Genomic DNA, 1,153,433 nt, shown 5'->3' on the forward strand with positions numbered 1-1,153,433 from the left:
GGTCCGTAGGGTACGCTGTCCGCGCAATGCGTGGGGAATCAATGCCTGGCCTCATTCGAACCACAAACCCCAGAATGCCCAGGGTGAAGTTGCGCGAGATGTTAGTCGCGCAAGAAACAGGAAACAAAAACCAAACCGGCAGTAGAGACGGAGCCGATAATTTTGGTGAGCCGGAGAGTCGAGAGGTCGTGCATTCTTGGAGTACAGTGAGTAGGCGTTACTGGGTGGTTTCGGGCTGGGAACGCTCGGATTTGGAGAACGGTCGAAACCGTACCTGTGTTTGTGTCTTATCCAGGGATAGACTGACACGGCTGTGTTAGTCCGTTTTCCCCTTTCCTTCCGATACCTACAAAAGTCTTGGAGCTGGGTCTCCCGAGTGGCTGTGAAACGCAGATGCGTTTCAAACTTGGGACAGTCCCTGGGAAAAAACAATATAAACTTTGAAAGGAAGGATTTCGGAACTTTCAGTGATTGTGGTCCTGGTGGGATCATCAACACTTAGTCACATAGAAGTGAGAAATAAGTGACTTTGACTTGCGAACCAGTGCAAGTCAGACAACAAAGAATATTACATTTTCATTTGTCAGCGGGAAGAAACATAAAGAAGGTGCAGTTAACCTTCAGCTCTTTGGTTATTTTATGTACTTTTGCGACAACTTGTTTGTGCTTTGTTTCACACTGCAGGAGAGGAATCAGGGGGGTACCTAGTTCTAAGGAAAAGTGGAACAAGGCAATATCGCGGCAAGCTGAGGTATGTGAGGGGTGAAAAGAAGCTTAAGTGTACATGGTAAAACTGTTGTGTATTGATGTACATATTTGTGTTCCTTCCTTACCAGATTTCTACCACTGATAGGACCTTCCTTCCCTCTCCTGCATATAAAGATTTAGAATTTTCCTTTTCAGGTAGGCTGGGAAAGTAGTGTGAGGGAAGAGTCTACTTTATCAATAGGGTGTCTCTGTATTCTTGAGTAGATAGGGAGGGGTGTGAAGCTAAATCCCTTGTCTTTTATCGTTTCAGATCTCCCTCCCCGCTGTCCCCTTCCTTTCCCGCGATCGCGGAACCTTCCTACTGGTCTGTGCTTAATACCGGGTCACGGGTTGGTTGCGTGAAAGCGGGTTTAGGTCTTTCAACACAGCCCCGAGGAGAAGCTTGTCGGATCGTGACAGAATTATCGGCCCAAGGAGGTGAACCTCCTCTTGGCTGTGTTGAAAGAAAATGGCCACTATGGATGACGTTTTGGCGGCACTAGCTTTGGTCCAAACGGAACTAGCTGCCTCCAATAGGGAGGTTGCAGCTTCCAGAGCAGAGAACGCCCAGATCAAAACCCGTTTAGACAGTATACAAGTAAATCCATTTAGTGCAGGGGCTAGCACCTCTACTCCCTCGTCCCTAGTGGTAGAAGTACCCACTCAAATTCCGCTAGCTCCCCCTGAGAGGTTTTATGGGGATAACAAAAAGGTCCAGGTGTTTATGACGCAAGTCCGTCTACATTTCATGTGTAAGCCCAAGATGTTTGCGACTAATCAAGCCCGAGTGGCCTTTTTGATTTCATACCTGGGTGGGGAAGCAGCTCAGTGGGCGGTTCCCATAGTTAGGAGAGACGATCCCCTTCTACACGACTGGGAAGAATTCCGGTTGGAGTTTGAAAAGACATTTGACTGCAGAGCTGAAACGTTTTCGGCAGACCGGGAGTTGTTGGTTCTTAAGCAAGGCACATCAGATCTGGTTTCCTATCTAAACAATTTCCGTCGCCTAGTGGCTGAAACTGACTGGCCGGAGGCCAAACAGTCCGCTCTGTTCTACCAAGGACTAAACGATGAAATGAAAGATGTGTTGGCACACATAGACCCTCAACCCCGTACTTGTACCGCGCTCATAGAACTCGCACTTCGTCTAGACCACCGCATAAGGGAGCGCAAAGGCGAATTACGTAAGAAGGAGCCGGTGGTGATGGTGCATGAGAGAGGTGGAGGAAACAGTGAAAAGCCTACATCCGCTCAAGAAGCTATGGAGATGGGGGCTGTTAGAGCTTCATTGTCTTTTAGCGAGAAAGAACATCGCAGGAAGAACGGACTCTGCTTATACTGCGGAAAGAAGGGGCATTACCTACGGGAATGTCCGGTGAAACCAAAATCTGGAAGGTTTAGGACTGGTCAAACCACAGCTGGCACCTCGGCAGAGAAGTCGGAAAACTTCAAAGCTTGAGCGTGAATGGAGGGGAACCCTCAAGCCGAATCACCATCCCTTCCATAATGGCCTGTTGTGAACAAGAGAAGAATCATGTCTTCCTTTCAATGTTACTGGTGATGGAAACTGGAGAACACGGCGTAAAGGCTATGGTGGATTCCGGAGCCACTGGGTGTTTTATGGATTATGCCGAGGCCGAAAGACTTGGGATCCCTCTCATTGAAAAGAAACAACCTGAACCAGTATTCGCTGTGGATGGGAGTGAACTAATTGCAGGACCCATAAAATACCACACGCCAGAATATTGATGCATCAGTAATGACACGCACCAAGAGACAATTTCCTTTAATATCATCCAAGCTCCGCAGTACGGCATCATTTTGGGACTTCCGTGGCTGCAAAAACATAAACCCTACATCCATTGGGCTTCGAGGACGATCGCTTTCGTCTCTGAGTTTTGTAAGGAACAGTGTATGGTGTCCACTACAAGTCCTTCTCAGACCTTGGCAAGGGTTTACAACATCGCCACAGCGGCCGAGAAGGAAGTACAACTCCCGTCCTGTTATGCCGAGTATGCCAGTGTTTTCAGTGAAGAGCAAGCGGAGGCACTCCCGCCTCATAGAACTTTCGATTGTCGCATTGATCTGGTTCCAGGAGCAGCAATACCGAACGGCAGGCTCTACGCCCTTACGGTACCCGAAAATGAATACCAGAGAAAATACTTGGACACATATTTGGCTTTAGGATACATACGTCCCTCTAGGTCGCCTGCTTCTTCGCCCTTGTTCTTCATACCTAAAGCCAATGGAGACAAGAGGTGTTGCATAGATTATCGCGCCTTGAACACCATCACGGTAAAAAACCAGTATCCCTTACCTCTGATTCCTGTTTTACTAGAGCAAGTCAGAACGGCCACCATTTACACGAAGTTAGATCTGCGAGGAGCCTACCATCTGGTCCGCATAAGAAAGGGCGATGAATGGAAGACGGCCTTCAAAACGTGGTATGGGCTCTTCGAGTACCTAGTGATGCCCTTTGGATTGTGTAACGCCCCTGCCGCGTTTCAATTCTTCTTAAATGAGGTATTGAGGGAATTCTTAGACCTCTTTGTAGTCGTATACATTGAGGACATCCTGGTTTACTCCACCAAGACGAGTGAACATCAAGAACATGTGAAACAGGTGTTGGGCGCCCTGATGAAACATCATCTTTATTGTAAGATCACGAAATGTGAATTTCACGTAACCACCGTCGAGTTCTTGGGAGTGATGCTTACGCCTTCAGGACAGATCATGGCAGAAAGAAAAGTACAAGCCATAAAAGAATGGCCTCGTCCCTGCACTGTAAAAGATGTACAATGTCTATTGGGGTTTGCGAACTTCTACCGGAGGTTCATTTGTGGGTTTTCTGCCTTGGTGACCCCCTTGACCCGTTTAACAAGGAAGAATGTTCCATTTCATTGGAACACTGAAGCACAACTAGCGTTTGATGGACTGAAAGACGCATTCATCAAGGCTCCTGTCTTAAGACATGCCAATCCCTCCATTCCCTTTATCGTCGAAGCTGATGCATCTGAAGTCGCATTGGGGGCGGTTCTGTCACAACGACAGGAAGACACCGGTTTGTTGCATCCTATCGCCTATATGTCCAGAAAACTCAACCCGGCTGAAATAAATTACACGATAGCCGAAAAGGAGTTATTGGCTATAAAAGACGCCTTTGTGGAATGGAGGCACTGGCTCTTGGGAGCGGTTCATCAGGTGACGGTTTATACTGACCATCGCAACCTGCAATTCATAAGAGCTGCACACCATCTGACGCCCAGGCAGTTACGCTGGATGCTCTTCTTTGAGGAATATCGATTCATAGTCACGTTTAGACCCGGAGTGATGAACAAAAAAGCAGACGCTTTAACCCGGCAGGAACATCCAGTATTACACACGCAAATCCTAAAAAGAGCAATCATAGACCCGTCAAAAGTGGTGTGTGTGACTCAAACCAACGATTTTGTGCAATCCTTGTGGTCTGGGATACAATCATGTGTGTGGAGAACCTGGCTTCGGCATCATCCAGAATGGAGGTTGAAACAAGGGGTGGCCATGAAAGGGAAGCAAGTGCTAGTGCCCACAGTGGCCTTAAGGCGTACAGTGTTTAAATGGTGTCATGACATACCGAGCGCAGGACATATGGGCTATGTAAAAACATTGGAAAAGGCATTGAGACAGTTTTGGTGGCCCTCCATTCGACTGGATTTGAAAAAATGGGGAAACCAGTGTATGCAATGCGCCAGAATGAAAGCTGACCGACAACAACCTCAACGACTTCTGCTACCTCTGCCAACCCCCGAAATGCCTTGGGAAAGCATTTCTGTAGATTTCATAGTGGGTTTGGCAAAAGATCAAGGGAAGACGGCCATCATAGTAGTAGTGGACTTCCTAACTAAGATGGGCCATTTTATCGCTTGTGACAAAGTGCCTACTGCAGGTCGTTTAGCTCATCTCCTGTTAACTCACGTAGTCAGGTTACATGGGCTTCCAAAAGTGATAGTGTCGGACAGGGGGGCCCAATACACTGCAGGGTTCTGGAAGGCGTGGTGTGCTGAATTGCGAATCTCAACTTCTTTGTCTACCAGCTTCCATCCGCAGTCGGATGGCCAAACCGAGAGACTGAACCAGTCTTTAAAACAGTACCTCCGCTGCTATGTTCAGACAGACACTGATTCCTGGGTAGATTGGTTGTGGGTGGCGGAACTAGCGTACAATAGCACACAACACTCTTCGACTGGTCATTCTCCTTTCTCTAGCAATTATGGTCATCACCCTAGGGTTACTCCTCTCATCCTCCCTAGACCCACGGTTAGGTTACCAGACGTTAAGACACGATTGTTGCGCATTCGCAGGATTCTCCTGTCAACGCGCAAGAATCTAGTTCAGGCCAAGGGAAGATACAAGGCTCAGGCTGACAAGCATCGTAGGCCGAGTCCTGAGTACAAACATGGGGATCTGGTGTGGTTGTCTACTAAACACATCAGATTCCGTAGGTATAGCGTGTTCAACCCTAAGTTCATCGGGCCTTATCGGGTGGTGAAGATGGTGAATCCCGTGGCGGTGAAATTACGGTTGCCTGCCCATTTACACATACACCCAGTGTTTCACGTATCTCTTCTGAAGCCTTCACGAAGCCCTGTCCACCGTCCTCCAGTGCCAGTGTGGGTGCAGAATGAGTCTGAATACGAGGTGTTGCGTGTGTTGGACTCCAGATGGGTGCGGGGGAGGTTGCAGTACCTGCTTTCATGGAAGGGTTACGGGCCTGAGGAGAATTCATGGGAACCTGCGGGGTCCGTGCATGCTCCTAGGTTGGTGTCTCGTTTTCACAAACGGTATCCGGATAAACCTGCGCCTGGACAGCGCCCCTCGTAAAGGGGGATGTACTGTCAGAATCGGTCCGTAGGGTACGCTGTCCGCGCAATGCGTGGGGAATCAATGCCTGGCCTCATTCGAACCACAAACCCCAGAATGCCCAGGGTGAAGTCGCGCGAGATGTTAGTCGCGCAAGAAACAGGAAACAAAAACCAAACCGGCAGTAGAGACGAAGCCGATAATTTTGGTGAGCCGGAGAGTTGAGAGGTCGTGCATTCTTGGAGTACAGTGAGTAGGCGTTACTGGGTGGTTTCCGGCTGGGAACGCTCGGATTTGGAGAACGGTCGAAACCGTACCTGTGTTTGTGTCTTATCCGGGGATAGACTGACACAGCTGTGTTAGTCCGTTTTCCCCTTTCCTTCCGATACCTACAAAAGTCTTGGAGCTGGGTCTCCCGAGTGGCTGTGAAACGCGGATGCGTTTCAAACTTGGGACAGTCCCTGGGAAAAAACAATATAAACTTTGAAAGGAAGGATTTCGGAACTTTCAGTGATTGTGGTCCTGGTGGGATCATCAACACTTAGTCACATAGAAGTGAGAAATAAGTGACTTTGACTTGCGAACCAGTGCAAGTCAGACAACAAAGAATATTACATTTTCATTTGTCAGCGGGAAGAAACATAAAGAAGGTGCAGTTAACCTTCAGCTCTTTGGTTATTTTATGTACTTTTGCGACAACTTGTTTGTGCTTTGTTTCACACTGCAGGAGAGGAATCAGGGGGGTACCTAGTTCTAAGGAAAAGTGGAACAAGGCAATATCGCGGCAAGCTGTGGTATGTGAGGGGTGAAAAGAAGCTTAAGTGTACATGGTAAAACTGTTGTGTATTGATGTACATATTTGTGTTCCTTCCTTACCAGATTTCTACCACTGATAGGACCTTCCTTCCCTCTCCTGCATATAAAGATTTAGAATTTTCCTTTTCAGGTAGGCTGGGAAAGTAGTGTGAGGGAAGAGTCTACTTTATCAATAGGGTGTCTCTGTATTCTTGAGTAGATAGGGAGGGTTGTGAAGCTAAATCCCTTGTCTTTTATCGTTTCAGATCTCCCTCCCCGCTGTCCCCTTCCTTTCCCGCGATCGCGGAACCTTCCTACTGGTCTGTGCTTAATACCGGGTCACGGGTTGGTTGCATGAAAGCGGGTTTAGGTCTTTCAACACAGCCCCGAGGAGAAGCTTGTCGGATCGTGACATTACTTAATCAAATGCCCATGTGATCAAGCATATGTAGGCCAGACTCAACAAAAAGTTAAGGCCCGTATCTTACAGCACGGTAGTCGGATTAGATGCAGCGTACATGGGGCTCCCTTGGTAGACCACTGTGCTAGACATGGCCACACTCCAGACACTTTACAATGGCTAGTTCTAGAGAAGATTATCCTGGGTCCTAGAGGAGGTGATATTACACATATTCTCACCCTGAGAGAATCCAAATGGATGACCACTTTAGATACTATCCGTAATGGATTAAATGAGGCTGAAAGTAGCTATGCACAGTTGGCCAGATTTGGTAGTTGAATATACAATATAAGATTTTCACCCTCATATTTGAGAGGTGCATCTTTCATATTTGGGTATATAGACAAATCGCATTGTCTGTATGGGTTTGACTAACATTGATTTTATAACTGCTGAGAATATAAATTTAAGCAATGCATTCTTCGCTTTACTAAATAGATCACCTTCTCTTTAAACATGGATAAAAATCGTCAATATTGTAGATATTTTGATACATCTGCTTAACTATTTAATGATTACATGTGCATATGCTGCTTCACCCTCCTGCGCGAGAGGTGCGTGGCAATCTGTTTTCTCCAACAATTTTACATGATGCTGAACTAATGGCCTATAATATCGGGAATGCCATCCAGAATCATTATGACCACTGTCTGTGGGATATGACTTGCTAAATCATTAACATCTCTCGTTATCGTGAGCGCCTTTGAAATGCCATACAGTCATCCTTATCACAGGGTTAATAATTATGTTTCCACTAGATCATGAATTATTCTATTATAAGAATGGCGTATATAATATATAACTGATAATGTTTCCTATATGTGGCCACCATACTTTAGAATTCAAGGTCCATACGAGTACCTTCTTTATTGTCGAAACCGGCCTTACCGTTGCCCCTAGAAACGACCCGGTACTACCTTAGCGGTAGTCCTTTGTTTATATCTTTGGCGTTTACACTCGGATACAGCGCGAGTACGTAGAGTCCTCTCCTTCCGCTACTGAGAGCGATCTGGAAATACGAGACGCCGTTACTAGGTAAGAAACGGTTACTAAAGCGGCATGTTTCAAAGCGGGCCCGTATTTATGTTTGACTAATGGTAACTTTCCCGGATATAGGAAACCATCCGATGCAAGTGAATTGATCCAATACGACGCGGCTACCCGCCCTGATTAGGTATGTGTTTTTCAACACTGGGTGCTGTGCGTCAGTGATGGTAATTGTATTGGACGTAGTGTAGACGATTAATACCCCCGTTTTTCCGTTTCCTTAGGTCTTGGTTTTCGGATTACATTACGGTTCCTACCCACCATTGTATTAGATGCCTTTACGATCTACCCTCAGGTATGATTTGTAAATATTATGATGCCAACCTCTGATAAACAACACCGGAGAGGGGTAACATTTTTAAACACATCGTAATATGTTGTTGTGACTATAATTTATAGTGGGTATGAGTACCTTGAGATTACTTCATCATACTTGCCTCTGACTGACTAGTATATCCAAAGAATGACATTACCTGTCATTATAACTGGTTTGGGTAGACTTTGGTTCATTTTGGTCTGGTTTAGGAGTGTGTTTTTACGACCCTTTGAGAGAAGACTAGCAACCTTGTATAATTAACTGATAAAGAGTTGCAACAAATCGAAGTTCATTTCATTATCAAGTGCCATGATATAGCCGTTCTATTTTTTCAGACTTTGATGAATTGAAAAAAGTGGATTCCCTCAACTGATCATCGTATGAAACTAAATCAATATCTCCACGTACCATGATAATTTTCCTAATTTTTCTGCGGTGTGGATGATACCATCTCAATTCCTCTCAATTTGTATGGGGAATTGTTACTTATGTCGCATTATTTATTTATATTCTTACAGAAATTGTAGTGCACCCTTGTTTACACCCTTGTCCTGATGAAGACCCCGATGTAAGGCCTCAAGTACGCCTACTGCTGTAGCGTGGGGTCGAAACGTCAACGGCTACCTCCCCTCTTTCTCAGTTGACACCGCCCTCATTTCTTTGGATACAATATACCAGCATCAAATAGAGGTTTTTTTGAGAAATATTTGGATAATTCATGATTCCTTTCTTTGGCTCAGGGATCTGAAGCCGATTTAGTGTGTAAATAATTTAAGAATTTGATATATCTGTTTTTCACGAATATTATCATTCTTTATCTATTCCTTTTTCTTCTTCACAGCATCACGCTGAAGTAGTGTGGCTCACTGGTTAGAGGCGGCAGACCCGAGAGCAGAGGACGGCCCGGGACCAGGGTTCTAATCCCGGCGCGGCAGGTTTCTGGACCAGGGTCAGCGGACTCGATAATTCTCTCGCCTCGGTGCCCACTCTGATCAGCGATCACACTCGGCAACTCTGGGCATTAGCTTGCCTCATCTTCACTAACGGCCCCACCAGACTGCCGGGGATGCCTGGTCTCACCCTGGAGATACCCATTAAGGGACCATCTCTCAGGGAAGCCAGGAAGGGTTTTGCAGCGGTCGAAGCGCCTTGGGACCCTCCGGGTAAGTAGTGCGCTATATAAAATGCCTATACATACATACACGCTACCTCACTCTTTCCTTTTGGGGCACTGTTATTATAACTTTTAAATTGCAGTGTTTACTCATTGTGATTAATTTACAGTGTGTTTACCTTAATTCTTTTGCTATTGTTGCTTTAAATAAATGTTAATAATGTCTACTCAGTTCACGGGGACCCTCATTTCATATACCAAAGAATGTAACAGGCACGTCATCAGGGCTATGGTGGGCAGGTCAGAGGTCAATGCAAGACACTCCATCGAAGGAATTTCCCGTGCCTACGAGAGATTAATTGCCCAGCAGGTGTTAATGTGACCCGGCAAACACTGAAGTCAGGAAGAGGGGCATGGCAGCCAACCCTTGTCTGGAGCATAGATTGCCGAACAACTCTTGGAATCAGAGAATCCAATTTGGTTGTATTTTTCCGCTTCTATTTATAAATACAAAATATTTTTCTGTCTGTATTTATAAGTAAAAATCCGTTTAAACGGAAAACCGGGAGCCTTCATAATAATCTAGAGTTGGTAACTATTCCTCCAGAACTGATAGATTTAAATACCTATGAGTCTATTCTGATTCGATGTGTGTACTAATTTCAGGCTATTGTTTGTATGGAGCCTAAAACAGGAAAATTGCCTCCTTCAGATTTACAGAGAGGATTAAAAGGAAGAGTTGTATATTTACCTCTAGATTTAAAGAAAAATGTTGACACTATTGGTGTAGATTGTGTAGAAAATGACCCACTAGTTATTCTAGTTAATGGCGTGCTTACTAAGAGTAAAAAATCTGGAAAAAATTAGTGAATGTTAGGTAAGTACAAAAGTCAACACTGTATCTCATAAAAAACAATGAGTACTATAAAAATGTGTATATATTGGAGAAGAAGAAATACTTTTAGCAGAAGATACTGAATCGTCAAGTGGACAAATTGAAAAAGTGGACATGTCCAGAAGTGAAGAAATCTATGAACATTACAGTGTACATCCACTTCATTCGAAAGAAGTGATGGGGGATACTATTGAATTATTTCAAATGAAAAAAGCAAAGGGAAGTCCCATGAGTGTATGTGAAGAAAGCTTGGAAGCTTGTTGTTTTCCGCAGTTGTTCCCAACAGGAAAAGGCGGACGATATGATGAACGACCTGTGCAGATTCCTGCATCTGAATATCGGACAACAATCATGTATGCAGAAGATTCAAGATTTTGACAATGTATCCCATATATATTTCATCTTTTGTTTGAGAGTGACTTGTCTGGACTTTCATATGCAGTCAATCACATATTGAAAACAGGAGTACATCTGCAAAATGTTTCTGCACAGGAATTCATGGATAAAGTACACCAGAGAGATAATCATTTAGAATCTCAGCTGACTAATCTGATGGCATGTCAGCTTGGCACTAATCAAGTCAAGTCAAAAAGTGCTTTATTCGAGTATTACTCATAAAAGCATGATAAACACAGAATTATATTAAAAACAAATTAAAATTTTCTGTCAAACACAATGACACAGCACTTTAAAATACATACAGAAATACATTGAATTAAAAAGATTTTTCCATTATAAAAAATTGATAAATGGTTTAGAAGAGAATTAATACAGTACAAAAACTTTTCAAGATATAGAACGCTGGTAAGCTAAAATCAATGATACAAATACAGAAAGCACACTTTGTAGTAAACAGAGAATAGTTATCCAACTAGCAGTCTCTGTATTGATGCAAGATCATTTGTAATAAAAAAAGAAGCAGTAATTACAGCTACAGGGGGACCATTTTTTAAGACAGAGAATAGTTATCTACTAGCAGTCTCTGCCTGATTGCCCAAGCCCAACCGAGATATTTTGCCGTAGCTATCATAATCCAGGTAACTTGGCTCGTACATATAATTCGCATGGCTACCAAGCTACAAGTTGTCCCAAGGTTCCTGCACATCGGTGCTAGCCAGACACGTCTTGGCACAGCATAGGCCCTACAAGAGAATAATAAATGGCCCAGTGACTCCTTCCCCGTCCCACAGACTGGGCAGATGTTATTACTTCCATGACCCCATTTTGCAGTCAATGATCTTATTGGAAGTGCACCAGCTCTCAATTGAAATAGAAGCTTTCTATCACCTGGCTTCGAGATGGTGTCCCAGTAGGTTTCCAAGTTTGGATACATTTTAGCCTCAAGATAGTACATAGACATGGACCCGATACTGTGAGTACATAAGGCTTTGTTAGCAGCATTTTCCCAAAAAATGTTTTTTAAGACAAGCTTTGAGGGGAATAATGCGCCAACAGGGTCCAACCATAAAGAACTCAACCCAAGCTCAAATAATATGGCTTTCAACGAATTAAGCCAACTTATTTTATGGAAGCCATCAGCCTTGATGATGTCCAAAAAACCCGTGGCGTAATGTGAAAGCTCGGGAGTAGTCCAGAGTCTACGCCAATACAAGATCGGACGTAGTCTGGCTAAATCCTTAATCTGTTTCCTTCCGAGGTCATATCTCAAGGGTAGCAGCGGAGTGCTTTTAGGTGTACCAGTCAATGCACGTGAAAATTTATTTTCTGAAGCTTGTAAAGCATTAAGATTTTCGAATCCCCACATTTCTGCACCGTACAATGCAGACCCAATAGCCTTTGCTTCGTAGACCAATAGGGCTGGTTTAACAGGTTTAGTTAGGGATTTCCTGTGCTCTGAATTAATGGCACCGGATAATTGCTTATGCCGCAATGTAGCGATATTTAAGTGCTGGCTCCACCTGTTGGTATTAGAGATTTGAATACCCAGATATGTGAATGAGTTGACTACCTCTAGTGGCCGGCCGCTCATCATAAGTTTAGATTTGAAACTGCGATGCGGCTTAAAAACCATGAGTTTAGTTTTGGTGGTATTCACCTCAAGTCCATGTTCCCCACAGAAATTTTCAAAAATCAATAGAGCACGCTGCAAACCACTAGGGGTTTTTGATAAAATTAGCGTGTCATCCGCAAACATTAGTATGGGGATTTTTAGGCCTGAGAGGGAAGGAGCATCAACAGTTGCGGGTACCAATCGGGAGACGACACCATTTATAAACAATGTAAACAAAGTAGGGGCCATTGAGCACCCTTGTCTGACTCCTCGTTCGACACTGAAATCAGCTGTAACCATCCCGTGGCCACCCCATTGGATTTTAGCAAAATTAGATTCATGGAGACGCAATATCATTGTTAGTAGTTCTTTTGGGACCCCCAGACTATGCAAGACTTGCCACAGTTTGGCCCATGGGACCAGGTTGAAGGCAGCCCGCAGATCGACAAATGCCGCATACAGGCTGCCCCCCCCCCCTAGCACCACGGTCTTCCACTGTAGCAGCTGGAAGCGGAACACTTGGTCAACCGTACTGGTTGCCCTTCTAAATCCTGCTTGGAAAGGAGATAGAATGTTATTATCTTCTGCCCAATCAAGGAGCCTATTAACCACTACACGCCCAACAATTTTTTGGACAGTGTCAATAAGGCTAATAGGCCTATAATTACAGGGCTGGGAACGGTCCCCCTTTTTGTATACAGGGATGATCACTGCGCCTCTCCATGAATCAGGAACATCCGCTCCCTGTGCTATAAAGTTGATAAGCAAATAGATATATTTGCACCAGCGATCTTTATCGTTTAAAAAGATGTCAGCAGGTACACCATCTGAGCCAGGGGCACGCCCTCGCTTTACTACGCTTATAGCAGACTCTATCTCTTTAAGAGTAAAGATAAAGTCTTCTGAAAACGTTCTGATAAGACAATCCTCATCCACGCCTAATGTGTTAAGGGTATATTGTGAGCTAAAGAATTCTACCCATGCCTCTTGTGATACATTATTGTTTGGAGACTCTTCAGCTTTCTCAGAACCCCATTTTACGATGTTCCAAAATGCTCTGGAGTCCTTCACGTCGCTGGCCTTCTTCAATTTGCACCAGTGCTGCTCATCCCACTCCCTCTTAGCTTTAGCTATACATGCTTTATATTCCTTTCTGGCAAGACTAATGAGTACACAATCTCTCCTCTTAATTGCCTGCCCAAGGGCGAGCCTTGCCTTCCTGCAGTTAGTATTGTACCATCTTGCATCCTTACAGGTCTTAACCCCCTTTCTCTTATCAGGTCTAAGAAAGTGCTCCTTGATCTTAGCGAAAAGTATTTCATGAATTTTAACCACATCCCCCAAACCAGAAGAAGAGGCACTAATCAATTCCATGGCCAGTATGGCTTGGTCAGTGTCTTTGTTGATAGTATCTATAGCCTGCTGATTATTAGCTACAGTATCCCATCTTAGCCTACGCATATTATTCTCAGGAATGATCATCGGTGGAACGAGGTCATTCGTGCAAGTAGAATTTGTCTCTGCAGACCACCATTTATGAGTCACACATAGGGGGTTGTGGTCACTCTCAGGTCTCCTGGTAACCACCATATCACTGAGGGTAGGCCACAAAGGCAGACTACAGATTACATAATCGATTCTACTTTTATGCCTCCCGTTGTCAAAAGTTACAGAGCCATTTTTATCCTTTCTTGTTCTTCCATTCATGGCTCTCAAACCCTTTTCAAGGCACATTGCATTAATAGCTATTATATCCTCAGTCCAGCGAGAAACTGGTTTCAGTTGTAGTTCTGGAATACCCCAAAGAGAGTCCTCTTCAGCTCCAGTATAGGCCTCACCCACGACCAAGGGCTCAAACATCCTGTTAAGGTCACCTGCTATGACAATATTGTTCTCATGGGAGTGCTCATCGAGGAAGTTTTCCAAGGCTATTAGAACTTCGGATCTACCACCTTTGGCACTCCTAACATATAAGTTGTAAATATCAAGTGACCCGAGAGTGGCCGTGGTTAGCCTAATCAACTGTATATCGCTGTGACTGATATCTATGTTTTTGACTGAGAGGTTTAGTGACTGTCGAACCCAAATAGTAAGCCCCCCCATAGGTCTACCTTTCACACCCTTTATAGCTGGCACTGAAAAATTCAAGTAACCTAGTATAAAGACAGGTTCGCATGCCCAAGTCTCCTGAAATATGCAGATATCAAATTGAGTGACAAAACCAAGCCAGTCCCCACAGTCTAGCTTAGAGCTCAAACCAGCTAAATTCCAGGAGATTAAGTTAGCAGACCCTGATGGAAAAATCTTTATACAGTTCTCACCTACTACTGGGACATCTAGGTTGTTCAACAAGTCGCTATTATGGCAGCTATCATCCTGGGGAGGCAAGCTAGATATGGTTTGTTCCACACTAATCGGGGGTGCAACAATATTACCCTTGGGGAGTCAATCACAATCGTTTAGATTGGAAAGAGCTGAGTACCTATTTTCTAGATTGAAACCCCACTCTGTCTGCTGCACTTCCCTCCGCCCTTTTGATGAGACTACATTCCACTTTGTCTTTAGCATAGTTTTATTAGAAACCATCCCACTTTGCGGATAGAAGAAATCTAGGGTCAATGGAATACTTTCGGTAGATCTTCGCTGTGGGGGTAAGAGGTTGGGCAAGATGTTAGTCAAAACCTCTGGGTCAGAGAAATGTAAAATAACACAATCCCCCCGAAACCTCTTAACAACACTATTTCCTATCCACTTCACTCTCCTGGCCTTTACTAGTTCTTCGGCCAGCTGATGTTTACCCCAGGGAGTGATTAACATATTATTGGTCAACCAATAGAGGGCTTTGGACAACAGGGATGAGGTAGACTCTTCCTGCCCAGGCGCCAGGAGAGGGACATTAGCTAGAACCAAAACCAAGGGGGAGGCCTCAACTATCAACTCCACCGAGTCGTTAGCAGGTTCCGGAGCAGGGGGTACAGTAGGAGGAACATCATTCGCCTGCACACCTTGTGATGCGGATACCTGGCGAGCCACCAAATGATCAATAGAAGGGGGAGCCCCACCACCTACCGGAATGTGAGAGGCCCTCTTTAGCTCAATACTGCTGGTAATTGCTTCAGGTAATTTTCCAACTTCAGATAGGGTGTGGTTCAATAAGTCCCCTAAACGGTTGACCTCTTTAGTTAGTTTCTCTATTCTACCAATCAACGGCTTGACAATTCCCTGTACCTTAATGTCTATCATATCCAGCAATGTCATAAGTTGTCCCCTAGATATAGACTTACTAGCGTCGTCTATAGATCCCTCTTCCTCCACCAAGGTTTTATTAGGGGGGGATGTGACCTTTTTCCGACTTGATCTTAGCCCACCACGCTTAGGCTGGGTCCTTCTAGCTCCTCTAATAGTGCGAGGTGCAGGCACTGGAGTAGGTGCTTTGTCCTGAGCTAAGTGTTGGTCGACCTCCTCCTCATTTTCACTGTCTGATTCAACATAGACTGATTGAGTGATTGTAGAATTGTCAGCGTGGTCAGAAACAACAGCAAAAGCACTACCGGAGCCATGTGGATCTGAGGATTGGACCAGGGCTGGTATCGGCGATGTTGGAGTAATTGGGTTAGGGGATGTGCACAAGCCAAGCGAGGATCTCCTATCGTTGTTAATTTTTGCAACTACCTGAAGGAGATAGTTGTCCATAGTGTTCTTAGCAGGAGATGATTTTTTCCCCGACATGACACAACGTAGAGCGGAAAACCAAACCCTCAGAGAAGCGGAGAGTATGAAGCAATGTTCTTAAAGCCGCAAACCAAATCGTCTACACCCGGTCGAGAGCAATATCACGGTGCAGCACTAATTAGCCCCAAGCTATAACAGTTGCTCTCCCACTGAGTTGCTGAAATCAGGCAGAGTGCCTGGCCCAGCCCAGTCTCTGCCTGTCTCGGACTGTCGTAGACTGTCCGCCCTTAGTCCGGGCTTCGTCCCGGGCCTCGTCCCGCAAGCGTTCCGCTACGCGTAGGATCCTAGGTTGAACTTGTAGACCTTGGTGGTTGAGGGGGCGTGGCCGCTGCGGGAAGAGGCTACAGCTGTTCCCAAGCCTCGCAGTCCCGCAGCGGTAGATCAGCAATCAGCGCCCTGATGCACTCTGGAACAGTGAGTGCAGCGCTAGTAATGCCTCTCAAAAAGCCCCGGTCTCAGCAATTTAGACAAGCTCCAGCTCGCCTACAGCTCACAAGCAGGTAACAGCACAGCGTGGACGATGAGTAGCACCCGCGAAGCGGGTGCTGCGAAAGGTTATGGCCTCGGAGGTTGAGGGGGCGTGGCCGCTGGGGGAAGAGGCTACAGCTGTTCCCAAGCCTCGCAGTCCCGCAGCGGTAGATCAGCAATCAGCGCCCTGATGCACTCTGGAACAGTGAGTGCAGCGCTAGTAATGCCTCTCAAAAAGCCCCGGTCTCAGCAATTTAGACAAGCTCCAGCTCGCCTACAGCTCACAAGCAGGTAACAGCACAGCGTGGACGATGAGTAGCACCCGCGAAGCGGGTGCTGCGAAAGGTTATGGCCTCGGAGGTTGAGGGGGCGTGGCCGCTGCGGGAAGAGGCTACAGCTGTTCCCAAGCCTCGCAGTCCCGCAGCGGAAGATCAGCAATCAGCGCCCTGATGCACTCTGGAACAGTGAGTGCAGCACTAGTAATGCCTCTCAAAAAGCCCCGGTCTCAGCAATTTAGACAAGCTCCAGCTCGCCTACAGCTCACAAGCAGGTAACAGCACAGCGTGGACGATGAAAAGCACCCGCGAAGCGGGTGCTGCGAAAGGTTATGGCCTCGGAGGTTGAGGGGGCGTGGCCGCTGCGGGAAGAGGCTACAGCTGTTCCCAAGCCTCGCAGTCCCGCAGCGGTAGATCAGCAATCAGCGCCCTGATGCACTCTGGAACAGTGAGTGCAGCGCTAGTAATGCCTGTCAAAAAGCCCCGGTCTCAGCAATTTAGACAAGCTCCAGCTCGCCTACAGCTCACAAGCAGGTAACAGCACAGCGTGGACGATGAGTAGCACCCGCGAAGCGGGTGCTGCGAAAGGTTATGGCCTCGGAGGTTGAGGGGGCGTGGCCGCTGCGGGAAGAGGCTACAGCTGTTCCCAAGCCTCGCAGTCCCGCAGCGGAAGATCAGCAATCAGCGCCCTGATGCACTCTGGAACAGTGAGTGCAGCGCTAGTAATGCCTCTCAAAAAGCCCCGGTCTCAGCAATTTAGACAAGCTCCAGCTCGCCTACAGCTCACAAGCAGGTAACAGCACAGCGTGGACGATGAGTAGCACCCGCGAAGCGGGTGCTGCGAAAGGTTATGGCCTCGGAGGTTGAGGGGGCGTGGCCGCTGCGGGAAGAGGCTACAGCTGTTCCCAAGCCTCGCAGTCCCGCAGCGGTAGATCAGCAATCAGCGCCCTGATGCACTCTCGAACAGTGAGTGCAGCGCTAGTAATGCCTCTCAAAAAGCCCCGGTCTCAGCAATTTAGACAAGCTCCAGCTCGCCTACAGCTCACAAGCAGGTAACAGCTAATAAGTATTGGTACCGTCGTCATGGAGAACTTAAATGTATGCTAAGGAACTTAGGAACTCCTACATGGTTCCTTACACTAAGCTGTGCTGAATACGCTTGGGATGATTTACTTGAATTTCTTCGGGGGGCCAAATTCGAATGTAAAAACTATTGAATACAAGACAACTGGAGAATTGTGCTCTTTGGATCCTGTTAATGTATACAGGAATTTCAATCATAGATTTTAAGCTATGATGCTTTTATCTGCAATAGAAAAAATCCTCCTCTTGGAGAAGTTGTGGATTTCTTTTGGAGAAAGGAGTATCAAGCAAGAGGTACATATGCTGATATGGATCAAGGATGCCCCCAAATTCTGAACAGATTTGGATGATACTGTTTTGTCTTTAATTGAAGAATATGCCACATGTGTTATACTCCAAAGCACAGAAGAAAACAACTTAAGACAACAAGTCTTACGATTCCAAAGCCATCGATGTGGAAAATACTGTTGACGAAAGTACAAGTCTAAAGAAAAGTTTTATACCAAATGTCGTTTTGCATTTCCACGTCCTTTAATATCCAAAGGAAGAGTGAACAGTTTTATGTCAGCTATGCGACATACCATCACAAGAAAGTCTCCAAAAAATACGTACAATTTGAGACGTAGCGAAGAATCAAAACATATAAATAATTACAATTTGGTTATTCTGTCAATGTGGAATGCTAACATGGATATTCAGTACGTTGCGGACAATTCCATTGCTGTTGCCCAGTATGTAACGTCATACATTACAAAATCAGAAAAGACGGAATTGAAAGAAATGTGGGAAAAGATTTCTCACGAGAAGAGTCTAGGTAAGAAATTATATCGTTTCAGTTTGAAGATGTTATCCCATCGAGAAATCGGAGTGTATGAATGCTCAGAACAGTTATTATCTGCAAGTCTATACTCTAAAATAATCATTTGGGTGAGTCTACGTCTTGCTGCAACGCCAAATCGAGTACTTAAATCTGTACAAGAAATCAAATATTTAGCAGAAAAAGATCCAGAAAGTACAAATATTGTGAAAACAAATATGTTGGACACATATTATCCAAATAGAAGTCATCATCTTGAGAACATATGTCTCTATGAAGGGCTGCAAAACTACACTTTTAAACGGAATACTACAGAAAACATCAATGTTGGAAAATATGCAGTGATTGGTTCTGAAGGATGTTTGGTGAAACAAAGAAAAGGAAATTTAATTAATCACAGGAAACTGAGTTGTGACACTGCTGATGAAAGGGAATTTTACTATTTAGCACTTTTGCAACTGTTCAAACCTTGGCGTTCAGAATTGGAATTACTTGGAGATTTTCACAGCTATGAAAATTCGTTCAATGTTTGTAAAGATACCATAGAATGTACTGTTTTTGCAAATTATGTGAAAATGTTCAACGATGAAATTGATCAAGAAGCTACTATTGCAGCTGAGATTGCTAGAGACAATTCTCAAGACAGCCAAAGTTATGCTCCACTGAGTCAAGAATCACTAGGACAACCAATTGCTGAAAATGAAGCAGCAATCGCCATGAATGAGGTGGAAACAACAATGTATCAAGCTCAAGAAGATATTATGGACTTAGCAAACTTGGAAGAACAACTAAATGTTGAACAGAACGAAATATATCAGCAAGTGAGATAACAGATTGATCATGGATTTCTTCATGAAAAGAAAGAATGCACATCATTTCAACCTATCCGAATGTATGCGAGTGGACAAGCTGGAACAGGAAAAAGTTTCTTAATAAAAGTAATCACCAGTTATCTACAGAAAACAACTGACTCACATTTGTCTTGTGTTGTAACTGCTCCAACTGGGTTGGCAGCACACAACATTAAAGGAATTACATTGCATCGTTTACTTATGCTACCTGTGGAGCATGAAAACAAATTGGAATATCACAAGCTATCTGGAGAAGCTTGTTATGAAGTTTCAAGAGTGCTAAAGAAAATTAAACTTCTAATTATTGATGAGGTAAGCATAGTCTCAAACGTAATGCTTGCTTTTGTGCATTTAAGAATGCAGCAAATTCTTAAAACAGAGTACGATGTCTTATTTGGAGGAAAACATGTCATAGTTTTTGGAGATCTACTGCTACTTACTCACGTAAAAGGAAAACCAGTATTTATAACACTTGCGCATGAAGACACCAGAAAGTCTTTGGGTAGCGTTGGAAACGTTATTATTTGATCATATTTTGAATACAAAGAACTCATTACAAATATGCGACAGGCAAATGATGTTGATTATGGAACTATTCTTCAAGATATAAGAATTGGAAAACTGACAGAACATGGCAAACAAGCTTTGCAGAGTTGATTACTTTCAAATTTGTTTCCAAATGAAAATGTAGTTCCTGAGAAAATATATATGAAAATTGCAGAAAACAAATCTATAATCTGCTTAATGCCAACCCTGTGTGAGTGTTCTATATTCAAAGAACAACTTTTGAAGCTGGAAAATGAAGAAATAATAAAAATGTTAGCCATTGATAAAATAGAGCATGAAGGAATCACTATTATTTTGACGGAAAATTGAAAATAAAATTGTATTCTTTAGAAAAATCGATATCTAAAACTGCTGGTTTAGGAAAGAATCTATATGCATGTATAAACTGTCAGGTAATTTTAAGGCGTAATTTGGATGTTGAAAAAGGTTTAGTTAATGGAGCAATGGGTAAAGTTGTGGATTTTGTTAATTATCAGAATAAAGATGGAATTGAATTTTTGTAAATTAAATTTGATCAGATTGAAGAAGTAAAACAAATTGGTGGTTGTTCAGTTTGTTTTTTGTTTTGCTTGTTAAAGATTTATATGTCCATAGAAAACAGTTTCCACTTTCTCTGGCATATGCAGTAACTATTCATAAATCTCAAGGTTAAAGTGTAGACAGTGCTTTGGTGATTATTGGAAGTACTGTGTTTAAAGAGGGTATGACATATGTTGCTTTGTCCCGAATCAGAACTTTATCTGATTTGTTTTTTATTGATTTTGATGACACAAAGGTTACTGTAGATGCAAACTGTTTAAAAGAGTATAATAGGTTAAAAAGAGTGTATGCTTCCTATTTAGGTCAATGTCCTGCATTTGAAAAGCGTGTGGTTGTTCGAAAAAGAAGGTATGAGAATATCTGTAGTGAAGGTATAGAGAAGGAAAAAAAACAAGATAATGTGATTGCAAGCAAAAAGAACAAGCATTTGCAATGCAATAGGTCTTGCATTAGGAAAGTGTGAGCTATTGTAATTGTAAATAACACATTTTTTTAATATGTGTTGGCTTTGAAAATATATAAAATAATAGCATCGTTATTCACAAAGCCAATAGCTTACACTTTCCTAATGAGAGTCCTATTGGCTATGGCAATGCTTGTTGGTAGCAAGCAAGGACAGTGCTGTTGTGGTGCTGAGTGATGATGTGGTTGGGCTGAGTGATGTGATGGTGTCCCCGACTGATGTGGTGGGGTCCCCGAGTGATGTGGTGGTGTCCCCGAGTAATGTGGTGGTGTCCCCGAGTGATGTGGTGGTGTCCTCGAGTGATGTGGTGGTGTTGGAGGGTGGGTGGAGTTGGAGGGTGGGTGGAGTTGGAGGGTGGAGGTGGAGTTGGAGGGTGGAGGTGGAGTTGGAGGGTGGAGGTGGAGTTGGAGGGTGGAGGTGGAGTTGGAGGGTGGAGGTGGAGTTGGAGGGTGGAGGTGGAGGGTGGAGTTGGAGGGTGGAGTGGGAGGGTGGAGTTGGAGGGTGGAGTGGGAGGGTGGAGTGGGAGGGTGGAGTTGGAGGATGGGTGGAGTTGGAGGATGGGTGGAGTTGGAGGGTGGGTGGAGTTGGAGGGTGGAGTTGGAGTTGAAGGGTGGAGGTGGAGTTGGAGGGTGGAGTTGGAGGGTGGAGTTGGAGGGTGGAGTTGGAGGGTGGAGTTGGAGGGTGGAGTTGGAGGGTGGAGTTGGAGGGTGGAGTTGGAGGGTGGAGTTGGAGGGTGGAGTTGGAGGGTGGAGTTGGAGGTTGGAGTTGGAGAGTGGAGTTGGAGTTGGAGGGTGGAGTTGGAGTTGGAGGGTGGAGTTGGAGTTGGAGGGTGGAGGTGAAGTTGGAGGGTGGAGGTGAAGTTGGAGGGTGGAGGTGAAGTTGGAGGGTGGAGGTGGAGTTGAAGTTAGAGGGTGGAGGTGGAGGTGGAGGTGGAGTTGGAGGGTGGATTTGGAGTTGGAGGGTGGATTTGGAGTTGGAGGGTGGAGTTGGAGGGTGGAGTCGGAGGTGGAGGGTGGAGGGTGGAGTTAGAGGGTGGAGTTGGAGGGTGGAGTTGGAAGGTGGAGTTGGAGGGCGGAGGGTGGAGTTGGAGGGCGGGGGGTGGAGTTGGAGTTGGAGGGTGGAGGGTGGAGTTGGAGGGTGGATTCGGAGGGCAGAGGGTGGAGTTGGAGTTGGAGGGTGGAGGGTGGAGTTGGAGGGTGGATTCGGAGGGTGGAGGGTGGAGTTGGAGGGTGGAGTTGGAGGGTGGAGTTGGAGTTGGAGGGTGGAGTTGGAGGGCGGAGGGTGGAGTTGGAGGGCGGAGGGTGGAGTTGGAGTTGGAGGGTGGAGGGTGGAGTTGGAGGGTGGATTTGGAGGGCAGAGGGTGGAGTTGGAGTTGGAGTTGGAGGGTGGAGGGTGGAGTTGGAGGGTGGATTCGGAGGTTGGAGGGTGGAGTTGGAGGGTGGGGTGAGGGTGTGAGGGTGAGTGAGGGTGAGGGGGTGTGAGGGTGAGGGGTGTGAGTGTGAGGATGAGAGAGGGTGTGTGAGGATGAGGGTGTGATGGTGAGTGATGGTGTGAGGGTGAGGGTGTGTGGGTGTAAGGGTGTGTATAGCAGAGAATATAAGTTAAAATATATATGTTCCATTCACTTGGTTGGTATAAGAAATCTTATAAATCGGCTGCCTTTTTCCCTTTGACTTTAAAGGCTACAAATATCTGGCAGTGTATCGCATCTTTTATTTAAAAAGTAAATAGTACATGTATGGCTGAGATACCCGCCACCCCCTCTCAACACAATCCCCAAAGGAGGGAAACCGGAAACAGTTCTTGAAGTTTTTTGGAAGTGGGAGGGAGTGACCCTCCCGGCCGTATTTATTAAAACAAAAAATTAAAACATTTAAACATTAATGTACAATTTCATACCACATTGCGATGTTTGGCTAACCTTAACAGATTCTCTAATACAGAGGTTCTCCTAGCCGAACTAACATCCTACAAAAACATTTACTTGAAATATTGAAATTGTACATCCTAACGTTTAAGGGCCAACGGCAAGGTCGTAACCGGTGTCAAGATCCCTAACCAGACATACCCCCCCCACTTGGGAGGGGCGACAGCACTGAGGCGTACTCAAGTGCAACTACTACCAATTTCCCTTGACTTGACGGGGGCACTTATCAACTCGACGCCAGTTAAAGGTCGTTCGAAGACTCGTGTGAGGTATCTAGAAGGTATCGTAGACCTCCCCCCAACCCCACACAACTTACCGCATCTGCCGTCGCAGATGTCACTGGCCCCGGGAAATTCCCCAGGAGGGGGCTGTAACCCCTCCTACACAGGAAGGGGCCTTGACCGCCTTTCCTCTTCTTTCGGCGACCCATCCTTAGAAGGGACCGCCTCCCCGTTGAGGGGCCAAAGGCCACCTCCCCCGAGCGCTCCCATCCGTGTTGGGTGACGCCCACTCATAGGGATCTTCCAATTAGTGCTCACCGATCATGACCTTACCGCCCGACCAAAATAAATACGACGAATGCTAACCAAACGAAACTACATCGGCCACTATGACCGAAAAAACCTGTTTATAAATGGACCTTAAATCCGAAGTTCTTTAATCACAACTTGTAAAATTAGACCAATCTTTATTACACATTCAATATCAATATAACACTAAAACAACCTGTAAACGAAATAGAAAAATTGATCAACTTTATTAAAACAACTGGCTGTCCTCAGGGGCTGGTGGGTGGGTCAAAATTGGCTCTTCGTTCCGTCTCGAGCTCACGTGCAGCGAGGAGGTGCAGCTTCAGAGCACAGGAACAAGAGGATGTCTTCTGGTCTTGCGTCCCTTTTTATCCATCTTCAGGGCGGGCGTAAACCCGCCCCTGCCTGCCCCGAGGGCGTGGCCGGCCGCGTCAGTGTCTAGGCCAGCCCACTCTAGGGCGGGAAAAAAGCGCGCCCCGGCTACGCCGCTTCGGGCATACCAGCCGAGACGCGCCTCCCGCCCAAAATGGCTTCCCGGGGGGATCGAGGCACTCTGCCATACGTTCGGGGGGACCGAGTGGTCGCCCCTTTCCATATGGCTGAGATACCCGCCACCCCCTCTCAACACAATCCCCAAAGGAGGGAAACCGGAAACAGTTCTTGAAGTTTTTTGGAAGTGGGAGGGAGTGACCCTCCCGGCCGTATTTATTAAAACAAAAAATTAAAACATTTAAACATTAATGTACAATTTCATACCACATTGCGATGTTTGGCTAACCTTAACAGATTCTCTAATACAGAGGTTCTCCTAGCCGAACTAACATCCTACAAAAACATTTACTTGAAATATTGAAATTGTACATCCTAACGTTTAAGGGCCAACGGCAAGGTCGTAACCGGTGTCAAGATCCCTAACCAGACATACCCCCCCCACTTGGGAGGGGCGACAGCACTGAGGCGTACTCAAGTGCAACTACTACCAATTTCCCTTGACTTGACGGGGGCACTTATCAACTCGACGCCAGTTAAAGGTCGTTCGAAGACTCGTGTGAGGTATCTAGAAGGTATCGTAGACCTCCCCCCAACCCCACACAACTTACCGCATCTGCCGTCGCAGATGTCACTGGCCCCGGGAAATTCCCCAGGAGGGGGCTGTAACCCCTCCTACACAGGAAGGGGCCTTGACCGCCTTTCCTCTTCTTTCGGCGACCCATCCTTAGAAGGGACCGCCTCCCCGTTGAGGGGCCAAAGGCCACCTCCCCCGAGCGCTCCCATCCGTGTTGGGTGACGCCCACTCATAGGGATCTTCCAATTAGTGCTCACCGATCATGACCTTACCGCCACAGGCCGGATAGTTGACCGGCTATCCGGACCCCCCACAAAACTCCTACCTAAAGGTCATGTTTCAACGATTTTAACCATGCTAAGAAATCTCCTAAGAGTAACTCATTCCCCACCCAAGACAAATGCACACCATCCCCCAAATACATACTGTCATCATTAATACAGCTATGAGAAATAGAATGCAATGTCCTGGAACGGAACAACCTACTCACTTTATTGTTAAGCTTTCTAACAGAATGGTTCAAAGCAGGAATAGAGATAGCCCCCCGCCACACCTTTCGTGGAATCAAATGGGACCATGCAATCGTGCACCCCGGAACTCTCCTCGCCAACCAACTTACAGTGGAAAGCATTGCCTCCAGGAGTAGTCGTCTACCGATGGTGACCAAATCATTGCCCCCAACATGCACTATAACTATAGACGGCGGTGACCTTGTCCGCCCTAACAAACCCTCGAAAAATGTTTGAAACTGGTCAATACAGAGACCGCCCCTTCCGTAGAAGGACATCCTGTACCCGTATTCCCCAGCTACGTGAATCATGTCACCTGCTTTGAATACGTCTGCGGCACGCCTCACGTATGAGTGGCCCACGACCCACACCTCCTTTTTCACAGCCGGTGATGTCTGACCGCTGGCCCGGTGTAGGGTCGACTGCATAGTCCGCCCCGCCTCGTAGGCTTGCGAAACTGAAAACCAAACAAAAACAAGAAGCGTGAGTACATTATTACAGCTTCACAACATGTGCAACCGCACGTATCTTTTATAACAATTGGAGGACCAACGCCCCACTCGTTTTACTTGCTCAACATTAAGACCCCTGGCTGTAGCTTCCGTAGCAGCCCCTATCCGAAAGGAATGGGTCCCAAATTCGCCCGGGTTCAAGCCCGCAGCGGCAATTGACATCGCAAGCACCCGCTGAAACTGAAATTTCGTCAGTGGGGTGGCGTCAGCGTGTCTTAACAAAGTCCCCCCCCATGATGCCACCCTTCGTGCTAGGTAATCCTCTAAACACTTTACCGGACATATGGAGGACCCAGGAATCCTGCGTATGATGACGCAGTCACCCATCCCATCTTGGTCAGTCTTGGACTTTACAAAGGAGACAGTCATTGTTTCTCCCCTGATCTGAACGTGTTCTTGGCACAAACCCCCCGCCACATCCAGTTTGTTCCTTGCAACCAGTTCGCTTACCCGCATCGCTCCGTGAAATGCTAGCGTAAAAGCGGCTCGGAACAGCACCGCCTCAAACTGAGATGAACATGTGGCCGGGAGTGTGGCCAACAACTGGGACAATCTATCCAAACCTATCGGGCGCCTTTCATCTACTCTGCGACCCTCAAGGCGTTGCCACCCACGCAGCGCTTTCTGTACAACGAAAGACGCTGTTGGGTCCTGAATAGCGTGTGCTCTGGCAACAAAGGAAATGGCAGCACGATGCCTCTGGGCCGTAGCCACCGATTTCCCAGCCCTACGTAAGGACAGCAGGGAATTCACTACCCATTCCTCGTGACCCCAAAGTCGCTCTCTATCACTCCCCAAAAAGGCTAAATAGGCCCGAAACGCCCCTTCGTATGCCTTCCTCGTCCTTGGTGCTAGACTCTCTCCCACGAGGTGACGAAGTTCGGGGCACCGAGAGACCAGAGAGCTTCGGGAAAGGGTGCCGGCTCTGGGTCCGCTGAGGGGAGGAAACCCGAAAAAGCCTGCATCTGAAAACGAGACAGTGCGTCAGCCGCCTGATTCATCACCCCTGGAACATGTCTTGCTCTGAATAGCACGTTCAATTGCATACACAGTAAAACAATTTCCTTAAGCAGCCTTAAAATCAGTTTACAACGTGCTGCCTGACTATTGATGCACTCGACCACGGTCATATTGTCAGACCAAAATACGACAGAGTGATCTTTGAACCCATCGGGCCATGTTCTCAAGGCCACCAAGATGGGAAACAGTTCCAGGAAAGCAATATTACTCGTCAGACCATTCTCATGCCACCATGTCGGCCATCTTTGTGCCGACCATTTCGTGCCGAAGATGGCGCCAAAACCTATGCTTCCTGCCGAATCTGTCCATAGCCCCAGCTCTTCAGAAGACACGGCTGGTTCATTCCAGACGATTCTACCATTGAAATCCGCCAAAAATGCTAACCAAATACGCATGTCCTGGCGGATCTCGGCCGAAAGTCTCGTGCGATGATGGCCCTCTTTAAGGCCGACCATCGCTTGGGCAATTGAACGGGAAAAGGGGCGGGCCATTGGTATTACCCTCAAGGCAAAATTCAACTGTCCCACCACCTGCTGTAATTGTTGCAGCGTAACTTTTGATGCATTTATACACATTTGCAGCGCAGCCCTGAACTTCAACACTTTCTCAGCTGGCAAACGGAAACACCCCTCAATGGAGTCCAACTCGATCCCCAGAAACTCGAGGCAAGTCGTAGGACCCACTGTTTTTCCCGGCGCCAATGGCACACCAAACTGTTTCATCAACACACGAAATTCGGCCAAGGCCCGGCCACATTCAAGACCCCCGGCTGCCCCAAGAAACAGAAAATCATCAAGGTAGTGCATTACATCTTGGAAACCCGTTTTCTTTGTAAAGACCCATTGTAGAAAACTACTGAATTTCTCGAAATAAGCACAGGATATAGAGCAACCCATTGGCATACACCTATCCATGTAATAACAACCCTGAAACATGAATCCTAGGAGACGCTGGTCGTCTGGGTGTACCGGGAGCAATCGGAACGCTGACTCGATATCTGACTTCGCCATCAGCGCCCCGGGCCCCAGGCGATTCAAAATGGCCACGGCCTCATCGAAGGATGCGTACCGCACCGAACACACTTCTGGATCGATTGCCTCATTTACGGAAAGACCTCGTGGAGCTGATAAATTATGAATCAGTCGGAACTCACCGGGGTCTTTCTTGGGGACTACCCCTAAGGGAGAACAAACAAAATTCTGGACCGGGGGTACACTAAACGGGCCGGCGACCCGACCTCGAGTCACCTCTTTCCGGATCTTATCCTGTACTATGGTCGTATGCTGCAGGACGGAAAGTTGGTTTTTACACTTATCCACACCCTGAAAGTCCCCTACCGGGATGCGGAAACCATACGAAAAACCGTTCCGCAGCACCCCAGCAGAAGTACGATCCGGGTAGTCACTGAGCCAAGGAATCATCGCCAGGGTATCAATCGGAGTGGGTAAAGGCGCCCCTCGGACTATATTAGACCTGTTTGGCACCTCCTCTCCCCCCGTTATCACCCGTTCTGGCTCTGCACGAGGCCTCAGGATGGGACGACCCACAACCACTACATTCATGTTTGAATTTACACGATCCCTGGGGTCTCGTACATTTACCTCTGTTGTAATTAAAGCAGAAACCCCTTTTTCCGGTATTGCCGGTAGGTTTCGAGTGATCGTCGGCACCCGTAACTGATCGAAAGGGCGTCCCCGCATATTGCCGGGAGGATTCGCCAACATTACTTCCTACCAACGGCATTTTCAACATTCCTGACTCCCTCATTTTATCCCAAGTCAAGGCATCATAACAATCCCAGGTTAAACTTTTATTATGCTCCTTTTCCTTTCTGAACAGATTATCGTAACAGAACCAATGATTACCCTGGTGCGATGTCGAGTACCCCATGATTCGTGATTGATAGATTGGGAACTCGGAAAGCAACTCAGGTCTACGTTCCCCCAAGATTGATGTAAAGATTCCCCACGCATTGCCCCAATTGCCGATATTCTCATTCACTTTAAAGGCGGCCATTTTTGCGCGCCAAACACTCGGATGCATGAGATCCTTCTGACTCTTTACATGCTCTACCTCATAATGATCGACAAGCAATGAAAAAATGTTCACATACTCCCCCGCCCAAATCTTTTCCTTAATTGCCAAAGGAACATGTTGCCCCAACTTTTCTCTCCGAGAGGGTGTTGACTCATCCCTCGCGATCGGCAATGGCCGCTTACCTGCACCTGACGCTGCCTCTGTGGTCGCAATCGTCCCTGGTGTCTTGTCCCCTACTGCAGCCGGCACGGGCACCTTGGCTGCTTCCCGTTTCTCACGCAATTGCTTTATCAGCGCCTGCGCATCGACAGCCGTGGCGCCCTCATTACCTTTACCCAACCACGCTGTCAACTGTGCTGCCAGCTCGGGCGGCATATCATCCTCGGACACGGGGGTGACCACAACGGGAATCGGATTCCCCTCCTCCGGCACGGGAGTTGGAGCCTCGAGCGGGGCACTGGGACCCGGGATGTCTCCACCCGCTGCCCCTCTCCTGGGCCTCTTGTTTTTTCCTCCCGGGGCTGCTCCCGCCAAAGGACGTTTTGGACCCCTTTCCTCATTCTTGTCCACCCTCTTCTTTAGCTCGGACATCTCCTTCATGAGAACACGCAGCATCTGGTCGGTAGTCATGCGCTTTCCCACCTTCTTCGGCATTCTCCAACAAAGTAACTGAAAAACAAACAAGAACGATTAAAACGCTCAAAATTGGCTCTTCGTTCCGTCTCGAGCTCACGTGCAGCGAGGAGGTGCAGCTTCAGAGCACAGGAACAAGAGGATGTCTTCTGGTCTTGCGTCCCTTTTTATCCATCTTCAGGGCGGGCGTAAACCCGCCCCTGCCTGCCCCAAGGGCGTGGCCGGCCGCGTCAGTGTCTAGGCCAGCCCACTCTAGGGCGGGAAAAAAGCGCGCCCCGGCTACGCCGCTTCGGGCATACCAGCCGAGACGCGCCTCCCGCCCAAAATGGCTTCCCGGGGGGATCGAGGCACTCTGCCATACGTTCGGGGGGACCGAGTGGTCGCCCCTTTCCATTCTAAGTGCAAGCGGGACATATAAATGTAAAAGGGCTTGAGAATAGTGAAGGCCCAAACAAGATGCTTTACTCAGAAATATGGCCTGTGGCATCCCCCAGTCCATGACGGGGGAGGAGGGTAAAACTATTCCAGCCCAATGAGAGTTGCACGCCTTTCTTGGCTCTCCTGTTAGAAAAAATCTCCAATCAGAAAATCGTTTGCTAAGGGCTGGATGGGATAATCTGCTTCACAGTCGCAGGGCAGCGTTTTGTACAGCATAGGTGAGAAGGGCGTAGTGAGGTGGGGTCAAAGGTCCATGGTGCAAATTCTGACAAGTTCATCAAAAGTGGCACAAAAGACAGGCTGAAACAGGGGTGGTTATTTGTTTGAAGCAGGAATGAAATGGGAGTAAAGGATAGTGTCCAAGCATGTCAAGCTTGATGGGGAGGATACAAGATTTTTTTATTTTGGTCAGTAAAGCCACAGAGGCCCTTGCAGTGTCGCTGTATGTTGAGTCTATGAAAACCAAAAAAGTAAAATACATGAAAAGCTGATACAACAGGAAGTCAAGATCTCACCAAGAGAGGCGAAAGAGGAAGTTAAGTGATTGTAGACCAGAAAACAGGGCATATAACATCGACAAATTATTTATACACCGGAAGTGTTGATTAGCACCATGAAACCCTTCAAGCTTATGAGCAATTACATAATCGCATACATAGTAGCCTGCCGAGAAGAGCCGCCATCTTCAGGTGGCACGATTCCATCCATTTCAGAAAGTAAACATTGTGTAGCTAAAGAAATGCGAGCTGCTTCCGTTAAGATCAAGCATGGCATGCCGCTGCATAACAAAGTATAATTAAAAAAAATTATTTGTTGAGCCAGACTATAAGAAAGGCACGCAGCAGGCACTGTTCCAGCTGAAACGCAGCATGTCAGTGTGGTTGAAAAAGTTTAGCAAGGCGCACATAACAAAACTAAACAAGATGTGTCCATACCTGGGTGCACAGGCAACTTATTAATGCGGGCTGAAGTGCCTGAAGAAGTAAAGTATGCCCAACTCATGAGGATGCAGCCCGACATACTAACAAAATCTAGTGGGAGAGTCCCTTCTTGAATGTGTAACTTTCTGAAGTTGCCCACGCGGCACTTGGGAGCGGAGTGGAGATGTGCAGTCAGCTCCTGCAAGCTGGCGCAGGTCCCACTAGAAACAAACCCTCCACTGCTGTACCATCAGCACAGAAAAAGATGAACGTCATACAGGGGGCTGTCATGACCTGCATTTGCCCTGCCTTCTGACTCTGAGACAGCTGGTGGAATTAAAACGGCCCAGTTGCTGGTCTCGTGCCCTTTCTAAGCCGCCCATACCACAGCTAGATCTCTGTCCTGCTAACCTTCGTCGTAGTTGTAGTTGCGCACATTCCGGTGCCGTGCCATGGCTGCGGGGAGGGCCGCGCGCCACGCTCAGGTGCCCTCCGGCCAGCACGTGCCCCTAGATATAGGTAACTTCTCTCCCCAGCATGGACGGCCGGCGCCTGAGGAGCACGTTGCACACATGCGCCATTCCCTACAACCCCACCCTGTACGCTTCAGTCGCACACTTCGGCATCACTGATTACAGATAATCAAGGACTACAGCGTGAAAACTAAAGTGATTGCAATAACGTCCAGATTGTTAGCTCTTGTTAGCTCGAGCAATGCGCGATGGCGTCACATGCAAATGACGACAACGGAAATAATGGTATAACCTTTCTAAACAACAGGTAGAAATGATCATATTTAGCAGCCAATACCAAACAAGGAAGTCAGGCATCCTTGCCCGTGACATGGGCGGAGCCTGTGACGCGGCCGGAAGAGGCCGGTGTTGCGCGTTGATTCAGGGCTCCCATGAGGAAGGGAGAGCCCTGCGGTACCGGTGGAAACGCAGAGAAGTTCCGGGTCCCAGGAAGGGGCCCGGGTGAAGTGGAGAGGCAGGGTGTGTTTCGGCATCGCATAGAAGCCCGGTGAGTGGGGCCCGCTAGTGCGCTTAGGCATGGAAAGTGGGAGGTGAGGGGGGGATGTGTGCGTGCGTGTGTGTGTGTGTGTGTGTATGTGTGTCTGTGTGTGCGCGCGTGTGTGTGTCTGTTGCGTGTGTGTGTACATACGTGAGTGTGGCTGTGTGGGTGGGTGTTTGCGCACAGGGAATCTGAGGCAGGGGATGTGCACGGCGCCGGCCTGGACGTGCGTGCCCACGAGGTGCAATCGGCGCGTGCCCGACCCCTGTCTCAGATTCCCAGGAGACTGACAACAATAGTTGTCGAGCTAGATGCATGCTTCGCATGCGCACTCTAGCTCGACCTAAAAAGGACACTGTTGTAGAGATTGTTGGTTATCAGTTTGAAAATAGTTCAGGTATCAACTGCTATGCTAATGTAGTGGTCAATGTTGTTGTTTTTTTTCTTGAAAGTTTGCAACAGCAAATTATGGAGAATCTGGAAAAAAGATGTTGTTCCTTGTTGCAGTCTGGTAATGAAAAATTGAGAACTGATAAAAAGTAAAATACAAAGCATTTCTGATATTCGTAATCTATTGGATATATGTTCTGGCTCTGCACAATTTACGCAGAATATTCAACAAGATGCTCAGGAATTTCTAATGTGTATGCTTACTGTATTAGAAAATGAAGACATAGAAATTGAAAATCTTTTTGGCCTTTGTTATAAATGAGAATATCAATGTGAAAATTGTATGTTTACATGTAGCACTAACATAGACACTGAAAGATTTATATATTTGACATTACCAGACTGTAAATCAGTGTCTTTCAAAAAACTAGTTAAAGCAGCAAATCAAAACATGGAGTGTAGCCAATGCAAATCAGAAATGTTATCAACATTATTTATAGAAAGATATGGACAATATATAATTTTAATGATGCAACGTTGTACAGCTGATGGAAGAAAATTGGAAACTTTAATTAAACATTTTATAGCAAGTCAAGTATCAATATCAGGAAGAACTTTTGTAGCAGTAGCATTTATTTTCCATGATGGTCCTTCTACAGCATCTGGACATTACACTGCCTGTTTAAAATGTGATAAAGGATGGGCATATTGTGATGATGCTCAATCGGTTTTTAAACAACGTTTGCCTAAAAATTACCAAATTCCTACCTAATAGTTTTAAAGCCAAAGTCTGAGGAATTTATTAATATGTATTAAAACGATTACTATTGGACAATTTCAATATAAAGGATTTCAAAAATACTATTTGGCCTAGAGGAAAAGTATCTATTTGAATTAAGGACTTTTTCTTGCACATTCTGTCAGCATATATTTTTAAAGAACATTATTTACAGCGTATGAAAATGATAAATAATTGTTCATCATATTATTAAGTTCTTTCATATTCAAGGAAGAAATTTCTCTTGAAGAAAGCGTTTTACTTATGTGTGATTTGTATTATATAGCTTGTTATTGAGGATGTAGTTTTTATGGAATGTTCAGAAATAGTTGGGTATATGATAAATATGTTAGAAGTAGTTTTTTTTTAAAAACAATCTTATTGATTGTTTTTTTTGCTCGCTGTTGTGTGATGAGTACGATTGAACTCACTGTTTCCAGTGAAATTCAATATATTCTGAGAACAACAAAAAAAGGCAAAGAAAATAATTTGTAAAATGTTAAAATTATGTTGTGCTGAAATAAATATAATATTATATAACTTTATTCGGTTATAATTCATAGATAACCATAAAAGTACAATAAAATCACAACAAGATACAAAAGGAGGTACAAAATCACTCATTTCCAATCTAGTATCATAAGCTCTCAGTTTCATACAAGTATTGATTTCCGTGAAATAAAAACATTTTTAAGAAAAGCCGAGACAGATACAAAAGGAGGTACAAAATCACTCATTTCCAATCTAGTATCATAAGCTCTAGATATCATAAGCTCTCAGTTTCATACAAGTATTGATTTCCGTGAAATAAAAACATTTTTAAGAAAAGCCGAGACAGATGCAACAGTAAAAATATTATCTAACTTCTGGATAGCTAAAAAGGCAGGTCAACACTGTCTAAAATCCATATACTTTAAAATAGGTACAATCCATCTTTTCCTAGGAATTGTATACAATTTACAAAAGAACAAAATATGAATATCAGATTGGTTGGACAAATCATCGCATGGGCATTTATTCAGTTGCTTTGACCAGTCATTCATTGTAGGAAAACTTAAAAGCCTAAAAAGGATATTAAATCTAAAACATATTAAAAGGAACCTGTCAAAGTCTCGCATCTGTGAAGTAATATATGGTTGGATATCATTCCTAATCAGAGTTAACTGATGGGAAACCACCGATGCTTTGGTATATTCCACCTTGTTTCTAACATCCTCTAGGTAGGTCATACATAATTTTTTCAGTACTTTCCTAGAAATCTCGTGCAACAGGGAACGTTCTTCATAATAGTCTAAGTGACCTATTTTTTTTTATAACAATTTTTATTATTTTCTAGTGTAACAAACATACACGTTGACATTCAATATGACAATAGTACTGTAAGAATGTAAATAAGCAGGCACTTACACTTGAAGTTTCACATTACAGTATAATTTGCGAAATATCACTAGCCATGTTTAGCAGGTCCCTACCTCTTAATGCTCGCCCTATTCCCCCCCTCCTCCTCATTCGAGCTGGAAACATTGTCTTCTGGCAATGGGTCACATATGTCTCCCCTGTATACATTCCACTGAGTCCACACCTTATTCCATTTGCGAGGGCTAGCCCTGGCCACATATACTGCACGTTCAGTGATCTTAAGCATGTCCATGTTCCTACACCACAGCGCCAAGGTAGGTAGTTCTGATGCGCCCCACTTCTGTGCTATAACTCTCTTTACCACCATGATGCCCAATGTGCCCCATATTTGACCATATCTGGATAAGTCATTCGGCTCCCAAATGTTCAAAACACATCTGCGTGGCCCTGGTGTCAGAGAAACCTTGAGTGTTTGTGAAATAGTGCGCATTACTTGTCTCGAGTAGTCGGTTACTAATGGACATTCCCAGAGGGTATGGATTAGTGTCCCTGCCTCTCCGCATCCACGAAGACAATAGGGATGTGGCGCCCATTGCAACTTGTGGAGAGTGGTCCTAGTGTAATATATCCTGTGTAAGATTTTGAGTTGTACCAGTCTGAATTTGGCTGAAATTCCCACCTCCCTTGGGGGCGCCAGTGCCTCATTCCATTCCGTATCATCCATATCACCCACCTCCTCCACCCATCTCTCTCGTAATTTCAGTGTAGGGTCTGATATGTTATTAGTCAATTTTCGGTAGATAAGGGAGATAGCCCCATGTTGCATGTAATCAGTGAGTAACCTGTCCTCTAGCGGAGAAGATTCCGGAACGTCGGTGTCTGGCGGTATGGCCTGTAGCAATGCATGTCTGATCTGCACGTACCTGTAAGTTTTGTTCGGTCCTAAGTTGTATTGTTGCTGGAGTATTGAGAATGGGATCACTGTTCCCTTGTCCCACAAGTCTCCTACCGTGGATATTCCAATGCTGTCCTACTGTAAAAAAACCCTTGCTACGCCTCAGTTGTCCCAGTGCCTTGGTGTCCCAGAGCGGGGTGAGTTTAGTCATTATTCCCATCCAACCTAGTTTCGCCTGTGCTGCATGCCATATCGTGGTTGTGTGCTTCATGGGTCCTATCAGTTTTGCTGCTTGGCCTTTGTTATAGAGTACCGCTAACATGCTGTCTGTGCCTAATTGTGTCCTGTCAGCCCTATAGGCTGGATCCTCCTGAGGTGCATGAAGCCATTGGTTAATAGTCTTAAGTTGTGCTGCCCAATAATACATTTGCAGGTTTAGCAGTGCAATCCCTCCCTCATACCAACTTCTGTTTAGTTTAACGTGTGCAATGCGTGCCAGGCGGTTGCTCCACAATAGGTTGGACACCAAAGCCGTTACTTGCTGAAAGTATCGTAGCGAGACCGGATATGGGGTGTTCTCCAGCACGTATAGAAATCTCGGAAGAGCCATCATTTTGTAGAGTGCTGCTCTGCCAAGGAGTGGTAGGGGCAGTAATGCCCAGTGTTTCACGTCGCTCCGCAGACTTTCCAGGGGTGGTTTCAGGTTTTTTTCAAAGAAGTCCGTTGGACTGTCTGTGATGTATATGCCTAGATACTTAAATGAGCCCGTGGCGCGTACAAGTGGACAGTCTGCCACGAGGGAGGGCTCTGGTCCCCCCAGGATATAGAGTACAGATTTTGACCAATTCAAGGTGTAGCCCGACATTCTTCTGTGGGCATCGCAGAGTGCGAGGAGTGCCGGTATGCTCCTGTCTAGATCCATCAAGTATACCAACATATCGTCGGCGTAGAGTGATACACGATCTTTCCAACCCTCTTTCTAGCTAATCCCCCTCAGTAAGGGAGTCAACCTAATTAGCGTCGCCAGCACTTCAAGACAAGAGCAAACAGCAAGGGCGACAGGGGACAGCCCAGACGGGTGCCCCTCGCCAGCTGAATTGTGTGGGAAATGTGGCCATTAGCACTGATCTGAGCTACCAGTTTGGCGTACAGGAGGCGTATCCAGGCGATGTATTTAGGGCCAAAGCCCATATGTGACAGGACTGCGAAGAGGTGTCCCCACTCTACCATGTCGAACGCCATCTTAGCGTCTAGTGAAAGGATCACTGCCGGCTCTGATAGTAATGGGGCCCGAGCCAGGATGCCATGTACCCGCCTGATATTGAGAGCAGTGTTCCTGTTGGGCATGAAACCCGATTGGTCTGGGTGTATCAGCAGCGGAAGATGGGCCATCAATCTACTAGCTAGAAGTTTTGCAAGGATTTTTGCTTCAGCGTTAAGAAGAGAGATCTGGCGGTAAGATGAGCAGTCCGTCGATGGCCTACCAGGTTTTGGGATTGCTACTATCATCGCGGCTCTTTGGTCCAATGGGAGTTCCGCGTTTGATAGGCTCTCTGTGTACATTGTACGTAGTGGAGGGCTATGCGTGTCGGACATGAGCTTATACCATTCTATGGGGATCCCGTTCGGGCCCAGGGCTTTTCTGGATTGTATTGCATGTATAGCTAGCTGTATTTCTTCAACCATGAGGTCTGAGTCCAGGTCCTTGACCGCATCTGGCGGAAGTGTTCGAGTTACTATGTGTCTGAGGGAGTCCAGTGCAGCACTCTCCATGACCGCCCTATCTGGGGTGTAAACTGCTTCGAAGTGCTCCGCCAATGCGCGCACAATCTCCTCAGGGCTCGTGTGAACTGTTCTCTCCCTTGGGTGCAATTGCTGTATGCCTGTAGTGCCCCCCCTTTTTTGTCCAACCATGCTAGCATCTTTCCGACCTTTTCACCCACATCATATACTCTATGTGCCGTGGCCGAGATAGTGTCTACTACTTGTAGCCTAAGATGTTCCTTATATTGCTGCTGGCGCAATTGCAGAGTGTGCTCTGAGTTCTCTGTGGGATCAGCCATATGGGCCATGTTCGCTGTGTGCAATGATAGTTCTAGTTCAGAGAGTTCCTGCTGTTGTGACTTTTTGTATCCAGCTATGGAGGCTATTGCTTGTCCCCGGAGGACCGTTTTGTAAGCTTCCCAAAGAATTGAGGGAGATGTCAGCGATGCCTCGGTCTCGTCAAAGTAATATTTAGTCGTTGTTTTGAGGTCCTTCTTAATTTTGGGAATCTTCAGATAATTAGGGTAGATGGGGTAGATTCTTTTACGAGTCTTCACCCTACTGGAGAGAGTCAATACTATCGGAGAGTGGTCAGATATGCCCCATGGCAATATATCTATGGTGTCTACGTTGTGCATACTGTCCCCGAGCATCAAGAAATAGTCGATTCGGGACAAACTATTGTGAACTGTCGAATGATAGGTGTACTCTTTCGTGGTGGGGTGCTTGTGCCTCCAGATATCCGCCAGACCCATTGCTTCTAAGAAACCCTGGAAGCCGGAAGGACCGGATGCATGGGTCCGTATCGGGGAATTTGTCTAGTGCTGTATCTACTATTGAGTTAAAGTCACCCCCAACGATAGTGTCTCCTGCTGGGAGATTCAACAGGAACTCTCCCAGTGCTGGCTGGGCAACTGAGTGTAGCGCTGGCGGTACATAAACCGACACAACGTTCAGGAGTCGGCCTTCCCATTGTCCATGAACCGCCACGAAACGTCCCTGGTCGTCCACCCTGGTCTGTAAGAGAATGAAAGGGGAGGACTTCTTCAGCAGGATACCTTTCCCTCTAGAGCCTGAGGTAAATTCTGAGTGTGCTGCCATTCGGTAGCCTCGTCTATCCAGTGCATGGTGCGCTCGGCCAATGAGATGTGTCTCCTGTAACATGACCAATGCTGGGCCTTGTCGCTTGATAGCCTGCATTACCAGTCCTCGTTTGATTTTGTCTCCCAACCCCCTTACGTTCCAGGTTAGTATTGGTAGAGGTTGAACTGTGGTTTGTTGCATTGTACCACTATGTGCAGTGGAATGTAAGTGTTGTATCATAATGAGGTGTTCTGAGTGTGACCTGCCATTTCATTCCCATCAGTATGATAAATCCGCTTCCCTGTGGAGTGGTGCATACGTACGCTCTATCGTAGCCTGCCGAAACGTGTGTAACTTGAACAACAACAAGTAAGTCTCCCTCCCCAACCCCCCTCCCTGCCTCCCTGCTCCACGGACATAGAACCTCCCGCCTCCCCAACGTAGCAGAGTGCTCATCCCTGCCCCAAACCAGTGTACTTGCTTGCTGGGGTAGGAGTTCCGTCAAGGCAGCGACCCCTCCTGCCCTCCTTAGCTTCTCCCTGTCCAGAACTCAAGGACATCACGCCCGTCTTGTCAAAAGGACAACTGTTATTGTTGCGAGAACCGGGTCCTCAGGATTCTGGTCTCTGATTGCCGTCCACCGATCCTGCCACTAACGGGTTTTCCAGAGTGTTCTGCTCCGATGTCTGCGTGTCTGCGCCCTGCTGATTCCGCTGACTCCTACTTGTTGCTACCCCTCCAACCAGTCTTGCGCAGCTTCAGGTGTGTCAAAAAACCATGTCTTGTTGTTGGCGACTACTCTTAATCTTGCCGGGAACAGCATCGAATAGGGTAGCTCTTTCGCTCTCAACGCTTTCTTCACATCCAAGAAAGTTTTCCGGCGACAGCACACTTCAACAGTGTAGTCCGGAAAGAAGGTAATCGTTGAGTTTTGTATCTTGATTGGCGGTGAGGTCCTTGCCGTTTGAAGGATTGCATCCCTGTCTCTGAAATTAAATAGCCTGGCCAGCACCGGCCTCGGTGCCGCCCCGGGTTTTGGTGCGCCGCCTGGTACTCTGTGTGCTCTTTCCACTGAAAAGAAATGCAACAGTCCTTTGGGCTGTAGCTTGGTCTTGATCAGTTGTTTGACGTGTAAATCCATCGCTCGCTTACCCTCGGACTCCGGCACTCCAAGAATACGAACGTTGTTGCATCTCGAGCGCCCCTCCTGATCATCCAGCTTCTCTTGAAGATGTTTATTTACGGCCTCCATCGCCAACTGTAGCTCCGAGGTGTCTTCCACCAGGGACTTGGTGACCACCTCCACCTGCGCCACCCTCTCTGCCATTTTACGAAAGTCTGCACGCAGTAGGTTAAAATCCGTGGAGATTGACCCCACTGTCGTCTGCACGTTGGATAGGGTTTTCATTATGTCCTCCAGTGTGACTTTTTTGCCCCCCTCTCCGTCTGGGCCTGTCACCGTGGAGGTGCGACCTTCTGTCTGGTGCAGAGTATGCTTATCATAGGCGTACCTGTCCAATTTAGCCTGCGTCGTGGTGTTTCTCGACCCCTTGCCGCCATGGCGCCCGCCTTCCTGGCTTTGCAGGAAACAGTTGACAGGTCCCCGGCACAGGTACCGTTCTCGGTATCCTGGGTTGTGACTCAGCGAGTATCCCAGCATGAATGAGCCCTTCAAGTAAGTACTGCTGTGGTCTTGAACTGCGCGTCTCTCCCGGCAAATCGTACCTTCAGAGATGTTGAAGCCTTGCCTTCGCCAGGGGCCGTGGTTACGGGCTCCTTATAGGGAGGTACTGCCCGAGCTGTGTCTCTCCCCTTGACAGTAGTGTTGCACCCGCTTCTGTTGCCACAGACAGGCCACGTTGCATGTAGGGCCCAAGCCCACAAATCACGTTATTCCTCTCTAGGCTCCCAGGCCTCCGCCGCTGTTCACGAGTCCGCCTGCTGCTCCTCACTGGCTGTACTTCCTACTCGCCTCCCCAACGGCCGTTGCGGCTTGTTTGTGGGGTTCGGGTGTAGTCTGGTCAACCCGTTGAGGCCGTCCTTCACCATTCTCCCAGTCTCACGCACCCCCTGACTCACCGGTGCTTATCCTGGGAACGGTGGCGTGCTTTCCGAGTTTCTGTGACTGCCAATGGAGGGGGGGGGAAGTATGTGTATGGCAGTAAATCCACAGGGCGGGAGCTGGTACTGTCTCTATTCCCTGCCGCCCAGTCCGTCTGCCCAGGCCACAATGCCAGAGCGCCTTCGACGTCACGATCGTCCACCGGGGCTCTGGCACCACGCAGGTGTCCCGGCCTCACTCCGGCAGGTCCGCACTGGTGTCGCGCCTCGGCTGCTGCTATCGGTCGGGTCGCATCACAGTGAAGGTGTTCCCAGCCATAGACGCCAGGGCCCACTTCCGGCCGACGGCCCCTTCTCGCCCTCGCTTCCGGTTGGACAAGCGGGTACCCCAGGCCGGTGCTGCCAGTTCTCGTGCAGGCCGCAGTAGGTGATGTCCTACTTTCTCGGTTCCCGGTGTCGGATTTTGTCCGGAGTTGCACCGGACGGTGCCGCTTGGTCCTCGACTTCGGGATCTGCTCTCAGAGGTATTATGATAACGGATTACTGTACGGATTTATGGGACGGGCCGCCCTTCTCAAGGAGCTCCTCTACTACACAGCCACCATGCTTGGCTGCTAGCCACGCCCCCCAAGTGACCTATTTTTAAAAGGAAAGATTTTAAATATTGTAACCATTTCATCTTATAAGCGTTATCTAGGTTTTTAGCATCCCTTAAAATGAAGCGGTTAAAAGAACACTCCTCTGTGGTCCACACCCTATGCCAAAGGAGAATTGGTTGTACCTTATTGACATCCTCTAAATATGGCAATCCAAGTTCTGCATGGCAATTATGGGTGGACACACTGTCTGGCACAGATAAAAGATGTCTCAAGAAACTGTTTTCAGTTATCTGCAGCGATTTCACATTGGCATGTCCCCAGATACCCGCGCCATATATAATATATATATTATAACTGTATATTTTCTTCTCTTTCACAGATCCTAATTCTAAAATATGAAATTTATAGAAACTTCAATTATAAAAAAGAACTGAAAAAAAATGTGTATCGTTTTTTATGTCTATTACTGTGAAGGTAAGTTTAATTAGGTATTAAAATGCACAATGGCCTGTGTTTGCACACAGGTGAAGAAAGGGGAGATGGACGGAGTAGATATGTGTGGAAAGATGCTCAGTGTGCATTTTAAGTTACAGGATAAAGTTAACATGAATAGTCCCTGGGGGCCAACTAACCCACCAAATATGTGCAGAAAGTGCCAGAGAGTTACATTGCAGAGAGGTATAAAATGGGACATGGCTTCAGATCACTTCTCTGGAACGCAGTTGTATGGTTTTCACTAGAAAGACATGGTGGGCTAGTAGTGCCCAGGGACTTTCAGGATTAAAAGAGACTAAATTCCTTAACTTAAAACATGTCACTGAGTGTGTTTGCACAGGTCACATCAGTCCCCATCCCTTCCCTTCACTACTCTATAAACATGTCCTATTACTTTGCCAAAACCTAAGTACTTATAAATGTATCTTGTTCTCTCTTTCCAGTACTGAAATTACTCTACTTATTACTCATATAGTTAAGGATTGGCCTAGCCATTAATGCTAGTACAAGTTCATTTCATTATATACTATGCAAGCAGATCTGCAAGAAGCTACCCAGTTTTTTACCCTGTCATAGGATATCGTGTGGCCTGAAAAAAATAAAGATTTGATTGGTTCATAATATTTCCCATTGTACCTATTGAAGGGCCACAATCATTTCAATGATTCTTCTTTGAGCATTTTTGGAGACATAGATCTGTGCTTACCTCATGTCACTCTCATGCAATTTTTTATACAATTAACTAGCAATATGCTCTTATTGTAACAGTCTGCTAATACCTAAGCGCTTATGATGCAAATTTAGAAGCATCCTGTGCCAACAATATGTCACTTTTTGTAACATAGTTATAGCGCAAGACACTCTTTCATATTTACAAAGAGAGGAAAAGGCACTCTGTATACCTTTTCTTCTCCATGTAAATACGACCTCATCATACACACCACTTTGTGTTGAAAGGGCGTTCTATAGGTGTTGATGGGCGTGTTTGCACAGAACATTCATAGAACAAGACACATCTCCAGATTTATCAGAAATTATAAATCTAGACGTGTGTGAATGCTGCACCATCCTCCAATTGGTGTAGCAAGGCACAACAAGGAGAATTGTTTTCATTTCTCCTAATTTTTTTTCTTTCAATATATGCTACAATACATAGCATACATTGAAGGAGAAAAATGCCTTCACTGATTGTTTTTGTACAGGAAGGTGTGTCTTCCTGCACAAAAACAAACTCCATACGGCACAGATATTGTTGCACCATGGTGCAAGGGTGCCTGTGTCACCTCATGGCTGCAGTTTAACCAACACTGCAGAGGAAAGCATAGACTTGCAACATATTTATGTATATATGTTGCATCCCTGTGCTTTGGAAGTACCACAGCACACTGCTGCAAAAGTTCTTACAGTGTCATGCTGCTGCACTTCCTTATAGTTCTGCACGTATACATTCACCATACACTACTAATGCTTTCTTTCAGTCAATTATGCACAACACGTACATTCATCTGAACGTTCACACACTATCATACAAATATAGCTCTTTTTTTAACCAGAGAAGTTAAAGTTAGTTCTGAAAATAACTTTTTTTTGTTTCTTTTTGTAGTTTTCTGAACAATTTTTTGATTTGTTTTTTTTTTTCTCAAAAGGAAAAAAAACAACTGGAGGAACAAAACAATGAACTTCAGGGATAAAAACGATGGTTCTCCTGTGCTCCGAAAACCAAGTCCACAGACTGCTCCCCATAACAGAGCAATCTGTTGCAGTTAATACAGTGTATATTAATGTGCGCAAACTGTCAATGTATGTCCAGATGTTGAGTGGACGAAGCAGTTGCAGAGGTGCTTGGAACAACAGCTGGAGGATTTTCTCTGAGTCTTCTGCATTCCTCCCTCGCCAAGTTCACAGGGTGCTGTGTCTTAAGATGTTTCAGCATACCTGCGGTCCAGCAAGAGTATTTTTTGTGGGGTCACCTCTTGACAGCACCCTTTGCAGATCTTGCAAGTGACTTTGACTGCATTCACTTTCTTTTGTCCTTCCGGTATTGAAAAAAACTTTCACACCACTGAGGTGTATCGTTCGGGTTGTGGAGGTTCTTGAGCAAATTCTTCATCTGAAGAGTGCTCATATTGAGATGGTGGCTGCTGTCCTGAAGCCATTGTTTTTAAATGCAAAAAAAAGCAGCTGTGCAATTTCCCCAAAAGGTTTCTTCTTAGTAGAGAGTTGTTCCTCCAAAGAAGGTCTAAGAAGAATGATTGAAATGGGTGGGGTCCTTCAATAGTTAGAATAGGAAGTGTTAGTAAAATAATATTATTTTTATGATTAGCTCAGAGAATGGCTTGCCTTAATATTATATTAAATACATATATATATATCTTTTTAGACATTAAAAAAAATGTGCAGGAGTCACGCACCCACTGCGTCGAACACATATATGACGTCACGCGGAAGTGCACGAGCATCTCGTAACATAATATGTATATGTCGCGTATGCGCTTGGAGTCGGGTACCGGTCGCGTAGCAATCACGCAGAAAAATATGCACCCACCGCACACCCTACGCGGATCCTACAGAACAATCTTAAAATGGCGGCTAGGTTCCGCGCAGTGATCGAGAAAGGTGCGCTTTGGGTGCGCGACTCCCCAAAAAATTTTGGAACAAAGAAAATATTATAAATATATTACAAAAAAATATAAAATAAAAAAATATATATTTGTAAAAAACTTTTTTGCAATGTATATTAAAAATATATATATCATTTAAAAAATTAAATATGTTGATAAAATTCTGTAGAAAATCAGTATCAAAAAACTAAATATTAAAATTAATAGATTTAATAATTGCCTTTACAAACCTTTGAAATTCATTAAAAAAAACATAGGTTTCAGACATGTTATAGTTAGGATTTAGCATTTAAAAAACCTTAGAAATTCACTGAAAAAACCATAGGTTTCAGGGGTGTTCTAGTTAGCTGGACATTTCACTTGTACAAAACCATTGAAATTACTCTGTTATAGTTAGTTGTACTAACTATAACTCGCACCCCCGCAATCCACTGCTGATGATGTCACATATTACATCATTCATGACATGGTCAGTGATATCACTGATGACATCTCAAATGACATCACTGATTACATCACTGATGACATCATCCATGTGACAATCTGATACACCTCATCATACACTAGTATAACCTTTCATCATTCACTATAAAGTATGAAGTGCCATATTTAAACCATTGATACACCAATAAAAATGTCTAAAACATCACTAAGTGATTTGTAGATCTACACACACATCTAAACACTTACCAATAGATTCACTCATACATGTTGAGAAAGATCAAAAGAACACTATTAAATATACTTATACACCTATATCGACATTACCCACCAGCACACGTTTTATTGACTTATACAGTCATCCTACTCACTTATGCAAACAATTGATTATACTTAAATTTACTCAGCTACACACTTATACAAACACCACTTTATTTATTCATATAGATAGTAACTCATAATTAGTGTCTTATAAAATCACTATTACAAGGATACATTTATCCATACAGTGACTCACACAATCACTGAGTCTTATGTATTCTTATTCATATACAACAACTGTCACATACACTGTGTTTTATATTTCTACTTTTTGGACATATATCATTGAGAAATATATTTACTCATCAACACACCCATAAAGAGATTCACTCACCCAAACAACTGTTTTGACATGCAATCTTAATCTCATATACCTACTAAATCAACTATTTACACATCTTTGGACAGTCACACACCTCCCACCCAACTACACACACATTCACTCTCTTATACAAATACTCACTTAACTATTTAAAAACTAATATAGAGTTTCACATAGCTAATAACCCACTTATGCAGTAGTTTACACAACAAGAGACGGAGTGATACAGATATTCACACTAAGCATGGGCGGAAAATCCGTTTCGCTCGCGGATTTTGCGGATTTTCGGTAAATTTGCAATCCGCGAGATTCGCGAATCTCCCACAAAATCCGCAAATCCGCGAGCAGCGGATTTTATGGCTTGCTCGCACTGTTCGCGTGAGTTCGCGGCTTCCCAGTACAACTTCGCGCCCCGCGAATAAGCGCAAAATTGCAGAAATACGATCTTAGCAAAACTGAAACTACTTACCAGGTTCAAAAGTTCAGGCTCATCATTAGTAGCCATTTCCTGTAGTGCTTCCTGAGGGGCCCCTCCAGAGTTCAGTTGCCAGTTGCAACTATTATGTGACCCTGCTCTGAACCTCAGAATAGTTACACATATGCCACAAAGGTCCTGAATTACAGCTAAGGGAGACAAGCAGGAGCCAGGCTGGAAGTTCAAATCCATTAATCAGCCCCTAATTCATTATTGTCAGTTGGGGCAGGGCAGGTGTTGTAACTAATTTTGCAACAATGAAAGCACTTAGCAAGTGCAAAAGATCACTAATCAGGAAGCACTAAGGAAGCAGGTGCCAGCTAAAAAAATATTCTGTGACACATTAATCAGCCCCAAATTAATTCAGGTCACTTGAGGCAGGGAAGGTGTGCTTGCTTTGCCACAACAATGTACACTGACTGGACAACCAGAGGGTGCTGTGATGAAACAGAGGGTGGCATGGGTGGGCCAGAGGGTGGCATGAGTGGTCAGAGAGTGGCAGTGGTGACAGAGAGTGGCAGTGATGAAGAAGAGTGTCCCAAACAGGCTGGACACGTAGAAACAACAAGTTCGCGAAACTTGCGACCCGACAGGTAAGTTCGCGTTTGCGAAATTGTACAAAACCCTCGCGAACTGGCAGAAACCCGCGCAAACACACAAAAAAAAATCCACAAATTCGCGAGAATTCGCGGATTTTGCGAATTGCGAGTTCGCAAATCCGCAAAATTCGCGAACGCGAGATTCGCAAAATTCGCCCATGCTTAATTCACACAGTTAAATCACTATCCCATATATTTAGTGAGACACTTTAAATTAGTCACTTAGACAGTCAATCACAGTGCTACTAAATCCTATATCCAGACACTTATACATCCACTCTTTCTTCAATGCAGATTCTTATATATATATAATACTTATTTAAATATGGAAGCAAACCAAATTCACTGGATGATGTCATCAGTGATGTCATTTGAGATGTCATCAGTGATGTCACTGACCATGTCATGAATGATGTAATATGTGACATCATCAGCAGTGAATTGCGGACACTCGAGTTATAGTTAGTACAACTAACTATAACGGAGGAATTTCAATGGTTTTGAACGAGTGAAATGTCCAGCTAACTATAACACCCCTGAAACCTATGGTTTTATCAGTGAATATATATATATATTGAACATTTGGCAGAAAAACTGTGTTATTGAAACAACCTCACAGAGGAGGAAGAATTGGGACTACTTCTCCCGGCGTGCCGCTTACTAGAAAGCGAGTGCCAGAAGGGTATAAAATGTGGTAGTCTGTTACAGTTTCACTGACACGCCAACCCTATGATTACGGTGCGAGATACACTGAAACGCATCAGGGAGAATTACAAACTGGGTCTTGTTACGCTGTCTCATGAATAAAAGGTTGTTATGACTACCTTTGTTGAGTGCATCTTCGAAAGCTTGGAGCTTTTTTGGGGAATTTAAATGCACGGCACCTCCGGCCGTGGAAGCGTGCACCGCCATTCAAATCGGACTGAGTCTGCGGGCTGTAAAACTTCTTCGCATCCCCCCTGCAGCACGAAGGTATCATGGATTGGAGGCCTTTAACTTGACCTGGGGCCCACCGGAGGGCTGATTAACATTGAACATTGAACATTTGGCAGAAAAACTGTGTTATCGAAACAACCTCGCCAAGGAGGAAGAATTGGGACTACTTCTCCCGCCGTGCCCCTACTAGAAAGCGAGTGCCAGAAGGGTATAAAATGTGGTAGTCTGTTACAGTTTCACTGACACGCCAACCGTATGATTAAGATGCGAGATGCACCGAAACGCGTCAGGGAGAATTACAAACTGGGTTTTGTTACGCTGCCTCATGAATAAAAGGTTGTTACAACTTACCTTTGTGGAGTTCATCTTCGAAAGCTTGGAGCTTTTTGGGGGAATTTAAATGCACGGCGCCTCCGGTCGTGGAAGCGTGCACCGCCATTCAAATCGGACTGAGTCTGCGGGGCTTTAAAACTTCTTTGCAGCCCCCCTGCAGCACGAAGTTGTCATGGATTGGTGGCGGGTAACTTGACCTGAGGCCCACCGGAGGGCTGATTAACATTGAACATTTGGCTGAAAAACTGTGTTATTGAAACTACCTCATCGAGGAGGAAGAATTGGGACTACTTCTCCTGGCATGCCGCTTACTAGAAAGCGATTGCCAGAAGGGTATAAAATGTGGTAGTCTGTTACAGTTTCACTGACACGCCAACCCTATGATTAAGGTGCGAGATGCACCGAAACGCATCAGTGAGAATTACAAACTGGGTCTTGTTATGCTGCCTCATGAATAAAAGGTTGTTACAACTTACCTTTGTGGAATGCATCTTCGAAAGTTTGGAGCTTTTTTGGGGAATATATATATATTTAAAGAGTTTTCTATAGCGCGAACGTGACCCTTGGATATCAGAGTGCTTCACATTACATGAGGTAGGTTAGAGACAAGTCTTGTATAGTATAACGCGTTCACAGTGATATGACGTAGGTACGTATACAGCCATAGCAGGATAACAACAATAAAGGGTTATACAAAAAATATATACAGTGACATGAGGTAGATTTAGTATACAACTAAATATAAGGTGTACTGGTATGCGATAGATCTTAAGTGTCTCTTTCCTGTGCATTCTACAATCAACAATCCTAGGTCAGGAATAGTGTAGTCCCAACCGGGGATATCCCCAGTAAAGTTGGAGATTTTCTCTTGTTGTTCTGTCTTGGTTACATCTATGCCATTGTACTAGTGATGACTGTCTTGCCTATGGAAGGAACTTACTCATTTGGAGGAAGTGAGTTCCAGATTCTGGGGGCTGCTCCTGAAAAAGATCTATCAAATGTTTTCCTCTTCCAGAAGATAGGTGGCCTCAGCACCAGCTCCTTGGCGCTCTTGGCCGGTCTGTTCCCTCCAGATAATTCAATTTTCTGAGCAACGTATCTTTGTGTATTGTAGTGGAGCGCTTTGTGGGTAATGCATGCCATTTTTAGCTGAATTATGGCTTCAAAAGGTAGCCAGTTTAATGCTTTCAGGTGTGGGGAGATATGATCGTATTTCCTCGATCCGGTGATAAGTCTTGCAGCTGCATTGAAGCATGCTTTTAGTGGTGTTGTTGACATTTTTGGTAGACCCGCTAAAGTTGTACATCCATAGTCAATCCTCGAGATAATTAGTGATTGGACTGCCAGTTTGAGATCCGCTTTAGAGATGAATGGTTTCACTTTTCTAACGTACTTCAAATGATAATGGGCGCTTTTTGCCATTGATTCGATGTGGGCTTTCATATCTAGGTTCTCATCTAGCGTGATTCCTAGTGATTTCTCTGAGACAACTAGGGTAGGGTGCAATTTAACGCTGTGATCGTTTTGGACCATTCCTTCACTTCTGTGTGGTTCTTTGGTGGTGAGATTAGTAAGAATTCAGTTTTTTGCGCGTTTAGTTTCAATTGATTGTTAGTTAACTATTGTAATTACATTTTTAAGACCTCATTCATTATCTTGATGTCTTCCAGGGACGCGATCTTGATATATACCTGGGTGTCATATATATATATATATATATATATATATATATATATATATATATATATATATATATATATATATATATATATATATATATATATATATATATATCTTGAATTGCATCCCACAGCCAGTGAACCATGTACAACAAGCTGGCTGATGATGAATCAGTTCCATTCTCCTGCCAGTGATGTTTTAAATTTCTTTTGAGGGGGCCTCTGTTTATATGACTGCTGCTTTTTCACCCCATACCAGCAGCTCACATGACTTTGAATATAAGCTCATGACGGTGCTCTATCTTTGCAACCCTGTCTCTCATTTCTTCCTTCTTACTTTCGTTCTTCCTTTTTCTTTCTTTCTTTCTTTTCTTCTTTCTTTACTGTTTCTCTTTTTTGTCCTCCTTTCTTTCTTTCTTTCCTTTCTTCTTTCTTGCCTTCCTCTTTCTTTCTTCCCTTGCTCTTTCTGCTCGCTTTTTTCTCTTTACTTTCTTTGGTTTTGTTCTTTCTTGCGTTCTTCTTTCAATCTTACCTTTCTTTTATGCCTTCCTTTCTTTTTTTCTTGCCTTTTTCTTTCCTTTTTTTTTCTTCAGACTGACTTTATCCATTAGTCTGTGGTTGTGTCATTCATATTTTTCTTCTACCTACTGTAGCATGCATCAAGGGCCAGTGTGCTTGCCCACTTAAGTCACTGGCTGACTTCATTATGAATTATGGCTTCATGCCCTTTCACACGGAGAGCACATCCATAAAGTAGTTCCCATCAATGTCATGGTGACCCCTGTGCCCTCGCAGGCGGCCGCTCCCTCCACGCTGCTCTGCCGCTCGCCTGCCTGCTCACTTAGCTGCTGCCTGGCCCTGATTGCTGCAGACCTCCGCTCACCTCCTCCACGCCGCTGCCCTCCGCATCTCCTCAGGTCCGCCTTCTGCCCGCAGCCTGCCGCCTCTGCCCCCGCTCCTCACCGGCCCCGCTGCCCCAGTCACCTCGGTGCTTCCCGGCGCTTTCCCGCCGCCGCTGACCCGTAGCTCCGCCTCCCCTCCTCTCTCATTGGTCCTCCCACCTCCCGGCTGACCCTCCCTCCCGGCTCCTACTTATGACGCCCCCTCAGCGACCGCGCAGCGGGAGCGCCGACTGAGCGCCGAAGGTGCGCCAAAGGTAAGCCCGTCTGGGCCCGTCCGCGCCTGGACCGCGCCCAGTGCCAGGACCCCTGGTCCCCGCCGTCACCAGCCCACCCGCCGGACCTACGACGCGACCGAACTCAACGCCCTCAACGCCGGCCGACTCCCGGGCTGCTACCGAGCCAACCCGAGACGCACCCACGGACCCTTCTGCTGCAACGACTGCAAGTTCACCTGCATCCGGACCTGCACCACTCCAGCAGTGCTCAAGACCTCGACGAGCAACAGCAGCATCCACCTGAAGTGCATCCTGCTCAACACCCGCTCCGTCCACAGACAGGCCGTCGAGATCTGGAACCTGCTCGACACAATGTCACCAGACGTCGCCTTCCTCACGGAAACCTGGATGAACGCCTCTTCAGCGCCCGACATAGCCATCGCCATCCCAGACGGCTACAAGATCATCCGAAGGGACCGCATCAACCACACTGGAGGAGGCATCGCCATCCTCCACAGGAACACCATCCGCATCACGACCAACACTGACGACACCCTCGCAGCCGCCGAGCACCTGCACTTTCAGGTCCACATCAACCCCAAGACCACCCTCAGAGGCACCCTCATCTACAGACCCCCGGGACAACACACACAATTCAGCGAAGACATCGCCGACTTCATCAGCCCGCACGCCCTCTGCTCCGCTGACTACATCCTCCTCGGGGACCTCAACTTCCACGTGGAGAACAACAACGACCGCAACACCACCGCTGGACAACCTCGCCAACCTGGGACTCAAGCAGCTGGTGACCACCCCCACCCACTACGCCGGACACACACTCGACCCCGTCTTCTCATCCAGCAAGGACATCGCCTTCAGCCACGCCACCCGACTCCACTGGACGGACCACAGCTGCGTCCACTTCAGCTTCGCAAGGACCACGATCCACCACCACCAGCAACAGGCTGCACGCAGGAGCTGGAACAAGATCACAGCCGACCAGCTCGCGTCCTCCCTGAGCATGAACCCTCCCACCAGCACAATGAACCCTAGCCAGGCGGCCACCAACCTCACAAAGTGGATCAGCGACTGCGCAGACGAGCTCGCCCCCCTGAAGACCCCACCCAGCAGACCCGGTAGCAAGAAAGCCCCATGGTTCACCGACGAACTCAAGAGCTCCAAGAAGAACTGCCGAGCCCTCGAGAGAACCTGGCGCAGAGACCCAACACCGGACAACATGACTGCCCTCAAGCTCGCCACCCGAAAACACCACCAACTCATCCGCGCCACCAAGAAAACTGCATTCAAGGAACGACTGGACAACAACGCACACAACAGCAAAGAACTCTTCAACATCGTCAAAGAGCTCTCCAACCCCAACGCCGGAAACAACGACATCACCCCTTCGCATGACCTCTGCAACTCCCTCGCCTCCTACTTCCACAACAAGATCGCGGACATACACAACAGCTTCAGCACTCAACCGACGAACACCACGACCGAACCACCGCCCCCCACCACCACCCTCCGCGCCTGGACTCCGATCAGCACCGAAGACACCGTCCGCACGATGAACTCCATCCACTCCGGATCTCCGACCGACCCCTGCCCTCACCACGTCTTCAACAAGGCCGACGCTTTCATCGCACCCCACCTGAGGGACATCATCAACACCTCCTTCGACACCGCTACCTTCCCGGAGAGCTGGAAGCACGCCGAACTCAGCGCTCTACTCAAGAAGCCATCGGCTGACCCCACCGACCTCAAAAACTACCGCCCCATCTCGCTGCTCCCGTTTCCTGCAAAAGTCATCGAGAAGACCGTCAACAAGCAGCTGGCCGCCTTCCTCGAGACGAACGGATCCCTTGACCCCTCGCAGTCTGGCTTCCGGGCCAACCACAGCACCGAGACCGCCCTGATCGTAGTCACCGATGACATCCGAGCGCTGCTCGACAACGGAGAAACAGCGGCCCTCATCCTCCTCGACCTCTCCGCGGCCTTTGACACTGTCTGCCATCGTACCCTAGTACAACGCCTCAGCAACGTCGGAGTCCAGGAGAAGGCACTGGAGTGGATCATCTCCTTCCTCGCCTGAGAGTCCGCCTCCCTCCGTTCAGATCTGAAGCCACCGAAGTCATCTGCGGCGTCCCTCAAGGCTCCTCGCTCAGTCCAACCCTCTTCAACATCTACATGAGCCCCCTCGCAGACATCGCACGCCAGCACAACCTCAACATCATCTCCTACGCCGACGACACCCAGCTGATCCTCTCCCTTACCAACGACCCCGCCACCGCCAGAGCCAACCTTCACGAAGGGATGAAAGAGGTAGCCGAATGGATGAAGAACAGCCGCCTGAAACTGAACTCAGATAAGACGGAAGTCCTCATCCTGGGATCCTCACCCGCCGCTTGGGATGACTCCTGGTGGCCCCCCGCCCTAGGCAGCGCACCCAAACCAACAGACCACGCACGCAACCTGGGCTTCATCCTGGACTCCTCCCTCTCCATGATCAGACAAGTCAACGCCGTCTCCTCGTCGTGCTTCAACATCCTGCGCATGCTACGTAAGATCTTCCGGTGGATCCCCACAGAGACCAGGAAGACGGTCACCCAGGCCCTCGTCACTAGCTGTCTGGACTACGGCAACACCCTCTACGCCGGAACCACCGCCAAACTCCAGAAGAGACTCCAGCGGATCCAGAACGCCTCAGCACGACTCATCCTGGACATCCCCCGTCGCAGCCACATCTCCGGACACCTGAGAGAGCTGCACTGGCTCCCGGTCAACAAGAGAATCACCTTCCGTCTCCTCACCCACGCACACAAAGCTCTACACAGCCAAGGCCCAGGATACCTCAACAGCCGCCTCAACTTCTACGCTCCCAAACGCCAGCTTCGATCGACCAGCCACGCCCTCGCCGCCGTCCCCCGCATCAGAAGAGCCACCACAGGGGGACGGTCCTTCTCCTACCTCGCCGCCAAGACATGGAACTCCCTCCCCACCCACCTCCGCCTGACCCAGGACCACCTCGCCTTCAGGAAGCAACTCAAGACCTGGTTGTTCGAGCAGTAGCAGATCCCCCTCCCCCAGCGCCTTGAGACCCTCTGGGTTAGTAGTGCGCTATATAAATGTGATGATTGATTGATTGATTGATTGATGGAGTCCTGGGGTAGTGTGTGGTTTTATGAGACCAAAATAACATTTTGCCTTTAGCCAATGGTTTTTAGATTGATGAGGGCCCGAACAATAAAGTTATGCAATATCTGATAGAGACATCTAACCGCATATTCCTTCTCTTAGAATTATCCCCAGGCACTAGACTGGATCCCAAAATGTTTGTACAGCAGTTCCTCTGCGTGTTAGTAGAGGGCATTGAGTAACTCTGTAGCGACGACGTCCTCCAGATGTGGTGTAGACTGAGTCCATATAAGCCCTCCCTGATGCGCTGACATCCATTTCTTCTTTTACGTGCTTACATGCATATTCTAAATATATTTCTATAGTGGCTCCGGATTCTTGGCTTGAAAAGTAGTCACTGAAGAAACTGTCGTCAGCGCATCAAGGGAGGGCTTGTATGGACTTTGTCAACGTCACATCCGGAAACCGACGTCGGTACAGAGTCGCTCGACACCCTCTACCAATGCGCAGCAGTACTGCTGTACAAAAATGTCAGGATCAAGTCTGGTACCTGGGGATACTTGAAGATAAGAAATCTGCGGCTAGATCCTGTCTCTACCAGATAAGGCATTACCAAAGGTAAGTATCTTATTAATCCATGACAACAAAAAAAGACTCGACAAAAGGCTAGCAGACAATGCCAGACCTATTTTGTTTATCAATGCTTTCTGTGTTTGAATTTGCTTTTCCAAAGCTTCTTGGGCATTTCAATTTGTTTTTGCTATCAGTTTTGATTTCCACATCTGTGCCACTCACCTTAGAATCAGTTTTCCATCATGCCAAGGGATAGACACATTTTGCCACTCATTGTTTGAGTTCCACGAGAACTCTGCATCTTACCGTATGAGCCAAGTATTTTTCCATCCCTGATCCCAGACATTATGGGCATAATCGGCTGCAGGGAAGGGAATGTGTGTGACTTAACAGGAGGCTGCTATTGTGTGCCCTATTGTCAGTCACGGCTGACAGCCCTATGTATCAATGAAGGGAACAAATCCCTGCTGCCAGATGTCCCACTGGACTAATGACGGCATCAAATAAGATGGGGATAATGCTAAACTATGCAGGCAAAATGTAAAATTTGTGCACACCGCTCTATGATGTCAATGTGTGTTTTGTATGGGATGATAATCAACCATGAGCTACAGTGCTTGGCAAATGTAACCAGAACTCTGTAGCAGAATACATATTATGCAGTTTTTTTTCATTTTGTGCGTTTTGCAACAGAAAAATGCACATTGAATTAAGTAGTCAGTAGCGGCCGGTGTGTTTACAGAGTGGCGGGTTGGGATGGGGGGGTGGGTGGACGAGACAAGAATAAAATAAATAAATAAAACTCTTACCTGCCACATCGCTCCCATCTCTTCTGTAGGCACAGGGCCCCAGAGTTCACTGCCACAAATCCTGACGCTACTTTCATGCTGCTGTAAGCAGCGTCAGGATTGGCCTGAGCTCTGATGATTTGTGCTCCAAGTTAGACTGCGAGCATGTGATTTGCAAAAGGGTCAGAGATATCCTGCTGCACATATTAATCTGATTGGGAAAACGGAGTCATGCTTTGGTGCAAAGGATCAAAGGGAACTCAACCTTTAAATTCCCCTAAACAATGATAGAAACTATCATTAAAAACATAAGCACATGAGATTTTGATCAGCACACAAGAGAAGAATATGTACAATGTACAATCAAAACAGATTCTTCTTGTTATTCAAATTCCTTTATTGATTTCTCTGTTTAAATTTCATTTCTTCCAAAGCACCATAGTAGCCAACGCGTTTCGTCCCCCTTTGAGGACTTCTTCAGGGCTTAAATTTCAGACTTTAGCTTCTGTAAAACGAACCACTTCTGATCTCATTACAGTGAGCCTTCCAGTGTTAATCCCAAGTCCTGTATTTATTTATCAGTGGCCAGTGTTGGAATTCAATTTTTTTCTTCCTTTCTTAAGCCTGGCACAAATTGCAGCATGTGATGTCTTCGTCCGTTATATTAGGCCATGGTAGGCATCATATCCTTTTGAAGCCGGTACCGGGTTGCGCGTTCCCTTCGTGTTCGTGTTGTCAGACAACTGATCAACTGTGCTGATCAAAATCTCACAGACTGCGAGCATGTGCCTTCTCTCTCCAACCCTGCAATGCTGCTGGGGTTGGAGAGAGCTCAGTGTGCATGACGGGTTAGCCGGCCAGACATTCATGCACACTTAATAGCTGTGCCCAACACTCCCCCTTCCATTCTATGATCAGCCTGACCCTCCTCTCCCCCCACCCACCGCCTCGGCTCAAGAGAAAAAAAAATACTATATTAAACACGGGCTTATTATCGTTTTATTTTTTATTTTTTCGGTTGCTGGCAGGTGGGGCGATGCTCCTCCGCTTTTGCTCCTCCACCACACCGGAGAAGCCGCCGCTGTCTTAGGACAGAAAGTAGTATGGAACATTGACTGCTGTATGCAGCAGTCTTATTTGGTTGAAATGTGTAGTTCATAAGTCTAATGCAATTCCCAAGATTTATTGAAAGTGAAAAAAAAAATCATAGTTCTGTCATTCCAATGAAACTTGCGTGTTTAAAATACTGCTGCTAAGACGTAATTATGATACAAAAACACAATTGTCTCCATGTAAGGTTAGTTCTGATACTGTACAACCTCGGAATTAACAGCGCGTCCACGTCAGCTGTGATTTACAGCCAAAACGTCCATGCTTGCCGTAATCTCTAGCATGTCTAGATATAGCGGGAACGGGGTGGCCTGCTCTCAGGCCCTGTGCCCAGTAGCCTGCTTCAAGTGCCCATTGCGCATGGCCTGCAGCTGCTACCAGTGGGCGCGAGGCATAGTGCATACTGTTGTACATTGATTCTTCCATCCTATTTACAACACATACACCCACGTGCAGTGGTCACTAGCCCTGCTCACATCGCACCTTAACCATTGGACACAGGGCATGCTCAATAATCATGTTAATTAGTTCGCGTATTACTAAAGAAAGGTAATTTTAACTTCCTACGTGTGTCAGTAGATCCCCGGCGGCAGATTAGCCCCGAGTCACGCAATAGCTTGCTTAATCTTCCCGATGGCCACCAGCGCCTAGAGAGCCTTACGGTGATTGTGCGCTTTACAAATGTGGATTATTATTTTCTGTTCAGTATTCCCAGTTTCTGAAGCGTTAGGTCTCTGGAAAAAAAGTTTGAGTTTTAGCCGATCCGGAAGCATCTTTGTAGCCCACCAGTGTGTCGTCACCTCAGACCTAGACTCCTGTTAGGAGAGTGGTCTGTTTAGTCTACATAGTTATTTTCGGTTGGCTCCCGAGTCTGGCATGTTTTGTTGTTTCGTTTAATTTATGTTCTGTTATCTCCTAGCGTCGCGCATTACACGCCAAAGTAGTCTAAAGATGTCTCTTCGAACGTGCCTCGCGCACTAAACATATGTAGTCGGAGATATGTGTCTGTTAGAAAGCTATTCCGCTCATGGCCACTGTGTGTCACCACTGCTTCTCGCTACCTCTTGTCGCTTCCTGCAGTTTTGGACGAATATTTAGTCGTGAAGCGTTTGATTTAAGAGTCGGCCAAAATTAATTCAAAGACTACTGGTAGCCAGGGCTTTAAATGCGCCGGTACTGAGTCCCGGCACTTTTCTATTTTGAGAGGGAGAGTACCTGCACTTCTCAAACAAGCAAGTACTCTGGTACAGAGTGTCAGCACTTATTTTTTTCCAGTTCAGGCACTGCTGGTAAGTGTCTGTGCAGTACTTGTCATGTTTTACACAGAAAATGACCCGCACAGGGGTGCAGAGAGAGGGCGGGAAGACCAGCAGTTTTCCTCCATAAAGGTAAAAGCGCAGCACCTGTCTCACTGACTGCTTTGCTATATCCGCTCTCACTCTCTCTCCCCCCCCCCGTCTCCGATATATATATATATGACTTACACTAGAAAACACCTTTCATTGTAACGTTGCAGAAATCACGCTGGGCAATGTTACAATGAAAGGTGTTTTCTAGTGTAAGTCATGAATTGGATATGACACCAAAAGGACGAATAAGTAGATAAACACTTGGCCCACTGGGGCTGAATCCTTGAGTACCATTTGGTGCAATTGTATGAAAGCAAGAATCACTCAGGACAATGTAAAACAGGCTGCCCTTCTATTAAGGATGCAATCATTCCAAAATACGCAGGGGATCCCCTTGATTTGGTTACAGAAGAGCTGTTAAGCAGGAGGCAGCGGTATAGCTCTACCCAATGGACGATCAGTGCGAATGCGCATGAACGGTATAATTGAGAGTTCGTAGCCTCTAGCGGACCGCATTTTCAAGCAGAGCACAATTTATTTATTTAAATTTTGTTATTCTAAAATGGAATGCCGGTAATTCTTTTCCGTGATTTATTTAGTCAGGAAACAACACTGAGTGTGAAAAATGTCTTCCCTATGTGATTTTGTGGGAAGTCATGGATAATGTTGAAGAGTTGAAACGACCCCGCCATAAGAATGAACACCTTTTGTACATGATGAATTTACAATGTATAATTTCCTTGTCCAAAGCTTAAATAATGTGCAACCGATCAGATAACTCTTGATTTACTTTATGCCACACATTGCTGAAAAATGAATGTATTACATAGCTCCAGACGTATGATGGTGTGGTAGTCTGTTAGCTATGTCTATTTTTTCAACGCGGTCACGTGATTTACTTTAAATAATGGATGCAAACAGACTATGGTACTCGTGAGAAAGGGAAGGCAATTCCCGAAACGCGTCGAGTAGGGACGTCGTTCTTGAGGATTGTGAACGAGTTGGTTGGTATATATATATATATATATATATATATATATATATATATATATATATATATATATATTTTAAAACTCCGATCTCCTTGCTCTGCTCGTTTCCTCAGATGCCAGGTAAGAAAGGACACGGACCACCAAATTCAGATGCTGGTTTCTTTATTTCAGTGCTGCCACCATAACGTTTCTGCCTCGAAAGGCCTTGATCACACATATATATATATATATGTATATATATATATATATATATATATATATATATATATATATATATATTTTTTTTTTTTTTACAGGACCATGTCAATAAACTTTTATTCTTGATACTGGTGACTTGCTTCAGAAACTAGAGGGAATAACCTGGCAACATAATTACTTACTGATATCTCTGGATGTATCCTCCCTGTATACCAGTATCCACCACAGGGATGGATTGAAAGCGATTGAATATTATTTGAACACGAGACCCATCTGTTTTTACGAACATAACAGAATGTTGTTGTCTATGATTAACCTGTGCCTTGAAAAAAGTTTCTTTCTATTTTCCAACCAAGTATTCCAGCAGGTGAGAGGCGTGGCTATGGGGGCCTGTTTCTCCCCTAGATATGCCTCTTTGCATATGGGGTACTGGGAGAAACAGATCCTCATGCCCACCTACCCAGAAATCATGTCTGAAAATGTTGTGAAATGGTTTAGGTACATTGATGTAATGTAATGTAATGTGATGATGATACTTGTAAAGCGCACTGTTACCCCATCTCAGGGTGTCCTGGCGCTGAAGACCGCTGGGGAACCTGTCCTGGCTTTCCCTGTGAGATGGTCCCTTCTGGGTATGTCCAAGGTGAAACCAGGCATACCCGGCGTCTGTGGGGGGCCGTTGTAGAGATGAGGCAAGCTAAATGCCCAGAGTTGCCGAGTGTGATCCCTGGTTAGATTAGGCACCGAGGCGAGAATTATCGAGTCCATTGACCCTGGTCCACAACCCTGCCGCGTCGGGAATTGAACCCTGGTCCCGGGCTGTTCTCTGCTTCCGGGTCTGCCGCCTCTAACCAGTGAGCCACACCACTCCATGCAGAAAGCGGCAGGCACTGCGCGGTGCCTGCCGATTTCTGCATACAAATGCAGGGGGGTACCAGAGGTACCCCCCATGTGCACCCCCCACCCCCCCCCCCCCCCTTCACTCAGGAGGCCCGCTACGGGCCCCCGAGGTGAAGATCCGTATGCTTTTCCACGGCGGAGAACCTGCTGCGGAAAAGCATTTTTTGGCTGCCATCCTATGTCTGGCGGTGTCTGAGAGACATCGCCACCATATTAGGGCTTTTCCGCCGCGGTTGTAAGCCAACCGCGGCGGAAAAGCGGCGGACTGAGACTAAGACCCACCAGCCATCCTAATGTGGCAGTGGGTCTTTGGTGGGTCCGCAGAGGATTTTCCGCATCCTCCGGGCCGGCGGTGGCTTCCGCCGGCCCGGAGGATGCGGAAAATCCTCCATCATAATCGGCCCCTTAATTAGGAGTATTCCCTACGGGGAAATGCTCTGATTAACAAGAATTTGTAGCACTGACCAAGAGTGTATGGCAGCACAGAGAGATTGCAGGGACATGTTTTTAAGAAGAGGCTATCTCCTAGAAGTAATTGACAAGACCATATGTAAAGCTAAAGAACCTAGTAGGCCTCAGGCATTAGCAGGAAAAATAAATTTGGTACAGACTGAGCACAGACTGATTCTAACCTACAATAATCAACACCAAACAATTCGCAAAATTGCTCTTGGCTTAACAGCAGCAAGGGCTTCATCAAATGCTCTGTCTGTAAAGCCTGCATAAATGGGGTTAGTAAGACTGAATATATGACTCCCTTAACAACAGACCTGTCCGCATCCAGAAAAATCTCACTTGCAAGACAGAATTTTCAGTCTATGTGCTGGAGTGTCCCTGTGACCTGCGCTATGTGGGCAGCACTAAGCTGCAGGTCCACAAGAGGATACTCCAGCACATACGTGCCATTAACAACGGCGATGCTGCTTATCCTGTCGCAAGACACTTTGATGAATTTCATGCCAAGAATTCTGTCGATCTGAAGTACTTTGTGATGGACATGGTCCCACCACTGAGAAGAATTGGGGATCGTGAATCTTTGTTACGTAAACTATAGACGAGGTACATCATAGAAATGGACTGTAAGGCACCGAATGGATAGAACGCTAGTGAAGATTTTTTCACTTATCTTTAAATAATCATTATGAGAAGACTATACACTTATGCTACTGCCTATCTATCTGAGAAGAATGTTTTTAATAATTCAAATTTGAGAATTACATTTTTTGTATTATTCATTGCTTACACTTTTGCACATGGTTTGCACTTTTTGATAGTGACATGTTTTTGCGCATTTTTGCACTGACTTAAATTATAGACATGGATGATTTGTTAATTGCCCTCTTGGGCTCTATTTTCTAAACATCTTAACCTCATGGGTATATTCTAGGTGCTATTTTAGACTTATATGAATTTTGAATAATGCTGCTAATTCATGAAATAAAAAGTTTTACATTGTTTTAACTTGTTTTAGCTTCATTTGTTATTCATCAATATAAGTATGGTTTTACCAACCTGTGTTATTTTCAGAGCTGAACAGTAATATATTGAGTATTTATTGATATATTTATATATTTATTCACTTTGCTGCTATTCTCATGATACTTTATCATGTATGCTCTATTTTGCACTGTGTAAATGTATTTACATTTCTGGTGACCCTTTACCAATCTACAATTAGGTGGTATTGATGTAGTATTTTTTCCATGTCTGTTACTCAGTAACACAGCTGATGCACAGGAAAACGTCACACTCTTGCACTTTAAATGTTGAATCCGCCCCCTCAACTGTGTCATGTGATCAAGGCCCCACGCCGGCTGAAACGAATTATGGCAGCGGTGGTGTAAAAATACTGCACCACCAATTGGGTTCGCTTCGTCTGTGTTCTACGGATTCCTACCTTGGTAGAGAGACGATTGTAATATATATATATATATATATATATATATATATATATATATATATATATATATATATATATATATATATTTATGTATATGTATTTTCTAGAGACAAAGTGTTTTTTGCTTTCCTACTAACTTTGGCGCTGTTTGATGAATCTTGACAACATTTTTAAACTAGTATGCCAGCGACTTCAGTAGCTGTTTGGAAAATTTCTGGGTGATCTGTAAAGCTGGGGCTGAGAAAAAGAGGGTCCCAAAAAGCGTTTTCCTCATGCAATTTCCTTTTTTTTTTTTTAACAATTCTTTATTGATAATTTTTGATCATTCTTTCCCACCCATCCCACCCAATTATAAAAACAACCCCACACAAACAGGCAATGAATATAAACAGAAATATTTTAAATTAGGCGTTATGCAAATATTAAGCGAGACACACAACAGATAAGTGCAAAACCATATGAAGAAAATCCTTTCCTATACACGCAATTAATCAGCATTACGAGTCTGATCTCTCGATCCATTGTGTAACGGGATACCATATTTCCAACCCTTTTTTTTTCTTTTTAAGGCCCTTATGTTTGTATATGGCTATTTCCAGGCTGTAGGTAGCAAGGAATCGTGCCCGCCATTGCTGGAATGTAGGCGGGTACAGGTCCAACCATGCAGATGTTAAGCAGATTCGAAGTACCGCCATTGAGATAAACAGTAATCCCTGCATGTTGGCGGATCTAACGTTCCTATCCACCCCCAGTATAATTTCCGCAGTGGTGATCTCAATATTACTCTCAAATATTCCTGACAGAAACGTTGATATATCTTGTCTGATAGTATTTAGGGTTTGACATGTAGCTAACATGTGTACCAAATCTGCTTCGGGCTGAGCACATCGAGGACATAATGTGCCTTTACCGGTACTCCATTTGGATATTCTAGCTGGTGTATAATAAAGTTGAAAAAACGTCTTGTAAAATTGGGCTTGAAGTTTGGTTGACATTAATAAGCAATTTGAGATTTCTAGAGCATTTCGCGTAAGGGGTTCTGTTAATTCTAATTTGTTTTGCCAATAATGGATATGCTTGTCTAAATCATCTGGGAGACTTACAACTAAATCTTTATAAATTTCACCAATTTTAACACTATTAGTGCGCACCACTGTTTCGATTGCTGGAATTTTATTCATGGCCCTACAGCCACCCCCTTTTTTAGTAATAAAATCCCTAACTTGCAAATATTTAAAAAAGTCACGCGATTCTAGCCCAAATTTAGTTTTTAGGGATTCGAATGAGCAGAAGCCCGTACTGTCATATAACGAGCCAATCTGTGTGATTCCCGATCTTACCCATCGTGTCATACAATAATCTGTAAAGATCTCAGGGAGATTGGAATTTCTAACTAGGGTGGTATAGTGGGAGAACCTACCGAGTCCCAAGAGTTTTCGCACATGGTTCCAAACAATATAAATACCTTTAAGTGTTTTAAAGCGGACCTTTTTGAAATGGCAGTCATATGTTAACCTCCACAAATGATCACTTGTCTCTCTGCCTAGAATGAGTTCCTGTGGGGTTGGGACTAACATATCTATATTGGGCTCTTGCCTGGGGGTTAAGAGAGCTCCACTGTATTTAAGGATGGTTGCCCACCAATAGATTTTAAGGTTGGGAAGCGCCAGACCTCCTCTTTCCCTTGGTAGGATAATATATTTTTGAGCTCTACGTGTTCTTCCATATCCCCAGATAAAACGAGAGAATATATTATCCATATCTTTAAATATTGATGGGTCGAAATTTAAACAGATGGTCCGAAAAAAGTATAGAAATTTCGGAAGGAATAGCATTTTAATAAGATTACATCTTCCTATGATAGATAAATATAAGTTATGCAGGCTATTTAAACTTTTCTCAGTCTTTTTAAGAAGTGGGTTCAAATTGAGACTTACTAAATTGTTTAGATTGGAGGTGATATTGACACCAAGATACAATGCATTCTCTACCACCCTGTCGTCAGAAAAATTGATTTGACTATTGATTACAATCTGGGTTTTGGTTTCGTTCAATTTATACCCTGATATATCGCCAAACTTTTTCGCTTCTTCTTCCATTTGTTTTAGTGTTTCCTCTGGATCGGCAGTGACTATTGCAATGTCATCTGCAAAAGCCAAGGTCTTTGTTTCACCATTGGCTGTTTTCCTGGGTTGTATTAAGTGGTTTGATTCTAGCCTTGAAATAAATGGATCAATAAAGATGGCAAATAATAATGGGGAGCAGGGACAGCCCTGCCTCGTACCTCTAGTCACATTGATGGCATCTGATAAATCCCCATTAACCATTACCACTGCCTCTGGAGTTGTATACATCGCCTGAACAGCTTTAATAAACTGGTCTCCAATCCCACTTTTCGACATGGCTGTCCATAGATACTGCCAGGAGACCCTATCGAATGCTTTTTCGGCATCTAGCAATATCAAGGCCATAGGGTCTCCTGCCACTTCAGCCATGTCGAAAAGCGTGATCACCCTCTGAATATGGTCTGTGGTTGATCTCCCTGGTACAAATCCGTGTTGTCTAACGGATACAATTTTATGGATTAAAGGTGACAATCTACAGGCTAATAATTTAGAATATATTTTGGAATCGTTGTTGATTAATGTGATTGGTCGATATGCACCAAGTTCCGTAGGATCCTTATTTTTTTTGGCAAAGACAATAATTTTCGCCCTGGCCCAGGATGCCGGAGGGCGTCCACCTTGAAAGATATGAATCATTAAGTTAGTAAGAATATCTTTCAGTTTGTTGCTAAATCTGACATAGAATTCGGTAGGGATTCCATCAAGGCCTGTTGCTTTACCCGACGGAAGACTATTCATTGAGAGTAGAATTTCTATCCAATCCGGAATGACTGAGAGAATATCTTGATCCGATTGAGATAAACGGGGGCGTGTAGTCAATTGCAGATATTCATCAATACTGACCTGGCTATTACCTATCTCAGTATAGAGATCCGAGTAATAACGCTTAAAAGCTTCTCTGATTTCTTTAGGGTCATGAGTTAATCCATGGACAGGATCTCTAATTGCTTTAATCATATTTTCTGAATTCTGTTGTCTAATACGAATAGCTAATTGATGACCCACCCGCTCACTCAGTTCGTAGGTTTTTTCCCTGTTCACTACTGCTTTACTGATTGCTTTGGTGATATATATTTCAGATATTAGATTCCTTCCAATCGCTACCTCTCGTACTGCCCTTTCTACATTGACTCCACATTGCACCGCTCTAGCAAGGGCTTCTTCCCTTCTTATTAAGTCTTCCTGTAAGTTTAACAGCTTTAGTTTTTCTTCTTTATTATTGTTGATGGAAAATCTAAGAGTTTCGCCCCTTATACCTGCTTTCAATGCGTCCCAGACCACATCCAACGGGGCACTACCCACATTAAACTTTAAAAATTCTGAGATCCAATTCTCCATATGTATACAGTATTTTTCGTTGTGCAATAAAGATCTTTCAAAGGTCCACAAGCTACGATCTGATTGTATTGTCTCCATATTCATGCACATAAGTAAAGGATTGTGGTCAGAAAGAACCCTTGGTAACCGATCTATTGAGCAGCTAGATACAATGGTGTGTGAAACAAAAAAGTAATCCAGTCTGGCTAGTTTTTGATGAGGATGAGAAAAGAAAGTATAGCCTGGGTTATAAGGATGTTTTATCTCCCAGCAATCTGCTAACCCATGAGTATTACAAAGTAATTCCAAGGCTTTGAAAGTTTTAGGTTTCCTTCCTTGATAGTTGAAGTTATGGCCAGAAGACAAATTTGTTGGGAGGTTAATATTAAAATCACCACAAATAACCATGGGTACCGGCCAATGAGCTAGTTCATTTGATAAAAACAGTAATAATTCGGGGTCATCAAAAACACAGCCATAAACTGAGCAAATTGTGATCTTTTTCCCTTCAGCACATATACCCTCAGTAATTGCCCATCTGCCACAAGAATCTGCAGCAGATCTTGTAAAGCGTATTATACTACCCCGTGCCAGAATAGCCACCCCCCGTGTTTTATTTGCCTGAGTTGTAGCAACAACTAGTCTATACCCCAAATTTTTTAATATGTGTCTTTGGGACCCCTCAATATGAGTCTCCTGCAAACAAACAATATCTGCCTTGATTGATTGGAGGCCAATTGCTATTTTTTGTCGCTTCCTAAGATCATTAAGCCCACATATATTGATACTCAAGATTTTTAGTTTAGCCATTTATAAGTATTAGACAATTTTTTTGTATATATTGGTATTTGCACTTTTTAGTAGTGAACAATGCCCGTTTTTTCAATTTTCTCGCAAGTATGTAAATCATAGATTCTGAGCTGATTAGATGCCTGTTTGGTTGCCCCCATCCCCCCCCTCCCCTTACCTCCCCTTGAGGCATCCTGGGTCCTGCCGGATCCAGGTGTGGGCGCCCGTTGATCAGTACGCCTCAGTGCACTCCCCCCCTAGCCCTGCGTCACTGTAATATTTCCTTACAGAAAAAAGTCTTTGGGATCAAGGTTTTGTTTTTTTTTCTTTTTCCCCCCTCTTCCCTTTTTTTTTTTTTTAAATTTTTACTTCTCCTGTTAAAGTGTTCATGTATTATTTCATGTGTGAGTAGCGATTAATATATATATTTCCCCCCCGTTATTTTTCACGGGCGAAATATTCTTAATATGACACTTATTGTTTAAACCACAAAAAAGAAGAGAAATTAGTTCTTGTTCATATTCCAGTTCTATTTTTTTGAAGTCTCAGAGATTTCTTTAAGGTAATTTTCTGCTTGTATTTCATTGGTGAAGCTCCGGGTCGATCCTCTGAATATTATTTTCAGTCTTGCTGGGTTTTGTAAATATACTTTAGCACCAATCTGTTCAAAAGGATTGAATAGCTGCCTCAGCCTCCATCTCCTTTCCACGGTTGCGTGGGCAAAATCGGGTCTAACAAAATATGTACTACCATTATATTCTTTCTTGCTTGTAGGACGAGCTAGATCATATATAGAGTCCCGAAGTAAGAAATTTCCAAAAAATACCAACATTGCCCTTGGATATTTAGATTGGTTCTGCGTTTTCTTAGACTGAGTTAGGGGAAAACGATGAGCTCTTTGAACTTCTCTTTCTAGTTCCCAGGTTTGCAATTTGGGGATAGATGATTTAAGAAGTTTAATTATATACCCCCTTGGGTCGTTGTCTTCAACGCCTTCTGGGAGCCCCAGGAATCGTAGGTTATTCCGCCTTGTTCTGTTTTCCTGTTCCTCAGCCTTTATCATTAGGTCCTGTATAATTCCTTCTTGCTTTTTTTCTTGTTTTTGCAAATTAGTGACATCCTTTTCTAGATGGTCAGTTCGTTTCTCAACTGATACCATCCTTTCAGAAATTGCCAGACAAGTGCTGCCCACCTTATTTACTGCCCCTTGTAGCTTTTGGATAGCTAGGTGATGCTTTTGAGTGTCTGTTTTGACATCTTTATGTAGTTTCCTTATTGAGGTCAATATTTCTTTCAGAGACGGCTCATTTATTTCTCCTGCCTCATCATATTCAGAGATGTCCGCTGTAGATTCCTCCCCGCTTTCCTGAAACATCAATGTTTCCTTTAATTTTTTAGGTTTTACATTTTTCCGGGAGTTGGTCGGTTCTGGGTTGCTTCCCTGATCGGTGGTTTCCTCATAAGTAGATCTATTTAGTCTTTTATTCCTTATTCTTCTTTTCTCCAATTTTTTCCTCGGTGTGCTTCCTTGTCCGGGATCACTCTCTTTCCTTATACCAGAACGACCTGATATTTCCTGGGTTGATGCATCTTGGTCTTGACCTTTGTTAAGGCTGCTTGGCTCACTAGAAGTCGAGATCCCAGTTTCATATATATCTGCATCAGATTCATCTGAGTGTGTGTCAGTTCCTAGCAAAGGTAGTTTATTAGGTGGGGGATTCAGGGTTACTTGTCCATTAACCATCGGGTTAAGTCTTTCATTTGCCCCGTCCAGTTTTGTTGGCTCCTGAGTTATTACCGCCTGATTTAGCCCCTTATTTGCTCCCATTTTGGACACTGGACTAAAGATACTTAGTATACTAGGCTGCGATGCAGTTGGATCTCCTGTCGCCTTAGCATTTGCTTTGAATTCTTTGATGGTTTGCAGACGTTTTGCTTTTTTTAACATTAATTCCATCTCTTCAGTATCCTCATAGTCTTTCTCTTTCTCCTTATGTTTCTCTTTAGTTTTTTCTTTCCTTTTATCTGATTCTATGCCATTGCCTTTAGCAGCCTGTCTGTCAGTTTTCTTTTCCTTTTTAAATTTTTCATTGTCCCCATGTTGCTCTCTGTAATTCATGATTTTAGCTTTGTCCTTGTCTTTATCTCTCTCTAGGCCCCTTCTGTTGCCTTTGTCATCCTCCTTCCCCTTCTCTTTCTCCTTAGCCTTTACTCTTTCTTTCCCTCCATCTTTCCCTCCATCTATCCCTCCATCCTGTTCTTGTTCTTGTTCCTTATTTTTTGCATCTTTGGCTTTGGTGCCTCTAGTTTCACGTCTTTGCGGCATTGGTTTCAGTGCATGGTCATTATCCACCTCTTGTACTGTCTTATTAAGTTCGTTAGGTTCAGGCTCCGCATTCCGTTGTGCTCCCAGGGTGTTTGGACGAAGCATAGATAGATCAGCGACTGAGCTTTGGTCATGTAATTCACATGGCTCCTTTTGAACGCTCTCTGAAAGATTCTCCATCCTTTCTGTGTCTGTTTCGATCATCTTCCCTATCGCTTTTTGTCTTGTAGTCTGTTCGTTGTTCCTGCTTTCGTCACTTTGCCTAGTTGGTTTTACCTGGGTTGCATATGGAAAGGTTGATTCCTGCCCAGAGTTTGTCAGTTTTACCAGTTTTGGTACGTTTGTAATATTCCAAATATTCAGAATTATATGTCGATCAAGCCCTTTTACTTGGCGATTAAGCTGACGCAGAGGGCGCAGTGGACCCAGAAAATCAGATCCGCTTGTACCACCTTCAGGATCTTTTTTATTTCGTTTTGTTTGTGGTTGCTGCCTACCTCCTTGTAGATCCTTGACAGCTCCCTGGGTCGCTATGACTGTTACTGTTACCTCTATGGTCCTTTTAGCGCGTGGTAGAGCGAATTTAATCTTCTTCCCACCCAGCCGCTTTTGGACAGCAATGTTTAGATGCCTATAAAGGTGTTTTGGGAATTTCCATCGAGGCTCTTCTCTCATTATAGAGTGAGTGAGAGAAAAAATTATGTGGATGTGGGGCTTTAAGAGTAAAGTCCGTTTTTTTTTTTAGTTTCCTGAGAAAAAAAAAATGTGGATATGGGGCTTTAAGAACAAAGTCCGTTTTTTTAAAGTTTCCTAAGCACAAATAGCCACTGTCAGCCTCCAACCAAGTGATTGGCAGACGAGACCGTGACAGAGATCAGACCCCTTCCGGGCTCCCAGCTGACCTCAACAGAGCAGTAGAGCAGAGCAGAGGTAAATGTCTTTTTATTTTTAGCGTTTTCACACGTTTTCACACGTCTTTGCTGAGTTTATTATTTGTAGCTCTGTGTTTACTCAAATGGTTTAATTCTGCCTGACACGTCGCTGAGCTCAAAGCCCCAGGTCTCCCCCTCTCGAGCACCCAGCTGCCAGTACTAATGCCTTGATGAGAGGCCGGGTAAATCAGCGCTATTGCAGCCGTCAGAGATCCATCATAGAAATCCACAAAAATTTTGCCACCACCCTACGCCCGCTCCTCACCTTTCAACTTCAGTCGTGCAGACCCATAAGACAGTGTACTTGCAGTTGCTGAACATTAATTAACAAGAGGAAGCAGCAAATAACTTTGAAGGAGCGAGGCAGTCGATGATGTCTACAAGTCTTTAGCTTTCCCTCCTCAATAGGATGCCGATAATTGCGTTGGTCCAATTACCTCCACACAGCATCACACAGCTTCACACAGTAGCTGCGGCTGAATCATAATGGATGAGCTTCCTTTTTTGGAAATGTTTTTGGCAATGTTCCCCTTCGTTAGTTCTCCAAGCAAGTCATCTGCTACTCCGTGCTCGAGGAAAAAGCTATTCCAGTCTGCTCCGAATTATTTCACTTATTTCACTTTATTTCTCCCTTGATTCTCCTATGCTCTCACGCAGAGCTTCCAGGGGTAGGGGAGAGCTCAGTCAGCGACCGCTCCTACTGACGCCATCTTGCCTCCAACGCCATATATTCCTCATGCAATTTCCAATAGGGATATAGACGACTACAGCCTAAGCCACTGAACTGAATTACACCAAATTTCGCAGAAAGCTAGATCGTAGTCCACAAACAGGGCTTTTTGTGATTTGGTGTAAATTCGTTCAGTAATTTTTGAGTTCTTAGAGAAAAAAGATTTATAGATATCCAGGGACGCTGCCCTTCTGTGGATCTAACAGATCTCATGGTGAGATCCGATTGGCTGCTACTTCTTCAACCAGGAAGTGGTGGCAGACAACTTTGGAATTGAGCCAGAGCCCAATTCCCCAGAAAAACACACAAAAAAGGAGGAGACAGGTAGGATTACCCTTACCCACTAGGCTGGTGGAAGGGAGCCCAGCAAGGGCCCCAACATTTTGAAAAAAATGTTTCCTTTGAGGAAATAAACAGAAAAAAGTGGCTGATATTAACAGGGAGAGGGGGACTGTGCGCTCCCCCCTACCCTGTCTGATTTCAACACCGAGGACCCCATCCCCCGGTGCCCAGCCTTTTATAATATAGGAGGGGCCCCCCCCCCCTCCCCTCCGGGCCTTTTTCAGCTTAGGGACCCAGCAAGGGCCCCAACATTTTGGAAAAAATGTTTCTGATGTATTCAAAAAGATGCTGGAACTTCCATGTAGATTAAGCAAGTTACTTTATTTAAGTTAAGATGTTAAGTTAAAAGATAGAAAAGATAACCCCATCAGGAGCAGCTGTCCTGCTGCTCAGCCCTCACCCAACTGACATTCACAAACCACTAGCATTCCACCCATCCAACATTCCACAACACAGACATTCTAGCTGAGCAGGAAGACTCAAGATACAACATATCTCCCTTCGTTAGGGGGAACAACTGCATTGTGCAATAAAATGGATGAAACCATCAAGATATATTTTATCTCATCTCGCGCACTACAGTCTATAAATTTTATCTCATCTTGCGCACTACAGTCAGAACAGAACATCACATTACTTCCTGAAATAAACAACTATCCTACCACCTACATCCAAATGCCACAAATCATACCAGTTGGCCAGACCAGTACAACAAGCAAGACACACCGGAACAACCTTAACACCCTATAAATCAGGAAACAATGTGCACATCTAAGACAAAATACAAGCACTCACATAACCCCTTCATTTGTCAATCAACACTACACAATACCTAATAAAGAGTGACCACATACAGCATAGCCATCTCATACACACACGAGCTAATGAGTGGCCTAACAACTCGACACCAACTCACACACAACACTTGTTGTGGGGCAGCTCTTGGCGACTTATTCACCTACAATCAAACATCACAACCAAGGGGTGACCACATACAACAAAGCCCCCACATACATAAGCTAATGAGTTACCTAACAACCTGACCAACTCACACACAACACTTGTTGTGGGGCAGCTCTTGGCGACCTATTCACCCACAACCAAACATCACAACCAAGGGGTGACCACATACAACATAGCCCCCAGATACATAAGCTAATGAGTTGCCTAACAACTTGACCAACTCACACACAACACTTGTTGTGGGACAGCTCTTGGTGACTTATTCACCCGCTACCACACTACACCAATACTGAGAGACTATACCGCAGTCACCTCATACATAACACAAACAAGAGAGGACTAACAACATTACTCCACTCCAAAACAACACTTAGGGATGCTACACCCTGCTGTGCTCAAATTGTGGGACCTATATTGCTGACGATGGCTCTTCCACCCCGGCTTCATGCTTCCATAGCAATTCTTGACCCTGGACATTGCCCCCAACATGGTCTCATTCAACCGCTGCGTCCTTTTTGACTTCTTAAGGGCTCCCCGACCAGCTTCCATTACAGGGACCTTTGTCCTTTTCGACTTCTTCTGGGTTCTCCGACCAGCTTCCATTACCGGGACCTTTGTCCTTTTCGACTGCTTCTGCGTTCTCCGACCAGCTTCCATTACAGGGACCTTTGTCCTTTTCGATTTCTTCTGGGCTCTCCGACCAGCTTCCATTACCCTTCGTCATGTTACAGCATTACTTTGCTCACAAACCAGCTTTCCAATACCAAAAACATTGTTCTATTTAATCTCGTTCCAGGCTCTTAGTCGTTGTTTATAAACTTTATATGAACGCTGTTGCTATACTGGTTACTGGGACTCTAAACCCACCATCAATACTCTCTGAGTAATATGCCATGCAATTGTAAGTGTTGCGGTGAAAATCCGTGGCAAAACATCACGAAATATGTATACACATCTCAGATACTCCTGTAAGCAAAACTCACTATAAAACGAAGCACTGTCAGTACCTTTTCCTTCACACAGAGCATCAACACTCACGGTAAACTTCTTCTTGACAGCAGCGATGGCAATATTTGCAGATGTATGCCTCGATTTACCATTTGCAAAATGGAGGCACGTACATCGACGTAGGGTCGGCTGGTTCACGGCACGAACTTGCACCAAGTAATGCCGCACCAGAGTAAGGCGTGATTAGAGAGAATGCTTTGTCACAGAGGATGACGCTGAAGGCCACTGAGATCGTCTCCTGCAGATTATTTTTAAATGGAAACAGAAATCATTACTGGCCTTGCTTGAGGTAACGTTCAAAACCACTGAAATACAACAGACTTGTTTTTATAACGATGACTCCGAATAAAGTGTACATCAAATTTCTTTTTTTTAACTTTCTTTAACTTTCACAGTATCTTGCACGGACACCACATCGCTGTTGCCTCTTCCTATGCCCACAACATAGGTGCACGCCTCTTCACTCTTTAATTTCAATTTAGTTTAGTTCATATAAGATTGTCTGATTTTTCTCAACCATCACTAGGCAGCACATATACTCAATCATCGTTTTTTGTACAATCCAATGTTTGTACCATGTGCCAGCTCATCCTTGCTTAAGCTCCCAACAAACACTGGATAACTGCCATAACGCAAATTACACCGAGGCTCGATCTTTTGCCCCCGAATAATAAACAAATTACACACTGCTGGATCTGGCAAACCTGGGTTTCAGGGCGACCGATGTCCGGGTCACTGATGGGGTCAATTGCCAGCTAGCGCTCATTCTCAAGTACAAAAGCAATCATTTACCTCCATACTTCTTTTTTTTTTTTTGTAACTTCTCTGCTTCAAGTCTCACCGCTTGGACTTCTTTACTCAGTTTCAGTCTATTTCTCTTTGGCTGATCAGCTTCTTTATAGTTGCACGCATGGATTCTTCAATACATCGCCAAATGATGTATTCAAAAAGATGCTGGAACTTCCATGTAGATTAAGCAAGTTACTTTATTTAAGTTAAGATGTTAAGTTAAAAGATAGAAACGATAACCCCATCAGGAGCAGCTGTCCTGCTGCTCAGCCCTCACCCAACTGACATTCACAAACCACAAGCATTCCACCCATCCAACATTCCACAACACAGACATTCTAGCTGAGCAGCAGAAAGACTCAAGATACAACATATTCCTTTGAGGAAATAAACAGAAAAAAAGTGGCTGATATTAACAGGGAGAGGGGGGCTGTGCGTTCCTCCTCCCCTGGCCGATTTCAGCACTGAGGACCCCATCCCCCGGTGCCCAGCATTTTATAATATAGGAGGGGGGCAAGTGCCCCCCAGCCCCGGCCTTTTTCAGCTTAGAGACCGCCACTCCCTGGGGTCAGGCCATGAAAAAAATGGTAACGGGGGCCGCTTGCTCCCCCTTCCTCAGGCTGTTTTCGGCCCCAGGGACCCCAACACCCAGGGCATAGCAGTTTCCCCGGCCAGGTTATTGTATAGGTACCAGGGAATGGGGTCCCTGGAGCCCAAAACCAGCCCAGGGAGGGGGACTGCATGACCACCTCCCCCATATATTAAGCAGTGGGTCCTGGGAATAGGGTCCCTGGGCCCAAATGCCCCTACAGAGGGGAATATGTACCCCCTTGCCCTGCAAAAGTGTGGCGAGCGCTGAGGGAGGGGCTACGTGCCCTCTACGGGGTTTGCTGCATGCAGGGGATTTGATGTAGAGCCAGGCTACGCCCTGCGGCCAACCCCTCTCGGCTGCGGTTGGATTAGCGTGTGGTAGTTAAATATTACTTCATGTTAAACAAAAGCATAGAAGTTTACTGAAAGAAACAAAGGTTACAAAGACTTTATAGTTAAATCAATCAATCATAGTATTTGTAAAGCGCACTATATACGTGTGAGTTTCTCAAGGCGCTAGGGCGGGAACGCTGCTACTGTTCGAAGAGCCAGGTCTTGAGGAGTCTCCTGAAAGTTAGGAGGTCTTCGGTCTGCCTTAGGCTGATGGGTAGGGTGTTCCACGTCTTAGCGACGAGGTGGGAGAATGATCTGCCGCCGGAGGTAACTCTTCTGATGCGGGGGACGGTGGTGACGGCGCGGTCTGCGGAGCGGAGCTGGCGGGCGGGTAGGGGTGTAGAGGCTGAGTTGACTATTGAAGTACGCAGGTCCGGTGTCGTGGAGTGCCTTGTGTGCGTGGGTGAGGAGCTTGAAGGTTATCCTCTTGTTGATGGGGAGCCAGTGCAGGTCTCCCAGGTGGGGTGTGATGTGGCTGCGGCAGGGGATGTCGAGGACCAGGCGTGCGGAGGCGTTCTGGATGCATTGGAGCCATTTCAGGAGTTTGGCTGGGGCTCCTGCGTAGAGTGTGTTGCGTAGTCCAGTCTACTGCTGATGAGGGCCTGAGTGACCATCCTTCTTGTTTCGGTGGGGATCCACTTGAAGATCCTGCGGAGCATGCAGAGGGTGTTGAAGCAGGAGGAGCAGACAGCGTTGACCTGCTTCGTCATGAAGAGTGTCGAGTCGAGGATGACCCCTAGGTTTTGTGCGTGGTCAGTGGCCGTCAGCCACCAGGAGTTGTCCCAGGCTGAGGGGGTGGAACCGAGGATGTGGACCCCCGTCTTGTCCGAGTTCAGCTTCAATCGGCTGTTCCTCATCCAGTCGGCGACGGCCTTCATTCCTTCGTGGAGGTTGGTTTTGGCGGTGTGGGGGTCCTTGGTGAGCGAGAGGATCAGCTGGGTGTCGTTGGCGTAGGAGATGATGTTTAGGTCGTGTTGTTGGGCGACGTGGGCGAGTCGTGCCATGTAGACGTTGAACAGCGTTGGGATGAGGGATGAGCCTTTGGGTACGCCGCAGATGATCTCGGTGGCTTCGGAGCAGAAGTGGGGAGGCGGACGCTCTGGGTTCTCCCGCAGAGGAAGGAGGTGGCCCAGTCCAGGGCCTTCTCTTGGATTCCGGCATTGTGGAGGCGTGCTCTTAGTGTGCGGTGGAAGACTGTGTCGAAAGCGGCTGACAGGTCCAGGAGGATGAGGGCCGCGGTTTCTCCGTTGTCAAGCAGGAACCTGATGTCATCGGCGGCGATGAGGGCAGTGTCGTCCTGTGGTTGCTGCGGAACCCGGACTGGGATGGGTCCAGGATGTTGTTATCTTCGAGGAAGCTGGTCAGTTGTTTGTTGATGGCCTTTTCGATGACCTTTGCCGGGGAAGGGAGCAGGGAGATGGGTCGGAGGTTCTTGAGGTCCTTGGGGTCTGCCTTGGGTTTCTTTAGTAAGGCGTTGATCTCTGCGTGCTTCCAGCTCTCCGGGAAGGTCGGCTGTCTCAAAGGAGATGTTGATGGTTTTCCGGAGGTGGGGTGCGATGGTGCTGCTGGCTTTGTTGAAGATGTGGTGTGGGCAAGAGTCTTCCGGGGATCATGATCTTGATGGTGTCGTCGTTGTTGATGTTGGTCCAGGCGTGCAGGTGGTGGTCGTGGGAGCGGGGGTGTCGGCGGTTGCCGGGGTGGTGACGCCGTCAAAGCTGTCATGGATGTCTGCGATCTTGCGATGGAAGAAGGTGGCCAGCGAGGAGCAAAGGTCTTGTGACGGTGGGATGTCGTTGGTGTTGGACCTGGGGTTGGAGAGTTCTTTCACAATGCTGAAGAGCTCTTTGCTGTTGTGTGCGTCGTTGTTCATGTGGTCTCTGAAGGTGGTCCTTTTGGCGGATCTGATGAGTTGGTGGTGTAGGCGGGTGGCGTTCCTGTAGGCTGTGTGGCTTTCCAGTGTTCTTTCGCGGGTCCAGTTATTTTCTAGTTTTTGGCAGGTTCACTTGGAGTCTGGAGGTCTTCGGTGAACCAGCTGACTCTCTTGCTGGTGCGGGTGTTGGGGGATTTCTTGAGTGGGGCAAGGGTGTTGGCACAGTCGTTAATCTATTGTCTGAGGCTGCGGTGTTGGGTTGGTCGGGTCTGCGGGTGGGCTCTGGACGAGGGCGGTGGTTAGCTGGTCCTCGGTGATCTTGCCCCAGCTGCAGCGAGGCGTCTGCTAGGTGCGGTGGTGGGTTTCCGGAAGGAGAAGTGGATGCAGCAGTGGTCGGTCCAGTGGAGTTCGATGGTGCGGTCGAAGAAGACATGGGTGCTTGCTGAGAAAATGGGGTCAAGCGTGTGGCCGGCGGAGTGCGTGGGTGTTGTGACAAGTTGTCTTAGTCTGAGGCTGCCGAGGTTGTCGATCAGGGTGGAGGAGTTGGCATTGTTGTTGTTCTCGAGGTGGAAGTTCAGATCCCCGAGGAGGATGTAGTCTGTGGAGGCGAGGGCGTGTGTGCTGATGAAGTCGGCGATGGAGTCACTGAACTGCGGTCAGGATCCGGGGGGTCTGTAGATGAGGGTGCATCTGAGGGTAGTGTTGGGGTCAGTGTGGATCTGGAAGTGCAGGTGTTCGGCGGTGCTGAGGGTATCATCGGTGTCTGTCGATATTTTGAGAGTGTTTCTGTGGACGATGGCAATTCCTCCTCGTCCCACTATCTGTTGCCATCAGTAGGCTGAGCTCCGAACGTACGAAGTGGGGTTTGAGTCTGTTGGCGTGGAGGACTCGCAGGGGGTTCCGGGAGGACTCCATGTCTATTAGGTAGGTGACAGGGCCCTTGCGCTCTATCACCTTGAAGGGTCCTGTCCATTTGTCCTGCAGGGCACAGGGTTCGACTGGAGACATCACCCAGACTTGCTGGCCTTGTTCGAACTCGATGGAGGAGGCATGCTGATCGTACCATTTCTTCATGTCCTCCTGACTGGCCTCAAGGTTGGCTTTGGCGAGTTCCCTGAATCGCCGGGTCTGGTTGCGGAGGGTCAGGAGATACTTATAGACGTCTGGAGGGGTCTTCTGGGGGGCCATCTCCCATCCTTCCTTGACCAGGCTGAGGGGGCCCCGGACGGGGTGTCCGTACAGGAGCTCAAAGGGACTGAAGCCGAGGGATTTCTGGGGAACTTCTCGCTAGGCGAAGAGGAGGCACGGGAGCAGCACGTCCCTTTGGCGACGTAGGGGTTCTTCCAGGCCCATGATCATTCCCTTGAGAGTGCGGTTAATCCGCTCGACCAGTCCATTTCCTTGCGGGTGATAAGGGGTCGTGAACCGGTAGGTGACCCCGCACTGTTGCCAGAGAGACCTCATGTACTTTGAGATAAAGTTCTGCCCCTGTCGCTGACGACTTCCCGGGGGAAGCCCACTCGAGAGAAGATCCCCATCAGAGCTCGGCCTACCACGGGTGCTGTCATGGTCCGAAGAGGAATGGCCTCGGGATAGCGGGTGGCGTGGTCCACCAGGACTAGGATGAACCAGTGCCCCTGGGCCGTTCGGGGGTCTAGGGGCCCCACAATGTCTATTCCCACCCGTTCGAACGGGGTGGTGACGACGGGAAAGGGTTGCAAGGGTGCTTTGATCTTTCGGCCGCTCTTCCCGCTGGCCTGGCAGGTGGGGCAGGCCCAGCAGTGGTTGGAGACATCATTACGCATTTTGGGCCAGTAGAAGTGAGTTACCAGGCGGTTGTATGTTTTGTCTTGCCCCAGGTGCCCAGCAAGGGGGACATCGTGTGCCAAGTTCAAAAGGAAGTCTCTGAAGCGGAGGGGCACCACCAGCACCTGACTGGCCCCCAGCTCAGCAATTCTTTGCTCACTGTAGAGCAGGTCATTGTCCCAATAAATCCAGTGGGCCCCTGCGGTGTCTCCTGCGCTCTGGGTGAAGGCTTGCTGTCGGAGTCCCTCGAGGGAGGGACAGGTCCTCTGCTCTTGTCGGAATTGCTCCTGGGTGGGACCACCCTCTTGACGCCACTGGGCCAGTTCGGGAAGGTCCTGGAGTTGAACGGGCCCTTCTTCGTTTTGCTCTGGGGGATTGGCGCTTAGGGCGGCTCCCTACGGGACGATCGGGGGAGGAGGTTCTGGCCATTCGGGTTCTTCGGGACTGGAGATGGCGCGGGCGGCCATGGACCGGGTCGTTATGCAGGCCCATTCAGGGTGGCCCAACATCCCCAGGTGTTCTCTTCTTTCGACGGCTGCCCAGGGGGTACTTTGGAGGTCGTTCCCCAGGAGGCAGTCCACTGGGGCATCATCGCGGACAGTCACCTTCAGCATTCCGGACACTCCTCCCCACTCGAAGGGGACGCAGGCCATCCGACACAGGCTTTCTGAGTTGTCGGCTGACCGAACGGGGCAAAGGACGTTCGGCAAGATCTGCTCCGGGGTCACCAGATGACAGCGGACTGCCGTCACACTGGCCCCGGTGTCGCGTAGGGCTTCAGCCTGGCACCCATTAATGTTGACCCACTGGCTGTATTTCCGCGTATTGGCGGGTAGGGGAGCCTGCGGAATCATGTCTCTTTCCCCTAGGCAGACCAGGGACATGGCGGCTTGTTCCCACTCGGGCTGGTCGGCCTCGTACTCTTCAGAATCTTCTGGGGTTTGCTCTTCTCCCAGGGCGGCGGCAGCGACCTGGCGGGGCATAGGGTTCTGGTTCTTCGGGCAATTAGGGTCGTTGGCGTAGTGGCCGGGTCGCTGGCATCGGTGGCAAGTAACGTTGGCTCGGAACCCTGGACGCATCGGGGGGTTTCCCCTGCCGGCCGGGGGCAGGGCGCTGCTGGCGGGAGCCACCGGGACGGCGTCTCTGCCCCGACCCTGGCCTCCTCCTCCCCCTCGGGGGCGATGGGGTCCTTGGTTGGTTCTGTTTGGTTCGCTGGGCCTGTTTCGGGCAACTCGGGGGCTTTCCCATCGGTCAGCTTCGGCGGCGAGTTGCCGAGGTTCAGTTAGTTTACTGTCGAGGAGGTGCTGCCTGAGCTCGACGAAGCAATTGTTAGAGAGGTGCTCCCACACAATAAGGTCAAAGAGTTGCTCGTAAGTGGTCACCTTGCTGCCCTTGATCCACCCCTCGAATGCTCTGCTGAAAAAGTTCACATACTCCACCCAAGATGTACCCAGGATCCGTTTGCAGTCGCGGAACCGCTGGCGGTACATCTCGGGCGTGAGTCCGTATCGAGTGAGGAGGGCGGCTTTCATGTGGTCGTAGGAGGTCATCTGATGGTCCGGGAGTTGCAGCAGGGCGTCTCGCCCTTCGTTGACGAACCTCCCCCATAACCCGGCTCCCCAGTCGCTCCGGGGAATCCGGTGGAAGGTCATGGCTACCTCGTAGGCTTTGAACCATTGCTGGATATTGTCGTTCCGGTAATATTCTCTGACGACATCCTTGGGGATGTGGACTTTAGGGTCTGTAGTGGCAGGAGTGTTCGGGCGCTCGGGCACCCCGAGATCTTTATTCTGTTTCCGAAGCTCTATTTCTTTTAGGTTGCGCTCATGTTCGTAGGCTAGCTTTTTCTCTTCTAACTCTCTCTGTCTTTGTTTTTCTTCCCGCTCCTCTCGGAGCCGCAAGTGTTCCAATGTTATTTTTTGTTCCGCCAACTTCAGTTCTCCGTCCAACCGAAGTCGAGCCAGCTCCAATTCATGGAGCCTGCTTTTTTCCCGTTCCCGGATCTCCTCTGGGGAGAGACCTGATCTTCTTTCTTCCGTCGGAGTGGTGTTCGTTTCCGGTGCCTTGAGGCTTTGGTTTTGGGGTACGGCCGTACCCGTCTCTGCCCAAGATTCCAGGGCCTTTTTGAAGTCTTCTTTCGTGCTCAGTCCTGTGGTAGCAATGCCTAGTTCTATGCAGAACTGCTTTAGTTCTCTGTGGTTATACTCTTCTAGTTTCTCCATCTGGAATTTTTCTGTGGTTCCGCTCTCTTTTGTTGTCATTGTGGTTGTGTCATGGGGTGAGTTACTCTCTGTACGATTACGCGTTGGTTCGGATCGCGCCGCTGGCCACCTATGTTAGACGGGGACCCGAAGGGTCAGCCGAGTACAGGGGGAGAGGCCTCCGGTGAGGACCGTCTCCAGCGATCGTACAGACAAGTAACTTCCCCCCCACAAATGGACACCACACAAGGATGCGATCTGCACACTTTATATAGGATTCTTGAGGCAAGGTTATCAACGATACAGTGGGGGCAGGACACGAGGATCCTCCCAATTCTAGTCTCTGTAGGGTAAGGGGTAGCGGGACAGTCTTGGTACCGGTCCGGTACAAGGGCGGCCAGAAGGAGCTCACAATCCTCGAGCTCGGAGGTCTGAAAGGTCGGGCCGCGGCAACGCCAGCAGGCTAGGATGAAAATACTCGGCAAGGAGGGCCGCGGCAGCGCCAGCAGGCTAGGACGATGGTTCTCGGTACGGAGGGCCGCGGCAGCGCCAGCAGGCTATGATGATGACTTCTTTGCAGAGGGGCCGCGGCAGCGCCAGCAGGCAAGAGCGATGGTTCACAAGGATGGGCCGCGGCAGCGCCAGCAGGTCCAGACGAAGATGCACGTTGCAGAGGGCCGCGGCAGCGCCAGCAGGCTTCGGAGGTGGTTCACAAGGCAAGGCTGCGGCAGCGCCAGCAGTCTGTCAGGGATGAGTTCTTCAAGGTGTCTCTCGACTCCAGGATACAACTGCCTTCCTGCTCTGGAGCTGCCCCAGTTATAGGTCTGGCCTCCTTTGATGTCCGGACCCTCGCGCTTGGAGGTCGGGGAGGTCCGGGATGAGGGAGTCCAGACACCCAGCAGGGGGGTGGAGCCAGCGCCCGGGGAGACCGGGGGCGATCGGCACCTGGCGGGGGAGAGCCATCGACACTCCTCTCTCCCATTGACCTGCCAAGTGGTCTCTTCACCTCCTGGGTGGATGGTGGTGCCTCGATGCCGGGGCCTGGCCAGGCCCAGGGTTGGGGTCGAGCTGAGGCCACGCGGCCTCGTGGTGCAGTGTCCAAGATGGCGGCTGGGCCGGGGCAAGGGTGCTGACGGGGGCCCGGGACAGCCGATGCTGGGATGTTCAGGAGCAGGCGTCCCGTTGGAGACGGGTTGCGGGTTGCTTCGGTGGGTTGCCGGGGTGGTTCTTCGGGGGACACCGGGAGAGCCGGCGTTCGGGCCTTATCATGCGGGGAGGGAGCAGCCCTTTCACGAGGCCTGTCCAACAGAGTGTTTGCGGGCAGAGCAGGTGTTGAGCAGGATGCATCTCAGGAAGTTGGGATTCTTGTTGGGCCGACTGGCAGGCCGGATGCTGGTGAAGCTGCAATTCCGGCAGGCGAAGGGTCCTTGGGTACACTTCGGGGCGGCCAGGCAGCAGGTGCGTGATCGTCCGGTGTTGAGTGTGTGGAGGATGCTGGAGTCGTAGTGGAGGTGGGCATCATGGTGTGTGCAGGGCCAGAGGTCCTGGCGCTGGGCGCGGTCCATGCGCGGACGGGTGCAGATGGGCTTGCCTTAGGCGCGCCCGCTGTGCGGCCTCCATATGAGGTGATATGTGAGGGAGGAGCAGCCGGGAGGCGGGAGCTGGGTGGCAAATGGGAATACAGGGGGGCGTGGCCGCAGATGACGCAGCAGCAGGAAACACGGAGGGGAGGGCGGGACGGGCGGGGTTCACAGAAGGCACAAGGGGACACAGTCAAAACGGGGGCACAAGGGAGACACAGGCAAAATGGGTGCAAGACAGCAAAAACAGCAGAGAATACACAGAAATAGCAGCGGAGGAAAAGCAGGCACAAATCAATTATGAGGCACACACCAATTACGAGTGGCAGCGCGGCACAGGGCACACAGGGGTGCTGTGTGGTGGTGAGGGGAGCGACCTGCCTGGTGACAGGGTGAAGGGTCGTTCTCTCTACCGCTGCGCGGCCTCCATATCAGGGGATGTGGAAGGGTGGAACAGCTGGGTGGCGGCAGTGGGGTGGCGAAGGGGAATACAGGGGGGCGGGGCCGCAGGGGACGCAGCGGCGGGAAACACGGAAGGGAGAGCGGGCGGGCGGGGGTCACAGAAGGCACAAGGGGCCACAGTCAAAACGGAGGCACAAGGGAGACACAGGCAAAATGGGGGTAGGACAGCGAAAACAGCAGAGAATACACAGGAATAGCAGTGGTGCAAAAGCAGGCACAAACCAATTACGAGGCACACATCAATTACGAGGGGCAGCAGCCGCGGGGCACAGGACACACAGGGGGGCTGTGTGGTGGTGAGGGGAGCGATCTGCCTGGTGACAGGGTCAAGGAAATAGCATTAAGAAAACTTAGAAATTCACTGAAAAAAACAAAGGTTACAGGGATGTTATAGTCAGGTTCAGATTTTACACACACAAAACCATAGTCATTGAGCGGTTATAGTTAGTTATCTCAAATAACTCTAACTTGTACCTAAGGTAATTGACTATATCTTGCACTCTTAGCATACACTGCTAATTACCCTACATATAACATCACTCATGACATCTTCTATGACATCATTAATAATGTTACTGCAACATGTGCTGTAAAATTATTGATGAGAAAACTGTGCATGGGGGCGCAAGCTTAATGTTAACCTTAGGGCACGAGTTATAGTTTATTGAGATAACTCCATAACTACTGAATTTCTATGGTTTTGTATTTGTAAAATCTGAACCTAACAATAAAGTCCCTGTAACCTTTGGTTTTTTTTCATTGAATTTCTACATTTTTTAAATGCTATTTCCTAACTATAATACCCTGTAACCTTTGGGTTCTTCATGAATAAAGATATATATATATATATACACATATATATGGCTGCAACAGACTCGTCGTTCCCAATGCTGTTGAACTTGTAAAAGACGAAAGCAGACCCGGTTTTAAGTGCATGGAAGTTTATTGTCGACCCTGCACCTCCGCCATGACGCGTTTCTGACCTCCCCGGCCCTTGATCATATATATATATATATATATATATATACACATATATATATATATATATATATATATATATATATATATATATATATATATATATATATATATATATATATATATATATATATATCCTGAAGGTATTTTTTAGGCATAATTTGGATATATATTTTTTTGTTTTATTGTATTTGAACTCGTCAGTAAAACATTTTATAAGCTGACCTCATTTCCATTACGTTTTTGAGTAATTCAAAATCTGTGGCTCGCCCACAAGCGCTGAGAGTTTCTGCTTCTCTCTCTGATTATTATCAGTAACGTTAAAGTAGGTCAAAGAATTTCCAGATTTGTTGCAATGCTGTGATGTAGGTTTAAGATGTCACAGGGCTAACTTGCTGGTGTAGGGGCTGAAATGACATGGGAAAATAAAAGATTTGATTCTGAGTATTTTTTTAGGGGGTGGGGGTGAACAGGCACATACATGCCTTGTCTACCTGTCTCAAGAAATACGATGCACTCAGAGTGGGATGTTTGTAGCTTGATGTGGTAGACTCTGTGGTTGCCTTTTCGACAACCTATTTGAGTTTGGTACTATATGGAAGAAAGTACCCCCTGAACTCCATTATAAGGATATTGCCACTGAAGAGTTCTGTGGCCATATAGAGGAACAAGACCTAAGGGAAAGTGTTCCTATCAAAAGGTCATGGTACTTTGAGAAAACATGCAATATCTTTTCTTATGTACAGCAGTGGGTTCTTTATTCCTTATAATACATAGTAACTGTATCACTCTACCCACAAACCACTTAAATCCTTGATGTGGTGTTCTTTCATATGAAAGAAATAGGATGTTTCGAAACATGAAGAATAAACAAGCATTGGAAATGCAATAGGTCTCGCATTAGGAAAGTTTGAGCAATTGGTATTGTAAAGGACACTTTTTTTATTTATGTGTTGGTTTTGAAAATAGCAAAAGTAATAGCTTTGTCAGTTACAATGTCAATAGTTTTAACTTTCGCAAATGTGACACCTATAGCATTTGTAATGCAATGTGTGTTGTCTTTACGCGACTTAGATGTATTGATATTGCAAATAACAATGGCTTTTAATTTTGTAAATAATTAATACTTAAATAAAATTTATTGTAATTTATAATGGCAATAGCTTAAACGTTTGTAAATTAATTTTGTGAAGATTATGTTCAGTGTATTTTATTGTGACGAAAATCCAAGAACATTGCATTTCCACCTGGTGGTGGATGTGGTGGTGGTGGGTGTGGTGGATGTGGTGGTGGATGTGGTGGTGGATGCGGTGGTGGTGCATGTGGTGGATGTGGTGGTGGTGGATGTGGTGGTGGATGTGGTGGTGGATGTGGTGGATGTGGGTGTGGTGGATGTGGGTGTGGTGGATGTGGGTGTGGTGGATGTGGGTGTGGTGGATGTGGTGGTGGATGTGGTGGTGGATGTGGTGGTGGTGGGTGTGGTGGTGGATGTGGTGGTGGATGTGGTGGTGGATGCGTTGGACATAGGGGGTGAGGTGAAACCCAGGGATAGGGCAGGGATGAAAGAAACATCAGTATGCACATGTGTGCACGGTCCACTCGCACGAGCCATCTCTGTGTGCACGGAGGTGACGTGCGCATGAACACGCCTCAGAGAAATAGGAGGCCTCTCGGCTCCTGTACTTTGACGTCATTTATCGCATCCTTGCATATTTAGAGTGGAGGTAAGAAACCCCCTGCAGCGGCGCAGAAAGCTATTATTTCGCATATAAATGTGATCTGAAACAGGCCACACGGCGACCTGAATCAAATACGCAGTGGTTCCCACCAGGGAAGAAACCAAAGAGGGCTCCAGCTGGAAAATGTTTATTAAATGATGAGTTAACTCAGAGGGTTGAGTGTCTGCAGCAGAGAACTGTGTGCAATAGTAAACACTATGGGAGTTTGGGGAAGCATCGAGCCAGCTCGTAGCTACCGCGGCAATAAAATACAGCAGCCGAAAGGGCAACAACTTTTAGTGTCATGCCAAGCATGTCAATTTTACATATGACTGAACACATTAAGGTCTAAGCTGGGCATATACCCTCAACAGAGGGCAGGAAAAGGTGCAGAATCGAGTAAATGGCGCATGGGGACACAGCACACAAACCTTACAACGAGCACTAACACACCACATCCATCTGCAGAGCCGAATGGGCGCGTTGTGATTTTATGCATATGTGTGTGAAGGAAGTACATAGTTGTCAAAATATTGACAAGGCGAAAGTAAAATAAAATGCAGTTTTTACACATGAGTGAGTGTGTTGTGTGAGGGTGGGGGTGAAGGGAAGGAGATGCCAGAAGGTGTATTCAGGATAGAATGAAAAGAGGGGGCTGAAGAGGAAAGAGATGAGTTGTAAGATATGCAAACGGAGGAGATATGGAGAGGAAAAGGGCATACATGTAACAGAGTGAACATAACCAGAGTGAGTGAGACACTCTGAAGTCCACACCCCCTTCCACTGGCCTCAGTAATATTGAACTCTCAATCTCACTATTTCAGAATTGAAACATTTTTGATATTAATTACTGCCAACTAAATTATTGCTGTTACTCAACAGCAAACAACCATTGAGAAAGCCAAACTCCCCACCTGGCACATACCCCCTCATTTCAGGTCATGACCCCGATTGTTACATGACACTCAGGAGAGCTACTAGGACCCTCTGTCTCAATTTTATAAATATATATTATGTAGCTATGCAGCCTTGATCGCTCCAATTTTACTTAATATGTAATCTTGAGTGAATATGTAATTTGTTAATCTGTAACTCACGTCACGAGTAACTGCTGTACATATAAGTAGTGTTGTCTACTACCATGTCACTTTTTCCTTATGTAATTTACTTCGCTCTAGTCTAAAGCGCTCTGACAACTCTGGGTAAAGTACGCGCTATGTTAAAAACACATAAATAAATAAATTGCAATAGTCCTGTTAGGTTTTTGGTGCACGTCAATTTTTGTGTTCTATAACTGGATGCAATAAAGGAAAGCTGGGAGAGGAACCAAAAGTCAGGTTGGGTGGCACATACTATGGAAATCACAGAAAATGAGTTTACATATTTAAGCCACACCCTTAATTAAATAGGCCAAACACCTTTTGGAGACCCCCTCCCCCAAACACCTTTGCATCCCACTTATAGCCCAGTGACAAACAGTATTGGGAGGGGTGATCTGTTGGAATTGGAAAGGAGGGGGAATTTGTGAGGGAGAGCGAAAAAGAGCTGTAAAGGGAAGTGATGGGAAATTAGGGGGAGAGTAATTGAGCTGGGAGAAGTTCAAAGGGAGGCGAAAGAAGTGTGCGAGAAAGAGAGGGGGGGGAGGAGGGAGGGGGCCGTCTGAGGCGAGGTGACGTCGGTGCGGTGAGAGGCGGATGTGGGGCGACACAACAACAAAGAAGCAGCGAAAACAAAGCAACATATGGCTGGGGAGTTGCAAAGACCGTAAATTAATTATAAAGGGAGGTGAGATAATGAGAGCACGTGCTCAGTCCCCTTGAAGGGGAGGGGGCGATGGCGGGCGCGAGGCAGAGACTGCAGAGTGATGCGAGGCTCCGGCGGGGTGGAGTGTGCGCGAGAGAGGTGCTCTGAAGCTGTGGTTGGCCGTCATCTTGGCACTATAAACACGTAAACAGGCGATACTGCGTGGACATAGGACATAGGTTAAACAAGTAGTATGGCTTCAATGGAAATAGCAATTTTCAAAGCCTTTCCATTTTAAAACAATCTTCATTCATTAAATAAAAGAAGGGCTTTGGCTTGCCAGCACTTTGTTTTTCCACAGGCACATACACCAACAAGTCGTTTGAGGATTGGAGCTCCTGGGGGTGCGAGGCAGAGACTGCAGAGTGATGCAAGGCTCCGGTGGGGTGGGGGCGGAGCGGGGAGAGGGGAGAGGTGCGACACGGCAGGCAGGGGAGGAGAGTAGGAGGAGGAGGGGGGAGGAGAGTAGGGGAGGCACGGCCTAGCGGCCGTGCAATCAAGAAGTGAGGGGGCGGAGCTGGGAGAGGCTGTGAGAGAGAAAGAGTGGGCAAGGCAGGCGGCTGGGGGCATGTGCACGCGCTTTTAAGCTCAATGCGCATGCGCATTGAGCTTAAATTTCTCGTGCACTGCAAGGAATCGCCACGATTCCTTGCAAGTTGGTTAAAGAGTGTTTAAGCCCCCATAGTCTCGCAAGCTCGATGCGCATGCGCATCGACAGGCGAGACCTAAAAAGGAATCTCTGTTTCAAAGTTAAACACATCAAAAAACTGTTAAATATTTGTTGCAAAAAGATTCAGTTTAATAACTCGGATTTTTTAAAAACACTTTAGCTCACAATATGAAACAACTAGAGACATTTTATAATTCCTATAATTCAAAACGTGGAAAAATTTACATTTTGCCATAGATATCGCCTTTCTGCTTATCACTGTTCATCTAGAATAGCACAATAAAATAAAGGCAAAGGCACAGCCTGTTTTCATTTTTTTTAAAGTGCAGCTTTAATTGTGCTGTGTTTCCTGCCTTTAATCTGCACGTAGGCTCACGTGCTACTTTTAAATAACAGCCAAGTTATCAAAAGCCAGGCACTGCCGTTTTCCTTTAAGAGCCTATCGGGGCTTTAAGCGGGCCGGGTCCTGCCAGTGCTCTAAAAAACAGGATCTGCAACGGTTCCCTATAGGGCTCTTCATTTTTGCCCTCACCTTGGACATGAAAAATAATCTTCACTCTGGAGCACTAGCAGCTATCAGCAGCCTTTGATGGAACCCTGGAGAGACCCCTTTGGTATGCATGCTTCCACGAAGGAGCTAATAATCAGGTGGTACGATCACCTGCTAGTGATCTCAAAGTGCACGCCATGGGGATCCACAGCGGGGTAGGAAAGGTGATGGACAGAGCACAAACTAGGGCTCTAAATGTAACAGGTCTGCAGTGATAAAGCTGCTGCGTGGGCAGCTGCTGCCAAGTATTACACAGCTTCTAGAAATGGTTTCAAGTCTACAATAAACAAGAGTAAGTATTTTGCAAAGAGTTTTATTTGGCGTTTTTAATGGAGCCATATTGTTGTTTCACAGCATCATAATTATAGAATTGAAGCATTTTCACTATTATTTACCAGAAAGTCATTGTTGTTACTCATTCATCTTCTGCAGCTAACAACCATTGATGAAGTCAATAGTCTGGGCTTGTTTAAGTGCGTGCCAGCTGTTCTATTATGTATCTGCATGCACTAACAGAACAAAGCAGCAAAATACCAGTCAGGCAGCAGAGATTTGTATCTTAAGCCACGCCCTTTATTACATAGGTTATGCCCCTTTGACAGAGCCCTCAGTTTTTTCAACCTACTTAAAGCCTGGAGCATGTTCTGGGATTTTCACAGGAGAGGCACATGCCGGACCATGGTTTAAATGCAGAGAAGAGACGCAAGGGGTAGTGTGGAGTAAGGGCACGTGCAGCGCTCGGGGGTAGTGTGGAGTAAGGGCACGTGCAGAGCTAGGTAGTGTGGAGTAAGGGCACGTGCAGCGCTAGGGGTAGTGTGGAGTAAGACACGTGCAGCGCTAGGGGGTAGTATGGAGTAAGGGCACGTGCAGCACTAGGGGGTAGTGTGGAGTAAGGGCACGTGCAGCGCTAGGGGGTAGTGTGGCGCTAGGGGGTAGTGTGGAGTAAGGGCATGTGCAGCGCTAGGGGGTAGTGTGGAGTAAGGGCACGTGCAGCGCTTGGGGGTAGTGTGGAGTAAGGGCACGTGCATGGCTAGGGGGTAGTGTGGAGTAAGGGCACGTGCAGCGCTAGGTAGTGTGGAGTAAGGGCACGTGCAGCGCTAGGGGGTAGTGTTGAGTAAGGGCACGTGCAGCGCTAGGGGGTAGTGTGGCGCTAGGGGGTAGTGTGGAGTAAGGGCACGTGCAGCGCTAGGGGGTAGTGTGGAGTAAGGGCACGTGCAGCGCTAGGGGGTAGTATGGCGCTAGGGGGTAGTGTGGAGTAAGGGCACGTGCAGCGCTAGGGGGTAGTGTGGAGTAAGGGCACGTGCAGCGCTAGGGGGTAGTGTGGATTAGTCGCACGTCCAGTGCCATGGTGGTCGCGTGAAGGAGTGGAACATGTTGGACTATGGTGTGGAAGAAAGGGTCATGTGAGATGCTAGGATAATGTTGAGGAGTGACATGTTAAGTGCCAGGAAGCTGTGTGATGGAGAGGCACATGCAGTGCCAGGGAGAAGTGCTGTGAAGAGATATGCAGGGCCATGGGGTAGTGTGTACAAGGGAAACCTGCAGTGCCAAGGGATACTGTGGAGAAGAGGCACGCTGTCCTGTGGAGCATTGTGGATGAAGGACCCATGCAGGGGCATGAGGTAGTGTGCACAAAGAGCACAAGCAGGGTCAGGGAGTAGTATGGACGAAGGACACACGCAGGGGCATAAGGTAGTGTGCACAAAGAGCACAAGCAGCGTCAGGGAGTAGTATGGACGAAAGACCCAGGCAGGGGCATGGGGTAGTGTGCACAAAGAGCACAAGCAGGGTCAGGGAGTAGTGTGGACGAAGGACACACGCAGGGGCATGAGGTAGTGTGCACAAAGAGCACAAGCAGGGTCAGGGAGTAGTATGGACGAAAGACCCACGCAGGGGCATGGGGTAGTGTGCACAAAGAGCACAAGCAGGGTCAGGGAGTAGTGTGGACGAAGGACACACGCAGGGGCATAAGGTAGTGTGCACAAAGAGCACAAGCAGGGTCAGGGAGTAGTATGGACGAAAGACCCACGCAGGGGCATATGGTAGTGTGCACAAAGAGCACAAGCAGGGTCAGGGAGTAGTATGGACGAAAGACCCACGCTGGGGCATATGGTAGTGTGCACAAAGAGCACAAGCAGGGTCAGGGAGTAGTATGGACGAAGGACACACGCAGGGGCATAAGGTAGTGTGCACAAAGAGCACAAGCAGGGTCAGGGAGTAGTATGGATGAAGGACACACGCAGGGGCATGAGGTAGTGTGCACAAAGAGCACAAGCAGGGTCAAGGAGTAGTATGGACGAAAGACCCATGCAGGGGCATGAGGTAGTGTGCACAAAGAGCACAAGCAGGGTCAGGGAGTAGTGTGGACGAAGGACACACGCAGGGGCATGAGGTAGTGTGCACAAAGAGCACAAGCAGGGTCAGGGAGTAGTATGGACGAAAGACCCATGCAGGGGCATGAGGTAGTGTGCACAAAGAGCACAAGCAGGGTCAAGGAGTAGTATGGACGAAAGACCCATGCAGGGGCATGAGGTAGTGTGCACAAAGAGCACAAGCAGGGTCAGGGAGTAGTATGGATGAAGGATCCACGCAGGGGCATGAGGTAGTGTGCACAAAGAGCACAAGCAGGGTCAGGGAGTAGTATGGACGAAGGATCCACGCAGGGGCATGAGGTAGTGTGCACAAAGAGCACAAGCAGGGTCAGGGAGTAGTATGGACGAAGGACACATGCAGGGGCATAAGGTAGTGTGCACAAAGAGCACAAGCAGGGTCAGGGAGTAGTATGGACGAAAGACCCATGCAGGGGCATGAGGTAGTGTGCACAAAGAGCACAAGCAGGGTCAGGGAGTAGTATGGATGAAGGATACATGCAGGGGCATAAGGTAGTGTGCACAAAGAGCACAAGCAGGGTCAGGGAGTAGTATGGACGAAGGACACACGCAGGGGCATGGGGTAGTGTGCACAACCAGCACAAGCAGGGTCAGGGAGTAGTATGGACGAAGGACACACGCAGGGACATGGGGTAGTGTGCACAAAGAGCACAAGCAGGGTCAGGGAGTAGTATGGACGAAGGACACTCGCAGGGGCATGAGGTAGTGTGCACAAAGAGCACAAGCAGGGTCAGGGAGTAGTATGGACGAAGGACCCACGCAGGGGCATGAGGTAGTGTGCACAAAGAGCACAAGCAGGGTCAGGGAGTAGTATGGACGAAAGACCCATGCAGGGGCATGGGGTAGTGTGCACAAAGAGCACAAGCAGGGTCAGGGAGTAGTATGGACGAAGGACACACGCAGGGGCATGGGGTAGTGTGCACAACCAGCACAAGCAGGGTCAGGGAGTAGTATGGACGAAGGACACACGCAGGGGCATGGGGTAGTGTGCACAAAGAGCACAAGCAGGGTCAGGGAGTAGTATGGACGAAGGACACATGCAGGGGCATGAGGTAGTCTGCACAACCAGCACAAGCAGGGTCAGGGAGTAGCATTGCCGAAGGACACATGCAGGGGCATGGGGTAGTGTGCACAAAGAGCACAAGCAGGGTCAGGGAGTAGTATGGACGAAGGACCCACGCAGGGGCATGGGGTAGTGTGCACAAAGAGCACAAGCAGGTTCAAGGAGTAGTATGGACGAAGGACCCACGCAGGGGCATGAGGTAGTGTGCACAAAGAGCACAAGCAGGGTCAGGGAGTAGTATGGACGAAAGACCCATGCAGGGGCATGGGGTAGTGTGCACAAAGAGCACAAGCAGGGTCAGGGAGTAGTATGGACGAAGGACACACGCAGGGGCATATGGTAGTGTGCACAAAGAGCATAAGCAGGGTCAGGGAGTAGTATGGACGTAGGACACACGCAGGGGCATAAGGTAGTGTGCACAAAGAGCACAAGCAGGGTCAGGGACTCGTATGGACGAAGGACCCACGCAGGGGCATGAGGTAGTGTGCACAAAGAGCACAAGCAGGGTCAGGGAGTAGTATGGACGAAAGACCCATGCAGGGGCATGGGGTAGTGTGCACAAAGAGCACAAGCAGGGTCAGTGAGTAGTATGGACGAAGGACCCATGCAGGGGCATTGGATAGTGTGCACAAAGAGCACAAGCAGGGTCAGGGAGTAGTATGGACGAAGGACCCCTGCAGGGGCATGAGGTAGTGTGCACAAAGAGCACAAGCAGGGTCAGGGAGTAGTATGGACGAAGCACCCACGCAGGGGCATTGGATAGTGTGCACAAAGAGCACAAGCAGGGTCAGGGAATAGTATGGACGAAGGACACACGCAGGGGCATGGGGTAGTGTGCACAAAGAGCACAAGCAGGGTCAGGGAGTAGTATGGACGAAAGTCCCATGCAGGGGCATGAGGTAGTGTGCACAAAGAGCACAAGCAGGGTCAGGGAGTAGCATGGACGAAGGACACACGCAGGGGCATAAGGTAGTGTGCACAAAGAGCACAAGCAGGGTCAGGGAGTAGTATGGACGAAAGACCCACGCAGGGGCAGTGTGCACAAAGAGCACAAGCAGGGTCAGGGAGTAGTATGGACGAAGGACCCATGCAGGGGCATGGGGTAGTGTGCACAAAGAGGACAAGCAGGGCCAGGGAGTAGTATGGACGAAGGGCCCAAGCAGGGGCATGAGGTAGTGTGCACAAAGAGGACAAGCAGGGCCAGGGAGTAGTATGGACGAAGGGCCCAAGCAGGGGCATGAGGTAGTGTGCACAAAGAGCACAAGCAGGGTCAGGGAGTAGTATGGACGAAAGACCCATGCAGGGGCATGGGGTAGTGTGCACAAAGAGCACAAGCAGGGTCAGGGAGTAGTATGGACGAAGGACACATGCAGGGGCATAAGGTAGTGTGCACAAAGAGCACAAGCAGGGTCAGGGAGTAGTACAGACGAAAGACCCACGCAGGGGCATATGGTAGTGTGCACAAAGAGCACAAGCAGGGTCAGGGAGTAGTATGGACGAAGGACACACGCAGGGGCATAAGGTAGTGTGCACAAAGAGCACAAGCAGGGTCAGGGAGTAGTATGGACGAAAGACCCATGCAGGGGCATGAGGTAGTGTGCACAAAGAGCACAAGCAGGGTCAGGGAGTAGTATGGACGAAGGACACACGCAGGGGCATGGGGTAGTGTGCACAACCAGCACAAGCAGGGTCAGGGAGTAGTATGGACGAAGGACACACGCAGGGGCATAAGGTAGTGTGCACAAAGAGCACAAGCAGGGTCAGGGAGTAGTATGGACGAATGACCCACGCAGGGGCATGAGGTAGTGTGCACAAAGAGCACAAGCAGGGTCAGGGAGTAGTATGGACGAAGGGCCCAAGCAGGGGCATGAGGTAGTGTGCACAAAGAGGACAAGCAGGGCCAGGGAGTAGTATGGACGAAGGACACATGCAGGGGCATGAGGTAGTGTGCACAAAGAGCACAAGCAGGGTCAGGGAGTAGTATGGACGAAGGACCCAAGCAGGGGCATGAGGTAGTGTGCACAAAGAGCACAAGCAGGGTCAGGGAGTAGTATGGACGAAGGACACATGCAGGGGCATGAGGTAGTGTGCACAAAGAGCACAAGCAGGGTCAAGGAGTAGTATGGACGAAAGACCCATGCAGGGGCATTGGGTAGTGTGCACAAAGAGCACAAGCAGGGTCAGGGAGTAGTATGGACGAAGGACACACGCAGGGGCAGTGTGCACAAAGAGCACAAGCAGGGTCAGGGAGTAGTATGGACGAAAGACCCATGCAGGGGAATGGGGTAGTGTGCACAAAGAGCACAAGCAGGGTCAGGGAGTAGTATGGACGAAGGACCCATGCAGGGGCATTGGATAGTGTGCACAAAGAGCACAAGCAGGGTCAGGGAGTAGTATGGACGAAGGACACATGCAGGGGCATTGGGTAGTGTGCACAAAGAGCACAAGCAGGGTCAGGGAGTAGTATGGACGAAGGACACACGCAGGGGCATAAGGTAGTGTGCACAAAGAGCACAAGCAGGGTCAGGGACTCGTATGGACAAAGGACACACGCAGGGGCATGGGGTAGTGTACACAACAAGCACAAGCAGGGTCAGGGAGTAGTATGGACGAAAGACCCACGCAGGGGCAGTGTGCACAAAGAGCACAAGCAGCGTCAGGGAGTAGTATGGACGAAGGACCCATGCAGGGGCATTGGATAGTGTGCACAAAGAGCACAAGCAGGGTCAGGGAGTAGTATGAACGAAGGACACATGCAGGGGCATTGGGTAGTGTGCACAAAGAGCACAAGCAGGGTCAGGGAGTAGTATGGACGAAGGACACACGCAGGGGCATAAGGTAGTGTGCACAAAGAGCACAAGCAGGGTCAGGGAGTAGTATGGACGAAGGACCCATGCAGGGGCATTGGATAGTGTGCACAAAGAGCACAAGCAGGGTCAGGGAGTAGTATGAACGAAGGACACATGCAGGGGCATTGGGTAGTGTGCACAAAGAGCGCAAGCAGGGTCAGGGAGTAGTATGGACGAAGGACACACGCAGGGGCATAAGGTAGTGTGCACAAAGAGCACAAGCAGGGTCAGGGAGTAGTATGGACGAAGGACACATGCAGGGGCATGAGGTAGTGTGCAAAAAGAGCACAAGCAGGGTCAGGGAGTAGTATGGACGAAGGACACATGCAGGGGCATGGGGTAGTGTGCACAAAGAGCACAAGCAGGGTCAGGGAGTAGTATGGACGAAGGATCCACGCAGGGGCATGGGGGAGTGTACACAACGAGCACAAGCAGGGTCAGGGAGTAGTATGGACGAAAGACCCACGCAGGGGCAGTGTGCACAAAGAGCACAAGCAGGGTCAGGGAGTAGTATGGACGAAGGACCCACGCAGGGGCATATGGTAGTGTGCACAAAGAGCATAAGCAGGGTCAGGGAGTAGTATGGACGAAGGACACACGCAGGGGCATAAGGTAGTGTGCACAAAGAGCACAAGCAGGGTCAGGGACTCGTATGGACGAAGGACCCACGCAGGGGCATGAGGTAGTGTGCACAAAGAGCACAAGCAGGGTCAGGGAGTAGTAACGACGAAGGACACACGCAGGGGCATGGGGTAGTCTGCACAAAGAGCACAAGCAGGGTCAGGGAGTAGTATGGACGAAGGACCCAAGCAGGGGCATGGGGTAGTGTGCACAAAGAGCACAAGCAGGGTCAGGGGGTAGTATGGACGAAGGACACACGCAGGGGCATGAGGTAGTGTGCACAAAGAGCACAAGCAGGGTCAGGGAGTAGTATGGACGAAGGACACACGCAGGGGCATGGGGTAGTGTGCACAAAGAGCACAAGCAGGGTCAGGGGGTAGTATGGACGAAGGACCCACGCAGGGGCATGAGGTAGTGTGCACAAAGAGCACAAGCAGGGTCAGGGAGTAGTATGGACGAAGGGCCCAAGCAGGGGCATGGGGTAGTGTGCACAACGAGCACAAGCAGGGTCAGGGAGTAGTATGGATGACGGACACATGCAGGGGCATAAGGTAGTGTGCACAAAGAGCACAAGCAGGGTCAGGGAGTAGTATGGACGAAGGACCCAAGCAGGGGCATGGGGTAGTGTGCACAAAGAGCACAAGCAGGGTCAGGGAGTAGTATGGACGAAGGACCCACGCAGGGGCCTGAGGTAGTGTGCACAAAGAGCACAAGCAGGGCCAGGGAGTAGTATGGACGAAGGACACACGCAGGGGCATGAGGTAGTGTGCACAAAGAGCACAAGCAGGGTCAGGGAGTAGTATGGACGAAGGACACATGCAGGGGCATGAGGTAGTGTGCACAACCAGCACAAGCAGGGTCAGGGAGTAGTATGGACGAAGGACACATGCAGGGGCATGGGGTAGTCTGCACAAAGAGCACAAGCAGGGTCAGGGAGTAGTATGGACGAAAGACCCATGCAGGGGCATGGGGTAGTGTGCACAAAGAGCACAAGCAGGGTCAGGGAGTAGTATGGACGAAGGACACATGCAGGGGCATGAGGTAGTCTGCACAACCAGCACAAGCAGGGTCAGGGAGTAGCATTGCCGAAGGACACATGCAGGGGCATTGGGTAGTGTGCACAAAGAGCACAAGCAGGTTCAGGGAGTAGTATGGACGAAGGACACACGCAGGGGCATAAGGTAGTGTGCACAAAGAGCACAAGCAGGGTCAGGGAGTAGTATGGACGAAAGACCCATGCAGGGGCATGGGGTAGTGTGCACAAAGAGCACAAGCAGGTTCAGGGAGTAGTATGGACGAAGGACACACGCACGGGCATAAGGTAGTGTGCACAAAGAGCACAAGCAGGGTCAGGGAGTAGTATGGACGAAAGACCCATGCAGGGGCATGGGGTAGTGTGCACAAAGAGCACAAGCAGGGTCAGGGAGTAGTATGGACGAAGGACACATGCAGGGGCATGAGGTAGTGTGCACAAAGAGCACAAGCAGGGTCAGGGACTCATATGGACGAAAGACCCATGCAGGGGCATGAGGTAGTCTGCACAACCAGCACAAGCAGGGTCAGGGACTCATATGGAAGAAGGACACACGCAGGGGCATGAGGTAGTGTGCACAAAGAGCACAAGCAGGGTCAGGGAGTAGTATGGAGGAAGGACACATGCAGGGGCATTGGGTAGTGTTAGACGAGGACCTGGAGGGTTGGACGAGGACAAGAGGAGAGGCCTCCTGTGAGGGCCGTCTCCAGCGATCGTACAGACAAGTAACCTCCCCCCCACAGATGGACACCACACAAGGATAAGGTCAACACTCTTTATAATGATTCTTGAAGCAAGAATATCACGATACAGGGAGATCGGGACACGAGGGTCCTCTCAATTCTAGTCTCTGGAAGGGAAAGGGGGTAGCGGGACAGTCTTGGTACCGGTCTGGTACTGAGGTGGTACGATGAATAGCTCACAATCCTCGAGCTCGGAGTTCTGGAAGGTCGGGCCGCGGCAGCGCCAGCAGGCTGGGATGATAAGTAATGTAATGTAAAGTAATGTAATGTAATTTGACTTATATAGCGCACAAATCACCCGAAGGTCTCCGGGCGCTTGCTTAGGGAACCCGTCCTGGTATTCCCCTGTGAGATACCCCCGGCAGGGTATCCACAAGGTGAAAGCCAGGCATCCCGCCGCGAGGGGCCGTAGTGGAGATTAAGCAAGCTATTGCCCAGAGTCGCAGAGTGTGACCCCGTGAGTTGAGTAGGCACCGGCGCGAGAATTAACGAGTCCGTGGAATTTTGAGCCCGAGACCCTGCCGCGTCGGGAATCGAACCCTGGTCCACGGCTGCTCTCAGCCTCCGGGTCTGCCGCCTCTAACCACTGAGCCACACTTCTCCACTACTAGCTAGCAGGCGTCGGCTGATGAAGGCCACTGGCTGGTCAATTCCTTCGGCGTTGAGTTGGGAGAGGACTGCCCCAATGCCATGATCTGAGGCGTCCATCTGGACGATGAATTCCCGGCTGTAGTCGGGGGCCTGGAGCACAGGGGCGGTGCACATGGCGGCCTTCAGCTTCTCGAAGGCCGCTTGACAGTCCGGGGTCCAGTTGACCATTTTGGGGTTTTTCTTGGATGTGAGTTCTGTGAGGGGCCCCACAATGCTGCCATAGTTTTCACAAACCGCCGGTAGTATCCGGTGAGCCCCAAGAAGGCTCGGACCTCGGTTTGGGTGACGGGTGGTTGCCAGGCCTGGATGGCAGCGACCTTGAGCTGGAGGGGGGCTACCAGACCGCTCCCCACTTGGTGTCCGAGGTAGGTCACGGACCCCTGGCCAATCTGGCATTTGCTGGCCTTGATGGTAAGGCCGGCCTGTTGGAGGGCGTGCAGGACTTCTCGGAGGTGGTGAAGGTGGTCTGCCCAGTGATGGCTGTATACAGCAATATCGTCCAGGTAGGCGGCGCTGAACTCTTCGAGGCCCGCCAATACCTGGTTCACTAGTCGTTGAAAAGTGGCTGGAGCGTTTTTCATGCCGAATGGCATCACCTTGAAATGGTAGTGGCCATCCGGGGTAGAGAAGGCGGATCGTTCTTGGGCTCTGGGGGTGAGGCCGATCTGCCAGTAGCCCGCTGTCAGATCGAAGATGCTCAGGTAGCGGGCAGCCCCCATACGGTCAACCAGTTCATCTGCCCGGGGAATGGGGTGAGCGTCGGTTCGGGTGACAGCGTTCAGGCCCCAATAGTCTACACAGAATCGGAGCTCGGGGGTGGTGCCCGGGGCGGCAGCTTTGGGGACCAGCACGACTGGGCTGGCCCAGGGGCTGTCGGAGGGCTCGATGACTCAGAGTGCGAGCATTTTAGAGACTTCGTCCTGGATGCAGGCGCGCACCCGATCCGGTACTCGGTACGCCTTGTGTCGAATAGGTGGACTATCCCCAGTGTCCACGTCGTGAAGGCACCAAGGGGTGACCCCCGGGGTGAGTGAGAACAGGCTCGCAAATTGCAGCAGGAGAGTCCGACAGTCTTGGCGTTGTTCCGGGGTCAAGGCATCGGAGAGTCGGACCCCGTCCACCGAGCCATCTTTCTCACGGGTCCTCATTAGGTCAGGGAGGGGCTCGGAGTCTTCTTCCGCCCCACTATCTGTTGCCATCAGTAGGCTGAGTTCCGAACGTACAAAGTGTGGTTTGAGTCTGTTGGCGTGGAGGACCGGGAGGGGGTCCCGGGGGGACTCCATGTCTATTAGGTAGGTGACAGGGCCCTTGCGCTCAATCACCTTGAAGGGCCCCGTCCATTTGTCCTGCAAGGCACAAGGTTCGACTGGAGACATCACCCATACTTGCTGACCGGGCTCGAACTCAATGGAGGAGGCATGTTGATCGTACCATTTCTTCATGTCCTCCTGACTGGCCTCCAGATTGGCTTTGGCGAGGTCCCTGAATCGCCGGGTCTGGTTGCGGAGGGTCAGGAGGTACTTATACACGTCCGGGGGGGCTTCTGGGGGGTCATCTCCCATTCCTCTTTAACCAGGCTGAGGGGCCCCCGGACAGGGTGTCCGTACAGGAGCTCGAAGGGGCTAAAACCGAGGGATTTCTGGGGAACCTCTCGGTAGGTGAAGAGGAGGCACGGGAGCAGCACGTCCCATTGGCGGCGTAGGGGTTCCTCCAGGCCCATGATCATCCCCTTGAGAGTGCGGTTAAACCGTTCGACCAGTCCGTTTCCTTGCGGGTGATAGGGGGTCGTGAACCGGTAGGTAACCCCGCACTGCTGCCAGAGAGATTTCATGTATCTGGAGATAAAGTTCGTGCCCCGGTCGCTGACGACTTCCCGGGGGAAGCCCACTCGAGAGAAGATCCCCATTAAGGCTCGGCCTACCACTGGTGCCGTTATGGTCCGAAGAGGAATGGCCTCGGGATAGCGGGTGGCGTGGTCCACCAGGACCAGGATGAACCGGTGCCCCTGTGCTGTTCGGGGGTCCAGGGGCCCCACAATGTCTATTCCCACCCATTCGAACGGGGTGGTGACGACGGGGAATGGTTGCAAGGGTGCTTTGATTTTCCGGCCGCTCTTCCCGCTGGCCTGGCAGGTGGGGCATGCCCGGCAGTGGTTGGAGACATCATTTCGCATCTTGGGCCAGTAGAAGTGTGTTACCAGGCGGTTGTAAGTTTTGTCTTGTCCCAAGTGCCCGGCAAGGGGGACATCGTGCGCTAAGTTCAGAAGGAAGTCTCTGAAGCGGAGGGGCACCATCAGCACCCGGCTGGCACCCAACTCAGCAATTCTTTGCTCGCTGTACAGGAGGTCATTGTCCCAAAAGATCCAGTGTGCCCCGGCGGTGTCTCCTGTGCTCTGGGCGAGGGCTTGCTGTCGGAGTCCCTCGAGGGAGGGACAGGTCTTCTGTTCTTGCCGGAATTGTTCCTGGGTGGGTCCACCCTCTTGACGCCACTGGGCCAGTTCTGGAAGGTCCTGGAGCTGAGCGGGCCCTTCTGAGTTTTGCTCTGGGGGGTCGGTACTGAGGGCGTCTCCCTCTGGGATGATCTGAGGAGGAGGTGCTGGCCATTCGGGTTCTTCGGGACTGGGGATGGTGCGGGCGACCATGGACCGGGTTGTTACGCAGGCCCAGTCCGGGAGGCCCAACATCCCCAGGTGCTCTCTTCTCTCAACGGCTGCCCAGGGGGAACTTTCGAGGTCGTTTCCCAGGAGGCAGTCCACCGGGGCATCATCGCGGACAGTCACCTTTAGCATACCGGACACTCCTCCCCATTCGAAGGGGACGCAGGCCATCCGACACAGGCTCTCCAAATTGTCAGCCGATCGGACGGGGCAAAGAACGTTTGGCAAGATTTGTTCTGGGGTTACCAGATGACAGCGGACTGCCGTCACACTGGCCCTGGTGTCACGCAGGGCTTCGGCCTTGCACCCATTAATGTTCACCCACTGGCTGTATTTTCTCGTGTTGGCGGGTAGGGGAGCCCGCGGAATCATGTCTCTTTCCCCTAGGCAAGCCAGGATCATGGCGGCGGGTTCCCACTCGGGCTGTTCCTGTTCGTACTCTTCATAATCTTCGGGAGCTTGCTCCTCTCCCAGGGCGGCGGCAGCGACCTGGCGGGGTATGGGACTCTGGTTTTTCGGGCAGCTAGGGTCGCTGGCGTAGTGGCCGGTCCGCTGGCACCGGTGGCAAGTAACGTTGGCTCAGAACCCCGGACGCATCGGGGGGTTTCCCCTACCGGCCGGGGGCAGGGTGTTGCTGGTGGGAGTTGCCGGGACGGCGTCTCTGCCCCGGCCCTGGCCTCCTCCTCCTCGGGGGCGATGGGGACCTTGGTTGGTTCTGTTTGATTCACTTGGCCCACGTCGGGCAACTCGAGTGCTTTCCCATCGGTCAGCTTCGGCGGCGAGCTGCCGAGGTTCAGTCAATTTACTGTCGAGGAGGTGCTGCCTGAGCTCGACAAAGCAATTGTTGGAGAGGTGCTCCCACACAATGAGGTTAAAGAGTTGCTCGTAGGTGGTTACGTGGCTGCCCTTGATCCACCCCTCGAAGGCTCGGCTGAATTAGTTCACATACTCCACCCAAGTTGTACCCGGGATCCGTTTGCAGTCGCGGAACCGCTGGCGGTACATCTCGGGCGTGAGTCCGTATCGAGTGAGGAGGGCGGCCTTTATGTGGTCATAGGATGCCATCTGATGGTCCGGGAGCTGCAGCAGGGCGTCGCGCCCTTCATTGACGAACCTCCCCCATAGCCCGGCTCCCCAGTCACTTCGATCAATCCGGTGGGAGGCCATGGCGATCTCGTAGGCTTTAAACCACTGCTGGATATCGTCGTTCCGATAATATTCTCTGACGACATCCTTGGGGATGTGGACTTTGGGTTCGGCAGTGCCCGGGGTGTGCGGCCGCTCGGGCACCCCGAAATCTTTGTTCTGTTTCCGCATCTCTATCTCTGCTAGCTTGCGCTCATGTTCGTATGCCAGTTTTTTCTCTTAGAGTTCTCTCTGCCTTTGTTTCTCTTCCCGCTCCTCTTGGAGCCGCAAGTGTTCTAATATTATCTTTTGTTCCGCCAATTTCAGCTCTCTGTCCAACCGGAGCCGTGCCAACTCTAATTCATGGAGTCTGCTTTTCTCTCGTTCTTGGATCTTTTCCATGGAGAGACCCCCCTCTCCTTCCTTCCGTCGGAGTGGTGTTCGTTTCTGGTGCCTCGAGGTTTTGGTTCCGGGGTACGGCCGTACCCGTTTCTGCCCAAGATTCTAGGGCGTGTTTGAAGTCCTCTTTCGTGCTCAGCCCGGTGGTAGCAATGCCTAGTTCTATGCAAAATTGTTTTAGCTCTCGGTGGTTGTACTCTTCTAGTTTCTCCATCTGGAATTTCTCTGCGGATCCGCTCTCTTTTGTCGTCATTGTGGTTGAGTCGTGGGGTGAGTTACTCTCTGTACGATTACGCGTTGGTTCGGATCGTGCCGCTGGCCACCAATGTTAGACGGGGACCTGGAGGGTCGGCCGAGGACAAGAGGAGAGGCCTCCGATGAGGGCCGTCTCCAGCGATCGTACAGACAAGTAACTTCCCCCCCACAGATGGACACCACACAAGGATAAGGTCAACACTCTTTATAATGATTCTTGAAGCAAGGATATCACGATACAGGGAGATCGGGACACAAGGGTCCTCTCAATTCTAGTCTCTGGAAGGGAAAGGGGGTAGCGGGACAGTCTTGGTACCGGTCTGGTACTGAGGTGGTACGATGAATAGCTCACAATCCTCGAGCTCGGAGTTCTGGAAGGTCGGGCCGCGGCAGCGCCAGCAGGCTCGGATGATAAGTCTCACTTGAGAAGGGCAGCGGCAGCGCCAGCAGGTCCCGACGAGGATGTAGGTTGCAGAGGGCCGCGGCAGCACCAGCAGGTCCCGACGAGGATGTAGGTTGCAGAGGGCCGCGGCAGCGCCAGCAGGCTCGGATGATAAGTCTCACTTGAGAAGGGCCGCGGCAGCGCCAGCAGGTCCCGACGAGGATGTAGGTTGCAGAGGGCCGCGGCAGCGCCAGCAGGTCCCGACGAGGATGTAGGTTGCAGAGGGCCGCGGCAGCGCCAGCAGGCAGGACGATGATTCACAAGGCAGGGCTGCGGCAGCGCCAGCAGTCCGTCAAGGATGAGTTCTTCTAGGTGTCTCTCGACTCCAGGATACAACTGCCATCCTGCTCTGGACCTGCCCCAGTTATAGGTCTGGCCTCCTTTGATGTCCGGACCCTCGCTCTTGGAGGTCGGGAGGTCCGGGATGAGGGAGTCCAGACACCCAGCAGGGGGGTGGAGCCAGCGCCCGGGGAGGCTGGGGGCGATCGGCACCTGGCGGGGGAGAGCCATCGACACTCCTCTCTCCCATTGACCTGCCAAGTGGTCTCTTCACCTCCTGGGTGGATGGTGGTGCCTCGATGTCGGGGCCTGGCCAGGCCCAGGGTTGGGGTCGAGCTGAGGCCACGCGGCCTCGTGGTGCATTGTCCAAGATGGCGGCTGGGCCCGGGCAATGGTGCTGACTGTGGCCCGGGTCAGCCGATGCTGGGATGTTCGGGGGCAGGCGTCCCGTGGGGGACGGGTTGTGGGTTGCTTCTGTGGGTCGCCGGGGTAGTTCTTCTGGTGACACCGGGAGAGCCGGTGTCCGGGCCTTGTCCTGCGGGGAGGGAGCGCGCCCTTCACGAGGCCTGTCCAACAGGTAGTGTGCACAAAGAGCACAAGCAGGGTCAGGGAGTAGTATGGACGAAGGACCCACGCAGGGGCATGAGGTAGTGTGCACAAAGCGCACAAGCACGGTCAGGGAGTAGTATGGACGAAGGACACATGCAGGGGCATTGGGTAGTGTGCACAAAGAGCACAAGCAGGGTCAGGGAGTAGTATGGACGAAGGACACACGCAGGGGCATAAGGTAGTGTGCACAAAGAGCACAAGCAGGGTCAGGGAGTAGTATGGACGAAGGACACATGCAGGGGCATGAGGTAGTGTGCACAAAGAGCACAAGCAGGGTCAGGGAGTAGTATGGACGAAGGACACACGCAGGGGCATAAGGTAGTGTGCACAAAGAGCACAAGCAGGGTCAGGGAGTAGTACAGACGAAAGACCCACGCAGGGGCATATGGTAGTGTGCACAAAGAACACAAGCAGCGTCAGGGAGTAGTATGGACGAAAGACCCATGCAGGGGCATGGGGTAGTGTGCACAAAGAACACAATCAGGGTCAGGGAGTAGTATGGACGAAAGACCCATGCAGGGGCATGGGGTAGTGTGCACAAAGAGCACAAGCAGGGTCAGCATGGGCGAATTTGGCGAATTCGCGATCCGCGAATTTGCGGATTTGCGAATTCGCGATCCGCAAAATTCGCGAATTTGTGCGAATTTGCGGATTTTTGTTTTTTTGCGTGTTTGCGGGGTTTTTTGCGTGTTCGCGGGGTTTTTTGCATGTTCGCGGGAATTTTTGCGTCTTCGCGAGCCGCTTGCATAGCGAAGTTACCCATGCAGTCGTTTATGGGAGAGGGAGAGAGATAGATAGATAGATAGATAGATAGATAGATAGATAGATAGATAGATAGATAGATAGATAGATAGATAGATAGATAGATAGAGAAAGAGAGGGGGAGAGAGAGAACGAGAGAAAGAAAGAGAGGCCGGATCTCTGAAGGGCCAGATTCCTGAGTTGCCCCTACAGAACATACAGCTTTTTATTTTTAGCAAAATGCATATGAAAATTGTGCTGTAAAGGTCTCTTTTAGTTTAACCCCTCCTGACAACTCAAAATGGGTGTATTTGCCATCCTCTCCCTTCTTCCTGTTTTTTATATCTGTAAGTGCTTCCTGAGGAGGTTTAATTCCTTGGACAGGTGCCTCGTTGCCTACTTGTAACTATTCTCTGACCCTGCTTCAAGGGTCAGAGCAGGGTCAGAGAATAGTTGCAAGTAGGCAACGTGGCGCCAGGAAGCAATTAGCAGCAGGTGTCCAAGTTGAAGTTAATTTTTTTGTAACCCTTTTGTAAAAGGTTACAAAGAAATTAGGTTCAACTTTTGCACCTGCTGCTGTAACCCTTGCTTGGCTGAAAATTCGTCCCTGCTGATTCGCGGATTTTACCGCGATTTTGCAAGATTCGCGGATCGCGAAATCGCGGAAAATCCGCAAATTCGCCCGAGAAACGGATTTTACGCCCACCCTTATCAGGGAGTAGTATGGATGAAGACTTGGGATGATGGATTACAGATGCAGTGTGAGGTGACATGTGGAAAGAAGAATAGTGCAGTGCCAGTTGTGCATTTGGAAGAGGGCTGGTAGAGTGGCATTCCCAAATGACATGATGAGGTTGGATGCAGGGGCATTGCCTGACGAACTTCTAGATCACCAGAAGCATGCCCCAGCTTCTGCAGCGCCATCCCAGAACTCATCGCCCGCTCACATTTGATTCAGAGCATTACATCTTCCGAGGGAAACTCAACTTCTACCTCGGCGACCCCAATGACGCCAAATCCACCGAGCTCCTGGAAAAGCATGCACAACATTCTCCTCACACAGCTTGTCACTGACCCTACCCACATCGCAGGACACGCGCTCGACCCCCTCTTCACCTCCAGCAACAGATAGGTACATCCACTTCGCACCACTCACCTGGTCCAACCACCTCAGCATACACTGCGCCATGTCAGCACCGACCTACCTCAGCACCGTGCCTAACAGAACCACACGAAGAGACTGGAAAGAGGTATCAGAAAGCCAAGAAGAAGGCCAGTGGAATGGCACTCTGCTTCCACCTCCCAGGCTCTACACACAACCTTGAACAAGCAGCTAAGAGTTTCTCCCTGTGGGTCACAGACTGTGCATACACCATCTCCCCCGCCAAGACAGCCAGCACCAAAGAAGAAAGCAAAAGAGCAAGCTGGTTCACAGAGGACCTTCACTCCACCAAATGCAACTGCCAGCGACTCGGATAGGAAGTGGCGCATCAGCGAAAAGACAGAAGACAGCACCGCCTTCAGGTCAGCTCTGAACCAGTACCACCACCTGAAAGAAACCAAGAAGAACGCCCAAGCAGACCACATAAAAACCAGTGCAAACCACAGTAAATAACTCATCTCCATCGTGAAGGGGATCACCAATCCTGCAACCACCGAGAATGACATCACTCCCTCCCAGGAACTGTGCGACAACCTTGCAGAATTCTTCCACTGCAAGATCTCGGCCAGCTATGAAAACTTTGAACACCAACTTTCCACCGTAGACAGCCTAAACCAGCTCACACCCACAAACACAAACCCTGAACACCTTACCCACTGGAAACTCACTACGAAGGACACTATTTCCATCATGAACTCTTTGCACACGGGAGCACCCATAGACCCATTCAACCTCGGAAGCAAGACAATCAGTGATGAGCTAAGGAAGGTCCTGAACGCTGCCATCACCGCAGCCTCATTCCCTGAGGACTGGAGACATGCTGAAATGAGGCCCCTCCTGTAAAAACCATCCACTGACCCAGCTGAGCTGAAGAACTACCGGTCAATCTCTCTGCTCCCCTATCCAGCGAAAGTCCTTAAGAAAGTGATCAACCAGCAGCTCACCCAAAACCTAGAAAACCACAACCTCCTGGACTCCTCCCAATCCAAATTTCGAGCTAATCACAGCACTGAGACAGCCCTGATCTTAACCACAGATGACACCAGAGCCCTCCTGGATGGCGGGGACACAGCAGCCCTCATCCTCCTGGACGTTTCTGCCACAGTCTCCTACCACATCCTGATTAACAGACTCCACCATGTTGGGATTCAAGGAAACACCCTGAAATGGATTGCCTTGTACCTCACCTGCAGAACCCAAAGGACCCGCCTGCCACCGTTCACCTCAGAACCCAAGAAGATCATCTGCGGTATCCCCAAGAATCGTCCATCAGCCTGACCCTCTTCAACACCTACATGAGCCCCCCCTCAACATCCTGTCTGCCGCCGTCAGATCACACGGACTCAACATCATCTCCTAAGCCAAACAACACACAACTCATCCTCTCACTGAAGATCCCTCCACCACTAAAGTTATCATCCATAGATGCATGATGAATGTCAGGGACTGGATAAAAGACAACCCTCTCAATCTCAGCACTGAAAAAAAGGAAGTCCTCATCTTTTGGGAACAACACCTCGCCATGGACTGGCGCATGTTGACCTGTGGAGCTTGGTACCACCCCCCCCCCCCCCACCTTACCCCCCACTCCAACAGATTACTCCTGCAACCTCAGCATCAACCTGGATAGCAAGCTATTCATGGTGAAGCAAGTCAATGCAGTTGCATTCACCCGCTTCCACACCCTTCGGTTGCTCCATAAGATCTTCAGGTGGCTCCCAGCAGACACCAGAGGATTGTCACGCAGGCCCTCATCACTAGCAGACTGGACTGTAGAAACACGCTCTACGTAGGAATCGCTGCACGCCTCCTGAAGAGACTCCAGACAATACAGAACTCAGCGGCAAGACTCATACTCGACCTCCCCAGAAGGACCTACAGCTCAAGAAATTACACTGGCTCCCGAGTCAGGAGAGATAACAGTTCAAGATGCTGACCCCCCCTACAAGGCACTGCAGAACGAAGGACCAGCATATATCAACAATGGCCTGACCCTCCATCAACCGACTAGACTCCTTCGATCAGCTTCCCTTTTCCTCTCAGACACCCACAGATCTGTCAATCCAACGGCAGAGGATGCTCCTTCTCGCACCTGCCAGCCAAGGCTTGGAACAACCTCCCCCTGCACCTCAACACCCCACCATTGCTGCAGCAATTCAGAAGAGAACTAAAGACCTAGATGTTTGAATGATCAAACCTCCAGGAACCAGCTCCAGCGCCTCGAGACCGTCCTGGGTGATTTGACACGCTCTAGAAATGTTTGATTGATGGAGAAATAAAGTGAGTCTCAGTGCTAAGGGCACATCTTCAGGAAGGGTAATTGTTGTGGCATGGGCAGAAGATGGAAGACCTCCTGGAAGGTGCTGCATTCATTACCAGAGGCCAGATGTGAATAACGCACTGCCAGAGGCTATTGAGGAGACAGCAAAGCTGCAGTGTCTGGGGCATCGAGAAGAAGGGGCAAGTGCAGGTTCAGGGGGCATTGTAGAAGGAAGGACATTTGAAAAGTGTGGGTCGCGCTGGGTGCATCTGGAAGAAAAGGCATGCGCGGTGTCAGGAGGACACCCAAAATGAAGGACGTGCAATGCCTGGGGGCATCGAGACGAAAGGGCAAGTGCAGGGTCAGGGGGCTTCTGGAAGGAAGTGCATGTGCAGTGCCTGGGGGAATTTTTTTTTATCTGGGGCCGGCATCTGGAAGAAAGACCAAGGTGTCAGGAGGACATCCAGATGTAAGGACAGGGGGCTTATGCAAGGAGGGACGTGTGTAATGTTTTGGGCAGACATCTGGAACGGCGGACGTGCAGTGCCAGGGGGACTTTCAGAAGCAAGCGCAGGTACAATGCATGGGGGGCATATGGAAGAAAGCGAAAGTGCAGAGCCAAGGGGACTTCTGGGAGGAAGGGCAAGAGCAGTGCAGGGGCCAGTCAGAAGCAAGGACGTGGAATGCCGGGGCGGGGACATTGAGAAGAAAGGTCATGCACAATACAAGGGGGGACCCGGGAGCAAGGACAGGTGCAGTGCAAAGGGACATCCGGTAGCAAGAACCGGTGTAGAGCAAGAGGCGACCCGGGAGCAAGGACCGGTGTAGAGCAAGGGTACGTCTGGGAGCAAGGACAGGTGCAGAGCAAGGGGCGACCCGGGAGCAAGGACAGGTGCAGTGCAAGGGGACATCCGGTAGCAAGGACCGGTGTAGATCAAGGAGCGACCCGGGAACAAGGACAGGTGCAGTGCAAAGGGACAACCGGTAGCAAGGACCGGTGTAGAGCAAGGGGCGACCCGGGAACAAGGACAGGTGCAGTGCAAGGATACGTCCGGGAGCAAGGACCGGTGTAGAGCAAGGGGCGACCCGGGAGCAAGGACAGGTGCAGTGCAAAGGGACATCCGGTAGCAAGGACCGGTGTAGAGCAAGGGTACGTCCAGGAGCAAGGACCGGTGTAGAGCAAGGGGCGACCCAGGAACAAGGACAGGTGCAGTGCAAAGGGACATCCGGGAGCAAGGACCGGTTAGAGCAAGGGGGCATCGGGGAGCAAGGAAACGTGTAGTGCAAGGGGACCCCGGGAGCAAGGACAGGTGCAGTGCAAGGGGACCACGGGAGCAAGGACTTGCAACGGCAAGGGGACATCAGGGAGCAAGGACGGGTGCAGTGCCAAAAAGGCATCGAAAGGAAGGACCGGTGCGGTGGGGTATCCCGGAAAATTGACAGGTGCAATACCAAGAAAACATCCGGAAGGAAGGGCAGCGCAGCGCCAGAGGAACGCCAGGAAGGAAGGCAAGAGGCAGTGCTGAGAAGCATTGTAATAATTGAGGATCGCGTAAATAATAGACATATACTAAATAGTATATATGACCTCTGTCCAGACGGACGGGTTTTTATTTTACAATTATTGTATTGATTTTATATATATAACATTTATACAAAAGTGGGCACAGCCTGTGACCCACAGACAACAAGACAGAACAAGTGACAAAAACAATTATGTGAAAATGCACAAAAGCGGTCTGTACTTATTATTTAGTTTTGCAGACTGAGATTCAATCATAGCAACCCATTGTTGATCAAAATTCATAAGGTTAAACCAACATATGGTGCAGTTTAGGTCGACGACGTTTCGATGCAACTGAAAATTACATGCATCATCATCAGGACAAGAAGATAATATGTCATGTTTGTCTACAGAGCCTGTTTCAATCACAGTGCCTCTCGTTAAAAACTTATTTGTTGCTCTTTGACATATTTAAGAAATCCAACGTAGCCAAGCATGATAACTCCGTAGTAGAGAGGAAGAAATTATTTTTGTTGCTCGAGGCGTGTGCTCGTGGCGGTCCGAAATTACATCCTAGTATTTTAGTAGTACAGCATGATAGCCCGACGATGGGGTTCTGGCGGTGATCCTCAATTACTAGGGTCCCCTGTTCTGTACAATAGATTACTGCCCAAGGACCCTAGTGTTATTCCTTTTGGGTTTCCCTTGTCTTGTTAAACAGAGGGAAGCATTGTAAGGCATGGTAAGTGCGGTGACTTTGAGTGCCACAGGGTCATCAAAGTTTGAATAATGCAGCGCCAGAGAGGCATCTGGGAGCACTGATAGGGGCAGTAATGGGGGCGTGGAGGCATTCAAAGAGGGCAAGTGCAGAATCTGACGTGGACGGAAGGCGGACTCGTGTGGTGGAAGGATGGCAGGCGCAGCGCCATAGGGACAGCTGGAAGCGAGTGGCACAAAGGGAGTGCCAGGGGCACAGGGTGTGATAGTGCAGGCGCGGCGGGAGGGGTTGGTGGAGCTCAGAGGGACGGCTGGAAGCGAGGGACACCGGAGGGCCAGGACACAGAGTGAAGATGGGCAGTTGCAATAAAAGGGGTTATTGAGAAGGAGGGGACTCCTGAAAGTGACGGGCAGAGCGGGGGTGCCAGGCGCGCAGAGTGAAGAAGAGCAGGTGCAGTGGCACCGCCGCAGAGCGGAACAGGGCAGGTGCAGCTCCAGGCACAGGCATGGAGAGCAGGCACCGCAACAGGCACGCTTCACCTTCATGTGCACAATGTCATGGAGGTATCGTAACGTGTAAATATGTAAAATTCTCTTCATGTAACGTACTTGATTCTATTGAGAAGCGCTCTGACCCCTTTGGGTAAAGTCCGTTCTATATAAAAATGCATGAAATAAATAAACATAAAAAGTAGACAGGTTCCCGGCGCACTCTCTGGCTCTAGTCCCGGGAACATAGGGTGGAGAGGGCGTGGCCGCAGTGACAGCGCACCTGCATCGGGAGTCAAACAATCCAGGCGTGCCCTCTGCCGGCTCGTGTGCTCCTGCACCCACGTGAGCCGCTGCAGCCGGAGAGCGTCGATTACAATGCAATGCAATAGTTCAAGAAGCTCAGGGCGGCCACAAACACGTCTCCAGAAACCCTCGCATCTACAACCCCCTCGGCACTGACTCGTCTTTGCGAGATAGCGCTTTGATACCCCTCCCCCAAATAGCCTCTTGGTGGCCTCTCCCCTGAGATAGCCCTTGTCCTCCTCCACACCTCGCCCTGCACACGTCCCTCGCCCCCTCCCCGCGGCTTCCTTTCCCCCTCACACTTTTAGCTCGCACAGCTGACGGCGCCTATTTTAACAGCCTCAGATTTTCTAATTTTAGCTGTGCCCTCCCGGAAGGGGTGGGGGGCGGGGGCTGAAGAGAAGTCCGGGCGCGCGCTGTGATCGTGCCCCGACCCCCACCCACCCTAGGTTCGTCCTACCTATATCCTTCCCGCCCCTCCTCGAGGTCCCTGCCCTGGCGCTGTCCCCCTCTCCCGTGCGTGCTGCAGACCTAGCGCGGCCGGTCCCCGGATCTTCTGGGGCAGCAGGAGGCACCGGTCGGAACTACTCTCCCCCCTCCATGTGAAGGGCCGGAAGACACTTGTAGGGAACCCCCTCCTTTGAGACCACTGTACAGAAAGGGCGACCCTTGTGCAGAGCCGAGGGCCATTTCAGGGCAGAAAACCCCCGTGGAGACCAGAGACCTCTGTGCTGACCGGGCTGACACAACTTCCAGGGCTGGGGCCACAGTGCAGCTCTGAGACCCCTATGCAGAGCTGAGACCCCTGTGCCGCGCTCGGACTACTGTGCAGATCTGAGACCCCTGTGCAGAACTGAAACACCTGTGCAGCGCCCGGACTAGTGTGCAGCTGTGAAACCCCTGTGCAGCTCTCGTTCTACTGTGAATCTATGCAGCTCTGAGACCCCTAGGCAGAGCTGAGACACCTGTGCAGCACTCGGACTACTGTGCAGCTCTGAGACCCCTATGCAGAGCTGAAACCCCTGTGCAGCGCTCGAATTACTGTGCAGAGCGGAGGCTTCTAAGCAGCTGAGACCCCTGTGCAGAGCTGATACCCCTGAACAGCTCTCGGAGCCCTGTGCAGAGCTGAACCTTCGTGTGCACGAAGGAGACTCCTGATAAAGGGCATCACCCCTGCACTGCCTGACACCCCGGATTGGCTGGCACGGCCGTGCTGCACCTGCCGCCTCCACCCCCGGACTCCCTCGCGTCGCTGGAGTTTCCTGTCGATCTGCTGAGCCCCAGGTCTGAGACTGCTGCGGCTCCGGCTCCTCTCGATGGGGCTCTCTTGCACCCCCTGCCTGGACTAGGAGCTCCTGCACCCGCTCCCGGCGCGACTGTCCCTCCCCGGACCATGGCTCTGGAGCTGACCAGCATCCCCGGGCACCTGCTCTGCTTCCTCATAGGTACGTGAGAAACGAATGTTATTCTAATGTCTGTCGCGGGACGGCGCTTAGAAGCGGCTGTGCGCGCTATGGAAACTAGCGACCAACTCGGGGGAAGGATGCTGGCCGCCTCAGGGCGCTGCTCAGAGTGGCGGTTCATAGGAGAGGTCTCCTAGTGACGGCTACCGGAGCCGATATTACTCGGGAGAGCACGTCTGCGAGGGGAAGGACCAAGCGGTAGCGTAGGGGGGTCCGGGAGACACTGGGATTGACACCCCGCGCCGCTTCACCTTGCAAGTGTGTTTCCTTGGGCATCCTTCCTACAGATGCCAGCTTCCCATGCCACTCTAAGAGAAGCGCTGCGTTTAGTAAACCCGGCTGCCTCGTGCACCAGGCACAAGTGACCCTTCTGTATTCTTTATACTGGTGAATGAGCCGGACCGACAGTGTTGCAATGTTTCTGAACACTCTACGAATCAGCATACACGTCTAGCAAGTGTGACTACTGCTCAGAGCAAGGGTACAATGTATACTTTATATATTGTGATCATCAAGCGTGTGATCGTCTAAGCGCTCTACAAGAAGGCATTATAGAATGATATGAGAAGTGGGAATTTGAAGCACTCTTACTTCAACTGTTTGCACCACCATGGCTTCTTACTGAGGTTGAAAGGCTGAGCCGTACTTTCGGAGCGAGAGTGAAATGGGTGTACCATATTTTGGAAGTAAACTTGAAAACCAATTACATGACGTTACAGAGAGGGGTACTAGTGAAGCGAGCGTTAAAGGTATCACGTTAACGGAGAAATGAGAGAGAGTGGCTGTACGTACCCCGGTGTCCAAGTGAGAGTCACATTGTGTCTTGTAACTGGAGAATGTGAAAGGCATCGCTGAAGTGTACCCTAGTAATACATGGGCGAAGTCTCGTTGCACATGCAACATTAACAGAGATGCGTATTCGTTGTTGTTGTTTGGGGTAAGAGTAAAAGGGGCTTTTCAAAGTATTGCAGTCAGTGCGTAAACATTAAACACGTGTCTGTGGAGTGAATTGGCAGCTAAATTGTCACTGAGAGTAAAAAAGGTGTTTTATGGCGCTGGCGTGGGGGTAAAAGCCCGCCTCGTTGAGTAGGGAGCGCGTGAAAGGGTTTTCCATGAGACGCGAGGGAAAGTACACGGCAGCTCAGTAGCACCGTGTGAGAGCGAAAGGCTGCCCCGTGAAGCCGAGGGGAAGAGAGTGAAAGGCTCATCTACGGGGTGGAGGAGAGTGTGAGAGACTGCCCCATAGAGCCGGAGTGAGAGGCTGTTCCGCGGAGCGAGTGAGAGTGCAAGGTACGCCGCAGGATCGGAGTGAGCGAGTGAAAGGCTGTCCCGCGAAGCCGAGGGGAAGAGAGTGAAAGGCTCATCTCTGGGGTGGAGGAGAGTGTGAGAGACTGCCCCATAGAGCCGGAGTGAAAGGCTGTTCCGCGGAGCGAGTGAGAGTGCAAGGTACGCCGCAGCATCGGAGTGAGAGAGTGAAAGGCTTCCCCGTAGTGCCGGAAGGGAAAGCTTTTTTTACGGATTGCGAGTGAAAGTGCAAGGCTGCTCCACAGCAGAGCAGTGAGAGGGGTTTCGCGGAATGGGAGAATGTGAAAGGCTGTTCCACGAAGAGTGAAAGAGAGTGGACATCTTTTCCATGGGGCGGGAAGAGAGTAAAAGGCTGCCGCACAGAGTTGAAGAGAAAGGATTGATGCATAGGGCGCGAGCAAGAAAACAAGGCTGCAACATAGCATCAGAGTGAGAGTGAAAGGTGGTCCCACCTGAGAGTGGGAGAGAGAGTGAAAGGCTGGTAGAAGGATTGGGGGATACCGTGAAAGGCTGAGCCATGGAGTGTGAGTGAATACAGTCTGCGCGGAAGTGAGAGTGAAAGGCTGTCCTGTGGAGTGAGGGAATGTGTGACAGACTTTCATGGGGCGAAGAAGAGTAAAAGGCTGTCCCATGGGGCCAGAGTAAAAGGCTGGTTCACGGGGTGCGAGTGAGAGTACACGGCTGCTCCATGGCATCGGAGTGAGAGCGAAAGGCTGGCTCATGCAGTGTGAGAGGGAAAGGCAGCTACATGTGGTGAGTTCAAGGCTGCTCCATAGCATCGGAGTGAGAGCGAAAGCCTGGCTCATGCAGTGTGAGAGGGAAAGGCAGCTACATGTGGTGAGTTCAAGGCTGCTCCATGGCATCGGAGTGAGAGCGAAAGGCTGGCTCATGCAGTGTGCGAGAGGGAAAGTGAAAGGCAGCTACATGTGGTGAGTTCAAGGCTGCTCCATGGCATCGGAGTGAGAGCGAAAGGCTGGCTCATGCAGTGTGCGAGAGGGAAAGTGAAAGGCAGCTACATGTGGTGAGTTCAAGGCTGCTCCATGGCATCGGAGTGAGAGCGAAAGGCTGGCTCATGCAGTGTGAGAGGGAAAGGCAGCTACATGTGGTGAGTTCAAGGCTGCTCCATGGCATCGGAGTGAGAGTGAAAGGCTGGCTCATGCAGTGTGAGAGGGAAAGTGAAAGGCAGCTACATGTGGTGAGTTCAAGGCTGCTCCATGGCATCGGAGTGAGAGCGAAAGGCTGGCTCATGCAGTGTGAGAGGGAAAGGCAGCTACATGTGGTGAGTTCAAGGCTGCTCCATGGCATCGGAGTGAGAGCGAAAGGCTGGCTCATGCAGTGTGCGAGAGGGAAAGTGAAAGGCAGCTACATGTGGTGAGTTCAAGGCTGCTCCATGGCATCGGAGTGAGAGCGAAAGGCTGGCTCATGCAGTGTGCGAGAGGGAAAGTGAAAGGCAGCTACATGTGGTGAGTTCAAGGCTGCTCCATGGCATCGGAGTGAGAGCGAAAGGCTGGCTCATGCAGTGTGAGAGGGAAAGGCAGCTACATGTGGTGAGTTCAAGGCTGCTCCATGGCATCGGAGTGAGAGCGAAAGGCTGGCTCATGCAGTGTGCGAGAGGGAAAGTGAAAGGCAGCTACATGTGGTGAGTTCAAGGCTGCTCCATGGCATCGGAGTGAGAGCGAAAGGCTGGCTCATGCAGTGTGCGAGAGGGAAAGTGAAAGGCAGCTACATGTGGTGAGTTCAAGGCTGCTCCATGGCATCGGAGTGAGAGCGAAAGGCTGGCTCATGCAGTGTGAGAGGGAAAGGCAGCTACATGTGGTGAGTTCAAGGCTGCTCCATGGCATCGGAGTGAGAGTGAAAGGCTGGCTCATGCAGTGTGAGAGGGAAAGTGAAAGGCAGCTACATGTGGTGAGTTCAAGGCTGCTCCATGGCATCGGAGTGAGAGTGAAAGGCTGGCTCATGCAGTGTGAGAGGGAAAGTGAAAGGCAGCTACATGTGGTGAGTTCAAGGCTGCTCCATTTAATCGGAGTGAGCGTGAAATGCTTGTCCCATGGAGAGGAGGGGAGAGTGAAAGGTTGTTATAAGGAGTAGAGAAGAGGGTGAAAGTCTGTCCTATGGGAGGGGATAGAGATTTAAAGTCTGTTCCGAGGGGGAGAGAGTGAAGGGCTGCCCGGTAGTGCCGGCATGAGAGGCTGTTGCACGGTGTGTGAGTCAGAGCACTCGGCTGCTGAGTGGCATGAGAGTGAGAGGGAAAACCAGGGGCATAGCTTAGATTCCTGGTTGGGAGATCTCAAATGTCTCAACTAAAAGCATAAAGGGCTGCAGGGTGGAAAGGAGACACGTCCAATGTTTGGGATTATCTGTCACACGAGGAACAGAGAGAGTGAGTACTGAATTGCATTAGGCAGGCCTCTGTCTAGAGTGGCACAGGGGGTGAAGAATGATGGGTTGGAATGCCACCTACCCCGAGCGATTGCCACTGGTTAGACTATTTGCAAGCCTTCGTCCCATCACCTTTTGGGTGTTTGACAGTGCCATGTCCGGAGAGGTGAGATCGGCACAGATTTCTGACTCGACTCGACTTCTGCCTCTTTTTAAGAAATCAGAAATGTTGTACATTTTCACCCATTCGAGAAGTACTTCTGTAAGGGCAGATTTACTACTTTCTTTTGGAACACTGGTTACTGTATATATTTAACTTCTTGATCCAAAAAGTGAACATGTTAAAACCATTTAGTGAAATGAGAACAATGAGAAACGAGCATTGGCAAAGCTGATAGGTCTCTCCTATGCGAGAGCTATTGGCGTTGGCAATGTGTTTTAGCCATTATGAACACCAGTGTGGCTGCTGTTCAGCACGGCTAGAAGATAGTGACATGGGGTGGGGTAGAGGGGTAGGGGGAAGGTAGAGTGGGGTAAATTGTGGTGGGGTAGATTAGAGTAGGATAGATTTGGGTATTGGACAAGAGTGGGGAAGATTGGAGTGGAGCGGGGTATATTGAAGTGGGATGGATTGTAATATGGTAGATTTGAATGAAGTTGGAATTGATTAGGTTTGAGTGGGGTAGACTGGATTTGTGTGTTGTAGAGTGTCTTAGAGTGGAGTGTCATAGAATGGAATGGAGTGGCGTGGCATAGAGTGGATGAGCATGTTATAGAGTGGAGTTGAGTGGAGTGGCATGGAATGGGTGGCATAGAGTGGAGGAGCATGTTATAGAGTGGAGTGGAGTGGCGTGGAATGGAGTGGCATAGAGTGGAGGAACATGTTATAGAGTGGAGTGGAGTGGCGTGGAATGGAGTGGCGTGGCATAGAGTGGAGGAGCATGTTATAGAGTGGAGTTGAGTGGAGTGGCATGGAATGGGTGGCATAGAGTGGATGAGCATGTTATGGAGTGGAGTGTTGTTGAATGGAGTGGTGCGGCATGGAGTAGAAGGACGTGGTGTGGGGTAGAGTTGTGCATGTATTGTGTGGTAGTGCACTGCCATTAAAGAGAAGACATTTTAATTTGAAATTACCCTTACATGTGCAATGAAGAATAAGTTACTTGCCTTCAGTAACAATATATCTGTAAGAGACATATATTAGTAATGAACTCCTTACCTTAGAATTACCCCCAGGCGTCCGACTGGATCCGGAGAATTTTTTCTTCAGCAGTACCCCTGTGCGTCAGTAGGTGGCATCGGTCGACCCCGCGTTCATCGTTGGCGTCGGGATCACCAGAATGACGTTGCGCTTTCTACTTAGGCGCCACCCTTGCCAGGGTGCCTGCTGTCTCAGAGAAATGTAAATGTGTGCAATGGATAATCTGTAAAAGTAAAGGCTGCTTGGAAGCTAGGTTGTCTTTAAGTGATGGAGTTCATTTGAAGCTTTGTGATGATAAATTTGTCTTCTTTTTTGAGAGGTATTGTGAGGGTGTTTACAGCTGAACTGTAGAGTGCATGCTTTTAATAAACTCATAAAAATGTTTGCACTAGGAATAGTTTGTATAATCTGTTTCGGAAGCACTTTTTATCTTCAAACCCATGTACTGCCAGTTAAAAATAACATCTTACATATTTACAATGCTTTCTGTCACACGCTGGGACCTCAAAGCCCTAAGAAAATACATGTCATCAATCCCCAGTCGAACCAACTAGGAATCTGTGGCCTTCTAGTTAAACACACACAGATATTACAGTGACACATCAATCTGCAGAGGTTTCAAACCGTAAAATAGTGCATTTCCCACTGATTAGTTAAACTTGCTTTTAATTTTTAATGTAAAGTGTGACTCATTTTATGTGCAGTTATCTGAAGGTAAAAGGCCAACAAAATAATCACCAAATATTCAGTTCTTTGTAGCCACACCTTTGACCCCGCCCCCTCAGTGAAACACTCCTATTGCACCCAGGCTCACAGTTCCCACACTTTTTCTTATTGAACTGCGACCACAGGTGAAAAGCTGCTGAATGAGGTCACTGACCAGAGAAGGCTCTTGGTTTCCAAGTGGGAGCAAATGATGTTCTGTTGAGACCGAAGGAAAGTCTATTCCAGTGGGTAGGAGCGAGAGAAAAGGCCATTCCATAGCAGCGGAGAGAAAGGTTGGTCCCTGGGATGGGAGTGAAAGGCTGCTGCACAGTGTCCAAGGATGCTCAGTGTGGGGCGATGGTATGGGTGTGCGGTGGTAGCGAGTCTTTCCCTACAGATAGTAGTGAGGCACCATTCTCCTTTATTGTCACTTTATGATTAGATGGTGGCTTCAGGGGCGGCTCTAGGCTCATGGTGGCCCTGGGCAGGGAGCGTTGGTAGGGGGCCCCGAAGAGGGGGTCTGGTCGGCGCGGAGCCCCCCTGGAGCTTGGGGGGGGGGGGGGGGGGGGTCAGGGTGTTTGGAAGTGGAACAGAGCCGGAGGCCGCCAAATCCCTGCCAGGGGCCGCCACGCAAATATGTATCCATCCTCAGAGGATTATTATATTAAAGATATATATTGGCGTGGGGGCCCCTGGGGTTTGGTGGAATGTGCAGGTGCACAGCTTGCACATGCCTAAGGCCGCCCCTGGTGGCTTTGCCTGCGCAGCTCCGCTCACTGCACTGCTCACGTAGACACCTCCATTGTACGATCATGTCAGGTGTAGGGTTTCAAGAAGGCCAGGTCCCTCCGGGTTTCAGACCCGGGAGTAATTAAAAATGGACAATGAAACGGGTCCATATCGGGCCCTACATTCATGTCCTGAGCTTTAATGCCATAAACACTGGTGACTTTCTGAACAATGAATGTAAAACACGTTTAGGTAACCCAGGTCAGCGGTTTACTTCCTGATCATATTTTATGTTTTTACTTAATCTTGTATTCCCTAAGAGTATTTGGGAATTCCAGGATGTTTTGTTTCTGTATCTATTTCTTTGTAGTGTATTACTCTTGTATGGTGCATACTTTTAACTGAGTCGCCTCCGGGTCTTCATAAAGGGCCACAACTAAATGCTCTTGAGTTGAGCCTGAAGGCATTTCGAGTTTCTCACAGTGCCTTTCGACGGATCTAAAAGGTCTTTAGAATACATGGCCATCCAATTCTTGGCCTCTCTTCAGGGCACACAGAGCAACGGCTATGTATTCCAATTGTAATTCTGTGCAAATGTTTGTGAAGGAGGTACACAGTTATCAAAATGTTGACCAGATGAAAGTAAAAGAAAATGCAGTGCTTATATGTTAGTGGGTGCGTTGTGTGTTTGAGGACCAGTGAAGTGAAGGAGATGTGATGAAGTGCATTGAGAAGAGAGTGAAAAAGGGTGCTAGGGAGAAAAGATGAGGTGTAGGATAAGCAGATGGTGGTAATGTGAAGAGGAAAAGGGTGTACGTGTCTAACAGAGTGAACATAAGGGTAGTGGCTGAGACACTCTGAAGACCACTACAACTTCCAAAGGCCTCAGTAATGTTTATTTCAGTCAAATAAGTTCAAAATGAAAATATTTTCAATATGAAAATCGTTGTTACTCACTTATCTTAACCAGCTAACAACCTTTGACAAATCCAATAGTCCTGGCTGGTCTTATATGTATGTACATTGTATTTCATATCTGGATGCAATAATAGAAAGTTCAGTGAGGCACCAAACTACCGGTTGGATGCACATTATTGTAAATCTCAGAAATTAAATGTATGTGTTTAAGTCACACCCTTAATTACTTAGACCATGCCCCGCCTTAGGCATGGAAGAACTGGGCTCATGCCCAGGGCGCCAAATATTCCAAGGAGCATAGCAGGCATCTGCCTGACTTATGCCATAACTCATGCCTTATAACAGCAGCTCATCCATCCCACTTGGTCTCAATCAGGCCGTTAAAGACCGTTATCAGCCCTTAATGCACCTCAGCGTAATTGTTAGCACCCCATCAACCCCCTGTCCTACTCCCACCTTCCTCACACCTCCTGCCTGAATAGCACAACGACACCCCCTCTTGGCCCCCCATCCCCCACACACACAAACACCACATTTTCTTTCGGTTTAGGGCACAGTCCTGGTCAATCCGATTTAGGGCCAGTCTTGACCACCCCTCACATTTTCCATCGTCCCTAAAGCCCTGGTCTGGGGTGTTAACCAACTTCGGTAGAGATGGGAGCAAACCATGGCACATGGCAGCAGCCGGAAGAAAGCGGTGTCTGTTGCAAAAGTAACAGGAAAAGGTGCATTTGTAAGCACGATAAACCACTACTTTTGTCAAGTTTTATCGGATTTAAAGGCCACTTTGAGGCCAAGTTTGGTGCACACTGCCAGAGACGTTAGGGAGAAATTACTTTCACACTCTTTACATTAATAAACACTTGGGGCTCAACCTCGTAGAATTCAATAACTACTTCACCGAATCCAGGAGGTAGTCGGCAGCGAGGCCCCAGTGCGACGGTAACAACCAAAGACAAATCGATTGTAGAAGACATCTCGATTTATTTGTATTACTGCACACAGTTTATTTAACAGTAAAAACACGTCATTGAAAAATCACGTGACAATAAAATGAGTTGACCTACATTTAAAACATGTCTTTGCATTCATAGTTAGCACCGTTGTTTACAGCCCACTCACTGAAATCCTTTTCCTTTGAGAGACCCAAACCACTGTCTTTTAGGTCTTCACAGTTTGACCCCCTGCTGCCCCTAAAAAGGAGGGCATACATTTGAGGTTAATCAGTGCCTGAGTTCTCTACCCTCCCCAACACCTGTTCGGAGGAAGTTCCTGGACTCCTGCCACAGAGCCACCCCCACTTCCTGTGGGCTGTAGGTGGTGTACGTCGTGGAGAATGACCCCTACACACCCACACACACACACACCCCTGGTGAAACATTCAGATGACATATTATCAGATCTCTTCTGGGATGCAATGGCAATAGGCTTGCACTATCCTAGCCATGAGTCTAATGCTAACCCGTGGTCCAGCAAGAGACCATCATAACATTACACGCTAGATTAAAACACGACAAAAGGAAAGACAAATCCCAAATCAAATCCAACCGCAGTCTCCAAAAGAAGGGGAATGGTGGGTGGAAAAAGCGATGCCAAGGGTGCTTGGCCGTGTGGCAGCTGGATTTAGCGCAGAGCACCTGGACCACAGCTGGCCTTTGCTCGGTCAGAGCACCGGGCGAACGCCAATTTGGCGCCTCCCCTCCACCCACCTTCGATTGAATACTTTTCCTCCCAGCCTTTGCTCGTTTTGAGGGTGAGCCTGTCAGGCAACTTGTTTACTCTCCAAGCCTTCGGTGCACAGCTGTGTGATGAACATGGCACTGGCAGCCTGCAGAAGCAGTGTCTGAACACAAGTGGAGGGAGTCTGAGGATGCCCTGTCCGCAGTCAGCTCCATGCGCCCCTCTGCAGGCAGCGCCCTGGGCCTCGGCCCAGCTGCCCATACTAAAGACCAGCCCATACTCGTACACAGAGGTGAAGAAAAGAGGCACACTTCCTTTTATCTAAGGCTTTTAAATCTCTCTCTCAGATGCGTACCCCAAAGCTGGGATCCAGCGAAAAGATTCCATCCCCGAAAGTAGTATTCCTAACCAGCTTGAGCCTTGCATTGGGCCTAGCCGTGCAGCTCCCGGTGGTGGGGATGTATTCAGTGCTGGGGCAGAGGATCTTTCTACGTTCCCACAAAATTGTTAATTTTGGTCAAAGCCATGAAAACAATTGTCACCTATTTAACGCGGAAGCATCTCCTATTCTGCCCCCGTGGTGTATTGCTTCAGTAACTGCCACGCTTTTGAATTTTACATGCTGTTGGACCCCTGCCCCCCACCTCCAGTCAGTTAATACATATATATATATATATATATATATATATATATATATATATATATATATATATATATAAAGCGATACATATTACGGGGCAGATTTATGTTAACTGGCGCATCCCCAGGGATGCGCCAGTTAACATGCGCCACAGTGCGCCACAGCTCCGACAGCCATGGTGCGCCGCATTTATAATGCGGCGCACCATGGTGCAAAAACGGCACAGATGCGTAACGAATCTGTGCCGGAAATGTTGCGCATTGCTGGAGTTGCGTCGCAAGCGCGACGCAGCTCCAGCAAGGCTCGGGGGTGCCCCATTTTAACAATGCTGCGTCAAGACCTACGCCTGCTTCAAGCAGGCGCAGGCTTTTGACGCAGCATTGGCATAAAAGTGTCTGAGTGAAATCTCATAGATTTCACTCAGCCACTTTTGCGATGCGCACCTGCCCCGGAACGCCCACCCTGCGCCGGAACGCCCACAAGCGGCGCAGGGCGTTACAACGTGACGCATCTGCCTAGATGCGTCACGTTGTAAATCGTTCGTAGGGATGCGCCACGTTTATGCCGCCTTGCGTGACGCAACAGCGGCGTAAACGTGGCGCAAGGGCCTCATAAATCTGCCCCTACCTTTCTATGATTTGAGAACGTTAGAAGAAATAAACAAGTACAGATTGAAAGAATGAAGGGAAGTTCGTGTCCAGACAGAAAGCGTGGGTGCTCCTGTCTGATAGAGTTGGATCAAGACCTCTTATGCACATAATTGATTTAGTTCAATTTTTAGGAGATACCTGACTCACTTGTGGTGTGACTTTGACAGGGGGTTCCAAAATCCATGTAATAAGATGTAGTTCTATACTCAAACCAAAGAAAGACACAAAGCAATTTATTTATTTATTTTTGCAGTTTTATATATCGCGGACATGGAGGTTACATGGGTTAACAGCAAATTCCAGTTCCATTAATTAACTACCACATTATACAATCATAGCAGTAGGTCAAAGGTCATTTACAGTTAAAGCATCAGTTTAGATAGTGGGGTCACATTACGAAGAAAGTTCATATCCTGGTGAGAGAGTACTTATGTATGGCCGAGATTGTTTCCGTTTGGGTCTGGGAAGACGGCTGTCTCTTGGTATGCTGGAAGGTTGGGGGGTGTCTTCAGGGAGGATGACGCGGAGAGCAGCAACAAGAGGACAGAGAGTCACTTAGATTGAATAGACATGAAAGGATTTCCATTCTTCGAGAGAGGTGTAAGAATGAGGAAAAGAGCTTGTTGCACACAGGTCAGTCATGTTCATTAATTATTGGGGGATTGGGGTGATCTGTCAGGAATAGACTGAGGGGCTGCAGTGCAGGTTGGGGGCATGGGTTCTTGGTATCTGGTGTTGGGAGATTCTAGGGTAGGGGGCGATAAAGGTATGGGGCGGACGAGGCTTATCGACTGACTGTGGGGGTGAAGAGAAGGATGCAGGAGGCAACCAGAGGGGGACATAATGGCGTGTGGGCGTTTGAAGAGTAATGGTACAGAGATGGCCTTTGGAGGGATTTTTCCGGTCCAGGGAAGACATGGCTTGGCAGTTCTTGCTGGACTGTTCCATGAGGCACAGGGTCAGACTGATTTGCATATGGCCATGTCCGAATGGGGTGGCTGAGTGAGCTAAAGAATGGTGATGGATTAAACCCAGATCAGTTGACTGGAGGTGAGTGTTTGATCATCCCCTTTTGTATCGCTTTGAAACATTATGTTCCAGTTTTTGTAGATGGAGATAGAAAGGTTGCCCGAAAGGCCAAAGGTGGAAAAGCATTTGAGTTTGCGTCGAAAGGGGATGTTAGAGAGTGATGAGGATGATAGAAAATTGTGTAAGGATCTGATTCATTGGTCAGTGTTATGTGTGAAAAGGAGGAGGCCGGTTTTGAGGGCAGCTTTGAGTTGGCAATGCTATTGGTCTGCAGAGAGAGTTTCCATTAAGTCTCTCAATGTCGTGTGTTTCAGGTTTTTCATTGTTTATTTGGAAAGATTTGTTGGGTATTCTGTCTTGAAAGTGTGGCGATAGATCAGGAAAGTTACAATGGGGGGTAGCTAGGGGCCCCAGACGTCGCCATCATGTTGGAGGATGATACCGGTTGAGAAGTTATAGGTATGACCTAGACAACCAGTGTTATGGTAGAGATGGGTGTTGCGTAGTCATCTGCTGCCTTGCAAAGTGCACAGGGTTCTTTGGGCTGGAAGGAGACCTAATTTATTAGAGATAAAGAAGGGGCTGGGTTAGGATACCAGTGTCATCGATATGTTGAGCTGGTGGGATAGGGCAGTTTTCTAGAGTTGGTTGGGCTTGGTTTGTTGAGTCCGTGGGTTGGACACTAAGGGCCAGGAATATCAGAATGGCCCCTGCAATTTAGAATTCTCCAGAGGATAATATCATAACCATTTAAATATGGCCACCATTTTGGGGGGAATTAAAGGCCTCTTTCCATTGCCGTGATTTTAAGAGGGGAGTTACTGGTATAAAATGGACATTGGTAGAGGATGACTTTGCCCCATAAAAGATGACTACCACTTTGTGAAGATCATAGTCCTCTTTCTGTTTCTGAGAGGATGGAAAGGCTGTAATTCTAGTATTGAGATTGAGTGCCATCATTTTGAAGTCAGGCACATGTGGAGGAGCAAATAGCATTTGTGCTCAGAAAATTAAGTTTACCATCTTCTGTTTAAAATTTCCCTAAGTCTAGCACTCTTTTTTTATTTTCTTTAGTTGGGTCTGAGCACCGGAGCCTTTGGGGAGTAAGATTTCAAAGCAGTTCAGGAGGATCTAAGCCCATGCAAGCCCTCCTATTAGGAGTTCAGCTTCAGTGTGGCGGGGTGTGGTGGAGAAGGGTGGTTGGGCCGCAGTATAGGAGCCAACCAGAGTTGCAAGGGGCCCCCTGAGGGAAACCAGGCCGCCCTTCGGTAATGCAACGGGGAGACGGTTATTGGCATGCAGCTGTCCTCACCTCTCTGGTGGCTGGGTGTTCTGTCAGGGCCCAGAGTTGCAGTGAGTCAAAGTTCGTTGTCTGCTGGGTCACACTGCAGCGCCACTGGCAGAGATTCTCTGGACTTCCGTCCTTGCAGTTGCCATGTCCATGGTCTCGCGGAGTTAGCAAGCAGCCAGGCAGGCAGCGGGCCCTGGCTCCATGAGGTTGGACATGTACTCGACCAGAGGCAGAGTGGCGTAGAGTGCCAGAAGTCCAATGAGAATCAGTATTAGCATGTCACTGGGGGAAGCAGCTCCCTGACTGCACAATGGAGTGCTGTCATGCAGCCCCAGCCCAGGAAAGAGTCAAAGCTGCTGCTTCCCCTGGCAGCACGAAGAGGCCATTTAGGAAGGCAACCTTTTGATTGTATAGCAAGTGGTTGCATCAGTCAGGACCCCAAACTCTGTGTGAGATTGCCTTTGGTCGCAACTGTGGCATTTGTCGAGCCACAGGGTCTTCGGCTACCTTTGAGGTCAACAACCCTGGAGGTATGAGTTGGCAGTCTGGTACAAATCCCAGAGATTTTGCTTAGCTTACAATCACTGGCCTCTCATCGTTAGGCACCAGGGAGGCCTGAGGCCTGACTTCCTGCTTCATCCTTCTGTGACCAGAAAGCAGACGTGGCTGTGGCGGGAAAAGTAGGCCATGGTTTGTGAGCTCAGGTGAAGTCTCTGTAGCATGACTGAGAGTCGTATCTTCACCCACCTCATCCCATAGATGCCACGGGTCTCACCCTCCACAGCTCACTCTGAGACCTCAGAGAATGTAGGCTTTCAAGAAAATCTGTCATTAATCACTCAATCAGGGGCTTGTAAAGCGCGTCTACTCACCCGTAAGGGTCTCAAGGCGCAGGGGGTGGGGTGTATATTTGGCTCCATAGTGTGCTGGGGTCATCTGAAGAGCCAGGTCTTGAGATCCTTCCTGTATTGGAGCAGTGTAGTGCTTTGCAAAATACAGCAATGGATTAGCTAGGTTTGCTTGTATAATTTAGGGCTTATTTCACTTCTGAATAATTTAGACAGGTAGAACTCCTTGTGTACGTAGGAGTTCTGAATATATGAATTCTCTATGTGTGAATTATGAATTTTATTCTCTATAAAATTATGGATCAGATAGCTGGTGCGCCCCGGTTACTTTACCCATTATACTTCAACTATTAATTGACATTTATTCTCAAAAGACTCCAGCGCTCAAGCTAGTGGGAATTTGTGTTTGAATAGTAATATAAAGAGGTCGATCTATAGGTAAGCCGACATAAAAGACGAGGCGCAGTAGTGTAGTCCTGGGGAGGGTGGGCGAAGTAATGACTGACTAATTACCTTTAAAAGTTATCTGGAGCTACTTAAATTTAGTATCATGTGAATTTAGCGTGTTCAAGGCTGTTGACTTGGCGTGCGATTGATATAACAGTTGCTTTGGTCTCAAAGCCAGTTTCAGAAAAAAATTGCAGGCCCATTTAAAGATGATCTGGCCCACATTGTTGGATATACTCTATTGTTGTCCCATTGGTAAATGCACTTTGCTTCTATTTTTGTCCAAAAATGTCCTGCTTCCTTTATACTGGTACTACTTCAATGTCTTCGGTAACCAAATCTACTCCATGAACATAGATTTATGGTTTGTCACATTTTACCTACGAGTCACACAGTATATCAGGAAAAATATGGAATGTGAAATTGATATCAGTCTATCAATCAGGGTATTGTGAAGAACGCTACTCACCCGTGAGGGTCTCACGGTGCCGGGGGTGGCGCCTTTGAGTCAGCCGAAGAGCCAGGTCTTGAGGCTCTTTATGAAGGTGTGCAGAGTGGGGGAGCATCTGATGTTGATCTGGAGCTCGTTCCAGGTCTTTGCTGTGATGTAGGAGAAGGCTATTCCACCCGCTCTTGCTCTGTGGATGCGCAGTGTTTCTGCAAGTGCGCGGTCGATGGAGCAGAGGTTTCCCTTTGGTACATGGAAGGAGACTCTGTTGTTGAGGTATTTGGGTCCGGTGTTGTGGAGGGATTTCTAGATGTGGTTGAGTAGCTTGAAAGTTACATTCTTCTCGATGGGGAGCCAGTGGAGGTCTCACAGGTTTTGGGTGATGTGTTCATGTCGCGGGATGCCGAGGACGAGTCTGGCCGCGGTGTTCTGGATGCTCCAGAGTTTTCATAGCAGGGATTTGTTGATTCAGGTGCAGAGGGCATTTCCGTAGTCCAGTCTGCTAGTTATGAGTACCTGGGTGACAGTATATCTGAATTCGGGGGGAGGGGTGGGGGTCCATTTGGCGGTCTTGCGAAGCATGCGGAGGGTGTTGAAGCAAGTGGAGGCGAGGGAGTTGATCTGGCGGTTCATGGTGAGGGAGGAGTCGGATATGATGCTGAGGTTCCAGGCATGGTCCATGGGGGTAAAGGGGTAGCCGAAGGCGGTGGGCCACAAGGTGTTGTCCCAAGCTGAGGGGTTGTGCCCGAGGATGAGGACTTTTGACTTCTCAGAGTTGAGCTTCAGACAGCTGCTGCTCATCCAGGATGCAACGTCTTTCATTTCTTCCTGGAAGCTGAGTCTGGTGGCGTCCGGTTCCTTCGTGAGAGAGAGGATGAGCTGGGTGTCATCGACGTAGGATACTATGCTGAATCCATGCTGTCGGTCGATGGCTGTGAGTGTTGTATTTCTATCTAGGACCCTAATTCGATATTCCCGATTCATGCCCTTATGTGGTTATAATTAATAATATCCTTATAAAGGCATAAGAATCATATCCATATTTAGTAATAGCCCATGCAGTCCAAAGCACGGCAAGGCTACTCCCATAGACTCCTAGAGAGCACAACGCGTTCTTTAAACAAACCAAGCCTCCAGGAAAACCCCCTGCTCTTGTTTTGATTTGCACAAGAACTCCTAGAGTCCAGAAAGAACTGTTAGTTCTTAGTGACGTCTTATGTCCAACCTTACGTCAAACCCGGCACCTTTCAGGTATAAATATATCAACGTTGCTTTAAGATAACACACGGTGGTTGGGAGCAGAGCGACGTTCTACTTGCCCTGGAGCCCAGCTGTTATGAGAGCTGACGGAAACCCTCCCTCCCCTTGAAGCACTGAGAGAGACGCTGTCTTTTTCTCCAGCCGAGAAAATCCAGCTCCGGTATTCCCAAGTCACCCTCGCGGGTTGCTGGGAGATCGAGTCCTGAGAAGCGAGATACAAGACCTCCTTCATTCTACACCCAAGGTACGGAGCTGATTACAACCTCAGAGAGAATTCTTGATTCCGATACTTGGCAAAACTTAACTTAACTTAAAACTGCAACTTACTTACTCCTTCCCACGTATTAGGCTTAGGTCAGGTACACTGGGGCAGGCGTATCTTAGAAGCACCAGTTGAGTTCGTTAGTCAATGCTTTTATGTATGTATATATTTTATCCATTTTAAAGTATCATATAGCGAAGAAACCATATCATTGCTTTTACAGTATTATTTCATAATACTACTTTTACTGTACGCACTTTACTTTACAATAAGTATTGCAATTGTGGCAATTCATTTCTCTTGCATGAGAAAGAAGACTGCTCAATAAAATAACACCTTTTATTGAAAATGCCCGTCTCTCTATTTCTCTGCAATCTGGTGGAACTAAGCATGCACGTCTGACTGAGTGAAATAGCTGTCTATTGTTTCACACGACTCTGGAGATACACTCTTTATTCTGGGGGAGCAAAGTTGTCATGTTATATGGTTGTCAGAAGCTAATCCCTTCTTGTCTAAATCAGGACGGTTAACCCTTTCCTGAACATTCGAGAAAGTTTCTAGTGACCTCTGAGCTAGCTGGCAAAACTAATTAAGTCTAACATAGTCAGTGGAGACCTAGATGACCTCAGTCCTACGTCTACACTGCTGTTTATGTTATTCCAATGCGCAGAGCCTATTGCGAATATAGGAACCTCACTACATGAGAGGGGCCATGTAGATGTTGAAGTGCGTGGGACTGAGCGATGATCTTTGGGGTACTCCGCAGTTGATCTCTGTGGGTTCGGAGAGAAAGGGCGGGAGTCTGATTCTTTGGGTTCTGCCGATGAGGAAGGAGCAAAGCCAGTCGAGGGCGGTTCCCTGAATGCTGGCATCGTGGAGTCTGGCTGTGAGGGTGCGGTTGTAGACGGTGTCGAGGGCTGCTGAGAGGTCTGGAAGGATGAGGGCCGCATTGCGGCCTTGGTCGAGGAGCATGTGGATGTCGTCTGTGGCGGCGAGGAGGGCAGCCTCGGTGCTGTGGTTGCTGCGGAATCCGGATTGGGAAGGGTCGAGGATGGCGTTCTCCTCGATGAAGTTGGTCAGCTGGGCATTGACAATCTTCTCAGTGATGTTGGCAGCGAAAGGAAGGAGAGAGATGGGTCTGTAGTTTTTCAGTTCCATCGGGTCGGCAGATAGTTTCTTGAGGAGGGGCTTGACTTCTGCACGTTTTCAGCCGTCGGGGAAGGTGCCGGATTCGAAGTTGATGTTGATGGTGCGTCATAGCTCAGGGTCTATGGCGGCAGCTGCTCTGTGGAAGATGTGTGGCGTGCAGGTGTCCGTGAGGGCTCCTGAGTGGGTGCTCTTCATGGTTGTGGTGGTATCTTCATTGGTGACCGGGGTCCAGATGGCGATGGTAGGCTGGCTGTCGTTGCTGGAGGAAGGAGTGGTTTGTGGAGTCTGCTCGCGGGAGTTGTCGCAGAGAGCCTTGATTTTCAGATGGAAGTAGGAGCCGAGCTTGTTGCAGAGGTCCTAGGAGGGTGTGACGTCCATGCGCTGGAGGGTTTGGTGAATTCCTGGATGATTCTTGAGAGTTCCATTGAGTAGCTGGAGTTAGCGAGGATTTTGATCCAGATGAAGGTCCTTTTGGTGGATCTGATGAGTTTGTGATATTTTGTCATGGTGTTCTTATAGGTGGTCTGGTTTTCAGGGCTTTCACTGTTCCTCCATTGCTTCTCGAGACATCGGCAGCTGCGTCTGGATTCTCGGAGGTCGTGGTGAACCAGGTGGCATTCATGGGGCCCTGTCTGTCTGGGTTGCGGAGGGGGGCAAGCTTATCTGCACAATTCGTGATCCACCTGTGTAGTTCTTTGGCTGCAGAGTTGGTGTTGGTCGAGGCGGGAGGGGGTTTGTGGTCAGAGTGGAGTTGAGGGGCTCCTCTGTGACCTTGCTTCAGTTCCTTCACGGTGGGTGTGATGTAGGTTTGTGAGCGGTGGTTTTGTCAAAAGAGAAGTGTTCATACTTGTGGTCCGTCCAGGGGGTTGAGTGATGTGGCTAAAGTGGATGTTGTTCTCTCCTGCGAAGATGGGGTCGAGGGTGTGTCCTGCCTTGTGGGTGGGGGTGTTTCAGTCCCTGGTTGGCAAGGTTGTCCAGGAGGGTGGCGGAGTTGGGTTCGCTGAGGTTGTCAAGGTGGAAGTTGAGGTCCCCGATGAGTATGTAGTCCATGGAGGCGATGATGGTGGTGAACGAAGTTCAAGGACCGGGGGGTCTGTAGGCGAGGGTTACCGCGTAGGGTCGTTTTGGGGCTGGTCCGGATCTGGAAATAGAGGTGTTCCGTGGTGGAAGGCAAGTCACTTGTGCTGGAGGTGGAGAGTCGGAGGGAGCTTTTGTGTGCGATAGCGAGTGCTCCTCCTGGGCGGTTGGAGAGGCCCTTCCTCTGGATCTTGCATCCGTCGGGAATGGCGATGTCAGAGGCGGAGGTGGTGTTGGTCCTGGTTTCCGTGAAGAAGGCGATGTCTGGCAAGAGGGTGTCGAGGAAGTTCCAGATCTCTGTAGCAAGTCTGTGCAGGGAGCGCACGTTGAGGATGATACATCTCAGGGATTCGGGGGTGCTGGTGTCCGGTTTGGGTGCGGCGGCCATGGGGGTGCGGAGGATAGTGAAGGATTGTCGGCAGTGTCAGCAGGAGAACTGGCCGTGGGTGGTGTTTGGCGTCGCCAGCTGGCAGTTGTTTCTTTCGGGGTTGAGTACATGGAGGTCAGCTGAGTCATAGCGGTGGGTGGTCAGAGAGCCATGGTGCCTGGCGCTGGTCACAGTCGGGTTGCGGACGGGCACAGACGGGCTTGCCTTCGGGCCAGCGGCGCGGTCGCGCAGTGGCCAACATTAAATAGGGACGGGGAGGGAAGCGCAGCTGGCAGGCAAGGGTGGGAACTGTCCGTGGGAGGGGCCGCGGGGGCAGCAGTGGCGGGAAAGGAAACCGGCATGGAGAACGCAACAATAAACAGGAAGACAGCACATAACAAATACAAGGCACAATAGCAATTAATACACAATAAATAATAAATACAAGGCACAATAACAAAAAAGACAGATGAAGACAGAAAACAGACAGAAATACAAGACACAGTAACAAAAAAGACAGGAAAACAGGCACGAACAAAAAGACAGACCACAGCAGACCAGCAGAAGAGCAAGGCTCTCTGACTGGCCCACCAGGGATGAGGCGCAGGCAGGAGCCTGCGGGTGGAGGAGGTCCTCGAACACCTACCTACCTTCGCAGAGCAGTGTATGGGGCAGCGGCATAACAGCGGAGCTGCTGGGGCAGAGAGCAGAGTCCCTGACCAGGTGGTCAAAGGTCTACAGAGGACACATTCAATGTTTTATTTCCTAAAAGATAGATTTCAAATACAGTTATACTAAAAACTACATGTTGCTCCTGAATATAACATTAATAAGCAGCAGATGGTAGATGTCCATGCAGAACGCATGGTCCAGTGTTGGTAGTGTGGATGACAACAATGAGCTATTGCATGTTAATGGAAGTGAAACACCTCTGGTAAATTACACAACAAGCGGTACAACGAATGTAGACCCCACCTAGGGCCTCTGTTTCTCTGAGGAGTGCCCAATGTAACAGTAGTTGGCGCACAGCTATGGTCATTGATTTAGTATGTTGCCTCTACCCTCGGATAGGATGCGAAGAGGTATTTGTCAGCATGTTCTGTTGAACACTTTTCGTATTGCTCAGAATGAGCCGCCTTCACAACAGTTATGCATTGTGCAGGATACAGGCTAACAAATAAGGGCTGGCCTGCCTGCCATAAACTGGGGGTGAACATATGGAGCTTCACTGCAGCATTTGGAGGCGCCACACTGAACTAACTCTACGTGGATTTATTTATTTATTTAATAAAACACTTATATAGCGCGAACGAAGGCCCTAGGGCATCTCGGCGCTGAAGTTTCTGCAGTGTTTAACCAACAAGGGGAGCTAGGGTTTATTGATTAAAAAGCCAGGTCTTAAGTTGCTTGCGAAAAGACCAGAGGGAGGTACTCGTTTTAATCGAGTGTGGCAGGGTGTTCCAGAGTTTCGGTGCGGCTACAAGGAATCTTCTGTCTCCCCACGCAACAGATTTGGTGCGTGGTACCAACAGTTCATGTGAGCTGGATGAACGTAACGTTCTGGAGGGACAGTAGGGAATGAGGTTTTGGATGAAGAATGCAGGTCCGATATTATGTAGGGCTTTATATACTAAGCAGAGGGACTTGAATTTAATTCTCTTTCTACCGGCAACCAGTGCAGCTGTCTTATAGTTGCTGACACTGATTGGTGTTTTGGAATGCACCCAAGTAGCCTGGCGGCTGCATTCTGAATAATTTGCATTTTTTGTAGCACTTTCTCTTGGGCACCCAAAAACAGAGCATTACAATAGTCTAATGTAGACAAGACCAGGGAACTAACCAAGGTTTTGCCGGCATTCTCGGGTAGGAAAGGCAAGATTTTTTTTATGAGCCGTAATTTGTAAAAGGCTGAAGAGGAGATCTGATTTGCGTGAGGTAGGAAGTTCAGGCGATTATCAAACATGACTCCTAAATTCCTCACCTTGCTAATCGGATCTGGGGGCTGGTCCATAGATGACGGCCACCAGCGGGAGGACCATTCCGGGGATAAGTTGCCAAAAATGACAACTTCCGATTTGTCGGAGTTCAATTTCAGGCAATTGGAAGCCATCCAGCTCCCAATTGCCAGCATGCCTTGATTGAAATTGCTGGCAATTTTAGGCCCATCATTCTTGACAGCGAGGACCAGCTGAGTGTCATCTGCGTAGGATGTAAGACTCATCCCATGTGCCTTGATGACTTTGGCAAGGTCCGACACATAAATGTTAAATAGTGTCGGACTCAGGGATGAGCCTTGAGGAACTCCGCATGGCAGTGACAAGGGGGATGATTCAAAAGGTCCGATAGTGACGACCTGGGATCTATTCGCAAGAAAAGAGGCCAGAAGTTTCTTGGCGTTGCGTAGGATGCCCATGCTTTCGACACGATCGACCAGGGTGACATGGTCGACCATGTCGAAGGCCGCCGATAGGTCCAGCAGGATCAGGACTGCTGTTCCTCCTGCATCCCGGATAGATCTAATGTCGTCCGCCGCTTTAACCAGGGCAGTCTCTGTTCCATGGAATTGGCGAAAGCCGAACTGCGATTCATCCAGTAGCTTATGTTCCTCGAGAAAGGATGCTAGTTGAAGATTCATGATTTTTTCAACTATTTTTGCCAGGAGTGGAAGACTAGCAATTGGACAGTAACTTTTAAGTTCTTCCTTATCGAGGTTGGGTTTTTTAAGGAGAGGTTTTATGAGGGTCTTTTTTTAAATCTCTGGGTAGACGCCTGTGCAGAACATGGAGTTGCAGATAGCAGTCATGGCCGGGAGAACCGCTTCAATAATCGGGCGCAGAACTTTCAAAGGACATGGGTCTAGGGCAGAGCCCGATTTAATAGAAGATTTGATGTTCCGTACCTGAGGGTAGGCTACTTCTGTGAACTGCAGGAAGGTAGGACCATGGTGGGAAGTAGGAGGTTTCGGAGAGTTGATTGCATTGTTTGCGAAGACCCGATAGATGTCCTCAACTTTACTAAAGAAAAAGTTAGACAGATCGTCGCAAAGAGATTGGGAGGGGGGAGGAGTCAAGTCGGTTAAAAAGCCAGCTAGCTGTTTGGTGGTTTCGTATAATAATTTGTTAGAATTTTTAGCTAATTCTATTCTTTCACAATAAAAAATTTTCTTTGCCTCACAGATTAATGTTTTATATTTAGCCACTGCTTCTTTAACCTCATAGCTGCTATGGAACGTCCAGCTCCAGTGCTGGACGTTCCATTGCGCAGGTGAGGTTCGAACGTTCAACGGCCGACGGCAGCACTACGGAGGTAGTGGTGCCGTCGGCCACCGAACGTGCGCAGCACCTAAGGGGTTATACTTGGATTTGGCTTCATCTGTATAATCTTTCCGCCAATGCCTCTCTTTGTTCCTACACTGTTGCTTATGGGTACGTAGCTCCTCTGAGTACCATGGGGCCGACGGGGCAGATCTATTGCGGGACCGTTGTTTGACCTGGACCAGTTCTGTGGCCGCGGAACTCACCCAGTCGTAAAGTTGGGAAGTAGCGATATTGGGATCGGTTGATAGCAAAGGGGTGGAGTCGGTAAGAAGTGTTTCCAGCCTAGAAGTATCTATATCATCCCATGCCAAGTAGGGTTGGCGGGGATTGGGTCATGATTTGCCAGCAAGAGAATCCTGCACTGACAGAGATGCCAGGATAAGATGATGATCAGACCAGGTAAGGGGAAGTATTTGGGATCACCCGTTGTTTATTCCTGGACAGTTGAATCTTGGTGGCGTCTGACCCTACAAGGTTGGCACCGAGTCTGAAGTTTGCCCATCACCCTGCTACTTGCCAAAATGCAGGCTCTGCAGACACTGTCCGACTTACATAATATTACATAAGACCGGTATCAAGTGATAGAGTGCATATACAACGTGACAGTGCAGAGGGTTTGGGACCTTGTATGCAGATTAGCAAAGTGACAACAATCAGAAGTTCATTTCTTCAATACCTCGGAAGTGACGTACTCTCAATATACATCGTAGTTGCAATTGCACTAAAGAGCCGGATTGCACAATTTTCTCTCCATCATTACAGTTATAGGGTCTTTCCTTCCCGGCAGTCTTAATGTTATTAAAAGACCCGCCCCAGTAACTGCAGCTGGTGGTGTAAGGCGCTTTGGGCACCAGGGCAGGCCCCGTGAAGAATTCTGGGTGCACAGGAAGGTATTGCTAACGATAAGTGGTAAGCAGGGACTGAGTAGCAGACAGTGTGACGCACTCGGGACGGTATAGCAACGGACACTATCTCTTTTATTCTTTTTGAGGTTTTCTGCGTCACCCATGCAGACAGATGGCCCTCTGGGACTGCCTGCGAGGAGCTTGTGCAGAGGCAGGCAGTGTAAGCAGCTGGCACCGACACTGAATCTATGGCTCCTCTTGCCCTCGGTGCTTCTCCTTTCATGGGCACCAGGCGCAGGTGCCTCGGCGTGACTCATCACGCACGGTGCTCCGTATGCAAAGGATGCTCGACTTATCTGTTGCCCCCTTCCATGCTGGGCACGGCTGGGAAGCTTCTTTTACTTTTGCAGAGAGCTGCAGCATTGTCTGGCAGCCACTTTAGATTTCTAGCTCTGCAGGTGGACGATACATACAATATATATATATTTTGTCGTGGGGTCCCGCTACGTAAATAATTATATTGTCGGAAGTGGCAGTTTGCATTCTGTAGTTAGTCGATTTAAATTTGCATCATCTTCATGCGACTTCACGTGGACATGAGGTGTAACATGGCGGAGCTAAGTAGAACTTTTAACAAATATATGATTATGGTCACTGGCGAATGCAAACAATATAATATTTTTGGGTTTCCATTTGGAAAGTTGACAAAAACGAAAGTGCATTATATAGGTGGTCACCCAGTGGTCAAGTTTCAAGAAGGCGGGTGTTTTCCACAGAGGGGCTCCACTGAAGGCTCGAGCCAGAGGCCTGGCTCAGCCCGATGTCCACTAGCACGCTCGAGCCAAAAACGAGCCGAGCCAAGCTTCTGATGTTGGTCGCCCAGCTGTGTGCCCACGCGCCATCATTCTCCCCCCTCCCCCGTGTGCAGAATGAGATAGGGTTGGGAAAAGGGAGGCTTTGCTATTTTGATTTACTCCTCGCTAGTCCACAGGGCCTCACTGGGGCTGGAGGGTTTGAATAAAGGTGCTGATGACCTGGTACTTCTCACTGGTTTCCAGAGTGAGGCCTGCAGCAGCGCACTGAAGGCGTGCAATGGAAGCTTTGTACAAAGTGCACACACAGCCTGACAGATCACGAGCACTGCGAGCAGTGCTTCAGTAGCCTAGCCCAGCCAGGAGCCCTCAGTGGAAGATACGACCTTATTGATTCCTACACACGTGTAACTCAATATAGCTGATGAATCCCCTCTGCATCCTTTATCCACCCTCCGGACTGCTGTCATAGGTTGTTCACTGTTGTAATGTTTTGCCAGAATTTTGTGTTTGGTTTAATGGTCGACTAAGTGTCAGTCACTCCTGCTCTCTGGTGTCTAAACCCACCTGCGGCCTGTTCTCTGATTTCTGGTCCCACCACACTTCTGTGGTCTAATACTACATCCCGTCTTCCTCTCCTTCCATGATCTCCATCCAGACTTTCTGACTCCTTGTTCCTTTCTATCCTCATCAGTGCTTAGTTTAAAAAAAAGTGCCAGGGCTCTCATCAGGAGGCCACTGCAGCTTGCACAACACATTGCCCCTGCTATGTTGCCAATGATAGTAACAACACGACTAACATCACACTCTTATAAGTGTAACGATTCAGACTATTTGAGGTCCCCAAAGCTATAGGAATGGCTTGGGTGGCAGGTAATAATCGTTTTCGTGTATATTGAATTAATAATTAACTATTGTTGTGGTCATCTCTAAATTAGCCAGACAGCGCCACCTTGTGGCAGATTGTCAAAAGTGCCAGTGTTGACAATTAACTGCCAGTACTGGGGAATGGAAATCACTGGCTCAAATTAAGCACTGATCCTCATGCCATCTGTATTTTTTCACCAAGTTCAAGTTTCTCTCCCTTTTTCTCCGTTTGCTGGTTTCAGCTCCATGTACCAAAGAAATCATTCCTAATTGTGGATCTTACTTTATACATTTGATTCCTCCCTACTCAGTCCCTGTGGTGAGGAACTCTTCTAGTTTGTCTGTTAGTGGTGATTGCGTGTCAGAGTGATGGTTAACAAAAACATTATCTGACAGAAAAACTATGGACCTGATTTAGCTCTTGGCAGATGGGTTACTCGTTCACAACGATGACGGATAGTCCTGTCTGCCAAAATATAAATTCCATAGGATATAATGTGATTTATATTTCGGTGGATGGGATATCCGTCACTGTTGTGACAGAGTAACCTGTCCACCAAGATCTAAATCAGGCTCAATGTCGTAAATGTAGATTCTCCTGCATTAATTCTATGTTGGTGATATTTTTCTAAATAGTACTCAGGACACACTATTTCTGTCATGAGATAGTTTGCTCATGATATTTTGGCCCTTTGCCACACTGATGCCTCATACTTTCCTTGGTCTCCCCCTTGAACATCTTGGTGACAGTTGACGAAGATGCCCTTCTCTTGAAAGTCTCCTCCGCTGCTGACCTCACACTTCTACCCCTGAAACTAGGCAGTATTCAAGCCTAGGGGACTTATCAATGCTAGTTTTTATTTGATAACGGAGAGCGCTCCTAGAAATGATGGTAGGTATCGACATGTGCAAATCGAGTCTATCGCACTCTTCATGCTTACGCACAGCAACCTACAATGCGCTACGTTTAGAGCACATCTCTGAATCTCGTGCACCTCAGCCAACAAATCCCATATAGATCACACTGCAACCAACATATTTCCACCATGTACCCTGAGTTGGTACCCAGGAAGCCGGAGTTGGATGGCTTCGTCAGTACACCGTGATCCACTTGATACCTTTGCACAGGCCTTAAACACGCGCTGATATCCAGATTCTAAGTTGTGGAGATGGCATGGCATGGCAGAGTCACAGTCCTTCAACTGCTCTGGGGGTTTTGAAATGGCCAATGATGTTCCTGGCGTCACAGCACAGGCTTGTTGCGGCAATGGAGAATAACAAGGTAGTAACCTGTTTTCAGACCACACCGCCTGTTGTTCCCTCACATTTCCCCTTTCGTCTGCCGCAGAAATATAAGATACCTTGTTGTGGCTGTGTTTCTTATGCACTCCTGAGTGACGTTTAAATTGCTCATTTAAGCACCCAGAATTGACAAACAGCACCCCAAGCCTCTCAGTACTTGCATGGGTGCAGAACATTAGCCATACTGTAAAAAACACAACTGTGATTGCAATAAAATGATTTTACATGTTATTCAAAATGGTTCAGCTGAGATGGCGAGAGTGAAGTACAGAACATTCCTGATGGTACCCTGGGGGAGCAACAGGGGATTGGACCAGCTTTTTGCTTCCCGGGACACTATGGTTTTGCAGAAGAGGCCACAGGCCCTTGTGTGGCTCTCGATTGTGTTTAGTGGGGATGAGATGCACTCCTTGTAATCCAAAAGTTAATCATTTGTAAACCACATTCCTCTTTTCAAACTTTGTTGGCGTGCAAAGCTTGCTTCGCGCTTCGTCTCATTGCGCTGCAACATTACTAAACAACGAAGGACCCATCCTAGGTTCCACCAAGCTGCACAGCCTCATCACTGCCTGAATCCAATGAACTAAATTAATCTCTTTTAAGCTTCGTTTTCCATTTTTTATCACTAATTTTTATCCTTCTTTCTTTTATTCAATTCATTCTATTCAATCCATGTTTGAACGTTGGTGTTCAAAAAAACTCAGAAGCATAAGGTGGGTTCCATGTCATAATTTATTTTGTTGTTACAGACCCAATGCATTTCGGGAATTAATTCCCTTCATCAGGGGAATCTAAAAATATAAACAAATATGTACTTGTAACTGATTGTAACAACCAAGCATTTCACTAAACTTCGAACAATACATGAATAAAACCCATGAAAATGTTCACAATAAACCTCTCCATAAAGTGCTGCGCATTGATCGGACATGTGTAGGTTAAGTAAAATGGGTGATCAAAAAGTGATAACGGACGGCGCAGAAGCAGGGCTCACGGTCAAAAAGAGAATTATGAACAAGCAAAGTCTATAAGCATTTCATGGAGAGTGCAACACTGAAAATGCACGCAACGAATAAACTGTTTAAAAGGAATTGCGAGGACAATATTAATTCAGACATAAGCTGTTTCAGAAGGGAGTGGCTCTACTTTCATAAACATTTATTAACTGGGAAAGTCGGGTAAACAGTGGGATAAATGTAACATACCAGGGGCCTCATTTATGAGGCTGTGCGTCACTTTTACGCCGCCGGTGCGTCACTTTTTGTGACGCACCAGTGGCGTAAAAAAAGCGCCTTGTTGCGCCATATTTACAAAGTGACGCATCTAGGTAGATGCGTCACTTTGTAAACCCCTGCGCTACATTATACCTGCTTGCCCCATGTGAAAGGACGCATTGCTGGAGTTGCGTCACTTTTGTGACACACTCCAGCAATGCGTCACTTTTGCGCTTATAGATACGTCAGAAATACTGACGTATCTATAACTCCTTGCGACATGATGCGTCATACATTAAATATGACGCATCAGGAACGTCGCAAGGAGTGCGCACTGAGAAGTGACGCATCGCTGCTTTCACGCAGCGATGCGTCATTTCTCATAAACGAGGCCCCTTGTGTAAGGGGACGCGATATATTGCATTCTGGGATCGGTAGTAATACTGGCTTAAATACTGTGTAAGGAGCATTAGAGTGAACACATTGAATCACCTGTAGAGTGTTGAGAAGGGCGGAAACAGAGAAAAACAGCTTCTGAAAGCAGTAGATTCAGTTTTCCTTTAAACAAGACACTCGCGCCTCGGCACGCTGGAGAAGAGGAAAGAGAGGTTACAGATTTTAAATAAGATAAACCTATTTTTGGCATCCTTTATGGAGGTTCATAGATCGTTCAGCATGTCAGGTAAGCGTTTAAAAGCTCATAGAAGTTTCCGGTTCTTTAAGCAAGTAGCACAGTTTTAACTACGATAAGGGGTGGACTTACTCAAACCCTTGGTGTGTTCAGAATATGAGATATATGCATAAATAAACGTGGGTATAGAAATGATGGTATACAGTTTGGAAGAGGCACTTTATGTGTACACATGTCCGATCAATTCGCAGCACTTTATGGAAAGGTTTATTGGAAACATTTTCATGGGTTTTATTTATGTATTGCTCGAAGTTTAGTGAAATGCTTGGTTGTTACAATCAGTTACAAGTACATATTTGTTTATATTTTTAGATTCCCCTGATGAAGGGAATTCATTCCCGAAATGCATTGGGTCTGTAACAACAAAATAAATTATGACATGGAACCCACCTTATGCTTCTGAGCCTTTCTGAACACCAATGTTGAAACATGGATTGGATAAAATGAATTGAATCAAAGAAAGAAGGATGAAAATTAGTGATAAAAAAATGGAAAACGAAGCTTAAAAGAGATGAATTTAGTTCATTGGATTCAGGCAGTGATGAGGCTGTGCAGCTTGGTGGAACCTAGGATGGGTCCTTCGTTGTTTAGCTCTCTGATTGTGTACCACATACGAGGTCAGTGCACTTCCTAAGGGCACCGTTCAGGAGCAGGGTTTGGGGGTCACACGGACACCCCCAGGCATCACCAATGGTCGAGTGCAGTCAGTACCTGCACCTGCCTGTTGGGGTTTCCTTCCTCCTTCTTGAAGCAGAGGCTGGGTCCTCAACTCCCAATGGAAGGCACACCAGCAGTTTCAAACAACTGGTTCTTTGTCTATACTGGGACTGCATAGTTCTGAATGCAAAGTTGGTCGCGATGTTCCTATGGATAGAGGAAGGTGTTGGTACAGACTGTAGTGCAGGTGGATTAGAACAGGGTAGCCTGGTGGTCACCCTGGGAATCCATTTTGTTGGATTTAATGCCCTCACACACCCTTTCAGGTGTCATGCTTCATCATTTGGGCCTGCTCCTCGTTGGGTCGGCGGTGTAATACCCAACGGGCAACACCTCAAAGAGGGGCTCTTTGGCGGAGATCTTTTTCCAACTGCCGTATAGATGAAGTGCGGGTGTGGGGCCAGGATTCAAGGTAGACGTAGTAGAGTGAGATAAAATAAAGCTAGTGGTACCAGAGACGCTTTATTCAGGAGGGCCACTGCTTTAGTTTAAAACCAATTTCCTAGAGGAGGGTAGTGGAAAGTGATGTTTCCTACTCTCTTCTGGAGTGTGCTAGAGTCCGGTCGACATGTTTCTCGCTACTCTAAAATTTACTGAGCGATTCTTCAGGACCAGGGGGACTGATTTAGCAAATGTCTAAATGTCAATGTAACTGTCTACACTACTGTCACAAGGTATGGTGTGTGTAAGCTAGTGTGACTACCATCCAAGTGAGTGGAAAAAGGGGGAACTATATTACCCTTCTTCACGTTGCGATTGTTAATACCTAAAGTTAAAAACAATCAAACAACAACAGTGTCCAGCGGGTAAAGCTTCAGGAGATCTTCCACCACAATGTTGATGAATGCCTGAGCTTCGTGTCAAGCACCTACCCATCGCCGCTGGAACCGGGTGGAGCATAGTTCTGTCACCTGGTGTCCATTTCCGGTCTGCGCCAGGCACGCCCAAAGAAGGCCCTTGTCCCTAATTGGCTGTGGCTTTATTTCCAAGGCCTATGCCCCGACTCATTTTAACTGGCATTTGTTCCCGCACCTGAAATTCGGGCGGTGTGTTACTGGGCTCCATTTTGCTGGGTGTCTTTATGCACCTGTTAAAACCACCCGTGGGTTTGGGGCGTTTTTCTCCCTCACAAAGTACATGGAATATCCACTGAAAAAGCCCCCACAATCGTGTTTCTGCATGCAGTAAAGATGCCACATCTGCACGTTATTCCCCATTCCTGGAGTTGTAGCGTATGAAGCCTGGAATTTGTGGTGAAGATCCAACTAGATTGGGCTTCCCCGGTCCCCTGTCGATTAATTCCAGGTGTCCATACATGAAGCCTGAGGGTGCGTCTCATCACAGATCGGAAATGTGCACCCCATAGGCCGGGTTTCATTTCTTGTAGGGTTGGATAGTGACAGGTGAGTTAGAAACCACCTACAGGACACGGCAGGGCATGAGATTATATGAGTTTTGTCAGCTTTCATTACAATTTGGAGAAACAGCACACAAAATATCGATTGGGGTCATTAACTGGTTGGAGCTTGGAACCATCACCAAGCGATGCCGTGACGTACAACCACCTTTAAAGTAACAGTGCTTCAGCTAAACGTCAACAGTGTTAGCCCATGACACCCTCAGCACGAGCTGCCCTTGAAATTCCAGTATGTGCAGTAATGGAGAGAGAAGATCCCTTCTTGTTCCTGGGTGGAGGGCTGTACCCTGCTATGGGTGTTTGCAATCAGGATAGCTATTTTATTATAGTGGAAACTCCATTTGTGCACTTATGGCTTTGAAAAGCCTTCATTTTTGTCTAAAAAAATATTAATTTATTTTGAAGGCATATTGAGAGACCTACGCCGATCTCCATTTAGGAATAGCTTGTGCCCTGTGGGAATCCCCTACTCTGTTTATACTTAATAGCTGCTTGGACACGTAGTGGCCCCTTGCAGAAGCCATGTTTTAGGCCACCAATAGAGGTGTTTTTGCATGGGGGTATCCCGCTATGCCTTATATGCAAACAATACTACTTCAACTATTTTTTTGTTATGTTTGACTGATGTTTTCCAACCGAACTTTGAAACTGGCTCCCTTGATATGCTGACCGTCTTTTAGAGTACTAATGGATCCTTTAGGACCAGGGGGCATCATACATGATTTCATTAAGGCCCATTGTTCTATGATTTTTACCACTTTTTATTGTATTTTCATTCTTTTATATTTTTTATCATGAACTTATTTTATTAATTTTATGCTTTTATGGTGCTTGTAATCAGATGTGCTATGATGTTCTTTTATGGATGTTCTGAGTCAAAATAGAGTTATTTGATAATGGTTGATGATGATTAAGTGAATTGCTCAGAATCGCAGGATAGTGAGGCGATGCTGAGACTCAAACCTGGATCACTAGCTCCAAAGTCGGCAGCTCTGGCTGTTACGCCACACTGAACAAAAAATGAACAGCAAACAAGCCTAGAGCCTGATTAAGTCTAACTGATGGGTACTGTCACAGACATGTCGGACATCACTTTCGACTTAATGCAATGCAATAGCATTAGGATATCATACACTTGTAATGAGGAATAAAGAGATATCTTTCACGTGGATGATGGAGTACCCGCGCTCCAAACTCTAAATCAAGCTCGGTCTGTTGTCGCTCACAAACATTTACACAAATAGTTTTGTTGGCTTTGGCTGGGTGAGTGCAGGCCATTCTGCTGTTTTTTCTCAAAGAACATGCCCAGCTAGGACATGAAAACATTTGCCAAGACTGCAGGCCGTGTCTGCAAGGAGTTTATTGCAGATCCCGAAAACTTTGACTGTATAAGGTAATTATTTGTGCCAGTGATTGAGCCTCCTTCCCTCCAGCTCCAGTGAGTGCCCTCGAGGTCTCTGTTCTGTGACTGACCATGCCCACTGCCAAGTCTGATAGGACCCATTTATGTACTTACACAAGCTAATCTGCTTTCCTCGAAAAAAAACAAAACCAATTGGGTTATCCCCCTCATGATTTGTCTTCCGTCCCTTTAATTAATTTGATGCTTGTCATTGTGCTTTTGCTTATTTCCAATGTTGTGTATCTTGTTTACTATATGGTTTATCTACTGAGGTTTCCAAAACTGGATTGTACAGTGGTAAATCACATCTCTAGGCCCACTTTATGTGCCAATTTAAAACAGGATTCATCTCTCTCTGCATAGTTAGTAAGTTCACAGCAAGGTCTAATGGAGTTCAACTGTATCACTTCAATGCTGGAATGAGAACACTGGCCCCTCCTCCAAACCTTCATCATCTTCACGATAAGCTGCATCACATACAAGCCAAGGGCAACAGAACTGATACCCTTCCGTACCTTGCATTGCAATTAAATATCTCAAATTTGAGTAGAAAAACTTGTAAAAGAGAAAGCCTTCTCCGTCTATACTCAAGGATCTGGAACAAAGTCCCCATCAGTGTCAGAACTACCATAACCCTTCTGCAATTTAGAAAGGGGGTCAAGACCCTCCTCTGCGGAGACCACAACAACTCCACACCATAGTGGTCACTACCTACTACCCTCCACTGGCTCATGGTGAATGATCCTGAATCATAACTCGTCTCCCGAACTTGTCCTGCACGTCATTGCTTTTTAGCTAGATTTGTACTTCGCTGAAACTTTGAAATGCATACATCGACTCATACATACACATATACATACATGTAGTAGCATAATGTAAATTGATGGAGACCTCCTAAATAATTTGGTGAGTGGTCGAAGGCCTTATACCATGCACAGAGCCACCAAGAGATATATGCTACACTCAATGGCATACGTTACTCATGATTACCTTCTTGTTTTCAAAAATCCTAAATTATTTCTTTTCTCATGTTATCCAAATCAACCCATGTAGAATATGGGGACAGTGTAACCAAATGCACAGGAGGGAAGGTTACGTTATGCTGGAGTTGCCAAATATCGAGCCTAGCTGGTCTTACTTCTACATCGTAAGTCTTTCTTCCACCACCCTATAGTTCCTGCCTATTTGTATCCCCCTTTTTCTTTCTCTGTAGGTTTGCCTATGGACAGCTTTGAGCTGTCTGTGGTGAAAGATCCATTGCGGGCAATGCTTACTATGAGTAATTCTTTGGGTCAGCCCTCGGATTTCTTCTCAGTCTCATTTGCTTACATCTGTTCAATCGCTTTCCTTCCTCTACTTGTATTTGCCCTTTCCCTGGAGCATGGCTTCTTTGCATCCTTTTGAGTGGTTGACTTGCACGTTTCCACGTTCCAGGGAACTACTTTTTAGGTTTCGCTGGGGAAAGGAGCCGTTAGGCTCCTCCTCCAGAGAAATCTATTGAGTACAGTAAGCACTATGGAACACGCCCCCCGTCCCATTGGCTAGCTCCATAAATGGAGCCTAGCCATTGGACGAGGGGCCTGTCCATCAATGCCGGACCAGACACAGGGGCGTTCCCGAGATTCTTTGGCTTTTGCCGACGTCACGCGACGCCGGGAACGCCCCCGAGTCTCCTCCGGCCGGGCCGTGCTTGCTGCTGTCCTGGGCATCGTGAGTGTTTTTCCCCGGCACGTTCTCCCGCCGTTCGTGTTCTCTCCCGCCCCCCTCACGCCCCCTGTGTCCTCTGTGTTTTTCCCCGGCACGTTCTCCCGCCGTTCGTGTTCTCTCCCGCCCCCCTCACGCCCCTTGTGTCCTCTCCCGCCCCCTCCCGCCGTCCGCCACTGCTTTAAATCAGCCCCCGCCTGCCTGCCTAAGGAGAAGGGCCGCTGCGCTGCCCGCAGCGACCCGCTTCGGTGCCCACCCAGGCATTTGCCCGATAAAATCAGCCCCCGCCTGCCTGCCTAAGGAGAAGGGCCGCTGCGCTGCCCGCAGCGACCCGGAAGTGGTTGGCCGGAAGTGCCCGCCCCCGCAGCCCGGGGGGAAAAAAGAAGAAGCCTGGCAGCCGGTTTGCAGGGCTCCCCTGCCGCGCCCACACACCATCCCTCTGGAGGCAGGCCCCGGGCAGGGTGTCATGGAGCGGCTTGCTCCTGAGAACGCCTGCTTCACTGTTTGCACCCCACCCCAGCCTCGCCTTCCGTTTGTACCTGTCGTGCCAACACTCCGCACCATGGCACCCGACAACAGTCCCGGCCTCCTGATGGAATGCCTCTTGGCGCAGGGCTGCGCCTGTCCCTGACGCCCAGCGTGTCCCTGGAGCCAGGGCGTCGGGAGCCTGTCAGCTGCCTGGCACCAACCAGTGGAGGCCGAGACAGGTAAGAGCCGATACCTCCAGCGCCGACAGAGCGGGCATCGCTCCGGATATATTCATATTTTAAATGGCGCCCACCGCAGGCTGAATGTTGATATGCTGCTCCCTTTATCGTGGGTGCTACTATCAAGGAAATAAGATCCGCTATTGGTTGAAACGTGACTGACAGATCTCTGCACCCTGCACTGTACCCACCAGGCTATCTCTCTGCGTTGATTTTGGCCGAGAGATATGCTTGTTTCTGATTCATTAAGTCATGCAGTGTTGCTCATAAAATGCTTCTGGTGAGCGATATCTGGAAATGTCTGTCGAAGTTGCACCGTGACGCAGGTATTTTAAGTACTTTGGTCTCGGAGGAATGTTGGTTTGCCCTCAGGGGGCAATTTCGTAAAACCTCAAAGTACTAATGGCTCGGATCTCGAGCTCATATCGGTGCTATTAAGCATGCTTCTGGTGAGCGATATCTGGAAATGTCTGTCGAAGTTGCACCGTGACGCAGGTATTTTAAGTACTTTGGTCTCGGAGGAATGTTGGTTTGCCCTCAGGGGGCAATTTCGTAAAACCTCAAAGTACTAATGGCTCGAATCTCGAGCTCATATCAGTGCTATTAAGCATCGCATCCTTTCACCTGACAACAGAGAGGCCGGTTGGCTTTTTGTGTAAATAGCGAAGCTGCATAATGGATCATGGCTAGAAAGTTGTGTTAATTTTGCCTTGAAAGATGGACACTGAAACACGACTTCGTCCACACCAGCGACGCACACCGAACCGGCCTTGAGGTGGAGTCAGACTCCGCGCTCTTTCAATCGTTGCCCTCTCTGCTGAGACTGCAGCAAGGGTGCCACTGTGGAACAGTTGCCATTGTTTTTTTTTTGTAAAAATAGGACACCGTTCTGTATTGTACTGTGGCATCTGTCCAGTGCTCGCCACACTCCTAAATCAGGCCAAGGGACTGTCTGAGACAGAAACTTGCTGTACATTGTACAGTGTTATTTACAACAAGGGGTGGTGAGGGACAGAGTCTCTGAATTAAACAGAATACTCTCACCCCGTCAAGAGATCAGGGCTAGATCCAACACCGTTTTTTAGCTCACTGCACCATCCCAGTTTCAGAACCTGGCTGTATGCAAATTAGTCTGTTCCTGTCCCAGTGCATGATGGGAACAGGGCAAACCAAACTACAAAAGCCAATTCTTACACTGGGAAGGAAACAAGCTACCGGGGACCGGTTTCTGGCATTTCAGCCTCTTCGGCCCGGCTTGCTTGAATCCTGATGGTGCAATGAGCAAGGGACTCACATCTGAGTATACCCTTCCACGCTTAGGGTGGACAAAAATATTTACAACAAGGGGTGGTGAGGGACAGAGTCTCTGAATTAAACAGAATACTCTCACCCCGTCAAGAGATCAGGGCTAGATCCAACACCGTTTTTTAGCTCACTGCACCATCCCAGTTTCAGAACCTGGCTGTATGCAAATTAGTCTGTTCCTGTCCCAGTGCATGATGGGAACAGGGCAAACCAAACTACAAAAGCCAATTCTTACACTGGGAAGGAAACAAGCTACCGGGGACCGGTTTCTGGCATTTCAGCCTCTTCGGCCCGGCTTGCTTGAATCCTGATGGTGCAATGAGCAAGGGACTCACATCTGAGTATACCCTTCCACGCTTAGGGTGGACAAAAATATTTACAACAAGGGGTGGTGAGGGACAGAGTCTCTGAATTAAACAGAATACTCTCACCCCGTCAAGAGATCAGGGCTAGATCCAACACCGTTTTTTAGCTCACTGCACCATCCCAGTTTCAGAACCTGGCTGTATGCAAATTAGTCTGTTCCTGTCCCAGTGCATGATGGGAACAGGGCAAACCAAACTACAAAAGCCAATTCTTACACTGGGAAGGAAACAAGCTACCGGGGACCGGTTTCTGGCATTTCAGCCTCTTCGGCCCGGCTTGCTTGAATCCTGATGGTGCAATGAGCAAGGGACTCACATCTGAGTATACCCTTCCACGCTTAGGGTGGACAAAAATATTTACAACAAGGGGTGGTGAGGGACAGAGTCTCTGAATTAAACAGAATACTCTCACCCCGTCAAGAGATCAGGGCTAGATCCAACACCGTTTTTTAGCTCACTGCACCATCCCAGTTTCAGAACCTGGCTGTATGCAAATTAGTCTGTTCCTGTCCCAGTGCATGATGGGAACAGGGCAAACCAAACTACAAAAGCCAATTCTTACACTGGGAAGGAAACAAGCTACCGGGGACCGGTTTCTGGCATTTCAGCCTCTTCGGCCCGGCTTGCTTGAATCCTGATGGTGCAATGAGCAAGGGACTCACATCTGAGTATACCCTTCCACGCTTAGGGTGGACAAAAATATTTACAACAAGGGGTGGTGAGGGACAGAGTCTCTGAATTAAACAGAATACTCTCACCCCGTCAAGAGATCAGGGCTAGATCCAACACCGTTTTTTAGCTCACTGCACCATCCCAGTTTCAGAACCTGGCTGTATGCAAATTAGTCTGTTCCTGTCCCAGTGCATGATGGGAACAGGGCAAACCAAACTACAAAAGCCAATTCTTACACTGGGAAGGAAACAAGCTACCGGGGACCGGTTTCTGGCATTTCAGCCTCTTCGGCCCGGCTTGCTTGAATCCTGATGGTGCAATGAGCAAGGGACTCACATCTGAGTATACCCTTCCACGCTTAGGGTGGACAAAAATATTTACAACAAGGGGTGGTGAGGGACAGAGTCTCTGAATTAAACAGAATACTCTCACCCCGTCAAGAGATCAGGGCTAGATCCAACACCGTTTTTTAGCTCACTGCACCATCCCAGTTTCAGAACCTGGCTGTATGCAAATTAGTCTGTTCCTGTCCCAGTGCATGATGGGAACAGGGCAAACCAAACTACAAAAGCCAATTCTTACACTGGGAAGGAAACAAGCTACCGGGGACCGGTTTCTGGCATTTCAGCCTCTTCGGCCCGGCTTGCTTGAATCCTGATGGTGCAATGAGCAAGGGACTCACATCTGAGTATACCCTTCCACGCTTAGGGTGGACAAAAATATTTACAACAAGGGGTGGTGAGGGACAGAGTCTCTGAATTAAACAGAATACTCTCACCCCGTCAAGAGATCAGGGCTAGATCCAACACCGTTTTTTAGCTCACTGCACCATCCCAGTTTCAGAACCTGGCTGTATGCAAATTAGTCTGTTCCTGTCCCAGTGCATGATGGGAACAGGGCAAACCAAACTACAAAAGCCAATTCTTACACTGGGAAGGAAACAAGCTACCGGGGACCGGTTTCTGGCATTTCAGCCTCTTCGGCCCGGCTTGCTTGAATCCTGATGGTGCAATGAGCAAGGGACTCACATCTGAGTATACCCTTCCACGCTTAGGGTGGACAAAAATATTTACAACAAGGGGTGGTGAGGGACAGAGTCTCTGAATTAAACAGAATACTCTCACCCCGTCAAGAGATCAGGGCTAGATCCAACACCGTTTTTTAGCTCACTGCACCATCCCAGTTTCAGAACCTGGCTGTATGCAAATTAGTCTGTTCCTGTCCCAGTGCATGATGGGAACAGGGCAAACCAAACTACAAAAGCCAATTCTTACACTGGGAAGGAAACAAGCTACCGGGGACCGGTTTCTGGCATTTCAGCCTCTTCGGCCCGGCTTGCTTGAATCCTGATGGTGCAGTGAGCAAGGGACTCACATCTGAGTATACCCTTCCACGCTTAGGGTGGACAAAAATATTTACAACAAGGGGTGGTGAGGGACAGAGTCTCTGAATTAAACAGAATACTCTCACCCCGTCAAGAGATCAGGGCTAGATCCAACACCGTTTTTTAGCTCACTGCACCATCCCAGTTTCAGAACCTGGCTGTATGCAAATTAGTCTGTTCCTGTCCCAGTGCATGATGGGAACAGGGCAAACCAAACTACAAAAGCCAATTCTTACACTGGGAAGGAAACAAGCTACCGGGGACCGGTTTCTGGCATTTCAGCCTCTTCGGCCCGGCTTGCTTGAATCCTGATGGTGCAATGAGCAAGGGACTCACATCTGAGTATACCCTTCCACGCTTAGGGTGGACAAAAATATTTACAACAAGGGGTGGTGAGGGACAGAGTCTCTGAATTAAACAGAATACTCTCACCCCGTCAAGAGATCAGGGCTAGATCCAACACCGTTTTTTAGCTCACTGCACCATCCCAGTTTCAGAACCTGGCTGTATGCAAATTAGTCTGTTCCTGTCCCAGTGCATGATGGGAACAGGGCAAACCAAACTACAAAAGCCAATTCTTACACTGGGAAGGAAACAAGCTACCGGGGACCGGTTTCTGGCATTTCAGCCTCTTCGGCCCGGCTTGCTTGAATCCTGATGGTGCAATGAGCAAGGGACTCACATCTGAGTATACCCTTCCACGCTTAGGGTGGACAAAAATATTTACAACAAGGGGTGGTGAGGGACAGAGTCTCTGAATTAAACAGAATACTCTCACCCCGTCAAGAGATCAGGGCTAGATCCAACACCGTTTTTTAGCTCACTGCACCATCCCAGTTTCAGAACCTGGCTGTATGCAAATTAGTCTGTTCCTGTCCCAGTGCATGATGGGAACAGGGCAAACCAAACTACAAAAGCCAATTCTTACACTGGGAAGGAAACAAGCTACCGGGGACCGGTTTCTGGCATTTCAGCCTCTTCGGCCCGGCTTGCTTGAATCCTGATGGTGCAATGAGCAAGGGACTCACATCTGAGTATACCCTTCCACGCTTAGGGTGGACAAAAATATTTACAACAAGGGGTGGTGAGGGACAGAGTCTCTGAATTAAACAGAATACTCTCACCCCGTCAAGAGATCAGGGCTAGATCCAACACCGTTTTTTAGCTCACTGCACCATCCCAGTTTCAGAACCTGGCTGTATGCAAATTAGTCTGTTCCTGTCCCAGTGCATGATGGGAACAGGGCAAACCAAACTACAAAAGCCAATTCTTACACTGGGAAGGAAACAAGCTACCGGGGACCGGTTTCTGGCATTTCAGCCTCTTCGGCCCGGCTTGCTTGAATCCTGATGGTGCAATGAGCAAGGGACTCACATCTGAGTATACCCTTCCACGCTTAGGGTGGACAAAAATATTTACAACAAGGGGTGGTGAGGGACAGAGTCTCTGAATTAAACAGAATACTCTCACCCCGTCAAGAGATCAGGGCTAGATCCAACACCGTTTTTTAGCTCACTGCACCATCCCAGTTTCAGAACCTGGCTGTATGCAAATTAGTCTGTTCCTGTCCCAGTGCATGATGGGAACAGGGCAAACCAAACTACAAAAGCCAATTCTTACACTGGGAAGGAAACAAGCTACCGGGGACCGGTAACAACAGATGCCAGAAACCGGTCCCTGGTAGCTTGTCTCCTTTCTGGTGAAGAATTGGCTTGGTAGTTTAGTCTGCCCTGTTCCCATGATGCACTGGGCCAGGGACAGACTGATTTGCATATAGCCAGGTTCTGAACTGGGATGGGGCAGTGAGATAAATAACGGTGATGGATCAATCCCTGATCTTTGGACTGGGTAAGAGTGGTCTGTTTAACTCGGACACTCTGTTCATCACCACCCCCTTTTTGTAAATCGTTTTTGGCCACTATAGGTGTGGCAGGGTATACTCAGACATGAGTCCCTTTCTCACTTCTCCATCAGGATTCAAGCAAGCCGGGCCGAAGAAGGCTGAAATGCCAGAAACCGGTCCCTGGTAGCTTGTCTCCTTTCTGGTGAAGAATTGGCTTGGTAGTTTAGTCTGCCCTGTTCCCATGATGCACTGGGCCAGGGACAGACTGATTTGCATATAGCCAGGTTCTGAACTGGGATGGGGCAGTGAGATAAATAACGGTGATGGATCAAGCCCTGATCTTTGGACTGGGTAAGAGTGGTCTGTTTAACTCGGACACTCTGTTCATCACCACCCCCTTTTTGTAAATCGTACATTGTACAGTGAGCATATGTTGGCAGGCGCACTACGTTCAACCCCCCCCCCCCCCTCGTGTGCGCCAGCCCCGGCTGACTCAGCTTCCCGGGCACACACACAGCTGCACTGCACCCGAGTACTTCACAGGTCTTTAAAAGACCATTTGCTTGTTCATTAGGCTGTGTTGTTTTTTCACCCCTTCTTAGAGCCCCTGTATCTCTTCTCTACCTACTGCTGGAAGAATTACACCCTCCCCCCGATTATTTTCTTACCCCCCGACCCCCCCCCCCCAAATTTGGCTCTAGTTGCGCCTCTGGATGTTGGCAACGTGAGGTGAAAAGTGCAATGTTCTCCGCTAGTCAGCCACCCACTTGCCCTCCCCACATCCGCCGTTCAATAGCAGCCGCCACTATCAGTACCCTATACACATATCAGGCTACGAGTAAAGAATCATTATGTTCGTTTTGTATTTAGAGCATCCTTCAAAGACAGCGGACTTTAAAAATCTTGTGCAGTATCAGAACACATGTTGAATCAGTGCAGACAGGTAACTAGTCCCGCGTGGGAAGATGGGTTCCTTGACTTAAACGTATTCCTCTGTGATGCAACCACAGGAACATGCTCTTTAATTGGGTGAAATAATACAGAGTTTGAGCCCCTGCTGCACCCTGTGTGTTTGGGACTGACAGATGTATGGACCCATCAAGGGGAAGAAGAGATATTCACAATAAACCAGTCCACATTCTACCCTGTCCTGCTGACGTGCATAGCTAACCACGGCGACTGCCATTGATTGCGACACAGATGTGCACGTCTAAGTAAACTGTGGTGTCTCACTGGCCCTTGGCATTGTCTGCTTTCTCAACACTAGAATGCACAGGTGTGCATGTAACAAAAGGTACATTTGACACGTGCTGGATGTATCCAGTGAGCGCATAGACTTATTTTGTTTCTTTCTGTTTATTGCGCATTTTCTAGTATTTTTCTTGCATTTGTTTTACGAAGCCTTGGAGTTGTCACTGGTGTACTGTGGACGATGTTAAATGATATCATTTTTGTTTCAATTTCACTGTTGGTTAAATTTCTTTTTGTGTAATTAATGTTTGTAAGCGAAGGAGGCAAAAGACCATGCAGAATATTGTACCTCTACCTTTAAAAAAAATGTTTCATGCTGCCTGGTGAAGAGATACAGTGGAAGATATGGAAGAATGTATTTGTGCACTATGCGCCTGTGTGTGGTACTGCTCTTTCTGTTGAACAGAAGAATTCCCTTCTTTTACATTGGCTAGGCCCAGAAGGGCAAGAGATCTTTTAATACTTGCCTACCCTGACAGCGGATCAAGCAGGGGAGTTGAATGATTTTTAGATATGTTTTAAAAAACATGATCTGCATTCTTTGCCCAAGACTTCAACGTTTCTCGAAAGATATTATTTTGGCGGGAGCATGCAGAGAAAAAGGGGAGAATGTTGAAGAGTAGATAACTGTTTTGAGAAAACTTGCTTCTATGTGTAATTTGGAGTGGAATTGAGATGAGCATTTGAGGGACCAATTTATGTTGGGATGCAGCATTGAAAAAGCAAAAGAGGTTTGCTGGCAGAAGGGCAATCCTTCTTTGTCAGAGGCTCTAACAATTGCTAAAACATGCAAATATAGTCGGAGGAACTTAACAAGCATTAGAAATGCAATAGGTCTCGCAGCATTAGAGTTAGTGCTTTTAGAATTGTTAATAGGTTTTTTTTGTAAATCTTTTGCATTTTAATTTTTTTTAGGCAATGCAAAAGAATTACAAATCAAAAAAGCAATAAGCAAATGTAAAAGCTTTAACTAAAAATCCTGCGAGACCTATAGCACTGTGTGAGGGTGAGGGGTTGAGGGTGAGTGAGGGTGGGGGTGAGTGAGGAGTTGAGTGTGAGTGAGGTGTTGAGGGTGAGTGAGGTGTTGAGGGTGAGTGTGAGTGAGAGTGAGTGAGGGTGAGGATGAGAGAGTGTTATTGTGATTTAGGGTGAGGGGTTGAGGGTGGATGAGGGTCAGGGTGAGGTGTTGAGGATGAGTGAGGATGAGTGAGGGTGAGTGTGGGGTCGAGGGTGAGTGAGGGTGAGTGAGGGTGACTGAGTGTGAGTTATTGTGAGTGAGGGTGAGTGAGGGTGAGGGTGAGTCATAGTGAGTGAGGGTGAGGTGTTGTGGGTGAGGTGTTGAGGGTGAGGTGTTGATGGTGAGGTGTTGAGGGTGAGGTGTTGAGGGTGAGGTCTTGCGGGTTATTGAGTGTGAGTGAGTGAGGGTGAGGTGTTGAGGGTGAGTGAGTGACGGTGAGGTGTTGAGAGTGAGTGAGGTTGAGGTGTTGAGGGTGAGGATTTGAGGGTGAGGGTGTGAGGTGTTGAGGGTGAGTGTTTGAGGGTGAGGGCGAGTGATGTTGAGGGGGTGAGGTGTTGAGGGGGTGAGGGTGAGGTGTTGAGGGTGTGTCATTGAGCGTGAGGCTGAGGTGTAGAGTGTGAGTGAGAGTAAGAGTGAGGGTGATTGAGTGTTTTAGTGTTAGTGAGGGTGAGGTATTGAGGGTGAGTGAGGGGAAGGGTGATTGTGGTATTGAGAGTTAGTGAGGGTGAGGTGTTGAGTGTTATTGATGGTGAGGTGTTGAGGGTGAGTGAGGGTGAGGGTGAGTGAGGGGGACGGTGAGGCGTTGAGGATGAGTGAGGTGTTTAGGGTGAAGTGTTGAGGGTGTGGGTGAGGAATTGAGGGTGAGGGAGGGTGATTGTGGGTGAATGTTTGAGGGTGAGTGATTGAGGGTGAGGTGTTGCGGCTGATGTTTTGTGGGTGAGTGAGGGTGAGATGTTGATGGTCATTGAAGGTGAGGTGTTGGGTGAGGCGTTGAGGGTGAGTGAAGTTGAGGGTTGTTGAGTGAGGATGAGTGAGAGTGAGGGTGAGTGAGTAGTTGCGGGTGAGGTGTTGAGGGTAACTGAGGGTGAGGGTGGATGAGGTGTTGAGGGTGAGGTGTTGAGTGTGAGTGAGGGGTTGAGGGTGACTGAGGGTGAGTGAGGGTGTGCAGTTGAAGGGGAGGCGTTGAAGGTGAGTGAGGGTGAGGGGTTGAGGGTGACGGATTGCGTGTGAGGGGTTGAGGGTGAGGTGTTGAGGGTGAGGGGTTGAGGATGAGGTGTTGAGGGTGAGTGAGGTTGAGGGTGGTTGAGTGAGGATGAGTGAGAGTGAGGGTGAGTGAGGTGTTGAGGGTGAGGTGTTGAGGGTGAGTGAGTGAGGGTGAGGTGTTGAGGTTGAGTGAGGGTGAGTGAGTGTGACGTGTTGAGGGTGAGTGAGGATGAGTGAGAGTGAGGGTGAGTGAGGTGTTGAGGGTGAGGCGTTGAGGGTGAGGCGTTGAGGGTGATTGAGGGTGAGGGTGAGTGAGGGTGAGTGAGGGTGAGTGAGAGTGAGGGTGAGTGAGGGTGAGTGAGGGGTTGAGGGTGAGTGAGGGTGAGTGAGGGTGAGTGAGGGTGAGTGAGAGTGAGTGAGTGTGGGTGAAGGGTTGAGTGAGTGAGGGTGAGGTGTTGAGGGTGAGTGAGGGTGAGGGGTTGAGGGTGAGTGAGGGTGAGGTGTTGAGGGTGAGTGAGGGTGACGGGTTGAGGGTGAGTGAGGATGAGTGAGAGTGAGGGTGAGAGACGTTGAAGATTACATGGCAGATGTTGGATTATGTGGCAAACACGGCAAATCAATAATTATGCAAAAAACGCAGCAGCCGCACAATTCCATCATTATAAAGAGTACATAAAAAAGGAGGGTGTTGGGCACAAGTTAATTTCATGGCCTTAAGATACCGCAAGCAGGCCTGGCTATCTTATCACCCCAAGGGAGTTTAGAAAATTTTTACATTATGATTAGACTGATTGAAACTTGTTTACACACGGATACTTAAATTAATTTTACGATCACCGACTGTGGTTTCTTCAAAGTGCTCAAGTCCTGTATAATTTGGCAGGGAATTCATGAGCCAATCTCTGTCTTCAGATTGGCGCCTGGTGTATACAGCTCTTGTTAAAGCATAAATATTGTATCAGGTTTTCTTTTCCACAAATCTCCCCTAAGCGGTCCTTTCCATTCACCAATGTGCGGACCACCACAAAGTCAGAAAACTGCCCAATGCGACGCAAATTGCATCCAATGTTGTTAGAGCCGGTTTAACCAGCGCTGCGTCCATGCAATAGAAAATGCAAAACCATGACCCGGCAGTGCGGCGAGTTTAAGAGTAGATTCTCCACCTGAAATACAAACACACAAAGCAAGTTTACAGGCAGCCAAAAGCAGGGTTTAATTAACACCCCAAAAGATGAAACCGAAACGAGGCGAACTTAACGTATTCAGCAGTGGCACACATTTCACTCTTAGGCAAATAGCGGAGAGATACAATGTTGAGGCACTTGAGGGCAGCAGTTGTTTGATGCTATGAAAGCCGAGGTCCCTGAGCAACTGCAAAAGCCAAACGAACATGTCCGTCCGATGACATGGACAGCCGCAGCCATCCATCCATCTCTGTCCAGAACAGCCTTCGAGTCGCTCAGACTGGGCTCGATACATTATTTATAGTTTGAAAGAAGCCAAGCTCCGCAGAGCAAGTTAATGCTCGTCTGATATAATAACTGCTTCTTACAGAAAACGAACGGCTTTAAAAGACCAAAACTATCAAAGATCTTCTCTAATTGTGGCAGAAGACACCCTACGAAGCTTAACACAACTGTTGAGCTTGAAGAAGAAACAAGTACTTAAGACAAGCCGGAGGGAAGAGAGGGGAGGGGGGAGGAGAAATGCGACACGGCGGGAAGGGGAGGGGGCGGAACGGGGGAGGGGGCGGAGAGGGGAGAGGGGAGAGGTGCGACACGGCAGGCAGGCAGGGGAGGAGAGGAGGAGGGGGGAGGAGAGTAGAATAAATAATGAGTGGTGTTATACCCATCTCAGTGGCACTCATTTTATCAAACCTACAATGAAGAGAAGCTGTGTTAACCTCAAGAAGTTTCCAATCGTGACCTACTTTTTTTCAGAGCAGGGGCTGTACTCCATGATGCTCTCTCAATGGTCATATCTGCAGAGCAAGGACATCTCCTGGCGATAGAGCTCAGTGAGTCATTCAAGAGATGTGCATTCAGCAAGTGTCGGCTTCTAAGGACAGCAGCTCGGGTGGTCAATGCATTGGCCGAAGGGCACTATGAATCCAAGAGGCAGCTCGGTGGGTTGCTGTGGAGCTCCAGGTGTATGTTGCAGGCCACACGTTCCATTGCTGGTAACATAGCTCAGACCCGCATGTAACACTGACGGCACACGTTTGAGACCCCATAGAAGTAACACGGCGGGAAGGGGAGGGGGCGGAACGGGGGCGGAGAGGGGAGAGGTGCGAGTAAAATAAACAAAAAAAAAAGAAGCCGGAGGGAAGAGAGGGGAGGGGGGAGGAGAAATGCGACACGGCGGGAAGGGGAGGGGGCGGAACGGGGGCGGAGAGGGGAGAGTAAGCAAGATCTGCAGAGCAAGGACATCTCCTGGCGATAGAGCTCAGTGAGTCATTCAAGAGATGTGTATTCAGCAAGTGTCGGCTTCTAAGGACAGCAGCTCGGGTGGTCAATGCATTGGCCGAAGGGCACTATGAATCCAAGAGGCAGCTCGGTGGGTTGCTGTGGAGCTCCAGGTGTATGTTGCAGGCCACACGTTCCATTGCTGGTAACATAGCTCAGACCCGCATGTAACACTGACGGCACACGTTTGAGACCCCATAGAAGTAACACGGCGGGAAGGGGAGGGGGCGGAACGGGGGCGGAGAGGGGAGAGGTGCGAGTAAAATAAACAAAAAAAAAGAAGCCGGAGGGAAGAGAGGGGAGGGGGGAGGAGAAATGCGACACGGCGGGAAGGGGAGGGGGCGGAACGGGGGCGGAGAGGGGAGAGTAAGCAAGATCTGCAGAGCAAGGACATCTCCTGGCGATAGAGCTCAGTGAGTCATTCAAGAGATGTGCATTCAGCAAGTGTCGGCTTCTAAGGACAGCAGCTCGGGTGGTCAATGCATTGGCCGAAGGGCACTATGAATCCAAGAGGCAGCTCGGTGGGTTGCTGTGGAGCTCCAGGTGTATGTTGCAGGCCACACGTTCCATTGCTGGTAACATAGCTCAGACCCGCATGTAACACTGACGGCACACGTTTGAGACCCCATAGAAGTAACACGGCGGGAAGGGGAGGGGGCGGAACGGGGGCGGAGAGGGGAGAGGTGCGAGTAAAATAAACAAAAAAAAAAGAAGCCGGAGGGAAGAGAGGGGAGGGGGGAGGAGAAATGCGACACGGCGGGAAGGGGAGGGGGCGGAACGGGGGCGGAGAGGGGAGAGTAAGCAAGATCTGCAGAGCAAGGACATCTCCTGGCGATAGAGCTCAGTGAGTCATTTAAGAGATGTGCATTCAGCAAGTGTCGGCTTCTAAGGACAGCAGCTCGGGTGGTCAATGCATTGGCCGAAGGGCACTATGAATCCAAGAGGCAGCTCGGTGGGTTGCTGTGGAGCTCCAGGTGTATGTTGCAGGCCACACGTTCCATTGCTGGTAACATAGCTCAGACCCGCATGTAACACTGACGGCACACGTTTGAGACCCCATAGAAGTAACACGGCGGGAAGGGGAGGGGGCGGAACGGGGGCGGAGAGGGGAGAGGTGCGAGTAAAATAAACAAAAAAAAAGAAGCCGGAGGGAAGAGAGGGGAGGGGGGAGGAGAAATGCGACACGGCGGGAAGGGGAGGGGGCGGAACGGGGGCGGAGAGGGGAGAGTAGGCAAGGCGACACGGCGGGAGGGGGCGGAGCGGGTAAACAAACACGGACGTGCACGCGCCCGTGACTTTTAAGGTCAATGCGCATGCGCATAAGCTTAATGCGCATGCGCATTGACCTTAAAAGTCACGGGCACTGCAAGGAATCGCCACGATTCCTTGCAAGTTAGATAAAGAGTCGATGAGCCCCTATAGTCTCGCTTGCTCGATGCGCATGCGCATCGACAGGCGAGACCTAAAAAGGGAGATGTTTGAAGTAGCAAAGATGAGGAGGTACATGTTGGGCAAACCTATAAGAAAGGGAAGGAAAGTGACTTACAACAGAGCAAAGGCTAATAAGCTTAAGGGTGATTAGAAATTCTAGGGAACATATAGATGCGGCGAGTATGGTCATGTGGCCATTAACAAAGATTGTATTGGGTGGAAGGCCAAGTGCAAAAAGTGTGGACAGAAGGGTCATGTATCGAAATGTTGTAGAAGTGGCAATATTAAAAAATAGGTCTAGGAAGCTCTGTACAATGCAGAGAGTGATGATGGCAAAGAGGACAACATTGTTTTACAAGGTATGGATGTTGAGGATGATGGTCCTTTCGAGTCAGTTTGTATAGATTGAGCAGTCATTTGCAGTCTCTGTGACACAGGAGCCAAGATTACCCTTATCCCGACTGAAGTATTTCTTAGGAGTTTGAAAGATCAGGTGGTGCTACACAAACCTGACATTTGCCAAATAGGTTATGGGGCTGTGAGAGCTGTGTGGGCAGTGTGGGCTGTGTGGGCTGTGTGAGCTGTGTGGGCTGTGTGGGCTGTGTGGGCTGTGAGAGCTGTGAGAGCTGTGTGGGCTGTGAGAGCTGTGTGGGCTGTGAGAGCTGTGTGGGCTGTGAGAGCTGTGTGGGCTGTGAGAGCTGTGTGGGCTGTGTGGGCTGTGTGGGCTGTGAGAGCTGTGTGGGCTGTGAGAGCTGTGTGGGCTGTGAGAGCTGTGTGGGCTGTGAGAGCTGTGTGGGCTGTGTGGGCTGTGTGGGCTGTGTGGGCTGTGAGAGCTGTGTGGGCTGTGAGAGCTGTGAGAGCTGTGTGGGCTGTGAGAGCTGTGTGGGCTGTGAGGGCTGTGAGAGCTGTGTGGGCTGTGAGAGCTGTGTGGGCTGTGAGAGCTGTGTGGGCTGTGAGAGCTGTGTGGGCTGTGAGAGCTGTGTGGGCTGTGAGAGCTGTGTGGGCTGTGAGAGCTGTGTGGGCTGTGAGAGCTGTGTGGGCTGTGTGGGCTGTGTGGCCTGTGAGAGCTGTGTGGGCTGTGAGGGCTGTGTGGGCTGAGAGAGCTGTGTGGGCTGAGAGAGCTGTGTGGGCTGAGAGAGCTGTGTGGGCTGAGAGAGCTGTGTGGGCTGAGAGAGCTGTGTGGGCTGTGAGAGCTGTTGGCAATGTAAATAACAATGCCATTTATTTATAAGTAAAAAAAAAAAAAAAAAATGTCATGAGCAATGCCAATAACTCTAACTTTTCCAAAGGCGAAACCATTGCATTGTAAATGCTTGTTCCATTTCCTTTCAGCACTCCTTAGGACTGCATTTACTTTCTTGCCCACTCCCCCAAGTGCTGCTTCCCACACTCATCACTACCCCACACTGTCAGGGTTGCTCCCTCCAAGCTTGCCCTTTGCTTATGCCCCGTCCCCCCACCCAGCTCCTTCTGTAGTCGCCCCAGCTCCCGGTTGCTCCCGCCGCTCTCATTTTTCTTCTTCAGCGGCAACCACCAACACAAATTAATGCACATGTGCGTTGTTGCATTATACCTAATCATACTGAATTATTTATATTTATAAATCATAATCTGATCTGCCATTTGAGTGCACTTTTTAATATTTCCTTATCTATTATTGATATTTGTATATTGTCATCTAGTAAAACATGATGCTGTACTAGATTCTGAAAAGATTATTACGAGGCGCCCCCTCAGCTACCCACCAATTAGTACTCTGCTTACATGGTTCCCTCTGCAGATGGTATGGGGACTCGTATTGGTTGGCAGGAGGTCCACATAGACAACCAGCTCAGACACCACCGAGTTTAATTAGCAAAACCCTCCTCCTTGCCATTACCTGTAGGCCTTGAGAAGCAGAGACACCACTCTCATAGATTGTCCACACTTCAGGGTCCACTGACATTTGAACTTCATTACACCTCAGTGAAATTCATGTCTTTGTTCTTTTTCTTCTGTTTTCAGATAAATGTCTTCCTACTGGCCCTCGTGTAGTGGTGGGATCACGGCTCATCCACATGTATCTGACCCTCTTTTGGGCGGTCAAGAGATATGACACTCTTCTCGGTGTCACCACTTGCCTCGCACCACTCAGAAACTGTGACATTAATTACTACCCTCCAGGGTCACTTCCTTTTTATTGTCCTATACAGCTGCCCATTTGATTTTGAATTTCCACGTGAAGTAATTTTAAAACTGCCCTTGTATTCTGCTCTGTAGCCAGTCTTTGTGAAGTCCTAATACACAACACCCACATTTGTCCTAGGCACATACTGCCCCCCCTGCCCCATAATGTTTTCCATGAAGACATGCTAATTAGGGACCACTCCCAAGGGTTATGTTATGTTATGTTAATTTTGATTTATATAGCGCCAAATCACCCACAGGTCTCTTAGCGCTTGCTTTGGGAACCCGTCCTGGCTCTCCCTGCGAGATAACCCCTACTGGGCATCCCCAAGGTGAAGACCAGGCATCCCATCGCGGTGGGGCCATAGTGGAGATAAAGCAAGCTATTGCCCAGAGTTGCAGAGTGTGAATCCATGATTCGAGTAGGCACCGAGGCGAGAATTAACAAGTCCGTGGACATTTTTGAGCTCAAGACCCTGCCGCGTCGGGAATTGAACCCTGGACCCGGGTCTGACCTCTGCATCAGGATCTGCCTCCTCTAACCATTGAGCCACACTTCTCCACTAAACCCCAAATTACTGCGGGCACAGGCACCCATAAAAATGAAACTCGAAGCACAGTTATCAGGTATTGGACAAAGGAGTCCAAAGTAGTCCAGCAGGTCTGTGTCAACTTTCAGGATTAGCACTGAGTATATACAGGAGTTAACTTCAGATACATTGTGAGAAAAAGGTATCTCCTGGCATGGGGCAGCCCTCATGGACCTACAGTGGACACCTTTGGGGTTGAGGAACGTTGCAAGACCCCTTCCCACAGACCCCAAACCTAGGAAAAGCCTCCGAGTGTAGTCGGTGTACTGAAACTTTATCACCAATAAAAGGATATAAACACAGCAGGCATTGCGGAGGCAGGAAATGCACAATATAAGCCCCATTCAAGTCACTCTTCAAAACGTACGTTTTCTAACTTGTACTTTTAAGAAGTCTAAACCTTATGTCCTACTTATATTATATAATAAAATTAATTACTAAAAATGCTATTTATAATTACTTTTGACGTCCCCTTTGTATACGCACTCTTAGATATTGAAAGTCGGCCATTTCTAAATTCTGAGGGGAAAAACCTTTAAGAATGTTTGCTTGTCCCTTTTTATTAGCCATGCTTCCAATTCCCAATGGTGGAAGGGTCCAACAGATTCCCTCGCTGTTATCTTGTTTTGTTTTGTATATCCTTAACTTACCCTTATGGGACCTCTATGGCCCGCTCATCGATCTACCTCAGGGTTCCCATGACACGTGCTCTTCTTCAGGAGTTGCAGTCTGTTGTGGGGTTTGTCCGCGCTGGTGTACTGACTGATTCTCCCACCATCAGGCTTTTTTTTTGCAGATGTAAATATATCTTTTTTTCTACCTCTTACTATATGAATCAATACTCAAAAGCGCTGTGAGGCCACCATAAGTTGAAATTTACCACATTACAAAATCTCCAACTGAACTACTTGAACAAATTATTATAATTTGCTTTTCCAGATTCATCTTCCTGCTCTTGCTTCCTGCATCATGTTGCTTATTTTGTCTCTCTAGGTAACTTATTTACAAATCCTACCCTAGATAGAGTATTTAGTTGAGCTTACAGGGTGCATACTCACCGGAGTGAATTCTTTATTCCAGATCTACTGTTTCCTTTTACATAATATTGTAATCGATTCGTTTAGACCAATTGCTTTCTTTGATGTGACTCAAAATTACAACTGGTATGCTACAGTAACGCCGCAGGCCTTGCATCAGGAGTAATGCCAATTACTTTAAGAGAATATATTCAGCTTTGTGTATAAATGATGCCTCAGGTTTACCTTGAAGGAGTCAAATGTATCTTAAAAATGGGCGCTCCTGAGGCTAACGCAAATTTTTTAATCGGACCAGGGCCAATGGTTGACAGCAGAAAGTGGGCGGAGTCGCAAAGTCTGAATTCATACATAACATTTTTAAATCTCTGCCTTAAAAATGACAAAAAGACATTTGATAAAAACGATCTCCTGTCTTACTTAATCAGTCAGAGCCAGCTGCATTTTAAAATATCTTATGGGGTTAAGGCACCTACTACAGAGATCTTTGTGCTCCCAGCAACTTCCAGAGTACGTATCGGTGACGGGTTTAGATTAATTGCAGGAAGTGATGGCGCTCTAGCATGTACGTATGAAAGTCTATATTGTAGCCAATGAGTGTACGGTGCAAGCATGTCAGGGGAGAACCAACCCGAACAAAACAACCCCTGCCAGAGTATGGGTCAAGACCCACACGTACAATATGAAAAAAAGTCCTGTGCACACGTCTGTGTATGGTAGGTTTTAGTGTCAAAACCAAATTTCCTTAAACAAAGATCTTGAAGAAATAATGAGGGATGATATCTCGGGTTTCAAGCAAATAGATTTATAAGGTAATCTTGATGAGTACAGAAAGAGAAACAAACCAGCCGACACGTGTTTTGTCACAATGTGGTGAGTTGTGACTCTTCAGGGCTGGCAGATTGAATAGAGGGTCTGTGGAAGTGGCGAACCGGTGATAATTCTGACCCAGTTACATCCAAAACGGATGACGAAACTATGTTGGAGCTGACTGTAACGTTGTTCCAGTAATAGCCAACACCAGAACAACGTTACAGTCAGCTCCACACCGTGAAGCAGGAACTCAGATCTCCAGAACGCTTAGGATACACCCGTCCAGCGCCAACGTGTCTCTATATCCAGAGTCATGAAGAGATGTTGATTTCCCAACCCTTCCTATCACTCAACATAGTTTTGTCACCTGATTTGGACGTAACCGGGTCGGAATTATCACCGGTTCGCCGCTTCCACAGACCCTCTATTCAAACTGACAGCCCTGAAGAGTCACAACTCACCACGTTGTGACGAAACACGTGTCGGCTGGTTTGTTTCTCTTTCTGTACTGATCGAGATTACCTTGTAAATCTATTTGCTTGAAAACTGAGATATCATCCCTCATTATTTCTTCAAGAACTTTGTTTAAGGAAATTTGGTTTTGACACTAAAACCTACCATACACAGACGTGTGCACCGGACTTATTTTCAACTTCCAGAGTACATTGACGCTTTGACGTGGTTGATTACCGAGCTGGAGAGGTCTGTGTGCAGTCCAGTCACAGGTTCAACTCATCATATAATAGAATTGAGGGTCAGCGCCAAAAAGCACAGTATGCAGATCACAGACTTGTATTTTGTATGTAGAGAAATCAGTTGGTAACTACTATTGTTGCAGCGATTACGTGTGATACCTGCAGGTCACATGTTAAAATCTTGTCATATACAGAATTAAGTAATACATAGGGCTCCTGGTTTTATATTCATTTTTTTAACATTTCCATCTGTATTTATCCTTATTTATTTTGTGTTTTGAGAATAAATGAAGTTGTAAAATGGTATATTTCCACATATAATAATGACATGTTTGTTTAACTGATAATGCACTTATACTTTGATGCCTGTTGCATTTTAGGAAATTAAGCCGCCATATACAACTAAACACTACACTCGCAAGTAAAAATTTACATTAAATAGAGATATACGTCAATAAATGCAGGTATTTAATGATATCTCATCCTGCTTTTTATCTACCCATGCTGTCTATCTGCTCAGCTGTTGGACTGGAATTCATGAAGAACAGCTGCGGACAGTCACTCACAAGAAGCACAATTGTCTGTACTTTTCCACTTTTAAAAATAGATGCAGACAGGAAACAGGTTGTGCTCTGTCTGTATTTATCTGTAAAAATCAGTAAAAACAGAAAACTGAGAGCCTCAGTTATAACCCTGCTTCAAGGAGTCGAATGCAAACCACAAGCATAAGTTTAGAACCATACTATTTTTCCTCAATCTTTTGTTATTAAGTTTGCTAAACAGGGTTACTTTGGACAGAAATAAGCACATATTAGAAAGTGCTATACACATGGTTATTAGTGTGATAACTCATAGGCAAATACTTTGACAGTTTTACAATGCATGCACATTTCTTGCATACAAAGCTTGGAAACGTTTAAAACATAGCCCTGTGCCACAGCTGTAAGTGGGCAACTCTAGGTCTCAGACCTGGCAGTAATTGCTTTTATTACGATGTTGTTTTTCTGTAGCTTTTTTAATGTATTATATAAATATTTTATTAGACTTACTGAGACCTCGGTCGCCCGTAGGTGTCTATGTGAGTTCAGCTTGTGGGTGGCTGTTTATAAAGGGCCACGATTGAGAAGTCTGGAGTTGAGACTGAAGGCACTGCGAGGTTCTCACAGTGGCTGTCAGTAGGTCATAAAGGTGTTCAGAATACATGTTCAGCCAGTCTTTGGCTCCTTCAGTGCTCACAGAGCAATAGTGTCATGTCAAATGTAATTGTGATTATACGAGAAAGTAGATTAAAAGCTGTTGAAACATGGACAAGGCAAAAGAAAATGTAGTGCTTACGGGTAAATCAGTGCCTTGTGTTTGTGGGTGGAGGGGGAATGGTTAAGTGAATGAGATGCAAGAAAGAAGGTGCAGAAGGAGAAATTAAAAAGTGGGCGGGGAAGAGGAAAGAGATGAGGTGTGGAATATGCAGATGGGGGATATCGGAAAACTGTGGGGAGAAAAAGGATGTAAGTGTCTCACAGAGACTGCAGAGGAAAGTGGTGTGAAGGGAAGTTTGTGACACTCTGAAGACCACTTCAGAACTTTTTAATTCAGTCTCAAGGTTTCAGAATTGAAACATCTTCAATTCTAATTATTTACTACAATTTGATTTGTGTAACTCATTTATCTTTTACTGCTGTCTTGGAATGGCAAAGCCAATGGGTCTGCATTGTTTTAGAAGCATGCGGGTTATTTGCGTGTTCTTTTGGATGCAATAACAGACAGTTCACAGAGAGGCACTCAAACGCTAATCAGTTGACATGCTGTCCAAAGCACAGGATTTTAATTGATATATTTTAAGTCACACCCGTACTTACATAGGTCACAGCTCTTGGAAAGGGTACATACTTATACTTCTTTGACCACGCCCTTTTTAGACATCCCCCACCTATTTCATCTCACTGAAAACCTCTAACTGGCCTACATAAGAGGTGGTTCTTGTATGAATTGTGCTTGCTCTAAAAACCATATGAACGCAATACGTGACGCAGAGGTCAAAAGACAAAGGATAAAAGGGTGAGAGAGGCCTAAGAGCTCTGGAAATATTCTGTAACGGCTGGTAGTAAGGGCATGGTTTGTACCAAACAGTGGTTAATTTGTAAAAAAAAAAAAAGAATAAGTGCCAGGGCTCTCCTCAAGAGGCAGCTTGCTCCAGCTCATTTCTCCTGTTAGCGCCGCCTAAAACAGAACCAACTACCAGCCATGAAAGCTGGGAGAGGATGTGATGTAATGGCCAGAGTTGCCTTCTTCAGAGCTGGGGAGCCAGGTTTGAGTCTCTGTGTCAGCTCAATATACTGTGATTCTGGGCAAATCACTTAATCTTCCTGTAAATGCATGTGTCTTTAACTGGTGCTCACGAAAAGCGCTGATGTTGATTAAGTGCTGGTGCTAAGCACCGGAAACCACTGGCTCAAATTAAGCATGGTTCCCAAAAAAATCCAGCAGCTTGAAGCATAGGGTGAGGCAGGTCTCACATACTCCCAAGCACATGCTCTGCATATACTGTTTATTACCATTGTTGAGTATGGGGAGTGGCCATGACTCATCAGAGACAAAGCCTCTTTTGATGCCTCCCCCACCCTCGTCAATGGAAATAAATACTATATCACATTCTGCGTGATTATTGTTAGAATTTTGGGAGAACACTGCAAGTCATTGCTATAATATGTCTTTGCATGTAGATTTCCAAGACATTGCAAAGAAAGCTCTAATTCGGTTATACATTCCAGCAAGTGTTACCAAAGCTCTTAAGCGTTTAATTTTCTTCTACTGCAGAATTAGAAGCTACCTATTGAAAACAGCCATTGAATCCGATAGAGCTCCAGAGACTTCAAACGCTCAGTAGCTATCACTGACATTGGCCTACTTGAGCGTCAGCTCAAATCGAGGCAAATTGGCCGAAGCTGCATGGAGCACCTCCCTCCCTAGGCTTGCCTCCTCAGGGGGCCTGCAGTAGAATCAAGGTTCATCAGCAGGTAAGGAAGCCCCAATGGAGTACCATAAGGTAACGCTGCTACTACCTTTGCATCATATATGGTAATTACCAGAATTGTTGACTAAACTCAATGACGCTTGTCGATCCTGGTAATAGCACCCATCAATTGTCTTGATTAGGTTGGAGTTAGTGAGCAACCTTAAGATATTATGAAGTCTAACATAAATATTGATACTCAGCCACAGAGAGTAATTTGGCATCCCCAGTGCACCACTGTGTGATATGCTGCGTAGGACCAAGGATTCGCACTTGAGTCATCAACCAGTTTCTGATACACTCCGCATGTGATCACAGGTTTGATATGCTCTGTATCGGTCATTACAGTGATGGAGGTTTAACCATTCTAGGAGTATTCAAATTACAGACTGTTAGCTTTTCAGCAGTGTCATTGACATCCAGTTAAAAAATCATGAAGCTGGCATGTATTCCTGTGGTACCCCCTGGAGAACGAGGAGCTCCGTCCGTACTCACATCACCGGGACCCAAGATCACCCTGGTCGCCCAGGTGCCAGGATGTAATGTACTGATGGAAACCACAATGTGCCAAGAGCCTTAACCTTCAGCGGTCATGTCTGGAAGTCCTTTGTAATGGTGGCTTGTCATAACAAGAAGTCAAAACCACAACTGCCAGATGGATTGTATCCTGTTTCTTGCATTGCTTATCCTTTTCGATCCGTCCTCGCTAATGCGCATGCAGGCCTAGCGACGGTAACATCTGTGGCATAGTCCAGGCATTTTCGTATTTGAGAATTATGCAGAGCAGCTACTTGTGCATCCCTTGTGTTTTAGATGCTTTGGTGTGGTCTGGTGTAGGAAATTTGTAAGGGCTGATTAAAGACAAACCTGACAATGACCACTAGGTCTGAAAACTCCGCTCTTCTTCCTCCTCATTTTCTTTTCGCTAGCTGTGGAATCTTCCCACAGGTAAGAGCACAAAAGAGACAGTTTGGCTCCCTGTGAGGGACAGGGTGAAGTTCAAGTCACTCTGTATCGCTCATAAAGTCCTGCAGGGGGCAGGCCCACCCATTCTGGGGAAGATGGTTCAGCCCTACAAGGCCCTCCGTTCTCTCCGGTCTGACCACCAACATCTTTTGCAGGTTGGGAGGGTGAAGAAGGTAAGAACTGGTGGCAGAAGGTTCTCTATAAACGTAGCCACTTTGTGGAACTCCCTTCCCCTACAACTTCGCTCGGAAGCTAGTTTGCTTCGGTTCCGTAAGCTTTTAAAAACTTTTCTGTTTTCTGCCTAACCCCCGTTTACTCTGTAGTTTCATTCCCTGGTGAGCGCTGGGATGCCTTTTTGGTAACCAGGCGCTATATAAAACTCATAATAATAATAATAATAATAATAATAATCTAACCTCAGCCCAACGTAGTTTTGCTTCTCCTGCTTCTCCCGCCTTTGCCGCTACTCAAATCCGGAACACTAACAGCTAGATTCATCAAAGAAAAATGGGCTCGCAAAAGGGCCAGATTCTGAGAATCTGGCCCTTAGCGAGCGCAATTTTTGCATTTGGGATTCATCATCCCAAATGCAGAAATCGCTAATCGCGAAATCGCTAAATTGCGAGGAATTGCATTTAAGGAATCTCTATTTGAGATTCCTTAAATGCAATTCATTAACCATTTTTAAATTGCGAATTCGCTATTTTTGGCCACTATTTACCGAGAAGTCAGACTTCGTGGTAAATAGCAAAAACTTAGAAAAATGCACTTTAGTGCATTTTTCTAAGTTGGATGTTACACACACACATGTCCTTTGGACATGTGTGTGCGCAACATCAGTCTACATTGACATTTCAGGGGTGCTACAGGGTGTCCTTTGGACACCCCTGGCACCCTTGAAATCGCATCCTTATTTGAGATTAGCAATTTGCTAATCGCAAATAAGGAGGCTGTAGGAATCGCAATTTATTTCTTACATGAATCCCGATTTGCAAGTCCTTAATAGCGATTCCTTAATAATCGCTATTGAGGACTCGCAAATCGGGACATTGATGAATCTGGCCGTCAGTTCTTTTTTCAAGAAGACACTGATAGTGGTGTAAACCTGCACAGGGAAACTAACACATTCATATACGTACATATATAGGATCAGCTGCCCAAATATAAACAGGTATGAACACTTTCTGGTCCAACCACTAGGAGGCAGCGAATCAATAGATCCGATCCTTTAATTCTTGCATTATAGCACCTTCTTGTAGCCATTTGTGGTGGTTCTTTAAGGCAGCTGTCATCGGTTGCTTTAATGTAGAATTAGTCCTAGCTTCAAATAAGCTGCAGCACTAATTACCTTCCCATAGTGGTCTAAAAGTCACATTGATGACTGTGCAGAGGTGGGTGAGTTACGGAAAGCGAGAGCCAGATGCCTGGCTGTGGCTCAGCAAGAGGTCCTCTTGGACCCTGGAGCCCAAAACAGGCAGAGCTTTCATTGGCTTCTGCCTGCCACAGCTTCAACCTTGTGCTCTAAAAAGTAAAGACAACACAGTTAACATCTGTTGTTAAAAACATGAGAAAGCAAGAGATACAGATTTAGGTGGTGAATTTAACAAACTGAAACCAGAAACACTCAGATCAGTCCCGGCTTCCCTGCTTAACCAAATTGTCTGCTCCCAAACAAATATATTATTTCACTGAGCTTCCTTTTTCTTAAGTGTCACATTTGAGAACACCTTCAAATACGTGATTTCAGGATGTGCACTTTACAAAAGGCTGTTGTGTTTGAATTACTATATTGTTGCTCCATTTATAATAATAATCTAGCCTGAGTGTAGGGTGCCTGGTACCCAAAGCTCTGCTCAGAAGCCCGCACCAGAGCTATTAAATGTCCCAGCTCCGAGTAATCCACTACCAGAAACTCCGTGTCCCTTTATCTCACTCTTACCGGTCGCTGCTTTCTCCCTATGTGATATTTTTTCTGTCATTCTCTTCCTTCGTCTTTCCCCCTCTTGCTCTACCTAAATGTCTAATGAGGAAAAATAAGTGGCAGCCCCCCAGAATTTGTGCCGGTGGCCGCCACAGCAACCACCAGCTCAAATTAAGCACAGAGGATACACACAAATGATTTGCCTCGTAGTTCATTAATGGCTGCCACGGCGAGATGTAGGATTAGAAATCACATAGATGGGGACTAGGAGCAAGATAAAGGTCCAGAACCCGTGCTCCTTAATTAAGATAATATGTATAATCAATAGGGGTACTTGTTCCTTTGTGACAAAAAAGCAAGAAGAAGAAATGGGAAAATGAATGGTTGGAATGTATGGTTCTGGGGAGATCTTCCTTATTTGAAAGTGTTGCCCTCACACGCCAATATGGGTCTCAGGCTTCATCATCGGGCTATTTGCTCCTCGTGGGACCAGCACTGCAATTTCCCATGGGCCTCCCGAGAGGGCTCTTTACCAGAGATCTTTTTGTATCAGCCATGATGGTGTGTGCGGAACTATATATCTTAGGTGGAAAGGGTGATCTAAAATTTCCAGAGGGAAATCAAATTACATTTGATTCAAAGTTCCTTTCGGTAAGGTTAAAACGAAGTTACTGTAGTGTGCACACAGTTAAGAAGTGCCACTACTTAGTGTATGTGATGCAATGAACTGTCAGAGTTTCATAATTCAGGTCGACATGTTTTTATTCCATATTCGTCCATCATGGATCCTCTGCATTTCTTCAGGACCAAGAAATGAGTTCAGGGTGTGTGTTTAGAGTATCGTTTTATGTAATCCCTGGTTATGACGCATCAGATCTATAGTATCTATAATATGCTCACCCCAAAAGGTGTCCATAAACCCACCTGGAAAGAAAAAAGTGCAGAGAAGGAGAGACCTGAAACATCCATAAATTATTGCTTCTTTTTTTTATGAAGTCTAGTGGACAACAGTTCATGCGAACCTGGTTTCTGCATATTGTCATATCATACAGTGCCATGCTGTGTTGTCAGAGCTGGTTCTAGCTCTTCTGTCGGTGATTGCCACCAGTGCATGAATTACTTGTGTTGTTACAGTCTATACATATGATATACATCAATAAATAAGGACTAAACATATAAAGACACAACACAAACATTGCCATATTTACAGAATAAAACCATCATCGCTAATGTGACCTCCACTCAATATTGATGTTTCTTACCCCTAATATTGGGCCACCGTGTGCCTTAGGTCAAGTCGGAGGATCGCAAGAATATTGCAGTTCCTGGAAAACAAAACTGAAGAGTGGTGGTGCTTAATGCGTCTAATCATCTACAAAGTACACACGTACAGCTCTTGTCTAGGAGGGAGCTGCTGTAATTAGTCTTTTGCACAGTGTCTTTTAGCAGATGTACAGGGCAGGAGCAGGGTAAAAGATCTAGGTCCTTGTACATGTGATCATTTTTCTTTGCAGGACACCATGCACTTTACAATGTTTTGTGAACATTTTAGCTCCATGAGGAGAACGTTTTTAAGACTCATTTTAAAGGGGAAGGGGTTTGTGCAAGTCAGACCACCCCTACTATATCTGCAGTTGTTAAATAACCCCTGGGAGATTTTTAATGTTGCCAATTTTTTGGTGGCAGCAGTCAGATATAAGAAGAAAGGGTGTTAGATATTTTGAAGGGTTGATTGAGCTCATATATAGATATAATAGCTTTTATCGCATGATTAATGAACTACAATTCAATTGTTCTTATCAGTATAATTTTATTGTTTGTATGTGGTATATTTTAATGAATTTAAAATGTATTAATGTTTTTTATTCAGTTGTTTATGTAAATTGTTCACTGTGGTGTACTTTTATGTCTTTGGTTGGCCGAATAAAGTGGTTTGATTGATTGATCGTGCACAGTGTGACGCCCGTAACCTACCCTTGCCCTGCCTTCCTATAGATAAAGTGCTTGTCATGTGGAAGGCAGTTTTATGCAGTGTGTCATCGCAGGTGTAGAGAGTCTGACTTGGACCGTGACCCGTAAGTTGGTTCAGTGTCAAAGTGTGGTGCCAGTATGTGTGTGATCCCAGTGGGTGAGGCACATTGTGGCGGCCATGTTGGAGTGGTTTTACTGAGTTTAAAATGATAAGTCTGCATCAGCTGGAGAAGTAACCCTTGGCTCAGCCATCCTTGTTAAATTGTTGCTGTTTCACCTCTACTGTGAAGCCAGAAGGCCAGCGTTCTTATCGTAGCTTCCTCGGGTCACTAATTGTATTTAAAATGTGTATACATCAATTTATGTCACCATGGCCACTTTACCTAACTGCCCAAATTGAGACTGAAAACAAACAATGTCAAAGCCAATAGGCACAGCTTTTTATACAGTGAAAAAATGTGGCTGTTTGTATGGTACTTGCATTTATCTATCACTTAATATCCCTGATTAGGCGTGAAATGCGTTTGCGGAGGGGTAGCACACTACCCCGTGGGACTACTATAGATGAAAGAATGTCATTTGGCTTTTGGGTGTGTTTTGTTGTTGTGCACAGTACAAGCCACAGCGAACATTTGTTTAAGCCACAGGCTGTGTATGGGAAGATGGACATTGCACTCTGTATGACTGGGATATTTATTAACGTGGCAGCTGATTGGTAGTCACTGCTTCCACTTTAAAGGGCTTATCTAGTCAAGTGACTTTTTCTGTTTGCTGGTATTGACATCTAGTGTGTTTCTAAGCGCGTCCAATTCTGACAAATAACGAAGCAGAATAAATACACTGAAAGACAGCAACTTGACCAAGGTCCAAAAATTAGGGTTGAAATATGTGGCCTTCCGAAGAAGCGCAGATTCCTGCAAGAGGCGCAGTAACACAGTGCGCCTTGTCACTGGTCTCTGTGGCCAGTTACTGCTGACACATGTGTGCAGCAGCTGGAGTAACCTGCTCAGGTATGTATGTCTCTGTGGTTGGGCTCAGTGACCTGCAGAAGGGCTAGATCCATTGAGCTGTCTCAATAGTGTTGTGCTCTTTGACCGGCAAATAAACACACTCTGAGCAGCAGGTGCAGTAGCCTCCTGAGTAGTCTTACTGGAGCTGGCCTACATGTTATGTTATGTTATGTTTTTGTGAAGCGCACTGCCACCTGCGAGGGTTTCCTGGTGCTGATGATCTGATGGTACCCACAGATTACTCTGTCAAGCCCTGTGCCCGGCTGAACTGCATTGCCAGGCCTGGCATGTTGACTGCATGCCACTCAAGTGCCTGCAGTAGGAATAACAGCCAGCTTAGCAGGTTAACTGGATAAGGGCAGGACTCTGTGACCAGCTGATGTACCAAGCCTTGTCAGGTGAGGCCTCCTGCTGGGGGTGCTCAAACATGGGGCGCCTTGGAGAAAGGTTCTTCCTTGAACTATAAATTGGACTGTGGAGATTTAATTATTTATTGTACGTTTTTATAGCGGTGCATGTCACCTCTTGGGTACTTCAGAACGCTAGACGTATAAACAATAAGAAAGGAAATTAGAGTCCAAAGTGATGTGCCTGCCCCAGCCTGACGTTCTTCCATTGCGACCCCTGATGATTGAGGGGTTCAAAGAGAAACCCCGAATAGTTCATTCAGTACACTGACACTTGGAGAAACAATGTGGCTGAAAATATCGCAACGGTCATTTTTTAAGGCAGGGCTGAACATGACGTTGACTCTGCCCCAGCCCCCTCTCCCTTCTGTAGGTACCAGGCTGTTGTGAAATACATACCGGCCGTTTGGCCTCTAACCTTGGTTTTTCATTCTAAAAGTACTTGTCGGTTCAAGGGACTAATGCATACCTCTCGTACCACAGTGAAGCGGTCACTGGAGCACGCAACTCTTTATGTAAATATAATAAAACTAAAATAACCCAAATATTAGACGGATAGTTAAATTATATTCGTCACTGTGCTGAGCAGAGTTTGAAAGAACGGAAAACTAGCAAAAGTATGCAACAAGGGAAAACTTCTAATCTCTACAAGGTATTGATTTCGTAAGCCTCATATTTTTTTCTTTTGTCTTGAAAAATATCATAACAATATACTGGAGTGAGAAAGATGATTGGAGCGAGGATATGATGATATATGGGTGAGCGAAATGAGGGATGGGAGAAGAAATTGGACTGAAAGTGGGGTTATAGCAAGAGGGAGAAGACTGAGCGAAAGAGGAAGAAAATGTGCCATGGGAGCTGAGAGAAGTGAATGAGAAGGAGAAAGGATTAACAGATTAAGAGTTTTGGTAATTCAAATGAACAGACTGAAATTTAATGCATCAAAAGTTAGCACTTGCTTGTTTCTATTTTGTCATCAATAGAATGGTTTGATTTGTTTGCCTGAGGTTGAGGGGCCTATTCACAAAGGTCATTTTACACATAGTAAATTTGCACGTGTAGATTTACTCTTACACCGTGTAATAAGTTTTCTACTTTTGGCTAGTCTCAATTTTCGATTTGTAAATGTACAACAAAGGCTTATTCGCAAAGATTAATCTACACATGTAGATTTACTACTAGTAAATTTACTCATACTTTTTACCAACTTTACTATTTTGGGATATCCATAAAATCTAAGTGTAAAGTTACTCAAAAGTCTCCTTAAAAATGGGTGGTGGAGCAATTTACGAGTGTGCAGTCAAAAAGGAATTGTAGTAAATCCAGCACCACACTTAGCTAGTAACTAATACCACTGATACTACAACAACCTGTCATTGAGAATAATGAAAGTAGGGACATAAAATAAAAGAACATAGGAAATTGCATTACATTTTTTAAAACAGTTACAAATATAAATATGTTAAACTATGTTAATATAGAAAAGGTTTTCGTCTTATTTATTTTTAGCATTAAATTAAATGTATTTATATATTTTTAACTATTTTAAACATTTTCATTTAGCATTATTTCCTACAGGGTTTTTATTTTAAGCCCTACTACCATTATTTCCAATGGGAGGGAGTTGCTGTACTGGTGGTTGTTCATGGGAGGGGCTGGACTTACTCCACTTCCGAGTTGAATACATTTAATACTGTTCTGAGTCTTTTTGAGCTGCAGTAATGTTAAAGGTGCAGCTTGTGAATAGCAATGGGCTTACTCTTTTGTTGTGGTTGTCTGTCCCTACCTAAACCCCTCCCATTTAGTAGTAAGTATTGCCCTTTTTCCAGCCACTGTCCCGTCTCTCCCACATTTACTGCCCAGTAGTAAACTTACAAGTGTGAGGATCTCACCATGGAAGAGATAGGAGAAGGGGAGATCTATACTCGTGGGACTGTGAATTGCATTTTGTAGTAAGTAGTACTACTTTATGTACTACAAAATTAGAGGTGAGCTAGCCGCTGAGAGCTGGGGCTAGGCTTGAGCCTGAAGTCTGTAGCTCAGCCAGAGGTCCCGTTGGGACCTCGAGCCAATAACGAGCCAAGCTTTCATATGGCTTCTGCTACCACCCTTGCTCTACCTTCATGCCCACCCTTGCTCTACCTTCATGCAAAATGAGGTTAAAACAAAGCATTAACATTTGAGGTAAAAAAGAAAGACAAATATATACCCCTTTAGTGGCTGATTGTACAAAGTGAAACCAGACAATCTGGATTTATTGCGTTTACCCTTTACCAAAATTGTGATCTTAGGCAAATACTTTATTTTACCAATCCTTGTTTTTCTTCACTATTGTAAATGTAAATTGTAATGTAAATTGATACTTGTATAGCGCACTACTCACCCGCAAGGGTCTCAAGGCGCTTGTACGAATACCGCTGTGGAACCCATCCTGGCTTTCCCTGTGAGGCGTCCACTCCTGGGCACCCCCAAGGTGGAGGCCAGGCATCCTTAGCGTTGTGGGGGCCGTTGTGGAGATTAAGCAAGCTATTGCCCAGAGTTGTAGAGTGGGACTCCACGATTAATTTTGAGCCCAAGACCCGCCGAGGCGGGGAATTGAACCCTCGTCCCGGGCTAGACCTCTGCATCAGGGTCTGCCGCTCTAACCATTGAGCCACACTTCTCCACTATTGCATATGAAAGCTCCTGCCGATGAGTGAGTTCAGCTTACAAACTATCATGTTGCTCTAGCTATAACAATCTGGGCAAAATCAAAGTCCAAAAGGAAACTGTCTTGCCTCTTAGTTCACTAATTGCACTCATGCTAGAGTCGGGACGGGGCAAAATGGTTCTAAGTTCATGTTTAAAAATGTTTACTCTTAATGAGTACTTTTCAGTGCTATAATGTGACATATTAAAGTTAAAGCTTCCACATGTTAGATACACTTTTTTGAATTTCGAAGAGACCGTATCACATTTGTATGCAATGTTTGTTCTCTGATTTAAAACGTAAACATTTTGGGGACTCTACTAATGCATGGTCTCTAAAAGCCAGGCCATTGGCTCTGCTTTGCCTCGGTTTGCCCTGTTAATTTCTTGGCTCACCTGCCTATACAAAAAAATGCAGTTTGTGAATCAGACCCTTAGTTTTTAATTTCCATTTGTCTGAAATAAGTGGGACCTAAAAATAATCGATGAGCGTCTACAGTGCGTGGCTTGAGAGCCATTTATTCCTTTGGCAAAAAGCCTGTCTGGAACTCTGCTCGGAGGTTTAACCAAGTAAGTGAACCTTGGCGGGACTGGACCATTAAGAAAGTGCTGTAGAAATTTTGTTGCAGATGTCTTAATTGTCCAGCTGTTAATGCTTTGACAACAGAAAAAAACGTTAATTGCTACCATTCGGAGTCTAAACTTTGCAACATATTTTTTCGAATTTAACTTTTTGCATCAAATAATCAAGGCAGATGAAACTATTCTAACAAATGCTGTTTTTGAAAAAAGGGTTCTCTGTGTGATTTTTAAGGTCTTGTCAACCAGACATCGCAAGCTCTCTGGTTACAAAAGACCTGTTGTGAACCTACAGTGGGCTTAGAGTCCACCCATTGCTTACCAATAGTTCTCTTTATTGTCGCTCTCATTAGCCTGTATCGCGTGCTGTTTTTCACCTCGCCTACACACTCCCCATTGCGGACCCCTCCAAATCACCACTCTGTTATTTTCTTTTGGTAGCTTTTTGCCATGCTGCACAGCATCTTCCTTATGTACATCATGTATAAAAGGCAGTGGCAAAGCTAATAGGTCCCAAAGGCAAGACCTTTTGAACTTACCAATGCTTGTTTTACTTTTTAAGTAGACTTTTACTCGTCTAGAGCATACTCGGCCACCCTTCTATTATGCTGTTTCCCTCATAGTTCATTGCTGGTTTCTGTCGTGTAGTTATGGGCACAATCATCACAGACTCACAGGACACCAACGGAGGTTAGATGCTTTCTTTATTTGCTTCTCTGTCCCTGCGTGTCTCAGCACGTCTGTCCTCGTCCTCCGTCTGCCGTCCTCTGTCCACTTCCTGTCCCCTACAGGATGTCATGTCCAGTGACCTGGTCACTGCCCTGTGACCCACAGGGTCCTAGTGCCCTACGTCAGTGGTCACTACATCTCCCCCCTTGTCACAAACAAAACGTCTTTGTCACATGCACAAATTCTTGGTACATTATCTACATGGTGATGGGGAAAGAAAAGAAGAGAAAAAGATAGAGAGAAAGAGAGAGAGAGAGAGAGAGAGAGAGAGAGAGAGAGAGAGAGAGAGAGAGAAAGATATATTCTCTACATTTCTTCTACTAGTCTTCTTGGCTTCTTGCACACTCTTCTTGGTCTTTGTTCTCTGTTCAGTTCTTGTCCTTGTGTGTCCTGGTGTCCGTGAATTTTCCCATGTTTGTTACTGGATTTTGTGCACCCCAGGTAAACACTCTTATATTTGATGGTTGTAGCGGTGGTTTCCTCTTCATTTTATCATATTCGGTGGCACACATAATGTTACACGTGGCCCCACTGTCCAGCACAAATTCTGTTTGGTAAGGTCCTACGTCGATGGTCACCCAGTCTGTCTTCTTTATTGATTTCCTATCCACTAATCTGATGTGCTCTTCCTCATACCCTTCGTCCGTGGACATGAGGTACAGGCGTTCCACCTTCCCTGCTGTTTCTTCTTCTTCTTCGTCTTCTGACTCCACCGACGAGCTCCTGGTAGTCGCTTCCATGTGCCGTACGTGTCTGTTTGTTGTTGTTCTTGGTCTCCCTGGTCTTCCTCGTTCATTTTTGAATTGCATTCCTTGGCACATGGTGGCAAAATGGTTGCTTCTGTTGCATTTTCTGCATGTTTGACCGAATGCTGGGCATGTTCCTCGGTGTGGAAACTCCAGACCGCATCTGTAACATTGGGACCCTTGTTTCTTTGTCGCTTGTTCCTTTGATCCTCTCTTCCAATTCCCAGTTCTGCTTGTGTCCGTCATTCTGTGGACTTGCTCTTCTCTTCGGTCCATCTGTCTTGCGTGTACCATTGCCCTTGCTTCTGCTCTTGCTAGATCTAGAATCTTTTCTAGAGTGATAGGTTCTTTTAGTAGTCTTGTGCGAAATTCTGTGTCGCGACAGCCTTCTATCAGTCTTAGGCGAATGGCCTGTTCATTGTCATACTTTTCGAATTCGCAGTGGGCCACTAGCTTCCTCAGCCTTGCTGCAAAATCGTCCATTGACTCTTCCGGCTGTTGAAATGCTATGTTGAAGCTATATCTTTCAAAGTCGACGTTTCTTTGGGGGTCGAACTTGGTTGTTAGACATTTTATTAGCTTTTCGTATGTTTCTGTTTCGCTCTTTGGCAGTGTTATCAGGAGGTCATCCACCTCATCCCCCACTAGATTTAGAAATAGTCCTAGTTTCTTTCCTTCTACTACATCTGTCGCCTCCATGTATCGCTCAAACTTCACAATCCATTTTTCCCATCTTATTCCCACTTGCGGCTCTGATGTACTGAAAAGCATTGGTCTGCGATATTGTGCACTTTGCTTTGTTTCAGGCATTTTGCTTTCTTTTCTTTTGTTGCCTTTGTATTTATTTTATTTCTGATCTTTTTGTTACTTTCTTCTTGTTTCTTCTTACTTTATCTTTTATTGCTAATTATTTCTTGTTGTAGGGGTATTTCTCCTTGTTTTCTGCCCCTTTATTCTTCTCTTTTCTTTCTTTCCTGTTTCCTTTCGTTTTGCCTGCCCTTCTAATGGCTGCCCTGTGTCTTCTCTTGTTGTTTTCTATTTTTGTCCCAGTTAAGATGGCCGCCCGTGTTCCCGCGAGATTTCGCGATCGAAATCTCGCTTTTCCTGACTTTAAGATGGCTGCCGCGCTGTTCCTTGGTTCTTATTGGCTGTCCTGCCTGTTCTTGCAATGGCCGCCGATGTTTTGCTATCTCTCGCGAGACTTCGCGCTTGCATTTCCGAGCGCGATAGCTTCGCGCTTCTGCCTCGGGCACTCGCGCTGCTCCTGTGCTCCTGGGCGCTTCTTACCGCTTTTGTGTTCTTTCTCGTTGGACGCTTATCGGGGTGGGCTCCCGTGTAGCTCAGTGCGTCTACCTTTACCGCTGATCTCGATCACGCCGGCTGATGTGTCTTGCACACGTGTCAATCGTCTCCACCTTCGTCGCCAGATGTCGTGTAGTTATGGACACAATCATCACAGACTCACAGGACACCAACGGAGGTTAGATGCTTTCTTTATTTGCTTCTCTGTCCCTGCGTGTCTCAGCACGTCTGTCCTCGTCCCCTGTCTGCGATCCTCTGTCCACTTCCTGTCCCCTACAGGATGTTGTGTCCAGTGACCTTGTCACTGCCCTGTGACCCACAGGGTCCTAGTGCCCTACGTCAGTGGTCACTAAAGTTTCATCTTACACCTTTACTCCTGTCTCCTTCCATCTGTGCATCCCTACTCGCAATGACAGGAGGGCCATTTTGAGCTTTTTGCCATGCTGCACAGCATCTTCCCGATGCTTTGCAACATGGATAATAGGCATTGGCAAAGTCAGTAAGTCCCAAGGCGAGACCTATTGACTTTGCCATTGTTTGTATTACTTTAAAAGTAGGGGTGTACAGGTCTATAGCATATGCTGCAACTGATTTATTATGTTGTTCCCCTTCCATCCTTCATCAATGGCTTAATGTTACACTTTTACTCCCTTCTCCTTCCATCTGTGCATCTCCTAGTCTTAATGACAGGAGCACCCATTGTAAAACATCCACTGCTGCTTTGAATTTCTTCTCTCATCCTGCTTTTCCTAGCTTGTGATCCCTGTCGTGTTCTTTTTACAGCTTTCTTAGAAATTGGTACTCAATTTCTCTCATTTCAGGAATTATTAGCTCCTTTCATGATGTTTTAGGTCCGCTCCTGGGATTCAATACTTCGTCTACAGTGTTTTTACCTCACATTGGTCAGTTTCGTCAACAGGACTTGACCAGTTTTCTTTTCGTCATCTTGATCTTGACTTAAACTGGAGAACTGGCACCGTGACTTTGTATTAATGGGACAGTTTCCGCTTGGTTATTGTTCAAGTAGCATAGTATTGTGCCCAGATAGCAGCTGAACTTGCACATCTCTCTACATCCCAGATCTTTTCTGATGACAGTACAGTCAGAGAAAGGAACACAATGGATTATTACTAGCTGCTGGCTCAACACAGCCCCTCTCTCCTATCGGAATCGATAATCTGGACAAAAAAAAGAGTATATTGGATAATATATTAGCTATTACCAGTGCAACACACAGAGACACTAGAGAGCCTACAACCTTCTGTGGCACTCAGTTTATTAAATTGGCCATGATATTTACTGAAACCTCAATCACACTACCAAAATAATCCATAGTGCCTGAAAAGCCTCCACCTACAAGATGATGTTACCTTGACTCACCACAGGCTAAAGTTAATAACTTCACCAAGGGTAAATTTATACCTCTTTGTTTCACTGCTTAGACCAGTTTTTATGATCCTGTCCAGTACCACCATAAGATGTTATAAATTGTAAAGTCACCGAAAGATGCCACAGAAGATGGTCCCAATCCATTCAGCATATGAACCATGAGGGACTGGTCTTTATGTTTGTATTCTTTATGCAAAAAGGTATGGCCAGATCTTTGAATGTCTTGCTTTGAGTCGCTCTTCATCATGAATTTAGTCAAGTTCAGGTTACTTTTTTCACTGTGGTGCTTGTTCCAAGTTTTCTGAGATGTATCCTTCTGCATTATGATCAACTGTAAGACCTCCTGTGTTTTGGTACTGAGACATGTATTGACATTTTTAATTGCCTTCTTATCTTGACAACATAAGCACAATGGGTAGAGTACTTTCATTAAACCTTCCTACCCAACCAGTTCAAATGCGTTGAAGGGTGTCTTTTTTACTTGTTAAGTGTTAGGGATTTCAAATGTACAACATGTTATCATCTAAGGCTCTTCATGCGAGAAAGCACTAATATGGTAGGTTTTCCCATGCAAGCTCCCGCTGAACTCTGAGCATGCTCTCGGGGGAGAGAAACTCGTTATCTGAGGGAGGTAAATTGTGCTCTTGTGATAGTTAAGCGCACTGAGGTCCCACGTATTGGCCATGGCACTACTCATTAATTGTATGTAACATTGTGCGAATGTATTCATTGGCATTTAGGTAGAACATTCCTGCTTTATGAAATAATAGAGTCCTGTTCATATGATCATACAATAATTCAGGATTGTGTGGCATTGATCTAGAGGAGTTATACCTTGTAGTGATGTCCATGAACGGAAACTGTTTCATCTTTGAAGCCTACTCAGGCGACCAGCTACATTAAGGCATCAAACAGGTCATTGGTACTATTGAACCACAGGGCTGAAGTGTCTCTTGATATATAGGCCATCATTACAAGTGCATTTCATAGGCCATCATTACAAGAACATTAGAGTCCTAATACAGTGATGTTGCACATCGAGCTAGTAATACTGTAGGCATAGGTATCAATCGGGGGGTTTATAAAGTGCACTACTCACCCGTGAGGGTCTCAAGGCGCAAGGTATTTCTTGCATTTAGAATTACAGGGCCATAACAAGCTTGACACAGAGAAATGGGAAACAACCTAAGAAATTCCTTTTGCTACATTTATTTTCACAGGTTATTTCACATTAATGGTCAGTTTTCCAACCCAGTAGTTGTCTGCTTTTTTTGCTGCTGAAATGCCCTTAGGGGTTGGTAGTATTCTGGGCATGATGTGTTTTTGCCTCACTTGTAATTCAGATTTGGATAATAGTTACTGCACCTGGTAAAGGGGAGATGTTTTTATCCAACACATTATGATGGCCTTAGTGAGGTCAACGTGCCCATTAGATTTTATGACTTACCACTTCTGCTTGCACAGCTTCAAAGATGACCCTGAATGCTTGTGTAGTGGCCAGTAGTAGGTTTGATTCGTTCTATTTCCTCCCGGGTGTTTATGCAGCCATTGAGGGATCTCAACTAAAAGTATTTTGTGTGTTTGTGGACCGAAAGTTTGTTGAGAGATCAAATGCCGACTTTAGCCTCTTTTGAGAGACCATCTGGAGAATCTGGCACCTAGCTCAGGGGTGCGCTCCATGTTCTTTAGGAAACCACAAGATAGTCCGGCGGATGGCACGGTCAATTCATTGTTTGCCAATGATGTTTGCAATGATCTGAATATCTTACGGTAGCAATCCTGGCAAGTCAGACTCCTCCTTCCAAGGTTGGTAAATTGAGTACCATACATTAGATGATTGAAACACCTAGGGCTAGGGGCATATTTAATAATCTTTACCACAACGCAGGGCAGCGAGAAAACCTGCATTGTTGCATGACAGGGTGAGAGCTGAAATGCTCCATATCTAAAAAGATATGGAGCATTCTTCTCTCTCCTGATGCTGGCGCACTTTTGTGCTGCCTAGCGCTACTGTAGGCACCCCATGCACTATATTGAAATGATGCATGTGTTACAATCAGGATTGTAATTGTGCAGGAAGGTGCCCCTTCCTGCACACAAATTACCCTTAGAAGCATTTTCCTCTTTCTACTTGTGCTGCAGAATACAGCCCACATGGAAAGAGGAAATAACAAGAAGAAATAAAAATATTTCTCCTTGATCTGTCTCACTGTGGAAGACTCCTTGTTATGCCTCACTGGGGAAGACGTAGCATGTTGAGGCATTCCCAGATTTACTAGCATTAGTAAATCTTTGAATGCACTACAATACATGAATGGATGCAGGGGGCCAATGCTCCACCCATGAAAAGCCCCCCAAGTGGAAATCTAGCACAAGCAGCTGCGTTGCATTACATTTCTTTACAAAGCCAGGCAAAGTGACACAAAGCAAGCCTTGCGTGGCTTTGTAAAGTCCAAATAAGCCATTGTGTTACCCTGCATCCAGCCACGGCCCGTGGAGGGAGTTTCGGTGGGGCTGAGAGGCGGGGCGGGGGAGGGTCAGAGTGGGGAGTGCTAAAAACTGGAGTATGGATAATTAAAGGTAAGTAAACAATTTAATAAATAAAACGAATTTCGTAGCGCACCCTGCATCACATTTTGCGATGTAGGGCGCGCTACGAAATTCGTTTTAACATAATAAACATCTCAGGTCGTGGGATAGGGCCAAATGTCTGCTAGATCTTCATATTGTTGTGTTCGTCATCACGTCTTTAGTTTTTCTGTTGGCCTGTAGTGAGTATTTGAGTCCCATAGTGCAAGGATGTCTCTGCTGTTCAACTGTTCTGGTACTAGTCAATCTCTTATACCGCGATGGAGACCAAATGCTGAAAAAACAAGCATTCCCCTAAGGCTGGAGTTTGTCACCTTGATTGCAAACTCCCACACCTGCCCAATGAGTTCAGAAGGAACCCTGTCTTTTCAAGTGGGGTGAGCTCCCCCAGTTGGAGCTTGCACAAACATTCTTATTCTAGGGGAGGATCATACCCAGTGCTTAATTTGTGCCAGTGGTTTCTGGTGCTGGGCACTGGCACTTAATTGTCAGGCACCGGCTCAAGTGATAGCCACAACATGGTGGAGGTGTCTTTTTAATTTGGAGATGTCTTTTTAATTTGGAGATGAACACAACAACCGTGTTTATTAATTGAATATACATTTAGTAATAACAGCCTCTCGTTCCATTATTAAAGCTTTGTGTTGCCTGAAATAGTCTGAACTGTCACACTTGTAAGAGTGTGATGATTAGGTGTTCTGTTGCTACTGCTATTGTCAGCACTGGCAGGGTATGGGTGGAGCAGGCTGCATTGGCCTTCCAAGAAGAGCCCTGGCACTTAATTGTTTACAAATTAGGCACTGATTACCCTCACTTCTCCTGTGTGGTACAGTCCCCCCAGGGCATGATTTTCAGTTGCCCATTTGTCCTTGCCCCACAGACAAACCTATTTTTTTTATACAAAGATCAATTTTGGCTGAGATGTGCTTCGTGTTCTATTAGTGCCAGTGTAGGAGCAAGGTCTAGGTCACCTTAATACAAGCCAATGAAATGGGCCTGCCTGGGTACCATTGAGGTCTGAAAAGACCGCCTGAATCCAGTGCAGTGGCACCCTGGGCCAAGGTGCACCTGCTGAATCCATAATAGCCAGGGCCTGAAGGACGCCAGTGCCCTTCATCAGCAACTTGATATCATTCTCCAATATTCTCAGCTCAGTGAGCATTAGCCGGTGCAGTCCCGCAGAGGTATTGATTATTGGCACAGTTAAGTGCTTTTGAAAGAGGTCCACTCCAGAGCAAGACAAAGGTAAAAAGGCAAGAGGGATATTTTGAGCGGATGCGTCCCGAGGTCATGGTTTCTATGATGGGTGAGAGGTGAGACCAATCAGACACGTGAGCCAGGAGTAAAATGGGTACAATACATTCATACAAGAGAGGGAATGGGTTGCAAAGCAGCCTTGAATGCAGGGAGAGACAAGCAATTGCAATGCAATAGGTCTCGCATTTACGCAAGTTTAAGCTATTGGCATTGTAAATGACTTCCTTTTATTTATGTTTTAAAAACTAAAACAAAAATAAAAGGCATTGTTATTTGCAATGTCAATAGCTCAACGTGCGTAAATGCGAAACCTATTGCATTCAAAACGCTTGTTAGATTAGGGAGTAGAAACGCTCCCTTTGGCAAATTAATTAAATAAACAATCCCGGCCACTAAAGTGAGAGCAGACCGCCCTGCAACAAACAAAAAAAATAGTGCTTACTGACTTATGAAGGAGACCGTGTAACGCCCCAAGTAAAAGATCCAGTCCTCATGGGAGGTAACAAATGGCGACAGGGCGGTAACAAGGAGGGACTAAAAAGCCTCATTATCAATCGGAAGCCAGCATTTACCAAGGACAATGACACCAGCCAATCAAAAATATGGGCGGAGAGAAGGCAAGGATTCCACAGCATACTTGACTACTGTATGCCTCGCAGAATGAGCCGTGGATGCGTGCTGCTGCTAGGTTCGACCTAAAAAGTGGCTCTCAGTTCCTTTGCAGTGAGTTCCAGAGGAAAGTACCAATTGGACAGAAGGCTCTAACTTGGAAGGGGGGGGGGTGGATTGAGAGTTGCCCCGGGAGAGGAAAAACGAGGCGTGAAGTGAGTAGAAATCGTGGATACCAGAGAAAGGAATATATAAAAAAACACTTTAGTTTACAGGCAGCCAAGGGAGATGACGTCGATGGAAAGATGAGGAAATATAATTGGTCAGACTGAAGATAGTTTGTGTGCAAAGTTGATTACTTGGTCCAAGGGAGATTAGGAAACAACGTTGCAGGGGAGGCTGAGTACAATGTTGGCGGGTTCCATCAATTTTGTTTATCTGGAAGGAAACTCGGCTTTTCCGTAGCTAGCCACAGTCTGAAATATGTCCTGTCATTTACAAATATTCACATCCAAGTTGTGCCTGGTGACCTCCGTGAACTTTAATCCAAATGTTTCTGCAGTACTAACGAGAATTTTTTTCAGATAGACGTAATCACCGAGCATTTCCTCCCTAGCCTGGAGTAGCCCCTCAGTGGCCTTCCTGTCGAGGACTCAAATGAATGGCTGCGCCTGCTCTCTGGTAGAGGATGATGGGAGGTCTAACGACAACATTTAGGATGGAGGAGGGCTTTGCATACTGGTGTGGAGGGCCTAATCCTGCTGCTGGTTGTGTTCCTCTCCGTGTTCAGGCTCACATCTGTTAGGGATCAGCATTAGCAGTGGCCTTTACTCCAGTGGTGATGTACATTTGCAGCTGTCAGTGTGTACCGTGATGATACAAGTCACTGCACAAGAATCTCTCATATGCAGGGTTCGAGTCAGGGTACCACGCGGGTGTACAGCCTACCCCCACTTATTTTACCGGGTGGACGCCGTCCCCCCTGGCAAACAGCTGGACTTCACTCTTTGGCCTCTCTGGGACGAGGAGTTCAGAGCTCACAGCACGCTGCTCACGCGCTGACTACTCAGATGCAATCGCATCTAAGAGGTGAGCGAGGGGAGGCAATGAGCCCGATGGTGCAAGCCACCTTTCGTGACATCACTTCCTGTCGTGACGTCACTTCCGGTGACAGCGTCCCCTCACTTCTTTTTTTAGGACTTGTGCCCTGCTCACATGTGTCTGACGCCACCCTTTACTACAGCTGAAGCACACTCCCAGTGGCGCTTTAATTTGGCGCCTTGCACCATGAGTAGTTCACTGAGGGGCACCACAGCCTGCCTACCATCTGCTGATGGATGAGGCTGTTGCCTTTAAGAGGGCGCATTGCACACTTTAGCCGTTAGCACTCACCCGATCACTGGTCGGGACGAGGGAAGATGTACATGTGTGGGGAAGCGCTACAAGGCCTACCTCCTGGAGCCCTGTTGTGCCGCACATCACTGCAGCCAGTACTAGCATGCGCCTCTCCGTCCCCGAGTCCATGGTTGAGTCTCTGTCATAACTAATCTCAGAACTCTTTGCTTTCCTCCCAGAGGTTGCTCCTACATCACTTTCCTGTGAGGAGGTTTACAATGTTTTTGTTAGATTTGGGGGTCTCTAGTTGGCATAGGTAGGTACCTGAGATAAATAGCGACCCTTGCATCTAGTCAGGTTAAGGGGGTACACTCCTAAAATAACCCCTGCTTACCCCCTTGGTAGTTTGGCATGAGCAGCCAGGCTCATCCCAGAGGCAGTGTGTAAAGCATTTGTGAACACATACAGTAACCCAGTGACAACAATACCGATGGACACCACATCGGTAATAAGTAATCTTTATTGTAGATTTAACACAAGACCACAAGCGACAAAAATCCACAATACTGTACTTAAAATGGGACTGGCAAGTGGCTGCACTTCCCCAGTCAGCATGGCAGTACCAGACTGCACACAGGCTCTGCAATGGCAGGCCTTAGGCACACTTTTACAGGCTGCTTCTGTGGGTGGCACAACCAGTGCTGCAAGCCCACCAGCAGCATTTGGATTACGAGCCCTTGGTACTCCTGGTGCACTGTACTAGTGTCTGACAAGTAAACCAAACCAGCCAATCATGGAATCACTAATCCAAATATCAGCTTACAACAGGGAGAGCATATGCACTTTAGCACTGATCAGCAGTGGTAAAGTGCCCAGAGTCATAAAACTAACAAAACCATGTCAGACAAAATACAGGAGGGAGGTAAAAAGTTCAGGGATGACCCTGCAAAAAGGGCCAAGTCCAACAGTTTTCAAATCCCATCCTCTCACTGATGAAGCATATGATCAATATTAAAGCAACTACAACTTTCATTGCATAGTTTAGGCCAGCATTGCATCTTGACTTTGAGAGGTGTAGTCTGACAACAACCAGGAGAGACCATACATACTTTCCACATGCACCGTAGGCAACCTGATGGTACTGTGCATGCTGCGGGACCTGGATGAAGCAGTAAGGGAACTGATTCCTGAGGCTGGCACCTCTTAAAGTTGAGGAGGCAGATTCTTAGTGAGACAGATATGGTGCTTCATTGATCCTTCCTGCTGGTTGGGAAAACGAGCTCGTCAGCATAAGGGCGGCCGTGATGAAGGTGCTCCTTTCCAATGAACTCTATGCACAGGAAGCTGTTGTAGCCAGTTGTAACTGACATGGCTCTCTCTTCCAGGGAAACAAGTGCATGGAGACAGCCGTGACCATGACAAGTCTTGTAGGAAGTCTGCTGGCCCCTTCCACTGGTATATGATTACCTGGTGGAAGGCATCTGATGACTGAGTCGAACACAACTGAAGCACTTCACTTGCTTGTGCTCATCCCAAAAAGGCAGAAATAACTCCATACACCCTGTGAGACAACCTTGGTTTGACAAGAGTTTCGAGGGACCTCCTAGTGACCGAACTGATGATGTATACTCTACTTCAACAAGGTAGTTGGGCGTCCAAAGATTCTACATGTAAAGCATTAATTGCAGACATTTGACGCTGGCACCTCTGTGAATATCACGGCAAGGTCGTATTATGATTGGTTGAAAATATTAACTGCGTTAGCAGTCACAGCAATCAACATCTTTTGTGTCAAACCCATTCCACTATTGAACGTTTTCAATAACCCCTCACAACATCTGGATTTGATTCATACCTGGAGAGTGAGCTGTTTGTCACACCAGTAGACACGGGCACTTTACACATCTGTTATACTATAGAGTATAGAATCATTTTGGTTTAGTCCATTTCACACATCGCTACCTCTCTGAGACAGCAGCGTTCTGATACCTTTGAACTGTGAATGCCTTTTTCAGGAGAAAGTTTGTCTGACGGGTTAGCATAAGAAGCTGCATATTGACTCCACGACACATCTCCAGCCTTGTGCCGTAGATGCATTTCCAATTGAACTGAAAGGTGGAAAGGAAAGAAACAACAACATCTATCAGAAGCCAGCTTTATAAAACAGGTATCCCTTCCAAGCCTGCCAGTATTCTTCATCTTTGCTCCAAAACGTTCAAACAAATGGAATGTGCATAGGTTTTGACCTATGATCGCTCAACAAAGCTGTGAAGCTTGAGAAACCCCTCCCTCCAACACATCCACAAATAGGGACACCGTTGATCTGACTGGTTCAAGTCTTGCAAAAAATGCAACCTAAAAGCAGGAAAGAGCTTCATCCAACGTCGAATTATCTCAGCAAATTTTCTCTGCATGTGCATCTTTGACAGTCTGCATAAGTGCTTGGGTTTTGACCTCAGCTGTGGACCTCCTTTAAAAAGTGCTGCCAGACCGCACAGAAGTCTTCAACATAAGTGATGATATCATGACACTTAATAGGAACATTCAAGATAAGCAGACATGCCGGAAGGTAGTATTCAAAGGGTTGAAAGGTCTTGGTCCTTCACTGAAGAAATCTGAGTGCCAAACATGAAGACAATTCTCGAGTTCTTCTGCTAAGTATTCAACAAGGAGTGTGTCTCTGTAGATGTCAAACAGTTGTGCATACAATGGGTGCAAGCTCTTTAATTTTGGTACAAGAACTGCTGAGCTTTTTACACATGGCCATTTTCTGAGGTCAGTAGATCATGAGTGTAACAAAGCTGTCCCTGCTTCTGCATTGACACCAAAAGTCTCTTTGACATGGAAGTGGGGTTCGCAGTGAACATAATGTCTTCACTCTTGTAAAAAAAAAAAAAAGTGCCTACATATCAGTTAGCCAAATGGCATATTTTGACTAGGGCAAAGACATTGAAGATGTTCAGTTTGAGACCATCTGTATTGGCACCTGTTTTGGTAGAAAGATCCCTGGGAGTACAAACAGCATGACATACGCCAGCCGAGCCTTAAAACCCACTGAATACCTCTCTTGCGAGACCAAAATGAAAGTGAAAGTGATTACTGTTCTCATACAATTCATCCAAACTCTGGAACACTCTTCCCCCTAACATCAGAGCCCAACCCAACCTGCTCTCATTCCGTAGAGCGCTCAAAACATGGCTATTCCCGTAAGGCCCCTCTACAGTAGGTTCTTGTCACTTAGCGCTGGGACGCTCACGGGCAGCCATGCGCTCTAGAAATCTGTTAAATAAAATAAATAAATTCTTTGAGGCTATTGCTACTTTTATCTATGTCTATTAGGACATCTGTTGACTGTCATGACTAGTCTAGGTCTCATCTTCCAATCTCCAGTGGTTCCTTATCACATTTGCCTGACGTGATTAAGAAGTCCGAGCATCAATTCCAAGACTTTGAAGTAGTTTTCGGTGCAGATAATATGGCAGATATCCTCTCGCAACGCCTGTGCACCACTCTACCCTTTGAAAAATGAGAGCCCGACTGAACAAAACTGGACATCTGTTTTTATAGTTAGCATGAGCGTTGGAAGTGGACAACATCTAAGAGATTGTCTTTGGACTGTCGGAAACAGACTATGGTCTGCCCTTGTGAGACTCATGATTCATCATCCCTAGTGCCCTCACCCAGCAAGTAGTAGCTCTGGTGCTTGAAAGTCCTGAAAGCATAACCAAGACACTGGCCCTAGTAAAAGACAAGACCGGATTCCCAGGGATGGATTACATGGTTGATAAACGATCACGTCTTGCATTCTATATTGAACCACTATCTTCTTGTAGTGATGGTTGCCAGAACGAGTTCACAACGCTGAGACTGTTATCCTCAAATTAGAGAAGCTAGGTACAATTACATAGCCCACAGTTTCATCCCACCCTTTAAAGGGACGACCTTTCCAAAATATCTTGCACAATCAACCTTGTTAGTCATAACTAATAGGGAAGTTGAATGGTTCAAGCAAACTCCGAATGAAGTACTAAGAATTGTACAAGACCAATAGGCTTTTAAGACCAATTGGCTGTTAAATAGTTCCTTTCCACTTCCTCTGAGGGGATCTATCACACTAAGCCACAATCATCCATTCATGCTTTCCTGGTAAAGAATATAAGCCATCCTGTCCCACCAGTCCTGGACTTTTGAACCTATGACCTCAAGACACTTGGAACACAGGAGAAAGACAAACTCTAAAAATGTAGAAGAAGTGAGGAGCTTGATCTTCAAAAGTCTAATTAGGAGACCTACTACAAGTGGCGATGAGATACCTTAATGGAAAGTTAAGTCTTAACTTTGATCTGCAGCCTTTTGCCAAGACTGACACCAAGGGCACTATGGTCACAGCCACTCACGGTGAGCTAACAGTGCCCAAGAACTTCTCTCATTTTGAAAGATCACTTCAGCAGGTGACCTTCATGCAGGAACATCTGGGGCAATGGATGCGTGAAAGACCAGGTCTCTCCACATCCAGTGCTCAGTAGCCCTTTTTGGAGTTTGCCACCAGCACAAGCAGCAACCAGTCCAATGACAGATCACCCAGCTCAGTTCAATAGCCTTCTACCTCCAGCATCACGATGGAGCCACCTCTCAGGTACCCTCTCAATGTGTCCCACTCTGAAGCGCCTTCTCAAGCATCACATGGTAAAAAAATGCTCTCACGTTTGGAAGTCTTCAAGCCTGATTGAAAATGCATAGCTCGTTTTCTCTGTCAGCCGTTTGCTTGAGTGTGTGCTTTGAACCGTGGCTTCCAGTGAGACTAGCTGAAACAAAGCTTTCTGTGTTGTTTTTAGAGGTTTGTAAACCTGTAGCCTTTTTCTTTCTTTTACCAGCCTACAACTCTGCGTGCCATATTCTTGCCCGCTTGCGCAGTAATAATGATGGTCACCACCCAGGATAAATCAGTATTGTGCTGCTGTTACTTCTATCACGCTACATATACACCAAGTGTGGAGGTACACCAAACAAGCTTTTGCAAATCCAATAGGTCGCGCCTGTGCAAGAGCTATGGGCTTTGCCAATGTGTTTTAGCCATGTTATGCACCAGCGTGGATACTGTTCAGCATGGCTAAAAGTTAATGACATAAAGGAGAGAGTGTCATGGAGTAGAATGGAGTGTCGTGAAGTGGCGTTGAGTGTTATGATGTTATGTAGAGTAGAGTGGATTTGTCGTGATGTGTGGTGTCATGGAGTGGAGTGGAGTAGAGTGGAGAGCCGTAGAGAGTTATCGAGTGTTGTGGAGGGAGTGGCTGGAGCCAGTTTTGGGAAGGGGGGTTTAGGGTTCGGGCGTGGTGGTTGGGGTACATTTTGGAAGGGAGGCAGGGTTTTGGAATGGGTCAGGGTTTTAGGGCTCAGGACGGAGGGAGGGTTGGGGTGGTTTTATAGGCTTGGTTGGGTTTGAAGGGTGGTTTTTAGGGGTGGGATCAGTTCTAGGGTTCAGGGCAGGGGTTGGGCAGGGTTTTTAAAGGGGAGCTGGGTTTTAGGGCTCAGGGCATGGGGAGGGAGTTGGGTCGGGGTAGTTTTAAGGACTGGGGTTGGGGAGTTTTTAGGGATTGTGGTCGGATTTTGGGCTCCGTGTGGAGAGGGTTGGGGTCGTTTTTTAAAGGGAGGTAGGGTTTTTGGCCTAAGGGCGGGGGAAGGGGTAGTGGTAGTTTTAAGGGCAGCGCGGGGTAAGTTTTAGGCTGGGTGGAGCTGGGGTAATTTTTGGTTGGGGGGAGGATTTTAGGCCTCAGAGCAGGGGAAGGGGTAGTTTTAAGGGCAGGACGTGGTAGGTTTTAGGCCTCTTGGTGGGAAGTGCGAGGTAGAGGAATAGGATCTTAGGGCAAGGAGGGGAGTCGGGGTATTGGTGATCTTTACCTCGCATATCCCTTTACCAATCATGCCTTTGCAACTAAATTGTGTGGTAAAAGCATGCTTGGTAAAGTATGTAAGGTAAATGAATTCGTGGTTAAGACTTATTTGCGGTTTGGGAACGCATTGTAGAGGCATGCATGGTTCATCCATGGGTACCTCTGTCATACAACCTATGTAGAGCATTGTAGTGGAGTAGAGTGTTTTACAGTGGCGTATAGTGGAGTAAATGGTTGTGGAGTGGAGAGGAATGGAGTGACGTAAAGTGCCATAGATTAGAGTAAAGTGTTGGACTGGAGTAGAGTGGAGTGGAGTGGAGTAGCGTGGTGTAGAGTAGAATGGCCTAGAGTAAAGTGTCAAGAGTGGCGTGACGTAGAGTGGACTTGAGGAGCGTAGAGTGGAGAGCAGAGCAGAACAGAGTGGAGTGGAGTAGAATGTCATAGAGTGGAGTAGAGTTTAATGGATTAAAGTGTGAGAGTAGAGTGTCATAGAGTGGCCTAGAGTGAGGTGGAATGGAGTGCAGTGGCGTAGAGTGTTGCAGAGTAGAGTATAGTGGCATAGAGTATAGTTATGCAGAGTATACTGGCGTAGAGTGCAATGTCGTAGAGTGCAGTGGTGCAGAGTAGATTAAAGTGGTGTAGAGTGCAGTGATGAAGAGTGGCGTTGAGTGTATTGGTGTAGAGTGCAGTTGCCTGGCTTAGAGTAGAGTGCAGTCGCATACAGTGCAGCAGCATAGAGAGCAGTGGTGCAGAGTAGAGTGGCATAGAGTTCAGTCGCGGGGAATGCAGTGTTGGAGAGTAGTGTCGTAGAGTGCAGTGGTGTAGGGTAGAGTGGTGAAGAGTGCATTGGCGTAGAGTGTGATGGCATGGAGTGGTGTCGTGTATAGTGGTGTAAAGTGCAGTGGTTCAAAATAGATTGGTGTAGAGGGCATTGGTTTTGAGTAAAGTGGTGTAGAGTGCATTGGCATAGAGTACATTGGCGTAGAGTAGAGTGGTGCAAAGTAGAGGGGCGTAGAGTGGAGTGGCCTACAGTGGAGTAGTGCAGAGTGAAGTATGGTGGCATAGAGTGCAGTGACATAGAGTAGATTGTTTCAGAGTACAGTGAAGTGGTGTGGAGTGGAGTGATGCAGGGTAGAGTTCCGTGGTGTAGAGTGGAGTGGCTTAGAGTGCAGTGTTGTAGAATACAGTGGTGCAGAGTAGATTATATAGTGTAGTGGTGTACAGTGCAGTGGCGTAGAGTGGATTGATGCAGAGTACAGTGGTGTAGAGTGTAGTGGTGAAGAGCACATTGGCGTAGAGTGGTGCAGAGTAGAGTGCAGTGGTGTACAATGCAGTGGCATAGGGTGTAGTGGTGCAGCGTAGATTAGCGTAGTGTGCAGTGGCATAGGGTGCATTGATTTTGAGTAAGGTGGTGTAGAGTGCAGTGGCATAGAGCACAGTATTAGAGTAGAGTGCAGTGGTGTAGAGTGAATGATGCACCTTAGGAAGATGTGTAGAGTGAAGTACAGTAGCGAAGTGCAGTGGCGTACAGTAGATTGTTTCAGGGTAGAGTGAATTTGATAGAGTGGAGTGATTCAGGATAGAGTGCATTGAAGTACTGTGGCATAGAGTGCAGTGCATAGTAGATTATAGTGCTGTAGAGTGGATTGTCATAGAGTGCATTGAGATAGAGTGCAGTATTGCAGAGTAGAGTGGCGTAGAATGGAGTTGTGCGGATTAAGTGGATGGCCTAGACTGGAGTTGTGTAGAGTGCAGTGGAGTAGAGTAGAGCGGCATAGACTGAATTGCCATAGAGTTGACTGGTGTTTGAGTAGAGAGGCGTAGAGTGCAGTGCCATAGAGTAAAGTGATGCAGAGTAGAAGGCAGTGATGCAGAGTGGAGTGGAGTGGGGTAAAATGGAGTATGCATGGTGGGGTAGCGCACTGCCATTACAGTCAACACATTTTCAATTGAAGACCGAGCCTAACATCGGATCTTTGTACTTATAGTTAGACATTGGGATTCGGCTTTATAAATTGCTGCTATTGACTTAAATTATACTGATATATTGCTGGATGGGATATCTTCTTTCAATTGTATGCACCACTCTATATTGTTTGTTGCACAGATATGTAACTTCCATCGATATATTGCTTGCATTTGGCACCGTTACACTTTTCGTGTATAATTAATTGCATTAGCTGGTCGGTTTCATCGGATCTGCCTGTTTAATAGTCTTTTTATATCTATCTATTTATGAAGCATTTGATAGTATTATATTTTACCTATACAACTCTGGCACTACACGCAGCTCTTTACTTTGTCTTTAAAAGATTTGTAAGTAACTCTACCCCTGCTGAGCTATATTTTGAACTATAATTACTGCCTGTCTTTTTGCACGATTGCACTTTTGTGTATAATTCGTAGTATTAGCTGTTTGGTCTCCCTGTATTACTCTACGTTATAGCTCTTGTGACTATTTATTTAGGAAGTACTTGTTATTAGTGTAATTTATCTAGATTGTGTTACATGTAGCACTTTATGTTGCCTCAAAAGACTTTCTAATAACTTTACACCTGTTGAGCTAAATCTTGAGAACATTTTATTCTCAAGCTGCCAGGTTGATAGTTTTAGTTGTCCTTTGGCAACTGTATCCAGCACTTTTTCCAGATTTATACAATTTAACTGGCTTATGAAAGCATATAATAGTATTGATTGTCTTTAGTTTTATGATTGTGCCTGTGGGTGCTTTTACTTACAGTTCTCTATATTATTGGGGAAATGCACTAAATTGACTTCATATACTTTTTATTGAATGTAATATTGTACGTTTTTATTGCATGGCTTTCTTGTAAAGCTCATCCAATAAACTTTATTTGACTTCACCTCTGTCTTGGAGTGCACAGCAAATGTGACAAGATAAAATCAAGAGTTAAAGGTCTGTTTATGAAAGGAGAGCTGGTGGGAGAATACAAGGGGCCCTTGTAAACAAGCTATGCCCCACGGAAGGGACAAACTCAAGCTGGGGAGCCTATAACAAAGCCAGCAAATATAAAGCAAGCACATATGAGTTACCAAAAACAAAACAAATGGAAGCAATGGGTGAAATGCATTCCCAGGAAAGCTTTGCGAATGTCCCCAGGATGTCTTTAGCAAAGCAGACAGCTGTGCTGCCTGGTAGCCTTCAACCTAAAAAGAAAGGTGCTCATAGGCTGTTTCATGCAGCCACCTGGGAACCGTGTGCTACAGCAACCATGGCCTTTTTTCAATTTATTTTAGAGGGACCACCCCATGTAATTCTTTTGACCAATGTGTAAAGTTAAGTAAATTCTAGCGATGGCTGAAGGCAAACTGGAAAAGAGCATGAGGGGGAAATGTTTCTGAAAGTTACAGTCACATAGTCTGAAAAACAATACTTTGTTCTCAGTAACTGGTGTAAAAATAACATTTTAGTGTAGTTAACCCTAAAGGGTCAAAATACCTCTACGGTTTAGAAGTAGCCCTGTGATTTAAAAAGAGCCCTCAGTGTAAAAGAACATTGACAATTTTAAAATACCCCTGCTGTAAAAAACAACTCACCCACAGGGCGGCTCCTCCATGTGGGCGGAGGAGCGTCGTCCCACTGCTTTCTCGCAGTGCAAGAAGCAGAAACATAAAATGGTATTATAAAAACCATTTTATGTTTCTACTCGCACTGCGAGAAAGCAGAGGGGTTGGTTGGGGGCGGGCGGGCGGTCCTGCTCTCAGGTAAGGGAGGAGTGGCTTGCCCACTCTGAGGGCGCTGACTGTTTGGTCAGCCCCAGGGCAGACCAAACCAGTCATACGCCCTCTGCATTTTCTCCATGTAGGCTGCATGCAGCCTGCATAAAGAAAATGGCCTTCCCATAGACGCCTGTGTGGCCGGCGTCCCAGCCAATCACAACACTGCCATTGCAGCATTGTGATTGACTTAGGGTAGTTGAGGGCTGCTATCTGCTTCCTGTTCCGCGGGACCCGGGCAGGAACTGAGACTGTGCGGTACCCAGGAAGGTACGTTTATTTTATATTTTCTAAATTAACCCCCCCCACCTCCTGCACGACCTCCCCACTCGCCCACCCCCACCTGCGAGTCATGCCAGCAGCGACTACTCTCCTAGGTACACATACATACGCCTGCAGTATTAAATTTGCCCTCTGGTGCAAGAGTAAAAACAGCCGTCCAGTTTGAAAGTTCACGTGGAGCATAGAAGAGTCCTGGCAAATTTAAAACAGCCCTTTCAGAATAAAAGCAGCGTGGTAGGCATAGCGTTCCAAAGGATGAGAGACATGCATGTGTACGTTAATTCTTTTACTAGTAGTCCATCCATCTGCCTTAATCCAGACTCCATTTGTAACAAACCCCCAATTCTAATCCTAAAATTCTCCTGATCCCAGTACAAGAACACTGGGCACAGAATACCCCACGCCAGTGCTCTTTAGAGATAATAGATAATATGCTTCAGTGTTACCAACACCGCAGTAGTCTAAATGCCAAAGACACTTTTGCGTGTGTGTATGTTTCCGTGTGTGTTACCCTAGTGTTCGTACCTGGCCTATACAGCATCTGGCTAACCTCTAAGGTATTAAGCTGCGCTCTACAAATCAACTGATTGATTGACATGCAGTCCTTCACAGTGCACAAGTCCTATAAAAAGAAGTGTGGGACTGACAATATGCAAATGACCCCATGGCGTCACATGCTCAACATGTCTCAGTGTCTGAAAATTACACCGGGACATGTTCAGCTTATTTCTGTTGGGGGACGCCGTCCACCCGCGTGTACCCCCGACTCGAGCCCGGGTACTTCCTTGTGAGAACAATTCTTGTGTGGTGTGATGTATGTTTCTGTGTGCAGGGGTGGCTCCTCCTCAGGAGTGGAGGAGGGTCACCCCACCTGCTGTGAGCTTAGCAGGCAAACAAAAATAAAAAGGCATCTCAATGCCATTTTATTTATTTGGCTCTGCACCACCTCGCTCTGTGTACAGCGTGAGGGTGGGGGCGGGGCTGAACCCGGCAAATGCAGGGTGACAGCACTGGTTATTAGTGCGCATGTCAGATTGGCCGGCCGTTTTGTGACGGACAGCCCAACATGCACACTGTAGCCCCAGCAATCAAAAGGCTGTGAAACAGCCTGGAAATTGGTGGCACAGACCCCCCCCCCCCCCCCCCCCAGCATCAACAAGAGTGCTGCGTGAGCCTGCTACCACCAATCTTGGAGCTGCTTTCACAGCTTGAGAGCAGCTCTAGGATAGGTTGGAGTTGCGATCCATGAGCAGGAAGGAAGTTCTTTCTTTTCATGCTCGTGGACAGCAAACAGAAGTGCTGCACCGGTTGTGCTCCAGAATTTGTAATGATTTGTGTGCCTTCGAGCCTCACCATTTTTCATTTAAGCCAGCCGCCACTGTGTATGTAACCATGACCTGGATATGCTGCCCTACAGTGTAATAATGACCCTAGTGTGTGTGTGTGTGTGTGTGTGTGTGCAACCCTGGCCTAGACAGCAGCCCTACAGTGTAAGAATAACCCTAGTGTGTGTAACCCTGGCCTGGACAGCAGCCCTGCAGTGTAAGAATAACGTGTGTGTGTGTGTGTGTGCGTGTGTGTGCGTGTGTGTGTGCGTGTGTGTGTGTGTAACCCTGGCCTGGACTGATGCCCTACAGTGTAGGAATAACCCTATCGTGTGTAACCCTGGCCTGTACAGCAGCCCTGCAGTGTAAGGATAACCCTAGTGTGTATGTGTATGTTTCCCTGGCCTGGACAGCAGCCCTGCAGTGTAAGGATAACCCTAGTGTGTGTTTGTGTGTGTAACCCTGGCCTGTACAGCAGCCCTACAGTGTAGGAATAACCCTAGTGCGTGTGTGTGGGTGTGTGTGTGTGTGTGCGTGTGTGTGTGTGTGTGTGTGTGTGTGTAACCCCGGCCTGGACTGTTGCCCTGCAGTGTAAGAATAACTCCAGCGTGATTGTGTGTGTGTACCCCTGGCCTGGACAGCAGCCCTGCAGTGTAAGAATAACCCTAGTGCGTGTGTGTGTGTGTAACCCTGGCCTGGTCAGCAGCCCTGCAGTGTAAGAATAACCCTAGTGCGTGTGTGTGTGTGTAACCCTGGCCTGGTCAGCAGCCCTGCAGTGTAAGAATAACCCTAGTGCGTGTGTGTGTATGTGTGTGTGTGTGTGTAACCCTGGCCTGGACAGCAGCCCTGCACTGTAAGAATAACCCTAGCGTGTGTGTGTGTGTAACCCTGGCCTGGTCAGCAGCCCTGCAGTGTAAGAATAACCCTAGTGCGTGTGTGTGTGTGTGTGTGTGTGTGTGTGTGTGTGGGTTTGTGTTACTATCCTTGTGGGGACTTGGGTGTGATAACACACTCACGCTGTGGGGACTTGAGTGCACTGTGGGGACTTGAACCCAAGTCCCCACAAGGCAATGTCTTCTAAATGATAAAAAATGGCTTAAGGAACATCTGTGTCAATTTTTACAACTTTAAAAAAAATTGCCTTGTGGGGACCTGTGTTACATCAAGTGTGTTTATATTTGTGCTCAGCTCTGCCCCCGTAGACCGGTGATGGTACTGCAGTCTTAAACACACTTTGCATTTTAAACACACTTTGCTCACCAGAATCTCATGCTAGCAGCACAAGGGACAGACATTTCAAAGGGAAAGCTGCACAGTCCTGTAATTATTCAAATATTTTCATGAAAATTAACCTTTCTATTTATTAAAATTATTTTTTTATTTGCATGAAGCTATTTTAATTTAGACTTTTTGTGTCTGAAAATAGTTTGTGGTATTATAAATATAGCTAAAAGCAATTAGGGTCAATTTCTAATCCCAAAATACTTCACAATTGCCTTTTGATCTGTAGCTGCAATTAAAGAATGATGGTGCAGTGCACTGAAATAGGATATAAACTGATCTGATCATTTTTTGCAAATAACCTTGCGGCATCAATGCCTGTATCAGGAATTCAGAGATTTTGTGATGCGTTGCCTTTGTTCACATACTAAAATGCACTATGGAATATGTTCTTTTAGATAATGGCTGGAGGTCTGTGAGTGACTGGAGCTATATTGCGCTATGGGCTACGTTCTTGCATACAGTGAACGGAAGCAATGTTATGCCTGCAGCATGGGGAAGTATATTTTTAACAGACAAGGGATGTCTTATATAATTAGTGAATTATTAAAAGATATATTTGAATATCATAATAATATTTATTTTGAGTGATTTAATGAGCAGAACATTATGCAGAGAATATAGCAAGCACCAGGTATTTGTGACATGGGACAGTGTGGGATGCGCAAATTGCCATTGTGCCAAGTTGTTTGATACCTTTGCAGTAGGTCAGAGTTCCCGAGCATCTTTGTTTAGGACTACAGGGTTAAACAGAGTTTTTGAATATCTGCCTTTACAAGTATTATGTTAGAATTGTGACAATTATGGAATTCTTTTGTAGGAACTGATTTGATTACGTGCACTTAAACAAAATTTGACTACATGATGTTGATTGGCTGAGTATGCCACATGTATGTTCTGCCAGACTTAAAAATGCACTGCTTTGTCATGATGACATTCATACAAAGATGCCAAGCCATAGTCCTAGCCACACTTTGCATTTAAATACACTTTGCTCAACAGAAACACATATTAGCAGCATGAAAACAGACTTTTCAAAGTAAAAGCTGCATAGCACTATATTTATCAAAGTATTTTTCATTCAAATGAACCGTTTCTCTATTTAATAAAATAAACCTTTATTGACATGAAGCTTTTGAATTTTGACATTTTGGGTCTATATGTTGTTAGTGGTTTTAGAACATTGCTAAAGGCAATTGTGGTCAGTTATGAAACCCAGAATGCTTCACTGTTGCCATTGTATCCTTATTTGCAAATAAAGAATGATGGTGCCATAGACTGGGTCCAAAGAGAGTCGGCGTTCTGTTAGCTGAATCTCATGGGTAAGCATTGATTCAGCCCTGGTGAGAAAGGCGTCCAAAGTACCCGCTACTCCCTTGCGCTTGTTCATTCCAGAATCAAATGACCGTGAAGTAAATGCCATGGAAGGAACAGATTGAATATAAAAGCGGTAGGGCTTGTTCAATGGGATAACATAACATGAGACTACAGTACCTGGAAAGCTAGAACATGCCCCTTCCAATCTGTAGAATCAGTGTCCGAGGGGTGGCCCAGCCCAGCCTACTCCAGGCGAGAACGGGCCCGCCCTTGGCCAGGGCTTCGCCCCGGTAAGCCCGTGCACGTCCTACGTAGGTGCCTCCTGGCGCAAAGATTGCTGGTGACTGGTCCCGTTGAAGGACAAAGTGCTCAGTGCTCCGCTCCGCTCCACTACAAACAAGGGCTCCCACCCTGCGGGAGCTCGCAACCGCTCTTAAGCGCCACCTGGCGCAGCAGATATGCATAGGGACCTCCTGGTGCAAAGATTGCCGGTGACTGTGGTCCCGTTGAAGGACAAAGTGCTCAGTGCTCCGCTCCGCTCCACTACTAACAAGGGCTCGAATTGGAGCTATAATTATTCTAAAAATTCGGATTGCTCCGTACTCTTCCTCTACAATTCAGGATGGTACATTAAGCGCATTGTCAGGGGACAGGAATATCATTTAGTTACTCAAATTTACAAACCCCATGCATGATCAGATTAATCCTTAAGTGCCCAGGTACTGCCATTACATCTCAGTGATATCCAGCACAATGACAAGGATGCTCAAAATATAGCACTGTGCAATAATGCAGTGGCTGGCCAAGAAGACACAAAATGTGCTGATTGTAGCCATTATGATGCCGGGGACAACCACAATGCCAGGGTTGGCCACCATTTGGGAGGCACCAACTGAATTCTGATTTCCATTTCAGATAATGTGAAGACCTCTTTGGACAGGACCAGAGTTGCTGAATTCTCACTGCTGGTTCGAACTGCTTCTTTTGACAGAGTTCACCACCACTCCCTTATAGTAAGCCCAGACGAACTTAGCCTCTGACTGATTCTCATCCTACCTTTCCATTAAACCCAGCATAATCTTGCTGCTCAATTCACATCACCATATGTCAACATTAATGATGCTGTTGCTAAAATCTCATTCATCACATTATTGCCTTTTAATGCCTACCTGAGACTACTACCTAAATTCCTCAATATCCTCAACCTAATGTGCTAAAAGTGCACTGACCCCATGTAGGTCATCTTAAAGTTGAAACAACAGGGGGACCTGGAAACATCAGGACTAGACCACTGACTTAAGTCAATACCAATACGGAGTATTCACCTTAAACTAAACTGGTCCAAAACAGAGATTCTATCTTAACATGAAGCAATTGGTAGAGCTACTGGTCTACAAGCATTTGAAATCAGGAATTTAGTGCAGCACCACCCATATTGACAAAAGTGAGAAACCTTGGAGTGACTATCAATTGCAGCCTTTCCCATGTTCCCTAAATGAACTAAGTCCCAATAAATGCTTTATACACCATACATACTCTATTATGAAGTTTTCTGCATTCCACATTTACCTCACATGCACCTGGCTTCTATTTCACTCGCCCTTTCTCTTCTTGATGATGCAAAGACACTAGTCCAGGCCTTGTTCCGACTGCTCTGAAGACTGAAATGAATCCATTTACATGACCACATCTACCCTGTCCTCCAGCGCTCTGTTGACTTCCAATTGCCAGATGCTCTGCCTTTAAGACTTAACTTCATTACCTACAGAGCCATCTATACGAAAAGCCACTCAGAAATTAGAGCGACCAGGGGAATCAAAAACACATCATCCAATTGCTCGTAATGCCTCATGCCACAGAGTTTCAGGGGGACTACCCCTGCTTTCAGCAGGCAAAGTCGCTGGGGGGGGGGGGAATTCAGGTCTTTGGAGGTATTGCAGAACCCATATTTCCGATGCTGAACGGTAACTTCAATTGTAGATCCCATCGGAATTAATTAGGCTAGTCATAGTGAGTGTTTCATTTTATTTCACTGCCCTTTCTCTCCTTTTGCTTCAGTACATGCCAATGCACAGCAACAGTAAAAAGATAAAAACACAACTATGGTTCTCATGCATGACATTGAAACACTATTCAACTAAGCCACTTGACACCACACTTCCATGAATTAGTATGCTACCCCTCCTAAAATGCACCTTGGTGCCTCATAAGTGAGTAAGTTATATATTATTGTAGTTAATTGGTGCCTCATAAGTGGATTGAAATACTTTATAAATGCAACTGCAACACATTACCAAAAACAGCCAAAACACACTAAGTAGCTAACAAAATTCTTATGCAGCCCAAAAATATGCCATATACTCAACTATCACAGTGCTTCTTTTAATAGCACTCACCTTTTTCAAGTCCCTCAGCACTTCCTCTATTGATTCTGTTGGCTTTCAACAAGGTGAGCATGGAGTGAGGCTTGAAGTGGATCTCCTGTGTGTGGGTCCGCAAGTGTCAGGCACTGCCTCACTTTAATTTGATAGGATTGTCAGAATGGTGTTGGATGGTAGAGGAGGGCGACTGTGGTGAACTGTCATTCATTGATGATTCACCAAAGAGCTGGAAATGCTGGGACAAGCAACCTTCAGGCCAGGCAGCTACTGACTGAGTAACATAGCTACCAGCAATTGTGGGTCACCATTCACCTTTACTGAGGAGGAGCAGGGCCTCCGGCATGATTCCGGGACCTAACATAGCAGAACCCCTCTGGGTGTTTCCCACAGCCTGTGGAAGGAGGCAAAACTGAGGAGGTCCAATGTAGGGAGACCCTTCACCTTAATATGGTGTTAATTCCTAGTGATAAGTGCTAATGGCCCTCGGTGGAAAAGGCAGAACTGAAGACTTGGAGGCAACTCAGGTCCCATAAATGAGAACCTATGGGTATCTATGGGTTACGGTTGCTCTCATCTTTGGAGTCTTTGCCATCCTGAGGGAGGCAGATAGGATGCCAACAGGCACACATAAGAAATCTGCTGATTGGGACAGGCAGCCCTTAAACACTGACACAGCATGGAAGATAGTGATGAGGAAGGAGGCAGTCAAGTCTTGATTGGTGTCCATATACAGGTAGCATAAGACTGTCATGAAGCAAGCTATGACGAAGGTACATCCTCTCACAAGAAGATAAGAGGGAACTTTCCTGTTGCTTATAGTGACAGAGAGTATAGGGCCCATAGGTGACTGGTCATCAACAACTGTGTTAGCCAAGGGTTGGCTGGGGAGAGTGAGGCAGGAGGGTGGGTGCTTAAAAGGTCATGCAAGAGTCCTTTAAGGATTTGACTGGGGTTGACATGTAAATCCTGGGTTTTGCCGAGTAGGACAAAGTTGGGAAAGTACATTTTGTGCATGCTACAAAAGTTACATGAAGAGGTAAGCTTGCAATTAGGGAGGAGTTTGTGTTAGACATTCATGTGGCTAGAATCATTTCCACAAGTACACAATTTGAGATAGAAGAGAGAAGTACTGCAACTTAGATAGTAGAAAGAGCTCAAATCAGCACGGGACTGCTGGATTACGAAATTAGTGTAATCTCTTTTAAACTTTATAAATAAATAAATGTACAAGTGTTTTAATGCCCTCAGAGCCTAATGACACTTTAAATGTAAGAAAATATGTAGGAGCTATGAGTCAAACAGTAAAATATATATTTTTTGTAACTGATTTGTTTTGTTTCGTATCTCTAATGGCCTGCGAGTGAAAAAAAAATTGTCATAGATACTTGCTTTTGCATCTAATGAACATTAGTTTCAGACATAGGAGACAGTGACCCCGGCCTACTCTTTCCTTGAATGGGATACTTTGAGAGTTTAATGTAACAAAAATACATTGGGGCAGATTTACAGGTCCCTTGCGACATTTTTGCGCTGGCGTAGCGTCACTTTTGTGAAGCAGTGGCGGTGTAAAAAATGCGGCCAATTTACAATTTGACGCATCTACGGAGATTTGTCATGATGGAAAGCCCTGCATCACCTCATACCTGCATCAGGTTTAATGTATGCAGGGTGGGCGTTCCCACGCATGAAAGCCTTGTACAAGATTTCACAGCATCACTTCTAGGACGCTACTGCGTCAAAACCTTACACCTGCTAGTGGGAATAGCCCTCAAAATGCTTTGCTGGAGTTGCGTCATGCTTGCGACACGACTCCAGCATTGCGTGAATTTTGACCCAAAAGATGCGTCAGAATTTTTTACACATTTGTCAATCCTTGCGCCATGGTGTGCTGTATTGTAAATACGGCACATCCATGGTGGCGCAAGGGTTTCTCAGGGTTGCACCGGGAAAGTAACGCATCTGTACAGATGTGTCACTTTCTTGTAAATCTGCCCCTGTATTTTTGGTGATTTTACTGCTTTACGTATTTTTGTGTTAAATTTGACTAAGCATTTATTGATTGATTGAGAGTTTAATGGTGTGATCTGCCAACCTGTGCTCATTCCTAGCTAAAATGGGTTAATTTAACCAAATACAGCATCTTTTTGGTATTCTAGAGTGAGAAGCATGTGGATTATGAGCGACCAAGTTATCCATTAGCAGACTTTCCTTGTGTTATATTTCATTTGTTGCATTCTGAGGCTTGTAGTTCAAAATCTGAAAAGCTAAACTACAAGCTAGAAAATATAAAGAGTAAAACGAAAATGCTTGATATTCCAGCTTCTAAGGGCTAATCTTCCAAATCAAAAAGCAAAGCCTTTCTATAAACCTACATCCAGAAACCAGTCCTACAATGCGTAACGGAAAACGTTTATATACAGACATTTTACAGATACAATTCAAATCATGGAAATATCACGACTAAAGCAAAAGCAGTACATATTTTTCAGAAACATCATCTTTTTAATAAAGGAGTATAGATTGTATCATTTAATAAAATAGTTACAGATTTTAAACGCGTGTGCTTTTTCTAGGTGTAGACTGTGTTTATTTTCCTAAAAATGGCTTACTTTCGATTTTTGCAATGGATTTCGAAGTGAGCTTGTAGCGTGCTCAAATGCCACTTCTCCCAGTTCTAAAAACTAAAGCAGCCTCTCGCCGTCGGTCCCTGCAAAAGAATGAACTTCACCTGGGTCCCATCCTGTGCCGCACCCCTCCCCCTCCTGACGATCTGCAGGGGAATGCGTCTTTTGTCAGTCTGAGGCTGAGGAGCAGCAGGTGTGAATGGGTCACTGCCAGGGGCGCTCTACATGACAAAGTGCCTGGGTCTCGACACTCCCAGCTACAGCCGAGCCCCTTCCTCCCTCTCGCCCAAGTTAATGTTTGCAGCTTTATATAGCGTGACCCGAAGGTACACGGGCGCTTTACATTTTTTAGGCAAATGTCTGTAGGTGAATTGCAGACTTCTGGACCAAAGCACAGCCCACCAGCATGACATCAAGGAGGCTTCTACAGTTATGTCACCTTATTTTTGACTTACATTAAAAAACACAAACTTGCTACGGAAGCAGATGTCCTACAAAATTAATGTATCTCATTTCAAAGTGGAGCCGGTTTTTCTAGCAGCAGTGACAATGTCAGTAACTCTGGCTTAAATAAATGAGTGTTTCACGAGTTTATGCACAAATGATGACAGCATGCCAAATGTGTTTTTTTGGAGTGGGGCCTTTTCAGTAATTAAATGTTGCCATCTGTCATAAACTGACCCCTTTACATGAACACTCCACGAGCAGCATTTCTTTTAGTAAAACATATTTCTGTTTACTGGTCTTTCCACGTCAAATATTGTTCTGTCAAAAGTACATCACCTATAATGCACTGAAAAGGATCTGTGCGCTGCCCACTAGGCAACTTCAACCATGGGCAACTGCATCGATGGATGGCTATGGACCTAAACACATGCTGTACGTGTAACTGGACACTGTTTTCAATAAGCTTTCAAATCAAGTTTTGGAATTCTAAAAGGCATAAAAAAAGCAAATGCGATGTATCAACGTGACAGTCATTTAATTTGTGCTGTTCTCAAACTTCTAAAGAATTCTGCACTTTTACAAGTATGGTGTTTAGGATGGCCAACTTTACATTTTACGTTGCAGGACACTTTGTATGTGTAGAGAGACACGGTCTGAGCTGATACATCAGCAAATGTTTACTGGGCAGCACGGATACTATGAGTCACATGGTACTATGGTGCATTTTGAGGTTTTTATTCTAAATCCCCTCCTCTAAATCAGGTCATGTTAAAAAATATAATGCAGTCCGAGACTGAGTTTGCGTGTGATTATAATTCATAGTGTTTTTAACTTCTAATTTCTTGAAAATCTTCTGAAGTAAGCATTGACTACTCGCTCCTGCAACCTTTTAGACAAGTTTAGAAAATGAGCAACTAGTCTCCAAATTTATTGAAATAGTTGCAAGTTTTAAAAAAGTGGTGGTAAATTTCAGTATCTATCATGAATACTTCCCAGTAGTCACCCACTACCACGGGACCTGATCCATTTGGTGTATTCTAATCATGGAACTAGGATTTTTGGCATCTATTTTCAGCTTTACTGTAAGAGATCGCTGGTACCGAGTTTTTGCGATATTGCATAACATGGGTTCATGAGTTAAACGTCAATAAGAATCGGGGGCTTATTTACAAACCATGTGGGCCACTGGAGTGTCATTTATTTTGATGCTCCAGTAGCGCAGAGTGCAAACCAATATATACAAGGTTAGCAATGCTACCCTGCATGGCTTTTAATGGCCTCTTAGATATGGTATAAGGCAGCGCAGGTTGTTGCGTTGCCTCAGCCTGTATCAGGGAGGGGTGCCTTGGGCGTTTTGGTGGCCATTTTGACACATTCCAAAATTTACAACATAGCGTAAATCTGAGAATGCGTCAAACCATATGCCTCCCCAGGGGTGGCATACAGAACAGGCCACATAGAAAGAGCAAAACACTTCCATTGATTGTTTTTGTGCAGGGAGGTATATCTTCTTGCACAAAAATATTAATTCTTACAATGCACAAACCCCTGCATCATGGTGTAAGGGTGCATGCATCGGCACAAGGCAGCCATTTGTGTGCAAGTGCAGTGAAAGAGTACAGGAATGCACCATAACTCCTACATACTGCACATTCATGCCCTTTTCTTTTGATGCAGGCAGCACAGCCACAAGCCTTGCAGCACTGCCTTGCACCAAAAAGTTGTCACTGAGGCCCCTGGTATTTAATGTATGGCATACAGATATGTGAAGCTGTTTATTTAGGATATTATCCCTGGTTACACCATACATTTTATGGTTTGTATGCATTATCTGAATTTTAATAGTTTGAGTTATTTTATTTAGTATATCAGATTTGTTATTTTCATAATGTTATATCCTCGTGTAAATGTATATGAAAATAGATGTTTCTAACAACATAATATCCAGAAAATGCTTGTATCGCACATAATATTGTAAAATGTAAATGTAAATGTAATGGGCTTTTATAGAGCGCTGCTACCACTCCAAGGAGTATCTTGGCGCTTACACAACCCAGGTGGGAGGGTTGGATAGGGAAAGAAGTCCAGTTTCTTAAACACAGCCACTACACTAGAGTTCTACACATTGAGTCAGACATGGAGAAAATCCAGGTTTTCAGTGCCTTCCTAAAAGGGGCTTCTTGGGAGAAAGAACGCAAGGAAAGGGGGAGTTTATTCCAGGCCTTGGTTCCCAGTACAAAGATGGATTTGCCACCCTTTGTAGCCAGTTTAAAACGGGGAATGGTGAGTAAATTCTGACTAGCAGATCTTAGGCAGCGTGCTGGGTAGTATCTTTTAAACCCACTTCGTAAATAGGTCGGGCCACGTTGATGGAAGGCTCTAAAAGTAATCAAGAGAAGTTTAAACAAAATTCTCTTTCCTATTGGTAGCCAGTGTAAGGTATTTAGAGCTGCAGAGGCAGATGATCTACGGGGCAGACGCAGTACGAGGCGGGCAGCCGCGTTTTGGATCATCTGCAATTTGTGGAGCACGATTTTGTTTGCTCCAGCATAGAGTCCATTGCAGTAATCTAGCCTAGAATTTATTAAGGCCACTGCGACTGTTTTCCTCGCCGAAAGGGGAAGGAGGTCAAAGAATTTCCTAAGTGCTTTGATAATTTGAAAGCACATACCTGCCACTGCTACAGCCTGAGGTTTGAAGGATAGGCAGTTGTCAAACTTTATGCCTAGGTTACGGGCGGATGCAATTGTGTTAGGTGGAGCTTCTGCATCCGATGGCCAGCATGCTGAGGGGGAAAAAAGATTATTGATCCCTATAGGTAAAATTTCAGTTTTTCCGGCGTTGCACTTTAGATGGTTGTTATTCATCCACTTAAATGTCGCTGCAAGACAGTTCCTAAGGTCTTCCTCGGCACCTGGTTGTTCCTTATCCAGCACCAAAATCAGTTGGGTGTCGTCAGCGTATGAAATAGAACTGATCTTGAATGACTCGATCAAGTTCATCAGGGGTGTCATATATAGATTGAAAAGGACAGGGCTCAAGCTAGAGCCCTGTGGCACCCCTGAGCTGACGTTTTTAGCCTCAGACTGATATGGGCCAAGCACTGTTATTTGGCGTCTGTTTGTGAGGAAGTTCCTACACCAGGTCAACACCTGTCCTCCCACACCTGCGGCAGCCAACCGGTCCAGTAAGATGTTGTGGGACACGGTATCGAAGGCTGCCGACAGGTCAAGAAGGATAAGGACAGCCTGTTTTCCCCGATCCATTGCTGCTCTTAAAGTTTCAGCAGAATATAGTAAAGCTGATTCGGTAGAATGTTCTGACCGAAAGCCAGACTGATTCGGATGGAGAACGTTATTCTTCTCTAAAAAGTTTGTCAGTTGACTATTGACAAACTTTTCAGTCAGCTTAGATAAGATGGGTAGCAAAGAGATCGGGCGCAGGTTGGACAGGGTAGTAGGATCGGCCAGGGCCTTTTTTTGGAGTGGCTTGACAGCTGCAAGTTTCCAGTCCTCTGGGATACTTGCTGTTGCTAAAGAAGAATTGATGATACTGTTAATCATAGGATTAACTATCTCTATTAGATGGTGCAACACCGGAGGAGGACAGGGGTCAAAAGGGGAACCTGATTTGCTGGCTAAAATAGCTTTGGCAGTTTCCTCCAGGGGGACTGGGCCAAACTCGTCAAAGCGGAGGGGGGAAGTCATCTTCGCTATCTGTTCACCATCCGTTGTGATGGTAGTATCTGATGGGAAGGTATTAGTGATAGTTAGGATTTTATTATCAAAATAATCAGATATCGTGTTACAGAGATCTTTTGATGGAGGGATCTCTTGCGATAGAGCTGAGGGCTTGATAAAATCCTTAACAATCCTAAAGATAGCTTTTTGTTCTTGGCCTGCAGAAGAAATGGCCTGTAGGTAATGGGCTTTTTTTGCGAATTTTAATCCTACATGATACTTCCGTCTAGCTACTATATAGGTGTTACGTGCGGCTGTGTCGTAATTACGACGCCACCTCCGTTCTAGAGTTTTCACTTCGCCTAGCTCAGCCTTAAGGGCTGATGAAAACCACGGGGCATTTTTTTTCTTATTCCTAGGTTTCATGTTCTCATTATTAGCTGGTATGAGCATCTTGCCCGCTCCAGCAATCCAGTCACAAAAGCTTTGATAGTCTGGACAAGTACAATCGGCGAAAGTTGGTAATTCATTTTTAAGATTTTCAACAATATCGGCTCTTCTGGCTAGTGTCTTCCAATTCGGAGTGGGTTTTATATAGGGGTTTTATATAGGGGGTACCTTTTAAGGAGTTAGAAAAGGATTTCCGGGTTTCAGCTATCAGGAAAGGAATTAAAAAATGATCAGTCCATACCTGAGGGCTTGGAGGTTTAACTATCAGGCTGGAAAAATTAGAGCAGATACCATCTAATAGATGTCCTGCTTGATGTGTTGGTTCGCGATTCAACAAAGTGAGTCCCAACACTTCAATTGTGTCTAGGAAGCAACTGACTCCAGGATCAGTTGGTGCCTCGAGATGGAGGTTGAGGTCCCCCAACACCGTGAAATTAGAGAACCTGAGAGTTAAATCACTCAACACGTCGCCAACAGAGTCTAGAAATGTGGAGGGTGGGCATGGGGGGCGATATATAAGGACTCCAGAAAAAACAAGAGAGTCATGAATTGCTAGAGAGAAAGCTAATGCTTCTGACTCTTTTAGCTCCGTCAATGCTTCAATAGTGCATTTGAGATTATTCCGATAGATAATTGCAAGACCCCCTCCTCGTTGTTCCTGCCTATCCAACCGTAGGATATGATAGTCATGTGGTAGGGCTATGGCAAGGGCAGGATTAGACCATGGCTTCAGCCATGTTTCCGTGATGAAAAGACAATCCAGATGGGATTCAGTGATAAGATCAAAGATGTTCTGAGCGTTTTTTACTAAGGAGCGGGCGTTAATTAGCCCACCTCGAAGCAGAATAGAATCGCTGGGTGTCCCTGACGGCAAGTCAGAATTTAAAGTTACTCGACAGTGAGCACAACAAGCCGGGCCATACCAGGTGTGGGGAACTAAAGAGCAATGACAGGGAGCATGCGGACCCCGAAGTGATAGTAAATAATCCCGTGACATACTTGAATCAGGGGGCATCCTGGGGCGATAAGAATGACGATCAGAGTCTCCCGCCTCTCGCGCCTCCTTAGCGCTGACGGGCAGACTATGGCTCAACTCAGGCGAGAGTCAGGCGCTTCCGCTGCGCGTCACCGCTGCGCGGGAGAATGCGAGCTTTAAATACAGCCTCACCTGTTGTCCACGCAGAGCACTAGAGCGCTCTGACCAGTGGCACACTTAATCCACAGCAGTCCCAAGATGGCGGCCGGGCGCCTCGAGCTACACTAACAAAGCACAGTGGGGACACAATTTAAGTGCAGGTATGTGGGCGAACTAGTAGAAATTAAAATACAATTAATACAATTAATGTTAGAGGCTTTGTGCAAAACGATAAATTCTTTTAAAAAAATTACAGCGCTGCGCGCCTAAACACACGCTAGCACCCTGTTAACAACATAAAGTTGAATTTTTCTCTTGAACTTTTGTGGAGTTTTCAAAGCCTGGCATGCAGGTATGTGTTTACCCTATTCATTTGGGGGATGGGGGAATGTCCAACAGTAATGTAAAAGCTCCTTTTAGATATTCTGCTCTGACGTTTTATCATATTGGAGCAGCAGAATATGAAATCTCCGTTAACACATATTTGCTCAGTTGGTCATTTCAAAGAGTTTGCAGGTGGCACAATAATTTGGGTTATGGGGCCTAATGTGTACTTTTGTTATTAACTGACAGCCGACTACTGGGCCACCCTGCACATCAGAAAAGGACTGCTGTCCCAGTGTCCTGTGAACGAGGTGCAATGTTCCCTTGGCAAAAATAATAATCTCTGGCTGTCATTGAAACACTGGGTAGTCTTGAATCAAAAGCTATACCATGGTGAATGTTTTAAAACAAAAAAGGTGTTTTTTTAGAATACTTTAATACACTCATTATGAGTGGCCCAATAAATTCCAGAATGAGAAGTAACTCTTGCTGCATCCACTATTGGAATAATGGGGTTTATGGATAGCACCACACCAAAAACATATTTTTTTAAACTCTTTATTACAGTGCTCATTTCATTTGACATGTCAATCCATTGGTCGCATTGCATCAAACAAATAAGGAGTGTTCAATGCATGGGATAGTCACTTTCGATCATTAACAGAACGCCCAGTGTAAGAACCATTACCCCAGACCACCCCCATTCCCCTGTATCTTCTCCAGGGCCCCCAAATCTTCTTCCACTTTTTCGGGCACCCCCTACTTTTGTAAATGGTTTCCTCTGCCCTCTGACACCAATCCAGGTCCCGCTCCCATTGGTCCAACTGTGGAGGGGCCGACACCCCGCATGCCCTGGCAATGTTCTGCTTTGCAACTCCTACTGCCAGCCAGAGTTCCTCATACCTGGCCCAATCAGTGGGCCCTTTAATCATTCAGAGTAACCATCTGGGCTCCTTCGGAACCGGGGAGCCCACCACCTCTGCCATTATATCAGTGACTTTGGTCCAATAAGGGACAATCTCCGGGCAATCCCACAGTATGTGGTAGAAGGATCCTTCCCCCCCACACCCGCGCGCGCACAAGACATACTCACACCCACCCCAGGAATGCAGTAGGGTGCGAGGGTAGTACACCCGGTGAAGAATTTTGAGCTGTATCAGCCGTAACCTAACACGGATCGCAATCTCCTGGGGACTCTGCAGGGCGTCCTGCCAATTGTCGTCATCCAGGGGGGCCTCGATCTCGCTCCCAGGTCGCCCTTAATGACACTAATGGATCGGGCATGTTATTTATAAACTTCCGGTATATCGTGGATATGGGCTTTTCAAGAATGGGATCCAGGAGTAAACGATCCTCCATGGGGAATACTCCGGAATGGATGCGCCCCCACGAACATGAGAACGCATGGCATGGACAAGGCATAGATAGTGATAACGCTGCGAATCCCGGAGATAATATTCTTTCTGTAGATATTCAAAGGAGAGGGGGGCATCCCCCCTCCACACGTCTCCCAAGTAGTCTATTCCAATGAGCTGCTAGCCCCTAAAGCCCTTCAATTGAGTCACTTCACTCAATTGCTCCCCAATCCGCAGGGGAATCCTACCCGTCAGGGATCCCGTCCACCCCAAGAATCTATTCGCCTTTCCCCAACATTGGACCACCACACCAGTGTGTAAGGGCCAATCCGCACCTGTCCTCTAGGTGTATAACAGAGATTCACCCCAACATTTTTAGTTACAATACCTATGGCAACCCTGATTATGAGTCACGTAGACATGGAATTCCAGCATGGAATTTTACCCCGTTTGATCATGAGTGGGCTGATGTTCCTACATCAAACCCGATTTTAATGGGTGGTAATTCCACAAGAACATGGGGAAAAGCACTTTTTTTACCTCTGCCTTTTTCTATTCCCCCGAAATTTTACATGCACAGCTGGAATCACCAGCACACTTTTTTGGAACATTTTGTGAAGATTCGTTAACCGGCGCAAAAGAAATAGACAAGTCAAAAAACACTAAAAATTATGTTGCCATCCAATAACCCATACGCATCCTAACTCCTAGAAATTCCCTTGCCAATAAAAACACCCACCCTAAACTATAAAAATTCCCTTGCACCCAAAAACCCATACCCACACTAAACCCTTAAATTCCTTTGCCACCCTAACCCGAAACAAATCTCTTACCACCCAAGACCCATACCCACCCTAAATTTAAAGAAATCCCTTGCCACCCAAATACCAATACCCACGGTAAACACTAAAAATTCACATGCCACCCAAAAACCCATACCCACCCTATACCCTAAAAAATACCTTATCACCCAAACACTCATAACCACCAAAAACCTGAAAAACTCAATTTCCACCCAAAATCCATACCCAACCTAAACCCGAAAAATATCTCACCATTCAAAAACACACATCGACCCTAAACCCTGAAAACTCCCTTATCATCTAAAACCGATACTTACCCAAAAAAATAAAATTTCCCTTGAGCCCCAATAAATCAGCACGCACCCTAAACCTTAAAATAGTTTCCTGTACTGCTGCATTAGAGAGGAAGTGTTTTTGAACAGCACAGACTGCAAAACGCTTTGTATTTGTTTAGCTTTTTCACAATCAATCATCAGAGTACTTGTAAAGCGCGCTACTCACCCGTGAGGGTCTCAAGGCGCTGAGGGGAGGGGGGTGCCGCTACTGCTCGAAGAGCCAGGTCTTGAGGAGTCTTCTGAAGGCGAGTAGGTCTTGGGTCTGCCGTAGGTGGGTAGGGAGGGTGTTCCAGGTCTTGGTGGCGAGGTAGGAGAAGGATCTGCCATCGGAGGTCGTTCGTTGGATGCGGGGGACAGCGGTGAGGGCGAGGCTGGCGGAGCGGAGCTGGCGGTGGGGGTGTAGAAGCTGAGTCTGCTATTCAGGTAGGCTGGTCCTGTGTTGTGGAGTGCTTTGTGTGCGTGGGTGAGGAGCTTGAAGGTGATCCTCTTGTCGACGGGGTGCCAGTGTAGGTCTCTCAGGTAGGGGGTGATGTGGCTGCGGAGGGGGATGTTGACGATCAGTCGGGCGGAGGCGTTTTGGATGCGTTGTAGTCATCGTTTTTGTTTGGCTGGGATTCCTGCGTAGAGTGTGTTGCTGTAGTCCAGTCTGCTGCTGACGAGGGCCCACAGTTGAATTTATAGGTAAAATGTCTGAGTTTGTTTACAAATTTGCCATTATGTGCTGGGCGGACTGACATGTTGGGTCAACACCCCAGGCTGCTGTGCTCAACTGGGCGCAGCCGGCGCACATCTCAGGCTCTGGTCAGTAGCTACAGGTCTCTGCTCCTCGATCAGGCTGTGGGCTGCCACCAGGCCCCAGTCCTCTATTGGAGGGGAGTCATCTCAGAATAAGACTCCGGTAAGAATCCTCCACCGCCGCGGAAGTATGGATAGTGCGCGGAACAGGCTTCCGGATGGACTATGGCAGAATTTAATTCGTCCGGCGAGAAGTTCAGGTTCACACATCTACCATTTTGGCCATCTCAGCCACGCCCCTTCAAATATCCCTTTTTTGCAAATGTTCGTGCATGCACAAAGAAAGCCTTGTCACTGCACACATGCCACGGATATTGTCTTTGTCAATACTTGTCTACTTTAAAAAATCAGTATATATAGGTCCTTTTACATAATGGGTGTGGAGAGTGCTAAAGAAACACTGGGGCAACCGAGCACTGTGTCTGTCTCCTACCTTGCTATTGAACCAGATCACTGTTCTAATTAACTTACATCGATATTTCATCACACATACCTTTTGGGCTGCTTAGGGGTGTGAAAGGTTCCCATTACTATTTCAGTTTATGGTGACTTGAAAATAAAGCTGAGAGTGACAGTGATGTAAAGTAAAATTATGCCCTCCCCCCCTCCCCATCCCACAGAATATTAGGGACGCCCCCTAAGTCTTCCAAATTCATTGATACTCTTGACCTTGGTCAGAATAAGCACCCTAAAAAGTTTGATGGGGTCCTAAAAGAGGTGGGAGCTCCCCTGTGATGTAGTGAATGCTGGGACTTGTGTAATGCCTTGTAGAGTGATGTTAATCTACTTGATTTATTCCTCAACAGCTCTTCCTGGTATTAAACGCTATATATATCCACTTACGATTTAAAAGGATCAATACAAAGCTGAAAATGACAAATTACTCAGTTGTAATTAATCTTGTCCAATAGACAAACACGTTATTAATTCAGGGAACCTCACTTGTTAAAAATAACTTATTTTGTCTGATCTGACCTTTCCCTGAATATACACAATCGGAATAAAATACAAACCATTTTTCTTTTGTTTTTTTTGTACTATGACTTATAATAGAGAGTAAAACGGCAAGAGTCGTAAGCATTTTTACCAAGTGCTTAGATTATAATTTTGAAATATGTTGCTTAAATAAACATGTGTGTATTGTTATACTTAAGGGGCCTCATTTATGAGGCCGTGCGTCACTTTTACGCCGACGGTGCGTCACTTTTTGTGACGCACCAGCAGCGTAAAAAATGTGCCTTGTTGCACCATATTTACAAAGTGACGCATCTAGGTAGATGCGTCACTTTGTAAACCCCTGCACCACATTATACCTGCGCCAGGTATAATGTATACAAGGGGGCGTTTTGATGCAAGAAATGGTCATGGAAGTGAAGCAGTGAAATCTATAAGATTTCACTGCGCCACTTCTAGGACACAAATGCGTCATGGGCTGGCCCCATGTGAAAGGACCCATTGCTGGAGTTGCTTCACTTTTGTGACACGCTCCAGCAATGCGTCACTTTTGCGCCTACAGATACGTCAGAAATACTGACGTATCTGTAACTCCTTGCGCAATGATGCGTCATACTGTAAATATGACGCATCATTATTATTATTATTATTATTATTATTAACGAATTTTGTACCGCGCACGGTTACCCAGAGGCATCCCAGCGCTTATAGAGAATCAGAGCAAGCTGCCTATGTGAAGCAGAACAGATTTAGAATTATTCTGGAAATAGATAAGTTTTCAAATGTTTCCTGAACCTGAGCAGGTTTGGTTCAGAGCGTAGTGAGAGTGGGAGGGATTTCCAGGCGTGTGCAGTATGGATAGAAAAGCTCCTGCCACCTGAACGGGCTCTCCTAATTCTCTTTATCTGAAGGAGGTGTTTATTATCGGAGCGTAAGGCTCTGGTGGGCTTATAGGGCCGAATCATGTCCTTCAGAATAGCAGGTCCTTTTCCCTGAATGCTCTTGTGAGCAATACAGACGGCCTTAAAGGTCACTCTCTCTTTGACCGGGAGCCAATGGAGTGCCTTTAGAGCGGGCCTGGCTGATTGCCTGGCCGGAACGTTCCGCAGCAGCCTGGCTGCCGCGTTCTGCACTTGTTGCAGGATTTTGAACGTTGATTCCGGTGCTCCGAGAAAGAGTGCATTACTGTAGTCCTGGCGTGAGATGATTAGACCTTGGACTAACAGCTTCCGGGAGAGTTCAGGTAAGAGGGGGAGAACCTTACGGGCCGAACGGAGCAGTCCATAACACACGCCAGCGATCTTCTTGGCGTGTGTCCTAAAGGACAGATCAGGCTCCATCCAGACCCCCAGGCTCTTAATCTCCTTCTTTGGGTCAGGCGGAGTGCCCATACAGTTGGGCCAGCTGCTCGGCGAGAGGGCAAAGCTTGAGTGGCCCAAGATCATCAGCTCAGTTTTTGAGCCGTTCAATTTGAGCGATGACCTGGTCATCCAGTCAAACACCTCTCTTAGGCATGAATGGAGCGTTTCAGGCTGTTTCTCCAGCTGTGTCAGACCCACCAATAGCTGAGTGTCATCCGCATAGCTTATGGTCTTAAAGCCAAACGGAGACACCACACCCTCCAGGGGTGCCATATACACGTTAAATAACGTGGGGCTCAGGGATGAGCCCTGAGGCACCCCACAGTGAAGTGGAAGGGGAGGAGATTTTGCGTTGCCTTCCCAAACCTCGAAGGTACGCCCCTCCAGAAAAGAGGCCAGCCATTCCAGGGCCGCTCCTGTGACACCTGTCTCTGCTAGGCGTTGTGTCAACACTCCATGGTTGACAGTATCGAAGGCCGCACTTAGTTCCAGGAGGATCACTGCCACTGACCCCCCTGTATCCAAAGTGCTTCTGGCCTCCTCTACAACTGCTAGCAGAGCCGTGTCGGTTCCATGACCCGGTCGGAATCCCGTCTGGGAGTCTCTCAACCGACCATTCTCCTCGAGAAAGTTGGACAGTTGGCGGTTAACCAGTTTCTCGGCAACCTTACTAATCCCTGGTAGCAAGGAGATGGGCCTGAAATTGGCTAAGTTCTGTGGATCTAAGCCAGGCTTCTTCAGAAGCGCTTTAACGACTGTGCTCTTCCAGTCTGGCGGTACCGTGCCATGAGCGAAGGAGAGATTGACCAAATCGGTCAAAGGCTCTCCTATCGATGGGGCAGCCTGCTTTAAATACCGCATTGGGACTGGGTCTCGAGGCGAGCCACTCTTCAAGCTCCCGAGGACCTTCAGTACTTCGCCTGAGGTTACGGGGCCAAAAGACGTCAATAAATTTTCCGACATGCTTAAGTCCTCATTGGTGTCGCAAGGAGGGTACAATGAAAAGTGACGCATCGCTGTTTTCACGTAGCGATGCATCACTTTTCATAAATGAGGCCCATCGCAGGAGTAAGCACTGGTCCATAACAAAGCTAAGGTCGGAACTGGTAACCTGGCAGTGACTGCTTTAGGGGGAGCCTTTCTCCTGCAAGGGGGTGCACACACACCTAGACAAAGGGTGGCATTAGCAAATCTATAGTGATCGGGCAGACGTCCCATCCCCCAGGGCAGTCCTGCGAATCCTGCTTTCTCCCAAACGAAAGGGTTTAAAATGCAGTGATCACTCAGAATTCTCAATCCTGGGAAGTGAATGGTGGTAACACAGAGGGGTCTCCCAGGTGTGTATTCATTCACAGGGACGTAACCACCAACAAGCCTTTACACTGTTTAGAATTAAAAACTTATTTATAAAAGAGGTACACAGTTAAGTTGAACTCCAACCTTAATCATCTCTGCACTATGTAAACAGTTGAGACCCTTTGCCTCAGTATAGTGTATAGCTGAAAGTGTATAGCTGAAAGGAAGAGCTCGTCAAAGCAGAGAAAGTGTCTTTCGTAATTTCGTTTCCTATTTACTATTTTCTTTTAAATGGACAGAAATATTGGGGTGAAATTATAATAGTTTGCTTGGCAAAATAATTCACCCGACTGCACTTTAAAATAGCAAACTGTGCACATACTGATTCAAAGATGACACTGAGTGTTATCAGTAACCTCGTAACAATACAGCCGTAAATATCAACCTTTAGTTGGAAGAGCATGGTGGCACAGATACATTTCAAGGAAATATCTCCTAAGTGACCCTTATTCTAAAGATCTAGCCAGCATTTCACACTAATTCTATCATTAAGGACTTATTTTATATTTTTTACTACTATTGACTCTGGGTGAGCTGTATTTTGTTCTTTTTTGTATTTCTCAGAATGATAGACAACATACATGATCCATTGCCCTGCAGTGTTTTTATTCTGTGTAACCGCATCATATATCTGAGAATTGCAGCAACAAAGATGCCTACACTGCCTATGTGCCCTGCATGGCTATTTTATCTGAAGTTAAGCCATACTGTCCTAGGAAAAGGCTGGGTCAGTATGTTTTGAGTGGGGAATGCATTGCAAGCCTGGAATCCAAGAGCTGTACCTGAAGGGATAGCTTTACTATAATGCATCTGAATTAACCATCTCTGGGATCGTTCATCTGCAACGCGCTAATATCAAGACGTGTATTTGTAAAGCGCACATGCATGCAGATGGCGTCTTGGCGGTGAATAACAAATGTTTATTGTTACCTATTGAATGATATTCACTTTATCAACCTCAGAAGGATAAAAGGCTGAGTAGACCAACTGGGATTTGAACCTGTGAACATGAGGTCAAACACAGGCTCCTACAGTGGGCACATTAGTCCACTAAGCCACCAGACCTAGCAACAATAATGTAAGTAGTTCATTCGTCTGATGCAGCAGAAACATAACTCAAAGAAAGCACAGAGCTGCACGTACACCACCTAAGTTTCTTCATTGATATTATTAAGTGAGCAAAACTAAATTTAAACTCTGAACTGCCACAACTGAAATCCTGTGCCAAATAAGTTCAAAGTACTAATTCTCCTTCAAGAGCCACCTTCTTTGTTCATCTGAAATCAAGGCATTCAAATCTATTGAGTCTAGGGCAAAACAATACTAGTCCCTCCTTGTGAAGGGCTATTCCATATACTTTGCTTAATACGCTACCCAATCAGAGTTGAGTAAGAGCAAGGTTAGTGGACTCTTCTACAGTGACAGATATCATGTGATGTGAGCAAGTGAATGTTAAACAACAAATCTTAAAGTTAACTCTTTCCTGTAACGGTAATATATGCAGGCTTTTAAGCAAGGGGATAATGTAATTGTCATAAGACTTTTTAGCACAGACATTATAGCTTTTCACCTATTGAAAACCCTTCAGCTGGTAAGCTGATGTGTTCCCTATATCTGCATCAAAGTACGTATTATAGTTTGGGACGTGTAGACAAGACAAAAGTGAGTGTTGAGACATTCATAAAGGATGACTGCGTATGGCTTTGTGGATTGGCAGAATATCTGCCTGGTCTTCATTCCTTCAAACTAACCTCCTTGCTCTCTGCCCAAGGGGCTGCAGGCCTAGAGGGAGCACTCTGTGTTTCAGAGACCTTTAATGGATGGGCTAAAGACTCACTGCCCAGAACCTTCTCCTTCCAGGGGCACTGTGGTATGTGATTAGGACAGTCACACAGCAGCAGTTTTCTATGTAATGGTTGTGTAATGTCAAACGTTGTGATTTAATAAGAAAGCAATTAAAACAAAATACTGTCACTGAGCCTCACAGTCTGAGGTATGCTTTGTTGCAAGGGTTAACAGAGTTGGAATGGGCAGACACACTCTGCTTCTCTTAGGTGAGAAAGACACATGCCACTGCATTTCAGTCAGGAACTACAGGACAGGGACAGAAGATAAATGTGCATGTGGAGGGACTGCAGCGGCATAAATAATGCGCCATGTTGCACCATATCTACAGTGATGCGACAGGTATAATGTATGTAGGGTGGATGTTTCCCCACAAAAAGCCTCGTAGAAGTGGCACAGTGAAATCTATCAGATTTCACTGTGCCACTTCTAGGACGGTACTGCGTCACAAGCTTCCTTTTAAGATTTATTTTCTCACAAAAACAGCTAGTGAATGACTATCAAATTATCCTTCTGTATTCCTGAACAAAGGATTCACCAGCTTCTTTTAGGAAGCCTCGTTTTATACCCTACACACACCGAAGTACAACATTTGCACTCAATCCGCAAAAAAAAAAAAAAATTAACATTATGAAAGGTTCCTATTATTAAATTAGGCACATTCTGAGGTTTTTATTACCATAAAAAGACAGCTGTATGTCAGGCAAAGTGACTTTCTCTACTCTTACATTATGAGCATACCAGCTCAATTCAGGAATACAATTTGTAAGACTCTTGTATATGATTTGCCCTTCAATAACGAGACCATCCATGCTGAGAAAGTCATTTGTAGCTGACATGGTCACTTTTGAAAATGTTTAAGCCTTGTGTAAGAATTTCTATTCTACACTCTAAATAAAAGGCTGAACAAATAGATGTTTCAACTTTGTGAAAGTTTCCCAGGTTTCACCTGGGCATATTTTGAGAATGTGTCTTCCTATAAAAATGCGGATGTACCACTGCCAACTTGATTTTTTTCTAGTCTTGCACAAAGGACTGCTATCTCCATTCTGGAAATCCACTTACAGAATGTGTTCTCCCAAACACAGTAAATGTTTATAGTATGTTAAACAAGGTTTATGTGCATATTTATATTGCAACCTGGGTTTTATGGATTCCAGAGTGCTTCCTAATCGCCAGTGGTGCTGGTTTGAGGCAATGCCACATTATGCCTCTAACAATAGAAAAATTCCACTTCTCACATGAAGAATGGACTAGCTTATATAAAAACTAATGTATGTGTGTCTGTCTGTTTGTCCTTTATGCATTACTACACCATTCATCCGATCGCCATGAAACTTTGGGAAGTTGTTGAGTACACTTCCGCGAAGGTTTCTGGAATAACATCTTTTTAAATATCGGCCCCCCAGGCCCCTCATAATCTTTTGAATACTGATGTACGCACCAGACAGAAAAACAACAAATCGTGTATCCACAAGCACTCGAATAAATAAATAGAATTAAAACACCATTCATTCGATCGCCATGAAACTTTGGGAAGTTTTTGAGTACACTCCCGTGAAGCTTTCTGGCATAAATACTTTTTAAATATCGGCCCCCCAGGGCCCTCATAATCTTTTGAATACTGATGTACGCACCAGACGGAAAAACTAAATATTGTGTATCCACAAGCACTCAAATAAATAAATAGAATTAAAACAGCATTCATCCAATCGCCAGGAAACTTTGGGAAATCGTTGAGTACACTCCCGCGAAGGTTTCTGGCATAATTTTTTTTTAAATATCGCCCCCCTAGGGCCCTCATAATCTTTCGAATACTGATGTACACACAAGACGGAAAAACAAAAAATCGTGTATCCACAAGCACTCGAATAAATAAATAGAATTAAAACAGCAGTCATCCAATCGCCAGGAAACTTTGGGAAGTTGTTGAGTACACTCCCCCGAAGGTTTCTGGCATACATTATTTTTAAATATCGGCCCCCCAGGGCCCTCATAATCTTTTGAATACTGATGTACGCACCAGACGGAAAAACAAAAAATCGTGTATCCACAAGCACTCAAATAAATAAATAGAATTAAAACAGCACTTTGAAATGTTTTCCATATTAAAAGGAATACGTTTCAATAAAAATTACACAATATAAATTGAATATTATTATAACGAGTTTCCTTGAATTTCCTTTCTTCGGAGATCGCAGGTACGCACGGCGGGAAAGCTAGTATATATATATATATTAATTGTGAGCCTGGTTAGCTAGAAAGAGCCCAGAGAGCAGGTATAAGGAATACTCTGAGAGATAGAAGAGCTTTGTAAGAAGAGGACCATTTAATTCTTGAATGATAGAAACCAAAATTATAAGGATGTGCCAGTTCTTAATTCAATTTCTCTTTTGTAATAATCCTAAAGTGTCAGAGTGAATCAGTATGGGGACTTTATTGCAATCAGAAATACAGTTTTATCTTCCTAATGGAGACTAGAGTTGATAAATGGGGGCTAGAAAAGAAAATGAGAACTGTGATACTTGGATTTTTAAGGAAGTGTTAACCTTCCTGGATTAACACAGTTTAAATCAGTTAATGCTACATATGAAGTGGGATTCATAGATATGGGATAAGTCCAGTCTATCTCTAGTGGTGGCTTGAGTACCACTAATATCACATCATATCATCTCATGTACATACATAAAGTGCATATTCACCCCTGAGAATATCGTGTTGCTGAATACCATATGTTTTTTTGCTATCCAAGTAAATAATACTTATTTTATAGACCTTGGAAGGAATAAAGGCTGAGTGGGAGCACCAGTATTCAACACATGTGAGAAAGTGGTCAAACACATATCCCTCAAGTGCATTAATTCATTTAATAAGACAACAGACTAATACGATCTGTATGGGTTCTTCAACATACCTACCATTACACACATCACTGTGGAGACTTGAATATGACTATAATCACACATTATCACTGTGGGCACTTAAACATCACTATAATGGCACAATATCTCTGTGAGGACTTGTACACGACTATAATCACACACTATAAATGTGTGCTATCCCTGTGCATCCCATTAATCACACACTATCTATGTGGGAACCTGGGCATGTCTATAAACACACACTATCTCTGTGAGGACCTGGGCATGTCTTTAATCACACACTATCTCTGTGAGGACCTTGGCATGTCTTTAATCATACACTATCTCTGTGGGGACCTGGGCATGTCTGTAATGACACACATTCTCTTTGTCATTCGTGGTAATACTATAGTCACACACCATCTCTGTGGGGACCATGACATCTCTATAATCACACACTATCTCTGTGGGGACCTCACCATCTCTATAGTCACACACTATCTCTGTGGGGACCTCGGAATGTCTATGATCACACACTATCTCTGTGGGGACCTGGGCATGTCTATAATCTTTTACTATCTCTGTGTGGACCTGGGCATGAATCACACACAATTTCTTTGGCAACAGTGGTAATACTATAGTCACACACCATCTCTGTGGGTACTTGAGCATTCCAGTAACTACACACAATCTCTGTTTTGGTTTGAACATCATCAGCTTTACATTCTCTGTATAAGGTTTGCCTTAGTGTGTGGGGTAGATATGATTTTTTGGGTGACAAGGGAATTTTTAGGGTTTAGGGTAGGTATGGGTTTTTGGCTGGCAAGGTATTTTTTAGGTTTTAGCGTGAGTATAGCTTTTTAGGAAAAAAGTGCTTTTTTAAGGCTTACTGTGGGTGTGGATTTTTGGGGGCAAGGGAAATGTTATGGTTTCAGATAGGTATGGGTGTTCAGGGAATTTTTAGCATTTAGGGTGGGTATCGATTTTTAGGTGGTAAGGGATGTTTTAAGGTTTAGGCTGGGTATGGGTTTTTGGGTGGCAAGGGAATTTTTTTTATAGTTTAGAGTGGGTGTAAGATTTTTGGTGCAAAGGATTTTGTAGATTTTACTGGGTGTATGGGTTTTTGGGTCGCAAGGGAATTTTTAAGGTTTAGGTTTGGTGTCAGTTTTTGGGTGCAAAGGGATTTTTTAGGGTTTAGGGTGGGCATGGGTGGCAAGGGAACATATAGAGTTTAGGGCTGATATGGGTTTTTTGGGTGGTAAAACATAATTTATGGTTTAGTGTTTGCATGGGTTTTGGGGGCAAGGGATTTTTGATGGTGGGTATGGGGTTTTGGGTGGCAAGCTACATTTTTGGGTTTAAGGTAGGGGTAGGTTTTTGAGAGGAAAGGGATTTTTAGAGTTTCGGGTAGGTATGGGTTTTATGGGTTTGATGGGAATTTTTAAGGTTTAGGGTGGCTGTGGGTTTATGGGGGCAAGGGAAATGTTATGGTTTAGGATGGGTATGAGTTTTTGGGTGATAATGAATCTTTAGGGTTTAGGGTGGGTATGAGTTTTTGGGAGATAATGAATCTTTAGGGTTGAGGGTGGTTATGGGTTTTTGGGTGCCAAGAGAATATTGAGGGTTTAGGGTGGGCGTGGGATTTTGGTTGGCAAGATATTTTATATGGTTCACGGTGAGTATATGTTTTTAGGAGGTAAGGGCTTTTTTAGTGTTTAGGGTGGGTATGGGTTTTTGGGCTGCAAGGGAATTTTTAGGGTTTAGGATGGGTATGGGCTTTTGGGTGGCAAAGGCATTTTTAGGGTTAGGGTGGGTATGGGTTTTTGGGTTGTAAGGGATTTCTTAGGGTTCAGGGTGGGAATGGGTTTTTTGGGTGGCAAGGGCATTTTTAGGGTTTTGGGCAGGAAAGGGTTTTAGGTGGCAATGGAATTTTGCAGAGTTTAGGGTGGGTATAGATTTTTGGGTGGCAAATTCATTTTTGGGGTTTTGGATGGGTATGGATTTTTGGGTGGTTGGGGATTTTTTAAGGTTTAGAGTGGGTATGGGTTTAGTTGGTAATGAATCATCTAGGGTTTAGTGTTTGTATGGGTTTTTGGGTGGCAAGGGATTTGCTAGTGTTTAGGGTGGGTGTGGGATTTTTGGTGGCAAGGGATTTTCTAGGGCTCAGGGTGGGTGTGTTCTTGTGGGTTCTTGGTTGGTAGGGGATTTTTTAGTTTTTAGGGTGGGTAGGGGTTTTGGGTAGCAAGGGAACCTTTAGACTTTAGTGTGTGTTTTTTATGGGTTGTAATGATTTTTTTTAGGGTTTATAGTTTGTATGGGTTTTTCGGTGGCAAGGGAATTTTTAGGGTTTAGGGTGGTTGTGGGTATATTTGTGTGGTAAGGTTTTTTTAGGGTAGTTATGGGTTTTTAGGTGGCAAGGGAACATTTTGTGTTTAGGGTGAGTATGGGGTTGTTGGGTGGCAAGGGAATTTTTAGGGATTACATTCAGTGTAGGTTTTCGGTTGGTAAGGGATTTATTTAGGGTTTAAGGTGGGTATGGGTTTTTGGGTGGCAATGGAATTTTTAGCATTTAGGATGGGTGTGGGTTTTTGAGTGGTAAGGGAATTTTTAAGGTTAGGGTGGGCATGAGTTTTTGGGTGATAAGGAATTTTTAGAGTGATTATGGGTTTTTTGGTTGTAAGGTTTGCCTTAGGGTAGATATGGGTTTTTGGGTGATATGAGCTGTTTTAAGGTTTAGGGTGGGCTGAATTTTTGGGGGGCAAGGGAAATGTTATGGTTTCTGGTGGGTATGGGTGTTTGGGTGATAGGGGAATTTTTAGCGTTTAGGGTGGGTATGGATTTTTGAGTGGTAAGGCTTTTTTAGGGTTTACGCTTGGCTTGGGTTTTGGGTGGCAAGGGAACATCTTGGGTTTAGGGCTGAAATGTTTTTTTTTTGGTGTTAATGAATAATTTAGGTTTTAGTGTTTGGATGGGTTTTTGGGACTCAAGGGATTTTTTATGGTGGGTATGGGTTTTTGGGTGGCAAGTGAATTATTGGTGGTTAGGGTGGGTGTAGTTTTTGAGTGGTAAGGGATTGTAAGCGTTATGGGTGGGTATGGGTTTTGTGGGTTTGATGGGGATTTTTAGCGTTTAGGATGGGTTTAAGATTTTGGTGGCAAGGGATTTTGTAGGGTTTAAGTTAAGTATGGGTTTTTGTGTCACAAGGGAATTTTTAAGGTTTATTGTGGGTGTGGGATTTTGGGGGCAAGGGACATTTTATGGTTTAGGGTGGGTATGAGTTTTTGGGTGATAATGGATTTTTGGGGTTTAGGGCGGTTATGGGTTTTTGGATTCTAAGTTGTGCCTTAGGGTTGATGATGGGTTTGGGGTTTTTTGGTGCCAAGGGAATATTGGGGGTTTAGGATGGGTATGGGATTTTAGGTGGCAAGGTATATTTTTATGGTTTAGGGTGAGTATAGGTTTTTGGGTAGCAAGGTATATTTTATGGTTTATAGTGAATATAGGTTTTTGCGTGACAAAGGATTTTTAAGGGTTAGGGTGGGTATGAGTTTTTGGATCGTAAGGGATTTCTTAGGGCTTAGGGTGGGTATTGGTTTTTTGCGTGGCAAGGGAATATTAAGGGGCTCATTATGATAACGGGCGGATCGCCACTGACCGTATGGCGGTGGCGATCCACCCGCAAAAAAACACTGCCCGCCTCTAACTTCCCCCGCCACATTACCATGGCTGGGGGGACCTCAGCGAACGGGAATACTGTCCGCCGGTTTTCCACAGGTAGGCAATCTGGTCTGGTAGACACCGTCATCCATATTTGTATGCAGGCTGGGATGTGCCTTTCCGTGGCGGCAACGCCACCACGGAAAGGCAGGCAGTTTTTAACATTGGGGGCCCGTAGCGGGCAGGCATGCTAGTGATAAATCCTGCTTATTGGTGAAAACAGAGTTAGAAAAAACACTTTTAGAAGTGGGTATTTATGTGTGCTTATGAGTTTTTGCGCCTGCCTGATGTGTATTGACCGTTTGGTGTTGACTGACAGAGAAGGGATGTGCATTCACTCTAGTCCCTGGGGTAGTTGAGGTGTGTCCTGCCCTGAGTGGGTGACTCAGTGCTAGGCTGAATAGACCTTTGCTGAATTTAGAGTGGCAGGGGGAGTTTTCCTTGCACCTGAATAGGCCTGGTATTCATTTGGTGTGGTGGGAGGAGTTGCACATGCACCTGAATAGGTCTGTGCCTACCTTCCACAATAATGGCTCCACCCCCTGTGGTGTGTCTGGGGCCAAGGCTTTCAATATGAACGGCAGTGTTGTGCACTTCTAATATGTGGTTGAAGTTCCCTCAGAACAAAGACTGTGGCACTATAAATACAGGGGCTATAACCCCATGAAAATAAAAAGACACTATGTGGGGCACTTACCCAATGACTGCTGTGTGCCAGGAGGAACCGCCGTTTGTGAATAACTTCTTGTGAAACTAACCTGCTGCCTGCTGGGTGGCTGAAGTGACTGCCTCTCTGCTAAGGGACCTTCGTGCTAGCCAGCCTGTGCCCTGTTCTCTGCCCCAGTGTCTCCAGGGACGAGGTAGTGCTTGCCTCCCTATTTGCTAATAGCGCGTGATAAGCGTTTTCAATTCTGTTGCCCAAGGAGTTGGCTCAATTTGTGCTAACCCCATACAGGAGCGCTTTTACCCTGCAGCATGGGCAGCACAGCTCCCTCATCTAGGGCCTGAACATTGAGAAGGAGGAGGTGAACGGAACAAAACGCTCTCCATCTCGTATTGCTTGCCTTTGTTTATGTGGGCCAGCAGCCGGGGCTCTGCTACATGGCTGCGAGGCCATGCCCAAGCAGCAAGGAATATCGGCCCGGGAATTCCCTTGGATGTCAGAAGATGTGGCCCAGCCGCACCCGCAAGTGACCAGAGTCTCACGTGTCCATTCAGATGCTTCCACACGCAGCCGATGTGAGACCCTAGGTGGCCGACGTGAGCCCCTGGGTGCGGGCATTGCTAAGGAAGGCAAGAGCCTCCCAGCTGCACCAGGCCGCTTGCAGCGAAACATGAAGAGATCCGTACCCATGCCACACTACGGAGCTGTACCGGAGGCATTTGGCTCCCCTTGGCTTCTGGCCCGTTGTTGTGAATAGTGGGGGCAGGTGGACCCATCACGCTAGATAGTGCGAGCACCCAGGGATAGTGTGCTCGCACCAACAAACAGACATCCCACTGGGCTGATCTCCAGGAGTAAGATCCTTTGGTGTTTCCTTACCCCGCAGATCACCCCTGTACTTCCATCGTTCCCCTGCTTCCATGGAAACCGGTAGTGTTTCCTTGCAGAGAGTGCAGGCCAGTGGCCCTATCACGCTGGTGAGCACAAGCACCCATAGACTGTGTTCTTTCCCCGTCGTGCAGGCAGGAGATCTTTTGGCGTTTTCTTGCCCCGTAGGGCGTCTCTGTCATTCCTGGCATTTTCTCAGTTTCTACGGGAACCAGTGGAGCATTTTCATGTAGAAGGAGGCAGGGGGATGTAGAGGGGATGTAGTTGGATGTTAACAAAGCTGGAAGCAACTATCTTAAAAGATTGACCTGTCAGACTGGTGACACCGGCTCAAGCGGAAACATGTTCAACTAATCGTTATTGTCTTGATTGTACTAACTGTAATGTTAGGCCTTATGTTTTCAGTGTGCTGTTCACTTATAAGTATTTACTAAAGTTGGCAAAAGTGGTGTATGACTTTATGTGATGTCATGACAAAGTGCCTAGTGGCACAGTGATTTATGTGATTGTGGTCTAACTTTTTAAAAATACAAAAGATATTTTTATGTAACCTTGTGTGGAGTCGCTTTTTATGGTGTGCCTAAAAGTGTCACTGTTGTGTTAGTGCGTTGTGCAAACGCTTTAGACATTGCCTCTGGGATAAGCCTGACTGCTCTGCCAGGGGTTGTCTTTGATGTGTTACTATCTTACCCTTACTAGACTGATGGGTTCTGCCCTACCATACCTGCATACCCTAGCCAACCAGAAACACCATGTCAAACAACTAAAAATAAAATGATAATACGGTCCATTATTTATGCTTTAAAGCAGTGAGGCGACGCTCTTCCACCTTAGTGGAGCAGCTGCCACTGTTGAAGTGGCTACATTAGTTTGCTAAACCACTAGATTATGACTATCTGTTTAAGTCTTCATAAAACCTATAATCACAGACATCACTGTGGAGACATACTATCTCTGTGGGGACTTGAACAAGTCTATAATCACACACTATCTCAGTGGGGTCATGGATATCGATATAATCAATCAAACACTACCTTTGTGGGGAATTGAACAAGACTGTCATCACACACTATTTCTGCAGGGACTGTGGTAACGCTATAATCACACACCAACTCTGTGAGGACCTGGATATTTCTATAATTACACACTATCACTGTGGGGAGCTTGACATCTCTATAATTATAGACTATCTCTGTGGGGACCTAGCACCCTATAATCACACACTATCTCTGTGGGGACCTGCCATCCCCATAAACACACACTATCTCTGTGGAGACCTGGGCATCAATATGACCAATCAAACGCTATCTTTGAGTAATTGAACATAACTATCATCACACATATCTTTATGGGGATCTGCCATCCCTATAAACACACAGTATTTCTATGGGGACCTGCCATCGCCATAAACAGACACTATCTCTGTGGGGACCTGCCATCCATATAAACACACACTATCTCTGTGGGGACCCGGTTTCCCTGTAGTCACACACTATCTCTGGGAGGACCTGGGCATCCCTATAATCACACACTATCTATGTGGGGACCTGGGCATCCTTATAATCACACACTATCTCTGTGGGGACCTGGACATCACTATAATCGCACAATATATCTGTGGGGACCTGGGCATCAATATAATCAATCAAGCGCTATCTTTTAGTAATTGAACATGAATTTCATCACACATATCTCTATGGGGACCTGGCATATCTATAATTACACTATCTCTGTGGGGACGTGGGTTCAATATACTTTAACTTTGTGGGACTTGAATATGACTGTCATCACTTACTATCTCTTCAGGGACATCAACATGTATATCATAACAGACTGTCTTTAGAGGGACTGGAAGTTACATGTATCAAACACTTTCTCTATAGGTCAATAATCACCATCTTAGTGGGCCTCCCTAATCATGCACTATCGCTTTGGGGACCTAAGATTCAGTATAATCACAACATATCTCAACATCACTTGAACATGACTGTAACTACACACTACCTGAGCAGGCACCTAGGCATCATTATAATCACATACTACCTCTGCAGGAGCCTCGGCATGACTGTTATAACAGCAAGCACCTCAGCATCATTGTTATAACACTCTCTATGTGGGGCCCTGAACATGACTGTAATCACATACTATCTCTGCAGAGATGTAACATAACAATAATCACACACTATCTCTGAGGGGACTTGAACATGAATATAATCACACATTTTGTCAACGGGGTCTTGAGAGTGACTATAAGCGCTATAAGAATTCTGAATGAATGTCAGAATGACTCATCCTACACTTTCTCTACAACACTTGAACAACACTATCATAATACTCTCTATGTGGGACTTTAATATGGTTATAATCACACACTATCTCTGTGGGGGTCCGGGCATTCCTATAGTAACACACTATCTCAGTGGGGACTGGAGCATGACTATTATCACACACTATCTCTGTGGGGACTTGAACATTACTATGACCACATACTATCTCTGTGGGGACTTGAACATTACTATGATCACACACTATCTCTGTGGGGACCTGAACATTACTATGATCACACACTATCTCTGTGGGGACTTGAACATTACTATGATCACACACTATCTCTGTGGAGACTTGAACATTACTATGATCACACACTATCTCTGTGGGGACTTGAACGTGAATATGATCACACTATCTCTGTGGGGACTTGAACATTACTATGATCACACACTATCTCTGTGGGGACTTGAACGTGAATATGATCACACACTATCTCTGTGGGGACTTGAACATGGCTATAATACCACACTATCTCTGTGGAGACGTGGGCATTCCTATAATCACAAACTATCTCTGTGGGACCTGTGCATTACTGTAATAGTGTTATTTCTGCATGAACTGCAGCATGACTCATCGTACACCAAAACCACAATATCTGTAGGGACTTGGGCATCAATCTAATCATGCAATATCTCTGTGGGGGCTTGAAAATTATCATCATCATACACTTACTCTGTCAGCTCTAGAATATTATTATAATAACATGCCATCTCTTTGGGGACTATTAATGCACAGCCATACGTATATGGTGCCAATTGGTGAGGCTGATGAAAAACAACTAGGTGGTCAGATGGCAACTTGGTTTTAGCATCTGACCCCATTGCAGGATCTTAAGCCTCTAAATTAATTTAACTATGTGTTGTTTTCATATTCCTTAATGTTTGTGTGCACTCAGTAATAGGCTAAACATCCGTGAATCCCTGTCCATGCACTTTATATATATGATCATTTTCTACTGTAAAATGCATTATTAGACAAATCTCTGTTCTAGGTGCACCTAGGACATAGTGACCTATTCAAATTTGACTAAAGTATCATGTTATGTATGTATGGCACTGAAAAATAGCATTTATCTATTAGATAATGAGTGTATTCAATCAGAAATGAGAATTATTGAGTAGGTCCCCACAAGGATGGTAACACATGTCCAAGTCCCCACAATGATGGTTCTGTGCGCGTGACTAAATAACAACATATTTGTAAAATTGAAGCAGGATCCTGTATTATGAATTTTTTCTTAACATTTTTCTGTTATTGGTATATTTTTAAAACATTGGGAAGGGTTAGTCCCCACAAGGCTGGTAAAAACATATAGTCCCCACAAGGATGGTAACACGTGTATGCGTGTGTGTGTGTGTGTGTAACCCTGGCCTGGTCAGCAGCCCTGCAGTGTAAGAATAACCCTAGTGCGTGTGTGTGTGTGTGTGTGGGTGTGTGTGTGTGTGTGTGTGTGTGTGTGTGTAACCCTGGCCTGGTCAGCAGCCCTGCAGTGTAAGAATAACCCTAGAACCAGGCCTGCCTAGAACCCTAGAGTGTGTATGTGTGTGTGTGTAACCCTGGCCTGGCAGCAGCCCTACAGTGTAAGAATAACCCTAGTGTGTGTGTGTGTAACCCTGGCCTGGACAGCTGCCCTGCAGTGTAGGGGTAAGGACGGTGTAAACGCAGACAGCCTGCAGCGTAGAGGTAAGGACGGTGTAAACGCAGACAGCCTGCAGCGTAGAGGTAAGGACGGTGTAAACGCAGACAGCCCTGCGGTGTAGCGGTAAGGACAGTGTAAACGCAGACAGCCTGCGGTGTAGTGGTAAGGACGGTGTAAACGCAGACAGCCCTGCGGTGTAGCGGTGAGGACGGTGTAAACGCAGACAGCCCTGCGGTGTAGCGGTAAGGACGGTGTAAACGCAGACAGCCCTGCGGTGTAGCGGTAAGGACGGTGTAAACGCAGACAGCCTGTGGTGTAACAGTAGCCCTGCAGTTTCAGAGCCTCCTGCTGTGTGAGTAGCAGTGCTGCGGGCTGAACGCCGCTCTCTGCCAAAGCTCCGTGTTTTCTGCTGGCTGCGGGCCGGGCCTCCAGTCTGGGCTCATTCCCAACTCCTCATTAAGGGAATCTCTCCTGGTCCTTGGGCTCGGGCCAAACAGGAAGATGTCCCCGGGTGATGCTGCCTTCACAATGGGTCTGGCACTCTCTCTACATGCCGCAACAAAATAGACTTTTAAAATTAGAAGTCACTGATTGACTAATAATAAAAATTTTGACCAGCCAGATGTCTCACAGCACAAACGAAATAATCCCTTGGTGCTCATAAAATGGGTCATTAACCCAAAATTAAATAATGTTAAACATATCGATACCGTAAAGTGTTTTGGCCCCACCGGCGGTCATACATGTGATCAGCAGGAGAGGCACTTACCTCCGCATCATGCTCTAAACCCACTGAACTGTGAAACTTTTATCTTACCTGAAGCCAGGTTCACCCTCCACGGCTCTCACCCACGAGGGGCTTGGTAATTGTCCAATAAATGACAATGTCAGGCCAGGCTAGGGCGACCAGGAGCCCCCGCTTTGCCAGGACAGGCCCAGTTTTTAACCAGCTGTCCCAGAAAATTTCAAGAAATGTAGCTCATGTCCCTGTTTTTAAAGAGGGTCGACGGAAAACGGTGGGAGGTGTTTTTTATGTTTTACAAAGCAGGGATAGGTAGCAGTTGTTTCAAGAAAGCAATTTAACTAACAGGCAAGCTACTGGGTCCTAGGCCAGGCTCGAGCATGCACTAAGTTAGATCTCCACACAGATGCACACAGATGGGCCAACTGCTCCTAAAGGGGACCGCACACTGTGGGTTGTTCCTCGCCGAGGACAAAAAGCTCTATAAAGGTGACTGACAAGCACAATATAAGTAAAAAAAAAAGACAATCTAAAGCAATAAAGAAACAAGAAGCAATTTCAAGACACCTTGACTCATAAAGAAAAAATACGGACATATAAAATACGTAATAGAAACCCTTGGACATCCCCCATCTTTGGAATTTAACCTAACTCTCTTAAAATACATACAGTGATGCTTTTTAACGGAAAGGATGTAGTATGGAACAAACATTTAGGTAAAAGTCATTGGCCGACTCCAAAGTAAGTGAGAGACAGTGACAGGAGGCAAGGGACACTACCTGATACTGATGTATGGAGCGCATGCCCCTGGTGAATAATCCTGTACTCTGATTGGTACGCCTGGAAGACCTTGGTAACTGTTTGGATAAACACAAACAGCATTTGTAAGGCGCAACACAGTCACCACTAAGGGTATCTGGGTGATGCGGCCTTGTCGAAGAGCAGGGTCTTGAGTCTCTTTCTGAAGTCTGCCAGCGAGGGAGCTGTGCCGAGCCATAGGGGAAGGTTGTTCTAAATCTTGGATAGCGATGTAGGAGCAGGCTTGGCCACCACTGCGGATGCGGGGGGCTGTACAAGGGCGAGGGAAGAGGAGAGAAGGTGTGTGTGTAAGTTCAACTTGAACTGGCATCTTTTCTGGACAGGGAGTCAGTGGCGGTTTCTTAGGTGGGGGGGGGGATGTGGGTTCATTTGGGGAGTTCCAGGATCAGTCTGGCTGCAGCATTCTGTATGGTCTCTAGTCTTCTGAGGAGTTGGGTGGAGATGCTGGCGGAGCGAGTGTTGCCGTAGTCGAAGCAGCTGGTTACAAGGGCCTGAGTGATGGCCTTTCTGATATTGGTTGGGATCCATCTAAAGACTCTGCAGATCATGGAAAGTGTGTGGAAGCAGGAGGAGGCAACTGTGGTAACTTGTTGTTTCATGGTCAGTTGGCTGTCGAGGATGATGCCAAGGTTGCGTGCGGGGTTGGTTGGTGTGGATCCAAGTTCCGCAAGCCACCAGCTGTGGTCCCATGCAGAGGTGTTCTTCCCAAAGATCAGTACTTCAGTTTTGTCGGAGTTGAGTTGGAGGCAGTTGTGTCTCATCCATTCGGCTACGTTGGTCATGGCTTTGCAGAAGTTGGTTTTGGCTTTGGAAGGGTCCTCAGGGAGCAAGAGGATTAATAGAGTATCATCTGCATAGGACATTAAGTTGAGACCTTCGGATCTGACAACATCTGCGATTGTGTCATGTAGATGATGAACAGGGTGGGGCTGAGGGATGATCCTTGTGGTATACCGCATATGATGCTTGGGGTACAGAGGTGAAGAGAGGCAGTCAGATACTGTGTGTGCCCTGTAAGGAAGGAGGCGATCCACTTGAGGGTGTCTTGCTTCATGCCTATGTTTTGGAGTCTGTTGATGAGGGTGTTGTGGGAGATTGTGTCGAACGCTGCGGAGAGGTCGAGGAGGATCAGGGCCACAGTTTCTCCACAATTGAGGGGTTTTATGATGACATCTGTGGTGGCAATCAGTACACTCTCAGTGCTGTGGCTCGCACAGGATCCTGATTGAGAGGCATCCAGTTAGTGGTTTTGTTTCAAGAATTCGGTCAGCTGCTGGCTTTCTTGAGAACTTTAGCCAGGTAGGGGAGCTGGGAGATCGGACAATAACTTTTGAGTGGAGGCTTTCTTTAGGAGGGGTCTGACGTCCGTGTGTTTTCATTTGTTAGGGAAGGCTGCTGTGGAGATGAAGATGCTGAGGATGCTAGTATGTTGCGTGCTGATTGGGTTCATTGCAAGGCTGTAGAGGTGGTGGGGCAGGAGTTGGTGGGTGCCGCGCCGTGGATTGAAGACATTATGGTTGAGGTGGGCAGGGAGCGGTGACCAGTTGGTGATGGTTTGGCTGGTGTCCTCTGGTTGGTTGAGGTCCAGGGGGTTGAGGGGGGCCACTGGTTGGAGGTTGAAATTGGTATAGATGTTGGTAATCTTGCTGTGGAAGTTCTCTGAGAGGGTGTCGCAGAGTTCTTGGGAGGGGTGGATTGTCTTCTGTGTGGCTGTCAGGTTGGAGAATTCTTTGACTATTTTGAAGAGTTCCTTTGTGTGGTTAGCTGTGGATTCGATTTGGGTGGTGATGTCTGCTTTTTTTTAACTTCTTTGATGTGCTGGTGATAGTTGCTGAGGCCTGTTTTGTGGTTTGCTCTGTTGGTGGGGTTCATGGTGGCGTGCCATCATTTCTCCAGTTGGTGGCAGTTGAGCTTGGTGGTCCGGAGTTCTGGGGTATACCAGCAGGCAAGTTTGGGGATCTTTTTTGGATTTTGTAAGTTTCAGTGGGGCGACTCTGTTACAGCTGATGGTGATGCAGGCAACCAAGTTCTGGACAGCCTGGTTAAGGCCTGTTGAGGCCTCTGGTTGGGAGTTGGTGAAGGCCTGTGGCCACTGACATGCGTTGACCTTGCTGCAGCTGTTGTGGGAGGAGATGACAGCTGGGTATCGTGTGCTGGGCATCGGTGATGGTGAAGTGTATGATTGTGTGGTCATTCCAGTTGAGTTCTGTGGTATGGCTGAATTTGATTCTGTCGCTAGAGGTGAAAATTGGGTGTCCGGCTTTGTGCGTGGGTTTGGTGACCAGTTGAGTGTGGCCGATGTTGTTGATGTTCTCCAGGAGAGCAATGGAGTTGACGTTGCTGGGGTTGTCGATGTGGAAGTTGAAGTCGCTGAGTAGGACATAGTGGTGAGGAGTCGGTTGCTAGGGTGGGCGATGAGGTTGGGGAATAAGATTAAGGGTGGGAGGCAAACTCTGCTACACCGGCGGAGCTCTCTGAGTTTTTGCTACTCTGTGCTCTGCTTCCAGCTCGTAATTTGGCAGAAAATTCTGTCTACGCTTTGGCGGTGGAGAGTTTTTTTTACTTTACTGGTGCGCTCGTACTCACTAGCCTGTTCTGATATGACCCTCCGCTAGCCGCTTCCGCTCTGAGCCCTTCAGGTCAGCCTCGCTGTCTCCCAACATGAGATCTGACTCTGCGGCAGTAGAACGCATGCACACTCACCATTTTGCTCTCCCCCAATGAATGGCTGCCTGACCGGGCACACTAACATAGCTCCAGAGGGGCCATAATTTTATTTCACCAATGGCGTCTGAGGCACCCGAGGACGGGCTGATGAGTTAGGAGGACCCGCTGGCTGTGAAGTGCCAACTGCAGTTTGGAGGTATCGCTGATCTTGTGGACAGTGGAGGAGCAAGGGCACCAGCGGCCCCTGGGCATGGACTGTAAGGGAGAGGGCTGCTCGCAGGCTTACTGTACAGCATAGTCTTCAAAGAGGAGATGAAGCGCTGGGGACAATGGAAGGACAGCACGTAGTATGGGGAGACTGTGACTGCCCTGATGTAGGGCAGTGTTTCAAAACTTGCTGATGTCTAGCTGCTGTGGGGAGGCTCAGTGAGGGCATTTCAGTGGGCGGGCACAGAGTGGGTGTGGGGCTGAGTTATAAATACAATGCATTTTTTGAATCTGTATTCCTGATTGTGCTATTGTAACTGGGTCTGGGGATCATTCCGCCGCACACAGAACTCCGCAGAATTTTACTGGCTTATTAGTTCACTCTGCGGAATTCCGTGTAGTAAAACCCCCGAGCTCTTCCCACCCTTAGATAAGACTAGATACTCATACATTAAAGGCTGTCAGACTCTCGCTGTTTGCTCCCCAACAATAGTGCACAGTGATGTCAAGGAGAGTAAATTTTGTAAAAACCTGTCAGTCGTTATTTTGTGGTATATAAATTGTTCAATATCCTTATAACAAGAGTCAGTGGAATTATTCAACAGAAGAGGACCAAATTATGAGACAGGGTTGACTAAATTATGTGGCTAGAAAAGGCAAATTATGCAGCATAATACTACACATTGTGAGGAAGTATTACTGCATTATTTTGTATTTTTATGCATGGTAACACTGTCTGGGCAAAGATTCCCCTTGATCAATAATAGTTTTACTCTCAAATACAGCAATAAGCAATTGAAAAGTGACCCATCGACTTCAGAGACCGGCCTTTCTGGGTGTAGCAACACCTGTTGCTGCACTGTTAGTAACTTTTGATCTGTTGGAGCTAGAAACACATTTTTGGGTAAAACCTACAAAGTATGCAGCAGATGATGGATTACATGACACATTAAGCAAATCTATAATCATGCAGAAAAAGCTGCAAACGCAGAATCGCATAATTCCACTGGCCCTGATAATAGCCATCCAGAATAGAGCAATTTTTCCTATCTCCCTTGACACCCTTCGTGTGTTCCTCTTTTGTGTTCAAATGTTGATAACACGCCCAATCACTGGGTTTAGGAGGGAGCGCCCTCTCTTTCACAGGCATGTTGCTCATCTGGTGTGCTTATTTTCTTTTGGAATATGACTCCCTTCAGTGTAAGTGAACAGGCTCCACCAGGGTCAAACTGGCTTAAAAGACAATCTTGCAGTCCGCACAGGGCTGGTCAGCGCGTGGGCTGTTTATGTTGGCTGTTCATAGGCTTGTTATATGGTCTGGTGGCTGTTATTTTTTTCTACAGGTATTACCACAAACATTGCCTGCAGCAAGCACAAATGCGTGCAGTCGAGTGCCCATATCTTGCAAAACCCTATGCAACGTCTTTACAAGTTCACAACTGCACTGATCTGCAAATCTGGCCACCTTTTCGTCTATCTGCTTCGCTAATGACGGAATATTTTATTTTGGTGCCCAGTCCCGTCCTATTTTCTGTCTCGGCGGAACCTGGGCTCCGCCCACACATCGCTTCTCTTTTATTGCCCTAAACATAAATACATAAAAAAAACGTTATATAACTCGCAAGCAACACGTGTTTTGATCTTGATGGATGCAGTGTTGCAGTTTACGAGGTTGTAGCTCCCTCATCACCAATTAGTCGCAAGCAAAATGTATGAACGTGACGAGACAAGAAACTAAGTGTTTAGCAGAGTATGCCGAGCATTTTGCACCTCGAGATAAGGCAGGGCTTACAGAAGGAAAGCCAGCACACACCCTGCGCGCGGAGAGGCAGCGCTTCGAACACACGTGGTCCTGGCACCTGCACAGGTGCGTCCAATAACAGACCACACCCCGAACGGTAAATGTTGGCTTCTTAAAAGGGCATGCAAAAAAGAAAAAAAAAGTATAGCTCTTAACTGGAGTGTACCTCTTTACCGATATTCTTTTCTTATAACTACACTATAGCCTTATAGCCCGCCGTAGAGGGCTATACCAGCTATTAAAGGCCCTCTCCAGCGTTAAAGGCCCCGAGCCGAAGGCGAGGGCCTTTAACAAGGGAGAGGGACTTTAATAGCTGTATAGCCCATCTACGAAGGGCTATAACGTTATTAGAACATTCTGTCACTAGAGGACAGAATGTTCTAACAAAAAAACAAAGCCTTTTGGGAGCGTGAGGGGATTGGAATCCCCTCAGGTTCCCTGAAGCCTTTTTTCACAGCGAGAGCTGTGAACAAACAAAAATTTGGAATGTTGGAGCTCCAGGCTTATACCAGACATTATAAGCCAGGAGCACTCCATTGTTTTCAATGGAGCTTCCAACGTTCCAATGTTCTAATAATGTTTAAGTGCCTCAATTTTTTTTGGGGGGGGGAGGGGCGGGGCGAGAGGGAGGGCGGAATTGGAGTGAAGAGTTTGCATAGTCCCCCCTCCCCCCCCCCACATACACACACCATGTTTTGGTTACCTGCTACTGACCATTTCCAAGTGGTCACTGGGGCACGGGTCTTAAAGGTCACCACAGCGAGCGGCTGCTCCTCAGCTTTACTGGTGGGACCTGTTTCTCATAATTGTGTGCTTCCTTCTGTACACGGATTGTGGTGTACATTCAATTCGTTTGGTAAAAATTGTTTGAAAAAAAAAATACCCCAAAAAATGTAGTCGAAAGATAGTTTGGTGGTAATATTTTTTTTAAAGAACGCCTGTGAAACTACCAAATTGTAACTTTCTTAATATTAATAACTAAAATAATATCTTTAAATATTATGTATGTACTTAGGTACACGTTATTTCTATAGCACGAACCTAAAGTCAGCGAAGCGCTATTGATGGTAGAAGACATTATGGCATGAAGCAGATTGAGCGTGGGATCTGTGACAATCACCTTGCCGCAAATATTCTAGGGCTGCATTGAGAATAGTGATTTATCTAGTACCAGAAAGTTGTTGGACACATTGTAGTTATGTTTCAAAGTATCATATTACAAATAAAGAAAGTTCCATCAAAAAGTACTCAGTGCTGTGGTGGTAAGACAAGTAAGACACGCTCAGCGGGTGGGAAGTGGGATACAAATCACAAATAGTGACAGAGCAGGAATCATTTGATCTTGGTGTAAAAGATAAAGACCGAAATGTTAGAAAATCCAACATTATCTCCTTAAGTAGGGGCCAGATGATAAGAATGAGGCAGAAACATCAGTAGGCCTAGCTTCTGATGAAAAACATATCTGACAAAAACAATCAAAAACCCATTGGTACATATTAGTTACAATAAAACTTAAAATATGAATTGTCACACAAAGTGATCAAGTAATCGCAGTCATCATCAAATAATTAAAAATGGAAACAAGCCATGCAGAGTATGCTCTCATCAGAACAAAAAAGAAGTCTCATTAGAGAGGACATGATGAGATCTACAGTGGGATATACCTTATCTTGAGCTCAAAATGGTGCTCCATTTTAGGCAATTTTCAGTTGAATTACATTGGACCGTCCAGCCACGCTCGAGTCTGTTTAGAGTCTGGGATGCTTCACCACCTCTGTGGCTCATTTCTTTTATATAAATTACTTGCCATCTAATGTCGTGTTCATTGTGGTTGGCTTGATTACATTGGGCAACAAGAGGAGCATTCATGGGCTGGCATTTAACCATAGTTCTGTGTTGGCGGCCAGTTTCCATTACTTTCTGAGTGTTTTGGCCAATGATTGTATTGCAAGGGCATCAGATGGTGTAAACCACATTGGATGAGTTACGGGTAGAGAAATGTTTGAGTTCATGTTTAATGTCCAGTTGTCCAAGTTCTTTTGTGTTGAATGCAAAATTACATGCAAGCCAATATGCACATTATTAGCAGTGACGGCTGGCACAGATGGGGGGTGGTATGGTAGGGGGTGGGGAGGAAAAGAAAAAAAAAGTACCTTCTCGCTGCGTCCATCCCGCCTCGTCCCTCCTCCACATCGGGACGAACAGGTAGCACCCAGGCTTACAGGCTGCCATGAGCCGATCACAATGCTACAATGTAGCATTGTGATTGGTTTGAGCACCTTGGTTCAGCGCTCAGCCAGGGACTGGTAGCCTGAGCATGTTCACCATCCAGGCTGTAATGCAGCCAGGGTGGAGTACATGCAAAGTGTGCATGACTGTGCCCACCACTCCTACCTCTGCTCTGTGAGCAGAGGAGACCGCCCGCCCCGTAAAGCTGCCACAGCAGGAAAAAGTAAAATGATAACAACTTCAAGTTATTATCCTTTTAATTTTCCTTAATTTCACTGCTGCAAGGCAGTGAGGCGATGCTCCTCCATCTTAGCGGAGAAGCCGCCACTGCTTATTAGTGTCAAGGACTGTGGGCACACTCCGACAACCCATGATAGATTCATTGGGGTGTTCAACATTGCAGGCATGTACAATGAGATCGGTAATGTTCTCCCCGAGTTTTAACACAAAAAATTGTAAATTGAAAAATTATGTTATTTATCTTAAAACCCACCCAGTCATTCTTTATGGTTTTACCCACTTTCTTCTTTGCTGGGCAAAATGTTGTGTATGAACAGGCAAACTGCTAGTATTACATATTATTTGACATGCCTTTATCAATCAATCAATCAATCAATCAGAGTTTGTAAAACGCGCCTACTCACCCATGAAGGTCTCAAGGTGCTTTGGAGGTGAGGGGGGGACTGATCCGTCTGAGCGCTGAGGTTCAGTCGAAGATCCAGGTCTTGAGGTCCTTCCTGAACTGGGTTAGCAACAGGGATTATCTGAGGTGGAGAGGCAGGGTGTTCCAGGTCTTGGCGGGGAGGTCAGAGAAGGATCTTCCCTGGTTCTAGTCTTGTGGACTTGAGGGACGGTGGCAAGGGCCAGCTGGATGAAGCAAAGGTGTCTGGTAGGTACGTGGAATGAGAATCGGTGGATCAGCTATGAAAGTCAAGCATCGTGGAGGGCTTTGTAGGTGTGCGTTAGGAGCTTGAAGGTGATTCTTTTGTGAACTGGGAGCCTGTGGAGTTCTCAAAGGTGTTTGGTGATATGACTGCGGCGGAGAATGTCTAGGACCAGTCTGGCTGCGGCATTTTGGTTGTTCTGTAGTTTCCTGAGGAGTTTCTGGGTGACTCCGGCAGAGAATATGTCACTGTAGTCGAGTCTGCTGCTAATGAGTGTGTGGGTGACTGTTTTTCTGGATTCGATGTGGATCCATCTGAATGTCTTTCGAAGGAGGGGAAGTGTGTAGAAGCATGATGAGAAGACAGCATTGATCTGGTGGTTCATTGTGATTGAAGAGTTCAGTATGATGCCAAGGTTTCGTGCGTGGTCCATGGGGGTGGGCAGGGTTCCCAATGCGGAGGACCACCAGGAGTCGTCCGAAGCTGAGGAGGTGGATCCCAGGATGAAGACTTCGGTCTTGTCCAAGTTGAGGTTGAAGCAACTGGTTTTTATCCAAGTGGCAACGGCCTTCATCCCACTGTGGTAGTTGTTTTTGGCCTGTATATTACTATAGGATTGAGGATTAGGGGTCATATTTTCACAGATTTTGCATCAGATCCTAAATCCTTAGTGGTATTTACAAAGCAATGCAAATGGTTATTTGTGGTACTTTGTTAAAATAAAATGTAACGCAACACTTCCTTGTGTTACTTTGCATTGGGTAGGCATTTCATGGGTGGTGTATGGGGACTCTCGTGCATTCAGCCATGGATTTTGATGTAAACTCATAATTTCAAAAATTTGTAGACATGGGGTTTCGCCTAAATGGTGCACCATCCTGGCTTAGCAAGGAGAAATATCTTTCTTTCTCCTCCATATTTCTTCATTTCATGAGTGATGCATTTTGCAGTACACATGTAAAGAGGAAAATAGCCCCAAAGGATAGATTTTGTGCAGTAGGTATCCATTCCTGCACAAAAACGATCTTAACCTTAACCCAGACACCCTTGCACTATGGCACAAGGGTTCCTGCATTGGTGCTAGGCAACCACAAGTGAGACAGCAGAATGTTGCCATTTATTTGCTGATACAACGCAGATCTGCTCTCTAAACTTCAGGAAATGCAACACAGCAACTTCACTTGCTGCTCTGCATTGCATGAACTCTTTCAAAATATACCCTTAAATTTTGGCTCGGACCCCTTGAACCTACATTGAAGATGTACTTTGGAAAAGCCAGATACAGAAAAATCATTTATCTTAAATGTTTTGTACGATGTGTATCAAACTGTGCATGAAATGAAGCATGTTGCAAGAAAGTCATGACCCTCTTTATCCCAAAATAATAGACACGAATAGTGCAGGCCCAGCACCAGTTGTTCACCCTTGTTCACACGCTAGAGCATAGGTCTTTTAGGTAGTGGTGAGGAGAGTGTGACCCTACCTAAATTATGCCTCTTCAATCTTATGTCCTATGATGGTACTGAAGCATAGGGCAGCGAATTGGCAGAACTTTAACTGATTTATTTAGTCGATCTGTAATCCCTTTTCATAGTAGATCACAACATAAAGAAACAAAAATGAAGATCCAGAGATACATCTTCTTGATGACTTCCTTCCTCAGGGCTGGGAAGTCTTCAAGGATCTCAGGAATTATTATCTAGTTTGGAACAATCGAGAACCAGCCCCGGTCAGGCCTTGTGTTGTGATGGTGCCGGCTCCATGTGGCGACTGAGTCTGATGGCTTCCTCAACAATAGCTACTAGTGTAATGGTAGATGAATCTTTTGCTGCAGAATTTAGACTTGACTCTGAGTCTGTAACTTCTCCCGCTTTACTCTCCTTACGCCTGTCTTGTTGGGTTTTGTACTTTGGATACCCGGCTGCAAAATCTTCCTCTCTTTCTTTTCAGGTGTTGTCCACAGCATCCTGCTCCTGCTGTGAATGGTCCACCATCACTTGAAAGAGTAATTTAATTAGTCTACTCGCCCTTGCAGAACCCCTCCTTCTGTGTAGATGGGATGTTGTCTCTAGGTGGATAACCATAGACCCTTTTTGTTTGACCTTTTTATTTTGACATTTTTCCTTTATCCGATCACTGGTATCATTGGGAAAGAACATAGTTGGAAAGAGTAACAGGCCTAAAACTCCGAAACATGCATCTAAGTAACCCTACACCACAACATGAAAAGGAGTGCAGCATTGATGCAACAGCAGAATTCACTTTAAGTTGACATTTATCAGGGGGCTAAATTGCTAATCATGTTTCATCCTGGTACTGGTGCTCTATCCTTCTTCCCCTCGTCCTCTGTAATTATGGTGCATTGGAGAGACATTTGCCTTTACGAGGTAGGGGTATAGAAGGGGGGTGGAAAATATAGTGAATGTTAGAGAAAAATTGCGAACTTCACCGACACAAGAATCGGAGGGTACAATTATAGAGAAAGGGAGATTGCCGAAAAATGGGGGACTGGGGGAATAAGATGGGAACAAAAGAGGGATGATTAGATGAATAAGAGGGACTTGTGTACAATGAGCAAGAAAAAGTGAAAGAATGACAATCAAAAAAAGAAAGAAATGAGGGAGAGTGATGAAGTGCCTAGGAGGATGAGAGAAAATTGGTGTAAGGCTGTGTTTGAGAAGGAGAAAAAACGGGTAGAGCCCAAAGGAAAGCTAGAGAAAGTTAGATTGACAGTGTAGCCAGTATTAGGGAAGCGGTCCCACCTGTCCCTGCTTAGAAGGGACAGAAATGATTAGCACACTGAAAAAATAATTTTAATGTATTAGTTATCTCTTATAAATAGTCCTTTTTCTACCCTCCATCAAATACCTGGCAACTTTTTCCACAACAATGAGTCCCTCCTCTGTTCACTTTTGTGGAATGCAACCCAGCCACGGATTGCCCTCTCCAAGTTTATGCATGGGGTGTACGATGGAGGCATCGGTCTCCTTGACATTAAAAGATACTATTGGGCATCGCATTTAGCAATTGCAGATGATTGGGCATTTGCTCCTTGGGCGAATCCCGCCTTCGGCTTGGGAGATTCTCAATGGGAACTGAAGGTTACCAGGGTACACTCTACAATTAGTTCAAGGCCAAAAATCTATTTCTTCAGACACACAAGGTGGCTCAGATCTGGAGATCACCCACAACGTTTTTGAGTTGGAGGATTAACTGAATCATCCAGCCAGCTTTTTTTTTACCATAGGCGCTGGTTTTCGCCCCCAGTGTATGGACACCCTGCGCTTGGCAAGCACAAGAAGCATGGCGGTGAGTTTACGGCTAGCGTCGGACACCTGTTTTACGTACCCTAGGAGGCATACCAGGGGATCGGGAGTGATGTGTTCCAGTGTAATGTCGTTTATGACTGCGCATACCTCTTGCCAGAATACTGAGACCCTGGGGCATAACCAGACCAAGTGGGCGAAGTCCGCACCGGGAGCAGAAGAACGTGCACACCTGTCACTTTCGAGTAGTCCCAAGCTTCCACCCTTACTCCATCTTATGTTGTGATGCAGGAGAGCGATAGAGTCTGTGCAAATATTTAAAATGTATAAGCCGCAGGCAGTAGTTGGGGGACAGGCATTTGGTCTGATCACAGCAGTAAAGCCAAAGCTCCTGGGGAAGATCCCTGCCTAAGTCTACACTCCACGCGGCGCGGGCCCGCTCAGTGTTAGTGAAGGAGGCGACTAACGTGGGAGCATAGAGTCTAGTGACCAGCTTGTGCGGGGAGCTACAGGAGTGGGCTAGTTCAAGGCCAGCATTGGCCTGGGGGGCCTGTGGAAACGCGGGATTAACTTCTCTGCAAGTCGCTCTGATCTGATAGTACAGCAACCTATCCATTGGTGCAGCGTTTTCAGGAATAGCGAAAAACTTGCTGTCAGGGTAGATGTCCGCTATGGTGTTGAGTCCTAGGAGGGCTGCGCGGCTTGCCATGCCTGCAGTCTGCAACTGGGGGAATTCTGGATTGCTGGCTAGGTTCATGGAGGGAGCATAAAGCGTTTTAGCGCCAGTGTATTTACGCAGTCCATCCCAGGCCGAGCGCAAGCATTCAACCGTACTGATCTCGCCGCGTGGGGGTTTTTTGTGGGATAAGGAGCGCGGTCTGGAGCAGCCATGGGGTAGCGAGATCCGCCTCTACTGCCACATGGGGTTGAAAAGGTGTGGGATGCAACCTAAAGGAAACTGGCCTGGGCGCACAGCACGTAGAGCTTAAACTCTGGGGCACCCATCCCGCCTCAGATCAAAGGGAGCGTAAGTATGTCATAGGCAATTCCAGGTTGTCGCCATGCCCAGACCAAAGTTATGATGTTAGAGCGTAGTTTGCGGAAGAAATGTGATGTGAGAGGGAACGGGATGTTCATGAAGAGGTACAGGAATTTTGGGAGTACCACCATTTTAGTAATGGCAATACATCCGGCCAATGATAAGGGGAGTTTTTGCCACAATCGGATCTTGGTCCACAGCCAGTCCATCGCTCAGCCGAAGTTAGACTTCCAAAGTTCATCCACGTCCCTACTTAGCCAAATATCAAGATACCTGGTGGGGCCCAACACCCAAATGAAGGGGTACTATGGGGTGAAGGGCTTTGTAGCGTCTGTGAGGGGGATGAGGACCGACTTACTCCAATATACTTAGACTCCGGACAAGCACCCGAACCGCACCACCTCCCTCGTCATGGGCGTGAGGTTTTCCTGAGGGTCTCAAACGTAGACCGTGACATTGTCTACGTACATGGAGGTGACAAGAGCCCTGGCCGTGAAGCCGATGCCCCTCTGGGTGTGGTGTTGGTGCAGACGGCCCGCAAGGGTTCCATGGAAATGGCACAGAGCATAGTGGAGAGGGGGCACCCCTGCCTGGTGCCTATCGTGATGGGAATAGGATCGGTGATCTGCCTATTTAGCCTGATGTGGGCTATGGGCAGTTTATATAGAAGTCGTACCTTACGCATGAAATCCGGGCTGAAGCCCAAGCGCAAATCGTGAAACCTTATAGGAATATCCTCATTGGGAGATGTATGGAGGGAGGGCAACATGTTCACTTTGGCGGAGTTACAGGCCCAATAAGAACTAGCAACCATCGAGGTTTTCAGATACCTCCAGCCTCCAACATGCCTTGAGACTCACATTCCTTTTGAGACTTTCATCTCAGATTGTTCTCCTTTAGAAGATAGAGTCCTAAAAGAATCACTTCCCAAAAAAAGGTCTCCCTGATTTACAGAAAAATAATGAATAATCGCCCTAGACTCTCAAAGGCTTTAGGAATAAATGGGAGGGAGATTTTGGCGACTGCATCGCTCTTACTTTTCACGCACGGCTCTCTGAGCCAAGGGCCACGCTTCAAAAGATCTTTGTCTCCTGGGCTGTGGCAATAGAGGCACCTTCTTCCACATTATATGGTCCTTCCCAATAATTCAGACCTTTTGGACAGATTTACAAAGAATCATTGGGGAGGTTACGATCAGGCCCCCCCTAGAAACAGCGAAAAGATGTATCTTACATATTTGGGGAGAAGACCCACCTCCAAAATACGCCAAGATATGGCTGTCATTAGGCCTTATATTAGCCAAACAAAATATTGCATGACTTTGGGGCGTGGTGGGGACCCCAACAGTAGGGGAGTAGGAGCGGGACATGGATTGGTGCATGACAAATGAGAAATCAATATATCAGGGGAGAGGTTACCTGTGCAAGTGGGAAAAGGTTTCGGTGGGCTGGTGCTCATATAGAGGCTGGGATATGGAACCCACCCCAGTGCATGCATATCGGGAGCTGGGTCCCCCCTGAAATCCGAGAGTCGAGACCATGGTGTCGATCCATACTGCAACACAAATGGCCATCCTAGTCTACCTGGGTTGCACTGATATGATTTCCTTTTCTTCCTAAAGTGGCACACACATTTGTAAAAGGATTTCTCCTTGCTGCTTAATGTTTATTTTTATTTCATGGTTCTTTTTTGGGAAACAATAAAAAGATCGTTAAAAATAAATATAAAAAGTCCTTTTTCATGCATATCAACAGGGAATTTAATCCTACTTTTACTAAACAAAGATGCGTCTTCAAACTTTATATCTTATTCGATATGATGAAAAGAGAGCAATTGAGAGGGTAAGTTTCCAGAGGATGAGGCGATAGTCACGGATGCAGGGACTTCCTGCGCATGGGAAGCAACAGACTATGAGGTACTTTTTAGGTCAAACACTACCAGACAGTGCAGCTTCCTAGTTTGCTAAAAACATCTTGGGGGCATTCAGAAAGCTTCCCTGGGAATGCAGTCCGCCCTTTGCTTACTATTGAGTGGTTTTTAGCTCACATTTGCTTGCTTTCTATTTAGTGGCTTTGTTTGTTTGAGGCTGTCCAGCTTGAGTTCGTCCCTCGCATGGAACCTACTTACATTTGCTGTGCATTCAAAGAGAGAATTCATTGTCAGGCTCTATCTTCCGAGGGAGCTTGGTGTTTCCTTTTCTTTCTCTGACTTCAAAGTGAGAGGATTTATGTGACAATCGTGCTGTGAAAGAAATACTTTTTTGCTAGCACATTACAAAGTGTAAATGTCTGCAATGAACTGTGCAGATATTTCAGAATGTAGGACAAATAAAGTACATTTATTTTGTAATTCTGAAATGTAGTGGAAGCAATTTTTTTGAATAGGATCAAAACAAATTAATACCCGAGGTGATGACCTTTCCACACAATTGTTTGTGTACTATATACTTTTATCAGTAAAACTGTTTGTCTGTTTAAAAGTAATGGTAATTTAAACTGAAAATGTGTTCTCTGTAATCGCACTGCGCTACCACACCATGCATATTTCCCTTTTCTACTCCACTCTCACGGGGACCACTCCATGCCACTGCACTCTACTCTGCACAGCTCCACTGAACACCACTTGACTCTACGCCACTGCACTCCACTCTACTGTACACCACCCTACTCTACACCACGCCACTCTACTCTGCAATGCTGCACTTTGCCAATACACTCAACACCACTCTGCATCACTGCACTCTTCAACACTGCACTCTACATCACTGCACTCTACACCACTCTAGTCTAAGCTACTCTACCAAACTCTTCATTACTACACTCTACACCAATGTACTCTACTTTGCCCCATTCTACTCTACGCCGCACCATGCCACTCTGCTCTACTATACTGAATTCTGCGTCAATACACTCTGTGCTAATACACTCCACTTTGTACCACTCCACACCAGTCTACTCTACTCCACTGCACTCTACGCCACACTCCTTTATGCCACTGCACTCTGACCCTGCACCACTCTCCTCTACAGTTCACCTCTCCACTCTACGCCACTTTACTCTGCTCTGAAACAATCCACCCTACACCACTGCACTCTAGATCCCTCTACTCACTCTAGGCCACTCCACTGTAAAGTGTGCCACTCCACTGTACATCACTACTCTCTATGCCACTCTGCTCTTAATCATTGAACTATATGCCACTGCACAGTACACCACTCTAGTCAAAACTAATGCACTCTATGCCACTGCACTCTACAGCAATCTACTCTGCACCACTGCACTCTACCCCACTATAGTCTACTCTGCAACACTCTACTATACGCCATTACACACTACATCACTTTACTCTACACCATTGCATTCTTATACGCCATTACACACTACATCACTTTACTCTACACCATTGTATTCTATGTCACTCTATTCTACTCTACTCTAAACCACTGAACTCTGACACTTTACTCTCCAACACTGCACTCTCCGCCACCAAACTCTCCGCCACTGCATTCTACTCTAAGACTAATCTATTCTATTGCACTCTATGCCAAGGAACTCTATGCCACTACACTCTACTCTGCATAACTCCTCTCTGTACCAATGCACCCTACACCACTCTACATTGTAGCACTCTGCTCTATGCCAGTGCACTCTCCTCTACTCTGCACCAGTCTACACCACTCTATTCTGCACCACTGCATTCTATACCACTGTACTCTGCTTCAATGCACTCTCTGCCACTGAGCTCTCTGCCAATTTACTGTGCACCATTGCACTCTTTGCCACTGCACTCTACTCTAAGCTACTCTATTCTACTGCAATCTATGCCACTACACTCTACTCTACATCACTCCTATCTACGCCACTGCACTCAACACCACTCTACATTGCAACACTCTGCTCTATGCCACTGCACTCTCCTCTACTCTGCACCACTCTACTTTACGCCACTATTCTCTAATCTGCGTCACTGCACTTTACACTGCTGCATTCTACGCCACTCTACTCTACTTCACTGCACTCTATGCCACTCTACTCTTCTCTGCACCACTGCACTCTACACCCCTGCACTCCATATCACTGCATTCTAGGCCACTCAAGTCTTCTCTGAACTACTATAATCTACCACACTGCATTCTACGACACTACAGCACTCCACTCTGACACTCCACTCTATGCCACGCTATGATACTCAATGCTCTTCTCCTCTATGTCACAAATCTTTGGACATGCTGGTCTACAACATGGCTGAAACATATTGCTAAAGCCAATAGCTCTTGCTTAGGAGAGACATATTGGCAAAGCCAATGCTTATTTAGAAATGCTAGCTCCGGAGTTGTCTTAGGCAAATCAAACATGTGCCTAGCAGATACTAGGAATAACTCAGCATAGTCAAAGCCTTTCCAGTTGGTTTCTGAGGCAAGGAGCAGCAAGTATGTAAGAAAGCGTACACTGGAGAATGGAAAACATCTTATTTTGCTCCACGTTAGCTGCACACAGAGGAACAGGTCAATATTGCTTTTTGTTCTCCTTCTCTTAACCAAATACCATGGTCCCAAACTGGCATACAGATCTCTCTTGCCATATACCAAGAGGACTGCAGACTACACTGCAGCTAATGTTGCTTTCAGGCAGAATCAGACGTCAGTCACTCCTGTCATAAGAGAGATCTTATGACTTCTCAAATTAGAGAACTTTTGGGCTGTGGTTCATTCTCCCTTTCTGCAAAGAAGCCCAGAGAACCAGCGTCCAAATGAAGATGCTCTCATGAATGTATCTTGACTCTCCTAAAAAAACACCCAAAGCCTCTTCTCAGGTGCAGGTCCTCCTGAGACTTCACTCACCTCCACTCCAAGGGCAGGGCCTCTGGGGATCCTTTAACAGAACATAGGAGCTGAGCCCTGTAGCTTCCTTCTCATCTTCAGCCACTCATTCTGAAAGAACTCCAAAGAGAAAGGGAGCTCCCATGGGACTAGCTGCTGATGCCAATCAGCAACATGGCCACACTTACCCGAGTTTGGTGGAGACAAGAGGTGAATGCTACTAGCCTTGCATTCTCTTTGTCTCCGCCACAGTGCAAATAACATCCATTGTCCCTTTGAAATCTGATTATTTTTGTCTCTGAAGGTACATTAAAGGGCTTCTCCATGGACAACAGGGGCTTACTTCGTCCTTTGAAATCCATGCTTGACTCCCCAAAGTGCCCCAGTGCAAGGCTCCTTTTGAAGCTATGTGGACATCTGTCTAGAATTTACAGCCCTTGATTTAGCTTTTGGGGAAAACACATGGGAAACAGTGTTTCTGCAATGATCCCCACATGGTTCAGTTCTCTGAACATGACAAACAATTACATTCCTTGCAATTCTTCTATGTAGGGGAGGTGTGCTTTCAATGGTGGCACATGCGGAATATTTAGCACTAAACTGGGGGTAAGCAGAGTTCACCCAGATAGGACTGACATCCACCATTTGAACCGATAATCAATCAACCCGTCATTGGAAGTCCACAGACCCCAAGGTTGTACTTCACCACACAGGTCTCCCTTGCATCCTGGCACATTCATATATCTAGATATAAACCCATGTAAAAGGGAAGGATCGAAGCACATGATAGGCTGAAATGAAGAGAACCTTTAATAACGGGGTCCCAAATAACTATCAGGTTTTTCGGCTCTCAAGTAGAACCACACTTCTACCCAGCCCTGGCACCAAACTAAAAACCTATGAACTGTACGTGTAAGGCTCTGTTCTGAATTTCTTCTGGTTGGCCTCGTAGAGGACCTCTAGAGAAGTTCTTCAAAACTCACCACCCCTATAGTTGCAGGGAACATGAATTCACTTTCAGTCTAGAAATTGGCTTACAAAGAACAGATCTAGCATTCTACAAGTTGCTCCAATAGAGAGCCAGTGGAGGAGTATTACCCCCCATATTACATCACTCATGACATGTTCTATGAGTTCATTGATAACATCAGTGCAGCATCTGCAGTCACATAGCTGATGACTACACTGTACATGGAGGGGGGCTTGAGTAATAGTTACTTCAGTTAACTATAACTGGTAAACTCCAGTGTTTTTTTCAGTTTAAAATTTTAGCTGATATTTTCACCTAACTATAACTTCACTTTAACCTTTGGTTTTTTTTCAGTGAATCTCCTCCGTTTGGAAAAAAATGTAAAGTACAATTTTGTTCCAGCATACCTATCTGTAAACTTTGTTTGTTTCAATTGATTTCTAGGTTTTTTATTACGTAAAGAAATATTTTATTATCATACCTAGCTAGGCTCACCCTGGCCGTTCATGGCGTGGGGTAGGGTTGGCCGTAGGGCCTGGCCTGTGTTCAGGCCCTGGGTCGAAACCTCCACTGGAAGCCACCCCCCAACAGCGCACAGCCTTTGGTTGTGCGCAGTGCGGGGTAAGCCACAAGGCCTGTTCTGTGACCAACTCCTGCGTTCAACCCTGCTGACAGCCAACTATTAAAAAAAAAATGATTTTGCAGTACCACTGCAAAATTACATGGGGGTCAACGCTGTGGCTGATCTGCAACATCACCCACAAAACAATTATTATCCATTTGAAACTCAGGGGTTCCCAATGCAACCCTCCACATTCCACCCAGGGGGTCAGCGCACTCTTACCCTGCCCCCTTATGTTTTTGTTTTTTACGTAATATATTGGGACACAGAGATTGAGTCCCTAAGTCCTAACATGCCAGCTGCAACATTTTCTTCAAATTGTGGTCAGCCAATCAGATAGTCTGGTTTTAGCTTACAGCGCTTTGGTGTGATATATAAATACATTTTTTAGCCTTAATTTCTCAAAAACAACTGAATAGACACCAAATCTCATAAACCACACTTTCTGTGTAAAGATCAAGCTTACTTCCAAATTTGGTGTAATTCTGTTTTCCCTTTTTTCTGAACCGCTATTCATGTATGTATACATGTGGGTGTATATCCCAGGGCTGGTTGCCACTGGGTATTATAGTTAGGATCAGTTTTTCGTGTAAATGGATTTGATTTCCTAATAACTTTTAAAATTTCCCAAAGAAAGCTCCATCTTGGAACGTTTCGGGATGATCCATCAAGTGGAGGCTGAGAAAAACTAGGGTTCCCAAACCTGTTTTCCGCATGCAATTTTCCATAGGAAAATGTAACAGCGGTTCAGAAAAAAATTATGTATATATATATTATTTCACTGGAAAAAGCATGTTAAAGTAACAATATAGGTAGGTGAGAATTTCAGTGATAACATAACATTTTAACCAAACAAAACCACTAAAAATTCCCCAGTTATACTTAGTTCTGGTAACTATAACTCATGCCCTAAGGTAACTATAGCTCATGCCACCACCATGCACAGTTTATCCATCAATAATTTCAGTGCAAAAGTTGCAGTGATATTATCAATGATGTCATAGAAGATGTCATGGGTGATGTAATATGTGTGGTAATTAGCAGTGCATGGGGAGGGCACAAGTTATAGTTACCTTAGTACACAAGATATCATTACCAGAGCTAACTATAACTTAAATTTCCGTGGTTTTGTACATTTAAAACGTTATGTTGTCACTGAAATTCTAACCTAACTATAACATTACTTTAACCTTTATTGTTTTCAGTGAATTTCTAGTTTTTTTTAAATGTAAAGTGCTCAGTGAGGGGTTGGCCGAAGGGCCTGGCCGATCAGAGGCAGCCAACCCCATGCTGCACAAGGCCTTTGCCAGTGTTCAGTGGGGGTTTGGCTAGAGCCAGCACTCCAGCGGGCAGCCAGCCCCACACAGCACACAGCCTTTGGCCGTACGCAACAGGGATTGGCCACAGGGCCTTGCCAGGCACGACCTTTGACTTGCAGCCAGGCCCTGCGTCCAACCCCTGCAGGCATCCAACCTCAAGTGTTGCACAGTCCTAAGAGTCCTAAGATGACTGGTGCAACATCGTTGTTGACGTGGTAGCAGCCAATCAGATCTCTCCAAGAGATCTGTTGTGTCTGCAGATCTTCCCCGGCATGAAATATACAGTTTTTTTGAGCATTAATTGCTCAAAAACTACTGACGGATTTACACCAAATCACAAAAATCACTCTTTCTGGACCAAGATCTAGCTTCCTGCCAAGTTCGGTTTAAATCCATTTAGCAGTTTGCAAAAAATGCTTTCCTATGAGAACATGAACCTAACTTTACTCAGTGGCGACTGCCACTGGAAAGAATATATATATATACATATACATATATATATATATATATGTATGTGTATATATATATATATATCAATCCACACGTTTTCAGGTTCCTCTTGGAAAACATTCCATGTCGGTTGGTGCATACAAACAGCTAGAACCACTTGCCGATTTAATATTGTTCGGTTTCTTTTCCTCAAAAAATGCACACTCAGAGGTTAGGTAAAGTCTGCCAAAACTTTAATACCGCAACACTGCTACGCGTTTCGACACCGGGGTGTCTTGATCACGCCATAGCGATCGCCATTCCATCACAGGCACAAATATGGTGACAATCACATAGAGATGCTGCAACATGCACCTCCAGACAACAAATGGCATCAGATTTCACGCGAAACATACAGACCAGGTCAGCCTTGGAGTGTCTTGATCACGCCATAGCGTGATCAAGACACCACGGTGTCGAAACGCGTATCAGTGTTGCGGTATTAAAGTTTTGGCAGACTTTACCTAACCTCTGAGTGTGCATTTTTTGAGGAAAAGAAACCGAACAATATATATATATATATATATATATATATAGCTCCAAACTCGCCTTTTACTTCAAATCCAAAACTCGAACAGACAAGCGTAGACCCAGGTTTTTCTTAGTGCATTATTTTATTTTGCCAATGCCGCCATGACGCGTTTCGGGAGATCCCTCCCTTGATCACATGACATCTCATTGATTTTTTGCATCGCTTTTAAAGTGCCAGTGCCGTGCAACCTCTTATAGACATAGTAGAAATACTTTTCACATATATGTCTTTCTAATATTTTATAACAGCTCAAATGCTTAATTCTTTATCCATTTTTCCAGCCCTTTCATGGAATAAATATTATATTTACGAACTTATAGCAGCATAAATGCTTAAAAAGACCATTCATTTTCAACTATGTCAATAAACACCAAATCTCATTAGTGAAATATATATAAATAAATATGCATATCTGTATTAGTGCATCTAAAATCATCTATTCTTACATTAGTCTAAATACGACTATTCCTAATAAAGTGACTAAAGTGCTAGACTCTTTTAAAGTGCAAGAAAGCAGGGCAAAAGGACATCAAATATACTACTATTAATTCATCAAGGGTTGATTCAGTTAAAAACCATTTCTAACATCAAGAAGTATTTACTAATATATATACTTTCTATTTAATAATCTTTAAAATCAATCCCTAATTTAATAAATATATAAATAGTATTATCCTAAAATCCATTTTTCAAGTTAAAAGAATCTAAACAGTGGAAAAAGTGAAAAAACATTTCATAGTCAGTTCTATAAATCGTTCATATTTTCAGGCATGGTACTCATATATATTCAAACTGATCATATACACATGTCAATATAAATAAATGTAAAAATGCTATATATACACGTTGGATACAGTCAAATGGTATTTTTATAGGAAGGTATATAGATCCTCAGTATTGTTCAACCCATTTGGGTGTTTGGAGTCGAATCTCAGAATATATGATGTTTCTAGACTCCTCAATCTAGCCTCCCTATCCCCGCCTTTCTTAGTAGGAAGTATGGCATCTATCACAAAATATTTGAGATATTTGGGATCGCTATTGTGACTTAGCTTGAAGTCCCTAGCAACCGGATAACTTTCATCATTGTTACAAATTGCACGGATGTGCTGTAAAATTCTCTTATGAGCTGGCAATTTCGTACTCCCTATATATTTCAAGTTACTGTTACAGGTGAGCACATATATTGTGTAATACGATTTGCACGTCAAGTGCAAATTGATTTTGCCAACTCCCGGATCAAATGCTGTTTTGTAGCAGGTGGTATTTATTCCATACGGACATGCTTTACAGACAGAGCATTTAAAAAAGCCTTTTCTAGCTTTTAACCCATGCTATTTATTTTTCTGAAGGAAACCGAAGGATTAGTAGGTAAAATACCTCTTATTACTGGGTCACACTTTATGATAGGCCATATATATATATATCTCCATGAACACTTCTCAGCCTCCCGCGTCTGTTAATGTGTCTCCATTTTACACTCCGCAGGAAAGAAAGTAAGCAGCACGGCTCCGTAGTTCACCAGCAATCTTTCAATTTGTTTATTTCTTGTAAGGTGCAAGAAATATTGGCGTAAGCGTTTCAGCTGTAGCCTTTGACGGTCATAGAGTTTTTTTGTGCAGAGTGTAGATTTACAGGTACAAACCCCTTTACCCACCACTAATCAATCCATTAAGAAACTGGAATGCTGACCTAATACATATATTCTTTTCAATATGGCACATAATGGTCACCATTTTCTCCAACAGAAGTGTGTATAATTTTCAACATATAGTTTGTATTTAAAAAAGAGAATCTAAGTGAACAAGAGTATGCTGTCCTGCACTTACGCATTTACTGGATCCACATTTTGGGGACAAAAAGCCAAATATCATATCATGCAATTACACCAACACTGGATGAATGTTGTGATTTCACATTAACCAAACACAAATGAGGGCTAGATGAGGTTTAGAGACCTGGAGGGAGTGGCTCCCCAACTCGGAAACTAACAACACAAAAGAAACTCATGGGTCTGCAGAGTATGGAAGAGTGCTAAGTGGATGTCTCTTTTAAAGGGCGGGTTCCCTCACCCACCCAAAGGTGGCTTGCTTCATCATTGGAGTTTCTTTTGTGTTGATGAGTCCATGTTATCCAACTTTTCAAAAAGGCATCATATATCTTATAGCCCAGTAAGGGACTATTTATAGTTAAAATTCCCAAGGTGCCAATTCATAGGTGGTTTCCTTTAATTTCAGGGCTAAAAGCTCCATTAGAGCACATTCTGTTACCTAATTCTGTTTGCAATTCTTAAAGTGCAAAAACAATAAATAATATCATTGTCCATGTTTTCACAGTGACATCATATGTTTTATAACCCGGTCAAGTACCATCTATAAGTAAGATCTTAAAGTTCAGATGCATTCAAGTTATATGCCAGTATATGTTTGTATTTCCATTAATATAAAGTGCTAATACTTCAGTATTCCCTGAGTTTTCTATGATGAATGGCATGTACATTTAGCAATAATCTCTTCACATACCAGGAAATGTCATGTCAAATATCCACGAATATGCGAATATTCGTGCCTTTTGTAGTGTAAATTCAATCCGTACCAGAAATCAATATGCTTGATTCAATAATGTTAACAATTCAAATGCTGGAGGGGCGTGGCCTGGATCATGACCATTTTAAGAGGTGCTTCCAGCGAGCTCCCGTCGGAGCTCTCAATCCGTTATCAATTCTGCCATCCTAAGAGTGACCCGACAGTGCCCAGAGGGCCCCTCCAACTAGACATGTGGCACTGACTACAACTGAGTGCCCCAAAGTTGCAAAACTAGTGGAACCACAAAAGCACAACCGTGGAAAGCGGCCTACCATGATAAATGAGGGAAACATTCCTGGGGCTGAAAGGAGTGACTGTCAGAACTCTGGTAAACCCCCGCATTCTTCCATTTGCTTTTCTCGATGACCTGGGGTAGAGGGATGGGTGTGAAGGGGGGGTACTGATCGGAGAGTAGCAGGAGTGAAGCCCCGCCACAGAGCTGCACCACTGGACTGATATTGGGTCCTGGTGGGAAAGGGGCGGCCCTGGTCACTGGTTACCTGTTGAGTAGACGTTTTTGGCCAAATTAATGACTCTTCTTGGAAAAAATGAGGTTTGATTCTGGCCCTGGTGCTCATTTCACAGGCATTAAACCTCACAGGGAAGCACTTACAAATATAAACATAGCAGATGCCCCAGTTTAAGCTCCACTTCAGTAAAGCACAAACAATCCTATCTTCTTGGGCTTGGAGAAGGTAAAGCAAGTGTGTTTCCTTTCGCATTCAACGTTGAAAACTATATGAAATATTTGATGGAGGTGAATTCATCGTTGATCTATTGGAGTATTGGAGTATAATCACTCACTTACCCATCACACATCCATTAACTAATCCAGTTAAACTTGTATATACCTATTCACATACCCAAGCAAGCAGTCTCACATGGACTCACTCACCAATACAGCCAGTCACACAGACACTTTCTGTGCAAAACAGCCACTCTCACACACACACACACACGCACACACTCACTTACCCATACATCAATTCAAACAGCAGCTAAATTACCCATATAGCCTCTAACACACCCACAGAGCTACTCAAACAGCCACTCAGTGACCAGAGCAGCCACTTGCACACTCCCCCACCCATATACCCACTAAGGCTGCCCCTCACTCACCCATAGAGCCAATCATACTTATTCACCAATACTGCCTCTCACACAGTCACTCACACACCCATACAGGTACTTACACACTCCCTTATTCACCTATACCTCCACTCACCCACTTACTCATATACCACACTCAGACAACAACTCCCAAAACAACGCAGTCACACAGCCACTCAGATGACATATATTAGAACTAGTATCACTCGTTAGTAGTAGAAAAAGAATAGTAATTTAACTTGTGCACTAGCTTAGTATTTTTTTTATTTGAAAGGTTTTATATAGCTCAAACATGACCCGTAAGGGTATGAGAGCGCTGTAAAAAAGAAAGAGGATAAGATTGGTCAGTAAAAAGCAAACATAATAAACATTTGTTATTAACCAGCACAGTTACAGAAAGAACAAACCAAACATGAGTAACATGTAGCGTGAACAAAAATTGCACCAAAGTTGCCTCAATGAATGATATACCCCTGTTGTCTGTAAGAAATTAAAGTTATTTATGTTGTCTTCAGGTCGAATGTTGCTGCTGGTTATTCAGGAGTAGCTCTTTGACTTGTTTGAATGAAGAGGTTGAAGGGTTAGAACGGATATCGGGGTGAAAGAGCATTCCAAATTTTTAGCGCAAGACCAGAGAAAGCGCGGTTTAGGTTCTTTCCTTTTGAAATTGTGAGGTTTCAGCAGGAGGTGCTGGAGCTTCTTACGGCCCGATTCATACAGAAAGTTCAATCTTTTTTGTATATATCTGTAAGTCTCAGAAACGTTTGCAAAACACTTACACTCACTGGATAATGTCATCAGTAATGTCATTTGAGGTGTCATCACTGATGTCACTGACCATGTCATGAGTGATGTAATATGTGAGGTTATAAGCAGTGCATTGCTAGGCATAAGTTATAGTTAGCTAAGGTTACTATAGCTGCTGAATTTTTATTGTTTTGAACAAGTTAAATCGGAGCTTAACTATAACGTCCCTGTAACCTTTGTGTTTTTCCAATAAAAAATTAAATATATATATATTCACTGAAAAAAACAAAGGTTACAGGGATGTTATAGTTAAGCTCAGATTATTTATATGTATATATATATTGATTGTGATCTTGTAATAGAAGAGGCAGCAATAGAGAGAAAGCTCTACGCAAATCGGAAACCAGATATATTCTGGAACTGGATTCCAAGAGCCCCAATGGTCTTAACGTAACTGAAGACCTGTACACATGTCTGTAATATTACTCTAGCTATTTTCAAGTCTGTTTTTGTTTACATTACGTTTTGACTTCTTAATTTAAAAATTTTAAATTTAAAATGTTAGATTTATTTTTTAAATTCTAAATGTTGCAAATAAAATCGTATTAAGAACTGTAAATGATGGGGCTACGAATTTTTGACAATGAAGCACATCTTTACCTCACGGTTGAAAGAAGTCCACAACAAGATAAAGGCTTTTATCTTGATTTTAATACCCTTTTTTTCACTTTACTCCACGCTACGTTCGACAAAGGCTTTTGCCGATCAAGCAGGGGTTATTGCACCAGCACTTTTCATCCAGATTGTGTACCAGTTTGGATTCACACAGTGTTAACCGGGCAAGGACAAGATGGACAGTTACACAATAACATTCAGTCAGTAACACACACCCAGATCTAGCAGTGTAACACTAAATACAACAGATGGGACAGAGCAGTACCAATATTTATGTAATAGAATTTAAAAAAATGATTTTAGACTGTATTTTTATGATAAAAATCAGTGCCTAATAATTATTTATTCATGCAATTTTTCATTTATTTATTGAGTACAATACAATTCTGCAAGATGTAATCAATGATATGACAAAAGTGGTTTCTGTCAAATGGATGTATATTGGTATTTAAACCCTGATTGTAGATATCGCATCCGCCCATATAGATTTTATCGGATTTAAAAAATCTATTTTACCATCAAACATTGTATTTATGTAAATTGCACAGGATTTGCACATGTAAATAAACTGAGAGCCAACATTGTCAAATGAATATATTGGTATTTAAACCTTGAATGCAGACCTCGCATCCTCCCGCATAGATTTTATTGGATTTTAAAATCTATTTTTCCATCAAACATTGTATTTATGTAAATTGCACTGGATTTGCACATGTAAACAGACTGGGAGCCAAGGTTGATATCAATAACTGACAAGTCATCCAGTCAATGGCTAAACGTGTATTTAAACCACAATACATTCTGAATTCTGATTGATACATTACCATGTACACTGTGTACACTGTGTACAGCTCATATTGAATGGATACAACTAGACTGGTTTTTAATACTTTGTATTTAAACCCATATTTACTCAAATTGCACTGTCACTTTAACCCAGCTTGAAAAAAATTGTGAAAAAAATTGTACAAAAACAGTCAGATGACTTACTTACGTGTCATGTGATCAAGGCTCCCCGGAGCCGAAACGCGTAATGGCCGGCAGAGCTTTTGGAAAATAAACCAGATTCTGTGCATTGCAGCCACTGTCCAAGGCGGGACCGAAACGCGTTGTGACGCTTAAGCACCGAAAATAAAGAGAAGCACTGAATTGAGGTCCGTGTCCGTATCTTTCTTGACTACTGGGATTGTAGTTTTGCGTCTGCTGATACGGAAACTGCGTGATATATATATATATATATATATATATATATATATATATATATATATATACTCACTGAAAAAACCATAGGTTTCACCCATGCAGCCACTTATACACAAAGTGAAACACTGATACATATATTACAATATCTAAAAGTTACTCGCTAATATATGTATTCACTACGATACACTTAATAAGGCAGTTAACCAATCAATTCTTTTAAAAAAAAACATCCATTTACACACTTATTTAACCATTTATTCTTCCATCGTCCTTTACAAATACATATATAAAACATATTTATTTTTCAGAAAGACACACATTCACTGGATGGTGTCATCAGTGATGTCATGAGTGATGTCACTGACCATGTCATGAGTGATGTAATATGTGACGTCATCAGCAGTGCATTGCAGGCGCGCAATTTATAGTGAGTCCAACTAACTATAACGTGGGAATTTCAATGGTTTTATGTCAGTAAAATTTCCAGGTAACTATAACTGGTGTGAAACCTATGGTTTTTTCAGTGAATTTAATAGGTTTTTTAAATGCTAATTCCTAACTATAACTGGTGTGAAACCTATGTTTTTTCAGTGAATTTCTTAGGTTTTTTAAATGCTAATTCCTAACTATAACTGGTGTAAAACCTATGGTTTTTTCAGTGAATTTCAAAGGATTTTAAATGCTAATTCCTAACTATAAGTCTCACTTTATAAGTAAGACTGTTAGCGCTCTAGTTGTTCTTTAGAACACTCTGGGACATTCTGTCATTGGGCTATAGTTGGGCTACATCTGGCTGATATTTGGGCTACATTTGTTTTTTTTTGTCTCTGGTGGCCATCTTTGGGCTACATTGGGCTACATTGGGCTACATTTGGGCTCTAACATATATATAGCCCAATGTAGCCCAATATATATTTTTTCTAAGTTAATTTTCGTAAAAACCACTGGAGCATATATCTTGAGACACAGCAAAGGCACATCGGGCTACCAGTCCCTACAATTTTGCCAAGTTTGGTGGAAATCCATTCAGCCGTTCGGGCTAAAAGTGAGTTCGACCGCCCTATGGAAATTAACATGGAGAAAACACGTTTTGGGACCCCCCTTTTATCTCGGCCCCTGCTTGACGAATCCCCCCCACATTTTCAGGCAAGGAGCGGAGCGGGCCACCTACTTTGAGAAATTCGCGAAGATTCGTCCACCGGCGCCAAAGTTATTCCCAATAGAATGTTGCGGATTTCCTATGGAAAGTAGATCCTAACTATAACTACCTACTGGCGGCCGCCAGTAGGTAATTAATTACCTACTGGCGATAGCCAGTAGGTATATATAGTTAGGACCTAGTTACCATAGGAAATTCTGAACATTCTATTGGGAATAACTTTGGCGCCGATTGAGGGATCTGTGTGTAATTTTCCTTAAATTAGCCTCGCTGCGCTCCGCTCCTTCCCTGAAAGTTTCGGGGGGATTCGTTAAACGGGGGCCTAGAAAATAGGGGGGTCCCAAAACGTGTTTTCCCCATGTTAATTTCCATAGGGACATTCTGACAAGGCTGCAGCTCGAACGGCTGAACGGAATTACACCAGATTTGAAAAATGGTAGGGACTGGTATGCAGCAGTGCCTTTTGTATGTTTTGTGTAAATCCCTCCAGTAGTTCTTGAGAAAATTGAATTTAAAAATGTTCAAATGGAATTTTCTATGGGACCTTTAGACACGGCTACAGCCCGAACGGCTGAATGGAATTACACCAAACTTGGCAAAATGGTAGGGACAGGTATGCAGTAGTGCCTTTTCTATATTTGGTGAAAATCCCTCCAGTAGTTGTTGAGAAAATTGATTTGAGCAAATTATATATCTATATGCGCTCAACATTCTATTGGGAATAATTTTGGCGCCGATTGAGGAATCTGTGTGTAATTTTCCAGAATTTTGGTCAGCTCCGCTCGGCTCCTTCCCTGAAAGTTTGGGGGGGATTCGTCAAGCGGAGGCCGAAAGGTGGGTGCCAAAACGTGTTTTCCCCATGTTAATTTCCATAGGGACCTTTAGACACGGCTACAGCCCGAACGGCTGAATGGAATTACACCAAACTTGGCAAAATGGTAGGGCCTGGTATGCAGATTTGCCTTTGCTATGTTTGGTGAAAATCCCTCCAGTAGTTCTTGAGAAAATTAAATTTGAAATTTTCAAATGGCATTTTGTATGGGACCTTTAGACAAGGCTACAGCCCGAACGGCTGAACGGAATTACACCAAACTTGGCAAAATGGTAGGGACAGGTATGCAGTAGTACCTTTTCTATATTTGGTGAAAATCCCTCCAGTAGTTGTTGAGAAAATGGAATTTGAGCAAATTATATATCTATATGCGCTCACCGTACGCGCACGGTACGCGTACCGTACGTGTACGTGCGCGTACCCTTACGTGCGCGAGCGAGTTTCTGATTGGCTTGCAGTCGACTGTCAACATTCCAAACTGTCCAAACCAGGAAGTGTTGGCCACCATGTTGTTTTTCAGGAGAACTGAGGCACAAGAGAGCCCAAAACAAGAGTGGAAAACACGAAAAGGGGGCAGGGTAGAGACCCCCCAACCATCTAGCCCTTCTCAGGGGGTCCCAAAAGGACCCCCAAGTGTGAAAAAATGCAAACCATCTTCCTATCGATGCCCAGGCTGCTGGCGCAAACCGCCTTGGTTCCCATGTTGAGTAATTACCAAAATAAAGAGACGGGCGCTGGAAGCAGGAATCAAGAGCAGAGTTTATTACTCATGAGGAGAGCCAGTCATTTCGGACACGAAACACAGTGTCTTTCGGGAGGTGCTCTAACAAGTGAGCTGAGACTCTGGCTTTTTATACTCTACAGAACACATGATAACACAATCAGAACGGTGTGACGCAAAAGGAAAGACATCCCCATAATCCTCGTGGTGATCCTACCCATATACATTCACAATGGGGCCCTTGACCTGCTGATAAGAGGGGAGGTCAATCACGCAACTGAGTGTTTTGCAGGATGTGTACGCCTGATCATAGCCCAAGGGGTGGGGGTGGCTAAGACCAATAGAGGATCCTTTGAAGAGGAGTGACTTCATACAATAAGGGCAGTAAATGGTATCTCCTGGCTCAGGCGATGGCCTCGGACATGTGTGGTCAGTCGGACACGGGGTGAGGGGTCATAAATGGAGTGGTATTCATGCCGCATGAACAATCCAGCGCAGAGGGGAGGTTTATCAACAGAGGGGCATTCATGGGAGGAAAGGAGGTGTTGGTCAGGCGCTGGCGTGACTTCCCAAGGACAGGGTCATGCAGAAGGGTCATGCTCATAAAGAGGAGGGAGGGGGAGCCAGGGTGCGCGGAGGATGCTTGCTGGGTCACAGGGGCGCGCTGGTGATCGATCGTGGGCAGGGAGGCCATGATATCTAAGATGGCTGCCGTGCACGTAATGCATAAGTGACAAGCTGTATGACTTGTTCATGTGAGGAGAAGGGAGGGGTAGCCAGGGTGCGCGCAGGGTCAGAGTCGCACAGAGAGAGAGAGAGAGGTCTTATGACCCGTACATGAGAGAACAGGGGCAGTCAGATACAGCTGGGGGGCTATGTCAGCTGAGGCGAAGGATGCTTCTTCAAGAGGGAAATGGGGGGGGGTGCCTGGGTCAAGCAGGAGGGTTGCCTTTCATAGCAGGGTCGCGCAGAGTGCTGGGTTTCATGGTCTATGCATGTGAGAGTGGGAGGGGGGTGCTCAAATGCACGCAGGAGGAAAGCCGGGGATTTTATAAAAACGGACAGAGAGGCCATGGCCCAAAAATGGCTGTCATGTACATATGGGCACGGGCTTTCATTGGTAGAATGATGCGGTCAACATTTCAGGGTATACGTGGTGCCTACAGGGAGGGGGACGGGAGAGGGCAAATGAACGCCGCTTAGGTACATTAATTTTGCTAATTTCCACAGTCGCCGCTTTTAACACAAGCGAGTTCATTTTCCTATCCTTCCTAGTTACGGGGCGTACATATAAACATGTGGTTGATGAAATAGCATTTGTCAATACTAACATATTGCAAAAAAAAATCATGAACAGTTGATGTGATGGGCAGAATGCAGCACGTAGGAAATTGCATTTGTCGAGTTCCTATCATTTCAAAAGCACTACATAGCATAAATGTTTCTGACTTAAGAAATGTGACCAATGAACGTCTTGACCAAGTAGTTGAGGGCGGAATTTAGTTCAATATACAAGATTTCTTCGTCCCAGTGTCTTTTTGTCAGTGAGCCATCACTGGTAGGCTCTAGTCCGAGTACTTTCGTTGGCGCTGTTGAGCACCGGCGGTGGAGCTACAGGTCCAGCTCGGGTCTTATCCTTACGTGTTGCAGGGTGCGGTCAGTCCTCTGCTATTAGACCACAGTCCTGTTCCCTAAACAATCCGGTTGGCGGCGCCTTATGCTCGGCACCCACAGTTCTATGGCAGCACCCTATTCCCAGTGAAATGCAGTTCGTTCCTTTGGCAAAAAGTCACGTGGAGAAGAGGGTGAGTGAAGTTCAAAATAGTCGATAGGGGAGAGGGTGGAGTTGGGTCAGAGTTCCTGGGACACGCAAAAGGGACCAAGGGAGCAAAGGATAACAAGCAGGCAGGCCCATCCATCGGGCTCAAGGAAGGGGGACGGAGACTCCAGGCACACGTGGGTTTTAGCAGGCGAGTGGCTTCGAGGTGGCTCGCCGTTTTTCATTTTCCACGCTGAAGTTGCGGTCTCGTCCCGTATCCTCCTGTTGCTCTGCGGCTCCACCTTCGGTCGAGGTCACACAAGTCCCAAGATCCGCAGCCAGGCTGTACGCCACTTCTGACCCATCTCCTTCGGTGATCGCGAATCTTTGAATAGGTACAAGACAAAGTTTCAGTGAAATGGCAAAAGAAGATATCTATGCATGTGAATTCCTCCCTCAATTCTACGCATTTGGGAGATACGCTCATTGGTCACAGTCAGATGTTCATTGCCAAGTAGTGCACGTGTCAGCATTCCTACTGAGTTTATGGCAGGTATATTCATCGGCCCATTTATGATTCGAGTGATTACAAGATAATATTTCCATCAATTGTTCATTACATCATTTTCAACATTAGCGCAGCATTTCCCTTCAGAACTTGTTAACATTTTCAGACAGGGCGGGGGCGCTATAGTCGAGAGTCGGGCAAAACAAGATTTCCTCAAGGGTCAGCAGTTACCCATGGTCATTATGTTTATACCTGGGACAACAGGAGTGGTTCTATCAAAAAAAATGGGGCGAGGATGCTTCGGGCGCTTGCGCTTGGGTGCAAAGGGGGTGGGGCAATCTTGGTATTGGATGTCAGTCTAGACGTTGGCGTTCGTCTCTGAAGAACAGACATTGGATGCCATTGACATACAGTTCCCCTATAAATGGCCAGATTTGGGGAACTTTAGTCGTCTTACCTGTCCTTTCCTTCTCAGCCAATTCAAGTTCATTCATTTTACAGAAAGGAGAGGCAGTAACATGGCGAGATACAGTCATTTTAGTTTCGGTCAATTTTCGCTGAACACCTTCGCGTTCAAACGCGTATCAAATCAGACTGGTGCCGTTGGGGCACAATTTTACCAAAAAGAGGGAGGAAAAATAGGGAGACTCTCATAGAGAGTGAGAGTCGCCGCAATCTAAACGAGCCATTCGGTACACGTATGACATGTAAGGAGAGAGAGAGAGAGAGAGAGAGAGAGAGAGAGAGAGACGTGTACAAAAATAGGTCATTTAGTGCGCTCACAACACGGAACAGCAAAGGTTAGGTAACATGCAGATACAGACAGAGGGAAGACATAAATTCGTACATTTACACACACAAACTCAGACAGGGAAGACGGCGCATATATTATACGTATACAAGACATTCACGTCAAGACAGGAAACAATTGTTAGTTTACAAGATCTATTTTTACATACATGTCCTACGTATCTTTACTATCCTATTTATCTACGTGCTTAGCTCTTCCTACCCTTCCCCCCTTTTCCTTCTTGCTTGTCACGCCTGCGAGCGTTCCCAATTACCAATACTCACACCTCGGCTGGTCGATCAGTGATTAACCTGGTCGTGCTAGTTACCCAAGGTTGGATGTTAAGCCATTTTTCTGTTCCCTCCTGTGGTGGGAAGTTCTCCAGGCTGAGGCAACGGCAAGCATTGATCGGGAGAACAGTCGGGCAGCTTGGCTATATCTATGAGAGTGTGAGAAAGGGGGTAGTGCATTTTGAACATCAGCAATATTTCTAACTTCCTAGACGGGAGGTGCCGTGGCAACCCTTACCTGTATAATTTTTCTTTGTCCTTTCCCTACCTAGTCAAACGTCCAGTTACATTATTTAGCACGTCATTTCTAGTCAATTTTTCGCCATTCAGTACTTGTCCAGTTTCTATGTCAGTCCATCCTCTCAGTCGCTATGTCCTAAGGAGGAACAGTCATGTTAAGCCTACGTCTTTAAAAAGTTTATCTGTTATAACGACTAAACACAGATTTCCCCTTTTCCCTTTTTCGTCGGTGGTCCGACCGTCGCTCTTTCATACTTCAGTCGATGTTCTGACGTGACCTGCAGAAGGGAGGAAAAGAAGGGGTAGGGGGGGGGGGCAGTATTCAAAGCACATCATCATGCAGTAGTTCGAAAATGTTTTACCTACCATATACTCGCCCTATCTCCTCGTACCGCATTCCCTTGCCCCTTCGGCATTTCAGCCCAGAGGGACCAGTGGTGTCATATAGATAATCATTGACGATCTGAGTATCTACATGAGCTACCCGGTCGTAACCGTCTTTATCGGGTGCAAGGATGGCGGTCAGAAGGCATTTTCTGTGGTGTCATTTTTAAGGGTATCTGAAAACACTTTTCCGGTTGCTTGTGGCACATAAGGTAGCTGCCAAATATCTGATCTCTTTTGATCTACATCCATCATCATACTCAATCTTCGCTCGCAGTAGTAAGGCATTACAAAACTTATTAATGCAACTGCAACGACCATGCTTTCTCCTTCAAAATACTTTTAATAAACGGAATTGGTAGCAGTTCATTTCATAAAGTGCAGCAGTGCAAATAAAATCGTATTGAAATTACCTTACAGAGCAGACATGATGCATGTAAAAAAATTCATTATTAATCAATTCATAATTCATTATCCAATACTCATTCTCTATCTAAATTACACCAATTCATTTTCCAACTCCTAATCAGTATCCACCCTAAGTCAATTCATTGTCCAAGCACATGCTCAATATCCTTCATATCTACTTTCATTATCCAAAACGTTATATATATATATATATCTCGGGGTTAAAAAGTTGCAAGGTCATGGTACAATAAAGTTCATTCAAAAACTCTCATTTTGTGTCGGCGCCATTTTTGGGTGGGGTCAGGCGAGTTCTAGCACAGTCAGGATGTCTCTAGTCTTGCATGGCTGGCCCTGAGCCTTCCGTTGGGACTTTCAAAAAATTTTGTGCTATAAGGTTAACAGTCTAACAATATGGACCATGAGTCAAAAAGTGGGAAGGGCGGCAACAATTTTCCTACCGGGTCATCCTGGTGTTCCTCCGGAACTGAACAAGTCTGTGCCGTGGCTGCATTTTAGCCATTTCTAATCCGAGGCTGGTGCCGGCAGGAGTTGCACCGATGTCGTGGTTCCCGGTGAAGGGGGCGGGGGCACCCATGCAGGGGGTCGGGGGCCCCCCGGCTCTTATAGAATCTTCAAGGTCGAGGAGAGGCGATATGGAGCGAGTGCCCGTCCTGGGCAGAAGACCGCTTTATGATGTTGACCCTCTTTAAGTAAGAGTATTGGGGTGTCGCTGGAAGCCTCCACCTGGAGGGAGGTGGGGGAGGGTCGTTCGCGCCGCCTCCCCCTTCCAGCGACCCCGCGCCGTTCCCCGGCTCCGTCGTCTTCGATATCGGCCATGCCAGCCATTGATGATGGGGGGGGGGTGGTCGGCGGCTGAGGCAAGACAGCCCCCCCCCCCCTTTTCCTTGACATGTGGCAGGACTACCTGTGCCTATGCAGGCGGCGGCATGCGGTGAATTTGGCATGTGGCAGGACTACTTGATTTGCTGCCGTTTTCGCCTTGGCTTCGGCCTTTGACAAACAGGCGATGGCATGCGGCGAATTCGAAATGTGGCGGGACTACTTGATTCGCCGCCGTTCTCGCCTTCGGCTTCTGCCTTCTTCGTGGGTCCGACCAGGCGAGAGACAGAAGGGGGGGGTGGTCGGTGGCTGAGGCAAGACAGCCCCCCCCCCGTGGCCTGCAGGGCAGCGGAAGAGGAGAGAAGGAGAGGACTCTGCCATTCTTTGGACCGCCTGCCCAACATCATCTCCTCCCAATCGTGGTCAGGCGGGACCCTCGTACCTCGAGGCCTCGCCTTCCGGATGGGCGTAACTGCGGACCTGTTGCACTTCGGGAGTTTTCCGGAATGGGGGTAGGTATCTATTTGATTGTTTCTATTTCATGTGACCGTTATTTGGGCGTGGCGGGCAATGAGGCAGGCATGTTGGGAGCAGGAACAGGCAGTGAAGCCTAGCTGCCTCGTGGCTATTTTTGCTGTCAAACTTTTCGCCATTTTATATTTCTTGTTACGAACTATCTCTAATGTTTCTTATTTTTAGTGAAGTCAAAAGCTCATCAGGGGGTTACTGACTTAGCCTGATTTCCTTTTTCTTTTTCTTTCTCTTCCTTAGCGTGTTTCGAGCTAAAGCTTTCTGTTAGTAGGGAACGGTGATCACTTCATATTTTTATGTGTCCTTTTCACTGGGGGGGGGGGGGGTGGTACATCTGGACGGACCAGACGAGTCCCCTCCAATAAATGGTCCGGGGTGGAACGAGATTATCGATCAAAAGGGGAACATATATTCCTTCATTAGGGTATCATCCTGGACGGACCGAGCGATGTACTTCCATTTACCAGGGTAGCCTCCTGGACGGACCAGTCGGTCTATTTCTACTAAATGGCCCATGAGTAGAGAGCATATGTCCTCCATAAGAGTAGTCTCCTGGGCGGACCATGCGAGCTACCCCACAATAACCAACCAGTGGGGAGTGGGTAGGACTGACGAATTCACAAAGGGGCATAACCTACCCTTTTCTGCTTGCAAAGACTAGATAGAATATCTCTATTCCACGTTGTTTGCAGGCGGAAAATACCTCAAACGAAACAATGCCTGGAACAACAATGTCCAGGTTTTCAATCAATCAGTGGGGAGAAAAACAGGCATGACGGATTACAACGGGGACAAAAGTCTGCATTACCTGCCCTTCGCTATCCAAAAAGGAAGACAGAATATTTCTACTCGTCTCAGTTTGTAGACAGGGAAGATCTCAAAAGAACAACAATCGATTATTAATCGACTTCAAACAATCCAGTGGGGAGAAAGGTAGGCATGACGGCTTAATACCGGGGACAAAAGTCTACATTACCTACCCTTCTCTATCTGCAAAGAGGGACGACGTTCCTATTCGCCGCTGTTTGCAAACAGAGAATGTCTCGTTCTCAAAAGAGAACCAATATGTCAAGTAGCCCTCAGAGCTAATGAACCAATACCAACAATGCCAGTATACAAATACTGGTTTTCAATACAAACAATCATCAATCAGGTGGACAGAGCCACCCTACCAATCAGGCGTAAAAACACCCTACTTAATCTTACCCGGACCGGACCATACGGATAGTTCTTCGACTTCCTCCTCCAGCGCCCGATCGTTCTCTTACTCCATGTAGCATTCCTGTGGGATTCCAGTCAGGACAATAGGTCACTTGAAGAGAGGTCCGTTCAGAATTGGTGAAGTTCTATCGATCGGCCGCCGGGCGAGGGCCCTCTCAAGGCAGGCATGCCCCGATCATTTAGACGTTCACTTCTTCGTCTGGATCTCTCTTACCGAACCCTATGTCACTGATGGGCCCCGCGTTGGGACGCCAATTGTGAAAAAATGCAAACCATCTTCCTATCGATGCCCAGGCTGCTGGCGCAAACCGCCTTGGTTCCCATGTTGAGTAATTACCAAAATAAAGAGACGGGCGCTGGAAGCAGGAATCAAGAGCAGAGTTTATTACTCATGAGGAGAGCCAGTCATTTCGGACACGAAACACAGTGTCTTTCGGGAGGTGCTCTAACAAGTGAGCTGAGACTCTGGCTTTTTATACTCTACAGAACACATGATAACACAATCAGAACGGTGTGACGCAAAAGGAAAGACATCCCCATAATCCTCGTGGTGATCCTACCCATATACATTCACAATGGGGCCCTTGACCTGCTGATAAGAGGGGAGGTCAATCACGCAACTGAGTGTTTTGCAGGATGTGTACGCCTGATCATAGCCCAAGGGGTGGGGGTGGCTAAGACCAATAGAGGATCCTTTGAAGAGGAGTGACTTCATACAATAAGGGCAGTAAATGGTATCTCCTGGCTCAGGCGATGGCCTCGGACATGTGTGGTCAGTCGACACGGGGTGAGGGGTCATAAATGGAGTGGTATTCATGCCGCATGAACAATCCAGCGCAGAGGGGAGGTTTATCAACAGAGGGGCATTCATGGGAGGAAAGGAGGTGTTGGTCAGGCGCTGGCGTGACTTCCCAAGGACAGGGTCATGCAGAAGGGTCATGCTCATAAAGAGGAGGGAGGGGGAGCCAGGGTGCGCGGAGGATGTTTGCTGGGTCACAGGGGCGCGCTGGTGATCGATCGTGGGCAGGGAGGCCATGATATCTAAGATGGCTGCCGTGCACGTAATGCATAAGTGACAAGCTGTATGACTTGTTCATGTGAGGAGAAGGGAGGGGTAGCCAGGGTGCGCGCAGGGTCAGAGTCGCACAGAGAGAGAGAGAGAGGTCTTATGACCCGTACATGAGAGAACAGGGGCAGTCAGATACAGCTGGGGGGCTATGTCAGCTGAGGCGAAGGATGCTTCTTCAAGAGGGAAATGGGGGGGGGTGCCTGGGTCAAGCAGGAGGGTTGCCTTTCATAGCAGGGTCGCGCAGAGTGCTGGGTTTCATGGTCTATGCATGTGAGAGTGGGAGGGGGGTGCTCAAATGCACGCAGGAGGAAAGCCGGGGATTTTATAAAAACGGACAGAGAGGCCATGGCCCAAAAATGGCTGTCATGTACATATGGGCACGGGCTTTCATTGGTAGAATGATGCGGTCAACATTTCAGGGTATACATGGTGCCTACAGGGAGGGGGACGGGAGAGGGCAAATGAACGCCGCTTAGGTACATTAATTTTGCTAATTTCCACACAAGGGCACAAAAAAAAAATGAAAAAAAATCACGGGGTACGCGCACCGTACGCGTACGGTACGCATACCGTGCGCATACCCCGCGATTTTAAAAAAAACAAAACTTTTTTTTTTGCACTTGGTGGTCCTTCTGGGACCCCCTGAGATGGGCTAGGGAGTCAGGGGGTCTCAACCCTGCTACCTTTTTGCATTTTCCACTCTTGTTTTGTGCTCTCTTGTGCTTCACTTCTCCTGAGAAACAAGATGCCTGCTCAGGTGGTCCCAGAAGGATAATAACATATATAAACATTATCCGCTAATAGAATTAGCATTTACAAAACCTTTGAAATTTATTGAAAAAAAATATAGGTTTCACGCCTGATATAGTTAGGAATTAGCATTTAAAAAACCTTGCAAATTCACTGAAGAAACCATAGGTTTCAAACCTTATATAGTTAGGAATTAGCATTTAAAAAACCTTGCAAATTCACTTAAAAAACCATAGGTTTCAGGCCTTATATAGTTAGGAATTAGCATTTAAAAAACCTTGCAAATTCACTTAAAAAACCATAGGTTTGAGGCCTTATATAGTTAGGAATTAGCATTTTAAAAACCTTGCAAATTCACTTAAAAACCATAGGTTTCAGGCCTTATATAGTTAGGAATTATCATTTAAAAAACCATTGAAATTGCTCCTATATAGTTAATTAATTAATTAATTGTGTGCTTATATTAATTAATTGTGTGCTTATATAGCGCTGGAATCACTCCCGAAGGGGTACCTCCGCGCTTCGACCGCTGCGAAACCCTTCCTGGCTTCCCTGAGAGATGGTCCCTTAATGGGTATCTCCAGGGTGAGACCAGGCATCCCCGGCGGTCTGGTGGGGCCGTTAGTGAAGATGAGGCAAGCTAGTGCCCAGAGTTGCCGAGTGTGATCGCTGATCAGAGTGGGCACCGAGGCGAGAGAATTATCGAGTCCGCTGACCCTGGTCCAGAAACCTGCCGCGTCGGGAATCGAACCCTGGTCCCGGGCCGTCCTCTGCTCTCGGGTCTGCCGCCTCTAACCAGTGAGCCACACTACTTCACTGTACTTTAGTACAACTAACTATAGTTAGTTGTACTAACTATATTTCGCGCACCCGCAATCCACTGCTGATGATGTCACATATTACATCATTCATGACATGGTCAGTGACATCACTGATGACATCACATATATATATACACTCAAACTGCTGTCCTGCAGCTCCTTTGATTACATCCACCTATTGGGGTAGGTGCTTGGCAACAGGACCCACTTAACATTCAAGAAATGTTGTGTTGCAACCAACACAAAAAAGGCTTGCACTCCAAGATGTTAGTTCCGCAATGATTTATTCATCTGGCTGACGTGTTTCTAGCTGGCGGTCTTTCTCAAAGCCACACATAACCGTGTACGTGTAGCTTTGACAAAGACCACTGGATCAAAATGTGTAAGCCAGCTGAATAAATCATTGCATAACTAACGTCTTGGAGTACGAACTTTTTTGCATTGGTTGCAGAACACAGTTTCTTAAATATACATACACACATAAACACACACACACACATACATACATACTTACCTTTTGTTGTAAAGATATGTTTGGTAAAAGCATTGCATGGTAAAAGCATATTGTTGTAAAGACATCATTGTAAAGGATGTCTCCCCATGAGGTGGTTGAGTGGGCCTGGTTTCTAATCACCCTCACTATCCTTAGGTTTTCTGCCTAGGGTTGCCACTTTTCCAAATAACATATCTGCCATTTGTGCAGGTCTTAAAAGCCTGCAAAAGACCAGATGTCATACTTAAATAGAATTTCATATAAAATGAGTATTCATTAGCAATATGACTTTTCTGTTTTCTGTTTTTTGTTTACTTTGCTTTTCAGACAGGAGTTAAGGCATCTCTAGAGTATGTTTTAAACTGCTTTCTTCTTATATTTGCAGTTTGACCTAATTACTGATAAAGGGGAAAATACCTGCATTAGGCGATTTTCCTAATATTTCTACCAGCTGAGACAATAAAATACCAGTCATTCCTTTAGAAAACCAGCAGGGTGCCAACCCTATTACCGCCTTAGTGCTCCTTTGACACCGCCTCCAGCTCGACATACAGTTTTGACAGGTGGATCTACAGAGCATGCGAAAGCAGACTATCTCTGGTTTGATTCGTCTGCATATTTGTACTCTAAGTACCCTCACTTCTTGTCTTCACAGCTTCCGTTTAGTTGAGTTTCCTATTTTGCTTGTCAACGGTTGTTTAGGCTCTCAGGGCGGAGACGACCAGAAGACTAGTTAAATTTAGGAGGTCTACCGACGTCCATTCACTGTAGGTCTCACTTTAAAAAAGTTTTAGAGCGTTAGTACATTTTCTGATATGTGTTATCAATGCCTCAATTACTTACCGGTAATTGCAGTACTCTGAGTCCTACTCCCTCGCTTTCCTTACTTACGCAATGAGGCAGGGATGCCTTATTGCGTAAGAAAGGGAAGCGAGGGAGGGACGATGAGGTAATGCTCCCAAGTGGTAAAGGTTAATGCTTCGAAAAAAAGATTGTGCTGTTTGGTGTCCCTCCAATGACTGTGATTCGATGGTGCTGTTGTTGGATGTGCCCAGGCGGCCACTGACAAGCAGCTCGCATTGTTGGTCAGTAAAAGGATCCGCCACTGCTCCTAGTATGATTGTGTTTAGTAGAAATACATCCCCCTCGCTTTCTATATCCGTGTTCTCAAGGCTAATATGAGGCATCTTCTTTGCTGTGAATTTGTATGTTTCTGTGAAACATATGGTGTCCACTAGTTGGTTTTTTACTGGCATGACCGGTATTTTTATGTTCCCAACTGTAAAACAATTGAGAAAATCACCTAAATCCTTTATTTTTTCACTTATCAGTGCAAACTTTAAACATTTTACTAAATCCCTTCAAAATGTGTTCTGCTGCTGCTTAATGATTCCTTACTTATAAGTATACAACAACAGAAAGCCATGTTCAATCAATCAATCATAATACTTTATCCGGTCGGGTATACGACCATAAAAGCTCCTAAAAGGCGAAAAATGCATATACAACAGAGTATAAAAACATAAAAGTACTAATAAATTTCGGGTAAAATCGTAAAACCTCACATTGTCACTTTAAATTCATAATTCCTACACATTTCTCCGGCTCAGCAGTATCTAAAAGGGACAGAAAAAGTACAATTAAGTATCTAGTCAGAACAAATCCTGTAACCTCACGTCACCAGTTTAGCTTCATGATGGATACCTTTTTTTAGGCTCGAGGCCTGAATGATAACATTTAAAACGGCGAAACAAATCAACGAGGACCCTAAACGCTGCAAGAAAGTCAGACCTTCAAGATGTGAGGTAAAGGACCTCTCTTTAAGGATTGGCCATAAGAATCAAAATCTACAGACTGCACAGAGTGGGCAGAATAATACAAAGTGCTTGGTAGATTGGCAGAAAGTCCCGTCACAATGGCAAGGAGGCAAGCCAAGAACCTGTGGTCGGGAATACACCTAGATAATGAATCATATTCGGACGAAAGCGTGAAAGATAAAATCTATGTTGGGGAGTTATAATCCACAAAAGATATGGCTTCTTGCCAATGCACATAGAAAAATCTATATACTGTTGGACTGTTGTCATGTCAATAGCTTTCTCCATACTTAGCTTTTCCTTGCAGTATAAGAATTTTAACTTAATCTGCACCTTAGTAAGAATGCTAATGTTTCCTGTATCTGCCCACAGATCTGCCCACCCCTATTCTTGTAAAGATAACTTAACATAGTTTAACCATGGATGGCCTGTGCATTACTGTTTTAAACAATAGTCATCAGTGTCACGTTTACATTTCAGATCTGGAGGCAGTCATATTTTGACCTATAGCATATTAGGAGCTAGCCTCACCGAGTCTTCCAGGAAACCCAGCCCCGGTTTCACTATGCAAATTTAGGCTTGTAATGGATCTCAGGATCCTAGAAGTTTGGACAGAAATGTGTTCTCAACGGGCTGTGAGGAATGGATGACAGTGGGGCATAGCCCCATACGTCCCGCTCCATACGTGGCCACTGGCCAGCGATAGACACTTACTTTTATGTAGCATCACTAATTCTTTCAGGCGTTTAAGTCCCAATTTTTTGGCACATCTATAGAGAGCCATGTTAAAAAAGGATACAAAGGATTTTATATGGAGTTCAATTAAAGAATGATGTCCAGGCCTTTGTAAAATCTGAAAACATGAACAAATGGCCTGTTTTTTTCTCTGGGAATGCTGTCAATTTAATTGAAGTGCTTTTTTCCTTAAAAGTGTACAGCAGGGGCATAACACAGGCCCCCCGAGGCCCCCACGGAGCAGAGAAGCCCCTTCAGCACAGCACTCTGGCTGCAGACCTCCTGATTGAGCCCAGACGGGACCCCTCCAGGTGCCTTGCAGGGAGGCCCCCTCGAGTTTCGTTATGCCAGTGTTGTACAGGCTTTTGCTGTTTGTTTCAAACACTTTTCTTAGGGTTTATCTTTCAAGGGCAGAGAGAGGCTGTCACCTTATGTATGATTCTAAGGTCACTGCAAATTACCTTTCTAGACGTCAGTGTTTTTACCAGGTCAGTGTCTGCCATCTCGCTTTCTGTCAGTGCATGTGCCTCCATTTATTCAGCCTGTTGATGTCTGTGGTCACGGAGAGGTACATATTGTGCTTTCTCTGTTTGCGCCCCTTGTCAGGGGAGGTAGCTCTCTTGCTGTCAATATCCACGTTTGCATGGACAATGTCAGCCACAGCTCTCAGTTTCTGTATTTGTTTCTGTGGTCAGTGTGCACCACAACTCTATCTGTTTATAGGTTTGCATGATCAATACTAGGCTCGTCTTCATGCCATATATATCTTTGAGGAGTCACTGGGAGACACACATCATCCTTTTTAGGGCTCACCTGCTGATGCGCTTGCGAATAGCTGGCGAGCTATATTGTGGCTTAAACAGAGCTTAACCATCTTGGCGATTTGTTGCAGTGCCCGAGGAAAAAAAGCTCAATGCGCAAGCGCATTGGCAAAAAGCGCGTGCACATCAAAGCCACCAGCCTCCTCAGGCATCTCAAGCTTCCCCTAGCCGGCATTTCTCCTCCCCTAATTATTCACTGCACATCAAAGGCTGCTGCTGTCGTGACTCGCATTTCTCCTCCCTCCTCCCCTTTCACTGCCCAGGCCGGCCATACTTTCACTTTAAATTGCCGTGCTTAGTTGTCCCTTTCGTTTGTCTTGCCTTTAAGTTTCCTTCGGCGTTGTTTTTTTTCTGTCAGTACTTCATTTTGCCTTTCAGTTTCTCTTACTCCTACTCTTTTCCTCTCTTAAACATTATTTCTGCTTTTTATCTACTGTTTTTTTGCATTCTGTAGGTCTTTCTCACCTTTTCCTTTGTCTCTTCCAAGTCTGCAGCCTCGTTTCTGAAAACAATTAAATCTGCTGTGTTCCCTGAAATTAACGCATTACCTCAGACCACCCCCGTTGTCAGACAGGACCGCCGCAGCCTGCTGCACCCCCTTTCCTCTGAACTTTGTCCCAAGTGGATGCTTTTTCCCCTGTTAAAGTCATACAATCTCCGCCGCTTTTTCCGAGTTCCTCCTGGCTCCAGAGAGAAACTCGCATTTTCTTCCCTTTCACGTGCCATCTGCAGACAAGCCTCACTGTGCCCAGAGGTGCAGGCGCAGCACTAGAGTGGAGCTCGGGGGAGAGGCAGCGGCAGCACAAGAAAACAGAGACTGCACCAGGAACCGCTCAATTCAGCCCGTCAGCTCAGCCAGCCTCCCTCACGGTCCCGGTAATGAGAACGATAACGTGTTTTATGTAGCGCTTCTATGCAATTGTCTGGTTTCTAACCGCGGTAAAAAATAGCACATTCCAGAGAACCCTCCTTCCGGTGCCCACGCGTCAACCATACAGGAGCCCTCTGCAATATTAACCTCTTTTATATAGCGCTTCAACCCCAGTGGTGTGGTTTCTAAGTGCTGTACAACAATAGGGCATCACAGCACAGCATCCCATCACTGGCTACACACCTTGTCTAGACCCCCAAACATATTAATATAAACGGTATTTCTAAATAGTGTTTGAAGTGGCTTTGCTGCAGTTTCTTACCTCGGTAAACAGCGCGACTGTCACCTTACTACGCATCACCTTCCTCCTGCCCATCCCTTGCTGTGACCACCCCCCAAAAAAAATCGAAAACGTGTTTTCGTTAAATAGCGCCTCACTGACAGTTTGCTGTTTTTCACCGCCATAAATACGAGTTGCGCCATGTTTTTAGTCATCGGTGTTTTTTTAAACCAAATAATTAGTTTATAAACAGAAAGTGAAGAACTCTTATTTTTTTATTTTGGGATGCCGCCTGTCACCTTCAACGGTGTGAGTGTCTGCTAAAGGCCAGTGTCTCTCAAGGACGTTCGGCAATCAAAGATACATTTTGCTCTGTTTGCGGCTCACCAGTCTGATGGAGGCACCCGGCGATGCAGGTATCATTTTATGATCTGCATTTGCATCCACCCTCGTTGTTTCTGTATTTTGTACTGCACACAGTGTGCTCGCACATGGCTCTCTGTGCTCTGCCTTCACCAGCGTAAACCGCTCTGGCCACGTGTCCCGCGCTATATAACATCAAAAATAAATAAGCCACGGAGAGCAGTGCTTGGGTGTGGGGGAGGGGCTGTTTCCTACAGGACAGGTTTTTAGGGCTCGACCTCACCAAACAATAGTGAGTAAAGATACTCCACTGCCCACAACAGAAGAACTTAAATGAGGGATGCGCTCTTATCTCTCCACTCTCCTTACTCTCACCACTCTCCCCTCCCTCTCTCACCTCCCTCTCACCTCAATCTCCCCTCTCCTCACTATCCTCATTCTCCCCTCTCACCACTCTCCTCTCACCACTATCCCCTCTCACCACTCTCCCCTCTCTCCCCCTCAATCCCCCCTTCCCTCCCTCTCCCCTCTCCTCACTCTCCCCTCTCCTCACTCTCCAATCCCTCTCTCCCCTCCCTCTCTTTCCCCTCTCTCCCCACTCCCCTCTCTCCTCACTACCCTCTCTCTTCACTCCCCTCTCTCCTCACTCCCCTCTCTCCTCTCCATCTCCCCTCTCCTCACTCAACCCTCTCCTCACTCTCCCCTCTCCTTACTCTCCTCTTCCACCTCTCTTCTATCTACTCTCTAGTCTACCCTCTTACCTCTTACCTCTCTCCTCTCGTCCCGCTCCCCTCAGCACCACCACAGCATCACTCAGGGGCACCACAACATCACTATGTGGCACTACAACATCACTGAACGCCACAGCATTACTCATCGCCACCACAGCATCACTCAGCACCACTCCAGCATCACTCAGCACCACTCACCATCACAACATCATCACTCAGCATCACCCCAGCATCACTCAGCACCACCACAGCATCACTCATCATCACCACAGCATCACTCATCATCACCACATCATCACTTAGCGCTACCCCAGCATCACTCAGCAACACCACATTATCACTCAGCACCACCACATTATCACTCAGTGCCACCCCAACATCACTCAGCGCCACCCCAGCATCACTCAGCACCACCCCAGCATCACTCAGCACCACCCCAGCATCACTCAGCGCAACCACAGCATCACTCAGCACAACCACAGCATCACTCAGCGCAACCACAGCATCACTCAGCGCAACCACAGCATCACTCAGCGCAACCACAGCATCACTCAATGCAACCACAACCTCACTCAGCGCAACCACATCATCACTCAGCGCAACTACAGCATCACTCAGCGCAACCCCAGCATCACTCAGCGCTACCACAGCATCACTCAGTGCAACCACAGCATCACTCAGCGTAACTACAGCATCACTCAGCGCAACCACAGCATCTCTCAGCGCAACCACAGCATCACTCAGCACCACCACAGCACCACTCAGCACCACCCCAGCATCACTCAGCACCACCCCAGCATCACTCAGCACCACCCCAGTACCACTCAGCACCACCACAGCGTCACTCAGCAACACCACAGCATCACTCAGCACCACCCCAGCAACACTCAGCACCACTCCCCATCATCACTCCGCATCACCCCAGCATCACTCAGCACCACCACAGCACCACTCAGCATCAACACATCATCACTCAGCATCAACACATCATCACTCAGCGCTACCCCAGCATCACTCAGCACCACCACATTATCACTCAGCGCCACCCCAGCATCACTCAGCGTAACCACAGCATCACCCAGCGCAACCACAGCATCACCCAGCGCAACCACAGCATCACTCAGTGCAACAACAGCATCACTCAGCACCACCACAGCATCACTGGTTCAAATAAGTTCTTTCAATGTTTCAAGCTGTTTTCAAGCTTTCACGCTTTATTACAAATCACAAAAAGATATTAATATTTAACTTCTGTTCTTGGATTTTCGTCACAATAAAAAACACTGAACATAATCTTCACAAAAGTAATTTACAAAAATGTAAGCTATTGCCATTACAAATTAAATAAATTAGGTATTAATTATTTAATAAAATTAAAAGCATTGTTATTTGTAGTATCAATACATCTAAGTCACGTAAGTACAAAACATGTTGCATTACAAATGCTATAGGTGTCACATTTGCGAAAGTTATAACTATTGGCATTGAAAATGACAAAGCTATTAATTTAACTATTTGAAAAAATAACACATAAATAAAAAACAAATCATTTATAAGTCAAATAGCTCAAACTTTCCTAATGCGAGCCCTATTGTATTTCCAATGCTTGTTTGTATTTATGATTCTGCAGTCGCTATCAGACACTTGTCTAGATGTCAGTGTTTGTGGTCAGTGTGAGGCATCTCTCTTGGGCCCTCATTATGAGTTCCCCATATTTTGGTGCAAAGGTACCTGAGACGGTATCACTGATGATCCCAGCCAGTATCCAAATACCAAAATATGGAATCACAAGTTATTTTCCATGGAATGGGAATTAACATGTGGACCTGGGAATGCCGGGTCCAATTCTGTTTATCTTTTCTTCATTTCCAGACAGGTGATACAGGAATGCATGTGCTTTATTTATTTTCACCTCTAGTTCTAGTGGAAGGAGTGTGGCAGTGAGGGAGGGCAGAGTAGGTGATGAACGATCTGTGGGAGGAGTGCAAGAGTAGGGTGGGAGTGGGCTGGCAGCAGCAAACTTCCAGCAGCCTGTGTTGCACAGCACATTGACCCGAGTCCAGGGTTTCTGGGCTCAAGTTTACCAGAACTGGTATTTTCAGACCAGGTAATCCCAGGCCCAGAAACACCACTACGTCTCATAATGAGGGCATTGATCTTGTATGCATGTTACGTGATCAATACTCAACACCTTTCTTGCTGTCTTTATATATCATAACATGGCCAGTGTTAACCTCCTCTTTTGCTGCCAAAGTTTTTTTCTGTGGTCAGTTGCGCTCCTTTTATTTAAATGGTCCCTCTTTTCGTCTGTGTCTCCATGCTCACAATGAGGGCCTTGGTCTGGTATGTATGTTTATCTGATCAATACTCTGCACCTTTCTGGATGTCTTTATATATGTTGGTGTCAACCATCGCTCTTGTCAATAAATATGAAATGGTCAGTGTCAGTCACACCTCTTATTTTTTTTATTTGGGTCTTTTCCTGTCATTGGCACTAGGCCCACTCACATTTGAGGTACCATTTTTTATCGGGAGACATGAGGGGAATGCAGGATGGTAGGAAATTTGTGTATTCCTGCGTATTCCAGACCTTTCCCTCACAGAACTGTTTAGGCACAGTCTCAGGTTTGCAAGGGCTTCTAGGTAAAAACCTTGTTAGAACTACAGGTCACAGTTCCCTGGACACCCCCACGTGTCTAGTTTTCAGAAATGTATGGGTATGGTAGTTGTTTTGGGTGGTGGCTGAGCTAGGGCTCAAACTCAACAGCTGCCAATGTTGTAAATAAGACATGGATTCTACTGGGAAAAATATGATGTCTCCAGTTTGTGCTTGGGTTGTACTTGTCACAGGTGCTATACCCAGTCCCACAAGTGGGGTACCATTTTTATCAGGAGATGTGTGGCAACATAAAATAGTAGAACATTTGTTATTACTAATTGGATTTCTCTGCATTTGGGCCCCCAAATGCAAGCCGGTGTGTCATAAAGAAGACATTTTAGAAAATGGCTTTGAATCATATACTAATATGGATGCCCATCAACTCCAAGATGTACAAAAAAGCACTGCTCCTGAACTCAATAGCTGATGTACATTTTAGAAATACATAGGTTTTCTTCATAACCATTTTCACTTTTTATATTTTACCATACAAATTGTTCTGTAAATAATGAAAATCCATTGCGAGTTGCTGCTCAGTTGTTGGTTCTGGGTACCTTGGGTTCTTGGAGAACCTACAAACCTTCCATATCCCCGTGACCACAAGGGTCTAGAGGACGTAATGGTATACTGCTTTTGTAAATCAGCCATTGTGACAAGGATTTACAATTTAAAAGATTGTCACAAATGTTTGTTTTTTCCTACCTATTTTCAGTGTTGTTTTTATTTGAACAGTCAGTTTCTTTGAGAAAACCTTAAAGGCTCTACAGATATGACTCCTTGTTCAATTCAGAATTATGTGTACTTTACAAAAACGAAATTACCCATGGGTTTCACACCTGCTTCCAAAAGCACAAATATGTTTGAAAAATTAACTGACTCTTAGAAAAATGGCAAAATTGTGGTAAAAAAGTATTTGCTGGAGAGAGCTTTGCATTTTCCTGAAAGCTGGAAAGATGTCTTTTTTCCCATAAAACCTTTTATTCATGCCATTTTTAGGAAAAATAAGACACTTTTTTGCAGAGCACTTTTTTTCCATTTTCCCCAAACACCCAAAATGTAGCTATATTTTGACTATTTTCTTGGTCCCTTCCAGGTATCCTTCAAATTCCCATGATGTTGGGGGAAAAGGATGCAAATTTGGCATGGATACCTTATGTGCAAAGAAAGTTATGGCGGCATAAGTGCGAAGTACCTCAAATAGCTAAAAAATGGTGGAGCTCTGGGGTGGAAAAGCTTCAGCAGTTAAGGGGTTAAAAGGCGAAATGACTATGTGCTGTTGCCGTTGATTGTCTGATAAGCGCCATTTCCTTTTTTATTGACATAGCGGCAGAAACCTGGAGTTAATCATCTTTAATATACACACCTTCCAAAAATAATCCCCAGTATTTACAGGCTCAGCTTCGCTGTCTGTAAATGCGCTCAGGACTAATCAGATCATGAACTTCTGCGGAGGGATAAGGACCATCTCCCACGGTAGAACAGGAAATTACTTCTGTGCGTAACAAGGGAAAACCTGAGCAGACCAACAGAACAAATCACTGCTCCCAGCAACTCACTGAACAGCATGTGTTCATAAGGCCGGTTAGTGTATGAATAGCTCTCTGCTGTGCAAGGAGTTACCAAGCAAGAACAGAAGCTTGGATTAAATAATTAACTCCATGCAGAAACTTGGATTAAATAATTAACTCCATGCTTAATTACTTTTTGTAATAGAAGCAGACTGGCCAGTAGGGAAATTAGAAGTTTCCCTGATGGGCCTGCGCCATGGCCTTTAAAATGCAAGTAGGCCTGTGGGAGAGTTAGTCAGGGGTCAGTCACAGCGAACATATGACAAGTGCTTAATGCAAAGCTGCCTATTTTTGATTCCACCTCACACTTCTTACTTCTGCCACTTTACGCTGTTTTGCAGGTCTCTTTTATTGCTTCCTCCAGTGTCAAGTTTTTCTTAATGTTATCTTCTTTTTCCCTTTTCTGTTTCTCTCTCTCTCTTCCTCTGGGTCAAAGTCACACGATGAAAAATACGTATTAATCCCCAAAACTCAGTGCAGGTGCTCACCACATGCAACCACTGGCACAAATTAAGCACTGTATATGACTGACTGTGCCCTAGCCCAGCTGTATTTTCCAAGGAGTAGAGGTCTATCTGCAGTGGCGGCTGGTGACTTGAAAAACCAATGGGGTGCAAAAAACATTAAAATAAACATACATACGCACATACATTATAACATTACTTTACATTAAAAATTGCAAGAAAGAAAAATAAAAGTTTCACTTACCTTCTCCAGCAGCAGGTCCTCGATTCTCTCCAGTCCCTGACTCCAGCCTCCTCCAAGCTTGAGGTGATGTCAGACAGGCAACTTCCTTATCCAATCCAGACGCTGCTCTCATGTTACATGAGTGAAGCGTCTGGATTGGCTGGAGCAGGCTACCTCAGCGCTCTGAAGAGCACTGGAGGCCTGTGCCTGTTCTCCCTACTTGCCCAGACTACGAAGGATGCACTCTAATGTGGTCGTGCTCCCTCGATTTCTTTGCGATTCATACCCCTACCTGAGCTCTCTCCTAGATATGTTAACATTTTGAATCAATGATTTTGATTCCTAGTCCTCACCCAATATTGACCGCTAAATAATTACGGGATGTTCCCCTGTTTAATAATTCTCGTAAACTTTATGTATCACCATCCATTCGGGTTACCTTGGCAACTAATGACTCTTCTAGTCTTTTCTCCCTTACCATCACCCACGTGACCTCCTGTTGCTATGTCAACCACCGCATCAGGAAGTTCGGCGTTCTCCTCGAGGTTGCCGAGAGAGACGCTTGATCTCCATTGAACCGTAATTGACCGGTAAGCCCGACGCACATCGGCTCCCGAAACCAGCGTCAACTAATGTGCTTCTAATCCAATTATCCTTTAATAATGATGCCCTCCTCCTGCTTCCCTTTTCCCAGGATACGTATCCCGATTCACACGGACGTATTCCTTTCCAACATTGGGGACATAAGAAAAACTCTACACTAATCGGTAAGCCTTACCGACCATGGTTTTCTCTAATTTCCATCTTGAGTAAATCTACTTTGGTCGAACCTGCCTGAACAATGTTCCCTTTATTCAGATACGTAGAGTGGTTCCTCCTTGTCCAGTGCCCGGATCGTTTGCCTTATCCCCTTGGGATATCGGACTTTACTTCTCAAGTAAGTCTGAAATTTCTCTTTCTCCAGCCCTCGACAATAGCACGCACAGTGTTTGACTATAGTTCTAATGGGCATACTATTGATTTTTCTCAGGATTGAATGTTTACTATCGATTTTCGAAATGAATATTACTCACCAATACTGATTTATTCAGGTATGTCTATCAAAAAAATATGTCTACCCTCATACAATTTGTGAATTGGACAGTGTTTAGAACGTTATTAAACCGACTCAATATATCTATTTAAATTCAGGTTGTTTGCCCCACTACCCCTTTCTCGTCCTGATGAAGACCCACATGCAAGGATTTTACTGACTCCTGCTCCGCTTTGGTCGAAACGTCGACACACTCCTTCACCTTGAAACACAGCCTCCTCCTACCCATGATTCCTGTATAGTATGGACATTGGGGCATGTGTATTTTGAATCTTTAATATTGATTTATGATCATTCTACTGTTTATCCGACATTGAACTTTTTACGAATGTTTGATAGATACGTGTTTTTATTATCACTATCCCTTCCTACACTACCCTCACGACTGCACGTCCCCCTTACCCCCAGGGGCACTAATACAACTGCAATATGTGAATTTGTCTTTGATTGCCTTTCCTATAATGTGAATTAAACATTATAGATGTATTCATTTTTTCATTTGATTTATTTAAATTGTTTCTAATAATACGCTCTTCTTCCTTACTGGGACCCCCCTACTCTTAACGCTAGATACCCAGGTCCCAGTGACTTTATTGGGTTAACCCTCTCCTTTGATACTGTTCTCCAACTAAGGCAGCTGGGTTGGAGAGTCTAATTTGCACATGTCGGTTTGGCCGTAGCAAGGTAAGTGGCCAAACCTACATGTGCAATTTACACTGAAGGGGCCACTCCTCATTGCTGTCAATTACTTGGCAGCAATGACGCAGTTGCCACCCCCACACTCTATTCAACAGAGAGTTAAAAATAAAACGGTAATAAAATCGTTTATTACCATTTTAATTTTACACTCTTTCTGCAGGAGTGTGGAGGGGGGCGACGCTCCTTTGGAGGAACCGCCGCAGAAAATCTTCTAAACCTGATGAAAGCTCAGACATTTGAACTAAGTGACTGGCTTACCTTTCTTGACACAAAGGACTGACCCTTGTGCTGAAGTCCCGAGCAAGCCCTTAAACCCATTCTAGCAAAAACATATAACTCAGTAGCAATCAAGCTTTCTCGCCTCCTGGAAAATACACCGACCCCCCCATCTTATCGGCCATGACCTTAGCAGAGCTCCTGCATGTGCCCTGATGGAATCGGGGGGCTATTATTCCCAAACGACTGTGAAGTCTCTGCCTCTCAAAAATCTGGTGTAACAAAAGTGTGTGCCCTCTCAATCCCCTCTTTCACTCTAGCCTTCTTATACTACTCATTTCCATGTGGATCAACTCCTATGTATCAAAGACACTACTACAAGACTTTAATTCCTGCTTTGACTCTGGTAGGAGACGGCCACTCTTGCTTCAGCCGCAGACCTTACATTACTCAGGTTTCTACAACACATCACAGTATTAACACGTGTTGAGGTACTCCCTCAAAGGTATAATCCACTGCTACATCTTAAAACTGTAGAGACACCCCAGGCTGTCCTCTGGTTCTGCCATGGCTGAAGCCAAATTCTGTTGCAAGCCCCCACCTTTAGTCTACTCACAAAATCTACTCTCTTACACTGTTTAGCTGCCAATCACCCAACCAAACCCTCAGTGCCAGGACTGTCATCCCAGATGTGGGTAATTCTGAATAGCTTCTTCTCCACTGACAACTTCCCACAACTGTGTAAGTAAGACCACTTGCTCGTGGTGCTCAGCAATCTCCCCCTAACCCATCTTATTAAAGATCCACTCAGGAGCAAATTGTAAGGAAATTGATTACCAGCACCTTACAGTAAATTCTAGTTAGAGCCCCCAGATGACACGGCTGAAACCATGTCCCCATATTTCCTCAGTCATTAAGGTAAATTGGCAGCCTTTTCCTCCTCGCCTTCACTGATGCATTTATTAACGGTGCCATCCTCTTACAAAACCCCAAAAGATTGGCATGTTAAAAAACATCATTCACTAGGTCGAATCTTTTCTTGAAGGGAGAACTCGCACATGAGCACACCTTTTCAAAGTCTCTGTGGTCTTTTGGAGTGACCTAGGTAGACCCACCAGAGAATTTAAGGGATGGTGGCAAAGGGGTCATTATTCGCCAAACTTTTCAGGGCTCCTAGCACAAGCTGCAACATTTACTAGATTTTAAAATAAGTTTGCCCCATTTATTTAACACTACTAGGTGACATCATATCGTAGAACTGGTGTGTTTTCTCTTTCTTTACAAGGCATTTGTTTAATCTTTCAAACAGGTCCTTGTCGTAGGAGGGGCGGGCACTACTTGAGTTTATTGTTCCTAGTCAATAAAAAGTCTGACTTTCTTTGGTCCTGAGGTTACATTCTTTCTCTTCTGCTGCTCAGTGGCCTTACACCCGAACTAATTTTGGCTAAGTCTTTCTTCCACCTGCATGAAATCCTCACCCACTATAGGAAATTAGCTGACAATTTATATCCTTGGCTTGTTATTTCAATCCCAAATCTCACTGTTCTCGCACATGGTAAATATTGGCCACCTCAAATAGTTACCCCCCACCTCTCCCAAAAAAGACCAAAAAAAACACCGAGCATTCACCCAGGCCCTCAAGCTTGACCTGTACAACTGATATTTGTAGGCACCCAGGATTCTGACCCCAGTGCCGGGCGGGTACCTGAAAAGACATCCACCAGACTGAAGGCTCTTCTAAGATGCAGGGACTACATCAGATTGATCGTTAAAATCAGATACACAAAATAAACCTACTTAGCATCGAATTACAGTATGTGTAACGCAATATGTGAAAACCCCCAACCTGAGCCTCGGCCTCCGACCCATCCGCAATAGCTAGCCACAAAAGGACCCACACACACAGGTCAGCTCTTGTGATCCAAAAATAGCTTCTCCAAGCATCTCTTTTGTTTCTAATAAAGCTCTTGGGCAGCACTATTTAACCTAGAGAATGAAGAGGACAAGCAACCTTTAATGAGTTAAAGGCTTGAAGGGGTTGCAGCACTCTGACACAGAGGGGAGCTGAGTTTCCATCTGCAGTGCACACGTTTACCTCCCTCCCTTGGAGGGGAGGAACTGCTGTCCGTCTGATCCAGTTGGTTCTTTGACCATCCCTAGCATCATGCAACTTTGTCTGCAGAGTTGTCCACAGGGGCTAAAATCATAACAAGCATTTACAATGCAACGGTTTCGCCTTTGGAAAAGTTTGAGCTATTGGCATTATGAATGACAAACTTTTTATTTATGTGTTAGTTTTGAAAACAGAAAAATAAATGGCATTGTCATTTACAATGGCAATAGCTTAATCTCTCGCAAATGCGATTTGTATTGCAACTATTTCACTTATCATTTTGCACTACAATGAAAACTGGCTTGTGCATTTACTCCTGCAGAAGAGTATCAAGAGGAGAGGCCCTGTTGCAGACCCGTGGAGTTTCAAGTATCTGTTGTGCATCACCTCATAACAAACAGCATAATTGTACACGGGACTGAGAAAACTTTTTTTTTTAAGAGGAGTGCCCTCTAAAAGAAAGGCCCCGGTCTCTACTGCTTTCTTTTACAAGGACGCACTTGGTTGTTGTGAGGCGCAGGTTGAAAAGAGAAATTGCGTTGTCAGTCCTCGCCCTGGTCCAGTCAGCAGGGCCACATTGGTGCTGCCATACCCAACCTAGCGCTGCCAACTGCATGCCCAATGAACTCAGTGCAGCAACGTGTGCCCACCCTCATGCTAAAGCAAGCCACCCTGTCCTGAAGGCAGCAGCCCTGGTTCCGCCGCGGTGTCGCCGCCCTGGTCTCCCTGGTCCAGCGGGTGTCTTCCTGCTGCGCCCGCTCTCTTATCGACCAGTCAGTCACTTTCCCTCATCCAAAGCCCTGCTCCGTGCTGCACGTGTTCCTACCCCGCTGCAGGTGCCCCTCACCCGGGGCAGCTGCCCTTCACTCCTTCTGCGGGTGCCCCATTTCTGTCTCCTCGTGCAGCTGCCCTTCACAGCCCCCCCTTGCAGGAGCCCCTTTCCCTGCTGCAGGTGCCAGTGTCTATCTCCCTTGTGCAACTGAACACCCCCACCCTGCTCCCCACGGTGGTACACCTCTCACCCTGGCGAAGGAGCCTCGCTGCCTGACGGGCTAACTTTAAGGAACTCTCCAAAAATATTAATTTGGTCAACACAACACCTTCTTTGTTTATCTCTATTATGTTTCTCTTCCTTTAGCCCAAATCCATCCTATATTTCCATTGTAGACATTTGTAATTTGGATTCGTGCAAAGACAGCCCCCTGATATACATATTTGCATAAATAAAAATTCAGAGGCCACCAGATCTAAGGTGTACAGTAGTCACTTTTACAAGAGACCCCCACATTCATGAGAGAATAGCAACGGAGACAACAGAACGTGGGAACGCTTGCTTGTGGCATGTCGGTTCCTTCTGCTGCAGGGCCAACAAAAAGGAGATTGTTTTCCCTTCTATTAAACACTGCCAGTATGATAAATTTAAGAGGTTGCGTATTATTGAACCCTGGCATAGATGTTCATTGTCCACTGCGAGCTAGAGTGTGTGTATAGCATTTATCAAAACTTTCTGTGACTCCCCCCACACCTCATTAGCATCTCAATTTCTGTTCACTGCCTAATATGCGTTACAGCTCAACCGCATAGTTCTTGTTTTCAGAAAGGCAGTTGTAAAATGTCAGACTGTCACAATACAAAACCCCCCAAAACGATGGTATTTGTAAAAATGTTATCACCTCATAAAAACAAATTGTAAAGACCCGAAAGTAGTCTGGTAGGCTGTGCGTTCAGGAGCCAGTGAGTGCAGCTGCTTCAAGTACCAGTTGCCCTGATTCCCACACTCTCCCACCAATGGAGGGTCAGACACAGGCATAATTTAAGATACAATTACGCCAATTAACATCTCATTTGCATAACTTGGTGAAGTCAGAACAACAAAGAGTGTCTTAAAAGACTTCACCCTGTTTGCCCAAAATAGATTTTCTTTTTTTTTTTTTTTTGCTCGTCCGCAAAAATGTAGCCAATTTATTGTCGCTAGTGAAAAGGGCTCACACTGTTTCTACTTGACAAAATCTAAAAGAAGGTTTTAACTATTAGACGCTGCTCACCTCCAAGTATCTGGTCTCTCCCTGCAGGGCCGAGAGGCAGATGAGCATCAAGTGCACCTGAAGCCTGGAAGCTGGGGCCATGGCAGCGCCCGCAGAGATGGCCACACCGCACCGGACCGCTTCTGCTGTTTTCCGCCGCCTGCCCGCCGCCACCTCAAACACCGTCGTGGAGTGTGGTATGTGCACTGCGGGCTGTAGATCGCGGGTCATAGAGCTCCTGCCGAGCCGCCGCTGCTGCCTGCTCTCCCGCGCCTGACACCCCCGCAGTTCTCTGCGCAGATGAGGGGGGGCCACAGAAGGAATGCGACGCTGCTCACCTCCAAGTATCTGGTCTCTCCCTGCAGGGCCGAGAGGCAGATGAGCATCAAGTGCACCTGAAGCCTGGAAGCTGGGGCCATGGCAGCGCCCGCAGAGATGGCCACACCGCACCGGACCGCTTCTGCTGTTTTCCGCCGCCTGCCCGCCGCCACCTCAAACACCGTCGTGGAGTGTGGTATGTGCGCTGCGGGCTGTAGATCGCGGGTCATAGAGCTCCTGCCGAGCCGCCACTGCTGCCTGCTCTCCCGCGCCTGACACCCCCGCAGTTCTCTGCGCAGATGAAGGGGGGCCACAGAAGGAATGCGACGCTGCTCACCTCCAAGTATCTGGTCTCTCCCTGCAGGGCCGAGAGGCAGATGAGCATCAAGTGCACCTGAAGCCTGGAAGCTGGGGCCATGGCAGCGCCCGCAGAGATGGCCACACCGCACCGGACCGCTTCTGCTGTTTTCCGCCGCCTTCCCGCCGCCACCTCAAACACCGTCGTGGAGTGTGGTATGTGCGCTGCGGGCTGTAGATCGCGGGTCATAGAGCTCCTGCCGAGCCGCCACTGCTGCCTACTCTCCCGCGCCTGACACCCCCGCAGTTCTCTGCGCAGATGAGGGGGGGCCACAGAAGGAATGCGGTTGCAAAAGCTGCCGCGGGACCAAACAAGTACAAGGGAAAATGAACTATTTGCCACGCACCTGGGGCTCCACTCCGATGTAGGACAGTTCAGGCTCCGGGCCTCAGGCTCGGGTCTCTCTTCACTTCTGCAGATCTGAGGCAATGCGGCCTACAGTTCGCCGTGCTGCCCAGTCGGTGCGCTCTGCAAGCGGCGGTCCCCGAACACCTAGTTCACCATCCGGGGCCACCCGCCTCTGCTGCCACCGCTCTGGCTCCTCGGGATGATGGGACACTGCCACAGGGCTCCCCCGGCCCGTCCGAGTCACTCTCCTCACCAGCGCAGCTGTCCGCCTCCACCCGGCAGCTGAGTCGAGACCGGGGAGGCCGCGAGTCTCCGCTGATCCTAGACTCCACAGGGGGCGGCACCAGGCCCTAGTCTCTACCGGCCACAGAAATTGCCGCGCTCCTCGTCCACATGACACCGCTCAGCTATCACGCCCAGCTGCCCTGCCTCTCGTGCCTCCCAGCAGCGCTGTCTCAGGATTCGCAGGACGTCTGGTCTCAGAGCAACGGCCGACGCCCCGCAGCGGTGCTCCTCCACTCCAATGGCTGCCAGGCACTTTTCGAGCCCTCCATCTCGGGCCTCGGTGCCTCCGCCTGCCGGCAGTCTCCACGGTTTCATCCGCGGCCCCAAGTCGAGATCCGCTTTGCTCCGCAGGCTCCCCGCTGTATCCCCGCACAACTCCTTACCGCACAGGCTTTAGAAACACCTCTGCAGGGTAAATTGCAGGATAATTAGGGGTCAAACTCTGGAGCCCTACACGGACATGTCTGCCATGTTGGCTGGCTAGCCACGCCCCCTGCCCATTTGCACAGTGACGTATACGGAGGAAAAAGATACTCAGCAACACGGGAGGGGGCGGAGATGTTCCTAATGCCGTGGTTGAACCCGGGAGGGGCGGGAGAGTACACGAACGGCGGGAGGGGGGCGGGAGAGAACGAGGGGGGCGGGAGAGTACACGAACGGCGGGAGGGGGGCGGGAGAGGACGAGGGGGGCAGGCGGGAGAGGACGAGGGGGGCGGGAAAGGACACGGACGTCGGGAGGGAGGCGGGAAACGTGGGGACGGCGGGAGGAGGGACACAAGGCAGGACAGCAGCAAGCACGGCTCGGCCGGAGGAGACTCGGGGGCGTTCCCGGCGTCGCGTGACGTCGGCAAAAGCCAAAGCATCTCGGGAACGCCCCCGTGTCTGGTCCGGCCATGACGGACGCCTCTCTGTTCCAATGGCTAGGCTCCATTTATGGAGCTAGCCAATGGGACGGGGGGGCGTGTTCAAGAGTGCTTACTGTACTCAATAGATTTCTCTGGAGGAGGAGCCTAACGGCTCCGTCCCCCAGCGAAACCTAAAAATGGGGATGTTTAGAGGCGGGTAAACAGCCTAATTTAATAAAGGTTTTCTAATCATAAATTACTTTTGAAAAAATGTAATGTACATGTACACCAATAAGCAACTATATCAGATAGTAGTCTCAGGAGATCAACCAGGGAGAGGAATACACAAAACTCACTGGTAATCTGAAGGGGCTGAAGTCATCCCAACATGACATAAATCGTCTTTCTTACAACAGGAGCATCAGGGCAAAATGAGGACACACGAGCAGGGCCCAAAAAATCTGACCGTTTTTGTTTACAGAAACAAGCAAAAATGAATCCGAAGACCGACCTTGTTTACTCTCACAAAACTGTTTGGATTGTTTTTTGCTTCCTGCTATGTGTTACTTTGTATATTTCTTTGTGAATTTCCAGGAAGTATGCATGGTGTGGAAAAAACAATTATCCCGTGGTTCTCTGCTAGACACTGCTGGTACTTGAACCAGTAAATTGAAAAAAACACTAACTGGTTTCTCAGTGTATATCTTTTGCGACCTGAAAAGAAATTGTACGATTTCCTATACAAATACTAATCAATTCAAAGACCCTTCTCGGCTGCAGGTGCACAGCCTGCCTATTCTTTGCAGGAGAGAGTTGCAGAAGAGCTGATTTGCTTTTCACAACCTCACAGGGGTCGCCGGTACTAAGGGAAGAAGTACTGGTGGTGACAGCCACCTTCCTAGGAGGCCCCCAGAGGAGATAAGGGAGGAGGTTCTGTGGGCAGGGCCCCCCCTCCAGCGAATCATCCTAGACTTGGTGCAGTTGTGATGCGGGAATGGTGAGATATGTTTTCAGCCGGTTCTCCATTGAACCCCTAGGCCAGAGTTTACCAAACCAGTTTAAGGGAGGCCAGCCTTGTTATCCCCTTGGAGCGAATCAATGTAAATGAAGTAAAAAGGGAAGGCCAGTTTTTGAAAGCAGCTAGTGTGGCCATATGAAACTTGGATTTGACCACTTACTTAGCAAGTTCTTGCCATAAAGGAGAGAGTGCAGGTGATTCTGGGGGATTAGAATAATCCCCCACAAGGAGCAGAGGGAGGGAGGTGTCTACTCCCTCTTCTGCCAGAGAGAAGCAGTGAGTTTGACATAGTCATACATCTCCTGCCTACACGTTTGCAGATCTGGGACACAGACCCTGCCCAGAGGAAGTATTCTGGTATGTCGCTATTGAAGCGCAGACTTGTAAGGTCCTGAGCGGCATAACACAATGGACGTCTGACCGCAGAGGGAGGGTCAGCAGGCCCTTTACCTTGCATGGCAAAGGACTTGGATGCGGACGGAGTTGTTCAGGCGATCAGACTAGTTGTAACTGGTCTGGCACTGGGCTTGGTGAATAATCGTTTTTAGACCTGGTGAGTCACAAAGCCAACTTACACTCGCTGTGAACTGGTATCCAGAAAGAGGACGCCTCAGAAAAAGACGAGGACTTTGCAGCCAACACCAACGACTAGAGTGTCGCTAAGGAGTTCGGTGGGGCTGGGAGAGTGGGGGGTTTGGTACCATCATCTGGGTTAATCTGATTCAGAAAGACCCTATGTCTGTCTTGGTGACGTAAGTCAGAGACAACCCAACAGAACTCTAAAGTTTGGTTGCTGTGAACGGTGCCTGTCTGCAAAATGAGACTTACTTCCATCCAGCCCCTGCGGCCTGACTATAGGCGGCCTAGAGCTGGGAATCGTGCTGTGTGATTGGAAAGAGAGGAATCCCTAATAGCCACTTGTAAGGACTGCCAGGAACTTTCATTGACTGTCCAAGCAGAACGTAGATGCAATGTTTATGCAACTGTCCCTTAAAAAGCTACAACTTTCCAATGACTGATCAAACGTTTGTCATTTTATCCTTATGATATTCATAAAATACGTTTTGACTCCACCAAAGGGGTGTGGGTGCTTTACTGGGGGGGTTGTTGACACAGGGGATGTACTTGTGCTATTAAACCTTAACACACATTCTCTGAAGTTGCCTTCCGTCTCAGTCCCCTGCTGCGAGACTGACTTAGAGAAATAGCATTTGCCTTACTAGGAACTAGTTTTGCATGGTGGTGGGAGAATTTGCCCCACTGGGTAACCCGATCTCCTACACATGGGGTTCTTTGCTCACTGTTGATGTCCACAAGAGAAGTTTCTTTTCTGCTGTATATTACGTTAGATGGTGTTCCCCCTTTCTACTCGCCATGCCATCAGAACTGACCTTATGTTGTTAGTTAACATAATCTTCTAGAATTCGTGACATGAACAAAAACAACTCCTTTGCTGAGTGTGCCAGTCATTAAAATGACTTGGAATTAATCACGGTTCTTTGAGGTGGAAGCCAGATCTCTCCACTGGTCTAATTTTATGGGGAAATGTGTACGGGTTTATAGGGGGACAACTGAACTCCCCCCGCCCCCTCTGACCCTGAAAATGTGTAACATATGTATGAGAGTTTCCAAATCGTTGGGTAAGGTTCATAAAGACAGACATCTCTTATGACACTAATTGAGGGTAAGTGTCACACTGTAGTTTGCAGTTTCACTCAATGGCCAGTACTAAAGTTTTATAGACTTTAATGAATCATTGCACCAAAAATGTTGGATAAATCATTTTGTGAAAGTCTCGTATTCCATACTTGCGCGCCGTGGAACATGGATCGACATGGAACCTGAAATGTCTTCAGACTGCTGTGCTAACTCGGGCTTCTATCATCTAGTTCAGTGCTATTCATTGTATTAAACTTGAAAGGATGAAAGGATGTGCTTGCTGTGATTTCTGAGTTGTCCCAGCTGGAATCTGAACCTGTGACCTGCACTGTGATTTTCTCAGGTGCATTACCGTAGTGAAGTGCCAAGCCAGGCCTCCGTACTTAAGCTGGAAATTGCTTTCAGCCCTTTTAATTCAAGTAGGGAATGGGGATAAGGGAATTTTGTGTGTGGAGTGGCAAAAAAGGCGCGTGTATGTTCGGGAGCTGGACTGAACTACCTGATTTGCTTATCTGGTGCATTTTTACTTCAAAATACGCCATCCTCAGACGCCATAGGAGCCTTCAGAGCTGTGGGGCAGGTTGCTGGTCGACCAACAATCGTCGCTCCATCATTGGGACGCAGGCCATGGTTACAGGACACGGGGCTGGCCATGGTTGCTGCGATCAATTTCCCCATGGTAGCCGACTCGCTAGCCACTTGACGGATTGGTAAGCAGTATTATCTTTTCAGACCGCCACGAGGCAGCTGGCGAGAGACTGTGAGGGCAATGCTGGGAGCACAGGTGAGGCTCAGAACAGTGGGGCCTGAGTTTGGGTAAGGCAGCAGCCGGCATTAGGCCGGTGCGGCTTGCTCCCACGGCGGGGGGAGGGAGGGGGGGAAACACACACCACACTCACCTCCCTCAAATTTGACTGTTTGGGACCTTCTGTGCCTATATGATTGCACCATAGTGCATCTTAGTGCTTTTGGCTTTGGCTTTTGGCACTATTTGTTGGATTTTCTTACCCCTTCAAGTCCTCACTTTGTTAGACAAGCTGGTCATTTTGATGGCCTTCTCGTGCTATGTGAAATGTGAAATATAATACATAGCTGAAAGGAAAGGATATTGCATTAAAGATTGGAGTGATCATAGACCGTTCTCCATTGGGGCTGCCTGAGAAATGGACATAGTGTGGTTATCGTTCCTAAATCTACTAAACTGAGCCTACTAATTGAGCCTATACATTTATCTTATTTTCGACACCTATCTATGAGAGTGGCCTGGATGTTGGCAGTTGGATTGTATGTCCCCAAAGGTTAGGTGGTATTACTGGGAAAGTACAGGTAAGCTAGAAGTACAGCTTGACTCCTCTTGACTTCTCTTCCCCGGCGGTGGCACTTCTCCCCTGCCATAGGTTATTGGCTAAGTCCAGGTACGGACTGTGAGTTGGGTGTTTGCTCCCCCGCCTACCTTGCAGGTAGCACCTCAAGCAGTCAGCACACCAGGACTCCGAGCATTTCAAACACCTCCAGCTCACCAAGCTCACTAAGCAAGTCACCAAACAAGTCGGTTTATTGTTGATTATAGTTGAACTGGTGAATTCAATCAACTGATCTCAATGAGCCTCTAGTTGGTCTTTCGTAGTTGGCCTACATTATTTCAGCTCATTCTCATAAGATGCCATCAAGGTGATTTTGCTCTGCCCTTTTAATATCTACCTCTGGCTTAACTGCTACTTCTTTTAGTCTGCCCAAACTTTTAAAATTTAAAAAACTGCCCGGCATAAGAAGCCACAGTCTCATCTGTCTCGCCTGAAGTCTCACCCTTCCATTCTGTCTCGGTTTTCAAAGAGGGGAAAAGGAGTGGGGAATAAGAAATAGGAGATCGCTTCGGGCAAATATACAGAAGATAGCGCTAATTCAGATATGGCCTTTTCTCCGTGTGTCTCCTCATGCCAGGTTAGTCAAATTGGCCATAGTTCAGCTTCCCTAAGCCCATCCAATATATTACAATGTACACTGGAAGCAGTGGAGGGAATTAACTAATGCCGAATAATGCAGTCTCTTCATTAAATGTATTCGACCTCAATTGAGAAGTGACTGTACTATCTCTGACAGTTCCCATTTGAAGCACTGGAACAAACACGCAGAACTCTGTGTGAGCAAATGCATCAATAACTTATTACACAGAATTAGCCTTTTTAGACCTGAGGCTGCACAGCCTGCTCCTGTCCGGTGTAAGGTGACCAGACCTTCCGAATCAAAAACTGGGACGGCTACAAACAAAGAAATTGGACTACATGGTACCATCAACCATTGCTGCTGATGGGCCTCTTTTCAACTCGGTTTGTGTTCCTATATATAATTTTTTTAACCGCAATGCATCCTGATTTTATTAAAATCTAGTTGTGAAAACAAATACACATGAAAAGCATGCCAGGGTGTACACCATATATGATGCACATGGTATAATATGCTATTTCTTACCATTGTTGAGGGAAGAGGGGGCATCGTGATTCCACTGTATAGTTACAATTAGGGCCTAGTTTCCACAGAAAATAGATTTTTTGTTTGTAATAAATTTGGCGCTGTTTCATGAAACTGAACAAAACTTTCCAAAGAAAATGTTATCCACCTTAGCCCCTTCCTGAAAAGTTTTGTTTTGATACAATAAGCAAGGTCCGAAAAAAGGGGGCCCCAAAACATATTTTCCCCAATCAATTTCGATGAGGATTTTTGAACAGCTCTAGAGCCATCTTTTCAGAGAAATCAGCCTTTTTGGGATTTGGTGTAAATCAGTTTAGTAATTTTTGTGAAATTAAGGTTAAAAATGTATAGGTATCTTGACGCTTTTTCCCATGAGCCACTTCATTACCGCAGAAGCGAGTAGCTCCATCGAGTCCAGTGGAAGCTTGCGCTCTGATTGGCTGACTGCAACATAAAGAGAAATGTTGTGGCCACCATTACAGGGCATGGGGACTCTGTCCCTGTGTCCTGAAAATTAAAAAAGAATTAAGATTAACGGGGCAGGGTAGGACATTGGGGTCTCTCTGGACCTTGCTGGGGGAGTCCCAGAGAGACTTTCCCTGAAAGGAAATAAACTTTTATATTTGGGTTGCCACAGCCTCATAGAAGTCCTTCAGGAGCCACCTCGACCCCCCCCTTTTACTCTTTCGAAAGTCCTGCAAGATCAAAAAATAATAATAAAAAAAAATAAGTGCAATTCATGTTCCTTTATAAAGGCCTGACTCTGTGGGCAAACACGCCACACACAGGGGAGGATTGGTCATCCACAGGAGGTTGGATACAGGACCTGGCTGCTGGCCAGGCCCTGCTGCCAACGCCAAATCGCGCACGGTCAAAGGCTGTGTGCAGCTGGAGGTTGTTGTGTGCAAGATGGTGAGGTGGGAATGATAATAACATATTACGTCACGTTAGCCCTAGAAATTCACTGAAACAAACACTACGTTTAACGTGAAGTTATAGTTAGATACGTTAAACAATTTCTAACTTTACATTAAAAAAAACTCAGAAATTTAATGAAAATGACCAAAATGTAAAGTGACGTTATCATTAGTCGAAAACGTAAGTTGAAATGTTTTATATTTAAAAAAAACACTGAAATACACCAGGAAAAGGGAAATCAAGTACTATAACTTGTGCACTTAACATGCACTGCTTCTAACCTTAAATATGACCTCACTTTTTACATCACTCATTAAACGTTCTTTGATATCATTGATAACCTCACTGATGGTACCTAAAATAACAGCATTAATGACATCATTGTGCATTTGCGAATTATGTGGTTGTACTTAACTAGAACCGAAAAAAATGCTATATATAAACTACTGGGAAGATTTGTGGTTTATTGAGACAAGAATCCCCTACCCATCAACTGTAAACAAACAAAGATCATGTCATTTAAGTCGTCCCCAGTCTCAAGAGGAAATTAATAGTGTATGGAGAATATATAAAGGGTGTAACGCACTATGATTACTTGGGCATATGTTTCACGGAGCAGCCCAGCTTGAAGAATCAGATGTCTAAGGCCAGTACTGTCCAGCTACAAACATTGAGAACTGTACTTAAAATGAAACAAATGGTGGACTGCCAGCGAATTTGCCCCATCCGCCAAATCTACAAACAGAAAGTAGTAATTGCTACTCTGCATGGGACTGAGTTGTGAGGATGTGGCAACCTACATGCACTGCAAGTGGTCGAAAAAGTGTTTTAAGACCCTTTTTTATTAAAATTGTGACTAGGGACTCCTTCACTGCCACTATATTCGGGACTCTGTCTCACTATAATCTTAGTTCTGGCTGAAATAAAAGCAATGCTGTATTGGAATAGGCTTGTTTAAATCTCAAAAGCTACAATCGGATGTGGAAGTAGAAAGTAGGCCTGGTTCTGAAAATCCCGCTCTGTTCAGCGAGTTTGCAGTTTTTCCCACTCCGCGTAGAGTGCGGAGTTCGGAAAAACTCACAGAGCGGAGTTGTTTCCTTGCCCGCCAGCGTTAAGTTGGAGAGAAAGGAAAATCTTACTCCAGACCACTGTCAGGCGAGATTTCTCAACACAGTTAGTCTCAGATTGCCACTACCGCTCGTGTTGAGTAACCTTCTGTTCACATTGAGGAAGCTGCCGCTCGAGTAGAACATCTACTTGAGCGGCAGACAGAAGCAGTGCCCTCTTGTGCTGCGCATGGTGCTGTTTGCGCTAATCTCCCAGCGCGGGACAATCACCTGGCACAAAAAATCATTGCGTATGGTGTGACCTAACGCACTCCACCGCTTGCGAAACTCCGCATAGCATGGTACACTATTTTGGTCACTTCGTGGAATAACGCGTAGCAGAACTCTGCGAACTCCACTCAGGCTTGGTAGAAATGTATTGCCGATTGGGGGGGAAGCGACTGTTTGGCACATGTAAGGAGACTATTAACTGCCATGCAATTGTGATTTCTCAAAACTGATCTAAACAAGGTCAGCCCCGACACGGAAATCGTGACAAATGGACACTAAAGTGGGAATGAAAGCTTGCCGCGATTAGACTAGGCAGCATTACAGCAGAATATTTTGAGAATAAGATCTAGTTAATGTAATACTAAGGTATAGGTATTACATGGACTAGATCCAACATGAACAGAAGCATACCGTATATATCCAGTTTAAAATGTGGACCTTCCGTACCTGACAATATCTTGTGAGATATACAAGGCTCGCCAGCAGACGTGAATTCTGCAATTGTATTTATGGCGGGAAAGACAAAATCATAAATTTTTTGCTACTCTGCACTAAATTTGCAAGAGCATGTAAACGATGGCTTTTGCCCTTGTTTAGGTCATATAGGATAAGATCAACCACAAGTGCTTTCATTTCCTGCCACAGGACAGACGATGAAGCAATTTTGTATTCCATTTCTTCTTGTGGATAGACAGCATGGCTATTAGTTAAACACACACTGGAAACTTCTAATAATCGCTGTAGTATTATCACTGTAGTATTATAGCTGCACATTGATTGTTGACTGAGTTTATACCCACAGGGATAGTAGATCTGAACAACAGCTGCTGTATTCTACTGAAAATTGTATTGGACACAATGTGAAATCATGGACTCTGCCAATTTGCACAAATATTTGCTCTTTACTTAGCATTATTGGACCAGTTTTGGTCAGTGCTCTGTTATTATTATTACTGCTAATTGAGTTTATATTGCTAGGCGCATTAGATTAGAAGAATACCGGCTATATACTAATGAAACTTGTTTTATGCATGATTAAAAATCATGGACCTTTGCTAATTTGAACAAACACCAGTACTTTAATGAGTTATTTGCACTTAGCGGACATGATTTTCCCTAATATTATAAATATAGGCTAAACCCTAGAAACCCCATACTATCCCATAGTCTTACCCAACCCCGAACCCTCAAAAGGCATCCTATACACTTCTTCATTGCTGTACCCCTAACAACTCTTGCCAACTAGTGCCTTTATCCACCCCTCTACTCTAAAAACCTAGTAAAAGCCTTACCACCCTATACTCTTTCTCACCCCTAAGCCATAGAAACTCCTTACTACCCGTACCCTTACCCAATCCTGAAGCCCAAAATCCTGCTACCATCCCCTACTCTTACCCATCCCTGAACCCTAAAAAACCCTTACAACCCTCTCTACTTATTTTCCAACCCTTAGGCCTAAAAAACCCTTAAAACCCTTACTAGTTCGTACCCATCTCTGAATCATAAACAATCCTTATAACTGGGCCAATAGAATTATGTGCCTGGGGAGTACCCACTTATGAGTCAGAACAAGACAAATTATAGAGCTTAATGCAGCACATTTTGGCCTAGTATTACTTCATTATTTTTGCAATTTTACTCATTGTAAAACTGCCTTGGCAAAGATGCCAGCCCATTAGTACCTGTTTAACAACCAAATGCAGCAATAAGCAACTGAAAAATCCAATCCCCAAACCCTTAAGACAATTTACACACCTTTGTTTCCCTTGCTTATCTTAATAAATAACAACGTTAAAAACGTACCTGTGTTGTAAAATCCTGTATTAAGTACTGAAAAAGGCCCCTCTCTGTCCTTACCTGTGTGGTAACGCTCTTCGAAGTAAAGCTTTTCTTTAAGCGTAACATATCGTATTTTTTTATATGACATGATTTATCAAATGATTTTAGGGCTCTGTAGGAAGATTTGAGCATTGCCTGTTTAGTTTTCAATGTTTGCCTAAGATTGCAGACATTTTCCTCAATGTTTAAAGAAATGTGTCGTTTTTCTGGGAATAATGTACTAATATTAAAAATGTGTTTTATGAAACAGTGTGTACTGAGTCAAATTCTAAATACAAAGTGTGTTCTACGGAAACTAAAGAAGTGCGTTTTAATATTTACTTTTACTTTGTCTTACATTGACACTATAGTCTGGGTTTAACAAGACATGTCTAAATAAAGAGAGATAGAAAACAATGTGGGACAGAGTAGCATATTGCCGACAGGCTTCTGTATTTACAATATTTATTTCCACACACTGGGAGAATTGATTGGTAGATGCCAGTTTCAAGGAAGGGCTTGCTGGGGTGAGCTTGTCAACTCGGCAGAATGATGTTCTAAAAGCAGCACTGTCATTGTGAACGTTATTTCTTTTTTTTTAGCAGCACTGAAAGAAAGAAAAAATGCTGTGTTAACCATCCATTTACCTTTTTTTATGTGTTTAGGAAAGCTAAATCGGCTGCTAATGAGCACAGCCCTGCGAATTACTGGGAAATAATTCACAGTTTAAGTTATTTCCTTTGAAAAATAAGCTTTGAACCCCCTGCTAAACATTCACTAGGAAGGCTGCAAAGCACAGCAGGCAACTATTTAAACAAGTGAACTTCTGCCCCTGGTGTGTTAAGAGGACTGGTAGAGATGTGAACCTGCACAACACTCTGAGTAATGTGTGTGGTCACCAGACCCGCTCTCAAAAACTGGTATATATGTATTTATTTTAGCTAAAAGTGTCACCAGCAGCCCTTGATAAACACGGGACTCTTCAGTCTTATCCAGAACATCTTTTTACCCTGCTCAAGTGGAAGGTTGGCAACCACCTTGCCCTTCACTACAATAAAACCTTTCTGCGTCGACACGTCACTTGCGTCTACATATTCTGCGTACTGTTAGGCACGCAAGTTTTTCCTGCCTCTTATTGGCCCGATGTGCTCTCCTTCCTAAGCTCCATTGGTGCTAGCATTCTGTTGCAACGCTACCTGTTCCTCTCTTAGATATATGATCAGCCACAAGACCCCTGGCCTAGAACATCAGGTAACTGTCGCAACACATAGGCAAGGCCAGACCCACTGTAATAAAGCAATTGTGAGGCTGCAGTTTTTTCTGTGCCGATACGAATTAGCCACATTTGCCACATAATCCATCACCTGCTATAAAGTTTGATTTTTTTTTTGATCTCACAAAAAATGTTTTTGGGTGCAAAAAGAACAAAAAACTTCAGGGAATATCAGCACGCAGGGTGCAATACTGTGTCAGACACTTAGAAATGTTACTGGGCGCCTTCGGCTGTTGATCCCGGTGCTCAGCCATTGAAAGAGATGCCTATGTTGCTCGGATGAAATACTCATTGTTATACGATAGACTAATGGAAGGGCTTTTGTCTGCAGGAGGAAACAAAAACTCTTTAAGTACTTAAAAGTGATGTAATCATGGTGGATTTATGGATTTAACGTTTTGTTTATCAACAGAAATTCATGTTCGCAGACTATTCTAAGAGCTGCAATTATTTCTACAGGACGCGCAAACTTTAGAACAATCACATATATGATGCATTTCTTTTTAAAGTCTCATGCCTTGAATTGTAAAGTACCTCCTAAGGAAAAAGGTACACAATAAATATGAAATGTGCTGCAATGTTTTGCAGAGCTGTTTTTAATGGTAATATCTGGAGTACAATTTGCGTTTCATTAAGCTAATTTAACGTAAATTAGCCCGACTATGCCGCATATTTTGCCCATACAATGCTGTATAATTCCACTGCCCCTGCAAATCGGCCAAGTGCAACTGAGGACCCTCATTCAATGAAATCCATATGTGTCGGTACTGGAGAGGATGTTATCCATGAGACCATAAAAATTCTCACCCCATGAAATTCAAATCGGTCAGGCGAAACACTTGTATTAACAGATTTCTATACGCCCGGTGCAACAGAGGATATTCGTGCCCTGAGAATCATATATGGCAGGTGAAACAGCAGACACTCGCACCATGAGATTCTTGAGTGTCAAGAACAGTGGAGCACATTCATATCAGGAGATCCCTATTTTTCAGGAGACACAGAAAACACTAATACCATTAGATTCAGATATGGCATATAAAAAAGAGTTGTTTTTGCCATGCGGGTAGGTGACTACTTGGTGGCAGTTGTACTGCGGTTGTGCAGCACAGCCAAGCCTGTCTGCACCCGTCCGTGCTAAGTCGATGTGGTCCAGTGGAGAATGCTTCCAGTTTACCTATGAAGCCTTCATACAGCACTATGTAAGGTATGCCTGTTGTCTTCCTTCACCCCAGAGTTCTCGCTACCTTTTACATCATGTCTGGGTCCAGATCAAGGAGTTAGGACTAGGCAAACAGGACAAGCTTCCATTAGCAGTAGGGACTCAGTCACAGCTGTGCCGGGGATCTCCACTGAAGTTAGCATTTTTTGAAGTTAGGTCACTTCTTAAGCGTAAGGATGACACCTATCTCCTTCTACAAGATACCCAAAAAGACAGATTGTGCATGATGGAGACATGGCTGCAGGAGGTATCTGGGCCACATATTGTTGAAGAACCTTCTTTGGGTTTTAATCTAATACATTATGAAAGAAGGGAGTGTTCGTGAGCTGGAGTCGCAGTGGTCTTTAAATCTAATTTGAATGTGATGACGTATCCCACTTCGAGCCAGGAGCTGGAGGAATTTCTGGCGTGTTAGCTCTAACTATGAGCCTCTTCCCCTATCTGTATTTTGTTGGTCCACTATCTCCCCATTGCCCTAGCAGTGTTATCTCCAACCTAACCTAGTTCTGAACTGATTCATCTTTTTCATCGTGCCTCTGGTCTCAAATTAAGATTGATGAGGTAATCTCGAAATTCTAATAGCCATGGGGTTTGGTTCTGCCAACTAATAGTCCCTCAGAGCATCCCTCATCACTTATTAACCATCTGTCGGCAGTTTGTGAATCAACAATACTTTATATTAACAGAAGTTCATCTTCTAGACTGGTCAACCTGTGGTACACTGATGGAACTCTAACAAGTTAAAGAGGAGTGGCGTCAGTCCTACCATCCTAAGGCACTTTAAGCCAATAAAATACAGCTCCAACACTATAATGATTGCCTTCATCAGGCTATGATCTCCTACACATAGGAATGTATTTGAACATCTGCCAGCTCAACTTATGCAATGTTTGGGTTTGTCAGAGAGCTTGCAAACGCTTTCAGTGGAAAGAGGTGTGACGCAACGGCCAGGGCAACTGACACCGGAACACAGGGGCTCACGGTTCGATCCCCAGAGCCGGGTCAGCCTAGCATCATGTGACTCTGGGTAATAGCTCGCTTAATCTTCCCGACGGTCCCCAGGGGCTTGACGCCTTCGGGTAATTGTTCGCGCTGTACAAATACTGGATTTACAAATACTGGAATGTGACCGTTGCCTCCCGCCCTCATGAGCGTTGGGTGGCAAACTTGCCTCCTATTTCATCAACAATATATTTCTTCTGTGTCACACTATTAGACACTGATTGTTTCACCATGATCAGGAAGAGAAACAATCTGCCCTGAGCAGGAGACCTTAGTGGAGGGTGACCCTCTTATCCAAGGCTATCATGATCCCCTGATGATATTTATCCTGTCAGGGTCTTCATTGCCCTCTGCCCTGTGACCATACCGACCTACTCTCGATCCTTAATAATTCCTTCTCCTCAGGCAATGTCCTTGCCTTTTGGAAGACGAGCATTATTCAACCATTATTAAAGAAGCCTGGTCTGGATCGCAGGATAGAGAGAAACTACCTATTTCATTGACCTCAGCCATTGCTAAACAGGAGGAGTAATACCTACCTGGCTCAGTGGTTCTCCAAGTACTTAGAAAGGCACAAACCACTAGATATAGCCCAGGTGGAGTTCTTCTCAGGCACGGACACTGAAATGGCTGTTGTTTCTGTGCTAGATGATGAAAGGATGAGCGCAGATGGCGGATTTCCCACAGGACCTATTTTGTTGGATCTCTCTGTCGCTTTCGACATAGTTGATTATCCATCCCACTTGACCTGTTGGCCAGGATTGGACTTGGTGCCTCTGCCTTGACTCAGTTCTCACCTTTTGTATCAGGTCATAACCAATCCTTGCTGCTTTCCACTGTACAGTAAGTCCCTGCCAGTACTGTACTAAGTTCTTCAGAGGCCATCATTGTCCGTGAGTCTGTTTAATATTTGCATGAGGCCACTGATTGATATTATCAGATCCTTTGGGCTGGACTTTGCCTTATGGTAATGCTACCCAACTTATTTTCAGGATTGATCAATCTCCTGGAGAGATCTGGCATGCACTTCAATTGCGTTTCTTATCATTTAAACCTGGATGGGCAGCACTTTGTTAAAAGTCATGTGAACAAACTGAGTTGTGTGATTTTGGCTTCTGATATAGTCGTCTGGAAGTTCTACCCACCCTGGAAGCATGGTTAAGAACCCAAGCTTTTTCTTGACAAGAACTTCTTTTGGAAAATCAAGTCAACTCAGTAACTACTGCCTGTTTTTCCAAATAAGAATGATCCTTCATTGTATTCCTCATTGAGGGCTCTTTGGTAGGCACAGCCCTTCTGTCTAGAATTGACTATACCACTGCCTGCTATAGGACCTCCCTTCCAGTGGCGTAGCTAAGGAGGGCAGCACTGTTTTCTGGGGCGGCGGGAGTCGTGTCCATCGACTACCATAGTCCCCTGTACCCCAAGAACAAGTCGTCCGCAACCCCCTCCATAACAAGTCGTCTATCAGCCGCATCGCCCCACCCGCTCTTACCAGCACCCGGGCTGCAAATCTAGGGGCCACCCCGGGTGGCCCTACTGTAGCTTTTTCCAAATATAGCTGTCAGATTGGTCCTTGAGGTGCAAAGGTTTCACCATGTTACAGCAGCCCTCCATAATCTGCATCAGCTCTTACTAGCACAGAGAATTGAGTTTAAATCACTATATCTGGTTCATCGAGCTCAGCCTGGTCCTTGTAGTATTTGTTCTCCTACTTACCTTACTTTGCAAGGTCTCCTAGAGGATACTCACACCAGGAAATTGATATTTGTCAGGCAAAAGAGGGGCACTGGTACCAAAAGAATCATTTAGATCCGGCAAAACAGTGGACACTAATACCAAAAGATACAAAAATGTTAGGTGAAGCAAAGGGAACTAATTCCATAAGATTTATATATCTATTGCCAGTAGGTAGTTATAGTTAGGTCCACAACATTCTATTTGGAATAACTTTGGCGCTGGTGGACGAATCTTTGCAAAATTCTCCAAGAAAATGGCCTGCTCCGCTCCGCTCCTTCCCTGAAAGTTTGGGGGTGATTCATCAAGTGGGGGCCGAGAAAAGAGGAGTCCCAAAACGTGTTTTCCCCATGCAATTTTCCATAGGACCTTTAGCCAGGGCTACAGCCCGAACGGCTGAACGGAATTACACCAAATTTGGCAAAAAGGTAGAGTTCGGTTCGCAGATTGTGCTTTTTGTTAAATGGTGTAAATTCGTTCAGTAGTTCCTGAGAAAATCAAAAGTAAAATCATAGTGATATCTAGAGACGAAGTACCGTACTCTGTACTGTATTCTGTACTGTACTCTGTACCTTCCCGAGCACGAGCTGCATGGTCATTGGCTGTCAACTGTCTGTCAACACTCCAAACCATGAAGTGTTGGCAGCCATCTTGTGCCTCGGTAGAACCGAGGCACAAGAAAGCAGTGAAACAAACGTGCAAAACACGCAATGGGGGCAGGGTAGAAACACCCTGAGCCCCTAGGCCTGCTCAGGGGATCCCACAAGGACCCCCAAGGCCAAAAAAAAATATATATTTTTTTTTAAATCACGGAGTACAAAGTACGGTACTCTGTACTGTACTCTGTACCTTCCTGAGCTCATACTGGAGGTGCCTGGTGGGCTAGTTGGCCCCCATGGACCTCCAGTATGCAAGGGGAATTAGTTCCCCCTCTGTAAACGCGCCAGGGGGCTGCGTTGCAGAGAGGTGGGAAAAGGGGCGTGGCCTCATTACACTTCTCTGCAAGCAGCCCCCTGGCGCATACTGGAGGTTCCTGGTGGGCTAGTTGGCCCCCAGGGACCCACAGTATGCAAGGGGAATTAGTTCCTACTCTGCAAATGCGCCGGGGCTGCTTGCAGAGAGGTGTAAAAAGGGGAGTGGCCTCATTACACCTCTCTGCAATGAAGCCCCCTGGCGCATACTGGAGGCTCCTGGTGGGCTAGTTGGCCCCCAGGGACCCCCAGTGTTTCAAGGGGAATAGTTCCCCCTCTGCAAACGTGCCAGGGGGCTGCGTTGCAGAGAGGTGTAAAAAAGGGCGTGGCCTCATTACACCTCTCTGCAAGGCCGCCCCCGGCGCATACTGGAGGTTCCTGGTGGGCTAGTTGGCCCCCAGGGACCTCCAGTATGCAAGGGGAATTAGTTCCCCCTCTGCAAACACGCCAGGGGGCTGCGCTGCAGAGAGGTGTAATGAGGCCACGCCCCTTTCTACACCTCTCTGCAACGCAGCCCCCAGGCGCATACTGGAGGTTCCTGGTGGGCTAGTTGGCCTCCAGGGACCCCCAGTATGCAAGGGGACTTAATCCCCCAACTTAGAACACGCTACAGGGTGCGTTGCATAGTGGTGAAAGTAGGGGGTGGGGCTTGAGGTGATGTGAGTGCAAACATGCCCTGTGGCGCGTTTTAAGTTGGGGAATTAATTCCTCTTCAATCTAGAGGTCCCCTAGGGGGCAACTAGTCCAACAGGTATATCCAGTAAGCGCCATGGAGCTGTGTTGCAGAGTGTTGTAAAAAGCAGGCGTGCCCTCTGAACACCTCTCTGCAACACAGCTGCCTGGCGCATACTGGAGGTACCTGGTGGGCTTGTTGGCTCACAGGGGACCTCAGGATTGAAAAGGAATTAATTCCCCAATCTAAAACACGCCAGAGGGCGTGTTTGCACTCATGTTACCTCAGGCCCCGCCCCCTTCCTTCACTATTGAGCAAAATATTCCTGTAAAATCAGCCGAACTACGAATTCCGATTTACTCACCTGTTATCACAAGGAACGTCAGTGCTGTATCGTTGAGCGCACTACTGATCCTGAAAAGTAATTCTAACCATTCTTACAGTAACTTGAATTTCCTTCCATAGGCTAACATTGACTGGTTTTACTTGGAAATTTTTTTAAGTGTGGAGTTTTGGAACTTAAAAAAATTCCTCTAAAATCAGCCGAACTACGAATTCCAATTTACTCACCTGTTATCAGGGGAGACCTCAGTGCTGCATCTTTCAGCCCACTACTGATCCTGAAAAATAATTCTAATCATAGTTACAGTAACTTGAATTTCCTTCCATAGGCTAACATTGGCTGGTTTCACTTGGAAATTTTTCTAAGTGTGGAGTTTTGGAACTTAAAAAAATTCCTCAAAAATCAGTCGTACTACGAATTTCAATTTACTCACCTGTTATCAGGAGATTCCTCAGTGCTGCATCTTTCAGCTCACTACTATTCCTGAAAAGTAAATTTAACTGTACTTACCAGTAACTTTAATTTCCTTCCATAGGATATCATTGCATGCTATATAAAATACATATAAATTAAAAAAAATATTAAATAAATAAAAAAAATTCAATTTCAATATTTTTTTTAAAAAAAATTCAATGTATATTAAAAATATGTAATGTAATTTAAAAATAAAATCTCTAAAAATAAATACTTTAAAACAATGTAGTAAATTAGTATAAAAAAATAACAATTAATACATTTAACCTCTTCGATGCTCATGACGGAACGGTTCCGTCATGAGCATCGGTCGAGCTGTGCTCATGACGGAACCGTTCCGTCATGACCACACCCATTTTCATTAGGGCCCAGCACCGGCGGTAAATCTGCACCGCACGGATGAGGTTAAAAATTATCATTTACAAAACTTTTGAAATTCACTGAAAAAAACCATAGGTTTCAGCCATGTTATAGTTAGGAATTAGCATTTAAAAAACCTTTGAAATTCACTGAAAAAACCAAACGTCATCAGCAGTGCATTGCGGGCTGAACTAACTATAATGGGGGAATTTCAATGGTTTTGTATGAGTGAAATGTCCAGCTAACTATAACATGTGTGAAACCTATGGTTTTTTCAGTGAATTTGCAAGGTTTTTTAAATGCTAATTCTTAACTATAACGTGGCTGAAACCTAGGGTTTTTTCAGTGAATATATATATATATATATATATATATATATATATATATATATATATATATATATATATATATATATATATATATATATATTTATCAAGCGAAAAAGAGAAATAGAGGACACTTGTACAGTGAGATTCATGTATGTCAGATGAAACAGAGCACACTCATACTATGCAATTGATATGACAATCAAAGCAGAGGACACTTACACCAAAAGGTTTATATATGACAGGCGAAACAGAGGACACTCGTACCATGCACATAGGGCGAAACAGAGGATACTTGCAGCATAAGATTCATATATGACTGTCCTGTCTTTCGCCTGACATAAGTGAATCTCTTGGTACAAGTGTTCTCTGCATTCATATATGTTAGGTGAAGCAGGAGAAACTTGCTCATAAATGTCAAACGTAACAGAGAACACTTTTACCTAAAGATTCATATATTCCAGGAAAAACAGAGGACAATCATACCATGAGATTCATATATCAGGTGCAACAGAGGACACTCAGACCATGTGAATCTTATACGTCAGGTGAAAAAGAGGACACTCATACCATATGAATCCTATATGTCGGGTGCAGCAGAGAACACTGGTACCAAGAAATTTGCAAGGGTCAGGTGAAACAGTGGGCACTCATGCCATGATATTCATATATGTCGGGTGCATAAGAGAACACTCATACCAAGAGATTACCATATGGCAGGCGAAAGACAGAACAGTCATACCATGAGATTCATATATGTCAGGTGCAGCAGAGAACACTCGTACCAAGAGATTCACATATGTCAGGCGAAAGACAGGATAGTCATACCATGAGATTCATATATGTCAGGTGCAGCAGAGAACACTCGTACCAAAAGTTTCACATAGTCAAATTGAACAGATGACACTTGTATCATGCGATTCGTATATGTAGGGAGAAAGACAGGACAGTCATACCATGAGATTCATATATGTCAGGTGCAACAGAGAACACTTGTACCAAGACATTCACATATGTCAAATGAAACAGAGAACACTCATACTATGCGATTCATATATGTCGGGAGAAAGACCGGACAGTCATACCATGCGATTCATGTATGTCAGGTGCAGCAGAGAACACTCGTACCAAGAGATTCACATACGTCAAATGAAACAGAGGACACTGGTACCATGAGATTCATATATGTAGGGAGAAAGACAGGACAGTCATACCATGAGATTCATATATGTGAGGTGCAGCAGAGAACACTCATACCATGCGATTCATATATGTAGGGAGAAAGACAGGACAGTCATATCATGAGATTCATATATGTCAGGAGAAAGAGAGGACAATCATACCATGAGATTCATATATGTGAGGTGCAGCAGAGAACACTCATACCATGCGATTCATATATGTAGGGAGAAAGACAGGACAGTCATATCATGAGATTCATATATGTCAGGAGAAAGAGAGGACAATCATACCATGAGATTCATATATGTAGAGCTAAAGAGACAACAATCATATATGTATGGCAGAAGTGAGGACAGCCATACCGTCAGATTCATAAACTTAAGTCACAACGTTTAGCGCTCATACCCTGAGACTAACCTCCGGAAGAGACAACGCGGGCTAGGAAGAGATGTTTAGAATCGTGTTGAGAAGAGAGATGTCAGATAACATGGGAAAGGCGATTGGGTGCTGTGGATTAGTGCTCTTATCAGCACTACTTTTATCAAGGGTATGAGGCTGAGTTGGTTACGAAGTGTTCATAAGATTCAACTAACTTCATTTCTAAGCAAACAAAAATCTTACCTTGGTTCAAATGTACCTCCCCCTGGATTTCTCACCCTCAAGTCCACAATATATAATGAATTGCCTTCCTGTAACAAACATATTGATTTATCAATGAGTTAGCAATTTTCAGAACGGCCCTTCTCCGGTCCCCGAGCTCATTCGAAATACAAAGCCTTTCACACAAAATAACAGCTGCTGACTAGCGATTTAAATGTATGGCGAGTAGAGGAAATACCGCAGCTCGTTCAAGTTTCAGCCCGGTGACAATGGAGTAGCTCTGGGCTGATAATGGGTGGTATAAGCCTGGAGCGCCAATATTCCAATGTTTGTCTTCATGTTTCTCCATTTTTAATTTACAACATTTTAACCTTATTGGGTCGAATGTTCTAATAGCCTTGTAGTCCTTCTGCCTCATGCTTAACTGGCAGTTAAACGATTCAGAAAAGGGGCAGTTAAAGGCTCTCTTCCTCGTTATACGCCCTTGCCTGTGGCTTGGACCTATAATTTGGGCTCAGGGCTTTTAACAACTGGTATAGCCCTTGGCACAGCTTTCCAGGCATACTTGTGGGAATGTTTGTGAACAGAACAAAAGGACGTTCTTTGTAAATCTCCAGCCGTATTATGAAATCTCATTTTGTTCTTAAATTGGTCCTTATAGATGCACGTAAAGTGCACACGGACACCAGAAACCTCCAAAAGAACAATTGTTAAATTTAAAAGCGGACTACTATGATATTACGTTGAAACCATCTCCCCTGAACATTGTACGATCTATCCCCGGCCTATGGCTGAGAGGAATATTCAGGATGTTCTCAGAGCAATTTACCTCAAAGTCCATCTGAGCATAATGTTTGAATGAGCCTTGTATGAGTATGATTGGTTGCGATGTATGAATTTGTTGAAGTTTGAATGTTGGAAGGATGACGGGTGGTGTATATTTATAGATGTTTTTATCTTATAATTTTTCAAAAAAATGAGTTTGTACAATTATGTTATGTATAAAAATATATGAATCAATCAAGAATAAAAATGATATATTTTCTATAAAAGTGCTTCTGCTTAAATTGTATACGGTCTTGAGTAATTGGTGAGCGCTAAAATGGGTGACTTTTGAAGACTCTGGACTCTTACTGAGCCTATACCTGATCAAATACGGGGCAGATCTACCTTCTTCTTTAAGCAACTATGATGTTACCCTTGCCTTGTTTTGAATTTGATTTTATTTTGTAGAAAAGGTCTTGAGCATGCAACTTCTAGGCTCAGCCAAGCACAATACACCAGCAAATAAAACAGATGGGAAACTGCGCAGTAAAAATATTGCCTACTTGCTCAGCAGAAAGAAATAATGAAACTGACATTGATTGGCCTTTCATTGTCCTAAAAGCACGTTTTCAATGTCCTTTTAATGTGAGTAATTGGCCATGTAGATAGTTCCTCCTTGCATTTATCCTTTCCCTAATTCAGAAAAGTTTGGGCACTGTACAACTTGTTCTCGAAATGGTACCTGCAGTGTGATCAGGTTTGACCAACAACTACGTAATAGATGAGAAAGGTTTTTGCAGGTTATACACATAACTCCCACTTGAATTTGATTTCAATGTCCAACGAAATCAAACCAGTTTAAAATGGAAAGGGGCGACCACTCGGTCCCCCCGAACGTATGGTAGGGGGCCCGGATCCCCCCGGGAAACCATTTTGGGCGGGAGGCGTGTCTCGGCTGGTATGCCCGAAGTGGCGTAGCCGGGGCGCGCCTTTTTCCCGCCCAAGAGGGGTTGTCCTAGACACCTACACCGTTGGCCACGCCCTGTAGGCGGACCGGAGGAGGGTACATGCTTTCCCGAAGAAGAATAAAAGGAGCAACAATCCAAAGAAGCATCCTCTTGTTCATGTGCTTGGAAGCTGCACCTCCTCGTTGCACGTGAGCCCTCGACGGAACAAGGAGCCAATTTTGAGAACTTGTAATTTTTGTGCTTCTCTTTCAGCGACTCCGAATCTTTGGATCCAGGACCTCGTCGAGCAGCAAGGTTCGAATATCCGACAACGATGCCTGGCAAGAAGGTCGGAAAGAAGGCTGGAACTGAACAGATGCTTCGCATGCTGATGAAGGATATGGCGAGCATGAAAAAACAGATGGCGGCAATGAACAATACGGGCAGACCGAAGAAAGTCATCGGACCTGCATTACCGGGAGTAGTCCCCGCTGGGAGAGGTAAAAGGGCCAGGAATAGGGCGGCAGGGGGGGAGGCCCCAGTTCCCGAGTCACCCCCGGCAAGCCCGGTTAGTCCAGTGGAGGCCCCGGTTCCGATCCCGGACGCGGACAACCGATCCCTGTTGTAGTTACGCCCATTAACGAGGGGGATATGCCTCCGGAGTTGGCCGCCCAGTTAGCCGCATGGCTCGGCAAAAATACCGAGGGTGCTACGGCGCCAGGAGACACGGCCGAAGAGGCCAGGTTACTAATGAAGCAGTTGCGGCAATCGAGAGATGCTGCGAAGGCGAATCTCCCTCTTGTTTCCCCTCAGGTTCCCTCGGAACGACCGGCGTCTGGCGTTGGAACAACAGCAGGACCAGCTACCGATTCGGGTAAGCAGCCGTTGCCAATGGCAAGGGAGGGATCGTTACCCTCAAGAAGGGAAAGGGTGGTCCAACATATCCCGCTGGCCACGAAAGAATTGATTTGGGCTGATAAATATGTGAATATGTTTTCTCTCTTGACTGACCACCACGAGGTAGAGCATGTTAAAAGTCAGAAGGATTTGTTGCACCCGAGCGTATGGCGTGCAAAAATGGTGGGATTCAGGGTGGATGAGACGATCTCTAATTGGGCCAAGGCATTTGCAATGTTCACTGCGATCATGGGGGAACGTAGGCCCAAGGTGTTGACTGAATTGGCTTGCTACCAGACACGTATAATGGATTTCTATGAAACATATGAAGGCAATCAATGGTTGGGTTATGATAGTAAGTTTCGTAAGGCCAAGGAGCACGACTCATCTCTGACGTGGGATTGTTTCGACTCCATCTCTTGGCAGAAGCAGCTCCTGCCGGGCACGACGAAGTCGTCTTCGCTTGGCGGGAATGGGTCGGAGCCCTCCCGCCATTATTCGGCGGCGCCCTTTCGAGCAGGCACCAATAGTGACCACCAACCAAGGAGTAGTGGGAACGGGGGTAAAAAAAAGGGGTCTGTTGAAGCTTTAACAGAGGCAAGTGCACGAGGCCACAAGGGACATGTAAGTTCATGCATGAGTGTGCGGGGTGCGGACACTTTTCACACCCAGAGAGTTCGTGCAGAGCCAAGAATGGTGATACAGGGGGTAGAGGAGGGGCCAAACAGGTCTAATGTCGACCAAGGGGCACTGCTACCTACCCCCGTAGACATCATGGCAATGATCCCCTGGCTGAATGAATACCCTGATCATGTCGCCGCTGGGGTGTTGCGAGACGGCTTCTCGTATGGTTTCCACATCCCGGCGGGGGCTTTTCGGGGGGAATCACGGTGTAAAAACCAACTGTCGGTTCAGCAGCATACGGCGGTGGTGGAGAGTAAGATTGCAAAAGAGGTTGCCCGTGGCCGGGTTGCTGGCCCATATAGGCACCCGCCAGTCAATAATTTTGTTTGTTCACCACTGGGTGTAGTTCCCAAGAAGGACCCAGGTGAGTTTAGGTTAATTCATAACTTGTCGGCTCCTAGGGGTCTTTCGGTAAACGATGCGATTGATCCAGGAATCTGTACGGTGCGGTACGCATCATTCGATGAGGCCGTCGCCATGTTGAATCGCCTGGGGCCTGGAGCGCTGATGGCTAAATCGGATATTGAGTCAGCGTTCCGGTTGCTCCCGGTACACCCACAGGATCAGCGTCTGTTAGGTTTGGTTTTCAAGGACGCTATTACATGGATAGATGTATGCCAATGGGTTGCTCCATCTCCTGTGCTTATTTTGAGAAATTCAGTTGTTTTTTGCAATGGGCCTTCACCAGGGCCACGGGCTATGCCCAGGTTATGCACTACCTAGACGATTTTTTGTTCTTAGGGGCAGCCGGTGACACGGAATGTGCACAGGCTTTACGTGAATTTTGCACGCTCATGAAGCAGTTTGGTGTGCCATTTGCACCAGGGAAGACAGTGGGGCCATCGACTTCACTCGAGTTTCTTGGAATTGAGCTCGATTCTGTGAAGGGATGCTTCCGTCTGCCCAAGGAAAAAGCGGTGAAGTTCAGGGCCTCTCTAGAACTATGCATTAGCAAAGTGAAAGTAACTCTCCATCAGTTACAGCAAACTGTGGGACAGCTTAACTTTGCCCTTAGAGTGATACCAATGGCTCGCCCCTTTTCCCGCTCTATTGCACAAGCCATGGTCGGTCTCAAGGAAGGGCACCACCGCACAAGACTGTCTGCAGAGGTTCGCCAGGATATGCGCATATGGTTGGCATTTCTGGCGGACTTCAACGGTCGAGTTGTGTGGAGCAAGCCACCAGTTTCCTCGGAGGAGCTGGGTTTATGGACCGACTCGGCGGGGAGTGTGGGATTTGGCGCCATCTTCGGTAATCGATGGTCGGCACAAACATGGCCGACGTGGTGGCACGACAGTGGGCTCACAGGTAACATTGGGTTTCTTGAGCTGTTCCCCATTTTTGTGGCCTTGAATGCATGGCCAGATGGGTTTCGTGATCGCGCAGTGGTGTTTTGTTCCGACAACATGACCGTGGTCGAATGTATAAATAATCAGGCAGCACGCTGCAAGTGGATATTGAGATTACTGAAGGAAATTGTACTGCTGAGTATCAGACTGAACGTCCAGTTTAGGGCAAGACACGTGCCGGGTGTACTGAACCAGGCGGCTGATGCACTCTCTCGTTCCCACATGCAGGCCTTCAGGGGTTACCTACCTTCCGCGGACTTGGTGGCGGCACCATTTCCCGAAGCTCTCTGGTTACTCAGTGCCCCGGATTACAGGACCTCGTGGGAGCAAGTCTAGCCCCCAGGACAAGGAAGGCATACGAAGGGGCGTTTCGTTCCTATTGGTCATTTTTGGGTCCAGCAAGAGGGGATCATTGGGGGCAGGAGGAGTATGTCCTGAAGTTTCTTGTGTCACTCCACCAGGCAGGCCGATCAGCGGCAACGGCCAATAGGCACCGGGCCGCCATTGCATTCATGGCGCAGGCGCATGGCATCAAGGACCCCACGTTGTCCTTTCTGGTAAAGAAGGCACTGCGTGGGTGGCAACGCCTCGAGGGTCATAGAATGGACGAGAGGCGCCCGATTGGGCTAGAAAGGTTGTCCCTGTTAATGTCCGTACTCCCTGCAACATGTTCATCCCAGTCAGAGGCAGTGCTGTTCCGGGCCGCTTTCGCATTAGCGTTCCATGGGGCTATGCGGGTGAGCGAGCTGGTGGCAAAGAATAAGCAGGATACGGGGGGAGGTCTGTGTCGAGAACACATTCTGATCAAGGGTGATTCAATGGTAGTCACAATAGCCAGGTCCAAAACCGATCAGGGAGCTATCGGGGACAGTATTGTTGTCCAGCGCATTCGAGGGTCCCCCATGTGCCCAGTGAAATGCGTTGAGGAATATTTAGCGCAAAGGGGGGTATTATGGGGGGGAAGCTTGCTGAGACACACCGACGCCACCCCACTGACTAGGTTTCAGTTTCAGCGGGTGCTAACAATGGCAATCGCTGCAGCGGGCCTGGACCCGAGCGATTTTGGGACCCATTCCTTTCGGATAGGGGCTGCTACAGAGGCTACAGCCAGGGGTCTGAGTGTTAAAAAGGTGAAACAATTGGGACGTTGGTCCTCGAACCGTTATAAAAGGTATGTGCGGTTGCACATGTTGTGAAGCCAATGTCATGCACTCACGCTTCTTGTTTTCTGTTTGGTTTACAGTTTCGCGAGCAGGCTATGCGGGGCGGACTGTGCAGTTGACCCGACACCTGGGGACCAGCGGTCAAAGATCACCGGCTGAGGGAAGAGTGGTGTGGGTCGTTGGCCACTCATACGTGAGGCGTGCCGGGGACGTATTCAAAGCAGGTGACATGATTCACGTGGCTGGGGAATACGGGTACAGGGTGACCTTCCACGGAAGGTGCGGGCTCTGTATTGACCAATTTCAATGTTTTATTGAGGGACTGTTAGGGCGGACAAGGTCACCGCCGTCTGTAATCATAGTACACCTGGGAGGCAATGATTTGGGGACCGTTGGTCGACGAGTACTACTCGAGCAAATTCTATCCACTGTTAGTTGGTTGGCGAGAAGGGTCCCAGGGTGCACGATAGCATGGTCACACATGATTCCCAGGAAGGTGTGGCGGGGGGCCCTCTCTGTGACAGCTTTGAATCATTCAGTAAAGAAAGTCAATAACAAACTTAGTAGGTTGTTTCGCTCAGGACAGTTGCATTGTATTCCACATGGATGTATTCGGGGGGATCACATGTATCTCGAAGATGGGGTCCATTTGTCCCGGGAGGGGAATGTCTTACTCATAGGAGACTTCATAGCATGGTTAAGGGGTTTGTGAATCCATGACCTTTAGTAGGAGTTTGTGGGGGGTCCGGATAGCCGGTCAACGATCCGGCCTGTGGCGGTAAGGTCATGATCGGTGAGCAGTAATTTCAAGATCCCTAGAGGGGGGGCGCCACCCATTATGGATGGGAGCGCCCGGGGGGAGGCGGCCATTGGCCCCTCACACGGGGAGGCGGCACCCTCTAAGTTTGGGGTCGCCTAAAGGGAAGGCGGTCATAGGCCCCTCCCAGGGGAGGAGGTGGCTACGTGCCCCTCCTACGAATTTCCCGGGGCCAGGACATCCGCGACGGTGGATGTGGTAAGCAGTGTGGGGTGGGAGGGGGTCTACGCTACCTTCTAGACACCTCACACGAGTCCTCGGACGACCACTAAGATGGCATCGAGTTAAATAAGGGGCCCCCGCTAAGACAAGGGAAATTGGAAGTTGGCACAGAGGTACAGTCCTCTGTGCGCCCGCCCCTCACAAGTGAGGGGGGAGTTCTGGTATTAGGGATCTGACACCGGTTACGACCTTGCCGTTGGCCCGTAATGTTAGGATGTACAATTTTTATTTAGAAAGTATGCATTTGCAGGATGTCTAGACTCGGCTAGGAGAACCTTTGTATTAGAGATTTGTTAAGGTTAGCCAATACGCGTGTCTGCATCGTAATGTCATAAATGAAAATTGTACATGATATGAAACTGTTATTTTAATGTTTTAATTTTGTTTCATATTTTAATAAATACGGCCGGGAGGGTAACTCCCTCCCGCCTTCCAAAAGTTCAAGAACTGTGTCCGTCTTCCCATCCTTGGGGATTGTGTTGGGAGGGGGTGACAGGCATCCCGGCCATATCAACGTAGCTGATAGATGTAGTCACTTTCTCAAGACATTTAAACTACCAGTGGTGAGATTTTGAATGCTCTATGACTTTACGAAAGGCTTTCTGGGTAAACCAGAAGCAGGGCTTGGTGTATTCTGTTATTGACACAACTGTAGCTTGAAACAAAAAATTTTAGGTCAAGAAGGTTTCAACTTTTGAATTGGTGTACAGTACTTTAGCCAGTTTTTGTGACTGTCGTCTGCTTTGGCTCATGAAGGGAGCTGACTGTCCATGATTACTCCCAGTTTTCTAACGTTTTCAACAGGGTGGTGGTAGATCCAGTTGGCAAAGTCAATGAGATTGCATAGACCCTAGTTTACCAGAGGCCTGCAGCACAAGCTTTGTTTTGTTTTCCTAACGGCTATTAGATGTGGTGTTAAAGTTTTCGTTGAAAACATTTGTGAGGCGAACAGTATTGTATTTGTTTGCCATCATTTTCCCATGGAAGCTTTAAAAACTCATTGAAAGGCCAATTTATGATAGTTCCCAAGTCTAATCTGCATTTGCTTTTGACAACTTTAATCATGATTTTCAAAATTGTTGTTACAGGGGTAAACAATTCAAAATTTAGTGAGCAAGTGATCACATATAATGCCTCCTTTTTCACTAAACACTTCCCCCCACTCCTTTAATGTACAGCTACGAATTGGAAGCACCAGGAAATTGATATACCCCTTCCCCCTATACCAAACCTTCATACCACAGGTTACCTTGTTTACCCTGTTACCATAACCCATGTCCTTCGTTATATCACATCTTCCGCGACTATACTATGCCCTCATCAGTATACAATGGGTCCTTTAATTTATCCCACCTTCACTGTAGCACATCCTTCTCTACACCTCCATTGCAATAGTACTCATCTTTCACAATATCACACCCCCTTAAACATGCCTTATCCCATTTTTCATATCACACGTTTCGTACTATATCATGTATGTATGTATGTATGTGGCATTTGTATAGTATGAAGCTAGCCAATAGACAGGGATGTGCTGTACAGGGTTAAAGGTAATAATACCGTCGCGAGGGATCGCCAGCACACACAACCCGGCTCTTACCTGCAGCCGTCGTGGGTCTGCAAACACAGGGGCCGCCATGGGTGGCCAAAGGTCTAGCTAAGCCACTGATTTGCATTCTACAACACCTTTTCTCAGGTAATTTTTATTTTCCTCTTCTTCCGTGAAAGCACAATACATTTTCATTCCATTACTCAGAATTATTGGCTTAAAAATTACCTCAAATTGACATCCCAATTCTCGAAAATCCTAGCTGTTAGATAATTCCAGGCTAACTTGACTCCATTCTGTGTGAAAGCTATAAAGCCTTGTTTGATCCTTGATCATAGGACTAGAAGAGCACTAACAGTATGGAGTAATCTACTACAGAGGGATGGGTGATATCGGGTCGGCTATGCTAGCCTTCGCAGAGGAGTGTGTTTTTGAGTGACTTCTTTCCCTGCCTTTGTATCGACAGTGATCATATTGCTCTTAAAATCGTTCTCTACACCTAACTCAGTGAGCCATCCTACACAGTGACATTGACACAGATACTAAAAGGGCATGGTTTCATGTCTGATCTGGATATATGACTCAAAGACAAGGAATAGAATAAAAGTGGTTCTTTTTTATCCCTGTGGCTTCAGTTTGCCAAATGTCATTCCACCTAAATTGACTCTTACTGCTTCTCTTTAATTGTTACAAGTTGCTTCTGGCCACCATTATTAATGTGTGTCATTTATAAGCAATGACGCACAAATCCATTTAGTTCCTTACCTACTGATTGCATGTCTTACCTAATTGGCTGTCTGAGGAGTATTGAACGCTAAATGCGCAAAGACCAGTTTCAGCTCAATGCTTTAATGACTGAAGTAATCGTGGTTCCAGGCAGTAGATATAAAACCACCCATGTTTTGTCCAATTCATCCCCACTCCTATTCATCCATACATCGATCATGCCTCAATCCAAGGAACGGAACGTAGGAGTCTTAATAGCTGCTCTAGTTTGCTCATAAGGTAAAGTATTATTTTTGGCAGGTATGTTTTCTCAAAAAGAAGCGTCCTTCTTTCTGAAATGGATCAAGGCATCCTGCTTGGGGTTGTCCTCCGTTTCAGGTTTGCTAATGAGAACGCTCTGGGCCATTTCTTCCAATTTAACTCTGGTTAATAGACCTTTGTATTGTCCTGAGAGGATACGGGGTTAACAACAATTCAAATCTTAACATAAAGTATGATCATTAGGACTGCACAATAAAAGTCTACGCCAGTGACTTGAAGTTAAAAGGTTTATTGCAAACTCACCGTCAAACTAATTTAAATCATTCTCAAGAACATACTGTTAAAATACAAAATTATTAAAGGAAGTCCAAAGCGGCATACAATATTGGTCCTCAACAGCAAAGAGCATATAAGAATTTCAGCGGTAGCAATAGAAAAAATAAGGAAAAGGATTTGATGACTAAAGAAATGGTTTTGATCCTTCTCCCATACACAGAAAAGATTTGCAACATCTACTACAGCCTACACTAAACTAAGGATAGGGGAACCCCTCTTGAATCAAGGGAGCAACAAATGTGTCAGCATCTGAACCTCTGTAGAAGTTCTGTAAGTTAGGAGTTGTGTAGCATAAAGCCACACAATCGTAGATGACAAGAGAGGTCTGTCCCTCTCCAAGTCTAAAGGTAATCTGAATAACCCCAATGTGGGTTCACTAATTAAAATGCACAAAGAACATTTTAGAAATATGACCTCATAATCATCACAGTAATTGTCAAGTTCCCAAGAAAGATCTTGGTGCCTTGAACACTACTTCCATATTCCAATCTCCTCTTCCAAAGCTTCTTTGGATTCCTCCCTTTGTCTGATTGTACTAACTGGTAACACTCCCTTTGTTCTTCGTTAAAATTGATATACCTGTCCAGTTCTTCCTCGCCTTACTATCTCTGCAATACAGTGTGCTTTTAATAACTAATGAATGCCTTTGGTCTGCACCTGATAAGTAGAAAACATGCAGAAAAACAATTTTCACATTAGTATTAAATGTCTCGACTGTAAGCTTAAGGCACACAATCGTGCTTACTTAACAGTTTTCTTAAAATCATTCTCGCTAATCCCTGGTGAATGCACTGCATTGAATGTATTTTAGCACACCACTTTATGATCTAACCCTTTAGAAGATTAATATCAGCAATCCAGCTGTCCCTAAAAAGTCAAAAACTTTAATATGCACGCAGGTATATGTCAAAACACACAATATACCTCAATATTTTTTCATTTTGCACATATATTTGTGATTCTTTAAGTACCACATGCTGCATGTAGCCTGCTTCGAGGTACCAATATAGGACTGTGAGATGAAGAAAGGATGGGGGAATACAACTGTTATAAGAGGACAATACTATCAAATAACAGACTTTCAGCTTCTTAGGATTCGCATTTAGAGGCTTTCTTGGTCAGATTTACTGCTTTGGAGGAGTGTAGTTGGAGGAGGAGCATGATTGTCAAAGTCTTTCGGTAGCTCGAACGAAGCATGTTTAGATTTTTACAGACATTATCTGAATAGATTTGGTGTCTTCTTTGGGTTCTTCTGGAGAATTTAAGCACTGCTTGCCTGCCATATGCTTAAATGGAAGCTTTGACCCCATGTTTTTGCAGAAATGGATATTATAATCATGCATAGAACTTGAAGCACAGTAGTGACAATCTGGAGCCTCATGGGTCCCTGCAAGCCACCAGGGCAGGGTATGAAGTATTCTCATTGAGTATTCCACTGGCCATCAATTTTCAACGAGTATTACTTCTGGTCATTGATCGCTTAGAATCAATTGTAGGAAGGCTTTGGCCTTCTATGTTACCCCTATCTGCTCCCCCGTTCAAAATTAGGTGTGTGTTGTCTTGTGTGTCTGTAGCACCAGACAGATCCAGTAATACCAACATTGCTGCAGAGCATTACTCTGCAAAGCTCAGAATAGATGGTGAAACATCCTGTAATGCTGTCTCCATAACCTTCTTGAGCTAGAAATCTGTTAGCCAATCAACGAGGATCCTATGGGACTCATGAAATAACTACAACTAAATAATAGCATATTTTTCCAGTTTTTTAAAAAGCAAGAGAACAATTGAGATAGGACGTTAGTTACTATATACTAGGTAGGATCCACAGTTCTATTTAGCAGCGTTATCCAAGCTTTTTTTTTTTACGGTGTCGAGATGAGATAGCGGCTTTTCAGAACAGTATATTACATTGGGTATTCTATGCAAAAACGAGTCTAGGAAATCCTTTATGGGCAATAAGGGATTTCCTTCATAGTCTTGTAAGTTCATGAATTTTTCATAATCATTGGGGGAACCGAGTTTGAGGGTAAGCTGTGCACGACTTGTCCTCCAAGTCGATTCCCCCATTGATAATAGAAGCGGACAGTAGACTATTTACGCCAGGGTCAGTATTGTTATTGATACCTTACTTAATGGCTTCTAAATGTTCTACAAAGAAACTTCTACCGTTTATTGCCCCTTTTAATTGGCTGGTTGGAATACAGTGAACTTAAATTATAATTGGGATCCAGTGTTTTCAAATGATTAAAAATCTCTTTGAGGAGTCCTCTGCTAGATAAAGCAGACTGGCTGTAAAAAGCACGTTTTTGCTTGAAGACTGGACGTTTTGTAGCTTTTTCTCTCTCGATCTTTAATTGAAATGTTTTCGTGTTCTCAGTGGGAGCAGATGCAACAGTCTAAAGATGTGCTCTTCAAACTGCAGGCGTGACAAGAAGGGACAGCCAGTGGGGACGAAACTGTGGCAAGAAAGACGGCCACTACCTTAGCCAATTAGCAGGCGTCTTGGACACCAACAGTGTTTAACTGGTATCATTGGCCAGGTGTACTTTGAAGTGGGATAACTCATCATAGGTCTTACTCAGTATTTTAACGTTATAAGTGTTATTAAATAAATGGAAACATTGAACATCATTCTGATAATCATGTCTTATGCAGAATTCCTCTAAACCCCTTTGGAAAGGTTAAAGTTGTATGTTCCCTCTCAATTCCTTAAATGTCTCATATTTATTGTGGGACCAAAAAAGGAACTCGTAGCTTAGTCATTAGTGGACATTTGCTGGAGGAAATCAAAAGAAAACCCTCCTTCCTTCTTCGAATTATAGTTATTTTTGACTCACATGCAATGTTTTACGTTTTTTATATTTATTCTGTGAAAATGAAGATTTCATTGATCAGAAGGTTTAGCCTCCATTTCCTGGAAATTGACTCCTGCCTTGCTGTGCCCACTCAAATGTTGTGAAAAAGCAGCAATACCTTAATGATTCAGTTAAACAGACAACGGATATCTTGTTTAGATCAAGGAATGGCCAGTGTGTGGAGAGGTTGAAAACCATTGGCATGTGGCGTCGCGTGGAGAGTGGTGATGACTGCATACGTCATCCTACCTCCAAAGGTTGTCATAAACGTAAAATATCTCTGCTAATGTGTGGAATTTCTGCGTGGCTTGTGCCAAAGAGAAATGTGTCTTTCTTAAAATATATTAAAACAAATGCTTATTCAAAGGCAACATTTCCAGTTTTATTCTACATTAATTCCCATAAGAATAAAAAAGAAACGTAATAAGCGCGTAGGCTGAAACTCCTTTTTTTTAATTCGCTTCATTAAAATGAAACGTAAAGAAAGAAATGGAGACAGGAAGACATTCCCCTCATTAGACACCAATGTGCTGTATGAAGGCAGCAAGCGTTGAGTCTCCCAGTGTGCCGCTGATTGCCGGTTGTGCTGTCTGCCCTTTGTGTCATGCTTTTGCCCCTGGAGCGCAGTATCAGTAATGCTAATTGTTGTTCGCTTTCTCTGCCCTTTGTTTCAGGCTTAATGTCCTGAAAGCACGGGTCAAGTGAGTCCAACCAGGGAAAAGGAATAGATGAACAGTCTACTGGACTCAGGAACAGGCTGAGGTTTTCACCCTGTTCAGGCAGAGCCCATTGAGTCCGCCATGTTCTTTGCCCTTGCGATGCAAGCTAAGCCCTGGTTTGGTCTGCAGTCTGACAAGCTGCCTGGCTCGTGGACTTCTTTATGGTTTAAAGCTTTGTTATTGGGTGCAGTTTAACATGATGACAATATAACAAAGCAGTATCACGAGCAGATGTAGCTCTATTGCATTGTGCATTATAGGAAAGGATAAATAACTCTCCCCCCCCCCCCCCCCCCCGCCCCACCTCCTCCTGGAACCAGGTGATATCCAGTGATAAAGATGATGTGATCATACATAGGAATTGTTGCTTTCTAAGTGGTGCTCTCTGAGGATGGAATTGTCACAACATCTGTCAGACAGAGCAGAGGAGATAAATATATTTAAAACAGATAAGTTATTGATATCCAGATGATAGTAGAGTAATAAAAGGTCGCCATAGCTCGACAAAGGATGAGGCCTGTGCTGAGTGGGTGGGGGTTATCCTCGCCATCCCCTCCTAGATTTCTTTAGAAGCTGAACTATGATGACATATATGAAAGTTGGTGGATCACTCTCTAATGAAAAGAGAAACATCAAGTTTGGAGATATTTGAAGGAATGGGGGAGATTTGGTGTTTTTAGGGCCACCACTTACTTATAAATATGGAAGAATGCCTCTATGTAGTAGACATTGCCTGCAATTGACCCTTCATGCGCCAGTATGGACTCGCTTGTAACCTAGGAAATGTATGTTTCATGCAGTTCTGTATATCTGGCCTACATTTGATTTAGAGCCTGTCATTTTCCTTCCTGTGACTGGACTTGTGGGTAATGAGCGAGCCAATGATGTGAATAGCAGTGACAACATTTGCTTTGCATATGGAAGAGAATTTATTTTGGCATTACCAGAGTGATTGCTCAGTTTCTAGGGCGCTTTTGTGAATGTGTATAGGTGAAGTTTACTCAAATCTTTTTTTGGTTGGGCCCCACAGATGTTCAGTTCACCCAGTGTGATAGCTTACTTGGGAAGCTCGGATGTCGTTCGAGAAGGTTGTGATGCATTTTGTGGGTGGATGCAACACTACGTCACATACAACAGAATTGGATGCACTGGTAACACAGGATTAAGTCGTTTGTTGTGCTTAGTCAGACAGAGATCTGCAAAGTCGAGCAAAATGTGATGTTTAACCAGGCTTTAATGATGTTCGGCGGATGGAGGTAGCAAGCAGTGATAAAGTCACGGATTCCTGTCACATTATGAAGGTTGATCTCACAGTATAGATGGCGCAGGCAGAAGAGTTCTTGAGAAAGGGCATATCCCTGATTAGTTCCCATAATAGGCAACGTTGATGAGGCTCACAAGGGACTGATGACTGGACACTAGGATCCAGGTGGGGTTTGGGAGAGGGGACCTGTTTTAATGACATTCAAGGACCCCTATCTGCAGTGAGGGTGCTTATAAGTCAGCTCCTTGAGAAGGGGGGTAGGTAAGAAAGGTAACACCTGGACTGGTGCTTTGGGGCTTCGCATCAGGGTACTAGTGTAGAGCTACATGGGGGCTTGGAGGTGACAGGTTATGCCCTTTCTCATTGCAAGAAGTGGCAAGACTGGCAGTGCCTGGGACACTTGTATTCCCTAAGGAAGTGCACATGTTTGGAGTGGTTCTTTGTACTTGCTGAATCTGTGGTCGCTTTTTACTTTGATGATTATCAACCCTGTTATTACTGTGGTTTTGTTGCAATTAGGGTGGGCTTAAACATGTTTGTTGTTGCCGAGGTCACCATCTACCCGGAAGAACATACAAACTTGTCGGAAGATAAAGATCCAGGTGTGCGTATCTAATCTGTAGAACATGGGGTCCGTGTAAGTAATGCTGCTACTGGACTGTTATTGTCTCAAGGTGCAGTAAGTGTGTTTGTCTAAATATTGTCTTCATTATTTGTTAAAGTTGCAAATGTTGTAGTCTCTCATTTTAGAGCTGGCTTGTTCACATTTGGTGAGGCAGTTGTCTGATATTTTAGAGCTGGCGACTAGAAGCGGGGTGTTGCTGTTTTGGTGTAACTTTTTGTCTGAGTGTTTGAAGTATTGTTATTAGTTCAGATCTGCTAAGTGGATGTAGTAAGGATTTGTAGTAAGGTGGTCACTGGATGTCATTAGCAAAGTGGATGATTTCTCTTCTGTATTCTATGCGAAATGCTTAATTTTTTCCAAGTTAAATTTTTATTGCAAGCATGTGGTAACAGCATTATTCCCTTTTTTTGTGGTGAATGCTTGCAATTGTCTTTTTTTAAACTATTACATTAACGTGTCATGGCCAGATCTATTGGCTTTTTAATACTTGTTAAAATGATGACTTTCTGTTTATGCGCACAGGCTAACAGCACACTCTTTTTTCGAGGCAGCTCAGTAAAAATACTAGTGTGACACGCTGCATGGATAGGAAATGCATCTGCAAAACAATAAACATAGTGTCACTCATATATCCACGCATAATTTGCTAGACCCAATGATGGGTTTTGCTTTTTTCCAAAATGTTGAATGGTTGGTTTCTGTTTTGAAAACTGGGTGCAGGTGGGTTCCAAATGTATGATCCCTCAACGTCGGACCAGCCTACCTGAACAGCAGGCTCTGCTTCTGCACACCCACCCTCCAGCTCCGCTCCGCCAGCCTCGCCCTCGCCACTGTCCCCCGCATCCAACGAACAACCTCTGGCGGCAGATCCTTCTCCTACCTCGCTGCCAAGACCTGGAACACCCTCCATACCCACCTACGGCAGACCCAAGACCTACTCGCCTTCAGAAGACTCCTCAAGACCTGGCTCTTCGAGCAGTAGCGACAGCCCCTCCCCTCAGCGCCTTGAGACCCTCACGGGTAAGTAGCGCGCTTTACAAGTACTCTGATTGATTGATTGATTGATTCCTGAACTAATAACACCCTATCTCTCACAGTGCAGCATTGTCTGTGTTGCTTCAACAGCCAAGTCTCTGAATGTAATATGTATTTTTTTTATTTATTCATTATTTATTCTGATCACATGAGGTTGGTGACAGTTAAAGCAGTCTCTAGGCCAGATCAAAAGAAATATTTTATCAGTGGGACAGCATATGTCAATGGCATCTTTATCTAAGACAGTATCTAAGAGGATGTGGTCCATCAGCTAGACTGCCGACTTCGGTGCTGGGAACCAGGGTTCGAGCCTCGGGGTCACGTCCACATCCTGTGATTCTGGGCAAATCACCTAATCTCCCCGTGCCTGAATGTGTAATGTAAATATGGTGCTAATGTAAGTACGGTCCTCCAATACCTTCGGGTCCACTTTGCGCTATATAAATATGCAACAACAAAAACAAAACCTGGTGGAAAGACATATTTTCAGATCAGGCAAATGACAAGAATTCAATGAGAACTGTTGCTCAAGCCCCAGTTGCATTAGGGCAGACTCAACGGTACTTAAATTCCCACAAAATGACAAATTCAAGATCTGTATTTCCCGTTCTACACGCCTCTCGGCGTGCGTGTGGAATGAGTGGTTAAACGGTTTAGCATATTGCCGAGCTAACCCGTTCTCATGCTCTCTGAAGTGCGCGCTCACATCTGGAGTGCACATCGCCCGAGGGGGGTGAATTCCTCTGGGTAAATGAAAATGTACAAACCATTTCACCTTCCTTGCATCACGTTCAGATTTATGGTAATTAATAATTACACAGGGTCCTTCTACGCTAATTGGCGTGCAATTGCAAAGGCAATTTGAAGCTTAATGAATAATCAGAACAGCCTTCAAATGTCAGGGCAGGAGGCCGGGTTTATTATTAATGAATTTGCTCCTGGAAATACAGTTCGCTGTTTGTGCTGTGTGCGCAGGCCCTCCAGGGAGTAAAAGAGAGCCATACTCGAGGCGGCACTGGCCTCTCGCGTCCTTAGACCCTGGTGCCACTGCGCCTGCTGCACTATTAACAGATACAGCCCTGCCTCACAGCCTTTACTCGTGGAGTCCCTCTCCAGGACAAGAAACCTCTGCTGGAAACAAGCCCAGGCCAACCTATGTAAGTAAATTGTAAATACAATTGTAAATTGATACTTGTATAGCGCACTACTCACCCGCAAGGGTCTCAAGGCGCTTGTACGAATACCGCTGTGGAACCCATCCTGGCTTTCCCTGTGAGGCGTCCACTCCTGGGCATCCCCAAGGTGGAGGCCAGGCATCCTTAGCGTTGTGGGGGCCGTTGTGGATATTAAGCAAGCTATTGCCCAGAGTTGCAGAGTGGGACTCCATGATTGGAAGAGGCACCGAGGCGAGAATTATCAGGTCGGTGGAATTTTTGAGCCCAAGACCCGCCGGGCGGGGAATTGAACCCTGGTCCCGGGCCAGACCTCTGCATCAGGGTCTGCCGCTCTAACCATTGAGCCACACTTCTCCATGTGTGTGTGTGGGTGGTGGCTAGGGGACAGTTCTCCCAGTATGCAGAGGAGGCGAAAGGTGTCACCCAATCACTCATGTAGACATCCTTCAGTTGTGATTGTAACAAGGTCCTCTGGTCTCCCCTGAAGAAGACGTCATTTCCTTCATTGGTTATCCCCAGTCTCTACCGGATTGGCCAAGGAGACCTGCTTGTCGTGACATTAGAAGTCTTCCACCCCTGGCCTTGAACAATACATTGAATTAGAGACAGACTGTCAGAGGAGTGTTGTAGGCAGACCTTTCCAAACAGACTGCCACTGCTTTGTGCTCATCTGGGCAGTGTGATATAGCTGCCACAGGATAGAATGGATAGGGAAAGAAGGCCAGCAACAAAATATCACGTGAACTATGAAAAGTTTAAAGGGTCTTAGATCAAACAGCTGAATTTGAGTGCAGAATCGAAGAAGGAAGTTGGCCGCCAAAAGGGGGAACAAAATTCCAGCCGGTAACTTGCTGAAGTTATGACTTCCAGAAAGACCATCTTTACAGCTTGGAAGTCGACGGCAACTGTTTCTAGGGTTTCAAACAGCTAAACATAGAGGGGCAGATTTATGTTAACTGGCGCATCCCCAGAGATGCGCCAGTTAACATGCGCCACAGTGCGCCACAGCTCCGCCAGCCATGGTGCGCCGCATTTATAATGCGGCGCACCATGGTGCAAAAACGGCACAGATGTGTGACGCATCTGTGCCGGAAATGTGTCGCATTGCTGGAGTTGCGTCGCAAGCGCGACGCAGCTCCAGCAAGGCTCGGGGGTGCCCCATTTTAACAATGCTGCGTCAAGACCTATGCCTGCTTCAAGCAGGCGCAGGCTTTTGACGCAGCATTGGCTTAAAAGTGACTGAGTGAAATCTCATAGATTTCACTCAGCCACTTTTGCGAGGCGCACCTGCCCCGGAACGCCCACCCTGCGCTGGAACGCCCACAAGCGGCGCAGGGCTTTACAACGTGACGCATCTGCCTAGATGCGTCACGTTGTAAATCGTTCGTAGGGATGCGCCACGTTTACGCCGCCTTGCGTGACGCAACAGCGGCGTAAACGTGGCGCCAGGGCCTCATAAATCTGCCCCGTAATGTCTTCTAAACCAGAGGCAAGTCCCATGCGAGCATCAATGAACTAGGCAGAGGTTAAGAAATAGAAGAGCTGTGGAGCAACCTGGTTGCCATCGTCTGTCTGTTTCCCTAGTGGTGCAAATAGCTGCAACCGACTACAAAGAGAAGCAGATAGTCACATTAAACCCCTTCCTGAGAAAACTACAGTACAGTCCCACCCCCAAGATAGTGCTTCTCAAGTCCTTCCAACCCTGAAACACATTCATGCCTGATTTATGCCTGCAAGTCGGTCTGTCATCTTATCCATTGCAAAACATGGGCTAACGCCTTAGGGAGGTCCTCAAATTGGCAGGTACTTTCAGCTAACCCCTGCCTAGACTGATAAATGTACATTCAAGCAAGCGCTGAAACTTCTGCAGAAGGTAGAGCCTGTACCTTCCGCTAATTTGTAACTGCCATGTGCAGGAGAAGCCGGGACCATTTCCATCTGAAACAGAACAGGATCATCAGCACAACCTTTACTTTCTCTGCCCTGGCTGTCATCAGTAGCTATGAGAAGAGGAAGGGCATCTGTGCCTGTGCTCCTGTCTTGAAGAACCCTATGCAAAATCTAAGAGAGTAGATAAATCATTCCATGGAGCTCTGAAAAAATCCCGGGATAGAGCTCTAAATTAGTGGTAGGTCTCCACCTAAATACCTCCAGGCACATGGAGCTACCTGCTTGGCTCATAGCCAACATGCTTAAAGTCTCCAAGGTATCTGGGCTCCATCCACCACGCTTGGTTCAATGGCCCAATTGATGATCCTAACAATCGAAATGAAGAGCAGCTTCTGCTGGATCTTGTGTGAAAGGCCCTGAGTGCACTGGATAGTCACTTTATTTCTCCATGCTAGACCAGCGCTTGTGCACCTTCAAGGAGCCCAATATTGCGCCTCATTCTAGGATGCTCAAACTGGTCATAATTATAAGGATTTTGCTCTGCAGTGGTTGGACAGAACCAAACACACATGCAAACAGTCACTGAAAAATTGAGAGACTGAGGTTGGCTGCTCAGCGGCTAACGAGGTAGGAGAGCAGGGGTCATGCAGATGAGCTTTTAGTTGCTTTCCCTGGATCCTGGCCCTAAAACACGTCATCATATAACCTTCAGCACAAAGCCATTCCCTGCTGTGGAGGCCCGAACATGCAGGAGATCCGACACCCGCTTCCTCAGCTTTACAACCTGTTTATTTGCATTGACAGCAAGCTCCAGTCACTGTGGAACCTGACTCCAATACATATGAAAATCTGGTTCATCAAATGTATCAAATACCCATGTTCATAGATAGTTCGATAAATATACTTCATCGCTCCCTTCACTGTCTCTATAGCTTATGTCACTATAAGCCAGTTGCCAAGATCAGGGAAGGCCAACAAGCCCTGAACAGTGTCAGCAGGCGGAAAAGAAGCAAAGATGCTTCTGAGTGGGGTAGAAATCAAAGAGGGGATCCAGGATATAGTTTGTAGGGGCAGAAATCCCAAAGCGCCGATATCTCAGAGACCCTTGAGAAGCTGCTCCTGGCTGTCCACCGAGATCTCAGACCTTAAGAAGCTGCTCCTGGCTGTCCTCCATCTTAGCATATAAAACTGCAGATTTACATCTTGATGCATCTTGTCCTTGGCCGATACCATAACTTCAGATGGTTTTGGTTACATTTACTTCTACGAAAAGTAGAATGCAAGAACGCAGCTCTGAACAGAGGATGATTTACAGAAGCAACACGAGCAGTGGAACAAATAGTCAGAAATCTGGGCATGGATTTCTCAATCTACTCACTCACTAATGCAGCAGTCACTGGAACGAAGATAAGCAGGCGGTACTTCTCAGATTCAATCCTAGTAGAACTAAGCTGAGCACGTGTCAAGGCTCCTTATAAAACTGGCAATGTGCATGCAGCCTTACTGAAAAATATAAATCCAAATAAGTAAACATAGTATAAATGTAGCCTCCAAAATTACCCAGTGCTTGGAAAAATACCTTACACCTGCTTTTAAAAGCTGTCCCTTAGCAGCATAAGTTACAATTCTAAACAACAACTTCACAGTCCCCTGCTCCTTTACTACAACTCAGAAACATGGGCCAAATTAAGGGCCTGATTACAATCTTGGAGGATGGAATACTCTGCCACAAACGTGAAGGCTATTCCGTCCACCGTATTACAAGTTCCATAGGATATAATGGAATTGTAATACGGCAGACCGGATATCTGTTACATTTGTGAGGAGTATCCCATCCACCAAGATCTTAATCAGGCCCTAACTCCGTAGCATGCAAAGCTGGTGTCTCAGCGGTGTCAGTGGCTGAAACCCCAACCAAACCACTTTTAAAGAAACTGAAAAGTATATATGCATATAGTTAGAATTGGGGGTCTCTAGTTGGTAGAGGTAGGTACCTTTGACCAAATAGGGACCCTTGCTTCTAGGCAGGGTAAAATAACCCTTGCTCACCCCCTTGGTAGTTTGGCACGAGCAGACAGGCTTATCTCAGAGGCAGTGTGTAAAGCATTTGTGAACACATACAGTAATACAGTGAAAACACTACAGATGGACACCCCACAGCTTTAGAAATATAAGTAATCTTTACTAAACTTAACACAAGACCAAACAACAAAAATCCACAATACTGTAATCAAAATAAGTCTTTAAAATGGTAGAAATAGCTTAGTTCACTTTAGATTGTAAATGCGACACTTTACTCTCACAGTACCTGGGATGCGTAACGCAAAACAAATAAAGGGGTCACAGGGAAGGTGATGATTCGGTTCCTTACACTCAAGGGAGTGGATGCGTTGGTTCCTTACTGCTGTGCAGGGGAGTTGATGCGAGCTTCCTTACTGTGTGAGGAGGTGATACATCTGTTTCTTACTGCGATCCAATGACGCTCCGATGCGATGCGACAAAATGGCGTCTTGGTTATGGTGCGACAATGTAGATGCAATGCGTACACACCCGACGGCCGTGCAGCGACTCAATGAACTTCTGAGCCACGCCAGGCCCTGCGACACGCTTCACGGGTTATGTGACAGTGACCTCTACGGCAGCGACACACTTCTCTGGTGATGCGACGCGTTTCGGCGATGTGATGGCGACAGCGGCAGCACGCTTCTTCGGCGATGCAACTGCTGCGGCGGCGACATACTTCTTATCATTGAGTCGCGCTTCCAGTTCCCAGCGAAACACAGTCTGTCAGAAGGCCTCGCACAACAGCAGGCATTTCAATTCCCAGCAAGGGAATTCAGGGGGGGTCTGGTGGTGAAGTCTTGTATGTCGGAGACTTCAAGCAGGAGGCAAGCACAGTTCAAGCCCTTGGAGATTCTTCTTCAAGATGATGAAAGCACACTTAGTCCTTTTTCTGGCAATGAAGCAACCACTGCAGGCCAACCCCCAAACACACAGCACATGGGTAGTCTCGTCCTTCAACTTTCAACTCTGGTTCTTCTCCTCAGCAAAGGGTCATCTTGATTCCCAGAAGTGATCTATAGTTCTGGGGTCTGGATCTCCCTTTTTATATTCATAAATCCTTTGACACTGAAGGCAGAGAGTGCCTGTACCTGGTCCAAACCAGTTCTGGGTGCATTCTGCCAGTGCACAACTTCTTCCTTTTGTCAGTGTGGGCCAGGGTTATCAGGCACACCACAGGACGTAGAGCCAGCATTGTGGAAGGCAGGCTCGGCCCTATTCAGGCCCAGGTGTGCTACTCCTCCCACCACTCCTCATGCAGATAGGTCTATTCAGCCTTGTGCTGACTCACCCTGTCTCTTGGAGCCACCCCAGCCCCTGTCACTCACAAACCAGACATGGAATACAGAACCTAGCAGAGGCAGGCTTGGATGGTTAGGCAAGAAAATACCTACTTCCTAAAAGTTGTATTTTCCGGCACATAATTTTAAAACCAACTTTACTAAAAGATGTATTTTATCATTCTGAGTTCAGGCATACTAAACTCGAATTTCTACCTAGTTCCCCGAGTCAGTTAACATTATAAGATGTTATAATCACACTGCCCATTCCGGCCTATGGGAACAGGTAGCCTTGCAATAGTGAAAAACGAAAATGGCTGTAATTCACTATCAGGACATGCCAAACACATCAGGACATGTTTTACCTTTTACATCAAATGCACCCTGCCCTTGGCCCTATCTTAGGGGTGACTAATATGTAGAAAACTGAAGGTTTAGGGACTGGCAAGTGGGTGTACTTACCAAGTCATCTTGGTAGCACTAGGCTGCACACAGGCTCTGCAATGGCAGGCCTCAGCAATAGGTTACAAGCTGCTCCTGTGGGTGGCACAATCAGTGCTGCAAGCCCACCAGCAGCATTTCATTTACAAGCCCTGGGCACACACGGTGCACTGTATTAGGGTCTGACAAGTAAACCAAATAAGCCAATCATGGAGTCACTAATCCATTACATCACTTTAACATAGGGAGCACTTGCACTGTGGCACTGAATAGCTGTGGCACAGTGCCCAAAGCATCTAGACCAGCAAAACCTAAAGCAAAAACACAGGAGGCAACAGCAAAATAAAGTAAGGGAGAGCCATGCCAATGGTGCTGGGTCTTACACATATATTTCTATTTAGTCATCCATACATTTACTAATTCATTATTTGACACGTCTTGACTGCTGAATGGTAGAATTCTCCATGGCTGTCCTCTCTGTGAGTGGTGATCCAATTGGGGGTCAGGAGTCTGGAGGCTTTAAGGGTGACTCCACGCTGCTTCCAGTGAGGTGTATGTGAGGGATCCCAACCGTAAAGTATAACTGGATGGATCAAGGTGATTCAGTAGTTCTGGAAGAGTCACCAGTGATTGGGAGACCAACCAAGGTGAGAACTGGTCTGAACAAAAGCATACTTGGTCAAGGTACACAACAACACGTAACCAATAAACATCACAGGATGTGAACAACTAAATACACAAAAAGGTAAAAAACAAGGAAATATTTCTATACAGTGGCAAAACGCAAAGAGTGGATTTGGCATTAAAAAACATCACTGAGAGTGGTTCATATAGAGGAGGAATGTCCCCCAATATAGCCCTGCTCATTACCAACCTCAAAGGGATGCACACCCAGTCCCAAAACTGTTGGGTGCTTATGATGGGTGTGGCACAGGCTATGCCTCCTGTGGATGAGCTTGTACTCACGACGACTAAGATGAAGGCAGGCCTAAAGAGCACACATCCAGTGACGATGACAAGGCCAATAAGCTCACCTTTAGCACCCTGCATTTCCAGCAGCAGATGATGTTTGTGGAGTCTGAAGTGTCCTCATGTAGAAGCTGCATAATGAAGTGGCAGATGAAAAGAGTTCTTAGATATGAATTCATCTACTGAAGGACAAGCTACAGGAGCTGGGATCAAGGTTGGAAGCATGCAGTGACTGCCAATGAACAGTAAAAAGAAATACTCTCATGTACAGTTGTCACCTGGCTGGTGGTAGTTCCCTGATACCACCAGTAAATACTTTTTTAGTGCTTGTGCTGTTTTTATGTTCCACATCCCACTGTTGCACCTTTGCCTGTGAGACCATGTTCTTGTTTGGGCTTAGACATGGCTAAAAACAATAATTTTGCAGAAACCGGTACGCATATTAAAAAAGAATTGCAGACCCTCCTGTAATCTGGCTTGTTAATTGCTGTAAACTCAACGCAAAGGCACAACCTGCTGTCTCCCAGTGCCCACCTGTGATCCAGGCTATAGACAGAAGCACTTGGTGCCATAGGTTGATGAAGCTTGGGGACAGGCTTGACGAGCAGCATCAGGTGCAATTTAATGATTGCAGATGTCTCCAGCATTGTGAAGCAGCATGGTATTGGAGCCCCGGCCACACTCAGACTGGGATGTAGGGCAATCAGGCAGTGCCAGATGGGCTGCTATGACAGATCAGTGTGTGGCCCGTGTTTTTTTAGCAGTTGTAGGCCCGTTATGTGGCCAGGTGGGTCGTTTTTAGGTCAAAGCCTACCAGACTGTGCAGCTGTTTGGTTTTTAAAGACATCTTGGAGACATTCAGAAAGCTGACATAGAAATACATTCTGTCCATTGCTGACCATTAGATCTGTGATTTGTAACTCACATTTTCTGGCTTTCTAATTACTATCTTTATTTGTTTTTTGCTGTCCAGTTTGACTTCGTCCTTTCCATTGCCCAAACCTTGGTTACTGTATTCTTCCCTAAACGTGCTTTCTGTAAACAGGCCTTTAAAGCTTGTTCTCATCTTGTCACATTTGCTCTGCATTTAACGACAGAGGTGTTTACTTTTCTTTCTCTTACTTCGAAGTGAGAGAAGTTATGTGGCAATCCTACTTTGTACCCATGTAAGAGGAGAGGGTCTAGGATGTTTTTTTTTTTCTAGCGCACAAAAAAAAAATGAACTGTTCTGATGATTCAGAATACATCATAATTAGTAAAAATGAAGCACTTTATTTTCTAAATCTGAAGTGTGGTGGAAACAAATATTTACATTTTCTGAAAACACATCAATATACTAGGTGATGACCTTTGCACACATTATCGTTTGTGTGCAGTAAAACCGTACTTCAGTGAAAATGTAATATTCATTTCAATTGAAAATGTGTTGTCTGAAATGGCAGTACTCCACACTATGCCACTCCACTCTATGCCCTTCCACTCAATGCCCTTCCACTCTATGCCCCTCCACTCTGACACTCCATGCCACTCGACTCCACACCACTCCAATCTACGCCACTCTATCCATGCAACAAAACGCCACTCCACTCTACACCCTCCACATCATTTACCCTGCTCCAATCTACCCCACTCCACTACAATCGACCCCACTCCACTTCTCTACAATCTACCCAAATCTACTGCACTCCAATCTACCTCACTCCACTCTACCCAAACTACCTCACTCCACTGTACCCCACCCAATTCACCCCACCCCACTCCAGTCTACCCACTTCAATCTACCCCACTGTACCCAGTATACTCCAATCCACTCCACCATGATCCAATCAACCCTACCCCAATCTGCCTCAATCTACCAAACTCCACTCTACCCCACTCCACTCCATTCCAATCTACTCCACTCTACCCCACTCCACCACAATCTACTGCACTCCACTCAAGTCTACCCCACTCTGCACCAGTCTATCCCACTCCACTTGAATCCACTTCAATCTAGCCCAATCCACCCCACTCCAATCTACCCCAATCCAGCCTACTTCACTCTGTCAGACGCCACTCCAATCTACCACACACCTCTCTACTCCACTCCAATCTACCCCAGTCTAATTTACCACACTCAATCATAATTCAGCCCACTCCACTGAATCTGTCCAACTCCTCCCCACTCTACTCTACCCCACTCCACTCCACACTACCCGACTCTACCACAGTCTACCCCACTTCACCAAAATCTACCCCTCTCCACAACCATCCACGCCACTCTGATCTACCGAAATCTACCCCACTCAACTCCAATCTGCCCACTCCACTCTAGCACACTTCCCAAATCTACCACACTCCACTCCAATCTAACCCACTCCACCCCAATCCACCCCTCTCCAATCTACCCCACCCTACCCAACCTTCCCTACTCCAATCTATCCATCCCAATCTACCCGCCCCAGTCTACCCCTATATACTTCTCTCTATTCTACCCAATTTACCCCACCCCAATCTACTCCAACCCAATCCACCCACCCAATCCACTCCCATCTACTCCACTCCAATCATCCCTCTTCAATATATCCTTCTCCATTCTAATCTACCCTAATCTAATTCACCCAATCTACCCAACTACACTCCACCCTAATCTACCCACTACATTACAATCTTCCCCACTCCACTCTTCCCTGCCTATCTCTCTCTTCACTGCAATCTCGACTCCACTCCAATCTATCTAACTCCACTCCACCCCACACCAATCTACCCCACTCTACTGTATCCCAATGTACCCCACTCCACCCTGACCCAATCAACCACACTCCATTCCACTCTACCCAATGTACCCCACTCCACTTCACTCTAATCTACAACACACCACTCAAATCTACCCCACTCCAGTCCGATCTAAACCACTCCATCCAGCTTCAATTCACCCCACCCTACCCCAGACTGCACTACTCCATTTTCACTCATTCCAACTACCCCAATCTACCACACTCCATTCCATTCTACCCTACTAAATCCACCCTGCTCCAATCTACCCCACGCCACTCTAATCTACCCCACTCCACTTTTACCCAGTCTACCTCAATCCACTCCACTGTACCCCAATATATCCCACTCCACTGTACCCTAATATATACCACTCCTCTCTATACCAGTCAATCCTACCTCTATCTACACCCCTCAAATCTACCCTCTACCCCACTCTGATCTACCCCAATCTATTTCACCCCAGTCTACCCAACTACACCCCAATCTACTCCACTACACCAAAAGCTACTCCAATTTAATCTACCCCACTCCAATCGACCAATTTAATCTACCCAACTCCCCCACACCACTCTAGCCCACTCTAATCTAGCCTACTCCACTCTACCTCACTCCACTCTACCACAATCTGCCCTATTCCCCCCCCCACTACAATCTACCCCAATCCAGCCTAACCCACCCACTCCATTGTAACCCACTCTAGCCCCACTGCACTATACGGCAATCTACCCTACTCCACCCTACCCCAAATTAACACATTCCAATGTACCCTACCCCACCCCACCCTACTCCATGCCATGTCACTAACATGTATCCATGGTAAACAGCAGCCACAATGGTGCACAACATGGCTAAAACACCTTGCCAAAGCCAATAGCTCTCACGTAGATGAGACCTATTGGCTTTGCCAATGCTTGTTTACTGTTGATATCCCTGATGTTAATACATTTTTTGCTATATGTTTTGTTCATAGGAGCCAATTTTTTATTTTGGTGTCCAGGCCTATTTTTTGTTCTAGTGCGCCCTGTCCCCGCCTTGCAGACAAAGAGGATATGAGCTGATACCTGAGGAGCTGGGAAGAGGAATAGACCTACTGATCCCCCAGTTCAGCTCCTGCTTGGATTTGAAATGGATTCCCTTTCAACTTTTCAATGCAATTTGCGCCATATTACTGGGTATTTTTAAATCATAAATCTTCTCCTTTCTCTCACACCCAATAAAATTGTTTAGCCTCTTTGTACATTCTACCCACACCCTCATATTACATGCGCAGCAGGTGGCTAACTCAGCACATTTCTACCTTCATACACTCAATAAAATACATAATCACCTTCTATTCTTGGCCAGTTGAAAAGAACACTTCAATCTCTTGTTGTCTACAAACTGGGCTTGCGAAATGCTATTCTAGCCAGTGCTCCGCAGTCCTCACTTCCTCTGTCCAAAGCTACACGCTGTCAGACTGATCTCAGCCAAAGAAACTTTGACAATATTATCCCATCCTGCCTCTAAACTGGCTTCCAATTAAATCAAGGATCAAGCATCAATTTAAATTTAAGCTGCCTCTCCTACAAATCCATTAACCTCAGCAGTCCCCTATAGTTATCTTAGCTTCTTCAGATGGACAAAGAGGCCTCAGAAGCTAAAACTCTCTAATATTGCAGGTAATTAGATTGAGAATTTCCTATGCCAAGAATCAGCCATTCGCTGGAGCCGCAACTCTGTGTCTGGACAGCTGAACCAAACCTACCGACCTACTTTCAGGAAGTATTTCAACACACACCTTTCCACTTCTTTTTAAGTGAATACTCCCTCCTCTCCTAGCACTGCTCCCTGATCATCTGAAATGCCATCCTAATCCATGATGTTCTTTATAATCCTTCTGCAAGATCCATGCCTCTAATGTACAAACTGTTGTTAAAAATAGTCTTCTCTGGTGATATCTAGGGTGGCCAATGTAGTTATCAGTAAAGTGCCCCATTACACTTTGCCGCAGGAGCGCTACACAAATCTGTTAAATTAACTAATGCGCCCTATAAAATAGATAGGTATTTCTAGCAAGACTAGACTGGTGTTCCCATAAAGCAAAATAAGGTGGAAGCCTCTAAACATTCTGTAGAGATAAAGAAGTCCAGTAGACAGCTCTTGTACTTGCAGTTTATTCCTTAAGTTACAGCTTAGTAAGTTCCAATGTAGTCTTAATGTAAGTTCCTAATATATGCCCCACCAGGAGCGGCCTCCTGGCTGCTCAGCCCATCTTCTCTAACTGCTCTCACTTCAAGCACAAACCTCCTTAACATTCTAAATGACATCACATAGCAAGAGCATCAGATCCAGGGACATTCATTACATAAGAAGGAGATTACTACACATCTTCCCCTTTATAATATTTAACAAAACGAAATAGTATAACATAGGAAGAGAAAATAAACATTCCAGAAGTACATATAAAAGAACACCATAATAATATAACCAACTCTTCTTATGTAATAATAATAATAATGTAAAAGTAAAGCAAATGAGAAATGTAATAAAAATTATCCTTGCCTATGTACTAATAATAAATACAATGCAATAGTAATAATAATGTAAGTAATAAACAGTAAAACATCTTTAATAACTTTAACTATAATAATAGTACAGTAAGTAATAAAATAGCCTTCCCTATGTAATAACAATAATAATAAATAAATGGTAAATAGTAAATGTAGTAATAGCAATGTAAATAACAAAGTATTAATATAGAAGTCGTAAACGTAAACAAATTGCAGGACCAGGAAATATCACATCCCCTCTACTGCACACATTGTAATAAATTGCAGGACCAGGAAATATCACATCCCCTCTACTGCCTACACTGTAACATTTCGTAAACTTAAACAAATTGCAGGACCAGGAAATATCACATCCCCTCTACTGCACATTGTAATAAATTGCAGGACCAGGAAATATCACATCCCCTCTACTGCACACACTGTAATAAATTGCAGGACCAGGAAATATCACATCCCCTCTACTGCCTACACTGTAACATTTCGTAAACTTAAATAAATTGCAGGACCAGGAAATATCACATCCCCTCTACTGCCTACACTGTAACATTCCGTTCACCTACTAGGGCCAAGGAAATATCACTTTACATATAACAGACTTATATAGATTGCTGCTTAAATCATTTTAAAATATAACAATCCTACTCAAATAGCTGTATATCACTATAAATAAATCAGCAGTTATTTAAATAGATGGCAGAAGCTGGTGGGGCATATATTAGGAACTTACATTAAGACTACATTGGAACTTACTAAGCTGTAACTTAAGGAATAAACTGCAAGTACAAGAGCTGTCTACTGGACTTCTTTATCTCTACATTGGCGACGATTTAAAAGGAGAAGAACTTACGCGTGGAAAACTGGAACTGAAGGTACTTATATTACTTATGACATTGAACTATTTAAACTATCTGGCACCCGCCCCACCAGTGACCTTGACAACGGTCGCCCTAAATAATTCTATGTGCCAGATCCACTGAAAATGCACTGAATAGTTGGAGACAGACATCCAACCTTGATGTTAAATGGCTAGCCAAAGAACACTGTGTTGATGACTTTTGGCAAAGACTCATGTGTGAAGTCACTAAAGAAAAGTAAAGAAGTCTTTTGTATGCTGTATTTTCAATCTTAACCTTCAAGCATCATTCAAGATTCAAACCACTGTTTCACATAGTCTCTACTGGCAAGTTCACATTTCCGACATTGCTATTTACAAGGGTAAACATTTCTTCTAAATCTCAAAAGGAAATACTTAGTAAAGGCATCTTCCCCATCTCAGAAAGTACAGAAAGTACAGCGTTTTTGGTACATTACACTCAAGGCATTTTTCAATCACCTACTGAACTTTAAAAAAGGTGAGCTTTCCTACTTAATTCAAGCCTTGTGCGAGTGTTTCCTCTACAAACTGCCTGGTGAAGGAGCCTTCATGGGTATCCAGGGACATTCATTACATAAGAAGGAGATTACTACACATTCCCACAAGCTTCGCCAAATAACAGGTAGAGGCGAAAAATACTGCTCCTTTCTTAGTAATGGGGAGCGCTCCAGACACAAAATTCTATTTTTCCATGAGTACTGAAAATCGTTGCACGGTTCCCCATCATGGCAGCGAAGCTCAGATCCCTCCACTCTAATCGTCTGGCGCATTAGCAGACAGCATTTTAACGGATACATTTTCTTTCTTCCTGCACAAGGGAGCTTGTATGGATCAATCATTTAATTCAGGCCACAGTGCATATTCAATTGCATTTGACAGCACGTTTATCTCGTGCAAGCTGTCCCTGACCCTGCTGCTAAAGCGATTTATTGCATCTTCAAGTGGGAAGGAGAATGCACCTCATTTATCTTTTCATTGCTCTCCTAATGCAGATTATCTTCGCTTGATCACGGCATTTAATTGTTCATTGACCTTTACTGATTTGGCAGCAATATCTCTAACCTAAATTCTACAGTAGAAGGAAGGGGCCATGTAGAAAACCGCTGGCCTTTTTTGTGCTGTGGGGGATATGAAGAGGGGGACTGTGACAGTAAAAAATGAAGAATTTAAGAAATAAAAAAAAATCTTGTATTTTTTTTTTATCAGTCTTGCTAAATAAACAGCATTTTTTCATACTCTTCAAGTACACATGCATTTCGCCCCCACGCTGCTCAGAATAAAATGACATGTTTAACTTTCTTTGACTGTCACTGGGCGAAAACTAAGAATTTGCCACGTAGGAAACTAGAACGAAGGTAATAATTTATGACCTATGTAACACTTTTTTCAGACTATATTTCATACAATACGTAACATACAATTGTTCTGCAAGTTCAGGGGCGTTTTACTAAGAATCTAAACAAATGCGGTAGACAAATAAATAGGTAAACGAAGCAGGTGCAATATAAAAATAAATAAAATATCAACTGCACCAGCTTGCCTGTTGACTTTGCCAGTGCTTGCTTGTCCTAGTCCACACTGAGTATGAACAGGCCTACTCCTCTTCACAGATGCCATTTGCCTAATAAGAATCCCCTCTCTGTCGATCATGCCATTTAATTGCATCATGAGGCATTGTGTCTCTTACCAGACATTTGAAGCCCCTGGATACAAAGTTTCTCTTTCAAATTCGTCCTCCTTTCAGATCACCTTCACTCTGACCCCTGCCCTCGTCGGAGATTAGCAATTGTAAGCAAAGCCTTGCTCTTTTCTTTACACACTTCTCATTCCCGGCTTTCTAAGTGACACTTTGTGTGCAAATGTCTCTCCAGTTGCAAGGTTAAATGCTCTGCAGTGGTTGCTGATTGTGACTCTGCACTCGAAAATCAATTTCCTGACATGAAAATGCCCACTATTGTGACACAAATTTCTGCATGCACATATCTGTTTACAGGAGTGGCTTGGAAAGGTCTCACTCAATGTGATGACCTTGCTAAAGCTGGTGAAGACAGCAACCATAGTTGGTGGCCGCTCAAACATGTATCAATCAATTTCCCACTCTGAAAACAGTCACATATCTGCTCCCATCAAGAGAAATGCATTTGTCTTCAGTGCAGCTAAAGGAACAGAGCACCCCCAGAATTGTTTTAAGATGCAAGGGGAGGTGGTTGCCCAAGGAGAATTAATTTGACAAAAAATTTATATTGCAAATGCAATTTGTGTATCATTTACTCCTATAGAAACGCGCACATTCAAACGTTTGGGTGAAAACTTTTTACAGAGGTGAGCACTTGAGGAAATTTGCAGCATTTGCAACTTCCCAGAAGTTCTCCTCGCATTCTTCGAGAATTACAAAAAAAGTTAGACATTAACTCAAAACGTGGGTGTTAGCCTTTGTTTGAACATTTCATACATTGATTCAAAAATCAGGATGTAATTGTTGTAGAGACATAGCAGTGCCGAATTATAAAAGGGATCTTCGGCAGTAAACATATGTATGGCTGTCCTCATTTACCCCGTCAGGTATCCACAAATGAATACCTATGTAAATGTATGTGTCTTGTAAAGCACACTGCTGCCCTGAGGCGTCGTGGCGCTGTAGACCGCTGGGGAACCCGTCCTGGCTATCCCTGTGAGATTGTCCCTACTGGGTATCTCCAAGGTGAAACCAGGCATCCCCGGCAAATGTGGGGGGCCGTTGTAGATATGAGGCAAGCTAATGCCCAGAGTTGCCGAGTGTGATCCCTTGTTAGAGTAGGCACCAAGGCGAGAATTATCAAGTCCGCTGACCCTGGTCCACGACCCTGCCGCGTCGGGAATTGAACCCAGGTCCCGGGCCGTTCTCTGTTTCCGGGTCTGCTGCCTCTAACCAGTGAGCCACACCACTCCACTATGATGTGTAAATGCATTTTTTTCTACAGCATTTTTGCGCTCCATGACTGTGTACAATGTTGCAGTACTGCTTCCCACACAAAGGGTGGCTTGTGCTGAGATAAAGGGGTGGTGTGTCTTGGGAGTTTGTGATTGGCCACAAACATGTACAGCTCCACAAACTCCTCTCTGACCCTTTCCCACCATTGAATAGATCCCTTTTCAGGGTGGGAAGGGTAAGGAAATACCACAAAACTTTGTAGGGTCTTAAGGGAAAGGGGTTCTCCATGGGGAAGAATGTGTTCCTCGGGGGGAGGTTGAGAGAAAAACAGTAAAAGATGTGCAATTGCACAGCAGGACTACTTTTCTCCAATGCATAATTGTACTTGTCTGAGTGCATGTTTTCATTTTTTTTTCAATCGAGCCTCTTCACTGTGAGTAGGTGTGCTGACTAAGAAGTGACTACAGACTTTTTCCTTATATTATTAATTTTCTTATTGTACAATATTAACAGACTTTGAAGGAAACCAACTGGCTCAGTGACTCATTCTACCATTCACGTGACGAGTCAGAATATATGAGTTACCTCTGGACCACAATCAGTGGTACCAAACAATGCACTTCTAATCTGTGTGATTGGTTGCCGCCAACGTCAGTTGAGTTGTGTGGGAGAACGTGAACAGTCTTAGGTAGTCATTTACGGTTTGGCGTAGGAGGAAATTAGCTGTAAATCTGAATTTTTCCCACTCCGTCATCATCCTCATCATAACTTTATTTTGCTCACCAGTATCATAAAAGTACAAGCTAGGCATAAAACCATCGCAACAGTATACATAAAAAAATATTAAGACTATGCAAAATAAAACCATTATACAATGAGGTAAAAGTGCTCCTGGGCAATTGCTTACTTGCTTGCATTAAGGCTACTACACAGGCCATGGTTCAGAAAGCAGCAGTTACATGTATTTCATATATTCTACACAAGTAAAAATGCACTATATCATTAATTAGACACATAGATTAAAACTTCCAGATTTAAAACACTTATGGAAAAATCAGATCTTTTACAACTCAAAATACACATGTATCATCAATTTTACAATTATTCAACATGATTTGTGCAGGTTAACACTTAAGTGGACATAGCTTGCCTTCCACAAAAAATGTTGTTACATTAATTATGGCAATTAGTGCAAAGATATACGATAACCGCAATTAAAAGTGCAAGTGTGTTAAGACAAAGTGCAAAATAGCAGTAAATATGCCACAATCAAAGTTAAACAGTAAGTTATCGTGTGGAGTCCTGTTTAGGAACAATTTCATCAGCACTAGCAATAGCAGGCTAGCAGTCTACACTTTACCATATATATCTCTATGGCCTGTGCAATTCTCTTAGATACTGTCTTATAAATCTTTGCTATACTCACTGTATGTTGCGTTAGCAGTAAGTGCGTTTTTTGAAGTTGAAGAGTCCAATTTAGATTTGACATTAATCTTACTCCTAGATAATCAAAGTTTAACACCTGATCGATTGTATCACTGCTCACATACATATCTCTTTTGTGAGGTTTTTTTTGCTTCGCAGAGCTGAATTAAAAAAATGTAGCCCCATCACTCAACACAAAAAAGCATTAACCCCTTAAGTGCTGATGACGGAACCTCTCCGTCATCAGCTACGGCTGAGCTGTGCTGATGACGGAGCGGTTCCGTCATGGCCCGCTCGGCGCGCCTGCGCGGCGCGAATTTTGCGCCTGCGCTGACGTTCTATTGAGCGGGGCGGGCCATGACGGAACCGCTCCGTCACAAGCACAGGTCAACCGACGCTGGTGACGGAGCGGTTCCGTCACCAGCATACGGCCGCCGCGCGGCCGCCCCGCCCCCTTAGCACTGCGGTGGAATAGCCGCCACAGTGAAGGGGTTAAAGGTATTTGACAGCTGTTGTAACCCCTGAGTGGATTTCAAAAGCAGTAAGGTATCATCAACAAAAAGTAAAGCAGGCACCCTCTGGCCACCCATTTTTGGTGAGTCACACCCATCCTTCTTCAGATAGTCTACCACCCAATGGATGTACAAAGAGAAGATGGTAGGGGCAAGAACACAACCCTGTCTAACTCAGCTTTTGATCCTAAAAGACTCTGTTAGTTGCCCATTTTCCACCCACCTGACTCAGGCATAATTTTCGGAGTGCAGCTGCACCAAAATACCTAATCGGTTTGCAGTGATACCCATTGCCTCCGATACCCTCCACAGCTTGCACCTTGGAATGAAGTCAAAAGCGGCATGCAAATCAACAAAAGCAACGTACAGGTTACCCCTGTTGATTTCTGATGGCTTCCAATAAACACAAATAAAATGAAAAACCTAATAAATAGTATGAATGTTACTTTTAAAACCCGCCTTAAAGACTGATAACACATAATTTTCTTGGATCCAGTCTTGAAGAGGGGCAAGCACTTGTTTGCAAAAAATCTTTGTAAGGCATCAATTAAGCTGATGGGCATATAATTGCAAAGGGCATTGTGATGCCACTTCTTAAATATTGGTATAATCTGTGCGATTTTCCAGGATAGAGGAATCTCCATACCTACCAGGATTGCATTAGACAAAAAAATTATGTAGGGCCCGACATGTCCGTGTGAGACATATATCAAATTCTAATTTACTTAGGTTATCTGGGACCAGGACTAGCAAGGAATCCTCACCTTCCAATTCCACATAAATGGCAGTTCTGCCTCATTTAGAAGTGGTTTCAACGACCTGGTTTCCCATGGTGGAGTCAGAGCTTGCTTCTAAGCATGAGCGAATTTTGCAGATCTCGCGTTCGCGAATTTTGCGGATTTGCGGATTCGCAATCCGCAAAATCCGCGAATTCCCGCGAATTTGCGGATTTTTTTTTTTTTGTGTTCGCCCGTGTTTCTGCCAGTTCGCGAGGGTTTTGTACACTTTCGCAAATTGCGAACTTACCTGTCGGGTCGCAAGTTTCGCGAACTTGTTGTTTCTACGTGTCCAGCCTGTTTGGGACACTCTTCTTCATCACTGCCACTCTCTGTCACCACTGCCACTCTCTGACTACTCATGCCACCCTCTGGCCCACCCATGCCACCCTCTGTTTCATCACCACACCCTCTGGTTGTCCAGTGTACATTATTTTCGGCAAAGCAAAGCACACCTTCCCTGCCTCAAGTGACCTGAATTAATTTGGGGCTGATTCATGTGTCACAGAATATTTTTTTAGCTGGCACCTGCTTCCTTAGTGCGCCCTGATTAGTGATCTTTTGCACTTGCTAAGTGCTTTCATTGTTGCAAAATTAGTTACAACACCTGCCCTGCCCCAACTGACAATAATGAATTAGGGGCTGATTAATGGATTTTAACTTCCAGCCTGGCTCCTGCTTGTCTCCCTTAGCTGTAATTCAGGACCTTTGTGGCATATGTGTAACTATTCTGAGGTTCAGAGCAGGGTCACATAATAGTTTCAACTGGCAACTGAACTCTGGAGGGGCCCCTCAGGAAGCACTCCAGGAAATGGCTACTAATGATGAGCCTGAACTTTTGAACCTGGTAAGTAGTTACTTTCAGTTTTGCTAAGATCGTATTTCTGCAATTTGGCACTTATTCGCGGGGCGCGAACTCACGCGAACAGTGCGAGCAGTGCGAGCAAAATCCGCTGCTCGCGGATTTGCGGATTTTGCGGGAAATTCGCAAATCTCGCGGATTGCGGATTTCCCGAAAATCCGCAAAATCCGCGAGCGGAACGGATTTTCCGCCCACGCCTACTTGCTTCACCAACAGAAATCTCTACCCAGCAGCCCATCTACCAGAGGGACCTTTGATAAAGAATGAATGCAGAATACTGTGTTGCGAGGCACTAGAAGAACTGTCTGTGATATGCAGGGAGAACACTCTGTGTGTCAGGGAGATTTTATTTTACTTTTCAGAAAAGAAGTCTACTTTTGAGGGGAAACAGAACATTGCTAAATACGAGCTATTGAAATATGATGCCCACCTAGTGTAGATTTTTCCCTGAAAGTGCTCCTGCTACGTTGGGTATAGTGCTTTTAGCAAAAATCTCAAATAGTATCTGCCAGAGAACTCTTGATTTGTCACTCATCTTGATGCAGGATAGTGGAAGCAGGCCTCCCGCCAAACCATCAATGATGTCATGAGAGTGCACAGAATTTTGTATGCAGTCTAACTGTGTTGATATACCCAGCTCAGAAAAATTACCAGTTCTCTACATTTTCCCTCCTATGACTCTTAGGGGTCGATTCCGATCTCGGTCGGAAGGGCACCGAATCGGGTTTGGCATTAGCGGATCCGATTTGGAGGCTGATTATCCGTCCGAGTCGTTCACGGGTCCGGACGTCGAAGTACGATGTGAACATGCATGAAATCTCCGTCCGAATCGTTTCCTGGTCTGAACCGCTCCGTATGACTCAGTCACATGCAAACCGTGGTGCGCAATGGAGACGTTTCCCGACCGAGCTAGTACGATGCTCGATTTGGACAGTGGGATTGAGTCAGAGCATCCAGCTCGCAATAGCTCCCGGAGTTGGACTTCCGGGGTCGGCATCGCACCCCCTGTTATCCGCAGCCTTATGACTCGGACACAGAGGGAGACCCATGGGTCTCGCAACACAGGCATGTACGGTGCGGATGGCACCGACACGTTCCCACTGTAGGGGGCTCACTTGTCCACGACATACCCATTCAGTCAATGGGAGCCCATGTATACGTCGTACAACAGGCTCCCATTAACTTCTATGGGAGTTCGACCGAACCGAGTCCACAGCATACGGCCGCATCGTACTCGCTCGGTCGGACTGCAGGAGTCCAGATCCGTCGGAAAACACCCCGGATCCGGCTCGGTCGGAGTGCTTTCCGACCCAGATCGGAATCGGCCCCATAGTAGGGAAGTACATTAAAAAACGATCCCTCCAATATGCATCCAGACATTTTAAAATTTCAAGACATGCTAAACGACAATCTGTGAAATGTTAAAAATGTATTAGCACTTTTAGATTTTTTTTTTTAGGTAAGCTTCTATTATAAATTACTGATGTCAAAATATCACAATAAGTACACTAGCTATTTGACCTAAGCTATTTGAATTTCAAGAACTGCCAAGTTCAAGGGCACTAGTACTCCCTGTGAAACTAGAAATGATCTGCCTTTTTGGGAATTTTAGATGTATATATTTATGGATTATTTATTTAATATCTTTATGGAAAATTGTACTGTTTCACCACTTGAAAATACTATGTTTGAAGCAAAAGTTCCAAGACATGCTAATTTACATTTCGTCAAATACTTTGAAATATTAGCTGAAACGTTTAGCTGAGATTGGTTTTACTTTTACCTTTCTTGAAATGAGCAAATAAATATGGAAAAGTCCTTTTAAGGTACTTAGTGGATTACCTTGTAACTTTTCCTTTAATAAAATGTGGCAACCCCCATAAAGGTTCTGTGTTCCATGTTGTTTTGTGCGAAAAGATGCCTTTACATGTGTTCGCTCCTCATAAGGACTTTCCCATTTGTGGGTAGGTGGACACTGCCATAGACACCTGAACAAGTGGCTTGACATAGAAGAGTAGAAGAGACTGTCGAGTAACAACGGAAGGTCTTTAATAGTCATATGTGCACAACAAGTAGCCTCTTTGTACTTCTATAATAGTGTCAAAGCCTAAAACGATGAGGGGTATTGGGGGCACAATTTTACATTGGAAAATGCTTTTGTTTTCAAGGCTTTGTCCTATTGCCAGTTGTATGTGATTTCATAGCAAAAATATTTTCATGGAATACTATGACTGAGAAGCCATTTAATCTAAACTGTTTAATGGAAACTTTGTGAGTGAATGGCATTTACATTTTCATAGAAACTAATTCATAAATGTCTTTTTGATCAAAATTGGCTTTTGAGTGTTTTTGTTTCTAAAGTGCAAATGCAATGGTTGCAGGTCTTACTTTCAGAAATAGTTTTTTGGAGATATTTATTTCAGTGTTTTACTTTGGAGATATTAATTCCTATTTATATATTTTACATCGTCAAACAATTACTTCGGTGCTTTAAACTCGCTGACCCATTACCACCTGTAAACATAATCCATCTCTGACCCCTCACAACCCCATCACACCATCAATCCCTGCACACAAAAACCCTCACCACACCTAAACTACAGTCATTTGTGAAGCCTAAATGCGCTTTCTACCCCCAAAATCCACCATCCCGGAACTATAAATTCACTCAGTACCTCTAACTTCAACCATTCCTGAACATTAAAACTCTCTTTCTATGCCTAAACCCCTCCCATCCCATACCCCTTACAAAACCTCAGCACATCCAAACTCCCCCATTCCTGAACCTTTAAAAAAACCTCGAAACCCAGGATAGTGGTATTAAGTTTAGGTGCACGGCGCCACTAAGAAGAATCACACAAAGTGTCTGTATATGCCCGGTTCGTGTGACGGTGCTGAAAGGTGAGGAGAACCACCAGCCTCCCCAAGACCGGCCTAAGCCAACAAGAACAGCTAACACTCCTCAGCCCATGTTGAGTGTAAGTAAAGCTACTCAGGAGGCGCCGCCTGGACAGAAACCCTTTGTGGGTTGGAAGTATCACCACAAATCAAAGGAATCTACGGAGGAGACATAGCCTTGAGAAAGTCGCGGGATTACCTCCCTGTTTGCGACAAAACACGTGTTGGCTGTTGGGAGCTGTTCGAAGATCTACGATATTAAAAAACAACCAAGAAGAGAGAGAAAAGAATTGTGTTTGTTATTCATGTATTATGATGTATTATGATGACTATGTACACTGCTTAATTGAGTAACTTTACTTACACTTGACGTGTCCTTAAAAAAACCTCCTTGCCCTTAAATATCAGCCTCATCACCCGAAACTACTCATCCCTGAACCCAAAAAAAACCTTTCTACTTCTAAACTCCACCCACCCCTGAATCCTTAAACCCCCCTCACCACCCTAAACTCCACCCCATCCTGAACCCTAAAAACTCGTCATCACCTCAGCCACTACCCATAATTGAACCTTAAAAACCCTCACCAGCCCTAAACTGCTTGCATTAATGCACCCTAAAAGCCCTAAACACCCTTACACTGCACCCATCCCTGAAACCTAAAAACACCTCACACACCTAAACAGCACTCACTTAGAAATCTTAAAAAACCCTCACCCCCCCCATTCACTTTAAAAAAAACAACAACTTTATTTACCAATTTTGGAGAACTACATCGTAACCAACATGAGCACTCGCTGTCATTTCTATGTCCACATGGCAGTCGATCAATTATGTTATACATTAAGCTCAGTGCACCCATAAACCGGCATAAATAAACTGGAAAGGGCTGATGACAATTCCAATGGTCCGTCCGACTCACAGATTGGAGAAATCGGCCCTCATCTAACCTTCGCCCAAAAAGATACAAACCCTGTAACAGAAATACAATTGACAACTGAAACATTGACATCATGCCGCCCCCCCGACACTTCACCTATCTGTGATCCCTAGAAGTCCTTTCCTATGCCTGAACTCCAGTTATTCCTGACCCCTAAAAAGCTCTTATCACCCTAAACAGTACCCATCCATCCACCAAAGTTCAAATGTAATTTGGGATCTTTCCTTAAAATAACCTTTCCTTTAAAATGGGTCCTTAATTTTTTTTTCGTATTTCCTTAAAACTGTCTTCTCTTTAAATGGGTTTCTATGGTTTGGTTTCCTCCAATGTGGGTTCTCAGTTTTCGTTTTCCATTAATACAAACACATCACCATGTTGTTTGGTGCAAAAAGATGCCTGGACGTGTGTTCGCTCCACAGAAGGACTTTTTTTTTGTTGGTAGGTGGACAGTGCCATAGACACCTGAACAAGCAGCTTGATATAGAAGTGACTGTCGAGTCTCAACTGAAGATCTTTAATAGTCACGTGTGCATAATGAGTACCCTCTGTGCACTTCTATATTAGTGCAAAAGCCTAAAAACGTGAGGAGACGTCATTTTAGATTGAAAAGGGTTTTTTTTTTCAAAGTTCTATCCTATGGCTGACATTCTCCAATGCTTCTGAGAAATATTTTTCCACTGCACCAATACCTCCCAAGGTCTCATGTATTGTGAACTAACCGGAAGTCGACTCTCGGAACAGAGGCCCATTGGAACCGCTGGGCGGGGACGTTTCCCTAGCCCGGCAGGTGATGTTCTTGTTCCGGATCAGCTGCTCCCGGGGGGTAATCAGAGTCAATGGAGCGGAAGGCAAAAGGCAGCCGAACTGTAAAGATGTCTTTACAAGCCTCTGACAGCTGGCAAACAGCGAGCAACCTTTTACTTGGATGCAACAGAGCGGAGCTTAATGTAAAATGCAGCGTTGCCTACCGGGAGAAATCTGAGCGTCAATGTCGCCGCGCAGAGAATGATAACAGTTCATCCGCACGGGCTTGCTGATAAGACAGCTCAGCGGGCTGAGTGCTTGTTGCTCAGGTCTGTATATTATCAGCACGTTACAGGTTGGAATGCGATTAGGGCTGGTTATGAGGACTGTTAGAAGGAATACCAGTGATTTTGGGGGTAATAACCACTAGTGTTATTTGCTGCATTTCGAAGATGCAAGCTTGTGGTGCATCTAGCCTGGCATTGGCTGTGTTAACCCACAATCCGCTGGAGCTTTGGGACCCTCCAACACAGCCCTTTACCTGGGAGAGCTTTTGGACAGAGAGCAGGTATTCACATCTGCAAGAGGACACACAGTTCCTCAGGCGGTAGGGAGAGAATGCCTGGCCTGGTGCTAGTCTTTGGGAGAGAGGACACCATCGGTTGAGAGAAAAATTGCATCTTATTTTTTTATCTTCTTAAAGTCTTATGTTGCACAATAATCCTTTATAATATGCAAAAAATGGCCAGCTTTAGTAAAGTGTTTCAAATCTGCACTAGTGTAGATGAGGAAATAAGTCAACTTTGTGCGTGTGCCTGGTTGCAAATTGAGACTGTGCATAAGTAAATTTCCTTTTCTTGGTCGGATATGAATTTACCTTGAAGAAATGAAAACACAAGAGGCGTTTGGGCAAACAGGAATAGGTTGGTTTAATTAAACTCAACGGCTGGGAGAGTATCGACAGAGCGCTTCTGAAGAAAGTCTCTCCTTGTACAAAGTTTACGCTGACAATATATACATCTTGTAAGGTACAATAAACCAATTCTGCATACCTGCAAAAGCATCTTAGTCTTAAATAATACGTTTGGACATCTGATGAGGGGACACAGATGGCTGCCGGCCTCAGGCAGAGCTAGTGTGGGCCAGGGTGAATATGCCCAGATGTCTGGTGTGGGGAGTGCGTGATCACTACGTGTGGTGTGTATGTTGTGTCCTGAGTGTTTCTATATACAGGTGGCATCTACCTTTGTGGTATTTTGGGGAAACATGTGCCTCTGGCCAAATGTGTTTTATTGGAGCTAATTTCCTTGGACCTGTTTGTGGTGCAACTGTATATCAGTGGGATTCATCAGGGTATTGACATTATTTTTATGATAATAGAAATGTTAATTAATTAATGCTATAGAACTATTAACTTACATTTTAATTAAATATTTTATTGAGTACATTCATTTAAATTGCAATTCATTTTAAAAATATTTTTTAATTCGTTTTTTAAAAAGTAGAATGTTTAGATTTATTTATTATGTATTTAAAAATAAATGGGACTGATTTTTTTAAAGTAATTAAAAGAATGTATGTTTTCTAACTTATGTTAGAAGAAATTATAATTAGTTTAATTGCATTTTTTTTTAATTACATATATTTTTAAATAACAAAAGCTTATTAAAATCGTGAAATATTCTAAATAATTCATTTTAATATTATTTTCTATGGGGGGGTGTTGTAGTGCCAGTGGTTGGCCTTGTGCAGGGGTACTGAGTCAAGTATGAACAAGGAGCCTGCCTGTCAGTTGCCGAGTTTTCCAATACCCTCGCTGGAGGAGTTTTGTACTCTGGCTAACTGTGTATCATCTGGCTCTCCTCTTGATCCCATGCCGCACAAGATCTGGAAGGCCTTTCAGGGCGAGCTGTTTCCCCCGCTCCACTCAATCTGTTGCCAATCGTTAGCTACTGCATCTGTACCAGACTGCTGGAAATTGGCTATTGTAACACCTTTGCTAAAAAAGGCTACTTTGGACCCCCTCTGCCCAGCCAATTATAGGCCTATTTCGCTGCTACCATTCGCGATAAAGATCTTAGAGAAGTGGGTTACGAGAGCCTTGGCCAACTTCCTGGAATCCAACTCCAGTCTGGATGTAGCTCAATTTGGCTTCAGACCGGGCCACGGTACCGAGACTGCTCTGGTTACCGTGTTGAATGATCTGCGAACGCGTGTCGACAGGGACAAGTCAGCATTTTTAGTACTGCTTGACATGTCGGCCGCGTTCGACACGGTGAACCATGAGGTCCTTCTGGGCCGTCTCGGTAATGCGGGAATAACGGGCTCAGCACTAGCCTGGTTATCATCATATCTGGATAACAGACAACAGGCAGTAACATTACCACCGTTCCGCTCTGCCATACGCCAGGTGAACCAGGGTGTCCCCCAGGGTTCGGCGATAAGTCCGATTCTTTTTAATCTGTACCTCCGCCCCCTGATACAACTTATAAGATCTTTCGGTATTCAAGTCATCAACTATGCCGATGATACCCAATTGATTTTTTCTTTTGAGGGTTCAGAGGCAGTGTCGAGGGACACCTTCCATCAGTGTATGTCGGCCACAGCAGAGTGGTTGCAAGCCAATTCACTCCAATTCAATGGCGCAAAGACGGAGATATTGCACTGCTCTTCTGACCGACTCCCTCGCCCATTGCCGGAAGACTTTTGGCCTAGCTCCATTCCAGGCTCGGTGGAGGCAGCAGACTCGGCCCGCAATCTAGGAGTCATGTTCGAGTCGAACCTGCAATTGGACGTCTCGGTGAACAGGACTGTTGGGACATGTATGGGCCTGCTCCGTGCTCTACGGAAGATACTGCCGCTTCTCCCGCGGGAAGCCAGAGTAGAAGTAGTGCGTAGTACCATCCTCAGTAGGTTAGACTACTGGAACGCACTACTTCTAGGAGCCCCAAAGGTTTTGATCCATAAATTACAGAGGGTTCAAAACATGGCGGCTAAACTAGCCCTATCCCTGCCTCGCTCGGCTTCTTCTGCCGGAGCCCTGGCAATCTTACATTGGTTACCGGTCCAGCAGAGGATCTCCTATAAGGCTTTATGCCTGGTTTTTGGAGCACTGCATGGTCAAGGACCAATACCATTGCAAAATCTCTTTTCGTGGTATCAGGCCGCCAGACCTCTGAGATCCGCCTCAGCGTTCTTAGTGAAAATCCCAAGAATAAATAGAGGGAGAATGGGCGGCTGCGCCTTCAGTTTTACGGCCGCCACAATGTCGAAGACTCTACCTCTAACACTGAGGAGCAGTCAAAATTTGATTCTATTTAAAAAGGACCTTAAAACCTTTCTCTTCCCTAGAGCAGAATAAATTGTAGAACTGATCTCAGCGCCAGGATACCCGCTGGGTGACAGCTGCGCTTAATAAGCATTAAAATACATACATACATGGGGGCGTGGCTTGCGCGCCGCTGTGGTATGGCGTGTTGCGCTTGAGCTCCGGGGTGAGTTGATCCCGTCGAGCGTTTCTCTCTGTCTCTTCGTGCCCTCTTGACCGGAAAAACCATACACCTACGGCGGAACATGTGCTGATCTCCACGACGCTGTTTTTCCGCGATTTAAATCATCGGAATTATGTGTTCTGCTTCATACCTCGCAGGAGCTCGCATTCCTGAGGAGCGGCCGCCATTTTGCCGCGTATGACGCTCCTGTCATCTGTCTTCTGAGGCGCCGCCGCGGATACAATTTAACAGTCTTTCGTGTCTGTCTAAGGGTTTCTTCACACAACGGCTACAATGGTAACATTTATGCTTTTTTTCTAATGTTACTTCTTGCTGCTTGGCTGGGTTCGAAGCTGCTCACAGTTTTTGTTCTCTCTTAACTGATTCATTGAGATGCTCATGTCGCTATATTGAGGTGTATTCCTGTTTATTTATGCTCATATTTCAACCGCTAGATTAGCGTAGCGTGTTTTGAGCGTAAATTGCCTCTTTTTTCACTGTTTTCTGACTATTTTGCGCAACTCTGGTGCTATACTCTATTCCAGGGGTATTTTTGTTAGTCTTCTGCTACAACACTGTCATTATGAGTCGCTCCTTGAACACCAAAGACTCTAAGGACCCGGGCACATCTTTGAAGCGACTTAAGTCAGTCTCTCCGACTCCTGAATCGCCTCAGGTGGACAATACTTCCACATTGGACACCATATTGGCGCGCCTCAATGAGGTTCATGATATTGCGCAGTCAACCAAAACTAACACTGACTTACTACAAGTGGAAGTGTCTGCTATCAGGAATGATTTTAAAGCCCTTTCTCTACGTGTATCAGCGACAGAAACTCGGATAAGTTCAGCAGAGGATGGTATGCAAAAGCAATCCAGGTCCCTCTCTCAAATGGAGCGGTCTATGGCGGCGATGCGCAGAGACCTCACGGAGCAGGAGGACCGTAATAGGAGATCTAATCTGCGTATTTTTGGCCTTCCGGAGGACTCAGAGAAATCATCCTCCTCCATGATTGAGTTCTTATCTCATTGGATTCCTGATACACTTCAATTATCTTTCCACAGAGACTTTGAGATTGAAAGAGCACACCGTGTTCCAACGTTCCGTTCTAAGGCAGCCACCCAGCCAAGAGCAATCATTTTTAAGCCCTTACGACATCAACACACTGAGCTGATTTTGTCTCATATGCGCAAGATTAAACAACTCAACTGGGAGGGTCATCGCATATCCATTTCCCAAGACTTTGCCAGAGACACGGTCATAAGACGGAAAGGTTTCTTGAATCTTCGAAAACGTCTCACTGACTTGGGCATTCCTTTTTCCTTTTCTGGTCCATCCAAGTTTCGCATTACATATAAAGGGCGTTCCAGAATCTTCGATGAACCGGCAGACTTGACAACGTTCTTGGACAACCAGGAGGAGATAGAGATGGAGATTCAAAGAGCAACGACGCAGACTCCTGGGGCCTCAGGGACCTGATTTGTTGTTCTCTTTACTTCTGGTTATGTCTTTTTCTGGATGGTTACCTTCTCTTTTTTCTCCAGCCATGTTTTCATGTTGATCTACACCTCCGCTATTGTATGTCCTATCTCTGTTCTTCTTTCTATACTACTCTGATGGATCTCCTTCTTTCTAGTTTCCGACCTCTCCTTCTTTTTTCTCTTCATTATCCTTCGAGAAACTTCTTGTAGATCCTTTCAATTTTCTCTTCTTCTTTCTTTTACCCGTCTTCTCTGATTTCGTGCGTATTTGTATCTCTTTTTCAACTCCTTCTTTCTTGCTCCTATCTATTTTTATTACGATGTATTTCACTTATATTGTTGCTGTTTCTACTTACTAGTTACCTGCACTTTTTATAGTTATTAGTTGCAGATTTATTGTCTATAATTCAAGTATTATTACTTCTTTCAATAGCATCTTGTATTATATTAGCATTTCACTATGTAGCATTGTAGTATCGTGGTGTAGACTTCTCCTTTTTCTTTCTGCTCTTTTTTATCTTCCCTCTCGGTTTCTTCCTCATTTCTACATGCTGTTCTCATACACCTTTTTTTCTTTCCTCTTCTGTACCTCCATTTTATAGTATAGTTATAATTAGGTGTTTTTGTATGATTCATATGCGATTTCAGTACATATTTGTTCTTCTAGTCACAAAATGATATATGTTTTATTTTAAGATGTTTCGTACATAATTAAGCTTTTCCTACGTTTTATAGTATTGTTATTTAAGTCATGCTCTTGCGCTTGCTGGGGTACTGTTAATATACTCTGAGTGGTATTTTTCTTCTATTAGCAATATAGTATCTCATTATAAAATGTATTTCTATGTGTATGGTTTATCTATTGCTTTTTAGCTCACTGACAGTTGTTTTTTTTTTCATAATGGGCTATTCTTCTTTACCTATTTTTGCTCCTAGTACGGGTCTTCGACTCGCCTTTTCCACGTTCTCCCTTGCATGATATGGGTCTCTTTTAGACCTCCCCCTCTGCCTCGTTTCTCTCTCTTTTCTAATCTTTCTTCTCTCCTTCTGGCTTTTCTTTTTTCATGGTTCTCCCACATGGTTGCTCCCGTAACATCTATTTTGTTTTGTGGTTGGTCTACTATATTTTTGTACTTCGTCCTTTTTCTGTTATCATTGTTGTCTTCGTGTGTATCCCCTTCAGTTATATGCCAGGTTTAAATGTATTATCCCTTAATGTTAAGGGTTTAAACCATCCGGTCAAACGGTCTAAAATCTTAGATTATTGTAAATCTCTCTCAGCGGACTTAGTATTATTTCAAGAATCTAAGATCACTAGTAGAGAAGCGGTATTCTTGAAGAAAGAATGGGTGTCGGATGTGTCTTGTTCGGATGCATCTGGTAAACGCAATGGTGTGGTTACGTTGGTTTCGAGAAATTCGGGTTTATCGATTCTCTCTTCTGAGCACGACTCGGATGGTCGATGGCTCTTATCTAAACTATCAGATGGACAACATGATCTGTTTGTTATGAATATCTATGCTCCGAATATTGATAACCCTGCTTTTTGGAAATCCATTTCTAAAAAATTGCATGATACCCCCACATGCGGGTAATCTTATTGTTGGTGGGGATTTTAACTTACCTATGGATCCTTTATTGGACAGAAATTCCGCATTTCAGTTTCGTCCGCCTAAAGCACACAAACAGATGCTTAACATGTGTTCCATTGCTAAATTGCATGATATTTGGCGTCTCCATAATCCCACTGGTAGTGACTTTTCTTTCTTTTCCTCCCCTCATTCCTCATTCTCGCGCATTGATTATCTCCTAGTCCACTCTTCTCTTGTCGCAGCTTCTACTTCCCCACTTATACATCCCATTGTCATCTCCGACCATGCTGCGGTCACTTTTACGTTATCGTCCTTTGCTCCGAAACCACGTGGTCGTTCCTGGAGACTTAATACGGAGGTGTTATATGACTCTACCCAAGTGGAAGAATTTTCCAAGGATATAAACACTTTTTTCCGTGAAAATGAGGCTTCTGTATCTTCTCCAATAATTCTTTGGGACTCTTTTAAATGTACTTTCCGAGGCCAAGTTATTGCATGCATGTCCAAACGCAATTTAGCGATTAAAAAAGAACTTACTGATTTATCATCTGAAATCAAGACTCTGGAGGCTTCCTTTAGACATACTAAAGATCCGACTATCCTACAACAAATTAAGCTTCTAAAATACAAATATAATACAATTGTCACTAAAAGAGCTCATATTGGTTTCCAAGCACAAAAGTCCAAAAAATTACTCTTAAAGAATCGGGCTGGCAAACTTTTGGCTGCTACTTTAAAATTCCAAGACTCTTCCTCTAAATCCTCTCAGATCTCTTCTATTAAAGATCATAATGGCTCTAAAAAATTCCAAACTGAGGAAATTCTTGAAGTTTTTCGTGATTTTTATAACAAATTGTATACCCCCTCTAACCAAGCCTCTTTTGATAAATGCCAAGATTTTTTAAAATCAATTCCGATTCAATCAGTTTCAGAGGAAGATCGCTCCACTCTAAATGAACCTATTTCACCTGAGGAAATAGTTTCTGCCATCAAGGCCACCCGTTCGGGGAAAGCTCCGGGCCCTGATGGTTATCCGATCTTATTTTATAAAACCTTTCTCCCGTTGCTTGTTCCTAAGTTGCAGGCTGTCTTTGACGCTTTTGTTCGTAATGGTTCTGTCTCTGGTACGGCTGCCGAAGCCACCATAGTGGTGATCCCAAAGGAGGGGAAGGACCATTCGGACCCTAAGAATTTCCGCCCTATTTCGCTTCTCAATATGGAAGCGAAGATTTTTGCTAAAATCTTGGCTAAACGTCTAGAATCCTTTATTCCCAACTTAGTCCATCCCTCCCAAACTGGTTTTGTTAAAGGTAGGCTAGCAAGAGACAATATTCGCACTTTCTGCCATATTATTGGGGCGGCCAAGCGATCCCAATTACCTGCCGCGGCCTTGGCCCTCGATGCGGAGAAGGCCTTCGATAAGGTTTCTTGGCCTTTTCTTCGAGCTGTCTTACATGCACATAACCTTGGGGAATCATTTATTAACATGGTAATGTCTTTGTATTCCCAACCTAAAGCTAATATTAGAGTTAATGGTTCTACATCCTCTTTTTTTAATCTTTGCCAGGGCACGAGACAAGGATGTCCCTTATCCCCTCTCTTGTTTTTGTTATCTATCGATCCTCTTCTTCGGCTGATTGATTTACACCCCGATATCAAAGGGTTCTCTTTTGGCCCTCATTGTCTTAAAACTGCAGCCTACGCTGACGATGTTCTCATTTTCTCGGACGATATCGCGTTAGCCATTCCTGCTATCTCTGACACCATTTCTTTGTTTTCTAAAGTTTCGGGATATACCCTAAATAAAGACAAGACAGAAATGTTCCCTTTAAATGCCTATTGCTTTCCTGCGCATATGGGTTCGGTTGGCTTTAAATGGCAAGCTACCCATCTCAAATATCTAGGCATTTATTTCTGTTCGACACTACATACCACGGTTACGTATAATGAGGCTCAAACTCTGGCTAAAGTTCGTCGTCTTCTGGACACATGGTCTCCAAAACATATTTCATGGTCGGGGCGCCTACAAACCCTTAAAATGATGATCACGCCGATTATCAATTTTGTCTCTTCCATGATTCCGATTAAATTATCTGACTCTTTTTTTCGGGAAATCGATGGTATCACCTCCAAATTTTTATGGAGCGGAAAACGGGCTCGGTTAGCATACAAATATTTACGTAGACCCTGTGATATGGGAGGTTGCAACTTCCCGGATTGGGAAAAATATCAGACTGCTTTTTTGGCCTCTCAAGGTGCCCTATGGTTTTCTCCCCCAACCCGTCATATTCCTCTATGGCTTCGCATAGAACAGGATTTAGCTGCTCCCTTACCACTTGCCTCTTTTTGTACTACTTCCACTCTACATATTCTGTTCTCCCGATCTATCATTATTGATACTATTGTCGCAATTAAGAAAGTGGACACGAAGATGGCATTTCCTCTGCACAAAACTAGATGGTCTTCCATTTGGCGTAATTCCAAAATTAAAATCAATATCACTCCCACTCTTATGTCGTATTGGGCGATGAAAGGTGTCTCTCTTGTACAACATCTGTATAATGATTCTGGTGAGCCCTTACCTTTCTCTACCTTAGCGCTCAAATACTCTCTAACAAATCTAGACTTCTATACTTTTCTTAAAATCAAGGTTGCGATCTCGAAAACTCGTCTTCACCCCTCCTCGTCCACCATCTCACTGTTTTCTATCTGGCTCAAAGCGGGTCATGTTGCTTCCCACATATATAGGTTTCTATCCTCTACTTCGCTTCCTGATCAGACGGTTGCACAGCAAAAATGGTCGCGTCATTTTGATCACAATATTACGGATCATATCTCCTCCGAAGCTTGGCAATCCATTGGCAAACTAGCGTTACGTAACAAAATAGCTCCTTCCTTAATACAGTCCAAGTTTTTCTCGATCAATCTACTCCACTGGACTCCGGTACGTCTTCACTCTCTCAACCTTAAAGAGGATGACCTCTGTTGGAGTTGTGGCGTTGAGGCAGGTGATTTTCCACATATGTTCTATAACTGTTCCTTACTTAAATCTTTCTGGGACCTTATTCAGCAACATTTGTCTCTTATCTTTGGCGTTGAGCTCCAGCTCTCTTTTCCTTTAGTTATTTTAGGCCCCTGGGCGGCTCCTACGCCTCTTCCCCTTGATCCATTACAATTACAACTGTTAGACCTTCTTTTATCTGTAGCGATCAAAGTTATCCTTATGGATTGGAAGTCTTTCTCGTCTGTATCCTATCATACTTGGTGGGCATGGGTTTCCTTCTTACGCAGTGCTCACACCTCAGTAGATCTAGCACACCTGTCACCTTCCATCTCTAGTGGGGTTTGGGCAACTCTGGATGAATATATGGAACTTTCTGCGAATGGTGTAGTCCCTCAATTTCCTGCTGTTATGTCTACCTAATTTTTGTTTGGTAGTTGCGTTACATTGGGTTGTTCCTGTGGGATTCCTTCTTTCTTTCTTCCTCTTTCCTGTCCTCTCATCCCGTTCCTTCTTTCTGCTGCTTTTTTCCTTGCTCTCCTTCCTTCTTCCTGTGGTTCCTATTACCTTCCCCTGCCCCTATCCTCATCTTAGGGACTGATACGTTCTACGTTCTGAACAATGTATCCCTCTATTGGCTCAATTCATTACCTTCATTTTAGGTGCTTGTTATCCAATTTTACTTACATTGAGCTTCGTTAATGATCAGATATTACCCATGGTTTCATGTTTTTTCTCATATTGGAATGTATCGCCTCTTTGTATTTTGTTGGATATTATTTGGATCATTATTTCTCTCAATAAAATCCTCTTGAAATGAAAAAAATACATACATACATACATACATACTCCAGGTATGAGCTGTGTAGTGGTACTCCAGGTATGAGCAGGGGTATATTTACTACTAGTTGGTTCTTTTTTGTAGTAATCTTAGTAACTTCACAAGTGCAGTTTGTCTATAGCAATGGGTTACTTTTGTGAGTGAATGCATGTCTCTCCCCATCCCTCCTTTACCTCTTCCTAACTCATCTCAAACTCCTCCCATTTCATAGTACTTAGTCCCCATTTTCCAGCCACACCCCCTGTCTCTCTGACATTTGCTCCTAAAACATATGCAAACATATGTGAAGATTTCCACAGTCAGGCAGATATCTCTGTACGGATGAGACGGAAGAGGCGGAGACCTTTGCACATGGGTCAGTGATTAGCATTTTGTAGTGCTATTACAGTACTAAAAACTTACGACAAAATGCAGTTTGTGAATAGGCTACTTCAATTTTTACACCTAGAAATGTAATTAAATATGCTGAAATGTATATGACTTTTAAAGCGTATATATGTCAATGCCCCTTCTTCTCCCATGTCAGGGACATGGATGAAGCGACTGAAACCTGTTGGCGTCAGTCGTCCGTTTTCTTACACATATGTGGTGCATGAGAGACAATGCACAGTACAAGAACAGGCGCATGCCGGCTCCCTTCATATGCGTAGATGGTCAGCCAAAGAATGCAAATGAATCATCCATGGCTTGTCCCCCTCGCTGCAAGTGCTGTTTCCGAACCTGCAGCCAGGGCGTTAAGTGGGATGACAAAACTGGGGGGTCTCTCAAAGTGGCGCGGCCAATGGAAATAAGGGTGTGGCTTAAAAACAGGTAGGCTAAAAATCTGTGCTTACCATAGTGTGTTGCCCGACTTGTATTTTGCTCTATCTGTCATTGCATTCAGATATATAATACTAAAAGTAACAGCATACCTACAACAAGTCAGGACTATTGGCTTTGTCAATGGTTGTTAGTTGCATAAGATAAATAAGCAGCAACTATGGCTTGTATATTGTAAAATTGAAAAAGCTTTCACTTAAAACCCTGGTGACACCAGGACAATGTTGCTGCTACTGAGTTTAAAAAAGAAGGGAAATGCAGAGAGGAAATGACTCCCTTTGAAGGATTTCCCTTCCCTTACAACACTCACCTGGAATTGCGTCATGCCGTAACTTCTCCACTAGTGAGAAGTGAGCAGTGTGAGCATGCGCACATCGATGTGCCTGCTGTCACTTCAGTCCGGAAAAAAACGGACCGCCTGTGCCAGGGCACAAAACAGAGCCCGATAGAGACTCGTTTCGAGGCCCCTTTAAAAAACTGCTGGTGCTCAGCACCGGTGAGACCCGGCCCACTTAAAGCCCTTCCTGAAGCCACGATCAATGTGGCCAGACTTTGCAAGAGGTGATTTGCCCTTCCAATGTACAGCCTTATTGACCTAAATCTGGCCCAAAATGAGCCTGTGTATGCACAAAATGTGCTGCATGTCGAAGTTTGTGTGCACGTTCCCATCAGCCCCATGCACAAACTGGGCTCGGGAGCTCGCCAAGAAACAAGACCAGCGGATATCTCAGCGCATCCTCCATCAATCACATTCTGACGCTCTCATACAACCAGGCATTGTGGGGACCAACCGTGTTTGAAACTGGACGTAAATCAGAATGCAAGAGGTCAAATCTACGTACCGAGTTATTGTAACATGCAGTCTGTGACGTAGTAAATTGTGTTTTGCTAACGTCTTTTTTCCAGATTGGAATTAAAATATCTAGGTTTAACTTTCACAAATAAATTGATGATAAAATAAGGGACAATGGCGAGACAGTGGATTTATACGATTCTGTGGCTGCATCCTTTAGCGCATAATTATCAATTTCCATTTGTCACATAATTTTCATATAACTTGTAAATTTAACAAAAATGTTTTTAGCTAAAATGAATGGATATAATACTGCCAGAGAATGTACCACTTTATTTTCCTTTTGCCAATTAATATAAACTTGCCGCATTGTTCCTGGGCTCCTTACAGTGGTAAGGCTCTCCAGAGTGATAATTAAGAAATATTTCCCTTATTCACAGTTCTTTATAAAATATTGTTTTTTAACCCCTCGCATTTTGTACAAAAAAAGTACCTAAACGTAAATTGTGTGTGTCGCCCCTGGTGTTGCATGTGTTCAGGCATCGGAACAGTTACCCTCCTTATAGAGAATTACGACGTCTGTCATCATAAGGAGGGCAAAGACGGTTTTGCCACATTAATGGCATGAATTGCCCTCATAAAGGTGGCTGCCAGGGCCTGGGTGCAGCTGTTTACTTTCCTAGGCCCTCATAAAGACGGTGGCCAGGAATTTCTTGCCGGATGACTGTCAGGAATTTGGCGATTTACAAGCTCTGTCCTTGTAAAGATATCTGCAAGTTCCACTTTGTTAGCGATTACAATGACTTTCTGACACTTATAGCGTTGGCAGCAGAACAATATGGCGGCCTGTGATTAGGACAGCTAGGGTTCCGGTGTTCTTATTATAAATACATAACGCAGTACAAAATAACAGAAGATTGTCTGAAAGTAGGCCCCCCCTAGAGGTCTCCATGAGCTTAAGTCTCGGGTGCGTACGATTAGGGATTGGTGGGGGTCTGCAAATTTGGTGCAAACCACTTACATAGTTTCTAATAGGGGTTCGGGTGAACTATCTAGGCGCTCCAGGTCTGATTTCTTCGCAAACTTCACGAGCCTGCTCTGAAACGTTCACAGGGTCATTTACTGGACATTATGTGAACTGACTGCGCTGCATCGAGAGCCTGGTTCTTTCTAAGACTGCGTCTGAGACGGATTGCTTTTGTCTTCTTGGGTGACACTTGTGAGGTAGTATCGTCCTACTGTACTACGTTCCGGATAAGGTTTGTTTTCTATGTAGGAGAACTTGGTGGCTTATTTATGAGAGGAGCCCTGCGTCACTTTTGCACCAGGTAAAGTGGTACATGCATGATGCGGGCTGTCAAATCAATTTATGAAGCCACGCAAAGCCACCCTGCATGACTTTGAGTAGCCATATCAATCATGAGTAAGGCAACGCAGCATAAATCGCTCACTCTGCGAGCAGGGTTGGTTCCATGGGCAGTGTGGTGGGTTTTCCCACACAACACCTATGAACTTTGACGCTGCCCCACATTTACAAAGTGATGTAAACCTGGGGACGAGTCAAATCCATCAGCCTCCTGAGGTGAGGCATAACGACGAGAAAATACTTTGTAGGATTGTTTTTGTGTCGGAAGATGCCCCTTCCTGCACAAAAACAATCCTGCCTGCAACAGTGGCATCCTTTCCCCACGGTGCAAGGGTGCCTACGTTGGCACTAGGCTGCCTAAATGGCACCAGCGCAGGCAGAAAGGACAGGAATGCACCGTATTGCATAAGTACTGTGCATTCCTCCCATCTCACTTTGGCATATGGCAGCTCATCAAGGTGCCTTGCAGGGCTGTCATACTCCAAAATGCCATAACGGAGGCCCACATTTTACGAGCAGTGAGTCTAAACAGGGTACGTGCACATTCTAAACCTGCGTCGGGGATGGTGGATGAAAAACTTCAGAGGTTTTCCAACTTTGACATCACTCTGTTCACTAATAGTGATTTTCAGTTGCTTGGCTGGGTTTCCTTTGTCTGAGCTTGTCATTCCGATGTGAATTCTATAATTCGATTGTCAAGCAATGCTAATTCATTTTTTTTGGCTTTACACACAGTATAAAATCTCACCATTATAATTGCTTACCTATAGATTCATTATTTTGATCAGCAGCGTTGTGTATTGGTTGATCTACAAATCCCATCCTCAGATGGTGCTGTTCCAGCCACTAGTAATATGATTCAATCCTCTCATTGGTCCATTAACTTCTTCAAGGGTGGCGTTTCCCTGTCTAATGACATCCCCTCTTCCAATTATGGAGGTCTATCACATGATGATGTATTTCCATCCTCTGACAGTATTATGCCAAATGCTGATGCATTTTTCATCACCTGATGAAGTAACTCCATTCTTCGAGAATTACTTTCCTTACTCTAATGAAGATGTTCTACCGTCTGATGATGAGGATGTCTTTGAATTCCACTTTCACATGTGGCATTTCCATCCTTTAATGACGCGGTTTCATCTGTAAATGGTCATTTTATTCTCATGTGTCATTCCAGCCTCTTGAACCATTAGATGCTCTATTGGTAGTTGACACCATCTTCTGACGCTGTTCGTCCCCTGACACTAGGGCGTCAAATGATTATGTTGTAACATTGATCACTTATGACATCTATTCATTAGCTTTTGTTGTTATTCCTTCCTATGAAAATATCATTAAATTCTCTGATTGTTATTCCGTGAAATTGTGACTTCAATTGCCAATTGTGTAAATAGTGAAATATTGCACCACACAATCTGTGGGAGCTGTAAATCCACACAAATCTATGTTAGTGGCAAATTAAAGCTCTGATGAGATGGCCGCTCTGATGGTTGGCAACAATGCATTACCATGGCCATAAATGTTGTTTGGGCTAATTACTGCCAGCTGTTAAAAATACATCACATGGAGAGGTATTATCAAGGAGCTGTGCAACAAAACAAGCACTGCTATTGTTAAAATGTGCTGCCACTCAAAACGTATATATCAATTTTAGGATCATGGATAGGGTCACCGCAAAGAAATCCCTATGCGAGGACCCTGGGGTTTAGTAGCCACATTTGAGGCCTGCCTCACTTTGCAGTAGTTGGTTATAGGTTGTATCCGTTTTAAGATCATTTCGAGGTAGATCTTATTATGGGTGATAAATTCCATCATTTTAAACTATTTTTTCATATAATGGGGGAGTTCCAGCCGTCATTTTAATCCAATCAAAGTGGATTTTACTGATAAAATGTCCTAAATCTTTTTGGTATGTTTGATATTTTTCCCCTAGTAATAACTACCAAGTAGTCCAGCTTCATTTATGATTTCCCCTTAAGTAATATTCCCACAGTCTTTTCCAAATCTTTGTGCTACAGGTATTAGCTGAACTAGAGGGCTGGACAGACCAGCAAGTGACAGTGGATCCTTTTCTTTTTAACATTATACAGTTGAATATGGCCCCAGGGATCAGTCCGCTCACCGGCACTTTTCAACCTACACTTGTGCTCCTTGTTCAAACTTGCAAAGGAACATCAAGCATATGTTGACGACACTGAGGGGGTGATTTATGAAGATTTTGAGCTGTGTTGTTTTGTAAATCGGCACAATTTTTTTTTTCCAATGTACTTTCCAGCGCTAAACAAGTTTAGCGCTGGAAATAACGAAAAAGTAATGTAAAGCAGCGCATGGCGTTGCTTTACATTACTTAGCTCCATGGGGGCATGCCAAGGGTGGAGTATGGGCGTTCCCATGCAACCACCCAAGGTTTCTCATGCTAAACCCAAATTACTAAATAAGCGCCCTTTTAAAGTAGGCGCAAGGAAGGAGAAATGCTTTCATTTCTCCATCCTTTTCCAACTTTGCATGTGTGCTGCACTGTGCAACACACATACAAAGTGAGAAAAGCTTTCCCTCGTGTCTAGTCATCGTATTTTGTACAGAAAGGGTACCCTTCCTGTACAAAACCTATGCTAGACTCAACAGACATCCTAGCGCTATGGCGCCAAGGTGTGTGCGTGGCTTAATCAGCACAGACGCAAGGGAATGAGGAGGAGCGAGCCATATCTTTGAAGATTTGGCGTGCTCCTGCTCCCTCCCTGTCGCACAACGCAGTGCAGCCTCGTGGGTGGTTGTGCTGCGTTGCGTGACTTTTTGGTAAATCTCCCCCTGAGAGTTATATCCGGTTTTCTCATGCAATAAATGTGGTATAGATCTGCAGAGGTTACTTGAATATATCCAGAATTGGATGATTGATAATGTCCTTCACCTCAATCAGGCTAAAACGGATAATATTTGATATTGGTTTCTAGGCCTTTTTAATCACCCTAGACTTCCCCAACACCTCATCCTATATTATTCCCTGCTGATGAGGCCACAACCAAGGGTTCTTGCTTGGTTTTGGCCTAAAAACAACTTTTTATCTTATCAACAGTGGCAAACCTCTTATCCCATTCTCTAACCACAGAACCGTGCTATGGCAGTGGGTGCACAGTCAATAATCGCCCTGACAATTGTAATACTCTTTCTTTCGTCCTACATAAGAACCATATGAGGCTGCAACAAGCCTATGACACTGCAGTTCAGGCTCAGACTGTTTTTGGTGTTTCTAAAAGAGACCCTATCTCTTCGACCTGTTAAATCTCGCACTGGGCCCCAGTCCTTGACAGCCTTACCTTTAAGATATCCTGGTTGGTATGTAAATGTCTATATATTGCAAAGAGAGAGGCCCCCTGCTAGAAGGGTACTGTTCCTTAAGGCAGGGACTAATTAATCTAGTGTACAGACTTAAGGCAACAAAATTCTAGACATAACTGAAATTTCAACAATTAATAACAACCAATATAGATATAGATGGTATGTAAATGTCTTCATCGGCTTCCGCCTCAGTAGCTGTATTCTAATACCTCTGGGTAGTTTTCTCAGCAAGAACTTTGTTGCAAAGATCAAATCCTGCTAAAAATGTCCAGATTCGCCCTTACTACATGTAGAGGCTGTTCTTTCACTATACAGAGCCCTAGGCTGTGGAATACACTACTGTTATTTATTTATTTATAAAGTTTTATATGGCATAGACTTGACCCTAGCGCGTTATCCGAGTGCTTTGCCATTAGTTAGGCAAGAAAAAAACATGACAAACAAGCAACACAAATGCTATAGCCGTTGCAAATCTGTTGGAGGTCAGTGAGTTAAAGACCTACAGCCAGATTCATGAAGGAAAAATCGTCTCGCAAAGGGCCAGATTCTGCGAATTAGCAATTAGCGATTAGCGATTTAGCGATCAGCAATTAGCGAATCGCAAATAAGGAAGATGTAGAAATCGCTATAAATTTTGCGATTTCTACATGCATCCCGTTTTGCGAGTCTTTAATAGCGATTCCTTAATAATCGCTATTAAGGACTCCCAAAAGAGGAGCATGATGAATCTGGGGGCTAGACATCAACAGCGAGTGAGAGCCCAGGTAGTGACACTGTGTCAGCAAATTGTCCATGTGCTGAGTCAGAGTTCTAGGGTAGAGTTTTGTTCATCAATAACAGTTTGACTTCTTTTTTTAATTAAGTGGTTGACGGGTTCAGTTGGATAGTAATATTGCTTCCTTACTTTTTAGTTTCAGAAAGAAGCTTAAGCCTTTCTTGCTTGAATAGGCAGTTCTATAGATCAGTGTCTAGAGACCCATTTGGGTAGTGGGTGATTTATAAATATTGTCAATCAATCAATCACATTACAGGCTGCAGGTGGCCTACGAAGAGAAGCATGTCAGTGCAGGACGGCCGCCATTTCTTAAAGCCTTGGGCTCACGCTTTCTCTGAAGGCTCCAGTGATCTTCAAGAGATCATTAAATATAAATCAGCTAAAAGGAGCCCTGGCACAGAATGATAAAATATTTAAAGTAGGGTGGTCCCAGTGCACTTCCCATGACACTTTAACGCTTGTGTGTTATTCAGAGCGTGCAGTTTTTGAGCAGTGGACCCCGTGACATGCTATGTACGGTAGTTGCCTCGACCCCTATGCACCTGGTGTGGTGCATAGGGATACCATAAGGTGAACACGCTCACTAGCTGACCCCGTTGCACATCTATATTTATTTCTATGCACTTGTCCAAGGATCTGCTTTACCTACGTTTGTATAAATGGGCATTTTTGTTTTTGTGTTCTGTATATACTTTGTGTGTTCCTCTCTGTATGTTCATGTTTTGTGTTTGCATGTGTTTTTCTATTTTTGAGTTTGCATTTGTATTAATTTGTATGTGCAAGTATATATCTGCACACTTATGTCTCTGCGTTTGTGTGCATGACTGTAGGCATTTCTGTGTGCCTGTGTGAATTTGTGCACGAGTACGTATCTGTGTGTGCGCAGGTTTACTTATATGAATTTCTGTGTTTATGTGTGAACCTGTCTTTATCTTTGCGTTTGAATCCGCTGTTGTGTATTTTTGTACCTCCATGTATGGATGGATGTATTGGTATTTATGTAGCGCGAAAAATGTCGCTGAGCAGCAAAAGAGCATTGTATATTATGTTTAGATCAGGAAAAGATCTACAAATTCATGCACATCAAATGTGGATTATACAAATACATTTTACACACAGGCACAATGAGAATGATTGTGGCAGAACTTCCCGCTGGATGTGGGAAGGAGCAGGTGGCTGAAACTCTTCGGATTTGACCCCTGTTTCGGAGCAGTCAAACACAACTGAACATTGTTCGTTTTTCAGGTGTTTTTTGCAGCGTGAATCCGTGTGGACCGTGTGGCCCTCGGGACAGGGTTTAGACTTCCATGAACTTGGTTTCGGGGATCTGCCCCATTCTTTCAGGCACTCCTTGCTTCAGTGGTTGAGCGCAGATCACACGCGTGTCGGCAAATAGTGGTGTGTGTGTTTCAACCTTTCCCCAGTAGACTATATGGATACCGCAAAGGACTTTGAAAATGATCCTTGTGTCCACCAGGAGACGGAAGCCGAGTCTTGTCGCCTGTTTTGTATTCCTGCTAGGGTGTGGGTGGCATGCAGACATGTCAGAGCCAAGGCTTTTGACAGCCCCAGCCGATCATTTGAATATGTGATGGATTTTTCGGAAGTGTGGGTAGCTGCAAATTGACACCCTTGGCCACTGTATTTGCTTGGAGAATGTATGCCTGCATCTGTGTTTGTTTCCATAAGTGCTGCTGTGTGTATGTATTTGTTTGTACACATGCATATGTGTGTTCATATTTTTGTATACATCTTTGCAGCATTTGTCCGTGTGTTTTTGTACTTTTGTGCCTGTTTCTGCGAACTGCCCCAATGATGCCATGGAGCATGTTCTAGTGCATTCTCCATGGTGCTGTCTGGTGGACTACCGTCCCTTGCATGAAGTGAAGAATAGTGAGTCTCCAGGTTATATTGTGGTGGTTCAGCCTACCTAACGTGCATTGCAGTGTAGTGTGGGTTAGTGAGGAGACACTGAGGACCGTGATGGGTTTAGTGCCCAGGCGGCTGTGTTATGTGGTAGTCCCCTTAAGATGAACTGTTGTGAGTTATGTCCATAGGTTATAGTGCGTTGTGGTGCCTTAGTATTCCCAGCACTCAGTGGTTTGTTCTCTGTTGCATCCTTGTCTCTAGGATCCCCTGTAGTCAGCCACTATTCCTAAAATACAGTGCAGTACTCAGGAAGTATCTCTAGGGTGTAGTGCAGTGCAGTGCGGTGGATTAACCTGCATAAAAGGTCCACTGTGGTGGATTTGGGTCCCCGACACAGGGCCTGATGTACAAAGATTCGAATTTGTGATTTGCAAATTAATATATACTAACAAATGCCTGTGTGTAATAGTGATTGCGAAGGAGTCTAATTTCTTTACATACCAAGTCGCTATTTGCAAATCAGTCGGTAGTGGCGAGTGTCCTTCTGACTAGGACGAATGACAAATAAAGCAGGAAGCTGGCCACCAAATCTCAGAGGAGCCCAGGAGACCCAATGGAAGAGCATCAAAGTCCACTTTCAATTCAAAGACACATGATGCGCCAGGTCTCACAGAGGGCGGCAGGTGCCAGAAAGTGGATGCACATGTTCTCAGGAAAGGACTTTGACATTTTAGTTGAAGAATGTATATCACATAGCGAAGATTTAAGCCGGAAAACCATTCTAACTGTTTAAGGCCAATACGTATAAGATTTGGACGGGAAACATTCGGAACACCGTAGTCTGAACCACATATGTTCTGAATACACAAGTTTTACCACGCTTGGCTTAACCACGCATATGCCGTAGCCACGCACATGCATGGTTACGGCAGTGCGCGGTCTAGCTGCTGCATGGACGGAAGACAGTGAAGACGGAAGCAGGAAGACGCTCTGGTGAGGTGAGTGGGGTTTGGGGCGGGGTAGGTTTTAGGGCAGTGGAAGGGGTTAGGGTAGATTAAGGGACGGTGGATCAGGTAGTGTAAGTAAATGGACAGGGTTTTAGGCTTTAGGGCAGGGGAATGGACAGTCGGGTAGTTTTAGGGCTGGGGTGAGGGTAGATTTCAGGGCAGTGGAAGGGGTTGGGGTAGTTTAAGGGACAGTGCAGGGGGACGGGGGTCAGGGTAGTGTAAGTTAAGGTGCAGGGTTTTAGGTCTTAGGGCAGTGCGAGGGGAATCGGTAGTGGGTTCATTTTCAGGGTGTGGGGGTGGGGGTAGGTTTCAGTGCAGTGGAAGGGGTTGTGGTAGTTTAAGAGACATTGTGGGGTTGAAGGTGTGGGGTAGTGTAAGTTAGGGGGCAGGGTTTTAGGCCTTAGGGCAGTTGAAGGGAATGGGTTAGTTTGGGTTACGTTTTAGTAGTGGAGTGCAAAAAAACGATGGATTTAGGCCCAGATCTTTGTACTGGGGTGAATGTAAGACATTGTTCTGCATTCTGTCCATCAACTGTGTTTTTTGCGGGTTAGTTTTTAGGGCAGGGGTCATGGTACGTTTCAGGGCAGTGGAAAGGGTTGGGTTAGTTTCATGGACGTCACTGGGTGGGGTAGTTTAGGGTTTTAGGTCTTAGGGCAATGGAAAGGATTGGATAGTTGGGGGCGTTTTTAGGGCTGGGGGGGGTAGGGGTAGTTTGTAGGGCTGTGAAAGGAGTTGGGTTTTTTAAGGGACAGTGCAGAGGAGTTGGGGTAGTGTAAGTTGGGTTCAGGGTTTTAGGTCTTAAGGCAGTGAGAGGGGAATGGGTTGTTGGGTTAGTTTTTAGGGCGGGGTCAGGGTTGGTTTTGGGCAGTGGAAGGGGTTGTGGTAGCTTAAGGGACAGCGTGGAAGAAGGTGGGGGGGGTGGCCAGCTGAGGCAGGGCAGTAGCGACCGTAGCCATACACACCCATTTACCATTCATGCCTTTACCACAAAATTCGGGGTAAAGGCATGCGTGGTAAAGGCATTCGTGGTATGGCAATGCATGGTTAAGACGTATCATGGTTGGGCTGCGTGGGAGAGGAGCACGTGTTAAAACCATTCTTGCTTCTATCATACAACCAATTTGGATAAGTATATAGAAAAGCACCAATGCTGTTGGTATCGCCCATCATTCCATCGACGACTTTACAAAAGATGTCATGACCTTGGTTCCTGAACAAAGTAAAATGTAGCACAATAACAGTGTGAGGCTGCGGGCACCAATGGAGGTCCTTCTTTGGAGCCATCAGCAGCCGCCACAAATGAATGAATCGAGGAAACCCTCCACCCGGAGTCTGTTGGGAGTGAGCATCATTGGTACTGCTGCACCAGCAGGTAAGTGTCCAATCTCTTGGACCACAGGATATCGACATTTGGGCAAGACGCGTCAGATGTCCACAACAAGGCACGCTTCATGCTGCAGAGGCACCTTGGCTCCAACAGCCCCGGGCACTTTCAAGGGCATGGCATGGCGAGTCAGAGGGATAAGCAGATGTAATGCCACAGCCAGACAAACAGGCCCTGCCGAATGAGAAGAAGAGTCTGTTCCAGCCGCATCACTCTTTTGGGTGCTAGAAGCATCCATGTTGGGTGTTCATTATCAACAATGAAAGGCTTTACATCTAATTGGTAGGTGAGCTGCTGGCCTGGCCGAGAAGTAATGGAAGGCTACCAGGAAGAGTGTTGTGCGGGTGATGAGAGTTTCAATATCTTCTGTAACAAGAGTTCAAACTTTGCTGATGCAGTGGCCGTGGTTGTTGTGCCTTTAGTCAAGCAGTGGCAACACGTTTAGACAGTGCCATTTACTGAGTTGAATAAAGTTATTTGGTGAGCCAGTAAAGCGGCTGGCTGCTTCAGTTAACTTGCCAGCCAGGCTGCTCCTAACCGACAGGTGGAAAGAGATATTCACTGGGAAGGGGTCTCTGGAGTCAGTTCACATGACATTCTTTGGATGAGCTGCAGGCCTGCCACATATCTATAGGCGGACAAGGGAGAAGTGTGGCTCACCGGTTAGAGGCGGCAGACCCAGAAGCAGAGGTCGGCCCGGGACCAGGGTTCAATTCCCGACGTGGCAGGGTACGGGCCCGATAAAATCTTGCCTCAGTGCCTCTCTAACTATGGGTCCCACGCTGCAACTCTGGGCAATAGCTTGCTTAATCTCCACAACGGCCCCCTTGCTGCCGGGGATGCCTGGCTTTACCTTGGGGATGCCCAATAGGGACCATCTCACAGGGAAAGCAAGGACGGGTTCCCCAGCGGCACACAGCGCCAAGAAACCCTGGGGTGAACGTGCGCTCTACAAATTCATACTAACATAACATAACATAACAGGATGTTTCTAGTCCCCGTAGTGTATTTGCACAAGAATTATGCGGTAGACACACAAGTTCAGAAAGAGAAGTGCTAGAACAACATCTCAGAGAGTGCCAGTGCCGGCAAAGGGAAGTGGAGGCCTTAATTTAAATGCTTTTGTAAAGCATGACTACATTTTGGTTTTCTAATATTTATTTTTTCATTGAGTACTCCAGGGCTGGTTATTCTTTTATTGTTTAGAGAAATGTACATCTGTAAAAAAAACAATAAAATAATGCTTATTTGCTTCACCTGCTTGCTCGTGATGCCTGTATGGCGGGCCCTTCCTTCTTCTGCCCTAACTGCATCCTGACTTGAGGTTGCTGAGGGGGCCGGTCCCGATGGAATTTCTTCGTCATCCGAATCATTATCCATTGGCACAGACAGGAGGCGTTTTAGTGGCTATGTTGAGCAACATTACACAGGAAGCTGTTATTTTATGTGACAGCTCTGGGGTTTATTGGAGTGCCCCAGCAATCTTCTATAAACCTGTGACTCGTGCTTTGAAAAAGCCAATAGTTGGCGCCACAACTGAGAGCGCTTCTTTCTGTGCACTGTTATATCTCCCGTCCCTTCCTTTATGTGCATTAAGGTATGGCGTATGCAGCCAGGGACTGATGGCATTGACACCCACCCACAATAATATATGTAACTGTTTATTATCTTTTTCAATTGCTGCAGAGGGTGCAAAGGGTGGACAAATAGGTACCAATAATATGGGCAAAAAGTGCAATTCCACCCTCTGGCTCACATCACTCCCATCCGTTGAAGCCGCTGCTGAGATCGCTCCTTCTCCTACCTCACCGCCAAGTCCAGGAATGACACCCCCCAATCTATGAACCTCCCCTTCACTGGATGACTTCAGGAAGAAGCTCAACACTTGGCTCTTCGACCGTCAGGGCCATCTGACCAAGGCACATAGAACCCCAGCGCCTGGAGACCCCTGGGGTGACAAGCCGCGCTTTACAAAACCTAGTGATTGAATGATGTGTCTTACACTTCATGAGGGGTGTTTGGAAGATATTCAGTTGTTAGACTCAACAAAGCATCCAGAAAATGCAAAAAAAAAGCTAGAGGGGTACTTCTGTGACGACCCGTCAGTTGCACCAGCAATGCATTGTTAATTGCTTGAAGCAAGGAGGTGGAGTGTGCATAAGACTTGTACATGTGCAGGCAGGGCCTGGCTTCCATGTGTGTTCCTTCTTGGCAATGGGTCCCGTTCTTGTTTGAGTTGAAATATAATCTAACTGCTGATCTTATACTTAGCAGAGATGTAAAAACATGTGTAACTCTGAGCCTGTATTTCCTCTCTTGTCTCCTACTTCCCCTTTGCAAACATTACATCTGGTTGCCACCTGACTGCACTTGATGACAATTTGTGAGTACAAAATGTAACGTTTGTGACTGTTCACAATCTGTGTATCTTTAGTAAATATTAGCAATCATTATTTGGTAGTCGCAAATAAGAAATAACATTAAAAGGCCAAATGACAATTTGGTTGGTTCACTATGGCATCTTGTGACGTTTCCAGATGTTGGCCGTTGTACATTGCATGAAGGTAATTTTGCGACTTGTTTGAAATTCATGAAACGTTAGGACATAGCGCCCACTGTGCTGCGTGGTTAGGATACTGTGATTTATACTTGCAAGGGCAGCTCACTCTCTCTCCAGCCAGGCATTAACAATTCACCTTTGTCATCATTGTATATGTCCCCGGTGAGGCCTCATCAGGGTGAATGCCTCTAGTTTATGACACCTTATGTGGAGCATTGTGGATGGCTCAGATTCCCGGCAAGAGCAATATATACAGCTCTAAGAGCCACATTCCCAAAGGATAAATGCATGATGGAGACAATCCAGAGACAGGTGCCCACACTGCCTTCTGCCATCCGCCCACACGTCCTATAAGGAGAGCTTCACCAATGTAAACATTTTGACTGTTGACAGTCTCACTTAGGTCTCCCTGAGTGGTTCTTTTCATGGCTTCCAAGAATCTCAGAAGTGCCTGCTCATCCCCTGAGATCAATGCTCTGGCTGCCAACGAATGACGTAGGATTCACTTCGTGGTGCCCAACGTGCCAGGTTAGACTTCGTGTTCTGAGCCCGAAGTGCCGGTGTTAATGTTCGGAAGATCATGCAAAGGTGAAAGGTACATTTACTTTTTTGTGGTACAAGTGCCTTTATTTATGGGCACCTTAAGTGCGCTGAGCTGAACGTGCTAGTGAGTAAATGGCGTTTAAAGGCAGGGGTCTTCACTAGGAAAAAAACTTGTGATCAAAGAGCCAGCGGATGCTTCTTAAGGCGGGGTTCACAGGGGACACGTATGAAGATTCTGACACACAACCCTGGATCATTAGAACCTTCCACCACTAACACACACTTCTGTGCATTCAAAACGCTGTAGAAACTCGGGACAGCTTGTAAAATAGATGTTGGTTCTATAGGTGAACAAAATGCATTTAGGATTCAGTTTCCCTAAGGAAAACAAAAATGCAATCCTGGGGCAGAAAAAACAAAGCACCGGTTTTAAAACCAGTGACTGAAGTTGCAATCCCCATCCCGGTCTATGGAGCTGCGATTAGGAAATCAAATTACCATTTGAATTGTTGCCCTGATATGCCAGGCTGCTGTTATCACAAAGACAGGGACCATCAAATGCATGCATGTGGGTGCCAAGAAATATCCTGGGCCACTGCCAGAATTATTAATGTGATGGCTAATATCAGAGTGCGAAAGGGGCATGACTAGTGGTTACCCAGGCGTTGTGGTTAAATGTTTGAACGTTGCCATCACTGTCTGTGCCACTGAAGAGCTGCCTATTAGTTCCTTGAAGGCTACTCCCAGAGTGCTAGGTGCACAAAAGCACCTGTGGTTGGCTTGTAGTTCAAATATTACTGCCTCTGAATGAACTTGCTGTAGGCACCAGAAAGGGAGGCAGGGTATTTCGGCAGCACCCTAGTCAATGTTTCCTAAATGAAGTTTCCTAAATGAAGTCCCCTTGACTGTCTCCCCTCCCTCTCCTCCCCCTCAACAGGATCACAAATCTTATAGCGCGGGGATGCCCTTGGGTCACCAGGCGCTTTAGAAATCGTTATTAAATTAAATTAAATTAAATTAAATGGAGTTTATTGCTTCTTCCTTACAAGATGCTTCTCTACCAATGGGTGAAAGTGGCCTTTTGAGCATTAGAGCAGTGATTCTTAACCTGTGGTCTGAGGACCCAGGGGGTCCGCTACAGTTTTACAAAATTAAAAAATATAAAAATGAATCAATTAACATGAATAAAGTATATGCAGCAAAAGAAGCAAAATTGAAAACTTTTTTATATTTGTTTGTGAATTACACAAAACATTCAATATTTGAGCGTTTGTTTATGCTTGTTTTTGAATTTTTGTGTATTGTTTTGAGGTCCAAGTCATAGATATCGCTTACAGTACTGATTCAAGTGGGGAAGGGGGGTCCCCGGATTCCGGTAATGAGTCTGTGGGGTTCCACATAAGTCAAATGCCTGCATTAGAGGGTCCGAGGGGACTGATCCTAACACGAGTAAAACATCTCTACACCAACTGTGGGGGCGGTGTGTTTTTTGGGAGTGCACCTGCCCGAAAACACCGAGACTAATTCGGACGCGTTGGCTTTTATTTTTACAGTGAAACTTTGCATCTTGAGAATTGCAATTTTCCTTTCCCCAAAAATAAATGAGTTTGCAACGTGCAATGCGCTGTTGCCTGGAAACCCAGAAGGGTGAAGGGGGCATGCATGCCACGGAGGCTCTTGCCAGCTGTGCCACAGGGATGCTCGCTGAAATCACTGCGCGCGCGGGGCCCGGTCCAGACGGACGCCGACGCCTAGAAGGGCTGCAGACCTTTACAGGCCGTGAGAAAAAGACTTCAAGCTACGTCACAAGACAAATGGCCTCTTTCTGTGTCACTGCTCAAGGACGGCCTCATTTGAGTCACTAGGCCTACCATTCACGTTTGTACGGATCCTTCCATCCCACGTAGCAGTACTATGTCGATAGGGATCCTTCATGGGGGTGGTGTGTGTGATGGGGGAGGGCGGGGGCTGGAAGCGCTGCCTGCCAGAGGTTTCAACCTCAGCCGCTGACCTTGAGCGGTGTCTTTTCTTCCTGGGCCTCGGCTACATGGGACCAGTAACAAGCAGAAACCCTGGGGCTGCCCCGGAGCAAGCACGGGAGCCCTTTTCATGGACTGGGAAGGAGGGGACGAGATTATATATATATATATACACACACTTACTTATAATGTGATTATTATTTACACATCTGTGTACATAGGCTGGCGTCATACCATCATATATGTGCTGGGGTCTGGCACAAGCGAGCTGCACTGCCTCGCAAAGCGTCAAGATATTGGAATGGGGGAGGGGCAGAAGTTAAGCCCATCAGTGCTGAAGCGGAGTCCACAGCTCTAATGATTGACTGGTCAGGTGTGGTTGTCAGTGAGATGATTGGAGGGGGAGGCAGATGTCTAGATATGCAGAGAGAGGACTTTGAATTCTTCTTTCAGAAGATGTGGCTCTGCAACCCAGGGGGAAACGCGTGCTTTCTCACTAAAGTCGCCCCCTTTCATCATTTTTCTTACTATGTGAATCCTGTAGCATGGTGAACATGAGGTGTAGGCTTTTAATTGGCCAACAGGGAGTGCAGATAGACGTGGAAAAAGATACCAATTTAAAACAGGATGCACTTAGCATAGTGACTGTTACATCAAACGGGGCCTGTGGTTGAAAACGGAAGTATCCTTGGGGTAGCCGTGTTTCATGGTCTTATAATGACATCGAGGTTTCCCGAAGTCTGACTGATTTCACAAGAAAACCGAAATGCCGTTTTCTGTCGTAAATACACAAAACGTGCCATGCAGTTTTTACATTACAAGCCAAATATTTACAATTTCTCTCTGTCCAATGAGTTTTGTACTTTTTATAAAAGTCAGGAAATATTTCACGGCTATGACATCATTGCTGTGTATAGGGAATTCTCAAAGCACATGGTTATGAAATAACAATAGGAAAGCGTGAACTAATATGTGCACTGGAAGATTGAAGCTCGGTATATAAATTATATATTCATATAACTAAATAATGTGTAAATGGATGGGGTTTCTATAATAGATGATACGCAAAACAGGTACCTGTGAAGCATGGTCCTGTATTGCCATCGATGGGTTCTAATGACGTCTGCAATTAAGAGGGCAAAGTCTGTGTGGTTTGAAAATGTGACCATAACTCCGGAAGAGACCAGAAATGCCTCAACGTACCATTTATTTATCTAAGGCGTATGTTTAGAGATGTTCTATGAGCACTACAGGATGCTTGTGGTCTATTCTGTCAGTTGGGTGCCCAGTCCATCCATATTTCAATCACCGCTCTAAAACGACCACCAAAGAGTATTAACCATGTTCTGCGGCATAATGAAACTTGAGGGGGTTGCCCTGCAAAGTACATGGAGTCCCCCCTCCTCCCCCACCGGACTCACTCGGAGGCTGTCAGGCCAGGGTACTGCGCCGAGGGGTCCCCTGGAGCTCAAGGCCCCCTCATTATGGGGGCCTTTTACGCCACTGACCATATTCACAGTCGGTGGTGATGATTTGTCTCAGATGTGTGTCCGATAGTTATGTGTGAAAGATGGAAGGGTGCAGTGATAATTCTATTTTGCATTGATTTGCAATTGCATTTCAGTAGAGTACATTAGAAAGTTTACTAGAGCCTGGTTCCTTGCTGAAGGGGCATCGTCAGGCATTCCTAGTTGAAAATCTGATTCCTGAAAATCGTTGTTGGAAATAACGTTTCTGAAACTCTGCAAGATTGGCTGGTGCCGGGGTGGTTGCGGTAGGTTTTTAAAGAGCTGTAGGCCACCTGAACTAGGGCCCAACCTCCTCCCCACATCCTGTTGGAGGATAAGAGTGGAAAGACCCAACCTAAGGTCTCTGGCAGGTTGGTAAGGGGTACAGTTGTTGAAGGTAGCTAGGGTCTTTAGCATATATTGCTATGTGGAAGGTATATAGGGCTTTGAATGTGGTTCTTTGCTCCACCATTAACCATTGTAGGACATTAAGAGAGGGGGCCACAGATCATGTTTCTTGAGATTGATTCGTGAGTAAGATTAACTTGCAGGCAATATTCCTTCTAATTTTTTAGGTCTCGCTACCAACGGAGCGCATGCGCTGCTTCGCTAGCGAGACTCTTTTACTGCCGCTTTGGTGCTGGACAGGAGACAGGAGGTTGCACGCACGGACAGGAGATGTGCACTCCGTATGCGTGCACATCTCCTGTCCGTGCTGGACTATGGCATCTGCCGGCAGCCGGCCAGTGCAGAGGATGTCGTTGCGGCGGGCTGATGGCATCTTCAAAAGTGACAGGTGAAACCCCGGGATGCAACTAGCCTTGAGTCCGGTATGTTGATAGTAAACCCTGCCCTACCAGACATGGTGTTGAAGCAGCCTAAGGACATCGGCTGTAACGCAGGCTGTGCACACGAGGACTGTGCTAAAACTATCCCAGCACTGTGGCATTTAAACAAACAAAGCGCATGTTTGAATGCTTTTTCCTGTACAGCCTGCTATGCCTGTCAATTGCAGCAGGTCCTTGGTAGACTATGTTAGAAATTGAGAAAGTCTGGCACAGCCCCGGATGGCTATATGAAATAATTAAATACAAATCTTACCTGCTCATTTCCTCAGTCCCCTGCAGCCTCACAGACAGGTTAATTTTGCGGAATGATGTTCAGTTGTTGACCAAACAACCATTCACCACATGCCCTTTTTCAAATGCGTGACACAGTTACAGGGTTCTGGCACCAGGGTCACCATCACAGCCCGGGTGACAGCAAGCTGAGATTTAGAGCTACCCAGTGCAGTTTACGATAGGACTCAGACTCGATGCAGCCCCTGGGACACACAGGCAACAGTCTCCTCTGCTGACACAGACCAAAGGCTGCATGTAATACCGATAACTGAGCACCGTACACTCTGAGGCCAGTCCTAAAAGGCCAAGCCCTGCCCCTCTCCTGCAATAATCAGCAAAGCAACACTAATGACCCTTAGCACCATCTCAACCTGGCCCGAGTCTTGCTTGGCACAGGTGAACTGAACACTGCGGATGTGAATGGGGTTAAGATGGACTGCGAAGGAGCAGGTTGGTTCTGGTGGATATGAATGGAGTTAGTTCTAATGGCTGTGTGGTGTTTCAATGCACTGGGTGGGGCAGGTTAGTTCATATTTGGAATGGGGATCTAGTTTACTGGGTAGAGCCAGGCTGATTTTGCTCTCAAGAAAGCGTCCCTCATAGTAGTTGAAATGTACTCATAATTGCACAAAATTTTGAAAATGTCACATAGCTATCTGAAACCTTGCCAGCTATGTGTAGTCCCTTTTCTGTTTGTGTAAAATATCCTGGTTTTTGGCTTTAAAATTCTGGTCACCCTACCTATCAACAAAAGGCACGCAACTCAACAAGCCTAACCGCACAATGTGTGCTTTCACAATCCCTAATATATATTAGGGATTGTGAAAGCACACGTTGTGCTGTTATGTATCAACCAATATCCTCATTGTATTTATTCCTTCAAGAGGGCAGCAGTGATTACTGCCTCTAGGCTTGATATATTCAGGGATCCTCTCTACTTTGTCACACAGAATGAAAACATGTTACATAGAGTGAACATCATTTAGCAAGCTGAAGATTAGATATTAATACTTTAATTCTATGCTGCACTTTGTCACCAATAATGAAGGCATTTTTGCGGTGGTTGACAAAATGCATCAGCTAGTATCCTAATTGGTGCCTGCCTCCTCAATCACCAAAAAGGATTATAGATACTCCCAAAATGTTATGTACTTCTGATCAATGCAATTAATTCCTCTTTTTTTCACTCAATATATTGACATGTTTTGCACTGCTGGTGGTGTCCTCAGTCTTGGCACTGTATATGGGTATTCTGTGTGCAATTTTTAATCTCCACTAATACAATAATGCATTTTTTTCTTCTGAATCCAAACATGTGTTTGTTGAGTATTGCATTTCTTAGCATGGACTAGTATACAATCTGGTTCATAATAGTTTGAACAGTATGCATGTGCTTGCAGATTGGCCGTCTCTTGTAATGTTTTTTTCTTCACAACTCCCATCCTGCAATGGGTATTTAATATATATTAGGGATTGTGAAAGCACACGTCATGCTGTTAGACTTATTGCCTGCCTTTTGATAATAGAGCGTGGCAGTTTGTGTGCCTTTTTGAGAGTTTTGTTGTTAGTTGCAGCTCCCAACATGCTTACACTCGGGCTGCATTTAACATGAAAACTTTTAAAAAGGCACACAAACTGCAGCGCTCTGTTAAGAAAAAGCACGCAACAAGCCCAACAGCACAACAAACGTGTGCTTTCACAATCACTAATATATGTTAATGATTGTGAAAGCACACGTCCTGCTTTTAGGCTTGCTGCATGACTTTTCTTAATAGAACGTGGAGGGGGCAGATTGTCTGCTTTTCTTCAAGTATTCCTGTTAATCGCAGCTCTCATCATGCTGCTACATGGCGCTGCGATTAACATAAATGAATACTTGCCTCTCGCGGTGTGTGCGCGCTTCAAAGAAGACACTGAGCACCTAGATTCAAATAGGTGCGTGGGCGCGCACACCCGCACCTCACAGAGAACTGTGCTTGCAGGGTGTATAATTTGGTGAAGGAAAGAAAGTTATCCGGACCTGTAGATGGTAATTTGTCTCCAAGTCTCTCTCTGAAACCAGGAGCTGTAAAGAAAGTCTAGGATCTTGGAAGCGCTCATGATATCCGATCCACAGTCTATATAGAGATCAGACTTGCTTCACCTGCCTCCTGCTGCAACAAATCTCCATTGCGGTGTGCATGATGGGATGATGCTCATCTTTCTCTCTTCAAGAAATATGGGGACTCTAGGCTATTTTATCTAGGTCCAGCATACAGGCCCATATGTAATGCAAAACAGAAAGGTATGTAGTCCCTCCTAAAAGTAACTCGCCCTATTTGGGTCTGCATCAACATGTATCGGCAGGTGTTAAACACTGAATAGTGTGAAGGTCTCTTTCCGAAAGGAAGATACTCTTCTCCTGCTCTTGGGGAAAACATCGGTGTTCCTAACATACTTCGACCTGTAGCATTTTGGAGGAACTGCATACCTTTTTTGTTTTGGATAATGCTCCTCTTCCCAGTGCTTGGGTCCTTCTGTGACTAGTTGGTGGAACCTGAAGTTGGGGTGTCGCTCAGGGGACGGGAAGCTGAAAGCGAAATAAGGAGTACGCAAGCTGATATGTCCTGCAACTGGGGTACCAGCAAGTATGACAATACAGATATGTCACCAGGAGGCTACAGTGGATTCTGTTGTACAGAGCAATTTCTTCATGAGGCAGTGGATGGGGCACACAATTCCTGAGGCAGTTTACAATGATTACGATAACATCTGTACAGAGTGAACACTTATTGAAAGGGAGGTCGCCAGGTAAGACAGAGAGCATAGGAAGGAGATAAGCCCAGTAAACAGTGATACTGAAAAGGAAGAGCCCCCCCGTGCAGAAGACATAGCAGACCTGCTGGCACAGCTTCAGATAATGTTTGGAAAGGAAGACCTACAGCTCTAGGCCTATTTTTTCAGAAGTGTAAATGCTTTTGTGCCTTAATTCTTGTGAGCAAATGACTTCCATGTATAAAAATCATAGAGGTCAATCTTTAACTTAGGCGCCAGAAATGAATTAATGAAAAATCTTTATTGTTCAGTTATTAAAAACTTACATAAAAACCATTGTCAAACGATAAAAAAATTCACTTCATAGGCCTCAAAATAAGAGATTGTTTACCGTCCTAAAGCCAATATTCTGTAATAATGATCCGCAGCTACAAACCACCAACCATGAATTTAACCCAAGTGCCGTTTCCCAAGTCGAGGCTTGTTAGAAGAGCTCGGATCTACAATTCTTGCAGTTCTTAAGTCTTGTTCCACTAACTTAGTGTTATTACACCTAAAATGTATATGCTTGCAATGTTATGACTAAATGGCAATTTGTGCAAAATAGTAGAAAAAGTGCAACGTGCCTTTGATAAAAATACCTTTCTCATATTGAAACTAAATTATAATCATAGCGAAAATAACCTAGTTTAGTATGTTAAATCATACATGTCAATAAAGTTCATTGTTTGGAATAAAACCTTAATTCTTATTAAATTTAAGACCAATTCATATAATCTTTTTACTTTTACTCTATTTTCTTTCTCTTTTTTTAACTCAATAGTTCCAATAGGCGCCAGGAGAAATCCTTCTGATTTCGATTTGCCAATACTGAAAGTAAAACAGAGGGCTAAGAAGCCAGTGGGATTTGTAAGTGTCCAAATCTGGGCAGAGGTAATAAACGCACTGATTCAGGGAGACATTGAAGGAAAGAAAAAATTGAACTGGAGTTTTGTGGAATTTTGTCTTCCCAACTCATGCTTTTGAAGTCTTTTGGCCTTTTCTGTAAAAAAAAAACTAAAATCTCTCAAAATTTCCTAAAACAGTACAGTTTGTCAGCAAACCTTTAGCTCTCGACATCAAGCTCAGTCTAAAATGACCCACTTTAGGCAATTCTTGAAAGCATGACTCTTCATAAGTAACCTTTAATTCTGCACTTTTTCAGGTTTACCCTTATTATGTGTTTCTTTAGCGCCAAGAATCTACATGTTCTAGTGCTTTACAAATAAATGAACATAGTTTTTAATTAATATAACATTGTAGATTGAAATTAACAACTTTGGTCTGCCTCAACTATAGTGCAGATACATCAGAGAATGAAACTCAGGGATAAATGCTTTTCGGATGCACAACTATGTATCCCGGAAGTGCTAGAGGGCGCCAAGGCCTTCATCGCACCATTATTGACCAGTTGTGGTCACCAAGGTATTCAGGTATCTTATGAAGGGCTAGATTGGATGCTAAGCGAGGAAAGCCCAATTATTGCCACACTGGAAAAATCCAACCATAGAAATATCCCATTCTGAAAGCTGAGCAGGCAGATAGAGACACTTGACCGGTGTCAAAATCTGCAGATGTCTGATGCGTAAGAATTGTTTTGAGTTTGGTGAAGCATGATGGCAGAATTGAAGATGACATTGCGGACTGGAGAATATTTTTACAGGCCCACTGAATCCACAAGATGAATATCGACTTTTGTATCCACAAGACGTTGAATTTGATGTCGGAGGCAAGGTTTTCCATCTGTGATATTCTGAGAAGCGATCGAATAGGTCAGATAAACGATGCACAAATGGTGGAGAGGTCTTGTTCAATGATATGAGAAGGTTGATCCACGATCATCTGACGAGTGGATGGCCCAAAGGAAATCTTTAGTCTCTGAACTATCCCCTACAATGATGACTGATGTGGAAGTCTATATGTGATCGATCTACTGCCAAATACCTTTAATGAAGCGTGTAGACACTGCCTCATGCCATCTGTGCAATGATAGCATTGAAGATATAAGTATATACCTGATTGATTCTTAGTCCAAGAACAATGTTGACGTTTTTTGTTACTGCATATCTTCTCAATGATTGCTAACTGTATCGTGCAGGTTCTTTGTGTCAATGATTTTCCATTGTCGTTTTGAAAATCAATAACAAGTGCATTCAAAACTTGCTGATGTCTGCCCTGGGACACAAATTAAAAGAACCACGTTACAATAATTGGGTGAAGAGCTTAGAGACCTGGAAATACCTGTCTCATTTCAGCATCTGGCAAAATTGGGGGTCATCACTTGAGACAAAAAACACATAGATTTACTTACCACCGACAGGTTGGAACAGTTTAAAGGAGGATGCTGGGTGAAGCCTGATGGTGATCTTAGCTATTGTATGGTGTTGTGTTTGGACTACTTTGGTTCTGCACTTAGATGGGTTTGAGTTGTTCTATATATGGAGTTTAGGAAGCGTCAAGCCATACTGACCCTGAACAGGTATTTCAGTTCTGTAGCATAAGAGCCCACAATGTGATAAATGTTGTCGAGCCCGCTTACTTTAGTTGTCCATTGTATAGAAAACCACCCTTTCGAGGTATTTATTAACTGAGGTGAGGTTTGGCCAGCAACAGCAATCATATAGGAGTGCAAACAGCTACAAATGTTGATACTTGAACATGCTAGGAATTGGGTTTAGGATGGTCTATCTGACATCATATGAGTATACATGTAAATGCATATTCTTCTTCTCAAAACAAATTGGGAATGTAGGAGGGATGATACATCAGTATCAGACAATTGCGGTGTTGCCCCCTTCTGTAATAGAAATGAAGAGCCTCCCTGGGTTGGTAGCCAAGTAAATAGTATAGTGAATATGTTAGTCTGCTCTCAACGTGGAACTCTTCTGTGTTGGCACTTTCATGATCAAGAACACCCTCCTTGATCCGAAAATATCCGTGCTCACGCTAAAAAGAGATGTTGGACCAGTTTGCCAGCTCTCCATCCCACAAGAGGATCTGTGTTCTATCAACATAAATGATGTGAATGTGGCCCTGTGGTGATGCTGCCCTTCCTTGAGCTTATGTGGGCATTTTTGACTTAAGTGAGGCTTCTCCTGGTATAATGGTGGCGTTGGCCTATTGATGTCTATCCTTGACCTGCTGTGGGTAAGCTTAGCAAAAGTGAGACTACTGCTGGCATCACTTGGCCACGGCCTAATGGTGTCAAGGCTTGATATATTGAAAGCATTTCATGTCATACTTTTCACTATCCACAGCATAATGGTGATTCTGGCATAATTGTGCCTATTATTGATATATTGGGGGCATTCCAGGTTATAAAAGAATCTGCCCTATACATAATTGTGCTCCTGACTTTATGGTGCTGACCCATACCATGCTTTGGGTGTTCTTGACATAAGAATGGCTATCCAGGGTATAAAGTGGGCCCTCGCTTAGCGGAGTCCATTGTTGCACATTGTTGCCATTTGTGTGATAATCAAAGCTACCTCTGATATAATGGTGGTCCCTGCACAGTGGTGAATACATTTGACATATTTTGGAATGACAGATATAGTTAAGACTATCTGTGGTATACTGGTGTTCCCACTATAGTGGTTCCCAAAATCGGCCAAAAACCGGCCCCGGCAAAGAGCTCGGCGGCACCTCCAACCCTCCCCCCCCTCCCCGAGTTGGGGGTGGGGGGTCGAGCATTTTGCCAGAGCTGGTTGTGGTTCCCAGTACGGCCCTGACTGTGGCAGGCATTAGTGAGCATGGGCAAAAACTTTGTTTCAAAGTGCCCACCGTCAGAGAATGGGTCTGGCACTTCTCTACGGTCCACATGAAGCATCACGTCTCTTTCTAATGGCAGCCAGTGCCCCACTCTGAACAGTGTAGCCAGCTGATAGCTTTCAGGCTAGAATGAAAAGGTCTGGCCGGTGCAGGCAACTTCATGTTTTAAATTAATTTAATTTTCGCTAGGATAGCATCGCTACCACTGGCTGGGGCAGCGCGGACTGTCAAAAGAAGACAATTATTGAACCCCAGTCACTCTCTGTGAGCCAAGTGGTGTCCTCTCGTGTGCTGCCCTGCTTGTGTGTGTGTGTATGAAACGGGAAAGAGTGTAGGAGACCGGGGTGCAGCTTTGTTTGTGTCTGGTCAAGATAGCAGACACTGTGGCAGTGTCTTTCAATGGCACACGCTACAGACCACTCTCACCGCTACTTCTAAGTGTACTCTAACAGACCAGCATCATCTGTGCCAGCCTACCAGCTCAGCTGCCCTCAGACCCGGACAGATCAGAGATGAGGGCCAATGCCATTTGTGATCTCACGATCAGCAACTTACTCCAGGACTTGAGGGTCTGAGCAACTGTCAGCCGTCAGTGCGTGTGAGTCTACAGACATGCTGTAGCAACAGCCCGAGGCAGCATGCATTGTTTTTCCCACCACTGAGTGTTGGTAAGTCAAGTGGCCAGTTAAAAACTACAGGTTGGGCAAACAATAGAGAGTGTTGTGCATGGGTGGCTTTAGGGTGGCACCAGTGCAGCATCACCTGGCTCTGAGCTGGGGACGCTTCTGTGTTTAGGAATAATTTATAGGAAGCATCTGCTTCAAAGTTGCTTGTGTATACAGCAGTTTTCAGGCAACAATAAACATTTTAAGATAACCCTGGTGATTCATGTTCCTGCTGGAGAGATCCGAGTTTTTGTCTAGTGTCAGTTTTGACTGCACATGAGATACCACAGAGAGTTATTTTGCCAGCTGCAAAGAACTTGTACCATGCAGATCACAGAACTCTTTTTTATGTGGCTAGCTCAGTGGGTTACTGCTTTTGTCACAGAGACCATTTTGTTACTTTGCAGTTTTTAAGTTACAATTCTAATATAGCACAGTGACCTATGAACTGTCATCAAAGAGCTGCATGCAAACTGAGTGGTATATGTTACAAGTTATGTTTTTCCCCGTCTTTCATTATCCTAATGTTGCTAATAGGGTTTCGTTTGGATAGAAATATGTTCTTATTACTAAATCCAAACCTAACCTCTATGGTATGTTTTAAATCCAGCGTCTGTTCTTCTCCGCGCCAAACACTTTTAAATTATACTGCCGACTAGTATGGATGACATGTGACTCCTACACCGTGTAATCCTCATTGTCATATGAAACATGTACTATAGACTAATTTACACAGGTATGATTCATTGTCTCTGTATAAGGTATCTGTGATGTAAAGTGCTCTGTCACCCTTCACTGATATGAGCGGCGCTATAAAACAAATGAAATAGATATTCGAGATGGGCCCGAGGAGAGATGTGGGCACTATTGGGAGAGTGGTAGTGGGGCAATCCCTAGAAAAACGCAGGCGCCACAAATATTGTTGCACTGGGTGCAATAGTGCTAATGCCAGCTCAGAGAGAGTGAGTCAGTGATGTCTCTCACTGTGGTGTTTGAGAAAGATATCATACTAATGGTTATTACTGTATAGATGGAGGAAAGGGTTTGGAGCACAAATACGTTGTATTGAAAAGTGTTTATGCAGCCAAGTTACAATGACCTGGCAGTTTTACACTTACTGTACAGAGACACCAATGAATGTCATCATTTGTCCATGGTTCTGCAGGCAGCTCCACTGCAGCTGTCAAAAGAGCTGTAAAATCATGTAGGATGCGAGGAGTTTGTGCAAGTTAGTGGGAGCCTTTTCACTTTTAGAGAAAGGTGTTGGATTAATATGTGCATTGGCAGAAAGCTGACGAAGAGCGAGGTACTGGTGTCGGCTCCTGTTGAGGGGGATTCCAATGATGTTTCAGAGTGCATCACAATCACTGCAGATCATGTCTGTCACTGCGTAACCAGAGAGAAAAGCAAATATATCCTGGTTGGCTCAAGGGGAATGGTGACTTGTGTGTCTTTATAGTGCTATGAGGTCCCAGCCTACAACTGAAAGCACTTAGTTTCTCGTTGCTCAAATGGGTGTAACTTCTGACATTTGTCTGTTTCCATGGGCTTTGTTGCTTGGTTTTGCTTGTGAGAAAGTGTCGCTCTTAAGTGTCATACAATTGGTCGGTGAATGTCACTCATAAAAACATTGAACCCATGAACAAATCACACATAAGCTATCTGAAATCTTGGAAGCTAGACGAGCAGTCTCTTTATTTTGGGTCTTGTTATTCTTTTAAGCACTATGTATGGTTTTAGGGTTTGAATCTCAGGCATGGTGAGTCTCTTCATAGACACCCCTTTGGGACATATTAGATGTAGACCCTACCAATTTTGGGTGGACATCTATGTTGCTTTGCACACTCTTCACTTATATTCTAAGGGAAACTGAGCTTTTAAAACATGTTTTTTTAGAGGAGAATCTCAGTTAACAGACCTCTTTCTCCTCAAACCTCTTCTAAATATATGGTGATCCTAAGGTTCCTCTCTTCTCTTTCTTCTAGCTCCTTCGTATGCTATAGTGTGTTCTTTGCCTCCACTACTCACTCCCTACAAACTGCTGCTCCTTACTGGGGTATCCAAAACCCCCTGCCTCATTTTGATATAGTTTGCTTATCCTAGGATTGTCCTCTTACTCCCTATAATCCTCGCTTGATAAAAAGTGAGTCCCAGGTCCCTCTTCTATTACAGGGACAGGTGTAATTAGGCATCCCACAGCACACAAATACAATACCCACCCTCAGGGTCCTGCATGGACCAGAAAGGAAATTGAGAATCTAATCTATGAGACTTTCGAGTTTGGAGTATAAGGTGTCACGGGACTCACAGGCACTCTGTCTCGCTCTCTCTTTCGCAGCTCACCACTTCATCATCGTGGCCGCCTGCGACAACGACATCTATGCCGAGCTCCTTGAGGATTTCTGCCTTACCAAGTTCACATTCGACATGGAGAGCCTGGGGCAGGGACTGTGGTGTGACTGGGGTGAAGCGATGGGGTAAGTACATGTTTCCGTTACTCTCGATCATTCCCTCTCCTGCTTTGGAAAGGGAGACCTCATTTCTTCACAGGGACTGTTGCCTGTCGGGAAACCAGAAAGTTCCCATTAGAGTTCTCCTTCTGAAAGGCCATCATAACTCTTTAACAGCTGATTGTGATCGTGTCAGTCGCATGTCAGGCAACACAAAAGAGTGAGTGCCTTAAAAAAGGAATAGGTGGGGAGAAAATTATGTTTTTTTATTTCGCCCTTGTGTCAGCCTTCTCATTTCTATAGTGCTTTCAAAACCTTCACACAGCAAAAGATTTGCTACATTCTGTTAATGTGGATTTTTAGTATTCTGACACGTGTTTAAGATTAATCAACATTAACTATTCTCCTGAAAGCTGAATTATTAGGATATATTTAATTGTGAAGACTTCCGGGTAGTAATTGAGGTCACAAGTCACTATGGAATGCGCCTGGGCCAGAATACCAAATTATGCTTTCCATTACTCCCTACCCAATAACAAACGTGCCAAAATTTTGAACTTGGTAGGAGGGAGAGTTTAAAAAGATTGGTAGAATTGATTTTTCCCATTGAGTTCCATTGAAGAGGAGGAGATTTTAGGCAGGAGGAAGTTCAAATAAAACCATTTTGGGTTTAAAAAATAAGGAGTCTCTGGCCTGGATCAGGTCTGTTAGCATGTAGGCAATGTGGCTGCGGATCAACTTTTTCATAGACATAAATAAGCTACTCCCTGGGGAATAATGAACGCTTCGGTGGCACCTGCACAAACCCAGTCACCCCAGAATGCACTGCAGATTCCAAAATGGAGATCAGTGCCTGCTGTCCTGAAGGTGTGAGAATCCTATGGGAACTGACATGTTAATAATGTATCCCACCCATTTCAGGAAGCCGCAGCACATGTAACCACAAGATAAACGGAAACAGAGTAAGAGAAAGAGACAAGTTTTTTTTAAATAAAGGAACATAGGCCATGGATACATATAACGAGAACCATATTTTTCTTATTGTTCTCCAATAATTTCTCTCTAAAGTTCTCACTCTGAAATTCTTCTGAATTGAGCCGTGGCATCGTGTTACCACCGCCTTCCCGAAACTGGAAAAAGAAGGGGAAAAGACGGGTAATATATCTCAATAACAATCCACTGAGGGCTCATAAATTCCGCATAATCTCTCTTCTTGGGATTGGATAATAGATGTTAGACTGCGTAGTGCAGACTAATGGGAAACAGCAGATGCAGTGTCCCCAAAGAGATGAGGTTTCTCTCCACAGCCAGTTGAGGTGGAAACAGTAATCACCTTTGCTCCAAGTTGGAGACGTTCTATGTTTCATGGGCTCCAGACCCTTCCGTCTCATCTCTGTAGATGGACACACATTTGGAAAGTGCTTTCTTTCCATCTTTTAGACTTTACAAGCTATAAAGTACAATATTTCCTTCTTGCAAGTTTTGTGAATGCTCCTTTTCGTTATTGTTTATTATTTAAGATTTTTTGTGAAATGCTATGTTTTACCTTTTGATCACTTCAAAGCACTAGAAGAACAGCAATGCAAAATCTGATGAACAGGAATCCGATGGAGCCCAGGCCCCTGTCCAATATTCGTGGATACCGACCCGTAACCTAGGAGTTGAGTTTTTAAGAGTTTTTTTTAATCGTACTAGTTCGACTGGGATTGCAAGGTGGGGGTGAGGGTGTTCCACAGTCGAGCCCAGGACCCACAGGTCTCTACCTCCATATTTCACTTCCCTGAATGATTGTTGCTTATTTATTTTTTTGCTCCTATGGTAGAAGTACAAGGCAACGGATTTTCTGTTAACCCAAGGACATGTGACAGCTGTTTTTGTAGTACTGTGTCTACACTGTGTTGTACCAGTGTCTTGGGATCCCAAGAGTTTCCAATGTAGGAGATTAGGAACTAGTATTCCTTTTCCTGTCTCACTTAAAAGAGCAGATGCCCCAGCCCCCAATCCTCCATTGTCCATGCGCTTCCTCCAGTGTCTCCCACCCACCCTCCATTGTCTGTCTGCTGGCCCTCGCCCTTCCGGCACACCCTCCGTTCTCCAATCGCTTTGCCTAAGCCCCTCTCAACTACCATCTGTTGTCCATGTGCTTGCCCCCAACCCCTCCTGGCCGCCTACCATTGGCTGTCTGCTTGCCCCCACCCACATCCATTGTCCACCTGCTTACCCCCATCCACTCCCATCCACCGTCCATTGTCCATCTGCTTGCCCCCATCCACTCCCATCCACCGCCCATTGTCCACCTGCTTGCCCCCATCCACTCCCACCCACCATTCATTGTCCACCTGCTTGCCCCATCCACTCCCATCCACCGTCCATTGTCCACCTGCTTGCCCCATCCACTCCCACCCACCGTTCATTGTCCACCTGCTTGCCCCATCCACTCCCATCCACCGTCCATTGTCCACCTGCTTGCCCCATCCACTCCCACCCACCGTCCATTGTCCATCTGCTTGCCCCATCCACTCCCACCCACCGTCCGTTGTCCACCTGCTTGCCCCATCCACTCCTACCCACCGGCCATTGTCCACCTGCTTGCCCCATCCACTCCCATCCACCGTCCATTGTCCACCTGCTTGCACTATCCACTCCCACCCACCGTCCGTTGTCCACCTGCTTGCCCCATCCACTCCTACCCACCGGCCATTGTCCACCTGCTTGCCCCATCCACTCCCATCCACCGTCCATTGTCCACCTGCTTGCACTATCCACTCCCACCCACCGTCCATTGTCCATCTGCTTGCCCCATCCACTCCCACCCACCGTCCATTGTCCACCTGCTTGCCCCATCCACTCCCATCCACCGTTCATTGTCCACCTGCTTGCCCCATCCACTCCCATCCACCGTCCATTGTCCACCTGCTTGCCCCATCCACTCCCATCCACCGTCCATTGTCCACCTGCTTGCCCCCATCCACTCCCTCCCACCGTTCATTGTCCACCTGCTTGCCCCATCCACTCCCATCCACCGTCCATTGTCCACCTGCTTGCCCCATCCACTCCCACCCACCGTCCATTGTCCACCTGCTTGCCCCCATCCACTCCCACCCACCGTCCATTGTCCACCTGCTTGCCCCCATCCACTCCCACCCACCGTCCATTGTCCACCTGCTTGCCCCCATCCACTCACACCCACCGTCCATTGTCTACCTGCTTGCCAGAGCACCTCCTGCTCACCCGTCGTTGTTCATGTGCTCCTCTTCCATTCTCGCCTGCCCTCTCCACCCCACCCCTGTGGAGCTCACGGCCAAAAAAAAGCACAAATAAAACCAGCACCAGGACAAGGCGAGTGCTAATGCTAATGCACTTTAAAAAAAGAAATTGATGACATGATTTGAGTGCAGGATGAATCATAGTAGTTTTTTTTTAATTGCATTACTTTTAGCGACGCAGCACAGTGCAGCATGGCTACAAAACTTTGCCAAAGCCAGTTGCTCTCATAGGTGAGACCTTTTGGCTTTGCTAATACTAGTTTTTCAAGATGTTGGTAAGATAGTATTTCTCAATTTGAATTGTGGCTCTGTATGTTTTTAATGTTATCACTTTAGACTCCCGGGGTGTAGCTTTCCCTGATTTTTCCAGCAGGCCTCCCTCTTACGGGGAGTCCTTGGACTCGAGGCAAATGACTGTGTGTTTAGAAGAGTCTTCTTTTTTTTCTCTGTGTGCTTGTATTATATATTGCAGGTTGTTCCTCTTTGATCATTAGCACCTTGGTAAGGATGAGCTCCATCATCCCTTTTCCATGACATTCTTCGGCCCTGGCAAACGTCTGTAACTTGGGCTCCCTCGCTCGTTGGAATGCAGTGAGTGGGCGGGGCATCCGCGCAGGGCGTGATGCTTGCAAGCCTCGGACCTCCGGGGCATCCGTGCAGGGCGTGATGCTTGCAAGCCTTGGACCTCCGGGGCATCCGTGCAGGGCGGGATGCTTGCAAGCTTCGGACCTCTGGTTCATCCGCGCAGGGCGTGATGCTTGCAAGCCTCGGACCTCCGGGGCATCCATGCAGGGCGTGATGCTTGCAAGCCTCGGACCTCCGGGTCATCCATGCAGGGTGTGATGCTTGCAAGCCTCGGACCTCCGGTTCATCCGTGGAGGGCGTGATGCTTGCAAGCCTCGGACCTCCGGTTCATCCGTGCAGGGCGTGATGCTTGCAAGCTTCGAACCTCTGGTTCCTCCTCGCAGGGCATGATGCTTGCAAGCCTCGGACCTCCGGGGCATCCATGCAGGGTGTGATGCTTCAAGCCCGGACCTCCGGGGCATTCGTGCAGGGCGGGATGCTTGCAAGCCTCGGACCTCCGGGGCATCCGTGCAGGGTGTGATGCTTGCAAGCCTTGGACCTCCGGGGCATCCGTGCAGGGCGGGATGCTTGCAAGCTTCGGACCTCTGGTTCATCCGCGCAGGGCGTGATGCTTGCAAGCCTCGGACCTCCGGGGCATCCATGCAGGGCGTGATGCTTGCAAGCCTCGGACCTCCGGGTCATCCATGCAGGGTGTGATGCTTGCAAGCCTCTGACCTCCGGTTCATCCGTGGAGGGCGTGATGCTTGCAAGCCTCGGACCTCCGGTTCATCCGTGCAGGGCGTGATGCTTGCAAGCTTCGAACCTCTGGTTCCTCCTCGCAGGGCATGATGCTTGCAAGCCTCGGACCTCCGGTTCATCCGTGCAGGGCGTGATGCTTGCAAGCTTCGAACCTCTGGTTCCTCCTCGCAGGGCATGATGCTTGCAAGCCTTGGACCTCCGGGGCATCCGTGCAGGGCGGGATGCTTGCAAGCTTCGGACCTCTGGTTCATCCGCGCAGGGCGTGATGCTTGCAAGCCTCGGACCTCCGGGGCATCCATGCAGGGCGTGATGCTTGCAAGCCTCGGACCTCCGGGTCATCCATGCAGGGTGTGATGCTTGCAAGCCTCGGACCTCCGGTTCATCCGTGGAGGGCGTGATGCTTGCAAGCCTCGGACCTCCGGTTCATCCGTGCAGGGCGTGATGCTTGCAAGCTTCGAACCTCTGGTTCCTCCTCGCAGAGCATGATGCTTGCAAGCCTCGGACCTCCGGGGCATCCATGCAGGGTGTGATGCTTCAAGCCCGGACCTCCGGGGCATTCGTGCAGGGCGGGATGCTTGCAAGCCTCGAACCTCCGGGGCATCCGTGCAGGGTGTGATGCTTGCAAGCTTCGGACCTCTGGTTCATCCGCGCAGGGTGTGATGCTTGCAAGCCTCGGACCCCCGGGGCATCCGTGCAGGGTGTGATGCTTGCAAGCCTCGGACCTCCGGGGCATCCGTGGAGGGCGTGATGCTTGCAAGCCTCGGACCTCCGGGGCATCCGTGCAGGGTGTGATGTTTTAAGCCCGGACCTCCGGGGCATCCGTGCAGGGTGTGATGCTTGCAAGCTTTGGACCCCCGGGACATCCGTGCAGGGTGTGATGCTTGCAAGCCTCGGACCTCTGGGGCGTCCGTGCAGGGTGTGATGCTTGCAAGCCTCGGGCCTGCGGGGCATCCATGCAGGGCGTGATGCTTGCAAGCTTTGGACCCCAAAAAACATCCGTGCAGGGCGTGATGCTTGTAAACCTCGGACCTCCAGGGCATCTGTGGAGGGCGTGATGCTTGCAAGCCTTGGACCTCCGGGGCATCTGTGCAGGGTGTGATACTTGCAAGCCACGGACCCCCTGGGCATCCGTGCAGGGTATGATGCTTGCAAGCCTTGGACCTCTGGGGCATCCATGAAGGGCATGATGCTTGCAAGCCTTGGACCTCCGGAGCATCCGTGCAGGGTGTGATAATTGCAAGCCACGGACATCCGGTTCATCCGCGCAGGGCGTGATGCTTGCAAGCCTCAGACCCCTGGGGCATCCGTGCAGGGTGTGATGCTTGCAAGCCTCGGACCTCCGGTTCATCCGTGCAGGGCGTGATGCTTGCAAGCCTCGGACCTCCGGTTCATCAGCGCAGGGCGTGATGCTTGCAGGCCTCGGACCCTCGACGCATCCGTACAGGGTGTGATGCTTGCAAGCCTGGGACCCCTGGGGCATCCATGCAGCCATGGAAGGCCTTCCTTGCCTCCCCGACTTAGAGCCTTATTAGTATTGTACGGACGGGACGTCGGCTGTGGGGTGGACAATGGGTCCCAATGTGCCCTCTCCTAGCAAGAGCCAATCAGAAGTCAGGAACAATATGCAGGGCCGGTTCTAGAATTTTTGGAGCCCTGGGCAAAAAGGAAATATTCGAAGCCCCTATAAATTGCATAGACGTGACACATTCAGGGCTGTTTGCACCTGAACAGATGCCCCTGCTCCTGAAGCTGCAGCCTCTCCCTCTCAGCCACCTACAAGCACCTCTTAACAGCTCATCAGGGGAAGGTGGCTTGAGGTTGCTTATCTCCTGAGAGGATGAATACTGCCAGGGAGCTAAACAGCAGAGCAATAGCCATCCCGCTGTGCCTCTGTGGGTGGGTGTTGGAGGCCTAATTGCAGGACGAACCTGAGAAATATGTCTTCTTGTAACTGGGAATGGAGCTTCACCTCCCTTCGGGTTCCCCTTGCTACACCATATCGGTGAGGCCAAGGGAGAGGGCTTCCTAAGGTGGGGCACTTGCAAGGTGGCACCTTTCATACCATAGTCTGACTCTGTCGCATTGGTGCGAGTCCCAAGCCAAGTTGGTGGGCTAACTACGGGGCCGTGGGCAGTGCACACACTGCCCATGCCTAGCGCCGGCCCTGACAATATGAGGCCCATGTCTGACTCCTTGTTCTACCAGGCCTAGCATGAGGCAGCACTATGGTCAGAGACTGAAGCCAGGGACATACATTATTTACACCATATAAATCACATTTAAATTCTTCTCAGACCCCAAAGGTTTGGTGACATCAACTAGTCTATACTCAACAGAAGCCCTTTATAACCAAACCTTGACTCCACCTCCCCACCCACCCACCCCATTCGTCCGTGTACCGTAGCCCTGGGGTGGAGCTTCATGGGTACTTTTCTCTGGGATAGTCTGGGCAGCTTGGGAAGCGGGCGTCGTAGAAAACATTTTCTTTTCTTGAGAGATATCTTCAACTTCTCCTGCTGCTGGAAATTGTTTTCAAGAGCGGAGTCGAGGTAACCAATGATTCATAATATGTTAGTTCCCAGACCCCTTGATGCAGACTCTTCAGGGCCCTGTTCTTTAGCATTCCTCATTCTTTTAAGGAAGAGGCAATAAGTGCTCATTAGCACTGGAATGACTGAGGCACCTTCTGCACTTGAAAGGATCTCTGCCCTTTTCCCAACCTGGCTCTTAACCTCAGACCTTCCAAGTAAAGAAGGCACAATTGACACATTGTATTCAAGGCCACTAGAATTATGCGGCAAGAGAGGGCCAAATTACGTGGTAGAGTTGACCAAATTATGTGGCAAGACAATGCAAATTATGAGGCACAAGGCAGCAAATTTTCCAATAGTATTACTTTTAGGTCTCACCTACGCAGCGCGCATGCGCTGCTTAGGAACAAGACCTTTAGCCATCGGTACAGCATTGCGGGCAAAAACATGCATGCGGTGCATTGTTCCAATGGCAACGCGTGCCTGTCTGGCGATTCCCTTGCGGGAGCGAACTTTCAAACCACGTGTTAATTACAGACATATGGTTCCTGCTCGCTCCCGCAAGAGAAGCAAGTGCAAGCCCCCTCCTCTCTACCCTTCCCCTGCTTCCTCCATTCAGCGCGAGGCGTGCGCGCACATGTTTACTGAGTCGGTAAATAAAGCCTCACGCGAGGACAGAGTTGCATTGTAACCCCTCAGAATGGCATTGTGTCCTATCCCATGTAACGTGAAATGTAGTGCCTCCCTGCTTAAGTGCTGTAAAGCTGGGTGTTATCATAGCTGGTCTCACAAGAAAGGACCTTCTGTTGTCTCATCATTCATATCTCGACTTCTGTACACATTCTCTTTGTATGTGTATGTATGTATATATATATATATATATATCGTTATATATATGTATACATATTAGAGTTGTGCTCCAAATGAGTAAGAAAGTGCTACCTCCAAGGGAACGCCTGAACTGAGCAGCCCTTCTTAGCTACATTTGTAATGTAAAGCATTGGAGAATTTGTATAGCGCTTCCTATCCCTGAAGATGCCGTGAAGCACTGTATTGAGCCAGATATACAAAGGGAGTAAGTTTGTTGTCTGTACTGGAGTGCGGTAGTACTGGCCCTGAGACACTGGTGCTAAACCACAACCCCCATTATGGGTACAGCACGGAAACCACGCGCCGTCCCAGGGCCCAGAGAAACGGCCCCTCACGTGCCATAGGGCTAAAGTCATGAATACACCAAATTACAAATATCAGGTCTCCAAGCCAAGTGCAGGCAGGTCCATGGGTCCTGTTTTATCTTTTAATTCTGGCACTTGAACTTTTGTTTTTTCCTTGCAACAGTGGTGTAGCGTATTTACTCCAGTGCCCAGTTGCTCCTGTGCAAGACTGTAACAGTAGTGCTCTTTTTATGTATTTATATTCTTATAAAGCGCATCAGCTCTCCATATAGGGTTTCTCGGCGTTGATGAAGAAGGTAAGGCGATATAGCCGCTGTTTAAAACAACCAGGTCTTCGTCGCGTTTCGAAATGCATGAAGTGGGGTACATTTTCTCGTTTTGCTCTTCTGGCCGAACAGTGTTTAGTCATCAGAAGAACATTATCTCACAGAGGATAATTGGCCTGTGAAAAAGGGCCACTCCCCTTTTAATGTAAATCTGAATGTGTACGTCACACAGACATCACACCTTGCTGCACTTGACATAAGGAAGGGGTTTCAAATGTCCAGTGCTTCAAGTGTCTCTTTCACCTCCATCCTCCGTCACACCTGGGCATGCTGCGCAGACAAATCTGCATATCTAAAGTACACATTTACTATCTCGTTCAATTGGGGCCTAGAGCAGCTGGAAAACATAAGCAATATTGATTGCCTGTGACTTCCTGCCCCTCTTCTGCTTCACTGCCCCCGAAGAGGCGCAGAGGGGTCAGTCTGTATGAAGTCCTGGGTCATCTGACCTCCAGCCTTCTAAACAAAGGCTGCTTAGCGCAGCTCCCCCCCACCCCCGCCCCCCCATCCTCGCATGGAGCTTGTGTAGATCTTTCATTTAAAAAAGAGAATGACAAAAGGAAATAGGTGAATCTCAGCTAGTGCTCCAAAAGAGCAGGTAACATGGATTATCTTTACATATCACGTCATACCCCACCTCTGGCACTTCATACCACACCTCTGTCATATCCAAACGCTTTAAATGGAGTATCACGTTACACTTTTATTGCACTCAGAGTACTGATATCCGAAGAATAGAAGGGGTATTTGCCTTGGAAAATTCGAAGCCGTGCCCTGCCTTTCACATGATTAATAGCGAAGGTTCAACACACAGAGCCACTATGCTTACATACAGTTTATTTGGAGACCCAATTCAGGTGGGAGACTACCGATTTTTCAAGCCAAAATGGCCGCCTGAAATTGCATTTTTTAGAATAGAAGTCAATAGGGAATTTACATTCTCCCGATTTTTAATTTTACATCTCCGTTGTCCCTGTCCTAAAATGTTGGCATGTATGAATTAAGATCGTTCCACATTTTATCATTAATTTCAGTCTAATAATTCCAGCCAACTCCCGTTTTGCAGCATGAATGCCACTTTCTTCGGGTTTTAGTTCTACGGAATGTGTATTTGTCATCCATAGACCTTTCTAGGGTAAATGCAGAGTATATCAACAATCTGGCCTTCTCTTGGACCACTCATGAAGAGCCGACTACTAGTGCTTTCAGTTCACACTAACATGATATGTGACAATATTACTTTGACAATATTGGGGGTGACGGCTTTTTATCCGATGCCTGTAGGTTGCGTGTCCAACACCCCTTCTTACAGAACAACGCCAGACTAATCATGAAAAATAGCTGAATAAGAAGGTAGGCGGGCAAGAAGAGCACCGGAACATCTGTAAGAGTTGGACCTTTGTTCGACTCAATGAGCATTCCTGATGCTGGGCACAGAAAGTTAAAAGGTCTGTTTATCTCCAAACTGCCCGGGATATTGCAGCATGGATTAGGACATTTTGCTGCACAATAACGAAATTGTACTTCTAACTATTGCGTTTTTTTGCTGCATTTTTGTAATCCTTACCTTTTCATATTTCTGGCTTATGATTTAAGAAGTATTGCAAAATCCTTCACTGAAGTTTCTAAGATGTGCCTTAAAGAATCGTTTCCTAACAAAGGAGAGAGGAGACAAGCCATTCCCCTACTACATGTCTGATGAGCAGGCTTACATTTTACTTTTTTTATACTATTAGTTACTAACACGTTAGCGGAGAGGCCTGCACATATTACTTAGAAATACGGCACAGGCAACAACAAAGATGGGGAAAGGATTTTTTTTTTAAATCAATCTGTTTTTGGCAAGTACAAAAGGTTTTAAAATCTAATTCTTTGCTGAGAACGTCCTGGCTCATTCTGTGCTGTCTCGCCTGACAGCTTCTACTGTCTGGCAACATCTAGTAATCAAAATAATACGTAAACAAGCATTGGCGTAGCCAATAGGTCTCGCCTTTGGGACCTTATAAGTGTTTAGCCATGCAACAGTTGATGTTGTTGCAACAAGGATATTGTGCTGCATAACTAAATACTTATAATGTCCCAAAGGTGAGACCTATTGACTATGCCAATGCTGGTTAAACTTGTTGACACTGTCTGGTTATAGGTTGCACCTCATTAGTACTAATTTAACACTCAAACATAGTCATAGGCAAACAAAAAGTGACCAGTCAACCTTTACAGAGAGCCTTCTGCGCAGCAACATGTGTTACTTTCTTTGTATTAACTTTTGAACAGTTAGAGCTAGAAACAAGATTTTTTTGGGGGTAAAATCTACAGCTTATGCAGCAGATGATGTGGTAAATGTAGAAGATCCATAAATATGTGAAAAACGCTTACGCTGCATAGCTCCAGTGGCCCGGATTATGTTATTGCATTTATATAGCGCTTATTATCTATGATAAGCATAGCAAGCGCTATATAAATGTTAAAAGGGGAGAACCTTTTCTTCTCTGTTTTTTCAATGGTGTTGTAATGATTCAGTGTCCATTTGGCTGTCCAGAATGTTTTACCAACACCATCTTGCATTCTATAGGGGACCAGTTTTGCTTCTAAACATTCCAAATACTAGCTAAAAACAAAGAATGGGCATAGTGATATTGGCAAATAGGGGATTTGGGCAGTCAGTTTGTTTAGGTGGTTGATGGTGGGTGGCACCAGCACTTAATAATTTGGACATGGATTTTAAAACAATGGTCCCGCAGGCATTCCCTGATTAAAATTTTCCTCGCTGCCTGCTGTCATGCCACACCTTTACTCTAATGGCAGCAGAGGATATCAGCCCATCACTGGGCTCCTCTACCTCTTGTTTGCTATGTAGCTCAGTTTGGGTAGAGCGGGACCCGTGCACCACACTAGGGAACGTACGTGGGATGCAATATTTCACTGCACCCTGTCGAGGGCTGCTGGGTGCTGCCCTCTCACAGTCCACCTCACAGAACGCTGTGTGTGCATGTTGCCCTTGGTGAATATTTAGTAGACTGGCAGAGTGGATCAGCATGGCACTGTGCATGAACAGTACCTGGCAATGCACCCACCAAAGTTTTATGCCGTAGCAGCATTGTGTACCCCAGACGGCTCTGCCCTTGTGTGGTTTACCTTTTGGGCCTTCTTACCATCTCTGCGAGTGGCAGTTGGTGGTTAGAAACATGGAGAAAGAATTTGCCCAGTTCCAACTTAAAGACACAGACACATTTTAAAGGCTCATTTAAAATGCATTTTGGTTATGCAGCCTCTGGACCTTCCTGTCCCTCAACCTGAACTAATGTTGTAATCAGCTGATGACCACCCTGTCTTCTTTACAAAATACTTTATTGTATTAATCGTTTGATTACAATCAAAGTGAAAATGCAAACATTGCGATAAGATAATTTCCATGATTAACCATCATATAAAAAACATACATAATTCATAATACCATATATACATCCATATATTAAAAGCTGTCTAAGCAGTTAATGTTTTATAGGCATGTTCTAAAAACTGAACCGTCCTTATAATTGCACTGTCCTCTTTGAGCCTGAAACAATAGCGTACAGCACCTGCAGTTGTTCCTATTTTAGCATTATTAAACAAAGGGCTTGTAGAAGATCTAAATTCCACTGCTTTGTCATTAGCGTATTACATATTAGGTTTTTCCGCACATCCCTGGTCATTCGCCCATTGTCCTGTATATCAGGCAAATCGTAAGATCCTATTTACATCATTATACTACATAGTTGCAAATCTCTGACTTTTTTACTCCGGAGTTCTTCAAATATTAGATATTTCAGTGTGCATGAATCAGCCTTAGCACAATCAATTATATAGTTAACACAACTTCTCTTATGCAACATATCCAGCGATTTTAGACCAAATTCCAATCTTATCGTACAATGCGGAGTTGCCTGTCTTAAATGAAGTACGGTGCGTAAACATTTCATAAAACATTTCTCAAGTTCAAGGATGACTGGAGATGCATATAGTAAATAGGGATCATTTTCATTTGTAGTATTTTAAGTGTTGGAATAATTGCATTTCCTCTGAACATTTTCATGAATCTCAAGATTGATTTAGTAATAGCTACTGGTTTTGCATTCTTACTAACCTTATGTCTTCTGCTCCCTTATGCCAAATTCAAACTGGCAACTGCATTAATGCACTTTCTGCTGAGACGCAGTCCAGATGTTTTGCCTCTTTTGAATATCTGCCTGAAGAAGGGTTTCTAAAGCTCAAGCTGATGCCAGAGACAAGAGTTCACATTTTACAAAGGCAAGGGACCCACCAAGTTTGAGTGGCAATGACATCTGTGTAAATACAGTAACGCAGCACCATTCCACACCCCAACATCAAAGCAATGAAGTAGCTTGAGACCACTAAACGTGGTTATGCAAATTAAACATTCCCGGGCTGCATTTATTTTCCAAAAGACACAGAAGTATAATTTTTTGATATTGACACACCTCAAAATAGTTATATCATGTGCATTGAACATCCATATCAATACAATGAAAGACATAACATTTTCAGTCTGAAATCTCTCAAACTTATAGTTAACCACTGGGCTGTCTCATCAAGTGCCATCCACATAAAAATGTGATTTGGTCTCCCCAGATTTCCACTAGGGCCCCTTCTTAGTACTTGGCAAAGTGAATTCATCTGCTTCCTCTTACCAGGGGAGCTCCCTCAGCCAACCAGTAGGTTAGACCCTAAACAATACCAGGACAACCCAAAATTGGAACCTTCTGGCACCCTTTGGAAGATGGACCTGGGTAAGTCATCCACATCCTGGTCCCCTATCCCTAGTAGCATCTCCAGAATCACCACCAGGTCCTGTTAAAGAAGCACCCATAGATAGTCAAAATATACTGGTTGTAGCACCCGAACCTCCTGCAGGCCGCTGCTTCACTACCCCTCTTACAGTGCATACGTCCTAAAAAAAGAAGTGGGGGACTGACCAAATTAGGCAGACTGACCAAGTTAGGCAAGGTGCAAGTGACATCATGGCGCATAACATCACGGTGCATGACATTAGAGGTAATGACATCACAGGAAGTGGCATCACAACCCATGACCTCACAGGAAGTGATATCACATTAAGTGACATCAGATCTTAACACCTCACCCATATGTTTAGCAGGTCTAGCATGAGTACATTAAAGTGCAGTACGAACTTTAACAAATTTCATTTTGCTTCAGGGTTGTGCCAAAAACCCAGACGCAAAATCTGGACCTCAACCTATGCATTCATTTTTTTACAACTCTGCCACAAAGAAATTGGCACCAAAAAGAAATGTGGCAGTAAATCTTTGTTGCTTGATTGGTTGCAAAGTCTGCATTTAGAATACCCTTTGTGGTTAAGACACCTGCTGAAGAGATCTTTGTGTTAGAGGTGGGCGAGCCACTGAAAGCTCGAGTTAGGCTCGATTCTGAAGCTTGACTCTGGCTCAGCTCGAAGTCCTGTTGAAACCGCGAAATAAAACATAATAGTGGTATTTAAATTGTTATTTATGTAAATAGTGGGACAGACCAACGCACTGGACATTCTTACAGTGCATTCATGTGTCTTATATACAAAAAGTGAACAAAGTCAAAACCACGCCTCTTAAGCCATTTCAAAAAAGGATTGCAGGGCTAAGAAACCCTTTGCATGTTATTAAAAATGATAGAAAATACACCTGCTAAAAAAAGGTACTCATGATCTGGACCAGGATCTCTGTTCCACCCTCATAGGTACAATGCAGAGGCATCACTTCATTGCTGAATATGTCATTATTAACCCCTTGCATGCTGATGACGGCCGGGAGCCGTCATGGCACACGGTGCTCGTGTGCTGATGACGGCTCCCGGCCGTCATGACCACACGCGCGATCGGAATGTGCCGCGCAGGCGCAGAATCGCGGCCGCATGCAAGGGGTTAATGTTATATACCATGTTACACTGTAATCCATAGTAATGCCCATAGACAAATTTGAGCCTTAAACAAGAGATAACATAATCAGGGTGCAACCCCTGTATAATAACTATATACCACAATAATTTGGATTCGTTCTTCTCACTAGACAGCATGGGGAACACAGCATAAAACCAATGGACAAATATAAAAAAAAAGCATGCAAGTGTTCAGGAGGATTTGTGAAGGTGACTTTTGGTGCATTTTCAACTCCAACTTTAAAAAGAAATGTTTTTACATCAACTATGGAAGAAGATGGGGTGTAGTGACTAAGTCGACCTGGTTTTAAATTCACAGTGGCACTGGAAATTGTGCCGTTCTGGGCAAATCACTTAATGTGTTATAATAGTGTAATTGTGTCTAACTGGATAATTCAAAGATTTAAACCCTCACTTGATATACGCAGTCTCATTCCACCAAATGTACTATGCTCCGATACCCCACAGCTAAGTCTTGGCTAAATCTAAATAAATATACTCACATGCGTGTTTTACACTGTTTAGTTATCCTGCTTATTGCACCTATAAACACCCCTTCCTTTTGAGCTCTTTGTGAGCCTCCTCACTTTATGACCTTCCGATACTAGCCCCATATAATTTTGTTTATCTCAGTACACATTCCATACCTTTAATATGATTCCCAAAAGTTTAGGCCTCGGTGTCTGTGGGAGCACTTTTTTGTGTTTATTAGGAGATCTGCCATACACATCATCTTGTTCCATGGAAAGTTTTGTTTATGTGCCTTACGTTGCTTTTAGTATGAAAAGACACCTTACAATGAGGCATTAGTGCTTTCTTTTCTATGTGTTAGATATGCACTCAGGCTCAAGACTCTCTGTACCAAACATCTTGCTGACATCCGATGCCTGCAGGTCTGGCGAAACTCTCCAAAGGCCAGCATTGCTTAGTGTCTGAGTGGAAATTATTGGCAAAGCAAAGAGATCTGGAATTAAAGTGCTGAAGCATGGAAATGAAGAAATGCAATACATGTTGGCAATGTGTGCTCTCATACTGGCTCTGAGGACATCTCTGCATTGCATGAAGCAATAGCCACCGTCGCTGTGGCTTGAAGTACTAGAGTCTCCCCGCCCCCAAAGTTTGGGTCTAGTTGTACCCCTGGCCACAGCGGTGTCTAAACCATACATGAGTGAACCCATATAAAGATATCAGTTAGGGAAGCCTTAAGACGTGCAGGCAGTACAGGTTTTTGTCAGAATCTGGTACAGGCCTGCAGGGATGCACTCCTCTAAGGGTTGTGGCCTGCAAGGGTCTGCACTGACTGTTGGCCCACAAGTGAGGCTTTCTTAAGCTCTCTGGACAGCTCAAGCGGACAAGCCTTCTGGTACAGATGGGAGCTGGCAGGGTCATGTGACCACACCAGGTCACCGCCTCCTGGTGAATGGAATGACAAATGGTGAATATCACGTACAAGTTCCTCAGTGGCACAACCAGGTCCAGACTGGCCATTCTGGCACCCTGGCATTTTCCCGGTAGTCAGCAGGCTTTCAGAGTAGGATTCACTGCCATGAACCAATCATGCCCCCATGGCTGTTGGAGCGTTGCTTACTTGTGCATTGTGGGGATAGTTTGAATCATTTTTGCGAGGGCTGATTTTGGTTTCCAGTCATGAAACCCAGTCCCTGAGCGCCTTCTCAATAAGACTGAAGTCTTTCCCATGACAGCATTATTCTGGTCTTAATCCAACTCAAATAAACCAAGCGCAGTCCTCGGTTTATAGGAACTAACGTGTGCCAATGTTCATAATTGGCACCAGAATACTCCACCGGGCCCTCATTTGCCACTCTTCTGTGTGCCCCTTCTTAAAGCTTGGAATCATGCAGACTTTTCCCTCACAACAAACATATTTTGCACTTGTGTTTGATTTGCAACTCTTTGCATTTCTACCTTTCTCCGCAAATGCGTTCCTGCTTGAGACTCTAAACCGTATCAATATTGAATCTCACACCCATGACGTTACACACATACCTCAGCCGACTTCTACCATACACAATTGTTGTAGAAGGGGAGGCATGTTTTCTTCGGGTTTCATGCTGTGTAGCTGGGAAACTAAGTCCTGTGACCTCTATGAATTCCTCCATGTGTTCCATATAGAAATTGTATGCAAGTTGACACAGTGCACCATGGCAAGGGAGGCCTTTAGGATCATAGCCCCAACCCCACTGAACATCAGTGGACCATTCGCCCCAAACAGACTTCTCAGGAGGCCAGGTCCCTAGCCATATTTCCTCTAATGCAAGCATTATATATGTAACAAGGAAACCAATAAGTGCCTGCACTGCATTGCTGTTGTCTGCAGCTTCTTTTTCAAGCAGGATGCCAGCCACTAAAGTGCCTGTATTAAAAGTAACTTTTTCAAGAAATCCAGTCCCTCGGTTTGTTGTGCCGCAACTTACCATTCCCTCCTCTGGTGGCCAGGGTTTTGGGAATAATCACAATGAGAGATGCAAGACGCTGACTGTCCCCTTGAGTATGCCAAAGGCCTTAGTAGTGGCTATCCTACTTTCGGCTCCCTAAATGGCTAGAGGTGGCTGCTCCCAGAAAAGGAGGACCTCACTGCACAACACTGGAGAACCGCGGGGCTGGCACGGATAAGAGGAAAGGAGGGAATCTCCTTTCTCGCAGCCATGATTCACTGCCATCATGAGCAGTGGCGTAGTGTGGATATTATAGGCCCTGTTGGGAGCATGGAAAATTGACCCTATTTCCACCTAGATGAATATTGAAAGGCAGCCTAGATTGGAGTTCTATGGTGCCTGACTTTTCCTAGATCCTGAAGTTGCAGGGACAACCTAATCATATAGATGATAGCTGTTGTTGTGTTCTCTACTGACCTGGGTAATTGATCTTGGCAAAGTTGGGCTTCAAAGCATCCATGATCCTCTTGGGTCGCTCAGTAAAGCTGTTAAGGCGTAGCTTGTGGGGGGAGGTAGGAAGGTTGAGCAAGGGATAGAATAACACAGTTATTACACACACACACATGCATAATGATATGAATGTTCCATCAGGGTTTATCACTCAAAAATAATTAAACCTTTTAATAGGGATGGGCATAACTCCTGTGATTCTGTGTAGCGTATTCACATGGAGTCCCGCAATATTCGGCTTAATTCTGTGAGAAAAGTAATTCTGCATTTAGCACTATTTCTTAGCGCACAAATGCCTCCATTCACCCAAATTGGGTGCAAGAATGCATTTTGCGCCAAAAAAATAGCGCTAAATGCAACAAAACACGAGGGGTGTGCGCAAGAATAAACTCACACTCTCTGAATGTGCTCTTGGGGTAGCATTTTTACCCCAACTAGCTCCCGACATTTAGTGATGTTTTTTCAGCCCAAAACCGCCCTCACATCCAAAATGGGTGAGATAATGCATTTTGTACTAAGAAATAGTGCTAAATGTGCTTGTGGGGTAGAATTCTCCCCTAACTTACTCTCAGCATTAAGTGCGTTTTGCTTAGTGGAAAATGCACCCTTGTGCCTAAAATGGATATGAGGATGTATTTTGTACAAGAAATAGCTCTAAATGCTGTAGAACACGAATAGCAAGTGCAAGTGACAACTTGCACTCGCTAAATGTTCTATTCCGGTAGGAATTCCCACCCCCCCTATTTACTCAAAAGTTACGTAAACAAGGGTAATCGCATATTTATTGGTAATTCCGCATCAACGCAGAATTACTGAAATTACTCGGATTACTCTAGGTTAATTGAAATTACACCCAGGCCTACCTTTTATAATATAATAAACAGTGAAGTAGAACCTGGGATTTGCAAAACATTACGCATAACCAATGGAGAGACATTTCAGAAATATACTTTAGTTTCATGGTTGTTTAGTTCCATGCCTCGAAGGCCCTTCCAGGTTGCTGTTGAGGTTTTTTTTATATATCAGTGGGAAGCCTATCATAGGAAATAATGTATTAATATTATCCTATGAGAATTCAGCACCGAGGATAGCATGTCCCGTGTGCTGAAAATGTTTAATATTCAAGTCTAGGAGGTTTTGGGTGCTATAAGATATTAATTGGCATTGTCTAAAAAAAAAAAGCTAATATCATATTCAAGCTCAATTGTGTGGCTCTGAAGAATTTAGGCTGGGTGGGGACATACCTGTCTTTTATCGGGACTAAGAGATTGTGTCGATTATGGCTTACCGCTTCGGGTCAATGGTCCTGCACCCAGTGGTAGTCACTTGATCGATAAACTACTGGTGGCCGGTTAGTACCGCTTAGAAGGTGGAGTGGGTACCAACACACACAAATGCACACTCACACTAATGCATTTGCATACGTATATGCGCACACACACCCATTCACAACACTCACTCACAAATACACATACATTCATGCATGCACGCATCAAATAGTTAATTAAAACACAATGCTTACCAGCTGCAGGTACAGGGGTTGTGGGGGGACCCCAGAGGTGTCAGGAAGAGCCCCTACCTCATCACCGAGAAAGATGTGTCGGAGAGACTGCTCACGCCATTCTGTGATGAGGTGTCAGTGTGTTAGACACTCAGCCCTGGGCATTTCAGGGCTTCACACTGAAGCGCCCAGATATGAGGCTATCACGGATGCTCCCCCTCGTCACGACGTGGTGGGCCTCGAGGTCCTTTGCCAAGCTGAAGAGGTCACGCTGTGACATTCTCAGCCCAGCAAAGTTCAGCTCAAATAGCCAGAAGCCTGCGTAATTTGGTGCATGTCTAGTTCCTGCCTGCCTGCCTGACCTAAAAATAAAGAGTGTCCGTCAGGCTGACCTTTGCTCAGCCTGACAGACACTCTTTATGTCCAAAAGGTGCGGGCGTGGCCCCTCTGCACTTATGGATGGACCACTGCTGCAGTATAAATGGCCACTACCCCCGCCCCTCCCCCGCCCCACAACACTCCCACAGCGAACCACCAGTGGACACCAGGCATGCAAAGCCAAATGTAATTGGAATGGGGCTTAGCTCCCAAACCAGAGGAAGCTAAATCTGATTCAAAAGAAACAAAGAAACAAAGAAAGGAGTTTCTAAATCTTGTACACCGATACCAGTAACTATGTGAGTGGTTGATGAGGATTAGCGTGTAAAAGGACAGGTAGAGTCAGCTGTTGTTTAGCCTCAGGAAAATAGATTTTTGGATACCATGGATTTTGATAAAAAGGTCAATCTATTGCATGTCCATCCATACTCTTGTAGTGCCAAAGTAACAGCGATTAGAATTCCACCCATACCACATCCGTGCATCAAACAAATCTCTTCATGGACTTGAACCCAGGAGGGAAGATTGAGGCAGACTTCATTGAAATGCGCTTTGGTGAGAAACTAGTGAGGGATTTATCTATCTATCTATCTATCTATCTATCTATCTATCTATCTATCTATCTATCTATCTATCTATCTATCTATCTGTATCTATCTATCTGTATCTATCTATCTATCTGTATCTATCTATCTGTATCTATCTATCTGTATCTATCTATCTATCTATCTATCTATCTATCTATCTATCTATCTATCTATCTATCTATATGTATCTATCTATAAAATATATCAAAATAGTACATATGTATTTATTATATATATTCGGGATGGTAGTCTGAGTCTTACTGCTGTGCTTTGAATCACCAATATTCTAGTGGGGATGCTGCCCTAGATTGTCCTGCAATGTGTGGAACAGGAGGCGTTTGAAGACTTTCCTGAAAATCTTGAGGATGTAGAAACAGGAGGGGATGACTAAGTAGATTTGGCTGGCAATCAAACGAAGGTTGTCTATCAGTATTTCTATGTTTCTAAATTGGTGCCTGGAAGGTTGGCTAGCATCCAGGAAGCATTCCTCCTGACCGCATGGACAGAGTCTTACTCAAATGCTCATGTATCCCAGTCAGTCATGTGTTAAGGAGGCCCATCAGAGAGTAATTATAGCCACCTAATATCAGAGATGCACACTTGAGTCTGTAAACCCCAATGAAAATCATGGTCTCTATCTGTCTGTCTACCACCCTGATGCCAAACTCAAATATGCGAAAACCTTCAAAGCAGCGCCCCCCCCCCCCCCCCCCCCACCACAACCCCCCCACAATAGAAGCTCCAGAACCTAACTAGCTGAAAGGAAATACATTTCAGACCTTTGGAGCTTGACATCACATGTCCGGATGGAGCTCTAGCCTCTGCCTCTCTCCGCCCTCTCCCCATTCAGAGTGGCTAATGCAAAATTATAGGACTCCCCTGCAGAATATGATGAGGACCCCGGTGTCTCCCCGATCCCACTGATATTCATTGGTGTTGCCCCCCTCCCACCACCCCCCTCCACCCCTATACACTGCAGAGGCCTGCACGTTACTTTCTCAAGTGTTTAACTATTTCTTATTCTGTGCCATTGCACGCAGTATGCAAGGCATGCAGTGACATGGTGGTTTAGAGGGAGAGGGGGCCCCCTCCAAAACAAGAAATGCTGGGGGGGGGGGGGGGGGGGCTCGTTAAGCCCCTGCCCTTTCAGCCCACAGACGTCATTTGAGGATATGAGCAAGTGTTAGGCGCCCGGAGGAGCCTGTCGCTTTACGATTAATTACACAGGGGACAAGGAGCCGGGCCCTTGGACACAGCACGTGTATTTTCCCGCCATGACGAAGGATGAGTCTATTAGCGCCTCCTGGAGAGGGCTGTCAGCTGGTGAGATTATTTCGGGCCCTCTGGTGACCTGCTCCGGTGGAGGAGGGGGGGGGGGAGGGGGGGGGGGGACGGTATTCCTCAATGGTTACCGCGGGCGGAGTGCGGGGCTCACTGCTCACTGTAATTAGCATCTCGAAACACAGCAGCAGCAACAGCCAGCAGGCCACGGGTGGAAGGGTAGGAACTATGCGCATGTTCACTTTTGTTCATGTTTGCTTTTATCTTCTTCAAATATTTCGAGGCAACCGAACCCCCAATGTGAGACGAGCGTTTTGCAGATAACAAAGAGAAATACACGGAGCGCACGGGTACTGGTCTGGTGGCTTAATGAACTAATGAGCCCCCTGTAGAGGCCTGTGTTTGACCTCATGGTCGCAGGTTCAAATCCCAGTGGGTCCACGGTCCTTCTGATGTCGATAAAATCAGCACCATTGAGTTGGCTAACAATAAACATGTTAATAATAAGCGTCAAGATACCCACCGGTGAAAGTGCGCTTTACAAATACATTTTATGTTATGGAACAGTAAACCACAGGAAGGTGCACTATGCAGTCACAGTAAGATCACACAAAAAGCGAGATTTAAAGGATTATTATGTTAGTTTATGAGCAAGCATTATATATAGCTGGCCAAGATCCACTCCCCCAGGCCCAAAGCACACAGAATCCGCCCATGATCAGAAGGCCAGGCCCTTCACTCAGGCCCCTTGCGCCCGAAGTTCACGAGGAGTGGGGTTTTGCTGTGCCAAGCAGGCGCCAGATACAGGTTGTAGCCTTACGCCAGGGGCGGCTCCTCCACTGTGGAGAAGTGTGGCTCACTGGTTAGAGCAGGCAGACCCTGAAGCAGAGGTCAGACCCGGGACCAGGGTTCAATTCCCGACGCGGCAGGGTCTTGAGCTCAAATGTCCATGGACTCGATAATTCTCGCTTCGGTGCCTGACCTAATCATGGGTTCACACTCTGCAACTCTGGGCATTAAGCTTGCTTAATCTCCACAACGGCCCCCCCCTTTCACCTTGGGGATGCCCTGTAGGGGCTATCTCACAGGGAAAAGCCAGGATGGGTTCCCAAGGCAAGCGCGGAGATGCCCCTTCGGGGGTCGATTCAGGCGCTATATAAGAAACATAATAATAATAATAGGGAGGAGGAGCATCTCCCCACTGCTTTCTCTCAGTGCGAAAAAGCCAAAACATAAAATGGTAATTGCTTTTGGTAATTACAATTTATATTTCTTTGCACATTGCGTGCAGGCTGGTGGGCGGAGCTGTCAGGGCAGGAGTTGTTTGCCCTCTTCTGAGTGACCAAATACTGTTTGGGTGGCTAAAGTCATGCGCACTCTGCACTTCACCATGCAGGCAGCATTGCAGCCTACATGGAGAACATATTTACAACAAGGGGTGGTGAGGGACAGAGTCTCTGAATTAAGCAGAAAGCTCTCACCCAGTCAAGAGATCAGGGCTAGATCCAACACCGTTTTTTAGCTCACTGCACCATCCCAGTTTCAGAACCTAGCTGTATGCAAATTAGTCTGTTCCTGTCCCAGTGCATGATGGGAACAGGGCAAACCAAACTACAAAAGCCAATTCTTACACTGGGAAGGAAACAAGCTCCCGGGGACCGGTTTCTGGCATTACAGCCGTCTTCGGCCCGGTTTGCTTGAATCCTGATGGTGCAATGAGCAAGGGTCTCACATCTGAGAATACCCTTCCACGCTTAGGGTGGACAAAAATATTTACAACAAGGGGTGGTGAGGGACAGAGTCTCTGAATTAAGCAGAAAGCTCTCACCCAGTCAAGAGATCAGGGCTAGATCCAACACCGTTTTTTAGCTCACTGCACCATCCCAGTTTCAGAACCTGGCTGTATGCAAATTAGTCTGTTCCTGTCCCAGTGCATGATGGGAACAGGGCAAACCAAACTACAAAAGCCAATTCTTACACTGGGAACTATAGGTGTGGCAGGGTATACTCAGACATGAGTCCCTTTCTCACTGCACCATCAGGATTCAAGCAAGCCGGGCCGAAGAAGGCTGAAATGCCAGAAACCGGTCCCCGGTAGCTTGTCTCCTTTCTGGTGAAGAATTGGCTTGGTAGTTTAGTCTGCCCTGTTCCCATGATGCACTGGGCCAGGGACAGACTGATTTGCATATAGCCAGGTTCTGAACTGGGATGGTGCAGTGAGATAAATAACGGTGATGGATCAAGCCCTGATCTTTGGACTGGGTAAGAGTGGTCTGCTTAATTCAGACACTCTGTTCATCACCAGCCCTTTTTTGAATCGTTTTTGGCCACTATAGGTGTGGCAGGGTATACTCAGACATGAGTCCCTTTCTCACTGCACCATCAGGATTCAAGCAAGCCGGGCCGAAGAAGGCTGAAATGCCAGAAACCGGTCCCCGGTAGCTTGTCTCCTTTCTGGTGAAGAATTGGCTTGGTAGTTTAGTCTGCCCTGTTCCCATGATGCACTGGGCCAGGGACAGACTGATTTGCATATAGCCAGGTTCTGAACTGGGATGGTGCAGTGAGATAAATAACGGTGATGGATCAAGCCCTGATCTTTGGACTGGGTAAGAGTGGTCTGCTTAATTCAGACACTCTGTTCATCACCAGCCCTTTTTTGAATCGTTTTTGGCCACTATAGGTGTGGCAGGGTATACTCAGACATGAGTCCCTTTCTCACTGCACCATCAGGATTCAAGCAAGCCGGGCCGAAGAAGGCTGAAATGCCAGAAACCGGTCCCCGGTAGCTTGTCTCCTTTCTGGTGAAGAATTGGCTTGGTAGTTTAGTCTGCCCTGTTCCCATGATGCAATGGGCCAGGGACAGACTGATTTGCATATAGCCAGGTTCTGAACTGGGATGGTGCAGTGAGATAAATAACGGTGATGGATCAAGCCCTGATCTTTGGACTGGGTAAGAGTGGTCTGCTTAATTCAGACACTCTGTTCATCACCAGCCCTTTTTTGAATCGTTTTTGGCCACTATAGGTGTAGTAGGGTATACTCAGACATGAGTCCCTTTCTCACTGCACCATCAGGATTCAAGCAAGCCGGGCCGAAGAAGGCTGAAATGCCAGAAACCGGTCCCCGATAGCTTGTCTCCTTTCTGGTGAAGAATTGGCTTGGTAGTTTAGTCTGCCCTGTTCCCATGATGCACTGGGCCAGGGACAGACTGATTTGCATATAGCCAGGTTCTGAACTGGGATGGTGCAGTGAGATAAATAACGGTGATGGATCAAGCCCTGATCTTTGGACTGGGTAAGAGTGGTCTGCTTAATTCAGACACTCTGTTCATCACCAGCCCTTTTTTGAATCGTTTTTGGCCACTATAGGTGTGGCAGGGTATACTCAGACATGAGTCCCTTTCTCACTGCACCATCAGGATTCAAGCAAGCCGGGCCGAAGAAGGCTGAAATGCCAGAAACCGGTCCCCGGTAGCTTGTCTCCTTTCTGGTGAAGAATTGGCTTGGTAGTTTAGTCTGCCCTGTTCCCATGATGCACTGGGCCAGGGACAGACTGATTTGCATATAGCCAGGTTCTGAACTGGGATGGTGCAGTGAGATAAATAACGGTGATGGATCAAGCCCTGATCTTTGGACTGGGTAAGAGTGGTCTGCTTAATTCAGACACTCTGTTCATCACCAGCCCTTTTTGAATCGTTTTTGGCCACTATAGGTGTGGCAGGGTATACTCAGACCTGAGTCCCTTTCTCACTGCACCATCAGGATTCAAGCAAGCCGGGCCGAAGAAGGCTGAAATGCCAGAAACCGGTCCTCGGTAGCTTGTATCCTTTCTGGTGAAGAATTGGCTTGGTAGTTTAGTCTGCCCTGTTCCCATGATGCACTGGGCCAGGGGCAGACTGATTTGCATATAGCCAGGTTCTGAACTGGGATGGTGCAGTGAGCAAAATAACGGTGATGGATCAAGCCCTGATCTTTGGACTGGGTAAGAGTGGTCTGCTTAATTCAGACACTCTGTTCATCACCAGCCCCTTTTTCGAATCGTTTTTGGCCACTATAGGTGTGGCAGGGTATACTCAGACATGAGTCCCTTTCTCACTGCACCATCAGGATTCAAGCAAGCCGGGCCGAAGAAGGCTGAAATGCCAGAAACCGGTCCCCGGTAGCTTGTCTCCTTTCTGGTGAAGAATTGGCTTGGTAGTTTAGTCTGCCCTGTTCCCATGATGCACTGGGCCAGGGACAGACTGATTTGCATATAGCCAGGTTCTGAACTGGGATGGTGCAGTGAGATAACTAACGGTGATGGATCAAGCCCTGATCTTTGGACTGGGTAAGAGTGGTCTGCTTAATTCAGACACTCTGTTCATCACCAGCCCTTTTTTGAATCGTTTTTGGCCACTATAGGTGTGGCAGGGTATACTCAGACATGAGTCCCTTTCTCACTGCACCATCAGGATTCAAGCAAGCCGGGCCGAAGAAGGCTGAAATGCCAGGAACCGGTCCCCGGTAGCTTGTCTCCTTTCTGGTGAAGAATTGGCTTGGTAGTTTAGTCTGCCCTGTTCCCATGATGCACTGGGCCAGGGACAGACTGATTTGCATATAGCCAGGTTCTGAACTGGGATGGTGCAGTGAGATAAATAACGGTGATGGATCAAGCCCTGATCTTTGGACTGGGTAAGAGTGGTCTGCTTAATTCAGACACTCTGTTCATCACCAGCCCTTTTTAGGTTTCGCCTAGCGGAAGCTGCGCTCTGCGCAGCTTTTCCGCGCAGGCGAAATCCTGTTGAGAACCGTAGTGTGGCTTTTGTTCGGCCCTCGTCCTTGATTGGCTGGCTCCGTAAACGGAGCCTTGCCATTGGACGAGGGGCCTGTCCGTCAATGCCGGACCAGACACGGGGGCGTTCCCGACATTCTTTGGCTTTTGCCGACGTCACGGGACGCCGGGAACGCCCCCGTGTCTGGTCCGGCCGGCCGTGCTTGCAGCTGTCCTCCCCCACGTTTCCCTCCTCCCTCCCGACGTCCGTGTCCTTTCCCGCCCCCCTCGTCCTCTCCCGCCCGCCCCCCTCGTCAGGTTTCTTCAGCCGGCCGGCCAGCCAATCCTAGCGCGGCCGGCCGGAAGTGCCCGCCCCCCCGCCGCCCAGGGGAAGAAGGAAGACGGCGGCCCACAAGAAGTATGGCGGCCCACGCGGGGCTCCCGTGGCCTGCCTGGAGGGAGCCCCGGAAGAAGCGGAGGACGTTGCCGGGCAGGTGTTGCCGAGTAGGACAGCTGCAGCCCCGCGCCTCCGCCCACGGTGAGTGCTGTGTTGCTTGGGTGTTGCGTGGCTCCGCACGCAGGGTGCACACGGCTGCGGCAGCGGCACGGATCCCCTGAACGGTGTCCCCCGGCCTCATTCACGAGGGTGGCGGTCTCCCGCTTCTGCCCAGCCCCCATCCACTCTCTTGTTTCCCCGGAGCGGAAGAAGCAGCCCGTGGTGCTGACCGGTCAGACCCCCGCCGGATTTCAGGTCCTCTCTCACTCACACGTAGTCCTATTGAGGACTGGGTCCCATTCTACACTTGTCCAATTAATAAAAGTCTAATCGCGTCATGATTTTTTCCAATCAAAATACTACATTACTAGGTTATCGAGCTACATGAAACTCGATCGTACAACCAGCGGTGGACTGCTTTTAGTAAGTTGTATAAGGAACGCAGATGTATAGTTCCTCTATCAAAATTAAACAACACAGTTGCAAAAGGAAGTCAATATTGTGTGTGAATAAAAAAATAATGCACACTCACCTGTCCATTTCACTGCTAGTTGGCCGGGCTACCTTGATTCCAGATGACCCCAGTCCATAGCTCTCCTGACTCCCAGATCCATAGCCCGTGGTATCAATCACCATAGCCGTCACCTCCTCAGCACTGCTCCCATCCTCTCCAGATGGCTGGTTTTCCACTCCAAGCCACTCCTCCATGTTCTCACTCTTGATTCTCATCCCATCAACTACTTGCACATCATCCTCACTCCGCCCACTGCGATCCGCCGCCCCTGTCTCAACATACCACTGTCCTACCCGGTTAATGCGCAATATTGGCTCACGACTTTCTGCGTCCGAACTCTGTTCAATTATTTGAGGGCTGGTGGACTCCTCGGGGGGCTCAGCTCCCGGAGGTCCAGCACTGTGCTGACCTGACCATGCCGGCTGCCACGTGGGGTGCTGTGACGTGGGCTCAAGCTCTGGCTCACTCGGTGAGAATCAGGCAGTCGCTCTGCAGGTTTTGGGTGACTAAGTTCTTGCTCTGTGTCCTCAGTGCTAATTTTGAAGTGGATGCCCTCCAGAATCTGCGTACATTTGTCAATGACATGCTGCATCTGCAGGAAACTGGCAGCAGTCAGATAACTGATGATGTCCGCCAGCTGCAGGCAGATACGGCCCGTGTAACAAAAGGATAGGAGACGTTCAAACACGGTGGGGTTCTTGATGACAGAGAGGGAGACAGCACTCATCTCGTTTAATGACATGTGGTCACGGAAGTAGGGCGAGCTGGCCGCTAACACCACCTTGTGTGCACGGAACGATTGCCCCTGCACATTCACCACAATGTCACACAGACGTCCCTGCATGCGCAGTTGATTTAAGTGGCTCAGAACCGAATTGCTCTATTCGGGAATCTCCAGCTGAATGTTCCCACTCTTCTCCATGGCGACGCCAGACCCACATGCAGCAGCAAAGTTAATATCTTGCATCAAGCAACAGGGTACATAATTCCAGTATTAGCTTTCAAGAATTTATTTTAGATATTTGAAGAGCACATGGTTACCCACTAGCGTGTTCTAGCACTGTATGCAGTAACTTAGGTTTCATTCAATTTTTAAGCAGAAAGTGGGATAACATGTGTAGGGCCCATGATATTTATAGCCAATGACATACACAAAGACTTAGACAGTGATAGCTTAATTGTTGGTTAATTGTTGAGGAAGGTTCAAGAGTAGGTGGACAGAAATCGCACCTGGTAAATTAAAAACTTTACTTTTAATTTCACTTCACAGACCCGTACAACAAATGCACATAGCACGAACCACATATTTGGCCATGTGGGAAACTAGTAGAAAGGCCGGGCTTTTGCAAATGCCCCATATCAACAACCAGCAGATAATGTTTTACTGCCCATGACAATGGAGAAAGCTGCCAAATAAATACTGATGGCCAAAACCCTAAGGTGCGTGGATGACTGTTTTAAGGAAGGTCAATACATTACTAATAAATAATTTATTGACAGAGTCTGATTTACTATATCACACTTTCCTATACTACCGACTATATGCATCAGCCAAGTCTGCATTCTCATCCTTCATCTGTTAGCAACTCACCTTTGTCCCGTTGCAAAGCAAGATTACATCAAACAACTAGAAACACTCAGTGCCCAGGCTATAGTTAATGTTTACTGAGAACTGTGTTGGTGATATGTCCAGTTGCAGAGCAGTTGCACCAAGACTTTACCTCCCCAACTGATTATTACACATTGCTCTACTGCTGCAGATTTCCTTCTGTCCCGTCCCTATTTCATTATTAGTGCATTGCGTGTGATAGAGTTGGTTCTTTTCCATTCTGTTGTGGTGTTTTCCCTGGCCCACAGTTGATGCATGTCTTGCTTGGAAAGGGATATCATGTCCCCTAGTTGAAGTATTGGTGTTCTCTGCTCCATTGTCTTGTTGCTCTAGTGTTTTTGCCTCAAATCAAAATCCTACACTTCTATTCAGTATTATCTGTTGTGTTCTCAATGATTTGTCAGGTCCTTGCTCATTCTCTGACGCAAAGTATGTGCCTCCTGTTCTATGATGGGTGTACCCCGGGACCTTTTGCTTTCTGTGTGTCTGTGTATTGCCTGTACATAAATCCATGTGCTTCTTCTCCCAGTGTAGGCATATCCCCTCTTATATGTGCCATTGTCCATTTGTTCCCTGATCACGTGTAAGTGTATCCCTGTGTCCGGTCCCAATGTTAACTGCATGCCTGTTATCCTAGTCTCCATGTTAGTGTACCTCTGATCCTGGTATCAGTATATCATTGCATCAAGTGTGAGGGCTGTGACAGCTGTGAGGGATGTGAGAACTGTGTGGGCTGTGAGAGCTGTGTGGGCTGTGAGAGCTGTGTGGGCTGTGAGAGCTGTGTGGGCTGTGAGAGTTGTGTGGGCTATGTGCGCTGTGAGAGCTGTGTGGGCTGTGAGGGCTGTGTGGGCTGAGAGAGCTGTTGGCAATGTAAATAACAATGCCATTTATTTATAAGTTAAAAAAAAAAAAAGAAATGTCATGAGCAATGCCAATAACTCTAACTTTTCCAAAGGCGAAACCATTGCATTGTAAATGCTTGTTTAGGTTTCGCCTAGCGGAAGCTGCGCTCTGCGCAGCTTTTCCGCGCAGGCGAAATCCTGTTGAGAAGAGTAGTGTGGCTTTTGTTCGGCCCTCGTCCTTGATTGGCTGGCTCCGTAAACGGAGCCTTGCCATTGGACGAGGGGCCTGTCCGTCAATGCCGGACCAGACACGGGGGCGTTCCCGACATTCTTTGGCTTTTGCCGACGTCACGGGACGCCGGGAACGCCCCCGTGTCTGGTCCTGGCATTGCCGGCACTCGAACGGGAAGGCGGCAATTAGCGGTGTTAAAAGTAGCAGCGCCCGAGAGCCGGCCGGCTCCGGGCGGAGGCTGCCAGCGGGAGCGGCAGGTAATTGGAATGATTCCGAGCACGGACTGCTCACACTTTTCCTCGACGAGAGCTGCAACCGGTTTCGCAACACTGAGTCTTGCTGTTCCTGTGAGAGCCAGGGACTGCGCTGCACAGGCCCGCCGAGTACAGAACAGGGCATCGCGGAACGCATACAGGTAACGAGCGGCAGGAGCACCGTGCACCAGCCGCCGGGAAAACAAACAACGCCATCTTACTGCTTGGAAGTGTGCGAGGCGCCCCCCTCCGTTAAAATGGCGACGGCCGCGGGGGCGCAACTTGTGTTCCATGCCCAATGAGCTTTGTGAATGGGGTATCATCCCGGACAGAGGGAGGTTGTTTACTCCATGTGTAGTGTTTTGGATGTGTTTCTTCCTCACCGCAGCTTACCTAACACGACTTGGCTGTTGAAAAACAAACGACGCCATCTTACTGCTTGGAAGTGTGCGAGGCGCCCCCCTCCGTTAAAATGGCGACGGCCGCGGGGGCGCAACTTGTGTTCCATGCCCAATGAGCTTTGTGAAGAAAGACCCGAGCTTGTGGTTTGTCTGGCAACATTTCATCTCAAACGATGAAACTTAAAAGAACAGATCTACTTTCATAACCAAGCGAACGTGTTAATGTAATCTTCATTCATAGTAAAACCTACACGTGCTCGTACACAACACCCTGAAAAGCAAGACGCCGGTTGCATATTCATGTAGCGGCGGGGATCGCCCTTTTTACGCATCGGCAGAAAGGTCGTGGCAGAGGTCATCCTCCGAGGGTCATTGCGTAGAGGGGGCAGAGGGACCAGCGGGGGCTGCCGGCCGATCAATGGCTGTCACTCACCAGCAGATCTCTGCGGTAGGCAACCTCGGGCGCGCCTGCAACTGGGGCAGCGCCGGCCGAGGGAGCAAGTGGCACAACTGGTAAACGGAAGGGGGGCCCCAGGGGAAGTAATTATGAGACTCAGACAGACGCTGTGGGGAGGGGGTGGGGGGCTTCGGAGGATCCCGTGGCGAGGGCTCAGTGACACGCCTTGAGCACGGAGACTAAACCCCCAGTGCAAATAGATTTAACAAAACACAGAAAACAAAGAACAATGTGAGTTGAAACAAATAGACCTCCGTGGGGCAGGAATACTTTTTTATTACTAGTTCAATAAAGCTTAGCAAATAACCCAAGTTCAATTTTTAAAATATACATTGCAACAGAAGGTGGGCAATCTACATGTAGCTCGCCCATGTCACTAAATATAACTGAGGCACGCCCGATGCCCGCCCAAGGAATGGCCAATGGCCTGGTCCATGCAACATATTTTGTCTGTCCATGCTGATTAATCTATATACAGTGAATCTACATAATGTGACTATGGTGAGAACTTGTCAAGGATCAGAATCAACCTTGAGCATTCAACGAAAAAATCTTCAAGAAGGGAAGATGCGCTAGAGATGCCCGATGAGACAGATCTAGCAGATGTGGAGTGTGAACGTTCTATGACGTAAAAAAAACAAATGTGATGATGAGCAGGTCAAGTTTTTGCTTTACGTTGTTAGAAGGCAGAACAATGGGATACGCGGCGAGCCGGGTATTTTTAGGGACGTCACGCCGTTCGTGGCAGGTGACATGCGCCGAGATGTAATCTGCTGCAAGGGTTGGAGCCCTTTTGTGTTTATTTAGCAATGCGCAGCGATGACGTCATTGTTACACGCGTCACTATATCTGAGGTGACCTAGGGAATACGAGCACTTGTACAGGACTCGGTGTACTGTTGTGTCATTAGAGGACACCGTGTACCTTTAAGTACGGTTATTACTTTGACAAATAAATAGAATAAGTGCTGGGGCCCAACGCATTTTTTTAGTAGTCTGCTGCTGGTGCCGAGGACTGAAAAGATTGCCAACTTGTTTTTTTTCACACCACCTTCCACCTGGCCCCTCGCTTTTGATGGTGTATAATGCCAGGTTAGCCTCTTCCAGGTCTCCGTCTACCAGCTAAAAGTTAAAATAGAGCCCTTTCCTTATCGGGTGACAAATTAATTAAACAAAAAAAAGATTACATATTTTTACACTGGTGTAATACTAGAAGCAGACAGCGATGCAGCAGCATCAGTGGAAACCCTCTAATACTCTTTATCGCATCTTACGCCCACTAATAAGGGCCATGTTCCCAAGAAAACTATTACTGGCTGTTTGACTCGTTGAAAAGACTGAAGGGTCACATCACAGGTCTGAAAAGATTAAACCAGCTTTGTTCCTACCCATTGACTTGATGAGTCTCACTTCTTGCCTAGTGCTACTTTTAGCTGACTTGGGTATCCATGGAAATACAACTTGTATAGGCAACTTCAAGATTGTTTTCGTGCCTCTGTTGCCTGCTTGTGACCCTGTTGCTTGCTTGGGACCCTGTTGCTTGCTTGTGACCCTGTTGCTTGCTTGTGACCCTGTTTTCGTGCCTCTGTTGCCTGCGGGGGGGCTCGCAGCGAGCCCACAGTGTGTGGGGTGGGGCTCGCAGTGTGTGGGGGGCTCTGTGTGGGTGTGTGTGTGGGGGGGCTCTGTGTGGGTGTGTGTGGGGGGCTTTGTGTGGCTGTGTGTGGGGGGGCTCTGTGTGGGTGTGTGTGTGTGGGGGGGGGTTTGTGTGTGTTGGGGGGGCTCTCTGTGGGTGTTGGTGTGTGTCATTTGCAAGAGATAAAGCTAGTGGCATTGTAAATGACAATGCCATTTATTTATGTTAAAAAAAAACATAAATAAAAATAATGTCAAGAGCAATGCCAATCGCTCTAACTTTAACAAAGGCGAAACCATTGCATTGTAAATGCTTGTTTGAATCGTTTTTGGCCACTATAGGTGTGGCAGGGTATACTCAGACATGAGTCCCTTTCTCACTGCACCATCAGGATTCAAGCAAGCCGGCCGAAGAAGGCTGAAATGCCAGAAACCGGTCCCCGGTAGCTTGTCTCCTTTCTGGTGAAGAATTGGCTTGGTAGTTTAGTCTGCCCTGTTCCCATGATGCACTGGGCCAGGGACAGACTGATTTGCATATAGCCAGGTTCTGAACTGGGATGGTGCAGTGAGATAAATAACGGTGATGGATCAAGCCCTGATCTTTGGACTGGGTAAGAGTGGTCTGCTTAATTCAGACACTCTGTTCATCACCAGCCCTTTTTTGAATCGTTTTTGGCCACTATAGGTGTGGCAGGGTATACTCAGACATGAGTCCCTTTCTCACTGCACCATCAGGATTCAAGCAAGCCGGGCCGAAGAAGGCTGAAATGCCAGAAACCGGTCCCCGGTAGCTTGTCTCCTTTCTGGTGAAGAATTGGCTTGGTAGTTTAGTCTGCCCTGTTCCCATGATGCACTGGGCCAGGGACAGACTGATTTGCATATAGCCAGGTTCTGAACTGGGATGGTGCAGTGAGATAAATAACGGTGATGGATCAAGCCCTGATCTTTGGACTGGGTAAGAGTGGTCTGCTTAATTCAGACACTCTGTTCATCACCAGCCCTTTTTTGAATCGTACATGGAGAACATGCCATCCCCTAAAGCCCCTGGCTGGGTGGCGTCCCGACCAATCACAACGCTCTACTGGAGAATTGTGATTGGCTTAGGGGAGGGGAGGGAGGCCGCCTGCTTCCTATTCCTGTTGGAGGCAGGAGAGCAGGAGCAGTTAAGACGCGGGACTAGGTCCGGCGGAAAGGTAGGTTTACATTTTTTAAATATATTATTGACCCACTCTCCCTGCATGACCCCACGCCCTCCCCCACCCGCTCCCCCACCCGTGAGCCATGCCAGCCGCTACGGCCTTTGGCCCGTTCTGTGCCAACTCCTCACTCCTCAGTGTTACACAGAGTATACCCCATGGCAATTGCCAGTAGGCTTGGCCATGTCCTCCTAATCCCGTGCCCCACAACAATGGGTTTTAGTCGTGCCCAGCAAGCTCTGGATACAGGTTGTGCCCTTTGGTTACATTCAGTGTCTGCTCCTTGTTCCCTAGTGTTCCACAGAGTATACTATATCCCTTGGCGATTGCCAGCAGGGTTGGCCATGTCCTCCTAACCCCCTACCCGCTCTGCAGACAGGATTTAGTATGTACATAGGTTTTTCCCGTTTGTAAGGGCTCCCAAATGTGGCAGATAAGCGAACTAAGGACGTGGAACTGAAGTGATTCGTCCAGGATTACTCAACCTGATCATATTTAAAAAAATAACTGTGATGAGCAGCCAGGTCTGCCCAAACTGCTAACAACATAACTTTATCCAATGTCCCGGAGCAGAGGCTGTTTCCTCTAAGGAGGGACAGATGACAAGCAATACGCATTACAGGCAACACTTTCACATATTTGCCCAAAAATCTGAGACCAACCATAAAAGTAGGGCTGTGTATGCTCATCTGATCTTTTCCCACTGGCAGCAGTATTTTCTAAATATCTTTCTCTTTCTCAAATTAGTAGTGTTACATGCAGATACAGGTGTCTTGGGGAACGGTCCGGCATGGCAATTAAGGAAGGAGAAGTGGGGGATGCGGGTTGGTAGGACAAGCATGTTGCATATTCAGGAGAGAATGACAGGGTCAGTCAGTGAACATTTTTGTAAAGGATATGAGTAAATGCAAGAGAGCGTCATGTTAGAGAGTGAGTAAATAAGAGAATGGATACACGAGCAAACAAGTAGCTGATTGAGGTAGTAACTTTGGCCCAGATTTACTAGTTGGGGTTGAGTCGCTTTTTTGTCGCAGCTCCTGATGCAAAATATATTTGGGGGTTGAAAAGCAATGCAAACGGAGGCCGACTGCATCATGGCACAAGGGTGCTTGTGTTGCTTCTAGGCAGCCACCAGTGCTGCATTTCGGCACTCCCCCTTTAACACAACGCTGCATAGAAACGTCCTGAGCTGCACAAACCTTTAGTCAATTTGGGCCTAAAATTGTAAGTAAATGAGTGGCTAGATGCATGAGTGAAAGAGAAAGTAGATGAATGGCATGTGAGCTGAAAGTCAATGCAAGCTGAAAATCAATGCAAGCTTATAAGTGAGTGGTGGCTTCTCTGCCTTTTCCAAGTGAAATTGTTATTTTAAATTCAGTGGAGTAAGACCCATCCCCAAAACAAAATTAGATCAGCCTACCTGGTTTGTAGTTTGCTCTCTTTAAAATGCCACAAACGCCAGTACTAAGTAGTAGAGGAGTACTAAGGTGCCCTCGTGAAGGAGCAAATCTTTGTATCCAATAAGTACAATTCAAATGTAATTAAATGGTAAACCCATACATTTAAATTAAAAACATTTGTATTCTTTTTATTTAAAAAAGTGCCTAGACGGGAGTGGGAAAAACATATTATCAGCAGTGTGAAATCTTCAGAAATCAATTATTTTCCAATTGTTGGTGGGACATTGCCTTATCATTGGTTCTGGGGCCCTTTGGGTTCATCTGGCCAAGCGGGGACTATGAGGACAAGTGCCTAATGTGTCCAGCAACCTGGAGCTTTAAATAGCCGATTGATCACTGGCACACTGCAAAACTTTCCACCAAGTTAAACAGAAACATATAGATTTCTTCTTACAAAGTTTCAGTGAGTGTTTCCAAATGGGGTGCAAAAGGCGTTGATTGATAAGGGGTTGCCTAAAGCCCAACACAGACAGGCTGGATTGCTATCGAGCCATGCAGCAATCAGTATGTGGAAGAGCTATAATTACCTTTTACACTGGAACTGCTGCTGGAGTAGCACGGAACACACATGTACCTGCTGTTTACTGGCTGCAACTCAAGAATCAACGTTTGGAAGTGAATGGACAATAAAACTGAGCCTTATTCACAAAGATACATTTGATCGTAAACACAAGTTTACAATTAAATGTATCTGTTGTATGTCTGCCTGGAATTCCCAAAGTACTCCTGGCAGGCATAAATCTCTTTACAAGTGTGTATTTCCACACCATGAATGTTGGCCTAATTTGTGTAGAGCTTTTTATGTGTGCGCAAGGAGTTTGAGCTGAGTGCGTTTGTGTTTTAGGAGCCAGTTAAGTTGCTTGAGGTGTGGGGTGATGTGGATACGGTGAGGTACGTTGAGGGTAAGACTTGATACAGCATTTTCAATGGTTTAGAGCCTGTTCAGGAGATGCTTGGTGATTCCTGCATTTAGTGTGTTACTTTAGTCGAGTTTGGTGGTTATCTGGACCTGAGTGACCATTTTCCTAGTATTCTCTGGTAGCCACTTGAAGATTTTTAGCAGCTTCTTCAGGATGTGGAAAAAGGTGGAAGTCACCTTGTTAACTTGGGGTATCATGTTGAGTTTGCTGTCTTTAATGACCGCTAATTTCCTCCCATGGGCAGTGTGGGAAGGTGTAGAGCCAGGGTCTTCTGACCACCAGGTGGAATCCCAAGCAGAGGTTTTCTTTCCGAATATCGCCACTTCGGTTTTGTCTCAGTTGAGTTTGAAGCAGTTGGATCTCATTCAGGATGCTACAGTGGTTATGCAGGTGGCAAAGTTGTTTTTTGTTGCTGGGGTCTTGTCTAACAGAGAGAGTATCAATTAGGTGTCATCTGCATGGGAAAGTATATTGATACCGTGGGATCTGATGAGGTTGGCCAGTGGGGTCATGTAGATATTAAATAAGGTTGACTGGGAGATGATCCATGGGGGATTCTACAAATGAGGTTCTTGGCTTCTGACATGCTGATTTTTTGTGTTCTTCGTTTGAGGAAGGAGCAGATCCAGGTGGGTCCTTCTATGCCTCTTTCATGTAGTCTTCTGATCAGGGTGGAGTGGGAGATCGTGTCGAAGGCTGCTGAGAGGTTGAGCAGGATGACGGCCGCTGTTTTATCTTGGTCGAGGAACATCCTGATGTCATCTTTTACTGCAATGAGGACAGTCTCTGTGCTGTGATTGGGTTGGAAACCTGATTGCATGGTTTGTAGGAGTTGGTTTGTGTCTGGGTAGTGGGCGAGTTGCTTGTTTATGCTTTCTCTATGACCTTGCCAGCGTAGAGTTGTAGGGAAGTCGGACGGTAGCTTGATAGCTGGGTGAGCACTCTCTAAGGTTTTATTAGAAGTGTGTTGACCGCTGCATCTTTCCAGGCCTCCTGGAACATTGCTGTGGTGATAGAGGTGTTCAGGATGCGGGTGAGTACTTCACCAAGTGGGGAGGCGCTCATTTTGTTGATGTGATGGGGCAGGGATCAGTCAGTCCTCAGGGGTGGATGGTCCCATGATGTTGGCTGTTTCTTGTGTGGTGATTGTTTCCTAGGTAGTTAGGGTGAATGTTGCTGAGATTCTCAGCTTGAAATGTGGGTACTCCATGAAGGGGGTCCCAATCTCTGAAGTTGCACAGCAGTTGACATTTCCTTTGCAGATTGTCGCAATTCCTCCTCCTATTTTGTGTTGGCAGTCCTATTGTGCAATCTTGTATCCTGCCAGGATGGCTGTGGCCATGCAGAGTAATTGTCACTCGTACATCCCACTAGAGGGCTAGGAAGTGTGCATTCTAAGGCATAGTTTGCCTAGTAGGTGTGAGAATGACCACAAATGTGGATGTTTGTGATCACTCCCAAACTCCTTCCCTTCCAGTTTAGCAATAGGCAGAGATTTACTCCAGCGCAGGCTGGCATAAAAGGGAAACAGATTACCACACATCTGGAGGAAGTGAAGGGGAAGGGCTTGTTCCATGGGGAAAATGTATGTGTTTGCACAGAAGGCTCCAATTTCCGCTGTGTGAACTTCTCCACTATAGAGAACTCTTTACATGGGGAATACTTTTTTTAATGAAATGGGCAGGCACAATCAACAGAGTAGATCCCATAATAAATAGTTTTCAGATTCTCAGTTGTTGGTGAGAAATTGTCTTCTCGTTAATTTCGGGGTTCCGTTGGGGTCTTCTGGTCAAGCAGGGTTTCAGAAGAAAAGAGAAGGGACCTCTCAGCAATCAGGAGTGTCACTTACCCAACGGAGTTTTCCTGGACAAAGTTATCTGAAATCAATAGTCAACAAGATATTTAATAGTTTATATGGAACTCTGGACCATAAGCAATCAAATATTTCACAAGGTAAGTTTAAAAGTAAGTGGCACCTTGAATGCTTGGTTTGCTACTCTTGCTACTCAGCGCCAACTGATCAGAACTGCTAATCTCCTGAGGCGGAAGCCGGGAGACGTCCGCTTTTTAAAAAAAATTGTATTTCTCTTGTGTCACCCTTTTCTCTTGTATTTTTATTGGGCACTCACCCGGCTGTCACCTCCTGCAGCGGGCTCGAGACTCGCCTGAACAGCGACTCCTTCGCTGCACCGATCAACTTCAAAACAAACATTAGACCGCCATTGTCGGCGAGGAAGTGAGGCCACGCCCACATTGAGGCCACGCCCACCCGCCACAGTACTAAAGCGCTGTCATCAGCGCCAACTGATCAGAACTGCTAATCTCCTGAGGCGGAAGCCGGGAGACGTCCGCTTTTTAAAAAAAATTGTATTTCTCTTGTGTCACCCTTTTCTCTTGTATTTTTAATTGGGCACTCACCCGGCTGTCACCTCCTGTAGCTGGCTCGAGACTCGCCTGAACAGCGACTCCTTCGCTGCACCGATCAACTTCAAAACAAACATTAGACCGCCATTGTCGGCGAGGAAGTGAGGCCACGCCCACATTGAGGCCACGCCCACCCGCCACAGTACTAAAGCGCTGTCATCAGCGCCAACTGATCAGAACTGCTAATCTCCTGAGGCGGAAGCCGGGAGACGTCCGCTTTTTAAAAAAAATTGTATTTCTCTTGTGTCACCCTTTTCTCTTGTATTTTTAATTGGGCACTCACCCGGCTGTCACCTCCTGCAGCGGGCTCGAGACTCGCCTGAACAGCGACTCCTTCGCTGCACCGATCAACTTCAAAACAAACATTAGACCGCCATTGTCGGCGAGGAAGTGAGGCCACGCCCACATTGAGGCCACGCCCACCCGCCACAGTACTAAAGCGCTGTCATCAGCGCCAACTGATCAGAACTGCTAATCTCCTGAGGCGGAAGCCGGGAGACGTCCGCTTTTTAAAAAAAATTGTATTTCTCTTGTGTCACCCTTTTCTCTTGTATTTTTAATTGGGCACTCACCCGGCTGTCACCTCCTGCAGCGGGCTCGAGACTCGCCTGAACAGCGACTCCTTCGCTGCACCGATCAACTTCAAAACAAACATTAGACCGCCATTGTCGGCGAGGAAGTGAGGCCACGCCCACATTGAGGCCACGCCCACCCGCCACAGTACTAAAGCGCTGTCATCAGCGCCAACTGATCAGAACTGCTAATCTCCTGAGGCGGAAGCCGGGAGACGTCCGCTTTTTAAAAAAAATTGTATTTCTCTTGTGTCACCCTTTTCTCTTGTATTTTTAATTGGGCACTCACCCGGCTGTCACCTCCTGCAGCGGGCTCGAGACTCGCCTGAACAGCGACTCCTTCGCTGCACCGATCAACTTCAAAACAAACATTAGACCGCCATTGTCGGCGAGGAAGTGAGGCCACGCCCACATTGAGGCCACGCCCACCCGCCACAGTACTAAAGCGCTGTCATCAGCGCCAACTGATCAGAACTGCTAATCTCCTGAGGCGGAAGCCGGGAGACGTCCGCTTTTTAAAAAAAATTGTATTTCTCTTGTGTCACCCTTTTCTCTTGTATTTTTAATTGGGCACTCACCCGGCTGTCACCTCCTGCAGCGGGCTCGAGACTCGCCTGAACAGCGACTCCTTCGCTGCACCGATCAACTTCAAAACAAACATTAGACCGCCATTGTCGGCGAGGAAGTGAGGCCACGCCCACATTGAGGCCACGCCCACCCGCCACAGTACTAAAGCGCTGTCATCAGCGCCAACTGATCAGAACTGCTAATCTCCTGAGGCGGAAGCCGGGAGACGTCCGCTTTTTAAAAAAAATTGTATTTCTCTTGTGTCACCCTTTTCTCTTGTATTTTTAATTGGGCACTCACCCGGCTGTCACCTCCTGCAGCGGGCTCGAGACTCGCCTGAACAGCGACTCCTTCGCTGCACCGATCAACTTCAAAACAAACATTAGACCGCCATTGTCGGCGAGGAAGTGAGGCCACGCCCACATTGAGGCCACGCCCACCCGCCCCCTTTCCTACCTATAAAGATGTGCAACCACAGGACGCGCAGCGGACGAGTGCAGCGGGAGCGCCTAAGGCAAGCCCGTCTGCGCCCGTCCGCGCACGACCGGGCCTAGGGCCAGACTCTATGCCTGTCCCCCCAACTACAAAGTTAAGCTACTCTCGCAGAGAGCTACTTAGCCTTAGACCTAGGAAAACCAGCGCATGCCACGCTCCGCAAGATCCTAACATTCCCTACGTCAGCTGCATCAATTGCAAACCGACGAAGCTACACCTCCCTAAATCCCCGGTCCCACCGCCGGTCCTCAAAATGGCGACAATCAACTGCAGATCGCTCCCGAAGCATGCCCTGCATATTAATCATCTGATTGTCGATCTAAACTTGGACATACTCTTCTTGACAGAAACCTGGATCACTGAGCATTCCAATTCCGATATGGTATTGGCTCTCCCCCCCGGCTTTCTCATCTTGTCCCAACCACGCCCTTTAGGTAGAGGAGGTGGAATTGCCATCATTTTCAGGGACCACCTCGCCTGCCGAATTAACACGATGGCAACCCCGGAATTAGAGAGCTGTCTCTTCACTTTTCAGCTTACTCCGACCAGCTCCCTGTCAGGCCTTCTGGTGTACCGGCCTCCTGGCCACTTCGCCCCCTTTGCAGCATCCCTCTTGGAAATTGTTTCCTCTTCAGCCCACTTATCATCAAACTTCCTCATAACAGGTGACCTCAACATTCACTTTGACGACCCGCTGGACACAGGCGCTGCCGATCTTATCTGCGACCTGGCTTCTCATGGCCTTCTCCTTGCCAATACCGGTCCAACACATGTTAAAGGGCACCTTCTCGACCCAGTGTTTTCGAACATCCCTTCCCTCCAATTTACTAACTCCCAACCACTTCCATGGACGGACCATTTTGTGATCACTTTCCACATTCCTGGGGCCATCAAGAAACCCCATAAAGCCCCCATCTTCACTAAAGACAGATCGTGGGCCAAACTCTCTACGGTGGACTGGTCCATAGCTCTGGACTCTTCCACCCCGAGCCTTGCGGCTGACCCGTCCGAGGCTGACACCCAAGTAAGAGGCTGGCTCTCCTCCTCCCTTGATAGCCTCATTCCCATAAAAAGTCGGGAGATCAAAGATAGGACAATGGGTCATGCCCCGTGGTACACCCCGGAACTCCGAGACCTCCGCAAAGAATGTAAAAAAGCGGAAAGACTTTGGAGGAAAGACTGGCTACATAGTAATAAAGACACCTATAACATAGCGGTAAGACGCTATAAATCGGCCATTAAACTAGCCAAGACCACCTTCTACGACAACAGAATTAAAAATGCGGCCAATTCTGCCAAAGAATCCTTCCTGATAGTTAAGGAACTACTCAACATCCCCTCAGCTCCCGCTGCCTCTCCTCCCCCGCCGGACAGATGCAAGGACTTAGCCTCATACTTCGATTCCAAAATCACGCGGATCTTGGAGTCCCTTCCCCCAATCAGCCCCCCCATCCCGGTGGATTTAGACGCCTGCTCCACCAGCCCGCGGCTGTCCTCCTTTAGAGAAGTCTCCCTCGATGAGGTTACCACCACGCTGGCCAAAATGAGAAGTGGATCCCCCCTGGACCCGGCACCCGTCAGATTCTTAAAAACCGTTTCTCCCAGTACCTCACCTACCATTAGGGATCTGATTAACACATCTCTTGCCCAAGGCATAGTGCCCTCCTCATGGAAGGGCGCAGTTGTCAAGGCCTTGCTGAAAAAGCCCAACCTAAACCCGGTCGATATGGCCAACTATAGACCCATTTCGCTCCTTCCTTGCTTCAGCAAGGTGGCAGAGAAATTAGTCAACGTGCAACTCTCCCAATTCCTCGAGACGAATAAAATGTTACGTCAGTCACAAACCGGATTCCGGCCGGGCCACGGCACAGACACCGCACTCCTCTCCGTCATCGAGGAGGCTAGGTGTATCCTGGATTCAGGAGGATCAGTGGCAGTGATCCTCCTGGACCTCAGTGCCGCATTCGACACGGTGGACCACCGTGTCCTCCTCCATCGCCTGGCCAAGGCAGGAATTGTGGGAACCGCACATGCTTGGATCAAATCCTTCCTCTCGGGTCGCTCATTTCAGGTGTGGGACGGCAACTCCCGCTCAGACCCCCTTCCGCTCACATGTGGTGTGCCCCAGGGGTCCTCGCTTAGTCCCACCCTGTTTAATGTCTACATGGCCCCGTTGGAGGATGTGGTTACCCCCTATGGGATAAAAATAGTCAATTATGCCGACGACACACAACTCGTCGTCTCTCTTTCCCAGCTGGACAATAACCCTGAAATCCTACTTAATTGCCTGCAAGACATACATACCTGGATGTGCGAATCCTCGCTGAAGCTGAACGGGACAAAAACAGAAATTATGCTTCTGGGCAACAAATGGTCCTCCGTCCCTCCCTCAGTCTGGCCGGATTCCTTCGGTGACATCCCTACGCCCAAGACAGAAATTAAAACACTAGGCTTCTGGTTGGAGCAGGACCTCTCCTTGAAGACCCAGGCAGTCAAGACCGCGGGGACCTGCTTTGGCCTTCTCCGCTCAATTCGCAAGATCCTCCCCCTCCTGCCCCCCCTGTCCAGGAAACTTCTAGTTCAAGGGCTCATACAAGCACGTCTGGACTACGGCAACGCCGCATACCTCGGCGCCCCTAAAACCACCCTGGCCAAACTCCAGCGCGCACAAAATGCCGCGGCGAGACTCATTCTCAACCTTCCTCCCAGAGCCCATACCACACCGGCCCTTAAATCTCTGCACTGGCTTCCGGTACGCCAGCGAGTGGAGTTTAAGGCCATGTGCATCACGCACAAACTCATCAATGGGGCTGGACCTGCCGCCCTCAAAGATATGATTACACCTTATAAAGCCCACAGAAACCTTCGCTCGGACAACGAACATCTGGCCACAGTCCCAAGATTCAAGAAGTCGCGTACCGGTGGACGCCGCTTCTCGGTTAAGGCCGCCTCTAAATGGAACGCCCTTCCTCGCCTGCTGCGTCTGGAACCTAGCCACGCACTTTTCCGCAAAAAACTCAAAACCCTCCTCTTCCCCAAATAGTTCCTGGTTTTCGCCTGTCCTGGATTTTACAGTCTTATAGCGCGGGGATGCCCTCGGGTCACCAGGCGCTCTACAAATCTCAAAATAAATAAATAAATAAATAAGAGTGAAGTGTACATTCAAGTAAGTGACAAAGTGCTCATGCAAAAACTCTATCCTGCTAGAGATTTTCATACTTGTGAACCTACTCCTTGGATTGGCATATCTCATAAAGAGACTTCGATATATATTGGAAAAATCAGGGCCTTTTTTCCCTCAACGTGTCGTACGACAAAAACTTCACATGGAAAGGCTAGTGTTCAGGGCACAAAGTCTAAATGAACATCCAGACGAAGTGGACATGTTCTGACTACTTCCTCGCCTGGCATGCCGTTCAGTAACCAAGCAAGGATGTCTCCCTTCGGCAGTCAGATAGCCACTTTAAGTTCCCCATAGTCTTTCACTAGAGCCACGCGGCCATAGTATCGGTTACGACAGTGCCTTCCCCTTCTCAGAAATACTAAGACTTTGTAATATTATGCTAGCTGAGGTAGACACTGCCTATCAGCATTTTCTGTCCTATTGATTGTTGATTGTTTACTGTCTTCTTTAATTTATGTTACTGGTTTTACTCAAATCCATGTTTGGGTATGAATTCTGTGTCCACAAAAGACAGGTGCCTTATGGCCTATTAGCAGGGGGCAGTTATTTCTCCAACAGTTATATAGTCATGTTCATGTTTTATGAGGTAAAGAAGAGAGTGTAGAGGTTGGTGCATAGGCTGGTGCAATGCCGGTGATAGCACTGTGGCAGTATGGCTGTCATTATTTCTTTAAGTATGCACTCTAGTTCATTATGCTCACATATAAAGTATTCCGTGTGTCACAAAAGATGCATTGGGTGACCAAGGCACAGCACAGACCACTGAAACATTTTGTATGTGTGACAAAGGTCGCTTTTATTGAAACAGCTGCACATCACACAAAATCCCTGGGCAATCCACCTTACAAAACGAAAACCTCACTGTACAAAAGTTTGCCACCTAATTTTCTTCCCAACACCCCTAAATGTCTCACCTCCCACATAACGTAACCCAGCAAGTATCTATCTCCAACCATACTGCACTCCAGCAATTGTGACCTTTTTAACTTCCCCTACTGCTTATCAGTGAATCTATTAACATCGACTAAAGCTGAACTTCCTATAACTTAATCTTTAACTTCCTGCCTTGTTCCGGTGTGAGCTGGTTCACACTCTACCTTTCAGCTTAGTTTGCTGATGGCAACCACAATAACATTAGCTAAACCCATGAAAATGTCTCAGCCAGCTACCACTCAGAAAAAGGCATTACTCTGACTTTTTCTGCCCCCTCACCTCCTTAAGTTTTTACTGCTCACCGCTGTACATTCAAGGTTTGAGGTAAAAGCTCTTTTACTTTTAGCAAATAAATCTACATCCCATAGTGAGAAAGGTGAACTGTTACCCTGAAAACACTCCACATTACTGTATGTCAAGTCTGACTGCTCTACTCGACCAAATCTTTCTTTCCTTCAGAATACTCTCATTTCCCTTTTGATCTTTCTCCTGGCCTTATCAATTGCCACAGGCTTGAAAGCACCAAAGTCTCCTAGGGATAAATGCTGTTCATACCACGAAGCTCCCTGACCACTGCATCTTGATTTCTTTCAAATCTTTCTTTATCGCTCGCAGCAGTGCCAGGCCCTTCTCTACCACCAAGTCATTTTCCCGTAAATAAACCAATAAAACATCAAGACAGTTCTTTCCCAGCAAAAACTTGTTCAGACGGCGCAACAGATTCTTCCAGCGCATATCACCCGACCCATACCAGAAAACCAATAGCAAACTTGCATCAAAATCCAAATTTCGACCCTGTGCCCTCTTTTTGGCTTCCAAGTTGACCCACTTCCCTAAAAAAAAGTATCCCATGATCCACACAGACAAGCCAGTGACCTCTCGGCCCAGAATCGAAACTGAAAAGACAGCAACAGCAGGAAGGGAAAAAAGCAGCTAACTGTTTGTCCACAATTCCCCTTTCCAACCATATATATCGCCTAAAAGTGTCTGAGGACCATCTCCCAGCCTTATAAATTGATCTCATGACCAACCCCTCCTGCCTGCCTCTATTGCCACCCCGATACGTAAGGAATGCATGCCATACTCCTTCATTGCCATCCCGACCTGTAAATGCACTTTCCACCTTACTGCTAGCAGTTGGAAAGCAGTCATCATTTTCTATCCCTGTGCTTGAACACTTCCCACCGGGTGATTTCCTGTAAGCTTGCAACTTCTCTCCCCATTTTACCTAACAGAAACTCTCCGCAGGTTAAGCCTTCAACACCACCATCTTTCCCTTTGATCTCTTGTCTGTTTTTGAATGGCGCAACTGTATCCCTACCCCAGACTCTTGTGTCACTACTTCTTCCCATAAGAGACCTGTACTACCCTTTACTCCCAGCAATTCTGACACCCAAAACACACCAAAAAGCGATCAGGGCGGTTAACAATGTTGCTTCCCTCTCTACCCAGCAAATATCTAGCAGGAATTGGATCACTGGTGTAAACACCTGCCAAGTCAGCGGCTTCCGCTTTGGCCCTGCACGGCCCTTCACCCTGGACCAACCTTTCAACATCCGCTTCCCCAGTTCCCCCGCAGACTGTGCATAACCCCGGAGCAACTTACCCATGTAATCAATGCCTGCCAGCGTTTCTGCAATTGTAATTCACCAAAGCCCTTTTTTCGTCAATATCAATATAAACTGATCTAAATCCTCCATTCTATCCCACCCCTCTGGTCTCTTTATAGCCCCATGTTCAAAAGCTTGAGCATATAATCTGGTCGGCTCGGCCAACGACCCTCCCACCAGTTGGAACAGCCTCTGTCTCCTACTGTCCATAGATCTGTTGCCATAAGCGTCTTGCCCCTGTCAGCCTCAGTGGCTAGTCCAGGGAATATCTCCCACTGTGAACAAGACAAAGCATCTGCAGTTTCATTGTCCACCCAGTGGAAAAAACTCAGGTATGGCAATACTGTGACCCCTATGCTTCCAAGCCACAGGCCATTTCTCCGCTCACCAGAGCCTCTTCCAGGTCAACCTAAAACCCACACCCCCTTCCACGTCAGAATAGATCTGGACATCCCACTCCATTTCCTGCAGTGTGCACAATGAAATACAGTTGAATGAGTCAAATAGAAACACCACATATGCAAGTCCTTCCTCACACCGGCAGACAACTGCACATGAAGATGTGGAAGAGACAAACCTGACAACGCCATTCCCAGTCGCGAATCACTGCCCTTCAAAGTCATCGGAGTGCACTAGTAACAACCAGAAGGTTGATTTTATGTCACTCTTTGCCATCTCCGCTCCTACCCCTTTGAGTTCTACAAGTGACATTGTCACATTAACTGAAGACTACGACACCCGGGCAAGTCTTCTGATATGAAATAGTATACTGATTGCCTTTTAGGCAAGGAAAAGTGTTCGATCAGTTAAACTGCCCCTGCTCTTTTTTGGGGAGCACCCCTATTGGAGACACAATTAGCTCAGCTAATGGCCAATCAAAAGGACCTGCCATTCAGAATTTCCTTGGTTAATTTGTCTCGCACCACTGGTGGATGCTCGCCTGCCAGTTTGAGATTTTCAATCCACCGCCTTACTCTCGGGCCTTTCTACCCCAGTCTGAACCCACAATGAAATCCTCTCCATCAGCACTGCTGCATTCTCCCTGTTAACTTAAAATTGCAGCTTAAAATCCAATCTGTCCAGATTAACTGGCGCATGAGCATTTGCCACCAGGTCCCTGTACCCCCACCCTCTCCAGTAGCCCTGTGTTGTGGGTTGGTGTGCACCTGATGGTCCTTGATTTGGCTGCCTATGTCTGGTGTACCTCCCTGTATGGCCCCCTTGCTGTCTTCCTGCTGCCCCGAAACAGTGTATGGGTGCATATCTCCTTGTGTATTTGGAACACTCATGCCTGAGCTTACAATATTCCCTTGTGCTTAGGCCTTTGTTAAAGTCTCAGCAGGCACACAGTGTTCCTCCCTACCCTTTAGCTGTTGATCCCACCCCTAAGTGGGTGGGGAGCCCCTGAAAGGGCCGATATACTATGGCTAAACTGTTGGCTGTGAATATTGTCTTTCCGAATTAAGCAGGGCTCATTGTGTGCTGCCGCAAGTCGGAATCAATCTCCCCCATTTCGCCTCTGAGTCCAACACTATATGTGCTCTGAAATTCGAATCATTCTGTGCCCAGGCATGTGGGGGTCCATATGTGATCTGCGCCTTATGTATTACATCCATGTACTTGAGCATAGCTACACTCCACTCATGGTATTTTTCATACTAGAATCTGGTGTAAATTAAAAATGCACCATCCAATTTTCGATAGTCATGGGCCCCTTAGATCATTTGGACAATTTGTATTCCTCCTCCTTCGACCCTTCTTTGGCTCTGAGTTCCCTGCGCAACAGCACAAACATTTCAACAAATTCCCCTATCCATATTTTTTCCTTTGTGCACAACATAAGGTGTGCCCCCAACGGTTTCGTCAACCCCTTGTATGGCAATTTCTTTATTTTCAAATCCTTGCTTTCCTTACCCTCTGATTTCTCTACCTTCCCCCCCTTGTCAAGCTCCCCCTGCCTCCAAGCCAGCACTTTTCCTGTCTTTGTCCTCTCACCCTGCTGCTCTCCTCCCACGGATGTCCCTGCCCGAATGTTAGACCCACCTTCCCACAAGCATGCCTTCTGTCTTGTGTGTAGTCTCTCTGCCCCCTTTGCCCGTCTTCTGATCCTGCATGCCTACCCCTGTATCCTTCACATACTGTCCTTTCGTCAACCGTGTACCTTCATTATCCTGCTCTTGCCAAGCACCCACCCTGATTGACACTATAACCGGAGCTGTCACCATGGCCCCTGCTTCCTTACCTGGAGTTAAGGACCAATCCATAGTCTGCCGCCTTGCCAGCGGAACACATCTGCTTGCTAACCAGGTGTTGGCAAATCTTACTGGTACCTTGGCTGTATTCTGTAAAACAGTAGGCGGAAACTGGTTAACAACTAAGCATGGGCGGAAAATCCGTTACGCTCGCGGATTTTCGGTAAATTCGCAATCCGCGAGATTCGCGAATTTCCCGCAAAATTCGCACGCAGCGGATTTTTTTTCTTTGCGGTGTAAGTTCGCAATTGCGAACAAGTAGGTGCGGCGGGCAGCAACAATCTCGCACTCGCAAAATTACAAAAATTGCAATTCCGCACAAGAAATCTACTAGCAAGCAGCATAGACCTTCTGAAAATGATTATTTTTATCAGAATAACTCCTCAGGTTGACATTTGCCTGCACTTTTTTAGATTTGAGGCCTTTTGATTTTCTTTGGATAACTTTTGGATTAGAAATCAACTTTCTCATATAAGCTTGGTGGGGCATTAAAGTTGCTGTAATGCTGCTCTGCAGAAAAACGAGTTTTGCAAAAGTGAAAGCAGGTTCAAAAGTTCAAACTCATCATTAGTAACCGTTCCCTGTAGTGCTTCCTGACAAGGGCCCCTCCAGAGTTCAGTTGCTAGTTGCAACAATTGTATGACCCTGCTCTGACCCTCACAGCAGGCTCATAGAATAGCTACAAGTAGGCCACAAAGGTCCTGGAAAAAAAAATTGCACTGCAACAGAAAGCAAATTACAGATAAGGAAGCAGGTGCCAGACTGGAATTTTAAAACAGTGACACATTAATAAATCAACCCCAAATTAATTCATGTCAGTTGAAGCAGGCAGGTGTGCTTGCTTTTTCCCCCTATAATCTACAGTGATGACGAACCAGAGGGTGGCATAAGGCATTGATGTACCAGAGGGTGGCATGGGTAAAACAGAGGGTGGCAGGGGTTAAACAGAGGGTGCTGGGAACCTATGATGATGAACCAGACGTAGAAACACATAATCGTGACCGTTGCGAGCCGACATGTAAGTTCGCAATTGCGAACTGTTACAAAACCCTCGCGAACTGGCAGAAATCCTTGCGAACTGGCAGAAATCCTTGCGAACACAAAAAAAATCCGCAAATTCGCGAGAATTCGCGGATTTTGCGGATTGCGAGTTCGCAAATTCGCAAAATTCGCGAACGCCAGATTCGCCCATGGTTATTAACAACCTCACCCTCTTCCAGTCTATCTTCCTAATAATCCAGCTCCCTGCAATCTACCACTTCATCCACCACCGCCCACCTGGCACATGGTGGAACCTTCACTTGATAGGGTACATAGCTTCCTGCCTCAGGATAACATTTTCATGTGACTCTTCCTGGCCACTGTGACCGCAACCCCTGTGGGGCCCTGTCTAACCAAACCCTCTTTTCCAGTGATATTCTGGACTTGCTCCCAACCCACCCTGTCTCACCATGGAGCATAGAGATAGGCAAAGTGTCATGGGCCTGCCCCTCCCCTTTCCCAGCTTCATGGACCTCAGTGCACCAGATATCATCCCCTTGTATGTGGCCAACTGTCACCTTCCACTCACTGCCCTTACCCATATTGTAATCCCCTTGGCCATACCTAGACGCTCCCTGCTCCCCCCAATCTCCTCTCACTGTCCTCTGGAGTGTCTCTCTTGCTGCAGGTCCACAGAGGCCATGCCGCACTGCCTGCTTTTTTTTTTCTCTGTAGGCCCAGGGGCTGTTCCCTGCCTTGAACTTTCCTACTGCTGTCACAGCCCCTCCTCTCGCCCGCCCACATGTCCTGACATGACAGACGCTCCAATACGGGCCATGCAGCCAGACAGGGGAGCCTCCCATTCTGTAAGCGCTTCTCCTGCCTGCCCGCCTTAGGGGCTAAGCCTCCCCCTTCCCGCGCCTCACTTTGAGCTTGCTTGGGGCTACTCGCTACACACGAGCAGCCTGACTTCCTACCTGCTGTCATTGCCTCCCTTCTGATGTTCTCGTTGGCAGTTACTATACTAGCACAGAGGCTGCAACACTGCCCAAAACACATCTTGCCGGGCAACTAGAGTCCACACTATCCTCCAACAGATCCAGGTGCCCCGCTTCACGCAGTAAGCAGAGCGCCTGCTGTAACTTGTCTGCGGCCATATACTCCCTATGACAAAGAAACAAGACACACTACAGGACTGGGCTGCCACTGTGTCAGCTAACCATAAAATGGTGGGTGGCAACCCAAAATGGCACTTGGGCTACATCCTTTATTAGAATGCAGCCCAAAAGGTGCACGGCCCTCTGGACTCTAGCATTCTCCCAGTAATCCCGGAGGACAGTCCTCCACCAGTCAGCTGTCCTCCAAGCAGGGGCGACTCTAGGCTCATGGTGGCCCTGGGCAGGGAGCATTGGTAGGGGGCCCCAGAAGAGGGGGTCCAGGCGGGCGGAGTGCGGAGGCCAGTGAAGAGGGGGGGTTAGTGTGTTTGGAAGTGGAACAGAGCCGTAGGCCGCCAAATCCATGCCAGGGGCCGCCACGCAAATATGTATCCATCCTCAGAGGATTATTATATTAAGGATATACATTCGCGTGGTGGCCCCTGGGGTTTGGTGGCCCTGTGCAGGTGCACAGCTTGCACATGCCTAAGGCCGCCCCTGCCCCAAGTCCCTTTTGCGAGGCAGGCAGTTATTTTCTTTACGGTAGTCGGCAAAGGAGAGAAAGAGATAGTCACAGGTTAAATGTCTTTGTTTGTTTGCTTTGCCGAGCCTCAGCCTTTGCAGTCCCTGGCCTACTTAGAGCACTGTGTCTCACCTCTTCATCACAAGCACCCTTGTCATTCATACTTTCCTCCCTGCAATCCGTTTCAAATAGGGGTGGGTGAAATTCCGCTGAGCTACATAAAAACTCAGCGACATTCTGTGGAGTTACGCAAGCGGGTGGAATTCACACGTTGCACTGATTTTTAGTGCCAGGAACTTGTTCCATGAACTCCTGCAGTGCAAATGGCATCCCGCATCGCACCAGAGAGAGTTGCTTCTTTCTGCCACACAAGTAGATTTTCTTCTCAAGTGGTAGATTTCTCAACGCGAACGGTTGAGTTCTGCCTCGACCTCCCGTGTTTAGAAATCTCTCCTGGGGCATTTTATCGCTCAAAAATCACACCAGTGAATGTAAATTCTTGCTAACGTGTGAGAAAAACTCTGCCACACAGTGGTTGGGGGATGTTTGCCGGAACTCCACGTTCCAAGCGGAAAGCATAGTGGAAACAACTCTGTGAACTCTGCCAGTGGAGCTGAATTGTTCACCCACCCCTAATTTCGACAAATGTCTGTCCAACTGTGCTGAACTAGCGTGATGGATGCTTGAAGGAATAGGTTGCCTGGGCTGAGCAGGTTTGCGTTAGATTGCAAGTTATGTTTGGTAGTGTTTGGGAATACATTCAGCAAGAGGCACTGTGAGAAATTACTTGAACTAATATTATTATTGTCGAAAACGTTCCTTTAAAAGTCTATCTCGGTGGTGACTTTCCCCGCAAGCTATTGATTTCACACCTGACACTACTGCACCCTCAAACACGCTGGAGCGCACACACGCACATGCCACACCATCACCCCCCCCACCCACACCTTACCCCGACCAGTGCCAGCTGTACCAGAACCTGGTGGCAGACGTGAACATAGACACAGATGGCACATGTACATCCCAGCTATTATACAACAAGCATTGCTCGAGGCGCGCTTATGGCCAGGCATGAATTTAATGACACCACTGATGAACGCGACTTTGCTGCAAAACCAGTTGTCTGGGAGGAGAACCGGGCCGCTAACACTAACTTTATCATGTAAAATAACACTTCAGAACTTGAGGCTAAAACTGGAGGAGGGAGAGGGTGTCCTACACCAAGCAAGGCTCGGCTAGGCAGTCTATGGAGTCTTATCTCTGCCACCCCTAAGTTTTTCCCAGGTCTTTAAAAGACTATTTACATTTTTACATGCCTTTGTGAACTCGTCAATGAGGCTTTGTGTTTTTCCACTGGTTCCAGTACCCCCTGGGTCCGCACTCTGCCTATTCCTTACATTTGTATTTTATTTTTACTGCCACAGTGGGAGAATCCATTTCATGAAAAGTCATCTCACAAGTAGGGATGCCACCTTTCCAAGAGAAAAATACCAGCCATTAGATCTTGTTTAAAGAGTCTGCAAAGGCATCACCTTGACACTAGATAGGGCTATAAATAAAATGGTATGTTTTCATTTGAAACATGACTTTCCCTTCTTTGTTTCCTTTAATTATTAGTCATGGATCATTATTGCAGCCCTAGAACACATTTAAAAGTGCTATTTATATTTGCTGTTTGAAGTATGCACAAATAAGTGCTAAAAATAACGGCTTTTGAAGATTTTGCTTATTTTTGTACTGGCCGAGACATCAAAATACTGATGGTGCCAGTATAAATCCGATCAGCTGTCCACCCTAATCGGGAGACTGAAAGTTTGTTGCAGGATAAGCACAATCTTTATTTCCTCCACCCCAGTCCCTGATTGATGCCATATTAGAATTAGGTTAACTTATATCTGAAACCCTACGCCTGCTGGCAATACAAAGCTGAGTTACTCCAGGTGTCTGAGAATATGTCCTGTATTCAGACAACTCCCTCCTCATTCTCACCACTTACCCTTCATGTTCACCCTGCACTCACAGCGAGCACACCGCAATCACACTGCTCACCATGCACTCATGCCATTCCCCCGCCTCCTACCCTTCAACTCACATGAGCACACCGGTCATCCTGCACGCTCATGACACTCCTCTTACTTGTCACTTTCACCGCTCACTCTACACTCACAGGGATCACACTGCACTCATGCTGTTACCCTACACTAACACTGTTCATCCTCCTCTTACCCTGCCCTCACACCAGCCCACCACTGACACTGCACTCACAGAGACCACACTGCACTTATGCTCCTTGCCATGAACTCACGCCATTCTCCCTCCACTTACCCTGCAGTCACATGAGCACACCTCTCACCCTGTACACACAGTGATCACACTGCACTCACACCACTCACCATGCACTTGCGCTTTTCACCTTGCATTTACATGAGCAAACTACTCACACTGCACTCAAGTGACACTTTACTCACCTATCACTCTAACTGCTCACTCTGCAGTCTCACTCAAACAAGCACATCACTCACCATGCACTTCCACCCGCACTCAAGCTCATATCACATCACTCACCCTGCGGTCACTCCTCTCACCCTACTTTCACAGTCACGTTGCTCACTGTGCACTCACATAGGCACTCCTGTCACTCTTCACTCACATTGGCACAGCACTCACCTTACACAAACAAACACAGCACTCATCCCGGAGCTGCACCACTCACACTTTGCTTCCTTCACTCACCTTGCACTTACACAGACAAACCTCTCAGCCTGCATTCACACAGGCATTCTGTTAATCCTTCCTGCACACAGGCACAGTTGTCTGCGGGAACTCCTAGGCAAACCCCACTCACTATGCCCTAACTCCTCTCACCATTTACTCTCACAGACCACCCTTCACTCTCGCTGCTCACCCTGCACACACAGGCACGCCACTCACCCCACATTTACACCACTCACACCACCCTGCAATTACTCCTCACTCTGCACGCACTCCTCTCACCCAACACTCACATGGGCCAGACCCTCCTCTCACTTTCCATTCATACAGCTCACCCGATACTCACATCAGCAGATTTTTCACCCTACACTCACACCACTCACTCACACTATTCACCATCACCCAGCACTTACATGAGCACACCTCTTACTCTGCACAAATAAATATTAAACAACTTTCATTGATATACAAATATTTCTTCAAAGGCGCCCACAGAATACCTGCTCTTTCTGTAGTACTAGATGCCTACTTAATTCCATATGCAACAACAGGGCTGCTACAAGAGGAGAGAGTGGACTGAGAATGTGGGATGGCGCAAGGAGGAAGACTAGGGCTGAGACTTTGAGCTATGGTGATGGGTTGAGGATCGTGTGACACCTTCAGCCATTCCTGGCTTTCCATTGACCAGAATGCTTCATTCCGGGACTTTTCGTTTTTTTTCCACATTGTAAGTTGGGTCTCAAAAATCCAAATATTCAAAGTCTTCCTGGATAAAATACACGGTTACTGAAAAAGTCATGCATTTCACAAGATCAGTTTGATAATGTGATATTACGTATTAGAACGAGGATTAGTTAATTTCCAATACTGTAACTGCTTGATCCACACGTGGAACCAAATATAAGCAATATAAGCATATTCGTTACAAACATTGACAAGGCAATATATATATATTTTTTTGAATAGCGTATAGAGAATATGTTTTTATCAAGCTTCACTAAAAGGCAAGGCAGGTATAGTTGAAGTCGCAGGGCAAACTTTTCTAACACAATAAAAGCAGATTGACTCATGGAAGTGAGAGTGGCAACGTTTCTGTGTGAGCAAAACAGACTACAAATATATGAAAGAATGCAAGAGATATAGTGAAAGTGTGTGTGTGTGTCAGTGCATGTGTGCTATGCGTGTACATGTGCTATTGGTCTGGCACACTGGTTGTTTTGTTTGCCTTATTGACAATGGCACTAATACTGCAGGTCCTGGTATGCTTCGATTAAGACACCATCGTTAGCTGTGGGGACTTGAACTGTCTAACGGAAAAAGCTGTTAGTCCAATAATACCCAGTGGCAGGGGCACAGAACACATGCCATCACACTTGGCCGAAGGTTCTGAAATGATGCACGGAATTCTTAGCATATTGGGTGGATCCATAGCAAAATGTTGGAACTGATATTTGAGGTAACTCTTGTCATAAGATTTCCTGTCCTGTACTGAATTATACAAATGCTGACCCTTGTATACCTGAGGCTATGGCTGAAGTATCCGTTGTACATTTCTGGCACTGTCATATTGAATGTACTCCTTGCCATATGGGGCTCACCTGTGAAAAAAGGATGACCTTGGTATAGTGGAAGTAATTTCTCACTTAAGACATTTGAAAAAAATGAGATCTACTCCTAGGAAAGGCCAGGGATACACCATGAAAGTACAGAAATAGCTCATGAATACCCATAAGGGTCTGTGGCGTTTTAGCAAATTTGATCCCAAAAGTTACAAAAATTTCTCAGGGGAGAAATCCACTCTCTCTTAAATCATCTACAAGAAATGTGTTAACTTGTTTTGCCTGGTATTTTGGGGGAAGTATCACACCTCACCACTTACATGGATCTTTTTCCTCATATAATGGGTATGAGATTAGCTCTCACACTATTTCTGGAAATGCTTGTCCTGCCCCTTGCTGGGAGCAGGACTGGCTTTAGGGCGGTGCGACTGGTGCAGTTGCACCTGGCATTGACTTTGGTGGGGGGTGCTGTGTTTAAAAAGAATCTTTGTTTTAAAAGCAGATTAACTTCCTTGTGCATCAGGTAGTTTTCAGGCAACAATAAAAATAGCAAGATAACTCTGGTGATTATTGTTACTCCTAGTTAGAGTTCAGAATGTTGTCAAGTTGCAGTTTTGGCTCATCGTTAAGTAGCATGGAGGGTTAATGTGCCTGCCTCAGAGAACATGTACCCTGCAGATCACAGAACTGAGAGTGAGTGAACTATGAGTAGCACTATAAAAAAAATGGAATGTACGTTAGAGAGAGGCTATGGAAAGATGATGTGCACTGTTGGAGAGTGGTAGTGAGGGAATTCATGTAGAAGCAGGATATGGGGGAGAAAGCGCCAAAAAAGGCTGTTGTAAGGGCCGCCATCACCGCTCGCGCAGGCCCTGGCTGGAAGTCTCAGCCCCACTCCCCCACAAGGTTCGGGTCTAGTTGTGTCCCTGTACAGCTCCGCCATCTTCATCCTGAACACCCCCACTGGAGACAAATCTGCATTCTCCACCCGTGGGACGGAGCTCCTAAATCCAGCAGACTGAAGCCAGATCGGGTCTCGAAGGCAGCCCGGGATTCCTGCGTCCGGTCAGCAGATGCAGGGGCTCAGGCCTGCATACTGACAGGGTTACATCATCATCACACGCATAGTTCTGGCACAACCCCCACCCCCTCATAACGAAGTATTGCGCTTGCTGTAAACCGGCCCCACCTGGAGCCTAATTTGTCAATATCAGCTTGTTGTTTGTAACAGAGTGTCCCTTGCTGCTCTCCAATCCGCTAAGCCCCCACTCATCCACGTCATCCAAACCCCCCTAGTATCCGGAGCTCTGCTCCGCACCTGTTCATCCGTGGATATCTTTAGAATAATCTTAAGTGAAAGGGGAGGGGTTACTCTGCACTCTTACATCTGGGTCCAGGACATGAGAACACACCATGTCGCTAGGATAGGGTGATCAACTGTCATGGGTGCAAATTCAGGACAGTGAGTGTAAAAATTCAGGACAAAGGATCAAAATTCAGGACAAAAATTCCGGACAGAGGTCAAAATTCAGGACAAATCTTAAGGACAAAAGGTAGGATTTACAGACACAACAAAGGAGGTCGCGCAATGGTATACAAGTAATCCCATTTATATCCAAACATATTCATCCATTTGCAAACCTATCCATTGTGTATCCTTCCAGCCATCATTTCACTCATCCATCCCTCCATCCATACTTTCACTCAGTCATCCACCTTTTCACCCTATCCATCCGTATATTAATCCATCCACTCTTCCATCTATTTACTCTTTCACCCATCTAGCTATCCTTTCACTTACTCATCCATCCAGTCACTCATCCTTCCACCGATTCACCTTTTCAGTCATCACCCATCCTCCCTTTCTCTCTCCATTGACCCTTTCACTTAGCCATCCTTCCTTCCATCATCCACCCATACTTCTACTCATCCACTCATGAATCCATCCATTGACCCTATCACTCATCCATTGTTTCACTCATCCATCCACCCATTCACTCACCGATCATCCACCCTTTCACTCATCCATCCATCCTTTCGCCCATTATCCATCTATTCACCTTTTCAATCGTCCATTCACCAATCCATCCAGCCATCCATCCATCCATCCCTTCACTTACTCACTTGCCAACCTTTTCATATTAATTATGAGATGAGCCTTCGTCTGCAGAGTTCCAGACAGAAGAGACCCATCAAAAATGTCACCCTTGCTGTAGTTCCTAAAGCAAGGGGTGGGGTGGCGGAGGGTTCACTATGCTTCTGCACATAGGCAATCTGAAAAAGTGGAAGTCATGAGTCATGCATGATGCACAGGGCCAGGATGTGAGGTGACTGAAACATGGTGTTATTTCCAGGGCTTTAAGCGGGATGAAAAAAAAGGGCGGGGGGGCGTCTCTCAAAAGGGGGTGTTCGATGTAATTATGGGCGGGGCTTAACACACCAAAGCTAAAAATATGTGTTTAGCATAGTGTGCCACCGGACTGGTATTTTGCCTCTTATGTCATTGTACCCAGATAAATAACAAGTAACGTTACACCAACAACAAGCCAGAAGTATTGGCTTTGTCAGTGGTCGTTATGATGCATAAAATAAAAATGCAGCAACCATGGCATTGTTCTATATAATATTGAAAGTGCACTTTTCTAAAATGATGAGCCTGAAAGAACTCTAGCCCGGGCCCCTTCTTTTCAACTTGTTTCATCAGCTTCTTTGAATGAACTGGATTCTGTAGCAGCATTTCTGTGTTTGCACATTTCTTCCAAAATGCGCTGCCCTAGACCTAGGCAGGAGGAGGCCACCACATGCAGTAACACTCCAGACGGTCCATTGTCATTCTATGTGGCAATTATCAGCCCCATACTGAATGACAATGGGCGGGGTGGGGCTGCTCTGGTGCTCCAGGAGGAGCGCGCGGCGCCCCCATCAAGGAGGCTAAGGCTTCTCACAAGGTAGCAGTGCTGCTCCTTGTGATTGCCAAAATTACGGACAAAAGGCGTCCATAAAAAGGATCCCCACGGACAACAGACGTGAGGACCAATTTACGGACTGTCCGTGAAATTTACGGATGGTTGGTCACCCTACGCTAGGACCGTACTTCAATGTTGTTGTTGCCAGGAGGCGCAGACTGACAGGTTTATACGCTCTGCCCACCTCACTGCCAACGTTTCCGCCGCGCAGCCTACTTGCGTCATGTGGTCACGCAGACCTGCACGCTGTGGCAAAATGGTCGCAAGGGTCATTTGTGCCCGGTTTAGCGCGTGCCTTTCCTAATGGTGGGAGAAGTCAACAGATTTACAGGGAAAGCCGAGGACATCGAGCCTTGAAAATGATTGCTGTGTAACTCGTACAACAAATATCCCTTAAGATACGAAAAAGATTCTTCAAAATTCAAAAAAGTGTGTTTCCTTGACATGTGAAGCTTTGAGATTAATAAATCACATTAAAGAAGTGCACCGAGAAGTACTTATTAAAAATGTTAGTTTTTAAACATGAACCATTAGTGCACCAAGTGGCAAGACAATTGTCATGGAAACACTGTACTTGACCCAGATTATTACAGAGCAACATTGTAGTCTATTAGATCAAGCACAATAGGTTTTTAAACAGCTGTCTTCTGAACTCAGATATTTGAAAGTGCTTTCATATGAAAAAAACATAATTTTGTCGAACTAAAATAATTGACTAAGATCACACAATTTAAGCGAGAAAGCCACGATTTATCCAAGGTTTCTGGTTTCACTTTGCCCAAATCAACCAAAGAATTGGTATGTATTTGTTTATCCATTTTTAAGGGTTTCTTTTTACCTCTTTGTGCATTTTTTGCAGTTTTTACATAGCTGTACTCGACCCAAAGGTATTGGGTCGCTTTATTGACCTTTACAATTGCATTACACAAGTTCAGTCATTGTATATAGGAAGGGAAAGATTATGTGATTTGCCCAGAAACACAGGATTTTGAGCCAACGCAGAGACCTGAATCTTCTCAGCAAGTGAGGCTATAACACCACATCCTGGGTATAGGGAGGCAGGCAGACAGAGGTCACATGAAAGTTCGGCTAGTTATGGGCTTGAGGTTCCAACAGGACCTCGAGCTGAGCTAGGGCCAGGCTTCAAGTTAGAGCCGGGCTCAAGCTTTCAGTGCCTCACCCATCTCTAACCTTTACTAAGGGCTCGAATACAATGCACTTTGTGTGCCTGCGAATTACTGTTGTGCAGGGTGTGGTAATCAGTAGCTGAGCAACAGACCTGATTCAGAGTTGCAGACCTCGGAATGAGAGATAACATGCTAATTGCTCCTGTTTTCCATCGTTTTCCTATGTGAACAAGTATTTGGAAAGCAGACAGGGCTCGCCAATGCGAGATTTAATAACTACGTCAAACAATGGGGGAAAAACATGGGTTACATCAAAAGAAAAAGGGCATCTTTAAATTTGATGCGAATAAAAAAGTGTAAAAAAGTTTCACAAAATTGAAAAAGTTTGGAAAAAAAACATGGTGCGGCCAGTGCTGGTCGTGTCATAGTTTTTATACTCCTATGGCAGATGAGAGTGGGCATTAAGGACAATGGTAGAAGAGCAACACAAACAAAAGGAGGGTGGGTGGGAGGTAAAGGGTTGGTTAAAAAAGCTCTGTGACCCAACTAGCACTGGCCCCGTCATAGTACTTTTTATAATGTTTTTTTTAAACTTTTATTTTGATAAATACAAAATTTAAGGGGAGTGAGAGGATGTACTGGGTTTGTCCTCCAAAACGAGTTTATAACACAAAAATGGGAACGCAGCCTTGCAAAGTAGACAACCCTCTGCTGGAAGGAAAATAATTTTCTTATAAAACCCTCACCCACCAGGGTTACCCCTTGATGACATGCTTCATCATTGGGACCATCCCATTCTGCTGCGGAGTGGGCGTTCTATGACCTACGGATTACGCTGGAGCACTTTTAGGTGAATTTATAATGATAAAGAAAATGGTGTTAAATAGGTAGTTGGTTTTTTTTCGGAGTGTATCTAAAAATACCTGGCAAGTTGATGTGTCCCATTTATTCTGACCACTACTCGGTAGGATTACAAAGGGGAAGATTAGGAAACTAAGTTGTTATGTACCTAGTGTCCTAAAAGGTCAACATGTTTCAAGCCATGCCCCTGCTGGCTTTTCATTAGGACCTAGGGAGCTAAACTCCCTGGTACCACTCCTATTGTGTCACACTGTACGCATACTTATAAGTGGAAAGGTGTTGATACAGTTTCTACCTGTTGGGAAATCACTGTCTCTGTTTATGCCGATTGTTTAAATATCTCTTCATGGTTCCTCTGGGGGAGAGGGAAACCTGTAGTCACATAGTCACAAATGCCGTCCCTGGCGGCAGACCGAATAGGTTGCTGAGCAGAGGAGAAACCTTGGAATGAGTGTGACTACAGGTTTCCCTCTTCCCCATAGGAACCCTGATGAGATATCAAAACAATTGACATAAACAGAGACAGTGATCCCCAAACAGGTACTAACTGTACCTACAACATTCCACTTATGATATGGATGCGTTCAGTGTGACACAATAGGAGTGGTACCAGGGAGTTTAGCTAGTGTTCAGAATAAATAGGACACACCAACCAGCCAGGTATTTTTAGATACACTTTGGAAAAAAAACTCAACACCCTATTTGCCAACATTTTCTTAATCATTATATATTCACCTAAAACTTCTCCTGTGTAATCTATAGGTCGCAGCACGCCCCACTCTGCAGCGGAACGGGATGGTCCCAATAATGAAGCATGCCACCAAGGGGTAACCCTGGTGGGTGAGGGTTTTATAAAAAAATATTTTCTTTCCAGCAGAGGGTTAAGATATGTTGCAAGGCTGTGTCCCCCCTTTTTATTGTTTTGATGTAAATAATGTTTTTCCCCATTTTTTGACAAAGTCAATTGATATTGCAGTGGCACGGCCTGTTGGTTTTGCCAATGGCTGTTTGTTTGGCAGTCGAACCAAAAAGGGCATGCTCACCTCTTTCTCTGCCTCAGTTAAGTTTTAATATAAGCTGAAGGGAGTCAATGAAGTAGGGAGCCAAGTAATGGAAGCCAAGACTATTTTTGGGTTGTCAGCTAATGAGCGTTACTCAGGTTCCCGCCACTCATTAGTGCAGCACTTCCCCTCACTTCTGCCTCTCACACTCTCTCCATTTCTCGTGATCTATCTTGCTCATTGTTGATTTGAAGAAAGCCCAATATGAAGTCAACACTTGGTAGAGATTATTTTTTAGAAACATTTGTATCGGCCAACCTAATAGGCAAACATAAATAAGCGCAGACCTTCTTTTGCAATGTTCTTTAGGAACTGTAAACTGTTTGTATATAGTGGGGTTCGTTGTTATGTACTAACTTTTGTCTAGTTGTCTGTGGTGTGTGCTGTATTATAGGAAAAAACACAAACCAAATGTTATAATAAATATTGATTTTGCATTGGGTGTATGTTGAAAGGGCCGTTATTAGTTGTTTTATTTAAAACATATAGAAGCATATTAACCTTTTGTGTCATTGGAGGTTTGGGGGATTCATTTGAAGCCAAACACTAGTGTTAAAAAGGGTGCAAATTAAATTGGTTTAATTTATAACAATGGGTGCCCACTGGGAGATGAGCAAGAGTGGTCTTGCACTGGTACTTTCTAATAGCTCTCTTAGCCCAGGCCTCTGCCTGCTCAAAACATTTAAAAAATAGGGGAATGGCCTGCACAAAATTGATTGAAATCAGTTTGTGCACATTGCTGTCTCCTTTGTTTTGTTGTTTTACAACTAGAGTAAGTCTGGTGCTAAAAGACCTGATGTCCGTGCCATATGTTAATTTCAATAATTGCCCATGACAAGTGAAAATGACTGTATTTAATAGTGAAAAATGTTCTTTTGACTTACTCACAGGGCGCTAGGTGCGCAGAATGTACAGTCATGAAGACTAGAAACTAATTCTATGGTTGGTGGGGGTGGGCAACATGTATAATGGAAGGGGTGTGAGAGGGAAGGAGCAACACAACAGTAGAGAGAGTGGGAGGGAACGGAATGATTTCAATATTGTCATGACTCGGCTAGCGCTAGCTGCATCATAGCATTTTTTAGGTCTTGCCTAGCATTGCAGCGCACATGCGCTGCTCGCTCTGCAAGACATAATGTGAGAGAGGAAATTTCAGAAGGGGGCTTGAAGTCCCATCCCTCATTTTCATTGGATGGCTTCATCGTTTATGGTAAACTGTGGCCTCCCATTGAAAATGAGGCTTCTTTGCTACTGCCCTTTCTCCTTTTGGGACTGCCCATCCGGACTGGATTGTTTGCTTCACTGCTGTCATGAAGCAATTTCTTATCTAAAGAAGGCGTATTATTTAAGCCGTGAATCGAAGGATCCAGTCAGGATGGGCCGTCCAAAAAGGAGACAGGGCGGTAACGAAGAATGTTCCTACCTTGCTAGCAATTCCCCAGATCACGCGTGTTCAACAAAACGACCGCCACCTGCCTCGAGGGGCCCCATCCCCTCTTGAAGGCAACAGTCTGCGATGTTACTTGTTATTCATCTCCCAGCAGCTTGTTTGCTAACAAGATCTGAAGGATGGGTACAGCGGCGGCTTTGTGAGGAAACACTGTATGATGTTAAGCGTGTTGTTGTCGCTGGGCTGCTGCAAGAATTTCCAAGCATGAGATAACTGGGCACCGCAGACATTCAAAGAGCCGGCCTCTCTCCACCTTTCACTGCCAGCGCTAGAAATAAAAAAGTGTAGGTATCCACTATCACCGGTGACCGGTGTGCTACTAAAACTATAAGCAAGTACCTGCCCATTGTTGCCCTGCTCTGGGACGATCTTAATGTCCTGGAAGTTTACCAATGAAATGCTGTGAATGGCTGAGTTGTGGAACTGCAAAGTTTTAGATTTGGGGCTTTATTTTTACGTGAGAAGCTTCAGCTGTTAAACGCTGTGTATGGTCTCGACCCTTCTTAATAGCGCCTGTTTCGTTGTGGGGGCAGGGGTGTTTGTTTGTTTTTTTCCACGCATCTGCAGTGACAGCAGACACTCCGTTCTCTAAAGCTTGTAGTTGCTGTGAGAAGGTGGCCTGATATGCAGTGCTCACTATTCTAGTGAACACTATGTATCAGTCCAGCAACCCTTATTGATGATTGGTTGTAAGTCAACCTTATAGACCAGCTATCCTAGTAGCGTGGATACGAGCAGTCTAAGGCTAAAGACTCGAGAGGGCGTGTTAAGCCAGCTGTTATACCACACATATACCCCTTGAATACCCAGTGAAAGGACACCACACAAGTGTTATGAAAATAAACAAGATATTTATTAAGAATCACAACAGCCCTGTACTCTTTATGAGGACAGGGTACTAAGCACAAAACAAAACTCTTACGAAAATACTTAAGTTAGCACAGTATATAGGAATGCCCGAGGGGCACGGAAAACTATATACTCTGAAAGTGGAATGCGAAATTACTAGCAGGTAAGTACAGTACTAATAGGCTTAGGAATCGCTAGGACTTGACTATAGAATCGTTAGATTACTTCTAGGAGACCCAGGGGACTCGGGTGCAGTGTGTGCACTCTCACGCGAGATGCGGGACAAAGTCTATGGTAGCTAGAAATTGCAAAGTTAGTGTTCTCGGGCGAACCCGACCTGGTAGGAGGAAAACGAAAGTGGATTCTGACCCTTGGATAGTGAGGCTATGCTGGGGCACCGAAATGCCGAAGTTACCTAGCCCAGGGGCTGCAGCTGCATAGGACTCAAAAGACGTCGGGAATCCTCGTAGACGGACCAGGAGCCTGGAAGAAAGAAGTTGCTGGCAGGCGACCAGTGAAGAAAGTTCGGTGGATCCAAGCCTGGATCGATGGAAGATGACACCTGAAAGCAGAGGGGACCAAGTTCGTGACTACTAGCCAGTAGTCAGTGGGCACCAGGAGGGCACCGGATGGTAGCCACCTCGACTAGGCGAGTGAGTGACGCTGTGCTCGGAGATCTCACGGACCAGGAGGCGTTGTCGGCGACCAGGATGGAGGAGCGAGCTGTCCCACGAAGATAGAAGCTGTCGGCGTCGCTGGACCCAGGATTGGGCAACAAAGCTTTGGCAAATTCAAGCCCACGCGGTGGACCTAAAATGGCGTCTGGAGTGGACCAGGAGGGTCCGGGGTGCCTCTCTTGAAGAAGGAAGCAAGGGCCAGTCTGGAGCAACCAGACCAGCAGCAGTGATGTCGTCGGGCGTCGTTCAGAAGGCCACAAGCCAGCCGGCTAGTAGCCAAACAACGCGGTGCACAGCAAACAGCAGAAGGGCCCCACGCAGATCGTGGAGATGCAGGGAGGCTGATCTTGGGTGCTGGTGCTGCGCAGGGTTGGGGCTTCTCGGACCCCAAAGCACTCACCAGTGGAAGACTCGGTGGGCTTGTTACAAAGAAGTCGTGCAGTCTTGGCGATCGTCGGTCCCTCGAGGTCTCGTCGCACTCACGGTTCTCAGCTTTGCTGTAGAGGTGAGTAGAGGTCAGAGGTGCCAGGGAAGCCGGGTCTCGTCGAGCTGGGTCATCGGATTCGTGAAGAAGGACTTGCAGCAGACCGCAGTGTTCTTAGGATGGTGCCCGCTTGATGCAGGGTGACTACTCCTTAGCCACAAGGGAGAATCTTGAAGAAGGAAATCTTGAAGTCCTTTCGCAGAAAGTCGTGTCTTGATTCCAAAGATGATCTAATTTGAACAGGGGGCCCGCTCCCATCTTTATACTAAAAAAGGGGGCTGACCCGGTGACTAGGTCCTGCCTATGGGTGGGACTAGGAGGGGGGTGGTTACACCCCTCTGCCATGCCGGACTTTCCCCAGGCCAGGGGCTGGTGTGCCCCTGGAACTGGTTCTGACCGGCCTATGCGTAGTGAGCACCGGGGTGCCACTCAGCAGTCACCTTCCTGAAAAGCCCTGCCTACCCAGGATACACAAAACCATGTCTGGGACGGTGCTAGCACCGCCCCGGACAGGAAACCCTTTGTCCAGGCCTCCCTCGCTGGAAGGACTCCCAGCAGCAGGAGGTCAGACTCGTGTCTGTGGTGGCAGCATCCATTTTGTGGAGCTGAGGCTTCGTTTAACTTTAACCGGGGTTCACAGTTACATACATGTCGTGTCCCTCTAGAAGGGTGGAATGCTAACCCCGTCGCCAGAATTGGCGAGGGGTTAGTATTCCAATTCGTATGACACCTTACTCGACATGTTTTGATAAAGCAGTACCAAAGTTAGCATTTAACCGCGAGGATTATGATGCACTTAAGAGTATATGGTATGCGATATCATGGAACAGCTATTAGGACTTGGTTCCGCAAGCTGCAGACAGGCTCAGCTCATGCCAGAGCACCATCTCACACGATTCCAAGCACTCTGCCTTCAGGATTGTCAAGGCCTGCCATAGGAGTGACTGATAGGAATCTGTGTGTCCATTTTAGGGTTAGGTATAGGTATACTACACCTACAGCAAAGGGTGATTACACGACTTTGCCCCAGCTGTCATGCAGCCAGTTGTGTCAAATTTAAGAGGCCAGCCAGGGGTGGCATAATACATGCTGCAGCCCCTGGCAGCCCTGGGTACACCTATGCCCTGAGTTACAGGGTCTGATAAGGTGGCCCAGTACCAATTGGAAATGTACCTAGGGTACATGGAATCCATTTTACAGAGAGAGCAGTAGGCCTGGGGTCCTGATTGGCAGGGTCCCAGGTTGACTATGTCCAAAACCAGCTAAAACACAGGGCAAAAAGTTGGGGGCAACCATAGTCAGGAGGTACCTTCCTACAGTTGCCACTTAAGTCTGTTCATTCAGGCCCGATCCAGCCTCAGTAAACAGCGAGGCCCTCAGCCCAGGCGATCTTTTGAACAGGAAGTGTAGGCATGTAAATTCAAGACTACTCAGAAACCATTCTGCTTCAGGTTGAGCGTGGTCAGGATTGTGGACGGTCACGAGGCAGAACACTCCAGTGGAATTAAATATCCAGGCCAGGGTGTACCCTTTTTCCCTAGTTACAACAAGCACTGAAGCTCTGTGCATCGTTCCCCAAACTCCCCAGCCTTAAGAACTGAAAAGGATAGCGGCCCTCTCGCGCTGAAAGTCGTGTCCGGCCCATGTGCTGCTTGCCTGTCTTGGCCTTCTCATTTTGGCCGGCTCTACTGTAGGGTCACAGTCTCCCTCACACAACTGTCACTGACTGGCCCGTCACCCCTTTTTCCACATTCACTCTGAAATGATGCACTGTTGCCGTCACCCTCTAATAGTCTCACCCCCTGGGCGGGTTGTGATAAAAAATAAAAAACATTAATAAAAGCCCATACCATTTACAATACAATATTCACACTAGTACAAATGCAATGCAATAGATTTCGCAATTACAACATAGTGAGCTTTTGCATTTTGGATTACACCATTTGATTAATGCTTCACGAAGGAAAACAAAAATCAATGACATTTACAATACCAATAGCTCAAAATAATGTCATTGCGAGACCTATTGCATTGTAAATGCTGCTTGTTCTTATGGTGGGGTTAGTGGAAGAAGCAACATGCGGGAAGTCTGGGAGCACCAGACAGGGACAGCAGCACAGAGAAGGAATGGGTGGGAGGCGGAAGGAGAAACCGTACCTTAATCAAAGCGCAATTAGCAGACTGGCACTAAATGAGTTCATTCAATCTTTGCTTGGTCCATGGTCCTCAGAAGAGAAGGGGCGCTTAGCCTGCACTGGCCAATTTGAAGGCAGCAAAGAAGAGTTGCACTTAAGCTAACAAATGGCAAGCAATGGATGAGTTCCAAGCCCTTTATTGTAGACAATTGTGTCTCACAAACGAGTGTGCATGCAACGCATGCGCTGTCACAAGCTCGACCGAAAAATGGGAAAGTGTGCTGTTTGTCTTCCCCATTTGCAGCATGTTTAACTTATGCAAATAGGGAGGGCTTATACCTTAATCAGGTTTAATGTGTGCCCGAATTGTAAACCCATTTCAAATGGATTTATAGCCATATTATAGTAAGTGCTGAGGAGGCTAGCTTGGGTTTTAGTAAAAGCACTTACCAGCTGGCTTGACCTGGTGGTGAGTGCCAATTTTGTATGTAAAAAGATGGGCTAATAATTCAAGCAAAATGATGTTATTCCTCATTTTTAGACCTCATTTCTAAAATGGTGAGTGTGCTGGAGGGCAAATTTACAAAAGCATTTACTAATATGAGAAGTAGCGCTGCAGAAGTACTCTTTTACATACTCTTGCATGTCTTAGAGAATTGATCACGAAACATGCAACTTACAGTCCTTTCCATTTGTACTAATTTCTAACGAATTTTCTTGATTATTCTAATTGTATTCATATTTTTAAGCTTTTGGAGCAAATTCATAATAGCAAGTAATAGGTCTCAATGTGAGTTCAGCAGAACTGCTACTTTATATACTCAAGAATGCCTTTGTAATTAACATGTGTTTTTTATGACTGTTCATGTTATGTTACAGAGATTTGGATTGTGCTGAATTGCCATTTGTATGACAATGTTAATCTATCTATCCCTCTATCTTTACTGAAAAAACAAAAGTTAAAATAACATTTTAGAAAGGTATGGTAATATCATTTTGACTTACATTATAAAATTCCTAGAAATTCACTAAAGAAAAACAAAGATTGAAGTGACTTTATAGTTAGGTGTTGAACTACTGAAATTTGCCAGTTAAAATTTACTGAGCTAACAATAACTTGTACCCCTCACATACTCCATCGCTCTTGACATGTTAAATAACATAATTGATGGTGTCAATGCTAACTTCTCAAATGCACCCAAACTCTTCTGGACAGCAAACCTGGCCTTGCCATGCGCCCATCCGTCCGCGGGTGCCCAACTCCTACGAACCCAATCCACATGTTTCACCATTTAAAAAAAAAAAAACAATGTCCATGGTACCGTGGAACTCCAGCAGTACTGCAGCACAAGCTTCATTTAAATGGTATCACAGGACAATGCAAGCGTCACGTATTGAATCTTGTGCAGTCTTGCGGTTCCATTGGGATGCCTCTTGTGTGGCAGCTCCCACAGGAACCTCACAGGACCTAGCTAGAGGGCCTCACTGTGTCCTAGAGGAGTACTCTGGTGCCTAGAGCACTATTTTTATTTTTGGCTGCTGTGAGGGTGGGTCCCTCTTGCCTCTCACCCTGAGAAGTGTCAGGGGGTCAGGGTATCCCTACCTCCTTACATGTGCTTTTTAAATTCAACTTCAGGACACAGCGACCGAGTCCCCATGTCCTGTAATGGTGGCCACAACATTTCTGTTCAAGTTGAAGCCAGCCAATCAGATCACTTGGTCCTTCGGAAAAGAGACGTTCGATAGGGGAAAAAAGCACCCTTAGCCATACAGATTGCTTTATTTTTGTAATTTACGATACCACTGGGTCCCACAGGACCACTGTCTAGATTTACCTATTTTGTTTTTACCCTTTTAAGCCTAAACAAAGCACCACTTTAAATGCAAATTTCTCCAAAACGGCTGAACGGGTGTACACCAAATTACGAAAAACATACTTTGTGAGAAAAGTTTCAGCTATGAATTCCTGAGTTATTAGAGGTGTAGTCGGGAAAGATAAAATACAATGCAGGTGTGCACCCTTTTGAATTAAGGGAACACATTTCTAAAAACCGCTCTCGCTGTCCTTGGAGCTTCCCAACTACAGTCAAGCACTAACCTTGAGCGACGATGATGAAACAAATGAAAGAAGCAGACACAAAAATAGCCTTGTGAGTCCCTCTATGTCCCATTGAGCGAAATGCTTTGATTAAATATCTGTGACAAATCAGAGGGGCAAGGAATATATCTGCTACCCCTCAACCCAGTTAGTAGCTGTATAATGAGCACCGGAAGTGTGGGCAGCAAGCCATAAGATCCATCTCTGGACCTTGTGCACCTCTTGCCCCGTGAGGAGGGTGCAGGCCTGGGGCTCACATTACCGGACACTTTGCTAATTTCATAAGTGGAAGTTGCATCAGGAGGTGTTTGGTATCTGACGCGGAGGTCTTCTTTCCAGTGGGTTTGCAGGGAGGGTGCATGAAGCATAAACGTGCTGCTTAAATTATTTGTAAACGCTCATCAGCACTATTAGCTTTTTCTTATTTATATTCTCATTTATTGGAGCTCAAGAGGGATACATTCATCCCCAGTTCGATGTTTGGGCACTTTAAGAAGGTTAGATAAATAGAACCACCGGTACGTGACAGGAGTACGGTAAAAAGCTGCGCCCCGGTACACTGTACTAGCGATACTTTGGTTACGCTGTGAGTCATAGCAAAGAAAGAGTTGGAGCTGGGATCTGCCACTTTATTGGTGATTGCAGCTCAGTGGAATACGTACAGTTCCAACCCTGCTTATAAACTTGTATTTTTTTATCTCATTGCCACGCGCCAAGGCTTACTCAATGCACTGCCTCTCTATCCTAACACCATCCTCCAAGCCTTATTCACACCACTTTGAGGCTATCTAACTACTGTGTGAAGTCCAACTTACAGTGCCACCAGCCTGTCCATGAGTAATGGGGTTAGTAGTTCTTGCTTAGGGTCCAACTCATCTTAGCAACAAAGACTCCAACCCGTATGACATTTGTGGCCAATCAATCCAGGAGGCAAGCCCTAATCACTGCATTATCAACTTGTCCTGGACTATCAACCTGAGAGAAGTTGCATATAAAACTTCCTTCTAACTAGTCAGCGACATCTCAGTAGCATGTACCAATTAACCTACCTACTCTATCCTCAGTGGGCTACTAACCTGCACTATCTCCGCATCGTGCCCTGGCCCTGCTCTGGCAACATGTATGACCGCAGGGCCAGGTCCTTCCTATGAATGTCCTTTTATCACACACAGTTCATTGCAGTGCTCACATGTACAAATTTTATATATCCATCAAAAACTAGGTAATGTACCTCTGAAGTCTAGCTTGACAAATGGCAACATGGTGAGGGGTAGTGGATCCGCCTCTCACTTGGGTTTTTGTCCAGTGCCAATGACATTTTTCAGCCTCCATCACACATGGGAGCGAAAGAAGCAGCAATAAGGAATAGGCAGACAACTCCGAGGGCTGTGGCAGTTCATAGGCAGAGGTCAACCAGGATCTCTTCGCCTCTATCTGAAACTTCATATAGTCTGATGCAAGCATTATCTGGAGCAGACGGAGAATCCCCGAAGAGTCGAACCCTGCAAATGGGGCCTTCCCCTGCCAAAGCCTTGTGACGTGATCATACTAAAGGCATGTAGGTTATGGGATGCTAACGAAAGTCATATGGCAGCTAGTAAAATTTAAATACTGTGTCAGTGTTGTCTGGTAAATGTCGATACAGCATTTGGTGCACAGTGAAAAGAGTCTTGAATTGTATTCTTTCTCATGAAGGGAGTCAGTAGGGGGCCGTCAGGGTAAATTATTGTGGTAAGTCAATTGCTGCTCATCAGCTGCGTCAAGGGCAAATGAATGTGAATTGTCAAGTTCACCTTGTTTTGGACTCTTTCGAGCCTGGCTAGTAGCCTCACTGGGAGGCGTGTGCAGATGAGGTCACAGTGATCCAGGACAAGGCGACTGCAAGGGTTAGGGCAATCTTGTGGCATGTAATTTGCAGGGAACCTGGCACTGCACACATAGGGCATTGAAGTGTGAAATGCGGACCCTCAGCTGTTGCAGGAACCTACCTGGACGCGGGGCCTTGCTAAGTTTACAAACGACCCCACATACCATGAAACAACGCAATGAAACCTACATGAAGCTCGTTCGACACTATTACAACACCCTATATACAAACTAGACCTAAGCACAGCTTTATGAAGTACCTCGCACACGAGAGCTCGAATCATCCTCACTCCTCCAAGGAGGAGGGATACAGCCCTTGACGTTCCTTCCGGCAGGGTGTGTTGTTTTCCCGACTGCTGTGCATGACGCCCATTGAAGGCTGCCGAGGAAGCAGGCGCTCTGGGAATCCACAGGCCCTCCTGGGGACAAAGAAATGCCGCCATTAGGATTCCGAGCCCTCCTCTGCAGACCCCACGTGGAGCCGCATGCGAGGACGCAATTAGCGGCCCCCCTCATCTCCCGCGCAGCCCGGTGTTGACACGGAGTTTTTCTGCCTGTGGAGGGGGCGGGCGGGAAGCATGCGGTGGAGGGTTTTCACAAAATGAAGTGAGCAGGTGAAAAAGGCACACTCCCATGTCTTATTTGAACACCGTCTCCCGGTGGACCTCAATGTTACTTTAAAGCAGCGTTTCAGCTCTCTCGGTAGCCACAAACGCGCGGGGCGTGTACCTATGGCTACGGAGAAAGCTGAAAGGCTTTCAAAGTGCGGTCTATTTATTGTCATAAAAACCTGGGCTTCAATCCGCCTTTCATCCGCCAAGGCGCATAATGACGGTGATTGCCAGTCCCACAATCACACTGCTTGTATCACAAAGGTTCTGTCATCCAGTGTCACCCGCAATCTGTAGGAGCGCAGTTCATCGACATGTGGCGTCCATTCAATGTCTCGTGCTCTTTGTTAGACACTAGGGCCTGTGCTGTTGCAGGTCAGAAGCCTTGGGTAGACAGATACAATGTGAGGAAAGGTGTTTGTTTAGCACAAACCTCCCTTGGATGCAACGGTGCGCTGAACACGGGTGAGACCCTTGGGTACGTGCAACTCGTGTGGTCCACAGAGCGCCAGATGACAAGTTAGTTTCTACTATGTGAGGATAGATTGCACCCCATTTCCACATTTGTGCTGGACCTCTCTACAGCACTTATGCCTGTGGATTTTGAAAGGAGTGTCACATATCACAAACTCTATCTTAGCCTCTGTAGGTGGATGAAACCCGCTCTCACCTCCAATCAATGTCTGTTCAGTAAACAACAGATCAGAATAACACTCCTTTCTTCAATCATTCAGTCAATCATTCTTTATTCGGTTAACAAATCCATGAAAGATACATATTCAAGTGCAATACATAAGTCACAATATATAAATTCATGAAGTACTCCCCTGTTCATTTGAGGTACTGTGGTAGGGCACTAGCTGTATAAACACATTTCTCTGGTCATTCCAGGCCATGTTGCGGATCCCATGACAAACACATAAAAAAGGTTGGTGCTTCAACTGTAGCATGGCTGCCAATTGCCAAAGACATAGTAAGCTTAAAAGAGAGCCAGCACCCTAGCCATGACATTTAAAACATGGCATGGGAAAGGGTGGGCAGAGAAATTAATGGACGGTTGGATTATTGAAGCTGTGACTTCATTAAAATAGGATGAATGAATAGATACACAAGTAGTAAGAGGGGTGAGCTGGAGGGGCAGTTGTGGCAACAAAGACCCATAGGACAGAGCTGCTTTCGGAGAAGCAGGTGGAAATATGGTGCAGCAATGAACACGTACACTGAGAGCAATCCAGGGAGATGGGCATGTAGGAGAGGGGACGGCTAAGGAATAAAGGCACCGCTGAGATCACTGTGTTAGAAGACTGTGTAGTTTGTTTCTGGTCTACTCGCCTGCTCTTTCATAGACTAAGCATTGTGGGATACGCCCCCCCCCCCTCTTACGGAGCAGAGCCAATCAATTGTCATCCCTGCATGTTATCTGGAGAAGGAAGGGGAAGGCCACACCCAAGCGTAGAGGTGGGAGAAGAGGCAGCCATGTTTATTTAAGGGGAACAAAGTCTCATGGAAGTGTTCAAGGGAGGAAGGTCCTGCACTTTTCTCGTTTGGGGGTGGGCAGGGTTCAGCACATTTGTCTCCGCAACAGACTGTATGACGCATGCAGGGACTCTCCAGGACAGTGTCCCCAGGAGAGAGCTGTCAGGTCACAGATCAATGCACAAAAATAACAGTTGTTGGAGTAGACATGAGGAGGGTGAGGAGGAAGAGTGAACAAAAGATAACATTCAGATGTATACCTCTTCAGGCAGATTCCCTGCTAGCCTGGATCCAGGAAGCTTTTCCCTGCAAGAGCTCACTAGCACAGCCAGGAGATACCATGAGACCTCAGCCTCATCACAACCCACCCAAGAAGTGATGAAATCTGAGTAAATTGCGAACAGCGTGCTGGCATCAGTTCCTATTTTTCCATGCCGCATCTATGCACAACTCTTTTCTGTGCTGCACCAAAAATAATTCCTCACTTTTCAACTGTAACTGGGTCAATGTCTCCTTCACAAATTTCAGGGCTCACTCCGTGATGCCGATACCAAAAGATGATGTCTTTTTGGAGCCACACAACATCTGCATGTCACGTGTGGGCACCAAACATCACCCTCAACGTGTGACTCTTGTTCCTTGAGGCACCCAAACGACCATCAGAGAGCAGGAGCCTGGGCTATTTGTGGCAAGTCCTGCAGTGTTAGCAGTACCCTATCCTCTTTAAGCAAGCTCTTAGGCTGAGAGCAGTCTCTTTAGGAAACATCTTCCCACAAAAAACTCAAAAAGTCCCAAACAAAGGAGTACTCGTACTGTTCACCAAAGAAATGGCCCCACTTTGAGGGACATTTGAAACCTCAATACTGTCCCTCTGACGCTGGGCTGTCTTGTCATTGGTACCGAATCTGACACTAAAAACTCTGAAGCCGAAATGCTCAACACCATCGGCAGACCCTGCCTAGGTTCAGGCCTTCTTACAGGTCATGCTGAATATTTCCCGGGCACCTTAGGCACCCTCAGGGCTTCTCTCCAAGGGTGAGGCTGATTCAGCTGTTTTGATGTCTCTGGCTCTCTGATCCTGACACCTGTCTATCCAAGGTGCAGACCCTGTGAACTTGGTGCCTCTTACGGTGCCATCCTCAGAGCCTATTTTGGTACCATATTTGAAACCTTCAAAGCTGATGGACATTATCAAAGCAGCAGAAGAAAAATGTTCAGACCTATTTTGATAATGATCTTTTTGGCACAACTGCTTTATAGGGCCCAAAGATTTGCCCACATGAGGGAACTCTTGCTCTAGCTGTGCCATAAAAAGGTGGTGACTGTACAAAGGATGGTGATACCGAGATGAATGTATCAATGTATGAATCATTGATTGATTGATTGATTTGGCAACTTATAAAACGCAAACAAATGTCCGAGGGCGTCAAGTCAATAAAGCGGTTAGTCTAGTAGGGTGCAAGAGCATCATCTCTATACTAAAAAGACATTATGAGGCAAAAAGTCAGGTCTCCAGGGACATACGCAAAGGAAAATAGGCTTCCAGTCAAGAGATGGATTGAGTGAGAGTGTTCCCAAGCTTAGATGCCGCCACAGCAAAGGCTCTCCCTCCCCATCATGCCCTGCGAAACCTAGGAATAACCAACAGATTTTTACCCGCAGAACGCAACTGTCTAGTAGGAACATACCGTTGAAAGAGATACTTAACTCCCTCAGAGCCTGAGTTGTGAAGTGCCTTATAAACAATGCATAAGGCCTTAAATGCAATTTACTTGGTGGCCAAGAGCCAGTGTCGTTTCCGAATAGTACTAGAGACTGAATGATATTTAGGAAGATGCAAAATGATTATTGCTGCAGCATTCTGGACAAGCTGCAAATTGTCAATGGCTGTCTTATTAATGTTCAGGTAGAGCGAGTTACAATTATCCATTCATTCTACTTACAACAATGATGTTGGCATCTTCCTGGATTTCTAAAACGCACATGAGCATACTTTACTAATCTGTGCATCCGTCAGATGAAGTCTCTTTGTTTACCATGAAAAGCAGAAGAAAAAATAGAATTGACTTTGACCACCTCTGAAGCCAAATCTAATGTTTTGAAAGAAATCTTGTAGCCTTCTATGCAGTGTCTGAGCCTCTGCTACCTTTTAACATGGTTTTATATAAATCACTGTTGGCTGCCATGGACAAAGCCTTTTCGTGCCAGGCAGTCCACAGTCAAATTGCCAGGCAACAATAACTGCACTTTGTGGCACCAAATTCTCATCACATCGCTCTCCAGAGAGCCTAGTGGTCTAATCTTCCTCTGCAAAGGTCTCTTCTAAGGTCCCTGGGGACCTAGAGCCTAAGAGACACCCCTCTAGGATGAAAAGGTTTTGGAGTGAGAAGGGCAAGGCTGACTGAACAATCACCACACAGCTTCTTGGCTGCTATGTCCACTCTCTTTTGGACTTTCTAAAATTGTTAATCCTTTTACATGACCACATGAAATACCTTTTGGATCTGGTCAGTGACAGTTTGAAGGCTTCCAAACTGGTCCTGAAGTCCAGCCTGGATTCTGCAGACAGCCTGCCTCGATCTAGGGGCATGGCTGTCACGTTGTGTCATTATACTTGGATATGTTCTGGTGGCTTCTCAGGAAATGCCTAAGCAACTCTCATGAACATGCCCTTTGATGGTGAGCAGCTGGTCAGTGAGAAGGCTTATTCCTCTCTGGTATGCTTCTAGAATCCCACCTGCACATCCTTCCCAGCCAGTCCAAATGCCATGACAAATGAATGCTCCTTTGGCCACAGGGCTGGATCTGTGAGCCATCCCCTTCCCTCTGATTTGTTCCTTGGGGGATTCCTCCAGGTTCGGCTGGTGACAGGGCCTGCTTTATGGATTGCCCTTAAACTGTAACTATAGATTTGATGGTGTAGCTATAGTTGTGCGCTGCTGTACCTTGTTTTTATCATATTTTTGTCTTTTAAGATGAATAATCGCAATAAAGACTTTTTTGAATTGAATTGAATTGAATTGAATTGCATTGCCCCTCATCCCACTTCTGTCAAGTATTTTGCAACAGAGGTGGTAGAATCCAGCACAGCTGAACATGATCACTGAGGACAGGGCAAAGAGCATATGATAAGCTGCTCTGCTGGAATTCAGCACTCAGCCCCCTATTCTCCCACTCAGTGCAGACCTCCTCTCACAGCAGGGTGGCCAGGTCCTTCATCCGAATCGTCAGATGCCATGGCTGTATGTGTGAAGAATGAGCAGTGTCGTTCTGCTTGCTGACGGAAGTAGCAGTCTTCATCCAAGAAGCCTGCCACCAAATCTATTTATGCAGCTTTCTGGAACAATTTGTTCAGTAAGAAAGTCTGAGCCCATTTCAGTCAAATTGTTGTGATGTTCTAAGCTTTGAACTTTTTCTTGCCCATCAGTACCTCATAGTGGCTACAGTAGAGAGTTATATGGCTACCCTAACCTCACCCATCTGTCTTACAGACCTGCCTTCATTGTTTAAGTCACAATTAGTGATATATTATCTGAAAGGTTTACTCAACGTATTTCCTCCCACTCCATTTATTGTTACTCAGAAGAATGTGAATGTTGTGTCAACATTACTTATGGTATCCCTATTCAAGCCAATGCATGGTTGCTCTATTCAATTTCTGACTCTGAAAGCCATCTTCTCAGTGGAAAACATTTCAGCTCGTAGACCTGTTGAGCACATTTTTTTTATCTGGATAAAGTTTTTTATCTTGCCCTTCTTTCTTAGTGAATAAGGTATCTGTCTTTCACCTGGGCCAGTTCATCACTCTTCCATCTTTCTTCCCTCCTTCTGAACCCACTAAAGAGGAGGAGCAACTGCACTGACTGGACCCATGGAGTGCATTTTCTTAATATATTGATCACAGGACAAAATGGATAATCAGCTCTTGGGTTTCGCCAGACCTAAGAAAAGAAATGCGGTGAACAAGCGCATCACTTTTTGCTGAGTTTCACTTTTCATTAAAATTTGCTGTGCCGTAGTCAATAAAGACCCTCAATCTTAAATTTGTGCTCTCCCCACCAAGGTCATGGCTGCTTCTGCTGCACTCACAAAAGTTGTTATGGTTGTTTACATCTGCCCAGTGACCATATAGTAATTTCTTCCATACTTTTGCTAAACACTACTAGCACAGAGCGCAGTAAGGGATAATTTCTGGTAGGTAGCAGTGCTATGTTTCATAGGACTGTCCCCAAGGCACTGGAATATTGCTGGGAAAATCCAGCTGTATGTGTTAAAAGTAAATCTTTACTCCGATTTTCTGTTGTATCTGTTCATTTATTAGTATTCGGGCTTCTGGTGAAACATGTGTTAACTTTACACAACGTTCGTTTGTTTATCCAACAATCTTCATTTTAACCAATGCATTTCGGCGATAAATTCCACCTTCATCAGGGTAAGGTTCTGTAAACATTAAACAATAATACCAATCAATACATAATTCTCTCCCACTTTATCAAATATTAAACTTTTAACTCTCCCACTACATAAGTTCTCTCATTACGAGCTTCCTTTATATTCCCGCTATATACTAAATTGTGTTACACCCTGTCCGTTATCAAGTTATAAATCTTGTTTCATGTCAGTGATTGTTCCCCTTGTTTATATAAACCTGGTTCCTGTCTCCGGAATAGCGCATGCAATTACCCCCTGTTGTTCTATAAATCTGAACTTTACTATGGGTTTTCCTATTGCTATAAGCTTATTTAGCTTGTCTTACTGCTCGTTTGATAACAAACGCTGCATAAGCTCCCATGGTGTCACTCGCGCTGTAACTGCATTATGTTACTCTGCTTTTCTGCTTACCGTTCGTTCAGGCTCGAACGCCTGTGCCCATTCCTCTCGTGTTTCTCCCTTGCTCTTCGCTGCGCTTCTACTTCCTGGTTTGTACATTACGTGCTACTGCGCGCATGCGCGTTGTTACTCCCTGTCTACTTGCGCTTTTTAAAAAAAACGTAGGTGTAACTTTATTCAAGCCTGTCTGGTTTGCTAAACCTGGCTTCCTATGAAAGGGTGTGGGAATTTTAAGTCTACCCTGGCTTTCCCAGCTACCATGTAAAATACTCATTATTAGCCGTTTTCTTAGAAGAATTATACGGTGGTTGTAGTCTATGTGTAATGTTACTTATCACAAGTAGCACTGAAATTCAACCCTATCATTTAATCCATTGGGTTTTAAACTGTTCAAATGAAAAATCCAATTATTTTCTCGTTTGAGCAAGTTGTTTTTATTCTCTTGGCCTTCCTTCTTGGTGACTTCTTCCAAAACGCATGCCCTCAATTGGCTGACGTGATGTTTTTGTTCCTGAAAGTGTGCTGCCACTGCTGACTTCAGTGCTTTAGTACGAATGTTGCTTTTATGTTCATTTAATCTTGTCTTCAATTTTCTCTCCGTGTGGCCCACATAAACAAAGCCACAGGGGCATTTCAACAGATAAATAATGTTTGTCGTATCGCATGTGGCGTTGACCCTTAGGTATATCGTATGGCCTTTCATGGGATGTGCAACTGTGTTGCCCCTCATAATATTGTGGCAATTACTACAGTTAGAGCAAGGCGTGGTGCCCTGAAATTTGCTTCTTGGTGTAGATTCTCTGGGTGTTTTTAAAAGTTCTCCCACGTTCTTCACTCTGGTATAGGCAAACTGAGGTTCATTTGCAAATATCCCTTTTAAATCTGGCTCCATTGTTAGTATTTGCCAATGTCTCTTCACAATGGATTTATATCTGCAGCTCATATTGGAATATTTACTTATGCATGTGATGCGTTGTTCTTTTGTGCATGTTCTGGTGGTCAATAATTCCCCTATGGTTTTAGAGTTAGTTCTTTTTCGTGCTTGTTGTATGATGGTTTCTGGGTATCCTATTTCTAAGAATCTTTTGGCCATTGTGGTAATTTGTTCTTCTAATTTTTGCCATAGCTGTGTCTTCCATGTACAATACGCACTACTCAAACCTACTCCAGGGTGGTGTTGCTATGGTCTTTAAACAATTTAACAAATAGTGATCGCAAACGCTGAAATTAGCAGAATTTCAGCGTTCGCACTCGCTATTTGGCCATCTACATCTGGCCCTAAAAGAAACAAAACTGTATGAAAAAACCAAAGCGGATGTTAACAGTATTTTGGCGATGGGAAAGTGATAAGAAAAGCAGACGAGGAACAAGCATTGGTAAATGTAGGGAAATATGTTACAGCCAATAGAAATGGAGGAAAAGTACGTAGCGCGCACAGGAACCAATGAGAAGCCAGGAAAGAGAGGAGGCGGGATCGAAGTCCCTTTTAAGCTAATAATAAAAATAATAGATTTCTCAAGCACAGCACAAGCGCTGTGCAGGAAAAAATTAAAAATTACTCATCCAGACCTAGGTATCCCTTTTTTAGCAGGGTGGATGGAATAAAAAAGAATAATAGTAATTATAAGGAGGGATACTCAAGGAATACAATGGTACTATGACCCTCAGTTTGTCAACCTATTTCTGCCCTGCTCTGATAGTAAAATCTGGTCCAGGGCATTCGTCAAGACAGAAAGAACACTTAATGAGTGTTATCTGTAGAAGGAGACAAACATAGGCCTGTTGTCAGGGATCACAGATGATGATCTCATTGGTGCACATGCACGAGGAATGCTACCTGCTACATTCCTTGTGTACTATTTAGACTTAGACAAGCTTGCCGCTTTGGAGTGCTCTCATTGCCTCATGTGAAACACGGTGAGCCGTGTGAGTGAACGCTGACACTTTCACTCTGTGAAGGTACTTTTCTAAGTGTTCACTGTAAACCATGGGTTTTTTTAAAAAAAGGAAGAAAAACCTATCACGATGTGGTGTGATAGTGCGGCTGGCATCATTAACAAAATGGTCATGTACATGTAATCGGCACACAGTAAAATGTACCCATAAATATGCCATTATCAAGCCCCACAGGGTGCGAAGGGATGTCTGGTCCTGTAGTCATACAGTGTTGCTCAAATGGACATTGCATGTAACATAAGTGATACAACACACAAAAAAATACACACGTACAAATAAGACTATTGCTTTTTGCTGGTCTCAGGGACCATAGTCTCGGGAATTGTCTCAGTTTTGGAACCTTCGTCACAGTACACTGATTGGTTCCCCGGCCCATTAGTAACAAAAACCAGATCATACATCAAGGACACCAAACACCTCCTTAATATACTGAAGGAGGTGGAGTACTATCCTGGCACCGAGAAGATGGTATGCCTTGACGTAAAGGCACTGCATACTAGTATCCCCCATGTGGAGAGTTACAGATAACCACAGACCTCCTACACTCCCAGGATTTTGTGGCCCCTGTTGACTGAGTCATGGAGTTTGCGAGATTGGCACTCACTGAGCATTTCTTCACCTGGCACCTGGATTCATAAGGTGCGAAATCTGTGGGCAGTTCTTGGATCCACCAGAAATAGCGTTACAGAACACAAGTAACTTTGTATTACTGTTTCTGCGTAATATGCCAAGTAGTGCTCTCAGCACGCCTTACCAATGGTATTCCTATAGACCCATTCACCTTCTCAAAATGTTCACCCATTTCAGAGAGTTTTAAGTCATTTTGTCCACCTGATATGATTGTTTTTCGAGTATATTTGGTGTACTTACATCAATTTTGGGGAGATTTGTGTTAAAAAAGACACCGTTCAGGGAGACATGGGCTGTCTACAAAACTCTTTGGGAATGTACTAAATGTTTCACTTTCGCAAAATTGTTTGTATTTGGAGATGGGCAGATCAAGTTACCATGTTACTAACAATTTGAAATATACAGTCTGGGACAAACAGAGTGAAATGTTTCCTTCCTAATTGTCAGTGGCATGCCCCTTGCTTTGCAGTGTTGGTAAGAACATTACAGGCCACACTGGAGTGGGAGGGGGCTGCACAATGACTGTACACGGGAAGTCCACATTATTTCATTTAAAACAAGTCAGATGAGGACAGGCTCTCAATCGTCCCAGCTACAACTGGATGGTGACTGGGAACGCCTGTAACACAAACCATCTTTCCTCTCCCAATGAACTTTCGGCGTAAAGCCGTGTTGTAGTTCCCGGCAGTGGAAAGATCCGGGCATCCCAGACGCCGGGCATTTGCGCACTACTGTCTCTTTCAATTTGCTCTATGATTGACTGCAAAGACAGCGGCCTTGTAAAGAGAGCCCGTAAAGCGTGTTCCCGGATCCCGAGTGAGTTTGAAGGCTGGGATCCGGTCCGACGGGGCGCCATGACAGAGGGCTGAGCGCAATGCTGGAAACAGGGCTGCATTTCTGCCAGGCCCCAGGGCTAGAGTGGGGCGATGTTTGTCCAGCTCTTGTGCGTCAGTGAGAACTGCCTGACTGCTGGAGACAGGTCCTCTCGAAGGTACCTGGCCTCTGAATCAACAGCCTCCAGGTGAATCGCTTAGAGGCCTTGAGGCAGGCCTGGTTGGCGCTACAGAGCCTGTCGCCACTAGAACGCTCCAGTTTCTGAGATCTGCACGGTGTACAGAGCCGGTCACTGCTATGAGGGGGCTGGGGCCGAGACACAGAGGCTGCCAGTTCTAGCATTGGCAGCCTGAGGCGCCTGGCACAGGGGTGTTGAGCCTATTACCATGTAAGTTGGGTGGGCTGGCGGTATTTCCACACAGAGCTTGACACCTTTGGTAAGAGGTTTGGGACTAGGATTCTGAGCCTGTCCCTTCTAAACGCGACGTGCTAAGCTGATTGGCACATAGGCTGCCATTTCCAGTACTGAAGTACTCACGGGTTTGACTCGGTACAGTGTGCCACCTCTACGTGTATTAGTACATCGATCCTGAGCGTGTCCACGTGAGTGCGGTGGTGCTCCGGGCTTTTGCTCAGAGATACAAAGCTTGTTTTTTCTGGTGCCAGTTGGGGTTGGCACACGCTTGCAGAGTCTGGCTCTGAGTGCAGCATTTCTGGGAGGTTTGGCAGAATTATATGTATCCTGTTACCTACCGTGGTGGATGGTCTACGGGATTGGGTACAGAGGATGCCACCTCGAGTACTGCATTGCGAAAGGGTTTGGCAACCTGATCAAGCAAATCTGACTTCTAGAGCAGGATTTGCTCATGTGATTTGCCCAGGGAGATAGTATGCCACTTCTAATGCAGAATGAGCCAAGGGGGCTGGCAGAGTGCCACGCAGCGTGTCACCTCTCGGCTCAATAAGCCATGGGAACTGGCATGCAGATATAGACAGAGTCACAGGTACAATTGTGTAGCTCCAACCTTCAAGTCCAGTGTTTATCGGCATAATAGTGCAAGTCCTAGGGGTCGAAGATGCTTTGGTGGCCTTTATTGGACTCTGCAAACTGCATTGACATGCTGGAGAGTAACTGTCAGGCTTATTTCTTTCAGATCCTGCTGGTTTTAGGGAGCACCTACAGACTTAAAGGAGCTCCTGCTAGTCCTTCCTATTAGTTAAGGATTCTGGGTAGTAGAACTGAAGAGGTTAAACAAGCAGGACTGCCTGGTTTCCTAGGCTCTTCAGTGGTAGCTGAGGTGGGGAAGTCAAGGTTGGTACCAGTTGCAATGCCACTCAGAGTTATCACAATCACTGAAAGCCAATGTCCAGGTGCAGCTATGGTTTCCACAAAGGATATGACATCAGAGCACTTCCATGTACACAAAAAGGAAAATGAGGAACTCCAGTAAATGAGCCCAGATTTTTGTGTGAGGCCTCTGGAATTACGAGATGCATGTGTGTTTCCAGCATCACCATGAATCAAGGGAAGAAGGGGAGCTTTTCTCAATAGTAGCCCACTTCATAAATATTTCACCTGAAGTAAATAAAGAATAGTGCTGAGGCAGGACCTCCAGGTTGTCCAGGAGCTTGACAACCACATGCAGCACATTAGAAATGAGAACCGGTCTAGCATGACTGGGTCAGGGGCGTAAAACAGGTCCCAGCAGCCCCGCGGTGCGGGGAGGGCCCAGGCTCTAGGGTGCCCCCTCAGCACAGCACTCTGGCCGGAGAGCTCCTGATTGAGCCCGGAGGAGGCCCCTCCACATACCTTGCAGGGAGCCCCCTCCACATACCTTGCACAGAGTCCCCCTCAATTTTCGTTACGCCAGTGGAAGGGGGGGTGCTAAGCCATATAGCTTTGATGTCCCTTGTCGGGCTGGATCACCGCTCAGACTCTCACCTGCACTTGCTGTTGACTTTGCTGCCACAGTTGGTGAGTGTCTATCATGGTTCAACTAGTCCTAGTTGTAGGCAGGTCAATGGACCGCAGCCAGGAAAACGGTCGACTTCGAGGACAAAATGAGTCCACCATTTGCCTCCACAGGATCACATTTCACCGGCTTTACAAGTTCTGTCTTGGTTCCCAAGAAAAAACACTTGTGTCCTTAAAAACATGCTGAATCAGTCACATAGCATTAACTAGCACAGCTCCTCACTTTCTAAAACACCAATTCCTCATTTACTGGCCCAGAAGGAGCACTTGATCCAAATTAAAATACATCTTGGTATCCCTCCCTGCCAGAAACTATGGCTGGAAGGTTGGTTATTTTCAGTGCAAACAGCTAAATTGTGACAATGTCACTTTCAAAAGAGCTGTCAAAACTTGGCTATCCCTTTCACCGTAACCACGGAGCTACAGTAATCTGTTTGAAACTCTACTCACTGACAAATGATGATCATCCCACCTCTGCTGGTATACCTACTCTCACTGCCATCCCATTGGGAGTCCTGCCCGCTACACAGCTCCTCACCACCAGATCTAACTTGGCCTCAAAAAGCAATTGAGGTCCTAGTTTTAGGCCCCTCTCTTTATGTCCAGTGCCTACATCCATAATACATCTAGTTTCAGACTCCCATCTTCTCCGGTGGAAGACTAGGTGTCGATACATGAAGCCGTAGACCCAAAGTTGACTCCTGTTATCCACAGTGTGAGCCCAGTACGGTGGATCATACTACACTCTACCTGTCAGTGATGGCTTCTTCCATCTGCTCCAAACCACAAGTTCCTAATATAAGAACCTTCTTTCTTACTAGCTCCCTTTTCCCACTGGAAATGATTTGGGTTCAGGCTCTCTTTTTGCAAACTGTCTATCTGCCATCGCAAGCTATTTATGAAAGCTTGCTCCCTTCCTCGCACACTTCTAGACACAAGGAGACTTATGAGCATTGATCGTGTACATGATTCGGAGTACTCCGTGTCGCTCACGCAGCATCAAACACTTCCTACGTGGGACACCCTCCCAACCATGCAGGTACTCTTTGTCTTTCAACCATTCGGATAAGGTGCAAAATGTATTTATTTGTTTATAAAGTTTTATATGGCGCAAACATGACCCATGAGGGTATCAGAGCGCTTTACAGGTCATCGGAAGTAAGTAACAAGTAAGAAACAAGAGAACACCCCCATACATTGGAAAGGTACAAACTATGCAAACTAGTAAATTGAGGAAAGTAGCCTCCATCGGACAAGTCAATGGGAAAAGATACAAGACCCAACAGACGAATAATAATCATGGGTGAAGTTCAAGAGTCAGAAAGTGTGACCTAGCGCAGGCATTTGTTCAGAAGTAGTGATTTCACTTCTTTTGAAGGATGCAGTAGGATTTCTGAGGTAGCCCTATTAAACCACACCAGTGGTACAAGCGCCCTGTGCAAGTAACAACAGTCATGTAGGTTCTTTTCCCAACCTTCCAGATGTGACAGCTGGAACTAACTTTGAGCGAGATTTAATTTGTCTCATTCGTTTCAGTGCAATCAACACACTTATTGTAAGTGCCCCAGTAATTTTGCCCATAGACAACGTAAGACATGTACTGCAAAAAAGTCTGTTCGCTCTGTCAGCTGTTGGGCACTGGGAAAAATACTGATAAAATGTATTTGATTTATTTAAGTACAGGTTGAAAATGACCCAAAAATATGAAGCTCTATCTGTGTGGATCTGGAGCTGTTCCCAGGTCCCGCCTACCTCGACATCTTTGGGAGATCACAGTGTCCTGTGCACAAGCGTCTAGGAGGGAAATACATCAGGGCTCCCAGGGGGCCGGGGTCACAGAGAGCATGGAAAACACGCTTTATATGTGAGCAGACGGGATCCCAGGCGGGCCCCGCCCGGGGAGGCGACGGCGGCTCTGGGCAGGCAGGCTGTCATGGGAGAACTGGAGGGGAAGGGGTGAAGGAGGGAAGGGAGGAAAGGAACGGAGAGCAGTGAGGGGAATGGAGAACGGAACGGAACAAAAAGAAAGAAGGACAAGGGAGGTAGAAGAGGGCCTGGATAAACGTGGTAAGGTATAAGGAAATGTAGAAAGATAAAAAAACGAGCAATATAGAAAGAGGTGGCTCCAGTGAGGAAAGCATCAAAAAGGGAAAGAAAATAAGAGTAAGAAAATGAATACAATTGAGAAAAGAAATTAAGAGAGTAGTATGACAAACGAACGCAGAAGAGCAAAAAATATAATTCCGGGTGGCCGCTCATACCCTGTGTATTTGCTTGCCAAACTATTCCTATCAGGTGCACTGCCTCGGTTCAACATTGCAGCGCAGCCTCTTTTAGATCAGACACTACTCAAGCCTCACCCTATTCCTTCCTGTCCTGGACACTGCTTAGGTCTGATCTAGCAGGCTGCACTAATCCAGACCTGACAGTACTCTGCCTAAATTAGCATCTCTCACTATTCCAGGCCTCCCACAGCCCAGCATCATTTCGAGTTTCCAACCTCGTTTGACTAACTGGGAACCAGTTCTGTTCTAGCCATAGATGAAGACTACTCTAACAACTTGTACTAGTCCAGACCCAGCACCTTTAGGCCTTACTAGGCACCTTATGGTATTCCGGTTTGAAGCACTGTTTAGGCCACGCTTAGAACTTCACAGTTACCTGTCCTGGACTCTGGTTATGTATAGTCTGGCCTCTTGCACAATTCCACACCAGATACGCTTGGTGCTAATATTCTGCTGTTTGACACTACCTTGATCCAACCTAGGATCTTGCGCTAAGCCTGTTCCAGGCACTGATTACGCCTAGTCTACACTTCCTTCCAATCCTGTTGGCACTTGGCTCAGTCTCTTTGCAGTAGGCCTGGGTATTTTTTTGTTTCACTGAACATGGTAGTGAAACAACTACAGTTTGCAAAATGTTGCTTCTGTGTTTTGCGACACAGAGAAATGGTGCCAAAAATAAGCCATGAAATGTTTACAAAGTATCCCTGAATTAGCGCACCCATGAAATCCTCATGAACCTATGAGCGTCATAAAGTGGTACAGACAGGTCAAATCCATGATCTGTCCTTTCTTAGCACTGTGTTGAAGCTAACCAAGCCCCTCACACCAGTCCACTCCGTTGTACAGCTCATCTCTCTGCGATTTGCTGAGAGAAAATGCATGAGCCAGAAATATTGACAGGCGAAACAATAAACACATCAGACCCCTCCACAAGAAAATTGAGAGAGCCCTGTGAATAAGAGAAAGCGCGCATGTCTTAATAAACTGGATAAAATTGCATCTGAAAGGGGCTCGCTTGCTGCAATCATAATGTGCGACTTGGTAAGATTCACTGCTGCAGGGATTTGGGAGCAACTAATAGATCAGAATTTGAATCCAAGGCACAGTTGACCAGCATGTCATTCCTCCATGCATAGGTTTCCATCTTCAGAGGACAGTTTTGCATCTACATTAGGACAGATCGAATGGTACAATAATACATTTTGCACCTGCAGGTCGGACCAACCTCCATTATTTATCCAAAAGCACATTGGCCAGTTTCACGCCTCAGTGCATTCATCAGATGGGGTGTAAGGGACCAAGGACAATTTGTGCAGCATTGAATCTGGCCTCAATTTCAGGCAGAGCACGAGGTTAACAAGGGCTCCATTGGGTACAAATGTTGATCATCTTGAAAGGCACAACGCTATTGAATCGTCCAAGGACTATTAGTAAGGCCTCCACATCTCTTTCTTCCCAGACGCATGCCAGGGCAGACCTTTTAAGCATTTAATATTTACTAAGCAGTCTCCTTGCAAGCGCTTTCTACGGCATCAGCTCATTGTCTCCACAAGCATCTCCTCCAATAAAGCCGACAATACTAAAGGCTTCAAGTTTCATCTGCGATCCCTGACTTTTGCTACAATTTTCTCCTATCTGTTGAATAACTCATCTATACTCTCAGGGAGAGTCACCAAGGCATAGGCGGAATGATCCAACCTGCCTAGGCGTTCCTCATTTCCCCTAGCCAGTGAGAGGAATCCTTAGGTTGTCCAAGGAGTCAATGGATTATCACGAGGTCCTGAATTCAGTGCTGGAGTCATCGAGTTACCACAGGAGTCCTAAAGTATGTACTGGAGTCATCAAGTTATCACAGGAGCCTAAAGTATGTACTGGAGTCTGTAATGTGCTACAGTCTAGTAGTTGGGAGTGGGGGGAGCTAGGGGGCCAGAGGAAGAGGAGGAGCGGAGACAGGAAAGGGGCAGTTAGAGTAGGGACAGGGATGAGTATGGATGCATTAAATAAAGCTCCATAAAAGCAAGTAAGTGTCTGTCATTATTAGTAGCAGGATGCCACAGAGTCATCAAGCTATCACAGGAGGCCTAAAGTTTACATTTGTGCTGCTTGCTATGTAATGAACTCCTTAGTTTAGCACTAAAGCTTTTGGTTTAGCAATAGTGTTCTTAGTACCAGAGTCTTCAGGTTAGCAATGGGGTCTTTGAGAGGCAGGTTAGGGTATGACCAAGCAGCTGCAGTCGTTATCTGTTGATTAGGGTTCGGTAACAAATACCCTGTCCAGCAGGTCCTCGTCTATTGATGAGCTGGGGAACAATCAATGGCAGGTATTCTCCCTGGTCTGCATTCAGGGGCGGCCGGCATGGCTCGCGGGTTAGTGGGTGGGTGCGTGAGGGGGGTGGTTCACACGAGGGGGGAGGGAGTGGGCATAGCAAAAAAATAAAATAATAACATACCTTGCTGACGGGTCCCCCGTCGCTACTCCTGCTCTCCTGGAATTCGAGGAACAGGAAGCAGGCCCTACTGACCAATCGCAATGCTGCATTGCAGCATTGTGATTGGTAAGCACCCAGGCACCCTGACCAATCACAACACTGCAGTGCAGCGTTGTGATTGGACGCTCAGCCAGGGAATGGGGGCCTGGGCATTTTCTCCATGCAGGCTGAAATGCAGCTTGCATGGAGAATAGGGAAAGTGCGCATGACTGGTTTGGGTGGCCCGAAAGGGACGACCAAACAGTCACTGCTCACTTTGGAGTGGGTAAACCACTCCTCCCCTTCATGAGCAGAGGACCTCCGACCACCCGCCCCGAAAGAGGCAGGAACCATAAAATGATAATAACTGAGAGTTAATATCATTTTATATTTCTCCTTCTCGCACTGCTTGAAAGCAGTGGGGCGACGCTCCTCCGCCGTTGTGGAGGAGCCACCACTAGCGTCATTGAAACAGAGATATTCATCCTTGAAACCAAGGTATTATTTGAGTTGGCCAACACTCCATAGTAGACACCTAATAATGTTACCAGTAGTTGATTTATTTGCCAAGGGTCTTAGGCCCTCGTGACAAGTTGCACACTACTGACAGATTTCCAACTTCACATTCATAATTCTGCGGTCACACCCCACCAGTACTGTGCAATCACGAGTTAATCCCAAAAGAATGGGGAATAATTATGCAGACCCAGTATTACTGGTTGTAAACCACATGAAATTAATGCATTCCATGATTAACACACTCATTCACCACCTGCTTTGAACAGGTACTAAATGGGAGCACGGTCTTTAGTATGGGGCACGAGTGGAGGGAGGAGGGTGTGGAGGAGGGAGTAGGGGAGTGTAGGGGAAGAACTATTCTTACAAGGTGGGCTATTGCATGCTCCCCCTTTCCAGAGAAGGCGGTTGGGCCAACAACCTCCCAACCAGAGGGTGAGACAAGGCTGCTTTGGCAGCCAAAGCCTAGAGAGATTTTGCTGGCCGTTCTTCCCACCACTAAAATCAGGTCTAGTGTTTCTGTATCCAGGAAAAGTGGGGGTAAACACACAGAGGCATTCATGTGTTAAAAAATATATTTTTATCATTTTAACATATACTACCACAGGCATCAGAGCAACATACAGTTCGAAGAGCACCATTGGTGTAGGTAAGACAATCTTGACACAGTCTATACCGTACGTGACACATTGTACATATCACAGGTACCTTAGGTTTCCCATCCCTCCCTGCATCCACTCAGCCGCCCCCTCCACACCACTCCATCAGATGCTCTCAGGGGGGGCAGCCATTAGGGGAATTTGATAACTTACAGTTACAGTGTTGACTGCCACTGCCTCTTCTGTCTTGTGAGCCTGATATACTGCTCATCTGCGACTGCCCGTTCCACTAGGGGTCTTATTTACAAGCCCCTTGCGCCACTCGTGCTTCACTTTTAACATGGGAAAAAGTGCTGACAGGCGGCGCAAGCAGATTTTAAATAAGCCCCTAGGTATCTTTTCACTGCGCTATCCCCAGGACCCGAGCACCAGGGAATTTCGTGAACGGGCGGAGCAGAATTCCATATGGGAATTTCACTGCCTGACTCACAATGAGAGCCTGAGAGAATAACACATAGGACGTCATACAAACACAGTCCTAAGACTGCACCTGTAAGGACATAGCCAGCAGAATGTGCCATTCTTGAGCTGCTTTGGTTACAGACTTTCCTGATTGGAGAGAGCATGAGGTCATTCTTTGAGTCTGGCTGCAAAAGGTCTGGAATTAAACAAAACAAGACCTAAGGAAAAAGTCCAGCAAAGCGTTTCAATGCTGGAAAGTTGCAGACGGTGCCGTGCAGTCCTTTTTGCTGCAGTATGCATCAGTAGTCTCGGAGGGCATTGCAAAGGGGGGCTAGCACAGACCCCTGCTGCCCCAGTGGTAGAAGAGGGCCCTCAAATGTGCAGGGAACCCCACCTCCGAAAGGGGACCTAAAACTGTGCTGGATGGGTACTATACAAGTCCTGTGTATGTTGGTACTAAAGAGTGATGGTGGAAGGTGAGGCTGTGAGTCGAAGCTGTTGGTATGTATGTTATATCTACACAGTGCTGGATCTGTTTAAAGCCGTCTATCTAAGCTGGGGCAGAGTCATCTTTGTTGTTAGTTACAGAGGAGGGGGCTGGGAAGGGATGGAACATACATGGCATGCGCCATGGCCTCTCTGGTGAGTTACATATCATACAGTGACCCCTCCACAAAATGTCGGGGGAATTTACGAGAGAGCAAAGTGCTGATGTGGGATCAACAACCGGTGACTTATCTGCCACCTGTGTGCATGCCCAAGTTCTGGCATCCTCCATTTTCTGGTAACTTGCTCCTTTCAAAGGAACAACGGAAACCGTCGAAATGGTCACACACCTGCAGCCAACATCCCATGCCCTCCTGCTGCACTGCACCATCAGCAGCATACAGCAACACAATGTATGTAAGCACAGGGACATCTTAAGGAATTTGGGGGCCCAAGGCTAAACGGATTTTGGTGGCCCCTGTTCAGAATAGTTTTGAATTTCTGATCCTGTTTCAGCTCTATTATGCCATCATTGACCAGGTCACTGAAAATGCACAGACTCACTCATCCAAATTCTAAATGTGTTTATTTCTAAAATTCAGGGACAGTGATATGTGTTTTCAATATTGTAACACAGCAGTAGCTTACTAATATTACTGCAAATAATCTCTTGAGACCCCCCTTCCACTTCTCATACATGGGGTCTGGTTTTGATCCAAAAGAAAATTATTTATGGTTGTTTGATGAAACCTAAACACGACATTTGTCTGCAAAATGCTTGTAATAGACTCTCACACATCACTCACATTAAAAATAAATTAAAGGTAAACTGTATTTAAAAGAATTTGTTTAAAAATGTGTCAAAGTCATCAGGGCACGACTCTGCAGAACTGAACTGGCTCTGTAAGGGGGCCACTTGAAAGGCTGGGGCCCTGGGCCAGAGCCCATTTTGCCCAGGCCTTAAAACGTCTCTGTGTAAGCACCATATGTGCTTTTTCCCTTTCACTCCCTCACATCTTGTACGCGTGCGGCTGAAGGTCGCCCATCAATCCTGTTATAATACATTTCCTAAGAGTTATAAATGTTGTTGACTAGACTTATGCGACCCTGCGTCCTCCAGCTGTCACAGAACACCTTTTCCGGATTAGGAAACATTGGCACCCGGACAACACTCAAGTCTGCTGTGATGCAATGGCAAACATGCCCACGAATGCCAACATTCCAGGGTCCGCCCACGAGAGTGGCATCTTCAGACACGCTGTGTATTGTACAGTGCCAGCAGAAGCATACTGTCGCGTGGCTCGTTCGTAAATGTGACTAGAAAAGTGCTCGGGAGCAGGGCCGGACTGGCCTTAGCGGGCAATGGGCAAACCCCCGGTGCGACGCACGGATGAGGGCCGTTGTTGGGCCCCTGGGGGCCGTTTTTGCTGAAACCTGGCAAAGAGCTTGGCGGCACCTCCAACCGCCCGAGTAGGGAGGGGGGGGAAGCGACCGAGCACTTTGCCAGGGGCGGTTGTGGTTCCCAGTCCGACCCTGCTCGGGAGGTTGTTGTGGGACAAAAATCAGAACTTAAAAAAAAAACACACACACACTTGCAACAGGTGCCCGCGGTGGTCATTTTAGCTCCATCTGTTGAGTTGCTGACTAAATGCAGTGTCCTCGCACTGCGCGTGCAGTGCGTTGAGGTTGCTGGCTGCAGGCTGCCCCCTCTTCCTGCACCTGTCCTGAGCCTCCCGACCTGCATCGTTATGGAATCCCTGGCGGCTAAGCCCGGTAACTGAGGCATTATTTAACAAGTGTGGCAACAAATACAACCCATCCTGGTCACGCTGCTCTATGTGTGACCTGATAAAAGTGAGGCTTTACGTAGGCCACATTACTGACAGATGTAACACACTCCAGCACCTGTGCTATCGTATTTCAGCCAAAGACTTTGCCGGTCTGAAACAACTAGACTAGGGTGAAAGGTCACTGGAGTGGGTTAAAACTGCCAGCAGGGCTGTCTCCTAGAAGTCTCCTCAAAAGATTATTAGCAGATCTATAGAAAGGGAAAGCAATAACCATTTTAAAATGTTCCCGCTTTTTGGAAAAAAGGAAAAAGCTCTGTGAGTGACAGAGTGTCATTGCGACGTCCGACTCCATTTGGAGTGTGTAGGATTGTATGGGGTAGTCTAGTGGTTGGGGTGGAGCTAGGAGGGAGGAGCAGGAACGGGAGGAGCCAGGGGACAGGAACCGGGCAGTTAGAGTAGGGACAGAGACTAAGAAAGATGTAATCAATAAAGCTCCTGTAAGAATAACATATTTGTATGTCTTTCCTTGGACCAAGACATGACAACTGGCGACGAGGGTGGGATGGTGCAGTCAGCCACTCACAGGACCCCAAGGAGAAGCGTCCCTGTCCCGAACAGCGTGAAGAGAGAAGACGCCATTGAGCTACGTGTGGTGGAAGCAAGTCCGCCGCCTAGGACGAGGCCAGCAACTATTGCCCCTGCTTCTGCGACCTGTCCGTCGCGTGGAGCCCCGAGGAAGAACGCGCCACTGAGCGCTGAGGTATTTCAAAGCGGTGCGCTGCTTCGCGCCAAAAACCGCAACTCACCCCAAGGCTTGTAAATCGGCACGCGATCCATAGACTGATCCGGTGACCAAGGAGCCCTGGAGGTGCCGCCTGAGACCCGAGAAAGCGTTCCGAAGAACGAGCGCTGCTGCGCGCCAAGAGAGAAGCCAGCAAAAGGAAAGGCCAACCCCGGATGCGTGTGACATGGCACACGGTCGCTGAAACGGCCCGCGATTAAAGAAGGAAGTCGGGAGCCCACCCCGATCCTATCCTGTTGCCCCGACAACTGAGGAGCGTGTGAGGCATTGCTGAAGCCTCATGGAAATGCCTATAGAAGAGCGCCAATACGCGCCAAAGTCGAAGGTTCACTCCTGATGCGTGTAGAATAGCACGTGAATAATGACAAGGAGTCGGGAGCTCACCCCGATCCTACCTGTGTCGAGCGCCGAGTGAAGCGTCTGGAAACCTGCCAACATTGAGGACAGTGGTTCTAGCCTCCGCGAACGTCCTGCTGCCTGCCGATCATCCGGTGAGTGAGCATCAGCCTGGAAACACGAAAAGGAGCCAAATCTCGTTCCCGACGAGATTTCCACTACGGCGGCCATCTTGGAGTCAGGCAGGTTTTGTCCCAAACTCTATCAAGTATCCAGAGCGGCCATCTTGAAGTCAGGCAGCTCCAGTGAAAAGAAAAAAAAAAACAAGCATTGACAGATGAAAACAAGCTTTGGCAAATGCAAGTGAAAGAAAGAAAGCACTGAAAAGGAAAAACAAGCATTGGCAACCCAAGACAAGCACTGACACATGCAAACAAGCATTGGCAAATGCAAGTGAAGAAGAAAAGCACTGGAAAGAAAAAAAAACAAGCATTGGTAACTGTTATAAAATAAACATTGGCAACTGCAAAAGAAACAAGCACTGGTAGATGGAAACAAACAAACACTGACAAGTACAAAGTTGCAGCAATCCAACAAGCACTGGCAAATGCAAGAGACAGATAAAGGCAATAGTAAAGCCACAGCAGTGCAACAAGCACAAGCAAGTGCAAGAGTTCACAATAAATAATCACGAGCAAGTATAAAGAGAAAACAAGCAAGAGCCAAGACCAGACAGAACTAAATAAGCGCAGGTGAATGCAAGTGTCACATGCAAACAAAACAAGCAAATGCAGGTCTGGCGCGTACTAAGCACACGCAAAGGCAAGCACCAAAGTAAACTTCAACACCACGTGAAGATAAATAATTAAAGGTGAAAGAAGCCAAGAAACAAATGATCCAGAAGTAAGAGTGAACGAACATCAAAGAATCCTTTCTCTCATCAACCCAGTGGCTGAATAACCTGCACTAGTCTGGAACGAAACATAAGCAGGAGATGTCGGAGTTGCCATGTATCATTGCGGAAGCGCCACCGACCACCTGCGGTTAGCACCCAACACCAAAGAAAGTGGGAACTTGCAGAGCCACGAGTCACGCATGATGCAGCTGGATGGTGACCAGTCGACCTCAGGAAATCCAGGCTCAACTCACTGAAGCTTACCGAGATAGTCGCACGCGGGGCGGACAACATACAGTAGTCACCCGGGAGCGGCGCACCTTACCAAAATCGGGGGAGACGACCAAACTAAGGGTATCGGCAAAAGAGGGTCAGCAAAAGAAGACCGGAAGCAAAGTGACCAGTCCTGTGACATTGTCATACCAGCACACCCCACCATCATGTCGGTGAGGAAAGAAACACATAAGCCTAGCCCTTGCATCGAAGTACCACCCCCAGTAACACCGCTTGGCAACCAGGATTTGGGTCCCAAATGGAACCGGTGGTTGGAATCACTAGATGCATTTCTTGACATAACTGGAGAGCGAAGAGATAGCAAACGCCTATTGCTGCTACTTCAACTGGTGGGTCATGAGGGCCGACGCCTAATCAGAACATTTCCCAAAAGGGACACCGAGAGCTATAAAAGACTACAAGTGAAGCTACGTGCCCACTTCCATGCACATGTAGAAGTGGATCATGCTCGCATCGCCTTCAATACAGCGCGGCAGGAACCAGGAGAACCCCTGCCGAGATTCATTACCCGGTTACTAAGCCTGGTACCATGCTGCCACTTCAATACATTTACTAATGAAGAAGCAGTTCGGCTCCGAATAATCGAGGGCTGTTCAAGAGCAGACACGAAGCGCAAGATTCTTCGGGAGCAGTGGTCGCTAAAGAGAATCATCAGAGGGGCCGAGGCTGGAGTGCGAGTAAAAGCAAAAGACTTCTCGAAAGACGTGCACTCGAATGCAAGACACATGAATGTCTGGAAAGAGACACCCCATATGCCTAGGGGTGAGGCCCAGGAAACAAACAAAGCTGAAAAGAGGGAGGGTGAATTAGAGTCAAGACGAAACAAGAGACAGAGCGTCATGGAACACTCCAAGTCACCATCACAAAAGACCAGGATGAATCAGGACTGCGAAAGCGGTACTGATACAACCTCATGGAGCTACTCAACCTCAAAGAGTCAGTCAACGGATGATGATACTGATACAACCTCACGGAGTTACTCAACCTCAAGGAGTCAGTCAACCGATGATGAGAATGATTATGAAACAGATGAAGTTTCAAGTGGGACAGATCACACCCATGGACAAGATGGCAGATTGCTCAACAAGAAGGCAAGAAAGACGAACTACGGAAGATGGGACCTATCCCGTCAATGCCGGAAACCAGCACACGAACAACCCCGGCCATCCTCCTGCTATGCACCAAAGTCTACAGATGAGTCCGAGGAGGCATCAAGCAGTGAGACAAATCACCCCAATGGCACGGACGTCAACACAAACAACAAGCGAGAAGAAACCAACCACATGAGGAGTGGCAAGCCACTCAGACACCGAAAAGGGAGGGGCATGTGCACTCCAGACAGTTGTGTCAACGAGAAAGCGGAGAAGGGACAATTGATGTCCCGTGAAAAGGATAAAGACCAAATGCTCCGAGACCAAACTAATGAAGTAAACGATCCCTCCACCGCAACAACACAGAAAACACAAAAAGGGACATACCCAAGGAAATGCTCCGTAGATAGCTCTGACCCCAGGAGCATGTCATCCCAGCATACCAACTCAATAAACGTATCAGTCACGACGCCCTCAAAAGAACGTTCTCAAAGGAAATCGGCAACCGACTCCTCCGAGTCGGAAGACATGCCTGTCCGATCGTTCGGATCAACAAAATCATGGTCCCGACCACGGCCATGGCATCAATCACCCGGACGCACAACAGAACCAAAGGACAACAAGTCACGTCCGTCATCGCCACATCAAGACATGAACAATATACCGTCACCCCTGATGGGGTCAGAGAGGTTGACTCAAAGAACTGACGGAAAGAGAACAAAGAAATGGGACAACATCTACCAAGTGGTAAAGGATTACCCCGTCACCCCGCGGGGAGGACCGAACGTGGTGACAGAGATGAACTGCCACCGAATGAGAGACAAACAGACACATGACCGGGTGGTCAAGGGTCTCGCCAGCCCCAAACACGAGTGGGAAGGGAAGAAACAAACAGAGGCAGCACATGAGTCCAGGAATCAAGACAGGACACCCATATCAGATAATACGCTAATGTCTGGCATGCCTGACGGTGAACAGAAGAACAGTGCTGTTCCCAACCTGACCGATGGTGAACAGAAGAACAGTGCGGTTCCCAACCTGACAAGACAAAGAGAAACAACTCCACAGGTGGGAGCTCAGAAGAAGATCAGCCCATCGTCCGCTCCCGAAGGAGATCAATCGGCAATAGACCAAGAGACACCAAGGAAGGCAGACGGTCACTGCCGAGCTGAGCCAGCAGCAGTCACACAACAAGAAAGAACCACGATAACTGCGGAACCGAATAATAAGCAGCCCACATGCAATGGGTTGCATTCTCAAAAGTGCATTCCCGCGGTTAAGGACATCGTGGCCAAGACACCGGAAAGACTGATCAAAGTCAGGACCACCAAGGATTCGACACTACTGATTCTTGAAGAACAAGCTGTTCGTCAACCCGTGTGGTGGATTGAAGACTTACAAACAATGTGGAAACTAAGTTCATTTTGTTAAGAAAGGGGGAGATGTAGGATTGTATGGGGTAGTCTAGTGGTTGGGGTGGAGCTAGGAGGGAGGAGCAGGAACGGGAGGAGCCAGGGGACAGGAACCGGGCAGTTAGAGTAGGGACAGAGACTAAGAAAGATGTAATCAATAAAGCTCCTGTAAGAATAACATATTTGTATGTCTTTCCTTGGACCAAGACATGACAGAGTGGTCCCAACTTCATCTTAGGCAACAAAAGTGTGCATTTTCTCCTTTTCTGCAAAACCATTGTAATGTCTGCCATTGTCGCAGAGGCCGTGTGACCGTATCTTTCTAAGAACCGTGAAAGTGTTGAGTCATTTGGCTAATGACATCGATATAACACCTGAAGTGAGAACAGTCTGGGACAGGTGTCTTCTTATCAGTGTGTCAAGGTCAGATAAGAATTAACACATATAGCCAAAACTGTCCAGTCTGAATTGACATCCACCTTGATGCACATAGTCTGTGCCAGAAATTATTGAATTTGTGTCTGAAATGCCACTCTCTGATAACATATATTATATAAGGACTGCCACTTGACCACTGGTGAGTAGAGTTTCTTTGCCCAAATTATTGCAAAAGATACTGCCGGAGGCAGTCTTGACTGCTGCCAGCACACCAAGAAGATGCTTCATCGCACCTGATGCGGATAACAAGATGAGTCTAGGAGAAAGGATGCTGCTGCTGCATGTTATCCTTTCACAGTAAATACTGCAATCATGCTTCCCTGATAACCATAGCTTTTGCTGTCAACAAGGTATGCAGTGCCTGTCTTCTCTCTAAGAAACTATAGATTGCAAGTTATGCCGCTCCATGCTCTCCCAGTGTAGCACATCAAGTTATTCCCCTCCGTGCTCTCCTATTGTAGCACATAGAAGTAGGCTTTAGGGTGTTAGGTTTTTTAGATCACATTTTAACTATGTTAGAAGTATTCATTTTATTCTTGTTGTTTACAACATACCTTCTTGCTGTTTTTCTGATATCCTGTGTGGTTATTTTGGATGTGCTGAGAAAAAGGTTATATCTGTTGTAATAAATGCTTTAGTTAAAAGTTTCCATTCTAAGTGCAGTGTGTGTGTGCAGAACAAAATTGGTGCCCAATATCTAGTTTCAGGGATTGCTAGTGTTGCAGCATAAAGTGTGGTCAAATTTATTATTTATACATTTACTCTCTCACTCCTTTAACTGTACTGGGCCTTTTACGATTAGACAAAGTACAGCGTTTCGATTTACCACAGAGGCAATGATCCTCTGATGAATCTGTCTCTGCTGATCGGAGGGGTGGAAATTAGGGTGGCCAAACTCCATGTTAGCTGTCCAATGAGGACCATTAATTGACATCCAACTCACCAGTTAGAAATCAAATTTAGATACACTACTCTCAAGACCATGCTATAGAAAAAATGAATCCCTTTCGGAAAACCCAACCTCCTGAAGAAGTTAAGTCGAACTTGAATCATACAAACTAAGAGTTCCGCTACGGCAACCCAGAACAAAAGAAGCAGAACTTGGTGCACAGTAAAGGATCGATGATTCTTACAACAATGCATTTAAATAATTAGCAAAACAGTACAGCTTAAATGGAAGAACCAATAGGACTCAATAATAAAATCAGACAAATTTGTTTAATTGGGTTATTGTGTTAGAGAATAGAAGTTTGTTGCCTCAAGTAATTTCTGAAGATGTTCAGTGAAATATATTACAACCTTCATTAGAATGCAAATCATTTACATTAAGTTTAGAGGATGGTTGTAATTTCCCCAATATATGCAATTTCCAGAGTTACAGAGTCCTACTACTACGAATGGCATAAGGATAGGTCAGTCATCTCACAGCTCAAAATCCTAAGCAAAAGGGTTCAAGTTTAGAGTCCATTAGGGGTGAGTCCATTTGGATAAGACAAAGTAATAAAAATAAAAAAAAGGAAATGGTTAGGCAAAGAAGGTTCAGTCCATCAGCTACCGATTGTAGCTCCAGACATGCAGTCCTGATGAAAGGATGGATTAAAAAAAATCCTTAAAAATCGATCAGCACAGCGTTTTGGTCCCAAAGCAAGAAAAATCCAAACGGCGTTCTCGGTCAAGAAACAAAGATTAATGGTGCTGCTCCTCCTTTGGGGTTTTTTCTTTATTAAAGTTCTTTAAGACTGTCCCAATGAGGTGACAGCACACCACTATCAAAAGACTATCACAGGTCCATTATCTCTTGGTGCCACCTAAGGTAGTAGCAACATTAAGTCAGTTACCCATGCTAGTCATGAGAAACCAAATAATCAGAGCCTGGTATAGTAAGAAAAGAAAAACAATGTAACAACTATAGCAGCAGCTGAACTCCTGTTCCCACTGAATAATTATCTGTGAACCCTGCAGACAGCTACGGCCCGTGGAGGGAGTTCCAATGGGGCACTAAGGCGGGGCGGGGGAGGGGCAGGGTGGGGTGTGCTAAAAACCGGAATATGGGTAATTGAAGGTAAGTAAACAATTTAATTAATAAAACAAATTTCGTAGCGCTCACTGCATCACATTTTGCGATGCAGGGCGCGCTACGAAATTCGTTTTTATTTATTAAATTGTTTACTTACCATATTCCGGTTTTTAGCACCCCCCACCCTGCCCCGCCTTCCTGCCCCACCGTAACTCCCTCCACGGGCCGTAGCTGCCTGCAGAAACATTCAGGAATGTCAAGGTGTAGGCATGTACAGAACAAATAAGCAACATGTCACTTGCAAAAATGTCTAATTGTACTAAATCAGGGGAAAGGTCGGCATTAGAGAAAGCATTTTGAAAAAGAAAATGCCTTTAAGCTAGCATCACACTTTCGAAATGAACTTTCAAATCAATAGCACATATAATTAAATAAAATCAATTTGATTTGTGAATTTTATGTAAACATTCACCAATATTATTACATGTAATGAACTAATGTTAGAAATACCCTATTACCACAACTATTCCAACTTTATAGAAGTACATGTTTTTCTAAATACATACCACTAAATTCATTTTTAGATTTTCATAAACGATAGAATCTCTAATATCACTATACCAAGTTTCAGGCATTTCTACATGGTTTTGCACCGAATTTTCTAAATTATGGTCACTTACAGAAAAGGCATTAGAAACACTAGGCGACTTCACTTAACATCAACTTGAAAAACTCATTGGCCACCTTTCTGAATGAATAGAGTCTGCACCAGCATCAGCTACCTCTTTAGTTGCTAAATTTTCCTACTCACAAGAATAACTACAATATTTTGCATTCACAATTATTTTGTCCAACGACTGTATTTGCCTATACATAACACTTTGTTGAATCTATGAACTCAACTTCAGATGCAAACCCAACACAAAAGCTGAAACAAATTGCAACACTCCTTCCCTTGATGGATCATCCATTCCACTGTGTTGCCTTTAAATCTGTGTTTATCTCCCATAATATGCATTTTGTGTCCTTCTCATAATTTCTGTCTAATTAACCAGTTTTGCTAGAACCATTCCTCCCTCTTAAATGCTCAATTACTTGAACATATTTTTTCATGACAGTTGGTGAGGGATTCTAACTTTGACCATCTCTACATGGCTGTTCCTCTGTCCACTTTACAACATTTTTACACTCATTCTATAATTCCTTAGGCACGATAATTGAAATTAATGTATCCAAATCAATTTTGAAACAGACACAATCATATCCACTTCAGGTTCTTCTCTAGGTTTTGATAAACCCTTTGTAAAAAAACAAATATCCTATCTCCTCCAGGCAATGTGTGCATAACCCCCTCCATGCACTTCTCTTAATGGGAACTCTATTTCAACAACTTCACATTCAGAAACATCCATGACTTTTTTCATTTTGCATTTCTGTGACTTTTCAGTGTGGCCATCGTTGTGCTTTTTCACATCCTCCCATTCTAATTAAATCTCTGGCATTTGCTTTTAATTGTACAATACGTATTTTTTGTAATTCAGGTTCTGTCATTCTCATTGAATAAGATTCCCAAATTCTCCTTTTAGCCAGACTCACACTTATTTTTTCAGCCATTCTTTCGAGTTTTTCGTATGCACAACAAACTTGCGTACCTGTTTCCAAATTCAGAAACACCAAAACATCAAAAAGTCATTTTTTAAATTTTGCAATGTTAAATATCTGAATCTACAATTTCTTCTAAATCTACTCTACATTTGGAGCCTTATTTTTCACAAAGCACATCTTACTTTTGATGAGTCACCTGCCTCTAAATCATCTTCCCTTTCACTTGCTTCACCCACCCCAAGTTCTTGAATCTGAACTTGATCCTGATTATAGCAAAGTGTCACAATTAATAAATAATCCATTAATTCATCTTCTTCTTCAGAATCACTCTTTCTCTCATTTTTATTTGGGCCATTAGCTATTGTGGGAAATGCATCCACAATTTCTAATGCTACCTACCTCATACCACTCCTTTTTCGTAAAACACAGTCTTGCATCTACCCAATTAGGAGCAGCATTACCAATCTGACCATTCAACCTTTTGTTATGTGCTTTCTCATTAGCTACATAATTCCATCCATTCAGTGCTTTAAACTGCACAGGTCTTGTTTGCGGTTTCATTTCAAACAAAACAAGGTTTAAGTAATCAGGTTTCTTGGTTTCAATCATACCGTTTTTAGGCAATTGCAGCGGTTTAAAATTTATAGTAATTTTGTGCCATTCTTTAAGACATAGACAAGTATACATGCCATGATTCAAATACTTTTCATGTGTAGCACTTCCAACCTCAGATGGAGCTTGCTCTTCTGACAGTAAATTCTTAGATTTTATCTAAATTCCACCCAATTACAGATTCAAACACTTTACAATGTACACACAAAATTATTCACTTTATAATTCGAAGCAATATCTCAAACAAAGTAATTCAATGAAACCAAAAACTATAAACATGTGTCTTTGTACAAGGACACAGGGCAAAAGTCAAACTCACCACAAAATTGAATCGGTGCGTTAAGGCACCACATCACCACACTCACACTCAGCTAAACTTTGACCAGCAACACCCTAACCTGGAATTAGTATAGTTTACCATTGTGCACATAATAAACAGATCTATTCCTAATGAGTCCTCATTCAAAGCTAGACTATTAAGAATCATAAACTTCAACACATTTCTAAACCTAATGTGCCACATTCAAACCTTCCATAGGCACTTTTAAACAACCAGAGTTCTCCAAAATCCAAATCTTTTTAAAATACACAGTATTAAGACAAATAAAAAATCAACAATATTGGATAATGTACCTAAATCAACAGACTGTAAAGTACCACATATCGTGCATGACACATTACCCTAAGCCCAACACAGACACAATCACCATAATGCAAAACACATCACATAACACATCACACGACAAACCAAATCACATTTCTGGACAACATCTACAGGTATTCTCCCCCACTATTTGACAAGCAAAACATTTCATTAATTAGTCTAATTAATGGTAATTTGCTTACTTAAATAGTCCATTCCCTGCACGGGCCCCTACAAACTTTCATTGTGAAATAAAGGGTCGTTAGGTGAGAGCAGAACTACCTGAGGCGCTGATAGACTTAGTCCACGACTATTAATAAAACATGGACATGACAAGAGTCTAAAGTAAATAACCTTCTGGATTTATTAAAAATGGTAGAATTACAGAAAACAATTGATTAATTAATATATCAAATGAAATAGCATATTTATATGTATTTAAATAAATGTGCAAACTAGACTGAAATGAAGTCCAACTCCCAAGAAAACTAAAAAGATCAGTGGCTCTCCTCCAAAATTACACATCCTTTAAAATGTTTTGACACAGAAGGCATATGCATTTTCATAGCATGAAATTAGGTAGAGGGTTTGAATTAAAAATGTTTCATTCACGACAACGAATCAATCAATTGCTGGTACAACACCCCTAGGAACTCCTACTTCCTAAAGCATCTTATTGGTTAGAGCTGTACATATTTTTATTAAAGAGATGAAAGCATAACATAATGAAATACAGGAATACAATAGCTTGTTCAAGAACAGAGCTCAGGGAAGTAACCTTGAACACGTAAGAGAAACGCACCCTTCCCTCTGGAGAGAAGATCAAATTTTTGAAAATTTGTATTAAGACATACCTTGGCTGAGGCTGTATTTTCCTTGATTTCCAGAAATAGAGACAGACACGTGCCCGTGAACGCTCGTGCACCTAAAGTAAGTATGCACTGCAGTATTTCATGAATGTATATCAATGCGGCCTGGTGCAGCCTAGATATGCTAACTGAAACATGACTACATTAATCATTATTTTATAGCAAATCGAAACTATCTTACAAACATTAACCTGGGAATGACCTGCAAAAAAGTTTAGTCATTGAGGCCCAATCTCCAACGCAGCCCAACACACATCAGCCAAAGAATTGTGTGTCCTGGAGCATACAGCAGGCTGGGCTAAGACAAACCGGGGGAGGCAGGTGGGATGGAGGCTGAATCCCTTTTAGTCTCATGGGGTGTGTGCGCCTGGCAGGAAGAGTGGGATCTAGTGTGGAGGCCTCCTGGCTGCGTGTACTGGTGCATTATTGAAAACATGCACAGATATCTGCCTCTTGAAAAAGACTACGACATGCCTGCTGCAAACTGTCATGAATTCGGAAGTTTTGTCCTATGTGCGGATGATGTGTGGATGCTGACACATGATTTATCAGGGCGTAGAGTTGGTTCTGTGGTGGTAAGTACTTTTTTACTTACACAGTGCCCACCTGGATAATACCCACTTCTAGTAGTGCAGAGACAGACTGACCCCTATTGCTCCGCCAGGGTGGCTGAGGCAGAGTCCTCCTCATGTAGACCCAGCCCTCACTGACTGGAGGGCATCGGCCTTGCGCACAGATAGGTGAGTGACATGCACACGTGCATGTGGAGCAGAGTGTGCCTGAAAAACATGTCAGGTGAACAACCGGGGTTTATAGCCGGCCCCTGCAGAGCAACGGGCCGCCAGAGGGGTCAGTCCAAGGTCAATGAATATCTGTAAGATTTGGGAGCCTCAAGGGCCCCTCATCACATTCTGCAGACGGGGCCCATCCTTTTGTGTTAGGTCCCCATCAACGAAATCATCCCCCTGTTCGACAGGACACACAACTGCCCGGTAGCCAGTCCGGCCCTGAGTGCACAAGGAGTGAGTAAGAACCGCAGGTGCTCCCTTATACGCATTTATATTTGTTTTAATTCCTAGAATTTCCATCACACAGGTTGTACAAACGTTCCTTCAAAATTGTATATATCGCTCGCGCTGTAAAGTGTGTAAAACAACCTCATGATGAAGTAAGGGGATAATGAGTTAAAGATTATGACGACGCAACAGTAAGTTCAGGTTAATGCTAGGATGCCCAGAGACTGAGGTAGACTTCCATTTGAAGGTGGTGTTTTTGAGGATGTTAAAGGAGGTGATGGTCCAGAGGGACAGGTGTAGGATATTCCATGAAAGCAGTGAAGGGCAGGGATATAATTGAAACGGGACTTGACACGTCGTTTGAGTGAAGGAAGCCATGATAGGCTTATTAGCGGAGGCGTTGGCAAGACACATAATGGGGAAAAAGAGTAGTCTGGGTAAGGGGATGTATAAGGCCATATAATGAATTGAAAAGTAGATAAAGGAGTTTGGAGAGGATTTAGATTTAAATGGTGAACTTCTGAGATATGTTGTAAAAAGTAGGACTGGTACCTAGGAATTTGCAGTTGGCACGGTGCAGAGGAACATGACTTGAGGTCACCATTTTGCATTGCTGTTCACTGCAGTCATAGTAGTTGCATCCGGTATTGCTGTTGTAGAAGATGAAAGCTTTCCAATAGATCCCAATATGGAAGGGTAAGTGAAGAAAGACTACAGGACTATCAACCTGGTCTTCATAAAAAAATACTGATATGTTTGAGCCACTCTTCTTACAAGAGACAGGTGGTTTTATCTTGCATGCAGTTGTCCTAATTTCTGCCTTCACCGTTATCCAGAACGTTCTAGCTTCACTATTTTTTTTTCTTTGTGAAAATCTTTCAAGTTTCTGCTTTTCCCTCCCAACCTTTTGTAGCAACTTGGCTGTTGAGATTCAATTTAAGTGGGACATTATTGTACCTGTCAACCCTATATTTCAATCTGTATTTTTAGAACACAATGGATAAACATTTTAACAAGCCTATGTCATTTTTAACTAAGTGGTCTTTTTTGTATACAGGGGCCCTGTCATGCTTCACTATTCGTCCAGCTGTGACACAACACTCAATATGCCGGGGAAATAGCTCAATGAATGGAGAATTATTAATTGACGAAAGTGTTAGGCGGCAGGTCACAATTTCGATTCCCAGCACCACTCACTCCGCCTTCTGTCCGCTGGAAGGTTGTAATTTGGAATAGTAATGTCTGTTATTTACTGCTTGTGAGGCACTGTATGAAAATATAAGTTGTGCCCAATAGCACGGCGGGTGAAGAAAGGAAGGGTGGAGGGCGAGCGGGTGCATGACCACACAGGCAGGTGTCACCCACCAAATGAAGTTGAGAGGTATGTTTTCCCGTCCTACTATTTTTCTCTAGCACGAGTTTCACTAACCACACGTTCCCATCCTCTCCTACTGCTACCGTTCGGGCTAACTCGCCTGATCTTAACATTTCTGGCTTCTTTGTCAAGCAATAGGGCACTGTATGTCAATCGATCTAGAGGTTGTGGCCAGTGATGTAATGCAAAATGGTGGGACCCCCCCTGCAGAATGTGATGAGTGCCCCCCAGTTCATCCATGTCACAGATATTCATTGGCCTGACGTTAGCTGGGGCACCCTTGTCAGAGTGTGGGGCCCTTGAAGGGTTGGAGACCCCTGTTCCACAGGGGCCTGTGTAACACCCATGGATGTGGAGTAACGGCCAGAGGTGCCGACTATGGAACTGGTGACCAGGTTCGGATCTCGGTGTTAGCTCAACATCACGTGTGTTTGGGCAAATCACCTAATAACCTGTGCCTTAAAAATATTTTTGGAAAATTAATGTGTGTGTTCAAAACATAGCTCAACATAAAGCGCATGAACTGATCGTAATAATAAAAAAATGCATTCTCACTAGGACTCGGGCTATCCATTCGTGTCTTGATCTTACATATATTAGCTTGGCTTTTCACAATATCCGTTTTTTTATAAGTAACTCACCCCATGATACAATCTGAAATGTATCTATTCAAAATAAAATGCCCCGGATGAGTTACCATCACTTAGAAATTAGTCCTAGTCCTTGTGTCTGATGAGCACTCTCATTGTGATCCAAACGCCAGTAGGAATTTGGTAGAAAGTAGCTTCAATCGGGAGTGCCCAGAAGTGCTTTTGTCCCTTGATAATTCTTGCTGCATAGCTCCTACGTCTGTCCATTCGAAGGCTTCTCGGACATTAAATGATAGCTTCTCCTATTTTATCCCGACCTGGAGGCACAGTATTTGTTCTAGAATATTCTCAGATACAATCCTTTTTTTTTTGTATCAGTGCATCCCTGAGTTTGAACCGAGCTATCAAATGGATAAAATTCCCCCCTCTTTGTCGACTTCATTGCGCAATCGAATGAATGGAATTCCCCCCTCTATGTCAAATTTATCTACTATAAGAAGGCACTCAACAGCCCTTTGGAAACTCCTCCACCACTGCCAGATAAACTCATCATGAAATGTTACTCCAAAGACTCATGTTTTTGTTCAATGTGGGTACAAGAGCAGGATCTATGACATGGCAGATGTTTAGGATAACCGTTGACTAGGTAGTGTATTTTCATGGATATGGATCCGCCCCTCCTGAACTTGCATTGTACACTACAGTTACATATATCTTGATTTATTTATTTTACAAAAATAATAACACTAACTACCATGTTTTCAATGAAATGTGGATATATCACAAATCTAAGAATGTATTGCAATAACTAAAAAGATAATACTAAAACTTAACTGAGGTAGTAAACAATATTCCCAAGGCTGTTTCGCCATATTAATATTTATGTTCCAAAAATGTGGTTTTATGTATCTTCTTGATAAGAACAAAATCATGTGTGGCTTTCCCATCAAGTAGCAAATCTGCTTCTTTAGGTCCAAACCTGTACTCATAACCTTGTAATTTGCCAGCAGAAGACCTCTTCTTTAGCATTTTTTTTGTTAAAAAATCATTAAACTTTAGGAATTGTGTTAACTAATGTTTCATTGTTTGTGATTTGAAACAAAGTTCCAATTGCGAAGGTTTTCCTTTTATTTCTACAATACAAAATATATTTTTCTAACTTTAGAGTTTTAGTCTAGGATCTGATGTTAGCTTCATGAGCCAAGGAATGATATACGTTTTGAAATATTAAAAAATGGTAAAGCTGCATGTACTGACCTTTGGTATTGGAGTTTAAAGGAATAATACTTTAGAAGTTGGATGAGTATCCCTTTCCTCAAGAGTTGATCAGCTGCAATGGTCATATAACATCAAAATTTCACCAGTTGACAAAATGGCGTACAGCTGATTTTGGTCATGTCAAGCTGTAATCTTATTGCATCGAATGGCAAACTCTATCACACACACAAAAATAATTCCCTATCAAACACTCTAAGATATTTATGATGTTGCGGCTACTATCAAAAAACACATTCCAAGTCAAATAAAATTACAATAGAAACCTACGCTTTAGTGATCTGTTTTACAATTTCAAGTGTTTGTTTTCCAATACTGAAGTGGAAACTAAAACATGGCCTGTGTAGTAACACGATCCAACCATTTTAATGAGGACTGAAATTGAAGGGTGCAGTCGGTGCTTAATTTGAGCTGATGGTTGCTGGTGGGGCCCACTGGAACTCATTTTGGGGAATTCCTGGCAGTGATGGACAGAAAAAAAGACATTACCGTGCCCACCCTAAATAAGCAGGTGTTGTAATTACCTTCATCAGACAGTCCCTATTCCAGCTGGAGGAAGTTTTCCATCGACAATCCATCATGGCTTCAGTCAATGGAAAGGTTAAGATCTACCTGTCTCTAAATAAGACGGGCGGACCGAGGGTTTGGAAGGCAGGATACTCCATTGCACTTGCGATGGAGTACTCTGTCTACCAAATTGAAAATTGAGCCCTATGCTGACAAGGCAGTTTTGATTTTCCTAGACTTGAACTTCTTTACGTGCAAGCACATTGACTTTGAACAATAAATGCACGGTGTCAGCTTTCCACCCGGAATTAGAGCTAAAACTCTGTTTGCTATTGGCGGTTACTGACTTTTATGGCTTCAGTGAGATAATTATCACCTGCATTGTTTGGGCTGATCAAGATGGAGCGAATAAGATCACTATGGCCAATCCCCTTCTCCTTTAAAGTTTCATTGTTCTTTGATGAAGGATCATAGACAGTAGGCATTACTCTGACTCACTGAAAGTTGATTTATAAGCCTAGGTAATGATTGCCAGATATCTGTAAGTGCACTTAAACCGGCGTTAGGCTCGGACACCTATTTAGTCATAAGTAGTACAATGGATGCAGCACACTCTACAGCCCTGACATTACTAGGCCAAGGTTTCATTTCAAATGGAGGCTGCTCAAATTGCGCCTGTTTTCTCGAGCTAGACTTTAACAGGAGATAACATCAAATTAAGTTCTGATACTAAATAGTCAATTACTGGGAAAGTGGAGGACCAAACATCTCGGGGTGTTTAACTCAGGTTCTTATCTAACAGCTCCTTTGGTATATCAGGTATATGCTTCCTAACTGCTGTGGTCTTTTGGGAAGTTAAGGACCTTCTTTAGAGTTTGGCGCACAGGTAAATTCCATCACAAACATGGCACTGCCCCATCTGTGCATTATTGTCAATAGCGCTTGTTATACATCCTTGGAACATTGGCTACATTTGTGACAGAGTCTCTGTACGCCTAACTCTATAAGGCTGTTACTCTCTTGTTCTTGTTGACAATTCAGAATGATTGTCGGACTGCCAATATTCAGGGACCTCAGCTAGCAGTAAAGAAGGCTATGTACACTGCCCATGTCTACTAAATGAGAAGCTGTGATCCGATTTGTATTTAACTGGTAGCTTTTGGAAAAATATTCACTAATAAACCTCAATTTTGGGTCAGCTGCCACAGAGGACACTGCATAATGTGAATCTGTATTAATTAGCGAAGTAAGGGGAGGCATCTAAGTTTACTGAACGGCTATTAAATGTATCGTTCCGTGTGGTATTTGATGTATATCAGATGATTTGTTCAATTTAGCTATTTGGGAGAAAGTATGTTTCTTTAAGCTTAAAGTATAGCATACAAATCAGAATGCCGATGAGCCAGGTGTTCTGGCCCAAGAACGTGTTACTTTGACCTATCAGCCAGACTTGAACTTACTGCACTTCTAGTGCCGATGTGTCACTGCGACGTTGCATCAGGGGGAAGGGACTTTGTAGCCAGTCAATGGAAGTGGTGAAACTGAGTAAGAGGTGCACCCCGGGGGTTAACTAGTGTCAGCTTCCAGTGCTGCTCTACCCCAGTAACTGTGAGCTTCCTTCAGCATTGTTTTCTCAGTGCCCTGGTTTCCAGGTGTGAAAAATAGCAACGGTGCCTCAATTGGTATTACTGAAGAAAAGGCAACCCGAAAAAGACAATAGGTTCACTGAAATATCTTGAACAAAACGAATCAATGCCTCAAACTTTTAAAGCTGAACCAAAACTCTGTATATATCCTTCTTCACATTGTCACCTTGCACCTTTCGCTGTTCTTCACCACGTGTTACTTGCCCCATCACCTTTCTTGTCATGAGCACAACGTGCACGTATTGTCTTTTTGGGATGCTTTTGCAATTTATGCCCACAGTGCTGATATAACTGTATTTTATAACTTGCCATAACCAAGTATATGATGCCATGAGCACTTCCAAAACAAAATAACATGAGTCTCTCTTCTTCCTTCGTGTAATGTTTTGTACATACATGTAGATTTGCCTTTTCTCCAATAATACCAGATGACACTGTTGCTATTTTTCACACATGTACCCAGATCTCAACGTGGTTTATAGGTTTTTGCTACTGTCGCTATCTACTACTAGTTCCCAGGTGTCATTTTCCTCCAGCACTACCTTATCTATGTTGGTGAGCTCAGTTTCTGCTTTCGTCAGCATTATCTTCTCAATGGTATGTTCCCAGGTATTCAACTTCCTCCAGCACTGCCTTTTCAGTGCTGTTGATGTCAGTGTTAGCTTTCTCCATGGTGTCTTGTCTGTTCTACAAGACACAAGCACTCAGGGCCAGATTGGAAATCAAATTCCTCCCTGGCAAAAATATTTAAACCACACCTACAGTCAATGGAGCCATCAGAAAAATAAAATACCCTCCACTTGCACCATATCCTAGTGGGACAGAGTGAGCAAGCAGGCAAACAAGCCCTGCACTCCTTTGTTCTTTTCCTTCTTTCTTAGTTTTATTTCATTGTGTCCATCTTAGCATCTTTTATTCAATTTCATATCTACTTTTTCATGTATTTTTCTCCGTTCACACCTTAGCCTTCTATTTACTTCGTTTCTTATTTATTTCCTTCCTTGCTTCCATCTTCCTTTCTTATTCCCTTTATTCCATCTTTCCTGTCTTTTCTTCATAATTTCTTTTTTCTCTTTCTTTGTCTCGTCCTTGTTTCTGTTTCATCCTGCTTTCCTACGTTCTTTCCTGCTGCTCATACTGCTTTCATTTTCTTTCACTTCATTTTGTATTCTCTTTCTCCATCATGCTTCCTTCGTTCTCACATCCATCATTCTTTCTGCCCTTCTCCCATCCACTCATCTCTCCATCTTTGATTCCACCTCCTTTCCTCCTACCCTTCTCCACATCCATCCATCCTTCCTACCTGTTTCTCTCCATTTCTCCGTTTCTTCTTCCTCTGCACTCTTGACCCATTTGCTACACTCAACTACAAGTCCATCATACTATTCACTTGGAATGGAATGAATGAGCTCCTGTTTCTGTGCCAGTGTTTCCAATAAAAGACAAAGGAGCCATAACCCACAATTTACAGGATTTATGGAGCAGGCACCCTCCCATTGCTCCCAGGCCCTGCTCACGCTGCTTAAGTGAGGGGTTCATAACGCCCCTGCCTAGAGTACAGGAGGCCGCAACATGAATGGGGCATGGTTGGGTCATGCCAGCCCACCCTGCCATGCAAGTAGTGTGTAAGATTTCAAGAAGAACCGGGCGCTTCAGATACTGAAGAAAGCAGGTTTCAATGCGTTCGGAGATCATCAGGACCCCATCCACAAGCAAGCTCCAACAGTCAGTGCTCCTTTCCCTAGACTGAATGTTTACATTCTAATAAGTAGGCAACACATAAAGGTTCCAGAATGGTGCCGCACAGCCCTTAGCCTGCAGCCCACCAGCACCATTGCCGTACCAGTTCTTGCAGCAGTGTGAACTTCCGGCAGCATTTACTGGGAAGCTAATGTACTAATAGTATCAGCAAATATGTTTGGGCGATCGTGCCATCCTAAGACTGTCCATATCCGTACAATTCTGATGTCTCCGATTCCCCATTCGTACCATGGGCATGTGGCGACCACCACCAATCTCAGACAGTTTCCAAGCAGCAGATGGACACATATCCATACATAGCGGGAAAGGGTAAAGCTAGCTCTTCCTAAGTGCTAAAGTGTCCTGGCTGAGAGGAGCGCAGGCCCACCTGGTGCAAGCTGGTTTGTCAAGTGTGCCAGTCACAATATACCCCTGGGTGCCTACTCTCAGCTCCGCTGCAGCCATGGTGGCCCATTTTGTTGCTTACGTCAGTCATGGTCATGCCCTGATAATCTGATCTAGCCTCTACTACAGCCATGGGGAACACACTATTGACATGTAGCATGCAGATTGCTCTTGCTGGGTCATGTGCTGCCACGTGTGATGCAGGCTCACAGATATTCAGGCTCCACTGAGGGACTGTCCAGGTGCCTGAAATATATGCTTCTTTTAGTTCACGGACTCCTTCTGAAAGATACCTTAGAACTAAAATGTTATCTAAATTTGAGGCTGTGCCCACCAGAAGCAATGACTGCCTGGTCGGACTGTGAAGGCCTCCTTCGCCAGGCATGGGTCTGGATACGTGCAGTTAGCACTTTTCTTCATTGAAGTTGCTGGTAGGGTTTCCGCAGTGAGGTTTCGGCCCACTGCCTGGTTTCTGTAAAAGGGAATGCAGCCCGCGCGTGCACTCCCTGTGGGAGGGTGTATCATATACTCAGTTTTAATGCACTGTGAAGCAAGGCCCCAGCCTTCGGACATGCTCAGTTTCCTCTGCTATGCAGTGTAGACAGTTTCAACCCTCCTCGAAGGCAGGGGCCGGAGGCCGAGGAAGTCTACTCTATTCCCTGCAGCCTACTTGAACCCTTTTCCTGTGCAGAAGGATTGCTTTTTCTTGAAACAGTCCTCCAGTGGGAGTCAGTTTCACACGTATTCTGCCCGTCTGATAAAATATGCCAATCGGTTGTGTGTAAATTTAAACCTAGTGATATATTTTCTTCGGTTTCTTCCATGCAGGTAGAAATAGTATTGTATCTGGCTATTGTATTTGTCGCTTTCTGCCTCAAGCCCAGTGAAATTAATATCCCCTTTGAAACAGACGACTTTCAAGCAACTGGTAGAATCTAGATCGCACTTTTCTGCACATTCTTTAGCGTGCACCTCATTCCAAATGTGTTGACCTCAAATTAAGAACAGTCCTCCTTCTGTGATGTTTTTCTCGTGGTGTAGTGTTAGAGTTGGCATAATTTGGGGTGGTTTCGTTAAACTTTTTGCTTTCTGACATTCTGTTTTGATTTTGTGCTGAACTTCATTTTTGCTGGTTTTAGGACTCTTTGTCTAAAATGTAATGGCATTTGGTTTCTCCATGATTGGCCTATCTGATTAACTGATAATCACTAATACAGTGCACCGTTTGTTCCCAGGGCCTGTAAATGAAATGCTACTAGTGGGTCTGCAGCACTGATTGTGCCACCCACACGAGTATCCCTTTAAACCGTGTCTCAGGCCTGCCACTGCAGGACCTGTGTGCGCAGTTCACCTCCATGCCAGGCCCAAACCTTCCTTTTTATTACATATAAGTCACCCTAAAGGTAGACCTATGGGCAGGGCACAGTGTATTTAAAAGATGGGACATGTACTTTGGAGTTTTACATGTCCGGGTAATAATAGACTGCTAAAATTAATTTTTCACTAAAGCAAGGTACCCATAGGTTTGAATCGGAAATGGCTTGTAACACTTTACAGGTGTAACTTCCAATTGGGAAAAGATAGGAAGAAGAAGTTTGATGTCTCTAGACTCACAATTTGAAAACACATGTTTAGTGAAGTTGTTTTTTTCAAATTGCCACTTTAAAGTTCAAACAACAATGGATCGTTTGCTGATAATTATTTTGCCCACACAGTTTTTGAAAGCGACCAAGGGGCATATTATCAAGGGGGTTTATCTCTGCTTTTTTGGCTTTAAAAGCCAAGAAAGCGGAGATAAAATTATCTCCCTATTACCTAGCTGTCGCTAACACCAGTTAGCGACAGCTAGTAGGAGATAGCGACCATCTTGGGCCCCACTTTGCATGTCAGTGATATTTATCACTAATGACATGCAAAGTGGGCATGCCAAGATGTTAGCGACTGGAAACAATCGCTAACATCGCTATCTTCTATTACCACCTTTTGGAGATATTCGCGCTAAGCGCGAATATCTCCAAAAGCTAACACCTGCCCTGAGCAGTTCTTAGCCATGTTATCCAATGGGAGGTGGATAACATGGCTAAGAGCATTAGTTCGGTAATGCATGAATATTGCTGACTTTTCAGCAATATTCATGCATTGCGGGCGATTTTTATCGCATTTGCGATAAACCTTGGTAATACCAAGGTTTATTTGCGTTAAAAATCGCCGCAGCTCAGCGGTAAATTTTTGTCTCTAACCAAGCAATAGCGATAATTATCGCTATTGCTTGGTAATATGCCCCCAAGTTTTTAATTTTCTTGACCTCAAAGTTATTTAGATACCCCTTCAGTTATTTTAAACAACACAATTGTATACGTTCATATTCTTAAGGCAAGCACCGCACTTTTGAAGATATTTTGTGAGTGGCCCAACTTTCCTGAGTAAAGAGGCAGAACCCCCCCACTTCAGTATGTTTGGAAAGTTGACCTTTTCTTACTTTAACCATTCTGTGCCTCTGCCTGTATCCTTAATATGCATCTGGGTTAGGTGTCAGATGGGTTTTGTGCATTCACTTTTTGACAGCCATGCACAAAGGTAGCTGAGGTGGGCCCTGCATATTCTGATGGCCCATCACCAGGCTGATGGGTTTTCCTGCGCTAGAGTGAGAGGGAGAAGCTGACAGTAGTACCTGAATAGGACTGTGCCTATCCCCACACAAAGAGTTGCATACCCCTCTGTAGTCTATCTGGAGACAGGGCAAGGAAGGGCAGGATCTTGTGCACTACAAAGACCTTTCTTTGAAGGCTCCCTACTTCAAAGACTGAAATGGGTATCAGTACTGGACCTCTGACACCATATACTCAGAACACTTCTGGAATTGAGAACATTCTACAAGGAAGACGAGCGGTTGTGCTGCCAGTGGGGACTTCCACTTTGCTGCTTGCTTTGCTGTGTTGGCCTACTTACTGCCTGCTGCTTCTTGCCTGGGAGTGAGAGGACTGGACTTAACTATATACATCCTGCATTTCTCAAGGTTCTCCAATGGCTTGTTGGGCTTGCCTCCTATTTCTGAAGTCTCAGGGATATCAAAGACTTCACCTGCATCTTGTTACTAGCACCTAGGCTCCTCCATTGTGAGTCCTTCTATACCAAGTGGTGCAAAATCCAGTCCTGGGCCCATGGAAGAGAGTGTTTTGGTGCTGCAACCCAAGAAACCAATGCATCGACACTGAGGCATTGTTCGGAACCTGTGCATTTTAGTATGATATTGCTTCATTGCCGCTGACTGCACCAAAACCGTGTACACCGCTCACAACTGTGCAACTCAACAACCTCGACTTACAGCACAGCCCTGACTTTACTGACAGAGAGCCTCCGAATAACTGCTGATGCGTGAGTCTCAGACACCGAATCACCGATGTCTGTGGCGCATTGTCCCCAACTCCAACGCAGTGCAGACTCTGTGCAGCATCATGCCAATACATCGCCTACAGTCCAGCGGTTCGACATTGACACCTCGGAACCGATGCACAGTACTGTTGACATTGACGCATCAATGACATTGCCTGACTAGCTGACACATCGCCTTTGACAGCGATGCATCCACTCCGTTTTTCAATGTATCGTCTCTGAGCTTTGACTCATCAAGGTACTGTCAGCGGGTGTGCATTACTCCTGTATCCTGCCTGTGCTACATCTCAGTCAGATTGAATTTTTTGATTTTCAAGCGCAACCAAATAGCCCTAGTTGGAGCTATTAACTGCATTTGATTTCATCTTGCAAAGTCCATAACTTGACTTGCGTATGTTGGATTTCGTTTTTTTCGTCTTATTTTTCTAAACTGGTGTGGAGTACTTTTGTGGTATTTTCACTGTGTTACTGTGTTTGTTTTCACAAATACTTTACATGTTGCCTCTTTAGTTTAGCCTGACTGCTCTGTTACCAGAGGGTGAGCACAGGTAAACATTTATGGGCTTACTTACAAGCCCCTTGCACCACTGGTGCATCCCTAAGTGCAACCTCCTGCCCCATATTTACAAGGACACGTAAAGCCACCCACCATGGCTTTTCCTGTTCCTGTAAATATGTCCCCTTCTCATGCAGCACTTTGCGTGAAAGGTGCGTGACGTGGGTGTTGCTGTGGGTGTTGCCACGCAACACCCATGTAGTCTGCTGCATTTCCAGATTTACGCTAATTTGTAAACCTGAAAATGCGTCAGAATGCTAAACCACCTCAGGAGAAATGTTTACATTTCTCCTTGTTTTGTTCTCTTTCTAGGGGTGCTGCATTCGGCAGCACACATAGGGAGAGGAATTGCCTCTTTTTATTAATTTTTTGTTATTGTTTTTGTGACTGAAGGTACCTCGTCCTGCACTGAAACAATCTCCCCGCAATGCAGGCACCCTTGCAGCATGGCCCAATGGTACCTGCGTGGCGTATGATTGCTGATTCTGCGCCAGCGCAGGGGAACGCACAGGGATGTGTCATATTGCTGTAAATATGATGTATACCTGTGTTTTTTAAGTGCTGCAGCGTGGCACATCCAAAGGGCCCTTAGTGTGTACAACACTTACCCTGATGAGGATTGTGGTTCCTGCTTGGACAGGGTGCATACCTCTGCCAACCAGAAACCTAATTTCTAACATTTAGAATCCTGATTTAGGGTTTGGCAGACAAGGAAGTCTAGCAGAAATGTGGCAGAGTACCCTGTCCACCAGACTGTCTGTTTGCTAGCTCTATTTAGGTATGAGAGAACTGCCATGTTTCGTATGAGGGAGGCTCCTTTGGCTTTTTCGATGGAAGCCTAGACTGATAGCAGCAAGAGCATCAGATCATTAGTGTCCGTACATCTGAACATTCGGCCTGTATAGGGCTAATGTTCTGATTAACTTTTTACCTGTTCTGTGCTGCCAGAGAAAGCATGGCGATCATAAACAGGAAGAAAGAAATCACCCCCACACTGTGGGAGAAAACTCCCTGTGTGTCAGAGAGATGTGTTTTTGGTTGAACTGAAACACACTCCCCACTTTGGGAGTTTATATTTGTAAAACAAAAAAGTTTGCAGTGATGCCCCATTGAACAAGGCATGCACAGAGCAATATTACTGGGGGTGGCTCCTCCACTAGAACAGAGGAGCATCTCCCCACTGCATTATCACAGTGCGAGAAGCAGAAACTTAAAATGGTACTAACTTTCAGTTATTACCATTTTATGTTTGGTGGCAGGGGCTGGTCTGCGAGCCTGCCAGGGGAGGAGCAGTGTGCCCAATCCTGCGTGCACAAAGACTGTTTGGTCGGTCCTCTGGGGCCACCCAAACCACTCATGTGCACTCTGCCCTTCTCCATGCAGGCTGTCTGCATGGAGAACATGGCTTCCCCATAAGACCCTGGCTGGGCGGCGTCCCGACCAATCACAACGCTGCTAGTAGCGTTGTGATTGGCTTAGGGGAGGGAGCCTGGCCAGAGGGCAGGAGCAGGAGCAGGAGCAGGTAAGACGTGGGACCCGGCCAGCGGAAAGGTAAGTTTACTTTTTTTAAAATTCTTATTATTAAATTAACCCCAGCGAGCCATGCCGCACTGACTGAATGTTACAGTGCCTTGAGTGGAGCCACCATGGTAACAGCTTTTCTAAAAGCACAGTAATATCTGTGTAGTATGGCAGTTTGTAGTCAGCCAGATCAGTGTGTGAATACCTCCGCAGCACTGACGGAACAGAGTACAAACCACGAAGATCTAAATAAGTGCCTTTGTTTTTATATGCTGTCCTGAGTAGTCTTGGTGGAACAGTGCAGGCCCACTCAAAGTTACACTGGTTTTAGCAAATCTACACACAATGGGCCCTATTAACACATTTAAATGTATTTAGAAATTTAAGTTTACAACCAAATGTACCTTTTATACCCCTGCCAGGAATTCACCAAGGGACTCCTTCCAGGCGTCAGCCCATTTAGGTGTGAGGAGATCTCTATCACACTTGTGAAGTTCTCTGCACTCTAAAATCCCACTCCAGGGTAGGCGTGGGCGGAAAATCCGTTCCGCTCGCGGATTTTGCGGATTTTCGGGAAATCCGCAATCCGCGAGATTTGCGAATTTCCCGCAAAATCCGCAAATCCGCGAGCAGCGGATTTTGCTCGCACTGCTCGCACTGTTCGCGTGAGTTCGCGCCCCGCGAATAAGTGCAAAATTGCAGAAATACGATCTTAGCAAAACTGAAAGTAACTACTTACCAGGTTCAAAAGTTCAGGCTCATCATTAGTAGCCATTTCCTGGAGTGCTTCCTGAGGGGCCCCTCCAGAGTTCAGTTGCCAGTTGAAACTAGTATGTGACCCTGCTCTGAACCTCAGAATAGTTACACATATGCCACAAAGGTCCTGAATTACAGCTAAGGGAGACAAGCAGGAGCCAGGCTGGAAGTTAAAATCCATTAATCAGCCCCTAATTCATTATTGTCAGTTGGGGCAGGGCAGGTGTTGTAACTAATTTTGCAACAATGAAAGCATAGCAAGTGCAAAAGATCACTAATCAGGGCGCACTAAGGAAGCAGGTGCCAGCTAAAAAAATATTCTGTGACACATGAATCAGCCCCAAATTAATTCAGGTCACTTGAGGCAGGGAAGGTGTGCTTTGCTTTGCCGAAAATAATGTACACTGGACAACCAGAGGGTGTGGTGATGAAACAGAGGGTGGCATGGGTGGGCCAGAGGGTGGCATGAGTAGTCAGAGAGTGGCAGTGGTGACAGAGAGTGGCAGTGATGAAGAAGAGTGTCCCAAACAGGCTGGACACGTAGAAACAACAAGTTCGCGAAACTTGCGACCCGACAGGTAAGTTCGCAATTTGCGAAAGTGTACAAAACCCTCGCGAACTGGCAGAAACACGGGCGAACACAAAAAAAAAAAAATCCGCAAATTCGCGGGAATTCGCGGATTTTGCGGATTGCGAATCCGCAAATCCGCAAAATTCGCGAACGCGAGATCCGCAAAATTCGCTCATGCTTACTCCAGGGGTGGGGAAATTGTTGTGCCAAGGCATTGTTAGCCTTGAAAGCTTGTAAACTCTTAAATGGAGGTATATTTGTCCACATTCAGAAATTCCTCTCATTCCCCTTTCTATCTTGGAACCCGCAGGATGTTTACTCCGGCCAAAGGCTGACCTACAAATTAATTATTCAAACATCTAACGACTGGCAAATATGTTTCCCGCCAAACACTTGGGTAATACTCCCTTGAATTCAAATGGTAACGAAATGAATCAAATAATGTTGACCTCTGGTATTCTTTGTATTGTGAAATACGTTTTTTGGACCCTGCGCCTATGGATCAGTCCAGACAAGATGGAAAACACACTTTTAAACCTAGCATGGACTATACTGGACAGGTGACAGTCTCAGAACCATTGCAAACAGCGAGGCTGGTGAGTACTGCAGGTCAGGGGTAGAGGAGGCTGCTTTCAGGGAGCAAGGGTCAGTTGCTGGTTAGTGGCTGGTGAGTCTGTCTTTTTTTATTCCAACATGTGCCAAAAGTTTTCTTCATTATTTTTCGTCCAGATGAACAGACAGTTGGGTGTTTCACAACTGAGGCCATTTTACCTCTTATTTTTATCTGGCACTCACAACAGAATGATAAGAGCAAGAAACATTACATAGATGTCCTACAGTAAATGAACAGAACCATTAAGTCCTGAATATTCGCTAAGGTCAGAGCACGGCCACCGGAATTCTGCATTTCTGTTTTATACAAATGCACATATATACATTCATACATACCATACAGTGTTTCATATTTTTTTTTATCCTTTCATTGGCAGTACACATTAACTCGGGGGATTAGGGAAAAAGTGTCCTCTACACCGTCGTTTTCTATGTAAGCCTTTTAAGTTCACCACTTACAACACACAGTGTTTCTTCTGAAACCTTTACAAAGCACTCTTCAGTGGCAGTAGAGCTTTCCACGGCCAAGGCAGTGGTCCAGGAAGGCACTTGACTGTGGGCTTTTCTCTCTAGGATAGCTGGGTTCCCAAACTACCAGTACCATTCATGTGTTGTAACCTAATGCTACACCTATTGACTCTGGCAATGCTTGTTTTCACCCTACCAGTACCATACACGTGTAGTAACCTAATGCTAAACCTAATGCTAAACCTATTGACTCTGGCAATGCTTGGTTTCACCCTAACAGTACCATACACGTGTAGAAAACCTAATGCTAAACCTATTGACTCTGGCAATGCTTGGTTTCACCCTAACAGTACCATACACGTGTAGAAAACCTAATGCTAAACCTATTGACTCTGGCAATGCTTATTTTCACCCTACCAGTACCATACACGTGTAGTAACCTAATGCTAAACCTAATGCTAAACCTATTGACTCTGGCAATGCTTGTTTTCACCCTACCAGTACCATACACGTGTAGTAACCTAATGCTAAACCTATTGCTAAACCTATTGACTCTGGCAATGCTTGGTTTCACCCTAACAGTACCATACACGTGTAGAAAACCTAATGCTAAACCTATTGACTCTGGCAATGCTTGGTTTCACCCTAACAGTACCATACACGTGTAGAAAACCTAATGCTAAACCTATTGACTCTGGCAATGCTTATTTTCACCCTACCAGTACCATACACGTGTAGTAACCTAATGCTAAACCTAATGCTAAACCTATTGACTCTGGCAATGCTTGTTTTCACCCTACCAGTACCATACACGTGTAGTAACCTAATGCTAAACCTATTGCTAAACCTATTGACTCTGGCAATGCTTGGTTTCACCCTAACAGTACCATACACGTGTAGAAAACCTAATGCTAAACCTATTGACTCTGGCAATGCTTGGTTTCACCCTAACAGTACCATACACGTGTAGAAAACCTAATGCTAAACCTATTGACTCTGGCAATGCTTATTTTCACCCTACCAGTACCATACACGTGTAGTAACCTAATGCTAAACCTAATGCTAAACCTATTGACTCTGGCAATGCTTGTTTTCACCCTACCAGTACCATACACGTGTAGTAACCTAATGCTAAACCTATTGCTAAACCTATTGACTCTGGCAATGCTTGGTTTCACCCTAACAGTACCATACACGTGTAGAAAACCTAATGCTAAACCTATTGACTCTGGCAATGCTTGGTTTCACCCTAACAGTACCATACACGTGTAGAAAACCTAATGCTAAACCTATTGACTCTGGCAATGCTTGGTTTCACCCTAACAGTACCATACACATGTAGAAAACCTAATGCTAAACCTATTGACTCTGGCAATGCTTATTTTCACCCTACCAGTACCATACACGTGTAGTAACCTAATGCTAAACCTAATGCTAAACCTATTGACTCTGGCAATGCTTGTTTTCACCCTACCAGTACCATACACGTGTAGTAACCTAATGCTAAACCTATTGCTAAACCTATTGACTCTGGCAATGCTTGGTTTCACCCTAACAGTACCATACACGTGTAGAAAACCTAATGCTAATTCTATTGACTCTGGCAATGCTTGGTTTCACCCTAACAGTACCATACACGTGTAGAAAACCTAATGCTAAACCTATTGACTCTGGCAATGCTTATTTTCACCCTACCAGTACCATAGACGTGTAGTAACCTAATGCTAAACCTAATGCTAAACCTATTGACTCTGGCAATGCTTGTTTTCACCCTACCAGTACCATACACGTGTAGTAACCTAATGCTAAACCTATTGCTAAACCTATTGACTCTGGCAATGCTTGGTTTCACCCTAACAGTACCATACACGTGTAGTAACCTAATGCTAAACCTAATGCTAAACCTATTGACTCTGGCAATGCTTGTTTTCACCCTACCAGTACCATACACGTGTAGTAACCTAATGCTAAACCTATTGCTAAACCTATTGACTCTGGCAATGCTTGGTTTCACCCTAACAGTACCATACACGTGTAGAAAACCTAATGCTAAACCTATTGACTCTGGCAATGCTTGGTTTCACCCTAACAGTACCATACACGTGTAGAAAACCTAATGCTAAACCTATTGACTCTGGCAATGCTTGGTTTCACCCTACCAGTACCATACACGTGTAGTAACCTAATGCTAAACCTAATGCTAAACCTATTGACTCTGGCAATGCTTGTTTTCACCCTACCAGTACCATACACGTGTAGTAACCTAATGCTAAACCTATTGCTAAACCTATTGACTCTGGCAATGCTTGGTTTCACCCTAACAGTACCATACACGTGTAGAAAACCTAATGCTAAACCTATTGACTCTGGCAATGCTTGGTTTCACCCTAACAGTACCATACACGTGTAGAAAACCTAATGCTAAACCTATTGACTCTGGCAATGCTTATTTTCACCCTACCAGTACCATACACGTGTAGTAACCTAATGCTAAACCTATTGCTAAACCTATTGACTCTGGCAATGCTTGGTTTCACCCTAACAGTACCATACACGTGTAGAAAACCTAATGCTAAACCTATTGACTCTGGCAATGCTTGGTTTCACCCTAACAGTACCATACACGTGTAGAAAACCTAATGCTAAACCTATTGACTCTGGCAATGCTTATTTTCACCCTACCAGTACCATACACGTGTAGTAACCTAATGCTAAACCTAATGCTAAACCTATTGACTCTGGCAATGCTTGTTTTCACCCTACCAGTACCATACACGTGTAGTAACCTAATGCTAAACCTATTGCTAAACCTATTGACTCTGGCAATGCTTGGTTTCACCCTAACAGTACCATACACGTGTAGAAAACCTAATGCTAAACCTATTGACTCTGGCAATGCTTGGTTTCACCCTAACAGTATCATACACGTGTAGAAAACCTAATGCTAAACCTATTGACTCTGGCAATGCTTATTTTCACCCTACCAGTACCATACACGTGTAGTAACCTAATGCTAAACCTATTGCTAAACCTATTGACTCTGGCAATGCTTGGTTTCACCCTAACAGTACCATACACGTGTAGAAAACCTAATGCTAAACCTATTGACTCTGGCAATGCTTATTTTCACCCTACCAGTACCATACACGTGTAGTAACCTAATGCTAAACCTAATGCTAAACCTATTGACTCTGGCAATGCTTGTTTTCACCCTAACAGTACCATACAAGTGTAGAAAACCTAATGCTAAACCTATTGACTCTGGCAATGCTTGGTTTCACCCTAACAGTACCATACACGTGTAGAAAACCTAATGCTAAACCTATTGACTCTGGCAATGCTTGGTTTCACCCTAACAGTACCATACACGTGTAGAAAACCTAATGCTAAACCTATTGACTCTGGCAATGCTTATTTTCACCCTACCAGTACCATACACGTGTAGTAACCTAATGCTAAACCTAATGCTAAACCTATTGACTCTGGCAATGCTTGTTTTCACCCTACCAGTACCATACACGTGTAGTAACCTAATGCTAAACCTATTGCTAAACCTATTGACTCTGGCAATGCTTGGTTTCACCCTAACAGTACCATACACGTGTAGTAACCTAATGCTAAACCTATTGACTCTGGCAATGCTTGGTTTCACCCTAACACTACCATACACGTGTAGTAACCTAATGCTAAACCTATTGACTCTGGCAATGCTTGGTTTCACCCTAACAGTACCATACACGTGTAGTAACCTAATGCTAAACCTATTGACTCTGGCAATGCTTGGTTTCACCCTAACAGTACCATACACGTGTAGTAACCTAATGCTAAACCTATTGACTCTGGCAATGCTTGGTTTCACCCTAACACTACCATACACGTGTAGTAACCTAATGCTAAACCTATTGACTCTGGCAATGCTTGGTTTCACCCTAACAGTACCATACACGTGTAGAAAACCTAATGCTAAACCTATTGACTCTGGCAATGCTTGGTTTCACCCTAACAGTACCATACACGTGTAGTAACCTAATGCTAAACCTATTGACTCTGGCAATGCTTGGTTTCACCCTAACAGTACCATACACGTGTAGTAACCTAATGCTAAACCTATTGACTCTGGCAATGCTTGGTTTCACCCTAACACTACCATACACGTGTAGTAACCTAATGCTAAACCTATTGACTCTGGCAATGCTTGGTTTCACCCTAACAGTACCATACACGTGTAGTAACCTAATGCTAAACCTATTGACTCTGGCAATGCTTGGTTTCACCCTAACAGTACCATACACGTGTAGTAACCTAATGCTAAACCTATTGACTCTGGCAATGCTTGGTTTCACCCTAACAGTACCATACACGTGTAGTAACCTAATGCTAAACCTATTGACTCTGGCAATGCTTGTATTCTGTTCCTGCCGCTTTCTTTAAGTGCACCGTGTATGTCTTCCTCCCCCCGGTGCCTTAACGTCCCATCTATTTCTGTGCTTCTTGCTGTTTGTCTGAGTCCATCTTTAACTCCGCATGTGTGCTGCTGAAGGCAGGGCTCCGCTCCCCCCATCTCAGTACGCCTCTGTTTGGTTCTGCCTGCGTGGTTTTCTCTGCCTGCATGCGTAGTGTACATGTCCGTCTCTCACACGCAGGGGCGTAGCTAGAGCTTGTGGCGCCCGGGGCTATCCCTCAGATTGCCGCCCCTTAGGGGTGCTGGGGAAAAAGGCCGGTGAGCACTTGAAAGATATCCGAGAGACACGTAGTATTGCTGCTAATAGTTACCTCGATCATGCGAGTTACATGCACATACATGAGGGATTTTAATTTTTGCCCCTGAGAAAGTGTGACTTCTAGACGTTGAAATGTCACTCATAATTACAATGAAATTCTGAAAGTGCCACACATAGCAATCTGACACCTTGGCAGCTATCATGGATGAGCCACAGACTCAGCCGCCCACCCCTCTGAATCTGCTGCTGCTCTCCTCTTACCTCACTAGCTCCAAGCAGGGTCTATGGCAGGCAGGGGTGGTTCCAGGAGATGCAACTTCATAGTCACTGGTGCAGAACAATACTAGCGCATTCTTTGCAAGGTACTTCAGAAAAGCATGCAAATAGTTCAATAATAAAGCCAGATTCTTCTCATCCAGAGGTGTGTAGGCAAGCATTGCACCAATACGGACAAACAGTCTTAAAAGGTGAGGAGCTTCATAGACATGTGACATCTGTGCATCTGGATGATCAGCCAGAATTTCTGCATACTGTGGCCTCTCAAACTTGTACAGCAGCTGTGTGCCGAGTGGGAGATAGAAGAGCTGCTTTTGCCTAGGTATCAAGTCCCAGTCATCAAACAGCCACGGTTTGAGCTCCTCTGGAATCTTTACATTCACTCCAACTCTGTTTATAAACGTTTCCTCATTTGCGCTCATATGTCTGTGTGCATGCGTGCACAAAGGTCTGTGTGTACATGGGTGCATATGTCTGTGTGTACATGTGTGCATATGACTGTATGTACATCTGTGTGTACTTGTGTGCACAGGTATGTGTGTAAGTGTGTGCATATGTCTATGTGCACGTGTGCGTACAGGTCTCTGTGCATGTGTGCGCACAGGTCTGGGTGTAAGTGTGCGCATATGCTTGTGTGCATGTGTATGCACAGGTCCGCGTGTATGAGTGTGCACAGGTCACTGTGTATGTGTGCTCATATGTGTTTGCATGTATGCGCACAGGTCTGTGTGTACATGGGTACATATGTCTGTGTGTACATGTGTGCATATGACTGTATGCACATCTGTGTGTACTTGTGTGCACAGGTCTGTGTGTAAGTGTGCGCATATGTCTAGGTGTAGTTGTGTGCACAGGTCTCTGTGTAAGTGTGCGCATATGGTCTGTGAGTATGTGTGCGCTCAGGTCTGTGAGTATGTGTGCGCACAGGTCTACGTGTACGTGTGCTCATATATCTGAATGTATGTGTGTTCGCTGTTCTATGTGTACTTGTGTGCAGAGAGCATTTAGCTCTCCGTGACACGCCTCTCTTTACAATCGGGCCTGGAAGGTAAACCCAAGCCACAGCACATCCTGGTCGCTGACATTTCTGTCCCCTCTCGGGTCACCCACGGCTGAGTGATGAATAAATCATTCCCAGGCCTGCAGTGCTTAGGAATGGCGGGAGAGGTCGAGGGCGGGTGTGAAGGAAGCAGCATAGCTCGCTATGATAGGATCTATTAGTCGTACTTTGGGTTGTCTATTTATATACACGTTTGATTATTGCCTCTCTTTTTAGTTTAAAATGTTTCTAAGGTATGTCTAAAGAGCAGCTGGCCTTTAGGGGTGGGCATTTGGGTTATATTGGTACAGTGACTTCTCCACGTGGTGCGGCATTGGGTCCCCTGACTGCCATAGTTTGTATGTTTAGTAGTTTCCACTTTACAACTGCCCTTTCTCAAGCTTCTCTTCATGCGTTCCTTGCGGAAGCTGGTACAAATACTCACCTACACACAAGCTGGCTGGTTTTGAGATCCTGGGTAGAATATCCCGATAGTGCTTGTGCTAGAGTGACCTAGGCTGCCAATGGCTTCAGTGAGATGTGTTTTTTTTTATTAATAACTGTGTCAGATGTGTCTTTGCATTTCGTTTGTATTGGGTAAAAAGAGCACGCCCGCTGCTTTTGGTGCACAGTGGCAGGCAGTGTATTTGACAGTTCATTGTCATCTTTTAATGACGCCGCTGCTGCTTTCAGCTCTGGACCAATCCTCAGCATTACAGCAGAATAGTGCATAATCTATGAGGCAGACCCGACAAAGCATGCTGTATGGGTTGTTTGACAATGAAGCCTATGCGTGTCTTGGTTCGGCAGGTGACAAGGAGAAAAGGTCCAGGGGGTTCTGTTTCCCTTTCAGTTATGTTTTTTTTGTTGCATAGCTTTACAATTGAGAGTCGGACTTGTCAAATTCTAGAGAACCAGGAAGTTTAGCAGTCACGGTGTGTCCAGTATCACACAGTTAACCAAGTGTAGAAGCCAGGACTAATTAACTAATTTCCGTACTTGGCTGCTAGGCGACACCTCTGTCATTTCACCGGCCTGGATTAGTTTCAGTGATTTGCGGCCGCAAAGGGCCTCCAGTACCGCGGCCGCCTCAAAAATGTTGCCGCCTGGGGCGGACCGCCCCCCTCGCCCCCCCCCCCCCCCCCCTAGCTACGCGGCTGCTCACACGTGCTGCTGAATCGATCACCCCACTCCTTCCTTGTTTCACCAGATTCTCTGCGGTTATTGTCTTGCCTTCATGCGTGACACCGCAGACAATCCCCGCCAGAGTAAACACGTCCCTTCTGTGAAATAAAGCGCGCCTTACACTGCGCTATTAGTATTCGGGAGCCCGGCCCGCGCGGCATTGTCACAGCAGCGTCTGCACGCCGACAAGAGATAACGCTTCAGCGTTTTCCCCGCTGTCATTTCTTTATCTTTTCTCCTCATACCGCAGATCTGGAGGGGCCGGTGCGGCGCTGGTTCAGTCGAAGTCTCTCGGTAGCACAAGTTCAGCGCTACCGACTGTAGAACTGGGGAACCGGGTTCGAATATGGGCGTGGGCTCAGCAGCCTGTGATTCTGGGCACCTCATGTCACCCAAAAAAATGAATGTGGCCTTATGTAATGTAACTGGTGCTCCTGTAAACGCTCTGATACCTTCGGGTCGGGTTCGCGCTATGTGGAAACTGCAAAAGAAATAATGAAAAGTGTATGAGGAGCGGAGCGCGTACAGGGGTAACTAGCACAGGTGGATTTATCAGTGGACGAGGTCAGCAAAAGCCGAGGGGTTGGGCGATCACGCCTGCCACCTGAAGATGCCTTGAGCTCTCACCTGCCCCTCGGCATCCTTCCATGCTCCATGCTGCAGGCGCACTCGCGCTGAATAGCGATTTAAAAGCTCCAAATCAGGCGCCCGGCCCCGAGAGGATCATTCCTCGGCAGTGGCCAGTGCGAGGAGAGGGAATGAGAGACAATACATTAAAGGAGGACAGAGCAAGAAATAGACAAGGGAAGGAATGGCAAGCTAAAGATAAAAAATAGTAAAGGAACAGAAGACATTAAAAAAAAATCTAGAAAAGGACTGAGACAGAAAAGGAGTGTCTACCAATGGTGGTTGGTGGGAAATCACATCGGAGGGGCTGCAATTTAAAAAAAAAAAAATCAATTAAATTACACTGCCACTCGATGTTCTCTAGCACATCCTTATTCTGTAGCAAGCCATCAGAGCGCTAAGTCCACAGCCAGCTCTCTCATCCAATCAAGATGCTGTTCTCATGCTGAGTGAAGCACCTTCATTGGCTGGAGCAGGCAGGCTCTAAGCCAGAGGTCTTCAAACTTTTTGATGCAGAGACCCCCTTGTAAAACCTTTTCAGGCGTAAGGACCCCCTTCCGACAAAAGTTTCTAGAAACTGGTACTCCTCCTCATCAACTTTTGACAACCATAAATGCGCCTGTTAGACCTCATCACATCCATCCATCCATCATTCATCCACCCACACTTTCACACATCCATCCATCCTTTCATCTTTCCATCCATCCTTCCATCCATACATCCATCCTTCAACCATCCACCCTTTCATCCTTCCATCCATACATCCATCCTTTACCCATCCATCCTTTACCCATCCACCCTTCCATCCATCCACCCATCATTCATCCACCCACCTTTTCACACATCCATCCATCATTCATCTATGCAACCTTGTATCCATCCATACATCCATCCACCCTTTCATCCATCCATCCATCCTTCATTCATCCGTCCACCCTATCATCCTTCCATTCATCCACCCTTTCATCCATTCATCCACCCTTTCATCCTTACATCCATACATCTATCCTTCATCCATCTATCCTTCACCCATCCACCCTTTCATCCTTCCATCCATACATCCATCCTTCACCCATCCACCCTTTCATCCTTCCATCCATACATCCTTCATCCATCCACCCTTTCATCCTTCCATCCATACATCTATCCTTTACCCATCCACCCTTCCATCCATCCACCCATCATTCATCCACCCACCTTTTCACACATCCATCCATCATTCATCCATGCAACCTGTTATCCAAACATACATCCATCCACCCTTTCATCTTTCCATCCATACATCCATCCTTCCTCCATTCACCCTTTCATCCATACATCCATCCATCCACCCACACTTTCATCCAGCCATCCACCCATCATTCACCCCCCACCTTTTCACACATCCATCCAAGCATCATTCATCCATGCAACCTTTTATCCATCCATACATCCATCCACTCTTTCTTCCATCCATCCATCCATCCTTCATCCGTCCACCTTTTCATCCTTCCATCCATCCACCTTTTCATCCATTCATCCACCCTTTCATCCATCCATCCACCCTTTCATCCATCCGTCCTTCATCCATCCACCCTTTCATCCTTACATCCATACATCTATCCTTCATCCATCTATCCTTCCCCCATCCACCCTTTCATCCTTCCATCCATACATCCTTCATCCATCCACCCTTGCATCCTTCCATCCATACATCCATCCTTTATCCATCCACCCTTCCATCCATCCACCCATCATTCATCCACCCACCTTTTCACACATCCATCCATCATTCATCCATCCACCCTTTCATCCTCCCATCCATACATCTATCCTTCATCCATCCACCCTTTCATCCATCCCTCCACCCACCCTTTCATCCATCCACCCACCCATCATTCATCGCCCCACCTTTTCACACATCCATCCATGCATCATTCATCCATGCAACCTTTTATCCATCCATACATCCATCTTTCATCCACCCTTTCATCCTTCCATCCATCCATTCTTTAGCCGTCCACCCTTTCATCCATCCACCCATCATTCATCCCCCCACCTTTTCACACATCCATCCATGCATCATTCATCCATACAACCGTATATCCATCCATACATCCATCCACCCTTTCATCCATCCATCCATCCTTCATCCGTCCACCCTTTCATCCTTCCATCCATCTACCCTTTCATCCATTCATCAATCCTTCATCCATCCACCCTTTCATCCTTACATCCATACATCCATCCTTCATCCATCCACCCTTTCATCCATCCATTCACCAATCATTTATCCACCCATCTTTTTACACATCCATCCATCCATGCAACCTTTTATCCATCCATACATCCTTCATGCATCGCCCTTCCATCCTTCCATCCATCCACCCTTTCATCCATCCATCCACCCTTTCATCCTTCCATCCATCCACCCTTTCATCCATCCATACACCCTTTCATCCATCCATCCACCCATCATTCATCCACCCACAGTTTCACATATCCATCCATCCTTCATCCTTACATCCATCCATCCACCCATCATTCATCCACCCACCTTTTCTGTGCGTCTCTCATGGGGGGTAGGGGGGTTTGGGGGTCAGTATCTCTGCGTCTTCTTTCTTCTTTCCCGCTCATGGGAGGGCATCTCTGTGCCTCCCTGCTGGGGCGGGAGGGGGGGACGTGTCACAGGACCCAAAGCTCCAGGCGCACAACATCCATTATACTCAAAGGGCTACACTACAGCCTGCTCCCCCAGACCCCACCCCCACCCACTTTCCCCATCCCCCAGCTCGTGTGTGTGTGAGCCTGGCTGAAACCGTTTAAGGGACACACACACACACAGCCACACCTGAGTACTTGAAATGTCTTTAAAATACCTTCTACTTGTTAATGAGCCTTTGATGTTTTTCACACCTCGGTGTGAATTAGGCCTCCGCCGTGAGCACCCTCGATCAGCCCAACGCCAGGAATTGCATGCCCCTGACAGAATCTGCGACCCCCTTCCAAGGAGTCCACGACCCCCCTGGGGGTCGCGCCCCACAGATTGAAGACCTCTGCTCTAAGCTCTAAAGGGCACTGTAGTCCTGTGCCTGCTCAATACAATGCTGTCCAATACAGCCGGGTTGGAGAGGTTTCAATTGCGCATGTCGGTTTGGCCGTAGCAAGTTAGCCAGCCAAACCAACATGCGCACTCCAAACTTAAGTGGCCACTCCTCACTGCTGCCAAACATTGGCAGCAGTGACACACTCACCACACCCCGCCCTCACTCTCTGTTTGCTGGCAGAGAGTACAAAACATAAAATCGAAAGAAAATAATTTTATTTTTCATGCTTTCTACACAGCAGTGTGTGGGGGCGGGGCACGCTCAACCACTCCGATGGAGGAACTGCTGCTGGTGCCTACACTGCCTGCTGCTAGGCATATTGTGGCTTACCAACAACATAGAGGGGCATGGATCCCGCCCATTGCATTGGTTGGCATTCACTGTCCTTGGTCTGATTTTTATTCGTGCCCTAGATTGTCAATCTTGCATTGGCCCCTTCAAAAGGCAATTATCTCTGAACAAACTCCTAGATTGGCTGGCATTGCTGCCTCCACTGCTCGCTTTTGAAACACTGCTTTCTTTTCCTTTTGTGTGAACTTCATTATAGTTTATTTTTAAGCCTTTTCCCTCATGTACGTCTTTCCCCCTGCACTCCATGCTGCTCACTGTTGCCTGACTGCGGCTTCCCATACTCCTCCCTCTTGCACTCCCTATTGCTTCCTCCACCAGCACCCTCCATGTTGCTCCCCTCAACCCCCATATTGCTTTCGCAACTGCCCTCCCATTTGTTGCTTGTGCGTCCCATCCAGCCGTCCATTGCTTACGCATCCCCTCTTGTGTTGCTTTGGCATTCCGCCGCCCTCCGTCATATTGCTTTGCCGTTTGCCCCCAATCAGCTCCTGTGTTACTTTGCCGTTCCTCCCACCACCCCCCATGTTGTTGCGGCTCCCCAGTCCACCCACTTAAACAAGCATTGGAAATGCAATAGGTCTCGCAGCATTAGAGTTAGTGCTTTTAGAATTGTTTATGGGTTTTTTTGTAAATCTTTAGCATTTTTGTTTCCTGTAGCCAATGCTAAAGAATTACAAATAAAAAAAGCCATAAACAATTCTAAAATCTCTAACTCAAATGCTCCGAGACCTATTGCACTGTGTGAGGGTGAGGGGTTGAGGGTGAGTGAGGGTGAGTGAGGGTGAGGGTGGGTGAGGGTGAGTGAGGGGTTGAGGGTGAGTGAGAGTGAGGGTGAGTGAGGGTGAGTGAGAGTGAGGGTGAGTGAGGGTTGAGGGTGAGTGAGGGTGAGTGAGGGTGAGTGAGAGTGAGGGTGAGAGTGAGTGAGGGTGAGGGTGAGTGAGGGTGAGTGAGGGTGAGGGTGAGGGTGGGTGAGGGTGAGTGAGGGTGAGGGTGAGTGAGGGTGAGTGAGGGTGAGGGTGAGTGAGGGTGAGGGGTTGATGTTGAGGGGTTGAGGGTGAGTGAGGGTGAGTGAGGGGTTGAGGGTGAGTGAGGGTGAGGGTGAGTTAGGGTGAGGGGTTGAGGGTGAGTGAGGGTGAGGGGTTGAGGGTGAGTGAGGATGAGTGAGAGTGAGGGTGAGTGAGGGTGAGTGAGGGTGAGTGAGGGTGAGTGAGGGTGAGGGGTTGAGGGTGAGTGAGGGTGAGGGTGAGTGAGGGGTTGAGGGTGAGGGGTTGAGGGTGAGTGAGGGTGAGTGAGGGTGAGGGGTTGAGGGTGAGTGAGGGTGAGGGGTTGAGGGTGAGTGAGGGTGAGGGGGAGTGAGGAGTGAGAGTGAGGGTGAGTGAGGGGTTGAGGGTACAATGGCTGGCATAAATTTGTACAGACCTAATGTAAGGAAGTTGAAAACCGTCAGGCAGCCTTGAGTGATTGGTTCGCACACTGCACTCCTCAGTACAAAGTAATAATGTCCCTGGGCCTCTCTCGAGAAGGGAGGGTGTGGCACTGGGGACAAAGCACTCCCACTGGGGGAGGGGTAAATGTGTTACAAGATAGACCACAGTGCAGACAATGACTTTTACAGATGATGAGCCTCAGTTCCCAGGTAGAGCACGTTCTATCACGACTGAAAATGGTGAAAAGGACTACATTTCCTTTGCTCACTTTCTACTTTTGAATGTGTATGCATTCTAAAGAGCACTTTCATTAGTTTCTGCTTGTTCGTGCCATCAAGCAGGGGTGGAGACCGTATTAAGTGTAATGTCTAACCGGCAGCAATGCATTAAAACACGTTTATCCTGAGAAGCTTGCCGTCTTTATCATTTGTGTTTTGGAAAGCGGATTTGACACTGCATAACGTTGAAGGAGCTCCCATTTCCCATTGAAGGATAGCTGCAACCTGTCATATCCTTCATCTTTTTGCCTGTCAGCTGCCGGTTTCATTCAGCTGCCACTCCTGTTTAATATGGTAGCAAGTTTTATATGTTGTGTTTGCTGGCGGCTTTTCTGACTAGATGGCTATGGAAGAAAAGCACACGGACTTCAGGTCTATGACCAGTCTGTCAGTAACCCTTTCCTTGGAGTTGTGATGTAAGGGTTCAGGAAACTCACCTCAGTGAAATGCTACAGCTGTGTCTCTTGGAAGAGCATTGTATGCAAAAAGCATTGACAAAGCCAGTAGATCTCGCCCTTGGGAGAGCTTTTGGCATTGGCCTCAGGTGGGGGGTGGCAGACAGTGAAGGCGGGGTGCATAACCGGATAATTTGAAGGAGCACTATGAAGAGGCCAATGCTGGCCGCTTAATAGCGCTTTTTAGATTGAGATTACAGAGATTGGGGCAGGTGAGCGGAAGGAGGACGAAAAAAAGTACAAGAGAGGGAAATGAGACCATGGGAAGGAGAGGAAACGGTAAGAGAGGAGAAGAAGAGAAAGACTAAGGGTGATGATGTAAAGGGAAAAATCGAGAGAGAGTGGAACAGTGTATCAAAGAAAACAAAATTATGAGGTAACGAAAGCATTAGAGTGTGGCATGGGAACAAAGCAATAAATAAAAATTCTAACAGCAACATCATGAAAATACACTGATACACGGCGGGTTGGATGCGAGAGAAGAAACGGACGATATAGAGCTGGCGAGAGAAAAGGCAACAGTGAAGGAGAAAAACACAAGAGGCAGGAGAGAAAGAAAACAAGACGGACGGACGGAAGAGAGGGGAGGGGGGAGGAGAAATGCGACACGGCGGGAAGGGGAGGGGGCGGAGCGGGTTAAATTAAACCAAGAAAACAAAATTATGAGGTAACGAAAGCATTAGAGTGGGGCATGGGAACAAAGCAATAAATAATAAAAAATTCTAACAGCAACATCATGAAAATACACTGATACACGGCGGGTTGGATGCGAGAGAAGAAACGGACGATATAGAGCTGGCGAGAGAAAAGGCAACAGTGAAGGAGAAAAACACAAGAGGCAGGAGAGAAAGAAAACAAGACGGACGGACGGAAGAGAGGGGAGGGGGAGGAGAAATGCGACACGGCGGGAAGGGGAGGGGGCGGAGCGGGTGAGCTGCGCGAGGGACGCAAACCGCGTGGAGTCTTACCGGGGGAGGAGGGGGGGGGCTTGGAGGAGGGAGACAATCAGAGCAGATCGCTGGGGTTATTCTTGGCGGCTCTTAGGGAGGTCCGGTTATTTTGTGTGCCGATGAGAATCTAGGCGCAGTTGTGCATGCACAAGGCTATTCCTGTGGATGAAGGAAAGGGTTAGCCTTAGTGTTTGAAAAGACGAGTGATGTGACTGTTGCGGCGGTGTTACGCGGAAGGAAGTTAGACGGCGTTAGACGGAAGGAAGAGAGGGGAGGGGGAGGAGAAATGCGACACGGCGGGAAGGGGAGGGGGCGGAGCGGGTAAACAAAGACGGACGTGCACGCGCACGCGCTTTTAAGGTCAATGCGCATGCGCATAAGCTCAATGCGCATGCGCATTGACCTTAAAAGTCACGGGCACTGCAAGGAATCGCCACGATTCCTTGCAGTGTGGATAAAGAGTGGATAAGTCGCAATACTCTCGCTTGCTCGATGCGCATGCGCATCGACAGGCGAGACCTAAAAAGGCTTTTGAGCATTTGTAATTTCTTTGGAGTTACCAGTCCAACTCAGATCAGCAACTAAAAAAAAAAGTAAAGCGTGTGCGTCATTTTAATGACGCATGCGGGGTGCACACACCATCAAAATGACACGGTTACCGGCATTAAGAGCTTTTGTCTTTTTTTTTTAATTTTAGCCATGCTGCCCTGCATCATACAGGGACAACACCAATCCCTGCTGAACGCTCTCCCTTCCCTTGGCTTAATAGCCAATGGTGGAAACAGCTGCCCTCGGGCACCCCTGTCCTTTAGCCCACTCGGTAGTTTCTGCAGTAGTAAGTCAAGTGCTCTGTTCCCCTTGGCCAGAATTGTAGGCCCTAATATTGCTGCAAAAATTCCTCAAATGAATCCAGAATGCCCATGATTTTTTCCATATCTTGATCACTACAGGTGCAGCTTGCTGCCCTATTGGGTGCCCTGGAAGGCATACCCGTTACCCGGGTTACCTCTTAATATAAAATTAAAGCCAACATCACAAATCCGTAATCAATGATCCATCAAAAAGACTAAACAAACACAACCATTGCTACAAATGGCTGGTACCTCAAACGTTGATCTCTTCAAAATTTGTAAAGCTTTTAAAATCCAAACTTTTAAAATATCCAGACGAGCAGGAAACAGTTGGGAAAACACCTTAATTCCAGCCATCTCTTCTCCTTGTCTCCTCTGTCTGGACATTGACGAGATGAGCAGGAGACCAACCAGGCCTCAAGTGATGTGCACAAGAATCATTGTACAGCAAAGTACTTATTGTTCAGAATTAATCACGCAGAAGATGTCGCTAAATAAGGTGTGAGACCACTGCAACTACGCACAGCAACACACACAATGGGGTTTTGAGGGGCAGCCGAACAACATGGAGGTCTGTCACTCTGGATAGTTTGAGGAATGGAGCAGTCCAACCACTGCTGCGGGTTAGGCTTGGATTTGGCTATATTTTAGCCCAGGGGTGTAAATCCAGCCATTTTCTGCTACCGGCCACCATTTTATAGTGGTGAGACGGTGGCTGGTAGCAGGTTCCAGAGCATTTTTGTGGTTTTGTCCCTAGTGGTTAAGTCTGATATTAGGAATTGCTCGTTACTGAATTCTTAGGAGAATGTCGTCTGTTGAGAAGGCCGTGCAGGCTCTGCTGCTCCTGGAGGTGGAGGTGGCATAGTGCATTGGCAGTGAATGTATGACGTTTCAACACATACATTCACAACGCATGGCTTTACAACACAGTCGTTACAACGGCCGCGTTGTTACCACACGTGCCATTAAATCGCAAGTCGTATCAACGACTTGCTGTAGGGGGCCCGCTGGACTTAGGAATGGTATAATTACTATTCTTACTCCAGTTTGTGCAACAGCAGGGAAGGTGTTGGATTTAAAATCCAACCCATTCCCTGGTGTTGCATGCCCCCTACAGCAAGTTGTTGTTACAACTTGCTATGTACTGGCACACGTGGTAACTACCCGGTTGTTGTAACAACAGCGTTGTAAAGCCACGCGTGGTGGAAATAGCGTTGTTAATGCTGTTTCCCATCGGCAGGGGTCGAGGTGGCAGTAATTGCCTGCTCCCCGCCATGCTGGACCCATGCTGCTCAGGGAATTGAGGTAAGGGAGCAGGCCACTCTCGTCTCTGGCCCAAGAGCACGTGGAACAGGTCGCAGGCTAAAGCCTGAGCCGGGCGGCCTGTATTCCCTGTGCGGCCAGCACATGTAAGCGCTTGGGGCCAAGGGGAGGAAGTCATTGCCAGTGTGATAGCCTGCTTGGGCGGCATTGCAGCAGGCGGTGCGGGAGACAGAGGCTTCCTGTTCCCGCGAGGTGCCTGGGGGCCAAAATGAGGCCTGTGTGTTGAGGGTTGTGGGCTGGGCGAATACAAACACGTGCTCTGCATTGGGGGGATGGGGAATGGGGGTCGAATTTTGGAGACCCTCTAGTCCTGTAGAGATTGTGGCAGGGAGGCAAAGGGAGATGCTGCCAGGGAGAGACTGCTCCCAGCAGCAGGCACAAGCTGGAAGTGTACGAGCAGAGAGGACGGGGACTATTTCAGGGCAGTTATGGAAGAAGCAGTGGACATGACAGGTCCCCTAGAGGAAGGCATAAGTGTGAGTGCAGGGCAGAGCGCAGGGGAGTAGGAGTTGACGGCAGGGGAGCACATGGGCCTCAATATCATTGGACAGAGAGGGCTTTTTGGGACGAGACCCTGCAGAAGCGATGGAGCGCTTGGCGACGGTGGTGTTGGGGACAGTGGGTACTCATCTGCAGGGCAGCTGGGGGCCATATATATAGATATAAACAACATGATGCAGACAGGTGGATCAGGAGGGGGGTCTTGAAAGGCACCATACAAGGGGCAGCTCGTGATCCGGATGCGGGCATTTGGGCAGCAGGGCTGAGATGGAGCAATGGGGGGAAGCAATGTCAGGATGAGTCTTTAGGCAGTGAGTGGATGATTGGGAGTAGGAGTAGATCGCTCAGTGATGAGAGGAAGAGGCCCAGGAGGGTGTATGCCAGGCTGGACCAGCACTCTAACATGTTGGGGCTGCAGGGTGTGCCGGCAAAGGCGGGAGTGATTGGTTGTCAGACAAGAGGGCGAGTATGAGTAATAGTGAGGTAGTTACCCACACACTGGGCTTCTCCTCGTTCTTGTAGGGCAATCGGTACAGCGGCATGGTGGACTCAGGGGAGCTTCATGTGGCTTCAGCACCCCTAATGGAAGGGAAGGCTTTGTCCTGTACCGCCAGCTGGATGGTGGTGGTGGACGGCAAGACCACTGTCCCACGAAGGTCTATAATGACTTTGGCAGTGTTACTGGGTGGTGGGTACAGTGCTACCCCTGACGACAGACAATACAGGACATAGTGTCCTGCATCGAAAGTGGAGTTGGATGGGCAGGGTATGGCCCCCCAACCCAGACTGGACCAGGTCTCAAACAAATGGTCATACCGCTGTGGCAGGCTGCAAACCCTGCCACAGGTGATGAGGTTGCCACAATACTAGAAGATACGGTTTTAGAAAAAAATTGGAATTTGAAAAATATCCTGAGTGGTGTGAAGCACTTGTTGAATATATGGACATGATAAGAAAGGCCCAGATCAATTATAGGGGTTATGCTTGGGCCCAATACAATGATGAGTTTAGGGTGTGCATGGCCCTAGATACCGATGTGCAGTGGGGGGGAAGTGGACTCAAATCTACAGCACCATACCATGGGCCCCTCAAAGTTTGGAAAGACAAGCTTCAGGGCTGACGGGTAACTTATTGTGCATCGGGTTTCTTCAAGTGCGCCACGCCCTGGGAGGTGTGGGAGCAACTGGAAAAGGACTGGGTGGGCAGACAAGTGCCAGGTAACCTGGGCACGTACTCTAATCAGTGATTTATAAACTTCATTTAGGACCTCTACCATTGTCTTACCAATCTTCGTCATCAGTACCTAAAGTCCTAATGGATCAAAGGTGTTAGAATAACAGGTAGAATAAGAACATTTGCACTCATAAAGCCTAACCTAGTTATACTATTTTCCAGGTCAGTGTACCACTCCCCAATGTTGCAAGTGTTAGAATCCCCAATTTTGATTGGACAAAAGAATGAGGAGAGGTCATCACACCATACCAAAATGAATCTTTTAGAATGAATATTAATGTTTGTGCTCCCGCCCATCAATTTATTTTCCCATGTATGTTTTATTCCACTCAGCAGTGAATGTATCAATGTCGGTTACAAAGTAGTTCATTTAACAATTCTGTTTCCTCTGTAGAGTTCAGGAGGTGAAGTTCCCCGGCGTATCTTTGTCAAGACTGTCCCTGTCACTCATTCAATCCCATGACTTGTTGGTTTTCAGACTTTGGTGCACAGGCTCACAAGCTTTCAATATGGAGTGCAGTGGGTTTCAAAATAGAGTATCGGGTACATTTCAGGCTCAGAAGCGTGATTACATGAAAGAATAGAAAAGAAACAGTTTTAGAACAAGACTAAATGAATGCACTGTATACCACTTATCTCTACTCTATTCCCATTATTTTATATTTAACTATTGCGTTAGAGTTAAGCAGGACGAACAGCTTAGCAAAAGCAGCAGTGCAAGCTTAATAAATGCTTTAGTATACAGGAAGCCATTTTAGTTCTAGTTCGCAGAAGCAAAAGTTTCCCTCCAAGCGAAAGATACGTCATGTCACGCGAGTATGACAGACGCATGGGCAGTAAGAAATCCCGCGTAGCAGCAGCCATATTAATGCAAGCGGATTATCGTTAGTAAAAGCACATATGCAAGTTTCACTTAGATGTCATGTAATGCAATATTAATAGGACAAAACATGTTGATTAGTACATTAACGTTATGTCGAGAGGACTGAATACAAGCAAGTCGCATTACGTGCGAATCCTTGCTCCATCAGTTCCTTCCAGGTCGAAAAATTCTTCTGTATGCTTTGGGACTGTCCACTGATCCACTGGCATAAGGCGACTCAAATATTGTCTGCAGTTGAGGGATTAGAGCTAACCAAATTCTCAAAATGGTTCTTACGGGTCTTAAGACTAACGTGGTGTCAACGGGTGGACAGAGATCATAGTAAATACGGCGTGATATCAGATGCTGGAGTTCACCTGCAGCACCACGAGTGAGTGAATGAATGCAAGGTATGGACAGATGCTCCTTGCTTGAGACCTCTACTGTCAACTGAGGGAAGGTCCCCTCATATGTATGGTCCCATTGAAGGATTGCTTCAATATTTCAATCCAGGAGCCTGCTCATACGATGGCCCGTGTATCCCATCTCGGTATATTTCCGTCTGTGGCACCTATGTTGATAGATTAGGTCTCCATACTTTCTATTTTTGTATTGGGGAGTCTTACGCTAGTGTGATCGATTTCGAATCTGGGGAACTGGGTTCAAGTCTCGGCAGTGACGGCAAATCACGTAATCTCCCAGTGCCTGACAAAAAATGTGTGTGTCCTCATGTAATGCAACTGGTGCTATGTAAAGCGCTCTGATACCCGATTCGGGTCAAGTTCGTGCTATATAAAACTCTGTAACAATAAAATAAATATGGAACGAATATGCTCAGCATGGATTCAAGCACATGGCTGTGATAATTGTGCTTGTTAATGCTGGCCTTGTTTACGTGCTTACCATGGTTATACTTTGTTGGAAAATGCATTACAATGCCAGATGAAAAAATACACGTCTCCACACAAATAACCTTGAAGACAAAAATATATTGTGTTCCATTCCAAGAAGGACGAGCTCTTTGCTTAAAGAAGGAATCAAAAGACTGCTGCGCCACAGGCTTTCTATGGATGATGAAAGGGAAATGTTAATGCTGCCTAGTTGTACCTCTTGCGAACGTTACATTTTTGATGAGCTATTCCTGGCTCTCCTTGACCAGAATTCACTGCTGGCCACTAAACAATGCCGGATGCTGAGAAGATGACTTTATATCTTGCGCTCCAAATCTTTATTTAATTTAATGCAGCCATGTCGTTTGAGGGGGAATCGGGTAATTCTCATTTTAAGATCTAATGATTCCCACCATACATTTATTTTTATTATAAAACTATAAAAATGCATTATGCCCGGTGCCTTTCAGCAGAGAGATGAAACCTGCACTTTATGGACTTAATTTTCACAAACAGAAAGGCTTCTTAAGCTGAGAATGTATTTTAATTCCAGCGATCATATTAGGAATAGTGGCAGTATATTTTAATCAAGAGTGCTGCAACGAGGTAATGTCTCTTTTAGAATAGCAAGTTCTCTTCATAGCAGCAGTCACCCCTGTAGAGGTCTCAGAAAGGAGGTCGTAAGCTAGTTTTACTCCCCCCGCAAAGCAAAAGTATATACACCAAAGGGACTATCCGCTACCATTATAGAATGAAGAGTGATGCTCTGAAGGCGAGCCAGTGTAGGAATTGGGAAAGGCTTTGCAATAAACAAGGCAACTATAGAACACATCAAATAAATGTAGTTGAACTCAGTTCCTCTACGTTACCCCCCACTTCGACCACAAATCCGGGTAAAAGAAAATAAGGGATGATTGAGGAAACAGGCATGCTGTCATATGACAAAATAAAAACATATTTTTAAGCTGTAGAAGGCAAACTATTAGATTGAAAAAGCAGCAATGGCTTCCACTTGGGAGCTCTACTAGAAAAGTCTCAGTTTAAAAGAGAGTGTAAAGTACCTTGGAAGGACGCCTCTGACAAGACTGTGGAATGGCCACCATGGCTATCTGCAGGCTCAGATCTTTGTCAGGATGGGGACCAGGACCGGACAGGTCTTTCATTCCACTAGACAGATTACCGCTGGCCTGGAGCTCTTGGAAGCTGGGTTTGGAAGCCATGTCCTGTCCCGGTGCCTCTGCCGCGTCTTCCTGAGATTCACTGCGGAAGGCATGCAGATGATTCTAGAGAGAGGTGGAGGTGGGAGGTGGAGAGAAAGCGACCAGAGAGAGGAGAGAATGGATCGATGGAATGAGAGGGATAGCATGAGAAGACTTGGGAAGGGGGCTAGTTTGAGCATTTTGTGCCAGTGCTGCTTGTGGTCCCCCAGTCCGGCTTTGTTAAGGGGCATAGCTTCCATTGGTGCAGCAGGTGCAGTGACACCAGGCCCAAGAGGCCCACGAACCCTGATTATTGCTGTATTTTATCATTCAAACAGCAGCACGGTGCCCATTACCTTCCATGCTCCAGGGCCCATGACATATTGGCAATGCTACTGGCCCTAATGGTGGATCTTAGTGGAATGAAAGGTGGATGAAAAAGACCTGCCCAATGCTGCCTCCTTGCCATAGACATGAAACCCTTTCAGTGAGTGCTGCTACTGGTCTCTTTCACCTTGGCTCTGCAGTGAAAGGATTGAGGTCTGATCCAGGTCAGCACATGCTGCTCAGAATCTCCCTTCTTATTGCTTCTCTAGCAATACAGAACAGTCTCAGAATGTGGCAGGAAATGATGTGAAAAACATCTACTGTTTCTTCTCTGGGCTTTTGATTTGTGACTCCCAGTACCTTCTGGCTCGTATTCCGAACTACTGGGTACTGGCTACAGCGGCACTGGTTAACCACAATGGCTGCACACTCTCAAAGTGCTTTGCTGATGTCTGCAGGACAGACACAGTTTACTTTCTGTGACTCGTGAACCTTCTGCATTTTATGGTCTCACAGTTCTGCTAAATTTAGGATTAGCGCTTTAGGAATACGTTCATGATTTCTACCTGACTCTCGAGATTATCGCAGTCCATCACAGATGCAGTACATGTAAAGGGGGGGGGGGGGGGTCCCCGTCTGGAGGAAGGTTATATTGCACAACCTACGGAAAAAGGTTCAAAACACTTTGGAAAGAAAAAACTACAATAAAATTCTTCACTTTTTAGAAGTGTGTATTGTTAATTATTCACAATACATTGATGAACAACTTCAAGGAATTTCATACAATTGTCACAGAATAGTTGTGCCCCGATAGGAAAGGGGAAAGGGGAGAGAGGGAGTGCTCGGGGGAAGGGTTAGTGGGGGATGAATGTACACAGTTGTGGGTGATGAGTACACACAGTATAGACACGATCAAAAAAATTACAACAACAAAAGCCAATTGATTAATAAAGGCATAGAATGATAAATAATTTTCACAATAAAACTTTCGACGGACACTAAGTCAGTGCTAGACTGTAAAGGACATGTGCCGGAAGTTGAGTGGAAGACACCGTCGACGTTTCGACCCCTATGACTAGGCTCAGTTCAGTCCTTAAATGGGGTCTTCATCAGGACTAGGAAGGTGGGGGGAGTGTGGGGCAGTCCATGGAATCGTGGCCGATTCGGCTCACGATGTAGAACAGCGGCGGGCTGTTGAGAGTCACAAGTCACTCGCCGGGAGAGTGAATCTCGCCATGAGCTGTGTGTGAAAAGAAGATCAATATTGGATAATAGTCCACAGCGTCATACAATTATTAAAGGCCAGCCTGTACATAAAGGTAGTGATGCAGGACTTGGCTGACCGCCTTTATTCCATTAAAGCCAGTCCTAATGGAGTTACAAATTCCACACTGGGTACCAAAATGGCACAGTTCTTCTAGTTTTCTGAGAATCCTCACAAACCATTCCACTGCTGCAGCCCTGATGCTTGGTACCCTGTAGATTCCTGAAAAGGAATAAAGCACCAGTTTGGCTAACTCTGGCACATATGCCCCTCAATGTTATAGGGTAAAATATAGGGGTGAAACCTATCAGACACAGACATTTCTTGTCCCTCTCTATAACTAAAGAATCATACCAGTATGCTGCTACCACCGTAAACAAACTGTATAGGCCCTTAATAGAGCTGGGTGGATCAGCATGCCAAAAATGGCATTAACCAAATTCAGCATCGTAGGTGGTACCGTTGGGATGCTTATTTGTTTTATTCTGACGTGTGATCTGTTACTCTACATTAAAGAATAAGTATGATGGTCCGGTTGTCGTCTGACATCCAGCCCACTGGTAGGGCCAGCTGCGTAGCCCATTAAAAGGGATATGTATATTGAACCTCTGCCTATGGTCTTGGCATTCAATAAATAGAGCCATATTTTTATAAAAATTATATATTTTTGAATCTAGATATCCCTTCTTTTAAAATTTATACACCTTTCGTTAAGATGTATGTTTCAAATATAAAGGTATATTTATTCCTGTCTTCTCTAATTTCAACGAGATGTGATAATGACGCTTATTTGAATATATTCGTTTTTCCTGGCTAGACTGCATTCTCTATTCCAGTGATTGTTTTTAAATAATGAACAAGACTTCATAGAAATTAATATTTCTTCACTTCTTACGTGTTGTTATTAAATAATAGGCAAGGTTTCACTGAATGTAAGTAAGTGAAAGGGTACAAGCAGTGGCGGCTCCTCTGCTAAGGCAAAGGAGCGTCGCCCTACTGCTGTCCGAGTAGTGAAAAAAGCTTCCTTCTGTGGGACACCAGACAGGAAGAATACAAGAAGAGAGTGGGCGGCAACACCTGCCGTAGCAAGGTAAGTGGATAAAAAAAAAATCTATTTAATTTCCTGCCTTCCCCCGCCCCTCGTCCCATCAACCGAGTCCGTTAGCAGCTGCTACTGGTTACACGGGCTTTACTACTTATTGTTTATTCTGACAATGTTCAACAATATTCAGACACAATATAAACAAGAACAGAATGTAATACAATAGAGAAGAACTGTGTACCCTTGTCACAAGACTGAGGGTGATACGAAGTTGTAATCACCTTCCTTCACTCAAGGCTAATGAGAAGGCACATTCAGCCTTCACTTGGCCGGCTTATCTGCTTGCTTGCAGATGCAGACAAGAATAGCAGATCCTGTTTCTCTGCTGAACATTGCTTCTACAGTTTAGAAGAGGTATGCCATGTTATTCACCTTCTTGATAAGTATTGATGCCACTGTTTTGCTTATTTTTATAATAGTTACTATTCATATTTTTTGCACTAGGAGAGGATTTAGATTTGTTAAAAATCTTGCAAATGTAATTCTGGTTTCCTGGGGTTCTTTAGTGTGCATTTCCATGATTAAAGAGGGTTTGGATTCCACAAACTATCCCTGTGAAATCTCACAGGACCGATGGTTACCTAGAATGCATCTCACTTAAGTAATGTTCAGTGGGTTGCGGGGTCATTGTAACTACATCTGGGTCTTTATTACTAATAAGGCACACTTTACCTGGTTGCTTCACAGCAGAGGTGCGTCGGGTGCAAAAGGGAAAGTGCACCCTATCATGATGAATATGTTGCCCTAATGGCAGTAATGAACTTGTGTGAAATACGGAACGGCTGCTTCAAACTACTTCATCTTTCTCTGACCGGTCTAGCAGTTTGCCAGGGCCGGTTTCGGTTCCCAGTCCGTCCCTGGCCCTGATACGTTTCGGCTACATCTGTAGCCTTGCGCACATATGAGCCATGTACTGATAATTACCACACGTAATATTACAACACTTATGATGACGTGTTCTATGACATCATTGATAACATGACTGCAACATCTGAAACTGGATCATTCAAGAGCCTTGGCGTCCTTTTGTGAGGATTTGGCCTTGTTTCATGATAAAATAGAAATCATTTACTCGGCCTTCACAAGTCAACCTTCAGTTGAGTGCAATTCCTTTAAGGATATCAGCCCCCATCCTTTGGCCTTATTTAATTGAGGCTCGGTTTTAGAATTACCCATTGAAATGGTGGAGGACACTATGTCCAAAATGAAGTCGGTCTCGCCTTTAGACCTCTGCCCCAACTTCATTTAATCTCATCTTGCCCCTATCCCAGCCCTTACTTGACAGCACTTTGAAATAAATCATTGAAAGAAGCTGAGTGTCCCTGGATGTGGAAGCATGATCTGGTTTTTCCACTGCTCAAAAAAGCCAGTTCAGATACTTAATACCTGTCTGATTATTGTCCCATCTCCCTCTGCCATATTTTGTACAAACTGATTAATAGCCAGCTCTCCCGCTATTTGGAAAAGTAACAATCTACTGTATTCCTCTCAGACTGGCTTTAGAGCAAACAACAACACCCAATTGAGTTTGTTGGAATTGCTGGACAGCATCAGGCTGCTGCCCTCATGCTCCTGGACATGTCTACTGCTTTTGACACTGTGTCTCACCATCTATAGCTACAAAGGCTACAAGAAATCAGTTTGCATTCTACAACCTTGAAGTAGTTCTATTCATTCTTGTGCAAGAGGTCTCAGTCAGTACAGGTGCCTCCTTTTAAATGTAAGCCAAGGGTAGCAAGCTGTGGTGTTCCTCAGAGCTTATCCCTGAGTCCGACCCTGTTCAATGTGTAAGTATCAGGTCTGGCTGGTATTGGAGGTTTGAGATCACTACCTATGATGATGATACCCAGCTCATCATTTCCATTGATGAAAGGAATACAGAGACAAGAGGGAGTTTATTGAACTGTCTTCCAGAGGTGGCAATGCGGATGCAGTCCCATTGTTTGAACCTCAACGCAGAGAAAACTGGGATCTTCTTTTTGGAAGGGCAGCTAGTGTCTGGAACACTCCTTGATGGTCCACAGCGTTACGCCCTGCACCCAGACCTAAAAGAATAGTTACAAATTTGGGCTTTTTGGTGGACAACTCTCTTTCCATGCAGGACCAGGTGAATGTGTTTTGTGGAAGTTGTTTTGGTCTTTTTAGGACTCACTGCAAAATATTTTATTGGATTCCTGGGGGATGGGGAAAGACTATTGTGTAATCCCTAATTGTGAGTAGATTAGGCTATGGCAAAGCTCTGTATATAAGAATGGCTGAATATTTGTTCATCGCCTGAAATTGATTCAAACCTTGATATGGATAACTTTTTAACTGCTAAATAGATCAATTAAGAAACTGAACAGGTAAAGTCATATTGTAGATATTATATTAACCAATGATTTTACAACTTTGAGTTGAGTTAAATTATACTGTGATGTATATATTTATTGTACTTATTATGTGTGCACAGGCTCACTTTAGGAAAGCAACTGCTGCCTATTTGGAATAGAGGTAAGGGAAAATCAAATTGCCTATGATAAAGAGATTTTTAAGTGAATGTTTAGTAACAGGTGATTAGGAAGGGTTATAATTTAAGTAACCTTTTATATTTATGTACGTAGTGTTGCTTCTTTTGTCAATGAGAGTTAATTTGTAATGTGTGTGTACCTCTTTAGGCCAAATCAAACAATAAACACAAATTAAATTAAACAAACTCACCTACCTACCTACGCCTCTAAAAATCCAATAGAATGTTTGGGTTGTTTTAATTGTCTCATGTTCTGTTCCTCTCAAATTACATAGGTTGACATTTCAAATTCTTCATGTATTCTCTCAATGTATCATTCGGTCCTTTATACCCTGTGTGCATCTATGGAATTTTATTCCTATAATATTTGACACTGATCAGTACTAAGTTATACAACTGTGGCAGGGGCTCAAAGTGTTTTTTTAGGCACCAGCCCTCGACTCTGTTCAACGCTGGTGTTGCAGTATACCAAGGTGCCACCGTTTTCCCCACCACCCTACACTTCCTGTCTCCTTAACTTACTCTTTTATTTTACTTCCCCGCATTATGCCTTTATCACTGTTTTCCTGTCTTTTTTTCTGCTCCTTCTTTTTCCATTTTCTCCCTTTTTTTTTGCTCTCAGTCAAGGTCTCATGGGGAAAAATAAATCCCGATTCCCCCAAAATAAGAAAGTAATGCATGTCTGAAATTTACAGAAACATGGTTTTATCATTAAAGAAGTAGATAATATCGGGGAGTGTGTTTAAGACAAATGAACCTAATGGGCGATCTCTGTACACATAGGTGTAAGAATAAGTATTGATTGTTGAAGGAGTCAGGAGGAATGGTGAGAAAATGAGGAATAATTACTACCAAATATGAGGAATTCAGGGAAAGTAAAGGAGGGGTTTGGGATGAGTCGGTGTAGAAATGTAAATCCGCTGAGTCAAAGACCTTCAAAATCTTTTATTTTAAGTTACAATGTAATAGAGACCCCATCCACAAACGGGTCAGTGATCCACCTCAACCGCTTTCTCCAAGCCTTCCCTCTCTCATTCTAGAACTTTCAGCTTGGTTATCCCTACATGCATCACTCCTAGGTTACAGAAATTTACATGCAGGTGAGTCTATAACCCAGGGGATCTCATCACCTCCCCCATTTATACTGAAACAATATCACACTTGTGAACCCCCTACCCAACTAGACAAAAGGAAATATAATGAAAGAAAGTACAAATAATCAAAACAAAAGATGTATATATAAGAATAAAACAGACATAATTACAAAACCGAACAGGTCGTTTCCTTGCATGTTGGGTCGGCTTTTAGATTTTTCTGGCAACTCCTTTTCTAGAGAAGTTACACCTTTTCCCAGCCCAGAGCTGCATTTGGACACCCTATCAACATTCCAAATTATATTGTCAACTAATGATACCGGGGTACTGCTGGCCCCCTGGTAACAAAAACGGCCCCTAAGGCCCAAAACCGGCCCCACCCTGGCGGCCCACCTGGGAAAGCCCGGTGCCTGCTATGGCCAGTCTGCCCCTGCTCAGGTCCCAGGTGAACTGTTATGAACTAAAGCACCTTTTCATGATTAACGCCCCGTTGGAGTGACAAAGCCTTCTTTCTAATCTAGGAGAGGCGTTCATTAGTAACTTGACTCGAAGGTGGTGGCCCTGTACACATGTGTGTATATATATATATATACATATATATATACATATATATATATATATATATTACCTACTGGCGGTCGCCAGTAGGTATATATAGTTAGGATTTTTTCTCTATGGAACTTTTGAAAATTCTATGTCTAATAACTTTGGCGTTTGTGTACGGAATCGGCTGAAATTTTCAGGGAAATGGCACATTTTGTTTCTGATCAGCCCCTGAAAATTTGGGGGGGTTTCGTCAAGGGGGGCCCGAGTAAAAAGGGGGGTCCCAAAACGCGTTTTTCCCATTCATTTTTCCATAGGGCGTTTGGCCTCACTTTTAGCTCGAACGGCTGAATGGATTTACACGAAACTTGGCAAAATTGTAGGGACTGTTAGCCCGATGTGCCTTTGCTGGGTCTCAATATATGTGCTTCAGTGGATTTTGAGAAATTAACGTTTTAAAAAACAGATATATCTGTGACAGCGTCCTAGATAGCGGACTAGTTCGCGTACTATTCGCGTAACGGAGCTTTGCAAAGCGAAGCTGATTGGCTGTCCGGTGTCTGTCAACATTCTAAACAGTCCGGAGCGGCCGCCATCTTGTCTCTCGGTAGGATCGAGAGACAAGAGGAGGCCAAAACGAAGGGGGAAATGAAGGAAAGGGGGCAAGGCAGACCTCTTCTGACCCCCTAGGATTGATGAGGGGGATATTAAAGTGCCCCGCGGGGCCAAAAAAAAAAAAAAAAATTGCGATTTTTTTTTGTCGTAGGAGGCGCAAATCGGTACGTGAACCGGGCAGCTAACCGGGCAGCTAACCGGCAGTGTAACAGGAGTCTGAGGAGAAGCTGAATGGGTGTCAACATTGTAAACAGTCTGGAGCGGCCGCTATCTTGTCTCTCGGTAGGATCGAGAGACAAGAGGTGGTGAAAAACGAAGGGGGAAATGAAGGAAAGGGGGCAAGGTAGACCCCTCCTAACCCCCTAGGATTGATGAGGGGGATATTAAAGTGGCCCGCGGGGCAAAAAAAAAAATATACGGCATCTAAAATAATGTACACCTTAAATGAAAAGTAAATGTAAGTTTAAATAAATCAGTGGGAAATACACTATTTTATGTTATGAAACCTTTGTGGGTTAATGTGTTCACTGCACATGTATTAGTGCTAGGAGGTCCATGCACGTCACAGAAAGCACTGTGAATGTGTAAGATAGGTTACCACAAAATTAGGACATACATTTAGGTTGAAATAAAAAAAACTGTTTTCAAAGTGTACATTTTAGTTATATAGAGATTGCAACTAGTGCAAACAGGTTTACAACTGTCCATTAAAAGCATGCACTCCACAACTAACTTTTTAACAACCCCTAAAAGACCTCTCAAAAAGAATACATCTTTATCTTCAGGAAGCTTAAAGTGTCTCCATCAATTAATGCCATCTCTACCGACTCCCAAGCAGCCTTTACATTTACTGATCAACCAACCGCACAGATCTACATTTCTTTTCAGGCAGCCAGCACCCTGGCAAGAAGGCTTGTTTTGTGTCTGCCCCTCCCTGGGGATCATAGCAGGAGACCTTCCACTCCAGCCAGGACATGTAAACTGTAACAAAGGTCTTTTAGGCTAAAACTATGGACAAATTGCATCAGTTGAAATCTTCATTACAGGCAACAGGCATTAGGGTTAATTCACGGACAGTCCCTGAAAGTATGGACTGGGGGTCACCTTACAGAGCTCTTTCAGCCTCAGTTCCACAGCATCTTAGGGGGTGTGACTTGCTGGGGTCTGAATAGAGCTGAAGAAAGTCCAGGGGTTGTTTGTGCGATGGAATCCTGCACACAAAATGAACAGAAAAGCTGTGTTTACTGCAAGCAACTCCCATAGGGAGCTTGTACTTTTAATATGTATGAATTTTACATGTGGGCTTTGACTTGAATGGGTGTCATGGGGAGTCTGAGCTTAGTCCTAAAGGGGCCAGAGGCATTGGGCAACGTTGCATGAATTTACAACCAAGTGGTTGGACTTAAACCAGCAGAGGGCCTCTCCCCAATCACTTTTAAGTTTGTGTAGTAGATCACTTTTCCCTACTTCCAGCAACTAGAAAAACAGCAAAGAAATTGCTAATAGGCGCTTTTTAAGAAAGTACACCAATTGCGCTTCAGTGATTTGTCCTTTGACGTAAATAAAACATTATTAAATTGGTTTGTCTTTCAAGGTAAATCTAGTATACTCAAAAAGGATGGCAATATTTCGGTATTTAAAACAGCTGGATCAAGGCATCGCAGACCTTGCTGTGCTTGAATAGCTAAAAGCTGTATGTGGAGAAAAGTGTGTGTCCTGCGGTCAGGGAAGTGGCTGGGAGGTAGGCACTTCCGATTTGGAAGTTCTCCCCACTGGCGTTCATCTGTGATGTGCTGCCAGTGTCTTTTTTCCATTAGTGGTTGTTTTTATTATAGTTTATTGGAGAACTAATTTCCCCTGTGGCTAGGTTAATGGCACTGATAGCAGATGCATAAACGCCAAAATACTTTCGTCCACCATTTAGGATAAAATGCTAAAGTGTGGTCACCCGGGTAGACTCATTAGAAAGAGAGAGAGCGCGCAGAGTCTCTTGTTGGCTATCAATACCATGCAGATGCTACCAGTACCCACAGAACCAGCGGGCTGATTCTTTGCAGGATTGATATATTTTCCTCATAGTGCTTGAAATCAAACTGGATAAATAAAAATCTGATAGAGACTTCTAGCCACAGATTCCTTAGATTTTCATTATCCCCAGGTGTCAAACGGAATCCAGAAATTTTTTCATGAGCAGTACAGAGGTAGGTGGCTGTGATAGGCTCCGTGTGGCATTGTCCGCACCTATGTGATGTGCACGGTGCCAATATAGGTGCCACCTCAGCATGCTGAAAACAGTTCTTTACTTTCCACACAAGTCAGTGCAAATCAGGAGAGAGCTACCCCTTCAGTCAATTTTTGACTGAGCTTTTTTTTTCTTCTTTTGTCGAGTATTTTTTAAAGAGTTTTTCTCCTGGTGTGGCAGGAATGTCCTCTAGGAAGGCCAGACTCAAGCCCTGCGATGCATGTCACCAACCAATGTCGGTGACAGACCCACATCTTGTTTGTGTTTGGTGCCTCGAGCGCAACCACGACATTAAGACCTGCGTCGACTGCCATGCCATGAACCCAAAGGCCTTGAGAGAGTGGTCCCTCAAGCTCCTGGTCGCTCAATGCATGATGCCATGGTGGTCTCGATCCCAGTTGAGAGGAAGGTCCGGTTATCGGTCACAGAGACAAAAATCTTAGTCACACTCAAAGTCGTCGGGTCACTCAGGTAAGTCCCACCACAAAAAGAAGAACAAGAAGTCGAAGAGGTCTTTGACTTATCCTTGTCCATCAGCTGATGAGAGGAGAGAATGTCGATATTCAAGGCCTGGCTCCGCGGTTGAGCTAGCACCTTGGTTGGCTCCACGCTTCCCTGAGTATCCAGGAGCTGGAGCCACCCTTGATCAAATTCATGAGTTTTATGAAGCCAAGCGTATCATATTTGAGTAGTCCACTCTTGAAGGCCCTCCTTAGGGCCTGCAGCTTTGGGAGGGGCCACTACTGGATCCATACTGATGGCTCTGGCCCCAGTGCCAGTCAGGCCCCTGGAATCCATGGATGGATCCGGACATGCATCAGTCATACCACCTTGACCTTCCCAGCTACTGGGTCCCATACTGACCCTCCTGGTGCCGCCCGTGCCCACTGGTGGCTCCACTCCCATTCTAATCACTGACTCCAATGTGGAGCTGGATGGGCGTCACACGCTGCTGACTCCAGTGCCAACGGGAGCCATGCCTTCCAGGCTGGAGCCTGAGCCCTATTCTTATGGGCTAGGACTTAGGGAGGATTGGGAGGGGTCGCTGGACCCTGAAGAATACCAGCTATTTTTTTTTTTTTTTTTTTTTTTTTTTGTGGAAACCTTTATTGAAGCAGTTGTCAGGTACACAGCTGTACACGCCTACATCCTGCGGGCGCAGGCCGGCAGCAATCCCAGAGTCCAGCATGCAGTGCAAATTAAGAGGATAATTTCTGACACAGCAAGCGGCCTACAACCCCTCAGGGCCGGCCGCGTTGAAAAACTAGAAGGAGCTGTGCGTGGCAGCATTCAGGAAGAACGGAGGTGTAAACAGAGAAGAGACAGTGAATGCCTGAGGTTTCCTTTTCCATTGGTTTTCTCCCCCCCCCCCCAACAACAACAGTCAACAACAGCGCAATTGTGTGGTTCTACGATCTGGTGTGGCCGATGAAGCCAGTTTGAGCCTCCGTCTCCCGCCGCCCCCACCCCGCCAGGAATCGTTGCAAAGAGGCAAAGAGGTGAACATCCAGCTCCCCACAGCCCGCCGGTACAGTACTAATGACCCCCCTAGCGTGCCATCCAGGGTCCAAGGAGGGGGGTGTATGATACTAGGGGAGGGGGGGGAGGACGGAGGGGCAGGCAGCACCAAAGTAACAAGAGGAGCAAGGCCATGAAGTTCTGATCAGGTCAACATTAAGAAAGTGAGGGAGTGGATGGTGGAGACTACAACCTAAACCATCTTAGGAACCCAAAGTGTAGTGTGGCGGTGAAAGATTAGGAGTGAGGCTCAAGACGGGGCGACCCAGGAGCCTCCCCTCTGTCTGGTGTGTCAGGGTCCTCTGACACGAGGGCCTGGAGCCGCAGAAGGTACGCAGCAAGTGGGCCCCATATGTCTTTAGGCCTTGACTTCAGAGGTAGAAGTTCGGCGTAATTATGCTGTTGGTCTTGCCAGGTAGACATCGTCGCGAGCCATTCCTTGAATTTGGGCGCGCGACCACGCCCCCAGCGGCACGCCACATGACGTTTCGCTATGAGGAAACTCAGAGCAAAGAATTTACGATGGGCTTGCAAAGGAAGGTCAGTCTGTCCCAACAATGCAGTCTTAGGGCATGGAGGCACAGATACGCCAATCATGTCCGATACGGCCGCGAATATCTCCTCCCAGTAGGCAGTCACCCTGTGACATGCCCATGCGAGATGGAAAAAGTCCGCACCCTCTGCCCCACAACGAGCACATCTGTCATCCTCTCGGAGCCGGTAACGATGTCGTTTAGCTGGGGTATAGTAAAGTCTATGTAAAAATTTGTAGTGTATAAGGCGGAGACGGGCATTGCCTGTAACGGCTACAGCATGGGCGCAGCTCTCCGTCCATTGGTCATCAGTCATTTGGGTCTGAAGATCGGCGTCCCAGTCGAATCTAGCTCGTAATGCAGGTAGGGAACTAGCTGCCTGAGTGTGTGTATAGAAGAGCGAGACTACATGCTTCGGAGATTCGGTTTGGAGGAGGGTATGAAGGGGCTGTACCGTCTCTGGCTCGTCCGGGAAGTTTGGGGTGACTGCCTTGACGTTCTGACGTAAGCGCACGTACAGAAAGGTATCCATAACAGATGGGGAATCATCCCCAAAGAACTGTGCAGACGTTCTGAAGGTACCCTGAAGGTATAGGTCCCCCCATGTGTGCAGCGCCAAGCGCGTGAGCATCTTGCGTCCTATTTCCTCGCAGGCGATACGAAGTCTGGGGTCACGTGAAAGTGGCATCAGGGGCGAGTAAAGAAAGGGTGTGCCTAACGCTGCAGCCAGGCGTCTCCAGGCAAGGACAGTGCAGTCCACCGTACTGGGGTCGCGTTCTGAGATTTTGGTCTCTGTATATAGATAGCCCGACGGTGGAATCGGCCTCATGTATCCGTCTTCGACCGCCAAGTGGGCCATAAAAGGGGGGGGGGTGGAGCCAGTATGCCAAAAAGTGAGCCTGTGCACAGTCGTAATATCTACGAAAATTCGGCACATCGAAGCCCCCCTGGTTGTAAGGGAGCATTAGTGTGCGCATGCTAATTCGAGGCTGCTTACCACCCCAGATCAGCCTGGACATTAGGGAAGTGAGGGAGCGAAAGAAGTGGGGGCCGGGATTATACGGCATGTTGGTGAACAAGTATAATAATTTGGGCAGCACGACCATTTTGATCAACGAGATACGGCCAGCCATTGATAGCGGAAGGTGAATCCACCTGGTGACCTTATCAGTCAGCGCGTTCATAGCCGTACCATAGTTGGCTCTGATGGTAGTGTCCCGACACCTCGTCACGTTTATACCCAAATACTTGATTTCATCCGCTTCCCAGATTATAGGGTAATCCAGGGGGAACTGCGTTGTTATGTCAGTTAGTGGAAAAAGAGCTGACTTCGACCAATTAATTTGAATGCCCGAGAAGCCACCGAATTTAGTGATTTCACGGAGAAGGGGATTGAGGTTTTCTTTGGGTTTGTGGACATAGAGGGTCAGGTCATCGGCATAGAGGGCAATGAGCAACTGCCTATCTGGGTATACAAGGGAACGGTGATTGTGGTGCTGTCGCAGTTTGGCCGCTAAGGGTTCTATAGCGAGCGCAAACAGTACCGGGGACAGTGGACATCCCTGTCTAGTGCCACGATGGATTTCAAAGGAGTCAGACCGGGATCCGTTCAGCAGCACCGAGGCCATCGGTTGGCGGTAAAGCAGTCGTATCCAATCAAGGAAGCTAAAAGGGAACCCCATTCGCTCCAATAGAGCCAATAGATAGTCCCATTCCAAGGAATCAAACGCCTTGGTGGCGTCTAAGAACACGACTGCAGCCTCACACTTGGGGGTGATGTCTTGGATGACAGCCTGGAGGGTGCGCAGGTTGTGGGAGGTGGTGCGGTTGGGGACAAAGCCCGCCTGGTCAGGTAAAACCAGTCGCTCCATCAACAAATTAAGACGGGATGCAAGCACTTTCGCTAGTATTTTCACGTCCGAATTCAGGAGGGATAGGGGTCTATACGAGTCACAGGACTCGGGCGGCTTGCCCGGTTTGAGCAAGGACGCTATAAGAGCTTCCCGCATAGTAGTTGGCAGGATACCCTCCTCCAGCGCTGCATAGTAAACCTGTTGTAGGATTGGAGCAAGAATATGCATGAAGGCTTTATAAAAGTCAATCGGCAAACCGTCCGAACCTGGCCATTTCCCGGACTTCATAGACATGATCGCATCCGTGATCTCTTCCAGTTCGAGTATGTGGTGTAGGAATTTTTGTTGGGATGGGCCCAGCCACGCTAGTGCAGTGTCGTCCAGGTAGGTGTGCAGGGGAGTGGGGTTGGACCGCTGGGAAGTGTAGAGTTTGGAGTAATGGCGGGAAAGGACGCGTAGCTGTTCCGGAAGTGATCGCTGAGGCACATTGTGCTCATCCAGCAGGGTCGTTATATAGTTTTGGTATCTGGGGGGGTTTACCGCGAAGGCCAGCGCCTTACCAGGCCTGTCACCTTCACCAAAGACGCGCGCTACATACGGCCTACCCAGGAATTTGCATTCCTTGTCTGCCAGATCTGCGTAACCATTAAATTTTTCCCGCAGTGTCGCTCTAGCTGCATAATTGGTGGGGTCACCCTCCACTTCCCTCTCGAGCTGCTTCAGTTCACGTTCAAGCTTCCGTAACTCGTCTCTAAGGGACCTAAGGACCCCCCCACCTTTGGCAATACACCATCCCCTGACAGTGACTTTAAAAGCTTCCCAAACCGTGGTGATGCTAGAAACTGAGTTAATGTTACGGTCAAAGAAGTCCTGAATATCTTGCTCGAGCTCTGCCTTAAAGGCGGAGTCGGTTAGATGCGCCGGGTTAAAACGCCAATTCAGATAGGGAGACGCATCTTGCGGGATACGCAATAAAACATAAACCGGGGCGTGATCAGAGAGGGTGCGAGCAAGGTGGGACGCAGAAACTATCCAAGAGGAGAGTCCTGCAGAGCAAAAGACGTAGTCTAGGCGCGCCCAGGTGGAGTGTACAGCAGAGTAATGTGTGCCCTGCAGCTGCGTTGGGTGCAGGTGCCTCCAGATGTCAAGCAGGCGGCACTCCTCAACTATATTCAACAGAGCGCGCTGGGAATGCGTGCAGTGTAGGGACTGAGGGTGGGATCTATCTACATTGGGGTGCAGCGCCGTATTAAAGTCACCACCCAGGATGACGTGAGGAATCCCCATAGATTGGATCTTACCCCATAGCGTGAGGAGGGAGGACGGGTCATCCACATTGGGGCCGTAATAACAAGCGAAGAGAACCTTGTGTGAGTATAGCCTACCCATGCCATGCAGAATCTGCCCGTTGAGTCAGCGTCCGAACCCTCCAGAACAAAACGCACACCACGCTTCACCAAAATTGTCACCCCTCTAGCATAATTGGAGTATGAGGAAAACACCCTGTTGGAGGCCCATCGGGCCGCGAATAGAGGAGAAGTTCCTGACATTAAGTGCGTTTCCTGCAGCATTGCGACAGAGACATCATGCCGTGCCAGATATCCCAACACCAATCTCTTCTTTCGTGGGTCGTTAAGCCCCCGGATGTTCCATGACATCAATTTAACTTGCTGAACGAGGTGTGTCCCCTCTATCTCACCCATGACAAGAGACATAAATAGGCCTGCCTACATTGTGGAGGCCCAGGTCCTGTGTAAAATGCCACGCAATGTAAACAGATAGTAAGCATCAACCCCACAAAGATCAACCCAACCAGAATGCGCATCGAGTAACAGTGAGTACGATTATAAGAAATCAAATCCCCGACCCACCCACACCGGCCACCCCAACCCGCCGGGCATAGAACACCACCCACCCCACCCAACACCCCAAAAAAACAAAGCATGATATACCAACAGTCCAAAGTCACTCTTTCCCTTGAAGGGAGTAGGTAATAACGGGGATCACCCATTGGGGAAGCTTTGCCAGGGGCGCCTGACCAGCCCCCTACCTCACAAGTCACACCCAAAAGGCACCAGCCGACAGCCGGATCGCCCATCTCGGGATGGAGGTAGGTTGTCGAACCAAGTCTAGCAGTCAAACCGGCATTAATAAATTTAGTAAAAAGTACCTCACCGGGAATGAAGGACCTGGAACCGCACCTAGGGAGTGTATGCGGCCTGCAACTGACTGGGTATCTCAGGACACAGTCAATCTTGCTGCTCCAACGGCGAGCGTGAGCGTGATCTGCTTCCCTCTGTGTGTCGCCCAGCTCGGTCGCGGCTTCAGAAAATCTTCGGCCTGTTGCGGAGTTGCAAAGACTTGCTGCTTGCCGTGGTAGGAGATCTTCAGTTTAGCAGGGTAGAGCATGGCATAGGAGATGTCCTGAGATTGCAATTTCTTCTTGACCGGTGCGAATTTCCGCCGGGCCTCTTGCACTGCCGGAGTAAAGTCCGGAAAGAAGGACAGCGTGGTGTTGCCATAGGCAACGGTGCCGAGCTCCCGGGCACGGCGGAGCACTGCATCGCGGTCCCTGTAGTTAAGGAATCGAGCAATGATGGGCCGGGGGGTAGCACCCGGGGGTGGTTTGGCCGCTAAGGACCTGTGTGCCCGTTCTACTATCAGATGTGGAGAAAAGGAGTCCTTCCCAAATAGTTCCACCACCAAGGCTTCCACAAAGGGCTCCATTTTCCCAGTATTGGTGGATTCCGGCAGGCCTAGGATACGGACGTTGTTCCTTCGGGACCTGGCTTCCAAATCCTCATTCTTTTCTGCTATAACTTTGAGGAGTCTGTCCATCTGGGAAACCTGGCGGCGCGTGGCGGCGGCTCCATCTTCCAGTCCAGAGACTCTGTCCTCCGCCTCCTTGAGACGCGCATCGTGTTGGTCTAGTTTCATCACAACGCCATCAATGCGAGTGTTCATGCTATCAATTTTGGCATCAATACTGGTGAGGCTGTGCCTCATGCCCAGGAGCAGGGACTTCCAGTCTTCGTCTGGCGGCGTGGTAGCAGTAGGGCTGTCGCCTGGCCCGGGCGTCATCTTGGTCGCCTTCCGAGTTTCGAAGGGGATCTTCGACTGTTTGGCGTCGCCACGGCCCATGGCGCGCCCTTGAGAACCTGATGCCACTATCGCTAGGCCGCTAGGGGTTAGGGTTACCAGCAGTGCCCGTTCAGTGGGGAGGGGGCAGAGGGTATTGCAGAGGCAAGGTATACGATAGTTCTCAAGCCTGGGCCCACCAAAATGGCGTCAAATGGACCCTCCCTCAATCTTCACCTGCAGGGACCCCCACAACAAAAATACGGCCAGGGAGGGGCCCCCTAAGCGTCACAGGAGTCAGTATGGGTCTCCCCTGTGTTCTAGTTGGCCAGCTGTTTCATCAGGTAGGTCCGTAGGGGGAGCAGCTATCAGGGCGCCCTTCGCGCCAAAATGATGAAAGCCAAAGAAAGCTGAAATCGCTCCCGCAGCAAGCCGTGTCCAAGGCACACGTAGGAGCGTCACTCGGCTCCGACAGGCAGCAGTGAGCAGGCCGTGCAGGGGAGAGCACGTAGGAGCGTCACTCGGCTCCGACAGGCAGCAGTGAGCAGGTCGTGCAGGGGAGAGCAGCCGGGTCCGTGGAGGGCAGGTGAGGGCTGCGGCCGCAAGCTAGAAGGCGCGCTCAGCCCCGTCTCTGCACAGGGGGACGAGGCCAGTACGGGAGCAGCGCACGGGAAGGCTCCTTCACAGGGGGGGGGAGGGAGGAAGATCTCTCACCGCCTTGCGGGTCTGCGCAGCTGAGCCCTCAGGGCCGCCCGCCCCCGGACCGCCGTCGGTGTACAGGCCGCCGGGCCCAGAGTCCCCGGTATTGCGTGTCCTCTGCCACGGGAGTGCAGGCTCGCAGAGGAGCGCAGGGAGTCACTCATCCGTTCCATAGCGGTCAGCTCCCGCCTCGGAGGTCCCCCAGAGGTGTTCCTGGTGTCGGAGCGTTCAGCTCGATGCAAGGGATACGCTCCCGGGATTGCGAGAGCATGTAGAGCCGGTTAGGATGATGTGTTGGATCATAGGTGGCTCAACCAGGCGAGAGCCCCACTACAGCGTGGCCATCTTGGTCCAGCGCCACCTAGCGCCCCCAATACCAGCTATTTGACCCAAACATGCACTGGTGTGAGTATTTGGTGTAAGCCAGCGGGCTACACACCTCTCCAGATACTGGCATGCTCCCCCCCACCATAGCTACAGAGGATGGAGTGTTATTGGCAGTGGTGGTGAGAAGGGCAGCCGAGGTCTGGACCTTAGTTTACCCTTAGTGGCAGTCAAGACAAACGTCTTGACAGAGGTTCTTCATCCGGGAGTGTCGCCCTCGGAACCACTTCTCTCTTTTAAGGAAGCCCTTACAACCTTCTTGTTTACGACCTGGTGAAGCCCAGCAAAGTGGCTCCTGTGAACAGGACAATTGGCCATCGCCACTACCCCACTCTGGAGGACCCCAACTTCGTCACACAACACCCTACCCCAGAGAACTTGGTGGTCCAAGCCTCCATCACCCATGATGCATTGCCTACTGCACCCCAGATAGGGAATCCAAGAGCTGAACACCTTAGAGAAGAAGATACTTTCTTCCATCATCATGGCGCTGCAGTCCGTGAACACTGCGTGTCTTTTGGCCCACTACTTCCTTACTCTGTGGGATACTGTTGCACAGGTGCTTCCGACAGTCCCAGAGGAGGCCCAGGACATCCTATCCTATGCTGTTGTTGATGCTAGAGTTGCAGCCAGGTTGACAATCTGATGTGGACTGGGTACCACCGACTTGCTGGGCAGACCGGTTTCATCGATGATGGCCTTACGGCGCCACGTTTGGCTTAGGACAACTGGCTTTTCTGGGGATGTCCAAGCATCACTTATGGACATGTCCTTTAATGGATCCCGCCTCTTCGGAGACAAGGCGTATTCAGTGCTGAAGCGCTTTAATGACAGCAGGGCTACGGCCAGGTCCTTGGACCTTTGCATAAACCCTTGCCACCCCAATACACCTTTTGCTCTTTTCGTGTCCAGAGAGGGGGCTTTCAGCCATGTCTATACCAGCCCAGCCACAGTGGCACGCAAGCTTCTCAGCCTCTGCATGGCCGATGATGCAGTACCCATAGACCTCATGCATATAAAAGCCAGAGGTCGGGCCAGTTCACCACACCCCATGGCAGCCACTGTCTCCAAACCCTCAGTCTGCTCCTTACCATCATAAGTACCCAGTGGACAGCAGGTTACGCCATCACCTGCCCCACTGGCGGTCCATAACATCAGGCCAATGGGTTCTGAAGATTGTTCGGTGGGGCTACTCCTACCCCTTCGAGACTACCCCTCTCCCATGCCACCTGCTTGCGACAGGCTGACGGAGGACCATCTTTCTTTGCTCTGCCAGGAAATTACAGCTCTCTTGGCCAAGAGAGCCATGGAGAGGGTGCCAACGCCAGAAGTAGGTCATGGCTTCTTTTCTCACAACTATTTGATGCTCACGAAGGACAGAGGCCTTAGTCCTATCCTAGACCTGCACCATCTCAATTTCTTCCTCAAGTAGGAGAAGCTCAAAATGCTCATGCTCTCTCAAGTCTGGATTGTAGCATCGGACTTGCAGGACACATACTTCCACATTACCCTCCCACCTGCCTACATGCTTTAACTCCGGTTCACAGAGGCCATGAGCACTTTCAGTTCACTGAGCTTCCTTTTGGCCTTATCAGCACCCCTCTGGCATTCACCAAGGTGATGACAGTGATTGCAGCTCATTTGTGGAGATCAGGGGTGTCAGACTTCCCCTTTCTCAGTGGCTGGCTGCTGAAGGTGGGCTCACCCCATGCTGTCGATTCCCACCTCCAAAATATGGCGGACCTCTGATCACTGTCAGTATTCAAAAGTCACACCTAACTTCCTCTCAGGTTATCCCTTTCATTGTAACTGTCCTGGACATGGTGCAGTTTCTGGCCTATCCTCTTGAATGGCGAGTGCAGGAAATTCAGGTGATGATACTCATGTTTCAACCTCTTTCCTGGATTTCGGTGAGACTGACTCTGAAGCTGCCAGGCCTCCTGCATCGTGCTAGTGACACTTGCCCACTGGCATATGCAGGCTCTTCAGTGGGACCTGAAGTCCCAGTGGGCGCAACATCTAGGGAATCTCACCGACATGGTTCAGATTTCAGTGGGAACTGCAAAAGATCTGCAGAGGTGGTAAACACACAGCGATTGGGTCAGTGGCAGACCCCTTTCCCTTCCCCAACCTGATCTGACAGTAGTGACAGATGTCACTCCTGGGATTTGGTGGCCATCTGGGAGAGGTGGAGATCAGAGGTCTCTGGTCTTCAGCAGAATCCGGACTCCACATCAACTTTCTGGAGTTCTGCGCGATGAGGAGGCTAGCATTAAAAGCCGTTGTACCCTCCATCAAGCGAAGGCTAGTGTAGGTGTTCATGGACAACACCATTGCTATGCGGTACTGCAACAAACAGTGGGGGGGTAAAGTTGTTAACCCTTTGTCAAGAGGCCCTGCGTCTCTGGATATGGCTGGAACATCAAGGCATGTCCCTGGTGGTTCAACACCTGGAAGGCTCGCTGAACGCCAGGGATGACAAACTCATCTGAAGATACCCAGCAGATCACAAATGGCATCTCCATCTTGAGGTGGAGCAAGGTCTCTTTCAGCAGTGGGGAGAGCTTTGGTTAGATCTGTTCTTCACTGCCGTGAATGCACAATCTCAGCAGGTCTGCACCCTGGAGTTTCCAAGACGGCTCTCGCTTGGAGATGTTTTCGTGTACGGCTTTCCGCCCATGCCACTCTTGGCCAGAGTTCTCGAGAAGATCAGAAATTATTGGGCTTAAGTCCTCCTTGTGGCTCCAGACTAGGCTCGGAAAGTTTGGCATCCCTAGCTGTTGAGCATAGCTATCAATCCTCTGATCGGGCTGCCCCTTCGGGGGGATATTAAATCACAGCAACAGGAGAGGTTTCTCTACCAGTTTTTGACCTTGTGCCCAAAGTCTGCGATGTTATCTTGGCAGCCAGGCATCCCTTCACTAAAATGGGATATGCCTGCTGTTGAGGCAAGTTTGTGGCATGGTGTGTAGAAAAGCAGGTTTGACTCCCTTTCTGCTGCCTTTGCTCAGGTTCTTCTCTTTAGTCTTTTCTTGGCCCAGCAGGGCTCTGCTCTGGGCAATTTAAAGGGTTATCTTTCTGCTATCTCAGCCTTTCTGTAGTTGTCTGACCACTAATCGCTCTTCAAATCCTCTATTATACTTAGGTTCTTGAAAGGTTTGCAACATATGTTTCCTCCTTCTCCCTTTACAAAGCCTCAGTGGGACCTTATTCTCATCCAGGCATTTCCGATGTGCGCTCCCTTTGAACCCTGACACATCTTCCACTCAAGCTCCTTACCATTCAGACAGCCTTCCTGGTGGTTTAAACATCTGCCTAGAGGGTCAGTAAGCTTCAGGCTTTGACATCCAAGCCTCCATGCCTGCACATATACCCAGACAAGCTGGTTCTATGCACTAGAGCTTCCTTTCCACTGAAAGTCATCTCTTTCTTTTATGTAGGCCAGCCCACTCTGCTCAATTTTTACACTCCGCCACATCCCTGTAAGGAAGAGGAAAGACTTCACTGGCTGGATCCAAAAAGAGTGTTGTTATTCTACCTTGACTGCACCAAAGAGTTCCGGGTGGATGATCAACTCTTCGTGAGGTATGTCGGAGCAAAGAAGGGAAAGGCGGTGCAGAAACGGACCATCACTGCTTGAAAACTTGCTAAGCATTGACCAAGAAGCAAGTGTTTGCATGCTTATGCCACCAGAGCCAAGGCTGCGACCACTGCGTGGAGTCCCGTTTCTGGACATCTGCCAGGCAGCAATGTGGGCTCCCTTGCACATGTTAAAATACACTACTGCCTGGACAGTAAGGTCTGTCGGGAAGGGCACTTTGCCCGTTTAGTCCTGCAAGACTTTTTGGTTTGAAATTATTTGGAGACTCACCTCTGGGGAGATGTTGCTTGGGTATCTATGCTAAGGTAAGGAATCCGTAGTTAGAAGTCTCTATCAGATGGACAAATTACTTACCTTCGGTATCGCCTTATCTGGTAGCGACTCTGTCTAGCCACAGATTCCTTTCCGACCTACCTTTTCTCCCCACTCTGCAAGCGGATTTCTGGGGACCTGGCTATTTCCCTTTCAGGGCCCTAGTTTTCCACACCAGTGGTCAGTGTTCTTCATGGCTCCGCACTCCTGGCGTGGTAAGGTGCGAAAAGAAGCTGACGTCAACGTGCTGGGAGGGATCAATGTAGGCACCGGGCATGTCTCATCCGACACGGATAACAATGCTGATGCCACGGGGAGCGATCAACGCCACCTACCAGCACGCCGGGGTACTGCTAACAAAAAAAATTCTGGATCCAATCTGATGCCTGGATATAATTCTAAGGTAAGAAATCTGCGGCTAGATAGTCTCTACCGCATACGGTGTTACCAAAGGTAAAAAATGTGTCCTTTGCATCCTGTTTGTCAATACAGCTATTGGTAACGGTGTTCTCTAGAATGCTATGCTTTATAGGTGTATTCAGTCATATATTCATTTGTTTGATGTATTGATCTATGTTACCACAATACTTAGGCAGATGCAGTGGCTTAGTGCCCTACTTCCAATCCAATTTGCATCCATTTGAGCATTTTCTGTCACGTTCATTGAATTTTGTTAACTTGCATTTAATCTCGAATGTTCTGTAGTGGTATGCTCCAGTTATATTATTAACTTGCATTAACCTTAAATAACTATAGCCATTCGATAGGCACTATTTTCGTTAAGACAAACGCCTCGAGCAAGACTTGGCCTCAAATCCCATCCAACATAGCCATTTTCAGCACTACATGTGACAGGATGGTGTGCAAACACTTCCCTTGTTTACCCTTGTAAACTCCTTGGCTCCGCACTGTGGAATGCTTAAAGCCAGCAACACGTGACAATGGATGTTCCAAGTGTGAAAGGCCACAAGATTCCAAGGGGCATATGTATGAAACAGATTTTTAGTCACAAACGCTGCGATTCACCAAAAAACAGCGTTTGCGACTAAATATTCGCAAAATGCGATGTATGAGGAAAATCGCATCGCAAAATTAAGGAATTGCAAAATTTGCCATTACTTAATTTTGCGTAAGCATTTAAGGAATCGCAAATTGCGATTCCTTAAATGGTATATATCAAGTACCCAAGTTGTGCGATTGCTCCTTAAAAAATCGCAAATTACCACCAACTTCAAGTTGGTGGTAATTTGCAATTTCTGTCAATAATGCTCTTTTTGGCATATTTCAAAATGTGCGCCATATGCGCACACATGCTCATTTCAGGGGTGCATTGGGGTGTCTTTATGACGCCCTTGCACCCTTGAAATTATTCTCAATTTGCGATTCTCAAATGGCGAATCACAAAATTGCTAATTATTTCCCATTCATTCCTATGGGCCTCCTCGCCCATAGGAATGAATGGGAAGGTATGCCTTAATTGCGATTTTGCGAATTGCTAATCGCAATTAAGGAATACTAAGAAATCACGAAATATATGCGATTTTTTTTAATACATTCCGTTTTGCAATTCTCAAATAGAGATTCCCAAAAAATCGCAATTTGAGAATCGCAAACACGGATGTTGATACATATGCCCTTAAATCTGGTATTTGCAAATGTGATACTTCCAAAGCTACAGTAAAAAAAAAAGACGCTGTTGTTCTTTTGAGCCTGTCGTTTTGCCGTTAGTGGGACTTGTACCAAAACCAATGCATGTCTATTTAGGAGGGATAGCAGTGTAAGAGAGAGTTGTGTTAATGGAAGAGGTAAGAAGGTTCTGCTCCTAAGATGCTGATTCAGTTGAAGCGCAGTGAGTGAGCGGCATTGAGGATTTCCAGGTGGATATCTTGGAGTGGGTCAAAAGGGTTGGATGTTTGGTGTCGGTTACAGAGGTCAGTGATTGTGCGTTGGTTTCAATTATAGGTGAGAAGATGTTGGTGTTTGGTGTCTTAGCAATACAGTACGGCTGATGGGGGTTGGGAGGGGACTGTTAAGTAAATAGGGAAAAGTACATTGAGTGGCCATGGCTAATGTTTCTGTGCTTAAGGTCAGTGCTTTGAGGTGGGAGCGAACAGTATGTATGATGTGTTATCCCATCACCCACGGTCATTTACCATTTGAGTAGCATGTATGTCAGCACTTTAGAATATATGTTGATTTGCATTTGCATATAAAGCAATGCACTTCTGAGCTTTAGAATGAACACAAGGGTAATACGGTTTTACGTTTATTAATAAAGAGTTATCTAAATGATTAAATGTGTTTTTATTGTATTTTTGCATGTATCGCAATATCATTTATGATACGTACTCAGCTGTTGGAGGGATTGTCCTTAGGTTGTTTTATTGCTTGTTGATTTTTTTCACGAATAGATGTTTGATTTGCCCGGAAACGCCGTTATCTTCATCTCGTGCAAAATTCCTTTCTGTCATAGTTAACTCTTAATAATATTTACGCATTGAGTTTTATGCCCCCCTCTAAGTAAAGCGGTGAGAGGTGCTTGTGCAGAAAGTGCTCTATGCTGTTAAAAGCCACCCTGGCCTGCTCTCAATCTGGAGTGTTTTTAGCCCACGATCAATACACCGCTATCACGTCCTGATTATGCCAGACATCTTGTTTTCTTTCGCTGTAGGCGAGTTAACAGGGGTAGTCTTCACTATTGTAAATTTACAGAGCTTAGGGGTTGATGCAAATACACAAAGGCAAACGCCATTAACAGGGCCGTTCTGCACTAAGTATTAATGATAGCATATCTCCCTCTGTCTTCATTGATCCCTCCACACAGTCCAATATTGACCATATCACTCTAGCCAGAATATGTCTCGTATATCTATCACAGTCAAGATTATTCTATAATCTGCTATCATTTACCACGCAAGAGCAATAATCCCTAAAAACAACAGCCACACAAACTTCAAACAGGACGAATTTGGCAGAGCATTTTTCATGTGCTGAATACAACCTATGGATTCCACAAAAACTGGGTATCGCCACTAAATGCTAAGAAACAAAGCATATAAACTTTCAAAAGAACAAATTGGAGAACAACTAACAATTATAGCTGGCTATCACTTTGATCATAACAACACTTCTTGCCATGATACGTCACACACTAACATCCGATAGAATACATTGGACCCAACTTCTAATACATGCAACATGATCCGATAAGCCCTATAGTAGGCTATCACTGTACGGAAAGCACTCAACACCAAGAAGCGCCTCACCAACACATCTCTACCAGCCACCCATTGTACACACATGTCTATTGATTGAGGATCTCCAGTATGGCCCTTTAGAGAGCAAAATCATACGTCCACAGCTCAACGAATAAAGCGTAGCCATTTAACTGAAAATATAAGTAACTAGCAGCCAGTCCCGACGTCGTCCGGGTATGAAATAGAATGTGTGCAATGTGTCTAATAGGCAAGGGAAATGTATTTGAAAATCTCGCGGTAGACAACATTTTTAGCATGAAGTGTTACAATAGTTAGGCATGTGTGTGCAGATACTGTGTGTACCTCGGAGTAAGAAGTATTAGCAGATGTCTCTAGTGTGTATGTACTCCACTTCCGTAGGTAAGCGTGTGTGAAAATGCATTCAGTTGTAAATTTCGTGTCCCCGCAGGCACACTGAATCGCGTCATCCCCCGCTTGAGGCCCGGCTCCAGTTTTGTTTGATGTTGTGCTTGTGGTGTAAAGTCGTTGATGCAGAGAGTTGATTGGGTGACAGCACACGCTGGAGACGCTGCACGTGTGGGAAAGTGCAGTCAGTTCGAAGGTTAGTGTCCCAGCAGGCGCGCTTACTCGCATCATCCGCCGCCTGAGCCCGGCTCCAGCCCTGGTTGATGTTGTGCGCCTGATGTCAATTCGTTTGTGCAGAGTTGAGTGTGTGACAGCGCGCAGGAGACGCTGCAGTTGGTGTACCCGCAGGCATGGTCCTTTATGCAGAGAGTTGACTAGCTGACAGTGCGCAGGATACTGTGCAGTTATTGTCCCCGCAGGCACGATCAGTCGCGTCTGCCCCCGCCTAAGCCCCGACAATTGCCGCGCCAATTGGCCAAGCCCCTTGCTCCCGCGCAATTGCTGCACCTATTGGCCTTGGCCCTGCCCCCGGCCCAACGCACACGTTTGTTTTCCACACGCCCTCAAGGCCCATTTTTGGGGGGGGGGATATGCTGCGCAATTTTTGCTGTTTGTCGCACCCACTGGCCACACCCCTTGGTGCCGCGCAATTGCAGTTGCTGCACTCATTGGCCTTGTTCACGCCCCCATCACACGCCCCCAGCACAAGGCACACGTTTAAGGAACGTTTTTTTTTGTCATGCCACGCCCCGCCCACGCCCACAAGGGACTACTTTGCCGGTAAGGTTCTTTTACGTTTCTAATGTATATGGTGGGCAGCTGTATAGCCTATGTCTATCTGCTGCAACTGTCCTTTCCAATGCTGTATTGGGTGTTGTGATTGGTGCCGTGATTCCTGAGATTACTCGCCTCAAAGGTTTGGGCTCTCTCTTTATTATAGTAGTATAGATATAGATTAACGTTCTTATGACAAATGTGATTGTCTGTTTAGAGTCCTTTTCCGAATTTTATATCATCAAATGTGTTTGTTTTTTGTTTTTATATTATCAAATTATTTGACTTATGCATTTTAAACTTTTTTTCATACCTAATATGCTGTACTTGTGAGTGAAGGCTTTTTATTAAATTAAATTTTTAAGTGTTTCAATATCCTATGAATTTGTGCTTTTGTCAGGTGTGGTTCCATGTATGTGAGTAGATGTAGACTGGTTGCAAGATAAGTTTATCCAAAGGGAATTATAAATGTTGACAATTAAGTGTATTCAGTGGCTTGTCTTTTTTGGTTTTGAGGGGCCCTTCTCTCTGTATTTCATATGAGGTGGGTGATAGCCAGGCCTGACCTACCATCCCTCTCCAACAGTGTGTACTTGTAAGTCGGATCCCTTATCCTAAATGTCCCAGTAAGAAGTACCAAAAGAAACCGTCTTTTTCCTAAACTTTTTATCCATGGAGTTACATACATCCAGGTCTACAGGAGTCCAGGCTTGACTACTCCAATTGACATTCATTGAAATTGTTAACCCGATTTCTCTCATCTTTTTACTCCTCTCTTGTTTTTATTCTCACTTCCTTAATTTTGCGATGCGATTTTCCTTAAACGTCGCGTTTTGTGAATATTTAGTCGCAAACGCTGTTTTTTTGCGAATCGCAGCGTTTGTGACTAAAAATCTGTTTCATACATATGCCCCTTGGAATCTTGTGGCCTATCACACTTGGAACATCCATTGCCACGTGTTGCTGGCTTTAAGCATTCCACAGTGCGGAGCCAAGGAGTTTACAAAGGGTAAACAAGGGAAGTGTTTGCACACCATCCTGTCACATGTAGTGCCGAAAATGGCTCTGTGGGATTGGATTTGAGGCCAAGTCTTGCTCGAGGCGTTTTTCTTAACGAAAATAGTGTCTTTCGAATGGCTATAGTTATTTAAGGTTAATGCAAGTTAATAATATAACTGGAGCATACCACTACAGAACATTCGGGATTTAATGCAAGTTAACACAATTGAATGAACGTGACAGAAAATGCTCAAATGGATGCAGATTGGATTAGAAGTGGGGCACTAAGCCACTGCACCTGCCTAAGTATTGTGGTAACACAGACCAATACATCATTGTATTGGTACCTTGCTAAAAGATTTGGCCTGTTTGGACTTTACATTCTTTTATGTATATGGCATGAGTTGTTGATCCTTTCAGCAGCCTCAGGTTCAGTCTTAAACTCAGTCAAGCGACTGCATGGAGCGGCCATGATATTTTTAGGGAGCCCTTGGTTGGCCCCGGAGGATCCCCTAAAGGTAGTTTATCCAAAGCACATAGGAAAGACTTTGGCCTCTGTTTCACCTCAGCCTGCCAACAAGATGTCTTACTCCTCCCCATGCCCTGCTCGCCAGCGCTATTTATGAGCCTGTCATTGAAGTAGCCTCAAGATGGCATCTGGCGCCCTAAACACATCACCAAAAATAAATACATAAATAAACCAGCAGCTCAGAAGCCCCGGTTCATCTTTCCTGCCCCCAGCTATCAGACTTACATCACATGGCAAGGAAGAGGCTGGCAAATTTCCTAGTACTGAGCTAAAATTGTCGTAAAAAAAGAAATCGATGCACCCCCTCCCCCCAAAACACAGACACACACACACACACACACACACACACACAGACACACACACACACACACACACACACACACAGACACACACACACACACACACACACACACACACAGACACACACGCTAGTGAGGGACAAGTTTGGAATTATTTGTGCTGCTCTTCATTAGCATTTTAAATTCTATCCTAAGAATAGCATGTCTTTTTTTGTTTGTTTTTTTGCTGCAGTTTTGTATAGCGCGAACTCGACCTGAAAGTATCAAAGCGCTTTTCATGAGCACCAATTGCCATACAGATGGGCACATTATTTTTTTTTAGGCACCAGGAAATTAAGTTATTTACCCAGAATCACAGGATGTTTGAGCGTCTCATCAGACTCGAACATGGTTCTCCAGCTTCAAGGTCTGCTGATCTAGCCCTTAAGTCACATCCTGTGTTATCGAAAGGGAATCTCCTGGTTGGACTATATTCAAATTTAAGACAGGTAGTACGTGTGCAAGCTTTCATCACACACACAGGTGTTGCATGGGGAACTGAGGTGCAAGAGTCCCTCACACACAGAACATGCACAGCATGGAGAACAGCAGTGCAAGAGACACTCACACGCAGAACAGGTACAGCATGGAGAACAGCAGTGCAAGAGTATCTAACACATTGAACATGCACAGTAGCATTGGTCAGGGTTGGACTGGCCTATAGGGCGGTCAGGCAGAGCCCGATGGGCTGGTCTGATAAATCAGTGTGGGTGCTAGTTTTTTGGCTGTTTGTGGATCTGGTTTATGGTCTACTGGGCCAGCTTTTAGAGTGAAGTTCCCGATATTATAAAAAGTATAGCCAGCAGCAAGCTCATATCCATACAGTCTTCCGTAGAAAACAATTATACAGCATGTCATTACAAGTTCAAAACAGACCCAATTTCCAGACATAGGCCACACTTACTTAGAGGCAGCAGGGCGAGTAATGTTTGTAAAGAAGAGAGGTACCCCCGACTAATGTTCCTAAACCGGGTCAAGTAAGTCAAATGTGAAATAAATACATTTATGAAGAGAAAATAAATATTTATGGACCTAAACAATCAGCACGATACAACGTAATCAATGACACTGTGAATGTAACATATTTAATGCACAATAGACAACTAATTGTTTTCCGTTTTGTAAATGTATTTAATTTTTCTTTTTATTATAAAGATTATCTGATAATTATAGTTGTGGAACTCAGTTGTCCAGTACAGGTTCTATTACTGTGTTTAAATTTTGTTCCTAGTTTTCACAGTTTTTTTTAAATATAAATAGATTAAAAAATAACTTATAAATTCATTGAGTCAAAAAACACATTTACAATGACAACATGGCTATAAGTTCTGGTGGATCAGGGTGAGCAAAGCCAGTTCTGCACCCAACTGATACTATGCAGGGAAGGCCATGCAAGCCTAGCTAGCACTGCATGGGCAAAAAAGCTGAAGCCTTCCATGTCCACCCAGAAAAGGAACTGCACAGGCAGCTGTTTCTACCACACGGGTTCTGGAAGGGACAGCACCAGTGGAAGGTGGCTACACCGAAGACGTGCCATCGATGCTTAACAGAGAGATCCGCAGACTCCTCTTCTCAGGAGTTGGCAGACAGATCCTTTCAGAGCGTAATGCTGTAGGCTCCAACATATTTCTCAAAGTGTTTCCAAGTACAATTCAATTTGGACACCATCATCTGGAGGCAGCCGGCCGCTGGCAACTTAGGACCACAAGAACAATTGCCTGTGTCTTCTCTGATTGGCTGCCCTCGCTTCTATCCCATTAAGCTGTGTCTCCATTCATTTACCTTGGCCTTTATCCCTCTAGTGATGGTTTGCTAGACTCAGGAGAGTTCCATATCCCTTTGCCCGCAAATACACATTATAATAGGTACAAAGTGGTGGTTCTGCCCTGTAGTCCTTCGTACACCATCACTTCCACAGCAAACCACGCGGATCATCCATGTTGGACACTCAGTGCCCATCTGACCACAGAGGGAGAGGAAAAAGAATGGCAGGAGAAAGGAGCACCATGAAAATATAAATTTTAATGGCCTTCTGGGCATAGGACCGAATGCAAGACCGCTTCATGAAGGTATTAGAGAAGGGTACATAAGTGGTCGCTCTACAATACAAGGCTAGATTTCCCAGAACAACCCCTTATCTCAAGAGTGGACAGGGACGGTCTGGGGTGTCTTGGGCCCCACCTTGCGAGGCATTGACACTACACAGTGCAAGTTGTTCATTGCTCAATAAGGAAGCAGTGAAGGAATACTTTGCACTTTTAAAGCACCTTTCCCCCTTGCATTATTTTTTATCATCACTGGTTTGGGTATTTATACATTTTCAATACAGCTTTGCTGTAGTGGTGGTGAAGGGGAGGGCAGGGATCCTCAGAACTGTCCTAGCATTGCAGGTCTTTTTGGGGTAGGTAGAAGAGAGCACTACAAATTACATGGCACCACTGTTTGTATTGTTGCTTTTGTAGCAGGAAGGAATATTTGTATTTTAAAAGGACTGCAGCAAAGGGCAATTTGAAAAACCAAAGGCTTTTCACGCCTGTCTTCCAACTGTAGAAAGATATCTCATTAATACCACAAATGTCCCTTTATCGAGCTTGAAAGGATGTCAGAAAGACCTAGGAAAGACGAATACATCAATCTCACTGGGATTGGAACTCTTGGCCTGTAGCTAGGAGGCTGATCTGTGCATGGGGCACCCTCTCCTCTCCCACAGCCCCACTATCCTACAGAAAATGGAATGTGTCTCTTGCAGAGTCACTTTTCCCAGTAAAAATACTTGCCATTTTGTCACGTTTTAAGATTCTGCAAAGATCGGTACTTAGAAGACCCTGCTTCTTAGGGCACAAGTCAGGGTTGAACGCGGGTGTGTGAAGACCCCTCCCCCCACTATTTTCAGAAATGCCTCCCCTTTCCCTTTAGCCTTACCCTGAGAGCTGTCACCTTGAGCTGCAGCGCTGCAGCTTCTTGCATTTGTAAACACTGTAACTTGTAGTGTGACCTGGCCTCAGGAGGTTTGTAAACCTCTATCCCACTTGCAACATCCTGTTTATTTGTGGAAATGACCCAGGAGCAGGTTATATTTTATTCTCTCATCTGAGCAACAGAGAAATTAACACCGTTAATACAACTTCAAATGTGAAGCAAGTTTGTGCATTACAGGAAACAAACATGCATTAACAGCCAGTTAAATGTTTAGAGAATGCACCACCCAGGACATTTTGTTTACTCACTAAGATTGTAATATACATCCTCCTCGGGGATATTTAAAACATATTGTCCTTCAGCCATTCCTCAGCTCACTTACACCTCTGAGATGTGGAAGAAATATGTGATTTAGAAAAAATAACACAAAAATGATTTTTTGATTTCTTCGGGGGGGGGGGGCGGAGGGGAGTATGGTCATTTGTTGTTTCCATTCTGTCAAAGTAAATCTTTGATCTTTTAAGTAAGGATTGTTTTAAGGGGTGATAGCACTACTTGTGACATCACTTCCTGTGTCATTATTTGTCTCCCATTATTTTCCTCAGGAGCTGAGCCCATCTGTTCATTAGGAAGGAACATCTTCCTGCACAAAACAGTGTCCGTTCCTGCACAAAAGCAATCCTTCTTACAATGCAGGCACCCTTGCACCATGGCACAAGGGTGCCTACGTTGGCGTTAGGCATGGGCGTAGGAACTGTGGGGGACGAGGGGGATATATCCCCCCCAGATTTTGGAGTGGGGGGGACACGGGGGACAAGATTAGGGGGGACGAGGGGACAAAGAATTCCCCCCTCTCCTTTCTGTATTCGCAGGGCCATTAGCACACGAAGGCGAGAACAAAGGCCCTGCACAGGCTGTACTTGACCTTTGACTTGTCCCCAGTTACCTGTGATCAGGCTGCACGCCTGATGAGGCGAAAAGGGATTTAGCCACCCCCACCCTCCGTCATCGTGTCAGCCTGGGCTGCTTGACTTGCTGGGGCAGGGCAGTGTCTGGAGTCTTTTCTCCAGAGGGCTCGAGCTTTTCACAAGTCTTTTAAAGGCCATTTACATCCCGCTTGTAACTCGTTAAGGAGGTTTCGTTGTTTTGCTCACTGGTTCGTACCCCCTGTGTCTCCACTCAGCCTATTCCTGTACTTTGTATTTAGTTTTTACTGCCACAGTGGGAGAATGCATTCAGTGAAAAGGCATCTCACAAGTAGGGATGCCACCTTTCCCCCCAAAAAAACGGCCATTTGTTGTGTTTTCCTTTACAGAGTCTGCAAGAGAACTTTAATAATATATTGTTACTTAACTTTATTTTTTGTTGTCATTTAGTCTTTAATGTTGGTTTTCAGGAGCTATGACGTACTACTTTATTGGAATCTTTTAAACGTGAATAACTATTTTCCTATGTGGACATTCATTTCTAATGTCTTGAATGAAAAATGTACAAGCTTTTGTTCCGCTTGCATCACATGACCGTCATTGCGTAGCCTCAAAATAAATCAGTTCTCAGCAGCCGTGGAAGCCCCTGCTCTTCCACATGCACACTGCTGCACTTTTTTTGTTGGGGTTCAGTGCCTTTTAGACAGGCGGGCAATTAGAGCCAAATTTCGGGGGGGGGGCCTGAAAAATATTTCGGAGGGCCTAATTCTTCCGAACTTAGACAGAGTGGCTCTAAGAAGGGGGGAACACACAACAAAAGCCTCATTTACAACTAAGTACTCGAGTGCGGCTGCAATTAGACGTCGCCAGCCCGAGAAGCTGTCTTCGCCCTGGCCGAAACACACGACGGGGGGGGGGAGGGAAGGGGGTGTGGGGTGCTGAAGCCCTGTGAGCCCAATGGGTGTTGCGTGCCTGCTTTTAGACAATCCAGTTTAACTGCGGTAAAGACATTCTCTGTTGTATTTACTGCTTGGAGTTCATGCCCTGTCTAATGAACCTCTGGCAATTCCCCAATCATTTGAAATGCTGTAGGATAACTCATCGGTCTCAAAGTTTGGAATCTGAGTTTAGGGGGCAGGGGGGCTGCAGCTGGGCAGATGTGAACCGGAAACCATGTTTTTGTACTTTACCACAGTGGTGACCATCTTGCAATTGATGCTAGAACTCCTTCCTGTTCAGCTTTGCAGTTTTCTAGTGCAGGGGCCACAGCGTCTGGAGCCGGCAGGAGTGCCTGTAACAGGTGGGAGACCAGGGGACTATTTCTATGGCACACAGCATAAGAGTGAAGGATTTTACTGAATCAATGCAGGCAGTGTATAGAGGGGGATTGCCGGGGAAAGGGTGAATGGTCAGCAGTCTACCTATGAAGTCGTGTGCAGGCTCCTCGACTGTTGCACAGAGAAGACAGAAGACCCCCTCCCCCCCCCCCCCCCCCCCCTCCCCACCTGACAAAGACAAAGGATGGCAAACCGAACAGAACAGAAAAGGGTATGGTCCTGAGAGAGGGCAGAGGAAAAAGGCAGAAGTAGGTCTTTATTTGGGCTGGACAGTGGGAAAGATGCTGTAAATGAGCCCTATGATTCTTCCTACTGACTTCCACTGCCAGGTTGAGAGAGCCCCTGACACAAGGATTGGAGGTCACACCTGAAGCTTCATCCATAATATATACAAGCTGAGTAATTTCCTATGGGCAAGAAGGCAGAGCTCCAGATTCCTACCCACTGGTGGTTCAAGCACTGTTCACATTATGTCAAATGTGATCGAGACTGTATTTTAAGCATTCTAACAATTAATAAAGTAAGACCCATTCATTCATGTAGCTCACCTAACACTCACATCAACACATTTTTCACCCTACACTTGCACCACTCATGCTGTATTCACTCACACTATTCACCATCATCCGGCACTTACATGAGCACACCTCTTACTCTGCACATATAAAAAATACACAACTCTCATGAATCAACACATTTGCACAAAGGCACCCACAGAATACTGGCTCTTTCGGTAGTACTAGATGCCTACTTAATTCCATCTGCAGCGCTGGGGCAAGAGGGGAGAGTTGACTGAGAATGTGGGATGGCACGAGGAGGGAGACTAGGGCGGAGGCTTTAGGGTATGGTGCTGGATTGAAGAACATGTGACAGCTTCAGCCATTCCTGGCTTTCCATTTACCAGAATGCTTCATCTTGAGACATGCAGTTTTTTTTCTTACATTGCAAGTTGGGTCTCAAAAACCCCAAAATGTAAAGTGCTATTTGATGAAATCCATAGTTGCCAAAGAAGTCAAACATTTCATAACGTCAGCTGGATGCTGTGATACCACATGTTAGAATGTGGATTCATTAATTTCCAATACTTAAACTGCTTGATCAATTAGTGAAACCAAACATAAGCCCCGCACAGCTATTTTAAGAAGTGCATTTTTCATTCACATCATACTTATAACAAACATTGTCAAGGCAAAATAATATTATTTTGAATAACGTATAGAGAATCAGTTTTTATTAAATTTCACTAAAAGGAAAGGCGGGTAAAGCAGAAACAGCAGGGCAAGCTTTTCTAACACAATAAAAGCAAATTTACTAAATGAAGTGCGAGTGGCAGTGTGTGTGTGAGTGTCATGAGGTACAAAGGTACGAAAGAGTGCAAGAGATATAGTGAGAATGTGTGTGTGAGTGTATGTTTGTTGTGCATGCAAGTGTGGTGCTGGTCTGGCATACTGGAGGTTATTCTTGCCTTATGGACATGGGCACTAACAGCATATTGATGGGAGGCGTACCTATGGCCATCTGCAGGCCTTGACATGCTTCTATGAAGGCACCGTCAGTGGCTGTGGGGTCTCAAACTGTCTAACTGAGAAAGCTGATAACCCAGTCATACCTAGCAGCAGGGACACAGAACAACCACCACCACACCTGGCGGAAGGTCCTGATATGATGCACATCATTTTTAGCATATGGACTGGATCCACAGCAAAATGTTGGAACTGATATTTGAGGTAACTCTTGTCATACGATTTCCAGTACTCATTTTATGAATGGGTTGTCAATGGCAAAATTCTGACTCTTGTATACTGAGGGAATTTTTAAAGGTACCCATGACTGTGGCTGCAGTATCCATGGTAACATTCTGGCACTGTCATATGGAATGTAGTCATTGGCCTAAGTGGCTCACCCATGAAAAATTTGGATGTTGGTATAGTGGAAGTTATTTCTGTCTTAAGACATTAAAAAAAAATCAGATTTAATCCTAGGAAACCAGGCTTCCAAGGTGCACCATGAAAGTACTGGAATATTTCATGAATGCCCTCTGAGGGTCTACTGCGTTTTCGAAATTTGATCCCAAAATGTTTTAACAATTCTCCCTAGTTGATGTCTATTCTCCCTTAAATCATGTACAAGAAATGTGTTAAATAATTTTGCTTGCTGCACTTACATAGATCTTTTTCCTCCTATAATGGCTATGAGGTTAGCTCTGACCCCACTTCTGTAATTGCTTGTCCTACCCCATTGCTGGGAGCAGGACTGGCTTTAAGGCGGTGCAAACGGTACAACAGCATCTGGTGGACTTTGGTGGGGGCACTGTGTTTAAAAATAATTTTTGGTTTAGAAGTAAATTAACTTCCTTGGGCATCAGGCAGTTTTCAGGCAACAATAAAAATGTCAAGATAACTCTGGAGATTAATGTTCCTACTAATAAGCGTTCGAAATTTTGTCTAATGGAAATTTTGGCTAATTGTAAAGTAGTGCGGGGGTTAATGTGCCTGCTTCAAAGAACGTGTACCTTGCAGATCATAGAACTGAGTGAACTATGAGTAGCACTATAAAAAGTATACATGATTTTTCCACATTTGTCTAATTACAGTGTGAATAGAAATAACAATAAAGCATGCTTACAAACTGTGACTACATGCCTGTCTTTCTCAATGTTTCACTTTAAAACTATCTGATTGTATGAACGGTCGTACGGTCTCATGCAACAGGCGATTTCTATAGGGTCACTGGAAAGACCACACGGTTGTCCCTGTCCCCCCCAGAAATGTAGTGTCTCCTACGCCCCTGGCGTTAGGCAGCGCATTCCTGCCTTTTCCCTGTCACGCAGCGCAGCACCTTGACTTGAAAAAATATATATAAATATGCCCCTAAATGTCTGTGAGAAAGACAGGACAAGAGATGGGTGTGTGACAGAAACACATGCACGTTGGTTCCTTAAACATGGTGGTCCTCATTCACTAAAGTGTTGCGCACTGCATGCGTCATCTTACTCTCCATTTTAATGACCTTTGTGCACAGTGCTAAACTGCGTTTTGTTGCACAAGCACCCACGCAAACTTTGGTAAATAGGCGGCGATAATGTATTTTTTACGGGAATAACCCTCTTGCGCATCCATCCATAGCGGGCTCTGGGGCTGACACGGTCCCACCCCCGGGCCTCATAGATTCTGCTGCAGAGCTGTGTGAAGGGGGCGGGGTTTTGTGAGCCTGCCAGGTGCGCCTGTGCTCATCGCGTGCCTGCGGAAGCAGCCATGATGCTCACGCTGAAAGACGCGACGTGCTGATAATCCCTGTCAGCGCTCCCCCTCACCCTTCCCGCTCCCACCTAGACTTGGTGAGAGAGCCTTCAAAGCACTGGGCCTGACGAACACGCAGAGTGGGGCCCAGTGGGCAGAGCGCGCCATTCAGACAGAACGCAGGGAAACAAGCAGATGCGACACCTCTCAAACCTACTCAACCTTAGGTACCTTTCGTCGCCTCCCTTCTTCCTCCCATCCATTGTATTGCCCTCCCTAGCAAACCCAGCGTTCTTTTTTCTTTGTAACACGCAACAGAAATTAAATGCCCGTAAATTAAATGTGCAAATTATTTCAAATATGTCAGCAATGAGGAAAGCCCAAATGAAGCAAATTTTTGTACTTTTGAAATGTGATAGAAACAAAGATTTTAGGAAGCCCAAAACAAATCAATGCACTTGGCAATGCGCATGAAATATTCGGTGAAACCCGATTTCCACACATTATCGTTTGTGCATTATATAGTCTTATAAGTAAAACTGTACATCTCTGCAAATTTAGTGGTCATGTCAATACAAAATATGTTGTCTGTAAATGACAATGCACTACCACACGATGCTTTAGACATATATTCGTGACAGTGTGCTCCGAAATGCACCACCAGCTACAGTCTACGCACTTACCACTCTCCTGCTGAATAGATTTGCTACACTTCTTTGTGAGATGCTTTCATTTTCCACGATCACAGTGGTTTCAGTTATGTAACATTGGTGTCAGCACCCCACTCTGAAAAGTGTTCCAGCACCACTGATTGGGAGATTCATATCCTAGGGAGGTTGGGTGGCTTGGGAAGGGATGATAGGGGTGTATAAGAGGGTTAAGGGGGCTAGAGGGGCGGATACATCTGAAGATGAAATGTCAGAGGAATCTGAAAGAACATAAATAAAAACTGGAAGAAGAAATGATCATTTCTGAGCTTGCTGTGTCTGTGGATGTGAGATGTATGCAGCTGAAGGTCACATCTGAGGAGCACAATGCTCACTGTGGGAACAATACCCATGCAAAAAGGCATTCACGTTGAAGATGGATTTCAGACTGTACCAAATGTTCTCTGGAGAGCAGGGGCGGTTCTGTGCTGTGCTGAGTCCAATTGGAGAGTGTTTTCCCCTTCTGCATGGTTAGATTTGGCGGGGGGTGCAAAAACACCCCATCACCTGTCCCAGGGAATTATGATCTTAAAAATAGCAAAGTAGGATGGTTTCGAAAGACAAAAAATGGCAGGTTCATTGAGCAAGTCCTTCTCCTTGGGGCTGGAGGCAATTGGCTGTTACCGTGGTGGATTCTGTCATTTGCAAAGGGTGCCCCAGGGACTACAGCATTGCAGTTGGATCACCTGGTTACTTTCTTTGTACTCTTGATTCACCAAAAGTAGGTAGGCTGAATAGCTTTATCCAGGCTGTTGCAGTAGGCCACTGGCGGCTTCTCTGTTGGAGCAGACGAGCGTTGCCTCTCTTAAAATCCACCCTAAAGCCCCAAAGATGAAAAATAAAATGGTAGTTCATTTCCAATTTATGTTTCATCACCTGTGCCGAGCGTCTGGACAGGGGCGGGGACACTGCTGACTGACAGCAGCAGGGAGGAATATGGGCTGTCCAATGCACTGTTTAAAGTGTGCATGTCATTTTGGCTGATCGTCTTTAAACCTCTCCACCCAGCTGTCTCTTGAGAGTAAGTGCAAACCTCCATTGCGCTGTGGAGCACAGAGTGAGGCCGCTCCCTTCAATCAGGCTGCTGGTCACATGCTGAATGTGAGCAGCACCAGGATTGGACAAGGGAATTCCAGCATCCGGTTCCAGTTCCTGCAAAGAAGAGGTCCGGTAAGTTTTATTTTTAATTTTTCATAATATTTTGTGATAGATTTCACTACGCCACCTCTACAAGGCTTTTCCACGTGTGGATGCCCACCCCACATACATTATACCTGAGTTAGATATAATGTATCACAGGCATTTACAAAGTGACGCATCTGCTTAGGTACGTAATTTTGTAAATATGGCGCACCTTGGCGCATTATTTACATCGTCGCTGTGTCACAAAAAGTTACCCAACAGCGGTGTAAAAGTGAAGCAATTCTTAAAAAAACAAGGCCCTACAGTCTTTATTTGCATGTAGATAAAATGGTGAAATTAAAGTGAACAATACAAAAAATAGATTGCCCTAGCATGTGGGTGGCCGAGATATGACCATAAAGTTTTATCGCAGATATGCAGTAAATCAATCCAATTCAAATAACCAGGGCATCAGTTGACAATAGTACCTTAAAAGCCTAAAATGTCAAGTCCTCGGTAAGTTTGTGGATTTTTACATTTGACTACAGCCTTTCTCAGTCAGTAAAAGGAACACTGGCATGGAGGTTACACTGTGTTCAGGTTTGTGTGCCCTTTGTTCCAGTCTCCGTTCGTCTCTTGGTGCAATCAAGGTGATTCTGGTCTTGACAGGCTAGAATGGCTGAGGGTTTTTGGCCTTTTGGACTGATGCTCTGTCTGAAACACCAGCATCCAGAAGAAATCTCGGAATGCAGGCCAGTGACCAGGGATTTAGTGGCTCCTGCAGGGAAATTGGTTCAAAGTTCCGCAAAAGTCAGTGTTCGACGACCATGTGTCCAGCATCCAGTGTTCAGGGGTAGACCAATTTCTTCTCCAAAGTTAATGTTGAAATAGATGGACTATTGGTGCTGGCATTGACTTTGCTCCTGGAGGTACCAGGCATTAGGGCCCAGATTTCCGTACATTCTGTGTCATGGTTGCGCCTCTTTTTTGGAGCAGCCATGATGCAAAATGTTAGTCGGGATTTACATATCCACGCAAATATTGATTTGCATGGCTTTGCATCTCATTTCCACCACAAAGTAATGCAAGGCAGCGCCTTATGCTGCCTAGCATTAGCTTGCATCAGGTAGGAGTTACATGGATTGAGCAAGTATGTTCCTGTGCATTCACTTATGTATTTTGTGCAAACCTGGGATACTACCAAAATGGTGTGCCTTTACTGCAGCTGGAGTAGTGAGGAGAAATATGGTTATTTCGCCTGGTTATTTTCTCTTTGCATATATTCTGCATTCTGCAACATACATATAAAGAGGAATACGCCTCTAAGGATTGTTTTTGTGCAGGCAAGGATCCCTTCCTGCACAAAAAAATCCTTACCACAAAGTAGGCATCCTTGCATCATGACACAACAGTGCCTACGTTGGCGCTAGGCTGTAACAAATGCGCTAGCACAAGGAAAGAGCAAAAGTGTGCCATATCCTATTTCTGCTCCCTCCCTTCCATGCAATGCAGCACAGCAAGTTCACTTGCTGCATGAAAGGTTAGTAGATCCCGGCCCAGGTCTCTGTTTCTCATGAATGATTGCAGACAAAGTGTTTTTTTTTTGGCAAGGGAGGCACCCAAGGTACCTTAGATCCTACGAACACATGGATAACCAACTTTTAGAGACATGGCCCAAACTCACCTTAAAACCATGATATCTATAGAAAAATAAAGCATTTAGAGATGGTCCAATTCGGTGTGTAAACCAAGGTCAATCCCATCTTGCGGAAAGTGAAGAGCATCTTCGAAGACTTGTTTTGTTCAACTTTAATAAAGGAGCAGGTACCAAATATTTAAGAAAGGCATTGTCATAATTTGAAAACAAAAATATGGACCTTACAGAATATTGTGGCAACAATATCAAATACAACAATAGCATGAATGCAGTAGGTAGGTGTGGATTTATTATTCCTAACATCATTTATATATTTCATACATCAATAATCTGGTGATGAACCCTTAAGAAAACATGAATGCTTAAAGAAGCAAAGTAGAAAACTCGGGGGTATATTCACAAGGACCGGCGATGGTGATACCTATCGCAAATGGCAGTTAGCAGCAATTTTTTTATCGCCGCCTAACCCTGAAAATTAACTCCATGTTATCTGTGTATTAACAAGCCGTCGCTACATAGAGATAGTTTCATGGAACAGGGGTGAAAACTGCTGCTAACATCAGCACGAAGGCGATAGGAAATCCGGCGTTAACAGACGAAAACTACTGTTAGGCCCATTAGTGGCAAAAAAACTCACGTTAGTCTGCCCAACGTGAGTTTATTTTGCCTCTAATGCAAACAATTGCCTATCAGTCAACATCCAATAGAAAATAGGTATAAAAACCTAAAAATGCTGAATGGAGCAGCCTGGGCTAAGTGCAGCACACATCAACAAACCCTGCAAGCCACCCAACATCCAGGATGACCAGGATGAGAGCCTGGATGCCTCGCTGGACCTGCGTCTGGAGCCTGGATGCCTCGCTGGATCTGCGTCTGGAGCCTGTATGCCTCACTGAACCTGCGTCTGGAGCCTGGATGCCTCGCTGGACCTGCATCTGGAGCCTGGATGCCTCACTGGACCTGTGTCTGGAGCCTGAATGCCTTGCTGGACCTGCGTCCGGAGCTTGGATGCCTCACTGGACCTGCGTCTGGAGCCGGATCCGTCGCTGGAACTGCATCTAGAGCCTGGGTGCCTCGCTGGACCTGCGTCTGGAGCCTGGAGTGGGATGCGGAGGAGCTGTGGAGTCGATGAGCCGTGATGGTAGACATTGAGGCGCGACGATCGCCCGTGCCTGGTGGTGAAGGCTGGCAGGTCCCATGGAGACAATTTGCTGACCTGTGTGAGAAGACCACCTTGCGCACCTTGGAACTGTTAATAGTAGAGGCGCTCCTGCGACCCAACGTAGGGAGGTCTGCATCGCATACTACAATCCACCACTACACCTGGGTGCACTGAGATTACCAACGGTGGGTGCCGCCTCTCTGCATCACAGGCCAGATGATGTTGGGCTGGCCAGATGCTGTGGAGGGTGAGGCCCCTGAGCTGCGCCGAACTTGTGTGGCGGCAGCGCTGCAACTTCACACCTAAGGGGGCCCTGCTGCCTTAACTGCATCTGGAGGTTCACCAGCGGACTTGGCTGCGACTGCTGTACCCAGGCTTGTGAAATCCCACGTGGCTGAGGCTCCTGTTGGCTGAGTCACAGATTTGGAGTGAATGCAGTGGATTGTGCCATGGTGTCAATGTCCAGGTAAGGAGAAGGTGGGGCGCATAGCGCAGGACTCCTGAGGGTCGAGTTGCCCAAGCCTAGCACAGTAGTTGACGCACCTCCAGTGGCGGCTCATCCGCTATGGCGTAAGAGCGTCACCCCACTGCTTTCAAGCAGTGCAGAAGAGGAACAATCATCACATAATGATAACTTACTGATGTTCCCGTGCTATGTTTGCTTTATGGGTGGGAGGGTGTTTAGGACTGCTCCAAGCACGGGGCAAGGCATGGGCAGATTGGCATGCCGACTCAAGTGCACAATGACGGTTTGATCGGCCCACTCAGGCTGCCCAAAGCAGTCATGCGCATTTCCCTGTTCGTAATGCAGGCTGCATTACAGCCTGCATGGAAAAAATACCCACCCCTCCAGCCTCTAGCTGCATCCCTTGTCCCGTTGCCAATTACTGATCCCACCGCCGCATCGCAGTGTTGTGATTGGCTCAGGGGCGGGAGCCTGGCTGCATACTTCCTGTTCCTGGAAGCAGATGCAGGAGAGCAGAAGCAACAAAGACACAGGACTCGGCTTCGAGGTAAGACTTCCCTTTTAAAAATATTAACAACACCCGCTCACACACACATCCCAGCGTCCAAGCTCCATCCAGTGTTCTTTCCAGCATTTACCTCCTCACAGCTGTACAGTCTGCCACCAGCACTTCTCACTGGCGCCCGCTGTGCGCCCATGCTCAGCGGGCGTACCACTTGTGTGCCAAAGGCACATACATGGTTGCGACGCATGCCATAACATTGCATTTCATTCCAACGCATACTTATACTAGGCACATTGCAACAGTAGAGTAAGTGTTGCATTGCGTAGACATTAATATCCCTATTCCCACTTCGGTGAGTGTAACCCAAAACTATACCATTGTAGACCTCATTGCACCCCAGTAGTCTCCCATCCACCGACGACATCCTACTCGGTGAACTCTAGTTCCACCTGGATACCCCCAGTGACCAGGACACCACCCCCTCCTGGGGAAGGTCCCCCACATCAGACAGAAGCAGCAAGTTACCTCAACAAGCCAAATAGCAGGACACACGGTCGAGCACGTCACCTCCGCCAGCGGGACCTTAAACAGCAGCCACAACACCAGACTCTCCTGGACTGACCATCATTGGTAACATCATGTCTTCACCTTGCCCACTGGACGCCACAGCCATCATCGCACCCCTTCGCAGCTGGATCAAGGCCACCGAAGTACATCTCGTCACCTCCCTCCGCACCAACACTCCACCAATGCTTCCAAACGATGATACCACAGCGCGCAACCACCACCGATGGATCTCCAACAGCTCCGACATTAGGGCACCCCTCATGAACGGCACTGCGTCAGTACCTTCCGCCTGCCTGATGGCAGGCATGAGGGTGACGCAGTGCCACAGGGATAGGCTGGCCCCATACATTGCTGGAGTTGCGTCTTGGTTGTGACACGACTTCAGCAATGGGTGACTTAAGCTCAGACAGATACTTCAGGATTCCTGACATATCTGTCATTACTTGCGTCAAGAAGCGCTGTCCCGGGAATACAGCGCAACCATGCTGTTGCAAGAAGGGCATAGTGAGAAGTGTTGCAACGCTGTCTTGTCGCATCGCTGCAACACTTTTCATGACTGGGGCCCAGGAATGCGAACTATCTTATTGATGGTGCGCATTCCTGCACTGTAGTTTTGTCGTAGGGCAGCGCTGCAAAAGTGCTTGCAGCGCTGTCCAGCACCAAAACCTGCTGAGATGTGGCCCCAAGTGTTATCCCCATTTTTAAGACCAGCTATTTTCCGGTCTAAGTAACCGGCTCGAACTGCTGTTAGAGCCAGTTTTTTTGGTCTTCAAAAGTTAAAGGATCCTGTTGTGAATATGGAGTAGTGGTGTTTGTGGCCTTTTTTGCATATAATTATCGGTAACAGAAGTAGCGATCTTTCCAATGGACACTTTTACCTAAAAACTGTCGCTAACGGCTATTAGCGACAGCTTGGTAATAGGGCGATAAAATGATCGCCACATTAGCGGCAGAAAAGTGCCGCTAACGCGGCGATAACTCCTTGTGAATATGCCCCTCAGTATTTTCCTAAGAGTCCTTGAAAGAGGATAAAGTCGGAAAGCCATAGATGGTCAGAGGAGGAGCATTGGGCCCCACACACTGTGAATAGTGTTCAGTTACCACTAGAAGTTAAGCGGAATATATATATTATAGCTCAAAATCACACATTGATTAAACTCTTATGGGATCTAAGGCGCAATCCACAGCCAAACTTCAAAGTCATGGACGTCACAGCAGCTTTACCTTGTAAGGAAACTGCCATTATACGATGTATGCAATATATCCTTGTTGGAGACACCATTCATACTCCACACAGTATCAATGCCCAACATATGCAAGCCCAAACACACAATCTCCATGCAAAGGTAAGTGAAGGATCCCCGTTCCATGAGACTGAAGAGATTTTAGTCAAAGAGGGTGAATAGATTCCTCAAATAGGTGTATACGACCTGTACCCTTTTTTGGGAACTCAGCTGTAGTGGGGGCTCCTCCGCTGTAGAGGAGAATCATCCCCCCTGCTGAGAGCCAGCTGAGTGAAACAGACAAATAAAATTATGATAAAACCAATTTAATCAAATTTTAAATGTATTTTCCGCCCAGAGCCAGCCAAGTCTGGGCGGGGCCCTGATGACAGCTGGGAGGAGTAGCACCCACTGTAAGTGCGCATGGCTGTTTGTACAGCCATCTTAGACTGGTCAAACCGGCATGCAAACCTAGGTTTCTCCAACCCAGCTGTGTTGCACAGCCAGGTTGGAGAAACAGCACAGACTCCCAGACACCAAATGAGCAACAATCCACGCTACTCACACCAATCCTGGCGCTGCTCTGATGCTATTTAGAGCAGCGCCATGATTGGGTGGGAAACCTGTGCTGGTGTCCCAGGGACTGCTGAGACACCATCAGGAGCCAGGGGCGGCTCTAAGTTCATGGCGGCCCTGGGCAGGGAGCGTAGGTAGGGGGCCCCGGAAGAGGGGGTCGGGGCAGGGCGGAGCGCTGAGTCCAGTGAAGAGGGGGGGGGGGGGGGGGGGTCAGGGTGTTTGGAAGTGGAACAGAGCCAGAGGCCGCCAAATCCCTGCCAGGGGCCGCCACGTAAATATGTATCCATCCTCAGAGGATTATTATATTAAGGATATATATTGGAGTGGTGGCCCCTGGGGTGGCCCTGTGCAGGTGCACAGCTTGCACATGCCTAAGGCCGCCCCTGCAGGAGCGAAGAGGCGCATAAGGCGGCCATCAGCGTTGGTGGCAGAACAGTGAAGTTTTATTTTATTATTACTATTTCCCTAATCCTCTGTCAGATACTTGAGTTTTGAGGTGGCTGTCACTGCTCATCTGCCAACAATCTTTCAGTACCTTAGTTCTATGCAGCATTAGCCACTCTCCACACTGGAAGAGAGCGCTTTTGGTATACACCCGGCGGCAGGACCTGGTGCTCTGCTGTTGTAACTTGAAAAGAAACATGAAGTAAATCTTATTAACTCACACCACATTGAGAGGAAATACACAGAGCAGATGGGACAAGGCTGCCATTTGGGTCCAAAACAATTCTATATTATAGAGCTTTACATGGCAGATACAATAAGATGAATTACCTCCTGGAGCTTACATAATTTGTACCGCAATCCAAAGGAGGACTACAATGCATGTATAAAATTGGACATCATTTTCTCAGTGTCATCTACTTGTTACATGCAATCTGTAAAAAGATCATTACATCACGATTCTGCTGTAATTACGTTTTGAACCGAGTTCTAAATGCACAATGCCGGCTGCACAGGGCAGGGTATTAAAAGCAGTTCTCTAAGGACAATGGACAGCAAATTACACTGACATTACTTTCATGGCCTTTTTTTTTGTTTGTTTCCTTTCTCTGAAAGTTCCTAACCATTGGCTGATGGAGAGACATCTATGATCCTTTGTTTAGTTCACAGATGGTGCTCAGGCCAGGAGATCAGGAATCTGAATGTGATCCCCCATTTTAAATATGCGGCCAGGGCCTTTGTTTTACACCAAGGGGCAGATTTATTAAACTTTAACGCAGCGCAGCTAGCCATTTTGCTGCACTGTGTAAAAGGGCAGAAATGTGCATTATTTAATATTATACGTGTGCTGGCGCCCTTTTGACTGCCTAGTGCCAACGTACTCACCCTTGAACCATGGTGAAACGGTCCCTGCATTACAGGCAGGATTGTGTTTGTGCCGGATGGGACACCTTCCTGCACAAAGGAATCTGCAAAGGCATTTTCCTCTTATGTGTGCTGCAGAATGCAGCACATATAGAAAGACATAAAAACAAGGAGAAATAAAGATGTTTCTCCTCGTGACTCCTCACCAGACGAGGCGTAGCATTTCGACACATTCCCATGTTAACCGGTGTTGGTAAATCTGGAAATGCCAATAAACAAGAGAAGAGTGTCTAATGGTAGTATTCAACCACCGTCAGGAGCAGGTAAACGGCTTCACTTAAGGCGTTTAAGGAAAGCCCTCACTCACCACCTAGTGATGACATGCTTCATCATCGGACCCCACAAAAGAGACAGAGTGTCTCTTTTGTGTGCTACGACGCCAGATTTGACTGCGGAGCGGGTTGGTGAGTTCAGGCAGTGTTGTGTAAAGAAAACTAGTGAGTGATGGATGGTTAAAAATAGTCCGTAGTGTATCAAAATTAACTTTATTCTAGTGATCACTAGGGACAGGTTAATTAATAATTATGTGTAGGAAATTCGTCCACAATTAATTAAGTGGTAGATTCCTAGTTATCAGTCAACATGTTTCAGCCACGAAACGGTATGAATTTACCTGGCATTCATCAGGACTTCAGCGTGTTCTAAACCCTGGCGGAATGGACTCTCTAAGGCCCACCCTTACCTAGGGACGTGAAAGTGAAAATTAACAAAAAAGTGTAAAGTGCAAAAAAATTAGGAGGAAATATTGTCTTCCTAATTACTCCTGGTTTAGGAGGATTCCGGCTTTACGGTTTCTTCACCAGTGGATAAAAAGACAAGGACAGAACATACATAGAATCATGATGCTGATCACTTATGTCAATCCAAAAGTGCTCCAGTGTGTGGTTTACGAGACATTGTGTGGTAAAATAACGATATAGTTATCACCACCATGGTCCCCAAACTTTGACTGCTAAAAGTTGATAGTGCTGTGTCTAATACGTGCTATGAAAAGGTAGTTAAAAGGAGTGTATTTCCTTGATCGCTATCAAAGTAAAATGCAGGCGCGATCGCGCTAACAGTTTAAAATATCTCACTTTTGTGGTGTTCAGGATTCACACCATGGGTCAGAGGAGGGGGGTGGGAACGTAATTGGCATACCCTGCGATTTGTCGAAACAGAGGGAGTAAACGCACAGTCAGTGATATAACATTTGGTAGGTACTTAGCTCAGTGGAGTAATCAGTAGATGGTTTTTGCTTCTACTCACGCCCTCGACGCTCGGCACCCGCTGTGTACCTGCATCTACCCTCGACTGGACCCCCGAAGATGTGGACGCGAGGCCAGGAGAGCGTTAAATAGGTGTTTTGCGATGATCGGCTTCTGGGTGGGCGCGGTCGGACTACTTCGAACACACGTGTAAGCCAATCATGGAGTTGTGCCGTCATATGACGATTGTTGTCACGTGATCACGTGGTTGTGCCGGCTAAACAGGATCGATGTTAACTGTTGTCAAGGTGACAGCAGACTCAAAGATCATAGCATAGAGGCATCTGGAAATGCTCCAAAATCCATGGGTGGATGTGTGGGGACACCTACGCTCCACCCGTGGAATGCTTTTCTGGGGCAGTGTAACGCAGCAAAGTAATTTGCTCTGCGTTGACCTTGCGTTGCTTGATAAATCTAACTTAGGTTTTGCTTCGCCCCTGCGCCCCTTTGCGAGGCGCAAGGGTGACGCAAAACCGTCATAAATATGTCCCTAAGATCTTTGTGTGTCACAAATTATGGGCTGCCATTGTTTGATTTTGTTGGTGCAGTCCTCATCTCTGCTTTTTTTTAGATCTCTTTATCCCAAAGATCTAGTAGAGGAGTAGAGAAGAGGTAGTATGGAAACAAGCTATTAAAAGTGTGTGGGTGACTGCAGAATGACTGGGGGGGTAGAAAGAACTGTATAACAAAATAATCAATTATAACCGTATACGGGAACAAGGTCAAATGGTCAAATTTGCAGTGACCTTATACATAGAGCAGAAATTATTTTATGTAATTAATAATTGCTGAATTGATGGACCTAATGCTATCGATCTGGAATTCAAACTTGTGACCTGCAGGCTGTATGTACAACTCTGCAGCATGCAATGACGTAGTTATCCGATTGTGAGACCAGTTCATAGATGGGCCACCAAATTAACCACAGAATAATTATAAGATCCTAAAACAGTTGAGCTTGTTTTCTTTCGATATAAGGAGCATACCTGGGGACATGTAAAGATGCAGCATAGAAAGAAAGGATCATATCATAGTTAGTAGAGAACCTACAACCAGGTGCAATATCGAATAGGCTCTGTTTCAAGCAGCTTCAATAAACATGTTTGAAAGTTGGTTAGATAGGGTCTCGGAAGCATGTGACCTTACCGCTCACTAAAATTTAAAAAAACTGTGACTGTTGGAGGTACAGATTTGAATAGACCAGAAAGGGAATTTATCCTTTCTCACTGGAAGAAGATCAACTTTAGTTTCCAAGACAATGCTTTATTTGTCTTCTTAGAAGATAGTTGGAAGAAAGCTAAAGAAGACAGACTTTAGCTTCTTCTTTAGCTAAACTGAAATACAGTGTGCAGTAGGAAATATAAACTGTCCACGAGAGAAGTGCCTACACCAGACTGTGCACCCAATTGCCGCAACTGCTTTATTGAGACGATTGTCATTATTTCAACTCTGTTACTGAGACTTACCCTAACGTTGACTTGATTACATGCATTACGTAGACATACAATTATTCAACTCCTTTCCTGAGAGGTGCTATTTCTACTATAATTGCATCTGGATTATAATTGTTTATGTAAATATTTAAATCCTTCATACGTTCAATTAAATCTAAGAACAAAAGAAAATGACCTGAAAAGCTCTTATAATGGATATTAAATGTGTATTTAAAACTAAGGAGGTCATTTTTCTTTTTTTTTAGTTTAAAATGATGGGAGAACTGCTTTAAATTGACAATTGACTTGCCCATCCACACTTTTGGTTCTCTTGCACCATTTTCTGGTAATGGTTTTCGATGGAATCCAATGGCCTATATTCCATTCACAACAGGGCGCTGCTGGCTTTTGTGCATTGGAAGAAGTGCTCCATTTAGGGAGGGCCTTTAGATTTTCCTACTCAGGTCTGTCATACAAACATGGTGAATTTGGGAAGCAAAATCACCCATGATCCAAATGCAGAAACAGGAAATGCACATTAGCTTGAGGGACGCGGATCAAACTATAAATGACCACCTAAATATTTTTCTATCGTAATAAATATAATATAAATCAAAGAACACCAGTGTTATCTTTTATTTTAGATTATTTTAACATACCTAGTTATGGTTATATTAATGTTCAAGGTTCTGGTTAGGTGCAGGGATGGTTCGGGTTAGATTTTTAAAAAAGTTTTAAGTTTAGCTTACTTTTTAAAATAAACGAAATGTAAATATATTTATTGAAGTGGACAACATTTTTTGACTCAATATTTATATGGATGTACCTTAAGGGTATGTATTTTCTGTATTTTCGTCCAATAAAATGTAATTCGTTTTTAACATGGCTGACTAAGACTAGTTTTAAGGTTAAGATTTAGGGTTTGTATTAGGGTTAGGGTTCAAGTAAGCACATTGAATGAGGTTAAATTTTGGATTACAGTAATCGGACATTCAGACTTGCAATACAGGTTTTGACCTGGTCGGATTACTATTGATCAATGGACAGATCTGTATCTCTTTACTAATAATATACAGTAACCAGACATGGTTCTATTCATATGGCCTTCATGGACCTTACATCAGCATTTGGCCGGGTCAATTGGTTAAAGCTCTAGAATAGTCTCCTGTCCTTGGGTGTGGATCCTGATGTAGGGCAAGAAGCCCATAGGTGCCCTTTTGAAAGTGTACCAGACAAAAAGGCTTATTTATGAGAGACTTGCCCATCACTTTTTTGACATTCTGCTGGCGCACGCCATCTCATTCGTATCCAAAAAGTGACACAAAGCCACTCTGCATGGCATTTCATGTCCTCATAGATATGAAGTAAGACAAAGCTGCACAAGTATATGCCTTGCCTTCTCTGTGTCAAGGAGGCGTTCCATGGGCGTGGTGGTGGGTTTTCCCACACAGCACCCATGGATTCTGACGCTGCCCAAGATTGACTTAACCATGTAAACCTAGGGCAGCACCAAAACCTTAGGCCTCCACAGAGTAGGCTCCTTAGTTTTTAGGTCTCGGCCTATGCAGCACGCATGCGCTGCTTAGGAAAGGGACCTTATGTCATGGGCACAGCTTTCCCTGCAAAACCGTGCACGCGTTCCATTGCTTTAAATGGCAACGCGTGCACGTCTGGCTATTTCCGCGCGGGAGCCAGCAGCTGGCGCCATGCAGCAATTGTGGCACCTTGCCCCATGCTCCTGCGAGGGAATCGCGCAGGCCCCCTCCTCTCGCCCCTACCCCTGCTGTGCACAAACGCTGAAAGATGTTCAGTGACGGCTTGGATTAAGTGGCTTGATTCTCCTGCACTATATAGTGCCCAAAATAATAGAACAGGACTAGAAGTGCAGCAATTAACACCAGGTTACTATGCGGCTCTTTTCACAGCCTGTCTGACCAGTTTGCCCAGTGCCCATGCACCAACAATGAACGTGGACTGTCACTTTTTGCTTTATTTTTAATTAGTCATTCACTTTGTAGTTTGTGCACTCTGTCTATTGTTTTTGGCTATTTTTATTTGGCACAGGCCCCCTCCACTCGCCCCCCCCCCCTGCTGCCGGCAGCCTATCATGCTTCTGCTTTTTTTTTCTTAAATGCAACATGACCAGAGTAAGCTCCCTCTCCCCGTGTGCCGGGTGTCATTTTACTGGGTCCTAGTGTCCGCCCTTTGACTGGTGTTCCTTCCTTTGTTCCAGTATCAGGCACAGTTGGGAAGCAGAAGGAGCTTTCTACCCGGACTGATTCCGAGCATACCACTCTACTCTACATTCATATCAGCTGCCCGGGATCACAATGAGAGACAGGTATTCTCTTCTATACCCTACATCCTGCTTCTGAGCCCAAACAGGAAAGGAGCCGATTTTAATTACTTTTGTCTCAGGGAGTCCTGCGGAACATGAGTTACCCGACGGGAATTTAAACATGCACATATTTTATTATTTACTTTGTAGTTTTAAATTGCCCAATTATCCTTTGCAGTGAATAAACACTGCACTTAAGTCGCCACTTGCTTAAGATTTCACTTTAAGAAGCCATTCATTGCTCTCAGATCCTATCCTGCACAGTGCAGTGTTGCTTCTCTTGGGGATGGTAAGATGTAACTTCCATTCACCCAGTGATGATGCTGAGCATATCACAATGATCAGTGTTTGAAAATGTGCTGCCTACTCGCCGTTTTAGGACACCAAGGTCTGGTAGAAGAATAGGGACACAATTGAAATATTATATTTTACAGGTTGAAAGCGTTATTGTATTTCTCATATCCTCAAAAGGTTCCCCCGTTCTAGATGTATGATCCCAATGTGCAGTAAATGTGGTAAATCCACTTTGAAACAATGTTGCGCACAGCTGTCAGCCCTATGTTACGTCTGCCATCTTCAGCCATCCCAAGATTTTTATTCAATATCACTTTACATGTTTGGGTTCAAACGGGCACAGCAAAAGTACAAGTGCCAGGAAGCAAAGTGCTGTTGTTTAAAAAGCCACGATTCAATGGAGGTTTCAAACATGACTATTGGGGAGTTGAATTGAATCAATTGAGTACTCTGTTACCCAAAGGGTGGCCTGTTGCTAAATGATTGACTGCTAAAGGTTAAGAGGGTTAAGTTTACCATGGCGGTAAGTTAGTCAGATCAGCGGAGGCCATGGCCTCTTCCTCGCTGGAGAAGGACTACTTGCCGTATTGAGAGATCCCTGCCTGGCAGTTGATAGCCTTAGTTTCTTTATTAAAAGTTGGCAGTATTGCCTCAGTTACTTACTGGTTAACTTCATAACTTCAAGATCAGATCTTCCTCATCACAGTCATTACTTAATGAGTGCACGCTCCTGTGGACAGAACCCCCAAAAGCAAATACGTTACCCTTAATAGTTCCCATCGGTCCAAGGTGGCCACCACCCGCTTCCCTCATTTAAAAAGTCGAAGGCCCATCCAGCTTACTGCAATTGTAAAGCCTCTTTCCTGTGTCTAAAGCTGTAGCTTTTCTGGGTTGTGAGGGATGGAAAATCATGACTGTGACAAGAAATACTTGAAATTAGAATATTGAAGATTGCCAGTAGGTAACCGGGCATTACCTCCTCGTCTGCCTTCTTCAAAACCCCAAGACGTGCTGTCCCAGCTCCATGCTCCGTACCGCACACGTTGCTGCCTGTGACGCGCATTAGCTCTCGGCCTGGTCACTGTCACGGTGCAGAGAGGGCTGTTATGGGTCACATGCTAGATGGCCACAGCTTACCCCACTTACCATGTGCTCCACCGGCACCTGTCAAGATATGTTGTAGAAGAAACTGTACACCGAGGGCTTGACTTTGGGCAGAGTGAATCCGAAAGTAAGATCTTGGCGGCAATTTTAGAGTGGTACGTACTTTACATTTAGTGATGTGAGTGGCTATTCCGGCAAAGATGCAGTTTTAATACCCCCTTCGTGTTATATATTTCAGGATAAGGATATTTCTTTATAAGCAGAAAGGGAACTTTCTTTTAGTCTATGCCAGTTTTTCCACATTAGCAAAAACAACAGGTGATGGACAGAATGCAGAACGATGTCATACATTCACCCCAGTACAGAGATCTGGGCCTAAATCCATCGTTTTTTTGCTCACCATGCCTTTCCAGTTTGAACCCAGCCATATGCAAATCAGTCTTGACCCTGTGCCCCATGGGAACAGTCCAGCCCGAATTGCCAAGCCAGGTCCTCCCTGGACTGAAAACAAGCATCCAAGGACCGGTTTCGGGCTGTCAGCCCTCATCCGCCTGGATAGCTTGATTCCAGTGGCATGGAGAGCACGGGACTCACTTCTGAGCATACCTGTCCCACTCCGGGTGACAAAAGCAAACAAGCACTGGCGTTGCCAATAGGTCTCGCAGTAGGAAAGTTGGAGCTATTACAATTGCAAATAACAATGCCTTTTATTTTTGTTTTCATTTTAAAAACATAAAGGGCTTTGTCATTTACAAAACCAATAGCTCCAACTTTCCTACTGCAAGACCTATTGTGCACTGCACAGTGTGGTTGAAAGTGGCACTGCGTGGGTGTGAGTGGCTTTGAGTGAGTTGCGTTGCGTGGGTGAGTGGCGTTGCATGTGTGAGTGTTGTTGCGTGGGTGAGTGGCATTGCGTGGGTAAGTGGCGTTGCGTGTGTGAGTGGCATTGCGTGTGTGAGTGGCATTGCATGGGTGAGTGTGGCGTTGCGTGTGTGAGAGTGGGCTTGCGTGGGTGTGAGTGGCGTTGTGTGTCTGAAAGTGGTGCTGTGTGGGTAAAAGTGGCACTGCGTGGGTGTGAGTGAATTTGCGTGGGTGAGTGGCGTTGCGTGGGTGAGTGGCGTTGCGTGGGTGAGTGGCGTTGCGTGGGTGAGTGGCGTTGCGTGGGTGAGTGGCGTTGTGTGTGTGAGTGGCGTTGCATGTGTGAGTGGCGTTGCATGTGTGAGTGGCGTTGCATGTGTGAGTGGCTTTGCGTGTGTGAGTGGCGTTGCGTGGATGATTGGCGTTGCGTGGATGAGTGGCGTTGCGTGGGTGAGTGGAGTTGCGTGGGTGAGTGGCGTTGCGTGTGTGAGTGGCGTTGCATGTGTGAGTGGCGTTGCATGCATGAGTGGCATTGCGTGGATGAGTGGCGTTGCATGTGTGAGTGGTGTTGCTTGGGTGAGTGGCATTGCATGGGTGAGTGGCATTGCGTGGGTGATAGTGGGCTTGCGTGGGTGTAAGTGGTGTTGCATGTCTGAAAGTGGTGCTGTGTGGGTGAAAGTGGCACTGCGTGGGTGTGAGTGGCTTTGCGTGAGTGAGTGAGTGGCATTGCGTAGGTGAGTGGCGTTGCATGTGTGAGTGGCGTTGCATGTGTGAGTGGCGTTGCATGTGTGAGTGGCGTTGCATGTGTGAGTGGCGTTGCATGTGTGAGTGGCGTTGCGTGTGTGAGTGGCGTTGCGTGTGTGAGTGGCGTTGCGTGGATGAGTGGCGTTGCGTGGATGAGTGGCGTTGCGTGGGTGAGTGGCGTTGCATGTGTGAGTGGCGTTGCATGTGTGAGTGGCGTTGCTTGGGGGAGTGGCGTTGCGTGGGTGAGTGTGGCATTGCGTGGGTGATAGTGGGCTTGCGTGGGTGTGAGTGGCGTTGCATGTCTGAAAGTGGTGCTGTGTGGGTAAAAGTGGCACTGCGTGGGTGTGAGTGGCTTTGAGTGAGTGAGTGAGTGGCGTTGCGTGGGTGAGTGGCGTTGCATGTGTGAGTGGCATTGCATGTGTGAGTGGCGTTGCATGTGTGAGTGGTGTTGCATGTGTGAGTGGCGTTGCATGTGTGAGTGGCGTTGCATGTGTGAGTGGCGTTGCATGTGTGTGTGGCGTTGCATGTGTGTGTGGCGTTGCATGTGTGAGTGGCGTTGCATGTGTGAGTGGCGTTGCATGTGTGAGTGGCGTTGCATGTGTGAGTGGCGTTGTGTGTGTGAGTGGCGTTGCGTGTGTGAGTGGCGTTGCGTGAGTGAGTGGTGTTGCTTTGAGTGAGTGGCGTTGCGTGGGTGAGTGGCGTTGCGTGGGTGAGTGTTGTTGTGTGGGTGAGTGGCGTTGCGTGGGTGAGTGTTGTTGCGTGGGTGAGTGGGGTTGCGTGGGTGAGTGGGGTTGCGTGGATGAGTGGCGTTGCGTGAGTGAGTGGCGTTGCGTGAGTGAGTTGCGTTGCATGGGTGAGTGGTGTTGCTTTGAGTGAGTGGCGTTGCCAGGGTGAGTGGTGTTGCATGTGTGAGTGGCGTTGCATGTGTGAGTGGCGTTGCATGTGTGAGTGGCGTTGCATGTGTGAGTGGCGTTGTGTGAGTGGCGTTGCATGTGTGAGTGGCGTTGCATGTGTGAGTGGCGTTGCATGTGTGAGTGGCGTTGCATGTGTGAGTGGCGTTGCATGTGTGAATGGGGTTGCGTGGATGAGTGGGGTTGCGTGGATGAGTGTGGTTGCGTGGATGAGTGGCGTTGCGTGTGTGAGTGGTGTTGCGTGAGTGAGTTGCGTTGTGTGTGTGAGTGGTGTTGCTTTGAGTGAGTGGCGTTGCGTGGGTGAGTGGCGTTGCGTGGGTGAGTGGCGTTGCGTGGGTGAGTGGCGTTGCGTGGGTGAGTGGGGTTGCATGGATGAGTTGCGTTGCATGTGTGAGTGGCGTTGCATGTGTGAGTAGCGTTGCATGTGTGAGTGGCGTTGCATGTGTGAGTGGCGTTGCATGTGTGAGTGGCATTGCATGTGTGAGTGGGGTTGCGTGGATGAGTGGGGTTGCGTGGATGAGTGGCGTTGCGTGTGTGAGTGGTGTTGCGTGAGTGAGCTGCGTTGCGTGTGTGAGTGGTGTTGCTTTGAGTGAGTGGCGTTGCGTGGGTGAGTGGCGTTGCATGTGTGAGTGTTGTTGTGTGGATGAGTGGGGTTGCGTGGATGAGTGGCGTTGCGTGTGTGAGTGGTGTTGCGTGAGTGAGTTGCGTTGCGTGTGTGAGTGGTGTTGCTTTGAGTGAGTGGCGTTGCGTGTGTGAGTGGCGTTGCATGTGTGAGTGGCGTTGCATGTGTGAGTGGCGTTGCGTGGATGAGTGGGGTTGCGTGGATGAGTGGCGTTGCGTGGGTGAGTGGCGTTGCGTGGGTGAGTGGCGTTGCGTGGGTGAGTGGCGTTGCGTGGGTGAGTGGCATTGCGTGGATGAGTGGCATTGCGTGTGAGTGGGGTTGCGTGTGGGAGTGGTGTTGCTTGGGTGAGTGGTGTTGCGTGGGTGAGTGTGGCATTGCGTGGGTGATAGTGGGCTTGCATGGGTGTGAGTGGCATTGCGTGTCTGAAAGTGGTGCTGTGTGGGTGAAAGTGGCACTGCGTGGGTGTGAGTGGCTTTGCGTGAGTGAGTGAGTGAGTGGCGTTGCATATGTGAGTGGCGTTGCATGTGTGAGTGGTGTTGCGTGGGTGAGTGGCATTGCATGTGTGAGTGGCGTTGCGTGGATGAGTGGCGTTGCGTGGATGAGTGGGGTTGCGTGGATGAGTGGGGTTGCGTGGATGAGTGGGGTTGCGTGGATGAGTGGGGTTGCGTGGATGAGTGGGGTTGCATGTGTGAGTGGTGTTGCATGTGTGAGTGGCGTTGCATGTGTGAGTGGTGTTGCGTGGGTGAGTGGCGTTGCATGTGTGAGTGGCATTGCGTGGATGAGTGGCGTTGCGTGGATGAGTGGCGTTGCGTGGATGAGTGGGGTTGCGTGGATGAGTGGGGTTGCGTGGATGAGTGGGGTTGCGTGGATGAGTGGGGTTGCGTGGATGAGTTGCGTTGCGTGGGTGAGTGGTGTTGCTTGGGTGAGTGGCATTGCGTGGGTGAGTGGCGTTGCGTGGGTGAGTGGCGTTGCGTGGGTGAGTGGCGTTGCGTGGGTGAGTGGCATTGCGTAGATGAGTGGCATTGCGTGTGAGTGGGGTTGCGTGTGGGAGTGGTGTTTGGGTGAGTGGCGTTGCGTGGGTGAGTGTGGCATTGCGTGGGTGATAGTGGGCTTGCATGGGTGTGAGTGGCATTGCGTGTCTGAAAGTGGTGCTGTGTGGGTGAAAGTGGCACTGCGTGGGTGAAAGTGGCACTGCGTGGGTGTGAGTGGCACTGCGTGGGTGTGAGTGGCTTTGCGTGAGTGAGTGAGTGGCGTTGCATATGTGAGTGGCGTTGCATGTGTGAGTGGTGTTGCGTGGGTGAGTGGCATTGCATGTGTGAGTGGCGTTGCGTGGATGAGTGGCGTTGCGTGGATGAGTGGGGTTGCGTGGATGAGTGGGGTTGCGTGGATGAGTGGGGTTGCGTGGATGAGTGGGGTTGCATGTGTGAGTGGTGTTGCATGTGTGAGTGGCGTTGCATGTGTGAGTGGTGTTGCGTGGGTGAGTGGCGTTGCATGTGTGAGTGGCATTGCGTGGATGAGTGGCGTTGCGTGGATGAGTGGCGTTGCGTGGATGAGTGGGGTTGCGTGGATGAGTGGGGTTGCGTGGATGAGTGGGGTTGCGTGGATGAGTGGGGTTGCGTGGGTGAGTGGTGTTGCTTGGGTGAGTGGCATTGCGTGGGTGAGTGGCGTTGCATGGGTGAGTGTGGTGTTGCGTGTCTGTAAGTGGTGCTGTGTGGGTGAAAGTTAAGAATCAAACAAGGGTCTTGACTCCTATCTCAGCAAGGCTGAGTTCAACCAAACTTTATATAACGAAACAAAGGCCAATGCTGGAAAACCTTCTTACTCGACAAAAAATTCACCAAGATTGTTAATGAGTTAAACAAAAAACAACCTGTTCACAGTCAAACATTCTGCAAGATTTATATACACTATATACAAACATGTACAAGAATTACAAGAAACATTTTATACATTTTTACATGTATAAAATGTTTCTTGTAATTGTTGTACATGTTTGTATATAGTGTATATAAATTCTTTGTATCCCCATGCACTAATAATATTGTGCTAAAAAATATGAAAATTTCAAAAAGAGAATAAATCTTGCAGAATGTTTGACTGTGAACAGGTTGTTTTTTGTTTAACTCATTAACAATCTTGGTGAATTTTTTGTCGAGTGTGGGTGAAAGTGGCACAGAGCCTTTGATGTGGCCTGGCGCAGGAGAAATGCTGCTGCTGCTAATTAAATATAAAAAGTGTTTAGGGACTCACGGCTGCCGAGACTAACAAGGCAGTGCTGGGAGGGGGGCTGCGCACCAACTGAAGTGCTCTGGTTGCACGGCCTGCGGCCGTGTGAAGTGATAAGCCTTTGAAGTACACAGGCATGCTGTGACGGAGGTGTGAGAGGTCTGGCAGGGAACAGATGGCCTGGCCGTGAAGCAGGGGGCGGGGCAGCGCTGGGGAAGCCTGTGGGAGGGTGATTGATGCCTTTGATGTGGGGAGGGAGGAGAGCCTTTTGGGAGCCTTGTGCAGGAGAAATGCTGCCGATGCGCGTGCATGTTTAATCACGTGATTCACGTGAACTTAAAGAAAACCGCGGCTAAAAGCCCTTGGTTTGACGATGATTTTGGCCACTTGAATTCTCGTTCCCTCAATGCGCTTGCGCGCATTGTAGGTCACGAGACCTAAAACAACAGGTGATGGACAAAATGAAGAACAATGTCATACATTCACCCCAGTACAGAGATCTGGGCCTAAATCCATCGTTTTTTTGCTCACCATGCCTTTCCAGTTTGAACTGCTTGATTCCGGTCCAGGAAAGACATGCCTTGGCAGTTCGGGCTGGACTGTTCCCATGAGGCACAGGGTCAAGGCTGATTTGCATATGGCCATGTCTGAACTGGGGTGGTGTGGAGTGCAAAAAAACGATGGATTTAGGCCCAGATCGCTGTACTGGGGTGAATGTATGACATTGTTCTGCATTCTGTCCATCAATTGTTGTTTTTGCATTTGTCACCCCGAGTGGGATGGGTATGCTCAGACGTGAGTCCCATGCTCTCCACACCACTGGAGTCAAGCTATCCTGGCTGAAGACGGCTGATAGCCAGAAACCGGTCCTAGGATGCTTGATTCCGGTCCAGGAAAGACATGGCTTGGCAGTTCGGGCTGGACTGTTCCCATGAGGCACAGGGTCAAGGCTGATTTGCATATGGCCATGTCTGAACTGGGGTGGTGTGGAGTGCAAAAAAACGATGGATTTAGGCCCAGATCTCTGTACTGGGGTGAATGTATGAAATTGTTCTGCATTCTGTCCATCAATTGTTGTTTTTGCATTTGTCACCCCGAGTGGGATGGGTATGCTCAGACGTGAGTCCCATGCTCTCCACACCACTGGAGTCAAGCTATCCTGGCTGAAGATGGCTGATAGCCAGAAACCGGTCCTAGGATGCTTGATTCCGGTCCAGGAAAGACATGGCTTGGCAGTTCGGGCTGGACTGTTCCCATGAGGCACAGGGTCAAGGCTGATTTGCATATGGCCATGTCTGAACTGGGGTGGTGTGGAGTGCAAAAAAACGATGGATTTAGGCCCAGATCTCTGTACTGGGGTGAATGTATGACATTGTTTTGCATTCTGTCCATCAATTGTTGTTTTTGCCGTTTTTCCACATTACACATTTTTCATTTTGCGAACGTAAACGTGTTATTTAGTTATATTAAACGTATGTAATATGAACACAAGTTTTTCTTTACGGCAGCGGGTTCTCTGTCTCCTTTTTTTGTATTTTATAGAAAATATATTGTTCTTGTATATGACACTTTGCTATGGTGTCATCTATGTACCGGCACCAATTAGGCCACTACTCGCAGTCCTTCTTTTATGCCTTTAACACATTTCTTTTGTCAATGGCCCTGCTCTTCCCCGACAAAATCGTAGATAAATGGTTCTGTGTGTAGTTCATATACCTAGAGTCCCCACACTTGGAGTATAGTCTCAATTCGCAATCTATGACTACTTCCATTTTAAGATTAAAACAAGCATTCCCATAGCCAAATAGGTCTCGCCTTTGGGACCTTGTAAGTAAAAAAAAAAAAATGAAGAGTAAGACTTCACGTTTACATTTACTGCATCCTAAATACGAAGTAAATGTAAACATAAAGTGTTATACTTCAGTTTTTTTTAACTGACAAGGCGCAAAGGCGAGAACTATTGGCTATGCCAATGGTTGTTCCTCTTTCCATGTGTGCTCCGAATGCTGCACACAGAGGAAGAGGAAAATTCCTCTTTGGATTGTTTTTGTGCAGGAAGGGGCTCCTGCCTGCAATGGAGGCACCCTTGCACCGAGGTGCAAGGGTGCCCACGTTGGTGCTACGCAGCAAACTGTGCACATTAGCTGGGGGAAAGGACAAGGATGCATTGTATTTCATAAATACAGTGCATTTTTGCCCTTCCACATTGGTGTAGGGCAGTGTAGAAAGAAGATTTGCGGCGCTTCCCTACGTCAATTCCTCAAGAAATTAGGCCCAAAGTGCATGCCCTCGGTTATCTATGGTTGCAATGTATGGGGCTATGCAAAAGTCCCCAGCCTGCAGGTTGCTGAGAACCCATTTTGTGGGAGGATCTTGTGTGTCCTTCAATGCATTCCTTCTTACATCAGGAATTGGGTCTTGATTCTCTCAGTGGGCCTCTCCCTCCTCTTACTATCTGGGTCAGACCTGGGTGTCAGCTCTACGGGTAGGTACTTAGTGATTGTTTACTAAATGGAATTCTTTATCTCGGTAGATCTATGTCAGGGATTCCTTAGTTAAGGTGGCAAGGCAGGCTATTTTTGAATGCCCAAATTCTATTGTAATATCGGACGTGGCCTGGACCCACAAGCACATTCTTTTGAGGTACCAGTCCTTTAAAGAGGAAGTAGAACTTTGGAAGCCTACTGTTCGCGGGTATATACTTGTGAAAACCTCACCTGGAATTGAAGCCTACCTATTATCTATCAGCCATTGTTCTAATCGCTTTTTGTTGATGAGATTTGAGTTGAATTTATTTCACAGAATGTTGGCAGTCACCATTGATTTGAAAAATGTTAGTAACTTAAGTCCTTGTGGCTGTGACTCATCCTCTCCACAAAACATATTTGTTATATTTTGTGGGTACTAGAGCAAGCCTCGGAGAGAATATATTTTGCCCATTTTGAGTGGTTGTAACTTTCGACAAGTGCATCCAGCTCTCTTCCTTTTACAATTATTGTCCAATTCGTGTTTTTGTCTTTTTTTTTATCTGCAGCAGCCCATCTCAGAAAGACGTTTAATGGTTGATGTTTGTTTAGTCTGGGTGGGTTGTGGCTTTTGGTGGAATAAGGTGTAGCATTTTATGTATTGGCCATGATCTTTGTATTTTTAATATTCGATATATTTTATCATATTGTAGTATGAATTTCCTGCATTTATATTTGCCTTGTATTGTTGTACTGTGTATGCACATGTTTTTATGGTACGTTCATTGTAAATTCATTTTAACTGAATAAAAAATGTCGATGATTACAGTAATAGTAATAGGGTTACAGTTAATTTTAGAGTAAGGGCCATTGTTTAGGTAGGAGTTCAAGGAGTCAGATTGAAGTAATTCTCATTGTAATGTTATATACAAATTGATGGATCCAAAGGCAAGTCAAAGTAAACTTGAAAACCTTCCTGTGAATTGTTGACAATTTAAACATTCACAAAGACGGCTACCCCAGTTTTTAGGTCTGGCAGACCTAGCGCTGGAGCGCGCATGTGCTCCTCGCTCTGCGAGCCTTATTGTGATCGATAACATTGCTGTAGTGGAGTTGAAGCCTCGCCCATCTTTTTGATTGGCTGGCGTCACCGTTTATGCTAAATGCTGTCCTCCGATTGAAAATTAGGCTTTTTGGTTACCCTCATGTCTCCTTCTGGAAGTTTTACTTACGGCGTGACATTGTCCCCTTCATTACTCGGTGTAGTTTTTTTTAATTGCCTCGAAGCGGAATGCAAATATAAAGAAGGGGAAAGCTGTGAAAGGAGCTGGCGGGTTGACGCTGTGATTAGCTGCACTTCGTTCGGCCGCGAAGCCTCCTTCATTAGTCTGTGTGCCGTTCGTGAGGTGTTTTACACGAGGCATGTTGACCTTTCTAATATGTATAAACTGTTTTCACACGTAGCGCTGTCGCCTTTCACTTTGGAGATGATTTGCTTTCACTTTTGCAGCCGTTCTTTAAAACACATAACAAGAACGGCCGCAAAAGTGAAAGCTAATCGAACAGTGCACGTTTTTTATTTTTTTTTATTTCAAAAGATTTTATTAGAAGAAGTTTTTACAAAACAGTACAGAGTAAGCCGATCGAAAGCAACACTGGTAAATGTAAACATACGCATTAGTAATAATACATACGGGCTTGTCACGGCGCTTGTGTGCTGGTTATACATAGGCTGCTTGAGTCCTTGTCATTACATACTGGTCCTATGCATTGCCCCCTACGGTCGGAAGAGATTGTGTGTAGAGGTAAGTAGGACGGAGACGAGAAGAAGAGAGCGAAAGGACGGACACAGGTGCGGTTAATAGAGGTTTGTATGGCCAGAGAGTTTGCAGACGGGTTACGCCAGGGGGGCGGTGGGGGGTCGTGTAAGGCCAGATGGTGCATTCATGGCGGTTTTTGAGAGGCAAGGTATTTGTCCAGGGAGAGCCACATCTCATTGCTGCGTCCAAGTGTGGTGTTCGATTTTTCGTTATGTTGTCTGCTCCCCTTAGGTAGGTGACCCAGTTGAACCATACTTTGAAAGTGGCCTTCCCTGTATCCTTCCAGTTAGACAGGATTGTCTTGGTTGCAGCCATGAGGAGCAGGTCAATGAGGCTCCTATCGTTGGCGTATTGAATGTCCGGCGTTGGTGGCTTTGGAGACTGACAGAAGGGCTCTGCTAGATTGCGTGTTGGCGTCCTCGATCACGCTGATTTTCTCTTCCGCTGCGTCAATCCTGGTGTTTGTATTGTGTTGGTCTGCTCTAATGGCTGCTAGCTCAAGTTGCATGTTGTCGATTGTTTGTTTGGTGGATCTAGCAACCTTGTTGCCTTCATTGACTTTCCTGAGGATTGTGTCCAGAGTTGACATTTTTGAGCTTCAAGGGCGAGTCAGGATTGTTTTTGTATTTCTTTCCTTCTTTGGCTACTTTCCCTTCTTGGTTAGACATCTCGTTGAGGTGCATTCTGGCTGGGTAGCTGTCCAATCTGCCGCTCTTACGTTGTGTGGCCGAGCTAGAGTGTTCTCCTCCTGGACCCGGTGTGGCTTTGCTTGTGTGCTGGCGGTCTAGTCTGAATCTTCTAGGCTCACGGATGGCCCTTGTCCTTGTTTTTGCTCCCGCCAGTTCTGCTTGAGGGAGCTAGCTGAAGTATTCTCGTTCTATGCATGCCCACTTGCTGTTTATTGGCCAGGGTGGCCTGTTCTTCTCCACACTTTCAGGTTTGCTTCCCCCCTCGGTTCGCTCTGCTTGCTACTGCTGGTCTGGTGTGTCAGAGCGTTCCTCTGCTTGTGCCAGAGCTAGCCCTTGTTTCTGCCTGTGTGCACCTTCAGTTTCGTATTCGCTCTGGGCCTGTTGCTGTAATCGCCGTCGTTTTGTTGCCGTTTCTTGCGTTCTTTACTTGCGCCCACTGGACTGGACTGTTAGCTGCTTTCCCCCTTTTGTGCAGACGCACGTTTTGCCTTCTGCTCTTGTTCGCCTACTTGTCGGCACTGGGTGGGTCAGTGTGGGCTCGGGTGCCTACTTCCTGTGGACACCTTCAGTTTTGTGTGGACCGGTTGACTTGATTGTCCCCGCAGGCCTGACTTATTCGATGCTTTCCCCCGATTAAATTCACTGTGCTACAGGCGCTTGTCTCTCTGTCTTCAGCGCTTCGCTCCAGACTTGTGGTCTTGGTGGGTGTGCGTTGACAAAGATGGCAGTTGCCGGTTAGCACCTACAGTTTTGTATACACAGATGTTTGTTGCCGTTTTACACGTTGTACTTGTTCGCACTCACTGGCTCATCGGCACGCCGGCTCCCTGGGCCGTCCTCTTATTGCTTTTCTCTGATTTGACCCCAGTGTTGCAGGCTCATATGTTTGGTGGGTGTATGCTGGCTGCGATGGCTGCTTCCAGTGTGCACCTTCAGTTTCGTATTCACCGTTGTCTTTATGCCGTTTGATACATAATACTTGTTCGCACTCTCAGGGTCACAGGCTCGCCGGCTCACAGGGCTGTGCTTTTAGAGGTTTCCCTCCATTTTGTCCATGGTGATGCAGGCGCACATATGTACTTCTGTGCCTTTTCGCCAACCTTGTTGCTTCCGACGGGTGGGTGCTGGCCAAGATGGACACTGCCAGTGTGCACCTTCGGTTTCGTTTCCCCCCCCGATTGCTTATTAGCGTTTTACACGTTGTACTTGTTTGCACTCATGGGCTCATCGGCACACTGGCTCCCTGGGCCATCCTCTTAATTCTTTTCTCCAATTTGACCCCAGTGTTGCAGGCTCATATGTCTGGTGGGTGTATGCTGGCTGCGATGGCTGCTTCCAGTGTACACCTTCAGTTTCGTATTCACCGTTGTCTTTTGATACGTTGTACTTGTTCGCACTCACGGGCTCACCGGCGCGCCAGCTCCCAGGGTTGTTCTCCTACATATTTCCCTCCGATTTGTCCACAGTGTTGCAGGCGCTCATATATTTGGTGGGTCTATGCTGGCTAAGATGGCTGCTTCCAGTGTGCACCTTCAGTTTCGTATTCCAAGTTGTCTTGTTGCCGTTTCATACGTAATACTTGTTCGCCCTCTCAGGGTCACAGGCTCGCCGGCTCACAGGGCTGTGCTTTTAGATGTCCCCGGTGTTGCAGGCGCACATATGTACTTCTGTGCCTTTTTGCCGACCTTGTTGCTTCCGGCGGGTGTGTGCTGGCAAGATGGCCACTGCCAGTGTGCACCTTCGGCTTCGTTTTGCCCCCGATTGCTTATTAGCCTTTTATAGCGGTTTAGTGCTCTCTTTTCGCCACCCTCTTAGCACTCACCTGGCTTGGTAGCTCAGGGGACTGTTAGCTGCTTTCCCCCTTTTGTGCAGACGCACGTTTTGCCTTCTGCTCTTGTTCGCCTACTTGTCGGCACTGGGTGGGTCAGTGTGGGCTCGGGTGCCTACTTCCTGGGGACACCTTCAGTTTTGTGTGGACCGGTTGACTTGATTGTCCCCGCAGGTCTGACTTATTCGATGCTTTCCCCCGATTAAATTCACTGTGCTACAGGCGCTTGTCTCTCTGTCTTCAGCGCTTCGTTCCAGACTTGTGGTCTTGGTGGGTGTGCGCTGACAAAGATGGCAGTTGCCGGTTAGCACCTACAGTTTCGTATACACCGATGTTTGTTGCCGTTTTACACGTTGTACTTGTTCGCACTCACTGGCTCATCGGCACGCCGGCTCCCTGGTCCGTCCTCTTAATGCTTTTCTCTGATTTGACCCCAGTGTTGCAGGCTCATATGTTTGGTGGGTGTATGCTGGCTGCGATGGCTGCTTCCAGTGTGCACCTTCAGTTTCGTATTCACCATTGTCTTTATGCCGTTTGATACATAATACTTGTTCGCACTCTCAGGGTCACAGGCTCGCCGGCTCACAGGGCTGTGCTTTTAGAGGTTTCCCTCCATTTTGTCCCTGGTGATGCAGGCACACATATGTACTTCTGTGCCTTTTCGCCGACCTTGTTGCTTCCGGCGGGTGTGTGCTGGCCAAGATGGACACTGCCAGTGTGCACCTTCGGTTTCGTTTCCCCCCCCGATTGCTTATTAGCGCTTTACACGTTGTACTTGTTTGCACTCACGGGCTCATCGGCACGTTGGCTCCCTGGGCCGTACTCTTAATGCTTTTCTCCAATTTGACCCCAGTGTTGCAGGCTCATATGTTTGGTGGGTGTATGCTGGCTGCGATGGCTGCTTCCAGTGTGCACCTACAGTTTCGTATTCACCGTTGTCTGTTGATACGTTGTACTTGTTCGCACTCACGGGCTCACCGGCGCGCCAGCTCCCAGGGTTGTTCTCTTACTTACTTCCCTCCGATTTGTCCCCAGTGTTGCAGGCGCTCGTATATTTGGTGGGTCTATGCTGGCTAAGATGGCTGCTTCCAGTGTGCACCTTCAGTTTCGTATTCCAAGTTGTCTTGTTGCCGTTTCATACGTAATACTTGTTCGCCCTCTCAGGGTCACAGGCTCGCCGGCTCACAGGGCTTTGCTTTTAGATGTCCCCGGTGTTGCAGACGCACATATGTACTTCTGTGCCTTTTTGACGACCTTGTTGCTTCCGGCGGGTGGGTGCTGGCCAAGATGGCCACTGCCAGTGTGCACCTTCGGCTTCGTTTTGCCCCCGATTCCTTATTAGCCTTTTATAGCGGTTTAGTGCTCTCTTTTCGCCACCCTCTTAGCACTCACCTGGCTTGGTAGCTCAGGGGGGTGCTATGTTGTCGGTCCTTCTCACTCTCCTCTTCGCGGGGCCAGATCTTCCTCTACCAGGGCTAGCACCGGTGCAGCGCCATTTTTTTCCCCTCTTCTCGTCTGTCTTGGTCTTGTGTTGAAGACCGTTTCTTGGCTTGCGGCACTCTTTGGCTGTGGTGGGGTACCTCAGTCTGTGCTCCTGATATTCTGACGTCCGTGCTTGTAGTTTGGCTGTTACGTTGATTTAGTTTCGCTCAATAAATCGCCGTTGTTCCCCTCTGGTTTCAGTGGCTTGAAATCAGACGTCATAGAGCTGCAGTTCCGTGCAGGGCGATTAGGAATTTTCTGGACAGGAAGCTTATACCTGCCATTAAGAGGTTGTTAAAGGAGGTCAGAGGTTCTTTTATAAACCGTGAAGTGTCCAGTCACCCCCTCACCTCCTGGAATGAAGTGTCACCAAGAGGTCACAAGGTTTGAGCAAGGAATGCAAGCTAGGGAGGGTTTCTTTTTTCAATGTCTTTGAAGTAAATGCTTTCATAGGCCATGCTTGACAATAAGCATACTTGCGAGCTGTGTTATATTCTCACACTCTCGTATTTGAGTGAAAATGTTTTAATGCCACATACGTATACTACAAATAGAGGCGACCGTGCATTAACGCAATGCTCATAAAAGGTGCAACCGTTGTATGAATCGTGCGCTATATACCTTAGTCTTAATCGAACCCAGAAAAAACGAAACGCATCCATGTAGTTTCAAAGTGCTTTATGCAGCAGGTTGACTCACCCTTCTGGAAGAGAATACAATGGTAACAAAAGAAGATAATACATGTCTGTGCAGCTTTGTATGTGTCTTCTAACGCCCGCATATGATCAACGAGCGAAAGGCGTCACAAAAGGTGTAGCAAGGCCATGTTTTTTTCTATACGTTTATTGTCTCATATAGACTAAGTGATTTGCCCAGAATCACAGGATGTTGAAAGGAGGCCGGGATTCCTAGATAGTTCCCTAGTTCCAAGGTTGGAAGATCCAGCCTCAACACCACACCCCCTTCTTGCCCTCCTTGCTATTATCTACACTACTAATGTATTGTAACCTGTACTGCGTTGTTTTTAGTTGCTGTGATGCAAGTTTCTTCCATAGTGGGTGTGTGGACCAATCCCTCAGTACAACCATGACCTTGCTCCTTGTTTCCCCTGCCCCTCAAGCTCCCCCACCTCCGTAGCAGTTCTTCCACCTTCTACCACCTATAGGGTACCCAGCTTTCCATTATCACTTCGCAAGATACTTTGCGTGCATGGAAAGATTTACACACTTAAAGACATTTTGCACGGATGGAGACACCAGAAGATGTTTGCTCAGGAGCTAAGGAGTTATAAGCCATGGAGCGCATTTCCGGGTCTTCATTCCAGAACCCTCCTCTGCATTAGGTCATTTTAAAAGCTTTAACTCGGTTAGTGTGTACGTTGCTATTTATCAGACACCTTGTGCACATACTGACTAAATTCATCCAAGCAGCTGTTGTGTCCTTCAGCTATAAGTCGTGCCAGTTACCGCCGTGCAAGTTAACTTAAAGCAGCAGTTTAACACAGAAAGCACAATCTCGGCTCGCTTCAATTGCAGCACAACCAAGCTTGTGAGCGGAGGGAAATGAAGGGGAACAACAATGTCAAATTAAACGACGGTAGATGTACGGTGATCTTTTCTTCTACTTTCCCAGCTGACTAAAACAAGCATTTGCAATGCAATAGGTCTCGCATTTACGCGAGTTTAAGCTATTGGCATTGTAAATGACAATGCCGATTATTTATGTTTTATAAACAAAAATAAAAGGCATTGCTATTTGCAATGTCAATAGCTCAAACGCGTGTAAATGCGACAGCTGTTGCATTGCAAATGCTTGTTACATATATCTCGAGGTAACCTCTCTGGACCATCTTTGCCAATCCCAGTTGTGAATGTGAATGTGAATGTGGGTGTACTTGTAAAGCGCACTGCGGCTCCATGGAGTATCCTGGCACTGAAGACCGCTGGGGAACCCGTCCTGGTTTTCCCTGTGAGATGGTCCCTTTCTGGGTATCTCCAAGGTGAAACCAGGCATCCCCGACGTCTGTGGGAGGCCGTTGTAGAGAAGAGGCAAGCTTAATGCCCAGAGTTGCCGAGTGTGTTCCCTGGTTAGAGTAGGCACCGAGGCGAGAATTATCAAGTCCGTTTTGACCCTGGTCCACGACCCTGCCGCGTCTGGAATTAAAGTCTGGTCCCGGGCCGTTCTCTGCTTACGGGTCTGCCGCCTCTAACCAGTGAGCCACACCACTCCACGTTGTGACACACAACCCTTTCAAGGAGTTTGTGCGGGTGAAACCACGTCACCTCTCCAAGTTGGGGATGGTGTGACTAAAACATTGAAGAACATTTTGGGACATGGACTATCATTAGAGATAGAGCCACCCCACCTCTTTAGTCTTCCAAGCCACAACCACTGATTCAACACAAGGGAACACCATGCATGAATAATCTTTGGATCGCATTTCCTTTAATATTAAAATGGATAGATGGTTTGACATATATGGTCGTGAGCATAACTAAATGTAGTCAGTTTTACATGTTTGTTTCATATTTTGATCATATCTCATGACTGTAAATGTGTCAGTTCTGTGGTCACGGTTTAACTATGGCCCAGATTTACTAACACTTTGCATCCAGTTTGTGTTACTTTTGTAATGCACACCTGACACAAACTGTTGTGGTGGGATTTACAATGCAAACAAATTGGGATTTGCATTGGATTGTCACTCAAAGTACTGTAAAGGTGGGAACTGCACTGGCTTGCCTTACTTTGCATCAAGGGGGCCATCCGTCAGTGATGCATGGGCGTTCTCATGCTACCATCCATGGAGACATGGATTTATAGACAGTGATTGGTGCCAAAATCCTGCTCCTCCGTGAAGCAGGTGTAATGAGGAGAAATTATTTCTTTACTAGTGCTTTTTCCCCACTGTGCGTGAGTCCTGCATTGTACAGCACACATACAAAGTGGGAAACACCTTTAAGTATAATATTTTAACTGGAAAGGACCTACGGGCACATGCATCATTGTCATTTGCATTCGCAAACGGTGCAAATCGCAAATTGAGAATACAATTTCAAGGGTGCAGGGGGGGTCCAAAGGACCACCCCGCACCCCTGAAATATAACTTTTGAGAATGACTTACCATTGATTCCTATGGGCCTCTTGGCCCATAGGAATCAATAGGAAGGGATTCCTTAATTGCGATTCGCAAATTGTGAATCACAATTAAGGAATTTTTAGAAATCGCAAAAAAAATTGCGATTTCTTGATGCATAGCCTTTTGCGATTTCTTAATTGTGATTCCTTAATTTTTGCAATTTAGAAATCGCAAACGGCAACAATGATGCATGTGGCCGCTATTCCTTCCCACTATACAGAAACCCTTGCACTAAACGACTCGGACACAATCTTATTCATTCCAGAATTCATCTCCAGAGGAAGAGTGGACACTCTAAACAGGGGCAACATTTTAAAGCTCATTAATTCAATCGAGAAACTAAAAAACATAAAAACCACCGATCTGCTAACACTCGAATTTCAATCAACCCTCAACCCACAAGGAAATGAAACAACAAAGACCACATGGTCATCAAGGGAGGTAGGAAACCTAATTATGGAAGAATCTCCCATTTTTTCACAGTGGGGAATCAGACTCGAAGCAGAAAAAAAGCCACCCTACCCCACTCTGCTCCTTGAAGAAAGGAATCAAGAACTCACCCAACCGGTCAAATCAATACTAAAAGGAGCGCTTAGTCATTCACCAGGGTTTGACAAATATTCGCCGCTATCTCACAAGCCCTCCACTCAGCAAACAACATCACGCAGTCTTAAAATCACACAAACTATACCTGGAGGTGACTCCAACTGACAAAAAGTGCCACCCTTAGCACCCGACCCAACGGCCACCCTCACCAAAATCAAAATATGCAGTTGGAACATTAATGGTCTCTCAACCAAACTGGATGACCCAGACACACAAAATTACTTAAACAGTTTTGACCTGATCCTACTTCAGGAAACATGAGAACCAAATGACATCCCTTTACAAGGCTATACAACCCTGACCCATCCGGCAACCAGAGGCTCCCATTATGGCAGATGCTCAGGAGGACTCGCAATACTCTCCTCAATACCTACCATCGGTGCAACGGAAACAAAAAGAGCAAACATCACCCCACCAAACGGAATACAGTGTATATCATTTGCAGTTAAAAACGAACAGGTCATTCAACAGCTACACGTCATAAACACATACATCCATCCGAAGCACAAAAAATCAGGGTCAAGGGAACTCATCAAAGAACTGACAAGGCTCATGGCCGAGGGGGACATGGAAAACGTACTTGTGGCAGGAGATTTTAACCTTAACCTTTTCAGAGAAAAAACCACGGACGATATGACAAAGGAAATGGATACCATCTGGAAAATCCCAAGCCAATCTCTCCCCCCCCGAAATAGATACACCAAAACCGCAACCCAGTTTGTACAAGATCTCGAGCAATTAAACCTGAGAGTGCTCAACGGACGACTCACTGAGGACATTCCTCCAGCACCGACTTATTTCTCATCAAGCACCTTTTCACACCTCGACTTCATGCTCGTATCTCTCCCACTGTACGAGAAGATAAGCTCGTTCAAGATAGGATACAGCACCCAAAGCGACCACCTGCCGTTAGAATCCACTCTTGAATTGACCAGCGTGAATAAAGCAGTTCCAAGAAGATATTTTGCTACAGAACAAACCATCAACTACAGAAGAATAAGATGTAAACCCACCGAGCCCGAGAAACTCCTAAATAGCGCTAAAATAATCTTACATCAGACATTCAGCTCAAACAAAAAACCCCTCGACGCCTGGGCTCGATTCGTCACGGAAATAGGAGTCAAACACGCAACAGAGATAAAAACCCAAAAAGGCAATAACATCGCCAGGATCACATACGGCAAAATAACAACTGCAGAGACAAAAAACATAAAGAAAGAAATAAAAAAGACCCTCAAAGAACTCCGAAAACATCCTAACATCGAGGGCACCCAAAAGCACCTTCGCAACCTAAAAGCACTGCTAAAAAAGAAGACTTGGGAAAGAAAAAGGCAACTAAATGAGGACCTTTGGGCAAAAATCCTCCATAACTCCAAACAGAAGAATAGCTCCGGCTTCTGGAAGATCATCCACAGCCTCCAACAACCAGTCCACAAAGGCATTGACTCTAACATCTCCGAATCTGACTGGGCTACTCATCTATCAGCTCACTTTAACACAGCGGACCTAGCAGTGATCAAGCCAACAGGGGGAGAGAGGTCAGACGCAGGGTATCAGAGCCTCGACAAACTGGGCACACTCCCCCACAAAGAGAACCAAGCCGGCAGGTCTAAACCAATCGAGGACCAAAACCCAGTCGTGGCTAGAGGTCATTCACCCATACTGGACCCAATCGCGCACCGAGAAGAAATATTACCCCAGATCAATCCAGATAGGTTGAGGAAACTAATCCTGAAAGGCAAACTCGAGGGGGCCCCCGGTCCCAATGGGAAACCGCCGATCCTATACAAGCAAGACCCAGCCTTCTGGTGCAATACTCTGACACCAGTATTTCACGCAATAAGAGGAACGGCCAGCATACCAACATCCTGGAGAGGCTCAATAATTAGCCCAATCTACAAAAAGGGAGCCAGGAACGACCCAAGTAGTTATCGTCTTATTGCCCTCATCGATACAGAGGCCAAATACTATGCAGGCCTCATTTTGGAGGAATTAACATCTTGGGCAACAGGAAAAAACATCATCGCAGCAACCCAAACTGGATTCCGCAGCGGCCAGGGCACCTCAACCAACATCATGGCGCTAACCCTTCTGTCCGACGCTGCAAAAACCTCTAAGGGGGCACTGTTCACGTGCTTCATAGACTACAGTGCCGCGTTCGACCATGTGGATCGGCAAAAACTCTGGCGGAAGTTGGACAGATGGGGAATTCCAGGCCCACTTTTACAACAGCTGATAATGCTATATACCGACACCTGGGTCAGGATCAAGTTAGGTTCTGGCACGCATCTTTCGAGACAAATCAAGACCAGTAAAGGCCTGAAACAGGGCTGCGTCCTAGCCCCGACGATGTTTAACCTTTTTCTCGCAGACCTCCCCGACGACCTGGAGACAGTCAAATCCCACGCCCCAAGACTAGGCAACATCACGCTTTCAAATCTTCTATATGCTGACGACCTAGTCCTCATCAGTCGGTCCCCTATCGGTCTTCAACATCTCCTCAATAAAACCAATGCATTTTCAAAAACCAACTCATTAACTATCAACTTAAACAAAACAAAAGTAATGACAATAAACTACCATAAAAAACGGAAACCTGCATGGTTCCTGAACGGACAGAGGTTAGACCAGGTAACCTCCTACAAATACCTAGGAGTCATAATAGACGGCAATGGCTCCTTCAAACAACAACTAGATGCCATTCGCCGAAAGGGTACGACATTCCATCTATCTATAAGACCCTTGCAGAAAGTACTCCCAGACCTGACCCTGGGCCCTCTCCTACAGGTAATAAAAGCTCGCTTACAGCCCATGCTCACCTACGGCAGCGAGGCCATGAGAGGGAAAGACGCAACAACACTAGACAATACCATCAGTTGAGCATACAGGGCAATACTCCATCTCCCCAACAACTCATCTCCAGCACAAATTCGGCTAGAATTCGGCCTGCAGAAACAAGCGGTCGAGAGAAGAGGCGCATACCTAAAAAGTTGGCGGAAAATCAGAGATGCGGACCAAGGGTCCTTAAACGCCCATCTATGGACGGAACTATCGATTAGAGACAACTCACCTGCAAGGTCCTCCTTAATGGACTCACTGAAGGTCTTAGGACTCACAGACCTATGGGAGTCGGCAACTGACCCTCGTACCTTCAAAAAGTGGTGTCAAAAGTCACTAAGATGGTTTCATTAATCGAGGACAAAGCCACCCTAGCTAAGAGAGCGCACGGCTGGGCGGTGCTGAAAGGTTACAGCGCTCTAAAACCACAAGACAACCTAATGATGGGCCTCACACAAAAGACAAAAAAGAAGTTTCTTACCATGCGCATGGGCAGAATTCCTATAGCTCCGCACCTGGCACCATGGGCAAGGGAAAACCCCGCAGATCAATGCCGTCTCTGTCTTTCTGCGAAGGAGGACCTTATACATATAATCTGCATTTGCACAAAACTCCTGGACATAAGGCGCTCACTGCTACGAATATTATGGAACCAGAAAGGCATAACGAGCTGCAGGCAGGCCGTGATGCTCTGTTTTAACCCTGATGAAACTCAGCTAAACTGCAGAATAACAAAATACTTTGAGATAGTGGCCAAAAGACTAAACGAAAAAACCAGAGGGTCTTCTCTAGCAGAAGTCAAATAACAACAAAACAAACACCCCTGGCTACCACGGTCATCGAAGTGGAAGCAGTAAGGACACGAACACTCCACAGACTCATATACAACAAAAGCTGAGACTTTTTACATTTGAACTACTGCACTTTATTAGTTTTAATGAAGACACAGACTTTTTTAAAATTTGAACGTTTTATAATTGTGAGTTTTTATTAACTGTACAATAAACAAACCTAAACCTTGCACTATTGTAAAAAAGGGTTCCAAAGACAACCAGTAACCAAAGACCCTTTTTATGTTGCCCGGCGGTATCGCCTCTATGACCCACCAATGTTAATCAATGAAGAAGCAGGCGCTGGAGACTGGAAGGCAGGAAACGAGGATTTTATTCTCTCCGGAGGAGAACACATCAATTCAGACAGCAAGTATCGTCACGAGGTGCTCTAACCACATCTCTGAGGCCTGGCCTCTTATACTAGGGTTTATGACCTTTATTGCACATAACACATTCTCGCAACACATTGATAGTTGAAAGAACATCCTCGGAATCTCCCCTTCAGGCCCGTTCCCACATACATTTACAGTTGGATTCCCCACCCCGGTCACAACAGGTGATGGTTGCCGCACAGCAGGGCATTCCGCCGATTCACGGAATGCATGGGGTTGATCGGATCTCATAGGGAGGGGGCTTTGATCGGTTCGTGGGTCTTTTGATGGGGAGGGGAAGCTTCCTACTGTACGGGGTAATAAACAGTATCCGCAGGGCCAGGTGGCGGCCTGGGAACAAGGAAGACAAACGGGGACACAGGAAAAAGGGGGTTTGCATCAAAAGGATCTGAAGCCATGAAAGGAATGAGGGGAGGTGTCGCGCTGGGAACAGGATGGGATTCCGTGGTGAAGCTGCGCTGAAGGGGGGTTTATGACCCAAGGCATGAGAGAGCGGGGGTTGTCAGTGTGCGGGGGGATGCTTGCGAAGCTAAGAGAGAGAGAGAGACGCGCTGGCTATCAGCGAGGGGCAGGGAGGCCATGGTGTTCAAAATGGCTGCCGCTTACGCGCACGAATGGGCTTGAAAAGGGGCAAGATGGCGCCGATAATGTTCACCAAGTTTGTGTTAATTTTCCACAGTCCTCCCTTTAACATTTCCAAGACATCTTGCTGGCCTATTTCCTATCTATACCTATATGCAGCGATCATAAGTAAGGGAGAGGGGACTTAGGCAAAAGAACTGTACATAAACATCACATTATAAACATCATATTGAAAAATCTCATCATCTAGTAGGCGGGTTCATCGTTAAGTTGGTTGCAGAAAAAAGTCATCGTAATGCAATATCAGACTAGAATTACGTAGCGAGGGCGTTGGGTACAGATCATAGATACTTATAGTCATTTGGAATAAGAACTGGTAAGTTATCATATAAGTAAGTCCTTTTTGCATTCGGCGGGTGCATAGTTAGTCCAATGGTGATTGGGAGAGAAAGGAGATACAGTAAAAATATCAGAGTTCTCGTTGTCTTTTGTCGTCTTCTGTTGGCACTGTTTAAGCACCTGGATTACAATTCGGTCTGTCAACAGGAATGTTCATGTGGATTGAGTCGTTGGAGGTCTGCGGGCAGGGGTACATTTTGTTTTGTTTCGCCAGACCTCATAGGAGAAATGCGTTACGGTTTTGGAGCAGGTGTACTTTCTTTTGTAACGCAGAGCATAGATTTGCAATAAAAAATGCGATTGTTCCTGAATTGTGAGATCTGTTTGTTTCTTGAGTCTCTGTGGTGGGCATTTCCTGTTGCTTCCATCATCTTCGAGGCGTTCAGCAGCGGGTAGAACCACATACTTCGTTCATCTTTTCTTTAGAGGCGACCCTTGGTGGAGTTCTAGGTCACCGTTCTAAGATTAACATAGTTCGTGGTCTACTTAGTCGGAGCTCCCTCCCTTCTGACGCAGGGAGTACTCTTCTCTGGGTAGCTCAGTAGGATTTGGAGGAACTTGGGAGTTCGTGTGGAAAGGTGCGGGTGTGAACAGTCCTTATGGTAGGTCGGAGGAGGAGGGGATGGAGCAAGGCCAAGTCGGGAACAGATCAGGGGGACAGAGAGTTTGCGACAGGCGGGTCCGTAACCATGTTCAGAGAGCGGGGACTTTTTGGCACACGTTGATCATAGAGCAGGGGCTTCAGGTCAGCCCTTTCCTTAGCTTTGTCTGAAACAGTGCCCCGTCCTGCGACTCCTTACTGCTGTGGTCTCGCCTCGGCCTCCGTCACTGATGTTCCACAATCCGCAGTCAGGCCGCGTGCTCCCACATCCGGTCTCTTTCTCCTCCGACAGTGATACCCTTAAATGAGTTTTGAAAAGACAGTCTTTAGAGATATTGCAGAAGGAGGTAATTACATAAATCTATTTCTCTCCCAACACCAAGCAACTGGGTTAAGCACTCACTACATTGGAGATTTTTGCGGCTAACGTATAAACAATTGATGATGGGCTTGCTGGATTCCTTACAACTTCCTTTTGTTGGCTAATTCTTTGGCGCTTTGATGATTATTACGTTCATTTGTAATAGGTACGAGGTCTGGTACTCATTTATTGCATACGTCTATTATAGTAGATGTCACTTCTTCTGGTTGAGACCCATTTCCCTAGTACGAGTCTTGCAAGGCTAGGCTGGTCTTCAGGGCCTTGTATTTTACAAAAAAGTGCAACGTGCTATTCACCACAGTCTGATAGGCATCCTTCTGAGGGGTGAACATAGGCTAAACAAGTCTGCATTACATAAAAACATCTTATTTTCAACAAGGCTTACTGCAACAAGTTCTTTCGATTTTCGATCTAATTTTCAACTTTGCACACATCTTTCTAACTTTCTATATAAATCCTCGCAACCTGGTTACTACAAAAACTCGGGGGGGGGTTTGTGATAATTAGTAAACTTATCCTCGGGGAAGGTGGGATCTTATGGAAAACAATTGGGAACACAGTGAATTAGAGCAGGGGGCGTTTTTCAGGCTCTCGTTCAGGGCAGCTGACACCAAACTGGGGGCATTTTGGGAAGACGGGGGTGTCTTGATCATTTCTTACTGTTTGGGGTATGGGGACAATTTGGAATGGGGATGGTCGCATTACCACAGACATATTTTATCATAGAAGCCACTGACAAATAGTTCCCTGGCTGTGGGTCAAATTTAGGGAACCTCAGTCGTCTTACCTGTCCCTTTCCTAATGGCCAATTTAAATTTCATCCATATTTAGCAGAAAAGGAGAGGTAGTAACGTGGTACCGATACAATTTTATGTAGGACAAATTTGTGCAAATACTTGTGGTATTTGGGGCCAATCGGGAGGTGCACCAGGTTCGTCAATTAGGTGCCAGTCGCTAGGAAGAGGGAAAGTGTGGAGGGGTGAAAGAGTGAGAGAGAGAGAGAGAGAAAAAGAGAGAGAAAGAGAGAGAGAGAGAGAGAGACAATAGGCCAAACAGTACACATGGGACATGACCGTGTATTGTTTGGGCTATCCAGTGCGTTACCCAACGTTAGACGTTTCGGGTCTGTGTTAGGATGTAGAAAGCATGCAGTTTTGGGACAGAAGAGCATTAGATCAGGTACAAAAAGGTCGTGTATTGGGTAGGGCGTCCTTTTTGTGTCGTCTTGCAGCGCTAGTCCGTTTTCATGCATCGGGCGTGACGTGGTTCCAGATCCCTTACGATACTCTAATCGGGATTCTAATGTAACCTGCAGAGGGAAAAAAGGAGGGAAAGGGGGAGGTGGGGGGACAACATTCGAACACATCAAATGTACGGGCACGAAAGTCCTTTACTTACCGCATACTCGTACTTATCTCTTCGGGATATAATCCCTTAGGGTTTTGGTTTCCGAAAGTCAAGGGGGCGGGCAATGTGATAGGTGGTTCATGGGGAGGTTCGAGGATGGCATTAAGGATCGTGTGTAGAGAAACGCTTAAAAAGGAATCAGAGGTGCCTAGCGTGAGGTACCCGGTTTTGTAGATGTATCCGGCCTTCGGGATCCTTAAATCATTCCCAAAGCTGTGAGGTTCTAAGGCATATCAGTTCTTCGTTTAACCCGGTACCTTAGTACCTTCGACCACCATATCTTAATAACATTTTATCAATCACCCCGCTTTACTTTACCCATTCTCAGAAGTCGAGGTCCTTCTTCATATGTTAGTTCCTGAGCTTAGTCGCATATTTTGGAGGCAACGTATCATACCTGGGATCCGATCATCAATCCGGGGCCGAACAACCATTTCTCGGATAACCTTAAAAAAAGAGCAGAACGGTTGCGCACAGAAAAACCCTCCCTCCGATACCCGCATTTACAAAAGTATGCGATGCCTATTCATAGTTTTTAAGACCTTTATTTGTATAATCATTCAGTACGTAAAATGTGAGAGCACAATCATAGTTTGGCCTGACATGTCGTCGATGGAAGCACATACAGTAGGGGGTTATTTTGTAGCACAAGAACATGTAAAAAGGCCTAATCTATTATTTGCAAGTAACTGAAAACATTTTATTGCGTGACGAGGGAATCAGGGGCATTTCAGTTCATAAATGGAAACACAGTCAAGCTCATCGGAATCACATTTCCTAGATGTAAACCGTGGGTGTGCATCATAAGCGACGTTATGTACCAGTTACAATAAATATCAAAAATAAATCGTTCATTGAAATCAACATTTTTACGGAACCCCTTCTCAAACGTTCGCCAAGTGAACCCTCCTCCCTTTCCCATCGAGTGCACAATGGTTCGTATATATATCTTAGTACATCAAGTTTCATTAGTTAAGGAACACCACGAGGCGTCCGTTAGTTTCCATTGATACCGGCGCCATTTTGGGCGAGGCCGGTTTAGTCCGGAAGTAGCACCAGAGGAAAAAATATCCTCGACGATTGGCGGTTGGACCAGGGTCCCTTTCGGCAGTTCAAAAGAAACTGTGCTAACAGAGGGGCTGGTGGCGTGGACCGTCAATCAAGAGAGGGAGGGGGTAGAGTCTTTCTTACCGGGTCATGTTGATGTTCAGCCGGAACTTACTCGAGTTCGTTAGCCCATAATGTTCCTGGGTGGTTCAGACGGAAGCTGATGCAGACACGAGAGCACCGCCATCTTGTTGCTGTGCCGTGGTTATTTCATTTGAGATCAATGCAGCTGTTCCTCACCGGAAGCCTGAAGGGGCTGAGGGCTCTTGGGACTTTGGTAGAATCTTCAAAGTCGAGGGGACGTTTGTCGATGGTGGGGGCTTGCGCCCAGGTGGGCAAGTGCCCGAGTTGCAATTTCGGACAAAGTTACTCCAGCGGCCTAGACCCGCCTTTCGAGGGCCCAGACGCCATTTTGAGACCCTGTGGCAGCCACCTTTGTCGTATCCATCAGGAGTGGAAGAAACTTCTTGTGATGGCGAAGGACAGAGCATCATGCTGCTGGAGCAGGACATTTTGGTTTGGGGCGCCAGGGTGCAGCGGTGGAGCCTTCGTCTGGGGAGGTGAGGGAGGCTCGTCCGTGCCGCCTTCCTCTCCCGGCGCATCCTACGCCGTCCCTTTGAATCAGGGGCGCACATGATGACCACCCTACACCCCTGATTCCGACTCTTGGGGGACCACTGTACATCCGGTGCTCCGTAAATATGCCCGTCGGACATTGTGTGTCCTGTACTATGCATGTATACCAGTCGGGTCTTGTATGCCCTGTGCTAAGGAAATATACCAGTCGGGCATTATGTGTCCTGTGCAGCGTAGGTATATAGCCGTCGCCCGGCTGGAGGACGTCGGCGCCGGACCAGGGCAGGGAAGCCTCCTACCTGGGGAGGTGGAAGAGGCTCGTCCGCGTCGCCTCTTCCTCCCTGCCCACCCTGCATCCGTTCGATGGAGGAATTCGTGATGGCCGGACCAGGAGATACGAGGGAGGGGGTCATTTGCAGCCGCCCCCTCCCTACTCGCGGCCCGGGGGACGCCATCCCTGGAAGGGTAGTATGGGAAGACCATTTCATTGCCTGCTTGGTGGAGCCTCCAGGACCTTCTCGCCAGCGATCTCTTTTTGGCCCATGGTTGCTGGCAGGCCCCGCCCCACACGTGCTATGTGTTTCGGATGGGCGGGACCATCGAACTGTTACATTGGAGGACTTCCGGAGTGAGCATAATATGTTTTGTATTTTTCCTATTAGTAAAGTTTGTTTTAGAGAGAGTTCTACTAGTTATTCTATTTACCGTTGGTTGTGTGTTTTCTTTACCGTAATTAAATCCTAAGTTATAATAGACGCTTGGCTTCCTTGAGTCTTTCCTCTAACGGGGGGTTGTTTACACTGGTCTGTAATTGTGTTTGGTTTTCAGAGTGGGGGGGCAACAGAGAGCAATCAGTCCCAGAACTCTAACATGTCGTTAAAATTGGTCTGACGAAATCTGTGCCATCGAGCATAATCAAACGGGGTGGTTCTATCTGCCCTGTCCGCACTAGTCTGATTGGTTTTTATTTCGCGCCTTTTCCCTTTCTGTCGGCCTGTCCCTTCTGTCGACCCTCCGTTCTTACCTATGCTCTGCAAAGTCGGGCATTGGGCTTTCCAGTGCCCGAGGCATTTACAGAAAGCACATTGGTTCTGTTTTAAATCTATTCGTCCTGTGCGCAGTGTCGGGGGGTTGCCTTCGGGTCGTTGTGTCCCGGGGTTGACTTGTCGGCACATCCCTCTACACCGTTCTCTTTCCATGTCTACTCCTCGGGACTGTGCCATCGCTGGCCCTTCCCTTTGCCTACTAGACGTTTGGAGGGTTGTCCGTCGTGTCCCTTCACCTTTTCTGAATTCGTCGCCTTCCCTTCGTCGTGTGGCTTCTTTGCGCCACATACCGAGACTATCGAGCATAATAGGTGTTGTTTCATTCCTACGAAGGGCTATTTCTACCGTTTCTATTTTGTCAAGATCGAAGGATCCTCTCAGTGGCCACTGACTTTCTCGATCCTTTTTCGTATATTTATGCCACAGCTCACTATAGGCTATAGCGATCAATCCATGCTTCATGAACATGTCCTTATTAGGGGTGCCTTCCAGCGGAGCCGGATGGTTCATCTCTAATAAGCGGTCCGGGCTAAACAGGCTACTAACCAGTGGGGAGAAGACAGGCATGACGGATCACAATGGGATAATAGTCAGCACTACCTATCTTATCACTGCGCGCAAAGACTAGACAGAATATTTCTATTCTACGTTGTTTGCACGTAGTGAATACCTCATGAACCAATCTTGAGCAATCAATGTTAGGTCAAAAATAAAAAATCAATATGGTCAATGGGGAGAATGAGTAGGCTCGCAAAGGTTCGCGTCACCTACCCTTTCACTATCTGTAAAGAGGGGACCTATTTTTCCCTGTTTGCAGACAGAGAATCTCCAGAAAACAATCTATAACAGTTAATCAATGGGGGGAGGGGGCAATTGTTCAGTGGGGGAGAAAGATAGGTCCGACGGGTGCGTACCTATCCTTCGCTGTTTATAAAGGGAGAGCCTGTTGTTTCTCCGTTTGCAGACAGCGAATCTCCAATAAATTAACAAAAAGTAATACTAGTATTTTCTCAACAATTATCAATCACTTTCAATTATCTATCACTTTCGAAATTCGTCGTGTTTACACGACCTTACCCGGACCGCATGGACAGTTTCTTGTCTTCCGAATCCAGCGCCCGATCGTCCTCTTCTCTTCGTACTTCTCGTGGCACTCCTGATGGTTCCCAGTCAGGACCGCAGATCACTCGAGAGAGGTCTGTTCGGAACCAGTGAAGTTCGGATGATCGGCTGTCAGACGAGGGTCTATCGGACAGGGTACCTTCCGATCGTTGCAGTCGTTCACTCTGTCGTCAGGACCTCTCCCACTGGATCCACGAGTCGCTGATGGGCCCCACGTTTGGGACGCCAATTGTAAAAAAGGGTTCCAAAGACAACCAGTAACCAAAGACCCTTTTTATGTTGCCCGGCGGTATCGCCTCTATGACCCACCAATGTTAATCAATGAAGAAGCAGGCGCTGGAGACTGGAAGGCAGGAAACGAGGATTTTATTCTCTCCGGAGGAGAACACATCAATTCAGACAGCAAGTATCGTCACGAGGTGCTCTAACCACATCTCTGAGGCCTGGCCTCTTATACTAGGGTTTATGACCTTTATTGCACATAACACATTCTCGCAACACATTGATAGTTGAAAGAACATCCTCGGAATCTCCCCTTCAGGCCCGTTCCCACATACATTTACAGTTGGATTCCCCACCCCGGTCACAACAGGTAATGGTTGCCGCACAGCAGGGCATTCCGCCGATTCACGGAATGCATGGGGTTGATCGGATCTCATAGGGTGGGGGCTTTGATCGGTTTGTGGGTCTTTTGATGGGGAGGGGAAGCTTCCTACTGTACGGGGTAATAAACAGTATCCGCAGGGCCAGGTGGTGGCCTGGGAACAAGGAAGACAAACGGGGACACAGGAAAAAGGGGGTTTGCATCAAAAGGACCTGAAGCCATGAAAGGAATGAGGGGAGGTGTCGCGCTGGGAACAGGATGGGATTCCGTGGTGAAGCTGCGCTGAAGCGGGGTTTATGACCCAAGGCATGAGAGAGCGGGGGTTGTCAGTGTGCGGGGGGATGCTTGCGAAGCTAAGAGAGAGAGAGAGACGCGCTGGCTATCAGCGAGGGGCAGGGAGGCCATGGTGTTCAAAATGGCTGCCGCTTACGCGCACGAATGGGCTTGAAAAGGGGCAAGATGGCGCCGATAATGTTCACCAAGTTTGTGTTAATTTTCCACACTATGACGAAGGGTAAGTGTGTTGGCACATGGCAGCCAAAAGTGTGCCAGCATAAGAAAAGAGCAGCACAGAGGCAAATCTTAGTCGATATGGGGTTCTTCTGCTCTCCACCGTTCACACAACTCAGCGCAGAATCTTTACTTCGTGCCCTGCATTATGTGACTTATATATACATCTGGGCATGCATTCTCTTTCAAAATTGCTATTCAGAGTTGAAAATCATTTGCACTAGGATACGATCATATGTGTATATTCTGGATAAATAAGTCACACATTTTACTTGAGATAACTATGTATACCGTTCATATAAAGGTTAAAAGACCTAAGACTCAATCAGTATTTTTAAGTCTGACTTAACCGCACAGCTGACTATCAGACTTATTGTTACCAATACTTTAACATATCCATATGTAGGGCTTTGGCTCTGCCTCGCACTAGCATTACCTTCTAACATCTTGCTTTTGGTTGTTTGTGTATCATTCTGCCTCCTTTGCAGTGCAGTGCATGAGGGATTATTTCACCTGTCAATAGTATACAGAATACTCGCACATCGAATTATTTAGTACTTAGATGCATTTTATACAGAAAACAAGTTTTTTTCGTTTAGTCTAATTTCGCTGCAGCAGGTTTGAAAAACTAGCATTGGCAAAGCCAACAGGTCTCACTTCTGGGACCTATAGGTTTTGCCAAAGCTTTCTATCGAAGCTGCACAGTACTGGCTAAAAGCATTTTTGGATGATGCTGTGCAGCATAACCAAACTGAATACAAACGGAAAAAATTATGCCATTGCATCATTTTATAGGCATGCACACGCGTCACAAAACATACAAACGCCTATAAAAAGATACAGGCACCATTTGTTTTATTAAACAATTGGAGATGCATCAGTACGTTTTTAAAAAAAAGACAAGGAAGAAGTGCAAAAGAGCTTTTTTAAGTGGAGGGGCCAGCAGTCATTTTTAATAAGTCTTTTATTTAAAAAATATACAAATAAGATGGATACGCTGAGACAAGGTAAACCATCGAATAAGAAACAAGCAAATGCGAGTGACAAAGTCAGCCAGTGGTAAGGAATGGTAATCAGTAACTTCATGGTAATCACACATTAGGTATTTTGCAACCAGATAGCTTGTGCTGTTTTGGTAGGCTTGACCTAAATAGTTTAGATAGGACTCAAATTGCAAGCCAAACCTATTGATTTGATCAATATTGTTGCATTGATTGCTGCTTTTGTTAGGTTTATACCTACGATGACTGCTGGGCCCTCTCCCTTTTTCCTTACAAATTGTAACGACAGTCTGCGTAAAGATGTAGATGATCTTGTGTCAAAGTGGAAGTATGAGCCCCTGCAACTTGTGTCCTAATTCTGGAGTCAAATCCCAAAGAGTGGCGTGGACGACTACAAAGAATCAGAGTTTTCGACTTCACATTGCAGGTAGTGCTTTCCTCCCTTTTTATGTTGAAAATGGCCATGTATTTGAACATATGGAACCATCAATCATGTGCAACAATGTACCACACCAAAGAGTACCCTGGTCAGAGGTCCAGCAATGGGCAAACTGCATTGCACGTGCATGCATAACACAGCATCAACTTTTTCAACAATAATTACTAAAATTTTATACAGAACCCCAGAAGACTGAACAAATACATCACAATTTACTGCTCTGGCTCCATCACAAAACAAACTGCATTGCTAGAACGGCGCCATGTGGACAAAAACAGCGTTTCAAAAATCGAGTAAATTATGTTAAATGCAAGGTTTACCACAGCTAATGGAATAAAGAAGGGGGGGGGGTCTCTCTGGTGAAGATTGCCTAAGACTGCAGATGTTCACGATTTCTGCTGGACAACTGGGACAGCCCTACGTCATGTGGTAAAAGAACTCAATAAACAACGAAGAGTTGGCTCCTAATCAGTTAGGCTGAGCACTTAAACATAATAGACCAAAAAATATGCCAGAACTGATGTATGAATTCAACATTAAATTTTGCTCATAAGTTAGAAAAACTCATTCCAACCTAAGATATTGCTAATAAATAGCGGTTTATTCAGTCAATTCAAAGAAAATTGTTTCGAACGAATTAATACATTTTATACAATACTACACCATTATATTATACAACACTCATTCAACTAGTCATCCATATCACACACATACAAAATCAGACATCCAAATGTACACAGAATTAAAGAGTTATCACAAGAGAAAAGAAAAAGAACGAAATTCAGAAAGAAAGAAACAAAGGCTGCTCAAACAATACTCATCTGTAATATACCATCTATCTATACATATATATACAACAAGGAAATGATCATGAACAGCTTAAATGATGTCACACATTGTATATACACAGGTTAGAGCATTCAAGTTAGCATGCGCGAAGGATCAGCGCTTCGGAGACGCCGAACGAGACGAGGAGACTCCTTTCTTTAGGAGTCAAAAGATTATTACCCAGCATTCGTCAAAACTCGTGTGGGACGTCTGCCCTTTGAGTCAAAAGCCTACTTTGTACAGGCACCCCTGACCTCGTCCGCATCCACCTTTTGATCAAGACAGTGGAGAACCACTCCGTCCCCGGCCCGCTTTGATTAAGCGAGTGTGACAACGCCATCCCCTTTAGTGAGCGCTACCGACCGCATCCCTGCTTTCTACACCTGTCAAGTGGCTTAGCAGACCAGTAGGATAATTCCTTCGGCCCTGATGAGAGTCCCCTCATTGTATAGGACTCGAAACGCGTAGGCCCCCCGCAAAGTGCTGCTCTCTCTAAAGTGAAAAATTCAAACAAGTGCTAACTTGAATGCTCTAACCTGTGTATATACAATGTGTGACATCATTTAAGCTGTTCATGATCATTTCCTTGTTGTATATATATGTATAGATAGATGGTATATTACAGATGAGTATTGTTTGAGCAGCCTTTGTTTGTTTCTTTCTGAATTTCGTTCTTTTTCTTTTCTCTTGTGATAACTCTTTAATTCTGTGTACATTTGGATGTCTGATTTTGTATGTGTGTGATATGGATGACTAGTTGAATGAGTGTTGTATAATATAATGGTGTAGTATTGTATAAAATGTATTAATTCGTTCGAAACAATTTTCTTTGAATTGACTGAATAAACCGCTATTTATTAGCAATATCTTAGGTTGGAATGAGTTTTTCTAACTTATGAGCAAAATTTAATGTTGAATTCATACATCAGTTCTGGCATATTTTTTGGTCTATTATGTGGTAAAAGAAGGCATCTGCCTAGGGTGCCTTCTGCAAGGAATCACCAGATTGCCCCCAAAGTTGCCCCTATGCAAAAACGTCAATTTGCTAAAGGCCGCAAAATTCCTTTCGCCTGCACTGTTGCACATAGCCAAGAATTTTTTTTATTAAATAACAAAAACATCCCAAAGGGGGTTTTAAGAATATTTAAACCCTCTACAAAGACTGTTTCTTATTGTATATGGATATTTAAGTGATTACACATTTTTTGTTACCTTTTCATTGTCACGTAGCCATATCATGAAATCGATCAGAAATCAAAGAATGGGCAATAGCTACCATCACTGGTAAAATCCACATCTAAAGTGAAAACTTTAAAAGAAGTCCCATGACAGCAGATGCAGATGCTCTCAGGCAAGACTTGAAATCAATATCCAATGTTATTGTATTTCTTTTAATCCACTGTAACATTACAAAATTCCATAACTCCCGCAACCTCAAAAACATTGAATTCTATAACTTTCACAAACTAAAGGTCGTGCTGAAAAAGAATCCTACCCCACACAACTCAGACCTAATCCCCTTACTTCTTAAATTATCCAAAATGCCCCATGGTGCATCTTCATTTTTATAAGTTACTGAACTCTAATAACAAAGGAATTACATTAACAATTCAATCGAAATGGACTGGGTCAGCCTCTGCTTCCTCTATTGCCACCTTACATGATCTTCCAGGGAAAAAGATCTGGACATAATATCAGAAATAAATTCTCCCCCTCTCTCACACAATGTAAATACTGGATACTACATAAAGCCCGCTAGACTCTCCAAAGTAGGGTTTCTAGAATTGGACACTTGCTGGACCTGCCAAAACTCCCCAGGCACCCTTGCACATGAGCTTTTCAATTGTGGTAGGCTCCAGCATTTCCGCAACAAGATTCAGAAGAACGTAAAGGCAATCTTCATCATTGATATCGTCTTATATTTCCGTACAGTTACCTTAGGCCCCTGTCCCCATTCAACCACCTTGAAACTAGACCTATCAGACATGAGCCTCATGGACCTCCTATTAACAGTAGGAATCAAAAACACTCTATGCGAATGGAAATCTTCCCAAAACCTCTCATATTACACATGGTGGGCGTGGGTCTGCTTCACAAGGAGTGCGGATAACACTCTTGCTAACAATGCCCACACTAGCCAGACATCTCAAACTATTAAATAAATTAGACCCATACATGCAAAAAAGAAAACCTCCTTGAACCACGATAATCCCACCCTCAACGCTGGGGCCAACCCAAGCCCCACTTTTTTTTAGGCATCTTACAACAATATATACTATCACATTGCCATTCGCTTTTCGATCTAGACCTATCTCTCTTCTCTTTCTATGTCTCTTTCGACTATCCCGGTCTCTTTCTGGGGCACCCTTATGTCATCCATCTCCCTGTTCCCTCTTTCCTATTCCCCAAACACTCCCCCCCACCCCCCGGTTCAGCTCAATTAACAGCCTTGTAATCCGTAATATGTTTAGATCTACGATAGGATGATTTTATTTGGTTCTATTCTTGAATGAACTGTTGTTCCACAAGTATCTTTCTCATTATGACAGTCTAATACCTCATACCTTCCCCTCCCGCTTATCTTTGCATTCCCCCAAATAAAAATAAAATACTTTGAAATAAAAAAAATCCACTATGAAATTACGAAAGCAACAACACATTTCAGCCAATACAAATTTCTTTCAAGGCACAAAAAGCTTCAGCTTTCATGTGTTGCCTGCACCACTGTGAAAACAGCAGAGGCACTGCATGAAGGCTGACATGCCCTTCTGCCTTGAAAAAGTCTATCGCTCAAAACACGTGTTGGCATTAAGAGTTTTATAACTGAATAAACTGCAATGGCTCACTGTTTTGTAACCTTGCAAGATTGCCTCTCCACCAGCGCATCTTGGAATCCAAGAGGGAGTTCAGTTTGCAGCGGGCGCTTTCTAACTGCTCAACATTGATGTCATTACTCGAGGAAACGCAGGAGAGAGTGTGTGCATCATGCTTGTATGCAGCTGGAAAGAGTTTGAAATACCGTTATTTAATGTCCACATTTAATGAGAAATGTATGCTTGGATCGCTTCCCAGTCCCTGTGACCTAAACTTGAATAATATAATTTTAAGAATTTAATATTCAGCATCTACAAAAGGAATGCTAGCTACTGGAGCTATGAGTGACAGCTAATGTAACTAATTATCCAGCACAACGGCACTGCATGGCCATGAAGGATAATAGTTGAGTCATAATTACTACCAGTACTTGATTTAAATGGAAGCTAAAAACCTACTTTCTCTTTAGAATATGCCTAACCTGCATTTAGCTCAGCGGTAGTACTCACCTCAGAGGTACTCTGAAAAGGCTAAAAAGTAGCGTATAGAGCTCCGGCACTACCCACTATTCCCAGTATCATCTTAGGGATTTTGGGGGCCCCTTTAGGGAACAAATGTGAATTTTATTACTCATTTCCTAATAGTTCAAGACCCCAAGAAACCCCAAAAAATAATATGGTAAACTTTCACAGGGTCACACAAAAACTGACGAAATAGGCCTTGCCCTGGACCTTGAAAATCCCTAAGATGACATTGAGTACATAGAGTGAATCAGAGGGAGGGAGGTTTGGAGACAGAAATAGAATAGAGAGAAACTTTACTTTTCCAAGTGGGCTCATTGGAAGGTGGGGCCCCTGTGTAATTGCCCACTTTGTCCATGCCTTATAACATCTCTGACCGCTCCTACATTAACGAATATCTTTAAACGTATGGTTCCCCAGGAACACTAGCATAGCCTCCCAGAGAACATTGTAAACAACTCAAACACACAGTCACAGCACATTGCAAACATGACATACATGTGGGTACCAATGTGCTCACAACACTGCTGCCCAGAAATCCATACCTCAGACTACCTTACAGCGTACATATTCTGAACACAGCCCAATTATGCAGTTAACTGGCCAGTTAGGCATCCAGCAGCACCTCCTATACATTTGCTGTGCAATGGGTGGCGTTATCAACCAAGGAATTACGTACGCAATTTGGGACTGCACTTTGGCCTTAAAAACAACCAAAAAGTCTTACAACTGACCGCACTCTTCCATAAAACTGAATTAGACGCCTGTCGGCCATACAAATGTTTTGAAAGCCATACCCTGGAATACAGAAACACACTGCATTGCCATACTAATGACAGATTGTGCACAATGAAATTAACATTAACACACACACATACCCACAGATAAATGCACACAATAAAATAGCAGGCAGTTTTTATGTACTTATTGTGCATTGACAGACTGTGGGGCATCTATATGAGCCCCTTACGCCGCCGAAGCATCACTTTTTGTGACGCTCAAGAAGAGCAAACTACAAAATCATATTTATAAGCTCACGCAAAGCCACTTTGCATGGCTTTGAATGGGCTCATAGATATGGAGTTAGGCAAGGCAGCACAAATTGCTGTCCTAATCTGGGCTAGGAAGGCGTCCCATCGGCGTTGGAGTGGGTGTTCCCACGCAACACCAATGGATTTTGATCCTTTCCCAGATTTACAAAACCATGTAAACCTGGGGATGCACCAGAACCTTACACCTCCCTAAGGGGCATATCAGCAAGGGCTTTATCTCCGCTTTTTTGGCTTTAAAAGCCAAAAAAGGAGGTAACAATGATTTTGCACTACGCCTCCCTTTGCATCTCTAATGAGATGCAAAGTGGGCGTTCCTGCCGAAAATAACTGGAGAAATGTCGCTAACCGACATTTCTCATGTTATCAATTGGCACGCTAAGAAGCATAGTGATAAGAAAAGTAGCGCTAACCACAGTTATTGCTACTATCCTTACGCCTGCTTTTAGTTTGACTTAGAAGGGGGAGTGTAAACCACATAGATGGGGGACACTCAGTGTTTTGTAAAATACCCCTCACACACCAACAGGCCCCTTGGTGTCATGCTTCATCATCGGGGTCTTTGCACCCCACTAGAGGGATGCGGCGTGCTGCGACCTGCGACTACGTGGGAGCACTGTAGGAGTAGACTATGTGTGGTGTGTGTAAGGTGCAAGTGATGGGGTATTCAAAAAAATGAGTAGTGGGGTATAGTGAGGGTTAAAAAATACCTGGCTCGTAGGTTATAGGAAGAAAAATTTATTCAAAACCTCGGGCTGGTATTAGTAAAAGAAGTGATTATTAGTATCTTCGTGCGCCCGTGGTTTGATAAGTATAGTAATGTTCGATTTGTGTTGGCGCTATCCTTGTTCCAGTGATTGTAAATTAACTTCACATTGGAAATGATGATTATTTCGAAAACATGCTTTACGAATTAAAATAATTGCCATGTTCAAAAAAAGGCAGTGAAATCTTATTTTTTCAAACACGCTATCAAAGCAGTTGAAGTTGATGAAAACCCACAGGTTAAAGTTGAAAGTGCGCGTCCTTTGTGTTCAATTGATCACACTTCTCCTCTATCTACAAAGGTACTGACAGACACAGTACAACAAGGATAGCGCCAACACAAATCGAACATTACTATACTTATCAAACCACGGGCGCACGAAGATACTAATAATCACTTCTTATACTAATACCAGCCCGAGGTTTTGAATACATTTTTCTTCCTATAACCTACGAGCCAGGTATTTTTTAACCCTCACTATACCCCACTACTCAGTGTGTCTTTACAATTTCAAGGCTGTCCAGTTTCCAGAATGTGGACCACTGTCCAGTTTCCAGAATGTGGCCCTTCCACCATCCCACCTCCAGAATTCCTCACCACATGGGTGTGTCAGAGTCCTAGTACCGCCGCCCTGTACTGACAGGGCAAGGGTTGGAGAGGATAGAGGCAGGAATTCTGCTATCCAATCAGCAGGATGCCTGGCTCTGCCCCTGCACTCTAATTGGTGGCCCGAGTATTGGTGGAAGGAGCATAGCGAATACAAGCTATGCCTCCCTTCTCTAAAGCTGAGGACCCAAGACACCACTTAGTTTTCAGTTGCCCCCATTTACACAGTAGATATATAATACACCAGGAGGTAATGTTTTTATGTGCTGTTCTTACAGCTGCTACAAACTGATACCAGTACTGTTCTCTTGAAAGAGTACTATAGTTATGAGGTATTAGTTTCAGCCTCATATTACAAAACCTCCTTGCTCTCTTTATTTACATCACCTTCCTGCCGTTCTCCTGACAGGCTCTAAGGACTAGATAAACGCACCAGGAGGCGGAGCTGGTTCCCATTGTCTGCAGCCTCCTCTGACAAGATACTGGTACTTCCCAGAGGAGGAGGCACTCTGACAACAAACTGTCTAATTCTATGCTCTGATGGGTGAAAAGTGCCTTCTTGGTTTTGTAACAATAATCGTTGCTTTAGGTTTGTGCGTGATAAACTAGATATAACCATGGCACAAGTCCTCTAAAAAGAAGTTGGGGGACTAACCAAGTTAGGCAGCATGCAAGTGACATCACAGTGCGTGACATTGCACGTGGCCTCACAGGGAGTGGCATCACGACCCATGACGTGACAAGAAGTGACATCAGATCTTAATACCTCGCACATATGTTTAGGAGGTCTATTATGAGTACATGTGAGCAGATTACAATATTTAACAAATTAGATTTTGCATGAGGAATATGCCAAAAAGTGACGCAACCCTGATGCGAAATCTGGGTTTTAACTTAAAACCTTTCACAAAGAAATTGGCAACAAGGAGAGGCATGGCAGTAAATCTGTTCTGCTTAATTGGTTGCAAAGTCTTTATTTTAAAAATATCTTATGTGGTTAAGGCACCTTCTGCAAAGATCTTTTTGTGCCCTGTAAATTTCAGTAGCAAAAAACAAGTTTATTTGGACAACTGTCCAAAAAACATTCTAAAAACACATTAAACAATTAAAATCGATAAGTAGGCCCTGTCTTGGCTGCCCAACAGCCCCCTCTCTCTGCATTTCATCATTAAAACTCTGTTTAACAGACCGTAAAAAATAAGCAAATCCTACTGTCGAATCTAAATATCACATGTCTGATAACCGCTCCACAGCTTTCCTCCTATGGACAGTTTTAGATTAAAAACTGAATTTGGGGGGCGTGGCCAGGCGCCAGCGGAGATGACCGCCTAAGACCAGAGCTCCATCGGGACCGCAGCTGTCCCCGCAATAATCTGTCCGAAATCCTTACCAGGGCGCTCTCCCATCGGCGCCCTGGCCCCCTGAGGCGTGGCGCCCTCGGGCGAACCAGAGTCTGGAGCTTCGCGACCTGACGTGACTGAGTCGCGGCCGTCTGAAAGTGGAGGCGGACCTGGGCCTTACATCCTGGATCCCCCGGCCGGGCAGCCACTAAACTCAAGACCCTGGCTTGGGGCCTGCTGATCTCGCCGGGCCTGTGAGGGGCCGACCTCCGATCCGAGGCCTCTGTTCGACTTGACACCTGGTTTGCGCTTCCGACGGCCTACAGGAGGGCCCGACAGAGGAGTGGAGACTGGGGGGGGGGAGCAACGCTGACCCCCCGGGGGCATAATTTATTACATTTGTGGCGCCGTTTTGCGGTTCCACGGAAGGGCCGGCCTGGAGGCGGAAGAAGATAGGACTTACCTGGAGGGGCGCACGAGGCCCAACACGCGCACCGCTCGGGGGGGTGTAATCCCCAGAATGTCATCATAACAGGGGTTTGGCTGCAGCATTGAATGAACCTGACCGGCCATACAGAAAGGCACCGACCAGGTCCTGCAGGAGCACCCCGGGGGGACAGAGCCCCGACAGCACACGACTGGGGTGGACAGGCCTTGGACTCAGGCGCATTGCTACCTCAGGAGGTGAGACAGTCTGGAATAAAGTAAAGGGCCTGCATTGGTGCCGTGCGGGTTTGGAGAGGCGGTGCGGACTGGAGCCTGTGGGGGGTCGTTCCCAGGGGAGGCGACTGGTTGCACCCTTTCAGGATTGGTGGGAGCCTGGTGGGACCGGGAGTGGACAACTGTGCTTGAGGACTACCTCCGGGCCTGGGGGCGCTGCAGACGCTGCTGCGGGTTGTGAGCAGGTGGTGGGTGAGGCCTTCCCTGCAGCAAGGAGCTACTGACCGCACGTGGGGAGACGGAGGCGACGGGTACCTCTGCCATTGTCCGGATACCATTCGTGTTGGGTGGAGGTACTGCGGAGGCGCTGCCTGTTCATCATGAGACCCAAAGGAGGGGCGTCCACCCAGACGAACAAACTGGACAAGTATGCTGTGCTGCTGCCTCAGGGACAGGCAGGAGCGGCGGCTGGGGACCAGGCGGGCCAAGCGGAACCCTCCCTAACTTCCATAATGGCGGCGATCCAGGCGTTGGGTACCAACCTGGAAACAAAAATGGACAAGATCTCCATTGAGGAGAATCTGCTCCGGACTGATCTGGGCAAAACCACTGAGAGATCGAAGTCAAACACGACGGACGTTAAAGCGCTGCAGCCCTCGGAAAAGCGTCTTGAGGGTCGCATTAATGAGCTCATCCACCAGCATCGCCAAATGGCCCTCCGACTCGAAGATCAGGAAAGGAGGGCCCGAAGGAGCAACATATGCGTGGTGGGGGTGCCGGAAGGAATGGAGGGGCGAAGTGTGGAGCTATTTCTCGAGGACCTAATCCTCCACCACCTGAAACCCACCAGGCTGTCCAAATTCTTTACGATTGAACAGGCCCACCGCGCGCCGGTCCCCAAGCCGGGAGCTTTGCCCAGGACGATCATCGCCAAAATACTGAACTTTAGAGATTGAGACGCTATCCTCCAGGTGTCACGGCAACAGGGAGACCTGCAATACGAAGGAGCCACTATCCCGTTCTTCCCCGACTTCACCCTGCAGGTCCAGCGGGAGCGGCGCTCATTCATGGGAGTCAAAGCGCGCTACGTGACCGAGGCATCAAGTATATGATGTTCTTCCCAGCCAAATTGAAGATCATTGTGGAGGGCCGATCCATGTTCTTCACCACGCTGGCGGCGGTCCAGGAGTGGCTTGACACGGCAGCGCCGGACGACCGGGCGCGACAGGAACATGGAGCATGGAGAGAGAACCGGCCCCAGTCCTCCGGATCCACTGCAGACAAATCAGAAGGGGACGGACGGAGCCAGCGATCGTGGCGCTCAAGATCGGCCAGTCCCCGATGAGACACTATCTGGGCTGCGGCTGGGCTCTGAGGACTCTTGCTGCGGGACCATGCCCTACTGAACTGTAACGCATACTGTATTGTGCAGTGTTAATGGTTTGATGCGAATGTGGGGATGGTAATGGCATTTGCCCAAAGACTCTGGACTCTGGGGGAGCCCGGTGGGCGCTCCGCAAAGGTTAGGGGTATCTAGTCTGGGGGCAGCGCGGGTATGGGGGCTGGAGTTGGGGCCGGAGCACGTTTCCCCTACCAGAGTCAACCCGGGAGGGGTCTTCCCTCACTCCTGGGTAGGGGCTGGGCGGAAGGCGCTCTGCTAATTGGGGTAGTGGGTAGTTTGGAACCTACAGAGCAGGGAGCAGGGTGGGGGGGTTGTTCCAAGGGGGAGTAATGAATCCAGTTTGGTCACGATGGGAAGGAGAAGTGCAGTTGTTTGAGTGCAGGGGTGGGAGAGTGGAGGTGATGCGGGTGGGGGGTGGACTGGGGATGGTAGGACCTAAAGGGGGTGAGGAGTTGTGGGGAGTTGGGGAGGGGAAAACGTTACTTGTTTGGACACACTTGAGAGGCAATGGAGGGATCCGTCGGTGTGCAAGGGTCTTAAGGTCTACGCAGGACGTCAGTTGTAAATATGGCTAAGAAATGGGACAAAAGCCTCAAGATACTGAGTTGGAATGTGAACGGGCTCGGGGGCAAGCTTAAACGCACCATGGTACTGCAGTTCCTCAAGCGTCACCGGCCTGACGTTGTGCTGCTACAAGAAACTCATCTGCTGGGCAACAACTGCTATGCCCTGTCTAGGTACGGTTATGTACTAGCAGTCCATTCTGGTTTCACCACGGGATCCCGGGGGGTGGGTGTTTTGCTTCGGCGTGCCTTCCCCTTCCTTCCTGATCACACAGATGCTGACCCACTGGGCCGCTTTGCCACAGTTTCGGGTAAATGGGAGGGGCGCAGACTAACCCTAGTGTCCACATACGTCCCGCCAGGCCTTCAGTCCCAGGCGTACACTGATCTTGGTAAACTCCTTCTGTCCCTCCCAGACGGGCAGCTATTCATAGAGGGGGACCTCAATGCGTTAGTCTCCGGTATGTTAGACAGGCACCCGCCCAGAGATACGCCCCGGGGGCAGAGATGGTTGGGAGACTTCCTTGAAACATTTGGCCTTACAGACATATGGCGCCTAGCACACCCCACGGACAAGCAGTACACCTTCTTCTCGGGGCCACACCACTCCTTCTCCTGCCTGGATCATACACTTACTGCTTTGCTCCGAGACACAGTTGTGTGTGAAGCAACACATCTGGCGAGAGGTATCTCTGACCACTCACCGGTCATGGCCCACCTGACCGTGGGCAATAGAAGGGAGGGATGCGTGGCGCCCCTCAATGCCTGGTATCTCCATAGTGAGGACCTCTGCAAGGCACTGATCCTCTCCATAACCAACTACTTCGACAGGAATGACGGTTCAGTAGATTCGTCAATTACACTATGGAAGGCTTTTAAAACAGTCCCTAGAGGAGAGGCCCTCTCGGCAATCGCTGGTAGACGCAAAGAGAAGGAGGCACAGATAATTGCATAAGAGAATGACCTGGGTATATTGGAGTAGGCAGTGCGAACTGAGGATACGCCGGCGGAACGTCATCGCTTGTCATTAAAAACTGCAGAATATCAGGCGATGGTAGCGGAGGCGGCAAAGCAGATGACTGCCACCAGGGAGGGTAGGATATACGACCAGGGAGACGAGGCGGGTAGGCTCCTGGCATGGCTCGACAAGAAGCAGCAGGCAAGTAAGGTGGTGGCTGAGATTCGGAGGGCAGACGGCACTGTCCTCACAGAACCGCGGGACATAGTTACAGAATTTGCCCACCATTTCCAAGCAGTCTATAGTCGGGGATCTGACCGCCCTGAGGAGGACTCGGTTGCACTGCTTACTGATCTTAGGATGCCGGCCCTCTCTGATCTGGAGCGGGATCTCTTGGAGGCGACGCTCACCACATCGGAGATAGAGCGTGCGATCGGAGATCTTCGTTCTGGTAAGGCGCTTGGACCGAACGGCTTGCCAATTGAGCTATACAAGCTCAAGCCTGATAGCATTAGCCCCTATCTTAAGCGTATGTTCGATGAAAGCAAGACCAATGGTGTGCTGCCACGGGACCAAAGACCAGCAAATTGGTAGCGATCCACAATGAGGGGAAGCCTAGGGAGCAGTGTGCCTCGTACAGACCCATCTCCCTGTTGAACGCAGAGCCTAAGATTTTAGCAAAAATCTTGGCTAACAGACTCCAACCGGTCCTCACTACACTGGTCCACCTGGACCAATCCGGCTTCATGCCCCATCGCAATATGGCGCTTAATCTTCGCCGATTGAACGGGGTGTTGGGAGATGTCACACGCTCAGAGAAGATGCAGTGGTGGTGTCGCTTGATGCCGCAATGGCCTTCGACACCCTCGAATGGCCGTATATGATGGCGGTCCTTCGTAAACTGGTCTTCGGCCCGAGCTTCATCTCTTGGATACGACTCAGAACCGCTAGCCCAGGTGGTCGTGAACAATAAGGTCTTGGAGGCATTTACCCTGGAAAGGGGGACACGCCAGGGATGTCCGCTTTCACCCCTTCTATTTGCCCTCTCCCTTGAACCGCTGGCCACCTGGATCAGGCAGGACGTCTACTTGAAGGGCTTCGATGGACAGACGGTTGGGAGGACAGAATCTCCTTATACGCCGATGACACCCTCCTATACCTCTCGCGGCCCCGTAAATTGCTAATCGTAGCTCTTGACATCTTCACCAGCTTTGGTAAGAACTCCGGGTACAGTATCAATTGAAGTGAGTCCATTCTCTATGTTCTGCACGGTCCCAACCCTATACTCCCACGCGACTGTCCCATGAAAGTCGCCACTGATGGGTTTACATACCTAGGGATTTTTCTGTCTAAGGACAAGACAGCCATGTATGAAAGAAACTTGCTCCCGCCCCTCCAGAGGCTCAAGAGCGACTCCGCAGCCTGGCAAAAACTTCTGGTTTCCCTGTTGGGCAGGGCAGCCCTATTTAAAATGATGGCGCTGCCCCGGTTCCTCTATTCCCTGCAGAACTACCCCGACCTAGTCCCATCCTCGTACTTTAATGCGATCGAAACGATGCTGAGAAACCTCCTGTGGTCCGGTTCTCCCCGAATAGCTCTGCAGAAATTGACTCTGGGGTGGTATGATGGAGGTATAGCCTTGCCGGACATCCGCAGATATTACTGGGCAGCACATCTCTCAGCGGTTAATCATGGTACATATAGCGACGGCAATGAACCGGGCTACGGCATGGATAGGTGGCTCCTACCTGGGGGGAACTACGAAGCAGCGCTATATTCACGGCTAGGCGGACACGAACTGACGGGGCCAACCCTTCACACGGTACAACTGTGGCACAACCCTCAACGCAACATGGGCTGGCACAATATTCTCACCATGGCTACCCCGCTCCGGGTATCCGAAAGTCTGGGTCACCTGGGTCGCTCTAAGGGATTCCAAAAGTGGGACCTCATTGGTATCTCCCGAATAGGAGACCTCTGGGCCACTGGCGGAGTCAGGTCCTTCTCTTACCTACAAACCACATACGAACTGGCGGACACTGAGTACTTCAGATACCTCCAAGTCCGCCACTCTCTACAGAAAAATATCCCAGATGGTACAGTGCCCCCTCCAGCATCCCCCCTGGAAGATAGACTTTTGGACGGACATATACCGGACCACGCAATCTCCCTTACCTATAAGAAACTGATAAATAACCTTCCTGACTTACTCCTGGGCCTCAGAGGGAGGTGGGTGGCGGATGTTCTGGAAATTGATGAGGAGGAGTGGAGGAGCGCGCTGGCCTCACCTGCGGAGGTGGCTATCTCCTCTAGGTTGCGGCTCATCCAACTTAAAATTCTACATAGAGTGTACTTTTCAATCACTAGGCTGCAAAAGATGGGCAGGAGTGAAGGTGATGGGTGCAGGATGTGGAATGGCTGGTTCCTTCTTTCATATGCTGTGGGAATGCCCAATACTGCAGATATACTGGGTGAAGGTGGTGCCATGCATGCGGAAGGTGTGGGAGGTGGAGTTGTGCCCAGAGGCAAGCGTTGCATACTGAATACATGGGAGCCAACAGACCTTCCAGCTAGGGTCAGGCTGTGGGTGACACTCAGCCAGATGGTTGCTAAACGCAACATTGCAAGACTATGGGGAGCAGTCACACCTCCACGGATCACTGAATGGAAACGAGACATGGACTGGTGCATGTTACAAGAGAAGGTGGTGTATGTGGCTCGGGGGTGCCCTCAAAAGTGGGAGGAGATATGGGGTCAATGGAACGACTACAGAGGAGGCAAATGTGAACCCCCTCAGCCCCGCCGTCCAGTGCTTGAGGTAAACGTCTAATTGTATCCACAGAATCCAGTCTTGTTGCCATGCCTTTGCTGTAAACTGTACCCAATGTGTGACCTATGTGTGACCTATTGTACGCCTATGTAGCCTTCTGTGTGTCCACGATGGCCACTGTTTGGTCTTCACTTTAAATATAAAGAGTTTAAAAAAAAATGAATTTGGTTAGAGAGATAAAAAAAAAACGACGTCCATAATATATGCAGTAGGGAGCATTTTACATTCAAGAAGCAGTGGCAGAGATCACTGTTAACTTGAACCCTGGCCCAGCATGGGTGGGATGAGTGGATTGGATTACATCCCACTCTAGCCCTTAATATTTCATTTCGCAGGCCAGGATCAGGAAACTGTATCAGGTATGGGAAGATGATGTCCTGGCCTAGAGTAGAAATCAAGAAACTGATAGATGGTTTCTTACTCAAATAGGTCAGGTCATTATCCTCAGTCACCAATACTGCAGACTCTTTCAGTGCTTGTTTGTCCGGGAAGGGGGACCAAGATGTAATGGTACCACTATCTAAATGGAGGTTCTTGATGAAGGTCAGTCTGATTCTTACTTCCTTTGCCCACCTTCATTCACTACCTTGAATCTCATCCTAGCAGAGTTTAGATACTTTAGGTACTTGATCACCCTCCGAGAGGCTATTAAAATATCTTAGAGTCCGGTGAAGGCCAGCAATCCAGGAGACCTGATTGACCTCTCTCCTTATGGCTTGAACCATGGTGCCTGGAGGGAGTGATAGAAGCCTTCTAAGAAGTGCCCCTTCCAATTATTCCCATTCATAGGCAGGATCAAGGAAAAAAATCTATCCTCCATACACACCCAGCGAAGGTATCTTCGCTTCTTAAGCCCTTAGTGGAGGAATATAGGATAACCCCCCAAATTTACTCTTGAATCTAGACAGGCAAATGGCGACAGTGCCTTCTGCTTAGTACAGTCTCAATGCATGTCCCAGTTCAGATTCCTCCTAAAAGCCAAGCCCAAGTGTTTATATTGGTCGACTTGCTCCACCTCCCATGTATCTAGGTACATTATCTAGGTATCAGGTAAACCTTTTTCCCAAAAATCAGAATCTTGGTCTTCTCCAGATTAATTTGAGGTTGGTTCTGCTTACTATAAATTCCTAGGGCGTTTAATTTCCTATGCAGACCAATTGTCTTAAAATTACACCTGTGAAAATAGTGGGTGGATGCTATCTACAAGCGTATACGCCCGACTTGTGCCCATGGACGTCGATTCATCAAAATGCCTGGGGGAGTGGAAGTGATATCACATGAATATTGACCTGATGACATAACTGGAAATGACATTCCCTGCCCTTTGACCCACCCTCATGATGTCACAGGAAGTGACATCACACAAACGTTGACTTGGTGACATCACAGGAAGTGACATCACTGCCCTTTGAACCCCCATGAAATCAAAGGAAGCAATATTGCATGAACTTTGACTTCATGCTATCACAGGGAGTGATGCATCTAACCTTTGGTTACTTACATCACACACAGAGACTGGAAAATCTCTACAGATACAAAAGAAGTACCCTATAAACAGAAATACTTCAAATCCTATTTAAAATGCAGCTGCATACATTGTTTCAGGTAGTATCTTCAGAAATACAATTAAGATAATGTAGCATTAAGAACCTATAAAATAATGAACAGCAATGGAGAATACACTACTCAAGTTGAAATCAGTCATTATCAATATCAAATAACATAAAATGGGAAGGTTGATGTGCCTATAATGTTCAAAACAAGTTCACTTATCATTTGTGTTTAGAAACTAAGAATACCAGGTAATTAAATCCAAGCCTTGGAACGTAGATAACAGTGCTATTTAATGCAGGTCACGTTCTCCCAGCAAACTTCCTTTTCATGACGTGGTATACACACTTCTAAACCTGTGGAGCCATTGAACCTTTCCTGGTCTACTATTCATAATTTCATCTACAGAAAACATGCACATCACTGGTACTGTGTTCATCCGTATCTGCATTTGCAATTTAAAGAGTTTAAAGAAAATGTGGGCTTTCATGTTGATACTGCATTACTGATCAAAAAAGATACTGCTACCAAGCTTCCTTGAAAAAAGGAAGATGCTGACTGGGCAGATCGAAAGAGGTCAACAGTTCACATGTCCCCATCTAGAATTGTATCTGCTGGTGTGAGCAGCAGCTGGTTCTAGTGATGAATGGGTCATCCTCTTATGTAGAGACTGAGTTGAGGTTAAGTTGATGCTCAGCATATATGAAATCTAGAATAGACTGACAGTGCCACAGATACAAAGATACAGATCTCTGAATATGATACTGGCTGGTACAAAGAATAATTGATGTATTAATAATTGCCAGTCTTGATGAGAGACCAATTAGGTGGACAGCAAGTGCTCTGCTACAGAAAATAAAGGTGGCTAACTGTGCTTTGTAATACTGTTTACATATTCTACAAATGCAAACTGATGTGATGAGGCTGCATAGCCACTGTGACAGAAAGAAACTAAATGGACATCAAGTTGATGCTTTGCAATAGTCCTTAGAAGCATGGTGGCTGCTCTCTTCTTGCCCCTGCGTAGGTTAGTGACTAATGTGATCACTGGCACATATCTCCAGGTGGCATAGGCCACAAGGGAATATAGACTGATTGAGACGTAACTGTTGTTTTCCTGGTCGTGAAGAGGAGTTAGACCCTGCTTAGAAGCGTGGTAGATGCCATCCTCCTGTCTCTGCAGAGGATACTTTCTTCTGTAATCACTGGCTGATGTTTTTGAACAGCAAATGGGTCAAGGTGAAAACAGATTGACTGGGGCAGCAGTCGCTTGCCTGGTTATATTGAGGAGGTGGATATACAGCATGGTAACAGATGTCTGTGTGCCCCTGCATAAGTTACTGACTTCTGAGATCATTGGCGGCTATATTCAGGGCGCATACACCTCAAGGTAGGAAGAAGAGACTGATTGAGAAATCTTGCCATCAGGAGAAGGCAGATACTGCTTGGCAGCGTGATAGCGTCTGTCTTCTTGACCCTGCATAGGGTACTAGCTCCTGAGATTTTACTGGCATATTCTTCAGGTGTAACAGGCCTCAAGGGGAAAAGAGACTGATTGAGGAGTAACTGTTGTTTACCTGGTCATCAGGAGAAGGCTGATACTGCATGGCTGCATGGTAGCTGCTGTCTTTGTGCTCCTGCATAGGCTAATGGCTACTCTGATCACGGTCAATCCTTCAGGCGGCATAGGCCTCAAGGAGAATAGAGGCTGATTGAGGAGTAACGTTTATTTCCCTTGCAAAGTGTTAGGCTGCTTTTCTGCTCCTCTGGGGTTGTTTCTCTGAATGATGGAACGGACCAGCTCATTTTAGGAAGATACCTCCAGTGGTGCATGTCAGCAACTCTGTTGATGGCCTTATTCAAATTGAGCTGTTCAACCTCACTGGGTTCCCAAGCCATTATCATTAAATCACTGAGTCTCTTGCCGCCACATTTATTGCGCCAATAATTCTTTTTCCTTTTCATACAGGAGAAGAATCTCTCATTTGTAGCAGGAGTAATAGGTCATGTAAGAATTATATTTAAAAGAGCCAAACCTAGTGGAAACGCTCCTGGTAGATACATGCAATACTGCCTGACAGAGTGAATACCCGGTACACTCTTGTCTGAAAGATACGATTTTGCAGTTTCTAGTTCGGATTGTAGAAGTCTTCAGTCTAATGCAGAATCTGGATATTTGTCAACAAGAACTAGTGCAGAGGAAACGTCCAAAACATTTCAGCATTTGGATTGAACATTCCAACAGCAGACATGAGACCCATAATGTCAGTAAATCAAGCATCAAACTCATTTGCAAATCTATCTGAAGAAGAGAAATTAACTTCCTGTTTTAAGCGTTCAGACAGTAGAGTTTGACTTTCTGAGACATCAAAATGGCTGGATCTTTTTCGTACAGAGGTACTGACAAAATAATTTGTCAGTTTGTTACTCGGTTTATGGTGTTTCAAAGGTAGAGCCATTGGATTGGATTTTTCTTGAATCTTAATTCCGCACTGCTCTGCTAAGTCGTTAGCAGCCACTGGTTTCACTACATCACCTCATTGATTTACTTAGATCACATGTTCTCTGCAAGTCAAGGTCTCAGCTCTGTAGTACTTCGGCTAGACTGAATCTTGTGGAGAATGCACTGCTGTATAAGTAGGAAGCCAATGTGTTCATTGTTTTAAGAATTCCTTTGGCTTCTGTACTAGCCTCCTTGTCACGTTGTGATTCTATTACATGGAGAACAACGATAATATACTCAAATCGCAGCTGTACTTTTCTCCTACAGGAGAACCAGTAAAACCACCTCATACCCGAGAGTCTTTCTAGCTCCATTGCATAACAGATTACTCTCTTTATGAGCTTTCACAAAGAGCTCATGCTTTGGTGAACTTTGTGACAGAAAAACAAACTGCTTGCATATGTTGAAAAGTAATGTTTTTCTGGTTGTATGCTACTTATTGTTTGCACTAACGCAAGGTTTAAGCGATCAGCATGGCAGTGTATATAAATAACTTTTAATGCGATCTCTCTTATTTTCGCTTGGACACCATTAAAACAGCCACTTATAACGGAAGCTCCATCGTAGCACTGCAAAGCACATTTCTTCCATTCAAGTCCAGCTTTCTGTACAGCTTCAACAATGGCTGCAGCAAGGCTGGAGGCATCTAACTTCTCCACATGGCAGCAACCCAGTGCATTCTCCTGAACATTTCCATCACCATCAACAAAGTGGATAATAAAACTCAGCTGCTCTTTGTGAGACATCTTTGGTTTCATCAACTAGGACCACAAAATATTTTGTCACTTTTTTGGACAATATGTTCACTGACATCATGTCATTTTAATAATCGGATGCATGTCATTTTGGTAATCAGGAGCTGTATAGTGTCCATACCTCCTGGACATCTTTGCTTTCAATATCTCATCTTTATCAGAAAGCATCTCTCAGAATTCAATGAAAGTTTCATCTGTGGCACGGAATGCAAGCCCCTGACGACCTAAGAAATAACATACTACCTTTAGCAGCTGCTCCACATGTTGTCTATTCTCCGCAACCTCTTATTAGTGTGGAAGAAACTGGCTGCTGGCGGTATGTAGGCTGCTGTAATCTTTTGAAGTTGGTCCAAGCAATAACTGATGATTTATGCTTCTCTGACTGTGAATGTTTGGACAAAGAACAAGTTAGCTTTCCTACTTACTGAAGCCAATATCAACGAATGCAACATTGCTAGGTTTGTGTCCTCCTCCTCCCAGAGTAACAGCACTAAAATGCCTGCATGCAAAACAATAAGCAGCATCTTTAAGGACTGAATACTCTACCCAAGGGTGATTTTTGTAATCTCCATTAAACTTATGGCATGCAGTTAAGGGGAATGTTTGAAGTTGTGGCTGCACTGGGTCACAATAATGATTCAGTGGCAAGTCGTCTTCCAAGAATTCTGGTGCTGGGTGGGATTTTGATATTGGCGTCTGATTAGTTTCTTTAATTCGAGGTGCCTCTATTATGCCACTCGCGGTAAAGAGCTGGCTGTATTGTCATCATAGGATGATGAACAGTCCGCAAGGCCATCCAGGGAAGGACTGTTGTCTAAGCTGCCAACATAAGATGACTCTTCAACCTCAGTGTGAAATGAACACACAGCACTATGAGCATGTGAAGAAATATCACTAACAATGGCAGAACTATCATCAGCACAGGGAGAAGCAGCTGGAATGGCAGCACATGTTTCAGGGATGTCATAAGAATGCCTGCAAATGTCTTCATTGCTAGACAGAGCAGCATCAGACAACTCTTTTGTTCTCTTGCCGTCATTAGAACCTATAGTATGGTCTTCGGCACTCCTTTTTTTAGTGAGCAAATCCAATATTGATATTTGTTTTGGATCTTTGGGTTTTCTAGTAGGGAAAGATATATTTTTCTTTGTTCCTTTGCAGCTGAACTCAGCAATCCCACGGCTAAAATATCAAACATACAGAAAAAAGGGTTAGGGCATGACATGGTACACTGCACATTACAGTGAGGAAACAGAGACAGCCATGAGAATCAATATCAACCTTTGTTACAGTAAATCAAATAACTATTCACCCACCTTGAGAGGAATTAATAAACCAAATTAGTTCAGCTATAGAAAATGCTTAGAAAGAGCTACATAGGTTTTCTATGTTTACCATATAAATTGATTATACTCCATTGTATAATAATAAACATACCATTGTAAGCTGAGCTGCAGCTCAGTTGTTGGCTCTGGGTACTTCTTGGACAACGTACAAACCTTATATATCCCCGCAAACAGAGGAAACAAACCGGTTCCTACCACTCCAGAAAAGACACAGTAAGGGTGACTTGGTGGATCAGTGCATAATATTAAAACCTATCTACATAGTACTTGCGATTGTACCTTTCAATGCTGAATATTTGTAATCACAAATAAATCCCTCTTCGTCATTGGCCCGCTTGCTGCAACAGTGAAAATCAAAGCACTTTTGTGAAGATCATCAGAATAATATTCGGTGAAAATAAAATCTGCTTAATTTTCTACCCCCTGTTCTGCCCTCCGTTCTTTCTCTGGCTAGGAAGTGAACACCAGCTCTGCTGAATAAGCAAAATGGAAAGGACAGCGAGGTAATGCAAGTGTCACCATGAGATGTAAATTAGAGGGAGGAAGAGACAGAGATGATGTAAAGAGATACATGAGGTAAGGAGACACAGAAGGTATGAAGAGAATGGTGCAGTGGGCAGAAAGAAAGATGCTAAGAGGTAGAAAGAGGAACTGGTAGATAGAAAAGGGCAGTAGGGTGATAGATAAGATTTTGGAATAAGGTACAGAGCTATATATGTAGTGATAGCTAGATATAGGGTTCATAAACTGTAAAGGGAGGGGTTGGGTACACAGGCAGATCAGGTACTGAGAAAGGTTATGTAGGAAGAAGGTGTAAAGTGAGCTACAAATGGAGCTGTAGGGGTACACAGGCAAAAATATAAGGTAGAAGTACAAAGAAATACAAGATGCAAAGACTGAGGTGAGGTAGAGAGACGGGCAGAATGAGAACGAATATGCAGAAAGATAGGTTAGGTAAAGTGGGCAGTGAAGTAGAGGGAAAGCTAGATTGATAGGAGTGAGGAGAGGTGCGGTAGAGAGACAGAGTTGAGGTAGATTAAGAGTGGAAGAATCAGTCAGAGGAAGAGTGAGTGTGAGAAAGAGCCTAAGAGGTAGAGACGTAAAAAAAAAAGAGGCAGAGAAGGTGTGTTAAAAGGTGGTACAGAGATAGATTCAAAAGAGACAGACATAAAAGGCAATGATAGTTAAAAAAGAGAGGTAGAGAATGAGAGTTAGAAATACAGGAGTAAGGCTGTGAGAGAGGTGAAGGGGGAATAGTGGTAGGAAGAAGTGGAGAGGTAAGACCGTGATCATATGAGGTACAATTAGAGATTGGATATTGAGAGAAATAGAAATGCTGGGGGAGAAGGGTGATGTAGAGTATGAGATGTGAAATGTAAAGAAAGGGGGAAAAGGGTGGTGAGGTAAAAATAGGGGATGAGAAAGGAAGAGGGGGTGAGGTATAGAGATAGTGTGGTGAGAAAGAACTAGATGAGGTTGAGAGAGGGGTAAAGTAGACGGTGGAGAAAGACAGGGCAGAGAGATGGAAAAGCTTGCAAGGTGCTGAGAAAGGGTTGTGGTAGAGATGTGGTAGGGAATAAGAGATGTGGAGGTAGAGAGATAGTAGGAGAGAGAGAGAGATAGAGATAGGTGAGACACAGAGAGGTGTATTTGAAAGATAGTTGATGTAGACATAAAAGTGGCAGAATGGGTTGTAATATAATATGAGTGGGAGATACATAGCGGTATAGTGACTAGAGAGGAGAGAGAGAAAGAATAGGAGTGCAGTAGAAGACCTGGGGTCAAGTAAGGGACGAGATCTAAGACAGAAAGATTGGTAAAGTCTAGAAAGAGAGGTAGAGAGTAATAGAATAGGTTACATAAAGGTAGTCAAAGAGAGGGGTCAATAGATGTAGGAAAGTTATTTAATGGCTCGTGGCTTACAGATAAATGATGAACCAAAAGAGAGAAAAGAAGCAGCGAAAGGTGAAGTACAAAGAGAAGGGAAATGTGTAGAGAAAGGCAAGGTAAAGATGAAGACTAGGCTAGAGGGAGGTAAACAGAAAGTAGAGAGATTGGTAAAGAAGGCTGAATACAGATAGAGAGGATATAGCGAGTGAAGAGAGAAAGAGAGGTAGACACAAAGGTGGTGAGACATGGATAAAAAGAGAGACGCAGTCAGAGATAGCCAGAGAGAGGGGGAGAGATATTTTCTAAACAGTCAGAGGTGAGAAAAAGAAAGTAAGAGACCATTTTATCAGAAGGGATCTTGGAAGGTAGGGATCTTGGAAGGTCGGGCCTTTGCAGTTGTCCACATAGCTCATTCATTAAAACGTCTCTGGCTGTTTTCTTGGTCTGGCAGGCTGGAGAGTGAGGAAGGTAGCCCAGCAACAGTGAGGTGAGGTGGGTAGCTTGATTGTCCCTTACTGCTGGGGGTGGGATGAGAACCACAAGCATCATCCAAAATTATCAAGAGCCTTATTAGAAATTCAGGTATTACCCCATTAAAGTATTACCAATGTGTTTAGAAGTGCCTTTGCAGTCCTATTAAAAGTCACTTTAAATTGGCAGCCAGTGCCACCTCTTTTGGACTGACAGTACTCATTTATAAACAACTTAAAGTGCTCCAAAGTTTGGGGAAGATCATGCTCATCTTGGTTCACTGCTGAACTCTAGCACATACGCCGTAGTGAGGGTAGAGGCCGTACCAACAGCCCCACGAAGGCCTCAAGGATACCTTGGCCCTCTTAGTAGTGATGTGCTCCTGCAAGAGTGCTCAATGAGTTGTGACTGCTGATGACATCTGCTGTGACCTGCAAGTGAAGTGTTCTAATAAAGGCAAAACTAAAGCATCCTTCTGAGGTTGGAATATTGATTACTTTTCAATTGGGTGAAAGTGACACTTTCAAAAATGCAGAACTGAAGTGCTATATGAAAGCACTTGGCCGTGCTCTACAAATACACACTGCAGATCAACAGGTAACAGTATCAAGTCTAATCCCAGCCCAGCAGCAGAGCTTGAATCACCAAAAAGAAAAGCAGACCAGTTGCACCCCCGAGCAAGCACAGCTAGTGAGGCACATGGCCTCGCTCCTCTTCCTCTTATTTCTCCCTCTCCCTCTTTTATGCACATGCACACTCAAAATTCCCTACTTTGCACCTTTTCATCACCCTTGATCTCACTACTTCTCATCCTTTTTGTTCACTTTTTCACTGTCTCTATTTTCTTGATCTCTCATGGGATTAACCCTTTGTCCATGTCTTAGTTGTGGGTGCATGATTACTCATCTTACATCCTTTTCTACCGCGGGTATTTGACCCAAGCTGTGCTCGTTACCACCAGGCTGGCCTGACTTGATATACGCCCCCTTTTCATCTCCCAGACAGATGCCGACACTAGGCTCGCCCTTCTGAGAGCTCTGGTGTCACATTTGTCTCACATGTTACTGCTCCATTGCCTCGCTGAATGCTCTCCCCAGCCGAATCGAGGTAGGAGTTCAGGGAAAGCTCAGACATAAAGTACACTGCTGATAGCATTATCCCTTGCCAGGTACAGCTGAGCAGAGTATCCAAGCAGTTTCAAGGTCTGGGGGAGGTGGGTATGGGTCCCACGTGGGACGATGCAGGAGATTACTTTGTTGATAGTGCGACATTTGATTCACCTTTGGCCCCCGACCCTGTGATTTTGTGTGAATCACAGGGGGCAGTAAGAAGCAGTCTGGCTACACAGGCTGTATGCAGAATGCAGATCCCAATGGAGCATGGGGCGGCTCATGGACTTCGGTATTTTGCAAGGCATAGACAACTGCATGAATTTGAGTTTACTGCAGGCTATGTTTGTGGTAATATCAGGGAAATAAACAGTACAAACCAGCCCAGCAGCCCATAAAACAGGCCCATAAGTAGCCAAACACATTTCCCACCCACTAACCTGAAGACCAGCCCTTCGGGCATTGCCTGATTGCCCGACAGGCCCGCCTGACCCTGAATGAAAACAGTGAACCAAGAAGTGCATTAAAGTGCCATAGGATATAATTGGCAGTTGTGGACATTAGCACGAGTAAAATGTGTTTCTATTGTTAACGGAAAGCACAAGACTATTAAACAGGACATTCGCAAACCCACACCGGTCTTGTGCTATAATCCAGCCCTTTTCTGTGTCGCAAAGAGAAATATAAATCTTCGTGTGGTATTCTGCAGATCTGTACAGTGTCGCTTCACGTACGCGTATATCCCCATGGTGCCCAGTGCCACCAGAGACTCCTGGAGCTGGTCACGCTCTTAATGGCACAGGGTGTTTTCCCACTACCAGCAGGGTTGGATTGGGATCGAAAACCGGACCGGGCACCCAAAAAAAAAATCGGCCCTCATTTGCATAATCACTCCTCAAATCACTGCTTTGGCATAATCTTATAAAAACACTTCAGGAGTGCGGGTAAAAAAAATGCACTCGTTAGTTTACAGTGGTGAAACAAGTTAGGCCACGTCTACTCAGGCCCTCTGCCCCCACTCCGTATGTGCACACATTAATGGGCCGGCCAGCGAGACAAAGGGAGTAACACCTCTGCCTGTTGCTAAACGGAGGTAATGACGAGCGCCCATCTGCCTCCAGAAAGGCCACTCAGACACCCACTGGGCTGCTGGCTGTATTCGAACAATAGAGACAGCGCCCAAATGGCCCCCCAGACTGCTCAAAAAAGCAGCCCACAGCAGAACTCGGACAATGGCCCTTCGGGCATTGCCCGAATGCCCGCGTTACCAATCCGACGCTGACTACCAGTACTAATGTTTTGCAATTTTATAAAGCGCAAACTCGACTGGAAGGTATTGGAGCACTTTACATGAGCACAAGTTAATACACAAAGACACATTCATTTTTGGTAGGTAAGGGGAGATTATATTACTCGCCCATAATCACAGGATGTTGAGCCGATGCTGAGACTCGAACTTGATTCTCTAGCTCCCAGGTCGGTAGCTCTGGCAGTTACGCCACACCCTATTCAAACTTCACTTACTTGAAAAAACTGTAAAACAAGCATTACATACTGATGCACTGCATCCCACGCACAGACCGCACATTTTCTGTAGTGTGCGGTGTGTTAGTGCGTAACTGAAACAACTGAAACGCTTGAAAAAAATAAATGCAAACGACATTGCACAAGCTTCTCAGCAGGAACCATATAGAAATCTATTAGCAATGGCATTGATCTCAATGAATACCATATGTTCCATGGTAAAAATCTACAATATAAATTGTTCTATCTTAATGCAAGGTGTGTTCGATGCCTGTCAAAGCTCGATATAGCTCAGTAGGGAGGGCAGAGAGCACTGCTCATTAAGCTAAGGAAATGATGGCAACGGGATACCAAACAGCTGCTCTACAATTGCCTGGAATACCCACCTAAACAAATGTGGATGGAAACTCACCGTGGAAATACTGCAACACACGCTTTATATTTTAAATATGATTTATTTGAAGCAATGGGCACGATGTCTGCAAGGGCACAACTGCTGGTGGCGAAGGTTTCTAGAAGGTGGGTGGGTAGCGAGGGGGTTGGGCAATCATTTTTTATTGCAGGGCTGTCATTGGTAGTGCTTCGCTCCACTGGAGCAACCATGGCAGTCATTGGATGCGCTTCGTGCCACTGCAGATTGACGGGCCTGTGACCAATGAAAATACATTGATGCTGTGCGGGGAGATCAGCAATACAAGTTCGAAAACAAAATATATAGGGGCAGATTTACAAGCCCCGTACGCCACATTTGCTCTGCCATTGCATTACTTTTGTGACGCAGCGTCGGCGCAAAGCCAGCGCCATGCTGTAAGGTATTTACAATGTGACGCATCTAGGGAGATGCATCACGTTGTAAAGCCCTGCGCCACATGTGGGTGTTCCGACACAGGAAGGGGGGGGGGGGGGGGGTGTTCCGGCGCAGGAACGCCTCGGAAAATTGGCTGAGTAAAATCTACAAGATTTCACTCCGTCACTTTTACGGCCATGATGCATCAAAAACCTGTGCCTGCCTGAAGCAGGCGTGAGGATTGACGCAGCATGTTAGGCATAGGGGCACGCCGAGCCTTGCAGGAGCTGCGTTGCGCTTGTGATGCAACTTCAGCAATGCGCCACCTTTTCGCCGGGGGATGCGACTGGCATCTGCCCATCCGTGGGCCACGGTGCGCGCATTGTAAATGCGGCGCATGAGTGGCGGCGCACGGTTGGTTTGGCGTGTCGCAACTGTTCTGGCGCATCCATGCTGATTAGCAGAGATGCACCAGAAGTTGTAAATCTGCCCCCTGTATGCATGAGTAGAATGGTACGCATGCGCACACGAGACAATAGGGCACAAACTTACAGACGAGGAACTCCCATTGATGGAACCCAAGCCTTGGTGATGCTGACAATGCTGAGGCGCGGAATCGCCGCCCCAGGGGTTGCAAGCAAGGTGGCAGGGGTCGCAGTTGTGACCCCTGGTGACCCCATTTGACTTCCAAAACAGCAGGAACTATGTTCCCTACGCACACACCTCCGTACAATCGAAGGGGCTGACCTCAATAAACAAGTCCTTCTACAGTATTTGTTAGGCAAACTGACAATGCTGCCAATCAACTGGCATGTGCACCCACATGCGTACCAAACACTACCATTTTATAGGATGTAGCTGCCCCCAGTCTTTGTATTCTGGTTATCCAATGGCATACCAGGAGATTGAAGGGACTACATTATATGGCATTTCCCACTTTCGTCTTTTTAGTAGTGAATTGTGTATCAGTTGTTCCCTTAATGGCTGCTACATTGCAGTACGCCCCTTCTTTGTTTAAGGCAAGGGCTAGTTTATGTGTAAAGAGAGAAATACGACAGATAAGTTGGTATCTGATCAACTTCTCTAGATATTTAGGACCTTTCCTTGCATGGGTCTTAAACAGGATTCATTTTGAGAGAAGTTAGGGAAGTGTCTTCAGAGCATTTTTCTGGTATGGTCAGAATTTCTCGGATTCTATTGATATCTGGCTGCTTCATTCAGGATCTTTTGAACTTATGGTAGATCGTTTGCAGAAACATCCTCTAAGAATATTTTACATTTTTAGCAGGTCGCATAGTACCTGTGCTCTTATAAGTTTGACAAAGTTGTTTGCACTAGAGAAATAAGAAAGATTCCCTACTGAACGCCTGAGATCACCAGGGTTGATATAGGTTTTAATAAATACTGGTCAACATGCTTTCAACGAGTAGGTTTGAGACTTTAATTCTATCTGCTCATTACAAGGTTTGACAGAGATTCATTGGTAGGAATATGACAGAGAGGGTTGGGTTTGGAGCAGGGCCTATAGAGACTGCAGATAACTAATTCTTTCAATGTTGTACAGATGGTACTGGAGATATTTATTATGTTGGCGTTGGATGGTCTTCACAGTGTTGTAGAACAGGGCATGGTGAATTCCTGATATTTGGATGTGCAGTCTTGGACAGAAAGAATTTTAGATTTCACATATCTGATTTATGGACTTCTAATGGATTTTGCATCTTGTTTCTGTTATCTTGTGACCGTTGTCTCTGGTCCTTGCGAACTCTCGTGGAATTTGCCAAATTCAGGGAAATCCATTTTTTTTCGGTGTCGCATACTTAAATATAGGGCAGGTATCATATTGAGGATGCTCATTGTACTGCAGCTGTGATTTTGAAGAAGCACATTTGAGGTGGCACCTATAGTTAGTATCAGCAGGGCAGAAATCTATGGGGAAAAAGTTTCAGTCTTGGCAAGGTCGATGAGTGGATACACTCTGTACGAAATCTGCTTTTTTGCCTCGTCACCCTCTATTTTTGCATTTAGCTGGACCTTATATTTTTGTGGTGTTGGTCTGTGTACTTTAATCCTTCAACCAGTGGAAAAGAGACTGTGCTCCCCTTTGAAAATGGTAAATTGGCAAATTCCTACTTGGTATATTTAATTTACCTATACGTCCCTAGTATATGGTGCAAAATGTACCCAGAGCCTTTGTTAAATGTCACTAGTGGACTGTAGCACCTATTGTGCCATCCATTAGGTAATATATAACATGGCTTTGACCATACCATTGTAGACTGTAGCACTGTAAAAACTGCAATTCAGCTTCTCAAAATGACCCCATTTGAGAGGTCAAAACTTCCATTTGAAATATTAATAAATCACCCTTATGTAGTCTTTGTACCCCATAAGGCAGGGTCCATGGTATTATAAGTAGGACATGCAGAAATGTAATGTTACTGTGTCATTACAGTAACTAGCAGCCAAAGCTATTTTTTACTGTGGCAGGCCTTGTTGTCCTATGTAGAACACCAGAGTACAGATTAAAATCCTTATTCTGTAGCTACGGAATGGGACTAGCTAGAAAAATGATTCAACAACTATTTGTATTAGCTATTAAAAATTGGATTCAATGGCGAAGTTGAATTTTTAATGAATATTAAAGAAAGTCACTTTTGGAAAGTTACCTTTTCATGCCTGGTGTTCCTGGAGGCTAATTTGTATTGGCTCACAAACTTTTCACAGCCAATAATTAGCATTTGAATAGGGGTGAAAAAGCTGCGAAATGCCTCCCCGGAGCAAACATTAGGCTGATCTAGAACTCTAATTGACATAAATAATGCCACAATTCTAAATATAGTTAAACTTGACATTCAAATTTCGATGTTGCAAACACTGCCAACAGTCACAATGGCAACAGATAATAAACTGGACAATTTGTTTGTTAATCAAGAGGGCACTAGCATAGGAAGATGCTGAGCTGAAGCTATGGGAAACCCAGGCATGTCAATGCTACCTCATCCTGTACAAATTAACAGAGCTGCCTTGAATCATGTCTACAATGGGAGCAGAACTAAAACAGGAATCGTAAAGGTTAAAATATAGCAGGAACCAGCTCATGGGCCTCAAGAGAATGAGCCAACCATTAAAAAAGCCGGACAAAGAAACACACATCTAGGAAAGCCTAAACCAAGAATCACTTTTGCCAATGGAAAGCCCAAATCCGCATGACAGCACGGAAACAGGGCCATTCGTACCACTACTAGCAAAAAAGAATTAAAATAGCTTAAAATAAATGGGCAACAAGCAAGTTATGAGACAGGCTTACAAAGTTTCACAGCTCAAAACGCTCCACCAAACAGGAGCACTGCAGGGGACTAATAATCTCAAGGTGCGTCAGCTATAGAAGGCCCTACAACATACTAAAACAGTCACCAACTGTACATCCCCGACGGTGACTCCAGTCACAGCAGCAATAGAAGAATAACTTCACAAGCAAGCCCACCGGCACCAAGAAAATGCACAAGTTGAATCACCACCCCAAGAGAAACGCCTGGCATTGGATCAGACATCACAGACAACTGGAGTTGGAGGGCTGGCTCCAACATGGAGATCATTAGGAGGTGAAAAATGGCCAGAATATCTCAATCCCTCCATCCCGGTCTCAACCCCCTGGTGCCCACACACAAGAATGCCACCTGAACCTAGAGTCCTAATTCCTCTTTAAGCCCAGCCAGTAACAACCCAGAGGCACCACGGTAAAATAGCCCGTAGTGAACTGGGTGAAAACACAACCATAAACGCAATGCCTGCTGGGGCGGAAATTTATAGGTACTCCAATCTTGTCCATTCTGTACAATCTTCCACCCAAGATACGCCTCGCAAGGCCCCTGGTACTCCCTCAACGGGGGCAACATAGTAAAGGTATGCAACTCAATCCAGGGTTTGAAACATATAAAGATGCTTTTTCCAATTAACTTCTTTTCTTTTATAAACTGTTACTCCGGATCACAGGCAACTTCACACATAATAGTTAGCATCTACATCAATCCCAATCTTCATAGAAACATAACCTAATCAAATCTACAGAAAAACGATTAGAATTACGAGCTACCCATGGGGACATTGGATGGATCATTACAGGAGAGTTCAATATAACCATGGCAAACCACTACAAGAGAAGCACTAGAGAAAGGGTCTACAAGCATCAACAAAAGCGATCACATCCTCCTGTGAGTCATGGAGGCTCTAGGGCTCAGGGCTCCTAAAAGTAGAACCCCTGCTGAATCGCCAATAGTAGTGACACACAAGTCAAAGAAACATGAGTCAACCTTGGACTATACCTTCATATTTCCCCTATATTCCATGTTATCCAGAGCTTTCATATAGAGATTAGATATGAAAGTGACCAACATTCTCAGATCACGGAAATATCAACATACCAACCAGTGCATGGAACAAATGAAAAATCACAGTACCCAAGATCCAGGTAGCTACGTGGACCAACTTATCCTTGAAAAACTGAAGAAATTGAAGGAAAGCTTTCCAACTGAGCAAGGGGAAGAACCAGACTTAATCTCTCAATGGGAAACTATGCAGGAATCACTCAAAAAAACTGTTGGGTCATCCAGAATGGATGATTCACGGGCAGGGGTTACACAAAAAGAAATGGTACACCCAGGCCTTAAAGCAACAGAGGTTTAAAATTAACAGAGCAGCCAGACTTCTGAAGTCTCAACATCTGGTAGTTGTCTACCCCAAAACCTTCCATGAAATAAGAAAAGCATACAAAAAGGCAGTATGGAAAGCCAAGCAAGTACACATGGACTGGGAGTGGATAAAAATTGTGGAGGCCTTCAAGGTAAAAAAAAAAGCAAGCCACTATGGTCCATCATTAACCAGCTTGAGTGAGGGCCCGCAGGGGCACTAGGCAACACAGTGCCTGAAGGAAAGTGGGTTGAGCACATCACCAAATTATATCAGAACCCAAACAGAGTCAAATTATCATCAAGCACATCCAGTGATGCACCCGCCTAAACTTTATAGCACAAAAGATCGAATCAAGAATACAGGCCTGCAGAAGCAGTGGGGCTCCAGATCCAGATCCAAAGCTCTATTGAAAAACGATTGAGTGTTTTGGAGCAGCCATCTAGGCAGAAAATACATCTTCTGCCTAAGGGAAAACAGGGTTCCAGACTCATGGAAAGGGGCAATTATACATCCCATCCTTAAGAAAGGCCCTTAAGGGAACCCTTATACCTACTGTATGATTACACTCCTCGATATTGATGAAAAGAAATTTGCAGGCCTACTACTTGAGGAACTGGAATCCTGGGTAACAAAATCAAACTTAATACCCCTAAACCAAACCAGTTTATGACCAGCATCAAGCACCTACCACAATTTGACAGCCTTGGCTCCAGTAAAATATACAAGGAAAAACGTATCGCTATACACCTGCTTTGAAGACCTCACCAAAACATTTGATATAGTCAACAGAAGTCTCCTTCAGAGAAAACTAGTTGAATGGAATATTTCTCCAAAACTTCTCAAAGGAATACAGCTTCTAACCTCAGACAACTGGGCCAGAGTCACACTTGGGTGGAATAAGAGTCTAACATCCAGAATTCCGAATGATTGAGGCATAAAACAAGTGTGCTGTCCCCGACTTTATCCAACTTAAAGTTGACAGATTTGAGTGCGCAATTGGATTCCACCCGCTCCCATCCCCCAATGCTGGATCAACAACTAATTACTGCATTATTATATGCAGACCACGGTTAGTGCCTTGTTGGCGCTTACGGACACAGGCTTACAAAATGTGTTAACCGCTCCAGGGGGCGGCCTTAGGCATGTGCAAGCTGTGCACCTGCACAGGGCCAACAAACCCCAGGGGCCACCACGCCAATATATATCCTTAATATAATAATCCTCAGAGGATGGATACATATTTGCGTGGTGGCCCCTGGCTTTGTGTGGATGTTCCACTTCCACACACCCTGACCCCCCCCCCTCTTCATTGGCCTCCGCTCTCCGCCCCGCCCGGACCACCTCTTCCGGGGCCCCCTATCTACGGTCCCTGCCCAGGGCCGCCATGAGCCTAGATCCGCCCCTGACCACTCTACATCAATACTGCTCAACCAACGAACTAATCAAAAACCTCGAGAAAATCTAAGAAGCTATTTTCTGGCAAAAGGATAATTAAGAAAATACATGGTATTGTGGGAAAAGCCCTGTGGGCAGAATTGGAAGTTACAAGTGCGTAGGAGTATGGCTGCAAGACCGCTGCTCCCACCAACTGCACCTAAACATAATGAAAGCGAGGGTGGCATCACAAATTGCTGCACTCCAGTTCCCAGCAACTAAATTACAAAGCACAGCTTGGCAGCCGCTGCTTACAGCGATAAAAGCAAGTTCTTTCCAACATTAATGTACGGAAATATTTCCTTGAAAAGTTGTGAGCTTTTTGAACATTGTACAGAGCAAGGTTTTGTGCCTCATCTTCTACCTGCCGCAAAATGCCTTGTCGGTGCAAATCAAACTCGAATTTGGCCTTCAGGAATAAGAACTGGCTCAAGAATGGTCCATTCTTTAATATGCATCGCTACTGAGGCAGGCACAACCAAACACACTAAGAGCATCGTTATGGCAAGAAATTGCATCAAACGCACCACTGAACCCAAATTCCAGGTCTGGGAAAATAGCAGCATCAATTACACATTTGAAGGCGGAAAAATTCTGGCATAACAGCTTACCTCGCCAGTTAAAATGTTAAATGTTAAATGTCGTATACTTGTAAAGCGCACAGCTGCCCCAGCAAAGGGGCGTCCCGGCGCTGTATACCACTGGGGAATCCATCCTGGCTTTCCCTGTGAGATGGTCCCTCCCGGGCATCTCCAAGGTGAAGACAAGCATCCCCGGCGCCGTTAGTAGAGATTAAGCAAGCTATTGCCCAGAGTTGCTGAGTGGGACCCATGGTTGGAGTAGGCACCGAGGCGAGAATTATCAAGTCCGCAGACCATGGCCCAAGACCTTGCCGTGTCGGGAATCGAACCCTGGTCCCGGGTCGACCTCTGCTTCCGGGTCTGCCGCCTCTAACCAGTGAGCCACACCACTCTACAGTTATTCAAGCTATCAATGAATAAACAAATCCAGCAGCTCTCCTGGCGAGAAGCCAAAGCCAAATTAAGGTGCGCAATCATACATGGATGACCATCAAAACATACAAGACACTAATCGTGTGAACCTAAATAAAAGCCACCTTAACAAAGTATATAAAAGTGCTCCAAGCCAGATTCGGGCTCCTACCATCACTCGACGTGCTCCCAAAATTTCACCAGTCAATGGAGAACACAGAGTGCAGGCTTTGCCAACATCATGGGAAAGACTTCATGCATTATTATGCAACTGACCAGTTTTATTGCCTTGGTGTAAAATCTACCCCCGAAACATCTTTAACTCAAATGGAATCAGATCTGGTCAGCAAACAAATTTGTTCTGCATGAAAGGTCTGACACCACAAGCTATGGCGTGTTTTGTAAAATTCCATTTAAATGCGAGTCACTCATTAAACAGTCCCCAATTAAATATTCAGGAAATACACCGGAGTCTGCACATAAGCTACGTCGTTCTGTTAAATGCCAAACGTACTGCACTTTAATTAATTAATGACCATCGAAAATGACCTTTAGTCTTTGTGCCATACTGCAGGGAGGATTTCAAAACATACGGTGCCAGGATTTGCATCAGCAAGGTGGGCACACCCCTCTGGTCCACGCTGCCATAAGGATGGCACTTCAGCACTTCACCTTCTGTTGGATTTGATCTAGGTCCATCACTGTTGAATTGTACTTTTGGCGTTTTACTCATTCTGCAGCCTATGCGGGTGTATGGCATTTTAGCCTCTAGCGTTTTAAGCTCATCATCATGATTTTAGGTTCTTTTCATTTTTCTTCCATCTTTTTCCTCCCTTCTCAATGTAACTAATGTATTGGTTATGCTTCTTTTTGAAACCCAATTGCAATGGTTTTTATTAATCATGTACTTAAAGCTAAATCTATGTACAGTAGGCTGATCTGAATGAGCAGATATGACTCTTCTGAACCTCCCTGACTATGCAGGGGGGAGCAGTCGGCATCCTTTTTAGGTCTCGTCCTACGCAACGCGCATGCGTTGCATAGGAGGGGACCTAATGCCGTCGGCAGAGCTTTTTTTTAGAAAGGAAGTGCACGAGTTGCATTGCAAGCAATGCAACACGTGCACATCTTGGCGATTTCCTTTCCGGAGCGTGCGGTGCCATATGGTGGCGCTATATAGTCACGCTCCTGCGAGGGAATCGCGCAAGCCCCCTCCCGCCACGCGAGGCGCGCACTTTTTTAATTGCAGATCTTCACGGCCGCGCGGTTTTGCTGCCGCGCGGCCAATGCTTGTTTAGCAACAGTGGCTGAACTTTAATAAGATTAAACACGCAGTGCGCACAATCCGCCTAATCCATGTTAGCCCTGTGCAGCCCCAAGGTGGGGGAGGGGGGAGTGCCAGCGATGTCTGTGTGCGCCTCTCTATGTTTACATGCGCCTTCTGAGCTACTGTGTGTGCATATGCGAGGATTCAAGCATTCAATGGGCGTTCTGTGTCTGTATATCTTCCGTTACTTACTGACTGCATGAGCTGAGAATGCGTCCTGTGAACACTGTGATGTATTTAGCCCAGACCTAATTGCATTTATTAGAGTGTGTTGCGTGTGTGTGTTATGCATGTAAATACCCCGGTGTGTGTGTGTGTGTGGCTCGTGCATGAGATATGCGTGAAGTGCCAGAAGTTGGAAAACCGCGAGCGGGGGTGAGGCTTGTATAATGCTTCAATGGACTGGTAGCATGCCTGAGGCAGGTGTAATACTCCAGTGCCTCCCTGGCAGCTTGAGTTATGCTTAATACTCCATTGCGCGGCGCCCCTGACAGTATGAGTGAGGATGGTCTAAAACCCCAGTCCACCCCTCTTTCTGCTCACTGCTGGCAACAATTGAGCGCTTGAACGTTTAATATACACAGCTTCATAGCGGAGTGCCGAGCAAAAGAAGCGGCCAGTGCTTGTTTAAAAATGTTTTATTCAAGTCTCCAAATGCAAACAGCCCCGACTAGCTGTGTCAATGTTTTTTTTATCTTTTTTTTTTATGTTCAACCCAACTGAGGAACTGACGTGCCTGGGCTGCACCGAGGGAGGACGCTGCGGTATTGGGGTTTCCTGCCTGCTCTGTGGAAACCCTGGTTGATGCGGCAGTTGTAGACGGGAACGCCCTCAGCAGGAAGCTGCTGCCGGGGGCAGAGTTCTGTGCCCAGGTCAGGGCCGGACTGGGAACCAGAACCGGCCCTGGCAAAGTGCTCGGCCGGCCCCCCTCCCCCCTCCGGGAGGAGAGGGGAGGGGGGAGGGGTGCGACCGCGCTCTATGACAGGGCCGGTTTTCGGCCATTTTTGTTACAGGGCAGTTTTTGCAGCATAACAGCCCTGTAACCAAAACGGCCCCAGGGGCCCAAAACCGGCCCCCAACCATGCGACCCACCGGGGAATTGCCCGGTGCCCTCAACGGCCAGTCCGGGCCTGGCCCAGGTGTTTGCCCAGCAGGTCTCCTTGGGCTGCGAGTGCAGTGTGCACTGTCAGCAGGCGTCCGGCCTCTTCTGCTCGGTAACTCGAAACAGGCTTCACCCCGGGGACATATGGTTTCCTCACGAGTTTCTTGTTTAAAATCCCAGGGCTTGTTTGTGTCCATATATTTATCTCTCAGTCCAGGCATGGTTGCCGCTGCAGTAAACCATGTGCCCAGCTGTTTAATGCCCTAAATCACAGCATAACCCCTGAAAATCCCTTATCTTCCCTGACATGTTATGTGAACTTGAGCACATGAGGTCTGTTCACTGAATACTATGCGGTCCTTTGGGATGCACGTAAAACCCCTGACCACCCTCCCCAGCATGCAGGTCCGGATAGATTCCGACCATTGAGGAAAAGCCTGACTCGCAGGCTGCTAGCCCCAGCCCCACCAGCTCGTCAGGCGTACCAGACTGACCAGAAATCTGCGGCCCTACCAAAGATTTTATAAACGCCCGGTGAAGACGCGCACCAGGAGAGGTGGTGGGCGCTTCCTTCCCACTCCTACTGTGACTCCTGAAATCTCTGTTAACAGGACTGATGACTCGGACTTTCATCCTTCTGAGGTTAAGCAGTTCAAACCATTGAATTGATGAGTCGCATCGCTTATTGAAGGCCCGAGGGAACTCACAAGGTGGACCCCTGGCTCTGCCTCTCAACACAGTTTAATCCTGGGCAGCTCGCTATCTCCCCGTGGCTTGACAAGTTAAGGTCAGCTGCAGGCCGGGCCTTGAGATCCCCTCGGTCTGCCCCGCTCTCTCCTTGGATCGTTCCTGGCCTATTGTGCAAGGCTGCCAAAGATATGACTTGCATTTTCCACTCTGCATTTCCTTACTGACAGTACAAAATAGATTGAATTCAGGCTTCGGACACACAGATAAGCTCTGGGAGAGCGTCAGACGGGGGTGGGGGGTCTTTGATGGCAATGTGGCCCCAGGGCATAGGGCAGGCCTTCCTCTGTCTGGCAAACACTTCCATGCCTCGGGCCCGTGGGACGCCTGTGCCTGCACCCGTGCAGTCAACGAGACCCCACTAGGGTCCCTCACAGCAGGCTTCTCAGATGTCAGGGTTACGGCACCGTCGGGCCCTCCGGGGCCACACCGGTCCTCAAACACCAGGATCCATCTTAAAATACCTATGGGGCGCAGACTCCTTTCACCCAATGGCCTGTTACCAACTAGGGTGACCAACTGACATGGGTGCAAATTCAGGACAGTGAGTGTAAAAATTCAGGACAAAGGGTCAAAATTCAGGACGAAAATTCAGGACAGGAGGTCAAAATTCATGACAAATGGTACGTTTTACAGACACATCCGAGAAGGTTGTGCAATAGTATATAAGTAAGTGAATCGACAACTACTAAAGTACAAGTGAAAATAAGTTTATAGTAGGTTGAGACAATTGTGCACTGCAGTGTTTGTGAGTATGCTCGCAGCTTTAAGCAAATGTGCAGGTCTTTTTGTGGTAAAAAAAACAGCCCCCACCTTTCCAGATCCCAGAGAAAACGCCTGATGCCCGGACCGGCCAGTCTGACCTTGATACCACCCTCCAATGGCGCCCCTCATCTTCACATAGACCCTCTCTCATGTGTATTTAATTTCTTCAATAGTGCTACTCATCCCAAGTATGTGGGGCAGAGTATTGGAGTGCGTTACAACACACACATATTATATAGAGACAATCACTCATACAAATGTGAAAGTCAATGTATAGGAAATGTTGCTTAAGATAATGAGGCTTACAATGTGTAATCATACTTTCATCCATCATTCAGTCTTTCACCATTCATTCTGTCCTTCCATCTGTGTGCCCATCCACGTCCATATTCATCCATTTGCAAACCTATCCATCATGTATCTTTCCACCCATCATTTCACTCATCCATCCCTCAATCCACCCTTTTACTAATCAATCATCCTTCCACCCTTTCACCCTATCCATCCGTACACTCATCCATCCACTCTTCCGCCCATCCATTCACTCATCCATCCAGCCATTTACCTATCCAGCCATCCTTTCACTTACTCATTCATCCATCCAGTCACTCATCCTTCCACCCATTCACCCGTTCAGTCATCCATTTACCCATCCCCCTTTCTCTTTCAATTCCCCTTTCACTTAGCCATCCATCCTTCCATCCACTCACCCATCCACTCATGAATCCATCCATTGAACCTATCATTCATCCATCCTTCCTCACATACATCCACCCTTTCACTCATCTATCCATCCTTTTGTCCATCTACCCGCCCTTTCACTCACTCATCCAGCCTTACATCCACTCTTTCACTCATCCGTCCATCCATTCACCCTTTCACTTATCAATCCACCCTTTCACTTATGAATTAATCAATTCATACATCATTTCACTCATCCATCCACCCATTATCTCGCCCGTCATCCACCCTTTCACTCATCCATCCATCCATTCATCCATCATTTCACTTATCTATCCAGCCATCCATCCACCCATCCCTTCACTTATTTACTCACTCACCTTTTCACATTAATTATGAGACCCATAAAGAGCTCCACCCTCGCTGTAGTTCCTAAAGCAAGGGGTGGGGTGAGGTAGGGTTCACTATGCCCCTGCACATAGGCAATCTGAAAAAGGGGAAGGCATGAGTCATGCAGGATGCACAGTGCCAGGCCATGAGGCGACTGTGACATGGTGTTGTTTCCAGAGCTTTAAGTGGGATGTAAAAACTAGGGGGTCTCTCCAGAAGGGTGTTTAATGTAATAAAATGTGTGGCCTAAAGCACATAAGCTAAAAATCTGTGCTTAATATAATGTGCCGCCCGACTGGTATTTTTGTTGCTTCTGTCATTGCATCCAGAGATATAATACAACAAGTAACGTTACACCTACAACAAGCCAGAGCTATTGGCTTTATCAATAGTAGTTAGTTGCATAAAATAAAAAAACAGCAACCATGGCTGCTATACTATAACTATAATCCCTTCCTTTGATCTTCTTTCACCACCTTCCTTTGGTTAACTGGATTGTCACCTAGCAGCAGCATGGGCGTTTTTGCACCTCCCTTTAACAGAATGCCCTGACCTGGACCAAGGCTGGAAGAGGCCACCACATGCTGTGCCAGCCCAGACTGATCCATTGTCCTTCTGTATGTGGCAATCAGCCCCACACAGAATGAGAATGGGTGGGGTGGGGTTGCTCTTGTGCTCAGAGGAGTTCGAGGCGCCCCATCAGGGAGCTGAGGCCTTTTGCAGGGGGAACAGCACTGTTCCCTACAATGCCTAAAATTACGGACTAAAGGCATCCGTAAAAAGGATCCTCACGGACAACGGATGTGAGGTCCAATTTACGGACTGTCCATGAAATTTACGGACGGTTGGTTGGACCCTATTACCAACCCCGCTGTGCACTCAAGGCGGCCGCCTTACGGCACTCGGCTTGGTCTCAGGACAGGCCTCGGACCCAAAAGCAGTAAACAGCTACCCCGGGAACCTCCCTACCCCGCCGGCATGACCCCCAGTCCTTGCCTGTCACCCCCAGTGAAAGGCCCCCTGCACAGGTCCCCTCACACACAGTGCCCCCTGGTGGCTGTTTCCGGTTGCCTGGGACTGCACAAGACTGTCTAGGTAGACTGGTCCCCTTCCACCTGTGGTTCGAGCACAGCGTGCATTGTCGGTGTTAAGTCGCCCCTTCACGGTTCTGGGACACCGGTGCTACTGCACCTGATGCACTAATAGTTTCTAGGAGAGGTGTATAGGGCGTTAAGTCAATTGTCCTGGTGCCGGCAATGTACCCATCCACTGGTTGAGCTACAGAGTAATGTCTGGCCTTTAAAATCATGAAGCTCTCTTCGCCGCCGGCACTTGCCAACTTGCTTATCCCCTACATCCCTTCGAGATCTCTGAGATCGGAGGCTCTTCATCTTGCGGTCTGTCCCCGTTTTAAACTCAGCAGAATGGGTGGCCGCTCTTACCGGGTGCTTGCCGCGGGGTTGTGGAACTCGCTCCCGGTGCACATTCGAGCTTTGAATAACCTGTCCACCTTCAGGCGTGCCATTAAAACTTTTTTGTTTCCTGCTCTTGAGTAGTCGTTCCTCCTTTTCCTTCTTCCTGCGTGTTATGTTGTAGTATCTGTCTAAGCACCAGGACGCCCCTTTGCTGGGGCAGCTGTGCGCTGTATAAATAATGTTAACATAACATAACATAACTATGTTAGGGGCCTTGGTGCCAATGCCCCTGCTGCACAATTGTCCCTCCCACCCCAACGCCCCCCCCCCATATGACGCTATGCTTGGCAGACGTTCCTTACCTTATGCAAGGGCAAGGACAGTATATATTTAGCAAATTGGCCAATGCTTGTTTATTTAGCGGTAATGCAAGTGGTATAGAACGTATACATCTATTTTAGAGATTGGTGTAATTGATAGGGTGTTTATTATGGTAGATGTATTTTAATGGCCATTGACGGTACTGCTTTGGTAAAAGCGCAGCAAAACATACTAGTATAATTATAATAACTGGTATTTATTCCAATGAACAGGCGCCTACAAAGAATACATATGGGCACACAACGATAACTACTACTAGACACACGTTAAACGGGGTTTCTCGGGACAGGCCAGCTTCTTTCTTCCGAGGTAAAGTGAGCGTAACCAGGAAACTGAAAGGCAGCAAGGAGCGATTTCTCAAATGAACCTGTACTATGATGAGGTATGGAATTTGTGTTTTGCGCCGCAGTCTCAAATTGGGTAACGTCAAATTGCACAGGGTTTGCTAGGCACGCACAGACGTGAATTGTGTTGATATCGCAAACACAAGGACACACAGTTGTGTGTGTAAAACCTTACTGGTTTAGCATATTATTGTTCTATTGCTATATTTTGCCTACATAAGTTTAGGGTATACGTACACACACATACTGACACATCCCTCATGACAGATACAGCATCCGCCAATGCAGGAGACCCTGGTTCAGCACTGCCTTTCTTTCTATGTCTTAGCCCCCCCCCCCGCCATTCTCCCATGGGAACATTTCTCATGTCTTTCTCATGTCTTCGGACACTCAGATAAGGTCTGGGAGAGCGTCAGACGGGGGTGGGGGTCTTTGATGGCAATGTGGCCCCAGGGCAGAGGGCGGGCCTTCCTCTGTCTGGCAAACACTTCCAAGCCCAGGGCCCGCGGGACGCCTGTGCCTGCACCCCTGCAGCCAACGAGACCCCCACTAGGGTCCCTCACAGCAGGCATCTCAGATGTCAGGGTTATGGCACCGTCGGGCCCTCCAGGGGCCACACCGGTCCTTTAAAAACACTCTTGTACCCCTCTAACATTTCACACTACTAAACCTTTAATACACCTCTTCATCCACACTAACACTATACTACAACTCAAACACTATAAACATATACTATTAAATAATATTTGCTTTCTTAAGTTAATTTACTTTTTTACACCCCTAAGGATCAATATAAATTAAAATAATTTAGTATATGCTCATAAGTGTAATTTATATGCTTAGACCTCTATGCTCATAAACAAACTAGTAGGATATTTTAAAAAAAATACATTATTTTGTACAAAACACAATATACAAGTCTCTGTTTAGTTGGTAAATCATAAATTAACATACTATTACAAAAGAAATGCAGGACATTCATTTGCAAATTAAAAATAAAGGAATTCTACATAGCTACCAGTACGAAACATTAACATAAAAGTTATATACAACCCATCACCTACATTCAACTAAACCTCTAATAACATTCTTCTAAACCTACACGAACACTGTTCTACACATATAATACCCAAATTCAACACATCTTCTAAATATCTAATCCTGTACTAACCCTCTACCACTCAAACACTCAAAGAACGCTCCTCAAACACTCTACTATTGCTCTACCCATCTTATACCCCTTATCTACACTTATAACCCTATACACATCGAGTTGCACTCTAACTATTTTCTACCCTTCTACACCTCTAATACCCCTCTACTAACAGTATATCCCTCTAAAATTCCTCTTCTAACACTCTAATCATACTATAACCCTCTACCCTTATACCCTCTTCTACACCTCAAATAAGCCTCTACCATTCTAACACAATATTATCACAAATATCACTGTCTATCCTTCTAACCATATCAACAAATACCCCTCTAACATCACTCTGATAACTATCTAGTACCCCTAGAACCACCTTTTACACTAATTAAACTGTAATAGCCCTCTTTATCCACAATAACACTCTACTACAACTCTAGCTTTCTACTGCAACTCTAACACTATACACATATACTATATATTAATATTCACTTTGCTTACTTTCTTTACTTTAGTACACCCATAAGAAACAATATATATTATGGTAATTTAATATATGCTACTAATCGTACGTTAAATGCTTTAACCTCTAAGCTCATAAACAAACTAGTAGAGTAAGTTTAAAATAAACAAATATTGTGGGAAACAAAAGATTTTAATTAGTAACTCCTAAGATGACATACTAGTATCATGCATTACATTGCTTTCCTAATTAAACACAAAGAAAATATCCATAGATACCACTACGACAACTTTAAATAAAAGTTGTATACAACATATTACCTACATTCAACTACCCCTCTAATAACACTCTTCAACAAATACACTAACACTCTTCTACACCTATACTACCCCAATTCTACACTTATACTACAAAACGAATCCTTTACTTCCCCCACCACTCTAACACTCTACTAACCGTCCTCAAAAAATCTAATATCGCTCTACACATCTTATACCCATCATCTACCCTTCTAACCCTATACCCATCTACATCTTTACTACCATTCTAGCACTAAAATACCCTTCTAACACTCTACTAACCCTATAGCCCTCTACTATCCCTCTTCTAACACTCTACTACAGTATAACCCTCTACACTTATACCCTCTTCCAACCCTATACTACCCCTCAAAACTCCTAACACAACCATATCGTTACTTAACACATATTAATAAAACAATAAATAACACAAACACAACACATAATGCAACTCGCTACACACAAAAAACATATAAAAATACCTTACATTAAAAAAACGAGACCTATTGGCTATGCCAATGCTCGTTTAATACTGCATTGTCAAATCCTGCTTGAGTGTCAAAGGCTGCTTTACAGGTCTTCGGAGTGTTCAAATACCACTTTGGAGCACACTTAAAAGGCAGAGAACAGAATGACAAGATAATTATTGTGTGTCCACTGTCTGGTTGCCGAAGGACCTGATTTGTCCCATCATTCTTCTGTCTCTGGAGTTTACATATAAGACTAGGGGCACACTTGAAAGGAAGGGAAACAGGATTTCAAAACAATTCTTCAATATCCACTGTCTGATTGATAATGAATTATGTTTTGTTCTGCCAGACTTCTGTAACTGAATTTATAGATGAAGCCCATCTGCTCTGTGCCATATAACACAGGGGGTAGAACTCAGGTTAATTTACTGATGTTGAAAATTTAATCCTGACAAGGGTTGTGAGTATTCCTTGAGGTGGGTAGTCACCCCCCTTCATAGATTATTTGGTAATAGCACTGAATAACAACCAATGGCACACTCCTAAAGCTGGACCGCACCATAAGATTAAGACCAACTGTTAGATTGGCCTGCCTGTGTCAGTATTACCTGCTCACATGCGGAGCCTGTTTCTGGCCTTTGGTGGGGTCCCGGAGGCCCAAAGGGCCTTAAAGTGTGAAGCCATGTGAATGTCTTCCGGACCTAGGCTGCAATGGCCGGCCGTAGTACTCTGGAAGTCAGTGATTGTTTGACTGGGTCTACCGGTAGAGTCTCTTTCTATAATACATCTCCTCTGTCTTTACTGGTATGCATTTGCTATTGATTTGTATTCACCATGCTTATGTCACTGACTATCGCACCACTACATGTCCCATTCACTGACTATTGCAGGCATTACATGTCCTATCACATCCTATTGGTCAATTGACCTGCAGCTTTCAAGAAATGGCAGACATATCAGTCAGCTACCCAGAAGGCTAGAAATTTCAGAAACGCTGCAATGGCTTTATTAATCCAGCAGTTACATTCCGGGCCGGACTGGGAACCCAAAGCAGGGCTAGCAATTTTGTTTGGCCAGCGCTGGGGAGCGGGTTATTGGGGGCTCCAAGTGGGGAGCACTGCTGCTTTTGTTACTTAGAGGCGCTATTGCAGCACCACCGTAAAAACAAAACCGGCCGCAACTACTGCAAAACCGGCCCCACCCTTCCAGCCTCCCAGGAAAACGCCTTGGTCCTCTACGGGCAGGCCGGCCCTGGTCACATTTCAGGTTCACAGCACATTTCAAGACACTCTTGTATCTACTGAGTAAGAAGCTGCCCACTTCAGTTCACACGAGGTCATAAATATTGTTTGTTTAAATTAATTCATTTTGGAATGGTCACAGAACTATTTTAAGATGGCCTCCTGCCAATAGCACAAGGAGTCGCAAACATAGGTAAAAAAAATAGAGACAGAGATGCTGGCGAACAAGCATAAGATCCGGGTGAGAAAGGGAGTGGAGTTTGAGGTGGAGGAAGAGCGGGGAGTGAGAGAGGGAGGGAGAGAGAGAGAGAGAGAGAGAGAGAGAGAGAGCGAGCGAGCGAGTGAGAGAGATATCCTTCCAATGTACTGCCAAGCAAGTCCGACATCAGCAGTGCAAGTAGACCTCATTCAGTCAGAACACTGTGAGACATTTATGCTCCTGCTGGAGAAAGACAAGAATGGGGAGTAAAACCATCGAAACAAGCACTAGGAAGAGAGATAGACACAAAGCCATCCAATCATGAGCAAGGGGCTGGCCAAAAGCCCACTCTATGTATATGCAATGTTTTGTAAACAAAAGGTCAAGCCACATGTGCAGCTGATAGGTAAAAATGTTACATCAACTTAAACAGCCCAGTCAATAATTCGATCATCATGTTAGTAAAATGTGTGCTCTGCAGCTTTTGAAAAAACACAAACTGACTGTAAATTGAGCTCCCGTTTTTAGGCCAGAACGTTTCTTGAAAGTAATCAGTGAGTTAGGCATGTATAACAGCTAAACATGGCATCTTAAAAACACAGAAAACACGCCTATTTAAAAAATCCTTCACAACCATCCTTGAAATGTTTGGAGAGTCCCTTCAAAGATGGGACACAGCCGCCATATGCATTAAATTCAGGTGAAGCCCTGACCGGTCCTTCAGTCCTTCGCGACCTGATACTACGCACCTTTGGTCATGCATTATCCAAGGAAAAAGAGATATTGTTTCCTTTTACTTCCACCTTCAATAATTCAATATTAAGAAGTAGCAATCCGTCACAAACCAGTACTTTACAAAACAGGAAAATAAATATAAGGGAATTATAGGGATATTTTGTATCAGAAGATCACTGTGGCCAATAAGATCTAAAGTTAAAGCAGCACTTCACAAAAGCATTTATGACTGCATGAAGTAGTACTTAAGTAGTTCTTTATGTATAGTTAAATGCCTTTGTGAATTAGCCCTAAAACATCTGTAATGGGAACACAATGGGAGTATTCATATACAATTAGTAGAAATGAAAAGGACTGTGCCCTCTTAGCGCTTTCCGCCAGGTTCATAAAGTCATTCAATAGTCGTACACCTGTTGTACTACGACAAGTACTCATAAACGCCTTGGTGAGTCTGCAGCAGACCTTCCATAGCCTTCCATCGCAGAAAGTGCACCACAGTGTTGGGGCCTGGGCGCAGGTCCTTGTGACTTGGTTATTTCCCACCCCAGTAATCCTCCACTCTTTCCTGGAAGTGCTCTTCAAGCAGCAAGGAAGCTGACAGGTCCCCAGAATAGTACCACGGCCCCGTCTTGGGTTTCTGCTGGACCTATCCAGTGTCGCTTGCAAGTGAGATGTACTGGTGAGCGTCCTCTCCGCACTCTGCTGTGCTTCGTGTCAATGTTTTCGAATTGAACACCATTGGAAGGATGAAAAGCAAAGTCAGACTTTAACACAATTCGAACCAGTGACCCTGCAGGACATATTCATTGGGTTGGCCATCTATACAGCATTCACCACAAACTGAATTACCATTTTCCCGCTAAAATGCCACATATCACTGTACTGCAACTCAGGGTGTCTCCTATTCTCAAACACTAGAGGATAAGCCACCTGGTCAGTGTGGATAAGAATCAAATGACTAAGATCTCTGCAACAGATACTCAACCCAACGAGCTATCCATTTCTCGCAAGCCTGGGGGCCACTTAGATCATTCAACTGGGTGATGAGGTAACTGTGATACCTGCCAACGTACAACAGAGTATATAACCGATCAAATGGTTGGTCTGCGAATTCTGTGGAGTTTGAGTTTAAAACATTTATAGAGCGCACGTTCACCTGGCTGTTTCATGGCGCTGTAATGTACAGAACCCAGAGAACAAAGAAATCAGGGGAGAAGCAGAACAAAACAATCACAGTGGAAAGGCTTGTACAAATAGAAAAGTTTTTAACGCCTTTCGGAAATGTGAATATTGAGTAGAAGATCTAAGGTGGGCGGGGAGAGAGTTCCAGAAAGCGGGGGTAAGTGTGGAAAATGTTGTGCCCCCCCACTTTTTACGCCTAAAGCGGGGAACTGCCAGCAGGTATTGGGAGGATGAGCGCAGCTCCCTGACAGGGGTGTAGACTTTAATTTCCGAAGAAATGAAGGCAGGGGCTGCGCCAACCTGTGCCTGAAAAGTGATACAGCCCATCTTGAACTGAGCTCGTTCTCGGATAGGGAGCCAGTGCAAGGACTTGAGGAGAGGGGTGACATGGTGGGACTTGGCCAGATTATAAACCAGGCGAGCGGCCTGGTTTTGAACCAGCTGTAATCGCCGCAGACTGTAAGCGGGCATGCCACAATATAGTGCATTGCCATAATCGAGGCGAGAGATTACCATCGCCAGGACTATGAGTTTTAAAGCAGAAATTAAAAGAAACGGGAAACTTTACGGATGGTGCGGAGTGAAAGAAAGGAAGAGGACACCACTAGACTGACCTGGGAGTGCAGAGTGAGTTGGTCGTTCAACTTAATCCCAAGGGTTTTCACAGAAGAGGATGGAGAAGGGGTGGGACCCAGGGAGGGGGGGCAAAAAAGAGAGGTCCAGGGACTGGAGCAACCACCTGTCAAAACCAGCTCAGTTTTGTCTGGGTTTAACTTCAGGTGGTTGTAATTCATCCAGTCCCGGATAAAAATCATAACAGACTGGAACTTAAGCATGGAGTCAGGGGATGGGGACAAATTAAAAATAAGCTGAAGGTCGTCCGCATAATTGTAGACGGAGACCTCCATTTACTGAAGGGCAAAAATAAGAGGGGCGATATACAAGTTAAATAAAAGGGGGAGAGAGAGGAGCCCTGAGGAACCCCGCATTGTACCTTCCGGATGTCCGCCGAAAAGTCACCCAGGCGCACTGCCTGGGTGCGGTCCCTCAGGAAGGAGGACAGCCAAACTAAGGCCGAACCTCCAACCCCCGCCGCCCTGACACGTGAGAGTAAGATGTAATAGTCAACCGTGTCAAAGGCGGCTGAGAGATCAAGGAGGACCAGGGCCTGGGGATGGTTAGTGTCCATACCCTCCCTGAGGTTGTCGAGGACCGATAACACCACTGACTCCGTAGAGTGTGCGGGGCGAAAACCAGCCTGACGGGGGGCTAAAACGCCGTTCTCCTCCACAAAAGTACTGAGCGCTCTGGTCACATGGCGCTCCAGTACCTTCCCCAGAAATGGCAACAAGGAAATGGGGCGATAGTTGACAAGAGCGGAGGGGTCCGCGCCAGGCTTTTTAAGGATGGGGACAATGATGGCCGATTTAAGTGGTTGAATAACAATGCCCTGAGACAGTGAGCTGTTAAGAAAATTGAGAGGGGGCTGCACATTTTTCTCATTTAAAGCGTTCAATCTGCAACAAGTAGCCATTATTACAGAACAGGGTTTATGTTTGTGATCCTACTCACAAAAGGAAAGAGTGACCGTATCTTAATGTGCATTGGATTGAACTAAATTGCATACGGCATGATCGCTTAAAATAGTAGGGCTGCTCACACCAATGATAACAGTACAAAGATCCCGAAAATGGATGCTGTGGTTTATAAGCATGAGCGGAAAATCCGTTCCGCTCGCGGATTTCGCGGATTTTTGGTAAATTCGCAATCAGCGAGATTCGCGAATTTCCCGCAAAATCTGCGAACGAAAATCAGCGAACGGAACGGATTGGGTCAAAAGTTCAAGCTGACTTTTGTAACTCTTTTAGAATGGCGCCAGCAAGCTGCCAGAGCCATTCTAAAATAGTTACAAAAGTCAGCTTCAACAGGAAGCTCTAATAGATAAACTAAAGCAGGTACTGCTCAAATTCAGTTACACAATCATTAATCACCCCAAACTTGGGGTGATTAATGATTGTGTAACTTAATTTGACCTTCAACTGGAGCACCTGCTTTACTTTATCTATTAGTGCTTCCTGTTGAAGCTATTTCTAGCTATTTTAGAATGGCGCTAGCAGCTTGCCGGCGCCATTCTAAGTGGGGCTGAGGGCAGAAGGGCACAAAAGTGGGACAGAGGGCAGAAGGGGACAAAAAATGAGTGGGGCAGAAGGGCACAGAAACAAGTGGTACAGAGGGCAGATGGGCATAAAAAACGAGAGGGTGGCAGTGATTAAGGAGGAAAAAAAAAACCGCGAACACGCAAAAATAAAAAAATCCGCGCGAATTCGTGAATTTTGCGGATTGCCAATTCGCAAATTCGCGAATTACCAATTTGCTAAATTCGCCCATGCTTAGTGGTTTAAAGGGTGGTTGATAAGACATATGGTTTGGTTTGAAGGGTGTTTGAGAAGTACAATTTGTAGTTATCAAGCAGTTGTGTGCTCCTAGCTGGGGCAGACAGAGGTTGAGTTACATAAAGTCATCGAGGGCGGTGCTCAGCGTGGAAGTGATGAGCATTGAGGGCAGTTGTGGAAGCAGGTAAGGAGAATGTAAGAAACACTTCTCTGTGGATGGCCGTCTGGTGGTGGCACAAGCACCGCAATCACGCACATAAATACCAGTCACCTGCATCGTAGGACTAACTACAGATCACAATGCCTTCCCACCAAATGGCCCAGATTAAGAGACACAAATCCCCCATCGACAGGGATCACAGGAAACCACATGATCAGTGGAAACCAAACCACATGACCTATATGTTCACCACGCACCAGTACTAAATCCCAGATCATCTCTGCCTTCCCATCACAAGGCTCAGGACAAAACACAACAATGACTAGGCACCAGAAGTTACCTGAATGGTCCAAGCACTGTCTTTCAGCACCAAAGCCCATCTTCTCTCCTTTTTCACTCTATTTCATATGGCAGCTCGGATAAAGGCAAACAGGAGCATTGTCTGTTTGGACCTATGGCCACGACTTACCTCTCAGTTAAGCCATCAACACCATGTTCATCAGCATATCTCATACTCAGCCCACATCACACATACAAACATATTGTAGCTGTACAGCAAACACCAAGTAATTAATGCACACCCCCTCTTAATAACATACTATTAACTCTAACAGAATAAACCCTCTAACTCGTCAAGAATGGAAAGCACTATAAAAATACAAAAATACAATGAAATACAATCAACATATATTCTGGCGTACAGCAAGGTCCTGACATTGCAGACATCATCACACTGTACAACATAGATGCACTCTTTATCAGAGAGACATGGCTCACATTCACGCTTACACATAGCTTAGATATTCTCACAGGCTACAACATCCAATGCACATATCAGATACCCTAGAATGGAGGGCTACTGTGTGAGCCAGAGATACTTGAAAGAAATGCGCTTTAGGCTTTCTCCAGTGGAGTCCAAGCAAGCATGGTCGATGCCCGGTGGAGCTGCCCAGTTAGCTATAGGGGAGATTGGCCTCCGTTATATCACCGCGGCCGACACCTACCCAGCCAGGCATCGGGCACAGCTCCCCTCTCATCTCCGCTGCCTGTCTTCTTCCTCCCCGCCTTGTTGCCGATGCCGCCGTGATTTCTCCAGATGACGGCTGAGGAGCCGGGCTGAGGCTCTCTCCTCCTGACCCTTCTGGTTCGACGGCCACTGCTTTTCTCTACCACTAGCCCGCCTGCCTCGCCTCCCATAAGATGTCTGGGACAATCTTGAGGTTTTAGCAGAGGTAGGAACTACGGCACGGCTCTCCAGGATTATCTGAGCCTGACTAGGACTCATATGCACCCTGCCATTTTGGGACCTCCACCTATTGTCACTCTTGTCCTTGATCCCCCATCTTGCAAACTTGGTCCGTTCCTCCGTCCCCGCTGGTCTCCAGCCGGGCGACCTCTCAATCGTCTTTCTTCTCCACGGATCTGCTCCTCGTTTGTGACTATTGTTTATACTTCTGGTCCCATCTCTGTTTTGTCTCTTTCGCTTTCCTGTCCATATCTGCTTTTCTTACCCTTCCTTTCCATTCTCCCCCTTCCCCTGCCCCTTTGGTTGTTCTTGTCACCGCCCACCTCCCGCTGTTATGGTTTTACCCCTGTTTTTAGTTTGTCTCATTTTACACCATGTTTTCCATCCTTGAGTATTTTCATGTTCTAATGCCCTGCTTTTTTTCTTTTCTGTGCAACATTGTATTATGTATTGTAACTCTTTGTAACTTATTTCTTGCTGATACTCTTGTAAAGAGCTCTGATACCTCCGAGTCTAGCCAGCGCTATATAAAACTCAAATAAATAAAATAAAAATAAACCAGAAAGCGGGTCTTAACATGGGGCCAGCAACATCTACTTACGGGGTTTGCGACTGTTCAGAAAATGAAATATTATTAATAGATTATTAATGTATGCACATACAAAAAGCAAATAGAACATTTTAAAATGCTCTGCACAGCTGAAGGAATTCGAAATTGGAGGCTAGACATGAAGTTGCTCTCTTTATCTTGATTTGTGGAAACAGCACAAGTACAGCAAACAGAACCTAGCATGGTCATTTGGTGGCCTCAATTGAAGTACTGGCAGCAACAAAAGAAGAGCAACTCTAGGAACAAAAAAACAAAGTAATATACTAGGTTCCGGAAAATTACATTTTTCGTTTGGAAATACAATTAAATTTAGAAAAGCTACAACCTTCTTCCTCCCAAAATGAATAAAAAATAGATATTTCTATGTTTTTTGTTTGTGCACAAATACAATTTTTGAATAATGTATGTACCTTTTTCTGTATTTTTGTGTTTTGTTTTCATTTCAAACCATGAACTTTGCTTTTGTGGGGATTTGCAGCTTTCAGTAGTGATTCACTGGGGGTCGCCAGCAGTCAAAAGTTTAGGAACTGCTGCCCTAAGCAATACAGCAGCATTCTGATCATTCAATGCCCTCACCTGCTGCTTTCCACTCTCACATCCATGCAACCATTTTCACAGACCTCCCAAAATCAAAAATGATTTCACTGATGAAATCTGAGACCTCATTGCATTGCCTCTTCCCCGTTCAACTTTGCCACCCTAAACTCCTTGGAGATTTCAATCTTCCCTGAGGCTCATGTGCCAATAAACTGAAAGATGCCCTTGCCTCTCTCCTCTACACACCGGAGTAAGTAACACATCGTCAAAAGTATCCACTGCAAAGTATCCACTGCAAAGGCAATACCTTTGACTTAATCAGAAATGCCTTTCCATAATCCAGGGCATGCCCCTGATACCCCTGGATTGAACCAACCATCTTGCTATCCCCTTCACTCTCCTCCATGGCATAAAAATACATCAAGGCCAAAATATATGAGAACAATAACATATTGATCCTTCAAAAACTTGCCCACAGACTTGCTCCACATATAACTCATGAAAATCAATCAACATTCAACAACTGACTTCAAAACACTCCTCATAGTATATGACACATGTATGTATACCAATGCACCATTGAAAACCACTGAAAACACAACTCTTTGAACCTGAACAAGAGCATACAGAGAAAAACTGGGCCATTTGCAGACAGAAAAAGAAATGCAGCTAGACCAAAGCCCCTGACAAATGCCATCATCTCAGAACACTCGGCTTTGTATGTGTGTGGGTTTGTGTGTCCTAGACGTTTATAGCTGTTTATTTCTTTCCATGAAATTGCATGGTTCATTGCATCACCTTATTTGTTTCGGAGAGTATTGACTATGTTAAGAATCTGTTGTTGTACTATTGTGGTAGCAATGATTAGCCAAGTATATGGCTATGGTGCTTTTGTGTTTTGTGGTCTGGCTTTGAGAAATGCTTTGGTGAGCTAGGCATGCGTAGCTGAGGTGGAAAATGCTATATGGCTTTGATGTTTAGTAGTACTTACGAGAATACATGGAGGTCTGTTTAATGTGTTTTTTGGAGTGCAAAGATCTTTGAAGATGAATCAGATTGAGTTGCTCTATTGGCTGGTTTGTGGTAATCGTGCTGGTAGCCCCGATGACAGCTGACTAAAGGTCATATGTGTTGATATATGTGATATAGTTTGTTTGATGTGTTGTGTTGGATAGTTGAGCGTGGCTTATCATGGAGGAACGTGCTGTTATCATCCCAGTGATAGGTGGTCATGCCACATGCATGAGCTGTGCTGTACTTATTTGAATGGTTGATGGTTGATGGATAGTTGTATTGGAAGCAGGCAAACAATAACAAACAGTGCAACCTTTATAATGTTGATGTGTTGAAGTAGTACATTGATAACTACTATTTCCCAGAATGTAGCCCATAAAATGCATACACCTGGTTCTCACGATTGGGATTAGGGGTCAATTGAATGTATCCTTCTTCCCACAGAACTGGCAGAATTTGGCCACTCCACGTTACTCTTGTAATGCAGAGTTCCAGTCAAAATCCACCAAATTGCAGTGTGGAGGATTTTTTCCCATGAAGCTCCAGAAATGCGAGCTGGCGAGTGCGAGTGAAATTCGGTGTCCCCTAGTGCAATTTTCTAATACAGGCAGTTGTGAGTGGTCGTGGTCAGAGGGCTGCTTCTCAAGTAGATTTGCTGCCACTCAATTTGAATTTCTACTGTACAACTTGAATGGCCGCACACTCGTACACAATACATGGTGCCGTTCACGGTTATTTTTCAAAGCAGCTCATGCTATCTGAAGAAATTTGTAGCACCAGCAGTGTAACATGCATACTTTCAGCCCGTTGGCGGAACTCCGTGGAATCTCGCGAAGTTTTTATGTAACTCTGCGGAATTCTGGGGAATGAAACTCTGTGAGGCCTGCCCACCCTTGATTAGGACATACTAATGCTATCATGCATCTTTAACATGAACATAAGTATCCTCAAGGCATCCACTATTATGTGAAAAGGGATCGCCTGTGCACCAAAACTCATATCAATCCACATGCCAAAAGTCCCATGCAGTCTAAAGGTATAGATCGATACATCTAAAGATATAGTCGCTATATCGAAACGTATAGCCCCTATGTGCCAATCGAGTGACTATGAAGAATATCCATATGCAGGCTACATTTTGTATTTCGAGGAAGATTACAGAAGAATGACAGGGTTGCGCAGGGAGAGGTGAGGGAAATCCACAAAGAACAGCAGTCTCGCCTCTTTATCAGTTACAGTACAGAGTGCATTATGAAGATCCCATCTGAACTAATATGCATGCTTGGCATATTGAGTTCTTCCTGTTCCATCTTAGCTCTAACAATGACATCAAAGTGCTGGCTTGGCCTACTCAGATTCCTAGTGTCCCTTCATAACTATTAGAAGTAAACTATTTACTGCAAAATAAGAACCAAGACAAGTCTGATATAAGAGGAAATATTTTAGCCCCAAGGAAAGCATTTGTATTATTAGTGAGCATTTAATACCAGTTGGGTGCTCTCAAATTTTGATGAATGGAACAAAAGAAGCTGCTTAGATCCAAGGACAAACCTAAACAGATGTACATTGTGAATATAGAGAATTATTACGGTTGCAGGTGAATAGTTGTCATATTACTATCAAGGTATGAGGTTGTCTCGCAACCTACACAGAGATCAGAAATGTACTTATGTCGAAAACTGGGCTAAAAGAAAACGTAGCAATAATGGTCAGCTTTAGATTCTTGGAAGACACCTAGAGCCTTTACCTACAACTCATGGAAGTCAATACATTCACCAAACAGAGGCACACACACATTCACACCACTGCTAGCAGATCTTGACAAGCTAGATCTGGCTCCAGTCTGTGATGGACTACTCGGCTCTGTGTGGAAGGTCACCTCAGGATACCAAAAATACTGAATTCACATATCAGTCGTTGTCTGTGTGTTATACATATGTCAAAAACATACCAGGGAGTGCTGGACAGTGTAGGTCCTGAGCTAATCGCCCCCTCCGTCACACATACTGGAAAAGTGCACTTTCACATCTGTGTAGGGTGGCCACCTGTGGGTACATTTATGACACAAGTCTGTTGTCCATGATTATCTCTTTTAGCCATGCCTTTTGTTTGTCGTTGTGGATAATTGCAGTGATCAGTGGAAGGCCTGTGACCAGTCAGACCTTTGAACAGCCATGCTGTGCCCACTGCTTTGAGGAGAAAAGGAACAGGGCCAGGCCAACCTGCAGCTGCTCCCCTACACCAACCCTCAGAGTTCTGCACTAGGCAGCACAGTTTTTCTGCTGCAGGACCAGCATAACAAAGTATGGAAACTGTAACCCTGAGTGCGATGGAGGAGGGGTCAGAGACAGAGCTAGAAAGTACAAGATAGTATGAAACTATTTGTTTAGCCTTTCACCTAAATATAATGTAAACATCTTAAATAGAAAGTAAACAAGTTAGATGAATCTGTAAGAATTGCATAGTTCTGGTAGGAAACCTTAGTTGGTTAATCCAATTATTTCCGATGTGTGTGTGTGTCTAACTGGACGGGCCACCAATTTAAATCCTGTTGGGTGCACCGAGGAATAATGACATAAATATAGCGAAACTAAACCCAAGCCTGTGACAGAAAGAACTGTTAATATCTATGTAAAAGGAAGAAAAATAATTGCAGGCAGTATGAGATAGTCATCTGCAGTTTAAAATGTAAAATAATTGTATTACACACTGTATTAGATCGCTCCCGCAGCAACTTTTAGATTTGCTGATTAACTGGTCACGCACATTTACATTTCTTTCAGGTAACAGACACCCTGGCTAAAAAGGATTTATTCTTCTTTAGCTCTATGTCCCTCCTCTTGCTTCACAGTACAGGAAACCCTCTCTTCCCCTTTCTCCCCGAGGCAACTCAGGATGAGCATTAATGATTCAGAAGCAGTTGTTTTTATAACAAAATGGATGGGAACTGTAGCAGGGATTCTGCTCATACACAGAACTGTGCATAGAGACTTGGAACCTCAGTGAATTAGTGTGTGCCAAAACTCACCTTAGTAGCCACAATCCCCTACCAGACTAACAATCAGTGTCCCATTGGTTCTACCATACCCCCAATGATTAGACAACCCAGAAAATGGAGCTTAGAATACCTCAGGCAATGTGGAACACATGAACACTCTTTCGTTATACACTCATGCTAGTCCAAAACAGGGAGTAAATGAAGACACGTGCAAGTTTTAAATATTTATTTCTAATGCCGTGTTCTCAGGCGCAGTATCTTAGCTAATACAAGCAGACATATTATAAGCAACAAGATTGTCAGCATAGTTACTATTCCATAAAATACATGAGAAAGCATGTTAAAATGCCAAATGGAAATAGACTAGATTACACCTAGATTTCACGCTCCCTTGCTATTAGGTTATTTTATATCTACAGAAGGTCTCTTGGGTTTACAAGGGTGGCCCCATACATCTGGTCCTAGTAGAAATGGATCACATAATTTTCTACACTTGCTCTCTGCATGCGAATGTTCTCCAAAGTGTGTGAGCATGCCTGCGCGGCGCATTATTAAACGCGCCAAAATCAGAGGTGGCCACATCTGCATATATGTTATGTCTAGAACGTGCGCTGATCAGACCGATCAACCACTGTGTTGAAATAACCTTGAAGGCCTTGGCACTCACTGTTCAGACAAAGCTTACCAAGCAAACTGCTAGTATAGAAAAACATAATATTCTCGTGTGAAGCAAAACAGTCCTCTAGACTCTAAACATTTGTAATAATGTGTGTCGTGTGCAAAGGCACATAATCACTCTGTTCATTTATTTTTCAACCTCCTCCTCTCTCGCCTTCCCTTTTCCCTGTCTATTCCCTACTCTCTACTAGTGTTGCTATTCCTCTCTACATCTCTCTCTTTGTTCTTTCTCCCTCTCTCTCTGTATTCTGCTGTTTTTTCTCTTTTCTCTTTTCTCTTTTCTCTTTTCATCCCTTACTCGGACACCGTCAGCATGTCTCAGTATCTCTTTTTCGCTCTCTACTCTACCCTCTGTAATCCTCTCTTCTTTCTTTTACCATCCGCTCTCTCTCATCTGGCCAACTTCACTCACTTTCTGCTCACTTTCTTCTTCTCCCACTGTTCTAGCCTTCTGTCTGCATGTCCCTCCCTCTCTCTCTCTTGCTTAATATATATATATATATATATTTTATAAATATATATTCACTGAAAAAACCAATGGTTACAGGCAAGTTATAGTTAGGTGAACGTTTTACCCACAAAAAACCATAGAAATTCAGCAGTTATAGTTATACTTATATTTATCGGAAGAAACTCGTGGCCTAAAGTTACTTAACGGCATGAGTTATAGTTTCTTCAGATAAGTATAAGTATAACTATAACTGCTGAATTTCTATGGTTTTTTGTGGGTAAAACGTTCACCTAACTATAACTTGCACAAAAGACTATACTTTACACAAAAGACTATACTTTACACAAAAGACTATACATGACCTTTACAACTAGCAGTCAGAAAGTTTTGAAGAGTGACAGCAAAGTAAAAACAACTGCTGACTGCCTTTCTATTAATGAATTGAATCGCTGTGGGAATTAAAACATTTTCATGCGGGCATCCTACACACGGCGGCGCATAACATCCAGACCCTGAAGAAATATGATCAAATCATCCCCACCCTGCTAGACCTCCACTGATTCACCCGGCCAGCATTCTCCATCTTAAACAGCAGGTACATCATTTACAAAGCTATCACAATCAGATCCCCGATCTTGTAGACGAGCTCACCATCTCGGACGGTCCTCGGCACATAAGCTCGCCATCTCTGATGGTCCTTGGCACACAAGCTTACCATCGCTGATGGTCCTCGGCACACAAGCTCGCCATCTCTGATGGTCTGCGGCACTCAAGCTCATCATCTCTAATTGTCCTCGGCACACAAGCTCATCCTCTCTGATGGTCCTTGGCACACAAGTTCACCATCTCTGATGGTCCTCGGCACACAAGCTCATCATCTCTGATGGTCTTCGGCACACAAGCTCACCATCTCCGATGGTCCTCCGCACACAAGCTCACCATCTCCGATGGTCCTCGACACACAAGCTCACCATTTCCAATGGTCCTCGGCACACAAGCTTACCATCACTGATGGTCCTCGGCACACAAGCTCGCCATCTCTGATGGTCCTCGGCACACAAGCTCACCATCTCTGATGGTCCTCGGCACACAAGCTCACCATCTCTGATGGTCCTCGGCACACCCGCAGTCAGCACGCAATCAGACTGCATGATAAGAACTGTAAAAAAGAAAAAAAATGACAATAGGCTTTTTCCATTTCTGCACCCAGAATCTGGAACAGCATGACCGCATTTACGAGGACCAGCCAACGATGCTCTAATTTAGGAACGAGATGCAGACTCACCTCTTTAAAGAACACTAGATCACAATGTATCTACCTTCCACAACTCAGCTTCCTCTCCTATTACTCTCGGACTTTAAGCTTGCCTTTGACCATGTACAGCAGTCTTTTGGCCAGGTTTGCACCACAGAGAGAACATAGATGCCTACAGTGTCCGACTTACTTTGACTCATTTCCTGCAGCGAATGTCACAGCCAAGATGGACGGAGGCTCAGGCCACAGGGAGTGTTATTTTCCTGCTGTCACCTAGGGCCAGAGCCGCCATTTAACATGCCAGTCCCAGATATTTGTCTGAAGCAGCAAAACTCTTTCATTATTGGAAACTGTTTCATTCAATTCGAAGTGCACTATTTCCATCAAAAGGAGTAGATTTAACATTTGGTGCTTTGCTCTTATCTGAGAATTAATACAAAGCCATTACCTTTTTTTTTTTAATTGAGTGACTCAATTTATTTATTCTTACTCATTACGTTGTGTGTTTTTCAAGGGGCTAACTAAGGTGACTTAAACCTACCCTTTGTTTTGTTTTTATTTCTAGGCTTAGCTATCCTTTTTCATGTAGAAGAGATACAGGGAATAGCTGAATGTTTTTTCCATAGTTCATTCTGTGAAAACAGTTGAATTTAATGTTTAATATCTAGCACTCAAGCAGTTAGGATCCTGTATCAGAGTGCCAATAAAAATATAACACAATCATACATTTTATACACCAGTCGCAAATGGTTTTTAATAAGACCCCGACATCGACCACATGAGTTTGACAAATTTATGATAATACCATAAATACATAGCTTTTTAAAGCAATCTCTCTATCCTTAAATGCCTGTTTCATCACTGATTGTCAGGCATCCAAGTTATTCTGCTGTGGCCCTCCAAATTCTCTCTTCTGTCCAGTTCATTTCAATAAAAGGTTCAAGTAGGATAAGCGAATTGATGGCAGACGAGAAGACCCCTAAATATGTGAAAGGTCAACAGCGATGTCTCAGGCAGTCACCTTTGAAAAGATGTGCATGGTGATGAGATGAATATGGCTTGTAGGCCATTGAAGTGGAGGGGAGTGGCTGACCTACGGGTGTGGTGGTTGTTTGCGGAGACATTTTTCTTATAAAGAGCTATCACGTCTGCAGATATCTTGTCCCAAGCAGTATTGCTACTGGGCCTAGTTGAGGATGCAATGTATATATTTAGAGAGGGAATAAAATAGAGACAGAGTGGATGATTGTGTGCTCAGGGCAGCAAAACCTTTAAGGCTAGCCCTGCTGAGTGCTGCCCAAGCCTGACTGGCAGCATGAAAACCAAACAGCGGCCACTCAGCAGATGGGCACCTCCCATTCCTTTCCCCAATGGCACTTCCTCTTCCCCACCTTCTGGCAGGGGGGACTGGGAGGTACGTGACGTCACTGGCATGCGTTCCCTCTGGCGCGCAAACTAGCCCATCCCCTTTATTCAAAACTTCACACACCTCGCACAACAACATTTTGAGGCGTTAAATCAATTTCACCCCCGCTTCCAAGATGCAATGTAGACTAAATTGATGAAAGGAACAGGTAGCATATTTGTATTAAAGATTGTATGTTGTATCACTGTTTTGAGTTGGACAATAGCATGCTCTATATATATATATATATTACTACGGGCAACTTTACTAACTGCTTCTTTACTTTTTCTTCTCAGATCGTACTTGGATCTCACAAACTGCACATATCTGATCGCACAGAGGCTTGACTGCTTCTGGCCCAACCAGGCTGTGGACACCTTCTTCACCTCCATCCACCGGCACTACTTCAGAAATTGCTCTCTGACGGGGCGGTCTGTGGCAGATCCTCCCTACCATATCATGTGCTCCCTAATCGTCATCCCGATCCTGGTCACTCTTCTCATGACCGGACTGGTGGTGTGGAGGAGCAAGAGGAGCGAGGGCATTGTGTGAGAAGACCCCATACCCTTGCTGTGGGAAAGGCATGAGCAGTGGTGTATATTTCGTGCAAGGCCTTCCCACAGCACTTGGACTTACTTTTTGTCTGTGGACTTACGTCAAGTGGATCCAGAAGGTACTCCATACAAGGTGGTTTTGCTGCTACTGCCGTCCAAGGTTCACACCACATGACCGAAGAGGTCAATGGAGAGAAGTTGTAAAAAGGGACTATTTTGAACATGAGTCAGACAAAACTGAGTTCTCATATGGCCAGTGATGTGGGGTATGAGGCTAGTAATGTGGGAAAGAGCGAAACTTCCGTCAAATGTGTAAAACCAGTGACATGGAGAATGACATTTAAACTTAAATGTTGGCCAGTGTTGTAATGAATGAGACTCGTCAGACGATGTGGAAGGACAGTGATGTGTAAAAAGACCCTATAGAAGTGTGTGGAGCTAGTGGTGTGCGAATGTGTGATACTCTCTTGAAGTGCGAGAGAGATAGTGATTTGGACAATGGCACACCATTGAAGTGTGGGTGGGCCACTGATGTGTGTAATGAAACTCCATTGTAGTGTGGGAGGGTCACTGGTTAAGGCAATGAAAACGCATTCCTCTATGGCCCACATCCTTGACCCAGTCATTAACAACATGCAGTAGTATCCAGTCACAGACAGAGCACAAAACAGGAAACGCTAACCCCACCCACCCTCCGGTTAAGGGCTGTAATTACACTAGCCTTACTTTAGCACATCCGGTTATGTTTCCTGTTTGCGATGGGATACGGAGGACGTAGAGGTGACTGCTGGGCGTTTGCCTCCATCAAAATGCCACAGAGTTGCTCCCTCTGCCAGACGAGCACCTATATGAGTGTACGAGAGCCAGTGAAGTAGGCAATGAGACTAAACTGAAGTGTGGGAGAGCCTGTGATGTGGTCAACAAACCTCTAGTGAAGTGTGGGAGGCCTTGTGAGGTGGGCAATGAAACTCCATTGAAGTGTGGTGGGACCAGGGATGTGGGCAATGAAATTCCACTGAAGAGTGGGAGGGCCAGTTATGCGGTTGAGGAAACTACATTTGAGCATGGGGGGTCTGAGTGATGTGCAAACAACTAGATGTGCACTGATGTGAAAGAAGTAAGCTATGGTAAAGGAGTGAGAGTGAAGTGCGTGAGGTCAGTTCAAACACCATTGAATTGTTTGCGATCATTCACACGGCAATGAGTGAGCCTATGCTGAATTAATTTAAGTCAAATTGAGAGAGTCAATGCTTCCAACTGAGTGTCTGGGGATATGCGAATGAGTGAAACTGTATTGTGGTTTATGAAGACAGTGATGTGGGAATCAGTTTTATTCCATTGTGATGAATGAAACAATAATGTGTAAAGGCGCAATACTCTAAAATAGTGTAGGTAGGCAACTCCATTGGAACAAGTGAGACTCCACTGTGTTTTATGACGACACAAATGTGGTAGTGAGTGAGATTCCTTTGTGGTGTATGAAGGCAGTGACAGAGCAATGTGTGAAACTACATTGTGTTGTATAAGGTAACTGCTATGGGAATGAGTTGTACTGTATGAAGATACATTGATGCAGGAATGAGTGAGACTTAATTGTAGTGTGAAAGGTCAACAATTGGAGAAAGAGTGAAGCACAATTGAAATGTATGAGGCCAATGACTGTGGAACGAGTGAGCCTTGAAGAGCACAGGCAGCTTGTTGTGTATTTCCAATGTTAATCTCCGGGAAGCTCCCATCGTGCCTTAAACTTACTATTTAGGATTGGGACTGGTGACAGGAAGAGGCTAAGACGCCACTGAAGTGTGTAAAATAAGGAAGTGCCCATTACAGTACGAGGCCAGCGCTATGGGAACATGCAAGACCCCACTGAAATGTATATAGTCTAAGAGGAATGTGGGAATGAATGAGATCCTATGGAAGTGTATAAAGTCTATGCGGGAATGAGTGTAACTCCATTAGTGTATGTGACGCCAGTCTAATGTTTAGTGAGTGTGACACCAGTAAAATCTGTGAGGTCAATGATGTGGAAATGAGTGAGACCCCAATGAAGTGTATCAGGACGGAGACGGAAGGAATGAAACTCCATTAATGTATAAGAGGTCAATGATGTGGGAATGAGTGAGACCCCAATGAAGTGTATCAGGACGGAGACGGAAGGAATGAAACTCCATTAATGTATAAGAGGTCAATGATGTGGGAATGAGTGGGACCCCAATAAAGTGTATCAGGACGGAGACGGAAGGAATGAAACTCCATTAATGTATAAGAGGTCAATGATGTGGGAATGAGTGGGACCCCAATAAAGTGTATCGGGACGGAGACGGAGGGAATGAAACTCCATTAATGTATAAGAGGTCAATGATGTGGGAATGAGTGGGACCCCAATAAAGTGTATCAGGACGGAGACGGAAGGAATGAAACTCCATTAATGTATAAGAGGTCAATGATGTGGGAATGAGTGGGACCCCAATAAAGTGTATCAGGACGGAGACGGAGGGAATGAAACTCCATTAATGTATAAGAGGTCAATGATGTGGGAATGAGTGAGACCCCAATGAAGTGTATCAGGACGGAGACGGAAGGAATGAAACTCCATTAATGTATAAGAGGTCAATGATGTGGGAATGAGTGAGACCCCAATGAAGTGTATCAGGACGGAGACGGAAGGAATGAAACTCCATTAATGTATAAGAGGTCAATGATGTGGGAATGAGTGGGACCCCAATAAAGTGTATCAGGACGGAGACGGAAGGAATGAAACTCCATTAATGTATAAGAGGTCAATGATGTGGGAATGAGTGGGACCCCAATAAAGTGTATTAGGACGGAGACGGAGGGAATGAAACTCCATTAATGTATAAGAGGTCAATGATGTGGGAATGAGTGAGACCCCAATGAAGTGTATCAGGACGGAGACGGAAGGAATGAAACTCCATTAATGTATAAGAGGTCAATGATGTGGGAATGAGTGAGACCCCAATGAAGTGTATCAGGACGGAGACGGAAGGAATGAAACTCCATTAATGTATAAGAGGTCAATGATGTGGGAATGAGTGAGACCCCAATGAAGTGTATCAAGATGGAGACGGAAGGAATGAAACTCCATTAATGTATACAAGGTCAATGATGTGGGAATGAGTGGGACCCCAATAACGTGTGGAGACAGTGGTATTATGAAAGAGCAAGATTCAATTCATGCAAGTGATGTCAGTAACATGACAAGTAGCCAAGGCACAATTCCAGCACAAACATGAATCTTCAGAACAAGTGAGATTTGGTTGATTGGTCTCAGCTGTGGGCCGAAGAAGGAGGCACTGCACAGCGAAGGATGCATTATTGCAGGACAGACACTCTGGCAATAAAGATAATGTAGGACCAGGATCTAGGTCTACTAAAGCACACTCCCATCTTTCTCAACGTGCATTGCATATAAAGTGCCTCAGACCACAAAAAGAAGTTAATTGCAAAAATTCACAAATCCCAGCAAGAGACCAACAATTGCCGACAGGTAAATGAAAACAACCACTAATGGGGCCGGCAAAGTGCAGCAACGGATGGAAAAATGCTAAATTATCTTTCAATTTTATGTGGTGTTTTAGAATGTGTATGGACAATGTTAATAAAATGATAATTATTTAGTTTGGAAAGACTTGCCGTTAGATGCTGAGTTCACCTTAAGTTGACACAAAGTTCCCAGGTACGAGCAGGTGTTTCCTTTCAGTGCTGGAGCACAGATGAGGAGTTGTGTGCAGGCTCCTGGTGTAAGCGCCACATAAGAATTTCTTAGCTAGCAATAAAATGACCAAAAAAACTTTGAAGTAGGATCGGAAGGGACGCAGACACTATAAATCCTTCATTCATTCATTCATTCATAGAGCGCATGGCTGCCCTTAGGCTTCCCAGCGCTTGCAATTTGAACTGAAGTTGGTCAGGTAGCACCCTACAGATATTGCGTAAGCAGCCATGTTTGAATTTTTTTGCGGAATTGTGGCTCCCCCTCTATTCGCCTCAGTTCCCTAACACTCAGTTCCTCTGACACTAAGGGGCATATTACCAAGCAATAGCGATAATTATCGCTATTGCTTGGTTAGAGACAAAAATTTACCGCTGAGCTGCGGCGATTTTTACCGCAAATAAACCTTGGTATTATCAAGGTTTATCGCAAATGTGATAAAAATCGGCCGCAATGCATGAATATCGCTGAAAAGTCAGAGATATTCATGCATTACCGAGCTAATGCTCTTAGCCATGTTATCCACCTACCATTGGACAACATGGCTAAGAACTGCTCAGGGCAGGTGTTAGCTTTTGGAGATATTCGCACTTAGCGCGAATATCTCCATAAGTTGGTAATAGGAGATAGCGATGTTAGCGACTGTTTCCAGTCGCTAACATCTTGGCACGCCCACTTTGCATGTCATTAGTGATAAATATCACTGACATGCAAAGTGGGGCCCAAGATGGTCGCTATCTCCTACTAGCTGTCGCTAACTGGTGTTAGCGACAGCTAGGTAATAGGGAGATAATTGTATCACCGGTTTCTTGGCTTTTAAAGCCAAAAAAGCGGAGATAAACCCCCTTGATAATATGCCCCTAAATTCGTGACAGAGCTCTCGAGTCCAATTTCTCCATGTGTTGAAGCACTTAAGTGCCCTCTACAGTCTCCAGCTTTATCCCTTGTTATTACTCAACTTGTACTGCCTTCTGTTGGTAATTGGCTCTTGTAGAATACATGCTTTGTCACGGTTTTCAGACTTGTCCTTCACATGTGTAACTGCAAGATACATTTTAGGGGGACATTAATGACAGTCAAGGATGTCCACCTTGCGCCCAGTAATGGCTAGTGCAGTCTTTGGTTTGAGGCGAGACGTGAGTGAGGTGCTGCAGGCAAACCAGCAAACTGCATTTGAGGTCTAAACGCCACATCTGCGTGAAACCTTCCACATAGGACCAATCTTCATGTCTCCCTAGAAGACACAAAGCCTTGTTTCTTCAGTTCAACCTTATTGAACTGGATGCATTGAGAATAACTGAATCCCATCCACATTGCTCTGAAGGACTTGTCTCCTCAAACTACAAGAATCAGCCTGGCTTCGATTTTATCAAAATTATAATTTGTATTTTTTAGCACTGCTGCGTTCCACACTTTTGCTACTTCTAAGCGCTGTAAGAAACATGCTGGTATTAACTATAGAACAGTTCTTGATCCACTTACCGTGGGAGCACGGAAATCTGTCTGCCTTGCCAGGATTGGTGCTTCAGGATCTGCGGATTACAGCCAATGTCAGAGGCGAGCGATAACTCGCCTAACCATCTTTTCAGTAAGAAAGATGCATTCGACCCATGTATTAAAACTTCAATCATGCGTTCATATCTCATAGGCGTCCTGTGCAGTATCCCTTGCTGGGAGTCAGGACAGAAATGTCTGTGGGAATCCAAACATCTCCTAAAAATAGCTAGGACGGAAACGCTTTAATACCTCAACCTCCTGTGGATTGCCATGACTGAATTCTTGTATTATTTTTTTTATTCTGAATTTTTCTTAAGAGTGAACCAAGCACCGAGTATCTAAGAGAGGCAGGTAAGAGACAGTATAGTCAGAAACGAATAAGCATATTGTCCTGTCAAAAACAATGGGACAGAAAGATTATATAGTCAACTTTTGAGAAAAGAAAATATACATTTAGGGAATATTAACATTTTCATTGTGCAGTGACATTTCTTGGAGTGGAATATGGAGGAAGGTAAGGCTGTTCTACTATCAAAACACAAAGGATTTTGAGCCAGGTATACAAAACTCTTTTGCGATTAGAAACCCTGCGATTTGCAAATTCATAGCCTCGTAACCACAAACTGGTGTGAGTTCATGTGCAAAACCATTTTCCGAACTGGAAAAATATTTCTGGCTTGCAAAAGGGGGTTTACCACTCATTCCAATTCACAGTTAGGACCAGTGCTTGACTTGACCTGGTAGTTGTCTGTGGGGGCCACCAACATTCATTTATGGGGACAGGTACCTAGTTTTCCTGATCTAATATTTTCTGAGAACAAGAGAGAAAACACACAAAGGGAAAAGAAGGAAGAGAAAGATGGGAACCGTCACAAAGGGAGAGACCAGAAACCTGCAAGAGTCAGGCAAAGGGGAAGAGTGGATTAAATGGGCATGAGATAGACTGAAGACTGCACATCCATGGTATTCAGTGTGCTAACATTTAATAGTGCCGGACGCATACATCTGAGCAGAGCTCTGGGTACCGGCACTCATTATTTTACCAATTAAACACTGGCTAGGAGTAGGTGTGAAAGGGACATCCGCTTCTAATTTCTATATGAAATGGTGTGCCGCAGTGATTTGTGATTGCAGTTGCACACCATTGATTTGAAAAGTCAGGCACCTCCAAAAAAGCGATAACCGATTCGCAAAGAGGAATCATGTTGGATGATCAGACGATCATTGCATGGTCTCCACCCATGTCTCTTAAAACAGAAAACTGTGTTTGTAAATTGTAAAGTACCACCTGTACCTTTAAAGATCACGCACAGCTTAAAAAATGTTTGGTGTAGGGAATGAAGACATGGGAATAGAGGGCTTTAGTCCGTTACAAGCCATCATCCCGATTTTGGTACCAACAGCAAGGGGTCGCAGCTAATGATCTGTCAAATTAATAATAATCAATAGGTCAATCAAAATATCTTTATTCGGTTTCACATAATAAAACCATAAAAGCACAATATAAAATACAGAATAAAATAGGATACATTATGTACAATCTCTACGGGAATGTTCCCGGTATAAGCATCTCATAAACAATTCATTTTAAATTAACTTAATGTATCTAGTTTCATGGACTCTAGGACAGACTTAACACCTATATAGGTCGTTTGGCAACCTCCAAACCTGTAAATGGAATTATGCAAAGTGACTAATTAATGCATATGCTGCATTGCAAAATGACAGGCAGGTTCCAAAATTTCGGGTCCCAAATTGCACCTAGGATTGGCTATCTGCCTCTTCGTGCATATAGCCCTTAGTGTCATAAGATGTCCTCAGTTTTGGGAAGAAGATCTCTCCTGCTTTATTTATTTATATTCATCCTAAAATCTTTAAATACCTTCATGGTGGGCCCAGATGCCCACCTCCTATTTTTATTGGTCAGGCTCATGTCTGGAATTTAAAAAAGTGATGTTTCCAGGAACAGTGTTTCCTTCTTTTTCACTCAAAAAGTTCGTGGCTCAGTCACTGTACAGCCCTCCTGCTGTCACTGTAGCTGAGCAATATATATTTGTTATGCCAGTGACATAAATGTGGTCCAATAAAACGTTATTTAATGCAAGTGTAATATTGAACACAACTTAGCACATTTACAACCTCAGACATGAGAATACAAGTCTTACAGTCTCACTGAATAAATGTTACAATGATGACATGAGAGAGAAAAACACTTCTTGTAATGACGAAGAGGCGTACTCAGTGTGATTGCACTTGAATGCATGGATATATTCTGAGACAATCAATGTATAGCAATTGCTTTATTTTGGACTACTGCACATGGCACAATATCATGGCATAAAGCATCCACGCAGAGGTACATAGATTATTATGCTATTTATTAACCGTGCCAGGCAGGTGAGGGGCATCATGGCTCACTTGCGGTTTTGCCTTTTGTGAGCCATGGATCCTCACCACACTCAAGAATGCTACAAAACAGCACAGCACACTCTGTGCATCTGCATACATATTATTTATGCCGCGCCAGTGAAAATACATTTGGCGTAATAATACATGGCATTAAAAGCAACAGCACTAGCTAACACACATACATGTGCATTACTACAGAACAAAGTCAAATTCCCTAGAATTACCAAAGCACAGTGAAACTGATATAAAAAACACTTTCTATTCTATGCCTCCATGCATTTTATTTACTACCTCACTGGTTCATGTTACAATGGCTTCACAAGGAGAAACAACTCTGATAATAGTCAAGGCGGCTCTTCAATGTGATTTTAACTCATTGGCAACTTTAAAACCCACGTGATATATGCCAGTATAAAATATATATATATATATATATATATATATATATATATATATATATATATATATATATTCACAGAAAAAACCATAGGTTATAGTGGATATATAGTTAGGAATTTGCATTTACAAAACCTTGAAAATTCAATGAAAAAACCATAGGTTATAGGCCATATATAGTTAGGAATTAGCATTTACAAAACCTTATTTTACTCGCATAAAACCATTGAAATTCCATATATAGTTAGCTAACTATAAGCGCTAACTATATATCGCGCACCCGCAATCCACTGCTGATGATGTCACATATTACATCATTCATGACATGGTCAGTGACATCACTGATGACATCACTGATTACAACATCCAGTGACTGTATGTTTCTGTAAAGTTAAAATATGTTTCACATATTGAAGAATGAGTGGATGTATAAGTGTCTGGATGAAGAATTTAGTAGGTGCATGACTGACTGTATGAGTGAGTGATTAAATGTGTCTCACTGAGTGCATGGGTTAGTGACTAAACTGTCTTAATTCGTGCATCAGTATGTTTGTTGTTGTGTAAACTGCTGCTTGTGTTGATCAGTAGCTATAAGAGTAGCCATATGGGTTATTGATTGGTTGCCCAAATATTTGAATGGGAGGCTGAGTGTGTGTGTGGGTGGCTGGGAGGTGCGTGACTCTGTGCATAGATGTGTAAGCAGTTGATTCACTAGGAGTATGAGTTCAAGAGTGCATGTGGAAACAGCTATATGAGCGGTTGACTGTGCATGGGTGTGTTGGTGAGTGAATGGATTTCTCATTGCTACATGTGCAAGTAAGTACGTATGTAAAACACAATACATGTGAGAGTTGAGATATATAAATAACTGAACATAAGAGCCAGTGAATGTGTGAGTGGCTGTATCGATCACTGTGAGCTTGTATCAGGGATTATATAAGAGAGTAAATATGTGTTATTATATGTTTGAATAAGTAAGATGTGTATAACTGTATAGTTGAGGAAATGGAGGTGTGATTGATTCTTTGCATGACTGACTAGGTGTGTGAGTAAGTCCATGGATGAGTGACAGTCTGTGAGTGTCTGTTTATACTGAGTGTATGTAAGGTTATATTAGAGTCTGAAGAGGTTCATTGTATTATCACATGAGTGATGTGATCAGTGATGACAAATGAGATGTCATCAGTGATGTCATTTGAGTTGTCATCAGTGATGTCATTTGAGATGTCATCATTGATATCATTTGAGTTGTCATCAGTGATGTCATTTGAGATGTCATCAGTGATGTCATCAGTGATGTCACTGACCATGTCATGAATGATGTAATATGTGACATCATCAGCAGTGGATTGCGGGTGCGCGATATATAGTTAGCGCTTATAGTTAGCTAACTATATATGGAATTTCAATGGTTTTATGCGAGTAAAATAAGGTTTTGTAAATGCTAATTCCTAACTATATATGGCCTATAACCTATGGTTTTTTCATTGAATTTTCAAGGTTTTGTAAATGCAAATTCCTAACTATATATCCACTATAACCTATGTTTTTTTCTGTGAATTTCATTGGTTTTTTAATAGCAAATATGAAAAGCTTTAAAATGTCAAGTACGTGATAGATAAAAACATTTTCGTATTTATGCACGCTGATGTGCTTTGAACGCTGCCCCCCCCCTCCCCTCTTTTGCCTTTGTTAGTACTCTCTCTTTGCAGATACAGAAGGGTAGTTAACGCAGGCCTTTACCCCCGTTGTAATCCGTCGTACCTCCTTGTCTCTCCATTTGATTGATTGTTGTCCAAGCATTTACTGTTTTAGAATTGGTTCTCTTTGGATCATTCTCTATTTACAAACAAGCACAAAGTCGCAATACTCTGTTTAGTCTTTGCAGATAGTGAAAAATCGTGTAAAAAAATAAAAGTAATCGAGCAAAATCAGTAGGCCACTAATTGGATCTCTTTTTGACCTCGCTAAAATAGAAATATTAGGAACAACCCTTCTTGAGAAATACGAAAATAGTGAGATGAACTGAGCTCCACACCATGAGGGCTGCAAGACAGCTCGGCTCCATCACCCATCCCGCACAAAATAATGACAAACCCTATGCAAATATTAAAAATATAGACAACACACCAGCAAAGAAATAGGGTAAAACATTTTATTAAAAAACTATTTACATAACGTTGGTTTATAAGATGATGTCAGTAGTGGACCGATGTGTGAATAGATCGAAAACAGCACAAGGCTCCAAGATCCGGATAGCAAGCTCCTGGATGTTGGGTGCCATAGTTTAGAGTTCTGAATTTCAGCCTTTTTCAATGCCTGTGCTTTGTTGAATCAAAATGGCGGCTTGACACAAAGCTGACTCAAGCGTTGTTACTGATGCTATGCAGACCAAAACTGGTTTTCAGTTTGTACATTTTTCTAGATTTTTCAATCCAAGTTTGGTTGACTTTGTAGAACGATGGCTTCAGATTTTCAACATACGGTGTGGTGGCGCTGACTGGGAGGGGGCGCTTCGCTCCTGCCCCCTCCCCAAGTAAGATTTTCATACGTGAAAGTACGTTAATGGTTTTGGTCCCCGAGATGCTTCGATGTCACTACCATTCTCAAATAGCATAAGTTCTGGATGTTGGGTGCCATAGTTAAGAGTTCTGAGCAGCGCTTGTAACACTGTCTGAAGCTTATTTCCTCCTACTGCAGCTTCACTATTCTCAAAGTAAGTGAGTGTCGTTTGTGGACCTGACTGCATTAGAAAACAATATGATATGTTACCTTCCTAAACAGCTTGACGGAGGCCCCTGAGGGGCGCTGTGATGGCCATGGACTCGGAGAAGACGCTTGGCTCCGACACCCTCCCCAAGTCTTATAGCACTGGTGTAGCCTGAGATCGCCCCCGACATAGGCGGCCGGCTCCCGGGGTCCGGCGGTACTTTTTGCCTTTTGATGACTCTTCAATTCTGGACCTTGTCCCACAATCCGTTTGACCTGAAGACAAGCTGTAGTGAGGCGCCCCTTTATCGTTTTAGTTGCCATTCCGCCCGCTTTTGCTACACTGTGCCTCTTCCGCCATTCAGCTGTTTTCCGCCCGCTCTTGCGACTACAGCGTCTCGCTCACCATGTAGTTGAGATGCGCCCGCTCTAGCGGTGCAGCGATAGGCGGCTGCCACAGGACTCTCAAAATGGCGGCCGGCTCTTCGGTTTTGGGCCTGGTCCACTAAAATGGCCCTGGGACACCTTGGAACTCGGACGCTTGTCTGCTAGGGCTTGGATCCCATTCTCGAAAAGCGTCCCCTCAGCCGTGAAGATTCTACAAAAGTCATGGGGGCCTCCGACTCCCGCAGGCTTCTGGTGGGGAGCGGCTGCCATGATTGCTCGTGGAATGGCCACGACGGAGCTACGAGATGGTAGTGGTCTCATGCTGACGCCAGCTTTAGTCTGAAACATCCAGAAACACTGTAGACTACCAATTCGATCAGTTCCGGTAGCGCCCCAACATGACCCGGAAGAGAAGAACTTGCCCTCCCCTCTTTGACTGATGGTTCTTGTTGCCTGTCCCCTCTGTTGTCATTTAACAGAACTTTTTGGACTGCTGAAAGGGGTTGTGTTCTGAACGCTGGTTGGTGGAGACATTTAGACTATATTCTTGACCTACGTTGTCGCGTAATGCGTTTTATGACACGCCGCGTTAGCGCACCCGGAAGTGATCCGAGGCGCGGCGCGCAGCGCGTAACGTAAGCATAACAGGTCATGTGACTTGTTAATAAAACTTTTCATTGGTTCATTTTACTTTTGTTAATTTAATGATGAAAAGCTTGGTCATATGACCTAAAAATTACGCTTTTTATTATTTTCGAACAATATTTTTTTTTCAAACATATGTTATAATATTCCAGGCTAATGTACTTTCCCGGAAAATTTACAACTGTCTGGCAAGTAAAATATATTCCTTTTTCGAGAAAAAGGGCGTTTCTTCCTTCCATGACGGAGCCGTTGAGTAAAAGAGATTCGGCCTGCTGTCTTAGTCGCCGATGCGCCTGATTATCAGATTCTTATCGATCACTTTATGTTGCAGACATGAAAAACACAACTGCCCTTGACCATTTATCTTTACTGCGTTCCTACATATTATACCTTTTATCCGTCATGTAATTGGACTGCTTTATTTCACTTGCCTTTTACTGATTCGAAAACAGTCACTAAAAGTAAAAACTTTACAAATGAAAATACTACTACCGTGTTTTGTTTTAAAAACCTTTATTGTGAAAATGTCAGTATACAAATACGGGCCTATAACCACGTGGGCCGGCCACGGAGCAAACTCAAATCGTATATGATGAGGAGACATTTACACTGTAGAAGAACGTAACGAGCGGGCCATTAGGTGACAAGAACAAAGGTGTCTAACAGTTGCGGTATCGGTGGACGTACATTTTGTAATTAAAATACGACAGGGCCACTTACAATAACATTTTCTAGATATACATTTGCGGGCAAAGAGTTACGAGTCCCATTTATACCGGCGCCATTTTGGGCGAGGCCGGGCAGGTCCAAGATATAGTCAAAATGTCTCCACCAACCATCGGCCAGACCAGAACCCCTTTCGGCCCTTTATGTTACAAGATGATGTCTTCCATTCAGAAAATATTGGTGGCAGCATTTTGAAAGGAAACAGAAACAGCCGTTCTCCTAGTGAGTTTCACATTGTTACATTTAGGAAGAATGTTGAAGAGTAGTATGTGGAAAATCTGAAGCCATTTTTCTACAAACTCTCAATCAGACTTGGATGGAAAAAAAAACCTGAAGAATGTACAAACTGAAAACCAATTTTTGTCTGTATAGCACCAACAGTAACGCTTGAGTCAGCTTTGTGTCAAGCCGCCATTTTCATTCAATCAATAGCGTCCCCCTGCACACATTCAGGGACCTGGTCGTGTCTTCAGATGAAACGCATTGTAGGAAAAGAAGCAGAAAGGAAAAGGAAAAAAGTTCCGCCGGACCTAGTGAAGCTGCAGCAGGTGCAAATAAGCTTCAGACAGTCTTACAAGCACTGCTCAGAACTCTCAACTGAGGCACTCAACATCCAGGACTTGCCATTCGGATCTTGGCGCCTTGTATTTTTGTTTTGTTTTTGATGGAAGGGAAAGAACAAAAAACAGACATTGAAAAAGGCTCAACAGTGCAGGGCGCCTTGTGCTGGTTCCGACCTATTCACACATCGGTCCGCTACTGACATCACCTCATAAACCAACGGGGCACCCCACGCCGACTTTCGGCGCAGCATTGTAGGATGGACACACCAGTGCGGCAATTTGATGGACACCACCTCGGTGCCATCCAGATCTCGGCGCGTTCATTCATTCAATAGCGTCCCCCTGCACACATTCAGGGACCTGGTCGTGTCTTCAGAAGAAACGCATTGTAGGAAAAGAAGCACAAAGGAAAAGGCAACAAGTTCCGCCGGACCTAGTGAAGCTGCAGCAGGTGCAAATAAGCTTCAGACAGTTCTACAAGCACTGCTCAGAAATCTCAACTGAGGCACTCAACATCCAGGACTTGCCATTCGGATCTTGGCGCCTTGTGCTGGTTCCGACCTATTCACACATCAGTCCACTACTGACATCACCTCATAAGCCAACGGGGCACCCCACGCCGACTTCCGGCGCAGCATTGTAGGATGGCCACACCAGTGCAGCCACTTGCTGGACACCACCTCAGTGCCATCCGGATCTCAGCGCGTTCGAGTCACTGTGCCGGAAGAGTGACCGGAACTCAGCTGAACACGCCGTCTTTCGGCGCAGCATTGTAGGATGGCCACACCAGTACGGCAATTTGCTGGACACCACCTCGGCGCCATCCGGATCTCGGCGCGTTCGAGTCACTGTACCGCAACAGTGACCGCAATTCAGCTGGACACGCCGTCTTTCGGCGCAGCATTGTAGGATGGCCACACCAGTGCGGCAATTTGCTGGACACCACCTCGGTGCCATCCGGATCTCGGCGCGTTGTGCTGCCTTCGGCCTATTCGCACATCGGTCCGCTACTGACGCCGCCTCACGTGCCAACGGATTTTCTACGCTTTTTGTAGCCCTATGTCGCATAACAGGTCATGTGACTTGTTTATAAAACTTTTCATTGGTTCATTTTACTTTTGGTTTCCTAAAGATGGAAGGCTTGGTCATATGACCTAAAAATAACACTTTTCATTGGTTTAGAACATTTTTTTTTCCCAAACGATGAAAGCCCCACCTTGTTTCTGGATCATTCAGACTGAAGCTGGCGTCAGCATGAGAGCACCACCATCTCGTGGCTCCGTCGTGGTCATTCCGCGAGCGATCATGGCAGCCGCTCCCCACCGAAAGCCTGCGGGAGTTGGGAGCCCCCAAGACTTTTATACAATCTTCACGGCTGAGGGGACGCTTTTCGAGAATGGAGCCCAAGCCCTAGCAGGCAAGCATCCGACTTCCAAGGTGTCCCAGGGCCATTTCAGTGGACCAGGCCCAAAACCGAAGAGCCGTCCGCCATTTTAAGAGTCATGTGGCAGCCGCCTATCGCTGCACCGCAAGAGTGGGAACAACTCAACTACATGGTGAGCGAGACGCTGTAGTCGCAAGAGCGGGCGGTAAACAGCTGAATGGCCGCCACCTGGGGAGGCCCGTTCACGCCGCCTCCCCCCCCCCCCGGGCCGCCGCACGCCAATTTTTGGAGCAGCATTGTAGGATACCAAAACCAGTGCGGCAGTTTACTGGACATCACCTGGGTGCCTGTCGTACATGTTGTGTCAGCCATGTGACACTGGACACAGACCGCTACTGACGAGGCCTCCCCCCGCACCACCCGGGACGCCCCACGCTGTTTTTCTGTGCTGCATTGTAGGATCCCTAAACCAGTGCGGCACCCAGGCGACATCACCTGGGTGCTGTCCAGAACTCTGCACGTTGTGCTGCCTTAGGACTATTCGCACAACAGACCGCTACTGACGAGGCCTCCCCCCGCCCCACCCGGGACGCCCCACGCCAATTTTCGGAGCAGCATTGTAGGATCCCTAAACCAGTGCGGCACCCAGGCGACATCACCTGGGTGCCGTCCAGAACTCTGCACGTTGTGCTGCCTTGGGACTATTCGCACAAAAGACAGCTTCTAACCATTGTTGCTTTTTGTGTTAATAAATGTTTAAATGTTTTTAGTTTTTGTTCTGTTCATTATCGTTAAAAGTTAATAAAGTTTTATAACCTTACTTTGTTGGAGTGTTATCTATTTTTTGAAAAACGGGTGAATGGGGCCTTGAATCGGGTTATTGTCATGTGTGGGCTTTGGAAGTGTGCTGCTGCAGGATCGGACATTTCAAACTCAAATGCACGTTCTTTTTCTTACCTTTCCGAAGCATGGAGCGCAATAGCAAGCAGAGAAAGGGTGATGCACGTGTTGAACACTACCTGACCTGGCAAGTTGCTGGCAGTGCCCCCCCGCCCGCTCCTGAAAGAGGGCACACACACACCGCCGCCCCGAGTACTTCAGAAATCTTTAAAAGACCATGCGCTTGTTCATGAGGCTTAAATGGTTTATCACCTCTTCTAGAACCCCTACATCGACCCTCTGACGTTTCATGGAAAAATTACCATGTAACACAATACCAAGCCCTATCAGCTGAAACCCCCAAGGAATCGTGGGGCATATTAGCAAGGGGGTTTATCTCCGCTTTTTTGGCTTTAAAAACCATGAAAGCGGAGATAAAATTATTTCCCTATTATCAAGCTGTCGCTAACACCAGTTAGTGACACCTAAAAGGAGATAGCGACCATCTTGGGCCCGGCTTTGCATGTCAGTGATACTTATCACTAATGACATGCAAAGTGGCGTGCCAAGATGTTAGCGACTGGAAACAGTCCCTAACATCGCTACCTTCTATTACCAACTTTTGGAGATATTCGCACTAAGCGCGAATATCTCCAAAAGCTAACACCTGCCCTGAGCAGGTTTTAGCCATGTTATCCAATGGGAGGTGGATAACATGGCTAAGAGCATTAGGTCGATAATACATGAATATCGCTGACTTTTCTGCGATAATAGCAAGGTTTATCTGCGATAAAAATCGCCGATGTGCGGCGATAATTTTTGTCTCTAAACAAGTTATAGACAAAAATTATCGCTAGTTGTTAGTAATATGCCCCCGGGTTTTTGCTTGCAGAAATCGGGAGGCGGGAGACTAGCACTGAAATCAGTACTCACACGCCTGAATCAGGAGGATTGGCATGTCTGAATTCTCTACAGCTGGGGCCATAAACTACATCCGCAGGGGTAGGTGATAGCCTGGGACCAGCCTGGCATCTAAAATGGCTGCCGTGCACGACAAAATTGTGGCATTCGAAAAAAGGCAAGATGGCGCAGCCGCTGGAAGAGATATATCAACATATATCAGCCTCCTCAGCCACCCTCAGGAAACATAGGGGATTAGGATATGTCTCCCGCACCCCCTTATACCTAGTGCTTTAATTATCGAAGCACAAAATGGCGAATTCCCGTTTCGCTACCAGTTTGCGGCCCAGTTCGCGGCCCGTGAAGCGCTTCTACCGTGAAAAATCATTTTTTTTTTATTTTCCCCACGGGACCCTTTAATAACCCCAACAACATTCCTAGGGGGTCAAGAGGGGGATACCTTGCCCCCTTTCATTAAATTCCCCCTTAGTTTTTCACCTTTTCTTCTCTCTCGATCCTACCGAGAGACAAGATGGCGGCCGCTCCGGACTGTCACGCAGCAAAAAAAAAAAAAAAGCTCACGCACAGCCGCTGGAAGAGATGTATCAACATATATCAGCCTCCTCACCCACCCTCAGGAAACATAGGGGATTAGGATACGTCTCCCGTACCCACTTATAACTAGTAATTTAATTTACGAAGCACAAAATGGCGAATTCCCGTTTCGCTACCAGTTTGCGGCCCGTGAAGCGCTTCTACCGTGAAAAATCATTTTTTTTTTCTTTTCCCCACGGGTCCCTTTAATAACCCCAACAACATTCCTAGGGGGTCAAGAGGGGGATACCTTGCCCCCTTTCATTAAATTCACCCTTCGTTTTTCACCTCTTCTTCTCTCTCGATCCTACCGAGAGACAAGATGGCGGCCGCTCCGGACTGTTTAGAATGTTGACAGACACCGGAGAGCCAATCAGCTTTCTGCGCGCAAAGTTCCGATAAGCGAAAAGTAAGCGGACCGGATCGCTGCCCAGAGCGCTGTTACAGATATATATCTTGATTTAAACGTTAATTTCTCAAAAACTACTGGAGCACATATATTGAGACCTAGCAAAGGCACATCGGGCTAACAGTCCCTACAATTTTGCCAAGTTTCGTGCAAATCCATTCAGCCGTTCGAGCTAAAAGTGAGTCCAACCGCCCTATGGAAAACTCAATGCAAAAAACGCGTTTTGGGACCCCCCTTTTTTCTCAGCCCCCCCTTGACGAAACCCCACCAAATTTTCAGGAGCTGCTCAGAAACAAAATGTGCCATTTTCCTGAAAATTTCAGCCGATTCCATCCACAAACGCCAAAGTTATTAGACATAGAATTTTCAAAAGTCCCATAGGGAATTTATCCTAACTATATATACCTACTGGCGAACGCCAGTAGGTAATATATATATATATATATATATATATATATATATATATATATATTACTGTATCCAAAACCCACGTGCTGCAATACTGTATCCGTGTGAAACGAATATGGCCAACTTAAACCCACTACAGGCCACATTCCTAAAGAAAGTCATGAAAGCGAGCCCACAGGTTTAGAACCTTGATACCATGCAAATTTACAACTTCTAGGAATTCACTATAGTTTACAGAAATGGGTCTGGACACCAGTGTCAGTTGTGGTATCGAGACATACTCCAAGAAAACGTTTGTGAATGCCACTTTTTCTTGTGCGAAAATCTGTTGAGTGAGTACAAATTCACTTGCTAACATCTTTTTCCTTTTTTCCTGCACTTGATATTTTACAAATTAAGTACTGGGTTGTAATGCTACATTATTGTTTTGTAATTGCATTTGTATAGCGCTTACTACCCCATACGAGGCGTTGAAGTACTTTTTCGGCGAGTAGCACGCTACTCCGGGACCCATAGAAGATTAGTGTTGAATTAGTGAAACATGCAAGTAAGTACCTGCACAGCTTGGTCACTTGGCACCACAGACCTTTTCCACTCCATGATTTCTACAACAGATTGGAGTTATACTTCATTTTGCAGATGTTTTCTTCGCATTTGGGTATCACATGTATCGGGAAGTACAAAATGAGTTTGCAGAAGGGGCCGCCATTCCACCTAAGCTGCTCACCTCCTTATCACTGAACTGAATTCAACAGATATTTCAAAAGCGCAAACACACTCCATAAGGATTCACCGCCCTATGGACTGTGGGATATACAAACAAGACCTAGTAATCTCTTTAACAGAATACGTTGGTTTTAGTTCCTTTATTTAATGAAAATGTTTTTTCTTTTGCCGCAGAGACAGTAGGGTATTCCACAACCAGGAAGTGACCACCAAAGAAGATCTTCTTCCTGTTCCTACCTTTAAAGTTTGAGGAATTATTAAATGAGATGTCCTTTCCAATGTAAGAGACTTGTCCAAAGTCTACCTCTGAAGCTGGCATCGTGCTCCGCCTCTTACCCTTGCGTGACTGATGGACCGGGAGCAGTGTAAATCCCTTAACGCGTTTTGGTGCCCCTTGTTGGATCTATGTGTCTTTAAAGTACTTCTAAATGACAAATTAAGTTTAGGCATGTAGAACCCACTTGGTCCAACAAGAACAACAGATGGTGAAGATTTACAACTAAAAGGTTTATTTTCGGATTTTAGTCATAGAAGGAGTCGAGTAATATATTGAAAGTCAATCAGTTTAGCCTGATTGCAAAATTCAGCTACAGTAAAGAATCAATCAAAGAATTCAGTAAAGTTCAAGTCAGCAAAGCTCAGAGTATAAAATAGAAGAACAAACCGGAATGGATTCGCCTCCTTAAGTCGCTAAGAAAAGGGGCTCTAACACATCCCGAAAGAGGGTACTTTTATAAGGTTCTGAACAAAGAATTTCATTCAATACAGGACTACACTGTTCCCTCAGAAGGAACTAATCTGGCTTTAACTAGTGAATCAGTTGCAAAAAACATACATTTCCAAAGCTTTTCGTAATTCTGCAACATGGAGCTTCTCACGGACCCCAGCTGTATTAAAATAAATATTGCTACAGTTTGTGTGTTTCTGCCAAAACAGCTAAGCAAAACCTTAAACAACATTTGATACTCTCACGAAGGTCGTTGTCTTGCCTTTCAAAACAGGTTTAACATTATTCTACTGAGACATGAAAATACGAGTTTGTCCATCGGATACAGAACATTGGCCTGAAAGGTCACAAACGAAATGGAGTCTGAAGCCTTCAAGTGCAAAGTTAGCTAGAGTACAACTTTTCACTACTAAAATGTATCACTATTTTACCTATTCTCTGTGTTCGGGGAAACATATTGATACATAAGGGCCCAGATTTATGTGAGGACTGCGTTGCCCTTGCGTCACGAAAGGTGACGCAAGGACAATGCACTGGTTAAGTCAGATTTAGCCAAGCCACAAAAGGTGCCATGCGTGGCTTGGTAAATCCAGAGTAAAGCAAGGCAGCACTAGTCGCTGCCTTGGTACTCTGCACCTGGAAGCCATTACGTGGGTTGAGCGTGGGTGTTCCCACGCATCCACCCATGTATTTTGGTGAATTCATAGATTTACCAAGACTGCTGAACCTGGGAATGCATAAAAAATGTACCCCTTGGAATAGAGGCCTAACACGGAAAAATATATTTATTTCTCCTTGTTGTTTCCTCTTTCGAAGTGTGATTGATTCTGAAGCACACCTCAAAAGAGGAAAACACCGCTAAGGATTTTTTATTTATTTAGAAAGTTTTATATTGTTTATGTGCAGTCTTTCCTGCACAAAAACAATCCTGCCTGCCACTCAGGCCCCTTTGCACCATGGTGCAAGGGTGCCTGCGTTGGTCTAGGCAGCATACAGTGCGCCAGTGCGGTCAGAGTGCAGGAATGCACTATATGTTGATAGATATGACGCAATCCTTCACTCTCCATTTGACGCTGTACAGCACTTGAAGTTATCTTGCTGCGTCAAATTATAATAAATCTACCCCAAGGGCTTTAGAGCCTCATGTACAAACTCTTTTAACAGTTGTATACCCTCAGATTCGGCAAATCTGAGGTTTGCGACCACTAAAGCACTTTTTGGAATGTACTAAACCCAATTAATGGTTCAGAAAAGGTTTCCGAAATTGTTAAATGGGTTAAGCAAACAATAAGAAATCAGTATTTGGAAGGGAGTGTGTAGGGAGTTCCTTCCAAGTATTGATTCCATATGGTATGTGGTAATGTTTTACGACCACAATCGAATGGCAAAACATTCATATTTCATCAGCAACTCAAAGGGGCTGGTAAGCCATTCGCAAACGTGACCCTTTACTTTGGTGAATGTTGACAAAAAAATTTCTAGGAGTATGCAGTGAGAGACTGCCTACTCCTAAAAAAAAGTTTGTGTAACTTTTCATTTTGTTTTTCAAATGCGTCTGGTTTTCCTTTACGGAAAAAGGGTTGCATTTTTCATGTTAAGTCAAGTCAAAATATTTATAATAATTTGGAACTCAAAGACATCCGTATAAAATATACAAAACGTTTTATAAAAAGCAATTCACGTAGTATAAAAAATACAGAATTATATAATACATGAAGAAGCCTTTCAGCAAACGAACAGGCTCTACTTTGATAAAAGGACCCATGGACAGGTAAAGTGCAAATGGGCAATTGAATCTTTAATCAAACATTACAAAACAGTTCTTAGATAATACAGGAAACTGTCCAAGCATAATAAATGCAGCAAATAAGTAGTGCAAAAATGTTCACAGTACAACTAACACAGTACTTCTTTTTATACAATACGTTCAGCTTCACAGAACTATACCAATTCAGTGAATCTATTTACACTGAAAAATCGTATGCCCTATTCCACAAATCTGGAACTGTGTACAGTTAATATAGAATGACAACAAACAAACATATCTAGAAAATGTTTAAAACATTTTTACATGTTTGAACAGACTATTTTCGATTGTGGTGCAAAAAGAAATTTTCGGGCCTCCACTACTGAAGTAATATCATACTTTAAAAACACTGGTCTTAACAGTTGACATCGAAATGGATGTAGGAAATGACAAACAAATACCACATGATTTAGATCTTGGACGTAATTTCCACAAAGATCACAAAGCTTCTGGTCCCTAGGTAATCCTTCCCAGGCTCCAGTGATAATTTGTAGCGGAAGCAAATTCAGTGTTAATAACAAAATAGTTCTATACACAGCATGGGAGAGGTTCCATACAACATACGGTGAGTAATTTTTACAGATGCTATTCTCCACTACCATTTCAATCCGGGCATGCCGAGTACACAGTACAATATCCCTTTGCATACTAACTTCATCATTTGTATTTTTTTAAATCAGACTTTTCAAAATAAGCTTTGGGAGAGGAGTCACTTCACTCTGACCAACTTCAAACACATCCAAAGCTTTTATATGATTTGAGCAGAAAGCACTTCTTCAATTCAAGCAATAAAAGATTTCATATCTTAATGCAGCCCGGATAGAAGCTGAGTCACTTTTCAGTATGTTATTCCTCCACCTTAGAACAGCTGCAATGGCAAACTCATCCATAGAGCGGAGGCCAAAGTCAAGCCGGGGGGCCGAGGGTACAGCAGAAAAATTCAAATTTCAAATTTGGTGCTGGATACACTCTTCAACCGTCCCAAAAAAGGACCAATACCGCTCTTTTATTACTTCACAGGCATAGCTCAATGAAGGTGGGATTTTAATCTTGTATACCACCAAAACATGGGCAATATGCCTTTGCCCACAACATTGATATAGTCTGCGAATGGCTGAAGCTTGGGATACTACCTTACTTCTGCACTGACTGATATGATCCCTATTTAAGCAGTTACTAGAAAACATACTACCTGGACAGCTTCACCACTTCCAGCTTATCTTTCCCCAGAACCCAGTGCAAATCCTTCCTAACCCTGCACCCCTAGAACTAAAAACCATAACTTTGCTCTTCGAGATGTGTATTTAAAAATAAATGTTCATCAGCATAGTTTCCCAGCTCAGAGAGACGCCTCTGTAGCCCTATTCGGGTTAAATATAACAGAACAACATCATCAGCGTAGAGTAGACAACCAACTCTCATCATTCCTAGTTCAGGTGGGTCCTCGTTGTGCTGCCCCATTACGCAAGGTAAGTCATGGATGTAAAGGAAGAAACAAAGGGGCGTAAGGAGGCACCCCTGCTTCAAACCATTATATGGCTTTACTTTACTGGACAGACCCTAGTTTCCTCCATCAGGACATGAGTCCAAGTTGAAGAGTGCAGAGCAACATTTAACCTAAGCAAGTGCGTGGGGATAAACCAGTACAACCAATTTCGTCCACAGCGTCCCACGGTCAACCCTGTTGAACGCTGTGGAAAAATCGATAAAGGCAGAATATAAAGCCATACCCTTACCCAGTGTTTGGTGCCCTAGATAATGTTACGGCCCTCCATACTGCTTATGAAAACCAGCCTGCTCCACAGGAACAAGGGGGCACATTATCAAGGAACGGCGATAAAATTATTGCTGCTTTAGCGGCAGGAAACTGCCGCTAAAATGGCGATAATAGGCTTCATAATATGCCGTAGAGAATACCAATAGAAACCCATGATAACACCAGAAAATGGGCTTCTATTAGAATTCTCAAAGGCATATTATCAAGCTCATTATCACCGCTTTAGCCGCAGTTTCCTGCCGCTAAAGTGGCGATAATTTTAATCCCGTTCCTTGAAAATATGCCCCAAAGTTATTATCAAATGCCAAATTCTGAAGGTGAAGAAGAATTCTCTTGGCGAACAATTTCCCAATGGCATTCAATAATGCAATCTGCTTGAAAATAGCAGGAGAGGTTTTTGGATACTTTTATATAAACTCATCATAACACCTCATTTCCAGGAGGACAGTATAACCCCATGCAAGTAACAATTTTGAAACACCAGGCATAGATAAAGAGCCCATGAAAAAACATATTGTTTACCAACAGATATCAGGAGTTCACGGGGCTCATCACCCCGGAATACCTCACGCTTTTACCAAAACTCTCTATCTCCTCACAAGAAGATGGTTCATTTACATTTAATGAAAGAGACTTGTCATTCGACTCGAACAGAATCCTGCAACTAGAATTAGCTGCATATAGCTGCAAGATATGTTGGGTCCACCCTGCGTCGGATATTTAAATGGCCTCTGCCTTAATTCTAGAATCATAGTATTCGGCCATTAAGGACCACATTTTATGTTAGTTGCTAACAAACGCAACTTCTCTCAGTTTAATCAATTTATGGTCCTCCTCCCTCCTTCGTTCAGACACCATTAGTCTTGTTCTCAACTGTTTCAACCGGTTGATTTCCCTTTGCCTCATTAGCAACGGCTACTTAAATTGTTGCATTACTAGGGAGTTTAAATCACAATTTGCCTTTTTCACCTCCCAGGGGGTAACCACCAAGGCTTTAACACTGGTAATTCTTCTCTTACTCACACATGATAGAAAAGGGGACATCTGCTTTTAGAACCAGGCAATAGGGTTCTCTTGTGAAGGGCCTAAATTCGCTGTTTTAACATGTATTGCCAAATTCATTATATTATTATTTGACCAAAACATCCGTCCATTTGTTTTATTATAAACAATAGTGTAATTTCTGGAATTCCAGGACTCTAGCGCCTTAGGCTCTAAATCAATAGCCACCAAAAGAATATTGTAATTACTTAAATCCATCCTCAATACCTCAAACTGAGAACAAGTACCAAACATTTGGTATGGTACCACCATATAATCAATTAATGATTGCCCTCTAGAGGAATTAAAAGTGAAGGAGGCTGGAGATTCTTCTGAGAAACTACCATTAAACGCAATGAAGTCATTGGATCTCAGGCAATCCAAAAAGCATAGACCCCGTCTATCTGATCTAATACCATCAGGTAAAATTGCCTCTGGGATGCTCCACACCTCATCGAACTCCAAATTTCCAAAAGTCAAAGAGGAACAATTAGAGATTTCATCATTAAAATCTCCCACCACGATTATCAATGTGCAATCTTATGAAAACATAGACTCAACTAAAGAGTCAGACGACCTCCCACGGGGAATATAAACATTTACTAACAGAAAAATGTATACAATCCTCCTATTGCATTACACAGGGCTAACTTTGCGCAGATGCAAAGGTTTGAGGGATGGACAAACACCATAGGATTCCAATTTATACCACTACTGTGTACAATAGCTATACCTCCTTGGGCGTAACTTTTTACCTTAGGTTTTGTTGCACAAGAAAATATAAAATCATTCTTGTATTTAAAATCAGAACATATTCAGGTTTCCTGTAAGCAAATTATCAATGGACAGAAATGCATTAAAAAGTTTAACTTGGAATTAGGCTGTCCAAGGCCTGCCATATTCCAGGAAATAATTTTACCCAGGAGGCTACCTCTGCAACATTGGAAGATGTATGTTTTATTGAAAGCATTCAATGCAACTGCTACCCAACTCTAGAGGGATAGCTCAACTCCCCTACCAGATTCCCTAACCCTCTGATCCTCATTTCTCACAATATTTATCACTCTACTAACTTTGTCTCTACCAATTGTGATTTTGATATCCTTCAGATTTGTAACACATCCTACTACTAGATGAATCTTGAGTGGACTCCTGGGTGCCCAATCTGTGGATATCTAGAGTATGCTCTATGGACCCTTCAAACAGAAAACCATCAATACAATTTTTCTGCAAATGGTCCACATTAGCCAGGATTAGCATTGTAACAATCCTGGAGCTAAATGTGACCCTAAACTCAGGAATGGGGCTAGGAGATCCAAATACACCATATCAATATCTCTACTTGACGCCAGGCACAGGGCCTCAATTTTTTATTTGAGCTGCTAGATTAAGCTTCTATTCAGTGGGCCCAATTCACTATCAAACAGAGAAACAATATTCAAAGTATTAGAGAGATGGCCATAACCAAGTCCTTCCTCTGGATTTTTAATATGCCATGGCCCAGTCTGAATTAAGGGACTATGATAGTGGAAAAAACTGAGGAGCTTCCCCATTAAGAGTCCTCAAAGGTTTGGGAGCAATACGTAAAGAATAATCATTCCCACATGAGCAGACTGGGGGAAATCTTTTAGAGAACCACTCAGCCTGTTAGGGGGCTCCACGACCCTCTTCATCGGTGCTCCCAAATTCAACATTCTCATCCCTAGCATCATCCTTCACTATACCCATGTTTGTACCACTCCAGTTATTATGGACAGTGACCCTATCCCCCCACCCCCCATGTCCGGGAGTCCTTGCTGCAGCTGATGGAGGCCTAGAGATGGTACTTCTGATATATTAGGCAGCGGGGCATACCGGTTACTTCTGGAAACTCTAACTCTGAACCTTAATGGAGGACGGCATTCATCGGCTCTTCTACTTTTAGAGGCTGAATAATGGATGCAGACTCTTCTAGAGCATTAAAAAACCTACGTTTGCATTTAATAAATATACAAATAAAACAGATTGCTTTAGTTAGAAGTAATCACAGACATGGTCGTCTGCTGACCCTGTGAGGGTGACCAATAGTAGTGGGTCACAATTTGCCAGCGATCTCATGCATATTAATGAGGTGGGTCGAATTAAGAGTGACAAAAATGTAGAATTTTGCAAATCGATTAGTACATAGGTCAGTTCACAAAATATCATTGCATTTGGTAGAAGTTGGTGCACAAATTGCAACTACTTTTTCCTAATACATTTTAGTACATTCAAAAAAAGAAAACAATAATTGTGAATCATTATTACTTATTTTGTCCATGAGGCTCTTAGTGCTCTAAGGAAATGCTGTGTAACATTGTAAATAACGCAATTTGATAGGGGACCAAAAGACTTGAAGGAGAATTCTATGATTCTGTGGTGTGGGAAGGATGATGAGTCAGATGACAAGCAGACTCTCATAATGTTCCAATGACTAACTAGTAATTACATTACTTTCAGTTCATTATTCCTCATTCCCGTCTTACTCCATGAGGAGAGCCTATTTCCTCAGATAGATCCCATTATCCTATTTCCTTCTCACAGCAATGAAATGGCTCTTTAAATTCCTTGCAGTAAAAGACTGCCCTGTGGAAGACATTTTATCATGTCCCAAACTGTTCCCAAAATGGCACAAAAGAACAAGTTACTTACCTTTGGTAACAATGTATCTGGTAGAGACACAGTCTAGCCACAGATTTCTTAACTTAGAATATCCTCCAGGTGCCAGTCTGGATCCGTAGATTATTCACCAGTACCTCTGCGTGTCGGGGGCGGCGTTGCATGGCTCCGCCCTGATGTCGTCCGTGGATATGATGTCAGTGGAGCCATAGAAGTCCCTCCAGGCACGCTGACGTCAGTTTTCTACAGTGAAACGTTTCCGCGTGGAGCTAATACTAAAACGGAATATGGAAATGGTGTGCCAAAAACAGCTGAACATCTGTTGAGACAACAATGATAATAAAAGAAGAAGAAAATGATGAGAAACATCACAATGCATTGTAGAAAGGACACTACATAATGGAACAGCCTAAAGGGGGAAAGCAGAGAACTCGCCCCGTAGAAACAGTCTCGCATAAATGAAGAAGGAGACCCTTCAATGGGGCAAAACAGCAAATTAATGTTATGGTAAACGACAAGCAGTCTGCAACCACATGAATACCATGGTAAAAGGCAACCAGACCATGACAGCATGAAAGTAAGACAAGTGGTAAAATTTCTGCAACAACAGAAAATGTGTTACCACGCCCCCTAAATACGATCAATTGACTGCATCAGAGTCAAACAGACCCCAAGCAGTGGACAAAAGTATTAGGGGAGGAAGGGAGGGTAATAGGACATGGGCAAACACCACACTGGAATAAAACCAGGGTGCCAGAGCGTGCATGGATATATATGCCCACCACCCATTTGCAAGAATGGGTGGAGAAGCAAGAGGTAAACCAAGTGAAGGATGTGAAGCAGACCAACATGCTTGAAGACAGATCAATGGTAGAAGAGACCAAAGAGTGGAACCCAACCTGAAAAGGCCCTCGCAGAGCGGGGAGGATGGTTGGGCATTAAGGAATCTGCGGCTAGACTGTGTCTCTACCAGATACATCATTACTGAAGGTAAGTAACTTGTTCATCTGATAGAGACATCAAGTCGCAGATTCCTTAACTTAGAATAGACACCAAAGCAATAACCCATTGGAGGAGGGTCCGCCACTCAACACCACCAGGTTCCTTAGAAAACCAACCCATCGATAGGAGGGACTAAAAAAGGTGGATACCGCAAGTGCGAGCGTGGCTGAGCCTAGACCATGAAGCTCCGGTATAGGAGCAGCAACAAGCAAAGGGAATGGTACCACTGTCCGTCAGAAAACAGTCCGAGACCTACATCTCCCAGGAAAGGATGATGGAAAAATTTAGAAACTCGAATGGCCACACATATACATATGTAGAGATACATATTGATATCCACAGAAATAAAAAATAAAAAAAATAATATATATATATATATATGTATATATATATATATATATATATATATATATATATATATATATATATAAATATCGACGCACTTTTCTTGTAGAAGAAAATAGAAGCCACAATGGGGAGGTTCCAGGGAGCAGCTTTTATTCTCCAAGCAACAGGCAAATGCATTTCGGCCGCGAGGCCTTTCTCAATGCCCACAGTTGCAGAAATGAACACGCCTCCTCCCCTCGGACTGCTATCAATGTCCGACTCAGTCTTGATTGGCTGTTTTCTCCATTCCTCCCACTCCGGCCGGAGTGGGCTGCCCAACATGCAGTTCTCACCAGATTACTGGACTGCATGTCCCAGAATGCCACGTTCCAGCAAAGGGATTCCAAGGTTCGAGACGACCACCCATTCAAGTGTGTGACTGGCAGGTGAGTCCAAGAGTAGAGCGTGCCTCCATTTCCATCATTATAGAGTTAATAGTACTCCCTCGAGTCCCCAAGCCGTAGCTACCTTAAACGCCCAGGTTGCGTTTTTACGAGGCTCCGAATGGCTCAGCATCCGATCCACAGAGAGGCGGAATTGCCTCTACATCGCATCTCTTCCTTCTGGGGCACCAGGTGTACACCGGAAAATCTGCTACCGCAGAAAACAAACACACACCAGCCGGAGCTGCCGCTGCCAATGGTTCCGGTGTAACTTGCGCTGTGGGTTGCTTCTAGACCGTGTCACTGGCGAAACACGGTAATTGATATCGACGCACTTTTCTTGTAGAAGAAAATAGAAGCCACAATGGGGAGGTTCCAGGGAGCAGCTTTTATTCTCCAAGCAACAGGCAAATGCATTTCGGCCGCGAGGCCTTTCTCAATGCCCACAGTTGCAGAAATGAACATGCCTACTCCCCTCGGACTGCTATCAATGTCCGGCTCAGTCTTGATTGGCTGTTTTCTCCATTCCTCCCACTCCGGCCGGAGTGGGCTGCCCAACATGCAGTTCTCACCAGATTACTGGACTGCATGTCCCAGAATGCCACGTTCCAGCGAAGGGATTCCAAGGTTAGAGACGACCACCCATTCAAGTGTGTGACTGGCAGGTGAGTCTAAGAGTAGAGCGTGCCTCCATTTCCATCATTATAGAGTTAATAGTACTCCCTCGAGTCCCCAAGCCGTAGCTACCTTAAACGCCCAGGTTGCGTTTTTACGAGGCTCCGAATGGCTCAGCATCCGATCCACAGAGAGGCGGAATTGCCTCTACATCGCATCTCTTCCTTCTGGGGTCACCAGGTGTACACCGGAAAATCTGCTACCGCAGAAAACAAACACACACCAGCCGGAGCTGCCGCTGCCAATGGTTCCGGTGTAACTTGCGCTGCGGGTTGCTTCTAGACCGTGTCACTGGCGAAACACGGTAATTGATATCGACGCACTTTTCTTGTAGAAGAACATAGAAGCCACAATGGGGAGGTTCCAGGGAGCAGCTTTTATTCTCCAAGCAACAGGAGAAGTGTGGCTCAGGGGTTAGAGGCGGCAGACCCGGAAGCTGAGATCGGCCCTGGACCAGGGTTCAATTCCCCGCCTCGGCGGGTCTTGGGCTCAAAATTCCACGGACTCGATAATTCTCGCTCCAGTGCCTTCTCGACTAACGGGTTCACACTCTGCGACTCTGGGCAATAGCTTGCTTAATCTCCACAACGGCCCCTCGCGGTGGGATGCCTGGCTTTCACCTTGTGGATACCCTGCCGGGGTTATCTCACAGGAGAATACCAGGACGGGTTCCCTAAGCAAGCGCCGGGAAACCCTTTGTGGGTAGCTGTGCGCTATATAAGCTCAAATACATTTACATTTACATTTACAACAGGCAAGTGCATTTCGGCCGCAAGGCTTTTCTCAATGCCCACAGTTGCAGAAATGAACACGCCTCCTCCACTCGGACTGCTATCAATGTCCGGCTCAGTCTTGATTGGCTGTTTTCCCCATTCCTCCCACTCCGGCCGGAGTGGGCTGCCCAACATGCAGTTCTCACCAGATTACTGGACTGCATGTCCCAGAATGCCACGTTCCATTCAAGTGTGTGACTGGCAGGTGAGTCCAAGAGTAGAGCGTGCCTCCATTTCCATCATTATAGAGTTAATAGTACTCCCTCGAGTCCCCAAGCCGTAGCTACCTTAAACGCCCAGGTTGCGTTTTTACGAGGCTCCGAATGGCTCAGCATCCGATCCACAGAGAGGCGGAATTGCCTCTACATCTATATATATATATATTCACTCTGAAGCCCCGCTGTTTCTCTTGAGTCTTCTTGGAAGTGAGAGGCTTTTCGTTTGGATATTTTGCGTGATTCCAGCATCGCGCACAAGGGACCCTTTCACCAAGACGTCATGGAATTTGCTGGGATTGAGTAGTGTTTGTTCCGGTGCTCTGATTTTCCATGGCCCGCCACCCTACCTCAGGATGTGAAGAAACTGCCGGCAGAAGCAGGTCCATGACGGCATGGAAAGATGCAGTCACTGTACAGGCGTCTTCAGCTTTTCACGCCTGAGGGAACAGTGTGCTGAAAGTAGGGGACAAAATGACTTTGGTTTAATTATTTGTTCGAGTTCCCTCCCTGGCAACACGAGTGTAAACAAGATTTTCCACAGCACTCTGATACAACACACTGCATTGTGGGGCTGGTAGTTTCTGCCACTCGAACTACCGCTGAAAAACATGGTCCAGGTGTGCGCCCTACCACTTGGAAGGGGGTGCTTATTTAAGAAGTGGTCCCTGAGAAACTCGCAAAAAGGAAATGGCATCTGATGAAGGCAGTCGCTGAAACGCGTTATGCCTTTTTTCCTTGAATAAAGTCACTCTGAAGCCCCGCTGTGTCCATTGAGTCTTCTTGGAAGTGAGAGGCTTTTCGTTTGGATATGTATACATGTGTGTGTGTGTGTGTATACATGTTTGTATGTATATATATATATATATATATATATATATTCCCACACAATTTTGCCTGGAGATGAGTCAGCCCACACAGGTAAGTAGGAGTAACCAAATTTATTGGTGAAGGAACGGCATTCAACTCACAGCGCGAAAGCTTCGCTCTTAATTCTCCTGAAGTATCCAACGCGTTTTATGCCCCACTGGCATTTCATCAGGGGCTTCAGGCATGGTAACTGGAACACAGCACAGCATAGGGTCGAGCATTTTAAAGTTATTTAGTCCCCGCCCAGGTGGGCGTGACCACCGCGGTGGTCGCTGGATCTAGTAGTATTCACCTTGAATCTCCTGTGAGTTGCTGATGCTCGGTTCCAGAGTAATGCAATATATTCCCAAGTGGGTGGCTCAGAACAATGCGCTGTGGTGTTGCTGCTCCTAGTACGTTTCTTCACCATGGATTACCCGTCCCAGTGCCGTGGCGCCGCTTGACACCACCGCGGGTCTGCACGCAGGTGCAGCAGGACTCGACTCGCGGCTCAAGCTCGCCGCTAACATTCCCACACAAGTTTGCCTGGAGATGAGTCAGCCCACACAGGTAAGTAGGAGTAACCAAATTTATTGGTGAAGGAACGGCATTCAACTCACAGCGCGAAAGCTTCGCTCTTAATTCTCCTGAAGTATCCGACGCGTTTCATGCCCCACTGGCATTTCATCAGGGGCTTCAGGCATGGTAACTGGAACACAGCACAGCATAGGGTCGAGCATTTTAAAGTTATTTAGTCCCCGCCCAGGTGGGCGTGACCACCGCGGTGGTCGCTGGATCTAGTAGTATTCACCTTGAATCTCCTGTGAGTTGCTGATGCTCGGTTCCAGAGTAATGCAATATATTCCCAAGTGGGTGGCTCAGAACAATGTGCTGTGGTGTTGCTGCTCCTAGTACGTTTCTTCACCATGGATTACCCGTCCCAGTGCCGTGGCGCCGCTTGACACCACCGCGGGTCTGCACGCAGGTGCAGCAGGACTCGACTCGTGGCTCAGGCTCGCCGCTAACATTCCCACACAAGTTTGCCTGGAGATGAGTCAGCCCACACAGGTAAGTAGGAGTAACCAAATTTATGGGTGAAGGAACGGCATTCAACTCACAGAGCGAAAGCTTCGCTCTTAATTCTCCTGAAGTATCCGACGCGTTTCATGCCCCACTGGCATTTCATCAGGGGCTTCAGGCATGGTAACTGGAACACAGCACAGCATAGGGTCGAGCATTTTAAAGTTATTTAGTCCCCGCCCAGGTGGGCGTGACCACCGCGGTGGTCGCTGGATCTAGTAGTATTCACCTTGAATCTCCTGTGAGTTGCTGATGCTTGGTTCCAGAGTAATGCAATATATTCCCAAGTGGGTGGCTCAGAACAATGCGCTGTGGTGTTGCTGCTCCTAGTACGTTTCTTCACCATGGATTACCCGTGCCAGTGCCGTGGCGCCGCTTGACACCACCGCGGGTCTGCACGCAGGTGCAGCAGGACTCGACTCGCGGCTCAGGCTCGCCGCTAACATTCCCACACAAGTTTGCCTGGAGATGAGTCAGCCCACCCAGGTAAGTAGGAGTAACCAAATTTATTGGTGAAGGAACGGCATTCAACTCACAGCGCGAAAGCTTTGCTCTTAATTCTCCTGAAGTATCCGACGCGTTTCATGCCCCACTGGCATTTCATCAGGGGCTTCAGGCATGGTAACTGGAACACAGCACAGCATAGGGTCGAGCATTTTAAAGTTATTTAGTCCCCGCCCAGGTGGGCGTGACCACCGCGGTGGTCGCTGGATCTAGTAGTATTCACCTTGAATCTCCTGTGAGTTGCTGATGCTCGGTTCCAGAGTAATGCAATATATTCCCAAGTGGGTGGCTCAGAACAATGCACAAAACTCCTGCGACGACGTCAAGCGGCGCCGTTGTTGAAGGGACAGGTGCCCTGTTATTAGGAGATACGAAGAGTCAGCAAGGAACCAAGAACAGACTCACGCCCCACTGTGGATTTATTTTTCTTAACAGCGAACAAGGGGCATACAACTCACTTGAGTAAAGCTAATGGACTACCAGTACTGGTAGGGTGTTAAAATATCGATTACAAAAATATAGCTGACATAAATATCGTTGCAAAAATATCGTTTACAAAAATATCGACACCCTATACTTAAACAGGTAAGTACATAAATATCGACTCCAAAATATCGTTGTAATTAATATAGATGTAAAAAATATCGACTTTTTAAAATAATTAAAATTACATTAAATATTAAATAAATATAAGTACTATTAACAAAATACATTACATTACTTTTATTTTTTAACTATTTCAAAAAAAATTACTACACTTTTTAATTATAAACTTAATAAATGTGGACATATAAATTGATTTTACACATTACTTTATATAACAACAATAATACATACATATAATTAAAATACCCCTTTACCCAAAAACCCAAAACTGACCCTCAACCCTAAAAATACCCCTTTACCCAAAAACATTTTCACTAAAAAAATCCTGTACACACCTAAAATTAATTAAAAAATTAACATAATTAATTACATAAATATTATTCAATTAACTAATTGAAATTAATTAACTATTATTTATTACACTATTTATATTCATTTAAAACATTAATTAATCTATTATTTCATTATATTTAAATACCCCTTTACCCAAAAACTGAAAACTGACCCTGAACCCAAAAATACCCCTTTACCCAAGAACTGAAAACTGACCCTGAACCCTAAAAATACCCCTTTACCCAAAAACTGAAAACTGACCCTGAACCCTAAAAATACCCCTTTACCCAAAAACTGAAAACTGACCCTGAACCCTAAAAATACCCCTTTACCCAAAAACTGAAAACTGACCCTGAACCCTAAAAATACCCCTTTACCCAAAAACTGAAAACTGACCCTGAACCCTAAAAATACCCCTTTACCCAAAAACTGAAAACTGACCCTGAACCCTAAAAATACCCCTTTACCCAAAAACTGAAAACTGACCCTGAACCCAAAAAATACCCCTTTACCCAAAAACTGAAAACTGACCCTGAACCCTAAAAATACCCCTTTACCCAAAAACTGAAAACTGACCCTGAACCCAAAAAATACCCCTTTACCCAAAAAACTGAAAACTGACCCTGAACCCTAAAATACCCCTTTACCCAAAAACCTTTTCACTACAAAAATCCTGTACACACACCTAAAATTAATTAAAAAATTTACAGAATTAATTACATAATTATTATTCAATTAACTAATTGAAATAATGAACTATTATTTATTACACTATTTATATTCATTTAAAACATTAATTAATGTATTATTTCATTATATTTAAATTACTTCCCACCCTACTCCCCTATAAACCCACAACCCGCTACGGAACTATTAATACTAAATTCAACAGAAAATACATTATTAAATAATAATATACTACTAAAAATACTACTTTGACCACAAATATTCATTAAAAACACTACAATACTTATAATTATTTAAAAAACGATATTATTGTAAACTATGTTTTTGTAAACGATATTTATTACAACTATATTAATGTTAACGATATTACTTACCTGTCTGTCGATATTCTGGTCAGACGATATTTTTGTCATCGATATTTCTTCCTGTAGATATTTTTGCAGCGATATTTAGGTTAGTCGATATTTTTACGACGATATTCCTGCTCTGTACCCCAGTACTATCATGCCTCAGTGTGTGGCTCCGCCCGCTGATGCAATGCACGATGCTTCAAATTGCCTCCATGGTGCACGCCCCGGTTCATGAAAGCCAAACGCCTCTGAAGAAGTGAACTCTTACGAAACGCGTCAGGCGGCTTTGACAAGTATTCCTGTGACGACGAGCTTGAATCCCTGCTGTTCCCTCCAATAAAGACTGTTGGGCCATTCTTACCTGTTGCGTGATCCTTCCACACCAGGCACCTTGTGGTTTTGTATATATATATATATATAATCCCACTTGCCTCCGAAGTGCCTCGTGCACAGACAGGTACGCAGACAGCAACAATAACAAAATCGCCAGAGTCAGACTTCTTTGTAGTTGCTTATATTTATGCATTTAAGTGGTGCATATCGTCAGATGCGTTTCGGCACGTCCGTGCCCTTGCTCACTGATGTCAAATGGTAGTTAGGCACTGTGATTTAAAAAGATCCCCTATCCATTTCGCGCAAAATCGTAATCATGCAGTAAACAAAGTAATAGGACTCCATTACAAGGGAACCTATTTGCTGTTGCTAATGTGGACGCCATTTGTAAAGTGCATTTAGCAGACGGCATACATTGTAGGCAATTAGTAATAAAACTATGTAAACTATGGCTAACAATTCAACATGTTTCTGCATATTCGTTAAAGTGCTCATATGCAAATAGGAAAATACATAACCAGTAACGCATTTCGGTATCATCCATAGAACAGCATATGATATTTCACTCTGGGTTAGTTGAACCCCATTCGAGCAGCACAACAAAATGAAATGAAATAAAATACATGGTTCATCGTTAGAGGCCATTATCCGTACAAATACAAATACATAAATATGCCAGCCGACCCATGTATAAGCCAAACGTGTGATTGTTATATCTCGTCGTTAAACTGCTGCCTGCACCCACTGTTGCTTTACAATGATTCATATGCTGTTATTCGTGACGCTATTCACATAAGTCATGCAATTTTAGTACCCATGGTAAAATATATGATTTAAATTAAAACATGCTACTTAATGCCATATGTAGTACAAACATGTCCATAATGCCTTCATTCATACCTTGTAAGCCAATAGCTGATTAGAATAGCATATGTCCACAACTTAGATAGTCATCTGTCCCCAAATGTCCCATCATTTTGTAATGATTATGTTCGGCCCAAATGCCCAATGAATCCATCCTACTCTTTCCATGTATCATGCACCCCCCCCCCCCCCCCCCCCCCATTGTGGTGTTCCTTGATTGGGTAACCTCGGCATAATTATTCAGCTTGTGCATGGCGTTAGGAGGGTACTGATCCTATAATATTAATAAAGTGCTAAAACAGTGTGAAATTTGATATAAGGATGGCCACGCGACCACAGTTAATAGTAAATATGTGATAAAGTGCTCTGTGCAATGCTTTAAAAGTTACTTAATTCTCATATTGGCTGGGAAGGGACCTTGGGATGTATAATCAAGTGCAACTTCAGACTAGTCACTGAGAGCCCTCAGTCTTTCCTGTCACATCAAACGACCAATAGATTATCACTCCCTATCATAGCGAGCCTTATTCAAAGCCAATGCTATGTTACTGGATGGAGTGATGGTGGTCATGGGAAGTTACGTAAGTCCTCCCCCATGTAGAGACCCCCTGGAGCCTTACTGTTCAGTTGGACAATGTACCTGGGGCCTCATTTATGAAAAGTGACGCATCACTGCGTGAAAACAGCGATGTGTCACTTTTCACTGCGCACTCCTTGCGACACCAATGATGCGTCATATTTAATGTATGACGCATCATGTCGCAAGGACTTACAGATACGTCAGTATTTCTGACGCATCTGTAAGCGCAAAAGTGACGCATTGCTGGAGTGTGTCACAAAAGTGACGCAACTCCAGCAATGCGTCCTTTCACATGGGGAAAACCCCATCTGAAAGGGCCTGCGTCAGTCTTATGCCTGCTGTGAGGCAGGCGCAAGATTTTGACGCAACAGCATCCTAAAAGTGACGCAGTGAAATCTCATAGATTTCACTGCGTCACTATTACGAGGCTTTTTGCGGGGGAACGCCCCCTCTGCATACATTATACCTGACGCAGGTATTATGTGGCGCAGGGGTTTAAAAAGTGACGCATCTACCTAGATGCGTCACTTTTTAAATATGGCGCAACAAGGCGCATTTTGTACGCCGCTGGTGCGTCACAAAAAGTGACGCACCGGCGGCGCAAAACTGACGCAAGGCCTCATAAATAAGGGCCCTGGACTCCAGTTGTCTCAAAAGCTTCTCGTTATCACCACCTTTCTTGCTGGGGGTCACTGCATCGATTACAAAGTACTTAAGGTGCGATACATTCTTGCCATGCGTAGTTTGAAAATGTCGTGCTACTGGGTAGCTTTGGTCGGCATTTACTATTGCACGTAAGTGTTGCAAAATACGTACATGGACTGCAACTTGGTGCTGCCCACGTACACTAAGTTACAACTGCACCTTAGTACATACACCGCCAGTTCTGTGCGGCATGTGAAATGGCCCTTTATGGCTAACGGGGTTGCATCAAACGGGGTGACATAGGTGGAAGTGTTCTCCCCGAATTTGCATGCCCGGCAAGTACTGCAATGGAAAAATCCTTTCCGTGGTGAAAGCCATTTATCTTTGGATGCAGTTTCTGGACTACTTATGACCAGATCATTACGCATTGCATAAGCCTGTCTGAAGGTGACCATCGGGGCATCTGGTAAAACTTCTTTGAGTACATGGTCTGTCATGATGATTGGCCATTGTTGTTTTACTATCCTCGTGATTTGGCGTGATTGTCGGCTGTAGCCTGTTATCAGCCTCATCGCTCCCCTGTCCTGGTCGTTATTAGAGGTGCCCACATTGTTTCTATTTGGCTCTAGGAGATCTTGGCAGTTTAAGGTGTTAGCTTTTTTCATCGCCTCATCCAAACTGTTGGGATTATAACCCCTTGCCATTAATCGAATTTTGGCCTCAAGTTGGTATCGATTCCTGAGTTCTGGTGTACTGCAGGTTCTGTGTATTCTAAGAAACTCCCTATAGGGGATACTTTTGATGGTATGACGTGGGTGAAAACTCCCTACGTGCAGGATTGTATTTCCTGAAGTTGTTTTGCGATACAGGCTGGTAACTACCTTATTCTCTTGTATCTCTATGTGCACATCTAGGAAATTGGCTTCTTTAGGGCTGATACTGGCTGTAAAATGTAAGTTCAGTTAGTTAACATTGATGTCTTTGACAAACTCATTGGCCTGTGCCACAGTACCACGGCAAATAAATAACGAAAACGTCGTCAATGTAACGCCAATATTTAACAACGTTGTTCATCCAATAGCCCGCATGCTGTGCCCTGAGGACATGTTCCTCCCACCAACCTACGTGGAGCCCCGCGTAGCTGGGGGAGAAACATGCCCCCATGGCCACGCCCCTGAGCTGTTTGTATACCGTGTTGTTAAATAAAAACACATTATTGTATAAGCATTTTTCAACCATCTTAATTAGCATTTGATTATGCCGGTACATTTCAAGTGGGCGCTTATCAAGAAAAAATTGCATGGCTCTTATGCCGTCTGCATGGGCTATACTGGTGTACAGTGTTGATATGTCCATGGTTATAAATAGTAGATCATCCGACCATGTACATTGGTTGATGTGAAACAGGAACTCAGTAGTGTCTTTGATGTATGCTGGTAACGTGATCACAAACTCCTGTAGATGGAAGTCTATGTATTTGGACGTATTTTCAAAGGTGCTGTTGATGGCAGACACAATGGTGCTGCCTGGTACTGGGACCTGTTGTTTATGCACCTTTGGGATAAAGTATATATTGGGAAAAATTCTTTGTAGAGAAATTTCAATTAATCTTTTGTAATAAGACCATCACGCTTCCATTGGTGTAAATCACTGCGGTATAACTCTTGGATGTGTTTCCCTGCTGTCATATCCGTTTTTAAATAACATGATTGGTCACTTAGATATCGATTAGCTTCCTCAATGTATTCTTTCTTGCCCCAAATCACAATATTACCGCCCTTATCAGACTGGTTAATTATAATGTTTTTATTGTCTTTCAACTTCCTCATCAGAGTTGTGTATTGTCATTTTGTGAGAGGGCGGTTTGTGTGATCTCAGGGTTTTAAGCTGCAGTGTCTTTAATTCGTCTGTCACCCTGTCCGCATACACGTCAATGGCATCCCTTGGCATGTTAGGGATGTTGGTTTGAAAGGACTCGGAGAAGAATGTCCCAAAGTCAAGCCCTCTTGATCTGCTATTTCTTGCGTACTGCTCAAATTCTCCTCTTCATCACGCAATCCGTGTAAGGCACGCATTAGCCCAATGTCTTTTGCTTGCAATCCACCTTGGTCACCTTGTTTGTCTCGGTCAAAGTTCTTTTTGGATTCCAAGCTAGTTTTGATAGTGTAATACTTTTTAAGTTTAATTTTGCGGATGAACTTAAATATGTCAATTCTCGTGTTGCAGTAGCTGAAATTGCTTTCTGGGCAATAGGAAAGTCCTAGTGATAGTAACTGTTTTTCTGCTTGTGTGAGGTCGATTTCGGTCAGGTTGATGATGGTATTCTCATCCCTTACTTCTTCTGTTGCTATATATATATATATATATATATATATATATATATATATATATATATATATATATATATATATATATGTAAATACAGATACTGATAAATAGAAGTATAATTTATATATATTTATATAAAAAACTTTAAAAGCGAGGGATGCTCGAAGAGTATGCCCCAGACAAGTACAGCAGTCTACACAACAGGTTCCAACGGCACCAGCTTGAATGATAGTAGAAGGAAACATCTGCCAAACATAGAAAAGACATAGTCATTAATATAGAGATATGTATACATATACATAACCTGAAACAGGTGTACCAGGGACAAGGAGCATCTCTGAAGAGAGACAATTAAGGGCAACATGTGGCAGGAGCCAGGAGCAGAACAACCTGGGCCCTTGTGTGAGAAGTGCGCAACAAAAAAGAGGCATAGAACCACTGCCGCCCAGGAAAACCAAAACAGGGTCTGAGCCATGGGGAAGATTAAGGACATAAGCACTTCAAGACTCCAAAGAGTAAGGAATAGACAATATCACCAGAATCGAACACAGACAATGCTGTGGCACAAGTTATACCGGCAAGAGCGCGGATCCATGAATATACCCAGTGTGTTTGAATATACCATGCCAGACAGAAAGCAGAGGGCAACAGTTCGGGAGGTGGAACAAACCTACAGTCTTACAAGAGACACTGGGTTACGGCAAAGACAGTCAAAAGATGCAAAATGGTGTAAACATGGCGGTGTGCTAGAAAGATAGCCATGGGCAAGGAAAAGGGGGGGGGGGGTGTACACAGGTGAGCACGCCGTGACAGGCAGACGGGACTAAAAGCCAACAACAGGCTGAAGAGGTCTGCATCCTCAGAGAGAACTACCGACCAAACTCAAATACAATACGGAAGCTCCAAAACAGCTACACTACCCTTGTAGGCTTGTTCTAGAAGAAATCCTACAACATCAAGTGGAGTGAGATGAAACAAGAACAAGTCTTGGGTTTTTTTTTTTAAAAGCTATACGCCCATAGCGGAAACCAGAACAAATCTCCTCAGAGGGGAGAAAGATAACAACTCAGAGAGGACCTCACCGCATCCTCAGTAAAGGCCTGCACCAGGAAAAACTCATCCTGGAACAGTGCCTGTGGCAAGTTAGAATGGTTATACAATAACCAACGAATACTCCACATAGGGTATGTCATGTCCCACAAAAAGGGAGTACCTCTTGAGACTAGCTCTTAGACAGAGGAAACAAAAGTAAAAGCAGAAACCAGTGTGTAGCTATGCAGTCCAACTGGGAAGTAACAGCTTGAAATCAGCAACGAACACCCGAACAAAGCAGTGACAACACTGCAACCAATGCAAGCACGATAATAAGTCCTCAACAGGTGACTAGAAACAATGCCCTTTACCGAAAACCAGACAGAAGACGCTGAACCGCTGAGTCAGCATGACTGTCAAAAAGATAGGCCCCATCAAAGGGCAAGTCCCGAAGACGCTCCTGAATATTTTCAGGAAAGCTGCCATCAGGCAGCCAAGCATGGTGAAGCAAAGTGACTGACCTGGGCATCGCCCGATCCACGGAATCAGTGTTGTCCATGGCAGACCGCATTGAAAATGACGCCAGCTCAAGCCCATCCTGGAGCACTTGAGTAAGTTCAGCACGGGGCCTTCTAGAAGCGAAGGAAGTGCTCCATCGAGTCCCAGAGGGCGGACGTAGCCCATGTAAATACGCAGGACGTGTTCAAGGACCAGAGGGCCGAGCTTGCGGATTGCGGTGTTGGACGGTGTCGACTCGGAGACAAGTTCCTGGTTGCGGCTACATATATTGCCTTTTCAGGGGCCCCACCAGGCTGTCTCCTAATGCTGGAGGCGGACTGTGGCCTGACGTCTTTATGCGAAGGCCCACAGGGTCGACTCCCGACGTCACCGCAACTTCGGAGTCAAGGTCTTCGATTGGCAATTAGGGCGAACTTGCTGACGAGCTCCGAATCGGAGTCCCTACCACCTATGTGGGGCGCGAAGGCACGCCAGGGAGAGGGGTCAGCTCAAAGATGGCCCTCAAGGCCTGGAAATAGGCCGTCATCTGAGTCCTAGTCGCCCCAACACCAGGTAATGGTGGTTAGGCAGGGATCAACTGCTGCGGAGCCATGTCCGGTAACAACAGGCACCGCCGTCAGACAACCTCCGTGACTTCTTTTTGTGCTTACCTGAGGGAGACAAGTGACATACATGGGAACGATCCCACGACCTGCCCCGAACCGGGGCTGGAGAAGGAGACCAATAATGCCGGGACTCCGAGCGGAACAGCCGAGCAGACAACAGCTTCATCTTACGTTATCTCATGGACTTCAGCTTCAACTTCCGACAGGCATCGCACTCTTCGGATTTGTGGTGCTTGGCCAAGCACCACATACAAATCATGTGTGGATCCGTCGCCGACATCTGCCGTGTACAGGACTCACAACATTTAAAGCCCGAAGGCATTGGCACACTGTTCCTGGACGCGAAAAGGCGTCAGAGAGGCCTAAGAATTAATAGTCCAGAGGAACCGCTTCTCCTGGATTCACATGGCAGCGGGAAAAGAAGACAACTGACATCAGTGTGCCAGGAGGGACATAAATGGCTCCACTGACATCATATCCATGGTGAACGTCAGGGCAGAGCCATGCGACGCCGTCCCCCGGCACGCAGTGGTACTGCTGAAAAATCTCCGGATCCAGACTGGCGACTGGAGGATATTCTAAGTTAAGGAATCTGCGGCTAGATGTCTCTATCAGATTTGCCAATCAGATAGGAGGGACAGTGGGTCCTAATGTTTTGAATGAGGAATAATGGACTCAAAGTAGTGGAATTACCTGCATGCAAGTGAAATATTACCTGCTTGCTCTGATCCTTGTCCCACTCAATATTCTATGAGAAATACCTATGGAAAACAGTAATGTAGACTAGAAATACATGAAGAATTGTACACTACATACACAGAGGAGGTGGGGCATGTAGACTACTCCCAGCTACCAGAGTCACCCTGTAGGTCTGGGACCAGGAGACCACAATCCTGGGTTGGGCAGGTACGGTTACTAAGGCAACGCCACTGTGGAAATGGAACTGGGTCAGGGAACTGGGCAAATTACGGAACTTCCAATCATGGGACCTACTGGGTATCTCCACGCTCTGGGACTTTATAAACAAGGGTGAACTGAAAATCTGGTCTGCCCTTTGTGCTGAATATAAGCTCCATAAGTCTCAATTCTTAAAATGTGCCCATCTGCGTCATTCGTGGTTAGCAGAAGGATGGACAGGGGTAGTCCGGCAGGAATTCGTGCCACCAAAGCAATATCCCTCACATATAAGATGCTTAATAACAATATGCCCGACAAACTGGGTAAGCTCCGGTAAAAGTGGGAGACTGAGGTGGACACTCTGGAGAATGTAGATTGGGAGGCAGCCCTAACGCACCCAAGGGAACTAGCCATCAAAGCCTGTTTGCGTCTCATCCAATTTAAGATTTTACATCGAACATAATGTGACAGGGCCCAACTGCATAAAATGGGACCGGCTGATAGCCCAGACTGTCTTTGCTGCAAGACTGTTGTGAGAGATTTTCTACGAACATTGTGGGGATATCCGGTCTTACAACTATATTGCGGTGCAATACTTGAAGAGCCGAGTAAGGTACAGGGGGTACATATCCTGGCGCCCAGGTTTGTACACCTGGGCATCTCCAGAGAGGTAGACTTGGCTAGACCCCAGCCACTCTTCAGTGCACTCTGCCTAGCTGTGGCGAAACGTGATGTGGCCAGGCATTGGCGAGCGACAGAAGTCCCTACTCTTCAGGACTGGAGGCGCCAAATGGACTTGTATATGGCTGCTGAAAGAGTCACATATATACGTAGGGGGTGCCCATGCAGAGGGTATGGGGTAGCTGGTTGCAATATTATGGCCTAGATTCCTTGGTTGATGCCTCCCAGCCTTCTTACGGGGAAAACTGGAATAATCGCATATCCCCAAACGTGCCACCTAAGGGTGGGAATGCAATAATGAAAGTAGGGGATACGTATTGCTGTGCATTAGGGCAGGAGTTTTGCAGTACTTGTCTGTGTTCCTGTGTTCGAGTGACATCACTGAGGCTGCTAAGTGTATGTTTCTTATCCCTGTCCGGAATGCAACCGTTGTTTTGGTTATGATGCATGTATGATACATGTATTTTCACCTTGCATATTAAAAAAAGAATTATCATATCAACTTTCCTTGACACCAAAGCTTTGAATTTTATAATGTAGTTGTGAAACTAAAGAAACAAAGCATGGCTGCAAGATCTCTTGATCAAAATCCTTTACACAAAATCATCATACAAGACGCAATAATGGTTTACAAAAGCTTAAAGTTCTGTCCAAGTAGCGACCCTAAAAATCTCCATCACTGATGCCCCAAGAGGCAGATATGACTGGTTGGCCTCCATTGAACTCCTGTTGGACAAGGCATATGGTGGAAAAGAGTTTGAACTTCAGAACCAAGGAAAGAAATAGCCTGAGAATTCAACAATCTGGAAAGATTCTCAAAAATAGAAGTCTAAAAGAAAGTTAATAAAGTTCTTCAAAGCTCTTAGCTGAATTAGTTGCCACAAGAAACAACACTTTCTAGGTAAGAAGCTTCAGATGGACTGTTTTCAAAGCCTCAAAGGGATGAAATCGAAGAGAAGGAAGAACCAAGGTCCCAAAGAGGCACTAGCATTTTCACTGCAGGACAAGACAGAGAAAAAACCTTTAGCAGTCTGAGAACATAAAGTTCCAAATGACAAAGTCCCCTACAGCTCAATGATTTAATGGATGACCAGTAGACTTCAGAGTAGCTAATAGTAAGAACAACGGTACTCATTTTGTGAGAAGAGAGAATGCAAACATTTTTTCATGAGACTGGATCCACCCCTTTATTGATACACCAGTTCTGGAAAGATGACGAGTGATGAACTTGAGACTTGAACAGCAATAGCTAGCAACTCCCTCAAAGGTAGTCAACCCCATGCTGCGCAGGCCCTTCGGTCATGCTTGGTGGGGGTTGGCCATGTGCCCTGGCATGAATTCAGGCCCTGCGGCCGACCCGCCGCATTAGCCAAACCAACACTGCGCATAGCCTTTGGTCATGCGGTTGGCCACATGGCTTGGCTGTGGCCAAGCCCCACCAAAGGGAGCCAACCTGACACTGAGCAGGGCCTTTAGCCATGCGTAGCAGGGGGTTAGCTTCATGCCCTGTGGCCAACCCACTGCATTCAACCAACCAGGGGGTTGAGCCTCTGCCACACAACATCAAATTGGCAATTGGGACCCAGAGATCCTGTTCGTGGGGCCAAGTTCAATAAACAGGGGAAGGGATGTGTGGCCCTCATCCCCAACCTTCTTAGGCCCCGGGGACCCCATCCCCATTGGACAAAATAATAAAAAAGGGTAGTGAGCTGGATAGATTCACTATAGGATTCCAACACATTTCACAGCAGTGTTAGTCACAATAATTACCTGATGTGGGCCCTTCACCCATGGATCCTAACAATTCTAGCGAATGTGCTTCTTCACTAGTACCCAACCTCAGGTTGCAGTGTGTGGCACTGGGCATCTTTTATCAATGGTGGTTCCAGTCACCTGATGAGAGACAGATTTCACCACATCAGCCAGGCATTTGTAGGAGTCAAATATAATGCCATCAGTCATTGAAACAAGTGCTGCTGAAGGAATGATCAGGATTCTCATAGCTCTTCCCATAAGGTCTTCGTGTAGAAAGAGAGCAGTCTTTATTTGCAGTACGTCTAATGCTCAGCCCAAGTGCAAGTGCATCAGCCCATTTCAAATTTCTCAAGGCATACATCTTGCTAGCTTGGATTTTATTGTTCTGTTTATTCTCTCATTCACGCCCGATGATTGTGGTCTGTAACTGCTGTGGAACTTTTGCTCAATTTGCAAAGCTGCACATAATAAGTTTAGTATTTTATTTTTAACGAGGGTACTTCTGCCTTTCTCAGTGTAAGTAGGCATACCATGTTTCAGAATCAATTCCCTCAACAATAATTTTGCCAGAGCCATGCTGTCACCTCTCCTAGTTGGAAATGTTTCTACCCATTTGGAGAACAAAGACATGATTGAAATATATTCAAGCCCACTGTAAACAGGCATTTCAATTTAATCCTGCTTAAAGTCTAGTGCATGGTCCCTCAGACTTTCCTATGTGACCCATAGTCACTAGTGTTTGTTTTTCTTAACCCCTTAGCTGCGGCGGCTATTCCGCCGCAGTGCTAAGGGGGAGGGGGGCCGCGCGGCGCTCCCGTACTACTGACGGAACCGCTCCGTCACGAGCCTCGGGTGAGCTGTGCTTGGGACGGAACTGTTCCGTCACGGCCCCGCCCGCCTAATAGAATGCTCAGCGCAGGCACGGAATTCGCGCCGCGCAGGCGCGGCGAGCGGGCCGTGACGGAACCGTTCCGTCACCAGCACAGCCCACCCAAGGCTTGAGACGGAACCGTTCCGTCACGAGCAGGCAAGGGGTTAATCATTTTTCTGGCAAGTAATGCATTTTTCACATAGGTCATCAGCTACATCCCTAAAGTGACTATTATGTCAAATAGGTTTAAAAATCCATAGTTGGCAGCATTGAATTAGGAAACGCATATAGATGATCTGGATTTACCCACACATCGTTAAAGTATTTTTTACAATGAGTTGTTTCCCACCTTTTCTTTTCATCCTCTGTCACTTCCTCCTGAGGATCTCTGAGTTTATTCACTGTTGTTTGTACTATGTTCAATAAAAACAATTTACATTGGCAGTTTCATCAGTTTTTGTCTCAGATTTACATTGTTCTTGTTCTTTCTCTTGTTCCTGCTTTTTTAATTTGATTCTTACAGTTTCAAGAGCACAATACCTAGCAACCTGATTTGCATAGAGATTTCCCATGGTAACCATGCCATCACCAGACTTCTGAGCAATACACTTTACAACCAACATTTCTGTAGGTTGCTGTAGAACCTCTAATCATTTTCTTAATCAGAGTACCTGAGCATTTCATGAAACACCTTTGCAACCAGAGTTGCCCCGAATCAGGCACCAGTCCAAAACCATACTGGCTCTCTATATAGATTGTAACACTCGTGTCATTAGTCAAAAAGCATACACTTATCAGGACAACCAATTCAACTACTTGTGCTGAAGTTAGATTACACTAGTATGTTGCTTCAACAATTTTTGAAATAGAGCAGACTGCGTACACTACTCTCAATATTCCTTGATAGTCTTTCGGACAACAAACATCTAAAAGCAGAGTTAAATCAGATTAATCAACTGGAGTATCTTTTATGTCTAGTCTTGATTTAGTACATAATATAAAATTTCCTAGCTTTCGTAACGGAAGGATTTAATTCTATTAAGGACACAAAGGCAAGGATTACATACTTATCTTTTGTTTGTTTTATTAACAGCAGCCATGTAAAACAGTAATAAAAACACAAATCCATTAAACACTTGGGATAAACTTCATTAAAGTCCAACCATTAAGTTGCTACTGACCCCATTATAGTCCTCTGTCAATATCGTCTCCTCTTTCCTTGTGTGAAGATTAGCTGGGAGTTAACCATTAATCCTGCTTCCCTGTTTCATTTCCTGAAAAAGGGGACAGCGTTAAGAATGCATTCTCAATGCTCCAACAATCAAACATAACAGCAGAAACTGATCATCATGAATCACCAGTATGATTTAGCAAAAGAGACGACCTCTACTGCCATTTGAAAAATCACATGTATCTGTAAATAAATTACTTGTGTTCCTCTCAAATCATCATCGCACACCAGGAAGGGGGGGCATAACCAATCCTTGACCCCGGGGAGGGGGGCATAATCCTCGCCTCCATGCACTCAATAGAATTGAAACTTTCAGTTACAAAAGCTAGGAAATGTGGTTATATTCTATGTCAGGACAGGAGGCGAGGATTATGCTAGTTCAAAGCCTATCCACCATTAAGAATGCCATGTTCTGAAGCAGCTTAAAATAAAAGCTCTTGAAAACAGAGTCTGTTGACCAATTCGCTGCATTCATAATATCCTCCGAGCGACCTCCAAAGGAAAGAGCTTTAGAGGCCATAGCCACTATGATGGAATGCGCACCAAATGTCTGCGGGTTGGTGCCTGCTTCCTGCATGGGCCACCTAACTCATCCAGCAATGGTAGGGAGTAAAACACTTTGTGTGGTTTTGTAAGGGCAATAAGAAGTTGTCAATCCCCAGGGGGATGGAGTTCCTCTGTCATGGGCTCATAAGACTCAATGCATCTTGCTACACATAGCTTTGAAGAATCTGGAAAGGTCAGATAGGAGATTACCTTTGAATTGATGTTTGTTCTCCTTGAAATATGAAAGATAACACCCTACGGAGTAAACACTCATCCCGGGATGTCCAAAACCCTGACATCAGATACTCGTCTACAGGAGATCAGGCATAGGAGAGATGTTCACTTAGCTGACAACTGAAAGGAATTCATTACTTGGCCAAGAGAAAAACAAGAGTAAGAAGTGCATTCCTGCCCCAAAGGACTTGGGGCCATATGTAGGAAGCCTAATTGCGCTCGCACGATTTCAGCATTTGCGATCGCAATTAGGGCAGTGTGCTATGTAGCACACAAAAACCCACATGCAAAATAAGGAATCGCAAAATTTGCGATTCCTTATTTTGCTACTGCATTTAAGGAATCGCAAATTGCGATTCCTTAAATGCAATGTAGGAAGCAACCAAGTTGTGCAAATTTTGGCTTAAGGAATCGCAAAATACCACCAACTTCAGGTTGATGGTATTTTGCAATTTCTTTGAAAAATTCACTTTTTGGCATTTTTCAAAGTGCCATGTGGGCCACATGTGCACACATGTTAATTTCAGGGGTGCAAAAGGGTGTCCTATTGACACTCTTACAACCCTGAAATTGCATTCTCAATTTGCGATTCTCTAATTGAGAATCGCAAATTGAGAATGTCTTCCCATTCATGCCTATGGGCCTTCTAGCCCATAAATGAATGAGAAAGTATTCCTTATTTTGGAATCTCAATTTGCGATTCGCAAATAAGGAATAAGTGGGATTCGCAAAAAATTTTGCTAATCCTATCTACATTGCGTTTTGCGATTCTCTATTTGCGATTCCCTATAAATCGCAATTTGAGAATCGCAAAACACAAATTACCTACATATGGCCCTAGGTATCTTGGCTCTGGAGGAATGGACAGCTAAACTCCTCTCAGGAGTTTCCGGGTCAATGGGTGCTCGCCCACAGAATGTTGATAGATTGGGGTATGGCCCGCAGATATTGCTGACTGAAAGGTATTGATGGCCCGAAGCGAAGGAGACTATTAAGTTCAGGCCATAGACAATGGTGGTCCTCACGAGATCCAAGTGTTGGTGACAACACCAACACATCCATCGGGACCAAGCTCATCAACATCATTAATTGCCCATGTCTTAGAGAGAAGGTCTGCAGCTTGGAGAAAAAGTCCTAAGACATGCCATCTTCCTCAGTAATCCTCCACGCCATGAGCCGGAGCAAACCATCCAGAACTAGGAGGTGGGGATTCCCAGAGGGATCCCAGAGGGGAGCTGGGAACAGGGATAGATGGATTAGAGAATCCCAAGAAAGATCCTCAGAACCGGAAACCACACTTGAGACCTCCAAATGGGGGGTGATCACTACCACATCCACCCGCTGTCGCCGGACTTGGGTGGATAGTCTCACTGTTATCAAGAAGGGGGAGAACACATAACCCCTTTTCTTCTCTCAACGTTGCTGCAATCGCATCTGCGCCTGAGCTGAGGGATCTGGTCTCCAGCTGAAGTCTTTGGCCACGTGATGGTCTAGCATAGACACAAAGAGGTCCACTGAGAACTGACCCCATCGGGAATTCAATGCCCGAAAGACAGACGGGCCTAATTTCCAAAGACTGTGGTCCCTCAAGTATTGGGGCTGCCTGTTCGCAACCTGATTGTCTGACACGGGAAGTTTTATCACTGTGACTGAGATCTGGTTCTCCAGGCAGTACTGCCAGAAGCTTCTGGCCAGATCCAACAGAGGTTTTGAGCCTGTCCCCTACGATGGTTGATGTACCTGACCGCTGCCACATTGCCCATCTTGAGGAAGACATTGCACTGTATTCGTTCCTTTGTCCAGCATTTGATTGGGAATGAGGGGGCCATCAGTTCCAAACAACTGAAGTGGAGGGAGCTCTTTTCTACTGATCATTTTCCTCCTGTCTAGAATTCTCCACATCATGTTTCCCAGCCCCCTCTGCTGGCATCGGATTAGGTCACCAAGTTGGTTAGGACCCAAAGATGGCACAGCTGTTCCACGCTTCCATGTGGGCTAACCAGATTTGAATCTCTGCCTTTTATTCATCCGACAAGGATATGCACTCTCAATATGTCAGACCCTTCATTAAGTGTGAAATCCTGAGCCATGAAGGGCCCTGTAATGTAGGGGGCAGGAAATATGGCTTGGATGGACAAGGAGAGAAGCACGGCCAACCTTGTGATCTGTTGTAGGGATGTGAACGTCTTACTAAGGTGTGAATTAATTTGTTTCTGCTCTTGGCTACTTTCCTGGAGGGGAGACTCATGGTGGCTTGAATGGAGTCCACTACAAAGCCCAGGAACACACTGGATTGTGTCAGAGAGGAGACCAACTTTTTCTTGTTGAAAAGAAATCCCAGGTACTAACACACTGGATTCATTCAGAGAGAAGACTGACTTATTCTTGTTGATGAGAAGGCCCAGGTACTGCAAGATAGAGACCGTCCACTGAATGTGGATCCGCAAGGTCATCGGGTTCTGGTTCATCCACAGGATATCGTCCAGGTAGACAATCAGACGAACTCATCTGGCCCTGAGGTGCTCCACCACCGGTCAAAGGTTCTTGGTGAAACACCACGGGGGGCGAGGACAGGCCTAAAGGAAGTGTTGTGAACTCGTAAGTGGTGTGAAGCCATTCAGATTGGAGGAAGCATTGGTTAGACAGAAATATAGGGACAATAAGGTATGCGCCTTTTAGATCCAGGTGTCCCAGCCAATCGTTGGGCAGAAGACGGTCGCAGAGGAGATGAATACCTGCCATTTTAAAGTGGTGATAAACCAGCCACTCATTGAATTGTTTGAGGTTGATACCTGGGAACTTCCCGCCATCGCGTTTTTCCACCACAAACATATTGCTGAGAAAGCCATGGAAACGTGGTTTGGCTAGAAAATAGTCCCTTTGGACAAGATGTCTTGAACCTCTGCCTCGACCACAGAGGTTTCCTCTACGGAAAAGTGAAGCAGTGGCAGAGCCCTTGATTTTATGGGGAAGCCCTAAAATTCTAGCTGGAACCCTTGCATGATCTGTAAGACCCAAGCATCGGACATCAGGGATTTCCAGTTGTGTACAAAGTGTGCCAACCTGCCTCCCGACTTTACGTGAGAAAAAGAGACTACAGTCACAGTGAGAGGTGCCCTGCTGGTGTCCACCTCTAGGTCCTCCTCTAAAGCCTTGGTGTCTGGAGTATAAACGGATAGGATATAACCCCCCAAACCTGGACTGGTCCTGTTAGGGTCCTCATCTAGAGGCTGTGCACCTTAAGGAGGTCTGCTGTCGGCCAGGGCTGGCCGAGTGCCCCCTTCCACAGCCAGCCCCAGTGAAAACCCAGGGGGAAATAAATCTGCTTCATTGACGACTGAGCTTTTTCCAACGAGTTGAACGCGGCGACAAAGTTTCTGAGCTTCTTGATAAAGGGCTCACCAAATAAGCTACCTTGTGCTGCAGGACCTGCTTCAGAGGTGACTTGAGGTCAATTTTGATCAACAAAGACCTTCTACGTTCCATCGATAAGGCGCAGATGGCATTGCCAAGGATAAAATAGCTCTCTGCACCCATCCAGACAGGACCATGGGGGGTATGAGAGAGCCGGACGTATTGGCGTCCTCCACCGTGTCTAATAATTTTGTCAAGGGGCTCGTCACATCTAATGGTTTCTCCTGTGTGGATCTATCTCTGGTGTAAGGGCCTTGAGGCAGTTGACGATTTCTTTATCAAGAGTCATCTGCAGTCTCTCTTCCACATACTTGGCTACTTTGTCTGCTGAGACCCAGTCAGATGAGCAAGGGTGTAGGAGATCATCTGAGTCAAGCAAGTTGGAAACTGGACCCGGTGTGTGTCTATCACTGTCAGGAGACTTAGGGTCCGATTGAAGGTGCCAGGGTCTATTTGGCTCCATGTCGCCATCAGAGGCCGAACAATCATCACTGTCAGATGTATGCAAACAAAAAATGGAAGGTGCACACAATTAGAGTCAAAAAAGCAGTAGTGTATTAAATATCTTCTTCTTTATTCAGTAGTAATCATTGGACATAGGCACAGCCAACGCGTTTCGTTCCATTTGCCTTTAAGGAACTTCGTCAGGGCAAAAAAATATAATTTCAGTGCCGTCACCAATATTGGACAGAAATATTAGGATCAAACAACCAGCTACCAATTGTGGGTCAAAGTAATATGACCTGTAGAGACGGTGTCCTCACTAGGTATAATAAGTCCAGTTGAATTCTCAAGTTGTCTTCCAAGTTCGCCAAGGTTGACTGGTGTCAAATATACAATAGGATGATGTGTGTAGTTGAATTATAGCTCCGAAGGAGGTCTAGTAGTTCCCTTGGGGAATTTCCCTATATTCCTCGTGACTTCGTTCTCCGCGAAGGACCAAGTGTGTAGGCGTAACCGCCACCAATCCGTAATGTAGTACGGTGTCCGTGGCAATAACCACCGAGCACCTGTGATAGGGTGCTTGTATCCCGTAATCCTGCTTTTCGTGGCTTTTTGTGGCGTCCCGGAGACACCGTCTCTACAGGTCATATTTCGTTCCATTTGCCTTAAAGGCAAATGGAACGAAACGCGTTGGCTGTGCCTATGTCCAATGATTACTACTGAATAAAGAAGAAGATATTTAATACACTACTGCTTTTTTGACTCTAATTGTGTGCACCTTCCATTTTTTGTTTGCATATTTCTGATTTATACACCTATTGGTAGCGGGTGTAGGAAGTAGTTTGCACCACCTCAAATTTGGAACTATAGGATCCTGAGTGCTTGACCTGGTCTGCTGCCTTGTTCTTTTTGGAATATCACTGTCAGATGAGTGGGTAGCCGTAGAAGGCGGGCTCAAGTCGGTAATCAGATGAGTGGGTAGGATGGAAGAACCTGCTGCCTCCAGCGAGTTGTGGTCCAGGAAAAGTGCACTTAAAGCAGGCAAAAGCATCTAAATCTACACCGGCTTGCTTCAAGCCAGAAGGCTGGGGCAGCTTGGGTATGCCCGAAGGCTTGGAGGGTTGGCCCTTTAGGTACCACCCTCGAATCGAAGTGTCGAAGGCACTGTGGTGTCAGGTTAATTATTTATTTTTCTAGCAGTGCCATGGCTATCAAGAATGCCCTATGGATAGAGGTGTCCATGACTTCACAGAAGTAATCATCAATGAAAATATAAGTGATCGCCTCCACCTCCTCCATATAGGAGTTGTGTCTCTCCTCCATGGTAGAGGCACAATATGGTCTGGACACCACCAGATCATTGAGGGGCCTGAAAAGCGCCAGTCAACAGCGGGATGAAAACAGTAGCTGCAGGTAGGGTATGGGTAACAGCAAACCTGTAGTTGTGGTATTACCTGATTATTTTTTAGGCCTGGGTGTAGTGTCCCATAAAGCCCAAGAAGGGCTATTGAGCAGAATGAAGGCACTTTGTGCGCTATGCAACTGGGAGGTCAACAACCTTGAATACAGGACCTAACTCAGGCGCTAGATGCATGCGGTTAACCAAGGACAATGACTTCTAATATCAACCCTGACTGGGGTGCAAAGACGCGCACAAGCACAAGAAACTGTGGGTTGCCTACTGGCGAGAATACCGAACCTTTATGTGGGGCATAACATTCCAGGCCGGGGGGGTGCTTGATAAGGCTGAGGCTGTCTGTTAGTCATATCCAATTGCTCTCCTTCAAGCAATGCAATCAGAATGGCGGCTGCGATTGCCATGAAAGAGTCTCCTGAGACACATGTGGGCACCTCTAGCGATCGGAAGATGGCACCCCACAGCCCCAACACAGTTTGAAGAGATACCTCTGATGTGTAGCAGCGAGCACGTTCTGTGGGGCAAAATTAATCAACCCTGAAAGGGAAACGCATACCTTGCACAGAAAAACTGCATAACACAAGGCAAAGAGAAAGCCAAACAGCTTGGCACTTAACTGATGGCTGCGAGGAGCAGCGAAGAAAGAGGAGACAATAATATTGGAATGAGACAATAATGGGGTCAGGAGCACCCTGACTGGTTGGACTTTGATGAACTTAATCCAAAGTGTTCATGGGATTTGCAGTTTTTATTATTGTGTCGCATGGCTGCTGCTAATAAAGCAAAGAATGGATAAGCATAATCCTCGACTCCGGTCCTGACAGATTTCGGTTACATCAATGCAATCGCAGTCAGAGTATTTTATTTATCTGAATTGTACATGAGCAGTCTATCTACAAATGTACCCTGTAAACTTCAAACTGAATTTTCAGATAAGCAATATTAATTTCTCTCCTTTCTGGTGCAGTTGGCTGTGGTGTAATAACAACAGCCTCATGACTGGGATAACTGTATCAACTGCAGTTGTAATTCCACTAGGACCAGGTAAGGGTGATAAAGCTTTCTCAGGTGAAGCACTCGAAGTGCTGATTGTTGTTATTACATGTGTACCCATGCTTGGCCCCTTTGCACCTAAATAATGTACTGGCAGTCTGGGTGTCTGTACGTTATAAGTGTAAGGAGATGGTCTAGAGTTTAATAGGACATTTAGGAATTTATCCTCATCAGAAACATTTGCATAATTGCCCTTGTCTTTTTTTCGATTCTCATCTTTAGACTCATCATATTTATTCCCAATTTTCATTTTGTCTCGCACGCCACCCCAGACCTCCATGTAGCTTTCCCCCAACAATATACAATAGTTAGGTCAGATAGAAAGGACGCTAGAGGTGGGGGATTACTGATTGCAGCAAAGGAGACTATGAATGTTTGCGTGATAGAAAGTGAGGTTATTGATCAGACAGAAATTATAGTCTTTAAAATGAGTGTCCCCCTAAAAGAGGTTTGGAAAGGGGCCCTCATCTATCGACCTCCTGGGACTAAAGGAGAGTTTCATAACACCCTACTAGAAACCATTGCCCCCCATGCACTGACTGCGGACAGGTTTCTGTTATTGGGTGATTTTAACTACCATGCAGATGACCAGTTAGATGCCGAAACAGAAAAACTAATTTCCGCCATGAGCACTCTTAATCTTAGTCAAAGGATCAAGGGTCCAACCCATTGTGCGGGACACACATTGGACCTCTTGTTTACCAACTCCCCTAATATCTGGACAGACCCCCCTATTCCACTACTGTGGACCAACCATTAGCTAGTGAAATTCACCATAAACGGCTGTGTGTTGGGACCGTCCAGTAAGGCCAATTTAAAAATGTGTAGAACCCTGAATAAGATCACTCTTGCCTCTTTCTCGAATAAATTTCAGAAAAACCTTATAGACCTGACGGCAAATGTTAATCTAGCAGCAACACACCTAGAGTCAGCGATTGGTAAGGCACTGGATAATATCGCCCCCCCTACGCATGGTCAAGTGCAGGGAGAAGCCATCACCCTGGTTCACGGAACAGCTAAAAAAAAACAAGTCCATCACAAGAACCGCTGAGAAAAAATGGCGGAAAAGTAAGGATGCAACCGATCGTAAGACCTATCAAACTCTGCATACCAACTATATGAGGGAAATAAGATCAGCTAAGAGGATGTACTTAGCAGAGCGTATAACTAAAGCCGAAAACTCCTCAAAAGAGCTTCACCACATCTTAAAAGAATGTACTTCTTCAAAAAATCCATCATCTACTCCTGATACTGTAGAATGGAACGAAGCACTTTCTAAATTCCTGGAGGACAAAATCACAACTAAATGCGAATCCTTCAGCCCAGACTCTCTGCCTACACAGCACAAAGATCACGACCCCATTACTGATAAGTCTCCCTCTAGATGGACTACCTTCGAAATGTTTGACAAAGATAAGACCATTATAGTAGGGCAAAAGATCAAATCAGGTTCCCCGAATGATCAATTACCCCCAAAACTATTCACCTTACTTGCCCGGGCTTTAGTAGACTGTCTCACTAGCCTCCTTAATAAATCTCTGCTGGAAGCAGATGTCCCAGAAATCTGGAAGGCGGCGAGAGTAAGGCCAATATTGAAAAAACCAGGAGCAGATGCTAACATTCTTGTAAACTATCCACCCATCTCCCTGCTCCCATATTTTGGAAAAATATTGGAAGCATCGGTCAATGGACAGCTGGTAAAATATCTTGAAATGAATGACCTACTTGACCCTTCACAGTCGGGTTTCCGTGCTGCCCACAGTACGGAGACAGTACTGGTCGAGGTCGCAGACAACATAAGACTTGCTCTGGACAAACACCAATCTTCCATCCTTGTCCTCTTAGACCTGTCTGCGGCCTTCAACACCATCTCCCATCGTATTCTGATTCAGAGACTATGGGAGATTGGTGTCAGAGGGCAGGTATTGGAATGGTTCAAGAGTTACCTATCTAATCGTACGACCACAGTACAAATAGGCAGAATTCTGGCCAGCACTCGGCCTGTCAAAAGGGGGTGCCACAGGGCTCCATTTTGAGCCCCACGCTTTTTAATATTTATATGGCTCCCCTGGCCAAAGTAATAAGAGCGTTCGGCTTCGATGTTTTATCTTATGCCGACGATACTCAAATTCTGGTCACTCTTGGCCCTGACGTTAGCGAGACCAAAGGCCGTTTTAAGAACTGTCTGATGGAGGTAAAAAACGGGATGGGTCAAAATCACCTGCAGCTGAATGGCAGCAAGTCAGAGGTCATGTTGTTCAGCAAAGCCATTGAACACTGGACCCAGGACTGGTGGCCTACACAACTGGGCGAATCCCCAGTCCCTAAGGAATCGGTCCGCAATCTAGGTCTACACATGGATAATAAGCTCTCCATGAAAGCTCAAGTAAATCATATTGTTGGTACCTGTTTTGGAATCATGCGCGGCTTGCGCAGGGTTTTTAAGTGGATACCAGCTGAAGCCCGTAAGCCCTTAGTACAGGGCCTTATCATAAACAGGCTTGATATGGCAATTCACTACTACTTGCAGCAAACGAATGCCACCTCAGGAAGCTGCAGGTTCTGCAGAATACGGCAGCACCCCTTGTCCTGGACTTACCTCGAAGATCCTCCTCTGTGCCGTGTCTAAAAACCCTACACTGGCTTCCTGTAAAAAAACTGATCACGTTTAAAACACTATGGGGCAGATTTATGAGGCCATTGCGCCTCTTTGCGCCGCAATTGCGTCACTTTATTTGACGCAACTGCGGCGCAAACAATGCACCCTATTTACAACGTGACGCATCTAGGAGATGCATCACGTTGTAAAGCACTGCGCCATAAGGAGGCGTTCCTGCGCAGGGGGGGGGGCGTTCCTGTGCAGGAACGCCTCCTGAAAGTGGCTGAGTGAAATCTATGAGATTTCACTCAGTCACTTTCAGGGCAATGCTGCGTCAAAACCCTGCGCCTGCTTGAAGCAGGCGTAGGTCTTGACGCAGCATTGTGCACATGGTGTACCCCCGAGCCTTGCTGGAGCTGCGTCGCGCTTGCGACGCAACTCCAGCAATGCGCCACATTTCCGGCACAGATGCGTCACGCATCTGTGTCATTTTTGCACCATGGTGCGCCGCATTATAAATGCGGCGCACCATGGGTGGTGGAGCTGTGGCGCACTGTGGCACACGTTAACTGGCGCATCCCTGGGGATGCGCCAGTTAACATAAATCTGCCCCATAGTATGGTACACCAACATATGTATGGAAGGGGCCCAAAATATTGGACCCAGAAACTCACATGGTACATGCCAAGGAGGCAGCTGAGATCAAGCACTGAGTCACTACTCACTCCACTGAGAATTCAAACTGCCAGGAATGGAAGTCGCGCTTTTGCCTTTTTGGCACCATCCCTTTGGAATAAAATGCATCTCAGTCTGCGCACAACTTCTGAACACACTAGTTTCCGAAAGAAACTCAAGACGTGGCTTTTCTGCTAATTTTGGCTGCTTACTTTTCTGTCAAAGCCGTCTGTATGCGCCATGAGACTCTTTGGACGTGATATGTGCGCAATACAAATATCCTGACTTGACTTGGCTTGACTAATTAATGTAGGAAATATATACACACACCTTGGCTCATGTCATCTCTCCATGCGTTTTTTTGCATGCCCCACTTGTTTCTAACCATTGCCTCACTGTATTACTTTAGGAAGCTTGCTTGGTATATGGTGCATACCTATCTAAGTGAAGCACCTTGCACTAATTCAGGCAACCCTCAAGGTGATTTTAGTGGTCTTAGACACCACAGAAAGCTCTCTAAATGTTATCTGTGGACATAAGCCTTCAGGCTTATCCAGAAGAAGTGTTAAGCAGCTTGTTTTATCAGATCTATGCATCTAGTGCAGGTTGAACAAAAAAGAACCACACAGTGTATAAAAATATGTCTATTTATTACACAACAATCACAAACACATTGGTATATCGCCTACCCGGAGAGATCAACACAAATACACAATACTTCAATTGCAAATAAGGAAAGCAGCCCAAAATACAGTGGTCTCCTGGGGTAGACCAAACCATATTCTAAAACACCGGAATGTGAACTGCGACTTAAGTCAAGACTTAGACCAGGAGATTCAGAGGAGCTGGGGACACAAGGAACCATCCAAGGTAAGTACCTAGGAACACCATGGAGGCTGTGTGTAGAGTGGAAACAGCCACGCACTCAATAGAAGTTAAAGGGGAAGTCGTGTTTGCAGTTTTGAAGAAAAATGACTCGTCCCAGTGGACCCTGAAAAAACCCAGTGGAAGACAGAAGGTTGGAGAGTCACCCCACCCATGGATACCCCAAGAACCATGATACCTATACCAGGGAAGCCGGGTGCATAGGTGTAAAGTGACTTTGGGAACCGCCGTAGATCTTAATGGAGGACTTCAGAAAAGATGCCGCTAGTGAAGATTTCCTGAAGAAGAGAACCCTGCAGGCAGAAGAGATGGAGTTTATGCCACTTGGAGGTGGCCAGGAGGCACTTAATAGCAATGGCCACCGATGATGGAAGGTTCAGGACTGATGACGATGACCTTGTTGCTACAGCTGTGTGGACCAGTAGATGCTGATAAAGACCAGGAGTCATACACAATCTGCCCTAAGAAGGAAGCCGAGAACAGGGGGGTCGATGTCCAGCGGGAGCACCAACAAGCACCGGTAACTGTAACTGATGCGGGAAGCGACGAAACAGAAACGTTGGGACCAGCAAGGTCCAAGGGACTCACCACAAGCAGGAGAGCCTGAGCAGGCCGAGAGAATGCAGCGGAGCCCACTGGAGTAGGAGAAGAACCTTAAGAGGACCCACACGCTGAAGAACAGGAGTTGCAAGAGGACCTTGAGCAGCTCACCAATGATGAAGGCCCACGGTGCAGAGGATGTGGTGAGGATGCTGATCTTGGCAGGGAGAGATGCTGGAGGCTGGAGCTTCTTGTGGACAGATGGATTGTAGAGCCAACAAGCCTAGGCAACAGCAAGTTGACACGGTGCACAGGGGTTTTTCCAGCGGCTCCAATGAGGAATACCGGCCTCAAAATTGCAAAAAGAGAGGACAGGATAGGCCTCGAGAGTTTTGCAGAACTACCACTTCTGTTGCTGAGCCTTTCGGAGTCTGTGGTACGTCAGGAGCAGCAGACCCGTCAGCTTCCTTTTGGTCCCTGCAGATGAAGAGGAATGACTCCTTCACAAGGGATATTACTTTATGTGTCCTTGATGTCCACATGTCTGTTGAAGATCCTGGAAGAAGCACAGACACAGTTGACGAAGAAGATTTGTAGAGCAGTGAGACCAGGAGCCGCAGGAATCTTCCAGGATGCAGTCTCAGTTCCAGGCGATGTCCAGGTGTCCTGGCGGTGGAAGAGTGACCTAGTTTCAGGCTTGAGTCTTGTTCCATGACGAATCTGAGGACACACCCATAGGTAAGCCCCTAAATACCCTAGGAAAGGGGTAAGGAAGACTATGGGGCCCCTCCCAGTGGGGGGGCTGGACAGAGGGGAGGATACTTCCATAGTCTTTGTCCAGTTTCACACCAGAGTGCTCCCTGAACTGGCTCAAACTGGGGAATTCAAGGAGGGCACCAAATGTGCCCTTCAAAGCAGTCTAATGACTCTGGCAAGTGCCCCCACCCCAGCCCAATGCAGTACCTCCTGTTTTGGAGGTAGTCACACCTCCCTGCTACAGGAAACCTATCATTTTACCTTCCCTTCCTCGAGCTCACCTCAGCAGCAGGAGGGCTGATCGTGTCTGGAGCCGGCAGCAGCACTAGCTTGTTGGCAGACCTGGAAGGCTATTACTGGGAGTACTGGGGCCTTCCTAGAGGAGCTGCCCAGTGCATGGAATCATACCTCCAACACCGGTAACGGTGTTGGAGGTATGATTCCAACATGTTTGATAGTAAACATGCCCAGGCTTGGCACATCCACCATATAGTTGGTCATCACGTAATGACGGATGGCCTCTACATGTATCAAAATGGCTGGCTGCACTTACAAAGCCTGGAGATTCGGATCCGGGGTTCGTAGGGGTGTCCTGCTCATGCGAGAGCACCGATACACTTATAATCCAGCACCCTGCCTTCATGATTGAAATACCTGATTTAGGGGTGACTTATAGATTTTAAGTGTAGTGACCTCAGATATAAGAAAACATACCTGTTATAAGTGGTGCAAGCACCAGCTTTAAAAGGCTGGAATGGCAGGCCTGTAGTCACAGTTTCAGTGGTGTCTCATTGGTGGCACAATACGTGTTGCAGCCCATGGGGGACCTCTGGTGTAGCTTGCCCTGGGTACCTCAGTAATATTTACTAGGAACTTATGAGGGTACACCAGAAGAAGTACAGAAGTACTTAACATGGTCAATTTAGGGAGGAAGCACTGTGACTGGGCTCCTGATTAGCAGGATCCCAGTCAGACTAGTCAAAAAAACACACTGACACCAGCAAAAAGTGGGGGTAACCATGAAAGCAGATCTTACTGTCCGTTAATTTTGTTTGATATTTTTTACTTGTTGACATTTATTACAACACTTACTGAGAATGACATTACTCCAACAGTTCTGGGAAGCAGGGAGGAAGGCATAGAGAGGAGAGAGATAAAATATCTTCAGCGCATACAAATGGCATAAAAAAGATTACCACATCAAACTGAATAAAGGAAGTTGCACATCAATAGCGTTTACATGGTCGGCATTCAAAAACTCTCAGGTATAACAGTCAGAGTAGGAGGTCCGAATACATGTCTTGCGCCCTGAATATTATCTCAAAGTTTTGTGGGTTAGGGCAAACTTTACTACCTCATATTATATGACACTATCTTCAGTGCAGACAGGAGTTCACCAGTACAGAATAAAATGTTTCTAGGGTGGGGGTGTATCGCCCCATCTCAGATACATTACAAATGGTTCCCAGGTGTTTTTTGGATGGGCTGGCTTAGTTATCAGCCCGCCAATTATTCTTTACAGTATGTAGCGTCTTGTAGCCATAATGTGGCACTGGGCACCTCGCTCCTCCCCAGTGTTTAGCCAGTTGGCGCTTACCTAGTATTAGGACAATTGCAATTAGACGGTGGGATGCCTGTGGCAAATCTTTAACATAGTCAAGGAGGCTGTTAGAGGTATCTGGTGCCCAGTAATTTTCTGAAGTAATTTCTCGCGCCAGTAGTCTGCAATTTTAGGACATTCCGAGCCTAAATGTAGAAACGAGGCCCTGGGGTGCTGAACATCTTTCACATTGCGCCTCTTCCCATAACCCCATATGGTGCAGTTGGAGGGGTGTATGGTATAGTCTGTGCAGAAATGTCAAGTATATGAGGCGCAATCTTTAATTAGATGATAGAGCTGCGGTTTGTGCACAGCAATATGACCATTCTTCCGCAGATATAGGCAGGTTTGCGTCTAGCCTCTGTTGGGCGTGCGCTCAATGGGTATACACGGGCACTTTATCCTGCATCACCATGTAGTCTGGTGACAAGCTTGCGTGTGAGGTATTCGTGAGAATGTGTTCCAGGGCATGTAGTGTTGGAGGGTGCTCAAGGAAGGTGTTGTGGCATGCTCAACAAATAGCACGGAGTCGGTGATATAGAAGCCTCTCATTATTTTCCTTCTCAATGGCCACTCAATCCCATTCTTTTAATGCCTCAAATTGTGTAGGTCTCGGTTACAGCTTCCACTCTCTAATCACATCTCAGGTATTTGATCTTTCTGGCAATTAAAGGTACCCTCTAAAGGAAATTGAAAGTTCTTGTCACCAGATGTAGTCTCAAACCAGTCTTTTAAACACGCATGTGTGAACGTTCATGGCTTCCATCTTTTGAATACAGAGGAATACTCATTAGGAATCTTTACACCTTGTGTTATAGAAGTTTTGGGATTTTTTAATCGAGCACCCTTTTTTTCCCGATCAAACTATTCACAAACCACGCAAATATAAACAAATGAACAATCAGCTTATCACAACGCAGCTATGTCAAACCTCAAACAATTAAAGCACGACCTACCACGACAATCGACCAATGTCAAAGCAACTCGTGGTGATGCCTCATAAATCCCTGCACAGCCCTCCAGTGACAATTAGCCAAGTGAAGCTCAACTTATATATGAAAAATGCCCTTAGCCACAACAAACCACACATTCAAAATAAATTAATCTTGTCTGTGTAACCTAATAAAAGTGGAAAAAAAAGGAATCAAAAGTCACATTTACTAAATAAAGAAGAACCAGTACCAACAGTACTGTCAATCACACTAAGGTAGATTTTCAACCAGTGGTAAACCACCTACTTAAAAAGGCGTGCTTGCCACACCAGTCGAATTCAAGTAGGAACAGTTTCGACTCAAAGACTCTAATTAATTTATAAATCCATATCTCAGTGTGTACGTGGTGCTTCACAAAACACACAACAACGTGGCGATCTTGGATTATGACAAATCTGATTACCTTAACCAACAAGTAAACATGAAAATCCGATATTTTCTTTGATGAAAACACAAAATCATCTTTGTCTCATTTAAACTAACACATTAACCAACACTAAGGACCATATTAATAGCCAACTCACACTGTGTGACGGGAAAAGGGTAGGAATGCACCGCATTTCAGTCAATATAGCACCTACCTTTTTCACTGTGCCGGCGCCCTTTTGGTTACCTAGCGCCAACCAAGGCTCCCTTGCACCATGATGCAAACAGGGCTGGGAACAGAAACCAGCCCTGGCTAACTGCTCGGCTGGCCCCCCCTGGGGTTCGGGGGAGTGCAGCCGAGCAGTTTGCAAGGGCCGGTTTAGACAATTTTGTTACAGGGGGCCGATATTGCCGACCCCCGGTAACAAAACCAGCCCCACCCAAGCGGCCTACCTGGGAAAGGCTCGGTTCTCTCTATGGCCAGTCCGGCCCTGGGTGCAAAGGTGCCTGCGTTGTAGGGAAAATTGTTTTTGTGCCGGAAGGGCACTTTCCTGCACAAAAACAATCCCCTGAAGGTTTTTCCTCTTTCTATGTGTGCTGCATTGTGCAGCACACATAGAAACAGGAAAAAAACGAGGAGAAATAAGCATGTTTCTCCTCGTTACGCCTCACTTTGGGAGGCGTAGTTTTTGGGGGCATTCCCATGTCTACCACGTCTGGTTAATTTTGGAATGCGTCGAAATCCATGGATGTTGAGTAGGAACACCCATGCAACGCCCATGGAAATGCCTCCCTGGCGCAGAGTAATGCAACGCATCAATTTGTCCTGCGTTGTAGTTCATAAGATTTATGAAGCCACTCAGGGCCAAGCATGGCGTACTGTGGCCTCATAAATATCATTTTTATTATGCGTCGCAGGTGCAAGAGCTTTCAAAGGGGCTTGTAAACAACTCCTTAACATATTTGTCAAAATGATCAGAATCGCAGTAATCAAACCCCCCAATGAACCGCAAATCTAGAACAGGTAATCATAAATCTCACATGCAGTGTAATTCATGACGATGGATTCATACTCTCAAGCAAGAAGTTCCACAATGCACAACAAAGTGCCACAGTCACTCCCAATAAATTCTGCCCTACTAATACACTCCTTCATTCGGGAGCAACTTTTGGAACTCCGCAAATAATACAATTTAGATCCGATCATGGAAATCGGAAATGCGGACCGATTGCAGAAAAAGGACATAAATTATCTTGGGGTAGATCTGTTATGTTATTTTTAATTTTTCTGTATGGACCACCAAAAACTGTGGGCGCTTTCTCTTGGATAATCTTTATGATGGCCATAGTCCCCATTAGTGGGTCGGGGACGGTGCTGTCATCAGGAATGGATGAGGCAATGCATTCCTAGTAATAAGATCCAAAACACCATTTCATAATATAGTCAAAAATAAAGAGTGACTCAAAAGGAGAATTACAAACCAGCACGTTAAGGAAAACAGTACGTTTTACTAACAAATTAAAGTGCAATACAGAAGACAAAAAAAATCTTTAAAATGAAATTATTCATAAGTCAAAGAATTCAATTGCAATGAAGGCTCTTTAGCATGTAAGATAGATGCAGTGATGAGCAAAATATTAAAATAGCGTAAGTCTAAAACATGCAGCAAATTGAAAGAGAAACGTGCAGCATCCCCGGTAGAGCCCCAAAAAGATCTCAACCCCAAAATCAGTGAGATTTCCATAGCAAATTTCATCATAAAAAGCAATAGAAACCCCTCAGTCAACACGGTGTTAGCACATATATCAAAACTACAGAGAATCATAGTTCAAAACTATAAAATGTCATACTACCATCATCAAAGCATCAGCCCTTAAGTGAATAATAATTATGGCCCTTCTGACCTAATATCATCAGATGTGTCAGAACAACATGGTTACATGAACAATGCAGTTTCCTGAGTGAAAAGACTAGTGTGTGAGCAAGAAGAGCCTTGAAAAGTATCTAAAGGCTTATTCCGGAGTTCTTAGAACACAACATATCATCACAAAACAAACAGCGCACATTTTGCTGCATGTGGCATCAATGACAAATATAGGCATGCAATGATATTATCAAAAGGCAGCCATGTTATTATGATCATTGAGGAAGCTCTATAGCTGCCTCAATGATACATGACTGATGTGTCATTGCCGGTGTTATTATATGCTGATGACGCCGTGCTTCTTTCTAGGACCCCACTGGGACTGCAAAGATTGATGGATAGATTTTCACTGTTTATTAGGGACAGGAAACTACTCATCAATAAGGATAAGACACATACCATGACGTGTGGAGTAAAAAACAAGAAATCCACTGCCTTTTTCATTGATGGTAATAAGGTGCAATCAGTAGATTCCTTCTGTTATCTTGGAATAACCTTTTCCCATGATAGAAAGTGGTCTAATGAATTTAATAATGTCAGTAATAAAATGGCAAAAAGTGCCCATGGTATTTTTAAATTTGCGGCTAAAATTGGGGATAGACGGACAAGAGATATGCGGCAAATCTACCAAGCAAGATGTGCCAGCATTGCATTATATGGGGCGGCCATCTGGGGCTATAGTAGTGCCACTAAATTGCAGCTTGAGGAAAATTGTTTTCTCAAAAAACTCTTATGTCTGCCCTCCTCAGCAGCCACTGTACTGATCCATCGGGAACTAGACATTAACTATCTCAATGATCTTTTAGCTTTGAGACCACTAATGCTATGGCGTTCAATCTGGCTGGAGGATGGAAAGAATCTAAATAGAACTATAATTGCAGATTGCCTTTCACTGGACATGTATAGGAAGATCCCGTGGATAAGTTATGTTGTAGATTGTTATTCACAAATTTTTAATCTTGATGTTTTGGCCGACCCGGAGGCTGCATCGGCTATATCGAAACCTGAAATGAAAGCAATATTCATGGGCAACATGGCAAACAAGAGGACTTTTTCGTGTTGGTCCATGACAACGGTTTCTTTCTACAATAAATATTCTTTCACTGAAGGCTTCCCACCCTATCTTGTGCTGGTAACGAGGACCTCGCACAAATTTGTTCTAACAAGACTCAGGTTCGGAATTGTCCATGAGTTAGTGGCTTTGCCAAACATTAAGCAACACCCTAAAGGACCGTGTCAATGTGACGGCATATCGAAACAGAGCACTTTGCACTTTTTACTTATATGTAAACTGTATCAGAATTATCGAATACTATATTTAAAGCCTCTATTTGTTAAATAAGGGATACGTACAGTGGATGCGGCTATGAATCTTGTTCTTAATATGAATTCTGCTGATATTTGTTTTTATACTGCCATGTTTTTAATCAAATCTATCAGTATATGTAAAAGTATGATATTTTAGCATATTGGTCTGTATTGTATCACATTTTTTACAAATTTTAATGTTTTTCGTACATGTATTTTTAATATGTGCTTTTATGGTCAATTCTTTTGTACCGAATAAAGCTTCATGAACTGAACTGAACTGATACATACAGTAAACAGAGTAAACAGAGATAACAAAGTCATTTTCATAATCATTATGGATAATTTTTATAATGTCCTTGTTAGACCTGGCATCTTTGGCATGGTTTTCTCCCTAACCTTTTACCTTCAAACCTCCTGTTATGCTGCCTTAGTTTTTGCTGGCTTTAGGACTCTGCACACATTATTACTGCCAACCAGTGCTGAAGTTCTTGGTGACTTTACCTGTGCCCAGTATTTATACATTAAGGGGCTTATTTACAAGCCCCTTGCGCCGCCGATATTTAACTTTTTCCCATTTTAAAAGAGGTGCCCGGGCAGTGCAAGCAAGGGGCTTGTAAATAAGCCCCCAAATGTTACTTGTGGGCCTGCAGCACTGATTGTGCCACCCATCTAAGTAGCACTTTAAACATGTCTCAGGAATGCCATTGCAGCCTGTGTGTGCAGTGTTAAACTGCTATTTTGACTTGGAAAAACAAACCTTTTACCAGGCCCAGACCTTCCTTTTTAATACATATAAGTCAGCCCTACGGTAGGCCCTGGACAACCCAGAGGGCAGGGTGCAGAGTATTTAGAAAGTTGGACATGTACTTTTTAGTTTTACATGTCCTGAGGTGCTACCTCGTCTGTTCACATTTTCACAAATTGTGCACATATTGATTTATACACCTATGATAGTTATGGGTATTTTTGTTTGACTACAGTGACTGCTGAATTTGAGTTTTAAAAAAAAATAAAATATTAAGGCCAGTTTGAGTCGGGACAACACTTTTGAAAAAGAAAGTGGTTGTTGTAGAGGGGCAAATATACTCCCATACCTACTCATAAAGTCAGAAAATCGTTCTAGTGCCTTTGCAGACTAGGTCTTATTGCTGTTATTAATGTGTTTGAGTGGAGGGTGGCCTGAACTGAATTTTCCCTCTGTTGCTCTTTATTGTATTGAAGTGAAAAGAAAAAACCTTAAATTCGTTTTCAACTACTTCAAGGTCACTTCTCCCATAGGATAACATTGTAGTTACCTTAATGCATACAATAAGTGATAATTTCCAAATGGATGTAGTTAACCAGTTTGGTGTCCTTAAAATTGTAATGACAAATCCTGCCTCATTGTGAAGGCTGATTTTAAATTGCAATTTTGGAAATACCACTTTTAAAAAGTTGATGTTTTCCTACCTTAGCCATTTAATACCTGCAACCAGTCTGTGCCACATTACTGAGTGTAGCTGACAGGTGGGTTCTGTGTATTCCTTCAGCAAAACACAATAGAGAGCTTAGGTGTGCTGGAGGGGCCATCAATGGCAGGATAGGAGGGGGGCTCTGGGCAAAGCCCTACTTACACTTGGATAGGCGGTGTTGTGCCTCCACACAAAGGGCTCCATGCTTCCTGGAGTCAGGGCAGGAGAGGCACGATGGCAGTGGACTTTAAAGGGAAACCTCTAAAAGTTTATCTCACTTCAAAGAAGGCCCAGGTACAAATATTGGACCCCAGACACCAGCTCTTCTGTGCACGTCTAGACCTGTGGATACACTGCCAGGAAGAAGGACTGCAGTGCTGTTGAAAGGACTGACACTCTGCTCTAGTGCTGCTCTGAAAGACTGCTGACCTATTGTACTGGCTTCCGGGCCTCCTACCTGGGTGAGAAGGACTGGACCTGCATCTTTTGAACCCAGGATCCCAAATTAACTCCAAGGACTAGTCGACTGGCTTCCTGTTCGGAGCCACAGGGACATAACAGGCTCACAAACACCAGAACCCGCACCCAGATCCAACAGGAGCAATGCCCAGACCTCCTCAAGTAGTGCCCCTCAGGTCCTAGACCCTTAGTGTAGCCTCAGAAAGATTGAATTGAAGAATTGGGCTCGCAGCAACAACAGGATATTTGCACTGCAGTGACAACTCACTGCGATGTTAGACCTGCTCTTCGCGCTACATCAACAGCCACTTGCTACACTTCTGTGGTCCTCATGGCCCCCTCCATCCCAAATGGGACTCTTTGCGCTGGACAGGGAAGGTAACTTTTTAGCAAGACGAACCTGATCCCTATTTTCCACCCTTGCTTCATCAGGGTCAGCCTGAACTTGTGACTTTCTCCCGGCCTTGCAAGACGAGATAGCTGCAACTGGCGCTTTGGGCATTTTGGTGCTATTTTCACTTGAATCTTTCAAATTGTATATCTCTGGTTCTACTGAGTGGATTTTTGTTGGTTTGGTCTTGATTTATTTATTACATTTTACTCTACCTTTTTCCTAAATTGGTGTGGGATTTTTCTTGTGTTCTGTTTTCACTTTATTACTGTTTGAAGTGCTGCATAAATGCTTTACCCATTGCCTCTAAGTTAAGCCTCACTGCTCCCTGCCAGGCTACCAGAGGAATGAGCATAGCTTAATTTGGGGTTTGCTTGTGCCTCACAATGATAAGGATTGTGGTTTCTGTTTTAGTAGGGTTACACCCTCCTTTAACCAGCAACCCGATTTCTCACAGTCCTATTTCAATTTCATGTCATGTCCTTGGCAAAATCTTAAAACATGAGCAAATGTGGGGTTTTTTCTTTATAAAAAAGTGGTGACCATGGCGCACTCCTCATCCAGAGTGCCTGCCTGTGACCCGGCTTTGAAATGGTGCAGAACTTGCTGCATGAGCTCCCCCACGAGTGCTGCCAGTGAAAAGAGCAACCAATTAAGGGTGGGCGTAAAATCCATTTCGCGGGCGAATTTGCGGCTCGCGAAATCGCGGTAAAATCCGCGAATCAGCGGGGACAAATTTTCAGCCAAGCAAGGGTTACAGCAGCAGGTGCAAAAGTTTAACCTAATTTCTTTGTAACCTTTTACAAAAGGGTTACAAACAAATTAACTTCAACTTGGACACCTGCTGCTAATTGCTTCCTGGGCCTCTGCCTACTTGCAACTATTCTCTGACCCTGCTCTGACCCTTGAAGCAGGGTCAGAGAATAGTTACAAGTAGGCAACGAGGCACCTGTCCAAGGAATTAAACCTCATCAGGAAGCACTTACAGATAGTTGTCAGGAGGGGTTAAACTAAAAGAGACCTTAACAGCACAATTTTCATATGCATTTTGCTAAAAATAAAAAGCTGTATGTTCTGTAGGGGCAACTCAGGAATCTGGCCCTTCAGAGATCCGGCCTCTCTTTCTTTCTCTCGTTCTCTCTCTCCCTCTCTCTTTCCCTCTCTTTCTCTCTCTTTCTATCTATCTATCTATCTATCTATCTATCTATCTATCTATCTATCTCTCTCTCCCTCTCCCATAAACGACTGCATGGGTAACTTCGCTATGCAAGCGGCTCGCAAAGACGCATAATTCCCCGCGAACACGCAAAAAACCCCGCAAACACGCAAAAAAACCCGCAAACACGCAAAAAAGCAAAAATCCTCAAATTTGCACAAATTCGCGAATTTTGCGGATCGCGAATTCACAAATTTGCAAATTTGCGGATTGCGAATTCGCAAAATTCGCCCATGCTTACAACCAATCATGCAGTGTCAGTGGTACACTAAAGTGGAAATCAATGCAGCAGCCCAAGTATGATACCAAACTGCCAACCAGGGCAGCAGACTCAACAGCATAACAATACAGCAACAAATACAGCAACCGCAGGAAGATACCAAACTAGCAAACAGTTCAACTGCCTGGGCATAACACTAAAACAGCCACAGTAGAGCAAACAAGAACCTGTACGGTGACCAGCAACCACTGGCATCTTGAGAGGAGGACCGAATGGGTCCAGTGCCCCGGCTCTATTTGTTCTGGCCCCATCTTGGGCTGCAACAGAGCTGCTGCTGAACGGAACTGGAAGGGACACAAAAGCAGACACTGCACCTTCCCATTATTTCACACAATTGGGGAACAAGAGAGGAAAAAGGCCTTTGCACAGCCTCTCTAATGTCATAGGTATACTCTTTAAAAGCACAGCTCACAATTCACTGACCCCAGTACATGTCTTCTGACTAAACCATAGGTTTCTAAAGATATTAGCAGAGACCTTCTCACCGACATATTATTGTGGCATGCTTCATCATTGGTGTCCTCTATTGATCAAGGTAGGTCAGTACAACCTCTATGGGTTATACCAGTTGTGGGAGTTCAAGAATTTATTTTGCTGGATAAAAGCTGGGATCAAGACAGTTAAAAATATCTTTGGGTATAACCAAAAGATTATTTCTTTTATGTTGTGGGTACACTGGAAATTATAAAAAATACATATAGGGAGTTTTAAAAATAAATAAATAATGATTCATATAGATTAATCTGATGATTCTCATCAGTCTTGGTCCCATGAAGAAGTAAGTCCAACCATGGTCCAATTTTAGCGGAATGGCCTGATTGATTACAATGAATATCTGGATAAGAGAAAAAGGGCCCTTGGGCTGTAACGGAGATCCACAACAATGCCACGTGGGAGACGCCATGTTCTAACGGAGCCATGAGTCTGAACATTCAATATAATGAACGAAGACCGGGACTATGAATTTTAGACTGGCTTTTGGAACATGGCTAAATGATCTGTGTGAGTATGCATATGATCCCCACATCAAATGATAAAGCTAATAAAGGCATAAATTGAATGTATCTTTGGGATTGATTGCGATCTGAATTATGGAGTTTTGCACTTCCACATGAGTATCTTTGTTTATGAAGCACACTTTTATGTTGTATGTTGTTATTCTGACCATGAGAAAAACAAGAGTATCAATACTGAACTAGGTATGTCACATTTGACGTGATAAGCATGATGCAATCGTCCTGAGATATTATGTCTTGAAGTATTTGACGATAAGGAGGTGCCTCCACCTCTCATTACCAGAAAAAAGAGAAACCCCCAGATGAGGGTAGGTGAGCATGACTGATTATGTGTGTAACGTGTTAACTATATTTGTTGTGTTGCATAGTTGTCATGAGCATGTACCACTGAGCACACCTCATATCTTTTTCATTAAAGTATCTGCTTCAAAAGTCATTGCTGATGTGGGTGTAATTTTCTAATTAGAATCATATACGTTTATTAATATGATTCATTTGCAATGAAAACGAAAATGCTGAGATGTACAGAACTGTATTTTCCTGAGGTAGGTTAACTAGGCCTGGACTCCATCTGAAGTGTTTTTTTGCTTATGTTTGCTATTTTAAAAATGTACTGATTAGAGGAAATCAATCAGCTTTAAGTGATTTTCCTACATTTTGTACTAGCCGGACTAATAGAAAACTAATCCTGCCAGCAAAAAAAGCGGCCAGGTGGTAACCCCAATACCAGCACATTGTGTTTCCTTCCATAGTGTGGAAGTTTTTATTTTATTTTCAGAACTGTGCATTATTAAAAAATGCACAATGGTGACCTACACTCAAATTCAAGTGTACACTGACAAGATGCTATTGCCTTAGAAACGATTTTGATATGACCCATGAAAGCGAATTTTCTTTGGTTATGCTAACTAGGCCTCGGTTAAACCTTGAGTCCATGTTGTTCAAAATGGATGTCACATTCATTATTTATTATTTCTGCTGCACGAAGTCAGGCAAGCCTGGTTTATTTCCTATTGGCACTGTGTTGAAGAAGACTCTCTAACATGGGCTCAGTAGTGTTTCTTTTCTTCAAGTTCCTTCCGCTTGTACGTAGCATTGCATTAATTCATAAAGGTTTACTGTTGGTTTCATAACTAGTTAGTTCTGGCATCTTCGGATTACATTAAGACAGAGGCAGCTGAATCAATATTCATGTAGTGCATTGGTGCTTAGGTGGTAAGGCTGTATAACACTCTTTAATCCAATGTTCTGATTTGCTGAAATTGTATTTCTTTGCTCACACCAGGATGAATCTGCACTTTCTATGTATTTCTATGGTAAGATTTCTTATTCAAAGCCTTGATTTCGGGGGTAAGCCAGATCTCCTATAAGACTTTTCCTATGCTACTAGGGATGCTGTCCAATTTCCTACTGATTTTGCTATTCATTTGGGACTTAGAATATTTTTGATTTTGTTTTGGTCTTTTTGCTAAGAGCCTTCATGGAAATGAATTCATGCACCTGCTGTAATTATCCTGCATTTTGCCCTTGAATTATTGTAATAAATCTTTTTGAATTCTTCAATCCTCCCTAAAACTCACTTATTGAATCAGCAATTTTCCTGTTTATTTATATACTGATTTGAATATACTAACAGAGTTAGCTTACAATTATGTACTCATATAGGATTATGAAACTCACCTATCTAGCCAGGCAGGTTTCATTACTTGGTTTCCCACCTAGCACTGTAAATGTACTAATGTTCACTTGTTGTACAGTCTCCTAGTTATGAGATCCCTACTTTTGGTAAGGTTATGTCCTTTACCTCAACATTTATGTTCTCCCTTTGCTTAACTCTCAGATCTATATTAACCCTTTAAGTGCGCCCGTCGGCCAACGGCCGTCACGAGCACTACCTTCGTAATGCTGCACACGTCCGTTGGCCGCCGCAGCCCCGCTCGCTCAATGGAACGCACTGTGGCGGAATTGCCGTCGCGGTTAAGGCGTTAAAATTGTGTGTGGGTGATCTAAAAATTTTTATACTGATGTCTCCCTGCAACAGTATTAAAAGTAGAGGGTAGAACAGACATGCTTCTCTTTACTGACATGTTTTGGTGCTCAAGTTCCAGTCCTTTTGGGACTGGAACTTTCTTGGGACTACAGGCATCTCACACCAAATACTGAAAAGTCCCCATTCTTAGGGTATGCCATGCAAGTGCATATTATATGTCCTTTAACTCATAAGGAGTGGAAACATCCTCATTCTACAGTGGGAACACCCCTTCTTCATAGAAAAGGTACACAGGACAGAAACAGTGCAAGCATCCTTCCTGCATAAGATAAATAGCGGCAGGGCAGCTGCAGTGCAAGCTTTTCTCGTCAGAGGAAACATACAAATCAGGCAGCACCCGTGCCTGGTTTGTTTCGGCATAGAAATGGTACAGGGGCCAGTAGCACAGCCAAGGTCCCGCTATCAAAGCAGGTAACATGTGCAATCTTTTTCTCCTAGCAGAACAGATCCAGCAGGGCAGAATGGTACAGGATTTCATCGGTCACAGCACATGTACAGTTAAGGTAGGTCTGGAGCGGGTTCTCAAATCAGTGAGGGGATCGTATAAGCGGATGAATTTATGGGTTCAGGCACCATTAGGGTACGTTCCACATAAACGTCCTGAAGATCCCTAGAGGCTTATTTACAAGCCCCTTGCGCCACTTTTGTGTCATTTTTAACATGGGAAAAGTGACGTAGGTGTGGCGCAAGGGGCTTGTAAATAAGCCCCCAAGTTTTTCACATATTGATAAGTAGCTGTTAAATCGTAGGTTATTGTTATTCAGAGCAGCCCAGCCACAGTCTTAGTGATTATGCTCTAAACAGGCACACAGGTGGCAACCTCTTCGATAAGGTGTTGAATGTGTGCGCGCCAGGTACTGTGCAATCCCAGCCTTGGTGCGGCACCTGTTCAAATGTTGAGGGCAGCCAGTGGCTATTTTGAAGTAGTTCTGAAGCTGCTGCCTTGGTTGCAATTTGATATCCTTCTGCCAGTGTGTTATCCTGCTGGGGCCGCCAGCTGCAGTGGTCTCCGTCGACTGCAGGATTTGGTTTACTATCTGTGAATTCCCAAAATCTCTGGACGAGGTGACTGAGCGGGGGGAGGGGGAGGGCGGGGGTGTAGGGGGGGGGAGGGCGTGGCGGTAAACACGTGTTTACGTAGCGTCAACCCGCTTTAGGGGACATTCAGTTGTCCACCTCTCCCAACCCAGTCCTGGAATAGATGCTTAAAAATCTTTTAATGGGGCTTCTGCTCTTCGGGCATTAACATTTCATGAAGCTCTAAATGCCTCAGAAGTAAATATGTTGTTTAAAAAAAAATAACGTTTTTGGGTAAGCAGCTTAAAATAGTGATCTGTAAGCTGAACCATGAAACAGAAAAACTGTGTTCTGCATATTGATAATCCCTTTGAGAGCCATTACTCAACGCGTGTTTACATAAAACTTCATCACGGGTGTCATTTCACACAAGCCCCTCCCATTTTGAATTCCTTCCATTGCAAAAATAAATCTCACAAACAGGATGTGCTTTTTTTGGCATCTCAGCGGATCCTTCTTCCGGGTACCTGAAAGGAGATCCTGTGCCCACACTGGCAAGGAGCGCGGGCACAGGGAGTAGATCCAAGGATTCCACTCTAGAGGCAACCACAAGGAGGGCCAGATTCATTGCAATATGTGCAGTAACTGCTGTTATAGCACATAGCGCCATTATCAGTTTTGTGATAAATATCAGAAGGTCACACATGCGAATATTTATCAGGACAATAATGCCCGGTGATTAGCGGAACATGCAGATTTTGGTGCAGTAAGTGCCAAAATCTGCACATTATTGCCCCAAATCTCATAATTGGGTGGTATTTATCACCGCCAATAAATCCTGATGGTGCGGAGTCAGATTTTATCAGATGCGATAAATATCATACCAATTACTGGGAAACTCATAATGAGGGCTTTAGGCCTTCATTACAAGTTTGTCGCGTCGAGTGAGGTATTACTACACACTACACATAGTAAATACCATTATTCCAGAGTGCGGTATTTACATGTGTAGTAAATACCTCCTATTCCAAGTTTTCAACAGGAAAATAAGGCACAACATGTGCAATCAGCTTTTAACCTCCAATTTTCGCACATTTTGATTTTTTTCCTGGGGATGCAAACCCACATTCCACTCCCACAGCCCTCCTAATAAAAGCTATCCAGCTGGGGGTTATCGGGAGACCACTGCAAGGAGGAAATCATTATCACACAACTCGTAATTTCGATCACTGTGCAACTCGTGTTTTTACAAGCATCCGAATTTAGCCTTTAAGCCATAACGAGGGAATTGGTATGTTAGTACAGTGAAGGAGATTACGCATATGCAGCCATCAGTCTTTTACATAGGATATTCTAGATACTGCAAACGTAATGTAAAAAGGTTGATCCCAAGTGAGTCGTCTTTGGGCAAATATGTATGAAAAAGACAGGCCTTTCATTGTTTACCCAAATTAGTCATTAAGGGCCAGATGTAGGTCACCCAATACCGGTCGGTAACGGACAAAATTACCGAATTTCGCCCGTTACCAACCGGTATTAGGCATTTGAGATGTAGGGGCCTAATTTAAGGATTCTGTAATTTACCAAATCGGTAATTTAAGGAATCAGTAAATTACCGAATTCTTAAATACCGATTCAGTAAATTACCGAATCCTTAATGTAGGAAGCACTCAAGTGAGTGCTTTTCACTTGTAAGGATTCGTTATTTACCAATAACTACAAGTTGGTGGTAAATAACGAAAACCGTTAAAAAAGCAATTTTGTGCTTTTTTAACAGTGCCATGTGGCAGACATACATGCCCTTAGGGCATGTATGTGTGCCAAGTGTTGACCCATGCACTATTCAGGGGTGCAACAGGGTGTCAATGTGACACCCTGCCACCCTTGAATGTGTTCCCCATTTTACCGAATCGGTATTTACCGATTCGGTAATTCCCATTCATTCCTATGGGCCAGGAGGCCCATAGGGATGAATGGGAAATACCGAATCGGTAAATAACGATTCGGTATTTACCGAATCTTGCCGATTCGGTAAAAAATACCGAATGGATACCTACATCCCATTTACCGATTCTAAAATACCGAATCGGTAAAATTCGGTATTTTAGAATCAGTAAATCTGGATTACCTACATCTGGCCCTAAAACAGGGATTCAAGCAGCCTCTCTAAAACCTTTAATTCATTCATTAGTGGATCTGCTTTACCATTCACTAATCATTTCTCACACCCACCATTTCACTATCCATCCAACTGTTCATCTATTCACACACCCTTCCTTACATCCAACATTTCATCCATCTAACAGTTCAGCTACATCCTTCGTTTTTGTACTTTAAACCAGCTGTCACTTGTCCACCCGTTGATCCTCTTACCCACCATTCGTTCCATCCATCCATCCATCTATCTATCTATCCACCAACCCGCCTAAGAAAGGAACGATTCTCAGGCTTATAATTTGTACGCTAATATTGCATTAACAGAACAGTTTGTTTTTACTGCAGAGCCTTGTGAATTGCGTATAACAATACTGCTTGTGCACAATTAAGCGAGACGTGGCAAAGTCCATGAGGCTGACTCTAAAAAAATCAAATTAATAACAAAAGTACCCAAGACAAAAAATGTGTTTAATCAGATAAGCAGACAAATCTGGGAAATTCACACCAACACTCTCTGCAGCAGTCAAGTACAGCTTAACGAATAGGAGACACGGGGCAGGTAAATGGCCTCATTGCTCACTAGAAAACCGTTTCAGGGCAGTGAAGACCATAAAGTCTTCAAGTGCCACTGGCCCTGGTGGGTGGTCTAGGGTTGCTTTACAAGGCTTCCATCATTGTTGGACCCATTTCCGTCCATGGTATGAAAGCATTTTGGTGCAGGGGAGGCCCACCATATGCCTGGCCTGGGTCATAAATAGCCCTCAAATAAGATAAGGGCACTAGAAACCCCTAGTAGAACTGCCACATTCTGCCCATGTAAGTTAAATCCAGTTAAATATTTGCTACAGTTAGTCTATCAACTCTGCAAGCCTGGGTGGAAACTAACCATATTCTTCCGATTGTCCAGAAAGGCTTCCAGAAGTTCCAATGAACTCTTCAGACTCCTTTGTGTTCAACCAACATGATGCCTCAGGCCTTGAGAACAATAACCTCCCTCCCCTTACTGGACTTCTATTTATCTTTAGAGTGCATTTGACTTAGCCCTCTCCTGTTTTCTGAAATGCGTTAACTGGAGATTCCTAAGAGATATAGAGTTTTCCACAGTCACACGTGATGAACAATGGGGAGGGTGAGGGCTACATTGAAAGAATTTACAGGGCCAGAGGTGCAAGTAAATGTTGCCTACTCTACCTCCTGCGTCTTAATCGGTTTATTAGCGATGTGCGCACATCGGGGTGATACACAAAACTATTTCTGAGTATGGGAAGCAGTACTACAAGAGTACTCTTATGCATTCTTACATGCCTTTGTGAATCGGGCCAGAAATGTCCAACTCCCTATTAGTGATACACAGAGGGCCCAGTCTTAGCTTTCTATTTGTACTAATTGTGTATGAATAGGTCCTGAATATTCAAATGTTTTTCACAGCTTAGAAATTTTGGAGCCAATTAACAAAGGGACGTAAGAGTAAGTTAAAGAGTGCTCCTGTAGTACTACCCGCTCTACTGAAATACCTTTGTCGATCGGCCCCTGTGCTTTTTACGGCAAATGGCATTCTGCTCAAAATTGGCGGGAGATGTATCCGAGCAATAGTTTACGCCGATGATATGTTGATTCTAAGTCACGCACCTGTTAGGCTGCAGTGCCAATGAAACTGCCTGAAGGGATAGTGAGGAATTCATTTGCCAATGCTATATCGCAAAAAGTATGTAATTGACTTTTGGGGAAAGTTAACACACGCATTGGCAATGCCAATAGGCCTGGCTTATGAATGCACTATCAAGCCTGTCCTAAAAATCCATGTACATTAAAGACTGACCTCCTCTTATCTGTGCCGCTGTCGGATAAAAACACCGTACACTATCTAGTTATCTACGAGACTTTAATAGCATGACAATGGCATGTGTGGAAGGCAAGCACTTTGCTTCTAGAAGCACACATGTCTGCCCAATCAAAACATGTATTCACGGCTCCCAACATGCGGGAAGAGCCAAAGTCCCTGGCCTTGTGATTCTCATTTAATTGTGTGGCAACAGCTGCGCTGTCAAGCCAGGCTATAAAAATGGAACCACATTGGCTCAGCCCTTGAAACAGTTAAGGAATATAGCTATCAGAGATAAATGACCCAACAAATTGGAAAAGCCTGCTAGAAGTGGAACATTCATGACCAAATAAACCAGGGGAGCTTACTGAATTTAGCAACACCATGGGCAATCTCTTTGTTCAATAAGTCATCTTGCAAATAATACAAATATATTTGCCATTTTTGCCTATGGATCAGCAATGTCTGCCAGAACAAACATATATAGCTAAATGCAACTGACAATCCAATACTGAAATTGGTCTTCATATTCAGAAAATCTATTTCAGTCCAGGCCTTCGGTATCAGCCAAGGCAAGCACTCTACAGGAACTGGCTGGGCTACTTTATATCATAGTGCCTGATCCTGGCAAATAGGTAACGTTTTGGGGAAAAGCCTGTCAAAGATCACTGGACATTCCACTGCAATTGAAATGGCACAAAACATTGATGTGCACTATTTGGTAGATATTGTTTCTCCTAAGAGATCAATTTTAGCTAGTGCTTGGCAATCCACCACCAATGTTTCCATAAAAAAAGACTGGCCTCCTTCACGAGACAGCATCATATTTGAGCTTTTTTTGTTTTCGCCAGATGGATGCCATACGGAGCACGTGCATTCTCCCATTGAAACCAGAGCTGGGGAGAATGTATAGGCTATTCCCTTTTAATCAGATTCTACCAGTCGCTTATGCCCAGATTGCTGTTGGTGTAGACGACATGCAAGACAATTCGAGTCTATTGAACACGTGTTTCTGGAGTGAACTGCATTGGTAGAGGAAAGAAATCAATTTATTATTCCACTGCTAATTCTAAATTAACTCAAAAACGAGCTAAGTTCCCTTGACTATTTGTGATGAGGGGCCTAGATACGATTGGTGCAGCAGGTGCAGTGGCACCGGTACCTAATGAACCCTGATCATTTCTGCATAATATTACCCCAAAAGCAGGCAAAGAGGTCATTTTCCGTGCTTACATCAGGGCCCGTGACACTGTTGCTGTTGCGTTCAATTAGAAAAAGTCCACTTTCAGAAAAGTGTATTTATTTAAAAAAAAATTACATTACGCAAACTGAATGTATGAACTAACTGTTTTAGGTAATAGAGGTCTGATATTATGCGCGTGTACATTATATTGAATATAGATGTTTCGGTGGTTTTTAGTAAGCTAAATAAACAATCCAAAATTAGCAGATATTTTTTTATTATCGCCAACTTATTTTTTGTTGTGTGGTAATTTTAGCATGAAACTCGTCACAGCCACGAGAAAGATAAAAAGTCCACTGCCACAGAGGCTGTGGCCTGGACAGACAGTAATATGATAAGGCACAGAGCTTCTTCGCCTTAAAAATGGCTGAGCGGAAGCAGGAAGCCGTAAACACACAAGCTGTGTTTGAACGAACAGATGATACAGGGCACAGCACTGGATCTTTTCCTAAGGAAGGTCATTTGATTGACGTTCAATGCCGTTAAGTGTTTCTGTAATGAAGCGGGGATCTGCACGCAGAAATAGAAAGCTGGACTCGCGCCACTTCCTGTAGGTCCTCCTCTGGGGCAGACTTCGGGTCACAGCCTCAAGTATTTAGTTTCCGAGTAAGATATGAATAAAAGTTCCCCAGGGTAGAATGTCACACACCTTGCTGGGCTCTGATCTTCTAGCTTCTCAAAACGTTTTTCAATGCAACAGAAAAAAACTCCTGCGATAAACATTAGGAAATAGAGCCTAGATGCAGGGTGCTCGTCCCAGCATCGACACAAACATAAATAACAACAAAAGGTACAGGCAAGTAACTTTCGCAACAAGGAGCCAGTGAAAGTCACCCCAAAATGAGGTAATGTGAGCTCTCTTGGTCTCTCCAGTGGCTGCAGCCTTTGGAAATTCTTGACATGAATTTAAATGGTCTCCTGGAAGTCCCAGACAAACGCAATTGGCATAGTCTACTCTGGACAGCAGTAATGCCAATATGTTCTAGTCTTCTTGTGGCTGATCCAGTTAAACAAGTTATTTCCCAAGCGGCTAAGTGTCAATAATGAAAAGATCAGTTCTCTCGGTTTCTTGACCAACTGAGCTGGTAATGGCGAGGGGCCAGGAACAAGTGGCCAAATGTACTGTTATTCAAAGTGAGGTTTGCACAGTGCCAAGGCCTCGGTTTTTTTTGTGGATTGAAATTGAAAAAATATTGTTTAACACAGTTGATCTTTTCTATAAGGCATTTCTGTCTGTGAAGGAAACAGTGATCTTTGTTTTAGAATTACGTGGGTAACATTAGCATACACCGTGAAATAAAACCTGAAGGATCGGATGAAATAAGTCATGGTCCATAGTTACATGCTATTCTAACTTTAAAAAAGCTAATTTGTGATATTACTGTGAGGGGTGGCCATATTCATTACAGCACTGATCACCCCCGATTGCCTAACACGTTTATACGGTGGAGGAGAACCGAACTGTTGACAGTGTAGAATACGTTTACAGGCCTAGCAGGACCAGGGTGCTGACATTACATTTATCTACGATCATTTGACATCATCTAACATCTACAATTGCTTCCATACCTCTACCACTTCAAGCCAGAACAAGGATTGGAGTGGATTCAGTTGGCTGGAAATTTCCAAAACTGATTAAATGTAATCCCAAACTGAACCTGCAAGGGCCACAGCCAGGAATGATAGCTTCCAAACAGATGAGTATACTGGATTCCAGGAGGGCAGCTTTAAGAGCCTGGTCACAACACATGCTTGCCCCAGCAAGGTAGGACTTGCCTACTGGAAGGGGCCATAAAGAGGCCTTCAATCAATTAATCAGGGCATTTTTAGAGTGCCTTCTCACCCGTAAGGGTCTCATGGCGCTGGGGGGAGGGGGTTCGGGCAGCTCCGAGGTCATCCAAAGAGCCAGGTCTTTTCTGAAAGCTTACAGTGTAGGGCTTCATTTGATGCTGAGGGGGAGTTTGTTCCAGGTCTTGGCCGCGATGTAGGAGAAGTCCTTGAATGTAGGCTCCTCTCTTTCTTTTAGCAGCTTGAACTTATCATAGGACACTGGTTTTGATGGAATTGCAGTTTATAATAGTTGATCTTTATTAGGTATATTTAATAACATCTCTGGCGGTGGCATACACCATTATGCTATAATTGAGAGTTGGGCTTTGATGTTATCTTAGATTTTCTCAATTTTGTGAGTGAAAAAAGATTCAGTGTATCATGAAGATACTGCCAGCATTTCACCCTGCTACTCAAAGCCAAAGATTTTCAAAAGGATGCAAAAATGTGGAACAATTTTTTTATGCCTCAGGGGGTCGTTGAGTTTTGTAAATATGGCTGTAGTCCAGAATAGCGAGTATAAAATAACGAGTAAACACACATTTGTGACCGAAATAATGAAAAACAAAATATTAAGGCGATCAGTGCATATATAAATGTGTAGATTTGATATTATTGACTCCATATCTACGAACCTTAAAAATAAATCTATTGTCAAGGTACAAAGTTTTTGGTTGCTTTCGCTCCACGGACCCCGCCCTGATAGTTGGTGGCCGCCCTCAACCTCACGTTGCTGCTGATCCGGGAGGAAATTACTGGCTGGTTGAACCCCTTGTGAGCTGAAAGAAGGAAAACCGTTCACTGAGGACGCCGACGCTTGAGTCGGAGGACCCGCGAAGGCTTGACCTCTGTTACGGTGAGTAATTCAAAAGAGCACTTTTCAAGACGGGGCTGCATGCTACGAAACACATGGATTGTTTCCTTTGTTGAAAACGCCGATTTGCAGACAAATTGCAGGCAGACAATATACAGGAGAACGAACATAACGTAAAGGCAAATATGTTAAGCAACGCAGTACGTGAAAGAGAGTTGAATGCGGATGCTTTATTTGATAACGTCACGAAAACAAAGACTGTAACCACCAATGCGCAGAACAACAGCGGTGAGGACATTAACAAAGATACAAATATATTATTGAGAAATCTGGAGAAAAAAATGAAAGCCGAGATAAAACAACAGCGGTGAGGACATTAACAAAGATACAAATATATTATTGAGAAATCTGGAGAAAAAAATGAAAGCCGAGATAACTAAGTGGTGGGAAAGTAAATCATTAACAAAATATGTCGAAGTAAACAGGGTCCCACGGGGACTACGCATACTTTTGGCTCCCAGCTTTGAGAAACCTAACCCGGCAATGCTACTCGAGTGGGGAGAAAGCAACCTACAACAATCAATGAATCTCATACGTATCTTAATAAAATATGCAGACATAGATCGTCTAACACTCATCACTGAAATTGAGGAAATCGAACATGAGTTGAGCAAAGCTGAAAAACAGGATTGCATTTCAACGAAAATGAATGAAATTAAAGAACGTTTAAAAAAACATGAATAAAAAATAAAAAATAGAAAGGTACATAAATTTGCCCGGGACTTAGATGACTATGAAAGAGGGCAAATCTACACATTCGCGAAAAAGTATGACAACATTCGCAAAATGAAAGGAACAAGTATAACCAAACCAAATACTCTGGAAGCAGGACAGCAAAAATCAACTGCGGACAGACCCGAAACAGACACAGAGTCACTTACAAGTGAGTCCAGCATCAATTCTGTGAGCATAAGTACAAGCAGCTCAGGATCCATAAATGCCATTCCGGGTTTGGGAGATGAGATGGATTTTTTAGTACAGGACCGATTAAAAACACTAAGGCAGAGAAAGGACAAAAATCAGGCAGACAAAGGCGGGACACTATCAGAAGAACCAACCGCAGGAGGCGCAAGCGGCAAGCCAAGAAAGAGGCAAAATGATTGGCCCAAAAAGAAATATTCAACGAAAACACGGTGGTCAACCTTAGCACACTAACTCTCACGAAGGCAAAAGAGCAACTGCTTTCGTTAGGCCTAAACTGCTGTCCTTATACAAATTTCGATTATGCCTCAACTCGGATTGATTTATTTCTGTTCATCAGAAAACTGAAACTAAAGAAATTTTACGCAATGAAGGAAGTGGGGGAAGACAAACAAGATAAAACAAAGACCACAACCTTCTCAGGCGTGCAGGTCGCAGAAATACCGACCTTATGGACACTACATGGCCTGAGCAATTTAGAAGAGCAGAGTTCGCAAGTACCTACCCAAATTAAATTAAGAGAATTAAACTTGTTGCAAAAGGGTGCAGGAGAAAGTCCCTTCAAACCCAAATCCTCTTTCATTCCTCTGATGCCGAGAGACGCCATTGACGTTTTTCATGATCGCATCATTGAAGAAATCAAGAACCTGAATTGCTCCATTAATCGAAACAGAAAATATCAAATGGATCAAAACCAAATTAATTTTAAAAAATTCATTCACAAAATGGCCAATAATTCATCTATCATCGTGAAAAAATCCGACAAAGGGGGCAACATCGTATTGTGGCCTATACAACAATACGATGCAGAAGCAAAGAGACAGCTGGATAACAATAACTGCTATGAACAAAGCACGTTGAAAAATTATAATAAAGCAAAGGACAACATCAAAAAAGAACTGCAAAAATGGAAAAATGAGGGACTAATAACGAATGAAGAATTTAATTTCTTATTCAATTGTCATCCTAAACTACCTTTTCTTTATTTGTTACCCAAGCTGCACAAAAACATTACCCCTGTTCCAGGACGCCCAATCATATCAGCAATTGGCAGCATGACGGAACATGTGGGTCAATACATAGACTTCTTTCTACAGGACCTAGTAAAAACTATGCCTTCATATCTAAAGGACACAGGTGATTTTCTGAAACGCATTGAAGATATGACTTGGACTAATGATCTGGTATTATTGACTTTAGACATAGAGTCACTATACACTAGTATTCGGCATGAATGTGGCTTACGTGGGGTGGAGCATTTCTTGAACAGTCGACCTGCTGAGTATGTTATGCACAACAGAATGCTCATGTCCCTTATCACTTGGTGTTTAAACAATAATTACTTTTCATTTGAAAATAATGTTTTCAGGCAGAAACAAGGAGTTGCCATGGGGGCCTGTTTTTCCCCGAGCTACGCGGGGTTACACGTGGGCTACTGGGAAAAACAGGTCCTCATGAGAGAACATAAGGAAATCTTTGACCAAAAGGTCGTCTCTTGGCTTCGTTATATAGACGATGTTTTCATTGTATGGAAAGGCAGCATGAACAGTGCCCAGGAATTTGTTGACATGTTGAATATCAATGACTTTAACTTGCACTTCACATCTCATATGAGCACCACCATGATAGAGTTCTTAGATGTACAAGTGCAGATAATTGAGAACAAACTTACCACCACAGCGTTTAGAAAACCCACTGCCGGCAATGCCATACTTCATGCGTCGAGTGCACACCCGCGACATTTGATAGCTAGCATCCCCTATGGGGAATTGTTACGGCTTAAACGCATTTGCAGCACAACAGAACAGTTCGACATAAGTAGCAAGCAAAGTCTTGATCGCATGAGACACAGAGGGTACACTGAGGACATCCTTAACAAGGCCATACTAAAAACAAATGAGAGACCTAGATCTGCTTTACTACCCAACACCACAGAACATAATGGGGACACAATTGAAGATAATGCCTCACCCAGACTGATCACCACTTACAGTAGACAAGAACGCAAAATACGCAGTATTCTTAACAAAAACTGGCCCATAGTATTAACGGATCCCATTTTAAAACCTAATCTACCTGAACAGCTCAGTGTGACATTCAGAAGGGCTAAAAATATGGCCACACTGTTGTCTCAGAATACCATCACAGAGGCTCCTAGAATTCAAACGTGGCTACCAGTCAAAAATGGTTTCCGTAAATGTGCGACATGTTGCGCATGTAACTTTGGCGCTAATACCATCAAGGACAGAACCCCTTTCAAAACTCAGGATCAAACAATCAGGGGTAAATTTGACTGTCGCACAGAATATGCCGTATACGTTCTTACCTCGACCTGTGGGCTAAGATACGTAGGCAGTACCAAGAACCCAGTATACATGCGAATACTACAACACATCCTTGCCATCATCAATTGCGACCCCGCCTACCCGGTAGCCAGACACTTTAAGACCAGTCATAACAGAGATGTCAACTGTTTATCCTACTTTGTTATTGACATGGCACCGGCACAGAAAAGAGGCGGAGACAGAGACAAAGCATTGAGACAATTAGAAACTAGATACATTCTAAATCTCAATATCAAGTCTCCCAATGGCCTCAACGACAGAGAGGATATACATACCTTTCTGTAGTACATTCCATCTGTTACATAACTATGCTAATCCATCTGCACATTGGTACTACAGTAAATCACAGTGACGACCCTATAAACCATTAACAGAAGTTTAAAAAGAATGGTTTATTATATTAGCTGCTATTTTCCTACATTCAATCTCATATTTTTAATATCACCTATCTAGCACTATTTTTTTTGCACTATCAACACTCAGCACTTTTCAAACTAGGGTTGTCGAGATATATAGATAATTGAAGAGCAGTCGGTCAATCCCGGGAGCGGGACTGATCTAAAATCTACAAAATTATCCAAGCACTAGCACTTTACTTTGCGATGATAGCAGTTGCACATACAATACCACAGTAACATCTAGAATAGACCTCAGGGAGGCAGCATCATTTGCACTATTGGTTCTGCATTCATGCAGGGAAACCACTTTGCACAATTAAACAGCTATATTTGCACACAAACCCGTGCATACTTTTGCACATGTAACATAGAAATATTTATTCGATTTTTATACTGGGTTTTATCATAGTGATTTTAACATATTTATGTAAGTTAATATGTTATTTATGTCAAAGGATGTGTACAGAATGTGCTTTATTATTATGATATAATTTAATGCTGCTAGCCTATTTGCACAATTCCACGCATTTATGCGGAAATAATGTAACAAGTTACTGACATATATGATTATCGGTATGCTTTAATGTGCTTTAATTTGCATTTTTGTCACAGAAAAATAGTGCTTTAACCCAGTCGATGTAGAGCACATTTTTCCATAGTATGTCTTCACTGTTCATGATCAGGGTCACGTGGTGATTCCACGAATGAGAAAAGAGTGTTTTGTTATTTAAACGTGACCATTACTGCATGTCCGCTATGTGATCAAGGGCAGTTCCTGCCCGAAACGCGTCGTGCCAAAAGAAAACCTGTACAAGGATAATAAACTTACCTGTGACACTCGTAATGCTGCGTGGTGGTCCGTGATTCCTGTGGTCAAAACCGATACAAGCAGAGACCTGTTCATACATGGAGTTATATATAGAAAATCTATAGATACTTACCTGTCTATATTTCGGTCTTCGCTATTTTGGTTACAATATTGAGGCCAATCGATATCCTATACTAGATATTAAACATCTACACCAACAACAGAATTACAAATAAATAGTGTTCATAGAGTAATACTGTTAAATGGGTTATGTAGGTGCTGTGGGCCTACTATAGGTACTATAATCTCCATCTCCACTTTAGGAATGGTCGCCACTTGCCCATTATTTTTCCAACATGCAGATATCATTTTATGACGAGGCTGGTAAAAATAAAAATTAGAAAACCAGTTTGTTCCCTTTGGAGAGAGTAACTTAGAGCAGAAAATAAAAGAAGAAATACCTTGATAATTATTTTAGAGCTCTCTATAGGATTTGTGAATGATTATTAAAGCCAAAAGAGGCAGAATTACCCTGTCAATAAGGAGTACAGAGGGCTGTTTGTTCTGTCCATTTCTCCTGTTTTGTGCATTTGCTAGCAAAGATGAATCCGTGATTGAATATAGAGCAGTGCTTGCTCCACTAAGGAGGGGTATACAATACCCTGATGGCTAACTCCCTAAATTCTCTGAAGGCGCTGAAACCCCATAGTGTCACTCAGTGAAGAAGTCTGGAACGAGGCATGAATGCATCTAAGGGAGATAGCCATTAGATCAGAATTTAGGTGTCAGGATTCTTGCCCTTGCTATGCCATGTGCCGCTGCTTGTTGCTACCAATGCTTGTTACTATGCACCTACTATTGCTGTTATCAGTGTGTCCGCTTATTGTTACTGGATTCTTGCCCTTGCTAAGATACCAATGCTTATTATTGCTGCTGTTAATCACGGTACCTCGCCAATGCTTGTTGCTTGCATCACCTGTGTGCCAATGCTTGTTGTCTCAAATATTTATCAAAGCGTCTTGCCCTAGCGTCTTGCCAATGCTTGTTACCTTTCGCCTCAGAAGTTCCTATTTTGAGTTTTGCTGCCGAGGTCTTTGTTCCCTCTGCAGCCTCCGTACTTCAGCATGGGACTATAAAGGCGGCCACGCCCAAACCATCGCGCGGATTATTCCCTTCTGGTTCCTGAGATCGGAGGTCCTCTGCTTCGGTTCCGGTCTTCGCTGGAGGTCTTCGCTGGAGGTCTTCGCTGGAGTTCCAAGCAATCCTGTTTCCTGTAAATGGTAGTAAACTACCACGAAAATCCGCTTGCAGAAATCGCAGGTAGGATTTATCCAATTTCATTTTGCCGGCTGGAGGAACTTTCAAGGCTTTTATGGACAAACGCGAGGGGCGTTTCCTTCGTTGTTTCTTGGACTTGGTTGATCGGATTAGATTTCTGGATTCTTGCTTCATGTTTTGAGACTTCTAAACACTTCTTCAGCCTCGGTGGAGGGCTTAGGGCATAGATTCTGTTCTGAGTTCTTGTGGTCTCATTTTGACTCTTTGGTATTTGAATGTTTGCATTGACAGGAAGTTTGCAATGAACAATGCTGTGAATTGAACAGTAGTTATTACTTGAGAAGTATTCTTTCTTAATGCACCAACCAGAGGTTAATGTGAGGAAACTTAACTTGCGTGTATTATTTTGAAACAAACTTCAATGCATCACGTTTTTGGAGAAACACCTGTGTTTATGTAAACCTTATGCACCACGTATCGAATAATTCCTGTGCTATTGTAACCTTTTTGAATCTTGACAGAATCTCTGACTCATGTTGATACTTAATGTCTATGCAGATTAACGCCAATCTACATGCAGAATATCGCTTGCTGATTATAAAGATTGCATGGTGAAAAGTTACTTGGTTTTCCTTTTCAGACTGAGTTATTTGTCAAATCTTGTTAAAAGGGGAATACAAGCATTTCAGCAGATAGTTGATTCCAGGGTAGTGCTCCTGAGAAACTCTAGGGGAGGCTTAAGAAACCAAGGTCCTGACAGAATAATCCGCCCACGAATTTTGTTTCTCCCGAGCACAACCAAATGAATGCCACCATGGATGATCTATGTGCAATGATTGGGAATTTACAAACCGAATTAACAGTCAGTAGAACTGAAACAGCAGCATTAGCCAATAAGGTTATTCATTTGCAATCACGTTTGGATTCAGTTCCATCTACAGCCCAGCATCCAACAAATGCATCAAGTTTGTCACCCTCTGTTTCAGTTACTGTTCCTACAACTGTCCCTCTAGCCCAGCCCGAGAGGTTTGGTGGGGAACCAAACAAATTCCAAACCTTTCTTACGCAGGTTCAGTTACATTTCATGGTTAAACCAGCTTCTTTCCCGAATCCTCAGTCTCGAACTGCCTTTCTGATTTCCTTTCTGAGTGGCGATGCAGCTATGTGGGCGGTTCCCTTGGTGCAATCCGATGATCCAATATTATATAACTGGGTGCAGTTTAAAAGAGAATTCGAGAGAATTTTCGATAGAAGAACAATAACGGGATCAGCCGATAGAGAACTGCTTGAATTAAGACAGGGAAACAAGGAACTTGTACACTACCTTACCCAATTCAACCGTCTCATTGCTGAAACGGACTGGCCAGAAGCGAAGATGGCAGCTCTCTATTACCAAGGGCTAAGAGATGAGCTTAAAGATCTTATCGCACCAATAGATCCTCAACCTCGAACATGTGCAGATCTTATAGCACTCAGTCTTCGTTTGGACCATCGAGTTGCTGACCGCAAAGGAGATAAGAAGCGAACTGATGTTAGAATTTTTTCCAGAACTAAGGATAGATCGCTTCCTAGTACCCAGGAATTCACAGAGCCTATGGAGATAGGAAGTTTGAGAAAACCCTTAACTTCTGAAGAAAAAGAAACCCGGCGCAAGAATGGCCTATGTCTTTATTGTGGAAAAAAGGGACATTTTGTTAGGGAATGTTCACTCAAGCCTAAGAACTCTTGGTCTCGAGATAAGAAGGAAACTAAGTCGGAAAACTAGAGAACTCGAAATTGGATCAGGAGACTTTTTCGAGTTGGCTGTCCCCTCCTGAACAAACCATTGCGAACACCTTGCAGTTAACTGTGCCTCATCTCACTTTGAACGTTTCTTTCAGACTACCTAAACTTAACCCAATCCTGGTGGCAGCAATGATAGACTCTGGTGCCACCGGAAATTTCATAGACTCCAAGTTCATTGCAAGAACAGGCATACCCATTATCATGAAGGAGAAACCTGAAATAGTCTACGCAGTTGACGGAACCCAATTAACTTCAGGAATGATCACGCACTGCACCTCTCCCATAGAGATGGTTTGTGATGTGGGCTCCGAACAACACCAGGAAACAATATCTTTCGATGTGATTGACGCACCTCAATTTGGAGTTATCCTGGGCATTCCCTGGTTAACAATGCATAACCCCACTATCAATTGGTCTGAACGTACGCTTGACTTCACTTCCTCTTGGTGCAAGCAGGGATGCTGTGGGGGTCCGGTAAAGGACTCTAAGAGCTCTCCAAGCTCCTTTTTACATTCTGCATCCGCCCTTTATGTCTCCACAGCCGCTGAACAAGACATAGATCTTCCTCCCATCTACGAGGAATACTCAGATGTTTTTTGTGAGCAAAAGGCAGAAACCTTACCACCGCATAGGGACTATGATTGTGCCATAGATCTGGTGCCTGGGGCCAAGATACCCTGTAGTAGAATCTACGCCTTGACCGACTTAGAAAATAACCATCTTAGGGAATATCTTGATAAATTTTTAAAGAATGGTTTCATCCGGCCCTCCAAGTCTCCCGCAGCTTCTCCGCTCTTTTTTGTGCCTAAGAGCAGTGGAGAATTGCGCACCTGTATCGATTACAGAGCACTTAACAATATCACCATCAAGAATAGATACCCTCTACCATTGATCCCGGTGCTTCTTGATCAAGTGCGCTCAGCCACGATTTTTACGAAGCTCGACTTACGAGGCGCCTACCACTTGGTCCGTATCAGACCAGGTGACGAGTGGAAAACCGCCTTCAGAACTCGTTTTGGCCTGTTTGAGTACTGTGTAATGCCTTTTGGCTTATGCAACGCTCCGGCTGCATTCCAATTTTTTATTAATGACGTCCTTCGGGACTTCTTAGATAGGTTCGTCATAGCCTACATTGATGACCTTTTAATTTTTTCATCCTCAACGGAGGAACACATTAGGCATGTGAAGACCATTTTAAACACCTTGAGGTCGCATGGTTTGTTCTGCAAGCTGTCTAAATGTGAGTTCCACACCACCAAAGTAGAATTTCTTGGCTTTATTCTTTCTCCATCTGGAATTACTATGGCCCCAAGAAAAATCCAAGCAATCCTTGATTGGCCTACCCCAACTTCAGTAAAAGATATCCAACGTTTTCTTGGGTTTGCCAATTTCTACCGTCGTTTCATCAAAGATTTCTCAACCTTGGCCACACCCTTGACCCAGCTGTTAAGGAAAAATGTTAAGTTCACTTGGTCCTCTAACACAGACTCCTCCTTTCAAACCCTTAAAAGAACCTTTACGCAAGCACCCATTTTACGACATCCTGATTCGGACTTGCCTTTTATCGTAGAAGCGGACGCTTCTGACTTTGCAGTAGGAGCGATTCTTTCACAAAGAGACCAAGAAACCAATGAACTGCATCCCATTGCCTTTTTGTCCAGAAAGTTTCTTCCTGCAGAAGCTAACTACACCATTGCTGAGAAAGAACTCCTGGCCATTCGCTATGCCTTCAAAGAATGGCGTCATTATTTACTAGGAGCAAGACACACAGTAACCGTATACACCGACCATCGGAATCTGCAATTCCTACGATGCGCAAAAGCCTTAACCCCCAGACAACTCCGTTGGACATTGTTTTTTGCAGAATTTGACTTCATCATAACTTTTAGACCTGGAACAAAGAACAACAAGGCAGATTCCCTATCACGGTATGATCATAAACCTGATGATTTCCTTTCAAATCCCAAGCCTACTAATATGCTCTCCGAAAAACAGATCATAGGTGCCACAATGTCTGATGTTTTCTTTCAACAAATTAGACAAGCAATGCCTATACCCAAACTTCTTTCCTGGGTTCGGGATGGGCCCAATAGAACAATTCATCAGAATCTCCCCTTCTTCTCCAACCTCTTATTTGTTCCTACAAAGACTCTACAAAATCAAGTTCTACAGTGGTGTCATGTTAGCCAATTGGCCGGACATCCTGGTATCACAAAGACCAAAGAGTTGCTACAGCGGAATTTCTGGTGGCCAACCTGGAACAGGGATGTTCAAACTTTCATTCAAAACTGCGATGTTTGTGCCCAAGCTAAAACTGAACATGGTCGAAAGAAAGGCCTTCTTCTTCCGCTTCCCACCCCAACACAGGTCTGGGAGGACATTGCTATGGACTTTATCACTGATTTGCCAGAAGAAAAAGGCATGAACACTATCCTGGTGGTGGTAGATCGTTTATCCAAGATGGCCCACTTTATCCCTTGCTCTAAGCTTCCTACTTCGTCCCATTTGGTCCAATTACTCCTGGAAAATGTGGTTCGTCTGCACGGCCTTCCTAGGTCCATTACTTCTGATCGAGGTCCACAGTTTATCTCGCAGTTCTGGAAGGCTTGGTGTAAGGCTCTTCACATTACTTGTAACACTTCTACTAGTTTTCATCCAGAGTCAGACGGGCAAACCGAACGAGTCAACCAGGTCCTGAAACAATATCTGAGGTGTTTCCTGTTCAAAAAGCAGGGTTCCTGAATAACTCTCTTATGGGAAGCTGAGTTCGCTTACAACAATCTGCAGAACGCCTCCACGGGTCTGTCGCCCTTTTTTGCTGTTTTTGGCCGACATCCTCATTTTTCACCCTTGCTACTGGCTCATCACAAGACCCACATACCTTCCTTGGATTCGCATTTCAGGGAGATGGAACGCATCACTAAGGCCTTACAAACAAATGTATTAAAGGCCAAAGCCACGTATAAGAAGTTTGCGGACAGGAAGCGTCAAAAGGGTCCAGATCTTCATGTTGGCGATGTCGTTTGGCTTTCTACCAGGAACTTTCAGTTCAGGAAAAGATACAAGTTCCATCCTAAATTCATCGGACCATATAAGATTGTTCAGTGTGTGAATCCTGTGACTTACAAGCTGCTCCTTCCTAACAATATGAAGATTCACCCTGTATTCCATATTTCTCTGCTGAAGAGGGCTACTGTCAAACGGCGTCCTCGCCCTCCTGCCCTTCTTGTGAAAGGTCAGGATGAGTACGAGGTGCGCTGTGTTAAGGACTGTAAGCGGGTTAGGGGGAAGCTTTGGTACCTCCTCTCCTGGAAAGGCTATGGACCTGAGGAGGACTCATGGGTCTCTGAGGCCAATGTGCATGCTCCCCGTTTGGTGCGAGCTTTTCATGCCCGGCGCCCAATCTCTCAATTTTGAACTCCTGGGGGGGGGGGTGTCTTCATTTTTGTTGGGGGGCACTGTCAGGATTCTTGCCCTTGCTATGCCATGTGCCGCTGCTTGTTGCTACCAATGCTTGTTACTATGCACCTACTATTGCTGTTATCAGTGTGTCCGCTTATTGTTACTGGATTCTTGCCCTTGCTAAGATACCAATGCTTATTATTGCTGCTGTTAATCACGGTACCTCGCCAATGCTTGTTGCTTGCATCACCTGTGTGCCAATGCTTGTTGTCTCAAATGTTTATCAAAGCGTCTTGCCCTAGCGTCTTGCCAATGCTTGTTACCTTTCGCCTCAGAAGTTCCTATTTTGAGTTTTGCTGCCGAGGTCTTTGTTCCCTCTGCAGCCTCCGTACTTCAGCATGGGACTATAAAGGCGGCCACGCCCAAACCATCGCGCGGATTATTCCCTTCTGGTTCCTGAGATCGGAGGTCCTCTGCTTCGGTTCCGGTCTTCGCTGGAGGTCTTCGCTGGAGGTCTTCGCTGGAGTTCCAAGCAATCCTGTTTCCTGTAAATGGTAGTAAACTACCACGAAAATCCGCTTGCAGAAATCGCAGGTAGGATTTATCCAATTTCATTTTGCCGGCTGGAGGAACTTTCAAGGCTTTTATGGACAAACGCGAGGGGCGTTTCCTTCGTTGTTTCTTGGACTTGGTTGATCGGATTAGATTTCTGGATTCTTGCTTCATGTTTTGAGACTTCTAAACACTTCTTCAGCCTCGGTGGAGGGCTTAGGGCATAGATTCTGTTCTGAGTTCTTGTGGTCTCATTTTGACTCTTTGGTATTTGAATGTTTGCATTGACAGGAAGTTTGCAATGAACAATGCTGTGAATTGAACAGTAGTTATTACTTGAGAAGTATTCTTTCTTAATGCACCAACCAGAGGTTAATGTGAGGAAACTTAACTTGCGTGTATTATTTTGAAACAAACTTCAATGCATCACGTTTTTGGAGAAACACCTGTGTTTATGTAAACCTTATGCACCACGTATCGAATAATTCCTGTGCTATTGTAACCTTTTTGAATCTTGACAGAATCTCTGACTCATGTTGATACTTAATGTCTATGCAGATTAACGCCAATCTACATGCAGAATATCGCTTGCTGATTATAAAGATTGCATGGTGAAAAGTTACTTGGTTTTCCTTTTCAGACTGAGTTATTTGTCAAATCTTGTTAAAAGGGGAATACAAGCATTTCAGCAGATAGTTGATTCCAGGGTAGTGCTCCTGAGAAACTCTAGGGGAGGCTTAAGAAACCAAGGTCCTGACATTAGGATCCTTCAATTGGAAATAGTACACCAAATATACTACACATTAGACAATTAATTGCATTTGATGTGACCACTAGTGACATATATCTTAGGTACTGTGGGTCATTGAGGCGGTTTCTCCATATAATTTGGGAGCGCCCTCAGATCTAGGCATTCGGGGGACGTGTCATGAGAATAAAACAGGGGGGCCTATCTCTGGATGTTCTAGAACGGACACGCTGGAATGCCTTTTACCCCAACATAGCAGCTAAGCTCAACTGGATTGTCCTAAAATCTGACCTCTTTAGAGTTGTCAAGGAGCCGGTTTCCCTCTTTTGAATTTACTCCGGAACCCTCAGTTGATGGACCTTTGGTGTCTGCTTTGGAAGTGTGGAGGGGAAAAATAACTCATTCAGTTGGAATTACCGACTCAAAGAATCAGGACTCTGAAGAATCACAGACTCCAGGTTGTCAAGTTTAGTAGGTTTATTACAAAGCCAAAAACAACTTGACATACAAACACCTCAAGATAAGGTTGTAGAAATACATTGGAATTACTACAATGCCAAACCTACGACCAAAATTTAGCTTCTGGAACATGAAAATAATGATGAATTCTAAGATCAGAACGCAGGCAATAAGTGCCCCCACATCTGGATTGGTCTTCATTGGAGGTTCATAAGTAAAAAGCATTAGTCGTTCCCTACTCTATCACTAACGTGACATCCCTACTTAGCATTTCCCAGACAAGTCAGGAAAAGGTGTCAGCACATGAAGACTTCCTAAGAAGTACACTCACATTGTCTGGGTCAAGTAGCCAAAGGCTACAGAGCTCGTTCTAAGATGCGCCTTCCCTCGTCAATCTCCTCTCTTCTCCTGACTCAACCCTCAGGGCACTGTCCCTAATTCAAAAAACAAAATCATTGAGCACGCCCACTGCTCGTCTTCTGATCAACTCATCCGGCTGGGCACCCCTCATAGGTTATTTTCCATTTAATTTCAATACTCCCAGCTCCTGGCTCGATGATTTCGATTCCTAGGCCTTCTCCAGTGAGAAAGAACATGTCCCACGTTATCAGCGATTTCTTGTGTAAATGTAGTCTTTCCTCCCCTAAGCCTAGCTTCTAAAACAAAGCGTTATTCTAACTAACAAAGACGGATTTCTCCACCTGCAACAGAAATGTGAGAAAAGAACAAATCCAACATGCACAAGAAATGTATAAATAACTCCATGACTAAAAAGCACCAGGGAGACTACATTTCAGTCCTACAGAAATTGGCCAACATAAGTGAATAACACATAGGCCTCATTAGTTTACATATAAATGAGCTCTTTTACTGAGCATTTCTAAATCAACAGGTTACATGAGCACATCAAATGCGTAAATACGTGCAAGCATTTAGGACAAGTCTGTGTTAATGTTTTCAGTTGAACACGCATGTATTGCGTCATTAATTTCTCCACATTTATATGAAAAATATACCTAGCGCCTCACATTTCATATTATTATAATAAACATTCTACTGTCACATGTTAACATGACAAAGGAATAAATGTAGGTGTGAACTACTCATGATTATAATGCACCACTACAAATGAAAGAGCACCATCGCGCTCTATCAGTCGCCTTCAATTCGAATTGACAAGGAACAACAGCCAGACTTAGAATATCAGACATGGTTACTCATCTTTTCCTATTGGGCAATGACTTTCATTTCTCAAGCAATCAGGGAATTATGAAGCGCACTACTCACCCTTGAGGGTCTCAAGGCGCTGTGGGGGGGAGGGCGCAGCTCTGCTCAGTCGAAGAGCCAGGTTTTGAGGGCCTTCCTAAATCTGTGCACAGAGGGGGGAGGGCGTTTGATGTCGATCAGGAGCTCTTTCCAGGTCTTAGCCGCGATGTAGAAGGATCTTCCACCTGGTCTTGCTCTGCGGATGTGCGGGACTTCAGCGAGGTCAGTGGATCAGAGGTTTCTCCTGGGTACGTGGAAGGAGATTCTTTTGTTGAGATATTGGGGTACGGTGTTGTGGGGACATTTGTAGGCATGGGTGAGTATCTTGAAGGTTGCTCTCTTCTTGACGGGGAGCCAGTGGAGGTCTTGCAGGTGTTGGGTAATGTGTTGGTGTCGAGGGATGCCGAGGATGAGTCTGGCTGCTGTGTTCTGGATGGTCTGGAATTTGCCGAGCAGAGACTTGTTTGTTTTGTTGATTCTGGCATGGAGGGGGTTTCCGTAGTCCAGTCTGCTGGTTATGAGAATGTGGGTGTCGGTCTTTCTCGATTCGGGGGGATCCATTTAAAGGTCATCTGAAGGATGGGGAGTGTGTTGAAACAGGTGGAGGCGACGGTGTTGATCTGTCAAGTCATGGAGAGGGAAGAGTCGAGTATGATGCCAAGGTTCCGGGTGCGGTCCGTTGGGAGAGGGGGCTGACATGGGCAGTGGGCCACCAGGTGTTGTCCCATACAGAGGGGAGGGTCCTAGGACAAGGACCTCTGTCTTCTCCGAGTTGAGCTTCCGGCAGCTGCTGCTCATCCAGGATGCAACATCCTTCATTCTTCCTGGAGTCTGAGTCTGGTGGTGACGGGGTCCTTGGTGAGGGAGAGGTTGAACTGGGTGTCGTCGAGGTAAGAGACCATGCTGAGTCTGCGCTGTTTGATGATGGAGGCGAGGGGGGCCATATAGATGTTGAAGATGTGGGAAAGCTTAACTTCCCCTCCTTCACTCTCCCATGTGGAGTCCCGCAGGGTTCATCCCTCAGTCCAACACTATTTAATTTCTATGTGTAGTACATGGCCAAAACCATCAAAACACATGGGATGAAGCTAACCACATATGCAGACGACACACAACTGGTTCAGGCCATTAACAACAATGGAGCTGAAATAGCAGCTAGATTCCAAGTAGGCATGGTCGCCATCCGCTCCTGGATGGCCAAAAAGTGCTTAAAATTAAACTCAGAAAAAACGGAGGTCATGATCTTCGGCAACCTATCCCCCACATGGTCCCCATCATGGTGGCCCCCAGAACTTGGCACCCCCTCACCTCCAGTACAGAAAGTAAGAAACCTTGGTGTCATTTTTTATCACAAACTCTCCTTCATAGCATACGCAAACGCCATCACTTTTGCAGCCTTCTACACACTAAGAGTAATCAAAAAGCTACTTCCATTCCTCCCTTCCAACGCACCAAAAACCTTGATAAGCTCCCTGGTAATGACAAAAATAGACTACTGCAATGGACTATTCCTGAATGCGCAGAAAAAGGTAATCAGCAAACTCCAGCTGACACAGAACGCCGCCGCCAGGATCATCACAGGCACCCCCAAGCACCAATCCATCTCAACAGAGATGAAAAAATTACACTGGCTCACAATCCCCAACCGCATTAAATTCAAGGCACTCTGCATAGCCTATAAAGCAATCCATCATTCAGGTCCCTTCTATCTAAGGAGAGCCTTGTCCACACACACACCATGCAGAACTCTACGGTCCTCCTCGGCCAACCTCCTGACGGTTCCCCGCACCCACAAGGTTTCCTAGGGAGATAAAAGATTTACCGTAGCCACGGCCAATCTATGAAATTCCATCCCCTCACAAATCAAATCTTCCCCCACGTTGCTCTCCTTCAGGAAAATACTAAAGACTTGGTTATTCACTCAATAAACAACCTGCGGCCTTTACCCATCTATGTCCTCAGCGCCGACAACAGGGGGGCCTATCTCTGGATGTTCTAGAACGGACACGCTGGAATGCCTTTTACCCCAACATAGCAGCTAAGCTCAACTGGATTGTCCTAAAATCTGACCTCTTTAGAGTTGTCAAGGAGCCGGTTTCCCTCTTTTGAATTTACTCCGGAACCCTCAGTTGATGGACCTTTGGTGTCTGCTTTGGAAGTGTGGAGGGGAAAAATAACTCATTCAGTTGGAATTACCGACTCAAAGAATCAGGACTCTGAAGAATCACAGACTCCAGGTTGTCAAGTTTAGTAGGTTTATTACAAAGCCAAAAACAACTTGACATACAAACACCTCAAGACAAGGTTGTAGAAATACATTGGAATTAATACAATGCCAAACCTACGACCAAAATTTAGCTTCTGGAACATGAAAATAATGACGAATTCTAAGATCAGAACGCAGGCAATAAGTGCCCCCACATCTGGATTGGTCTTCATTGGAGGTTCATAAGTAAAAAGCATTAGTCGTTCCCTACTCTATCACTAACGTGACATCCCTACTTAGCATTTCCCAGACAAGTCAGGAAAAGGTGTCAGCACATGAAGACTTCCTAAGAAGTACACTCACATTGTCTGGGTCAAGTAGCCAAAGGCTACAGAGCTCGTTCTAAGATGCGCCTTCCCTCATCAATCTCCTCTCTTCTCCTGACTCAACCCTCAGGGCACTGTCCCTAATTCAAAAAACAAAATCATTGAGCACGCCCACTGCTCGTCTTCTGATCACCTCATCCGGCTGGGCACCCCTCATAGGTTATTTTCCATTTAATTTCAATACTCCCAGCTCCTGGCTCGATGATTTCGATTCCTAGGCCTTCTCCAGTGAGAAAGAACATGTCCCACGTTATCAGCGATTTCTCGTGTAAATGTAGTCTTTCCTCCCCTAAGCCTAGCTTCAAAAACAAAGCGTTATTCTAACTAACAAAGACAGATTTCTCCACCTGCAACAGAAATGTGAGAAAAGAACAAATCCAACATGCACAAGAAATGTATAAATAACTCCATGACTAAAAAGCACCAGGGAGACTACATTTCAGTCCTACAGAAATTGGCCAACATAAGTGAATAACACATAGGCCTCATTAGTTTACATATAAATGAGCTCTTTTACTGAGCATTTCTAAATCAACAGGTTACATGAGCACATCAAATGCGTAAATACGTGCAAGCATTTAGGACAAGTCTGTGTTAATGTTTTCAGTTGAACACGCATGTATTGCGTCATTAATTTCTCCACATTTATATGAAAAATATACCTAGCGCCTCACATTTCATATTATTATAATAAACATTCTACTGTCACATGTTAACATGACAAAGGAATAAATGTAGGTGTGAACTACTCATGATTATAATGCACCACTACAAATGAAAGAGCACCATCGCGCTCTATCAGTCGCCTTCAATTCGAATTGACAAGGAACAACAGCCAGACTTAGAATATCAGACATGGTTACTCATCTTTTCCTATTGGGCAATGACTTTCATTTCTCAAGCAATCAGGGAATTATGAAGCGCACTACTCACCCTTGAGGGTCTCAAGGCGCTGTGGGGGGGAGGGCGCAGCTCTGCTCAGTCGAAGAGCCAGGTCTTGAGGGCCTTCCTAAATCTGTGCACAGAGGGGGGAGGGCGTTTGATGTCGATCAGGAGCTCTTTCCAGGTCTTAGCCGCGATGTAGAAGGATCTTCCACCTAGTCTTGCTCTGCGGATGTGCGGGACTTCAGCGAGGTCAGTGGATCAGAGGTTTCTCCTGGGTACGTGGAAGGAGATTCTTTTGTTGAGATATTGGGGTCCGGTGTTGTGGGGACATTTGTAGGCATGGGTGAGTATCTTGAAGGTTGCTCTCTTCTTGACGGGGAGCCAGTGGAGGTCTTGCAGGTGTTGGGTAATGTGTTGGTGTCGAGGGATGCAGAGGATGAGTCTGGCTGCTGTGTTCTGGATGGTCTGGAATTTGCCGAGCAGAGACTTGTTTGTTTTGTTGATTCTGGCATGGAGGGGGTTTCCGTAGTCCAGTCTGCTGGTTATGAGAATGTGGGTGTCGGTCTTTCTCGATTCGGGGGGATCCATTTGAAGGTCATCTGAAGGATGGGGAGTGTGTTGAAACAGGTGGAGGCGACGGTGTTGATCTGTCAAGTCATGGAGAGGGAAGAGTCGAGTATGATGCCAAGGTTCCGGGTGCGGTCCGTTGGGAGAGGGGGCTGACATGGGCAGTGGGCCGCCAGGTGTTGTCCCATACAGAGGGGAGGGTCCTAGGACAAGGACCTCTGTCTTCTCCGAGTTGAGCTTCCGGCAGCTGCTGCTCATCCAGGATGCAACATCCTTCATTCTTCCTGGAGTCTGAGTCTGGTGGTGACGGGGTCCTTGGTGAGGGAGAGGTTGAACTGGGTGTCGTCGAGGTAAGAGACCATGCTGAGTCTGCGCTGTTTGATGATGGAGGCGAGGGGGGCCATATAGATGTTGAAGATGTGGGAAAGCTTAACTTCCCCTCCTTCACTCTCCCATGTGGAGTCCTGCAGGGTTCATCCCTCAGTCCAACACTATTTAATTTCTATGTGTAGTTCATGGCCAAAACCATCAAAACACATGGGATGAAGCTAACCACATATGCAGACGACACACAACTGGTTCAGGCCATTAACAACAATGGAGCTGAAATAGCAGCTAGATTCCAAGTACGCATGGTCGCCATCCGCTCCTGGATGGCCAAAAAGTGCTTAAGATTAAACTCAGAAAAAACGGAGGTCATGATCTTCGGCAACCTATCCCCCACATGGTCCCCATCATGGTGGCCCCCAGAACTTGGCACCCCCTCACCTCCAGTACAGAAAGTAAGAAACCTTGGTGTCATTTTTGATCACAAACTCTCCTTCATAGCCCACGCAAACGCCATCACTTTCGCAGCCTTTTACACACTAAGAGTAATCAAAAAGCTACTTCCATTCCTCCCTTCCAACGCACCAAAAACCTTGATAAGCTCCCTGGTAATGACAAAAATAGACTACTGCAATGGACTATTCCTGAATGCGCAGAAAAAGGTAATCAGCAAACTCCAGCTGACACAGAACGCCGCCGCCAGGATCATCACAGGCACCCCCAAGCACCAATTAATCTCAACAGAGATGAAAAAATTACACTGGCTCTCAATCCCCAACCGCATTAAATTCAAGGCACTCTGCATAGCCTATAAAGCAATCCATCATTCAGGTCCCTTCTATCTAAGGAGAGCCTTGTCCACACACACACCATACAGAACTCTACGGTCCTCCTCGGCCAACCTCCTGACGGTTCCCCGCACCCACAAGGTTTCCTAGGGAGATAAAAGATTTACCGTAGCCACGGCCAAACTATGAAACTCCATCCCCTCACAAATCAAATCTTCCCCCACGTTGCTCTCCTTCAGGAAAATACTAAAGACTTGGTTATTCACTCAATAAACAACCTGCGGCCTTTACCCATCTATGTCCTCAGCGCCGAGACACTCACGGGTATTTGATGTGCTCTACAAATTGCCTAAATAAATAAATAAATAAGAGCGTAGGGCTGAGCGATGATCCTTGGGGTAGTCCACAGTTGATCTCTGTGGGTTCAGAGAGGAAGGGTGGCAGTCAGATTTTTTGGGTTCTGCGGGTGAGGAAGGAGCGGAGCCATTCGAGGGGCGTTCCCTGTATGCCGGCGTTATGGAGTTTGGGAGTGGGAGACAGTGTCGAAGGCTGCAGAGAGGGGGAGTAGGATCAGGCCCACAGTGTGGCCTTTGTCGAGGAGGGTGCGGAGGTTGTCTTTCACAGCGAGTAGATTGGTCTCGGTGCTGTGGTTGCTGAGGAATCCGGATTGGGAGGGGTCGCAGATGGCGTTCTCTTCCATGAATTTCGTTAGTTGGACGTTGACGGTCTTCTCTGTGACTTTGGCCGCAAAGGGGAGGAGGGAGAGGGGTCGGTAGTTTTTGAGGTCCATATGATCTGCCCAGGGCTTCTTGAGGAGGGGCTTGCCTTTTGCACGTTTCCAGTCTTCGGGAAAAGTGCCGGTTTCAAAGGTGGTGTTGATAGTGCGTCATAGTTCCGGTGCGAAGGTGGCGGCGGCTCTGTGGAAGATGTGAGAAGGGCAGGGGCCCGTGGGTGCTCCTGAGTGGATGCCTTTCATGGTTGATTCAGTGTCTTTGTGGTGACTGGGGTCCAGGAGGAGATGGTGGGCTGGCTGGTGTTGCTAGAGGAGGGAGTGGCTTTGGAGTCAGATATCTTTTCGTTTAATTTATCGCAGTGGGACTTGATTTTCAGGTGGAAGTAGTAGCCGAGCATGTTGCAAAGGTCCTGGATGATGCTGAAGCGTTCCTTCGATTTGCTGGAGTTGGCACAGATCTTGTTCTGGATAAAGGTCCTTTTGGTGGTATGGATGAGTTGGTGGTATTCCGTCATGTCGTTCTTGTGTGTGGTGCGGTCTTCCGAAGTTTTGCGGTTTCTCCAATTATTGTCAACACATCTGCAGGTGCGACTGGATTCTTGGAGATCGGCGGTGAACCAGGTGGCCTTTCTGGGGTGCTGACTGCCGGGGTTGCGGAGGGGTGTGAGCTCATCTGCGCAGTTGGAGATCCATCTGTTAAGATCTTTGGCTGCAAGGTTGGTGTCGTTCGAGGTGGAGGAGGCATAGTGGTTGAGGATGGAGTTGAGGTTCTCCTCTGTGATCTAGCTCCAGTTCCTTTGCAGTGGGCGGGGTGCAGGTTTGGGGATGGTATGTTTGTCGACGTGGAAGTGTATGCAGTGGTGGTCTTTCCAGGTGGGTCGCGTGGTGTGGCTGAAGTGGATGTTGTTACCTCCTGCAAAGATGGGGTCGCGGATGTGCTTGCCTTGTGGGTGGTGGTGGTGAGTTGTTTCAGTACGAGGTAGGTGAGGTTGTCCAAGAGGGGGGCAGAATTGGGGTCGTTGAGGTTGTCTAGGTGGAAGTTGAGGTCTCTGATGAGTATGTAGTCCGTGGAGGCGATGGCGTCAGGTGCGACAAGGTCGGGGATGGTCGCAGTGAACATGGTTCAAGGTCCGGGGAGCCTGTAGGGGAGGGTGCCGCGTAAGGTGGTTCTGGGGCTGGTCTGTATCTGGAAGTGGAGGTGTTCAGTGGTGGACAGGTAGTTGCTCGTGCTGGAGGTGGTGAATTGGAGGGAGCTCTTGTGCGCGATGGTGAGTCCCCCTCCTGGCAGGTTGGGGCGGACCTTCCTCTGGATCATATATCCATCGGGGACGGAGGTGGAGATGTTGGGAGTGGAGGTGGAGTTGGTCCAGGTTTCTATGAAGAAGGCAACGTCTGGCAAGAGGGGGTCAAGGAGGTCCCAGATCTCGGTGGCATGTCTGTGCAAGAGCACAAGTTGAAGAGATGCACTTCAGGGCTTCGGTGGTGTTGGCGTCCGGCATGGGTGCGGCGGCCGTGGGTGTGTGGAGGATGGTGAAGGATTGTTGGCAGTGTCGGCAGGAGAACTGGCCGTAAGTGGTGTTTGGCGCAGCCATATGGTAGTTGTTGTTCCTTCCGGGGTTGAGAGCGAGGAGGGCAGTTGAGTCGTAGCGGTGGGAGACCGGAGAACAAAGGTCCCTAGTGCTGGTCACAGTTGGGTCACAGACAGGCTTGCCATTAAAGAGAGGAGGGGGAGGAAAGCACAGCTGAGAGGCTGCGGGGTGGACCCGGGGGGGGCAGCAGCAGCAGGAAAAAGGGCGGCGAAAACAGGCACAGGGGACCAGGGCTCAGGGAATGAAAAAACAGGCAAAATGGACAAAAACAGAAATACAGGAATAACAGAGACAAGGCACAATACAAACAGAGGGACAGAAAACAGAAACCGGGCACAGACACAAGACAGCAGCCGACCAGCAGAAGAGCAAGGCTCTCCCACAGACAGGAGCCTGCTGGTGGAGGAGGGCCTTGAATACATACCTTAGCATGGCAGGGGCATTACAGCCAAGCTGCTGGGGGAGAGGTCGTAGGAGTGCAACCTCGAGCTTCTAAAGTACCACAAACCATCGAATTACTGTCATTCCTAAGACTAAAACATTCTAAACAATCAAGTTGTATTTCCTGGCCATCATTGCAATGACGGTAGTAAAGAGCAAAAAAGCATCATAAATCACAGGTGACTATCAAATACACAAATAATGTGAACTGTAGGAAATGTGCCTTTTCTGTGTGGTAGCTCTGGATTTTTGTAATTTTGCTAGACTTAAGAACTCTGTGCAGATTACCCCTGCTTGCTTGTGCTCCCATTTTTACCATGGTCGAAATGGCATACTGATAATTGGTATATTTAACTTGCCCACAAGTCCCTAGTATATGGTCCAAATTGTACCCAGTGCCTGGAATTTAAATGCCACTAGTGGACTGCAGCACCCATTATCCACTACAGTGGCAGCAAAAACATGGCTTTAGATATAGCATTTTGACCCAACTGTAGCAGTGTAAAAACTGCAATATTTCCTGCCAATATAATCTTAATAAGTCACTCAGCCTACAAGGCATGGTGGTTGCGATTTAAAAGTAGGGATAAGCCTACAAGGCATGGTGGTTGCGATTTAAAAGTAGGGCATGTAGAAATGTAATGTTAACATGTCCTTACAGATACCACAACCCAAAAGCAATTTCCACTGTGGCAATGCTAGCTGTCCTATGTAGGAAATCAAAGTACAGATTAAAATATTAATACTGTATCTCAGTAATGGAGCAAGCAAGAAAAATAATTAAACAACTACTTGTAATATTTATAAAAAAAACTAATTCAATAGTGATGTCGGATTTTTAATACATCTTTTATAAAAAGGTAACCTTTAGAAAGTTACATTTTCCCTGCATGAAGCTCCTGAAGGTTAATTAGAGTTGTCTCTCTAGATTCTCCTAACCAGTATTTAGCCTAGATTAGGTGTGAATAGATGTCACAAGTCTCCCAGGAGCAAGGTATAGTCTGACCCGAATGGGCAAAGAAGACATTTGAAAATGGAGGGTGGGGGCTGTGGGCATCCCTTTTTGACACTATAGTGTCAAATCCTGCTCGACGTGTTCACTGATTTCACAAATAATACCTGGAGCACATTTGGAAGGGCATATAATAAGATGCGAAAACAATTCTTGTTCAGCCACTGTCTGGTTGCTGAAGGACCTTGCTTTTTTCCTATCAGACACCAGTCTCTGAGTTTGAGGGTAGAGTGGCTGGATCAAACTAGATTTAAGTGTTATAAGTGGAAAGACACTAAGTTTACCACAGTACACTCCCCCCACCACTACACTACACACACACAATACACCCACCGACCCTCAAACGCCCACATTTAGTGTGGCCAAATACTTTATCTATCTTCAAACATGCACAAAGTTCCCATAACCAACCCTACGGTTGGTTATGGGAACTTTTGCCACATTGTCTAAGGCATGCTCAGGAGTCATTTCCTCCCACTAGCTATTGCCAGGCCTAAATGTGGGAACTCCAGAGACCTTCTTCTGAAGACTTTCTGGAATTGTAGAAGATCAGAAGTGAATTGGAGATGCTTTCTGTAACCTGAGAGGAGCCCTTGAGGACTGGGCCTGCTCCCTCTAATACCCTGGACAAAGAACTAGAGTCAAATGGTCACATGGCTGACATGCCATTCAAGCTACAAGTAAACAGTGAGCTACCAGAGGCCTTTTCTTGGAAGTACATACCTGACCAAAGGCAACTGAACCTGGACTGGACCCAGTGAGTTTAAGTGCCTTGCCTGAGGTCCTGAGGGGCTCTAACAGTCTACTCCTTAGATGGATTAGGACTAAAAGGAATAAATTAGTAGGCAATATCTTTGACCAAGGCAAACGTGGTTGGTTGATTTGACCCACACTCCATCACAGTCAGCCTCCAAATTTGCCCAAGTCCTGGCCTACAGCGCACATTGACTATCATTGGAGCTTTGTGCTTTTTGCAGCTATATCTACGTAAAACTTTTCAAATTAATATCTCCAGTTCCCCTTATTGAATTTTAAAATTTGAGTGTTTAGGAAACACAAGGAGATGATGGATGGAGAGCTGAAAATCACTCCGTCCATCATCTCCTTGTGTTTGCTTTATTCGGCCTAAGTTGGCAGGATATGCCCAGACGTGTGTCCCTTGCTTACTTTGCCACTGGATTCAAGCTAGCCTGGCTGATGAGGGGTTTTACCCCGAAAATGGTTCCAGGATGCTTGTTTCCGAATATGTCTCTTTACTCCGCACGTGTTTACAACACGTGCCATTAACCCACATTTTTTACTCCGCAAAATCTTTTACAACACAGGGCTTTACAATGCATTCCATTACAACACATTATCCATTACAACGCAATTTACTATTCTAACTCCACTGCGGCGTTGTAATGGGGAATGCGTTATAATGGTTTGCGGTGGAAAGCCCTGCGTTGTAAAGGTTTTTGCAGAGTACAATAATGCGGGGTAATGGACTGCGTTGTGGTGCAGTTGTTGTAAAGGATGTTTACCCTTGATTTCCAGTTCAGGGAAGATCTGCCTTGGCAGTTAGGGCCGGACTGTTCCCCTGAGGCACAGGGTCAAGACTTATTTGCATGTGACTAGATCTGAACGGAGGTGGCGAAGAGAGCTAAAGAACAATGATAGATTCACCCCAGATCTGTGACTGGGGTTGAGTGTCTGAAAAGTTGCAGCTCTCCATCCATCATCTCCTTGTGTTTACTGTTTTTACTTCCCATTTCATCAGACACATGTCCAGGGGTAATCACTTCACCAATCGCAAACTTACAGACATACAGAATATAAAGACACACAATTGATGGACAGAATGCAGAACAAACCAAAACATTCACCCCAGCCAAGAGATCTGGGTTAAATCCATCATTCTTTTGCTCACCATGCCACCCCAGTTTAGACCTGGCCACATGCAAATCAGTCTTGACCCTGTGCCTCATGGAGACAGTGCAGCCCGAACTGCCAAGCCTGGCCATCCCTGGACCTGAAACAAGTTTCCTAGGCCTGGTTGCAGAGTTTCACCCCTCATCAGCCAGGATAGCATGAATCCAGTGGCACAGTGAGCCCGGGATCCACGTCTGGGTATACCTGGCGCACTTAGGGAGCAAAAGACACATAATTGATGGACGGAATGCAGAACAAATCAAAACCTTCACCCCCCAGTCAAGAGATCCGGGTTAAATTCTTCATTCTTTTGCTCACCATGCCACACCAGTTACATAAGGGACACACCAGTGTCTTTGTAGGACCAAAATGTCTTATGGGACCTTATCCCAAACATACCATTGAGTACTGGAAAAGCAGAAATGTTCACAACAGACAGGCCATTTTGCACTTTGTGGAAAGATGAATGAGGCTTAGTAGCTCAACTACCAGTTCTGTAGTGGAGCGTTCTGGGAGATGGTGTCCATTTACTGGCAAGAAGAAAAAAGTCACAAAACGAATCCAAAGAAGCAGGCAAAGGATTGAGATGGCAATCCAAATGTAAAGGCATCAAGGGATCAGGTAAGTCCATTTTAAGCCAAAGAAGAAAATCACGTTCACCATGTACTAAAGTGTGAAAAGAGTCAGAAGAAAATTCATCAATATTGACAAAATAACCAGAAGACTTCTATTGAAAAACAGGAGCCGTATTTGGCAGAAGAGAACTGGTAGACACCTTCAAAAGTGGTTTATTATAAACAACTGTGTTGTTAGCAGCAGTAGAAGCAAGATGTTTTCTCACAGCTGATGTATGGTTTGTACTTGTAGAGGTAACAGGAATCAACAATAGTTCATTCTCCGCCGTCCCCAGTCTTGGGAAAATAACATTGGTGTTGCATGAAACTTGTAGAGGACGTTCCTGTAGGGTTTTGAAAGGTGCCCAGTAACTACCCAGGAGTCCTCATGGCCTACTGTGTAGTACTGGCACATAGAGCAATTTAACTTGATCAAGAGAAGAAACTAGCCATTTGTCTTTACAACCAGCACGCGGGAGAAACATCATGGTTCTTGTACCTTGAATGCAGAGGACTTGTACCGGTGCCTGATAAGATGGGCCAAACTCCTTCTTTACTGCAATCTTCTCTCAAACTAGATCTCCAACATTTGGAATCCAGCTGGAAGGTGCTGGTTGTTCCTTCACCCCATCAGTGGCAGTGTTTCTAGAAGGATTATTTGCCCGCTCGTTCAGCAAGTCTTGGAGTACCTGTAAGACAGCGAAACATTCATTTATGTCAAAAAGGTTTATCTGCTGTCATTGTGCCAGGACTGTCAAGATCTGGAACGTACATCTAGATGCCAAACAGGACCTCATATGGGGTCTGGCCACCCAAAGATCATCTGAACAGAATATTTATTGCTCTTTGGACACCATACAAGTGATGGATCCAACTACAAGCAGAACCTAATATTCTAGCTGTTAAGGATTTCTTTAAGTTTCGGTTCTTCCTCTCCCCTATTGAATTTTCCTCAGGATGATAGGGCGAGGGATAATCCACAGCCACAACCAGGGTTCCGATAGTTTCCCTGTAAGCCTTAGAGGCAAAAGCAAGGCACTGGTCTGAGTGGAATGCAGCCACTGCATATGTTCCAATGAAGACTTGCCCATTTTTAATAGTGCAAACGTCAGCAAATGATTGTGGCCACACCCATAGGAATCTGGGTCAAGACTCTACAGCACGTAGAATTAATTTAAGTACATCATCCAAATTTAGAGGACCTCAATGATCTAGGTCAGGGGTCTCCAAACCGGACCTGGAGGGCCGGATCCATGCCAGATTTTTTGGATATCCCCATTGAGATACATGTAGTTGTTTTAAAAATCTGGCATGGATCCGGCCCTCCAGGACCGGTTTGGAGACCCCTGATCTAGGTACACATTGGAACATTTTTTTTTAAACTAAGAGGAGTTACTGAGGTTGGTGAGCAATAGAGGATTTTTTTGGCAGGTGTTACAGCTAAGGATATATATATGACACGCCCGAACCCCTTCAGTGGTTGCCAGAACATGAACAAAGCTTCCTTGCCATTCGGCAAGCTCTCTGCTCTGCTCCTGCTTTAGGCCTACCAGACTATTCTAAGTCTTTCCAACTCTATGTTCATGAGTCTGACGGGAGTGCTCTTGGGGTTCTCTGCCAGCAGTTTAGTGACCACAAAAGACCATGCGCATATTTCTCTGCCACCTTGGATACTGTAGCCAAGGCTTTACCTTCCTGTATACGTTCTGTTGCAGCAACCGCCTTAGCACTACAACGTGCAGAAAGCATAATAATGGGACATGAAGTTGATGTCTATGTTCCACATGCCGTAGAGCTGATACTAAATAAGACACGTACGCAGCACCTCACAAATGCCAGGCTCACGCAGTATGAGATCTGTTTATTTGCAGCACATGTGACACTTCACAAATGCAATGTGCTTAACCCTGCCACTCTGTTACCTATTCCCACTGATGATCTAGTGGACTCAGACCATGATTGTATTTTGTTAACTGAAGAGCAAACAAAAGGGAGAATAGACATGACGGACATAGCCTATGCAGATGCAGAGGGAGAATTGTGGGTGGATGGTTCCTGCCTTAGAACAGAGGATGGAAATACATCAGCAGCCTATGCAGTTGTAACAAATAAAACTGTAGTTGAGTCCTGTAAGATACCCGAGTTGTCTGCACAAGCAGCAGAACTTGTGGCACTCACACGAGCTTGTGAATTATCTGAAGGAAGGTGTGTTAACATATATACAGACAGCCAATATGCCTTTAATGTGGCACATTCCTTTGGAAGACTCTGGAAGGAAAGAGGTTTCATTACCTCACAAGGCACAAAGATACAGCACGGAGTGCTTATCACCAAATTACTTAACTCCCTGGCACTTCCAAAGAAATTGGCCATAGTTAAATGCAGCGCTCACAAAAAAGTTACCGACAAGGTAGGCCAGGGAAATGCATTTGCTGACATAACAGCAAAACAGACAGCAAGAAATAATTCAGCACTAGTACTAACTGTCCAAGAATTTCCAGATGAAGTGAAGTCACTAGATCTAACAAGTGAAGGTATAAGACTAATGCAACAAGGAGCAACCGCAGAAGAACAGATGAGTTGGTCAAAGAACGGGTCATTTGTTCAAGGATGTTGGATGAATGACGCCAAGGATAAATATATGTTACCAGACAGGATGGTCTACTCTATGTGTTTGGCCATGCATGGCCCAGCACACATATGCAGGGATGCCATAATAAACTGTATGGACAAATTCTGGGTGAACAAGAACATAAGAAAAATAGCACAGGAGATATGTCAAACATGTATGGTATGTGCACAGTACAATGTGGGTAAGACTGCTCCAGCACCCAAAGGCCACTTTCAGAAACCAACAATGCCATTTGAAGCCCTGCAAATAGACTATGTGGAGATGCCCCCTACAAATAAGTATAGGTATATCCTGGTGGTGGTGTGCATGTATTCAAAGTGGATAGAGGCATATCCGGTGAAACACAATGATGCCATCTCAACAGCCAAGTGCTTGATAAAGGAACTGATCCCACGTTTTGGGGTCCCAAAAACAATATTTTCAGACAATGGCAGTCACTTCTGTAATGAACTAATAAAGGTTACATGCAAAGCCTTGGGAATACAGCAGAAGCTACACTGCGCCTACCATCCAGAGGCCGCTGGTGCAGTGGAAAGAAAAAATGGCGTGCTTAAGTCCAAGATAGCAAAAATATGTGCTGACACAAAATTGACCTGGATGGATGCCTTACCTATTGCCCTAATGAGCATGAGGAGCACACCAGATGCCAAGACCAAACTCAGTGCGCACGAGATTGTCACTGGGTTGCCAATGGTAGCTTGGGGAGTTCCAGACAAAAATGCTCTGCCTATGATGACGAATGAACTGTTGAATGATTACTGCATGTCACTTACACGTACTCTTGCTTCTATCAACCAGCATGTGAAGGGAGCCCTTCCAGAGCCGCTGCAGGTCGAGGGGCACAAGTTTAAGCCCGGTGACTGGGTGCTCATTAAAGCATTCCAGAGGTCCAACTGTCTCCAAGCTCGCTGGAAGGGACCGCAGCAGGTGCTGCTCGCAACAAAGACAGCGGTGAAGTGCACCAACAACAAATCTTGGATTCATGCCAGCCACGTCAAGAGGGCACCTCCTGAGACTGCATCCAGCCAAGACCCAGGTCAGCAGCACGTGCCAACACCAGAACTGATCAAAGAAGAAAAAAGGTACAATTTGAGATCTACAAAGAAGAAGGAGATGAAATGTCAGTAATTCTGGTACCTGATCTTCTGCAGGAAATAGATGAAGTACTACTATTAGATATTATCCTAACAGATATTTTGACGACGATTTTTGACTTCGAGAATAGCAGTGAAGAAGACAACGAAGACGCACTCAGTTACCTTGAGGAAGTATTTAGTCAGCTAGAATACCAACTAATGCAAGATTTAAATAGTCTAGCATTACAAGAAGCCTTGAATAGAGTACTTGCTGACTGAGAAAAATAAACTAGGGTATATTGCACACTACCACCAGGAATAACAGCCTGTCTGCATAACAGAAAGAGACTACAACAATTCATCAGGGAAGTCCTTAGAAAAAAAAGTGGGCCAGTACAACGTTGAGTAGATGAACTGATCCAGGAGGTATTTGCGAGTCCTCCTGTAACTGCATAGTGCCCGTGCCACTGCAGTAATTAGTAGATGAACTGATCCAGAAGGTATTTGCGGGTCCTTCTGTCACTGCGAGCACCCGTGCTGCTGCAGCAACCAGCAAAGGACTTGAACGGATCCAGAAGGAATTTGCGGGTCCTTCTGTCACTGCGAGCACCCGTGCTGCTGCAGCAACCAGCAAAGGACTTTTTCCAGATCATCAGGACAGCCAGCTTCAGAAAGATACATTTGGGGTGAGGTATAGTGGACACTCCTGTAAATGTAAAAGTGGCTGCACTGACAATTGATATTCATGATCAAAGGGTCGTGCCTTATAGGAATTACATGCATATCTTTGGGAGGAGAGAAGTACCAAAAAATACTCAGAGACCATCTGAAATATTAACGAATAGCTGTTCGCAATATATTTTATACTACAGCCTCACCTTATATGTGTTTATGCTTTTTGTGTGTTTAGCTTACATTATAGTAAAGATTCATAGTGATAATTCACAACATAGTGTCATCAATAGCACTACATCCAATTAAAGAAAGTATAAGAATAGATAGATATGGATAGGGAAAATACAGTTCTAAAAATGAAGAGAAAATGGTACAAGTCTAAAATGTGCATATCTGGGGTGATATTCTGTCTGTTATTATTAGCATTAATTACTGTATATCTATTAGATGTGTTCTATCCTATGGAAAAGTTGATCCCAACACCAACAACACCTGCTACAATACCTGCATACGCTTTGTCACCTGAAGAAATAGCCCACAGAGAAGATATGCACCACAATTCCTTTGTGACTTTGATGCATCATACCAATAAAATATTAACAAGGGGAGATTGCTGGATATGTTTGCAATTCCCAGCTTCTGTAGACCAAAGTTTGCCCCTGGTTCAAGTCCCACTACCGTTTGCAGCATCCTGTTATGCCATTTACATAACAATAGTAAAAATAGAACTGATAGCTGTTTTGCAGAATTTAAAGAAAAGTACTGCTGGTGCAGGGACAACTATGGCCCCACCTGCAGGAACATTATATAACAAATATATGGCAGATATTCTGACGCTAGGGAACTGCACGGAAGTGATAGAACAAAATGCAACATTTCCCCTGTCTGACATCTTTACGCCGCTCTTTCCAAATAAGAATACAAGCATTGGGATAGCAGGCCCATCAAAAGAGGCAAATAAGAATATACCATTTTTGAAGTTAAAATTAAGAAAACATAACGCAATAGGGAGTATATGTATTAAGAGTAATGGGACCTATCAGGTGGGAAATAGCACAAATTGTAACATGACATTTGAAATGACGGCCGGAAATATTAGCATTCCACTTTACGTAGGTGACTCAATTTATTCCATTTGTGGAAAGAAGGCTTATACATGGCTTCCAACAAATTGGGGTGGTTGTTGTCACCTAGGTTTTGTATTACCTGCTATAGCAATAAAAGACACAAAAGAAGTTCGAAGGGACATGCAAAGACATGCACCACGGCGAGGCAGGAGAAGTGTGGATGTGGATCAAAGAGATACAGCATCACAGATAGCGGGTGACATATTTAAAGGAGTGATACCATGGATTGGTCCAGCTATCAACTCCAGAGATATACGTAGATTATCCAGGCTACTAGAAGCAACAATAAATGAAACAACAAGTATACTTGAAAATATTACAGTAGAGCTTCAAGCTGTGAGATTAGTTTCGTTACAAAATAGAATGATTCTCGACATGATGCTAGCAGAAAGGGGAGGAGTCTGTGCAATTATAGGGGCGTCCTGTTGCACCTATGTCCCGGACTCCTCTGTTACTGTCAGGGAAGCAATAAAAAGATTGCATCATATAGGTGTAGAAGCACATCAGGATTCTGGTACATGGGATATAGGAGGTTCACTTTGGAGTTGGTTGAGCGCATGGGGTTGGAAGATAGGAATGGTGTTCATAACAATTTTCCTACTAATAATAGGCTGTTGTCTATTAGTTAATTGCCTGCCAATGTGCTGTCAACTATTGGGACAGCTGACAAAATGCAAGTGAGGAAATTAAAGGAAAAAGAAAGAATGCTGATGCAAACAGTCACTACTGAGTTAATGAACATAGACATTTCTGACGATGATAAGAATGAACAATATAATTATTAAATTGTGATATGCTGCGTGATGAAATTATTTTAAACTGAGGTTCAAAGGGTCGATTTGTAAAAGATGAAAAATTAAGTTGGCCCCTTGCTGAAAGAAAATATTAAAATTGAACCGTAGTTTATATTAATTTCTGTCTTTTAACCTGCTTGCAAACAAAATGAGCCCAATAGTCATAATGAAATGTTTCTCCATGGTGCACAGCTGGTGCACAGAGGGTTAAATTAAGTTGTCTGAAATTCAGCTGAAACCAGAAAAGAATGACAAGTGAACATGAACGTGCCCATTCTGTTCTTGCTCCAAGTTGTTTAATGATTCACTAGCCTTTCACCTTTGTACAGAGCCAGTTCAGTCAGTTCAGCGAGCTCTTTCTAGGAATCGTTCGCTGACCTGGGACGTGACAAGTTTGGCCTGCCCATACCCCGTTAAGTGAAGAGGCGAATTGTTTGCTCAGCACAGATAGCATAGATAGCAAGTGCGTCATTTGTGTTGGAAAGCAGAAAACACAGGCCTCTGCTGATAGTAGATCAACATTGCATATTGACAATTTCAAGATAACCGGCCAAGGCAAGGCTGAAAGTCAGGAGATGGTAGTTTAAAGATTAACCTGTAGCTGCATATGTGTCGCAAATAATGTAAATTGTGAACGTAGACATATTTCTGAAATGCACCTTGATACTGTAATGTACACGTGGACCTAATTCTAGCATGGTCACACCATGATGTAATAGTTAATTAATAACAAGCCAAGAGTCTGTGAAGGTATATAAAGACTGATTTCTTTCTGTAACACCAGATCACTTTGCACTCCTGCAAATTGTCTCAAGCTGCAGCTTTATTGGCAATAAAGCCACTTTCTTTTGAAACCTTGTATGTGCCCTTCTTCTTGTCCCTATTAATGAATTTTATTTGCTTTAACAGTGGAATGCAGCCACTGCATATGTTCCAATGAAGACTTGCCCATTTTTAATAGTGCAAACGTCAGCAAATGATTGTGGCCACACCCATAGGAATCTGGGTCAAGACTCTACAGCACCTAGAATTAATTTAAGTACATCATCCAAATTTAGAGGACCTCAATGATCTAGGTCCGGGGTCTCCAAACCGGACCTGGAGGGCCGGATCCATGCCAGATTTTTTGGATATCCCCATTGAGATACATGTAGTTGTTTTAAAAATCTGGCATGGATCCGGCCCTCCAGGACCGGTTTGGAGACCCCTGATCTAGGTACACATTGGAACATTTTTTTTTAAACTAAGAGGAGTTACTGAGGTTGGTGAGCAATAGAGGATTTTTTTGGCAGGTGTTACAGCTAAGGATATATTGTTTTGCCTGCTTGTACAGACCATGCCACCAACAGCGTTTTTGGAATAGTGCATTTGTTGCAGACACACCTGCATGCGCACATGCTACACCTTCATGAGCAGCTACGGTAAATTCTAGTTTGTGGGCTTGGTTGTGACTCAAATGATCACCAATCCCAGGGATGGTAGCAAATAGAATATTTTGGGCACTGAAGTCATAGGAATATTTTGCTGGATATTTTTTAGGTAAAGGGGTGCCGTTGCTCAAAGTATTGATGACAGCCATAATAGCTTCATTCATCATTATATGAGAACGAGTAATCGCAACTACAGTTGCAGTCTTAACTGCAAATTTGGCAGCTTCATTTGCCAATTAATTCCCTACAATATGTATTCCAACACGCTGGTGACTTAATGTGTGTATCTCATGAGCATGTGGCAAACTATCTTTAAGCTGTGCCATCTCTCCCCAAAGCAGCTTGTGCTTGAGTCTATTACCCTTTGAGTCTCTGAATTAATTGAGGCACTAATAATGTAGGATTTCATTAAGATACTGTACACAGTAATACGAATCACACACTATGAGTGTGGGGAATTCATGATTCATTTTCTCTAGTGCCAGAAATAATGCTTCAGCCAGTTGTGCAGTGCACTCTCTGAGGGACTGTTTAAAAGTTTCCATCCACCATGACACCATGCACCATGGTGCATGTCACTAAGTATTGGTATTGGGTGCCTACAGTAGGCTGGACTGAACCATCAATATATGATGTGTTTGTATTGAACAAGAGGCATAATGTTACTGGGCATCGGGTATTCATGTTCATATTGGAAACTTTCTTTAGTTTGTAAAGAAGGTTCAAATACATTGTCTACATCAGGAGCAGTCCAGAAAATGGCCAATTGCATCCATCTAGCATGTAAGGCTTTCGGGTTAGGAATGCTGGACTTGGAAACAGCGTTGTGGCGAATAAAAGTTATTCAGGAGTCTTGCGAGTTGCTTTGAATCAAATTTTATTAAAAAGATGCCAATTTGACAGCAGCAATCCATTCGTCCCAGCTAATGCATTTTGTCCCAGTGGGACTTCATCAGGGCATGATCAATATCCCAATGTTGTCATCCACCTGGCTCCTGTTGTGATATCATAAATCCTTACAGATACAAATTTGTACCACTAGATGGCGTGTTGCGCTCCCATCTTATCTTCATCCTTTCTTATTCCTGGTTCAAATGTCCTATGAGTTCACGCCTAGCTCAGCGTGAACTCATAGGACATTCGAATCATGACAACTTGATCCATTGCTGGAGAACAGTTTAACCATCTGTTGATTTTGGAACAGATTATACTGTATAGAATTGAATGCTCCTTTTCATTTGTTATTTCTTGACCTTGTGTTGGGGTGCCTTCTTGGCAATGGGGTCACAAAAGTAGAGCATTGGAGGAAACAGAATTTGTATTAATTACATATCAGTCCATTGTTTGGAACCCACATTGCCAGTGTGGTGTTTACTAGTCTTTGAAACACCCTCTAAGGCCAGGACAGGAGTAATGATACTTCTGAGTTTCCCTTCAGACAGTGGCATTTCCTTAATGACAGCCATCTGTACTGCAGTCAGTATTTTTTCAGTGATTGCATATAAATCGCATTTATATTCTAATGTGTTTTGCAATCAGCACTGTGTCAACTTCAATGAATTTTACATATGTGAAGCCAATAGCATCCTCAATTATCATTTACAGATGACCAAAATAGTTTTGTTGACACGTGTTTAAGTACCTTGATGCAAGCATGTCAGTCTGCAGTGATCCAAGTATTTGTGTAGGTTCTGATGTCCAATGTGTACTGGAGAAATCAGGGTGAATTAAATGATATATAGGTTTTATATATCGCGCATAATCTGGTATGTATGTTCTGTCAAAGTTGATGAATCCTGGTAAGGATTGCAATTTTTTTATGGTATTTGGTGGTTGTAAAAGAGTACATTTCTCTAGGAAATGTGGCACCAGGCTCTTTTACACATGTGATAACTCATATCCTAAAAAAAGGACACTGAGAAAGGCAATTTTTGTTCCAATGAGAAAAGAAAAGTCCTGTTGGGTAAATGATATTACAGAGTAGAATCTATATTCACATATCACATATACCTATATACTTTGTCTCATTGTCCACACATACTACAATTGGACCATATATAATAGGAAAAACAACGTAAACACTATATATTAAAAAATATGTCACATAAATGTATTATCTGTTTGTATACAAAAATATCACATTAAAAAAGCCCATAAATACATACATTTGATAACACAAAAATTGATAAAAACACATTGCATTAAAAAGATTGATCACGGTAAGCATTAAAACATAGAAAGAGTGAAACAACCAAAAGCTAGACAGAAAAAATTGGTCTTAACCATTTACACCTCCGTCATCACATAATATACCAAGCACCGAAATATGTCCTTTATAATTAGCCTTCTTTCACCAGTGCTCAATGACCGGATTGTGTATGAAACTGTGGCGTTGACGCGTTTCGATGGGAATTTGTCTTATAAGTCCATCTTTATCAAGACCTGTATTATATGCACTCTGTCTTATGTTAAACGTTTTCATGCAGTCACCTTCTTCAATTAGCGAGACTTCCCTTCTTGTACTCCTTAATTCATCTGTGCATTGAGGGAATCAATAGGGTCCAAAACTTGATACGGGCACCCTTGCATTAAAACTTGCAACTTAATATTGCAGGAATCATGGTGAGCAAAGTCAGATCTTATTTTATAGATGACTTTGTCCTGTTTAAAAAGTCTATCTTTGGCCAAGAGATTGCTCGCGGTACACTAGCAACCTTATTTCTTGATTAATCACTCTAAGGTGCTTGGTGATTGCTTGGCGTAAAATATTTGCTCTCAAGACCCTTTTATAATTAGGGTCCAATATCCGCCATCTCCTGCTGCTCGCACTGACCGTCCGCTCCCTCGGGTAGATTTTCGGCTGATCTAATCTGGCTAAGTGTATGTTTAAGTCATTATCCAGTAGATATATATCATCAACATAGGACAATGCTTCTGGATATCTTGTAGAATTGACATTACTCAGGCAGCAAACTGTTCATATACCCCTGAAGTGACCTTGAAAGTGAAGAATGCTGTCAAATCTCCGCTGTTAGGCGCTATATTTTGGCAGAAAAAAAACCCATAGGAAATATCCAACGTTGTTTTGTAGTAGTAGAAAAGCTTTATTCGATTTTAGAACAATATAAAATCATAAAAGCAACAGTCATTATATACAGTTTCATATACATCATAAGTACACAATAAAAATAGTATTAAACAATATATGTATATATACAAATGATAAAGCCTTACGACCATGCAATAGAACATATGAAAAAAAGTTTGGATTCTGTCTGCTAATTACGCAAAATCAAGCATAACAATTCAGAGTGTTCCAATTTTAAGTCACTGTGGATCTCCATGAGTGGGTCGGATTTTCAAACAGGTCTTAAGAAACATGGCTATGCATTTGGCATTTGATACTGTATCTAAAAATTGTAAAGCCATAAAAGCTGGACGGCATCTTCTCAGTCCCAGGGATAGCAGGATTGGAATAATCCAGCATTTGCGTGGTACATCATAATATTTACAAAACAGCAATACGTGAATATTGGACTGTTCAGAGGTACCATCACAAGGGCCCTGGATGATGGAGTTTGACCAATGTTGTCTCCCTGGGAATGTGACCAAGCAGAAAAACAAATTAAGCCTTAACCGAGTTAACAAGTATTTTTCATAGGTAGACAAACAAAATGTAAGATACGGCTGGATGCTCAAAGTACATTGGATAGTTAAAATATGGCGATTGGTGACTTTATGGATTTCTTGAGCCATACGAAGTTCTCCCAGGTGAGATAAACAAAGCGATCTTAGGGCCTTTCTAGTAACAGTATTTAAGACTGCCGGTTCTTTGAAATATTTGGAAAGGCCCAGATCATTTAAAAAGTTATGTACATATGACAACCATGGGACATCCTGCCAGTTGTCTAAGACCAGGCAATCTGCAATTAGTGCACGGGTTAAGCTACACTGCTCCGTCGTCCAGATGCGATGCCACAGTAATATTGGCTGGAATTTTTATATAGTCAGCAATATAATCCATGCCTAATTCAATATGGCAGGCAAAGGTTGGAGAGCACTGTGGAACGGCCAGAAGGTAACGGATAAAATTGTTCTCTGCCCTTTGCAAGGTTACCACAGATACGTAGCCCCACACCCCAGCACCATATACAGCTACGCTATGGCACTTAGCTTAGTATATTTGCAAGAGTTCTTTTGGGGGTGGTTTTCCTATTTTACGAGAAAAAGCAATCAACGCAGAGGTGGCTCTTAAAAATAAAAAATATCTACTATCAATGGCCGATTTCCAGGAGGAGGTATTGTCAAATAATATACCTAAGTTAGGATATGTCCTAGTGCAATCCAACTTAGCTTTTTCTATACATATCGGTTTTTTCTTGGATCTCTTTTTGCCTAAATGCATGACTAGTGTTTTCTTAATACTGACCATTAAGTCCAATGAGGCCATGAATTTACAGTATGAGTTTAGTTGGTTCTGGAGTTGTACTGGGGTTCGAGCCATAATTACCGCGTCATCCGCGTAAAGTAACGCGGGAATCGGACGACGGGCAATTGTTGGGAGGTCCTGACTCCCTTCTAGCATGGCCTTCTCAAGGCCATTTGTATACAGATTAAATAGAAAAGGAGCCAGGACACACCCTTGTCTGACTCCCTTAGGTACTGCAAAAGAATGGGTGAGCTCCCCATTCACCCCAAATCTCACCCTTGCTGATGCTCCTGAATACAGCTCACCCAAGAAGGATATTATATGAGGGTCCACTCCCATTTCCACAAGGATTGACCACAGCCTAGAGTGTGATACACAATCAAAGGCTGCAGTCAAATCCACATAGACCAGGAGAAGATTGCCTTTCTTCGCCTGGACGTATTTCACAATTAGAAGGGAGAGATTCAAAGCTTGCTCCACGGTACCCAGTCCCTCCCGGAAACCATATTGCAGGTCTGTCATAATGTTGTTATCTTCTGACCAGACCCGCAATCTCTCCAGGATCAAACGACCTGCAACTTTACCACGGGAATCCAGGAGGGAAATGGGCCTGTAGCATGCTGGATTGTTACGATCTCCCTTCTTAAAAATGGGGAGCAGGATAGATGTAGACCAGGTTTTTACAAGACCACCTCTTAATGCCGCTTCGATTACTCTGGTTAGTACTGGCGACCAAAGCTCCAGGGTATGTGTATAGATGTCCAGTGGAACGCCGTCCGGCCCAGGAGCTTTGCCAGGTTTTGAAGAAGACAGAGCATTAATTACTTCCTCATGGCTAAAAGATAGTTCGAGGAGATAGGGGGATGAATATGGGTTTTCACTAAAGTGTGCGTCCTCATCTAGAAAAATCTGTGAAAAGTGGGAAACCCAACCCTCTGCGGTGATCGCTACTTCCACACTAGGGCCATTCTTCGCCGTGTTCAAGAAGGGTGAGTTAACCACTTTCCAGAACAGTAAGCTATCTTTCTTTTTACAACTCTCATGGAGCTTCTCCCATAGATCTTTTTTCCTCTCTTTTTTCCTCTCTTTTTTCGCCTTATTATAGAGTTTTCTCAGCCTCCTAATTTCTAGTTGGTCCCTCTCGGTTTTATGTAGGGCTGATTTTAAGACAGATAGGGCTTTACGACTATCAGAATTAAACCATCCTTTTTCATGTTGGCCGTTTTGCTTTTGTTTGCGGAGGAGCTCCTTACTAATCACTTTGGTTGTATCGATACAATTATTCAATATTTCCTCTACAGTGGAAAGAGGGTTTAAACATATTTCTAGCATGGAAAGAGATTTAACAATGACATTTTGTGTGATAACGTCTGGGTCGACTTTAGCCCATTTAACCGAATACCCATTAGTTTTATCCAAGTTTAGGGCTCTTTGGTTCAACAGGCCCAAATTATCAATTGGAGAGGGTCCAAACGGCACTGTAATAGTCACACTGTTTGGGAAATGATCGCTACTAGCGTCGTCTCCAGTACAAAATGTTTGCAAATCATCCCTCATATGATTCGAGATCAGAATGAAGTCGATTGTGGTACTACATCCCCTGCCATGAAAAGTAGGTGAAAAATCAATTGGGGGTACAACTAACTCGTTTGCAAATCCCAGTCCTAACATGAAAAGTTTTTCATTTAAGATATTCCCAACGCTTGAGTGAGCAAAGTGGGTTAAAGGACTCCCCTCCTCATCCACTATACCACAGTTAGAATTAGAATATTTGCTACATAGAGGAATGTTGTAATCACCACCCCAGATTAACTAAAAAGGAAGAGAAAGACAACGTTTCCGATGTTCCTCTAGAATGGTAGTTATCTTATTAACAACTTTCACAAATTCCAAAGGTAACATATTATTATAAAAATTTACCAGTAAATATATATTCCCTTGATCCACTGAGAATTTAATTATTTGGTAGTTCTCTTCAGTTGCTATTTCGGTAATTTTCTTAAGTGGAAGGGTATTAGATACATAAACTGATAAACCTCCCTTAGGTCTACCGGAAGGAGATGGACAAGCACTAGAAAAATACAATCTATAACCCTGTAGTTGTATTTCGGCTTCCAACCATGTTTCCTGGCAACATACTACAGTGTGATTTCTAATTATTTCTAACCAATTGGGTTGCTCAATTTTTGGCCGCAAACCTGCGACATTCCAGAATAGGATAGAAAGACTCTGACTACCCGACTGTAGGGCCTTAGGGGAAAATTGCCGCTGTATGGATTGAATTTCGGTATCCACAGCTGGCTCCTGCGGCGACGAAAAGACGATTTGTGGTAAGTCGTTGGGCCCTTCATTCGAGAAACCAGCGTCATTGATCTTATTAGGGGGGTCAGTAATGCGTGAGGTGTTACCACGAAGATCTTCAAAAGGAGAGACAGTCTCCACAATCTGCCCTTGAGATGTACTTTACTGCCGTGCTCACAGATCGTAGCACGCTTGTCCAGGGCCTTATTTGGGGAATCGATATTATCAGTAAAGGCACCACGATAATCCTCCATTGGAGTGTCTTTTACAGCCATGGTCGGCCTATCCAGGGGAGGGGGGTTATAATTGTTTAAAGGAATTAAGGTGATGGTTAGTCACTCGTTATCGTCTAGGCCTGACAGAATGTCAAAGCAATTCTGGGTAGGGATCATAAATGGTCTTGCTATCGGTGGATAGTTATAACTCCCTTCCCATGTATGTGAGCCATTCTGTGGTAAGGGATAGTGATCCCAGAGGGTCCTAGCAGGATCAGTATAATACTGAAAGGTAGATCGGGGATAGTTAGCCTGATGTGAATGGGAAGGCCTAAAGGGGGCAACCTGCTGATGGGATAAAAATCTGGGATAATCAACACATTTATCAAAATGTGGTCTGTTGTGAGGAGTTACTTCATCGAATAGAGGTCTAATATCATCTACCTGGTATTTAATCAATGGTTTAGGATTAATCGGGAATACCATGTTTCTGGGATAGAAATACGTACGGTCTTGGGCTATAATTTCATTGCTACCATTGGGAGGAAACCAGTCTAGAATGTAACTAACTGCCCTGGTGTCTCTAAAATGTATTATAACAATGTCCCCCGTAATATTTTTTGTACTAGGACCTAACCAAGGGAGACGCCTCACATGTAAAATTTCGCCATTAACATATTGTATTTTATCTGGACAATGTTGTTCATTAAAGCAGTACTTTGTGATTTTTGAATTTCAAATGTGTGTGTGTGTGTGACTGTTTAAATGTCTGTAGTCTAAGACTATACAGTAGTAATGATCTCGTTAATCTACCTGGATTAAGGGATTATTCATAAAAGATATGCAAGGTTCAATTTCAATGAGAATTTCTCTCACTGTAGCTTTTGCTTCATGTTTAATTGGGTATTGTGGTTGCACTTGCAGGCGGGCCTTATAGGTATAATAGAATAAGGCGAGTCCTCATCACAGCCTACATGGTCGCAGTATAATGCTGGGGCTTGTGCGAGCACCCATTTTGGGGCATATGCTTTTTTAACCTCTTTGGGGACAAACAGTGAGAAAGAAGGCAAAATTACCTCCTCTCCTTATGTGGCTGTTCTTAAAACTCTGGAGGCCAATCAACCTCTGCCAAGAGAATGTCATAACTAAGTGATAGATTTTCCCAGAATATTACCCCAAAGGTACGCATTATTCCACCCTCAATTTGTATGTTTAGATGGTTAAGTCCGTCTGGAGGGTTGACGCTTTGGTCAGGGGCTTCAGCTTCTATGAAGTCGTCAGTTGCTATTGCATCCAGAAACTCTTGAAGATTCTGGTGAACTATCATGACCTCTGTCGCACTGTGTAGCTGAGTCACTGCCAAAGTCTTGTTCTGAAGGAGAGTTCTCAGTGTAAGTGGCATATTTAACTGAGATTCCTGCAACCTTCTACTTTTTGAGTTGGGGATTTTGACGTCAGACGAGTGTTGCAAGTCCTTTTTCGGTTTCACATACTCTTCTTGTCGGCACTCTGATTGCCTACTTCTCTCTGATGGTTTCTCTGATGAATCCTGAAAAGAACTAGAAGTACGTGTATCAGTGTACTGATAACTATCAGACTGTTTTAATGAATCACAGTTATGTAGACTGTAATGTCTATCCCGAGTCTTCGATTACAGAGATGCACCCAGTGATTTTGTGGCTTCTTTATTTTTTTGTTTGTCCCAGAACCTTTCAGAATAATCTGGAGCTTGTTTAGAATTGCCTATGTCAGAGCTACCTTTAAGCTGTGGCTTATTTGCACTGCCCCCCAAATTATCTTGACCTACAGATGTATAAGTGCCTGCAATAATGTTCAGTAAATCACGCTCCTGGTCTACTACCACAACATGCACGAGGCGTTGGCGAATCGCCATGCTGCTGCTTCCCCTTTGTTGAACCTGGCCCTTTTTGCAGGGTTATCCTCAAACCTTTTGCTTTCTTCCTGTATTTTTATGACCTGTTTTTGTTGGCTGTAGGACTCTGGGCACTTTACCACTGTTATTCAGTGTTAAAGTGCATGTGCTCTCTCCTTCAAACATGGTATGATTGGTTTACACCTGTTTGTCATATTTAATTTACCTGTAAGTCCCATGTACAGTGGTATACCATATACCCAGAGCTTGCCAAGTCTTACATTCCCCATTTACTACATATAGATCACCCATAAGGTAACCCTATGGACAGAGTGCTATGTAAGTAAAAGGTAGGACATGTGCCTTTATTGTGTGGCAAGTCCTAGTAGTAACAAACAGCCTATTTGGTTTCTCACTGCTGTGAGGCCTACTCCTCTCATAGGCTAACATTGGGAATTCCCTCACAAGTCTTTAAGTGGTAATTTCTGATTTGAAAGGAGTATTGTTCCCATGTTTGGTATGTTCAGAATACTGGTGCTAAATCCTGCTCATTGGTGTAGGTAGATTTTTCATCACTATTGTAGAAATGCCATTTTTAGAAAGTTTTGTTAATAAAGGAAGGCTTGGGTCATTGACGCAAACTAGATTGGACCTCCTTTAACGTTTTTAACTGACAAAATATCGAGTTGCCACAATTTTTTACCCACTCGAAACAAAGGGACTTGGTCATATCTCTATTTTACTTGCACTGTGTCGTAAAGCCTGTTCAATGTGAATTTGGCCTGTTGATCCACTTTTAAGCCAGCAATGATTTTCTCCACGCCAACGCTGAAAGAAGAGGTCTCTTTCCCTTTGATCGAGTCCTCCATCCTGGTGCTCCATCTCCAGGACACTGACAGGCAGCATTTTCATTCTCCAACTCGGTATTTTCAATCTCTCAGCTTTGGCGTGGAGAAAATCATTGCTGGCTTAAAAGAAGATCAATAGCCACATTTCAAGACACAAGGAATTTGTCTTTCTAAGTATAGAGAAATGACCAAGTCCCGGTCCTGAGGAGAACCCCTAAATTGTAGGGGTTTGAAAGGCGTTGGCCTATGCTTCTGGGGAAAGGATACTCTTAATCAAATTAAAAGTGTGTGAGAGAGACTTATAACACATCAACTTCTCATTGATAACATTTAGAGCTAGTTGCCCCAGAGCACATGGCAAGAAATAGTATGCATAGCAATAAGAATAGAATACTCTGCCTAGTGTTAACATGTTTTGAATGAAGGACTGGTCAAAGAAAGGTTATCCACATTGTGTGTTTTCATAGAGAAAAATATGTTGTTTTGTCATTATATGATTTTTTGTATTGTTGTAATATCAAATGTGTTTTGATATGTACATTTGAAGTGTTGCCCTTCGCAGAGACATGTAATAATGCAACAAAAAACTTTGAGAAGAACAAAAAAAGAAAAGTGAAATAAATCAAAAGGGCTAAGGAAATAAGAACGTTGGTCCCTTTCGTTTGAGTTGGTAAAGAAATTGTGGCAACTAGATATTTTGTCAGTTACATTTTTTTTAGAAAGTGGGAATTTCTATGTGCTTATGACTCTTTCTGCTTTGCAGCCTGACTCCAATCATGTCTAGGGCAGAGTGACAGCTACGCTTTGTGCATACTTTCCAGACAGCCATCACACAAGGAGGTCGTGGTGTAACAGGGTTACATCTGCATATTGAATGGTCTTCCAGGGCTTGGAGAGAGGGAGGTGAGGTGCACTTACATTTGTATAGGCTGTGTCCTGACCTCATACAAAGGGCTTGTATACCCCCTACTGTAAGTTTGGAGCCAGAGCTGGGTTGAAAGGGGGTGCTGTGTACTTCTAAGGTTCTTTTGAAGCTACTGCCACATAAAAGACATTTTGAGTATAAGTACATGGACTCTGACCCCATGATTAGAGACACTGTGTGGGACTTGTAACCAGCTGGCTCTACATGCTGCACCAAAGGACTGCTGTGTTGCCATGTGACTTTCATCCCAAGTGATGTGTATTTATCCCAGGTCCCAACATCTTTAGGTACTGTGATTCCTGGTGGCAGTGGTAAGCGCTACCTTTTCATTTATCTTTACCTATTAATGTGATCGGCACACATAATCACTGTATAAACATTTCTTGTAATCCTGGTGGCAGTGGTAGGCACCTCCTTTTCATTACCTGTCTGTTATTAAAGCCTGGTGGCAATGATAGGTAGCATGCATGTGTTTTTTTCAGCACACATTGTATAATATATACTAAAGCATCATGTGCAGCCATCTACAGAACAAGAACTGCACGTGGACACGTGCTAAAAGCCAAAAAGAATGCAACTTGCATCATGCAGACTGTTCTTACAGGACACAAGTCATGTGTAGCCCCCTATGGCAGCTGTGACTATTTGACCTGGTCTTATGCCGTACAGCAACCGCTCACTTAGACTCGCAAATCAACACTTACCTGATGCTCCAGATTACTAGTGCTTGGACGGCTTCCTGGTTCCTGCATACCCTGCAACAACGGCTCCTGTTCCCGATCTTCCCCACAACGCCAGGCTCCTGCTCCCAGACGTCCTGTGATGTCAGCTCTGACGACTTCCTGAAAGAAAGGAAAGCAAAAGAAGACAACAGTGAGGAAGGACTTAGAAACGCCGGCACAATATCGAGACAGCAGAAACTACAGGTAAAGGCGTTCTTGGTCATTTAAGGATGCAGATGTTGTAGAATGCTGCTCAGCCTGGATGACTGTGTGTGAGAATGTTGACGTATGGAATGTTGGAGTGCTTGAGTCAGTTGATGACGGGCCGAGCAGCATAGAGGCTGCTCCTGGTGGGGCTCATCCTTTGTACAACTTACTACTTAAATAAAAACTACCTCGGCTGTATATTACAATGGACAATAAAAGCAGGGTTTAAAGGGTATTAAAACTCTGATCGTGCAAGGTCACAGCACGTTTCTTTGGAACTTTACAAGTTTGAGACTCCTCACACGAATTCTGTATAGAGACAGTGATGTTTATGCTCTGAAAGAGAGACAGTGTGCTTTAAGACTCTGAAAAGAGTAATTTCTAATTAAGGAGGAATATGACTTAGGATATTTTAAACCTAGATATAGAGACATATCAATCGCTTTTATATAGAACATTGGTAGGTCAGCATTGTATAAGCAGTAGCCTATGAAAAGAGACCAGGCAACAGTAAATGGTCATACAGAAAGCAAAAAAGATATTGAGTGAAAATATGTTGAAAGTTTCTTGATGACAATCATGTTGGCATGAATATACACACTGTATCTCCTGAATATTATGTGTAACTGCACATGCTGAGGTTTACCCATTTATAAGACTTCATGTTTGTTGCTTTTCAGATACAGGCTTATTAATCCACGTAAGCACATACCAGTACAGGTTGAAGCACATGGAATCCAGTGACACAGGTCAGTGGGCCAGACCATGGTCTACGATATCTAGTATTATCTATTTTCTCTCTCTCTCTTGCATTTCATATGCAAACCACAGGTTTTCACGATGGATGCAGCTAAAGTTGCATTTTTGATTTCTTACTTAGGAGGAGTAGCAACTAAATTGATCAATTCTCTCATAGAGACCAATGACCCCATTTTGTATAATTTTACCGCCTTTAAGGCAGCCATGGCACGATTGTTCGCAAAACATGTCTTCATACAGTCTAGTGAAAATGAGCTGTTACATTTACGGCAGGGTTCTAAAGACCTGATAACATATCACTACATTTAACCATCTCATAACAGAAACCCATTGGCTATGCTATGGATTTATAAAGCGCATGGTTACCCAACAGGTCTCCCAGTGCTAAAAGCAGGTCCATCGCACAGAGGATCAAACAAGTAGCTCATTGGAAAAGATACGTTTTAGGTACATTCCAATATTTTGTTTCTTCCTCAATCATCCTCAAGGAACAAGGCAGCGAGTTCCAAAGTTTTGTGCCAAGTAGGCAAAAGAACACCCTCTGCTCCTAGATTTCTTTCTTTCTGGTACAAAGAGGAGTCTCTGATCTTTGAATTGTAGTGAACGTTTGGGGTTGTAGAGGGTTAAAAACTGTTGAATTAAAGAAGAACTTTAATTATAGGTCACTCAGTGTGCTAGACAGAGAGATTTATATTTGACTCTCTTGGGAACCAGCAACCAATGTAGACCAACCAAAGATGATGAGACAGAATGGTGCTTGGAAATCTTCCAGAGAATCCGGGCAGCAGCGTTATGAACTATATGGAGGCGTTGATTACATACAGAGGACTTCCTAGATAGACTGAACTGCCATAGTCAAACAGTGAAAACACCAAGCCTTAAAAAATTGGTGTTCAATTAGTCTGTGGAAGCCAACTTAAAACCTTCCTTAAGGCCCCGAGTAGAGCTAAGCAGCCCGCATCTAGTTTCTTGGCTTGGGTCTCCATGGTAAGATGGTAATCTATCCAGAAACCCAGACTTTTTATTTCAGTTTTCGATTGGGGGTACATGCTCTGAGGACTTCCTGAAAGAAAGGAAAACAAAAAAAGGCAACAGTGAGGAAGGACTGAAAAATTCCAGCATGATATCGAGACAGCTAAAACCACAGGTAAAACTGTTCTTGGTCATTTAAGGATACAGATAATAAAATGTCATGGAAGAGAATTGATAGCACAGGGTTGGTTGAGGCACTGTCTTTTTGTATTAAAACCTCCCCTGCATCTTCCTTCACAGGATTGTTGGTCTATTAATCCCCGGGTTTGCCCGCCAGCTATCTGATTGTGCTATGTGGTACCATTGCAGACCTATCACTGAGGCATGCTAACTTTACAGTCCTCGGAGACTTTAATGTCCACATGAACAATAGTGACTGCTCTCTGGCCACTCAGCTGGCAGACACTCTCAAGGGTGTCAATCTGGTTCAAAAGGTGTGTGCACCCACCCATTAGGCTGGCCACATGTTGGATCTCATTTTTACGAATGATCCCACCACGAATACTACCTCTCACCTGGACGTACCACTGCTTAGTTCCTTTCAGCTGGGCTAGCACCCTATGTCACAATAGTGCCTACCCTGAGTATTAAAAAAAGGTGAGACTGTAGAAAGGTCTCCCCTGTGTCTCTGGGTCTCATGCACAGTCGGCCCCACTTGAACTGTTGGGTGACCCTAGTAGGGATGTATGTACCTTCAACGGCTGGGTCACTTCTGCCCTGGACAGTGCAGCCCCGTTCAAAACTATGAAATCGGCCCGGAAAAAACCCTCTGTCCCCTGGTTCACCTAGGATCTCCGGGTGGAGGAAAGCTTATGCAAGAAGCTGGAGTGTGCTTGGCGCAAAGCCTACTATCCAGAGTCTAAGTGCACTTACAGAACAGCTTTAAAAAAATTCCATGGGTTAAAATGTAATATCATCAGAGACTATATTGCCAATCAAATAAAGTCCTCAGATAATTCAGTGAAAGAAGTCTTCAAGATTGTTCAAGACTTTATTAAACCATTGGCTCTGGATAGCACCATCGTTCCCTCGGCTACTCTTTGTGAGGACGTATCCACTTTTTTCAGTGGAAAGTTCAATCTATGATTTCCTCTTTCTCCCCAGCTGGGTCTCCTACCACGCCAACATCTACTCCAGTCAAGCCTAGAATCTGTTCCGAGTTCAGTGCGTTTGGCCCAGAAGCATCGCTGCTGGAATTGAGTAAATGCAAATCAGGTTCGCCTTGCCCGGCCAAGTATTTTAAGCTGATGGTGGAGTGGTTTAATCAGCAACTCAAACCTATTTGGAGACTTGAGCTCCTGCGAGTGACGGGTACCACGCTGGACTGGTTCCGCTTATTTTTAGAGGGCCGGTCGCAGCAAGTACTGCTCCGTCTTAACGCCACCTCACCCAAACCCCTTATGTGTGGGGTACCCCAGTGTTCAGCTCTGGCCCTACGTTGTTTAATGCTTATCTTACCCTGCATGCTTCTCTAGGCAAGGTGTGGGGAGTGAAAACGATCTCCTATGCTGATGATACTCAGCTGATGTTCTCTTTTAAAGAGCACTCGAAGGAAGTGTTCAACAACTTTAAGAACTGCCTGATTAACATCTCGACCTGGATGATGGATTGCTGCCTGAAATTAAATGCCGACAAAACTGAGGAATTATTTTTTAACCAACCCTCTCCTCCAACCTCCAATCTCTGGAGCTAAACCCCCCTCCCATCCCAGTGGACTCTGCTAGGAATCTAAGGTGTAAATTTGACATGCACCTCTCTTGCAAAGCCCAGATCTGCCAAGTCTCCTCGGCCTGTTTCTGGAAACTAAAAACCTTGCGGAGATTCCAGCATATCCTTCCGATGGACTGCAGGAAGACTGTGGTCCACGCTATGGTTACCTGACCGAAATACTGCAGGTTATTCAGAATGCTGCGGCCAGACTCATTATAAATGTGCTGTTGTGTCACCGCATCTCTCCCCATCTGCAGAGCCAACACTGGCTGCCTGTCCAAAGGAGGATAGAGTTTAAGGCGCTTACCATCGTTTACAGAGCTTCCAGAGATAAGGGCCAAGTGTACCTGAGACAGAGACTGAAGAAATATCACCAGACCAGGGCCCTGAGATCCAATCTCAAGCAACTTCTCAGGATGCCCCGCTTTGTTAAAGCCAGGATCGGTGGGCGAGGCTTTTCAGTGAGAACAGCCTTTTCGTGGAACTCCATGCCTGACCACCTTGGTAAGGCAGAGACAGAACAACTATTTCAGAAAACTTTGAAGACCTGGATGTTTGCCAGCTCGTTTCCCATTCCTCTCTTACTCCTCTACTGGATCCGTTGCTAGCACCGGTACACCTCCATTGGAGGTAGCCGCGCGCCTTATAAGTGCCCCATTGATTTATTCATTGAAAATCTGAGTTTAAAGGTATAAAAACTCCGATCGTGCAAGCACACAGCATGTTTCTTTGGAACTTTACAAGTTTGAGACTCCTTGCACAAACTCTGTATAGAGACATTGATGTTTACGCTCTGGTTGAGATACAGTGTGCTTTAAGACTCTGAATAGAGACATTGTTCATTAAGGAGAACTCTGATGTAGGATATTTGAAACTTTGATATAGCGACATCTCTAGCGCTCTTATATAGAGCATTGATATGTCAGTACTGTATGTGCAATAGCATATCAAAAGAGACAAGGCAACAGTGAATGATCTTACAGAAAAGTAAAAGACACATATGGAGTGAAAATATGTTGCAAGCTTCTTGATGACAAAACTGTTGGAATGAATCTCCTGAATATTCTGTGTAACTGCACAAGCTGAGGTTTACCGATTTGCAATACTTTGTGTTTGTTCCTTTTCAGTCTTATTAAACCAGGCAAGCACTACCAGTCACGTTAAAGCCCCTGGAATCTAGTGACACAGATCAGTGGCGCAGAACAGGATCTAGAATATCCGGTATTGTTTTTCTCTCTCTCTCCCAACCCCCCTTCCCTTTGTTTTTTTTTTTGTTTTGGTTTTTTTAATTGAGAAAAAAAGAAATACATAGATCTTTCATTTTTTAAATCGCCCTCCACCGCTCCTCCACCCCTCAAAGAAAGAAAAGCAACGAGTACATTTTTTTTAAAGGAAAGAAGGCACAGTACAACTGAATGCAAGCGTTTAATAGAAATAAATATAAAAGAGAAAAAGAAGAGAAAATAATAAAATAAAATAAAATAGGCCAGAGAGAATTACAAAAGGCAGAAAGGAGCACAAAAAAGAGCTAATCGATAAAACACTCAGGGTCTAGGAGTCAGAAGGAACAAGTTAGGATCTGGATAGTCCAACTCTGCGGGTAGTAGAAAGAAGTTAATCAGAGAAAGAGAATAAGAAGTAAGAAGAGTACAGAGAAAAAACAAAAGAGAAAACAAGGCGGAATGGTAATTATCCTGGCTGGGACAGCCATGAGGTCAAGTTATCCCACACCTCAAGTCCCTTTTTCCGGCCTTTATGACCCTTACTGGCATAAACAGCAATTTCTAAGTGATAAGTAGCGGTAAATCTAGCTAACCATTGTGAGAATACCGGGGGCTCAGGGTCGAGCCAGGCAGAGGCCACACAGATTCTCCAAACTGCCATTGCAATAAAAATTAAGCCATCTCTTTTTAGCTGTGAAGTCTCAGTCTGTGTTCCCAGCATGATGATAGTAGGGTTTAGTGTTATGGACTGAGTTGTAACTTCACTTAAAAATTCCTGTATGCGGTTTAGAGTGGGAGAGAGCTTTGGACATGTGGAGAAAATATGAATGGAATCAGCCCCATATTCCGAGCATATAGGGCAAAGAGTACCTTGGCCAGAACCCTATTTCGCAATTTTGTTGGGGGTAAAATACAAAAAGAAAATGGTTTTGAAGTGTTGTGCCTGCAGCTTTGCTGAGATTAATATGTTCTGTGATAAAGAGAGTGAGTTAAAAAAAAATGCTGCTGGGAGCAGAGAGTTTGTTATGCCATTTATCGGCTATATTCTGTAGGTCATCAGGCGTCTGCTTGTTTATAATGTTATATAGCAGGCCAATTTGAGGGGTTGATGGTTTGCGTAAGATGTCAAGGAGATCAATTTCCCTAAATCCTGAGGACCCCCCAGCTTTCCTAGACAGAAAATCAAAGACAGAAAAATATTTAAAAGAATCTTCATTCTTGAGTTTATATTTGGCATATAAGTCAGAAAAGGGAGTTACCCCTTTGCAGGTGGCAAGATCTCCTAGCTTCAATATGCCTGCCTTATGCCAGTCTGAGAAATAGGCCCTGCCGAAAATGGCAGGCAGGTTGTCAATATTCATGGTGGGACTATAGTAATTGAATCTGCCCAGCCCAAAGATCCGGCGAATGCTACGGAAGGTTTTAAAAGAGTTCATTAGCGTCTTGAATCTCACTCGTTTGTAGTATCCATATGTGATTTCCCGAAGTAAACAGCCCCAGAGTTGGTCACCCAGTAGTAACTGAAAGGGCGAGGAAAGCCCAGAAGTATGAGGGCATGGAGCTTCCTTTAGCAGATCTGAGCTGTACTATAGCACCGAGGCCCAGTAGTAAAGAGTTACATTAGGGAAAGACCACCCCCCTCGCTCTTTTGGTAAGCATAATTGCCTTAGGGCTCTCCTGGGTTGAGAATAGGACCATATAAACTGTGTAAATAGTTGTTGGAATTTTTGCAGATTTGATTTAGTAAATTCCAAGGGTATTGTTCGGAAGAAGTATAAAAGTTTAGGGAAATATGTCATCTTTATGACATTGCATCTGCCAACCAAAGTTAAATGTAGATTGTCAATTTGTTTCAGGGCTTTCCTAGTATGTATGGCCAGTGGCCCTAAATTGTCTGTGACGATCTCGTCTAGATTAGCGGAGATAGAGACACCAAGATATTTGGCCTTAGCAACAACCCTGTAGTCAATCCAGGATATTTGGCTATTTATTATGATTTGGGTTTTGTTCTGGTTCAGGCCATAGCCAGAGATCTTCCCGAATTTTTGCGCCTCGAGTTCAAGAGCCACTATGGCATTGGAGGGATCAGGTGAGGTGATGGCCAGATCGTCGGCGTAAGCCATGATCTTGGTGCAGATCCCTTGAAAGATGACTGGAGGAATCTCGGTGTTTCTCTCTATTTGCTTGATAAAGGGATCCAAGTAAAGAGCGAACAGCAGAGGGGAGCAAGGGCACCCCTGTCTGGTGCCCCGGGAGATCTCAAATTGCCCAGTCAGTTGCCCATTAATGGAGACGCAAGCTGTTGGTTTTACGTATAGAGCTTGCACCGCCTGAATAATCTTTGGCCCAAAGCCCATTCTACTCATAACTGCCCACAAAAATTGCCAGGAGTCCTGGTCAAAGCCTTTCTCAGCGTCCAAAAGTGTGAGTGACATCGGGTCTCCGGCAGCTTGAGCGGCATCAAACAAGGTAATTGCTCATCTAACGTGCTCGGTTGTTCCTTTCTTTGGGATAAACCCGTACTGCCACTCTGATACCAACGATTCCGCCACAGAGGAGATTCTATTAGCTAAAATTTTAGAGAAGATTTTTGAATCACAATTGATGAGTGTAATAGGTCGATAGGAGCTCATCTCTAGTGGGGATTTATCTTTTTTAGGGAAAGTGGCTTTTCTGGCCATGGACCACGATGCCGGAGGAATATTGATGTCATTACTTCTGTAAGGATTATTTGAATTTGTGGGGCAAAGACTTTATAAAACTCTACTGGGATGCCGTCTCGCCCAGTGGCTTTCCCATCGGGGAGGCTGTTGAGTGAATCCAGTATCTCCTCCCATGTGGGACTTAACTCTAGTATTTCCCTGTTGTCTGGGGAAAGAGATCTAAGATCGATCTCACCGAGATAGCTGGTAGTTTCGCCTGAGATTAAATCATTTGGACCAGGATTCTCCTCAGTGTAGAGCTTGGAATAGAAATCCTGGACTCCCTTTCTTATAAGATCAGTGTCATTGGTCTCGCTCCCAGATGGGAGTCTAATAGTGTGAATCTGGCTGCAGGAAGCCTGCTGCCTGGTCCTAACAGCCAAATGGTGACCAATATAGTGTCGTTGCATTCGTAGTTTTTCTCCCGGGAACTAGCCCATTTTGCAGCGGTTTTCTCAGCAAAAATTGCCCCAATTTCGGATCTGGCAAGCACAACCTCTTTCTGGACTGCCTCAGTGTCTTGTCCTTCTTGAATGCAGTGAGTTAACTTAGTCTCAGCTATCTTTAATTTCCCCTGTAGATTAGTTATCAACATCTTCTCTTTTTTGTTTTTGCGTGCTGAGAATCCAAGAGTCTCGCCCCTAATCCCTGCTTTTAGCGTATCCCAGACTGTCATAAGGGAGGCAGAGCCAATGTTAAAGCCTAAAAACTCCTGTAGCAGCATTGCATATGAGTCTTGTATAATGGATCCTGTAGCAGAGCCTTTTCAAAGCTCCAGGTAGATGCCTCTCTGGGCTTTCCCCATCCTCTGATGTTAATGATGAGAGGATTATGATCTGACATGAAGCGGGGGGCTATTTCAATGGTACAGTTCTTAATGATTGAGGATGAGAGGAAGAAGTAGTCCAATCTGACAAAGGTGTGATGTGGGGTGGAAAAAAAGGTGTACCCAGGCTGAGAAGGGTTCAGTCTAGCCCAGCAATCTCTTAGGCCATGCATCTGTGCTAGGTCAATCAAAGCCTGATAGACCAAGGGCTTCCTACCCTTGTATTTCCATAGGCTGTCAGTGTCCCAGTTGGAAGGCAAATGTAGATTGAGATCCCCGCATAGGACTATGGGGGTGGGCCAATGTGCTAATTCACCTGAAACCAAGTTGATGACTCCTTGGTCATCCCCATTGCTCCCATATATTGAACATAGGGTAAAAGGGGGGTTGTTAGAGATACGGCATTCATCAATTACCCATCTACCCAGGGAGTCAACCTTAACCCGGGGAGATGCGATGTGGAGTCTTCTCTCAGCAAGAATTCCAACCCCTCTGGTTTTAGAGCCCTGTGTGGTAGCCCCCAGGACTTGAAACCCCAAGGAGTCTAAAAGGTGCTTCTGGGAGCCCTCAATATGGGTTTCCTGTATACAGTTGATGTCCCTTCCCAGAGAGCGAAGTCCCTGGGTCGCATTTTGCCTCTTCGAGCGATCATTTAACCCACATATATTAACAGAAACGATTCTTAAAGTATCTGATTTAGCCATTTAAAGAAAAAAAGAAAAAAAGCAACAAAACAAAAAGAGTAAAGAAGTGATAACAAAACGGGCTCCTGCTCTTTTGTCCTATGAAGTAACAAGTGTATTTCCAATAAACATGTATGTGTTCAGAAAAGATTAAAAAAGAACTAGAGCTTAGATTTTCTGTGCCAAACGTTCCTATTGCGGTGCCCTTCCCCCCCTTCCCCCCTCCCCCCTCCCCTCCCCTTCTTAGAGCAAACAGGCAAAGCCTGAATGAAGCCAATCATCATGAGCCCCGACTGCCAGCCACGCCAGAATGATAGGAGACTTTCGCTCTAGTTTAGATTTCGGCCAAATGACCCCCCCCCCCTTTTTTCTTTTTTATTTGTTTTGCTGTGCTCTAAGTGATCTGAAGTAGTGTATATATATATATTTTTCCCCCTCCCCCTTTTTTCTTTTTTCTTTTTATTGCTGTGTTCCATGTGAAGTAAAGTAGTGTATATATATATCGAAAGAGAAGCATAGAAAACAAAAACGGCAAGAGAGAAACAAAAGTAAGTATCAGGTCAAGTCAAATATAGTCAGGTAGCATCAAGGGGTGCGTGACCCAGGCCTGGGTGTTTTTGGTTTTTCCCCCCCCCTTTTCAGCTGATAGATTGGATGTGTGTTATTTTCTTCTGGATTTCAACTCCTCCAAGAACTCCCCAGCTTTGATCTCGGAGAGGAAAACCTTGGTACTTCCGTTAAGAATCACTTTGAGCCTCGAAGGAACCATAAGGTAAACTTCCGCACCCTGCTGTTGGAAAGGGGAGATTAGCTGCCTCATACGCCATCTTCGTTCAACAGTCTGGTGACAAAAATCTGGTTTAGCGAAGAAGGTTATCCCGTTGGCTCCTTTTTTTGCATTGAAGCGAGCCTGGTCATAGATCATCTGCCTGAGGAGGAAGTTACCGAAGTACACCAGGAATACCCTTGGTTGCCCCCCAGACGAGTTGCCGCTATTGTGTTGACGCTTCTGATGAAAAGGAAACCGGTGGGCCCTCTGCACCTCGTGGTCCCAGTCCCAGCCCGGATTATCAGGGAAGGAGTCCTGTAGCAGTTTGACTATGAAGCGTCTTGGGTCGTCCCCCTCCTTCCCCTCCGGAATGCCAAGAAGGCGAAGGTTGTTCCGGCGCTGGCGGTTCTCTTGTTCCTCCAACTTAGTCATCATGTCTATCATGCAAGCTGTGTTGGACTCCCCCTGTTGTTTAGTGACCAGAGCTTCTGTTTCAAGGTGTTCGGTTCGTGCCTCCACCATAGTGACCCGGTCACTGATGTCAACGCAGGTTTTGTTCAGTCGCCTCAGCCCGCCTTGCAGCTTCTTCGCAGCATTTTTAGCAATACGACTGTCTTCCCGAACTTCTTCATGAAATTCCTTTATAGAGGCCAAGATGGAGGCTAGGGAAGGTTCTGGGGTGTCTGTTTACAGGCTCTTAGTACTTCCCCACTGAGTAGAGTTTAGATTGTCTTCTTCAAAGGGGTATGACATTTGAGAATCAGAATAGTCCCACTTAAGTTGGCTGCGGCGTTTACTTTTGCTAATGGGCTTTTTTGAGCGCTGAACCGTGCCTGTGCCTTTATGAGAGACCTTCACTGGCCTCCTCAGATACGTCCTCATTGGAGGAGGTCGGAGTGCTGTCTGAGACAGAATAGAAATCTTCCAGTCCTGCTTCAGGGGTCCAAGGGATTTGGGAGCCGGGGGGCACAACCAGATTTTGAATAACTTTGCTGGTGTCTGCCTCGCCAGGGTCAGAGGTAATTAACAGAGTTCCAGGGTTATTGTCCCCGAGTACATTGTCTGACACCTGTGCCTGGGGGGCGAGCGGCGTTCTAGAGATAGTGAGATCAGCGTGTGAATGTGTTGAGGCAGGGCCTTGGGGGGGTCCCTCTTGAGTTTTTGCGGGTTCTGTGGGTATGCCCGCGTTGGTTTTATGGCTGGTGGGCGAGGTATTGGTTTCTGCCGTACTCTCCGCTTGCTGAGCATCTAGGTTTTCCCTACCTGCTAGTGGGTTATTTATGGGGGGCCAGTGGGTTTTGTTACTGGGATTTGGCAATGCTTTTTTAACCCCCAAGAAGATTTTGGCAGGGGGGGGATGAGTGGTTTCAATGTTCTTGGGGTCTCTCGGCAGAACCCCCCCCCTGTTTTGCCAGGCATTTTCCCCACCGCTTTTTTGTCCCCACTAACCTCAGGCTTGTTCTTGGGTGCTCCTTCCGTGACAGCAGTAGGTGTTTTTGTTTAGGGCCTCGGCGCGTCACCCGGGCACTCATGCTGCTCCTGCTGTGTCCGAGCGGGCCCTTCAGTGGGAAAGTACAAAAATCCCAGCGATCGTTGCCCTCGCAAGAGGCTATGCGGGATATGGGGTAAAGAATTACTGCAACCGCGGCAAAACTCCAATCGGCCAGTGCTTGGAGCTCCGATGTCCCAGAAACAGTGCAGACGGTACGGAGAGGTTTGGCACGACCAGATGGTTCCTGAAAGGAAGCCCCTCCAAGAGAAAACGACCCCGAAATCCTTGTTGCACCGCAAGACTGGAATGCGCGATGATTCAGCATCCCGATGGCAGGCGCAGGGCAGCTAGCCGATCGTTACGCGTCCGGCGTGAGTAGCCGAGCAGCGTGAGCTCAGGCTGATTCCATCTTGCTCCCTGCCCCCCTTCCCTTTGGGGAGTACATTCGGCACAGTGATTCAATATTACAGCTCCCTGCAGTTTGTCCTCCGAAGGATTCGGGGACTGTATTCGCCCCATCAGAACCACCTGGAGTTTCAGGTGAGTGGCTCGCAACAGTTATCAACATAAAGTCCTTGTTACAAATCCCAAATCCTAAAGATGAATGGTAATATTGTGTGCCAAATTAGGACTTCCGGATCAATGAGTGATCCAAGCTAATATTTGCTAATACATAATCTCTAAAAATAGTCATATGTTATATGTTATAAACCGTTTTGTAACGCGCTCTGTTACTGGTGAGTATCCTGGCGCGGGGAAAGGGACAAATCGGCAGAGAACAAGACAACGGGGGATCCTCCTAGCCTAAACTCGTGAATAGATGAGTTGAGAGTTAGTCATGCACATCGATTCACCAAAATGTCAAAGGTCGAAGTGAAATCCTGCATCCTTTGACCCTGATGTCATGCCAGGGCTAAGCCCAAGTCTTCCCCATCACCCTTTTTTGCCTACTATTTGCTATTCAGAGTCTAGAAGGACAAAGCAAGGAAAGTAAACAAGTGCCTGTTTAGTTTCGCATTCTACCACAGTTTTCATTACTATTGAAGCCAGGGGTAACAATGGAACTATCAGGGGCAATAAAGGGATTGCAGCTGCCACCCCTGCCATAAAATATCACCACTGGGATTGATGCATGTAGAAACCGTTCAGTATTAACTTAAACACTCTGCGTTTAACATTTTGCAAATAGTAAACCCAGTTAGTCTTCTTAAAGTGCCACTGGCCCAAGTCCTGGGAAGAGAGGTTAGGGAGGGGAAGGGCTTTGATGAGGCGGGGCTTCGAGAGTGGTTCTCTCCAATTTTAGTTTCTGCAGGTGTGCTTTCAGAGTGAAACCAGCTCTGGATAAAAGATTACCTTTTTTATTTTATTTATTAAATACATGGGCTGTTCCAAGGATTTTAGTCAGTCTGTTCCGGTTTGTTCCAAATATTTACATACCCACAGAAGGTGATTTAGAGAGTTGCTTACCGACCAGAATTTCAGCAGAAGTAGAACTGCCTCTGGCCAACTCAGACTCCAGTCTGTTATGAAAACATTGGAATCGAGCAAAAAGCCCTTCCTGGACAACCAGCAGCACTACGAGGCCCTACTAACGGGACACTATGTGCTATACTAGGTGCTGCACTACAAGACATTAGAAGAGCCCCTTTCTAGACTCTCACATACAGCAAATACAGCACTCTGCCAACCACACACTGCTGTATGGTGAAGAGTGCTACCCATCCGAAAATGAGCTCCAACGTCCTTAATGGGTACAAAACGCGGTGCAATGCTTCAATATGATGCAAATACCAGGGCGTGACAATTCTATTGATAATATGTCCGGTGTGTTTAACCACATTTTTATCTTTGCGTTTATCTATATGTGAAAGAGAGCAACACAAGTAAAACCAAGTGTTGATATTTAAATTGCAACTGTATATGCCCAATGTATGCACTGCTGAGGAGAAGGTGCATACATTTCTAGAGTCTCTTTTCGAACACAATGAATTGTAGCAAATAAGCAACGCCCATTCAGCAGGAGAGTCGTAAGGGTGTGGTATGTAGCCGGTGGTCAATTTTGGAGCATACTGTCGCAAATATATTATCATAGCATGGTATGGTGGCACACTATCATTTTCAGACATTTCCCATTGAATCGTGACTAAATTTTCACTGATACGCAGTTTTACTGATACAATCATAGAGGGCACCAACAACGTGTGACAAGTGGGTCCAGTGACTAATTATCATGTGCACACCACTAAGTAAAGCATCTGTGTTTGTTTGGATCCTATTAACTATCTTTGCTTCCATCACACTTCAGATTTACAAAAATAGTGCTTCATTGTGCATTCTGAACTGCTAGTATATTTTGAACAATACATGTATATGTATTTACATTTTATTGTGCTAGAAAAATATTGACATCTTACAGCCTTTCCTTTCACACTACTATCCCAGCTGGATTTCCACATAGTTCACTTTACAAAATCCTCTCACTTTGCAGTCAGAAAAGGAAAAGTCAAACAAAGAGGCAGTAATTTGTCAGAAGACATAGCCTGACATTTGACCTCTGGCTTTGAACGCAAAGCAGATGTGACAAGATAAAGACAACATTTCAAGGCGTCTTTATTGTTCATTTACCTTCTGAGCCCCAGCATGGTTATTTCTGGGGGTGCTGCAGTACCCCCGCACCCATACTTCAGGAACCTATAGATGGAAAGATCCTTAAACATTGCTTGCTTTAAGCAGCTACTTGGAAAACAAAAGTGATGGTAGAACTCGGGGCTCGGCCGCCATCCACAGCGCCACCTGCAGGGTGAATTGTGAACTTTAGGCGAAAGAGAGGATCCTACTGCTGTGTGGTTGTGGGGGGCGTGCAGAGGGCAGCCCAGGCCAAGAAAGTAACGAACCAGCACTCTAACCCACTTACTAGCCACAGAAAAAATCATGGTTGCAGTTCCAGCATAATCTTTAGGGGACAGTGCCGCAGGATGTACAGCAAACAAGTAAAGCAATGTTTGCAACTTGCCTGCCATACTGTCATCAAGAAGTGAACTTAATGTGAAAATGTACAAATGTCTTAAAAGGAGGGGTACCATTTAACTAGTTTTAAATGAGAAAGTAACAAGTTGCTGCTCTTTCGTTGTCCACTTCTTTGTTTAGAAAATATGCACATCAATTTGTAGTAACATTACAAATTTTAGCTAATCTGCAAATACGATATCTAGGTAGTGTAAGGAGGTTTAGGAGAATGGTGAAAGGGGCTAGAGATTTTAAAGGAAGAACTTTAGTGCAAAAAAGTAACTCAGCACGTACTGACCTATACACACAGTAATCCGAAAATGCAGCATAGATACTGACAAAATTAATTTGTTGGAATTGTTCTTTGATTTAAATAGTGTCCTCGACATCAACAGTGCTGGGAAAGAAGTAATTGATTTTCTGGTTCACTAGGATTTGAATTAGGCAAATTTCTTTTTATGCCGGTAATACCACTTTTTCTATTAATGTCGAATTTAATGCGCTTCTGAACGACATGAGCAGTATTTATCTTGTAAGCATTTGGTTGCCCCTCAGCTGGGCCTGATTAACACATTTAATGAAAAGCATAATGTAAATAGTACAGCACATGAAGGTTCACTAAAGGTTCAATCATTCTGAAGGCAAATTAAATGGTTTCAATCAGTCTTTTTAAATCAAGTGATAGCTTGTAGCTCAGAAAAAAATGCAAATGACAAAACAGCAGAACAAAGTATAGTTCAGCTAAAATAAAATAAGTCATAAATCAGAGCTCAGATCAGCATACTGTGTAACCTCCAAAAGTTACGGGTAGAGTGAGCCCAACACCCTCAGGAAAGGGTTTCTGTTGGACAGGCCACATGAAGGGCCGCTCTCCCCCGGCCCAACCAGGCCTGAGCCCAGTCCCGCAAGTACCACACACCACCACTGCACGTCCTCCGTCCCCTCAAGGACCCCTGCCCTCGAGCCTGCCGACCTCGAGGGTCCGATCCACTGCCGGCCCACGCGCCCAGCCTGGGGCGCCATCTTGGACACTCCACCACGAGGCCGCCTGGCCCCCGATCGACCTCAACCCTGGGCCTGGCCCGGCCTCAGACATTCCGGCACCACCCTCCACCCAGGAGGTGAGCGGGCTACTTGGCAAGTCCATGGGAGAAAGAGGTGCCAATGGCTCTCCCCCACCAAGTGCCGCTCGCCCATCGCCTCCCCGGGCGCTGGCTCCACCCCCCTGCTGGGTGTCTGGACTCCCCCATCCCGGACCTCCCGACCTCCAAGTGCGAGGGTCCGGACATCAAAGCACGCCAGCCCTATAACTGGGGCAGCTCCAGAGCAGGAAGGCAGTTGTATCTTGGAGTCGAGAGACGTAAAGAGGAACTCATCCTGGACGGACTACTGGCGCTGCCATAGCTCTGTCCTGTGCACCATCGTCCTGCCTGTTGGCGCTGCCACAGCCGTCGTAACCTTCATCCTTCATCGTCGTCGGGATCTGCTGGCGTGGCCGCGGACCGTTGTAACCGTCATCTTCCACCGGGACCTGCAGGCTCCGCCGCGGACCGTCGTCCTTCCTTCATCCATCTCGGGACCTGCTTGGCTCCTCCACGGCCCGATCATCTAGAACGCCGAGCTCGAGGATTGAGAGCTATTTTGTACTCATTGGTAACTAAGACTGTCCCGCTACCCCTTTCCTAAACCAGAGACTAGAACCGAGGGGACCCCTGAGTCCAGACCTCCTTGTATCCATCCTCGTAACCTAAGAATTGCATATAAAGTCTCGTTAACCTTCAACCTTGTGTGGTGTCCGTCTGTGGGGGGGAAGTTACTTATCTGTACAGTCGTTGGAGACGGCTCTCCCTGGAGACCTCTCCCCGTAACCTCGGCCGACCCCCCCGGTCCGTCTAACATTGGTGGCCAGCGGCGCGATCCGAATCACCGCATAAACGTACAGAGAGTAGCTCACCCCACGACGAAGTCACAATGACCACGAAAGAGAGCGGATCAACCGAGAAATTCCAAATGGAGAAATTGGAGGAGTACAACCATCGTGAACTTAAACAATTCTGCATCGAACTAGGTATCGCTACCACCGGACTGAGTACCAAGGACGATTTTAAGCATGCCCTAGAATCTTGGGCAGAAACCGGGGCTGCCGGAACCCCTGATCAAAGCACCGTAGAAAAAACGACCACGGCCCCGGAAGGGCAAAGAACGGGTCTCTCGCAAGGCGAGATCCAGGAAAGAGAAAGGACCCGACTACACGAACTAGAAATGGCCCGACTTAAAATGGACGTTGAACTTAAGTTGGCCGAACAAAAAATCAACTTAGAGCACCTGCGTCTCCGAGAAGAAAGAGAGGAGAAACAGAGACAAAGGGAGCTCGAGGAAAAAAAACTAGCGTACGAACACGAACGAAACCTAGCCGAGATCAACCTACGCAAGCAGAATAAAGAAGCAGGGGTACCCGAGCGACCCCCCACCTCAGGGGCCACAGACAAAAAGGTACACATCCCCAAGGATGTTGTCCGAGAATACTTCAGAGAGGACGACATCCAGCAATGGTTTAAAGCCTATGAAATCGCTATGACTGCACACCGGATCGATAGAAGCGACTGGGGAGCCGGTCTCTGGGGAAGATTCCTCAATGAGGGCCGCGACACCCTACTACAGCTCCCGGACCACCAGATGACTTCCTACGACCATATGAAAGCGGCCCTCCTCACCCGCTATGGTCTCACACCCGAGATGTACCGTCAGAGGTTCCGAGACTGCACCCGCATCCCGGGTACAACTTGGGTGGACTATGTAACATACTTTAGCCGAGCCTTCGAGGGCTGGATCCGAGGAAGCAGCGTCACGACCTACGAGCAACTATTTAACCTGATGGTATGGGAGCATCTGTCGAACAATTGCTTCATTGAACTCCGCCAACACCTCCTCGACAGCAAGTTAACGGATCCCCGGCAGCTCGCAGCCGAAGCTGACCGGTGGGAGATCACCAGAGTGGGCCGGAATGGGTCCTACGAACAGAACCGGAACAACAATGGTCAGCACCGACCCAGAGGAGGAGGAGGGGGCCAAGGGCGAGGAAGAGACAACGCCCCGGTCGCCCCCGCTACCAACACCACCCCCCCGGCCAACCGGGGCAGCACCCCAGCGCGACCGGGGTACAGAGCCAATGTCACGTGTCACCGATGTCAACGAGTCGGCCACTATGCGAACGACCCAAACTGCCCGCAGTACCAGAGCCCAAGACCCCGCCAAGTGGCCGCTGCAGCCCTAGGGGAAGAACAGATCTCCGAGGAACAGGAAGAGTACGAACAAGAGCATCAAGAGTGGGAGCCAGCCGCCATGACTCTAGCCTGCTTAGGGGGGAAAGACATGGTCCCGCGGGTCCCCCTACCCGCTAACACCCAGAAGTACAGCCAATGGGTGAGCATCAATGGACACCAGGCCGAAGCCCTTCGTGACACCGGGGCCAGTGTAACAGCCGTCCGCTGTCACCTGGTGGCCCCAGAACAGTATCTACCGAACATTCTCTGCCCTGTACGATCAGCCGATAACTCGGAGAGCCTGTGTCGGATGGCCTGCGTCCCCTTCGAATGGGGGGGGGTCTCCGGCATGTTGAAAGTGACGGTCCGAGACGATGCCCCCGTAGACTGCCTCCTGGGCAATGACCTGGAAAGCTCTCCGTGGGCCGCCGTGGAGCGAAAGGAACACCTGGGGATGTTGGGCGTCCCAGACTGGGCGGGCGTCACCACCCGTTCCATGGCCGCCCGTGCCAACCACCAGCCAGAAGAACCCGAATGGCCGGCGCCACCGCCTTCGGTCGCCCCGGCCGAAAACACCGACCGTAACATTCCCGCCGAACCAGCTCAACCTACCGACCTCGCTAACCTCGGCCAGTGGCCTCAAGAAGGGGGGCCCATGCAAGAACAATTTCGCAAAGAACAGAAGACCTGTCCCTCCCTCGAGGGACTCCGCCAGCAAGCGCTCGCCCAAAGCGCAGGGGATACCCCCGGAACTCATTGGGTCTACTGGGACAATGATCTGCTGTACAGCGAGCAAAGAATCGCCGAGCTGGGGAGCAACCGAGTACTAGTGGTACCCCTCCGTTTCAGAGACTTCCTGTTAAACCTGGCCCACGATGTCCCCCTGGCAGGACATCTGGGACAAGATAAAACCTACAGTCGCCTAGTGACCCACTTCTTCTGGCCCAAAATGAGAAACGATGTGCACCAGCATTGCCGATCTTGCCCCACGTGCCAAGCCAGTGGGAAGAGCGGCCGCAAACTAAAGGCTCCCCTGCAACCTTTTCCCGTGGTCACTACCCCGTTTGAGAGAGTCGGAATAGACATTGTGGGGCCCTTGGACCCACGCACAAAACAAGGCCATCGATTCATCCTGGTGCTAGTGGACCACGCCACCCGCTACCCTGAGGCTGTTCCTCTGCGAACTGTGACAGCCCCGGTGGTCGGCCGGGCCCTGATGGGGATCTTCTCCCGTGTGGGCTTCCCCCGAGAAGTCGTCAGCGACAGAGGCACGAACTTTATTTCCAAATACATGAAGTCCCTCTGGCAACAGTGCGGGGTCACCTACAGATTCACAACCCCCTATCACCCTCAAGGGAACGGACTCGTTGAGCGGTTCAACCGCACGCTAAAGGGAATGATCGGGGGGTTGGAAGAGCCCCTCCGTCGCCAGTGGGATGTGCTGCTGCCGTGCCTCCTCTTCGCATATCGAGAAGTCCCCCAGAAATCCCTGGGCTTCAGCCCATTTGAACTGCTATATGGACACCCAGTGCGAGGGCCGCTCAGTCTCGTCAAAGAAGGCTGGGAGATGCCTCCGCTAAAGAACCCTCCAGATGTCTTCCGGTACCTCCTCACCCTCCGCAACCAGACCCGGCGGTTCAGAGAACTAGCGAAGGCCAACCTAGAGGCCAGTCAAGAGGACATGAAAAAATGGTATGACCAGAATGCCTCATCCATTGAATTCGAACCTGGCCAACAGGTATGGGTGATGTCCCCCACTGAGCCATGCGCCCTGCAAGACAAATGGACGGGGCCCTTCAAAGTAATAGAGCGCAAGGGTCCTGCCACTTATCTCATCGACATGGAATCCTCCCGGAACCCTCTCCGGGTCCTCCACGCTAACAGACTAAAGCCCCACTTTGTGCGAACAGAGCTCAGCCTCCTGATGGCCACAGACACTGGGGTTGAAGAAGACTCCGAGCCTCTCCCTGACCTCCTACGGACTCGAGAGCAAGACGGCTCCGTGGATGGGGTCCGGCTCTCAGAGGCCCTCACCAGAGAACAACGCCAGGAGTGTCAAGCCCTCCTAGCACAGTTCGCCAGCCTGTTCTCCCTCACCCCGGGTGTCACTTCCTGGTGTGTGCACGATGTGGATACCGGGGACAGCCCCCCTATCCGCCACCGGGCCTACCGCGTGCCAGACCGGGTACGGGCCTGCATCCAGGAAGAAATAGCCAAGATGCTCACGATCGGGGTCATCGAGCCCTCAGACAGTCCCTGGGCCAGCCCTGTCGTACTGGTCCCCAAAGCAGCTGCCCCCGGCACCACACCCGAACTCCGGTTCTGCGTCGACTACCGGGGCTTGAATGCGGTCACCAGAACAGACGCGCACCCCATCCCCCGGGCAGATGAACTAGTCGACCGAATGGGAGCTGCCCGCTACCTCAGCATCTTCGACTTGACAGCAGGCTATTGGCAGATCGGCCTCACACCCCGGGCGCAAGAACGTTCTGCCTTCTCCACCCCCGATGGCCATTACCATTTCACGGTCATGCCCTTCGGCATGAAGAATGCCCCAGCAACATTCCAACGGCTCGTCAATCAGGTCCTGGCGGGGCTCGAAGGATTCAGCGCCGCCTACCTAGACGACATCGCTGTATACAGCCACCATTGGACCGAGCACCTCCACCACCTCCGAGCAGTGCTGCAAGCCCTTCAGCGAGCTGGCCTCACGATCAAGGCCAGCAAGTGTCAAATTGGGCAAGGGTCTGTAACCTACCTCGGACACCAGGTGGGAAGCGGCCTAGTGGCCCCGCTACAGCTGAAAATTGCCGCCATCCAGGCCTGGCAGCCCCCCATCACCCAAACCGAGGTACGAGCCTTCCTGGGCCTCACGGGCTACTACCGAAGGTTCGTAAAAGACTATGGTACCATAGTGGGGCCCCTCACAGAACTCACGTCAAAGAACCAGCCCAAGAAAGTCACCTGGACCCCAGAGTGTCAAACTGCATTTGAACAATTAAAGGCCGCCATGTGTTCCGCCCCTGTGCTCCAGGCCCCAGACTACAGCCGGGAGTTCGTCGTCCAGACGGACGCCTCCGACCAGGGCATTGGGGCAGTCCTGTCTCAAGTGAACACCGAAGGCCTTGATCAACCGGTGGCCTTCATCAGCCGGAGACTCCTACCACGGGAGCAACGCTGGAGCACCATAGAGAGGGAAGCCTTCGCTGTGGTATGGGCCCTCAAGAAGCTCCGGCCCTACCTTTTCGGCACCCACTTTCGGGTGCAGACCGACCACCGACCCCTGCAATGGCTGATGCATATGCGGGGGGAGAACCCAAAGTTGCTACGCTGGTCCATCTCCTTGCAAGGTATGGACTTCACAGTCGAACACCGGCCTGGGCCAGATCACGCCAACGCGGATGGCCTGTCCCGGTTTTTCCGCCTCGACGAGGAGAGTCCCCAAGAGGATGGGTAACTCTCCCCGCCTTCAGCTGGGGGGGACGCATGTTGGACAGGCCACATGAAGGGCCGCTCTCCCCCGGCCCAACCAGGCCTGAGCCCAGTCCCGCAAGTACCACACACCACCACTGCACGTCCTCCGTCCCCTCAAGGACCCCTGCCCTCGAGCCTGCCGACCTCGAGGGTCCGATCCACTGCCGGCCCACGCGCCCAGCCTGGGGCGCCATCTTGGACACTCCACCACGAGGCCGCCTGGCCCCCGATCGACCTCAACCCTGGGCCTGGCCCGGCCTCAGACATTCCGGCACCACCCTCCACCCAGGAGGTGAGCGGGCTACTTGGCAAGTCCATGGGAGAAAGAGGTGCCAATGGCTCTCCCCCACCAAGTGCCGCTCGCCCATCGCCTCCCCGGGCGCTGGCTCCACCCCCCTGCTGGGTGTCTGGACTCCCCCATCCCGGACCTCCCGACCTCCAAGTGCGAGGGTCCGGACATCAAAGCACGCCAGCCCTATAACTGGGGCAGCTCCAGAGCAGGAAGGCAGTTGTATCTTGGAGTCGAGAGACGTAAAGAGGAACTCATCCTGGACGGACTACTGGCGCTGCCATAGCTCTGTCCTGTGCACCATCGTCCTGCCTGTTGGCGCTGCCACAGCCGTCGTAACCTTCATCCTTCATCGTCGTCGGGATCTGCTGGCGTGGCCGCGGACCGTTGTAACCGTCATCTTCCACCGGGACCTGCAGGCTCCGCCGCGGACCGTCGTCCTTCCTTCATCCATCTCGGGACCTGCTTGGCTCCTCCACGGCCCGATCATCTAGAACGCCGAGCTCGAGGATTGAGAGCTATTTTGTACTCATTGGTAACTAAGACTGTCCCGCTACCCCTTTCCTAAACCAGAGACTAGAACCGAGGGGACCCCTGAGTCCAGACCTCCTTGTATCCATCCTCGTAACCTAAGAATTGCATATAAAGTCTCGTTAACCTTCAACCTTGTGTGGTGTCCGTCTGTGGGGGGGAAGTTACTTATCTGTACAGTCGTTGGAGACGGCTCTCCCTGGAGACCTCTCCCCGTAACCTCGGCCGACCCTCCCGGTCCGTCTAACAGTTTCTTTTATAATGTAACATACACTGAGTCATACATTCAATACATTTGGGTAAAATACACAAGGTTTGTACCAATCCGGTTAAAGAGAGAATGATACAGTTTCTGACATCACGCTATTCAGCACTATCCCACAGATTCACATTACACAGTTCCCTTCCCCGGTGCCCATCGGACAACTAGCTTGTTAACACAAATGTCACTACTTAATATACAAGGACAAGTTCTCATGAGAAACCACTGTGGTACCCATTGGCGAGGCCTTGGGAACATTCACTCTCAATTAAACAGTGTAGAGAAACATCATTCTGCGCCTGGGAAAGTGACACTATATCTCAAAGCAGTGTTTACAAAGTTGCTTGTGCACGAATAGTCTCTGTGCAGGGTGAGACAGAGACAAAAGATGATCACATACTGAAAAGATGGCTACAGTAAGCACCAACCATTTTGAAATCGAGGCCTACATTAGCTAATATTAGCATAAGCACAGTTCCCTCAACATAATGTATTTATTTCACCTACATGTTAATTTTCTTTTTTCGCGTTAATGCTATTGAGCATGTCATTAAAAAAAAAACCTTCATTACCGGTAAAATTAGTGAAATATCTCAAAATCTCATATGAAACCATTTTCCATACTTTTGTTTACCTGAGTGTGCATTTCATGTTCAAAGCCCCATGAGATACCGCGAGAGACTCAGAAAATGTGTTACACAGAAACATTTTATGCTCAAACTAGTCTCCTACTGGTATCTGGGGAAAGTTTTTTTTATAGAAGATGCACACTCTGGTGAAAAAAAGTATAGGGAGATATGGCCAAATAACATTTTGCTACAATAGGATAATGATGCAAATTGTTCAAGAATTTCGTGAAATTCTGAAAGAAAATTACATGATTTTGCACACCCCTAATTAGAACCTGTGAAATTTAAGATGCAGAAAGAAATCTGTAGGGTCACAAGATACAGTGCATTGCCCCTGTGCCGCCCTGATCAAAATGCTGGCAGAGCTGGTAGGTTTCCTGTCCAGTAAAACTCCTTTTACTAGACCCCTGACAGGTGCTCATCGCCATGTGTTTTGAAGTGTTCTTCTGTAGCAGAGAAATTACACTGTACCTCCCCTTTTGTAGGAGGAACTAGGCTTCCATGGCCACGCCATGGGCAGACAGACTGTTGACAGCAGTCTAATTGCATAACAGGAACACATCACATTTTGTCTACATGTATGTCAAGGAATGGGCTACACAGTCTTTGAACTGAGAAATGTCAGTTGCCTATTCTAATCTATCAGGCATGAATAAGAAAGGACAAGGACTGCTGAACAACTTGCTGGACACAAATGTGCATCCTGTGCCTATCGCCCACGTCCTTTGTCAAGCTCAGTAGACGAGCTGCAGCCTTAGTACATTTAGGGCACATGCACTGAGGAAGAACTGGGTAAGGGACATAATACCACTTTGCTGTCCGCAAAAGAAAGAGTGCTGAAAGGTAATCGGCAGCTGCACTGTGTGAGAAGGAAGACGTAGCTAGCTTGTAGCCTGTCATGAACTGCAGAAGACTGGCATGAACGCACTTACCAGAAACTCCTGACCAAGCTGCGACACTCCTACTGTAAGGACCTTCTACTCCTTGTGCAAGGAGTCTGTTCCCAAGACCTGAGTGTTAACACCCAAAGTTGTAAACGTGCTCTGCATCTCTCTCTACGTGTCCCTTTAAGGCTCACAGTTTTGACTTTTAGACCTCCTAGGTACTTGTACCATCAGGCGAAGCATTAAAGAAAGGTGAACTGTTCCTTTAGAGATTTTTGCCCAACATGTGTGTACTCTCTAGTGGCGACTGCACAGATCCTCTGTGACTTTATTAGCCCCACGAGGATGCTCAGACTCTCGAAAAGTGGCCCTGAGACATCTAAACTCACAGGCAGGCATTGTAGGGGAAATAGCAGGGTGATGTGTCAGGGCACCAGTTGGGTGAGACTAGGGCCAGACTGGATAACTGGAGTGTAATATAAACAAAAGAATACCTAAAGGCTGGAAGGAAAGTAGGACAGAAACCAAGGACTGAAGCAGGTTGGAACAGACAGTGAATAGGGAACTGGAAATCTGCAGGGAGAACACAAGAAGTGATAACAGAAAGGTAAAGCAGTCAATGATAGACAAACTGTCACAAAGTATAGTTTGTCTGCTCCTCAGGAATGATCTCTCTGTGAGGTGAAAAGATCTCATAAGAAAGCAAGGAGCATATTTTTTAAGTTAAAAAAATAATTTTATTTGGTAAAAGGAGAAAAGAACAAGGTGTCAATACATAGTTCAAAAAAAGTATAAAATATAAGTACATTAGTAAGCAGTGAGCATAATACATTGCAAACAATAATAAAATCTGATCATGAGCATCAGAACTAAATAAAGCGGAGACAGGAATTGTTAGTAATACGATTATGCAAAAGGAAATGCATATAATTGATATTGAAGGAGAAATGGAATGAGGAGGGCATTTAAGGGGGTTTTAAGACTTCTTGCTGTGAAGGTCGTGGGCGAAAGGAGCATTTAGCACATACATCAAGATAAAGCGTAATAGGAAGCCACAAATCCATACGTTTTGCTGCCATGTGAGCAGGAAAAACAAAAGCAGTGTCCAGTCTAAGATTATGGCAAACATTATACCACCATGCTTTAAAGGAAATGTTAGAAAAGTTCTTCCAATTGACTGTAATCAGCTTAAACGCAACAGCTAACAATAAATCAATGATCTTAGTATTAGGATCAATATCTTTCCAACAAGGAGAAAGACTACCTAAGAAAACGTTAGTGTATGAAAAAGGAATGAGAGTGTGGAAAATTATATTAACTTGGGACCAAACTTGCAACCAAAAGTCGTGAACAGATTTAAACAGGAAGAGCATATGGAATAAAGTTGCTTGTGGGGAGGAACATGACCAGCAGATGTGTGGAGTGGCTGGAAAGTGCTTATGGAGGTCAAATAGCGTGAAAAGAAGTCTGTTGTAAATGAAAAACAAGGATTGTGTCAAGGTCGCTGCTCTAGAGGATTTGCGAATCTTATTCCAGATCTTATCCCATAAAGGAATGGGCCAAGATGTGGCAAGATCGTGTTGCCAGCATTCTTCCACTTTATATTTGGGTCTAATGGTATCTTTGGTGTGAAGGTGTTTGTAAATAGAGGAGGCTTTAGGAGTAGCGCGCAAAAAGGAATGAAGTAGTGAGGTGGGAGTGAGTGAAGAAGAAGAGGGGAGAGGTGTTAGCAAGAGACGGTTGTAAGTTGCCACTACTGTCTCTTTAACCCCTTCGATGCTCATGACGAGCTCAGCTCGTCATGAGGTACACCTCTCGGACACTCATGACGAGCTGAGCTCGTCATGAACAATGGGAATTTATGATGGTCAGCGCACAGTGTAAATCTGCACCGCACCGATGGTGTTAAGAAGAAGGTATTTGTGAGCAAAAGAAGCAGGCAAATCATAGGTGGTGCGAAGGGTAGGGAAGGGAATGAAAGAAGAGTATGAAAATAGTTGGGAGACCCATATTAATCCTTTTTGCCGCCACGACTTCCAGTAAAAGGGTTTCTCGCGAATCAAGAGGGAGGTGTTGTGCCAAATGGTAGAGGTGAGGAAATCAGCAACGGTCGTAGGGGGAGCAGGAGAAGAAGATAGAAGTAGTTTAATGGTGAATTTGTGAATGGGAGTGGGAATAGAAGAGGGTTTACGTGAGAATGAAAGAAACAAAGGCGTTCAAGCTTGGCCCATAAGGGGCAAGGAGAGACCGAGTCTTGCAACCCAAAGGAAGCCTGTCGCAACAGAAACGCCTTGTGATAAGCTGGGAAATCCGGGAAATTAACTCTGCCTTCTGACTTGAGGCATATAAGCCTAGCTAAGGACATTCTAGGTTTTTTATTGTTCCAAAGAAAGGATATAAAAATTGAGTTAATCTTCCTGAAAAATTTAGAAGGGATAGAGACAGGGATGTTAGAAATAGTGTAAAGGACTATGGGAGATAACATCATTTTGATTGTATCTAGACGGCCCCAACGTGATAAATAAAGAGGATGCCATCTAGTTGTTAAATCCGATAATTTGTGAATGCACTTATTTAAACAAAGGGAGACCGTGCATGAAATAGAGGGGGTAATGTGTAGGCCAAGGTATTTAATGTGTGAAGAGCTCCATGTAAAATTGGAAGTGCTAAAATCCGGCTTAAATGTGTTGAGCTTGTAGCCAGATATCTGGGAATAATCTCTTACTTCGGCAAGGAAGGCAGGGTTAGATTCAATGGGGTCAGAGATAAAAAGTAAAATATCGTCAGCATATGCGGCGAGCTTAACTTGAGAATCCAAAGCTTGAAAGCCATGAATATTGGGGTTTTGACGAAGTTTGGATAAAAAAGGCTCTAAAGCCAGGTTGAAAAGAAAAGGGGACAAAGGACAGCCCTGGCGCACGCCTCTCCCCAAGTCAAAAAGGAAGAGACTAGGCCATTGGCGCAAACTGCCGCACGGGGATAAGAATGCAGTAAAGAAATCAAAGAAATACATTTGGGACCAAAACCGAACCATTTAAGGGTATGAAAAAGATATGTCCACTCAACCCTATCAAATGCTTTCTCAGCATCTAGAGCAATTGCTGCGAGGGAGTGGGATAAATTATGGGATTTTGATAAGACATTAAACGAGAGTCTAGTGTTATCAGTGATAAATCGACCCTTGACGAAGCCTGATTGTTCCTGTCCTAAGAGATCTGGGAGTAAAAGGTCAAGATGCGCTGCAAGCGATTTAGTAAATATCTTGTAGTCAATATTGACCAAAGAAATGGGCCTGCAATTTTTACAATAGTGAACATCCTTTCCTTCCTTGGGTATAAGCCAGATGTGGGCGTCAGAGAAAGAACCTGAGGAAGCACCCAAGGCAACAAATGTGTCTATAAAAGAATGTAACTTTGGGATGAGGAGCTTTGAGAAATGAAGGAAAAATTCAACAGTAAGACCGTCTGGTCCAGGAGCCTTGTCTTTTTTGAGAGTTTGGAGCGCTGTAAGTAATTCTTGTTGGGAAATGTCTAATTCTAAGTGAGAAAGATCGAGAGGGAAATGGTCAGGTTTGTGTATGGTAGAAAATAAATAATCAAGAGATTGGGAAGAGGTTGGGTTTCAGAGGAGTACAAGGTTTTCTAGAAAATTGAGAATTCAGTGAGAATATCTGCGTCTTTGTGTTTAAGAGTAGATTGAGTGTCGTAAATGGATTCAATGTTCAATTTGTTATGCTTGACTTTCAAGTAATTGGCTAAAATATTCCCAGCTCTATTTCTACCTCCATAAAACTTTGCACTGGATTTCAATAAATACAAGGAAGCAGCCTCTGTGGATTTTTTGTTGAATTCCATTTTGGCATTGACCAGGGCTTTTAGTGGGAAGTAAATTAAGCGTGCTCCAATTTCTTAATATCTTGAAGAAGATCCACAGTGAATGCAAATTTGCCTAGCCTTGGTGCTGGTAAGTTCCAATTCTATTAAGGACTCGGAGGCGAGGATTATGCCATTCTTTCATCGCTTTATTCTCTACAGCAGCAAGAAAAAATAACACAACTACTTTTCCCATGAACATTCGGGGGAAAGAATAAAGTCAAAACATGAGTCCTATTACAGTGTCCATGTACAGGTGTCTCCCATCATGCTCCACTGTACTTGTCTCCTCCTCTTTCTTCGCGCGAAGCCAGAGCATCCGTCCACTCACGCATCTTGTTTAGAATTATCTGCTCCTGCAAAAGAACACACCATCAGATCCATCCTATATCAATAGAACGTCAGCTTTAAAACAGGAAGAGCAGTACACCGCAGAGCCATAAGCGCACATTCGAAAAGAACATAAACGCTTTACTTACATTGTATACGGGGAGGGTACACTTCCATGAAGTCACTGGGGGGGATAATCCTCGCCTCCGAGTCCTTAATAGAATTGGAACTTACCAGCACCAAGGCTAGGCAAATTCGCATTCTATGTCAGGACCGGAGGCTTTGGATTATGCCAGTTCAAAGCTTATCGACCACCAATCTGGCCACATCAATAACTGGCTTGAAATAGAACCTCTTGAACGTGGAGTCCGAGGACCAATCGGCCGCTCTCATCAGATCCTCCAACCGAGCCCCAAGGGCAAAACCTTTAGACGCCATGGCACCTCGCGTGGAGTGAGCCCCAAACTGTTTAGTATCAATCCCCGGCTCCTGCATGATCCAACGCACCCAACGGGATCGTCGGTGAAGTAACTGCCTTATACGGTTTACGCAGGGCAATAAGCAGCTGTCGCTCACCCGGAGGGCGAGTATCTTCTGTCATATCCTCATAAGCACGGAGGCACTGCACTAGGCACAGCTTAGGGGAGTCCTGAAAAGCCGGGTACGAAATTACCCTAGTATGCGTTTTGGTCCGTCTGCTGACGGTAAAGGAAACTCGTTCAGGAGAAAAAACCCTGGCCATTACATCCAGCGCTCGGACGTCCAAGACACGCCTGCAGGACACCAGGCACAACAGCATGGCCAACTTAGCCGTCAACTCCTTACGCGACAAAAACCTGTTCGGTTGCCAGGAAAGGAACAAATTCAGCACTCTGTTCACATCCCACAGGGCAGAATACCGAGGCTCCGGCGGCAAGGCAAGCCGTATACCCGCAAGAGCCTACAGACCAAGGGGTGCTCGCCAACCGGGGACCCTTGAACCAGGTCGTGCCCCGCAGACACCGCCGACCGGAACGTGTTGATCGATCGATAGGCCAGGCCCTGATCAGACAGTTCCGCCAGGAAATTTAAGACCCGCACTACAGGTGCCCCCACGGGATCCAAACCCCGTTGCACACACCAACGGCCCCACCGGAGCCAAGCCGATCTGTAGCGTTTGGTCGTGCTGTCGGCCCAAGCCTTGGAGAGCAAGTCCTCTGCCGTTCTCGAAAGGCCAGGCAACGTCCAGCGTCGCCGGAGAGCCTCCAAGCCATCAGGCGCAACAAACCCTCCAGGACTAACCTGTGGGGCGCTCCCTCCGGATTCAGCAGAACGTGGGGAGACTGGGGGAGTAGGATCGGAAAATCCCAAGAAAGTTCCAGAAGAACCGGAAACCAAACTTGCGACCTCCACCACGGAGTGATCATCACTACCTGTGCCGACTGGCGGCGTAACAACGCTGACACCCGCGTTATCATTGAGAACGGTGGAAACGCATAGCCCTGTATTCCCGACCAGTCCTGGAGGAACGCATCCGTCGCATCCGTCGCCTCCGCCAGAGGGTCGGGGCGCCAGCTGAAATACCGCGGGAGCTGGTGGTCCAAGCGGGACGCGAATAGGTCCACCGAAAACGGGCCCCAAAGGTCCGAGAGCTCCGCAAACAGGGTAGGGTCTAGCTTCCAAACGCTGGCGTCCAGGGTATTCCTCGAGTGCCAATCGGCCACCTCGTTCTGACGACCCGGCAAATATTCCGCCGTAACCGACACCTGGCGGTCCAGACAAACGTGCCAGAAATCCCTGGCCAGGTCCGCTAACATCTTGGACCTGGTACCGCCCAGGTGGTTGATGTAGCGGACCGCCGACACGTTGTCCATCCTCAGAAGGACGCAGGATTGCACTCTGTCCTTGGTCCAACATTGCACTGCGAAGGAGCCCGCTAGCAACTCCAAGCAGTTGATATGCAAGGACTGCTCGAGAGCAGACCAGGCGCCGCCCGTGGAGAAGTCTCCGCACCGCGCTCCACAGCCTGAACGGCTGGCGTCCGACTCTATCACGATATCTGGGGCGGAACCGAAAATCGCACGGCCATTCCAGGCTTCCATGTGCGTAAGCCACCACTGCATTTCGTCCCTCACGTCCACCGACAAAGGAAGCAGCTGAGAGTACGTCAGGCCCCTCCGCAGGTGGTACGCCTTCAAGCGCTGCATGGCGCGGTAATGAAGGGGACCCGGGAAGATAGCCTGGATTGAAGAGGACAACAGGCCCACTAGCCTCGCCAGGTGGCGCAAGGAAATCATTCGCTTCGCTAGGGTTTGTCGCAACTCGTGTCTGATCCGCGCCATCTTCCTGGCCGGCAGGCTCAAGGTGGCCGCCACCGAGTCTATGGTGAACCCGAGGAAGGTAGCGCACTGCATGGGAACCAATAGAGACTTCTTCTCGTTGATCACGAACCCCAGGCCTTGCAAAAGGTTGACCGCAGACTGCAACTGTGACCGCAGTCTCTCGGGGCACTGGTCCATGAGCAGCATGTCGTCTAGGTAGACTATCATCCTGACCCCCTGAGCCCGCAAGGCCTCCACCACCGGCCGCAACACCTTTGTGAAGCACCACGGTGCTGAGGAGAGCCCGAAAGGAAGAGTGGTAAACTCGTAAACCTGACCGTCCCACCTGAACTGGAGGAAACGCCGATGAGGGGGAAAAATGGGAATCGTTAGATAAGCGTCTTTCAAGTCCAGTCTGACCATCCAGTCGGACTGTCGCAAGACGTCGCGCAGTAGATGTATCCCTTCCATTTTGAAATGCCGATACACCAACCACTCGTTGAACTCCTTCAGATTTATCACGGGGCGACTGCCCCCATCGACCTTGTCTACTAAGAAAAGATTGCTTATAAAACCTGAGGGGTGCTCGCAAGTGCAACAAATCGCCCCTTTTTGGAGGAGGGCAGCGACCTCTTCGCTCACCAAAGCCGCATCGCGCTGGGAAAAGGTAATGGGGCGAGGACGCTGTAGCTGACACGGACGGCCATGGAACTCCATTTGGAAGCCCTGAACCGTCTGCAGCACCCAAGCATCGCTGGTAAGGGAGGCCCATGCAGAAAGAAACTGCGCCAAGCGCCCCCCACTTTCAAACTCGCAGAAGGCAGAACACTCACCTCGGCCACCGCCTTGCTGTTGGCCACGCTGACCTCCACGACCTCCGAATTTCTGCCCTCTCATGGGGTAGAAATTATTGAACTTGGCCCTGTCCTGGTACTGGCCACGTCCGGAGCCTTGACCTCGATCCGAGCTGGCGCCCCGGCCGAACGAGCGGCCTCTGCCTCGTCCGGCCTTGTCGAAAACTCGGGGCGCGAAAACCTTTTTAATATTGGACTGGGCACGATCCAGGGAAGTGAAGGTGGCCACAAACTTCCCCAGTTCCTTGATGAACGGGTCACCAAACAAGCCCCCCTGGGCTACAGCACCCGCCTCCGACGAGGCGAGGTCGCCCAGCTTGGGATCCACCTTGATAAGCAGGGAGCGCCTCCGCTCCGTAGAGAGGGCGCAGTTGGCGCTGCCAAGGAAAATAATGGCCCTCTGGGCCCAGTTGGAAAGGATCTGGGGAAATCGCGTCACCCGACACCTTGGCCTCCTCCGCCATATCGAGGATCTTGGTAAGGTGCCCGACAGCATCCAGAAGCTTGTCTTGGCAAGTGCGCCAGGACCTGTCGATACCCTTCCGCGGGTCCTTGACAAATTTCTGCAGGAAGGTCGCCATCTTCGGATCGATGTCCGGGGTCATGGCCACCTTGCCTTCCAACGACGGCCGGGGACACTCCGCGCGCAGGCGGCTCCTAGCATCCTTGTCCACCGGCTTCCTCAGCCTATTAGCGACGTACTGGGCCACCTTGTCACACGGGACCCACTCTGATGAACGGGGGTGGACGATATCGTCCGGGTCCAGGATGTCCGACGGACCTGCGGAGGATGAGGGCTGAGAAGGGAGCCACGACCTGGAAGAACAGGCCTCCTCCTCTGAGTCCAGAAAGTCGTCGTCGTCGCGCTGCGGGTCCGGAGACATCGCAGGTGGAGAAAGCGGTGGAGCCTCCGAGGGAAGAGGAGCGGGAGGCTGCGTGTCCTCCAGGGGCCTTGAAGGCACTCTTTACCCTGGCGAAAGCCGCCGAATCAACCCCCTCAGTGCAAGGCTTCTTGGGAGGAGGCAGGGTAGGGGACGAATCTGGCCCGGAGGCCGGGACCGGCGCCGGAAGCAAGGCGGCAAACTTGGCATAGGCCTCGTCCAGGCGCGCCGAAAGACGCTGTTAAAGGGGGACCATAGCCTGGTCGACCGCGCGGTAGATGGAATCGTCGACCGCCTGGTAAAAGTCATCGTCCAACGGGACATAGTTCAGGGGGTCCTCCTCCGGATAATTGTCCGCGTTCCTCTGCATAGCGAGTTAAATTAGGCTCTAGCAACGGGAACGGCAGACAAGACCAATGACCCTCCTCAGGGCGCTCTATAGTCTGGGGAGTCCCAGCAATATGGGTGGCCAGAGGCACACAATGAACGGGCAAAGCCCTGGAAACGCTGCAGCCCACAGAATCTCGGGGCGCCTCCCGGCAAAGCGTTCCCACAGCACAATTACGACCCCGTAGGGTGTTCGTCAAAAGTACAACCCAAAGGGCGTTCAGAAGCAAAGGGGAAACCTAATTGCGACCCCGCAGGGTGTAAAGAGCCGGGAGGCTAGGCACGGGCCCGCTGGTGACAGGAGCGCGCCAGAACACTCTAGAAGCTTCTGGGAGCGCCCCTTCAGCAACGAGACACCGGCCCCTGGTGGCCGCGGCCCCACACCGCACACTACTGGGCAAAGATCGCGTAAGGAGCGCACTAGGCGTCCCGCGACCAATCAAGGGAATCTGTGGAGAAAGAACAGAAACCCGACACCCGGCCCAAAGGCCAAAGGCACCACACAGAAACCCAAAACCCAGGAGAGAAGGAAAAAACCAACTTAACTTGCTGCGAGCAGCGAAGAAAGAGGAGGAGACAAGTACAGTGGAGCATGATGGGAGACACTTGTACATGGACACTGTAATAGGACTCATGTTTTGACTTTATTCTTTCCCCCGAATGTTCATGGGAAAAGTAGTTGTGTTATTTTTTCTTGCTGCTGTAGAGAATAAAGCGATGAAAGAATGGCATAATCCGAAGCCTCCGGTCCTGACATAGAATTTGCGGGCAGTTTTCCGTTTCTTTGCCACATATCCAATTATAAAATCTCTGGCCGCAGCTTTAAAAGCATCCCATATGGTGTCTTTGGAGATGGAAGGAGCATTGTTAAACAGAAAAAATTTGTCAAAATTTTTAATAAAGGAAGCAGTGAATTTGGGATCCAATAAAAGGGTATTAATAAAACGCCACCTCTTAGGTCCAACAGGCTTAGGAAGTATATCAAGATGTACTAAAGTAGGGGCATGATCCGAGAGTAGAATTGAACCAATTTCGGCATTAGTAAGAGTCTGGGCAATATTATGAGTAACAAAAATATAATCAATCCAAGATTGGGAATGATGGCATAGGGAATAAAAAGTAAATTCTCTTGCCGTCTGATTGCACAAGCGCCAGGTGTCAATGAGCTTATGCTGGGAGATGGCTTGAGCAAAGAGTTCATGGGACTTATTTGGGATGTAGGGAGTTTTGGAATTCCTGTCGAGGAAGGGATCAAAAGGTTGGTTACAATCACCCGCTAAGATGAAATTATCTTCAACATATCTGGTGATATGGTGAGAAAGGTCATGCTAAAAAGCAGGATCACCACCTGTGGGGGCATAGACATTCAAAAAAGAAATTGGAACACCTGTAAGAGACAGTTTAACATGTATCCATCGACCTTCAGTATCCGATTCCTGAGTAATCAGGGAATGGGAAAGGGTTTTCCGACATAAAATATCTACTCCATTTCGTTTGCCATGACCCTGGGAATAGTAAGCCTCACCCACCCCACTCTTTTAAGTTTAGCGGATTCTGCATCAGATAAATGAGTTTCTTGTAAAAATGCAATATCAACATTTAATCTAGCTAGGTGAGATAAGATTCTTTGTCGTTTGATTGGAGAATTAATGCCCTTAACATTCCATGTAATGATTTTCAATGACATAATATACAAAATAGAAGATGAAAACAAGAAGTAGATTCAAAAAGAAAACTCATGAAAAAAGATGAGCGAAAGAGAAAGAAACGATCATAGATGCCATAAATGGAAGAGAGAAAGAATAGGAAAAGAGAGAAAAGTATAGGGAAAAAAGTGAGAAGAAGAAAGTAAGGAAGGAAAAGAAAAGAAGTAGAAAAAAATAGGTATATGATAGGATATTCTGAGCAAAGAGAGATCAAATTTATGAACGAGAGGAGAAGAAAAAAATTAAAATGTAGAACAGTGAGCAGAAGAAAAAAGAAAAAGAGGGGGAAAGAGAAAAAAGAAGAATATGAGCAGAGGCAAAAGACAAAGGTGAAGAACATGATAATGAAGTGTATCCGAATAGATAAACAAAAAAGAAAAACCCAATCAAAAAGTAAAGAAACACATGAAGAGAAGGAGTAGAAAGGCTGAAGCGAATAGAAGAAAGGTGACACCTGTGAACAAAAGTTAAGTAGGGATAAGAACATGTAGAGGGAGAGAAAGGAAAAGGCAAACATGTTAGCCAAGGAAGGAGAATGTACTTACAAGGGAGTGAAGAGAGGAAGGACAATCAGGAGGGAGAACGAACGAGAGGTTGAGGTTGGTAGAGCCAACTGGAGAAGGCAGGACATCCATTGTCAGCGGGCCGTCAAGCCGGGGGAGCGTCACGGAATATAAAGCAAATTCTGTGGAGACATGGGGAAAACATCAGGAAACGAAACAGTACAGAATAGTACATAATAAGGATGGTATATGAATAAACAGCTTATACGAATACAAGGGAGGGATAAACAAGGGGAATTGTAGAAAGACAAAACTAGCATGACAAAACTAGCATGAACCAACTGATCTAGAAGAAAACAACAGCAGCTCAGGAAAGTCATGGAGGAAAAGCGGAGGAGGAACCTGAGGTGTCCATGTCAGCTGCATGGCAGGAATTCAGGAAGCTCCGAAGTCGCACAGGACCATCATAGGTCGTTGTCTTATTATTGTGAGTAACTCTGAAGAAACATGGGTGGAAGAGACCATATCTGGCGCCAATGGAACGGAGCTCGTGCCTCATATCCAAAAAAGCCTTGCAGCTACTGGCTGTAGATTTAGCATAATCCTGAGCAAAAAACAAGGTGGATCCTGACCATGTAAGGTGGGGGGAAGCTCTGGTCGCTGAGAGGACTTTAAGAAGGTCAGTAAATTCCAGGAAATATATGACGCCGCCTCTTGGTCTTAAAGAGGTGGAAGCAGGTGAAGGAGCGCGGCCAAGCCTGTGGGCCCGCTGTATGTTGAGCAAAGTGTCCTCTGGTAGATGCAGGAGTTTAGTATAAAATATTTTTATTGAGCATTGCAACAAGACAGAAGTACAATAAGGCTGAAAGAGGCCGCAGTTCAGCCCGACGGATGACAGGCAAAGCAGTGTGGTGGGACGGTACCAACATGTGGGATCATGGTTATTCACAGCAAGCCGCCTACAACCCAGCATGGGCCGGCCCCGTCAGAAACACAGTAAAGCTGGGAAGCGACCTAGATGCAGGAGTTTAGGAAGAAAGGATTTGAAGAAGGCAATAGGGTCACCCCCCTCACAGCCCTCCACCAGGCCGTAGAGGCGTAGGTTATTACGCCTAATCCGGTTTTCAAGCTCCTCAATCTGTTTCTGGAGAGAAAAAATCTGCGAGTGCATATGGGTAACCTTGGAGGAAGATTACTGGAGAGAGGAGACACTGCGTTCCACCAACGTAACTCTGGCGTCCATCTGCGACCAGTTATCAGTTAGAACTTGCAGCTTAGCGTTGGTTTCTTCCATAAAAGGACGAAGGGCTCGTATCTCCTCCAATAACAATTCCATAGATACAGTCACAGAGGAGTTAGACCAGGGGTCTCCAACCTTTTGTGTAGTGAGAGCTACTTCTGGTCAGTGAAAATTGTCGTGAGCTACCAAACCCCAAGCAACTCGCGCATTTTTCCGAGAGACCACCCACGCCCATTTTCATTGATGTTAAAGGTTAAAAAACCTATTTTCTTCATAGCCCACCATACTGTGGTTTGAACACAATACTTCCTGTGCAAAAAAATGCTGTCTGCAACCCAGGCACCCTTGCACCACGGCACAGGGGTGCCTGTGTTGGCACTAGGCAGCAGTCATGTGTGTGTCAGTGCATGCTGCATTGTACAGAAATCAAACTCCACTTACCAACATAGAAGTATGACTGCCCACTAACAGCTATTATAATTATGAATTACAATATTACACAGTGCTTTAATCACTGGCCAAACCAGCAGCTACTACTACTCAGAAGCCAACAGGGCGAGTCCGCAATGACTCAATAATTCTCATCCCGTCATCCAGTAAGTAGGGGACTCCCAATGCTAGTCTTTTTATTACATAATTAAGGGATGCATGCGCCTGCTGAACAGATCTCCAATACAGCATGTCATTTCTACATAGGAGTCTCGAGTCAAGAGCCATGAACTACTAAGCCACCGTCCTACATTTTATGGTTGGTTCGATTCATTGCCAGACATTTACTAAAGCAGCATTTTAAAGCTGAATTCTTAACTGCCTTACTCTTATTCACCTGACGCCCTCTCTCCAATACACCGACTGAGTGTAATTGAGGTTTTCAAAACAGCAGGTGGGTTCAGCGTTTGAGCAGCACACATAAAGCAATAATAAAATAATAAAATAATACGTGTGATGCACAATGCAAGGCATATTTTGACATTGAGATCACCAAATCCACAACGATTGCCCTTCTTAATTACATAGGCCGCACCTGAGAGACCCCCCAGACTTAAAGCCCTGCTCAAAAGGCGTGTACAGCACATAACGCTCAGGCAGTAGCACCAGTACAACTTCAAGCTTTATAACAGGTACCAGTCAGTTGTGCACACCAGTGTATATGTGACGAGGCCCTGTGCAGAGAGTCCAGCAGACAGTGCGGGCAGACTCGTGGTTAGTGATACCGAGGGAGAGGAGGAGCATGTGTGGGCCGTCTACAAAGGATGTGGGTTGGTTGATTGTCTGTGCCTGTGTGGGGATTGTCAGTGGGCCTTATGAGGATCTGTATTTAATGTTTTCAACGTTCTTAGTATCTCTTGTGGCTGGCGTAGGGTCTCGAAGTGCTGACTGTGGTTCTATGAGGGAAAGAGCAGGCCTGAGAGTTCAGTGCAGAAATACTATTTTATTTGCATACCGGAAATATGCATAAGCAGCACAAAATACAACAAAACAGCCTCCCAAGTCTGTACAGCACACATAATAACGTTTGCATTTATTTCTAAAAGGGCAATACTACACTGAGCAAAACAGCGTTTCGAAGAAACGGTAACAAGATAAAGAAAATGAAATGAAGCAAGGTTTGTTCCGAGGCATGGTCACAAAGATAGACACCTCGATGGTCGACAATAGGAAAGCCAACGGCTAGGGAACCAAATGATGGACTGGGCCTGACCTATCACGCAGCAGAAGTGACCTTTCCCGTCTTTTGCAAGTGGGGTAGGGCTCCATGCCAATGTTATTTTTTTTCAAATGTACGTTGTAGTAAGTTAAATATGTAAAGTACTTTCATATTACTTGCAGTGCTCTCCATTTACGCTGCTACCACCTCTTTTCGAGGTACAGTAATGTCACCGCCCCTTTATCCTCCTTGCAATGCAGAACATTTTCAGGGCAACCAGGTTCTTTTTAAAGTTAACGGTTTCAACATAAGCTTCCAGGCCAGGGAAAATCTACTAAGTCAGAAGACAAGGGAGGCGGACCCGCTAGCAAGGATTGTTAACACATCCCTGTTAACACCGCCGAGAGGCCTCTCACACGGTTTGCCTGCCTTACCTGCTGCTGAGCTGCTCGGTTGATAGAAAGCAGCAGGCTGTACTCAAGGCAGATGGCGCAGTTCAATTCTACTGCTTGTGCGACCTGCTGCTTTGCCCTGCCACGCCCGCTGCAGCTCAGTACTTTCAACTCGTGACTGAGGTGCGCGGTGCCTGTGAGGGAGAAGCAAGGGGCACTTACACAGGGTCACGAGATCCTGATCACGGAGAAGTCGAACGTCATCCTCTTCACCCCGCCCCAGCTAAGCTCTTCTTGGCCAATGATAGATGCTGGTTTGGGTGAGGGCGGGTGCTGTTGTCTGCAGAGACTATTCGAGGGGGTGGGGGGATTTTGCATCGCTCAGACCGCCGTAAATATAATTATAATAAGTACAATTATTAAAATCCCCTACAGTACACATTCAGTCGTGGGAATGCCAGCTTCATGTCCGCTCATGAACAAAAGTACAATACATTTCTGTGGGCATTTACAATGGCTTTGGCGGGCATATAAGGCACATTCAGCACAATGCAGCGCAAGCTACTGGCAGGGTCTCGGCGAGCTACCAGTAGCTCGCGATCGACTGGTTGGAGACCCCTGAGTTAGTTGATGAAGGAGGATCCTTTTTAAGCCTTTTCGTGGTGGCTTTTCCTGAGGGCTGCACAGGATGTTCCACGCTGGACTGCGACATGTGGACGACAGATGCCTGAGAGGCTTCCAAATGAGCCAGTTCAGAGAGCACTTTTAGTTCTTGATAAAGGTGCGCCGTGGAGTCTTATTAGCATGACCCGTTGCGCCCCTATCCATAAGTTAATAACCCCTACAGGAGAGAAAAATTAGCACCTGGACCTCTATAACTGTGGGAACAGCAGCAAGTAACAAGAGAGGTCAACGAGGATTGCAGGAGCACGCAGGGAAAAAATCCATGAAGAAGAATGTTAGAGAAATACAAAGTGGTCATCCAAAATTGAAAAAGGCAAACCTGGCTGTATCATGAGGACGTGGGGCGATAATCACAAAAACATGTGAAAAGGAAGCGATAGCTGGCTTTATATGAAGAAAGGAAGGCGCTGCATCATGTGCAGCTGGTCAAAATATTAAATCCTAATAGTAAAACACAGTTCAAGATGGCTGCTGAGTTGAAAAACACCATAAAAAAGCTTATTGTGGAAATAGTAAAAGCATAACAGTCAGTGAAGGCATTACATGAAGAAATTAGGGCCAACCTTGTTTGAGGGAGGAGAAGGCATGCAGTTATAATCGCTGCCGTAGGGAGAAGAGCGCCGCTCGAGAAACGCGCCTCAGAGCCACAAAATGGCGGTCGTGGCCGTCATGACGCCGCGTCTGAAAGGAATTGCAGCAAAATTAAAGAAGGCAATCACCAGAAGCGGCGAAATGGGCGTCGGAGCATTCCTGGACCCCTCCGAGGGTTCTTTCCGTCGTCTCCGGTGAAGATGTGGAGAAGTGTGGCTCACCGGTTAGAGGCGGCAGACCCAGAAGCAGAGGTCGGCCCGGGACCAGGGTTCAATTCCCGACGCGGCAGGGTACGGAACCAATGTCAGCGGGCTTGATAAATCTCGCCTCGGTGCCTCTCTAACCATGGGTCCCACGCTGCAACTCTGGGCAATAGCTTGCTTAATCTCCACAGCGGCCCCCTCGCTGCCGGGGATGCCTGGCTTCACCTTGGGGATGCCCACTAGGGACTATCTCACAGGGAAAGCCAGGACGGGTTCCCCAGCGGCACACAGCGCCAAGAAACCCCGGGGTGAACGTGCGCTCTACAAATTCATACTAACATAACTAACATAAAACAAGTATGTGAACCACTCGTTCACCCCAGCGTCCACGGAGCGCTCACATGAACGCCGCCATCTCCGCCGGGCGCTAAGCCACGCCCCAGCAAGGAGCATATTAATCTCATAGAATTCTGGGAGACACACACCAGCTCCTATGGAGAAGGAGTGAAAGGTGGTCCTATGTGCCAAAGGCATACGCTTGGATTCTAACTGGCCCCCTTGAAAGGAATGAAAATCAGGACAATGATTCCAGACAAAACAACAGAGTACAGAACAAGGCACACCAAAACAGAAACTGGCCCTGGCAAAAGCAGGACTGGAATGAGGGCCAAATGAGGGCCAAGAACAGGACTGAAATTCTGAGAACAAGGCTTGGAAAGATCTGCACCGAAACAAGGCTAGACAAAAATATGCAGACAAACAGGAACAAAGAATACAAGGCAAGGAGTCTGCATATAACAGGGAAGATCAAGAAGAATGCAGACAGTAGACTAGGAACTATGGCTAACACAGGAACAGAGATGCATGAAAACAAGGGGCAGAAACAGATGCTGCATATGTCCCAAAACCAGAAATTGGATTTAGGGGACAAAGGAAACAGAACCAAAGGAAAAACCTTTAATAACAGCAGCAGGAACACAGCACAAAGAGACTCAGGGGTCAGCCGTAAGCCACAGCACTCTACGCTCACAGGGCTGGAATAGCTGTAGGCTCAGGGTAAGAGCACACATGCAGAGAGAGAGCCAAATGCAAGGACGTACCCATGTGCAGGGAATCAGAGAACCTCCAATGAAGCTAAGGCGGAACTAGAACCTGGAGAAGGGAAGACCAGGGGAACCAGGAGATACAAGACAGGGAAAAGGAAAACTTGGAACGGAATTTGGATTGGACACAAGAAATAGAAAAGCCAAGAACATAGATATAAGAGAGTCAGAATAACTGCAGGACCCAGGAATAAATCTAGTGAACAAGAAATCACCACTAAGACATGATCTAGGAATGGTCCGAGGACAGGGGGAACTACAAGAAATATAAAACAGCTGGGAAGTGGAACAAAACCCGAACCAAAAGGTGAAGCAAAACTAAGTATGGTAAATGTTAATGTATTTATTGACTTATACTGATATAAAGGCAGGTTCATAAAAGGCCCTTGTGAGTGGCATCTAGTGACAGGATGACAAAATCTTGACAGGCAGTCATGTTACCATCTGCTAGGAAACTAAACCTCTCCTAGTTGGAACACAATGAAGGATAACAGCATCCCAGATTGATACTACAACTTTGAACTACTGTGTACATGTTTGCTTAAAATGTCTGAATCTGACTTTGTATGTATAGATCTATACATGTACATTTCGATATCAACACATACATATAACAACAGATTTAAACATTGTAACCAAATAACACTGCTTTTCAATGAAGGATCGTAGGTCAAATGAATGTGTGTGGCAAAGTGCAGTGTTTGCTTTTTCTGTGTCATCTCCTGATATGTACAGCAGCAGAGGTGGCGGGGCACAAGTGAGGGCAGGATAAATAGCACTGCGGCACAGGCCTTATATGCCCTTCTGGAAACACTGGTGAAGTACTCTGTGGAAAAAATGAATGCAACCTTGGGGGCTGAGGATTCAGGGTGAGTAGTGGAAGGAAGAAGGGTAACGGGAGCTTGAGACAAAGGGCCCGAGCTCCATTTCATTTATAGGCTATAATATAGCTGTGGAGCCAGCAGTTCTGGACGACCTCGGCTCTTCAGCCATGGATCCAGCTCGTGCCAGTTGGAGGGAGGGCATGGTGCTGGATGAAAAAATACTGGGACTACTTAATCAGGGGTACAGCTATCAGTGGATCAGTGGTGCAGCCGCTGCAGTGGCACTACAGCCCAGAGGCAGTTGACCAGGCGTCCCCGATTTGCCAGGACGGTCCTTGTTTTTGACCAGCTGTCCCAGCAGATTTCAGGAAATTTAGCTTATGTCCCACTTTTTAGAGACGGTCGACTGAAAACGGCGGGAGGTGCCCTTTTATGTTTTACAAAGCAGGGATAGCTAGTAGTTGTTTCAAGAAAACAATGTAATTAACAGGTAAGCTACTGGGTTTAAAAATTGCATTTTATATGTGTATTACTGCCTGTTCTGTAATTCTCTGCTGACGAGCACTGTCTTTCTGTGTGCTCGCTTGAAGTAAAATTGTAGTCCTTCTTCTATTTTTGTTAAATGTCCCGTTTTTAGGTCTCGTAGAACCAATGCGCATGCGTTGTTCTTCGAGAGTATTGTAGGCAAAACAACTCTTGAAACCAGCGAGGATTGTCCCCAATGCATGTGAGGTAATCAACCGTAACGCTTCGACAGCGCGCCTCACTTCTCAAACTCGCTCGCACAACAAAGGCTGCTGGTAATCAACTGTGACGCTTCGCCAGCGCACGCCTCAGTTCTCAAACTCGCTCGCACATCAAAGGCTGCTGCTCCCCCGCCAATTCACTTCCGCCCCACCCCCCACAGCAATGCCAAGAGCTTGTTAGGCTTGCTTCCTTCCATCGGTGCTTTCCTGTCTGAATTCTCCTTCCTCCCAGTGCCTGTTTCCGTATCTTTCTTCTACAATACCACGTTTCCCACTCTTTCTGTTCCATCTTTGCACTCCCTTTTCTGTCCTTCATTCTTTTGCTCCGGGTTTGATAATGACGCTTCGCCAGCGCGCGCCTCACTTCTCAAATTCGATTGCACATCAAAGGCTGCTGCTTCCCCGCCAATGCGCTCCCGCCACGCCCCCCCACAGCAATGCCAAGAGCTTGTTAGGCTTGTTTTATTTGCTGCTCAACACCTCAGTGTGCCTTCCTCAATGCATTGCCCCACTACGCCTGTGTCTTGCCACATGTTCTGGCGCTCTGCCCACATCCCTAGCTGCACCTTTCAAGAACAGCGATTTCATCTTGCTCATTCCTAGTCGCTCCATGTTCACCCTCGTAATTATTCAAATCTCCCTCTGCAGGGCTCCAAGTGCCCTTGGCAGTTATTCGGGTTCCTTCAGACTTCAGAAATGCTCTTCTGCCTTCATCTGTGCTTATCATAACCCAGAGGCGGGCTGTGCGTGCGCTCAGCTGCTCTCTACGGTGCCTCCACCATGGGGTCCGTGCCCTCCCTTCTCGACGCTCCGTCATCCATACCTCTCTCTCACTCACCCAACTGCCACTCACCTGAGCCTGGCTCTTCATACCCTCAGCTGTACATGTAACCACGCTGTGCACTCATTTTACTTAATTCCCTCATCGGTACTCTGCATTACCTCAGGTGAGTTCTGCGCTCATTTCATGTCTGCTGCTGTCAATCACCTCAGGCGAGAGGAGGGCTGCACGTCTACAGTTCGCCCACGTAGCCACGTCCTGCGTGCCCGGTGCATGCTCTCTGGGACCCGGGGTCAATCACCTGCGCTCTCTAAGCCTCCCCCTCCTTACGGCACACGGTCATCTAAGCCCTGCATGCCCACATTTTACAGTGAGCACCCCATCTGTCCTCTCTTGCACCCATACAGTTGCACCTCACACTTCCTCCCTGGCCGTTTTATATACAGACACATGAACACACCCATGATGTGTGCAGACACAAACACATGCTCTGCACTACCACAGCTCGGTTCTGTACGACCTATCGTGCATCATCAGTCGTAAAAAAAAGTTTGTGAGGGCTGTGAAGGATTGTACAAAAAGAAAACAGTTGTCGATTTTATTTTGCCACTCCCAGACTCTGCCTTTGAGCTGCTGGGCAGTTACAGGTGTCTTGACCCATCTTCCTGTGTACACAAATGCTTAAAACCTGCTACGCCGTACAATCGACTACTTCTAATTTTGAATCCCTGGTTCTCGATTCAGAACTAAACTATCTTGATTGACCCTTATATTTTTAATGTTCTTGCAATATATACTTAAAATTGTTTGCAAAGCTGAATATTCCGGAAACACGTGACAAGAACGTGCTTAAAATATATTCTAACAGAAAATGTACTGCTTGTTCGCCCCATTAGCATACATCTCTTAACATGAAAACATCTCACGATGTCGACGATCATTGTACAATGAAAATTATCGGCGCACCGGGCCCAGATGCATAATATCACACTGTAAGCTACTAGAAGGGCACAAAAGCAGTTCTCCATTATTCCTTAATTGAGGTTATTCAGGAAACTAAACAATTAATCAATCATGCACAAGACGCTCCACCCTCTAACTCCACCCTCCAAATCCACCCTCCAAATCCACCTTCCGACTCCACCTTTAAACTCCACCCTCCAAATCCACCCTCCAAGTCCACCCTCCAAGTCCACCCTCCAAGTCCACCCTCCAAGTCCACTGTCCACCCTCCAAGTCCACTCTCCAAGTCCACCCTCCACCCTCCAAGTCCACCCTCCACCCTCCAAGTCCACCCTCCATTCTCCAAGTCCACCCTCCACTCTCCAAGTCCACCCTCCACCCTCCAAGTCCACCCTCCACCCTCCAAGTCCACCCTCCACCCTCTACCTCCACCCTCCAAGTCCACCCTCTACCTCACCCTCCAAGTCCACCCTCCACCCTCCAAGTCCACTCTCCAAGTCCACCCTCCAAGTCCACCCTCCACCTCCACCCTCCACCTCCACCCTCCACCCACCAAGTCCACCCTCCACCCTCCAAGTCCACCCTCTACCTCCACCCTCCAAGTCCACCCTCCACCCTCCAAGTCCACCCTCCACCCTCCAAGTCCACCCTCCAAGTCCACCCTCCACCTCCACCCTCCACCCTCCAAGTCCACCCTCCACCCACCAAGTCCACCCTCCACCCACCAAGTCCACCCTCCACCCTCCAAGTCCACCCTCCAAGTCCACCCTCCAAGTCCACCCTCCAAGTCCACCCACCTCCTTATTTAACTCCATGTTCTCTTCTCCTGTGCTGATCTGCTGCTCTCTTCCACCCGCCTCCTTCTTTAACTCCATGTTCTCTTCTCCTGTGTTGATCTGCTGTTCTCTAAAGCCCGCCTCCTTTTTTAACTCCATGTTCTCTTCTCCTGTGCTGATCTGCTGCTCTCTTCCACCCGCTTCCCTATTTAACTCCATGTTCTCTTCACCTGAGCGCGATCTGCGGCTCTCAAACACCACGCCTCCTTCTTTAACTCTGTTATTTTCTCTTGTGCTAATCTGTTGTTCTCTTCCATCCGCCTCCTTCTTTAACTCCCTGTTCTGTTCTCCCATCCTGATCTGCTGCTCTCTTCCACCCCTCCCTCTTCTCCAAAACCCTGTTCTCTTCTCCCATGCTGATCTGCTGTTCCCTTCCACTGCCTACTTCTCTAACTCCCTGTTCTCTTCTCTTGTGCTGATCTGCTGCTCTCTTCCACCCGCCTCCTTCTTTAACTCCCTGTTCTGTTCTCCCATCCTGATCTGCTGCTCTCTTCCACCCCGCCCCTTCTCCAAAACCATGTTCTCTTCTCCTGTGCTGATCTGCTGTTCCCTTCCCCCGCCAACTTCTCTAACTGTCTGTTCTCTTCTCCTGTGCTGAACTGCTGATCTCTTCAACACGTATCCTTCTTTAACTCCTCTCTTCCACATACATCCTTCTGTAACCGCACACTCACATACATACAACCATGCACACACATACAACACACATACAACCACACACACAACCACACACATCTATCGCCCTCACTCTATCGCCCCCACTCTATCTATCGCCCCCACTCTATCCATCGCCCCCACTCTATCCATCGCACTCACTCTATCTATCGCCCTCACTCTATATATCCTCTATCTATCACCCTCACTCCATCTATCTATCGCCCTCACTCTATCTATCGCACAACAACAGCATCACTCAGGGGCACCACAACATCACTATGCGCTACCACAGCATCACTGAAAGCCACAGCATCACTTGTCTCCACCACAACATCACACAGCGCCACCACAGTATCAATCTGTGCAAACATTCAACAACAACTGGTTCAAATATGTTCTCTCAATGTTTCAAGCTTTATTACAAACGTCACAAAAAATGTTGATATTTCACTTCTGTTCTTATATTTTAGTCGCGATAAAATACACTGAACATAATCTTCACAAAAGTTATTTACAAAAGTTTAAGCTATTGCCATTATAAATTACAATAACTTTTATTTAAGTATTAATTATTTTTTTTATAAAAAACATTGTTATTTGTAAAATCAATACTTCTAAGGCACGTAAATACAAAACATGTTGCATTAAAAATGCTATAGGTGTCACATTTTCAAAAAATAAAAATATTACCATTGTAAATGACAAAGCAATTAATTTCACAATTTTCAAAAATAACACATAAATAACAAATTTGTCATGCACAGAACAAATAACTCAAACTTTCCTAATGCGAGACCTATTGCATTGCAAATGCTTGTTTTACTTTAAAATTCTGGTCACCCTGGGGGGAATAGGAGAGGGGGGCGCAGAGTGCATTTCACCAGCTGTTGGTTATTTAAGAACCATCCTTCCTATTCAGAAAGTTTTCTTTAATTGCGATTGTATCCTACTTGGCTCTGTTAGTGCGACTGGAACATAATCATGGAGAGCAAAACAGATGTGGCCCAATGCAACCGTTGGAAAAGCCAGAAAGTGCAGCAGTTGTCAGACATTCAGAGTCCGTGTAGATGGGGCACGGCATGAAAAATATGGAAAGGTAATTTTTTTAAAATAGAGAAATGAAAGTATAGAGGGTGACAGAGCAGGAAAAAGGAAGCAGCCTTAGGAAACAAAAGGAAAAGGGCAAAAAAGTATGAAGGAGATACATGCGGGTCATGGGGTGCTATAAGGATAACTATAGCTGGAAAGGTGATAGAGAAGAGAGGTTGGGGATTAAAGGAGAGAAAAAAAGGAGGGAATGAGTGGATAGGGTAAGAAAATAGACCAAGGGGATATGAACGAGATAGCCTAAAGGGAGCAAGAGAAATAGAGCAAAGCAGACCAGAAAAGTAAAATGGAAAGATAGTAAAGGGATGGGAGAGAAAAATAGACAATATGAATGAAAGAGAATGGAAAGAAAGGGAAAGGCTAGGAGGCTCTGCTTCTATTGGGTCTTGACATGACAACCTTAATACACCACTGCTCTACACTGTAAGAAAACAACACCTCACTAGAGGAGAAGAAGCCCTGATGCCCTGGGCTACATGTGCACAATATGATTTTCAGACAAAATGCGTTAGAAGCTGTGGAGGACTAAGCATGGGCCACAAGAAGCAAAGATACCAGAATTAACAGCCAACCTATATCAAAGTTCAAAGATGAGGTAAGCTCAGCCCATAGGGTAAACATGCAGGGTGTGTGCGCCACAGTGAGTGTGTTTTGGACACACAGGGAGCATCTTTAAATGCATCTTTGTTAATACCTAACATCAGTCTTAAGGACTACAATGGTTCTCCCCACTTAGTTTAAAGGCATGAGGTCTCAGGACAATGTGCCAAGATGGTAACAAAAATCACCCGCCTGTCAACCAGCAAGAGACTCTAGGGTGAAAGAAATCACTAAACATGGAATATTGAACAGGGAAAGGCCTTAGAATAAGTAGCCAAAAGGCCACTTTTATCCAAGTTGGGCTGATTTTTATGAAAATCCAGAGGTTTTTCACAACATGCTGGTATCTTTGAAAGGCCAGTAGGGTTGAAGTTGAGTCAGTCGTGTCTGGTGGACGGCTCCAACATATGCATTTTTCTGCACCAGCTCTATCAGCATTTTAGAGACACCAAATCTGCCAATGTCCACTAAACCTACTGGAGAGTCTCCCGTAGAGTTACAAGCCAGTGCGAAATACAAGTGCAAACAACATACATACCTACACACTTCGTGATATACCAGACTTCTCCATCAACATACTTTAAAAAAAATGTTATTCCTTTTATTTCAATCATGCGCATCACAGATGAGTTTACATCAGGTCTTGTCGAATACCTTAATACATACATACATACATGAAATGCGGAAATTAAAAAATTTCAAAGCAGAACATCGATCAAAACAGTAGTGGCGCTTTTACAGCCCATCAATTTGATCAGACCTTGTATTGCCCTCCCCCACAATCAAAATCAAGTTCCCTCTATCGCCTAAACCATCCCTATCAATACCCCCTGTAGGTTTGCCAGGTACCACATATTCTCCATCAACATACTCGGTATTATTCTTTCTCATTCTTCAGTAACTTTTAGAAAATCACCCCAAGACCTACTAACACCTTCTCCAGTACTACTGCATGTCTACAGAAAGCTGGTAATGCTAGACTCTTAAATCATTCATCGTCAGCGAGTGATGATATAGCTGTGTCATCTGCATAATCAATGACTTTAGATATTAAGAGATTTACAGATTAATTGAGGTTGGGCAGGATAAATTGCGATAAAGGTCACTATTTTGGAGGTATTAAAATAATATAAAAAATATCACTCTCAAATGCCAATATGATAGATGCCACCGCAAACCCCATGAGTTCCTTTCAGGAGCCTATACTCTAAGCATCCATATACATATTCCTATTGAAGTTAGTGAGATTAGCTGTGTGGTGGCGGTGATATTTACTCAGAACAAGATTGTTCGCTGTCCTTTCCAGATTAAAAAAAATCAGTAGTTAAGTAAAAACAAAACAAAAGAAATGTAATATATTCAAATATATAGTTTAATTTTTGCTCCAAAAACTACAGTCACAAACTGTTGGGTCAATTCCTCCAGTTTCCTCGCCAAGGAGGAGGAACTTGACAGCTTTAGATCAGTCATAAACAATACCTTACACCCAACTGACACATTTAGGTAGCCTTTTTAAACATGTCTCAGGTCTGCCATTTCCCCATGTGTGTGCTGCTTTAAACTGCCATTTCGACCAGCAAAATAAACCTTTTTCCAGGCCTAAATATTCCCTTTTGCTAAATATGTCACCCTTAGGGTAGGCCGTAAACAACCCAGTGGGCAGGATTCATTGTACTTTAAAAAAAAAACGTTAAAAGTTGGATATGTGGGAGGAGCCACGTGCGTGACCAAGATGGCCACGTGAAGGCTTGGCTCCGGAGACTCCGTCCCTCCGTCGAGCCTATCCTGAATTAATCCTGATTCCCGAACCCTGCAATCGGTGGGGGAAAGGAAGCTGGTCCCCCTGGTGAAATTTGGGAGTGAATCGAGCATCCCTACCCATCGGAACATCATCTGGTGTTTGGAGGCCTAGACCCCATTTCATCCGGGAACCATGGTGCGTCATCCACCCGGACTCTAGTTGAACAACAGCGGGTCTTTTAACCAGAAGTTGCGGCCCGCATTCGAAACCAAAACTCATCCGCTGAAGATCCGATGAACTCGGGTGAACGTATGGCGAAGATAGTTGGGAGCTGCCTTCCGATCTGGGCTTGAGTGTTGGTGGTGGAGCCCTGGCGTCTTGAAGGGGCTATTTTGGCTAGGTGTGAAAACTAGGATGGCGTCGAAGCCAGAAACCGAGAAGCCTCCACCGAGGTCGGGGCGCGGGCTGAAGAATGTGCAGACTCAAAAAATAGATCGTTACATTCAGCCCTGGGGGTCGCCCTTGGAACAGAGGAAGACTCCGACGCACGGAGGAGATCCACCAAGTGAATCGGCTGAGCAGACAATGACAGATCTCATGGCGGCGATAAACAACGTTCAGTCCGCCATGGTCGGGAAAATGGACGCGCTAGACGCTAAATTGGACACTGTAAAGTTGGAAGTCAACCTATTGCGGGCCGATCACGCCAAAACAAGCGAAAAGGTTAAGTCCCTTGACCTAAAGCTTTCCAGCCTGGTGGATGATATGGCGGAGTTGCAACGGGAAGTCCGGGCCCTGCAGGCGGCACGGGAGGATACCCGCCGAAAGTTGGACAACTACGAAGGGCGCAATCGGCGAAACAACGTATGCATCCTTGGTGTACCGGAGAAAGCAGAAGGCCAAACACCCGATCTATTTGTGGAGGACATTGTACTTAACCACCTGAAGCCGAGGGTCCTCGGTAACTTTTTTACAATCGAACGTGCACATAGGGTGCCAGGAGGTCAGCCAAAACCAGGAGCACCACCCCCCGATGATAGCTAGGGTGTTGAACTTCCGTGACAGAGATGTGATTCTGCAATCGTCACGCTCCTCAGGCCCGCTGCATTATGAAAATACTACGCTTTCCTTCTTTCCAGACTTTACGCAGGCTGTGCAGAAAATGAGACAGAGTTTTCTTCCGGTAAAGAGGAAACTAAGGGACAAGGGACTGAGATACTCTATGCTCTTTCTGGTGAAACTCAGGGTGGAAGCGGATGGTAAGATGGTAAGGCCTGGTTCTTTGATAACCCGGAGGTAGCGTCAGACTGGGCGGACAACAGAGCATCGGACCGTCCCATAGAGCACCATCGCGTGGCTGAGGAAGATGGACAGGGATGAGGAAGGTGTAGACGGCAATGGCGTTTTACGCTGTGGACTTGGGTAGTGGACTAATGTTGTACTCAGGGGGACTCTGCAGTTACGTATAATTCGGGAATAATACTGTGGAGGGGGAGGGAGGGGCTGGGCATTGGGATTCTCCCTGTTACTACTTTTAGTTACCTTAGATTAGTGGGGGGGTGACAGGCACACTGCGAGTTGGGGTGCGGCTCAGGTCTGATGCAGGGGTGCAGGGTGGCGGGTCGGGGAGATTGTTTTTGTTTTTTGTTTAACCTTTTTGAAATCATTGAGTAACTGTGTATGTTCACATCGGGTGCATGCGATCATGGGAATTGGGTAAATGTCGAGAGAAGGGAAAGGATTGGGGATGAAGATACTGAGCTGGAATGTTAATGGGTTAGGCGACAGGATCAAGCGGGGGATGGTGACTCAGTTCATACGAAGACACTCCCCGGACGTGGTATTGTTGCAAGAAATACACCAGATTGGCAATAGATGTATTAAGGAGTATATAAGTTAGTGGCACACGCGGGGTTCACCACTGGTTCGAGGGGGGTTGGAATATTGTTAAAAAACTCCTTTCCCTTTGAGATCCGATCAACGTGGGCGGACCGGAGAGGCAGGTATGTGGGTGTTTCCGGTCAGTTGGAGAGTAAGACAGTTACATTCTTGTCAGCGTATGTTCCGCCTGGCCTGCAATCTGACACCTTCCGAGACCTAGGCGCTGTCTTTCGCACGCTGCTCCTGGGCCCTCTAGTCGTGGGCGGTGACTTCAACGCAGTGTTGGATGGAGAGCTTGATAGACACCCAGGGAGGGTTCTTCGTCAGTCCCAGTGGTGGCTCCCAGAATTTTTAGAAACATTGGGTCTGGTAGATAGCTGGAGGACACGGAACCCCACGCAGATGCAGTTCACTCACATCTCTGCCGCACATAGTAGCATGTCACGGTTAGACTATATTCTTATACCAGCGGCGGAAGCAGTGACCATCAGGGAAACTGGGTTTATGAGCAGAGGTATATATGATCATTCTCCCGTGTGGTTGCGATTAGACAAAGGTAGTCTGTTGGCAGGTAGAATTGCCCCCATTAACGCGTGGTATCTCAGAGACCCGTGCATGAAGAAAGAGGTGGTACGCCTCTCAGACTAGTATTTTAATGAAAACGTTGGCAGTGTACTTTAAGCAGGGGTGCTCTGGGAAGCCTATAAAACGGTTATCCGAGGTGAGGTTCTGTCCCTGGTAGCGAGGAATAAAGGGAAGCATCAGAAAGACATTGTAAGAGTGGAGACAGAGATGGTGACCTTAGAGAAAGAAATATCGGAGTCGCCTAATCAGAACGGTCTCCATCTTTTGAAACTCCGTCAGGACGAGTATAGGGGCATGGCCCGAGAGAAAGCTGTTGCTCAATACAATGATATACAGAGTAGAATCTACGAGCATGGTGATAAGGCGGGGAAATTAATTGCATGGCTTGAGCGGGGGAGAGAGCCTCCAGACTGGTGCCTGAGTTAATTGTTAGAGAAGCGTGCAGTGTTACTGATCCGCAGGAGGTGGCGGAAGAGTTTGCCTCATATTACAGGGGAGTGTACACCTCGGCGGGTTCTTACAACGAGGAAGAAAATAGTGCCATGATTAAAGATATAGCAATGCCGACTCTGTCTGACGATGACAGGAAGTATTTAGACTCCCCCTTCACTGATGACGAAATAGCGCAGGCAATAAGAGGCACAAAGTCCGGGAAAGCCACTGGCCCTAACGGGATACCGATTGAATTGTACAAACTACATGCCCAGAAGCTCGTGCCCTACATGCGTGCGATGTTTCTGGAGAGTAGGAAAGAGGGTGAACTCCCCTATGACCAGCGGGTTGCTAATATAGTTGTCATCCACAAGCCAGGGAAACCCTAGACGCAATGCTCCTCTGACAGGCCTATTTCCCTGCTTAATGCGGAGCCTAAAGTACTCGCCAAATTGCTGGCCGTGAGGCTGGTTAAGGTGGTCTCCACTCTAATACACCCTGACCAGTCAGGATTTATGCCACGCCGTAACACTGCGCTAAACCTGCGTCAATTGCATGGGATCCTCGGTCGTTCATTGACATTGCAGGAGCCTGCGGTTTTAGTGTCACTTGATGCCACCATGGCTTTTGACAGAGTAGAATGGCCTTATCTGTTTGCGGTGCTGGCAAAGTTGGGTTTTGGGGAGGAATTCATAGAGTGGGGGAGACTTCTCTATGCTAAGCCCTTGGCGAGAGTGACGGTCAACAACTGTAAGTTGGCTGACTTTTTATTACAGAGGGGCACGAGGCAGGGGTGTCCCTTGTCCCGTTGCTCTTTGCGCTGGCATTGGAGCCTTTGGCAGCGTGGGTCCGATGGGACCTAACAATACGTGGTCTGAGATGGACACCTGAGTGGGAAGACAAGATCTCACTTCACGCAGACGATATTATGTTGTACCTCACCAAGCCCAGAGCTTTTCTGATATGCTTTTTGGACGTCCTGTCAATCTTTGGTAGATACTCTGGATTTGCAATTAACTGGCTGAAATCTGTCCTATTTGCCTTGTCAGGGGAACCATCAGTGATCCCGCAGTCATGTCCTCGCCAGATAGAGAAGGTGGGATTTACTTACTTAGGCGTTTATATAACGTTTGATGCAAAGCTTAGGTTTGAGCGCAATCTGGGTTCCCCTCTGAGCCGGTTGAAAAGCGATGTGGTGCGCTGGAGGGCACTTCCACTCTCATTGCTTGGAAGGGTGACGTTGTTCAAAATGGTGTCCCTTCCTAGATTTCTATTTGCACTGCTGAATGCGATGGATCTGGTCCCCGTGTCCTACTTTAAAGAAATAGAAGGGTTGCAGAGGGAGCTTTTATGGGAGGGTAGACCTAGGATATCCTTTCTGAAGTTGACCCTTCCCTAGTATGACGGGGGCATTGGACTCCCTGATCTGAGGAAATACTACTGGGCATCCCAACTTGCGGCCATTAATCATATCATATACGGACTTCCAAGAGACCCGGGATATTCCATGGATAGAGAACAGGCACCAGGGGGAGATATCTGTAGGGCGTTGTAGGCCAGGATCGGAAGATTTCAGTTAACGTGACGTGCCTAGATCAGAGTGCCCTGTGAGGAAGAGGAGAGCGCTGGAAGGAGCAAGGGCAGTTGAGAGCCCTGCGAGAGGATTCCCTTAGGATTCCCTGAGTGAGATGTGAGGCTGGGCACAGCTCAGGGCATTATTCTTGTGCCTTGTTGGATCTGCGACTCCCATATGCAAGGAGAGGGCTGCTGGAGACTGAGCTAAGTGTGAAGCACCATGTGGGCCTTGGCAAACCCGTCCCAGTGAGCTTGTATGTCAGAAGGAGCCACTGGTAAAGTTATCACTGCTGAATCGATGGTACTGGTGTTCGTTTCAGCATGGGTGTTTGCACCACGAAAATCTGTGCCCAAGTTGTCCCTGTACCACTGCAACCCTGTATGCCAGGAGGGGCTACCAGTACCACTGTGCAAAAGGATTTGGGTCATTATCAGAGGGAAAGACTGAGGCTATGTTCAGCTAGTTGAATCTGCACTGCAAGGGAACTGACCTGAAGGCTTTCGAAGTCGCCATGGGCGACTTCAAACACCCTCTGGGCCCCAGTTAGGAGCCAATAAAGGATTTCTGACTACCCAGCCCCTTTTGTCTCCCTCCCCCTCAACTGGATAAAGCCAACTTACTGGGTCTTCACAAGCTGGGAGCGGATACAACAACTGAGGACTCCAGCAGCCGGGCCAATCCGGAGGGAAAGCCTGAGCCACCGGGTTCTGCCTCATGGGCTGCGATCAGCCTGATTTCTCAAAACTGAGCAGGACTCACAGGTGCTTAGTCTGAGGGTACTCGCTGCTCTGACAAACTCCTCCGTGCTGCAAGAATGTGTAAGATGTGAACTGGGTGAGGTAAATCCCTAGGCAACCGTAAGGTCAACTACATTCAAAGACTCATTTCAGACAAAACAATAATATGAACAAATTCAGTGTCAATTACAGAGATTTTTTTAAAACAAGGAAACTTTAAATATTATTCTTTTCAAGTTAAAAGAGCAAATAGAATGATGTTTACATGTATGCACAAAGCCATCTTGATGGGCCTATATTTTACATATAAAGGACAATCATAATACAATATAAAACAAGTGACGTATAGTACAAAACATTACAGTGTGAGGCGTGCAGCAGTGTGAGGCGTGCAGCAGTTGCAGCAGTGTGAGGTGTGAAGCAGTGTGAGGTGTGCAGCAGTGTGAGGTGTGCAGCAGTGTGTGGCGTGCAGCAGTGTGTGGCGTGCAGCAGTGTGAGTAATGCATGCCAGACATTGCTGCACGCCACACTGCTGCAGGCCACACACTGCCGCATGCCTCACACTACTGCACAACTCACACTGCTGCACGCCTCACACTGCTGAACGCCACACAACACCACCACATCACTCAGGGACACCACCACATCACTCAGGGACACCACCACATCACTCAGCAGTATGAGGCGTGCAGCAGTGTGAGGCATGCTGCAGTGTGCGGTGTGCAGCAGTGTGAGGCCTGCAGCAGTGTGAGGCGCGCAGCAGTGTGAGGCGTGCAGCAGTGTGAGGCATGCAGCAGTGTGTGGTGTGCAGCAGTGTGTGGTGTGCAGCAGTGTGAGGCGTGCAGCAGTGTGAGGCGTGCAGCAGTGTGAGGCGTGCAGCAGTGTGGCGTGCAGCAGCGTGTGGCATGCAGCAGTGTGTGGTGTGCAGCAGTGTGTGGCATGCAGCAGTGTGAGGCATGCAGCAGTGTGGCGTGCAGCACTGTGTGGCTTGCAGCAGTGTGAGGCGTGCAGCAGTGTGAGTAATGCAGCAGTGTGCAGCGTGAGGCGTTCAGCAGTGTGAGGCGTGCAGCAGTGTGAGGCATGCAGCAGTGTGAGGCATGCAGCAGTGTGCAGCATGCAGCAGTGTGTGGCGTGCAGCAGTGTGTCGTGCAGCAGTGTGCAGCATGCAGCAGTGTGAGGCATGCAGCAGAGTGACACATGCGGCAGTTGCAGCAGTGTGCGGCATGCAGTAGTGTGCGGCGTGCAGCAGTGTAAGGCGTGCAGCAGTGTAAGGCATGCAGCAGTGCGAGTCATGCAGCAGTGTGCGGCGTGCAGCAGTGTGCGGCATGCAGCAGTGTGTGGCGTGCAGCAGTGTGCCACATGCAGCAGTGTGAGTAATGCAGCAGTGTGCAGCAGTGTGAGGCGTGCAGCAGTGTGAGGCAGCAGCGTGAGGCATGCAGCAGTGTGTGGTGTGCAGCAGTGTGAGGCATGCAGCAGTGTGAGGCGTGCAGCAGTGTGTCAGCAGCAGTGTGCAGCATGCAGCAGTGTGAGTAATGCAGCAGTGTGGCGTGCAGCAGTGTGTGGCATGCAGCAGTATGTGGCGTGCAGCAGTGTGTGGCATGCAGCAGTGTGAGGCATGCAACAGTGTGAGGCATGCAGCAGTGTGAGGCGTGCAGCAGTGTGAGGCGTGCAGCAGTGTGAGGCGTGCAGCAGTGTGCAGCGTGCAGCAGTGTGAGGCGTGCAGCAGTGTGAGGCATGCAGCAGTGTGAGGCGTGCAGCAGTGTGAGGTGTGCAGCAGTGTGTGGCGTTCAGCAGTGTGTGTCATGCAGCAGTGTGCAGCATGCAGCAGTGTGAGGCGTGCAGCAGTGTGAGGCGTGAGGCAGTTGCAGCAGTGTGCGGCATGCAGCAGTGTGTGGCGTGCAGCAGTCTGAGGCGTGCAGCAGTCTGAGGCGGTCAGCAGTGTGCAGCGTGCAGCAGTGTGTGGCGTGCAGCAGTGTGTGGCGTGCAGCAGCATGCAGCAGTGTGAGTAATGCAGCAGTGTGAGGCGTGCAGCAGTGTGAGGCAGCAGCAGTGTGAGGCCTGCGGCAGTGTGCAGCATGTAGCAGTGTGAGTAATGCAGCAGTGTGCAGCGTGCAGCAGTGTGAGGCGTGCAGCAGTGTGAGGTATGCAGCAGTGTGAGGTATGCAGCAGTGTGAGGCGTGCAGCAGTGTGTGGTGTGCAGTAGTGTGTGGCGTGCAGCAGTGTGTGGAGTGCAGCAGTGTGCAGCATGCAGCCATGTGAGACGTGCAGCAGTGTGAGGCATGCAGCAGTGTGTGGCATGCAGCAGTGTGTGACGTGCAGCAGTGTGTCATGCAGCAGTGTGTGGCATGCGTTTGTGTGAGGCGTGCAGCTGTGTGAGGCATGCAGCAGTGTGCAGCATGCAGCAGTGTGCAGCAGTGTGATGAGGTGTGCAGCAGTGTGATGAGGTGTGCAGCAGTGTGAGGCATGCAGCAGTGTGAGGCATGCAGCAGTGTGAGGCGTGCAGCAGTGTGAGGCGTGCAGCAGTGTGAGGCGTGCAGCAGTGTGCAGCATGCAGCAGTGTGAGTAATGCAGCAGTGTGCAGCAGTGTGAGGTTTGCCACAGTGTGAGGTGTGCAGCAGTGTGTGGCGTGCAGCAGTGTGTAGCATGCAGCAGTGTGTGGCATGCAGCAGTGGGTGGAATGCAGCAGTGTGTGGAATGCAGCAGTGTGCAGTATGCAGCAGTGTGAGGCATGCAGCAGTGTGAGGCGTGCAGCAGTGTGAGGCGTGCAGCAGTGTGTAGTGTGCAGCAGTGTGAGGCATGCGGCAGCGTGCAGCATGCAGCAGTGTGAGTAATGCAGCAGTGTGCAGCAGTGTGAGGCATGCAGCAGTGTGCAGCGTGCAGCTGTGTGTGGCATGCAGCAGTATGTGGCATGCAGCAGTGTGTGGCATGCAGCAGTGTGCAGCAGTATGAGTAATGCAGCAGTGTGCAGCGTGCAGCAGTGTGAGGCGTGCAGCAGTGTGAGGCATGCAGCAGTGTGAGGCGTGCAGCAGTGTGAGGCGTACAGCAGTGTGAGGCGTGCAGCAGTGTGTGGTGTGCATTAGTGTGAGGCGTGCAGCAGTGTGAGGCATGCAGTAGTGTGAGGCGTGCAGCAGTGTGAGGCGTGCAGCAGTGTGTGGCGTGCAGCAGTGTGCAGCAGTGTGAGGCATGCAGCAGCATGCAGCAGTGTGAGTAATGCAGCAGTGTGCAGCAGTGTGAGGCGTGCAGCAGTGTGCAGCGTGCAGCTGTGTGTGGCATGCAGCAGTATGTGGCATGCAGCAGTGTGTGGCATGCAGCAGTGTGCAGCAGTGTGAGGCGTGCGGCAGCATGCAGCAGTGTTAGTAATGCAGCAGTGTGTGGAATGCAGCAGTTTGCAGTGTGCAGCTGTGTGTGGCATGCAGCAGTGTGTGGCATGCAGCAGTGTGCAGCATGCAGCAGTGTGAGGCATGCAGCAGTGTGAGGCATGCAGCAGTGTGAGGCGTGTAGCAGTGTGTGGCGTGCAGCAGTGTGCAGCAGTGTGAGGCGTGCGGCAGCGTGCAGCATGCAGCAGAGTGAGTAATGCAGCAGTGTGCAGCAGTGTGAGGCATGCAGTAGTGTGAGGCATGCAGCAGTGTGATGCGTGAGGCATGCAGCAGTGTGGCGTACAGCAGTGTGGCGTGCAGCAGTGTGTGGCGTGCAGCAGTGTGTGGCGTGCAGCAGTGTGAGGCATGCAGCAGTGTGAGGCATGCAGCAGTGTGGCGTGCAGCAGTTTGTGGCATGCAGCAGTGTGAGGCGTGCAGCAGTGTGAGGGGTGCGGCAGTTGCAGCAGTGTGAGCTGTGCAGCAGTGTGAGGTGTGCAGTAGTGTGTGGCGTGCAGCAGTGTGTGGCGTGCAGCAGTGTGTGGGGTGCAGCAGTGTGTGGCATGCAGCATTGTGAAGCGTGCAGCAGTGTGGCGTGCATCAGTGTGTGGCGTGCAGCAGTGTGAGGCATACAGCAGTGTGAGGCATGCAGCAGTGTGAGGCATGCAGCAGTGTGAGGCATGCAGCAGTGTGAGGCGTGCAGCAGTGTGAGGCGTGCAGCAGTGTAAGTCGTGCAGCAGTGTAAGTGCTTTGATACTAGAGTAGATAAAGAGAGGGGTCCCAGTATGTAATATCAAAATCACAAAGACACTTACTGTATACAGTGAAATAAAATTTGCTGAGAAAGACCAAGTTAACACACTGTTATTTAATCACAATGTGTTTTTTAAGCTGCATATATCATTTGCGGCAATACAACTGCATTAGTGCCCCAGGAATTGGAAGGGTGGGTTGGGGTGTTACGTGGGAGAAGAGGGATGTGCAAAAGCGGTCATAGTGCAGGAAATATAATCAAAACATGAAAATGTATAAACACAACATAATTCTGGCTTCAACAAAGAGCCAGTGTATGAAGTAAAGCAATTAATGCTCTGCAAATTGTCAAAAAACCTTGCTGTCAGTGCTTGTATTACTAGTCTGAATGTTGGTCGCGCAAGCTGGTGCGGGGTTGTATCTGTCGACGTTTTGACCCCAAAGCAAAGGGTTAGGTACACGTGGGACCTTCGAGCAGGTTCTTCATCAGGACAAAGTAGATGAAGCGGGGCAGGTGAATCATGGAATTTGGGCCTGCCGGCTCCAAAGTGGAAGTGGAGACAAGAAATAACTTGGAAGTGGGCTCAATACATCGTCAAAGACGTTGGGATAACTCTGTGTCAAATGCCTTCATGGTCATCACATTAGTGCACAAGCAGTTCAATCTAAGCCGTGCATCAGAGAACGAGCCGCCGCCACGGTCTCCGTGTTCTCTGGAAAAAGGGGAACGGTTCCACCGGACTCCTCCGTAGAAGCCTGTCTTTGCAGCCGTATGCATGCTCTCGTATCAGTGCGCGCACGCTCTGCTGCGACAGTGTGCGCGTTCCATTCTCAGGGTGAGTGCGTTTCGGGTTCTTAGTCACAAACAGTATGATCAAATGATGAAAACAGGAAGAAGGACAGTCATGCGGGGCGTGCGTGTTTTCTAATCGAAAATTGTGAGCGAGTGAACTAACGCAATGGTTTGTAAACAACAAGAAAAGCGGACATCAAAGGAAGGGTGGCAGGGAACAAGCATATGGGGTGTGAGCAATAACGAAAGTTAATTGTTCTAACGGGGGAGCAGGAAGTGAGGCAGAGCGAGCGCTGGCGAAAGCAGTCTGCTGCTTTCAAGTCCGATGCCAGATGCCAGATTCCAGATTCGCGCTTGAATGCCTCACATGCACTGGCCATAAACCGCATTCCAAAGGTCTTTGGGAGCATTTTCTGGTGCCCCTTACTCAATCTCTCGCATAACGATCGCTTAAGTGATAGCTAGGCGAGACCTAAAAAGGGGGCCCTCAGACCTACTCTTCAGATCACTATTGAACCTGTGGAAAACTCAGAAGGAGAACTGCTGCCCATCTGCAAGAAGGACTGCTCTGCTACCCTGCTGCCTAAAAAAGGAGGACTGAACTTGCACCTTGAACCCAGGACCACCAGAGTGACATCAAGGGCGCCAACATCCTTGAACCCTGTACCTGCACTTTACCTACTGTGAGTCCTAAACTCCCAGGTTGTGCCTTCATAGCCATGGACTCTTGGAAGCAGGTATAAAGGTGCTCTGCCAGCCCAACTGTGGTCCCCATAAGAACTGACGCAGAGCAACCCAACCTGACGCAACCCTTGTTGCTCCTCATCAGAACCGAAGCAGACTGATGCAAATTGGTGCAGGATCTCACATTGTAACACTCACAGCTGCCCATTGGAACAGACACAGCGCAACGCAACTCGATGTGGACCTCGCCTTTCAGCTCGTCATCAGATCTGACACAGCACGAGCGAACTCAACGCTGGAACCGACATCGCTACACGGCACCGCAGCTGCACAGCACAACACACCGCATCCAGGACATAAGGTACAATTTTCAGATGGCCTAACCAGATGCCTGTATCCGGCCGTGCTCCATCGTGGTTATTCTGAACTAGTAACTTCGTCCTGGTCCTGCACGACCGGATAACCACAGTCCAAGCTTTGCGCTTCTAGGCACTCTTTTTCCTAAATCGGTAAAATTACATATCGCCAACTCTACAGATTGGATTTTTGCCATTTTGGTGTCAAATTATTTATATTTTACTTTAGTTTTCTAAATTAGTGCGGAACCTTTCTGATGTTATGTTTTCCCTTTATGACTGTTTAAGTTTTGCCTCTAAGTGAAGCCTGACAGCTTTGTGCCAAGCGACCAGAAGGTTAAGCACAGGTTAATTTGGTGACTTTTTGTCTTTCAACCTGAAAGAGATTGTGATTGTTGCTTGAGCAGGCCTTGATCCCCGCCCCCCAACCAATGACCCAATTTCTTACACCTGCCCTTTCACTCAGTACAGAATGGGTATGTCATAAAAGTTTGCTGAGCCCACGCCAGCCAGTGACTAGAATAGACATCCACTTGTTTCTGGAAAAAAAACAATGACCTCCACACAAAGGGAATTTGTCCTCTGAAACTGGAGGCCAGTGCTTGTTTCCCGGCCTGGCATTGCAGACTCTGACAGGGGTATGCATCAGGAAACCCACTGAAAATAGGGCAGACCTCCCTATTGTGTGGATGGCGGAAACACTGTGGTAGATAGACCACCACCTGTGATAGACTGCTGGTAAACTGGGGCTAAACTTTTAGTAAGCATTAACTTTGTCATCCAAAGAGACTTGTAATGCTCGTTTTATTACCTCCGGGATGCTGAATTATCGAAATTTACCAAGTGCTACACCTGGGCACTTGGTAAGGTTTATAATGGAAAGGGGAACTGCCAGTCTTGTAGAATGAGAACTCCACAAATTTGTGATAGATTAACTTGATCTGCCAATATCTAAATGTTCCGCTTAATCTTCACCTTTTGGTTGTTAGATTTAATTTGCATCTTCATATCCCTTGCAAGCCTACTCCCTTATTTAAGCGTGAATGAGAGCATACACTCCGCCACTAAAGTTCAATTTTGTTAATAATAATAATAATAATATTATTATAATAAAACATATGAACACATCTCAATTTTAGTGTTCATGAATGTACACTGTGCTTATCCCACAAGGATAACTTTTTCTCTTTGACTCTAAATACATTATGGAAACTCCTGTCGACGTCATGTGGATACAGGCGGCAAAGGTGAAGTACTTTTATGGGGTGGTTGGCAACAGTGAGGGTACGTGCATTGTTGGGATTCGTCCAACCACTCCTTGCCGGGGTATCCCCTAAGGTTTTGTTACACCACTTTTGGAATCACTTCATGACCAACTCAATGTTTTAATCTTCTAGCTCAATAATTGCAACATATATTATTTACAGCACAACCAAAAACCAATCTTTGGTAGCAAGCACACTGCATAGGGCAGATTGCTCTTAGAGTTATCAAAAACCCATGTCTTCCATGATACCCCTGCATGGTTCCCCTTGTGTGCTGCATATGTCTTGTCCCTTTTCGCTTGCTGTCTGTGTGGACCCCATGCTCCTGTACCTTCATATTCCATTCCCTTTGTGAACAACATTATTGCCAGTTTGGAGAAACAGTGCACTCCTGGGGCTTTCTTGTCTCTGGTCTGTGAAAGAACGAAAGCTCACAAAAAAGTATGTCTGGTATGTTTAACAGAAAAGGAGTGTGTATCGGAGTATGCAAATGTGACACTACTGCTGGAAAAAAAGTCCTTTTTTAGGGCGAGAACCCTCACTCACTCAAGGGTGACATGATTCAACCTTGGGTCCCCTCCTCACACCCTGACAGCGAGGTCCATGGTGTGGGCTACAACTCGCCGAGCGGAGAGGAGCTGAGATGTTTTTAATGAGTGGTTGGTGTTGAGGGTGAGATACAGAGTGCAAAAAAAAATTTTGTGGTAGTTAAAACTACCTCCAGGGTACCTAATAAACTATATTTTGTGCCCCACTGGGGATAGGATTAAAAAGAGGATCAGGGTTATGCAAAAAATATATTAACCCTTTTCAATGGTTAAGAGGTTGACATGTTTCTACCTTCAACAGTCCCGCAAGTGGCATCCTTGGCATTCATCAGGACCAATGCAGTAAATATTATGTAGTCACTCTGTAAATATGTGAATAGTAGATTCTTAAATTCAAATCAATATATATACTGGCCAAACAGGATAGCCTGGTATGTGGTGGTACATGTAAATTCTGGGTCCACCGAAGTTCTAAATGGGTAATTTCTGGTGTCCCCCTTCCTGCCAGTGGGTACATCCAAAACGCCCAACTACATGTGTTTGTGCTTAGATGGTGGATGACCAGGCAAAGGGCATCGCAACCTTATCTGTGCACGTCTGTAAAGGAAGAAGCTTATACTGGTACTCTTCTGCCACTGCAGTACCTGTTCTGAGAGTAAAGGAAGTGGTGTAATGCTGCTGCTGCAGGGTATATTGAATCCTCACCAAAACAAGCTCCTCCCTTTTGGATCTTGCACTGTTTCCTCTCTGATCCCAGAGTTACTACTCAGGCACCTGCAGTACCTTCCTAAATCACCTTGTGCTAGCTCCTCCTCCGGAAACCTGAGCGGCTTCCCCCTGGACCTTGAAGTGATCCGCACATAGACCCAGCGTTGGCTTTCTGAGACCTTCCCCTGTTCATCACACCCTGGACTGTGTGCTGCTTCTCTCACTCCTATGCCGTTCACCACTTCTTGGAACCTGCACAGCTTGTGTACCATTTTGGACCTACTTCTACCCCCACCCTTGATTCTATGTGCATTCCTTCCACACCCAAACACTCCCGTGAGATAGCACACTCTCTCTACCATCTAGATCCTCCATTGCTTCCTGCACCTTTCCCCAACTTCTTACATTTGTACTGCTCCATGCCCCCTGCCTAGACTGCCTACAGTCTGTGATATTGCACAGTGCACTTGAACATGTGTTTCTCAAGGCCGTCACCCCCATCACCCTACAATATCATGCTTTCCGCACCCCTTAGACTTTTGCACTTCCCAAGATTTACTAACATGCAACACGGGTACAGAACAGGCAGCAGCAGTGTAAACTTTACTATACATGGTACATCAACACCTGCGACTGCTACCTACGTAACACCCTCTTGGTTACATTACTCAAGTGCTCAATCAACAAATGCCAGTATTATGCCAATGCCTATTTATTAATGTCTTTGTCTAATGGAGTTGAAGTGGAGGCAACCCTGCATAAGAGTGGTTTTAAGCAATACCCACTAAATGCAGATAAAGCAGAATAACCAGGGCATATTTTTAGACCTAATGAGTTGTGTTAAAAAAAGTTGGTTGTTGAAGTTGTCATTTAAGGAACGCCTGGGAGACCGATTGTCTTTGTGTTCAAGGGCAGGACTCCCGGATTCAAGGAAGAGATTTACAATTTGATGGCCCTTTTGGGTAGAGCATACACTATCAATAAATGCATTATCCCTAGGTGTGAACAGTGACTAGTTTGCAAACCTTTGGACAGAATGGGTGAGTCTGTATTGGCACTCTCTGCTAGATTGTACTGCTACGGACAGACAATGTGTTCCTTTTGCTTAGGGATTGGGTGGATTGCACAAATATCCCTAGATGCTTGCTGATATATTTGTGAGTTAAATATAGTATTCTATAAATGAAAAGGCTGCTAGTAATTTGCCTTTCGCTGGCGGAGACATTTGTAACTATATTGAGGACACAACTAGCCTCAACCACATAGACGCTTATGGGCTGGTTTGGAAGCAAGCTCAATGGCTCATATAGACCCATAAATGAATCTGGCTATTGTAGGTGTGGTTCACTAAAAGGTCCTTGCCAAGGTCAAGAGCTCGCCAAAATCCCAGAGAAACCTAATGTGTTTCTTGAGTGCATAGGCCACCTACCAGCTTCAAGCTTTAAGGAATTACTCAAACAGGTCTACGAGAAGTCCAAAGCAGTGCACAGGTGGGAATCAGGTAGTGTCTTGGGGTTAAAAGCTGCCAGTCTGTCTCTCTTATTTACTAAAATATACCTCTGACAAGAGGACTCTGGTTCTCTCTGAGAACATCATTGGTATGACAGCGCGTGAACAAAAATGAAGTAAAAATCATGCCTAGAGCGTCTTACATTTCTTCATCATAGTTTTTTTTGCTGTGTTTTGCAATCTTTACATCATTTGCCCGCAAGTAAGTTATTTCAAAAAGTACCATGAATTAGAAAGAGCTAGTTCAAACGTCTGCTCCTCTTCTTACCAGAAATGGTGCCAATCTTGAGACACATGGAAGAGTCACAGATTCTAGCAACAGATGACCCTGAAGGGTTAGGGAGTATGGCAAACTTCCCATGCCAGCTACACCACTGTGGATGAAGCAAGCGAGAAAGTATTTTTCATTCCCAAACACAGCAATATGATCTGTGAGCAATTTAGTCAGGTAAGGGTCAAAAAGAGAGAGATTTTAGTTTGCTCCCATGGAATCTGGTGTAAGTATGGGCGAATTTTGCGAATCTCGCGTTCGCGAATTTTGCGGATTTGCGAACTCGCAATCCGCAAAATCCGCGAATTTGCGGATTTTTTTTTTTTTGTGTTCGCAAGTGTTTCTGCCAGTTTGCGAGGATTTGGTAGTAGTTCGCAATTGCGAACTTACTTATCGGCTCGCAACGGTCGCGACTATGTTGTTTCTACGTCTGGTTCATCATCACAGCCTCCCAGCACCCTCTGTTTCACCACTGCCACCCTCTCTTTGACCCATGCCACCCTCTGTTACATCAATGCCACCCTCTGGTTCATCACCACTGTAGAAGATGGGGGGGGGGGGGAGCAAGCACACCTGCCCTGCTTCAACTGACATGAATTAATTTGGGGTTAGTTTATTAACAACACCTGCCCTGCACCAACTGACAATAATGAATTAGGGGCTAATTAATGTGTCACTGAATTTGAAGTTCCAGCCTGGCACCTGCTTGTCTGCTCCCTTAGCTGTAAATCAGGAGTCAGGACCTTTGTGGCATACAGTTAAGGTCATAGCAGGGTCACACAATTGTTGCAAGCAGGCAACCGAATTCTGGAGGGCCCCCTCAGGAAGCACAACAGGGAATCGTTACAAATCATGAGATTGACCTTTTGCACCTGCTCATTTGTTTTGCTTTTGCAAAAATCGTTCTTCGGTAATTTCGCGCTATTTGCGAGGCTCGGCGTCGTGCGAAACCGACCGCGGAAGCCGCCAATTCGTGCGAATGAGCTTTATATTTTTTTTGCAGCGTGTTATTTCGCGAGTTTTTTTGCAGTATTCGCGAGCCGCTTGCAGCGCAACACGCGACTTTTCCCCAAGGTCGAGTACGGGCGCGGCCATTTTGTTTGCGTGACGTATTTCCGTTTCTGCCCGCTACGTATAATCTCGCGAGGTAAGCGCATTGCGAGTACAAGTTCGCACAAGATCGCGAGGAAAATTGGGTGCAAACTTACTTTCGCGCTCGTGAACGGGCGGCCATCTTGTTTTTCATTCATTTCCTGTGTCTGGGCATGGTGTTTATCCTCTTGCTATCTTTGCCATCCTTTGCTTGTTTTCAGTTTTTTTTCAAACGATTTTGCTTCTTATCTATCCCTCTCTTTTCCTAGCTGTATATTTTTGTCTTTTCTGCTATTTTTGTTTACTTTTAAACTACTTTTTAAACTCTTTTCTTTTCTTCTTCCCTATCCTATTCCTTCTTAATTTTCTACTTCCTACCTTACCTGCCCAGACCATGGTGAAGCCAGGCACCGTGAAGCTGCCCAGGCACTTGAGGGACGCAGCGGCGGCGGGGAGGAGGAGTCCTGGACCCCGTGCCAGGACAGCATGCGGGCGATTGAGGGGGGAGCAGGTGACCCGACGGGAGATCTTCAGCCCGGAGGAAGTGGGCGCGCTGGTCTACTTCGTCCAGCGCCGCCTGCCCAGGACCATCGCGGGAGGCGGCAGGATCGCGGCCGGCTACAACATCCGGGAGCGCCGGAAGCGGTGGGAGAAGGTGTGCTGGGCCATGTCCCAACTCTCCGGGGTCCAGCGCACCTACAGCCAGGTCACCCACCGCGGGACGGACATCCTGGACAGGGAGCGCGACCTGCTGGACCAGCTCGGCTTGGAGATCCCCGGGCTTGGTGAGTAGTAGTAGCTATTTCATCACTCACTACTATGTTTTCTCCTGCTCTGTGTTGTTGTATTGCAAATATTTGTTTTTTACATGGAGCAAGCCAATAATGCTGCTGACGATTACATTGTAGTTAAATTATATTTCAAAATCTTCTGTGCATTTCAGGTGCACTGCTCTCCTTCTCAGTGGCGTTGCTACTATGCTTATTTGTTTTCTATTTTGTGGTCTCATTGGCCTGAGTAACAATTATGTATGAGTGTACTTTACAGAACTGCGTAATGCTAGACACTAGGGGGCAGATTACATTTACAAGCCCCTTGCGCCACGTTTAGGTTGCCTTGCGTGACGCAACAGCGGCGTAAACGTGGCGCATCCCTGCGAGTCATTTACAGCGTGACGCATCTAGGGAGATGCGTCACGTTATAAAGCCATCGGCCTGCGCCACAATGGGTGCGTTCCTAGTATTCAGGGTGGGCGGTCCTGCGGCTGTGCACCTCGCAAAAGTGCCTGCGTGAAATCTACAAGATTTAACGCAGGCACTTCTGCGACGCTGCTACGTCAATTCAATTCCTTATGCCTGCTTGAAGCAGGCGTAAGGACTGACACAGCATGTTAAGTATTGGGTGGCCCTGAGCATTACTGGAGTTGCATTGCGTTGGCGACGTGACTCCAGCGATGCGCCGCTCTTACGTGACGAGATGCGTCACGCAAGTGCCTACCCATGCGCCAGGGCGCGCCGCATTATAAATGAGGCGCATCTGCCGTGTCCCAAGGGTAGTTTTGCGTGACGCATTTGATCTGGCGCATCTCTGGAGATGCGCCAGAACGCGTAAGTAAGTATGCCCCTAAGGGGCAGAATTGTAATTACCGTCGCATCCCTGCAAAGTAGCAGGGATGCGCCAGTAATTGTGCGGCCCGCTACCACCACCAAACATGGTGCGCCGTATTTGCAATGCGGCGCACCATGGGCCCAAAACTTCACCGAAGCTTTACTGCTGGAGTTGCGTCGCAACGATGGCGCAGCTCCAGCAATGCTCTGGGGTACCCTATCTCCCCAATGCTGGGTCAAGCCGTACGTCTGCTTCAAGCAGGTGCAGGGTTTGTGTGACGCATCATTGTCCTAAAGGTGACTGATTGAAATTTTGTAGATTTCCCTCAGCCACTTTTAGGATGTGTTCCAGCGCAGGAATGCCCTCCCTTGCGCCGGAACGCCCCCTGATGGCGCAGGGCTTTATAACGGGATGCATCTCCCAAATGCGTCACGTTGTTATAATATTATACGCCGCACCATGGCGCCTCTTTTGTTTAGCTGCTGCGTCACAAAAGTCACGCAAGAACGGAGCAAAAGAGCCGCAAGGGGCTTAAATCTGCCCCTTCCTTTGTACCCCTGACAATAAGAAAAATAGTGGCGGTGGATTGATAGTTTGACTATTTAAATGACTGGTTATGTAGCAGGCAACTGTTAGTGTTGTCACTGATCTGACTGAAATCACAATGGAGTTTGTCTGTCACTTTGCGTCTTGCCTGCGGACTGCTGCCTGCCAGTCCTAGGTGAACCTTTCAGTACTTTGTTTAGTGAGTTACGTGACTTTCGAAGTCGCAGGTCCGCAAATCAATGAAAACTAACCCTAATCAATATAATTTCGCGGAAATATTTTGTTATTGTTGTTTTGAAATGTTTGATTTGGTTGACATTGACAAGCAACAATCATCCATGTTTTCTGTTCTTTCTTTCATGTTGTACGTCAGCTCCCCCCAGGGGCGAGGGGACACAGGAGCAGCAGGCGGCGGATGCTGTTGAACAGGGCCAGGATCGGGCAGGTGAGGGCTCCTTTGCTGGCCCCAGTAAGTTTTCATTTTAGACTACTACCTGTTTTTCCTAGCGTTCCTCATTTGATTTTTTCAAAATCGTCTTTGATCTTCTTGTAGACTGTATCTAAATTCTTATCCTGCCTCTACTATGACTCCCTGTGGTATTACTAGATTATTCTTATTAGTCTGTCTGTGTTGCTAACTAAGATTGCACGGTTGGCGAAACTCCCATTCTAGTCAGCAATAGCTCTATCAGCTTAGTGCAGTGCAGTCCTCTGGGATTGTCCATAATGTCTTTTGAAGTGTTCTATCTGCTTTGAAAATTCCCAACTATAAAATGTGAATGACCACCAAGAAAGAATAAGATACTACCTTTTGGTTTGGATAGGAGGACAATCCATACCACTACTGTTGAGGGGACAATTCTTCTGCAGAAACAACTATGGACAATAAATAGTGCACGGAGTCAGAGTCAAGAAGTGTCAGAGGCACGGACTCATGCTTGCAAAAATTGCAAAACCTTTCGCTCAGTCACTCTAGTCTGGGCCAAAAAACACAGAGTCTATTTAAGTTTAAAAGCTTTATTAAAAGTAAACACATTTATTAAAATGAAGTCATAATAAAAAAACTAAACGTTTAACTGAGAATGGAAAACTGGTTAGTGCTGACGATTAATTGAAGGCATTTCTTGTGGTCGAGCCGAGCTCTCACCTTGTTTCAACTTGATCTTGTTGTTAGAAGTCCATCTTCTGTCTGTGTGGAGAAAAATGGTGCGTGTTAAAAAGCCAGCCTTCATCAGTTGTGCCAAAAAGTGCAGCAAGACAACACCCTTCCCTGGAAAAAGGGACATTTTTTTTTACTTTAGAGTACACAGTCACAAATTACATTGTTTTCACATGTCTTCATTCCTAGACCAAATACTAGTGAGTGGTTTATTCTAACATTCTTAAATGAACTTTGTAGGTGGAACATCTGGTGGCGGGGCCAACGCGGAGGTGGTGGTGCTCGACACGGAGGCGGAGGGCAATTCCTCAGGGGAGGATGCGGCGTTTCCAGTGCCGGCTGTGAGAGTTCAGACGGTGGTGGTGGCGGGCAGAGGTAAGCTCTTATATATTCCTTACTTATTGAGATTGAAGACGTGGCTGGGAAGGAAAGAATATGAGATGCATGGCTGGGTGAATGATGAAGCAATGATTGGTGGAACTGAAGGACAACAGCCTGGGTGGGTGACACAGAAACTGTATGTGTCCATAATATACCTGGATCATGCTACTATCTGACTCTTAGATAGCATATGTGTATCTAGAGCAGGGGTACTCATAGTACGGCCCGCGGGCCGGTGGCGGCCCGGCAAGCCTTCCTTGGCGGTGCGCAGACCTTGCAGACAATCACTGCTCCCCCGGCCCCCACAGAGCAGAGGCTTTGTTGTATTTCACCTGTTAGCGGCCCTGCATCTCCACTCTGACAATCACTGCTCCCCCGGCCCCCACAGAGCAGAGTGGAGATGCAGGGCCACAAAGAGGTGAAATAGAACAAAGCCTCTGCTCTGTGGGGCCGGGCAAGCAGTGATTGTCAGGGTGGAGATGCAGGTGCGCTACAGCAAACAAAGCCTCAATAATATGTTAATGGTCTTTTAAAGACCTGTTTAGTACTTTGGTGTGGCTGTCTGTGTGTGCGCGTTGAGGAAGCTGTCTCAGCCCGGGCTGAAGGCTGACACAGACAGACACACACACAGTGAGATGACAGAGGGGGAGGGAGAGGGAGGGCAGGAGGGAGAGATGGAGAGGGAGCGCAGGAGGGAGAGCAGGAGGGAGAGAGATGTATGTAAATGCTGGGTAAATCTGCTGCAGGGACCTGTGTGCAACCTCATGGTCACAAGTTTTCGTTTTGCTTTAGCCCCGCCCCCTCTGACTCCGCCCGCACCAGTGCGGCCCTCGGCCACAAACTACACTGTAAATTTAGCCCCTGAGAGAAAGTTTGTGAGTACCCATGATCTAGAGAGAGTAGACGGTCAGTGGATGAACTAAGTGTAACTTTGAAGAGCATGTAACACATCACCCGCACGTCCGTTCCAGTGTAGGAAAGGCAAGGAAAAGAAGTTGTAATTTTGTCCAAATACTACCATTAATAGTAGCAGTAGTTTGTATTGCAAGCACAGCATAGATCCGGTTATTACGGTGGCCACTCCCTACCTCTCTTAATAAGTTTAGTAGTACTCAGTCATTCATGTGTGGATGTATCACTGGTCACTCAATAAAAAGCAAAGCACCTAAAGTCATCCCATATGTAAGCAAAAACATCCCATGTGAAGTGATAGATAATCAGATTATTTATCTTCTTCATTTTTCCATTTCTAGTACTCATTTGCACTGTAGGGTGAAAGTTAAATTAATTAAGCAGTAGCCCTTGTAACAGAGGATTCTCAGTGCCACCCGTAATAGAAAAGTAAGAGCTTCACCACCTGCATGTACTGGACTGGTACAGTAACGCAAGTCTAGGTCACTCATCATGGCGTGTGTCTCTTTTTCTCGGGTGCAAGTTCACTGCGCTGGCATTATGCCGGCTTGCAGAAGATAACGTACCAATTTTACTAAACAAGAGACAAGAAGAAGAATAAGACTGGTGTACTTTCATAGTCGACTCCAATGGAAGTCCATAGTGCTCGTAGAATTTGTTCCTTAAACTCCCACTAATGTTAGAGCAAGGATGAAGAAGTGGGAGGTTAGATAGATACTGGCCTCAATAGTTATGTAATGCGCTTGCAAGTTGCTAGTTGTACTGCAACACAAATTTCTGCTGAATGATTGAGTTAATCTTAAAGAGCATTGGTTACAGACTATGTCTTTCTTTCTTCATATAGATGCTCCTTCCAAACAAACAAGGAGGAAGGAGCTGGCTAGAGTGGCCCGGCAACGGAGGATCGCTGCCACTGCTGCAGAATATCGGCGGCTGGTGGCCCTGGAGGACGACGAAAGTGTGCAGTCGACCACAACAACAACGTCGTCTGCATCGGCCTCCGTGCCCCCACGGGCTGCCACCCAGCACAGTGCTCCAGCCAGACTGAGCCGGGCTGCCAAAGCCAAACGCCACCGCCGAGCAGCAAGGACAACAGCTGCCTCTCACAGCCATTGTAACTGCAAGGCACGCCTGCGCCGCAGTACCCTAAGGGTGTCCCGCCTTCAGCAGGAGCTCCACCACTTCACAAACGTGTTGGAGGGGCTCCGCGTAGAGCACGCCTTGCTCCGCCAGGAGTATGATGCCCTGGCCCAAAAAGTAAACAGCATCCACCCATAGTGTCCCAAGCCCCTTTTTTAGAGACTTTGGGGGGTGGGAATCGGGAGTTGGGTTTGGGACTTTTAAAGGACAACCGTTGGGGTTAGGGAGGGTCTTGCGGGAGATTATTTTGTTAGGGATATAAATATACTTTTTCCAACTTTATCTGAGCATACCTGTTTTTTACTGCTTGCCTGGTGGGTGGGGGTTTAACAGTAACTTTGTTTTCCTGAAAGTTTAGTTCCATTTTCTTCCTTTAAGTGTAAATGCCCAAATGTTTTCAACACTAAGTGCCTCTCACAGAGTAAGTGAAGTGAATTCAAGAGTCCTAGGACTTTAGTAGTACTACCGTCAGTTTCTCGTCTCTCCTAATACTCCATTGTACTCCCTCCCACCAAACGCTTATCTTACCTGTAATTTGTGTTTTAAAGTAGGGCTAGACCCAGGGCTGGCTCCAGGGGAAACAGCGAATAAGGTTGGCGATCCTGGGCGGATAAAACTTCCTCATAGCGGTGGTACTAGTGGTGTGACACAGTGGCAGTTGCATGCCTATGAAAAAAAAGAAAATTAAATATGGTTTGTCCTCCTGAGCAATATAATGGTACAATAGAGAATATAGCAGGTGACAGTACACTAGAACAGTGCCACATTGTAGCCCAGGGGTCTCCAACCTTTTGTGTAGTGAGAGCTACTTCTGGTCAGTGAAAATTGTCGTGAGCTACCAAACCCCAAGCAACTCGCGCATTTTTCCGAGAGACCGCCCACGCCCATTTTCATTGACGTTAAAGGTTAAAAAACCTATTTTCTTCATAGCCCACCATACTGTGGTTTGAACACAATACTTCCTGTGCAAAAAAATGCTGTCTGCAACCCAGGCACCCTTGCACCACGGCACAGGGGTGCCTCTGTTGGCACTAGGCAGCAGTCATGTGTGTGTCAGTGCATGCTGCATTGTACAGAAATCAAACTCCACTTACCAACATAGAAGTATGACTGCCCACTAACAGCTATTATAATTATGAATTGCAATATTACACAGTGCTTTAATCACTGGCCAAACCAGCAGCTACTACTACTCAGAAGCCAACAGGGCGAGTCCGCAATGACTCAATAATTCTCATCCCGTCATCCATCAGTAAGTAGGGGACTCCCAATGCTAGTCTTTTTATTACATAATTAAGGGATGCATGCGCCTGCTGAACAGATCTCCAACACAGCATGTCATTTCTACATAGGAGACTCGAGTCAAGAGCCATGAACTATTAAGCCACCATCCTACATTTTATGTTTGGTTCGATTCATTGCCAGACATTTACTAAAGCAGCATTTTAAAGCAGAATTCTTAACTGCCTTACTCTTATTCACCTGACGCCCTCTCTCCAATACACCGACTGAGTGTAATTGAGGTTGTCAAAACAGCAGGTGGGTTCAGCGTTTGAGCAGCACACATGAAGCAATAATAAAATAATACGTGTGATGCACAATGCAAGGCATATTTTGACTTTGAGATCACCAAATCCACAACCATTGCCCTTCTTAATTACATAGGCCGCACCTGAGAGACCCCCCAGATTTTTCATCCCACTTAAAGCCCTGCTCAAAAGGCGTGTACAGCACATAACGCTCAGGCAGTAGCATCAGTACAACTTCAAGCTTTATAACAGGTACCAGTCAGTTGTGCACACCAGTGTATATGTGACGAGGCCCTGTGCAGAGAGTCCAGCAGACAGTGCGGGCAGACTCGTGGTTAGTGATACCGAGGGAGAGGAGGAGCATGTGTGGGCCGTCTACAAAGGATGTGGGTTGGTTGATTGTCTGTGCCTGTGTGGGGATTGTCAGTGGGCCTTATGAGGATCTGTATTTAACGTTGTCAACGTTCTTAGTATCTCTTGTGGCTGGCGTAGGGCCTCGAAGTGCTGACTGTGGTTCTATGAGGGAAAGAGCAGGCCTGAGAGTTCAGTGCAGAAATACTATTTTATTTGCATACCAGAAATATGCATAAGCAGCACAAAATACAACAAAACAGCCTCCCAAGTCTGTACAGTACACATAATAACATTTGCATTTATTTCTAAAAGGGCAATACTGCACTGAGCAAAACAGCGTTTCGAAGAAACTGTAACAAGATAAAGCAAATGAAATGAAGCAAGGTTTGTTCCGAGGCATGGTCACAAAGATAGACACCTCGATGGTCGACAATAGGAAAGCCAACGGCTAGGGAACCAAATGATGGACTGGGCCTGACCTATCACGAAGCAGAAGTGACCTTTCCCGTCTTTTGCAAGTGGGGGTAGGGCTCCATGCCAATGGTATTTTTTTTCAAATGTACGTTGTAGTAAGTTAAATATGTAAAGTACTTTCATATTACTTGCAGTGCTCTCCATTTACGCTGCTACCACCTCTTTTTGAGGTACAGTAATGTCACCGCCCCTTTATCCTCCTTGCAATGCAGAACATTTTCAGGGCAACCAGGTTCTTTTTAAAGTTAACCGTTTCAACATAAGCTTCCAGGCCAGGGAAAATCTACTAAGTCAGAAGACAAGGGAGGCGGACCCGCTAGCAAGGATTGTTAACACATCTCTGTTAACACCACCGAGAGGCCTTTCACACGGTTTGCCTGCCTTACCTGCTGCTGAGCTGCTCGGTTGATAGAAAGCAGCAGGCTGTACTCAAGGCAGATAGTGCAGTTCAATTCTACTGCTTGTGCGACCTGCTGCTTTGCCCTGCCACGCCCGCTGCAGCTCAGTACTTTCAACTTGTGACTGAGCTGCGCGGTGCCTGTGAGGGAGAAGCAAGGGGCACTTACACAGGGTCACGAGACCCTGATCACGGAGAAGTCGAACGTCATCCTCTTCACCCCGCCCCAGCTAAGTTCTTCTTGGCCAATGATAGCTGCTGGTTTGGGTGAGGGCGGGTGCTGTTGTCTGCAGAGACTATTCGAGGGGGTGGGGGGATTTTGCATCGCTCAGACCGCCGTAAATATAATTATAATAAGTACAATTATTAAAATCCCCTACAGTACACATTCAGTCGTGGGAATGCCAGCTTCATGTACGCTCATGAACAATAGTACAATACATTTCTGTGGGCATTTACAATGGCTTTGGCTGGCATATAAGGCACATTCAGCACAATGCAGCGCAAGCTACTGGCAGGGCCTCGGCGAGCTACCAGTAGCTCACGATCGACTGGTTGGAGACCCCTGAGTTAGACGATGAAGGAGGATCCTTTTTAAGCCTTTTCGTGGTGGCTTTTCCTGAGGGCTGCACAGGATGTTCCACGCTGGACTGCGACATGTGGACGACAGATGCCTGAGAGGCTTCCAAATGAGCCAGTTCAGAGAGCACTTTTGAGTTCTTGATAAAGGTTCGCCGTGGAGTCTTATTAGCACGACCCGTTGCGCCCCTATCCATAAGTTAATAACCCCTACAGGAGAGTAAAATTAGCACCTGGACCTCTATAACTGTGGGAACAGCAGCAAGTAACAAGAGAGGTCAACGAGGACTGCAGGAGCACGCAGGGAAAAAATCCATGAAGAAGAATGTTAGAGAAATACAAAGTGGTCATCCAAAATTGAAAAAGGCAAACCTGGCTGTATCATGAGGACGTGGGGCGATAATCACAAAAACATGTGAAAAGGAAGCGATAGCTGGCTTTATATGAAGAAAGGAAGGCTCTGCATCATGTGCAGCTGGTCAAAATATTAAATCCTCATAGAGTAAAACACAGTTCAAGATGGCTGCTGAGTTGAAAAACACCATAAAAAAGCTTATTGTGGAAATAGTGAAAGCATAACAGTCAGTGAAGGCATTACATGAAGAAATTAGGGCCAACCTTGTTTGAGGGAGGAGAAGGCATGCAGTTATAATCGCTGCCGTAGGGAGAAGAGCGCCGCTCGAGAAATGCGCCTCAGAGCCACAAAATGGCGGTCGCGGCCGTCATGACGCCGCGTCTGAAAGGAATTGCAGCAAAAGTAAAGAAGGCATTCACCAGAAGCGGCGAAATGGGCGTCGGAGCATTCCTGGACCCCTCCGAGGGTTCTTTCCGTCGTCTCCGGTGAAAAACAAGTATGTGAACCGCTCGTTCACCCCAGCGTCCACGGAGCGCTCACATGAACGCCGCCATCTCCGCCGGGCGCTAAGCCACGCCCCAGCAAGGAGCATATTAATCTCATAGAGTTCTGGGAGACACACACCAGCTCCTATGGAGAAGGAGTGAAAGGTGGTCCTATGTGCCAAAGGCATACGCTTGGATTCTAACTGGCCCCCTTGAAAGGAATGAAAATCAGGACAATGATTCCAGACAAATCTAAAGAGTACAGAACAAGGCACACCAAAACAGAAACTGGCCCTGGCAAAAGCAGGACTGGAATGAGGGCCAAATGAGGACCAAGAACAGGACTGAAATTCTGAGAACAAGGCTTGGAAAGATCTGCACCGAAACAAGGCTAGACAAAAATATGCAGACCAACAGGAACAAAGAATACAAGGCAAGGAGTCTGCATATAACAGGGAAGATCAAGAAGAATGCAGACAGTAGACTAGGAACTATAGCTAACACAGGAACAGAGATGCATGAAAACAAGGGGCAGAAACAGATGCTGCATATATCCCAAAACCAGAAATTGGATTTAGGGGACAAAGGAAACAGAACTAAAGGAAAAACCTATAATAACAGCAGCAGGAACACACAGCACAAGGAGACTCAGGGGTCAGCCGTAAGCCACAGCACTCTACGCTCACAGGGCTGGAATAGCTGTAGGCTCAGGGTAAGAGCACACATGCAGAGAGAGAGCCAAATGCAAGGACGTACCCATGTGCAGGGAATCAGAGAACCTCCAATGAAGCTAAGGCGGAACTAGAACCTGGAGAAGGGAAGACCAGGGGAACCAGGAGATACAAGACAGGGAAAAGGAAAACTTGGAACGGAATATGGATTGGACACAAGAAATAGAAAAGTCAAGAACATAGATATAAGAGAGTCAGAATAACTGCAGGACCCAGGAATAAATCTAGTGAACAAGAAATCACCACTAAGACATGATCTAGGAATGGTCCGAGGACAGGGGGAACTACAAGAAATATAAAACAGCTGGGAAGTGGAACAAAACCCGAACCAAAAGGTGAAGAAAAACTAAGTATGATGAATGTTAATGTATTTATTGACTTATACTGATATAAAGGCAGGTTCATAAAAGGCCCTTGTGAGTGGCATCTAGTGACAGGATGGCAAAATCCTGACAGGCAGTAGTGTTACCATCTACTAGGAAACTAAACCTCTCCTAGTTAGAACACACTGAAGGATAACAGCATCCCAGATTGATACTACAACTTTGAACTACTGTGTACATGTTTGCTTAAAATGTCTGAATCTGACTTTGTCTGAATAGATCTAAACATGTACATTTCGATATCAACACATACATACAACAACAGGTTCAAACATTTTAACCAAATAACACTGCTTTTCAATGAAGGATCGTAAGACATATGAATGTGTGTGGCAAAGTGCAGTGTTTGCTTTTTCTGTGTCATCTCCTGATATGTACCGCAGCAGAGGTGGCGGGGCACAAGTGAGGGCAGGATAAATAGCACTGCCTCACAGGCCTTATATGCCCTTCTGGAAACACTGGTGAAGAACTCTGTGGAAAAAATGGATGCAACCTTGGGGGCTGAGGATTCAGGGTGAGTAGTGGAAGGAAGAAGGGTAATGAGAGATTGAGACAAAGGGCCCGAGCTCCATTTCATTTATAGGCTATAATATAGCTGAGGAGCCAGCAGTTCTGGACGAGCTCGGCTCTTCAGCCATGGATCCAGCTCGTGCCAATTGGAGGGAGGGCATGGTGCTGGATGAAAAAATACTGGGACTACTTAATCAGGGGCACAGCTATCTGTGGTGCAGCCGCTGCAGTGGCACTACAGCCCAGAGGCAAATGGGGGGGAGGAGGGCGGGGGGGGGGGGGGACTGACCAGGCGGCCCCGATTTGCCAAGACGGTCCCTGTCAGATTTCAGGAAATTTAGCTTATGTCCTACTTTTTAGAGACGGTCGACTGAAAACGGCGGGAGGTGCCCTTTTATGTTTTACAAAGCAGGGATAGTTAGCAGTTGTTTCAAGAAAACAATGTAATTAACAGGCAAGCTACTGGGTTTAAAAATTACATTTTATATGTGTTTTACTGCCTGTTCTGTAATTCTCTGCTGACGAGCACTGTCATTCTGTGCGCTCGCTTGAAGTAAAATTGTAGTCCTTCTTCTATTTTTGTTAAATGTCCCGGTTTTTTTTTAACTTTAAAATTCTGGTCACCTTGGGGGAATAGGAGAGGGGGGCGCAAAGTGCATTTCACCAGCTGTTGGTTATTTAAGAGACCATCCTTCCTATTCAGAAAATGTTCTTTAATTGCGATTGTATCCTATGCGGGGAATGAGATTTTGATATCTTATCTGATCTCCTAGATACCTATCTCATTCATCCTTTTTGGATCGATTATTGACTGTCATTGAGTAAAAGGCAAACCCACATAAGTTAAATCAACCCCATAGACTGACGCAACTCTGAAGAACCACTTACGACTGGTAGAGTTTAATATGGCTGAGATACCCGCCACCCCCTCTCAACACAAATCCCCAAGGATGGGAAACCGGAAACAATTCTGAAGTTTTTGGAAGTCGGGAGGGAGTGACCCTCCCGGCCGTATTTATTAAAATATGAAACAAAATTAAAACAAAATTAACAGTTTCATATTATGTACAATTTCATAACCACATTGCGATGTTTGGCTAACCTTAACATATTCTCTAATACAAAGGTCCTCCTAGCCGAACTAACATCCTACAAAACATTTACTTGAAATTTTGAAATTGTACATCCTAACGTTTAAGGGCCAACGGCAAGGTCGTAACCGGTGTCAAGATCCCTAACCCAGAAATATCCCCCTCACTTGTGAGGGGCGGCACAGAGGCGTACCTCAAGTGCAACTTACCAATTTCCCTTGACTTGACGGGGGCCCCCAATAAAACTCGACGCCACTTAAAGGTCGTACGAGGACTCGTGTGAGGTATCTAGAAGGTAGCGTAGACCCCCCCCCAAACCCCACACAACTTACCACATCTGCCGTCGCAGACGTCCTGGCCCCGGGAAATTCCCCAGGAGGGGGCTGTAACCCCTCCTACCCAGGAAGGGGTCTTGACCGCCTTTCCTTTCCTTTCGGCGACCCATCCTTAGAAGGGACCGCCTCCCCGTTGAGGGGCCAATGGCCACCTCCCCCGCGCGCTCCCATCCGTAATGGGTGACGCCCACTCATAGGGATCTTCCAATTAGTGCTCACCGATCATGACCTTACCGCCCGACCAAAATAAATACGACAATGCTAACTAAATTACAAATGACTAATTCTAAAAGACAATAGCAACAACAACTTTATTAAATTGCATGCTTACTCAAGGACACCAAAGCAGAATTACTTTATTTGCAAAACATAATACCAATCGACCATTCTTTATTGCATACTCAAAGTCATCACGATAATACGACAACCTGTAAACAAAAAAAAATTCGAATTAACATCAAACTTTATCCAAAACCAATCGCTGTCTTCAGGGGCTGGTGGGTGGGTCAAAATTGGTTCTTCGTTCCGTCTCGAGCTCACGTGCAGCGAGGAGGTGCAGCTTCAGAGCACAGGAACAAGAGGATGTCTTCTGGTCTTACTTCTCCTTTTATCCGTCTTCAGGGCGGGCGTAAACCCGCCCCTGCCTGCCCAAGGGCGTGGCCAGCCGCGTCCGTGTCTAGGCCAACCCACTCTAGGGCGGGAAAAGGCGCGCCCCGGCTACGCCGCTTCGGGCATACCAGCCGAGACTCGCCTCCCGCCCAAGATGGCTTCCCGGGGGGATCGTGGTACTCTGCCATACGTTCGGGGGGACCGAATGGTCGCCCCTTTCCATATGGCTGAGATACCCGCCACCCCCTCTCAACACAAATCCCCAAGGATGGGAAACCGGAAACAATTCTGAAGTTTTTGGAAGTCGGGAGGGAGTGGCCCTCCCGGACGTATTTATTAAAATATGAAACAAAATTAAAACAAAATTAACAGTTTCATATTATGTACAATTTCATAACCACATTGCGATGTTTGGCTAACCTTAACATATTCTCTAATACAAAGGTCCTCCTAGCCGAACTAACATCCTACAAAACATTTACTTGAAATTTTGAAATTGTACATCCTAACGTTTAAGGGCCAACGGCAAGGTCGTAACCGGTGTCAAGATCCCTAACCCAGAAATATCCCCCTCACTTGTGAGGGGCGGCACAGAGGCGTACCTCAAGTGCAACTTACCAATTTCCCTTGACTTGACGGGGGCCCCCAATAAAACTCGACGCCACTTAAAGGTCGTACGAGGACTCGTGTGAGGTATCTAGAAGGTAGCGTAGACCCCCCCCCCAAACCCCACACAACTTACCACATCTGCCGTCGCAGACGTCCTGGCCCCGGGAAATTCCCCAGGAGGGGGCTGTAACCCCTCCTACCCAGGAAGGGGTCTTGACCGCCTTTCCTTTCCTTTCGGCGACCCATCCTTAGAAGGGACCGCCTCCCCGTTGAGGGGCCAATGGCCACCTCCCCCGCGCGCTCCCATCCGTAATGGGTGACGCCCACTCATAGGGATCTTCCAATTAGTGCTCACCGATCATGACCTTACCGCCACAGGACCGGATAGTTGACCGGCTATCCGGACCCCCCACAACACTCCTACCTAAAGGTCATGTTTTAACGTTTTTAGCCAAGCTATGAAGTCTCCTATGAGTAACTCATTCCCCACCCGAGACAGATGCACACCATCACTCAAATACATACTGTCCCCATTAATACAACCATGCGAAATAGAATGCAGTGTACTGGAACGGAACAACCTACTCACTTTGTTATTAATTTTCCTTACAGAATGATTCAAAGCTGAAACAGAAAACGCCCCCCGCCACACTTTCCGTGGGATCATATGGGACCACGCAATCGTGCACCCTGGAACTCTCCTTGCTAACCAACTTACAGTGGAAAGCATTGCCTCAAGGAGAAGTCGTCTACCAGTGGTGACCAAATCATTGCCCCCAAGATGTACTATGACTACAGACGGCGGTGACCTCATCCGCCCTAGCAAACCCTCGAAAAACAATTGAAACTGGTCAATACAGAGACCGCCCCTTCCGTAGAAGGACACACTGTACCCGTATTCCCCAGCCACGTGAATCATGTCACCTGTCTTGAATACGTCCGCGGCACGCCTCACGTATGAGTGGCCCACGACCCACACCTCCCTTTTCACAGCCGGTGATGTCTGACCGCTGGCCCGGTGTTGGGTCGACTGCATAGTCCGCCCCGCCTCGTAGGCTTGCGTAACTGAAAACCAAACAAACAAGAAGCATGAGTACATCATTACAGCTTCACAACATGTGCAAACGCACATACCTCTTATAACAATTGGAGGACCAACGCCCCACCCGTTTAACTTGTTCCACATTCAGACCCCTGGCTGTAGCCTCTGTAGCAGCCCCTATCCGAAAGGAATGGGTCCCAAACTCACCCGGGTTCAAGCCCGCAGCTGTAATCGACATCGCAAGCACCCGCTGAAACTGAAACCTTGTCAGTGGGGTGGCGTCAGCGTGTCTCAACAAGGTCCCCCCCCATGATGCCACCCTTCGTGTTAAATAATCCTCTAAACACTTCAACGGGCACATGGAGGACCCGGGAATCCTGCGTATGATTATGCAGTCACCCATCCCACTCTGATCGGTCTTGGACCTCACAAACGAGACAGTCATTGTCTCCCCTCTGATCTGTACGTGTTCTGCGCACAGCCCTCCCGTCACATCCTGCTTGTTCCTCGCCACTAATTCGCTTACCCGCATAGCCCCATGAAATGCCAGCGTAAAAGCGGCCCGGAATAACACTGTCTCAAACTGAGATGAACAAGTTGCAGGGAGTCTGGATAATAACTGGGCCAACCTATCCAAACCTATCGGGCGCCTTTCATCTACTCTGCGACCCTCAAGGCGTTGCCACCCACGTAGCGCTTTTTGTACAACGAAAGACGCTGTCGGGTCCTGGATCCCATGAGCCCTAGCAACAAAGGAAATGGCAGCCCGATGCCGCTGGGCCGTGGCCACCGATTTCCCAGCCAGATGTAAAGACATCAGAAAGTTCACTACCCATTCCTCCTGACCCCAAAGCTCCTCTCTAGCAGTCCCCAAGAAGGCAAAATAGGACCGGAACGCCCCTTCATATGCCTTCCTCGTCCTGGGTGCTAAACTCTCTCCCACGAGGTTACGAAGTTCGGGCACCGAGAGACCAGAGAGCTTCGGGAAAGGGTGCCGGCTCCGGGTCCGCTGTGGGAAGAAAACCCCAGAAGGCCTGCATACGAAAACGAGAAAGGGCATCAGCCGCCTGGTTCATTACCCCAGGGACATGTCTTGCTTTGAATAGCACATTCAATTGCATACACAGTAATACGATTTCCTTGAGCAGCCTCAAAATCCATTTGCATCGTGCCGCCTGGCTATTGATACACTCAACCACGGTCATATTGTCAGACCAGAATACCACAGAGTGATCTCTGAACCCTTCAGGCCATGTTCTCAGGGCCACCAAAATGGGGAAAAGTTCCAGGAAAGCAATGTTCCTTGTCAATCCACTGTCATGCCACCATGCCGGCCACTTTTGTGCCGACCAACGAGTGCCAAAAATGGCACCAAAACCTATGCTCCCAGCCGAATCTGTCCACAGCCCCAGCTCTTCAGAGGACACAGCCGGTTTGCTCCAGACGACTCGACCATTGAAATCCGCCAGAAATGCCAACCAAATGCGCATGTCCTGGCGGACCTCTGCCGAGAGCCTTGTGCGATGATGGCCCTCTTTCAGGCCGACTATGGCTTGAGCGATCGAGCGGGAAAAGGGGCGGGCCATTGGTATAACTCTCAGGGCAAAATTCAACTGTCCCACTAACTGCTGTAATTGATGCAGCTTAACCTTAGATTCACTTATACACATTTGCAGGGTTGACCTGAACCTTAACACTTTGTCCCCTGGTAAACGGAAACAACTTTCTCCGGAGTCCAACTCGATCCCCAGAAACTCGAGGCAAGTCGAAGGACCAACAGTCTTACCTGGTGCCAATGGCACGCCAAACTGATTCATTAAGACACAAAATGCAGACAAAGCCTGCCCACATTCCGGATCCCCGGCTGCCCCCAGGAACAAAAAATCATCGAGATAATGCATCACATGTTGGAAACCCGTCTTCTTTGTGAAGACCCATTGTAGGAAACTACTGAATTTCTCGAAATAGGCACAAGATATAGAGCACCCCATCGGCATACACCTATCCATGCAATAATGACCCTGAAACATGAAATCTAGGAGACGCTGATCGTCTGGGTGTACCGGGAGCAACCGGAACGCTGACTCGATATCAGATTTTGCCATCAGCGCACCGGGCCCCAGGCGATTCAAAATGGCTACGGCCTCATCGAAGGATGCGTACCGCACCGAACACACTTTCGTGGGGCTGATAAATTATGTATCAGCCGAAACTCCCCCGGGTCCTTCTTGGGGACCACCCCTAAAGGAGAACAAACAAAGTTAGCCACCGGGGGTACACTAAACGGACCGGCGACTCGACCTCGAGTAACCTCCTTCCGGATCTTTTCCTGTACAACGGTCGTATGCTGCAAGACCGATATCTGATTTTTACATTTCTCTATTCCTTGAAAGTCCCCCACTGGGATGCGGAAACCATATGAAAAACCGTTCCGTAACACCCCAGCGGAAGTACGATCCGGGTATTTGCTGAGCCAGGGAATCATTGCCAAGGTATCAATCGGGGTAGGTAAAGGCGCCCCTCGGACTATGTTAGACCTGTTTGGCGCTTCCTCTACCCCCGTTATCACCCGTTTTGGCTCTGCACGTGGACTCAGGATGGGATGATTGCCCACACCCACTACATTCGTGTCTAAATTTGCACGACCCCTGGGGCCTAGTACATTTACCTCTGTTAAAGTTCCAACAGACCCCCCTTTTACCTGTATTGCCGGTAGGCCTCGAGTGACTGTCGGTACCCGTAACTGATCGAAAGGGCGTCCCCGCATATTGGCGGGAGGGTTCGCCAACACTACTCCCTACCAATGGCAATTTCAACATACCAGTATCCTCCATTTTGGACCAGGACACAGAATCATAACAATCCCAAGTTAAATTCTTATCGTGTTCTTTTGCCTTTCTGAACAGATTATCATAGCAGAACCAATGATTACCCTCGTGTGATACAGAGTACCCCATGATCCGTGACTGATAAATCGGCAATTCGGGTAGCAATTCGGGCCTTCGTTCCCCCAAGATCGATGTAAATATCCCCCACGCTTTGCCCCAATTGCCAATGTTTTCATTTACCTTAAAGGCGGCCATCTTTGCGCGCCAAACACTCGGGTGCATGAGGTCTTTCTGGCCCTTAACATGCTCCATCTCATAATGATCAGTAAGCAACGAGAAGATGTTTACATACTCCCCTGCCCATATCTTTTCCTTAATAGCTACAGGAACATGCTGACCCAACTTTTCCCTTCGAGAGGGTGCTGACTCATCCCTCGCAATCGGCAATGGCCGCTTACCTGAACCGGACGCTGTCTCTGCGACTGAACCAGTTCCCTGTGATTTCTCTACTGCCGCAGCCGGCGTGGATACCTTCGCTGCTTCCCGAGTTTCACGCAGTTGCTTCATCAAGACCTGCGCGTCGGCAGCCGTGGCGCCCTCGTTACCTTTACCCAACCACGCTGCTAATTGTGCTGCCAGTTCGGGCGGCATATCTTCCCCGGACACGGGAGTGACCACTACGGGAATCGGGTTCCCTTCTTCCGGTACGGGAGTGGGTGCTTCGAGCGGGGTACTGGGACCCGGGATGTCTCCCCCAGTTGCTCCCCTCCTGGGCCTCTTGCCTTTTCCTCCCGGGGCTGCTCCCGCCAAAGGACGTTTCGGCCCCCCTTCCTCGTTTTTATCCATTCGCCTCTTTAGGTCGGTCATCTCTTTCATGAGAACGCGCAGCATCTGGTCGGTAGTCATTCGCTTTCCCGCCTTCTTCGGCATTCTCCGACAGAGTATCTGAAAAACAAACAAGAACGATTACAACGCTCAAAATTGGCTCTTCGTTCCGTCTCGAGCTCACGTGCAGCGAGGAGGTGCAGCTTCAGAGCACAGGAACAAGAGGATGTCTTCTGGTCTTACTTCTCCTTTTATCCGTCTTCAGGGCGGGCGTAAACCCGCCCCTGCCTGCCCAAGGGCGTGGCCAGCCGCGTCCGTGTCTAGGCCAACCCACTCTAGGGCGGGAAAAGGCGCGCCCCGGCTACGCCGCTTCGGGCATACCAGCCGAGACTCGCCTCTCGCCCAAGATGGCTTCCCGGGGGGATCGTGGTACTCTGCCATACGTTCGGGGGGACCGAATGGTCGCCCCTTTCCAAAAGTTTAATATAAACCCAAAGTTATTTGCAAATACAATCCTCTCAATATAAGATTCAACAAGTATACAGGTACTAAAAGGAACATAAATTCCCTAAAGAATCTCAGTCTACAGAAGAAAACAATCAAAACCAATTCTAAAATCAGCAAATTGAATAGCATAGACACAAAATGGATATGATGCGTCATTTACAGAAAAAGAATGAAACAAGTTAAATCTGTCCCTACTCTATGCTAGATGACATCCCTACTCAACAAGTTCTTGACCTAAAAAGGTGTCAGCCGTTTGACTTCCAAAGAAGTTCAAACTCTCTTAATCTCTGATGGAAACCTATGTCGAGAAGCAGTACCCTTTCTGCCTACCCATCCGCTCTCTAAGGGTCCTCGGCCTACTGCTCTCCTTCTGTTCCCTTCTGCTCTCTACTCTCTTGCTCAGGCCATCTGCTCTCTTCTGCTCTCTACTCTCTTGCTCAGGCCATCTGCTCTCTTCTGCTCTCCTCTCTCCGGGGTGCTGTCCCTAAATACAAAATCACAGTATGGGTGGAACGCCCCCTTGAGACGCCCACCACGTACACATTTCACGTAGTCCTGCTTCTGGTTTTTTCCATAGTTTCGTCTCTTCGAGTCGTCTGTTAAGTTGACCTTGCTTCTCATGGCGTCGTGCTGGTAACCCCATGACATTCCAGTTGACACCTCCAGACCAAAGTCTATCACCTCAACAGAGCTCTATTCATTACAATTGTGATTGTAACCCCCTGGTCACTTCGAAAACAGACACTCCGAAACAAGACCCCAAATTCCAAACGCCCCTTATCGCACTAGGCCATAAAACTTCATCCAGCATTGTCACTTTAATTTAACGAGACCTTTGACTCTTGGCTCGCACGTACAGATCAAAGCTATCCCTCTATCCCTGGGACCACTAAATTACATGCAGTGGACTACACTCTTGCGAACCCTTGGTCCGTTAGGTTAAAATAGCATATGAACACACCATTCTAGAATTCCTACAAACTCTTCTATACGATATGACTTTAACACACATATACATAGTCGAATTAGTAACTTATTCATTATAATCGAATCCATGTTACATAAAATACAATGTTATACCCTCGTTCTTACACAGTGCTATGTAGTCTTCACGTTTCTTCAACTTACATTTCATCTCTTTCTCCATTTAATTAATTACATACGTACATGAATTCCGTTTAGCACGTTCTACTGTTCTTAAGCATTTTCACACACTTCTATATTAGCCCAACCTATATACGGGCCTTTCTAATTCTAATGCACATTCTAGAGTAAATACAGATATATTTCTTATTACTAAAGTTACATGTGCTAACTTTACGCTACAGTCTTGTAAATATGGTACGGACATATTTTTCATTCAAATTGCGCTCTCTCAGTTCCCCCCTTTGATGACCTCTAGGGGTCATCACAAATACTTCAATTTGAATGTTACTTTACACAGAACTAGTTGCAAGGCTCCCTCTTTTTATCGTCTCGAGAGCTCTCAAACTTCTATACTGCTGATCTTGTAAAGCAGCTAATCTCCTTTCTTGCTCTCTCATGGACCTTTGCAACTGGTTTGACCTATACCATTTGTACAGTCTCACTAAACCCCACAATGTGATTATGCAAATCAAAATTATTAAAACAGGTTTCAAGATGTACCAAACAATGCTTTTACCGAGATTGGCAAACCAACCTCCAACCTTTCCCATTCCATGACCTACTTTTTCCCAAACATTTATTTTTGTCAAATCTTCGATTTCTTGATGTATCTCAGTAATGTTCTGTATAACCTTCTCAAGTGGTTTTGAATTGTCTGGAATGTAAGTACAACATTCCTGGACCTTCAGAGCCTTGCAGACTCCGCCCTCTTTTGCTAACAGAACATCTAAAGCAAGACGGTTCTGAAGGACCATTGCCCTAATCGACTGCAACTCTCCTTCTACTAGCATCAATGACCTTGCAGTACTAGCAGACAGTCTATCCACAACTGTAGCTAGTCTCCTGATCTTAACATCATTAAGTATCAAACCTAAAAGAGGAAACATGGCTCCAAATACGTCTCCAACTACCTCAACATCTCCTACTTCCCTTTTCCCTCTTGTCGAAGCCTTTCCCTCTATGATCTCTAAATCCTTTGCATGATATATTTTGGGGAAGACAATTGCCAAATAACATGAACCATACCAATTGTCAGGCAATTTTACATAGGCATTTCTTCCACATACAAAATATACATTAGGAATCGCTTGCATCCCTTTCATGAAATCTTTTGTATAGTACTCTAACCGGAAAGCATGTTCGCAACTAACTTCACCTACAAATACACTCTCATAATATGTCTTGCTTCGAGTCAAACATAACTTTCCTTTCTGCGTTCTATCCAAAGCTATTGGACCATTACTACCCTTCCTTTTGTGTGCCTTTTCCTCTTCGGTCCAATCTATTTTCCATTGTCCTGACAATTTTAGAATTTTCTGCCTCCTGTACCGGTCATCAACTTGTCCAATGAATTTTTTCTCAATCTCTGACACTTTGCAAGTCAGATTATTTCGGCGTGCATATGAGGTATCTAATGTATCCCAAGGAAGAAAGAATTTTGCTAATCTATCTTCCTTTTTGTAATAGTCCCACTTATTCATTTGTTTATAATTCGGGACTTCAGGCAGTACCGAATCATAATTTGAAAAGTAGTACTCAAACCCTTCTCGACCATAAAATATACTGAGCAATAAACTACATGTTATCCCATATGTCAGTGGGAGGTGATGATATCTGATGCCTTCATCTACGGAAGCCGGCAATTGCATACAAACATAACAATCTTTGGCCTCCATGGCATCATATACTCGTATAATAACTTGGCATATGCGTTTGATCTAAAGTTTCCCTGCGACTCGTCTACGTGTAACCTACGAGCTTCACCTGCCAGTAACGTCTTTTCACGGATTTTATTGCTCTCCTCCTTCTTCCCAATGAGAGCAGGTTTCAAAGTCGTTACAGGCTTTACATCTGTTGTCTCCTCTACACTTGCATGTCCTATTATGTATGATATGGTAACTACTGTGATGATAAGTGAAATTACTACTGCTATTAGTGTGCCTATTATGCATTTGCCCTTTCGGTTTGGGTTGCCAGTCTCCATGTTATCAAACAACGTGGCTCTTTCTTCTTTAAAAGTTTTCTTTTTCAGGTCTTTATTTGCTTATTTGATTTCTCAGTCTGTGAAGCACTCTTAACCAACAAAAAGTCTCTTTATTTTCAGCAACAGACAACCCTAACCCTTCTCCGTCCTCTAAATGTAATCCCTAATTTTATTCTTCTTTCCACTCGGTGCTAGGTTATCTTCTTCTTTATGGCTTAATCACAAAGTCTTTATGCATCTACAATGATTCTAGTACCAGCAGCTCTAATGGCATTTTCCAACAGTTCTAAACGAATGACTTTTTCTTCCTGTGCTGGTATTGGATGACCCAAAGTTGGAAACTCTAATCAATTCAGCATCAGGTCCTTGATCCAACTTAGGTAAAGGGGAACGGGGAGTGTGAAGGTCAGTAACCCCTCAGTCTCGATTCCAGGCGTCAACATCCATATCTCCACCGTCACAATTGGATCGAGATTGGTCACCTGCACCTCTCTCACTCTCCCAGATCTCTGTCCCCAAGACATCTGCTGCTAGATAGGTCCACTCGGGGGTGGCGTATCTTCTGCAGGGCACACGTACCCTCCTTGATCTTCTCGGACTCTCAGAGCCTGAGTCCGTAGCTCCTTCGTCTAGATCTGAATCTTCAGAGATCGGGACAAGGGTTCTCTCTGGATTTGCTCTCAAGCTTGACCTTCTCCTTCTTTCCGGCCAACTAGCTTCTCCATTCCTTGTCCTCCTACTCCTTGTTCTTGGACTCGTTTCTTGTCCGCTTACAGCTTGATCGGTGTCTGAGCCGAACTCCCAGCTACTTTCCTCTTCTGAGGCAACTTCGGTCTCACTGGTGTCCTGACCGTCATCAGCCTGTTCCGACACAGGCTCAGCCTCTTCGACCACCTCTACAGCTTGACTTTCTCTCTCTGTGGCTTCTCCGCTTTCCGCTGGATTTTCATCCGAGAGAGGAGCTGTTTCTTCCAGAGGTGCTGGAACTCTTCGGGTGTGTGAGGCGTGTATCCAGTTGGGCAAGCCTCCACACTTTACTGCAGTGTTCGTAACTAGTATGACTTGGAATGGTCCACGCCAGCGCACATCTAGACAGTTCTTCCTGACATGTTTCTTCACCAGGACCCAGTCCCCCGGACACAGTTCATGGCACAGGTCTTGAGCTGATGGAACCTCTGCAGCCTGGACCTGGAGGGACACAGAATGGATGGCGTCAGATAGTCCCTTGCAATAGTCCAGGATCAAATCGTCTGTGATGTTCAACAGTGCTGCAGTCGGAACCGATGGCAGTCTCATAGCCCTCCCCATTAGCACCTCGTGTGGAGAGAGACCTGTTCTTCTATCTGGCGTGCTACGTATACTCATAAGGACCAGTGGAAGTGCATCAGGCCTGCTCAAGGACGTCGATGAACAAACTTTGGCGAGTCTGGATTTAATGGTGCTGTTGATTTGCTCTACGATCCCCGAAGCTTCTGGTCGATAACTACAGTGGAGCTTCTGGTCTATACTTAAAGCTGAACATAGCATCTTCACTACTTCGCTGTTGAAATGTGTTCCTCTGTCCGATTCCAAAGAGGCCGGCACCCCAAACCTCGGTATCAGTTCTCTAAGCAACAATTTTGCTACTGTAAGTGTGTCGCACCTACGTGTAGGGTAAGCCTCAACCCATCTGGAAAATATACAGACAATCACTAAGACGTATCTGAGGCGATTGCACTTGGGCATTTCGATAAAATCCAACTGCATTCTATTGAAAGGCCCCCCAGACTCCCTATGTGGCTCAATGTGACTGGTGTTCTCTTTCCTACGTTTAGCTGCTGACAGATCACACAACGCTGACATACTGCTTCTGCCGCTACTCTAAACTTCGGATTGTACCACGTTTGTCTGAATACTCTCACCATGGCATCTCTACCTATGTGTGCTGGTCCATGCAATCTCCTTGCCATTGGACTAACAAGTTCGTTTGGTAAAACTGCTCTCCCATCTGCAGAGATCCAAAAATCCATCTCACTTTTGGTACAACCAGCTGTTTCCCATGCCTTTTTCTCAAAATCAGGTGCATTCTCCTGGACGCATTTCAGTTCATCCCACGTGTCTACAGTTTCTAACAACATAGTTAAATCAGTTCTTTCCTGTATTCCCCCCACTTCTACCTTGGTGAGGGAATACCCCTGTTCCGCACAGTAACGTGCGACTTCATCTGCATACCGATTACCTTGCGACACAAAATCTGTGTTTTTCGTGTGCGCAGTACATTTAACAACCGCTATAGCTGCTGGACCTTGTAATGCCTCTAACAATAATCTCACGAATTCTCCATTCCTAATGGGAGAACCCGAGGAGGTCATGTAACCTCTTTGAGACCACAACTGCCCATAGTCATGAACTACCCCGAAACCATACTGGCTATCGGTGTATATGGTGACTCGAATTTTATTGCCTGCCAAACAGGCACGGGTCAAAGCAATGATTTCAGCTACCTGAGCGGAGTGTACTCCTTCCAGGCAGGCGGCTTCCACTACTCCGGTAATGGTACAAACTGCATATGCTGCTCTCAGCTGACCGATATCGTCTCTTACGCATGAACCATCAACAAAGAATATTTCATCAGGGTCGGTCAATGGCTCATCTACGATATCTGGTCTTGGTTTGGTGCATAGTTCAGTCACATCAAGGCAGTCATGATCTGTACAAACTTCATCATCAATATCATTAGGAAGTGGCATCAAAGTAGCAGGATTCAAGACAGAGCATCTTTTTAGGGTCACATTTTCAGCAGCCAGTATGACTTGCTCATAGCGTGTGAGCCTGCTATTCGTCAGATGCTGAGTCTTGGTCCTAGTCATTAACAATTCCACAGAATGCGGTACGTACACCACTAACTGATGTCCCATAACCACATTTTCACACCTTTCAATGCTGACACCCGTTGCAGCAACGGATTTGAGACATCCGGGCAACGCTGCGGCTACTGGATCTAAGGTAGCCGAAAAGTATGCAACTGGTCTACGGGCATTTCCGTGTATCCGGGCCAAAACTGACAAAGCACAACCTTCCCTTTCACAGCAGTAAAGCAAGAATGGTTTCTCGTAATCAGGCATTCCCAAAGCCGGGGCACGACACAAGTCCTCCCTCAACTGCAGAAACGCCATCAAACAATCTTTGTCCCATGGTACCGGATCACTCACCCCCTTGTGCGTCAGTTTTTGTAAAGGTTTTGCCTTCAGTGAAAAGTTGGCTATCCACTGCCGACAATAACCGACCATGCCTAGAAACATCCTGACTTCTCTTTGTGTTTTGGGCGCACTCATTTTCATGATCGCCTCTATCCTGTCTGGAGACACCTTCCGTTTTCCCTTTTCAATCCTGTGGCCCAAGTATTGCACTTCTGTCAGACAATACTGCAATTTACTTGGAGATACCTTGTGTCCGTTCTCGGCCAAGTGATTTAGTAAGGTGATGGTGTCTACTTTGCAAGCTTCCTCAGTTTCTGACGCCACAAGTAGGTCGTCTATGTACTGGACCAGAACCGAGTTCATGGGCAGTACTAGACTTTCAAGATTTTTTTTCAGCAGCTGGTTAAAAATCGATGGGCTTTCTGTATACCCCTGGGGAATACGACACCATGTTAAAACGCGATTTTCCAGCCTAAAAGCGAACAGATATTGGCTTTCCTCATCTAAGGGGATTGAAAAGAAAGCCTGGCACAGGTCTATCACCGTGAACCATTCAGCTTGGAACGGTATCTGAAACAATATCACTGATGGATTCGGTACCACTGGACAACATGAAACAACAATATTATTAATCTTTCGAAGATCCTGCACTATTCTGTATTTCCCGCTAGGCTTTTGCAAACCCATAATCGGGGAGTTACATGGACTTCCCACGATCTCCTTCAATATTCCCTGTTTAATCATGGATTCGATCACAGGCTTTATTCCTGCAATCGTCTCCGGTGTCAACTTATATTGTGGTGTTCTTGGATAATCGGCATTGGGTTTTACCATGATCTTTACCGGTTCTACCCCTTTGATCAGTCCTATTTCTTCTCCAGTAAAATCCCACACCTCAGCTGACACCATCTCCTTCAAATCCTGTGGAAGCTCCTCCACCGTTAAGGTAGGGTATAGTTCCACACATCCCTGTGAGTTTACAACCTTAAAGTCGGCATCATCGTCGTTAGTCTGCACTTCTACTCCTTCAGGTGTGCAATATATGGTGCAGTTTAGTTTACACAACAGGTCTCTTCCTAGCAGACACACAGGGCTTGAATCACAAATCACAAACTGGTGTTCATCACTGTATTTCCCTATTTTCACCGACACCGGTTCTGTCAGAGGATTCGTCATTCTCCTATTTGCGACTCCTACCACCTGAATTGTCTCTCCCGACATTGGCAGACCTGGGACTACCGCTGATCTCAAAGTGGATCGAGTGGCCCCCGTATCCACCAAAAAGGTCGTAGGACATCCAGCCACCTCAGCCTCCACGTATGGTCCTCTCTGGTCTACCTCCAGGGCTGCCCCTAGGGTACAGTCTTCTTCCCTATTCACTCGTTGTCCCGTAAGGGGATCAACGTAGTAGCATTCTTCTCCTCCTACGAACAGTGGCAGTTGCCTATAGGTTTTCCCTCCATTTGCAATGCGAGGCGGTTGAGGGAACTGAGCTCGAGGGGTCTGAGTCCCCCCTTTGATAAACTTTCCCTTTGGGACCGCTGTTCCCTTTACCAGGCTGTTCTGAACCTCATCCTCCTCCTGTTCAAATTCCCCCGTCTCGATATTATAGGGACACTCGCGTCTCCAATGTCCCACCTCGTTACACTGATGGCACCTCGTTGTCTTTTTCAGTGTCGCGATATCTACCCTAGGTCTCGGTTTTTCCTCCTCATCTCTGCTTTGATTAATCTGTTTCTTCCCTAGGGTTCCTGTTCCCTGTTGCCGCTGTCCACCCTTTCCAGCTGACTGCATCTGCACCAACATCAGCTTCTCCTTAAGCTTCTTTGCTTTCGAATCTATTTCATCGCTACAGTACCTCGCATACCTCAGGATCTCATCTAAAGGTTTGTTTTGCCAACAGATCAAATGCTGTTGAATCATTAGGCTTATGTCTGATCTCAATCCCAGGACGAACTTCGACACAAACTGTCCTATGTCTTTAGGATCCATCACGTCCAATCCACTGTACTGTTTGAATGCTTTCAGCAATCTCTCATAGTACTCGTGAACGGTCTCTTTAGGTTCCTGAGTGGTTCGATCTATCTTAACCCAGTCTATGTCCTGCAACGGCACCTTCTCTTTCAACCATGCCATTACCCTCTCGTACTTTTCCATGACTTTCTCTGATGGTCCATTCGTCTGGGCATCTCTATCCGGTTCGGAAATGGGCCATTCAACACTAAGCTTGCATGCCGTCCACAAATCTCCGGGTACTACGATATCAAACAGGGTGTTCAAGTCGACCCACAGTACTTTAGAGATCTTCACGAACCTCTCTACCTGTTTGTACCATTCGACGGGATTCTCCCTTAGCTTTGGGAAGGAATTGGTAAATGCCGCTAGATCCGCCCTACTCCAGGGCACATGCACGTAGTTTCCGTTCGCGATTTCTCGCAAAGGGAAAGCTTCCATTCGCATTAGCCCTCCCTCCGGGGACCCCGCAAGTGTGCTCCTTCTGACGGTTCCCCTCTTGGACCATCTTTCCTCCCATTTGTCCAAATCCCTCCACATTCTGATACTCAGGATCAGTTCCTTTATGTGTATTTTCAGCCCGATCGTCCTACGCTCATCTAGATCCTGATCCGTGCAATTTAGCCTGTGGTTACCCTGTAAAGCCTTTGTCCTTGATAGGTCTATCATATACCTGTTTGCCAACTCAGATAATTTTTCATGAACTGACCTCGCTTTCCGAGTAACATCCTTAGCCATAAACAGTATTTCATCCTGTTCATACAGATCGATCCTTTCCATTGGCAATGTGCCGTCTATTATTTCCTCCAAATCTGATTTTAAACTAATTACATCGAGCCGTTTTGCCTTTATCTCAGCCTTCAGTATCTCACTCCTAGATGGTCCGTTCACATCCCTCTCACCCCCACTACGAGTCCTTCGTCTAGGCACAGGTGAGTTATGAGGAGTCCTTCTTGCTTCTCTTTGTTCCCACCTCTCTAGGTCCCAAGCTTTCCCATCTACCCTAGGGGTATGGTGGAACAATGTTCTATTCCCCATCACTGCATTCTGTCTTTTCGGCTCGATCTCTCTAGATGCAAGGTAGGATCCTCCGTTCTGTTCTGAATCACTGCAACTCCCTTGCTGTCTGGTGTCACTCAATAAACGATAAGGTCCCTCACGGCCCTCCATGTTCCCGCGATCCCGTCCGTGATCACTGGATGCATGGCGAGACCTTTCGCGACTCCCCATACTCTCGTGACTCCAATGTCGCACATTTTCGTCCGGGGTATGGTGAGTGCACCTGTAACTATTTCGGTACTCCTGTGTCCTTTGTTCTCCCTCACTAAGGATGGGGCGAGGCACTCCCCCACATCCTGTACTCTTGTCATCACACATTTGTCTATTGCCACCAATGGTAGGGCAAGTATCTCCTTTGCTTCCTTGACTCCCTCTCTCCCACTCCGGACTGCTTTCGCCAGCTCCGCAGTGAGAGAGGATCCTGTTATCTTGATCTCTCCATTCAGTTTCTGTTTCTATCTTTTTATTCTGAGTCTCTACGGCAGCATCCCATTCTTTCAAGTACTCTCTTAACTCCTTAAAGGATTTCGGTTTCGGTCCCCTCAAATCCATCTGTCCTCTCTGATCCCCCTGTTCTACCCAGGGATCCGTTGCTGGATTCAATGGTGTACTCCGACTCCTTGGTCCTAGCAACTGCCTTTGGGAATCGATCGTATTGTTCCTAGTTTCCATCTCTGCCCTTTCCCTGTCCCACCGTGCCTGTTCCTCTTGCTGGTCTCCCTCCGGGTTGTAGATTGACACTATAGGACCTATGGTAACAGGTACTTGTAGAGCATCTGGCAGTTGATACGACCTTGTACACTCCGTTTCTGGCCCCTTCTGTACCACAAATCTTCCTACTACTCTCTGTACGGGACTAGATTGAGGTACTTCCTCACCTTTCTTGGGTTCCCACTCTGTTACGGGGAGCGGTCTATATTCCCCTATCCTAGCCCCGTCCCCCTGCTGTAGTTCGGGACTTTCGGCTTCTCTGTTGTACGGAGGTGGTCTGTCCAATAATAGCCTATCTATCAGCTCCTCCTCCGTCTCGCTCTCCTCATCCTCTTCTGGAGGTTTCTTTTCTCCCGTAGCCTCTAGCATTGGGTACAGCTTGTCTGCTTCTATTCTTTGCACCCTCCACTTTTTAGCTTCATCATCCCATTTAGCATCCTGCACTGCTCTTACAGATCGTCTCACTCTTTCTTGGCGCCTATTCAGGCTCCTGTCGTTTGCCGCCTTGAACCATGCATTGAGGGCTTCGAACTGTGTTGGCCTCGGTAGAGGTCTCATTGCGAGCATTACCGCTTTCAGCTGATTCAATGCTTCTAACCTAAACGTCCCGTATCTCGGGAACGTCAGTTCCTTATTTCCTTCTGTTAGCTTACTCCACTCGGAGATCCATAATATTGAGTGTAACCCAACATTCACAGCCATATAATAAGCTGGTGTGCCTTCTGGTGGGGCTTCTTCCCCCGCATACGAGTTCCCTCTATCTCTCTTAAAGATCGCCCTTAAACGTTTAAAACACTTCATTTTCAAAATCTACGATTTTCCTTAATTCTCTTCCTTGTTTACCTCCCGATGGCGAACCACCAATCCCTGCGCGGCTCTCGCTGATCAGCCTATCCCAGCGCGTCTCTACGCTGACGTCACTCGTCCCCTTTGCAGCAGTTCCCCTCCTTTCTCAGCTCGTCTCGCGGTCTTGCATGCGTCTCATTCATACACCGAAAAATGACTACTTCCGACCAAGCGATCACTTTTCTTGACTGTACGTCCACAGTCTAACTGTAATTGTCACCTCAACTGACGAGACGTCGCTCGCCTTAACTGATAGGTTACTTACACACAGTAAACGTCCGACCAGCGTCCGTTACTCATACACTCACTCTGACATTCCCCCTATCTCGGTCCAACGGGCGATCAATGGTACCTCATGACCCCCTTTACAATGGTAGACAATTACTCTGGATGTTCGATACACCCGAACCACTTAAGCCCTTCCTTGGACTTAAGATTTTCACCGGTTGCGCGCGCTCACAACCTTCTCCCAATCACACTACAGGCATTCAACTCCGCTTGACATTACAACACAGCTACAACACAAAACACCGCAATCTGGCAACGCATGACCCTTATACTCACTCTCGACCGACTCTGCTGCTTTTTCTTTCTCGCACCGTCAGCACCTTCTTCGGCAGGGATTCTTCTTCTGGTCGTCGATGACTAGGGGCCTTGGGGTAATCTAGACTTAACCTAGGTTGCCTTCCTCAAGAAGCCAACCATCTTTCTCTGCTACCAACTGCGGGGAATGAGATTTTGATATCTTATCTGATCTCCTAGATACCTATCTCATTCATCCTTTTTGGATCGATTATTGACTGTCATTGAGTAAAAGGCAAACCCACATAAGTTAAATCAACCCCATAGACTGACGCAACTCTGAAGAACCACTTACGACTGGTAGAGTTTAAAAAGTTTAATATAAACCCAAAGTTATTTGCAAATACAATCTTCTCAATATAAGATTCAACAAGTATACAGGTACTAAAAGGAACATAAATTCCCTAAAGAATCTCAGTCTACAGAAGAAAACAATCAAAACCAATTCTAAAATCAGCAAATTGAATAGCATAGACACAAAATGGATATGATGCGTCATTTACAGAAAAAGAATGAAACAAGTTAAATCTGTCCCTACTCTATGCTAGATGACATCCCTACTCAACAAGTTCTTGACCTAAAAAGGTGTCAGCCGTTTGACTTCCAAAGAAGTTCAAACTCTCTTAATCTCTGATGGAAACCTATGTCGAGAAGCAGTACCCTTTCTGCCTACCCATCCGCTCTCTAAGGGTCCTCGGCCTACTGCTCTCCTTCTGTTCCCTTCTGCTCTCTACTCTCTTGCTCAGGCCATCTGCTCTCTTCTGCTCTCTACTCTCTTGCTCAGGCCATCTGCTCTCTTCTGCTCTCCTCTCTCCGGGGTGCTGTCCCTAAATACAAAATCACAGTATGGGTGGAACGCCCCCTTGAGACGCCCACCACGTACACATTTCACGTAGTCCTGCTTCTGGTTTTTTCCATAGTTTCGTCTCTTCGAGTCGTCTGTTAATTTGACCTTGCTTCTCATGGCGCCGTCTCCGTCGTGCTGGTAACCCCATGACATTCCAGTTGACACCTCCAGACCAAAGTTTATCACCTCAACAGAGCTCTATTCATTACAATTGTGATTGTAACCCCCTGGTCACTTCGAAAACAGACACTTCGAAACAAGACCCCAAATTCCAAACGCCCCTTATCGCACTAGGCCATAAAACTTCATCCAGCATTGTCACTTTAATTTAACGAGACCTTTGACTCTTGGCTCGCACGTACAGATCAAAGCTATCCCCCTATCCCTGGGACCACTAAATTACATGCAGTGGACTACACTCTTGCGAACCCTTGGTCCGTTAGGTTAAAATAGCATATGAACACACCATTCTAGAATTCCTACAAACTCTTCTATACGATATGACTTTAACACACATATACATAGTCGAATTAGTAACTTATTCATTATAATCGAATCCATGTTACATAAAATACAATGTTATACCCTCGTTCTTACACAGTGCTATGTAGTCTGCACGTTTCTTCAACTTACATTTCATCTCTTTCTCCATTTAATTAATTACATACGTACATGAATTCCGTTTAGCACGTTCTACTGTTCTTAAGCATTTTCACACACTTCTATATTAGCCCAACCTATATACGGGCCTTTCTAATTCTAATGCACATTCTAGAGTAAATACAGATATATTTCTTATTACTAAAGTTACATGTGCTAACTTTACGCTACAGTCTTGTAAATATGGTACGGACATATTTTTCATTCAAATTGCGCTCTCTCACCTACTTGGCTCTGTTGACTGTTTGTTAGTGCGACTGGAACATAATCATGGAGAGCAAAACAGATGTGGCCCATTGCAACCGTTGGAAAAACCAGAAAGTGCAACAGTTGTCAGACATTCAGAATCCGTGTAAATGGGGCACGGCATGAAAAAGATGGAAAGGTAATTTTTTTTAAATAGAGAAATGAAAGTATACAGGGTGACAGAGCAGGAAAAAGGAAGCAGCCTTAGGAAACAAAAGGAAAAGGGCAAAAAAGTATGAAGGAGATACATGCGGGTCATGGGGTGCTATAAGGATAAAGATAGCTGGAAAGGTGATAGAGAAGAGAGATTGGGGATTACAAGGCGAGAAAAAAAGGAGGGAAGGAGTGGATAGGGTAAGAAAATAGACCAAGGGGGTATGAACGAGATAGCCTAAAGGGAGCAAGAGAAATAGAGCAAAGCAGACCAGAAAAGTAAAATGGAAAGATAGTAAGATGGGAGAGAAAAATAGACAATATGAATGAAAGAGAATGGAAAGAAAAGGAAAGGCTAGGAGGCTCTGCTTCTATTGGGTCTTGACATGACATCCTTAATACACCACTGCTCTACACTGTAAGAAAACAACACCTCACTAGAAGCCCTGATGCCCTTGGCTACATGTGCACAATATGATTTTCAGACAAAATGCGTTAGAAGCTGTGGGGGACTAAGGATGGGCCACAAGAAGCAAGGACACCAGAATTAACAGCCAACTTATATCAAAGTTCAAAGATGAGGCAAGCTCTGCCCATAGGGTAAACATGCAGGGTGTGTGCGCCACAGTGAGTGTGTTTTGGACACACAGGGAGCATTGTTCTTTAAATGCATCTTTGTTAATACCTAACATCAGTCTTAAGGACTACAATGGTTCTCCCCACTTAGTTTAAAGGCCTGAGGTCTCAGGACAATGTGCCAAGATGGTAACAAAAATCACCCGCCTGTCAGCCAGCAAAAGACCCCAGGGTGAAAGAAATCACTAAACATGGAATATTGAACAGGGAAAGACCTTAGAATCAGTAGCTGAAAGCCACTTTTATCCAAGTTGGGCTGATTTTTATGAAAATCCAGAGGCTTTTCACAACATGCTGGTATCTTTGAAAGGCCAGTAGGGTTGAAGTTGAGTTAGTCGTGTCTGGTGGACGGCTCCAACATATACATTTTTCTGCACCAGCTCTATCAGCATTTTAGAGACACCAAATCTGCCAATGTCCACTAAACCTACTGGAGAGTCTCCCGTAGAGTTACAAGCCAGTGCGAAATACAAGTGCAAACAACATATATACCTACACACTTCGTGATATACCAGACTTCTCCATCAACATACTTTAAAAAAAATGTTTATTCCTTTTATTTCAATCATGCGCATCACAGATGAATTTACATCAGGTCTTGTCGAATACCTTAATACAACATGTAAGAAGGGACCCCCTCAGAAAGGTAAGTTGTGGCCCAGGAACAGAGGGGAACAAGCAACAATTCTAATGTAAAGACGTTCCTGCAATGGCCTTCTAATTCAATTACACAATTATGTTTATAAATATCCAAACCAGGTGACAAAAGATAGGTAAAATACTGAAATTATTCAAAACATATAAAAATTTATTTTTTCTCTTTTTATCTTTTAGTTCATATAAGTTCTGTTATCAATCAGAAATCACAAGACAAACATTTTTCAATTCATATCAAAAATTTCAGGACAGGTACAGTTGAGTCATAAATATCTGCAACAAAAAAATATAAAGCATACAACATACAGAATTATTTAGTAATACCCCTTGGTAACACCCATATCTTTCAGTCTCTGGCGGAGGAGGCTTCGTGCGGTGCGGATATACGGCCTAAATTGCGGTCTTTACGAGGGGACTGACTGTGGAGCAATTTCAACATATATAAAGGACTCCCCTCGTACATTGAAACTATGGTGTAAAACATGCCAGCTGACCGTCGAAGCCCTAAGCCTCCCCCTGACCACAACCTTCTGTGAATAAGCTGCGAATCTGTGCTCTTCACAAATATTTACCAAGTTTCTCAAACGGAAAAAAAAGTTACTTACTGGCGGCATAGGACGTCTTGTCCCCTGATATGCACTGAAGAAGTTTTTGGGGATTCTATTGCTGTGTGATGCGACTGATCCCTTGGTATCTGCACAGTCATGATGAAAAAGGTCCTGATGAAGGCGGTTTAAGCTGCCGAAACGCGCGTAGACCTGCTGCGGGAGCCTTAAGTCACATCTTGGCCCATTTTTTAGCATTGTCATCTTGCTAAATATTAATTCAGTTCCTTTCACCATCCTAGTTTGTAGTTTGAGTGTGGTATGATTGTTAGCACGTGAGTGTGTTGAGAGATATAGGTGTTACCAAGGGGTATTACTAAATAATTCTGTATGTTGTATGTTTTATATTTTTTTGTTGCAGATATTTATGACTCAACTGTACCTGTCCTGAAATTTTTGATATGAATTGAAAAATGTTTGTCTTGTGATTTCTGATTGATAACAGAACTTATATGAACTAAAAGATAAAAAGAGAAAAAATAAATTTTTATATGTTTTGAATAATTTCAGTATTTTACCTATCTTTTGTCACCTGGTTTGGATATTTATAAACATAATTGTGTAATTGAATTAGAAGGCCATTGCAGGAACGTCTTTACATTAGAATTGACGAATACCTTAATACATAAATACATACATGAAATGCAGAAATTAAAAAATTTCAAAGCAGAACATCGATCAAAACTGTAGTGGCGCTTTTACAGCCCATCAATTTGATCAGACCTTGTATCGCCCTCCCCCACAATCAAAATCAAGTTCCCTCTATCGCCTAAACCATCCCTATCAATACCCCCTGTAGGTTTGCCAGGTACCACATATTCTCCATCAACATATTCGGTATTATTCTTTCTCATTCTTCAATAACTTTTAGAAAATCACCCCAAGACCTACTAACACATACAGTACTTTTGCGCACACGCGCCTTGTTTGTTGTTGGGGCATTTTCTGGAGCCCATACCCTGTGCCTGCATCACCACCGCTACCCGCTTTGCTGCCTGAGGTCTCTTCCCGCAGCCGCAGCTCCACAACATCCTGAGCGCGGCCGCAGAGGGGGGGAGACCTGCCTGCCTGGGGACACAGGGACTACCAGTCCCAGCTTGCTTCGCGGCCCGAAGCCGCCTTCACCCGCGCCAGGAGGTGCTTTAAATTCGGGATAACCCCGGCGGAGCGGGGACAGTACTTTTGCGCACACGCGCCTTGTTTGTTGTTGGGGCATTCTCTGGAGCCCATACCCTGTGCCTGCATCACTACCGCTACCCGCATTGCTGCCTGAGGTCTCCTCCCGCCGCCGCAGCTCCACAACATCCTGAGCGCGGCCGCAGAGGGGGGGAGACCTGCCTGCCTGGTGACACAGGGACTACCAGTCCCAGCTTGCTTCGCGGCCGGAAGCCGCCTTCACCCGCGCCAGGAGGCGCTTTAAATTCGGGATAACCCCGGTGGAGCGGGGGACAGTACTTTTGCGCACACGAGCCTTGTTTGTTGTTGGGGCATTCTCTGGAGCCCATACCCTGTGCCTGCATCACCACCGCTACCCGCATTGCTGCCTGAGGTCTCCTCCCGCCGCCGCAGCTTCACAACATCCTGAGCGCGGCCGCAGAGGGGGGAGGCCTGCCTGCCTGGGGACACAGGGACTACCAGTCCCAGCTTGCTTCGCGGCCGGAAGCCGCCTTCACCCACGCCAGGAGGCGCTTTAAATTCCGGATAACCCCGCGTCGTGGGATCACGCGCGGGTCACGCCGGGCTAAGCCCGGGCCAAGGGCGGGCCCGTTTTAGCCTGTTCGAGCCCGAGAGAGACCGGCCGGGCCACCCAATTTATTTGTGGAGCTCCTGCTACTAGTCCTGAAAGCTGAATTGTAAGTACCTGCTTGACCGGTCAAATTGTACTGTAAAATGTCAGCACATAATAACAGAAGTAAAATAACAGGGACCCTGGATAATTTCATCACCAGGGCGAACTCTGTTAGTGATCTGTTATTAATTGATTAGCATTATGGAACATAGGGTGTCTTTAGATCTTGCCTTAGCCAAAAGGTCTTCCATGGGGCACCTTGCTAATGCCCGTACTCCAGATCCATTGCCACATGGAAATATCATCAACATTCCCATGACTGTTCATAGCCCACCCTCTCCTCTGGATCAGGGCCCTATCTCACTAATTGATCAGCTTCAAACATCTATGGCTATAGAGAACACTATGGTGTCTACCAGCAGTTCACCTGAGAGACCCGAGAGACCTAACACCAGGCAACTCCGCGGGAGGCGCGAGGGTGCAGTTCCCAAGAGGAAGCGGGGGACTAATGCTGCCGTCGGAGGTAAGAAGCCCAAAATTGCCAAATGTGTCAGCGTTACCAACTCAGCATCTATTGGCCTGGGTATGGAGGCTTCGACTCACGTAGAGAGAGATGGGACACAAACACCACCTGAAATTAATACAAGGACGTCTATCCCTGCCGATATAACCTCGGCACAGGAGGTCTCAGACCTTGCCAATCTTGGAGCCCTGCTAAAATTGACTTTCAAATCCTTTGAAAATAGACTTGTAAAGATTGAGCAGCGGTTAACAAAGATTGAGAAAGCAACATTGGAGATAGCGGACAATACCAAGATAAAAAACTTGTCTTTGGGTAATGTTGAACAGAATAACGTACAAGGGGGGGTAGTGATAAACAACACTAATACACCTGCACCACCATCTATTTTGAATGTACCCCCACTAAAACACCTACTCCTGTATTACTACCTGGTAACATAACATCAGGGGTTAACACGGTTAAGCCCAAAGAAATTTCCCGGGAGTTACTTGTTGCAGGCAATGTTGGGGATATACGAATTGATTTGCCACCAAAATCAAGTCCATATCTGGTAGTTTTAACTGGGGTCCCCAAATTAATCAATTCAATTAAGGAATCTTTCATCTCCCTAAAAAATAAAACCTCCAACTGGCTGAATAGACATAGGCCACTCCCCCCAAACGTCTCTAGTGAAATCCTGATGGTTCCCAAGTTGTCCTGGGTGGGGCAAAGGCCAAAAACTATACAAGGAGATTGCGTGGTAGTGAACTTTAGGGACCCGCGCACCGTGGGGCATATCTGCAACTGGAGTCACTACAGCCACAAGACCTCAATCCAACCTTTCCCATTGTCATACTTTTACCCCCCACCCCACTTCCCAGACCTGGAAAACGAATGGACACTGGTAAAACATCGGGGGCGGAAAGGTCGGTTGGGGGATGGCACGCACAACCCCATATAGCCAGTCAAACTCATACACAAAATATGTTTAGTGGTTTAGAATTGGTTGACTGACTTCACCTTTCCAGGGATGAAACGCATGGGCAATCTGACTATGGTAGTTTTGCACAACCTGAGGGAGCTCCCATACAAGTCACAAGCCAAATAATTTGTGCCCCCCCATTAACCCGTAGGGGCGACAATATGGTCAATAACGTTGTCTCTAGAGGGGGTATAACTGCAACCCGATTGTCGCAACTATCTGAATGTAAGAAATTGGATTGCAATATTATCTCCTGGAATATTGCTGGGCTGGCGGGAAAGGCTAAAGATCCAAAATGGATAGAGTTTATAAGGTCTTTCTCTGTGATCTGTCTACAAGAAACTTGGTTGGTGGAGTGTGATATTTTCCTAGAAGGATACAAAAGTTATTCCATACCCGCTGAACCTTCACGAAGTGGCAGAGCCAGGGGAGGCTTAGTTCTGTGTATTGACCTAGCCTTGCTTTGTGTAGTCAAAGTATTACCTTCACACAACATGGACATCCAAGCTGTGATTATAAGAAGAGGGAATGAAAGGGTGCTCTTGATTAATTTTTATAATTCTGTAAATTCAAGAGGGGAATGTAGGATCGCTGAATTGGGCAATTTCATTAGGTACCAATGTGAAAACTTCTCTCACCAGATCCTTATCATGGGGGACTACAATGTGCATCCATGCGGGGACCCTATTAACACCATAATGGGTGAACTAGGTTGTCACAGAATGGGAGGTCTTCATTTTGAACATTCTGCTCGGGGTGATACGCTGAATCAGCTACTAAATGAATTCGTTCTCACTTCTGCAATGTCCTTGGTTGACGTTTGCAGCTATCAGCCCGTTCCTACATTTAAGGGGTACTCGGGGGGGATTTTATATTGATCACATTCTCCTATCTAATGGTCTAGAATCAATTATATCTGGCTTCAAAATCCAGGAATCTTTTTATAGTGATCACAACCCTGTTTGTATCTCACTGGCTGGCAACCTCTTAATTTCACGCGATAAAGTCCAAAACTGCGGGGTCCTGAAATGCTCAGATGGCAGGCATCGTTTAAAATGGTCCAAGGTGAACTCGGAGGTAATCTATGATAAAATTTCTAAAACTTGTGCCTCCGAGTTATCTCTATGTGTATCCCCTGCGTCTCTTCCACCAGATATTCTATTTGCTTTTGACGGGATTGTTTTAAAAGTAGGTGAAATGCTGTCTGTACCCTCTTCGGGCCCTCGGTGTAGGGACCCTAAATGGTTTGACCACTCGTGTTCAAAAGTAAGCCGAGAGCTAAAAGTGGCCCTGAAGTCCACTCCTAGAGATCCCACTTTAATCAGGTCCCTAAGGCTGTCTTACAATAAGGCCCTGGCTAAGCGTAAGGCAGAAATAAAGGACAGAATTTGGCAAGATCTGTTAGACCCAAATACCCTTGGAAATAGCGAACGATTCTGGGGAATCATCAATAAACCTTTGTTCGATGCGGGGGGGGTCCAACTCAATTGGCACTAACATCACTGAAGACGAGTGGGTATCCCATTTTAGTTCTATTTTTAATAGTAACACTTTTCAGACAGAAGTGGTTAGAGGGGAACAAAGTGTAACTCCCCCAATTTTTACAACTAGCGAGGTCAAGAAAGGCATCCTGGGGTTATTCGGTAATAAAGCACCAGGCCCAGATGGTGTGCCACCGGATTTATTCAAATCAAATGAATCTCTTTGGGCGACGGTTCTCACTGCTGTGCTTAACGCAGCTGCTGAACATGGCTGTCCACGGTCCTGGGGCACTTCCACGATAGTGCCAGTATTTAAGAAAGGTGACCGTAACAGCACCACCTGTTACAGGCCAATTTCCCTCATTGACTCTGTGGTCAAAGTAGTGGGTGGTGTAATTTTAAATAGACTGACAGCCTGGGCCAATGATCACGGGGTCATCGCTCAAATTCAATACGGGTTCCGGCCTGGTCACTCTACAATTGCACAATGCCTCAATCTGTACATGGTTCTGGGGAAGTATACCTTGGCTAGGCGGGGTTCCATTCACATGGCATTCATGGACCTCTCCTCCGCGTTTGACTGTGTCAACGGGGGAAAACTTTGGGAGGCCATGGGCGCCATGGGGGTGGAGCCCAGCCTGGTCAACCTCCTTAGGGACATGCATCAGGATACTAAGGCCAGCGTGAGGTTCTCTCAGGATTTAAGAGTGTCCAGGAATTTTAGCGTCCAAAGGGGGGTTAGGCAGGGCTGTATCTTAGCCCCCTTTCTCTTCAATTTATATATCAACAACCTGGAAGAGTTTTTAATCAACACCGGTGCTGATTACCCCTACGTTGGACGTAAGGGGCTGCCCATTTTACTGTATGCAGACGATGCTGTCCTTCTGGCCAGGACCCCAAGAGGCTTTCAAACCCTATTAAATGCTTTTTATAATTTTATGGATACCCGTGACTTATCTATTAACAACACTAAATCTTATATAAGGCAGGTGGGGCAGCGTAATATCAAACCTTATTCATTCAGGGTCAACCAGGAGAGGGTCCCTACAACTAGAACATTCTCTTATCTGGGAGTTCTGTTTGATGACCAGTTAAAATGGGGGCCGTTAATCCAAAAGAAAAAGGGCAAGATAATCAGGGCCAATGCTGCTATATTTAATTTTGCCAGGAAAATGGGCAAACGTCCTATTGCTGCACTCTTAAAGATTTATCAGGCAAAGAGCGTGGCAATAGGAAGCTAAGGAAGTGAACTCTGGGGGAATGCGACAGCTAATGACATTGTGGTGGCAGAGAACATCTTTCTGAAGCACTTACTGGGGTTCCCAAAGGGGACCTCCAACTTAATAGTGCATGGCGAAACTGGAACACCCTTCATCAGTGATACTTTAGCATTACGGCCACTAATTTTCTGGCTAAAATGCTGGCTAAACAAAGATCTGCCTTTAAACCATCTACTCCTGAGGGAAGCACTTTCTTTAGATAACATGCTTAAAATCCCATGGCTGAAATATTTAAAAGACTGCTTTTCAGCCGTGGGGCGCCCAGAACTTTTTTCAAATCCTGATTTCATTAGATTTGTTGATGTAGAGGCTGTAAGGAAAACCTTTTCTCTTTCACTCCAAATGAAACGGGAAGAGGTGGAATTAAACAAACCCAGTGTCCGAAACTATGCTATGCTGAAAACTACCACCTCATTGGAGCCTTACCTGTCCTGGTCGATGTCGGGTTTTGAGCGGCACTTGTTGATCAGGTTTCGCCTGAATTATTACCATCTCATGTTAGCCGTCCCAAGGGGTTCTCATAGAGGCCAAGTGCTACCACCCTGCGGCTGCGACAATGAGTCTCCGCAGGATCTGGTGCACTTTTTATTCATTTGTCCTTTTTATGATACACCCCGTAGGTTCTATTTAAAGCCGCTCTTAAAAAAACGGAATTTTGCCCAGGTTAGACCTACCCTATACTACTTGCAACTGCTAAACCCGGATAGCACTTTATTTGTGACTGGTTTTTTAAAATACGCCCTAAGACTTAGAAACAGCAGGGAATCTTAATCTGTTTAAGTACCGCTGTAATTTTTATACCTGCCTATCTATGATTGTTGTTACTAATACATTTTTTATTACCTGGGTATTTTATGCTTGTATATCATGTTTTTACTGTGTAATTTTTATTATTATTGATTAATGTGCTTTTATGGTTCTTTCTGTCTGAAAAACTGAATAAAGATATTTGATTTGATTTGATTTACTAACACCTTCTCCAGTACTACTGCATGTCTACAGAAAGCTGGTAATGCTAGACTCTTAAATCATTCATCGTCAGCGAGTGATGATATAGCTGTGTCATCTGCATAATCAATGACTTTAGATATTAAGAGATTTACAGATTAATTGAGGTTGGGCAGGATAAATTGCGATAAAGGGCACTATTTTGGAGGTATTAAAATAATATAAAAAATATTACTCTCAAATGCCAATATGATAGATGCCACCGCAAACCCTATGAGTTCCTTTCAGGAGCCTATACTCTAAGCATCCATATACATATTCCTATTGAAGTTAGTGAGATTAGCTGTGTGGTGGCGGTGATATTTACTCAGAACACGATTGCTCGCTGTCCTTTCCAGATTAAAAAAAATCAGTAGTTAAGTAAAAGCAAAACAAAAAGAAATGTAATATATTCAAATATATAGTTTAATTGTTGCTCCAAAAACTACAGTCACAAACTGTTGGGTCAATTCCTCCAGTTTCCTCGCCAAGGAGGAGGAACTTGACAGCTTTAGATCAGTCATAAACAATACCTTACACCCAACTGACACATTTAGGTAGCCTTTTTAAACATGTCTCAGGTCTGCCATTTCCCCCTGTGTGTGCTGCTTTAAACTGCCATTTCGACCAGCAAAATAAACCTTTTTCCAGGCCTAAATATTCCCTTTTAATAAATATGTCACCCTTAGGGTAGGCCGTAAACAACCCAGAGGGCAGGATTCATTGTACTTAAAAAAAAAACGTTAAAAGTTGGATATGTGGGAGGAGCCACGCGCGTGACCAAGATGGCCGCGTGAAGGCTTAGCTCTGGAGACTCCGTCCCTCCGTCGAGCCTATCCTGAATTAATCCTGATGCCCGAACCCTGCAATCGGTAGGGGAAAGGAAGCTGGTCCCCCTGGTGAAATTTGGGAGTGAATCGAGCACCCCTACCCATCGGAACATCGTCTGGTGTTTGGAGGCCTACACCCCATTTCATCCGGGGACCATGGTGCGTCATCCACCCGGACTCTAGTTGAACAACAGCGGGTCTTTTAACCGGAAGTTGCGGCCCGCATTCGAAACCAAAACTCATCCGCTGAAGATGCGATGAACTCGGATGAACGTATGGACGAAGATAGTTGGGAGCCGCCTTCAGATCTGGGCTTGAGTGTTGGTGGTGGAGCCCTGGGGTCCTGAAGGGGCTATTTCGGCTAGGTGTGAAAACTAGGATGGCGTCGAAGCCAGAAACCGAGATGCCTCCACCGAGGTCGGGGCGCGGGCTGAAGAATGTGCAGACTCAAAAAATAGATCGTTACATTCAGCCCAGGGGGTCGCCCTTGGAACAGAGGAAGACTCCGATGCACGGAGGAGATCCACCAAGTGAATCGGCTGAGCCGACAATGACAGATCTCATGGCGGCGATAAACAACATTCAGTCTGCCATGGTCGGGAAAATGGACGCGCTAGACGCTAAATTTGACACTGTAAAGTTGGAAGTCAACCAATTGCGGGCCGATCACGCCAAAACAAGCGAAAAGGTTAAGTCCCTTGACCTGAAGACTTCCAGCCTGGTGGATGATATGGCAGAGTTGCAACGAGAAGTCCGGGCCCTGCAGGTGGCACGGGAGGATACCCGCCGAAATTTGGACGACTACGAAGGGCGCAATCGGCGAAACAACGTATGGATCCTTGGTGTACTGGAGAAAGCAGAAGGCCAAACACCCGATCTATTTGTGGAGGACATTGTACTTAACCACCTGAAGCCGAGGGGCCTCAGTAACTTTTTTACAATCGAACGTGCACATAGGGTGCCAGGAGGTCAGCCAAAACCAGGAGCACCACCCCGCCTGATGATAGCTAGGGTGTTGAACTTCCGTGACAGAGATGTGATTCTGCAATCGTCACGCTCCTCTGGCCCGCTGCATTATGAAAATACTACGCTTTCCTTCTTTCCAGACTTTACGCAGGCCGTGCAGAAAATGAGACAGAGTTTTCTTCCGGTAAAGAGGAAACTAAGGGACAAGGGACTGAGATACTCTATGCTCTTTCTGACGAAACTCAGGGTGGAAGCGGATGGTAAGGCCTTGTTCTTTGATAACCCGGAGGTAGCGTCAGACTGGGCGGACAGCAGAGCATCGGACCGTCCCGAAGAGCACCATCGCGTGGCTGAGAAAGATGGACAGGGATGAGGAAGGTGTCGACGGCAATGGTGTTTTACGCTGTGGACTTGGGTAGTGGACTAATGTTGTACTCAGGGGGACTCTGCAGTTACGTATAATTCGGGAATAATACTGTGGAGGGGGAGGGAGGGGCTGGGAATTGGGATCCTCCCCGTTACTACTTTTAGTTACCTTAGATTAGTGGGGGGGGCGACTGGCACACTCCATGATGGGGTGGGGCTCAGGCCTGATGCAGGGGTGCAGGGTGGTGGGATGGGGTGGGGGTAGGGGGAGATTGTTTTTGTTTTTTGTTCAACCTTTTTGAAATCATTGAGTAACTGTGTATGTTCACGTCGGGTGCATGAGATTAAGGGAATTGGGTAAATGTCGCGAGAAGGGAAAGGATTGGGGATGAAGATACTGAGCTGGAATGTTAATGGGTTAGGCGACAGGATCAAGCGGGGGATGGTGAATCAGTTCATACGAAGACACTCCCCGGATGTGGTATTGTTGCAAGAAACACACCTGATTGGCAATAGATGTATGGCACTGCATAAAGGAGTATATAAGTTAGTAGCACACGCGGGGTTCACCACTGGTTCGAGGGGCGTTGGAATATTGTTAAAAAGCTCCTTTCCTTTTGAGATCTGATCAACGTGGGCGGACCGGAGAGGCAGGTATGTGGGTATTTCCGGTCAGTTGGAGAGTAAGACAGTTACATTCTTGTCAGCGTATGTTCCGCATGGCCTGCAATCTGACACCTTCCGAGACCTAGGCGCTGTCTTTCTCACGCTGCCCCTGGGCCCTCTAGTCGTGGGGGGTGACTTCTATGCAGTGTTGGATGGAGAGCTTGATAGACACCCAGGGAGGGTTCTTCGTCAGTCCCAGTGGTGGCTCCCAGAATTTTTAGAAACATTGGGTCTGGTAGATAGCTGGAGGACACGGAACCCCAAGCAGAAGCAGTTCACTCACAAATCTGCCGCACATAGTAGCATGTCACGGTTAGACTATATTCTTATACCAGCGGCGGAAGCAGTGACCATCAGGGAAACCGGGTTTATAAGCAAAGGTATATCTGATCATTCCCCCGTGTGGTTGCGATTAGACAACAGTAGTGTGTCGGCGGGTAGAATTGCCCCCATTAATGCATGGTATCTCAGAGACTTGTGCGTGAAGAAAGAGGTTGTACGCCTCTCAGACCAGTATTTTAATGAAAACGTTGACAGTGTACATTCAGCAGGGGTGCTCTGGGAACCCTATAAAACGGTTATCTGAGTTGAGGTTCTGTCCCTGGTAGCGAGGAATAAAAGGAAGCATCAGAAAGACATTGTAAGAGTGGAGACAGAGATGGTGACCTTAGAGAAAGAAATATCGGAGTCGCCCAATCAGAACGGTCTCCATCTTTTGAAACTCCGTCAGGACGAGTATAGGGGCATGGCCCGAGAGAAAGCTGTTGCTCAATACAATGATATACAGAGTAGAATCTACGAGCATGGTGATAAGGCGGGGAAATTAATTGCATGGCTTGAGCGGGGGGAGAGAGCCTCCAGACTGGTGCCTGAGTTAATTGTTAGAGAAGCGTGCAGTGTTACTGATCCGCAGGAGGTGACGGAAGAGTTTGCCTCATATTACAGGGGGGTGTACACCTCGGCGGGTACTTACACCGAGGAAGAAAATAGTGCCATGATTAAAGATATAGCAATGCCGACTCTGTCTGACGATGACAGGAAGTATTTAGACTCTCCCTTCACTGACGACGAAACAGCGCAGGCAATAAGATGCACGAAGTCCGGGAAAGCCACTGGCCCTAACGGGATACCGATTGAATTGTACAAACTACATGCCCAGAAGCTCGCGCCCTACATGCGTGCAATGTTTCTGGAGAGTAGGAAAGAGGGTGAACTCCCCTATGACCAGCGGGTTGCTAATATAGTTGTCATCCACAAGCCAGGGAAACCCAAGATACAATGCTCCTCTTACAGGCCTATTTCCCTGCTTAATGCGGAGCCTAAAGTACTCGCCAAATTGCTGGCCGTGAGGCTGGTTAAGGTGGTCTCCGCTCTACTACACCCTGACGGGTCAGGATTTATGCCACGCCGTAACACTGCGCTAAACCTGCGTCGATTGCATGGGATCCTCGGTCGTTCGTCGACCTTGCAGGAGCCTGCGGTTTTAGTGTCACTTGATGCCACCATGGCTTTTGACAGAGTAGAATGGCCTTATCTGTTCACGGTGCTGGCAAAGTTGGGTTTTGGGGAGGAATTCATAGAGTGGGTGAGACTTCTCTATGCTAAGTCCTTGGCAAGAGTGACGTTCAACAACTGTAAGTCGGCGGACTTTTTATTACAGAGGGGCACGAGGCAGGGGTGTCCCTTGTCCCCGTTGCTCTTTGCGCTGGCGTTGGAGCCTTTGGCGGGGTGGGTCCGATGGGACCTAACAATACGTGGTCTGAGATGGACACCGGAGTGGGAAGACAAGATCTCACTTTACGCAGACGATATTATGTTGTACCTCACCAAGCCCAGAGTTTCTCTGATATGCTTTTTGGACGTCCTGTCAATCTTTGGTAGATACTCTGGATTTGCGATTAACTGGTCGAAATCTGTCCTATTTGCCTTGTCCGGGGAACCACCAGTGATCCCGCAGTCATGTCCTCTCCAGATAGAGAAGGTGGGATTCACTTACTTAGGCGTTTATATAACGTTTGATGCAAAGCTTAGGTTTGAGCGCAATCTGGGTTCCCCTCTGAGCCGGTTGAAAAGCGATGTGGTGCGCTGGAGGGCTCTTCCACTCTCATTGCTTGGAAGGGCGACGTTGTTCAAAATGATGTCCCTTCCTAGATTTCTATATGCACTGCAGAATGCGATGGACCCGGTCCCCGTGTCCTACTTTAAAGAAATAGAAGGGTTGCAGAGGGAGCTTTTATGGGAGGGTAGACCTAGGATATCCTTTCTGAAGTTGACCCTTCCCTGATATGACGGGGGCATTGGACTCCCTGATCTGAGGAAATACTACTGGGCATCCCAACTTGCGGCCATTAATCAAATCATATACGGACTTCCAAGAGACCCGGAATATGCCATGGATAGAGAACAGGCACCAGGGGGAGATATCTGTAGGGCATTGTACGCCAGGATTGGAAGATTTCAGTTAACGGGACCCACTGCACACGCGGTAAAAATTTGGCACATTGCGAATAAGTCTTTGGGTTGGGAGGGGAAACTAACTCTAGCAACGCCTTTGATTAATTCCGAGCAATTGGGGAGCCTGTGGAAATCAAAGGGATTTGATAAATGGGATTTGATTGGTATCTCCCAGGTGAAGGATGTTTAGAACGGGGTGGAGATGCACACGTTTGAGTCACTGAAAGAAAAATATGAACTGAATGATAGTGAGCACTTCTGCTACCGCCAGGTTCGACATGCTCTGATGGCCCGAGTCCCGAGGGGTGAGGTGCCCCCTGAGGCATCGCCTCTTGAAGACCGGGTGCTCGATGGCCACCTCTCAGAAAAAACTGTTTCCCTAATATATAGGAAGCTCGTAAATCACATGGATGATCCTTTACGAAGGCTACGAGAAAAGTGGGGCGAGGATGGTCTGATATTGGATGATGAAGATTGGGTTGAAGCTGTTTCCTCCCATAGGTGGTAGCCATCCAGATGAGACTCCGGTTGGTTCAATTAAAAATTTTACACCGGATGTACATCACCGGGCCTCGATTGGTGAGGATGGGGCGGGGAGAGAGTGGTGATTGTAGGAGAGGTTGCGGTGAGCTGGGAATCTTCCTCCATGTACTGCGGCACTGTGAGTATGTAAGTGTGTATTGGCTTAAAATCCATGAGGTAATGACGGAGGTGATGAGAATAGATATTCCTCTAGAGGCCCGTAGATGCTTGTTGAATGTGTGGGAGCCAACTGACCTGAACTCCTCACAGAAGCAGTGGGTGACCCTGGCATGTATGGTGGCAAAACAGAATATAGCACAACTGTGGGGGGCCACTCGGGCTCCAGACCTCACCAAGTGGCCTGAGGACCTGGATTGGTGCATGATGCGTGAAAGGAATGTGTATGTAGCCAGGGGTTGCCCTGGCAAGTGGGGAAAGGTCTGGGGGCTCTGGAAAACGTACAGGGGTGGCCTTTGCGAACCACTGACAATCGTACCCACATTGGAAATGTCTGACTCCCCGTTATCCTAACTGTGATTATTAATGTAATGTATCCTGTGACACGACGAAAAACCCTCATACTATGTAACTCACCCGGTGTGCACAGAATGTTAAAATATGTTTTCTTTTGTTTAATTAAAACATTATACAAAATAAAAAATTTGGTTATGTATACTTTAAAGTTTTACATGTCCTGGTAGTGAAAAACTCTCAAATTCATTTTTCATTCCTGCAAGGGCTACCTTATTATATTTAATAAATTATAACTTTTGATTGGGAGTGTTGGGATGGAAAAGTCCGCTGGGAGTCCGCTGCGTTGTTGGAGACGTGTACCCTTGCCCTGAGTACCCAATTGCACTGTTTTCTGGATCCCAAATCTCTAATCATAGGTGAATATGAATAATGTGTATGCGCCAAGAGAAAGACCTGTCTCATGGACTGTGGTGTTGTTGAACCGGGAGGGGCACCCAAAGCGCTATTTTCATAGTGGTGGAAGGCTGCTGCCTTCACTTGGAGTTAAGAATCACAAGCATGGTGGTGGCCTAAAGTGTAAAGATCAGTAGTAGTGAACAGGATGTTTTTATCTTGTGCCATTGGAGTGAGGCCTAGAGGCTCGCTCATCTTTTTAAAGTTCTGCTGCTGTGTGTTTTCAACCCTTGACCTACAACAGGTAGATGTGGAGTGCTGCACAGCACTGGTGGTATGTGTGCCTGTGAAGAGTGCAGTACAGGGATAGAGCAGTACTGTGCAGTATGTGTGAGGTTAGTGCATGCACTGGGTGTATGTATTCCTGTAAGGAATACATGACACAAGAGATAAAAGGCCCACATGCATCAAAGGAAATACCGGTCGCAAACAGGCAGATTCGCAGAATCAGCCCCTTGCAACCAGTATTTTTGCATTTGGGATGCATCATCCCAAATGCAAAAATCGCAAATTCCGATTGCATTTAAGGAATCAAAAATTGCGATTCCTTAAATGCAATGCAAGATGCCTTTTAAAATAGCGATTTCGCTATTTGGGTCGGCTATTTACTGCGAAATTGTACCAGATGGTAAATAGCAAAAACTTTGAAAAATGCACTAAAGTGCATTTTTCAAAGTTGTAGGTTACACACACACACAAATGCCCTTGGGGCATGTGTGTGCGCAAGATGTGTGCACAGATCAATTTCAGGGGTGCAACATGGTGTCCTTTTGACCCCCTTGCACCCTTGAAATTGCATGCGCAATTTCCCATTCATTCCTACAGGCCCATAGGAATAAATGGGAAAGCATTCCTTCATTGCGACTCACAATTTGCGAGTAGCAATTAAGGAATGTTTAGGAATCGCTATTTTTATAGTGATTCTTACATGCATAGGCTTTTGCGATTCCTTAATTGTGATTCCTTAATATTCGCAATTAAAGAATTGCAGAAGCCTACCTTGATGCATGTGCCAGATAGTGTGATACGCAGCCATATCTCCGGACATCTGAGAGACCTGCACTGGCTCCCGGTCAACAAGAGAATCACCTTCCGCCTCCTCACCCACGCACACAAAGCCCTACACGACCAAGGCCCGAGCTACCTCAACAACCGCCTCAACTTCTACGCTCCCAAACGTCACCTCCGATCGACCAACCACGCCCTCGCCGCCGTCCCCCGCATCCGAAGAGCGAGAAAAGGAGGAAGGTCCTTCTCCTACCTGGCCGCCAAGACCTGGAACACCCTCCCTCCCGACCTTCGCCTGACCCAAGACCACCTCTCCTTCAGGAAGAAGCTCAAGACCTGGCTGTTCGAGCAGTAGCGGTACCCCCCCCCCCCCCCCATGCGCCCTGGGACCCTCCGGGTGAGTAGTGCGCTCTATAAATGCCTTGATTGATTGATTGATTGTGCTGTGCAGTGTGCTCGCAATGACAGCATGTCCTGGGAGTATGTACTGCGGCACTGTGAGTATGTAAGTGTGTATTGGCTTAAGATCCATGAGGTAATGACGGAGGTGATGAGAATAGATATTCCTCTAGAGGCCCGTAGATGCTTGTTGAATGTGTGGGAGCCAACTGACCTGAACTCCTCACAGAAGCAGTGGGTGACCCTGGCATGTATGGTGGCAAAACAGAATATAGCACAACTGTGGGGGGCCACTCGGGCTCCAGACCTCACCAAGTGGCCTGAGGACCTGGATTGGTGCATGATGCGTGAAAGGAATGTGTATGTAGCCAGGGGTTGCCCTGGCAAGTGGGGAAAGGTCTGGGGGCTCTGGAAAACGTACAGGGGTGGCCTTTGCGAACCACTGACAATCGTACCCACATTGGAAATGTCTGACTCCCCGTTATCCTAACTGTGATTATTAATGTAATGTATCCTGTGACACGACGAAAAACCCTCATACTATGTAACTCACCCGGTGTGCACAGAATGTTAAAATATGTTTTCTTTTGTTTAATTAAAACATTATACAAAATAAAAAATTTGGTTATGTATACTTTAAAGTTTTACATGTCCTGGTAGTGAAAAACTCTCAAATTCATTTTTCATTCCTGCAAGGGCTACCTTATTATATTTAATAAATTATAACTTTTGATTGGGAGTGTTGGGATGGAAAAGTCCGCTGGGAGTCCGCTGAGTTGTTGGAGATGTGTACCCTTGCCCTGAGTACCCAATTGCACTGTTTTCTGGATCCCAAATCTCTAATCATAGGTGAATATGAATAATGTGTATGCGCCAAGAGAAAGACCTGTCTCATGGACTGTGGTGTTGTTGAACCGGGAGGGGCACCCAAAGCGCTATTTTCATAGTGGTGGAAGGCTGCTGCCTTCACTTGGAGTTAAGAATCACAAGCATGGTGGTGGCCTAAAGTGTAAAGATCAGTAGTAGTGAACAGGATGTTTTTACCTTGTGTCATTGGAGTGAGGCCTAGAGGCTCGCTCATCTTTTTAAAGTTCTGCTGCTGTGTGTTTTCAACCCTTGACCTACAACAGGTAGATGTGGAGTGCTGCACAGCACTGGTGGTATGTGTGCCTGTGAAGAGTGCAGTACAGGGATAGAGCAGTACTGTGCAGTATGTGTGAGGTTAGTGCATGCACTGGGTGTATGTATTCCTGTAAGGAATACATGACACAAGAGATAAAAGGCCCACATGCATCAAAGGAAATACCGGTCGCAAACAGGCAGATTCGCAGAATCAGCCCCTTTGCAACCAGTATTTTTGCATTTGGGATGCATCATCCCAAATGCAAAAATCGCAAATTCCGATTGCATTTAAGTTATCAAAAATTGCGATTCCTTAAATGCAATGCAAGATGCCTTTTAAAATAGCGATTTCGCTATTTGGGTCGGCTATTTACTGCGAAATTATACCAGATGGTAAATAGCAAAAACTTTGAAAAATGCACTAAAGTGCATTTTTCAAAGTTGTAGGTTACACACACACACAAATGCCCTTGGGGCATGTGTGTGCGCAAGATGTGTGCACAGATCAATTTCAGGGGTGCAACATGGTGTCCTTTTGACCCCCTTGCACCCTTGAAATTGCATGCGCAATTTCCCATTCATTCCTACAGGCCCATAGGAATAAATGGGAAAGCATTCCTTCATTGCGACTCACAATTTGCGAGTAGCAATTAAGGAATGTTTAGGAATCGCTATTTTTATAGTGATTCTTACATGCATAGGCTTTTGCGATTCCTTAATTGTGATTCCTTAATATTCGCAATTAAAGAATTGCAGAAGCCTACCTTGATGCATGTGCCAGATAGTGTGATACGCAGCCATATCTCCGGACATCTGAGAGACCTGCACTGGCTCCCGGTCAACAAGAGAATCACCTTCCGCCTCCTCACCCACGCACACAAAGCCCTACACGACCAAGGCCCGAGCTACCTCAACAACCGCCTCAACTTCTACGCTCCCAAACGTCACCTCCGATCGACCAACCACGCCCTTGCCGCCGTCCCCCGCATCCGAAGAGCGAGAAAAGGAGGAAGGTCCTTCTCCTACCTGGCCGCCAAGACCTGGAACACCCTCCCTCCCGACCTTCGCCTGACCCAAGACCACCTCTCCTTCAGGAAGAAGCTCAAGACCTGGCTGTTCGAGCAGTAGCGGTACCCCCCCCCCCCCATGCGCCTTGGGACCCTCCGGGTGAGTAGTGCGCTCTATAAATGCCTTGATTGATTGATTGATTGATTGTGCTGTGCAGTGTGCTCGCAATGACAGCATGTCCTGGGAGTATGTGTGCTTGCGTGAAGAACAATACATGAAGGGTGAAGTGCTGTGTAGCGTGCACATGGTTAGTGTGTGCTAGCAGTGTATGGGTTTGTAAATAGAACACCATGGTTTAATATAGAAAATCTTCAGTGCTAAACAGTGCACGCAGACTGAGTGTGTGTGCTGAAAGCATGTGTACATATAAGGGTACAATGCATGGTGGTACTAGTCACGGACAGTAAGTCTTATGTAAATGTAGACTGAGTAAGTGTACCTGCAATGATACATTACGTGGAGGACTCTGGGTCCATTTGGGAAAGCTCAATCCTACCTAGTGAAGACACAAGGAGGAGAAGATTCCCACCAGACAGATTTGTGTATTGCTGTATTCCTTGGACGTACAGTACAAAACTTTACAGTGTGAGGCGTGCAGCAGTGGGAGGCGTGCAGCAGTTGCAGCAGTGTGAGGTGTGCAGTGTGAAAAATGAATACAATCTTGGTGAACATTATCTGCGCCATCTTGCCCCCTTTTCGAGCCCATTCGTGCGCGTAAGCGGCAGCCATTTTGAGCATCATGGCCTCCCTGCCCCTCACTAATAGCCAGCGCGTCTCTCTCTCTCTTAACCTCGCAAGCATTCCCCCGCACGCTGACAACCCCCCCCGCTCTCTCATGCCTTGGGTCATAAACCCCTCTCCAGCGCAGCTTCACCACGGAACCCCATCCTGTTCCCAGCGCGACACCTCCCTTCATTCCTTTCATGGCCTCAAACCCTTTTGATGCAAACCCCTTTTCCTGTGTCCCCGTTTGTCTTCCTCGTTCCCAGGCTGCCACCTGACCCTGCGGATACTGTTTATTACCCCGTACAGTAGGAAGCTTCCCCTCCCCATCAAAAGACCCCCGAACCGATCAAAGCCCCCACCCCATGAGATCCGATCAACCCCACGCATTCCGTGAATCGGCGGAATGCCCTGCTGTGCGACCACCATCACCTGTTGTGACCGGGGTGGGGAATCCAACTGTAAATGTATGTGGGAACGGGTCTGGAGGGGAGATTCCGAGGATGTTCTTTCAAGTATTAAAATATTACGAGAATGTGTTATGTGCAATAAAGGTCGTAAACTCTAGTATAAGAGGCCCGGCCTCAGAGATGTGGTTAGAGCACCTCGTGACGATACTTGCTGTCTGAATTGATGTGTTCTCCTCCGGAGAGAATAAAATCCTCGTTTCCCGCCTTCCAGTCTCCAGCGCCTGCTTCTTCATTGATTAATATTGGTGGGTCATAGAGGCGATACCGCCGGGCAACATAAAAGGGTCTTTGGTTACCGGTTGTCTTTGAAACCCTTTTTAACAATTGGCGTCCCAAACGTGGGGCCCATCAGCGACTCGTGGATCCAGTGGGAGAGGTCCTGACGACAGAGTGAACGACTGCAACGATCGGAAGGTACCCTGTCCGATAGACCCTCGTCTGACAGCCGATCATCCGAAATTCACTGGTTCCGAACAGACCTCTCTCGAGTGATCTGCGGTCCTGACTGGGAACCATCAGGAGTGCCACGAGAAGTACGAAGAGAAGAGGACGATCGGGCGCTGGATTCGGAAGACGAGAAACTGTCCATGCGGTCCGGGTAAGGTCGTGTAAACACGACGAATTGCGAAAGTGATAGATAATTGAAAGAAATTGATAATTGTTGTGAAAATACTAGTATTACTCTTTGTTAATTTATTGGAGATTCACTGTCTACAAACGGAGAAACAACAGGCTCTCCCTTTATAAACAGCGAAGGATAGGTACGCACCCGTCGGACCTATTTTTCTCCCCCACTGAACAATTGCCCCTTTGCCCCATTGATTAACTGTTATAGATTGTTTTCTGGAGATTCTCTGTCTGAAAACAGGGAAGATTAGGTCCCCTCTTTACAGATAGTGAAAGGGTAGGTGACGCGAACCTTTGCGAGCCTACTTATTCTCCCCATTGACCATATTGATTTTTTATTTTTGACCTAACGTTGATCGATTGCTCAGAATTGGTTCATGAGGTATTCACTACGTGCAAACAACGTAGAATAGAAATATTCTGTCTAGTCTTTGCGCGCAGTGATAAGATAGGTAGTGCTGACTATTATCCCATTGTGATCCGTCATGCCTGTCTTCTCCCCACTGGTCAGTAGCCTGTTTAACCCGGACCGCTTATTAGAGATGAACCATCCGGCTCCGCTGGAAGGCACCCCTAATAAGGACATGTTCATGAAGCATGGATTAATTGCTATAGCCTATAGTGAGCTGTGGCATAAATATACAAAAAGGGATCGAGAAAGACAGTGGCCACTGAGAGGATCCTTTGATCTCGACAAAATAGAAACAGTAGAAATAGCCCTTCGTAGGAATGAAACAACACCTATTATGCTCGATAGTCTCGGTATGTGGCGCAAAGAAGCCACGCAACGAAGGGAAAGCAACGAATTTAGAAAAGGTGAAGGGACACGATGGACAAACCTCCAAACGTCTAGTAGGCAAAGGGAAGGGCCAGCGATGGCACAGCCCCGAGGAGTAGACATGAAAAGCGAATGGTGTAAGGGGATGTGCCGACAAGCCAACCCCGGAACACAACGACCTGAAGGTAATCCCCCGACATTACGCACAGGACGGACAGATTTAAAACAAAACCAATGTGCTTTCTGTAAATGTCTTGGACACTGGAAAGCCCAATGCCCGACTCTGCAAAGCATAGGTAAGAATGAAGGGGTGACAGAAAGGACGGACCGACAGAAAGGAAAAAGACGTGAGATAAAAACCAATCAGACTAGTGCAGGCAGAACAGACAGGACCACCCCGTTTGATTATGCTCGGTGGCACAGATTTCGTCAGGCCAATTTTAACGACACGTTAGAGTTCTGGGACTGATTGCTCTCTGTTGCTCCCCCACTCTGAAAAACAAACACAACTGCAGGTCAGTGTAAACAACCCCCCCCGTTAGAGAAAAGATTCAAGAAAGCCAAGCGTCTATTATATAACTTAGGATTTAATTACGGTAAAACACACAACCAACAGTAAATAGAATAACTAGTAGAACTCTCTAAAAAGCAAACTTGACTAATAGGAAAAATACAAAACATGTTATGCTCACTCCGGAAGTCCTCGAAATGTAACAGTTCGATGGTCCCGCCCATCCGAAACACATAGCACGTGTGGGGCGGGGCCTGCCAGCAACCATGAGCCCAAAAAGAGATTGCTGGCGAGAAGGTACTGGAGCCCCCACACAGCGGGCAATGAAATGGTCTTCCCATATTGCCCTTCCAGGGATGGCGTCCCCCGGACCGCGAGTAGGGAGGAGGCGGATGAAGGTGACCCCCTCCCTCATATCTCCTGGTCCGGCCATCACGAATTCCTCCATCGAACGGATGCAGGGTGGGCAGGGAGGAAGAGGCGACGCGGACGAGCCTCTTCCACCTCCACAGGTAGGAGGCTTCCCTGCCCTGGCCCGACGCCGATGTCCTCCAGCCGGGCGACGGCCATATACCTACGCTGCACAGGAAATATAATGTCCGGCTGGTATATTTCCGTAGCACAGGACATACAATGCCCGACTCGTATATTTTCTCAGTACAGGACATACAAGACCCGGCTGGTATACTTGCGTAGTACAGGACATACAATGTCCGACGGGCACATTTACGGAGCACCGAATGTACAGTGGTCCCCCAAGAGTCGGAATCAGGGGTGTAGGGTGGTCATCATGTGCGCCCCTGATTCCAAGAGACGGCGTAGGATGCACCGGGAGAGGAAGACGGCACGGTGAGCCTCCCTCACCTCCCCAGATGAAGGCTCCACTGCTGCACCCTGGCGCCCCGAACCAAAATGTCCTGCTCCAACCGCATGATGCTCTGTTTTTCGCCATCACAAGAAGTTCTCCTCCGCTCCTGATGGATACGGCAAAGGTTGCTGCAGGGCCTCAAAATGGCGTCTGGGCCCTTGAAAGGCGGGTCTAGGCCGCTGGAGTAACTTTGTCCGAAATTGCAACTCGGGCGCTTGCCCACCTGGGCGCAAGCCCCCACCACCGACAAAACATCCCCTCGACTTTGAAGATTCTACCAAAGTCCCAAGAGCCCTCGGCCCCTTCAGGCTTCCGGTGAGGAACAGCTGCATTGATCTCAAATGAAATAACCACGGCACAGCAACAAGATGGCGGTGCCCTCGTGTCTGCATCAGCTTCCGTCTGAACCACCCAGGAACATTATGGGCTAACGAACTTGAACAAGTTCCGGCTGAACATCAACATGACCCGGTAAGAGAGACTCTACCCCCTCCCTCTCTTGATTGACGGTCCACACCACCAGCCCCTTTTGTTAGCACAGTTTTCTTTTGGACTACCGAAAGGGACTCTGGTCCAACCGCCAATTGTCGAGGATATTTTGCCCCTGATGCTACTTCCGGACTAAACCGGCCTCGCCCGAAATGGCGCTGGTATCAATGGAACTTACGGGTGCCTCGTGGTGTTCCTTAACTAATGAAACTTGATGTACTAAGATATACATATATATATATACGAACCATTGCGCACTCGATGTTAAAGGGAGGAGGGTTCACTTGGCGAACATTTAAGAAGGGTTCCATAAAATGTTGATTTCAATGAACAATTTATTTTTGATATTTGTTGGAACTGATACATAACGTCGCTCATGATGCACGCCCGCGGTTTTGCATTTAGGATATGTGATTACGATGAGCTTGACTGTGTTTCCATCTATGAACTGAAATGCCCCTGATTCCTTCGTCACGCAATGAAATGTTTCTGGTTACTTACAAATAATTAATTAGACCTTTTTACATGATCTTGTACTACAAAATAACCCCCTACTGTATGTGCTTCCATCGACGACATGTCAGGCCAAAATATGAATTGCGCTCTCACCTTTTACGTACTGAATAACCCTACAAATAAAAGTCTTAGAAGCTATGGATAGGCTCCGCGTACTTTTGTAAATACGGGTATCGGTGGGAGGGTTTTTCTGTGCGCAACTGTTCTGCTCTCTTTTTAAGGTTATCCGAGAAATGGTTGTTCGGCCCTGGGTTGATGGTCAAAACGAAGGTATGATACGCTGCTTATGAAGAAGGACCTCGACTTCAGAGAATGGGTAAAGTAAAATGGTGTGATTGATAAATTGCTATAAGGATATGGTGGTCGAAGGTACTAAGGTACAGGGTTGAACAAAGAACTGGTATGCCTTAAGAACATCACAGCTTTGGGAATGATTTTGGGACCCCGATGACCGGATACATCTACGAAACCGGGTACCTCGCGCTAGGCACCTCTGATTCCTCTTTTTAGCGTTTTCACTACACACGATCCTTAACGCCATCCTCGAACCTCCCCATGAACCACCTATCACATTGCCTGCCCCCATGACTTTAAGAAACCAGAACCCTAAGGGATTATATCCCGAAGAGACAAGTACGATTATGTGGTAAGTAAAGGATTTTCGTGCCCTTACATTTGATGTGTTCGAATGTTGTCCCCCTACCCCCCCCCTTTTTCTCCCCCTTTTTCCCTCTGCAGGTTACATTAGAATCCCGATTAGAGTATCATAAGGGATCTGGAAACACGTCACGCCCGATGCATGAAGACGGACTAGCGCTACAAAATGGCACAACAAGGACGCTCTCACGACCTTTTTTTTACCAAATCTAACGCTTTTCTGTCCCAAAACCGCATGCTTCCCACCTCCTAACACAGACCCGAAACGTCTAACGTTGGGTAACGCACTGAATAGCCCAAACAATACACGGTCATTCTCTATGTCACACGTGTACTGTTCGGCCTATTGTCTCTCTCTCTCTCTCTCTCTCTCTCTCTCTCTCTCTCTCTCTCTCTCTCTCTCTCTCTCTTTCTCTCACTCACTCTTCCACCCCTCCACACTTTCCCTCTTCCTAGCAACTGGCACCTAATTGGCGAACCTGGTGCACCTCCTGATTGGCCCCAAATACCACAAGTATTTGTGCAAATCTGTCCTAAATAAAATTGTATTGGTACCACGTTACTACCTCTCCTTTTCTACTAAAATATGGATGAAATTTAAATTGGCCGATAGGAAAGGGACAGGTAAGACGACTAAGGTTCCCTAAATTTGACCCACTCTCAGGGAACTCTTTGTCAGTGGCTCCTATGATAAAAATGTGTCTGTGGCAATGCGACCATCCCCATTGCAAACTGTCTCCGTACCCCAAGCCGTAAGAAATGATCGAGAACACCCCCATCTACCCAAAATATCCCCAGTTTCGATATCAGCCACCCTGAACGAGAACTTGAAAAACGCCCCCCTGCTCTAATTCACTGTGTCCCTAATTGTTTCCCATAAGATCCCTCCTTCCCCGAGAACAAGTTTAATAATTATTGCAAACCACCCCTCCCGAGTTTTTGTAGTAACCAGGTTGCGAGGATTTATATAGAAAGTTAGAAGGATGTGTGCAAAGTTGAAAATTAGATTGAAAAACGAAAGAACTTGTTGCAGTAGGCATGGTTGAAAATAAAATGTTTTTATGTAATGCAGATTTGTTTAGCCTATGTTCACCTCTCAGAAGGATGCCTATCAGACTATGGTGACTAGCACGTTACACTTTTTCGTAAAATACAAAGCTCTGAAGACCAGCCTAGCCTTGCAAGACTCGTACTAGGGAAATAGGTCTCTACCAGAAGAACCGACATCAACTATAATAGACTTATGCAATAAATGAGTACCAGACCTCGTACCTATTACAAATGAACGTAATAACCATCAAAGCGCCAAAGAATTAGCCACAAGAGGAAGTTGTAAGGAATCCAGCAAACCCATCATCAATTGCTTATACGCTAGCCGCAAGAATATCCAATGTAGCGAGTGCTTACCCCAGTTGCTTGGGGTTGGGAGAGAAATAGACTTATGTAATTGCCTTCTTCTGCAATATCTCTAAAAACTGTCTTTTCAACACTCATTTAAGGATATCACTGTCGGAGGAGAAAGAGACCGGATGTGGGAGCACGCGGCCTGACTGCGGATTGTGGAACATCAGCGACGGAGGCCGAGGCGAGACCACAGCAGTAAGGAGACGCCGGACGGGGCACTGTTCCAAACAAAGCTAAGGAAAGGGCTGACCTGAAGCCCCTGCTCTATGATCAACGTGTGCCAAAAAGCCCCCGCTCTCCGAACATGGTCTCGGACTCGCCTGACGCAAAACACTCCGCCCCCCTCCCCCTGATCTGTTCCCGACTTGGCCTTGCTCCATCCCCTCCTCCTCCGACCTACCATAAGGACTGTTCACACCCGCACCTTTCCATCCGAACTCCCAAGTTCCTTCAAATCCTACTGAGTTACCCAGAGAAAAGTACTCCCTGCGTCAGAAGGGAGGGAGCTCCGATTAAGTAGACCACGAACTATGTTAAACCCCAGAACGGTGACCTAGAACTCCACCAAGGGTCGCCCCCGAAGAAAAGATAAACAAAGTCTGTGGATCTGCCCGCTACCAAACACCCTGAAGATGATGGAAACAACAGGAAATGCCCACCACAGAGACTCAAAAAACAAACAGATCTCACAATTCTGGAACTATCGCATTTTTATTTTGCAAATCAATGCTCTGCGTTACAAAAGAAAGTGCACCTGTTCCAAAACCGTAAAACATTGCTCCTATGAGATTTGTCGAAACAAAACAAAATGTACCCCTGCCCGCAGACCTCCGACGACTCAATCCACATGAACATTTCTGTTGATAGGTAATCCAGGTGTTTAACAGTGCCAACAGAAGACGACAAAGACACCGAGAACTCTGATTTCTATTTTTTCTATATCTCATTTCTCTCCCGACCACCATTGGACTAACTATGCTCCCGCCGAATACAAAAAGGACTTACTTATATGATAACTTATCAGCTCCTGTTTTTAAATGACTATAAGTGCCTATGATCTGTACCCTACGCCCTCGCTACGTAATTCTAGTCTGATATTGCATTACGATGATTTTTCCTGCAACCAACTTAACAATGAACCCGCTTACTAAATGATGAAATTTTTCAATGTGATGTTTATAAAATAATGTATATGCACAGTTCCTTTGCCTAAATCCCCTCTCCCTTACTTGTGATTGCTGCATATAGGTGTAGATAGGAAATAGGCCAGCAAGATGTCTTGGAAATGTTAAAGGGAGGACTGTGAAAAATGAATACAATCTTGGTGAACATTATCTGCGCCATCTTGCCCCCTTTTCGAGCCCATTCGTGCGCGTAAGCGGCAGCCATTTTGAGCATCATGGCCTCCCTGCCCCTCACTAATAGCCAGCGCGTCTCTCTCTCTCTTAACCTCGCAAGCATTCCCCCGCACGCTGACAACCCCCCCCGCTCTCTCATGCCTTGGGTCATAAACCCCTCTCCAGCGCAGCTTCACCACGGAACCCCATCCTGTTCCCAGCGCGACACCTCCCTTCATTCCTTTCATGGCCTCAAACCCTTTTGATGCAAACCCCTTTTCCTGTGTCCCCGTTTGTCTTCCTCGTTCCCAGGCTGCCACCTGACCCTGCGGATACTGTTTATTACCCCGTACAGTAGGAAGCTTCCCCTCCCCATCAAAAGACCCCCGAACCGATCAAAGCCCCCACCCCATGAGATCCGATCAACCCCACGCATTCCGTGAATCGGCGGAATGCCCTGCTGTGCGACCACCATCACCTGTTGTGACCGGGGTGGGGAATCCAACTGTAAATGTATGTGGGAACGGGTCTGGAGGGGAGATTCCGAGGATGTTCTTTCAAGTATTAAAATATTACGAGAATGTGTTATGTGCAATAAAGGTCGTAAACTCTAGTATAAGAGGCCCGGCCTCAGAGATGTGGTTAGAGCACCTCGTGACGATACTTGCTGTCTGAATTGATGTGTTCTCCTCCGGAGAGAATAAAATCCTCGTTTCCCGCCTTCCAGTCTCCAGCGCCTGCTTCTTCATTGATTAATATTGGTGGGTCATAGAGGCGATACCGCCGGGCAACATAAAAGGGTCTTTGGTTACCGGTTGTCTTTGAAACCCTTTTTAACAGCAGCAGTGTGAGGTGTGCAGCAGTGTGTGGCGTGCAGCAGTGTGTGGCGTGCAGCAGGGTGTGGCGTGCAGCAGTGTGCAGCATGCAGCACTGTGAGTAATGCACGCCACACATTGCTGCACTCCACACTGCTGCAGGCCACACACTGCTGCACGCCTCACACTACTGCACGCATCACACTGCTGCACGCCTCACACTGCTGAACGCCACACAACACCACCACATCACTCAGGGACACCACCATATCACTCTAGGACACCACCACCTCACTCCAGGGCACCACCACATCACTCAGGGACACCACCACATCACTCAGCAGTGTGAGGTGTGCAGCAGTGTGAGGCATGCAGCAGTGTGCGGCAGGGAGCAGTGTGCAGCGTGCAGCAGTGTGAGACATGCAGCAGTGTGAGGCGTGCAGCAGTGTGAGGCATGCAGCAGTGTGAGGCATGCAGCAGTGTGTGGTGTGCAGCAGTGTGAGGCGTGCAGCAGTGTGTCAGCAGCAGTGTGCAGCATGCAGCAGTGTGAGTAATGCAGCAGTGTGAGGCGTGCAGCAGTGTGGCGTGCAGCAGTGTGTGGCATGCAGCAGTGTGTGGCGTGCAGCAGTGTGTGGCGTGCAGCAGTGTGTGGTGTGCAGCAGTGTGTGGTGTGCAGCAGTGTGTGGTGTGCAGCAGTGTGAGGCATGCAGCAGTAAGGCGTGCAGCAGTGTGTGGCATGCAGCAGTGTGAGGCATGCAGCAGTGTGAGTAATGCAGCAGTGTGCAGCGTGCAGCAGTGTGAGGTGTGCAGCAGTGTGAGGCGTGCAGAAGTGTGAGGTGTGCAGAAGTGTGAGGCATGCAGTAGTGTGAGGCATGCAGCAGTGTGCAGCATGCAGCAGTGTGTGGCGTGCAGCAGTGTGTCGTGCAGCAGTGTGCAGCATGCAGCAGTGTGAGGTGTGCAGCAGTGTGAGGCGTGTGGCAGTTGCAGCAGTGTGCGGCATGCAGGAGTGTGAGGCGTGCAGCAGTGTGAGGCGTGCAGCAGTGTGAGGCATGCAGCAGTGTGAGGCGTGCAGCAGTGTGAGGCGTGCAGCAGTGTGCGGCGTGCAGCAGTGTGTGGCGTGCAGCAGTGTGCAGCATGCAGCAGTGTGAGTAATGCAGCAGTGTGCAGCAGTGTGAGGCGTGCAGCAGTGTGATGCAGCAGCAGTGTGAGGCCTGCGGCAGTGTGCAGCATGCAGCAGTGTGAGTAATGCAGCAATGTGCAGCGTGCAGCAGTGTGAGGCGTGCAGCAGTGTGAGGCGTGCAGCAGTGTGAGGCGTGCAGCAGTGTGAGGCGTGCAGCAGTGTGTGGTGTGCAGTAGTGTGTGGCGTGCATCAGTATGTGGAGTGCAGCAGTGTGCAGCATGTAACCATGTAAGACGTGCAGCAGTGTGAGGCATGCAGCAGTGTGTGGCGTGCGGCAGTGTGTGGCATGCAGCAGTGTGTGGCGTGCAGCAGTGTGTCGTGCAGCAGTGTGCGGCATGCGTTAGTGTGAGGCGTGCAGCTGTGTGAGGCATGCAGCAGTGTGCAGCATGCAGCAGTGTGCAGCATGCAGCAGTGTGCAGCATGCAGCAGTGTGCAGCAGTTTAAGGTGTGCAGCAGTGTGAGGTGTGCAGTAGTGTGAGGCATGCAGCAGTGTGAGGCGTGCAGCAGTGTGAGGCGTGCAGCAGTGTGCAGCATGCAGCAGTGTCAGTAATGCAGCAGTGTGCAGCAGTGTGAGGTGTGCCGCAGTGTGAGGTGTGCAGCAGTGTGTGGCGTGCAGCAGTGTGTAACGTGCAACAGTGTGTGGCATGCAGCAGTGTGCAGCATGCAGCAGTGTGTGGCATGCAGCAGTGTGTGGCATGCAGCAGTGTGCAGCATGTAGCAGTGTGAGGCGTGCAGCAGTGTGAGGCGTGCAGCAGTGTGAGGCGTGCATTAGTGTGTGGTGTGCAGCAGTGTGCAGCAGTGTGAGGTGTGCGGCAGGTGCAGCATGCAGCAGTGTGAATAATGCAGCAGTGTGCAGCAGTGTGAGGCGTGCAGTAGTGTGAGGCGTGCAGCAGTGTGAGGCATGCAGCAGTGTGGCGTGCAGCAGTGTGTGGCGTGCAGCAGTGTGTGGCGTGCAGCAGTGTGTGGCGTGCAGCAGTGTGTGGCATGCAGCAGTGTGAGGCGTGCAGTAGTGTGAGTAATGCAGCAGTGTGAGGCGTGCAGCAGTGTGTGGCGTGCAGCAGTGTGTCGTGCAGTAGTATGCAGCATGCAGCAGTGTGAGGTGTGCAGCAGTGTGAGGCGTGCAGCAGTTGCAGCAGTGTGAGGTGTGCAGCAGTGTGAGGTGTGCAGCAGTGTGTGGCGTGCAGCAGTGTGTGGCGTGCAGCAGTGTGTGGCATGCAGCATTGTGAGGCGTGCAGCATTGTGAGGCATGCAGCAGTGTGGCGTGCATCAGTGTGGCGTGCAGCAGTGTGAGGCATGCGGCAGTGTGAGGCGTGCAGCAGAGTGAGGCGTGCAGCAGTGTGAAGCATGCAGCAGTGTGAGGCGTGCAGCAGTGTGAGGCGTGTAGCAGTGTAAGTCGTGCAGCAGTGTAAGTGCTTTCATACCAGAGTACATAAAGAGGGGGGTCCCAGTATGTAATATCAAAATCACAAAGAAACTTACTGTATGCAGTGAAATAAAATTTGCATGAGAAAGACCAAGTTAACACACTGTTATTTAATCACAATGTGTTTTTTAAGCTGCATATATCATTTGCGGCAATACAATTGCATTAGTGCCCCAGGAATTGGAAGGGTGGGTTGGGGTATTACGTGGGAGAAGAGGGATGTGCAAAATCGGTCATAGTGCAGGAAATATAATCAAAACATGAAAATGTATAAACACAACATAATTCTGGCTTCAACAAAGAGCCAGTGTATGAAGTAAAGCAATTAATGCTCTGCAAATTGTCAAAAAACCATGCTGTCAGTGCTTATATTACTAGTCTGAATGTTGGTCGCGCAAGCTGGTGCGGGATTGTATCTGTCGACGTTTCGACCCCAAAGCAAAGGGTTAGGTACACGTGGGACCTTCGAGCAGGGTCTTCATCAGGACAAAGGAGATGAAGCAGGGCAGGTGATTCATGGAATTTGGGCCTGCCGGCTCCAAAGCGGAAGTGGAGAACAAGGAATAACTTGGAAGTGGGCTCAATACATCGTCAAAGACGTTGGGATTACTTTGTGTCAAATGCCTTCACGGTCATCACATTAGTGCACAAGCGGTTCAATCTAAGCCGTGCATCAGAGAACGAGCCGCCGCAGCGGTCTCCGTGTTCTCTGGAAAAAGGGGAACGGTTCCACCGGAGTCCTCCGTAGAAGCCTGTCTTCGCAGCAGTATGCATGCTCTCCTATCAGTGCGCGCACGCTCTGCTGCGACAGTGTGTGCGTTCCATTCTCGGGGTGAGTGTGTTTCGGGTTCTTAGTCACAAACAGTATGAATGAATGATGAAAACAGGAAGAAGGACAGTCATGCGGGGCGTGCGTGTTTTCTAATCGAAAATAGTTAGCGAGTGAACCAACGCAATGGTTTGTAAACAACAAGAAAAGCGGACATCAAAGGAAGGGTGGGAGGGAACAAGCATATGGGGTGTGAGCGATAACGAAAGTTAATTGTTGTAAGAGGGGGAGCAGGAAGTGAGGCAGAGCGAGCGCTGGCGAAAGCAGTCTGCTGCTTTCAAGTCCGATGCCAGATGCCAGATTCCAGATTCGCGCTTGAATGCCTCACATGCACTGGCCATAAACCGCATTCCAAAGGTCTTTGGGAGCATTTTCTGGTGCCCCTTACTCAATCTCTCGCATAGCGATTGCTTACGCGATAGCTAGGCGAGACCTAAAAAAGGGGGCCCTCAGACCCACTCTTCAGATCACTATTGAACCTGTGGAAAACTCAGAAGGAGGACTGCTGTCCAGCTGCAAGAAGGACTGCTCTGCTACCCTGCTGCCTAAAAAAGGAGGACTGAACTTGCACCTTGAACCCAAGACCACCAGAGTGACACCAAGGGCGCCAACATCCTTGAAACCTGTACCTGCATTTTACCTACTGTGAGTCCTAACCTCCTAGGTTGTGCCTTCATAGCCATGGACTCTTGGAAGCAGGTATAAAGGTGCTCTGCCAGCCCAGCTGTGGTCCCCATAAGAACTGACGCAGAGCAACCCAACCTGACGCAACCCTTGCAGCTCCTCATCAGAACCGAAGCAGACTGATGTAAATTGGTGCAGGATCTCACATCGTAACACTCACAGCTGCCCATTGGAACAGACACGGTACAAAAGGGGGTGGTGATGGACGGAGCATCTGAATCAATCAAACACTCACACCCAGTCAAAAGATCTGGGTTTAATCCATCACCGTTCTTTAGCCCACTGCCACCCCAGTTCAGACATGGCTATATGCAAATCAGTCTGACCCTGTGCCTCACGGGAACAGTCCAGCCCGAACTGCCAAGCCATGTCTTCCCTGGACCGGAAACAAGCTTCCGAGGACCGGTTTCTGGCATTCCAGCCGTCTTCAGCCCGGCTTTCTTAAATCCAGTGGCAAAGTGAGCAAGGGACTCACGTCTGAGCATACCCTGCCACACTTATGGCGGCCAAAAGCGGTACAAAAGGGGGTGGTCATGGACGGAGCATCTGAATCAATCAAACACTCACACCCAGTCAAAAGATCTGGGTTTAATCCATCACCGTTCTTTAGCCCACTGCCACCCCAGTTCAGACATGGCTATATGCAAATCAGTCTGACCCTGTGCCTCATGGGAACAGTCCAGCCCGAACTGCCAAGCCATGTCTTCCCTGGACCGGAAACAAGCTTCCGAGGACCGGTTTCTGGCATTCCAGCCGTCTTCAGCTCGGCTTGCTTGAATCCAGTGGCAAAGTGAGCAAGGGACTCACGTCTGAGCATTCCCTGCCACACTTATGGCGGCCAAAAGCGGCACAAAGGGGGGTGGTGATGGACGGAGCATCTGAATCAATCAAACACTCACACCCAAACAAAAGATCTGGGTTTAATCCATCACCGTTCTTTAGCCCACTGCCACCCTAGTTCAGACATGGCTATATGCAAATCAGTCTGACCCTGTGCCTCATGGGAACAGTCCAGCCCGAACTGCCAAGCCATGTCTTCCCTGGACCGGAAACAAGCTTCCGAGGACCGGTTTCTGGCATTCCAGCCGTCTTCAGCCCGGCTTGCTTGAATCCAGTGGCAAAGTGAGCAAGGGACTCACGTCTGAGCATACCCTGCCACACTTATGGCGGCCAAAAGCGGTACAAAAGGGGGTGGTGATGGACGGAGCATTTGAATCAATCAAACACTCACACCCAGTCAAAAGATCTGGGTTTAATCCATCACCGTTCTTTAGCCCACTGCCACCCCAGTTCAGACATGGCTATATGCAAATCAGTCTGACCCTGTGCCTCATGGGAACAGTCCAGCCCGAACTGCCAAGCCATGTCTTCCCTGGACCGGAAACAAGCTTCCAAGGACCGGTTTCTGGCATTCCAGCCATCTTCAGCCCGGCTTGCTTGAATCCAGTGGCAAAGTGAGCAAGGGACTCACGTCTGAGCATACCCTGCCACACTTATGGCGGCCAAAAGCGGTACAAAAGGGGGTGGTCATGGACGGAGCATCTGAATCAATCAAACACTCACACCCAGTCAAAAGATCTGGGTTTAATCCATCACCGTTCTTTAGCCCACTGCCACCCCAGTTCAGACATGGCTATATGCAAATCAGTCTGACCCTGTGCCTCATGGGAACAGTCCAGCCCGAACTGCCAAGCCATGTCTTCCCTGGACCGGAAACAAGCTTCCGAGGACCGGTTTCTGGCATTCCAGCCGTCTTCAGCCCGGCTTGCTTGAATCCAGTGGCAAAGTGAGCAAGGGACTCACGTCTGAGCATACCCTGCCACACTTATGGCGGCCAAAAGCGGTACAAAAGGGGGTGGTGGTGGACGGAGCATCTGAATCAATCAAACACTCACACCCAGTCAAAAGATCTGGGTTTAATCCATCACCCTTCTTTAGCCCACTGCCACCCCAGTTCAGACATGGCTATATGCAAATCAGTCTGACCCTGTGCCTCATGGGAACAGAACAAATTATTTGGAAGGTTCCCCTGATTGTTGTCACAGGGAGGGGGAGAGTAGTGCCAAATAGGAGACCCTGTGGTTTGCTGTTAATGAATGAGGCCCAAGGTACTAACAAAAGCAAAGCAGTGTGGGGGCAGGCAGGTCTGTAAGCAGTCCTAATTTGTCAATTTATAATGGCAAATGAATATATAAAACACTTTTCAGACTGTATATCCAAATATTATACGATAAACACATCCACCAAAGATATAAGAAATATATATCAAAAAATACAATTTATTATAATACCTCCCTTCAGGATTGCAATCTAAATTATTGAAATACATTAAAATAAATTTTCCACATAGTGAAAAAAGGTGATAAAAAAGTCAAAAACAGAGTCGACGCGGCGTTTCGGTGTTCGTTTACAATATTCACACCTTCATCAGGACATTTTGACATTTAGTTGGCAATCTAAAAATTTAAACGACAGTGTTTTAGGTATCTTGTCATTAGGCAGATAGACAGAAATACATACATAGTGTTTCCTTTTCTTTTAGTGTTCATTTTGCCCTATATGCTCCTAGACCTGCTCCTCTGTGGGGACCACCCTCAGTACCCTTCTAAAAATGTTTTATAATTTGTGCTTATCATGAAACCCTGTTATTAATGATTAAATAAATCAACGGGGGGTAATTGGATTGAAGACTGTGTCTTCAGAATTAAGGAAAGTTTGTTATACACAAATACCTGAATTTTTGAAACTTCTGTTTAAATTTAAAAGACTTCTAAAACCACTGGAAACTTGTATACATCTGTTTCTTATGATCATATGGTACCTTGATAAAGGGAGAACAATATCCACAATTATCTCTCTGGTCATCCCAAGTGTCTGGTGATTTATACTATATGTTTCATTCATAATTGTTTACCTGTAATGAGGTAACTACATAAAGTAATTGGGCACGGAGGAGCCACCGGAATTTATTCTCGGGTCAGTTTCGAAATCTCAGGATCCCTTCGTCAATTCGGAATCACTGTATGTAGGATAGGACACATTATATAAGAGTCTGTTCCTGGGATTAAGTAGAATATAAAATGTATAATGAATCCCCCACTTACAGAGTTTATGTATTCATTTTTGTGAGGCCAATGTGATAAGTTTATCACTTGTCTGATTTTAAAATCGCTTCTTGTTTTTCTTAAGCCTATTGAAGTGAATAAAATGCACAATGGTGAATGTGCTGGTTCTAATGGTTATTTGATCGGTTTTTACTAGCACATATTACTATAATTCTACAGAGGCTTGTTTTAAAAAAAACTCAGTCACCATTAATCTTTGTGAGTGGGCAATTATAACTTGTAAAGTATGGCCCGTAGTTAAACATGTTATAGTCCATGCCTTTCTTAGCATTTTAAACTTTCTTAGCAGTTTAAACTTTTTCAAACGTGGGACACAGTCAATCGACATGAGGTCAGTTATTGGTGATGTTATTGACCATTGTCGGTTCTAGGAAATGACGCGGTAACTACTGGTCAAATTTCTAAATGTTTACCGCGTACCCTGGTCCGAGTGGGAAAATTACGGAAAAGCATATTAGTGAGATCGGGGCTTCTCGAATTAATCTCGCTGTTTTTACGCACATTCCCCTTAGTATAGTTTGGTATCAGGGCAGAACTCATCGCTATTTCTACGCAAATTCCCTAGGTTAGCGCACAAACAGAGCTATATCTAACATTTGTGTTACGGCATAAAGGTGCTCCAAACTAATTACGGCTCACATACCTTTGTAGTTTAATTCGCCCTCCCTGCTCCTCCGTGTTAGAGTCCTCCGGGAAAGTAATAACCGGAATTCGGAACCAGCATTTATGCTGCCACTTCCATTCCTGACCCGGACATAGATATTTAATCAATTAATATCATTTTCCTGAGTTTTATATTGTTTTAGGTTAGTATTACTCTATCTCTCCTTGGCCGTATCTAGGGTCCTAAGCTATCTAATTTAGTAAACATTTTAGATTGTTTCTACTTTCCGGTCATTCAAGGATCGTCTTGCGACCCGGAAGTAGTCGAAGATCTTCAAGTTTTGTTTCGAATACTGAACTTTATTACTTATAAAATTATTTCCTCTTTGTGTATTATTCTTTCTTGAGGTACCTGAGGGGATGTTATATTTATTTTTTTCCTTTTAAATGCGCTTTACACGACTGTGTTTGATTTCCGAGTCCCAGTCTAACTTTAGCGGCCATGTTGGATTGGGGAGGTTTGAGCTTTATTTATATCTAAACTCGACACATATTACATCCCGTATTGTTCTATGAAATCCATTATGTTTATATTAACCCATCACATGTTAATATTCTCACATATTCTCATTATTTTCTACCTAATGATGACGTTTTTTGGTTAAAAAAATCTTAGGAATTTTTTTTTTTAACACTTACAATTGTGCCTATTCTAAATACGATTTCTGGCATAATCTATTAACTGTCAGTGATTTTAGATACACTGAAAGCGGTAAATCCTCGCGTTTACCGTGATAGCAGGGAGAGAATTTCTCCACCGCTCTGTTTGTGTGCTGTCTGTTTGTTTCTTGTATCCTTGATACCGTTAGACACTAACTTTGTTCCGTTGTACACTTTTTCTCTCTTTTACTTTAGGAGACAAAACAAGATTTGGAGTACCACCAGTATACATCTGGGCTCAGAGGAGCTGGTAGGATTTATCCAATATATAGTGTACACAGTCACATTTTGTTTTGCAGTCGCATTTTTCACTTGGTCCTGACGAAAGCTTGGATCAGAGAGTCCATCTAGCTGAAACATGTCGACCTTCACTAACTCTGCCTTTATATAGTTATTATTTAAAACTATTTTTTGGCATTTTAATTTTGACCTTAGTGCCATACCTATTAAACTTGTTTTTGGTCCTAGGAGTCAATTTTATCCTCACTTTTTTCACATATTGATTTTTCACATATTGATTTTTCACTTGCATTGCACCCCATTAGCATCAGCAGTGAAGCACTGTGGTCTGAGTTTACATCGTATAATCCATCTCTGCACAATCAATAGGTGTAAGTTGAGATCTGGATTGATGATACATCTCCCAAGTGACGATCCTCCACCAGACGGGTGGGCTGATGGGAATTTTCCCCAGCCTAGTGCTATCACTCCAGTGCTACTAATGGTTTCCGGGTTCTAGATTTAACACGGCACACCTACAGTCATCTTGACCAGGCTATTTCTTCTTTTTTGCTAGTTGTAGTTAAGGCACAAACAGCTCTGGTCGGTAAACATGCCCTATTGACCCTCCCTACATTTTCTTTACAGTATTTAGAGCAACTTCTGTTGCGGGTCATTTCTTTTGAAACATAGAATTTATTTGCAGGGTATATCCCTGTATTATGCTCATCCAGTTGATTTTTTGTTTAGAGACTCCCTCACTGAGCAATGGCCGACTTTGCAGGATTGGCGTTTGATGACAATATGCTTAAGACTGTTTTGGATGAGAACCCTTGCCTTTTGGATTCACTGCCTGAGACACCTAGTACAGCCAAAGATGATTGGCTTACATTGCTTAACCTAAAGAAATCGCACACACGCACCTCTATCCATGGAACCATCATGGCACAGTACCTTAGAGGGAAATGTGCCCCAACAGGCCTTATCGTCACGAACACACCAAGGCTTTTTCTGACCGATAAAGTTTTTTTACGTGACTGGTCCCTTATAGCGTGGCGCTGCACGCGGGACTGGTTAATACTTATCATCAGTACTGCCAAGATGATAGCGGATGCTATCCTTGTAGACATCCAGGTACTCGAAGGTCAGATAAAAGCCACTTGTAGCACACTGTATAAAAAACGTCTAGACGAAACCAACAAGACGAATAAGGACTACAAAGATAACATCTTAATCAGTAAAATGGATAAATTCAAGAAAGATCTAGAGCGATTCTCCATGGTGAAAGTGTACCCCTATACCAGTGAGGACTATGTAGCCCCTAGTTTTAACAGCAAAGGGAGACACTATGGATCGAATTATTCATCTTCGGGCTCTGACACAAATTCTAGTGATTCAGAGACACCAAGTCACTCTAGAACTTACCCCAGAGGGGGAGGTCAACAACAACGACCTTTTAAAAGAGGTGGTCGTCAAAGAGGTGGCATGTATAATCAGCATCCAGGCAATTATCAGAATCCCGGTCCATGGTGGCCACCAGGACCATGGGGTTTTCAACCACCTCCGCCATTTGCGCAACAAATTAATGCATACAATAATTTTCCCCAGTTTTACCCGGATCAGTCTTTTTTAGGGCGTGGCCGGGGACAAAACAGGGGCAGAAGAAAAGGACCACAGACCGTCCACTGGGAGGCCGACCAGACGTTCCCCAATACCCGGAGCAGGAAAGCAGCTCAACAGAGCAACAGCACAGAGACGACAGGAGTCTAGTAGTAAATTTGAGTTCCCGTGCCCTGACACCAGTCGAACAGTCAGTCCTGGAGAAAGGTCTAGGCTTTGTGCCTACGAATCGAGGAGATCCATTCCTTTTGAGAACTGAACTTGAAAAGTTTTTTCGAAAAGTGCGTCTCCACTTTTTCTTTAAAAACCGAATTGAAGATTCTCAACCTGGAGATGTTACACCCACTAACACTGGACTACGTCCACCTTCCACCTTCACTCCGTTGAGTCACCAAGTTCCATCTCATGTTATCACCTTTGAACAGGCAGTCAGACATGATATTGCAAAATTGCAGGAGACTGATTGGAGAACATTCCATAATTTTTCCAAATTAGAACAACAGGCCGTCAAAACCCTCTCGCAAGATCCGTCAATTATCATAAAACCTGCGGATAAAGGGGGAGCGACTGTTGCTATGGATTTGGACCAATACCGTCAGGAATGTCTTAGACAATTAGATAATGATAAATTTTACCAACGTCTGACTGAGGATCCTACCCCACATCTGCTTACTGAAATCAAAACGATGGTAGATGAAGGCAATACTGAGGGCTGGATTACTGCTCATGAAGCAAGATTTCTAGTGACAGAAAAACCCATCATTCCGGGTTTTTACTGTCTTCCGAAGATTCACAAAGCCACTAGACCACCACCAGGACGTCCCATTATTTCTGGGATTGGCTCCCTTTTGGAACCTCTCTCCACTTTTGTGGATCACTTTCTTAGACCTCTAGTCAAAAAGATGCCGACTTATTTGGAGGATACAGCGGATGTTCTAAGATTGTTACCAACTGTAGAATACAATGTAGAGACTGACCTGTTGGTTAGCTTTGATGTGGAATCGCTCTACACCTGTATCCCTCAACAAGATACATTGGACACAATAAGAAGTCTACTGTCGGCAGAAGATCTTGACAGCATAACTCCAGTGAATTTCATCTTATCCTGTGCAGAATTGGCCATGAAGAAAAATTTCTTCAAATTTGAGTAACAACTCTTCCTTCAGATCTCCGGGAAATCCATGGGTAGTGTTTTTGCCCCGAGCCTCGCCAACCTCTATGTGCACCAATTTGAACAGACCTGTATCCTCAACCACAGCAACCCATTCTTTGATCATCTGGTGCTGTGGAAGAGGTATATAGATGATGTTCTGGTGGTATGGCGAGGCTCATCTACAGAGGTCCAGTCATTCCATCTATGGCTTAATGAACGCAATCCATACCTAAAATTCACGCTAGAATACAGCCATGAGAGAATCTCTTTTCTAGATTTATCCATCTTTCCAGAAGCTGGGAGTCTCCAAAGCGAGCTCTTCACCAAACCCATGGCGAGAAATTCTCTGTTGCTCTTTAGCAGCCACCACCCACGTTCCCTTAGACAGAACCTCCCCGTGGGTCATTTCCTCCGAGTAAAGAGGAATTGTTCATCGAAGGCTTTGTTTAAAAAACATGCAACTGTACTAGCCACTCACCTACAGGAGGGCCAATATCCTAAACAGCTAGTGAACAGAGCTTTGAAACGTGCTTCAAATAATAATCGCGAAGCATTGATTGAGAGGCGTCCACCCAAAGCACCAACAGAGCGACTCGCCTTTGTTAGCACATTCAATGCTAGATCACATGGCGTACAGAAACTGGTCCGTAAACATTGGGGGATTTTAAATTCAACTGAGGCCAACATCCCGCCACCACTCTTTTCATTCAAAAGGGCACCAAGCTTACGAGATACTCTGGTACATACCAGACCGAGGAGACATGACACTAACAACACCACAACCTTATGGGGTCTCCCACCGGTTTCTGGTCACTTCCCGTGTGGGTCATGCAGTGTTTGTCCACAGACGACCAAAACCACCTCAGTCGACATAGGGACAGGCAAGACGTGGGTTCTCAAAAAGCACACGAACTGTAACACAGACAACGTCATCTATATGATCACCTGTCCCTGTTCCTTAAGATATATCGGGTACACCACTCGCAAAATCAAGTTGAGAATTGGGGAACATAAAAGTACAATTAGGTGTCGCAAACAGGCCACTAAACTAACCAACCATTTCTTAGATCACAGACGCACGGCTGACGAAATGAAGTGGGTTATCCTTGAACAGCCATATATCCCCCCTCACATTAGTGATGTATCTAAATTTCTATTCAAGAAGGAACAAAAGTGGGTGTTTCTTTTGAAAAGTCACATTCTGGGCCTAAATGACGACATACCGTGGACATCGCTTTAAAACATCTAGATCCGGTATGTCGTAGTTCGCCACTGTGAAATAATATTCCTTTGGGATCCAAAAACAGCATTATAGGAGTTGATCCAATATCCCTCATAACAATCTACACACACCGCTCCAAACATGGCGCCCTTAGTGTAGAGCTGTATGGTCTATCATTTTACTACGCATGCGTGAAGTTAATACATATATAGATCTCATGGCACACGCATGCGCAGGTGTTCTGACATTCTTTTTGGCGCAAGTGCAGAACAGCAATAGCGTTCCCCCTTTTTTGACCTTGCACATTAGTCCATTGACAATATCCGACACAGCTGTGGTCAATTATTCCATCAATACGGGTATAAAAGGACTTGCGCGTTCACTAGCCAGTTACCTCCACTCCCTCTCGGATGTTGGTGTAGAGGTACCGACAGACAGGTAGGGCACTTTAACCAATCTTTGCTGCCCTCCCCTTTTTCCATATTCATTACATTGTCGAAATCTGCTCTCTTAGCTTTAATTAAAACTCCCCTGCATGGTCTTAGCCACTAGCTCGGTTGAGGTTGAGTCTCTTTCTCATACAACTGGCTTTTGTTAGGGGACTGTTGGAAATATGTAATTATATGCATGTAAACTACTCTGATATTTTTCTGAGGTTGTTTATTGCATTTCCACCCTAACAGAGCGGGGCCTCCTTCTTCCCGAGTGGGTGCCGGGTGAGGTGAGGCAAACTCCCACACAACGCTGGGTGAGTTCATATTTTTAACTGTCAGTGATTTTAGATACACTGAAACCGGTAAATCCTCGCGTTTACCGTGATAGCGGGGAGAGAATTTCTCCACCGCTCTGTTTGTGTGCTGTCTGTTTGTTTCTTGTATCCTTGAAACCGATAGACATTAACTTTGTTCCGTTGTACACTTTTTCTCTCTTTTACTTTAGGAGACAAAACAAGATTTGGAGTACCACCAGTATACATCTGGGCTCAGAGGAGCTGGTAGGATTTATCCAATATATAGTGTACACAGTCACTTTTTGTTTTGCAGTCGCATTTTTCACTTGGCCCTAACGAAAGATTGGATCAGAGAGTCCATCTAGATGAAACATGTCGACCTTCACTAACTCTGCCTTTATATAGTTATTATTTAAAACTGTGTTTTGGCATTTTAATTTTGACCTTAGTACCATACCTATTAAACTTGTTTTTGGTCCTAGGAGTCAATTTTATCCTCACTTTTTTCACATATTGATTTTTCACATATTGATTTTTCACTTGCACTGCACCCCATTAGCATCACCAGTGAAGCACTGTGGTCTGAGTTTACATCGTATAATCCATCTCTGCACAATCAATAGGTGCAAGTTGAGATCTGGATTGATGATACATCTCCCAAGTGACGGTCCTCCACCAGACGGGTGGGCTGATGGGAATTTTCCCCAGCCTAGTGCTATCACTCCAGTGCTACTAATGGTTTCCGGGTTCTAGATTCAACACGGCACACCTACAGTCATCTTGACCAGGCTATTTCTTCTTTTTTGATAATCTATCTAATTACACACGAAAATCTTTGTGCAAAACATATAGAGATACATTGCCCTATCTATAACCGGATTTGGCTTTAACATGGTGATTTCGTATAACGTTCAATGATTGTTGTCTAAATCACATCCTTTCCCTATATATTGGTGCATTACATTAGTAATAAACGTCATGGGGTTCCATCTTAGAATGAGAAAAACAGTATATACAATATGCTAAAATCATTACAACAATCATCTAATGTCGAGAATGCTCAAGTCGACTATTATAAAGGGTGCTGTTTACATCTGTGTTCATGGTACAACCTAAATGCAGATTTATGAACCCCTTTGAGATGAAACAATTCCATGTCTTACAGGATCAATCTTTCCCATTCCTCTTTATTATTCAAACCACTCCTAAAGGTGTTGAAGAGGGACATGTAAAATTGCTCTCTCTTTTTCCTCTTAATCTGAATGTCGCCACCTCTGAGGTTATGCTGCATTACTTCTATGCCCCACCATTTTAAGTCCTCAATCCTATGATTGTGGGACAGCCAATGTTCCACTAGTGGCGCTGTTTTCTTTTTAGTTCTAATGGCTGACTTGTGCTCTGTGATTCGTGTTTTAATTTCTCTAGATGTTTCGCCTATGTAAGCCTTGTTACATGGACAGAGTACAAAGTAGACTAAATTTTTAGTTCTGCAATTTATAAAGCTTTTTATTCTGTGCATTATGCCGTTATGCTCAATAGTATTCACCTTCATTAGTGTTTCACAGTTGGTGCACATGTTGCAACAGAATTGTCATGTCTGAACTAGGGTGGCAGAGTGGACTAAAGAACGGTGATGGATTAAACCCAGATCTTTTGACTGGGTGTGAGTGTTTGATTGATTCAGATGCTCCGTCCATCACCACCCCCTTTTGTACCGCTTTTGGCCGCCATAAGTGTGGCAGGGTATGCTCAGACGTGAGTCCCTTGCTCACTTTGCCACTGGATTCAAGCAAGCCGGGCTGAAGACGGCTGGAATGCCAGAAACCGGTCCTCGGAAGATTGTTTCCGGTCCAGAGAAGACATGGCTTGGCAGTTCGGGCTGGACTGTTCCCATGAGGCACAGGGTCAGACTGATTTGCATATAGCCATGTCTGAACTGGGGTGGCAGAGTGGGCTAAAGAACGGTGATGGATTAAACCCAGATCTTATGACTGGGTGTGAGTGTTTGATTGATTCAGACGCTCCGTCCATCACCACCCCCTTTTGTACCGCTTTTGGCCGCCATAAGTGTGGCAGGGTATGCTCAGACGTGAGTCCCTTGCTCACTTTGCCACTGGATTCAAGCAAGCCGGGCTGAAGACGGTTGGAATGCCAGAAACCGGTCCTCGGAAGCTTGTTTCCAGTCCAGGGAAGACATGGCTTGGCAGTTCGGGCTGGACTGTTCCCATGAGGCACAGGGTCAGACTGATTTGCATATAGCCATGTCTCAACTGGGGTGGCAGAGTGGGCTAAAAAAGGTGATGTATTAAACCCAGATCTTTTGACTGGGTGTGAGTGTTTGATTGATTCAGATGCTCTGTCCATCACCACCCCCTTTTGTACCGCTTTTGGCCGCCATACGTGTGGCAGGGTATGCTCAGACGTGAGTCCCTTGCTCACTTTGCCACTGGATTCAAGCAAGCCGGGCTGAAGACGGCTGGAATGCCAGAAACCGGTCCTCGGAAGCTTGTTTCCGGTCCAGGGAAGACATGGCTTGGCAGTTCGGGCTGGACTGTTCCCATGAGGCACAGGGTCAGACTGATTTGCATATAGCCATGTCTGAACTGGGGTGGCAGAGTGGGCTAAAGAACGGTGATGGATTAAACCCAGATCTTTTGACTGGGTGTGAGTGTTTGATTGATTCAGATGCTCCGTCCATCACCACCCCCTTTTGTACCGCTTTTGGCCGCCATAAGTGTGGCAGGGTATGCTCAGACGTGAGTCCCTTGCTCACTTTGCCACTGGATTCAAGCAAGCCGGGCTGAAGACGGCTGGAATGCCAGAAACCGGTCCTCCGAAGCTTGTTTCCGGTCCAGGGAAGACATGGCTTGGCAGTTCGGGCTGGACTGTTCCCATGAGGCACAGGGTCAGACTGATTTGCATATAGCCATGTCTGAACTGGGGTGGCAGAGTGGGCTAAAGAACAGTGATGGATTAAACCCAGTTCTTTTGACTGGGTGTGAGTGTTTGATTGATTCAGATGCTCCGTCCATCACCACCCCCTTTTGTGCCGCTTTTGGCCGCCATAAGTGTGGCAGGGTATGCTCAGACGTGAGTCCCTTGCTCACTTTGCCACTGGATTCAAGCAAGCCGGGCTGAAGACGGCTGGAATGCCAGAAACCGGTCCTCGGAAGCTTGTTTCCGGTCCAGGGAAGACATGGCTTGGCAGTTCGGGCTGGACTGTTCCCGTGAGGCACAGGGTCAGACTGATTTGCATATAGCCATGTCTGAACTGGGGTGGCAGTGGGCTAAAGAACGGTGATGGATTAAACCCAGATCTTTTGACTGGGTGTGAGTGTTTGATTGATTCAGATGCTCCGTCCATCACCACCCCCTTTTGTACCGCATTGGAACAGACACAGCGCAACGCAACTCGATGTGGACCTCGCCTTTCAGCTCGTCATCAGAACTGACACAGCACGAGCGAACTCAACGCTGGAACCGACATCGCTACACGGCACCGCAGCTGCACAGCACAACACACCGCATCCAGGACATGAGGTACAATTCTCAGATGGCCTAACCAGATGCCTGTATCCGGCCGTGCTCCATCGTGGTTATTCTGAACTAGTAACCTTGTCCTGGTCCGGCACGACCGGATAACCACAGTCCAAGCTTTGCGCTTCTAGGCACTCTTTTTCCTAAATCGGTAAAGTTACATATTACCAACTCTACAGATTGGATTTTTGCCATTTTGGTGTCGAATTATTTATATTTTACTGTAGTTTTCTAAATTAGTGCGGAATCTTTCTCATGTTATGTTTTCACTTTATGACTGTTTAAGTTTTGCCTCTAAGTTAAGCCTGATGGCTTTGTGCCAAGCGACCAGAAGGTTAAGCACAGGTTAATTTGGTGACTTTTTGTCTTTCAACCTGAAAGAGATTGTGATTGTTGCTTGAGCAGGCCTTGATCCCCCGCCCCCCAACCAATGACCCAATTTCTTACACCTGCCCTTTCACTCAGTACAGAATTGGTATGTCATAAAAGTTTGCTGAGCCCACGCCAGCCAGTAACTAGAATAGACATCCACTTGTTTCTGGAGAAAAAAAACAATGACCTAGACACAAAGGGAATTTTTCCTCTGAAACTGGAGGCCAGTGCTCGTTTCCCGGCCTGGCATTGTTCACCTTTTGGTTGTTAGATTTAATTTGCATCTTCATATCCCTTGCAAGCCTACTCCCTTATTTAAGCGTTAATGAGAGCATACACTGCGCCACTAAAGTTCAATTTTGTTAAAAATAATAATAATAATAATAATAATAATAATAATAATATAATAAAACATATGAACACATCTCAATTTTAGTGTTTATGAATGTACACTGTGCTTATCCCACAAGGATAACTTTTTCTCTTTGACTCTAAATACATTATGGAAACTCCTGTCGACGTCATGTGGATACAGGCGGCAAAAGTGAAGTACTTTTATGGGGTGGTTGGCAACTGTGAGGGTACGGGCATTGTTGGGGGTCGTCCAACCACTCCTTGCGGGGGTATCCCCTAAGGATTTGTTACACCACTTTTGGAATCACTTCATGACCAACTCAATGTTTTAATCTTCTAGCTCAATAATTGTAACATATATTATTTACAGCACAACCAAAAACCAATCTTTGGTAGCAAGCACACTGCATAGGGCAGATTGCTCTGAGAGTTATCAAAAACCCATGTCTTCCATGATACCCCTGCATGGTTCCCCTTGTGTGCTGCATATGTCTTGTCCCTTTTCGCTTGCTGTCTGTGTGGACTCCATGCTCCTGTACCTTCATATTCCATTCCCTTTGTGAACAACATTATTGCCAGTTTGGAGAAACAGTGCACTCCTGGGGCTTTCTTGTCTCTGGTCTGTGAAAGAACGAAAGCTCACAAAAAGGTATGTCTGGTATGTTTAACAGAAAAGGAGTGTGTATCGGAGTATGCAAATGTGACACTACTGCTGGAAAAAAAGTCCTATTTTAGGACGAGAACCCTCACTCACTCAAGGGTGACATGATTCAACCTTGGGTCCCCTACTCACACCCGGACCGCGAGGTCCATGGTGTGGGCTACAACTCGCCGAGCGGAGAGGAGCTGAGATGTTTTTAATGAGTGGTTGTTGTTGAGAGTGAGATACAGAGTGCAAAACATTTTTTTTGTGGTAGTTAAAACTACCTCTAGGGTACCTAATAAACTATATTTTGTGCCCCACTGGGGATAGGATTAAAAAGAGGACCAGGGTTATGCAAAAAATATATTAACCCTTTTCAACGGTTAAGAGGTCGACATGTTTCTACCTTCAACAGTCCCACAAGTGGCATCCTTGGCATTGATAAGGACCAATGCAGTAAATATTATGTAGTCACTCTGTGTATATGTGAATTGTAGATTCTTAAATTCAAATCAATATATATACTGGCCAAACAGGATAGCCTGGTATGTGGTGGTCCATGTAAATTCTGGGTCCACCGAAGTTCTAAATGGGTAATTTCTGGTGTCCCCCTTCCTGCCAGTAGGTACATCCAAAACGCCCAACTACATGTGTTTGTGCTTAGATGGTGGATGACCAGGCAAAGGGCATCGCAACCTTATCTGTGCACGTCTGTAAAGGAAGAAGCTTATACTGGTACTCTTCTGCCACTGCAGTACCTGTTCTGAGAGTAAAGGAAGTGGTGCAATGCTGCTTCTGCAGGGTATGTTGAATCCTCACCAAAACAAGCTCCTCCCATTTGGATCTTGCACCGTTTCCTCTCTGATCCCAGAGTTACTACTCGGGCGCCTGCAGTACCTTCCTAAATCACCTTGTGCTGACTCCTCCTCCGGAAACCTGAGCGGCTTCCCCCTGGACCCTGCAGTGATCCGCACATAGACCCAGCGTTGGCTTTCTGAGACCCTCCCCTGTTCATCACACCCTGGACTGTGTGCTGCTTCTCTCACTCCTATGCCGTTCACCACTTCTTGGAACCTGCACAGCTTGTGTACCATTTTGGACCTACTTCTACCCCCACCCTTGATTCTATGTGCATTCCTTCCACACCCAAACACTCCCGTGAGATAGCACACTCTCTCTACCATCTAGATCCTCCATTGCTTCCTGCACCTTTCCCCAACTTCTTACATTTGTACTGCTCCATGCCCCCTGCCTAGACTGCCTACGGTCTGTGATATTGCACAGTGCACTTGAACGTGTGCTTCTCAAGGCCGTCACCCCCATCACCCTACAATATCGTGCTTTCCGCACCCCTTAGACTTTTGCACATCACAAGATCTACTAACATGCAACACGGGTACAGAACAGGCAGCAGCCGTGTAAACTTTACTATACATGGTACATCAACACCTGCGACTGCTACCTACGCAACACCCTCTTGGTTACATTACTCAAGTGCTCAATCAACAAATGCCAGTATTATGCCAATGCCTATTTATTAATGTCTTTGTCTAATGAAGTTGAACTGGAGGCAACCCTGCATTAGAGTGGTCTTAAGCAATACCCACTAAATGCAGATAAAGCAGAATAACCAGGGCATATTTTTAGACCTAATGAGGTGTGTTAAAAAAAAGTTGGGTGTTGAAGTTGTCATTTAAGGAACGCCTGGGAGACCGATTGTTTTTGTGTTCAAGGGCAGGACTCCCGGATTCAAGGAAGAGATTTACAATTTGATGGCCCTTTTGGGTAGAGCATACACTATCAATATATGCATTATCCCTAGGTGTGAACAGTGACTAGTTTGCAAACCTTTGGACAGAAAGGGTGAGTCTGTATTGGCACTCTCTGCTAGATTGTACTGCTACGGACAGACAATGTGTTCCTTTTGCTTAGGGATTGGGTGGAATGCACAAATTTCCCTACATGCTTGCTGATATATTTGTAGGTTAAATATAGCATTCTATAAATGAAAAGGCTGCTAGTAATTTGCCTTTCGCTGGCGGAGAAATTTGCAACTCCATTGAGGACACAACGTGCTATCCGGGTTACAACCACGGAGACGCATTTGGGCTGGTTTGGAAGCAAGCTCAATGGCTCGTATAGACCCATAATTGAATCTGGCTATTGTAGGTGTGGTTCACTAAAAGGTCCTTGCCAAGGTCAAGAGATCGCCAGAATCCCAGAGAAACCTAATGTGGTTCTTGAGTGCATAGGCCACCTACCAGCTTCAAGCTTTAAGGAATTACTCAAACAGGTCTACGAGAAGTCCAAAGCAGTGCACAGGTGGGAATCAGGTAGTGTCTTGGGGTTAAAAGCTGCCAGTCTGTCTCTCTTATTTACCAAAATATACCTCTGACAATAGGACTCTGGTTCTCTCTGAGAACCTCATTGGTATGACAGCGCGTGAACATAAATGAAGTAAAAATCATGCCTCGAGCGTCTTACACTTCTCCATCATAGTTTTGTTTTTGCTGTGTTTTGCAATCTTTTCATTGTTTGCCCGAGAGTAAGTTATTTTAAAAAGTACCTTGAATTACAAGAGCTCGTTCAAAAGTCTGCTCCTCTTCTTACCAGAAATGGTGCCAATCTTGAGACACATGGAAGAGTCACAGATTCTAGCAACAGATGACCCTGAAGGGTTAGGGAGTATGGCAAACCTCCCATGCCAGCTACACCACTGTGGATGAAGCAAGCGAGAAAGTGTTTTTCATTCCCAAACACAGCAATATAATCTGTGAGCAATTTAGTCAGGTATGTATGGGTCAAAAAGAGAGAGAGATTTTCATTTGCTCCCGTGGAATCTAGTGTTATCAAAAAGTGGCTGATAATGAAAAAATTGCTAAGTGAGGAGCACACAATATGATATTTTTATTCAGGCGCAGCAGAGCCTTGGACAAAAAAAGGAACGTACTACACGGCTGGAATTTCAATAAATTGATGGAAGCCCCACATTACATGAGTAGTATGTCTGGGAGAAGGGCTCTGCCTGCACGGCTATTTGGCGGGAGATGTGTTGAGTGGCTAAAATGTTAAGTTTAATCAGAAGTTCGAAATTAAAGTTCAAACCACAACCAATTTTCATAAATTCTTACTTGGTGTGGTCCATAAAAGATGGTAGGGTGCAATGATGACAGGAGTCAGGTGCAGGAAGTAACAGTGACACTTGGTGACCGCATGAACATGACACTCGTGGCGATGGGACAAGAAACTGACGAGGGAGGGAACAGGAACTGACAGTGGCAGGCGCGGGATTGCAAAAGGGGAAAGGTGAAGTGAATGACATGCAAGAGCTGCACAGGCAACTGTTAGAAAACTACAGGAGTTGCCCCCCAAATACCAGGCTAAAGCAGTTTGTAACCAAAAAAATCTCGATGATAGATAGATAGATAGATAGATAGATAGATAGATAGATAGATAGATAGATAGATAGATAGATAGATAGATAGATAGATAGATAGATAGATAGATAGATAGATAGATAGATAGATAGATAGATAGATAGATAGATAGATAGATAGATAGATAGATAGATAGAGTTAGTCTTGTGTAATGAAGTAAGTGGTCGCTCCTGGTCCGTTTACTGTCAATCCATTCTGGAATCATTCTCGCCCAGGGTCTCTCGAAGGCAAGCAGACCGCTGGAATCTGAAGTATCAACTAACGTGCTGCCAATTAGACATTGAATTGAAGAACGATTATCCGACGGAACGCGAGGTTTACAAGGATTTCGGAAAGTAAACACAGGCAGAACACACAGGGTTGATTTCCAGGAAAAGAGAGAAACATGGACAAACATCAAACTGCCGAGATGAAGGGAATAGATTCCCTCTCCCTGGGTGTTTCCTGTCCAGCACGAGGCTCTCCCCCTCCCGCCCCCATACCGTGTCAATCATCGAGCACGCGGACTGTTTAAAACCCCGCAAGCGTAATCAAAATGGAAAACACACTCAATATGACATTCCTTTCCATTGCATTCCTAGGGCTATTCCACAAGAAGGAATGATGTTATACACACTCGCGGGGCAATACAGTGCATTTGTCATTTAATTTAATTGAAGAACGACTATCTGACAGAAAGCAAGAGTTTACAAGGATTTCGGAAAGTACAGACAGAACACACAAGAGGCAGCCCCAAACGCAGCTTCTATTCATTCAGTAATCAAGCACATAGACCCTCGAAGGTCCTCACCGTGGTTTGTGTGGTGCGCCCCCACTAGAGAGAGGTCCACATCCCATTGATTTATCTCATCTTCCATTCCCGGCCTAAAGGTGTGTGTGACATCACAGCATGGTGGTACTGACCAGGTCGGTGGTCCACTACATCACGTCTTTAGTTGGTCGGCAAGCATGCCTACTTGGCAAGGCTTTTCAGTCTTTTGGATGAGATAGTCCACAGTTAGACCCCAAGAGATTGGCTTGGAGCTGGGTTGGGCCGCAGGTGGTAGAGGCAGCTTTTTGGCTCATCTTCAGGCTTTTCGCTCTTCGTGTCGCGGTGCTCCTCGGTCTTGGTAATAGGGCTGCTCCGTCAGGTGTCTCATGCAGGTATGCCTCGGCCAGTAAGGCCTTCTGGGCTCCAGCTCATGTCCCAGTTCAACCGGGGGTGAGGTGGATCTTCTTCTTTCGGCTGGCTAAGATTCTCCACTCTCTTTCAGTTTCACTTCCTCTCACAGTGGTGACAGTAGTACCTACCCGGAATTTTGGTAATAAGCTACGAGGGTCACTTTTAAGGTGATCTAAAAGTTCCCACCGGATTTTTGTCAGTGAAAACTGCCTGGTCGCCCTGGGTCAATTTTGAAGGTCCGGTCATTACGATTGGCTGGCATGGTCATTTTTAATGAGCTTTTGTTACGTCCAGTCTGGTTGGTTTTCCAAAATGGTCAGACAGGGTTACTGTCTCAGAACTGGCCACTTGAACATCAAGTTGATCAGAGCGCACAATGTAGTGCTGTGTGGTGCATACCAATAGGCACTCGGGAACTGGTGTAAACAACATTCTGGGTCGTCACCTCTGTCATTCCAAATCCTTAGTGATTTGTTAAATGTCCCCATAAAGTGTTCTACTATCCCATTAGCTTCGGGCTACTGGAGTGTGATCTTCCTATGTCGAATCCCAAGGACATGAAGGTACTTTGTCAATTCCACCCATAGCAATGGGTCCGTTATCCGTCTTCACTTCCAATGGCAGTGCAAATCAAATGTGGAAAACACTTTTTCCAAGATAAGTTTGATCTTATTGAAAGTGGTTGAGATTGATGGTCAACCAACAGGTAATTGGAATGACTGTCCATGATCACAACAGTATTCCAGCCATCAGGAAAGCTTCATGAATCAAAGCTCACCTCTGTCTGCGGCTTGAGACAAGGCTGTTCAGTTATGACTAGGGCAGGGCTCCTGCCTCCTCCAGTGATTTGGAAGAGAATGCATACCCTCACCTTCTCCCTAACTAGGCTATCCAAGTTCGGGAACCAGATCTTAGACTGCAATCTTACTTTCGTGTCATTTTCACAATCTCTTTGTGGCCTTGGTGTGCCAGGTCAGCTATCCAGGCCTATAACGTTTGGGGGTTTGAAACCTAGGGTTTGGTCTGAACCTAGAGTTGGGTCACTAGTAGCTTCCAAGCCTTTGTCCCCACCAGAAATTGCTTCCACTAGCAAAGCTGCGTGGCTCGTGCTGCTCTCTGCAAACAGATGTCTCCTCCCTCTTTCGCTTATTTGATTTCCTCAAGTGTCCTGGCTTTTGGTTGAGCCTCCTGCACGATGCTCCTCATGAACTCATCAGCTAACTCATCATCCTCGCTTGTTTTACTGCCTCTGGTATGGGTGGCCAGGATAGGTAGTCGGCAGAATTTCCTGCTCCAAATAGGTCCTCGGTAGACAATGTCAAACGTGTATACACTACATGGCCCACCGCTCTATCAGCAATAGCAACTGTCGGGCTGCGCTTGCGAAAAGGTAGACCAGTGGTTTGTGATCAGTTTCCATCATTTTGAAAATGATTTAAAGTAAAATATAGTGGGTGAAAAAAGTTGACTGAAAAAAGTTGTGTCAAAACAGTTGCTGGCGGACACGTCTTTCTGAAGCTCCGCGCGCCGGCCTGAACACTAGCATACATAGGCGCCGGTGGAGCCCCTAAAACTATGAGGACGAAGCGCTAACCGGCGACATTCACGCCCAGTAACTAAAAATAGCAGCGACGTATGTAAACAACAGAGCCAAGTGAGTGAACACTGAGGAAACACTGAGAGACCTTCAAATGAGAATTAAGACACTGGAGGAAAAAACAGACTATCTAGAAGGGCACTCAAGGAGAAGTAACATCAGAGTTCTGAAGTTACCAGAGTGAGTAGAAGGACTGGACCCCATAGGGTACGTAGAGACCTGGTTCAAATCATTTACGCAGGAATCAGCACTAACTCCTTACTTCTCAGTGGAACAAGCACATCAGGTCACGGCGCGCAAACCACCCCCGGGGTCACCGGCTAGGCCGTTGGTGCTAAAACTCTTACATTACCGTTATAGGGACACAGAGGTCCGGGCAGCCAGGCAACAAGGACCAATTCGAGTGGAAGCTAAACAAGCAATGCTGTTCCCGGACTATTCCAAAGCGGTACAAAGAGCGCCATTCCTAGAGGTCAAGCGCATGCTACGATAAAGTGATATACAATATGCGCTCCTGTTCCCAGCTCGCTTAAAAATCATGCATGAAGGTCGCACAAACTTCTTCAGTGACCCAATAGAAGCATATGAATGGGCAGAACAGCAGCTGCAAGGCAAGGGGCCTCGAGAAACTAGACTAAGAAACCGTTAATCCAGATGAAAACTGTGACAACAGAAGAAAACAACCTCATAACAGCTAGGAACGAGATCAAGGACAACGTCAAGGAACTCCCCGGACTTAGAACAAATTATAGCAGGACGTAGAAAAGCCCTGCAGGCGGCGGAACTGGGCCAGATGGCAGGAACTTCGGACGGTGAGAGGGGTCCCCATATATTCACATCCGAAGAGGACATAAGTGATACCAACACCTCCTGAGATGGCTCAATTACCCCACCAGTGATAACTCCGCAGACGGCGGACACTGTTTTTTGACTCTTGCCAGCAAATGTATGACTGTATTTAATATAATTAGCGCATCCCGTCAGGCCTTGCAGAGAAATAATGACAAGACAGTGGATATTGATATAAATAAACGCGCTACTTAAGGCGAACACACAACTATATAACAGACACAATAGGGGGACACACAAAGGTCTAGCAGTGCTACTTTTACACATGTAAGCTATAAGGGGCCGCACAGGCCATACACAAAAAAGAAAGGTAGCCACGACCCCCCCAATTACATACTAGAGTAGAAACAAAATGTTTAGTTTAGACATATTGCCTTGAGCTAGTAGTTGGGATCATCTTCCCATGCAAAGTTTGACCCCTTCCCCCAACCGAACCCCAGTTCCCTACCAAACACAGCCTACAGGCGGGGAACACCATCACAAAACAACAAACGACCCAAAAATGGGGAGGGCCCAGGCAATAAGACATGCCGGGGTTTTAGCACACTATAACCAAAAGACAGTACATCATGACAAATAAGAATGCAAACACAGACCTCAGTCTCATTACAATAAATGTCAGGGGCATGCATACAGCGAACAAAAGGTATGCACTGTACTCATACATCAAGAGACCAAGAGTGCAGATAGCTCTGATTCACGAAACGCATTTAACAGCACAAGAGCTGGAGAGCCTGTGTAGAAAATGGCTAGGGACTCTGTGCGCCACAAAATATTCAGCCTTTGCGAGAGGGACGCTAATCTGGCTCAGACCGGGCACTCCTTTCCAGGAAATCACGAGAACAGTAGATAAAGAGGGCAGATACACACTTCTGGAGGGACTCCTAGAGGGACAACACATACGGATTGGCAGTATCTCTGCCCCCAATATAGAGCACGACAAATTCCAGGTCCTAGCCCAATACACGTCCATCCCATGGCTGTCGGAAGGTGACACAATTACGTATTAGATCTACTACTTGGCGGGTCACATCCCCTGCCAGTACACTCTCCCATTCACAAACAGACAGAAATCTACAGAGCATGGGTTACGCATTGGGCACTTACGGATGTGTGGCAGGTCCGACATCCAAACACTAAATTATATTTATTTTACTCCATCCCTCACAACTTACAAGTAAGACTACACAGATTCTTCTGTTGTACCACAATAGTCCCCAAAGTCCAACACTCGGACTACCCAGGTAGGGTACTTTCGGACCACGACGCACATATCCTCACACAAAGATGGAGGCCCCCTCATCCTCCGGTACCTACATGGAAATTGCCTCGACTGACCAAGTGTTACGACATGAACAAGGGAATAGTATACAAAAATACCTCACAACCAAAGCAGGTACAACAGCATCTAGACTAATAGAATGGGACGCATTTAAGGTGGTTGCTTGGGGAGAATGCATACAACAAATAGTGGGAGTCAGGAAAATGATAAAACAGGTGCTAATAAGGACAGAAACCACATTAGCAACCGTAACCAAAGAGGCAGACGTGAACAGGGCAGATCCGCTGAACAGGGCAGATCCGCTCTGTTTTGCATTGCTGGATTAACATAGATATAACTTTAAAGCGTGCATGACAAGGGCACATAGAGAGGGCGAGAGAGCTGGGACCTTGCTAGCCTGGTTGACCAGGCAAGACACAGAAATGAAACCAATTATAGAAATAATAGACCCGACTGGAAACCTAATGTGGAAAAAGGTAGGGCTGATGTCGAACAAGAACCTTTTTCAGTATTGCCCGGCGCTAACCGCCTCTCATACCACTCAAATCTATCAAACAAAGAGGCAGGCGCTGGAGACTGGAAGGCAGGAAACAGAAGTTTTATTCCGACGGAGCAGAACACGTCAACTCAGACAACAGGGTATCTTCTCGAGGTGCTCTAACCGCATCTCTGAGGCCTGGCCACTTATACACAAGTTTATTGCTTTATTGCATGAAACACATCTTTGTCAATGCTTTGATGTACGGAAAGACATCCTCGGAAAACCCGCTTCAAGCCCGTTCCCCCACACATTTACAGTAGAAGTCCCCACCCCGGTCACAACAGGTGATGATTGTCACGCAGCTGGGCATTCCGCCGATTCCCGGAATGCATGTGGTTGATCGGATCTCATGGGGTGGGGGCTTTGATCAATTGTGGATCCTTTGATGGGGGAGCTTCCTACTGTAAGGGGGGGCAATAAACAGCATCCGCAGGGCCAGGTGGCGGCCTGGGAACAAGCAGGACAATCGGACACAGAGGAAAGGGGGTTTTATCAAAGGATACGGGATCATGAAAGGAATGGAGGGAGGTGTCGAGCTGGGAACAGGATGGGGTTCCGAGGCAGGGTTGTGCTGGAGAGGGGTTTATGGCCCAAGCATGTGTGAGCGGGGGCCGTCAGCGCGCGGGGGATGCCTGCGAGGTTAGGAGAGTGAGAGAGAGACGCGCTGACTATCGGCAGTGGGCAGAGAGGCCATGGCATTCAAAATGGCTGCCACTTACGCGCACGAATGGGCCTAAAAAGGGACAAGATGGCGCCGATAATGTTGATGTCGCAAACTAGATTTTAACAGTCCTCCTTTTTCAACATATCTAGCCAGCTTGTCTAATCGATATTGATCTTCATCAAATTCCTAACCTCGACATCGTACAATGCTCTCATGCGTTCTTTTTCAAAGTCCAGGGTCTTAGGGCAGATACAGTTTGCACATAGTGAACACAGAGGTGGCAGGCATTGGATTCCTTTACAGAACCCACAGATCACAACAACAGGTATCAGTATAATTGTAAATAACCTCCACCCCCAGTTCTTTACAGTACTCCAGAACCATCCACCAAGCGACCATTTTTCTTGTTCCTGGTGAACCTCTGAGGAAAGTCTGTGAAGATGTTCGATGGCTTCGTACACTGAGGGTGAATTGTCCGGTATATAGACCCAATGATGCAGCATGCTCCTCCACGATCCGCTAGAACCACATCTAGAACAAGGCGGTTCTGGAGAGCCACCAAGCGGACCGCTTGAAGTTCGGCTGTATTGTTCGTGAGGATGCCAGCTGTAATGTTCATCGTTGTTTCAACTGCCTGGGTCAAATGTCGGATGGCACGGCTGTTTGCAATCGGGCCCCAGAGTGGAACAAGTCCCTTCATTGCATCGAGGAACTGTGCTCCGGTGGAGTCGGCTTGTTCAATGTCCTTGGCTCGTTTTCGTCTGTGGTGATTCGCTGGAGCCACATAGGTCGGAGGAAGGATGAAGGAAATTTAGCAGGTTCCCCCCCAGCCTTTGGGGAGCCAGGTGTAAGCCTTTGTGCCACAAACAAAGTACATGTTCGGAGAGGAGACAAAAGAGGGTGGATCAATGGAGTCCAAAGTTCTGATGATGCGGCAAGCGCTGCGGCCTACCAGCTGTGGCCCAAGCCCTTCGATGCACATAAGGCCTGTGACGTTGATGACGGATAGGGCCACAGTCAGGGTGGCAGCTGTTCGTTTCCGGAGGTAGGAAAAGGTGGGTCTGGTCGGATTGTTAAACACCTGCATTTCAATCCGTTCTTTGACGGGGATGTCCATGTGGATAGAGTCGTTGGAGGTCTGTGGGCAGAAGTGTGCAGCAGTTTTCTTCGTTTTGTTCTGCCAGACCTCATGAAAGAAATGTGTCATAGTTCTGCTGGAGGTGGCATTATCCCTGTAGCTTTCTTGCAAGAGGATCAGCCAGGCAAGGCAGGAGCCGTGAATTGAGAAGGGTGAAGGGATGAAGGGTATAGAGTGTCCAGTGGCGTGGGGTAGCAACCCACAGATCCAGCAGTTGGTGGCATTGGTAGCAAGATTGTGCTGGTGCAGCAGTTGCACGAAGGAGTTGTTCCAAAACTCCTTTCGTCTTTCTCGGAGTTGGGGTGAAAGAGAAATCAGATAATGTTCCTTCATTGTGTGTGGCTGTGCAGTGGTCAGGAATGTCTCATGAGCTGGTGCGCTCTCTTCCACAATCCAGAGGGTGGTCATGAGGAGGAGGCAAAAGAGAAGGGCGATAAAAAGTGCAATATTCTTTGAACTGTGGATTTTGTCAGTCTTTGGATTTCTGTAGCGAATCTTCGGAGGTCTGGTTGCTCCCATCATCTTCTTATCGGGTGCTTCCATCATCTTCAAGGGAGTTCGGTAGCGGGCAGAACCACAAACTTCATCTAGCTTTCTCTCCTGACAGCCTTTGTAGTGTTAGGCCACCGCTCTGAGAATTACGACTTAGTCAGTGGTCTGCTTAGCCGAAGCTCCCTCCTTTCGTCGCAGGTTGTACCCCTCTCTGGATGGCACAGTGGGGTCAGGATATTTTGCCAATTCAAGTGTCTCTGTATCAGGGTAACAGTTCAAGGATGGCTGGTCTTTGTTCAGGAGCTCTTCCTGGGTGGTCACGTCTTCGGTCGTCGTCAGAGTGGGGGAGATCTTCTTAGTGTGGTGCGCATGCACCCAATTGCGTTTCCCGTCCACTCGAAGTGCTGTTCGGGTGGTGATCAGGACTTGCCAGGGGCCCGTCCACCGGGGTTCCAGACTCTTCGCACGCTGGAAGTTCCGGATCAACAGGAAATCCCCGGGTTGCAGGTTGTGTCCGGGACCCCTGGAAGCATCAGGAATGGCATGCAGCACCTGTTGGTGGATAACAGACAGTGTTTTAGTCAACTGGTACAAATAATCAGACATTAGGACGTCCGGGACGTCATGAATGGATGTCGGTTTTGGTGCAGACCAGATATTCATTGGCCGGCCGAAAACGACCTCGTAAGGTGTCAAGTGGCGTTTGGTGGGGGTGGAACGCATTGAAAGCAATGCCAGTGGGAGAGCATCTGGCCATTTCAGTCCTGTGGTAGCCACTATTTTAGCTAACTTGAGTTTCAAGGTGGCGTTATGTCGTTAAACTAGTCCAGCAGATGGGGGGTGGAAGACTGCGTGGAACTTTTGTTTTACACCCAACCCCTTCAAGATGAGTTGGATAACTTCAGCTACGAAGTGGGGGCCATTGTCACTCCACAAAAATCGACAAAGGCCGTAACGAGGGAAGAATTCCTTCAGTAGTACCTTTCCGGTGGCCATGGCAGTGTTGTCACGGGTTGGATAGGCTTCCACCCACTTGCTAAATGGGCACACCACAACAAGTACATACTTCAGGCCTTGGCATCTTTCTAGCTGGATGTAGTCCATCTGCAGGACTTCAAACGGATGGCTGGGAACCCCAAACCCTCCCCGGGGTACTACAGTTCCTTTCCCAGGGTTGTGTTGCAAACATATCAAGCATTGTTGGACCAGGCGTTTGGCGGAATCTGCGATCTTATCATTGTGCCAAACTCTGGAGACAAGCTCGGTCATGGGGGTTGATCCTATGTGTGCAGGGGAGTGTGCCATGGTCAGTATGGGGATCAGGTATGAGTCGGGTAGCAACCATTTGTTTGTGTCTTTCGTCCGCCAGCAGCCTTCATCGTCTTTCAGTCCCACCCGTGCCCATTCAGTCAATTCGTGTTGTGAGCTAGCCATTTGGATATCCCTAATAGTTTCCCTAGCGTCTGTACATTTCTCTGCTTGTGACCTGGTTACATGCATGCGTGTCGTCGTCCTATTCTCGGCTGTGGTTCGGGCAGTGATGTCAGCCAGTGCATTCCCCTGCCCAATGATGTCCGTCACCTTTTTGTGTGCTTGGCATTTTATTACTGCAAGTCGTTTGGGAAGAAGGACTGCTTCAGTTAATGCGGAGACGAGATCTCCATGTAAGATGGGGGTGCCGTGTGAGGTCAGGAATCCCCTTTCCTTCCAAAGGAGCCCAAAATGGTGAACCACCCCGAAGGCGTACTGGCTGTCGGTGTAAATGTTTGCTGTGGTTCCTGCTGCCAGGATACATGCTCGTGTGAGGGCAATCAGTTCTGCTGCCTGTGCAGATCGTTGTGCGATGCGGGCTGTCTCTACTACAGTTCAGGCTGTGGTAACTGCATACGCAGCTGAGGTGGTGCCATCGGGGAGTTTGATGCAAGAGCCGTCCACCCATAGCTCTCCGTCAGGGTCTGGGAAGGCTGTGTCTCTGAGGTCAACCCTACTCCTAGTCTGTTCGTCCGTGAGGGTCACACAGTCATGTACAGGGGATACATTGGGATCGTTCTCTGGTAGGGGTAACAGAGTTGCTGGGTTCAGTGTGGTGCATCTTTTCAGGGTGATGTGGGGTGCAAGCAGAGTCAACCTGTATCCAGTCAGTCGTGCGCTCGTTAGGTGTTGCGTCTTGGTCTGGTTCAGGAGGGTGTCAACCGCATGAGGTACTAACACCGTGAGGGAGTTCGAGAGTACGATCCCCTCACTTTGTCGGATAGAGATAGCAGCGGCAGCTACAGCTCGAAGGCAGGCAGGCAAAGCTCTGGCTACGGGGTCAAGAGTGGCAGAGAAGTAAGCGCATGGGCGTTGCTTTGGGCCAATGGACTGGGTCAAGACAGACAAAGCACATCCCTCCCTTTCGTGAGTGTAGAGGGAGAAGGGCTTCGTGTAGTCGGGGGTTCCTAGGACAGGGGCCGAGCAGAGGGCATCTCTTAGTTCTATGAAGGAGGATTGGCATTCAGGGGTACAAGGGAGTGGGGAGGGAACATCTTTAGCCAGCAGAGAAAGCAGTGGTTTCACGATGAGGCTGAAGTTGGGCAGCCACTGTCGGCAGAAGGAAGTGAGGCCTAGTAGGGAGCGGACTTGTTTCTGAGTCTTAGGGACAGGGGTCTCTAGAATGGTTCGGATTCGGTCAGGAGTAAGTTTCCTTCCGTCTTTGGACAAAAGGTGTCCTAGGTAAGTGACCTGGGGTTGGCAGAATTGCAGCTTCTTTTTGGAGACCTTGTGGCCATTTTCCGCAAGGAAGTGCAGGAGTTGGATGGTGGCTGTGACTGCAAGTGGAGTGGTATCGGCCGCCAAAAGGATATCATCGACGTACTGTATCAACACCACTCCGTTGGGTAACTGGACCGCGTCCAGTTGTCTCTTGAGGGCCTGGCTGGAGATGCTGGGGCTTTCAGTGTAGCCTTGGAGTGCTCGACAGAATCTATATGAGCGGGCTTTCAGGGTGAAGCCAAAGAGGTATCGGCTGTCTGGGTGGATGGGGATAGAGAAGAAGGCGTTCTTTAGATCAATGACAGTGAAGGTGGTGGCAGTGGAAGGAATCCAGGTCAGAATAGTGGTGATGTCTGAGACCACGGGGTACTGAGGTACAACTACTTTGTTGACCTCTCGTAGGTCGATGATGAAGCGGTACGCTTTCTCATCTCCCTCTCCTTCCTTCTTTATGATGAGTAGGATAGGGCTGTTGCAAACATTGCTAACTACTTCCTCTACCACTCCTGCATCTATCAGGGACTGGTTAATCTTTACCAATGCCTTCTCGCCCTTGGGCGATATCCGATATTGTGGAAGTTTTGGGAGTATTGCGTCCTGTCGAACAGTTATGTGCACTGGGTCGATCATCATGCGTCCTACGTCCGAGTCAGTTTTGGCCCACAGATACGGAGGCAGAGTGTCAAGTAGGGATAAGTCAGCATCGGAAATGGAAAACATGCGTCGGGAAGGACAAAGTCTAAGCAGAGCCGGGTTGTCGTACAGAAAGACCCGAACTCCATCTTGCGAACACCTAATAGTGGCTCGGAAATGTTTCAGCAAGTCAAGTCCCATAATGGCGTCAGGGGTATTGGAGGAAAGCAAAAACGTTGTGTCAGTGATGTTATTCTCTAAGTCAAAGGAGATCGGTGAGGACAAAGGGTTAGTGGAGGGCGTTCCATCGAAACCTATCGATGTTACAAGTGAGCCAGACAAGGGTGCCCTTGGAATCAGTCGTTTAGATAGCGCACTACGTGTCGCGCCAGTGTCTACCAAAAATGGAGACTTCGTACCCAGGACCTTAGCGGTGACATAAGGACCTTGCTGGTCAACATAGAGCTCGACTGGATCCCTCCCTTGCCCTAGGCAGTCCTATGCGAAGTCGTAGGCGTCGTCACAGTCAGACTGTTGGTACTGGTTCTGTCGGGGACGGTCAAATGTGTTCGGTCTGCCTGATCTGTCGTTATTCGTATCGTTCGTGGACCCTCATCCCTGTCCTTTATTTCTCGGTCCACCCGCTACGTCTTTAGGGTCCCTATTCTTATTCATCTCCAACAGAAGCAGACACTGGGATTTCCAGTGGCCGAATCCCTTGCAGAATGCGCACTGGTCTTCGCTAATATCTTTACGTCCAATATAGGGTGCGGGAGTACGGTCTTTAGGGGGTGGATTCCTAGGGGCATTCGTCTGGTAATTTCCCTTGTACTGCTCTCGTCCTATAGTCACCCCTTGCAACTGAGCAATCATCACCCTCTCCTTCAAGTCCTTTTTCTTTTTCTCAGTCACCCTATCGTTTTCGTTTTTCTGATGCTCATAATATTGGGCCATCTGGAGGATAGCCGCGGATTTGGAGGCTGCCCAACTACTCTCGCTAGCCTGCAGTTTCTGAGAGACCTCCTGCGACAGACCTTTGACATAATTCTGGACAAACAGATGGTGTCCGGTTGCAGTGGTCATGTCCTGGCCGCTGTAATCGGAGAACACCGTTTCAAACCGGGAGAAGTATTCTGATACGTCTTCCTGGGGTTTCTGACGACAGGCCGTCACTATCGACCAGTCCACTTTCTTCTCTGGGTTCAGGGTTTTCAGTTTCTGCACAATTTTGTCTGGGAGTTCTAAAATGGATTTCAAAGGCTTCTGTCCGGGCTCTCGCTGTCTATCTATGCCATCGAGTTGTGACCAGGTATGTCCAAACAGCTCAAGGTGGTCGACTTTCCGAATGTGCTTCCACACATCAGCTGGCAGACATAACCCGAAAAACAAATCGATGTCAGCTAGGGTCATAATCGTTGAACCTAGGGCCGTACCTAGTTCAGTATAGAAAGCAGTGGGATTTTTACGTAAATCGGGCAGAGATTTCCGGAACATCAGAATATCTTGCCGATCCCATGGTTGGTAGACCCAGTTATACACTACCCTCCCTCTAGCATCTTGGTGGTTGACGTCATCGTGTGTTCCCTGACCTCGTGGAGGGACCCAGTAGGGGGCAGCCTCTCTTATTGGCATCATGGCACTAGCTTGTTCTATTCGTGGTTCGGTCGCTACAGGTGTCGTAGGTTTAGCTTCCAACCCTTGTTCAGTGAGGTGGCGGAAAACCTCAAGCGTACGCATAAGGAGGTCCGTCACGTCACACTCGCCCTCATCTCCAATATCAACCTTTCTATACAGAGTCGTTAGGCTCTCGGGACCTTTGTCTCGATATCGGTCCTCATACGCATTTAGGGCATGATAACATAATCGTACAACAAAATGCCGTCTGTGGCTCCCAGCATATGAGTTGAACATATCCATGATGTGTTCCTCACTCTCCTTTCGTTCTACTAGCGTCCTTACTACCTTGTCAATCTCTGCTTGCTCATCTTTGCTCAACCTGTTCGTTCTCGTGGAATCTGTCTTTTGGGCCTCAGGGTCATCTAACATTGTTGCTTGTGCTGTATCTAGTACAAGGGGTTCGGCTGGCGCGAAGGCCACGGGGACCGAGGCCCTGGTACTACTCTCGCCTGTGCTTGGGAGCAGCGGGTGTTGTGCTAAAAGTTGGGAAGGGGCATATGGAGGGAGCATGTAGATGATCGGAGGACCTAATAAAAGATCATCGTTGGCTCGCTGTTTCGAGGGTAATTCAGGATAGAGCGTAGAGGGTGTTCTAACTGGACACTGACTTGATGTTTCGGACTCTTGTTTCCGTTTGGCTTCCTCTCTCTCCTTTATTTCTTCTTCTAGTTTTCTAGCAGCTAGGTGGGCTGCCTTTCGTAGTTCTTTCTCTAATCTAATTTCGTTTTTCTTTTTACGTTGTTCCGTTTCTTTGCGCCACATGCCGAGACTATCAAGCATAGTGGGCGTTGCCTTGTTGTTACGAAGGGCTGTTTCTAGCGCGCTTATCTTATCTTCATCAAAGGATCCTATCAGTGGCCACTGACTTTTCTGATCCTTTTTTGTATATTTATGCCATAGTTTGCTATAGGCTATGGCGATTAATCCATGCTTCATGAACATGTCCTTATTAGGGGTGCCTTCCAGTGGAGCCGGATGGTTCATCTCTAATAAGCGGTCCGGGCTGAACCAACTACCAATCAGTGGGGAGAAGATATGCATGACGGATTACAAAGGGGACAAAAGTCTGCACTACCTATCTTTTCACTACTCGCAAAGACTAGACAGAATATTTCTATTCTTCGTTATTTGCGAGCAGAGAATACCTCAAAAGAACCAATATCGAACAGTCAATGTTCTGACAATCAAACAATCAATGGGGAGAATAAATAGGCACGACGGGTTACAACGGGGACAAAAGTCTGCGTTACCTACCCTTCACTACCTGCAAAGGAAGAGAGAACCTGTTCTTCTCCGTTTGCAGACAGAGAATCTCCAGAGAACAATCCGCTAACAACAATGTTCGGGTCAAACAATCAATCAGTGGGGGAGAAAGATAGGCACGACGAGTTACAACGGGGACAAAAGTCTGCGTTACCTACCCTTCACTACCTGCAAAGGAAGAGAGAATCTATTCTTCTCCGTTTGCAGACAGCGAATCTCCAAAAAGAACCAACAATTCGAAGAGTAATACTAGTATTTTCCAAACAATCAAACAATCATTTCGCAATTTGTCGTGTTACACGACCTTACCCGAACCGCATGGACAGTTTCTTGTCTTCCGAATCCAGCGCCCGATCGTCCTCTATTCTCCGTGACTGTCGCGGCACTCCTGATGGTTCCCAGTCAGGACCGTAGATCACTCGAGAGAGGTCTGTTCGGAACCAGTGAAGTTCGGATGATCGGCTGTCAGACGAGGGTCTATCGGACAGGAGCTCTCTCGATCGTTGCAGTCGTTCACTCTGTCGTCAGGACCTCTCCCACTGGATCCACGTGTCACTGATGGGCCCCACGTTTGGGACGCCAATTGTGGAAAAAGGTAGGGCTGATGTCGAACAAGAACCTTTTTCAGTATTGCCCGGCGCTAACCGCCTCTCATACCGCTCAAATCTATCAAACAAAGAGGCAGGCGCTGGAGACTGGAAGGCAGGAAACAGAAGTTTTATTCCGACGGAGCAGAACACGTCAACTCAGACAACAGGGTATCTTCTCGAGGTGCTCTAACCGCATCTCTGAGGCCTGGCCTCTTATACACAAGTTTATTGCTTTATTGCATGAAACACATCTTTGTCAATGCTTTGATGTACGGAAAGACATCCTCAGAATCTCCGCTTCAAGCCCGTTCCCACACACATTTACAGTAGTAGTCCCCACCCCGGTCACAACAGGTGATGATTGTCACGCAGCTGGGCATTCCGCCGATTCCCGGAATGCATGTGGTTGATCGGATCTCATGGGGTGGGGGCTTTGATCAATTGTGGATCCTTTGATGGGGGAGCTTCCTACTGTATGGGGGGGCAATAAACAGCATTCGCAGGGCCTGGTGGCGGCCTGGGAACAAGCAGGACAATCGGGCACAGAGGAAAGGGGGTTTTATCAAAGGATACGGGATCATGAAAGGAATGGAGGGAGGTGTCGAGCTGGGAACAGGATGGGGTTCCGAGGCAGGGTTGCGCTGGAGAGGGGTTTATGGCCCAACCATGTGTGAGCGGGGGCCGTCAGCACGCGGGGGATGCCTGTGAGGTTAGGAGAGTGAGAGAGAGACGCGCTGGCTATCGGCTGTGGGCAGAGAGGCCATAGCATTCAAAATGGCTGCCACTTACGCGCACGAATCGGCCTAAAAAGGGACAAGATGGCGCCGATAATGTTGATGTCGCAAACTAGATTTTAACACTAATCCATACACAGGCAGAAATACTACAATCGTTCGGCAGTTACTACTCAGGGATATACAAAAATATGGCACAGGGTAATCAGAGGGCACTAGAGCACTTCCTAGGCCCCCTAGTCAGAACAGATATCTTGGCAGCAGGCAGGGAGTCCCTGGACACAAAGATTGTGTCTACAGATGTAACCCATGCAATACATGCATTGGCATGTAACAAGGCCCCAGGATTGAACAGCTTTCCACTCGAGTATTACAGTACCTTCTCAACCCTACTAGTGCCCTGCCTGGTGAAAATGTACGATGATGCATTAGAACGAGGTGAACTCCTAAGATCACTGAGAGAATCCATCCTGGTGACATTACTGAAACCGAATCGGGACCCAAAACTCATGGCCTCATACAGACCCATTACTCAACTCACAGCGGACTGTAAAATCCAAAGGACGATACTAGCAGATCGATATACTCAAATACTCCCACAATTGATCCGCCCAGATCAATGTGGATTAATTCCAAGAAGAAACACATCACAGAACATACGTAGGTTGTTCCATGTCCAAGACGGAGCAGGCACCAAATATCCAAGATCCGCGTGCCTGGTTCTGTACCTGGAAAAGGCCTTTGATACCCTCACATGGCCGAATATGTTTGCAACTCTCCACAAAACAGGTCTGGGCACACCCTATTAGCGTACACGTGACTATTATATACAAACCCTACCGCGAGAGTACGATTGGGGTGATACATCTCAGCTACATTTCGAGTAGAGAGGGGCATAGGACAAGGGTGTCCCCTATCCCCAATACGATTCGCTCTTACTGTGGAACCCCTAGGGATCCATCTACGTCAAGAAGGGGAAATCGGGACCTGCCTGGCTCCGCCGCGGCCCGATCATTTAGAACGCCGAGCTCGAGGATTGAGAGCTATTTTTCACTCATTGGTAACAAGACTGTCCCGCTACCCTTTCCCCAAACCAGAGACTAGAATCGAGGGGACCCCTGAGTCCAGACCTCCTTGTATCATATCATCGTAACCTAAGAATTGCATATAAAGTCTCGTTAACCTTCAACCTTGTGTGGTGTCCGTCTGTGGGGGGGAAGTTACTCGTCTGTACAGTCGTTGGAGACGGCTCTCCCCGGAGACCTCTCCCCGTAGTCTCGGCCGACCCTCCCGGTCCGTCTAACATTGGTGGCAGCGGTGGGATCCGAATCACCGCGTAAACGTACAGAGAGTAGCTCACCCCACGACGAAATCACAATGACAACTAAAGAAAGCGGATCAACCGAGAAATTCCAAATGGAGAAATTGGAGGAGTACAGCAGCCATCGTGAACTAAAACAATTCTGCATCGAACTAGGTATCGCTACCACCGGACTAAGCACCAAGGACGATTTTAAGCATGCCCTAGAATCTTGGGCAGAGACTGGGGCTGCCGGAACCCCCGATCAAAGCACCGCAGAAAAAACCACCACGGCCCCTGAAGGGCAAAGAACGGGTCTCTCGCAAGACGAGATCCAGGAAAGAGAAAGAACCCGACTACACGAGCTGGAAATGGCCCGACTCAAAATGGACGTTGAACTTAAGTTGGCCGAACAAAAAAATCAACTTAGAGCACCTGCGTCTCCGAGAAGAAAGAGAGGAGAAACAAAGACAAAGGGAGCTCGAGGAAAAAAAACTGGCGTACGAACACGAACGGAACCTAGCCGAAATCAACCTGCGCAAGCAGAATAAAGAAGCAGGGGTGCCCGAGCGACCCCACACCTCAGGGACCACAGAGAAAAAGGTACACATCCCCAAGGATGTGGTCCGAGAATATTTCCGAGAGGACGACATTCAGCAATGGTTTAAGGCCTATGAAATCGCTATGACTGCACACCGGATCGATAGAAGCGACTGGGGAGCCGGTCTATGGGGGAAATTCCTCAACGAGGGCCGCGACACCCTGCTACAGCTCCCGGACCACCAGATGACCTCCTATGACCATATGAAAGCGGCACTCCTCACCCGCTATGGCCTCACACCCGAGATGTACCGTCAGAGGTTCCGAGACTGCACCCGCATCCCGGGTACAACTTGGGTGGACTATGTAACATACTTTAGCCGAGCCTTCGAGGGCTGGATCAGAGGAAGCAACGTCACGACCTACGAACAACTGTTCAATCTGATAGTATGGGAGCACCTGTCGAACAATTGCTTTATTGAACTCCGCCAGCACCTCCTCGACAGCAAGTTAACGGATCCCCGGCAGCTCGCAGCCGAAGCTGACCGGTGGGAGATCACCAGAGTGGGCCGGAATGGGTCCTACGAACAGAACCGGAACAACAATGGTCAGCACCGACCCAGAGGAGGAGGAGGGGGCCAAGGACGAGGAAGAGACAACGCTCCGGTCACCCCCGCTACCAGCACCACCCCCCCGGCCAACCGGGGCAGCACCCCGGCGCGACCGGGGTACAGAGCCAATGTCACGTGTCACCGATGTCAACGAGTCGGCCACTATGCCAACGACCCAAACTGCCCGCAGTACCAGAGCCCAAGACCCCGCCAAGTGGCCGCTGCAGCCCTAGGGGAAGAACAGATCTCCGAGGAGCAGGAAGAATACGAACAAGAGTAACAAGAGTGGGAGCCAGCCGCCATGGCTCTAGCATGCTTAGGGGGGAAAGACATGGTCCCGCGGGTCCCCCTACCCGCTAACACCCAGAAGTACAGCCAGTGGGTGAGCATCAATGGACGCCGGGCCGAAGCCCTTCGTGACACCGGGGCCAGTGTAACAGCCGTCCGCTGTCACCTGGTGACCCCAGAACAGTATCTACCGAACATTCTCTGCCCTGTACGATCAGCCGATAACTCGGAAAGTCTGTGTCGGATGGCCTGCGTCCCTTTCGAATGGGGAGGGGTCTCCGGCATGTTGAAAGTAACGGTCCGAGACGATGCCCCCGTAGACTGCCTCCTGGGAAATGACCTTGAAAGCTCTCCGTGGGCAGCCGTGGAGCGAAGAGAACACCTGGGGATGTTAGGCGTCCCGGACTGGGCGTGCGTCACCACCCGGTCCATGGCCGCCCGTGCCAACCACCGCCCAGAAGAACCCGAATGGCCGGCGCCACCGCCTCCGGTCGCCCCAGCCGAAAACACCGACCGTGACATCCCCCCCGAACCAGCTCAACCTTCCGACCTCGCTAACCTCGACCAGTGGCCTCAAGAGGGGGGGCCCACGCAAGAACAATTTCGCCAAGAACAGAAGACCTGTCCCTCCCTCGAGGGACTCCGCCAGCAAGCGCTCGCCCAAAGCGCAGGGGATACCTCCGGAACTCATTGGGTCTACTGGGACAATGATCTGCTGTACAGCGAGCAAAGAATCGCCGAGCTGGGGAGCAACCGAGTATTAGTGGTGCCCCTCCGTTTTAGAGACTTTCTGTTAAACCTGGCCCACGATGTCCCCCTGGCAGGACACCTGGGACAAGATAAAACCTACAGTCGCCTAGTGACCCACTTCTTCTGGCCCAAAATGCGGAACGATGTGCACCAGCATTGCCGATCTTGCCCCACGTGCCAAGCCAGTGGAAAGAGCGGCCGCAAACTAAAAGCTCCCCTACAACCTTTTCCCGTGGTCACTACCCCGTTTGAGAGGGTCGGAATAGACATTGTGGGGCCCCTGGACCCGCGCACAAAACAAGGCCATCGATTCATCTTGGTGCTGGTGGACCACGCCACCCGCTACCCTGAGGCTGTCCCTCTGCGGACTGTGACCGCCCCGGTAGTCGGCCGGGCTCTGATGGGGATCTTCTCCCGTGTGGGCTTCCCCCGAGAAGTCGTCAGCGACAGAGGCACGAACTTTATTTCTAAATACATGAAATCCCTCTGGCAACAGTGCGGGGTCACCTACCGATTCACGACCCCCTATCACCCTCAAGGGAACGGACTCGTTGAGCGGTTCAACCGCACGCTAAAGGGGATGATCGGGGGGTTGGAAGAGCCCCTCCGTCGCCAGTGGGATGTGCTGCTGCCGTGCCTCCTCTTCGCTTATCGAGAGGTCCCCCAGAAGTCCCTGGGCTTCAGCCCATTTGAACTGCTATACGGACACCCAGTGCGAGGGCCGCTCAGCCTAGTCAAAGAAGGCTGGGAGATGCCTCCGTTAAAGAACCCTCCAGATGTCTTCCGGTATCTCTTAACCCTCCGCAACCAGACCCGGCGGTTCCGGGAACTGGCAAAAGCCAACCTAGAGGCCAGTCAAGAGGACATGAAAAAGTGGTATGACCGAAATGCCTCATCCATTGAATTTGAACCTGGACAACAGGTATGGGTGATGTCCCCCACCGAGCCATGCGCCCTACAAGACAAATGGACGGGGCCCTTCAAAGTAATCGAGCGCAAGGGCCCTGCCACCTATCTCATCGACATGGAATCCTCCCGGAACCCACTCCGGGTCCTCCACGCTAACAGACTAAAGCCCCACTTTGTGCGTACAGAACTCAGCCTCCTGATGGCCACAGACACTGGGGCTGAAGAAGACTCCGAGCCCCTCCCTGACCTCTTACGGACTCGGGAGCAAGACGGCTCCGTGGATGGGGTCCGACTCTCGGAGACCCTCACCGGAGAGCAACGTCAGGAATGTCAAGCTCTCCTATCACAGTTCGCCAGCCTGTTCTCCCTCACCCCAGGTGTCACTTCCTGGTGTGTGCACGATGTAGACACGGGGGACAGCCCCCCTATCCGCCACCGGGCCTACCGCGTGCCAGATCGGGTACGGGCCTGCATCCAGGAAGAAGTAGCCAAGATGCTCACACTCGGGGTCATCGAGGCTTCAGACAGCCCCTGGGCCAGCCCGGTAGTACTGGTCCCCAAAGCAGCTGCCCCCGGCACCACCCCAGATCTTCGGTTCTGCGTCGACTACCGGGGCTTGAACGCGGTCACCCGAACAGACGCACATCCCATCCCTCGGGCAGATGAACTGATCGACCGCATGGGAGCTGCCCGCTACCTCAGTATCTTCGACCTGACGGCGGGCTACTGGCAGATCGGCCTCACACCCCGGGCGCAAGAACGTTCTGCCTTTTCCACACCCGATGGCCATTACCATTTCACAGTCATGCCCTTCGGCATGAAGAACGCCCCAGCGACATTCCAACGGCTCGTCAATCAGGTCCTGGCGGGACTCGAAGGATTCAGCGCCGCCTACCTAGACGACATCGCTGTGTACAGCCACCATTGGTCCGAGCACCTCCACCACCTCCGAGCAGTGCTGCAAGCCCTACAGCGGGCTGGCCTCACGATCAAGGCCAGCAAATGTCAAATTGGACAAGGGTCTGTAACCTACCTCGGGCACCAGGTGGGAAGCGGCCTGGTGGCCCCTCTGCAGCTAAAAATTGCCGCCATCCAGTCCTGGCAGCCCCCCATCACACAGACTGAGGTACGAGCCTTCCTGGGCCTCACAGGCTACTACCGAAGGTTCGTGAAAGACTATGGTACTATAGTGGGACCCCTCACAGAACTCACGTCGAAAAACCAGCCCAAGAAAGTCAACTGGACCCCAGAGTGTCAAGCTGCCTTTGAACAATTGAAAGCCGCCATGTGTTCCGCCCCTGTGCTCCAGGCCCCCGACTACAGCCGGGAGTTTGTCGTCCAGACGGATGCCTCCGACCATGGCATTGGGGCAGTCCTGTCTCAAGTGAACACCGAAGGCCTTGATCAACCGGTGGCCTTCATTAGCAGACGACTCCTACCACGAGAACAGCGCTGGAGCACCATAGAGCGGGAGGCCTTCGCTGTGGTATGGGCCCTCAAGAAGCTCCGGCCCTACCTTTTTGGCACACACTTTCGGGTACAGACCGATCACCGACCCCTGCAGTGGCTGATGCAGATGCGGGGGGAAAACCCGAAGTTACTACGCTGGTCCATCTCCCTACAAGGTATGGACTTCACAGTCGAACACCGGCCTGGGCCAGATCACGCCAACGCGGATGGCCTGTCCCGGTTCTTCCGCCTCGACGAGGAGAGTCCCCAAGAGGATGGGTAACTCTCCCCGCCTTCAGCTGGGGGGGACGCATGTTGGACAGGCCACATGAAAGGCCGCTCTCCCCCGGCCCGACCCGGCCTGAGCCCGGTCCCGCAGGTACCACACACCACCCTTGCACGTCCTCCGTCCCCTCAGGGACCCCTGCCCTCGAGCCTGTCAACCTCGTGGGTCCGATCCACTGCCAGCCTACGCGCCCATCCTGGGGCGCCATCTTGGACACTCCACCACGTGGCCACCTGGCCCCCGGCCGACCTCAACCCTGGGCCTGGCCAGGCCTCAGACATCCCGGCACCACCATCCACCCAGGAGGTGAGCGGGCTACTTGGCAAGTCAATGGGAGAAAGAGGTGTCGATGGCTCTCCCCCGCCAAGTGCCGCTCGCCCATCGCCTCCCCGGGCACTGGCTCCACCCCCCTGCTGGGTGTCTGGACCCCCTCATCCCGGACCTCCCGACCTCCAAGTGCGAAGGTCCGGACATCAAAGCACTCCAGCCCTATAACTGGGGCAGCTCCAGAGCAGGAAGGCAGTTGTATCTTGGAGTCGAGAGACGTAAAGAGGAACTCATCCTAGACGGACTACTGGCGCTGCCATAGCTCTGTCCTGTGCACCATCGTCCTGCCTGTTGGCGCTGCCACAGCCTTCGCAACCTTCATCACCTTCATCGTCGTCGGGACCTGCTGGCGTGGCCGCGGACCGTTGTAACCGTCATCTTCACCGGGACCTGCAGGCTCCGCCGCGGACCGTCGTTTTCCTTCGTCCATCTCGGGACCTGCCTGGCTCCGCCGCGGCCCGATCATTTAGAACGCCGAGCTCGAGGATTGAGAGCTATTTTTCACTCATTGGTAACAAGACTGTCCCGCTACCCTTTCCCCAAACCAGAGACTAGAATCGAGGGGACCCCTGAGTCCAGACCTCCTTGTATCATATCATCGTAACCTAAGAATTGCATATAAAGTCTCGTTAACCTTCAACCTTGTGTGGTGTCCGTCTGTGGGGGGGAAGTTACTCGTCTGTACAGTCGTTGGAGACGGCTCTCCCCGGAGACCTCTCCCCGTAGTCTCGGCCGACCCTCCCGGTCCGTCTAACACTGGGGTATCCCAATGGTGGGCACAGTCCACAGCGTTTCATTATACGAGGACGATTTTTAACTATAAGTCCAAGACATCACCGCAGACCTGACCCAAATCTGATCAACACTAACTGAATTTGCAGAAGCTTCAGCGTTCAAAGTAAACGGATAAATCCACGATTTATCCATTGAGCCCGTTTCTCACCCCTCAGACCATTACAATAGGGAACCAGAGCATTGCCTGGATTGAGAATGGCCTTCGATACTTGGGAATACGCCTATATCACTCCCCTAGTTATATATATATATATAAGGGAAACCACCGTAAAATGCTGGCAGGAATAAGGGCGGCGGTGAGTTTTTGGAATATGCTCCCCTTGGTCCCAATCGGACGAGTGGCCCTGGCTAAAATGATTATGGTACCCAGATTACTATATCCTTTCGTAAACCTCCCGGTCATTCCCCCTCGCTCATTATTTCGGGAATTAGACTCATTACTTATCTCTTTGATCTGGGGCACAGGCCGTCACAGGGTGGCATTATCTAAATTACAACTACTCACCGATCACAGAGGATTAGGGACCCCATCCTTTGAGGCATATTTCTGAGCGGCACAATTGCAGTGGCTTGCACACTGGACAGCAGTGCGCTACCTAGGAGAAACTGTGTCCGAGGTAGGGCAAATAACACTACCAGCTATCCGCCGCCTCCTGCTGCCTGGCACTAAACCCACACGCACTTACTCACTCCAGGTAACAATAGCTCGAACATGTATGCAGAGGAAACATCATATGTCCGTAGGGAAATCCCTCTACTCTCCACTGCTCCCGTTGATAGGACTGCTTAGGAAAGAGAAGTACTATACAGCCCGGAACCTACAGGTATGGACAGAGGCCCACATGCATCATTGTTACATTTTGCACTTCCTAATTTGCGAAAAATAAGGAATCGCAAATTAAGAAGTGCAAAATGCTATGCATCATTGTTTTCGGTATTCATTTGGGATTCGGTAAAAATCGCAATTTTTACCGAATCCCAAATGAATACCGAATTCTTAAGTGCATTTTCGCAATTCCTATTGATTCCTATGGGCCAAAAGGCCCATAGGAGTCAATGGGAAGGCATCAGCAAATTGCGAGTGGCACTTTGAAAATTTCATGGGTGCAGGGGGGGGTCCAAAGGACCCCCCCATGCACCCCTGAAATGTATTTTTCGCATCATGTTTCACACACACATGTCCTAAGGACATGTGTGTGTGAAACATGAATGTAGAAAAAAAAACATTTGCAGCATTTTAAACACTTTTTCCAAATTTACAGAGTGGTTCAACCACTCGGTAAATTTGGCACCCTAATTGCGACTTTGCACTTGTGAAAGTAATGATGCATTGCTTTTAAGAAATCGCACATCTGCGACTTCTTAAAAGCACCCGCAATTTTAGAACTCGCAACAATGTTACGAATTCTAAAATTGCTTCATGCATCCCAAAAAGCACTTTTGCATTCGCAAACGGCCGATTTTAAGTAATCGCACCGCTTGCGACTACAAAAATGCTTGATGCATGTGGGCCAGAGTCCGTGAACTCACGGTCAAATCACTGAACCCATTGAGGCATACCTGGGAAGAGGAGATAGGTCAGCCACTACACGATAAAGAATGGGAACAAACATTAGAATACCCCAAAAAGGTATCCAGAAAGGCCTGCTTCAAAATCATACAGTTTTACATCCTCCATAGGGCATATCTAACACCAGAACATCTGCAACAATATTACCCAGACACACAATTTTTGTGTCCCCGCTGCCATGCTCCCGAGGCAAATTTCCAACATATGTTTTGGCGTTGCCACACATTGCAATCATACTGGAAGTCTGTACATGAAACCTTACGGGAAGTCACAGGTCTACCAAACATGAACACGTGGGAAGCTTGCGCAGTAGGAGTTTTCCAACGGCTTAAGACACACAAGGTACAAACACACTTCATATCCCTATCAATACTGTTGGCAAAAAGAGGAATAGCCATGCACTGGAGGGCCCCGGCGGGAACACTAGTAGCAGCCTTGGTGGGGGCAGTGAAGAAATGGGGAGCTGCGGAGGAGGAAGCGATTAGAAGTGAGAGGGACGCCAAAACATCATACATCTATGGAATGGACTAAACTCCTACATCAGTTCAAACACCAGACAACACATGACGAAACACCCACGGCATCCCAGACCCAGGTAGTCCAAACAACTCAGAATACATCCGAAGATACTCGCAGAGAGACCAGTCTGCCCCAAATCAGGAACAACGCATTATGACTTGCACAGACACAGAGTATACAGGAAAAACCCGTAGAATCTACTACAATCTCCCCAAAAGCCTGGAAATATATAAACTAACATTATAATAATCAACGAGTCGAACAACCCCAACTGCGACTTTACCCATAATCCTCTACATGTAATCCAAGTTGAAAGTACAGTTAACAACTAAGTAAACATTTCGGTAGTTCTTAGACCGATCCATATAGAAAGGATAAGCGCTGTATGTCACAATAACACAAAACATGCGACAACATGGACAGTAGCGCATGCAGACAAAATCCTTGTATTAGGCACAAGATGCTCTAAACGAACTATTGCATACATAAAAAAGTGATGTAGGCATGTATAATATGTATGTAACAAATGTGATGCAAAAATACGAGCGGAATAAATGTATGGAAAATACGAAAATGTTAATAAAAACATGTTAAAAAAACAGATGCAGCTATAAAAACAAAAATCGAAAAATGTTGTGCAGTACATGGTAAAGGCAAGCATACTGGCATCCTCCTACTAAAGTTGAGAGAAGCATTTAAAGTGAGGTGGGGAAAGGGCAGAGGATTAATGAGGGTGTATTAGGATTCAGGCAATGGTGGCGTTAAGGGGTAGTCAGGGGTTGATATGCTTCAGGATTGATTTCTTTAAGGAGTAGTATGGGATTTTAGGGTTTAGGAAAGGGTAGCATTAAGTGGTGGTTTGGGGGTTTCAGGGTTTAAGGATGTGCAGTGTAAAAGGGATAGCAATGAGGGAAAGTAAGGATTTTTATGGTTCAGGGATGGGTAGCGTAAAAGGGCAGTAAGCGGTTTTTAGGGTTCAGAGAAAGGTAGCATTGAGTAGTACAGATTTTTGGGTCAAGGGAAGAATAGCAATAAGGGGAAGTAACATTTTTATAGGTTGGGGAATGGTAGTGGGGTGGGTTAGTATTGGGCTTTTATGGTTCGGGGGAGGGTAGCATTAAGGGATAGTAAGTGATATTTAGGGTCAGGGAAGGATACATGAAGCTGTAGAAAGGATTTTATAAGGTTCAGGGAAGGGTAGCATTAAGGAGCTGGCTTGGTGTGATAATGTTTAATGGTAGTGGGATGCTTTTAAGTTTCAGGGAAGGGTAGCCTTAAGGGATAGTAGGAGTTTTTTTAGGGTACAGGAAAGGGCAGCATTAAGAGGCAGTTCGGGGTTTTAAGGGTTCAGGGATGCAAAACATTAAAGGGTACTACAGGGTTATTAGAGCATAGGTAGATAAAATAAAGAATGCATGCAATAAAAATGACGTTAAAAATTCAACATTTTTGGAAGAGTCATGTGTAATAATGAGGGGCATAACATTATTACCTTGACCAATTCAATTCAACTTTCATATAGTCCACATGTTAAAAGTGCACGTTATTACAGACAACCTTGAAATCATGCTCTACTTGCTGTTTGTGTTTTGAAACCCTCATCCGACCAGGGCTATCACACTCTTGCTTCTATTGTTCTTTTCTGTATCCGACAAATGCTACCCAAAGTGTGCTCTCTTTTCTGCAATTCATGCTGTACTGGTGTGTTTCAGTTCTTTGCTATGGAGTCTGCCTCTTTTTGTCAACAAGTGTAATGCAAGTTATGTATTCTCTGCATAAACCTTATATTTTTACTTCTGGTTTCACAGCACAACTGTGCGCAATACCTATTGGTTTCCAATAAATACAAAGTGAGCTTTGGGCCAAACCTCTTCATCCACAGACTCGTTTGAACCAGCCTCCTAAAACAATTGCTTTGAGACTTAGGGCCTGGTTAAGACCTTGGTAGACAGGTTACTCTGTCACAACGGTGACGGATATCCAGTTCAGACTCATTGATTGCATGAGTGACTGTGTAGATAATTGTATACTTGTAATAGTGATTTCATAAAACACTAAGTATGAGTTATTATCTATATGAATAAATGAAGTGCTATTTGTATAAGTGTGTGGCTAAGTAAATCTCAATGTCCATTAGATTCCCCATGTTAGACTAATGCTCTGATTTGTTACCTTTGCCTCAAATTGTAAAGCGCTCTGATATCCTTCGGGATCAAGTTCGGGCTATATAAAACTTTAAAAATAAGAAATAAAAATAAATAAATATAAATTCCATAGGACATAATTGGATTTATATTCTGTCTGATGGGATATCCGTCACCGTTGTGATGGAGTAACCCGTCCGCCGAGATCTAAATCAGGCCCTTTGTTTCAAATCCATTGAATGAATAAATAGAAGTAGTGCTTGTGTTTTTAATAACATTTCATTAAAAAAGTTAATAAAAATATTTGATAAATTCTTTTCAGTGAAATTTATAAACTCTAAGAGAGAGAAACCGAATAATGGTTGGTTTACCGCTGACTTAAAAGAGCTTAAATCTACTCTAAAGAAAGAAATTGATGTCTTTATTTGATTCGTTTTTCCCAGCAAAATTGGTAAACTCTAAGAGAGAGAAACCGAATAATGTGGGGTGGTTCACCTCTGATTTAAAGGAGCTTAAATCTTCTCTACAGAAAGAAAGTGATGTATTTTGCAGGCTGGAGAAGCTGCACTCATTATAGACAAATACATAAATAAACAGTTAATCTAAAGTGCGAACATAACATTGATTGAAAACAAAATGCACCTAGCCTCAAAGCAATCCAGGGAGCTATTTCAGGCACTACAGTCCTTAAAGTCACCCTATTGTTTGGTGCCTACCCAACAAGTGGATTTGCTAATAACTCTTTAGAGTACGGTAATGTTCCACTGGCATGGAAACAGGAGTGATAAAGCCTTGGGTAAAAAAAAAACCATCCTGGATAACAATGATCATGCTGATTATACCCCTAATACGTTACAGCAATCTTTAGGTAAACTTACAGAGAAAGTGATGGCAATTTAGCTGACCAAATATTTAAAAGAAAAAAATATGCTCAGTCCATGGCAACTAAGCTTTAGAGCTGGAAGAAGTACAGAATCAATTCTAACTTTAATGATGGAGGAAGTCAAAACCATTTTTTTTACCTGGGTGACTGAGGGGCGGTTTTGCTCCTGGATCTTTCTATAGCCTTTGACACTATAAACCATATCTATTCTAATGGAAAGACTCTATTTCCGAGGACTAAAGGGCACAGTACTGATCTAGTTCTCATCCTCTCTGTCCAACCGCTCATAGTTTGTTTTCATGCAAGCTTTCAGATCCCCATACGGTTTACCTCCAGCCATTGATAGGACTAATCAATGATAATGGATGTATCATATTCTCTTATGCAGGTAAGAACGCCAGTCATCTTCAGACTGGAATGAGGTCAAGTTAGGAGTAAATCTATTTTAACGGACTGTCTTGTCAAAATTCAAACATTGATGTTGCATAACTTTCTTCAGCTGAATGCAAAACAAAACAGATTTAATGATAGTTAGCACTAATCATGGGTGCTGAAATGACAACCATTGACCATCAAAGATGGGCCCGCCACCTTCAAAAGTTGTAAAATCACTGGGCTTATTGATTGATGATCAATGATCTGTAACACGTTAAGTTAATCCTTCTTCCTCTACATGTTTCTTCCATGTAAAACGTTTTCTAGCCCAAAGCTTTACATATTTGAATTATGACTTTATGCATCCCTGTCTAGGCTGGATTATTGAAATGGAAACCCTGAAACTATTATACTGCCCCTTCAAATCAATCAATCAATCAGGGTTGTTAAAGTGCAGTTGCTCACCTGTGAGGGTCTCAAGCCGCTAAGGAGGCTGTGGGGGCGGCTCCATTGAATGCTGGGGTCATCCAAAGAGCTAGGTCTTCAGGTCCTTCCTGAACTGGAGCAGTGTAGGGACTTGCCAGAGGGGGAGGTAATTCCAGGCCTTGGCTGCGAGGTAGGAAAATTACTTTTCTCCCATTCTGGTCTTGTAGATGCGTTGTATGGTGGCTAGGGAGAGGTCAGCTGATCGGAGGTGTCTCTTGGGTGCGTGGAAGGAGAGGTGGTTGTTCAGGTACGCTGGTCCGATGTTGTGGAGAGTATTGTATGCATTAGAGAGGAGCTTGAAAGTTATTCTTCTTTCGATGGGGAGCCAGTGAAGATTGCGGAGGTGTTGGGCGATGTGGTTGTGACGGGGGATGTCTAAGGTCAGTCTGGCTGCAACGTTCTGGAATGTCTGGAGTTTGTGGAGTAGTTACTTGTTGATTCCAGTGTAGAGAGTGCTGCCGTAGTCCAGTCTGCTACTGATGTGGGTATACATGACCATTTTTCTGGATTCGGATGGGATCCATCTGAATGTTTTTCGGAGTATGCGGAGGGTGTTGAAGCAGGCTGAGGATACAGCATTGATCTGGTGGTTCATCGTGAGCAATGGGTCAAGTATGATGCCGAGGTTTTGTGCTGGGTCCCCCGGTGGGGTGGGATGTTCCAAGGGTGGGGGTATCACCAGGTGTCGTCCCATGCGGAGGGGATGGAGCCAAGGATAAGGACTTCTTTTTTCTCTGAGTTGAGTTTCAGGCAGCTCTTCTTCATCTGTGTGGCGACGGCTTTCAATCCTTCTTGGAAGTTGGTGGTGATGGCACAGATTCTTAAGAATATGGGGGTACAGATACTATGTATTCAAGGAACTCACATAATATAGAACAACAGGATGTGTCTGAAAGATTTAGGCTTCAAAACGCTGATGTGCACTCGCCAGGGTACAACTACTAAAGGGGTCGCAATTTAAAAAAAACATGGGTGGGGTGAGTGCAAACGTGCTAAAGCTGATCCATATGGAAGGTGGGCAATTGTGGAAATTAGGATTGGTCGTTTTTCTTTTACCCTGTGTACCATATATACCCCCAATTTAGATGATCCTGAGATCCTTAATTTGATTAGTATTGAGTTGGTTCAACGGCCCTCTCCACCTGTGATCTGTGGAGATTTTAATCTGCATTTACCCGGAGACTTTGATTTTCGTCTTAATTCCACGTATACAGGTAGAAAGTCAAAAATGTTTAAATCAATAAAGGGTATCCTGAAGGAATTTGGGCTTGTGGATGTATGGAGTTTGAAGTGCTCCGCCATCCCTGATTTTACTTTTTTCTAAGCTCCCCATCAAAAACATGTTTGTATTGGTTATTTTTTTGCCCCAGTAGACCTGTTAACCGAGGCCAAAATTGATATTCATCCTAAAATTATATCCAATCATAACCCGGTATTTGTGAACTTACAGCCAATATCTCTCTGTTGTCTAATACCAGGAGCTCATGGACCTTCGATCGTCAGTTATTGCTTGATTTGGGATATCATCAGCATATGACCAAATGGATCCCAGACTTTTTTGAGTTCAATGCTGGTTCTGCTGAAGTAGGTATAGTCTGGGATGCATTTAAGGCCGGAGTGCGGGGTGAAACTCTAAGCTATACTATAAACAAACAACGGCGTATTAGGGCCAAACAAGAATCTGAGATGACCAAATTGCGTGATTTAGAGCTGGCACTGCTGCAAACTTCAAACTCTAACCCTGTAGAATTCGAACAGAGGGTGCGAGATCTCGCTATTCAGAGAATGAAAATTTATGAGAGCTACGCTGAGAAATTAGCGGCCCAAATTGCGATTTTTGGCTCTGATTTGTTTGAAGCCGGGGGAAAATCTGGCCGATTATTAGCTAAACGATTAAGGCAGAAAGCTGCTGCCAGGAAGGTAGACGCAATACAGGATGCCAATGGCCTTATACATACGGAACCGGGTAACATTTTGGAAACATTCAGAGAGTTCTACTCTCAACTCTATTCTAGTGAGGACTCCTTTGATACAGAAGACGAAGTAGCTGCGTTTTTGGGCAATCAAGAGTTCTCCAAACCTACTGATACACACAGGGAAGTCTTAGAGTTGGAGTACACAGAGCAGGAATTAGACCAGGCAATTTCATCTTTAGCTTTAGGAAAAGCAGTAGGTTCTGACGGGATCCCGTTGGAATTTTTTTGAACTTTCTTTCCTATTCTGAAGAAATATATGCTGGAAGTATGTGTCAGGGCACAAGCTGGGTCACCCCCTGCCTCATGGCCTGAGTCTATAATAACTGTTTTTAAAGAAAGATAAATCCGGTCTCTTGCCTTCATCTTACAGGCCAATATCTCTAAGAAACTCTGACAGTAAGCTGTATTCCAAAATTTTAGCCACTAGGCTTTCCTCTATGATTTCCTCAGTAGTTTCTCCCTTTCAGCACGGGTTCATACCTTGCCGGGATTCAACAGATCATGTGAGGCGTGTTATTTCTTTGATGGACTGGGCAGAGGTGACTAAAACACCTATAGGCGTGACCCAGTTGGATGCCGAAAAGGCATTCGACAGGGTCGCCTGGCCTTATCTGTGGGAGGTGCTACGTTTAAAGGGTGTCGGACCACTGGAAATTAAGACGTTGTATTTAGCCCCTAAAGCTTCTATTCGCTTAGCATGTAAAGAATCTGACCCATTTCCTTTTTTTCGTGGTACTAGACAAGGCTGTCCCACCTCCCCTTTATTATTTGGATTATATATTGATTTTTTCTTGGTTAAACTAACGGAATCAGCTCAGATCAAACCTGTTAGTATAAACATGATGTAGTATAGAGCCCTCGCATATGTGGATGACATTGTGATTTTAACTACAGATTTGGTGCCTGCTCTTTTGAAAGTAGAAATCTTGGCTAAACAGCTTGGCCATTTTGCGGGATACAAGTTTAATATAAATAAAACTCAGGTATTATATGTAGGGGATGATGTCCCAAGGAAAACAACTGTGGTCACTGAGGCCACATATCTAGGTGTTAAAATTACTTCACCTATTAGTAGGATCCTGAGATCAACTTCAAACCAGTCTTAGAGGGAGTCAAGTCTACGTTAGAGCGCCACAATCACTTGCATCTATCCCTATACGGAAGAGCAAACGTTTTAAAAATGTTGGTTCTCCCTAAATTTATTTAGATCTGTACCATTAGATTTTCCTTTATCTTGGCTGAAAAACATTGAAAATGTCTCGTCAAGATTTCTTTGCGGGTACAAACGAAATAGAAGGGCATTCAAAAAAATGACACTTCCCAGATCCAAGGGTGGGTGGGGTATACCTTATTTTGTATTCTATTACTGGGCATCTGTTTTGCAATTTATTTCTCCTTTAGTTATTGGGAAAAATGTGGTTTATTGCAGGGTCATACACCCACTATTTATGAATTCTTTATTGGGGAGAAGGCCAATGGCTGCCTCTTGAAAATATTGGAGCCTAGTTAATATAAAAAAAACAAGTTTAAGGTGCTGATTGCTGCATTTTCTGTGTGGAGACAAATTAGGCGATATATAGGACTTCCTCAAATAAACTGCTACACCCCGTTTGAGGCCGCTGAAATTTTACCCAATATCTTTCGAGATGTAACAACCCGGAAATGGCATCATTTGGGTATAAGTAATCTAGGTGACATGCTTTATAACCTCCAGCCATTACGTTTCAACGAGCTACAATGCAAATATAGAGTACACAAAAATGATTTTTTCAAATTTCTCCAGATCCGCAGTTATTATATGCGGCTGGGGCAATATGAAACTCGGTTGAAACAATTTCTGCTATTGGAAGGGATGGGAAAATGGCTCCCCATTGGCTTCTTCTACTCCTGTTTGATTCAGCTACTTCCAGAGGATCTGGATCGGTGTCAGGACAGATGGAGAACTAAATTAAACATAGCAACTATTAATCTCTATTCTTCCATTTGTTACATCGGGTAAGATGTTGGCCCAACATGACATGGTTTTACATGGCTTGTACTTGTACTATTCCCCCAGGAAAGTTTCCAAATGGAGTACTGGTCCAGGAGCCAGTTGTAGCAGATGCGGCTGTTTTGCGGCTGATGCTCAACATATGTTTTTTTCATGTGGTAAACTCGGTCCCCTACTGATCTCCATACAAAAGTTCTTGATGGAAATACTAAGTCCCCCCATATGTATAAATGCTGAGATGGTGCTGTTTGGGACTGACTCCACATGTTTGACTACACCGAAGGACCGGGCCTCTTTTCTTTTTATTTGTATGTCCGTCTTACGGGGGTGTATCTCCAGAGAGTGGATCTCCCCTGATCCGTCTTCATTTTTGGGGTGGAGAGCTCAGTTATTATCTATGTATAATCTTGAGATCGCAATATATAAAACTAAGAGTATTCGTAAGCGAAGTATAGGGTTAAAAATTTGGAACCCTATTACCGAATGGATATAATGAAAGGTCTGTTATTGTTGTTATTGCTTTGATACCTCTGTTTGCCTTTCTTTCCCTTTCAGTAGCGGAATGCTGGACGAAACAGCTTGCACTTTGCTCAAGTTTTCTTATTTCTCCTTGATTTTTTGTGTACTTCTAGGCTTATTTTGTTGTTTTATATTGTACTGTATTGCTCAAATGGTTTTGTTTTAAATATTTGTGGGGCCTAAGCTATGTATTCATGTATATTTTCTGTATCATGTCTGTTCCTTGCATAAAGAAAAAGTAACTGAGAAAAAAAAAAAAGGAAGTTGTGTCTGGAGATGTTAGGTTCTTTGATAAGGGAGAGGATGAGATGGGTGTCCATCCGTGTAGGAGATGGTTTTGAGCCTGTGGTTTCTGACAAAAGATGCGAGGGGGGCATTTATATGTTGAAGAGGGTAGGGCTAAGGGAGATTCCCTGGGGCACTCCACATCTGGTCTCTTTGGGTTCCGAGAGGTAGGGTGGGAGTCTTATTTGCTGAGTTCTACCTGAGAGAAATTAGCATATCCAGTCAAGGGCCTTTCCGCGGATGCCTGCGTCGTGGAGTCTGTTGGCTAGTGTGCGATGGGAGACGTTATCAAAGGCAACTGAGAGGTCCAGGATGATGAGGGCTGTCATTTGGCCCTGGAGGAGGGAACGGATGTTGTATGTGGCGGCGAGTAGGGCAGTCTTGTACTGTGGTTACTGCAGAATCCAGAGGGGTTTGACTGTTGCATGTTTCAAGTGATCGGGAAATCCGATTGGGAGATGTCTAGGATGTTGTTGGCTTCGGTGAAGTTTGCTAGCTGGGTGCTGACGGCCTTTTCGACTGACGCATTCCCAGGTTTACAAGGTTTCGTAAACCAGGGAATGCATCAGATCCCTTAGGGAGGCCTTAAAGTTGGACTACGCAGAGAAAACTTTTATTTCTATCTGCATTCTGCAGCACACATAGAAGGAGGAAAACACCATCAATGATTGTTTTGAGACCTTCCTGCACAAAAACAATCATTCCTCCAACGCATGCACCATTGCACCATGGTGCTAAGGTGCCTGCATTGTGCTAGGCAGCCAATTGTGCGCCTGCTCAGGAGAAAGCACAAGGGATGCCTCATAATGCTGTAAATACTACGCATCCCTGACTTTCCTAATGACACAGCTTGGCGCAGCAAGATGGCTTGCAGCGCTGCGTCATTTTCTAGTTAATATGCCCCTAAATATTTCAGAATACCTAGATTCCATAAGCAGAGACCTAGAAAATTGGGAGTTGTGGGTCCTAAACGTTGGAACTCTGCGCTATATCTACTGTTTAGGCAAATACTCAAAACAATTGTCTTTTGCAAAGAATATTTTCATTTTTCTGTGATTTTAATATTCATATCTTGTGGACTGATTGTCTAAAAGTCATATTTCTGACTTTATAGTTTAGTTTTTTCGTTTTTTGTCAGTATTATTAGGACTTATCCTTCTTACAACTTTTGTGCAGTGGTGTCTGTCCCCCTCTACTTTGAGCACCCATATAACCAGCTGTAAATGAAGGTTCACACTTTATAACCAATAAAAAATATATAATCTTGATTGAGCCCAAAGGAGTAAACCTCTCATACCATTAGCAGTTTGGTGAATCAATCCACCTCCTAGTGAATGCTTCAACTGCAAAGCATATTGGACAATTTGACAAAATACAATTGTAAGTTATTTATTTTATTTATTTATAAAGTTTTGTATTGCACAAACATGACCCATGAGGGTATCAGAGGGCTTTACAGGTGATCTGAAGTAACTAGTTAGAAACTAGTGAACACCCAGATACATTAGAAAAGTACAAACTATGTAAAATAGTAAATTGAGGAAAATAGCCTCCATCGGACAAGTCATTAGGAAAATATACATGATACAACAAACTAATAATTATGGGTGATGCTCAAGAGTCAAAAAGTGTGAACCTAGATCAGAAATCTGTTCATAAGTAGTGATTTCATTTCTTTCCTTCAACGATGCAGTAGAAGGTATTGTAGAATAAAAAGCCTTTTTAGGGGTTTACTGATGCACCGGTCCTTAAACCAACAAAGAAGAGAATGGCATGGAAGCTGTAATATCAAAAGAATGCATTTATTAACCTCACATGAGGGAGACTGCGTCAATACGGTACCTTCCGGCCACTGTATGAGACAGTCCAAAGAGTACGGAAACCAAGGGCCTTTTGTGGCCAGTTTATTGCTGAGTTAGCATGAAGACTCAAAAAGAGGCAGTACAAGTGTGCACACAATTAGCTAATACACATATAAGGACTAACAGAAAATACTTAGTCAACAAAGTAGGAGGAGTTCCAGAGTTGCTGACATCAGTTAAAATACTCTGACCGTTATACACTAAGTACTAGGAGGAAGGGGTCTCAGTGTGAACATAGAACAATATACACAATTCAAAGAATTAATTGTCAAAACAACAAATTGATCCACAATGTTTTAATTCACAAAGGGATAGAGTATAATAAATATACACAACAAATTATCAAGCGTATTCGGCGATTATACGGTGCCCCGAGGAGGAAGGGAGGTAGTGATCAAGTGAGGATGTGGTGGTGGAAGGTATGAAGTGACAGTAAAATCAATCAATTGAGCAAAACAATGTTGGCAGTATTATACACAACCAAAAAAGCCAACGTGTTCGGCAATTACATCATATCAACATACTTCACAGAATACAATTAATGTTATGATGGTGGCCTGAAGTTGACGCAAGGAGAGTAGTTGTCGACGTTTCGACCCTCTTATCAATGCAGGGAATAGTTGTACCCTTGCTGCGGGGTCTTCATCAGGACCAAAGGGAGGGGGGCAGGCAACCTAATCAGGGTGGGTAACAGGAAATAATGTTACTAAAGGGGTATTATTCCAACCTAATTTGTAATCACACAGGTAGAGGTGCGTTAATAAAGAGATGGTTATTGAATGGATTCATTGCGACTCATACGTAGACCTATGAGTCAAATAATACTGTGTCGGTAGGATCATAATTTCATCCTATTGGAACCATACAAGTAAGGATATCATTAATAATATGATCTTTGCTGATTGTGTTTTTGATCTGCATGCACGTGGACATATGAGACATATTGCCCCTTGTTAGTGTAGCGCAATTTGATCAAATCTCGCAAAACTAGATAGACGCATTAAGAGAACGACTCGAGCGTGAGGGTCAGAGAACTGGCACGTGAGGTGGGGAAACCATCTGGTCAAGGTAATAGATATACATTGGTAATTAATCAAGGGTACCTGAATTTAGTCGAGTTGGAACTGGACTGACAAAGTTCTGTAGACAGTGGTATTCCTCTAGGAGGTGTCTGCAACAGAACGCGTACATTAAGATATATACAGCCGAATGATTAAGGTCTATCACAACGGCTTGGGGAGGAACAGGCTTACCTGTTGGATAGAGTTATCGAAATTGGTCGTTGATTGTAATGAAGCCGGTAGATGGACCGCGCCTGAAAATAGGACAGGCGAACTAATTAATATCAGAATTAGGTTACGTTTGGGCAACACATTCCTAGATACACACATTATTGATACAACTCGCTGTGGCTTACCGTCAATGTAGACAGTGTTAAAGCGTATCCATCAGCGAGCCGTGTTTGGTCCAACTCCGGAAACGCGGGAAATGAGTCCACTGTAGTATCTATAATGGGGAAGACGGGGAACCATTGAATAGTTGTCCGTAATGGGAGCTCCCAGGAAGGTGTGGCAGGGTAGGGGAAATGGAAACTACTTACTGCTGTCGAGTAAATCGGAAGGCTCCGTTCGAAAACACAAACTCGAGCCAGGTTTCCTGTTAGTGATATCACCATGGCAATGGTATCACGTGACGCCCAGGCGGCGTGTAGACCTCGAAGAAAGACATTAACTAATGGTAACACATACATCGTGATTAATGAACACGTTCCTGTTTATCTAAAGATGTTCAATTAACTATTTATGTGTGGTTGCAATGACTCTTGCCGGGGTGATGTTATCCATAGCCTCGCACCAAGACTAACTTACATCCATAGTCTTTCTTCGAGGTCTACACGCCGCCTGGGCGTCACGTGATACCATTGCCATGGTGATATCACTAACAGGAAACCTGGCTCGAGTTTGTGTTTTCGAACGGAGCCTCCCGATTTATTCGGCAGCAGTAAGTTAGTTTCCATTTCCCCTACCCTGCCACATCTTCCTGGGAGCTCCCATTACGGACAACTATTCAATGGTTCCCCTTCTTCCCCATTATAGATACTACCGTGGACTCATTTCCCGCGTTTCCGGAGTTGGACCAAACACGGCTCGCTGATGGATACGTGTAGTATGTAGGTCTATACATACTAATAAAGATGTAGCCGAGGCAGTCGTAGTTGAGATTAGAAGTAGGTTTATTAAGCCATAAATAAGTTTACAGGAAGTATTATGCTGTAACAAGCAGCCCCACCAGGCGCAGCCTCCTAGCTACTCAGCCCATACTCCAACTGCCAACCCTCAAACCTGTCACACAAGCATTCCATCCATGTCAATCACACTCACATTCTAACCTGGAACACTCACACTGGCTGGGTAGCTAGGAGCAGAGAAGTGCAGTAACATAAATACTAAACCCAGAATACTACACATCCTCTCCCTCTCGAATTGGAAAACAAAAGAGAACCAGAGAGCGAAGAAGAAAACAATCCACAAACAAAGTATACAATCGTAATAATAATCCGTAAACCCAGGGATGAGAAGGACTTCACACCACGAGAGGGTAAACAGAAAAAAACCAAGAAAGAAGGAAGAAAGAGACAGTAAACACGTGGGAATCATGTTGAAAATATGTGCGTTTTTCTGTACCCACCAGCGCTGCTCTGCTCTATTTCCATTTAACATTTTTCTTATTTACTAAGCGTAACTTTGTAGAAGTCTCACTGACATGTGTCTTCAGGTGTCAGACAAACCGCTTTAGGCTTGCTAAAATATACAAGAAAGTCACTCTCTGCGCTGAAATCATGAAGCAAAATGAAAGGCATATTATGGGGGTCATTATGATTGCGGTTTTTCCGCATCCTCGGGGCCGGCGGAAGCCACCGCTGGCCCCGAGGATGCGGAAAAACCGCAGCGGACTGACCAAAGACCCACCGCCAGATTAGGATGGCTGGTGGGTCCTGGTTTCCGTCCGCAGCTTTTCCGCCACGGTCGGATTACAACTGCGGCGGAAAAGCTCTAATATGGTGACGGTGTCTTCCAGACACCGTCCACCATATTAGGATGGCCAGTAAATTATGCTTTTCCGCGGCGGGTTTTCCGCCGTGGAAAAGCATACGGAACTTCACTGCGGGGGCCCGTTGCGGGCCCCCTAGGTGAAGTGGGGGTGGGGGGTGCACATGGGGGGTACCTATGGTACCCCCCTGCATTTGCATGCAGAAAGCGGCAGGCACCGCGCGGTGCCTGCCTCTTTCTGCATGCAAATGCAATGCGTGCATTTTTAACATTGCCACGGGTGCAGCTTGAAGCTGCACCCGCCGCAATGTTAAAAATAGAGGATGTGGCGGTCACATCCTAATTGCACAGGAGGGAACTCCGCATGCCATGTGGAGGTTCCCTCCTGCTCTGGGGTCGCGGACGGACGCAAGTCCGTCCGCGATCCTAATCGACCCCATAGTGTTGAAGCTCTTCCTGCGCAGTGTACATGAAGCTCCTCATAGAAATTAACCCAATGAAAACGTTGTGTAGGCACATCACCCTGCGCAGCTTTTATAAGTAAACTTGGAAACCTCACAACAGTTGAAAGTGGAATCAGAACAGCATCATAGAAGTAGATGAAAAGGACCAAAACACTGTCATTGGCTTCTCTTAACAGTGTACAACACGCTTTAGCTGGCGCAGAATCTCTTCTTAAAAATGTCCGTTCGCAGGTTTGATTAGATTTACAAGAGCCAAATACCATTAAATTAATTACGCTTACTTCTGATGAATTCGCAATTAATGTCCATATACCCCAGGTGAACCACACACAGCACGCTCAGGAAGGGGCTGTCCGGTCTGATGGACACTGGTGGGGCTTCATGGCGTGCTCTTTATGTTCCCTTTGTGGCTCCTTACCTTGAGGTATCTTGATTTTCTTAGTTTCAACTTGTTGCTCCTGTTTCTTTTGTCTTGTTACTGTTGGCTGTTCCAGACATCTGCTCCCTGTGGTAGCTTCTACCCACATTTCCACTTCTATCAGGGTTCAAGCGTGGGGAGGTCTCCAACTCGTCACCAAAAATAATGTAGTATGTAGGTCTATACATACTAGTAAAGATGTAGCCGAGGCAGTCGTAGTTGAGATTAGAAGTAGGTTTATTAAGCCATAAATAAGTTTATAGGAAGTATTATGCTGGAACAAGCAGCCCCACCAGGAGCAGCCTCCTAGCTACTCAGCCCATACTCCAACTGCCAACCCTCAAACCAGTCACACAAGCATTCCATCCATGTCAATCACACTCACATTCTAACCTGGAACACTCACACTGGCTGGGTAGCTAGGAGCAGAGAAGTGCAGTAACATAAATACTAAACCCAGAATACTACAATACGCTTTAACACTGTCTACATTGACGGTAAGCCCCAGCGAGTTGTATCAATAATGTGTGTATCTAGGAATGTGTTGCCCAAACGTAACCACCCGGTGCGTTCTGATATTAATGAGTTCGCCTGTCCTATTTTCAGGCGTGGTCCATCTACCGGCTTCGTTACAATCAACAACCAAATTTGATAACTTTATCCAACAGGTAAGCCTGTTCCTCCGCAAGCCATTGTGATAGACCTTAATCATTCGGCTGTATATATCTTAATGTACGCGTTCTGTTGCAGACACATCCTAGAGGAATACCACTGTCTACAGAACTTTGTCAGTCCAGTTCCAACTCGACTACATTCAGGTACCCTTGATTGATTACCAATGTATATCTCTTACCTTGACTAGATGGTTTCCCCACCTCACGTGCCAGTTCTCTGACCCTCACGCTCGGGTCGTTCTCTTAATGCGTCTATCTAGTTTTGCGAGATTTGATCAAATTGCGCTACACTAACAAGGGGCAATATGTCTCATATGTCCACGTGTATGCAGACCAAAAATACAATCAGCAACAATCATGTTATTAATGATATCCTTACTTGTATGGTTCCAATAGGATGAAATTATGATCCTACCGACACAGTATTATTTGACTCATAGGTCTACGTATGAGTGGCAATGAATCCATTCAATAACCATCTCTTTATTAACGCACCTCTACCTGTGTGATTACAAATTAGGTTGGAATAATACCCCTTTAGTAACATTATTTCCTTTTACCCACCCTGAATAGGTTCCCTGCCCTCCTCCCTTTGGTCCTGATGAAGACCCCGCAGCAAGGGTACAACTATTCCCTGCATTGATAAGAGGGTTGAAACGTCGACAACTACTCTCCTTGCGTCAACTTCACGCCACCATCATAACATTAATTGTATTCTGTGAAGTATGTTGATCTGATGTAATTGCCGAACATGTTGGCTTTTTTGGTTATGTATAATACTGCCAACATTGTTTTGCTCAATTGATTGATTTTACTGTCACTTCATACCTTCCACCACCACATCCTCACTTGATCACTACCTCCCTTCCTCCTCGGGGCACCGTATAATCGCCGAATACGCTTGATAATTTGTTGTGTATATTTATTATACTCTATCCCTTTGTGAATTAAAACATTGTGGATCAATTTGTTGTTTTGACAGTTAATTCTTTGAATTGTGTATATTGTTCTATGTTCACACTGGGACCCCTTCCTCCTAGTACTTATTGAACCCAGGTCCCAGTGACTATGTTTAGGTAAACCCCCTTATACATACACCGTTATACACTAAGAGCAGGTGCATTCTACCTGCTAGGCCTTTCTGGGCATGTGCAGTGCTGTGGCTCAGTACTGGAGGAGTAAACTGCAACTGATGACTTAAGCAGAATACAAGGGCAGGCAATAGTGAAGAGGGAAAAAACACATGGCGAGCACATGGCTAACAAAAATGACTGCCAAAAAGCAAAATGGCTTCAGCTGATGCTGACAGCCATTTCAGCTAGTTTCCACTGTATCAGTTGGATTTCCGGAGGTAGGGTGTTCCAAATTTTCAGGGCACTGCTCTACTTTCTCAGTCCTTTAACATAGACAGGATTGTAGACGGAAAGGACTGTAGTTTGCTTAATTTTTATCCTAGTGGCTCCTAGTTTTACGTCTGTTGTGGAATCCCACTTATAGCTCATGCAAGGTCTCAGTAACAGATCTACACATTTGCTATATAGCTTACATCTTTCACCAAGATGCTTTGCCAGCTAAAACAGGTAAAAGGTTTAGAGAAAACCTGAAAAAAATGGGGCATTATTGGGAAAATCATGAGTGGAAGTATTGATACACCTGGTAATTCCTCATTTCTCCTACAGGCCCACAAGAATGTTACAGCCGAGAAGGAAATAGAAGAGTCAGGGAGAGATTTTAGAAAGTACAGTGCCGCCCTACAAAGAATTTATAGATGTTATATACACCAGTTACACCATCAAAGTGCCTTGCCCCTTTCTCTTTCTCATACAGGCCCACAAGAATGTAACAACCAAGAAGCAAATAAAAGAGTAAGGGAGAGATTTAAAAAAAATACAGTGCCACCCTACATTGGTTAAAATTATAACACCTTAAAATTGGGAGAATAAACGCTGCCCCCCTCTGTCCATCTAAAATGTTGTCGCTGGTGGGGACCTTCGGTTGGGCTGATATTTGGCGGGAATATCATCCGGCCGAGTCAGGTTACACATTTCTATCAGAGGTGCATAGCTCAGTATCTCGCCTGGATTACCTTCTCACACCACAGAGCTATGTCCACAGATTTGCTCAAATTTTCCGAGAGGCTTGTCGTATCACTCTCCAGTTTTGATGACGCTCCTCTTAGGAGTCCAAAGGCCCCCGCTTAGATGGCGGATGTCTCTGTGGCATCTGCGTGCCCCTGATTACCATAAGTGTTTCCATGCAGCAATCCTAGAGTAATTTTAGTTAAACACTGACTCCGCTTCCTCCAAAGTGACCCTGTGGGAGGCCCTGAAACCCACCATTAGAGGGGTGGATATCAGCGATAGAACCCATGATAAACGCAAGCGCTCCACTCAGAGAACTGATCTAGAGACCCAGTGCGCTTCCCTAGAGGCACAATACACGAACGAGCCCACCCCAACTCTTCGGAGAAATCTGTCACTAGCGCAACAGCAGCGAAATAATCATCTTACGGCGGGGGCTAAAGAAATATGGTTGGCATCTCAATATTGTAACTATCAGTGGGGGGATAAATCCTACAAAATTGCTGCATAGACTCTGTCAGGCACGGCAGGCCCCAGCCACAGTTCCAGCCATTAGGGGTTGAGGGGGTGTCCTGTGTACCTCTCCCGGAGAAGTGGTGGAGGAGTTCGCTCGTCATTTCTCTACACTATATACCCGGCAGAGCAGATCTCGGGCTACCTCATCGCTGAGATCCTGCGGGAAATCCCCCCGCGACTCTCTGATCAGATTCAAGATCAATTGGATGTCCCTATTATGGTTGCTGCACTGCACTCGATGCGCCCAGGTCGAGCCCCAGGGCCTAACGGGTTCCCCATGGAAAGCGACCAAACTAGGCCCACACCTATTGGGCACAATTTACGAGGCTATCGAGCAGCAAATACTACCTTGAGACTGGCGTCAAGCTGAAATAGTCCTCTTTTTAAAACCTGGCCGTCCACCAGAGAACCGTTCCTCATATCGACCTATCTCCCTCATCAACTTTGAATACAAAGTGTTAGGGAAAGTTTGTGTGGACCGCCTGTGGTCCTACATTCAGTACTTGATCCATTTAGATCAGTCAGGTTTTATGCTGCACTGGGCCACCCGACATAACTTCCGCCGAGTTCACAATGCTATAGCCATGGCTCCAGGACTGAGCTGCCCGCGGCCTTACTCTTGGCTGACATTGACAAGGCTTTCGACTTCCTCAGCTGGGAGTACTTATTGCAACTCCTAGGGGTGATCGATTTTGGGCCACATTTTCTAGCGTACGTATGCCTACTCTATACCGAACCTATGGCCCGAGTCCGCATCGCTGGCCACCGCTCTCCTTCTTTTCCATCAGTAGAGGTATGCAGCAGGGCTGCACCCATACCCTCTCCTCTTCGCCGATGCAGTGGAGCCTCTCGCGGCATGGGTCCATAGCGACCCGTTGCTCAGGAGCTTTGATTCGCCTTGGTAGCAGCCGGACCGCATTGCTTTCTACACGAATGATGGGTTTTTTTTTATGACCAACCTGTGGATCTCGGGCCCACTTATTTTGCAAATTCTTTGGGTTTTCGGCCAAAATACCGGGCTCCACACTAAACCTGCTAAATCAGTGCTATTTACAGTATGTGGTCATCAGGGCAGGACTACGTGGGCATCCCAACTAAAATATGCCACAGAGGGCTTCCAGTATTTAGGCTTTTATATCCCCTTGTCCGCAGACTTCATGGGCCTGTAACATCAACCCGCTCCTTGCCAGCCTTCGACAGAAGAACTCTATTTGGTCCTCCCTTGCTCCCTCTCTCGCTCTATGGACGGTTGGCCATTTTCAAAATGATCTCGCTCCCTAGGATGCTTTACCGTCTACAGAACTTTCCATATCATATTCCACGGGTGTGGTTTGCACAAATCAACGCCATTCATAATAAGATTTTATGGGGGCGGGGGGTGGTTCAGATCGCGCTGCAGACATGTGCACAATCCACTTATTGTGGGGGCATTGCTGCTGCCAATGTCTTCTCCTATTACGTGTAGGCCCACCTTTTATTTATAAACGACTAGTGGTACAATTCACCTACAGACCCAGCATTCGCTGTGGAGCGTGCAGTCATGGAGAGGACTCCCATCTTGTGCCTACTCTATGGCGCGCAGAAGCTCGACTCCTTACCGCATGCCATGTCGAACAACAATTGGGTTAAGGCGGTACAACGTTGGATCCATGGGTTGGAACATGCGGCGATGCAGGCAACGCCTTTGTGGCATGGTAATTATTTACGCCAAGTGGCTACACTGATAGGGTTCCGCCAATGTGATTTGATTGGTATTTCCATGTTAGGTGACATCATGCGAGGCACTGTCCTTAAATCCTTCCAGCAACTACAGGGAGAGTTCCACCTCCACAAAACCCAATACTACAGGTATCTTTAATAGCATCACGCTTTGGCCCCTGCACTTGTAAATCTTGCTGACCTCCCTGACTTTCATCATCTTGAGGGCCGCCTACTTATACGCGATCTTGGTGCACACAAAATACGACAAATATACCAGACATTGACGACGCATTCCACCACGACATTACGTAGAACAAGGAAGGCGTGGCAGGATTACATCCCTGACCTGATGGACAATGACTGGGCGGAAGAGAAAGCTAGCTCTCGGGGCACTGCAGTAGCCCCCAGATACCGTCTTATTCAGTTCAAATATGTGCATCGCGTGTACTACACCCGTCTTCGGCTTTGGAGGATGGGAGTTGTGTCATCCCCCGTATGTCTACGTTGCGTGAGGGAGGAGGGGACGTTCCTCCACACTGTGTGGAGCTGTTCAGCATTACAGCCTTTTTGGCGCAGGGTTTCATCGTGCCTTAAAGAGGTGCTGTCCTGGGACCTGCCGCATGATCCCCAATTGTTCTTGCTCCATAGTTCGGAGGACATCGGAGGGAATCGATATAAGCAACACCTACTGTTTTTAGCCCGTACGATTGCCAAATGAGACATAGCCCAGTTGTGGAAGGGAACTTCGCCACCTATGATTGGGAAGTGGCGACAAGAGCTGGATAAATGTATGGGTGCAGAGATGGCTATGTTTCAAGCAAGGGCCTGCCCCCAAAAACATAGGAAGATATGGTCTCGTTGGGACACATACTGTGGCATTGATTTCCCTCCTCTTCCTTCACAATCCCCATAGAAACAGTCTCACGAGAAGTTTGTGGGCCCAAATGTATGATTTACCACTTATTTTTCTTGGTCATATGGGTGTATTGAATTTTGCTCGCCATTGTGGGGTGTGTGGGGAAGTCTGCGTACAGTTCTTAGTTTGTTTTCTTTTGTTTTGTTGACAAACTGTACCCATTGATATTTCCAATGCTGCTATCTCTTTGATATTTTATTATCAAGAGGATTATGTCGGGCTCTCGCCTGAGTGGTACTGCGAAGATGTAAGAAAATATGTTACCCCGCAAACAATTGGGAGAATAAAGGCTTCTCGTTCTGTCTGATAAAACTCACAGAACAGTACTAAGTGAAGATCCGATTGAGGCGAATGGTTATCGCAGGGGCATGAGATCAAGTCTGAATGTCTAGATTTCCTCTCCGGGTACCCTAGCATCAGAGGGATGAGATTCAGATGAAACCTCAGTGTTATGTATCAATGCTGCGCTATTGGGGTGCATGCTAGGTAAGAATAACCTTCCTCGAATAGAGGGTGTATCTGGTCATATGCAAGGGACGCCTTTTGTTTATGGTTCCTTTCCCTGCGAGCATGGTTAGCTTTCTGCATATAAGACTTGATTAATTTGTGCTTAGAAATCCTCCTGCATGCTGTTTTATCCTTGAATAGATCTCCCAGTCCAACTGCACTCAATTCTGCCTCCACATATTTGAGCCATCTGATCTTGTGATGGCAATCCAGCTTCAGAAAGTCTTTAATTGTACGTTGTGTTAAGTTGATCGTGGACCTGCGCATATGGAGAACCACAATAGAATTGGTGCCAATCTAATGGAGTCTACCATGTAAGGCAACGCTAGTTCAAGATGTAAAATATAGTTGTAGAAAGAAGGGGGTAAAGAAACCATTGATTTAAAAAAGCTATCTTCCAGTAGTTGACCAATATGCGCCATGCCCCAGACAGCCGCCCGTAAGTTACCACTGCCTTTGTTTAAGCCTGGTAAACGGTTTTAATTGGGTCCAAGGGGCTGGCGCGTAGCTTTTTGGCAAACACCTTGATGGCTTGCAGACTTCGCTCCATCCCTAACACTCTTGCCACTACCTAGTATGCCCATGTTTGGTTTTTATTAAATAAGACGCACAGGTATGGGAAAGACTCTACCACTTCTATTTCCTTCAATCCCAGGTGAAAGTGGGGAGATTTTATGTCTTTACCGGTCCCTGCTATGATGATAAAATACTTAGTTTCATTCACTTAAAGGTTCAGCGCTGCCATGAATGATGCATAAGCTGTTATAAGACTATGAAGAGCTACCCCCTTTCTCGCATTTAGCACCGCATTGTCAGCGTAAGCTAATATTGGTAAGGGGGTATTATGAAACATAGGTACGTCTGGAGCAGAGCCAGTCAGTGATGCCTCAACCCCGTTTGTGTACATGGAAAAGACAAACAAGGCAAGAATAATTCCTGCCTGACTCCTCTCTCGATCCTGAATGAGCGGGTATCTTCCCCATTTGTGCTGTACCAGACACATATGGTGGCATTGGCATACAATTGGTGAATTAAGTTAATTATGGGGGACTCAATTCCCATTTCCTCCATCATAAGCCATAACTTCTGGTGGGACACGCAATCAAATGCCGCTGTCAGGTCCATAAAGGCAGTATAGATTTTCCCACCTTCTGCTTTCGTGTATTTAGCTATACAAATTGAGAAATTAAGGCATTGGTCTACTGTGTCCTCCCCCCTCTGAAAACCGTATTTTGCCTGTATCAAAATGTTATTTTCTTGGGCCCAATCCTCCAACCTGGATAATAGGAACCGCCCCTTGAGCTTGGCAGTTGTATACAGTAGGGAGATGGGCCTATACTTCTTTTGGGCTGCCCCTGTCCCCTTTTGTGTATATTGGGATGATGACAATATGCTTCCAAGAAAGTGGGGGAACTTCTATCGCTACACTGTTAAAGACATTTGTTAATAGCGGGGCCCACAGGTCATAGTTATCCTGGAAGAGGTCATTCGGCACCCCATCAGGACCTGGTGCCTTCCCAGGAACACCTGCCGCCTGCCATTTCTAACTTCAAAAATTGACAAATTCAAGCTAATTTGCAGTTGATGGTCTATGTCAGGAGGGGGCATCACCGGAGAGATGTTAGAACTGCAAATACTTTTTAAATGACCCACCCATGATTCTTCACAAACATGTGAGTCCAGGGATGAGTCCTTGGGATCTTTAAAATAAGGCGCATTTATTACTTTCCAAAACTCACTACTGTTGCCTGACCTAGCCGCCTGCTCGAAACCATCCCAGGCTTCCTCCCTCATGTCCTTCTCTCTTTTCCCTCTAGCAGATTTGTAGTCGCAAAGTAGCGACCTTCTTATTTCTGGATTTCTAGGGTGGGTTTTCAGCACATTTACAAGTGCTTTTCTTGCTTTGGAGCAGGGGGAATCGAACCATCTGTTGGCAGAACAACTATTTGCCGGTTTGTGGCGAGTAAGACCCACTTTTATTTTTGCTATAAGGTCTCTAAATTGGGACACTAATAGTGAAGGGGAGGTCTCTTTGACCAAACAGTTTAGTAACTCCATGAAATGGGACAAACCGCCCAAAATATAGACACTAATTGTGGAGCTTTATGCTTCTGTCGTTTTCTTCCTCCTTAGCCTCTCATTAATGTCCTTACACTCAGACACAACATCAGAGTCAAGGCCATGCACATCTTTTAAGGGATTTTAATAATAAATAGAGCTGTCAATGCAAGAGTGCATTGTACCCATCAGGATTATGTAACCCTATTCACAGACAGAGTGCTGAGTTGGCACGCAAATAGCTAGAGCCTTGAATATATTATCGTGTATGTAGTGCTGATCCAATTTGTCATTGGAAAGTTTGCTTCTAAATTACAGAGACTCAAAGGGGCATATTTATCAAGGGTTTGCGCCAGCCTTGTGTCACATAGTATGACGCTAGTTCGGCACAAGCAGTAAGTAATATTTAAGAAAAACAAGTTCAAAAATGTGTTGTTTTTTCACAATTGCGTGGTGCAAAAGCTGCACTGAATCTACTTGCATCACATAGGAATTAATATTTGCAATGTTGGCGTTCTAGTGAAAAATCCAACGCAATTGTAATGGTGTGGTATTTAACATCACTGCATCACGCATTGTGGAGTAGCGCAACGCAGTGATAGAAGTGTATCAGAATTGTTGAGCATCGGCAACTCAGATGTAGGAAATGACACAGTGGCTGTAGTACACAATCTGCACCATCACAGTAAATTCTGGCAAGCTCAACCCCGCCGTGGAGGTCATTATACTGCAACTGGTAGTAGCTACGAGACAACCACGTAGGCAGCAAAGGAGAAAGGAGCATGCTTTCCTTCAGCACATATTCCTCATTCACCTCAGGGAGGAGTCATACCGTTTTACAGTCTAAAGAGGGAGTCCATCATGGAGTTGCTGGAAAAGATAGCACTGAGGCTCCAGCCAGCAACTGCAAGGACCAATTCCACCCCACCACATGTAAACTTGATGTCTGTGCTACACATGTTGGCCTCAGGATCCTTCGAAAGCACGTAGGCCGGATTGGCAGGAATTTCACAGGGAAGATTTTCTGCTTTTCTCCCATCTGTGTTGGGTGCCATCATAAAACTCACACCCCAGTATCTTCTGTTTCCAAAAACTACCCAACAACTGTATGTATCAAACAGCAATTCCTCAGTCAGGCGGCACTCATGGAATCACCCAGCCACTACTCAGGCAGTCATCAAATCAGTGATTCAGTATCTATGGAGTTATTCACTTATCCATAAACTATACATGTACTCTTGCAATCAGGCAGGAAGAAATTATGTAGTCATTGAAGTATGCAGGCACTACATGTACCTTCATCTAATCACCCAGGTACTATTTATTGAGCTATGCAATTAACAAAGCTGTAACTATGCAATCATCGTAACATTTACACAGAACCAGTGCAGCCATCTAAACACCCACTTACAACCCATGCAGTTTTTGAAATACTGAGGCATACCTGTGCACTGATGTAACACCCAGGCTCTACTCATGCACTCATGTAATTACATAGAGAGCTCCATTGTAGTAAACCTATCACCCATCCAGTACATATGCAGCCAATTAATTACTGAGCCAATAGTTTCACTAATACAACCACCCCAGCAGTATACTTACTTTCATCCAATCTCTCAAGCTTTACCAATGGAATCGTGCAGTTACTCAGACACTAGTCATGCACTCATCTAATTAGGTAGGCACTACTGATGCACTTATTCAGTTCTCCAGGCACAAACCATGTAGTTATGTAAACAGACAGGCACTACCTGTTCCGTCAACCAAAAAGACATGGGCAGTATCCGACCACTGAAACACTATTCATCCACTCATCCAAAAGGCTAGGTGCTATGCATGGGCTTAAACAATCATGTACGCACTATCCATGCATTGCATAACTCACCTATATACCATGTATGCAATGTTGCAATCATTGAGGTACTAGAGTTGCCCTCATTTATTCATCCTACCAGTATCTATGCATGTACTGAATTATTGAAGCATTAGTCACATACCTGTTGAATCATTCAGGCTCTACTCATTCACTCATCCAAACACATAGATACTAGTGGCACACTGATGCAAACATATAGTTATGGAAGAGCATGACATTATTCTCCTACAAGAAACATGGGCAATTAACATGGTGCACAGACTTGGATATAAAGCATTTTATTGTGGGGCTATTGCATCTGTAAGAGGTAGACCCTCAGGGGGCCTGTTAATTTGGATAAAAGTATGTCTGAATGTTGTTGTATCACCTTGTAACATTGGTTCTAAAGACTTGCTCGGGGTGAAGATCACCACGAAGGATATTGGGGATATCTATTTGATAAATATCTATAATAGAGCAAATCCGCAAAAAAAGGAGTCAGTGGTTGTGGAACAACTAAGTTTGTATCTGAGCAACTTAGAGCAGAACTCCAAAATAATTATAGGCGGGGATTTTAACTGTCAATTCGAGCCTGTGTTGGGACTCGAAAACTTATTAGAAAATGAAGATAGGGCCCACAATATACCCTGCCTAGACAGTGTAAAAGCAGTTAAAAGCTCAGTGGCAGCTATGCAGATTTATGAGTTGACGGTATCTCATGACTTAAGGGCATGCAATGGTAGATTGGAACCGGATAAGCCATCTAACTATACCTATAGTAAAGGAAACTCCAAATCACTTATTGATTTTGTATTGATCACTACTAACTTGTGGCATTTGTTGTTGACCTTTTCTGTTGTGAATAGACCAGAAAGTGACCACTTCCCTCTACAGGTAGGGCTACTTCCTAAACCGTTCCTAATATTGGATGGTGGAACGGAATTACATAAGGAGGTGGGAGAGGTTGAGGTTTCTAATAATAGGAAAGCCATAAAATGGCCACATATCCTGGCAAAAGAGAACATACTTATAGGCATTTATAATATCTTCTCAAACACTGTTTCTTCATATAAAAATTTGACTATGGGATCCCACGAAGTCCTCAAAATGCACTATCATTTAGTAGAGGAATTAATCCCCCTTCTGAGTAAAACTTGCAGTAACAGTAAATGTAATATAAAACGGCAATTGGAACTGGAGACACCGTGGTACAATAAACAGTGTCGTCTAGCCAAAGGTAACCTAATTAATGCTGTAAAATCTAAAGATCAGAAGAGGGTAAGAGAGTGTAGAATTGAATATAAAAATCTCCTCTCTAGGGCGAAAAAAGAGTGGGATGACTCGATCTGGGAAGACCTTCTAAACGCTGCCAGGAAGCATGACCAATGCACTTTTTGGAGCTTGATAACAAAAAATAATAAATCGGGGAGCTCCAATAGAGATTTCTTCCTAAATGAAAAAATCTGGTATGACCACTTTTCAAAACTATATGATGTAACTGAGGTGCCTTCAGATGACACCTGCATCGAACCCCTTCCCTCTTATCCTAATCCAGAAAAATTTACCATTAAAGAGACATTGTGTGCAATAAAGGCAGTTAAGGCGGGTAAGGCGCCAGGCCCTGACAAATTACCAGGAGATCTGTTCACTTATAATATTGAAGTATGGTGCCCCTATATAAACTTTTTGTGTAATTCTATTTAGTTTGGTACTCCGATCCCCGAATCATGGAAGGGGGCGGAAATAGTAACCATTTATAAAAAAGGAGATTGTTACAATCCCGGTAATTACAGACCGATAAGTTTAATAGACATATTAGAAAAAATCTTTGCCAGACACATTTTAAATCGACTTTTAGATTGGGTAGAGGAAACTAAAATCCTCTCAAAATATCAAGCAGGCTTTAGAATCAGGACAAGTACTGTAGATCAGGTACATAGGTTTATGTGTATTTGTTGGAAATATGTCCAAATAAAGAAGTGTAGTTTATATGTAGCATTCATGGATCTACGCTCAGCGTTTGATCTTGTCCCTCGTTCCCTGTTATGGAATACCCTAAGGAACATGGGTGTCCCGGAAGAACTGCTGTCTAACCTTATAAAACTTCATACTGATAATTTTGCAAAAATAAGATGGGGAAGAAATGGTGAACTCACCCAAGCTATCCCAGTTAGACGGGGGGTACGGCAAGGGTGCGTGCTGGCCCCGACCCTTTTTTCCTTATTTGTAAATGACATCCCCCCCTACCTGGCACAATGTAACCATGATTCCCCTAAACTATGCAATGAGGCAATTACAGCGCTGCTTTTTGCAGATGACACCATTTTAATATCCCAAACACCCAAAGGACTACAAAATTTAATAAATCAATTCGATAGTTATTGCGAAAAGAAGGGGTTAGAAATCAATTCAACTAAAACTAAATACATGGCTATTAATCCCCCAAAATCTTTTAAGAAAAACTTGGCTCTAAACAACACAAAACTTGAGTACGTGGAATTCTTTGATTACCTGGGCATCAGGTTTGATAGCAAATTGTCCTGGTTAAACCAGCTAGAAAAAAGTAGACTGACACTTAAACACAACTCCCTCCCTATTCTAAAAATCCATGGAGGGAGTACTTCAAAAGCTATAACACCTGCGATCGAAGTGTTTAAAGCTAAAGCACAATCTGCCGCCTTATATGGCGCCGAGATTTGGGGGCCTTATTCAAACCAAACATTCCATACTGATGAGAATATGTTTTGTAGGCGCTTGTTAAGGCTACCAACAAGAACACCTTTAGTCCCGTTTTTCTAGACATTAACTTAAAACGTACAGATTATCTGTGTTGGCTGAGGCCATTGATCTATTGGGTAAGAATATGGTCCACCCCGGAACTCGCAGACTATAGAGTGGGACTGATGGAAATCATGGAACTGGACACTTATAACTCAATCAAGTGGCTGAGACATATATCTGTATGGCTAACTAATATAGGTCTTTCACACTTCTGGAAAAACCCAACATCTATGCAACCAAACTGTAAAGACCAGGTAAAATCTGCTTTCTGGTATTATATGAACACTAATATACATGAACGTGCCACTGGTTCACTAACAATCAAGTTCTTGCAATTTAAGGATATCCCCATATTCGAGCAATTTATGGACGAAGTGGAACCACCTCTGGCTAAAACTATGTATCTTCAATATAGGTACGGGGTTCTACAAATAAACGCTAATACTTGCCGGTGGGGAAGTTCTAATCCCAATAGGAATGACTCACATTGCAAACTGTGTGACCTGAAACAAAAGGAAGATGAGGCACATATCCTCTTCTTTTGCCCATTGTATAAATCTCAACGTATAAAATGGATTAAATCCCTCTGTAAAAACTTGGGCATACGTTCATATAAAGAGGCAGAAAGATTACTTAGATCTTCGACTATTCGCCTGATAACCTTTGGAGTTAGTCGGTTCCTTCATAGTATCTGCTTGATAAGGAACAAGCATGGTTTTAAAACATAGATATAAAGCTTCTTTTTAATACTGGCTTTTTAACTATTTATAGAATGCATATAGCTGCTTTTAATATTAGGTCTGTATATCTCCTTGAAAGGTGAAAATGTAATGTATCTCATTATGAATTGTAAATAACTTGTGATTTTGTATGGGGACTGTACATTTGTTTACACTGTATTTTTCCAAAAGACGTAACTTTGTTTTCAAGAATCATGTCTAAATGTATTATATATGTGTTGGCTTTATGGCAAAATGTCGAATAAAAGCTTTACAACAACAATATAGTTAGTAAGTATGCAGATATGGATTATCCATGGAGTTATGACACAGTCAGGGAATCATCTATGCACTACTTGTATCCTCACAGAATCACTTGGCACTACCTATGTACTCATTCAATCATCCAGGGAGTATTGATGTATTGAACTACAAACCCATGTATTTACAAGTTTTACTGAGGAATATGTAGCCTTTAGACAATATGGTTGATAGGTTTACTACAATGGTACTCGCTATGTAATTACGTGAGTGAATGAGTAGAGCCTGAGTGTTTCATTAGTGCACATGTGCACCTCAGTATTTTAATGACTGCATGGGTTGTTTGTCGATGTTTAGATAACTGTTGTCAGTTTTTACTGAACAACGTATACATACGTCTTGTACAAAGGCTTTCTTTAATGAAGAAAGCTATATCCAGTAGAACAAATTAGTTAATGCTATTAATTAACGAGGATGATGTTATCAAATGAAGAATGGTACCTAGAAATGTAGAAAACGTTATTGCAGAAGAGGTACAAGGAAGGCGTAGTCAGGGTACTATATAGAAATGGAATTGTAGTAGTGTTTCTAGTATTACACAAGAATCCATTTATATGTTAAGAAAATTCCTACGTATCTTTCCAAGGCGAAGTTTAAAACACAAAATAAGTTATACCACTCAACAATGCAAACTTTAGGTAGGAGGTTATATCATGTGAAAAACCCCTGCTTTATGTTTAGGAGAAAATAAGTAGAGCACTTTTGCATGTAGTGTGGCAGATGTACAAAAGGTTTGTGGTGATGTGCAGTTTCGTTTCTTTGGTACTCAGCAGGATTCTAGGGAAAATGAAGAGTTGTTAATGTAGTGAGCGCGCTAGCACGGCACGTCACGTGGCTACGTGACGTGCGTTGACGTAGAGGCGCGGCAGGCGGAGCGCGGCATTCAGAGCGCGAGCAGGCTGGGCGCAGGACATGCTTTGCGCTCCTTGTATGTATGTACCTGAATAAAGAGGTTGGTACCACCATCCGACTCCGAGAGTTATTGGGGGAAGAGAGAGCATCACCACAGTGGCGACGAGGGTGGGATACCGACCCACGACCCCCACCACGCAGACTACGAGAAGCACGGCGGAACGGAGTGGTGGCGCAGGAGAAACGAGGAAGGCCCGAGGGTACGCACAGCGACCCCATCCTCATAGGGCACGGCAAGGAGCGCAACGCAACCATCAGCAAAGAGAACAGAGCACCGAGAGCACAATATAGCGACGGTCGAAGAACCCTGAACAACCGAGGTAGGAAGCCAGTCGTGGTCACGGCCCACCGGGATACGCACTGGCTACTCCACCCGAACAGGAAGGGGCTGAAAGGAACAGCCCTCCACCCTTGCTCAAGAAGGAAGAGCAAAACGGTGCACAAGGGAGCCCGAGAAGCCTGGAAGGTACGCTACCCGCAGCCCGGGCGGAGAAGATGAATGCACAAGCGGGCTACGCGATAGCGCCAGTCCAGTTCCTTCCCCGACCAGGAGAACCGCTCATGAAATGGGAGGACTGGAAGGAATACATAGACAATTTCATAGAAGTGATGGAAGACGAGAGCGAGGAGAAGTTCAAGCCGCCGAGAAAGAAACGCATCCTGCTGCTGAATCTGGGCCCTGAAGGCCTAAGGATCTACAAAAGCTTGGTGCCGAAGAAGAGAGAGACAGAGGATGACGACGTGTATGCCCATGCGCTGGAAGACCTAGAAGAACACTTCAAACCCTCAGTGTGCGTCTCAGTAGACAGGTTTAACTTCCAGCAAAGGAAGCAACTACCCGGGGAAACGGTGGAAGAGTATGTGGCGGCGTTGAAGAAACTGGCGGTATCGTGCAAATATGCCAACTGGGAAAGTGAATTCATAAAAGACCAAGTGGTGATGCACACCACGTGCACGAGCGTGCAGGACAAGCTATGGGCCGCAGGGGACACCTCTCTCAAGGACGTGTTGGTGATAGTGAAAAGGGCTGAACTGGCACGAAGGTGTGCAGCGGCTACGAAGAAGGAGATCGTGCCCAGTGGGATGGTGAACAAAGTAGACGAGGAAGAACACCACAAGGATAATCAGGCACGGAAACAGCCAGAAAAGGGTCCCGACAAATGGCGGAACAGCCCAGGCAACCCTGGCAAACAGGCCGGAAGTAACAAACGGCCTTGCTACAGATGCGGCAGTTGGACGCACGAGGCGCACGACCGGAAGTGCCCCGCGCTTCGCGCCAAATGCACGTTCTGCGGAATAATCGGCCATTTTGAAAAGGCGTGCAGGAAGAAGGCAGCCAAGAACGCAGTGAAGTACGTGGCCCAAGCATCGGAGGAGCCAGAAGAAGCAGAAGAGGAAGAGGTGATCACAGTCCTCTGCATCTACGACGAAATATTAAGCATAAACGACCGAGGCCGGGGCACCGGCGGAGGAAGAACGATGAAACCCGTCATGGAAATGAAGATCGGAGGCGTCGAAGTCCAGGTGGTGGCAGACACAGGGTCGCCTTACACCATCATCCCCCGGAGCGTGTGGGAAGAGAATTTTGCTCCGCGACTGGGCCCCGAGCTGGACAAGCTGGACATACGTCCCGTTACCTACAACGGTGATCGAATCCCCATGGCCGGGTGCAGGAGATTGAACTTCGAGTTCAGGGGCAGAGAGGCCAGGTGCAAACTGTATGTCTCCGAGAAAGGTCCCTCCGTCCTAGGGTGGCTCGACCAAGGTGACCTGGGCATCAAGCTGGACCCGGGAGGCAAGGAGCAGATATTATTGACGGAGCCGGAGGAAGCGCTGGACGCGAATAAATGGAGGAAGAAGTTCCCAACGGTCTTCGGAGGCTCAGTGGGCAAACTCGACAGATTTGCACACAAGATCGTGCTCAAAAAAGGAGCTGTACCGGTGGCACACAAGGTGAGAAACATCCCGCTAGCAGTAAGGGACGATGTGAAGGAAGAACTACAACAGCTGGAGAAAAGAGGGATTATCGAGCCGATAGCCTGTGCTGAATGGCTATCGCCGTTGGTGGTGGTGAAGAAACCAAACGGGAAGGTCCGTTTATGCGTGGACCTACGTGAATTGAACAAAAATATAGTGGTGGAGAAGTTTCCTCTTCCCCGGATAGAGGAGATGTTGGCCAGCACAAGGGGTATTCAGTGGTACTCCACCATAGACTTGACTTCAGCCTACCACCAGATAGCATTACACCCAGAGAGCCGCAGCTTAACATCCTTCATAACTCCCTTCGGATGCTATCGATTCCGCCGCATGCCGTTCGGATTAGCCTCGGCGGCTGCAGTATTTCAAAAGCTCATGCATCAGCTGTTTCAGGACCTCAAGGGAGTGCAATACTTCCAGGATGATATATTGGTGATGGGCCTGGACAGGATGGACCACGACAGGAAGCTGGAGGCGGTGTTGGGCATCCTGGAAGGGAAGGGCCTCACAGCAGAATGGGCCAAATGCCGGATAGGGATGGAGAAGGTAACGTACTTGGGCCACGAAATCAGTGCTCAAGGTGTGACTCCCAAGAGGGAAAATGTACAGGCGATCTGCGACGCACCATCACCAGCTACCAAGGAGGAAGTCAGGTCATTCCTGGGAATGGCGGAATACTATGGGAAATTCATTGAACATTTCGCCTCGAAAACTCACCACATGAGGCTGTCAACCCGTGAGAACAGCGAGTTCTGTTGGTCAGAGGAGGCTCAACGGGAATTTGAAATGATAAAGAGAGAAGTGGCAGGGGCAATTCCACTGCAAGGGTTCGACCCCCAAGGAAGCACCATACTAACCACAGATGCAAGTGATAAAGGACTGGGGGCAGTCCTCATGCAAGACCGAGGTCAGGGGAGAGTCGAAACCATATGCTTCGCATCCCGCACCCTGAATGACACTGAAAAGAGATATAGTGTGATTGAAAAAGAAATGTTGGCGGTGGTGTGGGCCATGTCCCGGTTCAGGCAGTTCCTGTGGGGCACAAGGTTCCGGTTGAGGACTGATCACAAGCCCCTGCTCAAAGTGCTCACTTCTAGTGGACATGCGGAAGCAACACCGAGGATCTCGAAAATGTCGCTCAAATTAATGGAGTTCCGCTATGATGTTGAACACATTCCAGGGAACAGGACCAGGGTGGCAGACTACCTGAGTAGGGCGGCAGCGATGGAGCCCAGTACAGAATGCCCTGAGGCGGGGGAAGAGTGGGTCGCACTCACCGAGGACCTCGAAGTATCTATCAGCAAACAGGAATGGAGAACGGCATATGAAGGAGACCCGAATATGGAGAAAGTGAAGGACTACATTGTGAGAGGCTGGCCGGACAAATGCAAATTAGAGCGTGGCCTTGTCCCCTACTTCGAAGTGAGAGAGGAACTATCTATGGATGACCAGGGAACATTTATATACAGAGGGGAAAGAGTCATACCCCCGTCAACGATGATACCCAGATTGATGGACACGTTACACGAAGGCCACCTGGGAGTGGGAAAGCTGAAACTAAGGGCCAAGCAGAATTATTGGTGGCCAGGAATGGACATAAGAGCGGAAAGACACGTGAGAGAGTGCCTGAGGTGCCAAGGCGCGGACAAAACGCTTAAACCATTGCGCCCTGCCCTGGGAAAGATTGACCCTCCACAAAACCCGTGGGAGGAACTGTCCATCGACATTTTAGGGCCAGTGCTGAATGCACAGGGTATACAGAAATACATTTGTATAATGGTGGATCGTTATTCGAAATGGCCGGAAGTAAAGATCGAAGAAAGAATGGACACTAAAAAAATAGTGAGCTTCATGGCGGAGACCTTCGTGAGAGAGGGCATCCCCAAGTGTGTCCTCAGTGACAACGGGCCCCAATTCCGCTCTGACAAATGGAACCAATTTATGCAAAGAAATGGAATAGCGTCTAAACACACATCCATATATCACCCGGCGGGGAATGGGTTGGTGGAGCGCTTCAATAGAGTGGTGATGGGCTCGATACAAGCGGCCATTGCCGACAACAAAGACTGGGAGGCGGAGATATGGCACATGGTGTGGGCGTATCGGATAACTCCCACGAACACTGGCTATAGCCCTTTCCAGATATTAAGGGGCCGGGAGCCGTTCACCCAAGACAACAGGATATGGAAGGACAGAGTTATCAAGAGTGAGTGGTCGCCGGCAGTAGTGCAAGCAAATCTGAAGAAGGCACAAGCAGTGTATACCAAACACTATGATGCGAGGAGGAATGTAAAAGACACTGCCCTCGAAAAGGGGGAATGGGTGAGAGTAAGACTGCCCACTCTACAGAAAAAAGGGGAAAGTAAATACAGCAGGCCCCTGAGAGTTGTGGAAATCAAGGGCCGGGCGGCTTTGCTGAGCGATGGTAACGTGTGGTCGCAGGATCGCATGGCCAGGTGCAATAAAATACTCAACTGGAGAAGCAGAGACAACAGGGAAGGGAGTGAGAGCAACAGTGACCACTCCAGTGACTATGGAGGTGAAGACCCGGACTTAGGAGAAAGTAGTAACGAAGATCAAGAGGCCAGTGCAGAGTGTCAGCCGGAGGAAGACAGCAGTCGGAGTGTGTCTGGCGCGGCTGCGCTAGAGAGTGGACAGAGTGAAGAAGCAACGACTACCAGTTCCCCGGTAAGACTGACGAGAAGGGGCAGGGCGGTGGTCCCACCAGTGAGGTTCAGAGACTATGATATGAGTCAGGACTTGTTCACATAACTCTTTGGAAAAAAGGGAGATATGTAGTGAGCGCGCTAGCACGGCACGTCACGTGGCTACGTGACGTGCGTTGACGTAGAGGCGCGGCAGGCGGAGCGCGGCATTCAGAGCGCGAGCAGGCTGGGCGCAGGACATGCTTTGCGCTCCTTGTATGTATGTACCTGAATAAAGAGGTTGGTACCACCATCCGACTCCGAGAGTTATTGGGGGAAGAGAGAGCATCACCACAGTTAAGAGGAGGAGTTGCGGAACAAGACACTTGTATTACAGTTAATAGTTTTAAAAACAAGATTACAACATTTTATAGAACGTGCTGTAAAAAAAACAAAGTATATTTGTATATGTTGTTGATGCACTTACTGGAAGATTTAAACACAGACTGTTGACTTATATTTAAAAAGTAAAAAAGTAAATTATGATAACTGGCAAAAGTTAGCAGTTTATTTATTTGTAGAGGGATGGTTTGAGTTGTCTAGAGGGTAAGTTATAAGGAAGTAGTGTTACAATAAATTGGGAATATAATAAAATAAACAACACAGATATTAGATGCAGGTTGGCGTTATCACTTTCCTTTCCCAGAATGCAATCTCACTGGAGATTGCACCACGAGGCTGAAGGATTTGATGGGAAGTGAGGATGTGATGCCACACATTTTGCCTACAATTAAGAACTTGATAAGTTTGAAACGCGTCAGGCTAAGGAAACAGATTATCAATGTTACTTACCTGAGCTGTTTATCATGAGGAATACAATTTTCAGAGCTGACAGAGTGCATCTTTGCTTGTGGGTGAACTTTGTGTATATATATATATATGGTACCTACCTCAAATGCCGTCCTATATATGCACCGTATTTACCTCAAGTATAGTCCACCTATACTACTGTCCGTCGTATATTGTTTCTTTAACCCCTTCACTACTAGGCGTTTTCCCCGTGTGCTTACTCTTTTTTTTTTGCTATTTGGGGTAGTTTGCACTTAGGCCCCTGAACTGTTTTGTCCACATAAGGTACCCACACCAAATTTGCGCCCTTTTTGCCCAACACCCTGAGGATTCTAAAGATACCCCGGGTTTGTGGATTCCCCTGATGGGGACCCAGAAATTTGCCAAAATACAGCTACATTTTTATTCATTTTTAAATGGGTAAAAATTGCTGCAGAAGAAAGCGTCTGGTATTTTCTCTGCAAATGGTTTGTGGTGCTGAAATCACCATCTTCTCAGCTTTCTGGGACAGGCAAACCTTTGTCATTTTACTGGGACATAGCCTATTTTTCCTCTTTTTTGTGCTTTCAACCTCCTTCCAGTTAGTGGTAGAAATGGGAGTGAAACCAATAAAGGATCCTAGAAAACTGTTCATGTCTGAACACTAGAAAATATTCAGGATTACGCAAGGGGTCGTTTGTGTAGATCCTTCAAGATTTTTTTCATCAAAACTAACAGTTAAAAATAGAAAATATTGAAATTGAGTTGAAAAAAGCAGCCATGTGTGCCAGCGTTTTCACCTGTAACTTCTTCTACATATGACAGATTATTTACAGCAATATACCGTTACATCTGCTGGACTGTTCAGGTTGTGGGGATATATAGGAATTATAGTTTCCCCAAAAAGCACAGGAACCCAGAGGCAATAACTTAGATGTGTCTTGCTATGGTTTTTTATTGTGTACCGGGTACATAGCAATTCATTTGGTAAAATATAAAGAGTGAAAAATTGGTTCTAAGGAAACCAATATATTTCCAAAATGGGAACAAAATATAGAGTTTATAAGAAGTTTTTTTTTCGCACAAATCCAAAATTGTGGGTACCCATACAAGCTTGTGAATTAGAGGTCATTTTTAAAAATGACTTTTTTTTTACAATTTTTCTTACCTTTGGAAGGCAGAAATGCAAAGAAAGTCAATAGGTAACAACACTTGTTCTACTATTCCGTGTTCCCCTAAGTATTCCAATAAAAAAGCTACCTCACTTGTGTGGGTAGGCCTAGTGTCCATGACAGAAAAGGGCCCAAAACGCAAAATGGACTCATCAAATTCTTCCAGTGAAAACAAACCCTTTTTTTGCACTTTGCCTAACTGTGGATTTTGAACCCTAGCTCAGCTGGGAAACTAGGGCAACCTAGCAATCCTATAAATGTTTGAAAAGTAGACAGACACCCAGGGGAATCCAGGATGTGGTGACTTATGTGGCTCTCACCAAGTTCTGTTACCCAGAATCCCTTGCAAACCTCAAACTTTGTAAAAGAAAAAAGATTATTTTCCTTCCATTTCTGTGATGGAAAGTTCTGGAATCTGAATAGATCCACAAAATTACACTCACCCCGCATTCCCCAAAGTCTCCCGATAAAAATGGCACCTCACTTGTGCAGGTAAGCCTAGTGCCTGTGACAGAAAAAGGGCCAAAACGCAACATGGACACACCACATCCTTTTTTTGCAAAGTGCCTAGCTGTGGCTTTTTAACCCTATCTCTGCGCCCACACCTAGGGAAACCGAGAAAATCTATACATTTTTTTAAACTAAATACACAGGGTAATCCAGGATGGGATGACTTGTGTGGCTCTCACCAGGTTCTATTACACAGAATACCTTGAAAATCTCAAACTTTGTATTAAACGAAAAAAAAAAGGGTCTCACATTTCTATGATGGAAAGGCATGGAATCTGTGCGGATCCACAAAATTCCACTGTTAGAATCGGAGGTCTCTGGTTGGCACATGTATGCACTTGTGACGAACAGGGACCCTCTCATCTAGTCAGGGTTAGAGAACTACCCCTTAGAAATAACCCTTGCTCACCCTCTAGGTAGTGTGGTGCGAGCAGACAAGGCTAATCTTCTGGGTGATAGTTGAGTTAAGCATTTATGACCACATACAGTAAAATCACAGACCTACCACAAATGGACACCAGTCATAAGTTTTGTATCAAAAATACGTAGGCTTTATGTAAAAATAGATTTCTTATGCAGGCTTATTCACAAGACCATATAACGTTGTTACAATGAGGCCACTTAGATTGGTTAATGCAAAAGTTCTTTAGTATTTGGTTTCAAGGCAATGCGACCCGGTTCTACGTGTAGACCGGCAGCGAAAACAAACGTTGCGGACCCTGGATCCGATGCGAACTCTCAGTGGAGTTGGCGTGTCACAGTACCTTTTTGTAGTGATTGTTCGCGGCACTCAGGGGTGACCAAGTGAGGGCGGTGTGCAGCTCACTGGGCGAGGCGTCAGTCAGGCCAACGAGGCGTACTTCTTCCGTACGCTGATAGATGTGGGTGTATCTTCGGGTCGAAGGGGCTGACTTGATCAGGCGGGGCAGGCGCGGCACCGGGCTCAGTACTCAAGGTACCGAGAAGCCTTTAAGCGTGTGGCGCGGCTTGGCGAAGGTCAGCGGGGAAGCAGCGTACGTCTTCACAGTACGTGCCGTCCGAGGCTCGGTGTAGCTCTCACAAGGAGTTCCAGCGGGAGGAGTGCGATGCGCCCAGCGCGCTCCGAGCGAGCGAGGTGAACGAGATGCAGGCGGCCCTGGACAGCGTAGAGAGAGCGACTCGGGTTGAGCGGGGCTCTCAGTAGGCAAGGGCGGCTAAGCACGAGTCGTTGACGGCTCGGGGAGGGGGCAAAGCACAATTGTAGGCATAGCTCCGGCAGAGGGGAACTCTCAGAGAGTCAGCAGTCAATTGGCGAAGATAGAATGAGCCCAATGGTCCTGGGGCCCAGTTCAGGGGGCAAGCTCGAGATCAAGCACTTGGAGATCGTTTCAGGCACAAGTCTTCAAAGTCCTTTCTGGTCTTTTCCTCTCCTTTCTCAGCAAGGCACCAACTGCAGGCCAGTACCCAAATCAGAGACAGTCTTTCCTCCTTAAGCTTCTCCTGGGCCTTCTAGTCGGGAAGAGGTTCTTCGTGGTCAAAACAGGATCTGATTTGTTAGGAGCAGAGCTCCTCTTTTTTTACCCAGTTTCTTTTGTTCGTTCAGGCCAGGGGGGGCCTTTGCATAGTCCATCTCAGCTCTTGAGCACTTTGTTTTGCGAAGTCTGGCTTTTCCTTTCAGTGAGCAGGGCAGGCCCTGGAGACGCTCCGCAGGAGGTGGAGCCAGCATTGTGATGACAAGTACAGTCCAGGAGTACTCTGTTCACGGTCTTCCCCTCTCTCCTTACAAGGTATAGGGCAGAGTCGTCAACAGCTGCCCAGGGGGAGGAGCCGAAATTGAGGTGGCAGAGCACAGGCCTATTCAGAGTCAAGGGGCACTCCCGCCACCCATCCTGGTGTAATCTTTCTATTCACCACCTGTCTTCCCCAGCCCTGTCACTCACAGAAACCAGAGAGCAGATACACATAAGAGCAGAGGTGGGCTGAGATGGTTAGGCAAGCAAATGCTAACTTTCCAAAAGTAGGGTATTAAAATAAACTTTACTAAAAGAAGCAGCTTCAGACGAAATTGTAGCAGACCTGGGCAGCAGCACGTCAGAAGTAGTGATGATTCAGTTTTGAAATTGCAGATTCTACAGCTGATTTTGTGTTCAAGTGCTTTCCAGCCCGGATTTAGTTCCTTTACTGGGAGATGCATTAGTCTGGCATTAGTCTGGCCCACGGAATGTTTTTTAGGGCCTTTCTCCCCAATGTTTAATGAAGGTAAGGCTGGGATTTGTGCTTCATATATGTAGCGATCAGCCCTGATTGACCACTTCCACTCTCAAAATGTGCTAGATCACTTTCTCTTGACAATTGATAGCATTGTTTATTGATTGCCCTCTTGATAGCCGGGTAGGTTATGGCCTCTTGACCCCAATTCTGAGTTGCCAAATCTAAAACTTCTACTGCTTCCTACATGTAGACCTGCCATGGATTAGGAGGACCTTCATGGATGGGTTTTAGCATGCTCTTCAGGCTCCCTTCCGGAGCTTTGAGTAGGTGATAATATTTTGCATGTACCCCCAAGCATTCTTTCCAGCCGAATAAATATGCGTTTGCACGCCCGGCATTGTGCTTTTTCCATCATTGTGGTCATTTTGCCTGGGAATGCCTGCGGTGCGTAACCTGCGATTGCCCTTATTTTAGATTGTAACACTTTTCTGATTGGGATGGTGGTTGGGCTCTGCATTTTCTCATGTAGTTTACACAAAGCATAGATTGCAGACTCTACTTTAGATTTCATTTTGTGTAAATGCAAAGTTGCTTTGCCCGAGTCACGTAGCCAACACCCGAGATAATTATAAGATTTTGAAACAGTTATTGTCTCTTTGCCCATGTGCCATTTGAAGAGTGTCTTTTTTATACAACTCCCGAAGATCAATACTTTGGTCTTTTCTGGATTTATTGTTAATTCTTTGATCTGATTGTAGGCGTTTAAAGCGACTAGTCCCCTTTGTAGTCCTATTTTTGTGTGGTCCATCACAACTAAGTCGTCCTCGTATTGTAAAATTTGGATTTTATTGACTCCAATTTTTGAGACTGCGAGGTTGGCTTTGTGGAGCGTCTTGCCCAGGTTCGCTGTATATAGATTGAAAAGTGTTGGGACAAGTACATAACCCTGTTTTAGGCATTGATTTGTAAGGCACTTCTTTGTTGTAGTGTTGTTTGCTAATTAAACTTTGATCCAGGTATTGCGGTATAACAAGATGATAGCGTTGAGGAGGCCTGATGGAATTTGCCAATTACGCAATTTGGACCGAAGCTTACAATGTGGCACCCCGTCAAAGGCGGCTGAATAGTCTATGAAGCAGGCAAAGACTGGTTTCTTATTTTTGACGTTGGCTTGCTGACTTAAGTATGATATGGCCATGATGTTATCGATTGTCGAACAGCCTTTGCTGAAATCTGTTTGATAAGGGGGAAAGATTTCATTATCTTCAACCCATCTGTTTAGTTCTGTCAACAGGGTGTTTGTATAGGCTTTCTCTTCGATGTCTGGAAGGGCCATTATTCTGTAGTTTTTTGATTCTGTATTATCGCCCTTCTTGTATATGGGTTGTAAGATTGACACTCGCCACGAGTCTGGCACCTTGGCCTGTAGTTGGCATTCAGTGAATAGATTGGATAGGACGCTCCCCCAGTTTGTTGGATCTTCCCTAAACATCGAAACCAGTATGCCATTGGTACCTGGTGCCCAGTCTTTCCTTATCTTTTTTACTATTTTTTCAACAGCTGTTGTGTCTTTGTCATTGCTCATGATTACATTAGTAGGTTCCACTACGTTTATGCTCGCTGTGTGGCCGTTGTGAGAAGTTGGCCTGGCATATGCTGTCCACTATTCTAGTGGGCACCTTGCACCAGTCCAAACAACCCTTATTGATGGTAGGTTTAAAGACAACCTTTATAGAAAGCTATCCTAATGGTGGCTGTGGAGAGCAGCCTTCAGGCTAAGTCTTGAAGGAATGTTAAGCAGCTTGTTTTACCAGTCTATAATCTCATGAGTGATCAAATGAAAGGAGAACCACACCAGGTATATATATATAAAATATATGTACTTATTCTAAAAACACCCCTCTAGTCGCTTTATGAGGCTAGAGGTAAAAGTACAATACAATTACCTAAATAACACACAGTAAATTAGCGCAGTATACGTTTTACCCTAGGTGCCTCACTAACCATATACTAAGAAAGTGGTATAAGAACCACGAGGACCATAGAGACAAGGCCTAGGGCCTGTAGAACCGCTGGGGAATGACCCAAGGTAGGGACACAGGAGACCCACAGGGGATGCGTGCAGTGTCGAAATACAGCTGTGAATCACTATTGACTTCTATGTAGAAAGTTGAGGTTAGATTTTTAAAGATTAAGTACACTTAGGAGTGTACTTGGAACAAACCCCTTCAGTATTGGACAGTTCTAGAGTCAAGACCCACGGGAGCACCGAAGTACTCGTGTTCCCTTACCCAGGGAAGCCGGGTGCATAGGTGTCTTTTCTTGACGGGTTTCGTCGTCGTTTACTATGGAGAGCTGCAAAGAAGTGTTGCAGGCGACTAGATGAAGAGTGTCCGGCTGGATCCAAGGGTGGATTAAAGATCTGAAGAACCTGAAAGCAGAGGGGACAGAGTTTGAGTCACTCGCTAGTGACCAGGGAGGCAACAAGAAGATGCCAGCCTATGTCGGGTGATTTCAGGTGATGTAGGTGAAGCTTGGCTCTTCAGCCACGAGGACCAGGAGACATTGATGACAACAAGTAGCTGGATTTGAGCTGCCCCACATTGGATGTCGAGTGCTGCAGCATTGGTATCCAGATTGGACCCACAAGCCTTGGCAACAGCAACCCATGCAGAATCAAAAGATTGGCTTTGGTGCAGACCAGCTAGGTCTGAGGGACTCACCCTTTGGAGGGGAGTCAGGACACACCTGGAGCAACCAGGAAAGCCCAAGAAACAAAGGAGATTCCTTCTTGGGGACCCACCAGTTGACGGACCAGGGATCGCGAAGGGGCCTCGAGCAGAAATGCAGGAAGCGGGCCAACGGAAAACTTGTGGAGTGTAGCCCACAAGCTTCGGTGCAAAAGTTGCTCAGGGTTGGACTACAAGTAGCCCAATGCACAACTTCAGGAAAGCTTGGGAAGTTGATGCACTAGCAAATGTGCTGGATGTCCAGGAGTTCCGGTCCCACGTCTCTTGTGATGGCTCCAGGTCTCTGCTTTGCTGGGGATTCGTGTCGGCCTCAAAGATGTCTGGTAGTCAGTGTCCTGTGTCGCAGATTTTTCGGGATCTGGCGGGGGCCTCAAAAATGCAGACCGGCAAGATGCTTCTTTGGTGCCTGTATGAACAGGGGAGTCACTCCTTGACCACAAAGGGAGATTTCTTCAGTCTTCTAGTCGAAATAGAAGGTCGAAGGTCCAAGATATATGTTCATCCAGGGTAATCTAAAGTCCTAGGGACTGGGTTCCTATTCTTATACTAAGTTTAGGGGATGGACTAACTCTAAGGTCCCACCTAAGGGAGGACCTGGGTTGGGGGTGGTTAAAATCCTTACCTCTTGTCCAGTTTCATGCCAGAGCTGGGGCTAAGTGCCCCAGCAACCGGGTTGAACTGGTAAATGCACAGGGACACCTTGTGTGCCCCAGGCACTTTCTGAAAAGCATTCAGTGAATCCACCCACCCTGCCCCAATACACTAAAGCCTGTCTGGGGAGGTGGTTACACCTCCCTGGACAGGAAACCTATTGTGCATGCCTCCCCTGCCAGGGTTTTATCCAGCAGCAGGAGGTCAAACCTGTGTCTGTGGCAGCAGCATCCATTTTGTGTTGCTGGGGCTCTGTTTAACTTGTACCGGTTAGACCAGTGTGTACATGTATTCTCCCTCTAGAAGGATGAAATGCTACCCCCACCGCCAAGACTGGCGGGGGAGGGGGTAGTATTTCAAAGTGTTTGACACCAAACACGATATGTTTTGATGCAGCCATTCCAAAGTTGACATTAACCGCAAGGTTATAATGCACTTAAGAGTATATGGTATGGCTGTATCACAGACCAGCTATAAGGAAGGGATTCTGAAAGCTGCAGAGGGGCTCAGCTCATGATAGGGCACCCTCTCACACAAAACCAAGTACTCTACCTCCAGGATTGTCAAGGCCTGCCATAGTAGTGAATTATAGGTTTATATGTGTCTGTTTTAAAAGGTAGATATAGGTATACTATATCTAAGTAAGGGGTGCAAGCACCACATCACCCAGGCTGCAGTAGCAGACCTGTGGAGTCATTTTGGAAGGTTCCCCAGGGGAGGCATAATACATGATTCAGCCCCTGGTAGGCCTCTGGGGTACCTATGCCCTTGGTACCTAAGGTTCCATGTACTAGGGACTCACAAAGGTAACAAAGTAACCTATCTGGAGTGTACCTAATATACATGCAATCAGTTTAGAGAGGAAGCAGCTAGGCTGGGGTCCTGGTCAGTAGGGCCCCAGCCAGACTAAAGTCGATAAATCAGTGAAACACAGCAAAAAGTTGGAGTAACCATAGTAAGCAGATCCTACTCTCCTACGGCCGTCCATGGTCCTTCCGATTTCAGTGCAACCTTTCTTTTCCACATAAATTGTTGACACATGTCTCAACCATGCATCAGGATGTACCGATTTACGCCGATCTATTATTATCCAACTGGGCTATATATTGCCAGAGTTGTCAATGTTTATGGGGTTTTGTGGGTCTTGATCCATTCTTCATCCAGCTTGTTTTGCTCGAGCACCCATAGCAGTTGTTTCCTCTCTTTATGCAGTTTGTCCAGTGTTCTTTTTTGAATCTGCGATCTTATGTGCTCTTTTTACCTTGTTTAGGTTGCGAGTAATGTCACTCAAATTTGTGTTGTTATGTACAGTTTTTATAGTAGTTTTCTCTTATGGTTTGGCTCAGCTTTCTTCAAAGCTGTTTCAATGGTCCACTCTGACCAGTTTTCCATGTTGGGCTCAACCCCCGAGTGATTACCTGTGCGTTCTTGTTTTTCTTTCCAGTCCTTAAATGTCTTCACCTGATACTTGTTCCATTTTATTCTTCTCACCAGGGCATGTTCCTCAATGCCTGTCGATTGGCCTACCGCAATGATTTTTTCCCGTTCTTTAATTGTGATGTTCAGTTCAACCTGGAGTAATACACGATCGCTAGTGTCATCTGCATTAATTTCAATATTTTCAATCTTGCATGCGAGTTGGTTGCATAAAAAAATATAATCAATTGTGGAGAAATTCGTAAATGTAGTTGTCCTTTGGTTATTTGAGTCGGAGCTTTTTAATAGGTTCTCAACTGAGTTGAGGTCGTAATTTAGTAAAAAAATTATTGGAAGTTCTTTCAGGGCTAGTTAGGTGCTTCCTTTCACACTGCTTTGTTCCCAAGTGGTGCAAGTTGAAGTCCCCCACAAGCATTTTCGCCGGTGACCAGTGTGTACACAGAATTTTCTGTATTGTTGTGATTATAGATTTTGTGGCCTCTAGTTTCGATTGACCCAATGCGTTTAAGTATTCATTTATTAAAAGCAGTGAGACGCTGTCTTCATTGTCCCTTTTTCCTTCTATTGAAAGTGACTGCAGCATATTTGAATTGGTGTTTAATATCCTTACTGTTAGTTGTTTTGCCTGTTGAGATACCACCAGATGGTCTTCCGTAGCGGTTGTGTTTAGTGGCTAATTTGTGGAAACCAACATATCCTTCCAGGTGTACCGGCTCTGTAGCCCAGGTTTCTTGTAGGCATATGATATCACCCTCTAGAAGTATGTTTATTGCTGTGACTTGTTTAAGAGCTTTTTGTAAACCTGCCACGTTCCAGGAGACAAGTTTAAGGCTGTGTGGTGTCTTTTGGAATAGCCCCAATATGCCCGTTTTTACCGCTGTTGACAATTTTGTCTCAGGCTGCGCTCGAGGATCCCCCGAAAAATCAGCAATGAGTTATTTTACGTCCGGTATGATGAGTGCTGCTCTGAGTGTCACTGTTCCCCTTAATATTCTTCCTCAATCGGATTTTCTGGGGTGCCTCTTATTATTCTGCTTGTGTCCTCCTGCATTCTAACAGATACACTTGGGTTTTTAAAATTTCGATCTAATTGTGTTTTCGAGGTGTCTTTCAGAAAACTGTGGGGATGTTCCTTTACTTTCTTTGTGTGGTTGGCAGTATTTGATTGTTCAAGTAAAATTAGCAGATATTTTTCTTGCTCGAGTATCATGCTCGTTATCCCCCAATTTTTGAAGATTTCTTTTTCCAAGAACACAGCTTCTGGAAAATGATGGTTTATCCAGGTCACTAGCGTATTTTCCTGAGTGGGATCGGCGTCCCTTGGTTGGAAGTGTACACACACCATATCTACACTTGTTATACTGGACAGTGATGGTATATGTTAAAGAAGCTTTAGTAAGTTGCCCCTATTTAAGATGTCATGCCTGTCCTTTGATTTGTAGAGTGGTTGGAATATGCTTAATTTTGCATCTCTTGTGTCGGCAAGATGAAATTTGTTGCCAGTCATATTATGTAGGTGTTTGTCCCTAGGAACATTATCTCTCCTGAGAACTGAGGTGTGACTCCCTGAGGTTGTTTCTTTCCTTCCCCCATTTTGTCTTTGGAGTTCTCCTTTGATATTTTGTCCAAGCAGATTTCTTTTGTATCCGGTGTGTCCCTATTTGCTACCTCCACTTGTTCAGTTTCTCCTGTATTTCTCGGGTAGCTAGTTCGGTTGTAATTTTCGCCGCTGCAGGACCATCTCTGGACTGTATATTTGCTTTAGGCAATTTGATAAAGATTGGATATGTTTTTTATTAATTTGCAGTTACTGTTTTTGATCTGGTGTTATTACTGGTTCGTTTGAGGCGTATGTTGACGCCCCCAACTTCTTCTGATTTGTGTAGTCTTTTCGCACTTCTTTTGTTTTCTTAAATTGTTCTTCATGCGTCTTGTCAGGTTCATCTGTGTTGGTTGGATTAAGGTTTCCCGCTTGTCCTCTGTATTTTGGTTTTCTATAGTGGCTATCCGTTGATTGTCAAGTGCTGAGTCTGTGTTTACCCAGACCTTGCTTGGTTCCTCTTTTGTGGCGTTATGCTGAGGCGGTCCAAGCGTGTTATTGTGGTTGTCGTTGGTTATGTTTAGCTCACAGCTCTTGAGGCACAGCTCTTGAGGCACAGCCGGGAGCAGGGACAGATAGCTCTATTTATAAAAACTGCACTGAAATACTTGTTTTTAAAATCGCCGTATCTGCACCACCCTCGCTACTCAGCAGATTGCATGCTGACGTAGGCAAGGATTCCCAGCTGCCACGACGGGATTGGCCTGTTGCCAGGACACGCCCACTACCGTAGCCACGCCCCCTTTGACACAAAACGCGCGCTGATCACGAGCGCAGCGTTTGTTTACCTCACAGCTTTTGAGGCACAGCCGGGAGCAGGAACAGATACTCTATTTTTAAAAACTGCACTGAAATACTTTGTTTTTAAAATCACCATACCTGCACCACCCTCGCTACTCAGCAGATTGCATGCTGACGTAGGCAAGGATTCCCAGCTGCCACGACGGGATTGGCCTGTCGCCAGGACACGCCCACTACCGTAGCCACGCCCCCTTTGACACAAAACGCGCGCTGATCACGAGCGCAGCGTTTGTTTAGCTCACAGCTATTGAGGCACAGCCGGGAGCAGGGACAGATAGCTCTATTTTTAAAAACTGCACTGAAATACTTAGTTTTTAAAATCGCCGTATCTGCACCACCCTCGCTACTCAGCAGATTGCATGCTGACGTAGGCAAGGATTCCCAGCTGCAACGACGGGATTGGCCTGTCGCCAGGACACGCCCACTACCGTAGCCACGCCCCCTTTGACACAAAACGCACGCTGATCACGAGCGCAGCGTTTGTTTAGCTCACAGCTCTTGAGGCACAGCCGGGAGCAGGGACAGATAGCTCTATTTTTAAAAACTGCACTGAAATACTTGTTTTTAAAATCACCGTATCTGCACCACCCTCGCTACTCAGCAGATTGCATGCTGACGTAGGCAAGGATTCCCAGCTGCCACGACGGGATTGGCCTGTCGCCAGGACACGCCCACTACCGTAGCCACGCCCCCTTTGACACAAAACACGCGCTGATCACGAGCGCAGCGTTTGTTTAGCTCACAGCTCTTGAGGCACAGCCGGTAGCAGGGACAGATAGCTCTATTTTTAAAAACTGCACTGAAATACTTTGTTTTTAAAATCGCCGTATCTGCACCACCCTCGCTACTCAGCAGATTGCATGCTGACGTAGGCAAGGATTCCCAGCTGCCACGACGGGATTGGCCTATCGCCAGGACACGCCCACTACCGTAGCCACGCCCCCTTTGACACAAAACGTTCGCTGATCACGAGCGCAGCGTTTGTTTAGCTCACAGCTCTTGAGGCACAGCCGGGAGCAGGGACAGATAGCTCTATTTTTAAAAACTGCACTGAAATACTTTGTTTTTAAAATCGCCGTATCTGCACCACCCTCGCTACTCAGCAGATTGCATGCTGACGTAGGCAAGGATTCCCAGCTGCCACGACGGGATTGGCCTGTCGCCAGGACACGCCCACTACCGTAGCCACGCCCCCTTTGACACAAAACACGCGCTGATCACGAGCGCAGCGTTTGTTTAGCTCACAGCTCTTGAGGCACAGCCGGTAGCAGGGACAGATAGCTCTATTTTTAAAAACTGCACTGAAATACTTTGTTTTTAAAATCGCCGTATCTGCACCACCCTCGCTACTCAGCAGATTGCATGCTGACGTAGGCAAGGATTCCCAGCTGCCACGACGGGATTGGCCTGTCGCCAGGTCACACCCACTACCGTAGCCACGCCCCCTTTGACACAAAACGTTCGCTGATCACGAGCGCAGCGTTTGTTTAGCTCACAGCTCTTGAGGCACAGCCGGGAGCAGGGACAGATAGCTCTATTTTTAAAAACTGCACTGAAATACTTTGTTTTTAAAATCGCCGTATCTGCACCACCCTCGCTACTCAGCAGATTGCATGCTGACGTAGGCAAGGATTCCCAGCTGCCACGACGGGATTGGCCTGTCGCCAGGACACGCCCACTACCGTAGCCACGCCCCCTTTGACACAAAACGCGCGCTGATCACGAGCGCAGCGTTTGTTTAGCTCACAGGTCTTGAGGCACAGCCGGGAGCAGGGACAGATAGCTCTATTTTTAAAAACTGCACTGAAATACTTGTTTTTAAAATCGCCGTATCTGCACCACCCTCGCTACTCAGCAGATTGCATGCTGACGTAGGCAAGGATTCCCAGCTGCCACGACGGGATTGGCCTGTCGCCAGGACACGCCCACTACCGTAGCCACGCCCCCTTTGACACAAAACGCGCGCTGATCACGAGCGCAGCGTTTGTTTAGCTCACAGCTCTTGAGGCACAGCCGGAGCAGGGACAGTTAGCTCTATTTTTAAAAACTGCACTGAAATACTTGTTTTTAAAATCGCCGTATCTGCACCACCCTCGCTACTCAGCAGATTGCATGCTGACGTAGGCAAGGATTCTCAGCTGCCCGACGGGATTGGCCTGTCGCCAGGACACGCCCACTACCGTAGCCACGCCCCCTTGAACCCCTCCCCCTTCTACTACAAAGCATGTGCCCCCACCGGAAGCGCAGCGGACGGGCGCAGCGGGCGCGACGAATGGGCGCCGAAGGCGCGCTTAAGGCAAGCTCATCTGCGCTCGTCCGCGCCGAGGCCGGGCCCAGGGCACCCTCCCCTACCCGTTGCACACCAGCCCATGATGCGCTCAGATATAGCAGGGTAACACTCATGCTACTGAATGCACAGGCAGACAAAATTGAGTGCCCACGCTTAGTCCCTCACGCAGTATATCAGGACGATAAAGCTTGCTCTCACTGCCAAGTTCGGCTTCGACAAATTAATCTCCTCCCCCCCAAATCAATCCCGATGCCTTATCCAAGCCCTGACAACATCACAGCCCATTCCCTATCAGCCCAAGCAGGAATTAAGCGCAGCACCAAAGGGAAACTAATTAACGGACTTTTAAATGTCCGATCCCATCCGAAACACGCTACCGAAATACAGCTTCTGATTGAGACTAATAACCTCGACATCCTGTTCCTAACCGAGACATGGATGGCTGAAGGAATAGAATCAGAGCTAGGCCTTGCATGTCCAGACGGGTTCAAGATCATTCAGAAACCCAGACATTCAGGTCGAGGAGGAGGCTTGGGGATCATTTTTAAGGAACAACTAAATGTTGTTCATGGAACGGAGTCAGCCTTGCTGACAGTCATGGATGACCTGCGAATGAGGGCGGACAGGGGAGAATCAGCAACTCTCATTCTGCTTGACCTGTCCGCCGCGTTCGATACGGTGAACCACGGCATCCTGATAGAAAGATTAAGGAACATCGGAGTTGGAGGGGTCGCGCTCGACTGGTTCCGCTCTTACTTGACGGACAGGTGGCAGGCAGTATCTATCCCTCCCTATCAATCAGAGTTCATGAAAGTCCCGCACGGGGTCCCACAGGGGTCTGCTATCAGTCCTATACTCTTTAATATTTATATGCAACCCCTGATGCGGATCATCAAAAGCCATGGCATCAGCGTGACAAACTACGCAGATGATACCCAGCTGATAATCTTGCTGGACGGAGCTCGAGCAAGCTCAATGGAAACTTTCCACACCTGTATGCTGGATATGTCTCTCTGGCTCAATCAGAACTCACTAAAATTCAACAGTGAGAAAACTGAAATACTGCATTGCACAGTAGGAAAAATCCCCAAAAGTTTACCGCCAGATTTCTGGCCTCAGTCGCTAGGGGACTCACCCACCCCAGTGAGATCAGTAAAAAATCTTGGAGTCACTATCAATGACAAACTAAGCCTAGAGACCAACGTCAATAAGCAGGTTAGCTGCTGTTTCGCCTTATTAAAAGGACTCCGAAGACTGCTACCTCTCCTGCCCCCACAGACCAGAGCCGACATAGTCAGGAGCACTATCCTCAGCCGCCTGGATTACTGCAATGCTCTCTTGCTGGAATCCCCTGCCTATCTTATTTCCAGACTTCAAAGTGTCCAGGCAGCTGCAGCCAAACTGGCACTTTCCCGTGAGCGAAGATCTTCTACCACTCTTGCCCTGGCTGACCTACATTGGCTGCCCATACACCAAAGGATTTGCTTTAAATCCCTATGTATTGTTTTCAGGGCAGTTCACGGGCTAGGTCCCCGACCACTCCAGAACAAATTCAAGTGGTACGAGCCCACCCGGTCTCTCCGATCCTCATCCTCAAACTTCATCAGCATTCCTAGGATCAAGAAAGCCACCTGTGGAGGACGAGCTTTCAGTATAGCTGCAGCCCACTTATGGAATAACCTCCCCATCGACATCAGAAAAACTAATGATCTTCTGACCTTTCGAAAAAAGGTGAAAACTTGGCTTTTTCCAAAAAACCCTCCTAAAACCCATCACAATAAATAAATCTACCCGGTTCAGCATCTTGTCCATGCTCCTGTCCCCACAAAGCTTTTAGCTATGTACCTAAGCGCCAGGATGCCCGTAGGGTTACAGAGCGCTCTACAAATGCTATAAATATAAATAAATACTCTGATCTTTAAATCCTCAATGAGGGTGGTCAAGACTTCCGGGATTGTTGCTAATTTATCAATTGTTGGGAAGCAGGTACTGTCCATATTTAGTGTGGTTGCGAAGGCCTGTGCTCGCATGAGAGTTAAGGTTAGCCAATTTTTGATCAATCCCTGTGATTGCATTTGCCATGATATTTAGCACTTCTACTTGAACGTCCATCTTTTTTGATTGCTAGTTCAGTGCCTCCAAAGTAAGTTGTGATGTTTTAAAGAAAATATCCCATATGGTTCCTGAGTCAATTGATGGCACTGTATTGGTTATTAATACTGAGTCATTTGTCTCGGGGTTTTGACACGGCTTTGTGCCTTTGAGCAACTGATTTAATGGTGATGGTATTAATATGTGTGTGTTTTTTTCTGGTACCTGAATGTTTTGAGCTGCTTCCACACGGTGTGCTTGCTTTGATGTTTGATTAATGATTTTTACCAGTACCTCAATTGGTTGTTGAGCCTCAATGCTTATAGTTTGTTCTTGAGATTTTTGCAAAAGTGAACTATCGGACTCCTCTTGTTGGAATTCATTGGCTTGCAGGGATGATTGTTCTCTAGTTGTAATAAGTTCCAAGTCTGTTATGGACCTCCATGAATTATTTTGTTCTTCCGTTGGTTCTAGTTTTAACAGACCCTCAGTTAAGCCTATGGACGTTCTTGATTTGTTTGAGTCATTTGAGACATTTGACTCAAGCTTGTCCTTGACTTGTGTGTCCCTTGTTGTTCTTTTCTTTATTGGAGTTATTGGTGCTGGTAGTTGGCTTTCTTCCTCTTGATTCAGGAGCATTATTACTACTGGATCTTTTAAGAAGTCAATCTTGCTTGGTGCATTGTTTGTTCTTGCAAAGATTGGAAAAACTTGCGAAATTAAAGTTTGAGCCTCCCCCTTAATTTATGCTTTGCTGTTTTTAATAGTCATTCCTTGTGTTTTCCTTTTCCTTTTTATTGGAGGGTAAGGCGCTCTTTCTGACCTCCTGGTTCGCCCTTCTATTTTTGTTACTTTTTATTTTAATTTTATTTTTTTATCCCTTTTTTCCTTTTATTCTTCATTTTTAATACATTTTTATTATTTTGGTTGTTTGGTTTGGCACCTATCTCAATGTCCAGGCCGAGAGTGGAATTACAGAGTGTCCAGAATAGAGACCAGATGGCAACCCAGCTCCAAGGGCTCCTAAAGCTCCTAAAGCTCCTAGGGCGAAAGCCTGACAGCAAAAATAACAGTAATGTTGCAAAAGTACCCTTACCAGGTGCCAGCCCAGATATCACACCGGGCTGTTCACTCCCCCTGGTCTCCCAACCCTGCAACCCCACTCCTCCCTCACTCCCTCACTTGCTTGTCTGCTGTGTCCCGTTTCCAAGGCCAAGTGGTTGGCTGGCTCTCACAGCACTCTCGACCTCCCTCAGCCTGGCTGCTCTCCTGCACCCTTACTCCACTCCACTCCACTCCTGAGGCGAGCGGTTAGCGGGGTGAGTGAGGAGCAAGAATCAGCGCCCACAATCCACATACCTCTAGTTGAAGCAGCGGGGTACCGCTGAGCCGCCCACGAGCCGTCCTCTACACCGCTCAGCTGCCCAGCCACACCGCAATCCCCCACTGCGATCCCGCTCTGCAAAGCAGTGGTGGCAGCGATAATGGCTACGGCGAAAAGCTGCGGCAAAAAGCGGCTGAAGGCCGGCACAAGCCGAAGCAGAAGGCAGCATAAGGCGGCTGAAAGGACGAAAAAGCAGCAGCGGTCACAACCGCGTACAGCAACAGCCACAGGCTGTACCTCACAGAAAAAGGGCCAAAACTCAACATGGACACACCACATCCTTTTTTTGCAAAATGCCTAGCTGTGGATTTTGAACCCTATCTCTGCACCAGCACCTAGGAAAACCTATACATTTTTTAAACTAAACACACAGGGGAATCCAGGATGGGGTGACTTGTGTGGCTCTCACCAGGTTCTGTTACACAGAATCCCTTGAAAATCTCAAACTTTGTAAAAAAAAAAGGCCTCACATATCTATGATGGAAAGGTCTTGAATCTGTGTGGATCCACAAAATTCCACCCAACCCACATTTCCCAAAGTCTCCCAATAAAAATGGTACTTCACTTGTGTGGGTAGGCCTAGGGCCTGCAACAGGAAACAGGCCACCACGCAACGTGGACACACCACATTTTTCCAGCGAAAACTGATTTATTTTTTGCAAATTGCCTGGTTGTGGATTTTTAACCTTAGCACAGCCAGCACCAAGGGAAACCTACCAAACCTATACATTTCTGAACACTAGACACCCAGGAAAATCCAGGATGGGGTGACTTGTGTGGCTGCTGCAAAAACAACAGGTGATGGACAGAATGCAGAACAATGTATTACATTCACCCCAGTAAAGAGATCTGGGCCTAAATCCATCGTTTTTTTGCTCACCATGCCATTCCAGTTTGAACCCAGCCATATGCAAATCAGTCTTGACCCTGTGCCCCATGAGAACAGTCCAGCCCGAACTGCTAAGCCAGGTCCTCCCTGGACTGGAAACAAGCATCCAAACACCGGTTTTGGACTTTCAGCCCTCATCAGCCTGGATAGCTTGATTCCAGTGCCATGGAGAGCACGGGACTCACGTCTGAGCATACCCGTCCCACTCGGGGGTGACAAATGCAAAAACAACAGGTGATGGACAGAATTCAGAACAATATCATACATTCACCCCAGTACAGAGATCTGGGCCTAAATCCATCGTTTTTGTGCTCACCATGACATTCCAGTTTGAACCCAGCCATATGCAAATCAGTCTTGACCCTGTGCCCCATGCGAACAGTCCAACCCGAGCTGCCAAGCCAGGTCCTCCCTGAACTGGAAACAAGCACAAGCGTTTGCACACTTGCTATGTCAGGCCCCACCCCCTCCCTGCACCACTGTGCAAACGCACCGAAATACAAATTAAAAAAAATATTTGTTGGGCCCTGGGGATCATTTTGGGCAGGCCTAGGGGATCAGGGTGTTACCCTGCCCCTTCTCTTGTTTTATATCTTTGTTTCTCTGTTTTCTGGTGGCTCGCTTCTACTGAGCCACAAGATGGCTGCCAACACTTCCTGGTTTGGAGTGTTGGCAGCCAATCACAGTGAAGCTCGTGCTCGGGACTTAGGCTCCGCCCAGATATCAAACCTTTTATTTTTCACATTTCTAAGCAACTCCTAAACGGATTTACACCATTTAAAAAAAGATCGCCTTCTGATCCAAGCACTACCTTTTTCCCAAATTTGGGGTCATTCCGTTCAGTAGTTCGGGCTGTAGCTTGTCGCACAATTTCCAATGGAAAACACTTTTTTCTCAGCCCCCGCTTGACGAATCACCCCCAAACTTTCAGGATAGGAGCTGACCTGGATAGACTTTTTGTTTTGGAGAATTTTGAGAAGATTCGTCCAACGACGCCAAAGTCATTAGCAAATCAAAAAATGCTTTTCCTATGGAAACTTGGTTGTAACTATAACTACCTACGAGGCCCGGACTGGCCGTTGCGGGCACCGGGCAATCCCCTGGTGCGCCGCACGGGTGGGGGCCGGTTTTGGGCCACTGGGGGCCGTTTTTGTTACAGGGCTGTTTTTGCAGCATAGCTAGTTTCATTAAATCCAAGTGGGTAGCGTCTTACAGTTCAGTTGCACACCCACGCTCGTGCAAATTCAGCATTGGCACGTCCTGGCCCCACGTTGCACTGTTGATTGGCGCTGCAGCAGGACAGCACACAGGTGCTGCTGGGCTCCTTTCGCGGCTCAGGCGGTGCCGCTACAAATACCAACAAAACTATATTGTGAATGCAGCACAGTGCCTTATCAGAGGAAGACTTACAGCACTACGGCATCCAGGAGGCCACGGGGGTGGCCACGCCCATTTGGGCGGGGAGCAAGAACATTTAAATTAGTGCGTGTGGAAACTACCAGTGCCCACATTCTGTACGAAGCCCTAAGCCCATGATGAAGTGCATTCCGCACGAAACGCTTCGGGCTGAACTGAATTGTCTGCGCAGCAGTTTATTTTGTTCCCCCACCACATTCAGCATTAAAAGAGAAGGCAGTATTTAACGTTGTGTGTGGGCCCTTTCATTGCAGGCAAATTTTGTTGATATATATATATATATATATATATGTGTGTGTGTTTAGATGTCTATGCAGTACATGTTTACGATGTAGTTGATGTTTGTATTGTACTGAGCTAAGTGTATTAAGGGTTTATGGTTTACCTCATCATGTGTCAATAGTGGTCAAGGTAGATTAAGTGTAAGATAAGGTAGTATAGGCTCATGTTAATTATAGCTACTGTAGGTTAGTTAGGATTAGGTAGTGTTTTTAGATATTAGGTTTTACATTTAAATAAATTGATAATTATTCTCTAGTTGAACATTATTTATTTGTTTGTCATGAGTTGATACTATTGTGTTAGGTAATTACATGATGTTGAATTTGTCCCAAGTAAATCCTCTGGACAACTCTAGGTCTTCCTCACAGTAGAGTATGGACTAATTTCCATAACTTTGACACTAATAGGGGCTCAGCATTTGATTTTATACACAGCGGCACAGGCAATCTCCTTACTGTAGCCCCCTTTGTGAAAGGGAAAAGGCAGGTAAGTGATGTGTTTAATATTTTACTACAGATTGCTACTTCCTGCCTGTGCTGGGACACAAACTGCTGCCTAGCCCTAACACAGACACGCTTGCACCATTGTGCCTTGTTGGCTGGTTAATAATTGTGCAGCAAGTCACACTTACCTGGATAACATCCATCCTCATTGGAATTTACTTTTTGCTAAGTGTGCCACAACATGCAGCTAGCTTAGAAAGAGCTAGCAATGTTTTTTGTCCATATATCTCCCAGTTTCCCTCCGCTGCACTTATGTGAAATTATATGTTCAATGAATGAAGGAATTGAGTGTGTGGATGCATTCACATTCAACACATACAAGGCTTATCTGGGGCTTCTCTAGGGTAGGATAACATACTTGTGCATAAAAGCACAAACATAAATGCATTATTCAACACTTATCGGTACATACAGGGCCAGGTAAGGTGCCCTTGCATGTCTTGGTTACTGTAATTCAAGTCATTGGGGTGCCCTTGTGCATCCTTGGGTGGCACAAGTGCAATGCAAATTCATGAGGAATATGGGCAGGAGTATGTAGCCAGTATTGGTAAAATCATCCAGAATTATGTATTGTTGATTATCTTTTGTGTGAGCAGTGAGGTACTCACAGTAGCTAAGGATGCTTTGCAACATTTATGTGGATCAGTGTTTTGGTCTCACATGTCCCACACATCCCATTTATATGTTGTAAGTATTTGTGTACTTTGCAAAACTCTCACTGTGTGTCATTCAAGAAAATGCAGCTGGTTGATACACTTTGATGTTACATTTGTAAACTACATATTGCTCATCATACTATTGCAATGGATGAACTTGGTGTAGGGCATATACAAAGACAGCAATTGCAATTAACTTTAGCTCACTTTTTAAGCTTCAGAAAAGTGGCTTTGTGTTTTAAATTACATTATGTATGTAGACTTTTGAGAAACAAAAACACATCTCATAATGTTTTTTGAGTTTGTTTTTATTACAGAGTTCAGATATTCACATAACATGTAAGTAGTTAATTTTTCCCTCAATCAACACATATGTCAATTTAAAATGTATTGTGTGTCAAAATACATTTGATTAAACATGACTTCACATTTACATGTGTTTGTTGCAATAAGTGTGGAGGAACAAATTGCCATTAGCAAATGTACTATACTATTTTAATGCACAAGTGGACACGGTAAACTACTATACAAGCAAAGAGTACTGTACTGGATTCCAAAGTAGGTGGCATGATGTACTACACAGGAAAGACAGGAAAACTGGCCAGAGGGCAGTCACAAATGTTTATCAGGAAGTTTTTCTTCGGGAACTGGGACACTCTATATATCTTCTTCCTCTGTTGAGTGGTCTGCCTCACCTAGAAGCAGCCGCAGTCCGTGCAGGTAACAGCGGTGGGGCTGTGTAAGAGGAGATTCCGAGGGACGATGCAGAGGGAAAATTATTTATTTATTTATTCAATTTTACCTCTGCCCCATCCCTCGTAATCCCCCCTTACACCGCCCCACCGCTGTTACCTGCACGGACCGCGGCTGCCTAGAAGTTGTGGTCATGTTGTTTTTTTGTCCTCATTTGCCTCTATCGTACCATTTCACTTTTCTCACCCGCCGAAATGTCCACAACCTCATTTGCTGACAGGAGTTACCAACGGTGGAGTAGCTAAGGGGTGCCCTGGATCGATAGCTCACACCATACAGAACCCTATGCACACCAAAGCCAGGTGGAGGAAACCAACCACCCTGTAAACAGGTGCTATCAGCCTAGGCGGAAAAAAGGGCTTAATCATAGGACCCCTGGTCTAATAAATTACAAACACAATACTTTCATCAATTCAAAATAGGTGCCCAAAATTCCTGCCTACTACGGCCCTTAATTGAGGTATCTAACTTTGCCACATTCTTTACCGAAGATAACCAATCTTCATAACTTGGAGGAATCGGTGATACCCATAATTTACAGATCTCTCTCCGGGCCAGTAAAATCGTATAAAATACCAAATTTAGATGATTCTTATTGCTTATGCTTTCAGAGTCCATCAGACCAAAAATAACTAGTAAAGCGCTTACCTTAACTTCAATCTTGAAAAAATCAGATAGCGCTTTACCCACGGCCATCCAAAGGGCTGGATCTTTGGGCAAAGTAAAAACATGTGGAGGTCGTCTTCTTTCATGCTACCACACTTTGGACACGCCACATCTCCTCCTCGACCAAACTTCAATAGCCTCCAGGGAGACAAGTAGGCCCTGTGAACGGTGAAAAGATGATTCCTTCTGAGGTGTGCAGGTTTTACTATTATATATAAAGTATGCATAGATACTTGCCATTGGTCTGCAATCGTGGTTGACAGCAAGCATCTCCCCCAAAGATCATCTGGAAGGCTGAAGTTCCCATCCTCCATATCCACCATGAACCAGTACCAAAGTGCGATTTCCTTAACTGGAGACCGCCTGGAAACCAATTTCTCCTCAAATTTGTTATAGTCTCCATTTTTTGTGCTAGGAGCTTGAAACCAGCTTAGAACTTGGAGATATATATTTAAATCTTGATATTCTTTGACATGAAATCTGATTGCATTCCTCCCAAGAGATCAACTGATCCTCGTGTAGGAGATGATTCCAAACTGCTATGCCCGCTTCCCTCAAGGATACGGCCAACGCATCTTTGGCCCATTCAGGGGAACCCGGAGAATCCCAGATAGAAGCATAATGGCTGAAATATGGAAGTTTCACAGTTCTCCTCACTCAATATCATGTCTCCCCCATACCTCTTAAGATTTTGTCTGACTTCTTTAATGTACTTTGGGTCCGCGTTTTTAAACACAAAACCTCCTTCCATCAGGTTGTGATTTCTCAACTGAGCCTCAAAAAGACTACCCACGTCTGAATTAGATGGTGTATGCATAAGCATTCTTCCATTTTTTTTAACAAAAAAGACCAGGAGAACCGCAGCAGATTGGGTAACGCTAGGCCACCTTTTTCCAGCCTCTTTCTCAACTTCTTCCAAGAAATTCTTGGCCCCCTAGAAGCCTAGAAGATGAAGGAGCTAATCTGAACCTGGAGTTATAAGAACCAAGCTTTGCAGAAGGGGAGAGGAATAGCCTCAAATAGAAAAGTAAACTTTAGTAGGATTACCATTTTTATGAGGTTAACCCAACCGAACAAAGTCAGAGGGAGATGCGCCCAATTTTTCAGCAGCGTAACCACTTCCTTTTTAACTATCTCAAAATTTACTTCAGTGAGCTTAACAATGTCCTGTGTAATCCTAACCCCTAAATATCTCATGTCCTCAGTGCATCTTATTCCATCTGCTGTTAGATTCCAAGTCATAATCTCAGTTTTTTGCCTATTAATATTGTACCCTGAGATTTTCCCAAAATCGGTAGTGATTGTTAAAGCAGCCTCAAGTGCACTAGGAATCTCACTAGTGAAGACCAAGATATCATCTGTGTATAAGCCAATCTTTTTACTCCAACCATTGTAATGAAAAGTTTGAATTCCTGAATAGCCCCTAAGCAGTCTAGCTAATGGCTCTATGTATAGGTTGAATAAAAGAGGGGACAAAGGGCAGCCCTGTCTTGTTCCCCTTGATATCTGAACTGGTTCTGTCAGGGCTTCATTAACTAGAACCCTAGCAACAGGTGCAGCATGTATACCCTCCAACATTTTACATATATTTGGGCCAAGGTTAAGAGATTTAACTACTGTTTTTAAAAAGACCCAATTAACACGGTTGAACGCCTTGGTGGCATCCAGTGCCATAACCGCCAAAGGGAGATTATACGTGGTGGCCAGATCTATTGCCCCAATAAGATTAAATGTCAATTCTTTGAGCGTTCTTCCTCGAATAAAAATCTTTTGATCTTCATGCACAACCAAGGGAATAACCCCATTAAGCCTTCCTGCAATAATTTTTGCATATAACTTGTAGTCACTGTTTAAATGTGATATTGGCCTGTATGAATCACAATTTTGGGGGGATTTACAAGGTTTCAGAATTAAAGCTATGGTGACCTCTTTCCATGAGTCTGGAAAACCCACTCTGGACATAAAAATATCATTAAACATATGTAGCAGAATCAGTGTCAAAGTATCCGCCAGGGCCCTATAAACTTCACGGGGAAGACCATCAGGTCCCGGAGCCTTCCCTTTCTTACCCTCACTTCTTACTTTCTGTAGTTCCCATGAACTAATCTCTTCATTTAGATACTTAGTCTTCTCCATTGGTAGCTGTTTATACGAGTCTAGCGCCAACCAACTAAGTGCTTCTTCTGGGGTGACCTCTAAATCCTCCGGATAAACTTTCGCATAGTGCTTATAAAATGCCGCTTCAATAGCCTGGTTATCCGATAATAAAGTCCCAGTTCGTTCACATCTGATCTCTTTAATTATGTTTTTAACTTGGTCGCTCTTGACTTTCCAGGTTAATAACTTACTAGACCCTTTCCCATATTCAAAATGTTCTAAACGACTTGTATCCCATCGCTCCCTAACCTTTGCTTGAATAATGGCTGACAAAGTTGTTTTCAGTGACTCAATTTCAGTCAGCCTGGCATTCTGCTGTCCCTGGTTCGCTGTGGAAATCAGACCAGACTCTAGCAACCGAATTTGCTCCTCTAAATCTAAAACCTTCTGATGGTATAATCTTCTTCTAGCTGCTGCGAGAGTACCTAGTCTGCCTCTCAAATAATCCTTGTAAGAGTCCCAGACTATTCCCAATGAAGAGGAACCCTCATTGTTATAAAAAAAAACTCTACTGTCTCTTGTTTCAATATAATAAGAGACTGTGGGTCAAGCAAGATGGAACGATATAATGTCCATCTAGAATAAGGCCTTGCCTGGCCCAAGTTTATACAGTGAACTTAGATTAATTATCTGACAGGTGTACACCTATATGTTGGATATCTGAAACCAGATCCCTTAACCTGTTATCAATTAGAAAATAATCGATCCTGGAATGATGCCTTTAGTTCCTGTTGTGAAATGTATAACTTCTGCAGGGGCCTGCTCTCTGCTGCCAAATATCGCACAGGCCCAGTTGTTTAATCAGATGATGTACCATGGCCAACATTTTCGGATTACCTGCTGCTCAGCTATTTGAAGACCTGTCCAATTTATGGTCAATCACACCATTAAAATCCCCTGCCATAATGATCGGATCAGGAAAGTTAAGTAGCTCAGCATATAACTCTTCAAGGGGACCTGTATCATCGTGGTTTTGGCCGTAATAGCCGACTTAAGTGTACTTATGGCCGTAGATCTTTAACTTTGCTACCAACCATCTGCCCGAAATAGTTGACACCTTACCTTCTACAGTGATATCCATCCCCTTTTTTATCATAATTGCAACTCCCTTAGTTATCGCCAACTGCTTTGTTACAAGTGCACTGGAGATCCATTTTTTAACTCCAAACCGCCAACTGCTTTGTTACAAGTGCACTGGAGATCCATTTTTTAACTTTAAAAAATCTTGACTCTCAACCTTGGTCAAATGGGTCTCCTGCAAAATAATGATTTGTGCCCGGCAATCCCTCAGGTACTGCAATATTCTCTCCCGTCTTGCTCTAACCCGCAGGCCATTCATGTTCCAAGAGAGTATTCTTATGTCATTAACTACTTTCTCGGACAGAGTCAGGAATTTTTATGCTGAATCAAAGGCTGGCTCGAGATTAAAATATTGGTATGGCAAATGAGGAATTGTTTTATTTTTTTTCCCATGATGCTCCCCACCCTGTGCCCAACAACAGAAAAACATTCCACACCCCCGGGAAAACCCTCACCCAACTTTTCAGCATAGGAAGCCCTATAGGGACCCTTCCCCAAGAGTTACATCAGATATACATCCAAAAGCAATATAACCAAAAGAGAAAGGAAAGAAAACAGGTATAAATTAAACCTTGCAATCATTTTCTTCTTTTTTTTTGTTAGAATTCGTATTCTGAACCTAACATTTTGGTACGCCACTAGATTATTAAGGAATATGCTCCTTACTGGGACCCTGACTGTAGACCCTCCAAAAACCTATCCACTTCAACAAAATGAAAGGAGTGTAGGAGTGTATCTTATTATTAAGCATTACCTTCAACATCACTGGAAATTTTAACTGCACAGACGCACCAAGCTTCCTAAGAGGGTCAATTCTCTTGCCTAGCTCCCATTGCCTATTGGAGGTTTCGGTCGAGATATCTAATCTAATTTCGAACTCCATCTATCCCCTTTTTCGACAGGATACAAAACAGAATCCTCTCCTTAAGGGAGTAAGTCAAGAAGTTTACCAGGATCCTCCTAGGTTTAGCTCTATTCGGGTTAGGCTTATAGGGGTACCTGTGTATTCTCTGTATGTTCTTGCTTATCTCCTCCTCCAATTCTTCAATAAGTAGCTCTTTTTCAATCAGGTGAACAATAAAGGATTTAATGTCCTCCCCTTCTTTGCCCTCTGGTATCCTCAGAAACTTCAGATTATTTCTTCTCTGAAAATGTTCTAATCTTTCTAGCCTCTCCTGTTGTTCTCTATCCCTCTTTTTTAAAACCTCTAGTTCAGCTGCATTACTCTCTACTGTTTCTTTAAGAACTCTTTACTTCCGCTTCAAGGATCACAGTTCTTGAACTTAGGTCGTCAAACTTTTTCTCATGTACCTGGTCAGTCCTGGGCCCTTCTTAGCCCCCACCAGCCCCTTCCTTCTCTCTCTATAAGATTTAGAACTCATACAATTCAGATCAAGGCAAGTAGGGCAAGAGGGATCAGGCCAAACACTAGGGGAGATACAATCCAAAGCCCCTACCTTATTCGTAAGAGTGTCCCGCTTATTCTGCCTTGTAATGAGCGCTGGTGAAAGAGATATGCCCGCAGATTTCCTTGCAGCTTTCTGTGCCACTGTGTGAGCTTCTATCTCTTCAGCGTGTATCCGAGGGCTGAGCTTAGAGGGACTGGTGCTGGTGCTGCTCTGCCCATCACCAACCCTCCTCCCCCGGAAGGAAAATCGGGAAGCGGCGCGTCTTCCTCTTCGGAGCTCCAGTGCATGCATCAACGGTTGACCCCCCCGCCGTCCTGCCGCTCAAACAATGCCGCCGGAAGGAAAACACGCAGAGGGCGACCCAGGTAACGTTATACTTTCCCCCTGTAAATCGCCGGTGCCGTCCCTGACAGACTCCACGGCGCTCCGCAGTTCACAGAACAGACGCCCGCGACATGGTGCAATACTGCCAGGTTATTAATCAAGAACATTACCTAGGGAGAGCTCATATGGTATGATTCAGTTAATCCTACACCTCCGTAGCCTGCTTTCTTTTGTTTTCTCCCGATATCTACTATTAAACTGCATTGTTTCTCGCTAAAATTGCAAAGAGTGCTCCTCTAGGTTCCGGCTCCTACGACCCGCACGTTAACTGGCCGCCATGTTTTCCTACTCCAGGAGCCTGTGTGCTATTCTTGATGTGTCGCCTAGAAGTTGTGGTGTTGGAATTGGAGGCAGCTGAGTCTCTGTGCACTCAGGCATCCAAACATCAGCGGCAGAAGATGTAAATACCATTTTCTCAACAACCTTTGTGAGTGGAGTAAGGCAGCATGGTAGCTCCTGGCAAGGGTTCACGGGTAAGCCAATAAAGCAACAACATTTCTATTGAGAGCAGTCATTGATGCTATGAAGGAGTTAATCTTGGCCTCCAGGAACTGACTGGATGTATTGATGGCTTCCAGCTGCCTCACTACTTCACTGGTATCAAATGTAGAAGGCTGGTGGTGTTGTTACTTCTACATCATGACACCAGTGCTATCTGCTAGAGAGTCATCAATCCCATGGTGTCAAGAGTAGTGTTGGACTTGGCCCGCAGGGCTGGCTCACCCCTGAACTTTTTGCCTTATGTGTGACCCTGTGTCAGTGATTTTTGGGTCTCTGCGCACTTTCCCCTGAGTCCCAGAGTGAAAGTGCGTGCGTGTAGTATGGCTGGCCTGCCCTCCCATAGGAATGCATGGGGAATGTGTGTGTCCCTGGTAGTTCCTGATGCGTGGGGAGTGCAGGCTCGAGTTTAGTATGTGTAAACTCGTGAGAGTGAATGCTGCGAGATGGTGTCTGCGGCATGTATATGTCTAGAAGGGAAGTGCTACTTCTGGACATTGAGATATGTGTGCATGTGCTGTGAGGGTGCTGGAGCGTGATTGGCTGGAGCTGGCTGGCATGCCAGGCTCCAGGAAGTCTAGATGGGTTTGCCCGGTGGTGAGTGGGAGATTAGCATGAGTGATGTGTGGGAGGAGTGTACCTGTGTCCTGGATGGGCTGGGTTTTCCCCACACAATGCTGGCTCCGCCCCCCTGTGGTGTGTCTAACGACCCTAGCCTCCCCAGTGAATGAAATGGGTGGTTGGGCCATCAAGAGTGCTCCAGAACCAGCTGCGACTGGTTTCTCCCCCACCCTGCACCCTTAGACAAAGGATTTACAGTATAAGAAGGGGCTGTGTCCCCACTGAAGTTGTTCTGCTTTTGGATCCTGCCAGAGGGGGCTGTTGCTGCTGCTGGGGCCAGGAGGACCGCCACTTGGGGTGTCTCCCTGCCTGGAGACCCAGTGTGCTGGCTCTGGCCCAGCCTTCCCCCCCTGCCTGCCTCCAGCCCCTGCTGGAGCCTTGTCCTGTCCTCCAGTGCTGGGGAGCACTGAGGACTCCTTGCCTGCAGCCTGAGAGCGCTGCTCTCTGCCCTTCAGCGCTGGGGAGCGCTGAAATCTCCTGACTAGCGTTTGAAAGCGCTTTATTTTGCCCATAGCGCTGTGAGCGCTGTATTTTCGTCCTGTGGCGCTTGGGAGCGCCTTTCCTCGCTGATTAGCGCTGCTAGCGCTTTGGGTGCCCAGCCGGTGCCCACCCGGCATCTGCTGATCGGGAGGTGCCACCGTTTGATGTCCGAGTGCCCACCTCGGATTATTGCCGTTTTTGAGCATTGCCCCGTCCTGGGATTTTAATTGATCACAAGGGAGCCCACTCCTCGGATTCTGGGACCCCGCCTGCCTATCTAAAGCGAGCCGCCGCGCTGCCCGCGGCGACCCGGAAGTCCCGCCTCCATACCCCCAGGGCCGCGCTGCCATTGGCGGCCCCAGAGGAAGTCAGGCGGATTGCTGCGTGACGGGGCCAGGCGGAGAAGAAGTGAAGCTGCCGGCCGTGTCCCCGAGGCTCCCCGAGTGGAGAGAGGAGCCCCGGGAGAAGGAGCAGAGCCGGCCACGTCTGGTCGAGGCCCCTGGAGAGTGAGAGGAGCCCGCCCGCGGCACCAAGCCGCCCAGAGCCGGTGAGTGTGGCCAGAAGCGAAGGGAGGGGCGCCGGGACACGTTGACGGTGTCCGCCCCCCCCCCCCCCCCTGCCCCCTCAGCAGCGCGACCTCGCGCCCTTGTGTTTAGAGCCAGAGAGGCTCTTAGGGGGCATTTCTGGGCAATTCGAGTCCCCAAGAGGGGGACTCCAACCCGAGCCAGAGAGGCTCTTGCTGCCATTTGTCGTCCTGAGTCCCCAGAGGGGGGACTCCACCGAAGCGCCCCCACGTGTTCGAGGGTCCCCCGTGAGGGGCCCCGACGCCCACCTCCTTGTTGAGGAGCCCAGAGAGGCTCCTGAGGGCCATTTGTTCTTTGAGCCCAGAGAGGCTCTGAGGGTGCCATTCCCTCGTTTTGGAGCCCAGAGAGGCTCATTGCCCATTCTTGTGGAGAGCCTGAGAGAGGCTCAGGGCACCATTCCTTGTCCAGGAGCCCAGAGAGGCTCCGCAGTGCCACAGTGGTGGTTCTTGAGCCCAGAGAGGCTCCAACGTTGCCCTAACTTTCCCTGAACCAGTTGCCCAGCACTTTGTGGGCAACTGCTACGTTTAGGCCCTGACATTGGGACACAGGGACTGTCACAGGTGGTGACTGATTTAAGTTTTGCGCAATGTTATTGCTACACCTCTGAATGTTAATGCATCATGTGTTTTGTTTTTACACCCCTACAGGTATTGTGATGTGTAGGTGGTTGTTTTCTCCCTAGTACAGGTGGTGCTAGTGAGGTCCTGTTACCAGTGATTACTGGTTGTGTGCTCTATGTTTATATTGTGTGCTACACTGATTTTACTTTCTAAAGTGCTATTTCTGAAAGTATTGCTTCTAAAAGTGCTGATACCCTTGACAGTGGTCCAAGTGGCCCTGTCCTGTACAAATATCCCTTGTAAATTCCGCCCGTGCCTGTTGGCACAGTGTAACAAGATGTGTGTTTTATCTGATGTATATTTATTATAATACAAAGGCTATTTTTATATAACCTTGTGTGGAGTTTTCCTTTGTGGTGGGCCTTTGGTTGTTGTTGCTGGGGTGCATGCGCAAATACTTAACTTACATCGCCTCCAAGTTTAGCCTTGCTGCTCGCGCCACGTTACCTAGAGGGCGAGTAGGGGTTATCTTGGCGTGTAACTCCCTTGCCCTGACTTGGGTGTGGTGGTCTCTGGCTGACTTTGGCGAAAGCCCTGGCCAGCCGGGGATCCCATTTCCAACAAGTAGGTGTTTGTGATAGCCTTTGTCAACCCCTTATTAGGGTTCAGACAACTACAGACTCCTTCAAGATTTCCTGCTATGGTCTCCACTCCTCACCAGACTTCATGCCCATGTTATATTCCATATAGGTGCCCTGATATAGGCCCAGGTAACTTCATAACCCTTCACCTATATTCTTCCCTACATTACACTTATAACGGTTTACAGGGACTGACCTTTTACCTAGATACAACACTGCATTTAGAACACAGGTTTTTCACTAGTTCGAAAATCTCATAGATTATGCATGAGGATTCTTGGAAGCACAGCAGGACTACCATCTCCTGTATAATATCTATGTATAAAGTTCATGCCCAACGTCATCCTTAGACCGACACAGTAACACAGCGAGGTAGGACCGCTGGGGAGACCTATGGGTATATATACATCACATCTTGCTTAGATAGACACAGGAGACCAGGACTTCCCGGCTCGACACACTGATTTGAGATGCTGAGGTTCCTGTATGCAGATACTCCAGCTCGCAGTGGTCTAACATCCCTCACAGGGTGTCCAATCCAACACCTAGACGGGGTCCTAAAGTCCCCTAAGGGGGAGCACTGAAAATTTTGAAAGTGTTTGTGCCCCACCATGAACCACAGGTAGCGACTATCGGCCAACAGGATGGGAATATGAATTAGGCATCCTGCAGGTCCATCGCTACCATTCAGTCTCCGGGTTCCAGGGCAGATAGGGCCTGAGAAGAGTCTGTTGTGTTCCCGCCTCATCGGATGGTGAACTTAGCTGCGTCTCTCCTGTCTGATGTGGACTGGGAGAGTGCTACCCGATACTTTGAGTAGCACCTGAGCAACCGTAACCCATATCGAATGGGAGTAACGGCTCAAAAGGCATGCAGTGTTCACCAACCGCAATGCCAGACTGGCGTAAGAAAAACATTTCTTTACCGAAGTTCTCCAGTCTCTTGGATTTTCTGTCCTGGGGTGCAAAAGAACGTCCCACAGGAAGTGGAAGCTTGGATAACCAAGCTCTGAGGGGTGGAATGAGTTGTGAGGAAAAGTGGGTCGCTGGTGCAAGGTGATGGCGGCGGGCGATCGTTCTATTCACAGGAGCCCCTGTCCTGGGCTTTGCACCAGGTTCCCAGAAGGACGTCTGTTAAAGCCTCATTGAAAGGCAGTAGGGGTTCCGAGCTGGAGACCTCAGGCTGCAGGATCTCTGTCAAGACGTAAGTCTTGACTGCCACTGTAGGAACCTGTATGTCAAGGACCTCCATAGCCCTATGCACCGCCATGGCAAAAAATGATCCCTCCTTTATAGCCAGGGTAGGAGGGGAAAACATGCCAGAGTCTGGGGAGGTGTCAAAACCATTGGCATCACCCAGTTCCCCGTACCAGTCCACATCTTGTTGGTGCAGGATTTCTAATGGATCCTGCTCCCCTCCTAATACGCTTCCTCCATCCCTAACTCTCCAAAATAGAGCAGGGTGAATGGCATGGAGCAGTACGGCTTCATCTGAGCGGAGGTGCCGGGGATGCAGAGGACCTCAGCACTGGACAAAACGCTGCGGAAGGTCGCTGTGGAAGTGCGACCAGCGTCGGTCCGGACCCTGGAGCCGATCCAATTGGAAGCTGTGGCGCCAGGGATAGAGCCGCCGGCATGGGAACCGCTAGGGCCCTTCCGTCTTCTGAGCCTGGGGGCCTGAAGGCACGTCGGCAGGGTCAGGCCGCCGACATATGGCACACATGGCATCATAAAAATCCTTCAGCTGGGTAGGGGTAGCTCCCAGAAAGGAGGGGAAACGTGGAGCCAACCCAGGCTCCCGCTCCACGGAGCGGGGCCTCGAACACCAAGGTACACTTCGATTTCTTGTGCTTTTTGTGGTGCCTCTTACCTGATTTCGACGATTTCGATGAAGAGGACTTTGACTCACTAGAGCGGTGCTCGGACCTTCCTCTCGACCTGGGCCGGGATCGAGACTGATGATGCAACATTCGCTGTGCTGGCTGCCGAGCTGCCGGAAGCTTTAGGCACTGCACCCTCAAAGCCTTCGGCAACATGGCAGTCGGGACATGACTTGGAGTTGTGGTCGTGCTCCAGGCACCAATGACAAACCAAATGGGGGTCCATGACCGACATGGTGCGGTGACGGGCACCACATGGCTTGAACCCCAAGGTCTTCTTACTCTGCATAACTCTTAAAAACATCAACGAAGTAAAAAAAAGTCAGTCAAAAAATGACAGGGGGTAGCTCTCTTCAAAGGGCTGGCGCAGAAAAAACAAGAACTGGAGTCAGCGAGCCAGAGTTGGGGTTATATTGACGATGCGAACGTCACGATGGCGGCGACGAACACAACGCCAACTATGTCACGTGGAGTCGAGTGATGCCACCTACAGGAACGCAGCGGTATTGCTAAGAAAAATCTGCCGGATCCAGCCTCACGCCTGGAAGTTCAAAGGTAAGGAATCTGTGGCTAGGTGTGTCTATCACATAATGGCAATTTTGAGGTGACAAATATGAGGTGCTCGTTCTTTGTCAGATCACTGATTAGTATCTGGTTCGCCTCCTCACTGAAGTTGGACTTCCTCTTTCCCTGCAATGATGGCAGTGCTACGGGTTGAGGTTGTTGCCCTCCATGCTTCCAGGGGCACCTTCTATGCTTCTCTGTATTGAGGAACATTGGTTGTGCAAATTGCGTTGCTTTTTCACACAATCCTGTGTCGCAAAGCACTCCTGTGACAAGCAATGCAGATTTGGGGCACGTAAAGGTGTTTTACAACACACAAATCAACTTTGTGTCACACAGGTAGTAGTTGCGTTGAGGCACTTTGCGCCATTCTCGACACCTTTGCGTTGAAATTCGTGATGCCTCTCTGGTTCTTGCGCCATGGTGAGCTGCCCCATAAATACTGCGCATCCATGGTGCAGGGAAATGCCGCAGTACATCACAGAAATGTGTGATGCAGCGCTGCTCAACACAGCATTGCTTCAGTAATGATAAATCGGCCACAAAATTTGTGAATCCAAATATTGTAATTTACAAACGATTACAGTAGTTGCCCAGCAACACTGCCCTCCAACAACAACTAAGGAACAAAGCACAAACGCAGGAGCTCCTCGTTAGAAGCTCATAGCTGTCACTGCTTAGGTGTTACTGATCAAACACGCTGCATTTTGAGCTTTCAGTGTAACATACTCCAACCAACCCCTTCATTAAACTACCATCAACTGTGATAACAAATCACCAGCTAATAATCTCCCACATATTGAGAAATTCATTCCAGAAAGGTCATCGAAGACGGAAGCAGAAAATACATGACTCTAGATCACTGTGCACCTGGGACTTGATTGAAATTTTGATGTGCTAGTGAAAGAAATTGCAAACCCACAACAAGCCACTGAACCATCACCCCAGCAAAAAGACACAATACGTGCTGCGTTCTAAGATTAGCAGCTTGGCCTTCATTCATAAGTAATATGTATATTGCCCTAAGCAGTAAACTGACCCCAGAATTATCCAGGAAGCTTAATCTAAATGCCAAGTGCCCTTTGGGGAAGGAAGGCCCTTGTAAATTTGCCTTGACTGATGATCCACAATGTTTGCTTTCATGCTATTTCACCTTTGAAATACAGCAGCTTCCCACCCTCTTCACACAAACGGGGGGAATCAACGTGCTGTTGTGTACACTGTTCCTGGATGTAATTCAGGAAGCGAAAAAACGAATATCTCTACACCGTAAACGTGTTGTAGGTTAGTAATGCTGGCGAGATTCCAAAATAAATATTGCTGGGATAAAAAAAATCTCTATACATGTGGAGGAAACACTATTTGCGCCCAGTTCCCACGTATGTCAATCATAAGATAGTGGGCCTCTCTGCTTTTCAGAGAATAAAGCAGCATTTGTCGTGTGCCCATGATTGCAGGTGGTAGACACCAGCACTCATTTTGGGGAATCGGCACTATTTTTCTTGATTAGACTTTAACTCGGAGCAAGGGAGAGAAAGGCTGAAAAGGAAGAAAGGAGAAGGGAGAGAAAGGTAGGAAAACAGTGGGAAAGGGAGAAAGCAGAGATGAAAAAGAACCTGCGCGAGTGGGATGAAAAAGCATGAGATTTAGAGAGGTGGAGCAAAGAGTCATGAAGTGGAATCAAGATAAGCAGTCTTAGTATTTCGTAATCCTGGTATTTTACAGCACTGGCAGCGAGCTTCTAAGCAACTTTAGTTATTCGTGGTTTTATATTTTATTTAAACTAAGCAATGCAAATAATGCAGTTTCGTTCCCACGTGCAGCTAATGCTCCACGCACATCTATAACAGGCTCTACTCAGCACCTTTCCATTATAATCCATAAATGAGTATTACTCTATTTTCCTGGCCACTAGTCATCATGAGTGACCTCCAAACAAAATCATGAAAAACAATCAAATATGGCAATAAATCACTTTAACACCAGTCAATAGCTACCCCAGAATCATAAATAGGGTCACTGAAAGTGCTATAGGACCATACAAAAGGGAGTAAAGCCATACATGTGACATACCATAAAATGGCCTTTTCTAAAGCATTACCAAGCTTAGGCCAAACGGGCCATTCTTCCACATTCGCTCCCACTAACCCTTCCCAAACTAGAAAACCTTTTGGAACATTGAGAGGGAATAGGTAATAAAGAAGGACATACAGCCCGATTCATCATCGGCATGTTTTGCGAGTCTGTAATAGCGAATAATAAGGAATCGCTATTACAGACTCGCAAAACGGGATTCATGTAGGAATCGCAAAATAAATTGCGATTCTTACACATTCCTTATTTGCGATTAGCAATTTGCTAATCGCAAATAAGGATGCAATTTCAAGGGTGCTAGGGGTGTCCACAGGACACCCTGTAGCACCCCTGAAATGTAAATTAGACTCATGTTGCGCACACACATGTCCAAAGGACATGTGTGTGTGTAACATACAACTGAGAAAAATGCACAAAAGTGCATTTTTCTCAGTTTTCGCTATTTACCACGAAGTCTGACTTCGCGGTAAATAGCGGGAAAAAATAGCGAATTCGCAATTTTTTATTGGGTCATGAATAGCATTTAAGGGATCTCAAATTGAGATTCCTTAAATGCGATCGCAATTTGAGAAATCGCAATTTATTGCGATTTCTCAAATTGCGAGTACATGACCCAATGATGAATTTCAAATGCCATTTTTGCGGGTGCAAACGGCCGAATTCTGCGATTCGCACCGTTTGCGCCCGCAAAAATGCTTCCTGAATCTAGCTGATAGTGTTAAAATCAGACTCAGTTCCAGCCTACACCTTATTAGTTATTAGTCACTTGTGCTTCAGCTATATCATTGAGACATAGATTTTGTCACATGTAGTCCAGCTAATGCATAAAGTTCTTTAGCAGACAAGATTCATAGAATCAGCTCTTAATACATCTTGAGATCAACCATCTTATGTATCAACAACCCATTCCCATCTAATCAAACTATCAGTTCTGCCACTCGAATCTATTCTGTGCTCACTCATTTGCTTTCTCCCTCCTGGCACGCTTCACTCAAAGCTATCCATTCGAGCAATACAACTTTAATGTCACTTCTCTCGTCTTTCCCTCCAGTCTATCTCCAACTTTCAATGCTGAAAATCTAGCCTTGCCCATCAATCCTTCATCTACAATTTTAGAAAGAATATGCATACATAATCCTGACCAGATTCTTATGTAAAGAGATAGAAGGATAAACAGATATTTCATAAATACCTTCCCACCAATCAGCTTTAATCAGAGCTAGGTGTGATTCGATACTTACTCAAGGACACTATAAATGGGTTGAAAATGTGAACTTACAGGAATAAATTGAGACTGTACTACAATTGAATGTTTGCAAGCACAAATAATGATAATTCTGATATAGTTAAAAAAATCATGAGGAAATTATTATTTTCAAATTAAACATTGCAACTTGATATCTATTTTACATAGATGGAGCAAAACAAAATGTAGAACTAATTACATTATTGTTGGAAAATATTATGACAATAGCTGCATTTAATTAGTTGCAATGAAATCTTCGCCGTCTTAGCGGTGGTTAATTGTCCCCAAAGTGAATATGTTCAGCCATATATATGCTTGCCTGTGAGACACGTGTCCATGTGACGCATTATGTTGAATTGCAGAGGACTATGTTCACTCTCAAACCTTCCATGATACTTCATAGTTCTTGTACTCTGGTGACCTGTCTTTAAAATATAGTTGATTACAAAATGTGCTCCTCTTTCATTGTATACCGGTGTAGCTTTGTAATACCTTTCAAAGACATTATTTTCCAGAGCTTTTCTATTAGCAAAAATCCTTCAGCACAGACAATGACACTTACTGCATTGTGGTCTGGCAGCATTCAGACTGTGGTGAAAGAATGCAGGTGGGGATATAGGATATAGAATAGGATATAAATGTGGAAGAAATTATGATTAGGGCTCCCGGTTTTATGGGATTTATGTTTTTTAACATTTCCATATGTATATTTATCCATATTCATTTTTTGGCCTTCTTATTGGTATTTATTCATATTTATTTTGTGTTTTGTGAATAAATGACGTTGTAAAATTGCATATTTCAACATTTATTTAACTGATAAATATGCATTTAAACTTTGATGCCTATCGTGTTTTAGCAAATTAAGGGCCAGATGTATCAAGATACACTTTTGCGATTCTCAAATAGCGATTTTTAAGGAATCGTTATTTGAGAATTGCAAAATGGTATGTATGTAGAAATTCGCTATTTTTTAGCGATTTCTTAAAATCCCTTAATCGCGATTAGCAAATTGCTAATCGCAATTAATGAATAATTTCCCATTCAGTTCTATGGGCCAGGAGGCCCATAGGAATGAATGTGAAATCATTCTCAATTTGCGATTCGCAATTTGCTAATCGCTAATTGAGAATAATTTCTAGGGTGCAAGGTTGTCCAAATGACACCCTGCTGCACCCCTGAAATAAGCATGGGTGCACATGTGGTGAACATACATGCCCTAAGGGCATGTATGTGCATCACATGGCACTTTGAAAAATACAAAAATGGGCATTTTTCAAAACAATTCGCAAATTACCATTGGTGGTAATTTGCGAGTCCTTAAGGACAATTAGCACATTTTTTTTGCTTCATACATTGCATTAAAGGAATCGCAAATTTTGCGATTCCTTAAATGCAATCGCAAAATAAGGAATCGCAAATTTGCGATTCCTTATTTTGCACTGAAATTTGCTACATACATACCATTTTGCTCAAATGAGTTCGCAAACGCCGAATTTCGGCGTGTGCGAACCCATTTGAGCTTTATTCATCTGGCCCTTAGAAGCCAGATATACGATAACAATACACCCAGAAGTGAATTTTAGCATTATACTACACATTTATGTTGTCATTTCCTCTTCTTTAAGGAAATGTCATCTTGGTTTTTTTAACACCCCCAGGGTGTCTATCTTTTCAGCTGTTGGCTCGGAATTCAAGAAAGGCAGCACGGAGAGTCACATAAAAGAAGACCAATGTTCTGTATTTTTCCACTTTGAAAAATTAATGCAGACAAAAAGCATATCACTTTTTGTCTGTGTTTCTCTATAAAACTCAGGAAAAACAGAAAACTGGTTTATTATGATGTCCTCTACATGTGGTTTCATGATCAAAGAGAAACCAGTCATTATCCCCAGGTTTTGCATTTTGAGTACAAGTGAGAATTGTTGCTGTTTGGACCATTACAAAGTAGTAGACCCAGAAAACCATATTTACATTAGTGTAAACTTGAGAAGGTGACTTTCTAACATTTTACTCGAATGTGACCAAGGGAGTCATTCTGAGCTATCAAGGCATTTCTTGAAGCTTATAATTAGCTTAGGGCAATCGATTTATCAGGGTAAAACAAGACCTCGCTAGACCGGGTTGTCTTATATTGATTCAAAATGTATGTTATACAGGATTGGCAATTGTGTGGACCATTACAAGTGACTGGCTTACAGAGAAACCCAGATCACATTTGCATACCTCTAAATTGCAATTGGCCAGTGGGTGGTCCTCACCAATTTCGTCATTAAACAAGTTCATCGTTACCTATACTAGAGTCTAAAAAATCTACAACAGACTATTATAGTCCCATAACTCTAGATCACAACTCCTTGACTAATCTGCACAGTGCCCTCAATAGCTCCCTCAATAAACTCTGATCTCACACCTATCAGTACCTCCTTAGCACACTCTTTTCCCAACTTCAACCCGTTTGAATATACCCTTCTATAAATTAGTAAAACTCTTGAATGAGTAAGGGGTATATTCACAAGAACTTGTGATAACTACCGCAAGAGTAGTGTAACGCAACTTTCAACATTGCAGCCCATCGCGGGAAAATAACCCTGTGTCAACGTGGAATTCACAACAATACGGAAGCATGCGATAGTCATCAGATAACGCGTAAAAAATCAGCGAGAAAATCAATACCCCGCCAAAAAAATGCAAAAAGCAAACACAAAAAAAGCATGTGATGAGGCCAATCGCGGTACAAAAATCAGCGAAAACCAGACACAGGCCTACAAATCACACGCATCTGGCGGGAAAATGCACTATAAAAGAACAAGCATTTACAATGCAATGGTTTTGCCTTTGTTAAAGTTAGAGCGATTGGCATTGCTCTTGACATTATTTTTATTTATGTTTTTTTTTTAACATAAATAAATGGCATTGTCATTTACAATGCCACTAGCTTTATCTCTTGCAAATGACACACACCAACACCCACAGAGAGCCCCCCCAACACACACAAACCCCCCCCACACACACACCCACACAGAGCCCCCCCACACACAGCCACACAAAGCCCCCCACACACACCCACACAGAGCCCCCCCACACACACACCCACACAGAGCCCCCCACACACTGCGAGCCCCACCCCACACACTGTGGGCTCGCTGCGAGCCCCCCCGCAGGCAACAGAGGCACTAAAACAGGGTCACAAGCAAGCAACAGGGTCACAAGCAAGCAACAGGGTCCCAAGCAAGCAACAGGGTCACAAGCAGGCAACAGAGGCACGAAAACAGGGTCCCAAGCAGGCAACAGAGGCACGAAAACAGGGTCCCAAGCAGGCAACAGTGGCACGAAAAGAGGGTCCCAAGCAGGCAACAGAGGCACGAAAACAGGGTCACAAGCAAGCAACAGGGTCACAAGCAAGCAACAGGGTCCCAAGCAAGCAACAGGGGCACGTAAAGAGGGCCACAAGCAGGCAACAGAGGCACGAAAACAGGGTCCCAAGCAGGCAACAGCGGCACGAAAACAGGGTCCCAAGCAGGCAACAGCGGCACGAAAACAGGGTCCCAAGCAGGCAACAGAGGCACGAAAACAGGGTCCCAAGCAGGCAACAGAGGCACGTAAAGAGGGCCACAAGCAGGCAACAGAGGCACGTAAACAGGGTCACAAGCAGGCAACAGAGGCACGAAAACAGGGTCACAAGCAGGCAACAGAGGCACAAAAACAGGGTCACAAGCAGGCAACAGAGGCACGAAAACAGGGTCACAAGCAGGCAACAGAGGCACGAAAACAGGGTCACAAGCAAGCAACAGGGTCACAAGCAAGCAACAGGGTCACAAGCAAGCAACAGGGTCACAAGCAGGCAACAGAGGTACGTAAAGAGGGCCACAAGCAGGCAACAAAGGCACGAAAACAGGGTCCCAAGCAGGCAACAGAGGCACAAGCAGGCAACAGAGGCACAAGCAGGCAACAGAGGCACGAACACAGGGTCACAAGCAGGCAACAGAGGCACGAAAACAGGGTCCCAAGCAGGCAACAGAGGCACAAGCAGGCAACAGAGGCACGAAAACAGGGTCACAAGCAGGCAACAGGCACGAAAACAGGGTCACAAGCAGGCAACAGAGGCACGTAAAGAGGGCCACAAGCAGGCAACAGAGGCACGAAAACAGGGTCACAAGCAGGCAACAGGCGGATCACTTATAACAAACCAACTCTCCCCTTTTTTCCCGAACTATCCACCACTTCTTGCTATACGCTATTTCAGGCCCCTCATTCTCACGGTCTCTGAACCCCACACTTTTTCCAGTGTTGAGTTGAACATTTCTTCCTCCCATGTACTGCAGAGAGAGATAGCGACACAGGGAGGGGGAGCAGATTAGGGGAGATAGTGACACAAGGAGGGAGAGTAGCACAGGGGGAGATAATGGCAAAGGGAGGGAGAGTAGTGCAGCAGGAGATTGCGACACAGGGAGGAATAGCAGCGCAGGAGGAGATAGTGACACAGGGAGGGAGAGCAGCGCAAGGGGAGATAGCGACAGGGAGGGAGCCGAGAGTAGCACAGGGGGAGATCGTAGACGTGGCCTGGTGATGGCAGACATACCACTTCGGACTCCAGCAGCCAGGTGCCAACCAGTGCCTCAGTGCCACACCCTGCGAATCACTTACTGCCTTCCCGTGCATTAAAGCAATGCGCAGTACAATGCTCTAATATAAATGTCCAAATAAAACATAAAATAAAAAAGGCATCATATTTTAAAGAGTAAAACACCCACAACTCACGTGAACAGACGAGTCTCTCAGACAACCCACGCACAGCACAAGCAGGGCACAGGCATACACAACACACAACAGCACTTACAGGCCCACACGACTCTCAAACACACAGACAGTGCAACACTCGCAGAACATAGACAGACACCACAAAGAACAGCACACCCCACAGACCCACATACAGGACCATCAATATATTACACCACCTGGTGACACGTAGGAAACAGGACATAGACAAAAAACAGCACAAAACACACACAGACAACCCATCCGATTTAGAGGTAGCATATACAGACACAACACAACGACATGCACACTAGACACACAAATCAGCAACATGATGCAGACCCCTCTGGGGAGCGAGGCCTGCCCCCTCCCCTGGGCCGCCCCCACTACACCGCCTAGGGCCCACAGCGTGGGGAAACCCCGTAACCTGAAGGGTCAGAACCTTTGATCCGTGTTACTCTTCGCTCTGTGAATGAATGAACATACATGTGCAGGCAAAGTGAAGATAAATGGACAACACGTGGATCATGTGAGGGAGAAACAGCCTTCTTAGGGGTACAGCGGGCCGGATACGCACGGAGTCAACAGCTGAGGCCTCGGAGCGCCTGACAGGCTCGCTCCCTCAGCGCCTCGAAGTGATGACACCTGCAGAAATCTTTGCCTCACAGGCAGCGGGCCGCTGTCCACGGCGGTAATTGGCACCTTGGCAGGCAGGAGCAGGTATGGGGATTGCGTGGCACGTGGAGCCGGCTCCGGGGGCCTCGGGGGGGCCGTCGCTTCAGAGAAGACAGCCATTATCCGTGCACGGGCCCGCACTACCTGCGCACACGGAGACAGGCGCTCTCAGAGGGCAGGGGGAGCAGAGTCCCTTCTCACCCCCGAGGGTCCGAGGCTGACGAGGCCGGGTCCCTCCGTGGGAAGCCGTGCGCGCTCGGCAATCAGCCTTCCCGAGGCAAACACTTTACACAAGAGCACAATTAGACCCGGAGCGCACCGGCTCAGCGGGGGCCCGAGCGAGGCGGGTGGAATCAGCCACCTACCCTCGCCACACGAGCGCGGAGTCACGGCTGGGCCAGAAAACAGGCGAGTCCGCAATCAAGGTGAAAAGGGGGCGCAAGACCCAGCGCTCTGAAGCCAGACACCCTTACATACCAGGCATGGGAACAGCACACAACTCTGGACAGGCACTTGAACCCTGCCGGGACCCATCAGCAGGGCACCGCAGCCCTTTAGCGGGAAAGCCAGTGATGGGGCAAGAATACCGGCAACGTCCTCCGCATCTCCCGGGGCTCCTTCCAGGCCACGGGAGCCCCGCGGGCGCCGCCATACTTCCTTCTTCCCCCGGGCTGCGGGGGGCGGGCACTTCCGGCCGGCCGCGCTAGGATTGGCCGGCCGGCCGGTCACTTCCGGGTCGCCGCGGGCAGCGCGGCGGCCCGTCTCTAGCTCAGGCAGGCGGTCTGGGGACGGGAGGGTAGAGGGAGACTGGATGGAGGCGAGATGGGAGTGAGAGTGCAGGGAGGTGGGAGGTTACAGGGCAGAGGAGCGCGCAGAGCGAGAAGCGCCGAGAGGGAGAGACCAGGGGGAGGGGAGTCTGCGGGGAGCGGGCCTGCCCTACAGTGCCGGCAATGCCGGACCAGACACGGGGGCGTTCCCGGCGTCGCGTGACGTCGGCAAAAGCCAAAGAATGTCAGGAACGCCCCCGTGTCTGGTCCGGCATTGACGGACAGGCCCCTCGTCCAATGGCAAGGCTCCATTTACGGAGCCAGCCAATCAATGACGAGGGCCGAACCAAAGCCACACTACTGTTCTCATCAGGTTTTCGCCTGCGCCGAAAAAGATGCGCAGAGCGCATCTTTTTGGCAAGGCAAAACCTAAAAAAGGGGGGGGGGACCCATTTCAAACTGATTAGCACCAGGGATGAATCCGGACCGAGTGCAGAGGACAAGCCGAACCCCACAAGCCCCACAGAGGACCAGCATGGAACCCCGTGTTCGGGGAAGGGCAAGAGGAAGAGGAAGATAGTGTTCAGTTGGCAGGAAGACTGGATCATCGTCACGGAGGTCATAGGACACTACCAACAACTGTCCGCCACCTCCACTGCGGCACTGGAAACCCAAACAGAATTATGGCAGACCATTGTCAACAACGTTAATGCAGTCGGTGTGGCGAGGAGGTCACTGGAGGAGGTCAAGAGGCGCTGGCACGAAGTGCACTGCCAAACCAAGGAGAAGCTCTCCCTGAACAGGAAGGCAGCACGGGTGACTGGAGGTGGGAGTTCTGCGACACAGGAGGTGATTGACGAGCTGGAGGAAATGGTGGCCATAGTCAGCAGTGTGGAGATGGTGGCAGGAATGGGGGGACTGGACACAGCACAATGCGACCTGACCCAACAGCAACAGGGTGAGTAACGACCAGTGACGGGGGGAGATGAGCACAATGGCACACATGCACAAATATGTGTAGCACACTGCACACCCACACTTCACTGAGAGCCATGGCACACTGCAGCACACATAGAATCGCCAATTAGGCCCCCGTCCACAATGTGCTCAAAGGGTCCCCTCCAGATCACCAATAACACAACCGACCCATGCACATGTGCTGAATCCAGCAAAGCAGCAGCCCTGTGACCCACACTGACTATGCAAGTAACACTGCATGCCCAATAGCATGGCAGTAGCCGAGAAACATGAGATGGCCCACTTATCGACATGGAGGTAGCCCAGTGCGGATCACATCCGTAAAGGAGCACATCACACTCCAACATATCCACGTGCACACACAACCCATTCGTACAATACACGTAGCAGACGTACAATGCACCAGGCCAGAAAATCTATCAGAGAGCACATATGACCCAAGTCAAAACCAAAATAAGCCCCGAAAAGCACACAATTCAAAGGGAGATGGCTGCATGAAACCAGAGCTGCAGGGGCAACTCCCCCACAATTCAGCACACACATAGCAATCACAGAACATCAGCAATCACGACAATGAGGCTCAAAGTGCAACACCAGCACCATAGGACACGAGTCACAACCGGTTCCGCTTGTGCGTAGTAACTGTCCACTCCGATCATGCATTGCCTGACACTGGGTGATGACAATGCACAGGTACTACCACACATCCGTCATGTAGTCGAAAACACACTGATTGACGTCAAATAGCCAGCTACACCAAAACAGTCACAAAGTATATTGGCATGCAGTCTGAACGTAAACATCTGCAAATCTCCAACATACATGAACAATTCTGTTAAGCTGCATCTCCTCTTTCACATTGCAGAGTGACAAACAACACCTCCTGCAGAGCAGACCAGACACATCGTCAGTGACGATGAAGAACACCCCCTGGTCATCTGCACCGACACCCTTCAACGTATCGTAGATAGCCTCCGCACCCCATCCCCAGAAGCAGGGCAGGCCAGCTGCCCCTAGGTGAGCCCACCACCTGCACAGACTACACAGCAGGAAACACACATCGCCACGGCTGTCTCCCAGCACCCTCAACCAATTCATGGAGTTCCAACAACGTATGTGGCATTTCCAGGTGGAGTTGGCTGACCAGCTGCAGGTGGGCTTCAAACTCGTGGCAGCCAAACTCGATGCCATACGTGGGTGTCTGAGTCCCATCAGGGACCACGTTCAGTTGCAATTGGACACCCCCTGTACGCAGCCTGCTCCACCATGGACCTTGGCTGACCTTGCTGGGGGAATGGATCTCATAAATGAACTGTGTGGTAAGACAGGCACCAGCAATCCGAGCATAGAGTTAGCACAGATGCGGAGGTCATTGGAGATCATGGAGCAGATGCAGGCTGGAAGTCCGTCTGTCACGGCTGGACACCAGTGAGTAGTACCTGGCAACCTCAATGCCCTGCAGTACTTCATCTTGCCATTGCTGCCACTGAGCCAGTCCCATATGACTGCAGTGAGAACATCGACACACACATCTCCAAGCCCTGATATGCCCGTGGCACACAGTGATGCTGCCCCATCGACTTCACAGTCTGTTGTGTCAGTGGCACACAGTGATGCAGCCATCACCCCGCCACACACACTGGACACAGAACCCGTACCAGGGGAGTAAGAAGAGGATGGAAATTACTTTATCCTGCTGTGGACTGCACACACCCACTTCCTAATCACTCCTCAATGCCCTGAGGTCTGTGTTTGGCCCACCAGTGGGTTTCAATGTGATGTGGCCTAGGATGGCCATGTACAGCACCAGCTCCGTCACTCACCTGAATGTGAATAAAACATTCTAAATCACACAGATGTGTCATTACTATGTTCATGCACATATGGAAGTATGGCTGGATATAGGGACAATGAATGCACATGAAGGTACACCATGGTAACTTACATCTATGCGCATCCCCTGACTTCTGGGTAGTTCCCCCCCCCCCATCCACACAGCACCACCTGTGCGTTCAGGTACCTGCTGCTGCTGAATCTGAGGCCCTCCTCCACCCACAGGCTACCACCTGCGCCTCATCCCTGGTGGCCAGTGGTAGGCCGTAGGTAAGTTCTTGTCGTTGTGAGCATCACTGTTGCTTTCTTGCCCCTATGCATTTGTGACCCCACTGTTCTCCACTGTTTTTGCCCTTCCATTCCGTGCCCCCACTGCTGTTTACTGTTTTCGCCCTTACGTTCTGCGCCCCCACTGCTGCTTACTGTTCTCGTTCTGTGCCCCACTGTTTTCTACTGTTTTTGCACTTCCATTCTGTGCCCCCACTGCTGCTTACTGTATTACGTTCTGTACCCCTACTGTTTTTGCCCTTCTGTTCTGTGCCCCTACAGCTGTGCACTGTTTTCATTCTGTGCCCCACTGTTTTTCCACTGTTTTTGCCTTTCCATTCTGTGCCCCCACTGCTGTGCATTGTTCTTTGTTCTGTGCCCCCCTGTGCCCCTTATGATTTCTGTACCCCTTCACCCTCCCGTTTCCCACCGATGTGTCCCCTGCGGCCACGCCCCCTTGCTGACCATTCGCTGACCCTGCCTCCCGCCTCCCAGCTTCTCCTCCCTACCACCTCCCCATATATGGCGCCCGCTGCGCTGTGAGGTGAGCGACCCCTGACCTCTGGGTAGGTCCCGCCATCCACGCAGCTCCACCTGTGTGTCCAGCTCCCTGCTGCTGCTGAATCTGAGGCCCTCTTCCACCTGCAGGCTACTACCTGCGTCTCATCCCTGGTGGCCAGTGGTAGGCCGTAGGTAGGTTCTTGTCATTGTGAGCATCACTGTTACTGCCTTGCCCCTCTGTATTTGTGCCCCCACTGTTCTCCACTGTTTTTGCCCTTCTGTTCTGTGCCCCCACTGCTGTTTACTGTTTTCACCCTTACGTTCTGTGCCCCCACTGCTGCTTACTGTTCTCGTTCTGTGCCCCCGCTGTTTTCCACTGTTTTTGCCTTTCCATTCTGTGCCCCCACTGCTGCTTACTGTTTTCGTTCTGTGCCCCCACTGTTTTCCACTGTTTTTGCCCTTCCGTTCTGTGCCCCCACTGCTGTGCACTGTTTTCTTTCTGTGCTCCCACTGTTTTTCCACTTCCATTCTGTGCCCCCAATGCTGTACACTGTTTTTTGTTCTGTACCCACCTGTGCCTCTTCTGATTTTTGTACCCCTTCGCCCTTCCGTTTCCCGCCACTGTGTCCCCTGCGGCCCGCCCCCTTGCTGACCATTTGCTGTTCCCTACTTCCCGCCTCCCAGCTGCTCCTCCCTCCCACCTCCCCATATATGGCGGCCGCTGCACGGCCGCACGCAGCGGGCGCGCAGAAGACACGCCTAGGGCAAGCCCGTGCACGCCTGGACCGCGCCCAGCACCATAACCCCTGGCCCCCGCAGCCGCCACGAAGACCGCTTCCGATACGACGCCTGCATCCTCATCGCTCTCAACCCAGGACGGACCTCCACCTGCTTCAAAGCCACCCCGAAACGCACCCATGTTCCCTTCACCTGCCGGAACTGCACTTAACCTACCTCGGAGACCCCAAGACTCCCGCCAAGAAGGACAACAACCATCTCCGGTGCATCCTACTAAACACCCGCTCTGCACCCAAACACGCTGTCGAGCACTGGGACCTACTCAACACCTCATCACCGGACGTCACCTTCCTGACAGAGAACTGGATGAACGAATCCTCCGCACCCGACATCGCCATAGCCATCCACGACGGCTACAAGATCACCCGTAGAGACCGCACCAACGGAATCGGAGGAGAAATCGCCATCATCCACAAATACACAATCAGGGTATCGACCAGCACCGCCGACACTCTCAGCACCGCCGAACACATGCACTTCCAGATCCACACGGATCCCAACACCACCGTAAGAGACACCCTCATCTACAGACCCCCCAGACCCCGACCCCAGTTCAACGACTCCATCGTTGACTTCATCAGCACGCACGCCCTGACCTCCACCAACTACATCCTCCTCAAAGACCTGAACTTTCACTTGGATAACAACAATGACAGCAACTCCTCCACCCTGATCGACAGCCTCGCCATCCTCGGACTGAAACAGCTCGTCACAACGCCGACCCACATCGCCGGACACACTCTCGATGCCATCTTCTCCTCAAGCTCCCACGTCTCCTTCAGCCACACCTCGAACTCACCTAGACTGACCTCCACTGCATCCACTTCACCTTCCAGAAACCCGCTGCACACCACCGCACCCTACAGATCTCCCGTAGATGCTGGAGCAAAGTCACAGTAGACCAACTCCAGACAAACCTCGCACTCAGCCCACCCAACAACCCCTCCAATCCCGACGCCCGCAATCTCAGACAATGGATGGACGACTGCGCCAACACCTTAGCCCTGCTGAAAAAACCAACCTACAAAAACACCAGCAAGCGAGCAAGCTGGTTTACCCTGGAACTCCTAGCATCCAAGCAAACCTGCCGTAAATTGGAGAACAAATGGCACAGCGAGAAGACGCCTGACAGCCGCACAGCCCACAAAGACGCCATCCACAACCACAATCACCCCATCAGGTCTGCCAAGAGGACCTCCTCCAAAGACCGCCTCGACAACAATGCACACAACAGCAAGGAGCTCTTCGGCATCGTGAAGGAACTCTCCAACCCCAGCTCCAACGCCAACGACATCCCACTGACGCAAGCCCTGTGTGATTCCCAACGCCACCTTCTTCCACCGCAAGATCGCCGACATCCATGACGGCTTCGACTCCCGGATGAACCCAACAGGCCCGACAAATCAGACCCGCCGCACCTCATCAACCACAACACCCTGACAGCCTGGGTCAACGTGAATACCAAGGACACAATGAAGACCATGGGCACAATCCACTCCGGCTCCCCATTAGACCCTTTTCCACACCACATCTTCAACAAAGCCGGCAGCTCCATCGCACCCTACCTACGTAAAGTCATCAACCTCTCCTTCGAGAACGCGACCTTCCCAGAGAGCTGGAAACACGCCGAGATCAACGCCCTACTCAAAAAACCCAAGGCGGACCCGAGCAACCTCAAGAACTTCCGGCCCATCTCCCTGCTTCCATTCCCAACTAAGGTCATTGAGAAGATTGTCAATAGACAGCTCACCCGCTACCTCGAAGATAACAGCATCCTGGACCCCTCCCAGTCAGGATTCCGCAGCAACCACAGCACCGAGACTGCCCTCATCGCCACCACAGACGACATCAGGATCCTGCTGGACATTGGCGAGACAGCGACCCTCTTCCTCCTGGACCTCTCCGCCGCCTTCGACACTGTCTGCCACAGCACACTACGCACACGCCTCCACGACGCAGGGATCCAAGACAAGGCCCTGAATTGGACCACCTCCTTCCTCTCCGGTGGAACCCAGAGCGTCCGCCTCCCCCCATTCCGATCCAAAGCCTCAGAGATCATCTGCGGCGTACCCCAGGGATCTTCCCTCAGCCCTACACTGTTCAACATCTACATGGCTCCACTCACACGCATCGCCCGACAGCACGACCTCAACACAATCTCCTATGCCAACGACACTCAACTGATCCTCTCCCTCACCAAGGACCCCCTCACTCCCAAATCCAACCTCCATGAAGGAATGAAAGCCGTCGCCGCCTGGAAGAAGTGCAGCCAACTTAAGCTGAACACAGACAAGACGGAGATCCTCATCCTCGGCTCCAACCCATCAGCCTGGGACGACTCCTGGTGGCCCTCGTCTCTAGGGGCACCCCCGACATCAACCGTCCACACATGCAACCTGGGAGTCATCCTCGACTCAACGCTCAGCATGACCAAGCAAGTCAGCGCAGTCTCCTTCTCCTGCTTCAACACCCTCTGCATGCTCCGCAAGATCTACAGGTGGATCCTGACAGACACAAGAAGAACAGTCACCCAGACCCTCGTCAGCAGCAGACTCGATTACGGAAACACCCTCTACTCAGGAGCCCCGACCAAGCTCATCAAATGACTGCAAAGAATCCAAAACAACTCTGCACGCCGATCCTCGACATTCCACGCCAGAGCCACATCAACCCCCACCTGAAAAACCTGCACTGGCTCCCCGTAGACAAGAGAATCTCCTTCAAACTCCTGATCCATGCACACAAGGCACTCCACAAGACCGGCCCAGCCTACCTCAACAGTCGACTCTCCTTCTACGTTCCCAACCATCACCTCCGCTCCCCTGTCCACCGTCCAGCGCATCCGGAGAACCACCACCGGAGGCAGATCCTTCTCCCACAGCGCCGCCAAGATCTGGAACACCCTTCCCCTCAACCTACGACAGACCCAAGACCTGCTGACACTCAGGAGATGACTCAAGACCTTGCTATTCGACCAGTAGCGACAACCCCCCCTCCTCTCCCTGAGCGCCTTGAGAATCTCGTGGGTAAGTAGTGCACTTTACAAATCTTGTGACTGATTGATTGATTGATGTGTATCCCTGAGACACATGGCACATTGGTTGACTGTGAAGGTGAGTACTAGCTTTGTCCCCATTGCACATCAACAATATTCTCACGACGCCCCTAAACTAGGCACACGTCCATGTGTCGAATAGGGCTGTGGGTAGGACTGACCAAATCGGTAGCAGTCCAGGAGTGATGGCCTACATCACATGTGACAACAGAACAGCATGTCGCATACCTAATTACACACATCTGTGTGGACACATTCTGTTATGATGTATGACATTGCTCCACATGGTCCGAGGTTGCACACCAAATTCACACTGCTGAGGTCACGTAAGTGCACAGGTCAGCCAGCACCTATCCCAAAACAATATATGGCTCACAGAGGTTGAACTTGCAAAAGGGACACACAACCGTTGCACATGCGTCAGCCACATGCGTGTGCAGGGACGATGGTCATTGTGTCACACGAGTGGACAAGAAATCAACACACCTCACAGTTAGACACCAGTGGGGTGACAAAGACTTTATTGGCATGTATGTGTCAGTACGGACGAGGCAACGGCCACAACAGGCAGGGGCATGCTTAAGTCACTTGCACGCAGCATGGGTACATGTTGAGATTCATACATTGTTGTTCCAAAAATAGAAGCAAGTCATCACAGATGGCAACGCTCCCAGCCCACCTTGCCTTGCTGGATGAGTCAGGTGCTGTTTGGCGTCTGCCCATTGACCCGTGTGAGGGGGCACGACTCACTGCCCATGGGAGCTGCATAGTGGTATGCCACCGGAGTGCGCCTATTGTCTGCTCTCCTGACAGTGCTCAGGTAAAAGGGTCTGACAGGTTCACATGTCATGCCACAGTGCTGTGTGTGTGTGCTGTAACCCAAGTAGTGTGTCCGAATTGGTAAAGTTGCCAAACGAAGCTGTGTTGCTATGACCATGGACCTGCCTCACCCTGCACAGGTGTGTGTACACATGCATTGTTTCACACACATGCATCCAGAGTTCGGACAATGGCAGACGTGTCCTCTTTTGTGGTAGGATATGTGTGCAATCCAGACGATGCAACATGTTGTTGGGACCTGTGTTGTGGGTAACAATCGGATGTGGCTGCAGGAACGTAGTTACTCGTCCATGTATGCCCATGCAGCTTCATATGCCATGTGTTCCAATAGTACTTTGTTGTTTTGTACAAGGAACACCAGGGTGAGCCAATCCATTAACTGGTCCGGGCAGGTGTGCTCAGCCCACCCCGTTTCATCAATCTGCAAGACAGCCCAATAGGGTAGTGCCTCTATGTGGTCACTGCACACGAGGAATTGTGCAATCTCCCATGAACAACTGCCAATACATATGCAGTATGTCAAGGCATCCCATGCACGACTGTCTCGGTTGCACTCCTGTTCGTGATCCAACAGGGGGCACAGACACAAGTCATAGTCCAGTTCATCTACAGTTATGTTGGATAGGCAGACATCCACGGGCCACTCAAATGTACATGTTCGGCAGTGGAACCAGGGCTGGACGCAGGTGACTTAGGCAATGCGGAAGCTGAGCCAGTAACTGATCCGCAGCACTGCCAGTGGCACTGCACCCAGTAAATGCAGCATACATGCACTGTACTTTTCCATGTGACGGGGGTTGTGCATGTGCCGGGTATGGCTTGCCATTTCCTTGGTGCGTCTCATGGAACCAGCACTCTTCTGTACTGCGGCAGTTGTGTGGAGGATATGCCACAGCTCTGAGCTATGATTCGAATGTGTGTGCAACGTTGGGTTGAATGGGTTGTTGTTTCCGTACAGTCAAGGCCATCCCATGCGGGGGTACCTTATGCAGGGGATTCTGTGTGTGGGGTGTGGATCAGTCGGATGGTTCTTTTGCGCAATGCGTGGCGTGGGAGTCGTCCCCATCTGCCATGGCATTTCTCTCAGGGTGTTCCAGGCACGTTCAGGACCAAGGTCAGAGGTGCAGGTGTCCTCCCACCTTCTGTATTGAACAATGGGGCTTTCATCCCTGAGATTTGTCGGACTATTACTTGCGGTTTCGGAATGTGATGTGGCTTTGTGGCTGAGATTGGGACACATTAAGAAAAATGGGGTATGACCCAGACAAAGTCAAAGGTCCTGGGTATCATATGATATAAAAACAAAGTGGTCCTAGACACAATTTTTCAAACACATATAGATGAATTATTCATTTTATACTCTTTGTAGGACTTAATCCTGGAAAGGAAGGAGACAGAAAACAACAAGTCAAATGCGTTTGCAGTATTATCCTAACCACCCAAAACAAATTGTATGACACTAAGTTTGTATATAGCAATATAAGTTTGCAATTTATTTCACAATCATATACATATGTACAAAAAAGCAACCCAAAAAGTTGGGGGAATTCTGCCAGGCGCAATAGAAAGTGCAAAGGATTTTGTGCTTAAGTGAAAGTAAAGAAAAGAAAATAACCAGGATAATCAAATGATTTCGAACAAGGACTAAGGTTCTGTTCTCTTAGTATTATGCCAGACCCACGTATATTAATCATACGGTTTTAGTATAAGTTTTCAAAAAGGGCAGGGGAAGGGGAGCAGGCAAACAAGGAAAGGGGGGAATCGTCGACGTTTCGACCCTGGCGCTTTGGAGGGGATTCAACACCTCAGCTACGGGTCTTCCTCAGGACGAAAGGAGAGGGGGAGGGGAGAGGTTTTCAAAAACCTATACTGCAGAGAGACAGCGCCCCAAGAATGAGGGTAGCTATCAATGAATGGCGTGCTCTAAAATTCACCAAATGTAAACTCTGTACAATGCTCTTCCTATTACTGGAGAGGGCAGATTGGGAAATAAATCCAAATCGCAAAGGGTGAATCCTTATTCAGGCAGATCAAGAAAATATAATTTATACACCAAAAACGCCAGTCAGGTAATTCCGAAGGCGTGGTTCTGTTAATACCAGCGCCGATCTCCTCAACGGGTGCCGTCACCATAGACAACCCGAGGGTTGTCTATGGTGACGGCACCCGTTGAGGAGATCAGCGCTGGTATTACCAGGACCACGCCTTTGGAATTACCTGACTGGCGTTTTTGGTGTATAAATTATATTTTCTTGATCTGCCATGATCTGCCTAAATAAGGATTCACGCATTTGGCTTGTTGTTTTCTGTCTCCTTCCTTTCCAGGATTAAGTCCTACAAAGAGTATAAAATTAATAATTCATCTATATGTGTTTGAAAAATTGTGTCTAGGACCACTTTGAGATTGAGACACAGCCTTGGGCTCATGGTGTACGGATGGCGATACACACACATGTTGGCATGTGGTGCCAGGTGCCCTGCACAGCCTTGCGCTGCTTGTGCAATCTCACTCCGTCTCTCTCCCCACTCTTTCTTTTGTTGGGCGCTTGGCACACCTTATTCTGTTGGATTTAGTCTTACAGGCTATGTCATACGGACTGTAAAGTGTGGACCCGCTAAAACTCATCTGAATGGTTGTTTTGTCTTTTCTTTGTATGGTGTTTTGTGTTACTGATTGCACTGCTGTATGACTGCTTCTCCATTTTCTGGCGACGCATGTATGTTGATTTTCCTGCTTGTGCGAACTCTGGCACCATATTGGTTTTGTGATTCGTGGTGTTGGTGTGCAGTTTCTTGGTCCGAGTTTGGGGGTGGGCACGGGTGGGGGGGTGTTGCGGGCCTGGGTGTGGTGTCGGTGGGTGTTGTGGCCCTCTTGCCTGTCCGTGCTGCATGTTCAGTTGCTCCATGGCATCTGTCTATTTTCAGGTGTGGCTGTGGGCTGTGGGCTGTGCTCCCTTTTGTGGTGCAGACTGTGGTCCGACTTTACACCAGGTCAGAGCAGGTGTAGATTTCCTGCAGCTTATTGCGTGTTTTGAGTTTTTTTTGCGGTTCTGTCTGGTCATTGGGAATGTTGTGTTGTGGTGATGTGTTGTCGCAGCTTTTGGTACGGGAACGCCTACTCTGCATCTCATTAGCGATATTTGTGGATGTTTTTTTTGCAGCTGCTATCGCGGAAAAACTGATGCTGTGGGCTGTTAGCACCTGCTTGTGAATGGTGGGGTAAATTTATCACAACTTTGGCTGCGATAAAGTTCTGTTAATTCGGCGACATCTCCTTGTGAATATACCCCTAATTTTCAAGTGCCTAGTCAAGCATCTTCCTACACAAAATGCAATGAACTATCTTCATTCAAGTTTTTGCACCCACCATGACCATTTTACCTCGATGTTATTCCTTACTGACATCTGCAATATTTGATTATGTGATCAATCCGGACACGAAAAGGAGAGGCGAGGAGCCTGTAGGTTGATTTTTTAGAAAGTGCATTAAGCATTTGTGTCACCTACACAAACTAGCACCGAGATCAATTTGGGTTGTACACGCATTTATTGTTTACAGTGCTGATATAACTGTATGTTCATTTTTATCTAATTCTGTTCTAAATACATTATGCTTAATGCACTTTCTAAAAAATCAACCTAGAGTCTTCTGGCCTCTCCTTTTCGTGTAAAGTATTATACTTGCATGCCAAGCTGTCCTCCTTAACTATACCAGTTGAGATAACATGATGCCTTGAGCATGGAGACCTTAAACAGATTGAGAGGTGTACAGACAGAAGAGTTATTTTGTATTCAATACATGAAGGGATTAGGGGGGCACCCGTGTGCTAAGGATCCTCCCCATATTAGCACTAATACTCAATGTGTAGGACAACAGATAGAGAAGATAGGCATTTCAAATTGGTCACCTCTTTTAAACTGTATCCAAATATGTTCTTTTTCACTTGATTAATTTGAAGAGGGCTCAGACACTCTGAAAATTGGTTGCAAATTCTGAGCCCTGTATACGGTGCCGCCTAGAGCAGGCCCCTATCCCTAATCTACACAGAGAAAAGATCTGGTCTGACTAATTAGGGGTTTCTAAATCTCCTAAAAGGAATATGGAACAATCTAAATGAATATATTATGAAGATTTTGGGGGGTTAAGATGTGCAACTTGGTTTAGGAAAAACAGGTGACTGCTAATATCAGGTTTTGGCAGTGGAGAACTACTGCAGCAATTTGAACTAAATTCTATATTCATTCTTCTTTACTTTTTAATAGCACAATAGAGTAAGATTGAGGAGGAACATTTTTTGAGTAGGCAATTCCGTCATACCTTTTGAATACACGTTATAGACTAATACTTGGACCGGGGTTCAGGTGGGAGAATATTGGAACTAAATGGAAAAGAAACACAACAACATATGGAAACAGGGTTGTATTTGTACTGTTATTGTTACATACAACAGACACGTCTCAGCTTTCAATGGAGGTGAGAGCTTGTTCCCCCTCCCAACATTGCTAATAGACAGATACAAATGTTATACTAAACTATGCTGAGCTATCCCTACTCATTGGGTGTCCACTCGGGAAAATTATGGAAACTAGGAAAAGCGACAGACAACAAGCGGAGCAAGATCAGCAGAGGACTTCCCAGAGTTTATGAGACCGGAAATAGCGATGAAGGCAAGGGATGTTACACATTTATGAGAAGACGCGCCGACCACTGCATATAAACGTTGAGGGATAATGATATTAAAAAATAGACAAAAAGATCCATCTTCACATAACTGGAAGACTGAGAGGTCTCAAAAAAGGCCAAAGCCTAGTGGAGATGCCTAGTGGAGATGGTGAGTGAGATCTTTAAGGTGGAGTTGGCATGGACATGGTCCTAGATCAGGCGTAAAAAAAGACAATCAGGACAATACTGCAAGGTGTAGTTGTGTGGAAAAACACAAATGTGATGGAAGCAATTTTTAATTCAATGATGGCTGGATTGCAGCCGACCATCAGCATTGGCCGAGATAAATGTAGTCATTCAAACCATCACATTGCTGTTTGCAGTAGATACCGCAAGTGTGGCTGGCATGCACAGACATGGGTCTTGTGCTCCCTGTGCTTCAGGGCTCAAGCTGCACCTCATGGATGATCCTAAGTAGGCTGAAACCAACCAGGGGTTGCTAGTGTTTATGTCTGGATGGAACCTGGCTTAGCGGTTTGGGCTGAAGGCAAATAGGAAGAAATCCACATGACCCCTACAGCAAAATGTGTCTCACTCTTCCCAGTCAACATTTAGAGGGAATGTGGGTTGGGTTAAAAGAGTGGAACACATGTGTTGGAACATTTTACCTTGGATTAGTGATGGTAATTCCCTACGTAATAACTATATAAGGGGCATCTGTATCAAAAAAGCGCGATGTAAATAAAAAGTCACTAACAGTCAATGGGAGATTATCAGAGGACTTCCCGCTGGGGCGAGGAACTAGACAGGGCTGTCCCCTCTCCCCACTGCTGTTTGCTCTGGTAATAGAGCCACTAGCGGCGTGGATACGGAGAGATCCAGTGATAAAGGGAATGAAGTGGACTTAGGGATGGGAAGACAGTATCTCTCTTTATGCAGAAGACATATTACTATACATGACATAACCGGGACGGTCCATTAACTGCTTGCTCGACATCTGTGAATTCTATGGTAGGGTCTCAGGCTACTCAATTAACTGGGCCAAATCGGTGCTATATATTCTGAAAGGCCCTCCACCGCAATTGCCCCGGGAAGTTGAGCTACAGATCGCAAAGAATGGTTTTAAATATCTCGGGATAAACATCACGCCCCACCCTGCAGTATTCATTGAACGTAATTTGCTCCCACCTTTGAGGAGACTTAGGAGCTACGTTAAAAGTCGGCACTCCCTCCCATTGACCCTGCTAAGGAGAGAAGCGTTGTTTAAAATGATGGCTCCCCCTCGGTTTTTATACGCACTGCAAAGCACACCCATGCCAGTTTCCACCTCCTATTTCAAATCCATTGAGGCGGAGGTGGGCCATCTCCTATGGGAAGGAAAGCCTCACTGTATAGCTATGTGTAACTTGTATGATGGCAGAATTGCCCTGCCTATTGTTCAATTATACTATTGGGCCTCCCAGCTCATAGTGATTAATCAATGGCTGCACGCCCCACAGGACGAACCAGCTTTACGTATGGACAGATATATCCTTGGTACAAATGGAATTCTGGGCGCCCTCTATGATAAATAAAGGAAAACCACACTGATCGGACCCACGACCCACACAGTGAAGGTCTGGTTCATGGCGCAACGAGCGCTAGGCTGGGAAGTGGTGATAACTCAACATATGCCACTGTGGGACTCCCCCAGGTTTTGCAGGCTGTGCATGAGCAAAGGTTTTACAAGATGGGATCTCATAGGTATATCCATGGTTGGTGACCTGTGGAAAAAGGGCGAGGTTGTTCCTTTTGTGCAGCTACAGGCAACATATCAGATGTCAGGGACGGAACAATTCCGATACAAGCAAATTAAGCATGCACTGACGAAGGCCATACCTCCGGGAACCGATCTTCCCGAGTCTTCACTCGAGGATCGTCTGTTGACAGACTCCCTAACCAAAAAGACAATCTCATTCACATATCAAAAGTCGGTTAATAATCAGAAGGATCCCACACATACCCTTAAGGAGAGATGGCAGGCGGAGGTGGGAGAGTTGGACGAACAGGACTGGCAGGAGACGCTGGCATCTCCACGGGAGGTGGCAACTCCCTCCAGATTAAAGCTTGTGCAACTTAAGATACTGCACAGAACATGCTATACGTGAACTACACTACACAAAATAGGGAGGGCAGATACACCACTTTGCCTGAATGGGTGTGGACTCAAGGGCACTTTGTACCACACAATTTGGGACTGTCTCCGCATCACACAATATTTGAGGGCGGTTCTGGCCACAATCACCCAGGTATGTGGATTCGAGATCCCCCGAGCCACGGAGGTGCCTGCTTAATGTGTGGGAGCCCACAGACCTCTACCACGCAGAACAGAATTAGGCAACCCTAAGTATCACAATAGCAAAGAGGAATATTGCACACCATTGGGGAGAATCTACGATCCCCTCCCACGGGCAGTGGTGTAGCGACCTAGACAGTGCCATGGTTGCAGAAAAGACGGTCTTTATGAATAGGGGATTCCCTCGAAAATGGACACGGGTATGGGGGAAGTGGAACATATTTCGGGGAAACATATGTGCCCCGCCGCCCAAAGATTCGGATCCGGATTTCAGTGACTGATGAACTGGAAGTATGCTCACCACGGGAAGTCCTCCATGTAAGGCAGTGGAGTTTTTAAGTATTGTGTGACAATGAGATGGGCGTAAATGTACTGCTATTTCAATTTGTTATGCATAGTGGTGTTGCTTTGTATGTCATATCAACGACAAACTTTAATAGTCTATAATGGTGACCATTTTTGCTCGATGTGTTTAACTTCAATAAAAATGTTTTTAAAAAAAGAAGGCCAAGAAGAATATAGACATGGAATTGATAAAAAAAAGTCGCAAACAAATTGCGATTCTCGAAAATTCTCAGAATACACTGTGAATCCCGCATTAGCAAGTCCCTATTTTCGAATTTCGCAAATAAAGAATCGCAAAAATAGGGAATCTGTAATTCAGGTGCAGCTTGATGACATCACACCTAGGAAGTGGGAGTGCCATGCTGCACCTGATTGCCAGAGGCTGAGTCAGAGGCTGTGAGGAGAGGCAGAGAAGTGAGCACAGCAGTTCCAAACACCAACAATGGATCCCAGGAGAAAGAGAAAGACAAGAATGGGGCAGTGAGAAAGAGAAAGCATAAGTTCAGCGAGAGGGAGCAGGAGGTGCTGATAGAGGAGATGGTAGAAAGCCATGAACTATTATTTGGCAAAAAGGTAATCCGTGTCCCAGAGTCCAGAAAAAGGAAAATCTGGCTGGATATCCAGGCGAAGGTAAATGCTATTGGTGTGACCCAGCGCACTGTCGAGGAGCTGAGGAAGAGGTGGTACGACATGCGCTAAAGGTCCAAGGAGAAGGTGGCAACCAGGCTGGCGTAGGCCAAGATGACTGGTGGGGGAACACCAACTGCAACCGAGTCAACACCCCACAAAAAGTTGGTGGAGTCTACCCTTCTGCACAAGAGCGTCAGTGTTGTGGCTGACATAGACAGCTCCGACCCTGCAAATACCAGACAAGGTAAGATGCATTCCAGGACACACAACAATGCATCATGGGAGATGTAGTCAGATGCATCACACAGTGGGGAAAGAGACACAGCAATGTTGAAGCTGTATGGAAAATCCTGTAAAGGCAAAAAGCAATAGATAGCAGTTAGTCAGTACAAATTGAGAAAACTTTATTGAGTGAGAAATGCAGACCATGTCACAAAATCAAAATGTGCCTTCTCATCCACAGCACAACCTGGAACACAGGATGGCAATGCAGAAGCTGAGGAGGTGGATCATGTGGATAAGCAGGTAGGGCAGGGGGACCCCGACGACACCACAGAGACCACACCTGTCCCACCGAGAAAGCGCACCATTGTAGCACCAGTGCCACTTCTTGAGGCAGAAACACTGTCCACAGGGGAAGATGATGCTCAGGCTGAGTCAGGGCAGCCTGCGACACAGGTCCCAGAACAGCACATATTGCAACATAGAGAGCAAGGATCCATGAGATGCAGGCCAAGGACGAGCACCAGCGCTGCCGCAGATGATGAAGCCACGGTGTTTGCTGGACTGGAGGGCAGCATGCTAAAGATACAGCACCTGCAACAAAAATCAATGCGTTCCATTAACCGGCAGCTGATCTCGTTGAACAACAGCCTAAATTACATGGGGGAGGGTCTAATGGACATGGCAGGTGCTATCCGAGAACTGTGTGCCACATTGAAGAAGGACCAGGCAGCCAGGCGCAGGGTGAGCCAATGTTCGGACAGCCGTTTCAACACCTACACCGTGAGCATGCAAGTGGAGATTGGCCAAAGCAGGATGTGGCAAGCCAAGATGTGGCAAAATGCCTGGTTCAGGTCACCACCGCTGTGGAACAACTGCAGACAGCCAACACAGGTGGCACAGCACTCCTGGCCTCAGGGGAGAGCGAGGAGTTGTCCAGTAGGAGCAGCATAACCCCACCAGTGCCTGAAATAAGACAGCGCAGTGGGAGACAAGGTGCAACACCAGAGGAATCAAGGTAGTGCAGTCAGCACCCAGAGCAGGCAGCAGCAGGCCATTCCAGGAGGAGATGAACTGCCATCACCGAGTCAAGCAAATGGGTGAAGCAACCCATTCAAACCGGACTCCTGACTTGCATACATACCTGCACTGTGGCCACAACATGTGCTACGTATAGCAACACTCATGGAGTCTGTCAGGCTGTGTGACCAAATATTACCCTGCTGCTAATGGTTTGAATAAACACAGACCTGCAACAAAATATCTTTTGCATCATGTCATTATTACTCACCTAGAAATAGTTCTGTGTGATCTCATCCCGTCTCTGTCATCCGGCAGCTGCCCCAACTCCAACTGCTGGTCTGCCAGGGGGACCTGGGCCCTCATCGTCAGGGTACCGGCGTGCCCACTGACACCGGGTCACCCTCCCATCCACATTTAAGCTAGACTGCTTCACTATAAGGACAGGGATGTTATCCTTCAGAGGGCACGCACAGGAGGCAATAGCAAGTTGTCAGTGTTCCCAGATTTCATTGCTGCTGCGGCTCTCCCGATGACTTGCCCAAAACCAGGGGCTCAAAAATCAGATCAAAGAAACGCTCCTGTGGAGCAAGATCCCTGAAGAGACCGTTCCCATCACAAACCAAACAGGCGTGGGTAGCTGCTCTCCAGGCTGTGGTCAATATCACAGTGACACAGAAATCAGACTCAGAGAATTGTACCCCTATTGAACATAAATCTGTAATCACTGAAACAGAGTCTTCCCTGGTGGATTGTACCAGCTTACCTACGGTTACACCACAATCTGTTAGACAACTTGATCTGATGTGTATTGTCACTGGCTCTGTAGAATATCAGGATTTAGGGTGGTGCCCCCTGCACTGGAAGTTGAAGGGCTGGCAGAAGTTCCTGTCTTGGAGAAACTGGTTATATGAGGTTCCGATGCTTCCTTCGGGTTCAAGACCAAGGATGGCCTAGTGGGTTCAAGATCAGCTCTGGTTGAGGATAGGGCCCTGATGTTTGATCAGCGTCACTCACTGACTTTCTTGTCAGGCAATATCTGAGGAATGGGCTCAGCCTCCAAAAAGCATAATATACCCAGGTATTGGAGAAGGTGAGGTGTGTGGGAGATTGACCGCCTGCCACCTTCTACCACACCTAGGCTCGAGAGTCACTGATTACAATCAGGGCAGGGATGCCATTCGAACTTATCCACTCCTCCATTGACAATGAGGGTCGTTACATACTGAACAAAAGTAGGCTGCTGGGCAGGGATATAACCTTAGGAAGTTTGCGTACGCAACACAGGGAGCTGATACACAGATATGCTTGTGGGACTCGTTGGAACATACGATGGAACTTAACATGGTTCCGTGAAGGATAACAAAATCGAAAGGGATAATGTTAAAAAAATAACCACTTTCGGGACCTTACATTGAAACCCAAAACAACAGAAAGAGCACTGTGACAATTTGGATTGAATTATATAGGGGTTTGGTTTTGTGACACCGATACGTGAATGTTGTGGTCCAGTTGGAGTCATAATGATAACATTACTCTAGTAGCGAGCCTTGAGGAAGCCCAGGAGGGCGAAACACGCGTTTGCTGCTGTGTTGCATAAGGAATAAATATTGATTTTGGATTAACTCTACAGCTGCGATTACTAATTTGGGACTTTTTTGTTGTGACATCACTTGCAGAACTTTGAACAGAAAATGCTGGATGCTTATGGTAACAGTGCCTAATGCACATAGGAACAAAGCAACTATCATGAGGTGTGCTCTCATGTCTTTGGCTTAGAATGGTACCTGGACCACCTTGGTAAGTTCAGGAGTTTTATACTCAAGGCAGATGAGTATTTGACACCAAGGGAGCACCCAAAAGTAAGTGAAAGGATATTTCTGTAACGTTATGTATACTACTTAGGAGACGTATTGATGTGCAGATCTTTGAAGCATATCCACCCGAGTTTACATAAAAAGATAACCTTAGGGAGTATTAATTCTCCAAACCAGGACAGGTGTCTTTCTACCACTCCCTCTTGGCTCCCCTGGCACCATTGGTAATGAACGAAGTCCTCCTAGGTTGGGATTTTAATTGTGTAGCCGATGTTATGCTTGACTATTCCACCCCTTCCACCCCCCCCCCCCCCCAGCAAGGAGCACCGCATATTGGACAGAGGAGGGCCTAAGGACTAACTGGGACCTAACGGATACTTGGAGAACTCAACATGAAATTACACACATTATTCTCACATCTACCAACCTCACACCTGGATAGTTAATTGTGTATGCTCGAACTGGCTTAATGAACATGTGACAACCACCGAATACTTGGGTCATACCCTTTCAGACCACAGGTCTCTGCTGTTGGGCTTTCAACCTGTCGAGGAGCACCTGCAAATCTCCACATGGTGACTTAACCCACAGTCCCTTGAGGATGCTTGCTTCCGAGTCTGTGGGGTATACTATTTCTGGGTACTTTAATCTTAATCAGGGTTCAGCATCCTCTGGTCTGGTTGAAAGGGATCCGTTTAAGGTGTTGGTTCCTGGCCATTGTTTGGGTTACTAAGGCAGTGTTCGGAAGTAGTTGAACGGGAAACTTCAGGCTCTGGATGAAAGGTTGCACAAGCTCGAAAATGCTCTGGAAGCCAATGAAACAGCACTAGGCAGACTTCTGGAAACCAGGGAGCAATATAATTTTTTTTAGAACATCTGGGTTATCATGACTATAAGAACGTTATTGCTAGGGCACACAATGAAGGACGGGCGGGTAGGCTTCTGGCTTGGCTTATTAGACGTGAATCCCGATGGGCCTTTACTACGTATATCTTAGCGGGTGACCGCATGTCATTCTATTTTCCTGGGGCCATTAATACTTCATTTCAGGATTATTACAAAGCAGTGTAAAAATGCCTGGTGACTCTCTCTCCAGGTATCCAGGCTGCGTTACTGGATGGGTTATTGCTGCTGGAGCTTCCCTAGTGGCTAGGGAAGACCTGGGGAGGGGGGGGGGGGTGGTGGGTAGGGGGGGGGGCCAGTAAAAAATGCAGCAGATTCGGTTTGTTTTTAAAGAAATGGCTACAGGTAAAACCTCGGGCCCCGTTGACCTTCCCACAAAGTTTTATTTCGCATATGTGGTGAGCCTCGCCTGAAACTGGAATTGTTATATGCAAACTCTCTGCCGTTGGGGGCACTGACTGAAACTATTCAGATGCAGTTGTGGGCCACTTACCATGACCAAAGTTCAGGAAGCCCAAACCTTGGAGTTTCATCACCTATCCATGCTTAATATGGATTTAAAATTCCTCATCAAAGTATTAGCCCTCTGACTACTTCCCCATAGGCACACACCCATACATAGCAAACAAAACATTTCATTCCATTCCACAATACTTCCGGTAATCTCAGACGGCTATACCATGTCCTTTGTCATCCGGAAGTACAGTCTTAAATATGTACCTTTCTTTTGTCAGTGTATTTTGAAAAGGCCTTTAACACGGTACAATGGGATTTCTTGTTTAAAGTCATGCAACAGATGGTACTGGGGGAATGTGGAGTCAACTGGGTTAATCTACTTTACACCTCTCCAACTGCGCTGGTCAAAACAGGTGCTACCATCTCCCTGCAATACAATGTATGCAGAGGCACCAAACAAGGGTGCCCTTTCATTCACTGGAGGATTTGTGTGAGGGTAATCAAGGGGAAATCCATCAGATCCCTTCGATCTTGCGTCCCCTTTTGGCAGATTATGGCCCAGATCTCACTATCCAAAATAATCATCGTACCGAAATTGCTCTACTTTTTTATTATTCTCACAGTTGGGGTTTACGTAACTATATACCCGGCTACAGGAATCGATATGGGATGGGGCAGCAGGAGGGATTCTCTGCAGATTTTCCGGCAACCTCACAGTAGAGAAGTTGCTCAGGGGTTGCAGAGATGCACAATAGTGAGATTGTGGATGGAGGAATTGGAGGCCTGGTAGCACACATAAGGGAGAGTCAGAGAAAGATAATGAGGGATAGGCTGGACCGACCAAGGGGACGAGGCTGACTCCTCAAGCTGCACTACTGGGGAAGGGAGCACACACTAAATATGACCGACGGCTGTGCTACTAGTGTGTGACTTGGCCTATCCGATTTGCGGATCTGTTGGATATGCACCCTTCCACTCCCTCCGGATTCCTGTTTATTGCTCCTGCCATCAAGGCTCTCCCCACTTAGCCATGGGTTGACCGCCTGGCCACTATCTCCTTTTTTGTGCTTTCGTTTCCCCTGATCTAACTAATCTGAGGAATCCCTGAATTGGTTTGGTTGTTTTTCTTACACACCTTTTCTTTTACATTTTTTGCATATTGGCTTCCATGGTTCCCTTTTATCTCTTTTACTGCATTTTAATTTCATCATCATCAGTCAATTTGCCCATCAAAGTACATATAAAAATACAATACATTTTATTAAAAAAGAAAATAAAAAAGAAGGATTTGTCGATCTGATTGTGGGTCAGAATTGCTCGCAAAAGTGCCTATGCATCACATTAATATTCCATAAAGCAATTTATGATGTCACATGCCCACATCAAATGACCTGGGATTGGCCTACAAATACAAGGCTCATTAACCCGGTTGAGGCACGGTTGAGCTGCACTCATGACGAGCTGAGCTCGTCACAGCCGTTGGAACATTCGCACGTGGGGATAATTTCCCTGCTGTGCTGAACGTTCCAAAACGGGTGTGGTCGTGACGAGCTGAGCTCGTCACAAGCACAGCCGCGCCGCCCCCCTCCCCCCGCACAGCGGGGGGGAAAACGCTTCGCAGTGAAGGGGTTAAAGTACGTGTGCAGTACATGTACAATACAATAGCAGTAACAAAATGAGAAAAGCACAGAGCTGTCCAAATGGGCAGGAACTCGGGCCCTATAGTCCTCCATTGTGATTGCCTGCAAAAAGTACAAGTGCCTTACAACATTATTTCATGTATGCAAATTGTATAAACGTGCGCCCTCTTCCAAGAACCAGGATTCGTGTTGCTAACATCAAGGCCATCAATTCCTGGTCCCATTAAAAAGATTACACAAATATAAAATGTTCATGAAAGCAGGTATACATCATATTATAATTAGGAAATATTTATTATGAATCATGAAAATTATATACAAGTTAAAAATATGTCAGGTTCAATTAAAAAATAGTATAGGATAGTCTACCAAAACCTATGGGCTAATCTTCAGAAGAGCTCTATGTACGTACCACATAGAGAATAAAAAACGTGCTATTGAAAACACAATAGGGAAGTGGGTGTCATATTTCAGTATCCTAAAAGCCTCTAAGCAGTGCTTAGGTACCAGGTTTCTACATAGCTGAATGAGCCATCGGTGTCTTACCTTCTTTTAGCCTGGTCAGAAAAATATTATGTGATATTCCGTCTCAGCTGCATTGCAACCCGAATAAGTGAGCCCGCTCAATTGTTTGTAAAAGAACGCAACGAAAGTCCCTCATGCCTAAATTGCAGGTATAGCTACTTTGCAAGGGCTGGTTGGATATAAACCAGGACATGCACTAGTCTTTACTGATCTTTAATTTCTCAGAACACTGTAGTCAGCGTATCAATTGTAGAGCTCCCCTGAAGCCGGCAAGTTTGTACTCCCTGTAGCTCCCTATCAAGTCCTTCCTTGATATTGTAGGAAAGGTTTGTTCTGCATTATGCCACATATTGCCCCTTCCCAAAGCCAAAAATGTGTCCCTGATGAAAGCCAACCACTGTAGTTTACCCGCACCCTGTAGACTCAGCACCTCTCACAGCTCTTCCCTGTATTCAGACAGTTGTGGGGTAATCCACTGGCGCTGCCAAAATAAGAAGAGTCTGAGGCGACTTTGTCTGCAATTGGTCTAACCCCAAGGCCCAGACGAAGCGGTGTAATGGGGAACTAGGGGGAGGGCCAAATAGCTGCCTGGCAAAGGTATTTTCAGTTTTTACTATAATGGCAGATGGACAGTGACCCTGCCAATGGATTTATGGGTGCAATTCCTGAATACCTTTGTCAGGCCCCCTGTTGTCTGGGCCAACTGTAGGCTGACTTTCTTGATTTGAGCACCCCAGTCCATTTTTTCCGTAAACGTAATACCAAGGTGCTCAAAGACGGACACCCTATTGAGGAGTCTACCTTCTAGGCAAGGATTTGGCCGAGTGCTATAACCTGCAATAAACACCATACATTTTGTTTTCTGTAAATTAATCTCAAGCCCCCTATTATTAAAAAAACATACAAGCAGTCATGGGCCCTCTGTATGCCCATAGGTGTTTTTGAAAGTAAGAGAGTGTCATCAGCGAACATCATAGCCACTTCTTTGCGGCTCACCAGCTTAGGGTCATCTATGTCCTTCCCTGCAATCAAAGCCAACTAGTCCGTTAATAAAAATACATAAAAGGTTCAGAGCAAGGACGCATCCTTGATGAACACCTCTGTCTAAAGGTATGGAGGCAGGGAGTTCTTGATGCAACCTATTATGCTGAACAAATCCAGATACACACATCAGATCCTAACACCTATGCACCTTTATCCGCTGATCCTACCAATGAGTTTGCTTCCACCTTAACGAGAATCATCAGTCAGGCCTTTGATAATGGAACTATCAATGATAGAGTAAGACGCTATCTTACACCCATTAATCCCAGACCTCCCGTGTTATACATGGTGCCCAAAGTGCACAAGCACCCGACCAGACCACCTATGAGACCCATCGTCTCGACCAAAGGAAGAATTCATGAAAACACAGGAAAAGTTTTGGACAGATACCTACAGCCGTTTGTTATGAATACGAGATCACATGTCGGAGACACCACCGACTTTCTGATCAAATTAAAACAAGCCACAGCAACATTGGAGGACCGAGAGTTGATATTGTGTACAGTGGACGTGTGTTCACTGTACACTTCTTTACCTCATGACCTTGGTATAACAGCCATTGAACACGAACTTTCCAATTCAGACCTTGATGCTGACATGCAAGTACTGTTGATGGAACTGATGGTATTTACGTTATACCACAGTTACTTCACAGTATCTGACAAATGGTTTCACCAGCTATGCGGGACTGCCATGGGCAATTGTGCGGCGCCGTCGTACGCTAATACGTTCATGAAATCATTTGAAGAATCACATATATTGAATCAACCAGCTTGGCTAAGTTGTGGGATGCTTTATTTAAGATTCATTGACGATATTTTCATTTTATGGGCAGGAACAGAGCATGCTCTTTTGAATTTTTTGAAAACTTGGAATGAAATCAATGACCGAGTGCAGTTCACTTGGAGCTTCGACAGAGAATGCATCCATTTTCTGGATGTAAAGATAGAACGACATGCAGGTAAAGTGACCACCACCATTTTTCGTAAACCCACTGATCGTAACTCAATGTTACACTACCAGAGCTTCCATCGACCTGGGTTGAAACAGAATTTACCTCTTTCACAGTTAATGCGCTTGAAACGCATCGTTACATCTGAGGATTCATGTCAACAAGAAATGTCCAACATGGTGGAAAGATTTAAAGCACGTGGTTATCCCCAACAGATACTCGAGAAGGCTGTCACCCGATGTGGGAATATGACTCGTGATGATCTTCTACAAGTCCGACCAAAAACTGAAAACTCACGGATGGTAGTTGTGTCTAAGTACACTGTCTTGAGCAATCAATTTAGAAACATCATTTCTAACCATTGGTCCCTATTAAGCATGGAGCCTGACTTCCAGGGAGCCTTCACACAGCCACCGTTGTTTGCGTACACCAGGGGACGCAACTTGAAAGAGATTTTGTCTAAACCTACTGAAAAGAATCAATCCGTAACCTTCAAGGGACTCAGACCCTGTTATAATTTCAGCAATTGTAACAACTGCATACTAGGTAACATTACTAATCATCCCATGAAGGGCCATCCCATTAAACTACGAGTTAATGCCACTTGCAATTCTGCAAATGTAATTTATATGTTGAAGTGTCCCTGTGGGAAGTGCTATGTTGGTCACACAGAAAGGAAAGTAAGAGCACGGCTACTGGAACACAAAAGTAATATAAGAACTGGCAATGTCAAATCCACAGTAGCCGCACATTTTGTGGAACAAAAACATACTGTCGCTCAGTTGAAATATCTGATATTGGAGCAAGTAACACCGACACACAACAACAAGAACACCTTGTTAAAAAGAGAGAACTTTTGGATCCGTTACATGGCGACGATGCAGCCACACTGACTCAATGATAGGATGGAATTCCTATGTTTCCTTTGATCTGTACATCTTTTGTGCTATTATTGTTTCACATTTGCCATTAACATCATGTGTATTTTTCCCATTACTTGCCTGTCCAGCTCGTTAATTTTATATTTTACTATTCATTATCGTATTATATTCTTTATGTGTTGTATTCGTTCCTGGTTGAGCACATTTGGGGTGTTGGTTGAGGTCGCTTTTACACCTGTCTATTGTTTGTTTACTTTTTACACCTGTCTAAGATGGCGCCGGTATTTTCGTTTTGTAGTCCTGCATTTATTATCACTATGCACGCAGCACGTTTACTAACTCCACCGACACTTTGAACGCTCGAGGCTTCTCGCCGGATGCAGATTGCACGAGTCCACGGACTTCTATCAATAATAATAATAATAATAATAAAACATTTATAAAGCGCCTGGCTGCACAAACTGTGTGTCCCCGCGCTGACTGTTAACATAATACAGAAATCCAGAGGCGCCGTGGTTGGAGCTCAAAGTGGGATTAGATGTTCGGGAACAGATACATTTTTAGTTTGGTCCTAAATCTCAGTTCGGATGGCTCCATCCGCAGGTGGAGCGGGAGCGCATTCCAGTGTTTGGAGGCTAAATATCTAAAGGATTTTCCTCCCATTTTGGCTCTAGTGATTCGGGGAAGTTTAAATAGCATCATGCCAGATGATCTTAAATTCCTGGTCGGGCGATGTACAGTAAGGAGATTTTTTAGGTATTCGGGACCTTTGTCCTGAGCGATGCGGTGGGCATAGCAAAGGGTCTTAAACTTAATCCTCTCCTTAACTGGGAGCCAATGGAGTCTGGACAGGGCAGCTTTAGCAGAGGTTTTTCTTGGGAGTCCGAGCACCAGTCGTGCGGCAGCATTCTGCACGCATTGTAATTGGTGTAGGCCCTTCTGGCTGAGCCTAATCAGGAGGGCATTCCCATAGTCCAAATGGGGTGTCACTAGTGCATGGACTATGGTTTTTCTGGCTTCGTGGGAAGAAGATCTAACACCTTTCGAAGAGGTCCTGGGAGCCTGCTGATCACGAGCAGCGCCTCCCTCACTCAGACAAAACGCCCTCTGGCCGCCGCCATTGACGGCGTGCAGCGAGGCCACGCCCCCTCTCTGGCCACGCACCCCCGCCGAGCTTAAAAGCGCTGAATGCGAGAGCATTTCTAAAGATTCCTACTCCTGAGGCGGATAGCCGGGAGCTGTACTTCCTGATTGCTTTTTTAACATTTTAATCATTTGAGTGTTGTTGAAAACCTGTGATTTTAGCAAACTATTATCCTACCTTCAGACCCACTGCACATGTCCTGGGAGCCTGCTGATCACGAGCAGCGCCTCCCTCACTCAGACAAAACACCCTCTGGCCGCCGCCATTGACGGCGTGCAGCGAGGCCACGCCCCCTCTCTGGCCACGCACCCCCGCCTCCCCACACTATAAAATGTGCCACTGGAGGAAGCGCAGCGGACGAGCGCAGCGGGAGCGCCTAAGGCAAGCCCGTCTGCGCCCGTCCGCGACCGGATCGCGTCCAGCGCCAGCCATGCTGCCTGTGTCCATTCACACAATCAAAGGATAGTCTGGTCCAGTGCGGAGCTCCGGTCACTGAATGTCGCCACTACCTGTCAGTCGCCTGAGCTCAATTTGACGACTTTGGATCTCCATCCCCATTGCCCACGTTGCCAAAAGTCCCTAGGCATCGTCTTTCCTCAAACAACCTCACCTCTCAAAATAGCAAGTAAACCATCTCGTAACACCCCCTCCACCCAACTTAGGATCGGTCTACTTAACTGCAGATCCCTCCCCAAGCATGCTGATGATTTATGCTTGCTAATAGCGGACTCAAAATGGGATGCCTTCTGCCTCACAGAGACATGGCTCAATGAAGACAACATGGCATCCATTTCGCAAGCAATCCCGCCAGGCTTTAAAATGAGTTTTTCTAATAGAAAGGAAGGCCGAAGAGGTGGTGGAGTGGCTTTCATCTACAACGAGAAATACACATTGTTGTCCTCCACTCCCACCACATTCCCAAGCATTGAGGAGTTGCACTTCTGCCTCCAAATTACCCCCCAACTGTCTCTTACAGGCCTAGTTATTTACAGACCCCCGGACTGCCGGACATCAGCCTTGAGCGAGCTCATGGACTTTATAGTCCTAAACTCTCTAGACCACTCCTATTATATCGTAGCCAGCGATTTTAATCTTCACGCCGACAATCCTGACTGTCCACAGGCCACTCACCTTATCTCTACCCTGCAATCGGCCAATCTAACTCAAGCTATTGCAGGCCCCACGATTCGGGCGGGGCATATGCTGGATCTTTTCTTTTCCAACATACTGAACACAATAGCCAACTCTCCGCTACCACTGCTCTGGACGGACCACTACTTAATCACCATGGCCATCTCAATCCCCTCCCAATCTCAGATCACAGGGAAACGATCCTATGTGCGGAGAAAATGGGACAATCTAACAGCGAACACACTGTGTCCGGCACTTCGTGCAAACCCCCTACCCCTTACCTCGGATGTAAACTCCGATGCTGCATCTCTGAACTTGTGGATAGGCAAAGTAGTGGACTCTATAGCGCCGTCCAGTATCGCTACGTCACGCAGAGAATCTCCCTCTGCCCCGTGGTTCTCCCCTGAACTCATGGCCGAAAAAAGTAAATGCAAAAAGCTGGAGCGCCTCTGGCGAGCAAATTATTACGATTCAGCCAAAACCAGCTATAAAAAAGCCCTTCATGCTTTACATTTATCCATCAAAAAAGCCAAAAAAATCTTCTTTGAGACCTCCATCCAGCAGGCGGAACAATCAAGCAAAGAAGTTTTTAAGATTGTTCAATCTTTCTTTAAGCCCAGAGCTATTGAGACGGATATCATCCCATCCGTAAGACTCTGTGAATCCATATCAGACTTTTTTGACACCAAAATATTAAAAGTGTATGATACTTTTACGGACCCCGAGCCGACATTAATGGATGAGATGGGAGTTTCTGAGTTTCCCACTACCCCCTTAAATCAATTTCAGCCTATTACCCTCTCTGAGGCATTGAAAGAAATACAAAAATGTAAGTATGGAGCTCCTGATGATCCTTGTCCACCTAAACTGTGGAAATTAATGTCTGAGGCAATCGCAGTTCCCCTCTTACACATATGGAACACGTCCATTGCAACGGGCACGTTTCCGGACTGTTGGAAACAGGCCACTCTTCTCCCGCTGAAAAAAAAACCCCAAGGCGCACCGGATGATCTGAACAATCTCCGACCCATCTCTCTCCTTGCAGCCCCCGGCAAAATGCTTGAAAAACTGATCCAACGGCAGCTAAACAACTTTATTGAAGAAAGCGGTGCCCTACATGAAACTCAGTCTGGCTTTAGGGCCGGCTTCAGCACCGAGACGGCCCTCATTGAGGTTGCCGAGTCAATCAGGTGGTCCTTAGATTCAGGGGCATCAGCTATCCGCTGCTTTCGATACTGTAGATCATAGCAGACTGTTGACTCGACTTAAGGACATTGGCCTTGGAGACAAAGCACTTAACTGGCTACTCTCCTACCTCACTAATCGCTCCCAGAAAGTGGCCCTGGGCCCCTTCTCTTCTGGACCTAAAAACCTCTGGTGTGGTGTCCCACAGGGGTCGGCACTCAGCCCTCTGCTGTTCAATGTCTATTTGGCCCCGCTTTTCACCTTGATTGCCAAATGGGGGGTCAAGGCAATATCTTATGCGGACGACACTCAATTAGTCTTCCCATATACAGACACGTCTGAGGCAGCCTTCAGCAAAATCAGGGGCCGTCTTCGAGACGTGGCCAAATGGATGAACACTAATAAGCTCAAAATGAATGCGAGCAAAACAGAGGTGCTATTCTTCGGAAATCTCAAACATCCCCCTCCGGACCTGTGGTGGCCAACGGAAATGGGCCCTGCCCCATCTCCCGGAACCAATGCAAAAAATCTAGGAGTTAGATGGGATGAGAACCTGTCTTTCTTGCCGCATATACAACAGCTCACCGCTGGCTGCCTGCACAAACTCAGAAATTTGCGGAAATTTCTGCCTCTGCTACCAGTCGAGTGTCGAAAAACGGTTGTTCACGCAACAATCACATCTCGACTTGACTATTCTAATGGCCTCTATCTTGGTCTGCCCAAATATGCGGTGCAACGCTTACAGATCGTGCAGAATGCGGCTGCGAGATTGATAAAACGTGTCCCTTTCAGGCAGCACATCTCTCCGCATCTGCACGAGCTGCATTGGTCAGACCCTCCAGGATATCGCGATTTCGCGATTTGCCGCGAAATCGGCACTTTTTAAAAAATGCCGCGATTTTTACTAAAGTGCCGCGAAATCGCGGCATTTTTAAAAAAGCCGCTATAGCCTGGGGCGTCTGCCTAACCTGAGGCCTGCAGGGAATGGCAGAATAGCGGAATGGCCATTTAGGCCCTAGAGGTGGTCCCACGGTTGATACAGCAATAGCACCAGACAAATGCTCAGAGGAGACTGATGCGTGGACGCCATGTCTCCGACTCCAAAGATAGGTGCATTCAGGAGATTGGTATAGAGATAAAAAGTGTGTCACTTCAAGGGCTAAAACACGTAGGATTAGTTCATTAGAATCAGACGTGCATTTGGCAACAACCACAATCACTGAAGACGCTAATTGGCATCTTTGTGCGGCTACACATTGACACAGTGACCGGAAAATCGGCCATGGATTAAATGCACATTGAAACTGGCTGCCGAGGTCGGGGTGACCCCTGGGGAGTAATGCTCAATGACTAAGTGGCATGCACTGCATTGTCCGCCTATAACTCTTACTTTTCCTCGAATGGTCACTAAGAAACCGAGGGCTCATGGGGTGCAAATCAACATAGCAGGGAGGAAGCGGGCATTACCCCTGCTGCTCTGTTCATCTCTGTCATCTGAGCCGATGCCGAAAGTACGGCTTCCTCCAATGTGAGCCGTAGGAGTGCTTGCATTCCTGCCGCCACATGCTGTGTGACTGGTACAAACAAGCTTTCAAATCTGCTGCCCCTGTTTTGTGCCCGAGAAACATCTGCACCACTGCTGATGAAACTGAGACTGAGAGAGCCTTGCAATGCTGCCTTCTATATTCCTTGTGTGAGGGAAGGTTTCACTTCTGTTGCCCATGCATGCTTTTTCTCAGGGGGAACTACACACTGCTTCTGCCCTCTGTGTGCCTGGGTGAAGCTTGCACTACTACTGCTGGCTCCACGACTCAGAGTGAAGCTTGGTCTACCACTGCTTAGCAGATAAGTGTCCTGCCTTCCTTTACCTTCACTATATACGCCCTTCTTTAGAAATAATGCCAGATTAACCTGTTATCTGTATGTATTTAACTATTTATCTGACGCAGTTGTACAAAAACACAGACCTCTGGTTTCAAAGGGGATTGAGAAAAATAAATGAATCTAGTCAGTGACATAATTGCACTATATGTGACCAGGAAACGTAGGTTAACATCCCAAATTCCCAGCGTAACTAAATTGTGTAATCTAAGTCAAATACATTTACTTCATGTGTCTAATTTACTTGACATTATCATTTGAGAGCACTTTCAAGTAAATTAGTACAAGATGGATCCTGTACAAAAAACCTCACCTGTATTTATATGCTTTAATAGCCTGTAATGAATGATTATGAGTAAAATAAAGTGCCGCAAAATGCCGCTAAATTTCCATATTTGTGCCGCTAAATTTCCATATTTGTGCCGCTAAATTTGCTAATCCATGCCGCTATATCCTGGGGGGTCTGATTGGTTGCCAGTGGCAAGCAGAATTAAGTTCAAGGTGCTTACCCTGGCTTTCAGAGCGCTAAAAGGCACGTGTCCCAATTATCTAAAACTTCGACTCCCCCGCTACCACCAAAAACGAGAGCTGCGCTCAAACTCCCTGCTCAAGTTAACTGTACCGCGCGTGAGGAAAGCTAGACTTTGAGGCAGGTCCTTCTCGGCCGTCACGGCGAAACTTTGGAATACCCTGCCCCCTGCCATCCAATCCGCCACGACAGAAGCCAGCTTTAGGAAGCTCCTAAAAACTTGGCTTTTTATGCAATAATCCTGATCTTCCTCCTGACTACTCGCTCTTTGCTGCAGGACTCGCTAGCGCCGGGACACCTCCCCAGAGGTAGATGTTCGCGCTCTACAAGCATCTGTATTATTATAACTTTTAAAATGCCAAAGCACCTTCCCGTTACCTTGTTGGCTTGGGTCTTGCCAGAGAGGTCGGAGTCCAGCATAACGCCTAAGTTTCTAACCGCCTCTGCAGGGGTAGGCAAATTACCCAGTTCGCTAGGCCACCATGCATGAGACCACACAGAAGTGGCTCTCCCGACCACCAGTAGTTCGGTCTTATCGCCATTGAGACGGAGACAGTTGTTGTTCATCCAGGCTGCTACTGCCGACATACAGTCAGAGAAATTGGTGGCATATTCTCTTTGGTCAGGGGTTAGCTTAAACACCAGCTGGGTGTCGTCAGCGTAGCTAACAATGCCCACCCCAAAGTCCTCTACAATGTGTGCCAGGGGTTCCATGTAGATGTTAAATAACGTAGGGCTAAGGCTAGAGCCCTGTGGAATCCCGTGGCTCACCTTCCGAGGAGAAGATCTGAAGGGTGGGCAGTGTAGCTGGAAACTTCTGTCGGTCAGAAAGGAGCGTAGCCAAGCAAGTGCTGGGCCCATTACTCCCTTGTCCGAGAGACGAGACAGCAGCGTTGAGTGCAGCACGGTGTCAAATGCTGCACTGAGGTCCAATAGGATCAACGCCGCTGTCTCGCCCTCGTCCACCATCTGCCGAATGCATTCAGTTGAATATAGAACTGCTGATTCAGTCGAGTAGCCTGATCTAAATCCTCACTGGGAGGGATGAAGGAGAGCTTCTTTCTCCAAAAACTCCATGAGTTGTTTATTAGCTACTTTTTCTATAATTTTAGCACAGAAAGGGAGAAGGGAGATTGGGCGGAGACTTTGGAACTGAGAAATATGAAAATTGGCCTTTTTCTTTAATGGCATGACTTGGGCAGTTTTCCATACTTCTGGAGCATAGCAATCCTGGAATGATAAAGTGATCATGTGACTAATGTGATCAATTAATGTGCTTTCCATAACTCCCTTACACCGATCCGGTGGACAGGCGTCGGTGGGGGAGCCGGACTGTATGCCGTTAATGATTTCCAACAAATCCTGTTTGTCAGGGGTTTTAAAACTGGTAAGTGGGGATTTGTATGTTAGAGTGGATCTGGTGTCCGCGTTGGTGTTTATGGGAGTTATATTACTTACAAAGGTGGAATGAATTCTATCCACCTTCTCTACAAAGAAGTCAGCAATTTGCTCACATATCTCAGCAGAGTATGTATCTTGAGCATCTAGTCGTGAGGGAATTGTGAGTTCTTTATAGATACTAATCAATTCTCTCGTGGGATTGTTTGCTTGCTCAATTCTATTTTTATAATGGATACTTTTCTCCGCTCTGACCAGTTTCTGGTACTTTTTTAGTTCCATTTTGTAACTCGCTTTGAGTTCAGGTGCATAACTTTTTCTCCATTTTCGCTCCGTAGATTTGCATTGAGCCTTTGCTGTTCTAAGTAAGCATGGGCGGATTTTGCGGATCCACGATCAGCGGATTTTGCGGATTAGCGGATCGTGGATCCGCAAAATCCACGGATTTTGCGGATTGCGGATCCGCGGATTTGGGGCGGGCGGGGCTTCCATGCGAGTGCACATGCCTCTTGTGAGGCCTCTATCCAGCATCACAGCTGATTTTCCACGGTAGAGTTGGGAAGAAGGCACACCTGTCCAGCCTCGACGACGCTCACAATTGTTTTTGGGCTCATGAATGAGTCACTGAATTTGAGCATCAACTAGTTCGAGCGACCATGTGTGTGTTACTATGCAATCGCCCCGACGGGCGCAGGGGTCCCTTGAGTGAGCTGTCCATCATAGTGGGTGAATGGCGGGAAGACAGTGCAAACCGCGAGTGTGTGGGCGGGGCCAAACGGGCAGGGCTACCATGCGAGTTCACATGCTTCTTCTGTGTATAAAAGGTCTGAGAAAGATCAGTTCAGCAGATGAAGTGAAAGAAACCCCTGGTCACAAGAACATCACGGGTATTGTGCTCGTGAAAGTCAAGGATGCAAAGGCCTCTATCCAGCATCACAGCTGATTTTCCACGGTAGAGTTGGGAGAAAGGCACACCTGCCTCGACGACGCTCACAATTGTTTTTGGGCTAATGAATGAGTCACTGAATTTGAGCATCAAATAGTTCGAGCGACCATGTGTGTGTTACTATGCAATCGCCCCGAAGGGCGCAGGGGTCCCTTGAGTGAGCTGTCCATCATAGTGGGTGAATGGCGGGAAGACGGTGCAATCCGCGAGTGTGTGGGCGGGGCCAAACGGGCAGGGCTACCATGCGAGTTCACACATGCTTCTTGTGTGTATAAAAGGTCAGAGAAAGATCAGTTCAGCAGATGAAGAGAAATAAGCTCCTGGTCACAGAAACAGCACGGGTATTGCGCTAGTGAAAGTCAAGGATGCAAAAGCCTCTATCCAGCATCACAGCTGATTTTCCACGGTAGATTTGTGAAGGAGGCACACCTGCCTCGACGACGCTCACGATTAGGGCATGTTGTAACTATTTTAGGATGGCGCCGGCAAGCTGCCAGCGCCATCCTAAAATACTTACTAAATTAGCTTCAACAGGAAGCTCTAATAGATAAAATAAAGCAGGTGCTCGCACCTGCTTTATTTTATCTATTAGAGCTTCCTGTTGAAGCTAACTTAGTAACTATTTTAGGATGGCGCTGGCAGCTTGCCGGCGCCATCCTAAAATAGTTACAAGTTGACAGGCCAGCCAGGCTTCAACTTTTGCCCCCGGAATCCGCCGCTCGCGGATTTGCGAATTCGCGGTAAATTCGCGGGAGTTCGCGGATCGCGAATTTACCGAAAATTCGCAAAATCCACGAGCGGAACGGATTTTGCGCTCATGCTTAGTTCTAAGTTTCTCCGAAAACCATGGAGCAGTTCTGGATTGTCTTGCTGGAGGTTTGGCTGTCCAAGGAGCAATCTTATCTAATGCTTTCGACATCCATAATTCATAGTTGTTCCAAACCTCCTGTAAGGTGTTACCTATTGTTGGGGATGTTCTGATAAAATGTTATTAAAAAGTTCAGGAGTGAATTTCTTCCAATTACGGCGTTTCTGAGGGGGATGCTTTATGGATATAGTTCCTATAGCTTCTATTAGTATCTCAAACGGCACAATGCTGTGGTCAGACCAGATCAGTGGAATTGGGGGTAAGATCTTAATGCCTTCCCAATTCGCAAAAATGGGGTCTAGAAGATGGTCCTGCTGGTGTGTGGGGGTTGTAGATAGAAGCTTTATATCTACAGAGTTTAGTGCGGCAGCTACAAGTTGTGCCTCGCTGGAGTTAGTATCTTCAAAATGAAGATTTAGGTCGCCTAAAATAATTAGTTGTTTATATCTAATTGCTAGCTGAGTTGCCGACTCAATGAGTTGGCTGCAGAAAGGCGTCGCGGCTCCCGGGGGTCGATATATCAGTAAACCAGTAATCGCATTTGTCGGTTCTATTTTTATTGTAAATATGCCACATTCACTGTTAGTTATGGAATATTTCATTAGAGTTCATTCTAGCTCTGATTTATAGATTAATGCTAGCCCTCCACCACGTTGTTTTTGTCTGTCAATTCTCAGTAGGCTATAACTGGGGGGTATTGCGTCCAGAATGTCAGGGGAGGACAACTCTTCTAGCCATGTCTCGGTGAGAAACATGGCATCCAGCTCTTTATTTATCAATAGGTAGTGGATCTCCATTTTATGTTTAGTCAAAGACCTACAGTTTAACAATATCATCTTAAGGTTAGCTACCTTTTTTGGTATTTTATTTATCGTGGGAAGTACTTGGTTGCATATTTTACAAAGGGGGGGCATATAATCAGGTTCTAGGATATGTAAGCAGCTTTGAGTCGGCTTCTTACCGATTGTGAGGAGATCAGCTTTGGAATAATATATTCGGGAGCTGCTGCTGCTTAGGGCATCTATTGGAAGGGCGAGGCCATGGAGTCCTGCCATGCGCCCCGGTCGATCGCGGACGAGCGCAGACGAGCTTGCCTTAGGCGCGCCTTCGGCGCGCAATCGTCGCGCCCGCTGCGCTTCCGGTGGGTACACATGCTTTGTAGCATTGTGGAATGGAAACAAAAGGGGCGTGGCTATGGTAGTGGGCGTGTCTCTGGTGACCGGCCAATCACATCGGTGCAGCTGGAAGTCCCTGCCTACGTCAGCATTCAATCTGCTGGTCAGGGAAAGTGGTACAGATACGGCGATTAAAATCAGGTATTTTAGCAGTTCAGTGCAATTTTAAAAACACAATCTGTTCCCTGCTCCCGTCTGTGCCTCAAGAGCTCAAACTATAGAAACGCTGCGCTCGTGATCAGCGCGTGTTATAACACAAAGGGGGCGTGGCTACGGTAGTGGGCGTGTCTCTGGCGACCGGCCAATCACGTCGGTGCAGCTGGAAGTCCCTGCCTACGTCAGCATTCAATCTGCTGGTCAGGGAAAGTGGTACAGATACGGCGATTAAAATCAGGTATTTTAGCAGTTCAGTGCAATTTTAAAAACACAATCTGTTCCCTGCTCCCGGCTGTGCCTCAAGAGCTCAAACTATAGAAACGCTGCGCTCGTGATCAGCGCGCGTTATAACACAAAGGGGGCGTGGCTACGGTAGTGGGCGTGTCTCTGGCGACCGGCCAATCACGTCGGCGCAGCTGGAAGTCCCTGCCTACGTCAGCATTCAATCTGCTGGTCAGGGAAAGTGGTACAGATACGGCGATTAAAATCAGGTATTTTAGCAGTTCAGTGCAATTTTAAAAACGCAATCTGTTCCCTGCTCCCGGCTGTGCCTCAAGAGCTCAAACTATAGAAACGCTGCGCTCGTGATCAGCGCGCGTTATAACACAAAGGGGGCCTGGCTACGGTAGTGGGCGTGTCTCTGGCGACCGGCCAATCACGTCGGTGCAGCTGGAAGTCCCTGCCTACGTCAGCATTCAATCTGCTGGTCAGGGAAAGTGGTACAGATACGGCGATTAAAATCAGGTATTTTAGCGGTTCAGTGCAATTTTAAAAACACAATCTGTTCCCTGCTCCCGGCTGTGCCTCAAGAGCTCAAACTATAGAAAACCTATCACAGTGAGTACCTCTACCGAGGACCATGGGGAACGCGGCTATGTTGTGGTTTATCCACTTTTTGAGGTTGCTGGCGCGAGCTTCTATTTTCATGGGTTGTAATTACGGTTGATCACGGATGTAATCATCCCCGTGAGTATCAATCACAGCTAGCGGTGTTACGGACTTTGCATGTTTGAGTTTCTGGGTGCTTTTAAACGGCTTACTTTACACTCCCTGAATTAGCGTTTTCTTGACTGCTGGCAAACACGATTCTTTTCATTAACTCACCGATATTCGCTGTCACTGGGCTTCCTCTTATTTCTTTATTTCTGTATACTGGGCTTTGAGTGTTCCCACCAACACTGTTTGTCACTAATGGCACCACTGTTGAGTTCTTAGTATTGCTTCTACGATACTGTGGCATATGTACAATTCTAGTGACATTAAGATGTTTTCCTTTGGTTTGTAGAGCTGTCCCCTGAGGAAGGGCTTGACATCAGCCCGAAATGCATTGGGATTATTAATGATTGGATTACACTTATTTGGATTATGTTTACTTCATACGTTTTGAAGCATTGATGAACCATTCTTGAAAATAATGAATATGGATTAAAATTTGAGAAACGACGTTATCTTGTGGATTTAACTTTTGGATGAACTTTATTTAGAACTTTAGACTTGACAGTCTTCTTTGTGCTGTGCACCGGGGAGTCTTCCTCCAAGTGGGGGAAGCCTTGCAGTAGTTCTTGATGTTTACCAATCCTGATTTGGGTGAAATTGCCTTCATGAAGTCATTGAAACAACAGGTGACAAAGATAAGCTGGAGCCCCCAGGTCCATTAAAATAGCTCACAGTTTGTCCATCGGTACCAGATCAAACGCGGATTTTAGGTCCACAAATATTATATAGAATGCCACCCTCAATGCACACTGTTTTCCAGTGTAAAAGTTGGAGAATTTTAATTTGATTAAAATGGAGGTCGGGAATAGACAGTTACAAACGCTGGGGCATTGTATAATTTGTGTATGGGGCCTTGTTTGGTTGACCATTGCATGTATTCTTGCTGAATATTACAGAAATGTCATGCCTTTGTTGATGATGCTTTTATTTTGTACTGTCTTCACCTTTGTGTGTGGTTTCCTATAAATGCCAATAAATATATGTTTGAAAAAGAAAGGGATTTTCTTAAAACAATTTAAAACGGTCAGAAGACCTCTTCTAAAAAAATACTAACTGCTTGCCTCCCAGTTCTTAGGTCAATCCAGAAAAAGTGGCTACTAGCCAAATATAGCTCTAAATTAAACAACCAAACACGCTAGATAAAAACACTAATGCTTTGAAACTAAGCATGGCACCATACCTGTGCTGGTGGATATTGGGAACTACTTTCTAAAGACAGTGGACGAAGGAACAATTAGCCTACCAGGGCCGGACTGGCCATAGCAGGCACCGGGCAATCCCCAGGTGCGCCGCACGTGTAGGGGCCGGTTTTGGGCCCCTGGGGGCCGTTTTTTGTTACAGGGCCTATTTGGCAAAATCGGCCCTGTACCAAAATCAGCCGAAAACCGGCCCTGGCAAAGAGCTCGGCGGCACCTCCAACGCCCCCCCCCCCCCCCCAACCCCCCGAGTGGGGAGGTGGGGGGGGGAGGCGGCCGAGCACTTTGCCAGGGCCGGTTGTGGTTCCCAGTCCGGCCCTGTAGCCTACTCGTATTTTTGGACCGCTCTGTGGCTCGCAAAGCCACTGACCATGGAATAGTGACAGATTGCTTCAAGGCTACCATAGATGTCAGTGATCTAACATCAAGTAGGGTGATCTTTTAATCAGACAGAAATCAAGTACCACAAACGGTTAACAAACTAGTGCTCCATGTGTGGAGAGCAACAAGGCTTCCTGTAATCATCTTACTCTTTAAATGTACATCTCAAAATTCTCATGAGTATCATCAGGAAATGGCGGCTAGAATTTCAATCCTCAGCTAAGGATATACAAATTATGATAAGAGCAGGCAATGATAATTCAAATGTACAAACACTGACACAATTCTACCCTAAAATCAAACTCTGGACGAACACACACTATCTAGTTTAATATGAAGACAGACATGCTCTTTAGTAAGAACTAGACTGAGGTTAATGAATGGACACCCAGCGTTTGCGACGTCGGAACTATCACAGAAACCATAACACCAGGTTGGCTGGATAATTGTTGTCAAAGCAGAACCAAGCCCAAAGAGTCGTTCAAACTGTTATATTTTACCACTGAATGACTAAGGGAAATCCTAGAACGTACTCCCACCACAATGAAGGGTATTTTTATAGTAGATATTGTCAATGCACAGAAGTGAATATTTAGGCATCTCGAAAAAGGTTAGCAATGCTGCAAAATACACAAACATGTGCGTCAGATGGTAAAAAGTAGAAATAACCATGTAACCATGTATAGGGTGGCAGGGGGGCTTCCCACTGACCTCTCCATGGTAGAAGCCAGAAACAGATTTAAAAGTGTGTGCATTCAGATGCTGTACCGAAGTACCTGACAAGTAAAATGAAGTCTCACACTTCCTAGAAGCGCCCTCCATCCATTCCCGGACAGAGGTCATTCATCAGTAGAGAAGTGTAAGCATACTACTCGAGGTCAAATACGAGGGCGTCTTGGTACCTTGTAATAGCACCCCTTACCATTTTTACACAGGCTTCACCTATGCTCATTTGAGCTACCCCAGGTGACTCTCCATGTGATGAGCACAACACTTACGAAGAACTTTTTAGTATAAAGTACCTTACGAATGTCCTTAATCAGAATCCTACACCATTGCTCTCAGCACAGCTTGCAACGTCTTCACAGCTGTCATTCTCATCGTTATAGACTCACTCCCTATATCTGAATATATGAGGTGTCTCTTGGGTAAACGTGGATAGGTAAGGGAGTATGTTGGCCTGAGAGCCAAAGAAAGCAGTAGTACCCTTTTTGCGCAGAGGTGCAACGAATGATCACAGAAATTAAGAGACATATTCAGCCTTCCCCTACTGAAGAGTTGACGGGCGTTAAAAATGTGCAACCCGGGGGAGCAGAAGGGGTTTGAGGGAGGCATAAAACGATCTGGCAATGTTATGAAGTTGAAGAGTTGATGAATTTGATTTATTAAGACACTCAAATGTCATGTATTATATTTACTTTGTTAGAAATGTACTCTCCAGCAGGAGACATTAGAAATAGCTCCTTCTGGCCTCAGAAGGACATTGCTGGAGGGCTGATGACGGAATGGAGCTCACTGTGAAAGGACTAGGTCGTAGCAGATTTCTCTGAAAAGTGTGGATGGGGGTCAACGATTTGAGCTATTGGCATAATGTGACCTCGAAAAGCGGATTCTGGCGCGTATGGAGCTCTGCTACAGGAGGAGAGGTATGATGCATGCCATGGTATATCCTATCCCCCCTTGGCTGTGGTTTTCAGCTTTTTGGGTTTTGAAGCAATACGCTGTGGAAATGAACAGTCATTTCTAGAATAAGAGGAGAATTTATTTGCATTGTTGCAGGGGAGGACCTCAGTCCAACAGGGCATCCTTCAATCAATCAATCAATCAATCAATGACATTTATAGAGCGCGCTACATACCCGTAGGGTCTCAAGGCGCTGGGGAGGGGGGGTGCCGCTACTGCTCGAACAGCCAGGTCTTCAGCTTCTTCCTGAAGGAGAGGTGGTCTTGGGTCAGGCGCAGGTCGGATGGGAGGGAGTTCCAGGTCTTGGCGGCCAGGTAGGAGAAGGACCTTCCTCCTGTAGTCGCTCTTCGGATGCTGGGGACGGCGGCGAGGGCGTGGTTGGCTGATCGGAGGTGGCGTTTGGGAGCGTAGAAGTTGACTCGGCTGTTGAGGTAGCTCGGGCCTAGGTCGTGTAGGGCTTTGTGTGCGTGGGTGAGGAGGCGGAAGGTGATTCTCTTGTTGATGGGAAGCCAGTGAAGGTCTCTCAGATGTCCGGAGATGTGGCTGGATCGTGGGATGTCGAGGATGAGTCTGGCTGAGGCGTTTTGGATCCGCTGGAGTCTCTTCTGGAGCTTGGCGGTGGTCCCGGCGTAGAGGGCGTTGCCGTAGTCCAGTCGGCTGGTGACGAGGGCCTGGGTGACGGTCTTCCTGGTCTCTGAGGGGATCCACCAAAAGATCTTCCGTAGCATGCGTAGGATGTTGAAGCACGCCGAGGAGACGCTGTTGACTTGCCTGGTCATGGAGAGGGAGGAGTCCAGGATGAAGCCCAGGTTTCGTGCATGGTCTGTCGGTTTGGGTGCGGTGCCCAGGGCGGGAGGCCACCAGGAGTCGTCCCAGGCGGAGGGTGAAGAGCCCAGGATGAGGACCTCCGTCTTGTCCGAGTTCAGTTTCAGGCGGCTGGTCGTCATCCACTCGGCTACCTCTTTCATCCCTTCGTGCAGGTTGGCTCTGGCGGCGGCGGGGTTGTTGGTCAGGGAGAGGATCAGCTGGGTGTCGTCGGCGTATGAGATGATGCTGAGGTGGTGTTTGCGTACGATGGCCGCGAGGGGGCTCATGTAGACGTTGAAGAGGGTGGGGCTCAGTGATGATCCTTGGGGGACGCCGCAGATGACTTCGGAGGCCTCTGACTTGTACGGTGGTAGGCGGACTCGCTGTGTTCTTCCGTCGAGGAAGGAGATGATCCATTCCAGCGCCTTGTCCTGGATTCCGATGTTGCTGAGGCGCCGTATTAGGGTGCGGTGGCAGACCGTGTCGAATGCCGCGGAGAGGTCTAGGAGGATGAGGGCCGCTGTTTCTCCTTTGTCCATCAGGGCTCGGATGTCATCGGTGGCGGCGATGAGGGCGGTCTCGGTGCTGTGGTTGGCTCGGAAGCCGGACTGTGAGGGGTCGAGGGATCCGTTCGTCTCGAGGAAGGCGGCCATCTGCTTGTTGACGGTCTTCTCGATGACTTTGGCTGGAAACGGGAGAAGCGAGATGGGGCGGTAGTTCTTGAGGTCGGTGGGGTCCGCTGTTGGTTTCTTGAGTAGAGCGCTGAGTTCGGCGTGTTTCCAGCTTTCGGGGAAGATGGCGGTGTCGAAGGATGTGTTGATGATGTCTCGCAGGTGGGGTGCGATGACAGCGTCGGCCTTGTTGAAGACGTGGTGAGGGCAGGGGTCGGTTGGTGATCCGGAGTGGATGGGGTTCATCGTGCGGATGGTGTCTTCTGTGCTGATCGGGGTCCAGGCGTGGAGGGTGGTGGTGGGGGGGGGTGGCAGGTCGGTAGTGGTGTGCGTTGGTTGGTTGTTGAAACTGCTGTGTATGTCCGTGATCTTGTTGTGGAAGTATGAGGCGAGGGAGTTGCAGAGGTCTTGCGATGGGGTGATGTCGTTGTTTCCTGCGCTGGGGTTGGAAAGCTCTTTCACGATGCTGAAGAGTTCCTTGCTGTTGTGTGCGTTGTTGTCCAACCGGTCCTTGAATGCTGTTCTCTTGGCGGCGCGGATCAGCTGGTGGTGTTTCCGGGTGGCCAGTTTGTAGGAGGTCCTGTTGTCCGGTGTCGGGTCTCTTTTCCAGACTTTCTCGAGGGCTCGGCAGTTCTTCTTGGAGCTCTTGAGTTCGTCGGTGAACCATGGGGCCTTCTTGCTGCCGGGTCTGCTGGGCGGGGTCCTCAGCGGGGCGAGTTCGTCCGCGCAGTTGCAGATCCACTTCGTGATGTTATCGGCGGCCTGGCTGGGGTTCGCTGAGCTGGCAGGAGGGTGTTGGCTCAGGGAGGTGGCGAGCTGGTCTGCTGTGATCTTGTTCCAGCTTCTGCGGGCGGTGTGTTGCTGGTGTTGGAGGGTCGTCGTTCTCTTGAAGGTGAAGTGGACGCAGCTGTGGTCCGTCCATTGAAGCTCTGTGGCGTGGCTGAAGTTGATGTCTGTGCTGGATGAGAAGACGGCGTCGAGTGTGTGTCCGGCGAGGTGGGTGGGGGTGGACACCAGTTGCTTGAGTCCCAGGTTGGCGAGGTTGTCGAGCAGGGTGCTGGTGTTGTGGTCGTTGTTGTTCTCCAGGTGGAAGTTCAGGTCCCCCAGGAGGATGTAGTCAGCGGAGGGGAGGGCATGCGGGCTGACGAAGTCGGCGATGTCCTCGCTGAATTGCGTGCGTGGTCCAGGGGGTCGGTAGATCAGGGTGCCTCTGAGGGTGGTGTTCGGGTTGGTGTGGATCTGGAAATGCAGGTGTTCGGCGCTGGTCAGGGTGTTGTCGGTGCTGGTCGTGAGACGGATGGTGTTCCTGTGGATGATGGCGATGCCTCCTCCCATCTGGTTGGCGTTTCGGTCCCTCCGGACGATCTTGTAGCCCTCCGGGATAGCGATGGCGATGTCGGGAGCTGAAGAGGCGTTCATCCAGGTCTCCGTGAGGAAGGCGACGTCAGGGGCTGTGGCGTCTAGGAGGTTCCAGAGTTCGATGGCGTGTCTGTGGACGGAGCGGGTGTTGAGCAGGATGCACTTGAGGTGGGTGCTGCTGGAGTTCGACTTTGCGGGTGCTGGTGCGAGGCAGGTCCGGATGCAGGAGAACTTGCAGGCGTGGCAGCAGAAAGGTCCGTTGGTGTGTCGTGGTGTGGCTTGATGGCATTCAGGGAGTCGGCCGGGGTTGAGAGCGATGAGGGTGGCGGCGGAGTACGTCAGGCGGGTCGGTCGGGGTCTTCGTGGGCCAGGGGTCCTGGCGCTGGTCGCGATCCGGTCGCGGACGGGCGCAGACGGGCTTACCTTTGGCGCGCCTTCGGCGCACAAACGGCGCGCCCGCTGCGCGTGACCGCTGCGCGTTCGCACGGTCGCCATTTAAGGCCAAGTGCGCGGGTGGGCGGAGCAGCTGGGAGGCGGGAGCGGGGAGGGTACAGAAGAAAAAGGGGCGGGGCTAATGGCGGTGGCGGGAAGCGGGAGCGGGGAGGGAGAGCGGCGAGGTAGGCGGGCAAGGAGGAAGGAGGCAGGCACAATGGAACACGAAGAGAAAAACGTCACAGCAAAGGCAGGCAATAATACAGGAAAAAAACGGGGGAAGAAAACAGTGTAAACACAAACTCGGGCACAGAAAGAAACAAGCACAAATTTTCGACAAAACGGCCAAAAAAAACGGGGAAAAGCAGTGGAAACACAGACTCGGGCACAGAAAGAAACAAGCACAAATTTTCGGCAAAACGGCCAAAAACCTAAGGGGAGCGCTCAGGGCAGCAGCGAGGACGGCGCTGATGCAGAGGCAGGCACTGGGGGCACACGCAGCAGCTGGTGGCCGTGCGGCGCGGGGGTGTCCCACAAGTGGGTCACACTCACCTGCGTCGCACGGTCGCCATTTAAGGCCAAGTGCGCGGGTGGGCGGAGCAGCTGGGAGGCGGGAGCGGGGAGGGTACAGAAGAAAAAGGGGCGGGGCTAATGGCGGTGGCGGGAAGCGGGAGCGGGGAGGGAGAGCGGCGAGGTAGGCGGGCAAGGAGGAAGGAGGCAGGCACAATGGAACACGAAGAGAAAAACGTCACAGCAAAGGCAGGCAATAATACAGGAAAAAAACGGGGGAAGAAAACAGTGTAAACACAAACTCGGGCACAGAAAGAAACAAGCACAAATTTTCGACAAAACGGCCAAAAAAAACGGGGAAAAGCAGTGGAAACACAGACTCGGGCACAGAAAGAAACAAGCACAAATTTTCGGCAAAACGGCCAAAAACCTAAGGGGAGCGCTCAGGGCAGCAGCGAGGACGGCGCTGATGCAGAGGCAGGCACTGGGGGCACACGCAGCAGCTGGTGGCCGTGCGGCGCGGGGGTGTCCCACAAGCTAAGAGCAGTATGCCCTATGCTAGCAGGGCTGCAGTTTAGATACAGCATAACGGAAATGTTTGCATTACACATTCATATTTTTATTTTTCTCTTTATCAACGAATTAAAATAGAAAGAGATGTAAAATAAAACACGTTGGGATGTGTTGGCGTCTATAAATGAGGTAAGTACGACTGTACATTTGACAACTGAATTCTAAGCAGAGCCTCAACTGGCCAATGGATGCAATTTCAAGCATTTTAAAGGCGCGATTTAGAAGAGTCTATTGTTCGTCATAAATAAACAAGCTTGATCTGATATTCAGCATGTTTGAAGCTGGCTGTTGTAAGAAATGGGGTAGCTGGTTGACTGGGGTGTGAGCCCTTGTCAAGCAGCAGCCACAATGCTTGTCAGAGTGAGGCATGAGCCAACTCTAAATTAGTCTTTGCTCAGCCCTCTGGTAGCTTGGTACAGAGCAGTCAAGCTTAGCCGAAAGGCAATGTGTAAAGTATTTGTGAACACTTCAAACAGTAATAAAGTGAAAAACACCACACAAGAAGGATACTACAATAAGTTAGGAAAATAGAGTCATTTTAATAAATAAAATAAGAACTCAATGACAAAAATCCATTGGTATAACCTGAGATATGCAGGTTTAAAGATTTCAGTAAAAATAGCGCCAAAAAGTGCAAAGGGCCAAATGTGGATATCTGGTCATGCTCAGCCAGGACAAAGTCACAAGTTTAGGCCAAGTGTGATGGAGACCGGGCAAGCTACAGGGACCCAGTTAGGCCCGCTTAAAGAAATACCTTAAATCTTGGTTTGTGCGAGGTTCAGCATCGAAGATGCGTTGTGTAGCTGAAGCAATGCGTCGGGTCCAAGATGCTTTGAGGCTGCGATGCAAGGTCCTATATTGTTGTCATGGATCCAGTCGATGAGGGCTGGCGGTGCGCAGCCTGGCATCAAGGATGCATCACATTGTAAGTGCAATGCGTTGGTTCAGAGGCTGGGTTGAGGAGTCCAGTGTTGTCATCAAGGCTTCTGTCGACAAGTGATGCGAAGGTGATGTGAGAGCCTTTCGAAAGGGAGGGGACATGGGGTGTAGTCACCCAAAATGCAAGTATCCCTTTGGCTAAAATTTACCAGTACCTGTAACGCCCCTAAATTCAGTATTTAGGGGCACCCCTGAACCTTTGTCATCAGATTCCTGCAACCTATGAAAAAGAAAGACGAGTAAGATGCTGTGCAGCAAATCCTAAAGATGACTACTGACTTGGCCCCAGCCCTACCGGCCTATCTCCAGCTTAGAGAACCTGCTAAGAAGACGACACCTGTCCTGTGGCTACCAACTTCCAGAAACCAGAAGAAGGTTGCCACTCTTCAATAATAATAATACAGTGGCCCTGTCCATAGGAATACAACAACAAGGACTCCGGATCCAGCGGGATCCGCGTCTCCTGCTCACTCTGCACCCGACGCTCATGGTTCGAGTCTGACTGGCTCACCTGTTCAGTGAAGTTTCCCCAGGGATCCTGACCTTGACTCCATCAGTGGCTGTCCTCTTTGGGACTCCACGAAGATGCCTGCTGTCTCTTTACAAAGGGTCCTTCTGACCGCGACTTGCTCCGGTAAAGAAAATCTAACACCTAAGGCACCCCTACCTCCTCTGGCCCGACTTTGGGGAGGTCTGCCAATGGTCCCCAGGCATCCACAGACACCTCATCTTCTTAACCCGGCTATTGGTCACCTTCGCCTAACCTTCTGGTCTGAGTCTTCAGCCTCTTTGTGCAACCGAGATTCCCCTTTACTTCCATTGGGTGCCCGACTGTTATGTGCACCCTGCACCCGGCCCCCCCTGTGCCGCTGGTGGTGGTTGGTTGGTGGAGCCTTGTGGACAACCTCATGCTTGCTTTATCCCCCAGGGGATGTGCCCTGAAACCAAGAGTACTTCCCTGAAACCAGCACCTCGTGTGAGTGCCCCCAGTCTCCATTGACTAACATTGGGTCCAGTGACCTCTGTACCCGGCCACCCCAGTGCCGCTGGTGGTACAGTACCTGCACTTATCTGGCCCTTGCCCAGTGCTTGTCTAAACTCCTGAAGGCTGAAAGTGTAAGTTGAGTACTTACCAGTAAATACATATAACTGTTTTCCTCCATAGAATTGCATTGCATTTCTGCTTATTGCACTACATGTCTATTGTTTACATTTGCTACTGTTTGCTTGACATTTCCAAAGTATTTTTAATACGCCTGTAAAGTACTTCTATGCCTTAACAACACAATACCTACTGTATTTGAAATGTATTGCCACTCTTGAAACTGTTACTTACCTGCAAGTCAGTTCTCTTGGTTCCAGAAATAAAAATAACTAAGTAATAATTTTTTTATAGAAAACAAATGGTCTTGGATTCAGTCTTTGAGTGTGTGTAATCATTACTTGCCTGAGTGTGTACAACAAATATTTGACAGAGCCTTCTGACTAGCCTAACTGTTCGACCACACAACCACAAATAGAACTTTTGGTATTCTCTACGTTAAACTCTGTAAATCCTCTGGGGAGCCACTGGACTCTGTGCACACTATACCTTTCTTTGGTATAGGATATACAGAACCAGCTTCCTACAAAGCCCTCTTACCCTTAATCAAAACGGGTTATTTTTTGGACCAAGGAATAACCCAGGAGAAGACATTAGTTTTTCAACACATTGAATGATTCAAGCCTGCTATCCGAGATGGCAGCTTTGGAGGAGGAACACTCAACCATACCGCCAAATGACAATAGGGCGTACTGTATTTGATAGCGTGTGTAGATTGAGACATGCAGTAACAGTATCACCTCTAAATAGCGGATATACGACAAAGCGCTAAAGGTGCACTCCATTCTTGTTTATTTAGACACAGTGAATCTTCAATTTTAAAAAGAAGAACGCCATCCGGCCGCAAATTAAAGCAGGATAATTGGAAAAGACGCCAACTCAAGGTTGATCCTAGGTCTTTCATACAACGAATGACACCGAATGTTACCAGCTATAAAGTAAGCTTATTATCCATAAGCCTTGCATAGCACTTGAAATGTTTGTGTCTTAGAGAAAATACACTGACTGTATACCTGATATTATTATGTATACACAGGTTATTTTTAACAACGATCTTGGCTATTATCAGTGGACAAGGGAAAAGAATTCCATTTGGTTGATGTCAAGACAAGAGAATAAAACCCCAAGGCTCCAAGTATAGAATACAAAGTAAGCAGTAGATCATCCAAAGCGTAGTGATGACATAGTAATAGTCTTGTGGTCTAAAAATAACTCAGTAACTGAATACAACATAATATCATGTGTACACAGGTCGTTTAAAGGAACAAAGCCTAAACATAGGAGTGGATACGATTTATCTATCCCCAGGATTGATACTGAGAATGCAAATTGAATACTGCAAATTGAGTAAGAAATTGTTTTAACTTATATTCTAGACACCGATATAATTGTTAAAAAACTTTCTGTAAATAAAATCCCACAATAAGTGTATACTAATTGACTGTTCCATATATTTTTAGATTGAAGAAATTTGAATGTAGTCCTGAGGAAGGTGTATCATCAATCTTAACACCGAAACGCGTCGACAACTTGGCTGTTTTTATTTATTGTGAATCTATGTGTATACAATGTTAATGTATTGTGATTATTTTTATATGCAAAACTGTTGACTATACGCTGCTTTTTGATTAAGCTTTTAATAAATTTGATTTTAATGAATAATTTTGTTTTTTGGATATATTGTTGAACATGTTAGGATATGCACTATTGGGATCAGAAATGTTTTAGGTGTCTTATTCATAAAAGCTTTGGCGCTTTTATTTAGGAACCACAGAAAGGAACCCTTTTTGAGTGTTGCTACATTTCCCAGTCCTTTCTGGGTGTGCTAGGGAAAACTCTCTCTCTTTTTTTGAGCTTTGGAGGAGGACCAACCTAAAGAATTAGCACTTAACAAGTTAAATACTTTTCTTTCTCCACGAAGAAAAAAAATAACTAAGTAAATGGATCAGTTCTGCAGGAGGATCCACTTGAGAAAATGCCCCCTCCCCAGTTTACCCAGTCTTGCAGACAATGGAAGCCATCACATCAATCTTGACCAAAATGGCTGATACTATGGGCAGCCAACTAGTCGGATGCACCGAACAAATAATCTTGCTAAAGGTTATAAAAAATGAGGTCCAAACAGTGCACAATCTTCAGGAGACTCTCTTCCAAAAACAACAAGCATTGGTAATGCATCAGTTTCGCCAATGTAGTAAATAAGATAGCTGTTTTCATCAGTCATTGTCCCAAAGAAGAAAAGAGCTCCCTGACAGATAACACGGGAGTGGGGCAGATGTGGCACAGTGGTAAGAGCTGCAGACTCGAGAGCTGGAGATCTTGGTTCGAGTCTTGGTGTCACAGCGCAGCATCCTGTGATTCTACGAAAATCAATCACAAAAACTCTTGGGGTGATGAAATGTTATATAAATATGCTACAAGAGTAAACGGCAAAACGTTATGAAAATATTGTTTCACCAAAGCAGATGTTAACAGTATTCCGGCAGCCGTAAATTTATAGGAGAAGCAGACGAGGAACAAGCATTGGTAAACACAGGAAAATATGCTACAGCCAATAGAAATGGAGGAAATGTAAGTGGCACGCACAGGAACCAATGAAAAGCCAGGAAAGAGAGGAGGCGGGATGTACATCTCTTAAGTTTATATTAGAAACAATAGATTTCTCAAGCACAGCGCACGCCCTGTGCAAGCAAAACCTAAAAATGTCTGGAAAAGTTGGAATTTTACCTTGAAAAACTGACAAGATTAGATGATATAGTCAGCCTATTACAATTGTTAGCAGAAAAATTACAAAAACTGGATCCATCATGACTCGAATTATAAAAGTTATAGCTCGAGTCAAGTTTAGAGGTCAAACAATGTATTATTGATGTGATGAACAACAATGCTCAATCTCACTGTCAATCAATTATTCAAATATCTTCAACACTAATGACCAATTGCTTATCAATCCTCCTCAAACTGGGAAGGGTGATATCCCGGAACCGGAGTCGCTAACTATTAACTTAGACTTTAGGGAAATTTTAACTATCAACCAAGCCTCCCCAACTGAAGAGGAGTTTAGGCCATACATTCGTAAACGTTGACAAAAGAAATTTAAATAAAAAAAAAATATCTGCGAATTCAATAAATACGCAGGCACTCAAACTAACAACAAATCTAAGGCACCTCTATTTCCAATCTTTGAGCTGAGAGAATGGGTTGCAGGGAGTAAGGAGCCATATCCTAGTACATCTCCCAAGTCTTGAATCAACACAGAGTCATGGATAGGCTCCATTCTGCATCCAATTCATACAAAAAGGGGCTAATACCTCACCTAAAAATTATCAGCTAATAGCCCCACAAGACGTAGATAGAAAAAAGCCTATGCAAAGGTGCGTTTGCATGAGCTGGAGAACTGGATTAACAATAAGAATATCATCCCATGTTTTCAGACACGGTTCAGGCCGAACGCCTCAACATGGGACAACGTGATAGCTCTCTCCTATCTGGGGGCCAAGGCTACTGAAAGATCCACTAGCCCGCTTTATGATGGTTTAATTTATTTGCCTTAGCCAAACTCTATCACAAACTACAGAGTCCCATGGCTGAGCGGATCCGAATAGTAACACGGGGCTAAACTGTTACCCACCATAAGTTATGGGCACCTAACATTTCCTGGCATGCTAATAGAGACACTAGAGAGTTGCCATATAGCCACGTACAGGGAAATATTCGGTCTCCCCAAAACAACCAGACGCACATTGATTCGAATGGAGTTTGGATTGGTGGAAATGGACATCGAGTGTAACAAAGATTTAATTAAATATTACCATCTAGTGGCCAAAGCAGACTGACTGAAGGAATGTTGCCTTGCAAATGATATTTCAAGATAAGAATAGCAACTGGTCAAGTCTTTTTATCAGTGCGATGGATAATATATGGAATGGTGCAATGACATGGACTGGATCATGATGGCCGAAAAAGCAGTATATTTGAATAGAGGGTGTCCCTAAAAGTGGGAACGGGTGAGGGGAGGGTGGAATACATTTAGAGGACATATCTGTACGCTACTGTCTGGGGGACTCTTGCCTGAGGACAGCTAATGCTATACTGAACTAACAGCCTGATTCATCATTGGGCCGTTTTGCGAGTCTGAAATAGTGATTCATAAGGAATCGCTATTCCAGACTCGCAAAACGGTATTCATGTAGGAATCGCAAAAAAAATGCGATTCCTACACATTTCTTATTTGCGATTAGCAAATTGCTAATCGTAAATAAGGAAAAACTCCCCATTCATTCCTATGGGCCAAAAGGCCCATAGGAATGAATGGGGAGTATTCCTTATTTGCGATTAGCAATTTGCTAATCGCAAATAAGATAGCGATTTGAAGGGTGCCAGGGGTGTCCAAAGGACACCCTGTAGCACTCCTTAAATGCACATTTGAACAGGTGTTGCGCACACACATGTCCAAAGGACATGTGTGTGTGTAACATGCAAAAGAAAAAAATGCACTAAAGTGCTTTTTACTCTTTTTTCGCAATTTACCACCAAGTCAGACTTGGTGGTAAATTGCGACCAAATATTGCGATTTTGCAATTTCTAATTGGTTGATGAATTGCATTTGAGGAATCTCTATTAGAGATTCCTTAAATCCAATTCCTCACAAATATGCGATTTCGGTAATAGCAATTTTTGCATTTGGGATGATGAATCCAAAATGCAAAAATCGCACTCGCAAAGGGCCAGATTCTCAGAATCTGGCCCTTTGCGAGCGCAATAACCTTTGATGAATCAGGCTGTAAATACCAGAGGAACCAGCGATGTCTTTGAAAATGTACATACGCCTTAGAGCAATCGGTTGTGGTGTAGGAATCTGAATTTTCAGACACCTATATATGACTGTATGTGGGATGATGTTTTTTCAAATCATGTATTCAATAAAAAAGAGTTTTTAATTAAAAAAAACAGTGCGATGGATACACTGAATTTGGCCACAGAATGTCCATCCGACCCAGTTGGAACATAACAGCACCTAAAGAGGTCCTTAAAAGAACAGGGTATGCTCATTTCAAAGGAATAGAACATTAAGGAAATCAGAAGCATCTCAGGAGCAGTGGGGCTCAACAAATCACATGAAGTCACTTCTTGTCAGCCATACCCGAGAGCAGCCATGTAAAGACAAGCACTAAAGAATATTCTGCTGACCAGACTAACTTCATGGGAATACATGGCCCACTGGAAAACGAACCCACCAGATGATAGGCAGTGCAGGCTGTGCTCATACTCCTCAGTATCTGTAGCGCACATACTAAGTTGCTGCCCAGCATTGCTCCGTCAAAGGCGAATTTATTTAAGGTCATTATTTCTGCACTTTGGCGTAAGAACATGCAAAGAGGCAGTGTTACACATTTTTTTGTCTGATGTACCGATGAAACTATCACATGTTGGCAAGTTTTTTGCTATAGGTGTAAGGCTACTGAGAGACAGTTACCCACTCCAAGGGGACATCTCTTCGGGCAGCATCAAATACAAACTTGCTTGAACCTATGCATTGAGCTGCTGGCCCATACATTTGGCATATTGCACATAGTTCTACTGTGCTGAGCTAATCTATATGGTTTGACAGCTTGGCACCTTGCACTTTGAAAGACATGCCTGTTCACATCTTTGCCTGATTGGTTTACCCCCGGTGTACTTTTAAACCCCCTGTGATGCACAGCACATGGTACTTTGGATTAACTGCAACTTTGTTTTCCATGTTGCTGCTGCTTTTCTGGAGATGCTATATTCCATTATCTTAATGGCTTTCTCCTTGTTGCTGTGATCCACCTGTTTAGTCGCATAAGGTAAACACTCTGTATTGTCTCTTAAACTGCATGACACGTGGCACTTTGGATAACTTGCACCTTTGTTTCCTATGCTGCTTCTTATCTTTTGGAGTTCATGATCTTAATTATCATACTCGTGGTTTTTATCTAATTGTTTGGTCGCATAAGGCAAACACTCTTTATTGTCTTTTAATCTCTACATACCACATCTGCGTTGACATGATATATGGTAGGGGGCCCTTTGGATTACTTGGACCCTTGTCTTCCATGCCGCTTCCTTTTACTTGGAGACCCTAAGTTTCATGCTTTTAATGATTCTACCTCAACTTTAACATATCAATGTGGCTTTTTATTTAACTGCTGGCCAGCACAAGCCAAACACTCTGTATCTTTCTTTGTTTGAATTTTTGTATAAAGTACCTGCTCTGACTTGATGCATGGTGCGTGGCACTGTGCAACTTCTTTGCACCTGATGATCTCAATGACACGCTACTTCTTCTTGGTTACCCCATGTACGTCTTCAGTGATTTTATCTCAATTTTTAAAAAAAAATTATTATTGTCTCTTGGCATTCTGATGGCATTATAAAAATGTTAGATAATTATGCAATAAATTTACTTACTTCACTACAAAAACACCTAATTTGCCTATGTCCTAACTTACAAGAACGATGAAAGAAATATATGAAAAAGCACTTAATGTAATTAATTGTAAATCTACAAATGTGGCTGTTGCATACTGTTTTTCTACTACAGATTGTCAATTTATTTGGAAGCTAACTACATTTTTAGATTATGCCTTTTGCTTACTAAAGAAAAATATTTTTAGATATGTTTGTGATTTTAATGTGGTTTTTCTCTATTGTGATGCATATTTTATTATCTTTTATACAATAAAGCCTCATTCATTCATAAGTGGCAATTCCAAAATTGTAATTTAAAATCCAACTTTACCATGAGAGAGGATTTTTCATTACAATTCCGAAGACAGCAAACATGAACGGATAGCCAGCTCCAATTTGGAAATTACAGTTTGGAAATTCCATATCACAACAATATTTTAGTCAAGGCCCTAATTTATGTTACACAAGTGTAGTCTCGTAAAATTTTGCATTACTACTGTTACGCAAAATCCCCAAAATGATGCTATTATTACACAACGTTGTGTAATTATACAATGATTGTGACAAAAAAGTTGCACAACAACACGGATGACCACGACTGCTGCTCATGACGTTTGTGTATTTTGCAGGTTTTTTTAAGCACAAACTGCATTAAAATGGCCGAGTACACATTTTGCACATATTATAGCGCTAAATACCAGTTGTGCATTTCACATAATAGTGCATAATTTCCCCCAAATTTTACAGCTACACAAATGCAAATTACAGGAATTCCGCATATCCCTACTACGTATGCATTCTTTTACTATTGTACGATATGTCGCTGTAGGATTTAGGAATATCTTTGCAGCCGATTTTGGCATGGACGTACAAGTGGCTAATTAGCTTTTTTTTTGTGTGGCGAGCAAGGTTGATGTTTTAACAAGATGAGGTATTAATCCTGCTTGTGATTGTACATTTGCAATTTTTATGTTGGAGCTGGCAGTCCATTCCAGGATGTGCTCTTTGGGTGGGTGTGCTGTTTATTTTGCTGCTTAAAGGTTAATGCATGCCTAAAATTCATCCTGAATAGTAGTTACCCTGAGGTTGTTTGTTTCACGCTTCATAAACCACGCCTCACGCATCTTGCAGACGGTTTTGAAACGTGAAACTGATGTCACCTCCAGGGATTAATGTCACAAACCTTAACTTAGTAGCATTTAGGCTATTTGAGAACAGAATTTAAATTGCTAAGTGGCTAAGAACTCATTCTCGGCGACATGGCTGACAGCTCGCGGAGTAGCACATCCCTCCCGAGCTACCACGTGTCGCTTCAACCAGTGGTGGATCCTCCTTTGGGGGCGTTTGGGCGCCGCCCCACTGCTTTCACGCCGTGCGAGAAGGCAGAAACAAATAGTAGAGAACTACCATTTGTTTCTGCCTTCTCGCACGGCGAGAAAGCATAAGTTCCTGGTTTAGAGAGTGGGCGGCGTTGCTCGAGGGCAGGGGGCAGTGGCTTTCCCACTGTTGTTAATACGGTCTGTTTGGGCAGCCTGAGAGGCTGTCCAAACAGACAGTATCAACTGTATTAAGAACAGTGGGCAAGCCACTCCCCCCTGCCCTCGAGTAACCCCTCCCACTCTCACTGCTCTCTGTATGCTGCAGCATACAGAGAGAAATGACGTGGTTGGGGCAGCCGGCCGAACCAATCACAGCGCTGTGCTGTGGTGAAGGGGAGGGAGGCTGCCTGCAGCCTTCCTGCGTGACGACGAGCACGACTCGGAATTCAAAAGAACAGGACGGCGGGAGACGGGAGTCTGGTGGTCGGTAGAGTCTCGGAGTCGGAACTTGAAGGCGGGAAGAAGGTAAGTTTGACTTTTATTTTATTTATCCTGCTTCCCCCCCACCCGTTATTCTTGGGTGCCATAAATTATAGGGTAAGGTGAGGAGTGGGGTGAGGAGGGCTCACTAAACACATAGGTGTGGAAAGGCAATCTTCCAGGCTGCACATCTGGTAAGTTCTGTTCTATAAGGGTGGCTGAAACACTTGCACAGCCCCGTCTTTGAGGTACTACAGACGCAAGTCTGAGAAACTTCATCTTGTTTCTTCTGGGACCCTTCCCGCGTTTATTCCCAGAATTTCAGGCAAAGGTCGAAAACCTGAAGCTGTGGTCTCTCAAATAAAATTCACCCCCTGTCAAGATGTGGGGCTCCGGCTTGAGTTCACAGCGGAGACCCAGCGGAGGGCGGGTGGAGATGTGTTTTCCGTCGTGTTCCCAGGGTCGAGAAACTATGATTGTGACCTCTCCCCTGTCAGGTGGGGCCGACATGTTCCATAATGGCATTGCAGAACACTGGAATGGTACACTTCATGCGTACATTTTATAAACACACAGCTTGTTGTGATATCCGATGAGCTCTGAGCAACCATCCGCAGATAAAATGCTCTCTCTGGGGCGAGGAAAGTCTTACTGGTGGAATCTCAATAGAATATTTCCCAATGGATCTGGAACAGAAACGTGCACAAAGCGTCCGCGACTGATTGTAAGTGTGTTTCGCACTTTGAAATTCACATGGTGCAATTTTGACTCACTACTTGGTTAAACACGCAAGGGTGTCTGAAATCTGACATGTCATGGGGATATACCACCTCAATCAGTAAATTAACAGGGGTGTCGTGGAGAAAAATGTATCCATAGTACAGCTGGTTGGTTTGAGCACTTCTCATTTTGTTTAAGTAACTCCGTAGGTTTGTAGCTCGCTCATGCATCTCACAGTTCTTAGCACCAGCAACCTAACAACAAGTTGTTTATTATTGCTTGAAAATGCACCATATGCAGACACTAACCATATGCCCACTCGATTTTCAATTTTTTCTGGGTGGGGGTTCGGGCACGCGCGCTACGCCCCATCACTTTCAAATGTCACCAGCCGCTACAGTTCAAATCTCCTATAATCCTGCCACGGATTACATTTAACTGGCTGTGCTGCAGTACTACAGACAGACGTACTAGCCCCCTGCATACTGTGGCAGCCCGAAACCACCCGAACAATCTTGAATGGTGAAACAAAGAAGAGGCTACGTCATGGTGTCACACTCACTCGAACCCTGAGTCAGGCACTAGGACCCTGGAAACCTGAGTGACTATGCACACTGGTCACCACCTACTCTAAGCAGGGACAGGAAGTAATAGGGAGAAGGCAAGGAATCGTCCAGTGAAGCACCAGGACCACAAGAGTGTAGGACATCTGCTTTTCTGCCTGCTGGTCATTGCATCCAGTGGATTGGCAAGAAATAAAGAGAAGTGATGATATTACTACCTCCTCTGTATCACTTTCCATGAGGAGGGGCACCTGACAACTGGCGATGAAGGCCGAATAATCCACACAAATCATCAGTACTCACACACTAGCAAGCACGACTGTGAAGTTTGAAGACCCTCAAATGAAAAGCAGAAACTGCACCTCAACTTAAACAAATGAACCGCCATCAGTGCAGTGCACACCACAATGAGCAGCAGTAAAATAACCCCAAGAAAAAGCAAACCACCTATAGAAACAGAGCCAGAGCAAAGATCTTGAAAGATGCGTGAGTTCTCTAAATGCCGCCAAGAAAGTAAGGTTAATCTCCCTTAGAAACAATCAAAGCGTGAGCTCCAGCAAAGCAGCAAGAGAAAAGAAGGACCTAGCCAGTGGTGGCCATCTTAGAACCAGTCCAATCCCAGGCATCCCTGAAGTTGGAAAGATGGACAATTTACAGTCGTTCAAGGCATATGACTGCAGAATTTGCAAAGCACTTGGATTTCAAGCATAAAAAAATCACACCACTGTGGGCATAATTGAATGGCATGATGGAACGATTGATAGCCATGCTAAAAAAACTATACAACACGCAGGGAAAAAAAAGATAACCCATCAGGTCGCACTCAACACAGAGGTGTAACACAGGCCCCCGCAGCCCCTGCAGTGTGGGGGGAACCCCAAGCTCCAGAGGGCCCTCAGAACAATACTCTGACCTGAGAGCTCCTGAGGGAGCCCAGAGGGGGGCCCCTCAATGTACTTTGCAGGGGGACCCCCTCATGGTTCTTTACGCCACTAACTCAACACTGTGCTCAAAACCTACTGGACAACTCACACAGCCCCACAGAGAAATGCCCATCTGCAGTGATGATGGGGCAGGAGGAGTGCACCCGGATACAAGGGTGGACCCTAGAAGAGGTGCCCCTGAAAAGCAAGGGCAACCACAAAGTGATACTGAAGTACAAGGTCGGCAATGGAAAGAAACGATGAAAAAAATGGCAATTGAAAATGGAAAGTCAAGGACTTGCCCCTTGAGGTGGGAGATTGGATGCTATTCAAATAGGAACAACGAAGAGAGTCAGATGCCAAATACCTGAGTCGATCACTGCACGTGACTAATTATTGTAAGCGCTGGGGATGGAGAATTGCACCTGACCCAAAACATCTTCCATTTCAAGAGGTATGGTCAGTCAAGCCAATCTCCCAGTCGAGCATTGGTAGATCTGAATGATCTCACATCATTGGATGATGATGATGATGATGATGATGCTGGAGTAAGCGAAGAACACCACATTCTGTGTGTAGGTTCTTGTTGCAGTATCCCCCCGTCCTCCCCCACCGTTTACCTAGAATCTGATGCAACTTTGACTGAAAGTGTACTGTGTTCCTGCTAACCAGGTCCACAGTGCCAGTGTTCTTTCCCTAAACTGTACTATTGTTCCATAATTGGCACCACTTTAGACTCCAGGTAAGTCCCTAGTAAATAGCACCCCAGGTACAGAGGGCTTTGGGTCTAAAGAGGGCCTCTAAGGGCAGCAGCACAAATTGTGCCACCCTAATAGACCCCTCACCAAGCTCATGCAAGTCACAATTGCAGCCTGTGTGTCTTGGTGCAGAGAAAAGTTAAGAGCAGACATGGCACACATACCTGTGTACCATGCCTACACTGCATGTGGTATAGGTAAATCACCACTACAGCAGGCATTACAGCCCTAAGGCAGGATGCACTATACGCATGTGTGGGTATATCTGCATCAATGGGTGTGTCCCTGTGATATCCAAGTTCACTCTTAGGTACCACAAGTGCACAGAGAAGCCATACCGAGTACATGTGCGCCAGACAGTCGTGATTATGAGTTCCCCAGCTACATGATGGCTTCAATGTACCCCCAGATGTTTAGTATCAAAGATCTTGTCTTAATAAACCCACACTGATGAAGTGTTGGATTTATTAAGAAATGTACCCAGAGGGCACTTTAGAGGTGCAACCTGAAAACCTACAGACCACTAGTGTGTTGACTGACTGGTCTCAACCAGCCTGTCACCCAAGACAGGTTTCTGAACTCCTATGGTGAACGCCATTGCTCTCAGAGGTCGAGAACAAAGCCTGTCCTGGGTAGAGGTGTTTATACCTCCTCCACGCAGGAACTGCATTCCTGGGCAGGAAGCTTCAAAGGCCCTGTTGCCTTTGTTATGTGACCCAAGCCTCTTCCTATAGTGGAGATGCCAACCCCCCTGTCCTGACCCCACATTTTAGCGGAAAGACAGGCAGGAAAATTAGTAAGATTAGGAGATGTGCCCACACCAAGTCAGCGCCACCCCTAAAGTGGACTAGCTGATGTGGACGCCACCCTTTCCAATTCCTCCATCATGTTTTTGATGGAATTTGCCTTCTAGGGGCTGGCAGACTAGCAATACCTCATGTAGATGGAAGACTTGGTCAGACCACTAGTCTTTCTGCTGCAGTCCACCTGGAGGTTGCTTGTACAGAGGTGGGGCCCCATGGTAGGCCACGTATCAATGTGCAATACAGAGTGGAATTCTATGATTCCTCCTAGATTGGACTGTCCACCCGGCTTGGTATCACTGTTCCTCGTGGGGCAGGGATGGTGGGGCAGTAAAAAAAGAAAACATCCTCGATATGCACATGCTCATAAGGTGGGCACCAGTCCACTGCACCACATGCAGTGAGCACGTTCAGGTCACTCCATTTTTCTACTTCCCTGGTGCCGGCCAGCCAGAGACAAACTGTTTATCCATGGCTGAGCTCTGAAGTAGGCTGACCAATGAAGAGGGTTGTCTATGATCCAATCATTGCTGCTGAGGAGATGAATGAGCTGAAAATGGATAACAAATTCAGAGGTGTTCCGAGCAGGGGGACATAAATTATGTCTGGCCCAGGGCCCCCAAAATCCCCAAGATGTCCATGGATGGACTACTGGAATATGATCAGAGAAAATTAGCATTCAGAGTAAAACAGGAAGAAGACTCACTGAGTGAACTACAACCATTTATGGTGACAGAAGCAGGTAGAGCAGCTAACAAACAAGTGTTTGTTAGCTTGAGTTTAGGGCAGAGGACTAGAGGGGCACTCCAGGCATAACAATATTAGAGTGTTAGGTGACTTAGGCAGCATTGAGGGCAATAATCTGGGGGACTGTTTGGTGATGGAAATTACACCACAAGGGCTGTCCAAATTCTTCTCTTTGCAAAGGGCCCACTGGGACGAACCATTCCGCCCCCTAGACCAATGGAACCAGGACTACTTCACTACCGCACTGAGATGTGGAAAGCAGTGAGGTGTGAATCTTCCCAGAAAACACAGCGATTTTGCAATAGAATGGTAATTCATGAAGGTGAAGAAGAACCTCAGTGACGCAGGCATAGGATGCATGCTATTCTGAGCAAAGACAATGATAGTATGGGATGGTATGGAACTGTATAAAGAATGGAAATACGTTCCACAGAATGGAAATACGTTCCACACACCCTACATCCACCATAGCACTAAAGATGGAGGTGGTCCAGATGCTGAAGTCTGAAGCAACTATTCCCAAAGTCAAACAAGAGCTTAAAGAGCAGCAGTAGCGGGGAGGTGGGTTGATGGGAGCCAATTAGACACATGTTCACTCCCAAGTAGCATCCCCCACTAAATCTGGATCAGACTGACAGCTCCCTGCTCAAAGACCTGCCATTGTCAGAACTGACTCTGAGCAGATGATCTGTGAAGATGTGGTTCTTAATTCAAAGCTGGTACAAGGTGAGGGATCCTAACCAGGATGCACCTTGGACACACAGGAATCTTGAGGGAGAAGGCTGATGACCAGTGGGAGGGTGGGATCTACAGGCAGTAATCTCCCCCCTAGATTCTTTCCCCTACAACTAGATGGAAGAATACACAGACTACATACACTTTTCTAGGCAAAGAAATATTGCTTCCCTGTCTTGAGGATGGGAGTTGGGCACAGGTTAGCATGGGTCAAGGTATGTTCACTCCGCAATTGCAGTGGAGGGTTTGAAAAGATGAGAACCTGCAGGTAGTCTGGCCCAGGACCAAACCTGTGGGAGTCATTGAATAAATGATTGCCAATGCCCGAGATGCCATGCAACATTGCAAAACATACATAAACCTATTAAATAAACATATGATTATGTGTAATGTCTGTGGCATGGGCTCAGTACCAATGAGGGCCAAAAGCAACATGTATCTAAATGCAGTGGTGTCCAATTCATACTCAAAGAAGCTCACCTCATGAGAAATAAGCCAGAGAAAATTCAATGTAGATGGAGGGCCTACTCATTACTCTTTCTATGCTACGGGAGGCCCTGGCCTCGGGTCGTCATGGGGTCCATTTCAAGCTCACGGAAACCAAAATTGACAGCAAAGAAAGATTGGTTATGGTCAACGGAAAACTAGACAGGGCAGATGTCATCCTGGGTAGTTTGAATGCACCCAAAACAGACCAGACACTATTCCACTACACTATGTCAGAGTGTCTATTAGCCTGAATCCCCCATGTTGATGGGGGGAGATTTCAACTATGTGTTGGCCATGGCATCTCCCTGTGTCTGGGAGATAGCTGTCACAAAATGCCTGGGGACTGGCATCATGGCTTGGGAATTGGAGAATTGTGGGTACATTGAGGCAGGCACACCATAGATATGAAGAATACTCTTCGGCTCCCTGGTACAGCTTGACAGATTATGCTTGACTTCACTCCACTCCCTTGTGTCAAACAGAATATCTAGGTAGAACCTTGTTGGATCAAAATCCACTACTAATGGCGAAGACATGGGGGAAGACAAAATACGAATATCCTAACTTGCCAACTGGAAAGCCCAAACCTGGAAGACCAGGCATTTCAGAGAAGTGGTGGGGGAATCCATATGCCACTGTGCAATTTAAACAAAGTGAAGGCTTGGAAAGCTCTAGCTTAGTGGGATGCCTCTAGGTGGTGGTAAGGGTTCAAAGTATCAGGTCACTGGAAGGCTCCAAGAAAAATATGGACCAGGAACTGAACACTGTAGACAGGACTTTATTGACCTACAACAGGAAGTGGTCAGGAACCCCTACAACTGACAAAAACTTGCGACTGCTAGGGAAAAATAAGCCATATCCATAATGAGAGGGATAAAGCATGTTGCCTCTTGGCATGCCTGTTGTAACTTGAGTTAAGAGGTACACCCATAGCACAAATTAGAGATGGTCAGGAGACAACAGCGCACTTACATTTGCACCGGGAGAGACATATGGTGTCAACTGATGAGACCGACTCATTTGTGGAGAGCAACTTTTGATCCAAATCCCTCATTATAGTCGGGAAGAGAAAGGCGGGCCGGCATCAGCCCCACTGCAATTATGGCAGGCGCACCGGCCCCCACCTGCATCCTGTGGAAGGGCGAGCCCCGTCGTGTCACAATGACGCGGTGGGCGCGCCTTGTCACGGATTGGGCCCCGTGTTCCTCAGTGAGCCGGAAGTGATTGAATCACTTCGGGGTCACTGGGGAGCTAAGGCCTGGCCGGTTAGAACTGGCCATGCCAGTGAGGGGTTAAAAGTCCGGGGAGAGCGGGAGTCTGCCTCTTTGACCCGGTGCTCCACGGCCCCCCCACCCCCCCCCCCCCCCACGCCCCCCAGCCTACAGGAGGCTGTAATTCTTTTTCCTCTATAGCAGGCTCGGATATCGTTGGGGCATCGGCCTTGGAGCTACTAATTTGTTTTTTGTTTTCCCCTGTAGTTTCGCAAGGCTCGGATATCGTGGGAGCATCGGCCTCGGTGCTACAAATTTTGTTTTGTTTCCCCTGTAGTTTCACGAGTTGCGGTGGTGTCGGAGGAATCCTCGCTGGCTCTGCATGCCACGGTCTTGGAGCTGTACTTTCTTTTGTCTCCCTGCAAGTGGCTTCAGGTGTCGGGCGGAGAGTGGAAGAGGTAACGGCGACGCGGAGATCGGGGCCCGCTCAACTCGCACATTAACAGGCGCTGGGACTGCTCGCATTGCGGTAGTGCTCCCATCGAAGGGGCAAAGAAGCAGCGGGCGTTAAAAGGAAAGATCGGTTTGCGGGTAGCGCTCACACTGCTCTAAGGTAAAGCGGGGGCGGAGAAACCGGCAAGATTAACAGAACCTTTTAAGGCACAATTTTATCCCCTATACTTGTTTGGGCCAGCAACCGTTATACCCATGCAGAGGAGTATGTAGAGGGGAATCAGGCACAATAATTTTGTTCAGGAATTCATGTTAAACCAGTGAGGAATGGTAGTGAGCTTGACTGTGTGAACACAGCAGCTTGTTTAAAGTGGACAGAGGCAGTGTCCAGGAGAGTGGAAATGGAACTACATGTGGCAACAGGCCTATTGGGATTTAATTGTGCACTGCTGCGGGCTGATTGCTTGCACCTGAATTAATAGGGGTGGTTCTGCTGAGAACATTGACGTGGTGGGGGATTCTTGGCAGCATTGCTTGGTACAGTGTGTGGGGCGTACATTTATGAAGCGGTGTCAATTGGATGGTCATTATTATTCCATTTATCCCAATTTCGGACTCCAAAGTCCGAAAGCCTCACTGACACATCGCAGCGGAGGGGGCAAGAGGACTTCATGCAAAAAGAGGGCACAGCAGGCCTGCATTTCACTGCTTCTGTGGGCCGCCGGGCTTGAGATTACTCGCCCAAAACCGGGGGTAGCGGGTGTGGCGCAGCTCCAGTTGCGTGGTGCTTACGGCCAGTTTGTGTACCTCCAACGGTGCTCAGGTAAGGACCTAGACAGGTTTCCAGGCCAGGCTAATATTGTGGGGAGGGTCTAGGTGAGCTAAATCACTTTGATACAGATAACATTGTGTTCACTGTGTTATTGCCTTTCAGTGTATAAGTTACCTTGCAATTGTTGGCTTAGGAGCTATGGCCAGTAAGCATGGCGCAAAAGCGTTCCCGCATGGAACATATGGTGGAGTCAATGATGCGTAGGATGGTGACAATGGATAGGAGATGGGGAAAGGTAGAAAAACTGGGGCAGAGCCTTGCAGAGCTCAGACAAAGAGTGGAAGGGCAGAGTGAGGCGGTAGCCAGGCCTAAGAGAACCATAGTGTCCCCAAAGCCCAGGGGTGAATTGGATCCGCTCCCTATGCGGGCTAGGCCCAGGAAGGGGAAGAATCACGACAAATCCCCCATGCCTTGTCAGCCTCTAGGCGAGATTCCTTCGGGTGAGGGTCCCGCAGGAGTTCTATTAACACCAGTGAGCCCTACACTGATACCAGTGATCCCTACAAGTATTCCATTGGTCCCCGGTCCTATCCCAGTGGTGCCCACGCCAAGTCCTGTGGCTCCCACGTCAATCCCTGTGGTGCCCACACCTAGTCCAGTGATATCTGTACTGAGTCCAGTGTTCCCTACTCCCGTCACAGTGCCAACAGGCATCAATCAGGTCCCACAGGAGCTAGTGGCACAGACAGGAGCAGTTCTCCCATGGCTAGGAAGGGGGGGATGTTGCCAATGTCAGTGGGGGCAAAGGAAATAGGGGAGGACCCATTGGCAGAGGCAAAGAAGTTGGTGGAAAAGATTATTGCAGCTCCAAGCAGGACGCCAGGCGAAGGGCTGGGTACTCCATCTCTCACACAACCAACAGGAGTGGTTCCGTTAGCAGGAGACAATAAAGAGTTGCCAGCGACCAGCAATGGAAAATACAAGGTGACGGAGCCAGCTGGAGTGGTGGCAGTAGGTAAGGACGTGACATTGCCATTGCTGGGCGTGGGTGTGCTACCCACAGGAAGGGAAAATTTAGCCACACATGTAACACGCAAAGTGAAAGAATTGGTTTGGTCTGGTGCATACATTAATATTTTCTCCCTACTGGTGGATGATAGGGAAATGGAGTATTCAAGGAAACAGAAAGATTGGATGCTTCCCAGTAAATAGCGCGCTGAATTTTTGAATTTCAGGGTAGAGGAGAATTTGAACAATTGGATTAGGGCCTTCTCTGTATTTATGGCAATAATAGCTAAGCGTTCACCTAATTTACAAGCAGAGATGGCTTGTTATCAGAGCAGGATCACTATGTCTCATGACAAATATGGGGGCGTAGGGTGGAAGGATTATGACATGAATTTCAGGAAGGCCAAAGCAGTTGACCCATCACTTTCCTGGGACTGAGTCAACACGCTCTCATGGCTGGATCAGTTTGGGCCAGGGCAGCCAGGTAACACAGTCCAACATTTGAACAAGGGTCACACATTTCAAGCGTCACAGCCCTTTCAGCTGCCCCAAACCACTGGCACGGCCCATGGTCCAGGGACGGAGGGGGACGGAAAGGGACATATTGGGATTTTAACAGACGGACCTGCACCAGGGCCATAGACTCGCATGTTCTATCTGCAACAACCCTTCTCACCCAGAATCTAAATGCCTCAAGAAAGCAGGCTGTAGGGTAAAGAAGAAACAGGATTAAGGAGGGGACACAACTGATAAAACACTCACCAATTGATGTTATGGCTTTGACTCCTTGGTTAAACAGTTACCCAGATCATGCTATGGCTAGGACTTTACAGGAAGGTTTTTTATATGGCTTCAGGATTCCTGCATTTGATTACATAGGGACACCTGGGTGTAAATATCAGCTTTCTGTGAGGACCAACACGGGGGTAGCAGCTACAAATACTGCAAAAGAATTACGCTTGGGCAGAATAGCTGGTCCTTTAGATCACATCCCTGTGCACAATTTTGTTTGCTCACCCCTGGAAATGGTCCCCAAGAAAGAGGAGGGGGAGTTCAGGTTGATTCATAATCTGTCAGCCCCTAGAGGCAATTCATTGAATGACGCAATCAATGAGGATATCTGTAGCGTGAAATATGCTTCCCATGATCAGGCAGTGGATATGCTAAGGGTTCTGGGCCCCGGGGCCTTGCTAGCCAAATCAGATATTGAGTCTGCCTTCCGTTTACTGCCTGTACACCCTCTGGATTACCACCTTCTGGGCTTTACAATTAAGGACAAATTTCTACATGCCCATGGGTTGCTCCGTTTCCTGTGCTTAATTTGAAAAATTCAGTTCATTTTTGGAATGGGTTTTAAGACAGGCGACAGGGCACCAACATGTCATGCATTATCTGGATGACTTTCTCTTTCTGGGGTCGGCGGGCTCCCAGGAGTGCGCTTGGGCATTGCAGGAATTTTGCGTGCTCATGCATGCTTTCGGGGTTCCTCTGGCGCCGGGAAAGACGGTGGGTCCAGCAACCACAATAGAATTTTTAGGCATTGAGTTGGACTCAGTACAGGGGTGTTTCAGGTTACCTAAAGAAAAAATTGTGAAATTTTGAGCAGCATTGCAACACTGTTTGGCAAAAGATAGAGTAACCTTACATCAGCTGCAACAGACAGTGGGTCAGTTGAACTTTGCTCTAAGAAGTCATACCTATGGCACGACCATTCTCCCGCTCCATCTCACAGGCTATGACAGGCCTTTAGGAAAAACACCATCACACAAGACTGTCGCCTGAGGTTCACCAGGACATGCGTATTTGGATGGCATTCATGAAGGGTTTCAACGGTAAGGTAGTGTAGCCTGGTCCTCCCACTACTTCGGCAGAGTTGGGTTTATGGACCAACGCTGCGGGCAGTTTGGGATTTGGTGCCATACTTGGGAACAAATGGGTGGCACAACATTGGCCGGGTTGATGGGTGGGGAATGGTGTAACAGCTAACATTGGTTTTCTGGAACTATTTCCTATCTGGGTGGCACGGACTGTTTGGCCTCACCATCTGCGTAATCAATCTGTGATTTTCTGGTCAGATAACATGAGGGTGGTAGAATGCATGAACCAACAGGCAGCACATTTTAAAATGATCCTCCTCCTGCTGAAAGAAATAGTATTGTTATGTATGAAACTGAACATACACTTTAAGGCTAAACATGTCCCGGGGGTGTTGAATAATGCTGCTGATGCACTCTCTCGCTTGAAGATGCAGGTTTTCAGGAAACACCTTCCCTCGGCGGAGGCAACACTAACACCCTTCCCGGAAGTACTCTGGCAGATTGGTGCCCCCAGCTACAGAACCTCATGGCCGCTAGCCTATCTCCCTAGACCAGAAAAGTTTATGAAGGGGCGTTTTGGTCTTCCTGTGCTTTTTTGGGGTAGGATTGGGTACACAGCTGGCATGAGACAGGGGCATTCCTCCGGTATTTAGATACTTTGAATAAGGAAGGGCGCTCTGCGGCAACAGGCAGGCGACATGTAGCAGCAATCTCTTTCTTCGCACAAATCAAGGACACCGAGGATCCCACTAATAGTTATATTGTTAGAAAGGCGTTGAAGGGGTGGCGGCACCTCCAGGGGGAAGCTCCAGACACAAGATGCCCAATTGGGATAGAGCTGCTGACATCACTGCTAGTAGCCCTTGGTGGCATCAACAGGGGAAGCATTGCTATTCAGAGCCGCTTTTTCACTGGCTTTTATGGAGCCTTGAGGATAGGGGAGCTGATGGCACGCAGTAAGCAGAATGTGCAAGGAGGGCTGCAGTTGGAGCATGCAAGGGTATAGGGCGACACCATACTAATATCCATTAGAAAAGCAAAAACAGACCAAGAAGCTTGTGGCGAAGGGATAGTACTTCACCGCGCACAGGATAATCCTTGTTGCCCCGTAACTCAGCTAGAAGCGTTCTTCCAACAGAGTAATGGTGCAATGGGGGAGAGCACTACTGATACATGCAGACGGTACCCAACTCACCAGATTCCAGTTTAAAAGGGTATTGGGCATGGCAATAGACAGGGCAGGCTTGGATCTAAACTGCTTTGGAACACATTCATTCAGAATAGGGGCTGCCACAGAAGCAATGGCTAGAGGTTTGCACAGCCACAGTGTGAAGAGAATTGGGAGGTGGTCCTCTAATTGTTATAAGCGCTATGTGCAGCTACACATGTTGTGAGTATGGCATTTCTTACTTGTGCTGATTCCTGTCCCATCTTCTGCTTACATTTCAGTTTCTCAAACTTGTCACGCAGGGGGAAACTGGCATTGGCACACCAGCAACAAGATACAGCACAACGACGGGCATTGGGCCATTGGCCATTCGTATGTAAAACGTATGAGTTCAGTTTTTCTTTCAGGAGAGGGACAAGTGGTCTCTCCTAGAACTCCATGGGAAGTACAGCCAGTTGGCTGGATGGGTGCGAGGGAGGGGGGAGTCAGGCTCTTTTTAGGTGGTTGGCCACCCCGCACGTGCACAATGACATCAGTAAACGGCGCAGAGATGCAAGGGCCCCCTTTAATGGAGTTAATAGAGCGTACGGGGATAACCGGGGACGGGGAAGTACCCTCAAGGTAAATGGGCCCTCTGCACATGCACACTCCGACTAGAGGGTGTGGTTAATTGATAAGGATCTGACACCAGTTAGTGACCTTGCCGTAGGCCCAAATAGGATACGCAGAAAAGTAATTACTGTATGATTATGGTTCATATGTTAGATTCGGATAGGAAATACCTTGTACTAGAATTATGTTAAGGTTAACCATCTGTTATCTGTATATATCAATTGTAATCCGATGTTATGAAACGTTTTCTGCGTAATTTTGCAAATATTGTTTACTTCAATTTTCATTTGATTTTATGTTTTATTAAATACGGCCTGGGGTTGTACGACCCCCGCCTCCAAAGAAATCCCTCTCATGTCATTTTAATAATGTTGGTAAACACGGGGGGGGGGATTCCGGTAGTCACAGGCCATATCTTTGAATCTCCCTGCGACAGACTATGTGCTGAGCTAGTGCTATATACTTCCACTGCCTCATGGCATGGGGTTCAGTAGTGAGATACCCACATGGACCTCTCTCCTAAACACTGAGCCGACCACCACAGTTAAAACAGGTGAAATGCAATATTCAGTACATCAAAAGGTTGAGTGCACACCAAACATTACTTGTCCATATATGCCATGTTCAAGGCAGTTTTAAGGCGTGCAATCCTGGAGCGGGCTCCGTCCGTACTTGTTTGTTAAAACATTGTTCTGACTGGGGACTCGTCAAGATTGGGGAGCACATTAAAGTTATAATTTAGGCACATTTTTGTTTTATTTCAGTGGGGGGAGCTCACAGGTTTATGATTTGGCACATAAGAGTGTGATTTCATCTTGTTTCCGAAACATGTGGTTCACAAGAGTTTTTTAAAATTCTTTATAGGTCTCCTGAGGAAGGGCAGTATAATGCCCGAAATGCATTGGGAATGTCATCTCTACACTTAATTGAGGGGGAAAACATGTACCTCTAGGTGTCTGAGAGTAAAGTCGGTTGGCACTCGTTGGCACTCGTTGAACCTATGAATAAAGTGAATTGAAGAATGAAATGTCGGATTACTTATGACTACTTTTGGAATAAACAGTTAAAAGATGGAAGAAAATGTTTGAACTTTAATGAATGGCTAGCTTAACTTTTGGCTGTGGATCCTGGTGGGGATCCTGACGAGGCCCCAGTCAGAACAAAGAATGATATATTCCCCATTAGTGGGATCTCATGGCACAAGGCAGTGGAGCCTGCTGTGCCCCATTTTATTTGTAATGGGAACGAAGCCCATCACAAAGTTGATGAGGAATTAATGTGCGGAAAGGAAAGTACATATATCAGTTTCCTCACACACCATTTCAATGTAAGCTGATGAACTCCTCACATTATGTAGAGTGGTTCACACTGGACTGGAACCTTCAACAAACTACCTTTGGGAGTTAATTCGGTACTTTAACCTCATGGTCAACTGGAAGAAGGTTCGTGCCTTTTTGATTCAACCAACGGTAGAGGATGGGCGCCCTTGGTTGACAGACCTTGCATTATGACCACGAATCTAAGCAAGAATTTGCAGTCCTTAAAAAGCTGTGTAAAATGTTTGAAATACAGTCATGGGTAAAATAGCACTAGGCAAAACCGTACTAATACCCTTATCTCATGTAATCTTTGTCACAGCTTCTATACCGGTCGGTGGAGGTTTTTTTTAGACTTAGATACTCTATTGATGAACTTAACCTGAAGCTCAGGCAACCATCACGCCACTCTTAACAAGCTGAAGCTTCTAACAATGGAAGGAGACCTGAGCGCTCGGGACTCTGATCAGTATTACCCAGAAGGGCATCTTCAGTGAGTGGTACAGTGGTAGGGGTGACCCCATTTGCATGAAACTAAGGCTAGCTATGCCTACCAGCTGAGGGGGGGTTGGCTAGTCTTAATGGGATGCACAACCACAAATGGTGAGTGGCCTACATTGCTCCGAACCGGTTGAGGTGCTTCAAAAGAGGATTTATGAAAACTATGCAGTCCCCGATGCATTGCCTGTCCCGCCCTCCGGTAGGATTACCGAAGCCCTATTGGTACTTTACAGCTCAGTAACTAAATGCCTGGACCAGGACATGTACAGAAATAGCAGGGAATTGTTATTCCTCTGGAGTTTTGAAGCCATCAGATGAACTGTTGGAGTCAGGTGGTCTCCCTGCAGGAGAGCTAGTGATATATGATGCCCTTGTGAACATTTAGTGAGAAAAACAGGCACTGAGGACAGTGAACCCAAGACGCATGAATTGATGAACCTGTTGTTCACCCTGGATGAGAGTAAACGGCAAGTCAGCTGGCTCTACTAAGCCACACACACTCCATGTCAAAAGCTGACATAAATAATATTCAACATAAGTGAGACTTAATCTGGGGGTGGAATTAGACGAAGACAAATGCAAGAAAATACTCACAAAATCTCCAGAAATGTGGTCCTGAACGAAAAAAATCAACAAGCGTTGGAAGAAAATCACTGATCAATAGCTGGCCAGCCAGACATGTGCATTTTAAACATCTCTAACACAGCTGTCTGAGACAGCTGGGTTAGAGAAAGTAGACGCCTATGGAAGGTAAGTGCCTTTTTTTTGCTTCTTTTATTTTAGTACCACCCGAATTTTGTGCGCCCCACCACTCTCCATACATGGCAGCTGGCACTACTAGATGCATAATTCTTCAGCAACCTCTATGCTAATGTCATTTGGAGATGTTAGAACAAAACTAGATATATAAACAATAGCATGTTATTTTAATAAATAGCCAGAGTGACCAATAGAAGGTACCTTGGGAAATGTTGCGTGTTGTGACTGAAAGTTCATAAAGAGCAGAATAACAATAACAGTGGAAATAAACTATTATTTTTCAGCTTGACTGTGTGCTCCAGAGATTGCGAGGAGAGAAGTGGGCAGATGGGTAAGAGACATGAGAGACAGGGGTGACTTCCCCTCGCCAAGAATAACTTTTTTAACAATGGAATGACAGCTGTTGCCACCTGGATGAAGAACAGCTGCCTCAAGCTCAATTTAGAGATGACAAAAGTCCTCATCATAGGCTCCACCCCCTCTGCCTGGGACTAACACTGGTGGCCAGCAGTGCTTGGAACCCACACAGACCAGGCACGAAACCTCAGCATCAACCTGGACGTCTCGCTCACCATGAGCCACCAGATCAACGCTGTTTCATCATCTTGCTTCAATACACTATGCCTGCTCCGTAAGTTTTCAAGTTGATCTCCACAGAGTCCAGAAAAATTGTCACCCACGCACTCATCAGTAGTAGAATTAAATACGGCAATGCACTCTATGCAGGCATCACCCAAAAACTCCAAGAATCTGCAGAACATTCAGAACGCCTCCGTCAGACTCACCCTCAACATTCCCTGCCACAGCCACATCACCAGCCACCTGAGAGACCTCCACTCACTCCCAGTCAACAAAAGAATCAACTTCAAGCTCCTCACACACACCTGCAAAGTCCTACATGAAGCAGGACCTGTGTACCTCAACCACCGCCTCGCATTCTATGCACCCACCAGAGACCTCCGCTCAACTGGTTGTGGCTACTGTCCCACGTATCCACAAGACCACAGCCTGAGGAAGATCCTTCTCCTACCTCACAGCAAAGACCCGGAGCACACTACCTCTCCACCTCCGGCAATCACTATCACTGCCTCACTTCAGGAAAGACCTCAAGACTTTGGTCTTCGTTACTGAGCCACAGCGCCCTGTCGGACCAGCAGCTACCCCCGCACCTTGAGACCCTTACAGGTGATTAGTCGTGCTTTACAAGACATCTGAATGATTGATAAAAATATAAACTCACAAAAATCTTCTACAAATCCTCGATCTGATTATTTTATAATCACTAAAACACACAGTTGATTAAGTTACCCTATTTAGAAATTATGGATCACTTTCCACTTCTTTCTGGTTGACTCCTCCATCAGCTTTAGCTGGTTGTAAACACGATACTTAACATTTTCGATCTCAAACTCTTCTTCCATTGTATGCTTTAATGACTTTATTTTATCCTTAAACCCACAATTTTAAAACAGACACCCTGCCAGGACAGTTGCACAAATCATTACAATTATTGAAGAAGGTAGGATTAATCTTAACCTTTCCCCTCACTTCTATCACACCATTCACCAGACTTGCTAAAACCCTTCCCTATTTCACTAACCCAGGAACCTACTGTTTCCCATATGCTGGGGTCTTCTAAAGATTGGACTTTGTGAGAAACATTAGTAATATTTGCTTATAGGTATTAATAATCATGCTGTTATTAGGTATGAAGGTACATCACTCTGAACTTCAGTACCTTGCAACCACAGCCTTCCTTCATGCAAAGAAAATCTAGTGCTAAACATTTTAATATAATCAATGCCTACACATCAATTACCTCTTAACTTAGCTGTGTTAGAAGCAAGCTGGTCAACAAGTGTAGACAAATGTCTAATCTTCACATCTTACTTAGCGACACATATGTGGAATAATTTCTCCTAATATATCTAATACTATCTGTCTAAATCCACGTTTCAGTCTCTTCAAACCAACTGCATCATTCATTCCACTCATGAGATAAAGTCTAGGAAACACTAAAGCAAGATAACATGACCCAACCCAAATACTCAGCAGATTGAAATAAGCAGGGGTACCACATACATTATAAATAGACTCCTCTCTTAATTGGCTCTTCACCAATCAAAAAATCTCTATTTATAACATGACTCCTTTCAAACTCACGTTTTCCTCACAACGCACCATCACATTTCACCCTTGTTCCAGTCTCAATCTTAGATGCAGATTTGACAATCTAAATTCTTCTTCGGCTTTAATCTGATCTCTCATCTTCCTTTCATCTCTCCAATCTTTCACAATTTCAACTCCACTCTCATTGTATTTTTTAGCAAACTCATACCGCTCAGTACTTAAACTGCACACATACTCCTGGTTAGTACTTTTAATTTTCTGCTTAATTTGTGCAATTGTATTGAGAAATGTACTATATTTAAGGCCCTGATAAACATCTTCACCTTAAGAAATAGGTAGATTATCCGGTTAGACATTCAAATCTGACAAGCAAGGAGAGATAAAAATCATTTTTGTCAAAAATACTGGCAAACACATTACAAGACCACCCATACGATATTGGCGGTTGTATTTAGGTAGCACCTTCACCTGTGGAAGAGGGAAGAAAGGTATGCACAAAGCAATCTTTGACTCCTATGATTTCAGCATACTCATTTAAAATTTTAGTGTAAGTATCCTAAAATCCACTAGCTAAACGTTCCTTATGTATCAGTGTATTATGTTTCACTTCATGATGTACTATATTTAATGCACTTGTGCAGACATATACCACCAGAGAAAGGAGGCACAATAGACCAACTAAGATCATTAGTATAATTAGTAAGGGAATCAGACTAAAAATATTGTAGCTTCAGCCATTTTCTACTGAGAATAAAAGCAAAAATGTTTTGTGAAACTTTAAAAGTAAACACAAATGTTGTTTAAACTAATTATGAACTGTTCTTTATTTCTTATTATTTCTCTGAAAACAATAACTAAAAATCAAAATAAAACTGCAAAACATTTTTTCTAGATTTTATTGAAAATTCTCACAAGTCAGTTTAGTCTTTTAGAGTTCTCAGTGTGGTTCTCATTCTTACGGTCCACCCTGAAAAGGTGTATTGGCAACAGTTTAGTAGACTGTTCTGACTCTTCTTCTTCCTTTGCTAGATACACCCATTCAGGTGAAACATGATGAGAGGTCTCTTTCTTGTTGGATGCTTTAGAAACTGGTGATTTACTTTTACTATTCCCAGAGTCAAATTCAATTACTTCAGATTCTTCATTGATTAACTTTAATCTCTTTTCTGCCAGTGCTTTCTTTTAGACGATCTTTTCAGTCACTTGGTTGCATCAGCCTTTGTGACTACTGCTGAATCTTTTCCACTTACTGATGGACTTGAACTGTGACCAGCATTAGTAGCACAATTCACTGTTCTCTGGGGGTTCTTGTAACTCAACTGGAGATTTTCACTATTTGGACCAGAAACTAATTTTTCTTGCTGCCACTCATGCGTTTGACACTGTAACAGCTTTTCCTTCTGACCCTCATTTTGAAACTGGACACCACTGCTGGTACTTTTACCAGAATCTTCAATTTCATCAAGAAGAACTTCTATAACTTCTCTATATTCACCAGTTCTACTTTCAAATTTTTCACCCCGTCCTGTATCTATGCTGCAAACTTGAAGTTGACTCTGTGAATCAGTGGTTGTTTTTAGGGGTGGGTGATAAATTCTGCTCTCGCAGAGTTTGCAGAGTTTTGGCCACTCTGCATTACTGTTGCAACATGTAGTTACAATCAAACTTTGCCAACCAGCAAGATTTTTGTCGTGCATCGGTTACCAAAGTTAAGTGACCTGAGAACGAGAACTGGTGCCCCCTAGTGCCATTTCAGGCGTTAGGAGGGCATTCGGTGAGAGTTTCTCAACTTGGGCAGTCGTGACTGTTTGTGGTAAGAAAGCTGGCCACTCAAACAGAAAATCTACCTAAGCAGCAGCAAAGAAGCAGCACCCTCTGGCACGCCTTAAGGTGCCGTCCAAGGTGATTTTGCAGTGTGGAACAAGCTCCTGGTGCTAAATATCAACACAACGTGCCAATTTCCACCCGTTCTCTGAACTCCTCAGAACCTTGTGGAGTTTATGTAACTGTTGCATTCCACAGAGTGAAACTCTGCAAGTTTCACCCACCACTAGTTGTTTTCAGTACTTCTTTATCCACAGACGTAACTCTCTTTGTGTGGACACCGTGGATCCTTTGCAGAGTTCCGACACACTTCACAGTAGAGTTAGACACTAGTATAACAACACCACCTATCTTCAGGACAATTTTTCCGAATATATCTTCTGACAACCACCCACTCGCCTGGGTTCAATGAATGACATTTAATTTCCTTTGCCAGTTCTGTTGCCAAGTTAACTTGGTGAGAAACAGATATCCCCATATCTGCTAGACCTTTGCAGTAATCTAGAACAATCTCATCAGAAATTGAAACAAGTGTAACTGAAGGAGTATAAGCCAATCTCATTGCTCTGGCCATTAATACTTCCTGGGGTGAGAGACCAGTCTTTTTATCAGGAGTACTTCTGATGCTCATCAAGAAAAGAGAAAGTGCATCAGGTCATTTCAAACCAGTGGAAGCACATACTTTGGTCAGTTTTTTTTTTTATGGATTCATTCATTCTCACAAATACTCCAGTAGATTGAGGATGATAACCACAATGGAACATCTGGTCAATTAGAGGAGCTGTACAAATCAATTGTAAAATCTCATTTTTAAATTGGGAACCATGGTCTGTCCCAATAGAGGTTGGCAGGCCACATCTCGGTATCAATTCCCTCAACAAGAGCTTAGCAACTGTCAGGCTGCCTGATCTCCGTGTGGGATAGGACTCAACCCATTTAAAAATCAGACAATCATACCAATGTATTTAAGGGCATTGTAAAATGGCATTTCAACAAAGTCTGAGTCAAGTCTTGTAAATGGACCCACTAATTTGCCGAGATGACTCATAAGATGTCAGAATTCCTGCCACAGCTCACCTCTCTTGACTATCACACTATACCGGCATGACTCATATCATTCCTCACAACACTTATGATTGAACAAACATCTTGAAGTCTGACTTTTAGCCATGATGTTGGTAATAGCTAGCTGCAACTGGTGTTCCCTGGTTTGTTTGAAATGGTTTAATAGCTTTTACAAATGTTTTACCATGTATATCCAAGGTCAGGTTTCATTCGCCACAGAAACATCCAGAAAATCCACTAGAATAAGCATCAAGCAAACAGCATAGATGACCTCACCGTGAACATTCCAGAAGACAGCCCTCATCAAATTAATCATCTGTACTTGTTCTTTGCTACAAGCAATCAGAACACAACCTTTATGAACAATCTAAAACACCTTTCAGAAGACAGCCTCATCAAATTAATCATCTGCCCCTGTTCCTTGCTATAAGCAATTAGAACGCAACCTTTGTGAACATTCTAAATTACCTTCTAGAAGTCAGCCTCATCAAGTTAATCATCTGCACCTTGTTACAAAAAATTAGGATGTGACCTTAATGAGACCATCCACACTCCTCCCCTTCGCTTAGCCTCTTCCCCTGCCACTTACCTGTTTCCCGGCTTCCAGGACTATGTCTTGTAAGCTCCCTTGATCCTCCCACTTTAACCTCATCACAAAGAATGTCCCGCATTAGTCTCACACTGGATGGAAAAAAAGAACAAGAAGGAAGGGGAGACACATTAACAGACTTGATTTTACTACTAGCTAAGCTCAGTCGCAACATCATGCTGAAAACAAAGATAACCATTGTTTTTGTTCAACTTGTACATACTGTTGGCAGGGCTCTGCCAGAGAGGACTTGGGTGTAGCTAACCCCGTCCAAAATTACTCACTAAAGTTTTGAGAACTTGGATGAGAGGCCTCTGCGGACAATCTAAAAACAGCAAAACTAAAGGTTGGTTGAAATTTGTGAAAAGCTTTTGTGAGGGGATACCTTAAGACATAGAGTTAATATTAGACTAAATCCTTATTATTTGTTTATAGGTACCATATCTGCCAGTACCATTCATCAGACTGGTGTGAATGCCTGCTGCACTTTTACTGTTGAGTAGATGAGGCACAGCATCTTTGACTACATCCTCCCTCCATCCCAACCCTCTTCCCCTTGAGATTTGCCATCAAAGCAGTGTTTTCTTATGTCATAAGTCACCTACCTAGATCCCAGATGATTCCAATGGGGCAGTGACGCTAGTTCCTGAATCTTCCCGAGACTTGCCCTCTGGTTATAGGAGGAGACACTCCTCAACTTCTCTTTGATTCTTGTCTGCTTCGCATCAATCCAATCAGTGCTGTATTTGGAAAAATTCAAGATTTCATTTATACTCTTTGTCTGCCAGCATATCACACTCTGCTGAATATGATCACTAAGCTTGGGACACAAACCCATAACAAAAACGGAAACAAAACCACTGGCACCTTCATTTCTTGGGATCTTCGACTCCACTGGGCTACCTAAAAATCTGCATATGTCTTTCATAGTAGGCACCGACTCCTTTGGCTCTTGTGAAGATCTCAAAATCCTTGCCCACTTAATGTCTTTCTTTGACACCTTCTTTTATAAAATGCTCGATCATGTCCTTGTATTTCTCAGCAACCACATCGGACAGAGCACTATTAGGTGCAACCCTTGCTGGTTCTTCAATCAGCCAAGAAAAAGCAACATTACACTTGGACCACAAATCATTAGGAACTACAGCCACAAACAATAAATTCAAATATGTCCATATCATTTTATTAATGATAGTGAACCTATGAACCACCTGGTGCCACTTTTCAGGTTCCCCTCGCAATTTTGGAAAATCTGTCATAAAAGCATAAAGATCACTTCTTGTCCAAGTCACATGTACAAAATTCCTTCCATGTACTTCTCTTAGTGGAAATTCTGAAGCAGACCTGACTTCCGAGTCACTAGTTGACTCTTTATTTTTGTCCTGTCTCTAAAGCCCCTTTACTTTCTTTACTGTCTCTAAAGCTTTCTTTTTATTCTCTGTATTTTTTGTGTCACTCCATTTTCTTGTCTCTTCAACTAAATCCTTAATGTGAGCTCCTAAGTTTATTAAGTCAGATCCATTTTGTAATTTCTCCTCACATTCTTAATTTTACTGCAGTCTACCGTACACTCATCAGCCAATTCTTCAAGTATGTCATGTGCCTCATTTGCATATCGTGCGTCTTCTTTGAGCAACTATCTAATTTCAGCATCATCATATACTAATAGTCTGTTCAGGTGAATAGTTCCTTGTAAAATTTCCCCAAATTAAATTTCTTAAAGCCCAGCCCTATACCTCATCCATGCTATTTCTCACCCTTCATGTTCAACCACTGACTTGATTGGACTCAAATCAGTTGTCCTGATTCTACCTGTGTTTTGTGTGAAAATATATGCTGTAAATCACTCTGATACCCTCAGGTCTTGCCAGCGCTATATAAAACTCTTAAATAATAAAACAACCCTCTTCAGGAGGCTCTTTGATAACAGCAGTAGTAACAGGCGGATCAATTGAAAATAGAGAAACTGCTGTTGTTTCTCCACTAGTACTCGGTAATGCTGTAATTGCAATCTCAGTTGGGGCACTGGCTATTGTTCTCAACCACAGATGTAGTAGGTTCCTGCTCTTGTACACCCACACCATCTCCTGCTGCAGCCATATCTATCTGGTACTACAGTTGAACCAGGTCACTGTCTCTGTATTCCATCTGTATAGGGACGTGGTCTGGAAATCAAAAACTCATTTGAAAAGTTATCCTCCACATCAAAATCTTGATTGTGTTTCTCTATAGCTGCCTCATCAGTTTTCTTTTTATCTGTCATCTATTTGACTATTGCAGGGAAAAATCTTACTCCCATCATCCTATCCTCCTTCCACTCTCAGCATTTTTCCTGTTGATCCCACTTGCTTTCAAACCATTGCCCAAATGTACTCTTCACTTCTTGGACATTTTCTTTCTCTCCTTTCTGTAGCCATCCAATCCCATTTGTTCAATGCCAAGACTGTGTAGGTCTAGGATATGTTTTTCTATCATTCATAGTTTGTCTCAGAAAAGCTAGCTTTGTAAAGATAAAGGTACCCTCTAATGCAAAATGTAAGTCTTTGTCAGATGCGGTATATACAGACTGTTCAGAAATCAAGGTATATGTATAGAACCCAGTGTGTCATCATCCGATAGGCAGGCATTCCCCTAGCAGGTAATTTCTGACCCTCAGTAGAAGGCACACTAGAAGCTTTCGTTTTTTTCAACAAAACACCTATTATTTGTGTTCAAAACATTCAACCCCAAAAAATCAGAGTAAGTAAGCTAACAGCCAATCCCAGCGCAGCTTTGCCAAAGTTTATTCAATCACAGTGCGGCTCCGCTAACAACCAGCCAATAGCAGAGCGACGTTGTGGTGATGTCTCACCAGTCCCAGTGCAATTCCCAGCTGACTAACGAAACATGGCTCCATTTTTCAGTGAAGAAGGAAAACAATTGCACAGCCCATCTCAATGAACTAACGCTAAATAAACCAGATTAAACAATGTCTGTTCAAACTAAAAAGGAGGAAACTCAGCAAATTAGAATAGGACAGATCTCACAAACAACGAACAAGGTTAAAACCAATTCACAGTAAGCGGACCCCCGCCCAGCGACAGTCCACCCTCATTTGATGTACCTACTCCTGTGTACTTAGGAGTAAAGGACACCAACCTATATTAGATGCACAAGCAATTCAAGAAACCCTATCTGTGTGCATGTGAAGTCTCTCAAAATACACTACCTTATGCAGACAAGTGAAGTCACAATATCTAGAGATTTGGGATTTTGATAAATCCGATAACCAACCAAACCAAAAATATACAAAAATGTTTCAAAGCAAATCACAATCAAAGCATCAACTTAACCCAGATTCAACATTGCATAGCCAAATGCTTCACATAAATAATAACAATTCATCTCTCAACACTTCAACAATACACTAAATACATTCATAAACACCAGAATCATTCCACCCTATTCATACTTACATCCAAGTTGTTCAGGAACAGCCAGCACCACAAGTGTGACCCTTTGTAAAATACTTCAGGATAATCCTCACCAGAAAATCCACTATCACTAAGGGCTGGGCAAAAAAGTACTTTTAAAAGCATAAAGGAGGTACTCTTTATGGTGCAGCCATCCTCTGCTAACCAAACCTGTGTGAGCAAACGGTACCCCAAAATGTTTGATACCCTAAAATTTACCTCCGAGTACCCACAATTTGCTGGATCAGAGATGGTGTTGAACCTAAATTTCATGAGGCAATGTGTTGCAGCATTAAGGCAACCCCCAAGCATCAAGAATCAGAAAATACAATCAATTTAATAAATGAGTCCACTCAATAACTGAGCTCTAAATCAATGGAAAAGTTATAGGTTTTTATTACTGAATTAAAAAATAAAGTGATACAGAGTTTAAATAATGAAGGCTCTCAATAAAAATAATACAGAGAATGCAAAAACCTGAAATTATTTTAAGACCCAAGTGGGCGGCAAAACCAAGAAAGTAATGGACAGCATCCCTAGTAGAACAGGAAAGTCTTCTGGTGATCCCCCAAAATCGAGGGTGTTTATACATTATTTTCACATATGCAATTTTAGGATCTGCAGACTCACTGTGGTGTGGGCAAAAGTAACATTTTATTGGCAAATCAGAGAACATGAAAAATAAACATCATTGCCTTAATACCTAAACACTATCCCACTACATGAATAATTATTCACCACCCTCTATGCTAATGTCATCCGGGGATACTAGAACTAGATACATGAACAACAACATGTTAATTGATTGAATAGCCACAGCGAACCAATGGAAGTATCTTGGAAATGTTCTGGGCTGTGATTGAAAATTCACAGAGAGCAGAATAACCGTAGTAGTGGAAATAAACTTTTACCTTTCATCTTGACTGAGAGGTGCAGAGTTTGCGAGGAGAAAAATGGGTGGGGTGAGGGGTGATTAAGCAACAGGTTTGACTTCCAGCTTGGAAAAGATGGTGTTTATGTCTAATCTTAAAACTTAAAACTTAAAACATTCCTCTTTCCTAAAGAATAGCCCCGTCTTTGTCTGACTGACTGAGCAACTAGTTCTTCTGACAGCGCGGGGACACACTGACAGTGTAACCAGGCGCTATACAAACTCAGAAATAAATAATAAATAATCTGAATTCTAGTTAACATATACCAGGAAAACGCATTTCTACACACCAGATAAAGTTTGTTTCAAAAGTAACAGTACTATATCAAAGTAGGTATCAAATTCCTTGACCCAGCTTTATTGCTGGCAAAAAGAGCCACGGTGATGATGTCAGATACACCGAAGTGAAAAAATGGGCCACAATTGAGAGTGCCCTTACTAGGAGAGGAAAAAAGAGGTGTGCACAAATGCACAATTGCACATGTACTAGATGAGATACTATCAATCTTCCAAGTTATTGCTACCAGTCGCGGTCTAGACACTGGCCATGCCCGCATCTAAGGTAACTTATCCGTGACAACACTTAGGGAACATTAATCAAACAGCTATAATAGGCACTCCACCCTTAAACAGAAAGACTCACAGAAGTCCAAAACTCGTGCAGTGTTAAATAATCATCTACCCACATGCCCTACTAACAAAACCCAGATCCTATCCTTTTGAAAAAAATGTGCTATTCCCTTTGTACTAGATGTTAAAAATACAATGCATCAGCTCTCCAAAATATCATGGGAAGTTAGTGCAGAGTAGCACCTGTAGCTCTGAAGAGGGGCTTGCCACCTGAAGATCAAACATTTCCATAGCAGAAGTTTGGGCCACATATTTTCAAAACAGTACGTCTTTCAGTTTGCTTAGGGCTTCAAAATCATGATGAGAAGATTAATTGAAGGCCAAAGAGTTGCCTCCCTAACTGTACGGGTAGGTGGAAACAGAAACTGTGTGCAACACATAACAACAGAAGAAACCAACACCAGAGAGGCGACCCCTGGCTTCTTTCTTCAGCAGAAATAAAAATGATGGATTCAACCCAGATCTGTGACTGGAGGTGAGTGTCTGAAATGTTTCAGCACTCCATCCATCATCTCCTTGTGTTTGCGTCATTCTTAAGCAAACTTGACCATATAACATCAGGTAACTCCCATTAGAGAGCAATCTTCAAGCTTGATGTATCACAGCTGCCAGGGGAACCTTTCAAGTAGCTGGACAGGTGCACCACAGAAGCATTATAAACCCTGTGTAGTGAAATGTCCTTCAAAACTAAGGATCCACTTAAAGGACTCTAACAGTCTGAACTGCTGAGAAATACTTCAGTTCCTTTATTTCAACACCAAAACTTAAAAGGAATTTCCCAAGATTTGTGTACAAACCCTTCTCCTAATGCATCATATCTGCACACTTGGTGCGGGGGACGGCAGCGAGGGCGAGGCTGGTCGATCGAAGCTGGCGTTTGGGAGCGTAGAAGTTGAGGCGGCTGTTGAGGTATCCTGGGCCTTGGCTGTGTAGGGCTTTGTGTGCGTGGGTGAGGAGACGGAAGGTGATTCTCTTGTTGACCGGGAGCCAGTGCAGATCTCTCAGGTGTCCGGAGATGTGGCTGCGACGGGGGATGTCCAGGATGAGTCGTGCTGAGGCGTTCTGGAGTTTGGCGGTGGTTCCGGCGTAGAGGGTGTTGCCGTAGTCCAGACGGCTGGTGACGAGGGCCTGGGTGACCGTCTTCCTGGTCTCGGTGGGGATCCACCGGAAGATCTTACGAAGCATGCGCAGGATGTTGAAGCACGACGAGGAGACGGCGTTGACTTGTCTGGTCATGGAGAGGGAGGAGTGCAGGATGAAGCCCAGGTTGCGTGCGTGGTCTGTTGGTTTGGGTGCGTTGCCTAGGGCGGGGGGCCACCAGGAGTCGTCCCAAGCGGCGGGTGAGGATCCCAGGATGAGGACTTCCGTCTTATCTGAGTTCAGTTTCAGGCGGCTGTTCTTCATCCATTCGGCTACCTCTTTCATCCCTTCGTGAAGGTTGGCTCTGGCGGTGGCGGGGTCGTTGGTAAGGGAGAGGATCAGCTGGGTGTCGTCGGCGTAGGAGATGATGTTGAGGTTGTGCTGGCGTGCGATGTCTGCGAGGGGGCTCATGTAGATGTTGAAGAGGGTTGGACTGAGCGAGGAGCCTTGAGGGACGCCGCAGATGACTTCGGTGGCTTCTGATCTGAACGGAGGGAGGCAGACTCTCTGTGTCCTTCCGGCGAGGAAGGAGATGATCCACTCCAGTGCCTTCTCCTGGACTCCGACGTTGCTGAGGCGTTGTACTAGGGTACGATGGCAGACAGTGTCGAAGGCCGCGGAGAGGTTGAGGAGGATGAGGGCCGCTGTTTCTCCGTTGTCGAGCAGCGCTCGGATGTCATCGGTGACTACGATCAGGGTGGTCTCGGTGCTGTGGTTGGCCCGGAAGCCAGACTGCGAGGGGTCGAGGGATCCGTTCATCTCGAGGAAGGCGGCCAGCTGCTTGTTGACGGTCTTCTCGATGACTTTTGCAGGAAACGGGAGCAGCGAGATGGGGCGGTAGTTTTTGAGGTCGGTGGGGTCAGCCGATGGCTTTTTGAGTAGAGCGCTGAGTTCGGCGTGCTTCCAGCTCTCCGGGAAGGTAGCAGTGTCGAAGGAGGTGTTGATGATGTCCCGCAGGTGGGGTGCGATGATAGCGTCCGCCTTGTTGAGGACGTGGTGAGGGCAGGGGTCGGTCGGAGATCCGGAGTGGATGGAGTTCATCGTGCGGACGGTGTCTTCGGTGCTGATTGGAGTCCAGGCACGGAGGGTGGTGGTGGGGGGCGGTGGTTTGGTCGTGGTGATCGTGGTTGAGTGCTGAAGCTGTTGTGCATGTCCGCGATCTTGTTGTGGAAGTAGGAGGCCAGGGAGTTGCAGAGGTCTTGCGAAGGGGTGATGTTGTTGTTTCCGGCGTTGGGGTTGGAGAGCTCTTTGACGATGTTGAAGAGTTCCTTGCTGTTGTGGGCGTTGTTATCCAGTCGTTCCTTGAATGCAGTTTTCTTGGTGGCGCGGATGAGTTGGTGGTGTTTTCGGGTGGCGAGCCTGAGGGCAGTCATGTTGTCCGGTGTTGGGTCTCTGCGCCAGGTTCTCTCGAGGGCTCGGCAGTTCTTCTTGGAGCTCTTGAGTTCGTCGGTGAACCATGGGGCTTTCTTGCTACCGGGTCTGCTGGGCGGAGTCCTCAGGGGGGCGAGCTCGTCTGCGCAGTCGCTGATCCACTTCGTGAGGTTGGTGGCCGCCTGGCTAGGGTTCGTTGTGCTGGTGGGAGGGTTCATGCTCAAGGAGGACGCGAGCTGGTCGGCTGTGACCTTGTTCCAGTTCCTGCGTGCAGCCTGTTGCTGGTGGTGGTGGATCGTGGTCCTTGCGAAGCTGAAGTGGACGCAGCTGTGGTCCGTCCAGTGGAGTCGGGTGGCGTGGCTGAAGGCGATGTCCTTGCTGGATGAGAAGACGGGGTCGAGTGTGTGTCCGGTGTAGTGGGTGGGGGTGGTCACCAGTTGCTTCAGTCCCAGGTTGGCGAGGTTGTCCAGCAGGGTGGTGGTGTTGCGGTCGTTGTTGTTCTCCTCATTCCTCTATCCTCTATCATTGAGGATATTAGGTTTCTCAAAGAGTATATCCTAGATAATAAGGTGGTACCATTTTCAACCACTGCAAGAGGATGTTTCAACATCCGCCTATCAATTTTGTGCAATCTTTCAGCAGCTTCCTGCTGAGAAACCTTCCATATTTTGTTGTATATGGAATACAAGAAGTGTGTAGTAATGACACCAGACACCAAAGGCTTCAGGAACAGAAGCATATTCGCAACAAGCAGTTCCTCAGAGCGACATACGAGCGTGTTCCACCAACGCCAGCCAAGGACCAACTGAAATTCGTGGAACGGTGCGGCACGAACATTCTAACCAACACATTCAGGGGACTGGACTCAGCCAAGTCCATAAAGGTAACTATGACATCACTACAAACTGCTTTTAATTCGCTTTTCAGGGACCTAACAAAAATGGGTGAGTTCCAGGTCATCAGGCAAAATGGACAAGTGTTGGTTCACCTGAGACAGTACTGAGGTTTTTAGCCAATCAAGGCACAACTTCCCAACACTGTAGGATGTCACCACCTTGAGCTGCTCATACTGCATATCTGGCCTACTTGTTTTAAAACCCTCAGTGTTGTTGAGAAAGCATGCCTGACATCCGTTCGTGCCTAGTGGTAATACTAACCACCCCTTCCAATTGGGGTCAGATGAATTTTATGTGCCATTACGCAGCATGGAATCTAATGTAACCTCACTGTAGTGTGTAACTTGTTTTCAAAACGTGGAAAGTCTGCGTATTTGTGATGTTCAAATCTTTCATCTTGGCCAGTCCAGGAAATGTTGTTTATTGCACAGTTTTGTTCAGGAGAATCATTTGTTATGGTATCAAGCATGCTCTAAACAAAGCCTCAGTTCCCTGAACCAGCCACTCTTTTGTTCCCCCAAATAAACTTTACATCTATAGTGTCCCTCCAAAAGTGTCGAAACCCTGTACAGACAGCTGGGAAAGGAAAGAAGCAGAATAGATCAGCTTGGTGTTAGTTAGTATATTTTTCTTTGCAGGTGATGGTGCAAGGCAAAAGAAAAATGAGAAAGGAACCAGAAAAATAAGCAAACTTCTGTGCAAATGTTTTTGAACTACCCCGTAGTGTGTAGGGCAATGTTCCCATTGAGTAATTGTAAACAGCACATGGAATAGTTGCTTTATGCAGAACATGATGACCTTAATGTTGAAAATAAAACGTCATAATTAGTTGTACTATCATACAATGCATCAGAAGAAAACATAGTTGAATGCTCAAGATCTTCTAGCAGTTTATGCACTGTATCAAGGGCCCAATTGCCAGAAACAGTACTAGGGGTAATTACATAATTCAAAGAAAGTTCGAACAAATATGAAATTTGTAAAAACTCAGTGGGGGCATACACATCATATGGTACCCTATCTCAAACAATCACATCGGGAGCTGGAACACCTGAAATGTTCACCAGCGAAAGATCTCTTCGTTCTCTGTGTAATGATGAATGTGGTTTAAGAACCATGTTTACCAGTTGTAATACATTGTGTTCTCGGAGAAAATGTCCATGCAGAAGCAGGAAAAAACTGTCACAAAACCAATCCAAAGCCAAACATAGAAAATGTGCACTCTCAGCCTGAAAGGAAAAGGTGGTGGTGGCTGTTGAATCCAATAAGGAGCCATCAAAGTTGATGATGTAGTCAGAGGCTGTCTGGTCTATTTTTGGCAGACAAGCAGGGTTGGTACAACTGGGAGATGACGCGATCTGAGGTACACTGACGTAGACAGTGTTCTTATCAGGTTTCCGACCTGAGTTTCTGAACTAGTTGACTGTACAGTTGTTGTAGTTCTAACAGGTAGAAGACCTACTTCATCGTTAGTTGTTGTTTCTCATTGGAGAAAGGAGGCTTCTTCAGCTATCAAAGCTTCCATTTGCTCTTCCTGTATGGTAGCGAGAAACGACAGGAAGCTACCAAGGTGCCAACCTCGCTTACTGTTGCAAATTGGCTATATAGTCTGGTTTGATCAGATCAATGGAGACAAATCTTTTGTCTTTGCGACAGGCAAGAGGCAAAATAAGTATGGTTCTGGTACCTTCAACAGCCAGGACAGGTACAGGCACTTCGTAGGATGGCCCAAAGTCTTTCCTGTCCACAATGTTTTCCTTCACCAGATCCCCAACCTTCGGGATACAGCCAGACCTCGCCGGGACTACTTTCACTTCTCTAGTGCAAACTGTTTTTCTTGGACGTTGGTTTGTTCATCCCGGAAGTCATTCAGTGCATGTAAAACAGACAATAGTTCATTGAAGTCAAATAGAGTTTCTGCCACCACTGTGCTGGGATCATCGAGATCTGGGACCCTTATGTTTACCCCAAACAGGATTTCATAGGGAATCCGATAACTCAGGGACTTACTCAGCATGTTATTTAGTGCCCTCTGGACCCCATATAGGTGATGGACCCAACTGAGACCTGTAGCCAACAACAAGTACAGTTTACCTATTTATAATTTTCAAAGGGTAGTAAATCCACACATGTACATGCCCAGTAGTCTCTTTGTCTCTTTCTAATGTAATATACAACATTAATATAAATAACACATAAGAAAGTGAAATTATCATAAAGGTCATAAAAGTCTACATCAATACTTATGGAGCCCCATAATCACAATCACTTGACCAATAGACAATGTGTAATTATAAACTTCAAAACAGAACAAAAACATAGTACAATAAATCAGGTACATACCAAAATCCCAAAGCAAGAGACAATGATATCATATACAAAATATACAATACAAATATTCACAAAAACACAGGAAATGAGCCAACGCACTTCTCAGAGGTGAGGGATTATATGCCAATTCCTTCATCAGGGCGCTTTAAAAACATGTAGGGTGGTGGCCAACAGCCATCCTGGATACAAATAGTTTTCCTCAATGTACAATAAGAGAAGATCAATAAATATACATACTACATATGTCTGTAGGGACAACAAGAAATAAAGAAATATTTGTAAAACATCTTGAATATATAATGTAACAGAGCATATTAAAGTTAACTAAAATAGGTAAAAAGAAGAGCACCAAAGTGTATGATGTGAAGCAGCCGCCATCTTAATGGATAGTCCTATAACTGTTTGAAACAGATCAAGAGCGGTGCAACAGTGGAGTAAACAGAGAGAAAAACCAAGTTACCCAGAGACAGTAAAGAAGAAATAGATGAAAATAATAGTGGGGCCACATACTGGGTATAAGTGATGTTATCTGGTGTAGCGATTACAGGTCAAGGTCGATGGCGCCTCTCCCCACTTGACGAGATGCTAAGGATAGCTATACTGCTAAACACAAGATATATAAAAAGATATCATGAGATGAAATAGCAAAATGAAAGGAGGCTATGATGAATAAAGAGATAAGTGACTTAGAGAGCATAAAAGCTAGTAACAGACTCTCTCACAGCAACGGATAAGGGAACATCCACAAGTTCCCATAAACTAAGGGAACGCATACCCTTATAGTCGAAGAGCAAAATGGAAAGGGGTCCGCAGTATGCAATACTAATATAAGAAAGCCACAATAACAAAAATCTAAAAAGGCAGAATCAAAACACAATAGTAAAAATAAAAGAAGCAGAAACTGTGTAGCCTATTAAACTGAGACCTGAACATAGCACCTTTGCTGTTAAAGACTGCTTTATGTCACGGTTTTTCCTCTCCACAACCGAATTTCCCTCTGGATGGTATGGAGATGAGAAATGCAGAGTCACACCCAAACTTCCTATGGCCTCTTTCTACGCCCTAGAGCGAACGTCGGACCCTGGTCGGAACATAATTTACCAACTGCGTAAGTCCCAATAAAGACTCACAAATCCTTTATAGAAGTAGGGCATCAGCCGATTGCTGTGGCCATACCCACAGGAATTGAGAGCAGGCATCTACTGCCACCAAGATGTACTTGAAAGCCCCATCTGGTGACAAAGGGCTGCAATGGGTCAGATGGACACATGCCAGTAGCTTGTTTGAAATGAGTAAAGTTGTCTGGGATGGACACGCCACAGTGGAACCCTTCATCTGCTGGCAGATGTCTCATTTAAGGACAAAGTCCTTGGTCTGTTTGTAAACACCTGGCCACCAATAGCGCTGCTACAATAATGACATTGTAGCAGCCACAACCTCATGTGCAGCTAGTATTAACTCCGATCTGTGATCAGTGTTTAGTATTACTCTATACCCCCACTCCAGGAAAGTGAGCATATGGTATGTTCTGTACATCTAACTTGTAGGAGTACTTCACTGGAAACCCTGTAGGCAGGTGGGTGCCATCACATTGAGTGTTGACAGCCATCATATCTCGTCTATCCTCATGCTAGAATGAGTAAGTGCAGCAACCGCAACAGCAACGCCAACACGTTTATGACTCAATGTGTGGATAACATGAGTCCATGGCAATCAATCTTTCAGCTTTGCCACTTTTTCCAAAAGCATTTTGTGCATTATTTTGCAACCCTTTGAATCTATGAATACATGCTGGCTCAGTTATACGAATCCCACACTATAAGTTTGGGGAATCCGGGATCCGTATTTCTTAGTACCAGAATTAGAGCCTTTAGTTCTGCCAGCTGCGCTGGGCAATCCTCAAGTGACTGTGTGTAGGTCTTCTCAGGATGGAAATCTCCATTGTGCATGCGCCCTTTCACTATTGCACACAGTGCTAAGTTCTAGTGCTTAGTCCCTATGGCAGGCCGGGTTGACCCATCAGTCTATATGATACAATCTTCGTGATCCCGAGGCATAATTTTATTAGGCAGAGGATATTCTTGAGGAACTGCAGAAAAGCTTGTGTTTGTAGTGGAGAATCAAATCTGTAATCTACATCTGTTGCGGTACGTGAGTTAGCCCATTGTATCCATCGTGGATGTAAAGCTTTAGCGTTTGAAATGTTTGCTTTAGTGATGGCTCTAAGGTCTGCAATGGGGTCAAGACAATTATCCTGAGCCAGAGCACGCTCTCTCACTACATTAATCTGTATGGCTGTGGGAATTTTTTCAGTGGGTGCAAAACTGCATTTCAGCATTAATGTATAAAAGCGATTTATATGCAAATGGTACTGTGTCACCTTCATTGAATGTGACATGTATATCCTGATGTTCCCGCCATGATGCGAATCACCAGGTTTGTTCAGACGTGTGTGTAAATGTTTGGAAGCTAGCATGTCAGCTTATACGGATTGTAAAATATTTGTGTGTTACTGTGTCCAATTTGAGAAGACTTGACATATCAAGTCATAGAATGGTTTAAACTGTGCTGTGTATTCTGGAATGTATGCTCTACCAAAATTGAGGAATACCAATAAGGATTGTAGTCTTTTCAATGGTGTTGGAGATTGAAGTAGCACACATTTCTCTAAGTGTGTCTCAAAGTTTTTGCCTTCACTTTACAGGTCATATCCCAGAAAAAGGACATGGAGGTGGACAATTTTTGCTTTTCTTTTATTGAATTTGTAGCAAATCCTAAAATAATATGATCTACTCTTCTCAAGTGTTCCATGAGGTCATCATCCATCATATATATGTCATCGACATAGGACAATGCATGGTCATCAAATCTTGCAGTAGCTATGATACTCTAGCTGAAAACAGCCAGGAGCTATTCTTATTCCCCTGGGGCAATCAACAGAATAGCCTTTCAGAGCCTAGCGATGAAAATGCAGTCAAATGTTTGCTTATAGGTGCTATATTCTGGCATAAAAATCCATTCGAGATATCAAGTGTTTTGCATTTACTCCACACAATGTTGTTCATTAGTGCGACAATGTGTGCATTCTGTACTGCAAATGTACGAGTAGCTGTGTTTAAGTGTCTGTAATCTAATACCACACTATATGAATGGTCCAGGATCATTACTGGAAACAAATGATTATTCTTAGACACATTGGTATTCAAGTTGTCCTAGGATTTTCCTAACTTGTTTTTTAGCTTCATGTCTAATTGGGTATTGTCATTGGGGTCGTCCTCAATGGGATCTCATGATAAGGGGAATAGGCATCGTACCCACATGGTTGCAGAATAACGCAGGAGCTACTGCTAATGCCAACTCCTTAGCATATTAATGTTTTATTGATTCTGGGACGTGGTCGGAGAAAGCAGGTAAAATTAGCGTTTCTCAGTTTAGGCAACCCATTATGAAATCAGGTGACCCATTATTTTCATTTAAGAGAATGTCATAACCATATGTTAAGTCCTCCCAAAAGACAACATTGATGTATTTAGGTATGTCCCCCTCCAATTGGAGTTTTATTTTGTATTAACTATTAGGAATACTTACCCTGGAATCAGGTGTTGCCACCGTGATATACTCACTCAGTGCTACTCCCACCAGACAATCCATCAGGTTCTGGCAAACTATCATGACTTCTGCAGGGCTGTCTAGCATTGTCACTGCCCATTTCCTGCTCATAAGCAGAGTACTCAATATCCGGGTATGTCTGACCTTAAGCCCGGCTAACACCTTCTTTCTGAATTGAGGCTTGGAAGAATTCGGTTTATCTTCCTGGTTGATTATATAGTCAGATGAGCGTTCTCCTTTGGTTTCACGTGCTCCTCCAAACTGCAGTCTAACCATCCACCACTCTACGAATGTTTATTGGATGACCCCTAGAAGGAACAAGATGAATGTCTATAAGTATCCTGATACTTGTCAGGCGGTCTACTATCATCACGGTTTTGAAAACTATATCGTTTTCAGTGGTTTCCGGTTGTGGAGAACCACCCTGTTATTTCGTCATGTCTTTATTTATTGTCCCAATTCTTCTCTGTTGATGAGTCGGGTGCTTGCTTACAGAGATCCTTATCAGAAGGACTCTTCAATTGTGGTTTACCAGGATTCACTCCCAAATCATCTCTACCTAGCCTAACATAGGTCTCTTCGATAATTTTAGGAAATTTGCGCTTATGCTCTGCAGGAATCAAATCCCAAATGCACTGGCATATAGCCAAGGCTGCTGCCCCCCGCCTTTATGTTGCTTAACATAATGGTGGATACTGAGGCAAATTTGCCTATTAGTTTCCTCCCCACGTTTGGGAATATGGTGTGACCAGTTTAGATTCTCTTGCAGTTCAACACCGAGGTGCGAGCCATTAGTAGCTTAATGTACAAACCGCATGAATAAAAAATGTTGTCTACAGTGCTTAATCTACACAGAACTACAGAGTACCCTAATACTATGCTATAATTGCAGACTGTAAATGAGCACTAAAGTACCCGGTGGGACTGTGATCGCCCCCTCGTCACCAGGTGACCACAGAGCTTGCACATCAAAAGTGCAAACAGCAGCATCTCTCCCTGTGGCAGCAGGAAGTACTACCAGATGCAGGGTTTTGGAGCTTCCTGTGATGATGATGATGATGATGGATGATGGATGATGATGATGATGATGTTGCCTACACTGTGGAAGCAGCTGCGTGAGCTGTCCCTGATGGTGTTGGTACTGTAGCTGCCAGAATTGTCACTGGTGGGACTGTCGTGAGTGGGACGGTCACTGGTGGTGCCGGCGCAGCCACAGGTTGCGCTGTTGTTGGTGGCATTGGCACAGGTGGTGGCTCAGTCGCTCTTGTGCTGGGGCTGCTGATGCTGTCGCAGGTGGTTCTGTGAATCGTCTCCCTCACTTGCAATCCAGGAATAGCTTTCCCTCCTCAGTGCTGGATGCAACATTGCTGACCTAAGAGATGCTGATAACTGCTGCCGGTGGAAGAAGAGTGATCTTCTTTGGTGGCGCTGATGGTACCACTGTAACAACAAGACCCTAGAAAAGTCAAGTGTAAGGTGAGGTGATGGATGTCAACTGTCACTGCTCCTTCTGCCGTGGTGCTGCTCCTTTCTGGAACAAAATGGAAGCCTATATATCATCAAAGAAGCTGTCTGTGAAGGTAAGTGACTCAGCACAAACATTGGGCTTGTTTGCATGCCCACTGGAACTTGCGGTGGAGCAAACAACTGCAGTGGTGCTAGTGGTGGGACTGCTGACCGTGGTGGTGGTGGAAGACATCTACACCGAGGCTGCAGCAATGGCAGTGTTTGTGGGGGGTGGCACAACAGTGGTAGTGGTAGTACATGCTGCTGCAGGGGGGTGATCAAGGTAAATATAAAAAAAACTACAGACAGGGATAGTAATAACTAAAATGCAGAGAGAATATTTTTTATAGAAGAGAAATAGATAAGAGAATGTAATTAGAGGAAGCGAATTTGCAAAGTTAAGAGAGATGGGGAGGGCTCAGAATAAGGGTAAAGGGGGCAGTGACAGAGATGAATGGGAGGAAGGATAAAAGAAAATGAGAGAGAAATATAGAAGGAGAAAGGGAGTCTGGGTGGCTGAAGGCACTTGCAATAGATAGAGAAGATGGTTAGGGAAGATTACGGAGAAGAGCTGCTAGCTGCTGCTTGGATTTTTCCTGGTTCACGGCAATGTCCTGGTCCTGCATAGGCATCTGAAGATGGCTGCTGTTCTGCCTGTTCTCAGCTGCAGGCCCTGGTCTGGTTCCTCACTCCCGAGGCTGGTGGCAATATAACTGACATTTAAAACCCAAAGATCTTGGAAAATTGCGAAGGACCGCCACAAATAGGTCCTGACTGCTTTCTCGCAATAAGGATTGATGAGAAGCAAGAAATGCTTTGAAGATGCTCAGCAAACCAGGCGCCATAAGGGACAAGGACCGTAAAGAACTCAGGACATGGAACATGCAATGTTTAGATGACATGAAGCAATGCGGGAGAGATGTAGACTGAGGAGCCCAAGGAGCACAGGAAGTGAGGCACACTGACCCATGAGCATGGGGAACAGCCTTTACAACACACATGCCTTCACAATACAAGGAAAGTGCACTTATGTATATGTGTGTGAATGTATTTGTGTGTGTATATATATATACACACATATTTATATATATGATTCACTAAAAAACAATAGGTTTCAGGGATGTTATAGTTGGGAATTAGCTTTTAAAAAACCATTGAAATTCACTGAAAAAACATAGATTTTAGGAACGTTATAGTTATTTGGACATTTTACTCATACAAAACCAGAGAAATTCCACCGTTATAGTTAGTTCAGCTAACTAGAACTCTTGCCCCCACAATGCACTGCTGATGATGTCACATATTACATCATTCATGACATGGTCAGTGACATCACTGATGGCATCATCCACGTAAAAATCTGACCCACCTCCTCACACTCTAATATAACCTTTGATACACCCACTGTAAAATACAGACTACCATTTTCGAAACCATCGACACACCAATACCAATTACTACATACGCACTCACTGATTCGTAGGCCTACACACACATCCACTCATTCACCCATACAATTACTCTTACATGTAGTCACACATCAATACAACACTATCATAAGCACTCATACACCTATACAGACACTCACACACCTAGTCAGTCATGCAAACAATCAATCACACTTCCATTTACTGACCTATACAGTTAGACACACACCATATCACTTATTCAAACAGAACCAAATGCATATTTAGTTTCTTCTACAATCCCTGATACAAATACGCACTCATCCATACAGCCACTCTCACAATCACTGACTTATGTATTTATATACTTCAACTTTCACACACACTGCCTTTTATATATGTAGTTACTTGGACATGTACCATTGAGACATCCATTCACTCAACAACACATCCATTCACTCACCAACACACCCATACACACACTCAACCACACATACAGCTGTTTCCACATGCACTCATGAACCCATACTCCCAGTGAATTACCCACTCAAACATGTATGTACAGAGTGACACACTTCCCACGCAGCCACACACACACTCAGGCACCCATACAAATGCTCTGGCAACCAATCAATAACCCATATAGACACTCAGGCAGCTACTGACCAACCCATGTACCAGCTTACACAACAACAGGCAGACTGATACATTCATTCACACAGTTTAGTCACCAACACATGTATTCAATAAGACACATTTAATCAGTCACTTATACAATCAATCACACACCTCCTAAATCCTACATCCAGACACTTATACACCTACTCATACTTCAATACATCTTGGCATATATATAAAACATATTTAAACTTTACAGAAGCACACAGTCACTGGATGATATTATCAGTGATGTCATTTGAGATGAATGATGTAATATGTGACGTCATCAGCAGTGCATTGCGGGGCGTGAGGTATAGTTCGCTGAACTAACTATAACGGCGGAATTTCTCTGGTTTTGTAAGAGTAAAATGTCCAACTAACTGTAACGCCCCTGAAACCTATGGTTTTTTCCAGTGAATTTCAATGATTTTTTAAAAGCAAATTCCTAACTATAACGTCCCTGAAACCTATGTTTTTTTCAGTGAACTTCAAAGCTTTTATAAATGCTAATTTCTAACTACAATGTCCCTGAAACCTATATTGTTTTTAAGTACATTTTAAAAAGATGTGCATACTTTTTGTAGTGAAAAACTAACTGTAACAGTAGTCTGTTATAAGTTATAACTCAACAATATTTAAAACTTTAATTAGCAGTAATTAACATATAAGTGTGGAAAAGTGTGATGCAGCGGCTATGATACCTGACTTCGAACAACAGCGTTTACAGTTCGATTCCCGGCTCCAGTGGCACGTTAGCCCGCCACTATGTAACTGTGGGCAACACCTTGCTTAATCTTCCTGACGCCTCCGAGAGCTGACACAGCTTTCCGGGGGTAGCTGTACGCCTTACAAATGCTGCCATTTTTTTTATTTATAAACACAGTGATGAGAAATGTTAGTACATATTTTTTTTCCTTCTATTTTCAAAGATTTTTTTTTATGTCTTCTATTTAGAATTATGGCAATTAATAGATGTTTTTAGTCATGAGAATGCAAATGACACGGTTTGCCGGGTAACAGTTTATAAGCTCTCCAACGTATGTACATATTAAGGACCTTATACGTGTTAGGATCGAAATCGAAACCTTTACCGCTTCACATTTTGTAACTTTTCCCAACACGTGCACAAGTTAAACAGTTAAAACGTGAGCACGTGTGAACTGTAAAACGTGACATCTAAATGGGCAGAGCCGCATCTTCCTTCCACAGACTACTTACAACCAAAAAGTATATAAACCACACCCGTTGTTTGATTAGTTTCGTTTCTGCGAGTTATTTACCCGTGTCCATTTTGTGATGCTGGTTCCCTTTTCTAGCGTCGGATTCTTGTTTTGCGGCAACAAACATATTCCAGAGTTGTAAGTTGTTTGATTATGGCATAGTATATATTTATAATACGTAGCTATTTGTGAATATTTAAACATTTGTATTTAGAAAAAAGTGTTATTGGTTGTTTTTGCCTTTTTTCTGTAACATCAGCAGCTTGTTTTCAGAAACAGACAGAATATAGTAAACATTGCTACTTTTCTGGCTCCTTTGAGCTCCTATACTGTGACTTTGTATACTATAATATTGACACTGTACTTGACTTTAGAGGTGTTGGTGACCAGTTGGCGAGAAGACTAAAGATTTATACATAACGTCACCAGCTTCTGGTTGTTACTGTGTTTCCCCCTTGAGATCATATACTGTCAATATGTATATTATAATATTACCAGTGATGGTGATCTCAGAGGAGTTCATGACCCGTCGGCGCGAAGAATAAATATTTATATCTAACGTCAGCACCTTCTGGTATCTAAGTCTGTTTCCCCCTTGGGATTATATAGTGTGAATATGTATATTATAATATTCACAGTGATTATAATCTCAGAGGAGTTTATAACCCGTCGCCGCGAAGATGAAACATTTCGAAGTCCCAGAGAAAAGAAACTCTGAACATCTTCACCGCTGGAAAGTATTTCGTTATTGATCTTGTTTTGTATTCATAACTCTATTTTCCTTTTCCTTATAACATCAGTGACACTCTTTATATTGTAATAGAGTGACATGTTGTCACACAACAGGAATTGGAAATTTCTCTGCGCCAGGAGTAAACCATCTGAAACACAGCTTACAGACCTTTATAACTTACTTGATAAGATATTTTTACAGTGAGAATATTTTTCCAAATTGCAGTCTAAAAAAAGATTCTTTGTATAAATACTTTCTTAGTGAATACCTTTGATAAACCCAACATTTCTGAATGATATTTAATACAATCTATTTTCCTCAGTTGCAGTTCCTATTCACCTTCTCCCTATAGAATATATAGGACAAGTAGTGTATATTATACTGTTATCTTATATATTCTTAAAAGAGTACGTGATTGGTTAGCGGAGCAGGGAGCGGCCTCTAAGCACTACGACAGAGCGTTCCTGAATTCTACAGCATAGAAATAGTAATAAAGGATAAAGCGTAATTTTTTTTGTAATATAAAGTCATTTGAGTGGAACAATTTTTTACTTGTTATTGTTCTTGGGACCTCAGATGATGTAGTGCGGGAGTGTTTCTTGTGGCACCTCTTTTCTACTGTTACTTTTCTACAAACTGTTAGGAATGGGGGTCTCTAGTTGGCAATGGCTGACGCAAATGTCCAAATAGGGACCCTTCTTCCTAAGTCAGGGCAAGTGGGCTACCCCCTTTGATAACCCCTGCTCAACCCTGTGGTAACGTAGTACAAGTAGTTAGGCCTATCTCAGAGGCAGTGTGTGAAGCATTTATGACCATGCACAATAAGGCAGTAACTACACCACAAAAGGACACCTCTCAAGTAGGTATAGAAAAATAGTATCTTTATCTAAGGTTTAACACAATACTCTCAAAGTGTTTTAACGAGCCACAATGCACGTAAATCAGTATGGACTTAAAAATGCAATAACGTATTCACCAGAACGTGGCACTGACTGAGTTCAAGGCCTGGTCCTACATGACCCGTTGCGCACCAGATACCTGCCGTTGGAAGGGGACACAGCACGCAGCTTCTTGAAGAAGCGGAGACAGCGGACTCCCAGCGACCACAACTCTTGGCTGCAGTGGTCCGCAGCATGCACTCACAATAAATCAGGCACTCTGTGACAGGCGGACTCTCAGAGGCAGCAGCACGCGGCTGCGGCGGCCCGAGCTGATGGTGGCGATGACTCTCGTCATGCAGCCCTGTGGTGGGCTCACAGCGGCAGCAGCTCTCTCTTAGCTGCGGCGGCCCACAGGACGACTCACGATGATGCAAAGTTGACAAAGGTGTGGGCACGCAGAGGCAGCAGCTCTCTCTTAGCTGCGGCGGCCCACAGGACAAATTACAATGATGCAAAGTTGGCAATGGTCCAGGCGCTCAGCGGCAGCAGCTCTCAGCTGCGGCGGCCCACAGGACGAATCACGATGATGCAAAGTTGGCAAAGGTGCGGGCACTCAGCGGCAGCAGCTCTTTCTTAGCTGCGGCGGCCCACAGGACAAATCACAATGCAAATTTGGCAAAGGTGCGGGAACTCAGCGGCAGCAGCTTTCTCTTAGCTGTGGCCGCCAACAAGACGAATCACAATGATGCAAAGTTGGAAAAGGTGGGGGAACTCAGCAGCAGCAGCTCTCTTAGCTGTGGCGGGCCACAGGACAAATCACGATGATGCAAAGTTGGCAAAGGTGCGGACACTCAGCGGCAGCAGCTCTCTCAGCTGCGCTGGCCCACAGGACGAATCACGATGATGCAAAGTTGGCAAAGGTGTGGGCACTCAGCGGCAGCAGCTCTCTTTGCTGCGGTGACCCACAGGACAAAAGATGATTTTGACCAGGCTGGCACAACGGCGGGCACTCAGCGACTACAGCTCTCGCTTCACTGCGGTGGCCCACACAGATACAGCGAAGGTTCCGAAGGTTCAAGTTAAGGCGGGCTGTCAGCAGCAGCAGCTCTCTCTTAGCTGTGGCGGCCCACACAGAGTTAACAAGGTTTACCAGTCCGGGTTCCTCACAGTAGAAGTAGAGGCTCCGGATTACTCGACGGGGCCTCACATGTAAGTAGAAACCCTCGCACAGGAATTCAGATGGCTGACGAGGTGAAGTCTAATGTCCCTGAGACTTCAGCAGGAGGCGCTCTCAATTCAGGCCCTCTGTAGTTTCTTCAGCAAGCTTGGGGAAAGTTTCAAAGTCCTTTCCTATGATATGATATATGATAAAAAGGATTTATATAGCGCTCGTTCACCAATGGTTTCTTGGCGCTGAGGTAGGGAGGCGTGAGCAGAGGGGAAGGTGTGAGTTATTGGTCATAGGCCTGGGAGAACAGCTAGGTTTTGAGGGATTTCCTGAAGAACTCTATTAGACGTAGTGAGGGTGACAGTGAGTTCCAGAACTGGGGTGCGAGGATCGTGAATCTCATCCCCCCGTGTTTCTTGCGCTTGAAGGTGGAGGGTGTCAGGAGATTTGCGTTTGCTGAGCGTAGGGTACAGCGGGGGATGTAGCGCCGGACTCTGTTAGAGATGAAGGCAGGCCCATGGGATGAAAGGGCTCTGTGGGTCAGGCAACCAATCTTGAAGAGGGAACGTTGCGCCACAGGGAGCTAGTGAAGGCCTTTGAGAAGAAGTTTGGCTGGGTGCGACTTGGGTAGGCCGTGTACAAGTCTGGCCGCCTGGTTCTGAACCAGATGAAGCCTCTGCAGCTGATAGGCGGGAATCCCGGCATACAAGGAATCAGAATAGTCGATTTGTGATATTACTAAGGCCAAGGTAACCTGAACCAGGGCCTCAAAGGAGAGGAATTTGCTGATTTTTCTAATCCAGCGCCAGTGAAAGAAGCAGGATGAGACTACAGAGTTAACTTGGGTCTTTAGAGTAAGGTCACTGCTAATGGAGACCCCAAGGCTTTTGACTGTTTCAGCAGGGGTAGGTGGACAGACCATCAGCATTGGTGTAATCTGTACCAGGGCGGTGTTCCACCGTGAAATCCATACCCTGTAGGGAAATGGACCACCTCAACAACTTGGGATTCTCACCCCTCATATGCATCAACCATCTATGGGGCCTGTGTTCTGTCAGTCCCAAACAGGAGGGTAACTCGCTATTAGAACATGCTACACAGACATAGGCATGTTCTTCCTGTCACAGACAATGCACCCTGCCATAGGGGTGTCTTACAAGGTGCGAAGGGAAGGTGCAGGGACTGGGAAGTGGGTGCAACTCACAGTTTCAAAGTCAGTTCTGGACTGCCGGTAGACTCTGTAATGGCAGGTCTGAAACATACTTTAAAAGCTGCTTCGGTGAGTAGAGCAAATCAGCGCAAATCAGCGCTGCAGGCCCACCAGCAGTATTGGGTCTACCAGCCCAAGGCACACACAGAGCACGTATACTAGGGACTGACAGGTAAACCAAATGAGCCAATTATGGTTATCCCAATTCATACAGTCATCTTTACACAGGGAGCATTCACGATGTGGCACTGATTAGCAGTGGCACATCGCCCAGAGTATCTAAATCCAGGCAACATAAAAGATAGGAAGCAGAAAAAGGAAGGGAGACCTGCGCCAATGATGCCAGGTCTAACACAAACTATGTCAGAACAAAAATAAAGATGTGGCCACACTTAAGTGATATTTTATGAATTGTGTTTTTATTTGTAAGCCCTTTGATATATACAGCGTCAGTTTCCAAAGAAAGTTTATTTGTAATTGCTTAACAAAAACTGTTTCAAACCTAGACTGAAATTTTTGCTGCACAACCAAACCTCGCTGTCAGAAAGTAAACACCATTTTCTAAATAAATAGTGCTCATGGGAAGTATCCCACACGCAGACTTAATAAAAAGAAGACCGCAACCCACCATGGTTTGTAGGCACCACGCAAATTATATAAATGGCCCTTGAAATATATATTTTTTTAAATGTTACCTTCACAATCCCTGTCCACCACCTTGTGACCACTGTACATAGTTAATAGTTTTCCTAACTTCCCTGCTACTACTTTTTTTTCCCGTACTCCATTGAAGTGCATCACAAAATGGCTGACAGCAGTGAACTGTAACCAGCCAATAATGAGCAAACTTGTACTCAGAACACTTTAGCCAATAAAATGTCCATGGTGTTTCGCAGAGGTGGAGGGACTCACTCCCAAAACTTCTAATTTTAATGCTTCACAGCCAATGAACATTAATCTTGGGAAGGTCCTGCTTGGAACATGTTACCCAATTAGATAACCCTGATGCTCCCCCAGGGGGAGGGAATGGCTGGCAACACTTCTACTTTCAATGGTTCGCAGCCAATGAACATTAAGCTTGGGAAGGTCCTGCTTGGAACATGTCAGTCAATTAGATGTCCTTGCTACTCCGCCAGGGGGAGGGATGGGCTGGCAACACTTCTACTTCTAATTGTTCACAGTCAATGAACATTGGCTTCTTTGTTGGAACACCTCAGCCAATTAAATGTTAATTTTCCGCTGCGCACAGGAAGAGAACATACCCTAACTAACACAGAGAGTTGGAGGGTCTGTTAACCAACATAGCTGAGTCTAAAAGGTCCTGTTTAAGAGACAACCCTTTTGAATTGCACTAAACCAGACCAAGTGGTCACATGACACGAGTATATGATAGATACCTATCAGCCCACCCATTTGGCGGAGCCTCGTCATGTAGGACGTCTAACCAGGGTGGTGAGTCCAAGCCCAGATGAATTGGCCAGACAGCACTCACTGCTGGTTCATATTGTCAAAGTGTCCATGCCACAGAGTGGTGCTGAAAAAGTGCAGTGCAAAACAGGGAGTGAAAATAAGTGATGTTAAAATGACGGTCGAGGCAAAATATTTTTTTTTTTTATTATAGATATTCACCAGGACGCCAGGTTAAAAAGAAGTGTAGAACAGTGTGAAAAAATCACTGTGATGCTTTGCTGTGTTATGGATTAGGCCAACATGTTTCTGCCAAAGGTGAAACTACACCGGCATTCTTCAGGGCCAGATACAAAGGATGTTGCTACTGCAAAGGTACACTCAAATATTTTGTGCAAAGTGAAAAAATGAAAAGGACAACTGAGCAATGCTAAGGCCTATCGTCGACTCACTGAAGATCCGACCACGAGACTCTCCAATGATATCAAAAGTCTCATTGAGGAAGCATCCTGTGAGGGATGGATTACATCTCAGGAAGCAAGGTATTTGACCACGGCCCACCCGGTGGTCCCTTACTTCTATTGCCTCCCGAAGATACACAAGGAGAAGAGACCACCTCCGGGTCGCCCCATAATCTCGGGTATTGGGTCTCTACTCGAGCCGCTTTCCACTTTTGTGGATGTTTATCTGAAACCACTGGTTAAAGAGACACCTACGTACCTACAGGACACTGGTGATGTCCTTCGCCTTCTTGCGGAGACTGAGTTCAATGTCGAGACCGACCTATTGGTGAGTTTCGACGTTGAGTCTCTTTATACGTGCATCCCTCAGCAAGAGACTCTGGACTGCATAAGACACTTACTTGAATCCAAACCACCGGAAACCATCACTCCGATACCCTTCATCATGGAGTGTGCCAGACTGGCTATGATGGAGAATTACTTCCAGTACCAGGATGATCTTTATCTCCAAGTCTCGGGGACATCAATGGGGAGTGTCTTCGCCCCCAGTCTGGCGAACCTGTATATGCATCAGTTCGAGCAAGATCATGTCCTGAACAACAGCAACCCTTACTTCTGTCAGGTGTTGCTGTGGCGCAGATACATAGATGATATCATTGTCATATGGAGGGGCACCAGTGTGGAGGTTACTGACTTTCACACGTGGTTGAACTCCAGGAATCAATATCTCCGTTTCACCGTGGAGTACAGCAAAGAGCGGCTACCATTTTTGGATCTTCTCATCTTTCCGGAAGAGGGAGGGCTTCAGAGCCGATTGTATAAGAAACCCATGGCTCGTAACTCCCTATTGTCATACCGAAGCTTCCACCCACAGTCACTACGTGACAATTTGCCAGTGGGCCAATTTTTGAGGGTCCGGCGAAACTGTTCTTCTAATCATTTGTATGAACAACATGCGAGGGAATTATCATGCAACCTGAAGGAGCGGCACTACCCTAATCAATTGATACGTCGGGCCCATAAAAGAGCCTTTAACAATAATCGAGAGGCACTAATCGAACATCGACACAGTAAGGCACCTTCGGAAAGGATTACGATGGTACACACTTTCAGCACCAGATCCAATATGGTAAAGAAAACAGTTTTGAAGCATTGGAAAATCCTGAACACGGCTTCTGGTGTAATACCCAGGCCCCTGTTTGCCTTCAAACGAGGGTCCAGCATCAGAGATACACTGGTCCATACAAGACCGCGGACACAGAGGAAGGAAACCACCACCACCCTGGACACTATCTGGAATACCACTCCGGTTCAAGGGCACTACCCCTGTGGTAACTGTACGTCGTGTCCGCAGACCCGCAAGACTCTCTCCATTGACATCGGAACTGCTAGACCGTGGAAGTTGTTTAACCATACCAACTGCAACTCGGAGAGAGTGATCTATATGATCACATGTCCGTGTGGTCTGGCTTATATTGGACATACCACCAGGAAAGTGAAGCTTCGTATCAGCGAACATAAGAGCACAATACGGTGTAATAAACAGTCCACCTGTCTGACGAACCACTTTCTGATCAAAAAGCATAAAGCTGATGACCTGAGGTGGGTTGTTTTGGAACAACCATTCATCCCACCACACATAACAGACGTCTCAAGGTTTCTTTTTATCAAGGAACAGCGCTGGATTTTCAAATTGAAAACTGACATATCGGGGTTGAATGATAACATACCTTGGGTGTCCATTTGACCATCTGGGATTCTCCAGGGACGCCATCTCTTATAAATTAACAACCCTGCACACTATTAGTTGGCTTTACTTACACTTCACATGATGTAGATCCTCTGCAGTGACTATAGAAAGTGTAGCACACGTCAGTAATTTGTCAATTTCATTCCTACATGCCAATAGCACTAGGTGTGGCTCTGGTCGCTCCGCTTTTGAGTCCCTTTAAATTTAAGCCATGGGTACAGCTAGCATTTGATGCTAAAGGCTAGAACTCCCCTAACTCATAGTGATCATATTCACCGGGATTGAGACCCATTCGTTATATATGGATTAATATTCTGGTATTGTGTGCCTTCTATATATTCATTATCTCTGCATTTGCACAGCATATTGAACAACTGTGGTCCAATGCCATGTACACTACCGCACTATATATGGGCGCAGCGCGTGGCATTCACTATCCCTTGAGTATGTACTGTTTTGCTACAGGGACGTGATTATACATGACTACGCTTTAGGTATGGGTCGGCTTTTAGTGCTTCCTCAAATTCAATGTCGCCGCTATTTGAGAATCTCCCGGGTGACATGGATAGGTGGTAGGGGTTAGTCAAACACAGTACCGCTATGCCCTCCGCTAGTCTATTTTGTGTATTGTTTACACACAACTGGGCATGCGCACACCAGGGACGATTCTACACCGAACCCTAGGCATGCCCGTCTTCTTCGCGCATGCCCTATGCGTGCGCTGCTCCAGACACACCTCCCGCATGCGGTGGCTGGCTGCATATCATCGCGCGTGCTTGGTGCTTAGCACACAGCGGGATGAGATGTGTCACATTGCCGCGCATGCGCAGTGCATGGTTCCGTGTAACATTGGCAACAGCGATAGGATCACAGCTGTTGCTTGTTCCCCAATTAGGTTGGGTATAAATACACAAGCCTCACCTCTCCTCGTTGCCTCCCCTTCGGCTTTGGTGTTAGCCGAGAGGTACCGACGGAGAGGTGAGTAGACAGATCGTGGCGC

The 1,153,433-nt window shown here is 46.1% G+C and overlaps 1 protein-coding gene and 1 pseudogene across 2 annotated transcripts; one reads left to right on the top strand and one right to left on the bottom strand.

The window, feature by feature from the left end:
* Positions 1-110,001: 110,001 nt before the first annotated feature.
* Positions 110,002-677,345, top strand: RAMP1 (receptor activity modifying protein 1). 2 transcript variants are annotated; one of them, XR_015308430.1, is made up of 4 exons: positions 110,002-110,522; positions 390,510-390,648; positions 673,441-676,732; positions 676,818-677,345. XR_015308430.1 is itself a non-coding variant. In XM_086956337.1 (3 exons), exons 1-3 carry the CDS (start codon positions 110,471-110,473, stop codon positions 673,694-673,696), a joined length of 447 nt encoding a protein of 148 aa, XP_086812463.1. In that variant the 5' UTR covers positions 110,002-110,470; the 3' UTR covers positions 673,697-677,345. The 2 variants fall into 2 exon arrangements, 1 of the variants encoding a protein (XP_086812463.1); XM_086956337.1 differs by having other exon boundaries at positions 673,441-677,345.
* On the bottom strand, positions 417,615-418,528 carry LOC147731297 (zinc finger and BTB domain-containing protein 37 pseudogene; annotated as a pseudogene).
* Positions 677,346-1,153,433: the final 476,088 nt, after the last annotated feature.

Source organism: Lissotriton vulgaris, chromosome 2_1, assembly GCF_964263255.1.
Source record: "Lissotriton vulgaris chromosome 2_1, aLisVul1.2, whole genome shotgun sequence".
Lineage (NCBI taxonomy): Eukaryota > Metazoa > Chordata > Amphibia > Caudata > Salamandridae > Lissotriton > Lissotriton vulgaris.

Coding starts and splice junctions, on each gene's coding strand:
- RAMP1 (XM_086956337.1), top strand. CDS start 110,471: ATGGCTCTGGAGCTGACCAGCATCCCCGGGCACCTGCTCTGCTTCCTC. Junction 110,523..390,509: donor CCTGCTCTGCTTCCTCATAG/GTACGTGAGAAA, acceptor TCTCTTTCGCAG/CTCACCACTTCATCATCGTG. Junction 390,649..673,440: donor GACTGGGGTGAAGCGATGGG/GTAAGTACATGT, acceptor TTTTCTTCTCAG/ATCGTACTTGGATCTCACAA.